Raw genomic sequence first — 1,153,433 nt, 5'->3', positions numbered from 1 at the left:
TGCCCCGGTCAAAATAGATGCTAAAATAAATGAATCAAAGATCTGCTTAAATACTTTTTTCACCTCAGTAACCATAGGCGCCATACTGGGGATAGACAAAATGATCGGAACAGGCAACATTTTCACTTTTCAAAAAATGGTCAAATAACTGTAACTTTGTGAAAAGTGCGTCGAAAAATCCAAAATTTTTACTGTAAGTTGATCAACTAGTTGTGTATTAATGGTCCAATTTTGGGAAAGATCGGACTATTCTACATGAAGTTAGAAAGATTCTAAAAAAAGTCAAAATTATCAGATTCAATTAACCAAACGCAATGAAATTTTGAGCGTTCATGACTTATATGATTAGCTTTGAAAAAAACTTGACATAACTTTCGAACTAACTTTAATATGAATATGTTTTAAAAGGAAGTAACAAAATAACCGGCAATAAATTTGAAAAGTAATACAAAAAAAAATCATGAAATAAATGAAATCGCTGTAACTTTCTTTTCTTGTTAATAATTTCAAGTTTAGTTGAGCTTTTTTTCAAAGCTTATTATATGAGCCATAAACGCTCACAATTTCATAGCATTTGGTTCATTGAATACGGAGATGTTAGAGTTCAAAGTTGGCTATTGGATAATCTTGAGTTTTTGTAGAATCGTTTTAACTTCATGTGGAATAGCCCGATCTTTCCCAAAATTGAACCATTGATACACAACTAGTAGGGGGATTAGGGGCATAATGGACACCCGGGGCGAAATGGACACCCCTGTTTTTGCCGAAACCGTTGACTTTTATGTAAAACTTTCAATGCATAAGTGTAAAGGAACAAGTCATTGTTCTATTTATCAAAAGTACCATTTATATTCCTTCAAAATAACCGAAATATCATTGAAATTGAAGTATGTTTTTCATATGGTGGATTTCTTATAATTTCGAAGCAGCAGCAAATAAGGTATTACGAGTGATTGAGTGTGTCCACCATACAAACTAGTGAATTTTTAGCTTATCTACATGTATTCGCAGATTTAGCAATGGATGCAGTATTACATTTTTGATCAGAACTTACTCAAAATAGGAATTTCAATGTTGTAGTCTATTCGGGGCAAAATGAACACTGGCAATTATGAATGGATGTACGTGCGTTGCATACTGTTAAGCGTTTTAGAGAGTTTGAAAAAAATCAATCCGATTGTTTTAGCCTAAAATTTATTTAATTAACTTTGAAGTTATGTAAACTCGTCTTAGATGGAGTATTATATCTGTGGTATTGATCTCCGTTGGCAAATTACTTAACTGGTCGATATTCTCAAAGATACAGCATAAAATATGCAGGGGTGTCCATTATGCCCCGATGGGTGTCCATTTCGCCCCGTACCTTTCCTGCCAGCCCCAAAAAACACACGGTTTTCAATTCATTATTTCTTCACAATAATGACATTCTACCAGCTGTTAATGATTGAAATACGTAGGGAACAAGTTAAAGTTGTAAGCCAACTGATAATATGTTAAGTTTTTGTTGGTTATACAGGTCTAACATGCTCATATGCTTAGGGTGTCCATTATGCCCCTAATACCCCTAGATCAAATTACAGTAAAAATTTTAGATTTTTCGACGCACTTTTCAAAAAGTTACAGCTATTTGACATTTTTTTTTGAAAAATGAAAATTTTGCCTGTCCCGATCATTTTGTCTATCCCCTGTAGGTCCCGCCTCCCAACTACGTCACAAGTTGGCGCGTATGTAAGTATCCTAAATACCTTTTTAACATTTCATTCCAAATTTCACACTCTAAGTATAATGTCATGTTTTATGAAAATACTTATCTGTTATGATAAAGATCAGAAGCTATATAATCTAAGTTTGTAACTGATAAACTAAAGCTTCAACTTACCATCTTTTCTCTTCTCTTTTATACACCGCGATGACTCTGGAACGTTTTAATTTTACCCCCACAGCCACTTCAGGATCCCTCCCAGCAGCAGCAGCAACAGCAGCAGCTGGGATTGACAAGTGAAATTTGCAACGTTTAAGGTTCAAAGTGGTCTTGTGTGTGTGCGGTAAACTATTGAACTGAGAAGAAAGAAAGGAAAACTTTGTTCGTCGTATCAGTAAAGTGAACAGTAGACTCCCCGATCGGAAGCCGTGCTGTGCAACCGGCCGGCGAGCGCAGCACCCAGCGTACACTATTTTATATACCCAACCCATGGATATCAATGAAACCAGTAAAATTGGCACACAGCAGTAGGTTAGAAGTATGGTAAGAAAAAAAAGCTTTGAACGATACTAGCTGCTGGTCTGGTAGGTAGTAGCATACAGTAGGAGGATCTTGTGGCTTCGGAAGAAAACTTTGCCATTCATTGAGCGTAAAATAAACATCATAAAGAGGAAGTTGATGGAGTCAATCTTTCGGAAAATTATTATCTATTGGTTCGATTTAGTTACACAGGAAATACGATCATTGTGTGTTGTAAAAAACAAATACATATATTGTACTAGTTAGCCATATTGCTTTACTCATGTTTGGTTGATTGTTACTATTGACTCTCTCGTTTGTATTTACATCGCAAGGAGGCCTTTTGGAGGATTTTCTATTACATCAAACACCAGAATGGTCTAAATTAGTTAAAAACGTAACTAATTAGTTAAACGTATCGGATCTTAAATCTTAACACACAATATAGTAGTTATAACCATTTCCATTATAAAATTAAGAACTGTTTCATAGATTTTAAACTGAATACTAACCAAATGTAGTGCAGTTGCCAAAATATAGTCAATTTCGTCGCACATTCGGTCCTTACTACCGTCTTACCCCTCTGATTCGACACGTTTTAATACGACACTTTTTAATTCGTACCCCGCTTATACGACACATGTCGAATTGAAAAGTGTTCAAAAGTCACAGCGATGTACACTGTAAATGCAAAACAGTTTGATATCGCGCTTATACTCGCACCCGCAGCAACTCCTCTTGCAGCCGCAAATTTCGGAAGTTCTGAGTTGGTGCTATTCAACACCCAAACCGCCTGGAGACCAACCGGAATGAACTGAGGATGGCAACAATCGTAGAAAGAACGAGCTTTTCGTTCGCGCCACCGCAATATTTGATGAAAATATTTGATATTTGATGAAAATTATCTTTCATAACAAATCCGGAAATCAAAACAAAAACAAAAATAGAGTTGCCAAATTTAACTGAGCATGGTGGTGTAAGGTGACCAGTTTGTCGAATTAAAAGTTTACCCCGGTTATACGACAACAGTCGGTGTCGTATTAGCGGGGTAATACGGTACCACAAACGTTTTTGACTGATTAAAATTCAAATTTTTTTTTGACCACGATCTATTCCTCGACAACCATTTAAAACGTATAATGAAGTTTATTTCCTAGTAGTCTATCCCGCTGATCAATGTTACACCTTTTTACGGTACCTACTATAATAACATCCAGCTCCTGTAATGATATATTGGCAAATGAGTAAAACTCTATGTAAATGATTCAATACATTGTTGGATTGTAATCGTGAATATAGTGAAGCCTAAACATGGAGCCTACAACAAAATGCGTTCATTTCATCATCAGCTGAATAATTTGTTACACATTTCAAATATCCTCGCTAAGTCGATTTGTCGTCCTGCTGCAGTATGCTCAATCTATCAGTTTTGCCTTACATGCGCAGATGTCGAGAACGTGCACTAATCTGGTGTACTGTCTGTAGTGAAGGCAAATGGATACATATTCCACACTACTGTTGTTGAGGGATAGCACAAACTGACTGCCACAGCTGTACAGTGAACATAAGCTTCAATCTATCGAATTTCCTCCTGCGGAAGCTCGGCGATAGCTTTTCTGCTCAGAATGGGTTGCCTCCTGCATCAATGGGAATGTGGCGGTGCTGGGCTGAAAAAAAGGAAGGTTGCAATTTACCGTTCTGAAAGGCGACAGTTTTCCACTATTGGCAACTTCTGCAACCAGTAGACACAGGAGTATCTATATACACTTTTAGCCGGAATAAATTCGATTGGGTAGCAAATCGGATTATGGTTTCGTTAAAATTGATACTAAATTATCGTATCTTTTCTGGCGCGGACAGTCGGAATGCCTTTATTCACTGGATACCTATTTCGGTGGGTAGGATCGTGCCCATTGGAGCACCACAGGATTCTGAACGGGCCTGGAACTCGTATACCGCTCGATTTGATTCACATCAGTCAACTGAAATATGGTGATGACGGAAAGTTAGATGAAACAGAACTACGTTTCTGTACGGCTGCTCCCGGTGACAGACATTTAATAGACGATCTAAATGGCATTTTGATACCGGGCAGTATTTAGTTGCAAGGCAATTCATCATTTACACTAAATAGAATTTCGATTAGAACTACACAACTGGAAAGTGGCAGTTTCACCGCTTGCGAACGATGAAAGGATTTTACTAGGAAGATGGGCTGAATTGCTATTTATTAGACAGTGATTATGGAATAAGGTTCATATTTTCTGATAAGATGTTCGATTATATGTTTTTTTTTTAATTTAATCTGCGAAAAATAATGTTTGACGAAATGGCAACTAATTAATTTTGAGTTAAATGATCATTGTTCATAGCTTTTGACACCTAATTTCTCAATAGTTATCGATTTTATCGATCAAATGAGTCTGATGGTAAATTTAATTAGTCAACGAGGTCTGAACCAAGCATGTGCCCTCAAAGGACAGCCATATCCATCTGGGGTCCTTTGTGGCGGACATTACTTATAAGGTCCTCTTCCTCTTCATGGCGTACAGTCTTCACTGGGACAAAGCCTGCTTCTCAGCTTAGTCTTGTATATCGTACTGGCAGGAACGAAGATACCCTTTGCCCAAGGAAGTCAAGGATATTTCCTTTACGAAAAGTTTCTGAACCGATCGGGAATCGAACCCGCCACTGTCAGTTTGGTTAGCATGGGCTTGGTTCCAGTGGGATATAACGCGAAGAAGAAGAACAAGAAGAAGAAGAAAAGGAAGAGAAGAGTTTTTGACTGTCCAAGACAGTTTTATGACAAATCATAAAACTCCTTGAAAGACTTTGGGACACATTCAAACACCTTTCTTGAAGTAGTTCAGGAAATCTCACAGTATTTTAGTATCGGTACGGTTTAGTTTGGTTATTCCCCTTCTACTTGACCCAACTGAACCTTTTCGAGGGGCCTTCGTGGTTCGCTAAATTAACAGAATAACACAACACATTAAATTCAGCTTCCTCGGCAGCAGGATGAGCTAAACGTTATATAAAATATCATAAATCGCTTACCCTATGAATATTGCTAAGCTCCAAGCTATTTGGCTTAACAATCAAGCCTTCAAACTGATGAAAATACTGATATTTTGTGAAAACTATTTACAGTGAAATTTCAGGCGATGTGAGGTTTATCTTTAATTTGCAAGACTGCCTACTTACTATACAAATCAGAAGCATATATCACTGCTGCACAAATAATAGGAATTCAAGCACTGTTCAGTGTGCGTGGGGGTTTTGGTTGGAGTTAAGTAGTGACAGCCCCCAGGCCATGATCAATATAAGCAAGGTATGCGCACAGCAAAATCTGGCCAAAGAAAATCAAGCAGTAATAATTCATTCCAACTTGTTCCCAAACCAAAAGCAATTCATCGTAAAAAAGCATTAATTTACTTTAAATCAACATCAAGACATTGCTTATTTGACTTGTTATATCCGGCATCTCGAGTTTTAAGCTTGAGCCCTTCCGTAAAGTTTTGCACAGTACCTTCGACCGCATGCCAAGAAATTTTTACCACCTTTGTGTCAAAATCAATCTTATTTTTCGATGAAAGCTGTCATTCTTGACATTTTTTGAAGGTTCCAATTCACGGTTACTCAATATTTTTCAATTGGGTTGAGTTTTGAAGTATATGAGATTTTACGTTTTTTGGAAAAATGCAGTACAATTTCTACATAGTTTTCTGCATACAAACGCAAGCATTCTCCGTCAAAAACAGGGGACAAAAATCAATTCAAATCAATACACAATATCTAAGCTTTTGAATAAGGGGTGCCAGCCATTTTTCCCGACATTTCCCGTAGTGAAAAAGATGATTTGCTGTACATGTATTTCTAAAAGTTCGGTTTTTCAAACTTCGATTTTTTCTTGCTCTTAAGTTGATCTGCAACCTTTCCAGGTTGTAATGATGTATAGAACCGAATACTTGAAAGCTAACTTAGGTCTGCGGGGACGGTCGCTTTAATGTACATTGTCAGATTTTCAGCACGTTTGTGCAAAAACTTTTCGAGGACTTCTTGTTCCCTTGACTCTATTTTAAACACAATGTCAAAATATATCCCGAAGTAAATATTTTTCGATTCCTTACACAATAAGCTTTCATTTGCGCCAGAGATTGCCACGATTCGTTGAAAATTTCTATCCAAAATGCGGTGGCTAGATTTTGCTGTGTGCATACCTTATGCATAACAGATGTATAGGGTGTCCCAGAAAGTATGGGCACAACTTTGTTTCTTAACAAACGACAATTTTTATATTTTTGTATATTTATTCAAAGTTATTTCATTGCTACCTGTAAAGATTTCATACATTAAAAAGGGTTTTTGTATGCAGAATGTTGAAAATGATAAAAAAAAACAGCTTTTAAAACTTCTGCACAGGGATGGGAACACTCACTTACAGAGAGTTACATTCACTTGATGTTTTCTCAGCTCAGAAGCGTGCAATCAAAAAATGGTGTATGGACGACTTTTGCCTTGTGGTTTTGTCTAAAAGTTTGCCGAATAGAGTAGGTGTCGCACACGCATGTCAAAGTCGTGACAGAGCTGTGAAAGCGACTCTCCACGAGGTGAGTGTAATTTACATTCACCTCGTGGAGAGTTGCCTTCGCAGCTCCTTCACGACTGTGTGCGCTCAACCGTTTTTAAGTATAGCTAATGTAAGATAGGGGAATTGGGGGTAATATGAACACCCTAAGCGTTTGGCGTGGTTTTCAATACAAATATGTCAAAATCCATATCTTTTACCATGTTATATCGTAGATGGAATTAGGTTCTAAACATCCTAGAAGAAGAATAAGCTCAAAAAAGAAATTTTCTTTAATTATTTACGATCACAAAAAATAGAAGAAAATCGAGTAACGAAAAACAGTGAGGGTAAAATGAACACATATTTAAAAGTTAGTTTAAACGTATAATTTCGATATATTCAGCTGCATGACAGCAAATTTAATGTAAATTGTATGTGCTATGCTATTAAAACTTCTTATGTAATGTTTGGAATGTGCAGAAAATAATATTTGAAAAAAAAAATGTACTAAAACAGGCTGATTTTCTGATAAAAACCTTAATTGAAAGTAAATATTTTTTTATGACCTTTTTGCTCCAGTTGTGTAAAGATATGCGTAAGCGATTTCAGTATAACGAGTTTGCACAAATTTTTGCAAAAATTATATAAAGTTTGAACTAATTGTTCATTTTACCCCCAAGCTTTGTTTGTTTTAAAGTTACTCCTAAAATTTTCATAAAACCATAACCTAATTTTTTTCTTCACTAAATATGTTCTTTCGGGAGTACATTGTAGGAATATGATATCACACATGAAGAAATTTGCGAATAATGTACGGGTTGGCCTTAATAACGAGAGGCACAGTTTTACATCAGACCATATTTTCTACATGAGTTTTGATATTTTCGTCATTTTAAAGTGGTTTAGTTAATTTTAAAGTCCAAGATCAGCAGAAGTATAATGATTTACGTTATTAAAGAGAACCCAATTGTTAAAACTTGTATAAATACGCTAAATGCTGTAAAACACCACCCTGTTCATTTTACCCCCCCCCCTGTTCATTTTACCCACAATTCCCCTAACTGTTATTCAACATCTGTAAAGCAATGAAACATTAAAGCTACATTATGGGTGCATTGGAGCATTAAGGATTTTTGACAGTTCACTGTAATTCTAAAGTGCCGTTGGTTAATGCATCATTGCATTGCCATTATAAAAGCATCTTAGCAAACAATGATGCAAGCATTTCTTGCTTTATATATACGTTTACTAAAGTGTGTGTCCTTTCTGAAACATAAAATGTAAACGTAAACAAATTAAACTCACATTCAGGAAAAAAAAAATGCAGAAACTTTTTTGAAAGAAGAACTTTTTGGCTGGTTCTTGTGAAACTTGAATCTTAATTTTCAGGGATTGCGTCAAACTTAGATCTTATGTTATCATCCTTTGTCTCTTAATAGTCATAGTTTCTCAAACTATGAATTAACACGCAAAAAAATAAATTGTAAACATAATTAAATTCTAGTTCAAATCAACCGATTTTTCAGTTTACTATAGCGACAAACTGATTTCTAGTTTAAACTGAACTGTTGCATTGTTTGATAATACAAATGTTTTCATTTGACGAAATTTTTCACAGTTTGTTAGAACAAACAGAGATTTGGTAGTTTCAACATAAAATAACAGATTGTTTTAAACGACTGCACTTTTGTGACTAACATAGCCGGAATGTGATTGTGTTGGTGACGGCAGCTCCTGCGGCAGCTCGGAAATCTATTTTTAGACCGTCGGTGAGCGGATGGGGAGGTGAACGACTAAAAGAAAAGACAAAAAAGGCGAAGCCGATCAACTTTTTGTGGATGCTGTCGTGAGTACCTGCGCGTTATCCATCACGACCAAAGCTGCACTTTGAAGTTGGCGTGATGGATTTGCTGCACCTTCTTCGTTGTGGCGATGTTGGGGTAAGCATTTTATAGGTGTGTGAGTACTTTCGGACCATGTTTATGCTTTTATTTTGTTGAAACAAATGAAATTTTTGACATTATATGAAATGATGGTAATCGGTTGTTTTTATCGATAAACTCTAACTGAAAACAATTAAATATAACTTTGGAATAAGTAAATTCTCAGTTTGAAAATCAACCATGCGTTTTATTGTTTTAAACAAGCGCCATTTTTCTGCGTGAAGAATGAATAAATCGGGTATCTAATCAACCACTTTCAATTCATGCATATATTTAATTATTCAGGAAAAGTATTTTGATATGATGAATGATGTTGCTGATGATGGTAATATAGTCAAACTTAGGGTTTAGCATATTTTGATTAGAACACACCGTATTACCCCGCTAATACGACACCGACTGTTGTCGTATAACCGGGGTAAACTTTTAATTCGACAAACTGGTCACCTTACACCACCATGCTCAGTTAAATTTGGCAACTCTATTTTTGTTTTTGTTTTGATTTCCGGATTTGTTATGAAAGATAATTTTCATCAAATATCAAATATTTTCATCAAATATTGCGGTGGCGCGAACGAAAAGCTCGTTCTTTCTACGATTGTTGCCATCCTCAGTTCATTCCGGTTGGTCTCCAGGCGGTTTGGGTGTTGAATAGCACCAACTCAGAACTTCCGAAATTTGCGGCTGCAAGAGGAGTTGCTGCGGGTGCGAGTATAAGCGCGATATCAAACTGTTTTGCATTTACAGTGTACATCGCTGTGACTTTTGAACACTTTTCAATTCGACATGTGTCGTATAAGCGGGGTACGAATTAAAAAGTGTCGTATTAAAACGTGTCGAATCAGAGGGGTAAGACGGTAAACGCAAATTCGCACTGAGGGAGCAAAAAATTATTCAAAACAACTTTTCAAGCAGTTCAAAACACAACCACCGACAAACAGAGGTCTCACTCTACTCACTTCCCATCGTTTCCCTTTTTAACGGATTATTCAAATATTCCGTAGTTCGCAAATCGCTCGCTCATAGCGCTCGCATCGCTCTTGCTTCTGTTTGACGTTTGCTCACTACCGCTATCTACTCAGTGGGTTTGCGTACTACTGCATAATTAGCATTGAGCGATTATGTTTGCGTGACGATGATTTTTATCGCATTTTGTTCCAAGTGATACGTCTGTTTGTCTGTGACACAACACTGCAAGGAGTAAACTGTGTATACTTTCCTTTATATTGCTCAATTTTCTCGATGGAAATGCATGGTAAATGTAGCACTTTTCGTTGGCACGTCTGGATTCCATCGTATAATACAGCATCAGCAATCTAGGATCGATTCCCGATTCAGAAAAAAAAATCATCACTGCGAAAGCGTTGGATCAGGTATAAATAGAATGTAAACAGGAATCCAAAACTTTTTTTTTGTTCGGTATGATTTCATTGCATTAGATATATTCGATTAAATGCGTATATATGGTACAAGCCTTTTATATACTTTAGCAATGACTACAGTAATGCTTGTTAGTTATGCATTATATCCACACTAGTAGCGCCACTTTCGACCGTAAACCCACTTTAATGAACAATGCATTTCATTTTCAACAAGGTGTATGAACCAAATTTCGTATTGTAAACCGAACGCTGAACAAATGTGAAGTCACAAACTAAGAAGGCTTTTCCACAGACAAACAGACGTAACACATAGAAGTTCTATGATAGAACAATTCTCGTGAAAAATCCATCGCCCACTTCACACTATTATCACCTGGTGGAAATGTTTCACAACATACTGGCTTGTGCAATATCGTCAACAGAAGGTGCTAGTGTGAAACGTCAAACGCAAAGAAAAACGATGCGCGCGCCTCTGATTGTGAAAACCACAGATTTGAGATGATCGTTGAAAGCGTGGTCGATGGAAATTTCGCAAGTGTTACGTCTGTTTGTCTGTGGCTTTTCAATTTTGTTTCTCTAGGTGTGTTGCTCTCAAGTAGCCTTCGCGTTCCCCGTCCAAAACCGTCCCTCTAGTTCAAGCTTTTGTGTGAATAAGCAATTAAAACGCAAAGCTTCTCTTTCATTTAGTGTTAGATTTCCACTCACCCACAGCTTTGCGAGGCACGTTCTCGTTCATCGAATGTATCTAACACGGAGAGTGAAATGAAATTGGACGAATGGTCCTTTCAGAGCCTTTTACAATGGATCAGTAAGTGTTACTGGAATACAAAACCGGAAATCGATTTTTCGGAGATGTCATCGTTCTTTCACACCGCACCGGCAGAGCTAGTTTGAATGTGTCTGCAGAATTAATGGCTTTCCCAAAGTGAACCATAATTTTCTTTGGCACCACCTCAGTATTTAATGAAAGATTCTTGCGTTTGCACATTCAGGTTGTGCATGCTTCTGAATATATTCTAGAGGACAAAAAAGACATACAAAGTTAAATTACAAATGGTTTCGGAATCGTTTTCATGTTCCTTAGAGCGAACAACGGTGCCTTCAACCGTTGGCCTTCGTTAGCTGTACGCTAAGTAGTGACGGCTGCTGTCTTTTTTTTTCCTATGAAATGGAAGGAACAGGAAAAGCCTGTCCCACCGATGCTGTCCTTAAATTTTATAAATTATGGCTGCATGTGTAGCACAGCCACCAGACCAGAAGTGTCGCTAACATTTACGGTCGCTATTGCTGAGGAACAAAGAAAAAGGGGGGAAGCCGTGTAATAACTCTGACAATTTGTATAATGTTTTTGAAATATAGCCTCGCTAGACGGGTGTTTTGTCTACCACTTTCGTAATTAAGAGATGCACACTCGCACTCCGCAAGGGCATCAAAGATAAATTTCAGTTGTATTTCATTCCAGGCTAGATAAGTCTTAAAAACTTGTTTGATCTTCCTGGGTGACTCACTGTTTACGCGTTAATGTGACCACCACAATGGAGGTTTGTCTCGAATGTTGACCAGTTTTCATAATTCAATATATTTATTTGCAATGACTTAGTAGAGCTCTCCCAAGCTCCAGAAACTTGAACGCTTGTTGAACTCCCTTCAACTTGATACTTATTTCATAACATTAGTTTGATATTCTTTCGGCATTCTCTTTGTTCTTCTTTTTCTGTTTATCACATTTCAAATTTTCTTCAATTACCGTAAAACGGGGTAACTTTTATAGTATTTTCCTAATATTTTTCCATATAACGGTATTTCTTCTAGTTTTATATTTTTTTTAAAACAAGTGCTGGGGTATCAGTTATCAATTGCAATTAAAAGATTCGATAATCTTAAATATTTTGGGTGACTTTTAGTTTACCATATGAGCGAGAATCAGATTCTTATTTTGCGGTAACTTTGATAGTACCCTGAAAAACACATCAAATCTTAAAAAAATAAAATAATAATCATTGAAATCTTAGGAGTGTGAAAATGACGAGAAAAGCTTTGAGGAATATATCAGATAAAATTTTTATATCAAAACATTGATTTTTTTTTTTTTTAAATTCTACAAAATTCTGAGTGAAAAACACAGTGAATCTAGTTATCAAAAATCATTATCATTGTAAAAATATATGTTTAACGGTACATCAACATATAATTACATGTTATTCAAAACGAGTTTTCTTTTTTGAGGGTAGTTTTTGAATGTTTTATAAACAAATTTTGAACAACACAGGCGTTTATCGGTGTATGGAGATTTATGTCCCAATTTACAAAATTGCTTTCATTTCGTAAAAACACACTTCGTTAAGAGATTCAAGCCCTATCGAGAATAAGAGTCCGTTCATTGAAAAAATAGTCAAATCGATGTCATATAGCAAAAAAGTTGCATATAAACTAGGTTTTAATGAAATAGATGAACTTTCATATGTATAGAATTGATCTACGTTTGCCTTTTTCTTAACTGGTTGATGGATTCATAGTTATAAGATAAACTATACAATGTACCAGCTGACCCGACGTGGCTAGCCATGTTTTCACAATCCCGAGAATTATGACGATAGCTTTAAAATGCGTTATGCGTTTTTGGCTTACCTACAACTTTATTCAGAAACCCATTTATTCATCTGAAGTGTTCTAGAATATGTATCATCATCAGTAGGTCGGCTCCAGAGGCACGTTCTCCTCCATTTGGGAAATTTGTGCCATCGCCATGAACACGAGCTTATTCATCATTTACCTGACGGAGAAGGGAAGGAAAAAGGACAGGGGAGAGGACAGGTAAGGGACCCAAGTAACACACTTGTCACAGAAGAGTTACGGCGGCGCAGGTTTTTGTTGCACAGAAGTCACTGTGATTTACTTCTAACAAATAAACACTTGCTTGCTAGAAGTAAGTCACAGTGACTTCTGTGGACAACTGGACAGTTACATATTAAATGATACGAAGTTCCATAATCGGATTCATAGCTATCACAGGCAAATGAATCAGCTTGCTGAATATTCGCCATGTGATAACTGAGTCGGCAGTGGCCAGTCAATGCTTTGACCAGCATGCTGCAATTCTGCTTTGACAGATTTGTTAGATACTTTGCCACCCTTAGAGATGGCTCAGTACAATACAATTTTGTTTGACGACATGACTCCTAACTATTCCAGTATTGTTTGTGCTGAGTGGCAGCCCAGGTGTCAATCTGATGCTTCACCCAACACTTCGATACCGGAATAGCTGGCTCAGGGCCAATGAAGTCATGTGATGCTCCAGTGCGAGCTAACTCATCAGCCAATTCATTTCCAGCGATGGAAGAATGGCCAGGTACCCAAAGTGGAAACAACGAGGTGTGTGTTGATGTGCGGTTCACAGAAGTTTCCTCTAGTAGACCGAGTACCCGTAACCGGTAAGTGCAAGAAAGGGCTTCTTGTTTGAGATGAATGTGTAGTGGGGCAACGTCAAAGAGAACTTCTAGCGCTGCCGTAGGAGTTGAAGAGAACGCTCCAGACATCGCCATTAACCCTCGAGCGATCGCGCTGTTGTATTTTGTACAACACGTTAAAAAAACCTCGCTTTTTGTATTTAGCATTAGCGTGGTGCCGTCGGTGGTGGGCAACCGCGCGAGTTACGGAAGGTTAAGCACATCCTTTGGAGATGGCCTAATTTTGATTGGACCGCTCTCACTTCACCCTTTTGCCACCACACAAGACATCCATAAGCCAATATTGGCCGAACCACAGTTGTGTAAATCCATTCAAAGTCAAAGTCTACGCTCCATACAAATTTCACAATTTTTGTATGGACGAAAGTCTACGAGGGGGGAGGGGAGGGGTCTGAGATGGCCAATATTTGGTCTACGTGGTTTATGAACAGCCCCAAAGTTGTTCCTAAAAATAAGGCCCTCTTTCCAATAAACATGAAAATTAGGCTGGTCCATATGAAACCAATTTTTTTTATTTGCAAGAATAACTATATACATTCTTTTAGAAAGTAGTAGATCTATCAATTTTGAGCAAGTTTGCTGAAGACAGTTTTTAGGTAGCTTTGAAATTGATCGATCCAGAGATATTTTCCTGAATATTTAAGCTTAGGGTGGTTCAAGAAAAAACGGTTTTCTGGCATTACCTTTTCAGTTTCAATTTTTCATCAAAGTCGCCCAAGAAACACTTTTAGAGCATTTGAAGACGCATCGTGAGTGCCGCCCGAGAGAATCAGGCCATGTTTCCCGTTCCAGGAAGTCGGTATCGATTACTGCAGTCCCTTTCAATTGGGTTCTTCTTGGGTTCTCAATCCAAAAATTACTCGAAATCCAAAATTTCATAGTTTTTGGAGTCCGGGAACTATTTTTAAAATGCATTTAAGGACAGACTTGTTAGAATCCCAAAATGGCTGTCGCAATGGCCGACTTTGGGACCTACTCACGATTTCGAGGGCAAAAATCTCATCGTAAACAAAACCAGCGTAGCTGGTCTTATTATTTTAAGCTTATTACAAGTGAGCAAGAACAGAATAATAAAATGCACTGTTGTATGAAGCTTGCTTCTTGAAATTTGAGCGTCTGAAGCTCTGATGTATTGTTGAAACGGTATTTCAAGATGTTTGTCCTTAAAGTTTGTATGGGGATTTTTTTTGTTCGGGTCGAACTGTCATTTTATCGATTGAACTGTCATTCTATCTACGAAAATTAAAATGGTTTTGTTAATTTAACCATCAAAACAAAGGTACTGGAAGCCAATAAAATCACGTTATACCTACTCAGAAAAATGAGCTATTTCAGTTGGGATATAGAAAATAACAATATTTTATTCACTTAGCAACCCAAATTGGTGTACCCGTAGCGCAGTTTTCGATCGATCAAACATGTCGTACCGTTATCCGGGGTCAAATTGATCACTTTAAAACAACTTTTGCGGATATCATCAGTGCCTGTTCAAATAATGCCAAAAGAATTTCTGTAAAACCAGTACCCTGTGGATCTCCATTGAACCATGTGACAGAATTTTGTTCAACAAATTTAAACTTTAAGTTAAATAACTTCAAATATCAAAATATTGGAAATGCCACTGTGGGGCGAAATTGATCAGTATACAATTAAGCTTCGGTTGGAAAGGAAAATTTCCTTCTCCGCTTAATTTTGCTCATCTAAAACCGAATAACGTGTCTAAAATCTTACAACTAGTGAATTTAATATTTTAAATGCATAATTAAATTTTGAAATTTCCCCTTAAACCCCTAAAGGTAGGCAATTTCATATTAAAGAAGTGATTTCTATCACAATAAATGACTATTTCTTCATAAAATGAACTTTTTATAGCTATTTCATGTTCTGATTAGCTGCATAAAATCCCAACCAAGGCTTCACAAAAATGTTAAAACAGAGAATTAACGGGAAGTCCTATTAGCAATTGATTGTTTAGTAGCAATGATTTCACCTAAATGAGAAATACATGGCAAATTCCTTGAAAAAATAAGGCAAAACTAACTTTTTTCTAAAAAATTAAAAGTCTACACTCATCTCTAGACATCTACAAAACAGATGACGTAAAAATTTTAAGATCATTACGACGCTTAAGAGTTCCTAGTATGAAATTACTATGTAGTACCCGAGTGATCAATTTCGCCCCGCTGATCAATTTGACCCCGGTTTACGGTAGCAGTCTAGTGTCTACGTGCTGTTTAAAATATTTCATTTTGGGTTTTAGATTTTTTACATTTCCTATTTTCTCATACAAATGTCGGAAAAGGTCTTTTTAAGGCCAATTTTATCCCCTTTTAAAGTGTATGAAAACGAAACCCAAGATGGATTATTTTAAATTGCACAAATTCTAAATCTAGAGGTCCAAAAATACGGTTCTAGCGAATAAACTTTGAGGTACATCCACTTTTCATGATAGGGTCTTGTATCATTTGAGCAGGTGTACCTATTTTGGGCACTTATCGCTATAACTAAGTAAATTTCAAATCGATTGATTTGAATTTTTCCAGAGAGTTAGATACTGTGCGTGCCTAACTCTATACAAAAAATCAAGTCAATCGATTTAAATTTGACTTAGTTATAACGGCAAGTGCCCAAAATAGGTACACCTGCCCAAATGGTACAAGACCCTACTTCCCTTTGGACATAGCGTGCGCCGTGACACCTTTTTGGGGAGGAGAACTAGGACCCGCAAAGGCCCTCCGCAAACACAGTTAAGTTATGGTGATCGAGTGACTATGGTTTAATTTAAGGTTTTCAGCTACACAGTCTATCGAACGATATTTAAGTTATTTGCTCGACTTTTATATACGGGGTTTGTGCCATCATCAAGGGATAAATATTCGTTTTTGTTGTATGTCCAAAACATTGAACCTAACGGTAATTTCAATCATTCCAAGAAACGATAATCAGCATATGGCCTTCTAGGAATGGATAATGGTAAAAAAACGTACGAACCAGCACGTCAATTCCCCAAGTCAATTAAAAGCTATCATCAAGCATATCAGTAGTACACATTAGTTTCCCATCCACGGGCTAAATGCTGCACAGCATTCCGAACAGCTGCATTCGCATATAATTTGTCACGTTCAAACAGAAAGGAACTCTGCACTCGATCGAAAAAGTATTTCCAGTCGTAACTGAATGGTGTGTTCGTCTCTGGTTCTAGTAGGGATTATTTATGTTATCATGTTGATGCAACTCACATGTAGCAAACGGAGTTGAAAATACACGCTTCGACACAGCTGGCAAATAGCATCTCGGTTCGCGTGCGCTGGCACTGGTATGTAGATTCCGTGTACATAAGAGTCCTTCTCGGTTCGAGCATGAGTTGCACCATCAAGTGTCTCGATTTCCATTTCGTGTTGCATCTATCATTGGAAGCGTCGAGTGCCGGCGAGCCGGCAAGAGAAGAGCGGAATCTGTTTCGGTGCTTCCTTTGATAACTCCAACGAAAGCTCTGTGTCGGAGAATGAAAAACGATTTTAATTGAAAATAAATATTTTTTCGTTTGTTCCAATTAACAATCTCGGAATGTGAAAAAATAATGATACGATAAATAATTTTCGCAACGGGGAAAAAAGGCTCACACTGCAAGTCCATCCGCGTTCCGTTCATCCAATCCGATGCTCTACGGTTCGTTAGCCAGGGGGCACGATTCGGTTAGTCAATGTTGATGATGTATGAAGTTACTGCCAGGAAGCTAAAGGTTGGCTCACACGCACGCACGCAGTCACCATAATGTGCACACTAAACATATACGACTACAACGAAGCGGGGAATCGTTACACATGTAATGTTGGCGTTGGGGTTTTCTGTTATTCTGTCGGCATGGGTGCGGTAATATGGTACTGAGGTGTCAATCGATTTTAGCAGCAATTCGTGAGCAAAATTTCTGGAACAACCAAGGATTATCCATAAAGCACTTCACTCATATAAGGGGGAGAGGAGTTTCTGTCTGTATGACAAACAATGATAGTGTGGGAAGATCATACAGGGGATAGACAAAATGATCGGGACAGGCAAAATTTTCACTTTCTAAAAATGTTCAACTAGCTGTAACTTTTCGAAAAGTGCATCAAATATTCTCAAATTTTTAAGGGGCTGTTCGGGCTCGTTTGGAAGTTAACCATCAATGTTAACTTCTTTTCCCGATCAGCCTAGATAGCTGTGTAGTGTCGGTAGCGGTTGTCGCAATTGGCTAAGAATAACACTACGGACCGCCTGATCCAGTGGTAAGAGTCCACTAAACAGGTGACCCCTAATTCATGGTGTTATGCGGCTTTATGCTTACCGTGCCAAGGAATGAATGGTTAGGGGGGGGTCTAATAAAAACCTAACCACAAACGGAGCCTGTGGAGAATTAGGGCGTCCTCCACAGTATTACGCCCTTACTGCACTAACCGGAGCAATTGTGCAGTGGACCTTGCGTTTCTCCGAGATAATCAGTTGCCCTTCTTAAGTCTCAAATTTGAGGCTAAATAAGGGGGGGATTATTCAAATGTTGTAAATTAGCTTACATGACTACCTATATGGTTTCGCTTAATGCGTTTTCGCCATTGGCGTTTTTCAATTGACACCGATTTGTTTTGTCGTTTATGTTTCCTTTTTATGCTGTGATTGTGAAGAGTTTAATCCTGTCTAGTTTGGGTAGTGGCTACGGCTAGGAAACCTCAGATCAATTTTCAGCGTAAAAAGCGTGCGTAGCCCAAGTGGCTCTACTTTAAAAAGTTCATTTTCCTAGGGTAACTTCTGTATAGGTTCCCTTGTGAACCCAGGTTGCTTCTTTCATTATAAATGAAGCGTCGTGCCTCGAGCATATCTTAGAATAACGTTAACAGTATATTTCAACATTTCCTTATGGATGCCTTCAAGCAAGATCTTGTATTCAGCATTTTTTCGCTGATATTTGGCAATATTGCTACGATGATTACATCATCTGAAGTAGCTCAAACATTAATTTGCATTAATTTGAGATGCTTCAGTTTGATGGATTACTTAGGTAGTACAGTTCATGGATAACTCAACATAGAATTGCACGTAACCCAACTCTGCATGAGCAGAATTTGTCATGAGTTGACTGATTGGCATGTGTCAGATGAGGAGTCACCATTTGGCCTTCTTTCCAGTTTTGAGTGTTCCTTCGCAAAATTTGCGTATTCAGGCGACCCTGCTCAACAAACTAGGGAACCTGTACTAATTGGTTGCGACCACATTTACTGAATAACTCGCTTTCATTGCTACTCCAAGAGAGTTTCATTGTGGTTTTGTACCTACAACCCCCTCCATTGTGGTATACCATAACTATTGCTTTGAAAGAAGCTTGTCTTCTGCGGCCTGTGCGGACCGAAAGAGGTATTCCTGAATAGAACTCTGATCCGTTCAAGTTCAAAATATCTTCGGATACACCATTCTTTTGTATAGTTACGAATCTCTAGCTTCCACTTGAGAATTATAGCTATACAATCGACTGAGTGGGCCCTAAAAAGCTCTGCTTACTTCAAATCTCCAGGTGCAAATGGGGGTTTATCCTATTTTTCTCCAAAGGCATTTGAGTATTTCAAACATGTTTTGAACTCTTGTAGTTTGCTATTGGGTATTTTCATGGCGTGAAATTACTCCATAGTTTTATCCCGAAAGGGTGCGTGCGTTGTATAAAGAAGGAATGAGTTCCAGATTCATCTGGTACCTCGTTCTTTCTGAAATGTTTAAAACGCATTGTCGAGTAGGGTAATTCGCCAATTGTTGAACGGTTAGTACTGGCATTTTGGTTTTCGTTCGTTTTTCTGTGCATAATTCCACTTTAGTTGAAAAATATCTAGTGAACGTCTAGATCTACTCATCCCTTATACTGCCCATTGAATTTGTATTCTCTTAAATTCCATTTTCTAAGAGAAAATAGAACATTTGTATGGGAAGTCTGTAACCCAAATGTTGAACGCTTCCTTAAGCTTGCTCATCCTAATGTTGGACGGTTCTCGCTAATTGTTGAACGGTTGAAGCTTTGTTCGTAATTGATGACGTATAACCCGACATCAATCTATCATTCACCTGTTTTTATTTTGGCCACCAAACCCAACATAGACCCAACAGTTATGCGATGTGAGTCCAACAGTGGTCCAACATTTGATAAAATTTGACCCGACTTTGACCCAACATCCGATATTTTTTCACTCTGGCGGATTTTTTTCCGGGTTTTTCGTGTTTTGTGGAATCACTCATTTAAAGAGAGCTCTAGTGGACTGAAATCGTTTTAAACATGCATAGATGCAGAAATGGTTGAAAAGATTTGATTAGAAGCGAAAACGACATAAGAAAACTATGCCTTTAAAAGCCCCTGCAACACTTCTGGAAACCCATGGGACCCACTCAACCCCCAAGAACACTCGTGGAACTATCCTGATATCCCTTGAAAACACGTGGGTTGCTCCTAAACCTCCTGGAACGCCTTGAAATACTCCTGGGACCCCCTTAACACTCTGAATTCCTCTTGAACAACTCTGGAATGCCCTTGAAACCCATTGTGAACCACTGGAATCTTTCTGAAGCCCACTGGAACACACCTAGAACATCCCTGGAACGCCCTTGAAACCCCAAGAAATGCACGGTTAGGTAAAGTGAAAAAAAAAAAATTCTAGCAGTCATGCTAACATCGTAGGTTATGCCAGTGTTCAACAATTGGATCATGGATGCATAATGATAGTGTGATAAGAAAAATATTTTTTCAAGTTAAATTACGATGGAAATGTGATTTTAAACAATGTTAAACTGTTAAGGACATCCTTCCAGTTCTTGTAACTATGGTGTGGCTTTGATATTTGTGATTGATTTGTCCGCAAAGCTTATTTCGTAACAGCAATTTCTTAACATTAATTTTAAGAATTGTGTAGTTTTCGTGTCATCAGCGGTACTAAATTTTCAATCATTTTTTTTGACATAAAATATGTATAATTTTGTAAATTAATTAGAGCAATATCGTGACCCACATGTATATGCATCTACATCATACGTTTACGTTGGATGAAAATTACTTAAGAAAGATTTTTAATAAAATATTCAGAAACTGTTCAACATTTGAGTAGTGTTCAACAATTAGCGAATTACCCTATCACATTTGTGATGTTCGTTTGGCTGACATGCCTGTTTGTGTGAACTCACATACCTCCCAATTTGGGATGTCCACAGTGACTCTTTTACACAAAGTTGTATACGTTTTCAAGAAAGTACTCGCTCAAACGTAGTTTTTGCTTGGGTGATTTCTTGAATATTGAGGATGCTCTCGATGACGTGTCTTTCTATGTCATATTGAAAGTCGCATGACGTCACAAGCTACCTCCAATGAGCTATAGGCTCTTTTTACGCTTATGCGTTTTACAATGTCCTTTTCAGGGCACTAAAACCCGTTGTGGTGTGGGCAATGAGCTCTCGTTGCGCTTATGCGTTCATTCCCTCTTCTAGGGCACCCCTTCCTATTTCATCACCTTTCCCTTCCTTAATCCCATTCCATCCCTTTTCCCATTCTCCCTCAGGTAAATGATGAAATAGGCTTATATGTAAGGCGATGGCACAAATGTCCCAAATGGAGGATAACGTGCCTCTGGAGCCGGCCTTCTGATACCTGAGGTGTCAATCGATTTTAGCAGCAATTCGTGAGCAAAATTTCTGGAACAACCAAGGATTATCCATAAAGCACTTCACTCATATAAGGGGGAGAGGAGTTTTTGTCTGTATGACAAACAATGATAGTGTGGGAAGATCATACAGGGGATAGACAAAATGATCGGGACAGGCAAAATTTTCACTTTCTAAAAATGTTCAACTAGCTGTAACTTTTCGAAAAGTGCATCAAATATTCTCAAATTTTTACTGTAAGTTCTTCAACTAGTTGTGTATCAGTGTACAAAATTTGGAAAAGGTCGGACAATTCTTCACAAAGTTATAAAGATTTTTGGAAAAGATAAAATTATTTGATAGCCAACTTTGAGCTGTTATATCTCCGGATTCAATGAGCCGATTGCAATGAAACTTTGACCACTCATGACTTATATAATGAACTCTGGAAAACATTTGACTTAACTTAAAATTTTTAACAAGCGAAAAAGTTATAGCGATTTTATTTTTTTCACGATTTTTTAGTAAATTGGTCTATTTTTTATATGCATCCCATTACTTTTTCAATTAATTGGCGGCTATGTTGTTACTTTCCTTCAAAACGCATTTATATATAAGTCAATTAGAGGAAAACTAAATGAACTATAATTTGCATCTTGAATTTTGTAACGTTGTTGATGTTTTGGATAATTTGGTGTTTTATTAGAAAAATAATCTAATCGTTATAATTTTCATCCGTGTTAAGAATATTAAGTTAAGTCAATAGTTATTCAAAGCTCATTATATAAGTCATAAATGGCCAAAATTTCATTGCATTCGGTTCATTGAATTCGGAGATATAACAGCTCAAAGTTGGCTATCGGATAATTTTATCTTTTTCAAAAATCTTTATAACTTCGTGAAGAATTGTCCGATCTTTTCCAAATTTTGTCCACTGATACACAACTAGTTGAAGAACTTACAGTAAAAATTTGAGAATATTTAATGCACTTTTCGAAAAGTTACAGCCAATTGAACATTTTTTGAAAAGTGAAAATTTTGCCTCTCCCGATTATTTTGTCTATCCCCTGTATATGAAAAGGGAGGGAAAGAAGGCTAAATTTGGTTCTTAAGGCATGGAGGTAGGATTAACGGATGCTGCCTTGGCATGTAGCGGTGGCGTTGACTTATCTTTTAGCTGTCATAGTAAAAAATGATCAATAATGTAGTGTACACACACAGTAGTGTACACTACACAGTAAGAACAAAATCTGTAAATTTATGACGATCTGAATGTAACAAATTCACCTCCATCGTGTTCGATAGAAATTTATGTGTGATCTTAAAATTACACAGCTTGCTGAGAAAAGTGCTAATTTTATTCTTCAACCACTTAACCTAATTTACAGCTCTTTTTTCCACTGGGGCATTACGTCAGCGACTCCACAGCTCCTAAATGTATTCTATTCCAACTCTACTATATAGAACTGATTGCCTTTACGCTGCCGTCACTTTCCTACCCTGTCCTTGGTGGAATGATGAGCCCGAGGATGTTGATGTGTAGCTCTTGTTCCTTTTCCAGTCCGATTGGGGGTCCATTATGAGTTGCCGTTTGCCGATATCCATGTTTCCGGGTCCATTTGAGTATATATGCTCAGAAGAAGGTCGGGTGTCGGGGGTTCTCTCTAGGTAAAGAGCAAGTGACGAAAAATTGCCAGTGCCGGGGCTGGGATCGAACTCATGACCATCCACTTATGAAGTAAACGTGTGGCGAGCCACTACGCTACGGCACAAAGTGCTAATTATAGCACCGATTTTTTCAGAGAAACTTAAAAAATCTTTAAACGAGAATCGAACTAAGATCTCCCGAGAGAGAGTTCACGCCTAATCACTCTAGGCTGTCTCACCAAGCTGAAGAGTGTAATCTGACTCTACAGTTAATCTAATAGTTAAGGCTAAAGATCACCAATGTAGAGGCGGCGGGTTCGATCCCCGTTCCGGTCCTGAAAATTTTCTCGACTCTCTGGGCATAGTGTATCATTGTGCTTGCCTCACAAGATACTAACTTATGCAATGTCTGGCAAAGAAAGCCCTCCGATTAATAACTGTGAAAGGGCTCAGAGAACACTAATTTGCAGAGAGGCAGGTCAAGCTCCAGTGGGAACGTAGAGCCAAACAGAAGAAGAAGAAGAAGAAGAAGAAGAAGAATCTGCTACATTTCTTATGAAGAAAAAACGATATTCCTATATTAAAATTTAAGTCATGAGAGCGGTAATGTAACCTATTTTCGATTAGCTTTCAACTGTTTTTTTTCGATCTCAGTTAAAAAACCTAGAAAAAACTGTAATTAAGTTACTCCTTAATATAAAGTATAAGCTAAATGAATGGGGTTACATAAGTAAAACATGGAAAAGTTGTTGATATCTTTGTTATCGCCTAAACTTATTTACTATAATAAAATGACTTCGAAAAAAATTAAAATATGTTATTTTTTGCGATTCAATATAAAATAAACAATGACATCTGAAAGGTGTTTTTCAATAATTAAAAAAAATGTAAACACGCATTGAAAGACACCAAAAAACATGGTTATAGAACAGTCCTAAATATCAGAAATCGGAATTGGTAGAGAACTCACTTTTTACCACTTTTACACTGTTTAACTATATTTCGCGGATATAAAATTATAACTAACTCTAGATGCGATATTGCGCTGCATATATAGTGGTACAAACTTAATTCTAGAACGTTATTTAACGCACCCGCGCTAACACGCTAGCGGTAGACTATCAAGTGCTCCGTCGCTAACGGCGCTCGGCGGTTACTCTCTCTTCAACGCGAGCAGCCGCCGTTACAGAAGTTACACCACGGCAGTCGCCGGTATCGTTATTGCTGATGACGGAAAGTTTTGGACGCTGTCCATCACAGCGATCAGAATCGATTTTTGCGCCACGATAATTAGAAGGCATTAGAAGACGTAGTGCGCAGCTAGCTTGGTGGGTTGATCAAGTGGAGGACGACTTACAGACCCTTCGCAGAGCGCTGGAACTGGAGACATACAGCCATGGACCGAATAGAATGGAGACGACTCCTATGTACAGCAGAGGTCAGGTCACTCAGGCTTTAGTCTGACCGGTAAGGTAAGGTAAGAGAGCATTTTGTATTTTCAGAATAAGCGTTTGAAAGTTGAGAATCTTGGAGCACCTCCTACCAGTTCACCTATTTTACTCATCATTTGACAAAAGTAATAGTTATTTATGTAACGAGTTGCAAAATGATGATTTTTACAGCACGAGTCAAGCTAGACGCAAAACTTGAATCAAGCAAGCTGTGCTATAACCGACACAGTTATTCAAGCTCTAGACGAGGAAACACAGATTGTTGGCCAAACGGTTGCATTGTGATTCATAATGCAACTCAAATAAGTTGCATAATGAATCATAATGCAACTGCTTTTCAACCTTCCGTAACTCGCGCGGTTGGCCACCTCCGTCAGCACCACGCTAATACTGAGTACAAAAAGCGAATGTTTTTTTTCCAACGTGTTGTACGAAACACAACAGCGCGTTCGCTCGAGGGTTAAAGTGAGGAGAAGTAAGCCGTAGAAACACTGAATCGGTAAGTATAAAATGCAAAATTATACATTATCGTTCGATTTTATCACGCCCCTTTTTAAAACTGTTTTTAAATAGTCTACAAAATCAAAACGCATTTTCGATATTTTCAACGTCGCAAAGTGCACTTTAAACATTCAGAAGAAGATGGGAAACACTTGCTCTCAAATGAACCAGCAAATTAATGAAAAAAGCAGTGCTGACGTACGGAGGGCATGATAAAATCAGAACATTACTGTAGTACCAAGTTGCAAAACCGAATTTTAATTGTTTTATCGTGGAAAGGAACTGAAGGACTATCTGTTTCATGAATTTGGGGGACTATTTTTCAACGACTATTGAAAAAATTGACTGATTTTAAATTGTGCCTTTATTGCAGAAAATTGGTAAAAATGAAAAATCTCGCGTTTCTCAACGAATTTTGCAACGGGTCTTTGTGAGATGAAAGTTAACATAGTTTTGCATCATTTGCCATCAAAACCTCAAAAACGACAAATTTTGAGTTGTGCCCCTATTGCAGGAAACCGACGATGTATCCTTTTAGTTACTGCGTATCCTTTTATTCAAAAAACGTTCAGCTTCAATTACTCCAACAAAAGCATCAGCACATACTGATTGTTACCGTTTGTTGTGTTCGCTCATCTCGACAGTGCATAGTGAATGAATATTTTATGCCAATTTAACTCATTAGCTAAATCTGATTATCGGTTAATTGATGTTGTATTACCTATGCAAATTTATACGTCAACGGCAAATATTCCAATTTTACCCCGCATCTAACTCAATTTGTGATATGTGAACCGTAAATCATCCCCACTTAAAAGGATCATTATTCTGGTGTTGCTTTTCCCACTCTCTTACCAAATGGAATTTGGAGAACCTTTTTTCAGTTCAGCCTTGGGGTTCCTCTCACAGAGCTTCACTTAGTTTGTATGTGATTAATTTTTGATGTACCTACTATCGAGGCAAAATGTATGTACTATCGAGGGTACGTACTATGGAGGTACGCCAATATTTACTTCACACTAACGTTATGCAATACGTATCATAATTTTCGCAAGACTTCTATAAAAATGTCTAACAATAACTGCCACTCTTAATATTTTCCCTCCGCTTATAACTAACCGCATATACGTACTCCATTAAATATTACGTAACGCTAAGGGGGGAGGGAAAGGGTCTTATTCTGTGTTACGCTTCATACAAAATTCCTAAAATTTGATACGTGAAGGTGCAAGGGGGTCTAAAATTGTGAAATTTTGTGTTACGTAATATATGAATGAACCCTATACTATTTGTTTAGTAAATTATAGAATAATGATTGCCCGCGTTGCGTATATTTACAGTAGTCGATCAGCAGAATCAAACTTATTTTATTTTGTATGGCAAAACGAATCTACTAGTTCCGAATTTGTAAGAAAAAAAAAAAAAACTATACACATGATTAGGACGGCCCACACTTTTATGAAAAAAATAAAATTAAAAAAATGCCAAGTTTTGTCTCCTGAGTCAGTTTTTTTTGGACTCCCAGAAGCTACGTTCAAAATTTGAGAAAAATCGATTGAGTCTAAAAGGGCGCTCAACGAGCTTGAAATTTTACATGTAGGGGAATTGAGGGTAATATGAACACTAGAGTGGGTAATCCGTTATATGAAAAAATTAAAAATTTGCTGGCATCCTATCAGATGAAAGCTTTTTAGATCCCATTTTAGGACCCAAATAATTGTGCAAAATTTGGTCACGAAAAACATACTTTTTTGCATTTCTCTCATGAGAAGCTCGAACTTTTTTAAAACCATGTAACCGATAATGTGAAAACATAGCCTAGGGTGTCTTGAAAAACTTAGTCGAAGACCACGAAGCGATCTGAGGCCTATGAATAAAGTTTTAGCGTTGACATTGCTTGCCGAAACAGCATGATTTTGGTGCTATTGTTATTCCTTTACATGTTAAAACTTAAACACATGCATGCAATTTGTTCCAAATAACTTTTTTTACAAGCATCGGAGCGCTTTGCGGTCTTCGACAAAGTTTTTCAGAACATCTTAGGCTATGGTTTTACTATACCGGTTAAAAAGTTTCAGACAAACTTTTGCAACTTAGGACAAAAAAGTATGTTTTTTCATACATATGTAATCCCATACAAATTTCAATTGCAATGCGCAAAATGTAGACGCTACCGATCGTGCTCAAATTTTGCACAGATACTCAGGACCCGAAATGGAATCGAAATAGCTTCTGATCTGAAAAAAAGGGTTCCGATGACGCACGCTAATGACCACCCTAAGCATTTGTCGTCGTTTCTAATAGAAATATGACAAAATCGTTCTTTTTTACTCCGTAATATCGTAGATGGTAATATATTCTGAGAGTTCTCGAAGAAATTATTGATCAAAAATACTGTTTTATTACCTTATTTTCTATTTCAAAAAATGCAAGAAAACAAAGTCATGAAAAATAGTGTGGGTAACATGAACAATCGATGGGGGTAAAATGAACATGTCTTCAAAATTTAGCTTAAACAATTTCGGTATATTCAAGTGCAGGCCAACTAAATAAATAAAAACTTTATATGCTACACTTTCAAAACTTTTGGTAAATAATTTAAAATGTGCTGGTATAATTAGGTTGTAAAAATGTAGCAAAACAATGATTTTATGTTATATGTTATATGTGATATATTTAATTTTTGAGTTCAAAATCAGCAGAAGCATAATGATTTACGTTATCACACGAAATCCAATCTTTAAAACACGCAGAAATTCGCTACTTGTTGTAAAACACCACCCTGTTCATTTACCCCCCCCCCCACGTTTACCCACAATTCCCCTACTGGAAAAATAACGATGTTTCGCCTCACTTTGCCCAGGGTTTAACTTTTGCAACAGGCATCAGAGCACTGTGCGGCCTTCTACAAAGTTGTTTTGGCACCTACAAGAATACCAATGAGTTTGTTTATTGAACGCTTGCAGCGCCATCTAGCGACAAAAATCGAAAATTTAAGTCTTCTGCATATATTTGACTAATTTTTGTTTTTCCATACGAACTTCAAGCTTGTTGAGCGCCTCGTTAGCAGAGCCGTAGCGTGGTCCCATGGCGCCCTTGGCAAGCATCCAGGTTGGCGCCCCGCGACATTGTTAGTTTGTAGTCATTCATTTTTTTTTTCAAAGTTTCTTTAAAAGTTGCTCTTTTCTTAGAAACAAGAAACAAATTCCACTAGATTTTTTTTTGTTTTCTTATAATGTTTTTCAATCGTGTATTTTTTTAGGAATTTCAATGGGAATCACCTAACAATTTTCCGAAGTTAATTTCTTTTATACGAGTATAAGTACGAATATTAAAGATTTATTACATAAAAATGATGCATAATTTTCTTCAGCAAATCTTACAGAATTTTTTGAATTTTTGTTTTGTTCTGCACCTAATCCCTAATGGTATTTTTGCAGGAATCACTATACGAATTCCAAAGAAAATTTTGGAACTCTAAAGAAATTATGGGAGAATATTCAATAACATCCTTGGAAAAATATCGGGAAGAATCCTTTGACTAATTTCTCAATAAACTTCTAGATAACTTCCTGAAAGTCTCTCTGGAGAAATTTCTAAAGGAATTTAGAAACTTCTTCGAGATATTTCAAGAAAAATCTTCACAAGAATTTATGATTTGAAATTTGTTTTAAAGAACCCCTGAAGGAGTATCTGAAAGGATTTCTAGATAAATTTCAGATATATATTTTGAAAGATTTTCTGAAGAAAAAAATCCAAACAAATACCTGCTGGAATTTATGAAGGAATTCCCAGAATATTAAATTTGTTTTGGAGAAATGAAAATTAAAAAAATACTCACTGGTATCAAGTTCTTTTTTTGGGTAAAAACAGCTTAAAATATTTCTGCTAAATTTCCTAGTTTAAAAGTTTAAGCCTAAAGAAACATTTACTCGAATTAAAAATTGAACTTAAAAAGCATTAGGAATTTTCAGAAATAAACATTCACTAGACTTTCGGAAGCTTATTGATTTTGTTTTGCTCATTAAAACCTAAAATAGCTTCTCAAAACAAAAAGCGCATTCTTAAAATCGTCTAAAAAAACTTTTTTTTTAAATACGGAAGGACGTAAAACACATGATCAATCTTAGATACTTTAAATAAATAATTAAATCTAATTGATAACATTCAAGAAAACAACAGCATCATCCTATTTCCTTCTAGCCTTAGGCCTTTTTGGCGCCCCTCTGAAGCTGGCGCCCTTGGCGGGGGCCAACCTGGCCAACCGCACGCTACGGCTCTGCTCGTTAGACTTAATCGGTTTCGCTCAAATTGAACGTAGTTTTTGGATCTTGTACCGACTTTTCGAACCCTCTAAGCAGAATACCTTCTTCGAATGAGTGGATAACTGACACTGAGGAAGATTACAAGTGGTAGTCGAAATACGCGTATCTGTCAAAGGATAAGCAATTGGGGCGGAATTAAAAGGTACGAAACTGATCACACTCATTCGAAGTAGTTTTTGGAGTTTAAAACGGTAACCCTAACATGTAGTCGGGGTTAGTATTGAGCAAATTTGGCTAAGATATCGATTTTTGGGAATCGATTCGAATCGGACCAACAGAATCGATTCACCGATTTAATCGAATGCTTTGAATCGATGTTTTCACATCGATTCGATGTTATAAAATATCACACAACTATAAAATGGTCCGTATGCAACATGGAGTACTAATGCAGGTTATGACAGAAATGGCTGTTCGGTGCATCAAAATAGTGATGGTTTGCTATGAACTACGACTTGTTCATAATCGAATAAGTTGAAATGCATCGTCAATCAAACTCTAGCTCATTGTTGATTCAAGAAGTATGCCTCAGTGAACACTGATCTGGGAAAGCGGTGGCCAAAAATCGAAATATTTACTTACTTTGAATGACGTGTCTTGTATACCATTTGATAGCCAGTTAGTTCAAAACAAGATTCCCAAAATTTCAGCCCTCTGTGATGAAAACTCATTGCGCTACAGACATCAGACTTAGGGAAATTGTGAAATATGTAGAACAAAAAACGCATTTCTAGCAAATGCAATTTTGTCAGTAAAAAATGGTCCAATTTTGAAATTTAATTCATCGTTGGAAACTTTAAAATGCATATGTTGCTAAAGGTACACAGTTAACTAAAATTAGTTAAAAATAGGTAATAATTAAAAAAAAATGTTTTATTTCTACGTTGGACCACATCCAACGAGCAGGGTCGAGCATTCTCAAGAGACAACCCTCACAGTTGAGTTTAAGGTCCATCTGTGAAATCCAGCTGCGGAAAGCTGCGGATGAGCGTCATTTTGGCATTTTGGTCGAAAAAATGTATTTTTAAAAACATTTTTAAAGTTAATTACTATTACCGATTATGCGAGCATATACCAAAAAAACATACACATCAAACACTGCTTAATGTTAAAAAAAAAATAGAAAAAATATACAGAACTATCATATCATATCAAAACTGTACTTACCCAAATAGACTAAAATGTTTTCTATTTTTCCACGATACCCTTTTTTCATATTTTCAATACATATTTACCAACGGAAAAGGAAAGACCACTACCTTAAGGAAATTCTCTGTTTATGTTTTATTTTACAATTTCTACCAACAAAACTCAGATATGGTGCTGGGGTTGACATGAGAGAAAATCAAAATTTTTGCCAGCCTTATTTTAGTTTTGATTCGCATTTGAACAGTTATTAAAATTAAAAAGAAATGTTCAAGTTTATTGTCCAGAAATTTGTAGCCCCTTTTTGGGTTAAATACTAGTTACACTTTCCGGATGTGCTGAAAATACATAAATTTGAATAATGTTATACTAAACTTACAAAAATACTATCAAAAAATGCGGAAATACCAAAAAAAAAAGTTTTGGCCACCACTTTGTATAGAGCCGCCCCATAGTACACCGAGGCACTGCGATCAAGATAGGCTCATGCTTGTTGAGCTCGCTCGCAAGCTCAATGCCTGCCCCTGAGAGTAGCTGACTGACACTGACCCTCTTCTGAGTCCATGGCTCAAACACACCCGGATACTTGATCATCGGCGAACGGCAAATCATAATCGGCTGGAAAAAGAAACAACCAACAACCACACTTCAATATCCTCGTACTCATCATTCTACCATGATAGGGTAGAAAGTGAAAGCATCGCGAAAAGCTACCACATCGATGTAGTAGAATAATACATTTTTAAATAATCATTTTCAATGAGTGAAATCAACGTGAATTTTGAAAATTATCAACCGAGGGATCAAAATAAAATTCATTATAAATTGATTATTTTACGATGTGGAAGAAAATACTCATGACTTGAATGAAAAAAGAGAGACATTCAGCTGACAATGAATGTGGCGAAACACGATTTTTTTTACACTCTGAATAAGTAAAATACATTTTTTTCTCCCCTGTTGGGGAAATTAAGCCACTGCGTCCAATAGATGAACTTTTATGGAAAATATATTTAGGCGCTGTTCAAAAATGGAAGTGCAGCGCCCAATTTGAATCGTCACGTAGTGCTATAATGGACAAAAGAGCTGTAAATTAAGTTAAGTGGATAAGACTGGAGCTCGATTAGAATAGGTTGTATGTGCTTTCGTCGATATAAAATTCGATCAGTTGGATTTGCTTATTGAAGCGAAAGCTGTTGAAATTATACAAAACTTATACATACAGCCGATTCCTTACAAAACAGGCTTTCTGTTAAATCACTAAAAGTTCTCGAAAAATAATTGATATTGCTACAGTAACTAAAATAAACTGATCGATTTTTATATCGACTAAAGCACATACGACCTATTCAAATCGAGCTCTAGAAGAATAAAAACCCTAACATGCACTTATCCGAAAAGTACATGGTTGGTGTGACAGTGGTCATCAATAATGACTCATTGATGTTATTATTATTATCTTTAATAAAAAGATATTCAGCACAGTTCTTGGCTGGTTCATCCCTGAAGAAAAAGGACTCATTACTGTGTTGTTTATATAGCCAACCTTACATAATAAATGTTATCGAGAAAATTGTTAGACTTTGAGATATATACAGTCGGAACCCGCTCGTTGAGCCACAACCTCCACCCAACCAACGAATTCGATTCGCTAGTTGGGTGAAGTGACAGCAGCACAAGGGGCGTGCGCATTGTTTTTTTTAATCATTTTCAGGTTGGAAGCAAAAAGGAAAATTTTTCAATTTGTTTCACATTTAGAGCAAAACTGATACGTTTTGCAAGATACATATATGGCCAATGCGAGAAATAATTATTTTCACCCATTTTTAGTCGGTGAAGTGAAAATATAGATGTTTTTGAAACCACCCGGACCAAAAGCAAGCACAAAACGCTTTCAATGATCGACAAAATAAAGATTACACAGCGCAACATTTTTTTGTCTCAAGAGCAAACTTATGTGTCTCCGAAGGATTTTGGGCCGCTGAATCCGAATCCGGGCTCAGATTTGCTCCAACACGTCACAATTTTGAGCTATACCTCAATTTATAGGGCAAAATATGCGAATTTGGGCTTTTTTAACTGCAAACCATTAAGCTTGGAAATATTTTTTTTAAGCAATCAAAAGGTTAATTGGTCAATTAACATCTAAATTAACGACTCATCCAAAATATTTCGTTTTACCTAATCAAATTTTATAGATTTAAGCATTTTATGTTAGTATGAAAACTTGCATGCAACTTTTGGAGGGGGACTTGTATGGAAAATATAGTACCTAACATAAATCGCTTAAAACTATCAAATTCGATTTGGTAAAACAAAATATTTTGCATGAGGCGTTGATTTAGATGTTAATTGACCAATTAACCTTTTGATTGCTTAAAAAAATATTTCCATGCTTAATGGCTTGCAGTCAAAAAAGCCCAAAATCGCATATTTTGCCCTATAAATTGAGGTATAGCTCAAAATTGTGACGTGTTAGAGCAATTCTGAGCCCGGATTCGGATTCAGCGACCCAAAATCCTTCAGAGACACATAAGTTTGCTCTTGAGACAAACAAAAAGTTAATTTTTGTTACGCTGTGTTACCGATGTTTTGCATTTGTTTCGAAGTAATTGTAGATATTCTTTTTTTTTTAAGAAATATGAAATAGAAATTCTTTTCGATTATCAGTAAAGTTTAAGAAACCAAAAACTCATTAGCTCGCCCCTCGGAATTACAGATTGGTTGTCATTTCAGTTTGACATTGAATTATGACATCCAGGTACTTTTTAGTTGGCTGACAGCTCAACTTACGGGGCCCCAACTAAAAAGTCACCCAACTATTAAGCCCCCAACCAGCGAGTCATGACTGTATTTTTTTAATGCTCCAATTTTTTTTTTGTCAATTTTAATTACCCTAAATCCTACTCCAAATTAGCGTTTCATTAAAATTTGCCTCCTGAGGGGTGGTCGTGGGTACCGACTCATGCCAAATCCCATATACACTCCATCTGGTACTGTTAGGGCGTTAACAGTGAACACCCAATGAAACGATTCTCTTTGAGCCAGGTATTTATGCTCGGTCCCAGACGGGGACCTGCCAAAGCCCTTAGCTGCTGCTCTTGAGCCGACGGCTGCTTCCGGTGTGGGCGCTCAAGGCCTCTTTTCTTTACCTGGATCTCAGGGTCGTTGAGGTGGTCTTGGAGAATTTCTGGGGTATTATAGTGGTGAAAAGGCGGACATTACAAGCGAAATGGGCAAAGGAAAACAAGATTTTCTACAAGGGACAGTTAATTACATCTGTGGTTCAAAGGGCCATACAATATTTCAGGTATTCACAGAGTTTTGAGGTAATGTGTTTGTTCGCGCCCGCCGCGGGTTGTTCTTTCGGACACTTGATAGAATTACGTTTGTTACGAACGGAAACACTTTTATTACGCGAACAGACACTAATTTTATTACAACGAAAAGAGGAGATGTTTCCTCCGCGGCGGTTTATTTAGACTGAACTCAAAACAGCTGTTTTCCTATCTGCTACCTACACTATTTATCGCTTATGTATTACGCAGCTGGCGACACGATCGCCAGCTGCAGGTATATAAAGAGCGAACCGGTTGGAGAGAATATTTGGAATCGGTGTGCTATCTAGGGATGTCCATGTAAAATAAGACTCTCGATCAATATTGTATCTCGCTCTAACATTAACCGGCCGCCTTGAAATCTGTGATTTCAACTACTCTCTTACTTTCACTCTCTAACTTACACAATAATTACTGCTATTGTAACATACACAGATTTTGTCGTTTGTTTTGATCACAACATTCTACTACTGGTTTCACTTATTCTGCTCTTATATACTCTACGGCTTATATACTGTCGACATCGTTGACCGTTGCTGGTGCTTGTACTACTGACCTACATTATAAAACTGTTTCGATGCGACTACTGTTCTGATACAATGTTATTGCTGCTGCTGATGATAATATCAGAAACGTGGATGGACGAGATGGATTTCGCCAAATACAAGGACGTCGAAAGGATTCTTCGATGGAGTTGATGACATCAGTGGGCTGCCATCGAGTAAGTAGAAGTGACCGATGTTTTCTTCGCCGATCGGATTCGGGTTGTCTGCTGCTGGCCGCAGGTCAAGTCGCTGAAAGAAATGAAAGGGTGCTTTTTTACCTTTATAATCAAAACATGAAGCGACTTGCCTGGAACGGAGGCCAATTTGGCCTCCGTGTGCGCCGGGTGGCACAGTTGGATCCTTTCCGCATCGGGATGATTGGTTCTACTGGACTAGTTGATCGATGATTGTTCTTTCAGGTTCGGTATCTATTTGCTCTCTGATGGCCGTTTGTCTATTTGCCGGCGGTGGCCGTGGGAGTACGTTGACGGAGTTTCTAAACGATCCTGGCTGGACTGCGACGACGGAATATCGCTCTGGAGGGTTGAATATCATCGGAATGGAGGATGACGAAATTGCGACGACGGATTGTCGCACTGGACGACGGAATCGAGCGGGAACCGTTGGTACAGATGGCTGTCGAAACTACCGCGACGGATTGTCGCGCTGGGACGGCCGGACGCCGTCGGAACTCGCAATTGTTGGTGGAGATCAGTGAAATACAAATGCTGGAAGAGATGAGAGGGTGCTTTTTAATCTTGTTAACCGCATTATAAAAAGACTTCCCTGGAACGGAGGCCAACGGGCCTCCGCGGGTACCGGACGGTACCGATGTCCCTCTCACTCTCGTACTGGGTGAACGCTTCGTTGGATTTGAGTTGGTGGTGCGGTGTTGGACGACATTTTACTGGACAAACTGGGCTGCAAACTGTCGCGATGGATAGTCGCGCTTGGACGTTACTGTGCCGCCGGAACTGATGATTGGTGATCTGCGGCGACGGGATTCATCGCGCTTGGACGGGACTGCCGTCGGAACTAGTGACTGCGGATCTGCGACGACGGATTGTCGTGCTGGGACGGGACTGCCGTCGGAACTGCTGACTGGAACTGCGACGACGGAATGTCGTGCTGGGATGGCGGTTTGCCATCGGAACTTCGGCTGCTCGGCTGACTAATTTCGGTGGTGATGCTGCATGAAGATCACTATCGCTGGAACAGATGAGAGGGTGCTTTTTTACCTTTATAATCAAAATAAAAAAGGACTTGCCTGGAACGGAGGCCATCATGGCCTCCGCGGACGCCGGATGGCATCGGAATCCCTCTCACTGCTCACTGCGTTGACCTTTTGAGTACTACCTACGGGCTGCAACTGGTTTGACGAAGCTACGTACTGCGAACGTCGATCTCAGTGGCCAAGCTAGATGACGACCACTTGTAGCGCGCCAAGGGCAGGATGCGCACTTCTGTCCTCTACCAGATACGGTTGCAGGTTACCTCAAAGAGTCAAATTTGGTACCAAATATAGTACGAGACTAACGGTGTGCCGGAGCGCTGGCGTTGGACGCCGCTGGAGCATTCATGCTGAACGAACTTCATTTCATGCAACATCTGACCACCACCGAAACTATACAGACCTCGAATGACAGGGGTACGTTTGACGGGCTCGATTGGAATCTGCTCCGGATGATCGGAGCCAGGGGCGATCGTGATTAACTGGTGTGCGGAGGCCGATGGGTTCGACCTCCGCCGGTGGAGGAGACTTAGTTCTCCCCGTTCGACGAAACAATATTGTCACGGATGGGCAGAACGCAGATCTTCGATACTGCTCTGCGGTAGCTGCCATCCTTGGTCTTGACTGTTACGACCCGCACATTCCCGTCTTCGCCAGCGTGAACGTCTGTCACTCGGCCGAGCTGCCATTTCAGAGGCGGTCGTTCTTCATCCTTCAGAACCACCATGGTTCCTACTGCAACGTTGTTCCGACGTACAGTCCATTTTGTCCGATTGTGGAGGTCCGACAGGTAAAGCTTGGACCAGTTTTTCCACAACTGCTGTGTGTACCGTTGAGCCTTTTGGAAGGCTGACAGTCGATTCTCGGGAATTCCATCCAGATCTGGTTCCGGAATGGCCGTGAGGGGACGCTGAATGAGGAAATGCCCGGGAGTTAACGCTTCGAAATCGTCCGGGTCATTACTGAGCGGCGTCAGCGGCCTGGAATTCAAAACTGCCTCCGCCTGGGTCAAAATCGTTGCCATCTCGTCGTACAGAAGCGTGCGCGTGCCGATCGTCCGTTTGAACAGCATCTTGAACGATTTGACTGCTGACTCCCACAGTCCGCCGAAGTTTGGCGACCGTGCTGGGATAAAGCGGAATTCTATCTGCTCCTCGTTGGCTTCCCTGACTACGTCCGACTGGAATTGCTGGTTGATGAACAGCCGACGAAGTTCGTCTAGTTGACGTCTCGCTCCAACGAAGTTTCTGCCATTGTCGCACATGATTAACTCCGGCTTGCCACGCCGGGAGGAAAAGCGCTTCAAGGTCGCGATGAAACCTTGAGCGGACAAGTCTGCCGCTAGCTCCAAGTGTACAGCCTTGGTAACGAGGCAGATGTAGACGGCGATGAAGATCTTCACTGGCCGAGAACGTCGGTGCGGGTAAGCGACTTGAAACGGGCCGCAGTAATCGACTCCTACGCGCTGAAACGGTGGACAAGGAGTAACTCTCTCCGGTGGGAGATCTGCCATGAGCTGATCCTGGATCTTTGGCCTGACCCTAAAGCAGGGCACGCACTCGTGAAGCACCTTTCGCACGAGATTCCGGACGCTTGTCGGCCAGAAACGCTCTCGGACGGTCGAAATGATCAGCTGTTGTCCGCCATGCAGCAGCTTCAGATGGTAGTGGGCGACGACGATGTACGCGAACGGATGTCGATGATCGAGGATGTATGGATGCTTGCGCCGGTTTGTGATTGACGCGTGACGCAGCCGGCCGCCGACGCACAGTATTCCGTCCTCGAGTTGCGGGTTTAGAGCTAGGATCTTCGACGATTCTCTAACTGCTCTACCGCTCGTCAGGTCTGCCAACTCCTGCGGAAAGCTTTCTTGTTGGCAGAGGCGAACCAACGCCTTTGTCGCTTCCTCGAGCTCAAGTTTCGTGAGGGGTCCTTGTCGTCGCGTACTTCGGTTGGCCGATTGCGTATTGTAGCGGAATCGTAACATCCAGGCAGTGATGCGCTGGAGGTCGCTGAACGATGAGCGGAGGCTGAAAATGTCGCTTGGTTGGATTACCGGAAGTGCTGCAGAGACGCTCTTGACTTCGAGATCCACCGGATCGAAATCGTCTTCGCTGATCGGTGGGGCTGATGGCCAGTTGCGCTCGTCCAACCTCAGCCAATAAGGCCCACTGAACCAGAGCGATTCGTACTGCAACTGTGCGGGAGCCATTCCGCGGGAAATAATATCCGCCGGATTCTGCAGTCCAGCAACGTGATTCCAGACACCGTCCTTCGTTATGTGCTGAATCTCCGAAACCCTATTTGCGACGAACTGCTTCCATCTTGACGGCGATGACGATAGCCAACACTTGACGATGGTTGAGTCCGTCCAGAAGAAGCACCTTGCACGTATGCCAAGGCTGCTCACGACCTTTTCGAAGAGGTGGGCTAGCAGCAACGCAGACGATAACTCCAACCGTGGAGTCGAGAGACGCTTGTTCCCCTTTTTCAGGTTGTCGAGTGGGGCGACTCGTGACTTCGCCGTCAGCAACCTCACACACACCTCCCCCGTTTCGGAGATGGTTCGCACGTAGAAGCAAGCACCATACGCCTTGTTTGACGCATCACAGAAGCCATGTAGCTCGATAGCAGTAGCATAACCGCCGGTTCCTACCCAGCGGGGAACAGTTAGGTTTTCCAATCCAGCTAGATTGCGTCTGTACTCCTGCCATTGCTCCTGTAACTCGGGACTCAGAGGGTCATCCCAGCCGCAACTCTGCTTCCACAGCTCCTGGATGAAAATCTTGGCCTGAATGATGACAGGTCCGACCAGACCTAGCGGATTGAACAGGCGCGAAACGTCGGAGACTACAATGCGCTTCGTGATCATCGCAGTCCAGTTGAACGAGGGGAAGGTAAAACGGAAGACATCTGTAGCTGGTTCCCACGCTAAACCGAGGGTTTTTATCGCTGTTTCGGCGGAATCTAGTGCGAGGATGGAACGTTCATCTCGCAAGTTCTCCGGGACGACTTCGAGAAGCTCCGCGCTGTTGGAGTTCCATTTTCGTAACGTGAAACCCGCTGAATCCGACAGCTCGATGACTTCCTTCACCAGCTGCCGACCTTCGTCAACTGTGTCAACTCCTGTGAGCATGTCGTCCACGTAGAAGTTTTTCTCGATGACTTCTGACGCTACGGGGTGTGACGCATTTCCGTCTTCAGCGAGACGCTGTAGGCATTTTGTAGCCAGGTATGGAGCGGACGAGGTGCCGTACGTGACAGTAGTCAACTCGTACGTTCGAAGCGGTTCACTTGGATCGTTCCGCCACTTGATGCTCTGCAACGGGTAATCTTGGGGCTGGACTCGGATCATACGGTACATCTTGGCAATGTCGGCGTTCACGGCTATGCGGTGTGTTCGGAACCGTAGACAGATGCTGGATAGGTCGTCCTGCACGACGGGACCAACCATCAACGCATCGTTCAAGGAAACACCGGTCGACGTCTGGCACGAAGCATCAAAAACCACTCGCAGTTTTGTGGTCGTGCTGTCCGGTTTCAGAACTGCGTGGTGCGGCAGAAAGTACCTCCTGACTTCTTCAGCATCGCTTTCCACTTCCTTCATGTGCCCTAGCTCGAGGTATTCGCGTATGAACTCGGCGTACATCGCTTTCAGCTCGGGATTAGCTACGAATCGTCTTTCCATTCCCATCAGTCGCTTGATCGCTGTTGTCTCGGAATAACCTAGCCGACTGATTACACTCTCCTTCTTCGGCAGGGTCACAATGAATCTGCCGGCCTCGTCTCGTACGGTTGTCCGGTTGAAATACGCCTCGCAAGCTGACTCTTCCAGTGACTGCGTACTGTGACTTCGACAGGTTTCTAGGTCCCAGAACTTCGTGAGCTGGTCTTGAAGATCGTTCGTGGAGCAGACGAAAGTCAAGGATGGCGATCCACCGACAGGGTGATCGGGTATCTTGCCGGAGACGATCCAGCCAAACTCAGTATTCTGTAGCGTAGGTCCATCTTCAGTCGCCTTGTGTCGCTCGCTTCGAAGCAGGTCCATGTAATACTCTGCTCCGATTATGATGTCTACCGGTCCTGGTTCGTGGAAACGCGGATCGGCGAGGAAGGCTGCTTCGGGAAGGTTCCATCCGCTGATGCTACAACTGGCTGTCGGTAGCGAAACAGTCAGCCGCGGGAGAACGTTGAAATGCATCTCTTGCGAGAAAGCCGACATGTCCTCCAACCTTGGCCGAACTACAGCGCTGACGAGTTTCGTCGACGTGCTGATCGACGAACCGATCCCTTGAACGGAGAGAAGTGATGGCGACGCGTGGAAATGCATTCTGCTGGAGAACTCTTTCGTCATCAGGCAGTGCTGGGAACACGAATCCAGCAGGGCTCGTGCTAGCATAGTATTGCCGTGACGATCTTGGACCCTCACAAGGGCGGTGGAGAGCAGAATGTTGTGTGTGGGAGTAACTGGGAGTGCAATGTGTGTTTGAGTGGTGGATGTGGCAGTGTTGGTGGCTGGTGACTGAGTGCTAGGTCGTTGAGAGTTGCTGGGTGTAGTGTTGCTAGCGTTTGATGTCTGTGGTCTCGGGTTCGGTCTTGGTTGCGAGGATTGTGGCTGTTGTCTGGTTTGTGTCGGAGGGTTTGACTGCGATTGTGGAACGGAGGATCGGATTGGTGCTCCATGCAGAAGAGTGTGGTGCTTCTGCTGGCAGTGACGACAGGTTCCCTTGTCGCAGTATCGGGCCCAATGGCCAAGGCTGAGACAGTTTCGGCACAGCCTTGCCTTCGAAGCCGCTCCGCAATCTGCAACCGCTGGAACTTTCCACAGACGAAAGCGGGATGCCACGAATCTCCGCAGAATGGGCACTTTCTCGACGGTTTGACGGTGGTATGGCACACGGATGGCTTCGATGAGCGATAGTCGGAACCGCTCGGCTTCGAACTCACGGGAGCGACGGATTGCAGTACTGCACAATGGCTGCGAAGAAAAGCGATCATGTTCTGGTACGTTGGCACGTCCTTGGAGTTGTGGTGCGTTTCCCACTGCCGTAGCGTAGCAGGATCCAGCCGGGAATACACCATGTAAGCCAGAACTGTGCTCCACGCAGCGGTGTCTTCTCCAATCTTCTGCAGCATCTGGAGGTTTTTCTCGAACCCGCTGATGAGGTTGCTCAAGCCGTCGTAACTTTCGCGCTTCATGCCTTCCACGGCAAACAGAGCATCGAGGTGGGCCTTCACTATGAGTTTTTTGTTCTCTTAGCGGGATTCCAGCGCCTTCCACGCCACGCTGTAGTTTGCAGCTGAAAGCTCCACAGACTCGATCTCTTGCAACGCTTCTCCAGAAAGAGCCGACTTCAAATAGCTGAACCTGTCCATGTCGTTGAGTTGCTTGTTCTCATGGATCAGGCTGCAAAAGCTGTCTCGGAACGGGACCCACTCCTTAATCCTCCCACCAAACGACGGAAGGCGAATCTCTGGCAGCTTCACCTTTGAAAAAGAAGATTCCAACCGGTCACCAGGTTGACCGATTCCGGATGTCGTCGCGATTGGTGGTGGGGAGCTCGCTTCGATGTGAGACTCACTGTTGTTTAGAAAGTCTAGTCAGCACATCCAATGGCCATCACCGGCAAGGAAGCGAACGAGGAGCAGATAGAATTCCGCTTTATCCCAGCACGGTCGCCAAACTTCGGCGGACTGTGGGAGTCAGCAGTCAAATCGTTCAAGATGCTGTTCAAACGGACGATCGGCACGCGCACGCTTCTGTACGACGAGATGGCAACGATTTTGACCCAGGCGGAGGCAGTTTTGAATTCCAGGCCGCTGACGCCGCTCAGTAATGACCCGGACGATTTCGAAGCGTTAACTCCCGGGCATTTCCTCATTCAGCGTCCCCTCACGGCCATTCCGGAACCAGATCTGGATGGAATTCCCGAGAATCGACTGTCAGCCTTCCAAAAGGCTCAACGGTACACACAGCAGTTGTGGAAAAACTGGTCCAAGCTTTACCTGTCGGACCTCCACAATCGGACAAAATGGACTGTACGTCGGAACAACGTTGCAGTAGGAACCATGGTGGTTCTGAAGGATGAAGAACGACCGCCTCTGAAATGGCAGACTGACCTGTTGACCTTTTGAGTACTACCTACGGGCTGCAACTGGTTTGACGAAGCTACGTACTGCGAACGTCGATCTCACTGGCCAAGCTAGATGACGACCACTTGTAGCGCGCCAAGGGCAGGATGCGCACTTCTGTCCTCTACCAGATACGGTTGCAGGTGACCTCAAAGAGTCAAATTTGGTACCAAATATAGTACGAGACTAACGGTGCGCCGGAGCGCTGGCGTTGGACGCCGCTGGAGCATTCATGCTGAACGAACTTCATTTCATGCAACATCTGACCACCACCGAAACTATACAGACCTCGAATGACAGGGGTACGTTTGACGGGCTCGATTGGAATCTGCTCCGGATGATCGGAGCCAGGGGCGATCGTGATTAACTGGTGTGCGGAGGCCGATGGGTTCGACCTCCGCCGGTGGAGGAGACTTAGTTCTCCCCGTTCGACGAAACAATATTGTCACGGATGGGCAGAACGCAGATCTTCTCCACCGGCGGAGGTCGAACCCATCGGCCTCCGCACACCAGTTAATCACGATCGCCCCTGGCTCCGATCATCCGGAGCAGATTCCAATCGAGCCCGTCAAACGTACCCCTGTCATTCGAGGTCTGTATAGTTTCGGTGGTGGTCAGATGTTGCATGAAATGAAGTTCGTTCAGCATGAATGCTCCACGCAGCGGTGTCTTCTCCAATCTTCTGCAGCATCTGGAGGTTTTTCTCGAACCCGCTGATGAGGTTGCTCAAGCCGTCGTAACTTTCGCGCTTCATGCCTTCCACGGCAAACAGAGCATCGAGGTGGGCCTTCACTATGAGTTTTTTGTTCTCGTAGCGGGATTCCAGCGCCTTCCACGCCACGCTGTAGTTTGCAGCTGAAAGCTCCACAGACTCGATCTCTTGCAACGCTTCTCCAGAAAGAGCCGACTTCAAATAGCTGAACCTGTCCATGTCGTTGAGTTGCTTGTTCTCATGGATCATGCTGCAAAAGCTGTCTCGGAACGGGACCCACTCCTTAATCCTCCCACCAAACGACGGAAGGCGAATCTCTGGCAGCTTCACCTTTGAAAAAGAAGATTCCAACCGGTCACCAGGTTGACCGATTCCGGATGTCGTCGCGATTGGTGGTGGGGGAGCTCGCTTCGATGTGAGACTGGCCTTCAAGCGAAAATACCGCTCCTCGAATTCGGTAAGCGCCGCCAGGTTGGCCTTTTCGCGCGCTCGTACATCCTTGTCATCTTCATCTTCAGCGGTTTCATCTGTTAGCAGCTCAATCCGTTCCCGAATCGCGTAGAACTCCTTGCAAATTCCTTCTAGGGATTCCAGGCGCACTGCTACTTGAGATTCGTCCTGGATAGGATCGTACCCTCGCGCGAAATTCTCCAATCCTTCCAACGTATTCAACACACGCCGTTCACTCTTACCAAGGGCGCGTAGATCGGCCATTGATAACTATTTGAACACAGCACTGCACTGCGATTAACTGCGTAAAACGCAATCAATCAAATTCGACACTGCACAGCACTTGCACTTGCACCAAAACACTCGCGATCGACTCGACGTTCCACAAAATTTGCGACCTCGAGAGACAGTTTGACTGCTCGCCGACAATTAGACAGCAGCGAGGGGGTTACGACCAGAGAAGACCAAACAAGCCGACAAATCCAGCGAACACCGAGACAAATTAACTAGCGGACACCTCAGGGCTACGCTCCAAAATAAGCAACTCGCATGCACTTTCATAAATTTATTGCCGCCAATTCCACCCAACATGCAATCTCCACCCAACATGCACTATACTTCCCAAAGTAAAATGTCCTCCGGGCTGCTGGGCTCCTTCGCTTCGACGACAGCACCTTGGTTTCGTCCCGCAAGATGTCCTCCTTCAAGGGCGCTTTTCCTCGTGATGGCGCCGCGATCTCCTGGCTGGTTGTTGCTCCAAGCACCGCGCACCGCTGCAACAATGGCGCAGGAAACATTCACTGGCACTTGCCAGACTTTTCTTCTTCAGGAGCACTGAACACCGGCGGAAACTTCACTCCGCTGCCTTCCGAGCCGTGCAAATTTATTGCCGACGGCTTTCGCGCACTTATTGTCCGTGTTCTTCCACCAGCACTTCACACTGAGGACCTTTGGCTTATCCTCACAAAAAACTCCGGGAAATGTCCCTAAAAGTGTCCGAAAACGCCTAATCCGGCTCGAAGGACCAAATGTTCGCGCCCGCCGCGGGTTGTTCTTTCGGACACTTGATAGAATTACGTTTGTTACGAACGGAAACACTTTTATTACGCGAACAGACACTAATTTTATTACAACGAAAAGAGGAGATGTTTCCTCCGCGGCGGTTTATTTAGACTGAACTCAAAACAGCTGTTTTCCTATCTGCTACCTACACTATTTATCGCTTATGTATTACGCAGCTGGCGACACGATCGCCAGCTGCAGGTATATAAAGAGCGAACCGGTTGGAGAGAATATTTGGAATCGGTGTGCTATCTAGGGATGTCCATGTAAAATAAGACTCTCGATCAATATTGTATCTCGCTCTAACAGTGTTTTTTTATTGTATTATTGTAACAAGGGGGTTTTGGCTTGAGCTCACCGGTACGTTGCGGCCGTTGCTGCTACGATGATCGTCCGGTCCTGTATGCGCTGGGGCTTACTTGGACATCCTTCTTCTTCTTCTTCTTCTCCGGTGTTTCTTCTTCCACTGCATCGACTTCTTCTTTGTTTTCGATTCAGGTTGCCCTCACAATTAGCCAGAGGACATCTTTCCCCACAGAATCACAAGGTGGGGCTTTGATGGTTATTGGCCATTATAGCGTAGGGCCGTAGTTCCGGGTCCGAGAAGTGGTACTTTGCGCGCACAATCTTCGTGGTCTTCGAGCGAGTTGCACCTCATAAGGACCGACACCAACAGACTTGACGTAACACCACATTTCAAGATACGGTCGGTCACCACGAAACTCTTCGACCGATTGTTCTTTTGCATCACGTTCTCGCTCGGGATCAGTTGTACGTTATGGTCAAATGTGTCTAACTCGGCCAGCACTTACAATGTGATGATTCATCATCCGAAGGTGCACTTTGCTGGCCGTCCGTGATGCGACACAACATTGACCCGTACAGGTGAACTTTAACGAAAGTTTTTATTTAAAATGGTATTTCAGCTATTGGGTTCTCTGTTCACCATTGCACTTTCAGGTTTTAAAAGCACTCGCGGAACTTCAATCAGCAAGACTCAACCGTCACTTCCTTCACTTCTTCGGACCAAAATTACAAGACCCCTTCCCAGATTCCGCCATGTCATTGCCATTGAATAAATAAAGAGACACCTTAAACTACTAAGCGTAAAATAAACATAACTCAAACACAAAATTGTGGAGATCAACATTTATTATACACTTAGACATTCAAATTAATAATATAAATGGTCGGCGTTAAGTCAGAGAGGACCATGTGTCTTTTACCTAATTTCTAGAAAAACGACTTTAAAGTTTGCAACTCTATAAGTTTTGAGATTTTCAACAAATGTTCTTGATTTTTTGCAATAAATCTTAATAACTATTCATCAAAGCATCGCTCTGTATTGATCGCGAAAATTGCTCAGTAATTGATTGTACTTAGTCCACTCTGACTGAACGATTTTTGGAAAATCTACAACCAACTGCAGTTCACACTCAAGTTTTTACATATTTGATGAAAAATTAATGCACAAGTAGGACAACAGTTAATAGGAATGGTGTATAACGTGAGCAGGAAGATTGAAATTTGATATTTCTGTTATTACACTGTTGATTCCCATTTTCAATTTTTATGTTCAGTCAGAATGGACCAAGTACAACAGTTCAATATCATATGAAGACTAGTCAATTAATGAGCTTTTAAGGAATTCTTAACTTGAACATTTAATAGCTAACAACTTTTGAGCGTATTTTAATAGTTCGGAACTTTTTTGAAATATTGTAGTTACACAGTTCGTAATAATTTATTCAGAGGACTGGCGTTTTTCAAAAAATCGTTCAGACAGTGTGAACCAAGTACACATTTCTTAAATAACCGGTAAAATCAATTTCTTCATGAAACGGGTTTTGGTGCATTTCAATATGATGCCCAACAGCTACTAAACGAACATATTTTGATTTGGAAAGGGTTACGAAAAATAAGGTAAATCCAACTATTTTTCTTAGAGACACATGGTCCACTCTGTCTGCACGCGAAATGCCACAATATGCTTCAACACGATTTTGTGGAAAATTGGATATTGACCAAAATAAAATAGATTTGCACGTGCTTTCTTGATAATCTTCAGAAAATGCGTCAGGAAGTCATAAGATTTGGAAACGTATTATATTTAGATGATAAACTGTTTTTAATATTGGATTTTAACCAATACATATTTTTCAAATCTCCTAACATCAAGCATATGGTCCACTCTAACTGCACACTATTATCAATTTTCGCAGTTCAATCAAAAGAAAATTGTGCTATAACTCTCGTTAATTGATACATTAAGAAAATCGGATGAATGTTCCAAGTAGGTAAAATAATTCTTAATCAAATGCCCTAAAAATCCCATTTTCGTCAAATTTGTTACTTGGTCCCCTCTGACTTAACGCCGACCAAATATACAATACCGTATGCGTGATAATGTTTGCACCATCGTTAAATAAAATTCCAGTTTTACTTTTGAAGACAATGTATTGGTTTTATTTGCAGGCATTTAAGCTATAACTCATATCATAGTAGGCTGTGAGTAAAAAGTGTTGATTTTCTTAGTTTAACACTTGCATAATGACTAAGTGGCAACCTAGCTCGTGATTTGTCCACGCGCAAATGTCGAAAAGTATCCGTGGTAGTGTCAAAGTCAAGATTAATAATTTTTGAATTTATTTTTTTATTTTGACATTGCCTCATGGTGTAGACATTGACACACAAACAAAAGTTATAATAACTATTGATTCTGGAATTTGGTACGGATCGATAGTTTTTCGGAAATCGAAAAAAAACGGAGGTTGCGTTCGGGCAAATTAAAGACTTTCTTATATGGCGCTACTCGTAGCTCCTGGATGCCATTGGTAATAATGTAAGTTTTTTTTCTATGGTCGAAGGATCATAAAAGCCACCGTAATTTTCCTTTTCGATATGCCATGCCGTTAAGTCGCTGATTTCGCGTTTCTTTGCCATTTTTCTCATTGAGCGCATATAATTTACCCAAATCTTATTTTTGGTGGCAGCGATAGCTTTCTTAATCCATGTTAACCTTGGACGACCAGTGGACACCTTCGGGAATAGTTGCCCTTGCTTTTTTTCGGTCTAAGACTGTTTTACGGTTCTCCTGAACACTCCTGAAATGTCTTTTTTTAACATTTGCGCGTGGACAAGTCGTGACTACCGCTGCTACCCCTTCATGGTGCAAATTTTAAACTTAAGAAATCGGATTTTTTTACCCGCAGCCTACTGTGATATGAGTTAGAGCTTACGTGCATGCAATAAAAACCAAGACATTGTGTGTACAGGAGATATGAGTACCTTATTTGTACGATGGTGCAAACATTATCACGCATACGGTATTTGATAAAAAAATAATAACAATAACATGCTCTGAACCAACAACTAGCCTTTCCACCACACAATACATTGTTACCCAAACGGTTGGTAACACCAAAACAACGTTTTTTTTTAAATAGTGGTTTCGCAAGGGGGTGTCACGAACACTAGTGCAAATCTGCTGGTTGAAAATATGCCCATTTGATTTTGCTGGGAACAGCTGATCTTTGTTTACTATTTTCAACCAGTAACTCAAGTGGTGTTCGTGTAAAGCAGCGTGTACGTACACGCAACACTACTAAAAGCAGAAACCACTATTTGTCTTGTGAGGGGAAGGTCGTGACTTATGCCAAATTCCATAAACAGTGAAATGTTTGATTATGTGCACCACGTGGGTGGTGATAATAATCACAATAACCATTTTACATGGTTATTTTGAAAAAAATCTTTTTTGACTTAAAAATAAAGCTCCTTAGTCGTCGACTAACCGTGACTAAGGAGGACGACAGGGCTGTGCTCAACCGTATACCCATATTTCTTTTAGTCAAAGATTGAATTTGACTAAACAATTGATTAAAAACCAGGATTCTACACTGGCCATGGCCAATGCACGAATGATGTAGCAGAAGATTTCCCAATGTTGATTTCCTGTTCATATGGTTCGCCTCCCTACATTTAGCTTGCACACGCAATACCTACTCAGTCGCCACCATTCAAGCGACAAGCATGTTTCGTTGAATTTGATTGTCAATTGGAAAATTGTCACTTGTCCGCTGGCTGCCAAGTCCCATAAGTGCAGAGCAGACTGAAACTTAGGCTACGTCTGTCACATTGAATCTCCGAGCGAATTTCACACACACAGAACCCCTTTGATGTTGGCTTATGTACGGTTGCTGTACTACAGGCACTAGGGACGCTGGCACGTACCTCAATAGATTTCAGCAACGACATTTTCTCTTTATGGAAACTCTTGTTTCCGCACACGACGATGAAGCAAAAGGCAAAGAAAAACTGCCAGTCAGTGCGATATGATTGTGCTTTGTGCAGAGTTTTAGTGTGTTTAGACTGGATAGTTGTAATACAAGTTGGCACTTTTGTGCCTTCCACCATAAATGCTAGCTGTTGGCCGTGCTGTGACAGCGTTCTTAGCTTACGTTGTACGTTTCGTCAGTGCAGTACCATAGTTACTTTTGGATTTTTTCTGACATGGGGAGATAACAATTTACAAACGTGAAAGGCATTTTACGCGGGAAACGTCAAACATCTTCGTTGGAGTGAAATGTTGACAATATAATATTGAATAGAATAGCTTGTCGCATGCTGAAAATGCCAAAATATGTATCCAAGTTCCAGTTCCTATTTGCTGACATTCGTCACGTTAACCTTGTACTGGTTGAATTGCTGTAACCATCGAATAGGGTCTGGGACCATTTGGGTCGCAGGGCCGAATTTTGGGCACTTGCTGCTATAACTCAGTCAATTTCCAACCGATTGACTTGAATTTTTGAACATGGCTAGACACTGTACGTACGTAACTGATCGTTTTCCAAAAATCAAGTCAATCAGTTGAAATCTGACTGAGTTAGAGCAGCAAGTGCTTTAAATAGGCCCCCCTGTCAAAATGGTTCCAGACCCTATTTGAAATGATGCAATAATTCAACGCTTACGCTGTAACAAACCATGATATTTATAACCCATTGTTATACAGGTAATCTTTGATATAACGTACCCTCGATATAGGAAACTGCACTGTTTTGATTTTGTATGGGATTTTGACGTTTCTTGGCTTTGTTGTTTACAACATTTTTGTAAGAGTGAAAGAGAAGGGGAGAATTTCATGCAGTGCCCTATAGCAAATTCAATATAACGTGCATTTACGTTAACGATCAATGCACTAACGCGATTAATATTGAACGACCATCGACGTATGTGCATTACCCTTACTATTGTGTGGGGTGGTCATCGCGACCAAATAAATCATAATCGCGATGAAGACCGTGAAGTGTATTTTTAAATAATTAGTGGATCATATCACCTACCAAAGGTAGTTCCACTTGACCCTCCCAAGCAACACACATGTTATAATAGAGTTACGACAGCGCAAGTTTTGGTTGTATAGAAGTTTATTTGACGTAATTTTTACATTTTGTGTAAATAACGTAAAATAAACTTCTATACAACCAAAACTTGCGCTGCCGTAACTTTTATATAACATGTGTGTTGCTTGGGCTGCCCTACTAACAAATATTCCTTCCCGAGGCAACTGTGGGGATGCTGTGGATTTCATGGTTTCAAGTAACAATGGTTGTCGATCTAAACATTCCTTCCCTTTCCGATGACCGTAAAGACGTGGCCGACGCCCCTATTGACTTTAAAATCGGGTTTGTGTATTCGCAATTTCGACACGACCTAGTAGCAGTTCCTGAAGAAATCCCTAGAGGAATTCCTGAAGAAACTCCAGAAGTAATCCCGGAAACAATTTCAAGAGGAATTCGCAAGGGAATACCTAAGCAGTTCCTGGAGGAAGGACTGAAATAATTGCTGGAGGAGTTCATTAACCCTTCAGGACGTGCACCGTTTTAAAAAGTGCAACACTACAAAAAAAAAACACGCTCGTTGTATACAGCGCGATGCAGTTTCAGCTGCTTGATGGCTCACATCCTGAAAGGGTAAAAAATACAAGGAGGGATTCCTGAAGGAATCCTAAGAAGAGTTCCTAGGCGAATCATTGGAGGAACTTTTAGAATAAGTTGTTCCAGAAAGAATCACAAGAGGAATTCCCAAGTGAAGCCCTAGAGAAATTTTTGGAGGTATACCTGAAAAATTGCCTAGAGGAATCCCTCTAGGGTATCCTAGAGGAATCTCTAGAGACTTTAAACACATGTTTGTAGGGATCCCTGTGGCAAATCCCACAAGAATTCCTGGGATAATTCCTGGAGGAATCCCTGAATAAATTCGTGGAGGAATCCTTTGAGGAATTCCTGGAGAATATTTGAAGAACTCCTTCTGCGATTTCTAGGAAGAATTCCGGATGAAATCGCAGATGGAATTCTTGGCGATATTTTGAAGGAATCCTAAGTAGAGTTCGTGGAGGAACTCTTTGAGGAATCCCTGTAGCAGTTCCTGAAGAAATCCCTGCAGTTACTGGAGAAACCCCAGGAGGAGCCGTAAAAAGAATTTAAAGAAGCATTCCTTAGGGAATCCCTGAACAGTCCTTGGAGAAAGTACCGGATTAATTCCCGGAAGTCCTTCAAAAAATTCCGAGATGAATTCCTGATGGAATTCTAAAAAAAAGTTCCTGGGGAATCCTTGGAGGAATTTTTAATATAACCCCTGGAGTTGTTCCTGAAAGAAACACAGAAGAAATTCCCGTGTGAATCCCTGGAGGAGTTCTTGGAGAAAAACCTTAAGGAATTCCTGAAGAAACCCCATGTGGAATCCACGAAGCAATCCAATGAAAAATTACTTTAGAATTCTCAGGAAAGTTTTTTTTTAACAACCTACCTGGAAGAACTTCTCTAGGTATATCTAGAAAAAAAAAAATAATGAAAGAGACCATGTCTGCAAAAAAATCTGAACGAATTATTGTTGGAATCTATGGATAAACTCCCAAAAGAATGTTTTGTACAATGTTTCAAGGAATTTATCGATTATTTTTTAGATAATCTCTGGTAAAATTTTCTGAAAGGGTATCTGGAAGATATTTATGCTACAATACTGCGAATTATTCTAAATTGAATTATTGGAGCAATCTCTAGCGGAATTCTTGAAGGGAAATATGCAGAAAATCCTAAAAGGATCTCTGTTGACATTCCTTTGGGAATCCCTGAAGAAATTCCTGAAGGATTCCTCGAAAACAGCACTGGAACACTCACTGGAGGAACCACTAAAGATATCCCAGAAGAAATTCCCGGAGTAATGTCTGGTGAAACCCCTAGAGTAATTCTTGAAAATTCTCTGGATTGGATGGAATCACTAAAGGAAGCTAAGGAAAATAGCCTGGAAGAATTCGTCGATGTATCGTTGCAGAAGTATCGGTAAAAAATTCTGAAGAAGTCGTGGGAGGAACTCCTGAAGCATTTCTTGGAACAAACCCTGAAAAAATCACTATCGGAACCCTGCAAGATGCCCATGGAAGAATTCACAAAGGAGAAATTCTTGAAGAAGTTCTTTGAGGAATTCCTTACAGAATCCTGGAGAAGTTCCTGAAAAAGTATCTGAAAGAATTTGTTAAGGTGTCCTTGAAAGAATTCATAAAACAATCTCAAGTATTTTGCTCTTAGCATGACGTTTATTTGAATTGAATACTAGTGAAAATTCATGAATTATATGCTACTACACTCTATAGCTGAATAGGGTTCTACAGAGTCCGTCTGTTTTCTTACCGGAACCGGTTCCGGAATATCTGGAACATTTGGCATGTTTGGCCACGCCCCTCCCTCCCTCTGCCTCTTCTGGCTACGCTCATCGAATAAAAAGAAATCCAAATGGGACCGTTTGGGCAGGGGGCTTGTTTTTGGGACACGATGAGATACGTATAGTATCTGGCCATGTCAATTGATGTGAAATTGACTGAGTTATAGCGGAAAGTGTTCACAATTGGTTCCTCCTGCCCAAATGGTCCCAGACCCTAATGACACAGACAAACAGACGTAACAGCTTGAACGATTTTCATGGAAATCCATCGCTCAGTCTACACTACCATCACCTGGTGGAAAAGTTGCACGAATCACTGTGTTGTGCAATATCGTCGACAAAAGTGTGTGAAACGTCAAACGCAAAGAAAAACGATGCGCGCGCCTCTGGTTGTGAAAGCCACAACTATGAAAATTTAAAATGATCGTTAAAAGCGTGGTCGATGGAAATTTCGCAAGTGTTACGTCTGTTTGTCTGTGCTAATGGTCTGAAGAGCTGACTTCTGCTGCAAAGTTTCTGCTTCTGCTTTTCTGTCAAACGTGTTTTCTTTAAAGAGGTTTACCGTGACTATGATAACAGTCTAACGGCTCAACTAAATGCACAAACCCAATAGAAAACCGTTACTAGAGGACCTTGTGGTGTCCTGGAACAATCTGAATATTAAAATATGTTTTAGTTTTCAAATGGGGACGATTTTTTCCAAATAAAATCACTTTTTTCATGCAAAAAATGTATGAAAAATATCATAACACTAATATGATTTTTTTGAAAAATGTTGATCGTTCAAAGACACGACACTTGAATAGTGGACACTCAGTAAAAAAATGTTTAAATCGGTTGAGAACTGTTTTCGCAATCGTAGTGATCGCATGTTCTTCTTCTTCTTCTTTATGGCTCTACGTCCCCACTGGGACTTGGCCTGCCTCGCTTCAACTTAATGTTCTTTGAGCACTTCCACAGTTATCAATTGAAGGGCTTTCTTTGCCTGCCATTGCATGAATTTGAATATTGTGAGGCAAGTACAATGATACACTACGCCTAGGGAGTCGAGAAAATATTCCCGACTGGAACGGGAATCGTACCTGTTGTCTTCGGATTGGCGATCCATAGCCTTAACCACTAGGGTAACTGGATCGTATCGACGTTTTTGGAAAACCATAATTCCGAGATAATAGCATTTAAAGTTTCAAGTTTGCACTACGCACCCGTAAGGAAGCGAGGCGCAAAACGCTATATCTTTGCTTCCCGAGCAGAGAAGAATAGCAAGTAAATAACATATTTAGGTATTAATCTTAAATACAATCATACCTCGATATGCCCTTCATTTGGTGGACATGAAAGGCAAAATAACAAAAACGAATACCATGATTTTGCATTAATAACACATAGAAAATAACAAGTGTTGTTATTTCAATAATAAATTAATACCTAAAATTATAAGTGCTGTATTTGTTATCCAAAAGGTATTAAATAACAAACTAATAACATTTTTTGTTATTAAATCGTGCATTTGTTCGAAAACGCCATGGTATAACACCAAAATATGTTCTTCAGTTATTTCACTGCTAAATCAACAAATACCACACCAATACCAAACTGTGCTCACATACAGAGCCGTAGCGTGGTCCCATGACGCCCTCGGCAAGCATTCAGATTAGCGCTCCACGAATGTTAAACATTGTTAATTTGCAAAATTATGATCATTTATGTTCTTTTTCCAAAGTTTCTTTAGTTGGATTTTTATGTTTCGAAGAAACGAATTCTCCTGGATTTTTTTTTATTTTCTTAGAGTGTTATTATTATTATATTTTATTAAAGACACTTTACCAAATAAGTTGGCATTCGTGTGCAATTTCTTAGAGTGTGTTTTACTAAATAGATTTCCAGGGATCTTCAAATAATGTATTATACACATTTTCGACGATTAATTCAGTTGGTTTTACCAGCATTTTCCATAAACTTTACAAAAGGTTTCTTCTGAAGTTCAATCAACATATTTCCCAGAAAATCTGTAAGATATTTTTCAGTAAACCTTAGACAAATAATGGACATGGAGAAATACCAGGAGGAAATCCTGAATAAATCTCTATGAGTTTGTGTTGAAATCTCTGGAAAAAATCCTACTGCAATCACTGAAAATTATGATAGAATCTCTGGTGGAATTGGGTTCTTTAGGGGTATCCAGATTATTGCATAATCGGAATCTCCGCCCAAAAATTAGTCGAAATCCAAAATTTCATCATTTTAGCTGCCCGGGAACTATTTTTAAAATGCCATTAAAATTTGTATGGGGATTTTTTTTTGTTCGGGACGAACTGTCACTTTATCGATTGAACTGTCATTCTATCCACGGAAATTAAAACTGTTTTGTTTATTTAACCATCAAAACAAAGGAATCGGAATGCAATAAAATCACGTTATACTCAGAAAAATGAGCTCTTTCGATAAGGCTAAAGAAAAAGGCAATATTTAATTCACTATACAACCCAATTCTTGCGGAACATCAGGAGGAATAGCTGATAAAAACCCGGTAGACATTTCAGCAAGAATTTCCAATGGAATTCATGGAACAGAGTGTTTTTGTTTTACTTGTCACGATTTTTTATTCACTCTCCTGTTTTATGCGGTTTCGGTGAAAATTCGGCTGATGCTGTGTTATCCGGAAGCTGACCTCGAGTGATTAACGGAATTTGATGGGCGTTTCGCATTAGCTTAGTTATTCGTTCCCTGATGTGTTTGAGACTTGAAGAAGAAATAAAGGGACACTTTTTCACTGCTGACTTTTTTGGTGATACGCCGCGAGCAGGCGGACACCGATCTTCAGTTCGATATTTCTCCGTTTCATTGTGTCGCCCTTCCGCTAGTGATCAGTTTAAAGAAAAAAAAATCTGCTCTGCCACCGTGGTCATGCTAAAATTCGTGGTCGGAAAAGAAACCGCAGGCGTCAGCAGTGCAAGCTTGAAAGTAAATTTCTCGAAGTGATCAGAATAATTTCGATTGAAATATTGTGAAGAATATGAAAGAAGATGTGAATAACAAACCGTTTTTCGATGGTTCGTGGTTACTGTTGTTATTTTCTTTGCACAAGTTCGCGAGTGATGTGAGCGGAGCAGATTCATTGACGGAGCCAAGTATATGCAGCATAAATCCGGTGGGAGGGTTCTAATTATTTGTTTAGTTTTGTGCTCATCTTGGTGCTCATATCTGTACCATTCTAAAAATTTAATTTTTTGAACATATCCCGCTCTTTGTAAGTTATAAGGTTTTTTCTTGTGATCAAATGCCATCATTATATGTTTATCCAAACGAGAGTTAGCAGGACCTTTGTTTTTGATCAAATTTTTGCTTATGCTCAAACGTGTTATCTCCAACGTGTTTGCTGTTTGCCACTTGTACGGTTTTCTCACTTACTCCATCCATATTTTGCTCATTTCCTAAGTGACCTTTCAACTGTACATTGTTTGAGCGCATTTTTTTCGACGATGTTCCCCTGAAAGTTCATGTACGTGCTTAAATCAATAAAAAAATCAAATCAATCGGTTTGAGATATACTTGGTTATAGCGGAAAGTGCCCAAAGTGGGTAAACCTGCCCAAATCGTACAATACCCTACCAGTATTTTCTTACTGCGTCCATACTTTCTGGGACGGTCTTTAATATAATTATCAATCAATTAAAGCTACAAATATAACGCATAACTTAATCATACTGAATTCTTGACCATTCCTATACCAAAATCCCATTTCCTTTCTTTTTTCGAGAGCGTCGGTGAGTCGCTGGCATCTCGATGAATAGTTATCCCCTCCCTACTATCCTTTCCCATCCACATAACGTGTTTCTTATCGTTTCAGAGAGCGAGTAATGGCGCTTAAGCCTAGGCTTGTTAGCCAGGACACAGTGTAAATGGCTGTGCCCCATCCCTGGAAGCAAAAAGGCCCATGGAGTGACAAAATTTCTTAGCTATGTCACTCCCAACGTTGGTGTTTAAATATACCAAAACTATTTCACTCACTTCAACACATCTACATGATTTACACAAATATACTTACACAATCTGAATCTTGTCGCATCACTCGCTTATAGTGATTCCCAAATCATCCCATTCCAAATATCCAACTCCTTGACACCTATGGGAGTGTCGGTGAGTCGCTGACCTCTTGTAAAGTAGGTGTCATATCATCACATCCTTTCCTATCCTCGTAACGGAGAAGATGGGCGTGGCCGGCAATGGAAGTTCTCATGTCTTTTTTACTTCTACCTCTGATTGGATAGCTATTCCTTCCCAAATAGCATTCCATAAGCAATTAAAGTAGGAGTATAAAAGTTTTAACATGACAACTTTCAGTATGCAATCTACGAATTACTCCGTTACCACGCAACGCAACGCAACGCAACGCAATTTCCAATGGAATTCATGGAACAAATCTTGCAGGAATTCCTGAAGCAGTTCCAGAAAAATTTCTGCAAGAAGAATTTTTGAAGGAATTTCTGAAAAAGTTTCTTAAGGAATGGAGGATTTTTTGAAACAAATCCCTATAGGATTTTATGAAGAAATTCCTGGAGGAATCCATCAAAGAATTACAAAAGAAACATTTGGAAAAACGTTAGATAGAATAATAGAAGATTTTCTAACGAAACACCTGGAAAAATTCTGAAATAATTCCAAATTTATGATTTTTTGAGGAATTTATGAGGATGAAAAGTTTTCTAGAGGAATTCTAGCAAAAAATTATTGCGGAATCTCTAATGAACATTGAACAATTTCAACAGGAATTAATGGAAGATTTTCTAAGCGATATGAGAGATTTCTTCTTTCTAAAGGAATCTGTAGTAGCCTTTCGGAAGGAAACTGGTCGAATTTCTAAAATAATCTATTGATGACTTAAAAAAAATCCTGGAAAAATTTCTGAAGAAATTATCAGAAGTATTTATGAAGGAATCGCTCACGCACGCATCTGATCGTGCGATAACGGGATCGGTGGAATCGCATGCATACCGCGTGGCGTCTGCAGCAAAATGTAATGGAGAATAGGAGGTTGCCTAACGTTTTCATCGATATATCATTGTTACCGTCAATGCACACCTAAATTTTTGAATGTTTTGGAAAGCTTAGAATCTCAGGTTTCTAATGATGAGTTCGGATTTGAAATCGGTGGTTGCGAACACAGCGAAAATCGCAATTTAATGATAAAATTCAGAATGGCGACCAAATCCAAGATGGCTGCCAAAAAAATTTCGACTTCAAATGAAAGGTCTATACTTTCCCTTCATAGAAAAGTGAAGTTTTGTATATGTTACAACATAAAATTTTGAGATATTATGCGATAAATTGGGTGCAATTTGATGAAAAATCGTCATTTTTGTCACCTTGTCAGTCTCTTGCCAAGCGAGGGGTCCATCAATTTAACCCAACCAAAGTGGTTTTCATTCTTTTTTATCATATTCTAGCGAATAAGCAAGAAAAAATTGAAATCCCAGACTTTATGTAAATGGCGGCCTGGTTTCAGCGAGAATTACTCAAATGTGTGATAATTACACATGTTTCCTGCAATTTTATTGGCACACGTTGTTCGGAGAAGTTGTAGCAAACAAGTGTATCTTTCAATTTGTGCCAAACTCACTGTTAGTTTTTTGGGTGAATACGACTTGAATTGTTTGCACTAGATTTACAAGTGTTTAAGCCCAAACAAACATAAAATTCTTTCCAACAATTGTATGAACTGAAAAAGCATCATCTAAACATTTTCCATTTAAAATACGTTTTGTTAACACTGTAAAACATTTGAATGAACGCCAAGAATGTTGTTACGGGTATAAATATTTGTTACAATAATAAGACAAAATAATTGTTTAATGTGTTCTAAATGTAACATTCGTGAGTTCTTTGTGTTTAATGTTTCAATTTGACTTGTAAATATTCGTCTAATTTTAATACACATTTATAGGGTTCTGGAAGAATAGTGGCCCATGAAGTGCAATCCTATTTTGATTGCCAACTTTCAGGCTATTTCGTTCACCGGATAAATACCAGAGATACAAACCTTTCCCTGACACGGACTTCAAGTTATTGAGCTCAAGTGTCGAAACCCGAAACGGGATGCCCGATTAGGATTAGTTTTCCTAGACAAAACCAAGCTATGAACACAGCAACAAATGATGTGAACTAAAAGGCAAAATGCCAACTAAAATACAATTTCAGGATGACTGATGGACCCAAACTAATAAATGAAACCTCATCATCCTGTGATCGGAAGGAGTTATCCATCTGGATAACAGGGCACATTTATGTTATGTGTTGTGCTACGTCAATTTGTGATGTTCTTGTTTGTGCATTTATAAGGTTCTATGTGTTCGTGATGTGATAATCCTGTGTAATAATTAATTTCTCTTATTTTTGTAACATGGCGCCCAACGTGGGGCCTTAGAATTTGTAGGGTTCCATGTTGAATTTTGTAACATGGCGCCCAACTAAAAAAACCCGTGTGTGCAAATGAAAGCTAGTTGGATGGATTATAACTACAGTTTTAAGGCCATTTTATTTTTGTGGACCAGAGCTCGTCCATAAAAGTAAAGTTTAGTTGAGGTAAGATTTATTTGTTACAAAATCTGGAGAGCAGTTTGGCTTTCGGGTAACATAAATCTTTTTTGAGTTGAGGTGTTTTTTGGGGACTTGTTAGTCCTGTTCACCGCTACGTTTCTGGAAAGCACTGTGGCTTTCGGGTAGCAAAACTCGTTTTGGTTTCGTTTTGAGTTTGGGTTAAGTTATTTATCTTTATCGTAGTGTTAAGTATATGGCCTTAACACTATTGTTATGAAGGTTACGAAGCATATGGGAGCTGAATTTTTCGTGAATCGGTAAACGATTCACGAAAAATTCTTGCTCAAACGTTGGATTGTGTTACGGGTATAAATATTTGTTACAATAATAAGACAAAATAATTGTTTAATGTGTTCTAAATGTAACATTCGTGAGTTCTTTGTGTTTAATGTTTCAATTTGACTTGTAAATATTCGTCTAATTTTAATACACATTTATAGGGTTCTGGAAGAATAGTGGCCCATGAAGTGCAATCCTATTTTGATTGCCAACTTTCAGGCTATTTCGTTCACCGGATAAATACCAGAGATACAAACCTTTCCCTGACACGGACTTCAAGTTATTGAGCTCAAGTGTCGAAACCCGAAACGGGATGCCCGATTAGGATTAGTTTTCCTAGACAAAACCAAGCTATGAACACAGCAACAAATGATGTGAACTAAAAGGCAAAATGCCAACTAAAATACAATTTCAGGATGACTGATGGACCCAAACTAATAAATGAAACCTCATCATCCTGTGATCGGAAGGAGTTATCCATCTGGATAACAGGGCACATTTATGTTATGTGTTGTGCTACGTCAATTTGTGATGTTCTTGTTTGTGCATTTATAAGGTTCTATGTGTTCGTGATGTGATAATCCTGTGTAATAATTAATTTCTCTTATTTTTGTAACATGGCGCCCAACGTGGGGCCCTAGAATTTGTAGGGTTCCATGTTGAATTTTGTAACAATGTTCTCGATAATAATTTCAAGACATTCCCCGGTAAGAATGTTCAGGATTAATCAGAAAGAAAATTTTAATAGAATTTTGAAAGCATAATTATTTTTCTATGTTTATTGTTTAATATGGTTTCTCAAAATATCATAGAATATAAATTTCCAGGTTAAATCGTGGTAAATCTTCAAAATCATCAAGAAAAATCTGAATTTTTGAAATATCGAAAGAACGTAAAAAACACATGATTAATGTTAGATACCTAAACAGTGAAATTATGATAACATTCATCCTGTTTGCTCTTAACCCTATACGTTTTCGGCGCGCCTCTGAGGCTGGTGCCCTTTTTTATTCTTAATCACTTAACCTAATTTACAGCTCTATTGTCCACCAGGGCACTACGTGAGCGATTTCAATTGACAGCTGTACCTACAAGTATTGTACAGAGCCTAGATGTATTCTATTATACTTTATCGAACTGGTTGCCTTTCTGCTGCTTTCACTTTTCTACTCTACATGGTAGAATGATGAGCACAAGGATGATAGGTGGCCTATTGTTCCTTTCCAGTCCGATTGGGGGTCCATTATGAGTAGCAGTTCGCCGATGTCCAGGTATCCGGGTCCGTTTGAGCCATGGGGCTCAGAAGAGGGTCAGTGTCAGCCGCTCTCGGTGAAGAGCAACTGACGAAAAATTGCAAGTGCCGGGGCTGGGAATCAAACCCATGACCATCCGCATATGAAGCGAACGTGTGACCAACTACGCCACGGGCCCCGGCTAGGGGCTAGTGCCCTTGGCGGGGGGCAACCTGGCCAACCGCACGCTACATATTTCCAAATGTGATTGCGTTGAAATGTTATGAGAAATTTTGTAGAATAATATAATAATAACAATTTTAGACATTAGAGCACAGGTTGTTGTCAGCATGGTGTTTGAAAGGTATTCCCTTCTGCTCGGGTTGTACTGCTTGGATCTCTATGAAAATTTGACACAGCATTCTTAAGGACCCATACTTTAAGATAATAGAATCAAAAATCGATTTTGTGCTCGACCTCAATATATATAACCCCTTAATGTGCTTCCCTTTTGAAGCTGTTTTTAATTTTCTCCATCTTCTCCAACTGTAGCAAGCCACTTGCTACACTCGACTATACTCCAAAGCATTCTTTCCAAGTGTATCACAAAGTTTTAATTTAAATTACCATGTCCAATGTTGGATATAATTTGACGAATTCACTGCTCCATTTCCACTAAACTCCAGCTTATGGCGATAAGGTGATAAACTACCCCAGCTTCCATCAACAAACTCCTAAAATGTAATGGGTGTCCGTTTTATAGCAAATTAAATCAGTCCAGCTTTAACTGTGCTTTGCAGAATCTTTTTTTGGAAACAACCCGACAAATTCTGATGTTTCCGAGAGGAAATGTGCATAAATTTTATACTGAATTACCCTGTACATAAATCACTGGGAATTTTTGTGTTGCTCGGGTTCCCTTTGGAAAGGGAAATAAAACATATCCGAAGAGATATAAACCCTCTCACCCCCCAGGATCTGGCTGTCAAATTAGGCGTTCCAATTTATTAAATACAACGTGATTTAAATGATAAGCCAATTCATTTTGCAGCGATCGTTCATGTGCGATGTCTGCGCATATTAAATAATGCTACGGACCCTCGGTGTGTGTTTGCTTGCTAAACACCGTGAAGCTCGATGTCTCGTGTAGGACCACTAGGCAATAAATTAATTTATGTGTCAGCTTGGAACAAATGTTAGATTCCTACAATAGATACGTGACTTTGCTAAATCACAGCGTAGTGAGTGCCATGATACAACAATTACACAGATCGAAAAAAGAGTGTAAAATTCTGTGACATATGATGCACATGATTGGAGCGTGGGAAATCACAGAAGTTTACATGGCATATCATGTAAAAGTCATAAAATATCATGTAAACTTCCATTATATGTCATGTAATTCAGCATGACTCTGTGTGTTTACATGACATATAACACAAATTTACATGATATATCATGTAAACCATCATAACACTAAGTTTACATGACTTAACTGAAGTTTACATGACGAGTAAATCTCATTATTTTTATCTGTGTATATTTGTAGGGATTTTTGTAGAACTCCATCACACATATTTTCAAGAATGATTTATGTTGGTAGATTTTTTTTCTTTTTTCTTATTTTTTGATGTGACATCTCAACTGCAATAAAGGCTGCAACTTTTTGCCAGAATTTTCATTTTCATCAAATGCGTTCAGGTGCATTTTTGACTCACATTTTCAAGACCACAATTCACTTCGTCTTCAAAACGAACAAAACTGTAAAAACTACTTAATGTTTACAGCGAGTAAGCAAGCATCGAAAAGTATGAATACCACTGAATGTGGTTTGGATGACGAGATGCTTTCGGCATTTGCAAGGCAGTCATTGTAACGGCTATCTTTGGATTTGCTTTATGTTCGTAATGTAATAGATACGTCATACGAATTCGTTAATTCGTATATTGTGCGGAATTTACTCTGCTGTTCTAAGTATGCTTTAATTATTCTGAAATAAATATATAATTACATCAAACTGACTATCGTTTTCAATAAAAATATTACTACTAAAACCCTCACTGAACACATGAAGTACATTTAACATCTAATATTGCTTGCTGAACGATTGTTAAAAAATCATTCTTACAACCACACCCACCACCTCAAGCAAATGTCAAGTGACCACACCACACCGCACCGTGTGCGCACTAGGAAGAATCCTGATCCCGACGGGAAGTCATTTTTCGCCAAAGTGAAAAAGATTGGACACGGCTGGTCGCCTGCTGCCGTCGATCCCTTTTCAGTGTTAAAACATTTTCATTGAAACAAGAACAAAAATCACTAATGACAACCATAAATTTGGTCTTTCTTTCCTCCTGAGGCTTTGCGACTGGTCGGCCGCGGCCAGCCACCGCACCTCCGGGCTCGGCCAAGCGCCCCTGCATCACACCAAATCGCGTACAGGAAAAGGAAAAGTTCAGCGGAGCATAAATTCAACCCTCGACCTTTGGTGGCGTTTTCCGAACGGATAGAATACGAAAGCTAGATTGTTTGGCTGAACCAATCTAGATTATTTTGGAAAGGGTATTCACTAATTGTACATAGCTGAACATTTTAGCATTAACCAATAATTTATTTATTTATTTATTTGTATTAATTCATGTAACGTAGGGACAATAAATCTATCATAGCCAATCATTGCTGAACGCTTTTGGAATTTACGAACTCTTTTAAGGAATATCCCACAATTTTTATCATGATTTCCTTCAAAATTTTATTTAGTAGAACTTAACGGAAACCCGTCTGAAGATTTTTTCAAATGCCTAGGGTAATTCATGTATTTTGGACAGGCTGAGGACAACGTTAGAAAAATCGTCCCCTAGCTTCCTTAGAAAGGAATTGATTATTTTGCAAAGTTACACGGAAACAAATCTGATCCTATTTTTATGATTCACAAATCATAAAACATAAAGGTTTGTCATTTTATGAAATCATGATCACGAATCATAATTTCATAAACTGAGCAACTACTATCATGATTCGTTGCAACCATTTTATTGAGCTGGAACTCATGACCATTATCCGAGCAACTAATATCATGATTCGTTGCAACCATTTTTATGAGCTCAAACTCATGAAAATTTTCAAGCGTTACGCGCACTCCGCACACCTGCCAAAACGTGGTCATTCAGTGTGTGGTATCGCTGGCGAATGGTGACAAAAATGTAAAAAGCCATTATTCGAATGGGAATATAGATTTGAATAATTGTTATATTGTTTTTTTTTGTGTTGTTAGTGGTTTAGAGTGGAATCGTGAAAACATTCTCCCAAAGAAACTGTAAGTAAAAAAGTGCAGAAAATGTTTTCTTACGTTTTTTTTACTAATGTCTTAAGTCTATTGCACGCCATCTTTCTCATTTCAGCTCCGTCCAATTCCGTTCCTGCTTCCTTTGATCGTGTTCCGCCGTGAAACAACACCAGCCCCATCCCGACTACATACAGGGTGTCTACTACCTGGAAAAACCTGGAAAACCGGGAATTCTCAGGGAATTTTATTTAACAGGGAAAAACCTGGAATACTCAGGGAATTTCTTGGATACTCAGGGAAATTTAACTCCGATAAAAAAAATAAAACATAGGGTCATATGAATAAAAAGTAGTGAAGTTTATTACTTGTACAGTAGACGTTCGATAAGTGCAATATGTTTACGTTTCACTTACCGAATGAAATTCGATAACTGCAACAACTGACAGGCGTCAAAGAGCTGTCAGTTGCAGCAGGATGCAGGTAATGTGCATTCGGAAAACATCGCACTGCATCAAAAGTGCATGCGAAAAACATCGCATAGCTGTTGACATTTCAGATTGACGAATAGCGGTGCGATAACTGCAAAATTGTTGCACTTAGCGGACTTGCAGTTAAAAAGCATTGCAGTTAAAGCGTTTGCACTGAGCGAACGTCTACTGTAGATCTACTCAAAACAAGAGTCCATAGAGATGACTGAATTGTTCATATGAATAAAACAGTTTGCGAGTATGTAGTGTTTTCTTCTTTCGAAAATGAGATTTTACTACATGTTTGTAGTAAGAACAAACTGACTAAACAAATATTTTTGCAACCTATCAAATTTTCAACAAAACGACGATTCCAATTAAATGCTGCAAATTCCAGGTGAACGTGGATAAACCTGAATGTTAAAATTCTTATAGACATTCTGCTACAAAGATTTTTCCAGAAATTCTGTCAGGGTTTCTATTTGGAACTTCTTAAGAAATAATTCTTGGAATGCCTCCCAGGATTTCTCACAAAATTCCTTCCGTATTTTTCACGCTTTTTTTCTTGGTATTCCTTTTTGAAATTTTCCCGGATAGGTGAACTTTTGGATTCATTTTCAGCATTTTTTCCAAGCTTCCTGAATTCCACTCAATTTCTCCTGGAGTTTTTCACGGGGATACCACATAATTTCTTTCCAGAATTTCTTCCCGGGATTGCTCTCAGAACCCCTCGTAAGATTTTCCCGGAGTTCCTCCTGCGTATTGCCCAAAAAAAAAAATCGTAGAATTTCTAACATAATTTATCCTGAATTCTCTGTAAGTATTCCTATCAGGATAAATGGTAGAGGTTGTCTCAATTTTTTTCCTAGAATTTCTCTCGGAATTCCTCTTGGAGATTTTACGCGATTCTTTCCGCTATTCCTCTTAAAACTTCCCCAGGAGATTTTTCCCAGAATTTCTCTCGGAGTTGCTACAGAAGTCATTCCTGGAATTTCTACTAGAGTTCCTCCAAGAATTTCTTATGGATTTTTCCACGAATTTTCTGCAGGAGTTCCTCCCGAGATTACTTCCAAGGTTTTTTTATGTAAAATCTTCAAGAAATTGATGTGAGCTTTCTTCTTGGGTTCCTAAGGCTTTCTACAGGAGTTTTAGTTGGTATATTTCTTGAAGGCTCTCGTGGGGTTTATTTTGAAGATCCACCTGAGATTTAATTCGGAGTTTCTCCCGGAACTTCTCTCAAAAGATAACTTTCGTTGTTGGTCCTGGGATATCTCTAAGAATTTTTTTTAAATTTACCCTGGACTTTCTGCTAAGATTTTTTCTGGAGCGACTAGGATTCCTGCAGGAGCTATTGCTGATATTTCTTATTGGGTTTCTCATTAATGTTTAGACTACTGTGATAATTTGAGAATCCACTGAATCATCATTTCCCATCATTTCACACTAATCAAGCTCATTTTGTTTACCTGTTGTGCATCCGACGCCCCTGTCTTGAACTCAACCGAACTTGTGCATGCCGGCCGCTGCGAAGTCGTGTGCGAAATTCGACTATGATAATGCATTTCGGCCGAGTCTAAATGGGTGCAAATGTCGCAATATTTCCGTGAATTCTTTCTATGCATTATTTCTAGAACTCTTCTCGCAATCTTTACTGGAAATTGTCCCAAGATTCTGGATACTCCCTTAGAAATTTCTTTAATAGGTACTCCCAGAGTTTTTGCGGGGATTTTTCCAAGGGGTTTTCTCAGAATGTCTACTGGGATAACTTACGAAGTTCCTTATAAGAAATATGCGGAGAAATATTCAAAGAAATCCAAGTGACATCTTGTGAGAAAGTCCGCAAAATCTTATTGAAGAAATTTTGACAGGAACTTCAAGAAAAACTTGAAAAAAAAAATGAGACTCGGAAAAAAGTTCAAAGAGTAATCCCGAGTGGAAATATTAAGGACATCCCAAGAGGAACTCTGAAAATCTCATGGAATCCTGGGAGTAGCTACAAGCGAAATTGCGTGCGGAAATCCAAGAGAAATATTGGAAAACTATCCGAAAAAATCCCGAGACTGTTTGAAAGCTATCCTGGAAGAACATTAAGTGACATGCATGTAGAAACTTTGAATAATTTTGAATGGATCTTCAGAAGGAATCCAGCTAGAAACTCTGGAAGCCTATCGGAATCCTCTGGAAGAGGATATCGGAAGGTACTTCAACAGATACCTCGTGAAAAACTTCTGCAGAAATCCAGGAAGAAACTTTGATAGAAATCCCAAATTTTTAGAAAATTTGGTTTATTTTTTGAATTATAAACTTTCAAAATTTCCCCTGGAAAAACCTGGAAAACTCAGGGAATTTTATTTTGAGTTATGAGTAGACACCCTGTACATATTTCCGTTCTTGTCCGTCTCCGTTTAACGACACGTGAGTAAAAAAAAACTCCTGAAAATGTCTTCTAATTGAGAGTGAAAAAATGATTTCTACGTCATGGTTCTCATTCCAGCTCAATCGGCTGCGGCTTTTAATCCTCGCCCGGATCCGTCCAATCCCGCAGCACTGTCCCGACCGCATCCATCTGTTCTCGTTTCGGCAGCATCAAACGACGCAGGCACCGTTCCGACAGTGTCCGATTCCTGTGCCGGCTCCGTTCAACGGTACCGACTTTGCTCCAACTGCATACAGCCGGGCCTCTTCATTATTTGCCCCGTACCTATTGGATCCCGTTCCGGCTCGGTTAAACAACAGAATAGCACCGACCCTGTTCTGACTCCAAAAATTCCAAGTTGTTTTAAATAAATGATACATCAACCAGAAAATCTAACAGATTCATAAGCGATGCGCACCCGAAACCATGATTCGAAATCTCCAAAACATGATTTAGCTTCATGGTCCTAGAAAATCTGTCAAATTCATAAGCGATGCGCGCCCAGAACCATGATTCGAAACCTCCGAAACATGATTAAGCTTCATGGTCCTAGAACATCTGTCAGATTCATAGGCGATGCGTACCTAAAACCATGATTCGAAATCTCAATAACATGATTTAGCTTCATGGTCCTAGAGCACCTGTCAGATTCATAGGCAATGTGCACCAGAAACCATGATTCGAAATCTCAAAAATATGATTTAGCTTTATGATTTCAGGAAAAAAGTAACGCATTGGTAGCGTTACGAGACAATGGATCATACTATCATGATCATAAATCATGGTGTATTTTTATAAAACCGAAAATGTATTAGGCTCATGAAATCATGAGTCGTTTTTATGATTTTTAGGAGAAGAATTTTACCCGTGTACAATTACGCTTATAATATGATCGTACTTTGCGTTTCTGGTGATAAAAAGCTTAACGAACGCATTTTAAGCTAAGAAAATCACAATTTCCAATCGCCTGTTAGAATTGCATTTTGGACACCGAATATACAGGGTGTTAGGTTCATGAGTGCAAACTTTTTAAAGGGTGATAGAGGACCATAAATGGTGAAAAAAATTGTTCTACGCATATGGTCAAAACTCAACCGTTACGTAGTTATTGGACTCCCCATGTTTTTGACTCTTATTGCCTTAACTGGCTATAACTTTGAAATGGTCAAACTTATCGCAGTTTTTTTACTCTTGTTCGAAAGATTATTGAATTTTCTATCAAATGGCATCTTTGAACCGATTGGTTTAGCTAAATAACTTTCTTGAGCTTTTTTAAGTTTTCTTGAGCAAAATAGCTAAAAATAGCGTGTTTTTATTTGTTTACGTCCATTATCTTTAAAACATGCGTTATAAATTAAAATTCTTTCTTTGGGAAAGTTGTGGCCCCTGTTTTACTCTACAATTTGTTCTTTGACGCCAAACTCCTAACTCTTATCGTTTTCTTGCAATTTTGATTTGAATGTGCAGCAGAGTGCGCAAAAAAGTGCTTACCATGACGATTGCAAATTTCTGATCTGAAATGCGACGTTTAAATCGAAATTGCAAGAAAACGATAACAGATAGAAGTTTGATGTCAAAGAACAAATTGTAGAGTGAAAAAGGGGCCAAAACTTTGCCAAAGAAAGAATTTTTAATTATAACGCATTTTTCAAAGATAATTGACAAAAACAAATTAAAACACACAACTTTAAGGCTATTTGATCTAGAAAACTTAGTTATTTTACTAAAGCGATCGGTTCAAAGATGCCATTTGATAGAAAATTCAATAATCTTTCGAAGTGCGATAAGTTTGACCATTTTAAAGTTATAGCCAGTTAAGGCAATAAGAGTCAAAAACATGGGGAGTTCAATAACTACGTAACGGTTGAGATTTGACCAAATGCGTAGAACAATTTTTTTCACCATTTATGGTCCTCTATCACCCTTTAAAAAGTTTGCACTCAGGAACCTAACACCCTGTATGTTTTGGACACCCTCAAGTGTATATAATTTGGACAAGGCAATTATCTCCATGTTTAGCCATGAATACTGCAAAATCATAAAAGTAGCATAAATAAACAAATATTTTCTTGTAAATAATCTTATTTCTCCGCTTAACAGGCATCAATTTTGATAACTATTAACGTTTTTGTTAAATCGAGGAAATATAGCCAGACCCACAGAATACGCCTCCAAGTATGCAATCGCACAGTATCCCCATGTAGTTCGTCAGATGACCAAAATATATTTACAGTAGAAAATTTGTAATGTATTTTGGACACCACCTATTTTAGGCGTTTTAGAGGAATGTTAAAAGATTGGCTGCCTAATGCTTCTTTATTGAACAGTTTTCATTGCAATAAGGCTTTTAAATTTCTTACAATTATCAATTCAACGATTTTGAGGTGAATTTTGTATGTGACTGTGAAGTGTATGTCGTCTTGCATACCTGTGCATTTGAGGGGTTTTAGTGAAACGTTTTAGATTTTCGATAATTTTGAACTAAATTCTTAATTGTTAAGCGTATTTTCAACGTAAGTCATCCAAAAAGGGTCTGTTTGATCCAATAATCGATATTGAGAAGTATCAACTTTTATTAGCTCTTCGGGATAAGGCATAAATCGCCGTGCATGTCCAAATTATATACATGTCCAAATTATATTTTTTACCCTACATATTGTATTTTATGACTAACAGAAGAGTTTTCAGTAATTAGTTATCCAATTTGTTTTTGCTTATTAGCAATCTTTACATATCCTGGATCGCTATTCCTTCAAGAATAATCCTTTAGTTGTATTGTTCTGAGTATTCATCCTTGCCGAAATTTCCCTAAAGGCAGTTTTATACAGTCAGGTTTTTTTTACGCGGTTTTTTTTACGCGGTTTTTTTTACGCGGTTTTCATTTACGAGGTTTTTTTTACGCGGATTTTTGAATTAACGCGGTTTTTTTACGCGGATTTTTGAATTAACGCGGTTTTTTTACGCGGATTTTTGAATTAACGCGGTTTATTTTTACGCGGATTTTTGAATTAACGCGGTTTTCATTTACGTGGATTTTTAATTTTAGGCCGGAAGTTTTCCAAGCAGTGGTGCGAAGTGTCAGTATCAACCGACATTTAAAGCTGAAATTGAGAATGGTAACCACTCATTTTTCCATTTACTATCGGAATATCAATTGAATAGCCTCTGATCATTCAATTGACATCAGCTACAGCCTCAGTCAAGGCACATATCATTCAAAACAAAGCTAGGAAGCATAAATGTGTGGTGTTGTAGGTTCAAAGCTTTTACCATCGTTGATGACGTCAAACCCGACATCAACCTATCATTCACCTATATTTATTTTGGCCACCAAACCCAACTTAGACCCAATAGTTGATCAATGTTGGCCCAACAGTGGCCCAACATTCGATAAAAATTGACCCGACTTTGACCCGACATTCGACATTTTTTCAGTCTGGCGGAATTTTGCGGGGTTTTTCGTGTTTCGAGTTAAGCTACTCATTCGAGTGACAATTTATTCAATTGACAAGGATTCGCTTCTCATTTGATAGGTGCTCTGATTGAATGAAATTGTTTTGAACATAACTAGAAGGAAAGATGACTGAACAGATTGGTTGGTTAGTGTTCAAATGAATGAATTGAATTTTTGCAACACTGTTCCAAGCATTATTATAGAGTTTTTCTACACATTTCTGTAGTTTTGGTGCTTAACAGCATTAAAAAGGTAGAACATGATGCAGAGTAATTTTCTGGATATCCAAGGACATCCAAACTGTTCTTGAGTTTAGATCCTAAATTCTACGTCTGTAACGGTAACTTCATGCATTATACAAAGCAACGGTTTGTAATCTATTATGTCCAGTAAATCTTTTGAAAGTTCAATAGACAGTTTCAGATCAGTCGGGATATTCTAGGCCATCCAAACTGTTTTGGAGTTTAGATCCCATATTCTACGGGTGCAGCGGTAACTTCCTGCATTATACAAAGCAACGATTTGTAATCTATTAAACCCAGTAAGTCTTTTGAAAGTTCAATAGACAGTTTCAGATCAGTCGGGATATACTAGGTCATCCAAACTATTCTGGAGTTTAGATCCTAAAGTCTACGGGTGTAGCGGTAGCTTCTTGCATTATACAAATCAACGATTTGTAATCTATTATGCCCAGTAAATCTTTTGAAAGTTCAATAGTTTTAGATCAGTCAGGATAACCTAGGCAGTGGTGGAAAGCATCATGCGCTTGACGTGTTTTTTGGTTCGCATCAAACACAATCTTTGCTCACGCGCTCGCGATCCCAAAAAGAGAGAACGGTTCACGATTTCCCGGATCGACGAACCAACACAAAACAAATGTCGAACGAGCAGAATCGCAGTTGGTTCACCAGAAGGATCACAATGTAGAACACTTGGTTTGTTGCCATTTTTTGTACACTTAAAGGTAATTAGTTGGGTGTTTTTTTGATTATACTGGTCAGGTACCATTCCAATAAATAATATCGACGAAAAATATTACCAAAATTTGATTTCATTACAGAAATATCGGCCGCGAACCTCCAAAATAAAAAAGCATCGCGCTTGCAAAAGATGCGATGCATTCGTTGGCGTTCGTGTCGTACGATCGTGTACCACAGACGTACGAACACCATCGCACAGCAAAGGTATGCGATGCGATGGCATTTTTTTGTAGCGCGTAAGCACACGTTCGCGATCAATTTCCACCACTGAACCTAGGTCATCCAAACTGTTCTGGAGTTTAGATCCTAAAGTCTACGGGTGTACCGGTAACTTCATTCACAATACAAAGCTTTTGTGGAGCCTCGTAGCCGTGCGGTTAGGGTCACCAAGCTTCTAATCGCACCATGCTATGGGGTGAGGGTTCGATTCCCGCTCCGGATGATGAAACTTTTCGTGAGGATTGTTTCTTCTCTGTATCCACTGGTGCATGCTCCGTGTGTCCCTTGTCTAGTGTTAAGTTTCATTCAGTCTGAACAGCCTCTGGCTGAAGACGGTGTCCGCGTCTTTTAAAAAAAGCTACGACTTGTAATCTTTCATGACCTACTGAACATCTCAATGTTTAATAGACAGCATCAGATCTGTTGAGATGTCTAAGAACATCCAAACCGTTCTTGAGATTACATGAACTTTTTTCATTGTACAAATCTACGAGCTGTAATCTATTATGTCCAGAGATTATTATTATATGCATTATTGTATCTATCTATCAGATAATTATGTCTATTATGTCCATTTCTGACTGTTCTATTGATTTATTTGAAATATTTTAAAACTATTTTGGAATAATCATTGATTTAAACCCTGTCTAATATGTGTAGTTACTATTTTTAGCTTGAGAAACTACTGTCATAGCCATAGACTTTGAAAACTGAGTTCCAGAACACTTAGGATTACCTGGAAAATCCCAAAATTTTCTAAGAATGCTTTGTGACCTTTAACTATCAACCCTTGAGCAATCGCGCTGTTGTATTTTGTACAACACGTTGAAATAATCTCGCTTTTCGTGTTCAGCATTAGCGTGGTGCTGACGGTGTTGGGCAACCGCGCGAGTTACGGAAGGTTAAGTGAACATGATTTACTGCCTGTACTTCGACACTTATGCGACAACTGTGAGATGGAGACTTAACAACGAACCGGTTTAAACCAGTGTTGCAAAACTTCATCTCATTCATTTGAACACTAACCAACAAATCTTTTTAGTCATTTTTCCTTCTATTCATGTTCAAAACGATTTCATTCAATCAGAGCACCTATCTAATGAGAAGCGAATCCTTGTCAATTGAATACATTGTCACTCGAATGAGTAGCTGGGCACGAAACACGAGAAAACCCAGCAAAATTCCGCCAGACTGAAAAAATATCGAATGTCGGGTTAATTTTTATTGAATGTTGGGCCACTGTTGGACCAACATCGAACAAGTATTGGGTCCATGTTGGGTTTGGTGGCCAAAATAAAAATAGGTGAATGATAGGTTGATGTCGGGTTTGACGTCATCAATGATAAGCTTTAAACCTTTAAGCAATAGCTTGGCAGTTTGTGTAACTTGTAGAAATTGTGAGTTTCAGGCAAAAATCTTAAAATGTTGTTTTAAAATAATTCGTTTAGTTCATTTTTTAATATAAAATCGAGAAGAAAATTATTGAGTTAAAAGTTATAAAACATGGTTTTCATTTACGCGGATTTTTGAATTAACGCGGTTTATTTTTACGCGGATTTTTGAATTAACGCGGTTTTTTTTACGCGGATTTTTGAATTAACGCGGTTTATTTTTACGCGGATTTTTGAATTAACGCGGTTTATTTTTACGCGGTTTTTTTTTACGCGGTATGTATCCCCCGCGTAAAAAAACCTGACTGTATACTTCTATACTGCATATATTCATCTCAGAATATAATCTTATAGAAATGCCAATTGACGTATTCCCGGAAGGATCACTGGAAGCATTTTTGAAGTTATTCTCGTGAAAGCCTTGAAACAATCACTGGAAACCCTCGAGATGACCCTGTAAGAAGTTCTTGGTGAATTTCTTGGAGATATTTCCGCCGGAGAACTCTTTAATGATGGCATTCTTGGAAAAATCCTGGAATTCATCTGAAGGAATTGCTGGACAAATAGCTGAAATGTATTCAAAATGAAATGTGTTTTTCTGTTTTGTTTTTATTTGTGTTTCCCAGATTCATACTTGTATATTGCTGTTAATTTTACTCCATTATCCCCATTCCGCTTTATCCCATTGCCCCCTTGCATTGTTAACCTTAATCATAAGTTTCGTTAAACTCTAAAACCTTTCCCCAATTAGCAATAAGAAAGATAATTGTCGCTCCTTCCATTAGCCTTTCCATCTCTTTGTTATCGTTGCATTGATGGGCGGAGCCTAATTCCCAGAAAACGAAGCCACACAACAACACACATCGGTATATAAAAAAGCCACTTGGCGCTCAGAGTATCAGTTTTACTAACCGCCTAATACGTAACATCGCGAATAAACGCTGTTCCAATAGAAAACCCCGGATTTTCATTCTCACCAGATTGCTGGTTGATCTCTGGCCTGTTGGTTGTAAGCCAGTAGCAGGATTGACGGCCCATAAGGATACCCGATTCGACGCTTTTCCCACATTGCGAACCGCAAAAAGTGTCTGGAGGAATTTTAGCAGAAATTCCTAGAGGAACCCGTGATGTATTTTCTAGAGAAATTCCGAGAGGGAACCCATGGAGAATTCGAAAGAGTCTCTCTACTCATGAATTCCTGGAGGAATCTCTAGAGGAGTTCTGGGAGGAATCCTTGGAGAAAATCTGAAGAAATTCTTAGAGAAATTCCTTGAGGAATGTCCAATGGAATTTCTGGTGGAATTCCAGGAGGAATTCTTTGAGGATTTTTTGGAGAAATCTCTGGAAGAATCCCTGGCGGAAGGAATTCTTGGTAAATTCCTGGTGGAATTTCTGGAGGACTCCGTGAAATTATTTCTAGAGGAATTTCTGGAGGAATCCCAGGAGGAATCCTTGGAGAAGAAATTCCTGGATAAATTCCTGGAGGAAATCCTGGAAGAATTCCCGGAGGAGTTCCTGCATAAATTCTTGAGAGAATTTCTGAAGGAATCCTTGGAGCATTTCCTGGAGAAATTCCAGGTGGAATTCTTAAAGGTATTCAGGGAGGAGTCCTTGAAAATCATGGAGGAATGCTTGGAGGAATCCCTGTAGAAATCCCGCGATGAACTCCTGCAGGAATGTCTTGGGGTATTCCTTAAGGAATTCCTGGAGGAATTCCTATTGCAGTCTCTAGAGAAATTCTTGAAGGAATTCCTGGAGAAATTCCTGGAGACATTCCTGTAGGAATTTCTGTAGGAATCTCTACAGAAATTTCTTGGGAAATCTCTAGAGGAATTCCTGGAGGACCTTGCATAAATTTCATCAGGAATCCCTGGAGGAATTTCTGGAGAATATCTGAAGAATCACTGGAGCACTTTCAGGAGGAATTCCTTGAGGAATCCCTGACAGAATTCCAGGAAAAATCTCTGGAGAAATCACTAGAGGAATTCCTTGAGGTTGAGGTATTTCTCTAGAGATACATGGAGGAATTCCTAGAGAAATTCCTGGACGAATCCCTGTAGGAATTTTTAGAAGAATCCCTACAGGAACTCCCAGAGGAATCCTGAAAGCATTCCTGGAGGAATTTCTGGAGGAATCCGTTGAGGAATTCTTGGAGAAATGCCAGGAAGAATTCTTGAAAAAATTCAAGGATCAATTTCTGATGGAGCTCCAGGAGGAGTTTCTGAAGAAATCCCAAGAGGAAGTCCTGAAAAAATCGCCGAAATTCCACCAAAGCGGCGTGAGACATCGTAGAGGAGAAGAATCTCGCCGGTATTTTCAGCGTTATCGCCTTTGTCCGCTAAGAAGTCCACCCACGCTTTTTTGTACCGCCTACATGAGCGCTTCACTTCCTTCTTTTTTCATTTGAATAACGCTGACGGGCTGCGGCTTTAGCTCCTCGTGTTTTGCTCGCTCTATCGCAGCTTTGGCGTTCCTTCGCTCCTCTCCTTCCTCCAGGTGTCATCTGTGATCCACTGCTTTCTCTGAGTGCGTAGGCTACGCAAATTATTCTCGCCGGTGGCGATTAAGGCGTTCTTGATGGCGCTCCATTGATCTTCTATGCTCCCACCTTCCAGAATATCTGCAGCACGGTTCTCTAGCTCCTCCACGAAGGACCTTTTCACCGCAGCGTCTTCCAGTCGGCGAGTGTTGAACCGGCGTCCGATTTTCTCCTCCTGTCGATGAGTCCTCGCAATGCGCAGGCCTAAGGTCCTCTATCGATCTTGGCGAGGCTGCCACCTTAGGTATAGCTTCCGGCGGTGGAGCATTTTATACTCAGTTGGGGGATGCCAAAACAGACGCTGTATGAGCCGCACCTCCTTAGTGAACAGACGCTCGCGACGTACCTCCTCAATCTAGCTGAAATCAGAAGGATAATAGTTCCCAGGCTGCACTACCAGCTAAGCACACAACTCTTATCTGGCGGTCTTTGTCATCGCTTGACCCTGTAACGTTTAAGTTAAGTTAAGTTTAAGTTAAATAAAGTTCTAAATTCAGTTGAATTATTATTTTACTTGAATATTTTGATTTTGATTTTAGAGTCCGTTTTCAATGTATTTTATTATATTTCTTGATTATTTTAGTTAATTTATAGCTTTTGACGTTTTTATCTTTTCAAGTAAAATCCAACTGGAATTTCTTTAACTTTGAAACTGAACATTTGATAATATCGTTCGTGTATGGTTTGTGTTCTGACTAAGTTATGTAACGTGCATATAAGAAACGTAGCTTATAAGATATTTTGATGGCACGGAATATTCTTCGCGGCCATCTGCAATTAGTTGGCGCGATTTATGATAATACTTGACTAATTGAATAGAAATCATTTTGAAAAGAGGCAGTTTCTTGGACGAAGCGTAATTTCGGCTCTGCCATTTCACTGCGAAATCGGCTGGAGAGCAGAAGTGCGCGAATTTAGAAAAGGTTTAGTTCCGTTTAGTTTGAGTTTGTGTTAAATTTTTAAATTGAGGTAAAGAGTTTAGTGAGTGAATAAATTTCAAGTGGTGTTAAACGTTTTTGTCTGCTTTATTTTGTCTCTTTGTACATAGTGGACTAAGGTCCATTTTTATTCGCAAATTCTGCCAGATTTCTAGTGTTTTAGTAAAAAACGAAATAAGGTAATTATAAATAATTGGATATGTTTTTAATGTGATTTCACGTTGGACATTCCAGCGCTATGGCGCTTTTTTCGTACGGCTGGTTTCTCGTCGTCGTACGGCGGTATTCCTCGCTGAATCCGGGTTTCGTTGGCGAATTGAGCCGCCAGTTTCATCCGTGAATTATCATTTCCGACCCGTGTGCCCAGCAAAGGCCCGCTTTCCAGAAGGCAGTCAAACGGAGGCGCGAGTGAAATCGCTCAACCATCTCCATAGCGAAGTATTCCCGTCGGCCGCCAATCACCGATGGTAAGGCCCTTTTACGTCATACCCACCAGGGTGCGATGACGTCACGTTTCGATTCCCGTACCAATGTTTAGGGAACTCAAATGCATTGTCAATGGGGGAACCCAATTGATGTTGGCTGCAAACAATCCTATTGGGTGGGAATAGGGATGTCATATACGTGGTCATACCCCGTGGGCCGGAACCAACGAGAGTCGGTTCGTAGCAGCGTGTCGCCAATTGCACGCCACGAACCCGGTCCGTATCCAGGAAGATAGAGGTCGCGGCGTTCCCGCACGGTCATAGCTGGAAGCATAGTACGCGAAGCCGGGTCGCTGGGCTCTGTTTGCTCCTTTATTGACCGGAGAAAGACCATCCCGGGAAACGCTCGGCATCCGCCGGAGCCCTCTCGTTCGTCCAACAATCGGAAGCTTCCGTTCAGCCGCCACTCCCTCCGCACCGGTAGTTCGGCCATACCGCACACGGGTCCTTTTGTCGACGTTGCGCGCCAAATCTCAGCACGGACTCGTCGGCAGCCGCCATTCTGCTGTCGCCGCTGTTGAGCATCGAGGTAGTCGCCATAGTTGAGTCGTCGAGCTACGCCACCCCGTCATCGAGCATCGCAACATTTAAACCTGCGCAGGTATGTGAAGAGCTTTTAGTTACATGGCCATGTCTGCTCTTTTTCCACTCCGTACGTAATTATCCCGTCCAATACGAATGAAGTTGCTAAAATAAATAGTAAAGTTTTTGAAATTAGTTCAGTTCCGTGACGTTTCACATTGCTTTTTGAATGAACATACTCACTACAGTCCGTTACGTTTTGATTCTGTTGTTTTCGTTCGAATGAGTAAGCATCCCTTCCAGTTCTCCATAAGTTCTTCTAGCCTGTGAAAGAGCTAGAGTTTAGTTTGCGTTTTCGAAGAAATTCTGCCATTATTTCCATGAATCGTTCAAAACCGTCCCTGAGTAAGAAAGTCTATAGCAAAGTCGGGCAAAATTTAAACACGACCGTTGGTCTCTCTTTGAGAGTGGCGCTTAAGCCACCGCGCTTTTACAATCCCTCGTGAACAGTTTACGAACGGTTACAACCCGTGGAAGCATGAGATAGGAGCTTGTGGGGGCCAGAGCTATGTTGGACGCTCTCCTTATCGACTGACCCTTTTGCAGCCCATGCACACCAAATTTTTTTCGCCAAAGATCAGCAAAGTTTTGCTGAATTTTGCCGAGCTGTAATTTCAGCAAATTGTCCAGTAAAAAAAACTACTGAAAATTTCAGTAATTTCAGCTGTCATCGCGGTTGTCAACGGTTTACTGGATGATCAGCACAATATGCTGAAACATCAGTAAATTCGACCGCCGCGGGGTTCGGCACCGATTAGCTGAAAGGTTTCAGCACAAAAAGCAAAACAAAAAGGGATGTCATATTTCTTTTTCATAAAATCGATCGATTTGTCAATTTCATCAATTTTATTCAAATAAAATCCATTTTTAACCAGTATTGCACGTTTAAAACGCAATCTATATGAATAAATTGGACGAGTTGCAAACACCGGGCGGAATTTCCTCGTAAGATTATGTTCTTCATTCAAAGTCACACAGCCAGGTAGCAGAAATAAATAAAACATCCAGGACGAGCGGAACCGCTAGACGCGTGGATCTTTTCTCCCGGACGCCTTTGAATAAGCGGTGTTTTCTTTGGAGTTCCACCTGTTGTTCATAAAAGACATTATTAAAGTTGAAGTTCAAAGTAATTGTTAGGAATTTAAATACCTGCCTTACACTGCCAAACAGCAAAAATAATAGGAAACTGTTGCTCCGTTACACACTTCATTTCAGTGAAACATTTTTAAATAAACTATCTTTTATCCATATTTTATAATTAGAATGCGAAAAGCGGCGTTCACAACCTCAACAGTGTTTTCTTCTTTGACAGGTGGCCGATGCAGCTGCCGGCAGACGAATTTGCTGAAAGTTCAGAAAACCGAACCAGTTTACTGAATTTCAGCAAGTAAATCCAAACTACTGATTTTTTCAGTAAAGTGTATGTTTGCTGATTGTTATTCAGCAAATCATTTTGCTGAAACTTCAAACCGAATTTTGGTGTGTGGATCGTATTGTAGAGAAAATTTCTGGATAACACGGACACATTCTAATAGTCATCGTAAAAACTGCAAGTGGTCGGGACAAACGAGCAGTACATTTCATCAAGGTGTGTATGAATATCTTGCACGTTATAAAGGAAATTCCTTTGACTTTCTTGAACATATAATAATTCCGTCTGTGCTACACTATCCTATAAGCCAAGAGATGAGCCAGCCTAGGGTTGAAAATCTCTATAATAAAGAAATAAAAATATTGCGCATTTCCCACCCCACTGGACCCCTTTCGCAGTTAGTATAAGTGCGGGATCGTAATAAAACTGCGATTTTGCATCGAATCGTTTCGGTGTATTCTGCGCACTTTTTCAGCACATTGTAATGCATAAGTGCACAGAAGACACCGACACGATTCGATGCAGAATCGCAGTTTTATTCACGAACCCGCATTTATAATAACTGCGAAAGGAGTCCAATGGGGTGGGAAATGCGCAATAATAACTATGCTATGAATGCGAAATGGATACTGGCAAAAAAATCTCAGTATATAACTCTGAAAGTACACATAGATTACACTAGTTTACAAAATAAATCGAAAGTCGTGAACTTCTGTCAACGACCAAAGTTTTTGAAGTACAATTTAGCACTGATTTCGAAACCGAGCTTCAAAAAATTTTAAGTAGAACAGTTTTTGAGTTTTAGCTCAATATCAAGTTTTACAACTTTTAAAAATATGGAATTTACTAAAATTCAAATTTCTTGCGTTTTGTTCAACCAATTACAAATCTTTTTCCATAAATCAAAAGCTGAATACAATACCGTTCGATCATCTGAATGCAGGTTTTGCGTCAGATTAATGAAATTCAAGATATTGGCGAGTTTTAGGGATGACCTCCTTAAATTTTAGCCAAATTTCCAAAAATATGTTAAGAAATGTATTTTTTCAATAAGAAAAAAACAATATAAAAATTCTTTCTCAGCGTTTATTTGACATATCATATGTAGGCGAGTTACAGTAAAAAATTCAGCTCAATCGGAGCATTGATTACGGAGAATGAGATGAGTGAAGTGAGTGACGTTGCTTAAAAATAGAACCAAAATCGATTTCAAATCATCAACCTTGTATGGAAAGTCGAAAAAAATTCCGCTCTACTGTAATTTTTTTCCTTCGCCTTTTCGAACTCAGGGCGTGATTCTACACCAAAAATAATCATCAGCTTACCGAGTTCAAAAATGCTGTAAACTAGTGTTACCAATACGCATTACGCTGAGAAGCAGGAGTTGTCCCAGTTGTAACGTTACGTTAAAAGAAAAAAATGAAGGAGTTGCTTCCTTGTTATTAAGCACAGTTTTTATAACTGCACACCGAAGGTCGAGACCGATTTTTGACCATTCTATCTGGAATCGCACACTTTCATTCACTTACTCCCGTTCGAGCCCGGGGCCAAAGGAAAATCGGAGACCCCGGGTGTCAGGCCTAGATTATGTTCCACCAAGCTGACTGGTGCGGTGGCCGGTGCACAGATGTGCTAGGAAAAATGGCGGAACGGAGCGGAACTCACGGTGGCTGGACGGTCCGAATTAGAGAAATGTGGAAAATTAACTTAACAACCCATTTTACATAACGAGCGAAAATGTTGGGAAAATTGACGGTGCCCTTTTTCATTAAATATTATGTGATTTTAGCCAAATGGTCCAGCGCGTGAATTGATGCCCGTTCAATCCAAATGGTAATTGCAAACGAAATCAAATTAATGTTCTGTATACCACTACCAGCATGGGAACATTGGAAAAGTGGCGTTGGTAGTGTGTGACAGCTGTGGTGTCAATGGAAATAGTTTTGGGTTGTAGTGGATGGCGTTGACATGTTAATTAAATAATGAAACATTGCAGAAAAGTTGCAAAAACATTTACATACAAAGTTGTTTATTTCTGGTCCGATCCATTTTTAAACTAAATAGGTAGGTAGGTAACTAAAGATATTCCATTTCAACAAACTGATTTGAATTCACCAGGATGTGTTTCAATCCAACCTTTCAATATTTTTTCAACTGCTCTTACATTTTTCAGTTTTTGGGTTTTTACAACACCCAAATATTTTGCAGAAATTTGATGTTATTTTGCAGAATTGATCCCAGAAATAGTTTATTAAAAATTAGCTTCGGCTTTAATCATTCTATACCTTGTTCTACGCCCAGTTGAACGGCGAAGAAACATGAAGTAAAGGCATTAATATAAGGTACTCGCAAAAGTGCCCGCGGTCCATGGTCCATCCAGAGTGCCAGCCACTTTAATGCTTCCTCCATTACTTTGTCGCCCGCCTGCCATGAATATTCGATAGATATGCCATAAACAACATTAATTACTGTGCCCCACGGTGTTGAAGGAAATAAATGGGTACATTCTCTCTGCTCCTGCACTGTCGGTTGCATCTTCTCCTGAAGAGTTTCACGGGCTTTTCGTCGTTGGTTGCATAGATTTACATACATATAACAGTTCTCCGGTCCCTTGAGGTATTATCTGCCTTGCACACCGTATTGATAGATAGAGACGAGCTTATCCTTTTATCTAGGCAAACAATGCATGAGCTAATGTCGTTTGCATCATCCGGGCCTCGTTCCAGCCGTTTGCAGTAGTAATAGTGTTTCAGTATAACCTCTACATACCGGTAGGTTATACATACAGTTTCATAGTAGCCTTCACCGACAACGAACAGATTGATAGGTGTTATTTTTTAGCATGCAATGCAGCCCTTTTTGTAGGTCTGGTTCGAATGTTCGATAGGGCCAAATAGTGTTGTGTTGAATAGAAAACCTCAGAACATACACGATATCTGTATTCACATTTTGCGCAGAGGTAGGGTCGAAATCTACTTCGTCATATGCGTTAATTTCCGTCATGTAGGATATTGGTTCCCTTATAAAGCATGTGGCTCCCATTTTCATCCTACGAAAAATAAAGGATTGAAGCGCTGTTTGTTTTGTTTTTTATTTTTGTATTTTTTGTTAGAAGTGAGCAGCCATGAAAACAAAAAAAAAACGGAATGAATCGGTACCGTAATGGCTTGTTTTCGAATAGGATGAATATGGGAGCGTGAGATTATTGATAGCACACATACCCTAAGACGGAAAATAGCCGATAACACTAGTTTACAAAATAAAACGAAAGTCGTGAACTTCTGTCAACGACCACAATTTTTGAAGCATAATTTAGCGCTGATTTCGAAACCGTGCTTCAGAAAATTTAAAGTAGAACAGTTTTTGAGTTTTAGCTCAAGGTCGAGTTTTACAACTTTTTAAAATATGGTATTTAATAAAATTCAAATATCTTCCGTTTTGTTCAACTAATTTTAAATCTTTTTGCATGAATTAAAAGCTGAATATAATACCTTTCGATCATCTGAATGCAGGTTTTGCGTCAGATTGATGAAATTTAAGATATTGGTGACGATCTCCTTAAATTTTAGCAAAATTTTGTAAAATATTTAAAGAAATGTACTTTTTTTAAAAAAAAAAAACAATTTAAAAATTCTTTCTCAACGTTTATTTGACATATCATATGTAAGCGAGTTGCAGTAAAAAATTCAGCTCAATCGGAACATTGATTACGGAGAAAGAGATGTGTGAAGTGAGCGACATTGCTTAAAAATAGAACAAAAATCGATTTCAAATCATCAACCTTGTATGGAAAGTCGAAAAAATTTCCGCTCTACTGTAATTTTTTTTCGAACTCAGGGCATGATTATACACCAAAAACGATCATCAGCTTACCGAGTTCAAAAATGCTGTAAACTAGTGTAATTAAAGAAACACTGAGGTATTTTTTTACACGGGGGATACGTCCCGTGAAAAAAAAACATGTAAAAAAACGTGTTAATTCCCGAATCCGTGTAAAAAAACCGTGTTACTTCGCGAAACCGTGTAAAAAATACCGTGCTAATACGGGAATCCGTGTAAAAAAATGGGGGAAATCTGAAAATATTTGAAATGTCTTGACCTTCAGATATCCGAGGTTTGTTTTAGAGAGTTAAGAAGGAAAGGAAGGAGGGTAGTAGTAAGGGTTGAATCTAGGGGTTAGTTGGGAAGGGGAGAAGGGATGGGTTATGGGAGCAGAGTGCATACTGTTTCCAAGGAAGATCGCAGAGGATATTTTGAAGTGTTAAGGACTGTTTAGACGGATGAAACGAAGGATCAAGGAGACTGTCAACACCCTACAGGTCCGCGGAGCAAGGTGGTGTAGAGAAAGATGTTCCAGTACACCCAGAAACTTTCGTGAGTAAAGGCTTTAATATCTACGAGCGTAATCGATTGATTGTTGTTTCGTTACTGATACTTCTCAACATCCTACAGGTCTACGGGGCATTGATCTGTAAATCAATAATTTTCAATCATGACCTCCAATTTTGATCTCCAAGAACTCCCGCGAGTAAAGGCCAGAAGATCTACAAACATAGCCAATGGTTTCTTGCTACATTACCGATGCGTAGTAACATCCCAGAGGTCCATTGAGCATTATACTGAAGAGTATTCATTTCTGAAGATATGCTAGGTCTTCCATGAACTTCCGTGAGTAAAGGCCTTAAGATCTACAAACGTAATCAATGGATTGCTGTTACATTTCTAATACGTTGTAAAATGCTACAGATCCATGAACCATTTTTCTGTTAGGAACCAATTTTCACAGATGTTCTAGGTCCTCCAAGAACTTCCATGAGTAAAGACCTGAATATCTACAAGCGTTATCAATGGTTTATTGACACATTATTGATAAAGTGTAGCGTCCTACAGGTTCAGGGAGTTCTGTAGAGAAATAATTTCCAAAAATGATCTAGGACCACCAAAAAGTTCCACGAGTAAATGCCTTAAGATCTACAGGGTGCGGCAGGAAAAAATGCGAAAAGTTCAAGGCACTATTACACGCTACATATGGGATATATATGACTATTTTTTCATGACAGTGTATCAGTCAATGTCTATATTCTAGCACTGAAAAATAAAAATGAACACATTTGATGTTAAACATGTGATAATGTAGGCCTAGTAAGCGGATATCAATAAACTGCGCGCCCAATGGTCATTAAACAAAATGACTAGAACAGTAACAAAATTTGCTCAAATTCGATGAACAACCAGACCACACTGATCCAGAGCCATGTAGTTTCACATACCAGATGAAATAAGTACATATATTTGATGATATTGTAGAGAAAATCAAAAATTTTGTTTTATCAGATGCGAAATTTAGCGACCTGTGCGATTTTCTGCGGTTTGAAAATTCTGGTTGTCTTCATCTTCAGGCGCCGCCCTGTAAAGGTTAGTGACTAAAATGGGAAATTTTTTAATTAACTTTTCAGAAAACTAGCCTATTATAGATCATGGAACGTTGAAACATAGATGGGTAATGTCAAATGGACGAAAATGAGGTTTGAAGTTGAAAAACACTTTCGCATTTTTTCCTGCCGCATACTGTACAAGCGTAATCAATGGATTGTTGTTACATTACTTATACGGTGCAAGATCATACAACACCATGGAACATTGAGCTGCTGAGAACAAATCTCCAAAGATATTATATAAGTCCTCCAAGAACTTTCGCTAGTAGAGGCCTTAAGATCTACAAGGGCAATACATATATGTATTTTCATTATACTGCTGATGCTGTGCAATATCCTACAAGTGCATGAAGAATTGTTGTGTAATGAACTAAATTCCAAAGATGTTCTAGGTTTCTCAAGAACTTCCGTGAAGAAAACGCTTAGGATCTCTAAGCGTAATCAATGAATTGCTGTTTCATTACTGATGTGGTGCAACATCCTTCAGGTTTACCGATTGTCAACTGCGACTGCGATAGCTATGAACTTTGGTCAATTTCGGACTCATTATTGAGTTCTCGCATTGGTAAAGAATTCAAAAGAGAGATGATTGGGTAATTTTTGTTTGGGTTTGGTCGCTACGAAACATAAATGTTGCTGACTTATAAGTTAGTTTTATCGATTATACATACTCAATAAGTACCTCATTATACTCCAAAAGAGAGATGCTTTGGAAACAAAACTCGAATGTCATTCGTCCGAATTCCAAATATCTGATTAATAAACGCTCGAATTTCTTTCGCCCAAAAAATCATTCGCCCGAAAATAACGTTTCCCGCATAAGAAATCTAATGCATTGTTGCAGTACTACATCTGGAATTGCGGTCCAATTTTTACCATAATGCAAATGTTAGAAATTTTAATCACAATACCTGCACATCGTGCAGTGATAATCCGTGATTGAAAAATAAAGTTTATTACATACATCACAAGCGTGAAGTTACCGTCGATAGTTGTTTGTTATGGTCTATATACACAAGAGTACTTGAAAGACCTTAAGCACTCTTGGAAATCAAGACTCTACAGAACTGTCTTCCATGGACCTGTAGGACGTTGCACCGCATCAGCAATGCAACAAAAGTCCATTGATTATGCTTATTGATCTTCAGGCCTTTACTCACAAAAGATTATGGATTACCTAGAAAATCTTTGAAAAAATCTTCTCTATAGAACCGTGCTCCATAAATCTGTATGATGTTACACCGTAAAAGTAATGTAAAAGCAATTGATTAATTGCGCTAGTAGATTCAGGCCTTTCAGAACTTGCGTAAGTTCTAGATCAGGGGTTCCCAACCTTTTTGACGTGGCGGCCCCCTTTTCGTAGCCAGTGAAGAGAATTGTCAGACAAAAGAGGCACAAAACAAGCAACAAAGAAGGCGCAGCGATTACGCTTTATCCCAACTGGTAAAAGATAATGACATGATCTCAATTTTTTTTGTTGCAGACAAAACGGAAGCTGATATTGTTGCGTACTTTTCAATTCGTGAATAATCAATTATTACCGCCCCAAAATCTAAACTTTTTGTTGACACATCTTCAGCAGCGTTGCAGTGTTTACCGACACAAAGTTTCCGCTTGATAATCACAATGCAAGGCTTAAAAATCTCTAAACTCGTGCTGCATGATCTTTATCCTATTCTGTTCAAGTTGGGACAATCCTATGTCGAATTGGGTAGAATGTCGCAATAAATTCAGGTTGCGTCACGTATCTGAAAAATAGCGGCGCAGCCGAAAATTTTTTTTTCTGAAGGCATTTTATACTGAAAATTTGTTCCTCAAATTGTGGCTTCTGGGGGTGGCGGTATACAAAAATAAAAATTGGTATAATTCGCACAACATAGAAAAAAAAAATTAACAATTGTTTTGGTAACATCGCGCCCGCACCCCCCCCCCCCCCCCGCCCCCCGGACTGGCTTCACGGCCCCCTAGGGGGCCGCGGACCACCGGTTGGGAACCCGTGTTCTAGATGACCTAGAACACATAACCGGAACCATGCGCCAAGGACCTGTAGGATGTTTCACCGCATCAGTTATGTAACAACATTTCATTTTAATACTTGTATGTTGACCTTAAAGCACTGTTTGCAGATCAGAAGGAATTTCTCGGCCTATCTTGATGCATGGGAAATTCCTTGCCTGAATTGCTCAAGAAACCGGTTTTTCTTCCATCGCAGTACGCAGTTGCGAAGAAATGACAATTCAAATGGCAGTCACCGTAGAAAGTTTCTGCCAGGAATCGCTCAAGAAGTTTCTTGAGCAATTCTATTTGAACTCGAAACTGCGCTTAAGGCTTTTACTAGCAGAAGTTTTTGGATGATCTAGATTTTTTTTATAGTAGTTCTCTACAGAACCATGCTTCATAGATCTATATGATGTTACACGGCGTCAGTCATGCAACGATTTCCCATTGATTTTGTTTAAAGATCTTAAGGCCTTTACTCGTAAGTTCTTGGATGCCCTAGATCATCTTCGAAAATGACTTCTCTGCAGAACCATGCTCCATGGACCTGTAGGATGTTACACCGTATTAATAATGTAAAAAATAAATCCATCAATTACGCTTGTAGATATCAAATTCGGCACTCGTGGAAATTCTGGATGACCTAGAACATCTTTGGAAAAAAGTTCTCTACAGAACCATGCTCCATGGACTTGTGGGATATTGTACCACATCAGTAATATAACAATAATCTTTTGATTATCCTTGATTATGATCTTAGGGCCTCGCGGAAGTTCTTGGATGACCTAGAACATCTTTGCAAATGACGTGTTCCATAAATCTGTATGACTGTACACCGTATCAGTAATGTAACAACAATTGAATGAATACGCTAGTAGATTTTCAGGCCTATACTCGCGGAAGTTCTTTGAGGTCCTAGAATATCTTGGAAAAGTAGGTCTCTACATAACTATGTTTTTTTTTGTGTTTTTATTTATGTGTATTTTAACTTAGAGCTAATTCTACACTTAACATAACTATGCTCTTAAGACCTGTAGGATGTTGCACCGTATCAGTAATGTAACTACAATCCATCAATTACGCTTGTAGATCTTGACGCCACTACTCGCGGTTCTTGGATGCCCTAGAATAACCTTGAAAATAACATCTCATCAGAGCTATGCTCCATGGACCTGTAGGATGTTACACCGTATCAGTAATGTGACAACAATCCATCGATTAAGCTAAGGCCTTTATTCGCGGAAGTTCTTGAATGTCCTTAAAAATCCTTGAAAATAACTTCTCTTCATAACTATGCTCCATGGACCTGCAGGATGTTACACCGCATCAGTAATATAGCAACAATTAATTGATTACGCTTGTAGATTTTCTGGCCTGTACTCGCGGAAGTTCTTGAAGGTCCTAGAATATCTTGGAAAAGTACGTCTCTACAGGACTATGCTCTAAGGACCTGTAAGATGTTGCACCGTATCAGTAATGTAACTACAATCCATCGATTACGCTTATAGCCACTGCTCGCGGAAGTTCTTGAATGCCCAAGAATATCCTTGAAAATAATTTCTCTTCAGAACTATGCTCCATGGACCTGTAGGATGTTATACCGTATCAGTAATGTAACAAAAATCCATTTGTTACGCAGATCTTGAATTCTTTATTCGCGGAAATTCTTGGATGACCTTGAGCATATTTAGGAAGTAGTTTTCTACAGAACCATGCTCCATGGATCTGTAAGATGTTACATCGCATCAATAATACAGCAACAATTAGTTGATTACGCTCGTAGATTTTCAGGCCTGTACACTCGTATGTTCTTGGAGTTCCTAGAATATCTTTGAAAAGTACGTCTCTACAGAACTATGCTGTAAGGACCTGTAGGATTTTGCACCGTATCAGTAATGTAACTACAATCCATCGATTACGCTTGTAGATCTTAAGGCCTTTATTCGTGGAAGTTCTTGGATGTCCTAAAAAGTCCTTGAAAATAACTTCTCTTGAGAACTATGCTCCATGGACCTGCAGGATGTTACACCGCATCAGTAATATAGCAACAATTGATTGATTACGCTCGTAGATTTTCAGGTCTGTACTCGCGGAAGTTCTTGGAGATCCTAGCATATTTTGGAAAAGTACGTCTCTACAGGACTATGCTCTAAGGACCTGCAAGATGTTGCACCGTATCAGTAATGTAACTACAATCCATCGATTACACTTGTAGATCTTAAGCCCACTGATTGCGGAAGTTCTTGGATGCCTTAGAATATGTGCGGACCTGTAGGATGTTACAACGCATCAATAATATAGCAACAGTTAATTGAGTACGCTCGTAGATTTTCAGGCCCGTACTCTCAGAAGTTCTTGGAGGTCCTAGAATATCTTTGAAAATTACGTAACTACAGAACTATGCTGTAAGGACCTGTAGGAGGGTAATTCTCGCTGAGACCGGCCCACTATTTACACCTTGTCTTCAATAATGTTTTAAGTGCCGATTCTCTGAAAGCCCTCGCCTAAAAAGTAAGAAAAATGCATTTGGTTACTCAAATTGATGGACCCCCCGTTAGTTAGAGCCACAACAATTTTGGCAGACCCCTCGATTTTGGTCAAATGGTGGCTCACTTAAACCGTTATAACTCGAAAGTTTCTCCAATAACCACCTCAAAACGAATTGTTGTTGAAAAGAGGAAAGATAGAGCTACTATTTACAATAATAAAAAATTGGGTCGGTCATATTGATTTTGGCCGCCATCTTGGATTTTTATACCAAAACATTTTTTTCACCATGAGGGCAACCACCGATTTTCTAAATTTTTGCATCAATTAAAAGCTGGGACATTTATACATAACATATTAAAAAATTAGAGATGTCTTTTTCTTCTTTCAAAAGTTATCTGCAGTTTTGTAAATCAGCGAGAATTACCCAGGATGTTGCATCGTATCAGTAATGTAACGACAATCCATCGATTACGCTTATAGATCTTAAGGCGCTTACTCTCGAAAGTCCTTGGATAACCTAAGTACTTGGGTGACCAAGAACATCTTTTAAGTTGTTCTTAACAGAACCATACTTCAGAAATCACTTTTAGGAAAACCCCCATTTAACCCCTCCTAGCCACCCCCAAACAGACCCTCCCCCCTCCTCCACACATCCCTTTCCTTCAGACCTCTTACATCATCATCCGCCTCCACCTCATACCACTTTTCAACTCCCTTGCAACCCTTTCCCATAAATCACCTTTTTTCCTTTTAGTAAGAGTTCCCTTGCAGACACTTAGCGAGAGAAAGTTGAAAAACCCGTGTTAATTCGCGAATCCGTGTAAAAAAACGTATTAATTCGAGAAACCGTGTAAAAAAGCCGTGTAAAAAAATCGTGTAAAAAGACCTTAGTGTAATACCTTCTGATGGTCATGGAGTGACGTGAGACTTGGCGGCAATGAAAATGGTTGAGCGGGTTGGGGATTTAGTCCTGCCTCCTTCGTTAACTGCTGAAAGCGATCCTGCTCAAATCTGCTCAAAATGTAAGACTAGGCAGGACGAAGATCGCCGCTGTGCATGCAATTAGAAAGGCTTGTTTGGAATAGCTGATAAGAGTCGCGGATACGCTTTTTACTTATCGATGAATCGACGGCAGGGATGGGAACACTCACTTCGAAAGAGTTGCACTCACTTGCTGTTTTCTCAGCTCAGAAGCGTGCAATCAAAAAACGATGTATGGACGACTTTTGCTCTGTGATTTAATCTAAAAGTTTGCCAAATACATTAGGGGTCGCACACGCATACCTATGTCGTGAGGAAGCTGCGAAAGTAATTCTCCAAAAGGTGAATTTAAATTGCACTCACCTCGTGGAGAGTCGCTTTCACAGCTTTGTCACGACTTTGGGATTCGTGAGCGACCCCTACTCCATTCGGCAAAATTATAGACAAAACCACAAGGCGAAAGTTGTCCATAACGTTTCTTGATTGCATGCTTCTGAACTGAGAAAATAGCAAGTGAGTGTAACTCTTACGAAGTGAGTGTTCCCATCCCTGACCGACGGATTTGTCAGGTTGGAGAAATGGCAAACGCAAAGTACATGATTAGTTTTTTACACTGTGCAAATAGTGTTTAGTTACTGATGCCACCGCTGACAGTCTGTACGCAATATTCTGTTATAAAATACATATATTGGGTTCGGCTCTGATGGGGCCAATGTAATGATGGGAGCATATTTTTCGGAGGCAAGTATGCATGTTGTAACGAGACTGCCTAAACGCATACATCAAGAAATGTATTTGCCACTCGCTACTAGCGAGTCGGTAGCACTGTGTTTCATTAACAAAGCCTGCTTTTCAGCAGTGCCTTACGAGAACTTCCACAGTAATTGACTGACAGCTTCCTCTGCCAACGACCATTTTTTATGTGTATATCGTGTGTCAGGCAAGAAGATACTCTATGCCCAAAGAAGTCAAGAAAATTTAAAAAAAAAGTACGAACAGTTCATGGATCAATCGGGAATCAAGCCCTCAGAATAGTCATGCTTAGAACCTACGCCTTTACAGCTGTGGCTCTAGGGAGTCCATTCTAGAAGCATGTGAAGATCCCAGAAGTGTACGTGGTGCTTAAAATTTTCTAAACTTAATCCTTTCTTATCGACAATCCATCTTAATGTTACGATCTGGAGTTCGGGGTGGCCTTTAAAAACTCCCAGGTGTAGCGAATACCATTTAAAACGTTACTTTACGGCCCATATTGTCATAGTCGACGTAAGCGCCACTGTAGTTTTCAACACACTTATGCAATTTTCACAATGAATAAATTGAAGTTCATGATTTTCTTCCACGTTGAAATCTAACCAACGGTTAACTTCTGTACTGTACTTAATAAAACTGGTCAGATAAATGTACACACGTTGGATATTAGCTTGAGTGTGCTGACGTTGGCAATGGTGGTTACGTCGACTTTGCGAACATGGGCAGTTTATTTACATAATAAAATACACATTACAAAGACGACACGTTACTACACGGATGCTACATTACTTCTAAATTAATCTATTGTGCATCAACCGAAGGCATAGGGTATGTGTGCCATCAGTAATCTCACGCTCCCATATTCATCCTATTCGAAAACAAGCGATTACGGCACCGATTGATTCCGTTGTTTGTGTTTACATGGGTGCTCACTTCTAACAAAAAATACAAAAATAAGAAACAAAACTAGGAGTGGGTAATGTCTGAGACATAACCGCAATGTTGACGTAGGACAAAGACTGGAACGAGATTCCGACTTTTATATTTCCATAATATACAATGTTTGTTGTTATGACAATACAAATGGTGGACTGATGTGTTGAGTAAAGTTGTTGTGATCGCTTTCGCTGAACGCATTCATAACCCAACAAACATTTTTGCTGTATCACACTTAAATTCAGAAATTGATCTCGGTAAACGGTTTACCGAGAATCCAGCAGCTGATATCTCGGTAAAATATTTACTGATTCTCGGTAAACCATTACCGAGTCTCGGTGGACTTTGCCGAGATCTCGGTAAAAAGTTTGATTACCGAGATCTCGGCAAAGTTTTAACGACATCTCGGTAAAACTTTTACCGAGATTCAGTGAAAATTATTACCGGATTCTCGTCTGTTGGATTCTCGGCAATCCGTTTGCTGAGGTCGGCGATTTAATTTAAGTGTAATAAGAGTAAAACACATCACTCTTAAGCTAACTTTAACTCAAGAAGCTGTTATTCAGCTGGCTCGGTTACTTGGAAAGATGTTGACTAGTTCAAGAGTTATTTAGTTTTGAAGAGAAATGGTCAAATTACTGTTCTACGAGAGAATTTTCATCGAGCGGATAAAATTATTAGATAATTGAACGGCATTAGATAGATCTTTTCAACTAAAGTTTAACGTGAAACTCTTCCGACATTGAGCCATTTTATGAAGTGACAACAATGTTGATGATGATATTGGTTTTCACGGGTTATTGGACGCTACCTTCTGTCAAAATTCATTCATAAAATCGGCTCGTAAAATGGACTATACACACTCAATCCTGAATTGCCTGTTCAGCATTTTTTTGACGAAAATAGAACAGCAGAACTATTTCGGTAGCTTCGGTAATCAATTTTACTGAGGCTCAGTACAACAGCTGTCAAACCTGATGCAAAAGGTAAACAATGTAGTATAGCTGTATACAGCTGTTCTATTTTCGTCAAAAATTTACCGAACACGGTACTCCAAATTAAGTGTGTACGTTGTTTTCATCCGGGAAGAACATATTAGTGGCCGACTTCACTATTGCTGAACTACCAAGCTTTCAGTCTGTCGCTTTTAATTATCAGAATCATAACTCTTGAGGCATCATTTTCACTGATCCTGGAAAAGACCGTTTATAAAACGGAAGATTTTGGCAAGGCAACTGCATGAACTCATCACGCAATGTGATTTTACCCATACTGAATGTGGCCGTTTGCTGTCGTGGATTAGATTCCTGGTGCTGCCACCACGATAGCCAAGAGTCATCGCTGAGTTTGTGTGCTGCTGCCTAGCTGGGAGGTGACATTTCCCTTCTCCTTGACTGATCCAAGGAAAATGACGAAAGATAACAGAGGAAACAGCTGTTATGCCCCTAGATTAGCAGATGAAGCTCCTCCCATTCGGCGGGCTTTCCAGTTTATTCCGTTTGTATGACCCGCCCACATTGTGTCAGACGCTTCAAACGACTAATCAACCGTTCCTTGAGGCAATTTTTAATCGAACGGATAAACTAATTGAAGTATTGAATAGTTAAGATCATTTTAATTCGATAAATATTAGAATGAAGCAATGTTCCAGGCACATTTGTCCGAATAAGATAATGCGTTGTTAAATTTCGTGTAGAAAGATTAGTGATCGATTTTGCTGTTGCTGAGCCACCAAGCATTCAACCATTCACTTTTCGAATGCACTACACTTTTACCGATCGATGGAATATATCCGAAAATTATCCGGTTCATAACTCTTAAGGAATAATTTTCTCTGGTCCTGAGAAGGTCCGTTCAAATAACGGTTGATTTTAGAAAGACAATTGAAAATTATCCGCACTGAATGCGGAAAGCCATCGAAAACTGCCGCCGCCTGCTGCCGTGAATGAGATTCCTGGTTCTATCAGATAGATAGTCGAGAGTCGTCCCTGAGTTGGTGCGCAGCTTACCCAGCTGCGGAGGTAACTTCCATTGCCAGGCCCACCGCAGCCGTGATCAGTGGATGAGACTCCTGGTGCTATCACTCGTCGAAGTTGACGTGCTGCTGCGCAGCCGTGGACGTGATATCCACCTCCACCCTCCCTGACTGATCCAATGAAAATGACGAAAGAAATCAGAGGGAACAGCTTTTCTGCCCCTAGATTAGCAGATGAAGCTCCTCCCATTCGGCGGGCTTTCCAGTTTATTTCGATTGCATGACCCGCCCCGCATGCTTCGGACGCTTCAAACGATTTTTAACCAAGAAATGAGAGAAATTTTCATTTAACAAATAAAGTAACAAAAAATATAAAAAGATTTAGATCATTTTAATACGAAAAATGCTAGAATTAAACAAGGGATCGTCCTTAAATTACGGCACACAAAAATTAGTCATTTTCAACCCCTCCTCATCCCTATGTCACACTTTTTGTATGGGATCTCTGAAATTTTTGTATGGGTCGTCACACTTTGCTGACACCCCTCCCCCTTTTTAACGTGACGTAATTTCTCAACGCTCCCCAATGTTTCACGAAAAATGGTTCTGATAGGACAATGCGTTGCTAAATTCTGGGTGGAACGATTAGTGGCCGGAATTCAATCTCTCATTTCTCGATTGAACCATACTTTTCTCGATTGATGGAATGAAATTATCTGATTTCCAACTTTTGAGGAATTATTTTCGGTGGTCCTGAAAAGGACCGTTTGATTAATTGACGATTTTAGGAACGAAATGGCATGGAAACATCGTCCCCTTAATGCTAGAACTAGGTAACTCAAAAATCTTAGTTTCGAGAAAAACGACTTTGAAAATTTTACATTTTTTTATGCAGTTGTTTCAGAGGTATGGAGCCTTAAAACAACACATTTTTTGGTTTTGAATGCTAACTCAGCTTCTACTCTTTCTGCTACAAGAAAAACTTTTGAACTATTTTGGTTTAAACCTTTGATAAAAACAATAAATGGTTGAAAAATTATCGAGTTACCTAGTTATAGCACTCAAAATGCAACATAAATAATGGAGGAAATGTTCTGAGATACCTAGTTTTAACACTATTGATACCATTCTTTTCAGTTTTCTTGTTTCAGTATGGAAATTTAAAAGGTTCACATATTCAAATAAACGTGTAATTACTGAATTTGCTAGGATACCTGCTATATCACCACATCACACCTCAAAATGTTCATAAAATAATCGTCTACGAACAATCACAGTTTTTAGCTAAATCAATGCAAGTAAAATGTTTTAAGTTTTCAAGCCCAAAATGAAAAACAGTAGTAGATTTTCAATCTACTAACAAAAGAATCACTAGTAACATTTCCACGTCCAAGTGTCCGATAGCTTTTAACCTGTGCGGTTGGAAATAGATATGATTTTCTCAGTTACCTAGTTATAGCACTCAGTTCTTGTATTCTACACTGAGATACCTAGTTTTGAAAATGGTGAATGTTTTCGTCGTTTATAATCGTATTTCATTGGTCTTTGGATATATTATAGAGCTCAAAAAGCTGGATATAATGGTATATTCAACTCAAAAACGTCAAATTTCGAGTTACCTAGTTCTAGCATTAAGGGGACGACATCATGTCACGCAATGCGTGTTGGTGTTCTCCTTGCTAAATACAGGATGCCACCGAAAACTGGTACGCCGCTTTCTGCCATGGATGAGATTCCTGGTGCTAATCGCACGCTAGCCGAGAGTCGCGACTGGGTTAATGTGCCACTGCTCAGCTGTGGAGGTGACATCCACCCTGCCTGACTGATCCAACGAAAATGACGAAAGAAATCAGAGGAACAGCTTTTATGTCCCTAGATTGGCAGATGAAGCTCCTCCCATTCGGCTGGCTTTCCAGTTTATTTCGTTTGCATGTCCCGCCCCGCATGCACCAGACGCTTGAAACGGTTAATCAACCGAGAAATGAGAAAATTTTCATTTAACGAATAAAGTAATCAAAATATTGGAAGATTTAGATAATTTTAATTCGAAAAATGGTTAAATTAAACAATGTTTCACGAAAAATGCTCTGGATAGGATAAAGCGTTGCTAAATTCCTGGTGGAGTAATTAGTGGCCGGCATCATTATTGTTGCGGGGCCACCAAGCATACAATTTTTCACTTTTCGGTTGCACCACACTTTTACCGAGCGATGGAATGAAAGAATTATCTGATTCACAACTCTTGAGGAATAATTTTCTATGGTCCTGAAAAGAACCGTTTGAATATTGAACGATTTCAGACAGAAAATTGGCATGAATTAATCATGCCACGCAATGCGTGTTAAATTTCTCCGTGCTGAATGCTGAACGCAGTCGAAAATTGGCCCGCCGCTTGCTGCCGTGGAGGAGATTAGTGATCGCCCTCACTGTTGCTGAACCACCACCAAGAATTCAATCTTGCACTATTTGGTTTCACTACACTTTCTCGGTCGATGCAGGAATTAACTCTCTAGGAAGCATTTTCGAAGAAGTTGAAATCAATTCATCATGCCACGCAATGCGTGTTGGATTTCTCCGTGCTGTTTGCTGGAAGCCGTCGAAAATTGGCCCACCGCTTGCTGCCGTGGGTGCGATTCCGGATTTTGCTGCTGCCTCTGCCACCACCGTCGATCAATCCGATGTTCAAACACTTCCTTGGTCTGCCGCGTTAGACGGTTAGAAGGTGAATGTGCAACAGCACCCTTGCCGAAAACCACCGCCACCGAGCCGACACGGCCGTCAAAGAAGAATGAGCGAAAACGCAAACGAAGAAAGTGGACAGCTCTCGTTCGATGCGTTCACCTCGAGACGACAAAGACAAATGAGGGAAGATGCGAAGAAGCAGTAGCTTTTATATTCGACGGGAGCATCCAAAATGTGCTCGATCGTGATTGGCTGGAATAAACATGGGTTTACTTTTCCCAATTTTTCAATAGTTTGCTATTGAAAATCAGCAAATGTTAATATTGGACATAATTGGTGTAAAGATTTGCAATCTATTGGAGCCAAAATTTTGAAAATTCAACGAGAAATGGCTGAGTTATTAACGCTCAAAATCTCCACTTCAAACGTAACGCGGTCGATTTCTGAAAATTTAGAATGACACCCGGTATAGAAAAGAGAGACGTAGTCCTACGTCAAAACAAACAGCGTTCCAATCCCTTGTTTTTCGTAGGATGAAAATGGGAGCCACATGCTTAATAAGGGAACCAATACCCTATTACAATGCTATTGGCGAGCACGCAGAACGACGAGAGCATGAGAGCCAATGCAGTGATTCTCAACACTTATAGGTAACAACAGAGCTACTCAGACTGCATGGAGAAACTGTACACTCAGCCAAAATAACGGCTTTTCGGGCCCGTACGAAGTTGATCACCAATATCAACTTCTTTTCCCGATCAGCCTAGATAGCTGTGTAGTGTCGGTAGCGGTTAGTTCAACTGGCTAAGAATAGCACTACGGACCGCCTGTTCCAGTGGTAGGAATCCACTAATCAGGTGACCCCTAATTCATGGTGTTATGCGGCTTTATGCTTACCGTGCCTAGGAATGAATGGCTAGGGGGGTCTAATAAAAACCTAACCGCAAACGGAGCCTGTGGAGTACCAGGGCACCCTCCACAGTATTTGCCCTTACTGTGCTAACCGGAGCAATAGCGCGGTGGACCTTGTGTTTCTCCGAGACAATCAGCTGCCCTTCTTCAATCTCATACTTGAGGCTGAATAAGGGCGGGATTATGAAGATGTTATTAATTAGTTTAGATTTTCACCTATATGGTTTCGCATTATGCGTTTTACACAGTGTATTCTGTGCATCCTCGCCTTTGGCGCACTCAATTCGATACCGATCTGGCTTTATTGTTGCTGTTCTTTTTTGTGCTGTGATTGTTAAGAGTTTAATCTTGCCTAGTTTGGGTAGTGGCTACGGTTAGGATAGCTCAGATCAATCTTCAGCACAAAAGAACAGCAACGATCAATCTTTGTAGACTTATGCAAAATGGTACAGCCCAAGTGGCGTTAGTCCAAGAACCTTACTTTCGTAAGGGGAATTTCTATTTAGGAAACCTTGTGAATCCGGTGTTTGCTACTTTCAGTAAAAATGAAATGGCAAACTCACGTGTCATGCCTCGAGCATGTGTGCTTGTCAACAACGCAATCGTTGCTACACTCATCTCTGAACTAACTACCAGAGATGTATGTGCTATCATAATAGATGTATCTGTTGGAAACCTCAACAGGAAATACGTTTATTGTTCGGTTTATTTACCGCATGATGAACCATCCCCTACGGATGCTTTCAAGCAAGTCATTGCATACTGCACTTCAAAAGGCCTTCCGCTAATTGTTGGTAGTGATGCTAATGCTCACCATATAATCTGGGGCAGCTCAGACATCAATTTGAGAGGCTCCAGTTTGATGGAATACTTGAGTAGTGCAGATCTTGGATTACTTAACATAGACTACCGCCCAACCTTCATGGTATCTGGTAGAGAGGAAGTGTTAGACATAACGCTTTGCTCTAGCAGAATTAGTCATGAGCTGACCAATTGGCATGTGTCAGATGAAGAATCTTTATCTGATCATCGTTACATCTTGTTTGAACATGTGAATTTTACTTCGCAAACTTTGCGTTTCAGGAATCCCCGGTCAACCAACTGGGATCTCTTTACCGATTTGGTTGCAGCCAAATTTCATGGATACTCACCATCAATTGACACTCCAAGTGATTTAGATGATGCCGTTGATACTACAACGGCCTTCATCATGGAAGCTTTTGAAGAAGCCTGCCCTCTGCGGTCTGTGAAGACCACAAGAGGAACCCCTTGGTGGAACTCCGATCTGGCGAAGCTCAGGAAACAATGCAGAAAGAGTTGGAACAGACGACGTTCGGCTGGTTCGGAGGCTTTCAGGTCGGCTCGCAAGGCCTACCAGAAAGCTCTTCGGTCTGCTGAACGATCCGGCTGGAAAAACCTTTGTACAAATGTTTCCAGTCTGAGTGAAGCCAGTCGATTGAACAAAATCCTTGCAAAATCTAAGGATTTTCAAGTGAACGAACTTCGTTTGCCAAATGGTGATTTCACTTCCTCTGATGAGGAAGTTTTAGAATGTTTATTCAGTACACACTTCCCCGGATGTGTGGATATTACATCTTCGGATGAACCTGATGTCTTTTCTTGTAGTTATGATTCTTTAGCTTCGGCTCGGAGTATCATAACTTTAGAATCGATTGAATGGGCACTTAATAGCTTTGCTCCTTTCAAATCTCCTGGGGCAGATGGGATTTATCCTATTTTGCTTCAGAAGGGATTTGATCATTTCAAACATGTTTTGAAACAACTACTTGTTTGCAGTTTTGCTACAGGGTATATTCCCAAATCCTGGCGGGATATTACTGTGAAGTTTATTCCGAAAGTGGGTCGCGCGTCGTATGAAGAAGCAAAGAGCTTCAGACCTATCAGTTTGACCTCTTTTCTTCTGAAATGCTTAGAACGCATTGTGGATCATCACATCCGTGATGTTTATCTGGCCAATGTGCCTCTTCATGTGAACCAACATGCTTACCAATCTGGAAAGTCCACTGTGACTCTTTTACACAAAGTTGTTTACGATATCGAGAAGGCATTCGCTCAAAAGCAATCCTGCTTGGGTGTTTTCTTAGATATCGAGGGTGCCTTTGACAACGTGCCTTTCGATGCCATATTGGAAGCCGCACGGGGTCATGGTATATCTCCAATGATTTCCAATTGGATTCACCAAATGCTCAAAAACCGACATCTCTTCTCGACATTGCGTCAAGCGGCGATTAGGAAATTGAGTGTTTGTGGATGCCCCCAAGGGGGAGTCTTATCACCACTTTTATGGAATCTCGTAGCAGATACGCTATTGAGGCAACTCAATAATAGCGGTTTTCCTACTTATGGTTTTGCCGACGACTACCTAACATTGTTAGTCGGTATGTGCATCAGCACCCTTTTCGACCTGATGCAAAACGCTCTTCAGGTAGTTGAGGGTTGGTGTCGCCAATATGGCCTTTCGGTAAATCCGAGTAAAACATCTATTGTTCTTTTCACGGAAAAGCGAAACCGTAATGGTGTTCGAACTTTACGTCTCTTTGATTCTGAAATCAATGTGACTGAACAGGTAAAGTACGTTGGAGTCATTCTTGATTCCAAGCTTTCCTGGACACCTCATGTTGAGTTCAGAATCAAGAAAGCTTGTATGGCCTTCGGGCAATGCCGGCGAACCTTTGGTACAACTTGGGGTCTAAAACCCAAGTATATCAAATGGATCTACACAACTGTTGTTCGGCCAATATTGGCCTATGGATGTCTTGTGTGGTGGCAAAAGGGCGAAGTGAGAACGGTCCAATCAAAGTTAGGCCATCTCCAAAGGATGTGCTTAATGGCGATGTCTGGAGCGTTCTCTTCAACTCCCACGGCAGCGCTCGAAGTTCTCTTTGACGTTGTCCCACTACACATTCATCTCAAACAAGAAGCACTTTCTTGCACTTACCGTCTATGGGTACTCGGTTTACTAGAGGAAACTCCTGTGAACCGCAGTTCAACACACACCTCGTTGTTTCCACTTTTGGTGAATTGGGACAAAGTTGTCCTTGCTCCAAGTGATCTTACAATTGCTTGTAATTTTCCATATAGGACATTTTCCACGAAATTCCCTTCCCGGGAAGAGTGGACATCTGGTTATCTGGAGAGAAGTATTTCAGACGGCATCGTATGTTACACTGATGGCTCCCTTCTAGAAGGTCGAGCAGGTGCTGGTGTTTATTCTCGTGAGCTAAGGCTGTATCAGTCTTATTCACTTGGCAGACACTGCACCGTTTTTCAGGCCGAAATCTTTGCTCTTATGTGCGGAGTGCAATCAGCACTTCAGCAGCACGTAATGGGCAAAGTAATATACTTCTGTTCAGATAGCCAGGCTGCTATTAAAGCACTTGCTTCGGCCAACTCCAGGTCGAAGATAGTTATCGCTTGTCGAACTGAAATTGAGGAGCTGAATTCAGCAAACGCTGTTCACCTTGTATGGGTACCTGGCCATTCTTCCATCGCTGGAAATGAATTGGCTGATGAGTTAGCTCGCACTGGAGCATCACATGACTTCATTGGCCCTGAGCCAGCTATTCCGGTATCCAAGTGTTGGGTGAAGCTTCAGATTGACACCTGGGCTGCCACTCAGCACAAACAATACTGGAATAGTTTGGAGTCATGTCGTCAAACAAAATTGTATTGTACTGAGCCATCTCTAGGGGTGGCAAAGTATCTAACAAATCTGTCAAAGCAGAATTGCAGCATGCTGGTCAAAGCATTGACTGGCCACTGCCGACTCAGTTATCACATGGCGAATATTCAGCAAGCTGATTCATTTGCATGTGATAGCTGTGAATCCGATTATGGAACTTCGTATCATTTAATATGTAACTGTCCAGCTTTTGCGCAATTGCGTTTCCGAGTACTCGGGAAACACTTATTTAGTGAAACTGACTTCAGAAACCTGAATCTTCAGGACGTTCTGTTGTTCTTGACCCGCTGTGGTAAAGAGCTATAGGCTCTCTTTACGCTTTATGCATTATCACAGTGCCCTTCTCAGGGCGCTGTTCGCACCCATTGTGGCACGCTTATGCGTTATTACAGTGTCCTTTTCAGGACGCTATGTGAACCCATTGTGGTACGCTTTTGCGAGTATGACGATCCTATTCCCTTACCTGTCCTTTCCCATCTCCTATCCTTTTTCCTTCCCTTCTCCGTCAGGTAAATGATGAATAGGCTCGTGTTCATGGCGATGGCACAAATTTCCCAAATGGAGGAGAACGTGCCTCTAGAGCCGACCTACTCATACCCGATACCCTATTACAATGCTATTGGCGAGCACGCAGAACGACGAGAGCATGAGAGCCAATGCAGTGATTCTCAACACTTATAGGTAACAACAGAGCTACTCAGACTGCATGGAGAAACTGTACACTCAGCCAAAATAACCTTAAGATTTCCATAAGGCCCAACTTATGAAACGTTAAAGGCCGTTAATTCATAATGATTCGAATGAATTTCATAAGGTCACTCTATGACGTAAAATCGTTTCACAACTTGGCATTTATTCATGTTTAGCAACATGGTATTCTCAAGCGTCGGTAGCCGTGTAGATAAAACACGGGCTCGGTGATCCCGACGTTCATGGTTCGAATTCAGTCTGCGTCATTATAAGATTTTTTTGTTCTTTGGCGCCGTCCACAAATTACGTAACGCTTTAGGGGGAGGGGGGGAGTATGGCCAAGCGTTACGGCTCATACAAAAATTTTAGGATTTCCATACAAAAAAGCGTTACGGAGGGGGGAGGGGGGTTCCAAAATTGACGATTTCAGCGTTACGTAATAAATGGATGCTGCCTTTTCATAAGTCTATCTTATGAAATTTGTCATAGTAAGCACGATCAATTTTCATAAGGTATTCTTATGTCATCCATAAGAATTAGTTATAGCAAATTTTCATAAGGTATTTCGATGAATTTCGCTAGCTTTTTTCGCTGAGTGTAGGGCTACAATTCTACATAAATTTAAATTTTAATACTACAATCAACAATTCTACATAACCATAAATATTTCAGATGATGAACTAGGATAGGATTAATTTTGAATTGATTTTGAACAAATTTAATTACCAGTAAACTTACATCCGTACAAACATTTCCTGGCATCACTTATGTATAAAAATAAACTATATTCTCGGCAGAGCTGCCACATACAGGGTTGTATACGAAAAAAATTTGGCACCCCCTCGTTTATTTTTAAACCGCAAGGCAATGGAACAAGTTTGTTAACTCAAAAAATAGTATATTTTTGGAACTATTTTTTAAGCTTTCAGTCCTAGTAAAATACTTTGAGGTAGCAAAATAAACAAGGGAGTGCCAACTTTTTTCGTGTACGGAATACAGGTAATGTGGCAGCTCTAATTCCAGAAAACTACATGTGCGCATACAGCCAGAAACCCTCGCCCCCTTCGGGTGTCGTCCACATTCTTGACATTATTTTCTTCAGACGCTTCACAAAAGGTTCTCACTGCCGGTGAGTTCCACCGAGAATCACCGTACCCTCGCGCACCATGTGTGATAGCTTTTCGTTGCACATTTCCCTGGATGGCAGAAAACAAGAAACATTCCTCCGGCCGAAAGATCGCGCTGTTGTGTTAAGACCCCGCCGCGACGGTGTCCCCACCCCATGCCACTGCAAATTGTACATCCACAATCTACATACATACATGGTGGTAACGCTGCATGTTGCCCTCTGCGCGCCATCGACAATGGAAAAATGAGACAAATAAACGTGCCAAAATAAATAAAACTAAAGCAGTTGCATCCGATTCTTCGCTCACGGATAAAATCGTTGTTACTCTTACCGAAACAAGACATATGAGGAAGTGAAAGAGTGGTTATGTGCAACGCCGTCTAACACTTGTTCGGTAGTTTTGCATGTTTGCTCTCGATCAGAGGTTCTCAACTTTTGCAGTGTGCTAATACATTGTGTACAGCATCACCTTGCTTTGAATGTGTTTTTCTGGTAAATATGAAAAACAATCATATTAAACATATGATAACATCCTTCAGGAAAATCTATCAAGCAAGCTTAGTAGATTCCGTAAACTGATAACCATTTGAGATGGCAACGCGAGCTGTGAAGCAGTTGATAATGACGAATGTGAGACTGGAAAAATAGAATTTATTATTTACTTTTTGAATATCATAAACGACTGGTTCATAGGGAATACGGTGGAGTAAAATGACTCACCTCTCCAGTTATCCTAGTGGTTAAGGCTATGATAGATCACCAATTCGGCTACGGCGGGTTTGATTCCCGTTCCGGTCGGGAAAATGTTCTCGACTCCCTGGGCATAGTGTGGGCTTGTCATACAATTTACAAATTCATCTTCTGGCCAAAGTCTACGCTCCATAAAAATTTCGAAAATTTTATATGGAGAAAAGTTTACGAAGGGAGAGAGGGGGGGGGGGGGTCTGAGATAAGCGTTTACGTCTACTGAGTCTACGTAGTTTATGAACAGCGTCTTTGTAGATAGCTGACTTCGTGTTACGGTGAACTTTATTCGATCGTAGAGTTCTGAGTTCAAAGTAAGCTCGATTTCCTGCCACAATGCGTTTAAAAATCCTCTATTGGTGTCGTTGTCGGCGGTCACCAGTGAGCCTAAGTACACGAATTTTTCAACCGCCTCGATTTCATCACCGTCGATATAAATTCGGGGTGGCGGGCGCGGTGATTCCTCCCTGGAGCCCTTAGCCATCATGTACTTTGTCTTTGACACATTAATGGCTAATCCGATTTGCCTGGCTTCACAGTAGTCGGATGTACGTTTCCGCCTTCGTCTCAAATTTACGAGCTATAATGATATCAATATCATCAGCGAAACCAAGCAGCTGAACGGACTTCGTAAAAATCGTTCCACTCGTGTTTATCCCCGCTTATTACTCCTTCTATCGCAATGTTGAACAGTGAGCACGAAAGATCATCACCTTGCCGCAACCCTCTGCGAGATTCGAAGGCAATCGAGAGTGTTCCTAATACTCGAACTATGCACATCATTCGATCCATCGTCGCCTTGATTAATCGTATCAGTTTATCCGGGAATCCGTATTCGTGCATAATCTGCCATAGCTGTTCTCGATCGATTAAATCATACGCCGATTTGTGTCCGATCACGGACAGTCGATGATGAGGGCAATCCTCTCGGTTGGAGGATCCCTGCTGGAGCGGCCAATTCCTCTTCGGAATGCCAGAGATGTCGGCCAGTTCCTGCCCCAGGAACGCCTGGAGTGTCGATGCTCAGACGGGAAATGAATAACTCAGTCCTGAGAAGGACTAGTGGATTGGTGGTTCGGCTGGCTTCTAAGGGAAGAAAACTGCTTTCTGCTACTGAACGGTTTATTTGCGTGTCATACAACGGCTAGAAACTGAATGACATGATTGAGAAATGGGTCTGGTATTTATAATGGGATTTTACTTCTTGTTCTTCGCTACTCGCTGGATATTGGCAGAAGCGTGAAAAGGGCGCCAACCAATCAGCGTGTGACACTTGGCGCGTCGGTCGGCTGGCATGTCGGTGGAGAGCTCATGTCGGATTTGTTGGTAGTAGTGCGTGTGGAGACTTGAGTTGGATAGGATGAGGGTGCTTGTTAGTGTAGGTGGCCGAAATACTCGCGGCAACTCGAGGTTAGTTTTAGGTTTGTGGTACATGAATGGGGAAGGTGTTAATGGAACTATGCAAAGAGGATGAACAGCAGAGAGAGAATGGCAACTGTACACACCAGGTTTGAAACGCTGCACACCGTTCGCGTTGTGCGCGAACATTCTCCCGCCAGCGAAGAAGGTGGCTCCGGCGGGTTAGACAGCATGGCGGAGTTGACCGAAACGAAGTTAGAGGCAACTTGATCTGCTGGAGTGGGCTTGTTCGAGATGACTTGATTCGGCTTTACTGAAAACGTGGACGGATTAGATTTATGGGCTTGATTAGGAGACGAATAACGAGAATTCAACAGAGACTGACGGGATTCTACCAAGAGTTCATATAGCGGATATTCAGCTTTTTGGGTTTTGGTTTGTGGACTGCAAAAACAATGATTAGACTGTGCTGGTGGATCATTCAAATGGACTGGATTTGCTGATTGTTGGATCTGTCTCATGAATTGGGTATCTTCCAGGTTTTGTGAAATTAACGGATATGCAGGATAACTTTTTCGAGATTTTGATTTGGTTGGGACAAATGGTATTTCTGGTGAATCTGGGTTTGGAACGATGGTGGGCTTACATTCTGCACGTGGGGAGTGGACTGTATCTGTAATGGTCATTGACTGTACACCTACTGTGTAACGGTTCTGCTTCGAGCGAGCTGGGTTAGCTGCTCCAGCGACTACCCAACCAAGACGGGTTTCCTGGAGGATAGGTAAATCGTCGGACAGTTTCACTTGACCTCCCAAGTAACAATTATACTTTTGTGGCAATCCTGAAGTAATTTCTAAGATTGAATAATAAAACTTAGCAATAAAGCTCTTTGTTCTGCAAATCCAAAATAAAAAAGGTATAAACTATCCATAAGACTAATCTGGCCCACTCTTCAGGAGATCTTCAAGACTGGTTTTGAAGACTGCTTTGAAACTAGTTGTATTTATGTACTAACACTGATGATTGGTTATAAGAACTTCATAAAACTTTAACAAGAATAGCTTGAAGCATGTTGATCTTTTAGCTGTCTTTCTCAAAAATGCTAATAGTGCATGATAAATGAAATCTTTTACCTCAGCATTATGCAGATACGAACTAGTTTTGTTTCATGGATGAAATGTTAATTGAACTGCGAATTAATTTTCATCAAATTGAAATGGCTAATGCATCAAAATTGCCTGTCAGATCATTGATGACAGGGAACAAAATTTTCCGTGCCATACCCACTTTGTTGTTGATATGCCACCCAAAACATACGAAAATAACAAAGCGCCTCAAAAATAATATCAATCATTAATATACGAAGACATAAATTTCCTGTAAAAACAAAAGGCTACGCCACTTTTTCAATTCTTTCTAAACATGGCTGCCGTTCCAAGCGAACAAAACTTATGCAGCCGCCATCAATTGTTATTACCTTTAATCCAAACCACCTCAAAACAATGATGGAACCAAGTCACCTTGCATGAAATCTACAGCAATTACACAGCGCAACATTTTTTTGTCTCAAGAGCAAACTTATGTGTCTCCGAAGGATTTTGGGCCGCTGAATCCGAATCCGGGCTCAGATTTGCTCCAACACGTCACAATTTTGAGCTATACCTCAATTTATAGGGCAAAATATGCGATTTTGGGCTTTTTTGACTGCAAGCCATTAAGAATGGAAATATTTTTTTCAACCAATCAAAGCATAAATTGGTCAATTAACATCTAAATTAACGAATCATGCAAAATATTTCGTTTTACCTAATCAAATTAGATAGATTTAAGCATTTTATGTTAGTGTGAAAACTTGCATGCAACTTCTGGAGGGTGACTTGTATGGGAAATATCGTACCTAACATAAATCGCTTAAAACTATCAAATTCGGATTGGTAAAACGATTTTATTTTGCATGAGTCGTTAATTTAGATGTTAATTGACCAATTAACCTTTTGATTGCTTAAAAAAATATTTCCATGCTTAATGGCTTGCAGTCAAAAAAGCTCAAAATCGCATATTTTGCCATATAAATTGAGGTAAAGCTCAAAATTGTGACGTGTTGGAGCAAATCTGAGCCCGGATTCGGATTCAGTGACCCAAAATCCTTCGGAGACACATAAGTTTGCTCTTGAGACAGACCAAAAGTTAATTTTTGTTACGCTGTGTTATTGAAGATTGTTTTTACTAGTGATGATCTTAAGGCAGATTTGTTCGTCTTAAATGAAACTTATTCGTTTTATTCAAGAGTAACAGCCTTTGACAATTATTTGTTTACCTTTTTGGAGCTAGAAAGTTGTTTCTGTACATTTTGCTTCAGGAAGTGCCAATTCTATTATAGTTTCGTCTATTTAATAAGTGCATTTCTAAAACTTACTAGTATTACACTATTTAGCATAAGCACGAGAAGAATCACAGTAAGTACCCATTTCATTTTCGATTCAAGCTGCTGTGGCCTGTGTGAGTAACTGGCTGAAGCCTGAAGGTTGGACGACCTCAGCAAGCTACTCGCATTTTTGATTGGCTATAAAATGAATATTTCGTCGATATGATTACTTTTGAGCACCAAAACGGCAAAATTAACAGTGAGCAAAAATGTTTGAGTGTTTATATTTGCATCAAGAAGTCAATTTATTGCATAATTCATTATTTGAATTAATAAGATTTTATTATTCCGCTTAGTTCTTATTCCAGACTAGTGGCTCTAGCTCAAGAATTGAAAGCTTTAAGAAGTTTTTAAAGGAGAATAACACAGATGAATTGTACTTGAATAAACGAAGCATAAACTTTTAATAAAGTTTGTTGATGTTATGTGTTGAAAATAACTTCAAATACGTCTTAAAACTTATAAAAAGATCAAATGCCTTAGGGAATCAAGTTGTTTTATGCGGAGTTTTCAAAATTAACTTGAAGAAAACTTAAAAACCGCATACGAACGGAGATTATTTTCTCTTGATAAAAACAACTATAATTGTTTCATAATTCTTCATGCTATGATAAAACTTCCATAAAAATAAACAAATCTAAAAGGAATTTAAATTGTTACTTGGGCTGGCATCACTCCAACTGCTCAGTGTGATTGGAATAACGCGATTTGATCTGAAGCTTCACCACTTCAGACAAGGACGACTTTTGATTGTTTGCTCCAACGATATCGATCTTCGTTGCGAGCCGGGGGAGTTTCAGAGATTGAACAAGTTTGCGTGACACAATGTGTGCTTGAGAACCACTGTCAAGGAATACTCGACAAGGCTGCAGTTTCCCATCAGCATCAAACACTTGGACCATCGCTGTCATCAAGAGGCTGTTGCACATGGGATAGACTTTCTTGGCGGAATAGACGGCATAAGTGGACTGTAATTGTTGGGGTTCAGTTTCGGAATCCGAGTCATCGGATCTGGATTTGGGTGGAGACACGTCAGATTCAGGGTGGAGAAGGGTATGGTGACGACCTTCACATTTCCAACAGTTGAATGAGGATTTACACGTACTACTCCTATGACCCATTCGCAAACAATTAAAACAAGACTTGAGCTCTCTTACCTTGGCTTCTCGTTCTCGAACGGACATCTGGCGTAGGGCGTCGCACTTGTAGATCGGGTGGCTTCCGTTGCCACACAGTCGGCAGGTCGGTTCTGCTTTCTCGGTGACAGCATACGTCTTCAGTTGGCTGGAACTCTTCGCTGGATACGGCTTCGGGGTAGGCTTCGTAGTCGCTTCTTCACACCGCTCAAGGATAGAGCAGCGCTTCTTCAGGAAGTCCATCGTGTCCTTGTAGGTTGGTAGTTGCTTGTGGGGCACGGTAGCTTCCCACTCCATTCGGGTTCGGCTGTCCAACGCTGTCGCAACCAGGTTCACGACGAAGCGCTCAGACATTCCAAGCATCTGCTCCTTCATCAGGGTTAGACCGTCGATGTGCCGGGTTACATCGTCGATCAGCTCACGGAGCTCCTTCGCACTGGGTCGGGTCATCTTCTTCAGCTGCAGCATACCCATGATGTGGGTATCAACGATTAGGCGTTTGTCTTCGAACCGCTCCTCGAGCAGCTTCCATGCGTGGGCGTAGTTGTTGGACTGCCTGGTACAGTCATCGATGATTCCCGCTGCACCGCCGATCAAGGCTCGATCCAGGTGGTAGAGCTTGATGGCATCGGAATCCGTGGAGGTCTTCATCACGTCGAGAAACATGGCCTTGAAGCGTGGCCAGTTCTCTGGTTTTCCATCGTAGGTGGGGATGGGTGCCTTTAGCGGTTGCTGCTGGACGATAATGCGGGGTGCTTCTTCTTGCTGGTTTCGCCGTGCCAGTCTCACATCATGGGTGTCGGTCATGGACTGGATCAGCGTCTCGACCAACAAACAGGTTTCGTTGTGCTGGGCTTCGAAAAAGATATAGGTTTCATCCTGCTCGGCCAGCTTCTCGGTGGGTGTCAGAGTCACAATTTGTCGGTGCAAATCGCAATACTCCTTGTAGTGGGTTTCCAAATTCCGCTGGTACAGCTTCAACTGGACCGGATCCAACTGCACTGCTCCAGCTCCGTATGCCTCTTCGACGACTTTGCGGATGCGCGCCACTTTCGCCTTCACCTGTCCGCGTAGGTGAACAAGCGATTTGAGCTCCGCCATCCTCTCCTTCTGGTCGGTCTTCGTTGGTGTGTGCTCGATCGGCATCGAACACGACGACGGTGCTTGACACTGCACAACAGCAACAGGATCGAACGTGTTCGAACACATTCAACAATCTTCTTCTACGCACTGACGACTCTGCCGCGCCGGCGGCTAACGGTTTTCACTTTTTCGCGACGACGCCGGTAACACACTTACGGAAAGTTTTTCGCAATTCACCTTTTCACTTGAAATGTTCTCGCTTGCGGCTCGGTCCCGCAACGATGGGTTTTTACGACTTACTTTTGCACTCAACAAAAAGCAATTTCCCTCCTCGAAGCAGCCTGGAAAATCACTCTGAATAACTCTGCTGAGCATCGACGGACGGGAACAACGGGAACGGTGGCGATTCGGTTGATTGCCAATCCTCTGTTGCGGTTGCAACGCGCTGGGAGCGGATCGCTTCGGATCCGGTTCGATGGGACCAAAATGTCCGATCACGGACAGTCGATGATGAGGGCAATCCTCTCGGTTGGAGGATCCCTGCTGGAGCGGCCAATTCCTCTTCGGAATGCCAGAGATGTCGGCCAGTTCCTTCCCCAGGAACGCCTGGAGTGTCGATGCTCAGACGGGAAATGAATAATTCAGTCCTGAGAAGGACTAGTGGATTGGTGGTTCGGCTGGCTTCTAAGGAAAGAAAACTGCTTTCTGCTACTGAACGGTTTATTTGCGTGCCATACAACGGCTAGAAACTGAATGACATGATTGAGAAATGAGTCTGGTATTTATAATGGGATTTTACTTCTTGTTCTTCGCTACTCGCTGGCTATTGGCAGAAGCGTGAAAAGGGCGCCAACCAATCAGCGTGTGACACTTGGCGCGTCGGTCGGCTGGCATGTCGGTGGAGAGCTCATGTCGGATTTGATGGTAGTAGTGCGTTTGGAGACTTGAGTTGGATAGGATGAGGGTGCTTGTTAGTGTAGGTGGCCGAAATACTCGCGGCAACTCGAGGTTAGTTTTAGGTTTGTGGTACATGAATGGGGAAGGTGGGAATGGAACTATGCAAAGAGGATGAACAGCAGAGAGAGAATGGCAACTGTACACACCAGGTTTGAAACGCTGCACACCGTTCGCGTTGTGCGCGAACAATTTGAGATCGATGAACAAATGATGTGTGGGCACGTTGCGTTGTATTCGCGGCATTTCTGTAATACCTGGTGGATGGCGAACATCTGGTCCTTTGTAGCGCTTTCACCCATGAATCCAGCCTGATATTGCCCCACGAACTCTCTTGCAATCGGTGATAGACGGCGGTATAACTTTTGAGAGAGTACCTTGTAGGCAGCGCTCAGTAGTGTGACCGCGCGATAGTTCCCGCAATCCAACTAGTCGCCCTTTTTGTAGATGGGACGCACGATACCTTCCATCCACTTCTCCGGTAATATTTCGTCCTCCCAAATCTTCTAGTGCCAAAAACTAACTTCAAGACCTAAAAGTACCGAAGAAAATCATTGAATTTTGTGTGTCCAATCGGGTACCCATTAATATTCATAACCGTTTATTTTTTTCGTGTAATTTATCTTTTGTGGAAATTATTTTAGCTTCTCCACCGTATTTTAGTAACTCGCTTGATAGTTGATCTGATCCAGCGGCTTTGTTGTTTTTCAACCGGCTAACCTCCTCTTCAATCGCTTGGAGGTTAGTTGTTGATTTTGTTTGGATACTATTTCTTCGTTTTTATTATTTCAGATGACTCCATCATCACAGTACATTTTATGCAAGTGGCAGATTATTATGGGCTACAGGTTTCGGAAGATTCGTTGAATGCCGTTCCGAATAATTGTCGGAACGATGAAGTCGATGCTTCTCCGTCCTCTGTTTCAGCCATTGAAACATTGAAAAACAAGAAGTAAGTCTGATCGAAAATCAGCGACGAAATGCTGCAAGAACAGGGTGTTGAGTTTTCCCCGGCGCAGGTGGAAGTCAGATTTTAAAATGTTCTTAAGCGAACAAAGATCGCTAAGAAGAACAATGAAACATCGGGGTGTGTGGACGCCTTTTGATTCTGAAATGGCACAAATCGCCGCCATGGACGACTCCATTGAACCGGAAATTCTCATGACATCAACCCAAATCAAAAGGAAAGCTCCAACCACTATTTCGCCTGTCGACACTGTTCCGAGGAAGCGTAGACGGCTAATTCAAGAGCACGAAGATCAGGAGCCCCAACCATCAACTTCAACCGGCCAAACATCTTCGGAAAACCCATCTATCCTCGCCTGTGCAGTTGGAGAGACGCCGGAGTGCAAAGAGCATTCTGGTGGGCTTTTGGATGCCTATGTGAGAATCGCCAAATTCGCGAAGAAAATCGAAAAAGAGACATGCGAAGAGGACGAAAAAACTTGAGAAAATTGCGAATATTCTCTAAACAATGGCGAAGCCATGTTTCCCGTTGAGTAATAATAAAATGTAAAATGTCCTTGGAAATAAAGCATAACCCACTTAGTAATGGAACAACGAGCCTTTTTCTCTCAGAGTTTTGCAACGAGTTGCATACAATATTTTTTGCAATGAAAAAAAAAACGTTAGATAGAATATGAACATTTCCATCAGTACCATAGTGCTTCACGGTGATTCAATGGGGACGACAACGTGCTCCATCATACGAGACACGAAATTTGGATCAAGCAAGTCAAAATTTTGCCAGTTCTTACTGTGGAAACTTTGGTTGTTGATCAAACAATCGCATTATGATGAAATGAGTTGCATTATGAACTATAATGCAATTGTTTGGTATAGTACGGAAAATTTATAGTGCTGAGTTGCAAAAAACACTTTTATTTATTCATGGTAGGCTTATTGAACATAGCGTTTAGTTAAAACTGATGTTAACATATAAATTTTATTTGAAACAGGGTGGCCACTCAACTCGGTAAAATAAATTCCCTGTTATTTCCCGGTTTTTCACGGTACCTAACATTTTTTTCCCGGTTTACTAAAAATTGATTTATATGGTTAAATCGGAACACTGATATTGCTATTTTCTATCTTCTCACTTTTCTGGAAAAAATGTTATGAAATTCTTGAAGACGATCGATCTAACAGAATTTCTAAAATCATAAACATTTGTAATTGTAAAGGAACACTGCGGTAAAATATGGTATTTTTTTTAATAAGGCAATATTTTTTTTCTGTAATGATACAATACACTGACTGTCCTACCCAAGACACATTATTTAAAGTTTTCCATTTATACCTTAGCTTTTTCAAAAACAATAGTAATTCTCTACAACAGTTCTATTAAAAAAGTCCAAGATTTAAAATCAAAATTTAAGAAAAAAAACTAAAATAAATCTTATGATTAAGTTCAGAACTCTGTATCTAGTATCTGCGATATAGTATCTTTAGATTACAAAAATATAGATCATGTTTAAGAAAAAATAATAATTCTCATGTAGATGCAATAGAATTTATTATCCTGGGTGTTTTATGTTCTAAGCAAATTCCCGGTTTTTCCCGGTTGTTTGCGATTCCCGGGTAATTCCCGGCTTTCCCGGAATTCCCGGTTGAGTGGCCACACTGTTGAAAATTGCATATTTTTGCGAAGGTGAGACGATTTTTAAAAGAAATTGCATAGCTTTAGGCGTTTAATGTAGGTTATTCTGATACTTACTAAACTTTATTTTAGTATTCAAAATACACCAGTTTTAAGAATTGGAAGAACTTATTCAGATTCAGCATCATCAAATTTAGTTTGTTCAATAATTTTCCATTCTTAGAATGTTACGTCATTGGTTGATCAACTTCACCTCGGATTGAAAGTTTTAACATTTGGCCATTTGAGGTTTTTTACAAAATGTAGTCTTTTCTTGTAAGAATTTCGTTTACGTTGAAACAGGTCCACATACATGTACTGTACCTACACACTTAGAAAAATTCATGTAAATTTCCATCACTCTAGATCCGTGGTCACCAAAGTGCGGCCCACGGGCCGCACGAGATCTCTAGTTTTCTATGTTGCCGATAAATTCTTCTCAGTCTTTCTTATGGAGATTGTTCTACACTCGGAATAATCAAGGATAACGGATTGCATATTTGACAAATCAATTCTGATATTAGGATACAGCCAGTTGAAAAAATAGGCTTGAGGATCACTGCTCTAGATGCACATATTCAAGCAACACATATGACGTAAATTTAAACGTCCAAGTGACGTAATTTTCTGTCACATTCAACTGAATATTTAGTCATGAAACGTAATGATGTACGATTCACAAATTGTTTACGTCACATTGAACTCAGTTTTACAAGATTGACGTATTATTAAGGTGTCATGATGCATCACTAAGCTTTCAAACGAATCATTGACTTTTTGCTTTTCTATGATTGTTTGCCTCGCGATTTTGAAGTGATAAAAAACTCAATTTTGCAGCAACCCAGCAGAAAAAGTATCATCGTAATTACTGCGAGTGAGCATATAGGAAATAGAAATACACTAGAACTCCAATGGCGCTGTAGTCACCTTTGCTAATAAGTTATTTTAATAACTTTAATTGTAATAACTGACTATTTTTAAGTGTCCATCTTGTAGAGGGTATTTTGTTTTGGTAAACAAAATTTATTTGACACTTCTAGTACCGCTAATGACGCTGTAAGGGCGAGGCATACTAGATGTTAGTCACACGAACAGTCGTGACATTGGACTTCTGTGGCTAATTATTCTAATATATAGGATGATACTTTTTCATACGAATATTCGTTTTGGTGGCAGAGAATTATCACTTTGAAATTTCGAGCCACATATCCAACATGGCTGCCGGTGCTGATGATGCCGTAAAAAGCTTTAAGTCAGAAGACCTTTAAATTTACGTCATTAAATTGTTCACGTTCTGTGCAACAAATTTACGTCACGAGTAATTTTGATTTTTTCGTAGTGTGTACATTAGGGTGGCCCACACTTATATGAAAAACAAAAATTTCGAAAAATACCAAGCCTTACCTCCTGAATCAGTTGTTTTTGACTCCCAGAAGCTACGTTCAAAATTTGAGCAAAATCGGTTGAGCCTAAGGGGGCGCTCAAAACGCTTGAAGTTTGTATGGGAAAACTTGGCCAAATGTATGCAGAAATTTTAAGTTTTCGAATTTTGCCGCTAGGTGGCGCTGTAAGCGTTCAATAATCAAACCCTTTGGTATAATTGTAGTTAACTATATGCCAGAGAACTTTGTCGAAGACCGCGAAGTGATCCGACGGCTGTGAAAAAAGTTATACCCTAGGCAAAGTGAGGCAAAGTACTGAGATTTTATTATTGATATTATTCCTTTACATGTATTGGAAAATTAACAATAAAGTTTATCCTCACTTTTCCTAGGGTATAACTTTTTTCACAGACGTTGGATCACTTTGCGGTCTTCGACAAAGTTGTTTGGCATATAGTCACCTACAATTATACCAAAGGGTTTGATTATTGAACGCTTACAGCGCCACCTAGCGACAAAATTCGAAAACTTAAAATTTCTGCATACATTTGGCCAAGTTTTCCCATACAAACTTCAAGCGTTTTGAGCGCCCCCTTAGGCTCAACCAATTTTCCTCAAATTTTGAACGTAGCTTCTGGGAGTCCAAAACAACTGATTGAGGAGGTAAGACTTGGCATTTTTCGAAATTTTTGTTTTTCATATAAGTGTGGGCCACCTTAGTGTACATGTTTTAAAAACATTTGTTTGGAGTCATATGCATTGTACTTGATTTTATCCAAAAGAATAGAGGAAAAGTGATCAACTTCCCCCCCAGATTACGGTACTTCAACATATGATTACACGCTATTCATGGTGAGTTTTCTCTTCTAAGTTGTTTTTGAATGTGTAAAACGGGCGGAACAACCATTTCACGCATCAACTTCTTCTGTCCCTCCTAGGCGTATTTCAATTTATTTATTCAAACTTATCCCATTATCAGATAAAAGGGAGTTCGCTCTCTCTGTTACTGGTCAGTGATTACATGAAAAATGGGACATACGCTTAGGAGGAACGGGAGAAGCATAAATTTGAAATGGTTACACTAGTTAACAAAATAAAACAAAAGTCGTGAACTTCTGTCAATGACCAAAATTTTTGAAGCATAATTTAGCGCTGATTTCGAAACCGTGCTTCAAAAAATTTAAAGTAGAACAGTTTTTGCGTTTTAGCTCAATATCGAGATTTATAACTTTTTAAAATATGGAATTTACTAAAATTAAAATATCTTGCGTTTTGTTCAACCAACTTTAAATCTTTTTCCATAAATTAAAAGCTGAATACAATACCATTCGATCATGTGAATGCAGGTTTTGCGTCAGATTGATGAAATTCAAGATATTGGCGAGTTTTAGGGACAATCTCCTAAAATTTTAGCAAATTTTCCAAAAATATATGAAAAAATGTATTTTTTTCAATAAGAAAAAAACAATTTAAAAATTCTTTCTCAACGTTTATTTGACATATCATATGTAGGCGAGCTACAGTAAAAAATTAAGCTCAATCGGAGCATTGATTACGGAGAATGAGATGTGTGAAGTAAGCGACTTTGCTTAAAAATAGAACAAAAATCGATTCCAAATCATCAAGCTTGTATGGAAAGTCGAAAAAATTTCCGCTCTACTGTAATTTTTTTCCTTCGCGTTTTCGAACTCAGGGCATGATTCTACACCAAAAACGATCATCAGTTTACCGAGTTCAAAAATACTGTAAACTAGTGTTATTATGCACTTTTCAAATGATAATCTAGATGTTTAAGGTACACCGGGTCAAGTTGAAACGGGTGGGGCAAGATGAAACGGGAAATTTTGAAATAGATTTCAATTCAATTTGGAAATTTATCTTTCGCTAAAAGATTGTTTGAATAAAAAACAATGTGTTATGGCAATCAAATTGTTTACCATAATTAGAAAACATGTTAACTCGCTGTTTCATCTTGCCAGTGTACACTAACAACATGGAATTGCATACTGTTAGGCGTTTATCGGTGTACATCCCAAATTACAAAATTGATTCCAGTTCGTTAAAACACGCCTCGTTAAAAGAAACAAGGCCAGATCCAATATGATGGATCCTCCGAAAAATAAGAGGCCATTCAGTGGAAAAATAGATGAAACGAAGTGGTACCGTGATTTCGGGCGAAATTGATCGACGTTAGGGTCATTATTATTTGTTGAAAATTATACTTCAAACTTACTCAAATAGTTTTGATCTACTTTTGCCTTTTTCTTAACTAATTGAATCATAGGCATTAGATAAATTATACAATGCCTGTCGCACTATTAAAGTTAGGTACCGTAAACCGGGGTCAAATTGATCAGCGGGGTGAAATTGATCATTCGGGTACTACATTGTAATACCATACTAGAAACTCTTAAGCGTCGTAATGATCTTAAACTTTTTACGTCATCTGGTTCGTAGTTGTCTAGTGGTGAGTGTAGACTTGTATTTTTTTTTTTTTGAAAAAAGTTAGTTTTGCCTTATTTTTTAAGGATTTTGCAATGTATTTCTCATTTAGCTGAAATCATTGCTACTCAACAATCGGTTGCTAATAGGACTTCCCGTAAATTCTTTGTTTTGATATTTTTGTGGAGCCTTGGTAAGGAAGTTTTGTGGCTAATCATGAAATAGTAATTTATTGTGATAGAAATCACTTATTTCAAATTAAATTGCCTACCTTTAGGCGTTTGAGGGGAAATTTCAAAATTTAATTTTGCATTTAAAGTATTAAATTCACTAGTTGTAAGATTTTAAACGCGTTATTCGGTTTTAGAAGAGCAAAATTAAGCGGAGAAGAAAATATTCCTTCCCAACCGATGCTTAATTGTATACTGATCAATTTCGCCCCAAAGTGGCATTTCCATTTTTTTGATATTTGGAGTTATTTAACTTAAAGTTTAAATTTGTTGAACAAAATTCTGTCACAAAGTTGTTTTAAAGTGATCAATTTGACCCCGGATTAGGGTACGTACCTAAGTCCGTCGATCAGAGTACAAAATTACGGAACCTGTCAAATGCTCATGTATTTCTTTGGGTGGCAAATAATAACGTGTAGCGAACGTAGCACTTACGGGCTAATCTGGAAAACCATAAGACCGAACCAAACCATTTTGCAAAGTCACTCGTATTGTATAATTTGTAAAATTTGTACTGGATATGACTCAAGGACAGTTGTGGAATAATGCCTTATACTCGAATTTCCATCAAACAAACCTGTGTAGTCTGCATAAGGTCAAAGTTACGATTCGAAAATTTATTTTCGGCTGAAGTTAATTCGTGATTTGATGAATGGTGCGATCCGTGTGGTCAAGTTTACTTGGCATGACTATTGAAAGAGCTGTGCTGGTTTGAAGCGCGGTATTCACAAAGTGGGATGTGCGGTCCGTATAGCCAGGGCCTAATCTAGCGACAGAATGTCAAGTAGTCTGGCTGAATGGTTCAGTGTTGGTTCTATCGACGGGATATTTTCGACAAGAAATGCGATTTTTGTAGCTGTGCGGTTGACGCTATGGTAATAATGCTGTTGCGACAAATTCTTGGAAAAGTGAAACTAGGGATGCGTTTAAAGCTGCATTCGCCTTGGAGCCTCAACGGCCGTCTCGTCTTGAACTCGTCGATGACATTCTGGACATTTGCATGCATGGCAAGACTTTGCTCCACAAATCAGAACGTCACCGGATAAACACAGAAATATTGTATCGGATTTTGAAAATTACCGTTGGTCGTATTATTCCACTCGATCCAATCATATGCACCTTAGTTCACTTCTAAATTTTCCTCGCTTTCAGCAGCAGAACGTTGGCTATCCAGGCTATCCAATACCGGGTAAAACATAGTAACTCGCATCTAGTATTCTTTTGTATTGCAAAGTTTTCTTGATACTTTGCAGGCCTTTGGTTGCGGAGCTTCTACGCCCATCTCTCTGCATTCATCAACACCGCAGTGTTGCGCAGATTGACAAGCGACTGCTTTAGCGTTGCGACCATCTGCATGGCTGTGTTCATTACCAACTTTGTCCCCAGAACCTTGTTGACCACTTTTATCATTTGGAGAGTTTTTTTTCGATATTTCCAGGCAAATTATGGATTCAAAACTTTTCATTTGCACTAGGACACCTTTGCCTTTGGCACTTATGTCGGGGACCGAAGTGTTCTCTATTGTTTCTTCTATCGCCATGACAAGCCCAGAAAATTGCCGTTGTACCGCAGCCACAGTTGGAGGTAGATAACGTTTTCAAGGCGTAGACCCGGTCTCCCAGGTTGGTCATTATTTTTTTTTTAACAGCATTATTAGTCGAGCTTCCCTCAATAAAAGTGTAAAGCATCTGCAGTGTACACAGCCGTGACCTGTTCCCAAACGATCTGCATGGATTTGAGAACTTCATATGTAACACTTGTCAAGCCTACAAACGTCTTAACAAGGCGATCGTTCTCAAAATGTCGTATAACAACCGCGAACTACTCGTGATGATCACAGTCGCTCGTCTCGTCCGCGATTACTTCCACTGGTTTATCCCGCAGAGTTGTAACTGTCAGTAAGTTTTATACGTTAATTTCATTTTTCATTAATTTAGCTCACCGCCAAATTAATGATAACACTAAACTACAAAATTGCCGCCATAATATTCGATTTGTAGTACTAGTTCTCCAACGTTGGGTACGCCCAGCTTTGGCCACTTTCAGGATGTTGAGATCACTGTAGAGAGCAGCGTGCTAGTGGTTCATCCTTCGTCGCCACACACCGTTCTCCTGCATGCCACCAAAGATCGTTCGAATACTCCTAGTGCTTCCAGATCCTCCTCGAGCATGATCCGTGCTTCACGTTCGTAGAAGACCACCGGTATTATTGGCGTCTTGTACAAGGTATATTTGGTGCGAGTGTACCAGCACTTCCAGCATGTGCGGGTGTACAGTTCTGACACCGTTCCGTGGAAAGAAGTGGGTCTACTGCCTCCGTTTCTGTCTGTTTCGTTTCACATTCTTTCGGGCTCCATACTGCAGCATTACCTTTTGACGTAAACTACGTCTTACGGGAAGTACTGGGTGTAAAATGAAAATCTAAAATTTTGCGACCGTCACGAAAAATTGATAGGTTTTGAGCGCTAATAACTCAGCCGTTTCACGACCGATTTTCAAAATTTTTGCACCGATCGATCAGAAATTTATCTACGCGTTGAAATAATTATAGCTAACTATTGAATTTCAACAGCAAACTATTGAAAATTTGGGAAAAGTGAACCCATGTTTTATCCAGCCAATCACGTGCGAGCACAGGTTTGCGATTTTTCGTCGAGCATCACCCAGTATAAAAGATTACTGCTTCTTCCCATCTTCCTCCATTCTGCATCGACTCTTCGAGGGGAACGCATCGGAGGAGAACAGCCCAGTACCTCCGTTTGCATTTTCGCTGCTCAGTATACTTCCACATGCCGAGCACGGTGGTTGCCGACGGTCGCGCGTCGTCGCGTCGTCGTGCAGTATTCATTCCGAGCGCGGTGGTAGCTGTCGGCGGTTGTGCGAGCGTCTTCGCGTCGGAGTACGCGGCAGCACGAGTGGCCCTGACGACCACATCAGAGTTGGGAGCACAGAGCAGTTTCTCCGTTTGCATGTTCGCTCAGTATTCTGCGGCATGCGGAGCGCGGTGGTCGTCGACGGCTGTGCGTCGTCGTGCGCGGCGTGCGGTGGTAAAATTGGAGCGGCCAGCCGCATGAGAACTTTTCATCGTCGGATGGAAATGATGTAAATCAAAACAGCCCTTCTAAGGGCTATAAAACTGTCCCACAAGAGAGAACGGATAATTTTCCAGGTTACGGTGTCAAGTGAAATTACTATGAGATAGGTGTTATAAATTAAATGAACAAAATTTGTACGACTTGATTGAAAATTTGTTCAATTTCTTCAACTTAGACAAATGGTTACTTTGATGAAGAAAATGAGCATAGTTAAACAGTGTTGCCAAATTTGATAGAATAAGTACGTTATCCGTTTAAAATCTGCAATACTTAACCATGAAATGAAATTATTATTTTTAAATATTAAACTTTTAATAAATCTAGTGTACCAATTTGCAAAAGTATGATTCGCATATCAAAATGAATTTGATGAACATTAATCAAACAAATATTGCTAATAAATCATATGGCATCACTGATTCTTACCCCTCTCTCATCGAACCAACCACGTTCGAGAGGGGGAAACGAACCGCCTTGCCGTATAAAAGCAAACTGCTTCTTCCCATTTTCTCTTATTCTTTGCCAACTCTTTGACGGGAACGCATCAGCGGAGCGCTCACTTCACTTCCTTCAGTATGCTTTGGCAAGCCGATCGCGATGGTTGCGCGCGAGTGCGTCCGCTTTCGCATCGTCACGTTTTGCACAGCATCGCCTCGCAAACCCACCATCGGAGTCAACGCTACCGTCGCCGTTCTGGATTTCGCAATCATAACTACCGAATTTCACCTTTAGTAAGCAATTACATTTAAACAGCCCTTATGAGGACTATAATTCTATATTTTCTGCAAGAGTTGATTCCGAATTAAGTTAAGACATGCAAATGCCGACATTTTAAAACCATCTACTACGCGAGTGCGGTAAAATTGCATGAAATGGGGTACCGTAATCCGGGGTAACATTGATCAGAATTTTTGATCTTTCTTGAATAATTCTATTGTTAAAGCAAACGTTACATGTTTTATATTTTTAAAACAAGTACTGACCCTCTGAGTATGTGTTAAGCTACTCGAAAAAGTATTGTAAAACTTTGAAACTTGTTTAAACAGGCTTTTTAAACTAATTTTTGATTTTGTTGATTTGGGGTAACATTGATCATGTCAGTGATCAATGTTCGTTAGTGTTGAAAATACCCTTACTCACTAAATTCGGGGTCGCTGATTTTGAATATGTCGTCCAAATTCTTACAAGTTATGTACTTTTTGAGTTATTTCAGGATTAAAATCCTCCAAACCGCGAATAACGCCTAAAGGTAGGCAATGACTTAAGTAATTGATAGGCTGCTTTTAATAAATCATGTATTTCATTAAAAAAGAGCATTTTCATAAAAGTTTCGTTTATTAAATCCAACTCTAGGGTATCATATCGAAGTAATACAGTGATTTTGAACCTCATAATGTATCTAGTATTCACGCCAAGCATGAATGTTTGACAATGTATCTCATTGCCTTACGAAACACAGTTATGGAAAAATCGATTTATTTCAAGGTTTATGAAATTCAATTTTCATGAATTGCATGTCATATAATAGCTAAATGATAGCAGATTACAATATACCATTCGATAACAGAAACCGATTCAATGTAAAATACTTGTTTGAACATTTCATGAGGTCGATCAAGCCGATCAATGTTACCCCGCTGATCAATGATACCCCGTTTTACGGTACTTACTTACGCTACCACGGCACTGGAAATCTAAAATTTTACAACGGTCACGAATTTATGTCAGATTTTGCACGTTAATAGCTCAGCCATTAATAGAATTATTTCCAAATATTTCATATTAATCCATTGGAAATGTATGTACGTACCATTTATGACAAATAATCAAAATTATTGATTTTCAACAGCAAACTACTGAAAATTTGAGAAAAGTAAGCCGATGTTTTAACCAGCCGATTGCGTGCGAGCACATTTTTGCGTTTTGCCGTCCAGTGAAATTCTTCTCATCTTCCATCATTCGTTCATGACCTTTCTAGGGGATTGCATTGAAGGAGGGCTAGCCAGTTTCTCCGTTTGCGTTTTCCAATGTTCCTCCACAAGAATGAACCGAATAATTTTCTAAGGAAGACGAAGCGCCGGGTCACAAATAATGTCAAAATTGTCACAGTCTCAAAGCCGGAGTAGCTGAGTAGTGGAAATGTAATTGCTTCTTGTAGCATCCATGATACACTCCATATAAATTTACAAAAGCGAGTTGATCGGAAATTTCCAATAATTTTCTTAAACTTAGAGAAATTGCAAGTTCAATGAAGAAATGAAGATTTTTTCTAAACCAAATTTCAATTAGTATAATGTCTGCAAAAATCAAAATTCTGTGTGCCCATTTTTATCGCAAAATCTGAAAGAAAGCTACGATTTATAGAAATTCTTTGATAAATAATAATATATAGGCAGTTCCAGTCATCAAAGTAGCATGGACGACCTAAGACAAAGCCTCGTCGCTGTTTTGACTTTTGCTGCCAGAACAATGAAATTTGTTGAACTCACGTGCAATAATTTGACTAAATTCTGGTTCGAAACGGCCTTTTGAAGGGCTTTATCAAATTTCTGAAAGAGTAAAAGGCAGATTTTCCGATAAAGTGACACTGGTCACATAAGTGTCAAAACTGCCGAATTTTGAAACCTACTATAGTATACTAAACAAAATGCAACAGCATTGTGCGGAAATTAAACCGTGTCTTTTCATCTGGTCGTGTCTCTGAATCTAGCGAGTGCGCTTTCTTCTTGCGCTACCATCAACGCAGTGTATAAGGGATTTTCGCCGGCTTCGCTTAGGCTTCAAACTGTGAATAACTGACACTGAGGAAGATTACAAGTGGTAGTCGATACGCGTATCTGTCAAAGGATAAGCAAAATAGGGCGGAATTAAAAGGTACAACACTTATTACACTCATTTGAAGAGGGTATTCTGCTTAGAGAGTCGGTACAAGTACAAACTATTTTGTAATTACCGGAATTCTCAAACTTGCAGAATTTACCTTGTTTCTTATGATATGATTATTTTTATTGATTCAAACTATTGATTCGAACTATTGATTCAACCAATAACAAACTGCTTTACGTAGTTTACGTCATGCGGTTGTGTCTTGTACACGCCCCTCTAATTTTTTTTTTATTGCTTTATTGTCAAGTTTTCATAATTCAATTATATATTTTATAAAATTTACAGTATTGAAGTGTTGATCTTTAGGTATTTGAATGATATACGAAAAAAAAGTAGCAATAATTTTTATATACATGAGTTTTTGTTGTCTAGAAAATAGTCCGAATTTTGGGTAAATTCAATCACTTGAATTAAAATTTTGAAACCTTCTATCTTCTCTAATAAGTAGTTGTCGTTAATAACGCCATATCCTTCTGCTTGTCTAACATTTAAAAATTCTGTGTTCAATATCGTCGATTTCCAAATTACACTGTTCACAGTTTGGATCTTGTCGCCGTTGTTGATGGAAAAGTAGACTATTGGTAATAATTTTTTCATGAGCGATGCGATACAACATGGAACGTTGTTCAGAATTGATGGATTTTGAATGAAGATTTTGTAGAATCGATTTCCAATCCCACTGTGGATGGTTTCTCACCATTTTCGCATCTTTCAATCGTCGCACGAAGAACTCATACAGCGATGCTGAAGAAAGGGACTCCAACACTGCTTCAGGCAGGAAAGCTGACTCCTGTATAGCGGTCCTAATGTGAATGAATTTTCTAGGCACACTGTGGACAAATGGAGGGTTGGCATTCAAGCAAAAGAATCTGTTAAAGAAAGGAAGGTTATTTGCTAAACATATCATTCGATTTACAAGTAACGACTTGAGTATCGGAGAGTGAAGATTTAGACCTCCTCTTGTTTTGGGAAGCGTTAATGTTTCAAACGATATTCTTGTAGAGTTTTGGCCGTACCAGAGGAATGATCCTATTCTTGATACAAATTTCCCAGCAAATTTGTTCGGTAATGGAATTACCGAGGCTACGTACCTTATTTTGGACCAAATATAGGAATTTAGAAGAATAACTTTCTGGGTGAGTTTCAAGTTTCGTACGTTGTTCATCCACAGCGCACGTTGGCATTTTAGAAGCAAAGTGCTCCAATTTACTTCAACAGTTTTTGTAAAATTGCTTGTGAATAGTATTCCCAAGATCTTCACTTCATTTTCAATTGCTAGCCATTCACTGTCGGTTGCAAGATTGGCATCTCCAATCATCAGTGCAGCAGTCTTCCTCGTGTTTAAAATCGCCCCAGAAGTAAGCTCGAATGCAGCAAACACCTCCCGAGCAGAAGTAAATATCAACAGCATAATAAAATATGTTGTTTTGGCCTTATAACTGTATAACAGAACCAGTAATTTTATGTTATAAGCATAACATATTATGTTATAAACTTGTCTGTCATAAGCGGCAAAATAACAAATATCATAACAAAAAATGTTCCTGGAAGACTAATTCAATAACATGTTTTGTTAGACCAATCACAACTTAATAACAGGTAATTTGTGAACTTGTTATTGTTGTGTTATTGTTCATCACATATTTGTATATTCTCTAAAGTAGAATAATAACTTAACTTGGCCGGGGTTCTGCTAAACCGAACTAAGCGCCAAAAAGTTTATTCCGATATAATTGAGTTTAAAGTTCAACAACTCACAAATAAACAACAGCTAAGATAATTTGAAACTTTTCCGCACACATGTAACTTACAAGCCTTTATTAACCATCAGAGATGAAGAATACATGTAAATTATTTGAAATCATTGATATAATTACATTTAATTTCTCAGTACTTTGCACTCAGTTCACTCTGGCTGAACAAAAACATTATATAGTATATAGTTCAGTTTGGCTGACTGTGTTTCTTTGTTTCAGAGAAAACCAGTCGGATTGTGACAAAAAATCTCGATTTTTCGATATCACTCACAATCCTGAACATGAATCAGAGAGGACGCGTAGTATAGTAGCACGGAGGTCTCAAAATAGTTTGAAAAGTGAACAGCGGAAGCCCTGCCAGCTCAGCAATTGCCACCCATGTTTTTTTTTTCATAGGCCATGCAGTGTGCAGGCACAGAGCAAGAGTGATTACGTCAAATGATGTCCTTGCATGTGCTGAGGTCCTGAGATGTGAAAGTGGAGCAGTTTGTGTACTTCAAATTCATGCTGGTCGAAGAAAACCATGAAAATGTTCTGCCAAAGTGAACCAAAACAAAACAAATTTCAAAAATACGAAAGAGATTCGAACTTGGTTCATTTGAGTGATAACCAAGCGCATTACCTCTAGGTCATTTTACCTAGCTGAAGGTTAGTCGTTAAGTCAGAATCAAGTTCTAAACATTCTTCTCAAGAATGGTTTTCGTGAAAACGCCATTTTTCGATCAGCCAAAGCGAACCAAGTGTTTGATTTTTTTGTTCAACCTTAATTATTCTTTTTATCCTTGTTGTTCAATGACGGCTCCTGTGTTAAAGTATCAGTTGAAGGTGTATCGACATAACGCAGGTATTCGAAACCAGTTGATTTTTGAATTGTTGAGAATAAATTGATTCTAAAATGCAGTGGATTTGGTTCACTCTGGCTGAATGTGATTTGGGAAAACGGCGATCAGGTTCATCGACATAAAATTGGATCCTTCAACAACCGTATTTCTAATTACGTGTTTAATTCTCTTACAGATTGTTACTATGAGTCGGTTAGAAGTTAGAAATCTGACGGCGATGAGGAAAACTTGAAATGTGCATCATCTAGATCAATACTAAAATATTTCGCTGATTCTATGAAATGGTTTACAGTTCACTCTGGCTGGGTGGAATTTCATTTTTTGTATGTTCTGCCAAACAGAAATTTTGAATTTACTCCACGAAGAGCTGTAAGAATTACTGGATTTTTACACTGAAGGTAGATCATCATATTCTTCATCCAATGGTGAAGAAAACTCATTTTTTTAAAAAAATGGTCTTTGGTTCGGTTTAGCAGAACCCCGACCACTTGTTCTACAACAAAACATATTATTCAAATGTTAATCCACATAATATCCCAACAACTTGAACATAACAGAATAAGATTGCCCAACAAAAAATGTTATTGTAAAGACATATTTTGATAAGTTAATAATAACAAATTATGATATAAAAACAGACTATGTGATTCTGTTGTTATCAATTTGCTATTCTCCTCTGTTCGGGCTCCATCACTGCGACCAACTCTCTTTCTGTTTGCACAAACATCGATATGTCGTCGGCACACCCATTTATAATTGCATTTGGAAATGAACTCGATAGCTTATCCAGCAGCGGCTGGAGGTAAATTACGCATAAGTACATTGACAAGGGATCGCCTTGTCGTACTGATCGCTGAATCTTTATTTCCCGCGATAAGAATCCGTTGATAAGCGCTTTGAAGAAACTGTTGGCCATAATGTTGCTGACAAGTTGCACGAAGTCTGGATTAAACTGCATATCTAACATGGTCTGTTTGAGAAAGTTTTGGTCCACTCTATCAAAAGCGTGATCCATATCGAAAGATATCAGCAATGAACTACCGCGGGTTTCCTCCAACTCACAGAGTTGATCAACTATTCGAGCCGTTGCGCCAAAAATGTTTTTCTTACCGTTGGAGCACTTTTGTTTACTAGAGAGCACAAGAGGAAGAATATTTACCATTCGTTGGTTGAGGATTCTCGCTAATATTTTATAATATACGTTCAACAGTGAAATTGGTCGAAATCCATTTACCGTCACTCTGTTTTGTTTTTTCCTGACCAGCACTATTACGCCGTCCATGAACTGCTATCGTCCCGTTCATCGCATCGTTTATTACTGCCGTAATTTCTGTAGAGATGATGTGCCAGGTTCTCGCATAGAACTCTTTGGTAATCCCATCTGGACCAGGCGATTTCCGTGACGCACTTGTCTTTATGGCATTGTAAACTTCTTCGGAAGTTGCCATATCCGCCAGGGTTCTGTTCCACATGTTGTTGTCAGAAATCTTTCGTACAGGCTTGAAGTCCATTTGTTGGCGATCATTTAATTCTGCACTAGTGTACAGATTTTCGAAATAACTAGTCAAGTGTTCCTTGATAGTCGATGGTTCGCTTATAGTACGTCCATTGTGTTCCAATTCTTCTACCGATGTTCCAGCTTTGCGTCTTTTGAGTTCCCCCACATGGTATATCGTGGTATTCTCACCTCCAATAAAACATTCACTTTGATAACGGTGTTTCGCAGAGAATTTACGTTGATGGTCAAGCATTTAGGCTTTGATTTTATTTATAGTTTGCAATTGTTCAGGGTTCAGGCCGAATAGGTTGTCGTAAGCTGATCTTAGAAGTGCGTAATATAGCTCCATAGTGTCACGATAATCCTTGTAGAAGAGTGATGTTTTCCATTTTAAAAATGAAATTAGTTTCGGCTTCGCATAAGAAATCCACCAGTCCATACACGTCGGATAACTTCTCCGCGCTCTTTTCCAATACGACCATTTCAGAGAAAACTCTTGTAAGACATCCGGATCATCGAGAATCTGATGTTCAAAGCGCCAAATTCCTCGACCTGTATTTATTCCTAATTCAGGCAAGACCATTCGTATAACATTCGTGAACATCATGCCATCGTAAACCGTTTTTGACTGCTATTGCTGTGCCTCTTTTCCTCTCATCGATGTTGAAGAAGAGCTGGAATCCTGCTAGCTGTTAATTTGAACTGACCCAAGCAACACACATGTTATAATAAAGTTGCGACAGCGCAAGTTTTGGTTGTATAGAAGTTTATTTGACGTAATTCTAAAATTGTGTTGAAATTACGTAAAATAAACTTCAATACAACTAAAACTTGCGCTGTCGTAACTTTATTATAACATGTGTGTTGCTTGGGGATCACCTCTTGAAGAAATATCACGTCGAGATCAGAAGCACGGACGAACGACTGCAAGGCTTCAACTTTCGTGATGTTAGTTATAGCATTTATGTTAATAGTTGCTATCTTCTAGCTCTTCAAATCCATCAGAAAAATGGATGGGGGAGATTCGCACGGGAATTGATGTCATGACATGAACGATTAAAGGTGAAACTTTACTTGGAGCGATTTTTAGAACGAGATTGTCGTTTGGCTTTGATTTTCGATGTTTCTGCCAGCCTTGGAGAAACGAAACGCTTCGACCGAACTTCACGCCAACTATCCTGTTGATCATCCATGGTTTCGTCGGATTCCATACAACCGGCAACACTGTCAGTACTTTTGTCGGTTGAATTGATTGTATGTTGTCTCTCCCGTATGCCCATTTCATTATTGTCCTCGGTTTCACTATCCGAAATATCAAATGGCTCCAACGTCGCCGTCGATGAGTGCTGATCAGTTTTTGAAACATCCACGGTGACCTCAGATTCAACAACCATTGTGTCTGTGGCGATCACATCATTTGTCGATGAGCCATGCTGAGTACCACCACTCACAGGTACAGTCGAGGATCGACCCCCCCCCTGTGATGAAGTGTTTGAAGTGTCTGTAGACTCCGTCAGTATTGGATTCAATCACTGAACAATACTAGCCAGAGACAATCGCTCATTCACGCTCTTTGCTAGAGCTTTTCTCACATCTGAACACTTCGAGCCAACATGAAGGTTTCTGGAACAATACCTGCAAGTGGGTACCTGGTTACGGTAACGGATATATGCCGTCTCGTTTTCCATGGACAGATATGATGGAATGGCTTTTTGTATTCGCATTCGGACGGTGTGATTTCCATTAGGAAGGCCCGGAAAATATTCGCGTCAAACATCGTCTTTGATTGATATGACCTCACCAAACGGGGCGAGATGCTTAGCGATGATATTGTTTGGCATGTGAGGTGGCAAGTCACAAATTTTGACTTCCACTCCGCCTTCCGCAACGTACATAGGAATTTCGTACGCGCCGCCATCAGTCTTGATGGAAAACTTGCGGTTGTTTTTGGCAACTAGCTGCTCTGCAAGAGCCGCTGACTCCATTTCGAGGTAGACATACGATTTTGCGCTGCTGAGCTGTATGCTTTTGATTGAAGCCATTGTTATCTGGAGGGACTCGAAAACGAACTTGTGAATATCCGATATCGTCGGTCTCGTTGGAACCACGCTAAAGTCGATGATCATCGATTTTTTTCGATAATCAGGCATCGTGTCTTGTCTGGTTTCACTCCTGCAAACAAAAAAAAACGAGCCTACCGGACAGAGTCCGCTGGCTGTATACTTGTATTTATCTCTCAGCAGACGAAGTTTTACACGACTATCGCGCACGAAAGCTGGATGTATACTGGACTCGGAATTCTGCGCGACATACGGTTGCTTCGTTGCTTTAGATCCACGGGGATGCTACGGTGATCTGATTTTGTTGCCGCTTATCATGTGCAACATTTACTCAATACAGCAGCGGGAGGAAATAAGGAAAAACGCACTTTGGCGAACAAAGTTTGCGAAAAGAGGTGTTGTGTGACTTTTCACAAGCAATTCTCACTCTCTTAGGAACTTTACCTAAACATCGACACTCTGAAATTGAAAATTATTAATTAACGCCGCTTTTTCATGATCAACACTTTTATGAGATCTAATGTGATGTAAGCGTTTTGCACCGATATCCCTCGTATAAAAGGTAAACTTTCAAATTTCACGACTGTGTTGGTGAATATTTTGGCTGGAGCATAAATTTATGCTCCACGTAAGGAGGCACAATCCAACCTGTCAAACTCCATAGTGAAAAAATAGGTTGCCGTCCCCTTGTTTAGATCGCACTGTAGCGGCCGGCACTACTGCACACTCCCAGTAGGTAACCAATCGATCAACTTTTCAGCGCAAACCATGATTTGGTTCTTCAGATTTGCGCTCTTCAAAATTCGGGGTGTGGCTTCGCATATCTTCACCTTGATAACCGACCGTTTTGGGAGCAGTTTGCCCAGGTAGTGGTCAGAGTCGATGTTAGCACCACGAAAGGTTCGTCGTCAATGATGTCGGAGAAATGCCGTCCATTAATCAGAACGTGGTCGATTTGTGATTCCATTTGCTGCGGTGATCTCCAGGTGTTTTTTTATTAAGGTATTGTCACACCTATAGTCTTCGGTGGATATGCTTTTCATCAGAGATAATGCTGATTTGTAACGATCGTAATAATTCGTCTTTGTTGTAAACGTAGACAACTTTGTTTGAAACTTTTTTGAAGCTTCTGTCAGGGTTATCATCTAGAGTACCTATTTTGATTTTCAGTACAAGTACACCGGTTTCGGTTGAGAGCTTCTTGTCAAAACTGCTCCAAAGTGTGCAAAGTGTATGTTACTCGGTCTGGTTGCAATACCCCATTCGGTTCGGTATAAGGCAAACCAAGCAATGCCAGTTCCGTCTCCGTGATAGAGTGAAACAAAGAGAATTAGAGAGCAATTTGCATTTGCAGGGTGGAATTTTTGCGAAACAGAACTGGAGCATGATTAATTTGTGTTTAATGTTTATCCGTCGATGGGGAAAACTATCCCCACAGAGTAGTACAATGGGTGGTTTATACCTACGTGCAAAGTTTTGAAGAAAGTGTATGAGGAAACTTCCGCTCGGGTCACATTAATGGCAGCGTTTTATGCAGATTGTTTATTTGAATGCAGTTGTACAAAGGGTTCGAGTGAAAGGCAGCACTTGGATTGTGATTCAGGAAAAAAAAAACCCTTCGAATTTCGCTGCAGCTTGGATGCTTACGGAGAAAAGCGAAATGCGTTTTAGCTTTATCCGACTTGGTGTTCACAAAATGATGGGAGGTTATTTAACAAATAATAAATTGTGAACAATTAGTTGATGTCACATTTACTTAGTATGCCTATACCTTAAACACAAACATTTAATATGTCCAATGACACTTTGAGCCAATCCGGCATACTGATGAAACTACAACTTAATTTGCTTTCAAAACACCTCAAGTGAAATGCAGCAGCGTACGCTCCAATAATCACAGCAAGTAATTGCTAGTGGGGACATTGTATGCTTAATGAGTACTTTCATGCATTAAATAATTTAAATCACTTGAAATCCCCTTTCCCTTTTCAACTGGTTCTGTGTCGCCGAGAACCAAAGCCGGATGGTATCACCCATGAACAATGCCAGACTCCATTGTCAGTAGGTAGGTGGGTCCTGCTGTGAGCTGAGGTGCATTCGTACGTAATTCAGTCTTCCCGATTCAGATCAGCTGCCACGACGAGCGAAGATTACATTTCCAACAGAACAAATAGAATTTGAACATGCTCTCACTCAATGCAATGGTACCTAGAGTTTCAGTTTGGATGGGGAAGCTTGCCATATCGTGATCCTCCATGGACACTGAACAATAAAGAAATCCGACCGAGACCACATTTAGCGTACCTTGCAGTTGGGTTTGAGTTTCAAGCCGCTGCTGCTGCTGTTGCAGAATATGCATGTAGGATGAGTTGATTCGTATGTACTTTCATCAGATTCGATTCGTTTGTAACACTGGATTCAGAAAATGCATGCGTTAACTTGCTTTGTAGAGGGAGTCTGCGATGAAAGCGTTCAAATCGATATCGATGCAATTCTACCGAATTACCTACTGACTAGTTTGACAGCTGTATGATGAACGCAACGATGGTCTGTACATGAACTGTGTGATATTGCATTGCTGAAGGGGTTCTGTTGCAAACCAGAATAGAAATACATTCCGATTTTGTTTGAAGGGTTTGATAGGTTTGAAGAAATTCCGAATGAGCCTTTTACATTTAACTAGATTTTCTTTTGGGAAACGTAGACGAAATCACTGGAAAAACTGTAATCATATTATTTTTACAGCACAATATTTCTATACGCGTTTTAAAAATTACAAGTAGCTAAAAACCTTTCAATTGTTTTTACAGCAAATATTAACATTGAAAAAATAAACTACTGAATGATTTCATTTGTCATTGTAAACATATTTTAAGTTTACACATATAATAAGAAGTTCAGCACATTTTTACTTATAGAGTCCTTTCGTGACGAACCAGCACAATTGTTGAGCAGTAACAGTTTTGCATATTTTTCATCCGTTTAGTAGATGTTTTATGCGATGTAAACTGTTTCAATAACATAAGTTTACAGAACTGCACATAACTTTTGATAGGAAGCAAAGACATCTCTAATTTTTTGATATGTTATGATAAAATGTCTCAGCTTTCAATTGATGCACAAATTTTGAAAATCAATGGTGTCCAACATAGTGGAAAAAAAACGTTTTGGTATAAACATCCATGACGGCGGCCAAAATCAATATGGCCGATCCAACTTTTTATAACTGTAAATAGTAGCTCTATCTTTCCTCTTTTCAACAACATTTCGTGTTGAGGAGGTTTTTGAAGAAATTTTCGAGTTATAACGGTTTAAATGAGCCACCATTTGACCGGGATCGAGGGGTCTGCAAACAATATTCAGGCTCTAACTAACGAGGGGTCCATCAGTTTGAGTAACCAAATGCGTTTTCCTTACTTTTTTTGGCAAGGACTTTCAGAAAATCGCCACCTTAAGCATTTTTAAAGACATGGTGTAAATAGTGGGCCGGTCTCAGCGAGAATTACTCATATACGTTCTATGTTGTTTCACATTTTTGTGTTCCGACCCGAAAAAGATACATAGGTCAAGTTCGTTTTATGAGCATTCTGGTAGCTATTGAAGTAGCGATCAGATGTGATTTCAAACATCATCTTTCGTTACGACAGGGCACAGGCAGGTTGATTTTGAATTTTGAAGCTATTTGGATTTTGTTTTAGATTTTATAGAGGCATTTTAAAATCTTCCCCTGTGTTGTAGGGATAGGATTTTTTCAAAACACCATCGTTCTTCTTCTTCTTCTTCATGCAACATCAAATCACCAATGACTGGTATCAAGTTTCGAGCATGGCAAACACACAATCGTTTCCGGCAATGCAGAAGATCATCAACACGCATTCGACCCTACAGCAGGGATGGGAACACTCATTTGCAAAGAGTTACACTCACTTGCTATTTTCTTAGCTCAGAAGCGTGCTATCAAGAAACGATGTATGAACGACTTTTGCCTTGTGGTTTTGTCTAAAAGTTTGCCGAATAGAGTATGCAGCAAAATCAAGAGTTTATGATTCCGGAGAACCTTCGTGTAACGCTCGATGGTAGGATATATTGCTTTCGGGGTAAAGTATCGGACGATAAGGCGCCGTCCACAAATTACGTAACGCTCTTGGGGGAGGGGGGGAGTACGACCGAGCGTTACGGCCCATACAAAAATTTTAGGTTTTTCATACAAAAAAGCGTTACAGAGGGGGGAGGGGGGTCGAAAAATGCCGATTTTAGCGTTACGTAATAAATGGATACTGCCTAATGACAGAGTAGCCTTCGTCTTTGCTGCAAACGAAGGAGATTGGCTGTATCGCGATATTGACTAATCTATGCTACATTAAACACTATACCTGAGGAGTTCAGGGAGTTCTTTTGTATAGTTTTTCTTTCGTTGCGCAATTTGCGCGCCGGTCAGTTACGCGCAGTTCCACTCCAGTTGCGCGCTGCCAATCAGGAGCAAGAAAGCAGACGACATCAGACGACGTCGTTGCGCGCCAAAGCTACACGCAGCACGTTTCCATTGTCTGCGACCAAAACAAACATCGACGCTCGCCCACCGGCTGATCGTTGTTGTTGATAACTTGCGGGGAAAGGTAAGTTAACTCATTATGGTCCCTTTCGAGATTGTTTTAATGAAACGGAAATAAAACAATATTTTCTGGAATTGTTGCTAATTCGATTGGTTGTGCTATTATTTGTTGCATTCAGTCTTTTACTGATCGCAAGCGGTCGATACCGGTTGGGTATGTTTTAAGTAATGCAAATATGGATACTGTCCATGATATGAGATTCACCTTGCGCACAACTGACTGACAGAGTGGTAAAAGTGTGAAACAAAAATTTTTCTTGCTAAGCGCAATATCCATGTAAGTGTGGATCCAGATCATGTCAACCAATTGTACCGCCAGTCGGGGTGACATTAGGGCTGGCGGTAATTTTGGGTCAAAAATCAAGAAAGATGTTCCGCCCAAAACACCAACATTTATTAAAGTGATTATGGTAAATATAACACTGCTCGACAAAATTTTACAAAATTTGGTGTTATGCAATGAGAAAAAAATAACAGGGGTTTGGGACCCTAGAAGTGTCATAGTGAAAGATTTTTTGAAAAATATTGGACCGGGCCTTCACAGTTCGAAACCGAAGTTTGTATGGAGAACTTGGGGTGTTCAATTGATATGTGCTTTAGAACGTGCCGTGCATATTGACGTAGGACTACGTCTCTCTTTTCTATACCGGGTGTCATTCTAAATTTTCAGAAACCAGCCGCGTTACGTTTGAAGCGGAGATTTTGAGCGTTAATAACTCAGCCATTTCTCGTTGAATTTTCAAAATTTTGGCTCCAATCGATTGCAAATCTTTGCACCAATTATGTCCAATATTAACATTTGCTGATTTTCAATAACAAACTATTGAAAAATTGGGAAAAGTAAACCCATGTTTATTCCAGCCAATCACGAACGAGCACATTTTGGATGCTCCCGTCGAATATAAAAGCTACTGCTTCTTCGCATCTTCCCTCATTTGTCTTTGTCGTCTCGAGGTGAACGCATCGAACGAGAGCTGCCGACTTTCTTCGTTTGCGTTTTCGCTCATTATTCTTTGACGGCCGTGTCGGCTCGGTGTCGGTGGTTGTCGGCAAGGGTGCTGTTGCACATTCGCCATCTAACCGTCTAACGCGGCAGACCAAGGAAGGAATACTTTTCATCGATTGCTCGGCGGTGGTGGCAGAGGCAGCAGCAAAATCCACCAAAGAAAGATCCGCCACAACGAATGTGCGAGTTGCGTCGCTTTTCCTCGGGGCTCGGTCCTTTCACGGATTGGCGTATTGCTGATAGCATCAGGAAGAATATCCAGGTCAGCAAGCGGCGGGCCAATTCTCAACGGCGTCCAGCATTCAGCGCTAATAAGATCAATGCGCATTGGGTGGCATGATGAATTGATTTTAATTTCTACCTAAAACCGTCCAAAATTCAAACGGTTCTTTTCAGAACCATCGAAAATGCTTCCTAGAGAGTTAATTGGATAAATTTCCTGCATCGACCGAGAAAGTGTAGTGAAAACAAGCAGTGAAAGATTGAATTCTTGGTGGTGGCTCAGCAACAGTGAAGGCGATCACTAATCTCATCCACGGCAGCAAGCGGCGGGCCAATTTTCGACGGCGTTCAGCATTCAACACGGAGAAATCTAACACGCATTGCGTGGCATGATAAATTCATGTCAATTTTATGTCTGAAATCGTCCAATATTCAAACGGTTCTTTTCAGGACCATAAAAAATTATTCCTCAAGAGTTGTGAATCAGATAATTATTTCATTCCATCGCTCGGTAAAAGTGTGGTGCAACCGAAAAGTGAAAAATTGTATGCTTGGTGACCCCGCAACAATAATGATGCCGGCCACTAATAATTCCACCAGGAATTTAGCAACGCTTTATCCTATCCAGACCATTTTTGTGAAACATTGTTTAATTTAATCATTTTTCCAATTAAAATAATCTAAATCTTCCAATATTTTGGTTACTTTATTCGTTAAATGAAAATCTTCCCATTTCTCGGTTGATTAACCGTTTCAAGCGTCTGGTGCATGCGGGGCGGGACATGCAAACGAAATAAACTGGAAAGCCAGTCGAATGGGAGGAGCTTCATCTGCCAATCTAGGGACATAAAAGCTGTTCCCCCTGATTTCTTTCGTCATTTTCGTTGGATCAGTCAGGCGGGGTGGATGTCAGATGTCACCTCCACAGCTGAGCAGTGGCACATCAACCCAGCCGCAACTCTCGGCTATCGTGCGGATAGCACCAGGAATCTCATCCATGGCAGAAAGCGGCGTACCAGTTTTCGGTGGCATCCTGTATTTAGCAAGGAGAAAACCAACACGCATTGCGTGACATGATGTTTTCATGCCATTTCGTTCCTAAAATCGTCATTAATCAAACGGTCCTTTTCAGGACCACCGAATATAAATAATTCCTCAAGAGTTGTAAATCAGATAATTTCATTCCATCAATCGAGAAAACTATGGTTCAATCGAAAAATGAAAGATTGAATTCCGGCCACTAATCGTTCCACCCAGAATTTAGCAACTCATTGTCCTATCAGAACCATTTTTCGTGAAACATTGGGGAGCGTCCAGAAATTACGTCACGTTTAAAGGGGGGGGGGGGGGTGGGGTCAGCAAAGTGTGACGATCCATACAAAAATGTCAGAGGTCCCATGCAAAACGTGTGACATAGGGATGAGGAGGGGTTGAAAATGTCAAACTTTTGTGTGCCGTAATTCAAGGACGATCCCTTGTTTAATTCTAGCATTTTTCAAATTAAAATGATCTAAATCTTTCTATATTTTGGTTACGTTATTTGTTTAATGAATTTTTTTCTCATTTCTTGGTTGAAAATCGTTTCAAGCGTCTGAAGCATGCGGGGCGGGTCATGCAATCGAAATAAACTGAAAAGCCAGTTGAATGGGAGGAGCTTCATCTACTAATCTAGGGGCTCTGATTTCTTTCGTCATTTTCGTTGGATCAGTCAGGGAGGGTGGAGGTGGATGTCACCTCCACGGCTGCGCAGCAGCACGTCAACTGCGACGAGTGATAGCACCAGGAATCCCATCCACTGACCACGGCTGTAAGCGGTGGGCCCGGCAAGTATAATGGAAGTTACCTCCGCAGCTGGGTAGCTGCGCACCAACACAGCGACGACTCTCGACTATCTATCTGATAGAACCAGGAATGTCATTCACGGCAGCAGGCGGCGGCAGTTTTCGATGGCTTCCCGCATTCAGTGTGGATAATTTTCAATTGTCTTTCTAAAATCAACCGTTATTTGAACGGACCTTTTCAGGACCAGAGAAAATTATTCCTTAAGAGTTATGAATCGGATAATTTTCGGATACATTTCAACGATCGGTAAAAGTGTAGTGCATTCGAAAAGTGATTGGTTGAATGCTTGGTGGCTCAGAACAGCAAAATCGGTCACTAATCTTTCTACCCGAAATTTAGCAACGCGTTATCTTATTCTGACAATTGTACCTGAAACATTGTTTCATTCTAATATTTATCGAATTAAAATGATCTTAATTATTCAATACTTCGATAAGTTTATCCGTTCGATTAGAAATTGTCTCAAAGAACGGTTGCAGTCGTTTGAAGCGTCTGCATCAATGTGGGCGGGTCATGCAAACGGAATAAACTGGAAAGCCCGCCGAATGGGAGGAGCTTCATCTGCGAATCTAGGGGCATAACAGCTGTTTCCTCTGTTATCTTTCGTCATTTTCCTTGGGTCAGTCAAGGAGAAGGGAGTTGCCACCTCCCAGCTGGGCAGCAGCACACAAACTCAGCGATGACTCTCGGCTATCGTATTGTCGAATGAGTTTCACGTTAAACTTTAATTGAAAAGATCTATCTAACGCCGTTCAATTATCTAATAATTTTATCCGCTCTATGAAAATTCTCTCGTATAACAGTAATTTGACTATTTCTCTTCAAAACGAAATAACTCTTGAACTAGTCAACATCTTTCCAAGTAACCGAATCAGCTGAATAACAGCTTCTTGAACTAAAGTTAGCTTAAGAGTGATTTGTTTTACTCTTATACAGCAAAAATGTTTGTTGGGTTATAAATGCGTTCAGCGAAAGCGATCACACAACAACTTTACTCAACACATCAGTCCACCATTTGTATTATCATAACAACAAGCATTGTATTATTGAAATATAAAAGTCGAAATCTCGTTCCAGCCTTTGTCCTACGTCAACATTGCGGTTATGTCTCAGACATTACCCACTCCTAGTTTTTTTTAGGCGTTTTCGGTATTTGGGTTAGTTTAGTTATTGCCTAACGCCTAAATATATGCACAGTGCGTTCTAATGCACATATCAATTGAACACCCCAAGTTCTCCATACAAACTTCGGTTTTAAACTGTGAAGGCCCGGTCCAATATTTTTCAAAAAATCTTTCACTATGACCAAATATACTATATTAATTTTATATATAATATATATATATATATAATATTATATATAATATAATATAATAATAATATAATATATATAATATAATATTTATATAATATATTTGCTATGACACTTCTAGGGTCCCAAACCCCTGTTATTTTTTTTTTCTCATCCCATACCACTTAATTTTATAAAATTTTGTCGGTGTAATCGACAGCATGGTTGCTGGTATTCCCAGAGTCAAACCCTACTTGGATGATATCCTCATTGCTGGCCGAACCAAGAAAGAACACGACAGGTCTCTTCAAGCAGGTCGGAAGAATGTCAATAATCTTTCGACCGGTTCAAAACCATTCTTCAATCGGACCTGCTGCTGACCCATTTCGACCCTTCCAAGGAGATCATTGTTGCCGGCGACGCTTCCAAATACGGATTGGGAGCCGTTATAATGCATCGTTTCCCAACTGGAGAGGTCAAGGCTATCACCAAATATACTATATTTATATATAATATATTTGCTATCGCACATGCATCTCGTTCATTGACGCCAGCAGAAACCAACTACGGCCAGGTGGAGAAGGAGGCTCTGGCGCTGATTTTTGCGGTCACGAAATTTCACAAGATGCTATACGGAAGACGCATCGTTTTGCAAACCGACCACCAACCCCTCCTCAAGATTTTTGGATCAAAAAAGGGCATCCGTGTACACCGCTAATAGACTGCAGCGATGGGCCCTCACTCTTTTGCTGTATGACTTCGAGATTCAATATGTTTCTACGACGAATTTCGGCCACGCTGACGTCCTATCCCGATTGATGACATCACAACGCCGACCGGATGAGGACTACGTTATTGCTGCCGTCCACGTGGAAACCGAAATCAGAGCGATTCTCGAAGACACCCTGCGGAACCTACTAGTGACGTTCAACATGATTGCAGCCGAGTCACAGAAGGACGCGACGCTCAAGCAAGGTTCAAGTTTCCTTCAATGCGACTGGCCGTCGAACGTGAGTCAGCTCATGGATCCTGTTGTGAAGAAATTCTACGCCCGGCGTGATGGACTCCAGCTCATCGATAACTGTGTGATGTTCGTCGACAGGATCATCGTTCCTCAGAGGTACCGCAAACAAGTTTTGAAACAGCTACATAGAGGACACCCGGGGATGGAGCGCATGAAAGCTATTGCTCGAAGTTATGTCTACTGGCCGGATGTGGATGGCGATGTGGAGCAATATGTACGTCAGTGCAGAGCCTGTGCTGATGCTGCAAAGTCACCAAGGAAAACTACTCTTGAATCTTGGCCGATTCCTACCAAACCCTGGAACACATTGACTACGCAGGACCGATCGACAAATTATACTACCTGGTCATTGTGGATGCCTTTTCGAAATGGCCCGAGATTTTCCGAACACGTTCCATTGCCGCCTCCTCTACAATCGAATTATGACGAGAGACGTTCGCTCGTTACAGTAATCCAAACACGTTAGTTTCGGACAACGGAACACAATTCACTTGTGAGAGCTTCAAGAACTTTTGCTGCATCAACGGAATTACGCACATCCGTACAGCCCCGTATCTCCCACAGTCCAACAGGCAAGCCGAAACATTTGTGGATTCTTTGAAGCGAGGACTGAAGAAGTTGAGTGAGGGAGAAAGACCATCAACTCCAGAACATCTTCAAACCTTCCTTTCAGTGTATCGATCAACACCCAACAAAAGCTCATCCCAGATGAAGTCTCCAGCGGAAGCTTTCCTGGGAAGATCGGATAGGACCACTCTGGATTTGCTCAAGAAACCGATTCCTGTTCCTGCAATTCCGAACGAAAAACAAAACATCCAGTTCAATAAGCGGCACGGAGCAAATCGCCGTGAATTTCAACCAGACGATATGGTGTTTGCTGAATACCATCATGGCTATCAGAAATCATGGAAACCCGGAGTTATCATCGAACGCAAAGGAACAGTGAACTGCAATGTGCTCTTGGACCTTTGTAGACCACAGAGACTAATCCAGTCTCATACGAATCAGCATCGATCACGTGCAGACAATTATCAACCGGAAGCATCAGTTCCAGACGTTCAGCTGCCTTGGGAGATCCTGATTAAAGAATTTTCAGCTACAACGATCCAGGCAGTACCAAACGATGAAGATGCTCAACCGATTCTTCCTCCGGATGCCAATGACGATTTGAACGAAAACAATGTCGTTGAACCTGATGAACAGCAATCAATTATGTCCCTGACGGATGAATCCGCTGAAGAAGATCTTCCGACTGATCAAGGTTCCTTGGAAGTAGCCTGGGTCTCCAGTTAGCCTAGTGGTTAAGGCTATGGATCGCCAATCCGGAGACGGCGGGTTCGATTCCCGTTCCGGTCGGGAAAATTTTCTCGACTCCCTGGGCATAATGTATCATTGTACTTGCCTCACAATATACAAATTCATGCAATGGCAGGCAAAGAAAGCCCTTCAATTAATAACTGTGGAAGTGCTCTAAGAACACTAAGTTGAAGCGAGGCAGGCCTAGTCCCAGAGGGGACGTCGAGCCATAAAGAAGAAGAAGAAGAAGAAGAAGAAGGAAGTAGCCAGAGAACAGCCAGCGCGCAACAGAAGACTTCCGTCGTGGTTGGCCCCGTACGATATCTTCTAGGAGGGAGATGTAGCAGAGCAAGCCATGACTTTGGTATGCTGACAGCAAGCCTAGATTTAAGATTCATTCTGTATCCAACCTTGCAATAATAAAGACAGAACATAACAGTTAGCAAGCCGGCTTCATCGACGGTCGGTCGGACAATGGACCTGATCCTTCAAATGTCGACCAATCTTTCACAAACTGAACAGCTGTTCATCGACTTTGAGGCTGTATACGACAGTATCGACTGCACAGAACTATGGTAAATCATGGACGTAAACAGCTGGGACTGATCAGACTAATCAAAATAACGATAGGCGATGTGCATAAGGGTTTCGGGTGAACTAGCCACTTTCATATCTTGCCGAGGACTGCGACAAGATGACGGACTCTCATACTTTGTTCAACATCGCTCTGGAAGTTGAAATACGATGATCTGGGCTCTACAATCAACGAGTTTTATTAGGATAATGCCAATATTTCTTTATTAATGGATACAGCATACAAAGTGTTAATTATTTCCAATCTTGGATCCAATCGGTATCGCAAGCTTTCCTCGTTCTTTGATGCGCCAAGCTAAATACCAACCAGCCAAAGCAAAAATCAAATCACACAACACATCTTCTATGGTACAAATGAAACATCATCAATTTCGAATGAACATTGCAGGCGGACAGCAGCAGCATTCCTGAGATGTTCGTTCACTTCCTGCACTTGCTTGCATCATTAATTAAATGGAAAATGCGCCCAACTTCACTAACCGTTGTGGAATGAACGGACACTAAACGCCACTCGTCCAAAGTCCACCGCGATTGTAGGAGTTTGCTCGGCAGCACCGGCCGGCCAGCACCAGTTGGCCGTTGCTTCCTGGTACAAGTGGAATAAATGGCCATTTAGAATGTGCAGAAAGAGACAAGTGAAATCCCAGACCCAGATAAAATGAAGCAATTTGAAGGAAACCAATAAAGCTGCATAAAATATGTTGTTCCATTTTTAAACAGCTTTCGTCTCATACATTTCCTGTAATTTGCGAAGAGTCGACGACGACAACGGCAGCTGACGTAGTTTTCGGCGTAGAGAAAGTGCAGAAAGACGAGGTATCCGGGGACAAAAATGCATGGAAATACCATTCCGTTGCACAATGTGGCACAAGTTTCATTACGTAGCTAGTTTTCATATAACAGGAGCTAGTGACGATGGTATGCAGTGATGATAGCACTAGGTGGCATCGTTTTGCTTCTTGGACTTGTTGCCTTTCGCTGCAAAATGATCTTTGGCCCGGTTCCTTCGGTACGGGAATGTGTGTCGAAACAGGAGAAAGTAAAACTAAAGCTTTGACTAAAACTTGGTAGGTACCATAATCCGGGGTCAAATTCATCACTTTAAAACAACTTTTGTGGATAACATCAGTTACAATTCAAATATTGCCAAAAGAATTTCTGTAAAACCAGTACCCAGTGGATCTCCATGGAACCATGTGACAGATTTTTTTCAACAAATTTAAACTTAAAGTTAAATAACTGCAAAAATCGATAAATTGGAAATGCCACTTTGGGGCGAAATTGATCAATATACAGTTAAGCATCGATTGGAAAGAAAAATATCCTTCTCTGCTTAATTTTGCTCTTCTATACCGAATAACGCGTTTAAAATCTTACAACTAGTGAATTTAATACTTTAAATGCAAAATTAAATTTTGAAATTTCCCCTTAAGCCCCTAAAGGTAGGCAATTTCATTTGAAATAAGTGATTTCTATCACAATAAATGACTATTTCATCATAAAATGAACTTTTGACGTAAACTACGTCTATGGGGAAGGTACGGTACTGTACCACGGCACCGGGTGTAAAATGAAAATCTAAATTTTGCGACCGTCACGAAATTATGAAAGATTTTGCACGCTAATAACTCAGCCATTTATTGACCGATTTTTAAAATTTTGCCATTAATCAATTGCAAAACTATGTCCCTTTCATGTCAAATAGAGAAAACTATTGATTTTCAACAGCAAACTATTGAAAATTGCGGAAAAGTGAACCTATGTTTTAATTTTATCCAGCCAATCACGTGCGAGCACATTTTTGGGTTTGTTCGCCTAGTATATAAGCTATTGTCTTCTTCTCATCTTCCATCATTCTTCCGCGACACCTCGAGGGGAACGCATCGGAGGACTGCTAGCCAGTTTCTCCGCTTGCTTCTCCCTTCAGTATGCTTTGGCTAGCCGAGCGCAGTGGTCGTTGGCTGTTGCCACTTGCTTTACCAGTCGTCGTCGCGTCGCCGTGCGCGGTACCAGTGGGGGCCGCCAACCAGACCGGATCAGCTCTGTGAAAATTTTCTTCATTCTGGCTTCATCGGGCGTCCGGGCAGCGCAAGCCAACATTGGAATTAACACAATTATGGAACGCGCTTGCAGTAATACTGCAAATAAATTAAAACAGCCCTTGAAAGGGCTACGAAAATGTCCCACGGGAGTGAACCGAATAATTTTCTCAGGAGGAAAGCCTCCTTCAGTATGCTCTGCCTAGGCGTGCGCGGTGGTCGTCGGCTGATCTAGTCGTCATGGCAACGCTGTGCGCGGTACCAGTCGGGCCGCCAGCCAGTTCACACCGGATCGGATCTCTGCTAAAATTTTCTTCATCGGGCGTCCGGGCAGCACAAGCCAACACACAGTGGTTCCATTTGTTCAGGGAAGCGGTCATAAATCATTTTCTTCGTTTTTTGAAGGGCAGAATCATTATAAGTGACCAGAAATAGCATGTTATGACTAAAAAAGGATATTCCAGTTCATTTTCATGATCATCACTTGAAAAATATGAACTTTGGCCTTTTTTTATGATGAATGAAAGTATCATTAAAAAACCTTTATTTTGCACAGAAATCAGTAATCAAATATTTTTAATTATTATGAAGATTGGGTCGAATTTTGAGGAATTTCTGCTAAGTATTGCACGTTAAAACATGTATAGCACGACTGTATCATAATATATTCTTGTGAGTGGAATCAGTATTAGCATTATAATTGTGATTTTATTAGTAAGTTCTATTTCTACCGCAATAAAATAAATATATGAAACTGAATATTTTTTTCAGAAATAAGGTAGTTTGCATTGTCGAAACACAGAAAAAAATCATCACATAACGAATTAGTATGTATAACTACAGTACCTAATGCCCAAAAGCGATAATTCTGAAACAATAGTAACAATAGTGCAATTACAGAGCCAATTTCTGGAAATTATTTCAAACAAATATTCAGGATTAATTCACAAAACGTACGTAAAAGGAAATTTTTCAACCATACAAATATTGCACAGTTATATGTCATATAATTCATGAGCCTGCGTTTTGCACAATAAAACAGATTCAAGTATCTGTCCAGTCGTATTTGTTTCTTACAATTGCATTGCAGCTGCTATCCAGTAATATAGTACATGGAATTTTAATCATGTATAGCTCTAACCCAATAAAAGAAATATATACAAATACCCCTCGTCATTGCAATTTAATCAGCGCCTACTATTTTAAAAGAAATCAATTTGTACACTAAGATTTAACGTTAATGAATTTATCAAATATTCCGATTTGGGAAGGGAATATGAGGAGCAAATACGCTCTTTTAGTAAATATTACTAAAAGAGTATATTTACTCCTTCTTCTTCCAGCACTACAGTATTAGGTACTGAATGGATTTTGAGGAAATTTTTTAAATGTTGGCAGCCAATGCAAAACTTCTTATCAAATTCCACAATTACAGAGGTAAGTTTTGACGAGGCCAAATACGAATGGTTGTTATGCAACTATTGAGGTATGAATACCTCAATACCTCCAGAAGTGTATTTTTTGTTCATAATAAAAAAAAACATTTCCAAAGATTGTTTTCAAATAAAATAACCCTCAATTATTGTAAAAAGCTTTGAAATTTCTCCTGTAAAAATTTCAGTCATTTTGGTACGCATTTAAGACAATTCCAGAAAATCTAGTATATATATAATTTTGTAGTTATTTTAATACAACTTTTTTATAAAAATAACGGGTAACTTCCAATACATCCTGCCGGCTTGTATGCAGATATTTGCAGCTACAACCTTCACAGATTGATTCTCCTACTCAAATCTGATCATTTGCTGGCGGACGATTGATTAAATGTGGTTAAGAACATGTTTGAAATGTTACATGAATTTTTATTATGTATATATTCTATTGGTAAAATTATGTGCCTATAACTCACATCCCCATTGGTCCAAAAACATCCTGATCCGGTTTTTAGCGCTTCGAATTGGAAGATAAACATCTATTCTGATTCTCTGCGTTGAAAACCAATTGAAAATATACTTGCTTTTGATATACGAATACGCGGAGTACAACTCAAAAGTCATGTAATTTTTCGACAAATTTAAAGAATGTAAAATTGCATAACAGTACCCACGCTCTCATGCAAAATATGCAACAGAAACTTACATAAAAATGGATTCTCTGCATTCTTGGGAACATTATTGATTTATAAAAATTATACAAACTCATAAATTAGACAATCAATTTTTCGATTTTTGGCCTATGGCGGTACCACTGTGCAACATTGGAATTAACATAATCATTGAACGTGCTTGCAGTAATACTGCAGCCATTGTAAAGGCTACGAAAATGTCCCACGGGAGTGAACCAAATAATTTACTCAGGAGGAAAGCCCGGGACACATAAGTGTCAATCACTATGAGCGCTGTGTGAAAATTGAACTGCGCTTTGTCGCAACAATGAGATATTCAATTCAAAATTTAATGTGCGAAAACTGTGCTAGTTGTTTGGCAATTGGAAAACATTTTCTTCAACTCAGATGATGAAGAAATTTTCATTTTGATGAAATGTATTACTCAGTGTTGCCATATTTCAATGTAGGTCTTCGCAACATTCTTAAATGTTCTTTACAATTTTGCCGAAAAATTTGCATGATTTATAGAAATTATTTGTTAAGCATTATAATTGAGCTGATCGATTTGCAAAAGTTCAATGAGATAATTATAATTCGAAAGAAATTGGTATGCATTGTGCAAAAATCTGTATGGCATCACTAATTTTCACCCCTCTTTCATCTAACCCCAATCACGTGCGAGAGGGGAATTTGAACCTCTTTGCCGTACAGCCGCCTAGTATACAAGTTATTGTCTTCTTCTCATCTTCCATCATTCTTTCGTGACACCTCGAGGGGAACGCATCGGAGGACAGCTAGCTAGTTTCTCCGTTTGCTTTTCCCTTCAGTATGCTTTGGTAAGCCAAGCGCGGTGGTTGTCGGTCGGTGGTTGCGCTCTCGTGTGTTCACCTTCGCATCGTCGTCGTGCGCGGTGCTACTGGAGCCACCACCAACCGGTTCACACTGGTGCACGGCAAAATTGACACGACACGGCAGCAGCGAGGGCTTGCTGTCCCGTCACGCAAAGCAAACGCTGCCGTTCTGGATTTGATTGTCATAACTACCGGATGTTACCTCATGTACGCAATAATTGAACAATTATTGTTCAGCATAAGCATATAGATTTAAACAGCCCTTCTAAGGGCTTCGAAAATGTTTTCCACAAGAGAGAGCCGAATTATTTTTCAAGAAAGACGCCGGGTCACACAAACTTTTGACGTAGGACTACGTCTTTAATTTCTATACCGGGGTACACTTTGCAAAAACGAAAAATCGAGCATGTAACGAAATTATGAAAGATTTCAAACGTTAATAACTCAAAAAGTAATCGATGGATTTTTCGGATTATAGCTCGAATCGATGGGAAAACTCCACAACAATTTTCTACAATACACGAATATTACTATTTTCAATCCTAAACTATTGAAAAATTGAAAATTGCTGACCCATCTTTTCACTGACCAATCACGTGCAAGCGCATTTTTGGATTTTTCCTTGCGGTATAAAAGCATTCTGCTTCTTCTCATCTTCCATCAGTCTTCTTCGACGCGTCGAGGAGAACGCATCAGCGGAGCGCTCGTGGAGTATAAATTATAATCTTCTTCTCGCTTTCGCTCAGTGTTCTTCCGTGCGTCGTCGAGTGCGGTGGGGTGGGCGAGCGTTTCGCTTTCTCATTCTTCATCACACTGTCGAGCGCGGCAGACGGACGGTCCGGGGACGCTGCCAACCGAGCAGTAGCGGAGGCGGAGAAATCAAGCCACCAAATTTTCATCATCGGAGCCAGCACCATCATGAAGCAAGTCATCTCCCAAGATTTCAAGCAGATTTGATTTTGCGAAATCAAATTAAAACAGTCCTTCTAAGGGCTAGCAATCGAATTTTCCACAGGAGTTGATACCGAATTTTCAACAAGTGCCGACATTTTGAAACAAACAACTGCAAAAGCGCCGCTGGGCGCGGTAGACGCACCGCCGGCAACCGAGCAGGTGGCGGTGGCTCATTCGCATTTTCCCAGTGCGGTAGCGGATGGGAAGATAGCAACTCGGGAATAATTATTTACTTCATCGGAGCTAACCCGGTCCCGCGTGAGTTGCAATTTCGACAGGAGCCAGCATTTTCGATGAACAAATTTCTTCTGAAAGTTGACCCTGAAAGTGCCGACATTTCAAAACCAACTTGTACGAAGGCGAATCTGTCGAAGCTGAGTGATAATAAATAATTAAATTAAATTAAAAATCATAAATTTTCTTCAACTCAGAACATTTAGGATTGAAGAAATGAAAATCATTGACCGGTGTTGCCAAATTTCAATATAATTTTCCATCGCAATAATTTGAATTAATTTTTATTGATTTGGCCAATAATGGAAATCTTAAAACCGTATGAAACATAGATAGTCAAAGATAATTTATGAATAATGCGCAGTCTACATATTTGAATTAGTTTAATAATGTTAAATAATTATTAACTTGTGATACATTTCTTTGAAAGGCAGGTAAATCTGCATGGCATCACTGATTTTGACCCCTCTCTCATCTAGCCAATCACGTGCGAGAGGGGAATCCACATTTTTGCGGCGTATATAAGCTAACTGCTTCTTCTCATCTTCCATCAGTCTTCTTCGATGCCTCGAGGAGAACGCTTCAGCGGAGCGCGCTCGCGGAATATAAATTAAAATCTTCTTCCTCGTTTTCGATCAGTATTCTTCGGTGCGTCGTCGAGTGCGGTGGGGTCGGCGAGAGCGCTTTTGCGTTTGGCTTGCCCATTCTTCGTCACACTGTCGAGCGCGGAAGATGGTCGGTCGGACGGACGCATCGCTACAAACCGAGCAGTAGCGGCGGCGGTGAAATTTTCATCATCGCGCGTCATTTGCACTTCCACCATCGTTGAAGCAAGTGATCTCCAAGATTTCAAGCAGATTTGATTTTGCGAAATCAAATTTAAACAGTCCTTCTAAGGGCTAGAAATCCAATTTTCCACAAGAGTTAATACCGAATTTTCCTAGCAAGTGCCGACATTTTGAAACAAACTACTGCAAAAGCGCCGCTGGGCGCGGTGGACGCACCGCCGGCAACCGAACAGATGGCGGTGGTTCATTCGCATTTTCCCAGTGCAGTAGCGGATGGGTAAGACAGCAACTGGGAATAATTATTTACTTCATCGAAGCTAACCCGGTTCCGCGTGAATTAAAATTTCGACATCGCAGCCAGCATCATCGTCGGACAAATCTCTTCTGCAAGTTGATCACACTTTGGTTTCACGAAATTCAATTTAAACAGTTCTTGTGAGGGCTACAATTCTGAATTTTCTGCAACAGTGTTATTACCGAATTCTCCTAGAAAGTAAGTGTCGACATTTCGAAACCAACTACTACGAAGTCGCCGTGCGGAAATTAATGATTAACTCTTGAGTGAATTCTCTTATCGGTAGTTATGACAAGGACTGAATGGTTAATTGGTAGGGAACTTGGCATCAGTCTTGGAAAATTGATGACCAAGACTTTCCTCTCGCCGATCGGTTTCTAACTACTTCTTCTTATTCTTCTGCATTTTCACCAACCAACGTGCCCTTCTCGCCGAACGCGGTTCTTCAGGCTCTTCTTCAAGAACCGTGCTAGTATCGCGTTTATAGTTATGTGCGGTGTACTTCTTGATGCCCTGTAGGGACGCTTTGTTGCGCTCATTCAGGATCTCAATTGCAGCAACAAGAATATCGTTTACCGGGGAATGGCCTCCGGTTGCCCCAGTCTTTGGAGGCCCACGGTCCCTTGGACTTATCATGGACATTAACTGGGAATAATTATTTACTTCATCAGAGCTAACCCGGTCCCGCGTGAATTTAAATTTTGACATCGGAGACAGCACCACCGTCGAACAAATTCCTTCTGAAAGTTGACCAGATTTCGGGATTTCGGTTTCGTGAAATCCAATTTAAACAGTTACCGAATTCTCCTAGAAAGTGAAATCACGTAAATTCCAACATTTCAAAACCTACTAGTACGAAGGCGCCGTGCAGAAATTAACGATTAACTCTTGAGAGAAATTTCTATCGGTAGTCCTGAAAAGGACTGAATGGTAAATTGGTAGAGGACTTGGCAGCAGTCTTGTGAAATTTACGGCCATGGCAAAATTGTTTGAAATGCTTATGGAAGGAGTAAGGAACATGAAAGAGTAATTTGCAGCAACAAACCTCCGTCGTAAGAAACTTATACAGTTCTAGGACATAATATCCCTTCTACAAGAATCATCTCACTATTGAATCCAAATCATCGTGGTCCTACGTCACCCTTTCGTACAACCCCTAGGGTTATACCCTTGTAGTTTTTATCTTTCATCATTCTTTCACACCTCGAGGGGAACGCATCGGAAGACTTCTCCGTTTGCTTCTCCTTTCAGTATGCTTTGGCTAGCCGGGCGCGGTGGTCGTTGGCTGTTGCTAGTCGTCTTCGCGTCGCTGTACGCTGTACCAGTGGGGATGCTAACCAGTTCACACAGGATCAGATCTCTGGTGCGGCAGGAGCGGAAGCTTTCTTCATTCTGGCTTCATCGGGCGTCCGGGCAGCTTTGCAGAAGCCAACAAAATTACACCGCTGAATAGCGCTTGTAGTAAAACAGCCCTTGTAAGGGCTACGAAAATGTCCCACAGGAGTGAAAGAATAATTTTCTTAGGACGAAATCCCGGGACACAAGTGTCAATCACTATGAGCGCTGTGTGAAAATTGAATAGCGCTCCGTCGCAACCATGAGATATTCAATACAAATTTGTTTAAGCTGTGCTAGTTGATTGGCAATTTTGACAACATTTTCTTCTTTTCAGATGATGAAGAAAATTTCATTTTGATGAAATGTATTACTTAGTATTGCCATATTTCAATGTGTGTAAGTTTTCGCAAAATTCGTAAATCTTTACAATTTTGCCTAAACATTTGCATGATTTATCGAAATTATACAAATATTCAATGAGATAATTATTCGAAAGCATTTGGTGTTTTGCCGTATAGGAGCTCAATTTTCTGTAAAATTGGGTCGAACAGTTCTTTTGAGGGCCAACAATTTTCTGAAAGAGGGTACGGTGAATTTTCCGAGAAAGTTGCTACCGCCAAGAATTTGAAACCCACATCCATCATAAGCATTCTGTGGAAATCAAACCGCATCTTGTCGCAGAAAAGGCAACATTTCTCTAGTGCGCCGTTTGCACTATTGCATTCCTTTTCATCATAACAAGTGTTTGAAAATTGAGACTATCAAACCAATTATTCTTACAAAGCCTATCAATGTCGCTGTTCTGACATTTGCTGGCAGAACAACGAAATTATTGATGACAATTGCAATATTTTTAACAAATTCTTGTTCAAACACAATTCAAACAGCCCTTTTGAGAGCAGTTTTAAGAAAGAGTAAACGGTAGATTTTCTGACAAAGTGACGCTGGTCACATAAGTGTCAAAACCGCCGAATTTTGAAACCTACTCCTAAACTAAATACAATAGCTTGTCTTATCATCTGGCCGTGTCACCGAATCTCGTGTGCATGCTTCCTTCTTGAGTGTACAGTGTATAGTTATAAAGGAATTTCTTCAGGCTTTGCTTATGCTTCAAACTTTGTTATAAATATTCCCAACACAAATCCTTAAAATCCCCCAGAATCTTGCAGAATATACCTTGTTAAAATTAAAGATTTTCAAAACTATTAGCCACTACAAATTCTATTATTGATTCAAATAAATTGCACAGAAGTCCTTTGTCGTTCATCAAACTGCTTTACGTAGTTTACGTCATGCGGTTGTGTCTTGTACACACCCCTCTGATTTTTTTTAACTATTGAATGCTCTGATTAGCTACATAACGTCCCAACCAAGGCTCCACAAAATTGTTAAAACAGAGAATTTACGGGAAGTGCTATTTGCAATCGATTGTTTAGTAGCAATGATTTCAGCTAGATGAGAAATACATTACAAATGCCTAAAAAAATAATGCAAAACTAACTTTTTTCTGAAAAAAAAAATAAGTCTACACTTATCTCTAGACATCTACGAACCAGATGACGTAAAAAGTTTAAGACCATTACGACGCTTAACCCGTTAACGCCCAAGGTGTCTCACAATTTAAAACTTCAAATAAATTTGTTATCAAAGGTCAAGTTCCAATAAAATAAGCATGATTTGATGAAAAAAATGGAAGTCTATGGTGTAGTTCCAAAAAAATTCTTCATTGTAGGTCCTCAATATCAGATAATTTTCTTGAGTTCAACTTCAGCACAACTTCTATGCTATCGTTATATTCTGATCCGTATAGATAAAATGCAGCTCTAAACAAGTGAGAGAGATGATAACCACGCTAAAAGAATAGAAAAAGGACTTATAAATTGAGGCAGAAATATAACCCGATAAACGCCTTAAAGTATGCAATGCATGGTTCTTGTAATTTCATGTAGTTTCGACTGCAGTGTTCAACATTTCTCATTTTTTTCAACAAATCAAATAAAGAGAGCTCACCATGTGTGGCATAAGCAAATGTTAAAATACTTCAGAAGTTAGATTATACACAAATAATTATTTCTAATAAAGTAATTGAGTTTTTCCTTCAGCACCCCATAAACTCTCTTTACGTACTCACCATACGTAAACGTTTCAGAAGTTTTTTATATTTAAAAAAGAAAATCGTGTTGAGTAATGTTCCATTTAGTTTGTCTCCTTTGACAGATACGTATTTCGACCTCAACTATATGGTCGTCTTCGGTGTCTCGTATTTCAGGTATTCTACTAACACGCCCAGGTTCATCATCATTCCATGTTTTGATATAAAATTTCAACCAGATATACTCTACACGGCTTCTCCACTTATGTTTGTACTACTCCATGATTGTTTATTCGTGAACAATATGTGAATTTTATGGTGTTATTGTGGGCACAATCAAAGTTACATCGAAAAGATAATGCGAAATCCCCGAATGAATCCCGGGAGGATATACAGAAGGAATTCTGAGTGTTATATCTGGTAGAGTTCTGAGGAAATTTCATCTGAAAGCTTGGTAGGAATCCCTGAAATAATCACAGAAGAAATCCCGGGAGGAACTGCTGTATAAATCCCAAGCGAGAATCCCGGCTCATAGAAATAATTCCATTAGGATTCTCTGAATATGTTTCGACTTCTGTCGAAAGTATACTAAAATGAATCTGTGAAGTCATTCCAGAAGAAATCCGTGAAAGAATGCTGGGTAAAATTTCTGAAAGAATCCTTTCAGGATTTTCAAAAGCAATTCTGGCAGAAATCCCTGAAGTTATTCCTGAAGGAATCCCGTAAAGAATACCTGATGTATTCCTTAGAGAGATCACGACAGGGATACCGGCTAGAAGCTGAGCAGACATTCCTGCAAGAACCATAGAAGATGTCTCTATGATCTAGGGTTGCCTGAAAACAATCTCGGAAGAAAAATGTATTTTTTTTTATTTTTTATTTTCGGGAGGGATCCCTTAACCCTTTGAAGCCGAATTGTTTCGCCGCTGCTGTCGCAACCGCGCTGGTCTCGAACATGGTTGTTATACTCGGTTTCATCGTCGGGGTCATATATGACCCCTCCGGCTTCAAAGGGTTAAGGAATAACAGCAGGAATCATGGAAGAAATCTTTGAAGGAATTCCAGCACAAATCCTTGAAAGAATGCAGAAAAGAATAACTAACAGAATCCTTTCAGGATTTTCCAAAACAACGCCTGCAAAAATCCCTGAAGAGAACTCCGGAGCAATCCATACAGCAGTCTCGGAAGCAATATCTGAAGGAATCTCGGGAATAAACCTGAGAAGATTCTCGAAAGGAATGCCTGAAGAAATCCTAGAAAGAATTCCTGAAGGTATCTCAAAAAAGAACCTCAGCTCATCTAATCTCATCTCAATTCTTCACCCTATTCTCTAGCCTCCACCTTACTATCTTCTTTACCCTCTATTCCAACCCTCTATCCTACGCTCTATCATAACCTTCAACCCTACCATCTGCCCTACTCTCTAAACTATCCTCTACTATAACCACTGCCATATCCTTTACCGTACCTTCTAGTCTATATTGTGCTTAATCGTACCGTAACTCTAATCTCTACCCTAACATTTTCCTACCCTCAAACCTACTCTCTATTCTACCCTTCTCCCTACCGTCTACTCTATCCTCTACCCTAACCTTCTACTCCACTCCCTCTACTCTATCATTCACCCAAACCCTCTACCCGACCGTCTGCTCCACCTTTTATCCTACCCGCTACCCTACCATCTACCCTTTAGATACGCATATTGCATGGTATTATAGCTCAAACTACCATTCCGTGGCCACTAACTTGGGTATAGTCCGCCATCTTGGGTTTCAAAATGGCGTCGGATATTCATTTTTGAGTTCTGCTCATGAAGCCCGATCGATAGATACTCATATTGCATGGTTTCATAGCTTAAACTCTCATTCTGTGGCCGCCATCTTGGATATCGGCCGCCATCTTGGATATCGGCCGCCATCTTGGATTTCTAAACAGAGTTAAATTTCGTTTTTTGACTTCTGCTCATGAAGCCCGATCGATAGATACCCATATTGCATAGTATCATGGCTCAAACTACCATTCCGTGGCCTCCATCTTGGATATGGTCCGCCATCTTGGATTTCAAAATGGCGTTAAATATTGATTTTTTACTTCTACTCATCATGCCCGATCGATCGATACCCATATTGCGAGGTATCATAGCTCAAACTACCATTCCGTGGACGCCATCTTGGATTTCAAAATGGCGTAAAATATCGATTTTTGACTTCTACTCATCAAGCCCGATCGTTAGATACCCATATTGCATGGTATTATAGATCAAACTGCCATTTCATGGCCGCCATATTGGATATGGTCCGCCATCTTTGCTTTCAAAATGGCGTCGGATATTCATTTTTGACTTCTACTTGTGAAGCCCGATCGATAGATACCCATATTGCATAGTATCCGAAGCAACATTGTCGTTAAAAAGCATATATTCTGGAGTTTTGACCGCCATCTTGAATTTAAATATCCTTGCTAACACCTCCACATCCTAAGGAATGTGTGATTAACAACTCTGCCGAAGAAATGAACTGTAAATTATTGACCATTGTCAAGATTCCAGGGAAATATCTTTTTTTTCGCATTGGAAATGATGCTCACAGATCGTGACAATATGCATTCTTTGCAGCATCGTTTACGACACCTAGTGAACCAATCACATACTATATTGTCCACTATGAGCAAGGTATGGGTGTGGGGAACATCTTCTCTAAAGAAAGTATTCTAAAATTTTGCATAATTCTGGAGATATTCACATCCAAAGGACTGTCCTATTTATAGGACGCTGGGCGTTCGGGGCATCTGTCCTATAAATAGGACGCTGGGCGGATATGGGTTAAGAGTTCCTAGAATGGAACTACAATGTAGTACCGTAAAACGGGGTATCATTGATCAGTGGGGTAACATTGATCGGCTTGACCGACCTCATGAAATGTTCAAACAAGCATTTTACATTGAATCTGTTTCTGCTATCGAATGGTATATCGTAATCTGCTATTATTTAGCTATTAAATGACATGTAAATCTTGAAAATTCAATTTCATGAACATTGAAATAAATCGATTTTTCAGTAGCTGTGTTTCGTAGCGCAATGAGATGCATTGTCAAACATTCATGCATGGCATGAATACTAAATACAATATGAGGTTCGAAATCACTGTATTACTTCAATATGATATCCTAGAGTTGGATTTAATGAACGAAACTTTTATGAAAATGCTATTTTCAATAAATATACGATTTATTGAAAGTAGGCTATCAATTCCTTAAGCCATTGCCTACCTTTAGGCGTTATTCGCGGTTTGAAGGATTTTAATTCTAAAATAACTCAAAAAGTACATAACTTGTAAGAATTTGGACAACATATTCGAAATCAGCGACTCCGAATTTAGTAAGTAAGGGTATTTTCAACACAAACGAACATTGTTAACTTAGGTGATCAATATTACCCCAAATCAACAAAATAAAAAAATAGATTAAAAAGCCTATTTAAACATGTTTAAAAGTTTTACAATACTTTTTCGAGTAGCTTAACACATACTCAGAGGGTCAGTACTAGTTTTAAAAATATAAAACATGTAACATTCGCTTTAACAAGAGAATTATTCAAGAAATATCGAAAATTCTGATCAATGTTACCCCGGATTACGGTACCCGAATGATCAATTTCACCCCGCTGATCAATTTGACCCCGGTTTACGGTACATTGAACTATTTAATGGTGATTTTTATGCAATTCAAAATCATCTTCATTTCTTCCTGGCGTAAGGACTCCAACTGGGAAAAAGCCTGCTTCTCAGATTTGTGTTCTATGAGCACTTCCGTATTTATTAACTAAAAAGCTTTCTCTGCAACTGACAATTTTATATGTGTCGTGTGGAAAGCGAGAAGGTACCGTAAACTGGGGTGTAGTTGATCAGTGGGGTGAACCTGATCACTCAATTACCCGCGGATAGCGACTTTCAAGGAAGTTGCCATGCCATTTTATTGTTACGTCATTGGATTGCGAATGGTTAAAATAGAACTGTTACTTCCGTGAAAGTCAATATCCGCGGGTAATTGAGTGATCAGGTTCACCCCAGTGATCAACTACACCCCAGTTTACGGCACTCCATCCCCAATATTGTTGAGTGATTCCCTTACTCCGCTCATTCAAGGCGGTAAGCATTTGCCACACCTTTTGCTGCTGTGGAAGTGTTCAAAGAATACTAAACAAAAAAACTGTTCGTGCTCCATCAGTGGGGATGGGATCTCCAACAAAAAAAAAAAAAAGAAATCCACATTAATATTTTTTTTTTAAATTATTGTAACTTACTGACAGGGTTTCACAAGTGAAGAAAATGCTTTGTAAATATGTTAAATTATTTTTAGAATAAGAATAGTTCCTAAACCGATTTCTGTTGGAATTTATGGAAAAATTTCGAATGGAATCGTTACAGAGCAAATGTCATGATAATTAACAATTCCTCAATGCTATTCACTGGTCTCATGGTAAACTCAACAAGTAGCTCATAATTTGATTTATTTTATTTCGCACACCTATACGGCGCTGCTTGATTCGTTTAGTAAAATGTTAAAAAGATGCATGGCCACGAACTTTGTTCTTTTCAACTCAGTGATTAAGTCCTACTTCGTCCGAAGCCCATTCAAAATCCCAAACAGTGCTACTTACGTTGTCACGCTGTCAATTTGATACGGCCTGGTCCCAGCCAAGGGCAGTTGTTAAGTTATCGAATTCACCCCGAAAGCTGCCGTCTCGCAATGTCAACCAGAATCAGAATTCATTTAAGTTCATTTTTATGCAAATTTTATGAACGCCGTAAACTCTGATAAATATCTTTTTAAGATTGTGAAAGTTTTTCCTCACAGTTTCTTGCTTCGCAGCGTGTTTCCTTGCAATGATTTAAATTCCGGCAAACCAAAAATGGGTAGCTTTTCTCGTTCCATGCCACTTAGCCTGCAGCGGTGGAATATCATCTTTTTTTTCTGCCTCCCTCTTTTCCACTGACTTTGTCACTAACCTAGGGAAAACACACCGGTACGTTTTGTGCTATACCGTGATTTCGGGTGAAATTGATCAGTGGGGTGAAATTGATCGATGTGAGGAGCATTTTTATTTGTTAAAAATAACGCTCTTAATTTAAAACAATATGTGGGAAATGGCCATCATCTGGCTGAAGGGTTATTGAATGATAAGTTTACATGTTTTGTAGCCAATTCGTCACATATTTCTGTATTAAATTAAATATTTTCCAATATTGCGTGTTAGGCGAACTTGAAAGGTACTTTCGAACTTTTGTTACCGTAGCAGTATCGCACATGTAATGAATATCCCAATGAATGTTTCTAGCTGCCAAGCATTCGCAAAATCCAATTTCGTCATCAAAGATTCTATTAATATTCCAATTAATGCATAAAATTATACTTTTCGGAAGTACAGTAGTGTAATTACATATTTAGTATGGACATTGCATACTGTCAGGCGTTTTCTTGGGATTTATTTAATTTTAAACTTAAATAATTAAAAATTTAGTAAAGTTGTGAATGTTTTGCATAGCTTTTCGCATTCTGGGGGGGTTAAGTTAGGTGGAAAAAATATTTTCAGGACTTACAAAGGCATTTCACTGACTGATCAATTTCACCCCGAAAGTAAAATTTTTGATTTTATATTTCAAATGACATTTATTGTGATAAAATGATTTGTAACAAAAGTTTCAACCTCGTTGACTGATGAAAACCCTGGTCGTACTTGTTTTAAAACTTTGAGTTAAACCATATCGTTGAATAATCAAAAATTAGGCGCCTAAAACTGCAAAAAGTGATCAATTTCACCCGAAATTACGGTACCTACCTTCGTTGGTCCTGCAAGTGGCTTCACCTGTTTTAGTCGGTGTATTGCTCAAAGGCGTGCGACGTAAAAAATGGGATCTGGAGGGTTTTTGGCGCATATAAGCACTATTACCATTTATCATTCCAAAGAGACCATGCTAACTGACCTTTCAGCCATTGAGATTCTTATTCAAGGTTTTGCCGCCTCGTCCTTACCTCCTCTTCTCTTGGGATTCTATTTGAACCACTCACTTTTATCATTTCATTTCGCCCCGTCATCTACAGGATGTGTTCATGAGAAAACCGTTGATACATAAACAATTTATAAATTATATAAAAAGCCGTCAAAATTTGAAACGAATCAAACTAAAATCCACTTTCTTATATGTCTTGAAGGTATAGTTTGAGTTGAGTAAAATTCAAGTAGAGGGATTGGGGGTATTACCCGACAACCCTCGACGTGAGGACGTAAGGAATGCATTCATAAATTTCATTTGGGCAGCTATTACCAAAGCGCTTGGCACGGTGAAGGTTGGATATGTTGCGCAATTCAGATCCCATTGTGATCCACTAGACTCTGCCCAGCAACTCCTATTCATATCTCCGCGTGGAACCAGCTGGAAACAATGAGAAACCTTAGGGAAGATCGGGTAACCAACCCCGGTGGGAACTTTGGTAATAGGCTGACAGGAAAGGGGGGTTGCTTCTGCAAACCTGAGCGTCTGTTCTCCAGGAGAAGCGGCTCACAAGCATATGATCCCCATGTTGGGGGCAGCTGACCAACGTCCGAGTGTCAGCGAAGGACTCTAAGCTCTACTGTGTTCTATAGTCCTCCGGAAAGTAGGGGGTTGGTGTCATACCCTAAGAGCCATCCGTAAAAAAAAATATTATAACGAAACATCAGCAACAGAATAATACGAACCGAGAACAACGACAACGACCCCAGTGAACAAAAAGGATTTGCGATTGGAAACTCCCAACGTGGAACTGCCGATCTCTTAATTTCATTGCATTTGAAGCACCCACATACTCGCCGATCTACTGAAGGACCGCGGGTTCGGCATCGCATCGTAGCGCTGCAGGAGGTGTGTTGGACAGGACCCATGATGCAAACGTGTAGAGGTAATCATACCATCTACCAGAGCTGCAGCAACACACACGAACTGGGAACAGCTTTCATCGTGATGGGTGATATGCAGAGGCGCGTGATCGGTTGGTGGCCGATCGACGAAAGAATGTGCAGGTTGAGGACTAAGGGCCGATTCTTCAACTTCAGCATAATAAACGTGCACAGCCCACACTTCGGGAGCACTGATGATCACAAGGACGCATTTTACGCGCAGTACGACCGCTGACCAAGACACGACGTCGAGGTCATCATAGGAGATTTAAACGCTCAGGTAGGGCAGGAGGAGGAATTCAGACCGACAATTGGAAAGTTCAGCGCCCAGTTCAGCAGACGAACAAAAACAACCTACGTCACATTTATTTCGCCGCCTCCAAAAATACAGTAGTGTTCCGATTTTATCACGTCCTCCACGTGTCACTCCTGCATTTTTCATTAATTTCCTGTTTCATTTGAGAGCATGTGTTTTCCCTTTTCTTCAAGATGAATGTTGGAGGCGCGTTTTGCAACATTAAAAATATTGTAAACTAGCTGTCCCGGCAAACTTTGTCTTGCCAGGTTGAAGTGGTTTGACAACTGTGGAGGTCATTTTAGCACAGCACTCTAGATTGGTTTCATTTCGATCCTGTTGAATTTCTTCTCGATTCATGAAAAATCATTACTTTCACAGTTGTTCTACTTTTTAGTTGATTTTCGTAACTTTTTATACATATAAACACAGCCACCATGAATACGAATCTAATCATGCAAGAGTCATCCTGATCGGTTCAGCCATTCGTAAGTTTTGTTGCCTCAAAGGAACTTCAAACTCATTTTTATATATATAGATGCGTATAGATTTTGTAGAATATTTAAAAGTATTTTTGAAAAGGGGCGTGATAAAATCGGAACAATACTGTATGGCCATATGTTGCACCTTTTTCCAACACAGCCTCCCTTATCGTTACCCCTGGAGATCACCACAGCAGACGGAATCGCAAATCGACCACGTTCTGATTGACGGACGTCACTTCTCTGACATTATAATCTCGAGGCCACGTTGCCAGACGAGGGTGAGCTCGATGAGGTCCCTCTACAGGACAGCTGGAGTACAGTAAAAGCATCCATCAACGACGCTACCGAGAGCACCATTGGGTACGTGGAACGGAATCGACGGAACGAATGGTTCGATGAAGAGTGCAGAACGGTTTTGGAGAGGAAGATCGCAGCGCGGGCGGTAATGCTGCAGCAAGGGACCCGACAGAACGAAGATCGTTACAAACAGCAACGGAAACAGCAAACCCGCCTCTTTCAGGAGAAAAGCGCCGCCTGGAAGAAGCGGAGTGCGAAGAAATGGAACTGATGTGCATTTCCCAAGAAACACGGAATTTCTACTAGAAGCTCAATGTATCCCGCATCGGCTTCGTGCCGCGAGCCAAAACATGCAGGGATGAGGACGGAGGTCTCTTGACGGACGGTCGTGAGGTGATCGGCAGGTGGATGCAGCACTTTGATCAGCACCTGAATGGCGTGGAGAACATAGGCACGGGAAACCACTGCAACGGAGGAATCGACAACGCCAGAGGAGCGGAAGACGGAGATGAACTAATTCCCACACTGAGGAAAGTTAAGGATGCCATTCATCAGCTCAAATCCAACAAAGCAGCTAGTAAGGATGAAATCCAACAAAGCAGCTAGTAAGGATGGTATCGCAATTGAACTCTTCTAGATGAGCCCAGAAAAGTTGGCCACCTGTCTGCACCAGTTGATAGTCAGGATATGGGAAACCGAACAGCTACCAGAGGAGTGGAAGGAAGGGGTAATCTTCCCCATTCACAGGAAAGGCGACCATTTGGAATGTGAGAATTTCAAAGCTATCACAATTTTGATTTCTGCATACTAAATGCTATCCCAAATCATCTTCCGTCGACTGTCACCTAAAACGAATGAGTTCTTGGGAAATTATCAAGCCGGCTTTATCGACGGCCAGTCGACAACGGACCAGATCTTCACCGTACGGCAAATCCTCCCGGAAATGCCGTGAATACCAGGTCTTAACGCATCACCTGTTTATCGACTTCAAAGTGGCATACGATAGTATCGTCCGCGCTGAGCTTGGAGACCATGGACGAAAACGGCTGCCTTGGGAAGCTGACTAGACTGATTAAAGCAACGATGGACGGTGTACAAAAATGCGTAAGGGTTTCGAGTGAACTATCCAGTTTATTCGAATCTCGCCGGGGACTGCGACAAGGTGAGGAACTCTCATGCCTACTATTGAGTATCGTTCTGGAAGGTGTGATGCGACGAGCCGGCCTCAACAGCCGGAGAACGATTTTCATAAAACCCGGCCATTTTGTGTGCTTTGCGGACGACATGGACATTATTGCCAGAACATTTGGAACGGTGGCAGAGTTGTACACCCGCCTGAAACGCGAAGCAGCAAAGGTCGGACTGGTGGTGAATGTCTCAAACACAAAGTACATGCTGTTAGGTGGAACCGGAAACGACCGGACCCGTCTGGGAAGTAATGTTACGATAGACGAGGACACTTTCGAGGTGCTTGAGGATTTCGTCTATCTCGATAGATGAGGGCCTAAGGACTTTAAACGTTCAGGAACTGGAAGCGATTGGCACAGGACCAAGACCAGTGGAGGCGATTACTTCATTCGCCGTAGACTCACCGCTAAGATGGGCTTCAAAGTATCAATTAAGTATCGTGTAGCACATAGATAAAAATAATGAGGTTAACACGTCATGTAAACTTCATTTTGTCATGTAAACTTCGTATTATGATAATTTACTTGATATATCATGTAAATTTGTGTTTCTTGTTTTCAAGCAATTATGCCTTTATTTTTCGACACAATCTGTATCGACAATTGCTTCTAATCTTTGCCAACCCTGCACCTGGTGCTTCAGATAGCGACAACGTTTTCTCGACACCCTCTGTGAATTTGGCATGCCTGGGACATGGAAATACTTACATTTCCCGGCTTTCCTCCCCAAAAGCTCTAGTGTTTATCATTTTTATGCCAAGAAGGGTACAGTTACAGAGACGAAGTGATATCGCACATCTCTTAACGTTTTTTTTTGCTCGACTTCCTAGTCACCTTCAAGTTTACTTCTTACGCCATGCTTCTAAATGAGAAAACTCTTAACGATGAACTTTCATCATTACCACTACGACGTAAAAAGGGACACTGAATACCAGGATAAAAGTCATAATAGATCCAGCATTATGTGTGAAATAGGGTTAAGTGTCGGTTTCATTACTTTTTTTTTTCCTAGCTCGAGGAAACCTTTTTTTCTGTCACTTCCTTATCATCGTGTTTTCTTTGGGTATTGTGAAGGGGGTAGCAAAAGCAAACCAACCAGTCACGTCAACTGCAACCGGCAACCCGTGCTCACATCAGGAGAACGAGGTCAGAATCTATAAATCACAAAAATGGTAGACCGCTGAAGATGTGTCAATCAACAAGGGCGGCAAAATTTGCACTTTAATCAGAGCGGGGGTTGTTTGTTTGTCTGGAAAACGTTGTAATTTGCTGAGAAAGGTAAGAGTGCTTCGTGGACCACAAAGTTGGGTTGTAACCGCATTTCCACCTTTCCGTATAGGCATTGCTATCTACTCAGCATAACGAGAATTATACAATGTGTATGTGTGATGCTTAAAACCAAGAGGAAGCGTTTCTTTATCTCTACATACAGGGGGTGGCCAAAATTTTTGGGATAGGCAACTTTTTTTCTCTCACAACAATGATCAACATGCTGTCACTTTTCATAGAGTGTATCAAATGTTCTCAAATTTCAACTGTTTGTCAACCTATTACACTAGTTTACAAAATAAAACGAAAGTCGTGAACTTCTGTCAACGACCAACATTTTTGAAGTACAATTTAGCACTGATTTCGATACCGTGCTTCAAAAAATTTTAAGTAGAGTTGTTTTTCAGTTTCAGCTTAATATTGAGTTTTACAACTTTTAAAAATATGGAAATTACTAAAATTCAAATATCTTGCGTTTTGTTCAACCAATTTCAAATCTTGTTCCATAAATTAAAATCTGAATACAATACCATTCGATCATCTGAAAGCAGGTTTTACGTCAGATTGATGAAATTTAAGATATTGGTGAGTTTTAGGGACGATCTCCTTAAATTTTAGCTAAATTTCTAAAAATATTCGTAGAAATGTATTTTTTTCAATAAGTAAAATTCAATCTAAAAATTCTTTCTCAACGTTTATTTGACATATCATATGTAGGCGAGTAACAGTAAAAGATTCAGCTCAATCGGAGCATTGAAATCGGAGAATGAGATGTGTGAAGTGAGCGACGTTGCTTAAAAATAGAACAAAAATCGATTTCAAATCATAAACCTTGTATGGAAAGTCGAAAATAAATCTGCTCTACTGTATTTTTTTTCCTTCGCGTTTTCGAACTCAGGGCATAATTCCACACCAAAAATGATCATCAGCTTAACGAGTTCAAAAATGCTGTAAACTAGTGTTATCTGTGCATCATTAGTACAAATTTGGTACAAAATGGCTAATCTTTCGCGAAGCTTGACTCGTTCTCGTAAAACACTATTTTTCAGATAACTTATTTTTAACTGTCATATCTCGGAAACCAGTAAACCGAATTGAATAAACCTTTGAACGTTTATCAACAGTATATTAAAGCTTCACATGTCTTTAAAACATTGGTACTTTTTGAACGCTGAAAAAAGTTATGATGGATCCATCTTGAAAAAACGCAATTTTTATTACATCAATGTCATTTGTCAATTTGTTGATATCCAAAGATTTTCTACTTCTGTTCTCAAGATATCTATAATAAGACATATAAGAGCCCATTTGTATTGAAGGAAGAAAACATTGAGTATTTTTTGTGTGGTATTGTGAATTTGACTGATTATCCTTTGAATAGGTGAAAATGTCAAACCGGTATAACTTTAAGTATAAAATGTTACTTTTTATAATGTTGTATCAAGTATCAATATATTGTTGATAAACTTTCAAAATTTTATTCAATTCGATTCACTGATAACAGCTAAAAAATAGTGCTTTAAGAGAACGATTCTAGCTTCGCGAAAGATTAACCAATCAAGCTCAAATTTGTACCAGTGATACACATGTTTGACAAACACACAGTGATACACATGTTTGACAAACACACTTATGATTTTTGGATCCTGAAATGCGCTTGAGTTATTAACGAAAAACTACCTACCGAAAAATTAAAATAGCGACATTTTTTTTAGATCCCAAAGATAAGCTACCCTCTTTATCGGCTTGAAAACAAAAGGAGATATCGAAATTAGAGGTGGGTAACTCACTGGCGAATCGACTCAAAAAATCGATTCGCTAAACCGAGTGAGTGAGCCATGACTCTTTTCTAAAGAGTCACGATTCGCTGATGTTCATTACGATTGCGAAAAGAGTGTGTATGACTACGCACTTCATGATGATTCGACGCAGAACATTGCAATCTTTGAGAATGAATTTTGTTTCCATATTTATATTATATGACTGGCTCGCACCAACAATTCGATTCTTCGGAAAAATTAACGAAAACCTGCGAATTGTGTATTTCACTACGTTAAGCTCAGACGTTTGTGCAAATCGTCAATATACCATGTCATGCAAGTGAATTTTGTACGAAAAGAAGTTGACTCACATCGAAAATCGACATTTTCTTCAAATCCCGGAAATGAGTTACTGAATCGATCAAAAGAGTCGACTCCTTTTTGAGAGTGAATCGGTAGCGATTCACTCTCAAAATTGAATCAGTTTTCCCATCTCTAAATTCGAAATTCATGTTTTTTAGAACCTTCAAATTTTGACACGATCCTTTTTGCCTTTCTCGTACACCAAGGTGTACCGAAAGGCTATATGTTCACTCCAAAAATGAAATTTCAATAGAGCCCCCAGAGGGGCAAGTTTCATATACCAATCGACTCAGCTCGACAAGTTGAGATGATGTCTGTGTGTGTGTGTGTATGTATGTGTGTGTGTATGTGTACAAAAAAAGGTCACCTCACTTTTAGATAGTAAATATCAACCGATTTTAACGAATGACGGCTCATTCGACGCGGCATCTGGTCCCATTGTTTCCTATTGAAAACGGTTCGGATCGGTCCAGCCGTTCCGGAGTTATGGCCATTTAGGTGTTCCGGAACCGGTACCCCTGGAAGAGGCCAGACATGAAAATGCTCCAAACCCATGCATGCGACCCATCAAACCACGGTATTTACGATTATCTGATTAACGGTAAGCAGGAAAGTAGTCTCAGACCACATCTGAACCGGTAGTGTTCCGGAACCGGTTCTGGGTGTCCCGCCGGAAGTGACCAAATATCAAATTGAACATAACTCATGCATGCGACATATCAAACAGCGGCTTTTTCGATAATCCGATGAACGGTTAGCAGAAAAACAGTATCAGACCACATCTTAACCGGTAGTGTTCCGGAATTAGTTTCGGGTGTCTCGCCGGAAATGGCCAAACATAAAAATGAACCAAACCCATGCATGCGACAAATCAAACAGCGGCATTTCCTATAACCTGATGAACGGCAAGCAGGAAAACAGTATCAGTCCATATCTGAACCGGTAGTTGTCCGGAACCGGTTCCGGGGGTCTCGACCCTCGACGGATGTGGTCAAATATAAAAGAGTACCAAACCCATGCATGCGATACCACAAATAACGGCTTTTATGATAACCTGATGACAGGTTATAGAAGAAATAGGTTAGGACCACATTAGGGACAGCCGGTAGTGCCGTAACCAGTTCCGGGTGTCCCTCCGAAAGCGGCTAAATATAAAATTGAACTGAACCTATGTAAGCGACACAGCAAGGCTAGGATTTTTTGATAACCTTATGAACGTCAGCAAGCAAACAGGATCCGACCGGTGAAAAAAATGTTTTACGCATATGGTCAAATCTCAACCGTTACGTAGTAATTGAACATTACATGTTTTTGACTTTGCTTGCCTCAAGCTGGCTATAACTTGAAAATGGTCAAACTTATCGCATTTTAAAGTTTATTAAATTTGCTACCAAAAAGATCTTAGAATCTATTGGTTTAGTTAGATAACTAAAGCAAAAAAGCTCGAAAGTAGTGTTTTGTCTTTCTCGCACACTTAGTGTACTAAAAAACTATATGTTCACTCAAAAAACGATTTTTTAAAAAAGGCTCGGTGGATCAAGTCGCATATACCAATCAACTCAGTTCAACGAATTGAGATTATGTCTGTATGTATGTATGAATGTGCGCAAAATAAGTTCTTTCACTTTTAAGGCACTTCCCATTGGCCGATTTTTCGGATTATAGCTTAAATCGAACCGGAATTGTTTGCTATTCAAAATGGTCCAGATCGGCCAAGGCGTTCCGGAGTTATGGACATTTCAGTGATCCGGACCAGCACCGGTTGAACTGGTCGTTTATAAAACTGAACTAGCCCATCATGCGATAAATCAAACGGCGGCAATTTTTGTAACCCTTAGCATGGTTGACGAGTTTTGTGCGGAAATCAACACTGGAGACCAGAAGCCAGACATGTCCAAACACTGCACTGCACGATGCTCAAACACACCACCGTGGGTGCCAAGCTACCACCTAGCTCTCCGTGTTTCAGAACGAACACGCACCGTGTCTGGCTCAACACCGGTGTCGGTGGCGGTGCTCAGGCACTGGGCACGGTGTTTGACGCTTCGGGTAACACGGAGCCCGAGTGTTTCCGATTATGCAAAACACTCGTGCGAGTTCAAGCGCTCGGTGCCGTTCATTGTCCAGCACCAGTTGCAAATGCTGTTGTTCGACGACGAGAGTGAAGTACTTGGCGGCTCCTTTTATGTCTTTCTCTCCCTTCTGACTCAGTGGCTCTGATGCAGAGAAGCTACCACGCACTGTAGTCGAGCTCACTGCTCTGGTGTTTCATACAATCGGAAACACTCGGCCTCCGTGCCCAACCAAAACTGAAACACGGAGCCGAGACTGAGGCTCGAGTTATAACACCGACACGAGTGTTTCGCCAGTCGCACTGCGTGTTCATCAGAAGAAGCTGAACGAAGGTGGTGATATGAACACACACGGTGGTGTGTTTACGGGCAAACACGCCACCGGTGCGGCACGGTTTGGTGTTTTGCCCATGTCTGCCAGAAGCTCCACGATGTCGGCCCAAAATTCAAGATGGCAGCCAAATGTTCAAGGTGGTGGCTCAAATTTCAAGATGGCGACTGTTTACTAGAGATTTAGGTTCTTAAAGCATGCTATATGGGAATATTTAATATGGGGAAGATGTCTGGACTCCTAAAATGGTGACTAGAATATCCAAGATGGTGGCTTCAAATTCATGATGGCGTCTGTTTTAAGAAGTTAGCCTTAGCTCTAAAACCATGGAAGATGTCCGGAGTCAAAAAATGTCGACCAGAATGTATAAGATACCGATCTAAAATCCAAGATGACGGCTTCAGTTTCAAGATGGCGGCTGTTTGATGGAGATTTAGGCTCTAACGGATGTTTTCGACTCTAAAACCATGCAATATTGGTATATTTGGTATGGGGAAGACTTCCAGAGTCCAAAATGGCGATCAGGATATCCAAAATGGTGATCTAAAATTTAAGACGGTGGCTCCGAATTCAATATCGCGGCTGTTTAGTGGAGTTTTAGGGCCTGAAACAATGCATTATTGGTATATTTGGTATGGGGGGGGGGGATGTCTGGATTCCAAAAATGGCGACCAGAACATCCAAGATAGCAATCTTTAATCCTAAATGGTGGCTTCAAATTCAAGACAGCGTCTTTTTCTTAAGAGTTTGAGGCTCAAACATTGAAAGCGAGATAAACGATATGATATCTGGTATCATGAATTGGATTTCTGTTAATTGTATGAAAGTGCGATATACATAAACATTTCGCTTGAGTTTTATTGAAATGGGGTTTCGAAGGCACGAGAAAGGCGCCATCACCGCTAGGTGGATTAATTAGGGTTTTGAGCTAAAACGATCATTTTTCAATAGCGAACTTCTAACATTTCCAATTTTCGCACCATCAAGATTGGCTTAAGCATTTGTTTTGTGGTGAGTCAATTCCAGTTTTCTAGATCTCATCCACTCCTACACAACAACGATCGAGTGGACAGCAGTCAATTCCACTTCTTCGATCGCTTTACCGTAGACCTTCAGCGTAATGTCGTCAGCAAAGTCGACGATTGCTGCTCCACCGGGAACTTTAACCTTAACACTTCGTCGTACATACTTACCTTACCGATCAGGCTAAGGCCGGGGTGGCCTCTGCTGTACATAGTAGCCGCCTCCATTCCACTCGGTCCATGGCTGTTTGTCTCCAGTTCCGCACTCTGCGTAGGGTCCGCAGATCGTCCTCCAATTGGTCGACCCACCTAGCTCGCTGCGCTCCACGTCTTCTTGTACCGGTCGGATGACAATCGAGAACCATTTTAGTCGGGTTGCTATCCGACATGCTGATGACGTGACCCACCCACCGTAGCCTCCCGATTTTCGCGGTATGGACGATGGTTGGTTCTCTCAGCAGCTGATGCAGCTCGTGGTTCATTCGCCTTCTCCAAGTCCCGTCCTCCATCTGCACTCCGCCGTAGATGGTACGCAACACCTTCCGTTCGAAAACTCCAAGGGCGCGTTGGTGCTCTGCACGTAGGGTCCATGTTCCGTGCCCATAGAGGACGACCGGTCTAATCAGCGTTTTGTAGATGGTTAACTTCGTATTACGGCGAACTTTATTCGATCGTAGAGTTCTGTGGAGTCCAAAGTAAGAACGATTTCCTGCCACAATGCGGCTCTGAATTTCTCTGCTGTTGTCGTTGTCGGCGGTCACCAGTGAGCCCAAGTACACGAATTCTTCAACCGCCTCGATTTCATCACCGTCGATATAAATTCGGGGTGGCGGGCGCGGTGATTCCTCCCTGAAGCCCTTTGCCATCATGTACTTTGTCTTCGACACATTAATGACTAATCCGATTCGCCTGGCTTCACTCTTTAGTCGGATGTACGTTCCGCCATCGTCTCAAATTAACGAGCAATAATATCAATATCATCGGCGAAACCAAGCAGCTGAACGAACTTCGTGAAAATCGTCCCACTCGTGTTTATCCCCGCTCTCCTTATTACACCCTCCAAAGCAATGTTGAACAGCAAGCACGAAAGACCATCACCTTGCCGTAACCCTCTGCGAAATTCGAAGGGACTCGAGAGTGTCCCTGATACTCGAACTACGCACATCACTCGATCCATCGTCGCCTTGATCAATCGTATCAGTTTATCCGGGAATCCGTATTCGTGCATAATGTGCCATAGCTGTTCTCGATCGATTGTATCATACGCCGATTTGAAATCGATGAACAAATGATGTGTGGGCACGTTGCATTCGCGGCATTTCTGCAACACCTGGCGGATGGCGAACATCTGGTCCGTTGTAGCGTGTTCACCCATAAATCCAGCCTGATATTGCCCCACGAACTCTCTTGCAATCGGTGATAGGCGGCGGCATAACATTTGAAAGAGTATCTTGTAGGCAGCGCTCAGTAGTGTGATCGCGCGGTAGTTCCCGCAATCCAACTTGTCGCCCTTTTTGTAGATGGGACACACAATACCTTCCATCCATTCCTCCGGTAATATTTCCTCTTTCCAAATCTTGGTAATGACCCAGTGTAGTGCTCTCACCAGTGTTTCTCCACCGTATTTTAGAAGCTCGCTTGGTAGTTGATCTGCTCCAGCGGCTTTGTTGTTTTTCAACCGGCCAACCTCTTCCTCAATCTCTTGGAGATTAGGGGCCGGAAGTCTTTCGTCCTGTGCACATACTCCTAGATCTGTTACCACGCTATCTTCGGGACTTGTAACGTCACCATTGAGGCGCTCATCGTAATGCTGCCGCACCTCTCGACCAACTCATGCTCGCTGGTGAGAATATTCCCGTGAATATCTCGGCACATGTCGGCTTGTGGCACAATGCCTCTGCGCGAGTGGTTCAGCTTCTCGTAGAACTTTCGTGTGTCCTTAGCGCGGTACAGCTCTTCCATCGCTTCGCGATCTCGTTCTTCCTGCTGGCGCTTCTTCATCTGGAAGACTGAGTTCTACCTGTTCCGCGCCTGTCTGTAACGTGCCTCATTCGCTCTCGTACAGTAGGGAGTATGTTTTAGGGACGATCTCCTTAAATTTTAGACAAATTTCCAAAAATATATGAAGAAAGTTATTTTTTTTTTCAATAAGAAAAAAAAAAACAATCTAAAAGTTCTTTCTCAACGTTAATTTGACGTATCATATGTAGGCCAGTTACAGTAAAAAATTCAGCTCAATCGTAGCATTAATTACGGAGAATGAGATGTGTGAAGTGAGCGACGTTGCTTAAAAATATAACAAAAATCGATTTCAAATCATCAACCTTGTATGGAAAGTCGAAAAAATTTCCGCTCTACTGTATTTTTTTTCCTTCGCGTTTTCGAACTCAGGGCATGATTCTACATTGAAAATGGTCATCAGCTTACCGAGTTCAAAAATGCTGTAAACTAGTGTTACCGGTCTGTACATTTCCTCCCTTCCTACCTGCGCGTTCATGTCGCCGACAACGATTTTCACGTCACGCGGCGAGCAACCATCGTATGTTTGCTCTAACTGCGCGTAGAACGCTTCTTTCTCGTCATTAGGTCTCCATTCGTGTGGGCAGTGGACGTTGATGATGCTGTATTTGAAGGAACGGCCCTTAACTCTTAACATGCACATCCTTGCGTTGATCGGCTGCCTCCCGATCACACGTTGTCGCATCTTGCCCAACACTATAAATCCTGTTCCCAGTTCATTGGTGGTGCCACAGCTTTGGTAGAATGTAGCCGCTTGATGCCCGTTTATCCACAATTTCTGTCCAGTCCAACAAAGTTCCTGCAACGCCACGATGTCGATGTTGCGGGGATGTAGTTCGTCGTAAATTATCCTGTCACATCCTGCGAAACCTAGTGGCTTGCAATTCCATGTTCCAAGTTTGCAATCGTAATCCTTATTTCGTCGCGTGGGTCTTTGCCGATTGTATCGAGTCGTATTTTCTCCTATGTTATTCGCAATGGGGATTTTTACGGGTGGCTTATTGGGACTACGCCAACACTCCTGTCTCGCCGGAGGGCCATCGTGCCAGTTCTGTTTAACGTCCCAACCAACACTGGGACGACCACGCTGATGGCGCTACCACCTTGGATCTAGCTGGGCGTGGTGCAGCGTTTCTTACTCAGTCGCTGGATGCCAGAACAGACGATGTTTGAGCCGCACCTCCTTGGTGAACAGACGCTCGGGTCGTACCTCCTCAATCTAGCTGAAGTCAGAAGGACAACAGTGCCCAGGCTGCACTACCAGCTAAGCACACAACTCTTAGCTGGCGGTCTTTGTCATCGCTTGACCCGTGGAAGCATGAGGTAGGAACTTGTGAGGACCAGAGCTATATTGGACGCTCTCCTTATCGACTCACCGTTTTGCAGCCCAACTTCGTCGTACATGACATTCCATAACACCGGACAACCTTGCGGGTCTCCCAAGGCTATGTGAAAACAATTACTGCTCACCTTTGTGTCGTATTCAGCATGACCATGTTGAGGGTGACGGGCTCGGTCCTGGAACTTCCAGATGCAGGCTTTGTCTCAGTGGAAACGTGATTCCAAAAGATGAAGAAGAAAGACCATTGACTATCATAAAATCTACATTTAGTGATTGGTAATAAGTTATTAAATTAAGAATGTAAAATAATTTGTTATTAATAATAATTTACATATATACATTTACTGTGATCCAGATGGAGAATGGAGAAGTCTCGAAGTCATCCCTAACGGGCGTACCGCGAAGGTAAGGAAGAAGAGTGAAAGAGGTTTTAGTGTCGACCCCACATAACCTGAGAACCTACCTCTCGGGTATCTGTAGAAGCAGATTTCCTCTTTCTATAAAAAAAAAGATGGAGAATGGAAAACAGTGAAAAAATGTTCATGATCTTTGTTTTGATTTTCTAAACATCAACCAAAAATGACTGAGATTACCAATTCCATCCTGTTACGAACTGTTGTTACGCTGAGGCATTAGCCTGTCTTAGTTGGGATAGAATTCCAGGAAGCAGAAGAAGAATCAATGAATTGGTGCTTTACAAAATTCATGTTTCCTGTGGGGGTGTAGCAGCAACATCTTTCGGAAAATCTTTCCCATTATCCGAAGCTCAATCACAACAATGAAGTTTCTGGTTCGCCGAAGCAATTTGCTACGCGCGTAGGCTAAAATGTATTTAATGAGAAGCTACTGCTGCCCACACCACCCCAGCTAGCACTCCTTCGCCGGATTTTGGAACGACGAAAGTTTTTCCAGAAAACGGACCATAATTCAAAGCTGTTTAAATTTCATAGAACGTTTCGGGAGAAATTTGCGGATACGATAAACGTGACTTACATCGCCGAAGACACTCCAGCTCCAACCGGTCGTCCTCGTTGTGGGCCAGCAGCAGCCGTTAGAGCATTGTACAACCAACCAAGACAGGAATGGAAGTCGTAAAAGCATCAACCTAGCACGAAGTAAGTTGCGGTAAGCAAAAGAGTAGAGTTCAACCAGAACCCATCAGCAACAGAGAGAGGCGACTGTAACTTCAGACTGATGAGGGTATGTGGTATTTGAGATAATTTCGAAGGTGAACTGCATTTTGGAAAATTTTACCGAAATTATTGAGTCATTTGTTGCTGAGCTATTGAACTTCTGTGAAATCTAGTGTCGTTGGCTTCACAGTGATCCGGAAACAGATAAAGCAAATTTTTCGACTTGAAAAAAGAAAACTGCAGGAACATTGCCTTTAATTGACGAAGACGGTGCTCTACTGCACGTTCGATGCGAGAGCAAAAGGCGCTATGGAAAACAAGGTATTGGGGTATTCTATGGAATATTGAAAAGCTTTCAATGGATCAATTGGCAAGGCTTCTTAAGATTATTCGTTTCTTTTTTAAGCAAAAATGGATTCCTTCGGTACTGCCTTTTAATAAAGACCATTCTTTTGAAATCGTCACAACTAGTGGGAAACGTATGTCATTTCATGTCGACGTTCATCAACAGCAATATCGCATACCCCCACAACCAGATAGATAGATAGTTTTGCGAAATATTCGAACCGTTAGGCTCCCCTCCTGCTATAGGGTAGTTCTTGATTAGGGAAATTGTTTATTTCTGTGGCCCTTCCTGCATTCGCTCATTAAAAGTTAGGAGCATTCCCGCCCCTAGGGCAAGTTCGGTCCATCGTCAGCGGCGGCATCACATCGGCATCGTAAAAGCAAACTGTTAACCTAAACGACACACATTAATGGTAGCGTAAACGAGTGATTAGGTACACGACGAAGGAACATCTTTATAAATGAGGTAATGAAAGCATCTATTGGATGGAACGCGCCACCGCCGCCCAACCAAGTCTACCACAGCTAGTCCTTCCGGCTCAGAATGCCCGGTGAAGGAAGTAAAGGAAAATTCCCATCGACATCACGTTCCGCACATGTATTTATTCCGTGCCATTCGATTTGCCAGTCAGTGCGATAGTTGGGCCAGCCACAAGTATTTTTTTTTGCTTGTGGCAGAATAATTGAATCTACTACGAGACAAAGAAATGTGTGTATTGACGGTATACTGAATATTTTACCGCAAATAAGAATATAAGAAAATAGATTTTTTTGGAAAGTTCACAGTTCGTAACTGTTACCTGTAGATTAAATTTTTTATCAAAGACTTGATAATACACAACGTATGCTATATTAAAGCCAAGAAAGCACTTTTACTAGAGTGTTTGCTCCAAAGCTGTTATGCAGATCCTTTTGTTAGTTTGGAATGAAGAGAAATATTTGACCTTGTACTCTGTTACTTCATAGGATGTGGGATATTTATACGTTTTGAACCAAAATCTTTTATATGTTTTATTCTGTCATTGATAACGTCGTACTGTACCATGAGTTTCGCGGAATCACAGCACAATAGCACCATTAACAGATTGACAAATAGCCGTTCTCGTGTAATCAAATGATATTCAATACCTTTTGCCAGAGGCTGCATTACTACGCAACCACAGGAGGAAACCACGATAGGTTCTTTCCTCTGAAAGCCCTTTTATAATTATACTTCGGCAAGAATCGATTGCATTTTTTTTTATAGATTCATAACAATCTGTATCTGGTGAGATGGTATAGGGTGCTGAGAGGGATGTCTACCCATAAGTGATGCATGTGGCATAAACTATTTTGTGTTCCCTAATAAATGTTACGTTTAAAATGAGTTCCCCGCTAAACAAAGATTTACTACCGTCAAATGGGGTAACTTGCAACACTTTTCGACTTTGAAGCAATATCATTGAAAATCTAAACATTTGAAATATCCTGTGAAGCATCGTGTACGCTAATTACCCCGAGTAGAATACTATGCAGCACTTGGTTTACCAAAATACGTTGCCACCTGATCAGGAGGTGCGAAATACATGCTTGTTGCAAGTTTCCCCATCTGTGGGGTAACTTGCAACATACGACATGAAGCTAAGTTAGCTATCATTAAACAGCACTAACATTCTAGCATTTAGTCGCATTGTAAAAATTTGATGTTATGCATGAAGCATACCATGAAAAGATGTACAATAACCAATTGACATATAATTTTTCATGAAAGGATTGATAGTTATTGCAAGCGAGAGTATATCGTTTAGCAACAGGTCTCACGTCCCTCAAACACAAAATATATATGATTCTCTTGACTTAGTACTCATTACAAAATGTCAACAATGATTATTGTCATTTCTTGAAAAGGTAGAGTGAGTCATCTTTAAGTAGTTTTCAGTTTGAAGTGGTGTTTGGCAATTTCAGCTAAATTAACATGATTGAAACACACCTATTCTACTTTGTAAATTTCAAACTCGCTAATTTGGGTATTAAACTGAAATAATTTACTCCATCTAGGTTCAGAATTGATATTGGTGATTGCTTTACAGCGTTCATAAACAAAAATTGAACTTTTAACATGATGAAACAAGAATGAAACTTCAAAATGTGGTATTTCCTAACAATGTCTGAAGGTCAAGTGCAAAAAAAATGTAAAAAATGAATCGTCATTTGAAAATGGACGCGTTACGTAATCAATAAATGATCCATTTCGGTTATTTCTGTCAAGTATATCGTGAAATGAAGATAAATAATAGAAGGTTTCGACTAATTCAACTGTTGCAAGTTACCCCATAGTGGTTGTCGAATATAATAATGATTTTTTGCATTACTTAGTCGATAAGTTTATCAAACTTTTATCGTTTGGCTAAGCTTACTATTAGGTACCCTAACTGCAAGCAAGGTCATCAGACTTATCGCACTTACCATAAGGGAGAGGTCAAGCACGATTTTCATACTTGTTTTTATGGCATAAAATGAGCAATCCGTTTTAACAGTGTAGCTAAACCATAAACAAAGAAACAAAGCTAATTTTTATACTAAATCGATCTTTGATACACATAATCTCTATAACCGAAATAGTAGGGCATACTAGTTTTTATTATTATTAGAAAATGCTTCATATTTAGTGTATGTCATCGTGTTGCAAGTTACACCGCTGTTGCAAGTAACCCCGTTTGACGGTACTACACAAGTGACCCGATTTTGTCAGCCCCTCTCCGGAACACATTTTTTGCTCCCCTAAAAAATCTGAACAGATATTCACACTTTTTATCCCTTTATGATCTGCCTTTCAGCAGTAGTTTGATGATGATCTTAAATAAATTGGTCAAAGTTTGACCGTTAGATAATAAGAACAAAAAAAATCGTCGCAAAATGGGGCTGATAAAATCGGCTCCGTACTGTACTCACTTTCAGTCCTGAGCACCCACGATGGTGCAGAGGGCCGAATTGAAAGATCTCCATCCTGGGCGATTGCCTGTTATCGCCTTGATCTGTGGCCATGTCAGATTTCTGTTGACTTGTTTTATTTCATTGTTGAGGCTGCGCCGCCATGAGCCTCTGGGCTTTGGATCGCAGCAGAGGCAGCGAAGTCCTGCTGGGATCCAATCTAACGCCTGCAGATTTCGTTTCCACCTCTGTGTAGAGTGTGGCCGGACCACTTCCATTTTCGATGACATGGACGATGGAGTTTCACGTTAGAGATTCAATTTTGAGGCCACCATGTACGAATTATATACCGCAGGCATCTATTGATAAAGACCTGCAGCCATTGAGTGTTCTCCACTGATACACATCAAGTTTCATTCGCGTACAGCAGCACAGATTTCCCGTTCGAGTTGAAAATTCGGATTTTGGTGCGTCGATTAATCTGATTGTTTTCCATCGCCCAGCTACTGTAAAGCTGTTATATCTCCACAACAACCCTCTACAACATTTTTCAACCTTAGTGAGACCATTCCACCAAAATCCCGGCATATCTCCGTGCAAACACGGTACTTCACAAGTTGGTTAACTTCGAGTAAGTAAACGTTAAAAAGTATAATTACTGAGAATGAAACAGTCAATAAACCACACGCCCTGAAGAAGACCCAAATCCGAGGATCGAAACGTTGGCAATGAAATAATAATAATAAAAAAAAAACAACGCTTATTTGTATGACTGCTAGCCGGAACCATTAGAAGTCCCACCAAAATCAGTGATTCAAAAAACAAGTAAAGCTGGAAGGGTTGACCGTGTTTAGGGTCAAGTGGGGTAAAATGCCATTTTTCAAACTTTCATCGTTTTCAATGATAATTAGTCTCATTTGTTAGGCTTTCAAAGTGGTAACAGCAAATAGACAATATTTGCTCGATACTTCAGCAAAAATATTCACTAAATTATTGTATTTTCATCGATTTTTAGCGACTTTAAAAACTGATTCGTAAAACGGAAGTGGTGCAAAACGAACACCTGCCGTGGGGTAAGATGCCACCTTATGAAAACATTCAAAAATTACGTCCATCAGTTTTCGGGCATTTCCGACTACTTTTCCCCCCTCTGTCCCGCTTTTTCGTATACTCAATAAATGGAGTGTTACCCCCCTCCTCGCAAAACGATGGTCGTAATATTTGAATGACCCCTAACATGAAAAGCGTAGACATCAACAACCATGCGTCTCCATGCGTGCCTCAATCTCGTTGGAAACACTTGGCTGGTAATAAAATCACCAGAAAACCTTAATTGCAAGCACGAAAAACCGGAAGTTGCCAGTTTTCATTGGGAAATCAAAAGATTTTTCGTGGGTTTCGTGGCCTAGCTTCTAGAAGAATGGTCGATGTAAACGTATCTTGACACCATTCACCAATACTAATGATCAAGTCCCATTCAGGAATGATTTTATGCGTTGGGCCATTTTACCCCATCTTGGCATTTTGGGCTCTGTTCCCCTACATCCAACGATTTGGTCTTGCTGACGTTGATGATAAGACCTGCCGCCGTGGAGCGATTGACAAGGTCATCGAACTTGCTCTGCACATCACAGCACCGTTGAGCTAGGAGAGAAACGTCGTCAGCCAATTCGAAGTCACTGTACTGTGCTTTAATGAGGTCGTTGATTTTTACAGGGATACTCTAACGCCTGAGGGCTGCCCACATATTTTCGTGGTTGAGATGGTTAGATGCTTTTTCGTAATAAATGAACACCAGAGAGAATGACTCTTAGAATTTACTCACTTGCTCCAGGATGATGCGGAGTATGACAGGTCCACACAGGATTGTCCGGCACGGAATCCTGCTTGATGCCGTTGGACAGTTGCGTAAATCTTCTCCTATATCCGGTTATCCGGATCACTTTGCACAGCACTTTGAGAGCGATTCACAACAACATGACACCTTCCCATATGTTGGAGAATAATTGAAGCAGCAGTTGTGCGAATACTACACGGAGAGACGAAACTACCCAAAAGTGAGTTCTTTCCACCCAACTTCGGGGTTGCGTGCGTCAAGCCAATTTTGAGTTGATGGAATCGATGTTTTTGTTGGGTTATTCCCGCTTGCTTCCATGTGAAAAAAATACCTAATTTTAAGTTTTTTCCACCCAACCGAAATTTTGACTAGGTTGTATTCACTCAAATTTGAGTACTGTGCTAGAAACTCAGTTTTGGCTTGACGCACGGAACTGCAAAAGTTGGGGTGTTTCTCTCTTCACTCTCTGACAACAATAGAAAGAGCGCATGAAAAGGGAGATGAAAAAGAACTCAAAATTGAGTTTAAAAGTACCTAATTTTGAGTTTTTCAGTTTCTCCGTGTACGGGGTCAGGTATGAGCCCAAGAATAGATGACAGTTCTCTTAGGTATGCTAGATCCTCCTTTGCATCAGTAGTGGTAAATAGTTTTGCATAGATCTCAAAAGAATTTTTATAACTATTGTTCATGTATGGGTGGAAAAAATGGCGATCTAGCATTCCTTAGAAGCGTCATCTATACTTGGGCTAGGGGCTGTCCATTAATTACGTAAGTATTTATGGGGGAGGGGGGGTATGAGAAATCTTATGCGCCATACAAAAATTTTTGGGTTCTCATACAAAAAATCTTACAAGGGGGGGAGGGGGTTTCGGAAAATCGCAAAAAAATCCCTTTACGTAATTAATGGACAGCCCCCTATGAGCATCTCAGCTGATATGCGATCGACCCCTGGGGCTTTGTTCGATTTTATACTACGGATGCCTGTTTCTATCTCCTGCAATGATGAAGCTTCGGTGTTGACTGGGTAATGCGTCGAACCCTTGGCGGATCATGCTGATTGTGAGGTGTTGATGGCGTAACCGACACATGAAAAAAGTTTCCAAATTGCTTGAACCAGCGTTTGAACTGGTCACCCGGGTCGGTCAATAACTGTCCAGACGTGTTTTTCACGGGCATCATAGCATTCATCTTAGTCCCACTAAGGTGACGTGAAACATCGTTGATGAGACGAATGTCGCTGGTGTTTGCGGGTTTCTCGCCTTCGTCGGCTAGGGCGTCCGCCCACGCTCTTTTGTCCCGTCTACATAAACATTTCACTTCCTTCTCGCGAGCCGAATAGCGCTGACAGGCTACGGCTTTAATTGCTCGTGTTTTCGCTCTCTCTACCGCGGCTTTGGCGTTCCTTCGCTTCTCTATCTTCTTCCAGATATCATCTGTGATCTACTGCTTTCTCCAGGTGCGTAGCTCACCAAAATCATTCTCGCTGGTGGCGATGGCGTTCCATTGATTTTCTACGCTTCCCCCTTTCGGGATCACGGCTCTCTAGCTCCTCGACGAAGGACCTCTTCACCGCAGCATCTTCAAGTCGGCGTGTGTTAAACCTGCGCCCGATTTTATCCTCCTGTCCATGGACTCTGGCAATGCGCAGCCGGATCTCCCCAGGAGATGATGGTCGGACGCAATGTCGGGCATCGGCGTTACGTTTGTTCCGCACATCAAGAAGGCAACGTTTCCATTTCCGGCTGATGCAGATGTGGTCGATTTGATTTTCCGTGACGCCATCACGGGAAACCCATGTCACTTTGTGCACTGGTCGATGAGGAAAGAACGATCCCCTAATCACCATGTCTGCGAACAGTTCTCCCTTCTCACTTACTTCTCCGAGACCATGGCATCCCATGACGTTTTCAAAGTCCGAATTGCCGGAACCAACCTTCACGTTCAAGTCGCCCGTGAGGATCTTGATATTACCTTGCAGAATCATGTCTACGCAGCATTCAGTTTGCTGTAAAAGTTCTCTTTGTTTTTCATTTCGGCAGCATCATCGGTAGGCGCGTAACATTGGATCATGGTAAGATTTCGAATCCGTATTTTTAATCTGGCTACAATTATCCTCTCATTAATAGGTTCACACTTCATGAGCGCAGCGTGGGCATGAGCGCTGAGCATGAAACCAACTCCACGTTGGCGAGGAGCGTGTTCACCTCGTAGGCCAGAGTGCAGCAGAATTTGACCCGACACCAATCTGTGTTCTCCAAAGTTCGGCCTACGGACTTCGCTCAGTCCTAGAATCTCAAGCTTCCTACGGTATGCCTCATTGGCTAGTTGTGCCAGTTTAACCCTGATGGGCTAGGATTAGTAAAATCCATGTTCCAATTCTTGTCTGTTGTTTCGCGCTTAAAGTCGTTGCCGTTGAATCTGTTCGTAATCTTTCATTTTCGGTTTCGGTAACGGTTTTTGGGCTTTTGGGACTAAGGATCCCTATCCACCCCTGGTGGGGTTGCAACTTTAGGTATAGCTCACGGTGGAGGAGCATTTCATACTCAGCCACTGGATGCCAGAACAGACGCTGCTTTAGCTGCACCTTCTTCGTGAACAGACGCTCGGGACGTACCTTCTCAATCTAGCTGAAGTCAGAAGGACAACAGTGCCCAGGCTGCACTACCAGCTAAGCACACAATTCTTAGATGGTGGTCTTTGCCATCGATTGACCTGGGGAAGCGTGAAGTAGGAACTTGTGAGGGCCAGAGCTATGTTAGACACTCTTTTTATAGACTCGCCGTTTTACAGCCCAATGTAATCAAAGCTTTAGCATAATATATGCAGGGGTGTCAATTATGCCCCGATGATGTTACCTTTCCGGGGTCATACCAACTTTTAGTTGGCGGTCTTTGTACTCGACTGACTCGTGGAAGCATGAAATAAGAACTTGTTAGGGCCCGAGCAATGTTGGATACTCCTCCTAGGTTGTCAACTCTCGATTGGCTTGTAGAGACAAGCCTAAATGAATACAATTGTAAATTGACGACCTTCTCATGAGTAAGCAAATATCAACATTATTACTGCATTTACTAAGCACACCGAATGCCCGACTTACTTCCTGCAATGTACTACTTACGAACGATGCTCTTTCAGGTGCGGTGATTCAAAAATAGTGTTAGCTTGTTGCACCTTTAATGAAAGGTGACATTACTGTACAGCATGTGGGCAGACGACACAAGCATAGAAGTGCTTTCAGTCAGGTACCGGTACGTGCTGAAAATGGTGTGCAAATCACTAACGGATGCTTGTCCTAATGAGATGAAATGATGCGCAATGATGTCAGTTGCTTGCTATAGGTACCTATGTAGCGTGTTTCATATTCATGATATTCCTTCCACCGGCCACCCACATTGACTGGATGATAACGGGCACTGTCGACCATCAGGCGAATAGATATTTGTGGACTAGGGAAACTTAAAAAGCTTTTCAGAATACGTTAGTCTTCAAAATTTGAGATTATTTTCAAAATTTGTCATAGATTTTTGGTGGGTTCATTTAAAAGACTCCCTAAAAACAACATGGAGGGTGCGAAACAAATTTGTTAACAAAAAACTTTTGAACCTTTTTTCTCATGCTATGCTTGTAATATCTAGCTAGCAATGTTGTCAACTCTGTTAATTTTTGAGTTTGTTAATGCCACTTGGCATAAATTGGAGTGATGGGCATTGAATTGGTGAACTGAAGTAATATAAGAATCCAATGTACATCCAACTAATGCCCCCCTCCCTCTTTTCAGGAACTCGTTCACTGGAAGGTACTAAGCTTCATCTAACACATTTCATCGTACCGGATAACAGAAACAATTTTCCTGGGTCCTTCGCCGCCATGCTTGCACACCTTCATTATCAACTCGACATCGTCACCGCACCATCATCATTTATGCTTGTCTACGTAATTATTCTGCTGGACGAACTTAATGTAGCGAAAATATTACATAATTAGCAGATGTTAACAAAGTAAATTATATTCTCGTGAACGTAAACAGGTTGGGCAGGTAAGCAAGCAATGCCCTACGAAAATGCGTCCAGTCCATCCATCTCTCATTCAGCCATGCCGCAGTTATTCGGGTGTTCGTGTAAATTTTAATGATTTTATCCCATTTACATGCACTGCTGTCGCGTAATGAAATTGGAGCAGCCATATCCGGGCTAATGCAAATGAACGCATTTATTAATGGGTTTACTATTTGCATTTGGTGACATCATGATCCGAGCGTCGATTATGATAAATCTGATGAACTCTTCTTAGGATAATCTTTTACTAATCCGGTAATATGTAGACTTGAGACATCAAGAAGAATTCTTGATACTCGTGAATTTTTCAGATGATTGGTTTTGTCTCTAGACTTCAACGGTGCTTGTTTAAGTTTAAATTTTAAACTTGAATGGCAACCGAGCTAGGTATATGAGTAGAAACATATTCATTGGTTGGCATTCTCTGACGTAGTTTCTGGCGATGTACCCATTTTCAAACGTATTTTCACTCGATCATGTTGTTCTGCATCAATTACGAAAAGTTCCTGGGCCGACCGAGAATAGAATCCATCACCCTCAATATACCTTACTTACCTGTGAGACTAAGGGCCGATTTCTTCACCTCGGCTTAACCAGTAAGCCAGGCTTACCCATATAGTTAAACCTGGTTTAGCGCTTAAGCCAGGGTGAAGAAATCGGCCCTAAGATCTGAGTGACCTCTACTGTACGTAGGAGTCGTATCCATTCTACTCGGCCCATGGCTGTGTATTAACAGTTCCGCACTCTGTGAAGGGTCCGCAAATTGTCCTCCACTTGATAGACCCACCTAGCTCGCTGCGCACCACGTCTTCTTGCACCGGTCGGATAATTCTCGAGAACCATTTTAGTTGGGTTGCTATCCGACATCCTGATGAAGTGACTCGCCCACCGTAGCTTTACGATTTTTGCGTTGTGGACTATGGTTGGGCCTCTCAGCAGCTGATGCAGCTCGTGGTTCATTCACCTTCTCCAAGTCCGGTCCTCCATCTGCACTCTGCCGTGCGTAGATGGTAAGCTAGATCGAAAACTCCAAGAAGCCGTTGGACCTCTGAACATGAGTGCCTATAGAGGACTAATTAGCGTTTCTTAGATAGCTTCGTGTGACGGCGAACTTTGCTTGATCGTAGAGTTCTTCGGAATCCAAAGTAAGCTCGATTTCCACTATGCGTCTCTGAATTTTGTTACTAATCTATTATTTAATTCAATATAATTTAAGAAAAAGGTAAAGAAAAACACTAACACTAAGAAAAAGAGCAAAAAACCAATTCAAATTAAAAATTCACTATCATCAAAAAAATATTTACAATGAAAAATTCAAATAACTATATACACTTAGCCCTCTCAGGGTCTGTCCGGAAGAATTGTTGGGCGGACTCACTTCCCAATCTTGCACCGCGAATTCAATTTCATGCACGAAAGAGGGAGGAAAGGGAATTGCGCGTGAAATAATTAAGCTTTAATACTAATAAATTAAATATTTACAATTTTGATTTATTAATTTTGGGGAGGGAATTCAATGGGAAAAACCCGATTTAATCCACCTATGGTGAACAGAACCCTTCTTACACTTATTAAAATTATTGTTTATTATTTGTATTTAACATATTCATTTTGAGTGATGGACCAAAAGTTCTAGAAAATATTGTGGATTTGGCATCTAGTGGATTAGTTTCCAAAATATCATCATGGACCATGGACTAAACTACCAGAAATGCCAGACAAAAAAAAAATATCTTACTTATTCTGGAATTATGTATCTTTTGTTAACTGTCAAAAGATCGTGAATCGATAAACAAATGGATAAGAAAATAAGCGAGATACACTTTGTCTAATATCACTTAATCAGTCGAAAATATTAGCTCCGAAGTACTTGGTATTCATGGTTATGGTGTAAAAAGGACAAAAATAATATATCTACTATGCTAATCAGTTTTGGAATTAGCTAGTTATTTTGGCTGTCCAGTTCTTGCATTTTTTCCACAATATATAAATTCAAAGCTCTCATTTAATATATTGTTAGTTTTCATAGAATTCCTGTTTATTTGTAATTTGTTATTTATAATTTTATTGAAAACAATAATCTGCTAGTATACACTTTATATGAGGTCAGCATTATTGATTGAACAATAATTTCCCATAGACTGGTCAAAAGCTTATGCAAGATAACAAACGAATATAATAATAAAAAACCCAGATTAATCCACCTAGTGGTGATAGTGCCTTTCTCGTCGAGTATGTACTCAACATTTCTTCCGTCGTCATAAGCCGAAGTGTTCCTGAATTCTGAGAATGCTCTAGAACGTAACAAATCTCATCTTCTTCTTTTATCACAGTTCTCGTTGACTTTTTACGGCATCATCAGCATCGGCAGCCATGTTGGATTTGTGGTTCGAAATTTCAAAGTAATAATTCTTTGCCACCAAAGTGAATATTCGTATGAAAAAGTATCATCCTTTATGCTCACTCACAGTGATTGCGATGATACTTTTTCTTATACGTTGCTGCAGAATTGACAGTTTTTTATCAATTCAAAAATGCGAGGCGAACAATCATTGAAAAGCAAAAAGTCAATGATTCGTTCGAAAGCTTAGTGATGCATCATAGCACCTTAACAATGGGGGAGTAGAGTTGATAAATAATTAATGTATTTGATGAAAAACTACCCAAACAATGAGCAAATCCACTTAACTCATAGGATTTAGTAATAAATTTTCTGGTCTCTAATTTCACTTTAAAATTTAAAAATTTATTGGTTTCTATTTATTTGTGCCCTTCCTCAAAATGATGAATTCCGAATAAAGTTTCCAAGGGGGACCCCTCTTGACTTAAGAGAAAATCAAAATTTGTGTCAGCCTTATTCAGAAAAGCAACAATTATATCAAAGCCATAATCGAATTTGAAAACTTATTGATGGCTCATATTCCGAAGTTATGTATTATGTTTAACGTATAAGCAGAGCTGAAAAATATCAAACCTCTCAGTTGATTGCTTGACCACCTTCACTAGCACTGGATGCCGATCATTATCAAGATATTTCGGCAATTTTTTCTCTGCACACTTTAGCCTTTATTTAATTATCATTGCATTGGTTATAAGAGTTATGTAACATTTGACAAAAAAAAGTGCAAGCTAGTGAAATTTCTCATAATAAAACCCATTCAAATTTCAACCGTGTTACAGAGCGCGAGAGCTCAACCAGTTGCATCTAAATTGTGTCTAGTAATTTCAACCGCTAAAGGGGATTGATGCTATAAAATTATAATTTCCCCATACAACGTTGATTCATCTTACTGTATAATTACGTCTCAGGAATCTAAAATGGTGTGATTTGACAAGATCGCTTTAATTTTTATTAAGATTTTGTTCTTTTATGCATATTTATCGCTTGCATTGATTTGGTTCACTTTCGTAATTTCAGCGATGCATTCAATCCTGATTCTGCAACACTGCTGGCCATCTTAGGTGTGGTCAGAGACTATTTTCTTGCTGCCGGTTTATCTCCAACATTTTTGATGATTTGATGTGCATATGAGGGTTTGGTTCACTTTTTCAACTGGCCACTTCCGGCGGAATACCTGGAACCGGTTCCGGAACACAACCGGTTCAGATATGTTATTTGTGGATTGATTGGTAATTATCGGTGACAAATATCGGAAACAGCTTGTTAAGCGTTACGCGTTTCGACCTACTATTCTTCGTCCATTGTCAGACGCATTCAGTTGGATTCACCCCTTCAACTTCGTTAGTTTAATATCCATATAAGCGGTTCAGATATGGTCTGAAACTATTTGCCTGCTTACCGTTCATCTGGTTATCGAAAAAGCCGCTCTTTGATGTGTCGCATGCATGGGTTTGGTTCACTTTTTTAATTGGCCACTTCCGGCGGGACACCTGGAACCGGTTCCGGAACACAACCGGTTCAGATAAGGTATGAAACTATTTTCCTGCCTACCGTTCATCTGGTTATCGAAGAAGCTGCTCCTTGATGCGTCGCATGCATGGGTTTGGTTCAATATTTTTATTGGCCACTTCCGGCAGGACACCCGGAACCGGTTCCGGAACACTACCGGTTCAAATATGGTCTGAAACTACTTTCCTGCTTACCATTCAACTGGTTATCGAAAAAGCCGCTATTTGATGTGTCGCATGCATGGGTTATGTTCACTTTTATATTTGGCCACTTCCGGCAGGACACCCGGAACCGGTTCCGGAACACTACCGGTTCAGATATAGTCTGAGACTATTTCTCTACTTCCCGTTCTTCAGATAATCGAAAATGCCGTGGTTTGATGGGTCGCATGCATGGGTTCCCGGGTAGAGGAAAAGAGCGAAATAATAGCATATTTTGATATGGAGATCAAAAAGTGATATTGGTTTGATTGATATAAGAGATAAAAGATCTAAAAATAATATCACAAATTTACTCCTGGAACATCATCATCATATCATATTTTGATTTTGTAAGATCTAACCAATAGCAGCGAGCTATTCGTTTGATCTTGAAATATCAAATTTTGATATTGTTCAGATGTTCCAGGAACATTTTTTAGATATTATTTTCAGATCTTTTATCTCTTATATCAATCAAACCAATATCACGTTTTGATCGTCAGTATTTCACCTCTACCCGGGTTTGTTGCATTTTCATATCTGGCCCCTTCCTGGGGTACCGGTCCGGAACGCCTAAATGGCCATAACTCCGGAACGGCTGGACCGATCCGAACCATTTTCAATAGGAAACAATGGGACCAGATTCCGCGTCGAATGAACAGTCGGTCGTTAAAATCGGTTGATGTTTACTATCTAAAAGTTAGGTGACCTTTTTTGTACACACACACACACATACGCACACACATACATACACACACACACACACATACACACACAGACATCATCTCAGCTCGTCGAGCTGAGTCGTTTGGTATATAACACTTGACCCCTCCGGAGGCTCTATCAAATTTTCGTTTTTGGAGTGAACATATAGCCTTTCGGTACACCTTGGTGTACGAGAAAGGCAAAAAGGTATTTATTGAAATACTCCTCGAAAGATTTCTCAGTAACCAAATGTCCAATCAAAATAAAATTTCAGGGCCTTCTACAAGGATACTGGAGCTTTCGTTTGGTGCTAAGAGAACCCAAATCGGTTGACTGACGGCTGAGATATTTATTATGATATACTTGGTCAAAAATCTCTCAAAAGTTTAACCTGTATTACTCCCAAGTACTCTTTGAAAGATATCTCGATAACCAAATGTCCAATCCTAATAAAATTGTATAGGGTTCTACAAGGATGTTATAGCTTTCATTTGGTGCCAGGAGAACCGAAATCGGTTGACAGACGGTTGAGATATTTATTATGATACACTTGGTCAAAAATCTCAAAAAGTTTAGTTGTATAAATCCTGAGTACTCTTCGAAAGATATCTCTGTAACCAAATGTCCAATCCTAAGAAAATTTCTGGGCAATCTACTAGGATGTTGTAGCTTTCATTTGGTGCCAAGAGAACCCAAATCGATTGACACACGGCTGAGATATTTAGTTTGATACACTTTGTTAAAAATCTCAAAAAGTTTAGTTGTATAACTACTTAGTAACTACTTAGTACTTAGGTACTCTTTGAAAGATATCTCAGTAACCAAATGTCCAATCGAAATAAAATTTCAGAGCGTTCTACTAGGATGTTGTAGCTTTCATTTGCTGCCAAGAGAACTCAAATCGGTTGACAGACGGCTGAGATATTCATCAATATGCTAAATGTCAAAAATCTCTCAAAAAGCTAACCTATATGACTTCAAAGTACTCATCGAAAGATATCTCGGTAACCAAATGTCCGATCGTAATAAAATTCAATAGGGTTCTACTAGGATGTTATAGCTTTCATTTGCAACTAAGAGAATCCAAATCGGATATCAGACGGCTGAGAAACGTGCGTGACTTTTTTTTTGAAACATACGCACACACACACATACACACACACACACACACACACACACACACACACACACACACACACACACACACACACACACACACACACACACACATACATACACACACACACAGACATTTGCTGAGTTGGTCGAGCTAAGTTGATTGGTATATGAGACTCGGCCCTGCGGGCCTCGGATCGAAAGTCGGTTTTTCGAGCGGTATTTATACCCTTCTTATGGGTGTAAGAAGGGTAAAAAGGAAATGCACTATTCAACTTCAACTGTCGATACTGTCGTGGAGGTTGATCTTTCGGGCCGGGTACCTTTCGGCCAGATGGCGGCGACCGAGTCGGCTTACTCACCGACGCCTTCGTCGACGATCGGGTTGGGATGCTGGATACCCGCCGGCAAAACTTCTTCTAGCGTTCCTGGTTGAGTCTGTTTGTCCAGTTCGACCACACGGGGCTGGTGGGAAATCGTCCGTTGCACCAGACTTCACATTAGCTTCACTGGCTGGAGCACTTCTTCACCCCCGATAGGAAAATGGAAAAAAAGAAATCACCGCCGATACTTTCACTACGGCACTAATTAGGATTTTGTACCTGCGAGGGGAGATTAAATTGCAAGTTTTAAAATAACGGACGAATTGAACTGTCGGAATTTCGTTACCGAAAAGAGGCCTAGCTTGAGCCTGCTTAGGCTTATAAGGCATTCCATGACTCCGCAATTCCCAAGCATAGGAGAACATTTCCCGGGAGCGTTTGTCTCCGCAAAGTTGGTACCGCGCGCCATGATGAATATGTACATATAGGATAGGAAATGGTTTAACGTTGAGATACCAGGGGGATAATAGGGTATGGAAAATTCAAATTCAAATTAATTTAATTCATTAATATTTTTATATAATTCAGTTTATTTATTATATACATTTAATTTTAGTGTGAATGGTATCGTTGGAAAGGATTATGGGAAATTTATTTACATATTTACAGGTTTGGTTTATTTATTCTAGTACTTAAGCATAATTATTTACAAATGAAAACAAACAAGAAAACGAAGAAGAAAACAAAAAGAAAAATGCAAAATTGGGATTGGGACCTATCACAGAGGTAACAATTTCTCTGCTAGTGTCATTGTCGGTGGTCACCAGTGAGACCAAGTACACGAATTCCTCAACCACCTCGGTTTCATCACCCTCAATATGGTCTTGCTGAATACCCACGCATTTAAAGCTGTGGCTTTAGGGGCCCAGTTAGTATTGCAGTATAGTCACCGTCGAGATTTGAACGACATGATTGCTCGGATCGATACATGGATAATGGTGTGGGGATCTGGTACCCGCGGTATTTCTGGGGGATTTGACGTACGGCAAAGATCTGGTCCGTTGTCGACCGGCCATCGACGGAGCCTACTTGATAACTTCCCACGAACTTATTCGTGACAGATAATAGACCATGGAAGATGATCTGGGATAGCACTTTAAAGGCGGCATTCAGAACGGTGATCGTTCGGAACAACTATAGCTATCGTATGAGACTGCCCAATCGATCGTTAAACGTTTGCAACATTTATTTGCGTCCCTGTTCTGAAGCAGCACTTTATTCAGCATACGTAATGGCTGCACAGAAGATTGCCGATCTTGCTGCAGATATCGATGTAATATTGATACTAGGAGACTGCAATCTTCCCCGTTTGAAGTGGTGCTTCGACGATGACATCAACGGATACCTGGCCTGAAATGCTTCCAGTGAGCCGGAACTGATTCTTGTGGACTCCTTGTCGACGGTGGTCTAGTGCAGTTAAATCCCTTTGCCAACTCTAGCGGAAATTTGCCTGATCTGGTTTTCTCGAATTCCCCTGAAGATCTCGAAGTACTGCAATCTCCGCATCCGATTTTAACTTAAGACGTGTATCACCCGCCACTCGTACTGCAACTAGACACCCGTAGCTCTGTACTCGCTCAGGTCGTTTCGGAATCCAACACTCCCGATCCTGACTTCGAGCGTTGCAATTACGAGCATCTCAACACCATATTGGCATCTGTTGACTGGGAGCACTATTTGAATGGCAATTCGGTCGACGCAAATGTGTTCATGTTTTACGACAAGCTTTCTGAGATTCTAGCTGATAATGTGCCTCGTCGTCGGTCTTTGGACGCGTTCAAAAACATCCGTGGTGGACGACTGAATTGCGTAATCTGCGAAATAGACTCTCAAAGGTACGTCATCGTTTCTTTTCTGATAAATCTAACGCAAATAGAGACATGCCCCGCTCGGTCGAGTCTGCGTACAATGAACTACTCACATCAACCTACCCAGGGCCGGATCTAATGGGGGGCCAGGGGGGCCCGGGCCCCGGGCCCCCACATTTTTGGGGCCCCCACAAAAACCTTTTTTGCTTGCTAACATTAGCTTTATTTTTCATATTGCTCAAGTGCTGTTCGAAAATAAGGAAAAACATTTTTGGTCATCTCTCAGAAGGGCCTCCACATCCGCTCGGGCCCCGGGCCCCCACAATCCTTAATCCGGGCCTGAACCTACCAAGGATACGTAAGTAGATTAGAATCCAACCTCAAGCAAAACCTAACGATGTTTTGGAAGTATGTCAAGTCGCAACGATCTGGTAATCGCGTCCCAATCAATGTGACATACAGCGATGTTACAGCTAACACACCCGAGGAAAACGCAAATCTGTTCTCCTGTTATTTCCAAAGCGTGTACAGGGCGACGTCCCCGCAGCTTTATCCAGGATGCTTTAGTCAAGTGCCGTCTTATGATGTTCATCTACCTCCTTTCCATTTCTCTTACGATGAAGTACTGCAAGCATTGACGAAGTTGGATGCTTCAAAAGGTGTCGGCGTTGACGGCCTGCCACCGTTACTTCTGAAAAATTGTGCCAGATCGTTGGTGGTTCCTGTAATGCTGTTGTTCAACCGCTCCATAGACGAAATAAATTTCCCAAGTTTATGGAAAACCTTTATGATACCCATCCATAAAACCGGAACACTGGGCCATGTTGAAAACTACCGTGGTATATCGATTCTTTGCTGCCTGGGTAAAGTTTTTGAATCTCTAGTGCACGATATTGTGATCAACGCGGCTAAACCACTAGTCTCGGAGTTTCAGCATGGATTTGTACCTCATCGCTCTACAACGACAAATCTATAATACCCCGGACAGACATGTGATACGAGTGTGATTCCTGTACAACGGTACGCAGTATCAAGAAAATTCTAACAAGACTGACTTGAACTGAGAGAATTTTCAGTATGGCACTCATTTCAAGCGCAATTGTACAGTGATTCTTGTGTGTCATAAGTATTATGCTACACTTCCGTACTATTCAACGAAATGGAACGCCGAATGCAGGTTGACTCAATCTACATAGACTTTTCAAAGGCGTTCGACACTGTACCTCACAGGTACGCCGTTGAAAAACTCAAACATATTTGTTTTCCTGGTTGGTTTACTGAATGGCTGTTGTCGTACCTCTATGACCGTAAAGCATTCGTAAAAGTGAATTCTGCACGCTCGAATTCCTTCGACATACCTTCTGGCGTTCCGCAAGGTAGTGTCCTAGCTCCCCTAATCTTCGTGCTATTCATCAACGATTTGTGCACTCGGATCTCCTCAGGATAGCTGCTGTTCGTTGACGACATGAAAATGTTCCGAGCAGTGAAGAGAATTGTCAGACAAAAGAGGCACAAAACAAGCAACAAAGAAGATGCGGCGATTACTCTTTATCCCAACTGGTAACAGATAATGACATGATCTCGAAAATTTTTGTTGCAGACAAAACGGAACCTGAATTTGTTGCGTACTTTTCAACTCGTGAATAATCAATTATTACCAACCCAAAACCCAAACTTTTTGATGATACATCTTCAACAGCGTTGTAGTGTTCACCGACTCGAAGTTACCGCTTGAAAATCACAATGCAAGCCTTAAAAATCTTCAAACTTGTGGTGCAAGATCTTTGTCCTATTCTGTTCAAGTTGGGACAAACCTATGTCGCATTGGGTAGAATGTCGCAACAAATTCAGGTTGCGACATTGTCGTTATTGTTGCGCGATGGTCGAATTTTGATTCACTGGTTCCGAGTCATTGCCACAGTTCTAGATTGCCTTGCACTGCAGATGGACATAAACGAGCTACTGTGTTGGTGCCAAGAAAACGGCATGAACGTGAATATTAAGAAATGCAAGGTCTAACGTTTAGTAGTAAATGCAGTTCAGTAATCCACCAGTACAAGATGGGATCCATGCAGTTAGAACGTGTGCAGTCAATCCGTGATCTGGGTGTGACCATCGACAGCCAACTTCGTTTCAACGATCACGTATCTGTAACAACTGCGAAAGCATTCTCCGTTCTTAAATTTATACGCCGTAATGCAGCGCACTTTACCGATCCATACACACTCAAGTCACTTTTTTGTGCCCTGGTGCGTAGCATCCTGGAATATACAGCCCCGATTTGGAATCCCTACCACGCTTTGCAGATAATCTGTAACCAGTGGTGTGTTGAAGTGTCCAAGATTTGTGAGATTATCGTGATTTTGTTTATCGTTGTGTTGTAATCTTGTACCAAGGAAGTCCTTAAATGTCTGAACTTGCACATCACCCACTGTGATGTAACGCAGCTAGGAGTTCCGCTACTCACCACCAGGCATCGCAGAAGGACATATTGGGCGGCCATTGTGGGTGGTGTAAAGGGGCCATGATGGGGCGAAATTAGATGGGAGGAGAAATTTCAACGGTCGAAGAAGCGCGCAAAAACCGCCATCGCTTAATTGGCAATTAGCTTGCAACTTTTGAAAGCGAAGGACGTGTTAGCTATCCACGAAATACCAAGTCACCTTGAATATTCTAAAATTCACTGTGGAAGTGAGGTTCATTAAAAAGACAGTAAAACGGAAGTGCACAATACGGAAAGCATCCAGGACCCCTGTGCTATAGTTTGAAATAGCCTTACCTGTGAATAGTGCGATACTTACCCTTGGAAGCATCAAGTATTCCTTCAAGTTGGCCGGAGGATTGCCGGAAGTACGCTTTAACCCTGTGAGAACCGACCGTGGTCCGGAGTTTAGCCCAGACATCAAAAGCGCCGCTCCGTAGACCGGATAGACCAAACCGACGCCGCCTACCCAGGCGAGGCCATTTTGTAAGTCCAGAGTTCAGGCGTCACGCCATCAGTCGCGACTCGGACTGCGTCGTCTGTCGTCCAACCTAACGGGAGGCGACAGCGAAGTACACCGAAAGGAGAGACGAAGGAGAAGGTGAAGTAGCGGAGCGAGAAGAAGGGGCCCCGCCGACTGCGTAGTAGAAGGAATGGTGAGGTAGGAGAGGGGCAATTAAGAAAGTGGGAGAATCAATAAAGGTACCTGTAGTGCAAAACTAGAATAAAGTGGGTTTGTGTTCAAGCAAAGTGTTTGAGTGTTTAAGGCCAAGGGGCCGCGATAGTCAAGCGCGTACGCCGACCCTGAGGCAGTTGAAGGAGGGGGGTCTCACCAGTGCTGGGCAGGGATCGCCCACTAGTTACAAATCCGCATCGAACGTGTCCAGAGACGCTTTATACGCTTTGCGCTTCGCAATCTACTGTGGAACGATCCTGAACGTCTTCCGGACTACCCAGCACGTTGCCGTTTAATTGATCTTGAACTGCTCTCCGATCGTCGTAAAAAGTTACAGCAGCTAGTCGTGTACGATATTTTGGAGAACAATATTGACAGTCCGGATCTTCTGCTGCAACTCTCGTTGAATGCACCGTTGCGTCAATTACGTCACAACGATTTCTTTATTGTTCCTGGGCATAGAACAGACTACGGCCACAATAATCCCTTGAGTTCCTGCAAACGGGTATTTAACGAAGTTAGCAACTTGTTTGAATTTGGTATGACAAAGCATAATTTTAGGAATAAGTTATCAAATTGGATTAAGTATCAGTCTGTACAATTTATATCGAAGACAAAGTAATAATAAGAAAAATATTATTTGGAGCGAGCTCACCAATGCACATCCACCCGCACCTCCACCGAAAAAATGTGCAATTGCATAAGCATTCATCAAAAAGAAGTATGAGCATACGCTACCGTCAGGTTGACTGAAAGTCACAAACGGAACTCCTTTAGTGCACACGACCGATCAATAGGCTAAAGATCGAAGTTCAAACGAACTTCAAACTAAAAACAACAACTTCTTGTGCTGAAACCAGCTTTCAGCAGCATGATCGTTACTAAGATTGGTTTCTTGCATAACACAATCCAACGAGAGAGTTCTGCTAGACTAATTCAAATTATAGTAATGTTTTTATTGCTTTATTTTTGTTTTGTGCATTATTTACAAAGCAAATTCATTTAATTTATGATCGGTAGATATCGTACATTATTGTATAGACTATAAGTTGCCTATCTATTGAATTTGATGGAGAGTTTGAGGTCGCTTGTCATAAATAATATTTGAATTTTTAGACAATAAACACATAGTACATAGGTACACAAATTTGATGTGAGAAGAAATATCTGGAAAACTTAAAACTCGAGAACTCCAAAGATTATAAGGAGTGTATTTATGATGTCAGAAACAGTCTACACACCAAAATTTCGATTGATAATGCTATTTGTATCTTTTCAAATCCCCAAAACGATAGCCACATAAAAATTAATTCGGCATGTAACAGCGAAGAAATTTGATTGCCCCAAACATGCTGGGTAGTATTGAAGAACTGCATGTGATAAATAAATATCCGTTTCTATGAATGCACGTTAAGTTAAACAAAAAGCTCTCGAAAACTGTTCATTCTAAATAGTTGAGAGCAATCCAAACCCCCTCAAAGTGATTCCCATCGTTTCGAAACTGCAGAAGAACTACTGCACGAACTTTTATTTGAGGCACGAAACTTTGCACTAAATTTGATTACATCAAGAAAACATTCCTTTGGGAAGGAAAGTATTTGCTCTGGCGATGCTGCTTGCTGCTACTGCTGCTGCCGTTATAAAATGTTGTTTGAAAAGTAGCAAAACGTGGCATACATAGTGCCGTTGGTAGGTCTTGCATTGAAAACCATGCCAGTGTACCCGGAGAAATCTGTTTAATCGTTTTGTGTACTTTGTTATGTGGCGCACATAGAGCCGGTCCAGAAGTCTAACACAAACCAACAACGGAGCATCCAACTTCACCGAAAACAGCTGGGTTATTATTTTCACAGTAAAAGTCTTGCGGTTTGCTCGTTTTACAGAAGTGGCTGATGTGTTGGTATTTTCCGGACGAAGAGTTTCCCTTCCGTCCAGAATTTCTCTGTCGGGAAAACATGTCTTAAGGGGCCTAGCTTCGGTTATTTTGGCTCACCAGACATGAGTTGCGATGGACAAAGCCACAAGGCAAATTGCACTCTGCTTCCTTGATCATTGTATCTTCTCGCTAGACCAGGCAAGACAGCTGGTTAAGCTCCGGGTAATAGGATTGCTTGTAATTCAATGTGTTACCAAACCCACTTCAAACAAGTGTTATTAACAAACCACACGCAGCACTTCCCGAAATCATAATAATTTATTCCTCGAATGTCGAATCGTATTAGTTTTCGGTTGAGGGTGCAAATAGATTTTTTTCAGTTAACATATAATGGAGGATTTTTAGCACTGCAGGGGCTATAATATTTGGTCACTTTACTCTATCCATATGGCTGACAATGCTCGTCAGGTTGAAAATTATCGGCCTATTTCTAATCTATGTTGTCAAGCCAAAGTTTGCGAAATTTTAATTCACGACAAGATGTATTTTGCCACTTAGCCAATTATCTCACAGTCCCAGCATGGACTTGTGATAAATCGCTCTACAACCTCAAACCTAATGGTAGGATATGAGTGCCATCAGTAATCTCACGCTCCCATATTCATCCTATTCGAAAAAAGTGATTACGGTACCGATATGGTTCTGTTCTTTTTGTTTTCATGCGTGCTCCTTTGTTTTTCGTAGGATGAAAATGGGAGCCACATGCTTAGTGTTGCGTCAAACAAACTTGACACTATTCTTGATAGCAACTTTATTTCTGGTAATGCTTCAAGCTAAAAAGATTTTATAATTTTAGCCACGTACTTAAAAAGCATCCATAAAACTTACATTTAATAGTGCATTACTATGCCAAATCCAAGCACAACCAATCCAATTCTCGACAAAAATCTATCTGCTGGGATTATTATAGGAATGTAATACATCTTTAGCACAATTTCAATATGGGTAATTCTCGCTGAGACCGGCCCACTATTTACACCTTGTCTTCAAAAATGTTTAACGTGCCGATTTTCTGAAAGCCCTCGCCTAAAAAGTAAGAAAAATGCATTTGGTTACTCAAATTGATGGACCCCCCGTTAGTTAGAGCCACAACAACTTTTGCAGACCCCTCGATTTTGGTCAAATGGTGGCTCACTTAAACCGTTATAACTCGAAAGTTTCTCCAACAACCACCTCAAAACGAATTGTTGTTGAAAAGAGGAAAGATAGAGCTACTATTTACAATAATAAAAAGTTGGGTCGGCCATATTGATTTTGGCCGCCATCTTGGATTTTTATACCAAAACATTTTTTTCACCATGAGGGCAACCACCGATTTTCAAAATTTTTATATCAATTGAAAGCTGGGACATTTATACATAACATATCAAAAAATTAGAGATGTCTTTTTCTGTTTTCAAAAGTTATCTGTCGTTTCGTAAATCATGCCACTTTTGCGCACTGGGCCCGATGCCGACCGTTTACATAAATGCAGCGTTATTTCGCAGTGTTTACGAACATGAATTAAAATTCTGAACCCATTAGTGGCAAGCTGAAGGTTTAAGCTTTTCAAAACACTAAAAAAGTTATAGAAACAATGCCCGCATAATTGAGAAACAGTCAAAAACGGAAACGAACCTCCGATTTGGCCAAATTTTGCGGCACGCGCCTTGGTGTATACATGCAGGCGTAAACTCGGATGTTGTTGCATGTCTTTGCGGTGCGCATGGAAATGTATGGAGAAAACGTGGCTTAATTTACAAAACTGCAGATAACTTTTGAAAGAAGAAAAAGACATCTCTAATTTTTTGATATGTTATGTATAAATGTCCCAGCTTTCAATTGATGCAAAAATTTTGAAAATCGGTGGTTGCCCTCATGGTGAAAAAATTGTTTTGGTATAAAAATCCAAGATGGCGGCCAAAATCAATATGGCCGACCCAACTTTTTATTATTGTAAATAGTAGATCTATCTTTCCTCTTTTCAATAACCATTCGTTTTGAGGTGGTTGTTGGAGAAACTTTCGAGTTATAACGGTTTGAGTGAACCACCATTTGACCAAAATCGAGGGGTCTGCATAAATTGTTATGGCTCTAACCAACGGAGGGGTCCATTAATTTGAGTAACCAAATGCATTTTTCTTACTTTTAAGGCGAGGGCTTTCAGAAAATCGGCACGTTAAACATTTTTGAAGACAAGGTGTAAATAGTGGGCCGGTCTCAGCGAGAATTATCCTATCTTATTTAAACAGCTTACCTTAGAATAATAATACATACCGTAATCCGGGGTAACATTGATCAGAATTTTCGATCTTTCTTGAATAACTCTCTTGTTAAAGCAAACGTTACATGCTTTATATTTTCAAAACAAGTACTGGCCCTCTGAGTATGTGTTAAGCTACTCGAAAAAGTATTGTAAAACTTTAAAACATGTTAAAATAAATTTTTTAGTCTAATTTTTGATTTTGTTGATTTGGGGTAACATTGATCATGTCAGTGATCAATGTTCATTTGTGTTAAAAATACCCTTACTTACTAAATTCGGGGTCGCTAATTTCGAATATGTTGTCCAATGTTTTACAAATTATGTACTTTTTAAGTTATTTCAAGATTAAAATTCTCCTAACCACGAATAACGCCTAAAAATAGGCAATAGCTTAAGGAATTGATAGCCGACTTTTAAAAAATCGTATAGTTTACTGAAAAATAGCATTTTCATAAAAGTTTCGTTTATTAAATCCAACTCTAGGATATCATATTGAAGTAATACAGTGATTTCGAACCTCATATTTTATCTAGTATTCACGCCAAGCATGAATGTTTGACAATGTATCTCAATGCGTTACGAAACACAGTTATGGAAAAATCTATTTAATTCAATGTTTATGAAATTCAATTTTCATGAATTGCATGTCATTTAATAGCTAAATGATAGCAGATTACAATATACCATTCGATAGCAGAAACTGATTCAATGTAAAATGCTTGTTTGAACATTTCCTGAGGTGGGTTAAGCCGATCAATGTTACCTCGCTGATCAATGATACCCCGGATTACGGTAGTTAATTTTATCTTGTACCGACTTTTCGAACCCTCTAAGCAGAATACCCTCTTCGAATGAGAGTAATCAGTTTCGTACCTTTTAATTCCGCCCTATGTTGCTTATCCTTTGACAGATACGCGTTAGCGTGGCTCAAAATACCATATGTCAAAAAGTTCGATGGGCCCCCTTTTCATTTCGTTCTATATGACGCCACGATGCTCTAGTCAAATTTTTAGCTAAATCCGTTAACATTAGGGCGGTGCTAAACTCGTTTGAAGTTTGTATGGGAATTTATATGGGAAAACATCGTTTTTAGCATTTTTCTCTTGAGGGGCACTATTTTTACTTAAAATACATAACCGATTATATAGAACTATTGCCTTACATGTGCCGAAAAACTTTGTCGAAGACCGCAAAGTCATCCAAAGCTTGTAAGAAAAGATGTTACATGCAGACCTTCTGGTGGTGCTTAACATTTAACATGTAAAGGAATAACAATAGCAATAAAATCTCATTGAAGGGGCCCGTACTGTCTAGGCTATAGCTTTTTTCGCAAGTGTCTGATTACGTTGCGGTCTTCGACAAAGTTTTTCGGCATATCCCAGGCTATATTTCTATAGGATTGAATACGTGTTTTAAGGAAAATTAGAACCCCTCAGAAGAAAATTGCAAAAATCAATGTTTTCCCATATAAACTGCCATACAAACTTCAAACGAGTTTAGCACCGCCCTAATGTTAACGGATTTAGCTGAAAATTTGACTAGAGCATCGTGGCGTCATATAGAACGAAATGAGAAAGGGGCCCATCGAACTTTTTGACATGTGGTTTTGCCATACAAGCTTGAGCCACCCTAATACGCGTATTTCGACTACCACTTGTAATCTTCCTCAGTGTCAGTTATCCACTAACTGACACTGAGGAAGATTAGAAGTGGTAGTCGAAGTACGCGTATCTGTCAAAGGATAAGCAACATAGGGCGGAATTAAAAGGTACGAAACTGATTAAACTCATTCGAAGTTAATTTTAGTTTCAATAATGTGTGATAAGCAAAAGCCATCTTAATCAACCTGTAGAAGATCTCAATCATTAGTTACATAATTCAATACTTAAATCTAGTAAACTATCTATCCTAACCTTCCATGTCACAAAACGAAAGATTTAGCATATTAAGGTAGTTGTAGGTAATTTTAAGATGAGATCTTTATCTGCAAATTAGAGGAGAACATTTAGGCACTAAATTAAACAATTCATTTAAACATATCCTACTATTAATCAACAGTTTTAGTAAATTTAGGTTTTCAATTTAGCACGTTCATTAACACATTAGCTAGAGATCAAAACATTGCTTCTTGACATACGAATCGATCAAAAGTTTCCACCAATCAATCTGTCTCTGCAGTGCACTAGGGGATTAAGAAGGCCAAAAATCGAAAATCGACTTTATTCAATTTGAGATTTAGGTTCGGTAGTTGAAAGTAGACCACTTGGACCAGTAAACTCCAGAATATTAGATTGCCAATTCCTAAACTTATCGAGATATTGGCAGCTGAATGAGACCATTGACATTTTTTGATAAAATGAATGAAATGTTCAACTTCGCATATCTTCGGCTTAAATGAAAAAAGTTGAACTTTTAAAGCAGATTCTTGAAGGTTCTTTATAAACCTGTCGAATGATATATCAGATGTTGAAATGTTGATTGTAAATTTACGTTCAGACTAGGCCCTACATTACGTAATATAGAGGGTTCCATGATATAGAAGCTATATCACCCTCTATACAACATCACATCCCATACAAATGAGCTGTCATCCAATATTACGAACCGTACATGATATCGCGTATATCATGTTCTTTTCATTATATAAACCGGAAAAGTGATGGTTGGCAACCCGGCCTACATAGCGCTGGGCGATATTTTATGTTGCGAAACGTCATCTTTGCGAGCAACCAAAACAAAATCGGTGGAAAAAAACGGGAAAAGCAAACTTGGTGGACTATTCCGGTGAATTTTCTAAAGTCTTCGGTGGTTTTTAGTACGTTCCGGTGTATTCCTGGCAAATTTTGTGAAGTGTATCTGACAAGGACAATACTGTTTTGGTGAATTCCTGAGATTTTTGGGTAGGTAGTGCACATGCATTGAGATCCGTGGCTATCAAAAGCAGATTCTCGCAAGATCATTAGCAATTGTGATTCTATCATATTCGTATTTCAGAGATGCTTGGCGAATTACCAATAAATTTGCCGCAAAAAAATGTCAAACTTTGAAGAGATATAGGTAGGTATGAGTCAAGTTTTCGGTGAAATCTGTGTTGGATTGATATTCCTCATTACGCGAAATTGAAATTGGTGCAAAAGGTGTGAATTTTGTTAATGGATAGATTCGTGATAGTTTGCTCGCTATATTCTTGGAAATTCCTGGCAGAATTTAAGATGTATTAGTATTATCATATTCGTATTTCAGAGATGCTTGGCGAATTACTAATAAATTTGCCGCAAAAAAATGTCAAATTTTGAAGAGATATAGGTAGGTATGAGTCAAGTTTTCGGTGAAATCTGTGTTGGATTGATATTTCTCATTAGGCGAAATTGAAGTTGGTGCAAAAAGTTTGAATGTTGTTAATGGATAGATTCGTGATAGATTGCTCGCTATATTCTTGGAAATTCCTGGCAGAATTTAAGATGTATGATGTGGATAATCTCAGACGCTAGTTTCACAAATTCTGGGTAAAGAATAATTGATTTCTTGCAAGTTCTTCAAAAGATTCCGTACTAAATCCTTGACAGTTTTTAGACAGATGATTTTTTGTCGGTGAAAGATTAGGAACCTCTTGGCAGGTGCTTGACCGTTTTTAGTGACATCCACCTACGATATTTAGAAAATTGTTTCTAAAAAATCATGATGTTCTCCATATGAGATCCACATCAAGATCCTTGGAGTATTTATAAGCAAAAGTCAAATGGGTGGAGTGGACCTGGTGTGATGGTTAGAACACTTGACCATCACGCCGAGGGCCTGCGATCAAATCCCACTTCCGATAAACTCGCAAAATGTGAGGTCTTCCTTCGGAAGAGTAGTAAAACATGGGTCCCTAACCTAGGGCCAAGGAATAAAAATCTCGTTAATACAGATAAAAAATAAGTTAAATACACTACTAATTTGAACAATTCAACAATTAATTCTGTGATTATGATCTCTCAATATTATCAGTGAGCGAAATTTGGACAGTTGATTTATTCATTGCATTTTTGACGTTTTTAATTGCCCGAAAATCAATTATTTACGGAATTTTTTTTATTTATTTATGCATTTTCTTATTTGTTTATGGAACTTTTGTTATTTATTACTGCTTACAACCCTGTTTCTTCACTGGGATTTTTCGAATTATTTATGGGAAATTTTGTATTTATTATGGAACGTTTAATTGTCTGCCCTTCGGGAAGTCTTTCGAAAATTACTTACCGTGTCATCACCTGATTTCAGTTACTTTTTTTTTTCGGTTCGGTGAACCGGGGTCAACCGGGGTAAACCGGTTAAGAGTTTTGGGCTCTGGCCAGCTAAAGCAATTAAAAAATCTGATTTTTGAAAATCACAAACATTTGCATCTCCCGGAAGGGGAGACGGGGTAGTAGATAGAACATCCAGCCTTAAAAAAATAGTACAACTATTTCATTTTAATGAAATTCCAAGTTAAAAAACCCCGGTTACTGCCAAGATCAAGCAATTTGGAAGTGTTTGGTATGACTTCTTATTGGTTAATTGTGCAGATTGAAGAGATTGCCTGTGTCATTATGACAAAAATTTTGTCGTTGCGCTGTGGGAAGGAGATTCTCCTACGGATGAATATGTCATAATCATAAAAAAAAAACAATTCCGGGGGTCACATCCGGCATATTCAAGCATCACTTACCTTTTTTCATATTTTCCTCTTGTTACTGCGAATCCTGGAATTCAAAACAACAGCCTTTTTCCGCAGTTTGATAATGTTGCTGAGATGCTGCTGCCGCTTTCGCCGATATCGCAGCATCTTCGCAGAGAGCAAACGGATCATATCCGAAGACATTTCCTGTCGTTTGCTTATTTGTCTGATAAGCACCATAAATTTATCCATACTATTTTCGGAATCCATTTCCTGATCCATTTTTTTTCACAAAACTTGTCACCAAAATCAGAGAATTCTCTGACCAAAACAACAAATTATCACAATGTTATTGTTATTGCTTTGCCCGCCAACATAAACGTCATGCATATTATCTCAGAGTAGTGTGAACGCGTTTTGTAATATAGTATACGGTAAAAATTCTGCACGCTGGATGGAAGGGAAAAATCCCTTAACTATTCAACGTCCCAATCAACATGATTAGAAATTCTTTTCCTTTAAAATCGCAATGCTGTCAGTTTTGATTTGAAAACCAAAACAAACCCACCGAAGAAATAAACTGAAAATCACTTCGATTTGCACTAATGTACAAAGCAATACAATCCAAAGGGAAAAGCTGTTGATTTGGTAATGACTGTTTTGGGCACGAAAGTAAATATAGATGACAGGTGGTAGAAAGTGTTTCGCTTCGATTCGCACCCCATCATCAGATGTGAAGTAGTGTAGTGGTAAAGCAGAAGTCCGTGAATCTCAAAGTCCTGGTATCGAATCTTGGTGTTGCGGGGATACACTTTTTCATTTTTTATTTTGAAATCAAAATATTGTCAACAATGAATTGAAGTGCACATCCAGTAAAACTGAAGAGGCATTGGATGTTCTTTTTCAAAAGAAAAAAAAAGAAAAGAAAATCATATTTAGATGATAACAAACTGTTTGGACAGTAGTGCGAATTCAAGTGCCAATCTGTTCATATCAGAGTGCAGATTTTTTACCGTGTATATCATGTCGTTATATTACGTGATATAGAGCGTAGTCTGAACATGGTATAAAAGTATTAAATGGTGCTACATTAAAAAATCAAATTTTCCCCACACAAAACGTTCCATACAAAAATAGTTTCGCAAAGTTTCGCTTCGGGACTACTTCTATGTCTTTGTTTGGGATCCCTGGGAGACATTGAAATCAAATTTGGCTGCTACTAGCTGCTATTCTGCAATTCCAATCAAGTTGTCGGCGATAATTGAGATATTGCTATATAAAATCTCCAAATTGGCCATTAAAAACCTCTGAGCAAACATTTGGTTAACATGGCCACTTTTCTCGGTAGATTAATCATAGTGCAGTCTAAATTTGGTCTTGTATCTCTTAGCGAAGCACGTTTTAACGAATTGGAATGCATTTTGTAAATAAGTAACAGAAATCCTTAAACGCCTAAAAGTATGCAATGCCCTTATAATTTCAGGCTGTCGTGTTAAAACAACCTGTTCAACATGTTTTTCATATTTTTCAGGCATAAACCCTACGAATAGGAGCAAGACATTATGAAATTGACGCAAAACTATTTTTGGCCACCTGTTTGTATGGAGCCGCCCCATAGTGCAGTGGCGCGCCTAGCGTTGATGGAGGGAATCTCCATACGTCGAAGGCCGGGTTTCCGGTGCTGCGGTCGTGGCAACACTTAGTAAGGGCACCAGTACCCTATATGTATAGAGCATGCTCAACTCCAGTCTAGAAAAACACTGTCAAGTGGATAGCATTTAGGTACGTGGATGTATCCAAGGCATTCGACAAAGTTCCGCATGATTTGGTTTTAAGTAAAGCTAAGCGGTTGAGATGTCGCAAGTGGCTTATCAGATGGCTACATTCGTACCTAAAGGACAGATGCGCCTACGTAAAGCTGGTTTAGTTATGTCTTGTCTCTTCGCAACGCCTTCTGGGGTGCCGCAAGGCATCCATCTCGGACCTTTAGATTTATATACTTTCGTCAAAGATTTGGGCCACCGATTGAAATCACTCCTTCTAATATAGGTCGACGACCTGAAAATATATCGCATCATCAGACATCGAAGCCATGATGGACTAGTGTGAAATGAAATGACGATGAACGCGACGAAGTATAAAGTGATCAGCTTCTGTCTTGCTGACCTCCTCGATATGCTGCAAATGTTTTCAGGTTTTTGTTTCTAGTAGAAACAGCGAGTTTGCTGCTTCCGCTTTTGTATCATTTCAAGTTGTGGCGGATTCTATTTTCCTTCAACAAAGAATAATGAATCCACAATTAGAAATATTTGGCAATTTTTGGTAAAATTGTTGTTCGTATTGTATTACCTACCTTATTTTCAAAACTTTCCTTACAACATTTTTATGCTTTGAAAGTCCCGGAGTCAATTGCAACTCGGAATGGAATCATGTGTGACCAATGCTAACAGACCTACTGGAAATGGAAAACCACTATAATTTATTCCCAGAACCAACCTCGGCACCAACGGCGCGTGAGCATTTATTTCGGAAAATACAATTCGGAACAGGCAAAATCAATTGTCAGTCTGATCAAACAGCAAAAGAGGCAAATTTGCATACCTACAGGATGGCGGGTCGTTAAAATTATTATCGACAATTCGGTATTATACGTTTGGTTTAATTAATTTCCGGCACTAGCCTAGCCACTCGCTGTGCTAAAAAGAGGTGAAAAAGTAAAAAATTAATCGCCTTCATCACATTGGGTGTAGTGGCGCACATACACAGGTTGGTTTGTAGAACGAAAACCAATGTCTGGCTACACACATATGTGCAATTGTGTTCAGCAAATAAATTTATATGCGGTGACTGTTGCTTGCCAGCTAGGCTCTCATCGTCCCTTCCGTCATGAAGCCAATGATGGCAATGCAATGATGAAACGGTTTCCTCGTCTGCGCTGAGTAACTGCCTATACAATGCACCAGATTCATCCCGCCTCGTGCAACTGACCAGGAAATGGCCTGTGGGATGTATTTATTTTTCGGTTTTGCCATGGTTCGGCTTTTGCTACAACATGTCATAGAGGAATTTTTTTGCTGAGATTCAAATTACTATCGTCTACATGACAATGGTGGTTTAGCATGGGGGAAAGTTGTTAGTTTAATTACTCTGTCCCCTGGCCACGGTGGCAAATATTGCCATGTGTGATTATGATAAATTGTAAGTAAAATATTGACATGAATTCTCCGGTACTGACGACGTTACTTTTTATGAATGGTAGATCATTCCTTGTATATTGTATAAATTATCAGTTAATTATTGCAGGAAACAAATAAGTGTGAGCAATAAAGCTTGTGATACAGCAAAAAGCTTGAGCAAGCGTAAGCAGAAGTAAGCAGAAGCGACTAAAGTGATATCTGAAGTACGTATTACAGCTTTGCTAATGTCACGAGTTAAAAATGGTAATAATCACAGTGAATAAATGTGGGCATGTATGCAGCGGCTATACGTTATCAAACGACCGGAGATAACGCATCATCTGTTCATCGACTTCAAAGCGGCACACGATAGTTGAAACGAGCAGAGTTGGTTAGAATCTGCTGTTTCAAAAAGTAGCGTTCAATATCGTTGGCGCCTGTGAATAGGCAATAGGTTGTGTATCAAAAAGTGCTCGAATCTATTGTGCATGTAGTTGTAATTAATCGGTACGGAGATAAGAGTGGATGAAAGGCGATAACAGGAAACCCTAGTTAATGGGAATGTGATATCAAGAAAATTAGTATTTGACATTTATTATCAAGATACAACCGGAAACCTAAGCAAAGAAGGAAAATAAGCGAATAAGGAATCACGAAGCTTCTTGGTCGGTCAGGAGAAATGATTCGATCTTTCCCTTTTGGACCGCCAAACCAAGAAGTCATAAGAGAAGAATTTAAAAGTGCAGTGAGAAAGTTTTATGAGCAAAAAGTTTAATAATATAAAGTGAGCTAAAAAGCTAAGGAAACATAAGGAAGAGTTAAGTTTTAATGAAGAGAAATTTGTTCCATTTTTTTCAGAATTTTTCTATCGTTTTGCTTAGCAAAAATATTAATGCAAAAAGTGAGTCGGGAAAATTATTGTTCAATGTGAGTAAAGTTAATTTGAAATAATTGTTTGTTTTAAAAAAATAGCAGTGAAGAATAATTAGCCTTTATCAAATTTCTACAGAGCAAATAGCTAGGAAGTGAGTCGAACAAAAAAAGAAATTAATCGGAATAAGCGAAGAAAGAAAAATCAGGTAATATTCTAAAATAATTCCATCAATTGTGTGTTTTGGGTCTAAATGTTTGTGTTCTGCAGTGGCCACTTTCCGGTGGCGTTAATCATTGGGCATTCTGCCTGAGGCTGTGACGACCGGAGCGAAAACTCGAAGAAGAGAGTGAGTGTGTGTGAGTGTGAGGATTGGATCGGTGCCTACCACTGTGGCCCAATCGATCAGCGGTCAGAACCGGCGTGGTATCCCTGGTGGTGCCTATCATTTTGTGGTTTCGCACCGCAATTGGTACACCCAGAGCGCGTTGGCCATCGAAAGGAGGTTTGGCCCCACGTGATCACCCACGCTACATGTGATTGCCCCTGCCCGTGGGATAGTCCATCAAGGGGAAAGAACACCAACGCCAGGTCGCCCGCCCGACTCACACCAACAAGTTCGGAGGTTTTCTGTATGCGTGATTCGACCGCCCCTCCACACCGCATTCACCACAGCTCATGATCAACGAAAACACGATCCCCCTTATCACACGTCGTCACCCACTCGCCCCGTGACTGTGCACTAAAGACACTTTATGCAAAGACACGAAATGTTCCAATTGGAATTCCAAATTTGCTGTCAATGTCATTCCAATCGAGCAGGAGACCTGTCAAACACGCTTTAAAAGCATTGCTCGACAGCATCATCGTCATGACGCGACAATCATCATCAACAGCAACAATCATCAGATTTCGTGTCTTTAGCATACAGTGTCTTTACTGTGCACGAGAAGCACCAGTGAAATCGACGGCGTAGAGGGTACCGAGCTTCCACGAACTCAGCTCGGCCGGCCCGCCGAAAACCAAATCCGCTCAGCAGGTAATCCCAAGGATCGAACCGCCCCACAGGAGAGGAGGTGGTGCCTCGGTTAGTCCAAGCCATCGTCAGACTGTAAGTACATGACCAAAATCATACCAATACACACACGGACAACGGTAAACAAGTAGGGGAACACAGATTGTACTTAGTAGGGGAAGAAAGAGCGGTTAGAGGTAGGAACGACTCACACTATTAAACACACGAAGGGAGTGACGTCACGTTTAGGGAAGTGAGTGACCATCGGTCGGTTCGGTACCGTAGGCAAGCGTATAGCTCCGGGAGAAACCACCGATAGTTACTCAGTGATGAGCTAGCTCTTGTAGGAGACAGAGCAGGGTTTTGTAAATCAAAAAATGCGAAAAAAGGAATGAATTTTTTTATCGATTCAAACTAAACTCTTTTCTTTTTTAATTTGCACGATAAACGTAACTTTTTAAATAAAATTTTCTCTTGGCATTTTAAATTCAAGATTTTGCAACTCATTGGATGAATGACAATAGATCTGATAGAATTGGGAAATTGGAGGAATTTCAGGAATATTGGGAATAGGATTGGGAATAAGGATTGGTGTTCGGGTAAGTTGTTGTGGAGGTGGATTCTGCAGTAGGGCACAGAAATTGCTAGCTGGGCACCTGTGATCTGGAGTTCTTGGCAGACGATCCCGTCGTCTGGCGCGAAAGCCGAGAATTTAAGGACCCTTAACAGGATCCTCCTTACATAGTATCGACCGCACAGAGCTATGAAAAATCATGGACGAAACCGGCTTTCCTGGAAAGCCGACTAGACTGATTAAGGCGAAACTGGAAGCATTTCCTCACTTTTTGGTTTTTGATTTTAGATTAAATAACGAAGCAATATTTTCAAAATCGGTTTTCGTGCACATGTAAACCATTTCTAAATAAAACCGCACAACAAAATGGTTTTCGTAAAAACGAAAAACATTTTTCACCAGGAAAAAAAATCAGGAGATACCTTGATCCATAAAATCAAAAACCAAAAAAATGAGGAAAAGCTTCCAGTTTCGGCTTAAGGTTGAAGGATTCATCATTGACATAATCGTCATCATTGAAAATCCGAAAGCAGTTTTCTCGTTCAAAACTGAAATTTTCTCAATGACAATGTATTCACTGTATTACGGGTGGAGAATGTACATAGTACAGCGAATACAATGTCAATGCAAGCATTTAAGTTTTGAGCAAGAAAACTGCTTGCGAATTTTCAATGATGACGGTTATGGCAATGACCAATCCTTCAACCTTAAAGCAACAAGGATGGACGGTGTGCAAAACTGCGTAAGGGTTTCTGGTGGAGTACCCAGTTCAGTCAAATCTCGCCGGGAACTGCGACAAGGTGACGCAATCTTATGCCTACTATTCAACATCGCTCTGAAAGGTGTAATGCGACGTATGATTTTCACACAATCCGGTCAATTTGTGTGTTTTGAGGACACCATGGACATTATCTAAAGTTCTACGAGAAGCTCAACCGCTCGCGCAGAGGCTTTGTGCCACAAGCAGACATGTGCAGAGATAATAACGGAAATATTCTCACAAGCGAGCGTGAGGTGGTCGAGAGGTGGCGGCAGCATTACAATGAGCACCTCAATGGCGACGTTGCAAGTACCGAAGGTGGCGTGGTAACAGATCTAGGAATATGTGCACAGGACGAAAGACTTCCGGCCCCTGACCTCCAAGAGATTGAGGAGGAGGTTGGCCGGTTGAAAAACAACAAACCCGCTGGAGCAGATCAACTACCAAGCGAGCTTCTAAAATACGGTGGAGAAGCACTGGTGAGAGCACTACACTGGGTCATTACCAAGATTTGGGAGGAGGAAGTATTACCGGCGGAATGGATGGAAGGTATCGTGTGTCCCATCTACAGAAAGGGCGACAAGTTGGATTGCGGGAACTACCGCGCGATCACACTACTGAGCGCTGCCTACAAGATACTCTCTCAAATTTTATGCCGCCGTCTATCACCGATTGCAAGAGAGTTCGTGGAGCAATATCAGGCTGGCTTCATGGGTGAACGCGCTACAACGGACCAGATGTCCGCAATCCGCCAGGTGTTGCAGAAATGCCGCGAATACAACGTGCCCACACATCACTTGTTCATCGAGTTTAAATCGGCGTATGATACAATTGATCGAGAACAGTTATGGCAGATTATGCACGAATACGGATTTCCGGATAAACTGATACGATTGATCAAGGCGACGATGGATCGAGTGATGTGCGTAGTTCGAGTATCAGGGACACTCTCGAGTCCCTTCGAATCTCGCCAAGGTTTACGGCAAAGTGATGGTTTTTCGTGCTTGTTGTTCAACATTGCTTTAGAGGGTGTAATTAGGAGAGCCGGGATAAACACGAGTGGTACGATTTTCACGAAGTCCGTTCAGCTGCTTGGTTTCGCTGATGATATTGATATTATTGCTCGTAAATTTGAGACGATGGCGGAAACGTCCATCCGACTAAAAAGTGAAGCCATACAAATCGTATTAGTCATTAATGTGTCGAAGACAAAGTATATGATGGCAAAGGGCTCCAGGGAGGAATGGCGCGGTGGCCACCCCGAATTTATATCGACGGTGATGAAATCGAGGCGGTTGAAAAATTCGTGTACTTGGGCTCACTGGTGACCGCCGACAACGACACCAGCAGAGAAATTCAGAGGCGCATTGTGGCAGGAAATCGTGCTTACTTTGGACTCCGCAGAACTCTACGATCGAATAAAGTTCGCCGTAACACGAAGTTAACCATCTACAAAACGCTGATTAGACCGGTCGTCCTATATGGGCACGAAACATGGACCCTACGTGCAGAGGACCAACGCTCCCTTGGAATTTTCAAACGGAAGGTGTTGCGTACCATCTACGGCGGAGTGCAGATGGCAGACGGGACTTGGAGAAGGCGAATGAACCACGAGCTGCATCAGCTGCTGAGAGAACCAACCATCGTCCATACCGTGAAAATCGGAAGGCTACGGTGGGCGGGTCACGTCATCAGGATGTCGGATAGCAATCCGACTAAAATGGTTCTCGAGAGCCATCCGACCGGTACAAGAAGACGTGAAGCGCAGCGAGCTAGGTGGGTCGACCAAATGGAGGGCGATCTGCGGACCCTACGCAGAGTGCGGAACTGGAGACAAACAGCCATGGACCGAGTGGAATGGAGGCGGCTACTATGTACAGCAGAGGCCACCTCGGCCTTAGCCTAATCGGTAAGGTAAACTGCAGAAGGAACAAGAGCGACACATCAACATCCTCGTGTTAATCATTCTACCAATGGACAGGGTAGAAAAGTGACAGCAGCGCAACGACAACCAGTTCGATATAGTAGAATTAGAATTGAATACGTTTAGGCGCTGTATAAAGTGAAAGTGCAGCCGCCAATTGGAAACGCTCACGGAGTGCCCTAGTGGACAAAAGAGCTGTGAATTAGGTTAAGTAGTTGAATAGTAAAAAAAAACATTCGGAGCGGTGGCAAAACTGTACACCCGCCTGAAATGCGAAGCAGCAAAGGTCGGACTGTTGGTGAATGCGTCCTAAACGAAGTACATGGCAAGCGGAACCGAAAACGACCGGGTCCACCTAGGTAGTAATGTTACGATAGACATAGATACCTTCGAGGTGATGGAGGAATTCGTCTACCTCGGTTCCTTACTAACGGCTGACAACAATGCTAAGCTTAGCCTTAGTCGTGAAATACGAAGGCGCACAACTACAGGATCCAGAAGAAGCTGCGGTCTAAAAAGATTCACCCACACACCAAATGCACCATGTACAAAGCGCTTATAAGACCGGTGGTCCTCTACGGACACGAGACATGGACCATGCTCGAGGAGGACGTGCAAGCACTCGGAGTTTTCGAGCGACGCGTGCTAAGGACTAAGGGTATGCGGTATAAGATTTTTTCAAAGCGATACGAAACGAAACGGTATGAAAAATTTTTGATGCGATGCGATACGAAACGGAACGAAATTCAAAAATGTTTCGTACGATCAATACGAAATCAGAATTCACTCGGTATTTTTTCGAAACGAAACGAAATTTTCGTAAAAATTCCGCGGAATTTTACAGTTATATAAATTTTGTGCAAATTGATGCTGCGTGTTTGCATTTTTTCCTACCGGTGGCATGAATTGTGTTTCCCTTAAGACTATTTGTGCAAGGGGACCAGTTTACTCGAAATTTTGAACGTGACTAGATATTGTACACATCTCACTGCATACGAACAATCAAGTCAATTGGTGCAAAGTTGACTGTGTTAGCGCGCAAAGTGCCCTTAATAAGTCCTCCTGCCCAAATTGTCCCAGATCCTATTTTTTTTTTACAATTTTCAATCACAGATATTGAAATTTTCTACAATAACATTAATAACCTAACAAGATTGCTCCAATGACTTAATAAATACGTTGCAGCATTGCGATGATGTTATAAAATGCTTGAACTACAAATGAACCACCATCTTCAAACCAAATGGTATCTCTACCAAAGGTGTAGTGCAAAGAAATCAATTACTTCATTAAGTGAAATTAAGAAAAACCGCTACGTTTCATTTCATATTCAAATAACGGATGTTTAGTAGTTCAGACCAGTGTTGAAAAACTCATTTCGTCATATCTAAATCCAATCACCTACAGCTCATTTTAGAAGCTGAACCTGAGAATATGGTATATGAAAAACTTGTGCGGCTAGACCAGTTCTGCAAGAAAGTCACGGAAAAACTGCTATTTTTCGAATATTTAAGGTAAATGTCACGGACTACCTTCAAAAAATCCCAATGATATTCACGGTGAATATCATTTGGCATTTTTCGAAGGTAGTCCGTGATATTTACCTTAAATATTCGAAAAATAGCAGTTTTTCCGTGACTTTCTTGCAGAACTGGTCCAGCCGCACAAGTTTTTCATATACCATATTCTCAGGTTCAGCTTCTAAAATGAGCTGTTGGTGATTGAATTTAGATATGATGAAATGAATTTTTCAGCACTGGTTCAGACACCAACAGTTCTGTGGCACCTCAATCGAAAAAACGGTTAGCCTGAATTATCCCCTGAATCATTATTATTATTACTATTTATTAACGACACTTTACCATTATTGTGGCATTCGTGTCATATCCCCTGAAGGAGATTCTAATACGAGTCGAATGTTGGGAAAAATCTAAAATTTTCGTTTTAATTCCCCAAGACTGCACTTCCAGAATTAAAAGCACTATAAGATGCTCTAATGCCGATTGATTATCATAATTCTGAAGCATATGATAAGAAACATAAACTAAATGTTTACCATCAAGCTCTGTGAATAGCGTATCTTCCTGAGAAAACCTGTAATCTAAAATCTTCAAAGAAGCTGATAGATGCTTGAATTTCTCAGAAAATACCCGATAAAACCAGTGTGTGATTAACCTTCAGGTGAATGACTTGAGGTCCCAAAATAAACTTGCCTAGGACTTATTTTGCTACTAAAGATGAAAAAATAAGAACCAAGTTTTCATATTTACGCATATCAAAAAAAGGTTCACTAGTCAAAGTTTGTTGGCGAATAGGGGGATTAGGGGCATAATGGACACTCGGGGCGAAATGGACACCCCTGTTTTTATCGAAACCGTTGAGTTTTATGCAAAACTTTTAATGCATAGGCGTAAAGGAACAAGTCATGGTTCTATTTCTCAAAACTATCATTTGTGTTGCTTCAAAATAACCGAAATATCATTGAAATTGAAATATGTTTTTCATATGGTGAAATTCTTATAATTTCGAAGCAGTAACAAATAAGGTATTACAAGTGTTTAAGTGTGTCCAGCATAAAAATAAGTGAATTGTTATCTTATCTACATATATACGAAGACTTAGCAATGAATGAAGTATTTTATTTTTGATCAGAATTTACTTAAAATAGCAATTTTAATGTTGTAGTCGATTCGGGGCGAAATGAACACTGGCAATTACGAGTGGATGTGCGCGTATTGCATACTGTTAGGCGTTTTAGACAGTTTGGAAAAAATCAATCCGACTATTTAAGCTTAAAGTTTATTTAATTAACTTCGATGTTATGTAAACTCATCTAATATGAGATATTATATCTGTGGTATTGATCTCCGTAGGCAAATCACTTAACTGGTCGATGTAACCAGAGCATTAGCACAAAATATGCAGGGGTGTCCATTATGCCCCGATGGGTGTTCATTTCGACCCGTACCTTTCCTGTCAGCCCTGAAAAACACTCGGTTTACAATTCATTATTTCTTCACAATAAAGACAGCAGGTAGTGTAAATGATTGAAAGACGTAGGAAACAAGTTAAAGTTGTAAGTCAACTGATAATATGTTTAGTTTTACTCTGTTACACAGGCCTAACGTAGTCATTTGCTTAGGGTGTCCATTATGCCCCTAATCCCCCTATGCACTTAACAGTGTAAACTGCTGATTAAAGATTATCCTGATTACACGTCGCGATCACCAAGGCAATCTTTGATTATTTCATTCACTTTTTCATGAAATGTTTCAAATAGCAGAAAGTTATGGTTTAAGGACAGTTTGCAGTTCAGAAGGATTTTTTCGGCCTATCTTGATGCATGAGAAATTCCTTGTTTGAATCGCTCAGGCAACCGTTTTTCTTCGATTGCAGTACGCAGTTCTAAAGGAATGACAATTCAAAAGACAGTCTCTGCCAGGAATCGCTCTAGAACTTTCTCGAATCCTAAACACGAAATTGGACTCTACGCAGTAACTTAAACTGTTTAATGGGTTCCCTTAGCGAAAAAGTTGGCTGGGCGCATGGCGGAGTTGTCATTTGTCGTGCTCGGCATTTTCAAATCATACCTGAAAGTCTGTAAAAAAATTCGTCAAAAAATATCAGTATGAACCCCTGCAGGTGTACTTGAAAAACTTTAAGATTACCGCTACAAATTCCTACATCAATGTCTTCAGAAATTAACTTAAAAAAATTAGAATTCCTTTAAAAAGGGAAAATAATGTACTGAACGGAAATTACTTGAGTGATTCCATTTGAGGTCCATTCCTCGCCTTAATGGTGAATCTTTTTTTAAGAGTTCCAGTGGAAATTTAATCTATTTTAAATGGGTTTATCCAGAAACTTTTCCATGGAACAAACCTTCTACCAAATGTGCCCTCATCGATTTCTCCTGGGATTTCCAATACTTTTATAGATATATCTCCACGTTTTCTTAAAACTTTTGCTAGTATAACCAACATCCTATAGCATCTAATCCTGTTATTTCCCATAACTCTGCTAAAAAATCTTATCGAGAATCGAAAATGATTTTTTTAATTTTTTTTACATTTGTTTTCATCAGGAAATTTAACCAAAATATTATATATGGCTCCGCATTGAAAGCATCCTCCCAAGTAACACACTTGCCTTGTCACAGAAAAAGTCACGGCGGCACAGGTTTTTGTTGCACAGATGTCACTGTAACTTACTTCTAGCGTATGTGTTAATTTGTTAAAAGTACGTCACGGTGACTCTGCGCAACAATAACCTGCGCAATAAGTGTGTTACTTGGGCTTCTGGAAAATATTTTTATGGTAGATCCTGGATAAGAGGTATATTCGAGATTTGTTTTGTCTTTATTATAGAGACTTTCAGCCTGGCACTGGTTTGTTTCTCGATATTCGAAATGATTTTATAACACTTTTCAGTAATTTCAGATTAGTAAGAACTCCGATAGATGATTTTGACATTTACATTATGAAATTATTTTCGAAATTTATTAGACATTCCGCGGAATTCCGTTTAATTTCGTCATATTATATTTTTTGAAGGCGAAATTTTTAGAATTTGACGAAACGAAACGAAATTCAAAATCATAAATTTCGCCTAGTTGAATTCCGTGGAATTCCGCGGAATTTCGTTTCGAGGTGTATTGGCGAAAAATTTCGGTATACCGCATACCCTTACTAAGGACGATCTTCGGTGGTGTGCAGCCTGCAGTGCAGCCACAGTGCAGGAGAACGGTGTGTGGCGGAGAAGAATGAACCACGAGCTCGCTGCATTTTACGGCTTACCCAGCATCCAGAAAGTGACCAAAGCCGAAGGGATGTTGCAAGAATGCCGAACAACAATCCTGCAAAGTTGGTGATAGCGACAGATCCGGTTGGAACAAGAAGGCGTGGAGCGCAGAGAGCACGATGGGCGGACCAGGTGGAGCGTGACTTGACGAGCATCGGGCGTGACCGAGGATGAAGAACGGCAGCCACGAACCGTGGATTATAGAGAAATATTGTTGATTCAGTTTTATCTTGTTTTTGATGTTATACTAAATCAATCGATAAATGGGAGAAATATTGCACGCAAAATAGTTCGTGAATGCATACAATGCTTCAGGTGCAATCCGCGTGGAAATCATGACCCCTCTTCTTGCAGTGAGGATCACACCTGCGAGAGTATTTTCTAAAGTTAGAAACGCAGTTCTGCGTTTTGGACTATTGTGGCCCTTTTCTTATTCGTCCTCTTGTTGGTAGAGGATCTTCAGTTAAAATGTATGTTGCAAATTTTGTTTGCATGGTCTCAAGTTTGTTTGCATGGTCTTAAGTTTGTGAACCTCTGGTCGTTCTTGCCTTCCTGTTTTTTGCGCTCTGTTTGTGTTGTTTATATTTACTTAACTACGTCTACAGAATTGACGAGTGCACCTGTATTGTGTCGCGTTTATCATCGTTGTTCGTTTTTATCTACCTGGACTCTGTTTGTGGCTTGTGCAGCTGTAGGCTGACCATCCGTCCCGTATTTAACGGGACAACCAAATTTTCAAACACTCGTCATTGGTGTATAGTTAACGTTTCTGGCTCAATTATTCGTCTTTCTAGCTGAAATAGCATTATTAACAAGATGCAGTTCTGTTTTTGGACATTGATTTTCTTTTTGTTGAGTTTCCGAAATGTGTCCCGTATTTAAACGGGACAAATCTGGTCAGCCTATGCAGCTGTGAATTAAGCGAATTAAAATCGGCCCGTTATTGAAGTGATAGCGTTGTCGAAAACAATATTGGCTCGCCATCGTACCTGACGTCATCGTTTCATTTTCCAAGATCAGCGCCATCTTTTGACTACTAGCTACAGTCTCTCTCGAACGAGTATCCATAGACAAACGGACAACCAGAAATGGATTCTGAATGCTACCAGTGTTCAAACCTCATCTAGTGGTTTGAATTCATGCAATGTAAATTTTGCAATCTTGCTGTGCATATTAAATGCTTTGGACTGAAACGATCTAATATGGATTTCGTGAACGAGCGAAAAAACATTTTGTGGGTTTGCGACAAATGTATTGATGAGCTCGAAATACTGAAAGAAAATCGCCCTATTACTTGTAACGAGATTGTCACCGGTGTTTCTGAGGCAATCAAGGAATCCTTAGCGAACCTCAAAACCGATCTTCAAGTAACCAGGGCGCTAATTGAGTCCATTGCGGAGAAAATGCCCTCGAAAGGAAATTCGAGTGCAAATTCGGCTCGTACGGCGTGGCCAAGCATTAAAAGAACTCGCGAAGCTGCCAAAGAAACACCTAAAACTCGCCCTGACGTCAAGCTTGCTATTGGTACGAAATCGGTTGATAAAGATGATTTGACCGTCGAAACCGTTGCCAAGCCTCCTGAAAAATTTTGGCTATATCTGTCCATAATTGCTCGCCATGTTACTGAAGCAGATATTTCTCAGTTGGTGAAAAACTGTTTGCAAACTGAAGACTCGATTGAAGTAAGAAAACTGGTACGCAAAGGTGCTGATCTAGCACAGTTTGCGTTCATTTCATTCAAAGTAGGCGTGGATGTGAAGCTGAAGAATACTGCTCTGGACCCCACTGTTTGGCCAAAAGGTGTATATTTCCGAGAATTTGAGAATGTGTCTAATGAACGGGATTTTTGGGGACCTGCGAAAATCCCTCGGATCGACGACGGTATACAATTGGTTACGGGGACACCGATGGTCGTCTCCTCTTCACCCGATCGTTCAACACCCTTGCAATAAAAACTACGCCTATAACGGAACGCACATCACAAAGCATGATGGAAGCCCTCAAGCCATTCGACACAGTCGAGCCCAGCCGTTTTTCTTCAAGTGCTGATTGTTCCGGCCGTCCAAGTCGTTCCGTTCCTGTGTTCGAAATCGGCGAGGAAGGCTTCCAGCTTGCTCACTCAGGCAAGTATCCAAATAATAGAATTTCTTCGTCCGTTGAATCCCGTCCAATTCTTAGCACACATGATGACATCACGCAAGCCACATCTACTTGCTTCCAATGTTCAACCGAATGCCCGACAAACAGTACTACCAGCAGCACCAGCAGCGAATATCCGGAACGCCCTCAATCCTCGACAACGGAACGCACATCACGAAGAATGATGGAAGCCCCCAAGCCATCCGACACAGTCGAGCTCAGCCGCTTTTCTCCCAGTGTTGATTGTTCCGGCCGTCCAAGTCGTTCCGTTCCTGTGCTCGGAATCGGCGAGGGGGGCTTCCAGCTTGCTCGCTCAGGCAAGTACCGAAACAATAGAGTTTTTTCGTCCGCTGAATCCCGTTCAATTTCCAGCATAAGTGAGGGCATCACGCAAGTCATATCTGCTTGCTTCCAAAGTTCATCTGAATGCCCTACGAACAGTATTATCAACTGCGAACGTCCAGATCAACCTTTATCACCGGCAACGGAACGCTCACCACAAAGCATGATGGAAGCCCTCAAGCCATTCGACACAGTCGAACCCAGCCGTTTTTCTTCAAGTGCTGATTGTTCCGGCCGTCCAAGTCGTTCCGTTCCTGTGTTCGAAATCGGCGAGGAGGGCTTCCAGCTTGCTCACTCAGGCAAGTACCCAAATAATAGAGTTCCTTCGTCCGTTGAATCCCGTCCAATTCCCAGCACAAATGATGACAACGCACACGCCATGTCTACTCACTTCCATCTTCCAACTGAATGCCCTGCGAACGGTACCATCAGCAGCGTCAGCAAACGTCTTCAGTCGTCAACAACGGAACGCACACCACGAAGCATGATGGAAGCCCCCAAGCCACCCGCCGAAGCGCACCAGGAAGCGCAGTCTGCAGCAAGTGATGTACCGCAGGACTCCATAAATTTGACTACGTTTGTGGTATCCGAAGAGATGATAATTGCTGCATCGAGGAAGCTGAAAAACTCCTTCACACCTGGTCCGGATTGTATTCCTGCCGCGATACTTCGGCACTACGCTGCTGCTTTGGCTAAACCTCTTGCGGTGATATTCACTCGGTCTTTCAACCAGTGTAAATTTCCAACTTTGTGGAAGGAGTCGTATATGTTTCCCGTATTCAAATACGGTGATCGTCGAGATGTTCATAACTTTCGAAGAATAACAAGTCTTTCTGCAGCTTCTAAGCTTTTTGAGATAATCATAAGTCAAGCTGTATTAGCCTGCTCTAGAAGTTACATCTCCTCAGATCAACACGGTTTTATGCCTGGCAGATCGGTAGTTTCTAATTTGTTGGACTTTACACAAACTTGCATAACTGCAATGGAGCAAAACGTACAGGTTGATGTCATATATACTGACCTCAAAGCAGCTTTTGACAAAATTGATCACAAAATTCTGTTTTGCAAGCTCTCTCGTCTGGGAGCATTGTCGACAGTTAAAGCCTGGTTGCAGTCATACCTGTTTGATAGAACTCTACGCGTTCAACTTGATTCCTGTGTTTCGGAGCCGTTTTCCAGTACATCAGGTGTGCCTCAGGGGAGCAATTTGGGTCCCTTGCTCTTCATTCTGTTTTTCAATGATGTTGCTGCCTTATTGGGAGCAAGATGTAAACTTGTGTATGCAGATGACCTGAAGCTTTATATTGTTGTATCAACTCTGGAGGATTGCCATCAATTGCAACGTTTATTGGACCTGTTCGTCGAGTGGTGTTGCCGGAACAAGCTAACCATCAGTATTTCAAAATGTGTGGTAATGACGTTTCATCGTATCAAGAACCCAATCATATTTGACTACAACATTGATGGCGTCTCGCTGCAGAGAGTTGACAGGGTCAAAGATCTGGGCGTCATCCTTGATCCAAAGCTGGACTTCCGTCTGCACTATCAAGAGATAATTTCTAAAGCGAATCGACAACTTGGTTTTATTTCAAAAATTGCAAAGGATTTTACTGACCCGCATTGCTTAAAGTTGCTTTACTGCTCGCTTGTACGGCCAATACTTGAGAATGCATCTGTTATCTGGTGTCCGTATGGAGTCACGTGGATTCTTCGACTTGAACGGGTACAAAAGCGATTTCTGAGAATGGCTTTGCGAAATCTTCCCTGGCGAGATCCGGTAAACTTGCCACCATATTTGGACAGATGCCTACTATTGGATTTAGATTCTTTGGAGCGTAGGAGGACGATACAACAGGCAACATTTGTATCAAAGCTCCTGAATGGTGAAGTAGATTGCCCGGAAATACTTGCGCAATTGGACTTCCGAGTTCCTCAAAGGTGGTTACGGAATTCTTCGTTGCTGCAAATCAGGTACCATCGTACTGCCTATGGTTACCATGCGCCACTGACAGCGATGATTAGGGCGTTTTTGGAGGTAGAATCCGTGTTTGAGTTTGGAAGAAGTTCAAACCAGCTACGCAATGCTTTCCGAAGAAGATGAAGATGTAATTTTTAATTCGTTAAGTTTTATTGTCTTGTTTCTTGTTTTTTTACCAACTAACTTATTCATGTAGACTTTTGTCGGATGGATTATTAACATAAATAAATAAAAAAAACAATGCATCTAGAAACCGTTAACGATTTGTCATCAAACTTGCATAAATGATATGAACCGTTTTATTGCCAGACGTGGTAGATTGCTGAACCTGTATTGCGACATCGCAACAGCCTTTGTGGGAGCAAATCGAGAACTTAAGGAGATTCGGGTACAATTACTCAGCCAATTCAAAACCGAACATTGGAATAACTTTTGCTTAGAACAAGGGATCAACTTTCATTTTATCCCAGCCCGCTTCTCCCATTTCGGTGGATTGTGGCAAGCTAGGGTAAAATCCTTTAAACACCACTTTCGCCGTATTTTGGGTTCGAAATCTCTTCGTCTGGATGGAATTATCACCGCAGTAACTCAAATCGAGAACATATTTTGGTGACTGCAGCTCTAGATCATTAACACCATTATCTAACAACGCTGAGTATCTAAATCCTTTGACCCTCGAGCAGTCGCGTCATCGGCCACCCTCAGTGACACCACGCTCTCGATGTGTATCACAAGCGTGTTTTTCTTTCCATGGTGTGTGTACTCTGTACCAACGTGACCGCTCCCTGGTTAACGCCGGGACAATGTTCTCAATTGCGGAGCCGGACGTGATGGATATGAGCATTAATTGCTTAAATAGCTTCCAGGAATTGAAACGATCCGTCCAAGATTACTGGCACCGATGGTCCCGCGATTACGTGAGCCAATTGCACCAACGACCCATATGGAAAACCGAAATTCACCACCAGCCGGTCCAACGCGCCTTCTTAAACAGGAGTACCTTCCTTGGGTCGCGTCGACGAAACGTACGCAGGATCAAACGCAGTTGAAACAGAAGGTTTCAACGGGGCCCTGTGTGTTGAATTATAATTGATTTATTTTCCAGTGCTACATTTTCGAACATAGAATTATCGATTGAACTAACCCCAGTCTATCTTGAAATCCCATAGTTATATTGTGCAATGAATTTCCGCTCTTAGGTATAAGCTATCTAATTCAGTGCGCAGTTTGCTCCGCTTCGAGGCCACTATTTGACAGTGTGTACAAATCGAAAAAAGTTCTAAACAGATAATTTGGTTTCTTCGCATGAGCTGTGACAATCTTTGCTGAAACATAATTTGACAATGGTTGAATCACTGCACAAAAACAAGAAGTGCATCATCCCTCCTGCACTTTAACTTCAAAAAGGGCAGGGCCCACTATCATCTGTACTTGCGCACACTGCGAATACCACGAGCGTTTCATACGTTCCGAAGAAAGGAAAGAATGTAGTGATGATTAGCACAAAACACCGAAATAGCGCGATAGCAACGGAGATATGGCTATATTGGGAATCTCATTTTGGAGCCACTAGTTATCCCAGAACATGATTAGGGTTAACATTTTTCACAAAAAATGATTTTTGATTGCTAAATTCATTGAGATTTACTCTGTACTCCATTAATTCACAAAACAAAAATCTAAGAAGGTTTAAGTGCAGCTCCCTAAAACTCATTTTGATAAATCTTTTAAAATAAACCTTGAATTAGCCCTACATCCACACCTCGATCCAGACACCATTAACATGTTTGGTAGTAGAAAAGACGATGAAAGAAGTGCCGTTGATGGAATACGTCCCGCACGGTTCCAATCAATGGACGTTCTTGTGGTTTACAGGAAAAGTAATAGCAAAATATTAAATTTATGTTAATATCTATCAACTTTTTGTGTTATAATTTTTGAACGGAGGAGCAGATTTATTCATTATTCATTATTGGGACCCTCAGTTATGAATTACGAAAGGAGAGAACTTCATTCATTTATACCACCCACATTGCTAATTGAATCGTTTATAATGAGAACATCTGAAATCACAGATTTTCTTAGCACGAGTCATACGCTTTGCGTGGAGGCAAGCAGTCCCGTCCTGATAGAAATGATATTCGTCGCTATCTTTCATCTTTGCGCACTCGTTCGTTTCGTTTTCGTTTCCCTTTTTTCGGCGGTACTTTGAATAAATTAGCCAACTCATCTGATGTCGTGATAAATTTCTAATGCTTGATGAAACACAATTATCATTTGAGATTATTTTGCTAGACTCGGTTCTCGGTCTGGTCGGGCTGGTATTTCTGTTGTGAAGTTTTCCTCCGAACAAACTTGACGTTCTTTTTGTGCCAATTTGCTGAGTAGTATGTTTCCGTAATGAGATTTTTTCTTGGCATTTTGAATTTTATTTCACAATCACCCAATGATACCAGCCGATCTGCTAGTGCTTTTAAGATCCTCGCTGGAACTGAAAGTTAAGGGCAGGAAGTAAATTTGATAGTAAATAAGCTTTATTTTTATTCCCACTGCTTTGAAATTCCCAATTTGAACTCAGCTTTCCAAGTCATTCATTTCTAAAAAATATCTCTTCCATGCTTACATTGCACTTTTCCTACTTTGTTTTTCTACCTTGGAGCCAACGAAGAAGCTGCTTCTCCAATGACTAATTTAAATTTCAAGTGGCAATAATACCCATTCAGATGATGATTGATTCCAAGTCATTTCGCTAAAGGTGCTAAATTGATTCCAATGAAGGTATTGCTGTTGCTCTTTCATCGACGACAATGATTCGTTCGGGAAAGAAAAACACGACACTGTCAGTTGAGAATAACACAGTGCCTAGGTACGATAAAGCGATGAAAAAACAATTGAAATGCTTTGAAGCTATTTTATACGCCTTATCCAATGATGTTGTTATCTTGGCGCTGGAAAATAATTGAACGTAAGCTAAGCATGGCATTTATTTGGCATACGTATATTCTTCTTCAATTGTTGGCTATTCGTTCCAACTGGAAATTAGTCTCATTTGTTGTCCTTGCGAACAAGAAGGCTAGGAGGGCCAGTGCACTGATATATGAAGTAGAGAAGATTAGTGTAGAGTTAGTAGGTCCAGACGAAACAAATATATGTTTTACTTATACCTTTGTGACAGATATTCTCGATTCCACTTGTGATCCGTCTGGAATCAAGACAGGCATTAAATCAAAAATTGCCTTTTTCTTGGTCCACAAGTAATGCAGATGTTTGGCGACAAGTGCGCTGTGTTGTTGATCAGACAAGCAGAATCTGATAGATGCGCGCTACTTGTGGAATGATGCAGATAACGTCGCGAGTTGGGTTGCGTCGTAACTCCGTTGTGCGACGTCCGGTTTGGTGTCGAAGCAACAATAACAAAAAAACATTGATGTAGTACACCTTAGCTGTCGCTTTCTGCGCCAACATACCATATCGAAATTTTGTGGCACGCCTCTCGCTTCGAGAAATATTGCAGCCAGCGACCGTGTTGCTCTACACTACTAGTAGGAAATAACGGCATTTATTTGACGACGGTTGCGATGTGTGATATGACTTCTCATCCAACCGGGTTATCCAATAAGTGTAGAATGCGATGGCAATTGCCAACTTCTCCATGTCGTACCTGCAAATTTCATAGCAATCCATTTTAAAAATGTAATAACCCGGTAGAGCACCATCCGCATGATGAACGAGCACCGTTTCTCACCTCAATATGCATAGCGAACCACAACTAGATTGAGTTGATGTTCATACAGTATGACATCTCGTTGTAACATTTGTGCCCCTTTTGGATTTCTATTTCTTTTTAATTCGATTTGATTGATTGATTTGTCTTAATTAAAGAGACTTTCAGCCCTTGGCAACTTTTAATTTGAGGAAAGAGTGTTAATTGTTTGAATGAAAGAACTTCTGACACAATTAAACGTTGTGATTACACTTCTTTAATTAATAAAACGAATGTCATGAACTGCTGAAAATCGTTCTCCATTTTTTGCCTTTCTTATACACTATTTGTTTACTCCAATAACGAAAATTTGATTGAGCCCCCGGAGGCGCATGTCTATTTTTTTCCTCCTAAACCATAGGGGGAAAACCTCCTCAACAGACATACGAACAGGAAGGTCCGAATAGTGTGGGGTTAAGGTAGTCTTCAACAACAAAAGTAAAAGCCAGAACTACTATCTCCTCGACCCACTAAACAACAATTCCTATGGTCGCCAAACCCTTCGTCTCTCCGGAACCACCAAGAAGGCATTGCTTCAGAGAGGGGCTAGTGCACATCACATCCTCAAGGTTGGCTGCGCAACGAACATCGATGACTCGCTTTGGGAGGTTCATCAAAGTAGCATGCTGGCGCTTAGCCAGTTTCCCGAGTGGTCTTCACCACTCTTTTTGTATTCGGATGACGGGCAGGATCAACCCCACGTCGGCGTCCAATTGTTTTGCAGACATCAAGAACTAATGCCTACGTAAAACCAGATCTGACCTGCTGCAGGCAAGGGTATCACTACCCCTCAGCCCTATCAGCTGCACCAGAAGGTTGCTGACAGTAGGGTCTCCACCTGCCCAGGCCCTTACCGGGGACCCCTGGAGAATCAACCGCGGCCACTTAACTTAATCGCTGTAGAAGTCGATTGCGACCGCAGAGCACCGGTATGACCTACGAAGCCGACTCCGAACCCCTGGACCACCTCTTGTACCGCATCTGAACTAGCCATTCTCCGAGTTCACCTCCTCTGTAGCTCCAAGACGATGTGGGTGATAGTCTTTAAAACGGCATTCCAGACAAACTCATCCTTACACATCCTCTGGACAAGATTGTTCGGAGTTGTGTCCTTCTCGCATGTGACAAGCATGCGGTCACACATTGTGCGAAAACGCGGGAACACGAACAAAACGTTTCCGCCGTTTCCTCTAAACCAGCACAAACATGGTGTTCGGGAGAACCCGCATGCCCGAAACGGTGTAGATACTGTCGGAAGCAACCAGCCTGAAAGGACCTGTGTCAGGTGGAATGTAACTTCCCCATGGCACCTATTAATTCAACAATCTACTCTCGGAATTAATCTATGGGCCCACCTTTCTTTGGTGTGATTGTCCCACGTGCGCTGTCATTTGACCATGGAGGCCGTCCTGGTAGTTTTGTGTATGCTCTTGTGCCGCGCATTTCGAAGCACTCCATGTCCTCCTTGGTAAGGATAGGCACCATACCAGTGATGACGCAGACTGCGTCTTGTGACACGGTACGGTGCGCACTCGCAACCCTCAGAACATCAGCTTGTAAGTACTTTCCAGCTTACCACGGTGCCCCTCGCTGGGCCGCCATACCTTAGTATGGACGTAGCGACACAAGCCAGAAGCTTGCGCTTACTGGCGTACACCGCAGAGCTATTGGACATCATCCGGGGCAGTGCCGCAATACCTGTGGAGGCTCTTTTACAGGTCTAATCAACGTGGCTACCGAAGTCGATCATCACGCCCAAGTGTTTGACGGAGCGCTTCTACGTGATAGTACAATCGCATATACTTATCAAAGCTTGCTGCTCCTACTTCTAATTGATCACAACCATCACCTCAGTTTTGTGGTGAGCCAACTCCAGTTCCCTGGACCTCATCCACGCCTCTACAACCTTGATGGAGTGGGTAGTAGCCAGCCCCACTTATTCGATCGACTCACCGTTAACCGACTCACTGTAATGTCGTTAGCAAAGCCGACAATTTCCATTCCTACCGGGAACGCTAACCTCAACACCTCGTCGTACATGACATTCCATTACACCGGACCCAGGGTGCTACCTTGCGGGACTCCTGAAGTTATGTGAAAGCACTTCCTACCCACCTCTGTGTCGTAAACTAGTATGTACTCGATTCTGGAAGTAACATCCGAGAATCTTGTACAGGTACACGGATATCCCCAGATGCAGGAGCACATCGGCAATAGCTGTTCAGCTGGCGCAATTAAACGCGTTCTTTACTTCCAAAGTCACTACTGCACAGAAGCGAATCTCTCTTCTCTTACACACGAAAGCTTTCCCGGCGGTTTCTGTAACCGACAGCGACAGGATAGCGTGTACGGTCGACCTCCCCTCCCGGAAGCCATAGTGGCTACTCGAGAGACAATTTACACCCTCGGTGTGCCTCAACATTCCGTTGAGGATAATCTTTTAGAGCACCTTTCCCTCCGTGTCGATCAAGCATATTGATCTATATGCCGACGGGTCTCCGGGTGGTTTCCCCGCCTTTGGCATCACAACCAGGCTCTACTTCTTTCGTACTTCTGGAAAAACTTCCTCATCCAGGCATTTGTGCATAGCAGACCTGAAGATCCCGACAGCCTCTCTAATAGCTACTTTTAAGGCCAGGTTCGGACAACGTCAGCATACGCAAGCTTATATCTGATGCATCTGTGTATATGTGACCAGTTTTAGTTAGATGTCAACGTGGAAAAAAATGTTGAATTTCGAATTATTCATTGTCAAAATTTCCAAAGTGTGCTGAAAACTACAGTGGCGCTTACGTCAACTATGCAAATATGGGCAGTGTAGCGAACCACCAGATGATCGCTGTAAGTGAAGCTATCGTCTACTCTCCAGTTCGAACTACTTGTTAGGCCAGGACTACATATCGTAACGTCAATAATCGACTCTGAACAGTTCTAAAGGTACTCTTGGTACTAACATTAGCCAGGTTGACATCTAGTATGGCCAGTGTCTCTAGCAGGATCTGACCCCGCTGGTTCCTGGAACGGCTTCTCCACTCCACGGCCACGTCACCCGTCATTACCACCGCCCTGTTAGCACGGTCGTCATACAGTCCAGCATCTGGGTGAACTGTTCGATCGGCCACCGCGGCAGCGTAAATAGCTACAGAAGAAACCCCTGTTTACTTTGGCGACCACGAAGCCCTCATAGGTAGTAGACACCAACTCCTGGACGGGGTATTTACCCGTCGTCCATATCACATCTATTTTTTGCACCCATCCGCGACCTACTTGCGGTTGCCGGCGGGTACTCGGTATGGGCTAGCGGTATGATGGCGATATCCGTCTCCAACTCAGAAACCGCCTGACAAAGCAGTTGCGGAGCTGCGTCACGATGGTTCAGGTTCATCTGTGCTACCTGCACTGATTCGTTAACTGCGGCTTTCTTGAAGGCACCTTGGTCCACCCGTTGGATGCCTGTTGTTCACGAATTTCCCGGTACAAATCAGACAAATGGGTGGACTCGCGCAACAACCTTGTGTCTTATGGCCTTCGGCGCCGCATGTCCTACACATTTTGCTCCTGTTCTGCAGTCTCATGACTTGTGTCCTGGTTCCAGACACCTGAAACAAACTTCCGGTGAGTCGTGGAACTTTAGATGGCATATATACCAGTCTACCTTGATCGGACTTTTTTTTTACGTCCGCCACAGGTAGCTGAACCAAGGCTACCTGTGTACGTGCAGGCCCCTTCCGTAGCCTAACGGCTGCGGCGGCAACCTGCTACTCACACTATTGCCACAGTACCGTGACGAGCTCTCCCACTTCGGCGACCTCAGGTATCAGGTATCAGAAGGCCGGCTCCAGAGGCACGTTATCCTCCATTTGGGACATTTGTGAAATCGCCATACATATAAGCCTATTTCATCATTTATGGAACAAGGGATGGAATGGGATTAGGAAAGGGAAAGATGATGAAATAGGAAGGTGTGCCTTAGAAGAGGGAATGAACGCATAAGCGCAACGAGGGCTCATAGGCTATGAGTCATAGCCCATACCACAACGGGTTTCAGTGCCCTGAAAAGGACATTGTAAAACGCATAAGCGTAAAGAAAGCCTATAGCTCATTGGAGGTAGCTTATGACGTCATGCGACTTTCAATATGACATAGAAAGGCACGTCATCGAAAGCATCCTCAATATTCAAAAAATCACCCAAGCAAAAACTACGTTTGTGCGAGTACATTCTTGAAAACGTATACAACTTTGTGTAAAAGATTCACTGTGGACATCCCAAATTGGGAGGCATGTGAGTTCACATGAACAGGCATGTCAGCCAGACGAACATCACAAATGTGATGCTCGACAATGCGTTTCAAGCATTTCAGAAAGAACGAGGTAACCAGATGAATCTGGAGCTCATTCCTTCTTTTTATAACGCATGCACCCTTTCGGGATAAAAAATATGGAGTAATGTCACGCCATGAAAATACCTAATAGCATACTACAAGAGTTCAAAACATGTTTGAAATACTCAAATGCCTTTGGAGAAAAATAGGATAAACCCCCATTTGCACCTGGAGATTTGAAGTAAGCAGAGATTTTAAGGGCCCACTAAGTCGATTATATAGCTATAACTCTCAAGTGGAAGCTAGAGATTCGTAACTATACAAAAGAATGGTGTATCCGAAGATATTTTGAACTTGAGCGGATCAGAGTTCCATTCAGGAATACCTCTTGCGGTCCGCACAGGCCGCAGAGGACAAGCTTCTTTCAAACCAATAGTTATGGTATACCACAATGGAGGGGGTGTTAGGTACAAAACCACAATGAAACTCTCTTGGAGTAGCAATGGAAGCGAGTTATCCAGTAAATGTGGTCGCAACCAATTAGTACAGGTTCCCTGGTTTGTTGAGCAGGGTCGCCTGAATACGCAAATTTTGCGAAGGAACACTCAAAAGTGCAAAGAAGGTCAAATGGAGACTCCTCATCTGACACATTCCAATCAGCCAACTCATGACAAATTCTGCTCATGTAGAGTTGGGTTAGGTGCAATTCTATGTTAAGTTATCCATGAACTGTACTACCTAAGTAATCCATCAAACTGAAGCATCTCAAATTAATGTTTGAGCTACTTCAGATGATGTAATCATCGTAGCAATATTGCCAAATTCCAGCGAAAAAATGCTGAACACAAGAGCTTGCTTGAAGGCATCCATAAAGAAATGTTGAAACATACTGTTAACGTTATTCTAAGATATAGCATGCTCGAGGCACGACACTTCGTTTATAATGAAAGAAGCAAACTGGGTTCACAGGGTAGCTTATACAGAAGCTACCCTAGGAAAATGAACTTTTTGAAGTAGAGCCACTTGGGCTACACACGCTTCTTACGCTGAAAATTGATCAGAGGTTTCCTATCCAAACTAGACAGGATTACACTTTTCACAATCGCAGCATAAAAAGGAAATATTAACGACAAACCAAATCAGTGTCAATTGAAAAACGCCAATGGCGAAAACGCATTAAGCGAAACCATATAGGTAGTAATGTAAGCTAATTTACAACATTTGAATAACCCCGCCCTTATTTAGCCCCAAATTTGAGACTTAAGAAGGGCAACTGATTATCTCGGAGAAACGCAAGCACTGCACTATTGCTCCGGTTAGTGCAGTAAGGGCGTAGTACTGTGGAGGACGCCCTAATTCTCCACAGGCTCCGTTAAAGCCTATAAAGCCGCATAACACCATGAATTAGGGATCACCTGTTTAGTGGACTCTTACCACTGGATCAGGCGGTCCGTAGTGTTATTATTAGCCAATTGAGACAACCGCTACCGACACTACACAGCTATCTAGGCTGATCGGGAAAAGAAGTTAACATTGATGGTTAACTTCCAAACGAGCCCGAACAGTCACAGTACGTCTGATACTGCGCACATCGGCTCCTTGATCCACGAGCTTGGCGTCACTTCACATCGCCATCAAGGCGTTCGAGTCTTCGACTGTTCGATCTTGACGATGAGCGCGTCGCATTTCTCGCGCTTGGCACCTTCTCTTTTACGCCTTGGTCTGACGGCCCTAGCTTCCTAGACCTGCGGCTGTAACTTTTTCTTCTTCCGCTCGACTTTCGTCCAAGAAGGTTCCTCCCCATGGTTCGCCCTACTCTGTGGTTGTTGAGGGCCTAACAACGGTCGCAACTTCTTGTTCCCATTCTTCCGGGACGGGTCAGCCATTTCAAGCCCACCCCTTCCAGCTTTCCGGGACACCCGGCTGGGGTTCGACTTGCCTGCATTACTGCCGACCTTCGGGGTTTGTATCCTTCTGGCCTTGTGGGCACCGCCAGACAACTCCTTACCTGACGGCTGCCTCATCTGCTTCTGCGAGTGCTTACCACGAGCAGTTGCATCCACCACACATTTGGGAGCGTCCATAAATTACGTTACGCAAAATATGTCAATTTTCAACCCCCTTTCCCTCTCTATGACTCACTTTTTGTATACGACCCTTGAAATTTTTGGTTGGGTCGTCACACTTTGCTCAAACTCCCCCTCCTCTTTCCCTCAAAGCGTGATGCTATTTATGGACGTTTCCTTTCGAACTACCTGCGAAAAGGAAGGCCTCTGTCTGATAGACTAGTCGGGACCCAGTAAGTCTTCACGAGTCTCACATGATCCTGGTGTCGGTCTTTTTTTTTCCTTCTAAACCATAGGGGGATAATCTGCTCAACAGACACCCTAACAGAAGGTTAGGGTAGTGTAGGTCTGACAGGCCGTTTTCTACAACAAAGAAAAAACCCGGGTCTACTCTCTCCTCGTACCCACTAAACCATTCCTATGGTCGCCAAACCCTACGTCTCTCCGGAACCACCAAGAAGGTATTGCTTCAGAGAGGGGCTAGTGCACATCGCACCCACAAGGTTAGCTGCGTAGCCTGCAGCAACGAACATCGATGACTCGCTTTGGAGAGTCCATCACGGTAGCATGCTGGCGCTTAGCCAGTTTCCCGAGTGGTCCTCGCCACTCCCTTTGTCCTCGGAAGGCGGGCAGGGTCAACCCCGCCCGCGCCCTACTGCTGAGCGGACATCAAGAACTGATGCCCACGTGCAACCCGATCTGACCTGCCCGTAAGGAAGGGTATCACTACCCTTCAGGCCCTATCAGATGCACCCGTAGGTTGCAGACAGCAGGATCTCACCTACCCCGACCCTTGCCGGGGACCCCTTTCCAACCGCGGGCTCGGATCCAACCCAGTAGACCGACGCCACGACAGCACCGCTACCAGGACTTCCTCTCCGCGGCCACTTAATCGCTGTAAGGGTCGATCTCGACCGCAGGGCACCGGTATGACCTACGAAGCCGACTCCGAACCCCTGGACCACCTCTTGTACTGCATCTGGACTAGGTGTCGGTCTACTAGGTTGGGTCCGAGCCCACGGTTGGAAATGGGTCCTCGGCAAGGTCGGCACGTATGTCTGTGTGCTGGCTGATAGGGTCTTACTTGCGGGAAAGTTAAATCGCTGTGCAAGCGGTATCAGTTCTTGATACTCGCTGTGCAGTTGGAAGCAGGCGTGCTGTCGACCCTGCCTGCCTTCCGAGGACAAAAGGAGTTGGAAAAGCGGAAAATTGGATAAGCGTCAGCATGCTATCTTGGTGGACTCCCCACCCAAGTAACACACATGTTATATAAAAGTTACGACAGCGCAAGTTTTGGTTGTACAGAAGTTTATTTTACGTTATTTCAACACAATGTTCGAATTACGTAAAATAAACTTCTATACAACCAAAACTTGCGCTGTCGTAACTCTATTATAACATGTGTGTTGCTTGGGCAATGTGAGTCATTGATGTTCGTTGGTGCAGGCTACGCCGCTAACCTTGAGGGTGCGATGTGCACCAGCCTCTCTCTGAAGCAATGTCTTCTTGGTGGTTTCGGAGAGACGAAGTCCTGGCTTCTGCTTTTGTTGTAGAAATCGGTCCCTAACCTCACACTACCTGGACCTCCCTGTTCAGGTGTTTGTTGAGCAGATTATTCCTCCAAAAGTAAAAAAAAAAAACAGCAATGTCAGCGCGTGTATATAGGAACACGAGATTTCGAGTTCCATATCACAGAAACGACAGATATCACTCTGAATGTGGTCAATATTTTTCAAGTGACGTCGACTCGAGTATTGCCTAGTTATTTATTAGGCCAGTGTGCGTAGAAGTGCTCTTTTGTTGAATTCTAATTGCTCTAGCTCTTTGGCTTGGAATGCACTTGTCTACAGTCAAGATAAGTGGAAGATTTTATAAAGTAAACGTTTTACCTGCAATTTAGCCATGAAGCAGCATCGACGTCAAAACATTGATTAAAACATTTAAAACTGTCATTTGCATCATAGAGCTAAATGTTGCAGTTTGAACTGTATTTTTGCCATTTCTATCATTGAAATACAACATACGGTGCAAAATAAAAAAAAAAGAAATCGGTTCATCATGTCCAACTGATTTTGCCGAAGGGCAGAATCAACCAGCAGCGGAAGAACTGTGTACGCGCAAAAATGTTTGATTCAATTTCACCCGGGTATTCAATCAGGCTTGTATTCATATGTTAGAAAATTGCATGCTCTGATTTTGACATCAATTACGTCAAAACTCGTTTTACTAGATTTAGCGCTTTGAATTCGAAATGAGTTTTTCTGGTGTGGCGTTAGCAGCCCAGCTGGCAGAGTCCCGGCCTAACATGTATGCATGGGAGCTGCGCGCAGGGCAACGAGTCAAACAACAAGTCAAAGTACATGGATGGCCTCATACCTACCCGAACCAGTACGGAACAACTGACTGGTTGACTGACTGTTGGTCTGTTGGAAGGTTCGGTCGGTAACTGAACGATAGTATCAGTTGGCATCTATGTTCAACCAGCCCCACCATACACGAAGAAAGACTTAAGCTGAGACGAGGCTGCCTTTCGATTCCTTGCTCCTGACGTGACCGTATAGCAAGGGCTTAAGTATGAATGCTTTATTTAATTTGAAAATAGCGGAAATAGCACTCCTTTTGCAAAACTGAAAAACGATAGGATAGGGCTTGGTTTTTGTTCTTTTTAAATGTTTCTGATCTAATTTGTTTAAAGTCTGTGAAATTATTTATTAACTGATGGATTTACAAAAATGAATATGTAAAAAATCAAAGAGCTGAACCAGTGTCACTGATAAGTGAACCCATCTCACCGGTAACCTCTCATCGAGTGTACGCTTGATAAGCGCTTTGACTATGAGTGACGTGCTGTGTTGAAAAATGTTGGGCAGCACTTACGATTGCTCGATTTATTTTTTCCTCCAAACGGTTCCATCACGGTTCAACTTTATTTCGACTGTTTGGAAACGAAGCTGAGCCTTTAGCTAAACTTTCGAGGAAATTGAACGAAACATGCTTCCGTCTTACTTTGACTGCTATTTTATGCAGGTGTTCCGGTTGTAATCCAACCAGAATGTAGCAGCCGTTGCTGGTGGTAACTGTCGTCGTATAACCACATAGCAACGAAAATATCCCATTCGAGTATTCAACCAAGAGCCTTAGTACAACCCGCTCGCTTCGCCCATGATTGCATTTCATCAAGATTCATACATTCATGTCACATGGCTGTATGTGATGGGACGAATTTATGGTTACGATGGAATTGTTCCAGGTTTTGCCGCAACCAAAATTCAGGAAACCAGCTGGATATCCAGATTTATCATGCATAGTAAAAGCAGGAACTTCATTCATTTTTGACAAGCGCTTGTGGGTGAAGCTCACAAGTTATTTGTAGAATAACACCGCTCCGTTTCATCATAAGTATTGGTCGGTATTGTTGTCCCATCCGAAGCCACATTTTGCAGTTTTGAAGCTTTGGGGTTGGATTTTTCGTACAGTAGTAAATTAGTTATTAGAATAGTCTTGACCTGTCTATGACACACTATTTATGTCATGATCAAATAGTTATTATATAAAATGTTTTTTTTTTTTCACATTCTGACTGAATTTTTGTTACATCTGTTTCGCCTATTTTTCGAGCTTTATTCTACAAGAATATTCAGTTAACTTTTTTAAGGTGAACAAATTACCATATATTGTTATACGACCGATATAGAAAAATGGGGAACGCGTGCTTTTCGGTGAGGTATCCTGTCGTTGTAAGTGATAAGTATAATACAGAAAAACGAAAACAGTGAACGAAATCAAGCCTTGTCCAAATAATGTTTTCAATTATGTTAAGACTACATCAAAATAAGGTAATTTCCCCTCAAAAATTATATAAGATGAAAAAATCGGCTGGAAACTCTAAGGAGATTTGCGATCTCTTCGCTATCCTTTTCCAAGATATCTACGCAACTTGCTTCGAAAAGGATCATATCAAGGTGGAGGACGTTTTAAGTTTAACAAGTTCGGATGGTTCAAAATGATCAGGACCGGACGGAATTCTCCCTAGTATACACGAAAAATCTTGCAATTGTTATATGTTTCCCTTTTCTGTTATTTACCAAATGTGCTGGCATGTCGTGAACATACAGAAAAACTTGTAGTTAGAAGGTAAAGAATTGACTAATCGCGTTCTGGAGAAATTCCCGAAGAACTCCCGGAGAAATTCCCAGAAGAACTTCTGGAGGAATTTCTGGGGAACCCCACAAGATATTTCCTATGAACTCCTGGATGAATTTCCGAGGGACTGCTGGAGGAATTCCTGAAGAATTTCAGAAAAATTCCCAATGAACTCTAGGTGGTATATCCGAGGAACTCATGGAGCGATTCCCGAAGAACTCCTGGAGAAATTTTCGGAGAATTTAAGATAACCCCCGACACTCCCTAATAGTTTCTTCAGGAATATGATGAGAAATTTCTTTGAAACTTTGATTTACCTCGTAATTTTGTTTGAATCTTTACCATATCAAGATAATTAAACATTTTCTGTATGTTTATGCGCAATGTTTTAGTTTATTTCACTTTTAGTTCAGCAACATAAACATCAAGCTACATTATATCGGTGTTGTATGAACACCTTTTTTTGTAGAGGATATCATTTAAATTTTGACTTTAATTTTTATTAAATTTAATAGTGCAAATCTCAAGAAATTTTCTTCCGAATTGTTGTCAAAAACAACACAGTTCACGGTATTACATGACGACAAAATACGACACGGGTATGTCGAAAAAACAAGACACATACCCTATGCCACATATGTTTTTAAGCTTTTTAAAAATAGATTACAACCGACTTGGCCGTTTGCATGAATACTCATATGTACTGGTATTAAATAGCGTTTCATTATCTCTTTTCAGAACTTCTAAAATTTCCGACCATTAGGAGGCTATTGTACAAGAAGTGTAAAGAAACGGCGAATCCATCCACTATTTTTATGTAAGTAATGTAATTTTTACATAAGTTTAATTCAAAGTTTGCTGTCTATAGACTGTTTCAGAAATTATATTTTTTTTTAAATTTTTATTATTGTGTATTTTACTTACCTTACCGGTCAGGCTAAGGCCGGGGTGGCCTCTGCTGTACATAGTAGCCGCCTCCATTCCACTCGGTCCATGGCTGTTTGTCTCCAGTTCCGCACTCCGCGTAGGGTCCGCAGATCGTCCTCCACTTGGTCCACGTACCTAGCTCGCTGCGCTCCACGTCTTCTTGTACCGGTCGGATGACTCTCGAGAACCATTTTAGTCGGGTTGCTATCCGACATCCTGATGACGTGACCCGCCCACCGTAGCCTCCCGATTTTCGCGGTATGGACGATGGTTGGTTCTCTCAGCAGCTGCTGCAACTCGTTGTTCATTCGCCTTCTCCAAGTCCCGTCTTCCATCTGCACTCCGCCGTAGATGGTACGCAACACCTTCCGTTCGAAAACTCCAAGGGCGCGTTGGTCCTCTGCACGTAGGGTCCATGTTTCGTGCCCATAGAGGACGACCGATTTAATCAGCGTTTTGTAGATGGTTAACTTCGTGTTACGGCGAACTTTATTCGATCGTAGAGTTCTGCAGAGTCCAAAGTAGGCACGATTTCCTGCCACAATGCGCCTCTGAATTTCTCTGCTGGTGTCGTTGTCGGGGGTCACCAGTGAGCCCAAGTACACGAATTCTTCAACCGCCTCGATTTCATCACCGTCGATACGAATTCGGGGTGGCGGGCGCGGTGATTCCTCCCTGGAGCCCTTTGCTATCATGTACTTTGTCTTGGACACATTAATGACTAATCCGATTCGCCTGGCTTCACTCTTTAGTCGGATGTACGTTTCCGCCATCGTCTCAAATTTACGAGAAATAATATCATTGGCGAAACCAAGCAGCTGAACGGACTTCGAGAAAATCGTCCCACTCGTGTTTATCCCCGCTCTTCTTATTACACCCTCCAAAGCAATGTTGAACAGCAATCACGAAAGACCATCACCTTGCCGTAACCCTCTGCGAGATTCGAAGGGACTCGAGAGTGTCCTTGATACTCGAACTACGCACATCACTCGATCCATTCCATCGTCGCCTTGATCAACCGTATTAGTTTATCCGGGAATCCGTATTCGTGCATAATCTGCCATAGCTGGTCTCGATCGATTGTATCATACGCCGATTTGAAATCGATGAACAAGTGATGTGTGGGCACGTTGTATTCGTGGCATTTCTGCAACACCTGGCGGATGGCGAACATCTGGTTCGTTGTGGCGCGTTCACCCATAAATCCAGCCTGATATTTATTTATTTATTTATTTATTTATTAAAAATTACATTCATCGGATTTTATATCCTAGTGAACATTACTAATTAAAACATATATAAAAATTAAAACTAACATTCATTATAAATTTAAAGCAAGAACCTTATCCCTAAAGCTGGCTAACGACATGTTAAAATTAAAAAGCTGCTGCACTTTATTGAATTCGTTAATCATCGCAGGAAACGGCGCGTAACTTCCATAGTTAGTCCTATGCAGACTGGGGCGCAGGAGAGTGTGATTACGAAGGGCCCTTGGAGGAACATAAACAGGAAGTAAGGAAAGAAGCGTACAAGAATCAATGTCTCCTTTCAAAAGCTTGGCAACAAAAATTGCTTGGTTCACGTGACGTCGGTGCTCTAATGTATCCAGGTTGAGTAACCGGCAACGATCTCGGTAGGGCGGTAAATTGGCTGGGTCCCTCCATGGTAGGTTAGCGAGGGCATGTCGAAGAAAACGTTTTTGAATGCCTTCGATACGTTCAATCCATGTAGACTGATACGGAGTCCATACAACATCAGCAGTTTCGACTATCGATCGTACAAGTGAGCAAAAAAGAGATTTCAAACAATAGGGATCCTTGAATTCACGAGAAATTTTGAAAATAAAACCAAGCTGGCGGTTGGCCTTATCAATGACAGAGCTCCTTTGCTGGTTAAATGTGAGATTACTGTCCAACAAGACCCCCAGATCTCTTACAACTGATGATCTTTCAAGTGGAATATCATTTATCTTATAGTTAAATATCACAGGGTTCAACTTTCTATGGAACGAAATCACTGAACATTTACAAATGCTCAGCGACATATGATTGCGTGAACACCAAGCAGCAAATTCATTCAGTAAAGTTTGCAACAATAGGCAGTCGTTTTTACTCCGAATGACGACGTAGATTTTAAGGTCATCAGCAAACAGTAGTCTGCAGCCATGAGGAAGAATATTCGTGACGTCATTGAAGAAAATGGAGAACAATAATGGCCCTAGATTGCTTCCTTGGGGAACTCCTGATGTGCATGAGAATTCCCGCGAACAGCAAGATCCAATTCTTACTCGAAGTTTACGCCCAACAAGGTAGCTTTTAAGCCACATTACAAGATTATCAGATGCGCCAATTTTCCTGATTTTCTCCAAAAGAATGTGATGATTGATCCGGTCGAAGGCGGCGGTGAGGTCGGTGTAAACCGCATCAACTTGCAGTCCTTGCTCAATACTGGTGATGCACGTGGTAGTAAATTCAACCAGGTTCGATGTTACAGATCTTCGTGGAAAGAAGCCGTGTTGGTCGGACGAAATGTATTGTTTAACTTTAAAAAACAAGTACTCATTTACGACTATCTCGAAGATCTTAGACCCAGCACTCAATGAAGTTATCCCACGATAGTTGGAGATGTCCCTTTTCGATCCTTTTTTAAATACTGGAAACATGATGGAGCTTTTCCAAACCTCTGGAAACTTACGTTGCCTCAAAGATAGGTTGAAAATAAACCGTAACGGCGCGAGAAGGCACTCGGCACACTTCTTGTAGATTACCGCAGGGATACCATCCGGACCAGGTTTATAGGAACTTTTTAACTTGTCTGTAGCGCGTACGATCATCGAGTCGGTTACTTCAAAAATATCAATATCCACAGCGTCTGTAGCAACATTATTGGTTGCTTGTTTCAGTTCAAAATCGGTACATGATGTATTGTTGAACACACTACAGAAGCGTTCAGCAAATAACGAACATTTATCACTAGCCGTAGTACAGTGCTTATCGCCAAAGAACATGTTCACTGGAAAGCCGTAGTCTTTTCGTTTGCTGTTGACAAAAGCCCAAAATGATTTCGGATTCCGACGGAGATGGTTTTGAGTTCTCAGAACAAAAACACGGTAGCGATAGGTGTTCATCGTCGTATAAGCTCTGCTGATAATCTTAAACTCGGTTCTCAGGAGCGGTGTACGAAATTTTCGCAGTTTACGTAGCGCTGCATTCTTTCTGCGCTTGAGGGTCCGCAATTCGTGATTTTCCCAGGGAGGTAGCCGTGGCTTACGTTTTATTGGAACATGTTCGACTAACCAGTTATTCAGCACACATAGAAAATAGGCAGTAGCTTGATCCACATCACTGCAGTTGTACATTGGTGACCAGTCAAAGAGGCTGAGATATGTTACGAGAGCATCAACATTTGTCTTTTTGAAATCCAGCTGCTGATCTTCATCATTGGTGCATACATCCTCAACGTAAAATGGTAAGAGTATTTCAAGCGGTGGGTGATGTAAGTCCGGTGCGATAAGTACATCGTTGGTTTCAGACACAGAGAAGTCAATTGAGTTGGAAAAAACCAAATCAAGAGTATGTCCATTTAGATTTTTAGTTGGATTGATCTGATGCAGATTGCAGAAGGCCATTCCATCAATTGTCGAATAACGTGCATGGTTTAGAGAAGAGTTTGAATAATCAATTGTAACTGAACCTTGTTCATCCTTCATCCAATGGATTTCAGAGAAGTTGTAATCACCAAAAATGAGAATTGTGTCGTCACAGGAACTACAGGAGTCAATTTCACGTACTGACTTTAGATGAGATTCAATGACTTGTGAATCGTTCGTCTTATCAGGAGGAAGGTAAAACGAAGAAATGTATAGGCACTTGTTGTTGAAGTCGAGCTTGACCCATACTTGTTCCAAGCAGCTATCACAGATGCTGAGCTGCACAGAAGAAAGCGTCTTCTTTACGGCAACGAGAACTCCACCTCCCATGCGTTTAGAGCTGTTAACTCCGTTTCGATCGCATCTGTATACATCATATAGAGGCCCAAATAATTGGACGGAATGTATACGGTTATCCAGCCAGGTTTCAGTCAGCACAATAACATCAAAATCACATCCGGTCACGGCAAGAAACCAAGCATCGATTTTTGTTCGAAGACCTCGAACATTTTGGTAGTAGACTTTTAGAGATGAAGCGGCAGATGCAAGATCAGTGATAGGATTATCGCTCAGATGACTAGGTCGTGGATCACTGCGAGAGGAAGACAAATCACCAAGCCGAAAATGTTCAGATAAACGATGGTACTTGCCTGGAGAGGCATTTTGGATGCCCCCTCCCGGCCCTTCGACGGCTGAGGTGCCAGGACGACTTTGTGTGTAACGTTGATCAAAATTAGCATTTAGGTCGAGGTGGTCAGGGGCATCCAAAGTGCTTTTTTGTGTGCGTCCTGGATGGCCTGTGCTGGGTTGTGACATGTCAATAAGGCTGGTGGTGTGAGGATGAGTCGCCTGGCTAGATATGTGGAGCGCATCTATGACAGCGCCACAAGCGGTGGTAGTGTTGAAGTAAAGTTGTCTGGGAGAATAATATAAATCACCGGACGGCGGATGCTCGGAAACAGATCTGTACTTGCCTGAGGAGGCATTTTGGATGCCCCCTTCCGTTGTTCCGACGGCTGAGGTGCCAGGACGACTTTCTGAGCAGGATTCATCAAAATAGGCAGCTGAGACGGAGTGGTCAGGGGCATCCAAAGTGCTTTTTTGTGTGCGTCCTGGGAAATCCGAGCCGGGTTCAGGATTGGTAGTCCAAGGATGCTTTATCTGTCTGGTCGTTTGATTGGATTCAGCGGTAGTGGCGTAGCAGCGGTAAGAGTATAATCGACGTTCACTGGGAAAGTTCAGCAAATCAACGGACGGCAAATGTTCAGAAACAGAATTGTACTTGCCTGAGAAGGCATTTTGGATGCCCCCTTCCGTTTCTCCGGAGGCTGAGATGCCAGGACGACTTTGTGAGCAGGATTCATCAGAACAGGCAGCTAAAACGGAGTGGTCAGGGGCATCCAAAGTGCTTTTTTGTGTGCGTCCTGGGGAATCCGAACCGGGTTGCGTTCCGACGAAAAGTTTAGTAGCCCAAGGATGATTCAGATGTTTAGTCGTATGGTGAGGCTCCGCGGTAACTGTGCCGCAGCTGTTAGGGCATACTCGACGTTCACTGGGAAAAATCAGCAAATCAACGGACGGCGAATGTTCAAAAACAGAGTTGTACTTGCCTGAGAAGGCATTTTGGATGCCCCCTTCCGTTCCTGCGACGGCTGAGATGCCAGGACGACTTTGAAAGCAGGAATCAACTAATACGGCAGCTGAGTCGAGGTGGTCGGGGACATCCAATATGCTTTTTTGCATGCGTCCAGGAGAAGTCCGGTTGAAGAAAGTACAATTGAACTCATGAAAGCCTGGAGTTACTAAATGGCTGGTCGAATGGAGCAACTCTATAACCCACGAACTCTCTTGCAATCGGTGATAGACGGCGGCATAAAATTTGAGAGAGTATCTTGTAGGCAGCGCTCAGTAGTGTGATCGCGCGGTAGTTCCCGCAATCCAACTTGTCGCCCTTTTTGTAGATGGGACAAACGATACCTTCCATCCATTCCTCCGGTAATACTTCCTCCTCCCAAATCTTGGTAATGACCCAGTGTAGTGCTCTCACCAGTGCTTCTCCACCGTATTTTAGAAGCTCGCTTGGTAGTTGATCTGCTCCAGCGGCTTTGTTGTTTTTCAACCGGCCAACCTACTCCTCATTCTCTTGGAGGTCAGGGGCCTGAAGTCTTTCGTCCTGTGCACATACTCCTAGATCGGTTACCACGCCACCTTCGGTATTGTGTATTTTAACTTATGCTAATTGTACACTACAGAAATTATAAATACACTTGGTTTTTTAAATAAAATTAACTGTGCTGATGATTTCTACCAATTCTTTTGAAATACAGCTTGTTGTGGTCCATATTTTTTGCATTTCCATTCAATGGTCATGATATTCTGAAGAACACTCGAGTTCTCTAACAATTAACTCCATTCTCCAAATTTACATTTGCACAAAGGTGTTTTTTGATGATTTCAACATTATTTATCACTAAATACCTAAAATTATCTAACTTTTTTATCATATTCGCTTTCTCAACAAGTTGTCTAAGAAATGCATTCATCTAAACCTGGGAAAAAATCGAGAAAGGCATTTCCACAACATTTTTTCTGGCAACAAGTTTCTTATTTTTTAAGGTTTTCTACGGAGCATTAGAACTACCACACAGCTTCTTAGCTTTTCTGAACATATTAAATTTGAAGTAATTTATTTTTTCAGCTCAAAAGGATTCTTCAAATGACAAAGCTTGTCATACCATAAAAAATGAATGCAGTAAGCAGTAATTTAGGTGAATATATAACGAAGCCACACTTCAAATTTTCAAGAGCACAAATCTGAGGAGCCAAAAGACGGATTGCGATGAAAAGTTGATCGATTGGTGACGCGCTGGAATAGAGTTAAGAAACTATAGAGGACGAATGTCGCTGCTGTTCCCTTTGTTCCCTTCGTTCGGAAACATGTCGGGTATCTATCTGTCAAAGTGCATACTTTTTCGCTTTGACACTTATAGCCCGGCCTATCTCCGCCAGCAAGAGATGCTTCGGCAGCGATGCCAGCGACATTCGTCCTCTATAGTATATTAACTCTAGGTATTCGCGCTGGTGGTGACCAATCGATCAACTTTTCAGCGCAAAGCAACCCTCGGTTCTTCAGATTTGTGCTTTTGAAAATTCGAAGTGTGGCTTCGTCTAGGGCTTCGTTATATATTCACCTTAAGACATTCATTTGTCACGTTTGTTGCTACCTCTGTTGTTGAGAAATTCAGTTCTCTTGTGACTGCGGTGAGAAACGGACGCGTTCGCGGTAAGCTCGTACGTGGTGATCCAAATCTGGTTTATTTTGGCTGGAGTGTGTGGAAGTTTATATGTAGTTGAAAAAAAAAAACAGTAAATGGACGAAATTTGGTTGTTTGACGATAAGGGATTGACGTAAGCGTGTGTTAGAAAACTTTGTGATTGTGGGAAACAGTGGATATTCAGAAAAGATGTTGGTAAACTCAGAATGACTTTCTGGATTATTCGATGCTAGACAGTGAAAAGTACAGTTGGTACAGTTAACGGTGTGTGGTGCGCATCAGATTGGAAGAGAAAACGAGAGCCGATGAGGGTGAGAGTGTGTGTCGCTCGGTTGGAAATCCGAAGCGCTAAAGTCGACGACGGTGACAATTGAAATCTGGGAAAGTACAGCTTGAGGGCCAAAGTGATTCGTGTCGGGTAGTAAGAGAAAGAGAGAAATTCTCCTGTTAATGTGCGGTGGATTCTGCGATGGTGACAACTGGAAACTGGTAAAGTAGTTGTGAGGGCCAGGGTTATTTGTGTTGAATAGTAGGAGAAAGAGAGGGGAACTGAAGGCATTAAAAAACAAACTGGCTTCGGCTCGAAATAGTGTGGGTTCCAGGTCATTTGGCCGAATGCCGTTTGGCCGAACGGCATTTGGCCAAAAGGGTCATTTGGCTGAATGCCGTTTGGCCGAAAAAGGTATGATGAACTTAAGTGATCATGCCACTGTTTCCTATATCAGTACATATAATTCGAAAGAATAACCTATGATTCAAAGAAGGAAAAATCTCTGACAAAAATATTCTCAGTTTCAACGCCAACTAATCCCTTGATGGTAGAACTAGAAAGAATAGCCTATGACTGATAGAAGGAAATATTTCTGATGATCATATTGACAACTAGAATGTTACTCAATTTGCCCACGCCTCCAATTCCTTTGGATAAAAATTCGGCCAAACGGCATTCGGCCAAATGGCCGGACACCAACAGTGTGTGTGTTGGCCGATCAGTAAGTTTCAGTATGATTCAGAGAATTCAATTGTCCTAGAAGCAAATACACATAAAAGTGTCTTCAATGTCAATCAAAGGGTTGTGGCCACCGAGGGTAGTCACAATGCAAAATTGAAGGAAGGAAATCGAAAACATGACGTGGGAGAAGTAATTAGTAATAAAGAGAAAAATATTTATAATGAACGGAATCAAGATCATCAAACGCATCAACGAGCTTTAAGAATAGTATCATTGAACGTAAGGGGGTGCATCAGGGAAGAAAAAAGAGTAGAGATGGATGAGTTAATGACCGTCCATAATATACATGTAGCAGCCTTACAGGAGGTTAATGCATTGGGACAGTTGGTTGAGACAAGGAATTATGAGTGGGCATCATCATTAAATAGACCACATAAGTGTAGGGGTCTAGCATTTATGATCCGAAAAAACTCATACGTCAAGTTGAGAGACATGAGAATAATCAGTAGTTCAATTATATCTGCAGAATTGATGGTTGGTAAAATAGGGAAAATTATTTTAGTAAATGTTCTAAGTCCGAACAAATCAGTTGTTCAAATGAAATTTGCAATTCACTAAGTGAGATTCACGTACCATACCGGTCAGGCTAAGGCCGGGGTGGCCTCTGCTGTACATAGTAGCCGCCTCCATTCCACTCGGTCCATGGCTGTTTGTCTCCAGTTCCGCACTCTGCGTAGGGTCCGCAGATCGTCCTCCACTTGGTCGACCCACCTAGCTCGCTGCGCTCCACGTCTTCTTGTACCGGTCGGATGACTCTCGAGAACCATTTTAGTCGGGTTGCTATCCGACATCCTGATGACGTGACCCGCCCACCGTAGCCTTCCGATTTTCGCGGTATGGACGATGGTTGGTTCTCTCAGCAGCTGATGCAGCTCGTGGTTCATTCGCCTTCTCCAAGTCCCGTCTTCCATCTGCACTCCGCCGTAGATGGTACGCAACACCTTCCGTTCGAAAACTCCAAGGGCGCGTTGGTCCTCTGCACGTAGGGTCCATGTTTCGTGCCCATAGAGGACGAGACCGGTCGTCAGCGTTCAGCCGGTCAGCGTTTTGTAGATGGTTAACTTCGTGTTACGGCGAACTTTGTTCGATCGTAGAGTTCTGCGGAGTCCAAAGTAAGCACGATTTCCTGCCACAATGCGCCTCTGAATTTCTCTGCTGGTGTCGTTGTCGGCGGTCACCAGTGAGCCCAAGTACACGAATTCTTCAACCGCCTCGATTTCATCACCGTCGATATGAATTCGGGGTGGCGGGCGCGGTGATTCCTCCCTGGAGCCCTATGCCATCATGTACTTTGTTTTCGACACATTGATGACTAATCCGATTCGCCTGGCTTCACTCTTTAGTCGGATGTACGTTTCCGCCATCGTCTCAAATTTACGAGCAATAATATCAATATCATCGGCGAAACCAAGCAGCTGAACGGACTTCGTGAAAATCGTCCCACTCGTGTTTATCCCCGCTCTTCTTATTACACCCTCCAAAGCAATGTTGAACAGCAAGCACGAAAGACCATCACCTTGCCGTAACCCTCTGCGAGTTTCGAAGGGACTCGAGAGTGTCCCTGATACTCGAACTACGCACATCACTCGATCCATCGTCGCCTTGATCAACCGTATCAGTTTATCCGGGAATCCGTATTCGTGCATAATCTGCCATAGCTGTTCTCGATCGATTGTATCATACGCCGATTTGAAATCGATGAACAAGTGATGTGTGGGCACGTTGTATTCGCGGCATTTCTGCAACACCTGGCGGATGGCGAACATCTGGTCCGTTGTAGCGCGTTCACCCATAAATCCAGCCTGATATTGCCCCACGAACTCTCTTGCAATCAGTGATAGACGGCGGCATAAAATTTGAGAGAGTATCTTGTAGGCAGCGCTCAGTAGTGTGATCGCGCGGTAGTTCCCGCAATCCAACTTGTCGCCCTTTTTGTAGATGGGACACACGATACCTTCCATCCATTCCTCCGGTAATACTTCCTCCTCCCAAATCTTGGTAATGACCCAGTGTAGTGCTTTCACCAGTGTTTCTCCACCGTATTTTAGAAGCTCGCTTGGTAGTTGATCTGCTCCGGCGGCTTTGTTGTTTTTCAACCGGCCAACCTCCTCCTCATTCTCTTGAAGGTCAGGGGCCGGAAGTCTTTCGTCCTGTGCACATACTCCTAGATCTGTTACCACGCCACCTTCGGTACTTGCAACGTCGCCATTGAGGTGCTCATCGTAATGCTGCCGCCACCTCACGCTCGCTCGTGAGAATATTCCCGTGATTATCTCGGCACATGTCGGCTTGTGGCACAAAGCCTCTGCGCGAGCGGTTCAGCTTCTCGTAGAACTTTCGTGTGTCCTTAGCGCGGTACAGCTCTTCCATCGCTTCGCGATCTCGTTCTTCCTGCTGGCGCTTCTTCATCCGGAAGACTGAGTTCTGCCTGTTCCGCGCCTGTTTGTAACGTGCCTCATTCGCTCTCGTACGGTGTTGCAGCATTCTCGCCCATGCTGCATTCTTCTCGTTTTTCAACTGTTCACATTCGCCGTCGTACCAGTCGTTTCTGTGATTCGGAGTCGCGAAACCTAGTGCTGTAGCCGAGGTACTACCTATGGCGGATCGGATTCACGTACTCTACTACATTCGTCGCTCAAAAATAGAATAACAAAGTATAACTTTTTCGGTTTTAGAATAACATTTAAAGTGCTTGCAAATTATTTTAGGCAAAAAGCTGTAATTTATTTTCATTTACTGCCTTTAGCATTTCAGCATCTGAGGCATATCGTCGGTTTCCTGCAATAGGGGCACAACTCAAAATTTGACATTTTTGAGATTTTGATGGCAAATGATGAAAAACTATGTAAATTTTCATCTCGCAAAGACCCGTTTCAAAATTCGTAAAGAAACGCGAGATTTTGGCATTTTCACCAATTTTTCGCAATAAAGGCACAACTCAAAATCAGTCAACTTTTTCAATAGTCGATGAAAAATAGTAATCCAAAATTCATGAAACAGATAGTCCTTCAGTCCCTCCCTATGATACAACAATCAAAATTCGTTTACTTTTGTCGAATAATGAGATAAATAAGTGAATTTTTAGGAGGTGCTTCAAGATTGCCAATTTTCAAACGCTCATTCTGAAAATTCACATTTTTTGAGTTGTGCCCCTATTGCAGGAAACCGACGATATGAGAGTAAACAAACAGAATTTCATATTTTGATCTCAGTTTCTTCAGCCTAAGTCGAAAATTACACAAAAGTGAAGTAAAAATCGGCACCTTAAGTAATCAATCATTGAATTATACCTGATTACTTCTATTCTGATGATGAAGCTATTGTTTAAAATGTCATATTTTTTTTTGATATCATCTATTTTTCATATATATTCGCCTAGGCAAATTCTATTATTTTTTTTCGTTTTCGGTGCATAATGAGTTTTTTTTGCATATTAGGGAACCGGCCGAAGTTTACGATTTAACAGTTACTTATGTGACGAGTTGCAAAAAGTAGATTTTTTCAGCAAGCGAAACATACAAACTTGCGCTGAATTGCTTCAATCTGCAAATTGCTATTCATATACTACGGTGACCAAACAATCGACGAATATTCCAAGATTGACCTCACTAACGAACAATACAGGGATTTCAAACATTGAATATTTTTTTAATGTTTCGCCACACGAAATATAAAACTAAGCATTCTTGAAGCTTTTGAAGTTACAAAAGCGACGTGTTCATTAAAAGTTAGTTTGATATCTAATAAAACACCTAGATCTTTAACCACTAACTCTCTTTTAAGAAAGGTAGATCGTATTTTGTAGTCAACGTGTAATGTTGAGCGTTTACGGGAGAACGAAATCACAGAGCATTTACCTACATTCAGAACCATTCGATTTGTTTCACACCAGCCAATGAACACATCTAGTTGAGATTGCAGGAAAAGTGCATCACGAACGTCGTTTATAACATAATATAATTTGAAGTCGTCAGCGAAGGAAAGCTTACACGTTTCAAGTAGGGAATGCACGTCATTAAGATATACTATAAATATGAGTGGCCCTAAGTGACTACCTTGCGGCACCCCTGAACTAGCGAGGAAAAAGGACGAAATGCAGTCTCCAATCTTGACAACAGCTACTTGATGATTGATTTTGTCGAAGGCAGCTGAAAAATCCGTATAGATCGAGTCTACTTGTTGGTCTTTTGTAAGAAATAAGGATAATGCTACGAACGACGTGTAAGCAATTGAATTAGTGTTTGTCGAACGTTTTGGCATAAAACCATGCTGATAGTCCGAGATGATGCGATTGCAGTTGTGCAGTAAAAATCATAAACAATTTTCTCAAACAACTTAGAAACAGCACACAGAGCTGCTATGACACGTTCTACAAAACAATAGCAGGAATGCCATCCGGACCGCTACTAGTTGACTACTACTAGTCACCTACTGGTCACCTACTGACGGATGAACCGGGATGTTGTTTGCGGCTAAGAAAACTTGGTGCTCATTTAGAGTTTCCGATACGAAAACGTCAGAAAACTGACTAAGAAAGAGATTGCAGATGTCCTTAGTTGACGAGCTCTCCATGCTACCCTTGAACATGCCCGTGGGGATACCCGTTTCCTTTCGAAGCTCGTTGACGTGGTTCCAGAATGCCTTGGGATCATGACGCAATTTTTGTTGAATTTTCCGTTGGTGAGAATAAAATAGCGTGTTGTTGAGACGTTTGTAGCGGGAATTACTTACCTTACCGGTCAGGCTAAGGCCGGGGTGGCCTCTGCTGTACATAGTAGCCGCCTCCATTCCACTCGGTCCATGGCTGTTTGTCTCCAGTTCCGCACTCTGCGTAGGGTCCGCAGATCGTCCTCCACTTGGTCGACCCACCTAGCTCGCTGCGCTCCACGTCTTCTTGTACCGGTCGGATGACTCTCGAGAACCATTTTAGTCGGGTTGCTATCCGACATCCTGATGACGTGACCCGCCCACCGTAGCCTCCCGATTTTCGCGGTATGGACGATGGTTGGTTCTCCCAGCAGCTGATGCAGCTCGTGGTTCATTCGCCTTCTCCAAGTCCCGTCTTCCATCTGCACTCCACCGTAGATGGTACGCAACACCTTCCGTTCGAAAACTCCAAGGGCGCGTTGGTCCTCTGCACGTAGGGCCCATGTTTCGTGCCCATAGAGGACGACCGGTCTAATCAACGTTTTGTAGATGGTTAACTTCGTGTTATGGCGAACTTTATTCGATCGTAGAGTTCTGCGGAGTCCAAAGTAGGCACGATTTCCTGCCACAATGTGCCTCTGAATTTCTCTGCTGGTGTCGTTGTCGTCGGTCACCAGTGAGCCGAAGTACACGAATTCTTCAACCGCCTCGATTTCATCACCGTCGATATGAATTCGGGGTGGCGGGCGCGGTGATTCCTCCCTGGAGCCCTTTGCCATCATGTACTTTGTCTTCGACACATTAATGACTAATCCGATTCGCCTGGCTTCCCTCTTTAGTCGGATGTACGTTTCCGCAATCGTCTCAAATTTACGAGCAATAATATCAATATCATCGGCGAAACCAAGCAGCTGAACGGACTTCGTGAAAATCGTCCTACTCGTGTTTATCCCCGCTCTTCTTATTACACCCTCCAAAGCAATGTTGAACAGCAAGCACGAAAGACCATCACCTTGCCGTAACCCTCTGCGAGATTCGAAGGGATTCGAGAGTGTCCCTGATACTCGAACTACGCACATCACTCGATCCATCGTCGCCTTGATCAACCGTATCAGTTTATCCGGGAATCCGTATTCGTGCATAATCTTGTAGCGGGAATTGGCAGTATAGTAATTCCGTTTGCAACGCTGGGTTTCGAATTTCGAGTACGTGCGCAGAGCTGATCGTTTTAATCTTTTCAACTGCTTCAGACGACAATTACTCCACGGAGGATTTGGAGAAGACTTCTTGGAACGCTTAGGAACGAAGTGTTCAATGGCGTACGAAACGATGTTAGAAAACGTAGCTGAAGAAAACTGAAGATTCGAGGTCCTGATTGATGTAGTTTAGTCAATTAATGTTAGAGAGAAACATATTAATGCCGCTATAATCGCCATTTTTGAAGTCATAGTACAACGTCTAAGCTGGATCAATGAAGACACAAGGTGATGTACTAGTTATTTCAACGAGTAAGGAAGTGTGGTAACCCGAGCAGAAGGGAATAACAACAGCATAAGAAGCTGTGTTACTTGGGCAAAATAACTGAATAATAAAATCGATTATTTTTATGTTATTACTATAACATATTGTGTTATAAACTTGTCTGTCATAAGCGGCAAAATAACAAACTCCATAACAAAAAAATGTTCCTGGAAAACCATTTCAATAACTTGTTTTGTTAGTTTCAATAACAACTTAATAACAGTGAATTCGGAAAATATTTCAATAACAAATTTTGATATTAATATGTTATTGATAATAATCGGAGAGCAGAATTTGCTATGGTATCCAACTCGCTACTAAATAAGTTATAATACTTATTTTATAAATTTATTCGCTTTGTCTCACAAACCCGCCAATAACATGAACCTCACTCTGACGTAAGAAATATTTTCAAATGCTCGAAAAATACTATATTCAGCTTTTAATTCATTCTAAGAGATTTGAAGTCGGATGGTAATCAAACTTTAGTTATTTCTATATTTTCAAATACGACGAGCTTCGATTTCCACCTGTAATTTATAAACTGTTATACCGTCAAGGCACCATTCACCGTGGATTTAAGAGGATTCGGGGCAAATAAGGGCTGTCATTTGACACCAGTCTTATAAACATTGTTGGTGCCGCTTTTAATTGCCTTCATTATAGGTTAAAATTAAAACAATATCCACAGAAGTAGAAAATTTTTCACAAAATTTGGTGATATAGTACAATTAGTAAAGAATAGTAGGGTCGCCTAATTCCGTGGTAGGTCACCATTCACCGTGGTAGTATGGACCCATTCACCGTGTATGAGAAATTTTATTCTACTTTGTTTAAAAATGATCAAAACAACCCAGCCAAGGGAATTTTCTTCGTTTAAATTCATTTCAAGTAATAACTTGCAAGATTTTATTAGAAAAACGAATGTTCAAATTTTCGATTTTTTCTAGATATATGGGACAGTATGGGGCACGGTGAATGGAGACCATTGATTTTTAGGGTACCCATTTACCGTGCCTTTTTGTTTCAATTAAAAAGTACGAGAAATCGTACTATCTTGTTAAACTTACTTCAGTAATGCAAAATACATACCTGATATGTGAATTTAATTGCATCTTGGTGAAATAAAAACGTTACTACATTTAGTTTATCGCTTAAATCACCTTAGCGCAGTTTTCGTTTTTTCACTATGAATGCAGTGAACGAGCAGAAACCCGCTTCATGTAAACACACTTTAGTGTCAAAATGATACTTTAGAATGTTTCCAATCAGCGTTTTGACATGGTAACAATGCATTAGTGTTGTATTGGTGAAATTGAAGGGAAATTGTCATATTATTCAATCATAATATGGAAATAATGAAAAAATATTCGAAGGCACACGGTGAATGGAGCCCCCACGGTGAATGGCGCCTTGGCGGTACTTTAATTGCTTTCGGAGCACGTGTGACCTTTGTTTTTTTTCAGCATACAAACTGAAGAATTTTTAGAATGCTCAACAGTTTTGCAGAAAATTTTTGGGATATTGGAAATATTGTACAGATTATTACAATTTTCCTGGAAAGATTGTTTTAATTCCTTCGATTTTTCCCTGGATTTAAGAATTATGTCGAATATTCCTCCTGAATTCTACAAGAATTCCTCCAAAAAATTTGCTATGATTTCTCCTTAACTTCCTCTGATGATTCCTACAGGACTTTCACCAGAAATTTTTGCAATATTTTTTTTTCTAAAATTCTTCTATTTATTCCGTCAAAAACTCCTTATATGTTTATCAAATGACTTTGTCATAAAATTCTTTTAAAAATTTGTCGACAGATTTGGTCATAATTTTTTTCCTAAATGACTTCAAAAATCTTCCAGAAATTTCTCCGAGAGTTTTTTGACGGAGTCTTTCATGGATTTTCAAAGACTCCTCTAGAAATTCCTCCAGAATCCTGCATAAAATCCCTTCAAGGGATTCTTCAGAATTTCTTGTGATCATTAGTCCTGAAGTTCATCTTAAGATTTCTCTGAAAATTTCTTTGAGGATTTCACCATGAGTTTTTCCGAGGGATTCTCCAGGAGTTTTTCAAAAGATTCGGCCAAGAATCCTAATAATTGCTCAGAAGAGTTAACTTCGGAATTTCTAAGAAAATGGCGCCAGTAGTTCTCTTGAAGACTTCTCCAGGGATTTATCGAAAGGTTCCTCCAGAACTTCCAAGTGCTTATCCGAAAATTATTTAAGGAATTCTCAAAAGGAGTCGTTCAGGAATTTCCCTTTTAACTGAATACAAAAATGGAACAATACAAAGGGACAGGTCATAATTGTCGAATTGTTGCTGTGATTTCAAAACTTGTTACTGTTGTGCTATTGCTGATAAGTTGATCAATAGTACAACAATAACTAAACTTGTACTTCAACAAAACATGTTATTTAAATGTAATTTAGTTAATGTACATCAATAGCTTGATTATAACAAAATGAGATTGTCCAACAAAAATTGTTATGGCAAAGCTATGCCTTGATAATTTAATAATAACAAAACAAGATATAAAAACAGGTTATGTGATTTCGTAGTTATTAACTTGCTATTCTCCTCTGCTCGGGAATTCGTTGGTTTTACAAGACTGGAAGGAGCCTCCATCAGTGAGAAATCAACATTTCCATCAAAGCTACCGAATTAAAGATCCAGCATGCAGCCATAGTGTGATTGTAGAGGTGTGAAAAAGTGACATAGTTCCTTCGTGGCTTATTAGCTAATTTATGTTCTTTGTATCCCTCTAGTTTCGCACAGTTGTCAAGAAGTGCGAAGATTTCGTCGTTAGTTGTTAGAAAGTTTGCATGTGCGTTGATTTGGCGCAGTAGTACAGGTAAAATATGCAGAATTAGCTGAAAGCGATCACCGTGTACCGACCATGTGGTATTTGTTCCGAAACAGGTTCGCAGCAGCAAAGGTGAAGCCGACACACTACACGTTTTCGCTAAGACAGTTTTTGACCCCACGCAACGGCTGCAAAGGTTCCTGGGGTACACCTGGCCGGAGAAGGTTGCGATCGCCAAAAGTGCACCTTTGGCAGGCAAGCCGAAACGAGCGTCACCCGTGGTGAGCATCAGCTGTTCAATTCGACTCAAGCCAACCACGCCGTCCAGCAAGCAACCGTTGCGCAGCAGTTTCCACGCGCCGACGGCGCCTCAACGTTTTTCCTCATCTGCAATACGTGAGAGTGTTTGTACCGCGCTCAGACGCAAGTCCGCGTTCCGGTGTGGGAGACACCCATCGTCATTCGTCGTCGTCGTTTTATCAATCGCCTCCCGAGGCGAGAGCCCCCGGCAAAGGCCGGGCGTTCTTCTTCTATTGTTGTTGTCGAGGGACTTAAACCCGAAGGTCATTCGTCCCTTAAGGCCGGGCGTGAGCTCCCGACATCCACAGCGTCGTCTCCCCGCCCAATGAAACCGTGAGTAGAATTGCATGCAATATTAGAGGGGCAATGCTCTGGTAATTTTATGAAGTTCAAACTGTTCCAACAACACAAATTCTAATACCTATAAAGAATTTTTAAACAAAACAAAAAAACAATATGAAATGCTTTACACGGCATCCACAATCATTTTTGTACTCCATAGATTTCAATCTGTGAACAATGTGTGGGGTTTAAAGTGTTTCTCATGGCACTATCAAAGTAACCCCAACACTGTCCGTCTTACCCACCCTCAAGGCGGACCGTCCTACCCCCACGCAACGCAAAATATTAATACCACCACCGTTATCCATAATCCATGAAATTTACTTGAATTTCGTTGTATATAGGACGGAACAGACTTTAAAACAACTGGGAAACTCAAAACAAAATGCGAAAACATAGCAATTTAATGTTGAAAAAGCTTATTTATTACCGCTTCAAAATTAGATCCCATCACAAAAGCGTGTAGCCAGGTAAATGATTGTTTATTTTTTGCACTTTTGACATATGTATTCTCTCAAGGAGTGGTTCAAAAATCATCAACTGATAAGAAGATAGAGTTAATCGTAAAAGAAAGCCAAATTTTAGCTCTTAAGGACAGACTTGTTAGAATCCCAAAATGGCCGACTTTGGCACCTACTCACGATTTCGGGGGCACAAATCTCTTCGTAAACAAAACAAGCGCACCTGATCTTCTTATTTTAAGCTCATTACATGTGAGCAAGAACAGAATAATAAAATGCTTTGTTGTGTGAAGTTTGCTTCTTGAGATTTGTGCGTTTGAAGTTTTGATGCACTGTTAAAGCGGGATGTCAAGTAGACGGGCTTGGTGGTCTAGCGGCTACCGCTTCTGATTTGTATGCAGAAGGTCCTGGGTTCAATCCCTGGCCCGTCCCTTTCCTCCTACTTTGTATCTTTTTATATAGGGTAAGTGTACCAATTATGGCTATAGTACCAATTCTTCGCTATGTTGATTTTTACCCTTTAACGATATATATCAACAATAAAAAAAATGTGAACAACAGATCACGTTCACAAAAGATCTCTCTCTCTTCTTGGCGTAACGTCCTCATTGGGACAAAGCCTGCTTCTCAGCTTAGTGTTCTATGAGCACTTCCACAGTTATTAACCGAGAGCTTCCTCTGCCAATGACCATTTTGCATGCGTATATCGTGTGGCAGGCACGAAGATACTCTATGCCCAAGGAAGTCAAGGAAATTTCCTTTACGAAAAGATCCTGGACCGACCGGGAATCGAACCCGTCACCCTCAGCATGGTCATGCTGCATACCCGTGCGTTTACCGCCTCGGCTATATGGGCCGTTCACAAAAGATGGTTGCACTCATTTAAAGTACACTTTTTGCTCAAATTGTGTTAGAAATAAATCATTTTCCTTAAAATTTCGGCTTCCTTGCACCCTTTTTCGCCATAGTGTACCAATTATGGCAAATCCCATAAGAAATGCATGCAAATAGTGCGAAAAGGAACCGAAGTTAAAAAATGTAGCCATAACTGGTACAGGGTTCCTATCATTGGCACACGCTGTAATAAATACTAAAAGTAGTTTTGGCTCCGTTTTTAAATTTTTCCTGCAAAGTATGGACACTAAACTATCTTTTAACATATTGGTGACATTTGTTGGTCTTCTCGTTATTTTTGTACAAATAGTTTTCCTTAGGTAGTGCCATAATTGGTACAGGCACCCTACTTTCTCTCTGTTCTCTACACATACAACTCGTGTATATTCTCCACTCTATCTTTATCTTTATTTGGAGCAGGGAAAAGCCCGTTTGAGTAGAACAACATGTAGTCCTTTCTCAAATGAGCGCAAAACCTCCTCTTCTTTTCGTACCAACAGAATAATGTAATACATGGATTGCCAATGATACAATTGTTGCTTAAATCTAACATTACAGAAAGCTTATAATTACTTAAACTATCCTAACTATCGAAACTAGAGGCCGATTTTAGGGTAAGGGGAGGCAAGTATCTGGTAGTATTTTTTTCGGAGAGTACCCCGAGGGAGATTCAAATCGAACTCGGAAAAGCAGCGGTTAAAGGTGCGATACATTGCCAAGAACATATTAACATGTTCATAGCCATCGCTAGAACAGAAACGGGTTGAAAAAGCCGTTTCCCTTCCTTCCAAACTTCCACAGCACAGTGTCTCAATCCTATTAGAAAACGCCTACACGTTATGCAATCAAGCAAGCGAACTGTGCCGCAAATCTTCAAAATAATAAAAACACACAATTCTATCACCTTACCCTGGTATCCAACCACACACCAATGTGTGAACCTTCTGCCAACCAATTCCCACCAACACTCCAACATTCGCATGAATTTGTGCTGGCGCAGAGGTATATTCGGCCAGATGTGGATACAAACGATTGCAATCATCACTTTCTTACCCTTCCCCACATTGACCTGCAACCTAACGTGGCAGGCGCCATTGTCGCCTAAAAATAGAAGATCACCAACGCTCACACACTGAAGATGCCTGCTAGTCCCCGGTAGATATCTCATTGGTTCCTTGTGTGAGTGTAGCTAGTCTGGCGATACTGCAGTAGCATCTACGGGCGGTCAATCAAGCTCAAGCTCAGCTCAAGCTGTTAAAGCGGGATGTCAAGACGTTTGTCCTTAAGTGACAGAACTAGCCAGCAGTGTTGAGAATACTCACTTGAGAAAAGTTATACTCACTTGCTTCTATCTCAGTCCAGAAGCATGCTATCAAAAAATGATGTTTGAAGGGCTTTTAGATTATAGTTTAATCTAAAAGTTTGCCGAATAAAGTAAAGGTCGCAGACGCATACCAAAACCGTGAGAGAGCTGTGAGCACAACGTGAGTATAAATTACATGAATTTTACTCACCTCGTACTCACAGCTCTCTCACAACTTTGGTATGCGTCTGCGACTTTTACTTTATTCGGCAAACCTTTAGATTAAACTACAAACTAAAAGCCCTTCAAACATCATTTTTTGATACAATGCTTCTGGAATGAGATAGTAGCAAGTGAGTATCGCTCTTGCAAGTGAGTATTCCCAACACTGCTAGCCAGTGGTCCGTCTTACCCAGTCGGTCCGTCTGACACCCACCACCCCCTACACGGAGAGACGAAACTATCCAAAAGTGGGTTCTTTCCACCCAACTTCAGGGTTGCGTGCGTCAAGCCAATTTTGAGTTGATGGAATCGATGTTTTTGTTGGGTTGTTCCCGCTTGCTTCCATGTGAAAAAAATATCTAATTTTAAGTTTTTTCAACTCAACCGAAATTTTGACTAGGTTGTATTCACTCAAATTTGAGTACTGTGCTAGAAACTCAGTTTTGGCTTGACGCACGGAACTGCAAAAGTTGGGGTGTTTCTCTCTTCACTCTCTGACAACAATAGAAAGAGCGCATGAAAAGGGAGATGAAAAAGAACTCAAAATTGAGTTTAAAAGTACCTAATTTTGAGTTTTTCAATTTCTCCGTGTATGGTTGTGTCGTCCATGGCAATGTGACCCAGAGGCACAACATATGTACTTTTGTTGCAAGTCCGTCCATACCACCCACGACGGCTCTAAATGGTGTGGAAACCGTTGGAGAGCGAATGAATGAGATCGCCTCCAGCCTAAACTTTGGTAATCAGCTAGCCCGTCCTTGCAAGTCCAAACGGCGCGGCGCACGCAAAACTCGATGTACACAGCGCAACGAGTAACTTTCACGCAGCGACGACAAAAGAATTTCCACGCAAATTTGTGTAACACCAGATCAGCACATTTTTTTTGTTTTGATCCTGTCGTACACAAAAATGAGTGAAAAACCCTTTGTTTCCTTTGTTTGGAACTCTAGAGTCTAGAGTCTAGTGGACCATGAAAAGAAAAGAGAGCCGTAAAATTGAAGCAAACCCGTCAGAAATGGAAAGTGTTCTGGAACCATTTCGGCTCCTGTTCATCTGACCAATAAATTTACAACTTTCAGAAGGATCTGGGCCACAACGTCGAATCCAACGATTTGAAGCGGTCTCTTGTGGAGGACGATATCGCCAGATGCCCATTCCCAGTAGGGCGTTACTGCGTCGGAAATCTGGAAGACCCGGAAATGGAGGCGCAGCTGAATCCGGAAAGCGGTTCTGGAGTTGACTTGCAGGGGAAGCAATCGGCGGCCGTTACCAAGGTTGATCAGATGGTGATGCCGAGCGATGCCAGTGTGTTTCCGAAACCGGCAGCGTTTGAGTGTTCAATTGAAGCAAAACCGTCAGAAATGGTAAGTGTTCTGGAGCCGTTTCGGCTCCTGTTCATCTGATCAATAAATTTACAACCTTCAGCGGGACAACACGGGATTGGAAGTATTGGATCTGCACTGAGCAACGACCCGGGTGGAGGTTCTGATCTGAGCAGCCTGATGAAATGAATCGACGGAAGGAAATACCTTTGGAAGACAAATAGATCTTATCAAAAAAAAAAAACAAATAATAATCGAATGTTTTAAAAACTCTATGGTTCATTCTCTTATTTTTTTTCTCTGCATTTTATCCGAGGCGAACCAGCCTAGAGCCTGAAAGTTACAAGGCTTCCATTAAGCACAGCATGAAGCAAAAGGTGAATATAGCAACCAACTTCATTCAAAGAGTCAAGACTTTTTCCACCAACATCGATGAACCCACGACGCGCCAGATTATTTTCTCCTAACTGAAATTGAACGATTATCCCCCCAGTGTGATCAACAGTTTGATCAATCGCTCGAAGGAACGTACCATTTCGGCCACCAATGATGACGTCACCACATCCGATGAGAAAGCATACCGGCCGATGGTACACGTTGGGCAGTTGACCAACAAGATCCAGAGGAGCCTGAATCCTTCTTCCTGAACGTGATCATCAGCTCCAAGAACGAGAAGATCGTAAGAAACATGCTGCCACTGGTGAAAGATCCAGTAGAAACCTGAACCGGTCGAACGTGATATACAGGATCCCATGCGCAGATTGTTCGGCTTGCTACGTAGGTATGGCATCGAACAAACTGCGAACCCGGTCGTCGGATTCATCCGACAATTCACTGGCTGATAATTTTTTTCCCGAAATTAAAATTTTTGATTTTTTATTTCAATTGATAATTTTAGTAAAAAAAAAGATTTGCAGTAAAGTTTTTAACCTCGTTGACTGATGAAAACCATGGTCGTACTTGTTAAAAAGTATTAAATTTACCCATATCATTAAGTGTTCAAAAATTATTCGCCAAAAACTACAAAAAGTGATCAATTTCACCCGAACTCACGGTACTAGTTGTTTTAATTCACATTTGTAGGGTTCTCGTACTGATTGCATTGCTTTTACTTGACCCAAAGTCAACCCCCAAAATAAAGTAGGGGCATCTGGGGTAATACGCACTGTCGAGGCAAAACGCACCCCCTTTGTTTTTCAGGGATTATTGGTTTTAGAGCTTTGAAACCTTATCAGTCTAATAGAACGTCTTAATAAATGAGCATCTGGAAAATTTTACATATCTGCGTTACGTAATTAGTGAGAAAAATGAATAAAATTGAAAAGCACGATTCTGATGTAATTTTCCCGATCGTTTGTCGAATGATTTGATGGTGAAAATCGACCAAACATCTAATGCTGTTGTGTTTATTCAGTTCATTGAGGGCAATGCTAAGCATAGGAAAAATAACTTAAACAGTAATCTGCGTAAATTATATGTTTTAAACTATTTTATTTTTAGCTATTTATTGGGGCAATATGCACTCCATTCATTGGGGCAAAACGCACCTATAGAAAACAAGCTGTAATCATATCTATGAGTGCTCTGTAAGTAGGTAATCGCAAACAAAATTGAGCTATTGTTTGTCTTAAAACCTTATAAAACATGCATTTTGTCTAAGAAGTAAAAAGATTTCTAAACTCGACGGTGCATCTTGCCTCAATGTTGTGGTGCGTCTTGCCCCTTTGTTTGAGTGCATCCTGCCCCATTGTTGTAGTGCATTTTACCCCGAGCAAGGGTGCATACTGCCCCGCATAAACATACGAAGCCGTAATGTTAGTCTTTACAAAAAACGTTATTTTCAAGAGCTGAACTGTATTAAGGCTGAAATTTTGTTTGGTTTCTCTTAGAACGAAAGTATATGCAATGAATGCATGCATTAAACCAGTGATTCCCCCCTGGGGGCGAGAATCAGGCCCAGGGGGGCGAAAATTTGAGAAATCAAAATTGGGGGGGGGGCGAAAATACTAAAAAAGGGGGCGATTTTTTCAATGATTGGAAATCATCAATAGTATTGACATACAAGCTTACAGTTCTAGTTTTGTCTAGGATTATTCAAAAATGCTCTTACTATTAAAGTTAAACATAACTTAATTATACAGAACAATTGGTATTGGTATGTGCAATCTTTCTAGAAAAAAAAAATGACTGCTATACATATTTCTGTAGGATTTGTGTGAATCTGGAAATCTAAAATATATATTTGGAAAGTTCTATAACGAACATTGGTGAATCGTGAAAAGTTTTTGTCAAAATTATGAAAATAACAGAGTTTTTTTTTCGTGAATTGCTGAGCAAAATTGCGTTTCAACTCATAGGCGGGTTTCTTCATGGACTTTTCAAGCAAAAACATGACGTTTAAACGAATTCCAGAACACTTTTCTGATGAAATTCGTAACACAGTGTTTACAAGCAACTTCACACATAGTGATTGAAAATATTTCAAAGAAGCTTTTCGGAGAAATTCCAAACTTTACTAGAAGTTAATTTGAAAACATTTAAAAAATCTGCGTAGAATTCCATTCAAATCTAGTCATGAATGCTGCATTACTTATTTGATAATTTATTTAAAACACAGGAAGCATTCAAATTTATACGAAGCTCGTTGATTTGGATCTGGATGTGGATTTGGAGAAAAGTAACTACATTTGAAAATATATATATTTATATACCGATATTTTCCTGAGTTTCACTTTTTTCACATAACATATTTTTGCAATTGTTTTCAAATTCTCCACTAGTCTTACTTGACTACTTATGACCAAACATTGACTCTCGGTTGTTGAAAACTCCCTTTACGAATAATGATAAAACATCTGGTTGGGAATATCGAGTGTTCATAGGTGCTCACTGCTCACAGTCCGTTCTATTTCGATTAATCAATGCTCAATCAATAAAGGATTGAGAAGTAGGCACAAACACGATTTTCATATTTATGTAAGCACACTAAATGGCTAAAACTAGCTTTACCACAGTATTGATTTTAAAGGCTTTAGCTAAGCACAGTTTCAGCCTTCTACTATAGAAAAATAGAATCTCACCTAGGGGGGCGAAAATATTCTTTGAAGCTCTAAGGGGGCGATACCTTCTAAAAGTTTGGGAAACATTGCATTAAACCAATAAATTATTGCCTTTTTATATGCATTTGGACGAATCTTCCTTAAGTGGTGCGTATTACCCCAGAATCCCCTACTACAGCTTAATGGAAAATCAACGAAATGTGACTTTTTTCTACACCGGATGGTCAATGTTAGTTATATTTACCTTATACTATCTACTTTTTGATAATCTTTTGTGATAAATGTTAGGATTTTGAGCGATTTTTTTTTGATTTTTGACCCTAAGTTATCCCCCAGGCCCAATGCAACTCCGATTGGCGGTTTCGGATTGTTAATAATATGTAGCCATAATTTCGATATTTGAAGGTTTTTTTTGGAAATTGGGTTATCCAGAGGATTTTTTTCTTCAGAATATTTCTAGACGAATGGTGCTCTACGTTGCCACGGTAAAGCGCCTACAGTTGAATTTAATTCTTCAGCGTGTCTCTGATATACTTTGCGTAATCAAAACTCCTGCCTCCACTTGCCTGGAAAGATGCATAAAGCAGTGAATCCGCTGCAACGCGTTTGCGCCACTCTCCTTCAATAATTTCTCCATATTTGATTAATCTAGCTAAATATTCTAGAGGGCAGTATGCAGTAGAGCTTTGGTCGCCGAGATAATTGTGAAGCATACAACAAGCGGCGATAATTTTCTGCGTTCTGTTTGGGTGGCAATACAGCGTTTTCTTCAAGCATGCCCATTTTGAGCATAGCAGCCCGAACGCGTTTTCTATGCAACGCCTCGCGCGTCTCAATCGGTAGTTAAAAACGGGCTCTTCGGAGATGTTTTTTATATGGTTTCATAACTGGCTTGTTGTGTGGGAACGCATCAATCTGCTTCGAAATTTTGTTCCATTGACGCGTTGTTCGGAAAATCTAGGCGATCCTGCCAAACTTTGCAGCCAAATTTCGAATTGCGGAAAATGTTGCAGTCGCCTTCACTCCCGTATGCTCCAACGTCCAAATAAGTAAATTTTTGGCTATCACACAAATTACTTTGTAGGTAATTGAAAAAAAAAATGCTACCGGCGATGGGAATTGGTTTTCTTCCCGCAATGCGTGTTGGTTTTCTTTCCGTCTATGACGCCTAGGACGTTCAGAAAGTTCCATCTGGAATTAAAACCATTGGGAACTTCCAGGAATGATTCCTTAGAAGGTGCTGGAATAGTTGGAATCAACGCTCGACAAATTGCGTCATATACTTGGTCCATTATTTTTCCGATGTGCTGCTTACTGACTCTATAACACGATGCCAAGTTTCTCTGTAGGTCACCGGAGGCACGGTATCTGAGAAAAAAAAAAATAAACAAAAATGTAATAGGGGTATTAGGGGCATAATGGTCACCCTAAGCAAATGAGTACGTTAGGCCTGTATAACAGAGAAAAACTCAACATATTATCAGTTGGCTTACAATTTTAACTTGTTTCCTACGTATTTCAAACATTTACAGCTTGTAGAATGTCTTTATTGTGAAGAAATAATGAATTGTAAACTGTGTGTTTTTCAGGGCTGGCAGGAAAGGTACGGGGCGAAATGGACACACATCGGGGCATAATGGACACCCCTGCATATTTTATGCTAATTCTTTGTTTACACCAACCAGTTAAGTAATTTGCTTACGGAGATCAATACCACAGATATAATACTCCATCTTAGACGAGTTTACGAGTTATAAGATACCGTAAAACGGGGTATCTTTGATAATGCGGGTAACTTTGATAGTGCGGCAGGCATTGTGTAATTTATCTTAAAACTACGATTCCTTCAACCAGTTGAGAAAAAGGTAAACGTAAATCAATTCTATACATATGAAAGTTCATCTTAGACGAATTTTCATTAAAATCTAGTTTATATACAACTTTTTGGGCAAAAAATAAAAATTGTTGATATTTTTGTCATTTATCAACCCCTTCAAACAATCTGCTGTACGACTTCGTTAAAACTATTTTTTCAATGAATGGATTCTTATTCTCGATAGATTCATCATAGTAGATTCAAAATCTGGCCTTGAATCTCTTAGCGAAGTGTGTTTTTACGAAATGGAAACAATTTTGTAAATTGGGATATTAATCTCCATACATTGATAAACGCCTAAAAGTATGCAATGCCCTTGTAATTTCATGTAGATAAATATGTGTTGTTCAAAATTTGTTAATAAAACATTAAAAAAACTACCCAAAAAATGCAAACTTACCTAGAATAGCATGTAATCATATGTTGACACGCTTAGAAAAATTCATGTAAATTTGCGTCTCTTTGGATGCACATATAAAAGCGACACATATGACGTAAATTTGAACGCCCAAGTGACTAGATTTTTCGTCATATGAAACGTAATGACTCACGATTCCCAAATTGTTTACGTCACCTTCAGCTCAATTTTACAAGAATGACGTATAATTAAGTCAAAAGACCTGTAAATTTACGTCATTAAACTGTTTACGTTCTGTGCAGTAAATTTACGTCACGAGTAATTTTATTTTTTTCGTAGTGTGTACCGTTAAGCATTTATTATTACAAAAATAATGATTTTTGATAGCTAAATTTATTGTGACTTGCACTCAATACTCCACAAATTTATTTTTATATGTAGAATTTGGTAAAAAAAATCAATGTTTTGATACAAAAATTCTTTCTAATATCGTCCACAAGCCTTCTCTCATCATGTTCATACTTCTAAGATTTCAATATGTGATTATTTTTTTGAGATTTGATGTGTTTTAGGCTTAGGGCGTTATCAAAGTTACCCCAAAATGAAAAACTGATTTTCGGTTATATGAAAAACTAAAAGTTATCCAATATATTTCAGATCATCGAATCTTTTAATTGTAATTGATAACTGATACCCCAGTACTTGTTTTAAAAATATAAAACTCGGGGAAACACTGTTACATGTAAAAATATTGAGAAAATTCGCTGAAAAACTATCAAAGTTACCCCATTTTACGGTACCTTTGAAAAATATAACCATGACTTGCTCCTTTACACTTATGCATTAAAAGTTTTACATAAAAGTCAACGGTTTCGGCAAAAACAGGGGTGTCCATTTCGCCCCGGGTGTCCATTATGCCCCTGATCCCCCTACATATATTTAATGTACGTATTACACAAAGCTTTAGAACACATATGACATTTCCTCAACAACACAGTGCTACACAACTCCAGGGAAAAATGCTATTTCGACAAAAAGGAGAAAATCATAAAAATCGTTTACTCACTGTTCTAGGTGGTATTGAACGGTTAATGGTGGTGCAGCGGAGTGTTTTGGCTTTTTTTTTGCAGTTTTTGTACTGTTTCACTGTCGGGTGTAGCCAGATCTCATGTTTTCCAGATTTTGGTTTGACGCACGCAATCCGATCGAAGCTGGCTGGAACCTGGAAAGAACTCTTTGTTTTAGTACCGTAATCCGGGGTATCATTGATCAGCGGGGTAACATTGATCGGCTTCACCAACCTCATGAAATGTTCACACAAACATTTTTAATTGAATCAGTTTCTGCTCACGAATGCAATTTCTGCTATTAGGGGTATTAGGGGCATAATGGACACCCTAAGCAAATGAGTATGTTAGGCCTGTATAACAGACAAAAACTTAACATATTATCAGCTGGCTTACAACTTTAACTTGTTTCCTACGTTTTTCAATCATTTACAACTGGTAAAATGTCATTATTGTGAAGAAATAATGAATTGAAAACCGTGTGTTTTTGGGGCTGGCAGCAAAGTTACGGGGCGAAATGGACACCCATCGGGGCATAATGGACACCCCTGCATATTGTATGCTGTATCTTTGAGAATATCGACCAGTTAAGTAATTTGCCAACGGATATCAATATCACAGATATAATACTCCATCTTAGACGAGTTTACATAACTTCAAAGTTAATTAAATAAATTTTAGGCTAAAATAATCGGATTGATTTTTTTTAAACTCTCTAAAACGCCTAACAGTATGCAACGCGCGTACATCCATTCATAATTGCCAGTGTTCATTTCGCCCCGAATAGACTACAACATTGAAATTGCTATTTTCAGTGTGTTCTGATCAAAAATATAATACTTCATCCATTGCTAAATCTACGTATACATGTAGATAAGCTAACAATTCACCTGTTTGTATGGTGGACACACTCAATCTCTCGTGATACCTTATTTGCGCTGCTTCGAAATTATAAGAAATCCACCATATGAAAAACATATTTCAATTTCAATGATATTTTGGTTATTTTAAAGGAATTTAAATGGTATTTTTGAAAAATAGAACAATGGCATGTTCCTTTACACTTATGCATTGAAAGTTTTACATAAAAGTCAACGGTTTCGGCAAAAACAGGGGTGTCCATTTCGCCCCGGGTGTCCATTATGCCCCTAATCCCCCTATTTAGCTATCAAATGATATGGAATTCATGATAGTTTGATTTCATAAAGATTGAAATAAATTGATTTTTTTCTTAACTGTTTCGTAACGCAATGAGCTACATTCTTAAACATTCATGCAAGGCGTGTTTACCAGATACAGTATATAGCTCGAAATCACTGTACATATAAGCTCAATTTGATATTCAAAAGTTGGGTTTTATGAAAAAAACTTTTATGAAAGTGCCCTTTTTCAATAAAATATACGATTTATTGAAAGTTGGCTGCCCTTAGGCAATTGCCTACCTTTAGGCGTTATCACGGTTTAGAGATTTTTTAACCAAAAATAACTCAAAATGTACATGACTTGTAAGAATTTGGACAACATATTTGAAATCAGGACCCCTAAATTTAGTAAGTAAGGATATATTTAACACAAACGAATATTGATCACTAACATGATCAATGGTAGGGGGGGTGGGGGTAAGACGGACATGTTTAGGAAACACTCTATTTTGACAGTGTAAACCGTGCGACAATTAAAAATTTATCTCCATACTATTTACTTCAACTAAGGTACTTTACAGTCTGCAAACCGATTTTGCAATAAAATTGGATTTTCCATGACTTTTGAGATAATTAAAAAGTGATCTCCAAATGTATGTTTTTCAACAGTGTGGGTAAGACGGACCAGTAGGGTGGGTAAGATGGACACGTTTGGAAAATTAGCTAATAAGCCATTAATTGTGTTAAATGATGTTTATGGCCGTTTATATTCGGTAGATCAATCATGGTAGAATCTAAATTTGGCTTTGAATCTCTTAGCGAAACGTGTTTTTGCAAATTAAAATCTATTTTGTAAATTGAAAACCTCCATACACTGATAAACGCCTAACAGTATGCAATGCTCTGGTATTTTACGAAGTTTAAACTGATCCAACAACAAAAATTCTAATATAATGAATTTTTAAACAGTATATCAATATGAAATGCTTTACACGGCTTCCACAATCATTTTTGTACTCCATAGATTTCAATCTGTGATTAATGTGTGGGTTTTGATGTGTTTCTCATGGCACTATTAAAGTAACCCCAACACTGTCCGTCTTACCCACCCACAAGGCGGACCGTCTTACCCCCACACAACGCAAAATATTCATTGCACCACCGTTATTCAAAATCCATGAAATTTACATGCATTTCGCTGTGTATTGGACGGAACAGTTTAGAACAACTGGGAGACTTAAAATAAAATGCGAAAACTTAGCATTTTGCTGTTAAAAAAGCTTATTTATTGCCGTCTCAAAATTAGATCCCATCACAAAAGCGTGCAGCCAGGTAAATGATTGTTTATTTTTTGCACTTTTGACATATGTATTCTTTCATGGAGTGGTTTAATAATCATCAACTGATAAGAAGATAGAGTTAATCGAGAAATAATTACCAATTTTAGCTCTTAAGTGCCAGAACTAGTCAGTGGTCCGTCTTACCCACCCGGTCCGTCTTACCCCCACCCCCCCTACCACAAATTAACAAAAATTAGATTAAAAAGCCAATTGGAGCCGGATAATTTCGCCACTGCTGCCGCAACCTCGCTGGTCTCGAATATGTTTGTAATACTCGGTTTCATCGCTGGGGTCATATTGACCCCTCCGGCTTCAAAGGGTTAAGGTGAAACGGGACGCCGTGTTATTTTTCCTATCTTGCCTCTCTTTCTGACAATTTGCCTCACGATTATGAAGATTGTAATCTCGAGTTCTATCGCACTGAAGATGCTGAAAAACAATCAGCATATGCACTGCAAGTGAGCATACACAATAGACCGGCCCACATTTGTATGACGCGAAAAAAAAGTTTTCAAAATTCACGGGGCACCTCCTAGAATCGTGCCTTTGGATGAGAAGAACAATATATGTAAGATTCAGCTCAATCGGTTGAAAACTGAGCTGGCGCAAATGAGATGAAGGTTTGTATGGGATGTTCAGTCCAAATATATGGGAAATTGGATGACCTCCAGTCTCTCATACACCACGCCGGTTTGGCGAGTTTGATTTAGCTCAGAATTGAAAGAATCGTAGTTGATATCCTAATGAACAACTTTGTAGAAGACCATATCACGATAAAACTAAATTTAGTTGCGGTTTCAGCCAACGAAAGCAGGATGAGGACATGTTCCCCAGTTTACACTCAGTTGTTACATGAGCACGTGTTGTTCGTTCAAAACTTGCGCACTACATCATAGGCAGCTATGTTGTCCTTCATTTCCATCGCTCACACACGTGGATGGGTATCGAGACAATGTAGAATTACATAGCTGCCTAAGATGTAGCGCGCAAGCTACGACCGACAAACACGTGCTGCATATAACAACCAAGAGTAAACGGGAGAAGATGTCCTCATCCTGCTTTCCTTGGTCGAAACCGCAACTAAATTAAGTTTTATCATGATATAATCTTCTACAAAGTTGTTCTTTGAGGTATCAACTACCATTCTTTCAATTCTGAGCCAAATCGAACTCGCCAAACTGGTGTGCTGAATGAGAGACTGGAGGTCATCCAATTTCCCATATATTTGGACTAAACATCCCATACAAACCTTCAACTCATTTGCGCCAGCTCAGTTTTCAACCGATTTAGCTTAATCTTTCACAGATTGTTCTTCTCATCCAAAGGCACGATTCGAGAGGGTGCCCCGTGGATTTTTTGGACATTTTTGCATTTGGGCCAGTCCAATACACAATGATAGGTTTTTGTTGCAGAATATGAAGTAGAATCTGAGATTACCATCTTAGTAGCATTTGATTGCCATTGCTCTTATTTCCCCGACCGTCCCGTTCGCCCTTAAAGTTTCACAATACTTTTTCAATTAGCTTAACACATACTCAGAGCGCCAGTACTTGTTTTAAAAATATAAAATATGTATCGCTTGCTGTAACAGAAGAATTATTCAAGAAAAATCGAAAATTTTGATCAATGTTACCCCGGATTACGGTACTTTCGTTTAATCTTGTACATTATGTGCAATGCCATCATACACCTTTGTCATTAGTAGCTTAAGAAACTCCTGAAGTTGTAATTTTCTCTAATATGCCAAAAATTCTGTCGATCTACTCTCCATTGGCCTCAATATAGAAAACTATTTGCTGCAGTAGAAAGCAGAAATTAGTCTCCTCTTACAAGTAATTTGTTCCGGAGAAAATTTCGTCTGCTTCTCATCGAAATACCTACTAACAAGGGGCAGCATTGCTTAAAAGTTGGTTCCCAATCTTAAGAACGAAAGAACTTGTTTACGCCTCACACTGGGGCAGGATGCCATTATCGACAGACAAAACATCTAGCGCTCTGGATATGCATCCTAGAGGTTTGGGGTCTTCTACAAAAAGGCTTGGGGTAATGTGGACCAAATTTTGGTAACTCGAAATTCGATCTAGATAAGTTAGAACTGATCTAGATCAGTTCTATCTTTTTACAGAAGCCTCGTATCAAAAAAATTTCTTCGAAAAATTTTTTTATTTGCTATGTTTTTGACATATCTTCCGAAGATACTAATACTCCACAACTTACGTAGATGGCGCTATCTGATATTTAATCAAAAGTACTCAAAAAATAATAATTTTGACCATTTCTCTATGTGTTGATGTTTTATTAATCATGATTTGCATCGAATGTTCAAATATACATACTAATGGTTCTGGCTGATAAAAATTTTGAACATTTTTCAACAATTTTTTCATAAGTTTTCATCAAAGTAGTTGAAAAAGTATGTTCTACAAATCTATGAATAACTCATGAAGCAGCAGGTCCTGGCATGTGGTATTTTGTTCATGACTAGTCGAGAACCTGTATTATATCGTAAATAGCAAACGAAAGTGGGGTAATGCTAATTTTGTTATTTGCACACTATTCAAATAATGCATGATTTTTTGAATAAAATGTAATTTCTATCCATTGTTTCTATAAAAGCCTTGTTTTCTAAATTATAATATTTAGTTGATAGCTAAGAAGGGATATTACCATACAACATAAATATATATGGATTGTGTATATAGCTACATGTTTTTGTTAGAAGCATACTCTATGAGCCAATACATTGTTATGTTTCTCGCCATAACATTTCTGCAGTTCTCATGTTATGAACATTCGCCATGGTAGGGTACTGCAAGGACCTGATCTAACCTCACTTTGTTCAGCGAGCTGTTTACAAGGTGTTAGTATCTGGAGCGACGAGAAAATAAATTCATGTTATCCGTTCCGGAATCGTTGTGATATTCAAATATCGTTCATAGTCAACTTTACTAGCACAACATCAGTCGTCAAAATCACATTTCACTGAGATTCTACCGAAAAACAGTTTCACCGGATATCCACCACAGACTAAGTCTATGTAAACAGCTCGCCAAACTATCAGTTCACAGCGTTGTGATGTCATCTTGCAGTAATCATGTAAATATGGAATTTACTAAAATTTAAATATCTTGTGCTTTGTTCAATCAATTTCAAATATTTTTCCATAAATTAAAAGCTAAAAACAATACCATGCAATCATCTGAATGTAGGTTTTGCGTTAGATTGATAAAATTCAAGATATTGGCGAATTTTTGGGACGATCTCCTTAAATTTTAGCAATTTCCAAAAATATATGAAGAAATGTATTTATGTCAATAAGAAAAAAAAAACAATTTTACAAATTCTTCCTCAACGTTTATTTGACACATCATATGTAGGCGAGTTACAGTAAAAAAATCAGCTCAATCGGAGCATTGATTACGGAGAATGAGATGTGTGAAGTGAGCGACTTTGCTTAAAAATAGAACAAAAATCGATTTCAAATCATCAACCTTGTATGGAAAGTCGAAAAAATTACCGCTCTACTGTATTTTTTTTCCTTCACGTTTTCGAACTCAGGGCATGATTCTACACCAAAAATGATCATCAGCTTACCGAGTTCAGAAATGCTGTAAACTACCGTATGCGTGATAATGTTTGCACCATCGTTAAATAAAATTCCAATTTTACTTGTGAAGACAATGTATTGGTTTTATTTGCAGGCATTTAAGCTGTAACTCATATCATAGTAGGCTGTGAATAAAAAATGTTGATTTTCTTAGTTTAACACTTGCATAATGACTAAGTGGCAACCTAGCTCGTGATATGTCCACGCGCAAATGTCGAAAAGTATCCGTGGTAGTGTCAAAGTCAGGATTAACAATTTTTGAATTTATTTTTTTTATTTTGACATTGCCTAATGGTGTAGACATTGACACACAAACAAAAGTTATAATAACTATTGATTCTGGAATTTGGTATGGATCGATAATTTTTCGGAAATCGAAAAAACGTTCGGGCAAATTCAAGACTTTCTTATATGGCGCTACTCGTAGCTCCTGGATGCCATTGGTAATAATGTAAGTTTTTTTTCTATGGTCGAAGGATCATAAAGGCCACCGTAATTTTCCTTTTCGATATGCCATGCCGTTAAGTCGCTGATTTCGCGTTTCTTTGCCATTTTTCTCATTGAGCGCATATAATTCACCCAAATCTTATTTTTGGTGGCAGCGATAGCTTTCTTAATCCTTGTTAACCTTGGACGACCAGTGGACACCTTCTGGAATAGTTGCCCTTGCTTTTTTTCGGTCTAAGACTGTTTTACGGTTCTCCTGAACACTCCTGAAATGTCTTTTTTGTAATTACGTTGTACAAAGTTTCACTTTTCAATTGCCTGAAGTGCGCAGAAATGGCCTACTTTTCACTACTGATGCAAGTGTGCCGAAAAGTACTACTTTTCGGCATTCTTAAGAGTGTTGAAAAGTAGCACTTTTCGGCACCTTTGCCAGCTCACACTTTTTACAAACTTCCGTGTTTTTCGTAGATTCAGCTACCTGCTATTACATCAATTGACCAACTGAAATCCCAATTTGGACGGTTTTCATTCCTAAACGAACTGCAAATCGGGTGTAAAGGCAGCTGCTGCAGCTACTTTTCCGACTTTTGTGGAACCTTACACACTACTGTTTGACAACGGGATCTCGTTCACAGCCACAGGCTACAGCATACCATAGCCTACCTGATCGAAAAAAAAACTGCACTGCCGAGCATGGATGGTCGCACGTGGTTCCTCCTGATGCATGATTGTGTACCGAGAAAAGTTCATAATAAATGTATATTTTTCGTAATTACAAAAAAAAGTTGTATGCAACTCGTTGCAAAACTCGATTTTTTCAGCACTCGTCGTATTTATCCAACTCGGCAAGCCTCGTTGGATAAATGTACGACTCGTGCTGAAAAAATCATCATTTTGCAACTTGTTGCATAAATAACTATTTTAACATTGGCGCGTGGACAAGTCCTGACTACCGCTGCTACCCCTTCATGGTGCAAATTTTAAACTTAAGAAATCGGATTTTTTTACTCGCAACCTACTGTGATATGAGTTAGAGCTTACGTGTATGCAATAAAAACCAAGACATTGTGTGTACAGGTGATATGGGTACCTTATTTGTACGATGGTGCAAACATTATCACGCATACGGTAGTGTAATAATTATTCTAGAGATTTTTGGCTAAGGAAAAGTATTAAAATCATCTTTAAAAAACATGCATTATTTGAATAGTGTGCAAATAACAAAATAAGCATTACCCCACTTTTGTTTGCTATTTACGATATAATACAGGTTCTCGACTAGTCATGAACAAAATACCACATGCCAGGACCTACTGCTTCATGAGTTATTCATAAATTTATAGAACATACTTTTTCAACTACTTTGATGAAAACTTATGAAAAAATAGTTGAAAAATGTTCAAAATTTTTATCAGCCAGAACCATTAGTATGTATATTTGAACATTCGATGCAAATCATGATTAATAAAACATCAACACAAAGAGAAATTGTCAAAATTGATTTTTTTGGAGTGCTTTTGGTTAAATATCAGATAGCGCCATCTACGTAAGTTGCGGAGTATTAGTATCTTCGGAAGATATGTCAAAAATGTAACAACAAACAACTTTGTCGAAGAAATTTTTTTGATACGAGGCTTCTGTAAAAAGATAGAACTGATCTAGATCAGTTGTAACTTATCTAGATCAAATATCGAGTTACCAAAATTTGGTCCACATTACCCCAAGCCTTTTTGTAGAAGACCCCATACCTCTAGGATGCATATCCAGAGCGCTAGAGGTTTTGTCTGTCGATAATGGCATCCTGCCCCAGTGTGCGCCTGAATGACATTTTTACTACGATTCCATGCAAACGAACCATCCAAAATGGGCCTTCTAAAGAAGACAACGAGATCGAGGAAAAAGTTTGGTTGTTATGAACTTTAAGGATTCTTCCCGAGATACCCCCTTGCTATGCTATCTTGGCGTTTTTCTGTGGAGGACCAAATATCACAGCCTTCCACTTTTGAATAGCGCTTTCCAAATTAATCAAAGGGGAATTTCTGATGTTTCCGAATAAGAAACGACTACTTCCGATGAATTCGTTTCTCATGCCTCTTTGGTTACCATCGAAATGCCACTCTAACGAAGGAGGAATTTGGCCAAATGAAGAAAACCTTCAGCAGTCGCTAGGTGGCCATCTGATTTCCATTTACTAGCGTTGGATGGATTCTACACTTCCTTGAAAGCGCTAATTGGGTTAGGAACGCAATCTATTAAATTTAAATATTTTATATGGCAGCACCACTTGAAGCGTATCTTTTGTTTGAATCCGTTCGATCCCTCCCGAAGTTCCCGCTCGAGCCCAGGTCAACAAGCTCAAAATGTGGTTTCTTCTCGAACGGAAAGACAGTATTGATTTTCCGTACAGCATCTTTCCTTTTTTACCGGTATCCAATGCTTCGGTGGTTGCCCTTCCCTTTTGCGGTGCACTTTTAGTTTGTATGCTAATGTTGGAGGGTGGACGAAAGTTGGATAGTTACTCACAGCTCTATTTTGATTAACGTATCTGCTGTGGATCCATTGCCCGAAAGTATAAATTGGTTTCGACTGTATGATACGTACGCAATCTGGGCGGAAGTTGATCACTCTTCATGTATTATGGGTCATTCCACACCAAGTGTACACACCGCGTGCTATCGATCATCACGGATTTTGACCAAATATTGTTGGAATGTTTGTTTAAATGGAGGAAGAAAAAATCCAAATTTTGGTGCCGATCGGATCACCCCTCGGCCCGTGGCAGCACCTCTCGTCTTTGCCAATACAAGAAAAATCCAAGTTTTCCCTTCCTTTTCTTAATTTATAGCTTTGAAACTATAACATATACATATTTGTGACCTTCGGCTTTTTTGAAGAAAATTGGAGGAATCCAGGAAAATATTATTTTTTTGATACAGTGTTGCCAAATATGTTATTTTTCAATTTTAAAATTTTAAATCGATTTTTAGTCGAAAGAGTATATTTTGATTTCAAAAATTTTGATTCCATCGTGTTTATCAGACATTTTCCAGTCGAAAAAGCTTAACTCCCTGAGGTCTTTTTGACCGTTCCAGAGATACAGCGTTTGTAAGCTTGAAACCCGTTTTTCTCTAAGGGGCTGTCCATAAACCACGTGGTCATTAAGGGGGGGGGGGGGGGGGTGGGGTTCGGCCAATGATCATTTTGTATGGACAAATAAAAAAATTTGTATGGACAAATGACCACGCGGGGGGGGGGGGGGGGGGGGTGTTGAAAAGTCCCAAAAAAATGACCACGTGGTTTATGGACAGCCCCTTAATATACAGAATAAGTCCAATTTACAAGTTTCGCTAAGAAAACATTATTCGATGCAATTTAAAGGTGATTTGGGCTGATTTAGACCAAGGAGAATAGAAAACTATGTAAAAATAATAATATGACAGTGTTGCCAGTTTATCAATTATGGATTTATTAGAATGGATAACAAAAAATTGTTTAAGTTTAAAATTTATGTATTATAATCCTTATTTCAATTGAAATTCTACCTATGTAAACATTAAGGTTGATGAAAGTGTTGCCAGACATTTTAATTTTATTGTAAAAATCCACATGAGAACTTTTGTATCAAATCAAATTATCAAGCAAGAATCATAAATTCCTTTTTTACAATTTTATTGCTATTGGCAGTGTTGCCAAAAAAAAACTTGGATAAAAAAACTTCTATTCAAAGTACTTTGTCTATATGTGAGTTAATGAAGTTAACTGAACTCACCTTTGGGAACTTTTCTTTCCCCGTACAAGTTCAAAATAATGGATAAACAGAAAAAAAAATGAATAGAAACTTGTACGTTAAGGCATAACATGTCATCCAGAATGGTTTTTCGTAATTCTGAATTTATGTTTATGATTTTTTGGCTTTTCAGTCAGATTGTGAGATCAAAAACAATATTATGTTCTCTTACTCTAACGTTTCGATCCGTATAGGATCTTTCTCAAGATCCGATACGAAGCGTCGGAGTATGACAACATAAGGTTGTTTTTAATCTCACAATCGGGCTGAAAAGCTAAAAATCCTAAAAATATACCAAGAACAGTCGGTATCAATTGGCGTAATTCTGAACCATGAATAAATTTCAGTGAATTCAGTGAATTTACCACTGCCCTTATTAAAGGTTTGTTCGAAGAATAAAAAAGTTGCACATCAAACGAAAACTATCAAGGTTCAGTGTTGCCAATAGCAATAAAATTGTAAAAAAGGAATTTATGATTCTTGCTTGATAACTTGATATGATACAAAAGTTCTCATGTAGATTTTTACAATAAAATAAAAATGTCTGGCAACACTTTAGTCAACCTTAATGTTGTAACCGTGCAAATTAGTCACGAGGATTTTGTCAAACAAGGTGGCTTTAGCGCCACTCCCGCAGGGAGACCACCTGTCCTTTTAATGTTTGCCCGACTGACTTGAGACTTTTTTCCTCAGGGGACTCGTGTACGGTTATAAATTAAAGCGATATTCCAACTTAACGACCCTGGAGGATGCGCCGATACTGCCCAATGTAATCTCCCGAACCCCTTAATCAACTCCCCGACTTAAGCTCGCTCGATCTGGAACACTTACCGAAATGAAGAGTGGAAGCCTGAAACGTCAATCTACCAAAACGGAAACGAAAAACGGAATCTAAAGGGAGTAACGTAACGGGTGAATTCTTTTTGAACTGCCCAAAACGGAATCAATTGACTCTCAGGTCTTCAAAATTCAACAAATCAATTTATTCATTAGGGAGCAAACTCATTCGGGTCAGACTTATACTAAATTTACTAAAACGGGTGGAAAACACTTTGGGAAACTATCATGGCCATGAATAAAAAGTCTCCACGTACCTGCGCAGGGTTTCTCGAAGCGACGACTCGATGCTCCTCGACGAACTTGAAACTGTCGAATTTCCGGCTTTTGCCGGCGATAGACGGTTGCCTCGATGACCAATGATGTCGTCGACGGCAATGGCGGCGATTGGCTGTACCGCTGTCGCTGCTGGTATGGCGCGCAGCGATGGACGTCCGAGCTCGGGTAGTATGGCCGATTTACCGTTGCGGAGGAAGTGTCGGCTGGACGGAAGGCTTCCGATTTTGTTCCTCAAGAGCTTCGCTGCGACGGAACGTCGCGCTTCCCGGGTTTTCACCTTCTCTTTGGGTTCAGGGACCAACGTACCCTCCGTACGGCTTCCACCTTGAGAGCTTCGGCCGCACGTGATGAAATGAAATCCCCTTACCTTCGGATTGGGTCCGATCCTGCGCACGACGCTTGACTACGTGCGGGGACCGTGCTCTTGGTTCCTCTCCACCGGGGGTTGTAGCGTGGGGGTGGATCTAACGACGGTTTTTGGCGACCGTCGGAGTTCTTCGTTCGACTTGATGGCGAACTACACTTCACTCCGTTTGTCTGCCTCGAAAGGCGGGCCTTGACGGATACCCGAGCTCTCCACGGACGATCCGTGTCCTTGGACGATGTAACTTCGGCGCCTGAAGACGCCACAAAAACCCCAATACGACTCCGCTTGTCGTCACTTTCCACTGTCCAGCCCGTACAATAAAAAAGCGCCGAAGCGCTGGAAAAGTCCAACACGAATGGCAAATTTAATATCATACAAAAACTTTCACTTACTATTTAAAATTACCTTTTTTTGTACAAATCACTAACGAAGTAGAAGACTTCGCGAACCACGGTCGACTCGACCGGAAACACGTACAAATTTACTATATTAAAAGAAAAGTCAATTAATCGTTACAAACACTTCACCTAGAATTCACTTTCAACAAAATTACCTTCGGTACGTTACTCGAAGGGCACAAATTCACTTTGAAATAGCAATCTCACTTTTAAAACTAACGGACTTGTAAACCGCGATCACTTCTACTCTCCAGCCTAGTAGCGAACGAAATGACCGAGCTTAAGTCTTAATTTCTTAAAGAAGCCTACACTAAATAATCCCCCTTTGTCTACTAAATTGCGCCAACAAAGAATTTCGAATGGCGAATTCATATGTCTTGTGCCACTCTAGGTTCGTCAAGATGGTTTTTATGAGATACATATAATCAGGAGCCATTGCTGTACTCACTTCGTCTTTTATGGCATATGGTTAGCCGAGACAAAAACCTTATATCGACTCGTTCTGAGTTATAGTTCAAATCAGCCATGAGCAAAGTCAAATTGAGTTTCGAACTAAATCTAATTTACTTTTCATCACTATTTACAAGAAAATATCATTAAATAAAATGAATCCTAAATATTATCTTACTTAAAAGGAGAAAAACGTCAAAGCGTTTTCCTATACTATTTTGAATTCAATAAATGTGATGTCATTGATTAACATAAAGCTCTAAGTCAAGTTCTATGTACAAAATTCAAGCAAAAATTATTTTGCTTAAAAAGAAAAAAACGTCAAAACGTTACATCACACCACCCGGTTTTATGAAAATTTGATCAGATAAACTGATCAAATTTTCATAACTCACAAAATACAACACTTCCGGAGTTCAAATACAAATCTTATTCAGCAGTTGAAACAAATTAAACTCAATAGAAACAATGGTCAATTTTCCTGGATGCTAATAGAGTCGCTCACAAACTTAATCAACGATCAGCACCACGAACTTATAGTTCGTCAATTCCACTAACCGCTACGGATATAGCCGTTGAAAGACTCATCAGATCATTATCTGACACTTCTGCTAACAACTGACTTTTTTACTACTAACAGAAACAACCGTTATCATCAGAACATTCTTCTGACTCATTTCTAGGCTGTCCTATTACAAAAACTAAAATCTAAACCAAATCTGTTTTCCAGATTCCTTTCCAAGACCAAATTTATAAAAAACGTATCGCACAACTCTATTAGCATCAACCGGAAAATTCGCCCATGCAGCAAAACGTATTTGACAGGTTGACCGAAAACATCGCACTGTCACCGCGCGACGTGCGAGAACATCGCACTGTCAATGTCAACCGTCGCGACGCCAGAAACAAAAACGAAGAAAAAAAAAACGAAAGAACTTCCGCTGAAAAAGTGTCCGACTTCCAACCCGAGAAAGTGTATCGCGGCGCGAGTGAAGTGATGAAGAAAAAAAAAATACAATTTTTCCTGATTAAATCAAACGGGGGGAGTAATTAAATATTCCCCTTTAAAATTAGGATTAATTGCTTTGTGTTTTCCTTTGCAGGTCGTCAGCGTGGGATTATTTTTACTTAGAAACCGGTCCAATTCACGGCGGCGGATCCTCTGCAATCAGCATGCGGCCGACTAGAGGTTATACGGAGGACATCGGATAGTGATACGGTGATACAGCCGAGGAGAAAGCTACCCCGACCGAGGCGTTTCACCGGCAATTTCGAGAGACACCAGCATGGACGCGACGATGGAACCAGTGCCTCCCCCATCATTTACGGATGGAACCTAGTGCGTGTTCGACGACGACGAAGTGCACCTAACCTCAACTTTACCAGCGATGTTCCCGGCGTGTATTATGGTAGTGCGGAGTGGACGTCACGACGTACCATTCCGTGTTCCTGCTCCTGCACTCCTGATACCGGCCGCGGTGAGGACCGAGACGCAATTACGGATGGAATTTCGACCCGACGTTGTATGATGACGGATCTCGTGAGTTCTGGTGAGTGATTTTAATTAACTATCTATCTTTAAACCTACAATTTTCCCTACTAATCTAGATTTTAACACTTACCTAGTCTTTAAGTAGCTTTGAACTATTGTCAGGCTAGGATCAATTTGTAATCTAACCCTAGTATGTAAATCTTTTCGCTAATTCCACTGATGATGTGTTTTGTTTGGGAAACGCTTGGTTTCCGCTTTGTACATTCTCCTACGGGATTATGTCATAGCTTGTTTTCCAGAATACCTAGTATTTTTTTAGAAAATTGGCATGAAATATGCCTAATGGATTACCGTTTAGGTCTTCCAATTCGTAACTATCACCTAATGTTTTGATCACTATTGCTGGGACGAATTTTGCACCTAATTTGGCACAATAGCCTTTTGCTTTATCTGAAAGTAAAGTGTTACGTTTTAAAACTTTTTCTCCTATCTGATAAGTAGGAGCATTTCTATTGGACCTTAAATTATAATATTTGCTTTGCTTCTTGTAAGCATCCGCTAAATTCTTGCGGACCTGTTGGTATAGTTTTTCCCTATCACTATCGGTTAAATCTACGTTTTTATTGTTGAGAGTTGTGCCTCTCATTCTTTCATACTCCTGCCCATTAGAAATCTGGTTCCTTCCAAAGGTTAGGAAATATGGGGTATATTTCGTCGATTCGTGAACCGACGTGCGAATCGCATTGGCAATTTGTTGCAAATTATCGGACCAGTTCCGATGAGCTCCCTTTATAGTTGCTCTAATGGCGGTAGTAATCACTCTGTTTACCCTTTCGGTATTATTCACTTGTGGGTGATAAGACGGGGTCAGCCAGTGTTTGACTCCGTAGTGCTGCAATAGGTTCCCAAATTCCTTGGACGTGAATTGGGTACCGTTGTCCGTTAAGATTGTTTCGGGAACACCGAACAACAAAAATACTGCCTGCTCCAAAAACTGCACCAGGGTCGCTGCTGTTGCTTGGCGAAATGGCTGGATCAATACGAATTTGGTGAAGACATCTGTTAATACTAGCAGACAGGTGTTCCTAGATTTCCCTGACGGCGGGAACGGTCCAACGTAGTCCAGCGTAATAAGTTGCCACGGGTGGTCGCAAAACTTTTTCTGTGAACCCATGGGTGGCGTAGTGTTTATATTGGTTGCCTTTGAAGTTTTGCAGGTCATGCACGACCGGCAATACTCCCTCGTTTCTGTGGCCATTCGAGGCCAATAAAATTTTTCCTTTAGCGAATTAAGTGTCTTATCATACCCAAGGTGTGCTGGTTCATGAATGGTACGAATTATCTGTTCCCGTTCCTGCATGGGTGGGTAGTATTTCCACTCAAAACGTCGATCCGTGAGCCTCTTGGTGTCCACCATGTACTTGTATACACGGTCTCCTTTAACCATAAACTGTTTGAAGTTGACAGGATCTTGGACGATTTGGTTCTTCAATTTTGCGTAATCCTGGTCTACAGAGGTTATGCTTTCTATTCTGGATAGGCAATCGGCCAAGACATTGTCCTTTCCTTTTCGATATTGCAACGTGAAGTCGTATGATTGAAGCTTCAGTGCCCAACGCAACAATCTAGAATTTGCGTTGGCGGCTGAGAGAGAAAATAGCCATGTAATGCTTTTTGCATCGGTTATTACCGTAAACGTAGAGCCCTCTATGTAATGCCGGAAGTTCTCCACGGCAAGAAGAACTCCTAAGCATTCTCTCTCAGTAGCTGAATACTTGCGTTGCGTACTCGAGAGTTTTTTGCTAAAGTATCCTATAATCCGTTTTCCTTCGTCAAATTCCTGGATTAAAGCTGCGCCAACTGCCAGCTGTGAAGCGTCCGTTTCAATTATAAATGGTCGTGTGTAGTCTGGGTTTCCTAAAACTGGAGCGGAGGTAAGAACAGTTTTCAGCTGCGTAAGGGCCTCTTCAGCTGCTTCAGACCATTTAAACTTTTTGGATTTTTTTAGTAAATCAGTTATCGGTGCCGTAAGGTGGCTGTACCGTGGGATGAACTTTTGGTAAAATCCCATGAGTCCCATCAATCTCCGAACTTCCCTTACAGTTTTTGGTCTGGGATAGTTTAAAATCGGTTCCAGTTTGGAACTCTCGATGTTCAAACCCTTTTCAGTAAGCAAGTACCCCAAGTATCGTACTTGTTTCCGGCAAAACCTGCTTTTCTCTACTGAAATCGTCAATCCTGCCTTTTGAAGTCGAGTAGCGACTTCTTTCAGGAGTTGCAAGTGCTCTTCAAAAGTTTCACTTATAATTATAATATCATCAAGATATATAAAGACTTTTGGCTCGAGGTCAAAACCAATTGCCCTATTCATTAACCTTGTCATGGTAAATGGTGCGTTTTTGAGGCCAAACGGCACTACTTTGAACCTAAAGAGTCCTTTGGGGGTGCGAAACGCCGTGTAATTCCGTGAACTTTCTTTTAGTGGAATTTGAAAGTACGCATCCTTCAAATCCACCACGCTGAAGTATTTGGCCTTCTGGAGGCGGTGGAAAATCTCCGACATATTTCGCATTGGGTATGCGTCCTTCTTTGTGATCGTGTTCACTCGTCTCGAGTCCAAACAAACTCTGATTTTCCCGTTTGCCTTCTTGACGGGAACTAACGGGTTCCTCGATTACATCAAGCTCCTTCCATCGCTCTAGTTCTTGCTCGATCTTTCCCCATATTTGAGGTGAATACCGATACATCGGCATCTCTCTCATTTTTGCTCCTTCAATAACCTCGATTTCGTGCTCGATCAATGTTGTTTTGCCAAGTCGTCCTTGGCTAGTGCAATCGAATCCGCTTAGAACCTCTTGTAGTTGAGCCCTTTGTTCCGAAGTCAGTTCATGTTCCGTCTCGATGTTGTCGATTGCCTCCTGAGGATTTTGAGGCAATTCTAAGGTCGGGATGTCTAGAGTCTCCTCCTCTTCTGGTTGAGATATCCACGTCTGGGGTCCTTCTTCGGATGGCTCCACTATCCGAATTGAAAACTGGATCGGCTCGGTTTCCGCTACTAATTCTTTTTCAACTCGAAGATAGTTTATTACCGTTTTCTCCTCCAAATCCGACGTCCATGTTAGCTCTAACTCCTCAATACGGTTCCTAGACGATATCATCGGCCTTATTTGGAATGCCTTCCAGAAATTCATGCCCAGAATTAATGGTTTTCTAATTTCAGGCACTATCAATGTTGGTACGATCCTCGTTTCATTACCAAGTGTATAGGGAATGTTTACATACCCTAAACACGTGTGCTCCGTGTCATCCGCTGTACAAATTTTTATATTGCTCTTAATTATTTTAAAGCCATGTGATTGTATAATGTTAAGAGCGCTCATCACGCTCAACCCCGCACCAGAGTCAAGAAGTGCAACGACCTAAAATTTCTACTTTTATGTGCGGACATGAGCTAGGATTGACCCTGACTTCTAGGACAGAATTCTCGAAATGTCCTAAATCATTTTGTCCGGGAATTCGTTCCGACAGCGAGGTGGATGGATTCCCCTTCATGCACCCCGCCTTTAGTTTGTCGAACGATTATTCTGTTGTCTCGGGTTGTTCAAAAATGTATGGTCTCTGTCACAATTCCGTGTGGTCTTTCCTAAGTTTCCACATGCAAAACAAAATATTTGTCTTGGGCCTCTACACTCTCTAAAAATGTGTCCGGTCTTTCGACAATTCCAACATACAACAGTAGAGCTCTTCGTCGCTTGACGTTGTTGTGGCGGTCGATCAGTTGACCCTGACGGTTTCTGCGGTTGTGTCACCTGTTGTTGGTTCCTGGTAGGCGCTAATGGTCTTACAACTCGTTGATTTGACTTCATCGTGTTAACCGCAACATCCTCTTGACTTGAATAATCGCTCTCTACTTCCAGATGATGGAGTTCATTCCTATTACCCTGGCTCGGTCTATAAAATCCGGGATCATTCGCGTCAATCTTGTGATTGATCTCGATCAAATCTTCCAAGTCCTCAATCTCCAATACAGACAATTTTGATCGATAATGAGGACGCATATTCTCCCAGATTAACTCGAAAAGAGTTCTCGACGAGAAGGGTCGCTGCAGACACTGGTTCAATTTCTCCACTTCAGTCACATAGGCGATGAAGGTCTCGCCCTTTCGTTGCTTTAGCTCCCTTATTTGTGCTCTGATTCCTCGGTCCCTATTCGGATTTCCGTATCTAAAGCGAATTTCATTTTCAAATTTCTTCCAGCTAGTGAGGTGTGCCTCCCTCGTAAACCACCAGTCGTAGGCTTCGCCTTTCAATCGCCGGTGAATGTTCATAAGTAGCTCCTCCTTAGAGACGCCCTCGTGTCGTGCCAGTTTCTGAACTCTGTTAAGGAAATCCTCGACTTGGATCGACCTACTGTCCCCTGAAAAATTCAAATCCCAATTCTCAACTCTCGATTTTCGGTACGTTCTCCTACTGAGTTCCGATTCGGTTGACGACAGGGATCGTCTGCGATTTCTGCTTCGTCGCTTATTCCTTCGATCCTTTGATCTGACTGTTCTGCTGTACCTATCTGTATTCCTTTCATCTTCTGACTCACTGTGCATGTACTTCCTTGATCTCTCCTTTGACTTTCCCCTTCTAGGTATCTCAACACTACTTTCTGAACTATACCGTTTGCCCCTCCTTTCATTTTCTCTACTAACACTTCTTCTGTCATATCTACCTTCTTTCTCCCTACTGGTACTTCTCCGTGATCTCCGGCTCTTATTGCGCTCCGGCGGCCGTCTGACCTCCTTACTCCTCTCTAATATCCCTATTTTCCCAACTTCTCTCAGTGACTTCCGGTTCTTATTGCGCTCCGGCGACCGTGCATCACTGCTTCTGCTAGAGTTAGACACTGAACGAGACTTGTGGCTCTTATTACACTTCGGTGGCCCTTTATCAACGCTCAATCTTCCTATGGTTTTACGCGTCTCGATACTATCTGATTGCTTTACTCCACCTTTTCGCTTTGCTTGTTCCAACAACCTGTCTTGCTTCCAAAGGATAAACTCTTTCCATTCTTCCTCTAACTCTTTCTGTTTCTCTCTAGCCTTTTCATCTCCAGTTTCCCTATTTTCATCGTCATTCGCTTGACCTTTACTTTCTTTACTTCCTGATTCTCCTTTACACTTTTCTGATCCACCCGGATCCTTACCGGACTCCTCTAGCTCCATGAATATTCTCTGCTCGCAAGATTTCAAGATTTCCTCTATCTGCTTACAGACATCTAGTTGCTTCGTTTCCTCTTCCTCGTTCTCTACGATTGCGCTGTGTGCGCGAATTAGGTAATGTCGAAGTCTTGAAATCAACGCGCGATCGAACCTTTTACTCAAATCTGAAGACAGCGTCTTTATCTTCTCCTCGATATTCCCAATCTCCGCCTTGAAAAAGTGCTTCCCTTTGCAACAAACCTTCGTAACCTTTTCTTCTTTCATTAACCGACGCAAGAATCTTTGCTTATCCTCTATCGTTTCTCTTCGATCGACTATCTGACCTCGAAGTTTGAGGTCAAAATCGACCTCCTCGGCCAGCAGATGCTCTGCTTCCGGTAAAATATACGGAACACTCATTTTGAGATTATTCCTATTCCAAAACCAACAAAAACTCACCTCTCAATCAATAACAAAGTAATTCACTACAATTCAACAAAACTTACAAGATATCAAATTCAATCTAATCAAAAAAATTCAAATTCAAATCGCTATAAAAATTCAACCTTAAACAAATATAATATTCAGTCTGATATAAATTCAAATTCGACTCACCATAAAACTCAATCCAAGAAACGAACCACGCTATAAATTCAATTTCAACTGTCTATAAAAGTATCTTCAATGTAATACAACGTAATAAAATTCAATGTCGACCGGAAAAGATAAATTCAAATTCAAATTAGAAGCTGCAATATTATTTTGAAATTTAATTATTTCAACTGCTAAAATTTCTATACCGATTCTCGATTTTTGACGTTGGGCGCCAAATGTAACCGTGCAAATTAGTCACGAGGATTTTGTCAAACAAGGTGGCTTTAGCGCCACTCCCGCAGGGAGACCACCTGTCCTTTTAATGTTTGCCCGACTGACTTGAGACTTTTTTCCTCAGGGGACTCGTGTACGGTTATAAATTAAAGCGATATTCCAACTTAACGACCCTGGAGGATGCGCCGATACTGCCCAATGTAATCTCCCGAACCCCTTAATCAACTCCCCGACTTAAGCTCGCTCGATCTGGAACACTTACCGAAATGAAGAGTGGAAGCCTGAAACGTCAATCTACCAAAACGGAAACGAAAAACGGAATCTAAAGGGAGTAACGTAACGGGTGAATTCTTTTTGAACTGCCCAAAACGGAATCAATTGACTCTCAGGTCTTCAAAATTCAACAAATCAATTTATTCATTAGGGAGCAAACTCATTCGGGTCAGACTTATACTAAATTTACTAAAACGGGTGGAAAACACTTTGGGAAACTATCATGGCCATGAATAAAAAGTCTCCACGTACCTGCGCAGGGTTTCTCGAAGCGACGACTCGATGCTCCTCGATGAACTTGAAACTGTCGAATTTCCGGCTTTTGCCGGCGATAGACGGTTGCCTCGATGACCAATGATGTCGTCGACGGCAATGGCGGCGATTGGCTGTACCGCTGTCGCTGCTGGTATGGCGCGCAGCGATGGACGTCCGAGCTCGGGTAGTATGGCCGATTTACCGTTGCGGAGGAAGTGTCGGCTGGACGGAAGGCTTCCGATTTTGTTCCTCAAGAGCTTCGCTGCGACGGAACGTCGCGCTTCCCGGGTTTTCACCTTCTCTTTGGGTTCAGGGACCAACGTACCCTCCGTACGGCTTCCACCTTGAGAGCTTCGGCCGCACGTGATGAAATGAAATCCCCTTACCTTCGGATTGGGTCCGATCCTGCGCACGACGCTTGACTACGTGCGGGGACCGTGCTCTTGGTTCCTCTCCACCGGGGGTTGTAGCGTGGGGGTGGATCTAACGACGGTTTTTGGCGACCGTCGGAGTTCTTCGTTCGACTTGATGGCGAACTACACTTCACTCCGTTTGTCTGCCTCGAAAGGCGGGCCTTGACGGATACCCGAGCTCTCCACGGACGATCCGTGTCCTTGGACGATGTAACTTCGGCGCCTGAAGACGCCACAAAAACCCCAATACGACTCCGCTTGTCGTCACTTTCCACTGTCCAGCCCGTACAATAAAAAAGCGCCGAAGCGCTGGAAAAGTCCAACACGAATGGCAAATTTAATATCATACAAAAACTTTCACTTACTATTTAAAATTACCTTTTTTTGTACAAATCACTAACGAAGTAGAAGACTTCGCGAACCACGGTCGACTCGACCGGAAACACGTACAAATTTACTATATTAAAAGAAAAGTCAATTAATCGTTACAAACACTTCACCTAGAATTCACTTTCAACAAAATTACCTTCGGTACGTTACTCGAAGGGCACAAATTCACTTTGAAATAGCAATCTCACTTTTAAAACTAACGGACTTGTAAACCGCGATCACTTCTACTCTCCAGCCTAGTAGCGAACGAAATGACCGAGCTTAAGTCTTAATTTCTTAAAGAAGCCTACACTAAATAATCCCCCTTTGTCTACTAAATTGCGCCAACAAAGAATTTCGAATGGCGAATTCATATGTCTTGTGCCACTCTAGGTTCGTCAAGATGGTTTTTATGAGATACATATAATCAGGAGCCATTGCTGTACTCACTTCGTCTTTTATGGCATATGGTTAGCCGAGACAAAAACCTTATATCGACTCGTTCTGAGTTATAGTTCAAATCAGCCATGAGCAAAGTCAAATTGAGTTTCGAACTAAATCTAATTTACTTTTCATCACTATTTACAAGAAAATATCATTAAATAAAATGAATCCTAAATATTATCTTACTTAAAAGGAGAAAAACGTCAAAGCGTTTTCCTATACTATTTTGAATTCAATAAATGTGATGTCATTGATTAACATAAAGCTCTAAGTCAAGTTCTATGTACAAAATTCAAGCAAAAATTATTTTGCTTAAAAAGAAAAAAACGTCAAAACGTTACAATGTTTACATAGGTAGAATTGCAATTGAAATAAGGATTATAATACATAAATTTTAAACTTAAGCAATTTTTTGTTATCCATTCTAATAATTGATAAACTGGCAACACTGTCATATTATTATTTTTACATAGTTTTCTATTCTCCTTGGTCTAAATCAGCCCAAATCACCTTCAAACTGCATCGAATAATGTTTCGAGAATTGTTGATTTTTTTCGGTGAAAAAAGACTTTCCAAATCGTTTTGGCATAACGTTTCGGCCTACTTCATTCAGCCATCATCAGATCTGTGAACATTTATTGAGTCAAGTTAATACAATTTTTCCTCTTGGTCTACAAATTTGAAATTACCACCCACTTACACAAAACGTTTGTTCTCCACCACTGTGGTCTATCAACTAACCCTAAGTCCTATTTCTATGTACAGTACTGGCCAAAATTATAGGCAGTGATGGTGATATGATGTTTAGGTTGATAAATCTCCCTTTGAAATAGCTTTATTCAAATGCAATAATTTTGGAATTATTGTTTATTGATTACAAAATAGAATTGCATTGTTTCTAACATGAGGTGAAATTTAACGAAAGAGAACGAATTTAAATCTTGAATTTGGTCGAAAATTGTCTGGCCAAAATTATAGGCACTTAAGACCTTCTTAAGAAAGTTTGATGTTCTATCTCAGACATTAATAATAAAAATCATCAGGATTCTCAAATATTCTGTTTAGCAGAACTGTTAGTACGGTTTAGAATCGAGATCACTAATTTATGAGTTTGATTTTTGGTATTTTTTATAAAATGTCCATGAGGTATATCGAGATTCTTGTGATTTCTAGTTTATAAATTTGAAGTTAACAATAAATGTCCCCCAACCGTGTCTAAATGGTTTTAAGTTTGGGTAAGTGGGCAACCGATCCAGAATTGGAACTCCTAGGCATTGTAATGGATTAGTTTTGATTGTGTGGCCTTAAAACTTATTAATTTTGAATTGTGAGATGAAGCGTTGGCTTGTTCGAAATACCTGTAGCAATCATCACGACCAAAGTTCTAATTGAGATATTTCTCGCGAACTTTGAAAATGGTTTTGACATACCAAATGGCATTCAGTCTACCTTTCTATGAAACCGGCACTCCAGCTTTTATTGAAGAATTTTAGTCTTACACACTGTTTGTATCCAGTCCTACTTGTCGTTGTAAGTTATACAGCTACTCAAAAAAGCGGTGTCCAGTTCGATACAACAAACAAATTACCAACGCCTCGAATGGAGCCGAAAATATGTCTATTGGAACAAAATACAATGGTATCATGTTGTTTTGATTTATTTTATCGCTTTTGAGGAAATTCACTGGAATATGGGGAGTCGGTTAGGTGGAGAGTTGAATAACGCCATATACCACTTACCATCTAAACACGATTGCAAAGAGTTGGAGTAGTAATAGTGTGAGGGGATATATTTTCTGCACAAGATAATGATAAATGGTACTTCCAGCAAGACAATGATTCATATAACAAGTTGAAATATCAATTCTTTGGTTTCAAAGCCATGAATTTCCTTTCCCAGCTTAATCGCCAACTAGCCTAGATAACAACCGTATTGAGAACACATGAAGAATATTGATCATCAGTTGTAAAATTATCAATCTAAAAATTGCCAGGTACTCGTTGGAGCTTTCATAGGTATTTGATCAAAATACACCAAACGCCAATGGCCTAAACTAGTGATCTCGATTCTAAACCGTGTCAAAGAACATTGAAAGCTCGAGGAAGTATTATAACCTCAATTTTAAGTAGTTACAGAAATAAGATATCACACTGTCTTTAGCAGGTTCACATAATGCCTATAATTTTGGCCAGGTAGTTTTTGGCCAATTTCAATATTTTGATTTTATTTTCTTCATTGATAATCGTTCGAAGTAAGAAACGTTGTATTGTTATTACGTAGTCAATAAACAGTAATACAAAAATTATTGCATTTGAATAAAGCTATCTCAAAGGGAGATTCATCAACCTAAACATCGTATCATCACCACTGCCTATAATTTTGGCCAGTACTGTATATTATTTCGTCATTCGGTTCGTCTCGGCTGTGTGCGCTTCGACAACGTTCGTATTTTGCACACTAGTCCGTTGTACGCTGCGTCTATACCACCACACTCGCGCTGTAGGTTTACAGTGGTGTTATTCCCTAGCAGCTTTATATGGAAGGCCTCTGCGATAGTTCTGCTCTCCTGGTTGTCAATTCTTTCCAGGATCTCGGTTTTTTGGAAGTCGAAATCGTGTCCTTCTTCAATGTGGTGTTGTCCTAGTCCTGTTTTCGCTTCCTTCTTCCTTATGTTATTTCTATGCTCGTTTAGCCGCGTCTCTAACATTCTACCTGTTTGTCCTACGTAAATCTTTCCATCGTCTGAGTCGCATGGTACTGCATATACTACATTTTTTGTCTTTTCTTTCGGGATTGGGTCCTTAAGTTTACTAAATATTGTCTGTTTTATTTTGTTACGTGGTTGGTAGGCTAATGTAATGTCGTGTTTGTTTAGGATTTTCGATAGCTTTTCGCTCAGACATGGAATGTAGGGTGTAGAAACATATTTCTTGTCTTGTGTTTGTCTTTCTTCGTGTCTTAAGGTGTTATAGTGTCTGTCTGTTCTTTGTTTTAACAATTTGTTAATGAACCAATTTGGGTAGTGGTTTTTTACTAAAATTTGTTTGGCTGTCATAATTGTTTTGTGTCGTTCACTAGCGTTCGTCAGTTTTATTGCACGGTCAATAAGCGCTATCGCCGTGTTACGTTTATGTTGAAACGGGCTTTCCGAAGTGTAGTCCAAATAGCGTCCATTCGTCTGTTTAGGTGTCCAAATTTTCACGATTATTCCATCCCTTCTTTGTAGCGTCATGTCAAGAAATTTGAGTTTGTTGTCTTTCTCATTTTCTACGGTGAATTTCAGCTTCTCGTGAAACTCATTGAAGGTTGCTACTATCGTGTCGATGTAGTTCCGTTTAGCCACACAGAAGCAGTCACTTTATATAGAATGACCCATTATTTTCAATAAAACCAGGTACAATGTATGGAAATCCAAACAAATATTTTTAGAACATGTATTGGATGGACCTGCATCGAGTTCCGTAAACGAAATTTGTACAAGAAACTACTACATTTCCAATATAATGTTCCAATGGGCAAATTTTTAAACTTTGAATCCTGGGATAAAGTTGATCAATATTCAATGGTGGCAAAATGATTGAGCAAACTTAATACGATGGTGCTGAATCTGAATAAGGTTTTGAATATCTTACGAGTGATGTATGTCAATGATGTAAGTAAATAAAATAATGTGAATATTGAAATAAAGTTCAGTAAATTACATAAAGCCATAAAACGCTCAAAGATAGACAATTTCTATGAAAACCATTCGACAAATTCAAAACATTTACTTTTTAAAACAATATTTAGTTGTTTACATCAGTGGCGTAGCCATAACTTAATTCTGAGAGGGGTTAAAGAAACAATTTCAAATACTGAGTAGTTTTTCCAAAACTTCTTGTTGCTGTCAATCACAAGCACAGATTTTCGGACGCGCTATTGATAAGGTCCGAAAACTTCTAGATCTATACTTAGTCCCTTAGTCCTTAGAAAACTAATAGATCTATTCTATAGTCCAGCATTCTCGCAACATGCCCTGCCCACCGTATCCTTCCGGCTTTGGCCGCCTTCTGGATGCTGGGTTCGCCGTAAAGTGCAGCGAGCACCTGGTTTATCCTTCTCCGCCACAAACCGTTCTCCTGCACATCGCCGAAGGGTGTCCTTGGCACGCGTCGCTCGAAAATTGCGAGTGCTTGCAGGTCGTCCTCGAGCATGGTCCATGGCTCGTGCCCGTAGAGGACCACCGGTCTTATTAGCGTTTTGTACATGATGCATATGATGCGTGGGTGAATCTTTTTCGACCGCAGTTTCTTCTGGAGCCCGTAGTAGGCTCGACTTCCGCTGATGATGCGCCTCTGAATTTCACGGCTCACGTTATTGTCAGCCGTCCGTAAGGATCCGAGGTAGACGAATTCCTCCACCACCTCGAAAGTACCCCGTCTATCGTAACATTACTACCCAGACGGATCCGGTCGTGTTCGGTTCCGCCTAACAGCATGTACTTTTTTTGAGGCATTCACCACCAGTCCGACCTTTGCTGCTTCGCGTTTCAGGCGGGTGTACAGCTCTGCCACCGTTCCATATGTTCTGGCAATAATGTCCATGTCGTCCGCAAAGCACCCAAATTGACCGGGTTTTGTCCATGATTTTTCATAGCTCTGCGCGGTCGATACAGTCACATGCCGCTTTGAAGTCGATGAATAGGCGATGCGTTGAGACCAGGCATTCACGGCGTTTCTGTGGGATTTGCCGTGCGGTAAAGATCTGGTCCGTTGTCGACCGGCCGTTGATGAAGCCGGCTTGATAACTCATTCGTTTTAGCTGACAAACGACGAAAGATGGTTTTTGTAGGCAGCATTTGAAATAGTGATCGCTCTGAAGTTCTCACATTCCATATGGCCGCCTTTCTTGTGAATGGGGCAGATTACTCCTTCTTTCCTTTCCGGTAGCTGTTCGGTTTCCCAAATCCTGACTTTAAACCGGTGCAGAAAGGTGGCCAACTTTTTTAAGCCCATATTGATGAGTTAAGCTGCGATTTTTTCCTTATCAGCTACTTTGTTGGTTTTGAGCTGGTGAATGGCATCCTTAACTTCCCTCAGCGTCTTCTGCTGCGCTGGCGTAGTCGTTCCCTCCGTTGTCGTGATCTTCCGTGCCTACGTCCTCCACGCCAGTCGAAGTGCTGCTTCCATCTTTCGATCATCTCACGTCCGTCAAGAGGCCCCCGTCCTTATCCCTGCTATTTCGGCTCGCGGCACGAAGCCGTTGCATGATGCGTTGAGCTTCTCAGTTCAATTTCCTCACACTTCGCTTCTTCCAGACTACGTTTTTACCCGAGAGAAGCGGGTCTGCCTATTCCGCTTCTGTTTGTAACGTTCCACGTTCTGCCGAGTTCCTTGCTGCATGGTGCTCTCGGCTGCGTCGTTGATGGCTGCTTTTATTGTTCTTCAGCAGTCCTCTAGAGGGGCTACATCGGGCTTACCCTCGCCTGGCAAAGCTGTCTCGAGATTCTGCGCGTATGCTGAGGCGACATCCGGTTGCTTCAGTCATTCAAGGTTGTACTGTGGCGGTCATCGGTGCCGTACATTATTGATGACGGAAAGTTTTGGGCGCAGTTTGACCATCACCAGATAGTGGTCGGAGTCGATGTTAGCGTCACGATAGCTCCTGACGTCGATAATGACGGAGAAGTGCCGTCCGTCAATCAGAACGTGGTCGATTTGGGATTCCGTCTGCTGTGGTGATCTCCAGGTGTAACGATAAGGAAGGCTATGTTGGAAAAAAGGTGCTACGTATGGCCATGTTTTTGGAGGCGGCGAAATCAACAAGTCTTAGGCCGTTTTCGTTCGTCAGACTCTGAACTTTCCAATCGTCGGTCTGAATTCCACCTCTTGGTCTACCTGAGCGTTGAGGTCACCGATCTTGACGTCGTGGCTTGGGCAGCGATCGTACTCGCGTTCGAGCTGCGCGTAAAATGCGTCTTTGTCATCATCAGTGCTTCCGAAGTAAGGGCTGTCATGTGCACGTTTATTGTGCTGAAATTGAAGAATCGGCCCTTGATTCTGAACCTGCACATTTTTCGTCGATCGGCCGCCAGCCGATCACGCGCCTCTGCATGTCGCCCTTCACGATAAAAGCTGTTCACGGTGTGTCTGGTGGAAAACATTAATTAAAAAAAAATCGGTATCGCTAAGACACCCACCAAACGAAAGCTAAGGGTCTCCCCTTTCATTTGAGACTTAAATGAGGAAGTTCTATCGGCGGGTCTAGAACTTTTTTTTTTTTGAAAAAAATTGATATTTATTATTTTTTTTTCGAAGAACACATTTATGACAAAACACTGTTTTTCCATTGCAAGCATGGCTTTCCGACGATATATTTTTTTATATTATGTTTACTATTCTACCTATAAAAGCACAATAGTCTCATGTGAATGAGAAATCCAGCAGATGACAGTTTTGTGTTTATGGACAGTGTGGTGAAAGTACTAGAATAGTGAGAATAAAATCGAGTTATATGCTTTGAATTCCAATCAAGATTCCAATAATGTGTTTGCATCCTATGAGAGATGCGTATACGTCTTTTGGGTCTCGTATTTGACTGGCACCAGCAGGTCATCAATCGACCAACTTCACAGCACATATCGTCATTTGGTTCTTCAGAAATGTGCTGTTGAAATTTCGGGGTGTGACTTCGTCATATATTCTCCTCAAACAGCTTCTCAACTTCAATGCGCGTCTGGTAATCAAAACAGTTGTTTTCTTTCGTCTTCTTCTTCTTCTTGGCGTAACGTTCCTACAGGGACAAAGCCTGCTTCTTAGCTTATTCTATGAGCACTGTAGGAGATATAATAAGAATAAATGAAATTGTTCGATTTGTTTGAAATTTTCTTATTTTATCTCCTACAAGCATCTATCGTGCGAATCAATGTATTGTTGATGAATGCTAAAAAATTTTATTAAATCCGATGCACTGGTTTCGGAGATTTGAAAATAATGCTGTATTCTTTATTTACAATTCACTGATTATTTGTATTATTTATTTACAATTCACTTCAACAGAATAAAGGTAATAAATGTGATAGATTCATACGATATGTTCTCCCCGACGGATATCCAAATGTTCCATGTCGTTTTCATATACCGTTCAATGCCTGCGGCAAAAACTGATAACCCATAATATACATTTTACGATATTGGAAATGATATCGATGATGTAACGCATTCCCATTTCGTCTCGTCTCAGAAGAAACTCTTACTGAAATGTGTGTGCCGCCAGAGTGGAAGCTTAATTGACTGGGTAAACTATTTTCTCCGCACTTGCGGGCATAATGCGATACGTGTAGCGGAAGCATTACCCATGCATATTGCTTCTGTGCACGTTGAAGAGTAGCAATTTTTACAACCACTCATGTCGATCAAAGGAGGAAAACTTTTACTTTTTTCACTGCAGCAGACTCCGTTCGGAAGCTCCGTGCGAGGGCTGGATCACATGAAAAAGAAGCTTTACCGTCGTTAAACGAAATTCACAAAAAATATCCGAAGATGAAAAGAAATTTTTGAGGGTACACCCAACATCTGACTATGCGACGAGCATACTCACAGGAACCAACCCACAGCACCGAGCATTTTGAAAGTATAAAAAAGCACTTAAATGTAATCAAAAAGTTTTCTCGTTCCCGTATACCGTGTTGGTGGAAGGTTTTTTTTCTCTATTAGATACACCCATCGAAAAAACCAACATGTTGAGCGCCTCAACGACCGGTGTGAAGGGACTCCTTTCTCTCCAGCAATGGTGGATAATCTTTGGGAATTGTTATGTATCCACAGCGCGTAAATAGCTGGATGTCTGGTCGGGTGACAGGAGCGGCCAATGAGAAATTAAATTAGGGAGAAAATGCAAAGAAAACAGCTTCGAAAAAGAGTATTTTTTCGTTGCGACCCTTTCATCGGGACTCACGAACCTATAGGGGGATTAGGGGCATAATGGACACCCTAAGCAAATGAGTAAGTTAGACCTGTATAACGAAGAAAAACTTAACATATTGTCAGTTGGCTTACAACTTTAACATGTTTCCTACGTCTTTCAATCATTTACAGCAAGTAGAATGTCTTATTTGTGAAGAAATAACGAATTCTAAATCGTGTGTTTTTTAGGGGTGGCAGGAAAGGTACGGGGCGAAATGGACACCCACCGGGGCATAATGGACACCCATGCATATTTTATGCTAAATCTTTGATTACATCGATCAGTTAAGTAGTTTGCCTATGGAGATCAATGCCACAGATATAATACTCCATCTTAGACGAGTTTACATAACATCAAAGTTAATTAAATTAACCTTGGGGCTAAAATAATCCGATTGTTTTTTTCCAAACTCTCTTAAACGCCTAACAGTATGCAATGCGCGTACATCCATTCGTAATTGCCAGTGTTCATTTCGCCTCGAATCGACTACATCCTGAAACGAGACCAGTCAATAGGTAGCTCGATATGGGGCCAAAACGGACCAGCAGCTGATTGGTTGATTTCATGCTATTAGAAAAAAGCAAAAACCATCCGACCGTTCCCGACCGCGTGTGGACAGTATTGTCAAGAGCGATTGAAAATACGGCCCGTATACATTTTCATTATGGTAAAAGTGCATTATATTAATGAAAGAGGATTATTTTTTTCATTCGTAATAATTAATTAAATGTATTGAAAATTTAACAAAACATTCAACATTCAAAAACTGTTATTACGGAGATTGTTTCAACTGCTCGGGGGGTTGCTTTATCAATTCAATCCTACTCAAAATGAAAGATTGAAGCGCGGTTTGGTTTGTTCACTATTTTTTTGTATTTTTGTTAGAAATGAGCACTTATAATAACACCAAAAGAAGGCAATGAATCGGTGCCTTCTCGCTTCTTTTCGATGATGAATTTGGGAGTGGTCCTATTTTGAACAATTTGACCTTGTTTGTTTTGTAGCTCATGCTACAAAAAAATATTTAGTTTAAATCAAATCCGAAGACGTTTCTTCTCGTCAAAATGTAAGCCTAATCTTTCACCAGGAAGCAGAGTTACAGCATCTCAACGGTGACTATTTTGTATGAAAATCGTGAGACGTGATCAATTTTGAAGAAAATCTAGCTTTAGCGTTAAGGTACTTTTTCCAAAGAATTATGTTTACAAATATCATCAATCACGCTATGGATAATCAATTATGGAAGTTTCCTACATTTGCCCGTCCCCCTAAACTCATGACAAAATTTATGGGCACTTCTCATTCATTTTTCATCCGTAAAAAAACTTGAATCTTGAAGCAACATAAAATGTTTGGCAACACTAGCCCGAACGACGATCGGAGCGAAACGTAAATAAACAACAAACATTTTGGAAGAAAAGAAGATCAATAAGAAGCCAGTTGTCCGGTCTCGTCTCAGACTACATCATTAAAATTACTATTTTAAGTAAATTTCGATCAAAAATACAACACTTCATCCATTGCTAAATCTCCGTATACATGTAGATAAGGTAACAATTCACTTGTTTTAATGGTGGAAAAACTCCAACACTCGTAATACCTTATTTGCTGCTACTTCGAAATTATAAGAATTTTACCATATGAAACACATATTTCAATTTCAATGATATTTTGGTTATTTTGGAGCAATGTATATGGTACTTTTAAAAAATAGAACCATGACTTGTTTCTCTACACTTATGCATTAAAAGTTTTACATAAAGTTAACGGTTTCGGCAAAAACAGGGGTGTCCATTTCGCCCCGGGTGTCCATTATGCCCCTAATCTCCCTAGTGGTACAAAAAATCAAACAATCGGAAGGATTGTGCAAAGTTTAAAGAAAGAATTGTGCAAAGTTTAAAGAAAGTCCCTCCATGAAGGTCGCGGTAATGATAACGTCTAGAGGTGGAAACTTCGTGAAGCATTGCTTGTCCTTAGCGTCTTCTGAATCTTACTTTGGATAACAATATCATGATTGATAGTCTAATGACTTCTTCTTCTTCTTTATGTTATTAATTGAAGGGCTTCCTTTGCCTGCCATTGCATGAATTTGTCACTTAATACTACTAGCGCCCAGGACATCCTGTCTACCATGATTCCAATGCATTGATATAGGCCGTGTCAGGGGCCTGGCTGGACCTTATCAGGGCGAGTCTCCCATAATCGATTATGATGCGGTATTATACCATAATACTTAATTTCCCCAACAGGGGAGGAAAAAAAAAATACTTGGCGAATGACGGAGCTACTACCTAAAATCCAAAACCTTTGGTTCAATGAAGAGGTCAGAAAAGTCGAGCCACAGTGTAGATTTTGTAGATGCACTTTCTCAATCAGCAGTTGTGTGTAACCGTAAATCTACGGCGAAATCATTGGATGCTTCATATCGTACGAGACATTCGAATTTTGCAGCCTGCTGCCAACGCGCAAAACACCATTAACGACGATGAATGGGTACGGATGCTTCTTTTTCGAGAAATTTCCAAGCTTTGTTGCAAACAATCTATCCAAAACATCCGAAATGTTTTGTCGACGTCAATGTCGCTGTAATAGCTGACTTTTTGTTGATCGCTTTCAATCATGACACCCAGCCTGCCGCTGATGAATCAACCTGTAGTATCCGAGCTTTTCGGCTGGTCTGCCATCAGCCGATTTGTTCTCCCGCACTCATACGTCCATCTGCTACAAAATTGTTCACTAAACTGACGTACATCTAAATTTCCATCCAGCACATGCTAACGCATGATTGACATTTCTCGTACATCTCGCACGCAAGGTGTCAAGTTAGCGTTAGCGTTTTAAGAGCACGTTCACAAGCATTCATTCGTGCACGCTAAAATAATGATAATCGCACACGGTATGATAAGACTTTCAAATTGTCCAAACTCACACACAAATACTTCAGTTGAGTTTTGTCCAACTTAGAGCGTGGCAGTGGCACTGTCAATCGTCCGAGGATGTACGCATCAGTGGTGAATACCACCGATTAACTGAATCGCGAATAGATAGACAGATGCACGACTCTTTAGCGCACTGACGACCATTTTCGCATTTCTTCATGGAAGCGCAAATTACATCATAAAATCTTAAGTGATGAGCGACACTTCTGACCCAGAATCGATGAGTGCACGAGCTTCACGTATCAAACCGATGTTGTTTTTAATTCGAATGATTGCGGTTGGTAATACAGTGATTGAACCAATCGAAGATTGTTAGGGGACGCCCGCCAGCAATGTGATTTATATAAGGTGTGGAGGAAGTCTGCTTTTGATTGTGTTAGTAGACCTGAAATATAAATAAAATTTAAGGGGAGGGTGATGACGTCATACGGTTTCAACAACAGAAAGTCACATATGTACTCTTGCAATGAAAATTTTCGTGTAATAACTGCTTTTTCGCTTTTGTCGATAAACTCAAAAATATATTTAGACATGACAAACATTAGCATAAGCATGGCAAGTGCAGCCTTAGAGCGGCACACAAAATAAGGATTTTCGTCTTTTATTAGGAGCAAACAAGAGAGTCGAAGCACTCCCCATGCACTTCCTTCGGTACCGCCTTCGAACTAGAACCATTTTGGCCTGAGCATTTTGACTAATAATTCCAATTTCATGTGTGCCATATTTTTATTAGAAACTGTTTTGAAATGATTGAATACAGATTGAATGAGATAATTAAATTATTATTGTGCAAAATTATCAACAGTTTTGGTAGAAAAATGTTGAGCGTGAAGGAAATTTTGATAACAACTCGTATGACGTATGGGGTCTCCAGTTAGCCTAGTGGTTAAGGCTATGGCTCGCCAATCCAGAGACGGCGGGTTCGATTCCCGTTCCCGTCGGGAAAATTTTCTCGACTCCCTGGGCATAGTGTATCATTGTGCTTGCCTCACAAGGTACAAAATTCATGCAATGGCAGGCAAAGAAAGCCCTCAATTAAAAACTGTGGAAGTGCTCAAAGAACACTAAGTTGGAGAGAGGCAGGCCAAGTTCCAGTGGGAACGTAGAGCCATACAGAAGAAGAAGAAGAAGAAGATCGTATGACGTCAGACAGCATCAATCGGTAAAGGGGGTTGCTATGTAACAACATAAACTATGCACTAACACAAAACATTGGAATGAAAAGTACCGCCTTGGGAAACGGACGGGCGGCGGATTTTTTTCTGAAGATGACCGAAAAAATAAAAAATAGTAGGTTGAAACGTAAAAACGACGTTTAATTGCAGTTCAGTTTCACCGAGAAAAACCAATCAAAACAAACAAGGAAATTGTATGTTATGAGGCAAGTACAATGATACACTATGCCCAGGGAGGACCTGCAAGCAGTCTTGCGAATAATCGCGACCATCACGAGACCATCACAAGAACCCTTCCCAGGTTGATACGAACCAGCTAGCATGTTACGCCTGGAATAACAAACGTTGTGGGTTCCACCCTTCGCAGCTTTGCAGCGCACTATGGGGGATTCCCATACAAGCAGGCGGACAAAAATATTTTCATCATATTTTCGAGGATTTGATAGTTTTCTGTAGTTGTTTCGGCCAAAATATATTGTTTATGAACATTTTCAAACATCACGATCAAGTTTTGAAAAGGGCGTATTTTTAATATGGTGAAATAGCTAAAAATATAAAAAAAAAGTTTGGATTTTTTTAATTTTTTGAAGTTTTGTTTTGTTATTTTGTACTTGGAATGATAAAAATATTGTGGATTTACTTCGAAATTGAGTTTCAAAGAAATTTGCGCAGAATTTTTGAGAATCGTCGCTTAATTTCAAGGGGCGCTTCCATGCAAGAAAAAAACGATAAATCTCATAAGACCGCAATTTACCGCAGCATCTCGCAATGGAAATCGTTAGTGTAGACCTAAAGTTTGTCCATGAATTGATTTTGGACCTGGGAATGTGTGGGAAAAAAAGATGCCGATTAACAAAAATTGAATTTCATCCTTTTTTCAACTTCTTCTTCTTATTTTGCCGATTTTCTTACACTTTCTTACTTTCTATTTCACTAAAACACCTGCTTGTGGGAAAGTTTGCTTCATTACCTTACTAATGATATATTGAAACCAATGGATCCCAAATAACATTTTAAGTTTTGTTCGGCTCTACAAGAGATCTTCATGACCAATTTTATAAAACTTGCAATAAAACTGAATCATACATCAAAACCTCTTGATAACCTCTTTAAGAGCATCATCCGGCTAAGTGGACCACTCTCAGAGAGGGTTTGCAAACCGCAATAAGAGTAGCAATAAACTCGTTTTAAAACCTAGTTGAAAAATGTTCCATTATCGTTTGTTTTTGTTTTTTTTTTCAACAAAAACTATGACAGCTCAAGATGCAGAGAAGATTCTGCGATGGTACGTAAAGTTCAGGAGGATACATCATTCGTAAGTAGAAAGCGATCATTTCAAAATAATATTTTAGTAGTTATTGTGCTGGTAGGCTTATGCGCATTCGAATTTACCGTGAATATTGGGGTTGCAGAATCATAAAATTAATGCGCTTCGAAAATAGTGAAAATTATCATCTTGGAATGAAATAAATCAATTTGTAAATTTAGTAAAACTATCTCGAATCACAAGAAAACTCAGCAGAAAGAGTTTATTTATGTGAGCATGTTATGAAAATGGTGACAAACTATCAATTCATTGCTTATTTAAGCAAAATTAACTATTTTTCATTCACGTGAGCTAATTATTCAATATGGCGACGACCATAATCAGCGAAAATAAAACGAAAACAAGTTTACTTTTATGATGACCGCAATAAAGCTAGCAGTGTCGTAGTTTCTGCTTTTCCACCAACAGATGTCATTACTAATCGAACGGATCGCCATCTGTTGAGAGTTTTAACAGTTTTATTGTGGTAATAATGATTACCAGAAGGTTTACATATCGGAAAGTTTTGTTTACTCTTGAAATCTGTCTTTATGAATATCTTCAAGTTTACTATAAAACATTTTATCAATGGTTTTCATAAAAGCAGTCATAAAACTGTGAGTTTTAATTATTGCTGTAATAAAACCTTCATAAAAATCAAACAAAACTAATCAGCAATGGAATTGTTACTTGGGTAATGACGATGTTAATTAGAAAATATCAATTTGAAATTATGTGTTGTTTTTTTGCGAAAATCACATTTTTTAGCTTTATTCAACTTTGATGCACAATATCTAAGTAACTACATCAGCTAGAAACTTGAAATTCTGGATTTCTCTTAGTTTATATGTTTATTATTGATAGAAAATTTCAGAACAAACATTGGTGAAAGTCACTTTTCTGATTTTTGTCCGCCTGATATCCTATAGTGCAGCGGTAGCAGTTGCTGAGTATGGGTTACGTGAGAATCAATCTCTCTGAGCAACGATGCATTACGGGCAACGTGAGAGCATTTGCCGTAGACAGGATGAACTGTGTGGTGCGCTCAATGTGTACATTAAACTGAGCTATGCAAAACGAATAGGATGTGTGACGTAGTATCGTCCCTGTGCTAATCCACATGCATAGTTTTACATGTTGTTGCGCGTGCATCTGCTTGAGGTGACGGAGTCCAAGTCAGGATGATTGTCGATTGTCGCAATACGAGGGTGACCGGGTGACGTGGTGGGATTCTGTCTTTTCTGGTATGTGCGACTGTAGAGAGAGCGAATCAGAAAGCGCAGAGACAGGACGATACAAGTTTGGTGTTTATCAGCGTTTTTGTGACTTGTTCGCTAATGCTTCGCGGCACTGCCTGCGATGCGTGCTAAGGACGATATTCGGCGGTGTGCACTAGAACGGTGTGTGGCGGAAAAGGATGAACCACGAGCTCGCTGCACTCTACGGCGAACCTAGCATTCTGAAGCTGGCCACTGCCGGAAGGATACGGTGGGCAGGCATGTTGCAAGAGTGCCGGATAATAACCCAGCAAAGTTGATATTCGCTACTTATCCCGGTTAGCACAAGAATGTGTGGAGCGCAGAGAGCACGATGGGCGGACCAGGTGGAGCGTGACCTGGCGGGAATGGACGCGACCGAGGATGGAGAGCGGCAGCCACAAACCGAGTAGATATTGTAGCGTATGCTTATATCTTGTCTTAAATGTGATATTGATCAAATAAATGTATGTATACAGTGTCTCTGTTTCAATGTCAGCTCACGTCGTACCGCAACATCCAATTTCTTGAAAGATTTGCACTAGAGTGATCATTCGTCGCACATATCACACACTGTAGAGTGTTGGCCGTAAATCTTTGGAACAACTTTTCCTTTGTAGTTGTCTCCTTCACTTGCTCCCTTTTTACTTCCTTCATCGTGTTGTCACTTCCGGACGACTTCTTCGTGAAAGCCGAAAACATTTCAAGAGCGTCGCACCTATCCTGAAGAAACTTTAGGAACTCGCCGAATTCGAGACTATCGATCAAAATAACGTGCTGCGCCCACAATGACCGCGTTACTTTATCCAGCTTCTCCAACAGCAGGTGGATCAGCCATGGATCTCTTGATTCATACTCGTTATCCAACGCCCACAGTTGCCTTACGATATCATCCGACGTAGACACCAGTTTCGAAACCCTGCTGCAGCATTGCTTACAGACGGCTGGTCACTGAACTCCCGCACGAGAGAATAAACGATGTTCTTTTTTTTTGTCATAGGCTCAGTGTACCAGTTATGGCTATAGTACCTCAAATTCGCCATAGTTGATTTTCAACCTTTAAAGATACAAATCAAAAAGAAAAAAACGTGAACAACAGATCACGATCAGAAAAGATGATTGCAATCATTCAAACTTCACAATTTGCTCAAATTAGGTAAGAAATAAATCATTTTCCTTAAATTTTCGGCCTCCTTGCACCGTATTTCGCCATAGTGTACCAGTTATGGCAACTCCCATAAGGAATGCATGTAAATAGTGCGAAGTGGAACCCAAATTAACAAATGTGTCCATAACTGGTACAGGGTTCCTATCATTAACACACGCCGTAATAAATACTAAAAGTAGTTTTGGCTCCGTTTTTATATTTTTCCTGTAAAGTATGAAAACTAATCAATCATTTGGCTTATTGTTTACATTCGTCGGTCTTCTTCTTATTTTTGTAGAAATAGTTTTTCTTAGGTGGTGCGATAACTGGTACAGGCACCCTAGTTGGCATCAGCAATGGGAAAGGCTCTCACCAGGCATTTTGCTTCCCCATCGAAGTATGTCAGCAGATACTATAGCTTCAAAGCACCGCCGCCGATGTCCTCACGAAGGTGTTTTGCAACGCAACCATGCTTTGCGATTTTTAAACTATATTTTTACTGGAAAAGAAGGGTCTTTTAGTTTGTTAGTTGTTTTCAGCTTCAAAGATTGGATTACTTCCTTTATAGGAACATTCAGTCAATATTTTGAACCAGAGTCCAGAGCACCAAGAGTACCCAAGTTGGAATGTAACTTATCAAAAAGGAATCAATCACCTCAGAAATCAAACATCACTATATATGGATGTCGTTTTATGTAAACATGTGCTAAGCTTCCCTGATGCGAGGAAAACTACGCAGAAAAAATAAACCACAATGTAGCAGCAAACTCATCCTTCACTGGGACTACGTCATCCTGCTGCGCCGGGACCGTTAAAAAATTTCGAACTTCGTTATCTTTTACTCGTCTGCAAATTAGTGGAGTGTTTGTAATACTTTCTTAACGCTGCGCGCTTCCGAGATGTTTCCACCAGCCATCCCTCGCGCCAACAAAATCCCAAAGAAGAACATCTTCCTCCGTGAGAAACAACTTTCAGTGGCCACAGTGGCGTAGCCAGAAATTGTCTCTGGGAGGGGTTTTCAACGGTCAACGATACCTTTTTTGATTTGACACTTACATTTTATAAACAGTAATGAGCAATAGAATTCGTAGTTTGAAAATAGCGGCGCAGCCGAAAAATTTTTTCGTCGCAAAGCGCTTTATACTGAAAATTTGTTCCACAAATTTTGGCTCTGGGGGGGGTTTTAACCCTAAAACCCCCCCCCCGTGGCTACGCCAGTGAGTGGCCACCGTAAAAGTTTTATTTATTTTTGCTTCAAACTATTCTTTTCAAATTGAATATTACTCTTGGCTTACTTCAACAGTGCTATATTGAAGTGTTATGCGCAACGATGGTTTACATTTCGCAGCGCTATTTTTTCCCTCCCTCTACTACCTACATACAGCCAAATGCAGCCAAATGGAGGTCGTAAAAATAGGAAAAGTGAAGAAAGTTGAATTTATCACGGTGGATTTGTGAAGCTCTTGGCTGCCGTGCAGAATGCATCATGAGATGGAACTGAAGTGCACATTCCTCCGTATATAATGCATCGTTTTGAGCCGTAGGGAAATGATTTGAAAAATGGGAAACTGTTTTGAATGATAACACTAGAGAGAAGGGTTTTTGAAATTACATCGAGGGTTGTTGGACAGTATCTATTTGAAGTATCAAATGTACTTTTTCTTCATTCATCACTGAACAGCTTGATTATTCCCGGTTGTAGCAATCCAAAATTTCGTCAGTAATGTTAGCATACTCCCTATGTCTAGTATTCTCTGTTTCGACACCACATTTCAAATCCTCAAATCACGTCTTGCAGTCAACCAACAATGAGCATTGAAAAGCCCCTATGTGCGATCATCTGGGTACACAAACACGTCAATTACTTTGCAAAACATGCATCTTCACCACAAAAATCTGGCGTATAAACATCTTGATAAGTATTCATATTACTTGCTAAATTTCGTGAAAATTGCCCTCAAAAATTTTGAGTCAGCATAGAACTGAGTTTTTAGCGCGAAACAACGAACAATATTTGGAATATATTAATTCTAGTCCAGCAGGGTAAACTGGAGCAATTAGCCAATAAGGCATGCCGTATGAAGCTTCAGAGCCCAGAAGAGTGGTCCGTTGACCGAACTTTGGAGAACACAGGTTGGCATCTGGTCAAACTCTGCTATATCCTGGCCTACGAGATGAACAACACGGTTCTCGTCAACGTCGAGTTGGTTGCCCGTTTATCGCTTACGCCCACGCTGCTTTCATAAAGTGGGAATCTATTAATGAGAGGATTAATTGTGGCCAGATTCAGAACGCCGATTCCATATACAATAATCTAAAGTTACGCACCAACCTCGGCTTCAACCGTGCTGACAAAATGCGAGACTAAGTGAACTTTCGCAGTCAAATGAATGCTGACGTGGATAAGATTTCAAAAGGTGATATCAAGTCCTCATGGGCGACTTTTACGCGAATGCAATCTCCGACAACTGGGACTATGAACACGTCATGGAACGCCATGGTCTCGGAGAAATGAGCGAGAACGGTGATTGAGGGATCACTCTTTCCCCATCGACCAGTGCACAAAGTGAAATCTGTTTTCCCCGTGTTAGTGTTTACTGTAAATCAAATCAAACACATTTGCATCAGCCAAAAATGGAGACGGAACGAACGGAGCGCCGACATTAACGATATCTTTTTCTAATAGGCGAGATCCTGCTGTGCGCTGGTGGGATTCATCGACAGGAGGGGAAAATCGGGTGCCCGTGAGATCAATCTGGTTTAGCTACGCTTTCGGAGAAAGCAGTAGATCACAAATGCCACCTGGGAGAAGATAGAGAAGCGAAGGAATGCTAAAGTTACGATACATACATACATACATTTATTTGTTCAACATCATTGAGACAAGACATAATCAACAATAGTACGCCACATTACTCGGTTTGTGGCTGTCGCTCTCCATCCTCGGTCGCGCCCAATGCTCGCCAAGTCACGCTCCACCTGGTCCGCCCATCGTGCTCTCTGCGCTCCACGCCTTCTTGTGCCAACCGGATCAGTTGCAAACACCAGCTTTGCAGGGTTGTTGTCCGGCATTCTTGCAACATGCCCACCGTATCCTTCCGGCTTTGGTCACCTTCTGGATGCTGGATTCGCCGTAAAGTGCAGCGAGCTCGTGGTTCATCCTTCTCCGCCACACACCGTTCTCCTGCACACCGCCGAAAATCGTTCTTAGCACGCGTCGCTCGAAAACTCCGAGTGCTTGTAGGTCCTCCTCGAGCATGGTCCAAGTCTCGTGCCCGTAGAGGATCACCGGTCTTATTAGAGTTTTGTACATGGTGCATATGGTGCGTGGGTGAATCTTTTTCGACCGCAGTTTCTTCTGGAGCCCGTAGTAGGCTCGACTTCCGCTGATGATGCGCCTCCGAATTTCACGGCTCACGTTGTTGTCAGCCGTCAGTAAGGATCCGAGGTAGACGAATTCCTCCACCACCTCGAAAGTATCCCCGTCTATCGTAACTTTACTACCCAGACGGATCCGGTCGTGTTCGGTTCCGCCTACCAGCATGTACTTTGTTTTTGAGGCATTCACCACCAGTCCGACCTTTGCTGCTTCGCGTTTCAGGCGGGTGTACAGTTCTGCCACCGTTCCAAATGTTCTAGCGATAATGTCCATGTCGTCCGCAAAGCACACAAATTGGCCGGATTTCGTGAAAATCGTTCCCCGGCTGTTGAGCCCGGCTCGTCGCATCACACCTTCCAGAGCGATGTTGAAGAGTAGGCATGAGAGTCCGTCACCTTGTCGCAGTCCCCGGCGAGATTCGAATGAACTGGATAGTTCACCCGAAACCCTTACGCAGTTTTGCACACCGTCCATCGTTGCTTTAATCAGTCTAGTCAGCTTCCCAGGAAAGCCGTTTTCGTCCATGATTCTCCATAGCTCTGCGCGGTCGAAACTGTCGTATGCCGCTTTGAAGTCGATGAACAGGTGATGCGTTGGGACCTGGTATTCACGGCATTTCTGGAGGATTTGCCGTACGGTAAAGATCTGGTCCGTTGTCAACCGGCCGTCGATGAAGCCAGCCTGATAACTTCCCACGAACTCATTCGTTTTAGGTGACAGACGACGGAAGATGATCTGGGATAGCACTTTGTAGGCAGCATTCAAAATAGTGATCGCCCTGAAGTTCTCACATTCCAAATGGTCGCCTTTCTGGTGAATGGGGCAGATTACCCCTTCCTTCCACTCCTCCGGTAGCTGTTCGGTTTCCCAGATCCTGACTATCAGCCGATGCAGACAGGTGGCCAACATTTCTGGGCCCATCTTGATGAGTTCAGCTGCGATACCATCCTTACCAGCTGCTTTGTTGGTTTTGAGCTGGTGAATGGCATCCTTAACTTCCCTCAGCGTGGGAGTTGGTTCATTTCCGTCCTCCGCTGCACTGGCGTCGTCGTATTTTCCGTTGCCGTGGGCTCCCGTGCCTACGCTCTCCACGCCGTTCAGGTGCTGATCGAAGAGCTGCTTCCACCTTTCGATCACCTCACGTCCGTCCGTCAGGAGGCCTCCGTCCTTATCCCTGCATATTTCGGCTCGCGGCACGAAGCCATTGCGGGATGCGTTGAGCTTCTGATAGAACTTCCGTGTTTCTTGAGAACAGCACAGCAGTTCCATTCCTTCACACTCCGCCTCTTCCAGGCGGCGCTTTTTCTCCCGTAAGAGGCGGGTCTGCTGTTTCCGCTTCTGTTTGTAACGTTCCACGTTCTGTCGAGTCCCTTGCTGCAGCATTACCGCCCTCGCTGCGTTCTTCTCTTCCAAAACCGTTCTGCACTCTTCGTCGAACCATTCGTTCCGTCGATTCCGTTCCACGTACCCGATGGTGCTCTCTGCTGCGTCGTTAATGGCTGCTTTCACTGTACTCCAGCAGTCCTCTAGAGGGGCCTCATCGAGCTAGCCCTCGTCTGGCAACGCGGCTTCGAGATTCTGCGCGTATGCTGTGGCGACATCCGATTGACCATCACCAGATAGTGGTCAGAGTCGATGTTGGCGCCACGATAGGTCCTGTCGTCGATAATGTCGGAGAAGTGCCGTCCGTCAATCAGAACGTGGTCGATTTGAGATTCCGTCTGCTGTGGTGATCTCCAGGTGTAACGATAAGGGAGGCTGTGTTGGAAAAAGGTGCTACGTATGGCCATATTTTTGGAGGCGGTGAAATCAATGAGTCGTAGGCCGTTTTCGTTCGTCTGCTGGTGGGCGCTGAACTTACCAATCGTCGGTCTGAATTCCTCCTCCTGGCCTACCTGAGCGTTCAAATCTCCTATGATGATCTTGACGTCGTGGCTTGGGCAGCGATCGTACTCGCGTTCGAGCTGCGCGTAAAATGCGTCCTTGCCATCATCAGTACTTCCGGAGTGTGGGCTGTGCACGTTTATTACGCTGCAGTTGAAGAATCGGCCCTTGATCCTCAACCGGCACATTCTTTCGTCGATCGGCCACCAACCGATCACGCGCCTCTGCATATCACCCATCACGATGAAAGCTGTTCCCAGCTCGCGTATGGATCCTATCCAACACACCTCCTGCAGCGCTACGATGCCGAACCTGCGGCCCTTCAGTAGATCGGCGAGTATGCGGGTGCTCCCAATGAAGTTGAGAGATCGGCAGTTCCACCTACCGAGTTTCCAATCGCAAGTCCTTTTTGTTCGATGGGGTCGTTGCCGTTGGTCTCGGTTCGTATTATTCTGTTGCTGATTTTCCGCTACAATGGTTTTTTAACGGCTGGCTCGTAGGGCCTGACACCAACCCCCTACTTTCTGGAGGACCATAGTGCACAGTTGAGCTTAGAGTCCTTCCCTGGCACTCGGACGTGGATCAGCCGCCCCTAACATGGGGATCAGACGCTGTTGTGAGCCGCTCCTCCTGGAGAACAGACGCTCAGGTTTGCCGAAACAAACCCCCCCCTTCCCTGTCAGCCTACGACCAAAGTTCCCACCGGGGTTGGTTACCCGATCTTCCCTAAGGTTGCGCATAGTTTCCGGCCGGTACCGCGTGGAGGTAGGGATAGGAGTTGCTGGGCAGAGGCTAGTGGATCACAATGGGATCTGAATTGCGCAGCATACCCAGCCTTTACCGTGCCAGTTACGATACATCGAGCAAAAATATGAGGATCCAAAGCATTAGCCAAGTAGGACATGAAATGCTTATGTAGACGGACTATAACTAGCCAACGAAGGCGAGAAAGGCGCAAATACCGCTGATTGCGCCAGAATCGAAGTGTTTCAGTAGTGTGAATATCACCGCTCGAATAATGCGAATGAATGCTATGAAGTGAAGCAATAATTGGCGGGGCATTATTTTACTGTGTATCTCGAAGTCATTTGCAAAGCATTTTTTAACTGGATACAGGAGAACATTGATGCAACTCTCCGATGGCTGCAAACAGGATTTCGTGCCGGACGATCCTGTATGGACCATTTTGTTGCACTCCGTATCATCTTGGACCAATTCAGTGAATTCCAGGAATCTCTCTTCCTGGTGTTAATTGATTACGAAAAAATGCTTTCGACCGTTGACATAGAAAATATGTGGGGAGCTCTCGTAAGTTGATCACTATGGGATCCACGCGCTTCATCCGCTGTGGATGCTACAATTTTGTTTCAGGAAGAATATTTGCCGTTAATCAGTTATGGGGTTATTTATAAAGGTTTGATGATGATTTGCTTGCCAATGATATCATATTTCAAATAGAAATATTGATTTTTCCCGATACGTTGGTTAATGAAACATCATCTTTCAAAAAATCGCCAATTGACTTGCAAATCTTAGAATTTATTGTCATCAACTTTAACCCGAATTCATAGTTTTCACATTTTGCTTTTCGAATATTAAAAAAAAAAACGCGTTTGTAATAGGGTAAAACCCCAATTGTTATACACTTCATGCTTTTCTAATGAAGTGTGCAACAATTGGTGAGTTTTTATGGTGTGAAATAATTGATGATTTACCCTAAGTTGTGAAAATTTTGTTAACGGAGCATGATGGAGGTCCCTTCAGTAGTTGTTTTGAAAATATTTGTTTGGATTCATGCGCATTGTGGAAGAAAACTGATCAATTTCCTCCTAGATTACGGTACCTGAGAAAATCATCGGCCTTATTGAAGCACAGTATGAGGCATTTACGTGCAGAATATTAATAGAAATACACTAGAACTCCAATGGCGCTGTCGTCACTTTTCCCATTTAATTATGTTTATAACTTTAATTACAATAATTGATTATTGTTATGTCTCCATCTTGTAGAGGACATTTTGTTTTGGTAAACAAAATTTATTTGACACTTCTAGTACCACTACTGACGCTGTAAGGGCGTGGCAAACTAGATGGTAGTCACACGAACAGTTGCGACATTGGACTTCTGTGGCTAGTTATTCTAATAGAATATTGCACAGCGGTGTCTCATTGCAAAAGACGTGGTCCTGGTAGGTGAATAGAAATACACTAGAACTCCAATGGCGCTGTAGTCACTTTTCTCATTTAATTATTTTGATAACGTTAATTGCAATAATTTACTATTCTTAGTGACCATCTTGTAGAGGACCTTTTGTTTTGGTAAACAAATTTAACTTGACACTTCTAGTACCGCTGCTGACGCTGTAAGGGCGTGGCAAACTAGATGTTAGTCACACGAACAGTCGCGACATTGGACTTCTGTGGCTAGTTATTCTACTGGTAGGTGCGATTGATCATGAACCAAATCATGGGTTGCTGAGGCAGCCCATTACCATTGAGCATCTAAACAACTTCGAATTGGCTGATGACGTTTCTCTCCTAATACATGCAGCAAAGCTCGAAGGTCTTGTCGATCAACAACCAAATCGTTGGATGTAACAACCTTTTCAGTTTTATGGTAGGTAGTTCTTTATTACATCAACGAGCATAACAGTCATTTTGAGGTTATGTTCATTGGTGTACTAAAAAGTTGAGCAAACAGTGGAGATTGTTGAAAGCTACTTTTATCTTGGTAGCCAAATGCTGCCGGAAGGGGGCACCAAGATCGACATAGGTGCACGGATCACAAAGGTGAGGGCTGCTTTTGCAAGTTTAAGAAATGTATGGAAAAATAGTCAAATGAGTCAATGTACCAAATTCTAATTTTCTAATCAAACGTGACATATGTGTTGCTGTACGCCAGAGAAGCCTGGTGTGTATTATTGGAAAACACCCAACGCTTGCAGGTCTTCACCAATAGATGGCTGCGATGTGTAGTTCGTGCACGGTGGCCTCACAATCGGATCTCCAACACGGAGATGCTTCTTGTGGGCTATTTAGTACAGAAGCACAACACTGAATGATAACGGCCAGCGATGCGTAAACTTTGCAGCCTCCCGTGGTATGGTAGTCCGAAGCACCTTCTTCCCCCGCAAAGATATCCACAAAGCCACCTGGAGATCACCCGACCATCAAACAGAAAACCAAATCGACCACGTTCTAATCGACGGTAAATTCTTCTCAGATATAACCAACGTCCGCACATACCGCAGTGCGAATATAGATTCGGATCACTACTTAGTCGCTGTATGCATGCGCTCAAAACTTTCGACAGTTATCACCACGCGTCGAAGTCGAACGCCGCGGCTCAACATCCAGCAACTTCGTAACGTAGAAGTGGCTCAAGACTACGCGCAGCAGTTAGCAGTGGCCCTACCAACGGAAGAGCAGCTTGGCGCAGCTACACTTGAAGATGGCTGGAGGGACATCCGATCCGCCATAGGTAGTACCACGGCTACAGCACTAGGCTTCGCGACTCCGAATCACAGAAACGACTGGTACGACGGCGAATGTGAACAGTTGAAAAACGAGAAGAGTGCAGTATGGGCGAGAATGTTGCAACACCGTACGAGAGCGAATGAGGCACGTTACAAACAGGCGCGGAACAGGCAGAACTCAGTCTTCCGGATGAAGAAGCGCCAGCAGGAAGAACGAGATCGCGAAGCGATGGAAGAGCTGTACCGCGCTAAGGACACACGAAATTTCTACGAGAAGCTGAACCGCTCGCGCAGAGGCTTTGTGCCGCAAGCCGACATGTGCCGAGATAATCACGGGAGTATTCTCACGAGTGAGCGTGAGGTGGTCGAGAGGTGGCGGCAGAATTATGATGAGCACCTCAATGGCGACGTTGCAAGTACCGAAGGTGGCGTGGTAACAGATCTAGCAGTATGTGCACAGGACGAAAGACTTCCGGCCCCTGACCTTCAAGAGATTGAGGAGGAGGTTGGCCGGTTGAAAAACAACAAAGCCGCTGGAGCAGATCAACTACCAAGCGAGCTTCTAAAATACGGTGGAGAAGCGCTGGTGACAGCACTACACTGGGTCATTACCAAGATTTGGGAGGAGGAAGTATTACCGGAGGAATGGATGGAAGGTATCGTGTGTCCCATCTACAAAAAGGGCGACAAGTTGGATTGCAAGAACTACCGCGCGATCACACTACTGAGCGCTGCCTACAAGATACTCTCTCAAATTTTATGCCGCCGTCTATCACCGATTGCAAGAGAGTTCGTGGGGCAATATCAGGCTGGATTCATGGGTGAACGCGCTACAACGGACCAGATGTTCGCCATCCGCCAGGTGTTGCAGAAATGCCGCGAACACAACGTGCCCACACATCACTTGTTCATCGATTTCAAATCGGCGTATGATACAATCGATCGAGAACAGCTATGGCAGATTATGCACGAATACGGATTCCCGGATAAACTGATACGGTTGATCAAGGCGACGATGGATCGAGTGATGTGCGTAGTTCGAGTATCAGGGACACTCTCGAGTCCCTTCGAATCTCGCAGAGGGTTACGGCAAGGTGATGGCCTTTCGTGCTTGCTGTTCAACATTGCTTTGGAGGGTGTAATAAGAAGAGCGGGGATAAACACGAGTGGGACGATTTTCACGAGGTCCGTTCAGCTGCTTGGTTTCGTCGATGATATTGATATTATTGCTCGTAAATTTGAGACGATGGCGGAAACGTACATCCGACTAAAGAGTGAAGCCAGGCGAATCGGATTAGTCATTAATGTGTCGAAGACAAAGTACATGATGGCAAAGGGCTCCAGGGAGGAATCACCGCGCCCGCCATCCCGAATTCATATCGACGGTGATGAAATCGAGGCGGTTGAAGAATTCGTGTACTTGGGCTTACTGGTGACCGACGACAACGACACCAGCAGAGAAATTCAGAGGCGCATTGTGGCAGAAAATCGTGCCTACTTTGGACTCCGCCGAACTCTACGATCGAATAAAGTTCGCCGTAACACGAAGTTAACCATCTACAAAACGTTGATTAGACCGGTCGTCCTCTATGGACACGAAACATGGACCCTACGTGCAGAGGACCAACGCGCCCTTGGAGTTTTCGAACGGAAGGTGTTGCGTACCATCTACGGCGGAGTGCAGATGGAAGACGGGACTTGGAGAAGGCGAATGAACCACGAGCTGCATCAGCTGCTGAGAGAACCAACCATCGTCCATACCGCGAAAATCGGGAGGCTACGGTGGGCGGGTCACGTCATCAGGATGTCGGATAGCAACCCTAAACTAAAATGGACTAAAATGGTTCTCGAGAGTCATCCGACCGGTACAAGAAGACGTGGAGCGCAGCGAGCTAGGTGGGTCGACCAAGTGGAGGACGATCTGCGGACCCTACGCAGAGTGCGGAACTGGAGGCAAACAGCCACGGACCGAGTGGAATGGAGGCGGCTACTATGTACAGCAGAGGCCACCCCGGCCTTAGCCTGACCGGTAAGGTAAGTACAACACTGAATAACGGACTGTCATGCAACGTCTAATGGTATAGACCAAAACTTTTCTGGACAGCTGCGGCGGGAATCGAACCCGCGCGCCACAGCCTGATGCGTCTCACGTCTACGAATCAAAATAAACTAATTAAGTAAATTGAATGAAATCAATTAAATAATACCTTTAGTTAAAGTTAACCTCCCCTCTGTACACCGCCATGCTTTAGCTGTATTCGGTACTGGCATATTCCATAAAAAGTCTTTGTTCTATCTTAATCGTATCGTTCGACAGCGTCATTTCTATCGTTAAGCTGGCATTCCTGGCAAGCGAGTTCAACAAAAGCGTACCAGAATAGTGTCACTCACTAATGAGACAGTTTGATGTTTACCAGCATCGTTCGCCGTTTGGCACATTCAGTGCCATTCGAAGCTGCCTTGTTTTGCATCTACTATAAAGGAAAGAGCAGCCGACGATGATAGTTTATGCCATTCTATGACCGTTTTAGTTGATTATAGATTTACGGAGATTAATTGAATTGCGGTGTTATTGTTGATCATTGGAGCAATTGGTTCATAGCTGAGACGAGACTCGCGAAGACGGTCTTCTTTTTCTCCAGTTTGTTATTTTTTTCTTCTTCCTATCTGTGTTGACATTATGTTTTGGGCTGGTGGTTCAAACACGTACGTGACCGCATCATCTCACATGCAGTGTTTCTGTATCCCATTCACGCACAAAATCATGTTGAGGTGAAATTTTGCATCGCCAACAATCGCCAAGCAAAGTAATTATTGGAATATTTTGTTTTCAATTTATTTTTGACAGTACAGGAGAAGAAAATGCTGCTCGGAGTGAATTTTTGCTTCAGAATTTATCTCAGGTAGCAATACTTTTCTCGTTTTAGGTAACGTAATCAAACGGGCTACAACTGACAGCTCAATTGAGCTACACTTGACGTTGCTTTTTTTCCTCTTCGCGAGTCTCGTCTCAGGTTCATAGACGGCAACAGTCATGATAAAGTACAAGACAAGCAAACACGGTGATTATGAGTCGGGCATTTGACTCGTTTGAATCTCTAATCCGATGCAGATGGGAACGGTGTTCGAGAACAAGATGCATATTATTGAAGCTTTTGCGCAAAAAATGCTCTTTTCAAAGCTGAATGTATTTTAATATTCCAGAGCAGCGAGAATGTCTAGGTTTGATTCCGGATAGATTCTGGAGCTTTTTTTATCTTTGTGCCTGTCATACAATGTACGAATGCAAAAATTCTTAATTATTAAGTTGTGTAACACGATGTCATACCTAAAATACGAATGAAATTATATGCTTAGCCTTGAATAAACTTTTATAGTTTAAGGAAGTTATATTTTTCTTATAATTTTCACATAAACACTTGGGATATGAGGGTAACTATGTACAAAATCAACTATTTTAATACCATTGAACATCATGAACAAGGGAAGAGTGGTCCCACCTAACGAAACGCGATAGCATATTAGCTTGATAATCACTTCTTGTTATGCATAGGGCCATTTCCAGTGAGAAATGCATGATTCACAGTCGCCGACTAGGTAATGATTTTGATGTAAAACACGTCATATCTTCCTTATCCACATGATGACAGTCCCGAGGATTGACTGCCAAGATTCGAATCAAGCTAATTAACACGTTAATACAATGCTTCCGCGCGGGCTATGAAACATTTATTATCCAATTTGTGCAGGCAAAAAGCTAATCTTATGCTAAAATCTCCTTCGAAATGGCTGAATAATTAATTTCTGCGAAGAAAATGCTGAAATGTCGCTTGAGCCGGCGTGGTAGCAGCAGCAGTGGCGGTTGCGTTGCGGTTTTTGCCGAATGGAAGTTTATGCGGCTTGCTCACACTTTTGCACGGTTGTTAGCAAACTTCGTACGTATATTGTATGCATGCGCGAGAACACTGGGCGGAAAAACGGTTGAGCTTGTGAGAATGTATATTGAATAAAGGCACACGGTACTCAAGGGTGCGTTTATAGTTTAGCGATTAAAGTACATGATTTTCATGCCGAAGACCAGGGGTCGAATTACCCTACCGGAAAACATAGGGGGATTAGGGGCATAATGGACACCCGGGGCGAAATGGACACCCCTGTTTTTGCCGAAACCGTTGACTTTTATGTAAAACTTCTAATGCATAAGGGGCTGTCCATAAACCACGTGGTCAAGAGGGGGGGGTCGGCCAATGACCATTTTGTATGGACGAATCAAAAAATTTGTATGGACTGATGACCACGCGGGGGGGGGGGGGGGGTTTGAGAAGTCCCAAAAAAAATGACCACGTGGTTTATGGACAGCCCCTAAGTGTAAAGGAACAAGTCATTGTTCTATTTTTCAAAAGTATCATATATATTCCATCAAAATAACAAAAATATCATTGAAATTGAAGTATGTTTTCATATGGTGGATTTCTTATAATTTCGAAGCAGTAGTAAATAAGGTATTACGAGTGTTTGAGTGTGTCCACGATAAAAACCAGTGAATTGTTAGCTTATCTACATGTATACGCAGATTTAGCAATGAATGAAGTATTACAGTTTTAATCAGAATTTACTTAAAAAAGCAAATTCAATGTTGTAGTCAATTCGGGGCGAAATGAACACTGGCAATTATGAATGGATGTACGCGCGTTGCATACTGTCAGGCGTTTTGGACAGTTTTGAAAAAAAAAACAATCCAATTATTTTAGTCTTAAACTTATTCAATTAACTTTGATGTTATGTAAACTCGTTTAAGATGGTGTATTATATCTGTGGTATTGATCCCCGTAGGCAAATTACCTCGCTGGTCGATATTATCAAAGATACAGCATAAAATATGCAGGGGTGTCCATTATGCCCCGATGGGTGTCCATTTCTCCCCATACCTTTCCTGCCAGCCCTGAAAAACACACGGTTTTCAATTCATTATTTCTTCACAATAATGACATTCTACCTGCTGTAAATGATTGAAATACGTAGGAAACAAGTTAAAGTTGTAAGCCAACTAATAATATATTATGTTTTTGTCTGTTATACAGGCCAAACATACTCATTTGCTTAGGGTGTCCATTATGCCCCTAATCCCCCTACATACAGCGAGAGTAATTCCTGAGAAAGCAAGTTTATTTATTTTCGAGATCAATTCTAGGCTATTCACTTCAAAATAACAGATCGATGACACATACTTGGAACCGTTCCAGATTTATAATGGAATCATCTCAAATTCTCGAAAGAGCCGCTGCGCTTGTGATTCCTAATTGAACCGCACAGATTTCTAGTGCAATTGCTTAGGATCCTCGTGTGGTAGATTCCTATAATAAGTACAAACAAAAATAAATAAAAGGCGCAGTATCATAACGTCCGAGGCCATAATGTCCCAGGACTTTACGGCGAATTTTTTCGTGGCATAGCGGTTGAACATGTAGATACGCCACAAAGTCCAAGGAATGAAGGCATATATGTAGGATATTATGGCGCATCCAAACTTTTGGACGTTATTTCGCAAAAAAGTGACCTAACGACCGAGACAGTTGTGATCAGGCCTGAAATGAAAATGTGCTCACCACTTCTCTCTTTGCAATAATTGGGCCCGCCCAAGTCTATGGCGAGCTTTTCATTTGACGTTGGAAGCTCTCGCTTGACGCCATTCATTTCTGAATCAACCGTTTGTCGTAATAATACTCGATTTGCAGCTGCGGTTCTCCAACGCATAAGACACGCCTAACGTTTGCCAGAGCACGCTTTATCTGGTTCGCTCATTGTGCTCTCAAGTGCTTGTCTATTAAGGTGACTTGGTGCATCACAGAATTTTCATAGGAATCATTGACTTTTTAATTTTCAATGATTGTTTGCCTCGCGTTTTTGAAGTGATAAAAAACGGGCAATTCTGCAGTCACGCAGTAGAAAAAAAGTATCATCACACTCACTACGAGTGAGCATATGGGATGATACATTTTCATCCAAATTTGCGCTTTGGTAACTGAGTTTTATCACTTTGAAATTTCGAGCGAGATTTCAATGATGCTGATGACGCACTACGCGTCGTTAAGTGGGAGCCTAGGATTGTTTCCTAAGCGAACCTTATATCCACACACCAGTGTGGACTTATCACCTTTGGCACCGGAAGGTGATCGAGCACCAAGGCATACAGATTACTCAAGCGGAGTAAGCCTAGGCGTGGTGGGAGCCCAGCAGTGGGAAATTCCACACATTCGGAAGTAACTCTGCACAATCGACAAGATACCCCTTCCAAAGTGTCACAGCGCAGCTAGGAGTTCCTTGGACACATCAGGAACAACGCCAGTAAGAAGTAATAGTAATAATAATAATAATAAGAATAATAATAGTAATAATAATACTGGTCATGCTTTGTAATTGATAACTGAGATGGTACACACTTCGGTAGCTATGCACAAGGGAGCTGATAGCGAAGGCATTCTATCTTATTAGTAAGGTCGGGTGACATTAACTTGAAACGGTGGATGGGCTAATGTTGGCGCTGTCTTACGTCCCATAAAACCGTGGCGTGGCCTTAAAATACGTGCCTGTACTGTATTCAGTTTAGGCAACTAACTAAGTGGAAATAGGTACAGATGAGTACTCCTGTTCAACGCTGATTCGGCTCTGAGCTCAGTCCTCATAAGGGCCTGGGCCAACCCTCGGGTGGCCTTCCTGCTTGCATACATAACCACCGGGATCATAGGCGACTATTTCATTTGCAGTGAGGAATAGCGGCTCTAAGGGGGGGGCAACAGAAATGACGACTACTACTCAATCCATGAACAGCAATGTGATCGTGGAAAGGCAGAGGGAACGTCGTTGAACCAATTCACGCGAAGAGAACTGGCGAGATCGCCACCCGAGCAGGAGAGAATAGCTGAAGAATAACAAACTCAGGTATGGAAAACCCAATACCTACAACCTGAATGAGTTATTAATTAGCCCTGCATAAGAGGTAAAATACCTCAAATAATAACTGGAGTGTTTTCTGTACATAACTAGTGAATAATGACATCAGGTATTGCAATACCTAAATAATAATCGACAATTTTTCTATACAAATAGCGATTTTTCCATAATTAAATAATACCTCAAGCAGTCCTCAACATCAAACCAATAACTCGTTGAGGTATTATATCAATACCTACAAAATACCAAAGTAAGTTATTTTCAATACCTGGGTAACCGACCAATACCTTGTCTTGGTATGATACCTGGCTTTGGTATGCTGCAGTTATGTGTCAGTTATTCGTTCCTGCTCGGGCACTATGAGTGGCTGGTTTACCCACCAGCAAGCAGATGGCAGGAGGTTCAACAGGAGGAGCACGAGGCGGCGCAGCACCGGCCGAGGAAGCGCAGATGACTGGCGTGGATCTCACGCGGGCGCTGAACCGCAACAGAAGCGAATTACTAAATATGTTGGTAGTTGCCGAATAGCTGAACGAGCTGATCGGCTATACGAGAAGGCGCACTACCATCAGCAAGGACCTGAACCAGGGCCTGCTGAAGCTCCGCAAATCGCTGGCTCTGGTCGAAGAGCGGAGTGCAGCTGATGCGAGCAATAAGAAGCGATCCACCCAAACGGACAGCTTCAGCTTTGCTGGCAACGCGACAATGCAACACGAAACCATGCAGTTCACCGGAGTCGTAGCAGAGCGGTCAAAACCCGAGAAGGTCGAACCAACCGATAATTATGCAGGTTACACAGTTAAACTTGAACCACTGAGAAGCCGCACAACAGTTGTTGTGGTAGTCAGTCTCGGAGTCAAGTACAGACTGATGCCTACACAGTAGTCATTGTCAAAACGAAGAGTGCGTCAGCACCCCCATAACGCTCCCCCGAGAAGTTGCAGAAGATCGTGGAAACGTCGTTCCCGGCCATAGCGAGATCGCCCTGGTAACGAACGACCAGCTCATCGCAATCGCGAAGACGCTTAAGTTGAACAAGGCTCCAGATCCGGACGGTATTCCGACAGTAGCCATCAAGACGGTCATCAAGGTTAGCCCAGACATGTTCAGAATGGCTATGCAAATGTGCCTAGCAGACTGTGGAAAAAGCTCTCGTCCTCATCACGTTGAGAAACATTGTCTGTCTTTTTCTCAAAAAGCTCTAATTTCTTCCGCTCAATCTCGAGCAATCGTGTGGATTGGTCATGCTTCGTGATCTTCTTCCGTTTGGACGATGATGGTGCAACATCTTCGGTACTCGATGCTCCGGCGGTCGAAGGAGCATCGGGCACTTCAAACCAACCTGGTTGGGAATCCATCAGCTCCGTAGGTGTTCCATACAACATTTCTATTTCTCCATACTGGTCATTATTATCGTGATTGTCGTCGTTCAGCAGCTTCGGTTGTGGTTTCGTAAGATTCCCGGATGTTTTCCGTGGCTTCATCTGATTTTTCAGGAACTCCAAGCACTTGAAGAAAGGCCAGCTACCATTGTCCTTATCGCCCGGGTCGCCGGACCTTGATACGGGGAGATTCTTTAAAATCTTTCCGTATGTGTCCCACAGGTTCTTTCACTTTTTCTTCAAAACATCTTCTGCAAAACGGTTGACATCAATACTAATTTTGTATACGTAAAAAAAGATGCTCACCAGAAACATTGAATTCATCGGCAAGCTCCTTCCAACTGTTGTCCATCAGCACTCTGTTTCGGTATTTCCGAGAAGTTTGGTCTCACAACTCTTTCCGTAAAAATACGGACCCGATTAGCTGGTCAATTTCGATATTTTCCTGGGCCATTTCAATTACAACTTTGGAACACCGAGGTAAACAAACAACTTTTCGCGCGAATTTCGCATCAAAAACAGTGCATGCAGTGTTTAGTCGCGCGTCGCGCGTTAAAACACTTTTCGCTTCGCATCGTTTCGCGCGCACTCTGGCATGTTATGATTGTTTTCCCTGTATTCCAATGAACAGAGTTCGACGCGCGACCTGTCAAAATCCGCATCGCATCGCGTCGCGCCGCGTGACGCGTTCACTCTGGCCGGCACGTAAGCAGGAGATATGCGGTAGAACTCACTTCGGAAAAAAATATTGAAGGGATGTGTACGGGGTGGATAAATGGAATTCCGTTACTTCCACGGTCTCCCGAATCGTACTTGAACTACAGAGAAAATGGCGAACCGACCAACAACAAGTTGAGTTGCCCCCCTCCCCATACAGAAACTCTAGGGGAGAGCGGACAGCTTAAGGCGGTAGCTGATGGAACGCTTACCAATAGAATGTGCTTATGTAGACCCCCCCCCTCTCGAAGTCATCCCTAACGGGCGTATCGCGAAGGTAAGGAAAAGAGAGAATGGGTTTGTGGGTTGTCTAAACCCACATAACCCGAGGAATCACCTCTTGGGTGCTTGTCTAGCTTTGGTGTCTAGCGTATAAAAGTCGTGAGTTCAAAGCTCCTAAGATGTGAAATTTTTCAAATTTAAATAATCATTTAACTATCTGTACATACTCTATAAATTGTCTTGTAGACCATAATCTGATTGAGAGGGTTACTCTTTCCGAAATTTGCTCAGATATTTCGATACCTTTATTTTGTGCACAGCCAAAGATAGTTGATCGCGTCCAGAAACATTATTACATATATTAGGTACGGGAATATAATGGTTTCATTTCGTGAAAAATATTTGCCTATTATGTTCTAACGAATTCAAGATGTAATATATTTTGGGTTGGGGCATTACTGAATATTTTTGGAAGTATTTTTTTTGCATTGGAATTAGTAACTAACATCAAATAAAAAAAATCAATATTTGTTGCCTACTGTAGCGCACTAATGCTGAAGGTGTCTAGTAGGAATGACGATTTCCCTCTGTTGACGAAGGCGATGCAGCCGAAGCAATACGACAGGCGAAAAGGCGCTATTCGACATTGCTGGCAAGGATTGCAAACCAAGCTGAAGCAGACCTCCAACAACATTATCCGCTTCCCCTGCCTGGCTGCATGCACCCTGGCACAAGAACACAAACCCACCACCACACAGCGTAACCGCTTCTGAACGGACACGCCAAATTAATCTTGGCGGAATGTGGTGTGAATGTGCCTCTATTTGCATTATTGGACTTGGGAGGCTGCTGCAGAGATAGAGAGCTTTGGTGTGGAAGTCTGTGTGTGTGCGTTTGTGACCCGGGAATATCTCGGCAGCACGTTGAAAGCTTATAAATAAAGCCCTGCTATGCGGCCTAGGAGGTGTTTCTCGCCTATCACCACAACACGATGATATCAACCAAAGAGATTGAGCGCTGCGTTTGATGTTTGGCCGCTGAGAAGGTTACCTTTAATTTAGAGTGACCCGGATGAATCACAATCGACAAATGCGTTCTCGATGTTTGACGTGTTCCAGCAGGCTTGCAATTTCCAAGAAGGCCCAAATAGCTGATGCAGTAAGCGTATAGGACGACCATTCCGATGGTGATGGGTTCGAATCCCAGTCGGTCCAGGAACTTTTCGTAAACGAAATTTTCTTGAATTTCTTGGTCACAGAGTATCTTGATGTTACACAATATGCACTTGGGACGTTACGCCAAGAAGGAAGAGGAGGACTAATTTTCTTCAATCTTGCCGAAACTGCCTATCTGAAATCTGAGGCGACAATCACTTCAGTACTAACGCAATTTAGCCGTGTTAGTATTTATTTTATGACGAGCATGGGTATCAAAAGCTTATGCAATGTAACATAAATCATGTTACTTACCTATTCCAGATTTCAACAACCTAAAAGGTAACATTCAAAGATTTAAAGTTCAACCGTATTCATCAGTATGCCACATTCACTCAGTTTGCGATAAATATTTATAATTTAAGCCGCAATTATTTTCATTACAAACCTGTAGACTAGACCTTTGCGCTGTTGCTTGCGGCGTGCTCGGTGGCGCCATCACTTCTGGCGACTCAATTTATCTTGTCTGATTCACTTCTGTGTCAATGATTAATAGTGCTATCGATCGGGGATCATATTTTTTCCGTCCCCATCGCAGCTTGCTCGTACATAGGAGAGGTCACATCCAAAATTTAATTACCGACCAGTTTATTTAATGGGGAATTTAAATTGGAACTGCTTTCTACATACGCAGGCAAACAGATACCGTAATGTTTCAAAATATGGTTATATCTGAAGATGCCTGAATGTATGCTACTGGAAATGCATATGTAAGGGTCCAAAAAATCGCGATAGTGATCAATTCCAGAATATTTCATCTGACTATGTCAACTGTTCTTTGGAGCTGTCCTTCAATAAAAACCAGTGAATCAAAATTCATCCATCGCGCAATGCGCGTACCATTCGTAATTGCCAGTGTTCATTTCGCCCCGAATCGACTACAATATTAAAATTGCTATTTTGATTAAATTCTGATCAAAAATAAAATACTTCATCCATTGCTAAATCTGCGTATACATGTAGATAACGTAACAATTCACTTGGCTTTATGGTGGACACACTCAAACAGTCGTAATACCTTATTTGCTACTGCTTTGAAATTATAAGAATTTCACAATATGAAAAACATATTTCAATGATATTTTGATTTTCTGGAGGAACATACCTAGATGGTACTTTTGAAAAATAGAACAATGACTCGTCCCTTTAAACTTACACGGTTTCGGCAAAAACAGGGGTGTCCATTTCGCCCCGAGTGTCCATTTTGTCCCGATCTCTGTCATTATCTGCTACCAGTTGAGATTAAGAGTAATCGCCGCGCCTCCTTTGTGGCTTGTTTTGTGTCTCTTTTGTTCGACAACTCTCTCCACTGATCAAAACAATTAGTTCAATTCGTATATTTGTATTAACCCTTAAATAGATGTGAACCACTTTTTCAAACGTTTGGTGATATCTTTTGAATTACAGTGCGCTCGATGTCAACATCAAAGCAGTGTTATCAAGAGGATTACTTGTGCTTTCATATGAGTGTACAACAAATTAGATTTATACCTGGAACTGTTCTATACACCTCTTGTTTTCATCCAGAATTTTCATGCGATTTTCATTCAGGTATAAAGGTGTTTCCTCAAATAATAGAGATTTGTGTTTAAATTGTTGTTACTAGACTACAACGGATTTTGTGTTTTCAAGACTGTGTAAAATATGCCTATTCTTTATTACACCAACGAACCTAACCTCGAAATGGCTGACAATTTACAGGTCATTTTGAAAGATGTAACATGAGCATGAAAAGGACGGCAATAAGATCGGCAAAGTAGAATATATTATCTGCCTTTTTCGTGCATTAGTGTGGCCTGTCAAAATGACCTGTGAATTGTCAAACATTTTCATGTCTACCCAAGCAACCAAAAGTTCGGATTCCACTTGAAGAACGAACTCAGAAGTTCAAGTTCGGTTCAATTCCAGGTTTCGTTGAACTTCATTCTCCAAAAAGTTACTCTTGTATTGTTTATGAACTTGGAAGTACATGTACAAGCTTTTGACTTCTCTTCAAAACGACATTAAAGTCGAAAAAAGGTTCAAAAAGAACTTATGTTGAACTTTAAAACAGAGTTCAATCAAATATTAACCGAACTCATGTTGAACTTTTGCGTGCCTTTAAAATTCAAATATAGTTCATTTGAACATATCCCAACAACTTGAAATCATCCGTTCCGAACTTGTTTCGAACTTGTTTTGAACTTACTACTGAAAGTTCGGATAAATATTAACCGTACCAAAAGTGAACTTCACTTGAACTTCGGCGACAGCGGGGCCGGGGAGAAGTTCTCATTCAATTAAATCACTCGGAAATCGAGCTCAGCAGCCACAGCTTGTGTTAATTCCACAAGTACACTTTGTTCCACTATAATATTTGAACGTACTTACTTGTAATCAACGCAAAGGATCCGTATTGTGTGGATCAAAGGCTGCCCCCGCAGCGGAAAACTGTTCCCCCAGGATGCCGCCGGGGTTTTTCGGCTGCGCACAAAAATTTTCCAGCTTTGCTGGATGTTTTCACACCCGTCTCACTTGTCACTGCAGCGCACCGGTAATCGACGCAATCGTATTCACTGAAAACCAAGCTGAAAACTTATAATCTTTTCTTGAAATCGATACACTGGCCTTAATTTATTGCTTTGCACTGCGAACCACAACAAACTGAAAATGTCAAACTGCGTAAGTTCACAAGAAGTTCCACGTGAACTTCTTTCGAACTTTAGACTTCAAAAACTATTCCAAGTTCAGAGAAAGTTCACACGCGAACCTGAATGAGCTCTACTATATGATATCAGCACATTGAGTAAAATCCCACAGTGCATAACAACACATACATGGAGTAGTGGTTAGGCACCGACTTTCAACGAGGAGATCCCGAGTTCAAATCTCAGTAAGTAAAAAACATCAAACATTATTTCAAGGTATTAGTCAATTTGGATTCCACATGAACTAATGGTTCTTAATAATAAATTACTTTTGAGGGCTAAACATTTTTTTTTTTCATTTTTTCGAAGTTTATTTTTAAGCTGAATAGCGTTCCTTTCAGCGACACAAGTGTACTTTTTGTGAACTGAAGTTCGGTTAATTACTTAAAAAGTGAGCTGAATAGAATGCTATTCATATACCTTCGAATAGCTGATTAAGCCCAAACATGCTATTTTATCCGAACTTTTGGTTGCTTGGGTAGCTTTGTTGGTGTAATGAAAAATATCATTCAAACGTCCCGAAGATTTGAACTTGATCAACAAGAATTTATTTATTTTAGTTCAAAGATTTGGTTTCAAGTGATAACATTCTTAAATCTATTTTGAGACTTGAAATGCTAAAGAACATATTTTAGTGATTTTCTAAATTTACTAGAACGCTCTGAATTCCTGATTGTAAGACCTATACTAGGAATTTGTTTCAATAGGTACTTATGAACGCATATCTGAATTATCTCATTAGATCCACACATATAAATCTAAGTATGAGAGACCAACTGCGTGTCTTAAATGAAACTCTAGAGTCTAGACCATCCAAAGCGTTCTGGACTTAAGCTTTTGGACTTTTTCACATATACCTTCGTCGACTCAGGGTCGTTAACCCGTAACGTGGGTAGATCACCTTGGAATGGTGCGTTACGGCGTAAGATCTACCATACCATACCAAACTTTAATCTTGCTATATTCCAGTCTGGTTAATTTAAATGCAGGATCAAGATTTGGTTTACTTTTTTGCTGTTTTTTTTTATTTATTAATTATTTTTTATTCTATTTTTGTTATTTGTTTTTCACTACTAATATTCCGTTTGTTTCAGAGGGATGCAGGTAAATTTGTCCTATGTGTAAATAACACAATTTACAAAAAAATATAACTGTTGGGAACGTATCACCATTTAATACTATTTTCTATTTCAGATTTACAAGCAGCGATCAAAACGGCGAAGCATCTCCTGTTTAGAAAGATTAAGATTATCGTACGATTCAGTGGCAGGTAGACCACAGTGTCCGCGTCGATTTTTTCGAGTCGAGTTTCGTAATTTCGCGTGTTCTGTTTCTTCGAGTACAGTTTCGTAATTTCACGGGTGTTGATGTGTGTTTCTTCCGTTTCTTATTTTCGCGAACCTCGTTTTACGCGAACTATTTTTTATAAAAAAAATACAAAAAATGGCTAGAAGCCATTCGGTAGTTAAAATATAGTGATCGGGGCGTGAGTGTGGAATCCGGAATCAGCCTACGACGCCAGTTAGCAGTAGATGCGGTTTTATTTTCTCGAATTGATTGTGCGGTGGACATTATTCCCTGACATGTCGCGTATGTGAGGATAAATTCAATTTTTCGCGAGTGCATCGTTCATAGCAAAACAAGAATCGGTCTGGTGATTGTAGCAATTTGATTACCAAAACAAAGCCCCTAACAAATCATCCCTTCCCGTATCCAAACTCCTAGTGATTACTCGTAGTAACGCAGAGAATTCCTCGGTTATTGGCCTAAGCGAGAATCACGTCATCACTTCCTTCCCTATCCTTAATTGACCTGCATTCGGACGCGGCCGGCGCTGGTATTGCTTTTTAAAAAAGTATTGGGATGCCAGCATTTACACAATGAGGAGAAGGCTAGTCCCAAGCATTATCTGTTGGTTCTTTGTGTAAATGCAGCTGTCCTTGCAATAACAGAGGAGCAACCGCGGGCGGTCAATCATGCTCATGCTCATGCTCGACACCTTCGTCGACTCAGGGTCATCGGTAAATTTTGTGTCGTCAAAGTTGATGATATTTCCAGCAGGGATACTGTCAACTGTGACAAATAATTTTTCGAAAAATGCCTGCACATCATCAGGGCTGACTTTGGCCCGGTTCCGTTTAATATTCTACGTCATTCGATAAGCAAGTCGCGAGCGCATTCGACACATTGATCCTGTAATCCAGTCATCACCGGAAACATGGTGCGTATTTTCTTATCATCCAAATATTTCTTGATGAATTATTAAATATTCTCAGCCTTCATAGGGTGTAGTTACTCATCCGTAAACTGTATGGTAACGCAAAGATTTTCTTCTTCCGAAGGACTCAGGGTGGCCGACACGAAGAACTAAAACTACCTATTTTTTGAGTTTATTTTACTCAAAAGTAAGTATATCGATTGAACTATCCAAAATTATGCTCCCCCACCGATGTTGTCAAAAACAAAGCGAGCTGCATCGACCCACTGGGGGTACTTTGGCCCAACAAGCTAATCGATTTACTCAAATTATTGGGCCAAACTTTGGGATTGCGTAAAAAGAACTCAAATTTGGGTAGTTTGGCGGCTCCGTGTAGCCTCCGTTGTTGCGGGTGCATAATCCGTTCACTTTGTTGTAGATGGTACCGTATGCGGTCGGTGGCGTATTTCCCGTAGGGTAATTTTCCAATTGTTGCACGGCTAAATATTCGCCAATTGTTGCACACCTCATAAGAATAACATGAAGTGTGCAACAATAGGCGAGTTTTTAGCCGTGCAACAATTGTAAAATTACCCTATTTCCTGAATGTGGCCTGCTGAAGTTGAATAATCGGCAATTGATCCTCAACCGGCACGTTCTTCCGTCGATCGGTCAACAATCGACTTCATGCTTCTGCATATCACCGAAGCAACTTTAAAGGGCAGCTGCACGGTTCTTTCTTCTGTTGTGGTGTCTTCTGGGTGGTAGTCTTTACCGGGTGTAGGCGCTTCTGTGGTCGGATGACCACTAGACTGGCCCAAATACAAAAATGTCGAAAAAATCCACGGGGCACCCTCAAGAATCGTGCCTTTGGATGGGAAGAACAATCTGTGAAAGATTCAGCTCAATCGGTCAAAAACTGAGCTGGCGCAAATGAGTTGAAGGTTTGTATGGGATGTTCAATCCAAATATATGGGAAATTGGATGACCTTCAATCTCTCATTCAGCACGCCGGTTTGGCGAGTTCGATTTTGCTCAGAATTGAAAGAATCGTAGTTGATACCCTAAAGAAAAACTTTGTAAAAGATCATATAATCATAAAACTTAAATTAGTTGCGGTTTCGGCCAACGAAAGCAGGATGACAACATCTTTCCCCATTTACTCTCGGTTGTTAAATGCAGCACGTGTTTGTCGGTTGTAGCTTACGCGCTACATCATTGGCAGCTAAGTAATTCTTCATTGTCTCGATCACTAGCGTGAGCAGCTTTTTCTTTCTTCTCGCTCATTCTCTTTGATAAACGCAAGAAAGAGCGAGATAAAAGAGGGAGCAAAATGCCCCCTCTTTTATCTTTCTCTTTCTCGTGTTTATTTACGAGAGTGAGCGAGAAAAAAGAAAAAGTTGCGCACGCTAGAGGTCTCGATACCTATCCACGTGCGTGAGCAATGGAAATGAAGGACAACATAGCCGCCTATGATGTAGTGCGCAAGTTTCGAGTGTAAACTGGGGAAGATGTCCTCATCCTGCTTTCGTTAGCTGAAATCACAACTAAATTTAGTTTTATCGCGATATGCTCTTCTACAAAGTTGTTCATTAGGGTATCAACTACGGTTCTTTCAATTCTGAGCCAAATCGAACTCGCCAAACCGGCGTGGTGTATGAGAGACTGGAGGTCATCCAATTTCCCATATATTTGGACTGAACATCCCATACAAAACTTCAACTCATTTGCGCCAGCTCAGCCGATTGAGCTGAATCTTTCACAGATAGTTTTTCTCATCCAAACGCATGATTCTTGAGGGTGCCCCGTGAATTTTGAAAACTTTTTTTTGCGTCATACAAATGTGGGCCGGTCTAATGACCACCCTTTTATGTCTTTGGTTTGTTCTATCGATGCTCTAGTTGTCAAGACGAGCTGGCTAAACTCACTGCCAAACGTATAACAGCGAATACGAAGAGGACAGAATTTCGACATCCGTACATACATACATTTATTTGTTCAACATCACATTTAAGACAAGACATAATCAACAATAGTACGCCACAATACTCGGTTTGAGGCTGCCGCTCTCCATCCTCGGTCGCGCCCTATGCTCACCAGGTCACGCTCCACCTGATCCGCCCATCGTGCTCTCTGCGCTCCACGCCTTCTTGTGCCAACCGGATCAGTTGCAAACACCAGCTTTGCAGGGTTGTTGTCCGGCATTCTTGCAACATGCCCGGCCCACCGTATCCTTCCGGCTTTGGCCACCTTCTGGATGCTGGGTTCACCGTAAAGTGCAGCGAGCTCGTGGTTCAACCTTCTCCGCCACACACCGTTCTCCTGCTCACCGCCGAAGATCGTCGCACGCGTTAGCACGCGTCGCTCGAAAAATCCGAGTGCTTGCAGGTCCTCCTCGAGCGTGGTCCATGTCTCGTGTCCGTAGACGACCACCGGTCTTATTAGCGTTTTGTACATGGTGCATTTGGTGCGTGAGTGAATCTTTTTCGACCGCAGTTTCTTCTGGAGCCCGTAGTAGGCCCGACTCCCGCTGATGATGCGCCTCCGAATTTCACGGCTCACGTTGTTGTCAGCCGTCAGTAAGGATCCGAGGTAGGCGAATTCCTCCACCACCTCGAAAGTATCCCCGTCTATCGTAACATTACTACCCAGACGGATCCGGTCGTTTTCAGTTCCGCCTACCAGCATGTACTTTGTTTGAATGCCTCAATTCACCACCAGTCTGACCTTTGCTGCTTCGCGTTTCAGGCGAGTGTACAGCTCTGCCATCGTTCCAAATATTCTGACAATAATGTTCATGTCGTCCGCAAAGCACACAAATTGACCGGATTTTGTGAAAATCGTTCCCCGGCTGTTGAGCCCGGCTCGTCGCATCACACCTTCCAGAGCGATGTTGAAGAGTAGGCATGAGAGTCCATCACCTTGTCGCAGTCCCCGGCGAGATTCGAATGAACTGGATAGTTCACCCGAAACCCTTACGCAGTTTTGCACACCGTCCATCGTTGCTTTAATCAGTCTCGCCAGCTTCCCAGAAAAGCCGTTTTCGTCCATGATTTTTCATAGCTCTGCGCGGTCGATACTGTCGTATGCCGCTTTGAAATCGATGAACAAGTGATGCATTGGGACCTGGCATTCATGGAATTTCTAGAGGATTTGCAGTACAGTGAAGATCTGGTCCGTTGTCGACCGCCGTCGATGAAGCCGGCTTCATAACTTCCCACGAACTCATTCGTTTTAGGTGACAGACGACGGAAGATGATCTGGCATAGCACTTTGTTGGCAGCATTCAAAATAGTGATCGCCCTGAAGTTCTCACATTCCAAATGGTTGCCTTTCTTGTGAATGCGGCAGATTACCCCTTCCTTCCACTCCTCCGGTAGCTGTTCGGCTTCCCAGATCCTGTCTATCAGCCGATGCAGACAGGTGGCCAACTTTTCTGGGCCCATCTTGATGAGTTCAGCTGCGATACCATCCTTACCAGCTGCTTTGTTGGTTTTGAGCTGATGAATGGCATCCTTAACTTCCCTCAGCGTGGGAGTTGGTTCATTTCCGTCCTCCGCTGCACTGGCGTGGTCAATTCCTCCGCTGCCGTGGGCTCCCGTGCCTACGTTCTCCACGCCGTTCAGGTGCTGATCGGCATGCTGCTTCCACCTTTCGATCACCTCACGTCCGTCCGTCAAGAGGCCTCCGTCTTTATCCCTGCATATTTCGGCTCGCGGCACGAAGCCGTTGCGGGATGCGTTGAGCTTCTGATATCACTTCCGTGTTTGTTAGGAACGGCACAGCAGTTCCATTTCTTCACACTCCGCTTCTTCCAGGCGACGCTTTTTCTCCCGAAAGAGGCGGGTCTGCTGTTTCCGCTTCTATTTATAATGTTCCACGTTCTGTCGAGTCCCTTGCTGCAGCATTACCGCCATCGCTGCGTTCTTCTCCTCCAAAACCGTTCTGCACTCTTTGTCGAACCATTCGTTCCGCCGATTCCGTTCCACGTACCCGATGGTGCTCTCGGCTGCTTCGTTGATGGCTGCTTTCACTGTACTCCAGCAGCCCTCTAGAGGGACCTCATCTCGCCCTCGTCTGGCAACGCGGCCTCGAGATTCTGCGCGTATGCTGAGGCGACATCCGGTTGTTTCAGTCACCGTAGGTTGAACCGTGGCGGTCGCCGGTACCGTACATTGTTGATGACGGAGAGTTTTGGGCGCAGTGTGACCATCACCAGATAGTGGTCGGAGTCGATGTTGGCGCAACGATAGGTCCTGACGTCGATAATGTCGGAGAAGTGCCGTCCGTCAATCAGAACGTGGTCCATTTGAGATTCCGTCTGCTGTGGTGATCTCCAGGTGTAACGATAAGGGAGGCTGTGTTGGAAAAAGGTGCTACGTATGGCCATATTTTTGGAGGCGGCGAAATCAATGAGTCGTAGGCCGTTTTCGTTCGTTTGCTGTTGGGCGCTGAACTTACCAATCTTGGGTCTGAATTCCTCCTCCTTGCCTACATCAGCATTTAAATCTCCTATGATGATCTTGACGTCGAGGCTTGGGCAGCGATCGTACTCGCGTTCGAGCTGCGCGTAAAATGCGTCCTTGTCATCATCAGTGCCTCCGAAGTGTGGGCTGTGCACGTTTATTATGCCGAAATAGAAGAATCGGTCCTTGATCCGAAACCTGCACATTCTTTCGTCGATCGGCCACCAACCGATCACGCGCCTCTGCATATCACCCATTACGATAAAAACTGTTCCCAGCTCGCGTGTGTTGCCGCAGCTCTGGTAGATGGTATGATTACCTCTAAACGTTCGCACCATGGATCCTGACCAACACACCTCCTGCAGCGCTGCGATGCCGAACCCGCGGTCCTTCAGTAGATCGACGAGTATGCGGGTGCTCCCAATGAAATTGAGTGATCGGCAGTACCACGTACCGAGTTTCCAATCGCAAGTCCTTATTGTTCGCTGGGGTCGTTGCCGTTGGCCTCGGTTCGTATTATTCTGTTGCTGATTTTCCGTTACAATGTTTTTTTACGGCTGTCTCGTAGGGCCTGACACCAACAGCCAACACCAACAGCCAACGACCAAAGTTCTCACCGGGGTTGGTTACCCGTTCTTCCCTAAGGGCGCTGTCCATAAACTACGTAGACTCAATCTTGGCAATCTCAGACCCCCCCCCCTCCCCATCGTAGACTTTCGTCCATACAAAATTTTCGAAATTTGTAAGGACCGTAGACTTTGGCCAGACCCCAACCGCCCCCCCCCCCTCAGAGTCTACGTAGTTTATGGACAGCCCCAAGGTTGCTCATAGTTTCCGGCCGGTACCGCGAGGAGGTAGGGATGGGCATAGGCTAGTGGATCACAATGGGATCAGAATTGCACAGCATACCCAGCCTTTACCGTGCCTTCGACATCCGTCTTTAGTCCATGGATGTTGCCGTCCAACTCTTGGAAAATATTGACAACCTGGCTTTAAGTACCACTTCAGAGGCAGAACACTCTCGTTCTTGAGTAGTTTCATCGTGCCAATACGAATATCGGCGGTATCTCTTGGAATTACTGGTCGTGGAATAGTTCGGTAAGCTCTTGTTTAACTCCGACGAAGGTCGTTGTCGCACATAATAGATTTGGCTTGCAACGACGAGTTGCCAACTGTTTCAATTGCTCCAGAAGCTTGTGCTTATTATGGTTCATCTTCGTTTGGAAGTGAAGTGGACAGAATATCCAGTGGACCGAGCAGCAATCGGCGTGAAAGATCTTGTAGTGGAAAGGCTTAACGATCATCGTTGTACCCTTTCGCGCTTTATAGTAAAGAATGTACTGATTTTTGCGACTGGACTTTAAGCTGCCCCTTATGGACAGCACGCGCCTTTTATAAACTCTCCGACGTCAATCATCTCGAGCCTGTGACAACTGTGGACTGGATTGATAGCTATCACTGTCACCGACCGTGAGTAGCAATATTGAAACAAAAGACGAAAGAATCCAAGAAGCACTGATCAATCGCGTTAACGCAGAAAGTGAATTCTAACTCCTAAATTGTTTATTCTACCTAAATTTGTTATTATTCTAAATTAGTTATTCTATTCGGCTCCTATCTGTATGAATTGCCCAAAAACTGATAGGTTGCCTAGTACAACGGTTATTTAGAGCAGTAGCTTGCCTAACCTGTATTAAAAAAGAAGCGTTGCAAGCTATTTGCCGCCTCTGTTCACCTCACGATTACTTGACTTGACAAGACTGCGGGACAGATTACCAAAAGCGGTGTTAAACGTAAGTGACTATAGATTGCTAAGACAAAAAACCTAAGATATCAGACCTTAACCATTACAAGAAGGAACTTGGCTAACATTCACTCTTTACCAATCTATTTCGTTTAAATTGTCCCATATAGGAAATTTATAATCTCCCAATATAGAGTTAAAGTAAAACTTGCTCTGGAGGTTATTTATGCAAAAGAAATTCCCCCCGCGGTCCGGTAGTCAACAACAGGTAGCATTTTGATAAAGACAAGGGAACTAAGACAACTGTTGCCGTTCCTGCTTTTTGAACGTATGGTTATCAGTTTCCCTGGACAGGCGATTGCTTTTCTACGTGTTGGTGGCGAAATCGAAGCAGCAACACCACGTAGTCTGCATCGTGAACGAAAATCGTTCTCTGAAGATTTCGCTCGGAAACACAGCGCTTGAGCTGGAAACGCGGAAGTCTGACGTTCTTCTAGCACTGCAGTGCCCACACTGGTAGCCAGAACTATTGATCCTAATCCTGCAACTATAGACTTTCAAAACAAAGTTTGTTACTGCAGGTGTGCTGGAGACATTCCATGGGAAACCAGGTCTGCGGAATCTTCGGTACCTGGAACATGACCTCGAATTCCATTCTTAGCCGGATGCTTGACCGCCAACTCGTGGATTCAGAGGTGATTAATTGGATGATAGTAATTTCACCCGACGCGCAACACCGGAGGTACATAGAGACACGCTTATCTTACGCACGCAGCTTTGCTGAGTGTAACGCAGAGTATGGAGAGTTCCAATTGTCGAGTCGAGATCTACATAATACTGAGCGTTTGTCGCGTAGCTCTTTGGACACCTCAGAAAGTAGCTCTTCGGTGTTCGAGTTCCGCTTCCTTGGAACCTGCCGTTTTCGTCAGCTCGATGGCTTTGTTCATTTGGTAACATCTGTTAAAAAACACGTTAATAAAGATGAAAAAAAAAATTTGTTCATTTGCTGTCGTGCTTTGAATTTTTATTGTACAAGAGTGGAACAAACTACTCTCAAGCTAACTTCAGCTTAATAAACTGTTATTCAGCCAGGTCTGTTACTTGGGATGTATAAGTCTTCTTGAAATATTCAATAGGTAACCAGATGCGGCGATACACTGTATTGGCCGTTAGCACTGTGGAATAACTTTCGTCTTTAAATCAACTGCTAGTCAAGTAGAACTTTGCCTCGATTATCATGTCAATAGGACCAGGCTTTCCGAAAATTCAGCTAAAATTATTTTCAAGGATATCTCGGTAACAATGTACGGTGACGCCAACCGTCTCGATACGACTAACAGGTAAGCTTGATGTAGCCTCACCAGATGGCTGCTGTCAACGACAAACTACAGGCAAGTTCTGGAGGAGCAAAACGCATTGTGGGCAGTAACGCTGCAATAAGGAACCCGGCAGAACGTGGAACGATAAAACATAGCCAACCCGACTTTTTCTGGAGAAAAAAATAACGCTGCCTGTAATAAGCAGAGGGCGTGGAAAAGGAACTGCTATGCCGTTTCCATGAAACACTGACAATAATATCTACCAGAAATTTATTGTTACGACTCGTGCTGTGATCTGAAATGTGCAGGAATAAAGACGAAAATCCTTTTAACGTTTGAACATGAGGTTGTTGAAAGGTGGAAGCAGTACTTCGATGAGAACAGAGAACGCAACAGAAATGCTTAAAAATGGTTATGTCAGGTCAGCAGACGACGGGTTTTGCCACCAGTTTGCACTGGTTAGTAGTCATGATCTAGAAAAATGAGCATCTACGGAATGAGTAATCTAACTCATAAACAAAAAGGTAACCTTTCGAAGGCGGAGAGCGATAGCCAAGGGCCATATAGAAATGCTTGAGATACCTACTTCTTTTCAATTATTTCACGCGATTGGTAATATGAGCCATGCATATCGAAACGACTAAGGGATAATCACTTGGTACTGTTCCATCCATTGCATTGTAAACAAACCAAGCCGGAAACGTTAAAAGTAATCCAACCTTCCGGCAAATGATACGCCACAGTGAACTTTTCGTTCTGGCTGATAACCAAAAGCAGACCATTCGGCGGACCCACAACAAAAGCCGGGGATCAAATATTAATTATTCAAGTTTGCGGATAATTATTTTTTATCATTTGAATGAAAATAAATTTCGCTCAATAATTGAGCGTGATCCATTTAACCAATCGCTCCGGATTAAATAGAACACATTTTTTCATAATTACTTTTTTATGCTTATCAGACACCCTTGGGGCCATATTTCGCACCCATCGCCGCGCCGGCCATATTGCGTCGTCGTCGTCGTCCTGCCGGGAGAATATCATCAGAGAGCTGGTATCGTTATTAGCTTCATCGTATCGTCTGTCATGACCCGATGATTCGTCCCACTAAAGCCGGATGTATAGTGCAGAGTGAGAAAGATGTCACGCTTTTATACGGGACTCGGTCTCTCTGGGCATTGCACGTGGTTGGTGCAATTGTGGTTTTTAAATACATATTTGCTTGTTGGCTTTGCTAACGATGAGTGCATGTGTGATCGACCACCTTTTCCGGTATTGATAGTGTTCAGATATTTGTATTGCATAATGAGGGAAATGGCGTGACGGTTTTATGCGGAACAGTTTGCTATATGACGATCATGATTATCACCGTTGTAGGTATTTAAAGTTGCGATCTGAGGAATAAATTAAAATTTCCAAAATATTATACAGTTAATTTGTAAGCAAAATCCAAACATCATTAAATCATTTGTTCAAATGAGACAATATCCAAAAACTACTCTGTGAGCTGAAGCCCGATTCAGCCCGAGAGATTAATTAATCACGCTAGCATGAAAATGATTGACCAACGAAAGGATAAGGGTTGAAATAAATCCTTTGTTTCACGGTTGGGTGTGCAATGTGCAATGACACCTGACATCAGTCTGTGGATGTGCCACTACTGATTGGTCTCAGGTGTAATGGGAATCTCTAGGAAGCTCGGAGTGTATTTACTGATCCCTTTGGGCTATTACCCCCGTCAGTGGATATTCCACTTTTTCGCTTTTCAAACGATTGATCAAAATCTACAGGATCAATGTTTCAAAAAAGGATTAAAACGCATTGGACATTTACAAGCGAAGACAAGATGAACTGTAAAACCGTTACCGTGCAGCCTATCAAATAATCTGTCGTAAATCAATTTGTCAAATTTAAAGGCATGAACAGAGCATATTGGAGAGTTTTTCGAAAATCTGCTTAAAAGTGGCACATCGCTTATGTTGCCGCCTCCAAGAAATTGAAGTGTAGAATGATTTTGGATGCGAAGAATGCAGCGCGTGCAGTAATGCTGCAGCACGGAACCCGGCAGAATATGGAACGATACAATCGGAACTAGAAACAGTGGCCCCATCTTTTTCAGGAGAAAAAAAAACACCGCCTGAAAGAATGCGGAGTGTGAGGAAATGGAACGACTGTGTCGTTCTCAAGAAACACGGAGTTTCTACCACAAGCTCAACACATCTCGCAACGGCTGGGCTTCGTGCCATGAGCCGAAATATGCAGATATAAGGACTGGAGCGCTGTTGACGGGCGCACGTGAGGTGATCTAAAGTTGAAAGCAGCGCTTCGATGAGCACTTAAATAATGTGAGGAGCGCAGACATAAAGGGCCAAGGTTGCGGGAGAAATGACTACGTCAGTACAGCAAGGAGTATCAACGGGCCAATTCCCACGTTGAGGAAAGTTAAAGGTACTATTCATCAAATCAAGAACAAGAAGTCAGCCGGAAAGAAACTTATCAAGATGGGTCCGGTAAAGTTGGCCACCTAGGCCGGCTAATAGGCTAATAGTGGAGATCGAACAACTACCGGTGTTGTGGGAGAAGGGGTCATTTACCGTTTCTCAATGAAAAGTGACCAGTTGGAGTGTGTGAAATACCAAATTCCAGATCATCTTTCGTCGTCTTTCATCTAAAGCGAATGAGTTTGTGGAATGTTATCAAGTCGGCTTCGTCGACGGCCGCTTGACAACCGTGCGTTATTTGAAAATCACAATTGATCACACGGACTGGTACCGAAAATTTGCACTTTAAGTGAGTCGTTCTCCGAGAAGCTCACTAGACTGATCGAAGTGACGATGGACGGTGTACAAAAACCGTTTAAGTCCTTTCATCAATCTATCTAGTTCGATCGAATCTCGCTGGGGACTGCGACAAGGCGACGACTATTCTCAATGGTAGGGTATGTGTGCCATAAGTAATCTCATGCTCCCATTTTCATCCTATTCGAAAACAAGCGATTACGGCATCGATTGACTCCGTTCTTTTTGTTTTCATGGGTGCTCACTTCTAACAAAAAATACAAAAATAAGAAACAAAACAAACAGTGCTTCAATCCTTTGTTTTTCGTGGGATGAAAATGGGAGCCACATGCTTAATAAGGGAACCAATACCCTACATATTTTACCAGACTTGCTGGTATGTCTGAAACGTACTGGAAAAACTTGTAATTAGAAGGCACGAAATGTTTCTAATTGATAAATTAAGATGAAATTTGTAAAAAAAATCGCGGTGGTGGGATTCGAACCCACGACTCCGTATTTGCTAGACCGATGCTCTAATCCAGAGCTTCCCAAACTCGATATTCGCGGCGCCCCAACGCGTCGCAGGCCCGCTTTTTCTACTCGTTTTGACGAGCCTGCAAGAGGCTGGTGCGCCGCTAAAACAGAGTTTGGGAAGCGCAGCTCTAATCAACTAATCCACAGAACAGGTAATGATTTTGCGAAATAGAAAGCCAAACTCCGAAGCCACACCGAGAACACTCTTTTTTCACAAACCCATCTCTCTTTCGGCTTAGATCCACAACACACTCGCGTTAGTGCCCACTAACTACAAGTGAGAGCCAATTGTTTTTATGAATCCGAGATTTATTCTAGCACTCCGCACGCCTAGCCACCAAGAAGTTTGTTTTGCTGGTGTTTGATAAGTATGCGTCGAGTGCTCGGCACGGTCATACGCTTTGACGACCAACTGTGCCGACGTGACGCAAGCAAGGCACTATGGGCCAGAAATCAAAATTTCGCGACAAAAGTCAAAAAAGTGTGTATCCATTTTTATCACTTCGAACAATGCCACCCGATCGAGATCCCCATCGCAACTGGCCCAAACACGCGTTATTTTTCACTTTTTCCTTCGAACAATGGTACCCGATCGCGATCCCATCGTACCCCGTTTTACGGTAGCAGCTTTATGAGCAGTCTTGCGTAACGATAACAATGTTGATATTTGCGTGTTAGTACGCCACTTCTGTGTATAATTTCCGCTCTCTGGGGCACTACGTGGGCGATTGCAATTGCCAACTGCACTTACACTTTGTACAGTGTCTTTATATATTAAGGTTGCCTGTGCCTTGAGCTGTGTACTGCTTTCACTTTATCTGTCCATGGTAGAATGATGAGTACGCTGGTTTTGGTGTTTGACTATTGTTCCTTTTCCAGTTCGATTGAGGGCCCATTATAGGTAGCCTTTCGCCGATTTCCAAGCATCCGGGGCCATTAGAACTACGGCCTTGGCAGTCATGATCCTAGTCCTTGGCCTTCTTTCGTAGAACCGCTGAGGACTGGGGCCCGCGATGAGGACTGGTTACCAATAAGGAATTTCCAGGGATTGCGCTACAAATTCTACCAATGATAATACAATTTTATTACTGTACCCTATTTACCATCCGGATGATAGTGAAAATATTTTTATCAGCGGCTTTGTGAATTTGAGCGAAAAAACTGATTTTGAATAGTAGATGATTGGTGATGATTGAAAGATAGTTTCTTGAGCCTTGAACCGATTACACCGAGAACAATGACGACTTTTTGTATGAGACCTCTGAAATTTTGGTAAAGGTTGTCACATTTTACTAAAGCCCCCCCTTCGCCCTAAAAGCCTGACGTTATTTATGGACGTTAAAAATACTGAAATGTGTGACGTGCAATTGTTTGCTCAGTCATGTGTACTACTAAATAAAAAAATAAAATGTGAAATAATAGGAACGAAAGCTTTTCGATGGATAGACATAAGGTAATTGAAAGGGGGAATCTGCATTTTGACAAGCATCTAAATAGCACGCAGAGCGTACAATTGCAATCGGGTAAATTAGCCGGCACAGTATCTAGTATCTCAATAACTGTTGCATGGTATTTGACATACTTTCAAATCCATACTACTAGGAATGAATAGGTTTTAAATATTTCAAAAATCAGTATCCACATCTTTACACGTAAGAAATCCAGTAAACAAAATCACTTTTCAAATTTCAAGAAGCCCTAACGGAATGCCTAAATTTCCTGATATCTTCTTGACACAACAATGCAAACCAATCCCGCGTAAATCAAACTCCAGTCACTTTTCGATGCCACCACTGACCGCAGCCTCGAAATCTGCAAAGTAGACAATAAATAATCCAATTTCACCAAACCGACCAAGTTCGTTTCATTATTTTGTAACTGCTGTTTGGCAATAGTTCGAAGCTGAAAAATAAACTGCAAAAGTAAAGTGAAATAAATCACTGCCCGTATCGTAGCTGAAACAAGCGACGGCCAGGGTAGTCGACCGCTAGCACCTAGCACCACCACCATCCATACCAACAACGAGCGGGATTCGGAAGGGGGCCAACCGACAGCCGGGTGAAAGCGCGAAAAGAATAGTCCGACAGAATGGCAAAGCACAATGCTTGCACCGGGCGGGACTGTGTCTATATCGCACCACGATCACGGTTGGCAGTTTGGCGAGCAAGTCAACCAAAGAGGCGAGCTCTCTCGGGTCGGCTTGTGGAAGAACTGGAATTAAAAAGCAAACATTCGAAATAATGCACATACTGGCCTTGTGCAATTGGTCATGGAAATAGAGTCGGTCCAGCTTTTATGTGGTTTGGATCTTGCTGAAGCGTGCTCGGAAATTCTTTATTGTTTTGTCTCTCTTCCGATAATACATATTGGTATGGCTATAAGGTATGCCTAGGATGAAGCGGGGCACGAGTTGTTATGTCAATATCCGTTTTTGACGGAGTACGACTGGTACATTGGTACGATTCATCATCCAACAAAAGTAGTTATTAATTTCATCATTGTGTAACCCTAGTTTCTCGAAAAAACCTTAAGTTGCGTTACAAAGGAACATGAACATCGTAGATTATATTCGGGAAGCTGCCATGTATTTTATTTTATTCCAACTGTTTACATTTGGAAAGTTATTCGAGAAATATTATCTATCTAATTGGAAGTCAGGGTTCGATTAAGACTCAAATAACCATCATTCAGTCATCAGCAATTATCAATTATTCAAAAGTAGTTTTCTTCCTCGAAGTCATAAAACCATCATTAACATGAGAAATTTCATTATAGCACATCACGTCAAAAACAGAATTCCAAAATTGTGTCCACACTACTCAGCTAGCCCCAATCACTCCTATAGAATCGCCGTGCCGTGCCATAAAAAATACATTTTCGTCGCGGTTAGTGAAATTCGGAGCGTGGACTGCATGAAAGCTCACGACCTGACCCCTAATCGAGACACCGCGTTTGGCGGAACAACGCCAACGGTGGACCTCAGCGTAAGAAAACTAGCGGTCGGCGAAACTGACCTAAACCAACTAGGTATCTAACTATACAACATTTGGTGCACATCAACGATGAGAGCAAAGAGTTCACTAACGAACCAAAAACGTTGATGAAAGCATAGCTGAGTCCACGTCAGCCGGTAATAGTGTGTTTGAAACGGTGCCAAATCAATTTTGTCTGTGGGTTATTCTAAGCGCGAGATTTAATGGATTCATAAAATTTACGAAAACCATTTGAAAATTTGAAGGCATCTTGTTGATAAAAATTGTAAATGTTGTCTAACTTAGTTTTCTACATGTATATAATAAACGCGCAGATGTGGGGAATGAAACAAAACTCGTAATTTAGAGGTCAAATATGTAAATTTACGTTTTCGAGGACACCGCAAATTAAAATTTGTTTGTTCCTAGCGTCTCAATCACTAAAATCGACAGATAAAACATATCAAAGTAAAATATTGAATTGGAGTCGAACACTGCTCTGTTAATTGAGAGGCACAGACTACACCTCTGGCTACATCGCCGAGTTGAGAGATAGACGAACAATATGAAACTGTTTCTACGTTGTGTCAATTGGTTCAAATTTAACTGAGTTATAGCGGGAAACAGACGAAAATAGAAGCCACCGCCCAAGTGGCGCGATTCCCTAACGTGATTTCGGGTGAAATTGCTCCACGATCCATTTTTATCTGCCAAAAATATTGCTTCAACCCTAGTATGACCAATATGACCCAGACAGGCACGCTAAACGTACACTACACTGAGGATACTGTTCGTATGTTTTTCATAGTTGGCATCTTATTAATCAGATATTTTTATTTATTTTTTCTCATTTCATAGTTCTTGTATGCTTTTCATACATTGAGAAGAAAAATCCATAAGACTTGTCGTATGAAAAATCTCATAAAGAGCATCGTATGAAAATCATAAGATGTGTTATGGAACACCATTGCTAGAAAACAACAAAACCTTTTATTGGCTTCTAACAACTTCAATTTCCGAAGTGTCGATGGGCGAATGAGTAAAACACGCACTCGCCAACCTTGACGTTCCTGGTTGGATTCCAGGTTGCGATTTTTTTTTAATTTGTGTAAAATATTTCATGAAAATATGTATGATAGTCATAAGACATAGTTTCAGTTTTTAAACGTTTTCGGTATGATTTTCATACGTGAGTGTTATGAAATTTATACAGTAACAGTATGACAATAATAGTTGGCGCTTTGAATCCAAAATCATAGTTCGTAACTATGATTTTCGCAAGAAATTCTTGTGGCAAAAAATCATAGTTGATTCGTATGATTTTCAAAGTTGCAGTATCCTCAGTGTAGGGTATTGGTCCCCTCATTTAGCATGTGGCTCCCATTTTCATCCTACGAAAAACAAAGAATTGAAGGGTTGTTTGTTTTGTTTCTTATTTTTGTATTTTTTTGTTTGAAGTGATTACGCATGAAAACAAAAAGAACAGAATCAATCGGTGCCATTATCGCTTGTTTTCGTATAGGATGGGAGCATGAGATTACTGATGGCACACATTCCCCATTTCTATGTAAAATTTCACATTTTCTCAAACAATGTGTTTAGCGATTATGAAAACACCTTCAAACTGTCGTTGCCATTATAGATCGAAAATATAATGAACATTCGAATCAATGTTTCTAGCTTTAAAGTCATTCATCTTTCATCATTCATCTAGTGTTATCTATTCGATTAAACAATTCGATCGTTTTGTATCAGTAGATGGTATACTCTGACGTCAAACACATGAGATATAGACAAAACGTGTTCTTGGTGATAATTGTAGATAAAGTACTACTGCACAAGTTTGCCAAATATCACATTGTAGTAATAAGCTACTATTCTGAGTTATAGACAAATTAAGCAAACGATTTTAAGGTGATCTGAAACATACTTGAGTAGTTATAAACACTTATTGTATTTCTTGCACTTTATTTGCGGGTTTTGGAAATCAAATTCTTATCTAGCAAGAGTTCCAGAAGCTCAACTTAGTCTGAGCATAAGCATGATGATCGTACAATTCGTAGTTGCTTCTCCATGATTTACCAGAACAATCGAAATTGCACAAAGAACCAGTAAACGGAGCTAGGAATTAGCTTACCGCTTTCAATGTACATCTTCGAGAATCCCAAACTTTATAGAGTCAATAACGGCACCAGCCTCGTCCTCACGGTTATCGAGAAAAGGAATGTTAGTATGACGTGCGTTACTAATAGAGACCGAGATCACCTCGACTTCTCCACAACTGTCACGGGAAGGAGTTTTTGTTAGTGAGGAGGGGGAAAAGTCACATGATCTGGATTCGCTTTGGTAAGTGATGTGATTCATGCAGCCTCTATTTGAACACTTATTTACCTTCTGGACTTCACGCATAGCTGTGTGATCGCTAACGACCAAATAAAACATTACATTTTTTCACACCAATAATACTTTTCAACAATCAATTCTGAATTTCAACTTAGATTTCCAAATGGAGTGACCGCTCGTTGTCTCCAATCAATATCGTAGTCTTCGATAGCAGAGAAACCAAAGAGATGGTACTGCGGAGGGCTTTGAAAGGTATAAAGAAGTAAAACTTTCGATTCTTCAAAGTAAACTTCTCCTGAAATACCACTTTACAATAAACGAGGTGCCCTCTATTCAATCGTGCTACGATTGAGGCAAAAGAAGGTCATCGATTCAGTGTTCATCCGAAAATATGGTATTGCTATTAGTTTGTCCTATCAAAAACGTTCGTCCCAGTTCGAGACGCCTAGCACCTACTGCAACTGACGCAGACTAACAACGACCTAGACGAAACAACAGATTTCTACGATGTCGTATCGACCAATACTTCCGAGATGAACACAGAAAATTACATTACATTACATATCTGAAATGCAAAACTTCAGTCAATCTTCAAAGCTGCGAATTGGCCCTCTCAACATTCGTGGGCTCGAGCGCCACATCAATGGCGTTAAACTAGTTTTAGAGAAGGAACAATATAACTTTCTCGGTGTAACCGAAACGAAGATGAGGGCAAGGGCCCCACCGGACATGTGAAAATACTCGGATACAACTTTATCAAGCAGTCCTTACCATCGGGTTGAGGACGTGGAACAAAAGCGTGCGGCGGCATTGGACTATATGTTAAAAAAAGACACAAGGCCCCATCTTTTATCAAGTCTACCTTCTCAACGGAATACCATATTTCTGAAAGTTCTGCGGTTCTGAAATAAATGACGAAATACTAAGCATGTTTCTCTTGTGAGATCGCTACAGAACAGCAGTTCATCGTCCAGTTGAACAAATTTGCGGAAGATGAATTAGGACACTTATTCAAGGCTCCTCCAACGTATTCTGAACCCGATGGCCAATCCACTGAGGCAAACAACAAAGAACAGACACTGGAGGATGAGCTAGAAGCTATGATCCAGCAGCATGCTGAGACTAGCAATGTACCATAAAGAGAGCCCCCACTTGTACAGAAAGTTATTCAGAGGAAGCTCGCCATATTCGAACTTACATCAAGACGAGAACTCGATCTCCACCGACAGCGAAAGAGTTTTTCTGATTCAGCTTATGTGTGTACAAAGAAAAGATCTTCTCTGACCGTTTCGAGTATCAATGATCTGTGCTTTTTGAGTCGTATTTCAAGGTGATCGATAATGGTTTTCAGTAATGTTATGTTACGTTTGTGTGGTCGAATAAATTACACAATAGACTGACATAAACAATGTTGACCCAACAATTAGAGATTTCAGTGTATGTATTATTATTTTTTCCGGGATTTCCAGGGATATAAAAAAAAATCCCGAATTCAACAGATGATTTCGTGCTATGCCCCTATCTGGTAAACTTTTTATTCGATTGTGTCACACAAATTAAAAAAAAATAACGTGAGTAGCTCAGCCACTATCTCAGTTAGTTAACCTAGAAGGTGTTTCTTCTTGTTTTGACCGTTTAACCTAATTTACAGCTCTTTTGTCCACTAGGACACTACGTGAGCGATTTCAATTGACAGCTACACTTCCAAAAATTCCGAAAAGAATTGATAAATAAATTTCAATGAAATTACAGAAAATATGCGCGAATGGATTGCTTATGATACCTAGTATACAAAAAAAAAAAGATAATATATAAAGTAAAACAAAAAATGAGTACCGTCAAACGGGGTTACTTGCAACAGCGGTGTTACTTGCAACACGATGACATACACTAAATGTGAAGCATTTTCTAATAATAATGAAAACTAGTATGCCCTACTATTTCGGTTATAGAGATTATGTGTATCAAAGATCGATTTCGTATAAAAATTAGCTTTGTATCTTTGTTTATGGTTTAGCTACACTGTTAAAACGGATTGCTCATTTTATGCCATAAAAACAAGTATGAAAATCGTGCTTGACCTCTCCCTTATGGTAAGTGCGATAAGTCTGATGACCTTGCTTGCAGTTAGGGTACCTAATAGTAAGCTTAGCTAACCGATAAAAGTTTAATAAACTTATCGACTAAGTAAGGCAAAAAATCATTATTATATTCGACAATCACTATGGGGTAACTTGCAACAGTTGAATTTGACAAAACCTTCTATTATTTATCTTCATTCCACGATATACTTGACAGAAATAACCGAAATGGATCATTTATTGATTACGTAACGCGTTCATTTTCAAATGATCATTCATTTTTTACATTTTTTTTGCACGTGACATTCAAACATTGTTAGGAAATACCACATTTTGAAGTTTCATTCATGTTTCATCATGTTAAAAGTTCAATTTTTGTTTATGAACGCTGTAAAGCAATCACCAATATCAATTCTGAACCTGGATGGAGTAAATTATTTCAGTTTAATACCCAAATTAGCGAGTTTGAAATTTACAAAGTAGAATAGCTGTGTTTTAATCATGTTAATTTAGCTGAAAATACCAAACAACACTTCAAACTGAAAACTACTTGAAGATGACTCACTCTACCTTTTCAAGAAATGACAATAATCATTGTTGACATTTTGTAATGAGTGCTAAGTCACGAGAATCATATATATTTTGTGTTTGAGGGACGTGCGACCTGTTGCTAAACGATATACTCTTGCTTGCAATAACTATCAATCCTTTTATGAAAAAAATTATGTTAATTGGTTAGTGTGCATCTTTTCATGTTGTGTTTCATGCATAACATCAAAAATTTACAATACGACTTAATACTAGAATGTTAGTGCTGTTTAATGATAGCTAACTTAGCTTCATGTCCTATGTTGCAAGTTACCCCACAGATGGGGAAACTTGCAACAAGCATGTGCTTCGCACCTCCTGATTAGGTGGCAACGTATTTTGGTAAACCAAGTGCTGCATATTATTCTACTCGGGGTAATTAGCGTACACGATGCTTCACAGGATGTTTCAAATGTTTAGATTTTCAATGATATTGCTTCGAAGTCGAAAAGTGTTGCAAGTTACCCCATTTGACGGTATGAGCATAGATGACCGTACAATTCGTAGTTGCTACTCCGTGATTGACCGGAACAATCAAACACAGGGAATCAACAAACGGAACTTGGGAGTAGCTTACCGTTCTGAATGTGCAACTTCGAGAATTCCAAACTTTTTCAAGCCAATACCTGCGCCGGTCACGTCACGCCGGTTACGGTCATCGAGGAAGGGATGGAATATTAGTATGATGTGCGTTGCTACTAGAGACCGAGATCACCTCACCTTCTCCACTACTGTTACGGGAAGGAGTTTTAGTAAGTGAAGAGGGGAAATGTCACATGCTCTGGATTCACTTTGATAAGTGATGTGATGAACTTCTACTCAATTTTCTTTTCGACTAGTACGTAACATATGTCGACACCGAACATGAAGAACTAAACAAATTATTCCGATGAAGAAAAAAAACACGTTTTTTTTTCATTGAATGGCACCGCCACCGTGAATCATACGCTGAAAATGAAACCAACTTTACAAAGGTACTCGAAATTATAAGTAAGGGGCTGTCCATAAACCACGTGGTCATTTTTTTGGGACTTCTCAAACACCCCCCCCCCCCCCTCCGCGTGGTCATTAGCCCATACAAATTTTTTTTTTCGTCCATACAAAATGGTCATTGGCCGAACACCCCCCCCCCCTCGTGACCACGTGGTTTATGGACAGCCCCTAAGCGCCATTACTTGCAGTGACGGACCAAACAAAGTGTGTCTAGAAAATACACATGCGCTTGTCGCTTTAAAAATATCATAGAACTTCATGATACATAGTTTCAATATCTTAATACTTCATAAAAACATGAAACGAGCTCACCACGAGCATCCATATATCCAGCGGTGGTTGTACACAGCTTTTGACCTCTTAACATTCTCTCCGCGGTGTCCACATTGCCATTTTTCATTGGTGGCTGCTTTGTCGTAGCACCACCATCCAGAACACCGTTTGCGCGCGAGTTCTGATCGTCTTCACCACCTCGAATCACACTAAACTGCTCCGGCTACTTACGGGGAACGACGACGCGCACATGCAAACCGACGACGAGAGCAAACCTGACCAAGAAAAGGCCAGTTCCTGGGAAATTTATATTGTGGAATATATTGGTAAGTTTTTGTGTTTCTCCAAAAATGATGGGGCAATACATGTGGGACATGTTCTACCTATGCTACCCACTTCTCGCGCCACGCCACTGGCAGTATTTATTGATTAAAACTAATTAATTGCTAAAATCCATATACGACGCCACCTTTGATGCGCTGAGTATCAGAAAAGTTTGCTGCAATGATTTATTCTCGGAAAAGGATCACCTTCTTTATATCACACCCTATCACAGTTGCTAGCCCCGTATCGGAAACCATTTTCAAACACACCACCGACCGTACCTACGTTGACTGGATTTATGAACGCCATTGTCTTGTGTACAAAATGCGATATCCTTTGCGCTGGAGGATACACACCAAAAATCGAATGAGGGTTTCAGCAAAATTTTGCTGAATTTTGCCGAGCTGAAGGCTTCAGCAAAAATTTTGCTGAAATTCAGCAAAATTTTGCTGATTTGTTCAGTAAACTCTGCTGATCACCAGTAACGTTTTGCTGAAATTCAGCAAACTTTGCTGAAAGTTCAGCAAAAAATTTTGCTGGACCCTTCAGCTCGGCAAAATTCAGCAAAATATTGCTGAAAGCGTTTAGTGTGTAGATACCTTTGTGGCGCGCTCTACTCGACAGGTGGCTGTGGTGCCGGTTGTGGATAAAGGAAAATCGGCCATCCTGCTGCTGCTTCCTGAAACTTATTGGTGACACAGGAAATATCTAGTGTTTAGTAAGCGACCGTCGTCCTCGTCGAAAGTTTCTCCGTTCACCGTACCGCAAGATGGATGATGAGATGTTTGTTGATACGACACTTCCGGTTTTATTTTCCGAAAATTATTTATTACCCAGCAGCATCATGGATATTGCACCTTCTAAGAAAATGGTTGACTCGTTGTCCGTGAAGTTCATTGAACAAAGCACGTAAAAAGATCAACTTTGAAATGACTGACATCAACACAAAAGAGGTCAGTTACACAGAGTAGTGTCATAACAAGTTTTGGATGTCATTGGAACGTTATATCAAGATGTTTGTTTTCATCAATTATAGACTGTTCCGTCTGTTCGGCAGAGTGCTCTCAATTTTATTCTTCTCTTCCCAATTAAAGGATTAAACCATTCGTTGTTTTGTTTCTTATTTTCGTATTTTTTAAAAGAGTTGGTAACGTGCTCACCTAATAACAAAACATAAGCAAATGGATTGAATAAATCCGTGTTTTATTCGCTTTGTTGTCGAATAGAATGAATTTGAGAGTAATACAATGTCATATAATAACAATTACCTATCCCGTCAACATAATGTTTATCTGAACTCTCTCTCCAAGAATAAGGCTGGTAGCGTTTGTTCATGATTTCACAAAAATAAAACGGTTTTGCATTCAAGACTCTAGATGTAGAACACCCGATAAGTAAACAACCATAAAAACCAATCATACAGTATAAAATATGAGTATCCATAAATCAGCTCATTTTTATTTCTCACCAACAAATTTCTCAAATAATGCGCGCATGAAGTACATTAATATTTATTTAAAACAACCATCGCCCGGGAGTTTTGATATTTATTTTCGCCCATCAACGCGGAGACGCTTCATTGTTTGATTGCGTAATTTGATGGATGTTGGCACCATACACAAGGCAACCGCTCGCAGTCCAGTTCAGTTCGGTTCGGTTTGGTTGGCGGTGGTGGTGATGATGTCAAGAAATTAAAGAGCAGTGACATCATGATTTTGATGAAATTCTCTTAAGAGCGATTCTGGCTAGCAGTTTTTGCCTGAGCGTCTTTGAGGTTTGTGTATTTTCTTAAATAGAGGATAGCTCGTGAGTAGGAAAACTTTAAAGTTAATATTGTATTTGTTGTTGAGTTTGTAAAAATGTTTCTGCGAATAAATAAAACTTGGATAAATATCAAATGTAAATCCCATTCTGTAGGATTCCGTACCGGACGATACTCGTCCTGTCTAGATGTCGGCTATGCTTCTTCTCCAAGCTAGGAAGGGAAATCTACTGAACGGACCCCTGCCTGAGAAGATACATGGGATAGACAAAATGATCGGGACAGGCTAAATTTTCACATTTCAAAAAATTTTCAATTAATAATAATAATAACGATAGCATTATTATACCTTTTTCTAGAATCTTTATAACTTCATGCAGAATGGCCCGATCTTTTTTTAAATGTTGACCACTGATACACAATTAGTTTATCAACTTACAGTGAAAATTTGAGAATATTTGATGCCCTTTTTAAAAAGCTACAGCCAGTTGAACATTTTTGCCTTTCTCGTACACTAAGTGTACTGGAAAGGCTATATGTTCACTCCAAAAATGACTTTTTAATAGAAGCCCTGGAGGGTCGAGTCATATATACCAATCAACTCAGCTCGACGAATTGAGGTGATGTCTGTGTGTGTGTATGTGTGTGTGTGTGTATGTGTGTGCGTGTGTGTGTGTGTATGTGTGAGTGTGTACAAAAAAACTCACATCACTTTTTGGCAGTAAACCTCATCCGATTTTAATGACCGACGGTTCATTCGACGCGGAATCTGGTCCCATTGTTTCCTATTGAAAATGGTTCGGATCGGTCCAGCCGTTCCGGAGATATGGCCAATTAGGTGTTCCGGAACGGTACCCAAGGAAGGGACCAGATATGCAAAAGCATCAAACCTATGCATGCGACACATCAAACCACGGCATTTTCAATAACCTGATGAGCGGTAAGTAGAAAAATAGTCTAAGACCATATCTGAACCGGTAGTGTTCCCGGAACCGGTTCTGGGCGTCCCGCTGGAAGTGGCCAAATATACAATTGAACCAAACCCATGCATGCGACACATCAAACCACGGCATTTTCGATGACCTGATGGACAATGAGCAGGAAAATCATCTCAGACCATATCCGAACCGGTAGTGTTCCTGAACCGGTTCTGGGCGTCCCGCTGGAAGTGGCCAAATATACAATTGAACCAAACCCATGCATGCGACACATCAAACCACGGCATTTTCGATGACCTGATGGACAATGAGCAGGAAAATCATCTCAGACCATATCCGAACCGGTAGTGTTCCTGAACCGGTTCTGGGCGTCCCGCTGGCAGTGGCCAAATATACAATTGAACCAAACCCATGCATGCGACACATCAAACCACGGCATTTTCGATGACCTGATGGACAATGAGCAGGAAAATCATCTCAGACCATATCCGAACCGGTAGTGTTCCTGAACCGGTTCTAGGCGTTCCACTGGAAGTGGCCAAATATACAATTGAACCAAACCCATGCATGCGGCACATCAAACCACGGCATTTTCGATGATCTGATGGATAATGAGCAGGAAAATCATCTCAGACCATATCTGGAGCGGTAGTGTTCCGGAACCGGTTCCGGGGTTCCCGCCGAAGTGGTCAAATCTGAAAGAGAAGCAAACCCGTACATGCGTCACATCAAATAGCTGCTTCTTAGATTACCTAATGAACGCCCAGCAAGTGTTTCGGAATCGGTTTTCAGTGGCCGGAAGAGGTCAAATGTAAAAATAAACCAAATCCAAGCATATGACACATTAAATCGTGGCTTTTGCGATAACCTGATGAACAGTTAGCTATAAAATAGCCTTAGGTCACACTAAAGACAACTGGTAGTGTTCCGGAATTGGTTCCGAGAGTCCCGTCGAAATTGGCAAACCCTACATGTGATACCTTCAATTTGCAACGTTTTTGGTTAACCGATGAGCAGTTAACAAGACAATAATGTCAGACCGGTAGTTACCCGGAATCAGATCCGGGTAGTAAAATGTAAAATTTAACCAAACCCATGCATGCTGTACATCAAATCACGACCAGTCTTGTAAACATTCGACACTTTTAACTACCTACCTTCATTTCGTTGCCGCAGTCGGGGTCAGCTTGCTTTGTTACATTCGTGCGCTACCGTTATCTCTTACCTACACACAACACGAGCAGTAGAACGAAGATCACTAAACATGAAAGAGTCAAATCAATGTCATCTGACACGATGACATGTGTCTAATTCTAGCATTACGCATAGATTTTCAGCCAATTCCGATTATGAATGTTAATTTTAGTTTATTCTTGCATGTTGCATTGAAAACGACACACAGATGGGCAACATAGCTCTTATTATGGAAGAAGACAGGAATAACAAAAGCCGAACCGTCTCCCGAAGCCGCTATCGTGGTGAATTGCATTCGTTTGACGTTTTTGTTTCGAACAGTAGTTTGATTGCTTGTGTTGCGAATGTCAGAGACAAAGGAGGCCGAATATCGACGAAAAGGTTCAAATGACTGTGATCTCTAACAAGACTGATCACGACTTATTGACAACCTGATGGAAAAATAGGGTCAGACCACATTAGATTCCCGGTAGTGTGGCGGGTTCAGCTGTGGCTTCGAAAGTGGTTAAAAGTAAAAGTGAATCAAACGCATACAAGCGATATATCAAATCGCGGTGATTAGGTAAAGGTGAAGAATTAGCAATAGAATAATCTCAGACCATAATTTGGACAACCGGTAGTGTCATGGTCCATGACTCATGGAATCAGATCCGGCTATCCTACCGGAAATTACCAAATATAAATATGAACCAAACCCATATACGACACACCAGATCGCAGATTTTTTGATAATCTAATGAACGGTTAGCAAGAAAATAGCCTTAGATCACATTAGAGACTAGATGTTGTGTAGCAGAACCGGCGTTCATGTGAAAAATTAATGCGTGGCTTTGTTTAATGGTCTGATAAACGTTAGGTATGAACAACAGTGACGCATAGGTCTAAGTTCTCATATATGAGAACAAAATATAGACAAAACTAAAGCGATCTCATCAAATCGTACCATTTCAGATTCCTAAGGTGTAAACTTATAGCAGAATGGGTCAACTTTGACTAATATAAAATGTATGCTAATATAAAATGCATCCATATTGAGTAGATTTAGCAAGCAGTTTTCATTTTGTATTTATATCAATGTCATCAACATTTCGCTTTAGTTTTGTTGAAAGGATATTTTAAAGCACGAGAAAGGCACCATCACCGCTAGGTGGATTAATTAGGGTTTTTTAATGAAAATTTTGCTTGTCCTGACCCAATATAACCCTATATATCTCAGGTAGTAAGCGACTGATACGTCCTCGTACACTGTTAAAGGAGAAGTTAGCTGCAAGGTTAGCTGCCTAGTCTAACAGCTGCGAATCGCATGTGATTTCGCTCTTTGTGGAGGGCTCCAAGTTGTGACGCCGGCGTATTGCTAACTTCCTAAAGTGCCTCACATATCCTAAGCCAAAGGTGCCAGGGTCAATATCAGCCTGCATTCCCGCTGCATTGACAATATCAAGTATTGATACTGCGTGCATTGCAATTTGACCTCCTGTCCAATTCAGTTACATCGCAGAAGAACGTACCGATATGGTGTGTTTATTGGTATGAGCTACATTGCTTACATGGCACCACCTACAACTCTTCGAGTTCACGCGCCACTACCTCTGTAGTTCCGAGAAGACATGAGTGATAGCCGATGCAACGGCCTTGCAGCCAACATCCTCTGGATAAGACTGTCCGGAGTCATACCACTGCCACATGTGGTAACGTGTTTCGCGGTTTCTTCAAAACCTACACAAATCAGACACTCAGGAGAACCCGTATGACCGAAACTGTGTAAATACTGTCAGTTACGGCACGATAAAGGCTGGGTATGCTGCGCAATTCAGATCCCATTGTGATCCACTAGCCTCTGCCCAGCAAATCCTATCCCTACCTCCTCGTGGTACCGGCCGGAAACTATGAGTAACCTCGGGGAAGATCGGGTAACCAACCCAGGTGGGAACTTTGGTCGTAGGCTGATAGGGAAGGGATGGTTTGCTTCGCAAACCTGAGCGTCTGTTCTCCAGGAGGAGCGGCACACAACAGCGTCTGATCCCCATGTTAGGGGCGGCTGATCAACGTCCGAGTGCCAGGGAAGGACTCTTAGCTCAACTGTGCACTATGGTCCTCCGGAAAGTAGGCGGTTGGTGTCAGGCCCTACGAGCCAGCCGTAAAAAACCCATTGTAACGGAAAATCAGCAACAGAATAATATGAACCGAGACCAACGGCAACGACCCCAGCGAACAAAATGGACTTGCGATTGGAAACTCGGACGTGGAACTGTCGATCTATCAACTTCATTGGGAGCACCCGCATACTCGCCGATCTACTGAAGGACCACGGGTTCGGCATCGTAGCGCTGCAGGAGGTGTGTTGGACAGGATCCATGGTGCGAACGTTTAGAGGCAATCATACCATCTACCAGAGCTGCGGCAATACACGCGAGCTGGGAACAGCTTTCATCGTGATGGGTGATATGTAGAGGCGCGTGATCGGTTGGTGGCCGATAAACGCAGGTTGAGGATCAAGGGCCGATTCTCCAACTTCAGCATAATAAACGTGCACGACCCACACTCCGGAAGCACTGATGATGACAAGGACGCATTCTACGCACAGCTCGACCGCGAGTACGATCGCTACCCAGGCCACGACGTCAAGATCATCAAAGTATATTCAAACGCTCAGGTAGGCCAGGAGGAGGAATTCAGACCGACGATTGATAAGTTCAGCGTCCACCAGCAGACGAACGGAAACGGCCTACGATTCATTGATTTCGTTGCCTCCAAAAATATGGCCATACGTAGCAACTTTTTCCAACACAGCCTCCCTTATCGTTACACCTGGAGATCACCACAGCAGACGGAATCACAAATGGACCACGTTCTGATTGATGGACGGCCCATCTCCGACATTATCGACATCAGGACCTATCGTGGCGCCAACATTGACTCCGACCACTATCTGGTGATGGGCAAACTGCGCCCAAAGCTCTCCATCATCAACAATGTACGGTACCGGCGACCGCCACGGTACAACCTAGAGCGACTGAAACAACCGGATGTAGCCTCAGCATACGCGCAGAATCTCGAGGCCACCTGTCTGCATCGGCTGATAGTCAGGATCTGGGAAACCGAACAGCTACCGGAGGAGTAGAGGAAGGGGGTAATCTGCCTCATTCACCAGAAAGGCGACCATTTTCAATGCGAGAACTTCAGGGCGATCACTATTTTGAATGCTGCCTACAAAGTGCTATCCAAGATCATCTTCCGTCGTCTGTCACGTACAACGAATAAGTTCGTAGGAAGTTATCAAGCCGGCTTCATTAACGGCCGGTCGACAACGGATCAGATCTTCACCGTACGGCAAATCCTTCAGAAATGCCGTGAATACCAGGTCCCAACGCATCACCTGTTCATCGACTTCAAGGCAGCATACGGCAGTATTGACCGCGCAGCGCTATGGAGAAACGGCTTTCCTATGAAGCTGACTAGCCTGATTAAAGCAACGATGGACGGTGTGCAAAACTGCGTAAGGGTTTCGGGTGAACTATCCAGTTCATTCGAATCTCGCCGGGGACTGCGACAAGGTGATGGACTCTCATGCCTACTCTTCAACATCGCTCTGGAAGGTGTGATGCGACGAGTCGGGCTCAACAGCCGGGGAATTTTTGCTTGAGTATTTAATGAGGTCGGTCAAACCGATCAATGTTACCCAGCTGATCAATGATACCCCGTCTTACGGTACATTTAATTTGGACAGGACTATTACCTCTATGTTAAACCATGAATACTGTTAAATCATGGATGTTATATAAATTAACAAAAATGCTCATAAAAATAATTGATTTGTTTCGTATAACAGGCATCTATTTTTGGTAACTAATACAGTAGGTACCGTAAACCGGGGTCAAATTGATCAGCGGGGTGAAATTGATCACTCGGGTACTACATAGTAATTTCATACTAGGAACTCTTAAGCGTCGTAATGATCTTAAAATTTTTACGTCATCTGTTTTGTAGATGTCTAGAGATGAGTGTAGACTTTTAATTTTTTAGAAAAAAGTTAGTTTTGCCTTATTTTTTCAAGGAATTTGCCATGTATTTCTCATTTAGCTGAAATCATTGCTACTAAACAATCAATTGCTAATAGGACTTCCCGTGAATTCTCTGTTTTAACATTTTTGTGAAGCCTTGGTTGGGATTTTATGCAGCTAATCAGAACATGAAATAGCTATAAAAAGTTCATTTTATGAAGAAATAGTCATTTATTGTGATAGAAATCACTTCTTTAATATGAAATTGCCTACCTTTAGGGGTTTAAGGGGAAATTTCAAAATTTAATTATGCATTTAAAATATTAAATTCACTAGTTGTGAGATTTTAGACACGTTATTCGGTTTTAGAAGAGCAAAATTAAGCGGAGAAGGAAATTTTCCTTTCCAACCGAAGCTTAATTGTATACTGATCAATTTCGCCCCACAGTGGCATTTCCAATATTTTGATATTTGAAGTTATTTAACTTAAAGTTTAAATTTGTTGAACAAAATTCTATCACATGGTTCAATGGAGATTCACAGGGTACTGGTTTTACAGAAATTCTTTTGGCATTATTTGAACAGGCACTGATGTTATCCGCAAAAGTTGTTTTAAAGTGATCAATTTGACCCCGGATTACGGTACAGTGTTTGTTAAAATCGAGGAAATATCGCCAGACCACAGAATACGCCTGCAAGTATGCAATCGCACAGCATCCCAGTGTAGTTAATCAGATAAACAAAATATATTAACAGTAGAAAACCTGTAGGGTAATTTTCCAATTGTTGCACGGCTAAAAACTCGCCTATTGTTGCACACTCCATGTTATTCTTATGAGGTGTGCAATAATTGGCGAATTTTTAGCCGTGCAACAATTGGAAAACTACCCTACTATATTTTGGACACCACCTATTTTAAGCGTTCGAGAGGAATGTTAAGGTGAAAAATCAAGAAATCCCATTGCAATTTTGCATACCTACAAACTTTAGAAGCACAAATCTGATGAAGCATCGAATCATGCCGCACTTGATTATCCTGGCTTTGCTCACTTGTAAAAGGAGGCAGCTTTTCCATATCGATCGCATTTGCTTACGAATTTTTAAGATTTGTGCTCTTGAAAACGTGAATAGGGGTCCAAGTCGCCCATTGTGGCAGCCATATTGGTATTCTTTGAAGTTTCTCCTTAAGATTGGCTGCCTAATGCTTCTTTATTGCTTCTGCATTGCTTATTTCAATGAGACTTTCAAATTTCTTACAATTAATAAATTCAACGATTTTGAGCCTTTGAGGTGCATTATTTATGTGACGGTAAAGTGTATCTAGATTGAGTTTAAATAAGGGCGAAAGTAACATGAGAGAGTTCTCTTCATCGACTCTCTATTCTTCAAATTAAAGTGACAAGATGCAAGTATGGTTGCACTTTATGGTCATAAATCGCTAGGTTGCGATGCAATCTAGCGTCTAAGTGTAAAAAAGTTCGATTGAATTTGCATCTTGTCACTTTAATTTGCAGAAGAGAGAGTCGATGAAGAGAACTCTCTCATGTTACTTTCGCCCTTATTTAAACTCAATCTAGGTACCGTAAAACGGGGTATCATTGATCAGCGGGGTAACATTGATCGGCTTGACCGACCTCATGAAATGTTCAAACAAGCATTTTATATTGAATCAGTTTCTGCTATCGAATGGTATGTCGCTATTTGCTATTATTTAGCTATTGAATGACATGTAATTTATGAAAATTGAATTTCATAAACATTGAAATAAATCGATTTTTCCATAACTGTGTTTCGTAACGCAATGAGATACATTGACAAACATTCATGCATGGTATGAATACTAGATAAAATATGAGGATCGAAATCACTGTATTACTTCAATATGATATCCTAGAGTTGGATTTAATAACCGAAACATCTATGAAAATGCTACTTTTCAATAAAATATACAATTTATTAAAAGTAAGTTATCAATTCCTTAAGCCATTGCCTACCTTTAGGCGTTATTTGCGATTTAGAGGATTTTGATCCTAAAATATCTCAAAAAGTACATAACTTGTAAGAATTTGGACAACATATTCGAAATCAGCGACCCCGAATTTAGTAAGTAAGGGTATTTTTAACACAAACGAACTTTGATCACTAACATGATCAATGTTACCCCGAATCAACAAAATCAAAAATTAGATTAAAAATCCTATTTAAACATGTTTTAAAGCTTTGTAATACTTTTTCGAGTAGCTTAACACAAACTCAGAGGGCCAGTACTTGTTTAAAAAATATAAAACATGTAACGTTTGCTAAAACAAGAGAATTATTCAAGAAATATCGAAAATTCTGATCAATGTTACCCCGGATTACGGTATGTCCTATTGCAGCGGTTTTCAGATCGTGCACCGCGGTGCACTTGGTGCACCGCGAAGCCATAACAAGTGCACCGCAACACTTCAGAAAAGTGCATGTTTAAGTTTAAATTTAAATTCATTACCTATTTCATGAAAAATAATTTGACTTAATTAGAACAACTGAACTATTGTAAGATGCTCCAAAGGATTCAGAGTAATATTTCCATTATTCCAGCCAGCAGCGAGTTAACATTGCATCCAGCAAAAGCCGTCTCAGATATTCGCGAAGAATCAATGAACAAGTCTGCCAAAACTTTCCTAATAAATATAATATTTTTTTCTAGAACTCCTAATGCATGTTCACAAGTACTTACCCTACAAGGCGTCTACAATGTATCTTTAATGAATGCGCTAAAAAATCTCAGAAGGAATCTTACTAATATTTCTGTGGCTTTGCTTAATACCAGAGAAGGAATCTATCACTGATTTCGAAATCAGGTAAACACACAACTACTTCTGAATTCACAAGAGTGCTCGGAAGGAATTTATCAAAAATATTGTCAGTATATGTCAAAGTTCTGAAAATAAAGCTACCAAATGTCTGCTAATTTTTTTTTTTCAGCAATCCAGTAAAAGTCTTGGAAAAACGTCTATCAAAAATATTCTGGTGGCGATTTCCTAACCTCAGACCTACCTGTCCAACGAACGTAAATTCTTGAATTTTGTCATCAAATTAGCTCGTAGTTTGTAGAAAATAACGAGAATTTTCGTTTCCGTCCATTTTCAATCTGAACCAGATCCTGAATTCTCTGCAAATTCCAGTTTAAGAGTCTTTAAAGAGGTAAAAAAAGAGGTTACGAGACGCTACTGCTAGAAATAATTCAGTAGTCTTGGAAGGACTTCACCGAGGTTCTTAAAAACATAACATCACTAATTCGGCTCAAGTTCATTCAGTACTTTTAAAGATCTTGTCTGAAAGTTTCCAGAAACATTCTGAGCAAGAAATATTCTAAGTCGAATAACTGTGTCACTCCACTATGCTCCGATAAGTGATGAAAAATCGTAAGACAGTGTCATGTCATAATTGGTGAGGGAAAACTCATGACGAGTGTATGCACCTTGGAATTGCTATGAAAAATTCGACAGCTTTTTTTTTTGACGAATTTGGAACTGTTTCTTTTTTTAACAATAACGAACATGTGCACCGCGGAGCGATTTATTTCCAAAAACTGCACCGCGAGCCGAAATGTCTGAAAACCCCTGTCCTATTGCATACCTGCGCATTTGAGGGGCTTTAGTGACACAGTTTACATTTCTCACGCTTAGTATCATACGGGCGTATCTACAATGATCGATTTCTCTTCATCGATTTTCTTCTTGGACCGACATTCGGATGAACTCTCGGTGCGTTTCGGTGAGAGGCGACTAGGACTAGCATCTAAAACAATAAATACAACCAAAAACGAGTTGCGGCCAAGTTATAAACCAAAGAGAAAATCGATGAAGAGAAATCGATCATTGTTGATACGCCCGTATGATACTAAGCGCGAGATTTTTGATAATTTTGAAATAAATTCTTAATTGTTAATTGAGCGTATGTTCAACGTAAGTCAACAAAGTAGGGTCTGACTGATCCTGGTTCTAGTTGATCAGCGGGGTGAAGTTGACCACTATGCGATCCCCGTCCTTCAACCGCTGAGGATGCTACAGTTCTGTTTCAATGAAAGAACTTTTGACGTAAATCAATTATGTGAATATACTTGAAAATTTTTGGAAAGATTTTATGACAAATAATTCAGATTTTACATTAAAATATCCACTTTTGAATTGAAACTCGGTATAAAGGCTGTCTTTCAAAAAACCGCCTCCCATCAACGCCTTGTATATCAGTTTTATGAGTCATCATAAAACTTATTATTTCATTCATGGCAGGCTTATTGAACATAGTGATGAGATAAAATTTATGTTAACATACAAATTTCATTTGAAAATAGCATATTTTGCGAAAGTAAGACGTTTTTTCAAGAAATTGCCTACCTTTAGGCGTATAAGGTGGGTCACTCTTTACTTTATTTTATTTTACATACAATACAAAATATACCAGTTGTAAGAATTTCAAAAACTTTTTCAGATTCAGCATCATCAAATTGAGGTTGTTCAATAATTCTCCAGTCTTAGAATGTTATGTCATTGGTTGATCAACTTCACCCCGGATTGAAAGTTTTCTATTTTGGCCGTTTTAATTTTTTTTACAAAATATACAGGTTATTGTAAGAATTTCGTTTATGGAACTATACATACACGTCCACTCAGTACATGTTCCAAACATGTTTGTTCGGAATCATGTGCAATGTGCTTGATTTTTTTTTATTCTTCAATCACTTAACCTAATTTAAGTTCTAATGTCCACTAGGGCACTGCGTGAGCGATTCCAATTGGAAGCCGTACATACACTTTGTACAGCGCCTAAATGTATTCTGTTTTCTAATTGTACTACATTGAACTGGTTGCCGTTGCGCTGCTTTCACTCACTACCCCATCATGGTGGAATGATGAGCACGAGGTTGTTCCTGTTTCCAGTCCGATTGGGGGTCCATTATGGGTTGCCGTTCGCCGATGTCCAAGTATTCGGGTTCATTTGAGCCATGGACTCAGAAGAGGGTCAGTGACAGCTGCTCTCAGGGTGGAAAGAGCAACTGACGAAAGGCCGGGGATGGGATCGAACCCATGACCATCTGCTTATGAAGTGCTTGATTTTATTGGCAAGAAAAGAGGAAAAGTGATCAACTCCCCACCCCCCCTAGATTACGGTACATTGCATTCTATTGTTCAGGAAAATTCAAAACAATTGTACTGGATCAGTGGGTCGTTGTCATCACGAGGTAATTCGAACAATGATAACACTGCCCGTACATTTGGCAAGAATCCTCAAACCACGCCACGGCTGGTATTAATGGGCTAGACGAAGAAAACGCATGGAGATTGTCCACCATATTGAGGGCCCTATCTTCGATGCAGGAAATCAACGTTTGTTGCATGCAAAACACATGCAGAAGAAACGAGACAGCGTTTGGCCCAACTATACTCTTTCTGTCCTTTGTCACCATCCGTGCTTAGGATACTTATTCATGGACGCCCATTATAGAGCACTGTCCTCTACCCATCGGAATGATGGCCGAAGAGGTCCAGAAAAGAGGGAGCAAGTCTATACGCTACTTTAGAGAACACCATGCCAGAAAAATGCGATCGTCAAGCAATTGCTGATAACTTCACATCCAGTTATCTTTTTCAATGAAAAAATTGAAAAGACTATTTCTAATGAATTTCTAGAAGAATTTTCGAAAGTATGGTCAACAAATATTTTCTATTTGCTCAAAATTTGAAGTTGCGGTTTTTTGCGCTTTGTGAGATATTGAGGCTTGAAATTAGCTTTGTTTATTTTTCGAATTTGTAAATATTTTATTTAATTTAAAATGATAATATTCAACATATTCCTTTACAAAGTATTTGGTTTGACACATTAACATTGAAAAAACATAACATAAATGATGTTTAGTAAAAATGTAAAAATAAGTTTGAAAATGTTTTTCCATTGATTGTTTTTTATTTTTAAAATAACTCGAAAACAGTAGGCTGTGGAATTTTGACGTCTGAGAAAGTGTTATTTATTGTGCCAAAATGAAGGCAAGTCTCTAGGACGTAAATTAAAGAATTTAGATGGTCGCGCCACCTATGTGGACGAGTTGTGAACTATTATGTTTTTAGCAATAGATGCCCCTGCTGATGTCAAACATGCTTCGTTTTGGAGTAATTAATTGTGTCCCGCTAGATTGCGATTCTGGCCCTTAGTGAACTGACAAGTTTAACTTCTTGAATCAGTTTCCAGAAGTTTTGCGACAAATGGAAGAAGCAAGCGCTTCTGAAAATTTTGATAAAAATCCACATCATGATTTCCATCAAATGGATCGGGTAGTTATTTTCTGACGAAGACACCATGCGATGTTGGTTGCCTAAATTCGTCGTCATGCTGCATGCGGTGTATTTTCCTCTATCCCCTCGTCCGTGGGATCTATCCCTACATTTCTGGTAGTGAGAGGTACTAATCTAGAGAAAATCAAATTAGTAATCAATAGCATTCAGTAAAACAGGTATCCTTTGAACGCCAAGCAATCTTTACCTTCGGACGATTGGAGTAATGTCAACACAGTGAACTTCATTTCAGCTTCATCCACGCCACCGAAAACACGTGCGTTGTCCACATCCATTTTTCTCATCTTTATCGGCGTGTAGCAAAATTAGAAAGGAATGCGATTTTCAGTAGTAAGCCTACTGCGATGGCAGCGGGCTGGTTGCGTTACCGCACGGTAAAGCCTAGTGATCATATTTTGAATTTGTCAGTATTCTTTGTGAGCGCCGCCCCTCTTATAACAGTTCCAGGTAAATAAGAAACACAGCAAATAAGGGACTGTTATTATAAACAATCCGCTGAATAGAATGCGTAAAGTGCATCGTGAATATGAAGATTTAACGAACTCGTTATTCAAGTTTCAAGAAGTATGTAGTATGAACGTCCAGTCATCGCGTCAAAGTCAATATCAAGAGCGACAGAAATTGACATTTTTGTACATAAATGGATTCCACGACCAAAACCAGTGGATGAACTTTGTTATTGATATCAAATGCAATAGTTTTGAGAAATACAGAAGTGAGATAGTAGGCCGATGCAAATATTATTTTTTACCCATTATTGTTGCCTGAAAACATGTTTTCTATTTTTTTTCGAATGAGTGTAATCAGTTTCGTACCTTTTAATTCCGCCCTATTTTGCTTATCCTTTGACAGATACGCGTATTTCGACTACCACTTGTAATCTTTTTCAGTGTCAGTTATCCACTGGATAATCTGGAAATAATCTTGAGTTAGAAATATTCATTCCAATATTCATTATATGTGCGATACTGCTACGATAGCACAAGTTGAAAGAGTCTGTCAAGTTCGCCTAACTCACATTTTGAAAAAAATATTGAATTAAGAAATATGTGATTAATTGACTTGTGTCAACATGTCAACTATCATTCAATAACCCTTGAGCCAAATGATGGCCATGCGCCCCATATTGTTTTAAGTTTAGAGCTTTATTTTAGACATATAAAAATGGCCTTCACGTCGATCAATTTCACCCGAAATCACGGTACCTACCAAGGTATTTTTACTATCCAGCTTCATTTTCAGCACCCATAAGTAACATGTCATTTACGGTCTCATCATTTAAAACGATAATTGATGGATTAACATCGGTCCCAGTACTGGAACATTGCCTCCCATCCCAGAATGGGCTCGTGGTCGTGACCCCCTTTTTTGCAGAACTCGAAGAAACCACACGGCATCCGATGACTTTGACGCTCTCTGGCAGACCTCGCCAATAAACCGACCTGACAGACCCACCGACAGACCCAGTCAAAAACCAGCCACGCAGCAAGCCGTCAGCATTATAATGCTGTCAGTGGAAATTGTTAATTGAAAAATGGGTTGATTTATGTTTAAAATAATTTTCCAAACGAAATTTTATTTATGGCTCGACATTGCGAGTACAAACAAAAATGCTCATGAATTTTCATATTTAACCGTGGGCAGCCAAGAGAGAGCGCGCGAGAGAAGGTGGAAAAATAAAAAAGCATCAGACAATGCTAACCAACAACGTCACGAGCCCTCCGGAATACCGAAAAAGCGACTGCGAAACGGACGGTATCGACATGGGAAAGTGCGTGGAACGAAGAGAACTACCTACCCTTGATATACCAACCATTTGTACGACGACGGGTAAACAGTTCGACCGACAGAAATTACGAAAAAATAGTACATGCGAAATAATTTTCATGCTCCATTCTCGTTGAAAGGCACGCGATTCCGCGAACGTCTACTCAGCTCAAATGGTGCTCAATAAAAGAAGGGAAAATTATGATCATGATCTTGCGAGCAGAAGACAAGAGCATCGGCGATCTTGAGTCTGCTTGGGCCGATCTATATTCGCTTGCCGATGACAACGAGAGTAGGACTTATCCAACACGACAAGCTACAAACTGCGAGTATCTGCAATGATTAGAAGAAAGCCAGAACGGTTTTGGAATCTAACCAGCAGTTGCGCTGCTGCTTTGTTTGGAATCATGTGATTCTCTCCTACGAATGTCAGTTATCCTACTTTTAAAACGACTGACATCAGATCGCGGATTGGAAGCATGTTTTATCGGTGCAACCTCAGTTTTGGAAGATACAATTGAGCATTGCGGATTTCTCTCCGCATCGACGATCCTAAGGTAAACTAGAGTAGAAAAGGCGGCCTTGCTGGCGTCGATGAACAAATGTGCTTACCGTGTACTATACCTTTCTGAGCTAGCGGCCTTGAAGTAGCAGCGAGGTCTCTTAACATTTCCTTAATGTCACCGCAGATGGTTCCCCGATACAGGCGATGTCAGAATAGGACAGAAGATAACGGAACCAGGAGATCAAGCCCCGGGAGCAGAAATGTGTTCAGCGAAACCGCCGACTTTAGTCGCCGTATCCCAAACTAACCGTGCCTTGGAAGGTTTCTTTGGGCTTACGACAGCGCCCAACGGAAAGAACCCTAGATATGTGTCTGGGATCGGCTTCGTTCAGTTCGGCTTCCGTGGCATGATGGGCATAACCCTTGTCTTGATATTCAAGCAGTTTAATCGTTGTATGGCCATTAGAATGCTGTCGGTGTGCTCAATATGGTTGAATCATTGACGAAAATGGTCAATATATGATCATTATTACCGAGAATCAAATTGTCTCAGTTTAGACGATTATGTTTGTTTTGGGTTTCATTGTGCTATGTTCATCCACGGCATCAGCGCACATCTCTTTCATGCATCAAATGAACGCCGTTATGATTTATGTTCACTGCCTGTGGAATGTCAACAAACGGTTGTCAAATCGAAACTGAGTTTCGTTCTGCTAAGATTCAAAATAGTTTGAGTTTCGCTTTTAGTGGCTAGCAATGGATTCGGAACAGGCAGATCCGTCAAAACGCAAAGCAGGTTTCCCGTAATTGCAAGTTTCTCTTGTACTGTCATTCCGTTCGAAGAATTTATTACGAGTGAAATGATAGCGCACACCACTCACTGCACAAATATTTATGGCGAGAACTATTTCAACATCAAAAAGAGGAAAGACGAATGGAAACCAGTGACAGTCAATGAAATGTGGAGTTTTATTGCGATTCAGATTGCCACTAGTCGTAATAAGCAAAACCACATGAGTCTTGATTTGATATGGACCGGACCAGCCATAAACCGTGGAGAGTTGACTTTTATTCCTACGCCATGGGTCAACGGCGCTTCAAGTTAATTTTTGTATGCCTTCGATTTGACGATTACCGCACTCGGCCGGAAAGAATCCAGGTTTCCGATGATAAGAAGATCGAACCCATAAAAACAATATCCAATTCATCTCCAACTGCATTAGAAATTACATTCCTCCCAAGGTTTTGACTGTGGATGAGAGGCTTTGCTTGTTCAGAGGTATGATGTATATCTGATATGACGTATATATATACCACGGTACTGACGCTAGATAACTTTTTTTTTATAACAGGAAGGTGCTCTTTCAAAGTCTATATTCCCAGTAAGCCGGGGAAGTACGGCATGAAAATTTGGGTGTGTTCAACGGTGGACGGATATGTTTGCAATTTGCAGATATATTCTGGTAAAAAAAACCAACAGCCCTGAAAAGAGTCAAGCGATGCGTGTAGTAAAGGATCTGGTGACCCCATTCACAGAAGCGTGGAGAGAGATAACGGCAGACAACCTATTTTCGTCTGTCGCACTCGTTGAAGATCTCTGGCAGGAACAAACATTGTATACAGGTACCATGAGAGTGAATAAACCACAAATACCCCTCGAATTTCTGCAGAACAAAGATCGCGATCCCAAGTTAGCTCTGGTTGGTTACAACGGTAACATGATGCTTACTTCATTTTTTGAGCGGAAGGGGAAGAAATGTGTAAATATAATACATAACATCAAAGTCGTTCGATGCAGCTGGCCATACAGCTAAGCCGGCGGTTGTAGAATATTACAACAAGACAAAAGGGGGTGGGGATGTCGGCGATCAAACGACCAGAAGCTCCACGGTATCACGTAGAAGTCGTGTTTGCCCAAAAAGATCTTTTTTGAACTAATTGACATAGCGTGCTTGAATTCTTTTTACATATTCACAAAAAAAATCCAAATTGGTTGGTCAAGAAACCGACCCGACTGTAGAGATGTGTCTACACTGGTTGGTGGTTTGAATAACAATGATTATTTATTTAGGAGCAACGTCATACTCTGAATAACAGATTGCTACGATCCTACATCCCTCCCTTGTTTTATACTCGCAATGATCCTACTACTACTATCTATCTATGCTACTACGTCCTGGAATGGTTCGTATATCCCTTTGTATATACATCCATGATGATGCAAGTCACTTGAATATGGTATCCCAAGATCCGATGCTAACGCTAGATAAGATATCCGTCATGAACCCTGGTAGGATGTTGGCGTCAATATAACACAGACAGGTACGCTGATCATCCACTACGCCATCGTGGTGCGGAAATCATATCTTAGGAGATTTGATCTGAAAGAAGAGGCACGTGAGTTATTGTTGTGAACATAAGAGTGAAATTAAGAAAGAGCTCTTTTGTTGATACTATAATTCCACCTGGTTGCTTCGAAGCTTTCTTTCTCCATTTCTTAAATCATTTTCTAATCACGTACGCCTTGATAGCTAAAGCCTCTTCATTGCTTTCACTTATTGCTCCATTTTTTCTTCATGATATTTGAACTCTAAAATATATAACAGTTATTTTGATTAACTACATTACAAGGAACCTGGATCTTTTACCGGGAAATTCTCAATATCGCTTATAAGCCAAGCAATAGTGTGTTATCAATTCCATTTCAGGGTTGATCTTTGAGCAAGCCTTTGAGAATTTTCCTGAGGTTCGTCTTTGTTGCATCGCCCTGCAAGAGTTGCCTGAGTTCCACTCATATCAGAGGATCGCCTCTAGACTTTTCTATATAACTTGAGGATCGCCTCCAAGTTATACCTGAGGATCGCCTCCAGGGTTTAATTTTAACAAGAGGATCGCTTCTAGGTTACACCTGAGAATCGCCTCTAGGATTTTGTTATAACCAGAGGATCGCCTCTAGGTTACACCTGAGAATCGCCTTCAGGATTTTCACAACCAGAGGATCGCCTCTGATTGTACCTAAGGATCGCCTCTAGGATTTTTACAACCAGAGGATCGCCTCTTGGTTACACCTGAGGATCGCCTCTAGGATTTTGTCATAACCAGAGGATCGCCTCTAAGTTACACCTGAGAATCGCCTTCAGGATTTTCACAACCAGAGGATCGCCTCTGATTGTACCTAAGGATCGCCTCTAGGATTTTGTCATAACCAGAGGATCGCCTCTAGGTTACACCTGAGAATCGCCTTCAGGATTTTCACAACCAGAGGATCGCCTCTGATTGTACCTAAGGATCGCCTCTAGGATTTTGTCATAACCAGAGGATCGCCTCTAGGTTACACCTGAGGATCGCCTCCAGGTGGTTCAACATTCTATCATTCTAGTTCCAGGCTCTGCCTTAATCTAATTGATCGCCTTAGTTTCTTAGACTTCTCCTTGCAACCCGAGGATCACTAACGGATACCAACCATATAGGTATTTAAAGTTTATATCAATATTTTTTTTTTCTATCTTCAATATCAAATTTACTTGATTTATGAATCTGACTACTATCCTTCTTGAAATGTTCGTTACAGTCGATCCTAAGAATCACCTGTCTCACAATAACTGAGGGCCATTACGATGTTATCCGATCGTTAATGAGAGCCATCCTGGTTCTATATTAGATATTCGTAAATATATAGAAATAAGTATACTGCACCTGTACATCCCTTCCCAAGTAACACACATGTTATATAAAAGTTACGACAGCGCAAGTTTTGGTTGTATAGAAGTTTATTTTACGTTATTTCAACACAATGTTAGAATTACGTAAAATAAACTTCTATACAACCAAAACTTGCGCTGTCGTAACTCTATTATAACATGTGTGTTGCTTGGGCTAGCACATCCTCCACATCCACATCTACATCCTCTGTTATGTGTTATCAGTGGCACATAGCGTGCGTATTTTTTTTTATATGAACACTGTCACAGATGCTAATCAAGAACTTTGTCTTAAAAAAATATCTTTTTCATTCATCATAGAAGAACACTGGCCGGGAATTAGACATCACGCACCTGAAGGTTTTAAAACCGTAATCGTAGCTTTATACTGGAAATAACTGTATTTCACTTCCATAAGTTCCAAATATTGAACTATTGATTTTTTTATATTTTTACTATCAGCCAACTAATGATTTACTGTTTGTTTTCTCATTGTTACATTTAGTTTATTATGTGCAAATTGAGCTTAGTAAGCCGTGAATCAAGCGTGTTATTTAATTAATGGTATGCCTCTGCCATGTCTTATGTATATTTGGATATTCACTATTTCCTACAAAACTAATTTAATTTTTATTATTCAAAATAGGTATTTCAACATTCATCATACAGATGAATTCAATTGGTAAATTGTAAATTGTTCATAGTGTAATTCCTGATGAATATAATATCATGTTAGATCTTTCTGGCCTACGTTGCCTTTTTTAATATATTCCTTGATGCAAACATTATTATTTAGTTTTTTTTCTCTAGTAATGTGATTCTCAGCCTAAAGCTAATTCATATTGAAACCCTCGGTTAGGAATGACATTCGATCGCATGTCTTCAGCGAGAACGCACCAAGTCTGCTCTACAATTTCAATATGTAACTGTGTCGATGTTTTCCTCACTGCATTGATCTTTAACCATTATTGTCTACCCGGTAGGAATCAAGATTGACATTAAATAAAAAATTGCATTTTTTTTTCTCGGTCTACGAATGTCACAACTTTTCCGCGATTAGTGCGCTGTGTTCTTGATTACAAGGAGATAGATGCACATTACTTCCAAAAAGATTCAAAATACGCCGTGAGTTGGGTCAGGTCGCGACTCAGTTGTGCGACGTCCGGTTTGGTGGCGGTGCGACAATATATTCAATAAAGCAGAGCGATTGGCCAACTGCCAAATAGGAAATTAACCTCAAGCTCGTGTACTGACACCACAGTCTTTCGTTCCCTACAAATTGCATGAATGCAGTTCATTCTTATCTCTGTCTCAATTTTAACCGAAACCTAATTCTTATACAGAATGAAATGTTTTGCAATATAATATCAGATTGAAAATCCACTCTGCCAGTTAGACATTTCCCAAAGACAATAATTTAGTTTGTGATTGATTACACCATCACATTGGTTTCTTGTGTGAGTGTAGCTGATCTGACGAAACTGTGGAAACTGTGGGCGGTCAATCAAGCTCAAAATACAAATACTAAAATTAATGTTTCTCTACCAAAGTACATTTTCAATTATTTTTTTTTGCATTCTATACTCAGCAATCCTTTTGCATATTTGTCATGCTTCCTTAATACAAAACAAGCTAATATAATTTAGCGTTCTACATAAGTAGATTGTTTTCATCAAGCAAGCCTCATAAGGTACGCATAATAATCGATTTCATAAATCAAAGTATAATGGATAGTCTGAAATTACGTGGAAGATTTTGTAAAGTGTGAACGAACTAGGGTAGTTACCTTACTGATTTTTTTTTCTTTTGTAATGCCTCATCACGGACGAAAAATAAAAGATTTCAATGACTTACCGTCTGAATATGGAGATGATATAAACGTTATCTCTTTGGCTATTTCAAGTACCGTCATCTGATCATTGCATATTGATATGATCGTATTTAGTCGACCTTTAGCTGAAGATCATCGAATGGTCTATCCGGCCCTACTTTCATGTTCGTTCAGCAAACTTCTTCAGGATGTTCCGTCGTACAATACTTCTTTTGTGTCCAGGCTGTTCAATCCAAGCTCGTATTCTTGTTTCCTCTCCTTTTTATTCCATGGCTTCCTTCATTCTCCTTGTGATCTGGTCAAAGGTTTCCGGAATACTTAATCCTTTTGATTGAGCGTTGGGGTTACGCATTTTACTCCTCGTCGCCAAATGTAGAGATGTGTCTACACTGGTTGGTGGTTTGAATAACAATGATTATTTATTTAGGAGCAACGTCATACTCTGAATAACAGATTGCTACGATCCTACACCGACGATCAGAATTCCTAAGAATTCTTGCCGAACAAATGGCCATCGATCATATAAAAGAACGGATTTCTAAGGGTCACCTTAGTCAGGATCTGGCGAAAGGCATTGAAGAATTCATTAAAAATGTTTCTAATGAAGGTATTTGTTTTTCTTGTGGTCACGCTTCCGGTAATAAATGTGTGCGATGTACAAAGTTCTACCGTGAAAGCTTCTCGAGTGAACTGTTATTGGTTCCGAATTGTTGTCGGTGAATTTTGTTGATTATTTGACACCTTGCTTGATCTCGAATGGTCCGATCTTCTTGAACTGCCAAAACGCTTTCTACATCTGCAATCAGGTGAAAAAAAAAACGGAATATACTCCATCGTTTTGTACGGTAGGCTGAACTTGGGGCCTAAGCTCAGCAGGGTTGCTACTTCTTGTGGTAGTTCCTCCGTAGTGGTATTGAGAATAGCTTTTTCGTTCGTTGTGGGAAGACGTTGTTGATTCTTTTCCACGTTCATCGTGAGCAGCTTCTGGTACTTCCGATTGACCTGACTGGTTTTCATATTAAAGTTATCGTAGAACGTCAGCGCCTGTGAGAAGAAGAACTGCTGGTACGTTTCCGGGGTGGTTTGATTGACAATTTACATTTTCAGATGTTCTAAGTAAGTCGCTTTTTAGTTTATTGATACGGTGAAACATGTACTGTATTTCTATGTTCAGCAACGATTTTTGAAATTTGGACATAATCGTCGACAGTTTGCGTATGTACGGGCTTCTCGATGCAATGAGCTCGTGTACGCATTTTAGGGATTGGATGATATTGCGGATTTTTAGAAAATTTTCCACTATGCGGTAGCCACCGAGTTCTACCGCAGCTGTCAAAGTCGTACCGCAGCCATGAAAATGATCGTATCATTGAAAAGTTTGGTCAAATAAAAGCATGCTTGCAAAGTTAAATGTTCTGAAAAGCAACAACAAACAATGATCATCGGTGTCGTATCCAAGGCTCCATCCAAGGTATCCTTGGACTGATTGATGATACATTGGTGAAAATCATCAGACTGACAGCTGCGGTAGCTTTTCAATCTTCCGTAAAGTGGAAAATTTTCTCTAAATTAGCAATATGTTGAGGAACACTCCATGTTTCCGACATTTAATTAGGAATGATTTACGGCTCAGCATATTCCCTAGCTTTTGGTTGCTGCTGGCGTAGGTTTTGAACATACGTTGTGTTATGTGTCCATACATTTGATCAATTTGTGCAATGGTGTGCTATTTGTTATTGTGGTGAATTTTGGGTGATTTTCGACTGGGATGTTTGGATATTTCTTTGGGGATCTAGCTATCAGTCATAACAAGTTGCGTTGATTTTTATAGAATCTTCGCCGACGTTTCGATCCCTTATAGGATCTTTTTCAAGGCCTAAAATTTATTAATTTGAATTTTAACATTGAACACACAACACATTACCTGATAAAAAATACTTACTCGATACTAAATCAACAAGTTAAAAAACGATTTTCTAATCTTAAAAACGTCGGTCTTGAAAGGGTTGCACACCAGCCTATCATAGGGAACGACAACATTCGATTCACCAGCAAACTAGAGAATGAGGGAAAGCAGCCGTTCCTTGATCTCTTGGTGATGCGACAGGACGATGGAACAATCCGAACGGGATGGTACACGAAGGCGATATCGTCTGGTCGGCTGTTGAACTACAACTCGTTCCACCCTATGAATCAGAAAATTGGAATAGCAGTCAATTTCATAGATAGGGTGAGATCTCTCTTCACAGGTAATACCAACAAAACAAGTTAATAACAGAGCATCTCGAGCGAAATAACTACAGGGGATAGACAAAATGATCGGGACAGGCAAAGATTTTAACTTTTCAAAAAATGTTTAACTAGCTGTAACTTTTCGAAAAGTGCATCAAATATTCTCAAATTTTCACTGTAAGTTGATCAACTAGGTGTGTAACAGTGGACAAAATTTGGAAAAGATCGGGCTATTCTACACGAAGTTATAAAGATTCTAGGAAAAGCTATAATTATCCGATAGCCAACTTTGAGCTGTTATATCTCCGGATTCAATGAACCGAATGCAATGAAATTTTGACCATTTATGACTTAAGTAATGAGCTTAATTGACACAACTTTAAATTATTAACAAGAGAAAAAGTTGTAGCGATTTTATTTATTTTATGATTTTTTAGTAAAATAGTATATTTTTAATATGCATCCCAATACTTTTTCTATTATTTGAAGGCTATGTTGTTACTTTCCTTCAAAACATATTTATATTCAAGACAATTAGAGGGAATTTAAATGAACTATAATTAACATCTTGAATTTTGAAACGATATTGAAGTTTTAGAGAATTTGGTGTTTTATAAGAAAAATAAACTAATCGTAATAATTTTCTTCCGTGTTTAGAATTTTACGTTGTGTCAAAAGTTTTTCAAAGCTCATTACTTAAGTCATAAATAGTCAAAATTTCATTGCATTCGGTTCATTGAATCCGGAGTTATAACAGCTCAAAGTTGGCTATCGGATAATTATACCGTGATTTCGGGTAAAATTGATCACTTTTCGCAGTTTTTGGCGAATAATTTTTGAATACTTATCGATATGGTTAAATTCAATGGTTTAAAATAAGTACGACCATGATTTTCATTAGTTAACGAGGGTGAAAATTCTACTGTATATAGGGTGACAATGGGTATTATCGGCAGGTTTGTTCTCTTCGTCATGGGGGTTTTTTGTCAGTCGAATTGCCTGAAACTTGGCCATATAATTCAGCTTAGTTGGGAAGGATTTGAGACCAACTCTGAGTTCAATAAGTTTTAGAAAACCCCCTAAGACGAAGAGAACAAAACGGCCGAGAATAGGTAATTTCCCCTAATTTTATTACAAAAAATGTCATTTGAAATAAAAAATCAATAATTTTACTTTCGGGGTGAAATTGATCAGTCAGTGAAATGTTGTCGTAAGTGCTGAAAATATTTTTTCCTCCCGAATTAACCACCCCGAAATGCGGAAAGCCTTGCAAAACTTTTACAAGTTTTCTAAATTAATTATTATTTAAGTTTGAAGTTTAATAAATTTTAAGAAAACGCCTGAAAGTAGGCAATTTTCATACTAAACATGTTAAAACTTCCAGAAAAGTACAATTTTATGCATAAATCTCAATATTTATGGAACTTTTGAAGACGTAATCGGGTTGAGCGAATACTTGGCAGCTAGAAACATTCATTCGAATATTTATTGCATGTGCGATACAGCTACGGTAACAAAAGTTTGAAAGTGTCTTTGAAGTTCGCCCAACAAGCAGTTTTTAAAAATATTGAATTTTATACAGAAATATGTAACTAACTGGATGTAAAACATGTAAACTCATCATTCAGATGATGGACATTTTTTACAAATTGGTTTAAGTTTAAAGCGTTATTTTTAACATATAAAAATGGCGCTCATGTTGATCAATTTCACCCCACTGATCAATTACACCAGTAATCACGGTACCTTTTTCTATAATCTTTATAACTTCGTGCAGATTAGCCCGATCTTTTCCAAATTTTGTCAACTGATACACAACTAGTTGATCAACTTGTAACGGATCGGGTGTTTTGGGACCTTGAAGGATGACTATCTTCACTTAAGCGCCAGGTAGAAAACTACCGTGAAGAAAGCAAGAAACTCTGAAAGACCCGTCTCGGCTTCGAGACCTCAGGGCGAGTTCTATTCAACTCAAAAGGCGGGCAGAACGGTTGCGAACCCCAAAAAAAAACAGAGCTTAATATAGTCAATTCAAACTGTTCGAGTGCGCGATATGCAATTAAAACCTGTATCAACCACCCACAATTCCGATCACAACAACAAATTTCAGTCCAGGCTAGACTATTGAACTTGATGCATCTTCGTCTAGGGTTAGTAGGGGGAATTACACATTGGGGATTGGTTTCCGTGTCTTATAGCCTAGTTCTGACCTGGTCGTGCGTTGGGCACGTGACTGATGATTCTCCCATTGTGCGTGCGTCTGGGACAGCGGTGTTATCGTGCGGCGTAGTTGGTCCGAGCCTTCGGGTTCGGGGCACGACTTCAGTTGTCACACCGTAACCGTATGACGTCACGTGGTTTGAGGGTAGTTACGTTGCAAGCGGCGTTCTCGTGCCGCTGGTGTCGTGACGAAACGCTCGATCAGCAGTTGTTGTGGTCGCCGTCAGACGGCGTGGGGTTTGGATCGGGGCAAGCGGGGTGCTCGACCGCCCGTTAGTTCAACACGTGGTCTCGGTGCTTACGTAGACTCACTCGTGGCAGGGGGTCCGAGCGATTACTCGGCCTCTTCGATCTCACGGCCCGAGGGGCGTACCCTTGTTTGAAGGGAATCTGTCCTTCAAACGGAACATACATTTAGATACACACTTTTACAGCAATTATCAGGTTACCTTTTTCGACGGGTTCACGTATTCCGAACTCCACGTCTTACTATTCAACCTGCTATGGCCCTTTCTGTAATAAACTTTGTTTTTACTGTCGAGCACCACTAAATGCATCACTATACTACCTCAATATCACAAATTTCACCGCGCACGTATAGCTATAAAGCGTCTACAGTTTCTCCTAACAACCGGCTTCACCTTTTAGACTTAGGCGAGCTCACTTTTGTCGTGTGATCAGTCTCACAGTTGATATTTAACAGATGTCAATTGCTTAGTCCTCAACCTTGGACCTCATATATCGAACCGAAGTTCTTTCGTTTTTTTTTTGGTTCGAGTTCCTATTGTGCCGAATCGGCTTATCTTTTCCGGTGGCATAAATCTACCTACCACTAATCATCAAATTTTGCTCGCCTGACATTTCTAACCAGTAAGGCCCAGAGACACGGAACGTTATTTGCCTACGTGAAGATAGTCTTTTAATTGGGCAGGGTCGGATCTTTTATTTTATTAAAAGTTTATTTTTGGTTTTTATGTAACCTTGTTACAAACTTACTGTGAAAATTTGAGAATACTTGATGCACGTTTCGAAAAGTTACAGCTAGCTGAACATTTTTTGAAAAGTCAAAATTTTGCCTGTCCCCAGGGTTCCTGATTTCTACTTTTCATCTTCTTCCACATTCGAAGACAGTCAGCAGCGAACGGTTGTCTCTTTAGTTCGTGTGTATGCTTGTCAGCGACGACAGTAAACTCCGGCGAACGGTGGGAAGCCACACTTGGAAATTACTCATTCGTCCACATTCGCATCGCAAGCGAATGCGATTCGTGAGTGATGCGATTGATATTGTGCATACGAATGTTTGATGTTTTCGAATTATTTTTTTCGCTAATCTAGCATTTCAGAACCAATACAGTAAAAATGTATGCATTACATGAAGAAATTCTCTTCTACTTATGATAATAGCCGCTTCGATCGCTCACCGGCATTCTTCACCATTCGCCATTCATTCATTCGCTTGCGATACAAGCTGCGACGAATGGCAACGAATATGCATGTCAATCAGCTGGCTCATCGCTTCCCACTGGTGATGGGGTTGCGTGTTTGATCACGACGATCCGTTTGCTGCATCTTTTTCGATTCGCTTCAGCAAAGAGGAGTGAATATGAATGGAGTGAGGCGAATATACCGATCCTTGCCTGTCCCGATCATTTTGTCTATTCCCTGTACCTACGTCACCTAGTAAGAAGACTTCTTAACCAAACAGTGCACACAATCAGTACAGACAAGTATCGATCTATACCATACATCGACAGACTCACTCCTACGATAAAAACAATCCTTGGTAGGTTCGTTCCATCTGTTGGAATAGCATGCACCAACCACAACAACGTCAAACAACTATACAAATCACCTAAAGACCCGATTCCAAAAATGCAAAAGAGCAATGTGATATATAAAATAGCATGCAAAAACTGCGAACAATGTTACGTAGGAATGACAACAAACTGTCTTAAAGTGAGGATGTATGGGCACAACTCTCTAATCAACAAACTAGAGAGAAAACTAGAAGCAGGTCTACAGTACTCAGATCCAACAGCACATGAGCTGTAAGAAAAAAAGCTCTCATCGAACACTGCATCACATATGAGCATAGGTTAGATACACAGGCCCCTTCCATAGTCGATACTACGTTTAAGGCTAGCGCGCTCCCAATTCTCAAGATGTGCCAAATAGCAACAACTCCACACACCGTCAACCAACGGACAGACACACATGATCTAAACACTGCATATGCGAATTTACTCGTTAATGTGTTATGTGTTCAATGTTAAAATTCAAATTAATAAATTTTAGGCCTTGAAAAAGATCCTATAAGTGATCGAAACGTCGGCGAAGATTCTATAAAAATCAACGCAACTTGTTGTGACTGATAGCCAGATCCCCACAGAAATATCCAAACATCCCAGTCCAAAATCACCAACAATGAGTCCCTACAAGTGGTTCATTCGAGGATACGTAGTGCTCTCCGGATGTCATCTGATTCCAGCGGTTTCGTCGTACGAAGTCCCGTGTCTTCTGCGTTGAAGTACATATTCGCGTACCACACAGTTCAAAATTGTTACATCGAGTTCGCTGTAACAAAATGACCTCCATCGCTCTGAACACAATTCTCCATCGGATTGTAAAATTACAGGTGGTCTGCAGCATAGAACTTGCTTACAAAATTTCGTGCAAGAAATGATTTTACGTAAAATCGAATGAAATTAAATTGAAATTTAAACGTTCTAATATTTACGTCACGTTTAGTTTTCAGAATTTCTTTCTGTGCAGGTTATCCAGTCTATTTATGTCACATTCGCAAACGTGGTAACTGAAGTGCTTCGCATCATGATCCACTGAAAGGCTTCCGTATACACACCAGCCTACCCGCATTTATGTAGCTATAGGGCCTTCAGTTCAGTTCAGGGATAGATTTCGCAGGCCAATCAATAGCCGAGGAATCGCCTTCTTATAGCTGCGGATCGGCCATCCTGCTAGGTGCTGGTAATTTTCGTGAGGTTCCTCAAAACAGAGCGTTTGTCTAGGCAGCTGCAGACACTCGTCGGCTCTTTCATTGTTCCAGCGATGTCCTGCCAGGCAGCCTACACGGAATTACAAATCAACCCAAATTTAAGTTGTTTTGACGCAATCCCGGTCTTCCGTGGAATAACTCAAATTTGCGTCAAACAGCGAAAGTGGTGAGTGAGTAGTTCTCGTTTGAGAGCGGCAAAAAAATTAACCCACTGGTAAGTTATTTTCACCCAACGGAGGCCTCAAATGACGCAAATTTGGGTTAACTCAAGAAAACCCAAATTTGGCTTCTTCCACGGAAGAGCAGCGGATGCGTCGGTGCTTCTCTCTTTGTTTTCGACAACATTGCGGTGGGGCGAGGGAGAAAACAACCCAACTTTGAGTTAAAACTAAAAGCAGTTTAGCCAAATTTGAGTTTTTGAAACTTATTCTTTGGGTTTTAATATTTTTCCGTGTAACTCAGAGATGTAATGCGAGACGATTTGCGAGTTGTCTTCGGAGCGTGTAGTATCAGTAAATAATCCATTTTATGCACAGATGAATTACGGGGCTTTGTAGCTCTAACTGCTGTGCTAGATCATTTTACATCAAAGTAGCTGACGAACCCTCGTCCATGAAGGCGAAGTTATCAATGGATTTCGACGGTTCCCACATTGATAATGATATGCGTGAATATCATTTTGAGCTTATATTGTTCGTGCAGTTGAAAATCGGAATTTTTGACACGCGAAAATCGATTTTGACGTAGGACTACGTCTCTGTTTTCTATACCCGGTGTCATTTCAAAATTTATGAAACCGACAGCGTTACGTTTGAGTGAAAGATTTTAAACTCTCACAGTGTCTTTCCTACTTAACGAATTGATATAAAAATCCCGTTATCCAAGAAATGAAACTCACACGCTTCATTTGTAACATTCAGTGAACCTGAAAATCATTGATAAATAGTTGAAAAATTGTTTTAAAGTTAAACATTGAAATCGCTGAAATCTATAAATATGGGTTGCGAACAAAATTTCTCGTTCAGTCTACCAACGCTCTCTGATTGGTGCGCATCGTGCGCAGCATTTACGACGCAGGATGCGCAGCAATGCGATCATGCGAGAGCTGTTTGTCAGTTCCATTTCGACCACCGTCGAGGAGTGAGCAGTTCTCTCTCGTCAATTTCGGAGGATCAGTCAAGAAAGGTGGATGACAGCTTCAGCTCTCGTGCTGATAGCACCAGGAATCGCATCCAGGGCAGTAAGCGGCAAAGTAGTTCTCGACAGTGCAGACCAGCATTCAGCGCGGAGAATATCAATCCGCATTGTGTAGCATGATAAATTTATTTCATTTCCTTCCTAAAACCGCCCATTATTCAAACGGTTCTTTTCAGAACCACCGAAAATGGTTCTTAGAGAGTTAATTAGATATATTTCCTTCATCGATCGAAGAAAGTTTAGTGAAAGCAAATAGTGATAGATTGAATGCCGGGTGGTTGTTCAGAAACAGTGAAGCCGATAATTAATCTCATCCACGGCAGCAAGCGGCGAGAAAATTTTCGACGGTGTCCAGCATTCAGCGCGGACAAATCCAACAAGCATTGCGCGGCGGGGTGAAATAATGCAAATTAATTGCCCAACTTTCGTCCCGGTCCTTTTCAGGACCATCGAAATTAGTTTCACAAGAGCTATGTATCGGATAATTTTCCTCCATCGATCAAGAAAAGTGTAGTGCAACCAAAAAGTGAAAGATTAAAGGCCATAAAGTGCAACCAAAAAGTGAAAGTTTGAAATTTACTCATTTTTGGGTTGATTAATCGTTTGCTGCGTCAGGGTGCGTGGGGGCGGGGCATGGCATCGAAACAAACTGGAGAGCCCACCAAATGGGAGGAGCTTCATCTGCTAATCTAGGGGTATAAAAGCGTTGTCCTCTGTTTTCTTTCGTCCATTTCGTCGGATCAGTCAAGGTGGTCGGTGTCACCTCCAGCTCCAGCCTGGCAACAACACACAAACCAACCCAGCGACGACTCTTGGAACGGCTGGAATTCTCATCCAAGGCAGCAAGCGGCGGGCCAGTTTATGACGGCGTCCAGTATTCAGCGTGGAGAAAACCAACAAGCATTGGTGGAATGGTGAATTCATCGAAATCGTCCGTAATGTAAACGGCCCTTTTCAGGACCACAGAAAACTTTTCTTTGAGAGTTATGAATAATTGGACTTTCTTCGATCGAGAATAGCGTTGCAACCAACAAGTGAAAGGCAGCTCCGTTTACCAGCAAGAGTGAAGTCGACTATTAATTTTATCCACGGCAGTAAGCAGTAGATAAGTTTTCGGTTACCCAGCATTAAGCGCGGAGAAAACCAACAAGCATTGCGTGGCATGGTGAATTTTCATAAGCAAACGATCCTTATCAGGGCCACCGCAAATGATGCCCCAAGAGCTATCGGATAACTTTCATCACTCGATTGAGAAAAGTGTAGTGGAACGAAATAGTAAAAGATTGAATACTCGTGGCCAGCAACAGTGAAGCCGGTCACTAAATCTTATCCACTGTAGCAAGCGACGGGGCAATTTTCGACGGTATCCGGTATTCAGCGCGGAGAAAACCCACACGCATTGCGTGAAATAATGAATTCTTGTAATTTTGTTTCATGAATCGTCAAGATCCCTTAAACGTTTCATTCCATCGGTCGGGAAAAGAGTGGGGCAACCAAAAACTGATAGATTGAATGCTTGGTGCTCTGTTCAACGAAAATTTACTCATTGCTGGGTTGGTTCATCGTTTGAAGCGTCTGGGTGCATGCGGGCGGGGCATGCAAACGAAATAAATTGGAAGCCAGCCGAATGGGAGGAGCTTCATCTGCTAATCTAGGGGTATAGAAGCTGTGCCCTCTGTTTTCTTCCGGCAGTTTCGTTGGATCAATCAAGGAGGATGGAGGTGGGTGTCACAGGAGCACATTAACTGCTTCGACTCTCGGCTGATAGTAATATGAATTTCATCCACTGACCATGGAAGCAAGTGGTGGAGCAGTTTTCGACGGTGTCTAGCATTGAGCGCGGAGAAAACCAACACGCATTGCGTGACATGGAGAAATCATTAAAATCGTCCATTATTCAACAGGTCCTTTTCAGGACCACTGAAAATGTTTCCGCAAGAGTTATGAATCGGATAATTTTAATTGGATGGAATAGATCAGAAAAAGTGTAGTGCAAACACAAAGTGAAATATTGAATGCTTGGTGGCGAAGCTACAGCTACATTAAGCGTTCTGCTCGGAATTTAACAACGCATTATTTTATCGGGGCAGTTTTGTGAGAAACATTGATTCATTCTAACACGTATCAATTTAAAATAATTGTTACCGTTACCATACTTCTATTACTTTCTTCGACTAATAAAATTTTCTTAATAAATGGTTGATTAGTCGTATGAAGCATCTGAAACATACGGACGGGTCATGCAAACGAAATAAAGAGGAAAGCCTGCCAAATGGGAGGAGCTTCACCAGCTATTTTAGGGGCACAAAAGCTGTATCTTCTGTGCTTTTTCGTCATTTCAGTTGGATCAGTCAAGGGGAGTTGATGTCACCTCCTCAGCTGCGCACCAATCCAGCGACGACTCTCGTCTATCTAGCTGATGGAACAAGGAATCTCATCCACACCAGCATGCGGCGGGCCAGTTTTCGGTGGCATTCTGCATTTAGCGCGAAGAAAATCAACACGTCAACGGTCCTTTTTCAGGACCACCGAAAATTATTCTTAAAGAGTTATGAGTCGGATAAATGAAATACGACAGACTGAAAGCTTAACAACAGTAAAGCCGGCCTAGCCACTATTTGTTCTTTCCAGACGTATACAACGTATTGCCGAATCCAGAACATTTCACGAGAAACTCCAAAACGATCTAACGTTTCGTTTTCCAAACATTTCTTTTGCGACTCCCCAGTCTGTCCTCCCCAGTGTGCCTGCAAGCAGTTGGGGTTACATGGCGAAACGTATTTAGAAAGCTATGATCTATAATGCCATTCAATATTGTAATAATTTAATCTGTTCTATAAAAAGCTTTCAAAGAACGGTTGAATGAAGATTTACCTTTAAAATTAAAAAATCTTGAACTTGTCTGCAGATACTGAATGTGAATGCTCACATATTAATCCGCCCATTTGAATTTGCCAGCGTCTGTAACAAAATACTTTGTATAATTAAGGTCTATATAGCCGAGGCGGTAAACGCACGGGTATTCAGCATGACCATGCTGAGGGTGACGGGTTCGATTCCCGGTCGGTCCAGGATCTTTTCGTAAAGGAAATTTCCTTGACTTCCTTGGGCATAGAGTATCTTCGTGCCTGCCACACGATATACACATGCAAAATGGTCATTGGCAGAGAAAGCTCTCAGTTAATAACTGTGGAAGTGCTCATAGAACACTAAGCTGAGAAGCAGGCTTTGTCCCAGTGAGGACGTTACGCCAAGAAGAGAGAGAGAGAATTAAGGTCTATTAATGTGACAGGTCCGTTGATTGATGACCCGAAAGATCAGCTGGTTTAAGATGTTAAATAAAAAGGCCCATTTTGAAATCAGAATTTCGTTCCAGCCTTTGTCCTACGTCAACTTTGCGGTTATGTCCTAGACATTACCCACCCCTAGTTTTTCTCCTATACCGTGTGTCGGACGTACGTCGGGCACAGTGCGCTGGACAGAGGACCAGGTCCACTGTCCAGCGCACTACGTCCGACGTTAGGTTTTACGTATGGATTTTGAGAAAATTCGATTGTCGGGTGTGGGGAAACTTCGGGTTTCAACCGTGACGACAATACAGTGATTTCGAACCTAACATTATATCTAGTAATCATGCCAAACATCATAGATAATGAATACATAGATATCCCACTTGGTCATCCGCCTTTGTATTCTGGGAGCAACAATACTATATGTGCCATCCGTGCCATCTGTTGGTCAATGGGTGAAGTAAATGTGAAATAGCGAGCGCATTTTTCATCAAAGCTACCCTGTGCATAACAGTGTTTGCCTTAGCGAGGCCCGGCGCATTAACGATTGTCATGAGCAACTAGAGTAAATAACTGTTATAGGGCACTGCATTGTTTTGATTTTGTATGGGATTTTGACGTTTCTTGGCTTTGTTGTTTACAAAATTTCTGTAAGAGTGAAAGAGAAGGAGATAATTTCATGCACTGCCCTATTTTCAACTGATCGTCTCTGTCATTCTGCAGGATGCCTGCCAGCTCCTGCCGGTCAAAGAAAACCACTACAAACAAAAGCCCCCGTAATGCTGATTTCAATCTCGACGCCTCCACATTCGAATTGTTTGTTCAGGAATTTAAGCGGGGAGTAAGTACGCGGCAGAGAAATGTCTTCGCTGACAATGGAGTAGCGGTGGTTGTGTAGCGCAGGCCGACGACGTCGAGCCAGAAATCCTCCTGGCCTAGGTTTCGAGCACTTATGCAGGGGCAATAACGATCATTCTGAGATGGACAGTCCTTGAACAGCAAAATACTGAAGAACCGTAAATTCTCCGTCTACCATTTAGAATCATTTAGAAGCAGTATGACGAATCGTAAAATGGGAATACTCATACGCGTAACTACAGCTATTTGCGCGGAACGATCTAAAAGATTTGGGAAAACTATTTTCGAAGAAAAAATTATCCCTACTCGACATGTTTTTTATTATAAATTTTTAGCAGAAAACTTCTACAAAACGTAAAAATGTTTGGTTTAATATGCTGCATGTGTGAAAAGCGTGAAATGCCTGAGCGCCAGAAAGGGATCAATTTTGTTAAGCAAAGTTTTTCCCAACGATGCATTCCAATGTTGCGTTAGGTAGTCGAAATTGCCAATGTAGGAGAGCCACTTTTCCAATTGTTGAAGGCTCAACAGAAAGGTAGCGGGAATCGGGAGGAAACGCAAGTTTTTGTGGGTCTGGGCCGTTGAAAATAAGATTGAGAGCAAGAAGACGGTTAGTTCAGTTGCCCCAGTTGGTAGAGCATTGTTACGATTGCCGTGGCGTTTTCCGATGTCTTAAAGTAGGTCTGCTGCGTGCTGCCGTAAAAGGCCAAGAACTTTTCTGCCAAGCGATTTTCTGTGCCGTGGAAAATTGCCCTTCACTGTGAGGTATTCATCAATCTAATGGACCATCGTGTGGGATCACATCGGTTCAGCAGTTTTTGGCCCCATTGGCCCAAGCCTTCAGCACCTTCAGACGTAAGCGAACTTCACGGTGCATATCGAGGGCCCATGCGGGCCACCTGGCCATTCTGTCAACACGCTTCGTCCTCCTTTAGTTCCTTCATCTGTCTTCTCAGATTCCTCGATCGATTTTACAGCAGCTTACACAAATAAAATGATCCTAGATAAAATGCATCTCCGTTTGACTGTCAGTTGTTGGCATACTAAGATGCGTTGGGCTTCAGCACCTCAATCGGGAAATGCGCAGGGAGGCCAAATTAGTTCACCCATTCACCGATGTTCTTGGATAGGCGCTGCTGTTTTGTTGCTTAATTTTTCCCGAAGTGGGAAATCTATGTATTAATTATCTAAGCAAGCATGAATGTTTGAGTATGTTTCTCATTGCGTTACGTAACACAGTTAAGGAAAGATCGATTTATTTATATGATAATGATACTGAATTTCCTTGAAATTGATGACATTTAGTAATGAAACAGTAACAGGTTACGAAAAACTATTCGTTAGCAGAAACTGATGCAATGAAAATTATTAATTTGACCAAGCCGATCAATGTTACTCCGCTGATCAATGATACCCCGTTTTACGGTACTGCAACCTTCTTATTTCTCTTGTTCCATGCAAGTTATTATCCTTTTGATCAAAGCTTCAGACCCGTTACTCAAAATAGACGTTTGGTATATTTTGAGGCTTGGTTTACATTTTTAAACCATGCCGCTCTTCCACACAGTGAATGCCGGCGGAACAGAGAGCTTTGGTTTATTCAAGTGGAAAAAAGTATGTACATTTGTAATTCAATACAGAGTGAGACCGGAGCAACAAAAAAAAATATGCATGCATCACATATAGAGGAAAAGATAGCGACATGAGTGATGGCCGGCCACCACATCGAATATGCAGCGCGTACAACTATTTCTGTTAATTTTCAGATTATGAAGGAGATGCGAGGAAACATGTTTTTCGTTCCGAGTTATGAAGCCACTTTTATCGGGAAGCACCAGTTTGCTTGCGAATACTTTATGAGGTACCAAATATTAAGTGATATTTATCGTTTCAGAAGGTGACATACAACTCTCATATTTGCTGCCAATGCAATGGGAATGAGTGTTCGTTGTTTTTTAAGGCGACAGCGTATGATTTGAGGGCCCATATAGCCGAGGCGGTAAACGCACGGGTATTCAGCATGACCATGCTGAGGGTGACGGGTTCGATTCCCGGTCGGTCCAGGATCTTTTCGTAAAGGAAATTTCCTTGACTTCCTTGGGCATAGAGTATCTTCGTGCTTGCCACACGATATTCGCATGCAAAATGGTCATTGGCAGAGGAAGCTCTCAGTTAATAACTGTGGAAGTGGTCATAGAACACTAAGCTGAGAAGCAGGCTTTGTCCCAGTGAGGACGTTACGCCAAGAAGAGGAGAGAGAGGAGGGAGGAAGCTTGGTGGGGGGAAAGTTTAATATACTTTCTGGTTATTGATGGTATATGCTCTTCTAGCAAGTCGAATATTGCCAACATAATATTTTAGAAATCGAATGACAAAAAGCTTGAATTTCTCTTAAATTCATGGCGTATTTTAGTGGATAGATTTGTAAGGAGCTTTTTGAGAAGTACTGAGATTCTGTCAAGAAAAGAGAGAGAGAGGCGTATGATTTTCTGAAAAAGAAAAAAAAAACAGATAACTATAGATCATGGTTTTCCAACGAAACTAGTTAGACTGTTGTGTGATTTGTAGGATCGGAATCAAGTGTTAAGATGCCTAATATATGATCGAAAACAAATCGATGCTCAAATATTAGGTTTGACTCGATCGAATATTCATTAGTAACAAGCAGATGTTCACTGTTCAATTTATTCCTTGTCAAATATTTGACCCAGTATACTCGTGGCCTTAAGTCCAGACTGAGGTACATGCCTAACAGAGCTGGTCTTTCATAAATGGAGGATGGCATTTCTAGTCTTAAAACAGGATGCTGTTAGAACTAATTGGTCGTAAACTAGCAAATGGCATTTGGCGGTGACTGAATCACAATCCAAATATTCCCAAAAAAACACATTGTTTCAAAGCTTCAACCGAAAACTTGTTGAAATTTAACATTTAAACGCAATTGGAGCTTGATCATTCTATTTTTTCCTATGCCATCATCACAACATGAAAAATATCCTATAACATATGTAAATAAATTCTATTCAATCTACCCGGTGAATCAAATTGCAAATCCTTGGCACCATCGAAGTATTGATTTTTTCTCCCAAACGTTAAATAGTTTTTCCGACCGTAGCCCTGCCCGTCCGGATTGCTCTTTTTCTAGTCAAACTTTCGGTAGCAATCCACAGTGCCAGGTGGGTGGTTGATACCACTAACAACAACAGATCCGTCTGCCTGCCGTTGACAGTTTCATTTGCTTCCGATTCCATCCATTTCCCAGTATGTAATATTGCCTTTGAAGCAGCCCTGATTGTGATTCGACTGTCCCTAGTGGAAATATGTTTCGCAACACAGAAGGTTACCTGCTCTGGTCGCTGATCAGAAAACTTGTGTTATGTGTATATACCGTACCTGAACAAATAAAGACTGTTCACGGAAACTGGAGGGAATGAAGTACGTCTATCGATGCTGCCGGACAGATGGGCGAAAGTTTGTGAATCAATCGGAAATTTCCGATTGGCGAATAGGGGGAGACACATTCCGGAAAAAAAGTACGATACAATAGTGCTTCCAAGAAGTTGGTTACGGTTTGTTATATTGATTTTCCGTATTCACAACTCAATTTATTCCAAATAACTTCGAAATAGGGTTAGGATTGGTATGCCATTTTGTAAAAAAAAGAACACAATATGGTTTTGTTTTTTCTTTCAAATATTGTCACAATTTTAATGTCTAGCAGTGAAAACAAAACAGGCGAATCTTAATTTGCATAATTTGGATGTGGATAAATCACTGTAAATAATTTGGCCAGCTTCCATCATTTTTTTTGAAATTCAGTCTTTTTGTAAATATTAGAATAGTTTTTGACTAGGTACTTCAGGACTTAGATAAATTAGAGTTTATGAACCCTGTGAATAATTTAATATCATCATTTTGTGACATGTTAAAAGGATGTTTTTTCTATCTGTATTAACGAGATTTTTAGCCCTCTTGGCTAGTTCATCTCGGGACCCACGCTTAACTTCCCTTCCGAAATAAGAACTCACATTTTGTGAGTTTGTCGGGAGTGGGATTCGATCCCAGATCCTCGGCGTGATAGTCAAGTGTTCTAACCATCACACCAGGTCCGCTCCACAAGTTAAAAGGTTTTATCGTGGCGTAAGTGGCGTGAATAAAAATAAATAAAACAAGTCCTTATGGTCAACTTTCGTCTCGTTGGAGTGAGTGAAATGCGATGCACGCGAAATTAAAATCAGACACAGTAGTTGACAGTTGAGTGAAACACACAGCAGCGTTTTCTACTGTCCAAGTTCTACAAGCAACGATCGATGACAAAAACGAGGGGTTTAGGATGCTTGTGCCGTCAACACCCCTCGGTGCAGCGACGCCGCTTGCGGGGAACACTTTCTAACAGGCCGCACATGAACAACTTGTCAAGTGTGACAAGATGTGATAGAAGTGTCAAAGCGATCGAGACATGCAAGTCATCGAATGTTGATTTTGTCCTCGTAAGGTCACAATATCAGAAAAATTTGTTAAAATTTTTAAATACTTATAAATTTATTGGCAAGTCTTATATCGAAACTGTGAATATGTACTTAAAACTAGTGATCTGAACTGATGAAATTGTAAGTAAATTAAGATGGAAGCTAATTGAACTTAAAAACTAATATGTACACAATCTTATAGCTAAACGCAGATTCACAAGGATTATCGATACAAATACTTATGAATTATCACCTGAACTTGATTGTAAGTAGCTAAAATTGATACAAACTAGACTTAAAACTAATATGTACAATATGTTTGTAGCAAAACTAAAACCTAAGGCATCTTCGATACGATTCCTCTCTAATCTGTAGTGCGATCACTAAAATCGTAAGTTGTTTACATTTGTTATCATATCACCACCATAATATAGCGCATTTAGTTCACCACTGGACTATCGCACTAGTTTTCACGAGTGCGAAAACGCTAATAAAAGTGCGCGATAGCATCAAATCAACTCGGTGTCTTCAGAGCACTTGTTCACCATAGATTGAAGAAATAGTGCGCCGAAGACATCAATCTGATTTGATGCAATCGCGCAATTTTATTTACGTTTTCGCACTTATGAAGTCGCAGTTCGCAGTCCAGTGGTGAACTAAATGCGGTATAAAATTGAATTTTGTAGCTTGAAGCTAACACCACCCAAAACCGTGTTTGCTGTCGAGATTTAGTGACTACCCGTCCCAACAATGCTGATGCAAGAATTTTGGTGGAATGACGATGAATCAGTGGAGGTTCAATCGACTGATTATGAATACGCATAACATTTTCTGGAAACTCACAGCAGAACTGTAGATGAACGATACAAAGTGAGATTACCGCTCAAGAAAAACGTCGGTGAGCTTGGAGAAACCCGGCAAACAGTCCAGAAGCGTTTTTACAATTGGAACGGAGCCTTGAAGAGAGTCCTTGCGGTGATTCTGGATATTACTTGCCACATCACTCTGTAATCCGTCCAAACACTACAACGACACGAATAAGAGTTGTTTACCATGAACAGCTCCTCTTGGCTCTGTGTAACTGGTGGTTCCAATTTGTTACTTCTCAGCTCCACCGCAAGGTACATTTCTCCTCCTCCTACGCTGCCATACGAGCAGGAGTGACACTCTTGTGTGTATTGAGTGTGAGTACCAACAAGACCTCAACACCAACTCATTTACAGCGGTTTGAGCGCAAGCACAGCATTAGGCTCGCCTTACGTCTCTCACAGGCCCAAAGATGTCGCATTGCGGAAGAGTTGCCAACCAGTTAGAGCAAACTAATTTCGGCTTATTTCGTGTTCCGTCGTATCCTAATAACATAAAAATCTCAGCTATCGATCCGAACTGATTAGCCCATCCGTAATCGCATCGGGAGTAGTAGTGCGCGTCGGAAATGTTACGTAAATTCATTTATTTAGTTAAGTGGTGAAAAATATATAATTATTACTAAAGTGTTAATAAAAGAAAACGTGTTAGAATAGTTAAAATACGGTAAGTAATGAAGCGGCATTGTTAGTAGGATAAAACAATAGCTTTTGTTGTTTTTTTTTTTCAATAAATCGGTAATAGTTAACTAAGTGATTGTTGTCCGATCACGGACACTAGTTGACGAGGGCAATCCTCTCGGATGGTGGATCCCTGCTGCGGTGGCGAATTCCTCTTCGGAATGCCAGGGATGATCGGCCAGTTCCTTCCTCAGGAACGCCCAGACGGGAAATGAATAACTCAGTCCTGAAAAGGACTAGTGGATTGGTGGTTCGGCTGTTTCGGAGGAATGAAACTGCTTTCTGTTGCTTAACGATTTATTGACGCGTGCCATACAACGGCTAGAAACTGAATGACACGATTGAGAAATGGGTCTGGTATTTATAATGGGATTTTACTTCTTGTTCTTCGCTACTCACTGGCTATTGGCAGAAGCGTGAAAAGGGCGCCAACCAATCAGCGTGTGACACTTGGCGCGTCGGTCGGCTGGCATGTCGGTGGAGAGCTCATGTCGGATTTGATGGTAGTAGTGCGTGTGGAGACTTGGAGTTGGATAGGATGAGGGTGCTTGTTAGTGTTGGTGGCCGAAATACTCGCGGCGACTCGAGGTTAGTTTGTATTGGTGGTTGATAAATGGGAAAGGTGGGAATGGAACTATGCAAAGAGGATGAACAGCAGAGAGAGAATGGCAACTGTACACAACAGGGTTGAAACGTTGCACACCGTTCGCGTTGTGCGCGAACATTCTCCCGCCAGCGAAGAAGGTGGCTCCGGCGGGTTAGACAGCATGGCGGAGTGGACGGAAACGAAGTTAGAGGCAATTTGATTTGCTGGCGTGGGCTTGTTCGAGATGTCTTGATTCGGGTTTACTGAGAACGTGGACGGATTAGATTTCCGGGTTTGATTTGCAGACAGCAAACGAGAATTCAACAGAGACTGACGGGATTCTACCAAAAGATCTTGTAGCGGATTTTCAGTTGTTTGTGGACTATAACTACAATGCGTAGACTGTTCTGGTGGATCATTCACTTGGACTGGATTTGATGATTGTCGGATCTGTTTCATGTATTGGGTATCTTCCAAGTTTTGGGAAATTAACGGATATGCAGGATAACTTTTGCGAGATTGTGATTTGGTTGGGACAAATGGTATTTCGGACGAATCAGGGGTTTGAACACTGTTGACTTACGATCTGAACGAGGGAACGAGTAGACATTCGTAGAGTGGACTGTATCTGTACTGGTCAGTGACTGTACACCAACTGTGTAACGGTTCTGCTTCGAGTGAGCTGGGTTAACTGCTCCAACAACTACCCAACCAATGCGGGTTTCCTGGAGGATAGGTAAATCGTCGGACAGTTTTACTTGACCTGGCATCATCAGCTTGAAGAAATGCTGAATGCCAATGAGGAGATCGATTTCACCGGGAATATGGAAGTTGGGATCGGCAAGGGTAAATCCAGGCGGGATGTTCCAAGTCTTGATGTCGATGGGAACTGACGGGATTTGTCCAGTGACTTGATTGGCGACAAGACACTCTAACTGCTCAGTGTAATTTGAATAACGTGATTTGATCTGAAGCTTCACCACTTCAGACAAGGACGACTTTTGATTGTTTGCTCCAACGATATCGATCTTCGTTGCGAGCCGGGGAAGTTTCAGAGATTGAACAAGTTTGCGTGACACAATGTGTGCTTGAGAACCACTGTCAAGGAATACTCGACAAGGCTGCAGTTTCCCATCAGCATCAAACACTTGGACCATCGCTGTCATCAAGAGGCTGTTGCACATGGGATAGACTTTCTTGGCGGAATAGACGGCAGAAGTGGACTGTAATTGTTGGGGTTCAGTTTCGGAATCCGAGTCATCGGATCTGGATTTGGGTGGAGACACGTCAGATTCAGGGTGGAGAAGGGTATGGTGACGACCTTCACATTTCCAACAGTTGAATGAGGATTTACACGCACTACTCCTATGACCCGTTCGCAAACAATTAAAACAAGACTTGAGCTCTCTTACCTTGGCTTCTCGTTCTGGAACGGACATCTGGCGTAGGGCGTCGCACTTGTAGATCGGGTGGCTTCCGTTGCCACACACTCGGCAGGTTGGTTCTGCTTTCTCGGTGACAGCATACGTCTTCAGTTGGCTGGAACTCTTCGCTGGATACGGCTTCGGAATAGGCTTCGTAGTCGCTTCTTCACACCGCTCAAGGATAGAGCAGCGCTTCTTCAGGAAGTCCATCGTGTCCTTGTAGGTTGGTAGTTGCTTGTGGAGCACGGTTGCTTCCCACTCCATTCGAGTTCGGCTGTCCAACGCTGTCGCAACCAGGTTCACGACGAAGCGCTCAGACATTCCGAGCATCTTCTCCTTCATCAGGGTTAGACCGTCGATGTGCCGGGTTACATCGTCGATCAGCTCACGGAGCTCCTTCGCACTGGGTCGGGTCATCTTCTTCAGCTGTAGCATACCCATGATGTGAGTATCTACGATGAGGCGCTTGTCTTCGAACCGCTCCTCGAGCAGCTTCCATGCATGGGCGTAGTTGTTGGACTGCATGGTACAGTCATCGATGATTCCCGCTGCACCGCCGATCAAGGCTCGATCCAGGTGGTAGAGCTTGATGGCGTCGGAATCCGTGGAGGTTTTCATCACGTCGAGAAACATGGCCTTGAAGCGCGGCCAGTTCTCTGGTTTCCCATCGTAGGTGGGGATGGGTGCCTTTAGCGGTTGCTGCTGGACAATAATGCGGGGTGCTTCTTCTGGTTGGTTTCGCCGTGCCAGCCTCATATCGGGAATCTCAGTCATGGACTGGATCAGCGTCTCGACCAACAGACAGGTTTCGTTGTGCTGGGCTTCGAAAAAGACGTAGCTTTCATCTTGCTCGGCCAGCTTCTCGGTGGGTGTCAGAGTCACAATTTGTCGGTACAAATCGCAATACTCTTTGTAGTGGGTTTTCAAATTTCGCTGGTACAGCTTCAACTGGATCGGATCCAATTGCACTGCTCCAGCTCCGGATGCTTCTTCGACGGCTTTGCGGATGCGCGTCACTTTCGCCTTCACCTGTCCGCGTAGGTGAACCAGCGATTTGAGCTCCGCCATCCTCTCCTTCTGGTCGGTCTTCGTTGGTGTGTGCTCGATCGGCATCGAACACGACGACGGTGCTTAACACTACACAACACAAACGGGAACGAACGTGTTCGGACACGTTCAATAATCTTCTTCTTCGCACTCACAACTCTGCCGCGGCGGCGGCGCGAGGTTTCCGCTTTTCCGCGACGACGTTCGCAACGCACTCTCGGAAAGTTTCTGCTTGCGGCTCGGTCCCGCAACGATGGGGTTTCACACACACACGGAATGTTTTTTGCGCTGGGGCACTCCCGGATGGATTTCCACTCGCGACTTACTTTCGCACTTAACAAAAAGCAATTTCCCTCCTCGAAGCAGCCAGGAAAATTACTCTGATAACTCTGCTGAGCATCGACGGGCGGGAACGGTGGCAATTCGGTTGATTGCCAATCCTCTGTTGCGGTTGCAACGCGCTGGGAGCGGATCGCTTCGGATCCGGTTCGAAGGACCAAAATGTCCGATCACGTTGACGAGGGCAATCCTCTCGGATGGAGGATCCCTGCTGCGGTGGCGAATTCCTCTTCGGAATGCCAGGGATGATCGGCCAGTTCCTTCCTCAGGAACGCCTGGAGTGTCGATGCTCAGACGGGAAATGAATAACTCAGTCCTGAAAAGGACTAGTGGATTGGTGGTTCGGCTGTTTCGGAGGAATGAAACTGCTTTCTGCTGCTTAACGATTTATTGACGCGTGCCATACAACGGCTAGAAACTGAATGACATGATTGAGAAATGGGTCTGGTATTTATAATGGGATTTTACTTCTTGTTCTTCGCTACTCACTGGCTATTGGCAGAAGCGTGAAAAGGGCGCCAACCAATCAGCGTGTGACACTTGGCGCGTCGGTCGGCTGGCATGTCGGTGGAGAGCTCATGTCGGATTTGATGGTAGTAGTGCGTGTGGAGACTTGGAGTTGGATAGGATGAGGGTGCTTGTTAGTGTTGGTGGCCGAAATACTCGCGGCGACTCGAGGTTAGTTTGTATTGGTGGTTGATAAATGGGAAAGGTGGGAATGGAACTATGCAAAGAGGATGAACAGCAGAGAGAGAATGGCAACTGTACACACCAGGGTTGAAACGTTGCACACCGTTCGCGTTGTGCGCGAACAATTGTAACCAACAGTTGCTTTTGTGTAAATTTGCAGAGAAAAAGGTAACTGAAATTGTTAAAAACCTGTCCATTGTAAAAACCAAAAACCAAAAACCACAGTGGCGTCACACGTGTATTAATCACGGGGTAGATCCTATACGCGGGCCCATATAGCCGAGGCGGTAAACGCACGGGTATTCAGCATGACCATGCTGAGGGTTGTAACTCTCTAGCTCAGGGATTAAGGGATTTAGGGATTCTCAGGGTCGTGCTTATAGGATGGCTTGAACCCTCAGCTTCCTCACTCGTTTGGGGACTCTTCACTAACAGGAACTAAAGAATAATCTTCTCACAAATAGAGCACAGTTTCAAACAGGAATGAACGGTCATATAAACACAGACAATAAAGGGGGGGGGGGGCAACTCGACTATACAAATGGTTTCCCCTCGGGGATGAACCAGCCTCGGGCTGAAAATCCCCATAATAAAGAGCCAATAATAATAATAATAATGGTTTCCGACGGATCATGGGAACAGCGAGGCTTGAAGACTCCGTTATGAGTCCGGAACAAGGCGGAAAACACAAAATGGTGAAAAAGACATTACCAGGGCTGCGTTCTGAATGAATTAGCTAACATTGAGGCAATTCACATAGTACAATAATTTATTTAGTGGTGACGTCACACAATAGGGCTACTTGCATGCTAGTGGTTTTTCTTGATCCGGATCTTCATTGGTAGGTGCTCGGTGGCTGTTCTGGCTTTACCGGCGGCCATGGCTCATGTTGCTCACGGGAAACGCCAAGGGTGCCGGCAGATAGCGATGGCGGCAAAGGCTGGCGGAACCGATGGATGGCAATGGCGACTCCTATCGGTGCGCTAGCGAACACAGATGGTCGTTGGTGGAATGGGACATCACTTCACGACGGGACGCAGTTTCTGGTCACGAAACGCATTTTTCCGATCGTTGAACGGCTTGTACGTCCAGGAAGGTGGTTCCCGGGGATCTTCTGTCGGCGGTAGTATAGAAATACGAAGAAAAAGGCCCAATTGACGGACCTTTTTCTATAGTTTCTTTCACACACACACACACACACTTGAACTCTTCGTTGTGTTTTTTTTTCTCTGTTTGTTCGTTTTTAGCTTTAACGTAATAGTAACGTACTAATACTCGCATGACTTCAGACCATTTTACATTTGCACTAACCGTTACTAACAATTGCTAACAAATTCTACAGTCTACACACGCGCGCACTACTACTCTGTTCAAATATCACGATCGGAAAAGACAGTCAGAGAGGAAGCTCTGAGCTTTTTATAGACGAGTCAAACATACACTCAGAAATAAAAGTATACACCAAATTACTATTATTTATGCATTTTGTATCCGCATCTCTCTCACTCCCTTTCTATTTCCATGCTATCTGCCGTTTAGCCTGGGTTGAAGAGAAGTGTTTCGTCAACCCAGGCGAAGCACCAGATAGCATGAAAACAGAAAGAGAGTGAGAGAGATGTGGATAAAAAATGCATAAATAATAGTAATTCCGTGTATACTTTTATTTCTGAGTGTACATTTAACATTCTTCATACAAGTAACATAAAATTACATGTAATGCCGGGAACATGAACGAACACCCTATTTTTGCTGGCTCCATCTGTGAGTGAATAACGATTGACCCAGTTGTGTTTTGGCCTGACAGCTCAAACTGTTATACGAGTAGGTTGCCACCCAACCAGTGTGGAACATGAGAGAGGAGAAACGCTCTACACTCATCGAGCCGCTGAGTGCAGCCACTGCTCCCTCATAGTGTTAGTGGGCGAAATATTTGAAAAGGGCGTGTTATTATGGCATGAATATTTTGGGACAATAATCGGGAAAAAGGAACTTAAGGAAAATTCGAGGGAAAACTAATCTTGTGGTGGAGCTACAAGTAAAATATGGAACCGACGGTTACAGGGTGACGGGTTCGATTCCCGGTCGGTCCAGGATCTTTTCGTAAAGGAAATTTCCTTGACTTCCTTGGGCATAGAGTATCTTCGTGCCTGCCACACGATATACACATGCAAAATGGTCATTGGCAGAGGAAGTTCTCAGTTAATAACTTTGGAAGTGCTCATAGAACACTAAGCTGAGAAGCAGGCTTTGTCCCAGTGAGGACGTTACTCCAAGAAGAGGAGAGGAGAGGAGGATCCTATACGCGGACCTTTTTCTTTTCGGTTACATCGCTTGGCAGAGCAAGCGGTGTGCATTTCATTCGCAGGACACAGCCGACCATTTTCCCGTTCAAGCGCACGGATTGAAGAAACGTTAAATTCCCTGAGGACGGACGGATTGTGGGAAAGGCCCTGCACGAACGAAACCGGCCATTTTGAAAACGTAAGGCTCCTATCTCGGACGTGGGCCATTGTCACCAGTCATCAGTGTCGGACATTGACTTCTGGCCATCATTAGCGCCTATGATTTTGAAACCGCCGTTGCTCCGTTCCATCGTGCCAGCCAGGACAGCGAGCGGTGCGCTCCGAGGTTAGCCACGCTATTTCCAGAGATTTTCCTGTACGACCGAAGGTCAAGCGTTTATCTCCGTTCCTCTCCAGAACCCTCCTACGCTGAACAACATCCAGCCGCCAATTTCAAGCCATTTCCAGAGTCCCTCCGGTACGGAAGAGTACCCAACATCCTCTCCAAGCGCTGGGGGAATCAACCAGCCCGGTTCACGGTGTGACAGCAGCCGTATGCCTCGTGGATTTGAGCCGTTCGCATCGTAGCAGCTCTGAGTTCGTCTGGTTAGCCTGCTACACCCCGAAGCATCGTCCGGTACCACCGCCGGCCCCCAGATGTCCACCATACCACCACACCGCCAACAACCACTGCTTTAAAGTACCAAAAACCGCAAGTACTCTATCCCAATGCTGTGACATCACATTTCAGCCGAGTTGGCTAATAAATTAGCATGTTAAGTTGAAAATTAAGGTGTTAAGAGCTAATTGATTGAAGCACTGAGCCCTGATTAGTCTTTTCCGACGCTTTTGTTTTTTTCCTCGTTTCGGACTCGCAAAAAAGTCGCCAAGCCTCGCCCAATATGGTTGAGATTGATTAACTTGTTCGATTCGCTTTTGAGCCCTCCCCCTAGACACGACACTGTTTATCGGGTTTTCCGCTTTTTTGCACAAAAGGGCACGTGTCGCGCAACAAACGTGCGTGTGTAGCTCCTGCTGTAGGTGAGTAGCATCGTGAGAGTGTGGATGTTTAGTAATCAAGGTAAACGATCCTTTAATTGTCTCCTTTCCTCGGTGAGCTATTGCCAAAATATATCGCCAAATTTTGATACACGAGGATGATACGAAATACCATAAGGTTTTGCACCGGTGAAGTAGTTCGAAGCCCTTGAAGGAGACGAATCTAACAACGATCACGCACAGTCCTGCTGCCGTGACACTCAGTTAATCAGCTGAGGATGAACAGCAAAGCTTGTTAAAGGCCAGAAAGATGGCAAAGAAGAGTTTCTATGTAGACGATGCCCTTTCGGGTGCTGGAACGCTGGAAAAAAGCCAAGGGAATTCAACAACAACTGCACAAATGAATGGAAATACGCTTCCACAAATGCCAATTCAGACGTCTTGGTATCGCGTGGGTTATATCTAAAGCTGCTGTGATTAAAAGTGATATCTGGTGGAGAGAATCCATCTTCCTGAGATCGAACGATGATGAATCAGTGTTGTTGTCGCTGTAACATGCTGAATCCTAAAAACCGATGCCAGAATCTGTAAGCAAGCAGTTCTCAGTAACTTAGACACTGAACCATAGCTTTTTCAACTAAATTATATCAGACAGGCACGGCTTACTGCCTTGTTAGCAACCGGAGACAGAAAACAAATTCGATGTAAATACAACTATTTATTGTTTATTTATGTTTTTTTTTATTTCGGAGATACTTGCCTACATTCTAAATTTAATGTACGATGCATTGAAAAGTAAAAGAAAATCTGAAGAATTATATAAAATTTTTGAGGTTCCATTATAGGAACGATCGAAACAGCCCTGTAGCGTAATTGACAACTGCTGCCTATAAACAAACTAACATCGTTGTTCGCGCATCGAATTAGTGAAAGTTCAAGTTAAAATGGCAAAAACCAACAAATCCCGGTGTAAATACGAAGAATCCGATGTGCAATCGTGTATCCGTGCTATCAAGAACCATGTTCCGATAAAGCAAGCTTGTAAACAATACAAAGTGCTCTGCTCTTCCGTGAAGTATCGCCTGGGAAAAACCTGATACGGTAAAGCCAGAAAAGGTCCACCAACCGCACTTTCTGAATCAGAAGAAGATAAAATTGTGGCATGGATTAAACTCTGATTAAACGGACTACCCAGTAATCAGAATTCATCTAATTTTGACAGTCAAGCAACATCTACTCAAGAATCCTCGTCCCGATGGTTGCAACATGAATACAAGTAAGATACTCACTGTTTAGTCTGCAAATCTTGATTTTAGGGCGTAAATGGTATAATGCCTTCATGAATCGTCATACACCATACGGAAACCTGAAGCAGTTTCTTCAGCGACTGCAACCGTCACCGAGGAAAACCTCCGCAATTGAGCTGAGCTTGAGCTTGATTGACCGCCCGTGGATGCTACTCCAGTATCGCCAGATCAGCTACAATCACACAAGGACCAATGAGATAACTGACGGGGACTAGCAGGCATCTTCAGTGTGTGAGCGTTGGTGATCTTCTATTTTTAAGCGACAATGGCGCCTGCCACGTCAGGTTGCTGGTCAATGTGGGGAAGGGGTAAGGAAGTGATGATTGCAATCGTTTGTATCCACCTGGCCGAATATACCTCTGTGCCAGCACAAATTCATGCGGATGTTGGAGTGTTGGTGGGAATTGGTTGGCAGAAGGTTCACACATTGGTGTGTGGATACCAGGGTAAGGTGATAGAATTGTGTGTTTTTATTATGTTGAAGATGTGCGGCACAGTTCGCTTGATTGCATAACTTGTAGGCGTTTTCTAATAGGATTGTGACGCTGTGCTGTGAAAGTTTGGAAGGAAGGGAAACGGCTTTTTCAACCCGTTTCTGTTCTAGCGACGGCTATGAACATGTTTATATACATGAGTTGTATACGTAGAGAGCAGAGAGAAATTAAATAGAAAGATACAAAGTAGGAGGAAAGGGACGGGCCAGGGATTGAACCCAGGACCTTCTGCATATAAATCAGAAGCGGTAGTCACTAGACCACCAAGCCCGTCTGAATGACTCAACCCGAGTTTTTAACGGAGACGAATTCAGATTCAGCTTGGATCCTGAAACAACGGCACACGCTATGTCCAAAGGGAAGTATTATGAAAACCGAATGTACCTCAAATGTTATTCCAGGATCGTAGGTTTGGGCCTCTAGTTTCAGAATCTGTGCGGTTTAAAATATTTAATCTTGGGTTTTTCGATATTTTTCGATTTTTTTTTGATTTTTTCCTATTTTCCCATACAAATGGCGAAAAAGTCATTTTAAGGTTAATTTCATCCCATATAAAAATGTATGGGAAAAAACCCAAGATGGATTATTTTAAATCACACATATTCTGAATCTGGAGGTCCAAAAGTACGGTTCCAGCGAATGAACTTTGAGGTTCATTCACTTTTCATAATACTTCCCTTTGGACATAGCGTGCGGCAGTCATCTATCCAAAATCGGAGAAAAACGTGTACGTAATTGGCAAAGGACCCAAAAGGAATATAACGGTCCTGAACTCTTACCGAGCTTCCGGAATTGCAGTTCTATCGTGTGTAGCGCTTCCCTATTAGCGAATTCCTCACAGCATCTCCAAAAGCTTTCCGGCAGGTTGGGGTACCGGCAAGACCAAGTAAGCATTTATGGGATACATTACAGAAATAATTCATCCATTTCTGATCCGTGAGAAGATGCAGTTGCTGGTCATTTTTTTCACTGACGGCCATCGAAGCCTCATGCCTTTCGAAATTGCTGAAGAATGCATCCAGTTGGATATAATCCTCATATCATTCTACGCATATTTTGCAACAGGCTGATGTGGCAATATTTGAATCGCCAAAAGGAAGCTGGACGGAACAGGTATGCATATATCGCCTATCTATTTGAGAAGTGATTAAATCAATGGATTAAAATATTTAATTGTATTTATTATAGGATCGCATCTGGCAAACTGCTAATCTCGGAAAAGTTTTTGCATTGGATAGGTATTGAACTTGGCAATAAAGGCTACCTTCAAACCCCAAACGGTCATCAACGGTTTTAGAGCTTGCAGTATCCATCCATTTGATGCTAATGCTGTCGACTGCACAAAATGCTTCGCTGGAAGGCGTAATGACCGATCGTGTGTAGCCTAAGTGGCTCTACTTCAAAAGTTCATTTTCGTAGGGTAATTTTTGTATAGGTTACCTTGTGAACCCAGTTCTGCTCTTTCACTTGTAATGAATTGTCGTGTCTCGAGCATGCTATATTTTAGAGTAACGGTAACAGTTTGTTTCAACCTTTCCTTATGGATGCCTTCAAACAAGCTCTTTATCAGCATCTTTTCGTTGATATTTGGCATTTGAGATGCTTCAGTTTGATGGAATACTTAGGTAGTACAATTAATGGATAACTTAACATAGAATTGCACCTAACCCAACCCTGCATGAGCAGAATTTGTCATGAGTTGACTGATTGGCATGTGTCGGAGGAGTCTCCATTTGATTTTCTTTTCACTTTTGAGTGTTCCTTCGCAAATTTTGCGTATTCAAGGGTCCCTGCTCAACAAACTAGGGAACCTTCACTAATTGATAGCGACCACATTTTATGGATAACTCGCTTCAATTGCTACTCCAAGAAAGTTTCATTGTGGTTTTGTTACTACAACGCCTTCAAATACCATAACTATTGCTTTGAAAGAAGGTTGTCCTCTGCGGTCTGTGCGCGCCGTAAGAGGTATTCCTGAATGGAATTCTGATCTGTTCAAGTTCAAAATATCTTCGGATAAACCAGTCTTTTGTATAGCCACAAATCTCTAGCTTCTGCCTCGAGGATTGTAGCTATAGAATCGATTTGATGGCCACTAAAAAGCTCTGCTTACTTCAAATCTCCAGGAGCAAATGGGGGTTTGTCCTATATTTCTCCAAAGGGACTTGAATATTTCAAACGTGTTTTGAACCTAGTAGTTTTCTTTTGGATATTTTCATGGCGTGAAATTACTCCATAGTTTTATCCTGAAAGGTTACGTGCGTTGTACAAAGAAGGAATGAGTTCCAGATTTATCTGGTTACCTCGTTCTTTCTGGAATGCTTGAAACGCATTGTCGATTATCACATATGTGATGTTCGTCTGGCCAACATGCCTATTCATGTGAACTCACATGCCTCCCAATTTGGTTGTCCACAGTGACTCTTATACACAAAGTTGTTTAGGTTTTCAAGGAAACACTCGCTCAAACGTAGTTTTTGCTTGGGTGATTTCTTAAATATTGAGGATGCTTTTAATGACGTGCCTTTCAATGTCACATTGAAAGTCAAATGATGTTACAAGCTACGTCCAATGAGCTATAGGCTCTCTTTACGTTTATGCGTTTTACAGTGTCCTTTTCAGGGTACTGATTAAACCCGTTGTGGTGTAGACTATAAGCTCTCGGTGCGCCTTTGCGTTCATTCCCTCTTCTAGGGCACCGCTTTCTATTTCATCACCTTTCCCTTTCCCAATCCCATTCCATGCCCCATTCTTCCTCAGGTAAATGATTAAATGGGGTTATATGTGGCGATGACACAAATGTTCCAAATGGAGGATAACGTGCCTCTGGAGCCGGCCTTCTGATACCTGATACCTGATAGGTGATCAATTTTACCCCAAATCAGCAAAATCAACAATTAGATTTAAAAGTCTATTTAAACATGTTGTAAAGTTTCACAATACTTTTTCAATTAGCTTAACACTCAGAGGGTCAGTACTTGTTATAAAAATTTAAAACATGTGACGATTGCTTAAACAAGGGAATTAATCAAGAAAGATCGAAAATTTTGATCTATGTTACCTCGGATAACGGTAATTAATTGAATAAATAATGGTATTACATACTCATTCTCACGTAGATATTGGGGCGCGTTATAACATCCTTAATTAGAAAAAACAGACATATTTTCTGAAGAGACCAAGAGACTTCACGGTTAAATCCATTACAATATTGGAAGCTTAGGCAGACAGTAAACTGTGCTTCTGCTTGATTTAATAGCAAACCTACGCTCAAACGTTGCAGCACACCCTTCGATAGCTTTGACGATGATCACTCTCGTTAACACCGAACCGAGTAACAACGCTTCCGTTTCCTATCAGAAGTGCGCACTCCCAAGCTCCTTGCTTTTCAGCGCCTTTTTCCTACCCTTATTGTACCCGGGGTTCCAGTCGAATGCCTGAAGAACGCTCCGAAGTACAGAGTGTTTGGTTTTATGCGCAAAAAAGAAATAAAACGCATAATGCCTTTTTAATAGAGCAAACACTTGTCCTTTTGCTGCTTTCCGACGATACCTACTTTCCTTCTGCAAAATTCCTAACCGCGCCAAGTTGAGCCAGAAGGCAACCACCATCGAACGAGCGAGCAAGCAGCAGCGGCGGCAGCAGCAAAAGTCATTGCCAGAACATGAGGAAACACTTTTCTTATAGTACCTACCAACCGACCGACCCCACCCAGCACGTGCAATTTATACACACAGAAGCGAATCGATTAGGAAACAAAGGAGAAAGTGCTCCGGGCGGTCAAAAGTTATTTCCCAAGTCCCGACACTTAGGCACAAACTGCGTGAAAAGGTCAACTGCTAACAAGAAGAAACTGTCATACCTCATGTACTTCAGATGCTCACGCAAGTTTAGGAGCAATAGTTTTGTTCATGCTACAACGACGCGACGTCAAGACGATACCAGAAATAAGGAACAACAGTTAGCAAAATCGTTACATGAGTTTAGATGTTGTCTGGCGACTCCTTCACATGTGTGGCCAAAATTAACGTAGCAGTTCAAATGTTTCGTATGTAGTGCCATTTTACTGAAATATGCTTGTTGCATACTTACAGCACTGGGTTGTATAAAAAAGTAGTAACCTTTTTTTTCAATTCCAAAATTGGTCACTTCGTAACAAAAAGGAAAAAGATGTAAACGCCTATCCTGATTCAGTAGTACCGCAAAACGGGGTAACTTTGATAATGCGGGTAACTCTAATAGGGCGACAGGCATGATATAGTTTATCTTATAACTATGATTTCTTCAATCAGTTAAGAAAAATAGCAAACGTAGATTAAAACTCTACATATCAAAGTCTATTTTAGAAGTAATTTCATTAATATCAAGTTTATACATAACTTTTTGAAAAAAACAAACAATTTGTTGATTTTTGTGTCATTTTTGTGCCCTTCAAACAATCTGGTGTACGACTTCATTTTAACTATTTTTTTTTTCAATGAATGGCTTCTTATTCTCGGTAGATCCATCATAGTAGATTCCAAATCTGGCCTTGAATCTCTTACCGAAGTGCGTTCAAGTGAATCAATAATTGTTTTTTTTTTTAATTTTATAAATTTCGACATACATTTGTATTTGAAGTATCGTAAAACGGGATACCGTAAACCGGGGTCAAATTGATCAGCGGGGTGAAATTGATCACTCGGGTACTGTATTGTAATTCCATACTAGGAACTCTTAAGCGTCGTAATGATCTTAAACTTTTTACGTCATCTGACTCGTAGATGTCTAGAGATGAGTGTAGACTTTTAATTTTTTAGAAAAAAGTTAGTTTTGCCTTATTTTTTCAAGGAATTTGCAATGTATTTCTCATTTAGCTGAAATCATTAATGCTAAACAATCAATTGCTAATAGGACTTCCCGTGAACTCTCTGTTTTAACATTTTTGTGGAGCCTTGGTTGGGAAGTTATGTAGCTATTCTGAACATGAAATAGTTAAAAAAAAGTTCTATTTATGATGAAATAGTCATTTATTGTTAAAGAAATCACTTAGTTCAAGCGAAATTGCCTACCTTTAGGCGTTTAAAGGGAAATTTTAAAATTTTATTTTGCATTTTAAGTATTAAATTCACTAGTTATAAGATTTTAAACGCTTAATTCGGTTTCAGAAGAGCAAAATTAAGCGGAGAAGGAAATTTTCCTTTCCAACCGATGCTTGATTGTATACTGATCAATTTCGCCCCATAGTGGCATTTTCAATTTTTTGATTTTTGGAGTTATTTAACTTAAAGTTTAAATTTGTTGAACAAAATTCTAATACATGTTTCCATGGAGATCCACAGGGTACTGGTTTTACAGAAAAACTTTTGGCAATATTTGAATTGCCATTGATGTTATGCGCAAAAGTTGTTTTAAAGTGATCAATTTGACCCCGGATTACGGTATCATTGATCAGCGGGGTAACATTGATCGGCTTGACCGACCTCACGAAATGTTCAAACAAGCATTTAACATTGAACCAGTTTCTGCTAGCGAATGGTATATCGTAATCTGTTATTATTTAAAGGGTGATACGGTCAAAATTTGGTCACACAATTTGTTTCATAACTTGAGACTGCGTACACCAAAACAGCTGATTTTTGGATCAGTAATGGTACATTATATGTAGCTTGTACCATAAAATTTACATCAAAATCAGTCTAGTATTTGCGGAGATATTGTTGAACCCTGAGATCTGCAATTTTAAAATTTTGTGCAAAGAGGATTCACACATTTTTACTGTTTTATTTTTAGAGCCAGAGATAATTAACCGAATTCAATGAAAATTTTTCTGTATGTGATGTATGCATATCAAAATGACGTGTAAAAATTTCATTCAATTTGATCCAGCCGTTACAAAGTTATATTTGCTTAAGTGGCACCCGGTCAGTTTTTTTCATATTCAAACTGCTACAACTTTGAAAGTATTCATACAAAATGGCTCAAAATTTTACTAAGAACATATTTTCATAATAGTACCATACTGTAAAAATAGTACCATTTGGTAAAAATCGGAGCAGTATTGGTAGTTCTATAATCAAAATTGTGCTTTACTGACCTTAACTTTCTAAAAAATTACTATGGAGCGCCTTTGTACAAAATTTTAAAAAGGTAGGTCGATGGTTTTATCTATATATCAACCAATACTCAATTGATTTTGATGAAAATTTGATGGTATAAGCTACATATAATGTAGCATTACTGGTCCAAAAATCAGCTGTTTTGGTGTACGCAGTCTAAAGTTATGAAAAAAATTGTGTGACCAAATTTTGACCGTATCGCCCTTTAGCTAATAAATGACATGTAATTCTTGAAAATTGAATTTCATAAACATTGAAATAAATCGATTTTTCCATAGCTGTGTTTCGTAGCGCAATGAGATACATTGTCTAGCATTCATGCATAGCATGAATACTAGATACAATATGAGGTTCAAAATCACTGTATTACTTCAATATGATATCCTATAGTTGGATGTAATGAACGAAACTTTTATGAAAATGCTCTTTTTCAATTAAATATACGATTTATTGAAAGTAGGCAATCAATTCCTTAAGCAATTGCCTACCTTTTGGCGTTATTCGCGGTTTGGAGAATTTGAATCCTAAAATAACTCAAAAAGTTCATAACTTGTAAAAATTTGGACAACATATTCGAAATCAGCGACCCCGAATTTAGTAAGTAGGGGTATTTTCAACACAAACGAACATTGTTAACTTAGGTGATCAATGTTACCCCAAATCAACAAAAACAAAAATTAGATTAAAAAACCCATTTAAACATGTTTAAAAGTTTTACAATACTTTTTCGAATTGCTTAACATATTATCGGAGAGCAAGTACTTGTTTCAAAAATATAAAACATGCAGGGTGTCTGAAAGCTCATGTATAGGGAACTGCATGAAATTCTCTCCTTCTCTTTCACTCTAACAGAAATCTTGTAAACAACAAGGCCACGAAACTTCAAAATCCCATACAAAATCAAAACAGTGCGGTGCCCTATACATGAATGAGACAGTGTGCCATGCGCTGGGTTCAAATGCGTCTCAAGAAAATTTGTGAGATTTGAGATCATAGCATGCTTATGAAAAATCTAATGTACGTGCCTCAATGAGACGTCTCGTGAGACTCGTGTCATTGAGATGTTTGTTGGTCAAAACGAATTGTAACTGAATCATTTTAGAGACCAAGATTAGATTCTGTTAACCTACTTCTACAGTCCGGTAATCTGGAAATTGAATCCACCTATCCGCCAGGCGGTAAGTACAATTGAGCAGTTTAGGTTTTGACGTTTCTTGGGGAAAAATCGAAGCGGTTCCGTTCCCCTCCTCATCCCATTGTTGACCGTTTTGGGGGCCAACTAATTGCTATCCTTACTGAAGATAAAAATCGCAACTGCTCGCTGGAATCCACCGCCGCCATCACCGCTCGCGCATAAGTGGATAAACTGGGGGCCAATTGGGGATCAAATAATAATCATATCTACGCTTCAGAAGCTATGTGAGGTACACAACTCTGGCGCACTACACGTTCAACGTGAATGTGTGGGTCATGTTGAAATTTACAATTTTACAACTCCTTGCCAAAAACCTTACCTTGTTCGACATCGCTGGGGGTGGTGACTACTCCATCACTTGGGAAGAAGCCCCTGCCAGGATTATTCCTCTTACTTTCTTTCCCGTCGTAAAACAACTTCCGACTGCATTCTATCTGCCCCAGCATACTTACCCAAACCCCTTCAGCCCCCGGAAAACATAAACCAAATCTCAGCTGAACATATATAAAAATGAGTTTGAAGTCCCTTTGAGGCAACAAAACTCACGAACGGCTGAACCGATCGCGATGACCCTTGCACGGTTCGGTTCGTATTCATGGTGGCTGTGTTTATATGTATAAAAAGTTACGAATGTCAACTAGAAAAGTAAGAAAATTTATAAAGTACTGATTTTTCATGAGCTGGAAGGAAATCAACACGATCGAAGATGAAACCAATCTAGAGTGCGGTGCTATTTTGAGCTCAACAGTTGTCAAACCACCACAAGACGGCAAGACAAAGTTTGCCGGGACAGCTAGTTATCTATAAATGTCATTCTAGTGCAGGGTTCGAGAGTGTATCAAATCGGTGTCAGGTAATAACGACACCTCTCAAACGTCAAATTTCGCGTGAGAGTAAGCAGGCCAGTATAAATTCGTGCAGTAATCCATACCTAGAGCTTGTCTCATTGAGATGTCTCATTGAGACTCGCAATGCTAATGTGATGTGCACCAACATCGCGAGTCTCAAGCTCAAGGAATTTGGATGTGCGCACAGCCAACTTTTCTCAATCTCATAATGAGATTTGTGCGTACAGATACTCTGAAAACATGCAACATTTGATTTAACAAGAGAGTTATTCGAGAAAGATCGAAAATTCTGATCAATGTAACCCCGGATTACGGTACCGTAAAATGGGGTAACTTTGATAGTTTTTCAGCGAATTTTCTCAATATTTTTACATGTAACAGTATTTCCCAGAGTTTTATATTTTTAAAACAAGTACTGGGGTATCAGTTATCAATTGCAATTAAAATATTCGACAATCTGAAATATTTTGGATAACTATTAGTTTTTCATAAAACCGAAAACCAGATTTTCATTTTGGGGTAACTTTGATAATGCCCTAAAAACACATCAAATCTAAAAAAAATAATCACAGATTTAAATCTTAGGAGTATGAACATGATGAGAGAAGGCTTGTGGAATATATTACTTAGAATTTTTATATCAAAACATTGATTTTTTACTAAATTCTACATATAAAAATGAGTTGGAGTATTGAGTGCAAAACACAATAAATTTAGCTATCAAAAATCATTATCTTTGTAATAATAAATGCTTAACGGTACATTAACATATGATTACATGCTATCCATGGTTAGTTTTCTTCTTTTGGGTAGTTTTTTAATGTTTTATTAACAAATTTTGAACAACACAGATTTATTTACATGAAATTACAAGGGCATTGCATACTTTTAGGCGTTTATCAATGTATGGAGATTAATATCCCAATTTACAAAATTGCTTCCAATTCGTAAAAACACATTTCGTTAAGAGATTCAAGGCCAGATTTGGAATCTACTATGATGAATCTATCGAGAATAAGAGTCCATTCATTGAAAAAATAGTTGTAACGAAGTCGTATAGCAGATTGTTTGAAGGGGTTGATAAATGACAAAAACATCAACAATTTTTATGTTTTGTCCAAAAAGTTGTATATAAACTAGATTTTAATGAAAATACGTCTAAGATGAACTTTCATATGTATAGAATTGATTTACATTTATCTTTTTCTTAACTGGTTGAAGGAATCATAGTTATAAGATAAATTACATAATGCCAGCCGAACTATCAAAGTTACCCGCATTATCAAAGATACCCCATTTTACGGTACATAAATTTGAAGTTTGTATATTGGGACATAAATCTCCATGCACCGATAAACGCCTAAAAGTATGCAATGACATTGTAATTTCATGTATCGTAATCCGGGGTAACATTGATCAGAATTTTCGATCTTTCTTGAATAATTATCTTATTAAAGCAAAGGTTACATGTTTTGTATTTTTAAAACAAGTACTGGCCCTTTGATTATGTGTTAAGCTACTCGAAAAAGTATTGTTAAACTTTTAAACATGTTTAAATAAGCTATTTAATCTATTTTTTTTTGTTGATTTGGGGTAACATTGATCCAGGCCCCCGACACGGCCTATATCAATGCATTGGAATCATGGTAGACAGCGCTAGTAAATAGCGCCCACTGTCAAATACGAAAACATCAACATTTTTTTGTTTAACGTTTATTTTGGTTTGTTGATCCATTTTTGGAATCTTTTTTTCCACCTTTTGTGATCACAAAACACTTGAAGTGTTTTTAATATTAATGTACGGTAAGAGAAGCATGCGATTAGTTGAATAAAGCAACCCAACAAACATGCATTGTGAATGTGCATTTCGAGTGTGGTTCACAACATCAAACAAAAGCTGCGTTTGTTGATTACACACTCGTTTCAATTTACACAAATATGAGTATAAGGCAGTTAGATGTTGGCTACGATAAATTTCATTGATGCCAGAGGCCTGCATTGATCACCTAAGTTAACAATATTCGTTGCGAAGAAGACGAGTACATGTTGCTATAGAAACAAAAAGAATAATGATTTTGTTTGTTTGATCAAGTTATTAGCGAAAGAGAGAGATGACGAAGAGAAATTGATCAAGTCAGTTACAGGGCTGTTACAGGTGGCGCAGATTTTGCGTTTTTCGCGGTTTTTGCGTTTCGCACGGATTTCGCTCGTTTTTACAAATTTTTGGCGCGGATTTTGCGGAAATGTTTTATAAATGTACCGTCAATGTACCAGTAGCCGCTCGTGTTCCAATAGCTGCTCACCATCATGAATAGGATGTTTATTGACATAAATATGTGCAATCCTCTCCGTCCAACTGTATTTCGGCACGCATATTTTGAATAACCGTGATAAAAACATTGTATTTTTGCAAGTAAACTTCATTTCTAAGCACGTGAGCGGCTATTGGAACATGAGCGGCTATTGAGGGTACTTGACGCCTTCTACCGTGACGACTTATCTATCAGATTTTTGGCTTTAACTCGTAAATTCGATCGTAAACCCTCAAATATTTTTGCATATTCTGATTGCTTATAAAATTTTCAATAAGTATGATCTGTTGAACAGTTAGTTTTCATTGGCACAGTATGTTAAAAATGGGAATGTGTAGCGTGAGAAAATGCGTGAAAACGTTGTAACGTCACGATAGAATGTGTAACTTTTTTTGTCTGTATTAACGAGATTTTTAACCCTAGCTAGTTCATCTCGGGACCCACGCTTTACTTCCCTTCCGAAGGAAGGACCCGCATTTTGTGAGTATGTCGGGAGTGGGATTCGATCCCAGGTCCTCGGTGTGAGCAGAATGTGTCACTTACATCAAACATTTGGACACGGAATTCAACACAATCAGAAAAAAAGATCATTTTCAAATTAGAGTTATGGAATTTTGTGTTTGAGCAAAAACAATGTTTCTAGTCAATAGCGTAGAGTGCTAGATAAGTTGCATCGCACTAGAAGTTCAATTTGTTAAAACTTAGAAGATCATATTCTGAATTTCTTAGTCAAACTCTTGAAGTCATTTCTGTCTTAACCCTGAAATCAGTTTTTGGCTAAAACTTTGGATTTAATTTAAATTTTGGACGGAACTGACCTAAAGAGTAATGCCTGACGTTCGAAAAAACACTGAATAATGGCAAGATTTCTAAAATGGGTGTTTCTGATAGCTTTTTTGTGGAATTTGCAAAAAGTCGTCTATCTGAAATTTTGGAGAAACATTTGGTTGAATTTTGTAGTCAAATGTAACATAATCCCGTCAAGAAAACCATTGGTTTCATAGACTGTGTGTATCGTATCGTAAGCAATCAATCTGATAGAATCTGATTGGTTTTCTGACACAAAATGTCCGAAATTCCTGAAAAAGATACAGGTAAGCTAGCAGGTAAGAGATTTTTATGATTGCATTCTTAAATAGGGTAATTTTCCAATTGTTGCACGGCTAAAAATTCGCCAATTGTTGCACACCTCATAAGAATAATTTGGAGTGTGTAACAATAGGCGAGTTTTTAGCCGTGCAATAATTGGAAAATTACCCTAATGCTATAGTAAAAGCTTTTGAAAAACTTTATTAATCATAAGATATTTTTAGCGATTTTGTTTACCATGCAAGATTTTTTTATTGATTTTGGATGAGTTTCAGAATTACAGAATTGACGAAATTCCCAAAACAGTTATTAGTGGAACACCTGTCGAATCGAATATTTTTTACTAAAAGCACTGATAAAATTATCTTAAAAATACGTAATTTTCGGTTGTAATGGTAAAATTACTCATTGATTTTCAATCGGAGCACTCGTTGCGAGGGGCATTGCGGGTACAGTTATTGAAGGCAGTGGCGTCTCGTAACCTCACTTTTAATCTGTTCAACGACCTTAAAACTTGCATTTGCGGAGAATTCATAATCAAAAGGCCTTCTGTTGTGTATTAACTTGCAATAGATGTTTACCTGCCATTTTGTACGAAAATCGGATCTAGTTTTGTGTTTTTTCTTAAAGTTTCAGGTAAATTAAGAAAATGGGATCAAGACTCTCCAGTCTCCCCTAATGTTTAGAAAAGTGTCCAGGTATATTCAGGAAATGCTTCCTTTTTCATAAATATCTTGCTTAGTTATAAAATTGATTGGTGATGTAATCAATAAATTTCACTAGTAATTTGTCTATGCTAGTATTGCTCCTCATATTACTGTGAAGATTGAACAAAATAAGTTTCTGCAGAAAGAAATTCATGAATTTCTCGAAGAGCTTCTAAACTGTTTGTTTTTTTTTTGCCATTACGTTGTGAAAACGTCAACTTTTCACTGAGCAAAAGTGCGCTAAATCAGCCTACTTTTTTTCATCAAAACAAAAGTGCCGAAAAGTACTAATTTTCGACACTTGTGCTGAAAAGTAGCACTTTTCGGCACTTTTACCAACAGACATTTTGCATTCATTTTCGTGTGTGTAATCAATAGTGGGATGAACTGCATGTTAAATTAGGTTGATTTACCATGATACTTAGTCGGACCTCATTTTGCAAATATTAATAACCTAGAAAAAATCCTTTTCTAATCCTTTTTTTCGTTATGTTAAAAAATGTTGTATGCAACAGGTTGCAAAACTCGATATTTTCAGCACTCAACATATTTATCCAACTCGGCAAGCCTCGTTGGATAAATGTACGACTCGTGCTTGAAAAATCAACATTTTGTAACTTGTTGCATACACAACTATTTTTGGTCTTTTGAAACTTAGGTCAGATTTCTTTTCAGGATTTCTACCATAATATTGATTATAAATAAAATTATTTCAAAAGTTTCGCCAAGAATGCTATTTTTTTTGGGGCTGCTTCAGGAAACATGAACTTCCATTTTCGTTAAATGGTTGACACCCTGATTGATAAGCAATCAAAGAACTATTGATCCGAAATTTTATATTCCAATTTAAAAAAAAAACTAGTCTGTTTACAACATGTTTAAACTCTTGTTTGATGGATTAGTAATGGATAATTAATGGTTAAAAATCAATTTATCAGTAGAAAAACTCTTCATCTGAAGTACAACAAAAGTCATGAATAGTTCATTTTCTATGAATCTCTGAAAAGTTCTGCCTTTTTATGAGTTTGAGTCACCAAAACCACATGTTTTTGCACTAGCGCGGATTTGATGACCTCGGCGCGGATTTCAAATGGCTTGACGCGGATTTTGCGGTTTCCAAATCGACACTTTCGTAACAGCCCTGCAGTTACGTCCTTATGAAAAATCATTGTCGATATTGTCCAAATTCTTACTAGTTATGTACTTTTTGAGTTATTTTAGGATTAAAATCCTCCAAACCGCGAATAACACGTAAAGGTAGGCAATGACTTAAAAATTGGATAGCCTACTTTCAATAAATCGTATATTTTATTGAAAAGGAGCATTTTCATTAAAGTTTCGTTCATTAAATCCAATTCTAGGATATCATGTTGAAGTAATACAGTGATTCCGAAGCTCATATTGTATCTAGTATTCATGCCATGCATGAATGTTTGACAATGTATCTCATTGCGCTACGAACCACAGTTATAGAGAAATCGATTTGTTTCAATGTTTATGAAATTCAATTTCCAAGAATTACATGTCTTTCAATAGCTAAATAATAGCAGATTACTGTATCAAATTTGATAGCATAAACTGATTCAATGTAAAATGCTTGTTTGAAAATTTCATGAGGTTGGTCAAGCTGATCAATCATACCCCGTTTTACGGTAGTTTAATCTGTTGTATAAAACATTTGTTTGCAAAACATTCAAAAACAACCAAAAATAAGAGAACTTGCCGTAAATTGCATATAATCATATGTTGATGTATTCTTAAAAAGATATTTTTACAATGATAATAACTTTTAAAAGCTAAATTAACTGTGGTTTACTCATTTTTATATGTAGAATTTTATGCAAAATCCATGTTTTTATATAAAAATTTAATCTGATAAATTCCACAAGGTTTTTCTCATCCTCTAATGTTTCAATCTGTGATTTTTTTTTTGAAAAGATTTGCTGTGTTTTTTCAGGGCACTATCGAAGTTACCCCAAAATGAAAATGTGCTTCTCGCTCATATGAAAAACTAGTAGTCACCAAAAATATTTAAAATGAGCGAATCTTCCAATTGCAATTGATAACTGATACCCCAGTACTTGATTTAAAAATATAAAACTAGGGGACATTCTGTTACCTAAAAAATATTAAGGAAATTTGCTGAAAAACTATCAAAGTTAACCCGTTTTACGGTATTGAGAACGGCTCTGGAAAAATCGGCCTCTGATTTTCCGCGAAATTTGGAATTGCTACCCCCTATCATAGAAGTTACATTGTGTCTAAATTACGGTTTCACAGAATAGTTCATCCGTAAAATATGATACAAATGAAATTTGGTACACGTGCAATTATGGTCAATTTTCATCACTGCGGATACCGCCCAAGTGGTAATAAAATATGTATTAGCCAAAACGCAGACACAGGACTAAATTTGATTATCAAACCCAGTGATGTGAGGTGTTCGGGAATCCATTTTGGGACTTTAAATATTGATTGTAGCTCATCTCTTATTAAGAGCATCGGCGATGGTGAAAAACCTGGGACCGAAGGAAGAAAACGAGCGCCATAGGAGCTTGGCATTTCGGAAGAATCTTAGACCCTTGTTCTAGCGATTCTATTCTTTTGACGTGGAAAGCGATCCACTAACAAAGGAAAGAAGCATAGAATGAGGTCAAGCGTGAGAAACCTTTCAGTTGAGCGTGTAATAAATTTCTCGGATTTTTTCCTCTTTGAATCCTTCCCGGGCCATGTTTCATAGTAGGTACCACACACAGTCGGTCGGCCGCTTCTGTTTTACGTGGGTTGAACCTATCATAATGGTTCACTCAACACCGGATAGAATCGGATTTAGACAGGAAGGCCATAGTGAGAAGAACGCTTTCGATCCTGAAATCAATCTTTTTGTATAAGATTGTATCACAGTAATAAAAATGTATTCCACAAGGAATTCATGTTTTCCCTAAAAAGCAATCATTCTTAAAACATTTGAACGCATAAATGTTACTCAAGCGCAACACAATTGCCACCAGTTCTATTTTCATCTATAAACATCCGCCCACTACTTTTCGCTGCTTCGAACACAAAAAAAAAATACAAATTAGGAACGAAATTAGTGACCATTCAGACAAACTTTATTCGTCCATATTTAAGAAAGTTTCGTCCACATCTGGGTGCATTTTAATGAACTCGGCACTACTGGAACCGACGACGACTGCAGCGGGTTCCTCGAAGAGGCTATGCGCAATGATCGGTGCCTTACTCCGGAAAATGCATTTGATGAGACAACCAGAAGAACAGTTTTCGGTCGGTTCCGGAGCGGTAGTAGTCGAAGCAAAATTAGCAAACTTTTATTTCGTACTGTTGCACAATGTTGCAGCTAGCTGCTGCTACTACTGCTGGTATGCTCGGTTCCATCTGTTTATTGCTGGTTGGTTCGTAAACGGATGGACAACAGTTTTCTGCGCAGAAGTTCGTTCTTCCGCTGTCCTGCCGTTTAATATTAAACTGGCAATAAACAGCGGTATGCATTTTTCAAGTAGAATTGTTTTCGAATACTTAATTTAGTTTGGACCTGACGGATCCTTGGGGTTAGTTTGAATATTCAGCACATTTGATCATTTTCGTTGAAACAGGGAGATGTCTTCAGAAATTGTCTTGATTTAGTGTCTATTTTGGTGTCCATACAAGCAAAAGTAATACAGAAGTACAATTCGCAGTAACCCTTTTTATTTTTATTTTTTATGTAAGCAATGCGTAGTATGGCTCGGGTTCTACCCCATTTGGCATTATGCCATTTGGCATAACGGCCATTTCGCATAATGACCATTTGACACAACAAGGATTTTGCACATTCTCACCAAGTCGGCTGTTCTTCGTATTTTGCCAAACGGTATTATGCCAAATGGCATTATGACAAATGTGGTAGAGCCCATGGCTCGAGATACCCCATACTAAAAAGTTCAATGAGACCCATTTTTATTTCATTATATATGACGTTACGATCGAGAATGCTGCAATACCGTATGAGAGCGAATGAGGCACGTTACAAACAGGCGCTGAACAGGCAGAACTTCCGGATGAAGAAGCGCCAGCAGGAAGAACGAGATCGCGAAGCGATGGAAGAGCTGTACCGCACTAAGGACACCCGAAAATTCTACGAGAAGCTGAACCGCTCGCGCAGAGGCTTTGTGCCACAAGCCGACATGTGCCGAGCTGTATCAGCTGCTGAGAGAACCAACAGTCGTCCATACCGCGAAAATCGGGAGGCTACGGTGGGCGGGTCACGTCATCAGGATGTCGGATAGCAACCCGACTAAAATGGTTCTCGATAGTCATCCGACCGGTACAAGAAGACGTGGAGCGCAGCGAGCTAGGTGGGTCGACCAAGTGGAGGACGATCTGCGGACCCTACGCAGAGTGCGGAACTGGAGACAAACAGCCATGGACCGAGTGGAATGGAGGCGGCTACTATGTACAGCAGAGGCCACCCCGGCCTTAGCCTGATCGGTAAGTAAAGTGGACGTCACGATGTTCTGATTAAATTTCAGCTAAATCCGTTAACATTTGGACGGTGCGAAACTCGTTAGAACTTTGCTTGGGACAAACACATTTTTTTACGTTTTGCTAAATCACAAACTGACTAACGCGAGACTGCTCGCTAGGGACCATTACACCTCTTGTCGTGGCCATGACGATCTTGTAACTATCAACCTACGGTTTTTTTTTTCTTCTAAACCGTGGAGGGATAATCTGCTCATCAGACACCCCGATAGAAGGACCAGGTAGTGTGGGGCTGAGGACCGCCTTATATATATAAAACAGTGAAGTCTAGGACTACTCTTTTCTTGACCCACTTATCAATATTCACTTGGTCACATCGCACCCTCAAGATTAGCTGCAGCAACGCACATCGATGGCTCTCTTTGGGGAGTCCACCAAGGTTGCTCGTACACTATTCTAGATGCGAAATGGCTATACTTTTTGGTTCGCCAAGGTCACTAGTAAACTTAGATAGATTGCCATACGAACAAAAATTTAACTTTAACGATTTTGTGGAGAGGGCCCATATAGCCGAGGCGGTAAACGCACGGGTATTCAGCATGACCATGCTGAGGGTGACGGGTTCGATTCCCGGTCGGTCCAGGATCTTTTCGTAAATGAAATTTCCTTGACTTCCTTGGGCATAGAGTATCTTCGTGCCTGCCACACGATATACACATGCAAAATGGTCATTGGCAGAGGAAGCTCTCAGTTAATAACTGTGGAAGTGCTCATAGAACACTAAGCTGAGAAGCAGGCTTTGTCCCAGTGAGGACGTTACGCCAAGAAGAGAGAGAGAGAGATTTTGTGGATGCAGGAGCAGATTTTGTGAATGTGTAACTCTTACACATTTTATGAGTGGTATGGAAATTAGGCATTTATTAGTAGGTCTTACACATTTTAGTGCTGAGCAGTTTTACTGTGTACCAGACGCTACAGAGCTGACAACCGTGCTATTCCACCACCCTAGTAATAATTGGTGACACCTTTCCGAAACGGCGAGTGGGCTAATGGTATAGTTACCCCCGTCCCGTTAAAATCTTGGCAGGCCTCCAAGAACTCGTCACCCAAGCCGGTGGAAGTAGGCTCAGTTGAACATTCCTGATTAGTGCCGATCTGGCTGTGAACACGGTTCCCCATAAGGGACCGTGTCAACCCTAGCATGGTCTCACTGCTTGCAAAGATCACCATGGGGTCACGACGGCAACTACTTACGACGGGCTTAGATAGCGGCTTGGAGGGGGATCCAAACAGATGGAGAAAAACATAAGTAACACCACAACGCCAGTGGAGGTAGCAGATGATAAGGGTGCAAGCGCATTCCTAAGGAGCAGTAGGTTGACACGATCGCCGGTAGAAACTTTCAGTATCACGGCAACGGATAACAGCGGCACGCCACGAGGTGGGCAACATGGACTCCTTGGAGCAAAAGGGGTAACGAGTCAAATGCCCACACCAAGCGGTAGCACTATAGGAGGGCCCCCGCTATCTACACCGCACAGTACACTGCAGTGGTCCAGATTTGAAAATACCTGGCAAAAATTGCCAAATCATAGTAGTCTGTTAGTTTAAGCCTATATGAGTGTATTGGAACATGATTTAGCGCTCAATTTCATTTTAAAGGCATTTTCATTTTTTGTCGATTTCTTCGACAGAATTTGAATAACATTGATGTTTTTCATACAATTTTAGTATACACATATCATCATGGCGCTTTTGATTTGGGAGCTCTTGGCAGTTGCATTTTTCTTTAACCGTTTTTACATACATAAACGAGCATTTGAACGAAATCTCCGCGCGGGGAGTAGCGGGGAGCGATTTGTAATACACTTTAAAGTCGAACTGTGAGAATTTTCCGTACCAATGTCAATTTTGAAGCAAAAAGTGTTATTTTGATCTCTTGCTCCATTGCAGACGTCTGATATACACAAGAACTAACAAATAAACTTTTGAAAGCAATTGTATTACTTATATGAATAGACTTTTGTAGTGGTTTAACTTGTTTGTGTTCATTATCAAAAATTCAGCACTTCTTCCATTAGCAGCTATTTAGTGCTATAACAAGATACAAAATCAATATTTCCATTTTTTTAAATGCCAGTTAGTACTCCTAGTATTATGGATGAATGCTCAGTCTACTGTATCCCATATAAGACATGTTCAAAAATTGAGTTTCTGCCAGCTTTTCTCAAAATTGGACCTCTGTGCACCGAGCAGCAGCAGCACTCAAGAAGGCCTACAACTTGCGAGGCCCAAGGTGTCAATGATGGAGTTGACCAGGAAAGTCATCGAGCTGCACGAATACGTAAAAGGCCGTAACAACGTGCACACTGAGATTAAGCAAAGGGTGTCGAGCCTCAGGTATGCCATGTTGGAAACTGACCGCGAGCATACAGCGTTGCGTAAGAGAGCAGAGACTGCTCAAGAGGCTTTGAAGCTGGCTTTGGAGCAGATTGCAGCGGTGGTAGCATCAACCGAGTTACAGGAGACGCCGAAAGGACGCAGAAGAGCTCGAACAAGCGGGATAGAGAAACACCAGGCGAGGGGAAACGCCCGAAGAAGCCAAAGAATGTTTAAGGTAGCGAGTAGTCGAGCTACGAGAGAGCCAACAGTGATTGGAACGTCGTCGAAAACCGCAAGGAGAAGAAGAAAAATCAGTCCAAAATGGAGGAAACGAAAGGGAACAATCGGATCGAAAAAGGAAGAAAGCCGGCTCGAGGCGAAAGCAGATCCAAAGAGAACAAGCAAGAACGCCGTCTGCCCCATCGAGAGAGACACATGGGAGACGCCCTGCTGGTCAAGGCAGACAACCAACAGTCGTACGCAGCAAGAAAGTCCGAGAGGATCCGGAGTAGAAGGAATTGGGTGAGAATGTGGTGAGAACCAGGCGCACTCAGTAAGGAGATATGCTCTTTGAGCTGAAGAAGGATCCGACGAAAGTTCTGCCTACCGAGAGCAGTTCGCCAAGTCATTGGGCGACCTCGTCGGAGATGGTGGGAACGTGAAAGCTTTGTGCCAGAAAGCAACGATAGAATGCCTATACCTGGACGAGATCACAACAACGGAGGAGCTTGGTCGTGAACTGAAGACGCAATGCGAATTGGGAGAAGAGGTTCTAATGATCCGGCGATGAAGGAGTACCAAGGCATACAAACAGCGATGATTCGACTGTCGGTGTCTGCAGCTAGCAAATTGTTGAAGGTAGGCAAGGTACGAGTTGGCTGTTCGGTGTGCCGCCCGAATAGCAAGGAGTGACCGCAAACGGGCGTTGAGATGCTTCAAGTGCATGGGCTTTGGATACATGTCGGCCAACTGCAAAGGCCCAGACAGATCTGAACAATGCACGAAATGCGGAGAGAAGGGACACTTTGCAAAGGACTGCTCGCAAGCGCCAAAGTGCAGGCTCTGCACAACGGAAGAAGGAAACGTCATTTCGACGGGTGGGTGCCCTGCATATAAGAAGGCGATCGCAGTAATGGAGATAATGCAGATCAACCTGAATCATTGTGATACCGCACAGCAACGGAAGCAAAGTGCTACGTTGCGATCATTGCAGAGCCGTACTGAGTTCCTCTCGGTAACAACAATTGGGTGACAGAGAGCACGGGAACGGCTGCTATACAAGTGATGGGAAGATTTCCTATTCAGGAAACGATTGCAAGTCCGTACGAAGGTTTCGTCATCGCTGAAATCAACGGTATCTTCGTATGCAGCTGCTATGCACCCCCAAGGTGGACAGCGGAGAAATTCTATCGAATGCTGGAGGAGTTAGCTGACAAGCTGGTTGGACGTAGACCAGTACTGATCGGCGGAGACTTCAATGCGTAAGCCGTGGAGTGGAGTAGCAAGCTAATCAACGCAAGAGGTTACAGCCTGCTGGAAGCACTAGCGAGGTTAGAGGTACAACTGTGCAACGTTGGCACCGTAGGCCCATTCAGAAAAGACGGGCGGGAGTTGATCATCGACATTACCTTCTGCACCCACAGTGATCACCAAGCGATCTGCTACAGCGTTGGCCAACGGAACCCTACGGCAATACAGAGAAACAGAACATGCGAGTGAAAGTGGAAGACGAAGGCCTTCGACAAAGACTTTTTCGTCGAGGCACTCCGTATGTACAGCGATACCCCAGACCTAGATGCGGGAGAGCTAACAAGAGCGATTACAAGGGCTTGCGACACTACAATGCCACGAAAACGGGAGTCAAAGTACAGACGACGTACTGCGCATTGGTGGAACGAGACACTCGGCACACTCCGTGCTGCCTGCCTAAGAGCCAGAAGACGCTATCAGAGGGCAAGAAACCGGCCGGATAGGGAGGAGCGGAAGTTGGCGTTCCAGGAGGCCAGAGCCGCATCTAAAAAGGAGACAATAGTAAGCAAGTCGAACTGCCACAAGGAGCTATGCCGGGATGCCGACGCAAACCCCTGGGGTGACGCGTACCGAGTCGTGATGATCAAAGGTCCAGTGACGCCAGCCGAAATGTGTCCAGACGAGCTGAAGGTAATCGTGGAGGGTCTCTTTCCGAAGCACGAAGCTTACTCCGATATGTTCAGGACGGTCACTTCCCAGAAATATGCAAGGCACAGAAACTGGTTTTACTGCCAAAGCCAGGAAAACCGCCGGGGGATCCAGCATCTTATAGGCCGATTTGCCTGCTGGGCACACTTGGGAAGCTGCTGGAGAAGGTCATCATTAACAGGGTGGTGCCGTTCACAGAAGGAGAGCATGGACTGTCACAGATGCAGTATGGATTCCGGAAGGAAAAGTCGACGGTGGATGCTATCCGGACGGTCCTGGCGAGGGCCGAGAAGGCGTCCAAACAGAAGAGGAGAGGAAACCGGTACTGCCATTGCCGTAGCGCTGCACAGAATGCGGGTTCCAGACTACCTGTGTCGGATCATGAAAAGCTACTTCCCGAACAGAGTCTTGGTGTACGACACTAAAGCTGGACAGAGGAGGATGAAAGTGACGGCGGGAGTTCCACAAGGCTCCATCCTCGGGCCAACGCTGTGGAACGCTATGTACAACGGAGTGCTTTCGCTACGGCTACCCACAGGAGTTGTGCTCGTGGGCTTTGCGGACGAAATTGTTTTATCAGTAACAGGCGAGGCATCGGAGGAGGTAGAAATGTTTGCGGCAGAATCGATCGGTATCATCGAAAACTGGATGAATGGAGTCAAGTTGAAGATAGCCCACCACAAAATGGAGGTGCTATTGGTGAGCAACTGCAAGGCAGTGCAGTGAGTGGAAATCTCCGTGGGAGAACACGCAGTGGCGTCGAAGCGAGAACTAAAGCACCTGGGTATGATGATCGACGATCGGCTAAACTTTAACAGCCACGTCGACAAACACCGAGAAGCAGCAAGAGGCGGTTGCTAGCGAGCGTGTCGTCTTCGATACTGCGGTACGGAGTCCCAGTCTGGGGTGCGGTGCTAAATACCAAGCGAAATCGGGGGAAGCTAAATAGCGCATTCCGGCTCATGGCCATACGAGTAGCGAGCGCGTTGTGTGATTGCAGGGATGATCCCGATCTGCATCACCTTGGAGGAGGACTTTGAGTGCTATGAGCGGAGGAGGACCAGCCAAGTGAGAACTTTGGTGCGAACGGCCTCAATGACAAAGTGGCAACAGGAATGGGATTCCACGGAGAAATGAAGATGGACACATCGGCTCATCCCAAATGTGTCTACTTGGGTGAACAGGAAGTATGGAGAAGTGAACATCCACCTAACCCAGTTTTTGTCTGGTCACGGCTGCTTCAGGCAGTACCTACATCGGTTTGGCCATGCCGCTTCGCCCTTCTGCCCGGAGTGCGAGAACGTGGAGGAGACACCGGAGCACGTGGTGTTTATCTGCCCCAGATTCGAGGCGGTAAGAAGAGCGATGCCGGCATTAAGCGTGGACAACGTCGTCGACGAGATGCGCCGTACTGAAGAGACGTGCAATCAGATCAGCAGGGCAGTCACAAAAATGATGACGGAGCTGACCACGGTTACAGCGCCCTGCATCTGGCGCAGGAGGATTACCAGCTGAACTGCGACATCAATACCTGATTGTGGAAACGACCGACGGATTGGCAGAGTTATCCCTCTATGGTTGGCTTTTCGGTCCGGATAAATTATAAGCGGGGTGATACTATTTCATCCGACGTTTCGACCCTTGGTTTGGGCCTTCTTCAGGGAGGTTATAGGGATACCGCTACGTTTGTATCGCCGGTTGCTTGGCGTAGGGCTGTCGGGTTTGGTGAACACAAGCTTAAATTCACCAAACCCGACAGCCCTACGCCAAGCAACCGGCGATACAAACGTAGCGGTATCCCTATAACCTCCCTAAAGAAGGCCCAAACCAAGGGTCGAAACGTCGGATGAAATAGTATCACCCCGCTTATAATTTATCCGGACCGAAAAGCCAACCATAGAGGGATAACTCCGACATCAATACCGTTGACGAGATGATCGTAGCATGGAAGCAGAAGGAGTTGCATGGGACGCACCCCCATCAACTGGAGCTCGAGCACATCGATAAGGCGGCGTCGAACGCGTGGCTGGTGCGGGGTGACCTCTTCTCGGAAACAGAAGGTTTCATGGTAGCCATCCAGGACCGGGTAATTGCGACGAAGAACGATCGGCAATACATATTGCACGAAGACGTGGAGGACCGCTGCAGGAAGTGCAATTCAGTAGGAGAAACGATCGAGCATGTCGTTGCAGGCTGTTCAGTGTTAACTGGATCTGCCTACCTCGATCGTCACAATGAAGTTGCCAAGATTGTGCACCAACAGCTTGCTTTAAAGCACAACTTGGTCAACAGATTTGTACCCTACTACAAGTACCAGCCGGACCCGGTTCTGGAAAATAGTTGCATAAAGCTGTACTAAAGCTATGTTCACTTAGAATCCGGAATCATGTCACATTTTCTAGTGGCGCTCTCAATGAACATAATCATCATTATTTTGCAGCACTCTGATCATACACTAATCCTCTTTAAATGGTGAAAATTTCATCGATTTTCTTGCAACGAGTGAAAAGTTATTTCAGATTGAAGACAAGAGGAGGAAAAAAATCTTGCACAAACACGTTGAAAATTTAGCGTGGTCAGGTACCACAGTCGCGAAAAATGTTAATATTGTCAAAACCATTATGTGTTATGTGCACAGATGTTGTTAACCATGACATAAGGAAGTGTCCTCGGAAGAAAAAAGCTTAGGTTCATTGATAAATCTGCCTTGAATTTGAAGAATTGGCAAGAAGTTCGAACTCTGGGCATGGTTTTTTCGCTACAAGATGATGAGAACCAATTCATACAAGGATGACAGCCTCAAGAATCGCGTGCTGCTTTTCAAAAACGCACACAAGGGATATGTAGAGGTTATACCTATTTTGATGAGCTGCCATGACAGCCGGAGACGTTCAGTGGTATCGTCACAGATGGGTAGTGTTTATCGACTCAATTCACTGAATTGCCCCTCATTTCGCAATAAAAAAAGTTTGGCAATTTTTCTTCGGAATCCTAGTCAGACTAGTCAAGGCACTCAGGACACTGCATAGATGACCTGATTGTTGAACAAACGTGCGGAAGGGGTTGTTGCTAAAATTTACCACCGTTGTGCAGATTTTTAGAGAGGTCAACACTGAAAAAGTGAGAAAATGTGTGAAAAATAAAAATAAATAATTTCAATGATATTTTTCCATGAAAGTACAATAAATAACCTTTGTTTTGAGGGCTTCATCTTTTATGTTTGTTATTCCATCCCTAAGATATACGTGATATTATCATTCCGGATTCTAAATGAACATAGCTTTACGATCGCGACATCATTACGGACGTCCTCATTCGTGCCAACCGGCCCGACATTGTGGTTTACTACAAAAGGATGAAGCGAGTAACCCTCATCGACATTGCCATCGACCGTTAGACCATAATGTCCAATCAACGTTCTCCGGCAAGACCTAGCGGAGGAGTTGAAGCAGATGTGGCACTTGGAGGACGTCCGTATAGTTCCGGTTGTCCTCTCGGCAACCGGAGTTGTCCCTAAATCTCTCCTAAGGCCCCTAGACGAGCTGGAACTGATGAAGGACCTGAACAGCATCCTGAAAGCGGTGATTCTTGGAACCTGTAGTACAGTTAGGAGGTTTCTGAATCACCACAACTGAAATCCGAAGCAGACTCATTAGGTTAAGCAAAACACCGGCTAATGAGATCCACAGAGCCTAATCCCCTTTGGTAATCCGATTGCCCGGGGTAGGTGAAAGTTTCCAGCAATTTTTGCTGAGAAGTGCCAAAACTCTATAATAATAATAATAATAGTTGGAATGGTCAAACTGTTTTTGATTCGTTTTCCCGACCCTACAGCTATCGATTTCCTTTCTCTTTGTTAAATAAAACGAATCAGGTGATGTCAGAAAAGTGATGCAATATATTACCCTGTTGGCATTGTTACACAACAGTTTGAGCAGATGGGATTTCCTGTACAATGCCATTTGATCATATTTACGGTTTTATTGTTCATCCTTATTCCCACCATCTCGCATCGCATCCAGCAGACTGATAGCGCTCGTCCCAGTTCTTCAAGCGAGAACTACTGTCTCGTGTCTCATTCCAGATCCGGTAAACAAACAGCATGATGACCCATTTGTTTGTTCCTATCCAATAGAGTTGCTGCTGAAAATGCTGAGACAATTCACCTACACCTGGTGCCCCATTCGAAAACCGGCTCCATTGAATCGAAATGAAATTTGAAGGTTTGATTTCTTCTATCCCCATTCCAGTAGTCTTCTATCATATAAATAAAACATTGATACGGAACAGCATCGTAGCATGCAACAACAGCAACCGGAAACAGGGTGACATTTATACGACCTAGCCGAGAGATCTGGAAAATATATATATACGGGGGAAATTGAGCAGCAGGTACACGTAAGTGACATAAACTGCAGCTTTAGTAGGATAACGACTGCCATATTGGAAAAACACAATTTAAAACACGTGTTATTAGCTCAAGCGTACACAATTGCACTACGAAGTAAGCAGTTATCCAAGGTAGATTTTGTGCTCTCAAGCAGTGTGTAGTATAGAATCTGTTCTCTCAAGCTTTCGTGGAGTCCTGTAACTGTGGCCTTTTATTGCGAAGCAGCCTTTATCAGCCGAATTGCGGCTTGGGATGTGAGCAAACACGTTTCTTCGGAATTGTTACAAATCATCTGGAATATGTATATGACAAAATTTATGGTACTTTTTTCATCTATATATATAAAAATGAGTTTGAAGTCCCTTTGAGGCAACAAAACTCACGAACGCGTGAACAGATCAGGATGACTTATGCAGGGTTAGATTCGCATTCATGGTGGCTGTGTTTATATGTAGAAAAAGTTACGAAAATCAACTAGAAAAGTAAGAAAATTGATAAATTACTGGTTTTTCATGTTTTGGGAAGGAAATCAACACGATCTAAATGAAACCGATCTAGAGTGCGGTGCTATTTTGAGTTCAACAGTTGTCAAACCAACACAAGATGGCAAGACAAAGTTTGCTGGGTCAGCTAGTTATTCATAAAATACAGGGGATGGCCAAAATGTTCGGGATAGGCAACTCTGTTTTTCTCTCACAAAAAAGTTCAACAAGCTGTCACTTTTCAAACAGTGCATCAAAAAAAGGTTTTGACTGTTTGTCAACCTATAACATGTGCATCATTGGTACAAATTTGGGCTCGATTGGTTAATATTTCATGAAGCTAGAACCGTTCCCGTAAAACACTATTTTTAGACATCTTTTTTTTGAGCTGTCATATCTTGGAAACCAATGAACCGAATTGAATGAAATGTTGACCGTTTATTCACAATATATTAATGCTTCAAAAGTTATTAAAACATAGGTACTTGAAACGTTGAAAAAAGTTATCATGAGTTGATACTTTTTGAAATTTTCTTGAAAAAATGTAATTAAATGTAATGTAATAAATGTAATAAATTTTAGTGTTGATATCCAAAGATTTTCCACTTCTGCTCTCAAGATATCTATAATAAGATATATTAGAGCCTATTTGAATTGAAGGAAGAACACATTTAGTTATTTTTGTGTGGTATTGTAAATTTGACCCATATAGAGGAATATGGGTAAAAAAATCAACCTGGTATAACTGGATTGTAAGAATATATAACATTTTATAACGTTGTATGAAGGACTAATATATTGTTGATAAACGTTAAAAAAATATTTACTTCGGATCACTGGTTCCTGAAATATGACAGTTCAAAAATTAGTTGTCTAAAAAACAGTGTTTTACCAAATTGGTTCTAACTTCGCGAAAGATTAACCTAACCTATCAAGCCCAAATTTGTACCAATGATGCACATATAATGGGTTGGCAAACAGTCAAAATTTGAGATTTTTTGATGCACTCTTTGAAAAGTTACAGTTTGTTGAACTTTTTTGTGAGAGAAAAAAAATGTCTATCCCAAACATTTTGGTCATCCTCTGTATATTAGGATGAAAACTATTGGAAACTAGTTTAGTGGATACGATAGCAATGTTATTTTGCACATGAAAACAAAGAATGTATGAATTCATGAATAATTTCACCAATGAAGTCTACCATAAGGAAGGGGCTGGCATTGATGGCACCAAGCATTTGAAGTTGCCGTTACAGTATTGACATCGATTGAACTTGAAACCTTTACGGAAAACCAAAGTTTATTCTATGCATTTTCAATGTAATCGATACGTGAAGCTATTGTTGTAAATAAGCTTTTCTTTTGCCGGATTGTCTTGCGGTCTGTTACAAGCACTACTTCGTGGAATCAACGCTCCACTGCAAAACCCAAAGTGCTGCTCTTATTATGCTGCTTTTGATTAATAATAGAAAACTTTATCTTTACGTCACAACAAAGAAGAAAAAAACAACGATGGAACACAGACCCGAAAAGGATTTTCTTCAAGGAAGGCAGCTTATCCTTTTCCATTATGCTACCACTTCAGAACCCAGCCAACGACGCTGTTGCGATGTGACGGTTCAGTACCTATCCGTGACTGTTTGCCACTTTTTTGCGGTTGTTCCCAGTCCCAGATCGGGAATGTTGATCTCATTTGAATAAGTTTGGATGAATAATTCGCCGCGAAAAAGAAAAACTGAACCAAACAGATTAAAAAGTAAAACAGTGAAAAGCGAACCGCAGTTTCTGGCATGCAGCAGCGCATTTTCTCGCCAAAAAGCAAGCGCGCATTGCACACAGTTCCAATCCACCCGAATCGGGGCACAGTCGGCTTCTCCGCCCCTCGTCGCGACCCGATATGAAATAAACTAGGATAAATAATGCACAAATAAAAAGTACTTCCTCTTGGTGGCAGGCATTCGGTGAAGATCTCGTCCAACTTTTCCGGTTTGGTTGTTGACGAAGAGTTGGGAATGGTACGGATGTTGACATATCAGCTGCTGAACTATTGCAAGCTTCCGGATTTTGTGAGGCACTCTGAATTAAAAAGTGATGATATAGTTGCCATTTTCGACGTTGAGTGAAGATAAGAGGATTCATCGATGCATATCACACAAGTTGGAGAAGTAAATAAGAAACATTATTGGTATATCATGGGGACCACACAGCCCACGCATTAAAAGTACGTATGTTTAAAAAGGCCATACTAACGGTAGGTTACCAGCAAAATAAAAGATCCAATTTATAGAGACGGGAGCCTCTTGAAGGATAGACGTTAGGTGATTGAAAGGTGAATGCAGCACTTCGACAAACAACTGAACGCAAGCACGGGGGACCAGTGCTACGGAAGAAACTACTGTTCAAGTCAATTTTAAAGCTCGATTGGAAAAGTTTCGAATGATGACAATGTAACTATCGTTGATGAAAAACCAACTTTTCATTTCCCACATCGAATTATATTTTTCTTGGAGTCCGCAAGACGAAGCCTAAGTTCACGGTGAAAATCTAAGCATTCTGATTGCATTTATCGTAACAAAATCATGCATATTTTACATCCAACATTATCACACAAGGACAATAAAATATGTACATACTTCAGCAAACTTAAACAATTCATGAATAAAAATGAGCTAATACACTTCTTTTCTTTATACGTACGCCTTCTGCGCCCAGGAAGTCACCGAAAAAGTTCGAACGCAGCAACTGAAACGAATTGTGCCGCCACACCACCCAATCCCACATCACCAGGCATCATCGGGATAGGTTAGGTTAGGACGCTCGAATTGGATGCTCTTTGGAAAAAATGCGCCACACGTACTTACTGTCTCACATATATTCACATTTGCATTCACTTTTGCCATCGGGGAGTAGATAGTTTCAAGATGACTGTTTCTTTCCAAAGTGGGCGGGCTCAATTTATGGAATCAAACTACTGCTCCTCTTCTCTGCATATACAAAAGGGCAAAAGCCACTTCAACTATTTTCTTTTACTTTACGATTTAGGATGAGTTAATGATATTAAAAAACTTTTGCACCTTAACCAAATCACAAGACCAGAGGTATTGGTTTTACTGTATAGGGAGCATTACTGTCGAATAACATGCATTGCATGTGACTTTGATAATTAAGCATTGCTTGACATAAACCTTGTGCCGGGTTCGCTTAAATCTAGTGGAAGGTTCGGAAATTTGAAATCAGCGGGAAAACCCCGGTATTGCTAGTGTTCACTGGGAGTTTTCAAGACTTCAAATGACATTTTTAACCTTTCTTTAGTTAAGAACCTATTCCGGAAAGTTATTGAAACCATAATCATGGAATGAAATTGTCTTATAATCTTCTGTAAAAGCTGTCGTCGAGTCAAGTACGAGACACTGAAGACACCTTACAGTTTAGGTTGAAATACGTATCTGTTAAGGGGTGCAAATACTTAGTGGAATTGAAATGGAACAGTACTTAACCAGCTTTTCTATTACTTACAGGTATTCCACTAAAACGCCCAGGTTCAACATCAGCATCATTTTTCTACATGTCACCATTTCCAAGATACAGCGATTCTACTATAACATTTAGTGAAAGTATCTAACTTTCACACAATACATAAACAAATGGAAACCAAGAGACAATCAAGGCAAAATCAAGAAATTGTTCAGAAAAGAAGAATGAAATCCTTTTACAAAAATTGCATAACCGTATTTTCTAAAAACTGTACAAAAAGAAACTATACAGAAAGTAATATTGTACAATTAGTTGAACTAGGACTTGCTGAGGGAATTCAGCTAAACAAGAAATTTAAAGTTTGTAAATCGTGTCGTCTTCAGTTATCAAACGAACTGCCATATCTAGTTGTAATGATCTGTATACCAGTGAAGAGGAAGATGTACATATAAACAATGCCAGCCATGAAACTGTAGAAGCAACATCGGCATCTTCGATGGAGTCAAGTAATCCAAACATTAATATTCAAAACGAGGAAACACTAGAAGTATCATCAGAGGAAGCGTATACTTGTATGGCCTACTTTCGGGTCGTGATCAACAGAATGCTGCACGTGATACCCGTGATGGTGAAAGCAAAGGTAGCACCGCTGTAATCATTGCACAATGGTCAAAGGGCCGTATTTATATGAAAAAATAATTACGCCTAAATTATTAGTTTAAGCTATTAAAGAGTGGGGTGGACTTTGTTGAAGCCCGGGAACAGGCAAAGACCCCCCTTACCCAACACACAGTGGGAAAAATCGACCCAAAAACGGATCTTTTAACGCCGCTGGTTTCGGTACGTGAAGTTGACCATTTCTGACGTAAAAAATTACGAGAAATCGATTGGTGCTAATTCAATTCACCGCACGGCACGGGAAGTGGTCCATTTTGCCCCATTTTGCCCTTTTTTCATACAAAAAGAGAATCAAAATGTACTTTCAAACAACTAACACGACTGTAGATCATTGGAAATAGCTGCAAGTGTAATTAGAGGTTATTAAAAATCATAAACATATATGAAAGATCTATTTAAATGCTTATATTGCCCCATATGCCCCAACAACTGCTAAAATTGTGAATTTTACATGGTTATGAATGGATTTTCAATGTTACTGATTAGAATTTCTTTTTTGTTTGCATAAACAAAAAGCGCTAGATCTGTTATCACCAGAATCATCTTCAGTAGTTGTCCAATTTGCCCTATTTTGCCCTATTACCATAGAAAATGAGATTTAAATTGTATTTATAAGAAACAGATACTGCAATGGAACGTTGAGTTTTAGTTACAATTGGAAGCTAATAGCTATCGTGCGCATAAATGAAAGATATTTTTCTATTTTGCCCTACATGCCCCTAAAACTGCTGAATGATAACATTTTTTCTATTGTTTTGTAATGTCGCTGGCTTCAGTACATGAAGTTCTTGATCATTTTCTATATATACAAATACAGTTTATCGATAAGGTTTGAATCATTCACGGGAGGGTACAAATAGCTGTCCATTTTACCCCAATTTGCCCTGATTTGTTGTCGCCTCATGAATGAATTGATTTCCCCCATTTGCTTATGTCCCAATTGATGGACTTTTGTTACTGAAGCCAATGTAATCGAAAGGGTTTTAACTGTAATGACTTTGATGGGGAATACAGGGTATAATAAGCATTAACCCTAATCTTAATTTGTGGCAAATATGCACACAACTGATTAAATGAGGCATCTTAAATATATATATTAGGTACTCTGAGACACCCTATTTAATCAGTTTAGTGCACATTTGACATATTTTATAAAATGCTCATTATGCCTTTAGTTCCCCATCAAAAGCTGAAATTATAGAAAAAAGTCATATTTATGTCTTTTTGATAACATTGGTTTCAGTACCAATGCTAATAAGGGAAAATAATTTATTCATTACTTGACCAAAAAAACAGGACAAATTGTTTTATTCATTACATTGATTACATGACAAATATCGGGGCAAATTGAGGTGAAATTGACAGCTATTTATACCAATCCGAGAATGATTGTAGGGTATCGCGCTACATGGGCGGTGGCTTCTATATTCGTCTGTTTTCCACTATAACTCATTCCATTTTGAACCAATTGACTTGAAATGTTGTACACGGGTAGATACTATACCTATCTCACTGCATTCCAAAACATTGTGTCAATTGGTTAAAATTTGACTGAGTTATAGTGGAAAACAGATGAAAATAGAAGCCACCGCCCAAGTGGCGCGATTCCCTAGTATTATTCAATAAACCGCATTTGTATGTATCAAAAATGATCCAGGGCTTCATGTTTTTCATCCAGCGACATTACAAAATCATACAAAATATGTTATTATCCGGCAGTTTTAGGGGCATGTAGGGTAAATTAGGGAAAATATCTTTCATATATGCGCATGATAACTGTTAGCTTCCAATTGCACCTAAGACTAATTTCAACGTTCTACAGCAGTATTTGTTTTTCATAAATACATTTTGAATCTTATTTTTTCATGAAAATAGGGCAAAATGGGGCAAATTGGACAACTACTGAAGATGATTCTGATGAAAAAAGATCTAGTGTTTTTTGTTTATGCCAAACAAATCAACTTCATGTCAGTAACATTAAAATCCATTCTTAATTGGGAAAAAATGTGAATATCCGACAGTTGCTGGGGCATATGGGGTGAAATAAGCATTTAAAAGACTCTTCAATGTATTCTTATGATTCCTATTAACTTCCAATTACACTTGCAGCTATTTTCAATGATCTACAGTCGTGTTAGTTGTTTGAAAGTACATTTTGATTCTCTTTTTGTATGAAAAAGGGCAAAATGGGGCAAAATGGACCACTTCCCGTGCCGTGCGGTGAATGAAATTAGCACCAATCGATTTTTCGTAATTTTTTACGTCAGAAATGGTCAACTTCACGTACCGAAACCAGCGGCGTTAAAAGATCCGTTTTTTGGGTCGATTTTTCCCACTGTGCAACACTTCAAAGCGGCAGAGAAGGGACGATCTCGACCGTACGAATAGCAGCGATGAGAAGCCTGCATCAAAAAAGACTCGAGAAGTTCGAGTCTTCCACCAAGGTAAAGCGAGTAGCAGGGATGATCAAGCCCCACCGCGCCAGGTAAATTTTATCATCGTCATACAATCAAATGTAACTGCTGTTAGGAACGTAGGAGACGACAGGGATTCCATTAACCCAGTACGCCCATATGGTCCAAAAGCAATGCGTGGACGGGAACTAGATGCCCTTCCAGCGCCATCGTACACTGAAATTGCTAGCAGGACAAGATTGGGAATTTTTCCAACGAATTATCCTGCTGTCGAGCTCTCAACTGATCAACAAGAAGTGGTTCAGGAAGCTCTTCTGTCGAAGGTTGTGCAGCAGCGACGGGAACAGTTTAAACCGAAATTTGCTTGTTGTCGGTTCCGTCCTGGGTATTTAGTGCTCACATGTCAGGACAAGGACACAGCAGAGTGGTCAAGGACAAGTTTCACTCGTCAACTCTCTGGGAAGGAGCTGATCTTGTAGTATTGGACGAAGATAAAATCCCACGTCCCGACGAGCTGATCGCTTTCTTTGCATGGAGAGGCAAATATAGCAACGATATGATTCTTTCTCTCATTGAAAGCCAAAACGATAATATCATTTCGTGGCAACGATACTTCTTTGCATAAACTCAGGGAAAGACAGTTTGTATTAAACTACAGGTATGGGCCGATTCTCATAAAAAAAGGAACGCTATGGCCAACTAAATACTGCTGAGCAAACCCCCTCAAATGCTCTGGAAGATGTGGCCATGGACTCTATTCAAGACAAGCACGACCTAGCTATGCCAGGGAAAAGTGGGGTTGGCAGGGCGCCCTGTATGTTATCCAAAACTGAACTTCCTGCTAGAAAAGCCAGTCCGGAAATTAGTGTCTATCAAGCTGGTGGAGGTTCTAGGTATGTTGGTTCAAACGTCCAAGGGCAATCATCTGCCTGGATACGGAAAATCACCGAAAATTACCGTAAAATGAGTTATATGAAGATTATTAAGGCAAATCTTCATCATGCGAAGGGTGCACCTGCAGTCCTTAATAGAAGATTTACCAAAGACAACATGGACTTGGGTTTGATCCATGAGCCCTGGGTCCGGAATGGTAGGGTATTAGGTTGCTCTTCATCAATTCGTAATTTCGTGTACGATGAGAGTCAGTCCAAGCCAAGGACTGCAATTGTAATAAATAGGAAGACTTTCAGCCCGTGGCTAGTTCATCTCTGCTTTGGTTAAACATGTCTTGAATGGTCTTTAAACAGCTTTGCTTCCTTGAGAATCACTAATTCAATTAAAATGTACCGCACGATGCGGTATTTTAAAAAGCGAAATAAAATAGAAAAAAAAGGTTGTACGGATGTCCCAGAATAAAAAAATAGCGTTAACAATGGTATATATAAATAATAACACAGCGCAACATTTTTTTGTCTCAAGAACAAACTTATGTGTCTCCGAAGGATTTTGGGCCGCTGAATCCGAATCCGGGCTCAGATTTGCTCTAACACGTCACAATTTTGAGCTATACCTCAATTTATAGGGCAAAATATGCGATTTTGGGCTTTTTTGACAGCAAGCCATTAAGCAAGGAAATATTTTTTTTAAGCAATCAAAAGGTTAATTGGTCATTTAACATCTAAATTAACGACTCATGCAAAATATTTCGTTTAACCTAATCAGATTTGATAGATTTTAGTATTTTAAGTTAGTATGAAAACTTGCATGCAACTTTTGGAGGGTGACTTGTATGGGAAATATCGTACCTAACATAAATCGCTTAAAACTATCAAATTTGATTAGGTAAAACGAAATATTTTGCATGAGTCGTTAATTTAGATGTTAATTGACCAATTAACCTTTTGATTGCTTAAAAAAATATTTCCTTGCTTAATGACTTGCTGTTAAAAAAGCCCAAAATCGCATATTTTGCCCTATAAATTAAGGTATAGCTCAAAATTGTGACGTGTTAGAGCAAATCTGAGCCCGGATTCGGATTCAGCGGCCCAAAATCCTTCGGAGACACATAAGTTTGCTCTTGAGACAGACAAAAAGTAATTTTTTGTTACGCTGTGTAATATGAAACGAGCTCACCTGTTTCCAGATCGCTGCACTCAACGGCGAACACAACATGCAGAAGGTTGCCAAAGCCGGAAGGATACGGTGGGCACGGCATGTTGCAAGAATGCCAAACAAAGATGGGCGGCGTAGATGGAGAGTGATCTGCCGATTGCGCGTGACCGTGGATGATGATTGGGCAGTCACAAACCGAACATTGTTGCGTATTGTTGTTTGTTAGGGAGTGTACATAAATGCATCCTCGTAGAATATTTTCTCATACTTAATACATGACTCGTCACATAATCCCAGAATCCCCCTTCCCCCCTAAAATGCTACGTCATTTATGGACGCTCCCTTATGTGTTATCCTAAGACCTGAAGTACACACGGTCAAACATTTGACAAGGAAAGAACTCAAGAAACGGTATCAGTTTAACACTAATGAAAATTCGATGTAATCAAACGAGGTGTTTGCGCATTGGTTTCTTTTTGGACAAATATTTGACCATGTATACTAGCAGCTTAGTTGGGATGATGAGCAAATAAATATATGCATCATCCATCGTACCTCAGAACTTATGACGCCATTAAACCGAAACCATCACAGCCTTTACAACAGGGCGGTAGAATCGGAGCTGATTTTGTTTCAACGAAACACAATGAAAACTCGTTATCTGAATCAAAATCAAATCAGAGTTGCTGGTTTATTTTCAAGGACGTAGAAGGGTTAGCTTACCTGGTAGAAGATCATTCAAATCAAACCATATGTTTATGTATTGAGATTCTTTCTTTAGAAATCAAAACATGTTAGGTACCGTCGTGCGGGGCTTCTTTATACACTTTTTCATGGTTTTTCAACTTTATGACATTATAACTCCCAGAGTAGTGAATGGATTTTCAAAATTTTTAGACATAATAAATGTGAGTATGTATGTAGGATGTATGCAAAATTTGAACTAAATCCATCAATAAACAAAAAAGTTGTTCATACACTAATCGGACACATGTCATATAGAACCGGATGGGGGCTACTTTGGACATTGTTATCTATAACAATACTGCATTTCAAATTCCAGGGTTATTTAGAAAACTACTTTGTACCAATACTGTAGTATACTGTATCATACATAATTTCAATAAAAATATGCGTATTAAGAATGTTCTGTGCTACCTTTGGTATTATGAGTAGCGTGATATTGCTATATAGATAGCCTGAAAAAGGGACCATCAATCCTTTATTTAGGTGAAACGGTCATTTACAATGTATAACGATACAAATATTCGATTGTATATGCTACGTGGATACAATTTGAATGAATTGATCAACCCTTTGAAATTTATGAACTGTAGAAACAATGCTTACAGACCAAATGTTCTGATACGTTATGTATATTTTATTGGTTTATTCGATGTTTTTTCGCGTCCTGACAAGCAATAAACGGTCTGTTTGAACAATAATTTCAACCAAATGAAGCGAAAACTATTGCTTCACAATAGTCCCAAAGACATCAAACAGATTTGAACCATATTTTGAATTCAAAAAATCCATATTCAAAAGTGTCCAAAGTAGCCCCGCATTTCAAAAGTAGCCCCGCACGACGGTATAACTTTTTATTAAAAAAAATATTTTTGTTTTATTCAACTGAAATTTAAAATATAAAAATATGTACAATATAATTTTCATGAATTACCTAACTAATATATAACTACACTAGTCATTTTTTCTTATCTTTTCATTTACCAATTTATACTTATTTTTTTGTCTCCGTGTACGAGTTTGATTCACGACCAGTTTTATAACTTCCTTTTTATGGTATCATTAAAATTGAATTTGCTTGTTTTTTTCTGTTCATGTTTTTTTTTCGTTTATGTAGTGTTTGAATTGTATAACAGTATTCATCGATATTTCGCGCACTCATTCACCTACCTCAATCACACACGGCTTAATTTCGGTGTGCATCAGTTTCAATCGTCAAGTGCTCTTCTCTGATCTGTGTTCCTTTTTTCTCTCTCTCGCACTCACTCACTCACATCAACTGGCTCTGGTGCACTCTGGCATTATTCACGGACATACGGGCATCCCCTCTTCCACTAGAGAATGAGTTCTGCTTTTTTTTTGTTTTCAGTACTTAATCCTCCAATTTATTACTTGCGCTATTTGTTTCACTTTCCAGCTCTGCTCTGTATTGTTGTTGCGTATGGAAATCGTTTTTTCATTGTATCATTCGTACTGTTGCGCCTGTACATGCACTGGAACTGCTGATTTTTTGTTGTTGTGTTTTTCATGCGCTTCTCAAGTTCTCATTTTTGTTTAAAACTGAAGTGGACGTACACTTTGCTCTGCATTGGTTTTGTATTTTTGTGTCGCGGTACTTTGTTTGACATTGCTTGTGTTGTGTTTTTTTTCTCTTGCCTTTTCGTTTTTTATTCTGTTAGTCAAATAATTACGGACAAGTACTTTCACTACTGTTCGATAAATTTCGAACGCGTTGAGCGGCTGGTTCCGCACAGTTTTGAGGGAACGCAAACAGAATGCAAATCGGTGAATAACTTTTCAATGGGCTCTTTTTTTTCTCGTGGGGATTTTGGCGTTTTCGATTGGAAGCTCCAGAGGACCGAGGCTTGGCATGGGCGACATTGCTGGCTCTCACTTTCCGGAGTGTGTCGGTGATGATGCATCGCTTTGTTTGGGCTTATATTTTTCGGAATGGTGGACAAACAATGCAATATCCTGTAGGAAATGTATGCTCCATTGTGGCATTCTAAGCCTTGTATGTTTTGTCATTGAGTGGGTTTACTCTTTGGTATGTCGATTTCAATGGTACTTAGTAGAAATCGAGCAATTCGTGGGGACAATTATGAACAACGGAACAAAAAGGTCAGATTAGGGTTTGCTAACGAAAACTTTTCAACCATTCAATGGATGTGGTGTAATGTGAGCAGTTCAACCTGTGCTTGTAATTGCCGGGTTTCCAATTGAATTCTATATATGAAAATTCACATCACAAGAGTTGAATTGTAATATGGGAATGAGAACTAATTATTGGATTATAATAAATCCAATTGCATTATAACATCCAACTGGATTATAATATCCAATCTCAATCTATAATTTTTCAGCTCAGTTTACTTACAACTAGAGGGAGTCCACATAAGGGAGAACAGCATCTAGATACTACGATAAACACCAGCGGAATGTCCTGGGATTCACGTTAAATCTTAGCGAAAGTCTCCTTGAAATCTTAGCTGAATTATTTGTGGGACCCTAGCAGAACTCCCTGCGGAATCCTAGTGGATTCCAGGATGTGCAATCCTATCGGTGTGCCCTGTGGAATGCTAGCGGAATGTCATTAACAACCTTAACGGGTTAAAAAAAAAAACCCTAGCGGGATTTGCCTTAAAATCCTAGCGGTATTCGTCTGCGGAATCATATTAGAGTTCACCTGTGGAATATAAGCGGGATTCCCTGTGGAGTTATATTAGGACTACCTGCGAAATTCTAGCGGAATTACCTACGGAGTCTTAGTGAGATTCCCTTGTGAACCCCTAGCGAGATTCTCTGTGGAATCCTAGCGAGATTCCCCTTCGGAATACAAGCGGGATTCGCCTGTGGGGTCCTAGCAGGGTTTGCCTGCAGAATCCTAGCGGAATTCACTGCGGAATCTAAGCGGTATTCGCTACGAAATCCTAGCCGGAATCCTTGCATAATCCTAGCAAAATTCGCTGCGGAATCCCAGCAGGATTCACTGTGAAATCCAGTGGGATTCTCTATGGAATCCTAACGGGATTTTCGGTGAAATTCTTACGGGATTCCCTGCAAAATCCTTACGGGATACCCTGTGGAATCCTTACGGGATTCGCCAGTGGAATCCAAACAAGATTCGCTGTGAAATCCTAGCGAGATTCACCTACGGTACCCTAGCAGAATTCGCCTGTGGAATCCTAGCGTGATTCGCCTGTGGAATCCTAGCGGGATTCGCCAGTGGAACCCTAGCGGGATTCGCATGTGCAATCCTAGCGGGATTCGTCTGCGGCATCCTAGCTGGATTCACCTGTGGAATCCTAGTGGGATTTGCATGCGGAGTCCTAGCGGGATTTGCCTGTGGAATCCTAGCGGGATTCGCCTGCGGAATCGCGACAAGATTCTCCTGCGGAATCCTAGCGGGATTCGCCTGCGGAATCCTAACGGGATACGCCTGTGGAATTCCAGCGGGATACGCCTGCGGAATCCTAGCGGGATTCACCTGCGGAATCGCGATAAGATTCTCTTGCGGAATCCTAGCGGGATTCGCCTGCGGAATCCTAACGGGATACGCCTGCGGAATCCTAGCGGGATTCACCTGCGGAATTGCGACAAGATTCTCCTGCGGAATCCTAGCGGGATTCGCCTGCGGAATCCTAACGGGATACGCCTGCGGAATCCTAGCGGGATTCACCTGCGGAATCGCAACAAGATTCTCCTGCGGAATCCTAGCGGGATTCGCCTGCGGAATCCTAACGGGATACGCCTGTGGAATCCCAGCGGGATTCGCCTGCGGAATCCTTGCCGGATTCACCTGCGGAATCCTAGCGGGATTTGCCTGCGCCATCCTGGCGGGATTCCCTGCGCGAAGCTTTACTGGATTCCTTGCGGAATTCGAGCGTGATGCCCTGCGGAATAATAGCGGAATTCTAAAGAGATTTGCTGTGACATCCTAGCGGGGAATCCCATGCGGAATCGTAGTGGGATTCAGCTGCGGAATCCCAGCCATAGCAGGTTCGTCTGCGGAATCCTAGCGGGATTCACCTATGGAATCCTAGCGGGATTTGTGGCGGAATCCTAATCGCTGCGCAATTATGCTGGCGGAATTCGCTGCGCAATCCTGGTGGGATTTGCCTGCGCAATCCTGGCGGGATTCCCTGCGGAATTCAAGCGGGATTCCCTGAAGAATATTAGTGGGATTCGCATGGAGAATCCTAGTGGGGATTCACCTGAGCAATCCTAGCGAGATTCACCTGTGGAATCCTAGCGGGGTTCGCCTGCAGAATTCGTCTGCGGTATCTTATCGGGATTCGCAGTGAAATCCTAGACAGAATCCTTGCAAAATCCTAGCAGGATTCACTGCACAATCATGGCGGGGTGCCCTGTGAAATCATAGCGGGATACCAGCGGGATAACCAACAGACTCCAAGCGAGTTTCCCTGCGGAATCCTAGCCTGATTCCCTGTGGAATCCTGGCGGGATTCTCTGCAAAATCTTAGCGAGATTCCCCGCAGATTCCCGTTGGGATCCTAGCGAAATACTAACGAGCCTGCGGAATGTTAGCGGCGTTCTCTGTGGAATTCCGTACCTCAAAACCAGGATATTTGACATGGACGAATGGGCCGCTCCAACGTGCACAAGTTGAAAAATGATCAGCTTTCAGGAGTGCAATTCAAGGAATCCGGAATGAAGCATTTTGACGTTCATGTAAAAAAAAAGCAGTTTAGTCTACCATTTCCCAAGTAAGTCGACCAGCAAAAGAAGTCTTGCAACTAGTCCACATGGACTAGTGGAACGCACAATCCCATCAATTCGCAGACGGGACGCAAATTACAACCATTCCAAGTTACAACGGAATGGAATTCGTTAACCCTCGAGCAGTCGCGCCTTCGGCCACCTTCAGCAACACCACGCTTACGCTGTGTACCACAAGTGCTGCGTATGCTGTACGAAGTGAATCTGTCCAGGATGAGCGGAGACAGTAACAGTTGCGATCTACCAGCTGGTTCACCATTACCCCACCAAGGGATACAATTTGACGTCGGAAGAATCATAAAGCGGCCGCAAGCCTACTTTTTCACACGTAGAGTCTTCGTGGTGAAAGCAATGGTACATATGCCATTTCGGAAGAAGGCCAAGTCAAAGGAAGAAAATCTGGCCGATTTCGGAGAAAAGGCGAAAGCATACCGATTGCACGACTCCGTGAAGAAGCTAATCGAGAATTAGTGGAAACCGATCAGCCACATGCCACAACGAGTGAAGACCTTTAGGAAGCTCGAGGACGATCTGGAGGTCGCTGTTGTAGGCAAGCAGCCGTACCATTCCAGTGGGCCAAGTCTCAGTGGCACGCGGCAAGACCTGAAAACGAGCAGGTGAACGTCCAAACGATTCGGCGATGCTCGAACACCAGCGGAAGCGATGTGTGGACCACACTCAAAACGATGGTATACTGCCATAATCCAGGATACACGCACCATGAAAAAAAAACAAACATGTGGTACACAGAGTCAACGTGGTGTCGCTGAGAATGGTCGAATACAGGACTGTTCGAGAAATAATAAATCTTGCGCGATAATGGACAACGAAACGCAGGAGTTGGTCAAACTCCCCCCACACAAAAGAAGCTTTGGATGCAAATGGCTGTTCAAGACTAGGGTTGACGAGAAAGGCGCAGTCGTGCGTGAATCACAGCTCAGGCCTTTACGCAGAAAGATGGTTCCGACTACGAAGAAAGTCTTTACTCCAGTGGCAAAGGGGATGACATTCCGGACTTTGCTGACGGGCATGGATGTCAACACGGCGTATCTAATCGGAAAAAATCCACATGCGGCAGCTGTACGGAGAGGTACATTAAAAGCGACAACCGTACCGTGTGTTATTTGCCATTACGAGGTGAGGCCTGCTTCACTGGAAGATGGATTTCGCTTACAAGGCCATGGGTTTCCATCAGTCCAAGTTGGATCTGTGCCTGTGTATTCGCAAGAGGAACGACAAGACGACAAGAAGCATCCTCATACCTATTGCCGATGTGCTGATCAATACACAGACTGCAGACAAACAGTCTACAATAAAATTTCACAGTGTCAAACCTCGGAGATTGATCAATTGTCACTTCCTGGGAATCGAAGTGCATACAAGCAAAACCGGTTACAAGCTGATCCAAACGGCGTACATTCCGAACATTGTGGACATGTGGAATGTGAAGCAATCGAAGACCGATCTTGACCCAGAGAAGCAGACTAGTGCAGCAAAAACTTCCACCGAAGCGGATTTTGTGGCTTTTGCTGAAGTCTGACAGCTGTGTTGCACCAGAAGATTGCTTGAGGTATTCGAAGAAGCTCAGGGTTCAACATCAGTATTCCCAGTGGAATCTCAGCAGGATTTGTTTTGTGCAAATAACGCAGGATTTCCTGTCAAGTCTTAGCGGAATTCCCTGTGTTATCTCAGTAAGACCATTAATGATAGTAGGATTCTCTGTTGAATTCTAGTTGAAATCGCTATGCAATTCCTGTGGAATCCACAAAATTCCTATGGAATCAATGTAATCCACGTAGGATTTCTTGGAAAGTCCTTGCAGGGTTCCCCGTGGAATTGTAGCAGAATTATCTGTGCAATTTCAGAAAGATTCCTTATGGGATGCAGATTTCTCTGTGGAATGATAAAAGGATTTCGTATGTTGGTAGGATTACTTGTGCATTTCCTTGGGGGATTAACTGTGGAATCCTAGCAGAGTTCGCTGTGGAATTGTGCCAATTTCTGTAATATGGAAGAGCGAGTTTTAGACGGAAACCGAGTAATATACCTGAGAAATCTCCACTGGGAAGTCCAGCGTAAACCTTAATTGAAAACCAGCGGGACTCGAGCTTCTCCATGAAATCCTAATGGGGTTCTATGTGGAATTCTAGAGTAATTCCCTATGGAATCTTAGCGTTATTTTCGGCGGTATCCTAGCGAAAAAAGTTTCATTCCAACTGTAGATTTGCTTCACGTAAAAAAAAACAAATCTCAATATTATAAATATACTCGCATTGCTCAAAAAAAAAACTCAGCAGAGCAGAACCCACAATCGTGGTCATAAAATTCTGCACCAGATCATTGAGCTTTCCACGAAGCATCCACAGAATACATCCGCTAAGCTCTTCTTGCACAGCACCATTAGGCAACACACATCTCGGTTTCGCCCACCCGTGAAATCGTTCATAACTCAAACCTTTGATTTTTTTTCTGTTCTGTAGCGCCCTTCAACCAACTCCAACTCACTTGGGTTGATATGTTTCCGCTCGCGTTCATGCCACACTCACCACCAATATCGATACAAGAGAGAGCGAGTATCGCACCATATCGCCCATTGTGCCGAACTAAACGATGTATTCAATTGATGGCCAACATTTTCCACGCTTGGCCAGTAGGTACGACGATCACATTTTTTTCTGCCATTCGACTGTCGCTGGGCTATCTCAGTTATAGCGAGGTAGCGAGAACTGCGCGTTCCATGTGAGCCTGGTCCTCCGGGGATGATGTTTGAGTTTTCGGAACTAGCAGGAATGTGAAACAGAATAACCATCATCATCATCATAGCTAGCTCTCGAGAGCATGTAGGCCGCTGGCTGCCGGGGGCTAGATGAGGTCGGGCGAGGGAAAACAGATAGAGATAGACTCTCTATCGAAAACCGTAAAAGCAAGACTTACAATTTATTGTCCACGACGTGAAATTCAGTGTCGGTAATAATCGATAAATATGCCAGTATACATGCATTCTTTTTTTTGTTTGAACTGCAACTCGTTGGATCATGGCACAGGGGGAGAAAATTTTCATTGAAATGGTCATAGTTTGTTACTGTCTGATGAAATTGAATCTTGATTTGTTGACTTTGGCAAAAGGAACTTCCACAATCTATTGCAATGGATGGTGTGTAAAACTGTTTTTGGCATTTTAGTTCATTCTAGGACGTCTTCTAGGAAGAAGTGATTCTAGTGGAAGTCATTCCTAATATGGGCTCCAGAAGAAAATGCGTTCAAAAGGATGTGAGACTTGGACCATGCTCGAAGAGTAATTGCAAACACTCCGAGTGTTCAAGCGACAAGTGCGACGGTCTGGACAGGGAAATTATGTTGGTTGCTCAGAAGTGTGGAATTCACCCGGAAAACAAACAGTGAATCGTTGCTACTCGTATCTCAACAGGAAATACGTCTATTGTTCGGTTTATCTACCACATGATGAACCGTCCCATACGGATGCTTTCAAACAAGTCATCGTATATTGCACTTCAAAATGTCTTTCGCTAACTGTTGGCAGTGATGCTAATGCTCACCATATCATCTGGGGTAGCTCAGACATTAACTTGAGAGGCTTCAGTTCGATGGAGTACTTAAGTAGTACAGATCTTGGATTACTTAACATATAGGCAACCGCCCAACCTTCATGGTATCTTCTAGAGAGGAAGTGTTAGCCATGACGATTTGTTCTAACAGAATTAGTCACGAGCTGACCAATTGGCATGCCAGATGAAGAATCTTTATCTGAGCATCGCTATATATTTTTTGAACATTTAAATGTTACTTCGCAAACATTGCGTTTCAGGAATCCTCGGTCTACAAACTGGGATCTTTTTACTGATTTGGTTGCGGCCAAATTTCATGGATACTCGCCATCTATTGACACTCCAAGTGATTTAAATGATGCCGTTGATACTACAACGGCCTTCATCATGGAAACTTTTGAAGAAGCATGCCCTCTACGATTTGTGAAGATCACAAGAGGAACCCCTTGGTGGAACTCTGTTCTGGCGAAGCTCAGGAAACAATGAAAGAGTTGGAACAGACGACATTCGGCTGGTTCGGAGGCTTTAAGGTCGGCTCGCAAGGCCTACAGGAAAGCTTTCCGGTCTGCTGAACGATCCGGCTGGAAAAACCTTTGTACAAATGTTTCCAGCTTGAGTTAAGTCAGTCGGTTAAACAAAATCCTTGCGAAATCTAAGGATTTCCGGGTGAACGAACTTTGTTTGCTGAATGGTGATCTGACTCCCTCTGATGAGGAAGTTCTGGAATGCTTATTCAGCACACACTTCCCTGGATGTGTGGAATACTGTGGATATTACATCTTCGGATGAACCTGATGTCTTTTCTTGTAGTTATGATTCTTAAGCTTTGGCTCGGAGTATTGTAACCATAGAATCGATTGAGTGGGCACTTAATAGCTTTGCTCCTTTCAAATCTCCTGGAGAAGATGGAATTTATCCTACTTTGCTTCAGAAGGGATTTGATCATTTCCAACATGTTTTGAAAAAAACTACTTGTTTGCAGTTTTGCTACAGGGTATATTTCCAAATCCTGGCGGGATATTACTGTAAAGTTTATTCCGAACGTGCCTCTTCATGTGAACCAACATGCCTACCAATCTGGTAAGTCCACTGTGACTCTTTTACACAAGGTTGTTTACGATATCGAGAAAGCATTCGCTCAAACGCAGTCTTGTCTGGGTGTTTTCTTAGATATCGAGGGTGCCTTTGACAACGTGCTTTTCGATGCCATATTGGAAGCCGCACGGGGTCATGGTATATCTCCAATGATTTCCAATTGGATTCACCAAATGCTCAAAACCGATATCTCTTCTCGACATTGCGTCAAGCGGCGATTAGGAAATTGAGTGTTTGTGGATGCCCCCAAGGGGGAGTCTTATCACCGCTTTTGTGGAATCTTGTAGCAGATACGCTATTGAGGCAACTAAATAATAGCGGGTTTCCTTATGGTTTTGCCGACGACTACCTAACATTGTTAGTCGGTATGTGCATCAGCACCCTTTTCGACCTGATGCAAAGCGCCCTTCAGATAGTTGTGGGTTGGTGTCGCCAATATGACTTTTCTGTTAATCCGAGTAAAACATCTATTGTTCTTTTCACGGAAAGGCGCAACCGTAATGGCGTTCGACCTTTGCGTCTCTTTGATTCTGAAATCGATGTGACTGAACAGGTAAAGTACGTTGGAGTCATTCTTGATTCCAAGCTTTCCTGGACACCTCACATTGAGTTCAGAATCAAGAAAGTTTGTATAGCCTTCGGGCAATGCCGGCGTACTCTTGGTACAACTTGGGGTGTAAAACCCAAGTATATCAAATGGATTTACACAACTGTGGTTCGGCCAATATTGGCTTATGGATGTCTTGTGTGGTGGCAAAAGGGCGAAGTGAGAACGGTCCAATCAAAAATAGGCCATCTCCAAAGGATGTGCTTAATGGCGATGTCTGGAGCGTTCTCTTCAACTCCCACGGCAGCGCTCAAAGTTCTCTTTGACGTTACCCCACTACACATTCATCTTAAATAAGAAGCACTATCTTGTTCTTACCGCCGGTACACAGTTTACTAGAGGAAACTCCTGTGAACCGCAGATCAACGCACACCTCGTTGTTTCCACTTTTGGTGGATTGGGACAAAGTTGTCCTTGCTTCAAGTGATCTTACAATTGCTTGTAATTTTCCATATTGGACATTTTCCTCGAAATTTCCTTCCCCGGAAGAGTGGACATCTGGTTATCTGGAGAGAAGTATTTTAGATGGCATCGTATGTTTCACTAATGGCTCTATTCTCTAAGGTCGAGCAGGTGCTGATGTCCACTCTCGTGAGCTAAGGCTACATTATTAGTCTTACTCAGTTGGTAGACACACTGTTTTTCAGGCTGAAATCTTTGCTGATTGGAGTGCAATCAGTATTTCAGCAGCACGTAATGGGTAACGTCATATACTTCTGTTCAGATATTAAAGTACTTGATTCGACCAATTTCAGGTCAAAGTTAGTCAACGCTTGTCGAACTCAAATTGAGGAGCTGAATTCAGCTAATGCTGTTCACCTTGTATGGGTACCCGACCATTCTTCCATCGCTGGAAATGAATTGCTCATCAGCCATCAGGAGTTAGCTCGCACTGGAACATCACAGACTTCATTGTTTCTGAGCCAGCTTTTCCGATATCGATGTGTTGGGTTAAGGTTCAGATTGGCACATGGACTGCCATTAGCATAAACAATATTTTAATAGCTTGAAGTCATGCCGTAAAACCAAATTGTATTGTACTGAGCCATTTCCAACAGTGGCGAAGTATGTAACTAATTTGTCTAAGCAGAATTGCAACATGCTGGTCAAAGCATTGATTAATCACTGCCGACTTAGCTATCATATGGCGAATATTCAGCAAGCTGATTCATTTGTACAAGCTGATTTCTGAGTAGTCGGTAAACTCTTTATTAAGTGAAACTTACTTCATAAACCTGAATCTTCAGGATATTCTTCTGTTCTTGACTCGATGTGGTTAAAAACTATAGGCTCTCTTTACGCTTTACGCGCTAGTACAAAGCCCTTTTCAGGGCGCTGCGTGAACCCATTGTGGTACGCTTATGCGTGTATGACGATACTATTCCCTTACCCATCCCTTTTCTCTGGCCAATCCTTTTTTTCATCCCTTCTCCCTCAGGCAAATGATGAAAAGGCTCGTATTCATGGCTATGGCACAAATTTTCTCAGAAGGAGGAGAACGTGCCTCTGGAGCCGACCTATTGATACCTGATACCTGATATTAAGGTTGTACCGATGTCTACTGCGTGTATAGAGTCACACAACTTTTCGGCCGCCGTCGGTGATTCGCGGCTTAAGACACCCTCCTACATATCCGTTCAGTCACTGCTAGACCAAATGATCTCTGAGAAAAGACCTACAGGTGTAGCTATAAACTAACCCCTACATTTTCCGATCGAGCGATCGGTCTATTATCATTGTTGTGCACTTCCACCACCTGGAGTTCAAGAACGTTTGGCAAAACGCCACCAGCAAATGCTGTACACCAACAAAAAACGCATGAATGCATCTGAGTAAGATTTGTTTTCCATATCAGTGGGCTTTCCACATCCGAGAGCCTCCTCATCCGAAAAACGCCCTTGAATTCGTTAGCCAAAAAAATCTTGCCTACCTCGAAGGCCGCCATTGTTGGCAGCTTGACGTTTTGGCACGTTCGTCTATGGGCCGGCGCGGTCGAGTCCCGAGCTCAAAAGTTGTTTCAAGATCGTGACTGTTATAGGCAGAAAATCAAGAAGTTCAGTCAAGCAGTAGCAAAAAGCTAAATTCGGCACTCATAAGCGCACAAGTTAGTGGGGTTTAATTAGTTTGAACAAAGTTTTTCAATCAGTGATGGAAGAAGCTGACTGTCCTAGAAATGGCCCACACTTTCTATATGAAATAACGATTTCTCAGAAGTTTTACAGTCAGTAAGAATCCTGTACTATGAGCAGAGCATTCCAGAGATTTTAACATTGTAAAACAAATATCAAGACCAATGAAGCAATGGCCAGTGAACATTTTGACCATTTCCACCCATTGTGCCCGCTGTGTCGAGAAAATCAAAGCAGTCAAACGTTGCAGCTGGAAGCGTTGCTACGGGTGTGCCACATCCGACCGGCCTACTTTGATTCAGCACTCATGATTACACCAACCCACACAAGAGATGCCCAGCTGGTTTGTGTCGTTTTGGTTTCGTATTTTTGTTTTGTTTTACTTCTTTCTAGAATTTTGTAATGCATCTCTAACTCTAGGTGTTTTTTTTCTGCATGTTTCTTATTCAATTGTGTTTCTCTTTTTTTTTTATTACTGCCAAAAAACGGCGATGGATGATCGATGGTGATAACGATGTGAAGGGAACAAACTTTTTTTCTTCGTTTCGTTTCGCTTCTCTTCTTTTTTTCTACAGTAGTTTGAAATATCTCAGTCGATGTACGTTGTGAGCAATTGTCCAGGATCGTACCGAATCTCACCTATTATACAACTTCGGTCCGGGTTGAACGCGTTCTTCTCGTTTTGTGTCTGCGACTCTTTTGCTGCTGGTATGTTGTATATGATTTTCAAATTTATTAACTTAGATAAATTCTCTTAACTAGTACATGCGACAGCTTAGCTGAGCGTAGATAACCAAAACGAGTAACATAACAAATGACCTATGCTGCAGTAAAATATGGATGTTCCTCTGCTTAACCATTGATATACTGTCTGGAAGAAAAGGGACAAAGCGCAAAATGAGGGGGAGGGGGAGGGACGAGATAGAGAAAGAGAAAAAGTGCAGTTTAGTAGTGATGGAAACACATTCATTTCGGTAGCAAAATGTGCACATAAATTTCTGTTCTCGGAGCATCGGATCAACCAAGTCTAAATCGTACTGTATCTCGGCGGTGAACCCAAAACCAGATGTAGGAAGCAAAAGCAAGGGCAGCAGTTGTCTGTGTTCTGAAATCCCTCGGGTGACCACGTTTCGGAAAAAGTTCGATATATCGTCACGTTATTGTCGATACGCTGCCGATTGGTCGCTCGACAAGCACACTGGCCGGAATCCCACGGAAGCATGACGTGATAAAAGTCACAGTTGCCCATTTCTTTTTGGGGACACAGCTTACTGAAAGAACCGATAGTCATATAAGTATGTATTTTATTTCATGAACTTGTTCCAGACATCAACGAAAGTTGGATAAGAAAAGTTTTTGGCGTACCAATCATTATGAATCATCATATTGTCAGTTTGCTATTCCTATTTTATCCTTGGCAAGTTGTTCAGAACTGTTGTTTAAACCCTAATACTTCAGTGCATTATTTGATTACAGTTATGTCTTCATAATAATTTAATATTAAGCAATCGATTCGTGCTGAGCAACTTGTCTGTCGGTTTTGAGACATTGACATACACAAAGTCTAAACGCTTTTAAATCCGGCTATGAACACGAGCTCATAGCAAATATTTTCAATTACACTGGAACCAGTTTTATGCCATGGACTTTGTGCATAAATTAGGTCAGTGCATGGAATGAGTTAACTTGGTCCTCGAGAAATGGGTTTGCTCCGGAGGGTTTGAGATGGAGTCAAGAGAGATTCCTGGGGTTTCCTGGGGTTTCAGTTTTCAAAATTCACGAGGCACCCTCTAGGATCGTGCCTTTGGATGAGAAGAACAATCTGTGAAAGATTCAGCTCAATCAGTTGAAAATTGAGCTGGCGCAAATGAGTTGAAGCTTTGTATGGGATGTTCAGTCCAAATATATGGGAAATTGGATGACCTCCAGTCCTCTATTCAGCACGCCGATTTGGCGAGTTTGATTTGGCTCAGAATTGATAGTATGATAGTTGATACCCTAAAGAACAACTTTGTAGAAGACCATATCATGATAGAACTCAATTCAGTTGCGGTTTCGGCCAACGAAAGCAGGATGAGGACATCTTCCCAGTTTACTCTCGGTTGTTACATGCAGCACGTGTTTTTCGTACGAAACTTGCGCATTACATCATAGGCGGCTATGTTGTCCTGTATTTTCATTGCTCACGCACGTGAATGGGTATCAAGACAATGAGGAATTACATAGCTGCCTATGATGTAGTGCGGAAGCCACGACCTTCACACACGTGCTGCATATAACAACCGAGAATAAACGGGAGAGGAAGTCCTCATCCTGCTTTTGTTGGCCGAAACCGCAACTAAATTAAATTTTATCATGATATGGTCTTCTACAAAGATGTTCTTTAGGGTATCAACTACCATTCTTTCAATTCTGAGCCAAATCGAACACGCCAAACCGGCGTGCTGAATGACGGACTAGAGGTCATCCAATTTCCCATATATTTTGACTGAACATCCCATACAAACCTTCAACTCGTTTGCGCCAGCTCAATTTTCAACCGAATGAGCTGAATATTTCACAGATTGTTCTTCTCATCCAAAGGCACGATTCTAGAGGGTGCCCCGTGAAAGTTTTCGACATTTTTGTATTTGGGCCAGTTTACTATGCAGAGATGCCTGGATAGAGGCGAGTTTCCGGAAAGGTTGAAATGGTAAAAAGTGGTTCTATTGCCCAAGAACGGGAAGCCACCAGGCGACCCGTCGGCATATAGACCAATCTACCACTACTAATCTAGCACTACCACCGGGAGTAAAATTGGTTAACTTTGCTAACGACATTATCCTGGTGGTATACGGTGAGTCGGTTGAAGAGGTTGAGTTGAGGGCAGCGCATGTGATCGACATAGTGAAGGGCTAGATGAGGTTGAGACAACTGACACTCGCGCATCACAAGACGGAGGTGGTGATGCTGAACAACCACAAGTCTTCACAACAGGCAGTGGTCACTACGGGCGAGTGCTCGATCGAGTCCAATCGCTCACTAAAGCATCTTGGAGTCATGGTCAACGACAAGTTGAACTTCAGTAGTCATATCGCGTATGCCTGTAAGAGGGCGAGTGTGGCGGTTACGGCATTATCGAGCATTTTGTCTCGAGCAAGCAAAACTGCTCGCGTCAGTAACGGTGTCCATACTACGGTATGGCGCCGCTGCATGGTCGAATGTGCTCAAAGTGAAGCGGAATGTAGAGGGACTAGAAAGCACACACAGGCTAATGTGCCTTAAAGTGGCCAGTGCATACCGGACCGTGCCGAAAGACGCGGTACGCGTGCTAGCGGGCAAGATGCCCATAGCACTAGTGCTGGCCGAGGATGTTGAGTGCTACGAGGAAAGAGGTACGCGACGATACGCCAGAATTTTGTCCATGATGAAATGACAGAGAGTCTGGGACTCTTCGACCAAGGGTAGGTGGTCACACAGGCTCATACCGAGCGTGTCCCGGTGGACGTGAAAGCCCCATGGGGAAGTGAACTTTCACCTGACACAATTCCTGTCGGGCCATGGGAGCTTTAGGTGGTACATTAGCACAGGTTCGGGCATGTAGATTCGCCCTTACGCCCGGACTGTGCAAATAGGGCGGAGACGGCGGAGCATGTGCTCTTCGATTGCCCGCGCTTCACTGAGCAGAGATCGAGAATGTGGGAGGTATGCGGTAGGGATACTACTCCCGACAACATAGATGAGCGGATGTGTACGGGGGTGAACGAGTGGAACGCCGTATCGGCCACGGTATCCACATTCGTGCTTCACCTCCAGAGGAAATAGCGGGCCGACCAACAGTTAGTCGAGTCGGCCCCCTAGAGGACAGCTATACGTGATAGCTGACGTTTGATAAAAAGAGTGCGTAAGTACTGTCCCTCCCTTCACGAAGTCATCCCTAACGGGTGTACTGCGGAGGCAAGGTAAGCTAGTAGCAGAATGAGGTTTTTCTAAGGTGTTACCAATCAACAGGCTTCCTCATTCTATAAAAAAAGACGACAAGGGTCTCTCAAGGCGAAGCTTAAGGTTTAAATTTTCATTTCTTGTTTGTTTAAAAGTTGTCGTCGTTAAATTTCCCAGTTAAATCAGCGCATGAGACTGGGAACATTAGGGACCGTGAAACATCCCCAGGAAAATAAAGAACCGAAGTTAAAATCTGGAAATGTACAATGCACTTGGAAACTAGACTTGTGGCTCCCGTACATGAGACGTGCACGTCAACTTTGTCTGAGACCCCCCTAAAAATAGGTGAGGATGTCAGTCGACGTGAGGGCTCTCACCGTGGAAGCGACTCTAAAGGTTATATTAAATTCTAGATGAGATCACGACAACAGTACGAGGTGCAGGTGGCCACTGCAGCTGTTCGGCTAAGGAAATGCTCGGCAGGGACACAGGTGTCCTTGGTTGAACTACTTACCTGTAAGCGGGTGCCAATAAGTCCATTATGATAGGGAACCTTAAGGTGGGCTCGTCTGAGCATACACGACCCACCGGAGATTTGCTTCAAGTGTGTTGAACCGTGAGTCATGGGCAAGTGATAAACCACAATGCAGGTAACGTAGCGGATCCTGAACCGCCTGGTGTCCCTGCCCAGCAACTGCTATTACAGGCAGTCGTTGAGTGGGATACGGATATCGCACTCATAGCAAACCCATACCGAGTGCCTGCCGGTAACAGCAACTGCATCGTAGATGAGGTCAAAATTGTAATTATATGGACAGTGAGGACATACCAAGTCCAGAAGTTGGAGTCTTTTGCAACTTCTATGTGTGGTGATCGATCGAGCAGTTAACGCGGATGCTAGAATGTACGTCGGCCGTGCTGACAGGGCGAAGGCCGGTGGTAAAAGCAAGTGACTTCAATGACTGGGCTGTGAAATGAGGAATTCGGTTCATGAACCAGCAGGGTTAGATCCTTCCAAAGGCACTGGCCATGCTCGATGTCAATTTGGCTCTTATCGTTACAAATAGTAAATTCTGCTGCAACGGAGTGAAGTCAATCATCGACGTTACTTTTTGTATTCCACACTGCCTCGTTAGGGAGGTGCTCCACCATGAGAGAAACTTACGCGGTCCAAGTGGTGACCTGTTGGTAGCGGTGCACGATGTGTAATGAACCGAATCTTTGCCATCCTTTTATAGGACTACTGGGCACTGGAGCGGGTGATGAGGGAAGAGTCCATAGGCGAAACTACTGGGGGTGCCGGGGGTGCCAGGCACCCCCTAGAATTTGAATGCATTGCTGGGAGATATGGGGTGATGAATGATGAATGGATGAACTAATGAATATTTGTTTGTAGTGCACCCCCTGACAAAAATCCGTAGTTTCGCCCATGGAAGAGTCACCGATGAGATACTTGTGAGGATTGTAAAAGACTTTAGAGTTGGTAAGGTCCTGGGTCCAGACGTGATAATTCATGCATGGTGGCCTCTAAACACTGAGTTCCAACGTCATTGTCACAAAAAGCTTCTAGCAATTCTGAAGTCAATGTGAAGCTGAATTGGTCATAGGCAAGAGTAAAAACGAAATCTGCAAAAAAGTCAATTTGACTTGTACAAGTGTCAACGCGCAGCAGGGACGGATGTCCTGGGGCCTGACGCACCCCCCCCCCCCCCCCCCCCGCTTGCGAGTCAGCCGCGTAGCTGCCGGCTAAGAATAGGACTACTAACCCCAATTCAAGGTGTCAAGCGACCCGTGCCGAGGAATGAGTGATCGGTGGGGGTGAAAAAGATGCTCGATCTTTAACGGAGCCTGTGGGGCACCTGGGCACCCCCCACAGTAAGCTGTCCCTTACCGCGTTAATGCAGAGCTCTGGCGTGGTGGACATTCGTGCGACTCGTGGGAACTAAATATGAGTAACAAATCCAATCAAATCCAAAAATCAGGTGCAGTAGGTAGTAGTGGGGCGATCAACCCCTTCTCAAGAAGCGGGTTGTTGAGGTCTCCAACTAGGAGAAGCGAGGAGTCAGGTGCTGGAAGCTGCTTACGCAGCTCAAGCGTGGGAGCTCCTGTCCACTCCACGGCAAGCCAGCCGGCGGAGGTTATGGACGGAGCATGGTTGCTGAGGGCCATCAGCCAAGTAGTTGGAAAAGGACGGCCCGCATTAGAGGTTGCTGAGCACCAGCTTGGCAAAATCATCGACTTTGCGACAACTAAGTCGAATATGTATAAGCAAGGACCTGAAAACGGCCTTGCTTAGACTTAGAGTGTCTGTCGATGAGGCCAAGCAGGAGCACGCGGTCGCGTTGCTGGCTGCTGCAGCGGCGGAACCCGCAAAAGAGAAGGCGTCGAAGTTTACACAAACGGAGGCCTTCTCCTTTGCAGGTAGTCCGAAGAGTGTGGAAGCGAATGCTCGTGACAAACGTGACAAGCATTCACAGAAGCGGGCGAGGCAGCCGTCAGGTGAGGAGCTGTCTGGCGGCGCCCGCAAGGCCAGGCGTATAATAACCCCGAAAGCCGGTGGTAATGCCGGAAAGTCGGACCCCAGCCAGGGTTCCCGGAAAGCTGGGAAGGGTGGGCCTGAAAAGGCTGGCCCGTCCCGGAACGATGGGAACAAGGGGTTGCAACCAATGGTAGGCCCTCATCAGCCACAGAGCAGGGCGATCCAAGGAGAGGACCCTCCTTGGACAAAGGTAGAGCGGAAGAGGAAGAAGAAGGTGAATCCGCAGGCAGAAGTGCATGACGCCAAGCCAAGGCGTAGGAAGGCAGGTGCTAGGTGCGAGAAAGGCGACGCTATCGTCATCAAGACGGAACAGTCTAAGAACTCGGACGTCTTGAAGACGATGCGAAGCGACGCAAAGCTTGAGGGTCTTGGAGCCGACGTACGCAGTATTAGACGTACTCGTACGGGTGAGATGATCCTGGAACTGAGGCGCCAGAAGGAACACAAGGGCGCCGCCTACAAGAGGCTGACAGAAGAGGTCCTTGGTGAGGGTGTGCAGGTGAGGGTTCTGACACATGAGGCGACTCTGAAGGTCAAAGACATTGACGAGATCACCGAAGTGGAAGAGCTCGTCACGGTACTGCGGCAACAGTGCGATGTGCAGGTGGCCGCCGCAGCCGTTAAGCTACGGAGAGGGCCAGCAGGGACACAGATAGCTTTGGTTCAGCTACCTGTGGCGGATGTTAAAAAGTCCGTTAAAGTAGGAAGTATAAAGGTGGGCTGGTGTGTATGTCACCTGACATTCCACGAGCCACCAGAGGTTTGCTTCAGGTGTCTGGAACCAGGACACAAGTCGTGGGACTGCAAAGGACCCAAAAGGCGCAAACTGTGTAGGCGATGCGGCGCTGAAGGTCATAAGGCCCAAAGCTGCACGAGTCCGCCCATCTGCATGATCTGTACCGGGAAAACCTCGAAAAACAGACATACGATGGGTGGTCCAGGGTGCCCGGCCTTTAAGAAAGCCGCAGTGAACAACAAATCACAGTGCAGGTAACGCAGCTGAACCTGAACCACTGTGATGCGGCTCAGCAACTGCTTTGTCAGGCGGTTTCTGAGTGGGAGACGGATATCGCCACCATTTCGGACCCATACCGAGTACCCGCCGGCAACGGCAACTGGGCCTCGGATGGGACCAGGAAAATGGCGGCGATATGGACGACGGGTAAATACCCCGTGCAGGAGTTGGTGTCTACTACCTACGAGGGCTTCGTGGTCGCCAAAGTAAACGGAGTCTTCTTCTGTAGCTGTTATGCGCCTCCGCGGTGGCCGATCGAGCGGTTCACGCAAATGCTGGACCGCTTAACGACCGTGCTAACAGGACGAAGGCCGGTGGTAATAGCGGGTGACTTTAATGCCTGGGCTGTGGAATGGGGAAGCCGTTTCACGAACCAGCGGGGTCAGATCCTGCTAGAAACACTGGCCATCTTAGATGTCGACTTGGCTAACGTCGGTACCAAGAGTACCTATAGTCGAAACGGAGCGGAGTCAATTATTGACGTGACCTATTGTAGTCCTGGCTTAACAAGTAGTCCGAACTGGAGAGTAGATGATGGCTACACTCACAGCGACCACCTGGCGGTTCGCTACAGTATCGACTACAACAACAGCAGACAGCGGATAGAAGAAGAGGCGGCTAGGCCAAGGCCAAGCCCTCGTAGGTGGAAGACATCATACTTCGACGAAGAGGTATTTAGGGAAGCGCTCCGCCGTGAGCGAAACTTAATCGGTTTAGACGGCGACGAGCTGGTAGCGGTGCTCTCACGTGCGTGTGATGCGACCATGCCTAGGCGAGTCCACCCTAGAAGTGGGAGGCCACCGGCTTACGTGTGGACCGACGCGATTGCGGACCTGCGCCGCGCCTGCCTACGGGCTAGGCGGCGGATGCAGCGAGCACGATCAGAGGAAGAGCGAAACGAACGGCGGGTGGTGTTCGCCGCCGCAAAAGCCGCGCTCAAGACCGAGATAAGAGCAAGCAAAAAGGCCTGCTTTGAGGGTCTCTGTCAGAGTGCCAATACGAACCCGTGGGGTGACGCCTACAGGATCGTTATGGCCAAGACGAGAGGTGTGATGGCTCCTACAGAGCAATCTCCAGAGATGTTGGAGGGGATCATTGGAGGACTTTTCCCGCGTCATGATCCTAGTCCTTGGCCTCCTTTCGTAGGACAGCCGGGGACTGGGGCTGGCGATGAGGAAAGGGTCACCGATGTGGAACTTGCGGGGATAGCTAAGTCCCTTAGCGTAGGTAAGGCCCCAGGTCCGGACGGAGTTCCGAACCTGGCCTTAAAAGTAGCTATTGCAGAAGCTCCCAAGATGTTCAGGTCTGCTATGCAGAAATGCCTGGACGAGGGAGTTTTCCCAGAAGCTTGGAAGAGGCAGAGCCTGGTACTATTGCCAAAGGCGGGGAAACCACCCGGAGACCCGTCGGCATATAGACCAATATGCTTGATTGACACGGCAGGGAAGGTGCTCGAAAAGATCATCCTCAATAGAATGTTGAGGTTCACTGAGGGCGTAAATGGTCTCTCGAGCAACCAGTATGGCTTCCGGAAGGGGAGGTCCACCGTAGACGCTATCTTGTCGGTTACAAAAACCGCCGAGAAAGCACTCGAGCCTAAGAGGAGGGGAATTCGCTTCTGCGGGGTAGTGACTCTGGATGTAAGAAATGCATTTAATAGCGCCAGTTGGGCTGCTATTGCCGATGCGCTCTTGCGTCTGGGGATACCGGAGTACTTGTACAAGATTCTCGGAAGCTACTTCCAGAATCGCGTACTAGTTTATGACACGGAGGTGGGTCGGAAGTGCTTTCACATAACCTCAGGAGTCCCGCAAGGTTCCATCCTGGGTCCGGTGTTATGGAATGTCATGTACGACGAGGTGTTGAGGTTAGAATACCCAGTGGGAGTGGTGATTGTCGGATTTGCCGACGATATTACGCTCGAAGTCTACGGTGAAACGATCGAGGAGGTAAAGTTGACTGCCAACCACTCGATCAAGGTTGTGGAGGCGTGGATGCGGTCCAGGAAACTGGAGCTGGCTCACCACAAGACAGAGGTGACGGTTGTTAACAACATGCAATCGGCGCAGCAGACGGAGATCAGTGTAGGAGAGTGCACTATCATGTCTAAGCGCTCTGTCAAACACTTGGGCGTGATGATCGACGACAAGCTTACCTTCGGTAGCCACGTCGATTATGCCTGTAAAAGAGCCTCCACAGCTATTGCGGCACTGTCCCGGATGATGCCCAATAGCTCAGCGGTGTACGCCAGTAAGCGCAAGCTTCTGGCTAGTGTTGCTACGTCCACACTTAGGTATGGCGGCCCGGCGTGGGGTACCGCGCTAAGTACTGAATGCCACCGACGGAAGCTGGAAAGTACTTACAGGCTTATGTGTCTGAGGGTTGCGAGCGCATACCGTACCGTGTCACACGACGCTCTCTGCGTCATTACTGGTATGGTGCCTATCAGCATTCTTATCAGTGAGGACATGGAGTGCTTCGAAATGCGCGGCACAAGAGGCATACGCAGGACTGTCAGGATGGCCTCTATGGTCAAATGGCAGCGCGCGTGGGATAGTTCCACCAAAGGAAGGTGGACCCATAGGTTGATACCGAGGGTAGATAGTTGGATTAATAGGCGCCATGGGGAAGTTACATTCCACCTGACACAGGTCCTTACAGGTCATGGTTGCTTCCGACAGTATCTACACCGTTTCGGGCATTCGGATTCTCCCGAATACCCAATGTGCAATGGTTTAGAGGAAATGGCGGAACACGTTTTGTTCGTGTGCCCGCGTTTTCGCACAATGCGTGACCGCATGCTTGCCACATGCGGGCAGGACACAACTCCGGACAATTTGGTCCAGAGGATGTGTAGGGATGAGTTTGGCTGGAACGCCGTTTCAACGGCTATTACCCATATCATCTGGGAGCTACAGAGGAGGTGGCGCGTGGACTCGGAGAATGGCTAGTCCAGATGCAGTACAAGAGGTGGTCCAGGGGTTTGAAGTCGGCTTCGTAGGTCATACCGATGCCCTGCGGTCGAGATCGACCCTTACAGCGATTAAGTGGCCGCGGAGAGGAAGTCCCGGTATCGGTGCTGTTGTGGCGTCAGTCTACCGGGTTGGATCTGAGCCCGCGGTTGGAAAGGGGTCTCCGGCAAGGGTCGGGGTAGGTGAGACCCTGCTGTCTGCAACCTACGGATGCATCTGATAGGGCCTGAAGGGTAGTGATACCCTTCCTTTGCGGGCATGTCAGATCGGGTTGCATGTGGGCATCAGTTCTTGATGTCCGCTCAGCAGTAGGGCGCGGGCGGGGTTGACCCTGCCTGCCTTTCGAGGACAAAGGGAGTGGCGAGGACCACTCGGGAAACTGGCTAAGCGCCAGCATGCTACCGTGATGGACTCTCCAGAGCGAGTCATCGATGTTCGTTGCTGCTAGGCTACGGCAGCTAACCTTGAGGGTGCGATATGCACTAGCCCCTCTCTGAAGCAATACCTTCTTGGTGGTTCCGGAGAGACGTAGGGTTTGGCGGCCATAGGAATGTGTTTTAGTGGGTCGAGGAGAGAGTAGTTCTGGCTTCTACTATTGTTGTAGAAGACGGCCTTAACCCCACACTACCCTTACCTTCCTGTTAGGGTGTCTGATGAGAGGATTTATCCCCCTATGGTTTAGAAGGAAAAAAAAAAGTGTCAACGCGGTGGCGGATAACCGACCAGGATAGATATCTTTCACGTCCACCCCTTTCACCACAGTACACGCGCAATAATGAAAGTAAGTGTAGAGATGTATGATCTAAAGCTACAGTCGGGTCTCCTGTTAGACGCTGTCACCCACTTTACGTCCACCATAATTTCCAGGTTGTCTTCCAAGCAATTCAGTTCATTTTTGCAATGTGACAAGCTTGTAGTATACTCTAAGTTAATTAAGATGAATTCACTTATTGTCCATATCTCTCTAAAAGCTTCCAGAAAGTAGTGAAGTTTTCAGCACAAAATGTCTAACCAAAAGAGTTTTAAGAATAAACAAAAATCTATTTTGACCCAACATTTTACTACAACTTGAAAATCAGCATTGAATGACTATAATTTTTAATTTATCAACTTAATCTGTGCAAAACTGCAACTTTTACGGCACATGTTTTAGTTGGATCAATTACTACACTATTCGCGCAAACAACTTCAAATTGATAAAAAAAATATATCATTTGTAACATAATTCTCCTTGCTGTAATTATAAAGTATCCGATGCTCCGAGGTTCAAATTTCACCCACGCCGTGTGGTGGCCTGTTAATTAAACTCATACTTACCATCGAATAGCGATCCAGCGGACGATGTTACGGCCGATGCTGAGGATTCACCTGTTAATTACAAAAAAAAAAAAGAAAAACATTATACAAATGTGGGTTTTTCATTCGTCGGAAAGACATGGGAATGGGGATGATGAGCTGTGGAATTTCATCATTAAAGGCATCTGTGTGCAAATTATATTATCATTCAACGAAAAAAGAGTTCTAGGAATCCGAGAATTCCTCTTCATAATTGGTGATTTGACGCCCGTGGCGAATTTACACCAGCAGCCTGAGTTGTGATAGGTTCAATTTGAAAATTGATTGGCCTGGAAACAGAAGTTTGAAAACAAGCAGAACAAAGTTTTCATCAGGGAAATTAAGTCCTATTGCTTTTTGAAAAAAAAAAAAAAACTCATTCACTTCATCGGAAATGTGCTGCCAAATTATCGTGCTGGAGAGCACTTGAGCGACAACGAGCAGCATTCGTCGTCAATTTTCTATCCGGAATTCAGGTTCGATAGAGAGAAAAATGCTTGGGGTAAAAAATCTGCATTTGTGGGGGGTGGAACAGCGGTGACGGTGCCAAGTTGAACGGCAATTTGCCATCGTCCCTAATTTCGACTTACCATTGATGACATGCAGCGAAACGGTGATCGGTGGACTGTTCGATGGGCTGCACGAGTAGTTCCCGGAATCTTTTTTCCTTGTTGACTCGATGATCAATGATCCAATCTGTGGAATTGCAGGGAAAAAAGTGAGAGAAAAAATGAATTGCGACGAAAGAGATGCGAGCGAAAAAAATCATAAATCGACACACTGACTGCCGTGCATAGAAAAAGGGAACATAAATTGCTCTCGACAGTACACATTCGGAACGTTTCAGTTGTTCTCAACTACAGATCCGGAAAACCGCAACATCTGACCATAATAGAAAATCGGTTAAAGTTATTTGGCGTATTACTCATTCCAACCAAATATTTGTACATCGAAGCAGATCTTTGACAAATAACTTAGGATGTGAACCCTTTCATTTAATTCAGTTATTCATTTGGTTCCGGCTATTGCTTGATATTTGTCTTTCTCGTACACTAAAGTGAACTGATAACCTGAAATCAGTTTAAAGAACTAAGATAAAACATGTAAGTGTACATAAGACTGGGTGAACATGGTCGGCAAATTACATTATGATCGTGTAAATTTCCACTAATAGTTTCAAAAATCAAGAAAAAAGTAATGTCAATATTTCGAAATTCTACCCATAATTCTTCTATCAAATTCTTCCAGAATTCCTTCTTTTAATTTATTTTAGTTTCTTGCAGAGTTTTACCTGGAAATTATCCAATGTTTTTCTTTTCTGGCATTCTTCAGTTTTCCCAAGTACCTCTGGATAGGTTTTAACATATTTGCTTTCATTCGCTTTTCGAGGTTTCTCACGGGGTCTGTTAGAATGTGTATCCCCCAGTATCGCTGGAATTCTCTCGATCTCTCCATTTTTGATAAAAGTGCATTTCTGCCAGAAATTTCTCTTAGTGGTTTCGAGATAGTTTTAAAACAGCTGGTATTTTTAAGATAACAGTTTTCAGATATTTTTCGTGCATTTGCTTGTGTTGTGGGATTTTTTACAAGAAATCTCGTAAGTTATCCCAGTAGACAATCCGAGAAAAACTTTTTGAAAAAATCCGACAAGAATTCCTGGGGCAGTTATTAAAGAAATCCCAAAAAGGAGCACACAAAATCTCGGGATAATTTCTGGCAGATGTTTCGGGAAGAGTTATGGGAATTATCCCGAGAAGATTTGTAAAAATATCAATTACAAGGGAAAGCCTTAATATATAAAAAAAATCACGGGACGAACTCCAGTATGAATTCTGAAAAACTCTGAGTGACATCCCAGGATCAACACCGGAAGCAGGTTTCTTAGAAAAGACGCGGGAGAAATCTCAAGTGAAACTTCAAACAAAATCCCGCGAGAATCTTTGGGAAATATACCAGCTGAAACTTCTGTACAAATCGAAGGATAAACTCTAGAGGAAAGCTATCGAATTACAGGAAAAACTTTGAAAAAAAAAAATCCCGTAAGGAAATCCTGTAGAAAATTAGTGAAATAGTCCTTAAACCGGTTGAAGGAGCTTTATTGGAAATCCCAGGAAAAACTTTTTCAAGAGGAATCCCGAAAGAAACTCTAACAGAAATTCCACGATGACATCTGCGGTATATCCTGCGGTATTCGAAAACTTTTTTATTCATACCCACGATGTAGTAATCTCTGTGCACTCTGTTTATGCGTAGATCTACAAGTAATAAAATTCGCTACGTTTTATTCATTCGACCTAATAGTTTTTTATCGATGAAAAATTACCTTGAGTATTTATGATATTCTCTGCGTATTTATTTATTTATTTACACATAAAGTCAACAGATAAAATGTTTACCCCAATGACATAAAAAAACGAAAGATACATTATTACAACTAAATTTAACAGAAGATACGCTTAAAGCTACGCTTATTTACTAAACGTGACACATTAAAATCAAATACAAAATAACAAGTATTGAACAAACGGGACATATCACGAACCGGCTCATGTAGGCTGTAATTGGTGTGTGCAGGTGGAAGATTGAGAAACGGGTGAGATCTTAGACTACGGCGGCGTGTGTTTATATGCAGCATTCCTAGAAGATCAGGGCAGTCTATGTTGCCTTGCAGAAGATCTCCTACGAAGCAGACTTTGGCCACATTGCGTCTAGCACTGAGAGGTTCCAAGTTAATAAGTTGACAGCGGCTTTCATAGCTAGGCAAAGTTAGCGGATTCCTCCACCTGAGATGGCGTAGCGCAAAACGAATGAATTTGCGCTGGACTCTTTCGATGCGGTTAATTTCATTGTTGTAGTAAGGAGCCCAGACTACAGCTGAGTATTCCAGGATGGGGCGTACAATTGAACAGTATAGCGACTTCAAGCAGTAGATGTCCTTAAATTTTTTGGCAAAGCGAAAGAGGAAGCCAAGCTGCGACGATGCCTTGGCGACGACATAAGCGACATGGTCTTTAAATGTCAGTTTAGAGTCAAGCAGAACTCCGAGATCCTTGACTGTCGATTCGCGTTTCAACCGAACACCTTCCAAAGCGTAGTCGAAGTGGAGAATGGACTTCTTACGGCCGAATGATATGACAGAGCATTTAGATACATTTAGTGACATTCGATTTGATGAGCACCAAACAGCAAAGGTTTCAAGCTGGTGCTGTAGAAACGCTGCATCGGGACGTTGCTTGATCGAGAAATACAGCTTCAGGTCGTCAGCATATGAAAGTTTCATGCATTTAATGATAATGTTGACGTCGTTCATATACAACAGGAAAAGAAACGGACCAAGATGACTGCCTTGGGGAACGCCGGACCATACTGTGAACGGCGAAGAGATGTGGTCACCAATTTTTACAGACATACTGCGTCCAGTTAGATAGGATCGGAGCCACATTAGGAGGTTGTTGTTCATACCCAGTTTATCGAATTTGGCCAGAGCGATTTGGTGATTCATTTTATCGAAGGCGGCAGAAAGATCAGTATAGATGGCGTCTACTTGATGACCACTTTGAAACTGGCGTATCAGGTACGACGTGAAACACGTCAGATTAGAGGTCGTCGATCGTTTTGGAACAAATCCGTGTTGATCCTCAGAAATGTAATGTGCGTAACTTTGAACTAGTTTGTGTAGAACGATCAACTCCAGTAACTTCGACGTAGCGCACAGTGAAGCAATACCTCTGTAGTTTGAGACAGTTCTTTTGCAGCCTTTCTTGAAAACGGGAAAAACGTGCGACTCCTTCCAGCAATTCGGAAAAACGCCGGTTGTCATGGAAAGGTTGAAAACCGTTGTAAGAGGCGCGGCAATAGAATTCAAACAACGTTTAATGACAAGCGACGGGATGCCGTCCGGTCCACATCCAGTTGAGGACTTCAAATCTTTGGCGGCAGCAATAACGACATCGTTGGTGATAGCGAACTGCACTCCAGATGCAGGAAAGCTGGGAACATTCCGTGTGGCTTCGGTGACATCCTGTGGGTCAAGTTGCTCATTGACGAAGACGCTGCTGAATTGTGAACGGAACAAGTCGACTATAGCGGTTGTTGTATCAGCTTCATGGAATCCATCAGTCATCGTAGTCGGCAAACCAGATTCTTTACGTTGGTCGTTGACATGCCGCCAAAAACTCTTGGGATTAGTTTTCAGGCGGCTTTGTAATCGGCTTAAATGGGCGCTGTAGAGACTATCGTTGAGGTGCTTGTATGCGGTATTCGCTTCCAAATAACTCGCTCTCGTGGTGTCGGTACGGTACTTACTGTGACGCCTCAGAGCTGCCTGTTTTGCTCTTTTGAGATTTTTGAGGGCGGCATTTGACCAAGCCGGCTTAGTCGGTTCCCGCTTCGAAATGACTGGAACAAACTGGTCGATTGCATAGAGCAATACTCCGGAGAGAGTCGAAGCAGCAAGGTTCGCGTCGGATCCGCTAAGAATCTCGTCCCAGTTCACGCGCTCCAGGAAATCATTCATTTCACCGAAATTAGCCCGACTGAAATCATAGGAGACACTTTCTGACGTATCGTGAAAGGTACGAGACGGACTCGCTTCCAGACACATTAGTAGAGGCGGGTGATGTCTACAAATTTTTACAAGCGGAGCAGGAGCATGCAGAACCGAGCAGTTTACTCCTAGTTCCTCGCTCACAAAGAACAGATCAAGTGAACGGTTATTTTCATTTTTAACTCCAACCATCTGTCTGAGCCCAGCGGTGCTGTAGGCATCAAGCAGCTCGCGCGATGTTTGACCCATCGAGGAGCGAGTAGTGCACGGAAAGAAGAAACCAAAAGAACTACACTGCCAAGCAATGGAACTCAAGTTGAAATCTCCGAGTATGACAACATTGTCCTTAGGTTCCAATTGCGACACCACCCAGTTGAGCGAATTGATATGTGTCTCAATCACGTCTGCATCATTGATTCGATCGGGGGGAATGTAAACGACGCAAACAAAAATGGTCGCGTCATCGGTCGAAATTGCGACCCATAATTGCTCTACCGATGCACAGTTCGGGGGACTTACCAAGCGGGATTTGAACCTGGAACGCACTGCCAATAGAACACCGCCGCCGGTGGTCTTGTTGCTGTTTAATGGTGACCGGTCATGTCGATAAACGGAAAACGAATTGTCGAACAGCTGGTTAGACGATGTGCCCTCGTTCAGCCAGGTCTCAGTGAACGCATAAGCATCGTAGCACCCGTATTCCAGGTTTTTCCCTGTTAAATAAAATTACCTGAGGATTCCCGGTTTTCCAGTTTTTTTTTCAGGAGTAGACACCCTTAAATATGCACTTAATGTAGCATTCTCTTTATGTGCATGAAACCACGGTGAATTTTACATGAATATATTTTTCTGCTTGAGATGTGAAGTTTTCAACCGTAAAGCATGAATTACACAGTGCAACATTTTTTTGTCTCTAGAGCAAACTTATGTGTCTCTGACAGATTTTGGGCCGCTAAATCCGAATCCGGGCTCAGATTTGCTCCAGCACGTCACAATATTGAGCTTCACCCAAATTTTTAGGGCAAAATATGCGATTTTGGGCTTTTTTGACTGCCAGCCATTAAGAATGGAAATATTTTTTTTCAACAACCAAAAGGTAAATTGGTCAATTAACATCTAAATTAACGACTCATACAAAATAAGTCGTTTTACCAAATCGAATTCGATAGTTTTAAGGTGAAACGGGACGCCGTGTTATTTTTCTTATCTTCCCTCTCTTTCTATCAATTTGCCTCGCGATTTTGAAGACGGTAATCACGATTTCTATCGCTCAGATGAGTCTGAAAAACAATCTGCATATGCATTGCATGTGAGTATACACAATGATAGATTTTTGTTCCATTATATGAAGTAGAATCTGAGATTACCATCTTAGTAGCAACAGAGCAATGGCGGAAATTTCGTCGACCGTCCCGTTCGCCCTTAAGCGATTTATGTTAGGTACGATTTTTCCCATACAAGTCTAAAAGTTGCATGCAAGTTTACTTACTAACATAAAATGCTTAAATCTATCGAATTTGATTTGGTAAAACAAAATATTTTGCACGAGTCGTTAATTTAGAGGTTAGTTGACCAATATACCTATTGATTGCCTAAAAAAAATATTTCCATGCTTAATGGCTGGCAGTCAAAAAAGCCCAAAATCGCATATTTGGCCTAAAAATTTGGGTATAGCTCAAAATTGTGACGTGCTGGAGCAAATCTGAGCCCGGATTCGCATTAAGCTGCCCAAAATCTGTCAGAGACCCATAAGTTTGCTCTTGAGACAGACCAAAAGTTATTTTTTGTTACGCTGTGTTAACAGCAAATACCTCTCGATCAGTTGCGCCTACAACGATTCGCAACACCAACCCATCCACAGCAGTGGACAATGGAGCGGAATGCGTCGCCAAGTAACCGCATGGCTCCAGACAAGCACGTCTCAAGGATCCCTTGGCCAAGATGAATGCCAGGGTACTGCCAACAACAAATTTATGATGCTCCTAATCCAACACGTCCCTGAAAAGATGAAGCTTCTGCCGTAGTTCACGGCGTTTAAATAAATCGCTGTGCTTCAGACTAACAGCTACTGAGAGCTTGATTGACCGCCAGTATCGCCTGACCAGCTACAATTACACAAGGAACCTATGAGATATCTGCCGGGGACAAAGCAGGCATCTGTGTAAAGCGTTGGTGATCTTCTATATTTAGGCGACAATGGCGCCTGCCACGTCAGGTTGCCGGTCAATGTGGTGATGGGGAAGGAAGTGATGATTGCAATCGTTTGTATCCACAGTATTCATGGGATAGGTTTGGCAGAGGGTTCACACATTGGTGTGTGGATCCCAGGCGTAAGGTGAAAGATTAGTGCGATTATTATTCTGATGAAAATGCGGCACTGTTTGCTTGATTGCATAACTCGTAGGCGTTTTTTTGATAAAGTTGGAAGAAAGGAAGGAAACGGCTTTTTCAACCCGTTTCTATACTAGCGATGACTATGAACATGTGAATATACGTGAGTGGTATATAGAATAGGTTCCTGGCTGAGTGCCTGCCGTTCCAAGAACAATTCGATGTCGATACCGTTGTGGTCATGGCCTTCTTGATCACATATGGACCGAGAAAGTAGCACCATCGTGGCCAACTAGAACACTAACAAAATTCTGAACAAATCTTATGAATTCGTCGTTTTTCGACACGCAGGACATCGACAGCGCTGTAATTCCGGTGACACACCTCAAAACACAAAAGCTTCATCCTCAGATTTCAAGTTATTAGACTTGATCTAGCAGGTCAGATCCAGTGGAGAGGGGGTCGCCGATGCCTTACACCACAATATCAACTGTCTAGCTAAATCAGGATCACCGTGGCCTACAGCTCCAAACAAGCCAAGATAATCGATGGGACCGCAACGATCCTATAAAAATGCTCAATGAAATTTTCTGGACCAGTCAGGCATTGATTCCATGGTCTTACTAAATACCCGCCATTCAAGAACGGACCAAAATAGCAGACTTTTAATGGCATGATAAAAGTTGGGTAACGCTAATTCAGACCCCATTGAGATCATAAGCCTTCTCAACATATTCTCAACATCCTCGTGGCAGTGGTCGTGCTGCGAGTAACCTTTGAGAAGATCGGGCACAAGCAACTCAGGCGGAATCTTTGGCCGTGGGCTGACAAAGGAAGGGAGAGCAGTTGGGGGTTTTACTACCATGCTCGATGAGGACTTGCAGCACTTGTTTCAAGCGATGTGTTCTTAGTAGGATCTTTGGCAGTACGAGCTATGCAGAGAACGGTGTGGCGGCGAATGATTAACCATGAGCTCGCTGCACTCTACGATTAACTCTGTCCGGCTGGTGGTTATAGCCGAAAGAATATAATGCGCATGAAATGTTTTAAGAGTGCCGGATAATAATTTCGTAACAATGGTGTTCGCCTTTTCCACGAATGAACCAGGTAAAACGTAATCTGGCAAGAATCGGGCAGCATGATTAAGAGCGGCAGGCGAACTGTTTACTTATTAAGTTAAATTACTGAGTATTGCGACATATGTACTTTCTATTGTAGACTGTGTTTCCTTCCGTTAGTCGTGCGATTGACCACCACCACGCTTACGCTGAGTACGAAAAGCGAGATTTTTCAACGAGTTGTACAAAATACTACAGCGCGATCACTCGAGGGTTAAAAGTGATATCGTGCAAATATATGTGCATAGACCTAAATATTCCCACGCCTTCCGATATTCTAAGCAGTGCTGAAAAATTCATTTAGATATGACGAAATGAATTTTTCAACACTGATTCTAAGTCAATTCAACTGTGGCAGAAAAAGATGCATTTCCCCCCACACTCCCGTTAGAGCAGCTGCCTGGGTGTGTTTTTATTTCAATTTTCCACCTACAGCTACGCTCTAGGTAGGTTCTACCTACCTCGCGCGCGGCATATTGGAAGCATGAAAATCGCACCCGGTTATGGCCAGGTGCGATCGTGTTCAAACACGTGAGTCGAGCCGGTAAATCGACAATATGCTTGGTGGGTCAATGGTCGCTGGGTTTGATTGGCGGTGACCGATTCCAAGGCTCCGCAGCTCCGGTTGGTTTGGTGCAGCTTTGATTACGCTTGGTGGGCCGTCGACAAGAATGTCATGGAACGGTGATATCCTATCGATCGCGCCAGAATGTTGCGAAATCAAGGCGCCGTATTGGCCGCATATGGCTTCAGGTAGCCTAGATTGTTTTTGGTTTCGAAATCACGGCACTGTATTTGCCGAGAAGGGTTTCAGGTAGCCGTGATTGTTTTCACTTGGTTCGATTTTTGAACCCAGGTGAACCGTAAAAGAAATGTTGAAAATCGAAACCGTATTGTCGGCATAGGGGCGCCGGAATTGTTTTGTACTCGATTTTGTTTTGACTCCGAGTAAAAGAATATGGGGTATAATTTCAACGAACATCTGAGGCCGGGGCCCGGCTAGGGTTCACTGTGCCCAAGTAAGGTACACTTCAATAACAAAGCGGGTGCTTTGTTTTGGAGAATTTGGTACCAAATTCCAATGATGATGATGATGATGATGATGATGATGATGATGAAGATGATGATGATGACGATGAGGATGATGGTGAAGATGACGATGTGACACGCCCAAGCATTGGAGACGCCCAAGTGAGGCGGGGCTAGAAGATGTAGGCCTTCGTGTAAAGATTCTCAGAAGGGGTTTTTTGCGAACACGCCCAAGCCAGGCGTGGTTAGGAAATTAGGTTTTTCTATCAGAACTAGGATTCTTGGTAGGGCTTGGGATACGCCCAAGACACGGCTAGGCTTGGGATACGCCCAAGAGAGAAGAGATTTTTCAAGAAGGGAAAGATGTAAATCACGATGTGGACAAGTAGGATAGGTAGAAGGTTTTGGGACTTTTTAGTATTTACATTTTTTTGACGTAGGACTACGTCTCTATTTTCTATACCGGGTGTCATTCTAAATTTTCAGAAATCGGCCGCGTTACGTTTGAAGTGGAGATTTTGAGCGTTAATAACTCAGCCATTTCTCGTTGAATTTTCAAAATTTTGGCTCCAATCGATTGGAAATCTTTACACCATTTATGTACAATATTAACATTTGCTAATTTTCAATAACAAACTATTGAAAAATTGGGAAAAGTGAACCCATGTTTATTCCAGCCAATCACGATCGAGCACATTTTGGATGCTCCCGTCGAATATAAAAGCTACTGCTTCTTCGCATCTTCCCTCATTTGTCTTTGTCGTCTCGAGGTGAACGCATCGAACTAGAGCTGCCCACTTTCTTCGTTTGCGTTTTCGCTCATTCTTCTTTGACGGCCGTGTCGACTCGGCGTCGGCGTTGGTGGTTGTCGACAAGGGAGCTGTTGCACATTCGCCTTCTAACCGTCTAACGCGGCAGACCAAGGAAGTGTTTGAACATCGGATTGATCGACGGTGGTGGCAGAGGCAGCAGCAAAATCCGGAATCGCACCCACGGCAGCAAGCGGCGGGCCAATTTTCGACGGCTTCCAGCAAACAGCACGGAGAAATCCAACACGCATTGCGTGGCATGATGAATTGATTTCAATTTCTTCGAAAATGCTTCCTAGAGAGTTAATTCGATAAATTTCCTGCATCGACCGAGAAAGTGTAGTGAAACCAAATAATGGAAGATTGAATTCTTGGTTATGGTTCAGCAACAGTGAGGGCGATCACTAATCTCATTCATGGTAGCAAGCGGCGGGCCAATTTTCGACGGCGTTCATCATTCAGCAAAATCTAACACGTATTGCGTGGCATGATTAATTCATGTCAATTTTCTGTCTGAAATCGTTCAATATTCAAACGATTCTTTTCAGGACCATAGAAAATTATTCCTCAAGAGTTGTGAATCATATAATTATTTCATTCCATCGCTCGGTAAAAGTGTGGTGCAACCTAAAAGTGAAAAATTGTATGCTTGGTGGCCCCGCAACAATAATGATGCCGGCCACTAATGACTCCACCAGGAATTTAGCAATGCTTTATCCTATCCAGACCGTTTTTCTTGAAACATTGTTTAATTTAACCAATTTTCGAATTAAAATAATCTAAATCTTCCAATATTTTGATTACTTTATTCGTTAAATGGAAATTTTCTCGTTTCTCGGTTGATAAACCGTTTCAAGCGTCTGGTGCATGCGGGGCGGGACATGCAAACGAAATAAACTGGAAAGCCAGCCGAATGGGAGGAGCTTCATCTGCCAATCTAGGGACATAAAAGCTGTTCCCCCTGATTTCTTTCGTCATTTTCGTTGGATCAGTCAGGCAGGGTGGATGTCACCTCCACAGCTGTGCAGTGGCACATCAACCCAGCCGCAACTCACGGCTATCGTGCGGATAGCACCAGGAATCTCATCCATGGCAGAAAGCGGCGTACCAGTTTTCGGTGGCATCCTGTATTTAGCAAGGAGAAAACCAACACGCATTGCGTGACATGATGTTTGCATGCCATTTCGTTCCTAAGATCGTCAATTAATCAAACGGTCCTTTTCAGAACCACCGAAAATAATTCCTCAAGAGTTGTAAATCAGATAATTTCATTCCATCAATCGAGAAAACTGTGGTTCAATTGAAAAATGAAATATTGAATTCCGGCAACTAATCGTTCACCCAGAATTTAGCAACGTTTTGTCCTATCAGAACCAATTTTCGTGAAACATTGGGGAGCGTCCAGAAGTTACGTCACGTTTGAAGGGGGTGGGAGTCAGCAAAGTGTGACGGCCCATACAAAAATTTCAGAGGTCCCATACAAAACGTGTGACATAGGGATGAGGAGGGGTTGAAAATGACAAACTTTTGTGTGCCGTAATTTAAGGACGATGCCTTGTTTAATTCTAGCATTTTTTGGAATTAAAATGATCTAAATCTTTTTATATTTTGGTTACTTTATTTGTTAAATGAAAATTTCTCTCATTTCTTGGTTGAAAATCGTTTGAAGCGTCTGAAGCATGCGGGGCGGGACATGCAAACGAAATAAACTGGAAAGCCAGCTAAATGGGAGGAGCTACATCTGCTAATCTAGGGGCATAAAAGCTGTTCCCTCTGATTTCTTTCGTCATTTTCGTTGGATCAGTCAGATAGGGTGGAGGTGGATATCGTCGGTTTCCTGCAATAGGGGCACAACTCAAAATTTGTCATTTTTGAGATTTTGAAGGCAAATGATGAAAAACTATGTAAAAAAACTAGGAGTGAGTAATGTCTGAGACATAACCGCAATGTTGACGTAGGACAAAGGCTGGAACGAGATTCCGACTTTTATAATTCCATAATACAATGTTTGTTGTTATGATAATACAAATGGTGGACTGATGTGTTGAGTAAAGTTGTTGTGTGATCGCTTTCGCTGAACGCATTTATAACCCACAAACATTTTTGCTGTATAAGAGTAAAACAAATCACTCTTAAGCTAACTTTAGCTCAAGAAGCTGTTATTCAGCTGGTTCGGTTACTTGGAAAGATGTTGACTAGTTCAAGAGTTATTTCGTTTTGAAGAGAAATTGTCAAATTACTGTTCTACGAGAGAATTTTCATCGAGCGGATAAAATTATTAGATAATTGAACGGCGTTAGATAGATCTTTTCAACTAATGTTTAACGTGAAACTCTTTTTCCACAATAATGTTGTTTTCATCCAGGATGAACATATTAGTGGCCGACTTCACTATTGCTGAACTACCAAGCTTTCAGTCTGTCGCTTTTGATTACCCGAATCATAACTCTTGAGGATTCATTTTCGCTGATCCTGGAAAAGACCGTTTATAAAACGGAAGATTTTGGCAAGACAATTATTCCATGTATGAATGCGGCCGTTTGCTGTCGTGGATGAGATTCCTGGTGCTGCCACCACGATAGCCGAGAGTCATCGCTGAGTTTGTGTGCAGCTGCCTAGCTGAGAGGTGGCATCTCCCTTCTCCTTGACTGATCCAAGGAAAATGACGAAAGATAACAGAGGAAATAGCGGTTATGCCCCTAGATTAGCAAATGAAGCTCCTCCCATTCGGCGAGCGTTCCAGTTAATTCCGTTTGCATGACCCGCCCACATTGTGTCAGACGCTTCAAACGACTAATCAACCGTTCTTTGAGACAATTTCTAATCGAACGGATAAACTAATAGAGGTATTGAATAGTTAAGATCATTTTAATTCGATAAATATTGGAATGAAACAATGTTCCAGGCACAATTGTTCGAATAAGATGATGCGTTGCTAAATTTCGTGTAGAAAGATTAGTGATCGATTTTGCTGTTGCTGAGCGACAAAGCATTCAACCATTCGCTTTTCGAATGTACTACACTTTCACCGATCGATGGAATATATCCGAAAATTATCCGATTCATAACTCTTAAAGAATAATTTTCTCTGGTCCTGAAAAGGTCCCTTCAAATAACGGTTGATTTTAGAAAGACAATTGAAAATTATCCGCACCGCACTGAATGCGGGAAGCCATCGAAAACTGCCGCCGCCTGCTGCTGTGCATGAGATTCCTGGTTCTATCAGATAGATAGTCGAGAGTCGTCGCTGGGTTGGGGCGCAGCTACCCAGCTCCGGAGGTAACTTCCATTGCCGGGCCCACCGCAGCCGTGATCAGTGGATGAGATTCCTGGTGCTACCACTAGTCGCAGTTGACGTGCTGCTGCGCAGCCATGGACGTGATATCCACCTCCACCCTCCCTGACTGATCCAATGAAAATGACGAAAGAAATCAGAGGGAGCAGCTTTTATGCCCCTAGATTAGCAGATGAAGCTCCTCCCATTCGGCTGGCTTTCCAGTTTATTTCGATTGCATGACCCGCCCCGCATGCTCCGGACGCTTCCAACGATTTTCAACCAAGAAATAAGAGAAATTTTCATTTAACAAATAAAGTAACCAAAATATAAAAAGATTTAGATCATTTTAATTCCAAAAATGCTAGAATTAAACAAGGGATCGTCCTTAAATTACGGCACACAAAAATTAGTCATTTTCAACCCCTCCTCATTCTATGTCACACTTTTTGTATGGGACCTCTGAATTTTTTGTATGGGTCGTCACACTTTGCTGAAAGACCCCCCCGGTCTTTGACGTAATTTCTGGACGCTCCCCAATGTTTCACGAAAAATGGTTCTGATAGGACAATGCGATGCTAAATTCTGGGTGGAACGATTTGTGGCCGGAATTCAATTTTGCATTTTTCGATTGAACCACACTTTTCTCGATTGATGGAATGAAATTATCTGATTTACAACTCTTGAGAAATTATTTTCGGTGGTCCTGAAAAGGACCGTTTGATTATTTGACGATTTTAGGAACGAAATGGCATGAAAACATCATGTCACGCAATGCGTGTTGGTTTTCTCTTTGCTAAATACAGGATGCCACCGAAAACTGGTACGCCGCTTTCTGCCATGGATGAGATTCCTGGTGCTATCCGCACGATAGCCGAGAGTTGCGGCTGGGTTGATGTGCCACTGCTCAGCTGTGGAGGTGACATCCACCCTGCCTGACTGATCCAACGAAAATGCCGAAAGAAATCAGGGGGAACAGCTTTTATGTCCCTAGATTGGCATATGAAGCTCCTCCCATTCGACTGGCTTTCCAGTTTATTTCGTTTGCATGTCCCGCCCCGCATGCACCAGACGCTTGAAACGGTTAATCAACCGAGAAATGAGAAAATTTTCATATAACGAATTAAGTAACCAAAATATTGGAAGAGTTAGATTATTTTAATTCGAAAAATTGTTAAATTAAACAATGTTTCACGAAAAATGGTCTAGACAGGGTAATGCGTTGCTAAATTCCTGGTGAAATCATTGGTGGCCGGCATTATTATTGTTGCGGGCCACCAAGCATACAATTTTCCACTTTTCGGTTGCACCACACTTTTACCGAGCGATGGAATGAAATAATTATCTGATTCACAACTCTTGAGGAATAATTTTCTATGGTCCTGAAAAGAATCGTTTGAATATTGAACGATTTCAGACAGAAAATTGACATGAATTTATCATGCCACGCAATGCGTGTTAGATTTCCCCGTGTTGAATGCTGAACGCCGTAGAAAATTGGCCCGCCGCTTGCTGCCGTGGATGAGATTAGTGATCGCCTTCACTGTTGCTGAACCACCACCAAGAATTCAATCTTTCACTATTGGTTTTCACTACACTTTCTCGGTCGATGGAGGAAATTTATCCCATTAACTCTCTAGGAAGCATTTTCGATGGTCCTGAAAAGAACCGTTTGAATTATTGACGGTTTTAGGAAGAAATTGAAATCAATTCATCATGCCACGCAATGCGTGTTGGATTTATCCGTGCTGTTTGCTGGAAGCCGTCGAAAATTGGCCCGCCGCTTGCTGCCGTGGGTGCGATTCCGGATTTTACTGCTGCCTCTGTCACCACCGTCGATCAATCTGATGTTCAAACACTTCCTTGGTCTGCCGCGTTAGACGGTTAGAAGGTGAATGTGCAACAGCACCCTTGCCGAAAACCACCGCCACCGAGCCGACACGGCCGTCGAAGAAGAATGACGAAAACACAAACGAAGAAAGTGGGCAGCTCTCGTTCGATGCGTTCACCTCGAGACGACAAAGACAAATGAGGGAAGATGCGAAGAAGCAGTAGCTTTTATATTCGACGGGAGCATCCAAAATGTGCTCGATCGTGATTGGCTGGAATAAACATGGGTTCACTTTTCCCAATTTTTCAATAGTTTGTTATTGAAAATCAGCAAATGTTAATATTGGACATAATTGGTGTAAAAATTTCCAATCGATTGGAACCAAAATTTTGAAAATTCATCGAAAAATGGCTGAGTTATTAACGCTCAAAATCTCCACTTTAAACGTAACGCGGCCGATTTCTGAAAATTCAGAATGACACCCGGTATAGAAAAGAGAGACGTAGTCCTACGTCAATATCATCTCACAAAGACCCGTTCCAAAATTCGTTGAGAAACGCGAGTTTTTCTCATTTTCACAAATTTTCCGCATTAAAGGCACAACTCAAAATCAGTCAACTTTTTCAATAGTAGTTGAAAAATAGTAATCGAAAATTCATGAAACAGATAGTCCTTCAGTCCCTTTCCATGATACAATAATCAAAATTCGTTTACTTCTGCCAAATGATGAGAGGAATAAGTGAACATGCAGAAGGTGCTTCAACATTGCCAATTTTCAAACGCTCATTCTGAAAATTCACATTTTTTGAGTTGTGCTCCTATTGCAGGAAACCGACGATATCACCTCCACGGCTGCGCAGCAGCACGTCAACTGCGACGAGTGATAGCACCAGGAATCTCATCCACTGATCACGGCTGCGGTAGCCCGGCAATGGAAGTTACCTCCACAGCTGGGTAGCTGCGCACCAACCCAGCGACGACTGTCGGCTATCTATCTGATAGAACCAGGAATCTCATTCACGGCAGCAGGCGGCGGCAATTTTCGATGGCTTCCCGCATTCAGTGCGGATAATTTTCAATTGTCTTTCTAAAATCATCCGTTATTTGAACGGACCTTTTCAGGACCAGAGAAAATTATTCGTTAAGAGTTATGAATCGGATAATTTTCGGATATATTCCAACGATCGGTAAAAGTGTAGTGCATTCGAAAAGTGAATGGTTGAATGCTTGGTGGCTCAGAAACAGTAAAATCGATCACTAATCTTTCTACCCGAAATTTAGCAACGCGTTATCTTAATCGGACAATTATACCTGAAACATTGTTTCATTCTAATATTTATCGAATTAAAATGATCTTAATTATTCAATACTTCGATTAGTTTATCCGTTCGATTAGAAATTGTCTCAAAGAACGGTTGCAGTCGTTTGAAGCGTCTGACACAATGTGGGCGGGTCATGCAAACGGAATAAACTGGAAAGCCCGCCGAATGGGAGGAGCTTCATCTGCTAATCTAGGGGCATAACAGCTGTTTCCTCTGTTATCTTTCGTCATTGCTTTGGTCGTTGGTCTTTGCTCGAATGGTGGACCGGAACGTAGACGAGAACCCACCGCTCGACACCGTGGAGGACATCGACCGAGCCCTGGAGGGGCTACAACAAGCCATATCCGTGGCAGACGAGGCGTGCGTCCGGCGAGTTGCTGTTAGGGGTAAGTTTGTTGTTATTGATGCCCACACCAAACTATTGATTAGGCTGCGAAATATCCGTAGACGGCAATTCCAGAGGACGGGCGATATGAGCAGGAAAAGCGAGATGGCCGATCTGAATAGGCAGATCGCTTCCAGAATGGTCTTACTCCGGAACAAGAACTTTGAACGTGTTGTAAAAAATCTCGATGATCGTTCCAGACCATTCTGGAAGGTAGCCAAGGTCTTGAGATCCCATCCCAAACCAGTTCCTCCTCTGGAGGTCAGTGAGTCTTTGCTGATTACCCCAACGGAAAAGGCTAACGCGATTGGTGACCATATTGCCTCATCACATCTACTAGGTTCGAATATTACTAGTCCGCTCGAGAACCAGGTAGCGCAGTGTGTTAGCGACGTTGATGTCTCCCCCTGTGCTGTACCGCCCGAGGATAGGGTGACTTCTCAGGAAATTTGCTCAGCGCTGAAACACGCAAAGAACATGAAGGCTCCCGGGTTTGACGGCATCTTCAACCTCATCCTCAAAAGACTCAACAGCAAAGTCTTTGAGCTTTTGAGTGCTATCTTCAACAGGTGCTTGGAACTGCACTACTTTCCAAGTTCCTGGAAGATAGCCAAGATCATCCCGATCCGCAAACCCGGGAAGGACCCAACAGCTCCTTCAAGTTATCGTCCAATAAGCCTCCTTTCAGCGCTGAGTAAATTGTTTGAGAAACTCATTCTCAATCGTCTCAACAAATTTGTCGAGGAAAACAACATCCTTCTACCTGAACAGTTTGGGTTTAGGAGGGGGCATTCCACTACTCACCAGCTGGTGAGGGTGATGAACAACATCCGAAGGAACAAAGCTGTATCTAAGTCCACAGCCATGGCATTGTTAGACGTCGAAAAGGCGTTTGACAATGTCTGGCATGACGGGCTTACATACAAGCTTTGCAACTTCAAATTTCCAGCATATCTGGTGAAGATCATCCGTGGCTACCTTCAGCAGAGGTCTTTCAGAGTATCGTTGAACGGTTGTTTGTCAAAAGCTTATCCCATCCCAGCCGGAGTGCCTCAGGGCAGCCTATTAGGCCCGCTGTTGTACAGCATATATACATCGGACATCCCTTCTCTTGGTGAAGGATGCGAGTTGTTCCTGTTCGCGGATGACACATCCATCACCGTCAAGGGAAGGATGCCTCGTGAATTGACAAACAAACTTCAACGGTGCCTGGATGCCTTTGTTGGGTATGCTAATACCTGGAAAATAAAGATCAATGCCTCCAAAACCCAAACAATCATGCTCCTCCATAGGCAATCTCCCAAATTGAAACCTCCTCCGGCCTGCACGGTGGTCATGAATGGCACAAAGGTTGAGTGGTCCGCCGAAGTCCTCTATCTTGGTCTTCTGTTCGACGAGAAGTTACTATTCCGCTCGCATGTGGAGAAAGCAGTAGTAAAATGCTCCGCCCTGGTAAAGTCCCTGTACTCGCTCATTTGCCGAAGATCACGCCTCTCTAGGGTAAATAAACTGGCGGTATATAAACAAATTATTGCCCCCGCAGTCCTCTACGCAGCCCCGGTGTGGGAATCATGCGCACAAACTCACCGTAACAAATTACAGGTTGCACAAAACCGTGCCCTAAGAATGATCCTAGATCGTCCTTATGACACTAGGATAACTGACCTCCATGAAGAGGCAAATCTGCTTACCATTGACAATAAAATCAAAGAAATAAAAACTAAATTTGTAAATAAATGTAATATGTCAGAATATGCTTTGGTAAGCAGTTTGTATATAGTAGAGTAGGTCAATATTAAGGTGTAAATAGTTATAAGTAGTTATTTTTCAATTTATCTAAAAACACCAATCCCACTAAGGTGGTATACACAAACAAGACAGCAAGTCTAATACTGTAAATATTATTTTATTTTATTATAACCGAACCAAAGATGAAAAATGAAAATTTGTATCACTTGTAAGACAAACATGTAAACCCATATACGAAAAACAGAAATAAATGATCATTGAATGTCAAAAATATCTTTCGTCATTTTCCTTGGATCAATCAAGGAGAAGGGAGTTGTCACCTCCCAGCTAGGCAGCAACACACAAACTCAGCGATGACTCTCGGCTATCGTATTGTCGAATGAGTTTTACGTTAAACTTTAATTGAAAAGATCTATCTAACGCCGCTCGATGAAAATTATCTCGTAGAACAGTAATTTGACCATTTCTCTTCAAAACGAAATAACTTTTGAACTAGTCAACATCTTTCCAAGTAACCGAACCAGCTGAATAACAGCTTCTTGAACTAAAGTTAGCTTAAGAGTGATTTGTTTTACTCTTATACAGCAAAAATGTTTGTTGGGTTATGAATGCGTTCAGCGAAAGCGATCACACAACAACTTAACTCAACACATCAGTCCACCATTTGTATTATCATAACAACAAACATTGTATTATGGAAATATTAAAGTCGAAATCTCGTTCCAGCCTTTGTCCTACGTCAACATTGCGGTTATGTCTCAGACATTACCCACTCCTAGTTTTTAGGTTTTTGGACACGCCCAAGATGGTTTGGGCAACGTTAGGAATTTTCGTGATTTCTTCGGGAAAACGAGAGTGATGGTAGGAGTTTTAGACACGCCCGAGCTGGTTCGGGTATTGCTAGGAAATTTAGGCTATAAATACTGAGGCTTTGGCTTCAATCGGGGCAGTTTCAACGTTAGACTAGGCAGCATATCGGATAAGTCTTGAGATCCCATGTGGGACACCTCTAGATACTGTCCTAAGGCTGTAGGTAGGACTTAGTAGTCGGGTCAAGAAGAAGCTAGAAGTTTCTCTAGATTGTTAAACTTAGTAGTTCGGTGAAGAAATACAGAAAATGTTAAGGTGATATAAGAAAAAGTGAATCGTTGTAATATATGATAAGTGATGGTTTGTGATACTTCAATATAGTTTATTAAAAAGATGTCGTCGGACTGTAATGAAATGAAAGATATCACATTCCGTGTAGTGTTTAATGCAGCCCCTGGACGGTACAGGGCGCTTCATATGTAGGTGTTATACCAAATTGATAGTCGATCATCTTAAAGATAGCATCACCATTAGATTGACGATATTTATATGTTAAACTTCACAGTTCAAACATTACTTCATGAAAAAAGTGAACCAACAAATCCGTTGGGAATCTCTGTGATTCACCATATCCTGAATCGCTCGTGCCTGTGATTCGGAACGTGAACCGAGGCGTTATGGTAAAACCCGACATTGAAGCAAAAGCCATTGAATTTGAATATTTTTTTCTTCGCTAAATCAAACCTTTTTATTACGAAGCTGGATTGGTTTTCGTTGCTTGGTGTCGTCTACCAGCTGAAAAAGGGATGTTGGCTGTGGATGCCTTGCGCACCACTACCGCCGCCGCTTCAAAACTACACAGGTACCCCCCAACATGGATTGGTTGGCCTCGTTGCAGTTTTATCGGCTACACCACCAACTGCCTGTCACGCTGCTGGATGGAAACGCAGAAAATGGTAAAATGTGGCTCCCCGAAGCAAGATTAAAGCTGGTGATCCGAACGATGAATGTCCCAGTCCCGGCCTTCAACCAGAGAGAGTTCCCTCAGAGAGGCTGAAGCGGCTGCCTCCACAACTGACACAAGAAACTGTTTGCTATCTGTTGACATTGCCAGGCTGCCACACTCTGCTGGGATATAGCTTATTCGGAGGGAAACTACTGCAGGCAAATGGAAAGCACTCAACGAGTCAAAGGAAGAAAATGGATAGAGATTTATTCCTCACAAAAGAAAAGCGGATGGCGAAGACAAGCGCTCCGCTGCTGCTGGATGGTGGGATAAAATAAATCTACGGAGCTTTATTATAGGGCAGCTGAGGAAAACTGTTCTGATTGAGTTTGAAAAATGTTCTGCCTAGAAGACGCGTTCTCCTTGAGGAATTCAATTCCGTTGCAGTTCATTGTTCTCTGACGGGCCTGTGGGAATGTTGTACGGAACAGTCACTCAGATTCGTGAAGAAGTTGAATGTTTTTTGAATAATATGTAGGTGAATCCCAATGGTAGACAATCGTGTCGCTGGTTAGTAAGTTAATCTCACCAATTATTTGAACAGCCATTTGAGCAACGAGTTTCAAAAAGATGATTGCATTTTTGCATTTCTCGAGTGTTGCAAAAGTTTGCATACCTTAATGCATGGCTACTTTAGACACTTAAGTATTTAAATGTTTGAGAAAATAAGTCTTACCAAAATTAATTTCTTGTTTTTGTTATGGTTAAGAAGATGAAAAAGATGAGAATTTGAATTATAAACATCACCATCTGCAATTTAGATTATACTTAACATGTGTTTCAGAATAACATATATTGAAAAAAAAGGGAATTTGAACACCCAAACAATACACATGTCATACAAAATTTACGGCAGCTCCGATTTTTATTGTATAGAAATTAATTTCAAGTAATTCTAGCGTTGCATAGTGGTACCGCCATAGGCCAAAAAAAAAACATTTTTAAATCATGAATTAGTAAAATTTTTACAATGATGTTCCCAAGAATGCAGAAAAGCCATTTTTATGTAAGTTTATGTTACATATTTTGTTTGAGAGCGTGAGTACTATTATGCAATTTGAAATTCTCAAAATCTGTCGTAAAATTACATGACTTTTGAGTTGTACACGGCGTCTTCGTACAACAATACCAAAGGGATTTTTAAATGGTTTAGAACCCAGAGAATTAGAATAGATGTTTATCTTTCAAGGGTCTCCTGTTAGCCTAGTGGTTAAGGCTATGGATCGCCAATCCGGTGACGGCAGGTTCGATTCCCATCCGGTCGGGAAAATTTTCTCGACTCCCTGGGCATAGTGTATCATTGTACTTGCCTCACAATATACAAATTCATGCACTGGCAGGCAAAGAAAGCCCATCAATTAATAACTGTGGAAGTGCTTGAAGAACACTAGGTTGAAGTAGGCCGAGTCCCAGTGGGGATGTAGAGCCATAAAGAAAAAGAAGAAGGTAATAAGATTAACCGGGGCAAGATAAAATGCGAAGTTTTGAAATAGATTTCAATATTGCGGATTTTGCCCCGTAATAGACTCACACGCGGAAAATTTGTCCCACCAAAATATTTCCCATACATTGCATTGGGTTTTGCCACGGCTTACGAAAATAACATTGAACGCACGCTCTAGGTTGGTGCAATGAATGCATGGTTCGTTCAGCTGCTGATTGACATGAAAACTGACGTGTGAGTATTTATTTTTTCTCTTTGAAGATTTGCTCGAAAATGTTCCTTCATCGAAACCAGAGAAGTTGTTATAGAGAAGCGCGAAGAGAATTTTGGTTATGTTTATTTACATCACGCCCAATAACAATCAATTTTTGCGGTGAACAAAATTATATTTTCGCGTGCGTGTTAGTTTGATCTGTCCATAAGATGTCAAGCAAGCAAGTGACGTCATGCTTTGCACCAACACGCTTTCATGTGCTTTCATGTTGCGCTTTGTTTTCCATGTTTTTCTATTTCCTTGAATTTGCTCGATTGGGACCGCGTTTGACGGTTCAATTGGAACCTTTGGTTTCAGTCTTCGCGCATCTCTATAACAACTTCTCTGATCGAAACATTGTTTCAACCAATTCGCTCTCAGCTTTCATCCAAACCAGACGTGCTTCGAGACATTGAAAATGTGCTATTGTGGATTTTATCCCCCTTTATAGTAATAGTGTTAAAGAACGAAAAGTGCAAAATGGATCCGAAACGGGAAACACAATTAAGTTGCGTTTTAGTAGAGCGGACCTGGTGTGATGGTTAGAACACTTGACCATCACGCCGAGGACATGGGATCGAATCCTACTCCCGACAAACTCGCAAAATGTGAGTTCTTCCTTCGGAAGGGAAGTGAAGCGTGGGTCCCGATCGCATACGCGGAATTCGTCGAATGACGAAGTGTTCGCGTTTTTCAAAGAACAAGAGTGAAGCTGTGATGACCTGAGTGCTATGTATCGGGAGGATTTTAGCTTGTTCATCTGTTTCCAGAAGCTCGTATGATTAAGTTGGGCCCACACGTGGAGTTCAAGTGGAGACAAGGTAGGACCTGGTGTCGGTCTACCTGGCGAATGGAACGTTTCGTTATATCCGCATTTTTGGGTTGCCCCGGAAGTGGAAGATAAACAGATTGCTGGAGTTTTGGCCAAGTACGGAACCATCAACCAGATGGTGTGCGAGCGGTATGCAGTGGAGACGGGGTTCCCCATAACCATAGGCGCCAACTTAGGGGGGCAAGCATGGTTTTGCCCCCCAATATTTGACGATTTTTCGATTTTCCCATACGAAAAAATCAGAAAAACCTGACTTTGCTCCCCCAATAATTTGACCAAGTTGGCGCGTCTGCCCATATGGAACGGCATTCGAGGAGTTCAAATGGAGGTTGTGTCGGAGATTCCGGCTCAACTCCATATTCAGAGCATCAGCAGAGCATCAGAGCAAGGGTTTGTTATGCGGGACTGCAGCATAAGTGCTTCGTGTGTGGTTCTTTGGACTATAGATAGTAGAGTTTACTCTATTATCTATACTTTGGACCATCTGAAAGCAGCCTGTTCCAAGCGCCAGAGTGTGAACGCGCGACTGGCGGTTCCAGCGGAGCCAGCGAGTACTGGAGAACTGGGAGCAGCTGGTACAAGCAAGGAAAAGGGATCGTTTGCAAGCGTCGTCGTCAAAGGACTCTCGGCGCAACCGGGGCATTTGCCGGGTATGGTGTTGTTAAGCAAACATGGCGGTGAACCAGAGAAGCCATCTGGTACACAGCAAATAATTTTGTAATATCCAGGCGCGTAATTTCTGGCGATGTATCCATTTTTGAACGTAATTTCATTCGGTTACATCGTTTTTCAACATTTATCACACTCACTATGTATACCCTGGTTGGCACTGGAAAGCGTCAACAAACCCATTCCAGCAAACACTCAGAAGCAGTATTATATTTATCAACTACCTCCCAACTCGGTGAAATAGCCGAGAGGTAAGGGATAGGCCTCACAATCAGCGGATCAGTGTACGAATCCATGCCAATATTTTACTTATATATGATTCATCCATCGTTCCGGTTCTAGCGATTGCAAGACCCACTTTCAATCTGCGGCGGCTGATATGCTGCGTAGAACGGATGTAATTTGTACATCAATTTTACGACGCGACTGATGTGCATCGAAAATGATGTGATGTTACAAGAATTTTTTTGCTGTGTACATGTAGTCTGGAAAACGTGTCAATGCCGGTCGAATCGTCGACAAGAGACACTCCCAGCAAGGCGGTAGCAGCGGCGTCATGGTCACGATTTTTTCCCGCAGTCAAGTTCGCAGATTGTGAATAATCCTCGGTACCCACTTACGTAATTTATGTTTAGTCCCCAGGTAACCACTAAGCACTGTTCTGAGCATTATAACGGTCATTAAACAGCTTTTCAGTGCTGAAAAGCTATATATAAGCATTCTTAATGCTTATAGACACTATAACCAGTAAAAACTAAAACAAGCCCTGTAAACGTATATAAAGCCTACAAGCTGTAAATAAGTTTGTCAGTGCTGTCACAGGGCTTGGAACGCATGACGTTTGCATCCATCAAAATAGATTTTGACCATGTCGGACGGGATTGGCGGAACGGGATAATTTTTGTTGTTGGAAAGCTGCTCGGAATGTTGTTGTTAAATAGATAATGGAATCTGGTTTTCTTGATTTTTCAATTTTTTTTTTCAAACTATACAAACTCCAGCTCATTTCCCTCCTCTTCTGAAACGTTTCCTGACCATTTATATAAATATGTTGCTTCTCCTGTATCATTTCCTGCATTCGTCATCACCAAGCATACAACTGAATCATACTCATCCCATATTATTTTGAACCGTCGAAATGTCCAAACTGTTTTATTTTTCATGGTTTAAATACTAATTTGATCACAACATTGCATTGGTGGAGCAGATGGGAAAGGCAACGGGCTTGGACTTTTGATCTGGAACCTGGAGGACAACAGCTAGAATCTTGATGAAGTAGCAAAAAAGCAACTTCAATGGAAGCGAATGAAGTTAGAAAAGAATAGGAGATAAACAAAATATTTTTTTCTTTATTCTTTGTCTCACTTTTAACAACTTTCGCTCCAGAGACTTGGTACGATATTTTGAAGTTGGCCGTGTATCAGCCGAAAAAATTGCGAAAAGTGGCTTTTGAACAGCCCTGTAAGAGGATATAGAACCAATAAGCTCTGTTAACCAGGTTCTACATTCGACTATAGAGCCGATTTAATGCCATTTTTACGGCTTAATGGTTAATTGGGTCCTTTACTGTCAGAGCTGTTAGATCGGGGTAACACGCTAAAAATAACACTAGTTTACAAAATAAAACGAAAGTCATGAACTTCTGCCAACGACCAAAATTTTTGAAGAATAATTTAAAGCTGATTTCGAAACCGTGCTTCAAAAAATTTAAAGTAGAACAGTTTTTGAGTTTTAGCTCAATATCAAGTTTTACAACTTTTTAAAATATGGAAATTAATTAAATTCAATTATTCTGCGTTTTGTTCAACCAATTTTAAATCTTTTTCCATAAATAATACCATCCGTTCATCTGAATACAGGTTTTGCGTCAGATTGATGAAATTCAAGATATTGGCGAGTTTTGGGGACGATCTCCTTAAATTTTAGCAAAATTTCAAAGATTATATGAAAAAATGTATTTTTTTTTTCAATAAGAAAAAAATAATTTAAAAATTCTTTCTCAACCTTATTTGACATATCATATGTAGGCGAGTTACAGTAAAAAACTCAGCTCAATCGGAGCATTGATTACGGAGAATGAGATGTGTGAAGTGAGCGACTTTGCTTAAAAATAGAACAAAAATCGATTTCAAATCATCAACCTTGTATGGAAAGTCGAAAAAATTTCCGCTCTACTGTAATTTTTTTCCTTCGCGTTTTCGAACTCAGGGCATGATTCTACACCAAAAACAATCATCAGCTTACCGAGTTCAAAAATGCTGTAAACTAGTGTAATTTAAACAAAAGGCAATTTACACGGAAAAAATACACGGTTATGAATATTTATTGGGTACCGGACTGGACCCACAAAATTTGATGGTTTTTTTTTTGGTACATCGAGGTCTTGAAATTAGCCCATGGTGGTAGTGCAGAAGGGCCCATATAGCCGAGGCGGTAAACGCACGGGTATTTAGCATGACCATGCTGAGGGTGACGGGTTCGATTCCCGGTCGGTCCAGGATCTTTTCGTAAAGGAAATTTCCTTGACTTCCTTGGGCATAGAGTATCTTCGTGCCTGCCACACGATATACACATGCAAAATGGTCATTGGCAGAGGAAGCTCTCAGTTAATAACTGTGGAAGTGCTCATAGAACACTAAGCTGAGGAGCAGGCTTTGTCCCAGTGAGGACGTTACGCCAAGAAGAGGAGAGAGGAGAGGAGGTAGTGCAGAATGCGGAGGATAGTGGAGCGAAGAAACGATCACGTGAGATGAAGCGTTTGAAATCTGAATTATCAGAATCTGATGGATATCGATAAATATTTGTTAGGTTTAAGTCATCAACTCCGTTAAGTATTAAATATTCATGTAAAAGTTGTAAAGATGTATTGTACTTTGAGTAGTAATAAATAAAATATTAAAAAAAAAAAATATTAAAAGCGGTGTGTTATGCCACCCAAACTGTTTTTCATGATTAGATAACATCAAATTAATCCGCTGTTTCATCTAACCCCATCCATTTCAAATTGCCCCAGCATCAAAAAATGCTCTCACGGTTTCAACATTGAACAACTTTGACGAAGTATCAATGCACTGAAGAACAAAAGATCTAATGTAATCTGTATTCGTTTGCAGTACATCGGGTTGGTCATTGGTGAATTCGAAAATCAGAATATCTGTTGATGAACCAAAGCTACTATTTTAGTCATTGTTATGTAGAAGTGTATTTTTTTCCTTTAAAAACTGTGCAAATAAATTCATAGAGCTCCCCGAAAAATCCTCTTAAGCAGCCCTTAGGTTGTAAGCCGTGATTTGCAATGCACCACACACACAATGCATAAAACCGGCACTAGGTACTGCTGGGTCCGTAATGCAGTAGAGCAGTGCGCTCCACTCAAATCCAACGGATGTAAGTGAAGGTTTTTGAATATTTATAGATTTTCGCTATTCATCTCCTTTCAATTCGGTCCTTACATGCAAACGGATTCCACGTTGAGTGCCCGCCCGGGCGCTGGGCGCAGCGATTCGGAAGGAATAAAATCGAACAAGGGCGTAAAAGTAGCGCGCCAAAATCTGTGTGCAATAAAGCGTGGCTTATAAACTTTTTAAAGGAATTTCAGCTTTGAACGGTGAATTTCGCTTGAGAAGTAGCTAGCGACACATAAAACCGAGAACGATGATGGCTATAACTCTAGAAGAATAGGGGGCTCTCGCTCTTACTGTGCTGTGGATGTCACCATCGAGGTCCGGTGCGCCACGATCCAGCTGCGTTTTCCAGCCTCGCCGGTTCTCGGTGAAAATCTGCTGGGTGCCGTGATACCAAATAATGTAGGATGGTGGCTCCAGGGCACCACGGACGACGCAACGCAGTATGACGGCACTCCCTGCCTTCACGTACCGGTCGGAATCTCCAATAAGCTCGGTTCTTGGCACTGTGGGGGAAGAAGAAAAGCAGACAAGAAGCAGAAAAAAATGTAGTGTCAGATGGGAAATGAAAGAACGGTAAGAATTTCCTACAACTAGGAAAACCAGCGGTGCATCCGAGGCATGGTCAGGGCCGGCTGCATGTACATTTTCTATACATAAATAAACTTTCAAGCAAAAATCCTTCTATAGTTTAAAAAATGCAAAACGGAACGTGTCGCTGATTTAATTCGAACTCGAGTAAATAACATGTTTCATTAAAATAATATTGATTCCAATGTGATACATAAACGCCATAATCGAAACTCGAGCAGTTGTCCATCAAGCACCAACACTGTAGTATAATTGTTATTATTTTTCGCAACGCCGGAATGAATTCCATGCGTTTGATATATATGGATTTTTCATTTCGGTGTTTGCACTGAATGTTAATTGCCGTCATGGTTTGAAGAAGATAAACAGGGAAAATTTCGCTTCAAATAAATTAGTGGAAGTGCGAACCAACATTGTACCGCAACCTGAGCAAATTGAACATTGTAAAATAATCTCAACTTTTCCATATGATTTATGTGAGAGTCGGTTTTCGAAATTATTATCTTCTGCTGTTCTTCTTGATTTTCAGGCTGTCCAGCTTGATTAAACTGTAACTTAACCAATTAATTACTTAGAACACAATAAGTGCACATTTTTTGTTGTACTGAGGCTAACCAAGCCTAGTGGAAACTACATGTTGAACGTCCATACACATAAAACAAAAACATGTGCTTGCAAAACACATTGAAATTTCGGGGCCCATGGACCGGGGCTTCAAGATTTAGGGGGTAACCATAAATTCTCACTCCACGAATTAAAATAGCGCAAGAACCTATTGGAAATCTGATTATCAGACACCCAAGGAGAGGTGGTGCCTTCTTCCTTTCATGCCTCACACACGATATATACACTCCCGATCAAAAGTTTGGGGTCACCCCCTCAAAACATGTCATTTTTTAGGCCCATATCTTCGCCAATTTGCGTCCGATTTCAAAACCCTAGGTCTCATTCAAAAGATAACACTAGTTTACAGCATTTTTGAACTCGGTAAGCTGATGATCATTTATGGTGTAGAATCATGCCCTGAGTTCGATTACGTGAAGGAAAAAAATTACAGTAGAGCGGAATTTTTTTCGACTTTCCATACAAGGTTGATGATTTGAAATCGATTTTTGTTTTATTTTTAGGCAAAGTCGCTCACTTCACAAATCTCATTCTCCGTAATCAATGCTCCGATTGAGCTGATTTTTTAACTGTAACTCGCCTACATATGATATGTCAAATAAACGTTGAGAAAGAATTTTTAGATTGTTTTTTTTCTTATTGGAAAAAATACATTTCTTCATATAATTTTGGAAATTTTGCTAAAATTTAAGGATCATCGTCCCCAAAACTCACCAATATCTTGAATTTCATCAATCTGACGCAAAACTGGCATTCAGATGATCGAATGGTATTGTATTCAGCTTTTAATTTATGGAAAAAGATTTGAAATTGGTTGAACAAAACGCAAGATATTTGAATTTTAGTAAATTACATTTTTAAAAAAATTGCAAAACTCAATATTGAGCTAAAACTCAAAAACTGCTCTACTTAAACTTTTTTGTTGCGCGGTTTCGAAATCAGCACTAAATTGTGCTTCAAAAATTTTGGTCGTTGACAGAAGTTCACGACTTTAATATTATTTTGTAAACTTGTGTAATAAATCAAAGAAACTTTGAACATGATTTAAAACAAACTTTAAAAAAAAATGTATGTTAACTTAACCCAAAGTCGCCAAATTTTCTAAAAAAATAATTAAAACTTACGGCAGTGTCGCTGAAAATTGGGTCGACCAAATTTAAAGATGAGAGCGGTAATATAATCCATTTTCTATTAGCTTTCAGCTTTTTTTTATCTGTATTAACGAGATTTTTAGGCCTGGGCTAGTTAATCTCGGGCTCTAGCTTTCAACTGATTTTTACAGAACTTAGCTAAAAAATTTAGAAAAAAAGTTATGAAGTAAATTAACTTTTCATGTCATCGGCCAAAAGTTTGGGGTCACTATCGTAAAACATGGAAAAGTGATTTGTTGATATCTTTGTCATCTTTCATTCAATTTTAATTCTTCTTGGCATATTTGAAACAAAATGAATGATACTTACTGCATAGACATTGAACCACACATATTTGTTGAAATTTACATACTAAAACTTAACGTAAAGTTGCCTCATTTTTTGAAGTATGGTGAAATGTGTTTACTGTACATAACATTTTCATATACAAAAATTGTTGAATACGTTAAGCTAAAGACTTCAAACGTAAATTTAGTTTATTATCTTTGAAATGAGCCAAAAACAATTAAAATTGAATCTTAGATGACGAAGATATCACCAAATCACTTTTCCATGTTTTACGAAAGTGACCCCAAACTTTTGGTCGATGACATGTAGAGTTAATTTACTCAAAAACTTTTTTTTTCTTGATTTTTTAGCTAATTTCTGTAAAAAGCAGTTGAAAGCTAATAGAAAATGGGTTATATTACCGCTCTCATCTTAAAATTTGGTCGACTCAATTTCCAGCGACACTGCCGTAAGTTTTTATTCATTTTTTAGAAAATTTGACAACTTTGGGTTAAGTTTACATGTAAAATTTTTTGAAAAAGTTTCTTTTAAATCACGTTCAAAGTTTCTTTGACTTATTATCTTTTGAATGAGACCTAGGGTTTTGAAATTGGACGCAAATTGGCGAAGATATGGGCCTAAAAAAATGACATGTTTTTGAGGGGGTGACCCCAAACTTTTGATCGTGAGTGTACATGCAAAATGAACATTTGCAGAAAAAGCTCTCAGTAAAAACTGTGGAAATGCTTATAGAACACTACGCTGAAAAGCAGGCGTATTCCAGACGATGGTTGCTTGGGCTGAGTGGAGTAAAAAGATCGACCCACTAAAACCTCTTCCATTCCATTCCTCGCTTCCTATCCTTCGTGGGACGCGGGGCTGTTCATCTATTACGAAATTAATGGATAACCCCTTATGGATTACTTCGAGAAGGAGGAAACCGTACAGGAATACTTTCTATGGTAAGCGTTCCATCAGCTACCATCTTCAGTTGACCTCTCTGTGCCCAGAGGGTTGAGTTCTGTCTGATTCAGTACCATATACTCTTCACTGTACTAAAGCTCTTAGACGGGGAGAGGGAGGCAATTCAATTTGCTATTGGTCGACCTTTTCTGGTTGAGCAGAGCGTAGTTACTTGCATGCCATCGCATCGCCTTATCCTGTGGCCAGGTCAAATTTCTGTCGACTTACTCGATTTCGTTGTTGCGCCGCCATGGGCCTCTGGGTCTGCCTCTGTTGCGATGTCCTGCTGGGTTCCATTCTAACGCTTGCTTGAAGATTTCGTTTCCGCCCCTGCGTAGAGTGTGGCCGACCTACCTCCACTTTCGCCCCCGAATTTCTTTTGATGACATTGACGATGGAGCTCCACGTTGGAGATCCAGTTATGAGGCCACCATGCACGAATTATATACAGCAGGCATCTATTGAGCCGTTGAGTGTTCTCCACTGATACACACCAAATTTCAGTGACGTAAAGCAGCACAGATTTCACGTTCGAGTTAAAAATTCGGATTTTGGTGCGTCTTTTTATCTGGTTGTTTGCCATACATTTCTTAAACTCGCAAAAGCAGTTCTCGCCTTCTTGACCTTCCTATGTCGATCTTGGTGCCGCCATCGGCCACCATTTGGCTACCAAGATATTGGAAGCTTCCAACATTCTCCACTGATTGCCCTGCTACCGTAAAGCTGGAAGGGTTGACCGTGTTTACATCCAACGATTTGGTCATGTTGACGTTAAAGGTAAGACGTGCCGCTGAGGAGTGATTGGCAAGATCATCGAGCTTGCTCTGCATATCAGAGCGCTGTTGAGCTAGCAGTGCAACGTCATCAGCCAGTTCAAAGTCATTTAGGTGCTCCATGATAATAAGTCGATTACGATGAGGAACAGTAGCGGCGATAGGATACATGCTTGCCTCACTCCAGCAACGACCCGGATGGGATCGGGCAAAACACCATTGTGCAGTACTCTGCACGAAAATACCCTGTACTGTGTTTCAATCAGACCGATGATTTTCTTAGGGAGACCTCTGCGCCTGAGGGCTTCCCACATGTTTCCGTGATTGAGAAGGTCGAAAGCTTTTCCGTAATCAATGAACACCAGGTAGAGAGACTTTTGGAATTCATTGATTTGCTCCAGAATGATACAGAGCGTGACAATATGGTCCACACAGGATCGTCCGTCACGGAATCCTGCTTGATGCCGTCGGAGAGCTGCGTCAATTCTCTCCTGTATCCGGTTAAGGATCACTTTGCAGAGGTCTTTGAGAACGATACACAGCAACATGATGCCTCACCAATTATCGCATACAGTCAGGTCACCTTTTTTTGGTATCTTTACTGAGATGCCTTGCATCCAGTCGGCGAAAATGTCGCGGTTTCCCATATGTTGCAGAATAATTTATGCAGTAGCTGTCCGGATACTACGAGGTCAGCTTTGAGCATCTCAGCTGATTATGTGATCGACCCCTGAGGCCCTGTTTAAGTTCATGCTACGGATGACTGTTTATATTTCCTGCACTGATGGAGCTTCGGTATTGACACGGGTAATGCGTCGAACTCTTGGCGGATCATGCTGAGGTGTTGATGGCGTGGCCGACACTTGGAAAAGGTTTCCAAAGTGCTCGAACCAGCGTCTGGACTGGTCAGCCGGGTCGGTCAATAACTGTCCAGACGTGTCTTTCACGGGCATCATAGCATTCATCATGATCCCACTAAGGCGACGTGAAGCATCGTAGAGGAGACGGATGTGGTTTTCGGTTTTCTTGCCTTCGTCGGCTATTTAGTTCGCCCATGCTCTTTTGTCCCGTCTACATGAGCGTTTCACTTCCTTCTCGAGAGCCGAACAGCGCTGACGAGCTACGGCTTTGGCTCCTCGTGTTTTCGCTCGCTCTATCGCGGCTTTGGCGTTCCTTTGCTCCTCTATCTTCCTCCAGGTATCATCTGTGATCCACTGCTTTCTCCGGGTGCGTAACTCACCAAAATTATTATCGCCGGTGACGATGAAGGCGTTCTTGATGATGCTTCATTGATCTTCTACGCTTCCACCTCTCGGAATATCCGCAGCACGGTTCTCCAGCTCCTCGACGAAGGACCTTTTCACCAAAGCGTCTTCCAGTCAGCGTGTGTTAAACCGGCGCCCGATATTCTCCTCCTGCCGATGGACCCTAGCAATGCGCAGTCGGATCTCGCCGATTAGGAGATTATGGTCGGACACAATGTCGGCGCTACGTTTGTTCCGCACATCACGGGAAACCCTTGTTACTTTGTGCACTGGTCGATGAGAAAAGAGCGATCCCCCAATCACCGTGTCATTGTTCTCACAAAATCGTGCAAACATTTCTCCGTTAACGCTCATTTTTGTGAGACCATGGTGTCCCTAAGTTCTCTTTGTCTTGCAATGCGGCAGTATCGGTTGGCGCGTAACATTGGATCATGGTAAGGTTTCGAACCCGTGTTCTGAATCTGGCTACAATTATCCTCTCATTAAGGGCAAATGTCTTAAAATCCCACTTCGACAGTGCATCAGAACTTCAAAAGCACAAATCTCAAGAAGTAAGCTTCACACAACAGCGCATTGTATTATTCTGTTCTTGCTCAGTTGTTATAAGCTTAAAATGAAAAAAAAAAAAAAATCTGGTGCGTTAGCTTTGTTTACGAAGAGATTTGTGCCCTCGAAATCGTGAGTAGGTGCCAAGGTCGGCCATTGTGCCGGCCATATTGGGATTCTAATAAGTCTGTCCTTAATAGGTTCCCACTTCATGAGCGCACCGTGGGCGTGAGCGCTGAGCAGGAAACCAACTCCACGGTGGCAAGGAGCGTGTTCACCTTGTAGGCCAGAGTATAGCAGAATTTGACCCTATGCCAATCTTTGTTCTCCAAAGTTCGGCCAACGGACTTCGCTTAGTCCTAGGATTCTTCATACGGCATGCCTCATTGGCTAGTTGTGCCTGCTGGGCTAGGGTTAATACATTCCAAGTTCCAATTCTTGTCCGTTGTTTCGCGCTAAAAGTCGTTGCCGTTGAATTTGTTCGTAATATTTCATTTTCGGTTTCCATAATGGGTTTTTGGGTTTCGGAAGGTTGTTGGCCTAAGGTCCCCTATCCACCGTGGTAGGGCTGCCATCTTAGGTATAGCTTCCGGTGAAGGAGCATTTCATACTTAGCCGCTGGATGCCAGAACAGACGTTGTTTGAACCGCACCTCCTTGGTGAACAGACGCTCGAGACGTATCTCCTCAATCTAGCTGAAGACAGAAGGACAACAGTGACCAGGCTGCACTACCAGCTAAGCACACAACTCATAGCAGGCGGTCTTTATCATCGCTTGACCCGTGGAAGCATTAGGTAGGAACTTGTGAGGACCAGAGCTATGTTGGACGCTCTCCTTTTTGACTCGCCGTTTTGTAGCCCAGTATCCGGCATTGGCTCTCCGGAACACCTTGATGGTGTATGGTTCATTCGATAGTAGCCCAGCTTACACTGAACAGAACAGACATTGAGGTACCAAGTTCCCTACTCTGGCGATATGGCCCTCTTCTCTGCAGTTCTTGCAGAGTTTATATACTTCTATTGGGACCTTTGCTTGCCCATGACACAGTAAGCTCCTCGTCGTATATGTCTTCCTTGGTCTTGACGACCAGCGCGTCACTGCTATCGCGCTTGCGGTGGCTGGCTTAGCCTGCTTTCTTAATGGCTTCCTTTTTTCCTGGCGTGATTAAAGGGTTCTCTTTGGTTCCCATGCCCATGTTCCCAGCTTAGGCGCCTGGTTACTAGCACTGGCCGTACCCTTTTTCCTTGACGGTCTGCCTTCCTCTTCTGGGCCCTTCTTGTTTCCAGCGGGCCGTGCTTCTCCGACATGTTTCGGTCATGCAGCTCGAGCCGTGGAGCGATTAGCTCTCTCCCCTAAGGCTCCGGTGAGCTGCATGGTTCGTGCGCCAGCGTCGTGCTCCCAGCAAATGAGAAGCTGTTCGTTTGGGTGGACCTGTCCTCTTTGTCATGTCTGTTGGGTTCCCCTTTTGTCAATAATGCCTCTCTGCCAATGTAGTAGTCGCCAAAGATCTATGCAAGAATGAATGCCCCCTGAGGGTTGGTACACTCCTGTGTTGTAACTGAGTTCAGAGTCGGATCATTGCAGTAGTGTTCATCTGAACCTCATCACAAGTAATTTTGTTTTAGCTAGACGCAGGTCGGAAACATTTTGTGGGGGCTAGGTGGCGCCTACATTAGCTCATCCGCCGTTTCAGGTCAGTGGATTTCTGAAGAGGCTCAGCAGGGCCTTGGCATACGCCGCTTGAGCTATCAGAGCTCGGTCACTTTCTCAAACGTGGTAAGTCCACACTGGTGTGCGGAAACGGACGCTTCAGAAAGAATCCTAGGCTCCCACCCATGTGACGTTATGCAAATAAATCTGGTGTCCGATTTGAATTATGCCATATATGTACTTACTATTTTAATACTGATAGGATATTTGGGAAGAAGTTGTATTTTTATTTTTTGCTTATGTACTGCCAAACCGACCCTGGTGAATACATCCCCATGGCCCTTGTCCTGTATCCAACAACCGAAAGTGACTGCGCTTCGTTTTAATTCGCTTATGCACATTCCACACTTTATTCGTTCGTTTTTTTCGTTCCCTCTCTTGTGCTATCTGCTTTTGATGGCATATTTTATTATCTCAAGCCCGTGCTTCAGTTGGGTTCCAAATTTAAATTAAAACATCTTGGTTAAATAGGACAGAAAATGAAATGTAAATTTTGCGGCCAGCACAAAAACCGGAAATCATTAGCTGCAATCTTAAGCCCATGCTGCAAGGAGAAGAAGTAGTAGGGAAAAAAAAACTTTCCGGTTGACTACTGTGTGCGGTCGTGGTTTCTTCGGTTTTCCGTGAATGAACATTAATGAAGTGGATCTCGGCATAAAAAGTTTCAAAACTAATTTTCGGCCTCATGATGAGGTGGACTAGTGCCAACGCAACACCGTTGGCTTGAGGTGTGCGATTGACCCCGATTCAATTATGGAAGATTACGAGTCGAACTTATTCTTGAGAATATGGAGTTAAATTTATCCATGTATATTTTATGTCCAAAACTATCTCCAATTTTTTATAGTTTATTCTATAGTTAACAGTTTTATCATTTGAAGTTTACCAATAACTAATCTCTACTTTATTACGTTATTTTTTTTATGCCAAAGTACCTGCTTCGCGTAGCGTGTAAAGCGATTGTAGAAAATAACTGAATGCAGAACTGTCAAGCAAAAAGAATATTCCAGAGAACAGAGGCAAACTAAGCACAGAACACCAATGCAGAAAAAGCTTCTGTGAGTTTTTTTTCCATAACGTACACAGAACACGAAACTCTGCTGAAATCTCTTCACCATGAAAAGAGTGATAATATACTTTGTTATCTCTATTTGGTCTCCTATGAATATATCATCAAGTCCCAACGATCCAATTAAAGACAGCTGTTCACCGGCGGATCCCTCAAATGCATTCATTTCACCCTTCATATGCCGTGGAATTTTTCCCGAAAATATCCTCATAAATATCGCTTAATACCAGCTCCCGAGTAGATTTATTTAAGCAGATTACATATGGTACACAAAATCACACCGTTTATCGCCGGAGCAGCAGCGCCCAGACACGCTCACTCACATTCCCAGCCATAGCCACACAGATTGAATGAGAGGCAACAGGGTAAGGCCTCGTCCTGAAAAGCACGCCGAGCAAAACGACGAATGCGGAAAGGACGGTTACTTCAATAAATAAACGCAGAAACGAGCTGTGGATTAGCTGGCAGTTTAGAGCTGTTTGCACAGCGAAGATTAGGCTACACGAGGTAATGGTCCTTCTTTTTTTCGAAGCTATTTTGCAGCTTTTCCGGTAAATTTGAAGGCACACATACACCATTCAGGCGCATATACATCACATATCTACCGCACAAAAGCACCACACTAGAACGCATCGTTGGCAAACGATGATGCCTCTTCATTTTCAAAGGAGTTTTAACTCTGATAAGTAGCTTGTTAAACGATTCCGCTCAAGTTTGTATGGCTTATTTCTCCCACGTGCGTGTGCAAACTGTATAGAAATACAAATTTAAACCAACATGAACGTATGTATGATTTAAAACATTTGCTTATGAAACGCATGCTAGATAAAGCCGTATGTTTTATCTTTGATATTAACCTGAATTTTAACATTTGCAAATTCACCCGAAAGATATAATGCTATTTTTAAAGAATGAGAAAATCTGCTGATCCAAGATACCCAAGAGTTGGTTCCTCGGTTTATGTGGGGATCGACCCACCAAAACTATTTCTCTCCTTACCTCCGCGGTACGCCCGTTAGAGATGATTTCGAGAAGGGAGGGGGATGTACATGAGTGAGTACTCTCTATTGATTAGCGTTCCACCAGCTACCGCTCTCAGTTGTCCTATTGCCCCTGGAAGCTTGAGTCCTGACTAGCGATGGGGGCAACTGTTGGGACTGTTGGTCGGCCCGCCATTTTCTCTGTAGTTCAGGTGCAATTCGGGAGACCGTGGAAGTAACGGAATCCCACTTGTCCACCCTGGTTCACATCCTTTAAACAATGTTTTCAGGAGTAATATCTCTACCGCATATATCCTGCTTATTCGACATTTGCTCCACGAAGCATGGGCAGGCCATTCAAAGAGCACAGTCTCCGCGGTATCGGAGGAGCCTGCGTATTCTGGACATGTGGAGGAGCCCGCATGTCCGAATCTGTGCAGATATCACCTAAAGCACCCATGGCCTGACAGAAATTGTGTAAAATGAAAGTTCACCTCGCCATGAGGCCTGCTCGTCCATTCAGACACGCTCGCTATGAGCCTGTGAGTCCATCTACCCTTGCTAAAGGAATCTAACAGTTTCCCGGCGGTGTCCAGAAGGCAGATAGGTCTGTATGCCGACGGGTCGCCAGGTGGCTTCCCGGGTTTAGGCAGTAGAACTAACCTTTGATTCTCCACGGTTCCACGATCTTCTGCAGCATCTCGGGGAGCGTTCGGGGGGTGCTGATGTAGCCTTCGTTTTTGCCATGGCTACTCTGTAGGCATCACCCCAAGGCAGAGATGTTCAAAGCACGCCCGCTTACGTGCCTTAATCTTTTTGTTCAGCGCCTGTTAAGCCGAGATCTTTGCATCCTCCCTCTAGCTCTTAGACAGGATAAGTGGGATTCTGCGATTTCTGGACACCACCAGTATACCGGTTTGCGTATATTTCTGGGTAAAGATCGCCTTAGCATTCCGGCATCACATGCATGGCTTAGGGTTCCGACTAGATCATCGCTGGATAGAACATCGGTGTTATCCTCCATAAGCAATCGTACCATAAATGTCGGATTATCGAGGCGCAAGGTCAGCCATCCCCGATGACGGTCGATGACCTGACAATGGCCGTCTTCTACCGTGTTCCACCCTGTATCTCTCAACTCTCAACTCTCTAGTCCGAGCTAGGGTTTACACTCGGGCTTTAGGAGGTCACATCAATGATGAACTCTGCACTGTTCCTAATCTAGGTTTTTCTGACGCCTACGTTCGTGACATCCACGTTCAGTCTAGCCATAGTTTCTAGAAGAGCCCAGCATCTCGCGTTAGTCGAGCGGCTACCCCACTCAATCACCCAGGCGTTGAAGTCTCGATCGATGACCATGGGAATCAATCCCACAAATGCGCTTACTAGCGAATCCAGCATAGACGAGAGCAGGTACATCGGTCACCTGGGGGTGCATAACAACTGCAATAGTGCACTCCGTTGATCTTCTCTATTGCGAAGCCCTCTTGCGACGTGGAAATTATTTCCTGTACCAGAAAACGACCAGATGTGCAGATCGCCGTTAGCTTGGCCTTATCCGCTACCCAGTTTCCGTTATCGGTAGGAATGCGGTATGGATGTGATAGTAGGACGATGTCTGTACTTGACCCCGAGACTGACTGCCACAGCAACTGTTATGCGGCTTCACAGTGGTTCAGATTTAGCTGTGTAGCCTGCATTATTGTCGGTTGGTTTGACCTCCTCGCGTGCCTGGACATTTAGGCCCGCCCGCCGTGTGACCCTTGCTCGCCGTGCAAATCAGACATTTTGGTGCCGAGTTGCACTTCTTGGTGATGGCGCACTTCCTGCAGAGTTTGCTCCTGTCGGGGCCTTTACACGTCCACGACTTATGATCTTGCTCTAAGCACTTGAAACACGCCTCTGGCGTACATGCTGGGCGAACACACTGACCAGTCTACTTTGATCCTGCCGACTGCAGTCGCCTTGTTCACTTCCCATACGGGGAGATTGATCATGGCGATCAGCGTGACTGCAGGACCTAATCGCAGGGAAGAACTTGGAAACGCAGTTGCGCAACAACTGGACAGTTATGATGTGGTTAGAAGCAAAGGGGTGTAAATGACAAAACCCTAATTTCGAGTAAATGAGCTTTGAAATTTTTCGTGAAAACAATCTTAAAAAAACTCAGACAATCTTAAAAAAAAACTCAGATCGTCCTACACTTGGTCGACCCACCTAGCTCGCTGCGCTCCACGTCTTCTTGTACCGGTCGGATGACTCTCGAGAACCATTTTAGTCGGGTTGCTATCCGACATCCTGATGACGTGACCCGCCCACCGTAGCCTCCCGATTTTCGCGGTATGGACGATGGTTGGTTCTCTCAGTAGCTGATGCAGCTCGTGGTTCATTCTTTTTTTTTAGTTTTTATTAATGAGTATTTTAACTTAAATGCTAATTCAACACTAACTCGTGGTTCATTCGCCTTCTCCAAGTCCCGTCTTCCATCTGCAATTGGTTGTTTCTCGTCTATCATAAATGTGATGTTGAGCAAATAAATGTATGTAATATATGCTTGTTTTGAAGCTCTTTCATTACTCCTATTATGTACAGTATGCGGCAGGAAAAAAATGTGAAAGTGTTTTTCAACTTCAAGCCTCGTTTCGTCCATCATAAAATATATGTGCTTATTTATACACTTTCTTGAAAGAATAGTCATATATATCCCATAATTAACGTGTGATAGCGCCTTGAACTTTTCGATTGTTTTTCTGCCGCACCCTGTAACTTCGCAAAGTGCTTATTCGCAATATTAAGGTTAAGGTCTATTACTGTACGTAACAAAACGTAATTTGGCGCATTCGTAATCTGTCGCGCAGTTTTACAACAGTGATGACTAACAATCCTCAATGAAAAAGTACATACCTAAGTTTATCGAGTAAGTATTCTACTTAACTCTCGTTTTCATTGCCACTTTTACGAGCCACCAGTTCAGCGCTGTCACCTCGCCGCGTATAACAATAACAATTTTCATTAAACCTGATCCGAGCTGATACCACATTACTGTAGTGTGCATAACTCTGCAGCCTATATTAATCCCCGCTATGTTAATGATGATGGTAATTGCCATTATGGAAGATTAATTTCGCACAACATCAACCGACGACGACGCGACGGTGAGGTTAACGGAAAGCTGCCTGGATCGTTCCGCCGATGAGTCTACGTGGTCGTTACACAAACAGCTAAATATTACGAAACAAACGCCCTGGCGATAGTACGGAACGGAGCAGCTATGACGTTCACATTGGCCAACACCCGACGCCAAGCCCTATTGGAATAGGTGCCGTTTGTGTTTTGTGCAGAAGTTATTCGTTAAAGCAAACCACACCGTATGTAGGGATGTTCGGAGGTTGGCAACACCGCAGATTAGTGAGCGAAAGCGCAGCATACCTAGGGAGAGATAGACCGACTCGCTCATCGTGTTCTCCCATGGGACAAAAGAAGCGTCGACGGCGCTTCAAGAGCGACTGAGTCTAAGAAGCGAAACTGCTAATGAGAAGTGAATAATGAAAGACAATGTTAATTAAGTTGTATTTATAATCTGCTTCTTGCGGTGTGGAATCCACTGCAGGCAAAAAAGTGATTTTCAGAAAGTTCCTTCCGCCGTATCTAGGGCACCGATAGCGAACGGTAACGAACGTCGGGCGTACGTACTATGGAATGCAGCAATGGGACTGGGGGGTTTGACTCAAAACTGAGCAATTCAAAATATCATCTCATCTTTAATCCTTTAGAATGTATGTATGTAAATCTGGAAAATACATAATTTAGACAGATTTGATATTGTAAAAAAATATCAAAATTCTAAGATATTGTATCTTACTTCTATAACATAAGAAACAACTATGCTAAACTTGGATTCAAATCGTTCACGAGGTAATAGAAACTTGAATAAAATTGCGCAACGGAAAGCATTTTTATCATAATGCAAACATATTTTTCTGGAGAGCATAGGATGTACCTATGCTGATCTATACAACACTATAGTAAGGTTTCTTCTCAATTATAATAATACTTGACTGATATTTCATGACTCCTTAATTGGCACGTTCTCAGAAAGAACTACCGTCCCTACACAGTTATGGATCACACACAGTTACGGATCACTTTGATGTTTAAAGTCGAATATCTTGCTCAAAACATATATTTCGGCACGAAAATCATTTTTGTAGCATGATCCTATTTGTTTTCTGAGATAAAAAACCATTAACAAGAGTTCAATCTAAAAATAAAATGTATATAATGATCACTTTAAACAAATATAGATTTTTGCTCCACTCAACGCTCTTGATACAATTATCTTATCTTAAAGTATCAAAAGTATCATTAAAAAACATGTAACCTTGAAAACCAGGAGACTTGAAACACAGAGTTGTAAAAATAACACTTAAAATGGAGAGCATCACTGAAACCTAGTGGCGCACCTCTATCGAAGTAAATGGATTCGGGACTTTTTAATGTTTTCTCTTTATTCCTGTTGTAAAATCGGGTACTCCATCAGTAAAATAATCAATGCACTGCGTAGTTTAGCCTTACAAATGCAAATTTATTATCAGAGTTGGAATTTTGAGTAATTTTGCACTGATCCATAATATGGCACCCGACACGAATGCCTACTATGGTAAAGTGTCGTAAATAAATAATAATAATAATAATAATAATAATAATATGGCAAAAATTGATCCATAATGTGTGGGACTCAGTGGAGCTGATCCATAATAAAGCATTTTGTAAACAGTGGAATATTCCTTTTTTACGCGGAAATGACTTGCGATTATACTTCAAATTGATCGTGAATGAAAAGTTCGAATCAAAACATAGCCAACAGTGCTTTTAAAGTCGTAGTATTTGTTTTCTTTTATTTATTATTGAATTTTGAAGGTCAAAAATACTACTAAGTGATCCATGACTGTGTACCTACGGTATAAGGTTAAAAAAACTCTTGCAATTACTACTTTCAGTCCTGAGTGTGAGGACTCATGATGGTAAAGGGCCGACATAAAAGATTTCCATCGTGGGCGATTGCGCGCCATTGGACAGGTCGACTCTCGACTTACTTTATTTCTTGGTTGAACCTGCGCTGCCATCGGGACCTAACGCTTGCTTACAGATTTTGTTCTTGCCCCTGCGTACAGTGTGATCGATCCACCTATACTTTCGCTTCTGATTTTTTTGTCAATATCGGCTTTAGATGACGTCCACGTGACGTGTTGAAATTTTCGGGTGTCAGAATTTTCCTTCTGTTGAGTTTCATTTCGGCTTTGATGTAAAGAAATCACTTAATAAGAAAATTTATGATAAAAAGTGCCATACATCAAAAATAGAACAACATTGCTTTTTCTCAATTTCGCTACCATTGAAACATTCATTTGTAAGGTCAGAAGAAATATGATTAGGAAAAATATGTGCGTAATCGTAAGGTGTTCTAAAACTCATTTTAAACGAAACCAGGGTAAAATATTTGATGTTACTAAGGTGGTTTTCGAACACAGACATTTTTTGCGTTGCGTTGCGTTGCGTTGCGTGGTAACGGAGTAATTCGTAGATTGCATACTGAAAGCTGTCATGTTAAAACTTTAATACTCCTATTCTAATTACTTATGGAATGCTATTTGGGAAGGAACAGCTATCCAACCAGAAGTTGAAGTAAAAAAGACATGAGAACTTCCATTGCCGGCCACGCCCATCTTCTCCGTTACGAGGATAGGAAAGGATGTGATGATATGACACCTACTTTACAAGAGGTCAGTGATTCACCGATACTCCCATAGGTGTCAAGGAGTTGGATATTTGGAATGGGGTGATTTGGGAATCACTATAAGCGAGTGATACGACAAGATTCAGATTGTGTAAGTGTATTTGAGTAATTCATGTAGATGTGTTGGAGTGAAAGTGTTTTAGTATATTTAAATACCAACGTTGGGATTGACATAGCTAAGAAATTTTGTCACTCCATGGGCCTTTTTGATTCCGGGATGGGGCACAGGCATTTACACTGTGTCCTGGCTAACAAGCCTACACTCAGAAATGAAAGTATACACGGAATAACTATTATTTATGCATTTTGTATCCGCATCTCTCTCACTCTCTTTCTGTTTTCATGCTATCTGCCGTTTATCCTTGGTTGAAGAGAAGTGTTTCGCACCAGATGAAGCACCAGATAGCATGGCAACAGAAAAAGAGTGAGAGAGATGCGGATACAAAATGCATAAACAATAGTAATTCCGTGTATACTTTTATTTCTGAGTGTTGGCTTAAGCGCCATTGCTCGCTCTCTGAAACGATAAGAAACACGTTATGTGGATGGGAAGGGATAACTATTTATCGAGATGCCAGCGACTCACCGACGCTCCCGAAAATAGAAAGGAAATAGGATTTTGGAACAGGAATGGTCAGGAATTCATTATGATAATAGCGAATTTTCAATAAATATGTAGTCAAAAACAGATATGTGGTACATTTGGAAATATTCTAGGATATTAAAACTTTCATTTACCTTAATTAACTTGAAAAGAAAAATTATTCAAGTATGAGCAAAATGGGTAGATCTCACCAAATTATTACATTTCTACTGATAGCTTTAATAAAATCCTTTGAATCGGCGTCGTGATCGGTGTGCTTTTGCTTCTCAGCTGATAACCGGTCTTCGAGAGCTGAAACTCGACTATTTGGTTCATCAAGTAATCTTGCTAGCACACTTCACTTTCCGCATAGTTACACAGAAGCACATTATAAAAAAATCTTGAACGCATGGCGTTTTTGGCCCTCAAGCGGTTTCAAACCCATCATATGACCGACCAGTCCGGTATTGTCCCTGATCGTAAATTTTCATGGTTACCACACGTTTACGGAGGTTTATTGTCATGTTCACTTCACTATTAATGCTTTGAAAATTCAGCTTCTATACTACACCACAAGGAATAAAAATCATCGGCCGAATTGAAATTTCGTAAACACCATTTCCGAACACAGACATTTTTTTTTTTTTGAAAAAAGTCTAGTTTCATAAACTGGTGGGGTGTTAAGTGATTAAATTTCTCATATAACTTTTTAATTTGTATCATGAAGTTTTGAAGCGATTGATTCATTGTAGAACAGTAACTATTCTGAATAACGTATTATGGATTTCATTTTGGGTCATAAGCATCCCAACAGTTACTATGGATGATAAATTCAACTAATACAATATAGATCTTTAGAAACAAGTGTTAGATTGATACATATAATTATTAAATTGGTCATATATTTATTACTCAATGCCGCAGTAGTCCCCTCTTTACAGATGTTTGTGTTCTGAAGGTGTTTTTTTATGTTTTAATGAAGTCGTATTCTCCAAAATAGATGTTCCATCTGTTTTCTTACTTAAATATTATTAATGATTGGCGCTAAAACGTGAAAGCTTTTTGAAAATGTGGCTCATGTTTCGTCCAGCGGTTAAGTAGGCCCCACGTTGTGTATACAGGTCGGACTCGATTATCCGGAGTCATATTCACGGTGTGTCTAGTAGAACAAAATTATTTCAAAAAAAAATCGGTATCGCTAAAACACCCACCAAACGAAAGCTGAAGGTCCCCTCTTTCATTTGAGACTAAAATGAGAAAGTTCTATTGGCGGGTCTAGAACAATTTTTTTTCAAATATTACAATCTTTGAGACTTGTTTTTTTTTCTCTTTTCAACCTTGAGTGTAGCCAAATGGGCTTGTATGAGGTCGCCCATTAGTAACCAGTCCTTTTAAAAGAGTAAACGGGTCAAATAAATATTTGAATTTTCCCTTACAAAATGTTGCTTACACATAAAGTGCAAACATTTTTTTTAAGGCAGTTGAAATAGAATTTCAGCAGTATTTGGGCATATGTACAAATAAACTTCGCCTTTTATACATGTGAAGAAGTCATTGCGGATGCAATTGTCTTAGTTTTAATGATTTAAAAGTTTTACGATCGAAGTAGGCCGAGACATGTCAACAAAAATAGAACATACATCAAAGTAGCTCGGATCACGGGGCACAACATTTGGAAGGTAATACATTTCGGAAACTGAAAGTTTTTTTTTAATAATGCAATTAAAATCGTTCAAAAGCATGAATAAAACGATCTAGAACTCCTCACCAATTTTATCAACGTGAAGATCTGTCTTGTATTCTTGTATGCCGTGGCTCGGATAGAGTTATCACATGCCGGTATTCGTTCAATTTGTGCACCTTTATGGCACCTAAGACTTAAACATTTTTAGTTAATTTAGACTATTGCAGTTAGGCATAGCTCCTTACTTTTAAAGAAACAACTACGACAGGAGCCCCCTAAGTGACGAGGAAAACCGAACCAAGGAGTACGTATTGTGTTTGAAAAAGTTAAAAATTATTAGTAACCGTATATCTTTGTAAACAGGTAGCCTTACTCAACTGACAAATATAGAATAGTTATTGCTGCATGTCTAACGGTTGCACAATATATGTGTTCTAAGAACAATGAGATAATCGACAGTATCGATAGTTTGATCCTCTTATAGACGAGTTATAGACACATTATAGACGAGTTAGCAACTTTTCATTTAATTCTACAGCTTTATTGACATATACACAAGTTTAACATTAAAGTACATATGTCTGAGCACATATGTACATGATAATCAGAACGGATTGGCAAGAAAAGGCAAAGGCAATCAACTTGTTTGCACCAAAGCTGAAGTGAAGTATATCGAAACAGTTGAACACCATTCAGACTTTTTTTATTCTTCAACTAGGGAATGTGTGCCATCAGTAATCTCATACTCCCATTTTCATCCTAGGGTATCGCGCTACTTGGACGGTGGCTTCTATATTCGTCTGTTTTCCACTATAACTCAGTAAATTTTGAACCAATTGACTTGAAATGTTGTACACGGGTAGATACTATACCTATCTCACTGCATTCCAAAAATTGTGTCAATTGGTTCAAATTTGACTGAGTTATAGTGGAAAACAGACGAAAATAGAAGCCACCGCCCAAGTGGCGCGATTCCCTATTCGAAAACAAGCGATTACGGCACCGATTGACTCCGTTCTTGTTGTTTTCATGGGTGTTCATTTCTAACAAAAAATACAAAAATAAGAAACAAAACAAACAGCGCTTCAATCTTTTGTTTTTCGTGGGATGAAAATGGGAGCCACATGCTTAATAAGGGAACCAATACCCTACTTAACCTAATTTACAGCTCTTTTGTCAACTAGGGCACTGCGTGAGCAATTCCAATTGGCGGCTGCACTTACACCACCGACGAACCGACGTGACAGCTAGAACAAATAAATTCAAATTTGTTGTCCCCGATGCCATGATGAAAAATAGCCGAACACTACCGCCTCCTCTATAACGGTTCGCGTTGTTTTGATAGCATGATTCCAAACCCCCGTGTATTCATATAGGAAGAGGTTCGTGTCTGCGCTGATTTGACAGAAGCGTTCGCTCGCTTTGCTGGTCGACCGTTCAATTTGGGGGGGACTGTTTTGAATCACCACTGTCACGTCGGTTCGTCGGTGCTTACACTTTGTACAGCGCCTAAATGTATTCTATGGTCCACTGCATAAATTTATGCTGGCCTGATTACTCTCACACAATTTTTGACGTTTGAGAGGTGTCGGTACCGCTCAAACATCAAATTTTCGGTGAGAGTAAGCAGGCCAGCATAAATTCGTGCAGTGGACCATTCTAATTCCACTAATTCTAGTTCGAACTGGTAGCCTTGCGCTGCTGTCACTTTTCTACCTTGTCCATGGTAGAATGATGAGCACGATGTTGCTGTGTGGCTCTTGTTCCATTTCCAGTCCGATTGGGGGTCCATTATGAGTTGCCGTTAGTCAATATCCAAGTTTCCGGGTCCGTTAGAGCATATGCTCTGAAGAGGGTCAGGTGCCAGCCGCTCTCGGAAGGAAGAGCAACTGATGAAAAATTGCAAGTGCCGGGACTGGGATCGAACCCATGACCATCCACTGAAGTGAACGTGTAGTCACTACACTACGGGCCCCGGTAATCATTCAGACTTCTCATAAAGTTGCTGCGGTTGCTGAATATTTGCGGGCAAAACCCAGAGATCAGGCTGATCAGATGAAGCTCTCAAATATTCATGAACTACCGTTCAGATGGAAACCGGCGTCAACGAGTAACCAGAAAAGTAAACCGATTTTGGTCCCCGATGATTTGTTTTTGATAACGAAAAGGGCGCATAAAGCCACAGCTGCAAAGGTGTTAGTATCCATCATAACCATGACGGGTTCGATTCCCGGTCAGTCCAGGACCTTTTCGTGAAGGAAATTTCCTCGACTTCCCTGAGCATGCAATATTTTCGTGCAAGTCACACGCTATACACATGCAAAATAGTAATTGGCAAGAGAAGTTTTTAGTTAAAAACTGTGGAAGTGCTTGTAGGAGATATAATAAGAATATTTCAAACAAATCGAACAATTTAATTTATTCTTATTATATCTCCTACAGTGCTGAGAAGCAGACTTTGTCCCTGTAGAGACGTTACGCCAAGAGGAAGAAGAAGGAGAAGAACAAGAAGAAACAGAAAAAGAAGACGAAAGAAAACATGTGTCTTGAGCACCAGACGCACATTGAAGTTGAGAAACTGTTTGAGGAGAATATATGACATAGTCCCACCCCGATATTTCAAGAGCACAAATCTGAAGAACCAAATGACGGTATATGTTGTAATGTTGGTCGATTGGTGACCTGCTTGTACCAGTTAAATACGAGACCCGAATGACGTATACGCATCTGTCATAAGATGCAAACACATGATTGAAATTCAAATGAACAGCATTTTACTCGATTTTTTATTCACTGTTCTAGTACTTTCACCAAACTGCCCATAAACACAAAACTGTCATCTGCTGGATTTCCCATTCACATGGGACTATTATGCTTTTATGAGTAGGATAATAAACATAATATAAAAATATATTGTCGGAAAGCCATGCTTGCAATGGAAAACCAGTGTTTTGTCATTATTGTGTTCTTCGAAAAAAAAAAATTAAAAATATATCACATTTTTCAAAAAAAAAATTGTTCTAGACCCGCCGATAGAACATTCTCATTTAAGTCTTAAATGAAAGGGGGGACCCTTAGCTTTCGTTTGGTGGGTGTCTTAGCGATACCGATTTTTTTAAAATAATGTTGTCCACCAGACACACCGTGATATTCTGATGCTTCTCAAATATATATCTGAAGAAGGGAATGCTCTTTAAGGACAAGGTATTTCTAGTATATTGCTCAAACTTTCTAGAGCACCGTTTTTTAGAACTGAACAATTAGCGTGATGCATTTTCATCCAAATCCGTCCAACGGTTCTAAAAAACGGTGCTCTAGAAATGTTGAGCTATGTACTCCAAATACCTTGACCTTAAAGCTGAAGCTTTGACATGTTATCAAGCCAACTTTGATTAGTAATCAGTCAAAATTTCAGCATCATACAGCATTCCGTTTCCAAAATATCATTTTGAGAAGCGCCGCAACCCGATTCCGGATAATGGAGTCCGACCTGTACGAGATCAAACAGCTCACTTATTCCATATATTATGTAAACCAGACTGCCACTAACTCTTCCAAAAGAAAATATTTATGAAGAAGACTCATGGGTGCTAAAATATCTCAGAATCTGAAATACGACCTATCAGCGATGCTCCAGAGTAGAAATATCAGCATTGAATACACAGTTTACAGCCTGGGCCGTCTAATGATGTTTGCATATAAAACATTTCAATATAAATGAGTTTTTAAGTGAACAAAAAACTGTAAATACACATTCTTAGTTTACAACCTGTTGGTCTGTCTGAACTATTTTATTTTCTCCACTACTTATAAATAGTAACTGTGAATAATGTGTTCGTTATAATTTGTAGCCACTCATGTACAATTGACGGTATTTTTTCAGATTTCGAGGCTTTATAAAAAAAACTAATATACCAAGGTAGATGACAATGAAACTGTCTCTGCACCTTCAGGACTATAATAATCTTTTTCGGCGATGTTCAAGAAATTTTACAGTCACTGTTTACAATTATTCAATTTTTATTTTTCATAGAAATATAATAACTTAACATTCATTCCCTTAAATTCCTTAAACAGCCCATTTTCATATTTTCCATAAATTCGCACATTATGTTAAATATCTTTAATTTCTCCAAAAATTCGTGAAATTTTGTTATATATATGCGTAGCAGGCAGCAAGACAATGATCGGAGTGCTTTCTCTGAAAGTTTTAAGAAGTAAAGCCCATGAATTAATGAGTACGAAATTTTATTCCATCCCTTAACACCCCATTTTACGGTACCTACACTACATCTTTACCATACATGGTATCGGATGAATGCTTCTGAAGTGCAGATTCGCGATGGATATTTCCTGGTGCGTTACGGGTATCTTGGCTTCCTATAAAAAACAGTAGTACCCGGATGACGATTCAGTGTTAGCATGGTGAGATTAATTCCATTTATCGTTTCTATGGACGGACTTTTTAAGGAGGTCTTTTTTGAATTGTTATGACTCGGCATACGCCATAACGCATGTGGATCGCTTCACATAGATGCGTAACAACGTAAGATCTACGATCAATCTTTTTATTTTATGCATTCCTGAGTAAATAATAACCTTTGACGCCTGTGTAAACATTACCTTTATTTTTTCTTTCAATGATAGCAACTTTTTCTCAAACAAGTACTCAAGTTTACATATAATATACGCTTTTTCGCCACGGAAAGCATCCCATAAAACCCCATCCAACCTCCAACTCCAGATATCTATGAAGTGGGCCAAGTTTTTTGACATATTCTTATAGTAGATATCTAATCAACATTTCCTCCCCATCTCCGCTGATCGTAAGGACCTGGTCAGGTATCGAACAAAGAGGTTGTTCAATGAAGTCTGTCAAGGCCTAGGCAGCTTTTCTGGTGCATTAAACGTATATATCAACAGCCATCCCAGGATGCGTACGGTCGGCTATGCTATGCTATATCGGCTTGAGATGACGTCGACGATACCAGATTCAACTGTAGATCCACAATAGGCTGCGACTTATTTTTTAAAAAATGTAGAATTCGTAAGCTCTTTTGGATTCAAATGACATGAAAAGAGAAACGTCTGAGTTTGAGCCAAAAATATTGAGATAGTGCAGTCGCCTCAAAATTGAATTTTCGAGTAATAAAAAAAGTGATTTTCACTTCATAACTCATAACTCACAAACTGCCATTTTCAACCGATTTTCAATCTTTTGAATGGAATCAATCACAAATTAAATTTGGAAAGAAATCTTGTAGAACATTATTTTTTTCCAAAGTCACGCAAAATATAAGTTTTTATAGAATTTTACAAAATAAAATAAATTTAAGGCCCGATAAATTTTTAACCGCTCGACCAATTTCAAATCTTTTAGCATGCTTTTGTAGACCGTTTTGTATACAACCACACAGCAGGATTTTTTGAAGAAATTTCTCGTCGAAGCCCTGTGGAAATCTCTGATAGAATTCTGAAAAGAATCCTTGGACGAATATCTGAAATTAAATGGAAACAATTTCGAATTGATTTCCGAATGAATTTATGGAGAAATCCTACCTAGAAGCAGGAATGCCATATATACAGATGTATCTGTATTAAACAGATTTTTGAGCATCTGTACAGATTGCGTTTATATGAAATACCGATTTTTCATTTGTATGGGTTACAAATATTTCACCCAAATTTGGGTGGCCATTGAATGGCCTTTGAGACAGACCAGAACTTCATTTTTGATTCACTGGGAAATTGGAGGATTTCAAAATGAAAGCTTTTTAACGACGTACTGTTGCATGGGAAGATAGAAGCCAACTGGTGGAGTCAGTCGAAGCAAAGTTTGGAAATTGCTGGCCTTAACAAATTATTTTCATATCGGAAATCTCTTCCAGATTTGAGGAAAAAAAAATAAAAAACAACGTTCTCCGGTGATATTTTTTTTAAATATTACATATTGAGCTAAAGTGAAATCTCCCGGATACAATGAGAAAGAACCGACTGCAAATCTCAACTTGCACAAATTGAAACGATCGGTGTGCAAAAACTCAAATAAGTTTACCAAATATACTCAGCAACAATACCGCTTAAGTTAAAGCAAACAATAGAAACATAATTTCCAACTTAAATGAAAATGCCAAACAATACCCAAGCCGTATCGAGTAGGTATACTCGATAGGTTCTATTGGTTCGGGTTTACCATCGTCGTCGTTCGGTCGTTCATAGATGTCAGTCCAGCCCAAGCCCCAGCTCAACAAACGGTCAACCGGTCCCTTACTGATGCCTCGGATGTGTGTTGTTTGCGTTTGTTTGCACGTCGAGCCCATACTCACACTTTTCGACTCTAGTGGTGAACAATGGGATAAAGGTGTGTTTTCAGTGGACAAAAAATATCATAAATGTAGCAGTGGGGAAAATGTGTCATTGGTATTGGGTCCAGCGAAAACATCTGTTCATCCAACTGTTCGTTTGTGATTCGTAGAGACAAGCAAAATACTTACCAACAACGTGCAGATGTACTCTAGCACTTATTTTCGGCTCTGTCGACACCTGGCACTCGTATATTCCGGCATCACGTGCCTGAACGTACTTGATCTGCAGCGTCCAAACGCCGCTGTTCTCCACGTAGAATGATTGAAAGCGTTCGTCGGCTATAAATGTCATTCTGCATAAATCAGCGCACAAGTACGGTCCCAGCGTAGAGAGGGCGTGTGCGAGGATGGATTTGAAAGGTTTCAGATTCCGGGTCCACGTCCGGTTTCGGATATTTTGCACAAACGGCGACGACGGCCATACGACACCGCGTGGAGAGTACGTCACATGCAGAGACCAAGAGGTCATTTGGGAATAAAAAGAGTATAGAGGCCGAGGTTGATTTCGCATTAATAATAATCGATTGCCATCATCCGTCCATCCATTCGGTTGGGTCGCCATTTGTTGACCGTGCGATTTCGTCGGTGAATGTGGGATGCACACCGTTCACGTAGCCGTCAACATCAGGAGCACGGCCGGTCGAATCAAAGTAACCCATGCAAGCGTTCATTCCGGACGTTCGTCGACGACAGTGCGTCACATGGAAAAACATCGCAGCAAGTCGCGTCAGTTGAAGGTGTGAATAAGAACGGCGCCATGTTGGATGAAAAAGAGAACGAAGAGGGAAAAAATGAAAAGTGAGAAATATTAATAAGAGATTTATAGCGACAGCACAATAAATGAAATATGGTGATAATTCATCAGATTAAGAGGCACGGGCTATTAAGTCTCCGCCGAAAATACCGCCACGCAAAATCGAGCCGCCAACGCCTTCTTTGATAGGCAACCATAAATCTCGGCACGCTTCCGAGTTCATTCAGCCAGCCTCACTGACAAATATTTATTGACTTGTTGGATGATGATGATGGCCCAAGTTGGCATTGACTACTTGAACGCTCACGACGACACGGTGCTTTAATTTTCCGTTTGAATTTGCGATCCATCATAGCGACGTTGCGTGATGTAAGTTGATGTTTGATTTTCTGGAATAATATGTATTTTATGTGGGTACAGTAAACATTATTTTCTTATTATCCATCGTTAGTCGGAATTTATATTCGGGACAAATCAATAAATTTATAGCTTGGGTAAATTTGAAGTCGGAATGAGCTTGACTTTGACTGACCGCCTGTGCTGCCTTAATTCTGCAGTGACGTAAGCGACATTGACAATTATGGCCCATTTTTGGTTATTATGCATTAAACTCTTGGTAATTCGCTAAGTTTTCTTCCGAAGGTCTTAGATAAAGCGAGCTTACCACAGTGTTATTATTTCTCCAGTTATATACTCAGAAAGGTCGAAATTTGGTATGGCGCGGCCAAATTGCCTGAAACAAGGCCATATAATTCAGCTTAGTTGAGGATATCAGGCCAACTCCGAGTTCATCAGGTTTCAGAAAAAAAAAAACCATGACGAAGAGAGACACAGTTTATCGAAAATACATAAGTTCCCCTATCTCAGGATTTTGATGAGTTAGAAAGCTAGTACATATAGTTGTTATAGGTAGGTAAGTTTTTGCAGTTAATCCTTCATCAGTCGTGCGGTTGGACACCACCGCCAGCACCAGGCAAATGCTAAGTACATGGATACCAATTACTTGAATACCTGGTGTCTTCGGCAAGGCAGTTTGGAAGATCAAAGGCTTAAAGTGAAGGTCAATTTGATTCGAAACTCTTCTAGCAGGTGGTACTAAGGGTGCTATTACACTCTTTGCCCAGACGCCAAACATTTGACCACTTTTGACAGATAAATTTTGGCAGGTTGTTTGGCTCTGTTTGTCCCTATTCGTTTTTCGAGAGTGACAAACATTTTTGTTTACCAAGTACACCTTGGTCAAAATTTAACTGTCAAAAGTGGTCAAATATTTGGCATTGGTCAAAGAGTGTCATACTAGCTTAATTAGCATGTAAATTGTTTGTATGCAACGGTGATTGATCAAGCGCGAGGTGTCAAATTCCAGAATCACATAACCTGTTTTTTTTATCATAATTTGTTATTATTAACTTATCAAAGTATTACTTCTCTATAACATGTTTTGTTTGTCAATCTTATTTTGTTATGATCAAGTTATTGAGACTCATGCACTAAATAACATTTCAATAATATATTTTTGTTGTATGGCAAGTTAAGTTATTATTTTTTTTTATTTATTTATTTATTTATTGCTCAAATTCATGTAGAGTAAGGACTTCTCCTTATAAATTTCTACAATTAGATTAACTTTGAATACATAAAACTTTGATACATTAACTAAACTAACCTTTACTCGTGTAAATAATTATACTAGTTCCGTGTCGCCAACCATGTCGTGACCTCTCTACGAAAGGATTTGTAATTTCTAAGAGTTTTGATTTCAGAAGGAAGTAAGTTCCAATTAACAATGCCTCGTACAAAGAGAGTTCCCCCTTAGTGAGAGGTATTATGATGACACAATATAAAATTTCGATTGCGCGTTCCCTGAAAAGGTCTTAGTTTGTCAAATAGATACGAGGGTTTTTCAGTATTAACAATTTTGAATAATGCAAGACAGTAACGTAGTTTCAAGAAATTGTGAAATGAGCAGCCTAAAAGTTGTTGTTGATAATGCGTTACATTATCATATCTAGAGAGATTGAAAATCCATCTTATGCAGCAATTTAATGCAACTCGTAATCTATCGATTGCTCTCGCTGAAGCGTTTGTAAGAAGCTCACAACCGTACGACAAATGGGGTAAGATAAGAGATTTGAATATTCTAAGTTTAACAGAACTTGGCAAAATATTAGCAGTAATTCTGAGAGAACGAAGGCTACCATAGATTTTGCTACACTGTAAATTTATGTGTCCTTCCCATTCCAAGTTATTTTGTATAACAATACCTAAATTTGTAAATTTATTGACATATTCAAGATCATCATTCCCAAGTCTAATAGAGGGCAAAGCAGGTGGACAACGAGATCGTGATATAAACATGACTCGTGATTTCACAGCATTTAGAGGCAACAAATTTCGCATTGACCAGTCATGAATTTTAGACAAGTCTAGATTGATTATCCGTGCCATTTCATTCAAAGGAAGATCGACCGAGTCAAAGTAAATCTGGACATCATCCGCGAACAAGTGTATCCTACAATGACGGAGTACTGTCGGAAGATCATTGATAAATAATGAAAAAAGGATTGGTCCCAGCACAGATCCTTGCGGAACTCCAGATACTATATTGATTAGATTTTATTAAATCAACAGCCTTACTGGAAAAACTAAATTGTCTTGCCAATTTGATTAATAGTTTTGTGTGTGACACACGATCGAAAGCCTTGGAAAAATCTAGGAACATTAGAAATGCTACGGCTTTTTTGTCAATCTTAGAATGGATATCATCGTGAACTTTAAGCACTGCGGTAGTTGTGCTATGCCCTGCTCGGAAACCAGATTGATACGGGCTTAAAAGATCAAAATTATCCAAGAAAGTTTTGATTTGAGATTTCAATATTTTTTCAAAAGCTTTGGAGAGGGCACACAGAATACTGATAGGACGCAGATTATTTAAATCTGTCCGTCCAGCTTTCTTAGAGATAGGAATAACTTTAACAGTTTTCCAACTCTTTGGAAACTTTGACGTTTTGATAATAAGGTTAAAGACATAAGTTATGTGAGAAACTACTAGGGGAAGAATATGCTTAATAAACTTTATTGGAATTCCATCTAAGCCTATTGCATTAGACTTAATTGTTCCTATCGCATTGATTACTTCACAATCGTTAGTTACATCAAAATTAAAACCATTTGGATTTTGCGGCATAAATGGAACATGAGAAGAATCACTAGAAAAGTTATTTGCGAAGTATTCATTGATTTCCTCCTTGGTGTTTGAATAGTGCAAATTATTTTCGTGATCATTAGTAACATTGAGACTTTTCAACCTAGACCATAGTTGCTTACAAGAATTGGCACCACTCACCGTTCTAGAGACATAATTTGCTTTCGCTACGTTAATCAGGTGCGTCACTCGGTTACGTAATCTTTTATATTGGTTGTGACTAGAGGGTCTTGCCCGGGATTTCCCGGGACAAAAATCCCGGGATATCCCGGGATCTGAAAAATCCCGAATCCCGGGATATTTTCCAGAAATTCCCGGGATTTCTCGAAAATAAAAAATGGCAATACTAAAACAAATCTTTCCTCTTTGAAATCTTCTCTTTGTCAATGTTTCCTTTTTTCCATCCAATTCTACGCTATCTGTCAGGTATAGTTTATTTTCACTTAAATAAGTTTAGATGCAAGTCCAACTAATTAAACCAAATATGTTTTGGCTGAATTTATGTCATTCATATTTCATTTTTTTATTTATTCGTTTATTTGGAAGGCTCGGGCGCCACATGGATATAGGGGGATTAGGGGCATAATGGACACCCGGGGCGAAATGGACACCCCTGTTTTTGCGGAAACCGTTGACTTTTATGTAAAACTTTTAATGCATAAGTGTAAAGGAACAAGTCATTGTTATATTTTTCAATAGTACCATTTATATTCCTTCAAAATAACCAAAATATCATTGAAATTGAAGTATGTTTGTCATATGGTGGATTTCTTATAATTTCGAAGCAGCAGCAAATAAGGTATTACGAGTGTTTTAGTGTGTCCACCATACAAACAAGTGAATTGTTACCTTATCCACATGTATACGCAGATTTAGCAATGGATGAAGTATTATATTTTTGATCAGAACTTACTGAAAATAGCAATTTTAATGTTGTAGTCTATTCGGGGCGAAATGAACACCGGCAATTATGAATGGATGTACGTGCGTTGCATACTGTTAGGCGTTTTAAAGAGTTAGAAAAAAATCAATCCGGTTATTTTAGCCTAAAATTTATTTAATTACCTTTGAATTTATGTAAACTCTTCTAGGATGGAGTATTATATCTGTGGTATTGATCTCCGTAGGCAAAATACTTGACTGATCAATATTCTCAAAGATACAGCATAAAATATGCAGGGGTGTCCATTATGCCCCGTTGGGTGTCCATTTCGCCCCGTACCTTTCCTGCCAGCCCCAAAAAACACACGGTTTTCAATTCATTGTTTCTTCACAATAATGACATTCTAGCAGCTGTAAATGATTGAAATACGTAGGAAACAAGTAAAAGTTGTAAGCCAACTGATAATATGTTAAGTTTTTGTCTGTTACACAGGTCTAACATACTCATTTGCTTACGGTGTCCATTATGCCCCTAATCCCCCTAACTGAGCCGAAATCTTTTGTTTTTACATTGATTTTACATTTTACAATTTGTTACTGCCTTTCCATTTTTCATTTATGTGGCGTTACATTACAATTATAATCAAAGTGAATCAACAGACAGAATATCGGAATGTGAAATAAAATGATTTATTTTAAGCTAGATTGTTCTGGTAGTATTCTTGGAATTTACGGTAATGTTCAACATTTTGACAATATGTGAAATATGTAAACTGTTGCAAATATTATTAGATGTTTCTGGAGTTATCCGTTAAGAATACTGTGTTGTTATATAATATTCAACAGCTCTGATCAATTGCTTGCATATTTACGTTTAAATTATGAGGAAAATTTGCAGAAATTTCAAAAGAAAACGGATAAACAATCCCTAACCTCTGAAGGACTTTGACAATCTTTGAAATATTTGTTGACGATTTCGTAAAGATATTCGTTGAGACATTTTGTTCCTAAGTCCAGGCGAAATTTTCTGCGGAGCTCATTTCAACAATCACTAGAGATAATACAAGTGATAATTTTTACGAAATTTCTAAGAGAAATCAGTAATTTGCCGGGGACCGTGGCGTAGTTGGTCACACGTTCGCTTCATATGTGGATGGTCATGGATTTGATTCCCAGCCCCGGCACTTACAATTTTTCGTCAGGATACCTGTACATCGGCGAACTGCTACTCATAATGGACCCCCAATCGAACTGGAAAGGAAGAACGGCCATCCATCATCATCCTTGTGCTCATCATTCTACTAGGTCTAAAGTAGAAAAAGTGACAGCAGCAGAAAGGCAACCAGTTCGATAAAGTAGAATAGAATCTAGGCGCTGTACAAAAATAATGTAAGTGCAGCTGTCAATTGAAATTGCTCACGTAGTGCCCCAGTGGACAATAGAGCTGTAAATTAGGTTAAGTGATTAGGAATTAAAAAAAAAAAATCAGTAATTTATTTACAAGAAGGAACAGCACACCGTTTTTTAGATCTTCTGCAGAAATTTCTGTGATTATTTATGGTGAAAAACAGAGCGATATCAAATTGCAAAAAAAAAAATAAAGCGAATCGTACAATAAAATCGAAGAATATAATTTAATACCTTGTCATCCTAGAGACGAACCAGCCAATGGCTGAAAGTCTCTCTAATAAAGACAAATCAATCAATCAAACCTTGTCATCCTGCCAAATAAATCGAAAAAAAGATCAATGGACTTTCGGGATAGAAATGTTGAAATGGAAATCATATATAAATTTTCGAAAGAATTTTATAAGGATTTTTTTTGAAGATTGTTGACAGGGTCTGTCTTGAATTATTCTGGTTTTTTTCCACAGTTTCTTCAATGTATTTCACCAAAAAAAAACTAATCAAAATTCTGAAATGTTAACATGAATGTATATCCATATATAATTGAAATAGTCACACATTTTCTTAAAGAAAAGAAAAAGAAAATGTGGACAAATAATATTTTAAGAAATTTCCGTTTGAAATTTTCAAATCACCATTCTAACACTGCCATTTTAACTCCGTCATAAAATTCTCACACAGAATTCATTTACGTCTCAGGGTGTATTATAAGGAATTACTCTAGAAACATCATCAAGTTCTGTCAAAAAATTCCTTCGGATAAGTAAGGCAGAAGTTAACCTATAGCCCTAGTTATCCTATTGCGGAAGAAGATGAACTTTATTTGAAAATTTTCAAATACCTTTGTATGTCTCCAACTGCCCTCACACAATCAAATGTCTATGAAATATATATTTTCTTTCGAATTTAATGGTCATTAGTTAATCGAATTTAATTAAAAGTGTTTAAGAAATCGTTCCATTAACTTTTTCATCGTTTTTTAGAAAGTTTAGATTTTTCCCGGGATCCCGGGAAATCCCGGGATTTGGAAAATAAAAATCCCAAATCCCGGGATTTGTTTCAGTCCGGGAAACAAGACCCTCTAGTTGTGACTAAAACCATTTCTGTTAGCAATCCAAGATCTATATGCCAAGTCTCGCTCAATCATGGCATGTAAAATATCATTATTAAACCAGTTTTTGTTACACGATCGTTTATGTACACGGACTGGTACAAAAGAATTATACAAATCAGCTAACCGGACATTCAAAATGTCTAAAGAAATGTCAGGATCATCAATTGAGTATAAATTTGACCAATCGATAGCAAGCAAGGTGTTTCTCAAAGATAAATTGTCAATAGATTTGTAATCTCTGTATCTTGTGAAATCAGTATTATTACTACGACGATCAATGTCCAATGAAGCAAAGATTAAATCGTGCTTCGAGAAACCAGAAGCACTTACTTGGTTGAAGTTAGATACGAAATTTGCGTTATTAGTTAATAGTAAATCTATTAATGAGCATCCAGAAGAATAATAATGAGTAGGTTCATTATTAACACACATCAATCCAAAACTATCCAGCACGCCCTGCATACGATAACGTTTAGTACTCGGTTTAATAAAATCAGTATTGAAATCACCTATTAAAACAGTGTTTTGATATCGTAGAGAAAGTTCGAACAACTTCTCTTCCAGTTTAGCAGCGCAGTCTCCCCTAGGTGGATTATAAAAAGTTCCTAATAAAAATTTGTCTGCATTGTGGCTTATTTCAGCAAAAATAAATTCTGTTTTATCAACATCATCAGTATCTGCAACCACCTCCGAAACAGAAATGATCTTGCAACATAAATCTTGTTTGCAGTAGACAGCAATTCCACCTCCTCTGCTATATTTACGATCATTTCGGTATAGTTTATAGCCATCAACAGCAACTAACTCATTCGGAATATCTTGAGATAACCATGTTTCTGTCAAGCATATAATATCAATATTGCTATTGCTAAAACACAACTTGAACTCATTAAATTTACTCATCTGACGAGCGCATAGACTCTGAATATTAACATGACAAATATTGATATTATTACGAGGAAGTGCTAAGAGCATTACAGCACGAGGAATATGCGAAAAACTCTCATTTGTACGAACATTGTTATGAAACGAATCAGCCAACATCAATGGAAAAAGATCGCAGAGAAATCACGAAAATGGTTAGCAAACTGGAACAAGTATTTAAAGTTACAAAAGAAAAATGTGCTTGAAAGCGCATTTTAGGCTAACAAAATATTCAACAATACTTTCATTTACAGAGTGCAATAGTTCAGTTGATTAGGATTCAATTATGATGAACAATAGAAAATAATAACTACATAACCACTGTAATCACAGCAACAACAGCAGCAACAACATGGGCACCATCATCAGTAGGTCAGCAGTAGGTCCAGCAGCAAGAACATCAGCAGAAACAGCATCCAGTCGGCAATCCCAATCCCCCAAATTAATCCCCATGACTTTTAGGAGGGAATAAAACATGGATAGCTTAGGAAAGAAGTCATGGAAAACAAAGCAAGGGAAAAGAAATATTTTAATGGATAGGGTTTAACTTTCAGGAGGGGAATAAACATGGAAAATCATGGAAAGGAATCATGGAAAATTGAGTGAAGGAAAACGAGTATCTTTTCAGGAAAGGTATTGATTTTACTTGATGACAGTGTGTATGGCTCTGCCACCTTTCGACGAGAGACGATAGATACAGTGTGGAGTTTCCGGTGTTTCCTTCTTGGAGCGTCATCGCACGCTTCCCGATAACGTAGTGTTACAATATCCATTTGTTGACGGTCTCGCAGTAGATATGTACACGATGTAAAACCGTACGGAGTTTCAGAATTCCGTGGAAACAGTGATTTTAATCTGAAACTTTGAACCGGTGCGCGATGCTCGGCGATCACGTATGTAGTGCAGAGGGTTTCGTCTTGATCCGGATCTGAAGGCAGCACATCAGCAGGTACATGGTTCGAGAGCTGCTTGTGGTCAGCACCAGTGATAGCGCAGCTGGTATTAGTAAAGACCATATCCGTCGAGCACGCTGGCACCATCACTTGCACGTCTTCAACCTCATCGGATGGCGGAATCGTTGTGGGCATGGTGGCATCAGTGAAGGATGTTAGTACAGCATCGATTCTTCGATATGAATCGTCAAACATCAGTTGCATTCGATGCAGCAATTCTTGATACGTGTTAACGACGGCTTTTGTTGATGTGTTTTGATCATTGTTTGTTGTGTTGTTGTGGATCGTATGCTTTGTGGACACTGTCATCATTGATGGCTTACAGTCTTTGCTCACTTGCGATGAGAGTCAGAGGAGGTTCATCAGATTGACAAGTGAATGAACAATGGATGGTAACTCAACTTTCGTTATGGCTTCCAGAAGCGCTTGATATTGGACTGCAACGATTTAATTTGCACCAATTCCGTCTTGGATCTTCGGTCTACAAACTGCACTCGATATCGATCACTAGTAGCAGCGTCTAGGAAACACTATGGCCAGTAGTAAGCGGTCCGATTGGATGAAATTAGCTTTAAAACCTCAAATGAACTAGGAGCACGTGAAATCACTCACAATCCAAGCACATCCCGAGTGATGTATATGATATTATTCCACTATTGAAAATGTACAGAAAATGTAATGAACAATAACACATCAATGACAAATTTTCAAATTCATTGTAATCAAGTTGCTATTGAATCTAACAAAACATGAGTTCCATGAGTTTTCTTGTATAATATTTTTTTTTATTTTACCGCTTATGACAGACAAGTTCATGTATAACATAACATGATATGTTATTATTATTATTATTATTATTATTATTTATTTTTTAACTAAAAATTTTGAAAAAGGGAAAAACCCCTTTGAGTGATTTCCGCAATTTTGAAAACATGATATGTTAATAACATAAAAACTACTGATTCCATTATTCAGTTATTACGCCAAAATAACATATTTTATTATGCTGTTGATATTCTTCTGCTCGGGTAGCATAATAATCCGATGTTTGTGATGTCCAAGACTTAGGAATAATTTTGACAATTTTCAGAATCCTGATTTCGTCGTTGAGTACTGAAATCACATGGTTCACATTATGCTGTGACACACCGCTCGTTTTTGTGAGATGAGCTGAAATGAACAAAATTCTTATCCAACATTTCCACAAAATAGTTAACGTTGAACAATTCGTCATTGAAATCATCGTCATCAACACACATTTGAAAGCAGTTTGTTCGTTCAAAACAAAAGTCTTTGCTATGAAAATATATTTACTGTACTCCACATAAGGAATATAATGCAGTGAATATATTTTCATGGTCGATGTTTTGATTTACAGCGAGAAAACTGCTTTTTAATTTCCGAAAAAATGATGACGAATGCTTGAGCCTTAATGAAGGATACCGGAATGCAGATTCCAATGTTCCTATAATTGGCATCATTCTTTGCACATGGAAGTGTGAAAATGCATTTAAAACATTGTTTCCTTAAAATATTTTGAGCGCCACCGAGTTTGTCATAACCAACCAATTAAAACCGGAATCGACGTCATCAGCGTTAGCTCCGAATTACGTAGGTAAAAACCTGTTGTGGCTCAGTATGAATTTAATAAACGTTCCTCAGACGGATAAACAACGATGGCAGCAGCGGTGGTGCCTCTATGAAAATGTTGTCATTTATAAGAGAAGCGTATTTAGACATATCAACTGAATAGAAAGTTCGTTTTCTGTCATTTGTTTTTGTCGCTCATCTGTTTCCAACAGCACTTTCCTGGTTGGCTGGTTCGGTTGGTTTGGTTGGTTTGTGAAATAGAAGGATCCTTTCTTCCACTTCGTTAAGCGATCCACGGGAGGATCCGAAATGCACGAGGATTATTTCCATAGGAAAAGGTATATCCGCCTTACAAGTGATAGACCCCCTGCGTCGCCACTATTCCAGCCAGCAACCGGCGCTCACCGTTGTCACGTGTTGGCGAGATAGAATAGAAGAGCAACTCCTCGACACAAAGACAGCAGTAGCACACAATCCCACAATATTGTCTTGGCGTGGTTTGAGCTGGCAGGAATTCTCCACCGAATGAAGCCACCGAGCTTGAGTCGTGGGTATGAAAATATGTGGTTTAAGCTGCTGCTGCTCTTGCTGCAACATATTTCATCTCGTTGCTGAATGCTTCTTGCACTCGGGAACAGGACATCGTACTCTTGATACTGCATAGGCGTGTCTAGATGTTGGTGACGTTTGGGAAAACGAGTAATGTAATTTATTTAGTTTTATTTATTTGGAATTACTTATTACTAAATTTTAAGTGTAAACCATTATTCTAATTCGCATTATGCTTGGTTTCTTAGTTTGTAGAGCCCATATAGATGAAGCAGTAAAGGCAGGGATACTTTAAGGGTGATTTTATTGTGGATTCAGGAACATTTTGTAATGGAAAATTCCTTGACTTCCTTGGGCATTGTCTCGATCTACGACTGCAAAAAAATAATCATTGGGGAAGAAAACTCCCATGTACATCAATCTTTCTCACTTAGCTGCAAAATCTTAAACATGCTTTTCGTGCTCCTTCAATACTTTACAATACTGATCACTGTATAATACTATTGGCCCCAGAACCTTTGAGGCCCTACAACAGCCTTCGGTGCGGTCTCTTTCGGCCTCTTCTGGTTCCGGACCTCAGAAGTTAATTGAGATTTTTAGGTGAATTGAATTACTGGGTCAATCACGGGGTTGCACGAGGCTTCAACTTGAAGAAACAGGGCCGCCGGTCTGGTTTGATAGTATTGTGTCGTACTGAATCTGCATTGTTATTCGACTAGACTTGCAATGCACGTCAGTAGCATACAAGTACCTACCTCGACTATTCTTACAGATGGCAACCGACCGGAAAGTGATTTGACGACACACGAGAAAACGGTTAAGCAGATGCGAAGCACCGCAAGCGTTTTCGATCGTCGTTCGATTTTTTAACCGAAGACCAAGACCAAGATAAGGGCAAGTATACAGCGAACGATGAGCGCCTGTGTCAGAACGAGGTACAATGGCTTCCACCGAGTAGTCTTCAGAGGTGCTTAACCCTAAAAGGGATACCTTCATGGCCTCAGTTTCGTCACCTCGCTGAGTGTGTTCCATCAAAGACGAGCTCTGAAAGGCGCCTGGGGTCCAATGGACCCCAGGTATCCCTTTTAGGGTTAAAGGAATCATCGATGTGCTCTTTTTGCATTCGGACCCAAGCCCTTGGCCTTCTTCCGTAGGATCGCTGGGAACTAGGGCGGACGATGGAGGGTCACCGAGGAACTTGCAGGAATTGCCAAATCCTGTTGCGTAGGTATGGTCCCAGGTCCGTGCGGAGTTCCGATCCTCACCTTGTAGTTGTTATAGAGGCTCTCTGGATGTTCAGATCTGCTTTGCATAAATGTATGGATAAGGTAGTCTACCCCGAAGAATGAAAGAGGTAGATCTGCCCACATATAAATATAAGGTGAGGATTTGACCACATATAAACCAATATGCTTGCTCGACACTGCTGGAAAAGTGCTCAAAAGACTCATCCTCAACAGACAGTCGAGATATGCCGAGAGTGTAGATGGTCACTGGCAACGCGATTTGTTGTAAGGTCCTTCAGCCTCTTGCCCTGCAACTCCTATCCTTATCTGCTAGTTGTAACTGGTCAGGATACGAGCAACTTTAGAGAAGATAGGGAAACCAACTCCGGTGGGAACTTTGGTCGTATGCCGACAGGGACGGAGTGAGAGGACTTTGGGGGGTTGGGTGTTGCTTAAGCCTACCTACTGAGTCTCTCCTGACAGTAAAACGGATGATTATAATAATCGACAAAAGAACTCGAATCAATACAATTAATGACGACCCCAAGTGACGAATAGGGATTTGCGATTGAAAAGTCGAAGTTGAAAAGGTACGTGAAACTGCATATCTCTCAATTTCATCGGAAGCACCCGCATTCTTGCCGATATACTAAAAGACCGGCATTGTAGCGCTGCAGAAGGTGTGCTGGAAAGGATCAACGGTTAGATGTAACAATACCATCTGTCAGAGCAACATCAGCTAGGAACAGCTTTTATAGTAATGAGTGACAGAAGCAACCGGATGTCGTTTCAGCAGACGCGTTAAATTTTGAATAAGAATTGCCAGACAGCGGGGAGCTCGGTGTAGCCCCTCTAGTTGACAGCTAAAGCATCCTTCAATGACGCAGCCGAGAACACTATCGGGTATAGTGCGATGAGGATTGCAAAGCGATTTTGTAGAAAAATAATGCATTGTGGACGGTAAAGCAGTAGCATGAAATCCGACAGATTGTGAAACGACACAAACAGAAGTGGAATCAGCAGACCTGTTTCTTTCGGGATGAACAGCACCGACTAATGGAAATGGAAGGAAATAGAACTACTGTTCTGGTCTCAAGAAGCACGGAAGCTATACGTGAAGCTCAACGCATCACGCAACGGCTTCGTGAACCTCTTGACGGACGGAAGTGAGATAATTTAAAGGCGGAAGTAGCACTTCAATGCGTATCTAAATAGCGTGCAGAGCATTGGCACGGGATATCAAGGCTGCGGAGATAACGACTAGGTGAATGCGAACGACCGCAGAAGATGGAAATGATCCAATTACATTTACCAGCTCAAATCCAACAAAACAGCTTGTAAGGATGGTATCGCAGCAGAACTAATTAAGATGAACCGAAAAAGTGGGTCAGCTGCCTGCAACGCTTACTTTTCAAGATTTGGTAAGCCGAACCGAGTGGAGGAATAGAGTAATCAAGAAAGGCGACCATGTGGAATGTGAGAGCTGCAGAATGATCACCTTTATAAATGCCGCCTACGAACTACTAGCCCAGATCAACTTTCGTCATCTAACACCTAAAGCGAATAAGTTCCTGGGATGTTACCAGGTAAGCTTTTATCAATGGACGTTCGGTGACGGACCAGATCGTTCCAGTGCCAAATCCTGCAAAAAATTCGTGAATGTCAGGTCTCAATGCATCACTTGTTCATCGACATCTACATAAGAGACATATGTATGACAGTATCGACCGCACAGACCTATGGGGCTGTCCATAAACCACGTGGTCATTTTTTTGGGACTTTTAAACCCCCCCCCCCCCGCGTGGTCATTTGTCCATACAAAATTTTTAATTTGTCCATACAAAATAGTCCCCCCCATGACCACGTGGTTTATGGACAGCCCCTATGACAAATCATGGACGAGGACGACTTCCTGGGAAGCTGTACGTGGAGGACCTGCAAGCACTTGGAGCTTTCAAGCGACGCGTACCGTGTACTATTCTTCGGTGGTGTGCAGAAGAACGGTAAACATAATGCGCAGAGCGCAGACAGTACAATAGTCGGGCTATGTGGAGCGTGATCTGGTAAACTTTGGACTTGACCCGAGGATGGAGATCGGAAGCTGCAAATCAAAAACTGCGGTGCACTGTTGTTGATTTAGTCTTACCCTGATTCTGATGTAGTGAAAACAATTGCATGTATATCGTTCGATCGACGATACATAATACGGGTTAAACATAGTATTCGTATTCAGAAAAAAGAACTCTTACCCTAACATGTACGTCATTGTTGGCGTTGCCCTGAACGTCTGTTGCCACCCGCCACACTCATATACGAAGGAACTCTTGTACCTACCCCAAAGAAAAAGAACTCCTACTGCTCTACAGTGTGCTCCTTCTGACAAAGAAGATTTATGTGCATCGTTTGTTCCTATCTTCTAGCTCCAAGAACCCAAACAGAATCGAAAGCAAACTGCTGCACATTCACAACATCGAACGTTCAACATATTCGTCGAATTAAATCGAAAGAAAGAAACACCAGTACATTGTATCTTGATCCGTTTATAACTCCTCTAACGACATTCTGCAGCAATCAAAAAGAATGAGCGGCTCCTCGGCACTCGAGCAAACTAAATTTGATAAATGATTGCTCAGTGTTCGGTTCTAAATTATATTGTTTCCAGGACCGGGTCCATTCTGGCCAGTTCTGGATGGAAACTTATCTTGAACCAGAATGTGTACACAATTTAGGATCGCCTGGGGAGAAATGGAATTTAATGCTGCTGCTGCTGTTCGACACAGTCGCTGGACATGGCCAAGATGGTGCACATTGTAATAATGAAAGATGCGAGCGGAAGCTTGGATTTATCTTCTTGCAGCTCTTGAACAATGTGTTCACTCAAACTGCCACGTCGGGTGATTTAAATTTTAGCCTGAGTGCACACTGCACATGGAAGGCGACCCCTGAAGAAATGGTATGAATGAGTTTTTTTTTTCAAAGTTACAACTGTTAATATATATCACTGGGTTGTCTTAAGCGAACCGTATCAATTAAGGTGATGAAAATGCCAAAAAATAATATCATTTTAGCTAAACGAAAGAAACAACTTTATCACCCGAAGCCAAACTGCCCTCAAATTGTCTATCAGTTTAAATGAGTATCAGCTCAAAACCACATCATTACGAGGCGTTCTACATAGTCTACCAGATACCGCTCTCCGGGATCATACCGACTACTCATGGTCCGCAAACTTTGTTAATTTAAAACGCGCCTCAAATTGAATCCGAACGAGCGCTTATCCCCTTTTTTTGGGGGCCGCTTGGGCCGGGATTTTACGATCGATAATTAATTTCAAATCTACCATTAATCACTGGCTGTAAATTTTCGACGGGTCTCCCATTACGCAGCAGCATTTCATTAGCTGACAACGTTCCGTCCCGTTCTTTTTTTTCTCCACTGGCGGACGAAGGTGTCGCCTTCATCACAGCCAGTGTGTTTCCTTGGGAAGCGATCAGCCACCTGCTTTCCATTTTCCTAACGAATCAATGGCAGAGGGGGTTTGTGCTTTGCAATTTTCTTCTCCAGACAGTCAGTGAGTTGTTTTGGTGAATATTTTGCCGCTTGAAAAATGATTTTGTCTCGTGCTCTCTGACCGGATTTCGCTTCGTTGTTTTCAGACTTTTCATTATTGTAGCTTTAAACATTTCATGAATAGTGATGGACATGTAAGGGATATGTGACTAGGTTTGGAAAATGGGAACCTTTTTTATCGAGAATGTTTAGGAAAGTTCGGATATCAGACACATGCTTTTACAGACTTTTTATGTTATTTTTATAACATTTCGGAAGGCTTGCAGCATTTGCTTGACATTATGCCATTCATCATCATTACGTTCAGCTCCACATCACAGAGAACAGACGTCCAAGCTCATAGAGAGCGTTCGTGTAAACCATCTTTTTGATCTTGATCTTGATCTTTTTGAATACCTTCCCCACCGTGTCGATCAAGCATATTGGTCTATATGCCGACGGGTCTCCGGATGGTTCCCCGCCTTTCGCAACAGGACCATGCTCTGCCTCTTCCAAACTTCTGGGAAAACTCCCTCGTCCAAGCATTCCTGCATAGCAGACCTAAACATCTCGGAAGCCTCTGCAACAGCTACTTCTAAGGCCAGGTTTGAAGCTCCGTCCGAACCTGGGGCATTACCTACGCTAAGGGACTTTCCCAAGTAACACACTTGTCACAGAAGAGTCACGGCGGCGCAAGTTTTTGTTGCGCAGAAGTCACTGTGACTTACTTGTAACAAATAAATACTTACTTGCTAGAAGTAAGTTACAACGATTTCTGTGCAACAAAAACCTGCGCCGCTGTGATTCTTCTATGACAAGTGTGATACTAGGGTTGCTATCCCCGCAAGTTCCACATCGGTGTCCCTCTCCTCATCGCCAGCCCCAGTCTCCGGCTGTCCTACGGAAAGAGGCCAAATAATAGGATCATGGCGCGGAAAAAGCCCCTCGAAGATCCTCTCCAACATCTGTGGAGATTGCTCCGTAGGAGCCATTACACCTCTCGCCTTAGCCATCACGATCCTGTAGGCATCACCCCGCGGGTTCGCATTGGCACTCTGATAGAGACCCTCGAAGCAGGCTTTTTTGCTTTCTCTAAACTCAGTTTAAAGCGCCGCTTTTGCAGCGGCGAACACCGCTCGTCGCTTGTTTCGTTCTTCCTCAGATCGTCCTCGTTGCATCCGCCACCTAGCCCGTACGAAGGCATGGCGTAGGTCCGCAATCACTTGCGTCCACCCTTAACCCGGTGGTCTTCCATTTCTAGAGTGAACTCGCCTAGGCATGGTCGCATCGCACACACGCGAGAGCACCGCTACCAGCTTGCCAGGGCCACAAAAAGTAATTTAACGGGCTTGTTTGTATTCGCCGCAGGTAGCTCTTCCACGAGATCTTTGTAGGCGGTGCCCTTGCGCTCCTTGTCGCGCTTGAGTTCTAGGATCAATTCACCCGTACTAGCACGTCTAATACTGCGCGCGTCTGCTCCCAGATACACGAACTTGGCGTCGTATCGCATCGCCTTCAAGACGTCCGAGCAATTAGACTGATCATGATGACAAGCGCGTCGCCTTTCTCGTGCATGACACCTACCCTGCTACGTCTTCTTGGTTTGCGTCCCTAAGCACCTCCTCAACCCACTTTTTTTCTCTTTTTGTTCTTTCGCTCAACTGTCGTCCAACGGTCGCAACCAGCTGTTCCTTCAATCTGGGACGGGCCAGCCTGGCTGGGGTCCTACTTCCCTGCATTTCGGCATCCGCCTAGCCTTGCGGGCCCCGCCAGACGGTTAAGGTCCTTGCTCTATGTTGGACTTCGTGGACGAAAAGTCGATTTCGGTTGTGTCTCTTCGGTTCGGTGCCTTTTATTACCCACGTTCTGTCCACTATTTCCCCCGGCAGGCTAGTCAGGGGATGAATCGTAGCTCCAAATGCTTGAGCCGCTTCCTGCTCCTATCTCCTCACTTCTCCTTAACGGAGATCTAGCCAACCCACTCCTCACGAAGGGGTTAGCCTTACCACCAGAGTTGCACTCTGTCACTGTCAATTTTATGCAAATCGCTGATTTTGATAGGCCGACTGCCATCCAGGTCAGCATGCGCTCTATTGAGTCACCGCCACTTTCCTTGTTCCATCAGAACTGGACTGACTGGGATGGTGTAGGGATATCACTGATAGGCCATCTTTAAAATTCGTTTAAAAATCCAAATGAAGATTTACCAAGAAGATATTTTTATATGCGGTACAAAATAACAAGTTTTGCAAACATACATACATTTTTTTATTCAACATTAAGACAAGACATAATCAACAATAGTACGCCACAATACTCGGTTTGTGGCTGCCGCTCTCCATCCTCGTTCGCGCCCAATGCTCGCCAAGTCACGCTCCACCTGGTCCGCCCATCGTGCTCTCTGCGCTCCACGCCTTCTTGTACTAACCGGATCAGTTGCAAACACCAGCTTTGCAGGGTTATTGTCCGGCATTCTTGCAACATGCCCTGCCCACCGTATCCTTCCGGCTTTGGCCACCTTCTGGATGCTGGGTTCGCCATAAAATGCAGCGAGCTCGTGGTTCATCCTTCTCCGCCACACACCGGTCTCCTGCACACCGCCGAAGATCGTCCTTAGCACGCGTCGCTCAAAAACTCCGAGTGCTTGCAGGTCCTCCTCGAGCATGGTCCATGTCTCGTGCCCGTAGAGGATTACCGGTCTTATTAGCGTTTTGTACATGGCGCATTTGGTGCGTGGGTGAATCTTTTTCGACCGCAATTTCTTCTGGAGCCCGTAGTTGGCCCGACTTCCGCTGATGATGCGCCTCCGAATTTCACGGCTCACGTTGTTGTCAACCATCAGTAAGGATCCGAGGTAGACGAATTCCTTCACCACCTCGAAAGTATCCTCATCTATCGTAACCTTACTACCCAGACGGATCCGGTCGTGTTCGGTTCCGCCTAACAGCATGTACTTTGTTTTTGAAGCATTCACCACCAGTCCGACCTTTGCTGCTTCGCGTTTCAGGCGGGTGTACAGCTCTGCCACCGTTCCAAATGTTCTAGCGATAATGTTCATGTCGTCCGCAAAGCACACAAATTGACCGGATTTTGTGAAAATCGTTCCCCGGCTGTTGAGCCCGGCTCGTCGCATCACACCTTCCAGAGCGATGTTGAATAGTAGGCATGAGAGTCCGTCACCTTGTCACAGTCCCCGGCGAGATTCTAATGAACTGGATAGTTCACCCGAAACCCTTACGCAGTTTTGCACACCGTCCATCGTTGCTTTAATCAGTCTAGTCAGCTTCCCAGGAAAGCCGTTTTCGTCCATGATTCTCCATAGCTCTGCGCGGTCAATACTGTCGTATGCCGCTTTGAAGTCGATGAAAGAGTGATGCGTTGGGACCTGGTATTCACGGCATTTCTGGAGGATTTGCCGCACGTTAAAGATCTGGTCGGTTGTCGACCGGCCGTCGATGAAGCCAGCCTGATATCTTCCCACAAACTTATTCGTTTTAGGTGACAGACGATGAAAGATGATCTGGGATAGCACTTTGTAGGCAACATTCAAAATAGTGATCGCCCTGAAGTTCTCACATTTCAAATGGTCGCCTTTCTTGTAAATGGGGCAGATTACCCCTTCCTTCCACTCCTCCGTTAGCTGTTCGGTTTCCCAGATCCTGACTATCAGCCGATGCAGACAGGTGGCCAACTTTTCTGGGCCCATGTTGATGAGTTCAGCTGCGATACCATCCTCACCAGCTGCTTTGTTGGTTTTGAGCTGGTGAATGGCATCTTTATCTTCCCTCAGCGTGGGGGTTGGTTCATTTCCGTCCTCCGCTGCACTGGCGTCGTCGTTTCTTCTGTTACCGTGGGCTCCCGTGCCTACGTTGTCCACGCCGTTCAGGTGCTGATCGAAGTGCTGCTTCCACCTTTCGATCACCTCACGTTCGTCCGTCAAGAGGCCTCCATCTTTATCCCTGCATATTTCGGCTCGCGGCACGAAGCCTTTGCGGGATGCGTTGAGCTTCTGATAGAACTTCCGTGTTTCTTGGGAACGGCACAGCAGTTCCATTTCTTCACACTCCGCTTCTTCCAGGCGGCGCTTTTTCTCCCGAAAGAGGTGGGTCTGCTGTTCCCGCTTCTGTTTGTAACGTTCCACGTTCTGTCGAGTCCCTTGCTGCAGCATTACCGCTGCGTTCTTCTCCTCCAAAACCGTTGTGCACTCTTCGTCGAACAATTCGTTCTGTCGATTCCGTTCCACGTACCCGATGGTGCTCTCTGCTGCATCGTTGATGGCTACTTTCACTGTACTCCAGCAGTCCTCTAGAGGGGCCTCATCGAGCTCGCCCTTGTCTGGCAACGCGGTTTCGAGATTCTGCGCGTATGCTGAGGCGACATCCGATTGCTTCAGTCGCTCTAGGTTGTACCGTGGCGGTCGCCGGTACCGTACATTGTTGATGACGGAGAGTTTTGGGCGCAGTTTGACCATCACCAGATAGTGGTCGGAGTCGATGTTGGCGCCACGATAGGTCCTGACGTCGGTAATGTCGGAGAAGTGCCGTCCGTCAATCAGAATGTGGTCCATTTGGATTCCGTCTGCTGTGGTGATCTCCTGGTGTAACGATAAGGGAGGCTGTGTTGGAAAAAGGTGCTACGTATGGCCATATTTTTGGAGGTGGCGCAATCAATGAGTCGTAGGCCGTTTTCGTTCGTCTGCTGGTGGGCGCTGAACTTACCAATCGTCGGTCTGAATTCCTCCTCCTGGCCTACCTGAGCGTTCAAATCTCCTATGATGATCTTGACGTCGTGGCTTGGGCAGCGATCGTCCTCGCGTTCGAGCTGCGCGTAAAATGCGTCCTTGTCATCATCACTACTTCCGGAGTGTGGGCTGTGCACTGAAGTTGAAGAATCGGCCCTTGATCCTCAACCTGCACATTCTTTCGTCGATCGGCTACCAACCGATCACGCGCCTCTGCATATCGCCCATCACGATGTAAGCTGTTCCCACCTCGCGTGTGTTGCCGCAGCTCTGGTAGATGGTATGATTATCTCTAAACGTTCGTACCATGGATCCTGTCCAACACACCTCCTGCAGCGCTACGATGCCGAACCCGCGGTCCTTCATTAGATCGGCGAGTATGCGGGTGCTCCCAATGAAGTTGAGAGATCGGCAGTTCCTCTTACCGAATTAACAATCGCAAGTCCTTTTTGTTCGCTGGGGTCATTGCCGTTGGTCTCAGTTCGTGTTATTCTGTTGCTGATTTTCCGCTACAATGGTTTTTTTACGGCTCGTAGGGTCTGACACCAACCCTCTACTTTCCGGAGGACCATAGTGCACAGTTGAGCTTAGAGTCCTTCCCTGGCACTTGGACGTAGATCAGCTGCCCCTAACATAGGGATCAGACGCTGTTGTGAGCCGCTCCTCCTGGAGAACAGACGCTTAGGTTAACCGAAGCAAACCCCCCCCCCCTTCCCTATAAGCCTACGACCAAAGTTCCCACCGGGGTTGGTTACCCGATCTTCCCTAAGGTTGCTCATAGTTTCCGGCCGGTACCGCGTGGAGGTAGGGATAGGAGTTGCTGGGCAGAGGCTAGTGGATCACAATGGGATCTGAGTTGCGCAGCATACCCAGCCTTTACCGTGCAGTTTTGCATTTTGATCACAAAAAAGTTTGAGTTTTGGCGAAAACCACTAAAATATCACATCAGTTGCAATGATTGTGATCTAGAGTGCGGGTCAATATCAAGTCGTTGCCTGTTATTGTCGTTTTGATATTGATTAGTCTGGACTGATAGTGACGATGGTGCAATATCAGTAGTCACATGACAAGACTGATATTGCGCAACTCTGCTCACTACTACTTCCACTTGATTTTTGATTTCATTTGTAACTTATTTTGAATCCCACGAGTAGCACGGGAACGGAGGTCTACGACGCCAGAGCATTGCATTAACGTGGAAAGAGACAAAATTCTGAGGGGATGCCCAGGTACCACACAGGCTCCTTTAACGATCGAGCATCTTTTTGACCACCTCGATCACTCATTCCTCGACATGGCTGTCCACGAATCACTTGACACCTTGAATTGTGGTTAGTAGTTCTTTTCTCAATTTCATATAACGCTCCTAAGTTTTAAATAATGAAACAACATAGAAAATATTTCTTCGATTGTTGGCTTCAGTAGATCGTAGGATAGGAAGAACAAAGCTCGTTATTTGAGCTGGAGCGCTCAGCATAGTCTGGTCCTCACAAGTTCCTTCCTCATGCTTCCACTGATTAAAGACGAAGACCATCATCTAAAAGTTATGTGCTTAGCTGGTAACGCAGCCTGGACACTTTTACCCTTCTAACTTTAGCTAGATTGAGGAGGTACGTGCCGAGCGTCTATCCACCAAGGAGGTACAGCTCAAACAGCGTCTGTTTTGGAACCCAGAAACTGAATAAGAAACGCTGTATCGTCTCAGCTATAACTAAAATGACATCCCCACCTACCTATATAGGGGAACTGTGGGCATTACGCCCCTCGGGGGCAAAACGCCTTCACACGATTTCATCGGGGCCGGATCACAACGTCCGAGGCCATAGAGTCCCGGACATTAAGTCGCGTTTTTTTTTTTGCGAAATACCGTCCAAAAGTTTGGATGCGTCATAATATCCTATGTGCCTTCTTCCTTGGACTTCGTTGCGTATCTGCAAGTTCGGATGTTATGCCCCGACAAAATGCGCCATATAGTCCTGGGACTTTATGGCCTCGGACGTTATGATACTGCGCCGATTTCATCATATTGTGGAGGTTTTCGTTAGATGCAAACTCAGCAGGTTAAGCCGAACTCAAACAGAGCAGGTTAAGCCCAAGAACGGCTGCTGTTGTCGAAAGAAAAGCGTGAAAAACGACAATTTTCCACATTTGGAAAGATTCTCTAATTTGCTGCGCACAAAAATTAAGACATTGCGCGCTGATTATATGGAATCAACCCAATAATCTACACGCGAAGAGTTCGATGGAGCCCCTTGGTATTTCACAACAAGTCAAAGCGGGAAATGCCAGCGGGCGTATTGCCTCACCCAAAAAGGCGTTTTGCCTCTTGCAGTTTTCCGGCACCTAAAAGTAACACTTTTTTGATTTTTTATTGAAAGGGAAATTTTGTGGACACGCGGGCCAAAAGTTGAAGTCTCTTAGCTAAGGGAGTAAACTGCTCTCCAAGGCAGAATACGGCCTTAAAATAAGCATCATTTGAGGTTTATGACCACATATGCTTAGCTGGGGCGTTATGCCCCTCTTTCTCCTAGGCAGCGAGACCCCGGTAAAGTAGCCTGTCGAAGCCTTACACCACCACGAAAAATGAAGATTTGTAACACACATGTACAGTATCGGACAATAAAAATGCACCAAAGTCGTTTTCCCATACAAACTAGTCAACTTTGGGTTGCCATCAGCGCTGTTATTGGTCGTGCGCTTCCCATGACGATGAACAACTAGGCTCTTTCATCGTCACAAGACAAAACGAGCATTCACGCACTTCGTCGTGTCATTTTGCAATGATCAAGCGTCATGACGGAAGCTTTCATATTGTTTTAAAATTAAAATTTTCACCTGGTCCAAGCAAATTTAGGCTAGCTGTTGTATTTAACAGATAGAGAGGATATACATTTATGCTTTGAAGGATTTAAACAATGACAAAATCAAAGAATGTTGTAGTAATTGCCTTGTTTACTACCATGTCACGCTCCGTCATGACCGAAAAATGAGCGAATATTGTTAGCCTCTCTTGGTCATTGGGTCCCGATTCGATGACATTGAGAGAGGCACTTCTGTAAAATTCGGGTGACGACCCGTGTTGACGCTGACGCTTTCCAAGCCTGGTTGCCATATCTCAGTTATGTCTCAACCGTTTGTTTTCATTTTTCTGTGACGAACTACAAAACCTTTCAATTTTCAAAAACTATTGAAAAAGTTCAGTGATAACTATTGCTACAAAAGTTACAGATAGGTTGAATTTTAGGTTGAGACGAAAAATTATGTAGCCAAAAATGCTGAAGTCAAATCACTATGGTGTTTTCGGAAAATATGTTTCGTGTGTGATGACCAATAAATTTGCTGAAGGCACCATAGCTATCGGACTTCAGCATTTCAGGCTACACAATTTTTTTGTCTTGGTGCATTTTTATTGTCAAAATTCAACCTATCTGTAACTTTTGTATCAATAGTTGTCACTGAACTTTTTCAATAGTTTTAGAAAATCGAAATGTTTTGTAGTTCGTCACAGAAAAAATAAAACAATCGGTTGAGACATAACTGAGATATGGCAATCCAAAGTTGACTAGTTTGTATGGGGAAACGGCTTTGGTGCATTTTTATTGTCCGATACTGTATTTCCTAGAAAATTTATCGGATCATTTTGGAGAAAGAATGATTTAATCAATTTTCACTAGATATCTCGCACTCCGTCAGAACTCGTTTCCAGATGGATCGCATTCTGAGCGTGGCTGTCGTCGACTTCGTTGCGCGTCGTCATCAGATGGTTGGCTTGTGGTATCCAAGGGAAACTTTTGATCACAGACCATGCCAACGAATGTGATTTTTCAGTCGAAAACCCAACGCGTATCGTTTGGGAAAAGCATAATAAAGTTGAAAAGCGGAATTAGGAGGGCCGCCTTTGGTGTATTCCGCGTGGTGGCACTGACGAACGACGACGACGTCGAACATTTCCAGAAAAAGCACTTTCATCATTAGTTCCCTCCGAAAAGTTTCCTTTGTGGGAATACACTCTCGCACTGCCGGCTTGCTCGGCCGACGAAGCCGTCGTTTCATGAGCCTTTAATTTATACGGGCAAGGCAAAATTGAATAATACCACGTAAAAAAATTAAATCTATTTAATTAATAGCTTTCCGCCCGTGACAAGCGCGATGAAGTCGTGGTAAGTCTGATATGGTGCCGGGCATTTCCCGCGGGAAATGTTCCGTGAAATATTGGCTAATTTTCGAGCGACACAACTTTGAGGGTAGAGCAGTACATCTTACGTTTTTAGCAGCGAGTATTTTTCCATTCATAAAGATTAATTTTATGTATTCACCACAAGAAAGAAGCTTCAACAATTTTGAAGAAGCATGCCATTCTTTTCATTTTCAATGAATTTTCAATAACATGAAATTTTCAACATTGACATCTCAGTAGCTCAATCAGTGTCAAATTTACTGGATGGTGATTTAACATTCTACTACGTTATGAAAACTTTTAACTAACTTTTCGTTTATAACTCACATTCCTAAGACTTGTCACATACTCACCCCGATTTCAGCAAGCATTCATCATAGTCATGTAAATAATAACCATAGCGCTTTGAGTTGATTTTTCTTTACATTTTTCACTTCTATTTTGTTCATATCACTTATTATATTTATAAAAAAAATGATAATGCCCATTTATTCAACTTGAGCCTTCAAACATCTGCCAAGCTCCCGAAATTTCCATAGCAGACACGTTAGCACAGAGAAAGCCGGGAGCGACATTTTCCGCTTCAGGGTTTATTTTTGTGTCATTTCAGCCGTCAAAGATAATCGCCCCAAGTGTGAGCACCCGGCTGGAAGTCACCGGCAGTAATTATTCGGCCTACATTACGACAAGCTGGGATTATTTCGGGGGGAGGTGGAGTGTTACTGCATTAGGATTTTTACATTTACTCAAGGATAAGTCTTGCTCGCTGGAAAGTGGAAAGAGGGGTTAATGTACCAGAATATAATTGTTTTTGTCATTACATCCCAGCCTGGAGTAAGGATGCCCTTTGAAGCTAGAAGTGTTTTAGATTTTTAGAATGCGAGTGGAAGTAGAAGTTTATTCCAATTTCTACTGGGATGGTCCCCCGGAAACTTCACTTCCGGGCTAAAAATGTCTCTAAATAAAACGGATACACGAAAAATTGTCAAAATATAAGCTTCAAAAGATGTTATATTTAATCTTGGCCTTATTTGTCACATGTTTCTAGTTTATGTGTTTTCTTGCCGTAAAGTCCCAACTGATATAAAGTTTACTTTTTAGCTTAGTGTTTTATGAGCGCTTCCACAGTTATGATTATTATTACATATTTTTTAGCTGTGAGCTTTCTCTGCCAATGCCCATTTTGCATTTGTGTATCGGGTGAGCTGAAAAAAGGTGAGGCGTAAACGTGCAGTCCAACATAGCTCTGGTCCTCACAAGTTCCTATCGCATGCTTCCCCAGGTCTATCGATGACAAATACCGCCAGCTAAGAGTTGTGTGCTTAGCTGGTAGTGCAGCCTGGACACTGCTGTACCTCTGACTTCAGATAGATTGAGGAGGTACGTCCTGAGCGCCTGTTCACCTAGGAAGTGCGGCCCAAACAGCGTCTATTCTGGCATCCAGTGGCTGAGTATGAAATGCTCCTTCTCAGGAAGCTATACCTAAGGTGGCTACTCCACCACGGTGGATAGGGGACCTTAGGCCAACAACCTACTGTTCTCGAAACCCAACAACCGTTACTGTAACCGAAAATGAAAGATTACAAACTGATTCAACGGCAACGACTTTTAGCGCGAAACAACGACCAAGAATTGGAACTTGGAATGTATTAGCCCTAGCTCAGAAGATAAGACTGGCACAACTAGCCAATGCGGCATGCCGAATGAAGCTTAAGATCCTAGGACCAAGCGAAGTCCGTTGGCCGAACTTTGGAGAACACAGATTGGCGCCGGGTGAAATTCTGCTATACTCTGGCCTACGAGGTAAACACGCTCCTCGCCACTGTGGAGTTGGTTTCATGCTCAGCGCTCACGTCCACGCTACGCTCATGAAGTGGGAACCTATTGTGCCTGCAGAAAAAAATTTGAAGCGACGTGTCGCTGGACTGCACACAAATCACCAGCGAAGTTCATGATATCTTCATCCAGTGTAGTCTTGATTCACAAAGTGACAAAACTTCTCAAAAATATTGAAACAAATAAATCAATATTTTGCGATGAGTTGATACTCAACTATCACAAATCCATTATTTAAGGTGACAAATGACGATATAGCATTGAAGAATAACTAAAATTGCGAAATTTAATTAAAATTTGAAGTATCTTCGACATGGACCAAGACAACTTAACCGGCTAACACACCGTGATTGTTATTTACTTCTACGACGAATTTCCCACCCCCGATGACCCGACCGGATGCTTATTGTATTTGCCCATGGCAAAGATGGTTTGAATGAGCTGATCACGATTTTTTCCTATAATCACATTCCTGATAGACTCTTTGTCCCACCAAGGCCTTTGCCGGTCAATTCCGGATGATTTTGCATGAAATTAAACACATTTTTGCGCATTCGAGACGTCGACGGTGACGATCCGAGGATCATGACTATTGGGATGTCCGTTTGTCCGCCTCCGATGCCACAGCGGATTTTTCCTTGAACATATTGAATTGAATATGTCGTGTTGGTGGGTTTGTTGAATTCAAATGTGATTGAGATTGAAATATGAACCAACTTATCGAAAAAAAATCGTTTCAGTTTGAGATGATAAAGTGGTAGCCAGCTCCAACTGGAGGTAAACAATGATGGTTGGTGGCAAAACGTCAGGACTACAATGACAGTTCAATTGACGTCGCTGGAAATTGTTGCGTCGCTGGATTGTCCAGCGAATTGCAGGTTAGTGCTGCAGCGACAATATTAATGAGAGGATAATAATTGCAAGAGAAATGACAGATGCAAATAACACCTGGAGAGAGGAGCAAAGGGACGCCAAAGCCACGATAGAGCGAGCGAAATCACGAGGACTGAAAGCCGAAGCCTGTCAGTGCTATTTAGCTCTAGAGAAGGGAATGAAGCGCTCATGTAGGCGGACCAAAGGATCCCACGGCGTGTGTATGGGAAAGGTTTATAACAAAAAATTGGGCATCGCCAAATTTTTCGCTATTCAAAAATAGAGACTTCCAGCTTTCATTGGCACGGTCCCTCAAAAAAATCCACCGAGGGATCTCGAACAACTTTTTCAGAATACTGTTTTTCCCCATACAAAATGAACGGTTCCAAATTAATCCCTATTCTACTTAACAAACATACCCAATTTTTGTATGAAAAAGTTCCCCCGATGGAATATTTCGATGTTGGGCTTGAATGAAAGCTAGTAGCGTCAACTTTCACGTAACGTAAAAATTAGCGATGCCTATTTTTTTGTAATAAATTTCTTATACCAGACACACCGTGATCCGTCTTCTCTACGATGTCTCACGTCGCCTTAGTGGGACCAAGATAAACGTTACGATGCCCGTGAAAGACATATCTGGACACATATTGACCGACCCGGCTAACCAACTACAGTGTTGTTCCGATTTTATCACGCCCCTTTTCAAAAATTCTTTTACATATTCTACAAAATCTATACGAATTTTCAATATTTTTAACGTTGCAAAACGCGTGCTCATCATTCATCTTGAAGAAGACGGGAAACATTTGGTCTTAAATGAAACAGCAAATGAATGAAAAATGGAGAACGAACGCGCGGAGAGCGTGATATAATCGGAACATTACTGTAAAACGCTGGTTCGAGCACTTTGGAAATCGGCCACGCCACCAGCGCCTCAGTATGATCCGTCAAGGTTTTGACAAATTACCCGTGTCAACACCGAAGCTCCATCATTGGAGGAAATAAAAACAGCCATCAGTAGCATGAAATCGAACAAGTCCCGGGGTCACCAATCGATCGCATATCAGCCGAGATGCTCAAAGCTACTCTCGTACACGCTAAGACCGCTCAGCACAAAAGTGCATGATTTCCAGACTACACCGAAAATGTGTAACCCTTGCACATTCACAAACCAGCTCCTGCGTCCACAAAATCGTGAAATTCGCAAAAAAATGTGTACGGAAATCTAGCTAGGTTTACTAGTGACCTTGGTAAACAAAAAAAATATCGAAATTTTGCATCTAGAAGAGTGTACGAGCTGTTTTTTTTAGAATGTGTAACTGTTACACATGTTTGTGTGGTCGTGAAATTATGCACTTATGAGTAAGCCTTACACATTTAAGGCGCTGAGCGGTTTTAGCGTGTATCTGCACAACTGCTGTATCAATTATTCTGCAACATATGGGAAACCACGACATTTTCTATCGACTGGGTGCAAGGCGTCTTAGTTAACAATTGGCGGAGTATCATGTTGCTGTGCATCGTACTCAAAGTCTTCTGCAAAGCGATCCTAAACCGGATACAAGAAAAGATTGGTGCTACTCTCAGGATTCCGTGCCTGTGTGGATCATACTGCCACGCTCCGTATCATCTTGGAGCAAACCAACCTGGTGTTCATTGATTACGAAAAAGCTTTCGACGGTCTCAATCATTAAAACATGTGGGGAGCCCTTGTCAGGTGTAAAAGTGTCCCTGAGAAAATCCTCGGCCTTATTGAAGCTCAGTACAAGGCATTTTCATGAAAAGTACTGAACAACGGTGTCTTGTCCGATCCCATCCGGTTCGTTGATGGAGTGAGGCAAGGACGTATCCTATCATCGCTACTGTTCCTCGTCGTAATCGACGAGATCCTGGTAGGTGCAATTGATCGTGTACCAACTCGTGGGTTGATGTGGCAGCCCATTACCATGGAGCACCTGAATCACTTCGAACTGGCTAATGACGTTGCTCTCTTAGCTCAACGGCGCTTTGATATGCAGAGTAAGTTCGGTGATCTTGCCGATGGGTCCTAGGTGTCAGGTCTCACCAAGCCCGTGCACCACCCAAGTAACCACAAGCATTATATCATTGCACGAATTAGACTGGATATCAACATTTGCAATGTGAAATGCAGTAACTCCACACATGTCATGCAATAATCCTTTAGATTGACATTATCAATGTAATGATGCATTACATTTTCCTTTACATTAGGGTGCATTAGAAGGTAATATACGATAATTCAATAATTCAGCACTGCAAAAACTGAATAAATGCCATATATAAACTAGCAAAAGTTGCTCTAACAACACTGTACGGGATGGCAGTGGACTGTATTGCGCTGGCTACGTTGTGGTGCTCGCGTTCCGCTCAGGAACCGAGCCGGGTGGGAGCAGGAACCCTCGCGTTCCTTCCCGGGATGATGGCCGGACGTTGGCCTGGCTTCGCCTCATGAAGCCTCGGTGGTTGAGCTGGACTAGACCGGCTAGCAGCAACCTGACAACTCTTTGAGCCTTGATAAAGGCTGTTGGGTGTGGAGGAAAACAATTTCCGAACAACTCTGTTGCTCCGAATAACTCTAGGAAAATTATTTCTGAACAACTCTTTTGGTGGAATCGGGGATGTTTCAGAAGCGCGATGACTAGATACAAACACAGGAGATTTTACTTAAACTGCTATATTCATCTTCTCTTCACTTAACTTTGATGTACACTCTTCGGTGGTTCGCAGAAAACTGATGCTGCTGTCACGATGCGCACTGTATTTATAGCCCCGATCCTACTCGAGATGGAGCCACGCGCCGATCACGCTACCAGCGCACCGCCGTTCGTTGCTGTCGACGGGATCATGCGGTCCGCACGTGGAACCCAATCGTTCTCCTTCGCTTCGGCTTCGCTCTCGCTGTTGTGTGATTGTCTCGACGACGGATGAAAGAATTCTGACGCTGATCGCTGTTCGGCCGTTGGTTTTATTGTCGTCGCTTTGCTGTTCAGCACTCGCTTCGTCGTCGTCGTTCGTTCGGCGTTGGTTGGATGGGCGGAGCTCTCGTGGTGCACACTGTCGCCGCCACTGCTAGACGCTTCTTCAGTTTGGCTGCTGTCGAACTGAACATTCTCCCCCCGGCAAAAAGTGGAAGTTTGGACGTTTGGATCATTGTCCAAGATAGGCAAAGGCGCAAGCTTGTGTATAGGTCGTCTAAATGTACCAGTCTTCGTTCGAACGTCTACCACTCTTACCAGGTTATCGGTTCCCGGGTGTACCCTTTCTACCCGGCCCAGATTCCAGCACTGTGGGGGCAAATTGTCATCCTTCAGGAGAACAACCATTCCCGGTTGGATGTTAACTTTCTGTTTGGTCCATTTGCCTCGCACTTGTAATTCGGTGAGATACTCTCTCGACCATCGTTTCCAGAAGTGTTCGCGAAGCTGTTGTATGTGCTGCCAGTGGGACAAACGATTGGTCGGGATACCTACTACAGACGGTTCGGGAATTGCTAATAGTGGACGGTTGGCAATAAAATGTCCAGGAGTCAACGCTTCAGGTTCCGTCGGATCGTTAGATTGGGAATAAAGTGGTCTCGAGTTGAGGATTGCTTCAATCTGGCACAACAGGGTGGATAATCCGGAGAGTGTTAAGGAGGTGGATAGGTAAACCTTTTTGAGCACTGTCTTAACACTTTTCACACCGGCCTCCCAAACCCCTCCAAAGTGTGGCGCATTTGGGGAAATAGTCTTCCAAACGATCTGCTTTGCTTGGCAATACTCAAAGATCTTGTTCTGGGTGGTCTCCTCCTTGCATAGCCGATAGAGCTCCTGCAGTGCTGATATTGCTCTGATGAAATTGGTCCCGTTATGGGAGAAGACTTCCGTGGGATGTCCTCGTCTGGACACGAATCGTTGAAAAGCCGCAAGGAACGAGTCTGTGGAAGGATTCCACATCAATCTCAAGATTTTGATGACCTCGTTGAGGCCATTCTCGCTGAAAGATGCGCAGCTGTTTCGACCTTCACTTGGGATGGGCGATAGGAGCTGACTAGTGTTGGATGACCACTTGTAAAGGTGCATTCCACCGGTATGTACCAAGGCTATCAGCTGATCGCGAAACTCACATGCTTGTAGGAAATCGTCGTCTATGTAGACATTTTTCTCGACAACGGCGGAAGCGAGCGGAAAGGTTTCTCGTTCATCCCGTGCAAGTTGCAGCAGAGATCGCGTGGCCAAGAAAGGGGCTGATGCCGTTCCGTACGTCACAGTAGTTAGTTCGAGAACACGTAGTGGGTCTTGGGGCGACTTTCTCCAAAAAATCCGTTGTAGTGGAGTGAAAGCGGGATCTACGGCAACCTGGCGGTACATTTTGGCTACATCGGCGCTCATAACGTATCGATACCTCCGGAACCGTAGGATGATAGACAACAAATCGCATTGAACGGTCATCAAAACATCGTTGAGGGACAATCCGACCACCTTTGCAGATGCGTCGAATACCACCCGGCATTTTGTAGTTGTGTTCGATGGGCGGAGGACGGCATGGTGGGGAAGATACCACTTCAGAACTCCAGGAGGATCGTCGCGTTCTTGGACCTCCCGGCAGTGCCCAAGAGATTCGTACTCGTCCATGAAGGCATCGTACTGGGCTTTTAAATCTGGATGACGTTGTAGTTTAGACTCCAGTATGAAAAATCGTCGCAAGGCCATGGTACGGGAATCCGATAGTTGAGATGCGCTGTCCTTCAATGAGAGGTGAACGATGAAACGACCGCTGTCGTCTCGACGATGGGTTGATGCGTATTGCGATTCACACTGCTCTTCCTCACTGGACAGAACCACCTCCGGAGACACACCTTCAACTTCCCAAAATTTCTGCACTAGTTCTTCAATGGGGTCAATTCGAACGGCACAGGAATTCAGCACAAGATTGGAAGAACAGTCAAGCAACTTGCCCCCGACTAACCAACCAAGCTTAGAGTCGTGAAGGCTAGGGAGATTATCGTGTATTTTCAAACACCCTGGTTTCATAATGTCATAGAACCAGTCCATTCCAATGAGCAAATCAACGTGGCTAGGTTCATAGAAGGATGGATCAGCCAGCCTGAGACCTTGAGGAAGTTCCCAATTCTCCAAATTTATCTTAACCGACGGAACCTGACCAGCAATCTTCGACGAGACCAAACAATTCACCATGAAAGAGAAATCGCTGCATTTAGAGTGGACGTTTATGGTACATTTTTGCCTGATTGTCGACCTTACACTGCCTATGCCTGTTATCGGGACACTTACTTCTTCCACTTGAATACCAAGAGTATTGACAAATGATTGGGAGATAAAACTCACCTGAGATCCGCAGTCTAGCAGGGCTTTGCACACACGAGGCCGCTGTTGATGGTCCATAACGTTGACAAGGGCAGTGAGCAACACCACCTGGCTCGCTGGGTTCACCGGGTTGTTGGAATGCGCTGCTGTCACTGATGGCTGGTTCTCGGCCGACTGCTGTCTGACAGCCGACGCCGTTGGTTGGGCTGATCCTGGAACTCCATTCGCTGAATTTTCATTCGCAGGCTGCGACGAGATTGCACCACCTTCCAAATGGAGCAGAGTGTGGTGCCGCTTGTTGCACTTGGAGCACGACTTCTTCGATGGGCAGTTCTTCACGCTATGTCCACTTCTCAAGCAGTTGTAGCACACGTTCTTCTGTTTGACTTTGGCCAGTCGATCACTCACACTCAAGCCGTTGAACACAGAGCACTTGTACGCCACATGGCTTTCATCACAAATGGTGCACCGCTGATCCGCTGATGGAGGAGCTGTCGCTGCGTTGGCATTGGGAAACGCCTGCTTCCTCGTAGCTGGTTTCGCCGATGTACGCTGTGCCTTGGCTTCTTCATCCGTATCGCGGCATCTCTCCAGAACTGAGACGCGGTCTTTCAGGAACTGTATGGTGTCTTCGTAGTTTGGGAGTTCTCCTCGCTTTATCGTCGACTCCCACAACTTCTTCGTGGTAGGATCCAGTGCACGTGCGATCAGGTGGACGACAATGAGCTCAGAGACGCCGGTGAACTCTTGGTCAAGGAACTTCAAGTTTTCCACGTGACTAGTGGTAGACTCGACCAAGGAACGCAACTCACCGAAATCCTCCTTCGAAAGTTTCTTCACTCCGAGCAGTCCAGCAATATGGATGTCGATCATTCGTCGCTGATCCTCGAACCTTTCCTCCAGCAACTCCCAGGCGTGGGCGTAGTTTCTATCGGCAATCGTCTTCACGTCTATGATTCCCGCCGCATCACCGACGAGGGCCTTCTCAAGGTGATACAACTTGATTCGAGGTGCTTCGTTGGTACGGTCGACTGCATCACGGAACATGATCTTGAATCGTTCCCAATTCTCGTACCTCCCGTCGAAGGTGGGGATGGCGCGAGGAAGAGATTGCTGGATGACCAACGGTTGTTGGTTCGCCGGTGGTTGCACTTGTTGGGCCGCAGGTGGTGCGGCTTGAGCCTCGAGAAGGGTCTCGAGCATGATGGACACCTCTTCGTGCAACGTCTCGAATTGCAGGAACTTCTCGTTCTGTTCCTCCTTCTTGTTCGAAGGAAGAATCGCCACTATCTGCTGGTGGTGCTGATGGTACTCGTTGTAGGCACTTTCCACTTTCTTCACGTACACCTTCACTTGAGCGGAAGGCAGCTCAGCCTGGTCCGCTTGGGCTTGGGTCAAGATGTTCTTGATGCGCGTGATGTTACCTTGTGCCATGCCACGCAACTGTACAAGAGTGCTCAGCTCTTCTTCACTAGAGCTGGCCATCTTGGACGACTTCATTGGTGTGTGCTTCATTTTCACTGAATTGCTTTACTTCACTTCACTTTAGTTCGTTATAGTTCTCACTAACTGTCACTTGTTCACTTATTGTCTTTGTCTTTCAATCACTTTGCTATCTTCTCCGTGTTTGCCTCCAATCACCACTCATCCGATCCAACCACCGATCACCGTCGATAACACAATCGGACACTCGCACTCGAGCATCCGGCTCGAAGGACCAAATCCATGTACGGGATGGCAGTGGACTGTATTGCGCTGGCTACGTTGTGGTGCTCGCGTTCCGCTCAGGAACCGAGCCGGGTGGGAGCAGGAACCCTCGCGTTCCTTCCCGGGATGATGGCCGGACGTTGGCCTGGCTTCGCCTCATGAAGCCTCGGTGGTTGAGCTGGACTAGACCGGCTAGCAGCAACCTGACAACTCTTTGAGCCTTGATAAAGGCTGTTGGGTGTGGAGGAAAACAATTTCCGAACAACTCTGTTGCTCCGAATAACTCTAGGAAAATTATTTCTGAACAACTCTTTTGGTGGAATCGGGGATGTTTCAGAAGCGCGATGACTAGATACAAACACAGGAGATTTTACTTAAACTGCTATATTCATCTTCTCTTCACTTAACTTTGATGTACACTCTTCGGTGGTTCGCAGAAAACTGATGCTGCTGTCACGATGCGCACTGTATTTATAGCCCCGATCCTACTCGAGATGGAGCCACGCGCCGATCACGCTACCAGCGCACCGCCGTTCGTTGCTGTCGACGGGATCATGCGGTCCGCACGTGGAACCCAATCGTTCTCCTTCGCTTCGGCTTCGCTCTCGCTGTTGTGTGATTGTCTCGACGACGGATGACAGAATTCTGACGCTGATCGCTTTTCGGCCGTTGGTTTTATTGTCGTCGCTTTGCTGTTCAGCACTCGCTTCGTCGTCGTCGTTCGTTCGGCGTTGGTTGGATGGGCGGAGCTCTCGTGGTGCACACTGTCGCCGCCACTGCTAGACGCTTCTTCAGTTTGGCTGCTGTCGAACTGAACAAACACAATTATAAAAGCTTGACTCTAATGGGAAACAAATGAAATCAAGAAGAATCAACAACTTTACTCTAGCGGTCATGAACACTTCTAGTTCGACTCCAGACTCCCGACCAACTTAATTTCCGTTTGAACCACCGATCATCGACTTTCTTCAGTAAAATCTTTTCAAAGATGAAAGATGACCTTTTCTCTTTTCTGTTGGCTGCTATCACATGCCAATAATGTTGAAAACCACACTTAGCATATAAGCAGTGTGCGAAGGGTGTTATAATTTTCTTATCTTGATTGAGTATATTCTAAAATACATTATGTATTTATCAGAATGGGATTACAGGGATTCTATTACATATGACGTAGTCGATTTGCCCTTTACTGAAATGATTGAGACAGAATAACAGTTTCCTTTTCGTTAATGAAATATCTGTTGTTATCACTGCAGCAGATACGGTCCAAGGAGCCAGCGCGTTTGGAACTCATCTAGCGGTCTTCAACACTTCTGGTTCAACTCCCGACCCGGCAACAAAAAAAATGGTTAAAAAACTCATGTGTGAGGGCATTAGTACCGTCGATAATGAAACGGTGCTAAAAATAGATTTTTGTTTTGGTTATTCGTACTGCACGTATTAAGCATGTGCAAATGCAAATGTACAGCACATGCATTTATATTACATTAGCAATGGCCGTCAACGTGCTGCAATACCTATGTGGCACTAATTTGATTTTAGTGGGGCCCTTTCCGACTTTAATATTGCTTCAATGAGGTACTTATATACGGCTTTGTGGTTACTTGGACAGTGCTTGAATTCGAGTGAATATGAATGATACGATCAGTCATAATCGCCAACCATCACTACGAACGAACACGCACAGGGAGCAAAGAGAAACCGAACCAACCGCGACCACTATTTCTTATCGGTCGGTTGGCTGGTGAACCATACTGACTGGGTACCATTATTTTTCACTTGCTGTGGTGAGGCAGAAGATGCGTAGTAAATGATTCAGTGGATTTATTTTTTTCTCAAAACTTGTAAAAACAATCAATTTGTCCATAAGAGAATGACGTGACTATTACAATCGATTTAATTCGAGTTTATGTCATTTGCACTGTAAAAACGAGGTAAAAATCAAATATTCATTGCCGTATACACCGGCGAAGAGAGAGATTCAGAGAGCCGCACGGCGCTGAATCGGCGTTGCTCACTCTCACTCATAATTTGTATTGCTCTCGCTCCCACTTGCTTCAGAAGCATGTTAGCATGTTAGCCAATGAAGGCATATTGCCACCGCTTTGGGTTGAAAAGCGCTGCCGTGCACAAGGGGGGGGGAGTGTTTGGGTTTTTACACCCCCTCCATTTCCGATGTTCCATATACTAGGCGCTCCTCCGCCTTTTCCCGAAATTGCGAAAAACCGTAGCTGGGCAAGCAGTGGAGAATGTTGAAAACTTCCAATATCTTGGTAGCCAAATGGCGGCACCAAGATCGACATACACTCCCGTTCAAAAGTTTGGGGCCACCCCCTGAATAACATGTAATTTTTTTAGGCTCATATCTCCGCCAATTTGCGTCCGATTTCAAAACCCTAGGTTTCATTCAAAAGATAATAAGTCAAAGAAACTTTGAACATGATTTAAAAGAAACTTTTTCAAAAAAATTTGTATGTATACTTAACCCAAAGTTGCCAAATTTTCTAAAAAATGAATATAAACTTACGGCAGTGTCGCTGGAAGTTGGGTCGACCAAATTTTAAGATGAGAGCGCTAATATGACCCATTTTCTATTAGCTTTCAACTGCTTTTTACAGAACTTAGCTAAAAAATCTAGAAAAAAAAGTTATTAAGTAAATTAATCCTTGATGTCATCGACCAAAAGTTTGGGGTCACCCCTCAAAATGCTGTATCGGCCAAAAGTTTGGGGTCACTATCGTAAAACATGGAAAAGTGATTTGTTGATATCTTTGTCATCTTTCATTCAACTTTAATTCTTCTTGGCTTATTTGAAACAAAATGAATGATACTTACTGCATAGACATTGAACCAGACATATTTGTTGAAATTTACATACTAAAACTTAACGTAAAGTTGCCTCATTTTTTGAAGCGTGGTAAAATGTGCTAACTTTACATAACATTTTTATATACAAAAATCGTTAAATACGTTAAGTTGAATACATCAAACGTAAATTTAGTTAATTATCTTTGAAATGAGCCAAAAATAATTAAAATTGAACTATAGATGACGAAGATATCACCAAATCACTTTTCCATGTTTTACGAAAGTGACTCCAAACTTTTGGCCGATGACATCAAGGATTAATTTACTTAATAACTTTTTTTCTAGATTTTTTAGCTAAGTTCTGTAAAAAGCAGTTGAAAGCTAATAGAAAATGGGTCATATTACCGCTCTCATCTTAAAATTTGGTCGACCCAACTTCCAGCGACATTGCCGTAAGCTTATATTCATTTTTTAGAAAATTTGGCAACTTTGGGTTAAGTTTACATACAAAATTTTTTGAAAAAGTTTCTTTTAAATCATGTTCAAAGTTTCTTTGACTTATTATCTTTTGAATGAAACCTAGGGTTTTGAAATCGGACGCAAATTGGCGGAGATATGGGCCTAAAAAAATGACATGTTTTTGAGGGGGTGACCCCAAACTTTTGAACGGGAGTGTAGGTACACGTATCAAGAAAGCGAGGACTGCTTTTGCGAGTTTAAGAAATGTATTGAAAAACAATCACTAATCGACGTACAAAAATCCAAATTTTCAACTCGAACGTAAAATCTGTGCTGTTGTACGCCAGTGAAACTTTGTGTGTATCAGCGGAGAACACTCAATGGCTACAGGTCTTCATCAATAGATGCCAGCGGTATGTTTGAAGAAATGACCTGGTTTTTCAATAATGCCTGCAGCAAACACATATTTTTCTAACTGTTAACCGTTAAACCTAATTTAATAATTACGGGTCCATGGTGCACTACGTGAGACTATTAACTCAATCGAGGATGTAGATGTGTGGTTGTTGTTCCTTTCCAGTTCGATTAAGGGTCCTTTGGGAATTGCCGCTCGCCTCAGTGTCTGCCGAACTTAGGTGGGAAGAGCAACTGACATAAAACTGCAAGTGCCGGGGCTGGGAATCGAACCCAAGATCACCAGCTCATGCAGCGAACTTGAGACCACTGCGCCACCGACCCCGTGCCTTTGCATAATTGGCTGTTTAACCTTCCTGATATATCACGATGGGAACAGCTCGCAGACGTAGTGCGTACGTTTTGGGTCAAAATGACCCTAATGCACAAGGAGGGTTAAAATTAAGCAAGATTCAATCATACTTAAAAACTTTTGTTTTGAATCATTAAATTTGCAATTCCTAAAAAATGTGACATTAAATTACTAAAAACCTTCAGAAAAATATATGAAGATAGTGAGCTGTGCTGTTTTGTTTTCACTTGTGTTGGAGTCTACACAAATGTACATACGTACATTTCTGAAAACACTGCTTCGGCTGAATGACTCTATCACTGTCATTCGATTGACTCCAAAAAAAACGTGAAGACGGTGAAAAATAGCTCTCCTCGGAACCAGCTGGATCTCAGCTGTGTAACTGTTTTTTTTCCTGCAGTCAAACGTTTCCATATAGGTACCTGCCATAGCTGGTAGCCGGTGAAATGTATTCTTTCGCCACAAACCGTAGGAAACGAACGAAAACTTTTTCGGTAAGATAAACGACTTCTAGAATAGAAATCTTGTAGAGAACAGAAAATTGTGGTCAATAGCGCTTTCTGCGGAAATGCTTTAGAGATATATCAAAATATTTATTTAAATCTTTGAGAATAGAAGTTCCTTATGTAAAAAAAGTGTATACCGTTTGTTAAGTTGGTATTTTTTTTTTCTTTATTTCATTTGATTTCATTGAAGGTCTCAAGATCTGATAACACGAAGATTTAAGATTTTTTAAAAATATCAGCTATCTAAATTCTCGGTTACTTTGAAGCTGCGGAGATATTGCTCATGAGAAGAATCACGTCCACTTTGAGATATTGCTCCTAAAGAGAATTCTATATAAAATCACTTTATCTCTATGGCACATCTGTGTCGATCCCCACTGCAGGCGAAAAACTGTAAAACACATGACAGCAGGGTCGATTCACTGAAAAGAAACAACAAAGACGGATGAATACACCAATCATCCATGCATGGCGATATTTATTGGTTTCCTCTTAGCAATTTGCTGCCAGCAAAAGAGAAACGGATCTGAGGTTACTTCTCGGAACACTCAACGCGTTAGAGATGGACAATACCGACTGATATGGCACGAAGCAGCGCCCCAAACCAGCACCGCAACTGCGCCTATTTAAGTGCCAATGGCATCAGATGGCGTGGGAGCCGGGCAATTGCGGCTGTGGCGGAAAATCTGCTGCCCTCAATCTGTTTGATTACAGCGCCCAGTGGTGCTGCTGGTGTTGTACCAGAAATATAATGGCCGTTCGTCTCTTCATGGCCCAGACCAGCGTCATCGGTTGACGCGCATTAAATGAAGTAGAAAATCGATGTCAAAGTTTTCGTATTGTTCTAGGCCGGGGCCGAGAATGTGTTTTGCGGTTTTGGCCACTTGATAATTAATCACAATCACAAGAACGGCTCAATCACCCAGAGAAAGATGACTTGCTTGATGGAATGCTCAAAATGGGGATTTTATAGATTGATGGCTTTCTGTGAAATTTGCAAATGATAAAAACAATATTCGCTGGCAATCATGTGCCAAAGAAAATTGAAACAGCTTGTGCTGAAAATGGTGATGTCTGTTAATTGTGAATTGTGATAGTAAAATTAATTTTAAATCTTAAGAACTAATTACAGTACAACTGGAAACACGTGCCAGTCGTTTTGAAACCTGATTTCAATCATGGTTGATTTCTCCACTGACGTAACTAGCTAGCTACTAAGTTCATCCTAACAGCCTAACAGTTCATCCTTGTACACCGTTGGACGAAATGAACCGTATGTCTGTTCTATGCTACTTTCTCAACCACCCTATCTGTGTTCTGACGTCGACTCAACCTCTTTTGGTCTCAGACGTCGGCCGAAATGAATCATCAGCATTTCAGTCCAAAGAAAAACCATTAGTGCTTCCATAGGGGGCTCAGGACGTTTCAAGGCATTTCAGTGGGTATCTGGGAATTTAATCCTTTGGGACCGTAGGGATCGCATATGACTCCAGTGATGAAACCGAGCATAACAAACGATTTCGAGGTTGGAGAGGTTGCTGGAGAAGCTCATCGCAATTTGGCTTCAAAAGGTCGAGACAATTTCGGGGACTACATTTGAGTTTAAGAGAAGTTTATGGGATTCTCAGAGTGGTTCCAAGGTTTTCAAAGCGTTTCAATTGGTTTCACAGGAGTTTCAGGGGACCCGGGAAGGTTTAGAGGGCTTTTGGAGGTTTCCTGGGAGTTTCAGGGGACGTAAAAGGGAGTAAATACAATACCAAGGTATCAGGGTATCAGGGAAGTTTCAATTCATTTCAGTTGGTTTCTTGGGGTTTCATGAGAAGATGCGGAGGGTTTCAAAAGAATCCCAAGACTTTGAAGAGAGACTTTGGGGATAATTAAAGTGTGCGAGGGTTTTCTGCAGAGTTTTAAAACGTATTAGGCGCCGTCCACAAATTACGTAACGCTCTAGGGTGAGGGGGAGGGGAGTACGGCCAAGCGTAACGGCCCATACAAAAATTTTAGGTTTTTCATACAGAAAAGCGTTACGGAGTGGGGATGGGGGGGGGGGGGGGGGGGGTTCGAAAAATGCCGATTTTAGCGTTACGTAATAAATGGATGCTGCCTTAGGAAAATTAAGTGCCATCACAAGGATTCAAGAACCTAAGTAGAGTTTATGGCATGTTTAGTGAGTCTCAAGAAGTTTATATGAGTTTCTAGGGAGAAATCGATAAACCGTATAACTTGTTCATTATTTATAGGTTCGATAATCCATTCTCAAGAAAGTTCTTCAAGACCCTAAACAGACTAGTACCCTTCCAACTTAAATTCCCCTCCGCACATTCCTGCAAACCTTCCTTAAACTACCCGTCAAGTTTCAATCTACTCTGGGTACAATCAAAGTTGCGCTTGTATAATGCTACCTTAATAAAGGTAACCTAAATGGATTCAAAGGCAGGTAGATAGATCATAGATCTGAACAATCATGTGACTGAAACTCATACCAACGATTGGAATTTTCACTTGCATGTGAATCAGCTTTTTCCAGTACAGCCTTTTTATCGTAAAACCACAGAACAACAGAAAATGCAGTCGAAAGTTGACTGTTTCATTCACACGCAATATTTACTTGAACAATTACCCAGAATGATGCAACTGGAGCCATCATTGGCAATGTACGATATCGCACACATCAAAAGAAATTTATTTCCCGTGACATTTGCGGAAATTTAATTGAGTGTTAACAACAACACAAACAATACAGCGGTGGAACCCTTCGATCAACGAAACTCCAATAACCCACGAAAGTCACGCGAACTGGGCAGCAGCGAAAGATCGTTAGGTTCCACCGAAGTCCACCGGAAAATACCGATAAACCCCGCAGCGGCTGGACACCCGTGAACTTCCGAAAGCATCGGCGAAACCCTAAGAATCTCCGAAGCCCGTTACCGAGCATTTGTGAGCCAGACAACGGCGGATACCCACCCAGATCTCCGAGGGCCGCTGGTGTGTGCATGCGGGCCAGACAACGGCATAAACTCTTCGATCCTCCGACGACCGCCGGCGAATAACTGCCAGCTTTTCTGTGACGGAAACGTCTCGATCTTCCAGAAGCCCAGGCAAATACCGGTCAGCTGGGCAGCGGCGAAACTCCTCAACCCTCCGGAAGCCGCCGGCGAGCACCTGCCAGCCCTTCCTCGCTCATGCCTACTAGCGCTTTCTACCGGCCATACTAAAGCCACGAAGCCTCGTGGCCACCCCGATAACCTAGTGCTAGTTGAGCGGATATTGCCAGAGCATTCCTAAATCTGGACATATCTAAGTATCTGTCTCTCGGAAAGAACTTCTTGAATAGAGTAAGGCACAAAGGCGGATCAAAACTGGTTCCACATAACCTCAAGAGATCAGCATAGTTTCATCATGGCTTCGGTGTTTTGAAACGGCATGCACAACGAGGTGTTGAGGTGCAAGTTCCCAGTGAGCTTCGCTGTCAATATTAAGGTATACGTATGGATGGATCGGACTGCAGTTCACTCGTAGCGGTTATGAAGAAGTGGATGAACTCCAGTAAATTGGAATTGGCTTACAACAAAAGTAAGGGGGCAGTTGTTAGCAAATGGGAGTTGAATAAGCACACGGTGGTTGGAGCAGGCGATTTGCACAACATCTAGAAGCACTCCGAAAAAAAAGTTGGAGGGGTTGTATACTAGACACGACCGCAAGTCTGACGTTGAATAACGTCCGGTTATGCATTAGTTTCAATTATTGAATGCTGTAATTAACATTGCTAAAGACTGTGATGCGACATTTTGATTTAATTTAGTTTTATTGTAGACGGCGATTGATAGTGCACCGCATAGCATCTCTAGGTTCCATACCTCACATTTCGAGTAAACGTCGAGTAATCCTCTTTGAGTTGTTTTTGAGCAGTGTTTGACGCCAGATTGATGCAGATTTCAGAAGCTCTCCCACAATTTCAATGCTTTTGCTGGTTTTTGAAATTTTGAATGGACGCGACAAGACTTGACCTGCGAAGTAGTTGGTTTTAACATAATATTTCCATAAACGAATTTGTCAAAACTATTTTATAATCTTTACCTATAACAGAATTGTCTTTGTAACCGTTCATTTTATAAGAATTCAAACTGATGCAATCCAACAGATCATTCAAAATGCAAATCATCAAGCTTTTGCTAATTGGTGAACTCAATTTACCAATAGTTAATTAAATAACTAATTTCAGATATCGTACAGTTTTCTTCTAGATTGTGTGACAAAAATGGGCATAGAAGTGTCCAATGTTTGCGGAGACAACACACATTGAAATTTGGCTGGGATATATCAAGGATGTTACAAGAATCTAATATATTTCCACTACTCCGTTTGCAAAGTTCATGCTATGGTTTTGGACTTACCCGGTTTTGACACATTTGTGACCTGGCGCGTCGTCTAGGAAAATTATTCGGGTCACTCTTGTGGGGAACACTTTTGAAGCCCTTAGAATGGCTGTTTAATTTTATTTGTTGTACAATAATCGTTCAATTATTGCATGGGGTGAAAATCGGTAGTTATGCCAACCAAATCCAGAACGGCATCGGTGGCGTTGACTTCGATGGGGGTTTTGCGATGGCGATGCTGCGCAAACTCAGAGCAAAAGCAAGCCCTCGTTGTTGCCGCGCACCAGTTTGAACTGGCTGATTGCTCCACTGGCGCCGCGTACAACGATACGAAGGAGAGCGTTACAGCCGACAACCACCGCGCTCGGCTTGCCAAAGCATAATGATGGAAAACGCAAACGGAGACTGGCTAGCTCTGCTTCGATGCGATCCCCTCGAGGGGTCAAGAAAGAATGATGGAAGATGAGAAGAAGCAGTTTACTTTTATACGGCACAATGGCCTGGTTTCCCCTCTCGAACGTGATTGGTTAGATGTGAGGGGAGTAAAATTCAACGATGCCATATAAATTTATCTGCAATAATTTATTGTAGCGGTGTAATAAAATATACTTAAATGATTATTATTGGCCATTGCCAAATCAGTAGGTAGGCTTAGGATTAACCAATATTATAATGTTTAGTAAGGAATGACAGTATATAGTACAAAAGTCATGTATTTTCGACCAAAATGTCTAAAGATTACAGATATTTGAAATTCTTATTGAAATTTGGCAACGCTGGTTAACAGTTTTCATTTTTCAGCAAACCTGCCATTTTTCAAAGTTGCAGAAATTTCAAGCAGATTTATGATGCGCGCATAAGGGGCTGTCCATAAACCACGTGGTCATTTTTTTGGGACTTCTCATAGTGCCGTCTCGTCTATAAAGATCTGGCCTTGCGCACGACACTGACAGATTATCATGCAGGTTGTCAAACTCCTTTTTTATTAACTAGTTGGTAGCACGGAGCATCCTCGGTATGATACGGCAGCCAAACCCGTGGTATGATATTGAGTCCCTGATAAGGTCCGGCCTCGAAGCCCCTGCCCCTGGCACGTTATTTTGTGGTATAAGCGAATAGGACATTTGTTGCGGGGATATTAAGACGCGATGCACGCAGTATCAGTTCAGCGGAAATCAGTCGTGGTATCGCTCCTGTGTCGCCATCCGTAGACAAAAGGAGCAGTGAGGCTACTTAGGAAGCTGACAATACGCCGACACCATAACCTTACTGTCCTACGAAAAGAACAAATCACAAAATTCGCAGCTACAAGGGTGTGGATTGCAAAAGCCACTTACCAAAGCAGTTCCTGGAGGGGATCATCAATGGGATTTTTCCGCGTCATGATCCTAGTCCTTGGCCTCCTTTCATAGGACAGCCGGGAACTGTAGCTAGCGATGAGGAGAGGGTCACTGATGTGGAACTTGAGGGGATAGAAAAGTACCTTAGCGTAGGTGAACCGGAGTTCCGATCCTGTCCTTGAAAGTAGCTATTACAGAGGCTCCCGAGATGTTTAGCTCTGCTATGCAGAAATGCCTCGACGAGGGAGTTTTCTCAGAAGTATGGAAGGGGCAGAGTCTGGTTCTATTGCCAAAGGCGGGGAAACCACCCGGAGATCCGTCGGAATGTAGACCAATATGCTTGATCGTCACGGTGGAGAAGGTGCTCGGAGAGATCGTCCTCAATAGAATGTTGAGATACCGAGGGTGTGAATGGTCTCTCGAGAATCCAGTACGGCTTCCGGAAGGGGAAGTCGACCGTAGACGCTAACCTGTCGGTTACAAAAACCGCCGGGATAGCGCTCCAGCGTAAAAGAAAGGGGCTACTGTGTAGTAGTGACTCTGAATGTAAGGAACGCGTTCAATAGCGTCAGTTGGCTGGCTATTGCCAATGCGCTCCTTCGTCTGGGAATTCCCGGGTACCTGTACAAGACTCTCGGAGGTTACTTCCAGAATCGAGTACTAGTTTACGACACAGAGGTGGGTCGGAAGAGCATTCACATAACCTCAGGAGTCCCGCAATGGAGCCTGTGGGGCACCTGGGCACCCCCCACAGTAAGCTGTTCCTTACCGCGTTAATGCAGAGCTCTGGCGTGGTGGACATTCTTTCTCGTGCGACTCGTGGGAATTAAATATGAGTAATAACAAACAAATTCAAAAACAAGGTGTAGCAGGTAGTAGTGGTGCGATCAACCCCTTCGCAAGAAGCGGGTTGATGCGGTCTCCAACAAGGAGAAGCGAGGAGTCAGGTGCTGGAAGCTGCTTGCGCAGCTCAAGCGTGGGAGCTCCTGTCCACTCCACGGCAAGCCAGCCGGCGGAGGTCATGGACGGAGCGTGGTTGCTGAGGGCCATCAGCCAAGTAGCAGGAAAAGGACGGCCCGCATTGGAGGTAGCTGAGCAGCAGCTTGGCAAAATTATCGACTTCGCGACAACTAAGTCGAACATAAGCAAGGACCTGAAAACGGCCTTGCTTCGGCTTAGAGCGACGCGGCCAAAGCAGGAGCACGCGGTCGCGTTGCTGGCTGCAGCAGCGGCGGAACCCGCAAAGGAGAAAGCGTCCAAGTTTACACAAACGGAGGCCTTCTCCTTCGCGGGTAGTCCGAGGAGTGTGGAAGCGAATGCTCGTGACAAACGTGACAAGCATTCGCAGAAGCGGGCGAGGCAGCCGTCAGGTGAGGAGCTGTCTGGCGGCGCCCGCAAGGCCAGGCGTATAATAACCCCTAAAGTCGGTATTATGGCCGGAAAGTCGGACCCCAGCCAGGGTTCCCGGAAAGCTGGGAAGGGTGGGCCTGAAAAGGCTGGCCCGTCCCGGAACGATGGGAACAAGGGGTTGCGACCAATGGTGGGCCCTCAGCAGCCACAAAGCAGGGCGATCCAAGGAGAGGACCCTCCTTGGACAAAGGTAGAGCGGAAGAGGAAGAAGAAGGTGAATCCGCAGGCAGAAGTGCAGGTCGCCAAGCCAAGGCGTAGGAAGGCAGGTGCCAGGCGCGAAAAAGGTGACGCTATCGTCATCAAGACCGAACAGTCGAAATACTCGGACGTCTTGAAGGCGATGAGGTGCGACGCCAAGCTTGAGGGTCTTGGAGCCGACGTACGCAGTATCAGACGTACTCGTACGGGCGAAATGATCCTGGCGCTTAAGCGCCAGAAGGATCACAAGGGCGCCGCCTACAAGAGGCTGGCAGAAGAGGTCCTTGGTGAAGGAGTGGAGGTGAGGGCTCTTACGCATGAGGCGACTCTGAAGGTCAAAGACCTAGACGAGATCACCGAAGCGGAAGAGCTCGTCACGGCACTGCGGCAACAGTGCGATGTTCAGGTGGCCGTCACAGCCGTCAGGCTGCGGAAGGGGCCAGCAGGGACACAGATAGCTCTGGTTCAGCTACCTGTGGCGGATGTTAGAAAGTCCGTTAAAGTAGGGAGTATTAAGGAGGGCTGGTGTGTATGTCACCTGACATTCCACGAGCCACCTGAGGTTTGCTTCAGGTGTCTGGAAACAGGACACAAGTCGTGGGACTGCAAAGGCCCCGACAGGCGCAAACTGTGTAGGCGATGCGGCGCTGAAGGTCATAAGGCCCAAAGCTGCACGAGTCCGCCCATCTGCATGATCTGTACCGGGAAAACCTCGAAAAACAGACATCCGATGGGTGGTCCAGGGTGCCCGGCCTTTAAGAAAGCCGCAGTGAACAACAAATCACAGTGCAGGTAACGCAGCTGAACCTGAACCACTGTGATGCGGCTCAGCAACTGCTTTGTCAGGCGGTTTCTGAGTGGGAGACGGATATCGCCATCATTTCGGACCCATACCGAGTACCCGCCGGCAACGGCAACTGGGCCTCGGATGGGACCAGGAAAATGGCGGCGATATGGACGACGGGTAAATACCCCGTGCAGGAGTTGGTGTCTACTACCTACGAGGGCTTCGTGGTCGCCAAAGTAAACGGGGTCTTCTTCTGTAGCTGTTATGCGCCTCCGCGGTGGCCGATCGAGCGGTTCACGCAAATGCTGGACCGCTTAACGACCGTGCTAACAGGGCGAAGGCCGGTGGTAATAGCGGGTGACTTTAATGCCTGGGCCGTGGAATGGGGAAGCCGTTTCACGAACCAGCGGGGTCAGATCCTGCTAGAAACACTGGCCATCTTAGATGTCGACTTGGCTAACGTCGGTACCAAGAGTACCAATAGTCGAAATGGAGCGGAGTCAATTATTGACGTGACCTTTTGTAGTCCTGGCCTAACAAGTAGTCCGAACTGGAGAGTAGATGATGGCTACACTCACAGCGACCACCTGGCGGTTCGCTACAGTATCGACTACAACAACAGCAGACAGCGGATAGAAGAAGAGGCGGCTAGGCCAAGGCCAAGCCCTCGTAGGTGGAAGACATCATACTTCGACGAAGAGGTATTTAGGGAAGCGCTCCGCCGTGAGCGAAACTTACTCGGTTTAGACGGCGACGAGCTGGTAGCGGTGCTCTCACGTGCGTGTGATGCGACCATGCCTAGGCGAGTCCACCCTAGAAATGGGAGGCCACCGGCTTACTGGTGGACCGACGCGATTGCGGACCTGCGCCGCGCCTGCCTACGGGCTAGGCGGCGGATGCAGCGAGCACGATCAGAGGAAGAGCGAAACGAACGGCGGGTGGTGTTCGCCGCTGCAAAAGCCGCGCTCAAGACCGAGATAAGAGCAAGCAAAAAGGCCTGCTTTGAGGGTCTCTGTCAGAGTGCCAATACGAACCCGTGGGGTGATGCCTACAAGATTGTTATGGCCAAGACGAGAGGTGTGATGGCTCCTACAGAGCAATCTCCAGAGATGTTGGAGGGGATCATTGGAGGACTCTTTCCGCGTCATGATCCTAGTCCTTGGCCTCCTTTCGTAGGACAGCCGGGGACTGGGGCTGGCGATGAGGAAAGGGTCACCGATGTGGAACTTGCGGGGATAGCTAAGTCCCTTAGCGTAGGTAAGGCCCCAGGTCCGGACGGAGTTCCGAACCTGGCCTTAAAAGTAGCTATTGCAGAAGCTCCCGAGATGTTCAGGTCTGCTATGCAGAAATGCCTGGACGAGGGAGTTTTCCCAGAAGCTTGGAAGAGGCAGAGCCTGGTACTATTGCCAAAGGCGGGGAAACCACCCGGAGACCCGTCGGCATATAGACCAATATGCTTGATTGACACGGCGGGGAAGGTGCTCGAAAAGATCATCCTCAATAGAATGTTGAAGTTCACTGAGGGCGTAAATGGTCTCTCGAGTAACCAGTACGGCTTCCGGAAGGGGAGGTCCACCGTAGACGCTATCTTGTCGGTTACAAAAACCGCCGAGAAAGCACTCGAGCCTAAGAGGAGGGGAATTCGCTTCTGCGGGGTAGTGACTCTGGATGTAAGGAATGCATTTAATAGCGCCAGTTGGGCTGCTATTGCTGATGCGCTCTTGCGTCTGGGGATACCGGAGTACTTGTACAAGATTCTCGGAAGCTACTTCCAGAATCGCGTACTAGTTTACGACACGGAGGTGGGTCGGAAGTGCTTTCACATAACCTCAGGAGTCCCGCAAGGTTCCATCCTGGGTCCGGTGTTATGGAATGTCATGTACGACGAGGTGTTGAGGTTAGAGTACCCAGTGGGAGTGGTGATTGTCGGATTTGCCGACGATATTACGCTCGAAGTCTACGGTGAAACGATCGAGGAGGTGAAGTTGACTACCGACCACTCGATCAAGGTTGTGGAGGCGTGGATGCGGTCCAGAAAACTGGAGCTGGCTCACCACAAGACAGAGGTGACGGTTGTTAACAACATGCAGTCGGCGCAGCAGACGGAGATCAGTGTAGGAGAATGCACTATCCTGTCGAAGCGCTCTGTCAAGCACTTGGGCGTGATGATCGACGATAAGCTTACCTTCGGTAGCCACGTCGATTATGCCTGTAAAAGAGCCTCCACAGCTATTGCGGCACTGTCCCGGATGATGTCCAATAGCTCAGCGGTGTACGCCAGTAAGCGCAAGCTTCTGGCTAGTGTTGCTACGTCCATACTTAGGTATGGCGGCCCGGCGTGGGGTACCGCGCTAAGTACTGAATGCTACCGACGGAAGCTGGAAAGTACTTACAGGCTTATGTGTCTGAGGGTTGCAAGCGCGTACCGTACCGTGTCACACGACGCTCTCTGTGTCATTACTGGTATGGTGCCTATCAGCATTCTTATCAGTGAGCAAGGGCGTAGCCAGGGGAGGGGCAGGGGGGGCCGTGGCCCCCCCCTGACCGATCAACTATATGCCAACTTAACTGAAAAACTTAGATGATCAGAGCTGTTTTTGACTAGTAAAAATAAAATTCTCCTGCATCCTCGTATTTTTTTTTAATGTATGCAGGAATTCCTTCGGAAATTCTTGGAGGAATACCTTCGAAAATTCCTGAGGGTATTCCTTCGGAAATACCTGGAGAAATTCCGTTAGAAATTCCTTTAAAAATTCCTGAAGGAATTCCATCCAAAATTCCTGGAGGAATCCCTTCGCAAATTCCTGAAAGAATGCCATCGGAAATTCTTGAAGGAATTCCTTCGGAAATTCCTGGAGCAATTCTTTCGGAAATTCCTTGGGCAGTTCCTTGGGAAAATCTTGGATAAATACCTTCGGAGATTAGTGGAGGAATTCTTTCAGAAATCCATAGAGAAATTCGTGAGGAAATCCTTAGGTGAATTCCTTACGAAATTCCTGGACAAAATAATTCCAAACTTCCTGGAGGAATGCTTTTGGAAATTCCTGGAGGAATTCCTTCGGAAATTGCTGGACGAATGTCATTGAAAATTCCTGGAGGAATTCCTTCCGAAAGTCCTGGAGGAATTCCTTTGGAAAGTCGTAGAGGATTTTTTTCGGAAATAGAGTGACAAAGGGTATTATCGGCAGGTTTGTTCTCTTCGTCAAGGGGGGTTTTTGTGGGCCAAATTGCCTGAAATTTGGGCACATAACTCAGATTGGTGGGGAAGGATTTGAGGCCAACTTTGAGATGAACAGGTTTAAAAAAAAAAAACCCCATGACGAAGAGAACAAAACTGCCAAAAATACGTAACTTCCCCTACTTTTTGGATTTTTTTTGGAAATTCTTGCAGAAATTCTTTCGGAAATTCCAGGAGGATTTCCATCGGAAATTCCAGGAGGATTTCCATCGGAAATTCCTGGAGGAATTCTTTCAGAAATTTCGGGAGGAATTCCTACGGAAATTGCTGGACGAATTCCTTTGGAATTCCAGGAGGAATTCCTTTAGGAATTCCTGGAGAAATTCTTTCGGAAATTCCGGGAGAAATCCCTTCGGAAATTGCTGGGCGAATTTCATTGGAAATTTCAGGAGGAATTCCTTCGGAAATTCCTGCAATAATTTCTTCGGCAATTAATGGATGAATTCCTTCGGAAATTGCTGGACCAATTCTTTTGGAAATTCCTGGAGGAATTCCTTCCGAAATTCCTGGAGGAATTCCTTCAGAAATTCCTGGAGGAATTTTTTCGGAAATTATTTTTAGATTTTTTTTCGGAAATTCCTGGAGAATTCCCGTCGGAAACTCCTAGCAGAATTCCTTCGGAAAATCGTGAAGGAATTCTTTCGGAAATTCCGGGAGGAACTCCTTCGGAAATTCCATTAGGAATTCCTTTAAAAATTCCTGGAGGAATTCTTTCAGAAATTTCGGGAGGAATTCTTTCGGAAATTGCTGGACGAATTCCTTTGGAGATTCCCGGAGGAATTCATTCGGAAATTTCAGGAGAAATTTCTTTAGGAATTCCTGGAGGAATTCTTTCGGTAATTTCTAAAGGAATTCCATCGGAAATTGCTGGAGGAATTCCAATGGAAATTCCTGGAGGAATTCCTTCCAAAATTCTTGGAGGAATCCCTTCGCAAAATCCTGGAGGAATTCCTTCTGAAATTTCTGGAGAAATTCCATCGAAAATTCGTGAAGGACTTCGTTCGGAAATTACTGGAGGAATTCCATCGAAAATTCCTTGGCGAGGTCCTTCGAAAAATCTTGGTTGAATACTTTCGGAAATTTCTGGAGGAATTCTTTCAGAAATTCCGGGAGGAATTGCTTCGGAAATTCCTGAAGCAATTCCTTCAAAAAATCCTGGAAGAATTCCTTAAAAAAATCAGAATTCTTGAAGGAATCCCTTCGCAAATTCCTGGAAAAATTCCTTCGGAAATTCCTGAACGAATTCCTTAGAAAATTTCTGGAGGAATTCCTTTGGAAACTCCTTGGGGAGTTCCCTCGAAAAGTCTTGGATGAATACCTCCGGAAATTTCTGGAGGAATTCTTTTAGAAATCTATAGAGAAATTCCTGAGAAAATCCTTAGATGAATTCCTTATGACATTCCTGGAAAAAAATCATTCCAAATTTCTTAGAGGAATGCTTTTTATGATTCCTGGAGGAATTCTTTCGGAAACTACTGGACGAATTCCTTTGGAAATTGCAGGAGGAATTGCTTCGGAAATTGCTGGAATAATTTCTTCGGAAATTACTGGAAGAATTCCTTCGGAAATTCCTGGAGGTATTTCTTTGGAAATTCCTGGATAATTTTTTTCGGAAAGTCTTTTTGGATATTATTTTTGGAAATTCCAAGAGGAATTTCCTCTTAAATTCTTGGAGGAATTTCTTTACAAATTCCGTTAGGAATTCCTTCAATAATTCCTGGAGGAATTCTTTCGGAAATTCCGGGAGGAATTCCTTCGGAAATTGCTGGACGAATTCGTTTGAAGATTCATGGAAATTCCTGCAGGAATTCTTTCGGAATTTCTTCGGAAATTCCTGGAGAAATTCCTCCGGAATCTCTTCTGAAATTCGTGGAGCAATTATTTCGGAAATTCCTGGAGGGATTCCTTCAGAGATTCTTGGAGAAATTTCTTAAAAATTCCCGGAGGAATTCCATTGGAAATTTCTGGAGGAATTCCTTTGGAAATTTCTTCGGAAATTCCTGGAGAAACTCTTTTGGAAATTCCTGAAGGATTTTTTTTGAAAATTCCAGGAAGAATTCCTTCAGAAATTCCAGGAGAAATTCTGTCGGAAATTCCTGGAGAAATTCCTTTGGAAATTTCCAAAGGAATTTCTCCATGAATTTCCGATGTAATTCCACCAGGAATTTTGCGACAGAAGTTCCTTCAGAATTTTCCGAATAAATTCCTCCATGTATTTCCGAGAGAATTCCTCCAGGAATTTCCGGTGCAATTTCTCCAGGAATTTCGGGGGGAATCCTCCAGGAACTTCCGGAGAAATTCCTCCAGGAAATTTCGGAAAAATTCCTCCACAAATTTCTGGAGGAATTACTCTAGGAATTTCCGGAGGAATTCCTCCAGGAATTTCCAAAGGAATTCTTCCAGGAATTTTCAAGGAAATTCCTCTTGGAATTTTCAAAGGATTTCTTCCTGAAATTTCCGAAAGAATTCCTTCATGAATGTCCGAAGAAATCCCTCCATGAATTTCCGAAGGAATTCCTCCAGAAATTTTCCGACGGGATTCCTCTACGAATTTCCGAATAAATTCTTCTAGGAATTTTCAAAGGAATTACTCTTAGAATTTTTAAAGGATGTCCTCCTGGAATTTCCGAAGGAATTCCTCCATGAATGTCCGAAGGAATTCCTCCATGAATTTCCGAATGAATTCTTCCAGGAATTTTGCGAAGTAATTTCTAAAGAATTTTCCGAAGGAATTCTTACATGAATTTTCAAAGGAATTCCTCCAGAAATTTTCCGACGGAATCCCTCCACGAATTTCCAAAGATATTCCTTGAGGAATTTCCGGAGGAATTCCTCCAGGAAATACCGAAGGAATTCTTCCATGAATTTCCGAAGGAATTCCTCCAGGAATTTTGCGATGGAAATACTAAAGCATTTTCCGAAGGAGTTCCTCCATGAATTTCCGAAGGAATTGCTCCAGCAATTTTCCGAAAGAATTCATTCACGAATTTCTGAAGAAATTCCTCCACGAATTTTCAATGGAATTCCTTCAGGAATTTCCTGAGAAATTCCTCCATGAATTTCCGGATGAATTGCTTCAGAAATTTCCGGAGAAGATCCTCCAGGAATTTCCGAAGGAGATCCTCCAGGAATTTTTAAAGAAATTCCTTCTGCAATTTGCGAAGGAATTACTCCTGGAATTTTCGAAGGAATTCCTTCATAAATTTCCGAAGGAATTCCTTCAGGAATTTCCGACGGAAATCTTCCAGCAATTTCCGAAGGAATTCCTCCAGGGATTTCCAAAGGAATTTCACCTGGAATTTTCAAAGGAGTTCCTGCCGGAATTTCCGAAGGAATTCTTTCGTGAATGTCCGAAGGAATTCCACCAGGAATTTTCGAAAAAAAATCTCCAAGAATTCCTTCACGAATTTCCGAAGGAGTTCCTCCATAAATTTCAGAAGGAAGTCCTCCAGGACTTTTGCGAAGGAATCGCTCAAGGATTTTCTGAAGGAATTCCTCCATGAATTTCCGAAGGAATTCCTCCAGAAATTTCAAGAAGAAATTTCTCCAGGTATTCCCGAAGGAATTACTCCAGGAATTTCCGAAGAAACTCCTCCAGGAATTCCCGAAGAAAATCCTTCACGAATTCTCGATGGAATTCCTCCAAGAATTTCCGAGGGAATTCCTCTAGGATTTTCCCGAAGAATTCCTCCATGAGTTTCCGGAGGAGCTTGTCCAGGAATTTCCGTAGGAATTCCTCAAGGAATTTTCAAAGGAATTTCTCCTGGAATTTTCAAAGGATTTTCTCCTGAATTTCCGAAGGAATTCCTCTACGAATTTCCAAAGAAATCCCTCCCGGAATTTCCAAAGAAATTTCTTATGGATTTTCTTTGAAATACCTCCAAAAATTTCCGAATGAATTTCTCCAAAAATTGTTGACGGTTGTCCTCAAAAAATTTACTTAGGATTTTCTCACATAATCCCTAAACGTGTTTCTGAAGGAATGTTTAAAGAAGTTTCTCAAGTTTTCGTAGGAGTTTCGCAGTACATTTTTGAAGGAATTTCTTGAGGAATTTCCGAAGAAACTTCTCAAGGATCTTTCGCTGGAATTCCTTGAGGAATTTCGTTAAGATTTATAAAAAAAACCGAAAAAAAATCCTCAATGAACATATCAATCAATTTCTCACAAAATTTCCGAAGGTATTCCATAAGACATTTCAGACATATGTCAAAAAAAATCCAAACGAACTCCTTTAGCAATTTCCGAATTTTTCTTATCAAGATATTTTTAAAGGAACTCTTCAAAGAATTTCCGAATGAGTTCCTCTAGGAAATAAAAAATCACAAAAAGCATTTCTTCAGGAATTTCCAAAATATTTTTTCAAGGAAGTTTTGAAAGATTTTTAAAGAAATTCCTTATGGAATTTCAGAAGCGATATCTCAAGAGACTTTTAGTGATTGTTTTTCAATATTTTCGAAAGAATTGCTTCAGGAATTCGGGAAGGAATTCTCACAGAAATTTTCGGATGAATTCCTCCAAGATTTTTTGAAGGAATTCCTCAAGGAATTTTCGGATGAATTCCTCACGAAAACTCCGAAGGAGTTCCTCAAGGAATATTCTAAATCGTTTTTCAAAGAAATTCCTCAAGGAATTCCCGAAGAATCTTCTAAAGGGAATCGTAGAAGAACTCTCGAAGGAATGTCTTATGGAATTTCTCAAGGAGCTTTAGAAATGAAGGAATTCCTCATGAAATTTATGAAGAATTTGTCAAGGAATTTCAGGTGGAATTCCTCATGGATTTTCGAAATAAATTCCTGAAATTATTTTTAATTGATTCCTTTAAAAATTTCCGAATGCATTCCTCTAGCAACTTCCAAAGATATTCCTCCAGGAATTTCCAAAGGAATTCATTTAGAAATTTTCAAAGAATTTTTTCCCGTAATTCCGAAGGAATTCGTTAAAGGATTTTTCGAAGAAATTTCTCCAAAAATTTCTTAGGGTATTCCTCAAGGAAAGGAATCTTAGTTTGATGGGAATTTTTGAAAGAATTCCCGGAGAATTTCTTAAAGTATTTTCTGGAGTTTCTCAAACGGATTTCTGATGGAATTAAAAATAATATTTGTAAAGAATTACTGGGGAAATTCTCAAAAGAATGCATGGTGAAATTCGTAATAAAACTTCTGGAGGAATTATTGACGAAATTTCTGAAAGTATTTCCAACGGAATTACTGCAAGTTTTCCGAAGGTAATTTCTTCTGGAATATCTACATTAAAATAACCTGGAAAAATATTAAATAAATTTCTGGAGAAACTGCTGGATAAATTCAAATTCATGATGGCATTTGTTAAGAAATTCCTGAAGCAATATCTTGAGGAATTCCTCAGGATTATAATCATATATGATTCTTCCATTGCACCATTCCTGTTAATCACCCATATTTCATACTTCACTTTTATTTTTTTTTAAATGATGAAGTATTTGAACTCCTTGTTACTGCAAAGTGGTTTTCAGTTTAAGGGTGCTCGCCCCCCTCTGGCCGAAAAGCTGGCTACGCCCTTGTCAGTGAGGACATGGAGTGCTTCGAAATGCGCGGCACAAGAGGCATACGCAAGACTGTCAGGATGGCCTCTATGGTCAAATGGCAGCGCGCGTGGGACAGTTCCACCAAAGGAAGGTGGACCCATAGGTTGATACCGAGGGTAGATAGTTGGATTAATAGGCGCCATGGGGAAGTTTCATTCCACCTGACACAGGTCCTTACAGGTCATGGTTGCTTCCGACAGTATCTACACCGTTTCGGGCATGCGGATTCTCCCGAATGCCCAGTGTGCAATGGTTTAGAGGAAACGGCGGAACACGTTTTGTTCGTGTGCCCGCGTTTTCGCATAATGCGTGACCGCATGCTTGCCACATGCGGGGAGGACACAACTCCGGACAACTTGGTCCAGAGAATGTGTAGGGATGAGATTAGCTGGAATGCCGTTTCAACGGCTATCACCCATATCGTCTGGGAGCTACAAAGGAGGTGGCGCGTGGACTCGGAGAATGGCTAGTCCAGATGCAGTACAAGAGGTGGTCCAGGGGTTCGAAGTCGGCTTCGTAGGTCATACCGGTGCCCTGCGGTCGAGATCGACCCTTACAGCGATTAAGTGGCCGCGGAGAGGAAGTCCCGGTAGCGGTGCTGTCGTGGCGTCAGTCTACTGGGTTGGATCTGAGCCCGCGGTTGGAAAGGGGTCCCCGGCAAGGGTCGGGGTAGGTGAGACCCTGCTGTCTGCAACCTACTGATGCATCTGATAAGGCCTGAAGGGTAGTGATACCCTTGCCTTCAGCAGGTCAGATCGGGTTGCATGTGGGCATCAGTTCTTGATGTCCGCTCAGCAGTAGGGCGCGGGCGGGGTTGACCCTGCCCGCCTTCCGAGGACAAAGGGAGTGGCGAGGACCACTCGGGAAACTGGCTAAGCGCCAGCAGGCTACCGTGATGGACTCTCCAAAGCGAGTCATCGATGTTCGTTGCTGCTAGGCTACGGCAGCTAACCTTGAGGGTGCGATATGCACTAGCCCCTCTCTGAAGCAATACCTTCTTGGTGGTTCCGGAGAGACGTAGGGTTTGGCGACCATAGGAATGTGTTTTAGTGGGTCGAGGAGAGAGTAGTCCTAGCTTCTACCGGCATTGTAGAAGACGGCCTCATCCCCACACTACCCTAACCTTCCTGTTAGGGTGTCTGATGAGCAGATTTATCCCCCTATGGTTTAGAAGGAAAAAAAAGGAGTCCCGCAAAGTTCCATCCTGGGTCCGGTATTATGGAATGTCATGTACGACGAGGTGTTGAGGTTAGAGTTCCCGGTGAGAGTGAAGATCGTCGGCTTTGCTGACGACATTACTTGGTCTACGGTGAATCGATCGAAAAAGTGGAGTTGACTGCTACCCACTCGATCAAGGTTTTTGAGGCGTGGATGAGGTCCAGGAACCTGGAGTTGGCTCACCGCAAAACTGAGGTGGTGGTTGTGAACAAACGGAAATCACAGCAGCAAGCGGTAATCAGTGTAGGCGATTGCACTATCACGTCGAAGCGCTCCTTCAAACACTTGGGCATGATGATCGACGCTAGACTTATCTTCGGTAGCCACGTTGATTACGTTTGTAAAAAGCCTCCACAGCTATAGTGGCACTGTCCCGGATGACGTCCAATAGCTCTGCGATGTACGCCAGTAAGCGCAAGCTTTTGACTAGTGTCTCTACGTCCATACTATGGAGGCCCGGCATGGAGCGCGGCGCAAAGTATTGAAAGCTACCGTGGTAAGCTGGAAAATACTTATAGGCTGATGTGCCTGAGGGTTGCGAGCGCGTACCGTACCGTGTTTCACGACACACTCTGCGTCATCACTGGTATTGTGCCTATCGGCCTCCTTATCAGGGGCGGCATTGAGTGCTTCGAAATGCGCGGCACAAGAGGCATAAGTAGGACTGTCAGGATGGCCTTCATGTTCAAATGCCAGCGCGCGTGAATCAGCTCCACCAAAGGAAGGTGGATTCATTGGTTGATACCGAGGGTGGATAGTTGGATTAATAGGTGCCATGGTGAAGTAACATTACACCTGGCACAGGTCCTTTCAGACCATGGTTGCTTCCGACAGTATCTACATCGTTTCGGTCATGCGGGTTCTACCGAATGTCCAACTGGTGCTGATTTAGAGGAAACGGCGGAACACGTTTTGTTCGTGTGCCCGAGCTTTCACGCAATTTGTGACCGCAAGCTCGACCTAATTCAACAGAACATGATTCGATTTGGAGACTTGAGTCAGTTGGAATGGGAGCAGTTAGCTTTAGACAAAGAAAAAGTTACGCAAAAAGTTGAAGGAATATACTCTACTTGTTTTATTTTGAGGTTATGGCTTTCAGTCTCTTTCAGCTCAAAAACGGATTGTTAAGTTTTATCCGACGTTTCGGTCACTATATTGTGCCTGTCTCAACGAATTAACCCATATCCGCCCAGCGTCCTATTTATAGGACAGATGCCCCGAACGCCCAGCGTCCTATAAATAGGACTGTCCTTTTGATGTGAATATCTTCAGAGTTATGCAAAATTTTAGAATACTTTCTTCAGAGAAGATGTTCTCCACACCCATACCTTGCTCATAGTGGACAATATAAATTGTGACTAGTTCACTAGGTGGCGTAAACGATGCTGCAAAGAATGCATATTGTTACGATGTATGAGCTTCATTTCCAATGCGAAAAAAAAAAATATTTCCCTGGAATCTTGACAATGATTAATAATTTATAGTTCATTTCTTCGGCAGAGTTGTCAATCAATACATACAAAAGTTAACGTATGTATGTTTGTATGTATATGCTTGTATTTTTATATGTTTGAATGTTTGTCTATGTGTATGTTTATATGAATGTACGTATGTATATATGTATGCCGGAACATAGGCATAACTCTGAAATACGTCAAGAAATTTTAATCAAATTTGGTATGCACATCCCTTAGGATGTGGAGGTAGTAGGGGTATTGCAATTCAAGATGGCGGCTTAGGATCCAAGATGGCGTCAAAATTCCAGAATACATGCTTTTTAATGACAACGCTGCTTCGGATGCTATGCAATATGGTGGGTATCTATCGATCGGGCGTCACTCAAAAATGAATATCCGACGAAATTTTGAAATCCAAGATGGCGGACCATGGAATGGTAGTTTGATCTACAATACCATGCAATATGGATATCTATCGATCGGGCTTGATGAGTAGAAGTCAAAAATCAATATTTAACGCCATTTTGAAATCCAAGATGGCGGACCATATCCAAGATGGCGGCCGCAGAATGGTAGATTGAGCTAAGATACCATGCAATATGGGTATCAATCGATCGGGCTTCATGAGTAGAAGTCAAAAATCGATATTTGACTCTATTTCGAAATTCAAGATGGCGGAGCATATCCAAAATGGCGGCCACAGAATGAGAGTTTGAGCTATGATACCATGCAATATGGGTAACTATCGATCGGGCTTCATGAGTAGAACTCAAAAATGAATATCCGATGCCATTTTGAAACCCAAGATGGCGGACCATGCACAAGATGGCGGCCACAGAATGAGAGTTTGAGCTATGATACCGTGTAATATGGGTATCTATCGATCGGGCTTCATGAGTAGAACTCAAAAATGAATATCCGACGCCATTTTGAAACCCAAGATGGCAGACCATATCCAAGATGGCGGCCACGGAATAGTAGTTTGAGCTATACCATGCAATATGGGTATCTACCGATCGGGCTTTATGAGAAAAAGGGTAGAGGGTCATGGTAGATGGTAGGGTAGCAGGTAGGAAAAACAGTGAAGCAGACGGTCGGGTAGAGGGTTTGGGTGAAGGATAGAGTAGAGGGAGTGCAATAGAAGGTTAGGGTAGAGGATAGGGTCGACGGTGAGGAAGAGGGTAGGATAGAGAGTAGGGTTAAGTGTAGAAAAAATGTTAGGGTAGAGAGTAGGGTAGACGGTACGATTAAGCACAATATAGACTAGAGGGTACCCAAATAACACACTTGCCATAGAAGAGTCACGGCAGCGCAGGTTTTTGCTGCGCAGAAGTCACTGTGACTTACTTCAAGCAAACAAGAATTTATTTGTTAGAAGTAAGTCATAGTAACTTCTGCGCAACAAAAACCTGCGCCGCCGTGACTCTTCCATGACAAGTGTGTTACTTGGGTACGGTAAAGGATAGGACACTGGGTATGGTAGAGGATAGTTTAGATAGGTAGAGCAGATGATAGGGTTGAAGGTTATGATAGAGCGTAGGATAGAGAGTTGGAATAGAGGGCAAAGAAGACAGTAAGGTAGAGGCTAGAGAGTAGAATTAAGATGTGATTAGATGAGCTAAGGTTCTTTTTCGAGATACCAGCAGGAATTCTTTCCCGGGATTCCTTCAGATATTGCATCCGAGATTGCTTTACGGATTGCTCCGGAAGTTCAGGGATTTTTGCAGGGGTTGCTTTGGAAAATCCTAAAAGGATTCTTTTAGTTATTCTTTTCTGAATTCCTTCAAGGATTTGTACTGAAATTCCTTCCAGGATTCCTGCTGTTATTCCTTAAGGGATTCCTCCCGAAAAAATGTGAAAAAAATATGTATTTCCTCCGAGATTTTTTTCATGCAATCCTAGATCATAGAGACATCTTCTATGGTTCTTGCAGGAATGCCTGCTCAGCTTCTGGCCGGCATTCCTGTCATGATCTCTTTAAGGATTCCATAAGGTATTCTATACGGGATTCATTCAGGAATAACTTCAGGGATTTCTACCAGAATTGCTTTATAAATTCCTGAAAGGATTCTTTCAGAAATCACGGTTCACGGTTTCACAGTTTCACGGTTTTCTTCTGAAATTACTTCATTTTAGTATACTTTCAAAGTGTTCTGTCGAAACATATTCAGAGAATCCTAATGGAATTCTTTCTACAAGCCGGGATCCTTGCTTAGGATTTATTCAGCAATTCCTCCCGGGATTTCTTCTGTGATTATTTCAAGGATATCTACCAAGCTTTCAGCTGAGATTCCCTCAGAACTCTACCAGATATGCCTCTCAGAATTCCTTCAGTAAATCCTCCCGGGATTCCTTCGGGGATTTCTACCAGAAATGTTCTTCCTCCCAGCGTTATGTTTTCCAGTCTTTTGTACGTAATTTAAAATTGAAATTGGTAGATCGAATAAAATTTAATTTTTGGGTAGTTTATCATTTCTCATATAGCCGAAAGACGCATTATTTTTTCGATGTAGCTTTGATAGGTCCCAGAATAACACCATAAAACCCACATATAGTTCACGAATAAAAAATCATAAAGTAGTACAAACATAAGTGGAGAAGCCGTGTAGAGTATATCTGGTTAAAATTTTATATCAAAACATGGAATGATGAACCAGAGTGTTAGTGGAATACCTGTAAGTACGAGACACCGAAGACGACCTTATAGTTGCGGTCGAAATACGTATCTATCAAAGGATACAAATTAAAAGGAACAGTACTTAACACGGTTTTCTTTTTACATGCAAAATATCTGAAAAGTTTGCGTATGCTGAGTACGTAAAGAGAGTTTGTGGGGTGCTAAAGAAAAAACTCAATTATTTTATTAAAAATCATTATCTGTGTAAAATCTAACTTCTAAAGTATTTTAACGTTTGGTTATGCAACACATAGTGAGCTTTCTTTATTTGATTTGTTGATAAAAATGAGAAATGAAACACTGCAGTCGAAATTACAAGAACCATGCGTTGCATACTTTTAGGCGTTTATCGGGTAATATTTCTGCCCCAACTTATAAGTCCTTTTTCTATTCTGTTTGAGTGGTTATCATCTCTCTCACTTGTTTAGAGCTGTATTACTATTACTATTATTACTTTATTATAGAGATTTTCAGCCCTAGGCTGGTTCATCTCTTTAGAGCTGTATTGTATCTATACGGATCAGAATATAACGATAGCGTAGAAGTTGTGCTGAAATAGGACTTGAGAAAATTATCAGATATTGAGGACCTACAATGAAGATTTTTTTTGGAACTACACCATAGACTTCCATTTTTTTCCTGCATATTTCGCCACTCTTAATAGTTATGGGATATTTACTCACATCATCAATCAGGAGAAATCCAAGAAGCAGCGGGATACTTTGTGGAGGTATTCAAATATATTGTAGGTTTGTTGATTGTAAAGAATTTATGATATAACAGCACAGATGTTTAATCTGTTCCGTTCCAAAAATGTTATGAAAATATCGATACAATTGCAAATTGGATCACATTTAGATTTGATGTGTAAACGACATGTCGATGTGTAAAAAACATTTCAAATAAACGCTTCAAGGAAGATTGGCCAAAAAGTGCCATATAGACGCAATATCATTTCGCTACACCTACAGCAGCACCCAAAACGGAAACAATGCCACCGGCCCGAATCCTGCCCCTCCCACTTAGAAACGAACAGCCGTTGCGTTGGTAGGTATTTATCTGGTTTGCCTCAATCTGCGATACGAAATGGCCCATGGATTGTCCCTTTTACCACTCAGCACCGCACGTTTTTAGGATGGCTATTACAATGCAATCAACCTAAACGGCGATGGACTAAAAGCGCTTTCGATATCATAGGCCCCTGTGTTATTCACATCCATTCAATGAATCCTGGCCTACCACCACTCACCAAGCAGTACCAGGAGTGTCGGTCGGTGGTCGTTGAGGCGAGAAGGAGACCAGCAACAGCATTGGAAAGTGCTAGTGAGCTCAATTAGGGCGGCTTTCGGCGGAGAATTAGGTTGAATTGAAAGCCCCCGATGACGATGGAGGATGGAAAAATAGCTAATGACAGTCTGGTATTATGGTATTTGCAGAATTACAACGGCCAAAGAGAAATTGCGTACCTGTCCACGGTTAGGATGTGGTCGTCTCTCACTCGTACCCATGACACCGACTTGTTCCCCAGCTGTTTCACCTGTGGAGAGATACAAGAAAAGCGGGAAAATCAGAGCCAGGTGGCGAAAAAAAGCGGTTTGATGGGGAGCAGGTGATCTCTGTTCCGGGGCCACCGGATTTTCTGTCATGCGCATTTGGGCTTCCCCATCTCGGATTTGAGAGAACGTCACCTAGAAAAAGAACACATTCCAAGGGACACGAGTACTACGCTAATTAGACTATAATATATAGAATCTATTTTGTATATTTTAAAACTTACTTTCCGTATTGAATGAAAATAAAGTTTTGGTTTTGGTGTAAAAAGTATGTTCATAATGGGAATTAGTAGCGTGACGTTACAACTAATTCGTATTTTGAACAAGCTTTTCTAATGAAAATCAAAAGTTCAACAGAATATATTTACTGCAAATTTTACCAGAAATCCGAATACGCAAAAATACTAGAGGTTTACGGTCGTATGTATGAGTTACAGTGGAAAATCTGACCAAAAGGCGTCAAAACGTTGTAACGTCGCGGTAGAATGTGTCCTAGGTATTTATAAGTCAACTTTGCATTTATTTATAAAAAGTGAGCCGTTTAGTACCGCAAGTGCTCTTATGGTCCTACCTTTCTAGGTTCGTAACCTTCGTCATAATGAAACTGACGTATCATTCGCGAACAACGATAGAGATCTGTTTTCAGCTAGCAGTGGTATATCCGAGGTGAACAGATTGTAAAAAAGTACACCTAGTATATTTCACTGGAGGACACCGGCGGAGATTCCTTGCGCGTTGATGGTCTAAGCCCCACTAAGTGAGACCCAGAAGGTCCTACCTGACAGATAGTTTTGATGAGTTTTACCAGATTGTTGAGAAATCCGAATCAGTGCAGCTTGTAAATCAGGTTATCGTGCAAGACATTGTCGAACGCTTTTTCGACTTCGAGCAGTTCCTCGGCAGAGGTTTTTGATGCAAAATTGATACCTGAGGACAAGGTTGCAACCATTCATTTGCAAAAATTTACATTCATTTGCTATTATCTCAGTTCAGAAGTGTGCTATCGAAAAACAATGTATGGATGAATTTAACCTTGTAGTTTTATCTGAAAGTTTGCCGAATAACATTGGGGTCGCAAACGTATACCAAAGTCGTGAGCGAGCTGTGAAGGCAACTCTCCACACGGTGAATATAAATTTCATTCACGCTGTGGAGAGTTACCTTCACAGCTCGCTCACGACTTTGGTATACGTTTGCGACCCCAATGTTATTCGGCAAACTTTCAGATAAAACTACAAGGTTAAATTCATCCATACATTGTTTTTCGATAGCATGCTTCTGAACTGAGATAATAGCAAATGAATGTAAATTTTTGCAAATGAATGGTCGCAACCTTGCCTGAGGATGTTGTTGACTTGGGACAGTAGGATCACGGTGGATCATCCACGTCGAATGCCAAACTGTTCCTCGAGCAAGATGTTTTATTCGTCGACGAATGCTAGGGATTGCTAGGGCCCTGCGATATATTGCTCTTTCAAACAGCTTAGAAATCGCTGAGAGAAGAATGATGGGACGATAGCTTTTAGGAGAGGAAGGATCTTTCCCCGTTTTTTGGCCACGACTTTGGCCGACTTCCACTGCCTGGGGAAATTGCTAAGTCGGAGACACTGATTAAAAATCAGCGCAAGACTAATAGAGAACTCGAAGCTCAGGTGCTTGAGTTCGAAGTTCAAGATGTTATCGAAACCTGAGGCCTTCATGTCCTTGGAAGTTTTGGTATAGGTCGCCAATTCGTCAGCGGTGATCTCCAACTCCTCTGTGAAATCGCTTGGAGTCAGATGCAGCGTATTTGCATGGTTATTTACAGCCTTCTCATGCGAACTAACTATATCTGCTCCGAGGTTATGAGAGCTGACGAAATGACGACCTATCTCATCAGCCTTCTCTGCAGGAGTAATCAAGAGACTCGCAGAGCGGGATCCACGTCGAAATGGCCCTGGACTTGGTTTTCAAGATATTGGTCATTCTTCCAGAAAGGCTTAACACATTATTTTTGAGGTCCATCATTCTAACGTGGATGATTTTTGTCAATCGATTGACATGAGTTTTCAAAGCAGGCAGACCAGTACGTTGCGTTACAGCCTGCGAGCGGTGTTACGTTAGCGGATTATATTTTTGGCGAGTATGGGTAAGGTAAAAGTCAGGTAAGGGTGTTGCTTATCTGACGAGCCACTGGTGCGTGCTGCCCTACAAATATTTTTGCTGTACAAGAGTGGAACAAACGACTCTTAAACAAACTTTAGCTTAAGAAACTGTTGTTCAGCTTGTTTTGTTTCTTGGGTGCTCTTGTGACTGGGAAAGGGGCTCGATACTGTGGTCGTTGTCTTCAGGTGTCACCAGGGGAGCGTCAAAGTCGACGTGGTCTTCAAAGCATTACTGGAAGGGCTCGCAGTTGACACTGTGGTTATTGCGCCGGGAGATCAAGTGCCGATTTTCCGCTGACACAATTTCGGCCACCACTGGGAAGTGGTCCGAGCTGACACAGACAAACAGACGTAACACTATTCAAAATGGCTTGGCTTATGCATTTAACGAAATTTCATTTGATTTGCGCGATCGTTCCACCAGATGCGCTAGTATTCGATCGCTTTGACGTTTGCCAGTGTATACGTTGCTGAATGATGCAAACGAAAATAACAGGCAATTTATGTAGTAGTGTGCGTGTAAGCAAAACGTCAAATCGAAATCCATCATGGCCGACAGTGTCGCGCGCGGTTCTACCAACAGGTGGCAGTGTGCTCATGAAAACTACACTGGGCAAAAGTTTTTGATGAATTTCCTCTAAGAGTTACGTCTGTTTGTCTGTGGAGCTGAGGTCGCAGAAGGTAACCGGCTGGTCGATGTTGATGTTGATCACGTAGATATCCCCAGTAACACTTTGATGACCAATTACCCGGGTAGAGGTAAATACTGACGATCAAAACATGATATTGGTTAGATTGATAAAAGAGATAAAAGATCTGAAAATAATATCTGAAAAATGTTCCTGGAACATCTGAACAATATCAAAATTTGATATTTCAAGATAATACGAATAGCTCGCTGATATTGCACAATGGTCGGAAAAAGATAAAGTTCGGCCAAAACTCTTTTTATGTGTTTAATGAAAGTTATAGGTTGTCAAGATATGTTCTATCGTATTTTTAGTGTTTAAAAAGGGGTATTCAAAAATTACGTAACCTCAATAATTTCAAAAAGGGTAAAACTCACTAAACCCCACATTTTTTGCGTTTTTTGTCAGAAAATCAATTTGAATTTATTTAAATGATCAACGTTCGATCAAATCCAATCAAGTTTGTTCAAAACGTGTGAAAAATGTGGGAAAATAAATTTTATTTCAGTCACAAATGGAAAAATAACATAAAATATATGAAAAATCATGACTTTTATGTGTGAAGAATTAGCAATAAGTTAAAATTCACAAATACAAAGAAATTAAAAAAAAAATGACTTTTTAAAATAGCTCTAATTTGAAAAACTGCAAATTTCTGCAAAATATTTAAACGTTTTGATGAAGCCCTAAGCATGATGTTTAAGATGTACTATTCGAAATTGCGGCGACACGTGACGACACGAACCGTTTTCTAACTTAAAAATTACCAAAAATCGTAAGGTACAATATATGAAAATTTGAAAAGTTTTGTGACATATTAATTTTGCACCATACGTGCATTCAAACAGTCCAACAACAAGCTTTCATATGCTGGATAACATAAAACATATATTCCATTCTCAAAATATTATTATTTTACTTTTCTCGAATGGCTCATTTTTAAATTTTATGACTTAGGCCACTTTGGCGGTGAAAATGTCATTGAAATACAAAAGCTGGTATACTTTTAACTAAGAATCATAAAACTACAATACATTAACTTTGTTATAAGGTGAAATAAAGTTCAAAAATATCAATTTCGTTTTTTTAGAGTTTTGGCCGCCCCTTTGTATGGAGCCCGACCAATGTGTATTGGTTAGATCTTAAAAAATCTAAATATGATTTGATGATGATGTTCCAGGAGTAAATTTTTGATTTTATTTTTAGGTCTTTTATCTCTTATGTCAATCAAACCCATATCACTTTTTGATCTTGTAACAGTTGGGAAAATCCAACAATAACTGTTTATTTAAATGCCGATATAAAAAAGCTCATCAAATTTTATAGCAAAAGCATTCGCTTCCAATCGGTAAACCGATGGAACATGAGTGTAGAACAGAAATGTGGACTGAGATGGGCGGCATGTAGGCGTGAGCACTTTTAACATCTACAATATCTAAAATCTACCTAAGATCTAATAACTTATATTGGGTACCAATGTATTGGGGTTTCACGACGAGATTTGGACAAATATCTACAATTTAAAACGAGACAGACAATCGGGAACAGGTTTAAAAGCTCGTTGGAGGGATAAGGACAACCTTCGAGATAAAAAAAAGGAAAACGATCAACTTCCGCCAAGGAATGTATACGTAGTAGTTAAACTTAACTGTCGTATGGACTACTTGACTCTCCTTAGCCTAAAAACTCGTCCATTTCTAGTTTTGATCTGAAACCTACAAGTCGTGTCTTAAAGTGATCCCTAGAAAAATTCCAAGTTAGTAGCACATGGTGGAAAAATCTAAGGCTGTGTAAAGATTTGCTTTAAACTAAAACAGTGAAAGATTTGCTTTAAACCATAGTTCCAATCAAAGTTAATAATCGTTTTGTAAAAAGGTGATAAAAAGTGGTCTGAGTAGTTAAGTGACCACTGTTGAGGTAAAATTGTCTAATCAACTCAGTAAATCAAAGATTTAACCTGTAGTGCTCTTTATATAGAAATTAAAACGAAAGATTGTGAACAGAAGTGCAGGCTACGGTAGGAGCTGGAAGAAAAACGAAAAGGTAGATATTTGTGTGGTTTTTTAATCATGGGTGTGTGTTAACCGATACCGATTTGTGGCTTAGCCACATCACGTGGCTTTTCTTTGGTTTTTGGATCTTAATCCACAGCGATCCCGTCGTGATCCACCTGGTAGGTGGAAATCAAACCGGCGTCCGATTACACGCCGCGTGAAAGAACCGTGTCACTGCTCACACCGCATTTTGTGAACGACCCACGAGCACGTGGTCGATCTCGGAACTCATCCAACATCGTGTTCCGATCACTCCGACGCCACTACCTACGATCGGGTTTGAGCGGAGAGCGACGCGAGAGGCTGCGGGCGCGTGCTGATCGTACGGATGAGATCGGCGCCGCGTACACCTGAATCACGCACCTTAGCGAGCAGAAAAACCTCGCCGGAGTCCCACTAGCCTAGAGCCGGTGGTCGAGAGCGACGCCTAGGAGCGCAGCATCGGGAGGAGTTCATCAACGGCCGCAACGTATAAAAAGGTACCATTAGTATAAGCCACAACCACACCCCTAGGGTAGAGTAGTGATAGAGGTAGTTTTGAAAGCTGTATGAGATACGATGAATACAGAGATATAGGCCTAAACAGCTCACAGTGAAATTCTAGCGGTGTATTGAGTTTTCTTAGGGGAAGGGGAGTTTTATTTTGCTTATTTTGATCGGTCGTGAGAATTGAAACATTTCGGTCGCTGAATTCGTTGGCATTGGTTTTGAGTGAGTACGTAACGTATCCGGGGTTAGAATTTTTGAATCTGATAGGCTGGAGAACCTGCCCTGAGGGTCTCTCTCGGGTTAGTCGGGCACGCAACTACGGTATTGGCATCTCTGCTCATCGCAAGGTTGGCGCAAAAAGCCGGTACCGGAAATAAGGTACTATTAGAAAATCCCCGCACTTTACAATCTCCATATCAAAATATGCTATTATTGAGCTCTTTTCCTCTACTCGGGTAGTCTTGTAGAACATTTGAGAACCGTTATGAAACCTTATACTTTTTATTTTGGTTTTATGGTGATTTTATCCAGTGTCACATGGGCCTCAGACCGTGTCAACCGGGCGGAACTGTCCGGACTGAGGAAACTGTAGTGACCTTCCTACAAGTATTTGTCCCAGATGATGCCGTTTTAGTTCCGCCTAGGATTTCCCCACGTACTTGGCAATAAGGTTTCGTGCGATGCTGAATTGCTCCTGGCCACGTAGATATCCCTTGCGTCCAGGAAGTCACGCAGCTCGAGGGTTTTGTTTTCGAGCGAACAAGCATTCCAATTAACCAAACCCACTCCCATTTCAGATGGGCCCAGAATGTAGATCTGCTCAAAAGTGATTTGCAGCTTCGTAGACGAGCTACAAGTACGCTGAATATAGGAGCTAGCTGTTCTGGAGTGTAGAGAGGTGCAGCATCCTCGGGGGGATGAGGTGCGTTGTCCTGTTCTCGACTGAGACTTGGAGAAGGCTGATTTCATTGTGTTTTTGGTGGAGCTTGAGGGACTCGTTCGTACGGGAGTGCCAAGGCAGCAGCGGCAGCCAAGCGTTTTTGTGGTTGGAACGGTAGAAGTACCGTCGTGGTTGGGGGATATGCGGGAAGTTCGCTTCATTGGATCCTGGTTGAAGTCCGTTTGCGGATTTCCAGGAATTCCGCACGCTTCGGGCAATTCCGGGCGGTGGCCCGGTGTTCCTTTCCACAAATCGTACGTTTCGGTTTCGTTTCCTCCATTTGGTCGCATCCACTTCTTTCGTGGTTCTCACCACACGTCAAGCAATGGGCAGCAATTCTTGGTAACGTGGCTGAAACGCAGGTAGTTCATGCATCGAGTAACTTCACGATGTTTTGGTTTGTATCGTTACAATTCGATCACGGTACTGGTCGCTCGAAGGTCCCTCAGTGTGGTGGATCGATGCTCGAGATGAACGAGATAAAGCTGGTCACGATATTGTTTGGTCTATCGTAACGAGCGCTCTTGAAAGCCTTCTCAGGTTTTAGATCGCAACACTTCTGTTCGCTGAAAAGCTCGCCCTCAGCCATTTCGTCCAATCCACGCAGCAGTACTTTCAGTGGATGGGTACCGGGCATATCATGCGTGTAGAACTCCCATTTCCGCTTTGAGAAGAAGTCCGTTGCCTTGTCGAAACATTCCCTGGATTCTACCATTAGCTTCACGCTGTCGCTGCACAATCGAAATGAGCCCCGGAAGTACCAACTCGATATGCAGTTGCGAAGGGAGGGGCACAGGGTTGGTGGATCCCCCTTCACAAAGATCAGCCAGCACCTCTCCTCCCGCACTGGTTCCTGTATTTGAAACTGCTGCTGTGGGATTGATGGACCAATATCACCCCGAACGACGGTACATCATTTGTACACATCGAGGAGCGTCCTAATATGGCAAAAACAAATAACTGTGCGTCACTTTACTATGTCCTATCATAATTCTAGTCATATTATGAAGATTTGATTTGCTTGAACATTGATTAATCAAGTTAGCCAACTCCTCTACTATATCGTATCACTGTGCTCGTTTCTCCTGGAATTGCGCCCGGTCGGAGATAACCCACCGAAAGAAAAAAAAAAGAAGAAACATGCATTTGACACGATTTGCTTACCTTGCACGGCAGATATGCATGTGTTCCTATCTGTGTGGTCACGTTACTAACTCCGCTCCCGTCTAGGTATGGTCCGGCGAAAAACGTTCCGCCAGAGTTGAGCTTACTTAGCGCTAAGGACGTACTGATGTCGCCTGTGACGTAATCTGCAATTAGACAAGAGAAGAAGAGATCCTGGGTAATGATGATAAGTCGGGGATTTCCGGGTAATGGATTCGTGGAGCATCATGAATTCATTATTATTGTGAGAAATGAGAATATTAAAATTATATTTTTTGGAATTCTGAGGGTCGCGTATCTGATACCGTTAGCCCATTAAAATAAAATGTATTTCTACAAATCAGTGAGCTACAGTTTCGATAAATTTCTGATGAAATCGTTTTTATCATCACTCAATTTATCACTTCAATTAATGAAATATGTATGTTTTGTTGTAGACATTATGGCTGTGTTACGAGTGAACCATAAACTGAAAATAGCTTAAACATCTCGACGAAAATGTTAACTAAATCTCCGAATCATATCATACCACGGAGATACATATCGTGGAAATACTGCAGTGTCATATTTTTAACCTGTAGTTGATTTGTTTGATTTGATTCATCGGAAACAGTCCTAAGGGTCGATTATCGCTAGCGTTGGAAAATTGAGTGCCACATACATATCCCTATCCCAACCTCGCACAGAAAAATCGACCAGGCCGGATTGTTGCTCCAGTCAGTAGATGCTAGCCTGTCTGTTATAAGCTCTGTCAATTATGCTTATCAACTTGATAAATTATATTCTTTGATAATCCTCTTTTCAATCTTGCCGACAGTCGCTTCTCATCACGACACATCAGACCAGCAGCAGACGGCGATGGATGGGAGACAGACCTCGAGAACCATACGTATACACGAGTTCACTTTTGACTATATGTGGTAGGTACAAGCTCTGGGAAACTCCTTGAAGCGGTGAAACGAACCGACATCAGTCGGCATGCTGCTGGTACGAAATAGGCTCGATGAAATGTTTCTGCTGTAGGAGTTCCACCTACCTATATGCGAGTGATGGAAGGTTCATAAGGTTTTATCCGTGAGTTTGTTATCGGCGGAAGCGTGAGGATGTATGGGGCGAGAACTCATGACATGGCAAAAAAGATACGATACAATTTTTGATATGAAATGCGCAACTGGTTGATGCCTCACGATTGATGATGATTGGGAGTTGATTAAATGGCGGTAACTTATTCAAAAGTGGCTCGCTTGAATGGGAAAGCTGGAGTTTGCTATATGTGAGAAATATCGTTATGAAACATAGAACCATTCTTGAAGTGATATTTTGAATGAGGATACCACATTAATCGACTTATGCCCGTCTTTTTTTTATGTAATAGCTACCTTTAAATGTGGAAGCGTTCAGAAAAGATCGGAGATATTTAAACGCTTTAATCTTTAGACCGGTAGTTATCAAAGTGCGGAAAGTGTTCTTGCTCTACTCTTGGAACATTCAGCAACAGCAGGTCGTTTCACCGGCTTCACCCTTCGAGACCGGAGGAGTCTTAAATGTATCACAACATAAAAGGTTATACTGTTTAATATTTTAACTGGATAAAAGTGAACTCCGTCTTCTGCAAAGTTATTGCATGTCTACCCGAGCAGAAGGGAATAACAACAGCATAAGAAAATGTGTTATTTTGGCAAAATAACTGAGTAATAAAATAAGTTATTTTCATGTTATTAACATAACAAATTATGTTATAAACTTAGCTGTCATAAGCGGCAAAAAAACAAAAATCATAACAAAAAAATGTTCCTGGAAGACCAATTCGTCCCCTTAATGCTAGAACTAGGTAACTCGAAATTTGACTTTTTTGAGTTGAATATACCATTATATCGAGCTTTTTGAGCTCTATAATATATCCAAAGACCAATGAAATACGATTAAAAACGACGAAAATATTCACCATTTTCAAAACTAGGTATCTCAGTGTAGAATACAAGAACTGGGTGCTATAACTAGGTAACTGAGAAAATCAAATCTATTTCCAATCGCACAGATTAAAAACTATCGGACGCTTGGCAGTGGGAATGTTACTTGACATTCTTTTGTTAGTAGATTAAAAATTTACTACTGTTTTTCATTTTAGGCTTAAAAACTTGAAATATTTTACTTGTATTGATTTAGCTAAAAACTGTGATTGTTCGTAGACGATTATTTTATGAACATTTGAGGTGTCATGTGGTGATATTGCAGGTGTCCTAGCAAATTCAGTAATTACACGTTAATTTCAGTATGTGAACCCTTTTAAGTTTGCATACTGCAACAAGAAAACTAAAAAGAATGATATCAATAGTGGTAGAAACTAGGTATCTCAGAACATCTCCTCCGTTATTTATGTTGCATTTTGAGTGTTATAACTAGGTAACTCGACAATTTTTCAAACATTAATTATTTTTATCAAAGGTTTAAACCAAAATAGTTCAAAACTTTTTTTGAAGCAGAAAGAGTAGAAGCTGAATAAGCAATCAATGCTAAAAAATAATTATTTTAAAGGCTCCATACCTTTGGAACAACTGCATGAAAAATTGTGAAATTTTCAAAATCGTTTTTCTCGAAACTATGATTTTCGAGTTACCTAGTTCTAGCATTAAGGGGACGAATTCAATAACATGTTTTGTTAGTTCGATAACAACATAATAACAATGAATATGGGAAATATTTCAATAACAAATGTTGTTATTTGAAAGTTATTGATAACAATCCGAAAGCAAAATTAGTTATGATTAGTTTGATGTCACATAGTAAAAGTTCGGACAGTGGCACGCGTGTAAATCAAAGGGATACCGCTGTCCGATCACTTTTGCACATTTTTCAAAGCCTTGTCACGCCCAGGCCTGTGAACGAAAACATTTTGTACTTTGTACACGTAAAATTCTGCATATTAGTAGTTCCGTGTCAAAAATTCAGCTCACTCTTTGGCGAGCGTTCGTGTGAGACAGTCGCAACTTTTCGTTCGTCCGGTTTGTCTCCACACACCTAGAAATTCTGAAATTTCCACGAAACAGAATCACCAAAACACGTAAACGTTTTCAAGACTGAATCACGAATTGGACTTAATTTTACGCGCATCATGTAAGTGCTGGTTGGTTGCGTTAGATGTCAACAAATCCGTTTCACCAGAAACGTAGAATCAGTATCACGTTCATCAGCCACCTTTTAACTCGGTGAAATAGCCGAGAGGTAAGCGACGTGGCTCACGATCAGCAGGTCCGGTGTTCGAATCCCGTGCATGACAATATTTTACTTTTCTATGTTTTATCTGTCAAATCGGTTCTAGCGATTGCGACGCCAAAAAAAAATAAGTTTTATTTTGGGGTGTCTTGAAAGACGTAAATTTACATATTATAACCTCTAAATTTGTGTTTTTGATGATGCTCGTATATGTCAGGTTCAGGACATTTAAAATTACATGATATTTTCTAGGTGTGCAGATATTCCCAGTTCGGTAGCTAATTTCCAAAGCGCTAGTTTTCCGAGTGATCAAGTGTTTAAGTGGTTATCCCTAGTGGGACGAGTGCGGTTGGCTAGGCCACTATTTTTGCCGCAAAAGTTCAGTTAGTTTGAGAAAATTTCACGTTTTTTTGTATCACGTGGCGGATTGACCGATTATCGAGCACAGCAGTGCAGCATCCCCCGCATACCACGCCGCTCGCGCGGCCGTGATCGGGTTCTTCCAGTGAGTACCCAAGCTCATCGTCGTCGACAGCAGCAGCCCACCGAGAGAAGAGCAGAGAGCGTGACGGGCGCTCAGCGTGCGGGCGATCCGATCGCTGTCGTCGTCGAGCCTGTGGCTATACAGAGTGCACAAAGATAAGTACATAAAGTTACCCTTCGTTGTTCCCCCTCTCCACTGACTCTTTGATTAGATTTAATTTGGTATATAAGCATTTTTTTCTCACTTTTCCTGTAGCGTTATTTTTGTCCCTTGTTTTTCGATTATTCCTCGTCCCCGTGATAGTGTTAATTTTTGAGTGCCCCGTGGTGGTAGTTAGCTACCACAATGGGCGATGATGAAGATGGCGGGGGTACGTCGTACCGCATTAACGAAGCTAAATTATTGGCATCGGATTGCTCGAGCCAACATGGCGATGTAAATGCTAATCCCTTTGTCTCCCTTCACCCTGACGCTTCTGCAATGGACACCAACAGTAAATCTGTTTCGACGTCCCCCCGCCTCAAGGCCTACCCTCCCGACTTTGGCGGGCCATATGTTGTTTTCTTCCGACCCAAAGGCAAACGTTTGAACACCGTTTAGATTAGCAAGGACTTGACAAAGCGGTTTTCTTCTGTTATCGCCATTGACATGGTTGGTACAGGAAAGCTTCGGGTTTCGGTTGGTGACCGAAAGCAGGCTAATGAGATTGTGGCCTATGAGCTCTTCACACTTGAATATTTCGTTTACATTCCAAGCCATCAGGTCGAGATCTCGGGGAAGGTCGCCGAAGGATCTTTGACCTGCGAAACGATCATGCAAGGCTGTGGTCGCTTCAAGAACCCTTCTCTTCCTCCTGTCCAGATACTGGACTGCCGGCAACTGCATTCGGTCTGCCAGGAGGGCGAGAAAAAGGTTTACACACCATCGGATGAGTTTTGTGAGACCTTCTCCGGATCAGCATTACCAGACCTGCTGGTGATTGGCAAACTTCGGCTACCTGTGCGGCTGTATGTACCAAAGGTTATGAACTGCACCAATTGCAAGCAGCTGGGCCACACTGCCCAGTACTGCGGCAACAAACCTCGCTGTGCAACATGCGGGGAGAGACATGTGGACGGTGCGTGTAAAACGCCGCCCAAGTGTGTTTATTGTGGCAGTGACCGTCTGCCCGAAGTACATACAGCAAAAACAACATCAAAAACGGTCGTTGCAGCAGCGTTCAAGGCGAAGCTACGCCAAGATGCTGAAGAAAGCTGCTCCGGTCGTTGAATCACGCAACATCTACTCGTCTTTGTCTCTCGATGATCAGGGCTCTGACTCTGAGGTTGGAGACGGGGTTCCCTTTGTTTTCAAAGGTGAAACGAGGAAACGGATGAGGCTCCAGAGACCAACCAAAAAACCTCGGAATCTGCCTAGCAGTGACCCCCAACCCACCGTGACAAATTCTAGGAGTGTTAAGAAAGGCACCAAACGTTCACCTCCTGGATTCAAAATCCAAGATGAACGGGACTTTCCTTCGCTCCCAGGAACATCAAAAATCCCAGATGTTCCAATTTTTTCGACTTCTCAGCCAGAGGGACAGCATTCAGAGAACCAGGAACAACCCCTTGGTGCTCCGATGTTTACGCTGTCTGGCATCGTAGACATCATTCTGAACTTCTTCAATGTTCCCGACTCAGTGAAGAACATTATTAAAGGACTTCTTCCTTGTGTGTCTCCTCTTTTGAAGCAGCTGGCTTCTAAAATGCCTCTTCTTGCGACAATCGTATCTTTCGATGGCTAATTTAACCACCGAGGTCGAAGATATGATTTCTGTGCTACACTGGAACTGTCGTAGTATAGTACCGAAATTAGACGTTTTTAAATTTTTACTTAGCAATTTACAATGCGATGTTTTTGCGCTCTCCGAAACATGGCTGACACCTGATGTGACCCTACCTTTTACCGATTTCAATATCATCCGCCTTGATCGATCCGACTCGTATGGAGGGGTGCTTTTAGGGATCAAAAAGCAGCACTCATTTTATAGAGTTGATATACACCCGATGACAGGCATTGAAGCCGTCGCATGTGCAGTGACTATCCGGGGGAGAAGCCTAAGTTTCGCCTCCATTTATCTTCCACCGAGAACTGCGATATCTCGCAGAGATCTCGCTCACATCTGCTCGGTTATGCCTGAGCCACGGCTGCTGATGGGAGATTTTAACTCCCATGGTACAGGCTGGGGGGAACTGTACGATGATAGCCGTTCATCTTTGATTTATGACCTCTGCGACGACTTCAACATGACAATTTTGAACACTGGGGAAGTTACGCGAGTGGCACCTCCAGCTAAAGATGGCAGTCCTAGAGACAGCCGATTAGACCTCTCAATCTGTTCGAGCTCACTATCGCTGGAGTGCACATGGAGGGTTATCCAGGATCCCCATGGTAGTGATCATCTGCCGATCGTTGTTTCTATTTCCAATGGCCCACAGCAGCCTCCATCTATTGACATCACCTATGACCTCACGAAACACATTGACTGGGGGAAGTACGCGGAAGCGATCATCGACGGTGTGCAATCTGTAGAAGTCCTTCCACCGCGGGAAGAGTATCAGTTTCTCTCAGAACTGATCATCGGTAGCGCGCTTCAGGCACAACGTCGGCCAGTACCAGGTCCGTCAGTTCGTAGGAAACCCCCCAATCCATGGTGGGACAGTGAGTGTACAGAAATCTATCGCGAGAAATCCGCGGCGTTTAAAGAGTTTCGTAAACGCGGTACGGTCGAAAACTTTGAGCGGTACGCTTCCCTTGAACGCAAGTTTAAGAACTTGAGCAAGGCGAAGAAAAGCGGTTATTGGCGTCGCTTCGTCGAGGGCTTGTCGCGCGAGACTTCGATGAAAACTCTTTGGAACGTCGGGAGAAGAATGCGTAACGCGTCGTCGGTTAACGAGGATAGGGAAAGCTCTCCCCGGTGGATTCTCAAGTTCGCAAAAAAAGTTTGTCCAGATTCCGTACCCGTGGAGCGAATAATTCGTAACGTTTCCGAAGATAGGGATGACATGGATAGACCGTTTTCGATGGTGGAATTCTCACTTGCTCTCCTTTCATGCAACAATTCTGCTCCAGGGATGGATCGCATCAAGTTCAACTTGCTTAAAAACCTCCCCGACGTCGCTAAGAGGCGCTTGTTGAACTTGTTCAATCAGTTCCTGGATAACAACATCGTTCCGGATGATTGGAGGCAAGTGAGAGTGATAGCTATTCAAAAACCAGGGAAGCCCGCGTCGGATCATAACTCGTACCGTCCAATCGCGATGTTGTCTTGCCTACGGAAGTTGTTCTAGAAGATGATTCTCTTTCGACTGGACAAATGGGTTGAATCGAGGGGCATGTTGTCAGATACACAATTTGGTTTCCGCAGAGGCAAAGGAACGAACGACTGTCTTGCGTTACTTTCTTCAGAAATTCAGCTTGCCTTTGCTCAAAAACAGCAAATGGGCTCAGTGTTTTTGGATATTAAGGGGGCTTTTGATTCAGTTTGTGTCGATGTTCTTTCCGACAAACTCCACGAAAGTGGCCTTTCACCAATTTTAAACAACTTTTTGTATAATTTTTGTTTGAGAAGCAGATGAGATTTGTTCATGGTGACTTGACAGTTTCACGAATTAGTTACATGGGTCTCCCCCAGGGTTCATGTCTAAGCCCCCTTCTTTACAATTTTTATGTCAGAGACATAGATGATTGTCTCATGGAAAATTGCACGTTAAGACAGCTTGCGGATGACTGTGTTGTTTCTGTGACGGGATCAATAGCAGTTGATCTGCAAGGACCATTACAGGATACTTTGGACAATTTGTCCACTTGGGCTCTCAAGCTGGGTATCGAGTTCTCTCCGGAGAAAACTGAGATGGTTGTCTTTTCTAAAAAACACAAACCGGCTAAGTTTCCGCTCGTTCTGATGGGTAAGACAATCACTCATAGCATGTCTTCTCAATATCTTGGTCTCTGGTTCGACTCTAAATGCACCTGGGGGAAGCACATTGTGTATCTGATACAAAAATGCCAAAAGCGAATCAATTTTATGCGAACTATTACCGGAACATGGTGGGGAGCACACCCGGAAGATTTGATCAGGCTGTACCAAACAACCATTCTGTCGGTTTTAGAATACGGTAGCTTCTGTTTTCAATCCGCGGCGAAAACACACTTACTGAAGATTCAACGGGTTCAGTACCGTTGCCTTCGGATCGCGTTAGGTTGCATGAACTCAACTCACACTATGAGCTTAGAGGTACTTGCTGGTGTACAGCCTCTGACAGACCGCTTTGCGGAGTTGTCGTTCCGGTTCCTCATCCGATGCGAGGTTGTGAATCCATTGGTCATTGAAAGCTGCTTGCACAGAACCCTCAAACTCGTTTTATGAGTGTGTACTACTGGTACATGACGTTGGAGGTAAGCCCATCTCCGGTTAACACCAATCGTGATAACTTCTCAGACTTCGACAGTTCCTCTGTGGATTTTGATCTGTCCATGAAGGATGAGATCACCGGAATACCAGAATCTTTTCGTTCCGTGTGTATTCCACAAATTTTTGCAAGTAAGTTCGGGCATGTTAGCGGGGCCAGACAGTTCTTCACAGATGGTTCGAAAACCGATGATTCGACTGGTTTCGGTGTCTACAACGAATTTCATAGCGCCACCTTCATGCTTCAAAAGCCATGCTCGGTATACATTGCTGAGCTAGCGGCTATATACTACACCTTAGAGTACATTCGCACTCTCCCACCTGAGCACTACTTCATTTTTACCGACAGTCTAAGTTCTCTGGAGGCTGTTCGGTCAATGAAACTGATGAAGCACTCAGCGTACTTCCTGAATGGAATTCGCCAAGTCTTGAGTGCTTTGTCCAAACGCTCATACACCATCACCATAGCTTGGGTCCCTTCACATTGCTCAATTCCGGGTAATGAGAAAGCGGACTCTCTGGCTAAGGTGAGCGCTAGCGAAGGCGATATTTACGAGCGTCAAATTGCCTTCGACGAATTTTTTGCATTAGCCCGTCAGGAGACCTTGATCAGCTGGCAACACAAATGGAGAGATGGAGAGATGGGTAGATGGTTGCACTCCATCATTCCGCAGGTATCGAAGAAGCCATGGTTCAAAGGGTTGGATTTAGGCCGCGATTTCATTCGTGTAATGTGTCGGCTGATGTCCAACCACTATTTGTTAAACGCACATACCTTCCGTATTGAGCTCTCGGAAAGCAATCTCTGTGTCTGCGGCGTGGCTTACCAGGATATCGAACATGTCGTGTGGGGATGCGATGAGCATCGTGAAGTCAGATCTGAGCTGTATGAAACTCTCCGGGTCCGAGGAAAACAACAGAAACCCGTTAGAGAAGTGTTGGCAGGCCTTGATTTGGAGTACATGGATCTTATTTACCAGTTTTTGAAACGTGTTGATGTCAGAATTTGATCTCGTACGTTCCTTGTTTTCGTTGCCCGAAATTTGGTTTTGTTGTTCGCTCCCTGTCTTTCGTTGCCCCCCTTTCCGTTTGTCCTCTTCTTGTCGTTGTCTTCCGATAAAGCCCTTTCTGTTTAGTCCCGTTACAGATCAGGACAGTCGGTCCCATCAAGGTTTTTAGTATAAGATAGCAAGTAATTTAGTATAAGTCCCTTAATTCCCTCCTTTCCAACTTTATATATTTGTTATCCCTAACCTCGAAACAGCCACGAGTACTTCGGCTCCCAAAACTAACCTAGTATTAAGTCAGTATAAATTTAAAAAACAACATGTAAAATCAACATAAAAAAAAATGTAAAGATGATTTCGGCTCTGTTATGCCCAAGTGGCGCCCGAGCCTTCCAAATAAACGAATAAGTAAAAAAAAAAAAAAAATTCAGCTCAATCCATCAAAGCAAACCGTAGTTACAGCATCTCAAACATGGCCATTTTATATGAAAATCGGCGTTCGTCCGATCAATTATGCACTACAGTGTACGTAACTAAATACTAAAAAAGGAACATAAAACAGGTCATTATTATCGAAGTGTTTATAAAATAATAAACTGAAATGCTCGTTCAGTCCTAATTAGATGAACTAATTAGATCATACACACGGTATGCTGTAAACAATGGGTTGTAAACAAAATCTTGAATGATGTAGTTTCAATTTCAAAACTTGTTATTGTTGTGCTATTGTTTATTAAATATTTGTACACTCTCAATAGTATAATAATAAAAGTTGTTCCATAACAAAACATATGATTTAAATATTATTTTATGGGTGTATATCAATAGCTTGATCATAACAAAATAAGATTGTCAAACAAAACATGTTATGGAAAACTTATGCCTTGATAAGTTAATAATAACAAAACAAGATATAAAAACAGATTGTGATTTGATAGTTATTAGTTTGATATTCCCCTCTGCTCGGGTGCTCTTCTATCAGGGAAACATATGAGTAAGGTACACCGGAGTAAGTTGAAACGGGTAGGCAAGAACACGAAATTTTGAAATAGATTTCAATACAATTTGAAAATTTAACCTTCGCTAAACGATTACTTGAATCAAAAACTATGTGCTACGGCGATCAAATGGTTTATCATCATTAGAAATCATCATGTTTCATCTTGCCCCGGTGTACCTTAATTGTGTTTCATACCCTAGAACATCTTCAACAAGTGTTCGAAGGTACAAAATAATCAATATACCAGTATAGACCAATACTACTTTTGAATATACAGTAGACGTTCGGTCGGTGCAAGTCCGACAAGTGCAACAAATTTTCAGTTAGCACATCGCCAAATGTCAAAATGTTTGACTAGGCTGATCCTAATAAAGTTAACGTTCAATTGACGCCAAAAGATGGGTTGTGGACATCTGTCAGACGTTTCAGTTATCAAATTTCGTTCGCAATGTGAAATGTTAGTATGTTGCAGTTATCGCATGTCTACAGTAGTTTAAATTTATACGTTTGTATATGTATAAACTACATTGTAAATGTAGAACAGTATCTTCAGATATTCCAGGAATTCCAAATCATTTTTCATATCGTCATTGTGAAGCGAACCTTGTGTGCTGGTTAAAGTACGTGATTATCACGCCGAGATCGCCGAGATTCACTGAGATCGAAACCCACTCCCGAAAAACTCACAAAATGTGACTTCTTCCCTCGAAAGGGGAGTAAAGTGTGGGCCCCAAGATAAACTTAACCTTGAATTAAAAAATCTCGGTAATTAAGATAAAATATGAAATGCATAATCTGCTGGTTTCGTGAATCTCTTAAGAACGCGAAAGTCATTAAGAGATATTACTTCTAGGTACTCCATGCGAAAATCCACTTAATTGTTCTTTGATTATGAGCGAAACATCTTGTGAATCCTGTTCCTGGTTGCAAAAAAACATCTTCTATCTCGTAAGTAATTCGTCAGGACTAGTACGTCAAAATAAATCCACTTCAGGAATATTTGGTGAAACAATCCAGTTTATTTTGGATGATAGAGGACTGCGATATCTTATATTTTAAAGCATAAATCCATTTTCATCACATTTATTTAATACGTCATAAGTTTGCCGAAATTGAACTTCGTTTGCTAAATGGCGGTTTCACTTCCTCGGATGAGGAAGTTCTGGACTATGATCCATCTCTAATGATTTCCAATTGGATTCACCAAATGCTCAAAAACTGACATCTCTTTTCGACATTGCGTCAAGCGGCGATTAGGAAATTGAGTGTTTGTGGATGCCCCCAAGGGGGAGTCTTATTACCACTTTTGTGGAATCTCGTGGCAGATACGCTATTGAGACATCTCAATAACAGCGCTTTTGCCGACGACTACCCAACATTGTTAGTCGGTATGTGCATCAGCACCCTTTTCGACCTGAAGTAAAACGCTCTTCAGATAGTTGCAAATATGGCATCCTTTGTTCTTTTCACGGACAAGTGAAACCGTAATGGTGTTCGACCTTTACGTCTCTTTGATTCTGAAATCAATGTGACTGAACAGGTAAAGTACGTCGGAGTCATTCTTGATTCCAAGCTTTCCTGGACACCTCATATTGAGTTCAGAATTAAGAAAGCCTTCGGGCCATGCCGGGGAACCTACACAACTGTTGTTCGGTCAATATTGGCCTATGGATGTCTTGTGTAGTGGCAAAAGGGCGAAGTGAGAACGGTCCAATCAAAGTTAGGCCATCTCCAAAGGATGTGCTTCATGGCGATGTTTGGAGCGTTCTCTTCAACTCCCACGGCAGCGATCGAAGTTGTCTTTGACGTTACCTCACTACAAATTCATCTCAAACAAGAAGCACTTTCTTGCACTTCCGGATATGGGTACTCGGTCTACTAGAGGAAATTCCTGTGAACCGCACATCAACACACACCTCGTTGTTTCCACTTTTGTCCTTGTTCCAAGTGATCTTACAATTGCTTGTAATTTTCTATGTAGGACATTTCCCACGAATTTCTTTTCCCAGGAAGAGTGGACATTTGGTTATTTGGAAAGAAATATTTCAGACGGCATCGTATGTTACACTGATGGCTCCCTTCTCGAAGGTAGGCTGCTATTAAAGCATTTGCTTCGGCCAACTCCAGGTCGAAGATAGTTATCGCTTGTCGAGCTCAAATCGAGGATCTGAATTCAGCAAACGCTGTTCACCTCGTATGGGTACCTGGCCATTCTTCCATCGCTGGAAATGAATTGGCTGATGAGTTAGCTCGCACTGGAGCATCACATGACTTCATTGGCCCTGAGCCAGCTATTCCGATATCGAAGTGTTGGGTAAAGCTTCAGATTCATACCTGGGCTGCTACTCAACACAGACAATACTGGAATAATTTGGAGTCATGTCGTCAAACCAAATTGTATTGTTCTGAGCCATCTCCAAGGGTGGCGAAGTATCTTACAAATCTGTCAAAGCAGAATTGCAGCATTCTGGTCTAAGCATTGACTGGCCACTGCCGACTCAGATATAACATGGCGAATATTCAGCAAGCTGATTCATTTGCATGTGATAGCTGTGAATCCGATTATGAAACTTCGTATCATTTGATAAGTAACTGTCCAGTTTTTGCGCAACTGCGTTTCCGGGTACTGGGTAAACACTTATTAAGTGAAACTGACTTCAGAAACCTGAATCTTCAGGACGTTCTGTTGTTCTTAACCCGCTGTGGTAAAGAGCTATAGGCTCTCTTTACGCTTTATGCGTTATCACAGGGCCCTTCTCAGGGCGCTGTTTGAACCCATTGTGGCACGCTTATGCGTTATTACAGTGTTCTTTTCAGGACGCTATATGAACCCATTGTGGTACGCTTTTGCGTGTATGATCTTTTCCATGTCATATCCTTTTTCCTTCCCTTCTCCGTCAGGCAAATGATGAAAAGGCTCGTGTTCATGGCGATGGCACAACATTCCCAAATGGAGGAGAACGTTCCTCTGAAGCCGACCTACTGATACCGTACGGGTCGTTACGAGGTCCGGGAGTGACTGCCGTGGGTTACGAAGACAGTCAGGACGTGGAGTTGCCATTGTGGGGTTGTCTGGATCACTGGTTCAACTCACAACGATAACCGGATATCCGAGGGTAAGACGATTGTGGGCGGTGACGTGATGTGATGTGATGACCCTGTGGTTATCGGCGTTTTTACGCAAATCAACCTTCTGTGTTGAGAGGTTGAAGTACAATAGAATGCATCAGTAACTCCACCCCACCCTAGGTAGCCTCTCCTTTTCGTATTTATATTCGCTTATTCCGAAACGATCAACTCTCAACACCTTTTTCATCCGCCTAGTCCTGTTATTCACATGTGGCAGTACATTTTGCTCTTACGCAGTGCGTATGAGCGGTTCGCGCTGAAAATTTGATCGATTGGTTACCCGCTGGTGATGATCAATAGATCAACTTTTACATTTAGACAATTATTTGGTTTGCGCACTTGTAAATGAAGTGTGGTACTGTTTTATATTCATCCCTAAATAGTTTCATATTATTTCCCGATAATTTGTTTTTATAATCATTGCCCAGTACTGGTTATACCATTCTGAATGTTAAATGTTACTAAATGCTGTTATGTTCCGAGAGTCCACCACTTTTGAGATCCCCACATACTTTCTCAAAAGAGTTGAAAGCGGAGCTAACTTTATTGATGAATGAATATCAATTCTGACTGAAACGAATCATTGAGCATCCAGCTCCCCATTCAAGTTTACTCTTGTTGTGGTTGCAAAAAGAATCTTTCCAGAAGGGGAAGTTTTTGCAACATTTTTCGTATATGTGAGCACTTGAAATACGAACCACTTCTGACCGTGATACACGTTATGCACAATCGGAATCGGAATCGAAATCCTCTTTCGAAGATTGTGTATCGCTTATTCCCGCACAGATATACACACACATACACACATAAAAGGATGGAGCAGGAAGCCACAACCGATGTTAAATCTCCCGGGGTTGCGGTTCAAATGAAACCCCAGCTCAGTTCGCAAGACTAGGCTCATGCCATCGAAATACAACAGCAGCAGCAGCAACAGTACCAAAATCCTTTTCTCCTCGAGAGCAGCACCCCGTTTGTTAACCAAGCATTTGCCCCAAAGTCGTCGAGAGCGAACGAACGGGGTAATCTCCAATCCATCGAACGAGCCAACGATAAATGGCGGAAGTTACAACAGTTCACGGAAGGACCAGAGATGATGTACGAAACCCGATTGAGGATGGGCTTTTCTTGCTGCCGCGCGCTTCTGCCCCCGCACGGGAAGCCCTCGAAACGGGTTCAACTCACCGTCGGGTTTTATTGATTGGGGACAGGGGAGTGGAAAAATGTACACATTTGTAGTTGAAGTGCAGAGAGCGACTCTTTCTTTACATGGAGTCTGGGAATACATTTGCGAAGAGAAGTGGTGTGCAGATTTAGGTTAAAGTTGATTGATCATGCTGGAGAAAATAATGTCTTCCACTTTTAAGGTTTCGTGACCAGTGAGTTATAAAAATCAATGATTTTATTCACCCCAGAAGATTATGTGTTAGATGCAATGTCGATGCCGCCATTCTTATTTTTCGAATAGAATGGTACAAATTTTATTCTTGTATCTGTAAGTGTTGAGTTGGTAAACTGGGAGTACCACTGAGACTCCCCGACTCAAATGCACGTTCATTATACAGTAACTCAGGGGCAGGTAATTATTGCGTAAAATGGATGAAAACCACATTATTTTCGGACTTCACTAGTTCATTACTCTACTACTTTTTACAGACGCTCATGTTCTGTTGCGCTGCGGGATCCCTTTCTTCTTCTGTTCCACCGCCTTTCTTCCCTAGACACGAACGGCAACTCACATGTGGGTGTATTATCCTCAGCTAGTTCTCCGCGGGGTTCGGGGGTGGCTTGAGAAACGCGCTGATCCGTTTCCGTTACTCGTCCGGGTCCTTACCGCGATATTATAGAAGATCGGTTTTCGACCTTTGCCGGAATGACTTTGGACACTTGGACGTCGTAGGGCCTATACGGGACTTAAATTCTGGGATGGAGGGAAAGCCTAACAATCAGACCTATGTTGGTGTTCTTTCTCCGGTATATTTTTTTTTAATTTCACAATGGTTTTTGGACACTCTCTGAAACGTCCTGAATTGCCCTGAAACCCTATGGAACTTCTCGGAAATTCCCCGAAAGTATCCTAAAACGCTTTTGAAATGCTCCTCCAATGCCATTAAAAGGCCACCGTAACACCTTTAAAACGACCTTGAAAACCGCTTGTAACGCCCGGGAATCCTCAGCAGCATAACCTCACACCTAGAAATTCTGAAATTTCCACGAAACAGAATCACCAAAACACGTAAACGTTTTCAAGACTGAATCACGAATTGGACTTAATTTTACGCGCATCATGTAAGTGCTGGTTGGTTGCGTTAGATGTCAACAAATCCGTTTCACCAGAAACGTAGAATCAGTATCACGTTCATCAGCCACCTTTTAACTCGGTGAAATAGCCGAGAGGTAAGCGACGTGGCTCACGATCAGCAGGTCCGGTGTTCGAATCCCGTGCATGACAATATTTTACTTTTCTATGTTTTATCTGTCAAATCGGTTCTAGCGATTGCTAGACGCCAAAAAAAATAAGTTTTATTTTGGGGTGTCTTGAAAGACGTAAATTTACATATTATAACCTCTAAATTTGTGTTTTTGATGATGCTCGTATATGTCAGGTTCAGGACATTTAAAATTACATGATATTTTCTAGGTGTGTACCTAAAATTGTTATTGCTGCGTTATTCTACGAAACGTTATGAGAACATCACAATAACTGTTGGAGGTATTTGAACAGAGTTTGATATTGATGTGGTATTTGTTGGTTTAGCAGTGAAAATAACCGAAGAACAAGATTTGCAATTACATCATAAAGTCATCGAACAAATAAAACATTTAATAACAAGAAATGTAATTAGTTTGTTATTCAATAACTTTGGGATAACATATACAGCACTTGAAATTTTAGGTATGCATTCATTATTGAAATAACAAGACTTGATATTTTCGAGGTGTTATTCATACTAAATTTTGGTATTCGTTTTTGTTATTTTGCCTCCTATTACCACCTAATGAAGGGTATATCAAGGTATGGTAGTATATAAGATAAATACCTTGATATGTTATTTTCTTCTGCTCGGGTTTTGCCCCCTCTTTTGTCTCGTTCTTTCTTGCGTTTGACAAAGAGAACGAGCGAGAAAAACTAAAAAGCTGCGCATGTAAGACCGTTCGCAATGCTGTTTTATTTTGTATGGCGAGTTTTAAAATTTTTAAAACTCGCCATACAAAATAAAACAGCATTGCGAACGGCCTAAGTGTTACTGCGTGTTCCTGGGTATCTATACCAGTTGACTGCGTATCGATAGAATGATTCCATTTTCTCTTTGTCTCTTTTGAATGCTTGTTTTTGTTGCCAGCCTCACGGTTGCTTGCTCGGTTCGACTGAGTAGGTCCAGTTGGTCCAGTTGTACTTTTCGGTTGCAATAATTCAGCGGTGGTATTTTGTTTCGTAGTTTTCATTACTTCAGAGCATTTAGTGTTCGGGTGTGATCGTTGACCGCAGTTGCGACAAATGTTCGGCAGGTTTCGGTAGCTCACCATGCTCATCTGGTTATGTATTTTTTGCAATTTCTCATCGTAATAGGCTGTTTTACCTCACGCAAATCTGACAGGAAAAGGCCTACTTTCCCACACCAAATAAACAGTGCTGTAATGGTCCATTACAGCACTGATTTGCGTTGCGTAATGAACCATTACAGCACTGTTATCAGTTTTAATCAACTTTTTGATGCTTTGTGGTCGCAGTTTTGAAAAATTGTGACAACTTCACAGTAAAACCTGCTATGATCAGATTTTCTTAACCCTTATGTGGCCGACAGGGTACCCGGGTACCCAGCGCCCATTTAAAGAGCACGGTGTAAAAAAAAGCAAAAAGTTTGTCGGACACATAACGGTTAAACAAGTCTATGAACATCAGTGTGCAGTTTGATGGAAAAGTTTTGTTAAAAACTGTCCTCAAGCGGTAATTTATGAAATTGCAAAAAACGTTGTACGCAACTCGGTGCAGAACTCGATTTTTACAGCACTCGTCGTAATTATCCAACTCGGCAAGCCTCGCTGGATAAATGTACGACTCGTGCTGTAAAAATCTTTATTCTGCACCTTGTTGCGTAAACTACTATTAATATACGATGGGATATCCTTCTGTAACTCGATTCTCACGACTCGTACTCCATTCGGTGTTCCCGGAAAATACTTTTTCCAAAGCTCTCGTACGACCGTTTTCACAACACCATACTGCATCATGTAATTCGCGACATCTACGTAAGGCATATCAGGTGGTAAATCATGAACCCTTACAGTAGTGGCTGTGTCTTCCAAAAATACCAGAATAAGAAATTTATTGTTTTCTGATAGCATTGTATGCTTCAGATTGTGTGAAGCAGCCAAACCCTGTGCTGCCTCCAAGTTGTTTAGCTCGATAAGAGCTTGTTTTCGTATCGTGTGCAGTTGAAGAGTTTTCACTTGGGTCAGGTCAAGTTTTATTTGATTCACAAGAAATGTTTGCACTTCTTCAGTGTTTGGATGCGAAGGCAATACGCTGAAATCCACTACCAGCGTATTTTTGCGATTGGTATCCATTGTAGATGCACATAGTACAGCACGTATAGCAAAAAAGAGACAAACGCAGCGGCTGAATGCTAGCTGACAACTATATAGACCTAATTTATGCAAGATGCAATAGCCAAGACGGTTAAACAGTGATCACGACTTCATGTATCGATTCTAGTCTGCATCATTTTATGATTTGTGTGGTCTTTTTATGCATCTATCTTGTCAGATTAGTCATAATAAGCATGACCAATTTCCATAAGGTATTCTTATGGCATCCATACTTTACAGTGGGTAAGAAGTAATTTTGTAGAACTTCGTCGAATGTACCCAACGCTGCGACTATGTCTGCAGAATATTTTATGTTAAAAAAACTTAAGAAATTAGTTCACCATTACGAGCTGTGATGATTAAAAACAGGATATAATTTTCTTAAACACGCAACGGAGGAAACATGCCAGTTGAGATAACGGAACGATCGCGTGATTCTTCTTTAAAAATAAAGTCTGCCCTGGTTCACGCCTAATCGTGTCTATTGTGTGGAGGCGTTCGATGGAGATAGCCCTCGTACCTATTCGCACACACATTGCACCATCCTGGAAAGGTTCTCAATACGACATGATGACGACGGAGACGACGACGACGACGACGATGAATAAAAGAGGAAGCTTGGGGTTGCTTGACAGCCATCATCCGATATGGTTGTGGTGGTGGGTGCAATAGAAGACCAGCAAATAGGTCGTTTGTATTCTCACATAAAGGTGATTGGTGTCAGAGGTGTGAACCTCAGGCACTTATCTAATTTCCGCATTTACTGCTCCGGACTCCGAACGTTGATTCGTTCCCAGCGTGAGCCTTCCTTTATGGCCGGTGATGGAAGAAAATGCGGAACAACAGGAAACTCATTTGTCACTTCCAATGTGTCCGATTAGAGGTTGTGTTCTTATCGTGATGGTGGATAGTAGGTATGTTGGTGGGTGTAATCGCCTCGGGCAACTTTGAATAACCAAAAGAAATGGACAGCTTCCCAACCCAAGGGCGAGACAAATTCAATTTAGTCATTGTTATCGGATTCCGACCCCAACACGAAAGTGGGTTTAGCTATAGTTTCATTAATGTTGCACAACAGAGCTTTGCGATTACGCATCGTCCAATTTTCCGTTGAATAGACTGATAACAATCCTGTCTCGTTTGTGGGAGTATCAGTGTTGGGTCTTGTTTTTGGCAGATGTACCTGTTTTGGGCACTTGCCGCTAAAACCAATTATTTTTTTTACCCAATAACCTAATTTTTAGCACACTGCCCAAATAACATTTTCTAGTTAAATAGTCTAGAAGAGGTTCTGAAAACCACCATAAAACCAAAATAAAAGGTATATGGTTTTATGCCGGTTGTCTAAACCTCTACAAGACTAATTGGTCATGAAAATGTTTCTTGGGTGTGAGATACATATAGTCAAAAGTAATAACTCTATATAAAAATTCTAATAAACTGGTATACCGGCAAGTGCCCAGAGAGCTCTACTCTAGTTTTACACATTTCAAAAGTCATTGACCCAAGCATATTAGTGCTTAACAAAACAATGTTCAGGCCCGTGCACAGAAGTGGCGCCAAGGGAGGGGTTTTTTCCCCAATTTCGACAAAAGGCGGAGGGGCGCCTACTGTATTGAGCGTCGGTAATGGGAGGAGTTTAACACCTAACACCCCACCCCCCCCACCCCTTGTGCACGGGCTTGACAATGTTCATAATTTAAAATTATACATATATTATAATTTCAGATTATAACACGCATATCAAAAACTAACTTGGATCGTAGCGACGACCGCTGCGAAAGCGGAGATTTGTTCGACTTGTTTCCGTTATAACAAGCTACGCCGAGAAGTGGCATTTAACAGTTGCCAAAGTCTACTGCACGCAGGGCCACAACTTCTGCTAGCAATTCTGTCCAAGAAGTTATGGATTTTTGGCAATCTTCATCTTCCACTAACCATACCTACTTGTTTCCAATCCACAGAGCACATCCCAACTACTTATTTATTTTCAGTACTGAGCAAGACCGATGCAAATTTTGAAATTTTTGCTCCCCTATGCTTAAACGATCACAATTTGGGTTCTGATCATCCTGCCAAAACTTGAGATTTTTTGGATCAAATTTGATTGAGCACACGCCATTTAAAGTTTGCATGGAAATTACTATGGAAAATCTAATCTTTCATTTGCACAGGCCGAAATATCTTTTCATGATATCTTAAAAATAAAACCGATATGGATTCACATAGCTTAAACATAAATCTATCAAAGTGCCGAAGATACATGACACGTAAAACCTATAGAAAAATTGTTATTCATTAAAATTTTAATTCAAATCTTTAGTAATGATGTTTTACTTTTCGTCTTGGGAGCACTGCGTGGGGTAAATTATGCCTAGTAGGCAAGGAAAATTGTGCAACGCAATGTATCAAAATAAAAACACAATTCGCTGCAGCAGGAGCGGCACCAAGAATGTTAACTGCTCATAAACATCCGTTCTACTGCGATTTCCTCAAGTTGTGTTTCCGCTGACCGAGGAACAACTTCCGTATTCTCTGGACTGACGACTGTAGGCTGTAGGGCCAAAAAACAACATTGCATTGGATTGTCTATAATCCATTACATTCGGTGCCATGCACGGCAACCACCACCATGTACCTTGTACCGACTTTTTGAGCCCTCTAAGCAAAATATCCTCTCCGAATGAGCGTAATCAGTTGTGTAATCTCGTTCGGACACCACCACAGACTTCAACTTTATCCTACTAGATTTCAATATGACATTAGAAAGGCATTTCTAGGAATAAATGAGCAATTTTCTGGGAAAAATTAATGGATTATGAGCAATGATTGTATTTGTCTAGCCATAAAATGTTATGAAAGTGTCCTTTGAATTTATGTATCGGCTCGTATGTAATTCGGATGGTCTGTGACAGGGAACCTTAACCCCTGAAGTTTAAATAATGGAATGACGACCGTTCACTTCCAGATTAAGATTCAGATTGAGTTGTCGAGCGTTAACCGTAAGATGAGCCAATATCGTATTCCAGAGTACCTGGAAGTAAAGGAGCATTCTTATCGTCAATTTGCGACTGTTTGTTTCCATCCTAAGCTGCATCCTGTTACTCCTCGGCGAATTTACCATCACGAAAAAAAACAAGAGTAGCTGTACTCGCTGTTACTGCACGCCAGCGCATTCCCATTTTGACATTTTGTTTTGTAAAATTTTCATTTGGCCTACTACGAAGAATTTTGCTCTCGCAGTGTTCCCAAAAGTTAAAGTAAAAGAGCATTGCTAAAGATTTAAAATCAAATTTTATTGAATAACAATTTTTCTATGTGTTTTACGTGTCATGCATCTTCGGAACTTTGATAAATAACTGTTTAAGCTATTTGAATCCATATCGGTTTTATTTTTAAGACATCATAGATAGATACTTCAGCCCGTGCAAAAGAAAGATAAGATTTTCCATAGTAATTTCCATGAAAACTTTAAATGGCGTGTGCTCAGTCAAATTTGATCCAAAAAATCTCAAATTTTGGCAGGATGTCCAGAATCCTAATTGTGATCGTTTAAGCATAGGGGAGCGAAATTTTCAAAATTTGCATCGGTCTACTGAGCACCCATGGTGGAGGGCCAAATTAGAAGATCTCCATCCTGGGCGATTGCCCACCATGACCAGCTCAAACTTCTGTCGACTTGCTTGATTTCGTTGTTGAGGCTGCACCGCCATGAGCCTCTGGGTCTGCCTCTGCTGCGATACTTTGATGGGTTCCAATCTAACGCATGTTTGCAGATTTGATTCCCGTCCCTGCACTCTTAGAAAAAATCATGTAATTTTATGTTCACTTGGATGCACATAAAAGGAGCGGCCCGTTTGACACAAATTCACGTCTTCTATCACAAATAAAGTCGAGCTAGCAATCGCTAGAGCCGAAGCGGGAGATTTAACATATGTAAGTAAAATAATGAACTGGAATCGAACTCTGGTCCGCTGATTGAGAAGCACGTACTATACCTCTCGGCTGTATCACCGAGTTATGAGACAAGCAATAAATGTAGAACTGTTTCTACCTATCTGGTCAGATAGGTTTGTTGACATCTTGTGCAACCAACTCGAACTTACATGATGGATGTAAAATTGAGTCTAATTTGCCATTCAGTCATGAAATGTTTACGTACGTTGATGGTTTACGTCACGCATAAATTCCTAATTTTTTAAGAGTGTGCGTAGAGTGTGGCCGACCCACCTCCACTTTCGCTCCCGAATTTCTGTCGCAATCGGCTTTTGATGACATCGACGACGTTGGCCACCATTGTGAGGCCGCCATGCACGAATTATATACCACAGGCATCTATTGATAAAGACCTGCAACCGTTGAGTGTTCTCTGCTGATACACACAAAATTTCACTGGCATACAGTAGCACAGATTTCACGTTCGAGTTGAAAATTCGGATTTTGGTGCGTCAACTAATCTGATTGTGTTTTCATACATTGCTTAAACTCGCAAAGACAGCTTGTTGACGTTGAAAGTGAGATCTGCTGCCGACGAGCGATCGGTAAGATCATCAAGCTTACTCTGCAATGTGCATATGGGATCACCGTTGAGTTGAGAGAGCAACGTAATCAGTCAGCTCGAAGTCATTTAGGTGTTCCATGGTAATGGGCTGCCACACGATCAATTGCATCAATGGAATGACCGTGTTTATGCGTATAACGGCAGTGAAGGGTTAAAGTTTCTGGGAATCATGTTTATAACTTCAACTGATTTGTTACACCTATTTTCGTGACATATTTTTCCATGTGGGATTTCCAAATTCAGCTTGCAGACCAACACAATCTCCAAAAGTCCCACTCCCACTGAATTGCGTGTCGTAATTTATGGACGTTACCATATTACATTCCGCACTCCTGGGAAATGACTACCGACAAAGCAATTTTCTTTTCTTTTCACATGTCAACTTGCAAGCCTGACAGGCAGGCTCAACATGGGAAGTCTATCCTAGCAATATAAGCAACGACGAGTAAACGAACGAGCTCCTGCCGTCCAACCTAAAATACACCGTCACCTCATTTCCAACTTTTCACTTCACTTTAACACCTCTCGCTTTGTGCCGCTGACAGCGTTTACTGATATTGTACTGATAGCGTTCACGACATCTTCAAAGGGAAACCAATTTTCAGGAAGCTAAATTAAACCCACTTTGTAGCAACCTATTCGGTTCGTGCCTACACCTACTCACCGGGTGGCTGCTGGATGGCTGGCTGCCTGGCTGGCGCGGGCGATGTGGTGTAGAGTATCCGACCACACGTGTGAGGCATATATGCATAAACCGCAGGAGAGCAGACCCCGACCGCCCTGGTAGATGGAAATATTTGTTTCGTGTATGATTTGGTTTCAGCGACGTGCAAGAATATTGGAAAGCGATGTTGGCGATGGTTTCCGGCTATATCAAGCATATTATATTGTCGGGATTATTGGGCCTTGAGATAAATCTTTCTTGAACTTTGAAAAATGGTCTTTGAAAAAGACGTGGGTACCTAAATATTTTTAAATTCCAACACAATAAAACTGAAACGCTGAATAACGGTAGCTGCTTGCACTATGGGGTGCAAAACGATGAGTCGATAAGGAGAGCGTCCAACATAGCTCCCTTACAAGTCCCTGCCTCATTAGGGTGGGGCTAATTTCAAAAAATCTCTCCGGGATATGATTTCCCAAGTGGAAAGTGATCTACTAGTGGAAATAAGTGAGCTGTATAAAAATGAGCGATTTCGGTTTATATTTAGGGGTGGCGCAAAGGGTTCAAGTGATTTTTTTTTGCTAGAGCAAACCATCAAAAAACATTTCAAATTTAATTTTCAAGCATAGCATTTCTAGACTAAATCGGTGATTCTAGAACCTAGTTGGGCCAAATTTGTGCTCAAAATTGCGATATTTCCACTGGTTTCTGAGATATTTGAAAACAAATTTCGGTATTTTTTGGGTTGGGACCAAAAAATGACATCATTTCGATCAATTCGATGTTTACGGTCGTATGTTGCAGCTTAGCATGGAATGACGTCGCATAGTATAGTGTTTATGCTATGAAGATTATGCTATGTTATGCCATGCTGTGCAGTGAGGCGATATTTGGCTGTAATCATCGAATTGATCCGTAACCGTGTGTGATCCATAACTGTGTATCCACGGTATTTATATTACTATAGTTCGTAAATTTGAGATGATGGCGGAAACGTACATCCAACTAAAGAGTGAAGCTAGGTGAATCGGATTAGTCATTAATGTGTCGAAGACAAAGTACATGATGGCAAAGGGCCCCAGGGAGGAAATACTGAGCCAGCAGTACCAAATTTCTATCGACGTTGATGAAATCGAGGCGGCACAAATTTCCCAAATGGAGGAGAACGTACCTCTGGAGCCGACCTACTGAATCCTGAGCGGTGCCACGCTCACGCTACCACAAGCGTGTATTTTTCATGGTGTGTGTACTCAGTACACGACGCAACCGCTTCCGGGTTAACTATCTACAAAACTCTGATAAGAACGGTTGTCTCTATGGGCACGGAATATGGACTCTCCGTGCACAGGACCAACGCGCTCTTTGATTTTTTGAAAGGAAGGTGTTGCGTACCATCTACGGTGGAGTGCAGATGGAAGGCAGGACTTGTAGAAGACGAATCGGGAAGGCTACGGTGGGCGGGTCACGTCATCAGGATGTCGGATAGCAACCCGTCCAAAATGGTTCTCGAGAGTCATCCGACCGGTAGAAGAAGACGTAGTGCGCAGCGAGCTAGTTGGGTCGATCAAGTGGAGGATGATTTGGGGATCCTTTGCAGAGTGTGGAACTGCACAGCCATGGACTGAGTAGAATGAAGACGACTCCTACGTACAGCAAAGGCCCCACTTAGGCCCCAGTCTGACCGGTAAAGTAAGTTTAAGAAATGGCAGCGACAGGGTTGTGCGACTTGCAGAGAAATAACACTTCTTAGATCAGCGTACACAAGTTTGTACAGAATTCTATTTAATAAATAAGCCGAGGCCGATTGAAGAGTCCTTTTTCGGCGAATATCAGGCAGTTTTTCATGAGGGCCGATAAACGGCATACGCATCAGTGAGGAGCAGCAAGTTATGGTAGATTATTATCAAACATGTATTACGTGGGTTTCGGCTTCTCAGTCATGAATTTTGCGTCGACTACTTGGTTATCTTCGCCTACGTTTCGACCCGAGATGGGGCCTTCTTCAGGGCTCGATATTAAGACGACAAGTTAAAATAATTTGTACAAAATAGAAATCAACCCTTTAGCTACCGACTTTTTATATTTTGTAAAAAATATTTTAACTTGTCGTCTTAATATCGAGCCCTGAAGAAGGCCCCATCTCGGGTCGAAACGTAGGCGAAGATAACCAAGTAGTCGACGCAAAATTCATGACTGAGAAGCCGAAACCCACGTCATACCAAATTCCAGTCGAACTCCCCCTTCGTTATCAAACATGGTTTTCCGGCGAGGCTGATAAGACTAATCGTGTGACGCTTGTCGGATGATATCTAGTGTACGGGTTGCGGATGCAATTACATCATTGCTCGTAACCTTAGACGGACTGAAGCAGGGCGATGCTCTTTCAACCCTTGTGGGCGTTGAGAAAAGTTGATTGGAGTGACTTCAGAGTTTTCTATCGTAATGTGCTGCGAATAATATTCGGCGGTAAACTGGAGGACGACATCTGGCGGCGTGGCATAAGCTACAAACTGTACCAAGTATATAATAAGCAGGGGAATAACGACGCGAATAAAACACGGCAGGCTTCGCTGGGGTAGGCACGTAGCTCGTATGCCGGAGGCACGACAAGCTAAAACCATATCCAGCAGTGTACCAGGTAGAGGCTGTCGGTTTCGTGGCCGCGCAGAGGTCTGCTGTGTGGCAAGTTGAGGTGGACTTAAGGACTTTAAACCTTCAGGTCAATTGGAGCGATTGGCCCTGGATCGAGACTAGTGGAGACGAATGACGAATGCTTCATTCAGCGTAAATGCAACGCTACGAGATGTAGTCTATCGAGTATCAAAATATTTTTTTTTTAATAAACCGAAAACTGATACACATAGAACACTAAGCTTATAAGACGTTTGTTTTAATTCCAGTGGGGACAGTGTACCGACAAGGGAAAAAGATTGGGTTATTCTATCATTTCGTTATTCGATTTTACTGAAGTATGACGTTTCCACTCTGAAATAAGCTAAGCTTAGTTTTCTTCCAGTGAATGAAATGAAAGTTTTGTAAAGGTGATAACTACCGGGTCAATTAGTAACGTTTCATCCTTCTAATCTCCTCAGTTGTGTCCCATCTCCACTGATGAAATCCGAGTAGCCAGCTGGGTATCGGCACACTGCATCAACCCTCAAACACGTGCCACATACAAGTGCCAGATACCAACTATGGGGATTATTCCTACACACTTCATCATACGTCGTCCTAATTGAGTTATCAGCAGAATTTCCGCTTACTTCAAAGCGAACCGTAAGCGTCTGCTTTTGTCAGATCATACCGATATCCCAGACACTCACTTTGGAAGCCAAAAGCAATCACCCGAACAAAGAGTAAAGCGCTGCAGCAGCACGAACCTTATGCTGTGTGTATAGTAGCTACCTTCCACCATAAGATGCTTTTTAGTTGACCGAAATCTGCTGCTTCGAAAGACAGCTCTCCATTATCTATCGGTTATTCTTTCATCGTTTCGCCTATCTCTGGCTGCATTATGACACAATCATCCATTGACCAGTCGTTTGGAAACAAAATAGGATATTGCTTATCAGTGGGCGATGCAGGCAGACCAGCAGCGCAACAGCTAGTGGCAAAAGATGCACGGGACATGGACGAGGAGGATGATTAAATTATTAGAGCGAGATGTGATACTGTAGGTGAGACAATGCAATTACCGTAGCTAATAGGCCGTATGCCTATAGACAGTTTTAGGTGGGACACATCGAAGGTGTATCTACGTGGATTTATTGAAATGGGAGGATTGTTTTCCATAGAATGAGGATGTCAGTGCGGCTGAACAAATTATGGAGAAAATTGAGTTTCCGTTGATTGTGTTCAGCATAAGATAATCGTTTTGAATGGAGCGTTTAGCAATTGATCTATCTCGCTTACTCAGATAACACTGTAAACAGAATTTAAAGGCTTTTTTAACAAGAATTCAAGTAGAATCACTTTTCTGCAAAATAAGCATGAAAGATTGTTCGAAGCAAATGTAAGAAGAACGATGAAGTAAAGAAATATAAACAGACAAAACTAGATGCCATTGATTGAAATTGATTTCCAGCTGACTGTACTTGATGATCCTAGTCCAGCTATTTCACCACTTCAAATAAAAGTACGCAACCCTGCAAAGCCGTAGAAAAAAGCTCTGCCTTTACCTGGAAATTGCAATCGGACTTGAATTTCACCGATACATTCCATTCTGCAACTCGTGTCCGTGTGATACCGAACGGCAGCGCTATAACCGTGAAAGGAGAGAATGTGGAACCGTCGTCATCGTCGGGGAGAATGTGCTGCATGGGCAGGGGAAGTAATTCATTTGCATAGAAAAGGAATGCCAGGAATTGCTTTCACGTCGGGCATGAGATATAATTTATGGAATTTCTTCGGCATCTGTAATGAATATGCTCCTTGCGATCGGTATCGTCGTATATATGTGGGATTGAATCCGTAAAGGTGGGTACCACCACGTGAGGCTTTCAGCAGCGAATGGAGAGGTCAGGAAAAATATCCATTCCGCCGGCTTCGGACACCGCACAGTCAGTTCCGTATGTCCGATGAGAAATGCGATACATGCTATGCCATGACGCTGCTGCAGGCGCTGTGATGATGCTACCGGTGATGGACAACCAGGAATGTGCGTTGGTCAGCGGAATGGGAAAAATGAGGAAGTCGGAAACGCCAGTCTTTAATGTCATATTTGATGTTCAACTAAACTTCTGTCGTAATATTTAAGGAACAATGAACTATAAATAACCTTACCATCGTTTTGAGGAACAAAACACCCAAAAATTCCCATGTTGCAGTTCCATTTCTTAAAACGTCGACAAGTCGTTGATGGATACATCAATCGCTCGGCAAGGGTCGACCGTATCCACTGAACAGCGGCCACCTATTTGCAAGACATACTTTGTAGGGACTTCCATATTTCTGTGGGGATCATGTAGATTGCCGTCGATTCATCACCGTGTATGAACGGATTTCTGAGACGTGCGTGTTTAGAAACGACGAGCAATTTGATTGTGTAGAGCAGAAAGCGCCGAAAAGCAACCAGCAAATTGATCGAGTCACAGAATGACTTGGATCCGAACTCCTGGAGAGTTCTGCAAAGATCTTCCCCTAACGGGAATGATGTTGAGCTGGTTTTCACAGTGAACAAGGACGCGATGCAGAAATTGACAAGATGAGGATTTCAAATCAACTTCTTGTATTACACTGCAAAACTACGTCGGGTAAAGGAAAGCAGGATCGTAACACTGACTGTAGAGAGGTTCAGGATATGGCAATGGAACGGTATGTCGTCAGCATGATACAGGGTAGAACCCTAGGGAACACGCTGCCGGGCCTTCAAGTGGACCAGCAGCAACACATTCCTGAGCCGAGTCCGGTATATACCACTGGTGATGAATGTGAAAATTTGTCTGAAACTGAATCCCAAGAAAAAACTGCCAAAACAAACCCGAAAAAGGATTACAACCGTAGTGAGAACAACAGTTGTTCACTGGGAATTCGTAAAAAGTTCCCTGGAATCTCCAAAGAATCCATCACAAAAGGCACAAAAACTAAACCGACGATCCACCAGTCTCAGAAAAGCGGATCGTCAACGTAATGACCGGTATTAAAATGGATCAGGCAAACTTACAGCATGCAAGAGGGGCATCAGGCGTACTCTTGCAAAGATTTGCAAAGAAGCCCCCGACCTGGCGTTAGTACAGACAACGAGACATCTTAGCCATCAAGAGGAGGTTCCCACAGCCAGGGGCAAGTCTATCGTTAATATAGCATCAGCTTTGTGACCAGCTTCAACAAAACCAGCACTTTATTATTGGCTGCGATGCCAACGCTCACCAGGGAGGGAGCAGTGTCATGAACAAACGAGGTGAGTACCTTTTAGAACACATTTCTGCCAATAACATTGATATATGTAAAAGAGGAGACAAACCAACATATGTTAACTCACAGCAACATGAAGTACTTGATATAACTTTTTACACTCTTTAGTCGGATGTACGTTTCCACCATCGTCTCAAATTTACGAACTATATCAATATCATCAGCGAAACCTAGCAGCTGAAGGAACTTCGTGAAAATTCGACGTCGTCATGTCCATCGGAGACTTCAATCTGCCCAAGCTTCACTGGCAACTAGATAGCGACACAATCGGATTCATTCCCTCGAAGGGGTGGTGGGGGTAAAGTGGACAACCTAAGCATTTTGGTCGTTTCCCGGGGAAATGCGGCAAAATCCATCTGCTTTTCCGAGTAACATGGAAGGTAATGATATACTCTAGAAATCTTGTAAGGGATTGCATTTACAAATATTGTTTTCTTTGATTGTTTTCTTTACCAAATCGTGCATCAAAATAGCGTGAAAAAAATGGGTAGGGGTAAAATGGACAATCGATGGGGTAAAATGAACAAGTCGTTGAAAGTTATATAACAGCATATTGTTTCTATGTTTTTAAATACAAACTATCAAATTTCATATGATACCTTTATTTTGTTGTTTTCAAACTTTTAATATAAACTTTAAAACACACTAAAATAATTATTGTAAAAATAGTGTAAAAAACAAGCACTGTTTTGGATGAAATAGTTGAAATAGTTATTTATGCAACAAGTTGCAAAATGATGATTTTTTCAGCACGAGTCGTACATTTATCCAACGAGGCTTGCCGAGTTGGATAAATACGACGAGTGCTGAAAAAATCGAGTTTTGCAACGAGTTGCATACAACATTTTTTGTAATTACAAAAATATCCATTCAGTATGAAACTTTTCTCGCTACACTAACATGCATCAGGAAGAACCACGTGCGCGCATCCAAGCTTGTCGAGGTTTTTTTTTATTCGATCAGGTAGGCTATGGTGTAGCCTACGACTGAGCTTCCGTTGTCAAACAGTTCTTCGCCAGCAAAGGCAAAAGTCACGATTTGCAGCCTTAAGGCCGCACGGGACGACGTGTAATTTTTCCTATCTTCCCTCTCTTTGCCTCGCGATTTTGAAGAAGCAAATATCAATTTCCACTGCTCTGACGTAGCTGAAACTTTAGTCGATTGTGCACCACAAGTAAGCAAATGAACGATCAAATTTCTAGTCAATAATATGAAGTAGAAGTTGAGACTTGCATCTTACTAGCAACAGAGCAATAATGGCGGACGATTCAACCACCGTCCCGTCCGGCCTTAATCGGAATAAGAACCGTCCAGATTCGGATTCGAGATTGTCAGTGGGTGTAGACGCAGTAGCTTGTAACTGCTCGTGACGTCCACACGTCTGTGCAGTGGACGTCCGTACGCCCCTAACTAGCTCACCGTTGTGATTTATTTCAGGGTCGGCTCTTACCTGCTCAGGGGATTCACTGCCACATTCATGAAGGGGACGGGACACCAAGGACAACGCAATTGCATGCATGAAAGGACTTCAGAACGCAGTTAATTAATAGACATCAAGTACATTTTACTTATTTATTTTCTTCTTATGGGTTAGTGGTTAAGGTTAGTTATTCGTTGCGGCCGTTTGATGAGTTGGGGCCCATGGGACATGCGCATTTTGGACTTGACAACGACTGACATACCTTTGGAGCTGGGGAAATCGTTGACATGGCAGCAGGGCACTCGGGGCCCGCCGGGGTTTTGATGACTTGGCCTTTCTAGCGACCCGTCGGGATGGCTTGGGTGGTCTCCGGTAGGCACGACTGGTGCTGAGCCGGCAGGGCACTCGCTGGCCCGCCGAGGGTTGGATCAATTCACTCAACGTCGACTCAGCGTTGGGTTATGATGCCTGCTCGGGTGGTTGATTGGCCGCCCGGCAGTAATGGAGGCTCCACGTGGAGTGGAGAGATGGGCGTCACGGTATTGTTCGGACAAATGTTCGAATCCAGCTATGGGCAGCGTGTCATTAAGGTATCTGGTTCTGATTTTGGACCGGCTTCTCCGGGGGTTTCTGCTTGGGAAGTTGATTGGCCGCCCAGCAGTAATGGAGCTCCCCACGTGGAGTGGCCGAATTGGCGATTCGGTAGGTACGGAATCGACGCCCGTTTCGCGAGGTAACCCGCCGCTCTTCGGTGGTGGTATTCTGCGGCTTCTTACTATGGGCACTCGGGAAAACTGTCCTCACTGTCCTGGCTGCGGCTATCTCCTGGGCAGGCCAGTCCCGCGTGGTTTTTCTTCAGGTCTCTTGATGGGTGATTTTACCGAACTATCCTCTTTGACGGACTCTACTCGACTGCCTCCTTTTGTCTTCCTCTATTCCTTTCTCCTCTTCGTACTCCTTTTCTTCCTTTTTCCATCCTTTCCATTCGCCCCAACTTGGGTTGCCAGATACGTCTTTCGCCAAACGTGGCGAATTGCAGGGTTGGGTTAGTACATACACGATAAAGGCAGAATAGACAGGTAATCGTGCAATTACCCACCTATTCTGCTTTTTGGGAACTACATGCGAAGTCTCACATCTGTCGATTGTCGGGTAAGTGTATTAATATTGCCTTTGCAAGTGCGTCGTTGGTTCACATTGTTATCGCATGCGGTAACAAGCTGAATAGACGCAAGACAGGACAGTTATTAAAAAGTGTATTCTGACAAAGGTGCCGAAAAGTGCTACTTTTCAGTGCTCATAAGAGTGCCGAAAAGTAGTACTTTTCGGCACACTTGCATCGGTGGTGGAAAGTAGGCCGTTTCATCTCACTTCAGGCCATTGAAAAGTTCAATTTTTCACCATGTAATTGCAAAAATTATATTTTGTTGATATAAAATATCTATATCTATATGTATATAAAAATGCAGTGGCATACGTGGGACCGCGCATAACTTGCGAAAGGATAGTCCGATTTGGGTCGTTTTAGTTTTGTTCTGTTAGTTTTCACCCAAGGAAGGTTTATGAGGCCTAAAACATGGAAAAATTGAGAGTTTTTGAAAATCCATCTTCCATACATTTTGTGACCAGGGACTTGGTCTTGGATAGAAACTTGAAACGTCAAAAAACGCTGTAGGCAAGACAAAGTTTGCCGGGGTCAGCTAGTTTTTATAACTTTTTACTTTAACTATCTCACGATAGGTATGACGGCTGATGATTCTGAAGTTTGCAAAAAAAAAAAAATGAAATTTTGGTGAAATTTGAACCGATTGTCCATTTTACCCCCATGGTCTGAAATTTGTTAAAATTATTTCCAAAACTTTTTTTTATAAAACTTAATTTTTATTGTAACAGATTTTTTATAACAATATTGACTTTTTTGGATATGTATTAAAACTAGGTGAAGAGACTGCCTTTCTAAAATCGCCTTTTTATATCAGATGACTCACAAAACACTTTTATTTATTCATTGTAGGCTTATAGAATATATAGTTTTTAGTTGAAATTGATGTAAACATATAAGTTTTATTTGTAAATAGCATATTTTTGCGAAAGTAGGCAAATTTTTAAGAAATTACCAGCTTGTCGGCCTTTAATGTGTGCCATTCCATAACTTGCTAAACTTTATTTTATTTTTAATATACAAAATACAACACTTGTAAGAGTTTTAAAACCTTATTCAAATTCCGCATCATCAATTTTAGTTTGTTCAATAATTTTCCATTCTTAGAATGTTATGCCATTGGTTGATCAACTTCACCCCGGATTGAACGTTTTCAAATTTGGCCATTTGAGTATTTTTTACAAAATGTAGCAGTATCTTGTAAGGATTTCATTACCGGAACTTGAAACAGGGTCATTCAGTACATGTTTTAAAAATATGTGTATAGAGTCATACGCATTGTTCCTGATTATATTAAAAAGAATAGAGGAAAAGTGATCAACTTCCCCCCAGGTTACAGTACTTTGGAGAAGCAAACGGTAACGTAGTTATGGTTGTAGTCCGGGTCTGCAAAGAAATTCTTGACTCAAGGAACATGCTGTGGGTGTAAGCTGTAAAGGACTGTTATGTGTGATTCAGGACCGCGCGAACCTACTTGCGGCTGGCGGTGGAACTGTCGGCACAGCAATAATGGATTCATAACTGGCTGAATTCTGTTCACTGGGGGGATCAGTTTGAATTTGTATTCCGCAGAATCGTTTTCTGTTCTGTGACTGAGTTGGTTAGAACGTCGGTTTAGAGAATGTGAAGTCGTGGGTTCTGGGTTCGAATCCCATCAGATCGAGATTTTTGTCAATAAATCAATATTCTATGTCTTCTAATTTTAAAATTTTCAAGTACGTTCTGAAATACCAGCAAATCTGGCATGTGTTAGTAAAGGGCAACATAGCCGTGTGAATGCTTCAGCTTCTGCTTCAGAACCAAAAAAGATCTCACTCAATTATCCTGACTATCAGGCCCGTGCACAGAAAAGGCGACAGGGGAGGGGTTTTTACTAATTTTGGCAAAGGGCAGAGGGGCATCTTGTGTATGGTAAATCGGTAATAGGAGGGGTTCAACCACCAAAACACCTCCCTTGTGCGCGGCCTTGCTGACTATACACTATGAATATTGAATGTAGTTCAAAAATTATATTTTTCTCACAAACATTCCTATAAAACAACAAGAATAAAGCGTACTTACAAACTTCGCCTATCGCTTACCTGTAATTAAAAAGGAAATGAATCGTTAGTCCAGCGGTTTTCAGATCGTGCACCGCGGTGCACTTGGTGCACCGCGAAGCAATGACAAGTGCACCGCAGCACTTCAGGAAAGTCTTGCGGATTTAAATTTATATTCATTACACATTTCATGAAAAAATATTCGAGTTAATTAGAACAACTGAATTATTGGAAGGCGCTCCAAGGGATTGAGAGCAAAATTTCCATTTTTTTTCCAGCCGGTGTGTCAACCTTGAATCCAGCTAACACCGTTTCAGATATTCGCGAAGAATAATGAAACAAGTCTGCCAAAACTTTCCTAATAAATGTTATATTTTTCCAAGAACTCGTAAGGGGTGATACACAAATTATGTCACGCAAAATCGGCCATTTTCAACCCCCCTCTCCCCTATGTCACACGTTTTGTATGAGATGTGTCAATATGTATATGCCAAGTTTCTGAAAATAAACCTTCCAAGTCTCTTGCTAGAAATTTTTAAGAAATTCAGTAAAAGTCTTGGAAAAACGTCTTCAAAAAAACACACTAGAAATAATACAGTAGTTTTCGAAGGACTTAACCGAGGCTCTTGAAAACAAAATAGCACCAATTCGGCTCAAGATTTCATTCAGCATTTATTTATAAAGATCTTGTCTGAAATTTTCCAAAAACATTTTGAGCAAGAAATATTCCGAGTCGAATAACTATGTCACATCATAGACATAGACACTCCGATAGTGAGCAAAAAACGTAAGACAGTGGTGAAAAAAAAATAAAGACGAGTACATACGCCCCTCGGAATTGCTATGAAAAATACGACAGTTTTTTTTACGAATTTGAAAATTTGAAACAATAATGAACATGTGCACCGTGGAGCAATTTATTTCCAAAAAGTGCACCGCGAGCCGAAATGCCTGAAAACCCCTGCGTTAGTCGATTGTAATTATCGGTATGGATGAAAAAGCTACAATAATGTTACATCAAAGCACACAATTAAAGCACCATTCTCATCATACGTAAGTGTCAATGATCCTATTCATACACGTTTCCCGTAACTAATCACAACCCCTATAATTGATACTCGCATTCAACTGATTTTTATCGAACAGGCCTCCGAAGCTTTAATTTCCACATTATAGCTCCGGTTTCATGGCAGCGGAAATGCAGGGAAATAAATTTATATTTATGTGTTTCTGCCGGAACTTGAAACACTCAACTTTTTTTTTGCTGCTCTCTTCCTCCCTCATCCAACTTACAACCGCCGCCATCGCCACGGTCGGATGGAGGATGTTTTTCTTTTCCGCCCGCCATCGTCGTCGTCATCGCTTCCAAGTGGCCGTTGCCTCTCAAGTGGTTTATAATAACTTGGAGAGCCGAGAAAGGGAGTGGCCATTACGTACAGAGTCGGAGACCGTGTTGTTGTTTTTGCTGTTTGTTGCATCGGTCGTTGGTCGTCCAGCTATAGGTTCGACGTTGTAGCTAAATATCTGGCCGCCCAGCTTATTTTCCTTTTCCGCCATGGCAAAGAAACGGCTGCTGGCTTTGGATGGGTGAGCAGTGCGTTGCCATCGGAGCGGAAGATTCACTGGGGGAACATACACACTTTACTCGGCCTTGGCTGTTTCATTACTGTGAAGCTTTGTTCTTTTGCTTCATGAAGGATTTGTTCGAACGATGCAGCGAAAACATGTTGTGCATTTTATGTGCGGATACCAAACAAACATTCTTCCAAAATGTTTGGTAAAAGTTTCATTTGTTTCATTTTTGCTGTAGTTTCTGGAGTATAATGAAAAATAATAGATACAATCTAAAGCACTATGCCTGGCGTGTAGAAAATTTGCTTAACCTGTTGGAGCCGATTGGAGCTTGGCAGTTGATCTGTTCCAAAGGCTTTGTTGTTTTCAACCAGTCAACCTCCTCCTCAATTTCTTGGAGGTAACGGACCGGAAGTCTTTCGTCCTGCGCACGTACTCCAAGATCTGTTACAACGCCACCTTCGGTGCTTGCAATTTCGCCATTGAGGTGCTCATCGTAATGCTGCCGTCACCTCTCGACCACTTTACGCTTGCTGTTGGGAAGACTCCCGTGATTGTCTCGGAACATGTCGGCTAGTGGCACAAAGCCTCTGCGCGAGCGGTTCAGCTTCTCGTAGAACTTCCGTGTATCCTTAGCGTGGTGCAGCTTTTCCATCGCTTCGTAATCTTGGTCTTCCTGCTGGCGCTTCTTCCTCCGGAAGACTACGTTTTGCCTGTTCTGCGCCTGTCTATTACGTGCCTCTTTCGTTCTCGTACGGTGTTGCAACATTCCCGCCCATGCTGCATTCTTCTCGTTTTTCATTCGCTGTCGTACCAGTTGTTAATGTCCCTCCAGCCATCTTCAAGTGCAGCAGCGTCAACCTGCTCTTCCGTTAGGGCCACTGCTAACTGCTGCGCGTAGTCTTGATCCAATTCTACGTTCCACAGCCGCTCAATGTTGAGCCGCGGCATTTGACTTCGATATGTAATATGTAATAACCATCGAAAGTTTTGAGTGCATGCATTCAGCGACTAGGTAGTGACCCGATTCTAAATTCGTACTGTGGTATGTGCGGATATTGCTTATATACGATAAGAATTTACTGTCGATTAGTATATGGTCGATTTGGTTTTCTGTTTGATGTTCGAGTTATATCCAGGTGGCTGTATGGACATCTTTACGGGGAAGAAAGTGCTTCGGACTACCATACCACGAGAGGCTGCAAAGTTTACGCCTCGCTGGTCGTTCGTTATCATTCGATACGGAATGCTTTACAGTCTGTACATTTCCTCCCTTCCTACATGCGCGTTCATGTCGCCGACAACGATTTTCACGTCACGCAGCGAGCAACCATATCGTATGGTTGCTCAAACTGCGCGTAGAACGCTTCTTTCTTGTCATCAGGTCTCCCTTCGTTTGGACCTGGATAGTGCACATTGATGATGTTGTAGTTGAAGAAACGGCCCTTAACTCTGAGTGTCACATCTTACCCAACACTATAAATCCTGTTCCCAGTTCATTGGAGGTGCCACAGCTTTGGTAGAAGGTATCCGCTCGATGCCTGCTTTCCCACATTTTGTTTACAGTCCAACAAAGTTCTTGCAACGCTATGATGTCGAAGTTGTGAGGATGTAATTGGTCGTAGATTATCCTGTAACATCCTGCGTAACCAAGTGACTTACAATTCCATAATCCAAGTTTCCAATTTACGGTTGGCTTATTGGGCCTACGCCAACACTCTTTTCTCGCCGGAGAGTCATCCTGCCAGTTCTGTTTAGCATCCCAACCAACCAGCACTAAGACGACCACGCTGAGGGGACTACCACCTTGGATCTAGCTGGGCGTGATGCAGCATTTCTTACTCAGCCGCTGGATGCCAGAACAGACGCTGTTTGAGCCGCACCTCGTTGGTGAACAGATGCATGGGTCGTACCTCCTCAATCTAGCTGAAGTCGGAAGGACGATAGTGCCCAGGCTACACTATCTGCTAAGCACACAACTCATAGCTGGCGGTCTTTTTCATCGTTTGACCCGTGGAAGCAAGAGGTAGGAAAGGAATATGTGAGGACTAGAGCTAGTTGGACGCACTCCTTATCGACTCACCGTTTTGCAGCCCACTGCTGTACCGTATGTCTTTTAAATAAAACTCGGATGAAATCTGGCACACCGCTGTTGCACCGTCATGGATGAGACAGTGGCTCATCCGCCTGAATGATGGTTATGCGGAATAATCGGCATATCATCGTAAATATGGCGGAGCCGAACAACGTCCCGTCGAAGGTGAGTTCGGGCATACGAGAAGAAGTTCGACCAGTACTACTAGGAGTACGCCAACCTTCCCTATTATTATTATTATTATTATTATTATTTTATTTACGACATTTTACACCAAGGGGTGCATTCGTGTCGGTAATCCCATTTAAATTACATTCTTTACATTTCACGGTATTTTTTTAACATTAATAAATTATTTATTTTTTCTCGATCTTGTGTTGTAAATTCTCCATTCTGAATCGGGGCCACCCTGACTGCAGGTACGCTTTGATTCGTTTTCGGCTCTTTCTCCATCTGTGGTTGTTGTCGTTTCTGTTTTGGTCATTGGTATCGTTTGTTGGTGTTCGGTTTTGTTTCTTTCTATCGGCACGCACAGACGGTGCCGACCGGTCGGGGGGGAAGTTGATAAGTGTGCTGTGGTTGTCGATGACTATTGTTGACGGCAACGCTTTCTCCATCCGCATTTCGGCACCAACATTTCAAAAGGGCGTAACTGCATTTACAACCAATGCCTTCTCACAAAGCTGTGGAGCGTATCCCATCCCTCTCGAGCAATCCACTAGCACAAATAGAAAGATAAAATCCTCCTCTTTCGATTAATGGATGTGAATTGCGTGAGATGAATGAAATACGACCCAAAGCTCTGTGAGAAGGCATTGGTTGCAAAAGCAGTTACGCCCTTTTGAAATGTTGGTGCCGATTTGTACTATTTTGACTCCATTCGGTACTCCTGGGAAAAAGTCCTTCCAAACTTCGTTTTGGATGGAAATTACCTTCCCGTACTGCTGCATGTGCTTGGTGATCGTGGTGTTCGATACATCGGGTGGAAGATCGAGGATTCTCACTGTCGTAGTGGGGCCATCTACGTAGACAGGGACATAGTGTGATACCCCTTCGTGGGTGAAGCAGTGCTGAAGATGATGCAGCTTGTGCAGGCGCGGGGCTATTCCGGCGTTGATCATTTCAATATAGACACAATTTTTTAGGTTGTGTAATTGAATGCTCTTTACGTCGGCCATGTCAAGCTTGATGTATTCCTTTAGGAATTTCTCGATCTGATCCAAATACGGACGTTTTGGAAGACCGGAGAAATCCACGACCAGGGTGTTCTTCCTGAACGAAGACATTTTGCGTCGAGTGCAAAAGCCTTTCGCAACAGGGGCCACAAAAACTTGATTTACGAGTAAACGGTATTATGCGAAAAGCCGTGTGTCGCGCACGAAGTGCAGTTGTCAACTGAACCTTCCCTATGAGATTTGAGACTGCATCTAGGCATCTAATTTCAAGGAGCATGTGTAGCTCGATGGGCATAGTCTGGCTGCATACTGTAACGCACACAGCTGACAGGTGACAGGTTCGATTTCCGGTCGGCCCAGGATCTTTCCCCAGGAAAGTTTCCAAACAGACGGTTAGAGCATATTTAGGAGGGGTTATGACAAGTCCAAAGTGAGAATGTTATATCACGTTGACATTGCCGGATGATGGGCGATCAGAAATATCATTCTAAACAGTTCAGAGAAAAGGCGAGCTTATTTTTGAATGGAGCTACGTTTCACCGATCCTATGACAAGTACGATGGTGTTCGTTCAGGTGGACCTCTATAATTTGTCCTATGTGGAAAACTTGCCTCACAACTACGATATCCACAGTTGAAAAAGAGCTCGTTCACGCGGAGCGCTACATACCGTGCAGAGGAGAGCTGCCAGATTCCACTGCAGAAAACTAGAGACACGTGAAAACCGCACAGAATACGTTGATTTGCGCTGAAAGTCATTGTGAGGTGCGTTAGCTTCAAGCCGAAAGACTGTTGTGGTTTGTCCAGTCTGCCTAAGTGTGCTGCTAAGTGCTTCGGCAGGGGTAATTCCAACTCGGGGCTAGTATGTTCGCGCCCATAGAACGCTCCAGTGATGAAAGTGTCCCACTTTCCTACGTTCTGATTATCCAGTACGCCCCCTATGAGACTGTCCAGGTATGTGCAATACCTAGGCTAGTGAGTTGTTGTCAGGTCCTGCGAGCGGTGGTAGAAAACGCATTGAGTCGTTCTCCAATCGTCATTGGCATTAGTTGCAGTAGCCTGACGTATGTTTTGAAACTGTTTTACATATTGTGGTAAACTAATTGCTGAACGAATTCGCAGATCATGTTGTATGCTGGTGTAGACCTAACAAATTTGACAGTTACTACAAATCGTAGAGATTTTTTTAGAATATTTTCAAATCTAATTTTTTACATCTTTGATCTTTGAAAGTCTATGTATGTCTATGTATGTCTCCAAGCATGAGCTTCTAACACTACAGCAGTGGCACCTTGGGCTGCCTTGGCTTGTATCCACCTTCAAGCATGTACTTCATCTTGATACCCACCAGCAAATTTTAGAAAACAAAAATCGATTCGTAAATCTGATAAAGCAACAGAAGACCAACATTTTCGCTGGCAATGATAAAATTCCTTCGTGGCATGGTGACCGACCACCCAGTTGTTTTCCTGCCACCCACAAACATTCCAAACTGACCAACGGACATAAGCGGGTGGGTGGCATGGAAGAACAGCGAAAAAAAAACGTAACAGGGCATTTCCTGTTCTTAACTTGTCCCTCTCAACCGGTTGTTTTTCACTGGCGATGCTTTCCAGGAAGCGGACGAGAGAGAGTGAGTGAGAGCGAGAACGAGTGCGCGCCTTAAGAGGGAAGTAGTATTCATTTTGATTGATTGAGGAAATGTACCATCATCGGGGATGATTGATTGTTCCAGCAAAATATGATTTTAAAAGCTCTCGTACCGCAACGTCTCCCGGATCCACGTGACGGCGACGGGGCTCGAGTCACTCACTGCTCGGGAGAGACGGTGCAAAGCGTTGTGTATGTAGGTACCCAACCCTATATCATACTCCCCAGGATAATAGTGATGCATTCATTGCCGGTTGGCAGCCGTCGTCAGTCAGTGGCCAGATGTTTGTGGCTTATGCGTTTGAGGGACTGATTTTTACCGGAGAAATATTTCTTCCTGTTGGGGTTTCATGATGATGAATCATGTTTTTGATGAACGCCTTGTTTTCGAAACTACTTGTTATGCAGCCAGCCTTTGTTGAGAAAATGTTGGCAGATGGATAATAGAAATTAATTGGATGAGTTTTCTAAAGCAATATATTGTTGTTGGAAACTAGCAATAAAATATGACTTTCTCAATCCATACCTCTTTGAAAATTTGCAGCAGGGTTGTTTGTTTAGATAGATAAAATTGAAGCTTTTGATTGGCTGTATACATAAGTAATATAAATATCCCAGAAATCCAAATAGATTTTTATTTGAAAACAGAAACGCACGGACCAGTTTAATTGGCGCCAGGTTATTCTCTATTCTCCATTTGTCGTTTCCGGCCAAACGACATTCAGCCAAACGACATTCAGCCAAACGGCGTTCGGCCAAATGACCCGGAATCTTAAGCAAGTATTATGGGAATTTCAAGGAGGTTGTTAGGGTTTAAGCCATTGAAATCCTTAATGTATTTTCTGTTGCAGCCGATTCTTTGTTTTATTTCACTTTGCCCTTCACTTCTGACCCCAGAATATATTTTAGTATTCCTTAGACAAATCAAACGATATTCCATCCTACACTACTGTGTAAACTCGTTTTCAATGCATCGAAATAGTGAAATTGATTTTTCTGCCTCACCTAAATCGCATCGACTATTCCAAACAGTTCAATTGAATCCATATCCTCATCCATTTCGGGACTGACCTCCATCATTCGTTTATGTCCTGCCTCTCGCCTCCCTCTCACCTGAAATCCCCTCACTCTATTACTACCGGATATCGGCAAGTAGTACAGACCCCACTCGACGACGGGCTGCGTCCAGGAGCAGCAGCATCGAAAGGTCTGGCAATTTTATCGAACGGCAATAAAATGTATCTGGTCCATCCCCCAACTCTCCAGCCAGCAGCAATGGTACGGAAAAAGAAAAAGTGAAATATCTTTTCCCAGTGGCAGTGGGAGATATATTAAAATGTTTTATTCAACGCTGAGAATCTGTTTCTCTTCCGATCCTCTGCGGTGGTGCGCTGGTGGTGGTGTGAGCAAAGTGTGTCAGGCGGCGGAAACCATATAGAACACGAGAGATGCCCGGCACGTCTAGCCGCGCGTTACAACATCGCTGACACCTTCGCCATCCGGGGAGCTGAGTCGGGACGACACGATGTGCTAAGCGTGGCATTTTACTTCACATACACACATTGGGCTATTGGGTGATATAAATATCTTTCCCAGAAGGATAGTGTGTCAGAGAAGAGAGCGCTTGGCCATATAGCCATAGTTTGGCGGAGGAAAAGCTTACGTGTCAAATATCCAGCGTCGCAGCCAAAGCTGAAAGATCTTGCTAGATTTCTGGCAAATACGTGCCGATGTGGGAGTGGATATAAATGAAATAATTTTGGTAGAGGCTAATACTGTAGGGAGCCCAGTCTTGTTAAGTGAAAAATATGGCAATAAGCATTTCTGTGAATTTCCAACTATAACCTAATGGTTTGCAGTCTATGATTTTGAATTTTCTAAGTGGAACTTGGATTATAAAAAACTAAACACGATAAAGTAAAGTGGCACAACTTGCTAATGAGGTTTGCCTGAGCGAACTCCAATTGCCGAACTTTGGAGAATACTGAATGGCATCGGGTCCTCGTCATCGTGAAGTTGGTTTCGTACTCAACGCGCACGCCTACCTTGGACCGCCATCAAGAACGCCTTCAACACCACCGGTAAGAATCATCTGATTGATTTACGCACGCAAAGACAACATTGCAGTGAAGCACAGATGTGCTGAAGAACAATAGAGGCGCTTGCAGAGCTAGGAGGTTGTTAACCCCGAGAGCGCAGGCCTGTAATACCGGTAAATTGGACCTTGGCTAGACGTCCCGGAAAGCTGGGAAGGGTGGGCTTGAAAAGGTTGCCCCATCCCGGATCAAATGGAGCAGAGGGTTGCGAACATGTTTAGGTCCTCAGTCAGGCAGGCCTGGTATAGCCATTGAAAACATCGTTCCACAGGGCTAGGCTTCATTATATTCATCCCGAATTCGTCAGGGATCAAGCCACGCGGAACCTTGTGATTCGCCTATGTGACATGGATCCCGATGCAGCCGCAGCCATCGGCAACATTTTTATTGTTGCAGAAGTGGAAGAAGACGACTGGCCGGTGGTGTGGAGAAATCTGACACTAGAGCAAAAAATCCGGTGGTTTGTGACCACCTGTATGCAGCAATTGCGGCAATCTGTAAAACCAGGAATGCGACGCAGGAGTGGTGCGACTCCCGCTCGCGGCAGATGTCCCAAATGTACGGCGTAACACTGGATAAGTCGTGCATGAACCCCTCGATTCTGAACCCGATTTTCCATGAGTTTGTAATCAAGACGTAAGAACTTGTTTCTGTCAAATATCCCCACAATTTCCTAACATTCTTAACCCGCAAACACCCGGGACGATCTACTTTTGGCAGAAAAGCAATATCTCTTTGTCTTTAATCATTTTACCCCGGATTTTTTTTATAGTCAAGGGGAATAGTTGTGCTAAGAAATGCATGGTACCTCCCCCCTTTTGCGGGGGGCTTTTTTTTTGTATTTTTTATAAATTCTACATGTTTTTGCTGAAATTTCATCGTTTTGCTAATCATCAATAGTTTTCACTGATCCTAGACATGCAATGTATTACTACCCATCATAGTCTGTTGAAGTTTTGATCCCAGAGTTATTCTAAGGCCTCCAAAGTACTCCGAAGTTTGTTACACAAATCTAACATTCTCAACCAAATTTTGTACGCAATGAATGATTACAGAACATTGTCTACGGTACCTCAAAAGTCTCAAAGCACCCCTCGAAAATTCATGGTACATGAATTGGGTGATCTAGGTCATCCAAACTACTCTGGAATTCATTTTCTTAAGATCTAAAACATCTACCATCGTTTGTGTTACTCTGTCCAAGCAATTTAGACACGTTGATGTCCATTACACCTCACAATGCTATGAGCAACTTGATATTGTGGTAGTTGGACATTCCGTGAAATACAAATGGCCTCCAATACACTTTGAAGTTTGGCTTACGATATCTACATACTGTCTCATGCTTGAGTTGTGAAAAATTTTCGTGGAATGTAGTCTATAGTGCTGATGGAACCTCATTGCACATCTATAATGCTTTTGATACATTTATGGGATATTCCAGGCTTTCCAAACTATTCTGGAATTAGGAACTTCAAGGTCTACAGGCTCTACTCTTGTTTTTCTTCACTCTATCGACATAATTCTTTCACGATTGTGTCTGTTGCACCTCATTATATTACGAGTATCTGTATTTGTTGCTATTTGGGTGTCCACTGGCATACAAATGGACTGAATGTATTTTGAAGTATGGGTCGCAATACAGATAATCTTAGGATATTTTTATTGTAGCGAATGCTTGCGGAATAGATTCTAGGCTACTCTTAGAACCTCAGAGTGCAATTCTGATAACTTAGCAACATTCACTTGGTGATCTAGGTCATCCAAACTATTCTGAAATTAAGACCTTCAAGCTCTACAAGCTCTACTCTTGTATATCTTTATTTTACCGATGTACTTCTTCCACGATTACCTCTGTTGTATCTCATAATTTGTTGAGTATTTGTGTTACTTATGCATGCACTGACATACAAATGTTCTTTATGGTATTTGGAAGTGTCGGAAATTACCGAAGAATTCCTCTAGGCGTTCCTCGGAAATTCCTCCAGGAGTCCCAGCAGTTTCTCGAAATTTTATCCAGGAGCTATGCTGAAATTCCTTCAAGAGTTCCTCAGGAATTACTTCAAAAACTTTTCGAAAAATCCTGCAGGAGTTCCTTGGGAATTCCCCGAGGATTCCACGGGAGTCCCCAAGGATTTCTTCATGCATTCCTTAAAACTCATCAAGGAAGTTTCCCCAAGAGTTCCTCTAGAAATTTCTCCTGGAATTCCTCCAGGAAATTTTTCAGGAATTCCTCCAAGAATTTTCCTAGGAATTTCTCCAGGGATTCCTCCAGCGGTTTCTCTAGAAGTTCTTCCAGGGATTCCTTCAGGAATACCCCCAGGAATTCCTGCATGGATTCCTTCATGGATTCATCCAGGAATTCATTCAGGTATTCCTCCAGGAATTCCTCCAGAGCTCCCTCAGAAGTTCTTCCAAGATATCTTCCAGCAACTAACCCAGGGATTTCTTCAGGATTCAAGGGATTCTTCCAGAAATTTCTCCAGCTGTTCCTCCAGAGTTTCCTCCAGCATTTCCCCTAGAAATTGATCCGGAAATTCCTTCAGAATTCATCCAGGAATTCCTCCCAGACATCTGCCCCAAGAATCTCCCTAGGAATTCCAAAAATTCCTACTGTACCTTTTCCAAGAATTTTACCAGAGAACCCTCTAAGATATTTGCCAATAATCCATTTAGGAATTTCGCTAAAAATTCCTTTAGAAATTCATTTAAAAAATCCTTCAGAAATTCCTTTATACTTGGCCGCTAGAGGGACCATCAACAGTTTGATGCTTAATACCTCCTAGATTCTTCAGGAAACCTCCAGAAATTCCTGAAGAAAATACTCCCGGGTCAACTCCAGGGATTCCACCGAGAATTCCTTCAAGGATTTTTTTCAGAAATTCTTTCAAGAAGTCCAACATGAACTCTAATAAGAATCTCTCCAAGACCTGCTCCAATATTTATGTCAAAACTCCTTTATGAATCCCTTGGAGGGATCCTTCAGGTAATCCTCCAAGAACCTCTCTAGGAATTTCTGGAGAATACCCTGGAGGAATTCCTGGAGCACTTTCTGCCAGAATTCATGTAGTAATTTGTGAAGGAATTTTTAAAGAATTTCCCAGGGAAATTCTTAGAGGAATTCCTTAAGGATTTCCTTGAACTGCGAGGATATTTAGAATTTATTTTTTTCAATTTTTATTTTCTGGAGGAATTTCTGGAGGATTTCATGAATTATTTCCTGTAAGAATTCATGGAGTAATTCATGCGAGTAATTCCGAATTCACGTGAGGTATTTCCCGCAAGAACTGGAATTACAGGAATTTCTGGAGAAATTCCTGTAGTAATTCCTACAGCAATCCCGGTTGAAATTCCTGCAATTATTCCTGGAGGAATTCCTAGAATATTTCTTAAAGGAATTTCTGGGGTGTTTCCCAAAACAATTCGTAGGCGATTTCCTGTAGTAATTTCAGAAGGAGTGCGTAGAGTCATTCCTGGAGAAATGCGTGGAGTAAATCCTGAAAGAACTCCTGGAATATTTGCTGAAGGAATTTCTGGAATATATCCTGGAGTTTATCCAGGAAGAATTCCTGGAGGAATCCCTGGGCTGGGGGAATGACTGATGGAATCCCTGAAACAATTTAAGGAGGAATCCCTGTGAGGAATTCCGGGAAGAACCCCTGTTGGAATTGCTGGAGGAATTCCTGGAGGTATTCCTGGAGGAACTCCTGGAAGAATTTCTGGAGGACACCGTGGAGGAATTCATACATAAATTAGCAGTTATTCATGAAGAAATTTCAGAAGAAATTACCCGGGAAGATTACCCGGAGGAATTCTCTGGAGAAATTTCTGGAGTATCCCCTGGAAGAATTCCTGGAGGAAACTCTGGAGGAGTCCCTGGAAGAATTTCTGGAAGAATCCCTTGAATCCTGAAGAAATCCTTGGATTAGTTGTTGGAGGAAATCTTGGATAAATTCCTGAAGGAGCTCTGGAGGAATGCCTGGAGGAATATCTGACTGAATTCCTTGATGAGTTAACGGAGGAATTCTCGAAGGAATCCCTGGGGGTTTTCCTGAAGGAATCCCTGAAGGGATCCCTTAAGGAATCCCTGGAAGAATTTCTAGAGCAATCGCTTGAGGAATCCCTGGAGAAATTCCTAAGAAAATTCCTGAAGGAATCCCTGGAAAACTTCTTGGAGGAATCCCAGGAGAAATTTCTGGATGAACTCTTGAGAAAATTTCCTTGAGGAGTTTTAAGGGAATGCTGGAGAAATCTTTGGAGGACTCCCGTGGAATCCTCGGGGAATTTCTGGAGGAATGCCCGAGGAGCTCCTGCTGGATTTTTCGAAAAGTTCTTGAAGTAATTCCTGAGAAACTCCTGAAGCAGTTCCAGCATAGCTCCTGAATAATTTTTCGAGAAACTGCTGGGAAACTCCTGAAGAATTTAACGGGAAGTTCTAAGGCATTCCCTAGGAACTCGTAGAAGTTCTCGGAGAACAACACGGAGAATTTCTGAAGGACTCCTGGAGGAATTTCCGAGGAACGCCTAGAGGAAAACTTGGGTAATTTCCGACACTTTCAAATACCATAAAGATCATTTGTATGTCAGTAGATGCACAAGCAACACAAAGGAATACTCAAAACATTACGAGATACAACAGAGGTAATCGTGGAAGAATAAAGTAAAGAGATACAAGAGTGTAAAGCTTGAAGGTCTTAATTCCAGAATAGTTTGGATGACCTAGATCACCAAGTGAATGTTGCTCAGTTATCAGAATTGCACTCTGAGGTTCTAAGAGTAGCGTAGATTATATTCCGCGGGCATTCGCTACAATAAAAATATCCTAAGATTTACAGATATTGCGACCCATACTTCAAAATACATTGGGTCCATTTGGGGCTGTCCATAAACCACGTGGTCATTTTTTTGGGACTTCGCAATCCCCCCCCCCCTGCGTGGTCATTAGTCCATACAAAAAAAAATTTCGTCCATACAAAATGGTCATTGGCCGAACCCCCCCCCCCTCATGACCACGTGGTTTATGGACAGCCCCTTTGTATGCCAGTGGACACCCAAATAGCAACAAATACAGATACTCGAAATATAATGAGATAAAACAGACACAATCGTGAAAGAATTATGCCGATGGAGTGAAGAAAAACGAGAGTAGAGCCTGTAGACCTTGAAGTTCCTAATTCCCGAATAGTTTGGAAAGCCTGGAATATCCCATAAATGTACCAAAAGCATTATAGATGTGCAATGAGGTTCCATCAGCACTATAGACTACATTCCACGAAAATTTTTCACAACTCAAGCATGAGACATTATGTAGATATCGTAAGCCAAACTGTAGTGGAGGCTATTTGTATTTCACGGAATGTCCCACTACCACAATATCAAGTTGCTCATAGCATTGTGAGGTGTAATGGACATCAACGTGTCTAAATTTCTTGGACAGAGTGAACACAAATGATGGTAGATGTTTTAGATCTTAAGAAAATGAATTCCAGAGTAGTTTGGATGACCTAGATCACCCAATTCATGTACCATGAATTTTCGAGAGGTGCTTTGAGCCTTTTTGAGTACCGTAGACAATGTTCTGTAATCATTCATTGTGTATAAAATTTGGTTGAGAATGTTAGATTTGTGTCACAAACTTCGGAGTACTTTGGAGGCCTTAGAATATCTCTGGGATCAAAACTTCAACAGACTATGATGGGTAGTAATACATTTCATGTCTAGGATCAGTGAAAACTATTGATGATTAGCAAAAAGATGAAATTTCAGCAAAAACATGTAGAATTTATAAAATATACAAAAAAGCCACGTATTTTCGCCTCCCCGCAAAAGGGGGGAGGGTGCAAAGGGGGGAGGTACCATGCATTTCTTAGCACAACTATTCCCCTTGACTATAAAAAAAATCCGGGGTAAAATGTTTAAAAACAAAGAAGATATTGCATTTCTACCGAAAGAAGATCGTCCCGGTTGTTTACGGGTTAACCCATTTTAGGTGGATCACTACACCAAAGTATATATATAATATGCTCCTGGCATGGAACGGACTTGCTGAGGTGTGTCGGTGATCATGTGGGCCATCGAACGGATGGGCTATTCTGGCGCCACTACGGCGTTGATGATCACCGACACCTGCTCCGGAATGGGCATCCGATTTGAAGATGGATCCGCCGGCAAATTATCTATAAAATTAATTAAAATTACTCAAAAACCTAACTCAAATTCGTTGATTTGTTACCGTTGAGAAACGCTTACTTTGTTTATTACGTTGTTTTCGAGAAAAAATTTGTTAATTGTTTAGTATTTGTTAGTAGATTTTAGATAAAATTGTTATTTTGTTATTTGTATTTTGTTAGTAAATTATATTGCATGTTGGTAAATGTTATAAAAGGATAATTAATAAAATCAGAACAAAATTTGTTAACACACAATCACCCTACACTGAACAGACCTAACACAACACATACACAAAATGAGCCAAAAAGGGGAAGAGCTGCCATGACACATTTACGCCAAAAAGGGAAATTCAAAGGGGAATGGGAAAAGGCAAGAGGGACAGGCTACTGGGTCGAACCAAGTGAAGAGCAAAGTCTTTCCGTTCTGACCTCTTGAGGCAAACAGTTCGCTTTAGAGCCAAAAGTCAATTACAGTTAAAATAACCGCTGGAAGTATCCAAGTTAGGTAGTTGATCGGAAAGTTATATTACATTCGATCCAAGTGAATATTGTATCAGATATGAACCAATAAAGAATTATTTGGTGATTCCGTGAACGATACGCCCAGTAGTCCTGTTAAAAACTCGCCTATAACCCTACTTTCTATAGGACCCATTATCATAGGCCTATTCAGCCTGTTAGTGGCCAAGCGAGGCCCGTGAACACCGGTAAGGCATCCAGTCCGCCACCTAGGAAGCCCGAACAGCGTTTTCCGTTCGGCTAGTGGCCTGCCTGGGCAGCCTGAAGTCCCGTCCGACATTGAGGACCCTCCGACGCCCAGAACGATCCGTGATCACCCGCAGCCCTCGGCATTCCCCGCTGAGCCCGTTGGTCATCGTCCACCATACCACCCAGGTGGCAATATCAAGCGCGAAGGTTGTGCCGCGTACCCCGTCATCCCGTTCAAGCCCGTCGGTCCGCCAAACGCCCAGGACACCCGCAGGAAATATGTGTATGTGTATTTTAACTTAGAGCTAATTCTACACTTTAAGGGGGGTCCTATTTTGTGCACTTTTCTGCTATAACTCAGCCAATTCTGAACCAATTGACACAATTTTTAGAACGCGATGAGATTGTGTATAGTATCTAGCCGTGTACAAAATGTCAAGTCAATTGGTTTGGAATTGAATGAGTTATAGCGAAGAGTTTTTTTTTTAAATACCGACCGCTGCCCAAGTGGTGCGCTACCCTATTCAATTTTAGCCATAATGTCGAATTAACAGTGCAGTCGAAAAATCTTTTCGCCAAAAAGTGTTTTAACTGAAAATTTGTCCCACGAATTTTGGCTCTGGTTAGGAGGGTTAACCCCAAAACCCCAGGTTTTGACTATTCTGCGTAACACAACGAAAACGCCTGAATGTATGCAATGTATTGGAAAATGAGTACCGTAAAACGGGGTATCAGCGGGGTAACATTGATCGGGTTGACCGACCTCATGAAATCTTCAAACAAGCATTTTACATTAAATCAGTTTCTGCTATCGAATGGTATATCGTAATATGCTGTTATTTAGCTATTAAATGACATGTAATTCTTTAAAATTGAATTTCATAAACATTGAAATAAATCGATTTTTCCATAACTGTGTTTCGTAACGCAATGAGATACATTGTCAAACATTCATGGTTGGCATGGATACTAGATACAATATGAGGATAGAAATCACTGTATTACTTCAATATGGTATCCTTGAGCTGGATTTATTGAACGAAAATTTCATGAAAATGCTCTTTTGTAATAACGGGTGGTCACTAAATAACGGGAATGCTTTGAATGTGCTCTTATATATATGATCTTATAATATATGATCTTTAAAAATGGCAATCTGAATTTAACTATCATAAAGGTTTAACAATGTACGTCCATGGAAAATATAAAATTTAAGAAAGTTGAACGTAGTAATTTGTACAGTATTTTTTTGCAGTGATGTTGGAGCAACTGCTTTGTACGACTTTTCAGAGTTTACTTTCACGCATTTTCTGCGTCTGTGAAATCGTTGGTCAAAATAAATGGTTTCTCAGCTACCTTTAGCATCTACACACTCAAACAGTAATGAGAAAAAATGGGGATACTGACTTGTTTTTTTTTTGCTTTGGTTGTAGCCTTTTCCCGTAAATGACATTTATAGAAATTTCCAAAAAATGTTAGTTTTCTGTATCACCAAAACGTGTCGATGTAATTTGTGCACTGCGGTTCATTGTTGGACTTTTTTTGTGCTATTTTTTTATAACGAACCATTTACATGTTGTTCAATGTGTAAATGTGATTTGATGTAAATATTTGTTATTTAACAAGGCATTCTATTGATTTATCCAGCCCATGCCACAAAAGAAGATTTTATTATGTGAAATGATATCATGCTTATTGGTTTTGCTAGTTTTCCTCTATTTCCTTCAGGATCTGTTTCTTGGGATGCCGAAATGTGGAATTCATTCAAAACCGGGCGGGTTCTAGTTTTATAATGGTTTACTATTAACTTTTTTTACTGTTGTTTTGAGCAATCAGTAGAGCCGTCCAAGGCGTTTTGGTAGTGCTTCCTGTTTCAATGTCGTTTTCTGCAGAACAGAATAAGTTGACACAAAATAAAAAATACGCTGACTTTGTGGATAGATAGACGATGGTTTTGTCTAAAAAATGTTTACTCTATGGACGCTTCTATTGTTTTTAATCAGCTGCTAAAAGCATTCCCGTTATTTAGTGGCCACCCGTTAAAATATACGATTTATTAAAAGTAGGCTATGAAATCCTTAAGTAATTGCCTACATTTAGGCGTTATTCGAGGTTTGGATGATTTTAATCTTTAAATACCTCAAAAAGTACATAGCTTGTAAAAATTTGGACAACATATTCGAAATCAGCGACCCCGAATTTAGTAAGTAAGAGTATCTTCAACACAAACGAACATGGATCACTGACATGATCAATGTTACCCCAAATCAACAAAATCAAAAATTAGATTAAAAGTCGATTTAAACATATTCAAAAGTTTTACAAGACTTTTTCGAGTAGCTTAACACATAATCAGAGGGCCAGTACTTGTTTTAAAAATATAGAACATGTAACTTTTGCTTTAACAAGAGAATTATTCAAGAAAGATCAACAATTCTGATCAATGTTACCCCGGATTACGGTACTCCACAAACTCACTTTGATATGTGGAATTTTGTAATAATATTCCATGTTTTATCATGAAAAATCTATTTGATATGTTCTATAAGGCTTCTCCCATCATGGTGATATTCCTAAGATTGCAATATGTGGTACATTTTTGCGATGTTATGTGTTTTTCATGGCACTATCAAAGCCAAATTATTTAAAATTTTCACATTCTTCAGTACTTGTTTTAAAAACAATAACTAAAGAAAATTATGTTACATGGAAGATATTGAGGGAATTTACTGAAAAACTATCAAAGTTACCATTAAGACAACTAATAAAACAAAGTTACTATATGAAACCCTTCTACGGTATTCAATCATTGCAGTTACGTCCGTATAATACCGAATGCGAGAAATCCGTAAAACGTAATTGATTTGCTACACGGCCAAAGCTTGTTTAAGCGATGGAAATATGACTGCATCCGTTGCTCCCATCAACGCTCGCTATCGATAAACACATTTGAGCCATCGCGTTTGCATATAACCACATAACGCTTCATTTCCCGGTTACCGCAATCAGGAACATCTGGCTATCTGACATTGCAATGCGGCGGTGGTGGGCTTCCTATTCAAGTGAAAACTTCCCCGCAGCTTCGCCACCATGCACAACCGGTCCAATATCATCGGCCCGGAAGTGAAGCCAAAAGAAACAAGATCCCACAGTTGCGGATAGATTTTCATGCATTCTCATGCCCACCGTTCTGCGGTGGAACTGGACTGGTGTTTCCTTCACGTTGTCCACATGGCTGTCTTCCTCCCCGGCGTGGCGGCGGTTGTGGCTGTTTCTGGTTCGAATTCGAAAAAAAAAATCCACAGCCAGTCTCTACCGCCGTGACGGCTAGGATTTCTAGATAATATTTTTTTCGCTACATTTCTATGTCTCCTGTAATGGATACTCATGGCGAAAGCAACGTTGAATTCCAGTTTTATTTCTACTCTCAACTGAATAAATAGCAATTTAATGTAAGCCACCGCTAAACTGCATTAACTGGATTGGAACTTATACCCGGGATTCGAGTCTATAAAAGCACTCGAGGGAATGCCATCAGCAGCCAGTTTGCGTGTGTATTTGTGCCTGGGTAGTGTGAAGCTGTCTGACTGCGTGGAACACAAAATTCAAGAGGATGTGTGAAAAAAAGGAATACAGAACGAGAAGGAACTGCTGCTGCTGCTCAACCACAAGCAAGCAAACGAGAACGAATCGCTGGGACACCACCGGCACCGGTTGGTTGCTTGCTTGGGAGAAACGAGGCGCAAACAAATATGCTGGAGAACTTAAATAGTTGTGGAAAGCTGGGGAAATCGATTTTCATTTCCGACATGCAGCAACCCATTGCAATGCATATGGTGCTCGCCTCTGCTGCTCGCTCGGTGTTTGCCGTGGTCCCGCATTTGGGTGTCCAATTCGCTATCATCCGGAAGCCGCCGCATGAATCCCTCTCCGAAAGCACAGCGGCGTGGAAGAATAAACTTTTAATAAATACATATGCGAAAAGTTGTTAATTGCTTCGTGTACCTTTCTAGAGAGCTTCGCTATTTGTTACCGGGAATTTGGACCATTTTTATATTTTCGGATGCGGTTTACGGATGACATGACGTGCAAATTGCTCAACTGATAAACGGGTAAAACGATTTACAGCCATTTTTTCGCGCTTCATTGAACGCTCGGTATGATCAATCGGACAGGTATTTAAGTGCCATTTTCGGGAGGGGACCAGTGAAATCGACGGTTATCAAACTGTTGCGTGATGCGTTGTGGTTTCAGTTCGCTTGCTGATTACCGTTGAAATATTGCATTTCTAGAGAAGTTTTTAACCTATTGCCGTCACGACAGCATGTGTCCAGATATTTCTGACACATCTTAAATTTAGGATAGTTTTAGCATGATGTTAGAGAAGGGGATTCTAGGGGGATCAGGGAGAGCTTCGGGCGGTTTCTGTGAACTTAAGGGGCGTTGGTGACAAACAGTTTTATGGAGTTTCAGCGATGTTTCAAGGGGTTTCAGGGTCCTTGAAAGAGTTGCAGGGGTTTCCAGGCGTATTAGAGAATTTTCATTTCGGAGGAGTTAAGGGGGTTATTTCATAGGGTTTTAGGAGGTTCACAAGGTTACTGCAGGTTACTTCATGAAGAGGTTTCCGGAGGCATTGCAGGAAGCTTCAGGTTTCATAGGCGTTACAGGAGCGTTTTCTGAGGTCATCATATGTTATAGGGGATCTGAAGGGGCTTCAGGGTGTTTTCTTAGGCAATTCATGAAGGTTCAATGGACTTTGAGCTATTTCCAGGGCCATATATGATTCCAAGAGGTTTTAAGTGAAAATCTCTTGCGTCTACTTTCCTAATAATGCTGTTTGATATACTTTTTTGCGAGAACAAATCTGGAGATCTGATGAACGACACGGGCTGGGATTGTAACTCATTATTTTTTACGAGTGAGAAAGTATCAAGAAGCATTAATTCTTGTTGACCAACTAGAACATAAGGGGCTGTCCATAAACCACGTGGTCATTTTTTTGGGACTTCTCAACCCCCCCCCCCCCGCGTGGTCATTTGTCCATACAAAAATTTTTATTCGTCCATACAAAATGCTCATAGGCCGAACCCCCCCCGCCCCCCCTCATGACCACGTGGTTTATGGACAGCCCCTAAGATTGTGCTCTTGAAAATTGATATGAATAGTAGTCACCTTTGGATTGCGATACCCATGTCTATCAATGTCGGAGGTTACAGAGAGTTTAAGGAGCAGAAAGTTTTCAGAGGGCTTTAGATGTTTGTCTGAGGCATTTGAGGATATTTCAGAGGATTTAAGGGTCCAAATTTAGGGTCCCCTAAAATGCCCTAAAATCCTCTTGAAACATCCTTTCAAACCCCCCGTAATGGCCCTGAAATCTGTTAAGCCCCACTAGTGCTCTTGAAACCCCAATAAATCAGCAGTAACAAACCTTAAACCTTTTTAAATGACCTTTAACAAACAAAAGCACTCTTGAGAACTCCCTGGGACTTGTTGAAACTTCCCTGAAACCCCTTCGACAGCGCAGCTGAAATCCTTTCCTCTCCTAACCTTCACGTACCCGACCCCCGAGAGCTCATTTTCAATATGCTGGCATACCTTCAATTTTCATTCTATTTTTTTGAACTCGCCGGTAGTCCTCCAAAAAAATCCTCCAGGGATTCCTTCAGAAAATCCTCTGGATATTCCTAAAGGAATTCCTCCGGGGATTCCTTCCGGATTATCTCCACTGATTCTTTCAGGAGTTCCTCCTGGAATTCCTCTGAGGATTCCTCCAGGATCTCTTTCGGGGATTGCTCCGGATTATCTCCGCTGATTTTTTCATAAAGTCCTCCAGGAATTCCTCCATAGATTCAGACCGGAGTCCCTCTGGGAATTTCTCTAGAGATTGATTCAGGAATTCCACCGGAAATTCCACCAGGAATTCCACCGGAAATTCCACCAGGAATTCCACCGGAAATTCCACCAGGAATTCCACCGGAAATTCCACCAGGAATTCCACCGGAAATTCCACCAGGAATTCCACCGGAAATTCCACCAGGAATTCCACCGGATATTCCACCAGGAATTCCACCGGAAATTCCTCCAGGAATTCCACCGAAAATTCCTCCAGGAATTCCACCGGAAATTCCTCCAGGAATTCCACCGGAAATTCCTCCAGGAATTCCACCGGAAATTCCTCCAGGAATTCCACCGGAAATTCCTCCAGGAATTCCACCGGAAATTCCTCCAGGAATTCCACCGGAAATTCCTCCAGGAATTCCACCGGAAATTCCTCCAGGAATTCCACCGGAAATTCCTCCAGGAATTCCACCGGAAATTCCTCCAGGAATTCCACCGGAAATTCCTCCAGGAATTCCACCGGAAATTCCTCCAGGAATTCCACCGGAAATTCCTCCAGGAATTCCACCGGAAATTCCTCCAGGAATTCCACCGGAAATTCCTCCAGGAATTCCACCGGAAATTCCTCCAGGAATTCCGCCGGAAATTCCTCCAGGAATTCCGCCGGAAATTCCTCCAGGAATTCCGCCGGAAATTCCTCCAGGAATTCCGCCGGAAATTCCTCCAGGAATTCCGCCGGAAATTCCTCCAGGAATTCCGCCGGAAATTCCTCCAGGAATTCCGCCGGAAATGCCTCCAAGAATTCCGCCGGAAATTCCTCCAGGAATTCCGCCGGAAATTCCTCCAGGAATTCCGCCGGAAATTCCTCCAGGAATTCCGCCGGAAATTCCTCCAGGAATTCCGCCGGAAATTCCTCCAGGAATTCCGCCGGAAATTCCTCCAGGAATTCCGCCGGAAATTCCTCCAGGAATTCCGCCGGAAATTCCTCCAGGAATTCCGCCGGAAATTCCTCCAGGAATTCCGCCGGAAATTCCTCCAGGAATTCCGCCGGAAATTTCTCCAGGAATTCCGCCGGAAATTCCTCCAGGAATTCCGCCGGAAATTCCTCCAGGAATTCCGCCGGAAATTCCTCCAGGAATTCCGCCGGAAATTCCTCCAGGAATTCCGCCGGAAATTCCTCCAGGAATTCCGCCGGAAATTCCTCCAGGAATTCCGCCGGAAATTCCTCCAGGAATTCCGCCGGAAATTCCTCCAGGAATTCCGCCGGAAATTCCTCCAGGAATTCCGCCGGAAATTCCTCCAGGAATTCCACCGGAAATTCCTCCAGGAATTTCACCGGAAATTCCTCCAGGAATTCCACCGGAAATTCCTCCAGGAATTCCACCGGAAATTCCTCCAGGAATTCCACCGGAAATTCCTCCAGGAATTCCACCGGAAATTCCTCCAGGAATTCCACCGGAAATTCCTCCAGGAATTCCACCGGAAATTCCTCCAGGAATTCCACCGGAAATTCCTCCAGGAATTCCACCGGAAATTCCTCCAGGAATTCCACCGGAAATTCCTCCAGGAATTCCACCGGAAATTCCTCCAGGAATTCCACCGGAAATTCCTCCAGGAATTCCACCGGAAATTCCTCCAGGAATTCCACCGGAAATTCCTCCAGGAATTCCACCGGAAATTCCTCCAGGAATTCCACCGGAAATTCCTCCAGGAATTCCACCGGAAATTCCTCCAGGAATTCCACCGGAAATTCCTCCAGGAATTCCACCGGAAATTCCTCCAGGAATTCCACCGGAAATTCCTCCAGGAATTCCACCGGAAATTCCTCCAGGAATTCCACCGGAAATTCCTCCAGGAATTCCACCAGAAATTCCTCCAGGAATTCCACCGGAAATTGCTCCAGGAATTCCACCGGAAATTCCTCCAGGAATTCCACCGGAAATTCCTCCAGGAATTCCACCGGAAATTCCTCCAGGAATTCCACCGGAAATTCCTCCAGGAATTCCACCGGAAATTCCTCCAGGAATTCCACCGGAAATTCCTCCAGGAATTCCACCGGAAATTCCTCCAGGAATTCCACCGGAAATTCCTCCAGGAATTCCACCGGAAATTCCTCCAGGAATTCCACCGGAAATTCCTCCAGGAATTCCACCGGAAATTCCTCCAGGAATTCCACCGGAAATTCCTCCAGGAATTCCACCGGAAATTCCTCCAGGAATTCCACCGGAAATTCCTCCAGGAATTCCACCGGAAATTCCTCCAGGAATTCCACCGGAAATTCCTCCAGGAATTCCACCGGAAATTCCTCCAGGAATTCCACCGGAAATTCCTCCAGGAATTCCACCGGAAATTCCTCCAGGAATTCCACCGGAAATTCCTCCAGGAATTCCACCGGAAATTCCTCCAGGAATTCCACCGGAAATTCCTCCAGGAATTCCACCGGAAATTCCTCCAGGAATTCCACCGGAAATTCCTCCAGGAATTCCACCGGAAATTCCTCCAGGAATTCCACCGGAAATTCCTCCAGGAATTCCACCGGAAATTCCTCCAGGAATTCCACCGGAAATTCCACCGGAAATGCCTCCAAGAATTCCTCCGGGGATTTCTAAAAAAAAAAATCTCCGGAGGTTCCTCCAGGACATTCTTCCAAAAATTCCTCCGGGGGTTCCACCAGAAATTTCTTTCTGATTATCATCGCCGATTCTTTCATGAATTCCTCTGAAGATTCCTTCAGGAATTCCTTCAGGGATTACCTCTGGATTTTCTCTGCTGATTTATCCACGAAGTCCTCCAGGAATTCCTCAAGGATTCAGTAAAGGATTCTTCCGGGAGTCTCTCTAAGGAGATTCCTCCTGGAATTCTTTCGGAGATTCCTCCAAAAATATCCTACGGAGGTTCCTCCAGGAATTTCTCCAGGAATTCCTTCAGGAATTCTCCCGGATTATCTCCGCTGGTTTTTTCAGGAATTCCTCAGAGGATTCCTTCAGGATTTTTTTTCGGGGATTTCCCCTGGATTATCTCCACCGATACTTCCATGAATTTCTCCAGCGATTCCGCCAGGAACTCCTCCGATGATTTTTCCAATAAAATTATGCTGAGGTTCCTCTAGGAGTTCCTTCGGAGAGTCCTCCAGGTCTCCAGTTAGCCTAGTGGTTAAGGCTATGGATCACCGAACCGGAGACGGCGGGTTTGATTTCCGTTCCGGTCGGGATATTTTTCTCGACTCCCTGGGCATAATGTAACATTTTACTTGCCTCACAATGCAGAAGTTCGTGCTACAGCTGACAAGGAAAGCCGTTCAATTAATAACTGTGGAAGTGCTCTAAGAGTACTCAGTTGAAGAGAGGCAGGCCAAGTTCTAATTCGAACGTCGAGCCATGAAGAAGAAAGAAGAAGAAGTCCTCCAGGAATTCTACCAAGAATGCCTCTGGGAATTTCTTCGAAATTTTCTCCGGAAATCTCCGGAAGAATTCCTGGAGAAATCTGCGGGAAAGTTCGTGGAGGAATCCCCGAAAGAATTCCTGGAGAAATCCTTGGAGGAATTCTCTAGGAAATTCTAGATAAGTTCCCAGGAAACTTCTGACGAAATTCCTGGAGGTATTGTGATAATTACAGAGGAACTTCTGCAGAAATTACCGGAGAGCTTCTACACGGAGATTTTCTGCCGAAGTTATCGACAATCTCCTTGATGAATTCCCGATGAACTTCTGGAACAGTTCTACGGAAATTTCTCGAAGAATTCCTCCTTTCGGGGAACACCTAGATATACTTCCGGGGAACTCCTGAAGGAATTCTTGAGCAACTCCTGGAGGAATTCTCGGTGAACTTTTGTAGGAAGTTCCGGATATCTTTTAGAGGAATTACCTGGGAACCTACCATACCTTGAGGAATTCCCAGGGAGCCCTTGTAGGAATTCTCAAGAAGCTTCTTTTGTAATTCCCAGGGAACTCCTGGAGGAATTTCCGGGGAACTCTTTTTCCAAGAACTAGCCAGCTTGTTCCCCTGCTTTCTTTTGAAATTATCAGTTACTCTTCAACCCTCAGCTTCGTTTAAGAAATTGAGGAACTTTTCCGAAGTACTACTGTTTTAATAGCACTTATATCTTCTTGCAGAATCTCTGACAATACCCAGACTCCTACAGAATCATAACTATCTTCTAGGAGTTTCGGAATTTCTTTTAACCCTCCTTTGGCATTAGGGTCATTTTTGACCCAATCCGTACACCACGTGCTGCCAACGCGATGCAAAAGGAAGGTTAATAAAGCAAGACAGAGCAAGAGCAATGCTCCAGATTCTCATACAATTTCCTTCTTCCTGGAAGCCTTGAGCTATACGATTAAACACAAAGCTTTGACTGCATGAACTTTTTTTCTGCGTCTTATAGCGTGCTATGTTAGTGCTTGGTGTACCATGTTCCACTAACCCAAATGACCTTCATTCTGGCACTACCGAATGTCAATCATTTATCAGCGAGTGACATAACTCTGCGTTGAAATCACTGGTATTGGGCGTTGGGCTGTTCAGGAGATTCACAAAGAAAGAGTGCGATGGGAGTTCGCATCTTATGAATGCCTTCACCGCAACTGTTTTTGTTAGCGACATATATAGAGACTGTCAGCCGTGGTGTTGATGAAAGTAGAAGGAAAATGTTGCGGCTTTTTTTTTTGTTAAGATGGTGATGGTGCACAAGACTGGTTCCACGTACAGATTTGGGTAATTGGGGTGTGTCTTGCTGAATATGGGTACCGTAATCGCCAATTTTCAAGTAGGAGGAATATGAGAGCGTAGAGGATAGTCACTCTAGTTTCAATCCTGGGAAAACATGGGTACTACACACTCAAAACAGATTTGCGGGCTCGGCAAAAACGCGCACAGCCGTTTGCTCAGTAAAACTATCAGCTGATATCCCAGCAAAAAGTGACATTTGTTAGCTGACTCTCAGCAAAACGATTGCCGAAGCTCAGCAATGAACTGTCAAAATTGCTGAGATCTCAGCAAAATTGTTGTTTGCTGATAACTCGGCTGTGCAAATCTCGGCAAAAGAATGGAAAAATGCTGATATCCCGGCAATCTGAATTAAGTGTGTACCATTGGGTAAGCAATATATTTTTTATTGTTTAATTGACTTAAATCATATAGACATGTTACGACTTTCGTTATCACCATATTGGTTAATTTAACAAAACTCTTCTGAATGTGTTTGTATGTGCAGTGCAGTAAAATAATCACCTGGATAGACAAATAATCAGCATAAATTTACAATCATCAGACAATTTATATAAAGTACATCGGATGGTGACAAGCAGCATATTTCTGCCTGATATCATCCATTTTATTTGCATCGTAAAATTCATCTAAACACCCATCAGCGCCAGCCAGCAGCACCAGCCGGAAACACCCAACGCAGTGACGCACGGCGGCGGATATAAAATTGTCAGATGGTTTTATGACCTTGTTATATTCTCCTTACGGGTCCCATCGAACGAACCGAGATCCAGTGACGCCGCCGCCAACAACGACGACGACGACGACGACGACCGGATGCAATCTATTTGTCCGCCATTAGTGCAGTTCCTTATTACGGAGTCATTGGACGCAAGCGATAATGAAAACAAATGGCGGGGAAAATAGTACAGTAAGTCATCAATTAAAGCAATAAATGCGACTCCCGGCAAAGTGAAATGGAGTGAAAGTGCGCTTCCGGTACCTTCGGCGAGCGGGCTTCCACCAGCAGGCATGGCACGCTTCTTTGCACACACTCAACAAATGGGTTGGATTCGGCCCAGGGTTTCACCATCCGTGCTGAACAACGACTAGGTATAGTCGAGTCATACACCTTTGCTGTTGTGTGTCGTCACTTGTCCTCCATATGCGGCGGTTCTGGCAGAGCAATTGTCAACAACAACCCAAGAAAATGCTTTCGCGCTGATGAAGGATGTGTCACACGTCAAAGTAGCAGCAGCTCAGCCGACCGACGTGAGGGGACTTACCCATAAACCGCACCGGTTCTCAGAAGCTGGATACATACATAAAATACAGTGGCCAGCAGTAGCAGCAGCAGCAGTATAGCAACAACTACAATCAGTCCAATGTCAACTGTGACGTGTATAAAGGGCAATGAAGCATGGACGAATGGGCGGTGGAGCAAGTGAGGTGTGCAATGTGCATGACAATTCACTAGTGGGTACGTATGCTAGAAGTCCATCAACCTTGGAAGCAATGTTGAGCTTACAGACTGTGGCGTTTAGATTCTGTGCAGAATGAACAGATGGATAAATGTGAGTTGACAATTGTAGGAGAAAATAAAGCAAGTTTAGGTCAATGCAGTAGTGTAGACAGAGCTAGTACGCTTTGAAGCTCTCGACCGCATGAGACGCTATCGAGTTTCAAGGTTGTTCGAAAGCTTTATGAATTGACGTCAGTCAATAAACAAAGAAGAAATTGAATAACATTATGAGAATTTGTTTAAAATATTGGGTCACAAACATTTCAAAAGGGCGTAACTGCTATTGATAACAATATCTTCTTACAAAAACGAGGAACGTATTTTAATCTTAAACAAGACAATTACACCGTCTTTGACCTTGCGGCCTCTACAGACTGAACAATACTAACATTTGGCAACGGACAACACATCTAACACCCATCTAACACATCTTCCCACAAAATCAATCCTCATTATCGGAAAGAGGAAGATCCTATCTTTTTTTTACTGCTAAAGAAATGCCTTGGAAGGATGGAACATTATCCACAGCTTAGTAAGAAGCAGTTTCCAAAAGCAGCTACCCTCATTTGAAATGTTGGTACCGAGATTTGAAATGAATTTGATTTAGGTCTTTGACTCTGGGACACAATTAGATCTTGTAGCTGCAAGTAGGACTTTTTTTTTCTTCTCTATGGGATGGAGTAATCTATTCAACAGGTATCTGGACGGGAGTCCCGAGTTGTGGTCCGCTTCTTACAGGAAAAGGTAAAGGTGGGACTACACCTTCGATTCACTAAACACATCGCCTACTTTGATCATCACTTGCTGCTCCGACATTCGGTTGTTCACAAGCGCCACCTCATTCACTCGATCTTTACCCCTACTGGAAACTCTAACCTCATCAACTCATCGTACATGACATTTCATAACGCCGGACTCAGGATAGAACCTTCCAGGACTCCTGAGGTTATGTGAAATTACTTCCAACTCACCTCTGTGTCGCAAATTAGTACTCGATTCTGAAAGTAACTTCCACAGGTACAGGTTCCCGGGTTTCCTCAGACGCAGGAGCGCATCGGCAATAGTCGGCCAGCTGGCGGTATTGAACGCGTTCCTTACATCCAGAGTCACTACTGCACAGTAGCGAATCCCCTTCTCTTACGCTGGAACGCTATCCCGGCAATTTTTGTGACCGATATAGGATAGCGTCTATCTCGGGAGCCTCTGCAATAGCTACTTTTAAGGCCAGGTTCGAAACTCTGTCGGGATGTAAGGCCTTACCTACGCCAAGGGACTTTGTTATCCCCGAAAGATCCACATCGGTGACCCTCTTCTCATCGCCAGCCACCGTTCCTTGGCTGTCCTACGATAGGAGGCCGTGGACTAGGATCATGACGCGGAAAAAAAACCCTCGATGATCCCCTACAACATCTCTGGAAATTGCTCTGTAGGAGCTATTACACCTCTCGTCTTGGACATCACGATCCTTAAGGCATAACCCCACGGATTAACATTGACACTTTGACAGAGACCTTCGAAGCGGGCCTTTTTGATTGTCCTTATCTCGGCCTTCAGCGCGGCTTTTGCAGCGGCGAACACCACCCACCGTTCGTTTCGCTCCTCCCCTGACCGTGTTCGCTGCATCCGCCACCGCCTAGCCCTAAGGTCGGCGCGGCGCAGGCCCGCAATCGCTTGAGTCCACCAGTAAGCCGGTGGTCTCCCATTTCTAGGGTGGACTCGCACGCACACGAGAGCACCGCTACCAGCTCGTCGCCGTCTAAACCAAGTCGGTTTCGCTAATACCCCTTTGTCGAAGTATGATATCTTCCACCTGCGAGGGCTTGGCCTTGACCTAGCCGCCTCTTCCTCTACCCACCCGAACCGCCATGTGATCACTGTGAGTGAAGCCATCGTCTACTCTCCACTTCCAACTACTTGTAAGGCCAGGACTACAAAATGTACTCTTGGTTTCGACATTAGCCAGGTCGACATCTGCTAATGACCACTGTCTCTTCAGCTGGTTTGTGAAACGGCTTCCCGTTCCACGGCCAAGCCATTGAAATCACCCGCTATTACCACCGGCCTTCGCCCTGTCAGCACTGGCGTCATATAGTTCAGCATCTGCGTGAACGTGTCTGTCGACCACCACGGAGGCGCATAACAGCTACAGAAGAGGCCCCGTTTACTGTGGCGACCATGAAGCCCTCATAGGTAGAAGATACCAACTCCTGGACTGGGTATTAACCCGTCGTCCATATCGCCGCCATTTTTGCGGACCCATCCGCGATTCAATTGCACACCCGGTGGGTACTCGGTATGGGGCCGCTATGATGGCGACATCCGTCCCAATTCGCAAACTGCTTAACAAAGCAGTTGCTGGGCTGCGCCACAGTGGTTCAGGTTCAGCTGCATTACCTGGGCAGGGATTTGTCAGCTGTGGCTCTTCTGACGGCCGGGCACCTTGGACCGCTCGTTGGGTACTTGCTTTTTGCGGATTTCCCGGAGCAAATCAAACACTTGGGTGAACTCAAGTAGCGTTGTGGCTTTCACCGCCACATCGCTTACACAGCTTGCTCCTGTCAGGGCCAGCAGTCTCATGGCTTGTGCCTTGATTCCAGTCACCTGGAGCAAGCATCTGGCGGCTTGAGCAAGGTCAGTTGGTATACTGGTCAGCCCACTTTGAGCTACCTTAACACACCTGTTATCGTCCGCTACAGGTAGCTGGTCAAAGCTAACCTGTGACTGCTGGGCCCTTCCATAACCGAAAGGCTGCGGTGCCACCTGCACTTTGTACTGTTGGCGAAATGCCGTGACGAGCTTTTCAGCGTCAGTGATCTCGTCTATGTTCTTTACCTTCAAAGTCACCTCCGCTGTAAAAGCCCTCACCCCGGCATTTTTTCCGCCACCCTATATAGCCGATGCGGTGAACACACGGGTATTCAGCAAGACCATGCTGATCCATCTGGTTGCTTAATACGACTACGAGACGTCAAAGGAAGTCGACAGTAAGATGTTGCGAACAAAACTCGACGGTATTGGTGAAGAAGAAAACGAAATCTGGCGGCGATGCATGACTCACAAGCTATACCAAGTATATGAACAAAAGGATCAGTCACGCTAATAAAACATCCCAGGCTGATTTGGGATGGTCACGTCTCAAGGATGCAGGAGAACGACTGGCGAATATAATGTTCAGTAGAGATTGGGAGGGGGCCCCTGTGGCAAGATGCGCACAAGATGGGCGTTTGCGGTTGAAGAAGGTCTAAGAGCAATCAACGCAACGTCCAGGAGGACTAAAGGCCATACGCGCCAACTTGTGGCGTAGTTGGAGGGCAAGGCCTCTCAAAATCAATGCAATACTGACAAAATCGATACAGTTTATTTAAATTATGCCTAATCACGTGAAAACTAGCGCATTTAATCGAAAAAAGTTGCACTTTAATCAATTTTGAAGAGCTTTGTCCCTCCAACTATGTACGTCACAGGTTGGCGCGTATGCTAAAGGCGATTGACATAGGACAGGGTCCACTAGAGAAGGATGTCTTATTCAGCGTAGATTCAACGGAGTCAATCGTAGCCCATCAAACAAAATATCCAAATAATATGTTTCAAATAATCTTCATTACATACAGCGCTCGCCCTAACAAATTTTCAATTCAATTGTAAAAGGAAGATTCGTGCAGGTACTTGAGAAATAGATTTTCAGTGACAAAAGAACAACTTGCTTATTCATATACCTTGCCAGTCTCATATCGTAGAATGACAAATTACGTTGAATTTCGGATATGTATAGTATTTCACACTTATTGTCTGACAACTTCGCATCAGATCCAATTCTCATCCATGTCTGTAGTTCTGTCATGATGAGTGCCAAATGGCATTCAATTTGTAATATGAATAACTGCACACCTCTGGGCCTACGATTGTCAATGATGTGTGCTCCAATTCTAGCGTTTCCATTGAAACATGATAGCGCCGGAATACCTTGTGTACAATTTTCCCTAACAAAAGAATTGCTTGTTGTCAAGAGATTTTTCCATCCATTCATCTTGCCCTCGTCGGTCGTGCATGGTGTACGCCTTTCCTAAAACACGACAACCTCCATACTCCTATCGCATTGGCTGACTCGGAGGTTGATATGAATGATTCGCACAAAAACATCAGCTACAAGACGTGGTACAAGTTGTTTCCTCTTTCCTCACCCCCTGCCACAGGAGACGAGGGAAGCCCAGATGCCGCATTGCAAGGACGACGACTAGATCATCAGCCAGCCAGCTCTCGTACATCTACGATGGATATGCGCACGATACACACCAGGAAAAAGTGAATAAATCTCAATAAGTTGCTATGCCTGCAGCACCTCCAGCCACACCGAATTCCCCGGATCATGCTTATAGCAGAGCGAAGATTGGTTGGCTTCGTTTCCATCACACATGTGCGGAATAATAAAAGTCAGCCAAGGGAACGGCGACGGCATTGACTGGCACACCGGAGATTTCCACCCGGAGTACGTGCCGTGGCAGGATGATTTCCCCCATGGAGGAGAGAAGCTCTCGTTGCTCAGCAACTTGTCTGATGCCAGATATTAATCATTGTGATTAGGAATTTCGGATCGACTCGCTCGATTCGGTGCAAATCTAAAACCGTCGGTGCCGCACAATTGTACCAGTTGAACGCGCCCCGTATGGGAAGGAAATAAGTCGTGGGAAGGGTTTTTCGGTATTTCAGAAAGTCTGTGAACAAGCATGGGAAGATTAAATTTTGTTTTCCCAGGAACCAAGGATGCGCATTAATTTGGCTTGTTAGAGAGGTCGCTTTTAAGTCCTTCGTAGAATTTGCTATCACTCTTGAAAGATATGACATTCTTGCAATGCTCAGGCAGTGCTTGACGAAGACCTTACGGGTAATCAGTGTGGTGTGAGCATATTGTGTATTGCCACAAACATGCAATAGGGATTTTAGAATTTATGAAGCGGACAAGTTTGTATGGTTAGTAAAAAAACGTAGTGAATTTTATAAGGCTTGCTTTTTGAACGGTTGGAGAGCAGCACTCATAAACCGAGTATTGTGGCATACTATTGGTGATTATGTGTTATCCTAATTGTTATGTTGTGCAAAAAATTAATACATACATACACATCACGGGCGTGTGATCCAACCATGTCAAAGATAGGAAAACCGAGAATCGGTTGGTGTCCAGCCTACTGGAGGAATTCGACGATTGCTAGACAGCAGCCCCTCAGGTCACATTAGTTCACAGGTTTACAATCTATTACGGAACGCTGACAGCATCAGACGTTATCAAAACCGTTTTATAATTAGCTGCCACTGACAGCTTTCATTACATGTTAGGTTAGAACATAAACCAGCTATTTCACTTCGTTCCAATTACCGGCTTGATTAAATTTCGTGTTCGACTTTCGCATCCTTCGTTGAACTTATTCCCCGCGGCTCGGGACAGCTGGGCTGGGAAACAGCAGAAGGCAGTATCACCCACTACCGACCGCTCGGAGTGTTTCCCAGGCCTTGACACATAAATATAAAAATGGCTAACTTATTCGTGCAAATAAAATAATCTCACCTGCACCAAACAATAACCTACAACACAGACGGAGTGGCAGTAACACCAATATAAACCGCTCCTGAGCGTATGGCTGTGCGCTCCAATTTGCGACCTTACATGCACGGCTGAATGCTAATTCCACTTAACGTAATTGCTTTCACCTTTTTTCCCCCGACCCACCTCTAGCTGCTCGTTAGGAGATAATGTTTACTCTTGCGAGTTTAACCTGTGCGGAGAGTTGTGTCGTTTTCCCGAGTTGGAGATTCCCGTTGAAACACAATGAAAACGAGGGGCTTTTCCACGAAATGAGAGCTCCCACGTCGAATGAATCCCGCGCGGACGCCATGAACCTTGAGATTTAACGTGTGCGGCTTCAAAAGCACAACGAGAAACCTTGGTCCTTAGTGATAAATGTGACCCTTACGTAAACCACAATTTCCGAATAATATTTGGACGTAAAAGTTTACTGTGCAGATTACCGTCACTAAGAAAGATGTAATTGCCTAAGGAGAAGTAGCGGTAACCCACGTTACCTTGTTTGCTCGAAAAGGAAACATCGGCTAATGTTCGTCCCGCGCGCTAAAGCTTCTCCAGCAATTCAGCAAGTAGTGGATGCTGAAAACTAAAGCAAAAGCAGAAAGGTTACCACTGCCAATGTCAATACGCGGTGATTGTTCGAACCGGAGAATAATCCTTTCATTTACTTTCTCTACACTCGATATTTACACGTACAACTCAATTTCCACTTTAAGCAAATAAGTGCTGCTTTGTCTTTACTGGCACATTCACACGACCGACGCGACAGGATCGACCACTGATTGGAGTGCTATGGAATAATGTTACGGTTTGTTGGTGTTGCACGTCGAATTTACGTAACAGAACTTGCGTAGAGTAATCGAATGCTATTTATCGTTCTTCTGTAAGTAATATTGATATTCTCAATTTTTTTTTTTTGTTTTTATTAATGTGTATTTTAACTTATAGCTAATTCTACACTTATTTTCAATTTAGTTGAAAATCGGAGTTTTCGACTAGCAAAGTTGGATTTTTCTCCAAATCCATGCGTCGGACCTAACTTCGGAAGTGATGCGCTGTATAGTAAACCTGGTCCGCTATACAGCGCACCACTTCCGATGTTAGGTCCAACGCACGGATTTGGAGAAAAATCCAACTTCGCTAGTCGAAAATTCCGGGTTTCAACTGCACGGAGAATAAAAGTATTTAGATCCATAATTTAAGCCTATTCAGGAAGCAATATGGTGAGCTTTCATCGCCATGGTTTGCGGTTTATGATATTTGCAGTAGGCTGGAAGGACACTGCGTGCCTGGACATTTAGGTCCGCTCGTCGTGTAAATCAGGCATTTTAGTGCTGAGCTGCAATCCCTGGCGATATGGCCCTCCACTCCGCACTTTCTGCCTTTTACGCTCACGTTTTATGTCCTTGCTCAAACGACTTGAAGCACGCCACTGGTGTCTCGTATATGCTTAGCGGGCACACTGACCAGCCTAGGGGTGGTGGGGGTAAAGTGGACAGGTGGGGTAAAATGGGCAGGGTACCGTTTCATGGCTTTTATTGTTTTTTAAAATGTTTTAACGATTGAAGTTTATGCCTAAGCATGAATCATTATACTTTTGCTGATCTTGAACATTAAAATCAAATAAACCTCTTCAAAATGAGAAAAACTTTAAAAATCACGTGAAAAATCGAAAATGATGTAAAATCTGCCTATCATTGCTAAGGTTTTTTTCGTGAGTTATTTTCAAATTATTACAAGTTTTACACCCTAAACTAATGAAGTCCACATAGAAGAATATATTCAAACGAAAAAAAAAATTAAGTTTTGCAAAAAAAAAAAATTTTTGGAAATAATTTTAACTTAATCAGACGGTGGGGGTAAAATGGACAATCGGTTCAAATTTCTCCAAAATTTCTAATTTTTTTTTGCAAACTCCAGAATCATCAGCCGTCACACATGTCGTGAGATAGTTGAAGTAAAAAGTATAAAAAAATATTTTATATCTACAAAATATCATTTTCATCCAAAACAGTGCTTGTTTTTTACACTATTCTTACAATATTTTTTTAAGTGTGTTTCAAAGTTTGTATTAAAAGTTTGAAAACAACAAAATAAAGGTATCGTATGAAATTTGATAGTTTGCATTTAAAAACATACAAATAATATGCTGTTATATAACTTTTAACGACTTGTTCATTTTACCCCATCGATTGTCCATTTTATCCCCACCGATTTTTTTCACGCTATTTTTATGCACGTTTTGGTGAACAAAATAATCAAAGAAAACAATATTTTTTTAATGTAATCCCTTACAAGATTTCTAGAGTATATCATTACCTTCCATGTTACTCGGAAAAGCAGATGGATTTTGCCTCATTTCCACTGGAAACAACCACAATGCTTAGGTTGTCCACTTTACCCCCACCACCCCTACCTTGATCTTGGCGACTGCAGTCGCCGTGTTCACCTCCCCTACGGGGAGCTACGGCGGATCAACGCACTTGGTGCATCTGCTCTGCTGTTTAAGTGCGGCTGCGAGCTCTTCTGCGTCAGTGATCTCGTTCAGGTTTTTACATTGGAGAGTTGTCTCCTCCATTGGACTCTTACCTGCACTTTTTCGCCTAATACCTCTTGTAGAAGGTGCCTATCTTGGCCGTTTCCTTTTTTTATCTCTCCAGTCTGTTGTGCCGAATGCTGTTTACGCGCCCAGTAGTGAGAGACGATTTTTGTTTCCCATAGCCCCCAGCACCTTGGCGTACGTCTCTGCCTCTATTTTGAGGGCAGCGCGTTTGTGGACTGGTTTCACCTTTCTCACTTACTTACCTTCTTCTACAGTCAGGTTTTTTTTTTTACGCGGTTTTCATTTACTAGGTTTTTTTACGCGGATTTTTGAATTAACGCGGTTTATTTTTACGCGGATTTTTGAATTAACGCGGTTTATTTTTACGCGGTTTTTTGAATTAACGCGGTTTTCATTTACGTGGATTTTAAATTTTAAGCCGGAATTTTTCCAAGCATTATTATAGAGTTTTTCTACATATTCCTGTAGTTTTGGTGCTTAACAACATTAAAAAGGTAGAATATGATGCAGAGTATTTTTTTGGATATCCAAGGACATCCAAACTGTTCTTGAGTTTAGATCCTAAAGTCTACGTCTGTAACGGTAACTTTTTGCATTATACAAAGCAACGATTTGTAATCTATTATGCCCAGTAAGTCTTTTGAAAGTTCAATAGAATAGACAGTTTCAAATCAGTCGGGATATCCTATGTCATCCAAACTATTCTGGAGTTTAGATCCTTAAGTCTACGGGTGTACCGGTTACTTCATTCATAATACAAAGCTACGACTTGTAATCTTTCATGACTTACTGAACATCTCAAAGTTTAATAGACAGCATCAGATCTGTTGAGATGTCTAAGGACATCCAAACCGTTCTTGAGATTACATGAACTTTTTTCATTGTACAAATCTACGATTTGTAATCTATTATGTCCAGAGAATATTATTATATCTATTATTGTATCTATCTATCAGATAATTATGTCTATTATGTCTATTTCTGGCTGTTAAATTGGCTGATTTAAAATATTTTAAAACTATTTTGGAATAATAATTGATTTAAGCCCTGTCTCATTTTGTGTAGTTACTATTTTTGGCTTGAGAAACTACTGTCATAGCCATAGACTTTAGAAACTGAGTTCCAGAACACTTAGGATTACCTGGAATATCCCAAAATTTTCTAAGAATGCTTTGTGACCTTTCACCATCAACCCTCGAGCAATCGCGCTGTTGTGTTTTGTACAACACTTTGAAATAATCTCGCTTTTCGTGTTCAGCATAAGCGTGGTGCTGACGGTGGTGGGCTACCGCGCGAGTTACGGAAGGTTAAGTGAACATGATTTACTGCCTGTACTTCGACACTTATGCGACAACTGTGAGATGGAGTCTTAACAACGAACCGGTTTAAACCAGTGTTGCAAAACTTTATCTCATTCATTTGAACATTTACCAACAATTTTTTTTAAACATTTTTCCTTCTGTTCATGTTCAAAAGGATTTCATTCAATCAGAGCACCTATCAAATGAGAAGCGAATCCTTGTCAATTGAATACATTGTCACTCGAATGAGTAGCTGGGAACGAAACATGAAAAAACCCTGCAAAATTCCGCCAGACTGAAAAAATATCGAATGTCGGGTCAAAGTTGGGTCAATTTTTATCGAATGTTGAACCACTGTTGGACCAACATCGACCAAGTATTGGGTCCATGTTGGGTTTGGTGGCCAAAATAAAAATAGATGAATGATAGGTTGATGTTGGGTTTGACGTCATCAATGGTGGTAAAAGCTTAAAACCTATAAACAATAGCTTGGCAGTTTGTGTAACTTGTAGAAATTTTGAGTGACAGGCAAATATCTTAAAATGTTGTCTTAAAATATTTCATTTTTTAATATAAAATCAAGAAAGAAATTATTGAGTTAAAAGTTAAAAACATAAAGACACGAACACGTTCAATGCTTCCAGTGAGCTATTCGCTCTTTGAAGGAAGCACGACACTAGACAACGGACTAGCATGCAACGTCCAGTGGCACAGCCGAAAACTTTTCCTGACAGCTGCGGCGGGAATCGAACCCGCGCTCCTCAGCACGATGCGACTAAGTGCTTGGTGACACTAGCCGCACGGCCACGAAGCCACACAAACATGGTTTTCATTTACGCGGATTTTTGAATTAACGCGGTTTTCATTTACGCGGATTTTTGAATTAACGCGGTTTATTTTTACGCGGATTTTTTAATTAACGCGGTTTATTTTTACGCGGATTTTTGAATTAACGCGGTTTATTTTTACGCGGTTTTTTTTACGCGGTATGTATCCCCCGCGTAAAAAACCTGACTGTATTCAATCGTAATCCAAGGGCTCTACTACCCGTGATCCGGTTAACCACCCTTACTCTTAGAGCTTTAGTTTTCTGCCCCTTGCGCGTTTCGCAACCGGCGTAGGGTGGTTTGACCTTTCCGCTACGGTTCCAGCAAGCTGTATGGTTTCGTGCTGCATCGTCGCGTTGCCAGCAAAGAGGAAGCTGTCCGTTTGGGTGGACCGCTCCTACTTGCTCGCATCGCATCAGCCGCACTCCGATCTTCGACCAGGAGATCATACACCTTCTTGGCCAGAGCCAGCGATTTGCGAAGCTTCAGCAGGCCCTGTTTGAGGTCCTTGCTGGTGATAGTCCACCAGCTCGTCTAGCAGATCAGCTCGCTAAGTTGTTTGGCAACTACAAACATTTTAGGTAGTCCGCTCCTGTTGCGGTTCACGCGGTTCACGCGGTTCCACCCGCGTGAGGTCCTCGCCTGTCATCTGCGATTCTTCGGCCGGTGCCGCGTCGACTCGTGCTCCTCCTGTTGAACCTTCTGACATCTGCTCGCTGGTGGGTACACCAGCCCCTCGTAAAGAACGGGTTCAACGCTGTTCCCTCTGTCACTTCCACTCTCTATCACATTGTTGCTGTTGTTCATGGATTTAGTAATCATTTCTGCTGAGTCCCCCTTAGAGTCGCTATCCATTACTGCAAATAAAGTAATTACCAATGATCCTGATGGTTATCTTTGCAATCAGAAATGCCACACGAGGGTTGGGCCAGGCCCAGGCCCCAGACTGGGCTCACGGCCGATCATCGTTAATCAGGAGTCTTCATCTGAACCTACTTCCACCCAGTTAGTTGGACACAGGTCAGGAACGTATTATAAGGCCACGCCACGGTTTTATGGGACGGAAGACAGTGGCGACATTAGCAAATCCGCCATTTTAAATCAGTGTCACCCGACCTTACTAAGATGATAGATTGTCGTCGCTACCATCTCACTTGTGCATAGTTACCTAAGCGTGGACCATCTCAGTTGCCAATCACAAAGCGTGACCAGTATACCATAATCAGAAACTTACAGGCGTCGTTCCTGATGTGACCAAGGCATTCCTAGCTGGGCTGAGTGACACTTTGGAAGCGGTGCCATGTCGCTTGTACAGAGTCGATTCCGCATGTGTGGAATTTCTTAAGAGGCCCAGCAGAGCCCATTTCTGGGCCCCCGCCACGCTTAGGCTTCCTCAGCTTGAGTTATCCATAGCCCGGAAGCTCGGTCACCTCTCGCCAAAGTTGGTAAGGCCACACTGGGAGCATTCGACTAAGCATTCACAAAAGAGTATTAGTATGAAACGAACTCACCCATTCGTAAACGTAATCCATCAAGAGCGAAAGGGCTAGTCGAAAAGAAAACTGTCCGACAACTTCTCTCGACATTGATCATCGAGTTCTAAAATATCTATTTCTCTCTCTCCACTTCACACACGCAAAACACGTAGTGCGAAGGTCGGAGAAAAAATTGCGAAAACGATTTCAGCAAAGAACCATGTTGGTGATATCGTGGACCGCACGCTGATGAAGAAATCCTTAAAATCCTCAATGTCCGGGAAAACTGGAAGGACATCACCCGAGATCGACGAAATGAAGGACTAAACACAAAAAAAAAGTAAATTTTCATTGTAACCAACAAGGTAGGTTCGTGGTTCCAACGAAGGGTTCTTTATTCGGTGCTGTTTCAACAGAGTGTACTGTTCATCTGTTTCCATGATTATTGTTGGCTTTGGTGTGGAACCAGGTTAATTTATATCAGGAACAAGATGAAGTATTTACTAGCGTTTGTTTCCCATAGGCAATCATGCGGCAACTATCCTGCATCTAAAACCAAACAAAAGAACTCATCATCAATGTCTCGGTCTCAACAACCACCCACTATCATATGCATACAACAGCAGCACGTGCTCTCGGTGTGTTACTTCGACAACAAAACTCCGCTAAGCCGCAGTTAGACCTAGGTAGGTATCGGTTGTGTCTCGAGCTGCACTAATTATAGAGATTGCAGGAGCCAATCAATGAGCCAACCCCGGGATCACGCATGCACGCTCAGAAAACTGTTCTGATAAACGTGAACAAACAAACGCAAATATGAGAACAAGCAAATATACACCGTGAACTGGAACTAGTTCCAGCTGTCAATATGGGCGTTCTAGAAAACGTGAAATCTAGTTCACGGTGTGCATTTCTGATTGTTGTTATCGTTGCTATGCATAGTTCCCGTTTGTTCCCGTTACCGTGATTGCGAGTTCACGTATATCGGAACGGATTTTTTTGCGTGTGTGTTCAACCGTGTCGTTGCTATCTCCAGTCAGCCAGCAACGACTAGGCTCCCTGTCCGTTCGAAGGATACAGATACCTTTTTGCCATCTTCACCTCTCTCCAATTCACCTTCGGACCTTGGATGACAATACGGTAATGCTTTTGAAGCCGGCACCGAGAGAGAGAAACCACACCATTCATCATGAAATTAATTAGACAATCGGTTAGACCGTGGTTTTCATCTCATCACTGCTCGAGGGGGAGGTAAAATCCTTCGTATTCTGGCGGTTGCACTGCGAACGCTGTCGTTGGTATATGAGTGAGCACACAAACGTACAAACGTATGTCGTTATATGTATGTATGTATCTGTATGTTCGTCGGATGCTGGTGCCAAACCAAGATGTGTCGTGCCGGTGAAGGATGTGGTTTAATCCTGCGAGCTGAGTGACGGATTCTCAGACCGGTTCACTCTCCGGGAGCCAAGCTTACCACATATCAACCGCACACGTGGGTAAGTCGCACAGTGGGCGTATTGCAGGAGGATGAAGCTCAAGCGAACCCGATCTCACCAGGTTATAGTGGAATGTTAGATTATAATCAAGCATCTTATCAATTGCCGACCTTTCAGTGCTCTCGTATTTTCTTAGTATTTTGTCAGTTTGGTGACCTTATTTCTGAACTTTTATATCGGACCTTTTATTACGGAAAAGATGAAGCAAGCGTAGAGATGAAATGTCCTGGAAATGCAATTGAAATAATGTCATGACAATTTTCAGCTTCACCATTTGCAGATCAGTTATGGAAAAATATACATGTCATCGACAAAGCATTTCTTACTAAGTTCAATGAAATTGGTAAATAATCAAATGATATTTACCATCCTTGGAGAATATTGGTTCAAGAGTGGTGATTGATAAACATGTTTTTTAATATGTGAAAGAATTTAGTTTTTCTTCACCCCTGGAACATAAACCGGGTAGGTACGTTAAAAAGAGTCAGACGACATAGCCTGTTCTCATTCAGCAAGCTCAGAATGGCTGTTGATTAAGGAGGTAATGCCAAAACATACGTAGAAGAAGGCATTGTCTCTAGACCATAGTTTCAATTGTCGTGCAAGTACGCTGGCCGGTCACATTGGAAGCCATACATCGAATTCCACTCATTGTTCCCCAATGAAGATAATTAGCCACTGTTCTCAGCTCCAAACAATCGCATTCACATCTGCCGCACGCACCAACAACAATCATACAATCCACACACATGCACATATCCACATCCTCAAACATCACGAAACAACGGATGGCCTAATACCCATAAAGCCATCGTACGCAATTTTGGGCTCGCGTGCGCTTACCATGTCAAGAATCAAGGCTTACGGATAATGCCGTCTGATTCTCAGCCAATTATTATTAAATTCGCCCGAAATGGATGGAGATCGGAAAGGATGAGGAAAGCAATAACAGGAACGCACCCTGGGAAGTAACTTAATTGAATTAGCTAATCCATTATTTCCGGGGCTGCGAGGGGTGCCTTTCTCGATTGGAGAGGGCCTTTGTTTCGGTAAATTTCCGATGGCATTGTGGATATCCTAATCAGCATTGTTCACACATGAATCTCTGGTTATGTTATATTGTATTCATTTGTATAGGATTAGAGCTTGTAACATGCAACTGGATGTTTAAAGTGTTCGTTTAATCTAACAGTACTTTCGGTTTTATCTTCTATCCACCTTTTTATTTGAATAAGTACAGAGTTAGTATCTAACAGCTGGATGAGCTGATCGGCTATACGAGCATGCGGACTACCATCAGCAAGAACCTGAAAAAGGGCTTGCTGAAGCTTCGCAAATCGCTGGCTCTGGCCAAGTAGGAGTACGATCTCATGGTCGAAGAGCGGAGTGCGGCTTATACGAGCAAGGAGAAGCGGTGCACCCAAACAGATAGCTTCTTCTTTGCTGGCAACGTGACGATGCAGCACGAAACCATGCAGCTCGCCGGAACCGTAGCGGAGAGGTCAAACCGCAAACTCAAACGGAGCGACGCGCTGGTCTTCGAAACCGAGGCAGACACGTACGCCGAGGTTCTGAGGGCCAAGCGAGGCGAAAATCGTCTCTCACCGCTTGGCGCGGTTGTGAAGAGCATCCGACGCACCAGGACTGGAATGATTATGTTAGTGCGGAGGAAGGAGGTGGCCAAGAAAGGTACCTCCTATAAGGAACTAGCTCAAGAGGTATTAGGCGAAAAAATGCAGGTAAGAGCCCTAACGGTGGATGCGACTCTCCAGTGTAAAAGCCGCTGGCACAGAATAGCTTGCAACCGCACTTAAACAGCAGTGCGAGGTAGATGCACCAAGTGCTTCGACCCGTCTGCGGCCCAGCAGGCACGCAGATCGCCACGATCAAGCTCCACGTCACCTGACATTCCACGAGGCACCAGAGGTTTGCTTCAGGTGTCTGGAACCAGGACACAAGTCGTGGGACTGCAAAGGCCCCGACAGCCGCAAACTGTGCAGGCGATGCGGCACTGAAGGTCATAAGGCCCAAAGCTGCACGAGTCCGCCCATCTGCATGATCTGTACCGGGAAATTCTCGTACAACAGACATCCGATGGGTGCCCGGCCTTCAAGAAAGCCGCAGTGAGCAACAAATCACAGTGCAGGTAACACAGCTGAACCTGAACCACTGTGATGCGGCTCAGCAACTGCTTTGTCTGGCGGTTTCTGAGTGGGAGACGGATATCGCCATCATATCGGACCCAGGAGTTGATGTCTACTACCTATGAGGGCTTCGTGGTCGCCAAAGTAAACGGGGTCTTCTTCTGTAGCTGTTATGCGCCTCCGCGGTGGTCGATCGAGCGGTAGATGCAGTGCTTCGATCCGTTTGCGGCGCAGCAGGCACGGAGATCGCCACGATAAAGCTCCGCGTAGGGGAGGTGAACAAGGTGACTGCAGTCTGCAAGGTCAAGGTCAGTATGCCGGCTTAGCATGTAGCCAGGGAATGCAACTCGGCACCAAGATGTCTTATTTGCACGGCGAACAAGGGTCACACGACGGGCGGGCCTAAATGTCTTAACACGCGAGGAGGTCGAAACCAACCGACGATAATGCAGGTTACACAGATAAACCTGAACCATTGTGAAGCCGCACAACAGTTGCTGTGGCAGTCAGTCTCGTACTCTCGGAATCATGTACATACATCACTCTACTATCCGACACATTCCGCATCCCTCCCGATAGCGGAAACTGGGTAGCGGATAAGGCCAAGCGAGCAGCGATCTTTACAACTGGTTGTTATACTTTCCAGGTCGCACAAGGGCTTCATCATAGCGAAAATCAACGGGGTGTGCTACTGCAGTTGTTATGAACCACCCCCACCCCCTCCCCAAGTGGCAGATAGACCAGTTGTCGTTTATGATAAATTCGCTATCAAACACACTAGTGAGATTGAGTCCCGTGGTGGAGACTACAACGCCCGGGGGGGGGGGGGGGGGTGGGGGTGGGGGGGTAGCCGCATGACTAACGCGAAAAGCTGAACTCTACTCGAAGCTATGGCTAGACTGAACGTTGATGTCGCGAACGTAGGCGGCAAAAAAAACTTACAGTAGGAATGGTGCAAAGCCCATAATTGACGTGACCTTCTGGAGCCCGAGTCTAAACCTTATCTCGGACTGGAGGGTCGACAATGGATACACGCACAGTGATCACCCGGAAATTTGAAACACGGAGGAAGACGCCCACAACCGAAGGTCGTCGATTGTCATCGGGGATGACTCCACCACGTGCTTCGATGTGCCGGCATTTGTGAAGCGATTGCTTATAGAGAGTAACACCGACGATCTTTCCAGCAATGATCTAGTCGGAACCCTATGCCGTGCCTGTGATGCCGCAATGCCAATGCGACCCCTACCCAAAAATGGACTCAAACCGGTAGAAGGAGGATGCAAAGAGCTCGCAACATGACCAAAAGGAAGGGTGCGTCAGCACCCCCAAAAACTCCCCCGAGACGCTGCAGAAGATCGTGGAAACGCTGTTCCCGTACCACGATACAAGACCATGGGGCCCGTTCCATATGGCCAAGCAGGTCAAAGCGAGGTCGCCCCGGTAACGAACGACGAGTTCGTCAATAGCCAAGTCGCTTAAGTTGAACAACGCTCCGGATCCGGACGGTATCTTGGCAGCCCAGACTGGGGGGGGGGGGGGGGGGGGATTTCTGAGATGGCCAAATTTTGGTCTACGTGGTTTTTTAACAGCCCCAAAGCAGGCAAAAACTCACTTAGCAACAAATTTTGCGTCACACTCGTATAAAACCGCATAGCCCTGACAGGTTCAGAATGGCTATGCTGATGTACCTAGACAGAGGCGGAATTCCGGAGAGGTGGAAGAGGCAAAGATTGGTTAAATGCGTCGGCATACAGACTGAGACCTATCAGCTTTTTGGACACCGCTGGGAAACTGTTGGAATGAATCATTCTGTCGAGGCTAATGCTCTATACCGAGAAACCGATGACTCTGGCCTCTCGGATAACCAGTTCAGCTTTCGGAAGGGCACATCAACGTTGGACGCTATTAGGGTTGTAACCAAAATGACCGAGATAGCACTCCAAAAGAAGCGAAAGGGAATTCGCTTTTTCGCGGTCGTCACACTGGACGTAAAGCATGCGTTCAACAGCATCAGCTGGGCCGCCATCAAGTGCGCCATATCGTCGGTTTCCTGCAATAGGGGCACAACTCAAAATTTGTCATTTTTGAGATTTTGATGGTAAATGATGAAAAACTATGCAAACTTTCATCTCACAAAGACCCGTTCCGAAATTCGTTGAGAAACGCGAGATTTTTGCATTTTCACCAATTTTCCGCAATAAAGGCACAACTCAAAATCAGTCAACTTTTTCAATAGTCGTTGAAAAATAGTAATCCGAAATTCATGAAACCGATAGTCCTTCAGTCCCCCTCCATGATACAACAATCAAAATTCGTTCACTTTTGTAGAATAATGAGATAAATAAGCGAACTTGTAGAAGGTGCTTCAAGATCGCCAATTTTCAAACGCTCATTCTGAAAATTCACATTTTTTGAGTTGTGCCTCTATTGCAGGAAACCGACGATATACCACCTAGGAGTCCCGGTTAGCTTACGCCGGATACTGGAGAGCTACTTCTAGAATAGAGTGCTAATCTATGACACGAGGAAGGCGAGAGGAGCTACCGCGGGGGTACCTCAGAGCAAGGCCTATGGAATATATAGGTTGTCTAACTCCCGGTTTTGGCCCGATGGTCATTTTGGACTTTCGATGAAATAGAATTGTAGGTGTGTGAGCCATTCAGGAGGTATGGGAGGTGTTTGTGTTGGAGGGGCTTTTGCCGGTGAAGTAGGATTTTAGGTGTGGGAGGGTTTTCACTCCTTTCGCAAGGAAGCTCCTTCACCGGGAAAACCTTCTTCATAGGAGAATCCTACGCCAGCTCCCTCACCACCTGCCACCCATCTCCTTCCACCACTCCGCTCCTCCACCGGGAAGCTCCTCCACCAGGAAGCTCCTTCACCGGGAAATCCTACGCCAGCTCCCTCACCGCCTGCCACCCATCTCCTTCCACCATTCCACTCCTCCACCGGGAAGCTCCTCCACCGGGAACAATAGCTCTGCTGTCCAATACCTCTGCGGTGTACGCCAGTAAACGCAAGCTTCTGGCTAGTCTTGCTATGTTCAAACTAAGGTATGGCGGCCCGGCGTGGGGCGCTGCGCTATGTACCGAAAGCTACCGTGGTAAGCTAGAAAGTACTTACAAGCTGATGCGCCTGAAGGTTGCGAGCGCGTACCGTACCATGTCACACGACGCGCTCTGCGTCATCACTGGTATGGTGCGTATTTGTATCCTCATCAGTGAGGACATGGAGTGCTCCGAAATGCGCTGCACAAGAGGCATAGCGGGACTGCCAGGCAGGCTTCCCAAAAGTACCGCATCATGATAGCATTTTGATGGCTGTCACACTCTTATTCCGATGACAGCCTTGTGAATGCATGGTTCATGACAGCCCACAGAATAAAACTCATGCGACCTACAACATCACTGTCGGGAACTGCTCACATCGTCTGCTTTCGCTGTGCGTTCGTTCGCCGATGACAACCTCGGCTCTAGCCCAAACCGTCTCTTGTTGGCTGGACACGAAGTGACGAAAATCGCTGCGCTCGGCCCGAGCATTTTACTTCTGTTGAACGTGTCGAGTATCATGGTATATCGCACGCTCAAAATTATCGACGCGTTTCATGTATTATGTATTTTTTCAAATAGAGAATATGTACCTGTAAGTCTTATTCTAGTAGAGTATTTTGCATAGCATTATTTGTTATTGGCATGTGAAATGCACTGCCATGTTTTCAATATAAAAGAGAGTTGAATCTCACATCAGTGGTATATTTTAGCCAGATTACAATTTTGACAAACGCTGGCACAAACTTCTTTTCGCCCCTGGGGCATCTTCTGAAAGGCATATCATGTTTGTAAAAAAATATTTGTTGAGCACATATTTTGTGAATAACTTTTAGCGTTAAGCCATGTGCTCCCGTGACAGCCTATGACACCCTTTACGCGACAGCCGGCTTGGTTAGCCGAAGATTGTCATCGCCATGTGGCCTACAATACTGACGACGTTTCCCACTCGGCTCGATACGGCTCGAGTATGCAACTGTCAGGCAAGCAGCCGAAGCAGCGGCTGTTTCAATACATCTTTCGCTCATGCGTGTGCGTGCTGTTGGCGATACATTTCTCACTGATGGTGTTGCACACGGTAACGAGAGATGGTCTGCACACATAAGAGAGTGTCGATTCAGCCTTGCGCGGGCTGTTGTGAGAAGGCTGTACATTTGGAAAGCCTGGCCAGGATGCCCTCCAAGGTCAAAAGGCAGCGTACGTGGGACAGTGCCCACCAGAGGAAGGTGGACCCATACGTTGATTCCGAGGTTAGATAGTTGGATTAATAGGGGCCATGGGGAAGTAACATTCCACCTGACACAGGCCCTTTCATGCCATGGTTGCTTCCGACAGTATCCACACCATTTCGGGCAAGTAGGTTGTTCCAAATTCCCTGTTTGTACTGGTTTAGAGGAAATGGCTGAACACGTTTTGTTTTTGTGTCCGCGTTTTCGCACAATGCGTGACCGCATGCTTGCCACATACGGAGAGGACACAACTCTAGACAATCTTGTCCAGAGGATGCGTAGGGATGAGTTTCGCTGGAATTCCGTTTCAACGGCTATCACCCATATCGTCTGGGAGCTACAGAGGAGGTGGCACGTGGACTCGGAGAATGGCTAGTTCAAATGCGGTACAAGAGGTGGTCCAGGGGTTCGGAGTCAGATTCGTAGGTCATACCGGTGCCCTGCGGTCGAAATGGACCCTTTTAGCGAAAAATATGGCTTCGGAGAGAACATCCCGGTACAGTTCCTATCGTTGTGTCAATCTACTGGGTTTTGGAGAGACGTAGGGTTTGGCAACCATGGTGATCCCTAACCCCCACTACCTGGATCTCCCATTCACGTGTCTTTTGAGCAGATCACTTCCGTGTGCAGCATAGTTGTCCCATGTTAATAAGAATTTCCATAGAACATGGTACAACTATGCTGCTCACGGCAGATCATCCCCCGTTGGTTAGAAAATAAGTTGCTTAGAAAAAAAAAAAGTTCGCGGTTTTGTACTGATTAGAAAAGCATCGTTGACGAAAAATATTTGTCAAAAACACTGTTGTGTAGAGGAATGAATAAAACAAACACATAGATCTATATTTGGAACGTGTAAACACTACTGTAAATGTTGTCAAATCCACCGAGCAAAGTGTGTTTGTTTTTCATTTGGATCAAGTTGAAACCGCGAAAACATTGGCACCAAAACTTTTCAACCGCAAAATGGCCCAATGGCACCCGAGAGACGCACCCAGCTCCGCGAAGGAAGTGTTAAATCTTACATAAATGTAGGAAAAACCGCAGAAGAAATCCCATCCAGGTACAGGCAACCGCAGTGCTTCCCAGCGCAATTTACCAACACGAGTTTTCTCGTCGTCGCCTCATGGAAACGGTTTTCGTTCGGGGCAGTAATTTTTTATCCACCTCTCACCACTCACGTCAAGCAACGAACGGAACGGAACGCGCCGCCAGAGTGCCGAACAAATTTATTACCGTCACGGTTTTGAGATTAATTCGCTGCTTTCATCCCCCAGCGCATCTTCGCACACCATACGCCACCGCAAGCAAACATTCCACAGGGAGCTATTTCGGTGCATCTTCATTTACTGTTTGAATTTGACTACATCAGAACTGGCGAGGTGAGTGAGCTCGTTGCCAAGTGATTCGGGTAGATGGGTATGATACCCCTGCAGATCTGGGCAAAGTTCAGGAATAGATAGTTTCAAGTATTCGATGCTAGAACTTCTTTCGACTTTCGAATAATCATACACTTCTCTAAATTCCAAAGCGCTCCTTAAAATTTTTGCTTAACTTCATTGTCAATATGCAAACCCTCTGAGCATCACGGTTTGTTTCTAAGGTAGCAGCAAATGATACAAAGCACAACCACATTTCGAATTTCGGTAATTTGAACTTAAATGAGAAAACTTATCAGGAAACGAGACATAATTAACTACAGACGAGTACAAACTCACGTCCGTCGATCCGTGCAGTGGCAAAACAACAAAATCAGATCACCGCTGAAGCTGCCGTGCAGATGATTATGGCTGCTGCTGGAGCAACTCAACAATATAGATACCGTTCGCCCCGAAGAGAAGTGCCACCGAGAACCAGAAAAAAAAAATGAGATATTGCACTGCGGTGAGGACCCCAGGGACGGAGGTGGGACATCAGTCGAAGATAAAACAAGAACCGAACCGAAAAAGAGAACCCAGCTCGAGCGAAAAGTTTATCCTCGAAAGCCAACAGCTATTTCATTTTGACGTGACAATTAAAAACTTTCGTTTAGTTTTTACGTGACAAAACGGCAATAATGTTTCCCGCTGGTTTGAGCGAATTGCACACATTGGATCCCGACATAGCCCGATGCATGGATGCCATATTGGGGCATGAGGGTACTATAGAGGATCAAATGGAACGACGAATTGCAATGACTGGAGGTTGGACAAAAAACCGCAGACTTTCTTCTCGGTGATAGACATCAACTGACATACATATACAATCATTTTCGGAAAGTTTGTGTCTCCAAATGTGAAAGGGTGGTCTCGATGCGGTAACCTGTCATTCGTTTTCAACTTCCGTCCATTTATTTCATCTCTGAAATGTGCTACTTTTTTAGGTGACAACTCCTAGCGTAGCGTTGAGAATGATTATCATAAGGCCATAATTGTCATAGGGTAATTCGCCAATTGTTCAACGGTTAGCACTGGCATTTTTGCTTTCGTTTGTTTTTCCGTGAATAATTCCATTTTAGTTGAAAAATATCCAGTGAACGTCTAGATCCACTCATAGCTTATACTTCCCATTTAATTTGTATTCCCTTAGACCGTTCGCAATGCTGTTTTATTTTGTATGGCGAGTTTTTAAATTTTTAAAACTCACCATACAAAATAAAACAGCATTGTGAACGGCCTTATAATAGAAAATAGAACATTTGTATGGGAATTCTGTAACCCAAATGTTGAACGCTTCCATAAGCTAGCTCATCCTAATGTTGGACGATTCTCGCTAATTGTTGAACGGTTCAAGCTTTATTCGTAATTGGATGATGTATAACCCGACATAAACCTATCATTGACCTATTTTTATGTTGGTCACCAAACCCAACATAGACCCAACAGCTATCCGATGTGAGTCCAACAGTGGTCCAACATTTGATAAAATTTGACCCGACTTTGACTCGACATCCGATAATTTTTCACTCTGGCGGATTTTTTTCCGGGTTTTTCGTGTTTTGTGCCCAGTTAGTCGTTTGAGTGACAATTCATTCAAATGAAGGAGCGTTCATAAATTACGTCACGCAAAAATTGTTTATTTTAACCCCCCACTCCCCCTATATCATACTTTTTGTATGAGACCTCTAAAATGTTTGACGCGTGACGTAATTTATGAACGTTCCCAAAGAATCGCTTCCCATTCTAAGAGAGCTCTAGTGGACTGAAATCGTTTTAAACATAACTAAATATAAAAAATTTGGAAAAATTGACTAGAAGCGAAAACAACTGAAGAAAAGAACGCCTTTGAAAGTCCCTGAAACACTCCTGGAAACCCATGGGACCCATTCAACCTCCTAGAACACCCTTGGAACGACCCTTTGAACTAAATACTTTGCAATGAAATCCTTTGAAAACCTGTGGATCGCTCCTGAAACCCCCTGGAACACTTTAAAATACTGCTGAGACCCCCTTAGCATTATGAATCCCTCTGGAACACCTCTGGAACGCGCTTGAAACCCATTGAAAACTCCTGAAACATTCCTGAAGCCCTCGGGAACATCCCTGGAACATCCTTGGAACGTCTTTGAAACCCCATGAAATGCACGGCTAGGTAAAGTGAAAAAAAAAATATGGCAGCAATGCTAACATTGTACTAGGATATGCCAGTGTTCAACAATTGGATCCTAGATGCATAATGATAGTGTGATAAGAAAAATATTTTTTTCAAATGGAATTACAATGAAAATGTGATTTTAAACAATGTTTAACTGTTAAGGACATCCTTCCAGTTCTTGTAACTATGATGTGACTTTGATATTTGTGGTCGATTTGCCAGCAATTTGCCGAAATAAACAACAATTTCTTAAAATTAATCTTAAGAATTGTGCAGTTTTCGTGTCATCAGCGGTTCAAAATTTCCAATCGATATTTTTGACGTAAAATATGTCTAATTTTGTAACTTTAATGTTGCAATATCATGACACACATGTATACGCATCTACATCATACGTTTACGTTGATGGAAAATTACTTAAGTTAAACTTATTATAACATTTTTAGAAACTGTTCAACATATGGGTAGTGTTCAACAATTGGTGAATTACCCTATATGGAAGAAAACAGACGGAAGAAGGCGAATGAACCACGAACTGTATCAGCCGCTGAGAGAACCAACCATTGCCCACAACGTGAAAATTGGGACGCTACAGTGGGCTACAGAAGACGTGGTGCGCAGTGTTCTAGAGGGCCGGCCAAGTGGAGGACATTTTGAGGACCTTTCACAAAGTCCGGGACAGGGACTAGAGACGCACAGTCATGAACCGAGTTGAATGGAAACGACTTCTACGTACAGCATAGAATACTCAGCACATCTAGAAAAAATGACGGATTACGGTAAAATTTTAAAGTAATCTCAACAGCTGAACGTACGGTAAAAAGTTCGGTGATTTTTCATATCATCGAACGTACTGTGAATCTCAGGAAAATGCATCTGTAAAAATTACCGGTGAAGCAGACCACTCCACTCACTTCTTAATTGCAATCGAACTTCGCTTCCTCGTTTTCTTAAAGATATGTCATCATCTAAATAATTAACCAACACTTCTTAAAACTACACCACTTTATTTTCTGAATAAAATATAGTCTAATCGTTACAAAAACACTGAAGTAACGAAAAATAATCACTACTTATAAAATCTGACTGACTGACTCATTGACTAAATTCACTGAACTGAAGCACTAGCTAACTGACTAAAAAAAAATTACTTCAACAAAAAAGACTCCTACGAAAAAGATAATACGACGAGACCAGCAGCGATCCTTGGATCTGCAACCCCTTTTATAGGGGTCCTCTCCCTATCCATAAACTCTTATTCTCCTGATCAAAATTATGATCCGATCAAAAATTCTCCAGGACTCTCCCCCAGACTAAAGAGAAACTAATTTCTCAATGCCCCCATGCGTAATTGATTTTTTAATTACGCTTCATTCTCTAATATTTGCATTCGCGCATCCGCGGGAGCAATTCTAATCTCTCCCCTACACGGATAATCGATTTTCCCCATGCCTCCCATTTTGCCATTTCACATCCGCGCGAGATCAATTGAGTATCCAGAACGGATGGCCAATTTTTCTCCATGCTTACCTCACCTCTGAGATTCGCTCATCGCTCTCCCCCAAAACAAAAAGCTAATTTGCCCATGCATCATTGCATCACCCATCCACATTCTCCCTCAGTGAGATCGTATCGGGATCAAATAAAATTGTTTTCCCAAACCAACTCTCAAAATTCTGAGGTGAGCGGGATTAATTCTCAGAGTTTTTGTTCCTTGGTGGCTGATTCATCAAGGGCCAACCCAACCATCATCATCCCCGAACTTGATTTTTCACGAACGCACCGGGCGATCATAAATTTATGGTGCTTATCTCTCGTCGTCATCCGTCCCAGTTTTACGATCACTCATGCGTTAGAATTTTCACTCCCTCTACGCATGGAAGTGTGGACGGTCGTCCGATTGATTCAAAACATAATTTTACGATCCATTTATGATCGTCGTCTGTGATTACCTTTTTTCGGGAAAGGTTATGCATTGTCAAGCTTTTTCTTGTTGCAAAAACAATCAGATCATTCTCCTCAACCCATTTTACGATCATCCCTTCATTTCCATATCGGCTTGGGGTTGTTGCATAATCAGCAAGAATCCTCTGCGTGTGAAGTCTTGTATAATTTATGACCCGAAAGAAAAAGGCATGTAGTTCTCGGGGTTTTCTAGTATCCCGTCGTTAGCGATCGGATTTCTAGGCAATTGTTTATTTCATCAAGACGACCCTGTCAATTTTAAACCGATTGATTTGAATTTTTGTTAAGACTCTATACAAAATTTCAAATCAATCGGTTTGAAATTGATTTATTTATAGCGGCAAGTGCCCAAAATAGGTACACCTGCCCAAATGGTACAAGACCCTACTTGAATTTCGTCACCCCGAATACAGGCAGAGAAGGCTTCAACATATGTTGAAAACCATGCCCAATGTTTATGCCATAAATTATAAGTCGAGATCCCAAAATGTTGGTTTCCCTTTCTCGAGTCATTCTTGACCCCCTGGCTCTCTCCCTTTTTTGTCGCTAGTTCTCAATGTTCCCAACAATTGATATCATTGTTCATCATCATATACTAAAACAAAAATGTTTTTCCTTCGATACTTTTCGTATCTCTTATTATCTATATCAAAATTGTTGCAAATGATTGGGGAAAAGGGTGGCGGACGTCTGATTCCCGAGAAATGGCAAAAAAAGTCATTTTGGCAATGAATTGCTGAATCTCATTTCACGGGTTTGTTGCACCGGAACGTTCGGTACTCTTTCATGGAGACAAATTTCGTTCGTTTGAAACAAAAATATTTATGTTTTTTTCGGTAAACTGATAAAATTTTCAAAACTAAAATATTAATTTTTAAAACTAACTCAATTACATATTGATTTCTACAATACCCATTGAAGAGCCCCCCGTTCCGCCGTCGAGAACATAAACAAAACTCTCAAGTTCCAGCTGCAGCACCAAACAAGATTTCCTCTTACAAAAAAGTCAAGTTTCACCAAAAGTTTCCACGAAATCCCATTGATTTCGGGAACGTATGTTATCTACATGATGTTGACATTGAAAGTGCCACGCGGGAAGTGGGTTTTCCTAGGGAAGGAAATGACTTTGTTAATTCAATTGGAAAACAAATATTTCCGTAGGGCCGACCTGCCACAAAAAACAAAAAAAATACATTTGTTTCTAACATAACCTGTCAGAAGATGCATGTTTGTTTAAAAAATGGAGTGAATTTGCTTCAATGTGACGTTCGATTTACTCCAAACAGTTTTATTTTTGTTGCCAGAACAAATTGACAATTTATTTGAGTTTACCTGAAATATTTTTGATTTTACTATGCTTTTTTCTGCGTGTTACAAATTTATCGTAAAAATCGCAGAACGTTCGGCATGTTTGTTTAAGAACGAACTGCCAATATCATTGAACGTACGGTAAACTTTACAAATGATACGTGAATATTACCGACCGTACGGTAGTTTTTCACAAATTAACGGCGATTTTATGCGAGCACAAAAAACCTCTATTTTCATAAAAAGGTTGATCATGGGATTGAATGCACGACCTTCTGATCAGGAACCATACTTGCTGCCACTGATTTCACCGATTCTTCGGTACTTTCATAGATTTCACCGAATTTCTCCTGTAATTTCATCGATTTCGCCGTAATAGTTTGCTTGTTTACAGACCAGTTTCGGTGATTTTTTCACCAAATACTGAAATTTATTCTAAGTGTGAGGCCTTAGTTTAACCGGTAAGGTAAGTAAGTAAGGAAATAACAACTCGGAAGTTAGTTCCACGGACATTTTCAGGGAAGTAGATGCAGGTGGTCGCTGCTAAGCCTAAGGAAGCATAATGACGACGGCGTCTTGTTTCCATTGACGATTGAAAGCATTGTTTACAAACTTCAGCGGAAAATTTCAATTGAAATTGAAAATTTAGGGCCCTGGCAGCCTTAGGTAAACCTTACGCTGATGGTAGGTACTCAATCAACATCATCATCATCATCATCATCATTATCATCATCATCATCATCATCATCATCATCATCATCGTCATCATCATCATCATCATCATCATCATCATCATCATCATCATCATCATCATCATCATCATCATCATCATCATCATCATCATCATCATCATCATCATCATCATCATCATCATCATCAAGAAAATAGCAATTCGGTTGCCGTCCAAGAAGGCGTTAAAGAGAAGGTGCCAAGCGCGAGAAAGGTCACGCTCTTGAAGGCGATGTGCAGTATCAGATGTACCCGTACGGGCGAGATGATCCTGGAGGTGAAGCGCGATGAGAAAGGCAAAGGCGCCGCCTACAAAAGTTTGGCGGAAGAGGTTTTTGGCGAAGGGGTAGAGGCGAGTCGACGCTCAAGGTGAAAAACCTATACGTGGTCACCGAAGTAGAAGAGCTCGTCGAGGCACTGTGGAAACAGTGCGACGTGCAGGTGGCCACCGCAGTCGTTGAGCTGTGAAGGGGCGGCAGGGACACAGGTAGCCTTGGTTCAGCTACCTGTGGCGGACATAAAAAAAAATCGTTAAAGTAGGGATGATCAAGGAAAGCTGGTGCGTATGTCATCGTATGTCTGGATGGTTCCAGACACCTGAAACAAACCTCTGGTGGCTCGTGGAACGTTCTGGTGGACACAAGTTATAGGCCTACAGAGGCCCTGACTGAGCAAACTGTGCAGGAAATGCAGCACCGTAGGCCATAAGCTGCCTGCTGGTATAAGACCCGTTATTCTTTGAAGGAAATGCTATTGCGACTTGTTGCTTCAAGTCTGGAGCGCTTGGCGTCATCGAGGATAGTCGAACTTTCATTATGGAGCGTAGTACCTGTAAGACGATCAACTCGTTTCTACTAAACCTCCTAGTTGATTGAAATTAATTGATTGATAAGCGCAGTTTATTTTTACATTGAGGTGGAGTGACTTCGGACACACGGATGTCGTAGGGCACTTCACGGGGTTCGTAAACCAAAAACGGCGGTGTTCTGGGATGAGGGAAATGCATTACAATCAGGCCTTTATTAGTGGTTCTAGTAGTCACATGATATTCACTTTACCAAGTTTCTTTCCACTTGTACTTCCTTAGACTTCTTTCACTTCTCCAATTTCTTTCTACAACTTGTCCCTAGCTTTTCAAAACTGTCTTGCTCAACGATTTTTTTTTTGTAAGTGATGCTCATGGTCTAGCCATGAAGTCGTCGAGCGCTTGGATGCCCATGACCTCTTACTCCGGTCATTGCCCCCTCATCCCATTTGCATATTTCTTAATGGCTCCATCACGCCACCCCTCATGGCAGCCCAGGAATGGTAACCGTCCATCTGGCGGTGGGTTTTGATACTTCGGGGGGTGGCTGATGGTCATCTCGTAGTAGGGTGGAGCCTGATTCTAACTAACCCTATGGGTGTCGGGAGTTTAGCTGGGAAAAACCTTCACTTAACACGAATACTACTGCCAATTTTATTACATTCACGGTTTACATAAAGTCACACAAACTTCTCGGTAGTACTTACTACACGAATTATACAATACTTAAAATAGTTTGTGTGGTATTGTAAATTTAACTTATTTTACCCTATATTGGTGAAAATGTCAAACCTGTATAACTTTATTCGTCATGAGAGTATATTACATTTTACAAAGTTGTATCAAGTATCAATATATTGTCGATAAACGTTAAAAATTTCTTTCAATTCGGTTCGCTGGTTTCCAAGGTATGACAGTTCAATAATTAGTGGTCTAAAAATAGTGTTTTACCAGAACAGCTCTAACTTCGCGAAATATTCACCCATCGAGCTCAAATTTACACCAATGGGGCACATATGACAAGTTGACAAACAGTCAAAATTTGAGATTTTGTAATGCACTCTATGAAAAGTTACAGCATGTTGAACTTTTTTGTGAGAGAAAAAAAAAAATGACTATCCGAAACATTTCGGCCACATTAAACGATTAAACGATCAAAACTTTTGAAAGCTAAGCATTTTGTATGTTAACAAAAGTAATGAATAGGTATTGTTTAATTTTCTAGTGCTTCAAAAGTTTCCGGTATCATCTGATTGGCCTAGAATGTTCATGTCTAATAGTCTTGGTAAAAATCAAAGACATTTCGGCTTAAAACAGACTCCATCCGGGTAAGGACGTTAACATCCAATAACAACAGCAAAATAATTGGTCCAAAAACATTTTGCCCCTTAAAATACGAACCTCTGCACTGATGACACAAGAAAACGTGTACCAAACGATGCCACTGAAACAACAAACAATTTATCTTGGAAAATAAAGCCCTCGCACTCCTTTTCTCGAAAGTTACCTAGTCCACATGTTACTTTTAACGAGCCAGAGACGATCTCGCCGCCGCGCTGTATTGCACAAAGGAATGGAAATTCGAACAGTCTCACTGGTGGCGTATTTCCTGACAAGGTAAAAAGGTTGGTACAATTTCATCGTTAGAACAGAGAGGAGAAAAAAATAAAGGTAGAAAAAGTCATGTTTGAAGGCATAGGACAGCTGTGCTCATTATATGAAAATGATTATCATGGCAATGAGAGGCTGCTGGAGGGCTTTTCGAGGGAAAAAAAAGGTAGCTGCGAAAAGAGGACGAAGAATTGTGTCTTGGGAGCGATTGCTTCAAATGACACTCGGGTAAAATTCTTACAACCAGCGAATGTGGCGATGGAGGGCGAGGGTGGTGGATAAACAATCTTTATTTTTAATTTATAAATGTTGTTTTAATGATGTTGGGTGCAATTTTCCCCGAGCCGTCGCAGGGTAGTAGCTTTCAAAAGCCAACATGGAAACTGTGCAGGGAAAAATAAAAACTTCCAACGAAACAACATCACCTTGCCACATCCATAACATAACAATACCGCCAGGAAGAATTATGAGCAAACTTTAGATTAAAATGAGAGTAACTTTGAAGGCGGCTGTGTGTTGGAACCGTTTTTGAGAACTTCTGAAGCTGTGTGAGTTCCCTAATAGGAATAAATAGTAACTATCCATCTGTCGTTGTCAATGGACAAGTCATTTCAATTTAGAGAACAGTCACAGTGAGAGACTCCCACATGAGCCATTTTATCAATTACTAGCTGTCCCGGCAAACTTTGTCTTGCCAAGCTGTAATGGTTTGACAACTGTTGAGCTCAAAATAGCACCGCACTCTAGATTGATTTCATTTTGGTCGTATTGATTTCCTTCCCAACTCATGGAAAATCAGTTCTTTATCAATTTTGTTACTTTTCTAGATGATTTTCGTAACTCTTTGTACATATAAACACAGCTACCCTGAATACGAATCGAACCGTGCAAGGGTCATGCTTATCGGTTCATCCGTTCGCGAGTTTTGTTGCCTCAATGGGACTTCAAACTCATTTTTATATATATAGATTAAAGTGATTTTAGAGCACTTAAAGTTATGATGGCCTGGTCCCAATTGCATCAACTTTAGCGAACCACCACAACGTGCAGCAAGTGTCAAGTTCGGACGTCTCGAAGTAAATTCGTCCCAACCGTGCCGTTTGCAAGAACATCACAAACAGTCATCGCCATCAACAAAATTACAGCAGCAGTCTCTGCTCTCTGGTTGTACGGACGCAATATTCCATTCTATGTTGCCAGCGCAGCAAGGTTTCCATGTGGGTACTACAACGCAGTGTCTCACCAAAATAACACTTCCGCTGCTGGAGCCACACGAGAGGGAAAAAATATAATGGTCCATACAGTGCAAAATTCAGAACACTTCCTTGCCTTGGAAGCGGAATTGCTTTCTCTCTGTTATTGCCACGGCAGGACCCGAGCAGGAATAGGCTACTTAACGTGTGTCAAATCTGAGTGGTTGGTCGTAGAACTCAAATTGTTCTGGTTCTTTGTACAAAAGAAAATAAGCCAAATAAATTCATCTGGTCGTGGAAGTGTTACTCTCGTGCATTGATTGAAATTGTGTTTTAGAAAAGATTCAGTGAAGAACCAATTATGTTTAGGTGCCGGCCTTCACTTTGTAGCACTCAATGTCCGATAGGCACCATACCAGTGTTAATGCAGCCAGAGCACGTCGTGTGACACGGTCAAGGACACGGTACTGTACGTGCTCGTAAACCCTCAGGCACATCAGCCTGTAAGTACTTTCCAGTTTACGACGGTAGCTTTCGGTGCTCAGCGCAGTGCCCCAAGCCGAGCCATCATACCTTAGTATGGACGTAGAGACACCAGCCAGAAGCTTGCGCTTACTGGCGTACACCGCAGAGTTATTGAACATCATCCGGGACAGTGCCGCTATAGCTGCGGAGGCTCTTTTACAGGCGTAATCAACGTGGCTTATCGTCGATCATCATCCATGCATCCACAACCTTGATCGTGTGGATGGTAGTCAACTCCACTTCTTCGATCGACTCACCGTAGACTTGGAGCGTAATGTCGTCAGCAAAGCCGACCATCTCCACTCCCACCGGGAACTCTAACCTCAACACCTCGACGTACATGACATTCCATAGCACTGGACCCAAGATGGAGCTTTGCGGGACTCTTGAGGTTATGTGAAAGCACTTCCGACCCACCTCTGTGTCGCAAACTAGTACTAGACTCTGGAAGTAGCTTCGGAGAATCTTGTACAGGTATCCGGGTATCCCAGACGCAGGAGCGCATCGGCAATAGCTGGTCAACTGGCGCTATTGAACGCGTTCCTTACATCCAGAGTCACTACGGCACAGTAGCGAATCCCTCTTCTCTTACGCTCGAGTGCTTTCCCGGCGTTTTTTTGTAACCGACAGGATAGCGTCTACGGTCGACCTCCCCTTCCGGAAGCTCTACTGGCTACCATTTACACCCTCGGTGTGACTCATCATTCTATTGCGGATGATCTTTTCAATTACCTTTCCCACCATGTCGATCAAGCGTATTGCCCCAAGTAACAATTTCAATTCCTTTTAGATTTGATTATTTTTATGGAAGCTTTATCACAGCATGACCAATTCATGGAACATTTATAGTTGTTTTTATCAAGAGAAAACAATCTTCGTTCGTTTGTGGTTTTTAAGTTGTCTTCAAGTTAATTTTGAAATTCCCGCATAAAACAACTGAATTTACAAGAGCATTAAATCTTATAATATGTTTTAAGGCGTATTTGAAGTTATTTTCAACACATAACATCAACATATTTTATTAAAAGTTTATGCTTCGTTTATTCAAGTGCATTTCATCTGGCTAATCCTCCATTAAAAACTGCTTGAAGCCTTCTATTCTTGAGCTAGAGCCATTACTCTGGAACAAGAACTATGCGAAATAATGATAAGACAACGATCTATTTTTCAATCCAAATAATTAATGTAACAAATTGGTTGAAAAACCGCGTTCTCATGCAAATATAAACACATAAACATGTTTGCTCACTGATAATTTAGCCATTCTTGTGCTGAAAAGTAATCATGTCAACGAAATAATGATTTTACGGCCAATCAAAAATGCGAGTAGCTGGCTGCTGTCGTCCTGCCTTCAATCAGTTTCTCACACAGGCCATAGCTATGCGAATCGAAAATGAAATGGGTACTTACTGTGACTCTGCTCAAGCTCATGCCAAATAGTGTAATTGTAGTAAGTTGCACTTCATTATTAATACAGGGAAACAAAATTGAATTGGCACATCTTGACGCAAAACACCGCGAAATGTACGGAGACAACTTTCTAGCATCGAAAACGTAAACAAACAATTGTCAAAGGCTGTTACTCTTTTATAAAACGAATAAGTTTCATTTAAGACGAACAAATCTGCCATAAGATCATAACTAGTAAAAACAATCTTCAATAAAGGCTGTAGCGTTCATGCAAGGTGACTTGGTTCCATCATTGTTTTGAGGGGGTTTGGATTAAAGGTAATAACAATTGATGGCGGCTGCATGAGTTTTGTTCGCTTGGAACGGCAGCCATGCTTAGAAATAATTGAAAAAGTGGCGTAGCCTTTTGTTTTTGAAGGAAATTTATGTCTTCGTATATTAATGATTGATATTATTTTTGAGGCGCTTTGTAATTTTTGTATGTTTTGGGTGGCATATCAACGAAAAAGTGGGTATGGCACGGAATATCTCGACTCCTTGTCATCAATGATCTGTCAAGCAATTTAAATGTTTTAGCCATTTCAATTTGATGAAAATTAATTCGCAGTTCAATTAATATTTCATCCATGAAACAAAACTTGTTTGCATCTGCATAATGCTTAGGTAAAAGATTTCATTTGTTATGCACTGTTGACACTTTTGAGAAAGACAGCTAAAAGATAAACATGCCTCAAGATATTCTTGTTAAAGTTTCATGAAGTTTTTATAATCAATCATCAGCGCATGTACATAAATACAACTAGTTTCAAAGCAGTCTTCAAAAGCAGCTTTGAAGATCTCCTGAAGAGTGGGCCAGATTAGTCTTATGGATGTTTTATACCTTTTTTATCTCAGATTTGCAGAACAAAGAGCTTTATTGCAAAGTTTTATGATTCTATCTTAGAAATTACTTCAGGATTGTCACAAAAGTATAATTGTTACTTGGGTGGTCTATATGCCAACGGGTCTCCGGGTGGTTTCCCCGCCTTTGGCAATAGAGCCTGGCTCTGCCTCTTTCATACTTCTGGGAAAACCCCTATGTCCAGACATTTATGCATAGCTGATCTGATCATCCCGGGAGCATCTGCAATAGCCACTTTTAAGGCCAGGTTCGGAACTTCGTCCGGACCTGGGGCGTTGCCTACGTTAAGAGACTTTGCTATCCCCGCAAGTTCCACATCGGTGACCCTCTCCTTATAGCCAGCCCCAGACTCTGGCTGTCCTACGAAAGGATGTCAAGGACTAGGATCATGACGCGGAAAAATCCTAACGACGATCCCCTCCAACATCTCTGGATATCGTTCAGTAGCAGCCATCACACTTCTCGTCTTTGCCATCACGATCCTGTAGTCATCACCCCACGGATTTGTATTTGTATCACCAAGTATTGTGGAAAAGTACTTCTTAAACCAGTCGGTATAGACGCTCTCGCATGCATGCCAAATCTATCTGTCTGTGGGCTACGCGACAAATGCAAGGAGCACTAATAAGGAGCAAGATGAATGATGATGGGTGGCTTTCGCGGCTACCAAAGTTACGCTCAAGACCGAGATAAGGGTAAGCAAAAAAGCATACCATAAGGATCTGCGTCAGAGTGCCAATACGAACCCGTGGGTGATGTCTACAGGGTCGTGATGGCTAAGCCAGTGGCGTAGCCAGAAATTGCCTCTGGGAGGGGTTTCCAACGGTCAATAGTACCATTTTTGACTTTACAATTATATTTCGTAAACAATAATGAGCAATTGCATTCCTAGTTTGCAAATAGTGGCGCAGTCAGTGTCATGTCACATTCTTAGTCCTTGGCCTCCTTTCGTATGATCGCTGGAGACTGGCAATGACGGGAGGGTTACCGATGAGCTAGTTGCAGGAACTGAACATTTGTTTTTTTGCGTTGGTAAGAACCCAGACCCGGACGGAGTTCCAGACTTTAAAGTAGCCCTTGCAGAATAGCCATCACGAGATACTTAGATTGTCTATGCAGCAATGCCTGAACGTAGGAGTCTTTCCGGAGGTTTGGTGGAGGTTTGGTGGAGGCAGAACCTGGTCCTTATGAAAAAGCCGGGGAATCTACCCGGTTACACGTCAGCATATAGACCAATATACTTGCTCGACACGGCGCCGGCGGGTAAGGGGCTCGAGTGGAATGCGTTCAACAGAGCCATCAGAGGGCTACTTTTTTATCTTATTCACGCAGTTTGCATCCTGCATAAAGCATTTCTTGTGCTGACCAAAATCTCTTATCTTTTTTCCAAAATTTCGTTTGCAATAGTAGAAAACTTATTTTAAAACGTGACAATTTCCTGCAAAACAAGGAAACATTTGTTTTCGAGTTTTTCTTTCCTTCCCACTCGGGCCGTTGCTCCCGGGCTGGGAATTATGTATAATCGCAAATTGTTTTCATTAACTGAAATGTACACATAAAAGTTGTGCATAATGTTGCAACTGCAGTTTCGCTTGATTTGTGAGCTTCCAGTCAGTAGTGGTGTGGTTGAGAATTGGGGCACGGGGCATTTGTGCTCTGCCAAAGTCGGTCGGTCGGTCGGTCGGATTCTCGGTGGCTGTGGGCAAACAGAAGCCGAAGAATAAGTTCACGAGAGCAAGCAGCAGCATCAGTATTCAGTGCAGTGAGTGTGAGGGCGACTGAAATGCCACTGACTGACACTGACTGCTGCGGAGGAGGATGGGGAGGGGATGCAACTGCAGCGTGGGAAAACTCCCTGCACCATAGATGGTCGTTGCTTAGCGGATGCGGAACCTAGATCCATGCAGTCATTTGAGCGTGTTTTTATGCTGCCACTCGCCGGAAAATTGTTTGTTCTAACAAAGGTTACCGGCCTCGGAGGACGAGTTTTGGGAAACGCGCAATTTAATATTTGATGAAGTTTTATTTTATTATTTTTATGAATGTGAAATACGTGGCAAATAAATGCTGCATCCAGAATTCAATTTCATAGGAATGATGAATGAGTCGAGAAAAATTGTGCGCACTTTAATTCTTGTCAATGTTTTCTGATTTCCATCTGTATTCATTAGCAGGCTAATGCCACAACACATGATAACAATTTCATTTTAATCACAATGTTGGTGCTCCTATTCAAAATGAAATGGAAGCTCAGCATTTTTACAATTTGATACTATTGAATAACACTGTTCTACAGAATTGTAAACAATGTGGATGAACATCAATTTCTAAGACTATTTCTTCATTTTCTTGGCGTTACGTTTACTCTAGCAGGACAAATTTAGATTGTTTGCTTTGTATTTTGTGAGCAATCGAGAGTTTTCTTTCCTATTTTCCCATGTTAAATATTTAATTTACCATAATGTTGCCTTGATTTTCGAATTCGTTCATCTTATTAAACTTATCCACTGTCGACCAGTGTAGTGCAATCAATCTATTTGCGTAGATAACAATATTGATTCGAACTAACGTGTCCTTTCATTAACGGTTTTTTGTTATCCTGAAACAAACGCAGTTCAGTTTACAAATGTAATCGATCGTTCGAGTACCATGGTGCAATGAAAACGAAATAACTAAATGCTGTTTAATATCCTTCTCTTTCAGGAACAATGCCGTGGTAAATATAGACTTTGTGTGAAAAAGTGTGTTACAGAGTGCCTATTCAGAATTAATGTAGGTATGTATTACTTTTTCGCAGAAAATCTTTAAAGCAGCCAAGGTAAATTAGAAAAAAAAAACTTTTCGGAATATTGTACGACACAACCGAATCTTTGTAATAATTGAGATGGCGAGATTTCCAGTCAGTATTCATAGCGAACTTTGCGAATAATCAAATTTTATAATCTGGAACAAATGGTTCATAAAACTTGAAGTGAAAATACTTGATCATCACTCTAAATAAAAGAAAGAGAAACGTAAATCAATTTGGACAGAGTTTTCGGAAATATTAAAAATTACAGGTGAAATTCTCAGACACTGTTGGGCGATAGACGAATCGATAGATTTTGTGAATTTTATTCCGATAATTCAGTCGTGGAAGAAATTACAAAATTCCTGAGATGGACAATTATTAGTTTGCGGTCCTACAGATAAGGTCATTCATACTCACTTTTGGTGATTCGTCACCGCATCAATGAAGAGATGGCAAACTAATTGTAGCCTCCGCACTCTTTTCAATAAGTGTTTTTAACTACAAATAGTAATTATTTATATGCATGTTTGTTTAGTTTTAAGTGAGTAAAGTGCATGTCGTGTCTTACCTTATTAGAGAATAGTTTACGTCTAGTTATAGTTCAATTTCATACGTATTTCAATAATTATGTTAAGTATGATTTAGCTGTAAGATGAAATTTTGAATTGTAGTTTTTAAGCATTGTTTGCATCAATTTCCGACCTAATTTTGACAGTATTTGCATTACCTGTCAATGTAGCAAATATACTGGATTCTACAGACTATAAAACGATGGAACAGCTAAATTAAAGATCGAATTCGTGGTACTTTGATTTGCGGCACACTTTGTTTATCCTCAATTTCAATTGTTTTCCTCTCAGTATCGTAGATCTTTGACCTTGGTACGATTGTTCGCACGACCGACATTCCCCTGTTGGATGCCAGGGTGTGATTGCGTTCGAGCAGTACCGCAGGTAGTAGTAGTCGTAGTGGGGCTCTTGGGGCTCGTCGGGTACCCCAACGTGGCGCAGTCAACACTCCCCCCCGGAATACGCCGATGGTCATCCTGAGTCGTGTTCTTACAAACGCCAACGTCTAGCACGGCGAGCTTCAAGGCTGGGCGTTCGTAGATTCCAGTAGCTGTCAGCACAGTTGCAGACCTTACTTGACCGTCAACTCCTGGTTTCGTAGCAATTACGCGTCCTTTCGGCCAGCAGTTACGCGGAAAGTTCGGATCAACGATGACGACAATATCCCCAGCTTCGATGGGTTTTACTGGATCAAACCATTTGGTTCGGCGAGTTATGGATGGAAGATAGTCCCGAAGCCATTGTCTCCAAAATCGGTTGGTTAAGGCCTGAGAGAGCTGCCAGCAACGACGAAGTGATTCAGGGCAATCATCGAAGGGTGTCCATGACCTCAGACCGTTAGACGATCCTAACAAAAAGTGATTTGGGGTCAGCACTGGAGAATCGTCGTCTTCCAAGGGAATATTGGTCAATGGTCGAGAATTTATCACGTTTTCTACTTCAATCAGTAGATTCTCAAGGACCTCATAGGATATTGTGCGTCCTGGTAACAGCCTGGAGAGGTTTTGCTTGACGGTTCGGATAAGGCGCTCCCACGCTCCGCCCATATGCGGGGAGGCTGGTGGGTTGAAGCTCCATCTGGTGTGAGGCGTCGTGAACTCGACCATCATCCGTTCATGGTCCAGACTCTCCACGGCGGCTTGCAGTTCTTTGGAAGTGCCTTGGAAGTTAGTGCCTCGATCACTATAAATGACCGCCGGTGTACCCCTCCTACCAATGACGTTGCGTAGAGCGACTATGCAAGAATCGGTACTTAGAGTGTGTGCAATTTGCAAGTGTATGGCGCGGATGGTTAAACATGTGGCTATCATTACCCAGCGTTTCTCGCGTTTTCGGTTAGCAGAAACCGCAATAGGCCCAAAATAATCCACCCCCATATGCGTAAACGGACGAGAATAGGCAGCCAGACGTGATGGCGGCAGGTCACACATCTGAGGAGGTTGCGGTGTTGCCCTTTCGTTCATACATTTCTGGCATTGCTTCCGTATTTTGTAGTATACGGACTTGAGGCGAGGAATCCTGTACCGCTGACGAATTTCATTTAGCACGGTATTATGATTTTGGTGGTGATACCTTTGATGATAGTGAAGCACAATCAGATACGTAACGTGGTGATTACGAGGAAGGATAATAGGATTTACTGCGTCGTAGTCGATCAGTTCACATGCTCTGGTCCGGCCTCGCATTCTCAAAACGTCAGATCCATCGAGAAAGGGACAGAAGTAGGCGATACAGCTGCTTTTTGGAATCGTTTTCATTGTCTCATTTCGGCGATTACTGAAGAGGATTGCAATTTCGTCGCTATACTCGTCTGTTTGAGCGAGCCGATGAAGGAAATTTTCGGCTCTTGCTAACTCTGGCTGCATCAGTGGTCCACTGGTTCGCTGCTTCATTTTTACCATCAGCTTCGAATTGCAGATAAACCGGAAAACGTAAGCCAAACATCGAACCATTGTAGTCCACTTAGAGAAGTTCTGCGGAGTTATAATAGATTTCACCATGGGAACATGCGTTAGCAGGTGTGCTCGTAGCTCCGTATCCGTCGTCCCATAACGTAGCACTACAGGCCATTCTGCTTCAGATGTTCGAAGAAATTCCGGTCCTCGAAACCAACGGCTAGAGCTGCTGAGGCCAGGGCGACGTGCCCATTTGGTACCTTCGTCAGCCACGTTCTGTTTTGTTGGCACCCACCGCCACTCTTTTGCATCAGTTGATTCCAATATTTCACTCACTCTGAATGCTACGAACTGGCTGTATCGTCGATGATCAGAGTTCAACCAGCAGAGGACGTCCTTAGAATCGGTCCAGAAGTACCGACCAGTGATCGTAGTTGATAGTGATTGCGCGACGCTGTTTGCTAGTCGCACTCCGACGATGCTGGCTTGTAACTCAGAACGGGGAATAGAAAGGAACTTCAGTGGGGCCACTCTGGTTTTTGCGCAAACGAAAGCAGTTTCTACCAAGCCAACCCTTTCAAACCTAATGTACACGACGGCAGCAAAACCGTTCTCGCTCGCATCAACAAACGTGTGCAATTGAATTTTGCAAGATCCGTCTAGGTTCGCAGTTATTCTATAACATCTTGGAATTTGAACTCCAGCAACCTCAGGCAAAACTTTTAACCATGTCAGCCATTTCTGGAATTGTGGTTCTTCTATGGGACTGTCCCAGCCAACCGAAGATCTCCAAATCTCCTGCAGCAGTACTTTCAGGTACATGAGAAAGTGTGAAATGAACCCTAGTGGATCGAATATCATCATAAGTGTTCTTAGTACCTCGCGTTTAGTGGGTCGACGGCGTCCGGTCAGTAGGTCCTCGTCGTATCGAGGAGACACCTTAAAGGTGAAGCAGTCGGTTGTCGTATTCCACCAGAGTCCTAAAACCTTTTCTGTGACGCTCTCTTCTCCAAGGTTCTTTTCGGTGGGTGCAGCTTCTTGCAGGGATTCCAGGACGGTCGTCGAGTTGGATAGCCAGTTACGCATTTCAAATCCTCCTGCGGCATGGATATGCTTTACGTCTTGTGCCAGCTGTGTAGCTTCTTCCTCTGTCTCGACGCTGGCAAGCATGTCATCCACATAGTGCTTTTTCACGATGGTGCCAACAGCTGCTGGATACTGATGTTCAAATCGCATTGCGTTGAGATTTTTGACAAACTGAGCGGTCGCAGGCGAACAGCAAGCGCCAAATGTCATCACCGTCATAACGTATACATCCGGAGCGCCGTCTCTTGTATCTTCTTTCCAGTAGAATCGTTGGCTATGCTGGTCTTCTTCTCTCATCAGAACTTGGTGGAACATTTCGTGTAAGTCTCCACATACCGCGAACCGGAATTCTCGAAACTGAATCAATATTGACAGGAGAGAGGTCAACTGATCGGGACCTTTCAGTAACACTGAATTCAAGGAGATTCCATGAACACTAGCTGCTGCATCCCAGACTAGTCTTAGTTTCCCTGGTTTGTTGGGATTATATACGGGAAACACAGGAAGATACCACTCACGTGGATGTCGGATCATCATCTCTTCTTTATTTAACTTTCGAGCGTATCCTTTCCGGACGTACTCGGCCATTTTCGTACGGAGTGCCTCTGATAAAGCTTCGTCGTTCTTCATTCGCCGCTCCAAGCACTCCCATCTCTTGAGAGCCATTTTCTTGTTGTCGGGAAGTCGCACGTTTTCGTACTTCCAGAGAAGACCGGATTCATATTGGCCCTTTTTGAGTAATGTTTTCGCTTCTAGCATTTCAATAGCACGCTGGTCATCGGTAGGCAGGACTAGCTTTTCAGGCTTCACTATACCCATACTGTCGAGAGTGAAATAACTTTTCATCATTGCGTGGAGATTCTCATCGGTGTTCTCGTTGCATTCGCACACCTGTACAGCATGGTAGTTAACGTAGTTTTCGGATCGAAGATTGGATGAACAGTTCCCGTACACAATCCACCCTAGACGCGTTTTGACAGCTATCGGTTCGGATGATTTTCCTTCTCGACTCTTCAGTGCGTGTCCTAGCTGCGCATTGTCTAGGCCGATTAGGATGCGGGGACTTACTTCGGTGTAGGAATCGACGGGAACTCCAACAAGATGGTTGTACCGTTTCTGAACCTCGGAAGCTATCAATGTTTGTGGACGAAGCTTAAGCTTCTCTATAGTTCGAACGTCCGCCAGTTTATACTTTTGGGCCTTATTTCTCGTGGGTGAAATTTCCACTTTCACTCTTTGAGACTCGTTCTCCATTCTTATTGTATCGCCAGTCCATTTCAAACAGAGTGCCTTGGGGGATCCTTGTAATTCGAGCTCTTGGGCTAGAGATTTTTCCATGAGCGTAAGTTCGGATCCATCATCGATGAAAGCGTATGTCTGAACTACCTTTGATGGACCGTAGAGTACCACAGGGACGATCCAGAACAGAACGTCATTCGTCTGGGCTTGATGAACGTTGCAAATGGTGTTGGTAGCCGATTCTACTGTTGGATTGCTTCTGGAGACTTCTGTTTTGTCATTGTGTAGCATAAGGTGGTGCAGAAAAGTGCAACCGTTGACTCCGCATCTATTTTGTTGTCGACACGTGCCGCTGTGCTTTCGAAGGCACTTACGACACAGTTTCGCCTCACGCAGGACTGCCCACTTTGATTCGTAACTCAGTTCAGCAAACCGTTTGCACTTCGTAATCGACGGACACACTCCTTTGCACACAAAACACTCCTTCGGCTGTTCTTGTGACTGGATATGCACGTTGCTTGTATGGGCTTCCGGGGATTCCGATCGATCATTACTGGTTTCACAATGTACGTTGATGAAATTGTCTTTTTTGTTGACTCGACCTCGTGGAACATTGGTAGATGTCTGCATGACTGAGCTGGCGTCCTCTGCCATGAAGTAGAGCCAGGAACTGAAATCCCCGAGATTTGGAGCAGGGTTTCCTCGTGTGTACTTTGCCCAGTCTAGTCTTAGCGTTGCTGGAAGTCGTTCGACCAACTCGAACTTGAGCGAGGCATTGTACATGAAATCCTGTACTCCACAAGCCTCTATTGTCGCCACCAGATTTTCGACGGTGAGTGCGAAATTGACGAGACTTTCTAGACGGTCAATCTCGGGAGGTGGTAGTGAACGAACTTTTCTAATTGCTGCATGAACAATAACTTCTGGCCTGCCGTAGAGCATTTTCAGCGTCGAGAGTACTCCGCTTACGTTTGAGGGATGGAGCAACCTGCATTTCACTGCCTCAAGTGCTTTGCCTTTAAGGCATTTACGAAGCCGTAGCATGTTCTCCTCATTGGAAAAGCCGCACATCTGCGTCGATGAGGTGTACATCGAGAAGAAGAGTGGCCAGTCTTCTGGGTTTCCGTCGAATTCGGGTAGATCTTTAGAAACCGCTTGCCGCGCGGCTAGCTGACTCCGGTTGAAGACGCAGACAGACTCCTCCGCAGAAATTGGTTCGAGTTGCCTTTGACCAAATGTCGAAGATGGCACAGGGTGGCGCAGTCTTTGTGAGGCCGTCGGAGGCATCTGGAAACGTGTAGATGTAGGATTCATGTGAAGAGATGCTGGCTGCCGTTGTGGCGTAGAACGCTGTCCAGGGACGAAAGCCGGCAGTGTGTTACGTCGACCCCCTTGTGAACACGGTGGCTGATTCACTTGCCGGATGCCGACTGATGCTAGTTGTTCGGCGAGTCCGGAGGTAGCTCCTTGTTCCTCCAGCGAATTTTCTTCTACGACTCCAGAATCTTGGGCTGCTCCGCATCGTTCCGTATCACGGATCCACTTAGAAACGTTTGACATCTTCTCGATATCTTCCATCTCCGATTCACTGTCACTCTCCATCTGTTCCAAGATTCTGAACTTCTCATCCAGAAATTTTTGTTCCAGCTTCTTCTGTTCTTCAAGTTTTTGCAGACTCAGTTCCATCCTTCGTTGTACGCTCTTCTTACTACTCTTTTTTCCGCAAGATGTTCTATCGCTGTTCTCTTTTGGGGGTGGATTACTAATATGCATCGCTGTTTGGGTATCGTTAACTGGGGTTTGCTGATGTTGTTCGCTATCTTCCACTGAGCAAAACGGGCAAATCCAACTGATTTCAGATATGCCCTCCGTAACTTCCACGCAGGAGAAGTGAAACCATTTCTCGCAACCATCACACTGCACCATTCTACTGTTATCACTATTTGCACACACTTCGCAACTTTTGTACCGATTTGCACGCGCGCGACGTACCGGGTTTCGCCTGACAAGAATGGCTCTTTCGCGGATGTTTGACAGAGATAATGACTTATTCTTTAGCTCAGCAGTGGAAGTCGCTCGCTTCGGCACTGCACCTTTGGTATTTAGCTTACTGGCAACGTCAACATTTACCTGAGAGGTAGGAGGGGGATTTCCTGCCTTTACCGAATCCGCCGGACAGTTGATCAGTACGTTGACTCCAGGGTCCATCCTTCCCATTGCTTCGCTCGTCGCGACCGCTGCTACATTTGCTGCACTAGCGACAATGGGACTATTGATATAGGCACTCGCTGCGATGTCATCCGATGGTACGATTACTGTTTCCGCTGGAAATTCCGCTGCTACGTACGTTGCACTAGTTGCACCTTCCTGGCGATTGGTGAACATCTCAGTGGATCCGTTCCTCCCTGGTTCGCTTCTTGATCCCTTGCCAGACATCACACAATTCGCCACAAAAGAATTTTGTAAATTGTTGGGCGATAGACGAATCGATAGATTTTGTGAATTTTATTCCGATAATTCAGTCGTGGAAGAAATTACAAAATTCCTGAGATGGACAATTATTAGTTTGCGGTCCTACAGATAAGGTCATTCATACTCACTTTTGGTGATTCGTCACCGCATCAATGAAGAGATGGCAAACTAATTGTAGCCTCCGCACTCTTTTCAATAAGTGTTTTTAACTACAAATAGTAATTATTTATATGCATGTTTGTTTAGTTTTAAGTGAGTAAAGTGCATGTCGTGTCTTACCTTATTAGAGAATAGTTTACGTCTAGTTATAGTTCAATTTCATACGTATTTCAATAATTATGTTAAGTATGATTTAGCTGTAAGATGAAATTTTGAATTGTAGTTTTTAAGCATTGTTTGCATCAATTTCCGACCTAATTTTGACAGTATTTGCATTACCTGTCAATGTAGCAAATATACTGGATTCTACAGACTATAAAACGATGGAACAGCTAAATTAAAGATCGAATTCGTGGTACTTTGATTTGCGGCACACTTTGTTTATCCTCAATTTCAATTGTTTTCCTCTCAGTATCGTAGATCTTTGACCTTGGTACGATTGTTCGCACGACCGACATTCCCCTGTTGGATGCCAGGGTGTGATTGCGTTCGAGCAGTACCGCAGGTAGTAGTAGTCGTAGTGGGGCTCTTGGGGCTCGTCGGGTACCCCAACGTGGCGCAGTCAACAGACACCGACAAAAAAGGTTTAAATAAACGGCCAAATTGTCGATTTTAGTACACTAAAACCCCAATCTACGCTCACTTTATTTACCCAAACTCATTTTACGCTCCTCCAATTTACTCTCCATGTCTTAGAAAGTGAAAAGAGGTTTCAGATTCTGCGTCTCAAGAAGCGTTGAAAAGTTCAGTGGTTTAGAGGTTTCCAATCAGGGATAACGGGCCATGCTAATTTCTCAAGAATCTAATGTGCGATGAAAAAGTGAAAATCGATTCTATACTTTTACCCGGAAAACCAATACCCGGAATGCCATTTACCGGAAAACCATTTACCGGAATGTAGCATTTCCCGGAATGTACTATTTATCGGAAAACCGTTTGCCGAAATGTACTATTTACCGGAAATAAATTTACCCTCAAGCTCAAGTAACACACCTGTCACAGAAGGGTGATAGTGGCACAGGGTTTTGTTGCATAGAAGTCATTGTGACTTACTTCTAGCAAGTAAGTATTTATGTGTTATACATAAGTTACAATAACTTCTGCGCAACATAACCCTGCGCTGCCATGACTCTTCTGTGATGGGTGTGTTACTTAGGCCGTCTACCTTCATTGGCTTGAATGACACCTCATGCAAACTAGCGAACTTTGCATGGTAGGGGCTGTATACCATATGGTCTATATTAAGTCATGTACATAGTTACTACTTCTGCATGCAAATCCAGACAGGAGGTTTAATTCTTAGTCCAACAGAGGATCATTACATGAGGCTTTTTTTTATTTCCTGGGTGACTATGATTGGTAATGGTTGATTCAGATGATGCAATAATCTGGATAAAATAGAAGAACCCAATTATTATTAAGCTAAACTAGTCATCAGGCTAGATCAAAGACTGAAAACAGGCATCGAAACAACAGCCTGTTGCTAGAAGAAGGGCAAATATCTATGAGTGAAATTTACAGTTTGTTATTTAAACATATCTGTAACAGGCTTAGTTGAAAGAACAACACATTAAACAAATACACATATCAGACAAAGTTAATAGTTTCGCTAATCAAGTTTGCAACGATGCAAATTGATGCAATTGAAGAAGGGCAAAACTTCTTCATAAAAAGCAGCAATTTCCAATAAACAACATGGTAACCAAAAAGCTTTATAACAGTGTAAGTCAAAAGAACAGCTCAAGTTTTAAAGAAGGAAAAACACTAGATGGAATTAATAGATTGGTCGCCAACTAATTCTGTTAAGTTACATCGTTAGAAAGAACAGCCTATAAATTGAAGAAGGCCAAATCTCCTATACAGTAAACAAACCGACTGCCTGTATAAACTTCATAAATGAACCTAGACGAAAAGGAAGAAAATGTCATATAGAAATGCTACAGTTTGGTTGCCAGTCTAAAAATTTTGAAATAAGTCCCAACGATGCTGCTCTGCTTTGCCAAGTGAACTGAACCGAGAATCTAGTTCTAGTTCTATAATCTTGAAAACGTATTTAGAATATAGTTTTGACTTGACTATCTTAAACTTAATCTTAGGTTTTCTTAGGCTTTTCCGGGAAATAAATCATTTCGGGATATGGGGCAGTTCGGAAAATGAGTTTCTGAGAAATGCATTATTCCGGAAAATGTCTTTCTGGGAAAAAGATTGAACTGCACAACCAGAACAGTAAACCTAGAAAGAACAGCCCATGTTAAAAGAAGGACAAATATCTGCTGAAAATATTAGCAATCACATTCAGCACATTGTTTAAAAACTCGTTGATGAACCACATGTATGTACACTACATGACAGCTCCGTCGATTAACCAATTTACTGCTAATCATAATTTGGCAAAACTAGTGTTCAGCTAAATTACCGGGTCATGGTTTGGATCAAAAGATAACTGGTGCAAAAGGCATGGAATCAAATGTCTGGATATCGCTGTGCAATCTGGAAACAAATTTCGGGAAAAATTCTTTTCTGATAAATGGTTTTCCGGTAAATGGATCATTCCGGTAAACGGTTCATTCCAGTAAATGGTCTTTCCGGTAAATGGTTTTCCGGTAAATGGTTCATTCCGGGTAATGGGTTTCCGGTAAATGGCATTCCGGGTAATGACTTAGAACCGTGAAAATCGTTTTCAAATTCAGCGTCTCAAGAGGTAATTTTACATTAAAGTGGCGTTGAAAAATTCAAGCTCAAAAGTCACGGGCCATGCTCATTTCGCAAGAACCGAAAGTCTGAGAAGAAAGTGTGAATGCTTTTAGGATTCAGTGTCTCAAATATTATTATTTGGGTGTTTTGAACCTCAGGAGTTTCCAATCTGGGGTCACGGGTCACGCAAATTTCTCAAGAATTTAAAGTGCGATGAGAAAATGAAAATAGGTTTTCAGAATATGCAATCAGTGATTCCCAGTCTGAGTCATGGGCCAATCTAATTTAGCCAAAAGCCCCAGGAGTCCTCAAGGATCACTTCTTACTATAAAGTGGTACCGTAAAACGGGGTATCATTGATCAGCGGGGTAACATTGATCGGCTTGACCGACCTCATGAAATGTTCAAACAAGCATTTAACATTGAATCAGTTTCTGCTATCGAATGGTATATCGTAATCGACTGTTATTTAGCTATTAAATGACATGTAATTCTTGAAAATTGAATTTCATAAACATTGAAATAAATCGATTTTTCCATAACTGTGTTTCGTAACGCAATGAGATACATTGTCAAACATTCATACATGGCATGAATACTAGATACAATACGCGGTTCGAAATCACTGTATTACTTCAATATGATATCCTAGAGTTGGATTTAATGAATGAAACATTTATGAAAATGCTCTTTTTCAATAAAATATGCGATTTATTAAGAGTAGGCTATCAATTCCTTATGCCATTGCCTACCTTTAGGCGTTATTCGCGGTTTGGAGGATTTTAATCTTAAAATAACTCAAAAAGTATATAACTTATAAGAATTTGGTCAACATATTCGAAATCAGCGACCTCGAATTTAGTAAGTAAGGGTATTTTCAACACAAACGAACATTGATCACTGACATGATCAATGTTACCCCAAATTAAAAAAATCAAAAATTAGATTAAAAAGACTATTTAAACATGTTTTAAAGTTTTACAATACTTTTTCGAGTAGCTTAATACATAATCAGAGGGCCAGTACTTCTTTAAAAACTATAAAACATGTTACATTTGCTTTGACAAGAGAGTTATTCAAGAAAGATCAAAAATTCTGATCAATGTTACCCCGGATTACGGTACCTAGTTTTCGAATGAATGTAATCAGTTGTATACCATTTAATGCCGCCCTATTTTGCTTATCCTATTTTTTTTTTGTTTTTATTAATGTGTATTTTAACTTAAAGCTAATTCTACACTTAGTGCTTATCCTTTGGCAGATACGCGTATTTTGACTTACACGTGTAATCTTCCTCAGTGTCAGTTATTAACTGGTTCCTAGTACTTTGGTTATTGCGTAATTCTTGTGGCTCGTGAATCCAGGTTGGAAACAGCTGAGTTTCGCAACATAGTAACTGTATTTTAATCATTCAGTGCTCCGTGAGACGTGAATCTAAAAAATAACGTTTGGGTTTGATTCTCAAATATATGGTTTCTGAGAATTTTACGTGGCCCGTGACCATGGATTGGAAACCACTGATTTTTTAAACATATGTATAAATTTTAGAGATGCTGATCCTTGAGGTGATCAATCCGAAAAACGTTTCCAGCTCTTCATACCACTTTCGGTTCCTCAGAAATTCTTCTGATCCTTGACTCCAGATTGAGAATCACTGAGCTTTGCAATGCCACTACATTATGATAAATACTAGTGTGGTTCAAAAAATCGTTTTTGCTCCACATCACTTGTTCGATTCGCAACCAGATTCTATGCCTTCTCCCAAAATTTGAGCTAATTTGGTAAAAAATTGAGACTGCACAAACCCTTCAAAGTTTGTATGGAATTTACTATAGGAATATGATGTTTTTCATTCAATCGACCGTAGAATTTCCCCAAGTGGCCTAGAGGGTTAGTTGACCCTTGGCACTCCTAGGTTACTCTATCAGCCATAACTTATGCCGAAGACCGCATTCAAAACAGACGCCTCATTAATTAGTTATCGATTTGTATTCAACTGGAAAAATTTTAACAGTGATCCTCCAGCTTCCCAGCAGGCAACATGCATATGGCACCAAAGATGGAATCATGGCTACAAGCACTCGGAGTTTTCGAGTGGCGCGTGCTAAGGATGTTCTTCGGTGGCGTGCAGGGGAACGGTGTGCGGCGGCGAAGGATGAACCACGAGCTTGTTGCACTCTACGGTGAACCCAACATCCTGAAAATGGCTAAAGCTGGACGGATATGGTGGGCAGGACATGTTGCTAGAATGCTGGACAGTAACCCTGTAAAGTTGGTGTTTCCTAACAATTACCCGGTTGGTACAAGAAGCCGTGGAGCGCAGAGATCACGAATGGCGGATCAGGTGAAGCGTGTCCTGACGAGCATTGGGCGCGACCGAGGATGGAGGAGAGTTCATTCAATGTTATCATGAATTTAAATGAATAAATGAAATGGTCTATCGTGTCACTAAAATCCTGTCCACTAATTGGTGATGGTTAAACTGCACCACAAAATTCTCTGTTGTCAATAATGTACAGTACCGGCGACTACCTCGGTACAACCATGATCAACTGAAGTAACCGGATGTCGCCTCAGAATACCCGCATAATCTTGAGGCAGCGTTGCCAGACGAGAGTAAGCTCGATGTGACCCCTCTTGAGGACTGCTGAAGAACAATAAAAGCAGTCATCGACAACTTAGCTTAGAGCATCAGCTTAGAGTACGTGGAACGGATTTGACGAAGAGTAGACAGCGATTTTGGAAAAGAGGAATGTGATACTGCAGCATGAAATCCGGCAGAACATGAAGTGGAGTTCAAGGGAATGGGACTACAGTGCCGTATTCAAGAAACATGTAAGTTCTATCAGAAGAAGCTCAAAGCATCCTGCAACGTATTTGTGCATAAGCCGTAATAAACAGGCATATTGACGGGAGCCTGAGATCTACGGCGAATCCAGCATAAGGGCCCTACATTTTCAATTTTAATTGAAATTTTCAGACGAAGTTTGTAAACAATGTTTTCAATCGTCAATGGAAACAAGGCGCCGTCGTCGTCGCTCAGCCCGACTGTCATCGTCACCGATGAACCGACGGTGCAGCGTCGTCGCAGAAGCAACTTTGTTTCGCACTCACAAGCTCACGCACGCTCGTTCGACATCAAATGAATTTCTCTGTTATAACTCAATGAATGAGTGTAACAACCGGCAAATCTGTGTAATGTTAATGTATGCTATGCATATTTTACTGAAATAGTTTATTACCCATAAAAATATTAAGCAAACATACATTTTAGAGAATTTGAAAATTTCAATTGAATCCCAGTCGGTGTGAAAATGAGCCGCCACCCGTCGTTGCGTCGAAGAAAGTGACAAGAAGGGCGGATAAAGCAAAGCGCATGCCTGTTGTTTTGAATGTTCCCGTCGTCGGCGTCCGTCCGATGCTGATGGGCGCTCGCTTTCAGCGTCATGTTTTGGTTTCGACGATGTAGGCCCCTGTCCAGCATCCGGCAGGTGGCCAAATACTGAAGGCGTTCGCCACAGATCCAGTTAAAATAAAAAGCCGGAGAGTGCAGCGGGCAAGATGGTTGGATCTGGTAGAATGTGATCTGACAATCATCGGGGGTGATCGAGTATAAAGAACAAACACCGCAAAACCGAGCACTGTGGTGTATTATCCTTATGTAATGTATGCATTTATATACGTAAAATATTCTTGAGAACACTAACCCACTGTAAAATTAGTGACGAAATTCATGAACCATCCCCTACTTGCTATTGAGATGATGGATGAATGCGCCCTCCTTAAATCCATCAAGACAGTAGATAACAACGGAAATTATATATTAAGAAAGCATATCATTAATTGAAGTCGCCGTTGGACCGTCTTCCACAAAGTCTGCGTCCCAAATTCAAATCAGCACGAGACTATGAAAAAGACATTAATAAGATTTAAAACCTTGCTGACAATATTTTGCAGGTTCGTTAAGGGACACCGTCTCAGCTCAAACAGCGTATTCCCTGATGGCTTTCTTGCGCCCGATTACGTCCCGAATGTTCATCCGATACGGAACGGTACACGTGTTTCCTAATGCCTTTTTGACCCTCGCCAACATCTTTCGCAGCAGCAGCAGCAACGGCGACAGCGCACGAGAAGCTTGGCTAATGAATTTATAACAAATTAAGAAATTAAATTATTTCTGCCGCAAGTCTCGTACAAGATGAGATTTTATTTCGTGCATTAAACATGAACACAACGGGCACGACGGCGATGGCGACGAACATGCAAACGTCCTTCTTCCGCCAAGTGGACTTTTTCCATTTTATCCCTTACTGCTTGGAGCAGGATTTTTTCGTGCATGTTAACCTTCAGCTTGATTACCACTGTGGTGGCCTGTCGTTGTTGCTATTGCACTCTGGCTGAGGGGGAGGTGGACAAGGTGCTGTTTTCTTTCGCCTCGTTGCTCCTGCAGACATGCACTACTCGGAATATGGTGATTGCTAACCCTTTCTTGCCCGCGCCAAGCGAACTTGAAATCTCTGGGAATTCTCATGAGGGGATCAATTCTTAAAGCTCCAGTAGAATTTCCGCTTCCGAAAATTCTCCATACATTTTTATATGAATCTCTTTCAACGCGAGAGGGTTAAACTTTATCCATATCGTAAAACAAGAAATGCTCCAGCGGAGGTCAGGCAGGTGACATAAAAAAGCTACACTTTTAAAACAAAGAGGTGGCACATGATTCTCATCTTCAAATAAATGGAACGAAAGCAAGGAATGTGTCCTCCAGCCCGCATTCACCGGAACATACACACACATACACCAGTCGAGCCGGGCATTGTGTGCTGAATGATAGAAATATCTTCTTCCTTTATGCAGTGCTGAACGACCAGCAGCAAGCAGTTGGCCGACGAAACACGAACCGCTTCATGTAGTGTGCTGCACTAGCTCCATAAATCGGACCTTTATTCTGGAATTAATAATGTAACTCAAAAATTCAGACCTAAAGACCTCCTTTTCTCATCTCCCCTTTGCTCCATTGTGAGAGCGACTTTCTGGGTCAGGAACGTGTTTGTTTATTCTGCCATGGTATACGTAGGAGAAAAGTGTTTGTTTTCATTAGACTAGTTCGGTGGAAAGTTGTTATCATTGCATAGACGTGACTGAAACGTGTATTCAATGTTGTGGGAATTAAATACGAAGGTTCAATCCCTTTGAATTGTGTATAGAATGTCTTAACGAAATTTTTGAAAATATTAGAGTGAAACGAGCTCACCAATATTTTTACGTTCTTTGCTGTCAGCTACGATGGTTAACTGCCAGTTCAATTCCAACGATAATCGTATAAATTTATGAAAAACTGCTTTCAAACCAGCCTAGAAAGTGCATTTCCCCGAGAAAATCTCTCGCAAGCCTCCATTCCGGACGACACACAGAGAGTTTTTCCCTCGCTTCGCTGCACTACTGGACGTTTCTTATGATTCAACCCTAACATGCTTGCTGTCGGTCTCGGTCAGCATCTTTCTCATCTGCTCCATAGCTTTCCCTCACCGTCGAGCTTTTTTTTTTCTCACTTCCCTCAAACAAAAAACATACGCGCGCACCCTGAAAGCGGTAGTGCGATGAATATATTTTTCAACTTTTTTAATTACAAGTTAGTTTTTCTTTCGCCCTGTACCGCTTATAGCCATTCTTGCTTCGTCTGCTCTTCCAACCGTTCTTCGTCGCAACTGCATAGCTGTTCCCATTAACATGCACGCACATACAGAGACACCACACCAGTCAGTGTAGTGCAGTGTGCTGTACATATGGGTGAGTGCGATGCAGATATTCTTGGTAACAACGTCGGATCCTCTATCACTCGGTCGGTGCGGATAAAAATTCTGGCTCCATTTCAACTGTCCCCCATGAATCCGAGGGCTTGTAAATTGTCACTGGCTGTGGACTCAGATGAGGCCGAGCGCTCCTCCTCTCTGGTGTGAGGGTGTCAGATGCAAATTAATTATAAACTGGAAAATGTTTCCGCAGAAACGTTCTGAATAAGATTGTAGTAAAAGATATGTTTTTGATAAAATGTGTTCCGGTGAAACCTCAAAAACATATTTCCAAATTTATATATTTAAATGATTTATATGAAATAAATAAGAATCCATTTGAGGATGTTGTTGTTACCTGAGAAAATAATGATAAAGTCAACTTCTTGACGAACTTACCTGTAACGAAAAACAGACAGATTAGATTAGTAGCTTGTATCATATAAAATCGATTCTTTAACTTAATGATATCAAAAGTTTGAACCCAACCCAATGGGGCACGTTCGGTGTAGTACTAGATTTGTATTAATGAGCTGAATCTTAGTATGGTGAGAAGGTCAATTCTCCGTTTCTGCAATGAAAAGGTGCAAAAAGCGTGGGTATTATGATTTCTTGCCTGATTTGATGCTGTTTGAGCAAAACTTTGGATAACTATGTTGTTTATGTTGCAAGAAATGGAAAAAATAACAACACTGTTGCCCAAAGTTTTGCTCAAACAGCGTCAAATGAGGCAAGGAATCATAAAACCCTCGCTTTTTCCTTCATTTCATTGCAAAAACGAAGAATTGACCTTCTCACCATACTAAAATCCAGCTCATTACTACAAATCTAGTACTTCACCGATCTGTCCTATTGAAACGATTTTATGGTATGGCGAAGTAAGGACGTGGTCATTCAGCATGACCACGCTGAGGGAGATGAATTTGATTTACGGAAGATCTTGGAACTTTTCATACTACACTTAACTGAGTAGCAGGCTTTGTTCCAGTAGGGACGCTACGCCTCGAAAGAAAAAGATTAAGAAAAGATATTCAAAATACGTGCATCATTCGATCCATCATCGTTGCGCCAGGTTAAATGAAACTGCATCTCAACCTCATTTAACCGCCGAAAGACAAAACGTTGAATGCCAAAACATCGAAAGGGACAAAACGTCGAAAACGAGTAATCTAAGCCAATAGTGAGTTCTTTATTATGCTGTCCCTTATTTTGTAAAAAAAAAAAATAAATATCAAAAAATCGGAAACCCAAGCAACCAAAAGTTTGGATTGAAGATCGAACTCAGAAGTTTAAGTGTGGTTCAATTTCGGTTTCGTTGAACTTAATTCTCCAAAAAGTTACTCATGTATTGTTTATGAACTGGGAATTTGTACATCTACAACCTTTTGACTTTTCTTCAAAACGACATGAAAGTCGATGAACTTTTGCGTGCCTTAAAGCTCAAATATAGTCCATTTGGACATGTTCCAACAACTTCAAATGTTTCTTTCCAAATTTGTTTCGAACTTGTTTTGAACTTACTACTCAAAGCTCGGATAAATATTAACCGTACCAAAAGTGAACTTCACTTGAACTTCTCATTCAATTAAATCACCCGCAAATCGTGTGCAGCAGCCACTGCTTGTGTTAATTTCACAAGTACACTTTGTGTCACTATAATATTTCAACGTACTTACTTGTAATCAACGCAAAGCATCCGTATTGTGTGGCTCAAAGGCTCCGGACAAGTCTTCCATCTTTGCTGGATGTTTTCAACCCCGTCTTACGTGTCACACCAGAGCGCCATAATTTTTTTTTTATTAAATTTTTATTCTTTATTCTTTTTCTTTTTTCGACTTTTTTCACGTTATTATCATCCGTTAGCAAGGAGCCGAGGTAGGCGAATTCTTCTACCACCTTGAAAGTATCCATCAGCTTGTCGCAGTCCCCGTCGAGTTCCGAATGAGCTGATAGTTCAAACGAATTCCTTACGCTATTTTGCACAGTCCATCGTTGCGCTTATCAGTCTGGTAAGCTTCTCGAGAAATCTGTTTTTTTTTATTCTTCAATCAATTAACCTAATTTACAGCTCTTTTGTTCACTAGGGCACTGCGTGAGCGGTTCCAATTGGCGGCTGTACTTACACTTTGTACAGCGCCTAAATGTATCCTATTCTTATTCTACTATATCGAACTGGTTGCCTTTGCGCTGCTGTTTTTTTTTTTCTACCATGGTAGAATGATGAGCACGAGGATGATGTTGCGTGGGCTCTTTTTTCTTTTCCACTCCGATTGGGGGTCCATTATGAGTTGCCATTAGCCGATATCCAAGTTTCCGGGTCTGTTAGAGCATATGCGCAGAAGAGTGTCAGGTGTCAACCGCTCTCGGGGGGAAGAGCAACGGACGAAAAATTGCAAGTGCCGGGGCTGGGATCAAACCCATGACCATCCACTACTGAAGTGAACGTGTAGCCACTACGCCACGGGCCGCGGCTGGGGAAGGGAGGAAACTGTTCACGTCGATGATTTTCCATGGCTCTGTGCAGTCGATACTGACGTATGCTGCCTTGAAGTCGATGAACAGGTGGTATGTTGGGATCTGGTATTCACGACATTTCTGGGGGATGTGTCGTACGGTGAAGATCTGATCCGTTGTCGACCGGCCGTCGATGAAACCTGCTTGGTAACTTCCCACGAACTCTTACTTAAGGTGAAAAATGACGGAAGATGTTGTGGGATAGCACTTTGTAGGATGCATTCAAAATGGTGATCGCTCGAAAGTTCTCACACATTAAGTTGTCGCCTCTTGTGGATGGGACAGATTATCCCTTCCTTCCACTTCTCCGGTAACTGCTCGGTTTCCCAGTTCTTGACTACTAACCAGCGCTGACCAGTGGCCAACTTTTCCGGGCCCATTTTTATGAGCTGTGCCAGTCACTTTGTTGTTTTGAGCTGGTGGATGGCATCCTTAACTTCCTTCAGCGTGGGAGTTGGTTCGTTTTCGTTCTCTGCTGCACCAACACAGTCATTTTCTCCGCTGCCTTGATCCCCAGTGCCTACATTCTCTTTGCCATTCAGGTAGCCCTTCGAAGTTCCTCTTCCACCTTTCGACCATCTCACGTTTGTCCGTCAGGAGGCTCCCGCCCTTATCCCTGCATATATCGGCTTGCGGCGCGAAACCTTGGCGGGATGCGTTGAGCTGCAGGTACAACTTTCGTGTTTCCTACGAACGGCACCGCAGTTCCATTTCCTCGCACTCCGCTTCTTCCAGACGGCGCTTTTTCTCCTGGAAGTAGCGGGTCTGCTGTTTTCGCTTCTGTCTATCGCTCCACATTCTGTCGGGTGCTATACCGCAACATTACCACCCGCGCTGCGATCTTCTCCACCAAAACTGCTCTGCACTCCTCGTCGAACTAATCATTTCATCGTTTCCGTACTACGTACCCGACAGTGCTCTCGGCTGCGTTGTTGATGGCTGCGCTTACTGTACTCCAGCAGTCCTCCAGAGGGTCCACATCAAGGACACCCTCGTGGCATTCATGCAGTCACGCATTGTGCGAAAACGCGGGAACATGTACAAAACGTGTTCCGCCGTTTCCTCTAAACTATCACAAACCGGTCCAAAGGAACTGAGTCAGGCAGAATGTTACCTCCCCATGGCGCATGTTAACACAACTATCTACCCTCGGGATCAACCAATGGGTGCACCTTCCTCTAGTGGAACGGTCCCGCGTGCGCTGCTGGACGAGGTGACACTAGCCAGAAGCTTGCGCTTGCTGTCATACGCAGAAGAGCTATTGGACATCACTCGGGACAGTGCCGCTATAGCTATGGAGGCACTTTTGCACTGCCCATATTCGCATAGTCGATGTAACCACCACTGGCAATGCTACCGTACAAAAGCTAATACCTAACGCATGTGCATATTTGGGACAAGTTTTATTCAATAGATCACAAGATCTAACCCTTAGTTAGATGTCAACGTGGTAAAAATCTTGAAATTTGTATTTATTCATTGTTAAAATTTCAAAAGCATGTTGAAAAGTACAGTGGCGCTTACATCGACTATGCGAATATGGGCAGTGCTGCAGGCACAATCAACGTGATTACCGAAGGTAAGCTTATCGTGGATCAATACCCCCAAGTGTATGGCGGAGCGCTTCGAAGTGATAGTGCAATCGCCTACACTGATCACCGCTTGCTGCTCCGAATTTCGGTTTTTCACAACCACCACCTTAGTTTTGAGGTGTGTAACCGTTTAGTTACAATTATCCCAATATTATTTTTAATTTGTGCATTTGATAAGGAACTGTAGTGTTTTTATAGATTGTGTTTCATGTTGGGTTTGTAGGATTAGATAGATATTGTATAGTTTGTGTTAAATGTATTAGATCAACGGGCTTAAAAGGGCAGAATAAATCAACTGTGGTAATAAGGAAAAAGGATTGAAAATGGATGGGTGGTGATATTCAACAAGGAAGGAAAATGAAGGGAGGATGGAACAAATGGAAAATGAATGGATTGGCTAGATTGAATTTTGGGGAGTCGGCCATTGATCAGAAGTAAATCGGCGTTTGTGCAAGACAGTTGAGCCAAGTTCAAATTGTGCCTATAGTGCCTAAAGTGCCGTGTGCAATTCTGAAGTGAACCACAGTGCGAGGCCAAAGTTCAGCCAGGTAACAGATTGTGGATGCTATTTCGGAAGGCCATTAGTTAAACATGCCTTGGTCCTCAGGACCTTTGTTTGGATTCTATAATCCTTAGATTGCCCCAGCCAACTGTGCACGTTCGGCCAAACCAACGATTTCGTTGGTATTGGTCTAACCGTCAAGGACCTCCTCTCAGGCTCCGTAACCGCCGTAGTGAGAGAAATCTCGGACCGTGAAGTCCTAAAAGTCCAGGAGAACCCTTCTCGGCGTGGCCAATACGGTCTCGTCCGTGGCCCGTCGATTGCGTCAACGAAGGGAACGCCGTAGACCCCCAGGCTACCTCCGTAGTCATCCGCCATTGCCTTTGACCCAATCAAGAGGCGCCGCCGCCATTCAGGTGCGCGAAGACCAAGCCACCAAGTCGCCATCTTCCGACTCACCACCGCCGAAGCAAACCTCACCTGCAGCAGCGAGCGCTCGCCAACGTCCAGCAACGCCCCGGTACGTACCAGAACAACTATCCTTACCACAAACTAGCCCATATTAGTAGCAATAACCCAATGAAGTTCAAACACCCAACCTCAATATTAAATTCAATAAATCCCACATAGACTTTGTAAAACACTCTTTCAATCCCCAATCATTAAGAATTCCACAGTTTCAGCCCCTCCGAATTACCCAGTAGCATGCCGACTCTGTAGACCCAGCTCTAGGGGTCTCATGCTGCTGAGCTAGTTATCCGGGAGTCTTGGTTTAGCCACTGGGTCGATTGAGCAATTTGTAAGTCTCAGTAAGTCTCAGGTGAGCCTATTCCAGTTTCCTGGATCTAATCCAGGTAACAATTTGATGCTGTACAAACGTTTCTCCAACTATTTTAAATCAGCCTTCATTTGAACAAATGTAACCTGGAAGCTCAGGGATACTGGATCTTAGGGTCGTAACATGGCTTGTCTCCCAGAATGTCAAAACAAAGAAATCCCAGTGAGCAGGAACGCGTCTGAAAACTCTACACACTACTGGCTCAAGGCTAGAAATTCAAGGGGTGGACACTGCTGTACCTGAAACACACTCTAAAGCGGAAAATTCTCAATCCTCGCCGGTTTCCAACGAAGGCGAGGCTTGGTGACTCCTTTATAAGCCCGGAATGACGAACAAAACATAAAGTGGGTAAACTTATTAGTACTGGAGTTACTCTCGCTATTTGAGTTAAAGAGGTAATTTTCATACTAACTATTAACTATTTATTCGTGACGTCACACATATTTGGGGGTACTTGCGGGTTTTACGATGGTGATGTTTACGTTGGGGTCGAACGGCCGATGCGACGGGTGGCCATGGTGATTGTGGCCACGACAGGAACGGCGGAAGGTCGTCGGAGACGACTATTGGCAGGCCACACTTTTCCACTCGCTGGCCTCTCGCTGTTGTTGAATACCAACCCGGCGACTTACCAGGGGGGGGGGGTGTTTCGATGTTCTGGAACTGGTTTCTGGTAGATGTTGGAAGAGCTTCATGCAGATTGCCGGATCGGGAGATGCAATGCCGCAAGATGGCGGCCGATCTTCTCCAGCGGGGAACCGGATCGAGAGATGCATTGTCGCAAGATGGCGGCCGATCTTCTCCAGCGGGGAGCCGGATCGGGAGATGCCGTGCCGCAAGATGGCGACGATTTTCTCCAACGGATCGTGATGGGTAGTAGCTATCAAGCCACCAAGGGACGGACCGTGTCGTCACGATACACTCGCGCGTTCTCGGTCTCTCACTTTCGTTGGGACTTGTCTCACGGGAACTCACGGGAACGGTAAGCTGAGAAGTAGAAGAAAAAGGTCCGCTCCTATGGACCTATTCACCATATTAGACCCCGTGACGTCACTTTCTTATTAACCCCTCGCAGTTTTCCCCTTTTGTCACAACGTTATCTTCACAATTACCTTTTTCTTTGTTCTGCTACTCACACTAGCTTTTTCGGGAATTTTCCTTAACAATGTTTATCCAACGGGCTATAATAATTTAACAAACAATTAGCATAAGACGGATTTTAACACTTTTAACATTTTTTTTAACACTAACCGTATTGTTTTTGTTCGTACTAACACATTTTAGCGTAATGACTTAACTAATCAACCAATCCGTACTAACTTTTCCTAAATAAGAGAAATAACTTTTAGAATTAACAAATTTACCACACTCTGAGGATTTTTCTTCTAACCTCAACATTTTAATGACTTCTACACACGCGCGCACTACTACTTCTTTGATGGAGTCCGAACAAGAAAAGAGAATTTTCTTTGGGGACAGATTGGGTTTTTATAATAAACTTTGATGGGTGACGGGTTCGATTCCCGGTCGGTCCAGGATCTTTTCGTAAAGGAAATTTCCTTGACTTCCTTGGGCATAGAGTATCTTCGTGCCTGCCACACGATATACACATGCAAAATGGTCATTGGCAGAGGAAGCTCTCAGTTAAAAACTGTGGAAGTGCTCATAGAACACTAAGCTGAGAAGCAGGCTTTGTCCCAGTGAGGACGTTGCGCCAAGAAGAGGAGGAGAGAGGAGGAATAAACTTTGATAACGGATAATTTCTCCGTGTTCATAATCTATGCTCACCGTTAAACGTACCTTGGTCTTCATACCGAGAGCCATCTGTTTGTCTGTTCAGCATGAGAGCCTGGCGATATTTTGCTCAGTTCAAACTGCTCGAATAGTGAGATTCCCGAGTTTGACGTTTCTCGAGAGTGGAATAGGCCGGGTCACTCACCAAGCCTATGAGTGACTGCAACTATTCCATTTGTATTAGTCAAATCTATCGGGGTAAAGGGCCTATTATATTTTAGGAAGGATAATTCTGGTCTTTAGGTGGAGCCTACAAGCTATAATTGGAATTGAACGGTTACACAAAAGCTGAGCACAAGAGGTACAATCCTTTATTAAGCCTAAATATCTATTTTTGATGATTTTATTCAACCTTCAGCTGATTTAAGCTGCATTGAAAGGCTGATTAAAGGCTCAATATTGTGTAAAAATAAAATAACACTTTCGTGGGTCTATTTTTACCATTAGCTGCGTCCATTTCCAGAAGAGATGTTTAGAAATGTGTAAATTAATCTGTAGGAAAACTGGGAATTGAACTCGGACCTCCTGATTTATATTCACTCATCTTTGCACCTACACCACACACAATTGAATACATATCCTCGAAAACTAGAGCATTTCTTGTTGTGTCTGAATAGTCAAGAACATAAGTTGAACTGAGTTTGTATCTGTATGAGCGATGAGGATTTCAGGAAAACCATGCTTGGGTCAGCTGTCAAAAATTATTTGATTAAAGGTTGAACAACAGATGATTAATTCTTCATGTTGGTGTATGTTTTAAAGCTGGTTATCCAGATGAATAATATTCTATTCCACTGAATATTCGGCCATCTATGTATTGCGGATTGAAGAGGTTGAACAAGTCATACTTCAGACCAATATTCAGCTGTCATTGTGCTCAGTGATTGACACCATTAACCAGCTGTTGTTCAGCTAATACTCTCACTGTTCAGCATTCATTGTTACTTGAGAATCCACTTCTCCACAACTGCGTTCGAGTGGGCAGCAGTCAATTCCACTTCATCGATTGAGTTACCGTAGACCTTAATGTGGTCGGCAAAGCCGACGATTGCCACTTCTACCGGTAACTTTAACCTCAACACCTCGTCGTACATGACATTCAATAACACCGGACGCAGGATGGAGCCTTGAGGTTATGTGAAATCACTTCCGACCCTCCTCTGTATCGTAAACTAGTATTTGATTCTGGAAGTAAGACACTCAAATTCATGGCTTATCATCGAAAGACATACGTTGTATGGTGTAGGCCCAGCTTCTTATCATGCAAACACTGCAAAGAAGTGGCACATACTGGCATAACACGTGTACAGAAGAAAAAGCTTCTAGTACAGAAGAGCTACGCCAATGCAATCAATGTAGCGAAACAGGGTGGCAATTGTCAACCACCCAAAGAAACGATAGAAGCGAGACCTTCGAACTAGTGATGTCGCAAATTAATCGATTATCCCAACTAATCGATTAATCGTTCCACTAATCGATTAAATTTTAATCGATAACCGCCTTGCTCGATTAATCGGATAATCGATTATTTGGTTCGATTATTTTACCGATTATTGAAAAAAAAACTGGTATTCTAGACTCTCCACTCAACCCATTTATCCGAGACTGTTGAGATAGATCGTTTGGTAACTTTGTTCCTTGCTTTGTTCCTTGTACCGTGCCATGCCCTAATACCGTGACCTTAAGGATGTTCTTCACTTCAAAGAGCCCTGTAAAAATCAATTATCCGTGTTTCTTGATTTTTCAAACGCTATATTATTGGTTACTCTGTGTATTATGTATAATAAATATAATTAATAATATTCCAAATGTTTAAACCATTGTTAAAAATAAAATGGTAAAACATAGCATTGTGCCTAATACCACAGAGAACAGACGTCTATCTTCACTTTTTGGATTGTGTAAAACTTTGTAACGGTCATTTCAAAGTATGTGGTTATGCTCCCGTTGCGCGGCGCTAGCGTCCCATCACTTGCATTGTTGTGTTGTCATATTTGTTTCCAGTGCTCGCCGTTTTTGGCTGTTTGGCGCTCGTGTCGCTTTGTGGGCTAGTGTATTTTAACGATGAACACTGCCATCGTGGGGTCAAATCGACTTTATATGTGGGGCAGTCTCCGTTGGTGGCGTTGAGGTACACTTAAATCCTTTACACACGATTTCGACGTATTTTTGTTCGAGCTTAAACGCCTGTTCTCTGTGCTAATACCGTGTATGTGACCCGCGTACATTGGTGGTCCTTTGAATCATCACTATATCAATCATACTAAGTTCATACTTAAAAGAATCTGTGCGTTAAACGTTGCCTAGAGGTTTGTACAATTGATTCATAAAGTAAAAAAGTATCAATAATATTTTCAGCTTGCAGTTTTAGCCGAAACACGGTATTTGAAACACAAAAGGAATCATGCCCTAATACCGTGTATTGGTACTTCGCACTCACATTTTGTGAATATTTTTAATTGCTTGTTTTTGTAAATATGTGCCAAATTTATTACGCCTAACTTAAGAAGGTTTAATATGCTAATGATTGAATTAGTTACTTAGTTAAAAAAATAATACACTTAGTAAAATATTTGAGTTTTTTGTCAAATACACGGTTTTAGGAGGCACACGGTATTAGGGCATGGCACGGTAAATAATGCATAATTAATCAAACGCAAGGTCATTTTCAAAGTTGACAAAAATATTTCAATGAATTAACTACATCGGCTGTTTTCCTACTCTCCGCATCGACCAATGTGGCGCTAGCTTCTATGCGCGAAAAATCGCTAAAAGTAAATCGCAAAAATATTGTATGGCGAATACCATCTAAAGGCAAATTCTTCAAAGTGGAACACATTATTCGAAAAAATATTTGGTAGTGGTTGTGCACAATGATGACCACTATTAAGCCTACCAAATATTTTTTCGGGAAAAACTTTGTATTTCAAGTAATTCAAGTTTAGATGCATTTCGCCATACAAAATTAAATTGATTTACTCCTGCTGATCAACTGTGGCTGCGCGCAAAGCGGGTAGTCCATTCATAAAAGACTTAAAGATAATTCTACGAGAATCGCTCTCCAGCCCATAATTCTGCGGAGTTGTGAATAAAACTGCGATTTTGCCAAAACGATTCAAGGTGTCTTCTGCGCACTTATTCAGCACCTTATAATGCACAAGTGCGCACTTATACTAACTACGAAAGGCCCATTGGACACTGGGGAATGCGCAATATTGAATTTTAAATAAGCTACACCCCGATTTTTTACAAATATTTCTCCTCGGAAATTCCCTAGGAACATCTTCCGGAATTCAGACATCTCCTAGAAATATTCTTCTGATATCTGGCAATTTTTTCCAGAAATTTGTCTTCACATGAATACAATTAAAAAACAGAAATAAATAAATAAATAAATAAATAAATACATAAATAAATAAATAAATAAATAAATAAATAAATAAAAACAAAAAAATAAATAAATAAAAAAATAAATTAGTAAATAAATATATGAATAAATTAGTAAATAAATTAATAAATTAATAAATTTGTGGGCTTCGTGGCCGAGCGGTTTGCGGCGTCAGTCGTTTAGGTGTCTCGTAAGCCTCGGAGTGTGGGTTCGATTCCCGCTCCAGTCCAGTATTAATAAATTAATAAATTAAAAATTAATTAATTAATAAATTAATAGATTAATACATTAATAGATTAATAAATTAATCAATTAATAAATTAATAAATTAATAAATTAATAAATTTATAAATTAACTAGCTGTCCCGGCAAACTTTGTCTTGCCAATTTGGGGTGGTTTGACAACTGCTAAGGTCATCGCAGCAACGCACTCTAGATTGATTTCATTTCAATCAGGCTGAAATTCTTCCCGGTCCATAAAAAATCAATATTTTCTCATTTTTCATACTTTTTTAAAAGATTTTCGTAACTTTTTATGCATATAAACACAGCCACCATGAATACGAATCAAACCCTGCATGAGTCATCCTGATCGGTTCACCCGTTCGTAAGTTTTGTTGCCTCAAAGGGACTTCAAATTCATTTTTATATATATAGATAAATAAATAAATTAATAAATTAATAAATTAATAAATTAATAAATTAATAAATTAATAAATTAATAATTTAACTAATTAATAAATTAATAAATTAATTAACTTATAAATTAATTAACTAATAAATCATTAAAATATTAGATTAATAAATTATTACATTAATAAATAGATTAATTAATAAATCATTAAATTATTAGATTAATACATTATTAAATTAACTAAATTAATAAATTAAAAAAATTAATAAATTACTAAATTAATAAATTAATAAATTAATAAATTAATAAATTAATAAATTAATAAATTAATAAGTTAATAAATAATTAAATTAATAAATTAATTAATTAATAAATTAATAAATTGATAAATTAATAAATTAATAAATTAATAAATTAACAAATTAATAAATCAATAAATTAATAAATCAATAAATTAATAAATTATTAAATTAATAAATTAATGAATTAATAAATTAATAAATTAATAAATTAATAAATTAATTAATTAATAAATTAATAAATTGATAAGTTAAAACATTAATAAATTAATAAATAAATAAATTTATAAATTAATAAATTATTAAAATAAAAATAATAAATTAATAATTAAATAAATAACTAAATAAATAAATAAATAAATTTATAAATAAATAAATACATAAATAGATAAATAAATACAACAAATATTAAATTAATAAATTATTAAATTAATAAATTAATAAGTTATTAAATGAATAAATTAATAAATAATTAAATTAATAAATTAATAAATAATAAATTAATAAATTATTAAAATAATAAATTAATAAATTAATAAATTATTTAATAAATTAATAAATAAATAAATCAATAAATAATAAATTAATAAATGAATAAATAAATAAGAGAAGAAATATAATATAAATTAATGAAAAAAAAAATCTTTTGTAGATTCCAACTAGGATTCTTCCTGGAATTATTGCCGGAATTATTTCAGTAGCATCTTTCAATTTCAATGATTTTTTCCTAATTTTTTACAAATATTTCTCCCTGGAATTTTCCTAGGGACATCTTCCGGAACAAAGACATCTCTTTTTACTTTATAGGCTTGGCTTTGTTCTTAAGCTCTCCTAGAATCTCCACTTGAAAATTTCTCATTGATTCTTCTCGAAACTATTCCAGGGACTTCTTCTGAAATTCTCTTCAGAATTGCTCCCGGGAATTTTCTAGGAAACTTTATCCAAGCATTGAACCTGGTATTTTTTTTAACAATTTCCTTTTGTCTTCCATTAATTCTTCCCAGAATTACTCCAGACGAATATCTGAAAATCTCCTGAAATTCTTCAGGCCATTCCTAACGGAAGTATTACATGGAATTTACGGATTTTTTTTCAGCACTCCTCCCACAACTCAACCGGGAATTGTTCCAGGGATTTATTTACCGGAATTCTAACACGAAATCTTGCTGGAACTATTTTATTTCCATCTTCCAATAATCCTAATGAGATACCTTTCAGAATTCTTTCAAAAATTTCTAACGAAATTCTTTCCTTGAATGTTTAACAAAGATTCCTTCCAAAACTCTTCCACAACTTTTTTCTCTCAATTCATTTAGAGATGTTTTTTGAAGCTCTTCTAGGGTTTACTTTCGTACCTAATTCCAAGGATTCTTCCCGGAATTGCTCACAGATTTCTCTCCGAAATTTTAGAAGCTTCTTCCGGAAATGTCTTCAAGGGTTCTTTCTGAAGTAATTCCAGAGAATGCTCCCGGAATGCTTCCAGTAATTATTTTCAAAAATTTTTGAAAGAACTTTAATAGCATCTTTTTCAGAAAAGTTTCCCGATTTTTTTTGCGAATTTTCTCAACTATTTACCCCGTCGGGGATTAACCAGCCTCGGGCAGAAAATCTCTATAATAAAGAGTCATTAATGAAAGATTTACCCGGTATTCCTTAACAGATTTCAGCTCAAGTTCTTCCAAGAATTGCTCTCTGAGGTTTTCCAAGTTTACCAAGGTTTCTTCCGAAATTTGCCAAGGGATTTCTGCCCGAAGTTCTTGTAAAGATTCTAACTCAAAATACTCCTGGAATAAACCACTTTTTTCTAGAGAGATTAAATTCGGAACTGTTTCCAATATTCAACAGGGAATTAACCCAGAGATTTTAAATCCGAGAAGTCTTTCAAAAATATTGTTCGAATTTTTACATGACAATTTTTCAAAAAGCCGGGCCCTGTAGCGTAGTGGCTACACGTTCACTTCATAAGTGGATGGTCATGGGTTCGATCCCAGCCCCGGCACTTGCAATTTTTCGTCAATTGCTCTTCCTCTCGAGAGCGGCTGACACCTGACCCTCTTCTGAGCATATGCTCTAAAGGACCCGCAAATTTTGGATATCGGTTAACGGCAACTCATAATGGACCCCCAATCGGACTGGAAAAGGAGCAAAAAGCCACACATCAACATCCTCGTGCTCATCATTCTACCATGGACAGGGTAGAAAAGTGACAGCAGCGCAAAGGCAACCAGTTCGATGTAGTAGAATAAGAATAGAATACATTTAGGCGCTGTACAAAAGTGTAAGTACAGCTGCCAATGAATTAACTACATCGGCTGTTTTCCTACTCTCCGCATCGACCACTGTGGCGCTAGCTTCTATGCGCGAAAAATCGCTAAAAGTAAATCGCAAAAATATTGTATGGCGAATACAATCTAAAGGCAAATTTCTCGAAGTGGAACACATTATTCGAAAAAATATTTGGTAGTGGTTGTGCACAATGGTGACCACTATTAAGCCTACCAAATATTTTTTCGGGAAAAGCTTTGTATTTCAAGTAATTCAAGTTTAGATGCATTTCGCCATACAAAATTAAATTGATTTACTCCTGCTGATCAACTGTGGCTGCGCGCAAAGCGGGTAGTCCATTGGAATTGCTCACGCAGTGCCTTAGTGGACAAAAGAGCTGTAAAATTAGGTTAAGTGGTTGAAGAGTAAAAATAAATTTTCCAAAAAAATCTTGCTCGAAAAATGTAAAAGATTCTTCTCGGAATTTCTCTCTCTCAAATATTCCATTGTATTCTTCCAGAGATTTCTCCAGGAGTTCTCCCATAGATTTTTTTTAAATTTTCTTTTTATTACGGAATTTTAACTCAATTAGCATGAGTTAGATAGATGCCTCCCATAGATGCTCCCAGAACTATGTTCACAAATTTTCCACAAAAAAATGAATCCTTTCGGTACAGTCCGGATTCGCTGGTTGGGTCACGACTGCGCCCCAATTAGCGAATCGTGCTTGTTCGTTGGGGCAACTGACAACTGATACAAATGCTCTAGACACACGCAACTGACCTGAAATTCGTCACGAAACACTCGCATATGGCATTTTTTTTAAATATTCGTACAAACTGGGCCGAAGGGTCTCAGATTCATTTTCATTTTCTTTAAATCTGGGGCCCTTCGCCCCAATCCCGTACGGCAAGAAAAAAAAATTCCCACCACATTCTGTGTACAGGAGTTGCGATGCGACGGGGGTCAGACGTCAAACTCATTTTGACATCGATTGGCCCAACCAGTGAACATTCAATCCTTGATTCAACCATCGAGACAGCCCATCTAACGAGCCCTCAATGAACGAATCGGCACTGTATATATATTTTTGTTTCTATAGGTTATTCCCTGATTTTTGCATAGATTCATTCACAATTCTTTGCGGAATTTTTCCAATTTTTTTTCAAGAATGATTCTACCCTTTTATCCTTTTACTATTCTTTCAGCCAATTCTTCCGGAAATCTTCCAGGCATTGCTTGGAACAAGGATTTTCCTTGTTTTTTTTTTTCTATGATTGTTCCCGGATTTCTCTCGCCATGCTCTCTGGGACGCTTTTCGCAATTGCCCCATGATGTTTTCTTGGAATTATATCAATAAATTCATTCAATTAATTCTCCGAATTCTTCGGGTATTTCTGCTGGATTCTAGCTAAGGATTTTTTTACAATTCTTTCAAAGTTTGCTTCCCGATTTTTTTTCCTATGTAAACTATTGGAAATTCGTTCCGTGATTTCTAAAAGAATTCCTCTAGCGATACCTTCCGAAATACCAACATAGACTCTGGATGGAACTTTTTTCCTTTTCTTTCTTTAATTTCCCAATATGTTTTATGCAGTTATCTCTATTTAAATCTAAAAAAAAGACACGGACACCGTCTTCAGCCAGAGGCTGTACAGACTGGACGAAATTAACACTAGACAACGGACACGACACACATTACGAGCAACAGTGGCTACAAGGAAGAAACATTTCTTGCGAAAATTTTCATCACTCGGAGCGGGAATCGAACCCTCACCCCATGGCTTGGTACGTTTTTACGCTTGGTGACGCTAACCGCACGGCCACGAGGCTCCACTAAAATCTACAAGATATTTTCCCAAAATACTTCCAGAGATTCTCACACAAATATTCTAAACATTTTTCTCGAAAATGTTCAGAGATTTTCAAGATTTAGCTCCCCTTAACATTCTGCCAAGGATTCTTTCCGGAATTTTCCGGAAAGTTTCTTTAAATTACTTCCAGTGACTCACTTCAAAATTATCACAGAAAATGCTTCCGGAATTCTTCCATGGGTTCTCTTTGGAACTATCTTGTAAACATTGATCCTCGAGCTTTTTCAAGCATTTATCCTGGAATTCTCGTAAAGGTTCATCCCAGATTAATGTGAAAAAATTGCTCCGGAATTATAACATTAATTTATGCTTTTGGAATTCCTCAAAAAGTTCTTTACAAAAACTTTCTGTAGATTTCTCCCACAGATTCCTACCATCCGGAATTCTTCCAGGGTCATCTTCCGGAATTATTCAAAGAACTTCTCCCAGAGTTTTTCATAGTATTAATCCTTTTTTAAGAGGCATTTACCGCAAATCTTCTACAGATTTCTGACGAACTTTTTCCATGATTTTCCAATGCTTTTTACGACATTGTACCAAGGGTTACACTCGAAGATTTTCCATATGCTCTAACCAGAATTCTCCTAAATTCCTGTTCCGGATTTCTTTCCTGAAGTCTTTCTAAAATTCTTTTGGGAAATCTTCAAGATTTGCTTTGGAAATCTTCCCAAGGATTTCTACCGGAATTCTTTCAAGTATTCCTCTCGAAGTTGATCATGGCATTTTTCACAGGAGTTTTTATGGAAATCCTCCAAACTGGCTCGGCTGTTCTGCTGGTGGTGGTCCGTTGCTTACTCACACATGCAGTTTCGAAAATTATTCGAACACATTTTCAATATTTTGAAAAATTATACACAGTCAACACAATTTTAAATATTTTTCGGAATCCAGTTGAAGAAAATATGGAGAATATTCGAACTCAGTACCTACTTTGAGAAAATTCACATGGTATCAATTTTTTTCGTATTAATTTATTTACTGGCCCAAAATTGAAAAAAAAGGATAAATTCAGAGTAAACAATCTTGAATTATATAAAAATGTTGTTCATTTATGCTTCTGTGGAAAACAAAAATCATTATCTCAACTAAATAATTTGCATTCACTAAGGAGTAATATTGGAAAAAATATAATTGTCGTTAAATAATATTTCAGAGGACCATACTTGGGACCATATTATAATTTATTATCAGTTTGGTGGTCACTGTAATAGGAGAGCCGAAAAAAGGACATGTCCTCCCAAAGGATACCTGTCCTATCCATTTCTCGTGCTTCTGAATCAAGTAAATACAGCTAAATCGCGACTATTCGTTGCATTTGTATTATAATGTGTTAAGATTTGGGGAAAAAACAATAAAAATATAATCGATTATTAGGACTAATCGATTAATTATAGCCGATTAATCGGTACCGGTAATCGACAAGACATAAGCATAATCGATTACAGATTAATCGATTATTTGAAATTTTGCGACATCACTACTTCGAACACGAAAACGGCAAATCAAATTCCTCCAAAAATTCCGTAAACACCTTATTCTGACACATCATCTGTTTATCGACTTCAAGAAGGCATACAAAAATCAACTGCACAGAGAAGTGGAAGACCATGAGTGAGAGCGGCTTTCTCGAACAACTTAGTCAGGTACCAAATCGATCAAAGCAACGATGAACGATGTGTAAAAGTAGCTGGTATCTTGGGCACTCTTCCGCTATAACTCGGTCAATTTCAAACCGATTGATTTCAATTTTTATGCATGGCTTGGAGCTTACACAGTGCCCCAGCTGTTCGGCATCGTCTTGGATGTGATAACGGCCTCAACCGAAGAACGATTTTTACATGATCCGTCCAAATGTGTTTGTTTTGATAAAAAAAAATGACTGCCAAAAAAGTGAGTTGGGAAATACGAGCCATATCATCAGTAGATGTCGTACCTATTACACGGTGTGCCAAAAACCGTTATTAACAAATAAAAATGTCCACCCTAATGGCACCCGGCATTCGAAAGATATACTATTCTAGTATCTCCTCTGAAAATTTGAAAATGTTTCATCGAGGGAAACTAAAGTTTTTGTGATTTGAAGATTTTGAGATATTTCTATAGGATTTTCTTATATGAGTAAATATGCTCGCACGGTGTGCCTGATACCACTATTTACTAATGAAAATGTACTCCAAACTAACACCCGGCATTCGAAAGATATACTATTCTAGTATCTCCTCCGAAAATTTGAAAATATTTTATCGAGGAAAACCAAAGTTTTTACTGTTTGAAGATTTTCCTCTATTTTCATAGAATTTGCTCATATATGGAAATATTGCTCTTCATATCATAAACAAATAATAACACTGCTCAACAATATTTAAAAAAAAACTTCGTAATATGAGATGAGAAAAAAAAGAACAGGGTTTTGTAACCCTATAAGTGTCATAGTGGAAGAATTTTCAAAAAATATTGGAATGGGACTTAATAGTTCAAGACCGAAGTTTGAATTGAGAACTTGGGGTGTTCAATTGATATAAGCATTAGAGTTTGTAGGATCCCGAACCCCTATTATTTTTTCTTAACCCAAAACGTTAACTAGTTTTGAACGGTGTCATGAGTTTCACCTATTCTAAAAGCAAGCAACTTCTCTGAAAATTTCAATTACCGTAGTTTGAGAATCTATTAATGTTTCATAGTTCTACCTGCTACTCGAATACAAATAAAAATGTGGCATGCCGTGAGCGTTGATTACATAAACTTTCTAAGAGTTTGACACCCGGTTCTTATTTTGTTTTCAAGCACGTTATAAATATGTTGGTATCTTGTCGGTGACTTTGAAAATGTTTCATGGTGAAACGAGAGTTAAAGTGAATTAACTGCCCAAGGTTTTAGTATTCCTAGGAAGCTTTGTAAATCGTTGGTAAGGACTGTATCGGAAATTAACTATAAACATTCAAAATGCTTTATCTCGACGCACAGTTGGTCTTTTCATTCCGGTTCTTCTATGAAATCTTCACAATATAGTTAAGTTTAGAACAGCTTGAAGAAATTTGGAAAATATTTAGTGTTATTGAAAATATGGTTCTTCGAGTATACCACACAAAATAACAATCTGTACAAACTGCATTTTTTTAAACTCTTTTTAACGTTTCAAACATTTGTAGCGAAAAAAAATTGTACGGGGAAAAATCTGGAAAATAATGATTATTACTAGCAGTTATGTACACATAACATATCACTCAAAACCGACTTTTAAAATTCGTATTTGGGATGGAAAACCTCCAAAATTAAGAACATGGTCTATCCCAAAAAACACCTACTTTTTGGTCGAACTTTGACGCTCTGTTTTAAATATCTTAAGAGGTTATAAAATTCCGTTCTCTGGTAAAACTACCTCTTCAATAGATTTAAATACATACCCAATCGAAAAAAATGCAAATTTTCAACTTTATGTATTTTTTATTTGCGTAATCGGTCTTTGAAGACGCATAAAAAAAAGAGTTCCTCGAAAAACGGCCTTTTTTCATTTTGAAGAATTGCCTTAAACTGCGGAGGGAATTTTTCTTGATAAAAATAATTTTCCTATATCATGAGCATTCTGGAAAAGAATATATTTGCGCAAAAATAAAAGAAAAAATTCAATATTTTCCCACCGTTTTCGCAATTTTAAACTTTAAGGAGGTGTCCAAAATTTTAAAAACATATGTGCAATCTTTGAGATAAAAGTCCATTTTAAATGATTTTTTTTGAAAATCAGAACTGCCATTCTTTATTTAAGAGATTTATATAGTATCTCCAAAAATAAAGTAATGTTTATTTCGAACCGATTATTTTTCAGGCAATTGTGAACGTTTATAGTTAATTTCCGATACAGTCCTTATAATGTTAAGGATATTGCACCTTTGAAAGTAAACCTAAATGCTAATCATTTTACTTGCCAGCTTTTATTCGCCATGTTACTAACGTGTTTTCCGTGAATTTAGAAATTTTACATTTGAATGATCATCAGTAACAACAATTTTAAGTTTTGATTTCAATTTCATTGGAGATATGAATACTATCACTTTATGTATAAACACGTTAAAAACACCTACTGAGCTTTGTAACAGTATCGCAAAAAATGTGCCGTTCACTCGTTGCAATGCTTTTTAGTTGCAAATCCGCTAATTGCAAAATTTGACAAGTTTTTGCAATCAAAAAGCAATCAAGTGTCAAATTCGTGCTGTCAGTCATGCTGTCAGTGCATTTCAATGCACTTTAGTCACAGACAAACATACATACTACTCAAATCTAAATCATCGCACGATTTAACGGTCATTTTGAAAATAACGTGTGGTTCGGACTGTGCTCGCATGTGTCATGGTGGCGCTGCTGTGCCTACATCACCTCTCAATTTTGGAGAGAAATGAACGCGACGCTGATCAATGTTTACAAAAAATGACTCCATCATGAACCTTCATTCATGTTTTATGAATGGATGACGCCACGGGGGAGTCATCAGCCGCAAAATTGTTACATCGAGCCGAGGGAAACAACACCTGCAAATGAATGTTTCGGATTCAGCATTATAGAGGGTGCTAGTGAGATGCCAAACGATGTTTTTGAAGCAATTTTCTTTTAAGTAATATGTCTGTTTGTCTGTGCTTTAGTGTCCAAGTGACGTTGCAATTAGCGAATGGCATTCGCTCGTTGCAAAGTAAACATTTTGCAAAGAGCAAACGACCGCTGTATATAATCACAGTTTTAGATAAGTTAAAAAATATATATTCATTGCGAGGAATGATTAACATGAGAAATTGGAATAATATTCTATGAAGTTGCTATATTTTCAATATACTTTATCATATCTTATATTTTCAAACCACTGTAATTTGCGATTGTTTCAATGAAATGTTGTCAAATTTTCAGAGAAGTTGTTTGAATGTTGTATCTTTGGAATGGTGTTTGTGCAACTTATTAATATTTGTTTATGGTTTGAAGAGCCAATGAAACATCTTATGGCAATATTGCCATATATGAGCTAATTCTATGAAAATAGAGGAAAATCTTCTAACAGTAAAATCTTTGGATTCCCTCGATAAAACATTTTCAAATTTTCGGAGGTGATACTAGAATAGTATATCTTTCGAATGCCGGGTGTTAGTTTGGAGTACATTTTTATTTGTTAATAGTGGTATCAGGCACAAGAAGCGTATTAAATTTACCCATATAAGAAAATCCTATAGAAATGGCTCAAAATCTTCAAATCACACAAACTTTAGTTTCCCTCGATGAAACATTTTCAAATTTTCAGAGGAGATCTAGAATAGTATATCTTTCGAATGCCGGGTGCCATTTGGGTGGACATTTTTATTTGTTAATAACGGTTTTTGGCACCCCGTGATTACTGAGTCTAAAAACAACTACGACCAATAAAGGTTTACCACAGTACCAATTATAGTTATTGGTCGTAGCTTAAATTAGTTAAATGTAAATTAGTTAGTGTGCATTAGTGAATAAAAATATTTGAAAAAGACCCTAATGTTCCCTCGGAATCTGGAAACATAATTTGCATGACATTGATTGGTTTCCAAAGAAAAATGTAAAGTAATGCATATTACATTGACAGAATTTCAATTTATTGTTCTCATAAAGCATTATACAAAACACTGTTCCGGGCTGTCTAGAATCCATGCTAATGTGTTGGTCTAGCCATTGTCCCAAAATGCGGGAAAAAGGTCGCCATTAGCCGTAAATGCGTAGAACCGTCAAAACAAGTGACCCAACCTCAATCCGAGGATGCCATGAATCTGCATCCGAGCCGAGAGCAAGAAAGCAGCAAAGCTGATGACTGATGGCGCCTACTGTGACTTGTCCGTTCCTTTTCAAAGTTGGTGTCATTCGGCTGAGAGCTTCTTCACCGTCAGAGCCGGGCGGGCAGGCCATCTTCTGGACCGGAAAGATAAACAACGGGTGAAGGACAGCGACAACATTACCATTTCAGCGGTGACTATGGATGTTCTTTTTTTTTGGGGCTAAGTATTTTATTTCTTCCGCTTTGTGTTTTCACGTTTGACGAAAACTTGTGCTACCAACCATTATTGCCGACGGACGTGTCGAGTGAAGTCGGTCAAATCAATTTTGAAATTTAAAGGTTTGACGAAGAGGCGATGTAATCGCCTTAACGTGTCCATGTCGTCACCTCTTCGTCAAACCATCCGGTATCCATTGGCGGCCGTTTCTGTTATGGTACCTACTTAAGATCCTTTATCAAATATAAAAACTAACGACAACGTATTCTAAATGAAAATGTAAAATCAACATTTTATCTCAGATCGCTAGATTTACCGCAACAGCTGCAGTTTTACAAGGATTCAATGAGACAATTACTTGGGACTACCGATTATGAAACACCTTGCCCACGGCAGACCGTACCATTGCGTTTGCGTAAGTTTATGTGGATGTTAGAATTCTGCCGTTTTGTAGGCGTAATGTGACAGACTGGTTGCATTTTTATGTGCAGTTGGAAGGAAGAAAATGTAAAAAGGGACAGATACAATGCACAGTGAGAAAAAATAGGTGTAAAACGCGAATAAATTCAATATCTCTGCTCGGAGTGGACGAATTTGAATGAATTTTTACACAAACTGTAAAAATCTCTGTATTTTCAGAAAAGGAGGGTGTCATTCGCCGCACGATGATGGAAATCAGTGTATTGAGCTCATTTTACCCCGCTCTCTCTCTCACACACCTTTGTGAAAAAATCCTCATTTATTCCCGACTGGCGTGCAAAATAAATTACTTATTTAACTCGTATTTGTGTAAAAATTTCAATAGTATCGGGAATTTGACATAAGGTTGTTCATGCTCTTATGAATTGCGTTCCACTTCGGGCGGAGATGCATGTGAAATTTCAAAGAAATAGGGGATATCGGGGTAATTTGAAGATATTTCAATTTTTAGGGTTGTGCGCTGATCCAAACCAGCTCCCTTCGATACTACGGAAGTTTTTACACAAACACGAATTAAATAAATCGTTTATTTTGCACTCCAGGATTTTTCTGAAAAGGTGAAAATGAGAGAAAGTGGGGTAAAACGGGCCCGATACACTGATATTCAGCGTCGTGCGGCGAATGGCACCCTCCTTATCTGAAGCTCTAGATATTTTTGCTGTTTGAGTCAAAAATTCATTCGAATCCATCCACTCTGAGCAGAGATATTGAACTTATTCGCGTTTTATACGTATTTTTCCCATTGTGCAATGTAAGAGAAAAAGGACTAGGGATTCAACCCAGAATCTTCAGCATGTGAATCGGAAGCTGCAGCCATTGGGCCACTGCTACAGAGCCTTGCAAAACACACTGAGGGCATTTTTAAAAGACAGTCTAAACAATCAAGTTGGTTCTAAACTGCTTGCGCTAGCGTTTGTTCGCAGCTAATAGAACAATTGAACGCTTTTTGCCTCCATTTGCCATAAATGGAAGTTTGAAACATTTGTCCGGCGGCAATAAAAGATCGGATGTCCTTCAAAAAGTCAGAATTGCAATTCGGTTGTGTTGTTGTCGCCGGCGGGTCGCAAACTGTATTGAACCGTGAGATTGTAGTCAGAGTGAGAGGGAAAGTGGAGGAAAGCGAGTTCCCCGTTTTATATGTACGAATGTCCGGTCCCGGCTTCATCCGCTTTCAATTCGGTTCAGCCCATGTTATGGATGCTGCACGTGAAGGTCCACGTTTCGGATTGCGCTTATAAACTGTGTTTCGTAACGGGCGGCGCTTTTGTTCGTGGCAGAGAAGCCAACGTCACACCGCTTATTACCATGGTGAATTTGTAAAATTTTATTCAACTTGCTTTTGTCCCACCTTTTTACACGGACCATTGACTGTGCAGTAAGGGAGAGATACAGGGAGAGATTGTGCAGTGATTCGGCATCTTCCTTTCTGTGTTTTGAATCGTTGATAAATTTAGCCCGGATCAGGGAGAATGGCATGGGGAATTAAAAACGAAAGTATTCAAATGGGATATAAAGGTCACGTACAGATTCAGTGCGTTTAACGCTGGACATTTGCTGTTGGGTGTCTTTTACTCTTTTTGGGTTTCACGTGTGTCGCCTTTACCTACTGTGGAAAATTTATTCATTTTGGGTGATTGCGGAAGCCATATAATTGAAATTTTAAGCTTGTTTTACTTGCCGTTACCCGATCGTAAAGGCATAACAAAAACATTCTATAAATTAATAAATGGTTGACGTCTATATCAATGTTTCTTATACTGAGATATATTTGATTGAATCACCACCTTTAACAAACTCGGTTAAAGTATTGAAAATGCTATATCCCTTTCGTGATGAAGCAGCACAATTGTGTTGTTGAGCAATAACAATTTTGCGTTTTTTTTTTCAAATGCTTAGTCTTTGGTTTAAATGATGTAAATTGTTTTATATATTGAGCTCTTACATGTACTTGCAAGTGTGCAAACAAACTTTTGTTTATGCTGCGTGTGAGATTTACTACAACAAGTTAAAAAAGTGAGCAAAAATTGTATGGAAAAGTTTAACTGACGCAAATTTGTAATTTTTGATTTATCTAGGTGGACAAAGCTAGGAACCGAAAGTTAAAGAGTAGTTCTTGCAAATGTCAAAGAAAAAGTGTTAATACAATTCACTTTAAGTATAATCAAAAGCAATGAAAATGCTTTATTGTGCGTAGAGTAAAATATTTGTGTTGTTTAGTGTGGGAATAGTGGAAATAATTGTAACCAGATTTAGAACACGGGTTCGAAACCTTACCATGATCCAATGTTACGCGCTAACCGATGCTGCCGAGTTGCAAGACAAAGAGAACTTTTATAGCCAACTGAATGCTCTCGTGACAAGATTCCGAAAGGTGATATCAAGATCCTCATAGGCGACTTCAACGCGAAGATTGCTTCCGACAACTCGGACTATGAGCACGTCATGGGACGCCATGGTTTCGGAGAAATGAGCGAAAACGGAGAGCTGTTCGCAGAGTTTTGTGGCAACAATGACATGGTGATTGGGGGATCGCTCTTTCCTCATAGACCAGTGCTCAAAGTGACATGGGTTTCCCGTGATGGCGTAGCGGAAACTCAAATCGACCACATCTGCATCATCTGTAAATGGAGACGGAGCCTTCTTGATGTGCGGAACAAACGTAGCACCGACATTGCGTCCGACCATCATATCCTAATCGGCGAGATTCGACTGCGCATTGCCAGGATCTAGCGATAGGAGGAGAAAATCGGGCGCCGGTTTAACACACGCCGACTGGAAGACGCTGCGGTGAAAAGGTCATTCGTCGAGGAGCTAGTGAACCGTGCTGCGGATACTCCAGCAGGTGAAAGCGTAGAAGATCAATAGAGAGCCACCAAGGACGCCTTTATCGCCATAGCCACTGACGAGGATAATTTGGGTGAGCTACGCACCTGGAGAAAGCAGTGGATCGCAGATGATACCTGGAGGAAGATAGAGGAACGCCAAAGCCACGATAGAGCGAGCGAAAACACGTGGAGCCGAAGCCGTGGCACAACAGCACTATTCGGCTTTGTGAAACGCTCATGTAGACGGGACAAAAGAGCGTGGGTGGACTACGTAGTCGACGAAGGTAAGAAAGCCGCAAACACCGGCGACCTCCGTCTCCTCTACGATGTTTCACGTCGCCTTAGTGGGACTAAGATGAATGCTACGATGCCCGTGAAAGACACGTCTGGACAGTTACTGGCCGACCCGGCTGACCAGTTGTAACGCTGATTCGAGTACTTTGGAAACCTTTTTCAAGTGTCGGCCACGCCACCAACACCTCAGCATGATCCGCCAAGGGTTCGACGCATTACGCGTGTCAACACCGAAGCTCCATCAGTGCAGGAGATAGAAACAGCCATGACATCGAACAGGGCTCCGAGGGTCGATTGCATATCAGCTGAGCTGAGTTGAGCCGACCCCGTGGTATCCGCACAACTACTGCATCAATTATTCTGCAACATATGGGAAACCGCGACATTTCCAATCGACTGGATACAAGGCATCTTAGTAAAGGTACCCAAAAAGGGTGACCTTGCTGTATGGGGCTGGCCATAAACCACGTGGTCATAGGGGGGGGGGGGGGGCTTTAAAAGTCCCAAAAAAATGACCACGTGGTTTATGGACAGCCCCTATGCGGTAATTGGCGGGGCATCATGTTACTGTGTATCGTTCTCAAAATCCTCTGCAAAGTGATCCTTAATCGGATACAGGAGATGATTGACGAAACTCTCCGACAGCAGCAAGCAGGATTTTATGCCGGGCGATCCTGTGTGGACCATTTTGCCAGGCTTCGTATCATCCTGGAGCAAACCAATGAATTGGGTTCTTTGGGGGTATCCGGCTTATTTCATAATCGGATTCCCCGCCCCAAAATTAGTCTAAATCCAAAATTTCATAATTTTTGGAGCCCGGGAACTATTTTTAAAATACATTTAAAATTTGTATGGGGAAATTTTTTTGTTCGGGTCGAACTGTCATTTTATCGATTGAACTGTCATTCTATCCACGAAAATTAAAACTGTTTTGTTAATTTGACCATCAAAATAAAGGTATTAGAATCCAATAAAATCACGTAATACTCAGAAAAATGAGCTCTTTTGTTACCGTTGAGAAACGCTAACTTTGTTTGTTAGTTCTTAAGAATAAATTTGTTAAATGGTTAGTATTTGGTAGTAGTTAGTTTGATAATTTGAGTAAAATTGTTAGTAAATTGATGTTTTGTTAATTGTATTTTGTAAGTAAATTATATTGTACGTTAGTAAAGATTGTAAAAGATTCAATAAAATTCAGAACAATATTTGTTAATACACCTTCACCCTACACTGAACAGACCTAACACAACACATACACATAATGAGCCAAAAAGGGGAAGAGCTGCCATGACACAATCCACGTCAAAAAGGGAAATTAAATTGAAAATGGGAAGAAGGCAAGAGGGACAGGCTACTGGGTCGAACCAAGCGAAGAGCAAAGTCTTTCCGTTGTGACCTCTCGAGGCAAATAGTTCGTCTTAGCGCCAAATTCGGTACAGTCAAATTAACCGTTGGAAATATCCACGTTAGGAAGTCAATCGTAGAGTTGAATTTTGATTCGAGTGAAGTGATTATTGAATTAGGTATGAACCACTAAATAATTAGCTGGTGATTCCGTCAACGTTACGCCCAGTAGCCCTGTGAGAACCTCGCCTATAACCCCACTTTCTCAGGACCCATTATTATAGGCCTATTCAGCCTGGTAGTGGCCACCTGTGGTCCGTGACCGCCTGTGAGGCATCCCGTCCGCCATCTAGGAGGCCCGAACAACGCCGTTCCGTTCGGTTAGTGGCCCTCCCGGACAGCCCGAAGTTCCGCCTGGCGTTGAGGACCCTCCGACGCCCAGAAAGCCCCGTGAACGCCCGAAGTCCTCGGCATTCCCCGTTGAGACCCCTGGACATCAGCCACCACGCCACCTCGGTGGTCAGATCAAGCGCGAAGGTTGTGCCGCGCACCCCGTCATCCCGTCCAAGCCCGTTGGTCCACCGCACGCCCAGGATACCCGCAGGAAACCACCCCAGTGCTCCACTTCCGGCCGGCCGCAACGTTCCAAACTCCACACAGACACTCCACACACACAGTAAGTCGAAAATAAAAAGTGAAAAGCTAAAAGTGTGTTTTACTTGGGTTCTTGACCAGCGAAACGTGCCGACCCTAAGAGTCTCGCTCGCTAGGCGTGGTCCTTCCGACCCGCCAAGTAACACTTTCGATTAGGCTAAAGAAAATAGCAATATTTTATTCATTTTCATTTCATTTTATTTATTTAGTTAACATCAGATTCATGATAATACTGAATCAACAATTTGCCGCCATAATACTCGATCTGCAGCTGCAGCTCTCCAACGTCGGTCACGCCCAACACTCGCCAGATCACGCTCCACCTGGTCCGCCCATTGTGCTCTCTGCGCTCCACGCCTTCTTGTACCAACCGGATGGTTAGCAAACACCAACTTTGCAGGGTTGTTGTCCGGCATTCTTGCAACATGCCCTGCCCTTCGTATCCTTCCGGCTTTGGCCATTTTCTGGATGCTGGGTTCGCCGTAGAGTGCAGCGAGCTCGTGGTTCATCCTTCTCCGCCACACACCGTTCTCCTGCACGCCGCCGAAGATCGTCCTTAGCACCCGTCGCTCGAAAACTCCGAGTGCTTGCAGGTCCTCCTCGAGCATCGTCCATGTCTCGTGTCCGTAGAGAACCACCGGTCTTATTAACGTCTTGTACATGGTACATTTGGTGCGGGGGTGAATCTTTCTTGACCGCAGCTTCTTCTGGAGCCCATAGTAGGCACGACTTCCACTGATGATGTGCCTTCGTATTTCACGGCTCACGTTATTGTCAGCCGTTAGCAAGGAACCGAGGTAGACGAATTCTTCTACCACCTCGAAAGTATCCCCGTCTATCGTAACATTGCTGCCAAGGCTTGTCCTGTCTCGCTCAGTCCCACCTACCAGCATGTACTTTGTCTTAGCCGCATTCACCACCAGTCCGACCTTTGTTGCTTCACGTTTCAGGCGGGTGTACTGTTCTGCCACCGTTCCAAATGTTCTAGCAATAATATCCATGTCATCCGCAAAACAGACAAATTGGCTGGATTTCGTGAAGATCGTACCCCGGCTGTTGAGCCCGGCTCGTCGCATAACACCTTCCAGGGCGATGTTGAATAGTAGGAAGGAAGCTGTTCGGTTTCCCAGATCTTGACTACTAACTGATGCAGACAGGTGGCCAACTTTTCCGGGCCCATCTTGATGAGTTCTGCTACGATACCGTCCTTACCAGCCGCTTTGTTGTTTTTGAGCTGGTGGATGGCATCCTTAACTTCCCTCAGCATGGGAGTTGGTTCGTTTCCGTCCTCTGCTACACCAACATAGTCATTTCCTCCGCTGCCTTGGTCCTCCGTGCCTACATTCTCTTCGCCATTCAGGTGCTCGTCGAAGTGCTGCTTCCACCTTTCGATCACCTCACGTTTGTCCGTCAGGAGGCTCCCGTCCTTATCCCTGCAGATTTCGGCTTGCGGCACGTAGCCTTTGCGGGATGCGTTGAGCTTCTGGTAGAACTTGCGTGTTTCCTGTGAACGGCACAGCAGTTCCATTTCCTCGCACTCCGCTTCTTCCAGGCGGCGCTTTTTCTCCCGGAAGAGACGGGTCTGCTGCTTCCGCCTCTGTCTGTATCGCTCCACATTCTGTCGGGTTTCATGCTGCAGCATTACCGCCCGCGCTGCATCCTTCTCCTCCAGAACCGCTCTGCACTCCTCGTCGAACCAATCGTTTCGTCGACTCCGTTCTACGTACCCGATAGTGCTCTTGGCTGCGTTGTTGATGGCTGCTTTGACTGTACTCCAGCAGTCCTCTAGAGGGGCCACATCGAGCACACCCTCGTCCGGCAACGCTGCCTCGAGATTCTGCGCGTATGCGGTGGCGACATCCGGTTGCTTCAGTCGCTCTAGATCGTACCGGGGCGGCCACCGGTGTTGTACATTGGGCGCAGTTTAACCATCACCAGGTAGTGATCAGAGTCGATATTAGCGCCACGATAGGTCCTGACGTCGATAATGTCGGAGAAGTGCCGTCCATCAATCAGAACGTGGTCGATTTGCGATTCCGTTTGTTGTGGTGATCTCCAGGTGTAACGATACGGGAGGCTGTGCTGGAAGAAGGTGCTACGAATGGCCATGTTCTTGGAGGCGGCGAAATCGATGAGGCGTAGGCCATTTTCGTTCATCAGCTGGTGGGCGTTGAACTTTCCAGTCGTCGGTCTGAATTCCTCCTCCTGGCCTACCTGAGCGTTTAGATCCCCTATGATGATCTTGACGTCGTGGTTTGGGCAGCGGTCGTACTCGCGTTCGAGCTGCGCGTAAAATGCGTCTTTGTCATCATCAGTGCTTCCGGAGTGAGGGCTGTGCACGTTTATTATGCTAATGTTGAAGAATCGGCCCTTGATCCTCAATCTGCACATTCTTTCGTCGATCGGCCACCAACCGATCACGCGCCTCTGCATGTCGCCCATCACTATAAAAGCTGTTCCCAGCTCACGTGTGTTGCCGCAACTCTGGTAGATGGTATGATTACCTCTAAACGTTCGCACCATAGATCCTGTCCAACACACCTCCTGCAGCGCTACGATTCCGAACCCGCGGTCCTTCAGTATATTGGCGAGTATGCGGGTGCTCCCGATGAAGTTGAGAGATCTGCAGTTCCACGTACCGAGCTTCCAATCGCAAGTCCCTTTTCGTCGCTAACTCAGGAAGCTGGGCTTACCTTCCCGAAAGCTACGGGTTCTGCATTGGCATTTCCTCCAACTACAGTGCTTAATAGCTAGGCTCGAGCGCCAGTCATTTTATTCATTAAACAACCCAATTCCAAGAGTCTCTCTACCTGGTTTACATTTATTACGAAAAAGTTTTCGACCATCTCAATCACGGAAACATGTGGGAAGCCCTCAGGCGCAAGGGTTTCCCTGAGAAAATCATCGGCCTCATTGATGCACAGTACAGAGCATTTTCGTGCAGAGTGCTGCACAACGGTATTTTGTCCGATTCCATCCGGGTCGTTGCTGGAGTGAGGCAAGGATGTATACTATCACCGCTACTGTTCCTCATCGTAATCGACGAGATCCTGGTAGGTGCGATTGACCGTGAACCAAATCGTGGATTGCTGTGGCAGCCCGTTACCATGGAGCATCTAAATGACTTCGAATTGGCTGATGACGCTCTGCTCTGATATGAAGAGCAAGCTCAATGATCTTGCTAATCGCTGCTCAGCGGCAGGTCTTACCATCAACGTCAACAAGTCTAAATCACTGGATGCAAACACGGTCAACCCTTTCCAGCTTCGCGGTAGCTGGGCAATCAGTGGAGAATGTTGAAAGCTGCCAATATCTTGGTAGGCCAATGGCGGCCGATGGCGGCACCAAGATCGACATAGGGTGCGCGGATCAAGAAGGCGAGGGCTGCTTTTGCGAGTTTAGGAAATGTATGGAAAAACAACCAGATTAGTCTACGCACCAAAATCCGAATTTTCAACTCGAACGTGAGATCTGTGCTGCTGTACGCCAGTGAAACCTGGTGTGTATCAGTGGAGAACACTCAACGGCTGCAGATCTTCATCAATAGATGCCTGCGGTATATAATTCGTGCAAGGTGGCCTCACAATTGGATCTCCAACATGGAGCTCCATCGTCGATGTCATCAAAAGCCGATAGCGACAGAAATTCGGGAGCGAAAGTGGAAGTGGGTCGGCCACACTCTACGCAGGAGCGGGAACGAAATCTGCAAACAAGCGTTAGATTAGAACCAATTAGGACCGCGGTCACCAAAGCGCGGCCCTTGGGTCGCACTTGATGTTCAGTTCTCTCTGTTGCCGCGGAATTCCTTGCAATGTTTGTTATGGATGTTGTTCTATTCCAGAAATATACTAGAATAACGGTTAAATGTTTCACAAATCGATCCTGGTGGGCCTGAGGATCACTGCATTAGGACATCGCAGCAGAAGTTGAGGCTCATGACTGCACAGCCTCAACAACGAAATCAAGGAAGTCGACAGAAATGGCCACACTAAACAGTCCATACACGCAAACCAAATAAACATAAACATCTTGAAATCCCAGGCTTTGTGTAGTTGGTGGCCTGGTTTTAGCGAGAATTAACCTCATAAAGCTCATACAGCTTAGAGCTATTTGTTGCGACTAGATAGACAAACGTTATTTAAGGTTATTCCACATTAAATGTGTAGGAATTTTCAGAGATTAAATGCTCCGCACACCATGGTTTCGACAAACCTCTATTAGCACCGTTTCGTGTCGGTTACGTAATCTGACCTGCATATTTTTGCATTTCTGTCCGTATTAGCTTTTAACCATTGTAAAACCCAACTGAAACCTGCATTCTTAATACCTAGCTTACTGACCGAAGACGCCGAGTAAAAACTAGGGTAATACATCATGATACTCAGGTTAGATGAGAGTTCAGTAGAGCAAAAAACCTTTTTCATCTCCCACATTCAAACTGAGTATGTCTTGTTGTTGAAGATGGGTCAAGCAGCAACAGAAAAAAAATCCAACAACGTACCGAGCAGTATTATTTTTAGCTCGTTCTTGATGAATTTTTAACCGATTTCATGTGAAAGGATGCAGTCCCACAGTATTCGTGGACGACAGGTGCATGGATTTATTGCCTAGGTAGCCGCGGGTCCATTCACTGAAGTGCCCTTTGAAGAGTTCACATTTGGGTCGTGTGACGAAACACACTGCCATCATCTGACTGTCATACGCCATACGTACTTAAATGCATTATTTCACTGTCATTTCAGTTTTGCGCACTCTAAATGTGCTGGAATTAATGAAGGCTTCAAATGGGATCTCACTCCGAAATTTACTCGCTTCAGCTTTCTTCATCTGTCATTAGTCCCAGCATAGTCAGTAGTGCCACGACACACAGCAGACAGAATCGGAGGTTGATGCTTAATGTCAGACATGACACAAGCACACCGTACACCGTGTTACAACTACGTGTTTCCGTAAGCACAGTTTCGCAGTGCAGGAATTTCATTAGCTGTGACCCGGTTGTCATGGACAGAAATTACCTCCATTACAATATGGATACCGAAGTTGCACACACTATTTCAACGCGCGTGCTAGTTTTCATAGCTGATTATGCTGCGAACACATGCATTACTCACACATCCACCCATCATCCGTCCCCGAAGCTAAACCACCTCATTCTGCAGCGACATACAAGGTTGGTAAACCACTGCTAAGCCTAATCTGGTTGGCACTATCAGTATCAGCCGTGGTAAAAGATGGGAAAACGCGGAAATACACAACAAGGAATTGTGGATGTGACATGACGGGAGAGATGCATATGTGGAGGTATTTATTCGGGGTTGTGGTTGCACATCACGTCACGGTGCACAACTGGGAGAAGATACGAAACATTACATTTTACACTGAAAACCGATGGGAATTAATTGGTTTCAAATTAGATGTAAAACTAACTGATTTATTTCGCAAGTTTGAGGTTTTCTCATATGAACTGGAAAACTATTTAGGATTTTTCCATTAGCAACGTAACCAATCCGGAATGAAGAAATCTGGCAAAAGCCCACATACAGGTATATCTCGATTTAGTGGATTATCGATTGTATAGACCCTCGATTTTATATACATATGATACGTATGCATGTGTCTTCTTTCCCATGATTTTGTGACGCATCGTTATGTTTTGAGGTTAAGTCACGGTGAAATGCCTTACAGAGATTTGTGACATTACTGCCTTGATCGTTGTTATGATAGAGCGCCATTAGATTAACCTTTTTTATTATTGGTAAATATTAAGTACAGTCAAACCATAGCAGAATAACAGATAGCTTAAATACTATCTGAATCACGCACTATGTAATAGTGTTCGCAAACGTTCATAAGCATTGCTGGGCGAGAAACGCAGACGTGACTTTAAACCGAAGAAGTATGGACACGAAAAAATGACAAAGAAGAAGGATCGCTTGCAGTTCGCATCCATTTTAAATTGTTATCCTTTTTGCCGTTAAAGCAAGAAAACAACGCAAAGCCAACGAAAATAATCCGAAATCCCCTGCCGATGTCAATCTAGCAATCAACTCTGTTTCGCTTTTCGGATAGCATCAGAAAATAATCAACCTTCCCAGGGTGGCCATAATTCCATCATCAATTAGTAATTCCGTCTCGTCACGAGAGTTACATTTTGCAGTCTGAAGACAGGATAATCCAACATGCGCTCGGGGTTTTTTTTTTTTGCTCGCCCCCGCCCACAACGGGTTCGCTGAATGGATCGCAGCTTATGTTTTTCGTTGTGTAGTCTAGCTTTGCCTGGCATCCGCTCTAGAGCAATAACATTTACTCAGTGCCTTCGTCGTCTTCGTCGTCCTGAGTGTGTGTATGTGTGCCTGTTTGTGTGCACACACGGGGAAAAAAGGTTAAGCCAGCAAGCTCGATCCTGGAGGTGGACGATATCGTTTATTATGGGATAGACATGACTGTGGGAGCAGAACCGTTTGAAGTACAATTGGAGCCACCACGGGAACATCCGATTCCACCCTGGGGATGGGCGGATGCTCTTAACAAGCCTTCTTAGGGTGCCTAACCCGGTTGACGTTGGTGGGACCAAAGGATTATCGCATGCGGGGAATCAGTATAAACGGCGCTCTGCTGTCGAGAAATGGTACACCGGTAAAGTAAAATCGAAGAGAAAATATAGGAAAATGGAACGTTCTCCGTGACACTACTCTGCACCAATGCGTTCAAAAGTACTTCTTCCAAAGCAAGAGCAATAGCAAAAGCACACAAAGTAGCCATCCGGGAATCATCTACCACTCTACCAGGCGGTGCTTCCTTGGTCAGGAGGATATTAACTCCGAAGGTGAAGGGCGATTATGCCGGTACATCGGACCCAAAACCAGGTGTCTCGGAAACCTGAAAGGGGGATTTTGCGTAGGGCCTCAGCCACAGCAGCAGAAGAGGTTGGAGGGTAGCTGACAAAGCGGCGCCCTCATGATCAAGATCGTGGAGGAATCTAAGCAGGTACTCAGAGGTCATGAAGACGATGATGAGCGATGAGAAGCTCATCTTGTAGCCATCGTACGCAGTATTCGACGTACTTGTTCCAGCGACAAGATCCTAGAGGACCGAAAACGTAAAGACGCCACATACAATTTTTTGGTGGAGGTGTTGAGGATGCTCAGATGAAGAATAAGACTGGACGAAATCACAGATACGGAAGAGCTTGCCATGGCACATAGAGGTGCAGTTGGCCGCCGTTTGGCTTCGAAAAGGCAGTGGCACATGTTTCAGGTAGGCATCGTACTCAAATTACGTAACGAATAGGGGAGGGGGTGAGGGGGGTTGAAATTTTGTTACTTATCGTTACAAGGGGGAGAGGGGGGTTGTGAGCAACGTTACATAACAGATACGACCAATATTTTAAAAAATGTATAAACACTTATCTCAAAAATAAGCACCTCTATATACACATGAATGAATGACGCACATTCCAATAATAAACGTACATTTGCATGCGTGTGCTAACAAGAATCAAAGTATCTGATAAGTTTACGCGTCAACAGTACCTACATTAACAGCGCTCATTCGTGTTCAACGGCACATTGTTTTTTTTTTTTTTTTTTTTTTTTCCTTCTAAACCATAAGGGGATAATCTGCTCAACAGACACCCTAACAGAAGGTTAGGGTAGTGTAGGTCTGACAGGCTGTCTTCTACAACAAAAGTAAAATCCAGGACTACTCTCTCCTCGTACCCACTAAACCATTCCTATGGTCGCCAAACCCTACGTCTCTCCGGAACCACCAAGAAGGTATTGCTTCAGAGAGGGGCTAGTGCACATTGCACCCACAAGGTTAGCTGCGTAGCCTGCAGCAACGAACATCGATGACTCGCTTTGGAGAGTCCATCACGGTAGCATGCTGGCGCTTAGCCAGTTTCCCGAGTGGTCCTCGCCACTCCCTTTGTCCTCGGAAGGCGGGCAGGGTCAACCCCGCCCGCGCCCTACTGCTGAGCGGACATCAAGAACTGATGCCCACGTGCAACCCGATCTGACCTGCCCGCAAAGGAAGGGTATCACTACCCTTCAGGCCCTATCAGATGCACCCGTAGGTTGCAGACAGCAGGATCTCACCTACCCCGACCCTTGCCGGGGACCCCTTTCCAACCGCGGGCTCGGATCCAACCCAGTAGACCGACGCCACGACAGCACCGCTACCGGGACTTCCTCTCCGCGGCCACTTAATCGTTGTAAGGGTCGATCTCGACCGCAGGGCACCGGTATGACCTACGAAGCCGACTCCGAACCCCTGGACCACCTCTTGTACTGCATCTGGACTAGCCATTCTCCGAGTCCACGCGCCACCTCCTCTGTAGCTCCCAGACGATGTGGGTAATAGCCGTTGAAACGGCGTTCCAGCCAAACTCATCCCTACACATCCTCTGGACCAAGTTGTCCGGAGTTGTGTCTTCCCCGCATGTGGCAAGCATGCGGTCACGCATTGTGCGAAAACGCGGGCACACGAACAAAACGTGTTCCGCCGTTTCCTCTAAACCATTGCACACTGGGCATTCGGGAGAATCCGCATGCCCGAAACGGTGTAGATACTGTCGGAAGCAACCATGACCTGTAAGGACCTGTGTCAGGTGGAATGTGACTTCCCCATGGCGCCTATTAATCCAACTATCTACCCTCGGTATCAACCTATAGGTCCACCTTCCTTTGGTGGAGCTGTCCCACGCGCGCTGCCATTTGACCATAGAGGCCATCCTGACAGTCCTGCGTATGCCTCTTGTGCCGCGCATTTCGAAGCACTCCATGTCCTCACTGATAAGAATGCTGATAGGCACCATACCAGTAATGACGCAGAGAGCGTCGTGTGACACGGTACGGTACGCGCTCGCAACCCTCAGGCACATAAGCCTGTAAGTACTTTCCAGCTTCCGTCGGTAGCATTTAGTACTTAGCGCGGTGCCCCACGCCGGGCCGCCATACCTAAGTATGGATGTAGCAACACTAGCCAGAAGCTTGCGCTTACTGGCGTACACCGCAGAGCTATTGGACATCATCCGGGACAGTGCCGCAATAGCTGTGGAGGCTCTTTTACAGGCATAATCGACGTGGCTACCGAAAGTAAGCTTATCGTCGATTATCACGCCCAAGTGTTTGACGGAGCGCTTTGACAGGATAGTACAGTCTCCTACACTGATCTCCGTCTGCTGCTCCGACTTCAGGTTGTTAACAACCGTCACCTCTGTCTTGTGGTGAGCCAGCTCCAGTTTCCTGGACCGCATCCACGCCTCCACAACCTTGATCGAGTGGTTGGTAGTCAACTTTACCTCCTCGATCGTTTCACCGTAGACTTCGAGCGTAATGTCGTCGGCAAATCCGACAATCACCACTCCCACTGGATACTCTAACCTCAACACCTCGTCGTACATGACATTCCATAACACCGGACCCAGGATGGAACCTTGCGGGACTCCTGAGGTTATGTGAAAGCACTTCCGACCCACCTCCGTGTCGTAGACTAGTACACGATTCTGAAAGTAACTTCCGAGAATCTTGTACAGGTACTCCGGTATCCCCAGACGCAAGAGCGCATCGGCAATAGCAGACCAGCTGGCGCTATTAAACGCATTCCTTACATCCAGAGTCACTACCGCGCAAAAGCGAATTCCCCTCCTCTTAGGCTCGAGTGCTTTCTCGGCGGTTTTTGTAACTGACAAGATAGCGTCTACGGTGGACCTCCCCTTCCGGAAGCCGTACTGGTTACTCGAAAGACCTTTTTCGCCCTCGGTGAACCGCAACATTCTATTGAGGATGATCTTTTCGAGCACCTTCCCCGCCGTGTCAATCAAGCATATTGGTCTATATGCCGACGGGTCTCCGGGTGGTTTCCCCGCCTTTGGCAATAGTACCAGGCTCTGCCTCTTCCAAGCTTCTGGGAAAACTCCCTCGTCCAGGCATTTCTGCATAGCAGACCTGAACATCTCGGGAGCCTCTGCAATAGCTACTTTTAAGGCCAGGTTCGGAACTCCGTCCGGACCTGGGGCCTTACCTACGCTAAGGGACTTAGCTATCCCCGCAAGTTCCACATCGGTGACCCTCTCCTCATCGCCAGCCCCAGTCCCCGGCTGTCCTACGAAAGGAGGCCAAGGACTAGGATCATGACGCGGAAAAAGTCCTCCAATGATCCCCTCCAACATCTCTGGAGATTGCTCTGTAGGAGCCATCACACCTCTCGTCTTGGCCATAACGATCCTGTAGGCGTCACCCCACGGGTTCGTATTGGCACTCTGACAGAGACCCTCAAAGCAGGCCTTTTTGCTTGCTCTTATCTCGGTCTTAAGCGCGGCTTTTGCAGCGGCGAACACCACCCGCCGTTCGTTTCGCTCTTCCTCTGATCGTGCTCGCTGCATCCGCCGCCTAGCCCTTAGGCAGGCGCGGCGCAGGTCCGCAATCGCGTCGGTCCACCAGTAAGCCGGTGGCCTCTCATTTCTAGGGTGGACTCGCCTAGGCATGGTCGCATCACACGCACGTGAGAGCACCGCTACCAGCTCGTCGCCGTCTAAACCGATTAAGTTTCGCTCACGGCGGAGCGCCTCCCTAAATACCCCTTCGTCGAAGTATGATGTCTTCCACCTGCGAGGGCTTGGCCTTGACCTAGCCGCCTCTTCTTCTATCCGCTGTCTGCTGTTATTGTAGTCGATACTGTAGCGAACCGCCAGGTGGTCGCTGTGAGTGTAGCCATCATCTACTCTCCAGTTCGAACTACTTGTTAGGCCAGGACTGCAAAAGGTCACGTCAATAATTGACTCCGCTCCATTCCGACTAAAGGTACTCTTGGTACCGACATTAGCCAAGTCGACATCTAAAATGGCCAGTGTTTCTAGCAGGATCTGACCCCGCTGGTTCGTGAAACGGCTTCCCCATTCCACGGCCCAGGCATTAAAGTCGCCCGCTATTACCACCGGCCTTCGCCCTGTTAGCACGGTCGTTAAGCGGTCCAGCATTTGCGTGAACTGCTCGATCGGCCACCGCGGAGGCGCATAACAGCTACAGAAGAAGACCCCGTTTACTTTGGCGACCACGAAGCCCTCATAGGTAGTAGACACCAACTCCTGAACGGGGTATTTACCCGTCGTCCATATCGCCGCCATTTTTCTGGTCCCATCCGCGACCCAGTTGCCGTTGCCGGCGGGTACTCGGTATGGGTCCGATATGATGGCGATATCCGTCTCCCACTCAGAAACTGCCTGACAAAGCAGTTGCTGAGCCGCATCACAGTGGTTCAGGTTCAGCTGCGTTACCTGCACTGTGATTTGTTGTTCACTGCGGCTTTCTTGAAGGCCGGGCACCTTGGACCACCCATCGGATGTCTGTTGTTCGAGGATTTCCCGGTACAGATCATGCAGATGGGCGGACTCGTGCAGCTTTGGGCCTTATGACCTTCAGCGCCGCATCGCCTGCACAGTTTGCGCCTGTCGGGGCCTTTGCAGTCCCACGACTTGTGTCCTGGTTCCAGACACCTGAAGCAAACCTCTGGTGGCTCGTGGAATGTCAGGTGACATACACACCAACCCACCTTTATGCTCCCTACTTTAACGGACTTTTTGACGTCCGCCACAGGTAGCTGAACCAAAGCTACCTGTGTCCCTGCTGGCCCTTTCCGTAGCTTAACGGCTGCGGCGGCCACCTGCACATCGCACTGTTGCCGCAGTGCCGTGACGAGCTCTTCCACTTCGGTGATCTCATCGATGTCCTTGACCTTCAGAGTCGCCTCATGTGTCAAAGCCCTCACCTGCACACCCTCACCAAGGACCTCTTCTGCCAGCCTCTTATAGGCGGCGCCCTTGTGCTCCTTCTGGCGCTTCAGCTCCAGGATCATCTCGCCCGTACGAGTACGTCTAATACTGCGTACGTCGGCTCCAAGACCCTCAAGCTTGGCGTCGCTTCGCATCATCTTCAAGACGTCCGAGTACTTGGACTGTTCCGTCTTGATGACGATAGCGTCGCCTTTCTCGCGCTTGGCACCTGCCCTCCTACGCCTTGGCTTGGCGTCCTGCGCTACTACCTGCGGATTCGCCTTCTTCTTCTTCCGCTCTACCTTCGTCCAAGGGGGGTCCTCCCCTTGGATCGCCCTACTCTGTGGCTGTTGAGGGCCCACTAGCGGTCGCAACCCCTTGTTCCCATCGTTCCGGGACGGGCCAGCCTTTTCAGGCCCACCCTTCCCAGCTTTCCGGGAACCCTGGCTGGGGTCCGACCTTCCGGCATTATTACCGACTTTCGGGGTAATGATTCGCCTGGCCTTGCGGGCACCGCCAGACAGCTCCTCGCCTGACGGTTGCCTCGCCCGCTTCTGCGATTGCTTGCCCCGTTTGTCGCGAGCAGTCGCTTCCGCCTTATTTGGACTTCCTGCGAAGGAGAAGGCCTCCGTTTGGGTAAACTTCGGCACTTTCTCATTTGCAGGCTCCGCTGCTGCAGCAGTCAGCAACGCGAGTGCCGCGTGCTCCTGCTTGGCATCGTCGATCGACGCCCTAAGTCGAAGCAAGGCCGTTTTCAGGTCCTTGCTTATGTTCGACTTAGTGGACGCAAAGTCGATGATTTTGCCAAGCTGCTGCTCAGCCACCTCTATTGCGGACCGTCCTTTGGATCCTCGGTTGACGGCCCTCAACAACCACGCTCCGTCCATAACCTCCACCGGCTGGCTTGCCGGGAAGTGGACTGGAGCACCCACGCTTGAGCTGCGTACGCAACTCCCAGCGCCTATCTCCTCACTTCTCCTTGTCGGAGATCTCATCAACCCGCTTCTTGCGAAGGGGTTGATCCCACCACTACTTCCACCTGAATTTTGATTGCTTGATTTGTTTGATTTCATGATTAATCCCACGAGTCGCACGGGAAAGAATGTCCACCACGCCAGAGCCCTGCATTAACGCGGTAAGGGACAGCTTACTGTGGGGGGTGCCCAGGTACCCCACAGGCTCCGTTAAAGATCGAGCATCTTTTTCACCCCCTCGATCACTCATTCCTCAGCACGGGTCGCTTGACACCTTGAATTGGGGTTAGTAGTCCTATTCTTAGCCGGCGACTACGCGGCTGACTCGCAAGCGGGGGGGTGCGTCAGGCCCCAGGACTTTCGTCCCTGCTGCCCTAACAACGGCACATTGTGAACATGGATAAGGGAGCATCCATTAAGTACGTCACGCTAAAATTGGGATTTTCGACCCTCCTCCCCCCTTCGTACGGGTTTTTCCTATACTTAATACATTGTTTGTCACACTTTCACAATAAACAACCCACCACACCCCCACCCCCCTAGGACCGTGACGTACTTAATGGATGCCCCCTAAGAACGAACTTTTTTTTAATTCTTCAATCACTTAACCTAATTTACAGCTCGATTGTCCACTACACCGAGAAAAATTTCTACTCAATGACTGAGTTGGCCTTACTCAGAAATCGAGAAATCCTTTGCTTTCTTACTCAGTTTCGGCTAAAAGTGGGACAACCCATTGGCAATGGGTTGTCCCACTTTTAACGAAAACTGAGTAAGAAAACAAAGGATTTTTCGATTTCTGAGTAAGACCAACTCAGCCACTGAGTAGAAATTTTTCCCTGTGTAGGGCACTGCGTGAGCGATTCCAATTGGAAGCTGTACATACACTGTGTACAGCGCCTAAATGTATTCTTTTCTAATTGTACTACACAGGGAAAAATTTCTTCTCAGTGGCTGAGTTGGCCTTACTCAGAAATAGAAAAATCCTTTGTTTCTTACTCAGTTTCCGTTAAAAGTGGGACAACCCATTGCCAATGGGTTGTCCCACTTTTAGCCTAAACTGAGTAAGAAAACAAAGGATTTCTCGATTTCTGAGTAAGGCCAACTCAGTCATTGAGTAGAAGTTTTTCTCGGTGTACATCGAACTGGTTGCCGTTGTGCTGCTTTAACTTTCTACCCTAAAGGGTGAGTCGATAATTATTGTGCCATTTTCAAACTAACGTAACTTTTTTCCTACTTCACCAAAATCAACCAAATTTTGTACAGTTTCTTCTTAGAGTCTATTGTTTACATAAAATGAATTGAGCAGTTATCAGTGAGATTCCGCTCGATATAGAATAAATTTAGTTCACAGTTCTAAAAAAGATGTTGTACAATCACATACTAAAATCTAAAATCATGGTATAGCGCCTTGGAACAATTGATGATTATACATTATCATCCTAAAGTTCGTCAATGGGTTTCAGGAACGGTTGTCAGTGAAACATAAGCTTGGAGCTGGGTGAAAACCAGGCACGATGCGCATAAACAAACCAGAGAGCTTTAATTATTTGTTGCAAGTGGAGCCTGAACATGTCCACATGGAGGACGTTAATTGAAAATGTCGTGAATTTCACTAAAACGCATCCTAAATTTGAACCTATACCAAAAAGTTGAAATACATACATATACGAAACTACAGTAAAAATTTGGTTTCATTTCGTTAACTGTAGACAATTTGCGAATCACTTGAAGGTAGGGTGGCACAATAATTAACGACTCACCCTTTATCATGGTAGAATGATGAGCACGAGAATGTTGATGTGTAGCTGTTGGTTGTTCCTATTTCCAGTTCCATTGGGGGTCCATTATGGGTTCCCTTTCGCCGATGTCTAAGTATCCGGATTCATTTGAGCGCCATGGGCTCAGAAGTGGGTCAGTGTCAGCTGCTCTCAGGGAGAAAAGCAACTGACAAAAGTGCCGGGGCAGGGATCGAACCCATGACCATATGCTTATGAAGCAAACGTGTAGCCATACGCCACGGGCCCCGGCTAAGAACGAACTTGTACAACAACTTTTCAACGTTGTTGCGGAAGCAAATCCGCAAAATAGTCGGAAGAAGTACCAAGATGAAGCGATAGTGATTTGGAATAAATCTAAGGAAGATCCGAAATCGCAGCATCAGAGCATTTTTAAAGAGATTCCAGAATTACAAGCTAAGGCGTCGGTGCAGAAAAGTACGTTGCCCAAATGCTGGAGAAGATAAGTACCAGTTCTGTGAAGCCGAAGGAATCAGTATCAGCCGCTGTGCCGAAAAAACATCGAGAGCCAGCCCAGTCTACAGAAAATACGGACAAAGAGTACGAATCGAGACCGACAAAAAAAACGATGGGCATTCGTTAAGGACCAACTAAACTCAGAGCTCGCAAACAACAATTCTGAGATCGTAAGTAGCAGATATGCTTGAAGCTATGAGTATTCAGTGAAATGTACGAATATCTTTGTTAAGGTCAACCTTTAAGAAAAGGAAGATGCTGGATTCATAATAGGGTAGGTAATCAAAATTTGAACCAAATTGCGGCTTTCCGAAGTAGCGCAAATTTTGAGCGATTTGTTCTTCCACATGGAAATAATTTACTACGGCAAAATCTTATGCACATGAAAGCCACGGGTATAAGCTTTCTATTATGTGGTAAAAAGTTTGTTTTTGCACCGAATTTCATTGGTAAAAACGATTATTCGTCAACAATGATTTTAATCATAATTTGAACCATCGTAATCATAATTTAAACCAATTTTAATCTTAATTTGAACTACTGGCGGCAGCAGCTCGAGCATCTTCCACAACAGCCAATTTTGTGCTGAACAATAGAAAAACACATGGATCTGCTAATTCCCATAGCTATTTTTCATTAGGCAGTGGAATTTCAACTAAGAATGTTCTAAACTTTTCAGGAACTTGGAAACTAAATTTGGAATTTTTCATCCCCCAAGAGTAAACAAAACAACCACTAGCGCAGTCTGCAGGCCAACACTGGAAGCTCGCCCCCGTTTACTAGTTCAAATTTAGATTACAAATGGTTCAACTTAAGATAACATTCTCCAAGTAAGAATTACTTAAATTTGATAATTGTTTGATAAATAATGCGGATTTTTTTTCGATTGATCGATTCTACGATAAATAAGCTTTCATTTGACGTGTTCACATACTACGTGCGATACAAAGCATGAGCTGTATGAGTGCACCGAAAATTTGCTTTCTCTGGGGGGAAATGGGTGAAATCACAGTGATTTTTCAATTGCCTGTTTTCCATGACAAAATCGTTTTTTCAATGCTTTCAAAGTCCATGTTATCAGGTTATATTACGGAAAGCTGTTTAACATCTTTTTCGGGACAAGATTTCCCTAAAAAGTACGTCGTTTTAATGAATTTCGAAATGGTTCAAATTAGGATTACAATTTGACTAGTTCAAAGTTTGATTTCTTACCCTAGATGACAGAAAAACTTGTTTGAACAAGTACCTTCCTGAAGGAACGGAAGCGAAAGGAAGCCGAATTGAAAATCAGAGTTTTGCCTCAGGAATGCCAACAACGATTCCCGGAGGAGAAAGTCAATGAGCAACTTGCTCGAACAGATTCCAGAGGCCAAGGAGCATTTGAGATCACACACTTCTGTAGGATGTGCCCCACTGGAAGAACGGCAGCCTGATTTACTAAAAGCAATCGTGGACATCGCCAGCATGGATCAGCTGCTGAGGAGAAACGTTAGGACTAGCGATACCGTAGTGTGAAAACTCTCTCTGAACTGACGGAGGCGCCGAAGCACAAAGGGTTCGCCATTAGTCGGACAACCAGCACAGAAGGAAAACGTCATGTCCATATGGTATCGGTGAAGCTTTTGAAAGCAAGAAATAAAAGCCACAAGGTACACCAAGACGGTAAGTTTTGTACTTCGACCATTAATAAGCTTGAACAGTTAGCGAGCATATTCGGCCCGAATGAGGTCTGCTTTTTGAGTCAAGACGTTGTTATGGGCTTAACGGCAGGCAACAAGCCAGCGCCCATTTTATTGCATCTTGAATATCGTGTATCCCTTTCGGATCATGATTTCGTTGTGGCTGCGAAGCACAAGCTGATTTCGTCAATGATAGCAGGATGTGTTATAAAGTCAGGACAGATAGGATGTGGTGAAGCTGTTGGGTATAGTGGTCCAACGTACGTGGCAGTACGATCAGGAAAACATTGCTCTTCGACTGCAGGATTTCATTTGAACAGGGAGAACGAGCTACCAGAGTTCGATGAAATAATACGATATCAAGAAGCAATAAAGCCAATATTCGTAATCACCGTGAATGGGGAACCTGATGAAAATGTACGTTACACACTTAGATAAAATCACCGACTTCGGTAATATTTTACCGAAATCTCAACCGTTAAGTTTTGTTTACCGGAAAAATTCGGTAAGCTGGCAACATTTACCGAACTTCGTTAAAGTTTGACAGATAAACGATAACATTTTACCGAAATTTTGTAGTTTTTAACAGAATTCCGATTAGCGATTAGCGATTAGCTGTGTATAAGAAAGTGATAGCCGTGGCGATTCATCACTTCAAACATTTAAACTTGGATACAATATATATTGCTAAAAATGCACCAGGACGCAGTGCATTCAACCGCGTTGAGTGACGAATGGCTCCTCTCTCCCGAGAATTGGCAGGTTTGATACTCCTTCATGATCATTATCGATCTCACCTTGATCAGCAGCTTCGAACTACGGATTCCGAACTGGAAGCGAAAATTTTCACACGCTGGAGAAACATTGGCAGATGTCTGGAACGATGGATTTTCAGTCAAAGCAGAATACATTGAACCTGATCACTGTCAAATCGATGAATCGGAGATGATAAGGACTTTACAATACTTCTTGTGGGCCATATATATATTTTTGCGTTATGTAATTTGTGTAAAATGCCGAAACATGAAGTCGGCTGGTCGGTATGCCAGCTGAACTGACCATACACAATCACCTGGCTGCTCAACAGTATTGACTACAATAACAGCAGGCAGCGAGTGGAAGAAGGAGCGAACATGTCGATATTTCGATGGTAAAAGACATCATAGGACATATTTCTCTGAATAAACGACCAAACCCAATAATTGTTTCAGTTTTATTTTTCTGAAACGCATCTCTCCCCATTCTCTCCAGCTACTTCCTTACGCTGTGCTGACTGGCCCGATCCTTACGTAAACCTCTCCAAGCACTTGTGCAAGCTTCTTGAAAGTTACACAGCGACAGGGCAAGTGGCACTTTTTTGATTTGCTGCTTTCAGGGTGTGTTCCTTCTCCCTTTACTGCTCGTTGTTCCCAAGTCCCAGTCGTGGTGCAACGCAAATGGTGAGTTTTGTAGGCGGCTATTTGTGTCGCCGCCTTGATAATCGCTCGCTAGGTTAGGCTTGGCATGACAAAGAGCTCCGAGCAACATGGTCGTCGTCCAGTGCATGCACAGAGCTCGCAGATGCTTTGTAAATTTAATCAGAACATCCTGGTTGGTACAACCACATGTAGCCATGTAAAACCGGGTCTACTTAAATCAAATTATACATTATGCTGTTAGCCATCCAAACGGTATGAAGAGAATCAATGCCAGTCGATGGGAAAACTGTCGTGTTTGTAGTTGACTGAGGGCTGGGTCGGAACCATTTGTAATTAGTGTCTAACGGGTATCTGTAGGGCTTGTACAATCATCGTGTCCATTGACACTGTGTTGCTTTTGTAGGAACAGCAAGGTAGTAATTTCACACGATGCCTCTTTGATAACGATAATAAAGCAAATAGGAACAAAAGTTCAAGTGAGCTCAACGATGTGACTATTAGTAGTCATACATTCTCAACCTTATACCTAGGGCCAATGCAGCAGAAGCCGTGAACGCGTAAGGCCATGCTGTTCGAGCTCGTTTATAAGTTAACCATCAGTGTTAACTTCTTTTCCTGAGCAGCCAAGATAGCTGTGTAGTGTCGATAGTGGTTGTCTCACACTACGGACCATCTGTTTCGGGTCCACCAAACAGGGAATTCCAAACCAAGGTGTCTGGTGACCCGTGCTGATAGATGAATGGTTGAGCGGGTTCGAAAGAAGCTCGATCTGCAACGGGGACTGTAACGTGAGTAGATCACATTTTCATGTTGCGCTACGGCAAAAGATCTACCAAACCGAAGCCTAGTGACAACCGGTTTATTAAGCTGGGGTAATGGATCCATGGAACAACGTCCTTGTTACTGGGGACAGTTTCTAAAATTGTATTTATTCTGCCTCGCTGATAGTTAAAGACTCAAACTATCTACGCGAGACTACACTTGGTGTTAGGAAAACAAACATGCTTTACGTATCTAATTACGTGCTATCCTATTAAGGACTGTTAATTTCTGGTGGCTCAAGGGCTCACATGAATTCTAATTACACAACACATTCTCTAATTTGACAGAGTTTTGCAACTAGCTTAAAGGCCAGGGCGGCGAGATTGGGTCAAAACATTATCTAAAATAACTCACCTCGTAGCCAGTGTTGGTAAAATCACACTCAAAGCACACTCATGAACCGCTCCTGCGTGAGCAAACTCGCGCGCGATTCTGAATCATTTTCTCACGCGCGAGATTTTCATGCAAAATCTCGTTCTCACGAGTCAAGCACCGAAATCTCGTTCGCTTGTAAAACGAGCCTAAATCAATTTGAACGGCATCCAATGTTGTTTTACGATAGGTTTGCTTTTGTTCTATCATGTACTCCTAAAAACATCGAAGTAATAAGAATACCAAGAAATAAAGCAATGAGTGAAATCATGAGTCAACTCATGCATGATTTTTTCGGCATTGAGTTTGGCGAGTCAAGAATCGCGCGTGAAACAACTCAAGCATGAGATTTGAGTATTTGAGTTTTTACCAACACTGCTCGTAGCTGCCAGCAGATCCTGCCGAAAAATATAGGATTCTACAGCAATTAGTTATTTTTTGATAAATCGTCGAAAAAGCCTGATAATAAGGCATTTTTTTAAATGCCACTTTTAAGACTCGATGAAGCATCACACTTTTAATTAATACTCTTTAGAATCTCAAACTCATATCCATCATTTAACCCCTTCGGGACGACTTTTTCCACCAACCTCGCCGCTGTAGAACACGTCCGCGAGGCGCAAATGACCCAATCGTCCTGAAAGGGTTAATATATTTTTGGTAAGCAGCTTCAACCTTGACTAGAACTTTATTAACTTTCTTTGTGGTCAATGCGGAACAAATTCAGTGCCGTTGACCCATTCTCACCAACTCGAAGGGGTCAGAATGGGTCAATTTTCATTGAGGGTGATTTGTTGTTTTCCCGGTCGATCTTCATGCCTGCCACACGATATACGAATGTAAAATGATCACTGAAACAGGACGCTCTCAGTAAATAACTGGAGCTTAGCTGAGAAGCAAGCTTTGTCCAAGGTGGAACGGAACGCCACGAATAAGAAGCAAATAATATTTTCTCTCACATTTCCACATCTACCGGTGAATAGAATTTTGCTCACCATTACATTTCATTCGAGGCACCACATTAAGATAGGAGAAGTTTTGTTAACCAACTGGCATTACCGCACGCGTCGAAAAGCTCATACCGGCACGTACTCGGGTGAGCCATTCCCATTACCATTTTCAGTGTCGCAATCGTTCCATCCGTGGGACCACCAGAGACCCAGAAGTCACACCAGACCAGAGCGAACCACAGACAGATAAGAGAACCACAATGTCAGCGCGGATGCAGGATCTAAATTATAAATCAAGTAATTTGCTCCGTATTTATGACGTGGTGCGACGTAATGAAATCACAACATACCTCCGGAATAATTTGGTTGATGTTCGACGAACGGTCGTACGTACCTATCCACAAATGAAAATAATAAATTTGTGCTCTTTTCCATAGTTACATCGCATACGTGTTAGATTTTTTCACCAAAAATAAAATATAGTCTCCATCATTAGGTTTTTTTTAGTCGGTACAGCCAATATAGAAGTTCTGTTTCATTTGCTATCAAGTTTATAGAGTTCATCAAAAACATAAAAATGGACGGAATCAGAAAGCCGTCCAGTCTAGTTAAGCTTTTGCATGTTGAAGTATTGACAAATATTCGCATATCAAAGTTAATCTAGTTTTACGATTTATTGTTTTGAAAAGTTTATTCAAGTCTTAGTTACCTGCATTCTCTCATGCATAAAGGGCTTCGTTGGACACTTACCTGGAAATAAAAGAAAACATGTTCTTTAATATGAGTTCATTTCTATGAGTAGGTATTGGGGGACATTCTAAGGATGGCTTCCCCCCTATGTCACACTTTTTGAATGAAACTACAGAACATTTTGAATAGGTTGTCACACTTCACTGAACCCCCCTCCCCCTAAAAGCGTGACGTAATGTATGGACGTTCCCTTACTGAGCATGTCAGAGCGCCGCTGCCAAGCTGTTACGGCAAAATCATCGGAACTCCTTTTGCATCTTTGGGTGCCCAGAGATTTTCGTGGTTCAGACGGTCGAAAGCTTTTTTTATCTGTATTAACGAGTTTTTTAGCCCTAGGCTAGTTCATATTGGGACCCACGCTTTACTTCCTTTCCGAAGGAAGAACTCACATTTTGTGAGTTTGTCGGGAGTGGGATTCGATCCCAGGTCATCGGCGTGATAGTCACGTGTCTTGACCATCACACCAGATCCGCTCCGCTTCGAAAGCTTTTTCGTACTTAGTGAAGGAATCTTGGATGATACGGAGCATGACAATATGGTCCACAGATGCTCTTGCAGTATGTAATCCGGTCTGCTGCCCCCGTAGAGTCACGTCTATTTTCTCCTGTATGTGATTCCCTTCTTGAGAACCTTCACTTTGTGCAGGGCGTCTATCGGCCGGATAGACTATAGAATACTGCTATAGAATAGTTGATGCAGCATTAGTGCGAATAGCATGGGGTCAGCTTTGAGCAACTTTGCTGATATGCGTTTGATCCTTGAAACCTTGTTGAGCTTCATGCTTCGGATAGCTGTGTCGATCTCCTGCAGTGATAGTGCCTCAGAGTTCATCGTAGAGGAGGAGGGTATCGCTGGTTGTGGCGGCTTTCCACCCTGCATCTGCGCTGCTTCTGCCAGGGAGTCCAATAACGCTTGTTTGACTATATTTTCTAGAGCCGCATACCGTTTACGGGACTCATATTAGGTTGCTCTAGTTCTTGTTCGCCTTTGCTTCTCTGCAGTCCTCAATCGTCCTCCGGGTTGCATCAGCGATCCACTCTTTTCGCTGAGTGCGCAGCATACACTAAATCCTTTTTTAAACGACTTTTTTTTACGCGATTTTATTTTACACGATTTTTTACGCGATTTTATTTTACACGATTTTTTTACGCGATTTTCTCGAAGTTACGCGACTTTTTTTTACGCGATTTTGATCACTTGCGGAGGGCAAATCGCGTAAAAAAAATTCTTTTGGATTTTTTTACGCGATTTCACGAAGTTACGCGAACTTTTTTATACGACCTTTTTTGCGCACACGCATCCATCGCGTAAAAACAGGATTTAGTGTACCCAGGTTATTCTCGCAGGTTTCAATAAAGGCATTCTTGGTAACCGTTCACTGCTCTTCACCGCTGCCACCTTCCGGAGCATACGCTGCTCGAGTTCCAAGTTCGTCAACGAACGTACTCTTCACGGGCATTGTAGCATTCATCTTGGTCCCATTAAGGCGAAGTGAAACATCGTAAAGGAAACGGATGTCGCCCATGCTTTTTGTCCCGTTTACATGGACGTTTCACATCCTTCTCGAGAGCCAAATAGCGCTGACGGACTACGGCTCCTCGTGGTTTCGCTCACTCTATCGCGGCTTTGGCGTTCCTTCGCTTCTCTATCTGCCTCCAGGTATCATCTGTGATCCACTGCTTGCTTCGGGTGCATAGCTCACCCAAATTATTCTCGCCGGTGGCGATGAAGGCGTTCTTGATGGTGCTCCATAGATCTTCTACGCTTCCACCTTCTGGAATATCCGCAGCACGGTTCTCTAGCTCCTCCACGAAGGACCTTTCCAATGCAGCGGCTTCCAGTCGGCGTGTGTTGAACCGGCGCCCGATTTTCTCTTTCGATCGATGGATCCTAACACTGTGCAGTCGGATCTCGCCGTTTTGGAGATGATGGTCGGACGCAATGTCGGCGCTGCGTTTGTTCCGCACATCCAGAAGGCTCCGTTTCCATTTTTGGCTAATGCAGATGTGGTTGATTTAATTCACCGTGACGCCATTACGGGCAACCCATGCCACTCTGTGCACTGGTCGATTAGGAAAAATCGATCCCCCAATCACCATGTCATTGAGGCTACAAAACTCTGCAAACAGCTTCCCGTTTTCGCTCATTTCTCCGAAACCATGGCGTCCCATGAAGTGCTCATAGTTCGAGTTATCGGAACCAACCTTCGCGTTGAAGTCGCCCATGAGGATCTTGATAACACCTTTCGGAATCTTGTCCACGACAGCATTCAGTTGACTGTAACAGTTCTCTTTGTCTTTTTATTATTGTTTTTTTTTTTTTAATTTTATCTGAGTAACGAGATTTTTGGCTTTAGGCTAGTTTATCTCGGTCTTTGTCTTGCAATTTGGCAGCAACATTGGATCATGGTAAGGTTTCGAACCCGTGTTCTGAATCTGGCTACAATTATCCTCTCATCAATAGGCTCCCACATCATGAGAGCAGCGTGGGCGTGAGCGCTGTTCAGAAAACCAACTCCACGGTGGCGAGGAGCATGTTCACCGCGTAGGCCAGAGTTTAACAGGATTTGACCCGATGCCAAACTGTGTTCTCCAAAGTTCGGCCAACGGAGTTTGCTCATTCCTAGGATCTCAAGCTTCTCACGGCATGCCTCATTGACTAGTTGTGCCAGTTTACCCTGCTGGGATAGGGTTAATACATTCCATGTTCCAATTCTTGTCCGTTGTTCCGCGCTAAAAGTCGTTGTCGTTGAATCAGCTCGTAATCTTTCATTTTCGGTTTCTGTAACGATTGTTGGGTTTTGAGAACATAGGTTGTTGGCCTAAGGTCTCCTATCCACCGTGGTGGGGCTACCACCTTAGGTATAGCTTCAGGTGTAGGGGGCTGTCCATAAAGGGGGGGGGGGGGTGGTGTTCGGCCAATTTTGGTATGGACTAATGACCACGCGGGAGGGGGGTTGTTGAAAAGTCCCAAAAAAATGACCACATAGTTTATGGACAGCCCCTAGGAGCATTTCATACTCACCCGCTGGATGCCAGAACAGACGCTATTTGAGCCGCACCTCCTTGGTGAACAGACGCTCGGGACGTACCTCCTCAATCTTGCTGACGTCAGAAGGACAACAGTGCCCAGGCTGCACTACCAGCTAAGCACAGAACTCTTAGCTAGCGGTCTTTGTCATCGCATGAGGTACGAATTTATGAGGACCAGAGCAATGTTCGACACTATTTATTGACTTGCAATTTCGCAGTCCACAACAAATTCTCTCTACAACTATACCTAAAGATGCTAGGGATTCCGTTATTGTCGGTTGCCAAACTAACATTCCTTCTATGCCATCACACATTTGAATGTGTGTCATTCTAATAATAGCTATCCAAAAACTGAAATAGCTCAGTTAAACGCATCCGCATCAGCACCCCCAAGGGAGAGGAGTATAGTAGCACACAAGGTGAGTTTGGGGCAACAACTAAACTGACTATTTTAAAAAGTTATTATTAAAAAAAATAAAATTCTTGAGACCTAGTAATAGAAATCCTTTCAATGTTTACGTATTGTATACTTTTGCGGAACCAAGTTAAGTTTAACTATCTTTCAACTCGCTCGTTTCACACTCTGTTCGACTAAAATCATCATCTCTTCACCGGCGACTAGGAATGGGCCACCCCTTATCTGCCAACCAATCATCAACACACTTCATTTGATTTTCCGTGGTAGTTACAAAACTATCGGGTCTATTGCGCCATCCCATCCCGTATCGAGCCAGAGACAGGAAACACAAAAGGACAAGCAAAGTTGCACACCTAGGCGACAAACCACTATCGACACAACTAATCGGAAGCGGGTGGGAAACAAGTCCTCCCGGGGGCCTCCCGTATCCGATAATCCAGTTTCACAATGACGACGACGACGACGACGATGGGTCGAAACCATACCCCTGGTCCGTGCGTGACTGGGGGCTATCGATACGATGTAATTTATATCCAATTATGGCGGTCTGTTTCTCCGAATCAGCTCGCTCTCCATGCGCCATGCCGGATGGGGTAAACTGATATTTCTGTCCACCAAATGTACTGTGGGGCTGTTGAGGAATTTAGAGAGTCAAAAAGCATTTTCGAACTTTATTCTACATCACTGTGAAATAGTTACCTACACTCCCGATCAAAAGTTTGGGGTCACCCCCTCAGTCATTTCTTTAGGCCCATGTCTCCGCCGATTTGCGCCCGATTTCAAAAGCCTAGGTTTCATTCAAAAGATAATAAGTTAAAGAAACTTTGAACATGATTTGAAAGAAACTTTTTCAAAAAAAATTGTATGTAAACTAAACTCAAAGTTGCCAAATTTTCTAAAAAATGAATATGACACATTCTACGGGCCCCGTATCATCAATACCAATTTTTCAAAGTTGAGTTATGGCATATTTGACATTTTTATCACATTCTACATTACTTTTGTCATCTAAAAATGTATTCGACATGATATTAGTGTGACAATAAATATAAATTGAACGACGTTTAAGATTAGCATTAAAATAGTGATTTTAAGTCTTTTAAGCACACTTTTCATCCAAACTATCGTATTTTAAACACCAACACACTGATTTTTCAAAAGTCTTCCATCATTTGTAGATAAATGTATGTAGGTTTTTTAGCATAAAAAGATTTTTAATCGGAAGACTTCACAGCTCTGAAATATGGCTGATCATAGTATGGGTTTTTATTGCGTTGTAACGTCACGAAAAAACAACATTTTTAAATTTTATTCAAATACGGAAAACGTTACAAATATGAAATTTTGTATGCTCTTTGTACTCGAAAAGATCTTTCAAATGAGATTAAAAAAATTAAAATCGGTTCACGGAAGCCTGAGTTTCACCTGGTTGAAGTTTGCGTTGTAACGTCACGAAAAAAAGTTCTGTGGAAAAGACCAAATCTTTCTGGCTTGGATGGCTTCTGAATTGGACAAACTTAGTTCCATATTCGAAACAGTTTAGTTCTCGTTGTGTATGATCTCTTTTTCGAAATATCGTTTATAAATTGCGTACCATTTCCGGTTAATAAACTACGTAGACTTTTGAAGGACGGGGGAGATGGTGTTTGGCCAAAACCTACGATGTAATTGTACTGCGATATTGTAAAATTTTTTAATCGTAATCTAATACCACTCAATCCGAAAATTTCTGTGATATGAGTGGCCAACAGACGAAACACTGACGAAATTACAAAGTTATTAAGTTGGTCAAAGACTTACAGTTGATGAATAGTTTGATTTGAAGTTCCACCAACAGGCGGCGCTAGAGAACTTACAAATTTTGATTTTCATATATCTCAGGATCCCTTTTACATAGAAATACGATTTCTTCGGCAAAGTTGTTTGGTAAGTAAAGGACTTGCAGTTGATTTACCAATAGATGCGATATTTTGCCACTAGAAGACGTTAGTTTCCATTTTGCAAAAGCAGGCAAGGGATTATAATTTCTTGATAAGTATTCTACAAGCTGGAACTTTTTTCACCTTTAAACTCTTTAAACTCTTTATTTAAATGGTTAAACATCAACAGGCTACGTATGAGCCCAAATGATGATACTTAATCCTAAATGTCCTAGTTCTAAAATACATGGTCAAATCATAAAACATCAAACACAAAACAAAAAAAAAACACGGTCAATCTGGTCTAGAGAAAAACAAACTGAACATTCTGCGAAGAATGGTACGGGTTAGGTTAAAATCGAAAAGTGACGCGACCCTATTGAAAATTCTCTGCAGTCCGTTGACACCTCCAAACATGCTAAAGTTGGTAACCGTAACATATAGTTGTTCCTAAGAGCTCGTGGCTGAACGTTGAGGTTTATGCGTTCCAAAATGGCCGGGCAATCTATATTCCCCTGCAGGGCATCCGAGATAAGTAGTGCTCTAGCAGTATCTCTGCGAACCGTTAGTGGCTCCAGGTTTATAAGCTGGCATCGGCTTTCGTAGCTTGGTAGTCGGTACGGATCCGACCATGGTAACCGCCGTAGTGCATACCTTAAAAACCGTCGTTGCACAGACTCGATCCTTTGGACAGCATTGTTGTACTGGGGTGCCCAAACAACCGAGCAGTACTCTAATATAGAGCGAGAGAGAGCACAGTAGAGAGATTTTAGGCAGTAGATATCCGTGAACTCTTTGGTAATCCTGAAGATAAATCCAAGTATTCCGGAGGCTTTTCCGATGACGTAGTTGACGTGCTGTTTGAAGTAGAGCTCAGAATCCAGAATAACTCCCAGGTCCTTTATTTGGCTAACACGACCAATTTCAGTACCGTGCAAAACATACTTATGCAGAATCGGACGTTTTTTATGTGAGTATGAAATTACAGAGCACTTAGACGGATTAACATCCATCCGATTTAGAGTACACCAATCAGCAAATGCAATCACCTGACGTTGAAGAGAATCGCAGTCTTCAAGCGAGCGAATTCGAAGGAACATTTTTAGATCGTCCGCATATGACAGTCGAGGCCCTTCGATCACCGAGTTAACATCATTGAAATAAATTAGAAAAATCAACGGTCCCAGGTGGCTGCCTTGTGGGATGCCGGACGTAGCAGCAAACGAACAAGATTGACAGTCGCCTACGACGACAGACAAACAGCGACCGGTGAGATACGATTGAAACCATTGCAAAAGGCTGCCATGTATTCCGAGCCTATCGAGTTTTGCAACAGCGATGCGGTGGTTCAGTTTATCGAAAGCGGCAGTCAAATCGGTGTAAATAGCATCTGTTTGAGCGTGTTCGGACAAAGTCTCGAAGATATAGGAGGTGAAACACAGCAAATTAGTGGTCGTTGAGCGGCCCGGCATGAATCCATGTTGATCGGTGCTGATGTACGGTTTGCAGTGAGCGAGTAAGTGTTCCATAATTACGATTTCAAACAATTTAGCAATGGCACAAAGCGAGGTAACACCACGATAGTTACTAACCTCGCGTCTATTTCCTTTTTTGTGAACTGGGAACATATGTCCGAGTTTCCAGCAGGATGGAAAAGTGCCGGAAGAAACGGAAAGGCGAAAAACATGGAGCAGCGGTTGACATATTGTAGTCGAATCCAATTGTAATCAAAGATCAATATATAATTCTTAGCTTTCAAAATTTAATTTGATTTTATTTACTTATTCCTTAGATATAAGAGTCAATAGAACACAGTCAAAAATATGTTTCTGATTAAAGCGCTCCATCTTTGTGTAGAGCTAACCAATTAAGTCCAAAATTGTAGAAATTACAGATAACAAGATGAGGAACTATCAGTCAAAATTTGAGAATTTTTGATATATTTTATAAAAAGTTACGGCTTGTTGAATGTGTTTTGGGTAAAACAACTTTAATGAAGCTACCATCTTTCCAATTAATCACGATCCTGAGATAAGTAAAATTAAAAATGTGTATGCCCTCTAGCGCCTCCTATTTGAAGGATTTGAAATCATACGGCCCATCAATTGAAAGTTCTTGACCAGCCGAACAATTTTGTCGAGGACACCAACTGTCTAAATAGTTAGGATCTTGAATACATGGGATGGATATATCGTCAGTGTTACATCTATTTTTGATATCACAAGAATCACCGACAAACACACGTAACACCTACGAAATTGAAACTCATATATCTCGGGACTCTAATTACTTAGACTTTAGACTTTTAGAATGTTGATGTCTTTGGAAAAGTTGTTTATCTTGTCAAGAATTTTCAGTTTAATAGCCGTTTGGTTCAAGTTTCTAACTGACTAGTGATAGTTGAAATTTTGAAAAATAATGCACTTCATATTTATTCAAAAAATATTCAACATGTTGTAACTTCTTATGAAGTGCCCAAAGATTTTGCCAAAAAAAAAGTTTCTCAACTAATCAAAATTTGTTGAAAACTTTTTGAGGAATTCTAAACTATTGTAAACTTTTAATAAGCGTCGCCCAGTGTGTCTGAATCTCACATCCAATAGTAAATCAGCTGGAAGTTTTTGACTTATCAAACAACTTTGCCAACGACACTAACTCTCTAAGTAATTATGACTCTGACATATATAGGATGGATTTTTTTTTGTCAAAATTAGGTTTATTTGTCTCTGGAATCACAGAAATTGATGCCCCTAAGTGGTATGCAGATCCTCAGGTATATCTTTGGTTCAATAACTGCTCGCACATCTTAAAGCGTTTTTAATTGAATCAATGACATTGCATAAATTATTGAAAAAATGTTTAATTCGACGGCGTGATTAGTTTTATGCTGCATAATCTAAATATCTGGCGGTGCGAAGTAATGAATATCAACGGTTTAGACTTTGGGACAATATTATATGAATATGAGTGGTACTAAACTGAAGATGGGTACCATTAACCTTCATGAAGGAGTTTTCATACTACTAATAGCAATAACTTGGCCCTCCGAGCCATTTATCACAAAACGGATTTTTAAAAGAGTAAAGTTGCTCTTGAAGCAGTAAAAATAATGCAATAATATATTCACAAATTCGGGTAATTTTTCCTGATTATTCTGATTCAAAAATGATGTGCATTTTCGTGACGTTACAACGCGAGCAGAACTCTGTTTGAAACTGAACGGGCGTTGTAACGTCACGAAATGTAAAAGTCGATTATCCAAAAACGAATCCGAAATGTATATGTTTTATTTCACTGCTTGAAGAACAAACCAATAAATTTCAATGGTGGGAGAAATTTTCAGTTTAAAATAAAAATCCGAGCAATTTTTCCAAGATGTTGGTTCGCGGTAGAGGGGGTCGAATTCTAGCGCGTTGTAACGTCACGCTACAAATAAGCATTCTAAACAAGTTTTTATAATGAAAACTAAATGTTAAACAGGTACAACACATCGGAAATTTTACAAGGAATCTGAATATGATATGTAAAATATTTTGAGGTTTACAGTCGTTTTTATGAGTTATAGGGAAAAATCTGACTCCGAATGCGTAGAAACATTGTAACGTCACGGTAGAAGGTGCCTTTCTCGACGGCGTGATGAGTTATATGCATGAAAAATTTAAATATCTGGCGGTGCAAAATAATGGACCTCAGCGCGCTAGTCTTTGGAACAAAACTAGAAGAATATGGGTGGTACTAAACCAAAGATGGGTGCCGGTGTCATTAACCTTCATGAAGGAGTATTCATACTATTGATAGCAATAACTTGGCCCTCCGAGCCATTTATCACAAAACGGATTTTCAGTAGAATAAAGTTCCCCTTTAAGCAGTGAAGATAATGCAATGATATATTCACAAATTCGGGTAAATTTGGCTGATTATTCTGATTCTAACATGATGTGCATTTTCGTGACGTTACAACGCGAGCAGAACCCTGTTTGAAACCGAACGGGCGTTGTAACGTCACGAAATGTAAAAGTCGATTATTCAAAAACAAATCCGAAATTTAAATGTTTTATTCCATTGAATTGAAGAACAAACCAATAAATTTCAATGGTGGAAAAAAATTCAGAATATCATAAAAAACCTAGCAGATTTTTTAAGATGTTGGTAGCGCGTTAGAGAGGGTCGGATTCTAGCGCGTTGTAACGTCACGCTACAAATACGCATTTTGAACACGTTTTTCTAATGAAAACTAAATGTTCAATAGGTCAAATATATCAGAAATTTTACAAGGAGTCCGAATATGCAAAAATATTTTGAGGTTTACGCTCGTTTTCATGAGTTATGGAGGAAAATCTGACTACGAACGCGTCAAAACGTTGTAACGTCACGGTAGAATGTGTCATATAAGTTTACGGCAGTGTCGCTGGAAATTGGGTCGACCTTTCAACTGCTTCTTACAGAACTGAGCTAAAAAATCTAGAAAAAAAAGTTATTAAGTAAATTAACTCTTCATGACATCGATCAAAAGTTTGGGGTCACCCCTCAATATGATGTATCAGCCAAAAGTTTGGGGTCACTTTCGTCAAGCATGGAAAAGTGATTTGATGATATCTTCGTCATCTATAGTTCAATTTTAATTCTTTTTGGCTCACATCAAAGATAATTAACTAAATTTACGTTTGATGTCTTTAACTTAACGTATTTAACGATTTTTGGTTATAAAAATGTTACGTAAAGTTAACACATTTCACCACATTTCAAAAAATGAGGCAATTTAACGTTAAGTTTTAGTATGTAAATTTCAACAAATATGTGTGATTCAATGTCTATGCAGTAAGTATCATTCATTATGTTTTAAATAAGTCAAGAAGAATTAAAATTGAATGAAAGATGACAAAGATATCAACAAATCACTTTTCCATGTTTTACGATAGTGACCCCAAACTTTTGGCCGACACATCATTTTGAGGGGTGACCCCAAACTTTTGGTCGATGACATCAAGGATTAGTTTACTTAATAACTTTTATTTTAGATTCTTTAGCTAAGTTCTGTAAAAAGCAGTTGAAAGCTAATAGAAAATGGGTTATATTACCGTTCTCATCTTAAAATTTGGTCGACCCAATTTCCAGCGACACTGCCGTAAGTTTATATTCGATTTTTTAGAAAATTTGGCAACTTTGAATTAAGTTTACATACAAATTTGTTACCTTCTTCCAGCGTAGCCTTGCTCATCGTTTAACTTCATTGTTATAAAATCGATAAAGTAATCACCAGAGAGCCATTGGCGATCGCAGATGCCCTCTGGAAATACTGTCATGGAGTATCCACCATGAACCCATCGACAAGTACTCACCATCCTTTCCAATCGTGGGCTCGGATCAAACCCAGTAGACCGACGACGCCACGACAGCAACGCGCTACCAGGATATTCTCCCTGCGGCCACTTAATCTCTGTAAGGGTCGATTTCGACCGCACGGCACCGGTATGACCTACGTAGCCGACTCCGAACCCTTGGATCACCTCTTGTACAGCTTTCGCACTAGTTGTTCTCCGAGTCCACGCGCCACCTGCTATAGCCCCAAGACGATTTAGGTGTTAGCCGTTGAAACGGCATCCCAGCCAAACTCGTCCCAACCCATCCTGTGGACAAGATTGTCCTGTGTTGTGTCGTACCCGAATTTGACAAGTATGCAGTCACGCATTGTGCGAATACGCGGGTTCCACCGTTTTCTCCAAACCAGCACAAACCGTACATTCAAGAGAAACCGCGTGACCGAAACTATGTAAATACTGGCGGAAGCCGTAGTTGCCAAGGTCAATGGATTGTTCTTCCATACCTGGTATGCGCCTCCACGGTGGTCAATCGAGCAGCTCACGCAGATGCTGTTCTGTGTGACGGTTGAGTTGACAGGACAATAGCCAGTGGCAATTGTGGAGTCAATGTCTGGGCTGTGAAATGGGGAAACCGTTTCACGAACCAGCGTGGTCAGATCCTCGTGCTTGCTCGATGTTGGTACTTAAAGTATTCTTAGCTGGAACGCAGCCGTGTCGATCATCAACGTTACTTTTTGTAGTCCTAGCCCATCAATAAGTTAGAACTGAAGAGCAGAGAAGCCCACACTCATTGCGATCACCTGCCGATTCACTAAAGTCGACCATACTAACAGCAAGCAGAGGGCGTAGGAAGTCACCCCTTGACCAAAGTAAGTCCTCGTAATCGGAAGGCATCATATTTTAACGATGAAGTATTTAGGGAGGCACTCATAATTTATTAGTAAACACTCCCGATATCAGTGGACCACTCCTAAGCCTTCTGCGAATCCGGGAATTTTTCGCGGTCAGAAAATTCATACTGCCGACTAATGGCTGGCTTTTCTACAACGAAATAAAATACGAGAATTAAAATACTCACAGTTTATCTTTTACACCTACATCGCACTGTTGTACGCGCCCGAAAGTATCGTACATTTTTACTTGATCTTGTTAGAGTAGTAGTAGTAAAATCATTCTTTTTTCCATTTCAATTTTGTGGGATTACAACAGATTTTACACGAGGGGTCAGCCTTAAGGCTCTTCATCTCTGATTAAATGTGAAGTGTGGTTACAAAGTTGTGAGTGTGTTGGAATTAACCTATGTATTGTTGTTGTTAGTACAGCTATTTTTGCCTTTCTCGTACACCAAGGTGTACCGAAAGGCTATATGTTCACTCCAAAAACGAAAATTTGATAGAGCCTCCGGAGAGGTCAAGTGTTATATACCAATCGACTCAGCTCGACGAGTTGAGATGATGTCTGTGTGTGTGTGTATGTGTGTGTGTGTGTGTGTGTGTATGTATGTGTGTGCGTATGTGTGTGTGTGTGTACAAAAAAGGTCACCTAACTTTTAGATAGTAAACATCAACCGATTTCAATGACCGACGGTTCATTCGACGCGGAATCTGGTCCCATTGTTTCCTATTGAAAATGGTTCGGATCGGTCCAGCCGTTTCGGAGTTATGGCCATTTAGGTGTTCCGGATCGGTACCCGAGGAAGGGGCTGGATATGAAAATGCAACAAACCCATGCATGTGACCCATCAAACCACGGCATTTTCGATTATCTGATGAACGGGAAGTAGGAAAATAGTCTCAGACTATATCTGAACCGGTAGTGTTCCGGAACCGGTTCCGGGTGTCCTGTCGGAAGTGGCCAAATATAAAAGTGAACATAACCCATGCACGTGACACATCAAAGAGCGGCTTTTTCGAAAACCAGTTGAATGGTAAGCAGGAAAGTAGTTTCAGACCAAATTTGAACCGGTAGTGTTCCGGAACCGGTTCCACTGTCCTGCCGGAAGTGGCCATTTAAAAAATTGAACCAAACTCATGCATGCGACATATCAAAGAGCGGCTTTTTCGATAACTAGATGAATGGTTAGCAGGAAAATAGTTTCATACCGTATTTGAACCGGTTGTGTTCCGAAACCGGTTCCAGGCGTCCCGCCGGAAGTGGCCAATTAAAAAAGTGAACCAAACCCATGCATGCGACGCATCAAAGAGCGGCTTTTTCGATAACCAGATGAACGGTAAGCAGGAAAATACCTTATCTGAACCGGTTGTGTTCCGAAACCGGTTCCAGGTGTCCGCTGGAAGTGGCCAATTAAAAAAGTGAACCAAACCCATGCATGCGACACATCAAAGAGCGGCTTTTTCGATATCCTTATGTATGGATAGCAGGAAAATAGTTTCATACCGTATTTGAACCGGTTGTGTTCCGGAACCGGTTCCAGGTATCCCGTCGGAAGTGACCAATTAAAAAACTGAGCCAAACCAATGCATGTGACGCACCAAATAGCGGATTTATCGATAACCAGATAAGCGTTAAGCAGAAAAATAGTTTCAGACCATATCTGAACCGCTTATATATTACACTGACGAAATTGAAGGGGTGAATCCAACTGAATGCATCTGACGATGACCGAAGAATAGTAGTTCGTAACGCGTAACGCTTAACAAGCTATTTCCGGTATTTGTCACCGATAATTACCAATCAATCCACAAATAACATACCTGAACCGGTTGTGTTCCGGAACCGGTTCCAGGTGTCCCGCCGGAAGTGGCCAGTTAAAAAAGTGAACCAAAGCCATGCATCAAATCATCAAAAATGTTGGATAACTAGATAAACGGGCAGCAAGAAAATAGTCTCTGACCACACCTAAGATTATTAGCAGTGTTGCAGAATCAGAATTGGATTCATCGCTGAAATTACGAAGGTGAACAAAATCAATGCAAGCGATAAATATGCGTAAAAGAAAAAAATCTTGATAAAAATTAAAGCGATCTTGTCAAATCACACCATTTTAGATTCCTGAGACGTAATTATATAGCAGGATGAATCAACGTTGTATGGGGAAATTTTAATTTAAAAGCATCAATCCCCTTTTGCGGTTGAAATTACTACACACAATTTTGATGCAACTGGTTGAGCCTTCGCGCTTTGTAACACAGTTGAAATTTGAATGGGTTTTATTATGAGAAATTTTACTAGCTTGCATCTTTTTGTCAAATTTTACATAAATCTTATAACCAATGATAATAAAATAAAGGCTAAAGTGTGCAGACCAAAAATTGCCGAAATATCTTGCATGGCTTAGCTCGCACCCACCAGATTTTCGTGAGCCTCCTAGCAGCGCAGCACACTGCGATTTTGAAGAGCTGGGAGACAATTTGGTAGGAGGCTCGCTGTCACATTTATGTACACATGAGCAATGGGAAACTCTGCCCCTAATCCCCCTAAACCAATAAATTTTTAAATTTTGAAAGTGAAGGGAAATTAGAGTCCAGAAAATTTCTTACCAAATCCGATGAGTTAAGCGGATTTGCTTAATTGTTTGGGTATTTTTTATCAAACACATTAATTCTCGCGCTCAGTATCATACGGGCGTATCTACAATGATCGATTTCTCTTCGTCGATTTTCTCTTTGGTTAATAACTTGGCCAGCACATCATTTTCCGTTGCTTTTTTTGTTTTGGATGCTAGTCCCAGTCGTCCTTTACTGAAACAAATCGAGAGATCATCCGAATATTGTTCGCATTTCCAGAAATAATCCAAAGAGAAAATCGATGGAGAGAAATCGATCATTGTAGATACGCCTGTATGATACTAAACGCGAGAATTATTTATCAACTCTACTCCCCCATTGATAAGTCAACGAGCACTGTGACAAAAGAAGAAAATTATTATTATTTATCTTTATTAAAGAGATTTTCAGCTGGCGGCTGGTTCATCTCTGAAAAGAAGAAAATGAGATTTGTTCCGTTCTACAGTATTCTCAAAATTCAGGAACACTTCGGCTTATAGCTCTTGAGTACATATTCGACGAGAAAGGCACTATCACCACTAGGTGGATAAATCTGGGTTTTTTTTTTATTTGTTAATTAATTATCCTACCAATTTTAACCAGTTATGGGGGACAGGTGATCGAATCGAGCAGATCTACTGGCTCTTGAAGACATTTTCTATGACGAAAAGCCCCAGGGCGTAGATCTGCTCGATTTTCGACTTGCAGGTTTGCAGTCGGGCCATTAGTTGCTGGAACATGGGAACCAGCTGAGTTGCCGTGAAGAGGGCGCTTCCGTCATCCACGGGGGTTGTTTCATTCGCAGCCTGTCGCCGGAGTCCAGGTGCAATTGTCGGCCATTGGGTGGATGTCGACAGTTGAGTTTCTGGTCCAGGTGCCGCATTCATGGTTGCCATCGGTCGTTGGGGGTGTAGTGGTGGGAAGCTCCGCATGTTGAGAGCCGGAGGAGGACCCCTATTCGGCTGGTGATTTGTCGATGCTCGCTTGCGAACAGTGATGAATTCCGAACGCTTTGGGCAATCCTTCGATTTGGCTTGGTGCTCGCCATCGCAATTGGCGCATTTTGGCAGCTCCGCGTTGCACCTTTCGGCTTGGTGGTAACCGCCGCAGTCTACGCAGCGCAGTTTTTGATGCCATGGCCGAACCGCTGGCATCGCATACTCTGGGTTACGTCGCGGTGTACCGGCCGATACCGCTCCCAGCTGATTTGGCAATCGTCATAGGTCTTAACCTTTTGAAGTTCTTTGAGCGTCGCGGATCCACGCTCGAGATGTATGAGATACGGCTGATCTCGATACTTCCGCGTAGTATCACGCCGGGTGATTTAATGGACGACGAGCGGCTGCAAGCCGTTCTCCTCCAGGTCCTCTTTCAGCTTCTGAGGGTCCAGATCCTCAAGGCCACGAAGCACCACTTTCAGTGGCCTTGATGCGGGGTCGTCATGGGTGTAGTGCTCGACCCATTCTGGGTCGACGAGGTATCTCAAAGCCCGGTAATAACAGGCTTTTGACTCGAAGTTGAGTTTGACTCCTCCGGAGCACAGCCGGAATGTGCACGTGGCAGGTTCATCCCGCTCGAGTAGCTGGGGCCGCAGGAACGCCGGGTCCTTGCCTGGGACGTAGATCGGCGGGCACTTCTCCTTCCGCTGAATTTCCTTCTGAGCCGGCGGGGTGCCGGATGCACCGTCCTCCAGTGCGTGATACTTGTTGCTTTTGAGCAGTTGGCGTAGATTCAAACTGACAGCTCTCCTATGAGGCATTAGGAAATAAAAAGTCAAGATTATTGACCGGTCAGTAGCAACTTCAACCGAACCTTCTCACTACAGGAGAAAACTTAGATGTGCTGAACACATCAGCAACAAATTTTACCGTACACAGCAAACAACCCAAGTAACAATCAGCATGCCTTGAAGGTTTATTCATATTTTATCCTGGTTTTATACGAGCATGTCAAAAAGCTTGTTGTTCTTAACTAGTTTTATGTGGTAGTTTTTTACTTTGAACCTTTTGCGTTCCATAAAACTATCATATAACTTCTGCTATAAACATCTTCAGTTAAAGACTTGCAAGTAGACATGAATTGGTTTTATCACTTATTATATACAATTTCAATAAAACTTGCATTTGCGGTTGTTGTCGGAGAGATTTTTTTGTAAACTGTGAGGCAATGCATAAAACCAACAAAAGATTTCATGGCCGTAATATAAACCAAAAAAATGCTGTGATAAAACCGCTAGTTCTATCATGAGCTCAGTAATGACTACCTCAGAAGGGTTAGCCCTATTGGAGGAATCATCAGGAACACAGAGTTTATCAGAAAAATATGTCGCATAGCCGGGATAATTTATGTAAATACTGAAAAAATATTACTCAATTTTATGATTCCACGTACAGCTTAAGATCAAATTAAACCATACGTTTCCGTCATCAAGCACCGACATTCTTGGTTGATTTATTTGCAACTCCTACCAGAAGCAAAATTTTGTTATTATTTGTTTTAGTTTAAGTACACAGTGGCTCCCTTAAAAGGAACAATATGTTCCACTGGGATGTCACGCCCCTCACTTTTTGTAATTAAAATAATTTAGTTCTTTATTTCTTTTAGTTTTTTTTTGTTTAATCGCTCTGCTATTATTGATAGATTTTTCGAAAGCCTTTGATCGAATATCCCACAATAAACTGCTGCTTAAGCTTTCCCATAATTTTAGCTTTTCCCGGTCTGCAATTAAGCTAATACAATCTTACCTGACAAATCGCATGCAATGTGTATCAATTGATGAGCATTTATCTCAGTCAATAAATATAGTAAGTGGAGTACCCTAAGGATCCGTTCTAGGACCGTTGCTGTTTTCGATGTACATCAATGACTTACCTTTCGTACTTCAGCATTGTGAGATACACATGTTTGCTGATGATGTGCAACTTTACATCTGCTCTTCTAGTCTAGGCATAAATGACATAGTACGATTAATGAACGCTGACCTCGAAAAAATACTTGTCTGGTCCACCAGAAATCTACTTCCAATAAATGTTGAAAAAACTAAGGCAATCTGTATTGCACGAACGCGTCTGGTTGAGCATAAACCACCCATTATTCTTGGTGGAAATCCAATTGAGTATGTCGAGAGAGCAGTTAATCTTGGGTTTGTTATAACAAGTGATCTTGAATGGGACAGTCAAATAAGTCACACTTGCGGCAAAATTTATGGAAGTTTACGCCAATTAAAGCTATCTTCAAGCATGTTGAGTAGGGATGTTAAATTAAAGCTGTTCAAATCGCTAGTGCTGCCTCATTTTATTTATGGCGCAGAATTCCTGTTAAATGCTTCAGCAAGGTCCATCAACCGATTACGCGTTGCACTAAATAATTGCATAAGATACGTTTATAATCCTACTCGTTTTTCTAGTGTCTCACATCTCCAGAATCAGTTGCTGGGTTGCTCTTTCGAGGATTTTTTGAAATTGCGTACAGTTCTGTGTATATTTAAAATAATGAATTTTGATTCTCCTAATTATTTATATCAGAAACTGCAGCCTTTCCGTAGCTCTAGAGGCAGAAGCCTGATTATTCCGCGCCACAATTCTACGCATTACGGAAACACTTTGTTTGTGAGGGGTATTTCTATATGGAACATGCTACCAACTCAAATCAAAAATAATCGTAAACTATATGGATTTAGGCGAGATTGCATTACATACTATAATGGAGAAACACAGCAAAATTAGGGAAATAGTTTATAGTTGATAAGATTATAGTTTATAAGATAATTGAAATTCATACTGATCTAAACTAGTTGTAGTAATTTAAAAGGAATTTGCCTTACTCTGCAACAATTAACGGAATAAATAAATAAATAAATAAATAATCTCAGCTCGTTTGTTTGTTATACTTTAGTTCAGTTTTTGTGTTGCCAGAAAAGAGCTGAGATAGTAGCGTCCACTACCAGGGGGCTCTGACGAGTCCTTTGGTATGGGGGATAGTGGCGGGAAAAAAAAATACATAATGTCTGTTATGCAATTCAGTATCATAATTTATATTTTATATAATATTCATTTTGGTATCATAATGGCCAATTTATCCGAACTTGTTCATTATGCAACTGAAATGAGCTGCATAATTTAAAATAGTTGTATAATGTTCATAATGCAACTCATTTCAGTTGCATTATGAACATTATGCAACTCAAATGGGTTGCATTATGAAAAAATCATTGCATAAAATTTTGTATGGAACTCGTTGCAAAACTCGATTTTTTCAGCACTCTTCGTATTTATCCAACTCGGCAAGCCTCGTTGGATAAATGTACGACTCGTGCTGAAAAAAAAAACAACTTTTTGCAACTTGTTACATAAAGCATCCAAGGATTTTTTTAAATGCTAATTTTTTGATTTGCACAAAATAATTTTAGAGAAATTCTCTGGGGTTTCCGCCATCGATTCTGTTGTGAATCGAAGCATTTCATAATAAAATCTTCCAAAAACCCCTTTGCTTTTTAAAAATTTCTTCAAGAATCTTTTACGTAACTCCTGCAAATACGTCCAGCCTAACGTGTGAATAAGCCTGGGCATTTCTTTCAAAACAAAATTGTTTCTATTGTGCACCGCTATCAGGAAGAACACTCGTTACGGTATCTGTTAGTGGAAGATATAGATGTGCTTGGGTGGATCGAGATGAGACCTACCGCAATTGAAGCATGTTTGTTTACCGAAACGCTCTTGTGTCCTGTCCACATGCTATGCTACATTTCATAAAGATCTTTTTGGTAATAATTCTTTTTGGGAATATTATTAAAAAAATACCTCCAGAATGATTTCAAAGCATTCCTCTGACTCTTCCCGAAATAGATCTTACAATTTACCTGAGAGATTCCTTAAAGATTCCTTGAGAAATTCCTCCAAAAAATCTTGCAAACATTTCTACAAGGATTCCTTTAGGAATTCCTCCAAGATTCCTTTAGAAATTCAGGTTCAATCATGATTTCAGAAGTTGATGAAAGAAGTTTTTCCACGAGGAACTCCTAAAAGTTTCCTCCTTGGAGAAATCTGTAAAGAAAACCTTGGAGAACTTCGTTATGGTTCATCTAAAAGATTTTTTCGAAGGACTTCATGACATAATCCTTGAAGGACTTTATGCAGGATATCACAGGATTCCTGAAGGAATGCTTGAAGAAATTCTCAAAATAAATCCTTAAAGGAATTCCTCAAGGATTTCAGGAGAAATTTTTAAGAAATTCTTAAAGCAATCCCTGGATAAAGTTCTAAAGGAAATTATAGAGTTTATTTTAGAAGTCCTTCAAGAAATACTTTGAAAGAAACACTCGATGAAGCCGTTGGAAGAATTTCTTAAAGGTTTCGTGAAGGAAATCTGGAATGATTTTTCTTTAATATCTTTCTGAAATATGGGTTGAATATTTACACCATTGACTTCATGCAGTCTTCTGACTACAAATACGTTGATTGCACTTATCTTTTATGTGAGAGCAAAAATTATCAACAAGCTATTGATATTATAATTTTAAAGTGACGTGTGTTTCGGATCTTAATTTTGAACATAATTTTTCGAAACTGCAGTCATCAGCAGTATTTGTTGTAGTATTCAGCAGAGGGACGAGAAAAATACCGAGTGTTCAGCAATTTTCTAGTTTTGACGAATGTTTCCGCTAAAGTGTGTAGTACCTACTTTACTCCAATCTCAACGCATGTTATCGTAATCAAAATTTGAGCATGAATTCTTATGATGGCTCAAAAGTTGTTAAGCTCATTCCATTTTTTTTACGTTGATCGTGTGGACATTCTTTCAGGACACTATGAATTGTCAAACGCGCGACGTCTAGTGCTACCCAGTTCTTTCTTTAACTGGTTCAAACTTTTTATCTAGTTGATTGCGATCCTTATTCCGCTTTGAGCGATTAGACAGCTTCCTCGAATTTTCTTTCTACCGTATTGAATTGGATCTTAAATGAAAATTATAACGGCACGATGAAATCTGCTCACACGACGAGAAATTTCACAAATACCTGTCTTGATGTGTAAAAATCTTTCTTATTTCAACTTCAGATATAAATTTGCACACGGCATATTATAAATTGGAGTTGACAACCGCTCTTCGTGCGCGACAGACGTCTTTTTTTTACCTTTCCTTTGGTTGCTCTTGTATCGATACAAGATGTCACAATACAGAAAAAACACGTTGGTAGTGGATTTTAGTGTCTTGCCAAGGCGCCCCCGACCCTGGTGTAGCCCCGCGGCTACAAAAACTGCATCACCTACAACACTGCTTCGTTCTCGAGGGAGTAAAATATTACATCCCGGTATACGTGGATGGTCCAACAACGACCGTGAGGATTCACGATCTTCCGCCGCAAATGTGCAACAACTCCATCGCCGGCCACTTGCAGCAGTACGGGAGAGTGATCTCCATTCACAACGAAGTGTGGAAGAACTTCTTCTCGGGGATACCCAATGGTGTGCGCGTCGTTCGGATGCGGTTGGATAAACCGATACCGTCGCACATTGTTGTGAACAGCCACGGCACGTACGTTAGCTACCCTAACAATAGCGATCAACCAGCGATCCGTAGCACTAAACAAAAGCAACAAAAAACACCATCCAGCTCGGTCAAGGGACAGAAGAACGACGATAACCAGTGCGATACAATTGAACCAGAAGCGGCTCGATCTGATAGAGACGGTGGTGATGATGATGACGACGATAACGATGATGGAAATACCGATGTTGAAAACGAAAACGATGTAAACCTGGAGACCGATTCTGCGAAGCGGCGGTTGTCAACCGAATCAACGAATGGAACGCGAGACGAAAATTTAGCCAAGCGATCGTGCAACAAGATTGTTGAGAATTCCGATTCTACTTGGATGGTGATCACGAGATCGAAGAAAAAATTATGCCATAGCTGTATTTGTATTTTAAATAATCTGACACGAATGCACCTTTTCGGTGTAAAGTGTCTCTAATAAATAATAATAATAATAATAATATTATAAATTGAAATTTACACGTAACAATACGTCAAACGCCGAAATAAACCTGAGCACAGAACCTAAAACAACGCGTTGATTGGGCACAACGAATGACTTACATGTATTGGATCTATAGTCATGAAACAAAGGGATTTCAGTTTTTTCTTTAATTTATCTGTATACGCGCATGTGCATGAATAAAATTACATGGTAGTAAGGCACATGGGTAATCATAATGGCGTAGTGCATAAAATAATCAGTTGCACTTTGAATAAATAGCAAATAAATATTAGATGGATCTATAGTTATGGAACAGAGTGTATCACGCAGGAAATGAAGAAGTAAGATAGAGGAAGAGATTACCTCGTCAGCTTGGCGGACGATGGCAATCAATGAAAATCACATTTATATCAGTATTTGTAGTTTAACTGATGGTCCTACCAAAGTTTGTATTTATATCACTGAAACATCTTTTGGCCCTGTTTCTCGCACTTCGACCCACTATGCGACACATCAATTCACCGTTTCCTTTCGATCCGCGGTAGCCGGTGGTAACCGTGCAACATACTCTCTCGCTCTGCTTTCGGATATCTGTTTTGCATGTTTACATTTACACCGTTTGACATGAAATTAATATTTAATTTATAGCCTACACACGAAACGATGTACTAAGGGCGGTGCAAAACCAGCGGACCAGAAATAGAAAGCCCAACGAAACCCATTTTCACCGCGTCGTTCGTCGGCCGAGTCTCCGTTTCCAGCCAAGTTTCCTTGTCAGGAGCCCAACCAACAACACCAATCACGACCGTCGTCACCACCATAATCGGGCTGCTGCTGCTGTCGCTGGTGATGGTGATGGTGAAGTTCAGTGCGGCCTTTGTGTGGGCGGGGGTATGCTTATTTTCTAAACAAATTGCATTTCCCTACCCCTGATTATATTACGAGATTATGAATTTCAAGCCGCGCGGCTTTGGGTACGATCGATGAGAAAAGGGAAAATGTGCTGGCGAAAGAGTGAACGATGGATGCTTGTGGGGGCGTGGGAGGTGTCAGGGTGGGAACCAATGTTGCTTTGAACTTTCGTGGGAAAAAATGACTGAGAGGCATCACAAGCAGAAGTATGGAAATCTAGAATTTGTGGTAGGGATACCACAGCTTTGTGAGTAGCCACGAATTATGCTTCATATCAAGGCATTCAAATGCAAGTTTTCTATGAATGACATTTTTTGTGCGGCCGATACACTGCTTTGAAAGCTAATGATGGATTGATTGTGAGATAGCTTACCTTGCACTCATTCTCTGCCCGAAAAAACTCGTGATTAGTTGATTACAATGCATTGCGATTAACGCTTTTTACAACAATCGCATTTCATCTACTTTTAAATTCCGTTAGGCTTTTTTGTTCCCAATATCCGCAGGAGAAATATCACACCATTTTTAAAGGACCCAACGTGTTGCGGGATTATCATCATCCCTGATCGCTTCCGGCGCTCAATTGTTTCAAACTTATCAGCTTGCATATGGGCCGCGCAATTGTTGGATGGGAACAGTAATACACCCGCCGGAAGACAGCCGGTATCGAGGGCACAGATAGAGCAAACTTTTAAATGTCAATGGGTGCCATTTTTCAAAAAGTTAAATGAGAATTTTCATGGCATTCGATAAAACTGCCCCCGGATAACGCACAGTGTGACATTAAAGTTAGGGGATTCATAGGATCTGGTTGGATTGGGGAGCAGCGGATTGGACATGTGCTGCAGTATCATCCGCCAATGGCGAAGGGGGATATTGGGGTAGAATGCTCCCGTTGGGGATTTTTTTTTTGTAGTTTCGCTTGTTTCAGATTGCTATAATGTGAATTAACATGTTCCCTGTAACCGTGAGGTTAAACTTGCTTTTTGATAATTTTTAATCTAATTTACTGCTCTATTGAGCACTGCGAGATCGATTACAATTGACAGCTACACTGGTATTTTGAACAGCGTCTAAAGGTATGTATTCTCCTATTGCTATAACGAACTATGTAGTTGCTATCATGCTGCGAATCCACTGCCAGCGCCACGAAGAAAGCGTGGTTAATTACTGTACTCCTTTTGACGTATTTGAGCTGCAAAACGATGATTCGAAAAGGAGAAAGTTCAACATACAGTGACCCCACAATTTATGAATCGGCAAAAATGACCACAGTTTATGGATCACTCCATTTGATCAACATGGTGATTCATAAATAGTGTACAAAAATTAAGGTGATTCATCGGTGTGGGGTAACTGTATTTCCTACCTCATGTTTTCATGGGTTAAGCGATGAAAAAGACCACCAGATAAGAGTTGTGTGCTTAGCAGGTAGTGCAGCCTGGGTACTGTTGTCCATCTGCCTTCAGCTAGATTGAGAAGATACGTTCCGAGCGTTTGTTCACCAAGGAGGTGGCTCAAACAGCGTCTGTTCTGGCATCCAGCGGCTGAGTAAGTAATGCTGCATCACGCCCAGCTTGATCCAAGGTGGCAGCCCCACCACATTGCATAGGGGACCTTAGGCCAACAACCTACTGTTCTCAAAACACAAAAAACCGTTACAGATACCGAAAATGAAAGATTACGAACTGATTCAACGGCAACGACTTTTAGCGCAAAACAGGGGACAAGAATTGGAACTTGGAATGTATTAACCCTAGCCCAGCAGGGTAACTGGCACAACTAGCCAATGAGGCATGCCGTATGAAGCTTAAGATTCTAGGACGGAGCGAAGTTCGTTGGTTGAACTTTGAAGAACACAGATTGGCGTCGGGTCAAATTCTGCTATACTCTGGCCTACGAGGTGAACACGCTCCTCGCCACCGTGGAGTTGGTTTGCTGCTCAGCGTTCACGCCCACGCTGCGCTCATGAAGGGGAACCTATTAATGAAAGAATAATTGTAGCCAGATTCAGAACACGGGTTCGAAACCCTACCATGATCCAATGTTACGCGCCAACCGATGCGGCGGAATTGCAAAACAAAGAGAACTTTTACAGCCAACCGTATGATGTCGTGGATAAGATTCCGAATGGTGATCTGTTCGCAGAGTTTTGTGGCAAAAATGACATGATGATTGGGTGATCGCTCTTTCCCCATCGACCAGTGCACAAAGTGACATGGGTTTCCCGTGATGACGTCACGGAAAATCAAATCGACCACACTGCATCAGCCGAAAATGGAGAGGGAGACTTCTTGATGTGCGGAACAAAGGTAGCGCCGACATTGCATCCGACCATCATTCCTAATCGGCAAAATCCAGCTGCGTATTTAGAGGATCCTTCGACAGGAGGAGAAAATCGGGCACCGATTCTACACACACTGACTGGAAGACGCTGCGGTGAAAAGGTTCTTCGGCAAGGAGCTAGAGAACCGTGCTGCGGATATTCCAGAAGGTGGAAGCGTAGAAGATCAATGGAGTGCCATCAAGAACGCCTTCATCGCCACCGGCGAGAATAATTTGGGTGATTTACGAACCCGCGGAAAGCAGTGGATCACAGATGACACCTGGAAGAAGATAGAGGAGCGAGGGAACGCCAAAGCCTCAGTAGAGCGAACGAAAATACTAGGAGCCAAAGCCGTAGCCCGTCAGAGCCGGATAGCGCTGAAGGAAGTGAAGCGCTCATGTAGGGGGGACAAAAGAGCGTGAGCTGGCCAACGAAGATGAGAAATCCGCTAATACCGGCGACATTAGCGATGTCTCACATCACATTAGTGGGACTAAGATGAATGCTACGATGCCCGTGGAAAACACATCTGGGTAGTCATTGATCGACCCGGTTGACCAGCTGAAACGCTAGTTCGAGCACTGTGGAAACCTTTTTCAAGAATCGGCCACGCCACCAACACCTCAGTATGATCCGCCAAGGGTTCGACGCATTACCCGTGTCAACACCGAAGTTCCATCATTGCAGGAAATAGAAATAGCCATCCGTAGCATGAAATGGAACAGGGCCCCGGGGGTCGATCGCATATCAGCTGAGATGTTCAAAGCTGACCTCGTAGTATCTGCACAACGGCTGCATCAATGATTCTGCAACATATGGGGATGCACGACATTTCCGGTGGACTGGATGTAAGGCGTCTTAGCAGAGGTGCCCAAAAAGGGTGACAAGACTGTATGCGATAATTGGCGGGGTATCATGTTGCTGTTTTTTTTTTTTTTTTTTTTTCCTTCTAAACCATAGGGGGATAATCTGCTCAACAGACACCCTAACAGAAGGTTAGGGTAGTGTAGGTCTGACAGGCCGTCTTCTACAACAAAAGTAAAATCCAGGACTACTCTCTCCTCGTACCCACTAAACCATTCCTATGGTCGCCAAACCCTACGTCTCTCCGGAACCACCAAGAAGGTATTGCTTCAGAGAGGGGCTAGTGCACATCGCACCCACAAGGTTAGCTGCGTAGCCTGCAGCAACGAACATCGATGACTCGCTTTGGAGAGTCCATCACGGTAGCATGCTGGCGCTTAGCCAGTTTCCCGAGTGGTCCTCGCCACTCCCTTTGTCCTCGGAAGGCGGGCAGAGTCAACCCCGCCCGCGCCCTACTGCTGAGCGGACATCAAGAACTGATGCCCACATGCAACCCGATCTGACCTGCCCGCAAAGGAAGGGTATCACTACCCTTCAGGCCCTATCAGATGCATCCGTAGGTTGCTGACGGCAGGGTCTCCACCTGCCCCGACCCTTGCCGGGGACCCCTTTCCAACCGCGGGCTTGGATCCAACCCAGTAGACCGACGCCACGACAGCACCACTACCGGGACTTCCTCTCCGCGGCCACTTAATCGTTGTAAGGGTCGATCTCGACCGCAGGGCACCGGTATGACCTACGAAGCCGACTCCGAACCCCTGGACCACCTCTTGTACTGCATCTGGACTAGCCATTCTCCGAGTCCACGCGCCACCTCCTCTGTAGCTCCCAGACGATGTGGGTAATAGCCGTTGAAACGGCGTTCCAGCCAAACTCATCCCTACACATCCTCTGGACCAAGTTGTCCGGAGTTGTGTCCTCCCCGCATGTGGCAAGCATGCGGTCACGCATTGTGCGAAAACGCGGGCACACGAACAAAACGTGTTCCGCCGTTTCCTCTGAACCATTGCACACTGGGCATTCGGGAGAATCCGCATGCCCGAAACGGTGTAGATACTGTCGGAAGCAACCATGACCTGTAAGGACCTGTGTCAGGTGGAATGTGACTTCCCCATGGCGCCTATTAATCCAACTATCTACCCTCGGTATCAACCTATAGGTCCACCTTCCTTTGGTGGAACTGTCCCACGCGCGCTGCCATTTGACCATAGAGGCCATCCTGACAGTCCTGCGTATGCCTCTTGTGCCGCGCATTTCGAAGCACTCCATGTCCTCACTGATAAGAATGCTGATAGGCACCATACCAGTAATGACGCAGAGAGCGTCGTGTGACACGGTACGGTACGCGCTCGCAACCCTCAGGCACATAAGCCTGTAAGTACTTTCCAGCTTCCGTCGGTAGCATTTAGTACTTAGCGCGGTGCCCCACGCCGGGCCGCCATACCTAAGTATGGATGTAGCAACACTAGCCAGAAGCTTGCGCTTACTGGCGTACACCGCAGAGCTATTGGACATCATCCGGGACAGTGCCGCAATAGCTGTGGAGGCTCTTTTACAGGCATAATCGACGTGGCTACCGAAGGTAAGCTTATCGTCGATCATCACGCCCAAGTGTTTGACGGAGCGCTTTGACAGGATAGTACAGTCTCCTACACTGATCTCCGTCTGCTGCTCCGACTTCAGGTTGTTAACAACCGTCACCTCTGTCTTGTGGTGAGCCAGCTCCAGTTTCCTGGACCGCATCCACGCCTCCACAACCTTAATCGAGTGGTTGGTAGTCAACTTTACCTCCTCGATCGTTTCACCGTAGACTTCGAGCGTAATGTCGTCGGCAAATCCGACAATCACCACTCCCACTGGATACTCTAACCTCAACACCTCGTCGTACATGACATTCCATAACACCGGACCCAGGATGGAACCTTGCGGGACTCCTGAGGTTATGTGAAAGCACTTCCGACCCACCTCCGTGTCGTAGACTAGTACACGATTCTGAAAGTAACTTCCGAGAATCTTGTACAGGTACTCCGGTATCCCCAGACGCAAGAGCGCATCGGCAATAGCAGACCAGCTGGCGCTATTAAACGCATTCCTTACATCCAGAGTCACTACCGCGCAAAAGCGAATTCCCCTCCTCTTAGGCTCGAGTGCTTTCTCGGCGGTTTTTGTAACCGACAAGATAGCGTCTACGGTGGACCTCCCCTTCCGGAAGCCGTACTGGTTACTCGAAAGACCATTTTCGCCCTCGGTGAACCGCAACATTCTATTGAGGATGATCTTTTCGAGCACCTTCCCCGCCGTGTCAATCAAGCATATTGGTCTATATGCCGACGGGTCTCCGGGTGGTTTCCCCGCCTTTGGCAATAGTACCAGGCTCTGCCTCTTCCAAGCTTCTGGGAAAACTCCCTCGTCCAGGCATTTCTGCATAGCAGACCTGAACATCTCGGGAGCCTCTGCAATAGCTACTTTTAAGGCCAAGTTCGGAACTCCGTCCGGACCTGGGGCCTTACCTACGCTAAGGGACTTAGCTATCCCCGCAAGTTCCACATCGGTGACCCTCTCCTCATCGCCAGCCCCAGTCCCCGGCTGTCCTACGAAAGGAGGCCAAGGACTAGGATCATGACGCGGAAAAAGTCCTCCAATGATCCCCTCCAACATCTCTGGAGATTGCTCTGTAGGAGCCATCACACCTCTCGTCTTGGCCATAACGATCCTGTAGGCGTCACCCCACGGGTTCGTATTGGCACTCTGACAGAGACCCTCAAAGCAGGCCTTTTTGCTTGCTCTTATCTCGGTCTTAAGCGCGGCTTTTGCAGCGGCGAACACCACCCGCCGTTCGTTTCGCTCTTCCTCTGATCGTGCTCGCTGCATCCGCCGCCTAGCCCGTAGGCAGGCGCGGCGCAGGTCCGCAATCGCGTCGGTCCACCAGTAAGCCGGTGGCCTCCCATTTCTAGGGTGGACTCGCCTAGGCATGGTCGCATCACACGCACGTGAGAGCACCGCTACCAGCTCGTCGCCGTCTAAACCGATTAAGTTTCGCTCACGGCGGAGCGCCTCCCTAAATACCCCTTCGTCGAAGTATGATGTCTTCCACCTGCGAGGGCTTGGCCATGGCCTAGCCGCCTCTTCTTCTATCCGCTGTCTGCTGTTATTGTAGTCGATACTGTAGCGAACCGCCAGGTGGTCACTGTGAGTGTAGCCATCATCTACTCTCCAGTTCGAACTACTTGTTAGGCCAGGACTACAAAAGGTCACGTCAATAATTGACTCCGCTCCGTTTCGACTAAAGGTACTCTTGGTACCGACATTAGCCAAGTCGACATCTAAGATGGCCAGTGTTTCTAGCAGGATCTGACCCCGCTGGTTCGTGAAACGGCTTCCCCATTCCACGGCCCAGGCATTAAAGTCGCCCGCTATTACCACCGGCCTTCGCCCTGTTAGCACGGTCGTTAAGCGGTCCAGCATTTGCGTGAACTGCTCGATCGGCCACCGCGGAGGCGCATAACAGCTACAGAAGAAGACCCCGTTTACTTTGGCGACCACGAAGCCCTCATAGGTAGTAGACACCAACTCCTGAACGGGGTATTTACCCGTCGTCCATATCGCCGCCATTTTTCTGGTCCCATCCGCGACCCAGTTGCCGTTGCCGGCGGGTACTCGGTATGGGTCCGATATGATGGCGATATCCGTCTCCCACTCAGAAACTGCCTGACAAAGCAGTTGCTGAGCCGCATCACAGTGGTTCAGGTTCAGCTGCGTTACCTGCACTGTGATTTGTTGTTCACTGCGGCTTTCTTAAAGGCCGGGCACCCTGGACCACCCATCGCATGTCTGTTTTTCGAGGTTTTCCCGGTACAGATCATGCAGATGGGCGGACTCGTGCAGCTTTGGGCCTTATGACCTTCAGCGCCGCATCGCCTGCACAGTTTGCGCCTGTCGGGGCCTTTGCAGTCCCACGACTTGTGTCCTGGTTCCAGACACCTGAAGCAAACCTCTGGTGGCTCGTGGAATGTCAGGTGACATACACACCAGCCCACCTTTATCCGCCCTACTTTAACGGACTTTTTAACGTCCGCCACAGGTAGCTGAACCAGAGCTATCTGTGTCCCTGCTGGCCCCTTCCGCAGCCTGACGGCTGTGGCGGCCACCTGAACATCGCACTGTTGCCGCAGTGCCGTGACGAGCTCTTCCGTTTCGGTGATCTCGTCTAGGTCTTTGACCTTCAGAGTCGCCTCATGCGTAAGAGCCCTCACCTCCACTCCATCACCAAGGACCTCTTCTGCCAGCCTCTTGTAGGCGGCGCCCTTGTGATCCTTCTCGCGCTTAAGCTCCAGGATCATTTCGCCCGTACGAGTACGTCTGATACTGCGTACGTCGGCTCCAAGACCCTCAAGCTTGGCGTCGCACCTCATCGCCTTCAAGACGTCCGAGTATTTCGACTGTTCGGTCTTGATGACGATAGCGTCACCTTTTTCGCGCCTGGCACCTGCCTTCCTACGCCTTGGCTTGGCGACCTGCACTTCTGCCTGCGGATTCCCCTTCTTCTTCCTCTTCCGCTCTACCTTTGTCCAAGGAGGGTCCTCTCCTTGGATCGCCCTGCTCTGTGGCTGCTGAGGGCCCACCATTGGTCGCAACCCCTTGTTCCCATCATTCCGGGACGGGCCGGCCTTTTCAGGCCCACCCTTCCCAGCTTTCCGGGAACCCTGGCTGGGGTCCGACTTTCCGGCATAACCACCGGCTTTCGGGGTTATTATACGCCTGGCCTTGCGGGCACCGCCAGACAGCTCCTCACCTGACGGCTGCCTCGCCCGCTTCTGCGAATGCTTGTCACGTTTGTCACGAGCATTCGCTTCCACACTCTTCGGACTACCCGCGAAGGAGAAGGCCTCCGTTTGCGTAAGCTTAGACGCTTTCTCCTTTGCGGGTTTCGCCGCTGCCGCAGCCAGCAACGCGACCGCGTGCTCCTGCTTGGCCTCATCAACTGACGCTCTAAGCCGAAGCAAGGCCGTTTTCAGGTCCTTACTTATATTCGACTTAGTTGTCGCGAAGTCAATAATTTTACCAAGCTGCTGCTCAGCTACCTCCAATGCGGGCCGTCCTTTTCCTGCTACTTGGCTGATGGCCCTCAGCAACCATGCTCCGTCCATAACCTCCGCCGGCTGGCTTGCCGTGGAGTGGACAGGAGCTCCCACGCTTGAGCTGCGTAAGCAGCTTCCAGCACCTGACTCCTCGCTTCTCCTTGTTGGAGACCGCATCAACCCGCTTCTTGCGAAGGGGTTGATCGCACCACTACTACCTGTTGCACTTGATTTCGAAATTTGTTTACTCATATTTGATTCCCACGAGTCGCACGAGAAAGAAGCTGCTGTGCATCGTTCTCAAAGTGATCCTTAACCGGAAACAGGAAGCAAGCAGGATTTCAATACGAATCTCTCTGCCTGATGTTCATTGATTAAGAAAAAGGCGCAATGGTGTCCATGAGAAAACATCGGCCTCATTGGAGCAAAGTGCAGGGCATTTTCGTGCAGAGTACTGCACAACGGTGCCTTGTCCGATCCCATCCGGGTTGTTGCTGGAGTGAGGCAAAGATGTGTCCTATCACCACTACTGTTCCTCATGGTAATCGACGAAATCCTGGTAGGTACGATTGATCGTGTACCAAATCGTAGGTTTCAGTGGCAGCCCATTACCATGGAGCACCTAAATGACTTCGAACTGGCTGATGACGTTGCTCTCCTAGCTCAATGGTGCTCTGATAAACTCGGTGATCTTGCCAATCGCTCCTCAGCGGCAGGTCAACCCTTCCAGCTTCACGGTAGCTTGGCAAGCAGTGGGTTTGAAAGCTTCCAACATCTTGGCAGCCAAATGGAGCCGATGGTGGCACCAAGTTCGACGTAGGTTCACGGATCAAGAAAACGAGGGCTGCCTTTGCGAGTTTAAGAAATGTATGGGAAAACAATCTGACTAGTCAACGCACCAAAATCCGAAATTTCAACTCGAACGTGAAATCTGTGCTGCTGTACGCCAGTGAAACTTGGTGTGCATCAGCGGAGAACACTGAATGGCAGCAGGTCTTCATCAATAACTGTATACATATATAACTCGCGCATGATTGCCTCACAATTGGATCTCCAACGTGGAGCTGATTGATTGATTGGTCTTTAATTTAGAGACTTTCACCAAACGTAGAGCTTCATCATCGATATAATCCAAATCCGATAGCGACTGATATTCGGGAGCGAAAGTGGAAGTAGGTCGGCCACAGTCTATGCAGGGGCGGAATTAAATCTGCGAACAAGCGTTAGATTGGGACCCAGCAGGATATCGCAGCAGGAGCAGGCCTAGAAGGTCATGTCGGCGCAGCCTCAACAAGGATATAAAGGAAGCCGACAGAAATTTAACCTAGCCATCCCAAGAAACATTTTTAGTTTTATACTGCTCTATTAGCAGTTTTCATGACAAATTTTATAAAACTGCCAATAAACCCAAGAATTCCATAACAACCTTCTGACAACCGCTATAAGAACGCCTTTCGACCAAGTGGACCACACTTATTGATGTTTTTAAAACAATTTGGGGAGCAACAATAAGTCCACAATAAACCAGCATGTTGTTCCTTTTTTTCTCGAACAATTTTGACACCAAGTATTTATTCTCCACTGCGAGAAAAGGAAAACAAACCAATGTTGACGTTGTGATCATCATGGATTGTATTTTCATCGATCAACACAAGTAAAAATTCGTAATTTTATGTGACTTTGTGGTGATTTCTTTAACGTTAAATCATGTGCGATAAAACTGTTACTGTGAATAAGGTAATTATAGGTGCAAATAACTATTGCGCCCCCAAAATAGTGCAGTTTTCGAGGAAAAGTGAAGTTTCCGAAAAAAGTGAAATTGCAGATTTTTCATACAACTGCGCAAAAAAGTACATTTGCGAATGTGGATTCATGCAAGCATGCCCTCTTGAGTGTTCAATTATCAAGGTATGTATTATTTAGTTGAAATTTTCGATTTCCTATTTCATAGGCCTGGGAAAAGTTCCGAAATCCAATATGGCAGCAGCAAATAGCAAAGAAAAAAGTGCTTTCGACAATAAATCTAACATCCCTTCAATATTACCGCAAAAAGAGCAATTAGTCGTGCAATTACCATATTAAGCACTCAATAACTCCACAAATGTCCCAAATGGAGGATAACGTGCCTCTGGAGCCGCCTTCTGATACCTGAACTCCATCTCTGGTTTTCGCTACTTTTTATGAGATGGCGCTCAAATCGATCATGAATGACACTTCACAATGGTCGGCAATGTATGGCCAAAAATACTTATGAAATGTTTGAGCGTTTCACAATTTATCATATAGTATTGAAAAAATATTTTTCCAACAAATAATTCAGAGAACGGTGTATTAAGAAGTAATTAAAATTTAAATGACAAATGGATTTGAGCCATGATTATGACTAGTGTTAGTTTTGGCCACTTAATATGGCACAGAGCATCTGCTAGCATGACATCAACGCAGTGATTGGTCTTTTAAGGTTTGTTTTAAAGTACTTTTGGCAACTGCAATAAAACCTTCAATAAATCAAATAAGCTGCTGCGTTGGTTGGTTAGATTTTTAATGGTACATTATAGCACGCTTGTAGTATTCATTAAAACTTATACCGATGGCATTGTCAATAGCCGTTATAAATCATTCATAAAACTGAAATAAAACCAATGCGCTCTGAAAATGTTACTTGGGATGGGTGCTCAGGACTGAAAGTGTTTTCACACTTTGGTAGCCATGGTTGCATTGGTTCAGTGGCATGTCGGAGTAACAGTATCGCTTTGAAATATCCTGCTGTTGAGAGTTCTAGACCGCAGCACAGCTGTTCCGTTGGTAATTTGTAGGGACATTTTCCATATCCCCATCGCATGCTGCATCAACCTGATGACGTTCACGTGTATCTTTTACGCCATGGTCAAGTGTTGGTTTTGGTTCTGAAGCAGTGGGTACAGTCGACTCACGATACTCACTTGTATTTGACTGTAAAGCCGTTTCTATTGCACATCTTCAAGCCGCTGAATGCTCGCTTTTTCTACTGTCCCAGGACCAGCAGGGGTTCGATGCTCCAAGTGTGAAACACACTTCAAACACCCTGAATCTCTCTTTAACGTTCCTGAAACCCCGTGAAACCTCTTCTGAAACACTCTAAAAGCCCCCTGGATTGAATCTCCATCCCTCATTCCTTGAAATTTCTCTGAAGCTCACAGAAACGTCCTCTGAAGCCACTTGATATTCCCGTGGATCCCTTCTAAAGCCCAAGAAACCCCTGTTGTGTACCTCCAGGGTTAGATATCCGTAGATTATGACACGCTACAGCTATCTGTGCTGGTAGACGCTAGTGAGGCCCAGCAGCTCACAGGCAGCGGCTCAGTGTTGTCGTTAAGGATGACGAAGAGGTGTTGCTTACTACGTTGACAAAAGGCTTGATAAAATATCAGGCCGCTATCACGACTTTGGTAATGCTTTCAAAAAAGCAAAACTACCTAATTGTACATCGGCGCATTTTATACTGACTCCCCCGCCTAGCCACCCCATCAAGCAGAAGTATGTCACACGATAACGAACAGAATGGGAAGTTTCGCCGCCACTCGAGAGGTGACCCTTGTTTGGATACGGTCGCTATCTCATCATGTTATGTGTTTCTGTTTACGTTTCATATCAAACTTTGACATTAATAATATTTTATAGGTTTGTTTTCATGTCGCAACGGGGTGAGATCCGGATCCTGAGCGCTCGTGTTTCAGCATTACTCGGCCGACTGGGAACTCTAGGACAGGTTGTCCTGAAAAAGACGCGGGCAAGAGCGGGCTTGATAAACGAGATAAAACTCATGAGGTCAGGACCTATCGCAGCTGTGCGCACATATTTGGACCACCGCACAGGCAAACACACTCACTGGCACATTCCAGGCACAGGGGAGAATGCAGGAAGGTTGCACTTAGTTCGGAGCACGGCGATTCTTCACGTGCCATTTCATCCAATGGAATGATACTCTCGCAGCCACGGGGCACGATTCGTACGGGAAGCTGCAATTAATATTTGTAAATGTGACGAAACCACCAATGCATATTTGAACATAGGGAATGAATAATTGTCAATTAAACATTGTTATTGACTTCAAAAATATTCTTGCCCGAAGATGCAATCCAACGTTTCACAGTATTTTAAATGAAAATGATTAATTCGAAGAAAAGATTTAATTTAACATTCGACAGAAACTTATGTTGACAAATTAAAAGTTGATGAGCTACGCCAGTGATTTTAAAATTAATATTAAGCTGTTTCAAAATCCTGAGCGGCTGGGTCAACACGGCAGCGAGTGCTGATGATTCTTCAGTAATATCACTAAGAGTTTCCTATTCCACCATTCAAGTTTCTCTCTGAAGGTTTATCGTCAAAGTGCTATAGATTCGGCGGCTATGACAATTTCGATAGACAAATAAGTTCACCCAAATGCCCGAAGCAAACACCAAGTTAATAAAAATTTAGGTCACTCATGCGGCAAACGAACAAGTAACTCCTGGCCCTGGGCCACACACACACACACACACTGTCCAGTGTCCACTTCCAGTGCGTGCGCCAAGTGCGGTGAATTATGGCGCCTAGTTTATCGCTTCAATGGCGATACATGAAGTTTCTCATGTAGACAATCTATCATGATTAAAATGAACCCGCGCATTTCGATGTCTGCTTAAACGGTTTTCAATAAATCAGAATTCCATTCCGTCCGAGCTGTACGATGCACACTACCAACGGCCCTCCCATGCAGATGAGAGAGGACATGAACAGTGCTGTCATGCTAAAATCAGAGCTGGTTACCCATGTTTTCAAAATAGCTGCGCCCCTTATGATGCTACGCCCCCATATAAATAATTCAAGCATTGCGCTCAATTTAACTGTTTTACTGTTCCCAAAATAAAGCAAACAAGACAATTTTCCCGCTCACAAAAAAGTGTTAGTCTTGGATGTTAAAATTGCGCTCATCTTATACCAAAAAAGGATAATAGATTTTTCAGTTCCCAAAATATAAAGTGGCTATCTCAGATTCGAAAACAGCTGTCATCGTAAATCAATAACAATGTGAAAATTCCTTCGCTTTTCAATGAGCTGCGATCTCAGTCGTAGAAATTCCCTCAAAATATATAATTAACAATGTAATATATGAAATTACGGATTTATATGATTTTGTTTGGACAAGTTTAATCATATTTGAAAAATAATAGTGTAATAGTTTTCAATTTATCAAATTTGTTGGTCGGAAAAAAATACATATCATAATTCAAAGATAAGTGGTGTAATAGCTGGAAACTTCATAAAATAAAAAAAAAAAAACTAGTGGTGATATCAGATGAAAAACTTGCACTCATAATATCAAGTAAAATGTGACAAATTTTAATTCAATTTAACTATAATCTATTTATACTAGAAAATTGCTCTCATCGCAAATTGATAAAAATGTGAGAAAGTCTGTCTACCCATTTAAAATAAAGGATTTGCAATCTAAGATGATAAAATATCTTATCTAATTGAAAACATTGAGACAATTTTGAAGTACTTAAACAAAATAAACGAGTTTGAATGTTAGATGAGACCATTGCGCTCTTCATACATTAAAAACAGAACATTAATTTGTCGGCTCCCCAAAATAGAAGCGGCGATCGAGGCGGCGATCTTATATTCATAAAACTTCACTCATCGGATAGCCATATGAAACTTCGTCGCTCTTTATAATAAAAGAGTCGCGTACTTAGTTGGAAAAATGTTGCTGTCATATTAAATAGATAATTTGAAAATTGCGCTCATCAAACATGTAAAAATGTTCGCTCTCCTCATAATATTAAAAAAAAACTGAAAACTGAAACGATTTCTGTTAACTGGCCAAAAGAGCAAAAACTTTCGCTAACTTAGAAAAATTTGACCTACCCTAATACGTTAACTACTTTGAATTACCCTAATGAACTAGATGTAACTTTTTTCCCTTCCAAGTAAACTTACACTACCACAACTATAGACAACCTGTGTAACCCAGTCAGAACAGAAATAAAATGAGTCTATTGCAAACAGTAAAGCTGTTCGGGCGCGTTCTTTCGTTATTTCTCCCCGTCCGAATAATTCCCCGCGAGTTGGAAGTCCGCCATATTCGAAGTCCGCTGCGAAACCCTCGAAGGCCGGTTCCCGAGATTTGGTCGGTTGTGAACTGTGACCGGGACCGGAAAAAATCTGGATTTTACAATTTCACATTTAACAAAATAGATATTGTTGAATTAAAATTTAAAAAAGTTTTTTTCTAGGCTCTTATCATACATCAAATATATATGGTGTAGCAATTTTAGACGTTTAGACAATTAAAAAAACTTGTGATATCAAACGAAACAATTTTGGTCATCATATTCAAATAAGTGTGAAAATCTTCCGCTCACTACTTAAAACAAAAACAAAAATTGCGATTACGGTATAGCAAAGAGGTAGGGTAGGTAATCATGAGTTGAACTGAATTGCATCTTTCTGAAGCAGCTGAAAATTTGACCAATTTTTTCTTCTGCAAGAAAATAATTTACTAGGATAGAATCTCATGTACGTGAAAGCCATGGGTATTAGCTTCCAGAAAAATATGTATTAAATAAATTGTATTTGCACTAAGTGTCATTGAAAAATTCAATAATTTCTCAATAATGATTTTAATCTTGATTTGAACCAATTTTAATCTAGCTTTGAGCTACTGGCGGCAGCACCTCGAGAAAAAAAACAGCCAATTTTATGGTAAACAATCAAAAATTATATGGATCTGCAAATTCTCATAACTATTTTTAATTAGGCAGTGGTATCTCAACTCAGAATGCTTAGAATTCTTGAGGAATTTGGAAACTAAATTTGGAATTTTCCATCGCCAAAGAGTAAACAAAGCAACTACTAGCGCAGTCTGCCGGCCTACACTGGAAGCTCACCCCCGTTTTCTAGTTCAAATCTAGGCTACAAATTATTCAATTCAAGATAACATTCTCCGAGCACAAAATACGTAAATTCGATAATTTTTTGACAAATAATGCGGAATATTATTCGGTTGGTCTATTCTACGATAGACAGACTTTCATTTAACGTATTCACTTATTGCGTACGATACAATGCATGAGCTGTACGAGTGTACCGAAAATGTGCTTCCTCTAGGGGAAAATGGGTAAAATCACAGTAATTTTTCAATTGTTTATTTTCAATTAAGAAAACGCTTTTTTCAATGCTTTTAAAGTCAGTGCTACCAGGTTCTATTACGGAGAGGCGTTTATCATCTTTTTCGGGACAATGTTTTCTCGGCTGCAAGAATGTTCTTTCCATATTAAAAAAAAAAACAAATAAAAAAAATGCGCTCATGTAGAACTGATCCAATTGTGAAAATTTCTGCGCTACCCTCATAATATGTAATATATTATTCTATAAAGGAATTCAGATCTCAGACTACAAAATGTGTTCAACATATTTCATAAATTATGTAATAATGTTCCACGTCATGTTAGTATATTGATAACAATGTGAAAATTTATTATAATGTTTCACTTCAAAATAAAAGAGTGTTTTTCTTAGTATCAAAGCGCTATATATCAGAAACAGTGTTATATTTTTTGCGTTCACCAAATAGAGAGTGATGTTCTCAGATACAAAAATTACACTAATCGTCAATTAATAACAGTAAGAAAATGTAGCTGCAAAACGGTGAGTCGATAAGGAGAGCGTCCAACATAGCTCTGTTCCTCACAAGTTCCTACCTCATGCTTCCACGGGTCAAACGATGACAAAGACCGCCAACTAAGAGTTGTGTGCTTAGCTGGTAGTGCAGCCTGGGCACTGTTGTCCTTCTGACTTCAGCTAGATTGAGGAGGTACGATTCGAGCGTCTGTTCACCAAGGAAGTGCGGCTCAAACAGCGTCTGTTCTGGCATCCAGCGGCTGAGTATGAAATGCTGTATCGCGTCAGCTATACCTAAGAAGGCAGCCCCTTCAACGCAATGTAGGCAGCGCGGCCCCGGTAAGGTAGCCTGCTGAAACCCTTCAAACACCCAGAAAAGCAATAGTAGAGTTAACGGATTGATTCAACGGCAACAGACCCGGCAACGAATAAAGGACAACGATTGGAAAGTCGGATCTTGGAACGTGAGAACTTTGAATGAGCCCGCACGTGTTGGGCTCCTGGCTCGTGAACTGCAGAATGTTGGCGTTAAGGTGGCTGCTATCCAGGAGATACGCTGGCCCAAAACTGGAGAACGCGAATTCCGAGCGGTGGATCCCATCGCCAACACTTCATTCAAGTACCACATCTACTACAGCGGCGGCGATAAGGCAGAACGCGGAGTTGGCTTTATAGTGATCGGGAAGCAGATGAAGCGAGTTATTCGGTGGAAGCCGATAAGTGACCGAATCTGTGTGTTGAGGATGAAGGGCAAATTCTTCAACTACAGCCTGATCAGCATCTATGCGCCAACGAACGACAAACCCGATGACATGAAGGATGAGTTCTATGAAAGCCTTGATAAGGCCTACGGAGAGTGCCCAAAGCAAGATGTCAAAATAGTCATCGGAGATGCAAATGCGCAGATAGGCAGGGAAAGTTTCTTTCGACCTGTCATTGGAACGGAAAGCCTTCATTCCGTTACCAACGATAACACTAGTTTACAGCATTTTTGAACTCGGTAAGCTGATGATCATTTTTGGTGTAGAATCATGCCCTGAGTTCGAAAACGCGAAAGAAAAAAATTACAGTAGAGCGGAAATTTTTTCGACTTTCCATACAAGGTTGATGATTTGAAATCGATTTTTGTTCTATTTTTAAGCAAAGTCGCTCACTTCAAACATCTCATTCTCCGTAATCAATGCTTCGATTGAGCTGAAATTTTTATTGTAACTCGCCTACATATGATATGTCAAATAAACGTCGAGAAAGAATTTTTAAGTTGTTTTTTTCTTATTGAAAAAAATACATTTCTTCAAAAATTTTTGGGAATTTTGCTAAAATTTAAGAAGATTGTCCTTAAAACTCGCCAATATCTTGAATTTCATCAATCTGACCCAAAACCTGTATTCAGATGATCGAATGGTATTGTATTCAGCTTTTAATTTATGGAAAAAGTTTTTAAACTGGTTGAACAAAACGCAATATATTTGAATTTTAGTAAATTACATATTTTGAAAAGTTGCAAAACTCGATATTGAGCTAAAACTCAAAAACTGTTCTACTTAAAATTTTTTGAAGGTCGGTTTCGAAATCAGCACTAAATTGTGCTTCAAAAATTTTGGTCATTGACAGAAGTTCACGACTTTCGTTTTATTTTGTAAACTTGTGTAATGGTCTGCGCCTTGTGACATTCGCGGCTGCTATAGGGATGGCAATCAGCAGTACCTACTTCGCACGTAAGAATATCCGAAAACACACCTGGAGACACCCGAGTGGTGACACTTGCTCCCAGATAGACCACGTGCTGGTCGACGGGCGACATTTTTCGGACGTCATAGATGTGAGGTCCTACAGAGGCCCAAACATTGACTCGGATCATTATCTTTTAGCCGCAAAAATTCGGGCGCGACTATCCAGCGTCACGAGTTCAAGAAACAACCGGATGATGCGTTTCAACATCCCACGCTTGTCAGCCGAAGGGGTAGCTGCACAGTACCATCAGAAGCTAGACGAGAGGATAGGAGAGACCATCGGATCTGGAGATGCCAACAGCTTATGGGGGGATATCCACGAAGCAGTGACAACAACAGCGCAAGAGGTGTTAGGTACGGCTCAGCGACGCCAGCGTAATGGTTGGTTCGACGAGGAGTGTCAACGAGTGACGAACGAAAAGAATGTCACCAGAAGCCGAATGCTAGTGGCCGGTACCCGGCAGAACAGGGTGGCAAGAGCAACAGAGAAACGAATCCACCGCATGAAAAAACGGCAGCACGAAGAGAGTGTGATTGCTGAAGCGCAGGAAAGTATGGACAGGATCGATATGCGGAGGTTTTATGCAACTGTCAATGGCGCGCGGCACAAGACTGCGCCAGTGCCCGCCATGTGCAATGACCGGGAAGGAAATTTTCTGACAGACAAAACAATGGTGGCAGCCAGGTGGAAGGAGCACTTCAAAGATTTGTTGAATAGTAGCAGCGAAGGAGCACCCAGGAACAGGATTAACATAATGGATGACGGTCAAGCAGTGGAACCACCAACACTGGATGAGGTTAAAAAGGCTCTCAAGGAGCTGAAAAACAGCAAGGCTGCTGGGAAGGACGAGATCCCGATCGAACTTCTTAAGCACGGAAGCGAGCAGCTACATCAATCAATCCACCAGCTGGTTGGATGGTCTCATATGCCCAATCTACAAGAAAGGGCACAGACTGGAGTGTGCCAATTACAGAGGGATTACCCTGTTAAATTCGGCGTATAAGATACTGTCGCGTGTCCTGTTCAACAGACTGAGGCCTCTTGAGGAGTCCTTCGTCGGCGAATACCAGGCTGGTTTTCGTGAGGGCCGATCAACGACGGATCAAATGTTTATCCTGTTGATGATCCTAGATAAATTTCGGGAATATAACTTGCAGACTCACCATCTATTCATTGATTTTAAAGCAGCGTACGATTCAGTGAAAAGAAATGAGCTTTGGCAGATAATGTCAGAACATGGTTTTCCGGCGAAATTAATTAGGCTGATACGCGCAACGCTGGATGGATCAAAATCAAGTATTCAGATCGCAGACGAAGTGTCAACCTCGTTTGTGACCTTGGATGGATTGAAGCAGGGGGATGCACTTTCAAATTTATTGTTCATCATTGCACTCGAAGCAGCGATTAGGAGGTCAGGCGTGCAGGGGAATGGCTCTATCATCACACGGTCGCACATGCTCCTCGGTTTTGCGGACGATATTGATGTCATCGGCATCGATCGTTGGGCAGTGGAGGAAGCTCCTCTGAAGAGAGAGACAGCGAGGATAGGCTTGACGATTAACTTTACCAAGACGAAGTACATGATAGCGGGTAGAGACAGAAGCAGGTCTAGTGGTGTTAGTGCTGAGGTAGTGATTGATGGGGATGTGTTTGAAGTTGTTGAAGAATTTGTGTATCTTAGAACACTTGTGACATATGACAATAACGTTTCCCGTGAAGTGAAAAGGCGTATTGCAGCTGCGAATAGAGCCTTTTACGGATTGCGTAGCCAGCTTAGGTCCCGTAACTTGCAAACGCAAACGAAATTCGCTCTGTATAAGACGCTGATCCTTCCGGTTGCCCTCTGCGGTCACGAAGCGTGGACGTTAAAGGAGGTGGACCGAAAAGCTTCTGCAGTTTTTGAGCGCAAAGTGCTGCGGACACTTCTCGGTGGGAAACAAGAAAATGGAGTGTGGCGCAGTTGTACCAAGTGTACGAAGATGCGAATATTGTGAAACGTATAAAATACGGCAGACTTCAGTGGGCTGGACACGTAGTGCGAATGTCGGAAGAAAGAATAGCGAAAACAATATTCAGCAGAGAACCCGGTAGTGGTAGGCGACTTCGTGGGCGGCCGCGAACTCGCTGGCTGCACGCGGTTGAAGAAGATCTACGATCCCTACACGTTCGGGGAAACTGGAGGAACATCGCCCAAGATCGACGAAGATGGTGCTCTACTATACGCTCGGCGTTGGAGTAAAGTTACTTTGTAGCCAACAAGGTATCAAGGTAAGGTAAGAAAATGTATTTGCTCTTCATAATAAGCAGATTCGATTTTACTTGAGAAAAATGCACAAAATAGAACTTGAAAATTTCGCTTATCAAAAACATAGAAGAATGTAAAAATTTCTGAATTCTCACTAAAATATAAATGTGATCTCAGCCGACATAATGTACCGTGATTTCGGGTGAAATTGATCACTTTTCACAGTTTTTGGCTTCTAATTTTTGAATAGTTATTGATATGGTCACAACAAATGCTATAAAACAAGTACGACTACGGTTTTCATCAGTCAACCAGGTTGAAACTTTTACTGCAAATCATTTTATTGCAATAAATATCATTTAAAGTAAAAAATCAGAAATTTTTGTTTCGGGGTGAAATTGATCAGTCAATGAAATGTCTTTGTAAGTACTGGAAATAAATTTTCCATCTGAATTATCTACCCCAGAATGCAAAAAGCTTTGTAAAACTTTAAAGTTTAAAGTTTAATAAATCTAACGAAAACGCCTAAAAGTATGCAATTTCAATAGTAGAGAAGTCATTACTTTAGAAAAAGTACAATTTTATGCATAAATAGTAATATTTATAAAACTTTTAATGACGAAATCGGGTTAAGCGAACACTTGGCAGCTATAAACATTCATTCGAATATTCATTACATGTGCGATACAGCTACAATAACAAAAGTTAGAAAGTGTCTTTGAAAATAGCCAAACACGCAGTTTTGGAAAATATTAAATTTTATACAGAAATATGTGACTAATTATCTGTAAAACATGTAAACTCATCATTCAATAACACAGCGTAACAAAAAATAACTTTTTGTCTGTCTCAAGAGCAAACTTATGTGTCTCCGAAGGATTTTGGGCCGCTGAATCCGAATCCGGGCTCAGATTTGCTCTAACACGTCACAATTTTGAGCTATACCTCAATTTATAGGGCAAAATATGCGATTTTGGGCATTTTTGACTGCAAGCCATTAAGCAAGGAAATATTTTTTTAAGCAATCAAAAGGTTAATTGGTCAATTAACATCTAAATTAACGACTCATGCAAAATATTTCGTTTTACCAAATCGAATTTGATAGTTTTAAGCGATTTATGTTAGGTACGATATCTCCCATACAAGTCACCCTCCAAAAGTTGCATGCAAGTTTTCATACTAACATAAAATGCTAAAATCTATCAAATTTGATCAGGTAAAACGAAATATTTTGCATGAGCCATTAATTTAGATGTTAATTGACCAATTAACCTTTTGATTGCTTAAAAAAAAATATTTCCTGGCTTAATGGCTTGCAGTCAAAAAAGCCCAAAATCGCATATTTTGCCCTATAAATTGAGGTATAGCCCAAAATTGTGACGTGTTAGAGCAAATCTGAGCCCGGATTCGGATTCAGCGGCCCGAAATCCTTCGGAGACACATAAGTTTGCTCTTGAGACAAAAAAATGTTGCGCTGTGTAACCCTTGAGCCAGATGATGGTCATTTTCTACAAATTGTTTTGAGTTCAAAGCTTTATTTTTAACAAATAAAAATTGCCCTCACGTCGATCACTTTCACCCCACTGATCAATTTCACCCGAAATCACGGTACTCAACATATCTCACAGAAATTGTTCTTACTTATCACGTAATTTTTGATAAACAATAGGCTTATCTTATTTCAATTTTGGACTTCTGAATGAATTTATGCTAGCCTGCTTACTCTTACAGAAAATTTGATGTCTTAGTGGAGCGGCACCACTCAAACGTCAAACGTTTCTGCGAGAGCCAGCATAAATTCGTGCCTAAGCCCGTAGTGTATCATTTTCTACTTAAAAAATATGCAGAGGTGATTTATAAATATGCATTCATCATATTTCATGAATATGTATTCTAATGATTTTAGACTAAACAAAATATAACAGTCTTAGATGTAAAAACCCTCATTCTGCACAAAAAAGTGGAGCACATTTTTCACTCGCAAAATTATATAAAAAGCCTCAAAATATCGAAATGTCGGTGTCAAAATCTCGATTATTATCGAACTTCCATGCACCTCGGATAAATGAACGACTCGCGCTGTAAAAATCATCATTTTACAACCTGTTGCATAAATAACTATTAAAAACTAAATAACCATGTTTACTGCAAAATGATAACATTGTAAAAATTATGCGCTTTCATAATAAAGGAGTTGCAACAAAAGATAAAGGAAGGCTCTCATTATTTGCCCATAACAATAAGGAAATTCACTAAACAGTGTAAACTGCTATGGAGTCAATATGTTCCAAACAGGCTTGCTGAACGTGCACTACGCGATCGTGAAGCTTAGGAAAGATAAATATTTTCCTGATGAAACGTCGCGATCACCTAGCAATCTTTGATTATTTGATTCATATTTGCGCTATTGAGTGAATCACTTTAATGAAACAATTTTTCACTTAAAAAAAAAAAGCGTATGCATTAAAAATAAGATACTTTTTCAAAAAGCTGTAGAAAAATGTCTGAGCAAAATAAAAACATGAACTTGTTTTGTTTACAAACAGCATTTATTGTTTATGCTAGAAGAATTGTACAGGCCTTGGAAAGCAGTTGATCAGCAGTGATCATTTTAGTCACAATTGTCGAAAACAAATTTGTTCACATATTTTTCGATAATTTTCACCGTTTTGAACATTTTTCCATGAAAACTATTACGTATTCAATAGCGTACAATCATATTTTCACATTTTCTTTTAAAATCACACTTCAAAATAATTAAGCAATTTGTGAGAAACAAGGATCCCGTGGTACCGGAAGCGAAAAAAACAAATTTCGACTGATAGTTATATCATGCTAATCGTCATTGTGGATTCAAATCAAAACAGAATATCATCAACCCCCAGATATTTCCAAATAAACTAGGGTACGTTTCGTGACCTTTTGGTACCATTGATTCCATAAATTGTCACGTTTTTAAAGAAAAATTGGATACCTAGAGAGAAACATGATTTAATTGTATTTTCTTCAAAGTGCCGATATGGATAGGCCGTTTTCGATGGTTGAATTCCCAATTGCTCTTCTTTCATGCAACAATTCCGCTCCAGGAATGGATCGAATTTGCTCAAAAGCAGCAAATAGGCTCAGTATTTTTGGGCATTAAGGGGGCCTTTGATTCAGTTTGTGTCGATGTTCTTTCCGACAAACTTCTCGCAAGTGGCCTTTTACCAATTTTGAACAACGTTTTGTATAATTTGCTGTTTGAGAAGCGGATGAGTTTTGCTTATGTGGCTTGACAGTTTCACGAATTAGTTACATGGGTCTCCCCCAGGGTTCATGTCTAAGACCCCTTCTTTACAACTTTTATGTTAGAGACATAGATGATTGTCTCATGGAAAATTGCACGTTAAGACAGCTTGCGGATGACTGTGTTGTTTCTGTAACGGGATCAATAGCAGTCGATCTACAAGGACCACTACAGAATACTTTGGACAATTTGTCTACTTGGGCTCTCAAGCTGGGTATCGAATTCTCTCCGGAGAAAACTGAGATGGCTGTCTTTGTTAATGGTAGCGATATTTAGTATCGCCCACGCCACGAACGAGAGAGAGAAAGCATAAGTTACAAACGGAAACAGATTTCCCCCTTCAGTTAGAACTGTACCGCGATCGAATAAAGTTGTATTCAAACCGAGCTCCGTGTGTTGCGTTTTCTTTTCTTCCCTCGTTGCGCGTTTGCCGTAGTGAACTTTTGTCGGGAGTTTTCCGCTGTGATAACCTGGTGGTCGTCGGTTTTCTCACAGGCTATGGGCCCAGGAGAGGTCGAAGAAAAGTGCCAGTGAAAATTTAGACGATTTGTGCGAGAAGACAATTCGGCTCGTTTCGGCGTGGGAAAGCGGAGCGCTAATTGAGTCGGTGGCGTTAACGTCGATAGCGTCGGCAGCGGTACGGCAGTCTGCCTGTGTGCGTGTGTTGTTCGGTCGGTCAGACGGGCAAACAAGCCGGAGTGAATTAGAGTTCGTCGGTTGAGGTTAGACACAATCATGTTCGTACGTGTCACGGGCGTGAAAAACAGTTTTCTGCAGTGGTTTCGATCAGAATCGAAAATGGCTGAGAAACAAGTGCTATTTCCACGCCTCAACAACCAGAACTATTCTACGTGGCAGCTGCGGATGGAGATGCTATTGAAGCGGGACGAGTTGTGGTTCGCGGTGCACGATGCGAAGCCAGAGCCAGCCACCCCCGCTTGGTCGACAGCAGACCAAAAGGCGTTGGCGACAATCGTGTTGCGATGTGAGGATAGTCAGCTCAATTTGATTAAAAACGTTGCGCCGGCGAGTGATGCGTGGGCGGAATTGAAAAAGTTCCACAGCAAAGCGACAATGACATCCCGTGTGTCGCTGCTTCGGAGGATCTGCAGCCTGAATATGCCGGAAGGAGGAAACGTGGAGAAACACCTCTTCGAGCTAGAGGAGCTCTTTGATCGTCTTGAGTGCGCCGGTCAGAAGCTGGAAACTCCACTGAAAGTGGCGATGATTCATCGCAGCCTTCCAGAATCATACGGCGGATTGGTGACGGCGATGGAAAGCCGTCCGGACCAGACCATCGAATTCGTCAAACAAAAGCTGGTTGACGAATATTTGCTCCGTGTGGAACGTTCTGGTGAGTCCGGTGAAAAAGTGATGAAGCTGCAAGGAAGAGGGCAGAAAAAAACAATGTGCTATAGGTGTGGCAAGCCCGGCCACTTTCGTCTTGATTGTCCGTCGCAGCAGGAGAAGAAAGAAGAAGATTCCCGAAGTGAGAAGAAGAAAAGTGCGCGTAAAGCCAAGCAGGCTGTCGAATCAGAGAGCCCGATCTGCTTCACTATCGGAAGTAATCGGTGCAGTGGTTCGTGGTACGTTGATAGTGGCTGCTCGAGCCACATGTCGAACGAGAAAGCATTTTTTCGGGAACTTCGGGTGTTGGCCGATGGATCCGTGACGCGATCGGCCGTTATCGGTGAAGGAGTGGTGAAGTGCGTTGACAGTGATGGCCGCGTGAGAGACGTTACCTTCAATGAGGTGCTGTACTTCCCGGAACTAGACAGTTGCTTGTTGTCAGTACGGAAGCTGACGCAAAAAGGACTAAAGGTGGAATTCGGCAGGTCAAAGTGCACAATTGTGAATACGGATGGGAAAGAAGTTGCAGTGGCGCCACTTAGTGGAAACCTGTACGAGCTGAGTGTGGCGCAAGATGCACGGCTGAGGAAGGAGGCTCGGCATTCGGATAGCTGCCAGCATACCTGGCATCGGCGGTTCGGACACCGCGACCCGGTGGTGTTGCAGCGCATCAAAGCGGAGGATCTCAGCGATGGCTTCCAGGTGAAGGACTGCGGAATCAGGCAAGTCTGCGAGCACTGCCTGCAAGGTAAACTTTCTCGTATTCCCTTCCCTAAAATGTCAACTAATAGTTCAAGTCGGATTCTGGACTTGGTGCACACAGACGTGTGCGGTCCCATGAAGTGTGTCACGCCTGGAGGTTGTCGCTATTTGATGACCCTTATTGACGACTACAGTCGCTACACTGTGGTCTGTCTTTTGAGACAAAAATCCGAAGCGGCCGGGTGCATCAAAAGGTTCGTGGCACACGTAAAGAATAAATTTGGGAGAGCGCCGTGCGTGATCAGATCCGACGATGCTGGGTCATTAGGCCGAAGGTCATTAGGCCGAAGGCCATTAGGCCGAAGGTCATTAGGCCGAATGGTCATTAGGCTGAATGGTCACTAGGCCGAATGGTCATCAGGACGAATTGAAAATCAGCCGTTATGAGCCTGTAAAGAGATCTGTTGTTTTTACTTTTTCCAAAAATTTTTTGCCTAAAACTACTTTAACAATGAAAATAGAAAGAATAGCCTATGTTTTAAAGAAGGAAAAACTTATGAATTGAATATCAGCAGTTTCTGCGCCAAAAACTATTTTAGCAATGATACTAGAAAGAACAGCCTATGTTTAAAAGAAGGAAAAATTCATGGGGAAAATATCAGTAGATTCAGCATCAATAAAGTATCTTCGTGCCTGTCACACGATATACACATGCAAAATGGTCATTTGCCGAGGAAGCTCTCAGTTAATAACTGTGGAAGTGTTCATAGAACACTAAGCTGAGAAGCAGGCTTTGTCTCAGTGGGGACGTAACGGCAAGAAGGCCTGACAGCAGATCCGACGGTGGCGGGGAATATGTGAATGAAGAGCTGAAAGATTTCTATGCTTCGGAGGGAATTCAAGCTCAGTACACGGCCGCCGTGTGGGGAGTACAGCAGAATGGTGTTGCGGAGCGGAAGAACCGCAGCCTCCAGGAAATGGCAACCTGTATGTTGTTGGATGCACACGCGAAAAAAATCTGTTCTGATAAACGTGAACAAATACACCGTGAACTGGAACTAGTTCCGACATATGGGCGTTCTAGAGAACGTGAAACCCAGTTCACGGTGTACATTTCTTACTGTTGTTATGGTTGCTATGCGTTGTTCCCGTTGCCGTGACTGAGAGTGCACGTATATCGGAACGGTTTTTTTGCGTGCAGGTCTCGATAAGCAGTACTGGGGGGAGGCGGTCATGACTGCGGGCTACATCCAGAACCGGATGCCGTCGCGTTCTGTGGACCAAACGACGTTCGAAAGATGGTTTGGATGGAAGCCATCGCTGAAGCATTTCCGGGTGTTCGGGAGCGTTGCGTACATCCACATCCCGGGCCTCAAGCGCAGCAAGTTGGAAGCGAAGGCTCGAAAGCTACTGTTCGTGGGCTACTGCGAAGATCGGAAGGCTTACAGATTCCTCGACCCGGAGACCAACAGGATCACCATTAGCCGGGACGCACGTTTAGTGGAACTGCAGAATGGTTCCATGATGGTCAGCCCTGTCGTCGTAAAATTCGAGCTTCTTATTCGTGTGATGGTGGGGTGGGCGCTGCTACACAAAACAATTGATAAGGGCGCCAGTGAGTGCAAATTCGATAGAAATAATGCCAAACACAATCATTACTATTACTATTATTCGTTAATTAGAAGTTTAGAACTATTTCTGAATACTGTTGACAGAAGCCTATAACAGAAAAGCGTGAGTAAGCAATACAATATCTTATCTATATGTACTATAACAATTATTAAGGTATTTTTTGATAATAATATTGGGTAGGGCGGAAGTGGTTTACCTCGGTTCCTCGCTAACGGCTGACAACAATGTAAGTCATAAAATACGAAGGCGCGTCATCAGAGGAAAGTGGCCTTAGAAGAAACTGCGTTCAAAAAATATGCACCCCCTGCACCAAATGTACCATGCATGGTGCTAATAATATTGATGGAGCTTTACGGACATGAGACTTGTTCCTTGCTCAAGGAGGTTCTGCAACCACTTGGGTACTTTTCGGAACAAGTGCTAAGGACAATTTCTGGAGGCATGCAGGAGAACGGTGAGTGGCGGCGAAGGATACACTTTACGGCTCATTGCACTCTACGGTGAACCCAACATGCTGTCAGTGGCTAAAGCTGGATGGATATGCACAGCAAAAAAATATGAAAATTAAACAGCACGTAAATTGAAGATCAACTGAAATTTGCGACAGAAAAATGTAAATCACCTACATTTAACGTCACCCGAGCAGCCAGCTGCTGGTCAGACGGCTTGTTTACAGATTTTAAAGCATATTCGCTTTAAATTTACATGCATCTGCTATAAACCATGCCAGGCACTCTCCGTCGTCAGCTAAAGAACGACTGCTCGCAGCTGTGGCGGTTTCCCCGTTGTCTCTCTCGGTAGTCTTTGCAGCAGTCGGAGCATGTCGGGAATGCGTGCATTATGGTAGAAGCAGTTTAACTCTGACTGTCTGTTATTCAACAAGCTGAGATAGCCGAGAGAACTCGGGCGTGCTACTCACACCCCAAGGATCTGAGTTCAATTCTCGCTCGGAGCTTGATTTCTTTCATATTTTCTAACAGATATCTGCAATGTAATTTTGAGATCGCACAAAAATTTCCATCATATGTGACGGGGTCCTTTTGTTACATTCGATCCGTCATAATTTTACAGGTTTTTTTCGAGTTGGATTTTTCAATTTTTCTGCGAGGCTGAAGAGCGGAATTAATTCTGTAAAATAGATGCTTCTCATATTTCCAGAAATTCATTACAAAATCCTCCAGGTATTGCTTTATAAATCTGTCAGAAAATTTAAGAAACAAATCGGCCAAAAATGCCATAGAGGTTCCTCCGAGAAGTCCTTCAGAAACTCTTCCATTGATTCCTTCAAAAAATTCTAGTGATATTTGCAGACAATGCGGCACAATGCAGTTTCTCCAGGTAGGTATTCAAATTTTTTTTGAATAAAAAAAATCGCTCACAGATTTCTACAAGAATACTTGCAGGAAATTCTCCAACAATTTCAATAAAGGGGTTTTCAAGGAATTTTGGCTATAAATAAGTATTTATTTTTGTATTTTTGGAATTCCACCAAGAACTTACCAAAAAGTTCTTGAGGTATTTCTCCTCGGATTCCTGTACGGGAAATCCCTGGGATTTTTTCGAATATTCCTTACTCCTCCGGAGCTTCATTCAAAAACACTTCCTAAGATTTCTGCAGGGATTTTACTAAAAATTTCTTCACTATCAAAAACTCTTGCACACGAATGTGGAGTTGTGCTCGCTGAAATGTACTTGACGTTCATAGAATGAGAGGTTCAAGTTGATACTTCAGAGAAGATTCCACCTTCCTGATCACGGAACTGCTCAGGGTTTCTTTCAGAAATTTGTGCTGGCTTTTATTTTGAATTTCAGGGATTTCTGCAGCAATTTCAGCAAGAGATTATTTGAATAGTTCTTTACAAATCCTCCTGGGATTGCTTTAGAAATCCATCCCAAGGTAAACTTTGACTTGTATTGCGAATTTCTGTCGTAAAATCACAGTTCTAAGGGATTTCCTTGGAGTAATTCTGATAAATTTATTGACATAACTTTTAAAATTTGACTTGTATTGAGAATTGTTGTCGAAACATTACAGTTCTTATGGAACTCCTTGGAGTATTTCTGATAAATTTCATGAAATTATTTTTAAAATTTGACTTGTATTGAGAAGTGTTGTCGTAAAATCACAGTTCTTATGGAACTCCTTGGAGTAATTCTAATAAATTTATTGAAATAATGTTTTAAATTTAACTTTTATTGAGATTTGTTGTCGAAAGATCACAGTTCTTATGGAACTCCTTGGAGTAATTCTGATAAATTTATTGAAATTATTTTTAAAATTTGACTTGCATTGAAAAGTGTTGTCGTAAAATCACAGTTCTTATGGAACACCTTGGAGTTATTCTGATTAATTTTACTAAAATGTCTTTTTAATTTGACTTGTATTGAGAATCCCTAAAAACCAAACGGACCCAGGACGAAAACGGCTTTCCTGGGAATCTGACTAGACTGTTTAAAGCAACGATGGACGGTGTGTAAAACTGCGTAAAAATTTCGGGTGAACTATCCAGCTCATTCGAATCTCGCCGGGGACTGCGACAAGGTGACGGACTCTCATGCCTACTCTTCAACATCTCTCTAGAAGGTGTAATGCGACGAGCCGGGCTCTACAGCTGGGGTACGATTTTCACAAAATCCGGGCAATTTGTGTGCTTCGCGGACGACATGGATATTATCGTCAGAACATTTGGAACGGTGGCAGAGCTGTACACCCGCCTGAAACGCGAAGCACCAAAGCAGGTCGGACTGGTGGTGAATGCCTCAAATACAAAGTACATGCTTGTAGATGGAACCGAACACGACCGGATCCGCCTGGGTAGCAAGGTTACGATAGACGGGGATACCTTCGAGGTGGTGGAGGAATTAGTCTACATCGGATCCTTACGTCCAGCTGACAACAACGTTAGTCGTGAAATTCGAAGGCGCATTATCAGTGGAAGTCGGATCTACTACGGGCTCCAGATTCACCCCCGTACCAAATTTACCATGTACAAAATGCTTATAAGACCGGAGGACCTGCAGGCACTTGGAGTTTTCGAGCGACGCATGCTAAGGATGATCTTCGGCGGTGTACAGGAGAATGGTGTGTGGCGGCGAAAGATGAACCACGAGCTATCGTAGCCTGTACGGATTAGCCAGCTATCAGGAAAGATTCACCCACGCACCAAATGCACCATGTACAAAACGCTAATAAGACCGGTGATCCTCTACGGGCACGAGACATGGACCATGCTCGAGGAGGACCTACAAGCACTCGGAGTTTTCGAGCGACGCGTGCTAAGGACGATCTTCGGCGGTGTGCAGGAGAACGGTGTGTGGCGAAGAAGGATGAACCACGAGCTCGCTGCACTTTACGGCGAACCCAGCATCCAGAAGGTGGCCAAAGCCGGAAGGATACGGTGGGAAGGGCATGTTGCGAGAATGCCGGACAGCAACCCTGCAAAGTTGGTGTTTGCTACCAATCCGGTTGGCGGAAGAAGGCGTGGAGCGCAGAGAGCACGCTGGGTGGACCAGGTGGAGCGTGATCCGGCAAGCATTGGGCGTGACCAAGGATGGAGAGCGGCAGCCACGAACCGTGGAATATTGTTGACTCAGTTTTATTATGTATTTGATGTAATATTTAATAAATTAAATGAATGAGAATCCCTAAAGGAATCCCTAAAGAAATTGCTGGAGAAATCCCTGTGGAAATCATGGAGGAATCCCCAAAGGGATTCCTGAAGGATTCTAGGAGGATTACCAGGAGGAATTACAGGAGAAATCCCTGAAGGAATTGGCTTAAGCGGTGTTGATAAAAATCCATATTCTGAATCTGCATGCCAAACTGGACCAAAATCCAAATTTTCATAAAATTTGGTGGCATGGAACCTATTTAAAAACCAATTTGATGTGTGTATGGAAGCGATATGATGAAACACCCCTCATCGGATTTTGTACTAAGCGTAGATGTCAAGCAGTGTCCCTGCTGTCAAAAACTGTTTTCGAGCTCAGAAAAAGATGCTCTTTCGTACACAATTAAAAAATCAATAAAGTTTTCAAAATATGAAAAGCCCCAAGAATAGGAGGAATTCCTGGATACATTCCGGGAGTTATTCCTGGAGAAATTCCAGAAGGAATCCTTGAAGGAATTCCAGGAGAAATCCCTGGAGGATTGCCTGGACGATTTTCTGGAGGAATCCCTGAAGGAATCCCTGGAGGAATTTTAATTCCTTAAAGAATCCCTGGATAAATTCCTGGAGAAGTTTCTTGAGGAATCCCTGCGGAAATTCCTGGAGGAATCCCTGGACGAATTCCTAAAGGAATCTCTGGAGGAATACTTGGAAGTATTTGTGGAGGAATTCCTGTAGAAATTTCTGGGGGAATCGCCGGAGAAATTCCTGGAGGAATCTCTTGAGGTATCGCTGGAGGAATGCTCGGACGATTTTCTGGCAGTTTCCCAGGAGGAATCCTTGGGGGTATTCTTAGAGGAATCTGTGGAGAAATTCCTGGAGGAGTCCCTGGAGAAATTCCTAGAGGAATCTCTGGAGAAATTTTTGGAGGGATCTTCGGAGGAATTCCTGGAGGAATCCCTCGAGGAATCGCTGGAGGAATTCCTGGAGGAATGCTTGGATGATTTCTTGGAAGAATCCCTGAAGTTTTTTATTGAGGAATTCCTGGAGGAATCTCTGGAGGAATTCCTGGGGGAATCCTTGCAGAAAAGAATGCGAATCTTCACAAGAATCAACGATTTTTTTTCTCATAAATTCCGATTTTTTTCTCATTAGTTGCCGAAGAAACGTTCAAAATAATATACGAATATTTTCCCGAATTATGCCGAAAGAATCCCTCATCATAATGTAAGATGAATTTGCAAAGTAATTGCTGGAGAAATCCCTCAAAAAAAATTATGAAGGAATTTCTAAAAATTGCCTAAAATAAATTTCAAATTATTTTTCGGAAGAGTTCTTAAAGAAATTTTCAAAAGTAGGTACTTCTAAAAGGATTTTATAATTATTGCCGCAAACGTTGTCGCAGGAAAGTTGAAAATAATGTCTGGAAAATTCTGAAAATATTGAATAAATTCGCGGAAGAATTGCTTAATGAATTCCCAAATAAATTGCCAAAAGAATTATTGATGAATTTGGCAAAATAACTTTAAAACGATTTACGACAATATTTGTTAAATATTGCCGCAGGAATTTCAGAAATTGCTGTTGAAATAATTATATTATTTCCCGAGGAAACTTATAAAGGAACTACGAATAATTCCTCCAAATACTACCGCTGGAATTTCTATAAAAATTGCCAAATAAATTTCCCAAAAAAATATTTAAGCGTAGAATTAGCTTTAAGTTGAAATAACATAAAATAAAAACCAAAAATGATTTCGAGAATTTTGAATAAACTTCTAAAAGAATTCACAAATAAGTTTTCCGATCAAATTTAAATAAAATAATGTCGAAGAGAAAATAATTGTCCTTGGACTTTTTATGCGACGAAAGGTACAAAACCCCTGGAATTCCGGCAGCTGTCTCCGATTGACCATCGCGGAAACCCTCCATACCGAGCTTGACGGTGTTCCCTCTGATGGTCACATTGTCCAAAAACCTCCGAATTCACCTCCAACACTCTTGATTTGCAAAATCATGATGTCGGATGTGTCGCAAGCCAGGTTTCGTAATTGTTCGGGAAAAGGCCACTATTTCCGGGTAGCCCCAGGTTCCCGAAACATCCGGGATGGTGGTCAATATGTCCAAAAATTTCTGAATATTCCTCCCAAATACTTGATGTGCGACACTATGTAGAATGGGACATGACAAATGTGTTTTTTAGAATTATGCTATGCAAAATGTCAGGTGTCATGAGCTTGCGAAATGTGTCTCCTGAAGGCACCCCAAACGTGACCCAGAACATCCGAAACCAGAACCAGGTAATCCCAATTTACTCAAACAATGCATTTGCAATAATAAAACGATAATTGAACACATTTGCAATCTTTTTCCATGTGTTTCTCACAAATAATCAGTGATTAAAAGGAAGTTGGTCCATTTTTGACCCTATTTGACCCCCCTTCAATAACTCAAACCCCAAGAACCAAAAAACCATTTTGATATTTTTCCATGGAACTAGGGATGTAGCGCGGTCTCCATTCCAAATTTTGTAAATATCGGTTGAAAAATGAAGTCACGGCGATTTTCTGAAATTAAATTTCTAACTATGACCAAAACGGGTTAATCAAAGGTTTTTCTTTCGAGTGGCATTGTTGTGCACTCAGAAATAAAATTATACACGGAATTACTATTATTTATGCATTTTGTATCCGCATCCCTCTCATTCTCTTTCTGTTTTCATGCTATCTGCCGTTTAGCCTGGGTTGAAGCGAAGTGATTTGTCAACCCAGACGAAGCAGCGGATAGCATGAAAACAGAAAGAGAGTGAGAGAGATGCGGATACAAAATGCATAAATAATAGTAATTCCGTGTATACTTTTATTTCTGAGTGTGTAGCTTATGGCAGTTGAACTGTTAACTCTATGGTAGATTGTTTCCGTAATTACACTGATAAATGTTTTACTAGCAACCAAACTGCATAGTTCATATCAGATTTTTCCTTCTTTTAAAAATAGGATGTGCTTTTGAATTACACTGTTACGAAATAGTGGACCTTCCTTTCGTAGTCAAGCATGTGGAATCATGAAACACATGGGAACAAATGCCCCAAATGGAAGATAACGTGCCTCTTTAGCCGGCCTTCCAATGTATATGAGTAGACATATAACTAATAAACGAAAGAAAAAATTATCAAAACTAATGATCAATTTGTTCGCAGGGTGACTGTGTTATGAAAATAAACAAAAAACATTAGAAAAACTGTGAAATTCTTATAAGCTTTATAAGAAGAGAGAAATTTAAAACCATCTCGATTAAACCAAGAGTCGTACACCGAGAAAAATTTCTACTCAATGACTGAGTTGGTCTTACTCAGAAATCGAGAAATCCTTTGTTTTCTTACTCAGTTTCGGCTAAAAGTGGGACAACCCATTGGCAATGGGTTGTCCCACTTTTAACGGAAACTGAGTAAGAAAACAAAGGATTTTTCGATTTCTGAGTAAGACCAACTCAGCCATTGAGTAGAAATTTTTCCCTGTGTAGTGCAAGAGCCACAATTGAAATGGGCAATACAAGGTTTGCCGGGTCAGCTAGTGAATACATAAAAATAAAGAATCAGGGAACAAAAACTGTGTGCTAAAGTTTCCAACTGGTTTTTTATTTGTCAAGGACACACCGAGAAAAATTTCTACTCAATGACTGAGTTGGTCTTACTCAGAAATCGAGAAATCCTTTGTTTTCTTACTCAGTTTCGGCTAAAAGTGGGACAACCCATTGGCAATGGGTTGTCCCACTTTTAACGGAAACTGAGTAAGAAAACAAAGGATTTTTCGATTTCTGAGTAAGACCAACTCAGCCATTGAGTAGAAATTTTTCCCTGTGCATGTATAAATTGGAACAATGCAAATGTTCACACATTTTTCTGATTGGAAATTATTGCCAAGGGAAACAAATTTTAAACGCCCAAATGTATGCACAAGAAATCAACCGTATACAAGTTATAAGAAAAAGTTAAACATTTTCAATCCAACGACAGTATCGCAAACGTAACATGAACATGCATGAGGAGTACACATGGTGTGAATTTACTATATATAATATACTAATGTTTCAGTTCAGTTCAGTGAAGTGAAGTGATCTGAAAATTTTTGAAGATGTGCACCCAGCTGATGGTAATAATAACATAACCCATTTCTTTGGGAATTTTGAAATAAAGCGTTTTTGGCTTGGGGGCGGTCCAGAATGTCGAATTGTTTAAAAATCCATATTCACTAAAACTGATGTGGTCAGGGCGTTCACAGTGTGCACCCAAAATAACCAAAATTGGTATTTTATTATATTTTGCATCCTGAAAAAAATTTTTTTTTTTTGAACTGAAGAGCTGGTTACTCAGTGAGTAACTTGGAGTAACCACGATGACACCACTGCCCGAGGGGGTGGTCCAGAATGTCAAATTGTTTAAAAATCCATATTCACTAAAACTGATGTGGTCAGGGCGTTAACAGTGTGCACCCAAAATAACCAAAATTGGCATTTTATAATATTTCGCTTCCTGAGGGGGCGGTCCAGAATGTCGAATTGTTTAAAAATCCATATTCACTAAAACTGATGTGGTCAGGGCGTTAACAGTGTGCACCCAAAATAACCAAAATTGGCATTTTATAATATTTCGCTTCCTGAGGGGGCGGTCCAGAATGTTAAATTGTTTAAAAATCCATATTCACTAAAACTGATGTGGTCAAGGCGTTCACAGTGTGCACCCAAAATAACCAAAATTGGCATTTTATAATATTTCGCTTCCTGAGGGGGCGGTCCAGAATGTCGAATTGTTTAAAAATCCATATTCACTAAAACTGATGTGGTCAAGGCGTTCACAGTGTGCACCCAAAATAACCAAAATTGGCATTTTATAATATTTCGCTTCCTGAGGGGGCGGTCCAGAATGTCGAATTGTTTAAAAATCCATATTCACTAAAACTGATGTGGTCAAGGCGTTCACAGTGTGCACCCAAAATAACCAAAATTGGCATTTTATAATATTTCGCTTCCTGAGGGGGCGGTCCAGAATGTCGAATTGTTTAAAAATCCATATTCACTAAAACTGATGTGGTCAGGGCGTTAACAGTGTGCACCCAAAATAACCAAAATTGGCATTTTATAATATTTCGCTTCCTGAGGGGGCGGTCCAGAATGTCGAATTGTTTAAAAATCCATATTCACTAAAACTGATGTGGTCAGGGCGTTAACAGTGTGCACCCAAAATAACCAAAATTGGCATTTTATAATATTTCGCTTCCTGAGGGGGCGGTCCAGAATGTTAAATTGTTTAAAAATCCATATTCACTAAAACTGATGTGGTCAAGGCGTTCACAGTGTGCACCCAAAATAACCAAAATTGGCATTTTATAATATTTCGCTTCCTGAGGGGGCGGTCCAGAATGTCGAATTGTTTAAAAATCCATATTCACTAAAACTGATGTGGTCAAGGCGTTCACAGTGTGCACCCAAAATAACCAAAATTGGCATTTTATAATATTTCGCTTCCTGAGGGGGCGGTCCAGAATGTCGAATTGTTTAAAAATCCATATTCACTAAAACTGATGTGGTCAAGGCGTTCACAGTGTGCACCCAAAATAACCAAAATTGGCATTTTATAATATTTCGCTTCCTGAGGGGGCGGTCCAGAATGTCGAATTGTTTAAAAATCCATATTCACTAAAACTGATGTGGTCAGGGCGTTAACAGTGTGCACCCAAAATAACCAAAATTGGCATTTTATAATATTTCGCTTCCTGAGGGGGCGGTCCAGAATGTCGAATTGTTTAAAAATCCATATTCACTAAAACTGATGTGGTCAGGGCGTTAACAGTGTGCACCCAAAATAACCAAAATTGGCATTTTATAATATTTCGCTTCCTGAGGGGGCGGTCCAGAATGTCGAATTGTTTAAAAATCCATATTCACTAAAACTGATGTGGTCAGGGCGTTCACAGTGTGCACCCAAAATAACCAAAATTGGTATTTTATTATATTTTGCATCCTGAAAAAAAAATTTTTTTTTTGAACTGAAGAGCTGGTTACTCAGTGAGTAACTTGGAGTAACCACGATGACACCACTGCCCGAGGGGGTGGTCCAGAATGTCAAATTGTTTAAAAATCCATATTCACTAAAACTGATGTGGTCAGGGCGTTAACAGTGTGCACCCAAAATAACCAAAATTGGCATTTTATAATATTTCGCTTCCTGAGGGGGCGGTCCAGAATGTCGAATTGTTTAAAAATCCATATTCACTAAAACTGATGTGGTCAAGGCGTTCACAGTGTGCACCCAAAATAACCAAAATTGGCATTTTATAATATTTCGCTTCCTGAGGGGGCGGTCCAGAATGTCGAATTGTTTAAAAATCCATATTCACTAAAACTGATGTGGTCAAGGCGTTCACAGTGTGCACCCAAAATAACCAAAATTGGCATTTTATAATATTTCGCTTCCTGAGGGGGCGGTCCAGAATGTCGAATTGTTTAAAAATCCATATTCACTAAAACTGATGTGGTCAGGGCGTTAACAGTGTGCACCCAAAATAACCAAAATTGGCATTTTATAATATTTCGCTTCCTGAGGGGGCGGTCCAGAATGTCGAATTGTTTAAAAATCCATATTCACTAAAACTGATGTGGTCAGGGCGTTAACAGTGTGCACCCAAAATAACCAAAATTGGCATTTTATAATATTTCGCTTCCTGAGGGGGCGGTCCAGAATGTCGAATTGTTTAAAAATCCATATTCACTAAAACTGATGTGGTCAGGGCGTTCACAGTGTGCACCCAAAATAACCAAAATTGGTATTTTATTATATTTTGCATCCTGAAAAAAAATTTTTTTTTTTGAACTGAAGAGCTGGTTACTCAGTGAGTAACTTGGAGTAACCACGATGACACCACTGCCCGAGGGGGTGGTCCAGAATGTCAAATTGTTTAAAAATCCATATTCACTAAAACTGATGTGGTCAGGGCGTTAACAGTGTGCACCCAAAATAACCAAAATTGGCATTTTATAATATTTCGCTTCCTGAGGGGGCGGTCCAGAATGTCGAATTGTTTAAAAATCCATATTCACTAAAACTGATGTGGTCAGGGCGTTAACAGTGTGCACCCAAAATAACCAAAATTGGCATTTTATAATATTTCGCTTCCTGAGGGGGCGGTCCAGAATGTTAAATTGTTTAAAAATCCATATTCACTAAAACTGATGTGGTCAAGGCGTTCACAGTGTGCACCCAAAATAACCAAAATTGGCATTTTATAATATTTCGCTTCCTGAGGGGGCGGTCCAGAATGTCGAATTGTTTAAAAATCCATATTCACTAAAACTGATGTGGTCAGGGCGTTAACAGTGTGCACCCAAAATAACCAAAATTGGCATTTTATAATATTTCGCTTCCTGAGGGGGCGGTCCAGAATGTCGAATTGTTTAAAAATCCATATTCACTAAAACTGATGTGGTCAAGGCGTTCACAGTGTGCACCCAAAATAACCAAAATTGGCATTTTATAATATTTCGCTTCCTGAGGGGGCGGTCCAGAATGTCGAATTGTTTAAAAATCCATATTCACTAAAACTGATGTGGTCAGGGCGTTAACAGTGTGCACCCAAAATAACCAAAATTGGCATTTTATAATATTTCGCTTCCTGAGGGGGCGGTCCAGAATGTCGAATTGTTTAAAAATCCATATTCACTAAAACTGATGTGGTCAAGGCGTTCACAGTGTGCACCCAAAATAACCAAAATTGGCATTTTATAATATTTCGCTTCCTGAGGGGGCGGTCCAGAATGTCGAATTGTTTAAAAATCCATATTCACTAAAACTGATGTGGTCAGGGCGTTAACAGTGTGCACCCAAAATAACCAAAATTGGCATTTTATAATATTTCGCTTCCTGAGGGGGCGGTCCAGAATGTCGAATTGTTTAAAAATCCATATTCACTAAAACTGATGTGGTCAGGGCGTTAACAGTGTGCACCCAAAATAACCAAAATTGGCATTTTATAATATTTCGCTTCCTGAGGGGGCGGTCCAGAATGTCGAATTGTTTAAAAATCCATATTCACTAAAACTGATGTGGTCAAGGCGTTCACAGTGTGCACCCAAAATAACCAAAATTGGCATTTTATAATATTTCGCTTCCTGAGGGGGCGGTCCAGAATGTCGAATTGTTTAAAAATCCATATTCACTAAAACTGATGTGGTCAGGGCGTTAACAGTGTGCACCCAAAATAACCAAAATTGGCATTTTATAATATTTCGCTTCCTGAGGGGGCGGTCCAGAATGTCGAATTGTTTAAAAATCCATATTCACTAAAACTGATGTGGTCAAGGCGTTCACAGTGTGCACCCAAAATAACCAAAATTGGCATTTTATAATATTTCGCTTCCTGAGGGGGCGGTCCAGAATGTCGAATTGTTTAAAAATCCATATTCACTAAAACTGATGTGGTCAGGGCGTTAACAGTGTGCACCCAAAATAACCAAAATTGGCATTTTATAATATTTCGCTTCCTGAGGGGGCGGTCCAGAATGTCGAATTGTTTAAAAATCCATATTCACTAAAACTGATGTGGTCAGGGCGTTAACAGTGTGCACCCAAAATAACCAAAATTGGCATTTTATAATATTTCGCTTCCTGAGGGGGCGGTCCAGAATGTCGAATTGTTTAAAAATCCATATTCACTAAAACTGATGTGGTCAGGGCGTTCACAGTGTGCACCCAAAATAACCAAAATTGGTATTTTATTATATTTTGCATCCTGAAAAAAAATTTTTTTTTTTTTGAACTGAAGAGCTGGTTACTCAGTGAGTAACTTGGAGTAACCACGATGACACCACTGCCCGAGGGGGTGGTCCAGAATGTCAAATTGTTTAAAAATCCATATTCACTAAAACTGATGTGGTCAGGGCGTTAACAGTGTGCACCCAAAATAACCAAAATTGGCATTTTATAATATTTCGCTTCCTGAGGGGGCGGTCCAGAATGTCGAATTGTTTAAAAATCCATATTCACTAAAACTGATGTGGTCAGGGCGTTAACAGTGTGCACCCAAAATAACCAAAATTGGCATTTTATAATATTTCGCTTCCTGAGGGGGCGGTCCAGAATGTCGAATTGTTTAAAAATCCATATTCACTAAAACTGATGTGGTCAGGGCGTTAACAGTGTGCACCCAAAATAACCAAAATTGGCATTTTATAATATTTCGCTTCCTGAGGGGGCGGTCCAGAATGTCGAATTGTTTAAAAATCCATATTCACTAAAACTGATGTGGTCAGGGCGTTAACAGTGTGCACCCAAAATAACCAAAATTGGCATTTTATAATATTTCGCTTCCTGAGGGGGCGGTCCAGAATGTCGAATTGTTTAAAAATCCATATTCACTAAAACTGATGTGGTCAAGGCGTTCACAGTGTGCACCCAAAATAACCAAAATTGGCATTTTATAATATTTCGCTTCCTGAGGGGGCGGTCCAGAATGTCGAATTGTTTAAAAATCCATATTCACTAAAACTGATGTGGTCAGGGCGTTAACAGTGTGCACCCAAAATAACCAAAATTGGCATTTTATAATATTTCGCTTCCTGAGGGGGCGGTCCAGAATGTCGAATTGTTTAAAAATCCATATTCACTAAAACTGATGTGGTCAGGGCGTTAACAGTGTGCACCCAAAATAACCAAAATTGGCATTTTATAATATTTCGCTTCCTGAGGGGGCGGTCCAGAATGTCGAATTGTTTAAAAATCCATATTCACTAAAACTGATGTGGTCAAGGCGTTCACAGTGTGCACCCAAAATAACCAAAATTGGCATTTTATAATATTTCGCTTCCTGAGGGGCGGTCCAGAATGTCGAATTGTTTAAAAATCCATATTCACTAAAACTGATGTGGTCAGGGCGTTAACAGTGTGCACCCAAAATAACCAAAATTGGCATTTTATAATATTTCGCTTCCTGAGGGGGCGGTCCAGAATGTCGAATTGTTTAAAAATCCATATTCACTAAAACTGATGTGGTCAAGGCGTTCACAGTGTGCACCCAAAATAACCAAAATTGGCATTTTATAATATTTCGCTTCCTGAGGGGGCGGTCCAGAATGTCGAATTGTTTAAAAATCCATATTCACTAAAACTGATGTGGTCAGGGCGTTAACAGTGTGCACCCAAAATAACCAAAATTGGCATTTTATAATATTTCGCTTCCTGAGGGGGCGGTCCAGAATGTCGAATTGTTTAAAAATCCATATTCACTAAAACTGATGTGGTCAGGGCGTTAACAGTGTGCACCCAAAATAACCAAAATTGGCATTTTATAATATTTCGCTTCCTGAGGGGGCGGTCCAGAATGTCGAATTGTTTAAAAATCCATATTCACTAAAACTGATGTGGTCAGGGCGTTAACAGTGTGCACCCAAAATAACCAAAATTGGCATTTTATAATATTTCGCTTCCTGAGGGGGCGGTCCAGAATGTCGAATTGTTTAAAAATCCATATTCACTAAAACTGATGTGGTCAGGGCGTTAACAGTGTGCACCCAAAATAACCAAAATTGGCATTTTATAATATTTCGCTTCCTGAGGGGGCGGTCCAGAATGTCGAATTGTTTAAAAATCCATATTCACTAAAACTGATGTGGTCAAGGCGTTCACAGTGTGCACCCAAAATAACCAAAATTGGCATTTTATAATATTTCGCTTCCTGAGGGGGCGGTCCAGAATGTCGAATTGTTTAAAAATCCATATTCACTAAAACTGATGTGGTCAGGGCGTTCACAGTGTGCACCCAAAATAACCAAAATTGGTATTTTATTATATTTTGCATCCTGAAAAAAATTTTTTTTTTTGAACTGAAGAGCTGGTTACTCAGTGAGTAACTTGGAGTAACCACGATGACACCACTGCCCGAGGGGGTGGTCCAGAATGTCAAATTGTTTAAAAATCCATATTCACTAAAACTGATGTGGTCAGGGCGTTAACAGTGTGCACCCAAAATAACCAAAATTGGCATTTTATAATATTTCGCTTCCTGAGGGGGCGGTCCAGAATGTCGAATTGTTTAAAAATCCATATTCACTAAAACTGATGTGGTCAGGGCGTTAACAGTGTGCACCCAAAATAACCAAAATTGGCATTTTATAATATTTCGCTTCCTGAGGGGGCGGTTCAGAATGTTAAATTGTTTAAAAATCCATATTCACTAAAACTGATGTGGTCAAGGCGTTCACAGTGTGCACCCAAAATAACCAAAATTGGCATTTTATAATATTTCGCTTCCTGAGGGGGCGGTCCAGAATGTCGAATTGTTTAAAAATCCATATTCACTAAAACTGATGTGGTCAAGGCGTTCACAGTGTGCACCCAAAATAACCAAAATTGGCATTTTATAATATTTCGCTTCCTGAGGGGGCGGTCCAGAATGTCGAATTGTTTAAAAATCCATATTCACTAAAACTGATGTGGTCAAGGCGTTCACAGTGTGCACCCAAAATAACCAAAATTGGCATTTTATAATATTTCGCTTCCTGAGGGGGCGGTCCAGAATGTCGAATTGTTTAAAAATCCATATTCACTAAAACTGATGTGGTCAGGGCGTTAACAGTGTGCACCCAAAATAACCAAAATTGGCATTTTATAATATTTCGCTTCCTGAGGGGGCGGTCCAGAATGTCGAATTGTTTAAAAATCCATATTCACTAAAACTGATGTGGTCAGGGCGTTAACAGTGTGCACCCAAAATAACCAAAATTGGCATTTTATAATATTTCGCTTCCTGAGGGGGCGGTCCAGAATGTCGAATTGTTTAAAAATCCATATTCACTAAAACTGATGTGGTCAGGGCGTTCACAGTGTGCACCCAAAATAACCAAAATTGGTATTTTATTATATTTTGCATCCTGAAAAAAAATTTTTTTTTTTGAACTGAAGAGCTGGTTACTCAGTGAGTAACTTGGAGTAACCACGATGACACCACTGCCCGAGGGGGTGGTCCAGAATGTCAAATTGTTTAAAAATCCATATTCACTAAAACTGATGTGGTCAGGGCGTTAACAGTGTGCACCCAAAATAACCAAAATTGGCATTTTATAATATTTCGCTTCCTGAGGGGGCGGTCCAGAATGTCGAATTGTTTAAAAATCCATATTCACTAAAACTGATGTGGTCAAGGCGTTCACAGTGTGCACCCAAAATAACCAAAATTGGCATTTTATAATATTTCGCTTCCTGAGGGGGCGGTCCAGAATGTCGAATTGTTTAAAAATCCATATTCACTAAAACTGATGTGGTCAAGGCGTTCACAGTGTGCACCCAAAATAACCAAAATTGGCATTTTATAATATTTCGCTTCCTGAGGGGGCGGTCCAGAATGTCGAATTGTTTAAAAATCCATATTCACTAAAACTGATGTGGTCAGGGCGTTAACAGTGTGCACCCAAAATAACCAAAATTGGCATTTTATAATATTTCGCTTCCTGAGGGGGCGGTCCAGAATGTCGAATTGTTTAAAAATCCATATTCACTAAAACTGATGTGGTCAGGGCGTTAACAGTGTGCACCCAAAATAACCAAAATTGGCATTTTATAATATTTCGCTTCCTGAGGGGGCGGTCCAGAATGTCGAATTGTTTAAAAATCCATATTCACTAAAACTGATGTGGTCAGGGCGTTCACAGTGTGCACCCAAAATAACCAAAATTGGTATTTTATTATATTTTGCATCCTGAAAAAAAATTTTTTTTTTGAACTGAAGAGCTGGTTACTCAGTGAGTAACTTGGAGTAACCACGATGACACCACTGCCCGAGGGGGTGGTCCAGAATGTCAAATTGTTTAAAAATCCATATTCACTAAAACTGATGTGGTCAGGGCGTTAACAGTGTGCACCCAAAATAACCAAAATTGGCATTTTATAATATTTCGCTTCCTGAGGGGGCGGTCCAGAATGTCGAATTGTTTAAAAATCCATATTCACTAAAACTGATGTGGTCAGGGCGTTAACAGTGTGCACCCAAAATAACCAAAATTGGCATTTTATAATATTTCGCTTCCTGAGGGGGCGGTCCAGAATGTTAAATTGTTTAAAAATCCATATTCACTAAAACTGATGTGGTCAAGGCGTTCACAGTGTGCACCCAAAATAACCAATATTGGCATTTTATAATATTTCGCTTCCTGAGGGGGCGGTCCAGAATGTCGAATTGTTTAAAAATCCATATTCACTAAAACTGATGTGGTCAGGGCGTTAACAGTGTGCACCCAAAATAACCAAAATTGGCATTTTATAATATTTCGCTTCCTGAGGGGGCGGTCCAGAATGTCGAATTGTTTAAAAATCCATATTCACTAAAACTGATGTGGTCAAGGCGTTCACAGTGTGCACCCAAAATAACCAAAATTGGCATTTTATAATATTTCGCTTCCTGAGGGGGCGGTCCAGAATGTCGAATTGTTTAAAAATCCATATTCACTAAAACTGATGTGGTCAGGGCGTTAACAGTGTGCACCCAAAATAACCAAAATTGGCATTTTATAATATTTCGCTTCCTGAGGGGGCGGTCCAGAATGTCGAATTGTTTAAAAATCCATATTCACTAAAACTGATGTGGTCAAGGCGTTCACAGTGTGCACCCAAAATAACCAAAATTGGCATTTTATAATATTTCGCTTCCTGAGGGGGCGGTCCAGAATGTCGAATTGTTTAAAAATCCATATTCACTAAAACTGATGTGGTCAGGGCGTTAACAGTGTGCACCCAAAATAACCAAAATTGGCATTTTATAATATTTCGCTTCCTGAGGGGGCGGTCCAGAATGTCGAATTGTTTAAAAATCCATATTCACTAAAACTGATGTGGTCAGGGCGTTAACAGTGTGCACCCAAAATAACCAAAATTGGCATTTTATAATATTTCGCTTCCTGAGGGGGCGGTCCAGAATGTCGAATTGTTTAAAAATCCATATTCACTAAAACTGATGTGGTCAAGGCGTTCACAGTGTGCACCCAAAATAACCAAAATTGGCATTTTATAATATTTCGCTTCCTGAGGGGGCGGTCCAGAATGTCGAATTGTTTAAAAATCCATATTCACTAAAACTGATGTGGTCAGGGCGTTAACAGTGTGCACCCAAAATAACCAAAATTGGCATTTTATAATATTTCGCTTCCTGAGGGGGCGGTCCAGAATGTCGAATTGTTTAAAAATCCATATTCACTAAAACTGATGTGGTCAAGGCGTTCACAGTGTGCACCCAAAATAACCAAAATTGGCATTTTATAATATTTCGCTTCCTGAGGGGGCGGTCCAGAATGTCGAATTGTTTAAAAATCCATATTCACTAAAACTGATGTGGTCAGGGCGTTAACAGTGTGCACCCAAAATAACCAAAATTGGCATTTTATAATATTTCGCTTCCTGAGGGGGCGGTCCAGAATGTCGAATTGTTTAAAAATCCATATTCACTAAAACTGATGTGGTCAGGGCGTTAACAGTGTGCACCCAAAATAATCAAAATTGGCATTTTATAATATTTCGCTTCCTGAGGGGGCGGTCCAGAATGTCGAATTGTTTAAAAATCCATATTCACTAAAACTGATGTGGTCAGGGCGTTCACAGTGTGCACCCAAAATAACCAAAATTGGTATTTTATTATATTTTGCATCCTGAAAAAAAATTTTTTTTTTTGAACTGAAGAGCTGGTTACTCAGTGAGTAACTTGGAGTAACCACGATGACACCACTGCGCCGAGGGGGTGGTCCAGAATGTCAAATTGTTTAAAAATCCATATTCACTAAAACTGATGTGGTCAGGGCGTTAACAGTGTGCACCCAAAATAACCAAAATTGGCATTTTATAATATTTCGCTTCCTGAGGGGGCGGTCCAGAATGTCGAATTGTTTAAAAATCCATATTCACTAAAACTGATGTGGTCAGGGCGTTAACAGTGTGCACCCAAAATAACCAAAATTGGCATTTTATAATATTTCGCTTCCTGAGGGGGCGGTCCAGAATGTCGAATTGTTTAAAAATCCATATTCACTAAAACTGATGTGGTCAGGGCGTTAACAGTGTGCACCCAAAATAACCAAAATTGGCATTTTATAATATTTCGCTTCCTGAGGGGGCGGTCCAGAATGTCGAATTGTTTAAAAATCCATATTCACTAAAACTGATGTGGTCAGGGCGTTAACAGTGTGCACCCAAAATAACCAAAATTGGCATTTTATAATATTTCGCTTCCTGAGGGGGCGGTCCAGAATGTCGAATTGTTTAAAAATCCATATTCACTAAAACTGATGTGGTCAAGGCGTTCACAGTGTGCACCCAAAATAACCAAAATTGGCATTTTATAATATTTCGCTTCCTGAGGGGGCGGTCCAGAATGTCGAATTGTTTAAAAATCCATATTCACTAAAACTGATGTGGTCAGGGCGTTAACAGTGTGCACCCAAAATAACCAAAATTGGCATTTTATAATATTTCGCTTCCTGAGGGGGCGGTCCAGAATGTCGAATTGTTTAAAAATCCATATTCACTAAAACTGATGTGGTCAGGGCGTTAACAGTGTGCACCCAAAATAACCAAAATTGGCATTTTATAATATTTCGCTTCCTGAGGGGGCGGTCCAGAATGTCGAATTGTTTAAAAATCCATATTCACTAAAACTGATGTGGTCAAGGCGTTCACAGTGTGCACCCAAAATAACCAAAATTGGCATTTTATAATATTTCGCTTCCTGAGGGGGCGGTCCAGAATGTCGAATTGTTTAAAAATCCATATTCACTAAAACTGATGTGGTCAGGGCGTTAACAGTGTGCACCCAAAATAACCAAAATTGGCATTTTATAATATTTCGCTTCCTGAGGGGGCGGTCCAGAATGTCGAATTGTTTAAAAATCCATATTCACTAAAACTGATGTGGTCAAGGCGTTCACAGTGTGCACCCAAAATAACCAAAATTGGCATTTTATAATATTTCGCTTCCTGAGGGGGCGGTCCAGAATGTCGAATTGTTTAAAAATCCATATTCACTAAAACTGATGTGGTCAGGGCGTTAACAGTGTGCACCCAAAATAACCAAAATTGGCATTTTATAATATTTCGCTTCCTGAGGGGGCGGTCCAGAATGTCGAATTGTTTAAAAATCCATATTCACTAAAACTGATGTGGTCAGGGCGTTAACAGTGTGCACCCAAAATAACCAAAATTGGCATTTTATAATATTTCGCTTCCTGAGGGGGCGGTCCAGAATGTCGAATTGTTTAAAAATCCATATTCACTAAAACTGATGTGGTCAGGGCGTTAACAGTGTGCACCCAAAATAACCAAAATTGGCATTTTATAATATTTCGCTTCCTGAGGGGGCGGTCCAGAATGTCGAATTGTTTAAAAATCCATATTCACTAAAACTGATGTGGTCAAGGCGTTCACAGTGTGCACCCAAAATAACCAAAATTGGCATTTTATAATATTTCGCTTCCTGAGGGGGCGGTCCAGAATGTCGAATTGTTTAAAAATCCATATTCACTAAAACTGATGTGGTCAGGGCGTTCACAGTGTGCACCCAAAATAACCAAAATTGGTATTTTATTATATTTTGCATCCTGAAAAAAATTTTTTTTTTTTTGAACTGAAGAGCTGGTTACTCAGTGAGTAACTTGGAGTAACCACGATGACACCACTGCCCGAGGGGGTGGTCCAGAATGTCAAATTGTTTAAAAATCCATATTCACTAAAACTGATGTGGTCAGGGCGTTAACAGTGTGCACCCAAAATAACCAAAATTGGCATTTTATAATATTTCGCTTCCTGAGGGGGCGGTCCAGAATGTCGAATTGTTTAAAAATCCATATTCACTAAAACTGATGTGGTCAGGGCGTTAACAGTGTGCACCCAAAATAACCAAAATTGGCATTTTATAATATTTCGCTTCCTGAGGGGGCGGTCCAGAATGTTAAATTGTTTAAAAATCCATATTCACTAAAACTGATGTGGTCAAGGCGTTCACAGTGTGCACCCAAAATAACCAAAATTGGCATTTTATAATATTTCGCTTCCTGAGGGGGCGGTCCAGAATGTCGAATTGTTTAAAAATCCATATTCACTAAAACTGATGTGGTCAAGGCGTTCACAGTGTGCACCCAAAATAACCAAAATTGGCATTTTATAATATTTCGCTTCCTGAGGGGGCGGTCCAGAATGTCGAATTGTTTAAAAATCCATATTCACTAAAACTGATGTGGTCAAGGCGTTCACAGTGTGCACCCAAAATAACCAAAATTGGCATTTTATAATATTTCGCTTCCTGAGGGGGCGGTCCAGAATGTCGAATTGTTTAAAAATCCATATTCACTAAAACTGATGTGGTCAGGGCGTTAACAGTGTGCACCCAAAATAACCAAAATTGGCATTTTATAATATTTCGCTTCCTGAGGGGGCGGTCCAGAATGTCGAATTGTTTAAAAATCCATATTCACTAAAACTGATGTGGTCAGGGCGTTAACAGTGTGCACCCAAAATAACCAAAATTGGCATTTTATAATATTTCGCTTCCTGAGGGGGCGGTCCAGAATGTCGAATTGTTTAAAAATCCATATTCACTAAAACTGATGTGGTCAGGGCGTTCACAGTGTGCACCCAAAATAACCAAAATTGGTATTTTATTATATTTTGCATCCTGAAAAAAAATTTTTTTTTTTGAACTGAAGAGCTGGTTACTCAGTGAGTAACTTGGAGTAACCACGATGACACCACTGCATGAAACGCGATTCATGTGATGGTCCATGGATATAGGTATGTAGGTATCGGTGGTTCGGGGTTTGATTTCACTGTTGCTTACGCTCACCGAAAGGATGGAATTACTGCTGCTGGGCATTGAGGTTGACCACTGTATCGATATGCGTAGTTTACGGTTATGTGATGTACAAATTTAGCTTTATCCTCATGGAAACGGTTACTTTTCATCCCCGTTGCATTCACCGGTGGTAGAGTAAGGTGGGGCAAAAGTTCGACCTTAGTTGAAAATTCATGTTTTTCCAAAAAATCGAAGCATATGAAAATAAATGAATACCATGTGGTGATTCTACCATCCATGAGCTAAAATTTTGCTGAACAAAGCTACGCCAAATGTCTTTTCAATTTTGAGCTACAACACTTTTTGTATGTGTGCGTTTTATTCGAACTCTTGCCCCACCATTGGGGCAAAAGTTCGAATCTGGTGTTTGTGGAATTTCGCTAACCGTAGCACACTATTTTGACACTTTGGTAATAGGAATACTCGAAACCCATTAATATTTGATGTTGGAAATGGAATACACTTTAAAGTTCGATCTGGCTTTTACCCAAATCAGGGTTAAATTTACCACACCAAAAATTAGTAGTTTTCCGCCAAATTCAGATATAACAACTTATTTTTTCAAACTTTGATCGAATTTCCTCACTAATTCCATCATTTTTAGACATAATATGCACATTTTGCAGAATTTTAGGTTTTTACCTAAAGTTGCCACATGACTCGAACTCTTGCCCCACAATTCGAACTTTTGCCCCAGTATGTGTAAAACATGATTTCTAAATCTTTTTTGCAAAAAGTTATATATGCTAAAGCATCTTCAAAATGTACCTAGTTACGCCACAAAATAAAAAACCGAATTCGATTTCATTACAATTCCAATCCATGCGTTGGATGGACCAATGCATATTACAATTTTTTAATCAAAAACCAATATTTTGTCATAACTTTTCGAAATATTGACCAATTTTGATAATTTTTGGAGTGAAAGTCTCTTATTCAAAAAGGCTTCGAACAACTTTGACACCCGAAAGAAATAATTTAAGTAGTGCTCAAAAACTTCAAAAGAAACTCTTGCCCCACTCGAACTTTTGCCCCACTTTACTCTATGGATTTGTTCAGCGTCCATCTATATATACATTTTGTATAATATATCACATATTCTACGATCCCCTCAAATTCGTATCTACCACTAAATAAAAAATTTCATTCACATCGCGCTACAATAATGACAATGTCACAATCCTAATTTGTTGCGACAAGCCACCCAATGCAACATAGGTTTGTTCTAACTTGAACAGAATATGATAAAATCATACGTCGTTTTTTTAACCCTCATGTTTTGGTTGGGGTTTGAACCCGGACTTCAAGATCGATGATGGACTCCGCGCCATTCTTACTGTAGCAGTTTTTTTTGTCACCTACGTTCATGGCATCCACAGTCAGCCTAGCCATCGATTTGAGCAGAACCCAGTCTCTTTTGTTAGTCAAACGAATGGAGTAGCATGACCGTCCATGCGTTGAAGTCACACCCGTTGTCCTCGGGGCCCAATCCCACGAGTGCGTTAGATAACTAATCCAGCACAGACGAGAACCGGTCTATCGGCCACCTGGAAGGCTTAACAACTGCTAACTGCGTTGATCTTCGCTTAAGCCCTCGCTTGACGTGGAAATTATCTCCGGAACTGGAAAGCGAACAGGCACAAAGATCGTCACTAGCTTAGCCTTATCCGATACCCAGTTTCCATGGTAGTGCGGTGTAGGCGGTATGGGTCCACTAGTAGGGCGTAGACTCCGAGACTCTGACTGTCACAGCAACTGTTGTGCGGCCTATTATAGTGGAATAGGTCTGAACCTATTGAATTCTGTATTCTGTACTAATATCAACTGTTTTGTCTTCCACGTGTTCATAGGCAGGCCCTAGTTCGACGTGAAAATCAGGCATTAAGATGCCAATTTGAAATTTCTGGCGATGTAACACTCTTCTACGTGCCTTCTTCAGTGTACTCTCTTGTCGGGGTTTTTATACGCCCATGACTTGTGACCTTGCACGAAGTACTTGAAGCACACCTCTGGCACAGTGACCAGCCAACTCTGAACTTCCCGAATGCACAATTCTGGTTAACCTTCCCTACCAGGAGCTTTTTTCCTTTAAACTATGGAGGAAAATCTGCTCAATAGACACCCGAACAGGAAAGTCCGGGTAGTGTGGGGTTAAGGCCGTCTTCTACAACAAAAGTGAAAACCAGTACTCTTCTCTCCTCAACCCATTAAAAACATTCCCATAATCTCATAACCATACGCCTCTCCGGAACCACCAAGAAGACATTGCTTCAGAGAGGGGCTAGTACACATCGCACCCTCAAGGTTAGCTGCGTAGCAACGAACATCGATGACTCACTTTGGGGAGTCCACCAAGTTAGCATACTGGCACTTAGCCAGTTCCCGAGTGATCCTCACCACTCCCTTTATCATCGGAAGGCGAGCAGGGTCAACCACCACGCCCGCGCCCAACTGTTTGGAAAGCATCAAGAACGGATGCTCACGTGCAGCATGATCTGACCTACTGAAGGCAAGGGTACAACTACCCTTCAGGCCCTATCAGCAGCACCAGGAGGTTACTGACAAAAGGGTTTGGCCCTTATTGGGGACCCCTTTCCAACCGCGGGCTCGGATCCAACCCAATAGACGCCACGACAGCAATGCTACCAAGTTGTTCTCTCCACGGCCACTTAATCGCTGTAAGGCTCGATTTCGACCGCAGGGCACCAGCATGGCCAACGAAGTTGACTTCGAACCAACTCTTGTATCGCGTTTAAATTATCCAATCCTCGTGCTCCAAGACGATGTGGGTGACATTCCAGCCAAACTCAGCCCTACACATTATCTGTGAAAGATTGTCCGGACTACACGCGGTCACGCATTAATCGAAAACGCGGGCACATGAACAAAACGTGCTCCGTCGTTTCCTCTAAACCAGCACAAACCGAGAGAACCCGCATGACCGAAACGATGTAGATACTGTCTGTACCAATCATGGCCTGACAGGATCTGAGTCAGGTGGTAACTTCTCCATGACGCCTATTAACCCAACTATCTACCCTCGGGATCAACCTGTGGGTCCACTTCTCGTCAAAGGAAGGTTCCTTTGGTGAAACTGTCCCACACGCGCTGCCATTTGGCCATGGATGCCATCTGCCATCCTGGCTGTCCTACGTATGCCTCTTGTGTCGCGCATTTCGAAGCACTCTTCCTCGATAAGGATGCCGATAGGCACCATATTAGTGATGACGCAGAGTGCATCGTGTGACACGGTACGGTACGCGCTCGCAACCCTCAGGCACATCAGCCTGTAAGTACTTTCTAGCTTAACACGGTAGCTTTCCCCAAGTAACACACATGTTATATAAAAGTTACGAAAGCGCAAGTTTTGGTTGTATAGAAGTTTATTTGACGTTATTTCAACACAATGTTAGAATTACGTAAAATGAACTTCTATACAACCAAAACTTGCGCTGTCGTAACTTTTTTATAACATGTGTGTTGCTTGGGTCGGTACTTAGTCCCGTGCCCCACGCCGGGCCACCATACCATAGTATGGATGTAGCGACACTAGCTAGAAGCTTGTGCTTACTGGCATACATCGCAGAGCTATTGGACATCATCCGGGGCAGTGCCGCTATAGCTGTGGAGGCTCTTTTACAGGCATAATCAACATGGCTACCGAAGGTAAGCTTATCATCGATCATCACACCCAAGTGCATGACGGAGCGCTTCGAAGTAATACTGCAATCACCTACACTGATCACTGCCTGCTGCTCCGACTTTCGGTTGTTCACAACCATCACCTCAGTTTTGTGGTGATCCAACTCCAGTTATCTGGACCTCATCCACGCCTCCACAACCTTGATCTTGTGGGTAGTAGTCAACTCCACTTCTTCGATCGATTCGCCGTAGACTTCCAGGGTAATATCGTAAGCAAGGCCGACGATCTCCACCTCATTGAGAACTCTAACCTCAACACCTCGTCGTACAAGAAATTTCATAACACCAGACCCAGGATCGAGCCTTGCGGGGCTCCTGACGTTATGTGAAAGCACTTCCGACTCACCTCGGAGTCGTAAACTAGTACTCGATTCTGGATGTAACTTCCGAGAATTTTGTACAGGCAACCGGATACCCCCAGATGCAGGAACGCATCACTACATCCAGAGTCACTACTGCACAGTAGCGAATCCCCCTTCTCTTACACAGGAGTGCTATTCCGGCGGTTTTTGTAACCGACAGGATAGCGTCTACGATCGACCTCCCCATAGGAAGCCGTACTTGCTACTCCAAAGACCATTTACACTCTAGGTGTCCCTCATCATTCTATTGAGGATGATCTTTTCCAGCACCTTCCCCGCCGTGTCGAGCCAGTATATTGGTCTATGTATATTAGACCGGCCCAAAAACAAAAATGTCGAAAAAATCCAGGGGGCACCCTCTAGAATCGTGCCTTTGGATGAGAAGAACAATCTGTGAAAGATTCAGCTCAATCGGTTGAAAACTGAGCTGGCGCAAATGAGTTGAAGGTTTGTAAGGGATGTTCAGTCCAAATATATGGGAAATTGGATGAACCTAGTCTCTCATACAGCACGCCGGTTTGGCGAGTTCGATTTGGCTCAGAATTGAAAAAATAACAGTTGATACCCAAATGAACAACTTTGTATAAGACCATATCATGATAAAACTTAATTTAGTTGCGGTTTTAGCCAAAGAAACCAGGATGAGGACATCTTCCCCCGTTTACTCTCGGTTGTTATATGCAGCACGTGTTGGTCGGCCGTAGCTTGCGCGCTACATCATAGGCAGCTATGTAATTCTACATTGTCTCGATACTCACCCACATGCGTGAGCAATGAAAATGAAGGACAACATAGCCGCCTATGATGCAGTGAGCAAGTTTCGAACGGCAAACACGTGCTGCATGTAACAACCGAGAGTAAACGGGGGAAGATGTCCTAATCCTGGTTTCGTTGGCTAAAGCCGCAGCTAAATTAAGTTTTATCATGATATGGTCCTCTACAAAGCTGTTCATTAGGGTATCAACTGCTATTCTTTCAATTCTGAGTCAAATCGAACTCGCCGAACCGGCGTGATGTATGACAGACTGGAGGTCATCCAATTTCCCATATAATTGGACTGAACATCCCATACAAACCTTCAACTCATTTGCGCCAGCTCAGTTTTCAACCGATTGAGCTGAATCTTTCACAGATTGTTCTTCTCATCCACAGGCACGATTCTAAAGGGTGCCCCGTGAATTTTGAAAACTTTTTTTCGCTTCATACAACTGTGGGCCGGTCTAATGTATATGCCTACGGGTCTCCGGGTGGTTTATCCGCCTTTAGCAATAGGTTCTGCCTCTTCCATACTTCTGGGGAAACTCCCTCGTCCAGGCGTTTCTGCATAGCAGGCCTGAACATCTCGGGAGCCTCTGTAATAGCTACTTTTAAGGCCAGGTTCGGATATCCGTCCAGACCTAGAGCCTTATCTACGCTAAGGGATTTTGCTATCCCCGCAAGTTCCACATCGGTGACCCCAATCGCCGGCTGTCCTACGAAAGGAGGCCAAGGACTAGGATCATGACGCGGAAAAAATCCTCCAATGATCCCCTCCAACATCTCTGGAGATTGCTCTGTAGGAGCCATTCATTTTTCGTCTTGGCCATCACGATCCGGTAGGCATCACCCCACGGATTTGCCTTGGCACTCTGACAGAGACCTTTGAAGCTGGCCTTTATGCTTGCCCTTATCTCGGTCTTCGGCGCGGCTTTTGCAGCGGCGATCGTGCTCGCCGCATCCACCGCCTAGCCCGTAGGCAGGCGTAACGCAGTTCCGCAATCGCTTGCGTCCAGCAGTAAGCCGGTGGCCTCCCATTTCTATGTTGAACTCGCCTAGGCATCACACGTACGCGAGAGCGCCGCTACTAGCTCGTCGCCATCTAAACCAAGAAGGTATCGCTCACAGTGGAGCGCTTCCCTAAATACCCCTTGGCCGAAGTAAACTGCCTTCCACCTGCGAGGGCATGGCCTTGGCCTAGCGACAGCGCCAAGTGGTATGTATATGTTCAGCTGTGTAACCTACGCCTATTTTTTTTTTCTTCTAAACCACAGGGGGAAAAATCTGCTCAACACACACCCTAACAGGAAGGTTAGGGTAGTGTGGGGTTAAGGCCGTCTTCTACAACACTAGTGAAAGCCAGGACTACTCTCTTCTCGACCCACTAAAACACATTCCTATGGTCGCCAAACCCTTCGTCTCTCCGGAACCACCAAGAAGGTATTGCTTCAGAGAAGAGCTAGTGGACATCGCACCCTCAAGGTTAGCTGCGTAGCCTAGCAGCAACGAACATCGATGACTCGCTCTGGAGAGTCCATCACGGTAACATGCTGGCGCTTAGCCAGTTTCCCGTGTGGTCCTCGCCACTCCCTTTGTCCTCGGAAAGCGGGCAGGATCAACCCCGCCCGCGCCCAACTGCTTTGCAGACATCAAGAACTGATGCCCACGTGCAACCCGATCTGACCTGCCGGTAAGGAAGGGTATCACCATCCATCAGGCCCTATCAGATGCACGCGAAGGTTGCAGACAGCAGGGTCTCACCTACCCCGACCCTTGCCGGGACCCCTTTCCAACCGCGGGCTCGGATCCAACCTAGTAGATCGACGCCACGACAGCACCGCTACCTGGACTTCCTCTCCGCGGCCACTGTAATCGCTGTAAGGGTCGATCTCGACCGCAGCGCACCGGTATGATCTACGAAGCCGACTCCGAACCCCTGGACCACCTCTTGTACTGCATCTGAACTAGCCATTTTCCGTGTCCACGCGCCACCTCCTCTGTAGCTCCCAGACGATACGGGTGTTAGCCGTTGAAACGGCGTTCCAGCTAATCCCATCCCTACACATCCTCTGGACCAAATTGTCCGGAGTTGTGTCCTCCCCGCATGTGGCAAGCATGCGATCTTGCATTGTGCGAAAAGCGGGCACACGAACAAAACGTGCTCCGCCGTTTCCTCTAAACCATTGCACACTGGGCATTCGGAAGAATCCGCATGCCCGAAACGATGTAGATACTGTACCTACGCCTATAGTGGTATGTATATGTTCAGCTGTTTTGTCTTCCACACGTTCTACGCACAATTTTCCCATGTTATAAGGGAATCACATATAACATGGGAGAATTGGGAGTAGAACGGCATTACGTGGCTTTGTACGTTTAGGCTCGAACCTCGACTTCAAAGGTCAACCTTTGAGGCACTTTTAGGGCTTACCTCTGCCTCGGTTTCCCTAGCACCCGGCTCAGGTGTCTGGCTACTTGTGATTGCCTTCTTTTTCTCGTTAGATAGTCCGCTTTCGTCTTTGGAGCGCCTCATCCTTCATTATCGGGGCATTTCACTTGCTTCGGCCAGCTCTGAAAAGCTACACATTCTACCATAGAGAGTTTACTGACGAAGAAAAAGCTGTGTGTTTGGGTTGATCGCCCCTTTTCTTCGTGCGTCGACCTCACTTAGTTCTTCGGTCGAAGGTCTAAGGTTCCTAATTGGCCAGAGCCACCAACTTCCGAAGTTTCAGCAGACCTTCCTTAAGGTCTTTGCTGATATTATTCTGCCCATCAACTCGTCTGGTTGTTCTACGACTACCATCAAACCGTTTATCAATTAAACAGGTTGCTGATTGGGTTGCTGCGGTAATAAGATTTATAAAAAACTAGGAGTGGGTAATGTCTGAGACATAACCGCAATGTTGACGTAGGACAAAGGCTGGAACGAGATTCCGACTTTTATATTTCCATAATACAATGTTTGTTGTTATGATAATACAAATGGTGGACTGATGTGTTGAGTAAAGTTGTTGTGTGATCGCTTTCGCTGAACGCATTCACAACCCAACACACATTTTTGCTGTATAAGAGTAAAATAAATCACTCTTAAGCTAACTTTAGCTCAAGAAGCTGTTATCCAGCTGGTTCTGTTATTTGGGAAGATGTTGACTAGTTCAAGATTTATTTCGTTTTGAAGAGAAATGGTTAAATTACTGTTCTACGAGAGAATTTTCATCGAGCGGATAAAATTATTAGATAATTGAACGGCGTTAAATAGATCTTTTCAACGAAAGTTTAACGTGAAACTCTTTCGACAATACGTTGTTTTCATCCAGGAAGAACATTAGTAGCCACTTCACTATTGCTGAACTACCAAGCTTTCAATCTGTCGCTTTTAATTATCCGAATCATAACTCTTGAGGAATCATTTTCGCTGATCCTGGAAAAGACCGTTTATAAAACGGAAGATATTGGCAAGACAATTGCATGAATTCATCACGCAATGCGATTTTACCCATACTGAATGCGGCCGTTTGCTGTCGTGGATGAGATTCCTAATGCTGCCACCACGATAGCCGAGAGTCATCGCTGAGTTTGTGTGTTGCTGCCTAGCTGGGAGGTGGCATCTCCACTCTCCTTGACTGATCCATGGAAAATGACGAAAGTTGTCTGAGGAAACAGCTTTTATGCCCCTAGATTAGCAGATGAAGCTCCTCCCATTCGGCGGGCTTCCCAGTTTATTCCGTTTGCATGAACCGCCCACATTGTGTCAGACGCTTCAAACTACTGCAACCGTTCTTTGAGACAATTTCGAATCGAACGGATAAACTAATCGAAGTATTGAAAAATTAAGATCATTTTAATTCGATAAATATTAGAATGAAACAATGTTTCAGGTACAATTCTCCGAATAAGATAACGCGTTGCTAAATTTCGGGTAGAAAGATTAGTGATCGATTTTGCTGTTTCTGAGCCACCAAGCATTCAACCATTCACTTTTCGAATGCACTACACTTTTACCGATCGTTGAAATATATCCGAAAATTATCCGATTCATAACTCTTAAGGAATAATTTTCTCTGGTCCTGAAAAGGTCCGTTCAAATAACGGTTGATTTTAGAAAGACAATTGAAAATTATCCGCACTGAATGCGGGAAGCCAGCGAAAACTGCCGTCGCCTGCTGCCGTGAATGAGATTCCTGGTTCTATCAGATAGATAGCCGAGAGCCGTCGCTGGGTTGGTGCGCAGCTACCCAGCTGCGGAGGTAACTTCCATTGCCGGGCCTACCGCAGCCGTGATCAGTGGATGAGATTCCTGGTGCTATCACTCGTCGCAGTTGACGTGCTGCTGCGCAACCGTGGACGTGATATCGTCGGTTTCCTGCAATAGGGGCACAACTCAAAAAATGTGAATTTTCAGAATAAGCGTTTGAAAATTGGCAATCATGAAGCACCTCCTGCAAATTCACTTATTTCTCTCATCATTTGACAAAAGTAAACAAATTTTGATTGTTGGATCATTGAAAGGGGCTGAAGGACTATCTGTTTCATGAATTTTTGACAACTATTTTTCAACGACTATTGAAAAAGTTGACTGATTTTGAGTTGAGCCCTTACTGCGGAAAATTGGTGAAAATGCCCAAATCTCGCGTTTCACAATGAATTTTGGAACGGGTCTTTGTGAGATGAAATTTTACATAGTTTTTCATCATTTGCCATCAAAATCTCAAAAATGACAAATTTTGAGTTGTGCCCCTATTGCAGGAAACCGACGATATCCACCTCCACCCGCCCTGACTGATCCAATGAAAATGACAAAAGAAATCAGAGGAAACAGCTTTTATGCCCCTAGATTAGCAGATGAAGCTCCTCCCATTCGGCTGGCTTTCCAGTTGGTTTCGATTGCATGACCCGCCCCGCATGCTTCGGACGCTTCAAATGATTTTCAACCAAGAAAATTCCATTTTTTTCAACCAAGAAAATTTTATTTAATGAGAGAAATTTCATTTAACAAAATAAAGTAACCAAAATATAAAAAGATTTAGATCATTTTAATTCGAAAAATGCTAGAATTAAACAAGGGATCGTCCTTAAATTAAGGCACACAAAAATTAGTCATTTTCAACCCCTCCTCATCCCTATGTCACACTTTTTGTATGGAACTTCTGAAATTTTTGTATGGGTTGTCACACTTTGCTGAAAGAAATCAGGGGGAACAGCTTTTATGTCCCTAGATTAGCAGATGAAGCTCCTCCCATTTGACTGGATTCCAGTTTATTTCGATTACATGCCCCGCCCCGCATGCACCAGACGCTTGAAACGGTTAATCAACCGAGAAATGGGAAAATTTTCATTTAACGAATAAAGTAACCAAAATATTGGAAGATTTGGATAATTTAAATTCGAAAAATGGTTAAATCAAACAATGTTTCACGAAAAATGGTCTGGGTATGATAAAACGTTGCTAAATTCCTGGTGGAATCATCATTATTGTTGCGGGGCAACCAAACATACAATTTTTCACTTTTCGGTTGCACCACACTTCTACCGAGCGATGGAATTAAATAATTATCTGATTCACAACTCTTGAGGAATAATTTTCTATGGTTCTGAAAAGAACCGTTTGAACATTGGACGATTTCAGACAGAAAATTGACATGAATTTATCATGCCACGCAATGCGTGTTGATTTCTCCGTGCTGTTTGCTGGAAGCCGTCGAAAATTGGCCCGCCGCTTGCTGCCGTGAGTGCGATTCCGGATTTTGCTGCTGCCTCTGCCACCACCGCCGAACAATCGATGAAAAGTATTTCTTCCTTGGTCTGTTGCGTTAGACGGTTAGAAGGCGAATGTACAACAGCACCCTTGCCGACAACCACCGCACCGACACCGAGCCGACACGGCCGTCAAAGAAGAATGAGCGAAAACGCAAACAAAGAAAGTGAGCAGCTCTCGTTCGATGCGTTCACCTCGAGACGACAAAGACAAATGAGGGAAGATGCGAAGAAGCAGTAGCTTTTATATTCGACGGGAGCATCCAAAATGTGCTCGATCGTGATTGGCTGGAATAAACATGGGTTCACTTTTCCCAATTTTTCAATAGTTTGTTATTGAAAATCAGCAAATGTTAATATTGGACATAATTGGTGTAAAGATTTCCAATCAATTGGAGCGAAAATTTTGAAAATTCAACGAGAAATGGCTGAGTTATTAACGCTCAAAATCTCCACTTCAAACGTAACGCGGCCGATTTCTGAAAATTTAGAATGACACCCGGTATAGAAAAGAGAGACGTAGTCCTACGTCAAAAAATATTCGTGCTTTATAGGACGCTTTTAGTATTGAATAAAAATTGTACCGATGGCATTGTCTATGACCTGTAGTGAATGTGCCAAATAATTGATTGAAATTAGTTGAGCGTGCCTTCTTGCAGTACTAGACTGACTGCGAAAGCCATTGATGATGATGATGCATGAGTCGAGAACGCGCGCTTGTTTGCCCTGGAAGTTGGGCTCTTCATTCTTGCACATGAATGAAAGGGGAGAAACATTATAGAGGTCAAAAAGAGAAAGAGCTAATGGTTGGCTGACTGCGATGCTCGAACAGAATGATGGGCAAAGTGTGCGTGCGAATGGACAGCGAGAGAGTGAGTGAGAGTGGGTAATGCTAAATGAATGGATGTACGGCTAAGGCTATGATATGTGTATGTGAGAGCAGGACGGCGGGGAGTTTTGGAAAGCGTTCGAGAGAATGTGGTTGAAACTTTCCTCATTCTGTTGGCTATATTTCTGGGTAACGGACGTGTGTGAAGTTCTTGTGAGCTCGCTTGTGAGTTATCGAACGCAAAAAGAAAATCGTGCACTCCACACGATTTATCTTGAGGCGCGTGTGATAGATTTTATTAATTTAGGATTCGGGCGTATAGAAAAAACGAAAGTATACTACATGACCGTAGTCCGTAGTGCCACAATAGTGTTCTAATGTCTAGAGAATCTACACACTAGCATCTACAGGAGTCCAAAGTTTTCTGGAAGGTATTTGCTATAAATATATCAATTTTTAAATGAAGGTTCTGTGTGTCAGTTGTAACCTACTTTTGGCCTCTCTCATGTACTTGTTAATTTTGAAGCAGCTTTTTATCACGATTTTCTTCTTCATTAGTCAAAATATATAATCAACTCTAATTGGACCCCTCGACTATCATGTTTAATCAATAAACCCACTCAACCACTAACGTTGAATCATCCTCATCAGAATCAATCGATAGCTGATCAACGAGTCACATAACTTTGTACCCTAATTGCGCGCCTTCACCTCCTTTAAAACGTCGAACGCTCCGGCTCTCGGTCAATCATCCTCCTTCACCAGGGGCAAAACAGGACAGGAACGCACACAGCGAAAGCGCATAAATATCTACACGTGTTTGATAATTACAGAGAATCGCCTGTGCGCTTCAGAATTAATTACTACCAGCAATGCAAGCGACGACAGTTCGACTCAATGAGGTGCAACTCTACATCCCACCCGTTTGTTCTTCCATTCGTGCGGGCGGCTGTTAGCTGTTAGTGTGCGACATCCATTCATAACGGATATTTGTACAACAATTAGAGAGCTGACCTTCAATTACGAATCCAGCCCTTATGGGTGAGCGGTTCCGAGCTGCAGAGAGGGTGAAACCTTTTACCGAACTTCCGCTGGAGAACAGACGACGACGACAACGACAACGACGAAGGGCATTAGGGTAAACAGGTATAATATGCCCCCCCTAAGCAGAAATGGCAATATATCTCAAACTGGCGCCTTATTCCATCTATTGTCCACTGCAAATCGTTGTTCCTAAAGTCAGTGAAGTGTTGCATGCAAACTATGCCTTTGGAGGGGCGGCTATGGAAGCTTTGAAACGTTTTTCGAAAACGTTCCAAAATTTGCCTTATCAAAACAAACGGGGCAATACGCCCCACCAAAAGAAAAACGTCCAGCCACGTGATAAAACTGTCCCAGGGAATAATTCCACTACATGCTTATCCTAGGAGGGTCTTTTAACAAGTGTTTAACTGCATAAAAGTTGCAAAATAACACAAGCGAACAGAGCTAGCTTCGTTCACAATGAAGTCAGTTTACAAGAGGTAAAATATTACACCAAAAGCATCGATTTCAGACTTTTTGATATTTTTCTTGCTTTTCTGTACCAATTAACTAATGGATCAGCTTGATGGGAATTATTCTTCAATATTCAAGATTTCTGATCCATCACGCATGCGAAAAGCGCTTGAATCGCTAGAAAATGAAGGGGGGCGTTTTGCCCCGGTGGGGCGCATTATACCCTTTTACCCTATGCAGTTCAGCTTTTATGCTTTAAATCGTTCTTCGTCGAGTGCTGAATGGGGAAGAAAATCTTCACACAACTTTATCGTTCTCCAACAGTCGCAGTGCCGTGTTTTGCTCATTATACGGATGTCTCAATGGATGGGAGCTTGCACTCCCGTGGGCGAGAAGTGGCGGCAAAGCTCTATAACCAAGGTTGCTTGCTGGCAGAAGGAACGGAAAACGGGAAGAAAAATTTACGACCGCTCTGGCTGTAAAGAAAAGGAACCCCGATCAACTGCTCGCTGTGGAGGAGCAGGATGGTAGGATAGTGGATTTATGGGGAAAACACCAAGAGTTGAACCAGTGGCTCTCGAAGCTTTGCGTAAATGTGTATGTACAATTTCTTAAATAATATATTTTAAAAAGGGATGTGACATTAGTATGGGAAAAAACATCAAATTCCCGCTCCAGTCGACTTTTTAGATCCCATTTAGGTCCCATATGAACTGTACAAAATTTCAGCTCAATCGGTGAAACTATAATTTAGCGCAAGCGGTTCAAAGTTTTCATAGGATTTACAATGGGAAAAGTAACACTTTCAAACAAAAAATCCTAGAGGTCGCCCTTTGTCTCCTTCATTCAAATCGATCAACGTTTCTTATAGAACAATCATTTATGAAACTTTCTTTCGAAGACCGCAAAACGATTGGAAGCTTGTGGAAAAAGTTATTGATACATTAGTGATTAGTGATCTAACGAACGGCTTTTTGTTTTGTTTTATTAGCAGCACTGTAGCTGCTGCCTTGACTGCTGCTGTTTCTGGGGGTGGTGATGCCTCCCGTCACCCCATGCAACAACGGCAGCAGCAGTGCTGCTAATAAAACAAAATAAAAAGCTGTTCGTTGGATCGCTAATCGGTAATGAACCAATAACTTTTTCCACAAGCATCCAATTGTTTTGCGGTCTTCGAAGGAAAGTTTCACAAATGATTGTTCTACAAGAAACGTTGATTGATTTGAATTAAGGAGACAAAGGGTGACCTCTAGGATTTTTTGTTTGAAAGTGTAACTTTTCCCATAGTAAATCATATGAAAACTTTGAACCGCTTGCGCTAAATTATAGTTTCACCGATTGAGCTGAAATTTTGTACAGTTCATATGGGACCTAAATGGGATCTAAAAAGTCGACTGGAGCGAGGATTTATTTTTTTCATACAAGCGTGTCCCATACTAATGTGACATGCATCACGAAACTAACAAGACTAAGAATTGTTTAAGTTTATATTGATTTTGGACTGGATTTTGATTAGCTCTGGAATGGCACTAATTTGGCCTTAAAATGGCTATTATTTAACTTTGGATTGTCTTTGGACTGGCTTTGGAATGACTTTTAATTGGATTTGATTTGCTTTGGATGGGCTTTGTATCGGCCTTGAATTTATTTTGCGTTGGCTTTGGATTGGTTTTGGATTGGCTTTGAGTAGGTTTTAGATTGGTTTTGAATTGGCATTGAGTAGGCTTTAGATTGGAAATGGATAGGCTTCAGATTGGCTTTGGATTGACTTTGGATAAGCTTTGGATTGGCTTTGAATTGGCTTTGAATAGGTTTCGCATTGGTTCTAGATTAGTTTAAGATTGGTTTTAGGTTGATTGACATTGGATTGGTTTTAGGTTGTCTTTGAATTGGCTTTGGATTGTCTTTAGATTGGCTTTCGATTGGCTTTAAATTGCCTTTGGATTGGCTTTGGATAACCTTTGGATTAGCTTTGGATTGGTTTTGGATTGGCTTTGGTTTAAGTTAGAATTCACCTTAGATAGGCTTTGGATTAGATTTGAGTAGGCTTTAGATTGGCTTTGGATTGGCTTGAACGTCTTCAGATTGGCTTGAATGGCTTCAGATTGGCTTTAGATAGACTTTGGATTTGCTTTGGATTAGCATTGGATTTCTTTGGATTTGCTTTGAATAGGTTTTGCAATGCTTTTATATTGATTTAAGATTGGTTTTGAATTGGCATTGGATTAGCATTAGATTGGCATTAGATTGGCTTAAGGTTGTCTTTGAATTGACTTTGGATTGGCTTTAGATTGGCTTTAGATTGACGTTGAATAGACTTCAAATTGACTTTGGATTGGCTTTGGATTTATTTGGATTTGCTTCGGATTGGTTCTGGATTGGCTTTGGAATGCCTTGGGATTGGATTTGAATTGGCTTTGAAGAAGCTTTGGATTTAGATTAGCTGTGGATTGGGTATAGACTGGCTTTTGATTGGCTTTGGGTTAGCTTTGGATTACCTTTGGATTGGCTTTGGAATGACTATGATTTTGTTTTATTCAGATTTGGGTTCACGTTTAGATTTAAGATATTTGGATCGACATTCATATAAGTAAAATAAAGTCCCTTAGACCGGCAACCTTTTGAACCTCTGGCCCTGCCAGCAGTTTCCACTGAAGCGAAATCCAATTTCGTCGGCTGTCGGTTGCCAGCCAGCATCGTCGTCGCCGCCGGTTGGTGTGGTTTTCGTTGCTGTTCCAAGGTGCCTGATTAAAATGGAACCGAAACAAAAACAAGGCTCAAACAAACTCGGAAGAAGACCGTAGCTGGCCGGGATGCGAGGTGTTGGGCAAAAGTCGAAATGGAAATGAAAATTGAACAAGAAAAGTCATTCATTTCAGAGCCCGGGCTTGGAACAATCAATGGGCGACGACGACGACAACGATGAACGGTGACGACGGCGAGGACGATTGTTGTTGGCAGCTGGACCATCCAGGAGTCGCTCGGTTCGTTGGTGGCTTAGCAAAATGAGTTCTGAGCACTCGGCTGTGTGTTTGTGTTCCAAACGGAGGCTAACCAGAATTCGCACCAGACCAGAAAGTCCCACAAATTGGATGTGGCCGATGGGGGTGCTGGCAGTGAGAATCATGTTAAAAGAAGTGAGTTGCGAATGATAGACTTGTGAATGTTTTGTCCTATGGGAGTTGATTGAAAAACGATTATTAGTGTGAGTTGTACAATGAATATTCAGCCCACATTGCATGATTGAATTGAAACAGGTTAACCAAATTGTTGATGAGAATAAAGTGGATGTAAAGTGGGTGGCACCGTGTTAGCATGCCGACTGTAGATGTTTAATCTTGGCTCAGTTATGTCCAGTGTTGTCAATAACCCCAACTATGTGTTAACCTTAACCGAATATCAGTTAAAAATTATGTTCTAATCAATCGAGCAGATGGGTTTCAGTGGCCTCAGGGGCATTTTAAGGAGTCTTAGGAGCGTTCAAGGGGGTTCCAGTGGGTCTCAGAGAGGTTCCAGTGGATCTCAGCGGCACTTCAGGAGGTCTAAAGGGCGTTCCAGGGGATTTCGGGGGTCTCATGGGCATTTCACAGTGGGTCTCAGGGGGTCAAGGTGGTCTTACGAGGTTTTAGGAGTGTTCAATGGTATCTCTAAGGCGTTTTATTTTTTTAGATCCCTTTTGAAATTACCTCAATCCCTTTAAAATACCTCTGAACGCCCTCGAACTCCTAAGACCTCGTCACAAAAACCCTTAAAACTCCTTGAAACGCCCCTGAAACCCTCGTTGCATAATCTAATTAAAGTGCCTTTGAAATTCCCATAATCTTCATTTGAAATGCCCCTGAAACACTTGAAATCCACAGAATCAATTTGAAATGACCCTAAAGCCTCTCGGAACGTACTTGAACCCCCTTTTTGAAACTTTTTGAAATGCCCTTTTAAGGTTTCTAAGACCTCCATTTGAAGCAATCGTCCTTAAATCTCCTTGAAATGGACATGAAACCCCGTTATCTTATTAAACCGCAAAAGAAACCTGTCGGAAACCTTGGGGTCTCCAGTACCCGAACAGGAGAAAATAGCTGAAGAATAACTAACTCAGGTATTTAAAACCGAATACCTACAACCTTAATGAGGTATTAAGTAGCCCTGCATAAGAGGTAAAATACCTAAAATAATAACTGATGTGTATTCTGTGCATAACGCGTGAATAATGACATCAGGTATGGCAATCATCATATATATAAAATCCCAGAGTTGTCGGTTCTTCCGTCACGCTTTGAAATGTTTCATTGAAATGTTTCACAGAATGTAAGCTACAATAATCACTGCACTGTAGCATTGTACTTGTGTTTAATTGGTGCATCATTGCATTATTGGTGCATCATTGCATAGGTGCATCGTTGCACATTTACATCGTTGCATTGGTGCATCGCTGCATTGATGCATTGTTGCGTCGTTGCATTGGTGCATTGTTGAATTGGTGCATCATTACACTGGTGCATTATTGCATTGGTGCATCGCTGCACTGATGCATCGTTGCATTGTTGCGTGATACCATTTTTCCATTGATACATCGTTGCATTGGTCGTACAGAAATGCATCGTAGGAATTGTAAAGCATTGTTTTGTTAAATCAATTCAGCAGTTTTCTAGAATTTTCTTTCCATACTCAGAACATTACAACAGTCATTGACAGTCAAAAGGTGGATGCTTGGAAGTATACCTTCTGGCGTTTCTCAATGAGATGCCCAATGCTGTGAAATATTTCACATATGCATGGATATAATAGTTTTCGTGGAATCTTTTAAAAGGTATCCTTCTAGAATATTCTGTGAATAAAAATCATAGTTATGAAATCCCAGAGTTAGGAGCAAAGCTGCATCAATCCTGTAGGAAGATCTAGAAGTTCTTTCATTCCATAAAATTCCAACCCTACAACAGTCATATATTGTGCGTTTAGCACTAAATTGATTTCCGAAAAAACTTCATTGACTTCCGCTGCCTTTCCTATGCGTTAAACATAACGTCGGAAGTAGCGCGCTGTACAGTAAATCTGGTTTGCTATACAGCGCACTACTTCCGACGTAATGTTTAACGCATAGGAAAGGCAGCGGAAGTCAACGAAGTTTTTTCGGAAATCAATTTAGTGCTAAACGCACAATACTAACCAAGGTTGGATACTTATGAGTATACCGTCTGGCGCTTTCCAAAGAGAGGCACCATGCTGAGTGAAATATTTCACATATACATTGATACATTAGCTTTCAGGGCGGCTTCTAGAAAATTTCATTCCAGGAGACTCTAGGATTTTCTTGATTGGATAAAAAACTACTTCTATTAGGAACGTGGCTTAATAATAATCGGCGATTTTCCCATACAAATAGCGATTTTTCCATAATTGAATAATAACTCAAGCAGACCTTAACACCAAACCGTTGAGGTATTTTGTCAATACCTACAAAAACCAAAATGAGTAATTTTCAATACCTGGATAACCGACCAATACCTTGTCTTGGTATGATACCTGACTTTGGTATGCTCCAGTTATGTGTCAGTTATTCGTTCCTGCTCGGATAAGCTTAGTTATTATAAGGCTATGGATCGCCCATCTGGAGACAGCGGGTTCAATTCCCGTTCCGGTCGGGAAAATTTTTTTGACTCCCCCCAGCTCCCGCAGACTCCCCCAGGCAAAGAAAGCCCTTCAATTGCTAACTGTGAAAATTCTCAAAAAACACTAAGTTGAGGTGAGGCAGACCCAGTCCCAATGGGGACGTACATCCGCAAAGAAGAATAAGTACAAGAACCTGTCGGAAACATTTAAAAGGCTTCCATCCCATGAAACATCCCTGAAGCACCTAGGAATCTTTTTTTTTTGCATCTCTGGGAATTTTCTGGAAATTCCATCAAAAATGCAGAGGGGCAAGACCTATTCTCGTGAACTTAGTTTCTTTATTAAGGCCCTGACTTAATTTATGCACATTTTTTTATTTATGCACTCCCAGTTCATGGCATAAAAAGAAATTCCAGTGTACAGGTAATGGATAATTCTCGCTGAGACCGGCCCACTATTTACACCTTGTCTTCAAAAATGTCTAAGGTGGCGATTTTTTAATGTCCTCGCTAAAAAAGTAAGGAAAATGCATTTGGTTACTCAAATTGATGGACCCCCCGTTAGTTAGAGCCACAACAATTTTTGCAGACCCCTCGATTTTGGTCAAATGGTGGCTCATTTAAACCGTTATAACTCGAAAGTTTCTCCAAAACCCCCCTCAAAACTAATTGTTGTTGGTAAGAGGAAAGTTAGAGCTACTATTTACAATAATAAAAAGTTGGGTCGGTCATATTGATTTTGGCCGCCATCTTGGATTTTTACACCAAAATATTTTTTTCAGCATGATGGCAACCACCAATTTTCAAATTTTTTGCATCAATTGAAAGCTGAGACATTTATACATAACATATAAAAAATTAGAGATGTCTTTTTTTTTCTATCAAAAGTTATCTGCAGTTTTGTAAATTAAGCCACGTTTTCCCCATACAGTTTACGTCCATAGAGCTTACGCCTGCATGTATACAGAAAGGCACCTGCCGCAAAACTTGGGCAAATCGGAGGTTCGTTTCAGTTTTTGACTGTTTCTCAATGATGCGGGCATTGCTTTTACAACTTTTTTGGTGTTTTGAAAAGCTTAAACCTGCAGATTTCCATTAGTGGGTTCAGATTTTAAATTCGAATTCGTAAACACTGCGAAATAACGCTGCACTTGTGTAATCGGCTGGCACCGGGCCCAGTGCGCAAAAGTGGCATGGTTTACAAAACGGCAGATAACTTTTGAAACAAGAAAAAGACATCTCTAATTTTTTGATAAGTTATGTATAAATATCTCAGCTTTTAATTGATGCAAAAATTTTGAAAATCGGTGGTTGCCTTCATGGTGAAAACATGTTGTGGTAAAAAAATCCAAGATGGCGGCCAAAATAAATATGGCCGACCCAACTTTTTATTATTACTTAATAGAATAGCCTTGATCTGTCTATCTGTCCTTCTGTCTATCTGTCCTTCTGTCTGTAATGCTTGCATGCAAGTTGGTAAAATTTGCAAACAAGTGCTTGGTATTGAGAAGATGACCAAGATAGATGGTTAGGGTAGAGGGTAGGGTAGAGGGTAGGGTAGAGGGTAGGGTAGAGGGCTAAGGTAGAGGGTTAGGGTAGAGGGTAGGGTAGAGGGTAGAGTAGAGGGTAGGGTAGAGGGTAGGGTAGAGGGTTAGGGTAGAGGGTAGGGTAGAGGGCTAGGGTAGAGGGTAGGGTAGAGGGCTAGGGTAGAGGGCTAGGGTAGAGGGCTAGGGTAGAGGGCTAGGGTAGAGGGTTAGGGTAGAGGGTAGGGTAGAGGGCTAGGGTAGAGGGTTAGGGTAGAGGGTAGGGTAGAGGGTTAGGGTAGAGGATAGGGTAGAGGGTAGGGTAGAGGGTAGGGTAAAGGGTTAGGGTAGAGGGTAGGGTAGAGGGCTAGGGTAGAGGGCTAGGGTAGAGGGCTAGGGTAGAGGGTAGGGTAGAGGGTTAGGGTAGAGGGCTAGGGTAGAGGGTAGGGTAGAGGGTTAGGGTAGAGGGTAGGGTAGAGGGTAGGGTAGAGGGTTAGGGTAGAGGGTAGGGTAGAGGGTTAGGGTAGAGGGTAGGGTTAGGGTAGAGGGTAGGGTAGAGGGTTAGGGTAGAGGATAGGGTAGAGGGTAGGGTAGAGGGTTAGGGTAGAGGGTAGGGTAGAGGGTAGGGTAGAGGGTTAGGGTTGAGGGTAGGGTAGAGGGCTAAGGTAGAGGGTTAGGGTAGAGGGTAGGGTAGAGGGTAGAGTAGAGGGTAGGGTAGAGGGTAGGGTAGAGGGTTAGGGTAGAGGGTAGGGTAGAGGGCTAGGGTAGAGGGTAGGGTAGAGGGCTAGGGTAGAGGGCTAGGGTAGAGGGCTAGGGTAGAGGGCTAGGGTAGAGGGTTAGGGTAGAGGGTAGGGTAGAGGGCTAGGGTAGAGGGTTAGGGTAGAGGGTAGGGTAGAGGGTTAGGGTAGAGGGTTAGGGTAGAGGGTAGGGTAGAGGGTAGAGTAGAGGGTAGGGTAGAGGGTAGGGTAGAGGGTTAGGGTAGAGGGTAGGGTAGAGGGCTAGGGTAGAGGGTAGGGTAGAGGGCTAGGGTAGAGGGCTAGGGTAGAGGGCTAGGGTAGAGGGCTAGGGTAGAGGGTTAGGGTAGAGGGTAGGGTAGAGGGCTAGGGTAGAGGGCTAGGGTAGAGGGTTAGGGTAGAGGGTAGGGTAGAGGGCTAGGGTAGAGGGTTAGGGTAGAGGGTAGGGTAGAGGGTTAGGGTAGAGGATAGGGTAGAGGGTAGGGTAGAGGGTAGGGTAAAGGGTTAGGGTAGAGGGTAGGGTAGAGGGCTAGGGTAGAGGGCTAGGGTAGAGGGCTAGGGTAGAGGGTAGGGTAGAGGGTTAGGGTAGAGGGCTAGGGTAGAGGGTAGGGTAGAGGGTTAGGGTTGAGGGTAGGGTAGAGGGCTAAGGTAGAGGGTTAGGGTAGAGGGTAGGGTAGAGGGTAGAGTAGAGGGTAGGGTAGAGGGTAGGGTAGAGGGTTAGGGTAGAGGGTAGGGTAGAGGGTTAGAGTAAAGGGTAGGGTAGAGCGTAGGGTAAAGGGCTAGGGTAGAGGGTAGGGTAGAGGGTTAGGGTAGAGGGTAGGGTAGAGGGTTAGGGTAGAGGTTAGGGTAGAGGGCTAGGGTAGAGGGTAGGGTAGAGGGCTAGGGTAGAGGGTAGGGTAGAGGTTTAGGGTAGAGGGTAGGGTAGAGGGTTAGGGTAGAGGGTAGGGTAGAGGGTTAGGGTAGAGGGTAGGGTAGAGGGTTAGGGTAGAGGATAGGGTAGAGGGTTAGGGAAGAGGGTAGGGTAGAGGGTTAGGGTAGAGGGTAGGGTAGAGGGTTAGGGTAGAGGGTAGGGTAGAGGGTTAGGGTAGAGGGTAGGGTAGAGGATAGGGTAGAGGGTTAGGGTAGAGGGTTCGAGTAATGGGTTAGGGTAGAGCGTAGGGTAAAGGGCTAGGGTAGAGGGTAGGGTAGAGGGTAGGGTAGAGGGTTAGGGTAGAGGGTAGGGTAGAGGGTTAGAGTAAAGGGTTAGGGTAGAGCGTAGGGTAGAGGGTAGGGTAAATGGTAGGGTAGATGGTAAGGAAAGGGGTTATGGTATGGTGCAGGGTGTTTGGAACAGAAGGTCGAATGGACACAAAATCGAATGGACAAAAGGTCGAATGAACAAAAGGTCGAATGCACAAAAGGTCGAATGGACAAAAGGTCGAATGGACAAAAGGTCGAATGGACAAAAGGTCGAATGGACAAAAGGTCGAATGGACAAAAGGTCGAATGGACAAAAGGTCGAATGGACAAAAGGTCGAATGGACAAAAGGTCGAATGGACAAAAGGTCGAATGGACAAAAGGTCGAATGGACAAAAGGTCGAATGGACAAAAGGTCGAATGGACAAAAGGTCGAATGGACAAAAGGTCGAATGGACAAAAGGTCGAATGGACAAAAGGTCGAATGGACAAAAGGTCGAATGGACAAAAGGTCGAATGGACAAAAGGTCGAATGGACAAAAGGTCGAATGGACAAAAGGTCGAATGAACAAAAGGTCGAATGGACAAAAGGTCGAATGGACAAAAGGTCGAATGGACAAAAGGTCGAATGGACAAAAGGTCGAATGGACAAAAGGTCGAATGGACAAAAGGTCGAATGGACAAAAGGTCGAATGGACAAAAGGTCGAATGGACAAAAGGTCGAATGGACAAAAGGTCGAATGGACAAAAGGTCGAATGGACAAAAGGTCGAATGGACAAAAGGTCGAATGGACAAAAGGTCGAATGGACAAAAGGTCGAATGGACAAAAGGTCGAATGGACAAAAGGTCGAATGGACAAAAGGTCGAATGGACAAAAGGTCGAATGGACAAAAGGTCGAATGGACAAAAGGTCGAATGGACAAAAGGTCGAATGGACAAAAGGTCGAATGGACAAAAGGTCGAATGGACAAAAGGTCGAATGGACAAAAGGTCGAATGGGACAAAGGTCGAATGGGACAAAAGGCCGAATGGGACAATAGGTCGAATGGGACAAAAGGTTGAATGGGACAAAGGTCGAATGGGACAAAAGGTCGAATGGGACAAAAGGTCGAATAGGACACAAGGTCGAATGGACAAAAGGTCGAATGGGACAAAAGGTCGAATGGGACAACAGGTCGAATGGGACAAAAGGTCGAATGGGACAATGGTCGAATGGGACAAAAGGTCGAATGGACAAAAGATCTAATGGGACAAAAGATCTAATGGGACAAAAGGTCGAATGGGACAAAAGGTCGAATGGGACAAAAGGTCGAATGGGACAAAAGGCCGAATGGGACAAAATGTCGAATGGGACAAAAGGTTGAATGGACAAAAGGTCGAATGGGACTAAACGGCCGAATGGGAAAAAAGGTCGAATGGTACAAAAGGTCGAATGAGACGAAAGGTCGAATGGACAAAAGGTCGAATGGGACAAAAGGTCGAATGGGACAAAAGGTCGATTGGGCAAAAGGTCGAATGGGACAAAAGGTCGAATGGGCAAAAGGTCGAATGGACAAAAGGTCGAATGGACAAAAGGTCGAATGGACAAAAGGTCGAATGGACAAAAGTGTTAGAGTAGAGGGTAGAGTAGAATGTGAGGGTAGAAGTTAGGGTGGAGGGTAGGGTGGAGGTTAGGGTAGAAGATTGTGGTAGAGGGTAGGGTGGAGGGTATGGTAGTGAGTAGGGTGGACGGTAGAGTAGAGGGTTTAGGTAGAGGCTAGGGTGAAGAGTAGAGTAGGGGGGTAAGGTAGAGGGTAGGATGGAGGGTAGGATAGAGAATTAGGGTAGAATAGAGGCTAGGGTAGAGGGTTGAGATAGAGTTGAGGTAGATGGTTTGGGTTCAGTGTGTAATAGACGGTTAGGGTAGAGGGTAGGGTAGTAGGTACGGTAGAGGGTAGGATAGATGGTTAGGGCAGAAGGTAGTGTAGAGGATGGGGTAGATGGTAGGCTAGAGGATTAGGGTAGAGAGAAGGGATAAGAAGGAGATGAGAGATGAGATGAGAGATAAGATAAGAGATGAGATGAGAGATGACATGAGAGATGAGCGAAGAGACGAGATGAGAGACGAGAGATGCGAGATGAGAGATGCAAGATGAGATGAGAGGTAAGATGAGATATGAAATGAGAGATGAGATGAGAGATGAGATGAGATGAGAGATGAGATGAGAGATGAGATGAGAGATGAGATGAGAGATGATATGAGAGATGAGACGAGAGATGAGACGAGAGATTAGATGAGAGATCGAGAGATGAGATTAGAGATGAGATGAGATATGATGAGTTATGAGATGAAATGAAATGAGAGATGAGACGAGAGATGAGATGAGAGGTGAGATGACAGATAAGATGAGAGATGAGGTGAAAAATGCGATGACAGATGACATAAGAGATGAGTCGAGAGACGAGATGCGAGATGAGAGATGCAAGATGAAATGAGTGATGAGATGAGATCAGAGATAAGATCTGGTTTAGGAAATATTCCGTACAAAAATATGTTAAAATATATATTCACTCACTTCCATAGTTGTGAGAAATTCATTTGGTTTTCGGATAAAAAGATTATCAATACTTTATTTTTGAGATGTATGATCGTAAGAACCTTGGTAAGGGCCACCTAATTTTCAGAAGTTCTATTAAAGCGTTGTTTATATTGCAAGGAAACGGCATATTTGATTGTTGGTGGGCTTTGTTTCCGTGTGATATTCGATGACAATCGTTCAAACGTATTGCGAGTGCTATGAAGTTATATTTCGCTCTAGCCAGGAAAAAACTTTGAATGAAAATTATTCGCTGTTCACAGCTCGCGGGACGCATGCGGCGAAGCCGCATTTAGAGGATTGAGGAAACAAGGCGGCAGCAGGCCGCCGAAGTTTCTGATATCCGACGCGCCGTATTTGCGTCGATTCGGTTCTAGGCAAACCTCAAATCCAAGATTTTGCTCGGTATAATGCAAACATAGATGTTATCCTTATTTTTAGTCCGACGAGCGTTAGCGAGTTCGGACAGCAAGCGATTTCTTGGTCTATTGCAAACATAGTTTATACCGACTCTTCAATCTTTTTTATCACAGATAATCGTTTTTAGGATAATTGCAGAAATGTTTGGAACAATTTTCTCATTGTTTTGCAATCAGTGTTAATTGAGATTTATTTATTTTTAAAATTTGTATATTGATCTTTATATTGTTTCATATATTGCCATCATCCGTTCTGTAAATCCAACAAATTACCTCGCAGTTCTACGGATAGGATCAGTCGTAGATAGTCTTATCCAAAAAAGCATATAAAACATCAATTCGAAAAGCAGGCTCAATTCCAAAGGGAGCAGTATGTGAAGAATGAACAGAATTCAAAGTATTATTCTTGAAACAAAAAAATGGATGAAAAGAAAAGAAACAAACTGCTGACGGGCGCCGTGGCGCCTACAAACAAACTAGTTGTAAATAGTAACTCTATCTTTTCTCTTTTCAACAACAATTAGTTTTGAGGGGGTTTTGGAGAAACTTTTGAGTTAAAACGGTTAAAATCAATTTGAGTAACCAAATGCATTTTCTTTACTTTTTAGCGAGGACTTTCAAAAATCGCCACCTTAAACATTTTTGAAGACAAGGTGTAAATAGTGGGCCGGTCTCAGCGAGAATTACCCAATGGTAATTTGTTGTTCAATTTGAGTTTGGCGGGTGGTGAGAATATCAGAATTTTAATTCCGCAGATTTTCCATAGCTTTCCGTAAGTTACCGTAGAAAAATCAGGTTTTCCGTAGATTTAATCTACGGATCCGTAGGAAAAGGCACAGAAATTTCCTTAGATCTGGCCACGCTGCAATGATAGTGCAGCTATCTACCTAAGCAATAAACCCCAAAAGATTCGTGCTAGTTATCCGTTGGAGATAATGGCATTCAGGTTAGCACTACCGAGTCCCCGAATCAAATCGAATGCCGTAGACCAGAAAGATATTCATCGTCGCCCTGCTTTCATTGAATATGCAGCCAACAACGCGCTAAGGATGAGTAAATATTTTAAATTCATTTGAAATTTGAATAAGCTGGCGCTCCTCTCCTGCAAGGACCTTCCGCATTCAGGGTGGTTGGATGACCCGAATTGCGTGGCATTAATGCAGTGGCAGGGCTGCATCCCGAAAGAAAGGGCGGACGGCTACAGAGTGGAGTAATTATCTGCGCCATAAGCCGTTATTTTAGTGGTAGAATTCCCATTAAGCCCATTGGATTTATATTCGCTGAAGGACTCCATCAAGCGCGGACGGAACGCGCTGCTGCTGTGACCCGACCGACACCGACCGACCCCAATCCATTGCTATTCGCGTGAAAAACCAACCCCCGACCAAGTTGAAGTCCATTACGGATCGCAGCTTGCATTTCTCGGGAAACTCCTCCTCGTCGTGGGGAGCGTAAATTGGGCCCGTTTGGTGTGTGCGGTTTCATGTAGCAGGATGAAAAATGAGGGACATCGCGAATGAACTAGTGAGGGGAGAGAGAGAGCTCAAACATCGCGCCCTGATGCATACGAACATGGAAATTATCATTCATCGTTATACATGTGATGTGAACAAGCGGTCGCACATAGCAAATGAGCGTAAACAAGAAGTGCTAGTGCATTTATTGCACATACACGCGCTTCAGTCTCGAGTGCTTTACTTGTTAGGTGCGTCTCCGCGATCCGACATCAGCTCAAGCATTCGCGTTTCACTTCGGGCACATTTGAAAGCACTCGTGTGCTTTATGCCTGAAGCCCCACGGTTCTGGAGGGAATAGTTCATTATATTTCGACGTGACAACGGGCTGCGGGCAACACAGCACGCCATCTAAATGTCCCATATGTGGGATTGGTATTAATTTTCACAGATGGTGAAGTACTTTATCGTTTTGCTAAAGTAGTGAAATTTCAGAAATTTCAGAAAAATTTCTTCGAAACTTTCACTAACGGTGTTCTTCCGATAGTACCTTCAAGAAATTCTTCCTGGGCTTCCTCTTCGGGGTTCTTTCTGGAGTGCCTGTTACAGGTATACCTCGATTTAATGGACCCTCGATTAGACCCTCGATTTTATGTACTTCGATTTTATGTACATTTTACCTCGATTTTATTTACATTTTTTTGCCTTTCTCGTACACCAAGGTGTACCGAAAGGCTATATGTTCACTCCAAAAACGAAAATTTGATAGAGCCCCCGGAGGGGTCAAGTGTTATATACCAATCGAGTCAGCTCGACGAGTTGAGATGATGTCTGTGTGTATGTATGTGTGTGTGTATGTATGTGTGTGCGTGTGTATGTGTGTATGTGTACAAAAAGGTCACCTCATTTTTAGATAGTAAATATGACCCGATTTCAACGACCGATGGTTCATTCGACGGGGTACATTGTCCCATTGTTTCCTATTGAAAATGGTTCAGATCGGTTCAGCCGTTCCGGAGTTATGGCCATTTAGATGTTCCGGACCGGTACCCCAGGAAGAGGCCAGATATGAAAATGCAACAAACCCATGCATGCGACCCATCAAACCACGGCATTTTCGATTATCTGATGAACGGGAAGAAGGAAAATAGTCTCTGACTATATCTGAACCGGTAGTGTTCCGGAACCGGTTCCGGGTGTCCCGCCGGAAGTGGCCAAATAAGAAAGTGAACATAACCCATGCATGCGACACATCAAAGAGCGGCTTTTTCGATAACCAGATGAACGGTAAGCAGGAAAATAGTGTCATACCATGCTTGATCCGATTGTGTTCCGAAACCGGTTCCGGATTTCCTGTCGGAAGTGTCCAATTAAAAAAGTGAACCAAACCCAGGCATGCGACCCATCAAACCACGGCATTTTCGATAACCAGATGAACGGTAAGCAGGAAAACAGTTTCAAACCTTGTTTGAACCGGTAGTGTTCCGGAACCGGTTCCGGATGTCCTGCCGGAATTGAGCAATTAAAAAAGTGAACCAAACCCAGGCATGTGACGCATCAAACAGCGGCTTTTTCGATAACCAAATGAACGGTAAGCAGGAAAATAGTTTCAGACCATGTTTGAACCGGTAGTATTCCGGAACCGGTTCCGGATGTCCTGCCGGAAGTGGCCAATTAAAAAAGTGATCCAAACCCAAGCATGCGACACATCAAAGAGCGGCTTTTTCGATAACCAGATGAACGGTAAGCAGAAACATAGTATCAAACCTAGTTTGAACCGGTAGTGTTCCGGAACCGGTTCTGGATGTCCTGCCGGAATTGGCCAATTAAAAAAGTGAACCAAACCCAGGCATGCGACGCATCAAATAGCGGCTTTTTCGATAACCAAATGAACGGTAAGCAGGAAAATAGTTTCAGACCATGTTTGAACCGGTAGTATTCCGGAACCGGTTCCGGATGTCCTGCCGGAAGTGGCCAATTAAAAAAGTGATCCAAACCCAAGCATGCGACACATCAAAGAGCGGCTTTTTTGATAACCAGATGAACGGTAAGCAGAAACATAGTTTCAAACCTAGTTTGAACCGGTAGTGTTCCGGGACCGGTTCTGGATGTCCTGCCGGAATTGGCCAATTAAAAAAGTGAACCAAACCCAGGCATGCGACGCATCAAATAGCAGGTATTTCGATAACCAGATGAACGGTAAGCAGCAAAATAGTTTCAGATCATGTTTGAACCAGTAGTATTCCGGATCCGGTTCCGGATGTCCTGCCGGAAGTGGCCAATTTAAAAAGTGAACCAAACCCAGGCATGCGACACATCAATGAGCGGCTTTTTCGATAACCAGATGAATGGTAAGCAGGAAAATAGTTTCAGACTATATCTGAACCGGTTGTGTTCCGGAACCAATTCCAGCTGTCCCGCTGGAAGTGGTCAATTAAAAAAGTGAATCAAGCCCATGCATGTGACACATGGAAGAGCAGGGTTTTTCGATAACCAGATGAACGGTAAGCAAGAAAACAGTCTCATACCGTATCTAAACCGGCTGTGTTCCGGAACCGGTTCCAAACCCATGCATGCGAAACATCAAATCATCAAAAATGTTCGTTAACCAGTTACACGGGCAGCAAGAAAATAGTCACTGACCACACTTTAGATTACCGGCAGTGTCTCAGAATCAGGGTTGGATCCATTGCTGAAATGACGCAGGTGAACAAAATCGATGCAAGCGATTAATATGTGCAAAACAACAAAATCTTGATAAAAATTTAAGCGATCTTGTCAAATTATCGTAATCCGGGGTCAACTTGATCACTTTGAAACAACTTTTGCAGATAACATGAGTGCCTGTTCAAATGTTGCCATAAGAATATCTGTAAAACCAGTACCCTGTGGATCTCCATGGAACCATGTGACAGAATTTTGTTCAACAAATTAAAACTTTAAGTTAAATAACTCCAAATATCAAAATATTGGAAAAGCCGCTTTGGGGCGAAATTGATCAGTGTACAATTAAGCATCGGTTGAAAATGAAAATTTCCTTCTCCGCTTAATTTTGCTCTTCTAAAACCGAATAACGCGTCTAAAATCTTACAACTAGTAAATTTAATACTTTAAATTCAAAATTAAATTTTGAAATTTCCCTTCAAACGCCTAAAGGTAGGCAATTTGACATGAAATAAATGATTTGTATCACAATCACTTACTATTTCCTCATAAAATAACTTTTTATAACTATTTCATGCTCTGATTAGCTGCATAACATCCCAACCAAGGCTCCACAAAAATGTTAAAACAGAGAATTTACGGGAAGTCTTATAAGCAATTGATTGTTTTGTAGCAATGATTTCAGCTAAATGAAAAATACATTGCAAATTCCTTGAAAAAATTAGGCAAAACTAACTTTTTTTCTTAAAAATTAAAAGTCTACACTCATCTCTAGACATCTACGAATCAGATGACGTAAAAAGTTTAAGATCATTACGACGCTTAAGAGTTCCTAGTATGAAATTACAATGTAGTACCCGAGTGATCAATTTCACCCCGGTTTACGGTACATCATTTTAGATTCCTGAGGCGTCATTTTACAGTAGGATGGATCAACGTTGTATGGAAAAATTTAAATTTTATAGCACCAATCCCCTTCTGCATCTAAAATTACTGCGAAAAATTTTGATGCAACTGGTTGAGTCCTCGCGCTCTGTAACACGGTAGAAATTTGAATGGGCTTTAATAGGGGAAATTTCGATTGCTTGCACTTTTTTTTTGTCAAATTTTACATGAATCTTATAACTAATGATAATAAAATATAGGCTAAAGTGCGCAGAAAAAAAATTGCCGAAATGTATTGATAATGATCGGCATCCAGTGCTAGTGAAGGTGGTCAAGCAGTCAACTGAGAGATTTGATATTTTTCAGCTCGGCCTATACGTTTAACATAGCGTCGGAATATGAGCCATCAATAAGTTTCCAAATTCAATTATGGCTTTGATAAAATTCTTGCTTTTCTGAATAAGGCTGACACAAATTTTGATTTTCTCTAAAGTCCAGAGGGGTCCCCCTTGGAAATTTTGGTCAGAATTCAACATCTTGAAGAAGTGCACAAATAAATAAACCAATAGATTTATCAATTTTAAAGTGAAATTAGGGTCTTCCAGAAGTTTTTTTTTATCAAAACCGATAAGTTAAGGTGAAACTGGAAGCCTTTCCTATTTTTTTGGTTTTTGATGTACTATTAAATAACGAAGCAATATTTTCAAAATCGGTTTTCGTGCACATGTAGAGTGTGGATCAGGGTATCTTCTGATTTTTTACGCAGTATAAAATGTTTTTCGTTTTTGCAAAAACCATGTTTGAACAAAATTTCACAAAACATGGTTTCTGCAAAAACGAAAAACATTTTATGCCGCGTATCAAAATCAGAATATACCCTGATCCATACTCAACATGTGCACGAAAACCGATTTTCAAAATATTGCTTCGTTTTTAAAAAAAAAAAATCAAAAACCAAAAAAATAGGAAATGCTTCCAGTTTCGCCTTAAGCGGTTTTGCTTAATTTTTTTAAGAATTTTTTCATCAAATACATTTATTATTTATCAACTCCACCCCTCATTGACGAGTCAACGAGCACTGTGACAAAAGAAGAAAATGAGATTTATTCCATTCTAGAGTATTCTCAGGATTCAGGAACACTTCGGCTTATGGCCGGAAAAAAATGTTGAGTACATATTCGACGAGAAAGGCACTATCACCACTAGGTGGATTAACCTGGGTTTTAATGATAAAATTTGTAACTTTCAATGAGTTTAATACTTGCAGTTTGCATCATGATGAATTATAATGCAGGGGTTTTCAGCCCTTTTGACTCGTGGAGCACTTTATATCAATACATTATTTTGTGGAGCACCCATATTAGACCCACATGACAAAATTTGTGATAAACTATTTCTAGTGCTGTCATGGTAGAATCAGAGCTAGTTAGTCAATATTCTCCGATTCCAGCGTCCCTACACGTGTACATTTCCAAGGATGAATTCCTGGAGGAATCTCTGGAGGAACCGCTTGAGCAATTCCTGAAGGAACTGCTGGAACAACTTTTAAAGAAATCCCTGCCAAAATTTCTGAAGTAATTCTAGTAATATTCAAGAAGTCTCTAAAGTATCGCTTAAGAAATTACAGAAGCAATTTAAAAAAAATCTGAAGAAAATTCCAAATAAATTTCTGAAGGAATTTCGGAAAAAAAGGAATATTTTTAGAATCTATAGATGGATTTTTTGAGGATGTTACGGTAAAAATAACTGGAAACTCCCGGTGGAATACCTAACAAAACCTCTTGAGATATTGTTGAAAAACAAATCCTGGAGAAATCCCCAAACAAAAATCCCAAACATTTTTTAATGAACTCCTTGTTAAATCCATAGAGAAATTCATAGAGGTATGCTTGGAGGAAATCCTGGAAGAGTTTCGGCGAAAATACATAGAGGAGTACTCAGCGGAATTTCTGATGAAATCTCTGTGTCAATTTTAGCAGGAATCTTTGCAATAATGTCTTTCAACCTTTCCATAGCAATCCTCTGTAGAAGTCTGCAAAATCTGTAGGAAATTTTCTTTGAGGATTTCCAAAGACTCTCTTAAGAAATTCTTGAAGCAATTTCTCAAAGAGAAATAGTTTGAAGGAATACCAAAAGGAATGTGAATAAATTTTGGGAATTTCCTTAATAATCTGTTGTAGAGAATTCCCAAAGCAATTTTTGGAGACAGTTCTTTAGAATGTTTCTAAGGAAAAATTTGAAAGCTTCTGATTCTCAATGTTTTCGTGAATCATATTCTAAAAAAACCCTAATTAATCCACCTAGCGGTGATGGCGCCTTCCTCGTGCCTTCGAAAACACATTTCAACAAAACTTAAGTGACATGTAGATGAATATCGCACTTTCATACGTTAAACAAAAATCCAATACATGGCACCAGAAATCATATCGTTTATGTAGCTTTGATGTTTGCGCCTATATGTCTTAAGGACATATACGAGCGAATCCAAAGATGGCCGTCACAATGGCTGCCTTGCAAATACTGAAAGCACGGATCTCGTCATCTAAAAAACAGAGCTGAAAAAGCAATGAGTAGCCTTGCTCACTCGTGATAAACATTGAGTAGCATTTTCGTTTTCGGGCGTTTTGTGGATGACGAGATCGGTACTCTCAAAAATGCGAGTCAAAAATGCACCTGGACGCTCTCCCATTTCACCATAACAAAAAACCGCTATCTTGAACTTTGAGCCGCCATTTTGGATTTAAGTCCGCCATCTTGACTATTCTGATCTTTGTTTTTAGACTCCAAATTTCTTCCCCATACCAGATATATCCATATTGCATGGTTTTAGAGCCCAGAACTCCATTGAACAGCCACCATCTGGTCACCATTTTTTGGAGCCCACAATTCGTCCCTATATCAAATAAACCCATTTGACACGGACTTAGAGCTTAAAACGCCATTAAACAGCCACCATAATGAATTTGGAGCCGTCATCTTGGTGTTTGGGCCACCCTTTTGCATATTGCGGTCGCCATTTTTGACTCCAGACATCTTCCCCATACCAAATATACCCATATTACTTGCGGTCTAAAACTGCTTTAAACAGCCACCGTCTTGAATATGGAGCATCCATTTTGGATTTTAGATCGCCCTCTTGGAAATTGTGGTCACCATTTTTGGACTCCGGATATCTTTCTTATACCAAATATACCAATTTTTCATAGTTTTAGGGCCTAAAACTCCACTAAACAGCATCCATCTTGATTTGAAGCCGCCATTTTGAATTTTAGACCGCTATCTTGGATATTCAGGTTGCCATTTTTGGACTCCGGAGAGCTTGCTCTTACAAAATATATTCTTATTGCATGGTTTTAGAGCCAAAATTTCCACGCCATCTTGAATTTGGAGCTGCCATCTTGGATTTTAGACCGCCATACCAAATGTACCCATATTGCATGGTTTAAGGGTCTAAAACTCATTTAATCAGCCTCCATCTTGAGTTTGAAGCCGCCATCTTGAATTTTAGAACGCCATCTTGAATGTTCAGGTCGCCATTTTTGGACACCGGACATCTACCCCATACAAAATATACCCATATTGCATGGTTTTAGGTCATAAAACTCCATTAAACAGCCGCCATCTTAAATTTGGAGCCGCCATCTTGAATTTTAGACCACCATCTTGGATACTCAGATCGTCATTTATGAACTCCAGACATTTTCCCCATACAAAATATACCCATGTTACATGGTTTTAGTGCCTAAAACTCCATAAAACAGCCGCCATCTTCAATTGGAGGCGCCATTTTGGATTTTAGACCGCCATCTTGTATATTATGGTCGCCATTATTGGACTCCAAACATCTTCCCCACACAAAATATACCCATATTGCATGGTTTAGGGCTTAAAACTTCATTAGACAGCCGCCGTCTTGATTTTGGAGTCGCCATTTTGAATTTTAGACCGCCATCTTGAATTTTGGACCAACATCGTAGAATTTTCGGTCTCCTGTGTTAATATCCGCACAAAATTTGTCAACCATGCTGAAGGTTACAAAAATCGCAGCAGTTTGATGTGTCGCATGATGGGGCTTGGTCGGGGACTTGGTTCAGTTTTATATGTGACCAGTTCTACCGGTGCTGGTCCGGATCACTCAAATGGCCATAACCCCGGAACGCCTTGACCAATCCGGACCATTTTCAATAGCAAACAATGCGGTGAAATTCCGGTTCGATTCGAGCTATAATCCGAAATCGGCCAATGGGAAGTGCCTTAAAAGTGAGTGACCTTTTTGTACACAGACATACATACACACATACACACATACACACATACACACATACAGACATCATCTCAATTCGTCGAATTGAGTTGATTGGTATATGTGACTTGACCCTCCGAGCCTTCTATCGAAAATTCGTTTTTTGAGTGAATATATAGCCTTTCAGTACACTTTGGTGTACGAGAAAGGCAAAAAATTATGGAATATTTTTATGAAACTTCATGAAAGGTTTTCTAGATGAATGCTTTGAAAAAAAAAAATCGGGAAGAATCTCTATTAAAAAAATCCGAAGAAATTCGCAGATAAATTTCTGGAACAATCTATGCAAAATTTTTTGAACCCATTTTTGGAAGCTACCCATGCAAGACTTTCTTAAGGTGTTCTTGGTGAAATTTCTAAATGACATTCTAAAGTTTAGAGGAATCTCTAGAAGATTTTGTGAAAAAAATCTGACTGAATTTCGTAAGGATTCCCTGGATGATTTTTTGAAGTAAATCTACGAGCAGTTTTCAAAGAAGTCCTTGACAGAATTTCTTTAAAAATCTATGGAAGATTTTATCAAGAGCTCGTGAAGGATTTTTTAAACGAATCCTAGGATTGATTTCAGCAAGGGTCCATGGAATATTTATCGAAAAATCTGTAGAAGTTCGTTCAAAAACATCCATGGAGAAATTTGTGAAGAAATCCATGGAGGAAAATCTGGAGATATTTTTGAAGAAATTATTGGTCGAATTTATAATAAAAATGTATAAGAAAAACCATGGCAGATTATTTGAAAGAACCCCTGAAAAAAATGTGAAAGAATTCCCAGGGTAGTTTCTATAGGAATGCCTGGAGAAAATTCCCGAATGGTTCTCACATTTTTTTAAGAAACCCTGGAGAAATTCCTAGAGAAATCCTAGGAAGATTTTTTTCCAAAAATTTAGATTAAAAAAATCTTTGAAGCAATTTCTAAAGCAAACCCCAGAGAAAGTTTTGGAATAAATCATTGGGGGATCGTTTGAGAGAATGCTTGAAGGAATTTCCGAAAGATTTTTCGGATAAAAAATGAAACAGTCTCAAAAAAGGTAAAGGAGGAATTTCTACAACAAATCATTCACATCTCTTTCTGAAAATTCTGAAGAAATTCTTAGAAATTGGAAGTTACTGTGGGAATATTTGGTGAAATCCTTGGAAAAATTTCCAAAGTATCCCAGTTCAAATTTTTGAAGGAACTTTTGAAACATTTTCTGAAAAATAGTTTCTGAAGGCATCGCTGAATGTTTTATTAAAGGAATCTCTGGGCGTTACCGTTATAATAAACGATACCTCGCCTTACTCTCGCCTTGGATCTTGGTACATATCACCTTTTGGAATCTTTTCCACGACAGCATTCAGCTGACTGTAAAAGTTCTCTTTGTCTTGCAATTCCGCAGCATCGGTTGGCGCGTAACATTGGATCATGGTAAAGGTTTCGAACCCGTGTTCTGAATCTGGCTACCATTATATTCTCATTAATAGACTCCCACTTCATGAGTGCGCGCTAAGCAGGAAATCAACTCGACGGTGGCGAAGAGCGTGTTCACCTTGTAGGCCAGAGTATAGTAGCTAGGATCTCAAGCTCCATACGGCATGCCTCATTGGCTAGTTGTGCCAGATTATCCTGCTGCGATAGGGTTAATACATTTTAAGATCCAATTCTTGCCCGTTATTTCACATTAAAGGTCGTTGCCATTGAATCAGTTCATAATCTTTAATTCACGGTATCTGTAACGGTTTTTGAGTTTCGAGAACAGAAGGTTGTTGGCCCAAGGTCCCCTATTCACCGTGATGGGGCTGCCACCTTAGGTATAGCAGGAGCATTTCATACTCAACCGCTGCCAGAAGGACACCAGTTCCCAGGCTGCACTACCATCTATGCACACAACTCTTAACTGGCGGTCTTTGTCATCGTGTAACCCGTGGAAGCATGAGGTAGGAACTTGTGAGGACCAGAGCTATGTTGGATGCTCTCCTTTTCAACTGACCGTTTTGCAGCCCAGGAGTTTCGAATGTGCGGGAGGAATTCCAGAAGTAATCTCCAAAGGGGAACTCTTGCAGTAATTCTTCATCCAACTTCGTAGGAGGAATTTCTAGATTGATTCCCAAGAAATCCTTGCAGAAACCTCACAAAAATTCGCTTAGAGGGATCGCAGAGGAATCATCGGGAGAATAATCATCGTCCTGAAGTAATACCCGAGCGGTGGAGTTTCGCAGTGGTACTCTTTAGTCACCTGTAGGTGACATTTGATGTGGATGTTAAAAAATCGATTTACCAAACTTAGTCGCAAATGTAGGATATGCCTGCCTCCTTTCACGATTGAACCGGAGTAGTCACCGAGAATCGGTTACGAGCAAAAGTGAGTTTTCTTGTAATAAATTTACTTCCCCAAAATGGTTACGTAATCTACTTGGTTTTATCGTTAACCGTTATGTGGCCGGCAAACTTTTTGCTTTTTTCTACACCGTGTATTTAACCCTCCAACGCCCAAAAAGGAACCAATGGAGATAACAGATTTTTTTGATTGGGAGATGAATTATACAATAGAAATGTTCATTTCACCGAACCGGTTCATTTTACCGGTTCACTTTTGAACCGGTAAAAAATATTGTATTGTCCCGATTAGGAATCGTTCAGTTTTTATAATTTATTCTCATGGGAGATCGAGCACTTGTATAAAATATGTGTTTGTGTGAACCGGTTTTCTCAACCGGTTCACTTTTGAACCGGTAAAATCAATAATTTCGTGAAACTGGTATTATGCTGATGTTCTACATACAGGGTGTTAGGTTCCTGAGTGCAAACTTTTTAAAGGGCGATAGAGGACCATAAATGGTGAAAAAAATGTTCAACGCATATGGTCAAATCTCAACCGTTACGTAGTTATTGAACTCCCCATGTCTTTGACTCTTATTGCCTTAACTGGCTATAACTTTAAAATGGTCAAACTTATCGCTGTTTTTTTACCCTTATTCGAAAGATTATTGAATTTTCTATCAAATGGCATCTTTCAACCGATTGGTTAAGTAAAATTACTAAGTTTTCTAGAGCAAATAGCCTTAAAGTTGTGTGTTTTAATTTGTTTTTGTCAATTATCTTTGAAAAATGCGTAATAAATTAAAATTCTTTCTTTGGCAAAGTTGTGGCCCCTGTTCCACTCTACAATTCGTTCTTTGACATCAAACTTCTATCTCTTATCGTTTTCTTGCAATTTCGATTTAAACGTCGCATTTCAGATCATAAATTTGCAATCGTCATGGTAAGCACCTTTTTGCGCACTGTGCCGCACATTTAAATCAAAATTGCAAGAAAATGATAAGAGTAAGAAGTTTGGCATAAAAGAACGAATTGTAGAATGGAACAGGGGCCACAACTTTGCCAAAGAAAGAATTTTAATTTATTACGCAATTTTCAAAGATAATTGACAAAAACAAATTAAAACACGCTATTTTTAGCTATTTTGCTCTAGAAAACTTAGTTATTTAACTTAACCAACCGGTTAAAAGATGTCATTTGATAGAAAATTCAATAATCTTTCGAATAAGGGTAAAAAACAGCAATAAGCTTGACCATTTTAAAGTTATAGCCAGCTAAGGCAATAAGAGTCAAAAACATGGGGAATTCAATAACTACGTAACGGTTGAGATTTGACCATATGCGTAGAACAATTTTTTTCACCATTTATGGTCCTCTATCACCCTTTAAAAAGTTTGCACTCATGAACCTAACACCCTGTATTATGATGATGAAAGAGTGGAGATTACATTATTTGTTGAACCGGTTCGTTTAACCGATTCAATTTTTAACCGGTGAAAATAATTAAATTATCTAGCTTGACGATAGTTGAAGTTTTATTACTTTTCATGGCTGACCTTCCAGAAAAGTAATAAAATAAGTGATTTGAAAAACCGGTTCACTAAAATGGTTCATTTTTGAACCGGTAAAATCAAGAAATTTATCCCACTAGTATTATTTTAATATTTGGGTATTACGATAATAAATGGATGACCATTCGACAAGAAAACATGATTTTGGGAACCGGTTCATCAAAATAATAAATGATGAACCGGTAAAATAATTTTGCTTTCCCGCTAGATAACCGTTGAAGTTTCATGATATATTTTAATGAACGATTGAACATAGTACCAAAACAGTGATAAGGAAAACCGGTTCGCTAATCCGATAAACTTTTGAAAAGAAAAAAAATGGTCCACTTATGCTGTGTAATTTAAAAAAAAAATATTTTTGAAGAATGATAGATCAACGAGACTAAATGATTTTGCAAACTGGCTGGTAATACCAATCTAGTTGGTAGAGACCAACCAGCCAAGGGCTGAAAGTCTCTTTCATAAAGACTAACACTGGTTTACAAAATAAAACGAAAGTCGTGAACTTCTGTCAACAACCAAAATTTTTGACGCATAATCTAGCGCTGATTTCGAAACCGTGCTTCAAAAAATTTAAAGTAGAACAGTTTTTGAGTTTTAGCTCAATATCGAGTTTTACAACTTTTTAAAATATTGAAATTAATAAAATTCAAATGTCTTGCGTTTTGTTCAACCAATTTTTAATCTTTTTCCATAAATTAAAAGCTGAATATAATACCATTCGATCATCTGAATGCAGGTTTTGCGTCAGATTGATAAAATTCAAGATATTGGCGAGTTTTGGGAACGATCTCCTTAAATTTTAGCAAAATTTCCAAAAATATATGAAGAAATGTATTTTTTTCAATAAGAAACAAACAATTTAAAAATTTTTTCTCGACGGTTTTTTGACACATCATATGTAGGCGAGATACAGTAAAAAATTCTGCTCAATCGGAGCATTGATTACGGAGAATGAGGTGTGTGAAGTGAGCGACTTTGCTTAAAAATTGAACAAAAATCGATTTCAAATCATCAACCTTGTATGGAAAGTCGAAAAAATTTCCGCTCTACTGTAATTTTTTTCCTTCGTGTTTTCGAACTCAGGGAATGATTCTATACCAAAAACGATCATCAGCTTACCGAGTTCAAAAATGCTGTAAACTAGTGTAATCAATCAATCAACCAATCTAGTTATGAACCGGTTAAAATATACTATTGTCTAGTATGAGAAACGTTGAAGTTCTCTGATGTATTTTTTTGTAATTGTTCATACGACAAAACTAAATGATTAGAAGAACCGGTTCGTTTGACCGATACACTTTTGAACCGACTTAAGTAATTTTATTTATTTATTTTATCAAGCATAACGTAGATTACATTAGCACTTATAACTACAGTTTCGGACAATAGAAATCCATAAAAGCCGTTTTCCCTTACAAACTATGTAGTCAATTTCAAATTCCCAAATCTCAGATATTTTTCCACATTTTAATCTTCAAAAATTATTGAAAAAAATCGATGTTAACTATTGATACAAAAAACACAGATAGGTTGAATTTTAACAATTAAAATGAATCAATACAAAAAAAACAAAAGCAAAAAAAAATTACCACTTATCATTATGGTGTTCTCGGCAAACTTGTTGCTTGTGTGATGACGAATAAATTTGATAAAAAAAAAAAGCTAAACAAATACCATGAATAAGAAATTATGCTTATGCGGTTCGTTATAACGGATACAACAGTCATTGCAAAATTATGGGTCTCTCTGTAACAATTATTAGTCAGTCAGTTCGCCATGCTATTCAAATGGAACCGAGCCATAATTGTGGGTGACCCATGAGTGTGCTATGACTGTATTTTAAAATTTAATTGTTTAAATTTTTAGACTTCAGCTAGTTAAATATTTATCCGATTAGTTACCTCGTTATAACAGTAACGTGAAAAAAAAACTGACACGTTTAATGCTTCCAGTGAGTTATTCATTCTTTGAACGAAGCACGATACCAGACAACGAACTAACTTGCAATGCCCAGTGGCACAGCCGAAATTTTTTCCAACGGCTGTGGCGGGAATCATCAGCATCAGCACGATACGAATAAAGGCTTGGTGACACTAGCCTCACGACCACGAGGCCCCGAACTTAGTTTCGAATTGGTGGGTGATTGATCGTTGAAATAAAAATAATGATGAAAACTGTCAAAGCCTTTGTCACGTGAAAGATGTTCCATCTTTTATGAAATACACAAAAAGTAACTGATAATGTCCATTGGTTTGACAGTAATTCAAATATGCGACTATCTGAACAATTATGCACTCGTCATAGTGTGAATTGTTGGAACAAATCAATTTGAAAAGAATCATTATATTCTAGTTATTTATTATTGAATTACCCATGTTTACGCATATTCCAAATTCTCTGAGGACCAAACAAGTACAGTGGTCACAAGTTTATGAGTCGAAACACCCACCAAGTACGAATTCAAATGTGCTTTTGATCGTTTTTTAAATGTTTACAAATGTTCCACCTACTGATATAATATTATAAGCCACAGGGGTCACTAATAAATCAGACGGAACATTGTTTCCTTCCTTAGATTACTAAAACAAATGAATTTGGAAAATATCGTGGCGCTCTAGCACAATTTTCATATATGGACTATTTTTACGGATGTTCCGGATAACCCACTTGGCCACTTTGATTTACAAATTTCTCACAAAAGTGATTTTATTCTTAGATTATTGAAACAAATATGTTTGGAAAAAGTCGCGACGCTCTTGCACAATTTTCATGAATTGACCACTTCTACGGATGTTTCAGATACCCCAAGGGTCCATCAAATGGGTCCTCTGACTTACAAAGCAATCACAGTAATGATTTCAACCTTAGGACTTTCATACATAAAAAGCGTTACGGAGGGGGTAGGGGGTCTTCAAAACCAGCAAAACCCGTGCCACTCTAGCGTATTTTTTATGAATTGACCACTTTCACGAATTTTCTAGATAAACCGTTCGGTAAAAAAATCGCGGTAATCTAGCACAATTTTCATGAATCGTCCACTTTTGCGGATGTTTCGGATACCCAAAAGGCCCATCCAGTGGTCACTCTATGTTACAAACTAATCGCAATAGTGGTTTCATTCTTAGATTGCTGAAACAAATGAGTTTTAAAAAAAAACTGCAACGACCTAGCACAATTTTTATGAGTTGACCATTTTACGGATGTTCCAGATAACCCGAAGGTCCATCCAGTTGCCACTCCGTATTTTGAATCAGTCATAACATAGATTTCAACTTTTGGTTGCTAAAACAAACGAGCTTGGAAAAAACTGCGACACAATTTTAATGGTTTGGTCATTTTTACGGATGTTCCGGGTATCCCGAAGGCCAATTCAGTGACCACACAGGCTTACAAATCAGTCGCAAACATGATTTCATCCTTTGGTTATTGAAACAAATCAGTTTAAAAAAAATCGCGACGCTCTAGTACATTTTTTATGAATTGACCACTTTTACGGATGTTCCGGATCTTCCGGCGGGTATCATATTGGCCATGTTACTGGCCATGCGGGTCCATGGTGTATTCTTACACTGTGCTAGCTAATTAGAAACGAAATAAAATTGTTTTGGCTTTTTTGCACTTAACAATTGAATGTAATCACTGCTGTTTGACTGAAAACACGTTAGGTACTATTTGGGGGCTCCTGGAATCGATTCCAGGTACCAGAACCATAGCGGCAGTGGCCATTTATGATTTTTCTATACATCCTACATTCAATATGCATCGCTTCCTGCAGTTAGTATTTTGAATCAGTTTAAATATTTTGCTCAGTCAATTTAATTACCGAAAATTTTCCAAAACTGATAAAATCGGATTATTGAGAACATACTGTAAAAAACTTTCCACTACACCAGATAAAATTGAAGCACATCTGAAGCCAATATAAATGACGTTTAGTTTGAATCATAATGTTATTTCGTCTTTGTGTTATGACAGGTTATAGAAAATTGCCTTATTTTGCTTGTAGTTGATTCCCGGTGGCCACTCCGGATTGACCTGGACCACTTCCGCCAAAAATCAAAATAGACTAGTATAGCTTTCATTTAAAACCAGTTGCAAAAGATTTGATGAAGGATTCGATTTTTAATAATCAAAACAAAACAGGTGTCACCTAGAGGTGACACTGGGCGTTGGAGAGTTAAAATGGGTGCTGGGTACCCGGGTACCCTGCCGGCCACATAAGGGTTAATATACTCCTCGGGGAATGCTTTTGTTGAGTCGTTGCTAACTGCATAAAACGTTAAATTTCAAATTCACGCTTGCTACATGAATTAGGTTTCATTTGGAAAACGAACTTTCAGCCCACTGCAAAAAGCAAAAAGCTCCAAGTGTTATCCGGAAATGGGGTCCACACACAATCGGTATTTACTTCATTCGTAGAATATAGCGATGCTGGTAACGAGTGCATTCCACGTTGGTACCAACCACTAAGGCTTCCACAGGCACCGGTTTTCTCGTTTAATAATCATTCCTTTTCAAACGCGGCTCCAGGCTCGACTATGGGAGAGCACGACACAACACACTTGACAGTGACGTTGCCTTGTCACTGAGTGCAATGTTTTTAATGGCTCAATCGAGTGCATTCTCCCAGCTGCTGTTGCGTTGATTCCGCTTACACAAAAAGCCTTTCCCAGTGGGTGACAAATGGCGCTTTGTGTTGTACCGACTAGTCAGTGCCCGCCCATAATTATTCCGGCTCGTTGCAGGGCATATTACGGGGGCACAGGGCATTAATCGGAACAATACACACGCAGAATGTGGGGGGCTTCTGTCCGTGTGCCAGTCCAGTCAGCTCTTATGATGCGATCAAATTATCCCAAAATTGATATTCACCGTTGCTGGGATCGACCGGGACAAACATGCACGCACATGGCTCGAAGCATTGAGGAGACAAGTCGAGCGAGCCTCCGGATGCACTCAGACGCCTGATTTGTATTCAATCTGATGGCCGACCGCACAAAAACTGTCCCCCGGTGGCCATTTCAGAATGATTTAACTCCGGTATTTTACTGCTTTTATCATCATTGGCTCTAAATTGGGGCTGGCCGGACACAGAATAGGAAATATTAGATATTATTTATTCAAATTACGGCCAACCGGTGCACATGTCGCTGGGCTGTGTGTAGCAAAACTGCCAGGTTCGGTAATGTGTTCCGAAACATGCCAAGTGCCAAAAATGAAATGACAACGATTAGGGCACTGCATATTCAATAGTTCTGCTGATTGATGTATCAAACAACAATGGGCTCGAGTTCCGTTGTTCTAATACTGGAATGTGGAATTTGATTCAAATCAGAAATATTCAATCTGCTTCCGAGTCCAGTCAGGTACTTAACATAAAACGGGTATAGGGCAGCACAGATTGGAATTGGTTTTTGTTTGTCCAAATGAGTTGCAGATGTGATTTCAACGTGAATTGTGCAGCTAAGACAATAGCACAAGCAAAAGGGCATGAGGAAAGAGTGGCATCTGTTGTTCCAGAATATAATGATCGCCTTGAATGTAAATATGTACATTTACAAGTTGTTGTATTTGTTCGATAGCTTTTATAGATAACCATATAGGACGAACTACAACGTATCGAACTGGGGAAACTTTCCATGTTGAGGGAATCGGAGCGAAGGTAGCAACAACAATATCTAACTTTATTAATTACAACTACCATTATCAACAGGAGCGGGTCGCTGTAAAGGTGTAGGAACAAGCTTTCTGAAAAAACAATCATATTTGTCCCGTACATAACAAGGTATAAACGAGTGATTCATTTCCAAAGAACGCAGCCACTGAGACATAGGGGCATTTGGGGTAATACGCACTGTCGAGGCAAAACGCACCCCCTTTGTTTTTCAGGGATTATTGGTTTTAGAGCTTTGAAACCTTATCAGTCTAATAGAATGTCTTAATAAATGAGCATCTGGAAAATTTTACATATCTGCGTTACGTAATTAGTGAGAAAAATGAATAAAATTGAAAAGCACGATTCTGATGTAATTTTCCCGATCGTTTGTCGAATGATTTGATGGTGAAAACCGACCAAACATCCAATGCTGTTGTGTTTATTCAGTTCATTGAGGGCAATGCTAAGCAGAGGAAAAAATAACTTAAACAGTAATCTACGTAAATTATATGTTTTAAACTATTTTATTTTTTGCTATTGATTGGGGCAATATGCACTCCATTGGTTGGGGCAAAACGCACCTATAGAAAACAAGCTGTAATAATATCTATGAGTGCTCTGTAAGTAATCGCAAACAAAATTGAGCTATTGTTTGTCTTAAAACCTTATAAAACATGCATTTTGTCAAAGAAGTAAAAAGATTTCTAAACTCGACGGTGCATCTTGCCTCAATGTTGTGGTGCGTCTTGCCCCTTTGTTTGAGTGCATCCTGCCCCATTGTTGTAGTGCATTTTACCCCGAGCAAGGGTGCATACTGCCCCGCGTAAACATACGAAGCCGTAATGTTGGGTTACGTACAAAAGGCTGAATCACATAAGGCTGAATGATCAAAAGGCTGAAACACATAAGGCTGAATGATCAAAAGGCTGAAAGCATCAAAAGGCTGAAATATATCAAAAGGCTGAAAGATATCAACATGTTGAAAAGTTTTGAAAGTTGTAGAGAATCGAATGAAATGACATTTTGGACATTTATGACTAATCTATTGGTCTTTGATAAACATTTGACTCGACTTGAAAATGATCATAGGAAACAAAAGAATCTTTGCTCGAAAGTACATGTGGTCAAACGGTCATTTGGTCAAAACCCATTTTACGGAAGAGGAAGTATATGACATTCAATCGATTTGACTATTCATCGAATGGACATCTGGTCACGTGAGCTAACTCTAACTGATGAAAAGACATTCAAGTGGAACATAATCTTATGGATTTCGGTATCATAATGTCTATGTTATTGTACTTTCTTCAGTATCATATCGGCCAATACCCCGCTAATACTAAACTATTTTAGCTCAAATTGACAAAGCATTTCGCCAATAATTTATTTCCACTCATTTGAAGTATTATGTGTGTCAACTCGGAAACTAGGTTGAATGAGTCTTAGATGTAAACAATTGTTCGGGTAATTCGGGTAATAAACGGTAGTTGAGGCAAAAACTATTGTACCCAACTGTTGCTCAAAAATGTTTGAACTTTGTTCAGTTTAGTTCAGTTCAGCACGCGTTATAAAGTGCGAGCTCTAAATTGAACACTAGCCAAATCCGCGAAACTGAAATGGCCATACCTCCACCATGTTTACACAGATTTCAAACATTTTGAGCTCATTAGATTCAGAAATTCTTCTGCTATTGGAACCATATCTGAGCGTACCAGTCCGATCAACATGGGTTTTGGAAAATCCGGATTTCCAATCATATGATTTAATACAATACAGTAACGGAGTTATTGGCATGAATTATCGAAAATCATAAAATTGCCTAAACCAATAGAGTCTGATCGTCGGTCCATCAGATGGCCATTCCCGATTAAGTTTCTCAAGAAACTCCGAGTGACTAAACAGGTTTATTAGCATCACATATCGACAGAAACTATTTCCCCCAATGTTGTGCGCATAAGAATTCAGAACCGAATTGCAGCACTGCAGTGTGAACGCGTTCAATTTGCATTGAAGTTCATACTCGGCACACTGCGATCAACTATATTTGAACATGCAAATTGAACGCGGCATGAACTGGAAAGGACTGAACCCGTAGCATGCTGACTAACATGTTACCCTGGTATCTGTGATACTAAAATGGTCATATTTGTGCCATTTCACTCTTCAATTTTGGCAATCTTTTGGGCTAATTCAATCTCCTTTTATTGAAGAGTGAACCAGTCCGACCATCATGTGTTTCGAAAAATCTAAATTCCTGGAGCTGTATTTCAATATCCGAGACCACAATGTCGTACCAAAGGATCTATGATGCATTTCCCTGTGACAAAACATAATAACGTCCAAACATGTAGATGCGGCACATGGTTCTAGTCCTAGGAAAGAAGACACATAGGATTTAATGATGAAGATAAGCGCATGTGAATTCAGAGTCGAATGGGAACCGAGCGGGCGCTCTTAAGCAGCAAAAGCTCTGACAGGCAAGTTCAATGCTTTATCGACCAAAAAATTTAAAGTGTTCAGTTCATTTTTGGCTCACGTTCTGTTCGAATACAATACTGCTTGAAAGAATTGCCTATTTTATAAGAAGGAGAAACATCTGATAAAAAGTAAGCAGCTTCAACACCTGAACTTAAATTATGGTTCTTCCAACATTTTAAAAGAAGGAAAATCTCTGATAAAAAAAGATGCAGCTATAACATTCAAACACAGTAAGAATAGCCTATGTTCAAAAGAAGGGGAAATCTCCGATGAATCTTTTTTAAGGAATATGCGCACGCAGAAGCTCGCTGCATTTTACACATTGGTAATAATTGCAACACTGAATTTATGCAAATACCGCAAAAGAACAACCTATTTTTAAAAGAAGGAAAAATCACTCACGAGAGAGTTATTAGTATGCAGATATTATCATCAAACCTTTCCGCTTGGTCGTTATACTGTACTATTTGCGGCCACAATACTTACTCTTCCATCAGAGATTTTTCCCGCTTTTTTAGAAAGGCTGTTCTTTCGAGGTAATTGCATAGATCATAATTTAACCATTTAACTAGGCTGCCTAGTAAACCTCCTTTGGATTAAAATCATCATAACCCATTCGCCTTAGTGGCATTGGAGGCCTGATATCCTTCGGCAGAATGACACAGCACCAACGGGAACGACATTTCGGCAAATTCCACTCCGGGGAATAGTATTCCGGAAATATAATACCTTGTGTAATACCATCTTTTGAATCATTAAACCCTCAGCTCAGATTCTATAGAGTTCATTATTATGCATATTTCAAGTTTTGGAATTTGCCATGTTTTCAGCCTTTTGTTATTTCAGCCTTTTGTAATTTCAGCCTTTTGTTACATATCCATAGTTTCAGCCTTTTGTATTCAGCCTTATGTGCATTCAGCCTTTTGAAATTCAGCCTTATGTTATCATCCCGTAATGTTAGTCTTCACAAAAAACATTATTTTCAAGAGCTGAACTGTATTAAGGCTGAAATTTTGTTTGGTTTCTCTTAGAATGAAAGTATATGCAATGAATGCATGCATTAAACCAATAAATTATTGCCTTTTTATATGCATTTGGACGCATCTTCCTTAAGTGGTGCGTATTACCCCAGAATCCCTTACTGTAGGAAACCCACACATTACGATCAAACACACGCTGCTGTCGTTTGCTATCGTGTCACACTTACCCGAGGGCAACCATCCGACCCCCAAAACAACCCACCCACGGAGTTCTTTTTATTCATAACCGCTTAACTTAGCCAGGACTCTTGGCGCAGTCGTTCACTTCATGAGTGGATAGTTATGGGTTCGATCCCAGTCATGGCACTTTAAATTTTTCGTCAGCTGCTGTTCCGTGGAACGGAATCGATGGAACGAATAGTTCGAAGATGCAGAACGGTTTTGAAGGAGATTAACGCAGCGTGGGCAGTAATGCTGCAACAAGAACGTGGAACGTTACAAACAGAAGCGGTAACAGCAAACCCGCCTCTTTCAGAAGAAAAAGTGCCGCCCGGAAGAAGCGGAGTGCGAAGAACTGCTGTGCCGTTCTCAAGAAACACGGAAGTTTTATCAGAAGCTCAACGCATCCCGCAACGGCTTCGTGCCGCGAGCCGAAATGTTCAGGAATAAGGACTGAAGCCACTTAACGGACGGACGTGAGGTGATCGAAAGGTGGAAGCAGCACTTCGATCAGCACCTGAATGGCGTGGAGAACGTAGAGCACGGCAACGGAGAAAAAGATGACGCCAGTGCAGCGGAGGACGGAAATGAACCAACTCCCACGCTGAGGGAAGTTAAGGATGCCATTCATCAGCTCAAAACCAACACAGCAGCTGGTAAGGATGGTATCGCAGCTGAAATCATCAAGATGGGCCCAGAAAAATTGGCCACCTGTCTGCACCGGCTGATAGTCAGGATCTGGGAAACCGAACAGCTACCGAAGGAGTGGAAGGAAGGGGTAATCTGCCCCATTCACAAGAAAGGCGACCGTTTGGAATGTGAGAACTTCAGAGCGATCACTATTTTGAATGCTGCCTAGAAAGTGCTATCCGAGATCCCAGATCTGTCGTCTGTCACCTAAGACAAATGAGTTCTGGGAAGTTATCAAGCTGACTTTATCGACGGCCGATCGACAACGAACCAGATCTTCACTCTCATGCCTACTCTTCAACATCGCTCTGTGATGCGACGAGCCGAGGAACGATTTTTACTAAATCCGGTCAGTTTGTTTGCTTTGCGTACGACATGAACATTATCGCCAGAACATCTGCCCAAGTAACACAACTAGTATTATAGTAGTTTAAAATTCACGATTCATACATAGTCCGCTGTTCATTTCCTGCATTATTGACTTAAAATCAAACACTTATATAAGCAAAACAGCGCAAAAAATGGCGGCTTATAAAACATCTTACAGGTTATTTAAGATGTACTCAAATACACTTATATAACTCAAAAGGTACGCTTGAAGCAACTCTCCAGTATTAATAAGATTGAATCGAGTCATATATTAATTAGAAAACTTGCAAACAACACATATAAAACAATCACAATTAAAGATTGAAATTAAGCTGTTTTTAGGTGATAGAGATATGTAGAAAACTTTTATAGTGCTTCTTATTTTAATTTTCGTAATAATGCTATTCGAAAGTTATATAACTTGAAAATTGCATATATATGACCAGTCCCTTAAGAGACCCGATTGTACTCAAAGCGTGGCTAGTTCCAGAAAAAACATGGAAAATGAAAAATAAACAAATCATTTATTTTTTTCTGAACACATGAAATTAGATTCTTTAACATGAAGACAGATTTTCAATCAGTAGAGCTGATGATAACTAAATTTGTGAATATCGAATAATAAAATGGGACATGTTCCGTGATGCTAGAGGATTGCTTAACTTGCGCTTTAAAATTTATGGTGAAACTTATAGTTTCAGTCATTAATAATTTATGCGCCATTGATTTGAATTAAAAAAATATAGCATAAATCAGCCATTTGATACTGTTTTGTTGGTTGTTTTTGATGAGCACGGAAAAAGCAATATGGCAAATTGCCCATGGAGCTTACAGTGCTGTTCAAAATATTTTGGATGCAATTGTAATTTTGGTTCATACATTAAAATGGACCCTTGACCCGTTATAGACTAACTATGGCTCATAATACAACATTATTAAACTTTAAAGCCGCTTCTGTAACAACGATGAGCAAATCAAGGAATATTTCATAATGTCATTTTGTTTCATACTTTTATTACCGTACTCATATTTTCATTTGGCACTGTAATTCGAACCATTTTTCCTATAGAATAAAGAGGGACAGAAAGTACAAATATTTTATTTGGATTTGGAAGAAGTTTAAATTTCATTGAAATTACATCTCGCGAGCAACTATATAGCTAGAGCTTGCCAATACATTTATAATACTGTAGGGTCTGGATCAGTGACGCACGAACACACCTGACGCGAGAGGACTTGGGATTGGGGAGTGCGCGAGGAGACGTGATTGGTGGCGGCTGCTACGAGGAAGCAGAGAATCCGGATTCTGGCGGTTACCTGGACCAGAAGGCAGAAACCATCGAAATGTGGTCACCGGCGGATACTACAAATGGCGACGAGGATGAAAAACCGTGAGTAAAACGAACCAAATTTCTTATCATTTGAAAGACAATCAAATGAAAAAAAACGATGAGGGAGAGAGGTGCTGAGTGACGTCTTGCTGAATGCCCTACTGCAATTGAAAACAGGTTCGGATGAGGGCAGTCGGGACGTAACGTATACACGGAAAATTAGCAGATTTCGTTGTTGTTTTATGTGGATGACTCAGTGGATGATAATTCACTGATTATATGTCGAACGTTTTAGATTTTTTTAGGTTGCTTTAGGTTGGTTGGATAGCGTCTGAGACTAATCCAGTATGTAAAAAAAAATGTAAGGTTTACCTCTTATTTTGAAAATTTTCTTTCGGAAAGCTTTGACCAAACCTCGGACTAAAGCTTTGTGTACCTTGAAGGAAAAAAGAGCAACTGATTCGTGCATTAAAAGTTGGGGCTGTAGAATAAACACTTTTGACCTGTTTTGGGAGTCATATAGAATGGTCTTTGACGCAATGGATTGGGTCTTGTTAATTTAAATAACAAAATTTAACTTTATCAAGGGAGTGTAAAACGGTCTATACCGGCGTAGTGTGCCAGTTTATTTTTCACAACTCCCATCGATCACATCGTCGCATCACAGCTTCAAAAGATATGTACGTGCAACCAAATAAAGTTTCGATCAGTACTTGGTTCAGTATCATCATCACTAGAGATTTTTGAATTTATTAGTGTTCACTGATTTGGGAATCAGTTGATTGGTTCGAGAATCAATCGAACTATGTCGATTTGGGAATCGACCTGTGGTTGCTAATTTGAGAATCAGTTGATTGGTTTGGTAATCAATCGAAATATATCGATTTGGGAATCTACCTGCAAAATTACTGATTTGGGAATCAGTTGATTGGTTTGAGAATCAATCGAACTTTGTCGATTTGGGAATCGACCTGTGGTTGCTGATCTCGGAATCAGTTGATTGGTTTGAGAATCAACCGAAGTATGTCGATTTGGGAATCGACCTGTGGTTGCTGATTTGGGAATCAGTTGATTGGTTTGGGAATCAATCGAAATATGTCGATTTGGGAATCGACCTGAGTTTGCTGATTTGGGAATCAGTAGATTGGTTTAACAACCATTGAAAATATGTCGATTTGGGAATCGACTTGAGTTTGCTGATTTGGGAATCAGTTGATTGTAGATTGGTTTGACAATCAATCAAAGTATGTCGATTTGGGAATCGATCCGAGTTTGATGATTTGGGAATCAGTTGATTAGTTTGGCAATCAATCAAAATATGTCGATTCGGGAATCGAGCTGAGTTTGCTGATTTGGAAAACAGTTTATTGGTTTAAGAATCAAATGAAGTGCATATGTTCGTAGTTACTGATTTGGGAATCAGTTGATTGGTATGACAATCAATCAAAGTATGTCGATTTGGGAATCGACCTCAGTTTGCTTATTTGGAAACCAGTTAATTTGTTTCACATTCAATACAGAATGTCGATTTGGGAATCGACCTGAGTTAGCTGATTTAGGAATCTATATAGGAGAATAAATTGCAGCTTGTCGATTTGGGAATCGGCCTTAGCTGCTGATCGGTTGATTGGTTTGACAATCAATCAAAATATGTAGATTTGTGAATTGACCTTAGTTGCTGATTTTGGAATCAGTTGGTTAATTTGAGAATCGATCGAAATATGTCGATTTGGGAATCGACCCGAGTTTTCTGTTATGGGAATCAATTCATCGGCTTGAAAATCAATTGAAGTGTCGATTTGGGAATCGACTTGAGTTTGCTAATATGGGAATTAGTTGATTGGTTTGAAAATCAATTTTAGTTTGTTGATTTAAGAATAAACATTGGTTTGCTGAGTTGGGAGAAACTTATCCATTGAATCGAAGGTTGTTAACTGATTTGGGATTCAGTTCAACTATTTGAGAGTCCGTAAGGTAGTGTTGATTTGGGAGTCTTTGAGACATAGACAGGATTGAAATGATTTGGAATACGTGAGTTAAAAAAATCAAGTGCGTAAAAGTCTATTAAAATATTATACTGCTTTGGGGACCAGTTAGTGGACTTGAGAACCAATAAATTAATGATACGATTAAATTGGATTAGGCTAGGATCCACTGATTTAATTATTTCTGTTAGTCGATTTAAGAAGAACTGACTGGTATTTATATTTTATAGGTTCGAGAAGCAAATATGGAGTACAACTAAGATGAATAACTTTACCTAGTAGTAGTAGTACATAGTTCAAGTATAAGATGATCAATTCCACCAATGGATTTAGAGAACAGCCAACTAAAAAAAATGAATGTTAAAGTCTTGTATGGGCTACTAATCGGTGTATCGGTTAATCCATTAATCCTTGGATTACTGGATGTGAAGATAGAATTTTTTTATTTAAGAATAAATTGAACAATTTGATTTGTTAATCGATTTCTGTCTAACGGATGTAATTCAGTGAATTGATAAGACTAATGGAGTTACAGTAATGTTCCGATTTTATCACGGCCTCCGCGCGTCAGTCCATTATGTTTCATTTATTTGCTGTTACATTTGAGAGCAAGTGCTTCCCCTCTTCTTTAAGATGAATGTTGAAGGCGCGTTTTGCAACGTTAAAAATATAAAATATGCGTATAGATTTTGTAGAATATCCAAAAGCATTTTTGAAAAGGGGCGTGAAAAAATCGGAATAATACCGTATTTGGATTCGAACATCGATTAGTTTGTTGGTACTCAAACATCATCTGGTTCGATATTTTATGGAATGAGACAATGGAACACTAAGTTAACAAATATAGCATAGAATTATTGTTTTAACCTGGTTCTATCGGGTGTTGTAGAAAAAGGATTGCTCGGAGTTGCTACGGATTTCACAGAGTCTTGCTCCTAGTGCGGGTTTATGTTTTTGGATATGTTAGTGTTTGAGATTATGAGGTATACAGTTGTAGACTTGTGAAGTTTTCTTAGGTATATTTTTAGGTTATTAGTTAAACGAGCATGGCAGTTGAGAGTGTCTGGGAAATAAATGCGATCTGCTTTTCAGCGAACTACAGTTGACGTTCGATAACTGCAACAGGTTTTAGTTCTACTTAGCGAACGATTCAATAACTGCAACGTCTGATAGACGTCAACTTTCAATACGTTAAAGTTAAACTAACGTTCAGTTTACCAGGCTGTTGATTTGGGCTAACTTGGAGCATCATTATGACGGATAGCGGTGCAATAACTGCAAATTTGTTTAACTTAACAGACTTGAAGTTAAAAAGCATTGCAGTGAACTGTTTGCACAGACCGAACGTCTTTGATTTTAATAGTTTTTTCTAAACTTGAAATCTCACGGAAATAGCATTTTTTTCGATATTTTTTTTCTGAACTTATAATGCAGAATATTAGTTTACATTTTTAACGCGCTATAGTGCCGTGCCATGTAACAAAACAAAAAAAATTAAAAAATCAAGTGGAAGGAGGGGAAGTATCATACTTATTGAGGTATGTCATACACAAGTCTAATTGTTTAGAATTTACGGACGATATAAGATACGAACAAGCACATAATCATTGCTTATGGAAATAGGTATGCATCATATGATAAGTGGCTCGGCAGGATGAATTAAGATATAAAGACTGCACTCAATTATGAGGCATTTTATGACATCAGGGATGGTATCAATATTCTTCGGCATGTTATATGGCGTAGCTTCTTGTAAAATGAAGTATTATAATTTTCATATTTTTCTTGATTTAGAAGAAAGGTGGGATGTAGGGTCTGGATCAGTGACGCACGAACACACCTGACGCGAGAGGACTTGGGATTGGGGAGTGCGCGAGGAGACGTGATTGGTGGCGGCTGCTACGAGGAAGCAGAGAATCCGGATTCTGGCGGTTACCTGGACCAGAAGGCAGAAACCATCGAAATGTGGTCACCGGCGGATACTACAAATACATTTAAATAACAGCTTTTCAACATGCTAACTTCTTTGTTTGTTTTGTGATAATCACTACAACGCCAAAATAACTACATTATAGCTAGTTGGTTGATCTGTCAGTGTCCAAACAAAATCAATAGTAATGGTGATTTATTATGCTGATTGAGGCTCATAGTTGTATAGAATTATCGGTAAAATTTAATGTGCACAGTTTACAGAAAACGGTGATACCCGACTAGTTTATGTCGGAGAACACAACCAATAATTGGATGGTTCCTGAGTGTGGAGTACTTGGCACCAACTATGAAATGCAGCATATGAAATCGAAACAGAATCTTGCTGGTTGCTTGCAGAATTGTTGACGAATTTGTCGACCGTGTTCCGGCTGCTGATGTGGCTTACTAATGGACCGTAACGCCAAGCGCTCTGGCCGGATACTTCTCAGTAAGTGTTGACCCTGTTTGCACAGGGACGATAATTGCGGCTGCTCAGAAGAACTTGGCGAGGGGAATGTTAGTTTCCTTATGGGAACTCAGCGCTGTATTGAGCTGTCGACCTTATTGAAACTAAACTGGTCCCGGTTCAGCTGAAGATCTTTTTTATTTAATATTTAGCCGATTAGGTTGATTTTTGCCGTAGGCAGGTTTTCCTCCGCATCACTTGGGATAGCTTTGTCGGATGAAACTGAGTAGCCGCAGGATGACCGCAGCATGGTTCATAAACAAACTTCAAATTAAAACGTAAACAATTATTGCTGTCAACATTGGACGGTGATAGGTGTTGAATATTAGAATTTTATACGTATTTTTTCATGTTATACAGTGATAGACATTCGTTTAGCCGAGACCAAAAAAAGTGTCAGGAAACCCATACAAAAGATTTTACGACAAAACTTTTTTTATCGTAGTGATAGTATATCTAGTACTGTTTTTTTAAAAATGTGATACATCACACTTACATATACACTGAAACAAAACCGAGGGTAAAAATGCTTCAAATGTCATTTTTTGCCTAGACATTCGTTTAGCCGAGGTAAATGAAAATTTGGTTTTCAATAGATTTGTTGCAATTTCGTGAGTATATTTCGAGGATTTACTCCAAGGCATTTAGTTTACGACGTGTTAGCAAAATAATTTACCTTAAAAGTTTGTTTATTTGTGAAATTCAAAGAAATATTATTAAAAAAATGTTCCGTTAAGGGGAAGCGACGATAAACAAATTTATTTAAGAAAAATGATTTCTGTAACCACTCAAACGTAAATTAGATCAGCAGTTTTGAAAATATGACACAGAATTATTGTTAGAAATGTTCAAATTATTGCATAAAATGTCGTGAAAAAAATAAGTATATTGGTTTTTGGTTGGTTAAACTTTAAAATGAGATTGATAAGAGCTAAAATAAATAGTTCTGCATTGAAGTAAAGACGTGCCCTAATGCCGGTGGAGTATACCTCTTTGATACTAGCATCACTAAATGAGTTAGAAGATTGCTAAGTGAAACAACTGCAAGAAGTGTCAGAATTTTTGTACCCTGTTTATTTAAAAGCAGATGCTCATACAAAAATGTAAGATATGGTCAAACAATTGGATTATTTCATTCAATCTGAAGAAATATATTATAAATGAGTATTTGTTGTGAACCACATTCATTTTTAACATGATTTATTTGAAAAGGATGTCTAAATTATGAAACAAGTAGTTCATGCTAGAAATTTGAATACTTTCATTGCCATTTCTCGAAATATGAGCCGTCTCATGTATGTTATTTCAGCCAGAATACAGTCTAGAAGATATTGGGAGCTATTAGAAGACGTAATAGTAGTTAACGCTGTGATTTATGCAAGTGAAACCATTATATTTCTTTAAAAACAATACTTTAATACGTGATTTTTTGCTGGTTTGCGTTATTTTTTTCTGTTAGAAACATTGTTATTCGTAAATTTTCAACCTGTTTTGGTCATGAAACTTTCATTAGATTCTTTTGAAACACTTCCGATAAAAATAACTACATAAAATCTCGATTTGGAAACATTTACAATATTATGACATATTTATATGAGATGCATGCAAAATTAATATGGCAACACTTCCAACACGATCTAATTCATGATTTACAAGTCGATCTATAATGCTGGTCACCATACAAAATGATTTTGATGGATATTTTTCGAAATTTGTTAGTTTTTTATTATGGAATTCTAAAAATTGTACAATTCGGCTAAACGAATGTCTAGGCAAAAAATGACATTTGAAGGGTTTTTACCTTCGTTTTTGTTTCAGTGTATATGTAAGTGTGATGTATCACATGTTTATAAAACAGTACTAGATATACTATCACTACGATAAAAAAGTTTTATCATAAAATCTTTTGTATGAGTTTCCTGACACTTTTTTGAAATTTTTTTGGCCTCGGCTAAACGAATGTCTATCACTGTACAACCAAAGATATTCTTTTGCTATTAGTCAGCACGCAACAAAAAATGAACTTAAAAATAACACTTGATGTTTTCTAATGCTCTTATAATGCGTTTATAGAGCATCTTTTGAAGTTTTTATATCTAAAGATGTTTTCTGTGTTACTTGGGTGTAATGGTGGCAGAGCTGTACACCCGCCTTAAACGCGAAACAGCAAAGGTCGGAAACAAAGTACATGTTGGTACTGGTAGGCGGAACCGAACACGACCGGATCCGTCTGGGTAGTAATGTTACGATACACGGGGATACCTTCGAGGTGGTGGAGGAATTCGTCTACCTCGGATCCTCACTGATGACTGACAACAACGTGAGTCGTGAAACTCGAAGGCGCATCATCAGCGGAAGTCGGGCCTACTACGGGCTTCAGAAGAAGCTGCAGTCTAAAAAAATTCACCCACGCACCAAATGCACCATGTACAAAACGCTCATAAGACCGGTGGTCCTCTACGGATACGAGACATGTACCATGCTCGCGGAGGACCTGCAAGCACTCGGAGTTTTCGAGCGACGCGTGCTAAGGGCGATCTTCGGCGGTGTGCAGGAGAACGGTGTGTGGGGCAATGGATGAACCACGAGCTCGCTGCACTTTACGCCGCACCCAGCCAGCATCCGGAAGGTGACGTAAGCCGGAAGGATATGATGGGCAGGGCATGCTGCAAGAATGCAACCCTACAAAGTTGGTGTTCGCGACAGTTCCGGTTGGCACAAGAAGGCGTGGAGCGCAGAGAGGCGATGGGCGGATCGATGGAGCGTGTCATGGCGAGCATAGGGCGTGACCGAGCATGGAGAACAGCAGGCACGAATCGTGTGTTATGGAGAAATATTGATGATTCAGTTTTATCTCGAATTTGATGTAATACTATGAAATACTACTCATTTTAAAATCGAAACCTTTTTACGCCTATGATGGATGAGGCAAGAAAATTCTTCTGAATTGCAAACCATCAAAAACCATAAATGGTACCTTCCCACGTACTTATCTTTCTCAGCTGCAAACAGATAATAAGGATTTCACTTGGACGAACATACCTATACGGATATAACTTCATGTAATGTAGTTATCCGGAATCAGACTGAACCCTCGGGATCATAACATTAACTCGTAATGAACCCTTAGTGTGGTTGAATTTTCCAATCAGTAGCCCTGTGGCGAGCGATATCGCTCGCGAGTGAGACAGAGGGTGAAACCCAACGCTTAGTTTAGAACAGGCTCATGCATCCACCCGAATCGGGTGGGCGTACGGGGGAACCGTTCCCATTTCACCAATCATCAAAATGGTGTAGCACTGACCGAGGAAATACCCATCAGAGAGCCCAAAAAGCTTATTCATGGACCCGCCGCGCGTATAGGTACTAACCCCCTTGCCGATATAAGGGAAGAAACGATTTATGGCGTTGTAAAATGTAACCATTTATTTGTGTTCCTTGTGGCCCCATTGCTGGCAGCCGGAGCAGTTGGGGAAACTCAGCGACAGCAGTGGATTTGGCTTCCGAAGTGTTTTCTGTTTTTATGATGAAAATGCGTTTATGTTTGATTTTTATGGCAGCGTCGAAAAATAATTGAATAGATGCTATCGAAGAAGGCGACGAGCGAATGTGGGCCACATAAACGGAATGTATCGAAGGAACCGGTCTCGTTTCTTGGAGTAACCATTGTACTGCCTGCTGCTTGGCTGGGTGGCTCAATACTGCTTGGGATATTTTTGAAAGATTTTTTTGAACATCAACAACATCACGACAAAGAGCGTCGTTACGAAGGATTATCGTTTCACGCTTCAGCCTGTTTTATCTCTCTTTGTGAAATACGTGTTTGACCATGATGAAGCTTTATGGAAAATCTTTCCCGATTAATGCTGCCTGAAAAATTATATCTTTAGGCATTTGGGCTAATGGTGAAAAAAAATAATTTATATTTAATAATAATATGGACAATTCACGGATGGTTACCCGAGCAAAGGCAGATAACAGAATGATAACAATTTATGTATCCTGGTTTTCATTCCTTTGATAATTGAGTTTGTTATCAGTTAGGTTGAACTAAGAGCCATCATAACAAAAATAATAACTCAAATTTACTCCTAGAATACCAAAATGATAAGAAGTGAAGTTATCATTGAGTTCAAGTTGATAACTATTTGTGTTGTGTACTATGATAATTAGTTAGGCGAGATCTCAGGGTAACGCTCAAGTTTGCCAAGAGGAGAAATTTAGACCAACGATTATTAAGTACACACCAGCTGACGAACGAAAACGGCCTACAACTCATAGATTTAGCCACCAACAAAAAATAAAGGTCAAACGTAGAACATTATCGCCATTATCGATCGTGGCACTTACTGATGATGGTCAAACTGCGCTCAAAACTTTCTGTTATCAACAATGTACGGTTCCGGCGACCACCACGATACAACTTTGAACGACTGAAGCATCCGGATGTCGCCTTAACATACGCGCAGAATGTCGAGACAGCGTAGTACAAGGACATCGAGAAAGGAAAGTACAAGGACAAGCTCGACGTGGTTCCTCTAGAGGATTGCTAGAGTATAGTTAAAGCAACCATCAACAACGCAGCCGAGAGAAACATCGGGTACGTGGAAAGGATTCGACAGAACGAATGGTTCTACGAGCAGTTGTTACTATTTTTCTTTTACTGACGGAATAATAATCAAAATGTCATTTAGCTACTCTACTCGCATGCCTTAAATCAAAATGGGATAAAACGCACCATTGAGTGATTGAGACTTATATCCTTTTTGGTCCGTGCCCGGCTATGGCGCCTCTCATTGTTTTTAAAGTTCTCGTTCAGTCAATGAGCAAAGACTTAGATTGACGAACAAACAATTTAATAAACGTTCCATGATTTTCTATTTTACAAACATGTACATTGAAGGTCTTAATTCTATCCTACCTCGGCACTATTGCTAGCGTATGCTGCTACCCGCTTCGCAGGAGTGCTGCGGCTGCTGCCGCCACCACTGCTGCTACTGCTACCGCTGCTGATGTCGACGGGGCCCCGGAGAGAAGAGATGATCGATCACGAAAACATAATTTCTGAACGCGCCACTGTTCGAGTGCGCTTATCTGACAGCGCTTTCTTCGAGAACGCTAATTCCTTCGCGTTATATGCACACACACACTATTTCTTAACGTTGGTTCTCATTTGCTCCTTGGTTTCTTCACGGCTGCTGAGCCATCACTTATTCACCGTCTCGACACTTCATGCTTCGTGCATGACCGGTTACTCCTACCACGCTGTATCAATACCCGCTCACTTCACTGTATCACTGCAATCATTCTCGTCGTCGAACAAATGCACCGGCGAAAGGCAAGCAACGACGAATGGACTGAGCCTCGCTTCCTGGCGAATCCGCCAGCGATGCACTCTCGATAATTCTAAACGAGCTCGATGCACTGGAACGGCTCTATCTTTCTGCACGGTACAAACGCACTCACAAACTGTCGTCTGTTGACCGAGATCACCGAGTTTACTAGTGACGTAGGACGATGATTGCGTTCTAGTACCTCCCACCGAGGTGATGATCGCTCTGATGCGGCCGGTCGATACGAAGCACGCAAAAAAAAGGCCCTGTATGGAATTGAGTCTGATTAGCATTCCAATAAGATTGTTTTCTTGCTGGTTCGTTACCTCTTGCGAGAGCCTTTTCCTTCTTCTATGCAGGCTTCGTTTCGCCCTTCGTCTAGGGTTGGTATGCCAATGTTCGTGGTGGCAGGGCTGATCTGTGACAGTAATGTTGCTTTATAGAAAAGGTTTCCTTCACACTTTGAATAAAGATTTACCTTACGTGGTGTTTTAGTCGGTGATTCCAGACCAGGCGATTTTCGGTTCGACGATTCAGTTCTGAAGCGGGGAGATGTTTCTATGGAGGTTAAATGAGATTAACTATCGGGTGCTGTTAGACTCACTGGGTAAATGCGTTTTACCTCTAAGAACTCCACCGGTTGGACACACGTGGATGGTGTTCTTCGATCCCCTTCGTTAAGCGTGTGACAGGCGTCTTGATGCTGTATGGGGAAATGATCAAGTTATATACACACTTTTCTTATTTTCCGATAGGCAATCAATGTACCTTGGCCGTCCTGATGATTTTGCCTTAATAGACGGACTTGGAGATGCAATTTTAGTTGTTTCTGTCTCTGCGACGCACTGCCACTATCTACCACTTGTGGTGGTTACTCGAACGTCTCGTCTGACTCTTGACGAGGCTTTGTTCTGATCTGGCGGAAGTCGATCGCCGGAGATATTGAGAGCTGAGAGCGATTTGTGTTGCCTGATTGTGCTACAGCACGGGCTAACTTGATGTGTGGGTAGTTTTATAATATCATTCCAGTGTTGCGGATTTGACATTTTATTCTAATGTGTGTGCATATTGTAACTAACGAGAGCTTGATGTTTTCATAGCGTAACACAGTTCAGAGCGATATTGGAGAAAAAGAATGAAGCGCGAGCGGTAAGGAACCCGGGAGAACGTGGAATGTTACAAGCGGAAGTAGAAATAACAGACTCACCTCTTTCGGGAGAGAAAGCTCCGCCCGGTGAAGCGGAGTGCCAAGCAATGGAGCTTCTGTGAGGTGATCGGACGTGAGTTGACCGAAGCCATCTGTTTGCACCGGTTATCAGTCAGGAGATTTGGAAAACCGAACAACTGCCGGAGGAGTGAGGGGATGGGTAATCTGTTCCATTTTCAAGAAAGTCAAGCATTTGGAATGTGAGAACTTCAGAGCGATCACCATTTTGAATTCCGTCTATAAAATGCTCTCCCAGATTATCTTCCGTCGTCTGTCCCCTAAAACGAATGGGTTTGTGGGAAGTTATCAATCCGGCTTCATCGACGGCCAAGAGACAACGTATACCAGATCATCACCATTCGGTAAATTCACCAGAAATGCTCTGAATAGCAGGTCCCTACGCATCACTTGTTCACCGTTTTCAACGCAGTATAAGACAGTAGCAACCACACAGAGCTTTGAAATGTCTTGGACCAAAAAAGCTTTCCTGGAATGCTGGCCAGATTGAGCAAAGAAATGATGGCTGATATGCGAAACTGCGTAAGAGTTTTGAATGAACTATCCAATTCATCCGAAACTCGTCAGGGACTACGACAAAATGGCGGACTCTCATACGTACTCATTAACATCGATCTGAATGGAGGTATGCGATGAGCCGGACTTAACAGCCGAGTTGCAATTATCACGGAATCCAGCAAATTTGCTTTGCGGACGACGTGGACATTATAACCAGAACGGTGACCGAGCTGCACATCCGGAGCCAAACGACAGGGCAAGCCTAAGTAGCAGTGTTATGATAGACGTGAACACTTTTGAGGTGGTTGAGGACTTCGTCTAACCCAGTTCCTTATAAACGACAGACAACAACATAAGCCGTGAAATACAAAAGCGCATCGAAAAAAAAAATCACCCACGAACCAAATGTACCATGTACAAGACGCTGATAAAGACCGATGGTTCGCTACGGGCACGAGACGTAGACTATGCTCGAGGAGGCCATGAAATCACTCGAAGTGTTCGAGCGTCGAGTGCTTAGGACCTACTTAGGACCATCTTTGGCGGTGTACAGAAGAACGGTGTGTGGTGTCGAATGATGCGAACTCACGGCATTCTACGCCAAGAGTAACAATACAGTGAGGCATCAGTAGTGCTATGATATTTTATGTTACGGATTGCTATATCCTATCAATACCTATATGCAGGGATGGCATTACCCACATAAAATGTGCACAGTGCTGCTCATTTTCATATTAAAACCGTTCATTCTTCCTCATACATTTAGGAGTATGCCATCCCTGTCTACGAGTCATGTTGCGTAGGAAGATGAAATGTGACATATTTCGTTCATCTTCCTCTCTTTTTTGGCGTTACGTCCCAACTGGGACAGTGTTTCTCAGCCTCATAATGATCACTCGTTCATAAATGATTATAATTTTCATAATAATGCTAGCTTACAACTATAAAACTGAATTTTGTCTTTTCTAATCTATGTAGTGGAAATTACGCATTTTGTACCCTTTGGAGTGTCCACAGTGGGACCACTCCAGCAAGGGAACAAATGTAAACGCATGTTCAGCACACACTCACTCCAGCCGACCATCATCTCTCTAATTGCACTCACACCAAACTCCAATGAGGATGGCGCTCGTACATACCAATCGTCTACCACTTTCCATAACCCGCAACGTTCAATTGACTCATTAAAATAATGCCGGTGGAAATCGGAGCATTTACATAAAACACGAGTAAAGTCGTTATCACTAATGAAACACGAACTCATTTGAATAAAATCACATTTTTAACACAACACTTCATTGAACACCAAGTGTCTCTTCTGGAGTGGTCCTCTGTGCTGGACCAAGTTCTATGTATAGCCGGGAGCAAAACAACTCAATCCTTCTGGATTATAGGCTCACTGGCTAGTTGGCACGTTGCTTGACCTTTTTCCTGATTTAACCTATGTATGAATTTTGCTACCATTCCATTCATTGTACGACCGTCGAGATCAACTTGGAAAGCAATATCTACAAAGAGAAACAATTGAACACAAATCGGTTCGATGTTGTCGAAGGGGAAAGAAAGACAATTCACCTTCACATAAAAATCACCGTCAGACAGTTCGAATGGAGTTTTTCCCAGCCCCAACCAAGTGAGAATTCGGACTGATCCGTACCAACTCACAGGAAGGGGAGATTAAATCCAAATCAGCCTAATGTTCTGCACTAATGGACGGATGGCATAAAATGAGTAAGCCAGCAGCGGCAGCCACCTTGCCGGAGAAAGCCACCCGACATTGAGGATTAATTTCTTAAGATGACCATAACTCTATGTGGAGTAGGGGAAGCTTTTACTGTTAGTTGAATAACCTACCGAGATTATTACATTTTCCTACGAAAACATTGCAGTAGGCTTGAGTGGACTGTAATTCAGTCTTTATTATACAATAATATGCTTATGTGGATGGTTTGTTTCTTAGTCTAAGTCAATGTTGGCCATTCTGTGATGGTTTTAAAATTATGAAGATAAGATGTCAGGAAAGAGCAAATATAACACATGTGTATGAAAGACATAGCTAAATGCCACACGGTGTCAAAATTTTGATTATTATCGAACTTTCATATACCTCGGATTTTTCTTCATAGAATGTTAGAATTTCGGCTATAATGTAGAAATGCAAAATTTGAAAATATTCTATCGGGCCCAAATACTAATCATTTTTGAAGAAAACTCCGAGGTACATGAATGTTCGATAATAATCGAAATTTTGACACCGTGCGACATTAAATTGTGTAAATTAATTAGCAGATTTTTTTTTTCTAAAGGCTCGAGTAGTATGCAAGAAGCATTGGGTTCAATTCCGAGCCTGTTCTTTTTTCTTATTTTGTATAGTTTTCCCTTTTGCCAATACATACAGCTTATGTACATTCGTTTGGAAATATGCATCGCAAGTAAAAGGTCGAAAAAACGTTATCTTACATTAAAACAACACATCACAGAATAATCGATCAACCGGCTAATCTAAATCTGCAACCCGTTATTTTATGCTTCAACAGCAACACCCTTCAAGCACTGTACAGTTTTCGGTCCCAGTCATTTTCATAAGGACGCAGTGGTTGCATCATCACTTCCACCTCTTTCCCCACAATGAAAAGCGTTCTTACGTGTCCGGAACCCATCTCGTTCTGAGACTAGAAACTCTTCCGCATGTATTCACTGAAGGTTTCTAATGATCTTGTGATACAGAGTAGTAACTATTCCAGCTCGAGCGGAATCTCTGTACGTCTCGAAAAGCTCCTTGCAAATCTATCCACTAAAATACGCCATGAATTTAAGAGAAATTCAAGCTTTTTGTCATTCGATTTCTAAAATATTATGTTGGCAATATTCGACTTGCTAGAAGAGCATATACCATCAATATCCAGAAAGTGTATTAACCTTCATCCAGCCAACGTACATTTTCCACCTTCGGAAAAGCACAAAAATGATTATAACTTTTTTGTTTTTCGATGGATTTTGATGAAATTTTCACAACTTCCCGAAAAACTCTTCTAGTTTATGATGCCGGGGACATGGGTGCCTGGTCCACATGGTTCCGGAGTTATTCCGGATTGTCTTGGGGTACCAAAATTGGCCACATACTTTGCGCAACGTATATCTCAAGATCCCGATGAGGTAGAAGTATAGTGTCTTCGGCGAATTTGTTCAGCAGGTTAAGAACTAACTGGCAACGGCGACTTTGGTTCGCGATTCGGCCGCTAGGCGGCGCCAGTGTCAAAAATGATCAAATCCTCATATCTCAGAAACCTGATAAGATAGAATGATGCTGTCTTCGGCAAAATTCTTCAGCCAGCTCAGAACTATCTGATAGTAAAGTCTTTGGTTTGGGGTTTACCCGCTAGGTGGCGCATTGTGTCTGTAAAATTCAAACTCGTATATCTCGATACCCTAATGAGGTACAAGCACGCCGTTTTCAGCAAAGTTGTTCAGCTGGCTAAGAACTATCTAGCAACGGCGGCTTTGGTTTGCGATTCAGCCGCTAGGCGGCGCCAGTGTCAAAAATGTTCAAATCCTCATATCTCAGAGACCTGATAAAATAGAATGATGCTGTTTTCGGCAAAATTCTTCAGCAAACTCAGAACTATCTAAAAGTAAAGTCTTTAGTTTGAGAATCATCCGCTAGGTGGCGCCAGGGTAAAAAATCTTCAAACATATATTTCTCAGAATCCTGATAAGATAGAATGATGCTGTCTTCAACAAAGTTCTTCCGCAAGCTTAAAACTTTCTGAGTCTTTGATTCGTGATTTATGCGCTAGGTTATTCGCTACACCGTCTTTGACCCCAGACAAATTTTGTCACACCTCAATATTACTCCGTTTTTACTTCCGGGAATGTCTCCGGGAATTTCTACTGGAACTCTTCCGGGAATTTTTCCAGGAATTTCTCCGGGAATTTCTCTATGAATCCCTTTGGAAATGTCTCCGGAAATTCTTCCGGAATTTTTTCCAGGATTTTCTCTAGGACCAACATCAGGAACTCCTGTGACGATTCCTTCCGGAATTCCTTCAGTAATATCCCCAGGGATTATTCTGGAAATTTCTCCAGGAGTTCTCCTGGAATTCCTCCCCATTCCCTCAGAGAATTTTCCCAGGAATACCTCCATGAGTTCCTCCGGGAATTATTCCCTGAATTCCTCCGGGATTTTTCTCAGAAATTCTTTCAAGAATTTCTCCAGGATGGATTTTTCTAGGAGCTCCTCCAGTAATATCTCCGGGAATGTCTCCAGGAATTCCTCCGGGAATTCCTTCTGGAATTTCTTTAGAAAATCCGCCAGGAATTGCTTCGAAAATTTCTTCAAGAAATTGTCCGGGAAGTCCTCCAGAAATTCCTCCGGGAATTCCCCCAGAAATTCCACCGAAAATTTCTTCAGGAAAACTTCCGGTTTAAAAAAAAAAGCACTCTGATTTTTTCTAGGAAGTCTTCTTTCAGGAAGTCTTCCGTGATTTTTTTTTTCAGAAAATCCTCTGAGAATTTCTCCAGAATTTCCTCTGGGAATTTCTCAAGGACTTCCTCGTTTGTTTTCTCCAGGAATTTCGCCGGGAATTTCTCCGGGAATTCCTTCGGGAATGTCTCTGGAAATTCTCCCTGGAATTTCTACAGAAATTCCACTAGGAATTTCTTCAGGAAATCCTTTCAAAAATTTTCCTGGAATTCCACTAGGAATTTCTTTACGACTCCTTCAAGGAAATTTCTCCGGGGATTCTTCTAAGACTCTCATAAGCAATTCCTCCACTGATTTCTTCAGCAATTTCTCCAGATTATTTCCAGGAATTCTTCGGGTATTTCTCCAGGAATCATCCCGGGGATTCCTCCAGGAATTCCCTCAGGGGATTCCTCCTAAGATTCTTCCAGAAGTTTACTTCGGGGAATCCCCCAGGAAGGAGGATTTCCTGAAGAATTTTCCAGAGGAATTGCTGGAGAAATTACCGTAGGAATACCTAGAGAAATTTCCTGAGGAATTCCTGGAGCAAATCCTAGAGGGATTCTCAGAGGAATACTTTGTGAAATTCCCAGAAGATTTCCTGAGAAAATCCCGAAGATTTCCTTTAAAAATTTCCGGTGGAGTTTCAGAAGAGTCTCCGGAGGAATTCCTGAAAGAATTCCCGGAGGATTTTCTGGAAGATTTCAAGAAAAAAAATCCCAAAACCATTCCTGGAGGATTTCCTGGGGAAATTCCCGGAGACATTCTTGGAGGAATTCCTGGAGCAATTCCCGGAGAAATTACAGGATAAATTCCCGGAGGTATTCGTAAAGGAAGTCCTAGAGGAATTCTGGGAAAAATTCTCGAGGGTTTTGTGAAAAAAGAAATCACGGAAGACTTCCTGAAGAGATTCCTGGAGAAATTTCTAGAGGTTTTTCTTGAACAAAAAACAACAGTTTTCCTTAGAAAACTCCCGGATATATTCCTGGAGAAACTCCTAAAAAAATTCCCAAAGAAATTCCTAGCGAAACTCTTGGAAGAATGCCTATAGAACATCCCAGGGGAATTCCTGGAAAAATTCCTGGAGGCACTCATGGACGAATTCCTGGAGAAATTCTCAGTGAAATTTCCGGAGGAAATCTTGGAAAAAGGTCCGAAGGATTTCCTGGAAAAAATCCCAGAAGAATTCCTGCAGAAATTGCCGAAAGCTGCTGATAGGAGTCCTAGATGAAATCCTGGGGAGATTTCCGGAGGAATTCCCGGAGGAATTCCTGGAGGATTTCCTAGAGGATTTCCTAGAGGAACTTCTGGAGGATGTCTCCTAGAAGAATTTCTGGAAGATTTTCTTGAGGAATTCCCATCGGAATTCTTGGATAAACTCCCAGTGGAATTCCCGAGAAATTCCTGGAAAAAATCCCGGGAGAGTTCCTGTAGAAATTCCCGGAGACATTCCCGGAAGAAAAAAAAAACGGAGCAAAAGTAGCAATATTGTAGTGCGACAAAACTTGTCTGCAGGGGGTCAAAGACGGTGTTTAAGTATTGTCTCTTGTACCACCGTACTCGACCGTCTACTATCCTGCCAAATGGCACTTAGTTTGCTGAACAACCAGATACGTCTTACTTCCTCTTAACTTTCGGAACAATTTGCTGCACGTTTTCCGTTTTTTGAGATAAAATTGTTTGAATGTTTTGATTGCTGGTGTCACCTAGCGTCGCCATTGTCGGAAAGATCTCAACTTGCCGAACAATTTTATAGAAAACGCCATGCTTTTAGCTTTTTACAGTAACGAGATACACGTGTTTAAATATTATACACAAGGTGCCACCTAGCGAATAAATCACGAATCAAAGACTCAATTATCAGACAGTTTTTAGCTTGCTAAAGAACTTTGTTGAAAACGGCATCATTCTACCTTATCAGGATTCTGAAATAAAGAATTTTGAAGATTTTTGACCCTGGTGCCACCTAGCGGACGATTCTCGAACCAAAGACGCCATTACCAGATAGTTCTTAGCCTGCTGAACAACTTTGCTGAAAACGGCATGCTTGTACCTCATTAGGGTATCGAGATATACGAGTTTGAATTTTACAGACACAATGCGCCACCTAGCGGATAAGTCCCAAACCAAAGACTTTACTATCAGATAGTTCTGAGCTTGCTGAAGAATTTTGCCGAAGACAGCATCATTCTATCTTATCAGGTTTCTGAGATATGAGGATTTGAACATTTTTGACACTGGCGCCGCCTAGCGGCCGAATCACGAACCAAAGTCGCCGTTGCCAGTTAGTTCTTAACCTGCTGAACAAATTCGCCGAAGACACTATACTTCTACCTCATCGGGATCTTGAGATATACGTTGCGCAAAGTATGTGGCCAATTTTGGTACCCCAAGACAATCCGGAATAACTCCGGAACCATGTGGACCAGGCACCCATGTCCCCGGCATCATAAACTAGAAGAGTTTTTCGGGAAGTTGTGAAAATTTCATCAAAATCCATCGAAAAACAAAAAAGTTATAATCATTTTTGTGCTTTTCCGAAGGTGGAAAATGTACGTTGGCTGGATGAAGGTTAAACTTTCCCCCCACCAAGCTTCCTCCCTGGTTACCCAATTCCGGGTTTGCTGCGAAATTGCCGTTTCGAAAGCCAAATCAAAAATTTGATGCTCCCGGCTTGAAACGAAAATAATTACACACCATGTTAAGCGCGCAATATACACAAAATATCCAACATGTAGCAGCTTGTAACTTGGATGCAGAACAACCCAATCTACACCGACATGGGTTGATATATCTTTTTTTTTTCGTTCGGGGTATGTCCCCTCCCCGCCCGCCGTTTGGTAGGTACAAGCAAAACATTTAAATAAAAATACCGTACTCACCGTTAAAAATGAAAAGTATGATGAATATTAAATTGGAGTGGCACATATTGTTATGCTGATTCAACGTGGACATTGCTCGCTTCCTCGAGGGCCCGTGCCGATGTGAGCCGATGCGATGGATGGGTCGTCCTTGCGTGGGTGTGTCGTCAATTTTTCATAAAAGCTAGGCCAAGCACTCCTGCAATTAAAATGAGATGAGGAAAAACAAACTGTATCAATAATTGTTTCAACCGCAAAGTCGACGTGGTTGTTGTCTTTATCATCAACATCGTTGTCATCGTTATCACAACCTCATCGTCAGCAAATATATTTCATGTACATTAAACCAAGTCATGTATATTGGCAAAGGACCTGTTCAGAGAGCTGGAGAACCTCCTAACTTATCGGATTTTTTTTTTTTTTCAAATGGACGCTGGGACACCGTTGATGATTATCCCTTCTCCGATCTTCGATTTAGGGCTGCAAAATGGTAAGTCGACAATAAGGGTCAAACATAGCTTTGGTCTTCACAGGGTCAATCGATGACAAAGACAAAGCCAGTTAAGGGTTGAATATTTAGTTAATAGTGCAGCCTGGGCACTGTTGTTTTTCTGACTTCAGCTAGATTGAGGGGGTACATCCCGACGCGTCAGTTCATTAAGGAGATACGGCTCAAACAGCGTCTGCACTGGCATCCAGTGGCTACATATGAAATGCTCCTACACCGGAAGCTATACCTAAGAAGGCAGCTCCATCACGGAGGATAGAAGACATTTGGCCAACAATCTACTGTCTCGAATATCAAGAAACCGTTGATGAGACCAACAGAAAAATATAAGAAGTTGATTTAATGGCATCGAACTTTAGCATGGAACAAAGGCTAAGAGTAGGAACATGGAATATTTTTACGCTTGCTCAGCAAGGCAGTTCGGCACTCGCTATAGCGAGGCGCGGCACATGAAGCTCGAAATGCTGGGACAAAGTGAAATCCGTAGGCCTAACTTTGTAGACCACAAGCTACCGTCAGGACTGCTATTGTTATATTTCAGTATTCGAAACGACAATGCTCCCCGACACCTAGATCAGGTGCTCATCCTGCGGCCCGCGGGCCGCATGCGGCCTTCCAAGCCTTAAGATGCGGCCCGTGGAGTACTTTAAGACGAATCGATTTTTTTCTTTTTCTTTTCTTTTTTTTTTAATTTTTAGCCAGTTTATAGTTATTTATAAGTGGTACGAATCAAATGAAAGTTTGTTAAAAATGTAATCTTGATTTATTTAAAAATTAGTTGCAGTTTTTAAGCGCAGTCAATGCAACGCTGAACAAATATTTCACATTTTGCCTTTCCGAAGAACATAAAAACACAAAGCACGATGTTTTTGACAAAATTCTCAGCAAATCTCAACTTAGTTGCCAATATTGTTTAATTTTCACTGTTTGTTTAAATTTCTATTATAAGACTCACACATTTTTCGAAACAAAACTTACGAATCCAATTTGAATTGTCCAAGCGAAATTCCTGAACGAACTTAATGAAAAAAAATCTCAGGCGAGATTCATTAAGCGTCCCCTGTGCCCTTCTGGAGAAACTTTTGGATACATTTGTGGAGAAACTCCAGGAAACATCATTGGAGAAAATTTGAAGAAATTTAATGATGAAGTATATCATCAACTTTAGAAGTGACTTATGGAAAGAATCTACTAAAATCTTCAAGAAACTCCTGGAAAATTTTCGGGAAAATCCGGAAGCTATTCTAGGAGTAATTCTTGGAAACGATTAATGAGGAATTCCTGAAGTAACTTCAGGGCAGTTCCAAAGGCAAATCTACGAGGAGTTCTTGGAGGTGTTCCAAGAGAATTCTATAAAAAACTTAAAGAAACTTTAAGAAATTTCTCGAAAACCTTCTCGAGCAACTCCACAAGAAATTTCCGGAGAAAATCCAGCAAACCGTTTTGAAGCGATTCAAAAGAAATTCTTGTAAAAGCTGCTTGACAAGTTCTTGAAGTGGCTTCAAGGCAATTCTAGGGACAACTTCCAAATTGTTTGTTTGAATTTCAATTTGAAGCTCAAACGTTTTTCTCAACCAAACTTATGAATCTAAATTGAACTCCACGAAGGGCAATAAGTTATAAAGTTTGATACTTACACAAGCTCTGAACAGTTCAGATTTTTAATAAATATGCTTTAGAATCGTTCTTTTTGTTGTTTTTGTGCATCGATGTTTTATGCGGCCCGCAGGTCGATCCCGAATTGCAAATTTGGCCCGCGGTATCCTCCAGCCTGAGCACCACTGTCCTAGATGTTGATTTCCTACATAGTGCCCATGAATCGGTGGCGCTTATCAAGTGGGAACCAATTCAGTAACAAATTATGAAAACGACGTATAATCAATGCTACACCATTTATTATACGTCGTTTTCAAAATTTGTTACTGAATTAATGTAGAAATCACCAAGAAGGCATTGTTTCAGAGAGGGGCTAGTGCACACCGCACCCTCAAAGTTAGCTGCGTAGCCTGCAGCAACGATCATCGATAACTCGCTTCGGGTAGCATACTGGCACTTAGTCAGCGTGCCGAAGACTCCTTTCCAACCGCGCGGGCTTGGATCCAACCCAGTAAACTGACACCACGACAGCAACGCTACCAGGATGTTCTCCCAGCGGCTTCTTAATCGCTGCAAGAGCCGATTTCGACAGCAGGGCACTGGTATGACCTACGTAGCCGACTCCGAACCCTTGAACCACCTCTTGTACAGCGTCTTCACTAGCCATTCTGCGAGTCTACGTGCCACCTCTCCTGTCCGGGATCAACCTGTGAGTCCACCTTCCTTTGGTGGAACTGTCCCACGCGCGCTGCCATTTGACCATAGAGGCCATCCTGGCAGTCCTGCGTGTGCCTCTTATGCCGCGCATTTTGAAGCACTCCATGCCCTCACTGATAAGGATGCTGATAGGCACCACACCAGTAATGACGTCGTGTGACACGGTACGCGCTCGCAACCCTCAGGCACATAAGCTTGAAAGTACTTTCCAGCTTCCGTCGGTAGCATTCAGTACTTAGCGCAGTGCCCCACAACGGGCCGCCATACCTAAGTATGGACGTAGCAACACTAGCCAGTAGCTTGCGCTTACTGGCGTACATCGCAGAGCTATTGGACATCATCCAGGACAGTGCCGCTAGAGCTGTGGAGCAGTGTGGAGGCTATTTTGCAGGCGCAATCAACGTGGCTACCAAAGGTAAGCTTATCGTCGATCATCATACCCAAGTGTTTGACGGAGCGCTTCGAAGCGATAGTGCAATCGCCTACACTGATCACCGCTTGCTGCTTCGACTTTCGGTTGTTCACAATCGCCACCTCAGTTTTGTGGTGAGCCAACTCCAGTTTCCTGGATCTCATCCACGCCTTTACAACCTTGATCGACCGGTCAAGTCCACTTCTTCGTTCAATTCACCATAGACTTCCAGCGTAATGTCGTCAGCGTAGCGGATGACCTCCACCCCACCGGGAACTCTAACCTCTACACCTCGTCGTACATGACATTCCACCCAAGCAACACACAGGGTTACAAAGCAGTGAAGCAAAGCAAGAAATCACTGTGACTTACTGTGCAACCCTTACATACGCTGCCGTCACTGTTTTGTAACCATGTGTGTTGCTTGGGCATAACTCCGGACCCAGGATGAAACCTTGCGGGACTCCTGAGGTTATGTGAAAGCACTTCCTCGTCGTAAACTAGTACTCGATTCTGGAAGTAACTTCTGAGAATCTTGTACAGGTCTTTCTGCATAGCAGACCTGCACATCTCGGAAGCCTCTGCAATAGCTACTTTTAAGGCCAGGTTGCAAACTCCGTCCAGACCTGGGGCCTTACGCTAAGGGGCTTTGCTATCCCCGCAAGTTTCACATCGGTAACCCTCTCCTCAACGACAGTCCCAGTCCCCGGATGTCCTACAAAAGGAGGCCAAATACAAGGATCATCACGCGGAAAAAGCCCCTCGATGATGCCCTCCAACACCTCAGGAAATCGCTCTGTAGGAGCCTTTACACCTCTCGTCTTGGCCATCACGATCCTGTAGGCATCACCCCACGGGTTCGCATTGACACTCTGACAGATACCCTCAAAGCAGGCCTTTTTTCTTGCCTTTATTCCGGTCTTCAACCTAGCTTTTGCAGCGGCAAACTCCACCCGCTGTTCGTTAGCTCTTCCTTAGTTCGTGCCCACCGCATTCGCTGCTTAGCCCGTAGCCAGGCGCGGCGCAAGTCCACAATCGCTTGAGTCCACCAGTAAGCCGACGGTCTTCCATTTCTAGGGTGGACTCGCCTATGCATGGTCGCATCGCACGCGATCAGCTTGTCGCCGTCTAAAACAATAGCGCTTCGCTCACGGCGGAGCGCCTTCCTAAATGCCCCTTCGTCGAAGTATGATGTCTTCCACCTGCGAGGGCTTGGCAATGGCCTATCCGCCTCTTCCTCTATCCGCTGCCTGCTGTTGGTGTAGTCGATACTGTAGCGAACCGCCAGGTGATTGCTGTGAGTGTAGCTATCGTCCACTCTACAGTTCTAACCAGGAACGGGAAAATTCATTCACTCACATTCATCTTGCCAACTGCGTTCTTTGTTTTGATTGCTTTGTACCGTTCGCTCACGGTTGGATCAAACCGTTCCAATGAACTCCACCGAGTCTCAATACAAATGAACTGCAGAAAGAAAGATTGCATAAAGAGAATGGCAAAGAAGCAATTCTATCATGTCGATCGTGGTTCTTCGGTTGGGCCGTGATTCAATGAATCTTTCCGCGAACGTTCACACACGAATCAAATTTTAGATTCAGTGTGAATGAAAGATTGCATTCGCGTGATTGTTATGACTATGCGGGTTTGGTGCGTTTTCTTAATTTATTGCTAGATGGGAAGGTACACACTTATTTCTGAATTACCTGTTCGGTACTTTTTTGACGAGATTATAACAGCAGTACGATCTCGGTAGTTTCGGTAATCGATTTTACTGAGGTTCAGTAAAACAACTGTCAAAATTGTATGGAAAAGGTAAACAATGCATTTTTGCTGAACGAGTTCGGTGCTCAGCAGTTTTAATCTCGTCAAAAAATTACCGAACTCTGTAATCAAAATTAAGTGTGTAAAGCATGTCTATTCGTGTTATATTTCCTTGGTTGTGCGAGGGCAAAGGGGGAAAATGCGTTGACCTTGGCGGTGACATTGTGCAGATGGTGCGGCGCGGAAACGGTTGATTCGGTAAAATATATCTACTATTGTACCATGTATCATGATGAGATGTGCTAGCTTTCTATCAGAAAATATTTCCACATACTTCTACCGTACTTGAATGCATGCATGTCACCGCCGGGACATTGATAAGGATCAAACTCGCCGATTTGTGCCTGATTTGCCGAACGATAAATATTTGACCACTTTTGACAAATACATTGCGGCTTTTTCTTTGATTTGTTTTTTGAGAGTGACAAATATTTTTGTTTGCCCTGTACTCCTTGGCCAAAATGTAACTGTCAAAATTAGTGAAATAGTGAAATCTTTGGTTAACATTAAAAACATAAACAAACCAGAGTAATAATTCTCCTGATCTATTAAAACACGGTACAATATAGCGGTAGTATTTTCTTTCCTTTGTCAAGTATGTAAACTTGATAATTTATTGCCCTTTTCCGGTTATATTATAATATTGTTTTCCTGAATCAGAAATTAGCCCATCTTTGCTATATGCCCAAATAAATAATGTACGTTTGGCGATGTTATCCACATGCAGTAGTAAAATTGCCTGATTTCAAATTACGTGGAAATCCATAGACCCTTTCATATTTACCATCGATACTAGTTAATTTCCTAATTAGTTAAAACACGCAATTACATAATACCCCCAACAAACGGGATAGATAAAACTAGCACCATCAGCATCAGCGGCAGTACGACGAACGAAACGAAAGAATCGCCGCGATTGAAGGAATGCATTCACGTGTGATCCTTTCAAGACATTCGCCTTGCGATTGCAGTCCCGTACCGAATGAGTCAACGGATGAACGTGAACAACGATGAACGCTGCCATAATTTTCGTGTATTTGCTTTTTCCCCTTCATTCGCCTGAGTGTGTAACACACTATGTACAGGATTGCTGGGATTGTGTTTCGTTCCGCGAGAATGTTTGTGAGAGAGCTCGAAATTAATGAATCGTGAACGATTATTTCCATGCCTGGTTCTAACTTCTTGTTAGGTCAGGACTCAATAATCGATTCCGCACCATTCCGACTTTAGGTACTCTTGGTACCGACATTATCCAGGTCGATATCTAGTATGGCCAGTGTCTCGAGCAGGATCTGACCCCACTGGTTCGTGAAACGGCTTGCCCTTTCCACGGCCCAGGCGTAAAAGTCACCCGCTATTACCACCGGCCTTCGCCCTGTTAGCACGCTCTGTTTACCCGTCGTCCATATCGGCGCCATTTTTCTGGATGCGGGTACTCGGTATGGGCCCGTTATGATGGCGATATCCGTCCCTCACTCAGAAACCGTCTGACAAAGCAGATGCGGAGCTGCGTCATAGTTGTTCAGATTCAGCTGCGTTACCTGCAATGTGATTTGTTCACTGTGACTTTCTTGAAGTTTAAGCACCTGGTACCACCCGTTGGATGCCTATTCACGGATTTCTCGGTACAAATCAGGCAAATGAATGGACTCATGCAGCCTTCTGCCTCATGGCCTTCGGTGCCGCATCTCCTACACAGTTTACTACTGTCAGGCCCTTTGCAGTCCCATGACTTGTGTTCTGGTTCCAGACATCTGAAACAAACCTCCGGCGGCTCGTGGAATGCCAGATGACATACGCAACAGCCGACCTTGATGCTCCCTACCTCAATGGACTTCTTCACGTCCGCCACAGGTAGCTGAAGCAAGGCACCTGTGTCCCTGCCGGCCCCTTCCGTAGCCTAACGTCTACGGCAGGTGGCCACCTGCACGTCGCACTGTTGTCGCAGTGCCGTGACGAGCACTTCCGCTTCGGTGACCACGTCTAGGTTCTTCACCTTCAGAGACGCGTCTTGTGTAAGAACCCTCATCTCTACCCCTTCGCCAAGGACCTCTTCCGCCAAACTTTAGTAGGCGGCGCCCGCGCGCTCCTTATCGCGCTTCAGCTCCAGGATCATCTTACCCGTACGAGTTCGGTCTTGATGACCAGCGCGTCGCATTTCTCGTGCTATTTCGTGGTGGCTTGTCAGTCTTGACAAAAATTAAACACTATTTATTTTATTTTGTCCGACGTTTCGATCCGTTTGGGACCTTCTTCAGGGACTCTATAGTTACATCTAATCTTTTACGCCTTCTTGGTTTGGCATTCCTGTTTTCCTCGACCCATCCTCCGAAGCTTTAGATTATATTTTATTCCTCTCACGCAATCTACCATCGCCATCGGGAAGAGGAGCAACTTCTCTGTCTAGTAATGGTTGTAGATTGTGTATCTCTCCCATCCACAATTTTGAAGGAAAGTGGTGTTTCCAAAATCAGCTACGTCCAATTTATTGATCATGTTGTAACCAGTTTATATTATTTTTTCAGGATGGAAAACTGCTTGAAAGTAGCATTCAACGATTCAACGTAAAGAAAGTGGTTAGTTGCAGTGAGTGACACAATCTGCTGATCAGATACCCAAGACTGGGCCAAGAGGTGGTTCCACGGGTTATGTGGGGATTGACCCACTTAAAACTCATTCTCTATCTTCCTTACTTTTGCGGTACGTCCGTTAGGGGGGGGGCGTACATTAATACTCTCTGTTGGTAAGCGTTCCATTAACTACCGGCTTTAGGTGAAACATCAAGAAATCCCATTGCAATTTTGCATAAAAACTTTAGAGGCACAAATCTGACGAACGAAGCATCGAACCAAGCCACACTTGTTTATCCTGGGTTTACTCACTTGCACAAATAGGCAGCTTTTCTAAATCGAAAGCATTTCGGCCATTGTGGCAGCCATGTTTGTATTCTTTGAAGTTTCTCCTTAAGATGTCCTCTTTCCTGGTCCTGGCTTATACTGTGCAAAGTAAAAAATCTCAAATAAGAAACAAAGTAGAAAAAAATGCACGAAACAAATGCAAAAATGACAAAACCTAACAAATAATAGATTAATAGAATCCACACAAATTTTCTTCTCGAAATGATTTATTATTCCACATCAAGGTATTCGTCAGAGATGATTACATTTGAATGTGCGATGCATCATTGTTCTACCACGGCGAACGTAATGCTGGGTAATCCGTACGAAGGCACACCTAAGGCACCGTCTGATGTTGGCACACATGATGCTTCCAGCTTGGAAGTATTTATGGCATGGCTAATAAATTCTCGCGATAATTTCCCTGTCGCCTAAGGTGTCAGCTCAGAATCCGTCGTCGTTTTCGCCGTATCGCAGGCACTTCGAATCGTAAACGTCAAACGACATTCAACTTATTTCTTTTCTTTCGGCTCATTTTTACTTTTATTGGAAGCAATTTTTATTTCTTTATGACGGCGCGCGGAAAACTCGACGCGCAGCCCAGCTGGCCGGAAACTAAAAGGCGGAAAATGTTCATCAATATTTGTTCTCATTTGTTATTTATGCTTTGTGGCTCCGAGGAGGGAAAAAAATTGATAAATTAAAAACAATTCGAGCGATGGGAAAACAAGAGTGTAATGTTATAGCCAAACAGCACACTTACATCCAGCCAGCAACGGAGGAAAGGAATTAAGCTAAAAGCTTTGCCGTTTGTTTTCCATTTTGCTCGGCACCTCCCACCGCGGGCCCTACCAATCATAATAATCACGAAAAAAAAGGTTCGAAAAGGTTTCCCATGGTATTGGATAGTGGGAAAAATGTTTTTCTATTCTAGAATTTTAACTGTTTTTATCATTTGGATTAAGTACCTACTAATCTTCAAAGTATCATGTTTAAGCCAGTTGCTCAACTTGTCAGCTGGTCAGTTGAGACATTGTTAATTGTAATCATTCGTTCCTATTGCCTTTGGTCACCGTATCTTTTACCACTGTTCGGCCCTTCAGTGCAGAACTGCGGAGAGCTTTCTGCATGTCGTATATTCTTCATCATCGCCGAACGCCATAAATAGCAAAACAAAGAAACTTTATTGCAGCGAACTGCCAGTTAAGTCATGTTCGCAAATATATGACGATTATAAAAAGGAACGAAAATTTATACCCTAAACTCCTACCGGCTGCGACAAGATCGGAGCGAAGGGTGGGTGGGAAATGAGCGGAAGTGAGAAAAATCATCGCGACTCGGCACTGCCTTCCTTAGCTTGCTGTAAAAAATGTGTATCAACCAGCCAACCAACGAGCTAGCATAGCATATTGCCCACGCTTCCTAGCACTTACTCGGCTGGAGCACGAAAAGAGCTAACCGATCCGAGGGGATCCTTCCGCAAACATCGGATCGGATGGTGGCAAACATCAGGAAGCATGGTTAGATGGCGCAGTACAATGGTGAGAGAGGCGGCACATGGGAGCAGGAAATAATATTTCATCTTTAATAAAAATCAAACATTTAATCAAATCACGTCTCTTGTGAGAGTAGAAAGTGCTTCCGCGGAAAGACATTGCTGTGTAGGAGTACATTGTAGAGAAAATATACATAAACAGCGGTATGGAAGAAAGTTAAGCAAAAATCACTTACCATAGAATACAGTTTCAGTTAAAGTGAGCATTTAGCAGTATTATGTCCCACACGATTCCATTCAGAAATTGCTCAAGTTGGAGCAGCCATTTTTATATTGAAGCGTAGTCTAGTGATAGACACTTTGATGAACTCACAGCTGATAGTTTTTGCTTTTCTCGTACACCAAGGTGTACCGAAAGGCTACCAATCGATTCAGCTCGACGAGTTGAGATGATGTCTGTGTGTGTACAAAAAAAGTTCACCTAACTTTTAGATAGTAAATAGGGTAATTGTACCAATTATGGCTATAGTACCAATTATTCGCCATAGTTAATTTTCACCCTTTAACGATGAAAATCAACAAGAAAAAATTTGTGAACAACAGATCACGTTCACAAAAGATAGTCGCACTCATTTAAACTCCACGTTTTCCTCAAATCATGGTAGAAATAAATCGGTTTTTCTTAAAATTTCGGCTTCCTTGCACCCTTTTCCGTCACAGTGCAGCAGTTATGACTAATCCCATAAGAAATGCATGCAAATAGTGCGAAAAGGAACCGAAGTTAAAAAATGTAACCAAAACTGATACAGGGTTCCTATTATTGGCACACACTGTAATCAATACAAAAAGTAGTTTTGGCTTCGTTTCTTTATTTTTCCTGTACAGTATGGAAACTAAGCTGTCTTTTAATTTTTTGATGACTTTCGTTGGTCTTCTCGTTATTTTTGTATAAATAGCTTTCCTTAGGTAGTGCCATAATTGGTACACGCACCCTATCAACCGATTTTAACGATCGTTATGGTCATTGGTCACACAGGTGTTTCGGACCGGTACCCCTGGAAGAGGTCAGACATGAAAATGCAACAAACCCATACATGCGACACATCAAATTGCGGCATTTTCGATAACTTGATTAACAGTTATCATGAAAATAGTCTCAAACCATATCTGAACCGGTAGTGTTCCGGACCCGGTTCTGAGTGTCCCGCCGGAAGTAACCAAATATAAAAGTGAACCAAACCCATTCATACGACATATCAAACCGCGGCTTTTTTATAACATATACCTAGTAAATGGTTAGCAAGAAAATAATATCAGACCATATCTGAACCAGTAGTGTTCCGGAACCGGTTCCGGGTGTCCCAGCGGAAGTGGCCAAATATAAAAATGAACCAATTCCATGCATGTGATACATCAAAGCGCGGGTTTTTTGAAAACCTAATGAAAGGTTAGCAAGAAAAAAAGTCTCAGACCATATCTTATCCGGCAGTGTTCCGGAACCGATTCTGTTCTGCCGGAACTTTTTAAATATAAAAGTGAACCAAACCCTCGCATGCGACATTTCAAAACGCAGCTTTTTTTGATAATTTGATAATGCTCTGAAAACTGAAAAATGCTCTGCTGTAATTTAAAGAAATACAAAAAAACTGTCAATTACACCTAAAATTTTGAGTCTCTTTCAGCAAACTTTTACGTGAAATATGCATACGCTTCAATAACTTCCCTAACCTCTTTCATTTGAATAAACTCAATCACCAAAATTACATTACCAAAATTAGACTGACAATTCCGAAACACAAAGGAGAGCTATCAATTATTTGTAGATATCAATAAACTTTATGTGATCCGGTTTTACCAAAGCTAATCATCGAAATCTGCTTTTAGTTTGCTCTAGAAAAAGTTTCCCTATTAGCTGCGGTGCTCCTAGAACAAACAACAAGTAGGTATTAAGCACTGTACACGGAAAACTCTCTTACTGCCAGCTCATCTCCCAAGTGGCTATCATCCAGTATCCACATCGCCCACTCTAACAACGCATATAACTTCAGCAATTTCCTCGAGAAGTTTTTGACCTGTCATGTAACATTCAACTCGGCCCTTCGTTCTATCAGCAATTTCACGGAATTTTCATCACGTCGCTCTCGACGATTGGCCAGCCAGCAAACACATCCTTTTTGATAGGAGAACGTCAGCCCCACGAAGTCCCCCGGAGGCCCTTTTCCGAGTGATCAGTATCACCGAATGCGAGATGTCAAAAGTGGAATCCAATTAAGTTATCCTTACTTTCAAATTTCTCCAGCTCCTTATTTTTCCTTATCTGTTTTCTTTCCTTTTCTGGTAGCTGTAGGAAAAATACAGCGAAAGACTACACAGATTAAAACTTTCCCATCTTGGCGAAGCCTTCCTTTTGCGCTTTTCCCACCACCCTCACACCAGATGGCACTTGCTTGCTGTTCTTCGTGTGTAAATATTGATAAAAAAAATGGGAAAATGATTTCTTTCCCTACTTGGCTTGCTCGCAATGAGTAGGTTAAAAAATGAATCGATCGTAAACTTCGGCTTCGAAAGGATTTCTTCTGGTTGTCCTGCGATATTGGCGGCCGTCGGTGGTGGTCTGCTGTTTGCTCCTGCTCCCTATGATGACAGAAGAATGAAGGTCAGCTTAGGAGCGATTATCTTTTACCGTGGTTTTCTGTGGTCGAAAGAAGTTTCATCATTTTTTTTATTTATGATGATATTGTTCGTCCGCCTACACGGGTACAGAGACCAATAATTACCCTCGCAGAATTTTAAAAAGTTTTCCGTTTTATCATCATGGTGTGGGTCATCGGGCAAATATTTTGTGGATTACGTTCATGATCTCAAAACATGTACATATTACTTTTTCATTATAATGTTTCGTAATAAATTTTGTATTTCATTTTTTAAGCTGTTTGTGAATTCCCTCAACATATATAAACTTCAATACTAACCTACAGTGAGGTGGGAGCCTAGGATTCTTTCCTAAGCGAACCATATCCACACATCAGTGTGGACTTACCACCTTTGGCACCGGGAGGTGACCGAGCACCGGCACATACGAACTGCTCAAGCGGAGTAAGCCTAGGCGTGGCGGGGGACCAGTAGTGGGCTCTGCTGGTCCTCTTCAGAAATTCCACACATCCGGAAGCAACTCTGTTCAAGCGATATGGCACCGCTTCCAAAGTGTCACAGCCCAGTTAGAAGTGCCTCGGGCACATCAGGTACGATGCCAGTTAGTTCCTGATTATGGTATACTGGTCATGCTTAGTAATTGGTAAAAGAGATGGAACACGCTAAGGTAACTATGCACAAGTGAGCTGATGGCGACGGCATTCTATCCTCTTGGTAAGGTCGGGTGACACTGACTTGAAACGGCGGATAGGCTAATGTCGACGCTGTCTTCCGCCCCATAAAACCGTGGCATGGCCTTAAAGTACGTTCCTGATCTGTGCCCAGCTTAGACTACTATCTGGGTGGAAGTAGGTTCAGATGAACACTCCTGATTAGCGCTGATCCGGCTCTGAGCTCAGTCCCCATAAGGGCCTGGGCCAACCCTCGGGTGGCCTCCCTGCTTGCATAGATAACCACCATGATCCTTGGCGACTACTTCATTTACAGTGAGGGATAGCGGCTCTAAGGGGGGCCCAACCGACATGACTTCGAAATTCAACAACTGTAACAACGTGGTCGAGTGTGGAGTAACTGAGGGAGCGGCATTGCACCCGTTCGCGCGTGGAGGCTTGGCTAGATCGCTACTCCGAGGGACTAGTGCACCCTCCAGCGAACCAGCGGCAGGAAGTTCAAGTGGAGCAAGTGGTACACGATGCGGTACAGCGCCGACGGAGGAAGCACAGATGACCGGTGCGGACCTCACGCGGGCGCTGAACCGCAACAGGAGCGGGCTACCAAAGATGTTGGTAGTTGCCGAACAGCTGGATGAGCTGATCGGCTACACGAGCGGGCGGACAACCATCAGCAAGGACCTGAAACAGGGCCTGCTGAAGCTCCGCAAATCGCTGGCTCTGGCCAAGAAGGAGTACGACCTCCTGGTGGAAGAGCGAAGTGCTGCTGATGCGAGCAGGGAAGAGCGGTCCACCCAAACGGACAACTTCCTCCTTACTGAGTCTTCTGAACCTGCTGAGGAGACGCGGCCCAAGAAGCGTCCGGCAGAGTCGGGTGCAAAGCCGCAGAAAGAGAAGGTGAAGACTAGCGTAGGTAACCAGGCTGCTAAGCCGGTTGCGAAGCGCGCAAGGGGCAGGGAAACCAAGCCCCAGCAAGCCAACAAGAGGAAGAACGGAGGCCAACCGGACCAAGGGAAGGAGAACCCTTGGATTACGGTAGGAAAAAAGAAGAAGGTGAGAACTACGAAACCAGCCCGCAAACGAGCGAGAAGCGACGCGTTGGTCTTCAAAACCGAGGCAGACACATACGCCGAGGTGCTGAAGGCCATGCGAGGCGAGAATCGTCTCTCACCGTTGGGCGCGGATGTAAAAAGCATCCGGCGCACAGTGGTTCCATTTGTTCAGGGAAGCGGTCATAAATCATTTTCTTCGTTTTTTGAAGGGAAGAATCATTTTTAATGACCTGAAATAGCATGTTATGACCAAAAAACGGTATTCCACTACATTTTTATGAACATCACTTGAAAAAAATAAACTTTGGACATGTTTATTTATGATAATGAAATTATCATTAAAAAAGCTTTATTTTGCACAGAAATCAGTAATCAAATATTTTCAACTATTATGAAGAGTTGGTCGAGCTATATCAGTTTCTGATAAGTTAGAACATGTATCACATGACAGTACCATAATAGATTCTTGTGAATAGTATCAGTATTAGCATTAAAATTGTAATTTTATTAGTAGGTTTCATTTCCGCTGTAATAAAACAATATATGAAACTGGAGACTTATCCTCAGAAATAAGGAAATTTTCATAGTTGAAATACCGAAAAATCATCTCATCACAAATCGAATTAGAATGTATAACTACAGTGTCAAATTACCAATAGTAATAATTTTTACACAATAGTGCAATTACAGAGTAAATTACTTCTTCAATTGCAAAATTTTATACAAATATTCGGGATTATTTCACATTTACGTACGTAAGGAAATTTTAAAACCATAAATACCATAAATGATTTATACCGTTATATATCATACGATTCGTGGGCCTGCGTTTTGAAAAAAGATTAAAGTTTTTCCAGTCGTTATTGTGTCTAGCAATTGTTTTGGAAATGCTATCCAGTAATGAAGTACGTGGAATTTCAATCAAAGATAGCTCTAACTCAATAAACGAAATATATACAAATATCGCTCTACATTGCTAAATATTCGACAGAGTGCCTGCTATAGTATCAAAGAAATCAAATCGAATACTGAGATTTAACGTAAATAAATTGATCAAATGGTTAAATTTGGGAAGAGATTATAAAGAATTATGTCCAGTAAATATTAAACAAAGAACATATTTACTCCTTTTTCTCCCAGTACTACAGTTTACTGGTACTAAGAATTTTGAGGAAATTTTGTCAATGTTAGCAGTAAATGCAAAATTGCTTATCAAATATAATAATAAAAGGAAGTTTTGACGATGCCAAAATGAAAATGGTTGTTATGCAATTACTCAAACCTCAAGCCATACCTCCAGAACTGTATTTTTTTTATAACTAAAAAAAAAACACTTACAATGTTTGTTTTCAAATTAAATATCCCTCTAGTATTTTAAGAAGCATTGAAGAATTTCCTGTAAAAATTTCAGTCATTTTGGTACGCATTTCAGGCAGTTACAGAAGGACAAGTATATATATATATGTAATATTGTCGTTATTTAAAAACATATTTTTATAAAAAAGAACGGGTAACTTCCAATACATGCTGCAAACTTATATGCAGATATTTGCAGCAACAACTTTCACAGATTGATTCTCCTACTCAAATCTGATCATTTGATGGCTGACGATTGATTAAATGTGATTAAGAACATGTTTGAAATGTTACATGAATTTCTTTTATGTATATATTCTATGGGTAAAATTATGTGCCTATTACTCACAGCTCCATTGGTCCAAAAACATCCATTTCCACTTTTTTGGTGCTTTGAATTTGAAGGATAAACTTTATTCTGATTTTCTGCGTTGAAAAACATTTGAAAATCTACTTGGTTTTGTTATACGAAGACGTGGTGTACAACTCAAAATTCATGTAATTTTTCGACAAATTTTGAGAATGTCAAATTGCATAACAGTACCCACGCTGTCAAGAAAAATATGCAACAGAAACATACATAAAAATGGGTTTTCTGCATTCTTGGGAACATCATTGATTTATAAAAAAATATACAAACTCATGAATTAGAAAATCAAATTTTCGATTTTGGGCCTATGGGGGTACCACTGTGCGGCGCACCAGGACGGGAGAGATGATGCTAGTGCTGAAGAAGGAAGCAGCCAATAAAGGTACTTCCTACAAAGCACTAGCCCAAGAGGTACTTGGCGAAAAGGTGCAGGTAAGAGCCCTAACGGCGGAGGCAACTCTCCAGTGTAAAAACCTGGACGAGATTACCGACGCAGAGGAGCTCGCAGCCGCACTCAAACAGCAGTGTGAGATAGATGTACCAAGTGCATCGATCCGCCTGCGTAAGGGTCCGGCTGGCACGCAGATTGCCGCGTTCAAACTCCCCGTAGCGGATGCGAACAAGGCGATTTCAGTCGGGAAGATCAAGGTAGCTTGGTCAGTGTGCCCGCTCAGCATATACGAGCCGCCAGTGGCGTGCTTCAAGTGCTTTGAGCAAGGGCATAAGTCCTGGGCATGCAAAGGCCCAGACCGGAGTAAGCTCTGCAGGAAGTGTGGAGTAGAAGGCCATATCGCCAGGGAGTGCAACTCTGCACCAAAGTGCCTGATTTGCACGGTGAACAAGGGCCACACGACGGGCGGGCCTAAATGTCCAGGCACGCGAGGAGGTCGAAGTTCCAAACGATAATGCAGGTTACACAACTAAACCTGAACCACTGTGAAGCCGCACAACAGTTGCTATGGCAGTCAGTCTCGGAGTCAAGTACAGACATCACACTACTCTCGGACCCATACCGCATCCCTCCCGATAACGGAAACTGGGTAGCGGATAAGGCCAAGCTAGCGGCGATCTGTACAACCGGTCGTTTTCCGGTCCAGGAAATAGTTTCCACGTCGCACGAGGGCTTCGCAATAGCGAAGATCAACGGGGTATACTACTGCAGTTGTTATGCCTCTCCCAGGTGGACGATAGACCAGTTCTCGTCTATGCTGGAATCGTTAACAAGCGCAATGTTGGGATTGAGTCCCGCGGTCATCGGTGGAAACTTCAACGCCTGGGCGATTGAGTGGGGTAGCCGCTTGACTAACGCGAGAGGTTGGGCCTTACTCGAAGCTATGGCTAGACTAAACGTGGATGTCGCGAACGTAGGCGACAAAAAAACCTACAGTAGGAATGGTGCAGAGTTCATCATTGATGTGACCTTCTGGAGCCCGGGTCTTAACCCTAGCTCGGACTGGAGGGTCGATGATGGATACACGCATAGTGACCATCTGGCGATTCGATACAGAGTGGAACACGGAGGAAGACGGCCACAGCCGGAGGTCATCGACCGTCATCGGGGATGGCTGACCTCGCGATTCGATAAGCCGGCATTTGTGGAGCGATTGTTTATGGAGAGTAACACCGACGATCTATCCAGCGATGATCTAGTCGGAACCCTAAGCCGTGCATGTGACGCCGCTATGCCAAGGCGATCCCTACCCAGAAATGGACGCAAACCGGTGTACTGGTGGTGTCCAGGAATCGCAGAACTCCGCGCATCCTGTTTAAGAGCTAGAAGGAGGATGCAAAGGGCTCGTACCGAGGAGGATAGAATTGTACGAAGCGAGGCCTACAGGGCGGCTAAACTGGCACTGAATAAAGAGATTAAGACTCGTAAGCGGGCGTGCTTCGAAAATCTCTGCCAGGCAGCAAACACGACCCCATGGGGTGATGCCTACAGAGTAGTCATGGCCAAAACGAAGGGCGCGTCAGCACCCCCAGAACGCTCCCCAGAGATGCTGCAGAAGATCATGGAAACGCTGTTCCCGCGCCACGATACAAGACCATGGGCCCCCGTTCCCTATAGCCAAACCGGCCATAGCGAGGTAGCCCCGGTGACGAACGACGAACTCATTGCAACAGCGAAGTTGCTTAAGTTGAACAAGGCTCCGGGTCCGGACGGTATCCCGACATTAGCCATTGTTGCCGAAGGGAAGGGTGCGAAGTCCAAAGCTGAATTTCTTTCAGCAGATGTAAAATTTTTTTTGTCGATAAGCTAAAGCTAAAAATATAGGTTTTATTAAATTCATTATGAAGCACTTCATATTGAATAACATACAATTTTTCAGTGGACCTTTATCGCTGCCCTTACTCTCAACTCGGCAGACATCAACGGGCTTCGGCTTTGCCGGATCTGATAGTGTCTGCTGTGATAGTTAAGAGTTATCCTAAATGCCACTTTAAAGTCAATTAAGCTCTACATACAAGATAATTTGGATATAATTTCTAGAATTCACTTCTTCCACGCTTTACTATGATACTTGCTGAAATCTGTCTTATCGGTTTCTTTTACTCTCATTCGTCCCCTTGTATCGCTGTCTAGCCCAAAACTTTGTTCCCACTGAGCCAAATTCAAAGTTACGCAATTGTATCGCAACAGCCATCAAGACGGCCATCGAGGCTAAGCCTGACATGTTCAGAATGGCTATGCAGATGTGCCTAGACAGAGGCGAATTTCCGGAGAGGTGGAAAAGGCAAAGATTGGTTCTATTGCCCAAACTCGGGAAGCCACCTGGCGACCCGTCGGAATACAGACCTATGTGCCTGCTGGACACCGCCGGAAAACTGTTGGAATGGATCATTTTGTCGAGGCTGATGGTCTATACCGAGAAACCCGATGACTCTGGTCTCTCGGATAACCAGTTCGGCTTCCGGAAGGGTCGATCGACGGTGGACGCTATTAGGACTGTAACCAAAATGGCCAAGATAGCGCTCCAAAAGAAGCGAACAGGAATCCGCTATTGCGCGGTCGTCACGCTGGACGTTAAGAATGCGTTCAACAGCGTCAGCTGGACCGCCATTGAGTGCGCAATACACCACCTAGGAGTCCCGGTTAGCCTATGCCGGATATTGGAGAGCTACTTCCAGAATAGAGTGCTAATCTATGACACCGAGGAAGGCGAGAGGAGCTACAAAATCACCGCAGGGGTACCGCAGGGGTCCATCTTGGGCCCGGTACTATGGAACGCGGCGTATGATGGCGTATTGAGGCTCAAACTTCCACCGGGGGTAAAGCTGGTCGGCTTCGCCGATGATATTACACTCGTGGTATACGGCGAGTCGATAGAGGAAGTGTAACTGACAGCAACTCACGCAATTGGCATAGTGGAGGATTGGATGAGGTCGAGACATTTGGCACTCGCGCACCACAAAACGGAGGTGGTGGTGGTAAACAACCGCAAGTCTGAACAGCAGGCAGTGGTCACCACAGGTGGATGCACGATCAACTCTAAGCGCTCACTGAAGCAATTGGGGGTCATGATCGACGATTAGCTGAAATTCGGAAGCCACGTAATAAGCCTGCAAAAGGGCAAGCATGGCGATAATGGCATTGTCAAAGATAATGTCAAACAGCTCGGCAATAGTCTCGAGTAAGCGTAAGCTGCTCGCGGCAGTAGCGGTCTCCATACTACGGTATGGCGCCGCTGCATGGTCGAAGGCGCTAGTGGTTAACCGAAACGTGAAGCGACTTGAGAGTCCCTACAGGCTGATGTGCCTTAGGATGGTGAGCGCATACCGCACGGTCTCAAAGGACGCGGTATGTGTGCTAGCGGGCATGATGCCCATAGCTTTAGTGGTGGCAGAGGATGAAGATTGCTTCGAGCGACGCGGCATAAGAGGCGCGAGGCGTATCGCCAGAACCTCGTCTATGCTGAAGTGGCAGAGCGAATGGGATTCCTCCAGCAAGGGTAGATGGACACACAGGCTCATACCGAGCGTGTCCAAGTGGACAAGCAGGCCCCATGGCGAGGTGAATTTTCACTTGACTCAATTTCTGTCAGGCCATGGGTGCTTTAGGTGGTATCTGCACAGATTCGGACACGCAGGCTCCCCCGCATGTCCGGAGTGTGCAGACTGCGACGAGACCGCGGAGCATGTGCTCTTTGAATGTCCACGTTTCGTGGAGCAAAGGTCGAATATGCAGGAGGTATGCGGTAGAGATATCACGCCTGACAACATTGTTGAAAGGATGTGTATGGGGGCGGACAAGTGGGACTCCGTTACTTCCACGGTTTCTCGAATCGTACTTGAACTACAGAGTAAATGGCGAGCCGAACAACAGCTAGTTGAGTTGGCCCCCCTTCCCCATCCAGGAGCTTGAGTTCAACGGGTAGTCTAAGTACTAGCCAGGGCCCGAGCCTCCAGGGGAGAGTGAACAACTTAAGGCGGTAGCTGGTGGAAAGCTTACTATTAGAGTGTACTCATGTACGGTCCCCCCCTTCTCGAAGTCATCCCTAACGGGCGTACCGCGAAGGTAAGGAAGAGAGAGAATGAGTTTTTAGTGGGTCGATCCCCACATCACCCGAGGAACCACCTCTTGGGTATCTGTTGCAGATTTTCTCATTCTAGAAAAAAGGGGGGGGGTGGCCAAAATGTTTGGGATAGGCAACTTTTTTTTTTCTCACAAAAAAGTTCAACATGCTATAACTTTTCATAGATCGCATCAAAAAATCTCAAATTCTGACTGTTTGTCAACCTATTGTATGTGCATTTCCAATGCATTGGTACAAATTTGGGCTCGATTGATTATTCTTTCGCAAAGTTAGAACCGTTTGGGTAAAACACTATTTTTTAGACAACACATTTTTGAGCTGTCATATCTCGAAAACCAGTGAACCAAATTGAATGAAATTTTGAACGTACACTAACAATATGAAAAGTTACAGCATGTTGATTTTTGTGTGGGAGAAAAAAAAGTTGCTTATCCCAAACAATTTGGCCTCATAAACCTATGAATGTACGATTCATTTTACGAATTTCATTTGCACTTCTGCAGTCGCTAATAACACTAAGTACTTTTCATAGAACTTGACTTTTCCGCACGAGTTTGCTTGTAAGGATTACATTCTTTTTATGTCACACAACCCACATCGTGTGTGGTGAATTTATCGCATCACAGCATGGGCTGAATCGTTCCATATTACCAACATAGTCATTCATCAACTTCGACCGGGGTCAACAAAGCGAATAGAAAAATAAGTATGTTAACAAGTGGGTGGTTTTGCATCGGGCTATGCTAGCTTCTGGGTTGAGAAGGTAAACGTGTGTTGTTCCCCCGCATAAGCTCTCCGGATATCTATAGATTGTGAGCTTGACTTGCATTGCGTGGAAATGCCTGAAGTTTGCAAACACGTGTTTTATAAATAGGTGACTTGGTTAATTAGAATAAAAAATGCACTGTACTGATAAAATCCGTTCAATTAGTTGTTCAACAAATAAAATTTTATTTGAAATGTTGGGGCACTCGTGCTAAGTAAACTACAAAACTCTCTGCAAAATGTTGAATTCTCCCAAATTGTTATATACCGTTACGGAAACTATCTTGATTCTACATCACGGTTGCAAAAATTCCGAAGCTCCCAACGAGCGTGAGTTTTTGTTTTTGTCTTTTCACCACACCGCTTCTGACGTTGAAGCCCTTGTCCTTCACGGAGGCAATTGAAAAGAGAATGAAAATTCTCTCGTCGCTCACGCTGGGGAGACGGCGAGGTTCAAAAGCAACATTTTTCCTGTGACCGGTACTCAAACGACAAAAATTCACCACGCTTGCTTATGGGCATTCATGCGGCCGCTGTTGACATGAAGCATCCATCAGCGCAGAGCGTGTGTTGATGATGGTGCAGTCATTACCTCCACAAAGTAGTTGAATTTTTCTGCGTTCACTTTCAAGTATCTCACAGCGGAGCTGAAAATGAATGTCAAAAGCATTCAGTTCAGCAGAAACTCATTCAATTGAATGAGATTTTTTCAACCCTGTTCTACATTATTTTTTATTCTTAATCAATTTAAATTTTGATGTAAAATTTGTTTTCCTGATATCTTAACCTATTCCTTCTAGGATTCCTTCATTGATACCTCCCGAGATTTTTCATCGATTTTTCCGAGTGTCCTTTAGAGATTTCTTCTTTCAAGTATTGCTACCGAGTTTCAATTAGGATATTCTTTTGGAGATTTCATTTGGATTATTACAGGAATTCATTCAGATTTTATTTTTGGAATATTTCATTGATTTCTCCCAGGATGAATTTCTCCTGTATTTCCGTCAAAGATTAATCCAGAGATTCTATCAGGGATTCCACCCTGATCCAGGGATTCCTCTTGGTATTTCTTTGATTGATTTCTCCGGAGATTCTTTCGTGGATTTCTTCAAGTATGTTTTCCCGGGATACGTTCAGCGATTAACTCCAGGTTTCCTTTCAGGACTCTTTCCGGGATTACTTTTTTGATGCTTCCCTATTTGTTTGTAATTTCTCCTCAGGTTAATTCTGGAAACTCTTTCAGATTTTTTTCAGGAATATTTTCCAGCATTCTATCAGGGATGCTTTCACAAATTATTTCCGGGATTGCATCAGGGACTCCTTAAGGATTCTTTGTGGGTTTTCTCCCAGAATTCCTTTAGAGACTTCCTTTAGGGATTCTTTCCGATATTCCCTCATTGATTCCACCCAGGATTTTTCATTAATTTTTCTTTGTTTTTTTTTATTTTGAAGAGTCATTCAAGAATTTCAAGGATTTAAGAATTCTCCCCGGAATACCTGTGGAGGTTTCTTCCGGGATTTTTTACAGCACTCTTTCAGGTACTCCTCCCGAAATTTATTTAAGAATTCCATTTGATCATTTTCATGTTCTTTAGTGATTTCTTCATTGATAATCACAGAGTTTCCTTCATTCCGATTTTCCTCCGGAATTCCTGTTTTTACGATTCCTTCAAGGAATGTTTCCGGGACTTTTCCCAGGATTTATTTAAGGGTTCCTCATGGATTACTGCAGAGACTTCATTCATCCTTTTCGGATTCTTTCGGAGGATTCTTCAGGGGTTTCCTCCAGCGATTCCTTCCGAGTTTCCTTTAGGATTTTTTTCAGTTTTCATCCCAAGTGTAGAATTAGCATAAGTTGAAATACACATAAATAAAAAATTAAAAACAAAAGTTTTCATTCCCGGGTTTTCTCAAGTACCGTAAAATGGGGTAACTTTGATAGTTTTTTAGCGCATTTTCTTATTATTTTTCGAAGTAACAGTATTTCCTCTACTTTTCTATTTTTAAAACAAGTACTGGGGTATCAGATATCAATTGCAATTGAAAGATTTGATGATTTTAAACATTTTGGGTGACTTTGAGTTTTCCATATGAGCGAGATTCAGATTTTCATTTTGGGGTAACTTTGATAGTGCCCTGAAAAACACATCAAATCTTGAAAAATAATCACATATTGAAATCTTAGGAGTATGAACATGATGAGAGAAGCCTTGTAGAATATACCAGAGAGATTTTTTTATACAAAAACATTGATTTTTGACTAAATTTTACATATAAAAATGAGTTAGTGGAGTACTGAGTTAAAAACACAGTAAATTTAGCTATCAAAAATCATTATCTTTGTAAAAATATATTTTTAACGGTACATCAACATATGATTGCATGCTATTTCTTTTTTTGGGTATTTTTGCAATGTTCTATTAACAAATTTTGAATAACACAGATTTATCTACATGAAATTACAAGGGCATTGCATACTTTTAGGCGTTTATTGGTGTATGGAGATTTATGTCCCAATTTACAAAATTGAGTCCAGTTTGCAAAAACGCGCTTCGGTCAGAGATTCAAGGCCAGATTTTGAATCTACTATAATGGATCTACCGAGAATAAAAGGCCATTCATTGAAAAAAATAGTTGAAACAGAGCTGTACAGCAGTTTGTTTGAAGGGTTTGACAAATGACAGAAATATCATCAATTTTTATTTTTAGTCCAAAAAGTTAAATATAAACTAGTTTTGATCTACGTTTGCCTTTTTCTTAACTGGTTAAAGGTATCATAGTTATAAGGTAAACTATACCATGCCTGTCGCACTATCAAAGTTATCCGTATTATCAAAGATACCCCATTTTACGGTACATTCAAATAGATTCCATTTGAGATTCTTTCTGGGATTACTCCAAAGTTCGTTTAAGGATTCTCGATAATTTTCCGAAAATTCTTCAGGAATTTCACCCGGACCACCTTCATGGATGCCATCTGGGACTTGTCAAGAAATTCCTTTCAAGATTCCTCAATTGAGTCCACCCAGCTTCAGAAGAAGTTCAGAACCATAAATTTCGTGCTTGTCGTGTTTGTTCTTACGTTAGCACTAAAGCAAAGCAAAGATAACCGTACACATCGTTGTTGCTACTCCGTGATTGACCAGAACAATCGAAGTTGCACAGAGAACCAGTGAATGGTGCTTATTACTAGATGCACACTCCCAATGTACACATTTCGAGAGTTCAATATTTTCAAGTCAACAACGGCGCCGGCCAGGTCCTCACGGTCCACAAAGGGAAGGAATCTAGAAAGGGAAGGGAAGGAATGTTGGTTCGGCAACCGTTGTCACTAGAAAATGTGAAATTTTCAGCATCCCCACAGTTGTCTCGGGAAGGAGTATTTGTTAGTAGAGTGAGTTATCGCTCAGCTTCTGAAACGCGCGGACGTGTTTCTATCGATAGCGCTCATCACAAGTCAAGCGTCTAGTTTCAGTGTTTCTTTTTTTTTTTTTTCTTTCGCCGTGTCGCGTCGCGTGCTGGAGTGTTTCGCGATGAGGCGAGAAAACACCTTTCGAATAGACTATTCGAGTTTCCCTGCGAAACCTTCATTCGAAAAGGTGCACGGTTTTTGCCGTACAGTGCTTGGGCTGAAGAAAGAAGATGTCGCAAGACTACAGTGCCACAAGGGTGAACAATGTGCGTTCGTCAAGGTCAATGATCTGATGCTCGCACAAAATGTTGTGGACGAACATGACAATCGTCACGAAGTGGGACTGAACGGGAAGAAGCACAGGCTTCGTATAACCATGGAAGATGGTAGTGTGGAAGTGAAGATTCACGACTTGCCCGAAAACGTGTCCAAGGAGAAGATTATCGAGTTTCTGTGTCGTTTCGGCGAAGTGATATCGATTCGCGAATTGACGTGGGGAGAGGGCTACGAGTTCGCCGGTATACTACTCGCCATATGGTCGGCCCGTATGCTGGTGCAACGGAACATTGACTCGTGGGTCAACATCGATGGGCAGCAGGCTTTCATCGTCTACAAGGGGCAGTTGCAGTCTTGCAAACACTGCAAAGAACAGGCGCACACTGACATATCTTGTGTGCAGAACAAAAACTTGCTGGTGCAGAAGAGCTACACCAACGTAGCGAAGCAAGCTGGGCTAAGACCACCACCTAAAAAATCAGCTGGTACGAAGCTGATCGGCTTAAAACCCTCCGCTCCGCCACCATCATCTTTGGACACGTTTCCTGCGTTATCGAGCCCATCGAGTCTGACCGAACCGTCTGCCTCGGCTACACAATCCGAAAGTCAACCAGCAAGTGTTGATCTAACGACATCTCTCCGCCCGTTACCGCAGCACGCGCATTCTTCGTCGTCATTGCGAACAACGCGTTCTGAAGAGCCAAAAGCCATTGTGTCGCTGGTTGACGGCTTCAAAAAGCCGACTCAGGCGATGCTATCACAGAGCAAGAACGACAATGGCATGGCAACGGAAGCGAAACCGATGATTCCTCCACATCAACGAGCAGCAGGCGAAGCACACGAGGTCGTCCTCCCGGCAAAAAGCCCCGCCGAGACAGTGCTGACGACGAACAGGGTGAGGAAAATCTGTTATAAATAGCTCTCTCGTCGTACAATATCGCATCCATCAACATCGGCACGATCACGAACCCAACGAAACTGAACGCTTTACGAAGCTTCATCACCAGCCATGTCTCGATATTGTGTGTCTACAAGAAGTGGAAAACGACCAACTTTCCTTGCCTGGCTTCGTCGTATACACCAATGTAGACCACACGAAAAGGGGAACAGCAGTTGCAATGAAAGACTACATCCAAGTCTCTCACATCGAGAAAACCTGGATAGCCGACTGCTTGCGGTCAGAGCGCAAAACACGACCATCGTTAACATCTACGCTCCCTCCGGCTCAGCGCAGCGATCAGCACGAGAGGATTTCTTTAATGGAACTCTCGCGTAGTACCTACTTCACCGTATCGCACACGTCATCCGCGCTGGCGATTTCAACTGCGTACTGCGCACATGCGACTCGTCCAGCCCAAACACAAGCCCAGCCCTCAAAACAGCTGTTCAACAGCTACAGATGCATGATGTGTGGGAGAAGTTGTGCCCGCGAGACGCTGGCTTCACGTATGTCTGCCGCAACGAACAGTCCCGTCTTGATCGCATCTACGTCAGCAGTGGCTTGCGACAAAACCTCCGAACAGCCCACACGCGTGTTTGTTGCTTCACAGACCACAAAGCGCTGTGCGGCTGTGCCTCCCCCAGCTCGGACAAGAGCCTGGGCGCGGTTTTTGGTCCCTGTACAAGTTCCAGTACAAGTGGCAATATTGAACTCGTCAGCGCAGAAACTATACCTCGTGGATGGGATGGTGGCTCACGTACGCTAAGCCAAAAATCAAAAGCTTTTTCAAGTGGAAATCCCGAGCTGTTTTCGAGGAATTCCACGATCAGCATCAGCGTCTTTATGCTGAACTACGGATAGCGTACGATGGGTACTATCAACACCCTGAAATGTTGCCTATAAACAATCGGCTGAAAGGCGATATGATGGCGCTGCAGAGAAACTTTTATCACTTGTTCATGCGCATAAACGTAACATATGTGGCTGGAGAACCGATGTCAATCTTTTAGTTGGGGGAAAGACGGCGGAAGAAGAAAAACATCACGCAGTTACGAACAGGAGAAAACGAAATGATCGACGATCCGCAAGCAATCGAGGCAAATCTGCTGGTTTTTTTTTCGAACCTCTACTCGGAGGAACAAGCAGACAACAATGATGACGACTTTCCCTGCGAGCGTGTAGTTCCACCAAACGACCCCGCCAACGAAGCCTGCACTAGTGAGATCACCACGGTAGAAATTCGATCTGCTATCAGAGCAATTGCGTCTAGAAAATCCCCGGGCTGCGACGGCATCCCACGAGAGTTCTACCTCCGCATGTTTGACGTCATCGAGAGTTGAATCTCTTGTGAAGCACTTGCCGGCCATCTCCCTTCGGCTTTTGTGGAGGGAATTATCGTGCTGATGAAGAAGAAGGGAGGAGACAACACGGCCCGGTCGTATCGCTCCCTCTCGTTGCTTAATAGCGACTACAAGCTTCTCTCACGCATTATAAAATCTCGCCTAGAAAATGTGATGAGAGTCCACCATGTGCTGAGCGACGGGCAGAAATGGTCCAACTCAGAGCACAACATCTTTACGGCAACCCTCGCACTAAAGGACCGAATCGCTAGCCTCCGCTAGCTTCGATCTAGAGAACGCTTTCGATCGTGTCCGGCACTCTTTTCTTTTCCGGACCATGCACTTGCTCGACTTGCACTTGTTCAACCAAGAACTCATCTCTCTTCTTTCCCGTCGGTCCACCTCTCGTCTGTTAGTTAACGGGCACCTCTCTCGGCCGTTTGAAATCCAGCGCTCGGTCAGGCAAGGGGACCCGTTGTCCGTGCACCTCTTCGTGCTGTATCCCCACCCCCTGGTTCGTAGACTCGAACAAGCATGTGGGGACGATCTGCTGGTCGCGTATGCGGACGACATCAGCGTGATCGTAAGATCAGCTGATCAGATTGATGCCATGAAGGAAATATTTGTTCGTTTCGGTTTGGCAGCCGGCGCGCGATTGAATGAGCGCAAAACAATCGCCATCAACGTTGGGTTCTGCGACGACAACGTAATTACCACCCGATGGTTACAGACAGACCACACTATCAAGATTTTGGGTGTTATTTTTACGAACTCAATACGTTTGATGACCACTATCAACTGAGATGCGATGGTGAGAAAGTTTGCGCAGCAAATGTGATTGCATTCCCTACGGGCGCTGACTCCGCAGCAGAAAGTAACCAACCATGCTCAACATGTTCGGAACATCGAAACTGTGGTATCTATCATCAATATTGCCACCTTTCGCAGTTCACACGGCCAAGATCACCTCTTTGCTGGGTAAGTTCCTTTGGCGAGGAATACCCGCCCGTGTACCGATGACCCAGCTGACTCGCAGCAAAGAACAAGGTGGCCTAAATCTGCATCTTCCTGCTTTCAAAAGCAAATCGCTTGCGATCAACAGGTGTCTCAAGGAGATCGACTCCCTTCCTCATTATAAATCCCTCATCTTCCATGATCATCCTCGCCCAGCAATCTCAATAGATAATCCTGATATTTAGCTTATCCGGCTTATCCTTTCCAACTAATCCCACATCCACTCCAAATCCAACAAAACCCCTCCGCCGATCGAATCCACCGGTACTTTGTGCAGCAAACCGAGCAACCAAAGGTGGAACGTGATAACCCGACAACGAACTGGCCACACGCTTGGCGGAATATCGCAGACAAACGACTGTCTTCTGCGCAGCGAACGAAACTCTATCTAGGTACTAGTAAATGGTAAAATAGAACACCGTAAGCTGCTGTTCGTGATGCAGAGAGTGGGTGACGAAATCTGCACACACTGTGGCAATCAATCCGTAGAGACGCTCCAACACAAATTCAGTACCTGCACTCGTGTCGGGCCGGCTTGGACGGTCCTACAGCAGAAAATAGCGAATGTCATAAATGCATTGGCGAAACTACGGATTTGTAGTTGTTTGCAATTGCACTACAAACAAATATTCATTAGTTCATCCATTTATAATTCATCGCCCCATATCTCACAGCAATGATTCAAAATTTCAGGGGGTGCCTGGCACCCCCGGCACCCCCGGTAGTTTCGCCTATGCATAAATGGATGGTGACGTTTGACTTTTGAAGACCTGGTGAGGCCAGCCCTGAATGGTATGGGAAGAAGACAACGAGTGGAGATTTTAAAACTGCTCGTAAATTACATCTGCTTCGTTAATGATTGCTACGCTAGAATTCATGTTAATGCTCTGAATTTCTACCTAGATTTAGATTTTTAAATTCAAAACTGTAAAAACATGAACTGACAAATAAAACTTCACTTTTAACAAAAAAAAAAGTAGAGTAGGTTAAGGAGCCGCCAGGTGATATGATCCACTAGTTATATAAAAATACACGTCACGGCCTTCATCACACGATTATGATTTTATTGGTCGCGATGATCACCCCAAACAATAGTAAGGGTAATGCACAAACATCAACGGTCGTTCAATATTAATTGCGTCGGCGCATTGATCGTTTACTTAACTGTGAATCCTATCTCCCTACTGAGAAATCCGACCGACCCACAAAAATAGTCGCGTGCTTCTCACAGTATTGAAATTAGAGTATAAGGAGAATAAACTTTCAAGCATAGATACATAGCTATTTGCGAATTATGTATTTTACCAAGAGTAGTCCCATGTGCTACCTGTGATCAGCGGCCATTGAGGTGATTTATCCAGCTATTTTCAATTCTCAATGATTATTTTCAGCTGCAATTACTTTCTTCTAACATTTTTATCGCTTCAATATTAGGTCAGCACCAGAGCTATAAGATTAATTTGCCAAAATTACCAGATTCCAGGAGTCCTCATAAAAACGCATTGGCAAAATTACCACAACTCTCACTATGTAAAAAAATCGGAATTAACTTACCCAGTTCCATTCCGTCGGGTGATCACAACCACTCCTTGACTTTTTCAATTTTCTGCAATATCGTTGGCTATGGTGAACCCATTTTCATCACTTCACGAGGAAGGACAATGTGCACCTGCCCCAAACTCGCCTCACTTTTTCATTTTTTCCACCGAGCAATGCAACCCGATCGAGATCCCCATCGCAACTCTGTTTGTTTTTACGTTAGCACTACAAGTACACAAATTGATGGCACAGATGTTAAACATGATTTTATGTATCACGTAGATTTATAAAACTCATGTTTTGTAATAATCATACATCTAGTGGGGATATTTTGCAATACAAGTTGAGCCATTTCTCAAAACTCTGTCGTGCTGGATCAAATCTTATCTATGATTCGAATACAGCGGGGCAAATCTATTAGTGCCGATTTCTTCACCTCGGCTTAACTGGTAAGCCAGGCTTACCCATATAGTTAAACCTGGTTTAACGCTTAAGCCAGGGTGAAGAAATCGCGCCTTAGACACATAAAGTGGACCAAAGATAAACCAATAGTTAATTTGTGTATATCGCAATGTATTCTACATTCTGTACCAGTCCGCTGTCATGCCACACACTTGCACCACATGTACACTAAACAAGAAAGCACGAATCGATTTTTCTTCCTGTTTTTTTTCTGCTTCCTCATCAGTCAACCACACAACTTTCACTCCATTGTAAAAAAGACACATCAAAAAGTGTCTGCAACACGCAAAAGTAATGATTTATGCCATCACCAAGTGCTTGCTTCCTTATAAATAAAGTCCTTAATCGTGATTCATGTGGTGGTGCTTTGTTCTTGATGCCTCTGCTGCTGCTGCAGTTCTGTACTCCTTCCCATACAATATGTACAAAGCTAACTGCAATTTCCATTATCAGACGTCAGTTTTATGGCCTCGCCTTCGAAGTTCCTTGCTGTTTGCCAAGTGTATGTACGTACAGTGACGCTGTACATGCCGTTGTCGTCGTTGGCAGCGCCGCCCGTCTTCACTGCGATGCAGTTGGATGTGCTGTTGTTTCTCGATGGTCACAAGGTGAATGCAGAATGGATTTGCTGTCGCGCTTTTGCGGTCCTAGCTTCCAGTAGGGTTACATCGAGACCGGCTACATAGTTGTTCTGAGGTACAGGGCGGTACTGTTTGTGTGTCCTCCGCACTACAGAAGAAGAGTGTGAATCAGGGTGTAAGTTTTTGGTGCATCTTTGTATCTCAAGTTGATCAATCATAAGTTAAACACGAAGAACAAGTTCAGTTTGTCTTTGAAGATTTGTACAGTAAAACAAAGGTTGCACTTATTGGAAGCGGGCGTGGAGGGCGTGAGATTGGAAGAGAAGCGAGCAACGGAGTTTTAGATTGAATATTCTGGACGTTGCTGGATTCCTCTAGAATTTAACTGTCAACTGCCCTTTCTTTACTAGTCATATTTACGAATAGGAGTAACTCTCACTGAGACCGGCCCACCATTGTCTTAAACACTCGTTTAGATAACTGGATCTGTTTCAGATTCACTCATCCGATCGTCCTTTGCTTACTCATCAAGTAATTCTAGTATATCTTTTAAATCTCATTAGCAGCTGCTGCATCGATATACGTATATAAGCTTACCGAGGGTGTAAATGATCTCTCGAGCAACCAGTTTGGCTTTCGGAAGGGGAAGTCGACGCTACCCTGTCGGCAAGGATGGGAACACTCACTTGCAAATAGTTACACTCACTTGCTATTTTCTCAGCTCAGAAGCGTGTAATCAGAAAACGATGTATGGACGACTTTAGCCTTGTGGTTTTGTCTAAAACTTTGCCGAATAGAGTAGGGGTCGCACACGCATACCGAAGTTGTGAGGGTGCTGCAAAGGCAACTCTTCACGAGGTAATTTACATTCACCTCGTGGAGAGCCGCTTTCGCAGCTCTGTCACGACTTTGGGATTCGTGTGCGACCTCTACTCTATTCTGCAAAGTTTTAGACAATACCACAAGGCAAAAGTCGTCATACATCGTTTCTTGATTGCACGCTTCTGAGCTGAGAAAATAGCAAATGAGTGCAACTCTTTGCAAGTGAGTGTTCCCATCCCTGCCTGTCGGTTACAAAAACCGCCGAGATAGCGCACCAGCGTAAGAGAAGGGGGATTCGCTACTGTGCGGTAGTGACTCTGAATGTAAGGAACGCGTTCAATAGCTCCAGTTGGCCGGCTATTGCCGATACACTCCTACGTCTATGGATACCCGGGTACCTTTACAAGATTCTCGGAAGTCGTCTTTCACATAATCTCAGGGGTCTCGCATGGTTCCATCCTGGGTCCGGTGTTATGGAATGTCATGTACGGTGAGGTGTTGAGGTAAGAGTTTCCGGTGGGGGTGGAAATCGTCGGCTTCGCTGACGACATTACGCTGGAAGTCTACGGTGAATCGATCGAAGAAGTGGAGTTGACTACTGCCCACTCGGTTGTGGAGGCGTGGATGAGGTCCAGGAAACTGGAGTTGGTTCACCACAAAACTGAGGTGGTGGTTGTGAACAACCGAAGGTCGGAGCAACAAGCGGTAGTTAGTTAAGGCGATTGCATACCGATCCACGATAAGCATACCTTCGGTAGCCACGATGATTACGCTTGCAAAAAAGCCTCCACAGCTATAGGGACAGTGTCTCGGATAATGTCCAATAGCTCTGCGGTGTATGCTAGTAAGGACAAGCTTCTGGTTAGTGTCGCTACGTCCCTGCTAAGCTATGGCGGCCCAGCTTGGAGCACGGCGCTAAGTATCAAAAGCTACCGTGGTAAGCTGGAACGCACTTATAGGCTTATGGCCCAGAGGGATGCGAGCGAGAACCGTACAGTGTCACACGATGCACTCGGTGTCATCACTGGCATGGTGCCTATTTGTATCCTTATCGGGGAAGACATAGAGTGCTTCGAAATACGCGGCACAACAGGCATAAGCAGGACCAACAAAGGAAGGTTTGTTCCGAGGGTAGATAGCTGGGTTGATAGGCGCCATGGGGAAGTAGCATTCCATCATACTTAGATCCTTTCACGCCATGGTTGCTTCCGACAAAATCTACATCGTTTCGGTCATGCGGTTACTCCCGAATGTCCGGTTTGTGCTGGTTTATAGGAAACGACGGAACACGTTTTGTTCGTGTGCCCGCGTTTTCGCACAATTTTCCACCAGGGAAAAAAATCAGGAGATACCTTGATCCATACTCTACATGTGTACGAGAACCGATTTCGAAATTATTGCTTAAGCCCGTGAAAAGCTGACATTTTCAGCACTGATTTCAATACACAATATTGAGCTAAAGTATCCCTCTGCTGCGAGTTATGAATAATCAACATTAATTTACACCGTGTCCAGTAAGTTCTCAAACAAAATACAAATTTAGAAAATGTAATTTAAATTCGCATCTTTGATTCATATTTTCAAAATGAATGCATGTAAGGAAGAGCCACTTTATACTGATTAAATGAAGCATACGGTTGAGAATAATATTATTTTCTTGTTTTTATAGGTCTAGCAGGTTTTGTGAAATCCGTTTGCTTCGGCACGCAAGAAAAATGTTCGAAAAGTTTTTTTCATTCTACGGTAGTTAAAGATAGTCCATAAGGTAAATTTTTGAGATTTCATCCTATGTAATATACCAAACGGATATACTAAAGCTAAAACAATACAATTTTAGTGATGATATGGTAAGAAAATTGCAAGTAAGCTCAACTTGGAATGATTTCCTTGTAAATGGCCGTTATATTAAAAATAATCATTATAAAACATACATTTTGGACAAATCTTACCACATTAGGAATACATTCATGTTTGAAAAGTGAGAATGGTGTCAATCAACAAGATAAGATGCAGCCATGGCTCTGTAACACAACAAATGGCTAAAATATAAAAGACTCATAGGAAAGTGATAATTGAGGGGGATAGAAGCAAAGGGGTGTAAGTGACAAAAACCTTCTTTCGAGTAAATGAGGTTTAAAGTTTTTGATCAATTTTTCAGCCCATACAAAATGTATGGAGTTTCAAAATCAACCCAATTTTCTCTGATTTATTATAATTTTTCCAATAATTCTAATAAAAAAGTTCCTGAAAGCTTCAAATCTGAAGAAATTTATGATATGCTAAGCTCAAAATCGACAAAATGGTCACTTACACCCCTTGATTCTAGGCCCCTCAATTTTCCATAACAAAATCAGAAATTGCCAATAAAGAAATAGGGGTGGGTGCAATAATAAACTATAAAATTTCCATGAACAAACCAAAAAGTACATAAATAAATCAGAATTTCCATATACAACTTATTTGCGAGCAATAAACAATGTTGGAATTTCCACGAATAATTCAATAATTGCAATTACATTTCTTCTACCAAAAAAGTTTAATTTTTCCATGTAAAAAACGAATTTTTCCATAAAAAAAGAAAGTTCCCAATTGAAAAGCACCAAAAAAGCAATTGATAATTTAGCAATAAATACGAAACAACGAGTAATTAACTTGGATGCAATTCTAGCTAGTGCCCAAATTCGCATAGTCGATGTAACCACCAACATCTGCTCTGATGGGAAAACAAGATTTTATAGATTTTTTTCTGGATTTACATATGCACCGTTTATTTAAATGAAATAATCTGTCAGTTTCGTGGATTACAGCTACAAAAAGTGAGCCGCAATGATTTCAAGATGTATCATGTAATTTTTCAATATTAAAAACGTTTACGTCAGTTTATGCGACCATTCAGTCGTTTTGATGAATGATCCCACGGATAAGTTGACGTAACAACCAGATTGCTATGACCGTTATGTTAGCTATCACGGTATCCGTTTTCTGAACACGTGTTAGATTTTTTTCAGGAATGTCCGGTGTACTAACCGACTCGAAAGAAGATGTGCTAACCGAGGTTTCAGAAAAAAAGCTAACCACATTCTGAAAATGTGAACTATCTGATAGTGCGGTCGAGCTTATCATAAAGCATGGGCATCGTATTAAGATTCACAGTTGGTCAGCTTTAAGTCAGACCGGACCAAATGTTTTTCAATGATTCTGGGAAAATGCCCAGCAAGAAATTGGGATATCAAATCATGTTCAGTATTTCTTGAAATACTATAATTCTTTTATGGTAATGAAACATTTGCATCAAAATAATGTCGAAAAGTTTAGATTTGTCGAATTCCTTGGCACATCTGTAACCTGTTCAAAAAATCGCCTAGTCCTATTTGACTTAACGCCGACCAGTTTTCTTATTTCGTTGAATGTGTGTATAATACCGGAATTAACATTAATCCCCAGGTTCTGCGATGGATCCTTCCGGCTTCTTCCAATGCATCTTGCAATTAAGGCAGTCTATGTTGAACGTAACTAAATATTTATGAAGAAATACCTCAGTAATATTTAATTTTTTCGAGATTTACTTGATATACTGAAACATTAAGTGTCACCCGTATGTTTCATTTATTTTTTCTCAAATTCGACAAATTAGGGTATGTTACGAAACTAATTTAATTTAAATAACCTTGTACTATTCCTCTATACTAAGTTTCAGTTTGAATACAAATCTTCTTGCAATTAAATTAATAAACATCAAAAGCACATACACCCAGCGCTTAATCAGATAGATAGATATGGATTTAACTTATTTATTTATTTATAAGTTTTGAAGGAGGTTTACGACTGGGAGGAAATGTTGAACTGTTGTGGCTTTCTCAGTCTAACAGAATTAAAACGGCTATGCCAAACTAGCTGTTTCATTTTTGTTAGACTGAAAACCTGCAACAGTTCAAAATTTATTTATAAGTTTACTTTTTAATTTATCAATCAGATGCCACAAAAACTCACGCTTCAGGCTTCACCGAGCTTGCTCGAGACGCTTTGTAAGTAACTGAAAGGGGGTTTGAGGAGTTGACATCGTAATTCAGAGGAAGCGATAGATTGCATGAACTACGAATTGTACCAAGTATATAAATAAATCAATACAGTATGAACCCAATTTTGCCCCACAAACTTTTTGCTCTCATTAACTTACGGTCAAACTTTAACCAATTCAATCATGATCATCACTAAACTACTACTGAGAGGCTGTTCATAGAGGGATAAAACGTAAAAAAACTACTAAATTTTTAAGGAGAACAAAAAATGTGTCCCCGAAATAGGCTAACAAAATCGGGTAACTAATGTATGATGAAGCGGATAAAACAAGGCAGGCTGCGGTGGGCTGGGCATGTAGCTCGTTTGCCGGAATAGCTAATACCATATTAGCAGACAACCAGGAAGGGGTCGTTGGCTTCGTGGTAGGTCTCGCACGTTGGCCTTTTAGGTCCTCCTCAACTGCATTTTGCGGCCCTAAGAGGACTTTAAAATCTCAGGGCGACTGGAAGCGATTGACCCAGGACCAAGATTAGTGGAGGCGATTGCTTCAATCGGAGTAAACTCACCGCTACGAGTTGTAGGCTATCAATTATCAATTTGTTTTCTTAAGGACAAGGTATTTGGAGTACATTGCTCAAAATTTCTAGAGCACCGTTTTTTAGAACCGTTGAACGGATTTGGATTAAAATGCATCACGCTGTTGACAACCACTGAACAATTAGCGTGATGCATTTTCATCCAAATCCGTTCAACGGTTCTAAAAAACGGTGCTCTAGAAATTTTGAGCTATGTACTCCAAATACCTTGTCCTTAAGCGCATGTTGTTGTCAAAGCATCATATCAGTATCTACATTGCATCCATAATAAGTATTAAACATAATTGATAATATTCACTATACAAGTTGTTTATATTGAAAATGATTTTCAGGCATCTGAAATCACATAATTAGATATCTCAAGTATAAATTATGTTTATGTCAATAAATTAAGTTTAATCACGTTTTATGGGGAGATTCTAGTTTTCTTGTATACAGACGTCAGTTTTGCGACCATATGGTGGTTACGTCAAAACGTTCTTTTCAATGTAACTCACATGTTTTAGAACAAAAACATTTTTTTAATGATTGGAGCATATGCTATACATGGTGTAGGATATGTTAAGCTGAAAAAGTGGATTTCTACCTATGTGGCGTTTACGTTCTTCTTCTTCTTCTTCTTCTTGGCGTAACGTCCTCACTGGGACAAAGCCTGCTTCTCAGCTTAGTGTTCAATGAGCACTTCCACAGTTTTTAACTGAGAGCTTCCTCTGCCAATGACCATTTTGCATGTGTATATCGTGTGGCAGGCACGAAGATACTCTATGCCCAAGGAAGTCAAGGAAATTTCCTTTTACGAAAAGATCCTGGACCGACCGGGAATCGAACCCGTCACCCTCAGCATGGTCATGCTGAATACCCGTGCGTTTACCGCCTCGGCTATATGGGCCCTTGGCGTTTACGTTACCTATGCGAATATGGGCAGATGTGGTGGAGCCGCATAGAGGATTGAGGAACTGAGGTGGCAGAAAGCCGCCGACGTTTCCAAAATCCGACGCGCCGTAACTGCGTCGATTCGGTTCAAGGCAATACACAGATCCAAAAAATTTTCCGGTATAGCGCAGTTTCGAGTTCGAAAGGAATCGCTCAAGAAACTTCTTTAGTGATTCCTGGCAGAAACTATCTTCGGTGACTGCCATTTGAACTGTCATTTCTTCGCTACTGCGTACTGCGATCGAAGAAAATCCGGTTTCTTGAGCGATTCAGCCAAGGAATTTCCCATGCATCAAGATAGGCTGAGAAATTCCTTCTGAACTGCAAACAGTGCTTATAATACGAACAGAGATCCCGCATAGAAAAAAAAACAGTGTGACATACATTTCTAACAATAAATTTGCTCTAACCGGTAAGGTTAATGTATCACAAACTGTGGCTTTTATGTTCAACATAATGTGCTAACATTGTCAACCGATAAGGGGATGCACACACGGTTGGCATGGTAGAATTATGGGATCACATCACATCAAATGGTAAGCTTGCATATTTACACAACACACTTACACCAGCACATTTCACAAACATTATTAATGTTTAACAGCATGGCAAACAGTTGAATATATTTGTATCTGTGAACGATTTTTATGAAACATGAAAATGCATCTTTTTTTCAAGCTTTCAACGTGTTTCTTATTTCTCGAGTAATATTTCATACAGACTTATCTGAAGAACAGAGCATAAGTTAAATTTATTTGCTTGGCTAATATTAAACTTAAAATTCGATTACTTGTTTTCGTATTTATATTATTTATATGAAACACGTTGAAATCAGAATTGAAGTTAGTTATATCATTGTAAGATCACCAATAAACTACGTCGCGCTTAATGAATAAAAGACCGTAAGGGGCATGGCACAAATTTCCCAAATGGAGGAGAACGTGCCTCTGGAGCCGACCTACTGATACCTGAAGGGGTCATCCATCCGCTTGGTGGGAGAGGAGGGGGGGGTTGTGGAAGTGTGACAAGCAATGTATTAAATATAAAAAAAACCGTACGAAGGGGCGAGGGGGTTTTAAATTCCCTATTTTGGCGTGACGTACTTAATGGATGAAATGATCTTTTTTAACGTGGCGTACTTGATGGATGCTCTTTTATGTGAACTAAAACAAAAAAAATGTTCGAAATCTAAAAATTAGGGTATTGGTTCCCTTGTTAAGCATGTGGCTCCATTTTCATCCTACGAAGAACAAAGGACTGAAGCGCTGTTTGTTTTGTTTCTTATTTTTGTATTTTTTGTTGGAAGTGAGCACCCATGGAATCAAAAAGAACGGAATCAATCGGTGCCGTAATCGTTTGTTTTCGAATAGGATGAATATGGGAGCGTGAGATTACTGATGGCACACATACCCTACAAAAAGTTATGATTACATTTTGTGCAATAAGGACTTTTTCAAATGTAACGCCTGTTTATCTCACTCCGCGTTGGACATAAAAAAACCCAAATTAATCCACCTAGAGGTGATGGTGCCTTTCTCGTCGTATATGGTCTCACGATCTTTCCGTCGACGTGAGTCAACGTGTTCCTGAATCCTGATATTTTTTTAAGAAAAGCAAGCATTTTATCAAAGCCATCATTGAATTGACTTAAAACTTATTGTGGGGTATCGCGCTATTTGGGCGGTGGCTTCTATATTCGTCTGTTTTCCACTATAACTCAGTCAATTTTGAACCAATTGACTTGGAATGTTGTACACGGGTAGATACTATAGCTATCTCACTGCATTCCAAAAATTGTGTCAATTGGTTCAAATTTGACTGAGTTATAGTGGAAAACAGACGAAAATAGAAGCCACCGCCCAAGTGGCGCGATTCCCTGGCACATACTCCGACGTTGTGTTCAGCGTAAAAACAGAGCTGAATAATAACAGATTTCTCACAGTTGACTGCTTGAGTACCTTCACTAATATTGGGAGCTGATCAATATCAAGACGATACTAACAAGCTAAGATATAACTTTTTACACATTCACAGATCACTTTGCGGCCTTCGATAAAGTTTTTTCTGCACATTCTAGGTTATATTTTATTGACCGTTAAAAACAAGAACGTGGTGAGTATAGTGAGACGTCTGTTTGTATGTGGGTTTAATATGTCAAGATTTTGTTCTTTTACACATATTTATCGCTTGCATTGATTTGTTTTACTTTCGTAATTCCGGCGAAGCATCAAACGCTGGTTGTGCAACCCTACCAGTAGTCTCTAATGTGGTATGAGCCTATTTTCTAGTTAACCATTCCTCAGGTTATTAAAAAAGCCGTGATATGATGTGTCGCATGGTACATTTGGTTACTTTCCGGAACAGGTTCCGGAGCACCACTGGGTCTCCCAAATATAGTCTGAGGCAATATCATTGCTAACGTATATCAGGTTACCTAAAAAACCACGATTTGATTTATCTTATGCATGGGTACTAATCACTTTTACATTTGACCACTTCCAGTGGGACACCCAGAACTAGTTTCGGGACCAACAATCATAAAATGTACAAGCTATCAATTCGTACCACCACAATATCTGTAAGATTTGTGTTCAAAAACAAATTATACAATCTAAACAAAACTAAAATAGAGTTAATTTATCGAATTGAAATTTTACACAGGTAATTTGACAGCAATCATTGTCGAATTAGCGTGGATTTATGGTACGACGCGCATGGATTTGATTCAATTTCACATTTACAACTTTCGGTTCACATTTTACCACTTACCGATTGTCCCTGATGTGGTCTTAGACTAGTTTCATGCAAATTATTAATCAGTTCTCCTAAAAAGTCGCAAATTGATGTAATGCATGTATGAGTTTGGTTCATTCGTGCATTTCACCAGTTCCGGCGAGGCACTCGAATCTGGTTCCGGAACACTACTGACCTGAGACTATTTTGTTGCTGACCGTTCTTCGCGTTATCGAAGAAGCCGTTATTTAGTGTTCTGCGTGCATGCGTTTGTTTTTTTTCTACATTTGACCACTTCCGTCGGGGCACCTGGAACCGGTTTCGGCACACTATTGGTTTTCCAAAGTATGGTCTATGATTTTTTATGTTAACCGTTCATCAGCTTACCTAAAAAGTCATTAAATGTGTCGAATTTATGGGTTTGGTTCTCCTTTACATTTGACCACTTCCGATGGGGCATCCGTAATCGATTGCGGAACACTACCAGTTGTCCCCAATATGGCCGGAAACTTTTTTTTGTCAAATCAAGATGCCTTAAAATCCGCGATTTGATGTGTCGCTTGCATGGGTTTGGTTCCCTTTTATATTTAGCCGGCGGGACACCCGGAACCGGTTCTGGATCACAACCGATTCAGATATGTTCTGAAAATATTTTCCTGCCCCACTGTTCATCAGGATATCAAAACAGCCACGATTTAATATGTCCCTTGCATGGGTTTAAATTACTTTTATACTTTGCCACCTCCGGCGGAACGTTCCGATATGGTCTGAGAATGCTTTCCAGCATACTGTTCATCAGGCTATCGAAAAAGCTGTGGTTTGATATGTCACATGCATGGTTTTATTTCAATTTTATATTTGGCCACTTCCGACGGGACACCCGGAACCGGTTCTGGGACACAACCGGTTCAGATATGGTCTGAGAATATTATCCTGCTTATTGTTCATCAGGATATCAAAAAAACCACTATTTGATATGTCGCATGCATGGGTTTGGTTAACTTTAATACTTGGCCACTTCCGGCGGGACATTTGCAACCGGTTCCGGAACACTACCGGTTCCGATATGGTCTGAGAATGTTTTCCTGCTTACTGTTCACCACGTTATCGAAAATGCCGCGGTTTGATATGTCGCATGCATGGGTTTAGTTCACTTTTATGTTTGGTCACTTCCGACGGGACACCCGGAACCGGTTCCGGGACACTACCGGTTCAGATATGGTCTGAGACTATTTTCCTGCTTACCGTTCATCAGGTTATTCAAAATGCCGTGGTTTGATGTGCCGCATGGATGGGTTTGTAGCGTTTTCATATCTGACCCCTTCCTGGGGTACCGGTCCGGAACACCTAAATGGCCATAACTCCGGAACGGCAGGACCGATCTGAACCATTTTCAATAGGAAACAATGGGACCAGATTCCGCGTCGAATGAACCGTCGGTCAATAAAATCGGTTGAGGTTTACTGCCAAAAAGTGATGTGAGTTTTTTTGTACACACACATACACACACACACATACACACACACACACATACACACACAGACATCACCTCAATTCGTCGAGCTGAGTCGATTGGTATATAAGACTTGACCCCTCCGGAGGTGTTTGAACTCTTTTGAATTTGTACCACCCTAAACCAAATTAGCATACAATCCACATGAGAGAATCTCTCATTATCTCTTTACTCTTGATCAACCCGAATCAGATATAGGTACACACTCGAGATTGTAAATGAGTAGAATTAGTTATCCACAGATCGCCCGTTCGCGTGCACCTACCGTTCTACCGCGATCGTTTTGAAGAACGAATAAAATCATTCCGGTTGTACCGTGCCAGTTTTTCTCTAACGCAATAAAAGTGTTTTAATCAGTTCACCCGCGAGTCAAAGTTCAGTGCATAATCCGAAATCCGTTCGAAGTGTGATCCTGTCGGAACATTTTTTGGTCCTTCGAACCGGATTTCGGGGACTTAGTACCGTGAAAAGTGCCGAAAAAAACCAGTGACCTATGGACTGTGACAGTCAGTGAAAAGCCCATATGGACTGAACGTTGACCTGGTGAAGAGGGTCCAGTGCATGCGAACGAGGTTCAGTGACCTGCATGGGAAGAGCAGTGAACCCTAGCGATCCAGTGTTTAGTGCGACGGTGATCGCTGTTGGCAGTTTGGAAGACCCAGCCGAGCAATTGTTCCCGTTTGGCTGCGACGACGCCGGCTTTGCGGCAGTTCGATCGAGAGGACGACGACGACGACGACGACGACAATAGCATCGAGACTGCTGAAACCGGGGAAGTATTTGCATGATCTGTTTTCTTGTGGTGGCTGCATGATACGCTACTGAATGGTGCGTGTATTTAAGCATGATTGAATTGCAATAAATTCGATTGGCGTTTATGCGAGTTTGTTTTTGAGTGGGATCGAGCCCCTGCATCAATGAAATTATCCCCCGGGTGGGTCGGTTCGGTTGGTCTTGGAATTATTGGCAATTTCGTCACTTTGGTTGTTGTCTGCTTTGGTTTGTTCGCCCGCGGCTGTCAATAACGGTCGTCTGTCTACAATTTCGCGAGGTCGCGCGGGACGTCGAGTCGATTGTGGGTGTTTTTGAAAAATCAGTGCACAGTGGAAGTGATTCAGTATCAGTGGCAGTGCAGTGTTTGATTACCTTTCATTGAGTGAGGTGGTGAATCTGTGATCAGTGACCATGACGAACGATCTTCGTGAGCTGGAGAAGCAGGATCGCAACATCCGGAAGACGTTGGAAGGGATGCAGTTCTTCGTCGAGCATTACAGTCCTGACCTAGTCGATCAAGTGGCGATTCGTCTTCAGCGATTGGAGGAAGTTTTTCAGGAGTTCCATGCGGTTCGTCGAAAGATAGAGCTGTTAACAGAAGATGTGTTCTCCGAAGACGAAGAAGAAGTCGACCAGAAGGAATCCAAGGAGCAGCGTAAGGCTCGTCTCGCTGGCCGTATTCAAGAGCTCTTCCCGCTTAGCAAACGTTCAGATCATGATGAAGATCGAGAACGTCTACTACAAAATCAAGGCTGCCCTCACCCGATTGCTACCCAAATCGACCCCCGTTGCTGCTGTATCCGGTGTTCAACCCCCACCAGCAGCCGCTCCAGCTGTTTCGAGAGTGAAGCTCCCAGAAATCCGACTGCCGAGCTTTGGTGGACAGCTGAGAGAGTGGGTCACCTTTCGTGACTCGTTCCGTAGCTTGATTCACAACAACCAACAGTTGTCAGCTATGGACAAGTTTACATACCTGCGATCGTCGTTAACCGGAGAGGCTCTCCAGGAAATCAACTCAGTGGAGATGACCGAAGCGAACTACGACGTAGCCTGGGTAGCATTGGAGCGCAGGTACGAGAACAAGAAGCTCATCGTGAAAGCCCATTTGGATTCGCTGTTCTCAGTCGAGGTGATGAAGAAGGAGAGCTATGAGTCGCTGAGCAAGCTGATCGGCGACTTTGAGAAGAACCTGTTGATGCTGGACAAGATAGGAGAGAACACGGCGAATTGGAGCACCATCCTGGTGTACATGATCTGCTCGCGATTAGATCCGGTCACTCTCAGACAATGGGAGGCACACCATAAATCAAATGCGGTTCCGACGTACGCGAATTTGATCCAGTTCCTGCGTGAGCACTGTTCTGTACTCCAGTCAATTGAGCCGAGTAATTCCATTCCTGTCCAGGAAAAGCGGTCGAAGGTTGGCGTGAGCAATGCTGCAGTTCAGTCGTGGAACAAGTGCCTCTTCTGTGGAGAATCGTTCCATTCTGCATTCCGTTGCTTCAAGTTCCTGAAGATGAAGGTTCCAGAACGTCTCGACGTGGCTCGGCGGAGTAAAGTTTGCCTGAACTGTCTAACTGCTGGACATTATGCGAAGTCGTGCACGAAGGGCTGCTGTCATCACTGCCAGCAGAAACATCATTCCCTGTTGCACACTGATTCAAGCCAGCAGTCACCCCCACCTGTCAAATCCTCCGTCCCGTCGCAGAAGAAACCTCCATCGTCAAACCAGCAGCAACACCAAACACAACCACACACCAGTAGCCATTCCACACCAACCCAGACCATTACACCGTCCACAAGCGCTCTCCCTGTTACTCACTCGCCAAACACTCAACCACTGCACACCACAAATCAGACATGCACAAGCCAGAACTCCGTTTCCCTCTCAGTGAGCAATCGTACCGGAGATGTCCTTCTCTCCACTGCCGTGGTCTCTGTCAAGGACCAGTACGGTGCGACACGACTAGCCAGAGCTTTGCTAGATTCGTGCTCGCAGTTCTGTTTCATGACCACCAATTTCAGTCAAAAACTGAAACTCCGTGGATTTCCCGATCACTTGACTGTTCAAGGAATCGGAGGTTCCAATTCAGTATCCCGTAGACGAGTGAACGCTCGGATCCTTCCCCGGTCCGGTGATATTTCGTCCTACAACGAGGACATGTCGTTCTACATTCTACCGGAGTTAACAGCCACTCTGCCAGTCCAAAGGATCAGCGTCGGTCAATGGAAGCCGCCATCCAGCATCGTGTTGGCCGATCCACAGTTTTGTGAGCCCGGGCAGATCGACATCATCATCGGTGCCGAGTATTTCTACGATCTTCTCATCGAAGGACGATGCAAGATTAGCGAAGAGGGACCAACTCTGCAGAATACTGTCTTCGGTTGGATTGTTTCAGGACGCATTCCTGATCAACCAGTGAGTCCAACGCAAGCAGTTTCGTTTTCGTGCACGCTAGCGGACATCCAGGACCAGCTAGCACGCTTCTGGGAGTTGGAGACCTGCAAGTCCAGTAGCATCCAGTCGGTAGAAGAATCAACGTGCGAGACCATCTTCGACGAGACAACAACTCGGGATAGCAGTGGCAGATTCATAGTGTCGTTGCCGAAGAAGGAGTTCGTCATGCAGCAGCTTGGCGAGTGTAAAACGATTGCCACTAAACGTTTCTTAGCCTTGGAACGACGACTAGAAGCCAACCCCGAGCTGAAGACTCAGTACCATCAGTTCATCCGAGAATATGAGCAGCTTGGCCATATGAAGCAGGTGGACAGCGAAGATCCAGACTTTCCCATCTACTTCCTTCCGCATCACGCAGTGTTGAAGCCAGACAGTACCACGACGAAGTTGCGGGTAGTATTCGACGCATCCTGCAAAACGTCCACAGGAGTCTCGTTAAACGATGCCCTGATGGTCGGACCCGTCGTTCAGGATGACCTGCTGGCGATTCAACTGCGTTTCCGTCTCCACCGAATAGCCGTCGTCGCAGACGTGGAGAAAATGTATCGGATGATCCTCGTCTATCCGTCAGATCAACGGCTCCAGTGCATTCTGTGGAGGAATACTCCGAACGAACCTATCCGCACGTATCAGTTAGCTACAGTAACGTATGGGACAGCATGTGCTCCGTACTTGGCGACCAAGTGTCTGCAACGGCTGGCAGAACTTGAGGCTGAGAGATATCCTGTAGCGGCGAAGGCAATGAAGGAGAATTACTATGTCGACGATATGCTGAGTGGAACCGATAACCTTGAAGCCGCTACGCAGCTAATCAGCGAAATGCTCGAGCTTGCTTCCTCCGGTGGTTTCACTTTGCGGAAATGGAACTCCAATTCCAATGCACTCCTGGATCAGTTACCAGAAAATCTCGTCGACCGCCGACCGGAGCTTGAGCTGGATACTGCGAACACTCCAGTGAAGACACTCGGGCTGCTCTGGGACACCACTTCAGACAGTTTTCTCTTCCGTTCACCTGTGTGGAACTCAGAGGCACCCATCACCAAGCGAATTGTGCTTGCGGACACAGCTCGTTTATTTGATCCCATCGGCCTGGTGGGACCTGTCATCGTCGCAGCGAAGATATTCGTTCAAGACCTGTGGAAGCAGAAGTGCGACTGGGACGAACCGTTACCCGAAGCATTCCAGAATTTTTGGATCGAGTATAGGAGAAATCTCTCCGCCCTTTCGTCGTTATCGATTCCTCGGTGGGTGGCGTTCAGTACGGATCTGGCTTCCGTTCAGGTTCATGGCTTCTGCGATGCTTCTAACAAGGCGTATGGAGCATGCCTCTACCTCCGCAGTACTACCTTCGGCGGTTCCGTAGAAGTGCGTCTCATCACAGCCAAGTCCAAGGTCACACCACTTGAAGATCTGAAGCGGAAGAAAAGGGTTCAGACCACTCCTCGGCTGGAACTCTCCGGAGCATTGCTGCTCAGTCACCTATACGAAAAGTTCGTCGCCAGCACAGCAATTCAGCACACCGCCTTCTTTTGGACCGATTCGACGATCGTGATGTACTGGCTCTCATCGCTGCCGTCACGGTGGCAAATGTTTGTAGCGAATCGTGTGTCGGAAATCCAACACGCCACGAAAGGATGCCTGTGGAACCACGTAGCCGGTGAAGAAAATCCCGCCGACATCATCTCTCGGGGAATGACACCAGCTCAGCTGCAGTACGAAAGGCTGTGGTTCGAGGGACCGCTGTGGCTTCGTCAAGACGCGAGCATCTGGCCGTCCAAGGCTCCAGAAGAGGAAATCGATCCTGCCATACTGGAAGAGAAGAAGGTCGTTGCGCTCCCAGCGACGGCTGAGTCCGTTAGCGAAATATTCAGTCTCCGTTCATCGCTGTTCAGTTTAGTCAGGTTGGTCGCTGGCATCCGCCGGTTCGTGCACAACACACAGCACAGACAGGACAGACGCACAGGGTTTCTGACGTTCCCCGAACACGAGCAGGCCTTGATATTCCTGGTTCAGCTGGCGCAACAAGAAGCCTTTCCCGCTGAGATAGCAGCGTTGAACAAGAACAATCCAGTCAGTCCATCGTCTTCGATAAGCAGGTTGAATCCAGTTCTTGTCAGTGGAATCCTCTGTGTGGGAGGCCGACTAGCCAAGGCGCCAGTATCAGCGAGTCGGAAACATCCGATGATTTTGAGTCACCATCATCCACTGGCAAGGTTGGTCCTGCACTACTACCACTGCAAGCACTTCCATTCCGGATTGCAGCTTCTCGTGTCTACCGTTCGTGAGCGTTTCTGGATCACGCGCATCAGGAGTCTTGCCAACTCTGTGTTACACGAATGCGTTCGTTGCTTCCGAACCAGGCCGAAGGTGCTAGACCAGCTTATGGCCGATCTTCCGTCGGAACGAGTCTCTCCGGCAGCTCCATTCCTTAGAGTAGGCGTGGATTATTGCGGACCGTTCCTGATCAAATACCCTGTTCGCCGCGCGACTCCCACAAAACATTACGTCGCCATTTTCATCTGCCTCGTTACGAAGGCAGTCCATCTCGAGTTGGCTAGCGATCTTACCAGCGAAGCCTTCCTTGCCGCCTTCAAAAGGTTCGTGGCTCGCAGAGGAAAACCGATCCTGGTCATGTGCGACAACGCCACAAACTTCGTGGGAGCCAAGCGCCAACTGGATGAATTACGACAGCTGTTCATCGACCAAACGTTCCAGGAGTCCATCGTCCGTGGAGCGGTCGAGGACGACATAGAATTCCGCTTCATTCCAGCAAGATCCCCCAACTTCGGTGGTCTTTGGGAGGCCGCCGTGAAGTCTTTCAAGGGTCATTTCAAGCGTACCATCGGCGACCGTGTGCTGCAGTACGACGAGATGATCACCGTGTTGCCACAAGTTGAAGCGATCCTCAACTCCCGGCCCCTCACGCCGGTCAGTAACGATCCGTTGGACTTCGAAGCGTTGACGCCAGGTCACTTCCTGGTTCAGCGACCGTTGACAGCAGTTCCAGAGCCATCTCTAGAAGATCTGCAGCGGAATCGGCTGTCAATGTGGCAGCAAGCGCAAGACTACGTTCAGCAAATCTGGACCAAGTGGTCCACTCAGTTCCTGTCCGATCTCCATAACCGGACCAAATGGACCCGGAAACGGGACAATATCTCTGTTGGGACGCTAGTCCTACTCAAGGAAGACAAGCTTCCGCCACTAAGGTGGAAATTGGGCCGCGTCATTCAGATCCACCCCGGATCAGATGGCAACATACGCGTTGTTACTGTGAAGGCCCAGGACGGCGAGTATCAGAGGGCCATTTCGAAAATTTGCGTCCTTCCGATCCGCGACAACCTGGAGTCTGAGCAGATCTAATCTGCATTCTGTTCGTCAATTATACTGCTTCTTTGAACTGCCAACTCGTTCCAAATTCCTGCCTACCGGAACCGCTTGAGGTCTACAATATCAGTATCTCATTCGTCACCTGTTGGTCATTCAGTGGCCAGCAATAATCGTTTCGTTCTGCATGTGTGAAGTCCACGGTGCCGTCCTGTCCGTCATTTTGAAGCGTTCCCGATTATGTCGCCATTTCCATTTGCCAAGGTAGCAGAGGCGTTGCATCCATGCGTTCGTGGTGAAGGAGTATCCATGGCACCTCTAGATCCGCTGGCGACCGGATCATCGGCTCGTCAACGTAGAATGCGTCTGCATCGTCCGCCCTACTGAAGCTTCACCATTGCGCGACCGGGACATCGTCGGTGCTTTGGCACCCGCGGAGGCCAGGAGGCCTCCGCTCCAGGCAAGTCATTTTATGCTTGGGTTATATAGGTGAAAAAGCACCCTCTCATTTTCCAGATAGTTTTCCGTTTGTTTGCCTGTGGACCGTGGACTCTATCATCCGTTTAGTCTGTCAACCTGGACATCATCGGCGTACCGACGTTCGATCGTTCATCCGGGACATCGTTGGTGCTTCGGCGCCCGCGGAGGCCAGGAGGCCTCCGCTCCAGGGAAGTCTATTTTGGTTTGGGTTATATAGATGAAAAAGCACCCTCTCATCTTTCAGGATAGCCTTCCCATCGTAGATCCGCGGCATCCGGCCGTAGGACAATCGAATTTCCGTCCGTGGGATTGGCGGCGATCCGTCTGTGGGACAACCGTCCAGCGGATTCGTGTTCGGTCATCCGTGACAAACAACCACAACCGTGGTAGTCAGTCATCCCGTCCCTCAAGTGCATCCGTGTTGGCAGAACCGTAGAAGAAGCGCAGCAGTGTTCAGCAGTAGAACAGTCGTCGGACTCCCGAAGTCATCGTCATCGAGCGACAGTCGTCGGTTTCGCACCGCCGGCGTCATCGTATAGTTTAGTAACAGCAGTCAGTGTAGCATAAGATTCAGTTTAAGCAATACTATTTGAAATCGCTGAGATTCCAAGGTGGGCGGTATGTTTGAACTCTTTTGAATTTGTACCACCCTAAACCAAATTAGCATACAATCCACATGAGAGAATCTCTCATTATCTCTTTACTCTTGATCAACCCGAATCAGATATAGGTACACACTCGAGATTGTAAATGAGTAGAATTAGTTATCCACAGATCGCCCGTTCGCGTGCACCTACCGTTCTACCGCGATCGTTTTGAAGAACGAATAAAATCATTCCGGTTGTACCGTGCCAGTTTTTCTCTAACGCAATAAAAGTGTTTTAATCAGTTCACCCGCGAGTCAAAGTTCAGTGCATAATCCGAAATCCGTTCGAAGTGTGATCCTGTCGGAACAGGAGGCTCTATCAAATTTTCGTTTTTGGAGTGAACATATAGCCTTTCGGTACACCTTGGTGTACGAGAAAGGCAAAAACTCACACCGTCATCATCGCGGGAAATCCTCGGGGAAACCCGACTTCCATTGGCCCCATTGGGATAAACCAGTCTCGAACCGATGGACCGGAACAAATTGGATATCAGTAGAGTGTCCTTCCCGGGACATCCCGGGACAAGAATTCCCGGGATTTGAGTGATTTCGGGATTTCCCGAATCCCGGGATATCATTTCAGAAATCCCGACAATCCCGGGAATCCCGGGATGAAGACAATATGTAGATAAAACTGCCAAATATCAAGGCAAAAACTTTATCTGGCCATTTTCACTTTCGAAATATGAGCAGTTTTCTCACACACCACCATCGGGCTTTGGACACTAGGTCATACTTGAAAAAAAAAAATCAATCATTAATGATAAACTTGGTATCATGTCTTGCATTTCATTCATCTTTTTCTATTTATTGGTTTATTCAGTAGCAGCAAGAACAAACTGGACATAGCCCACATACCATATTACATTGTAATTTTGGAAATCTAAGACCAAACTTTTACTATATTATGTAAATAATAATTTGAATTTTTCAGAAGAGAATTAATGAATCTCAATAACAAGTACAAAAGTTTTAAAATTATGGAAAACCGCAATTGCAAAAAGAGTCCAACCTTTTGTGTTGAAATATTCGGAAACTAAGAGTTCAAAAGGTACTCTAAAGTTGTATTGAAGTGCGACTTTTACGATACATATCAACAATACAAACATCTTCCGTAGCGATATAATACAGATTATGATAATTATTTCTCTTAAACTATTAGATATCGGTAGAAAATTACTTGCAATAAATTAACTACTAAATAGTAGAAAACAGACTGGTCTTGGCGAACATAACGTTGATACTTTTATATGTATTTCGTTATTGACATTTGTACATCAAGTAGTAGTGCAGTACATTGTATAGACATTTTATAATACTTCTTGTGATGGATACAGAAATAACCATAACTTAAAAAATGAATATTTCAACTGCACAAAAGCTAAACAAATCAATTTTCTGGGTTTTCTTGAAATTTTAAAAAATCCCGGGATCCCGGGATTTCCCGGGACTGGCTAAGTATTTTGTCCCGAATCCCGGGACACGAAAATTGGCCGGGAAATGGACACTCTAGATATCAGAGGTGAGAAAACTTTCTATGGATTTAACAAAATTCATCAATATTATACTTTTTGATTTCAGGGTGCAAACGAAACGTCGACTAATCGGAAATTTGATGCAGACAACAGCAGGAGGCGAGTCCCCGATCGGTGTATAATGCGAGAGAAAAGAAACGCTCTGCAGTGTCCTTGGGACATCCGCGTTGGCGTACTAGTTACTTTCGTGGCAACAATCCATCAGAATAGACAACAGTGGAATCCCCAGCGGTAGCTGGATCCAAGACAGGATTTGCTTGCGGCAGTCGTGCATTGATGTGCGGATACCATCTGATTTCGTTACCGATCTTGCGGACCGAATCCGTGTGCGGCCATGTGGATACATCGGAGACGCAGCTGTATTCCGGAAGTCGTTTGGCCATTCTTTAAGTTTTCATTATTCTTATCCTGTTCAATAAAATATACAAGCCTTTTCTGCCATTTTCTATAGTAATAATTGGTCGGCGTTAAGTCAGAGAGGACCAAGTAACAAAATTGACGAAAATTAGATTTTTAAGACATTTGATTAAGAATTACTTTAGCTACATGGAACATTCACCCGATTTCCTTAATGTTACAATTAACGAGAGTTATAGCACAATTTTCTTTTGATTGAACTGCGAAAATCGATAATAGTGTGCAGTCAGAGTGGACCATATGTCTCTAAGAAAAATAGTTGAAATTACCTTATTCTTCGTAATCATTTCCAAATCAAAATATGTTTGTTAAGTAGCTGTTGGGCATCATATTGAAATGTACCAATACCCGTTTCGTGAAGAAATTGTTTTTACCAGATATTTAAGAATTGTGTAAGGTACCCCGGGGCAAGTGGGACCTAAAAAAGGCTAGTTTGGTTTTGTCTTGCCAAAAAATTCAAACAAAATTAATTGTATAATTCCAATGGTTCTAAATGACATTGTTGGTATATTTCTTCTTAATAACGGGCATTAAAACTGTTTCAATTTTTTTACATTCTATATATTATGCATATCACGAAAAGTGGAGCAGATCTTCATTTACTCCGTATCACGGGGCAAGTGGGACTCATTCGGAACTTTTGTACAAATGGCTTAATATATGTGATGCATATATGTAAGATATCATAAATTATAAAAAGCTTATATGAATAACTATGTTTAGCGATTTATGTTGGAACTGTTTTGTGGTATCGTGCATAAATTACGTAGCATACATAATAACGAATCACTGAGATAAAAGTTGATTCACCCATAGCATCTTGTGCAAAACAAATTGATTTTTTTATATAAACAGCGCCATAAAGTTAAATTCCGGAAGATTTCCAAACTTGCTTTTCATATTACGTAGTTGATGAGTCTCGCCAAAAAATTTTTCAAGATTTATAGATGTTATGTTTTTGCTTACATAATTTTGCGATCATTAAATAAAGATTTTTATATCGTGAGCTTTGAATAAGTCGTTTTCTATTTTTTTTAATTTTAAGGCCGGTTCCTTAACACTCAGAAAAACTCACAATGCAACGAAAAAACGAAAAAAAAATATAGAATTTGCTTAGATGAAAATATGAAAAATAGATGGTTTCGAAAAAAAAATATATTCTACCCAAGACTTTACCATTTTAAGCAATAGCTTCATCATCAGAATAGAAGAAATTAAGTATAATTCAACGATTGATTACTTGAGGCGCCGATTTTTACTTCACTTTTGTGTGAATTTCGACTTAGGCTGAGGACAGCAAGATCAAACTTTGAAATTGTGTTTGTTTACTCTCACAGGTCTCACTTGCCCCAGATGCTGAAATGCACTGGGGCAAGTGGGAGGAGTTATCTAAAGGTAATAAATGAAAATAAATTACACTTTTTCGATTAAAATAATTTGCAAGCACTCGAATTATTATCCTGAAGCCGAAAAAGTTTGACTTTATTTGATATTCTATTTTTCAACGACGAATATAGTAGAGTACGTTAATCTCACTTAGTGAATTGAAAATTACATATGAACAACAATAACAAATATGGTCTCTTTATGGTGAGAACAATAACAATTTTTGAATTCAAAGCATCCGTTGGTGTGATACCTATATTTTGCATGAAGAATGTTTGCCTTAAATATAAAAAATAGATAAAATTATAGCCGTAGGTCTCACTTGCCCCGGATTCTCACTTGCCCCGGGGTACCTTACTTGGTTCACTCTGTCTGAACGAATTTTTGAATAACGCCAGTCCTCTGAATAAATTATTATGAACTGTGTAACTACAATATTTCAAAAACGTATCGAATTATGAAAATACGTTCAAAAGTTGTTAGCTATTAAATGTTCAAGTTAAGAATTCTTAAATAGTTCGTTAATTCACTACCCTTCATGTGGTATTGAACTGTTGTACTTAGTCCACTCTGACTGAACATAAAAATTTAAAATGGGAATCAGTAGTGTAATAACAGAAATATCAAATTTCGAACTTTCTGCTCACATTATACATCAATCCAATTAACTGTTGTCCTACTTGTGCATTAGTTTTTTCATCAAATATATACAAACTTGAGGGTGAACTGTAGTTGGTTGTAGATTTTTCAAAAATCGTTCAGTCAGAGTGGACTAAGTACAATCAATTACTTAGCAATTTCTCGTTTTCAAGCTTTCTTTACGTCTTTTCGCGATTGATACAGAGCGATGCTTTTATGAATAGTTATTAAAATTTTTGGCAAAAATTCAAGAACATCTGTAGAAAAACTCAAAATTCATAGAGTTTCAAACTTTAAAGTCGTTTTTCTAGAAATTAGGTAAAAGACACATGGTCCTCTCTGACTTAACGCCGACCAATTATTATTATTAGATTATAATCTACAAATCAATTTGCTACTTTCGAATATCTGTTTCCCTAAGCGATTAATTTTCATGGCGATTTCGAATTGAATACGCATTTTGGTGATTACGAAGAAAATGCTTTTTTTGTTGTGAATTGGCAAGATTTTTTTTGCTTGCGAAAATAGTTATTGAAAAACAGAAAATTCCGGAAAATAATGGTTCTAATTGTGAAAATATAACCACACAGTATAACATGCTGTTCATTATACCATATTTGTTCACCAGTTCTGCAACAGTTTGGTGCACTTTTATTACTGCAGAAAATGAACTGTATGTCCACAGTATCGCTTACTGTTTTACGAAAATTTTGTTCAAGAAAAATGCCAATTTTTCCAACATAACTTAACCGCCTAATATGGGGAATTATTATAAATTGCTCGAAAACTATCTATCACATTATTGAAACCGTTTATGATAGGGTTGATTTATTGTTACTTTGTATATTATACCATACTGTTGAGATACAGTAGGAAATAGTTGTGAACAGTGTGGCAAACAGTACTGGTATGGTTCATGGTTATGCGGGATGTTATCCCTTTCTAAAGTCCGACGAGCGTTAGCGAGTTCGGACAGCAAGCGAATGTCTGCACACAGTTTCAGTCTTTCTATTATAGTACTATCATGTAGTTTGTTCGATTTTTTTGTTAAAAAAAATATAGTTTTTATCGCAATTGGCTTCTTTAGCGGTGTTGAGATAATTCCATATTCTGAATCTGCATGCCAAACTGAGCTGAAATCCAAATTTTCATGAATTTTGTTGCCCGGGAACCGATTTAAAAATCAATTTAAAGTTTGTATGGGAGCGATTTGTTGAATCACCCCTCGTCGCATTTTGTACTGGGTGGAGCTGTCAAACAGTTACCCAGCTGTCAAAAGGTGATTTCAAAAAAATCTCTTTGAAATTTATTTTAGGTACCGTAAACCGGGGTCAAATTGATCTTCGGGTCGAAATTGATCAGACGGGTTTCAGTTAGGCTGAGCATATTTTAAATAGTTTTCTTCCAAGTATCGAACAGTTGGAAACATATACTAAACGGTATTTGTACGGAAACTATTTGAAGTAGGCTTTATCTAACGGAAAATCGTCTGATCAATTTCGACCCGGAGATCAATTTGACCCCGGTTTACGGTACCAAAATAAAGTACTAAAAATCTGAAAAAAATCATAGTGGCTCAGAAAAAGATGCTCTTTCGTATAAAATCAAAAAATGAATACATTTTTCTTAATTTAAAAACCCAATTGTTGATTTATTAGAGGAAATTCCGACATATGCTCGAGAATCAATAATTTATGGGAAATTTTGATTTATTTATGCACTTTTTGATTTGTTTATGGCAATTTTAAACTTTATTATTGCTTCCACCCCTATTCATTGATTGACCATTTTCGAATTATTTATTGATTTTTTTAAATTTACTATGGGGCGTTTGATTGGCTGCCCACAACAAACCTTTTTAATACAGGTAAATGGAAATTTTTGTTAAGTTTAAGTTTTAATTTGATGTAAAACGAATTCGATTTGATTTTGTAAGAGAAGGACACGGTGTATGTGCAGGGGTCTCTGGCGCAGTGGTCACACGTTCACTTTATAAGCGGAAAGACATGGTTTTGATCCCACCCTGGCACTTGCAGTTTATGATTAGTTGCTCTTTCACCCCGACAACGGCTGGCACTGACCCTCCACTGAGCCCGTAGCACAAATGAGTCCAGATAATTTGACATTGGAGAACAGCAATCGAACTGGTACAGAAACAATAGCCACACATAATCGTGCTCATAGTTCTACCATAGATAGAGTTGAAAAGTGAAAGCAGCATAAAGGCGCTGCCAGATTGATAAAGTAGAATAGAATGCATTTAGGCACAGCTGCCAACGGCAATTGCTCGCGTACACACTAAGAAAAAGTTATTCTAAAATAAGCAAGATTTACTCCAAATTGAGCTAAAATGGAACAGCTTAAAAAATGAGTAAATTGCATTTCCAGCAATAGCGCTGTCCCAAGTGCGAAAATCCAATCAAAACTAATAAGATTTTCGCGTTTGGGCCAGCGCTATTGCTGGAAATTCAATATACTCATTTTTTAGTTGTCCAACTTTAGTTCAAAAATGAATGAATTTTCTGAGTGTGTAGTACGCTAGTGAACAATAGAGCTGTAAATTAGAATAAAGCGGTTCAGAATTAAAAAAAAAACAATAATTTATGGGCCCCATGATGACCTTTATGAGATGCAGTTCCAGTGTTTATACCATTTTTGTGGAACAACGATATTCCAAATTTGATAGAGTGACTGAAATAAGTATTATTTCAGTCGTAAAAGTACAACATTAAAAATAACAATAATTTCAAACAATTGTGGACTTACCAAACATGGTTGGATTTTACCTTTCGAGTGTTGTCGGCAAGAGAATCCAACCTCCAAAACAATCTGCACTTCAACCCTGCATGAACCTTTCGTCGGAATGGGCCCATAATCATGAAACGCGTAAGAGAGTGAAGCAGTTTATGACGCGACAAGAAGTAAACGACTCTGTATTTCACCCCCAGCCGGCACGCGGTGGCGGGTCCGTGATGTAAGGCGGGTGTCCTCGCGCGACACAAGACGAACCACCACCAAAGCAAACCACTCCGGCGAAGGATCAGCCGGTTCGCAGTATGTATATCGCTTAATTGCGGTGTTTTATTACCAGTTTTAATGCAACAAATTAGAATATAAAATTTAATTTCTTACTGTGTGAACCTCGGCGGCACCGGTTCGTACCTATCGTGTACTCGATGCTTCAATCCACCACCCGTCAAGAAGTCAAGAACCTTGGCCAATATTGGCGGTGAAATTCTCACGTGTTGGGCTAGTTAAGAGGGTGTATTGGCGGTAATTATGCATTTCCAGCTGAATAATAATTTCAACAGTCAATTACCACGGTCTACGGTGGCGGTCTGGAAAGTAAACACTAAATGTTCAGGGGAAAGTGGCTTGAAATCGAATGAAATATGAACCCTTCCTCGAACGTTTATAGGAACGGGTTACGCTTCCTCACCCACCCCGCTGCCAGTATTAGCCAAGATTGTCGTGACATTCCTGGCATAAGCTCATTTAGGGGTGCGTGAAGGAGTGGGAAATGAGTAAGCAGAGGGTAAACACGGTTTTGTCGTGCAGATTGAAATCGATGCAATAAACGATATTTTGTGGAACGAAAAACAATTAACTGCTGGTTTCGGGAAGCTAATAATGTTGTCGGGATTTACTTGCGAACACTTTGTTATGTTTGTAAGCAAAGTTAGAGAAATCTGTCAGCGATAGGAAAGTCATGGCATATACACTAAATTCTTTTTTTACGCGATCTTTTTTTACGTGGTTTTATTTTACACGATTTTTTTTACACGATTTTCTCGAAATTACGCGATATGTTTTTGGAAAGATTCTTCTCTCCTGGTCGAAATTTACTTCCGATGGGCTCAAATTTCTACCAGAAATCTCTCTTATCATCCTTGATACCCTGTCAAAATTTTAGGATGATCCGATAAAAAACGTTTTGAAAACTTTTTTTACGCGGAACAAAAAATCGCGTAAAAACGAACGATCGTAGTATGCTTTGCTCGCGAGTGGACGTGTTTTCGTGACAGCAGAATTTTTTTCTGCTTGTTTTCGTGAAAGAATAAAAATTATTTAAAGTTAAGAAAAATTACAAATGTTATCTAAAACGATTTCGAAACTTTTGTGTTATGTGAGTGATTTACGATGAGATGCAATCGAAGAAGAAGTGTTTTATCTGTGCTTCGTGTCCTGTAACATGTTTTGTTTTTTTTTCATAATTTCGCGATTTCGGCTGGAGCTCCACTACCCGGATTTTAACAACTTTATACCGGAACTCTTTTTGTTCAAATTGTCCCACTTCAAAGCATAGTGTGTTTTATTGTGTAGTGAGCTATCGCGATCGCCGTTAAATGCCAATCAAATGCCAATTGCATGGAGCTGATTTGCTTTACTTTGCGCAGGGCATCCGGGAAAAGCGTTTCGAGGTTACAAAAGGGTCGTGTTGAATGTTAGTTCTGGAAGTCATTAATAATTGTGTTCAAAAATCCGCGTGGAGGATACCGTCGGCAGATCCAGCAGCACGGAAAAGGATTGCAAACGTTGCACAAATGGGTGAGATCTTTCCAATATGAAACTTTTGACCAATTATATTTGAACCAATTATAACCTTAAAACTACAGGAGCGTTTGGTACGGTATGTCCACGCATCCTTCCACCCCTGTGGATTCGAGAATTGTTTCGACAAATTAGTTAGCCATTTATGGCAAAACCTTTTGTTTTGTCCAGGCATTTCAAAGAATCATCTCTGCGGTAAATGCAACGCAGTAGGCCTGGCCGCTTTGACGATTGTATCATATTTTAGATATGCTGCAATCGTCAATACTGACAAGAAAAATAATTGGGCGTAATCTTACCCAATTATTTTCCAGGATGCTTTCTCGTACTGGCTGCGTTTGCATTAGATTAGATTAGATTAGATTAGGAACAAAAAATCGCGTAAAAACAGAATTTAGTGTATGTACCACTCCCTCAGCATTCATTAGGGCTTTCAAAGTTAAAAAAAAGTTATAAATTTAGAGGATTCCTTGGCAATAACTATTTTTTCATTCGTATACCGTGTGGTATGCACTAGGATACTCTATGCGAAGGCGCTGTCCTTCAAGGACAAACGTCTTGAAATCCCGCTTCAACAGTGCATCAGAACTTCAGACGCACAAATCTCAAGAAGCAAGCTTCAATCAACAGTGCGTTTCATTATTTCGTTCTTGCTCACTTGTAATAAGCTTAAAATGAGAAGCTCAGGTGAGCTGGTTGTGTTTACGAAGAGATTTGTGCCCTCGAAATCGTGACTAGGTGCCAAAGTCGGCCATTGTGGCGGCCATTTTGGGATTCTAACAAGTCTGTCCTTAACTACAGTGTATCAAACAATTACCCTTACAGCAATTTTTTGGTCAAAACAATTTTTCATTCAAAAGTCAATCAAAAACCCTAATTAATCCACCTAGCGGTGATGGTGCCTTTCTCGTGCCTTTGAAAACACATTTCATCACAACTCAAGTGACATGTTGATGAATATCGCACTTTCATACGTTTAACAGAAATCCATTTCATGGCATCAGAGATCATATCGTTTATCTAATTTTTGATTTTTGAGCCTTAAACTCTTAAAAAACAGCCGCAATCTTGAATTTTGAACCGCCATTTAGGATGTAAGTTCGGCAGTTTGGAAATTCTGGTCGCTATTTTTGGGCTGCAGACTTCTTCCCCATACCAGATACACCCAAATTAAACGGTTTTAGAGCCTAAACTTCCATTAAATAGCTGCCATCTTGAAGTTTATGCCACCATCTTGAATTTTGAGAAGCTATGTTGGATATTTTTATCGCCATCTTGGATATTTTAATCGTCATTTTTGGGCTCCAGACTTCGTCCCAATACCAGATATACCCATATTGCATGGTTTTAGAGCATAAAACTCCATTAAACAGAAGTTATTTTGAGTTTTGAGTTGCAATTTTAGATTTTTGTTTGTCATTTTTTGGAGTCCAGATTTTTTCCCATATCAAATATACCCATATTGCATGGTTTCAAGTCCCAAAACTTCATTAAACAGTCGCCATCTTGAATTTTGAGACGAGATCACGGATATTTTTGTCGCCGTCTTGGATATTTTAATCATCATTTTTGAACTCCAGACATCTTTCCAATACCAAAAATACATATATTGCATGGTTTTAGAGCCTCCATTAAACAGTCACCATATTGAATGTTGAACAGCCATCTTGGATATTCTAGTCGCCATTTTTGGACTCTGGACATCTTTATCATACCAAACATACCCATATTGCTTTGTTTTATATCCTAATACTCCATTAAACAGCAGCCATCTTGAATGTTAAACCACCATCGTGGATTTTAGACCGCCATCTTGGATATTCTGGTCGCCAATTTTGAAAGTCAAACTTCTGCCCCATATCAAATATGTATACCCATAGTGCATGGTGTCAGGTCCTTAAATTCCATTAAACAGTCGCCATCTTGAATTTGGAGCCGCCATCTTGGATGTTTGAACGCCATCTTGGATATTCTGGTCGCCATTTTTTAACTCCGGACATCTTCCTCATACCAAATACAGGGACCATCGACTCAAGGAAATATTGAGTAGTGGAACAAAAATCCTTTGGGAAGCTTTGTGGGGGGACCATTATAGTAACCCAGAAATTATTTTTCGGTATGGAAAAAATTACCTCCATGAGTCGATATCGCGTCAAGGAACATCGACTCATGGATGTTCGACTGTATATCCATATAGCATGGTTTTAGAGCCTAAAACTGCATTAAACAGCCGCCATCTTGAATTTGGAGCCGCCATCTTGAATATTAGGCTGCCATCTTGCATTTTGGACCGAAATCGAAAAATTTCTGGTCTCCAGAGTTCATTTCCGAGGAAAACTCGTAAACCATGCTAAATGTTACAAAAATCGACGCAGTTTGATGTGTCGCATGATGGGTTGGTTCAGTTTTATATACGGTCAGTTCCACCGGTGCTGGTCCGGATCACTGAGCAACTGACGAAAAATTGCAAGTGCATGGGCTGGGAACGAACCCATGACCATTGACCATCCACTTATGAAGTGTAGCCACTATGCTACGGGCCCCGGCAAACCCCCCGGCAAGCGTTCATGCATGGGTTTGGTTCTCTTTTATGTTTGGCAACTTCCGGCGGGACATCCAGAACCGGTTCCGGAACACTACCGGCTCTCATATGGTCTGATACTATTTTCCGTGGAAATGCCGCTGTTTGATGTGTCGCATGCATGGGCTTGGTTCACTTTTATATTTGGCCACTTCCGGCGGGACATCTGGAATCGGTTCCGGAACACTACCGGTTCAGATATGGTCTGAGATTATTTTCCTACTAACCGTTCATCAGGTTATCGGAAATGCCGCTATTTGACGTGTCGCATGCATGGGTTTGGTTCACTTTTATATTTGGCCACTTCCGGCGGGACACCCAGAACCGGTTCCGGAACACTACCGGTTCAGATATGGTCTGAGACTATTTTCCTGCTTATCGTTCATCAGGTTATCGGAAATGCCGCTGTTTGATGTGTCGCATGCATGGGTTTAGTTCTCTTTTATATTAGGCCACATCCGGTGGGACATCCGGAACCGGTTCCGGAACACTACCGGTACAAATATGATCTGATACTATTTTCCTGTTAACCGTTCATCAGGTTACCGAAAATGCCGCTGTTTGATGTGTCACATGTATGGGTTTGGTTCACTTTTATATTTGGCAACTTCCGGCGAGACATCCGGAACCGGTTCCGGAACACGACCGGTTCAGATATGGTCTGAGACTATTTTCCTGCTTACCGTTCATCAGATTATCGAAAATTCCGTGGTTTGATGTGTCGCATGCATGGGTTTGGTTCTCTTTTATATTTGGCCACTTCCGGCGGGACATCCGGAACCGGTTCCGGAACACTACCGGTTCAGATATGGTCTGAGACTATTTTCCTGCTTACCATTTATCAGATGATCGAAAATGCCGTGGTTTGATATGTCGCATGCATGGGTTTGTTGCATTTTCATGTCTGGCCCCTCCCAGGGGTACCGATCCGGAACACCTAAATGGCCATAACTCCAGAACGGCTGGACCGATCCGATCCATTTTCAATAGGAAACAATGGGACTATATGCCGCGTCGAATGAACCATCGGTCATTAAAATCGGTTGAGGTTTACTGCCAAAAAGTGATGTGAGTTTTTTGTACACACACATACACACATACACACACACAGACATCACCTCATTCTCTGAAGCAATACCTTCTTGGTGGTTCCGGAGAGACGTAGGGTTTGGCGACCATAGGAATGTGTTTTAGTGGGTCGAGGAGAGAGTAGTCCTGGCTTCTACCGGCATTGTAGAAGACGGCCTCAACCCCACACTACCCTAACCTTCCTGTTAGGGTGTCTGATGAGCAGATTTATCCCCCTACGGTTTAGAAGGAAAAAAAAGACATCACCTCAATTCGTCGAGCTAACTCGATTGGTATATGTGACTCGACCCTCCGGTCCTTTTATCAAAAAGTCATTTTTGGAGTGAACATATAGCCTTCCCATTACACTTAGTGTACGAGAAAGGCAAAACGATGAAATTTTGACCAATCATGGATCATATATTGAAGCTCCATTGGTAAAATTTTGAGCAAGATCGAATAAGATTTCTGAAAGTCATAGAACTTTTAGTAAAACTTATAAGATTTTTGAACCCATTTTCAAAACATTATATATCAATATGTAGTAGATGAAACTTTTTGAATCTTTTTTGTGTTACAGCTTATACCTAAGGCTTTCATACATATGCAGCTTCATTTGAGGTTTTATATTCACTATAAAAAAAAACCCAAATTAATCCACCTAGTGGTGATAATGCCTTTCTCGTCGTATATGTTCTTACGACCTTTCCGTCGACGTAAGTCAAAGTGTTCCTGAATCCTGATATTTTTTTTTTAAAGTAAGCATTTTATCAAAGCCATCATTGAAATAACTTAAAACCAATTGTTGGCACATAGTCCGACGTTATGTTCAACGTATAAGCAGAGCTGAATAATATCAGATTTCTCAGTTGACTGCTTGAGCACCTTCACTAACACTGGGGGCTGATCAATATCAACACGATACTAACAAGTCCAGTTGGCCTAGTGGTTAAGGCTATGGATCGCCAGTCCGGAAACAGCGGGTTCCGGTCGGGAAATTTTTCTGGACTTACTGGGCATAGTGTATCATTGTACTTGCCTCACAATATACAAATTCATGCAATGGCAGGCAAAGAAAACCCTTCAATTAATAACTGCGGAAGTGCTCTTAAGAACACTTAGTTGAAGAGAAGCAGGCCAAGTTCCAATGCGAACGTCGAGCCATAAAGAAGAAGAAATGATCACAAAAGCTGCTGTACTGTCAAACCCCGCGTATTCGTCACTCTTTAATACGACACTTTTTAATTTGTACCCCGCTCATTCGACATTTGTCGAATTAAAAAAATGATCAAATGTCACAGTGTCATACACTGTAAATACGAATGATCCGATATTGTGGTGTTACTTACACCCGCAGCGGTTCCTCGTGCAGCTGCTACTTCCGAAAGTTCAAATTTGTTGCTTTCCGACACCTGATCCGTTTGGTGATCAACCGCAGTGAACCTCGGAAGTCAACAATCGTAAAATTAACAAGCTATCAATTCGTACCACCACAATATCTGTAAGATTTGTGTTCAAAAACAAATCATACAATCTAAACAAAACAAAAATAGAGTTTGTTTATCGAATTAAAAGTTCACGCAGGTAATTTCACAGCAATCATTGTCGAATTTCACATTTTACCACTTTCGGTTCACATTTTACCACTTACTGATTGTCCCTGATATGGTCTTAGACTAAGACTAGTTTCATGCAAATTGTTGATCAGTTTTCCTAAAATGTCGCAAATTTATGTAATTTGTGCATTTCGCCAGTTCCGGCGAGGTACTCGAATCTGGTTCCGGAACACTACCGGTAAATGTGGCCTGAGACTATTTTTTTGCTGATCGTTCTCCGTGTTATCGAAGAAGCCGTTATTTAATGTGTGCGTTTGGTTCCGTTCTACATTTGACCACATCCGTCGGGGCACATGGAACCGGTTTCAGCACACTATTGGTTTCCCAAAGTATGGTCTATGGTTTTTTCTTTCTTGTTAACCGTTCATCAGGTTACCTAAAAGTCATTTAATGTGTCGAATTTATGGGTTTGGTTCTCCTTTACATTTGACGACTTCCAATGACGCAACCGTAATCGGTTGCGGAACACTACCGGTTGTCCCCAACATGGCCAGAAACTTTTTTTTGCCAAATCAATATACCTAAAAATCCGCGATTTGATGTGTCGCTTGCATGGGTTTCGTTCACTTTTATTTTTGACCATTTCCGGCGTGAAACCCGGAACCGGTTCCGGATCACTACCGATTCAGATATATTCTGAAAATATTTCTCTGCTTACTGTTCATCAGGATAAAAAAGCCACTAATTGATATGTATGTCGCATGGATGGGCTTGGTTAACTTTTATACTTTGCCACCTCCGGCGGGACATCTGGAACCGGTTCCGATATGGTCTGAGAATGCTTTCTTGCTTACTGTTCATCAGGTTACCGAAAAAGCTGCGGTTTGATATGTCGCATGCATGGTTTTAGTTCAATTTTATATTGGCCACTTCCAACAAGACACCCGGAGCCGGTTCCGGAACACAACCGGTTCAGATATGGTCTGACAATATTATCCTGCTTACTGTACATCAGGATATCAAAAAAGTCACTATTTGATATGTCGCATGCATGGGTTTGGTTAACTTTTATACTAGGCCACCTCCGGCGGGACATTTGGAACCGGTTCCGGAACACTACCGGTTCCGATATGGTCTGAGAAAGTATTCCTGCTTACTGTTCATCGCGTTATCGAAAAAACCGCGGTTTGATATGTCACATGCATGGGTTTAGTTCACTTTTATGTTTGGCCACTTCCGGCAGGACACCAGGAACCGGTTCCGGGACACTACCGGTTCAGATATGGTCTGAGACTATTTTTCTGCCGACCATTCATCAAGTTATCGAAAATGCCGTAGTTTGATGTGTCGCATGGATGGGTTTGTAGCGTTTTCATATCTGGTCCCTTCCTGGGGTACCGGTCCGGATCGTCTAAATGGCCATAACTCCGGAACGGCTGGACCGATCTAAACCATTTTCAATAGGAAACAATGGGACCAGATTCCGCGTCGAATGAACCGTCGGTCATTAAAATCGGTTGAGGTTTACTGCCAAAAAGTGATGTGAGTTTTTTTTGTACACATACACACATACGCACACACACACATACATACACACACACATACATACACACACAGACATCACCTCAATTCGTCGAGCTGAGTCGATTGGTATATAAGACTTGACCCTTCCGGAGGCTCTATCAAATTTTCGTTTTTGGAGTGAACATATAGCCTTTCGGTACACCTTGCTGCACGAGAAAGGCAAAAACCGGATTAATCCACCTAGTGGTGATAGTGCCTTTCTCGTCGAATATGCACTCTTGATCTTTCCGTCGACGTAAGCATCCTGAATCCTGTGAATAATTTATTTATGAAAGCAAGAATCCAAGCCATCAAGTTACTGATGGCACATATTTCCGGTGTTATGTTCAATGTATAGGCAGAGCTGAAAAATATCAGACCTCTTAGTTGACTGCGTGACCACCTTTACTATTACTGGAATACCATCAATACCAAGACGAGAATAACAAGCTTAAATATAATATATTTCACAACCAAAAATCACTTTACAGTCTTCGATAAACTTTTTCCTGCACACTTCAGGCCTAGCTTCAGGCTATATTTTATTATCATTGGTTACTAGATTCAAAAAATTTGACCAAAAAATGGAAGCAAGTGAAATTTTTCGTACTAAATCCAATTCAAATTAGAACCATATCACAGACGCAAAAGGGGATTGAAAAGCTTTTCTCGAGGTTAATGCGATTAAATTTCAATTTTCTCATGGAACCCCCATTCTACTGTATATTTACACCTCAAGAATATGAGAAGATGTGATTTGATGAAACCGCATCAGTTTTGTCAAGATTTTGTTCTCTTACACATATTTATCGCTTGCATTGTTTATTTTCACTGTTTTTACCACTTCCTGTGAGATACCCGGAACCGGTTCCAAGACTGTACCTATTGTCTCAAATATGGTATAAGACTAGTCTCTTGCTAACTGTTCAACAGGTTTTCTGAAAAGCCGAAAATTGATGTGCATGCATGGATTTGATTCATTTTACATTTTGGTCATTCTGGCGGGACATACAAAACGGGTTCTACCGGTAGACTCTAATGTGATCTGAGACTATTTTTTGTAAATCGTTCATCAGGTTATCGAAAAAGCCGTGGTTTGATATGTCGCATGCATGGGTTTGGCTCTTATATGCATTTGACCACTTTCAGCAAGACACCCGGAACCGGTTCCGGAATATTACTGGTTGTCTCACTGGTTGCTATCCGTTCACCAGGTTATCGAAAAAGCCGCTATTTGATGTGTCGCATGCATAGGTTTGGTTCACTTTTATATTGGGCCACTTCCGGCGGGGCATCCGGAGCCGGTTCCGGAACACAACCGGTAGTCTCTGCTGTGATTAAAGGCTATTTTCCTGCTTACCGTTCTTCAGGTTATCGGAAAAGCTGCAATATGATATGTCGTATGCTTGGGTTTGTTTCCTATCTACATTTGACCACTTCCGGCGGGACATCCGGAGCCGGTTCCGGAACACTACCGGTAGTCTCTGCTGTGATCTAAAGCTATTTTCCTGCTTACCGTTCTTCAGGTTATCGAAAAAGCAGCTATTTAATGTGTCGCATTAAATGGGTTTGGTTCCCATCTACATTTGAACACTTCCGGCGGGACACACGGAACTGGTTCCGGAATACTACTGGTTTTCCTAAATGTAGTCTGATTCCATTTCATTGCTAACTGTTCATCAGATTATCTATAGAGACGCGATTTGATGTGTCGCATGTATGTGTTTGGTTCAATTTTATATTTGGCCACTTCCGGCGGGGCACCCGGAACCGGTTCCGGAACACTACCAGTAGTCTCTGCTGAGTCAAAGGCTATATTCCAGCTCACTGTTCATCAGGTTATCGAAAAAGCCGCTATTTGATGTGTCGCATGCATGGATTTGGCTCACTTTTATATTTGGCCACCTCCGGCGGGACATCCGGAACCGATTCCGGAATACTACTGGTTCATATATCGACTGAGAGTATTTTCCTGCTTACCGTTTGTCAGGTTATGGAAAAAGCCGCGGTCTGATATGTCGAATGCATGGTTTTGTAGCATTTTCATATCTGGCCTCTCCCTGGGGTACCGATCCGGAACACCTAAATGGCCATAACTCCGGAACGGCTGAACCGATCCGAACCATTTTCAATAGGAAACAATGGGACCAGATTCCGCGTCGAATGAAACATCGGTCATAAAAATCGGTTGAGGTTTACTGCCAAAAAGTGATGTGAGTTTATTTTGTACACACACATACTCACACACACACATACACACACACACACACACACACACAGACATCACCTCAATTCGTCGAGCTGAGTTGATTGGTATATGTGACTCGACCCTCCGGGCCTTCTATCAAAATGTCATTTTTGGAGTGAACATATAGCCTTTCCAGTACACTTAGTGTACGAGAAAGGCAATATAAAAAATCCGCATATGTTCAGAGTATTATTTGGAAATTTATCATATTTATTTATTTATTTATATATTTATCAATAAAAGTGCCAAGTGGTTTCAACCTTTTTAAACTCTCTTAATGTAATATTTTTATACAGGACCTACTAAACTACATATGAAGAGTACGTCCGATGCATTTTTCGTTCAGTTAATGCATTTTTATTGGTGGAAAACGTTTGGCAGATTTTATGTGCGAAATATGGTATTTTTTTTTAAATATCGTCAACTACATAAGCAAATTTTTCATATTTTTGTAGTGCTATACGGACAATTGTTTGATACACTGTACGTCGACTCATTAGCCCATCTCAGACCCTCGTAGACGTTTGTCCTTACAAAATTTTCGATTTTTGAATGGACCAGCAATGGACTTGGTGGTCCAGCAATCCGAGCAGCAATGAGTAACAAAATGATAACACTTGTTACCTAATAATTTTCCGTTTGACAATTTTGTTTTTAACCAACCTATGTTAACTATATTTTGTTCAATTTCATATTTAGTTATCAACATGAAATAAGGCAGCTGGAATAGGTTACTGACGCGGTGCACGTTTTGGGTAAAAAATGACCCTTAATGCAAGGAGAGGGTTAAAAATGGGTTTAAAAGTGATTCAGTGGGACGTTGAAGAGAAAGGGCAGAGAGACGCTACCCTTCGTCCTAAATGTAAACCCCCCACTCAATACAGAATTCAACAATGAGAAAATGGCAACGAACGTCCTCAGTCAATAGCTGTGAAAGTGTTATAGAACGCTTTCTGAAAATTTCTCAGCAACAGAAAAAAACAGAAACTTTCAGCAGTATTTGAAACCAGTTGACACTGAATGTAGAAAGTTTCAGCAATTAAATTCTGAACCACCTCGTTCTTTTTGCAGCAATTACATGTATGTTAGGTTTTCCCTTTCGCCTTTTCCCAAAATTTATGAAGACCGTTCACTCCAACGAGGCAATTTAATTTCCCACCCTGAAACCGCACTCACTTCCCTCGCAGGCAACACCCTCAGTCTCAGTGGGTACCATTATTTCCCACATCCTCCGACAGCCGTGACCCTATTGGCTCTGGGTGCAAAAGCAGTAAACACGTCCTGGGTGGACCCCGTCAGTTTTTGTTTGGTTTGCTAATTTTGGACAATTCCACTCGGTCCTTCCGTACCCATAACCAAGACTCGGTGCGATGTAGTGACCAACGGTCAACACGGCAAAGGTTGATAAGAAAATCATTTCCACCGAAAGCCCGAACAAGGGGGATCGGGACCAACCTTCATCACGCCCTGAATATCACCAAAAGGAGGATGACCGGAGGAAGGTCCCTCGATACCGAACCGTTGTTTGGTGTGTGTCATTTTTGGCCTTTCGCATGTAATTTCCTCTGGGGAAAGAAGGGTTAAATTTCCGTGTAGACTACACTTTTTTTTGCATTTTAGGATATTATTTGGCTTAGTTGTTGCGTCTCGAAGTTGAAAGCGCTCTGGAGCCGAACGTAAGCCTTTTTCGCTCTTTTGTGGTAGTCGACGACGGTGTCGTAGAACAATATAGGGTAAAAGTTTCCCACTCGTTGAATTTGCCTGTCTAATAAAATTTTACATTTTTTGCTGGTGTCGGGCTATAATTTATGAGGGCAGAATTACTAAATAGCTTTTCCCCATAAATCAACCAAATTACTCCGAAGTTGAATCTACTTGTTTTTCGGTACCGCTTCGCTTCCACAACCGATACATGATTACGTGCGTGAACAGGGTGGGCCCCAAGGGAGTGAAATGTATATGGAACGCAGTTTAGCTTTGTGGGCTTCATATGGGGGACAATGAGTTCGGATTTGGTTTACTTGTTGAGTTGGCTGTTTGAGAATCTGTTTATCAACGAATGAAAAAAAATAATATTTGAAGGTGGAAGTAAGTGGTAGTTGAGCATTACAAAGTTAAAAATATTAGATTTTGCATAGAAAAAATCTAACGGAGAAATTATAAATTCAAATCTGGAGGTCAGGGAACAATTACTAGCTGTTTCAAATTTATCAGCAAGCGAATCTCTTGTGAATCTAGAAGATACACCAACACATGACCACATTTCGTTTTAGGAAGGCAGATGATTTTTGATGACAAAAACTGAACTTTATAATATTTAAAAAGCATTTTCACAAAACCCATTTTCATAACATTTAGAACTTTGAAGAACAAAAACAGATTTGAATGAAATGAAGATTGTCTTCTAGATTGATGTTTAAATTATATAGAAAGCACCGACATTTACTTATATTTGCGTCACTGGATTGTAATACCAGCAATATGATGTCCGAAATTCAACGTGAACAGGCTTAAAAGAACTTTGTACATTTATGATCAATTTTCAAAATGGATACTGGAAGTTGCTGGTATCTCAAGTGCTGAATCGATTTTGGTGAAATTTAGTAAGCAATCGTGATACACACAAACACACTTTCTTCTAAAATAATCAGTTTTGAACAACTCTTCAGAAAATACTGATGAAATGAATATAATTATAATGAATGTGAAAACTGTGACTGTATTATGGATTATTTGACCTTTGATTTGACCTAACAAAATGGTTTTTTCATTGGCAGCCAGTATTGCCACATTTTTATTTGAAACGGAGGCTCAAAAATTTTTTCAATCTATACCAGATATTCTGAAAATCTGTAACACATTTGACCTAGAATGTGCTAAAAAGGGCATCAAATACCTTTTCATCGATGAAAAACTGTTTATTTTGGTAAGCTGTTTAGTGAATTGCAAACATTTTTTTTAACTGAAACAAATTTTGAGTTAAAAACCATAATCATTACTAAAAATTTGTTTATGTTGAATTTAAATAAACCATTTCTTAATTTCAAAAAAGCTGTATCATTCTGTACCCTCTCCTAAAAATCTGTAATCTGTACCGAAAAATCAGGAAAAATCGTCCGTGGCTGTGTGTGTCCAGTTCCGCACTCTGCGAAGGGTCCGCAGATCGTCCTTCACTTGATCGAGCCACCTAGCTCGCCGCGCACCACGTCTTCTTGTTCCGGTCGGATGACTCTTGAGAGCCATTTTAGTCGGGTTGCTATCCAGCATCCTGATGACGTGACCCGCCCACCGTAGCCTCCCGATTTTCGCGGTGTGGACGATGGTTGGCCCTCTCAGCAGCTGATGTAGCTCGTGGTTCATTCGCCTTCTCCAAGTCCCGTCTTCCATCTGCACTCCGCCGTAGATGGTACGCAACACCGTTCAAAAACTCTAAAGGCGCGTTGATCCCCTGAACGTAGAGTCCATGTTTCGTGCCCATAGAGGACTACCGGTCTAATCAGCGTTTTGTAGATAGTTAAATGCGTATATCGGCGAACTTTATTCGATCGTAAATTTCTGCGGAGTCCAAAGCAAGCTCGATTTCCTGCCACATTGCGTCTCTGAATTTCTCTGCTGGTGTCATTGTCGGCGGTCACCAGTGAGCCATAGTACACGAATTCTACAACCGCCTCGATTTCATCACCGTCGATAGAAATTCGGGGTGGCGGGCGCGGTGGTGCCTCCCTGGAGCCCTTTGCCATTATGTATTTTGTCTTTGACACATTAATGAGTAATCCGATTCGTCTGGCTTCACTCTTTAGTCGGATGTACGTTTCCGCCATCGTCTCAAATTTACGAGTAATGATATCAATATCATCAGCGAAACTAAGCAGCTGAACGGACTTCGTGAAAATTGTTCCACTCGTGTTTATCCCCGCTCTCCTAATTACACCCTCTAAAGCAATGTTGAACAGCAAGCACGAAAGACCATCACCTTGCCGTAACCATCTGCGAGATTCGAAGGGACTCGAGAGTGTCCCCATCGTCGCCTTGATCAACCGTGTCAGTTTATCCGGGAATCCGTATTCGTGCATAATCTGCCAAAGCTGTTCTCGATCGATTGTATCATACGCCGATTTGAAATCGATGAACAAGTGATGTGTGGGCACGTTGTATTCGCGGCATTTCTGCAACACCTGGCGTATGGCGAACATCTGGTCCGTTGTAGCGCGTTCACCCATAAATCCAGCCTGATATTGCCCCACGAACTCTCTTGCAATCGATGATAGTCGGCGGCATAAAATTTGAGAGAGTATCTTGTAGGCAGCGTTCAGTAGTATGATCGCGCGGTAGTTCCCGCAATCCAACTTGTCGCCCTTTTTGTAGATGGGACACACGATACCTTCCATCCATTCCTTCGGTAATACTTCCTCCTCCCACATCTTGGTAACTAACCAGTGTAGTGCTCTCACCAGTGCTTCTCCACCGTATTTAAGAAGCTTGCTTGGTAGTTGATCTGCTCCAGCGGCTTTGTTGTTTTTCAACCAGCCAACCTCCTCCTCAATCTCTTGGTGGTCAGGGGCCGGAAGTCGTTCGTCCTGTGCACATACTCCTAGATCTGTTACCACGCCACCTTCGGTACTTGCAACGTCGCCATTGAGATGCTCATCGTAATGCTGCCGCTACCTCTCGACCACCTCACGCTTGCTCGTGAGAATATTCCCGTAATTATCTCGGCACATGTCGGCTTGTGGCACAAAGCCTCTGCGCGAGCGGTTCAGCTTCTCGTAGAACTTTCGTGTGTCCTTAGCGCGGTACAGCTCTTCCATCGCTTCGCGATCTCGTTCTTCCTGCTGTCGCTTCTTCATCCGGCAGATCCGGAAGAGTTCTGCCTGTTCCGTGCCTGTTTGTAACGTGCCTCATTCGCTCTCGTACGGTGTTGCAGCATTCTCGCCCATGCTGCATTCTTCTCGTTTTTCAACTGTTCACATTCGCCGTCGTATCAGTCGTTTCTGTGATTCGGAGTCGCGAGGCCTAGTGCTGTAGCCGAGGTACTACCTATGGCGGATCGGATGTCCCTCCAGCCATCTTCAAGTGTAGCTGCGCCAAGCTTCTCTTCCGTTGGTAGGGCCACTGCTAACTGCTGCGCGTAGTCTTGAGCCACTTCTACGTTACGCAGCTGCTCGATGTTGAGCCGCGGCGTTCGACTTCGACGCGTGGTGATAAATGTCAAAAGGTTTGAGCGCACTAAATCACTAAATAGTGATCCGAATCTATATTTGCACTACGGTATGTGCGGACGTTGGTTATATCCGAGAAGAATTTACCGTCGATTAGAACGTGGTCGATTTGATTTTCTGTTTGTTGGTCGGGTGATCTCCAGGTGGCTTTGTGGATATCTTTGCGGGGAAAGAAGGTGCTTCGGACTACCATACCACGGGAGGCTGCAAAGTTTACGCATCGCTGACCGTTATCATTCGATACGGCGTGCAGGCTATTTCGCCCGATTACCGATTACATCAAATAACGTGGCAATTTCATTTTAACAACAGGAGGAACACAATCCGGCCGACTCTGCCCTGGTGCGTATCAAAACACATCGCCGCCGTCCCGAACGGGTGGGTGGGAGTTAGGCATTGTCATCAAACACCACCATATAGAAGTTTCCCGCTACATCCCACTCCCGTACCGTGATGAATCGTTCATGCATAACGAAATCGCAAAAATCCACCAAAAATGACAAATGAGGGTAAGAAAAACTTTCATCGTTTTTCTTCCACTAGACCCACACCAACCCACGGCCGGCGACGTGTGAGGATTCAGCCACTGGAAAAACACGTATTCCATCACTGACTATGGGAGGCGGGGGCAGAGTAGATACCAGCCGAAGAGTAGTAAAGTGATAGGGGTTGGTTCCGATATAACCATGTCCTACATTCATTTCCTTTGTGGCGTCGTTGTGGAAACTGTCCCATCGCCCATGGCGACAGGGAATGGAACAACGAAAGTATACGAGGAGATGGAACGTTGGGATCAATTTCAAGTTATTTTTAAATTGGCATCGTAGCGAACTTGTTTGGTATAATTGTGGACCAGTAGGCGATAAAAAAAAGGAAACTGTATGGTCAGGAATACTAGAATTTTGAATTTGATTTAAATAGAAAGATGCAGAAAACAGAACAATATTTTGAGCATAACAACTAGCTTATTATTCATTTTTCATAGGTTCACAATTAACACAATCAAAATAAACTCAATCAGCGATAACACATATACATATGATTAAGAAAAGTAGGTACCATCCTTTTTTAAAATTAACATCCAATAAAGATTATTTTACTACATCCAATAATATCCTTGACCATTTACCATGAGTCCAGTATATGTAAAGGAATGCGAAGAAATCACTTTGCAGATTAGTTTCAATCACATCACAAATGGATTCGAATCATTTCGTTAACTGTCCGTAGCCGGTCGTAAGATGTAAATCGTGCATTCGTGCGAAATTCCTTTGTCTTGGCAGCTCTTTTCGTTAACACAACAACAAACATTCAACGCGCTGTATAATGCTATCTATTTCCTGCCTCCTTCCATTTGATATCATTTTCCAGTGGCTGTGGAAATGGAGTCAAAGTTACACCGTGTTGTTTGTTTTTTTCCTGGATACTGCGGGGAAGCCCTTTCGACGGATCCGGAAGAATAAACTACCCTCTCAGACGCGTTGGAAGAAAAAGGTAGGGGAGAGTGAAGTAAAATGCGCGTTTTTAAAAAGGTTCATTATTGTCGTTATATGTCATGTATACAGTGATCGGCACAAGAAAAGATCCACCACATAGTATTTACAGTTTCTAATGAAAACTACATGCAAAAATGATAAAATATGCGAAAATTGCCCTAAAATTGGGTATGACAGAAAAAAAAGATCCACTAAGCAATTAAATCTGAAACATTCAAATTTCGCCAAATTTTCACACGTTTTTCTTCTTGGATTATGCTATTGTGATGTTTTCGACATATGAAATATATTTTTAAATAAATTTGATCTTTCTCTTAGAAACGGCTACGCAGTCTTTTAACAGTGAAACGATGTTTATTAATTGCCCAACGTTTCGACACGGGATTAGTGTCTTCTTCAGGGGAACTGGAATTTACTTACATGTACAAATTTAAACTTTTACATAATTTTGTCTAAAAATAACTTACATTAACTTGGTTGTTCTGGTCTTGTGTTTTGTCTAACTGTAACTGGTAATGTTTTGTTGGTACATGCTGTAAAATTGTTGTCTGTAGAAGATTGGTCTAATTTTCTGTCTGACGTTTTTCAAAAAATAATGGATATAAAATATCTTACACTTAATGAACTGTTTTTAACTTTTAACAGACAAATGGCAATGGCACAATTTCGCGTTTAGAATCTCTGCAGTATTGTTCGAACATTTGTTGGTAGCGATAGTGCCCTATCTTAATAACTACGTTTGGTCTACAGAATTGTCTTGTGTGTTCGGTTTGTAGTGTATGGTCATATTCTTGATGCAGGTGCAACACTGCTGCGTATGTGACACATTCCACGCACTTCTACGCCAAGGGTGTAAAATTTCAAAGTGATTGTTTTGCCCCAAGCTTTCCAGCATATGAAAAAGGGTAGATTCAATCTTAGGAAAACCATTTGTTTTACTTAAAATTTAACTGGTAACGTATTTAAATAGTTAGGTGAAGTTATAGCATTTTATGTAAGAAAAATGAAATTTTTCATTGATATATTTCAAATATGACTGCTTGCATATGAAAGTTCAAAAACATTATACCTATTTTTTGTAAATGTAGTATAATAATGTATATTTTATACACCCAAAGGCAACTTTTCATAAAAATGGGTTTAGATATGTTTTAAGCACTTTTTGCAATAGCCGCAATTTAATGGTGTCCCGTTACGAAAATAGCACATTTGTTGTAATAACTAATTTATTACGAACTTTAGAAAAATGATTTTCAGGATTCTCTTAGTACTCATGGAGACCTTTCTTCCAACATGTGGGTTACCTTGATCGACGCTTTATCTTTAGGCGTTACAATGGGTACGTAGACATGGTGTCCCGTTACGAAAATTTTAAAGACATTCATAAGTGGATAAATAAGTTTGGTTTGATCAAATATTCAGCCAAAAAACTGTAACCAGGATGAAATGATATTGTAGATGGTATATATTTACATTATCCTTCTTGGTGTAACGGCCCTACTGGAACAAAGCCCGCTTCTCAGCATTACGAAAACTACGTAAAGAAATGGCAGGTATTCTGATGGATCAGTATAACAAGTGATATTTTATTAAGGTTTGTTGTGACAGCGTACTCTTTGAATGCTATAACCTTTTCAACATGTCCTTTGAATTACCAGCATGATGTATAAAAAGGCTTATACACCCGATTCTTTTTTGCACGTGTCTGGTTTTTGTTATAACTTAGTCAATTTTCACCCGATTCTCATGAAGTTTTGTACACTGGTACCAGTCGTGCCTACATGTGTACAAAATTTCATGAGAATCGGTTGAGAATTGACTGAGTTATAGCAAAAACCAGACCCGTGCAAAAAAGAATCGAGTGTAGAATCACACAACGTTCAAAACATGAAAATCCCGAAGTGATGGTTGGCGTTCCTTTTTTACCCCATTAATCACCGTATAGTTTACTTTTATGACGACAAACATATTTTGAAGCTTATATTCTTATTGAAAATAAAAAAAAATGTAAAATGCATCACGAAAATGGCATTGCATTACTTTTCGTGACTACACAAATTAGTTGTGATGTACCGAATAGTAATATTTCAAATTTAATTATTCGGCAAACTGCTTCTAAATTCTCGTGAAATTATTTTAGAAGACAGTTTCGTTTTCAAGAAAGTGCAATTTGAAAGCCACCTTCTTCACAAACGTTTTTACATCACATAAATGGTAACTTTTTGCCAATATATACTCCGAAAATCTACTTTACAATTTATTGAATTTTTCATTTTAGCGTGTTGTTGCTATGTTAAGTCATTATTCGTCCTATTTGGTACATTCGGCCGAATAATACATTTAATATTCGGCTAAATGAATATTCGGTAAAACCGAAAATAAGCTGATATTCGGCCCGAATATTCAGTCGACCGAATATTCGGTACATCACTATAAATTAGTAACCATTGATTAAAAGTCTAGCGACCTCCCTCTTGTCGTTTTTGTTGTCAACCTTTTTTTCTTCTCGAAATCCGTTTGTTTGTATAGTTACTGGTTGTCGTTAGCTAAATATCAACGAAAAGCCCCCATAATCCCATCGCTTCCAAAATAATTTTTTTTTCCTAACCTCGACCAAACCGCGAGTTTAACGGTTTCCCAAAACTAACATAATAGAGAAGAAAAATCCCCTTTAAAATGTAAAACTTATTTCAAATAAAATTGGTTCCTTTATTCCCAAGGCGCATGAGCCTTCACTTAAAGGATTAAAGCAACATGCGACATATGCTTGAAAAGACTGTGTTGGAAGAATGTACTATAGATATCATTAAATCTTCTTCGGATCATTATAATGTAGAATGTGGAAAAACCGCGAAGATAGATACATCGCACAACCATAGTTTTGAAGACACAATTTAACTTCACGTACCCGACCCCCGGTAACTCATTTTCAAAATACTGGCATTTGGTCAATTTTCATCCGATTTTTTTTTGAAGTCGCTCTCGATCGATCATAAATTGGTGCTTATTTATTACACTCAAGTGGCCATGTTTTATCCGAAACCATTTCGGAGACATTCCGGGTTGTACTGTGGTCAGGGGGTGCGGAAGGGATCTGTTTTGCCAAATGGCTAAAAGTGATTATTTCGTGTGTGTTATTGTGTTTTAGAGGCTCCCGCGGAACCTGCTCCAGGTGTTACGGAGCGGCCATATTAGTTGATACATACTTAAGTCATTTTTTCAATCCCATTCTTTCGAAATCATGAAGATTGACACGTCGCTCAGCATGTTTTAGTTGCCAACTAGAAATGTCCCCGATGCAATCCTTGTGGAACCTGTGCTATATGTTCCGGAGTGGCCAAATTAGTTGACACATACTTCAGTCTATCGTTTCTGACTCAGTCATTCGAAATCATGGAGATTGATATGTCGCACGGCATGTTTAGGTTGAAAACCAGAAGTGTCCCAATGAGGCCCCGCGGAATCTGTCACGGGGATTCGGATGGGCCAGCTTGTTACAGCAGCTGTGTTTCACTGTTCGCAACAAAAATTTCGCTGAAAATCGATGGTTCAAACACAACTCTCGAAATAATCACTCTTAGAGAATTTGACAACACCCTGACCCCTGCACAATCCGGAATATCGCCGGAATGGTACCGAATATTGCACGGCCACTTGAGTATAATGAACTCGCACCAATTTATGATCAATTGAGGGCGACTTCAGAAAAATCGGATGAAAATTTTGAAAATAAGTTGTCGGGAATCGGATACGTGAAGGTTAAATAAACCTCGAAACAGGTTCCCCAGGGCCCATTCCGATGGCCACTATAGGGCCAGAGCGATTTTGAAGGCCTATTTGTGTCCTGTCGGACAGCTACCGTCTGCCTGAAAAACATTGCCGAAGACTGCAACAATCTATCTAGTAAAGCATTTGATCTACAACTAGATGTCTTTAGCCGTAACGGGACACCATTAGCAAAACACTGTTTTCACGCGAGCGTAACACTGCGCTCCCAAAACTAAATCAAGAATATTTCCGAAACGTTACATTTCTCAGTAAAACTCACTTTGGCAATCTTGTTCACATCAATCCAAAGAAGAAATGTCTAGAAGACTCTATTATTCGAAACCTCATAACAGAGCTGATATACGCATTTCAGTTTGAAAATTTTAAAAAGAAGATTTCTGCGATGGTGTCCCGTTACGAAATGTAACATGTTATATTATGTAAATGGGAACCAAAACCCCATAGAACAATTATTGCATCAGGAAGTACATCTAATAAGCTTGTTATAAAACCTGTTAAACCATATGGTCATGAACATTGGATTTGATTGCAGACGTCATTTGTTTACGAAAGTTAGTTCCTCGCGGTGTCCCGTTACGCTGGAATGTGTCATGTAGTACTTAGCCTATCAATGTCTGTTCGCTTATTAACGGTAGGGTCTGTGTTCGTGATGTGGCACATTTCAAGGAATGGAAGAATGATCGGTTTGTAGGTGTGTTAGGTCTAAGTTGAATCTATGGTTGTGTTGTACGCAGTGTTGGATTAGAGCGGTGGTTGTTTCTGTTAGTGTTGCTTTCGCTGTCTCTGTGTTAGTCTAACTGTTGTTCATAATTTTCTCCAGTTTGTTTACGTTACTTTTGTGTCCTATCAATCTCCTACTCAGGTTATTTCTGGTCATTCCAACGTAACAGCTATCACAGTTGTTACATGGAATCTTGTAAATTACGTTGCTTATTTCTCCTCTATTTGTAGGGTGTTTCACTTTAGTATGGAGCTGGTTAATCGTTCGTGATTGTCTAGTGGTGATCGTAATTTTGGGATAGTCCTTGGCCAGTACCTTGGTGATTCGTCGTGTGAGGGTAGGTACATATGGAATTGATCTGTAGGTTTTTTTTTTTTTCATATTGTGTCATTTCAGGTTGTTCTGCTCTCTGTAGGTAGTTCATCGGTCCGGCCGTGTTGATAGTTTGGTTGATGCTGGTTGTTCTGGTTTGGAGGTTTTGATCTGCATTGATGACATCAGACGAATTTTGAAGCGGTGGATCAAGTTGGGTGGGGTTTGCTGGCAGGATGGCTGGCTGGGGTGTGGTGGCTGGCATAGAGTGGATCCTGTTGTATTGGCGATTATTAACGATGTTGTGGGTGGAACGGGAGATAGCTGGCATGATCGTCGGTTGGGTGGGTTGCTGGTTTGAGGATGAGTTGCTTCAGGGTTGAGGATGAGGTGGTGGATGAAATCGGTGATTTCCTGCATTGTTTTGTTGCGGGTTAGCGAGCATACTCGGTGAATAAAGTTGTTCGCCACGTTGATTTTATGCCTTGGCTTGTGGAAAGACGTGTAGTTCAGCAATAGCATATAAATTTTATCAATTTTAGGGTGATATGGGACGAATTTATTTTTCAAGGATTATATAATGGGTAAAATTTTCCCTAGATTACAGAAATAATCTATACCCAAGTAACAATTCCATTGCTGATTGGTTTTGTTTGATTTTTATTAATGTTTTATTACAGCAATAATTAAAACTCACAGTTTTATGACTGCTTTTATGAAAACCAGTAATAAAATGTTTTATAGTATACTTGAAGATATCCATAAAGACAGATTTTAAGAGTAAACAAAGCTTTCCGATATGTAAACCTTCTGGCAATCATTATTTCCGCAATAAAACTATTAATACTCTCAACAGATGGCGGTCTGTTCGATTAGTAACGACATCTGTTGGTGGAAAAGCAGAAACTACGACACTGCTAGGTTTATTGCGGTCATCATAAAAGTAAACTTGCTTTCGTTTTATTTTCGCTGTTTATGGTCGTCGCCATATTGAAGAATTAGCTTACGTTAATGAAAAATAGTTAATTCTGCTTAGATTAGCAATGAATTGGTAGTTTGCAACCATTTTCATAACATGCTCACATAAATAAACTCTCTCTGCTGAGTTTTCTTGTGATTCGAGATAGTTTTACTAAATTCACAAATTGATTTATTTCATTCCAAGATGATAATATTCACTATTTCCGAAGCGCATAAATTTTATGATTCTGCAACCCCAATATTCACGGTAAATTCGAATGCGCATAAGCCTACCAGCACAACAACTACTAAAATACTACTTTGAAATAATCGCTTTCTACTTACGAATGATGTATCCTTCTGAACTTTACGTGCCATCGAAGAAGCTTCTTTTCATCTTGAGCTGTCATAGTTTTTGTTGAAAAAAAAACAACAACAACAATCGAGAATGGGAAATATTTCAACTAGGTTTTAAAACGGGTTTATTGCTACTCTTAATGCGGTTTGCAAAACCTCTCCGAGAGTAGTCCACTTAGCCGGAAGATACTCTTAAAGAGGTTATCAAGAGGTTTTGATGTATGATTCAGTTTTATTGCAAGTTTTATAAAATTAGTCATGAAGATCTCTTGTAGAGCCGAACAAAACCTAAAATGTTACTTGGGTAAACAAGAATGGATGCTTTTAATCTATAACAAAGTATTACAAGTGGTAAACATGGTTTCCCGTATAATGTTAAATTATGCACACACATGAAATGAGTGATTGCAAGAGAGACTAACGTCAAATCATGTTGGTGTCTTCGGCACATATATTCCTTGCATCCCAACAAAAAATATTGTAGAAGACGTCTAGATGAGCTGATGCTTTATTATTTGTAAATTTTTGAATGTGAAAATGTGTGTTTTGAAGCAGCAGTGAAATTTGATGTTAAAGTTAAAGTTATGATTGAACACCCGTATGTACCACTTGTAATACTTTGAAATTTTGTTATTATCAAAAGTGTATATGACAGAAAATATCTTCAGCAAGCTTTAGTACAATCAGATGGAGGTGATCATTGCGATACATAAACGTGTTTTGAGTTATCACATAATCCATAATAATTTTCACAACATTTGCACATCTTTGCAACAATCGACCAAAACCCATAAAAATTGTCTAAAAAAGTACATCCCTGTACTGCCGTGAATCGCAAGTCAGTCCCATCTGCATTTTGGGCACTAAGCGCCAGCTATTAAGCCGTTTCGAGCTTTCTTCGGATGATCTTTCAGCTGCAAAAAAAAATATAGTTTGCTCAGTAAAATTGAAAAACAACACCAAGTCAAATTGACCCATAATGAAAAGTAATCGCAAGTCAATCCCATTACGAACTTGTGCAGTCTCAGAGACGAATACCCCAGAGGTAAAGTCTCTCTGAACATAAAAAAATTGTGCACCCTCCATTACAAAACCTAACACTATTTTAGCCAGTTTTATGTTTTTCACTGTTACGTTTTCAAGTTTGAAACAATATGTGAAAGTTTCATGATAATCGCAGAAATTTTCAATTCATGGAGATTTTTTAGAGTTTCGCATAGAAATCGAATTTGAAAACTTCAGAGGCCATTTTCTCAATGCCTACTTTTTACATATGGGACTGACTTGCGATTCACGGCAGTGTATGTCTGCAATCTGAATTATTATTAAATTATATATTAATAGCATTCATTGCTGTTTACAGATTATTTCTGAAGTTTGGGGAAAATTTTACCCATCATACTAACGTAGAAAATTAAATTCGCCCCATATCACCCTAAAATTGATAAAACTCATTTAAAAATAAATTTCATGTATCGAAAACATCACAATGACATAAACAAAGAAGAAAAACGCGTGAAAATTTGGCGAAATTTTGAAGTTTCAGATTAAATTGAAAAGTGGATCTTTTTTTTTTTTCAGTCATACCCAATTTTTAAACAATTTTCACAATCTTATCAGAAATCATATTATTCCTTAAAAACCAAATATTTCTCATCACAGATTACTAGAACAATGTAAAATGAATGTTGTTCATTCATTGAGAGATAGATTTTGTCATTTTTGCATGTAGTTTTGATTAGAAACTGTTACAACTATATGGTGGATCTTTTTTTATGCCGGTCACTGTATGTATACACGCTAACGCCGCTCAGCACTGGTTTTTGTGAATGTGTAAATAGGCGAATCCGGATGACCCCCAATTGTAGAGGCGCTCGGTGAGATGAGGAGAAAATCGTTTGTTTACATAAAAAATGCAATTTTTCGTCTTCAAAATTAACTAATATTTTGACTTGATAGTTGCTATTTTCATTTGCAATGGCTTCCATTATCATCATTCTTGATGTCCACGCCGACAGATACCGGATTGGCTAGCTAACAAAAAATCCGGAAGATCGCCCGCCGTACACTCAGCCAAATAACCTTAAGATTTCCAAAAGGCCCAACTTATGAAACGGCCTTTAAATAATTCATAATGATTCGGATAAATTTCATAAGGTCACTCTATGACGTAAAATCGTCTCACAGCTTAGCTTTTATTCATGTTTAGCAACATGGTATTTTCAAGCGTCGGTAGCCGTGTGGATAAAACACGGGCTCGGTGATCCCGAAGTTCACGGATCGAATCCAGTCTGCACCATTTTAAATTTTTTTTTTGTTCTTTTCATAAGTCTATCTTATGAAATTTGTCATAGCAAGCACGATCAATTTTCAAAAGGTATTCTTATGTCATCCATAAGAATTAGTTATAGCAAATTTTCATAAGGTATTTCGATGAATTTCGCTAGTTTTTTTCGCTGAGTGTAAGCATAGCAAGAGCTCCTCAAATTAATTGTTAGCCAAGAAGAATTAAAATTGAATGAAAGATGACAAAGATATCAACAAATCACTTTTCCATGTTTTACGATAGTGACCCCAAACTTTTGGCCGATACAGCATTTTGAGGGGTGACCCCAAACTTTTGGTCGATGACATCAAGGATTAATTTACTTAATAACTTTTTTTCTAGATTTTTTAGCTAAGTTCTGTAAAAAGCAGTTGAAAGCTAATAGAAAATGGATCATATTACCGCTCTCATCTGAAAATTTGGTCGACCCAACTTCCAGCGACACTGCCGTAAGTTTATATTCATTTTTTTAGAAAATTTGGCAACTCTGGGTTAAGTTTACATACAAATATTTTTGAAAAAGTTTCTTTTAAACCATGTTCAAATATTCTTTGACTTATTACCTTTTGAATGAAACCTAGGGTTTTGAAATCGGACGCAAATTGGCGGAGATATGGGCCTAAAAAAATGACATGTTTTTGAGGGGGTGACCCCAAACTTTTGAACGGGAGTGTATGTGAATTTTTATAGTTTCAAACAGATTTGCTATTTTAAAATCCATGTGAAATTATGTTTGATTTAACAATCCAGTGTTTTATGACGACTTCTGTGGAAACTAACATATTTCTACTTTGTTTCTTAGTCAATTTAACTGGCAAATCCCTCGGCATCGAATAGGATTGTAAAAACCACAATATTTAACATGAAATCAAGCAGAGTATTTTGATGCAAATGTTTTACTGATAAATCCCTCGGGCTTTTCTATCAAACCATGCAGAATGTTTTGTTTTGCAAAGCATTTACTACTTTGCTAATGCTGGAAAATGGACAGTTTTCAAGTTATGCAAAGCTGTTGTACATGAAAAGCATAATTGAAAATTAATTTTTATTAGTGCGGCATGCGTTATACAAGATAAGGCACTTGTGAAAAGTTGTAAATTTGATTAATCAGGAGATTTCCTAATTTTTATGTGTGAATATTTTTATCTCTTTTTTTTTAATATAAATAATAACAACCCAGAGAAAAACTAAGCATGTTGTTTTCTAATGAATATATTATTGAAAGTAAAAGAAAACTATTTTTGAAACTACCATAATATTGTAGATGTCAAGCTTGACAGCCCACGTCACAAGCCTGAAACTATTGTTATTTCAAACAGATTTCCGATTGAGGAACAATACTACAGGATTGTAAAAACAATCATACATTCTCATTGCGGCCAAAACAATGTTAAATTCCTTTTGACTTTACGTCGAATATGGTTATTTTTACCTTAGATTTTTCTGCGTGTATGTATCAACGCAGGGGTCGTGTTGACTGGCTATCATATCAGTGCTGACGCGATGCCACTTTTTACGCGCCAAAGCGTGATTGCATCCGAAAAGCTAGTTTTAGGCCACATTTAGCTTTCACGAATTTTAGTAATTTTTGCTCAACTCCTACAGCATTGGTGTCAAAGAAGTAAATAACCAAAAAAACATGAGAGAATCTGATGCCGTTTTAAAATATCAAACTTATTACGTATATTAGGGTGTTCCAGAACGAAATCTATAAAAAAAAAATCAGCTTTTTAAGGTTTTTCTGATTACAAATGCGATAATTACACATCTTCTTCTTCTTCTTGGCGTAACGTCCTCACTGGGACAAAGCCTGCTTCTCAGCTTAGTGTTCCATGAGCACTTCCACAGTTATTAACTGAGAGCTTCCTCTGCCAATGACCATTTTGCATGCGTATATCGTGTGGCAGGCACGAAGATACTTAATGCCCAAGGAAGTCAAGGAAATTTCACATGTTTCCTTCAATTTTATTGGCACACGTTGTTCGGAGAAGTTGTAGCAAACAAGTATAGAGTTCAAATTCTACCAAAAGAATTAAGTTTTGACAAGTTTTAGTGTAGGGTAAGTGTACCAATTATGGCTATAACACCAATTATTCGCCATAGTTGATTTTCCCCATTTAACGATGTAAATCAACAAGAAAAAAAATAGTGAACAACAGATCACGTTCACAAAAGATAATCGCACTCATTTAAACTTCACATTTTCCTCAAATCATGGTAGAAATTAATCATTTTCCTTAAAATTTCGGCTTCCTTGCACCCTTTTTCGCCATAGTGTACCAGTTATGGCTAACCCCATAAGGAATGCATGCAAATAGTGCGAAAAGGAACCGAAGTTAAAAAATTTAACCATAACTGGTACAGGGTTCCTTTCATTGGTACACGATGTAATAAATACTAAAAGTAGTTTTGGCTCCTTTTCTTTATTTTTCCTGTGAAGTATGGAAACTAAACTGTCTTTTAACTTGTTGATGACATTCGTTGGAGTTCCCGTTATTTTTGTATAAATAGCTTTCCTTAGGTAGTGCCATAATTGGTACATGCACCCTAGTTATGATTGTTTGAAGTTCAAAAATAGTCTAAAAACACATAATTGATTTGATGCACCTCTTAATTTCAAAGGATTTGGCTGAAATTTTGACCAGTTACTTCTTTTAGGATACCAATCAAAATATGGGGGTGGACTTGAGAATCAGAGAACATTTTTGAAAAGCTGGACAGGCTTATGTACATGGGCCGACCTACAGAGCCAACGAACGCTGATGAATCAGACGATGATGATTCAGTTATCATGATGATGAATTCCAATCGGGTTTGCACAAACTGTTATCATGGACAATACATTCAATGGGTCCAATGGAGAAGTACTGACTGTAGGGCTGGATTTGCAAATATGGGGGCCCGGGCCACAATTTTGTGTGGGCCCCTGAAACAACTATTGACTCCGGGAGTTGATCACGCCGGCCCAGAAGGGGTCACGCCTGAGCCCCAAGCTGCTGGTCCAGCCAACGGCAGCTTCTGGGGTGGGCTCACAAGGCCTCTTTTGACTCCCGGGTCCCAGGGTGTATTCTAGATGGGGGAGTTTTTAGTGGGGTGCAAGTGACGGACGATCAATCGTGGTCCGGAGTCGGCACTTTGGCGAAACGGCTAACGGAGAATCAAGGCAGGCCATAGCGGGTTGGCGGTACAGCGGCTCACGTCTGCTCCGCGTGTCGTTCTACGCGGGTGCTTCAGTCTAGTCTGTAAGCAGCACAAATCGTAACACTTCGCCCACGAGGTTGGAACAGACCTCAATTGCACTGCCGTTCTACCCATAGTTGTCCCATGTTATATGGGATTCTCATACACTTCTCTCTTCGAGCACTCACTGATCCCGAACACATCTCCTCATCCTCGTCCTGCAGTGCCATCGCCCGATCTTCTCTTCGATTTTCTCTCGTCATACTCTGTGCTTCCGCTCGCATCACCACCCGCTTCAGGTAGCTGCTGAACTCACCACATCTTCATTGCGCGTTGGCGTACCGTGGCGCGCATTGGATCGACCCGCACAACGCTCACGCGCTCACGCTTCAAAACGACCGTTGGAAACATCTATATAAATGTTTCCTTACATTCCCCACTGTTAGCGCAAAGTTAGCGTTCGGTAACTTAAAAATATATTTTTACTCATATAGGATGGAGAAAAAAGGTGAAAAATGTTGATAAGGCAGCATCCATTTATTACGTAACACTGAAATCGTCAATTTTGGACCCCCCCTCCCCCCCTGTAACACTTTTTTGTATGGAAATCATAAAATTTTTGTATGAGCCGTAACGCTTGGCCATACTCCCCCACCTCCCCCTAAAGCGTTACGTAATTTGTGGACGGCGCCTAATCAAACTTCCAAAATAAGGCCAGTAACATAATGCAACATTTTTTTGTCTCAAGCGCAAACTTTTGTGTCTTTAACAGATTTTGGGCCGCTGAATCCGAATTCGGGCTCAGATTTGCTCCAGCACGTCCCAATTTTGAGCTTTACCTTAATCTATTGGTCAAAATAAGCGATTTTGAACTTTTCTTTATTGCAAGTCATTAAGCATGGAAATATTTATTCAAGCTATCAAAGGGTATATTGGTCAATTAACATCTAAATTAACAACTCATGCAAAATATTTCGTTTTATCAAATCAAATTTGATAGGTTTAAGAATTTCATTTCAGTGAGTAAACTTGCATGTAACTTTTGCGAACTAGGTTTGCGAATCGATGTGTGTCGTAAAACGATACAGAGAGCGGAAAAGCATGGTTTGAGTTAAAAATAAGTATCTGCATTTAATATGTTGCGAACGTTAAAGAACATTCCATACCTACCTCTCCTAAAGGAAAAAAAAACGTTTCCCAACCACACATACCCGGTTCTCCCACCGCATCCGTCGAGAAAATATTGGACATAATCTTAAAAGGCTTCTTTTACATTTCCACTTTCGCCGGGTAAACACTTCAATGATAAAACTCTTCACGGAAACGGAATGGTGTATTAGCAAATGGCCGTTCCATATATATGTATTTTCATTCAAGTGGAGGCAGCCTTTCGAAAGATTCTCCCACACCAGGTTTCTTTTTCTTATCTGATAAGATGTATACGTGATTTCCAAGGTGAAACGAAGGTTGCCGCCTCCCCCGCCACCACCAGGACCGACAATGTGTGCGTAAACAGAATCACAAGGATGGCCGGAAGGACCATAGCGAATCACACAACCTGAGCGTCGTAGCCTTCGTAGACCTGGATTCAATGCGTGTCCCCCTCGTGCATGGGACAAGAAGTTAGATAAAAATATTCGAATTCGGAGGCCAACTGGGAGGATGTTTTCGTGTCTGATTAGAGCGTGCAATAAAAATGAAGATACGATTGCCCGGGAACCACCTGGAATAGCAAATGGAAAGCGACATTTCCCGGGTGAGCGCCAATTCATCCATGACAACGCACGCCCGGATCGGATCTCGTGTCATGTCAAAGAGGAAGTCAGGTAGAGGTGGGTGGATGGTGCACAATCAAGAGGCGGCAATCTGGTTACCGGGAATGATGAATTGATGAAAGGAATCGCTTTTTGTCGCAATCAAAATTTGTCGCTTCCGTAACATAAACCTATTATGGTAATGCAACGCCCTGGGGTCGTGGTTTGACCTTTGTTTTTGACTCCTGGTGGAGATGGAGGGATTCCTAAGCCTAGCAATCCGATTTAACGATGTGATTATGTATTACGACCGATCTATACAATTCCGCTTAAAGATGTATTATCCTTAGTGTTTACTATTATTCGTTTTTCTTCTTCTTCTTGGCGTAACGACTCCACTGAGAAACAGCTACCGTCAAACGGGGTTCACGCAAAAAAATCCACGGTAAAAATAACCATATTCGACGTGAAGTCAAAAATAATTTAATATTGTTTTGGCCGCAATGAGAATGTATGATTGTTTTTACAATCCTGTATTGTCGTCGCGGTTGAAACTCGAAGTTTCCTCACACGCGACATTCGAATTTTCTCTAAATCCTTACGTGAAACCTAACGTCGGACGTAGTGCGCTGGGCATCGGATCTGGTCCTCTATCCAGCGTACTTTGCCCGACATACGTCCGACGCACGGTTTGGGAGAAAAATCGATTTTCGCGTGTCAAGAATTCAGATTTTCAACTGCACGAACAGTATTATTGTTCCTCAATCGGAAATCTAATTGAAATAACAATAGTTTCAGGCTTTTGACGTGGGCTGTCAAGCTTGACATCTACTATATTATGGTAGTTTCAAAAATAGTTTTCTTTTACTTTCAATAATATATTCATTAAAAAACGACATGTTTGTTTTTTCTCTGGCTTGTTATTATTTATATTAAAAAAGAGAAAAAAAGATTCACACAAAAAAATCAGGAAATCTCCTTGTTAATTAAATTTACAACTTTTCACAAATGGTTTACCTTGTATAACGCATGCCGCACTAATTAAAATTAAATTTCAATTATGCTTTTCATGTACAACAGCATTGCATAACTTGAAAACTATCCCTTTTCCAGCATTAGCAAAGCAGTAAATGCTTTGCAAAACAAAACATTCTGCTTGGTTTGGCACTTCGAGGGATTCACCAGTAAAACATTTGCATCAAAATACTCTGCTTAATTTCATGTTAAATATTGTGGTTTTTAAAATCCTATTCGATGCCGAGGAATTGGTCAGCTAAAAGACTAAGAAACAAAGTAGAAATATGTTAGTTCCCACAAACCACTGGATTGTTAAATCAAACATAATTTTACATAAATTTGAAATTAGCAAATCTGTTTGAAACTATAAGAATTCACATATTTTCAAAAGAATTTCAATGTGTAAATTCAACAAACGTTATTTTAGTTTCAATGTGAACGCTTTTCAGTCCGTGTTACTTGCAACAGCGGTGTAATTTGCAACATGTTAAGTCATCATGTGAACTATTTTTTTTATAATAATGAAATCTAGTATGCTCACCATTTCGATTAACAAAATTATGTGTACCTGTTACGTGAGAATGTAGTTTGCGAACCCCTGCACAGTGTCGGAGTTGATTGTGTATACATTAGTGTGGGTCATCGGAATCGAAGCTTTTTTGGTTCCGTTTCGAGTCCTGAGTATCTGTGTAAAATTTGAGCACGATCGGTTGCGTCTACACTTTGCGTATTACAATTGAAATTTGAATGGGATTTTGTATGGGAAAACATACTTTTTTGCATTTTTGTCATAAGTTGAAAAAGTTTGTCTGAAACTTTTTAACCGATACTGTAAAATGATAGCCTAGGATGTTCTGAAAAACTTTGTTGAAGACCGCAAAGCGATCTTGTGAAAATAGTTATAACCAACGAATCGCATGCATGTGGTTATGTTTTAACATGTAAAGGAATAACAATAGCAACAAAATCATGCTGTTTCACCAAGCAATGCCAACGCTATAACTTTTTTCAAAAGCATCAGATCACTTCGCGGTCTTCGACAAAGTTTTTCAAAAATCATAATGATATTCAACAACCACTATGAGGAAACGTGCCTCTGGAGCCGACCTACTGATACCTGATGGGATAACTTGCAAAAGCTGAAATTAATAAAACTTTCTATAATTTATTTTCATTTCACGATAGGTATTTCGGATGGAAATAATCGAAATGAATCATTTATTAATAACATGACGTGTTCACTTTCAAATGTCAACCTAATTTAACCATTTTTTGAACGTGACTTTCAAACATTGTTAAAGACTTCCATACTTTGAAACTTCATTAATGATTCACCTTGATAAAAGTTTAATTCAGTTTATGAACGTTTTAAAACAATCATCAACATCTATTCTGAACCTAGATGGAGTAAACTATTTCAATAGAATGCCCAATGGCATTGTTCGAAGGAAAAAGTAAAAAATGACGCGTGTTTTGGGCAGTTGCAATGGGGATCTCGATCGGGTTGCATTATTAGGCGAAAAAAAAGAAAAGTGACGTGTGTTTGTGGCAGTTGTGATGATAATCTCGGTCGCGTTGCATTGTTCGAAGGAAAAAGTGAAAAGTGACACGTGTTTGGGGCAAGTGCACATTGTCCTTCATCGTGAAGTGATAAAAATGGATGCACATTTGGTGGCAAACAGTATTGCAGTAAATTGAAGAAGTCAAGGAGTGGTTGCGGTCATTTGACGACATAGAACTGGGTGAGATCATTCCGAGTTTTTTTTTACATACTAGAAGAAGTTTGGGTAATTTCACTAATGCGTTTTCATGAGGACTCCTGGAGTCTGAATATCTGCAAATTAATCTACTAATATTGGAGCAATGAAATTGTTAGAATTTTTTTTGTTTTTTTTTTTAATTTCTTTGTATTTGTGAATTTTAACTTATTGCTAATTCTTCACACAAATTGTTAGAAGAAAGTGATTGCAGTTCACAACAATCATTGAGCAAAATTAAAATAATTGGCTTAATTACCTCAACGGCTGTCGATCAAAAGTAACACATGGGACTGGATTTATTTGTTCAAAATTATTAAGACAAGACCTAATCAGCAATAGTATGCCACAATACTCGGTTTGTGGCATGCCGCTATCCATCCTCGGTCGCGCCCAATGCTCGCCAAGTCACGCTCCACCTGGTCCGCCCATCGTGCTCTCTGCGCTCCACGCCTTCTTGTGCCAACCGGATCAGTTGCAAACATCAGCTTTGCAGGGTTGTTGTCCGGCATTCTTGCAACATGCCCTGTCCACCATATCCTTCCGGCTTTGGCCACCTTCTGGATGCTGGGTTCGCCGTAAAGTGCAGCGAGATCGTGGTTCATCCTTCTCCGCCACACACCGTTCTCCTGCACACCGCCGAAGATCGCCCATAGCACGCGTCGCTCGAAAACTCCGAGTGCTTGCAGGTCCTCCTCGAGCATGGTCCATGTCTCGTGCCCGTAGAGGATCACCGGTCTTATTAGCGTTTTGTACATGGTGCATTTGGTGCGTGGGTGAATCTTTTTCGACCGCAGTTTCTTCTGGAGCCCGTAGAAGGCCCGACTTCCGCTGATGATGCGCCTTCGAATTTCACGGCTCACATTGTTGTCAGCCGTCAGTAAGGATCCGAGGTAGACGAAATCTTCCACCACCTCGAAAGTATCCCCGTCTATCGTAACATCACTACCCAGACGGATCCGGTCGTTTTCGGTTCCGCCTACCAGCATGTACTTTGTTTTTGAGGCATTCACCACCAGTCCGACCTTTGCTGCTTCGCATTTCAGGCGGGTGTACAACTCTGCCACCGTTCCAAATGTTCTGGCAATAATGTCCATGTCGTCCGCAAAGCACACAAATTGTCCGGATTTTGTGAAAATCGTTCCCCGGCTGTCGTCGTCGCATAACACCTTCCAGCGCGATGTTGAAGAGTAGACATGAGAGTCCGTCACCTTGTCGCAGTCCCCGGCGAGATACGAATGAACTGGATAGTTCATCCGAAACCCTTACGCAGTTTTGCACACCGTCCATCGTTGCTTTAATCAGTCTAGTCAGCTTCCCAGGAAAGCCGTTTTCGTCCATGATTCTCCATAGCTCTGCGCGGTCGATACTATCGTATGCCGCTTTGAAGTCGATGAACAGGTGATGCATTGGGACCTGGTATTCAGGATTTGCCGTACGGTAAAGATCTGGTCCGTTGTCGACCGGCCGTCGATGAAGCCGGCTTGATAACTTCCCACGAACTCATTTGTTTTAGGTGACAGACGACGGAAGATGATCTGGGGTAGCACTTTGTAGGCAGCATTCAAAATAGTGATCGCCCTGAAGTTCTCACATTCCAAATGGTCGCCTTTCTTGTGAATGGGGCAGATTACCCCTTCCTTCCACTCCTCCGGTAGCTGTTCGGTTTCCCAGATCCTGACTATCAGGCGATGCAGACAGGTGGCCAACTTTTCTGGGCCCATCTTGATGAGTTCAGCTGCGATACCATCCTTACCAGCTGCTTTGTTGGTTTTGAGCTGGTGAACGGCATCCTTAACTTCCCTCAGCGTGGAAGTTGATTCACTTCCGTCCCCCGCTGCACTGGCGTCGTCGTTTCTTCCGTTGCCGTTGGCTCCCGTGCCTACGTTCTCCACGCCGTTCAGGTGGTGATCGAAGTGCTGCTTCCACCTTTCGATCACCTCACGTCCGTCCGTCAAGCCGTTGCGGGATACGTTGAGCTTCTGATAGAACTTCCGTGTTTCTTGGGAACGGCACAGCAGTTCCATTTCTTCACACTTCGCTTCTTCCAGGTGGCGCTTTTTCTCCCGAAAGAGGCGGGTCTGCTGTTTCCGCTTCTGTTTGTAACGTTCCACGTTCTGTCGGGTCCCTTGCTGCAGCATTACCGCCCTCGCTGCGTTAGTCTCCTCCAAAACCGTTCTGCACTCTTCGTCGAACCATTTGTTCCGTCGATTCCGTTCCACGTACCCGATGGTGCTCTCGGCTGCAAGGATCGGTATATTTGCCTCACTCCATTCACTCCTTTTTCCTGAAGCGAATCGAGAAAGATGCAGCAAACGGATTATCGTGATCAAACACGCAACCCCATCATCAGTGAGAAGCGAAGCGCAAGCTGTTTGACATGGATATTCGTTGCCGATCGTCGCAGTTTGGATCGCAAGCGAATGAATGAATGGCGAATGGTGACGAATGCTGATGAGCGATCGAAGCGGCTATTATCATAACTAGAAGAGAATTTCTGCATGTAATGCATACATTTTTAGTGTATTGTTGTTGAAATGCTAGATTAGCAAAGAAAATAATAAACACTTTTTGAAAACTTCAAAAATTCGTGCGAATGTGGACGAACGTTAAAATTCCAAGTGTGGTTTTCCATTGTTCGCCGGAGTTTGCTGTCGTCGCTGACAAGCAAACACACAAACTAAAGCGATAACGGTTCGCCGCTGACAGTGCTGACTGTATTCGAATGTGGAAGAAGATGAAAAGTGGAAATCAGGAACCCTGCTCGGCTGCGTCGTTGATGACTGCTTTCACTGTACTCCAGCAGTCCTCTAGAGGGGCCTCATCGAGCTCGCCCTCGTCTGGCAACGCGGCTTCGAGATTCTGCGCGTATGCTGAGGCGACATCCGGTTGCTTCAGTCGCTCTAGATTGTACCGTGTCGATCGCCGGTACCGTACATTGTTGATGACGGAGAGTTTTGGGCGCAGTTTGACCATCACCAGATAGTGGTCGGAGTCGATGTTGGCGCCATGATAGGTCCTGACGTCGATAATGTCGGTCAATCAGAATGTGGTCGATTTGAGATACCGTCTGCACATGGGACTACTCTTAGTAAAATACATAATTCGAAAATAGCTATCTAAGCTTGAAAATTTATTCTCCGTATACTCTTTGTTCAATACTGTGAGATGCGCGCAACTATTTTCGTGAGTCGGTGGGTTATCTCAGTAGGGAGATGGGGACGCGAATATTAAATGCGGAATCAGAAGCGCGCGATAACTTTCGTGGAAAAGTCGGATTTCACGGTACTATAAACCATCAATGGGCTGACGCGTTTTTTTTTAAGCGTTTAATATAGAACGATCGTTGACGTACAGGGGGTGGCCAAAATGTTTGGGATAGGCAACTTTTTTTCTCCCACAAAAAAAAAAATCAACATGCTGTAACTTTTCATAGAGTGCATAAAAAAATCTCAAATTTTGACTGTTTATCAACCTATTATATGTGCATCATTGGTACAAATTTGGGCTAGATTGGTTAATGTTTCGCAAAGTTAGAATCGCTCGGATAAAACACTATTTTTTAGACAACTCATTTTTGAGCTGTCATATCTCGGAAATCAGTGAACCGAATTGAATGAAATTTTGAATGTACACTAACAATATGCAAATGCTTCACAAACTATTAAAACATAGGTACTTTTTAAACGTTGAAAAAAGTTATCATAGATTGACAATTTTTGGATTTTTCTCGAAAAAATGTATTTTTTTACATCAACGTCAATAAATTTTAGTGTTAATATCCAAAGATTTGCCACTTCTGTTCTTAGAGATAACTTAATCAGATATATTAGAGCCTATTTAGATTGAAGGAAGAACACATTTAGTAATTTTTGTGTGGTATTGTAAATTTGGCTTATTTTCCTCTATATGGGTAAAAATTTCTACCCGGTATAACTTAATTCGCTGTGAGAAAATATTACATTTTATAACGTCGTATTAAGTACCGTAATCCGGGGTCAAATTGATCACTTTAAAACAACTTTTGCGGATAACATCAGTGCCTGTTCAAATATTGCCAAAAGAATTTTTGTGAAACCAGTACCCAGTGGATCTACATGGAACCATGTGACAGAATTTTGTTCAACAAATTTAAACTTTAAGTTAAATAACTCCAAATATCAAAATATTGGAAATGCCACTTTGGGGCGAAATTGATCAGTATACAATTAAGCATCGGTTGGACAGGGAAATTTCCTACACCGCTTATTTTGCTCTTCTAAAACCGAATAACGCGTCTAAAATCTTACAACTAGTGGATTTAATACTTTAAATACAAAATTTAATTTTGAAATTTTCCCTTAAACGCCTGAAGGTAGGCAATTTCATTTGAAATAAGTGATTTCTATTACAATAAATGACTATTTCTTCATAAAATGAACTTTTTATAACTATTTCATGTTCTGATTAGTTGCATAACACCCCAACTAAGGCTCCACAAAAATGTTAAAACAGAAAATTCACGGGAAGTCCTATTATCAATTGATTGTTTAGTAGCAATGATTTCAGCTAAATGAGAAATACATTGCGAATTCCTTGAAAATATAAGGCAAAACTAACTTTTTTCAAAAAAATTAAAAGTCTACACTCATCTCTAGGCATCTACGAATCAGATGACGTAAAAAGTTTAAGATCATTACGACGCTTAAGAGTTCCTAGTATGGAATTACAATGTAGTACCCGAGTGATCAATTTCGCCCCGCTGATCAATTTGACCCCGGTTTACGGTACCAATATATTGTCGATAAACGTTAAAAAAAATCATTCAATTCGGTTCACTGGTCTCCGAGATATGACAGCTCAAAAATGAGTTGTCTAAAAAATAGTGTTTTACCCGAGCGATTCTAACTTTGGGAAACATTAATCAATCAAGCCCAAATTTGTACCAATGATGCACATATAATAGGTTGATAAACAGTCAAAATTTGAGATTTTTTATGCACTCTATGAAAAGTTACAGCATGTTGATTTTTTTTTTGTGGGAGAAAAAAAGTTGCCTATCCCAAACATTTTGGTCATCCCCTGTATGTGCATTACCCTTACTATCGCGACCAAATAAATCATAATCGGGATGAAGACCGTGTCGTGTATTTTCATACAACTAGTGGATCATATCACCTACCAAAGGTGGCTCCAAGATCCACACCTTACCTTACCCTACTAACAAATACTCCTTCCCAAGTCAACTGTGGGGATGCTGTGGATTCCACGATTTCTAGTAACAACGGTTGTCGAACTAACATTCCTTCCCCTTTCCCGATGACCGTAAGAACGTGGCCGGCGCCATTATTGATTTTAAAATATTGAACTCTCGAATTGTGCACATTGAGAGTGTGAAGCTAGTCCCAAGCACCATTCATTGGATCTCTGTGCAACTTCGATTGTTCTGGTCAATCACGGAGTAGCAACTACGATGTGTACGGTTATATTTGCTTTGCTTTGCTTTTCTATGGATCGTTTTAATTTTTTTAGGGATTGTTTTCCATTTTTTATGGATCATTCTATTGACCATTTCAAACATTTTATGGTACAGTTCATGAAATTCGGGAAATTCTTGTTGCTAAATTTTACGAAAAAAAGGACCATTTGACATTTTTACATGGATCAAAATGATAAGTTTTCTGGTTACTACCGTAATCCGGGGTAACATTGATCAGAATTTTCTATCTTTCTTGAATAATTCTCTTGTTAAAGCAACCGTTACATGTTTTATATTTTTAAAACAAGTACTGGCCCTCTGAGTATGTGTTAAGCTACTCGAAAAAGTATTGTAAAACTTTAAAACATGTTTAAATAGGTTTTTTAATCTAATTTTTGATTGTGCTGATTTGGGGTAACATTGATCATGTCAGTGATCAATGTTCATTTGTGTTGAAAATACCCTTACTTACTAAATTCGGGGTCGCTGATCTCGAATATGTTGTCCAAATTCTTACAAATTATGTACTTTTGGAGTTATTTTAGGATGAAAATTCTCTAAACCACGAATAACGCCTAAAGGTAGGCAATGGCTTAAGGAATTGATAGCCGACTTTTAATAAATCGTATATTTTACTGAAAAATAGCATTTTCTTAAAAGTTTCTTTTATTAAATCCAACTCTAGGATATCATATTGAAGTAATACAGTGTTTTCGAACCTCATATTGTATCTAGTATTCACCCCAAGCATGAATGTTTGACAATGTATCTCATTGCGTTACGAAACACAGTTATGGAAAAATCGATTTAATTCAATGTTTATGAAATTCAATTTTCATAAATTGCATATCATTTAATAACTAAATGATAGCAGATTACGATATACCATTCCATAGTAGAAACTGATTCAATGTTAAATGCTTGTTTGAACATTTCATGAGGTGGGTCAAGCCGATCAATGTTACCCCGCTGATCAATGATACCCCGGATTACGGTACATACTTCTATGGAATATTGAACAGTTATCAATTTTTCTTTTATCATTTGTTGTTTTTTATATGCAGAAGAATATTTTACCAACACGTTTTTCTACTTATAATCGTTCTGACTCCATCCTGACTGCGTGCACAACTTCTTTGTGGAAATCGCTTAAGAAAGAGATAAAACGATCATTCGCAAAGTTAATAATCATGTCGGTCTCGATTTCAGCCCTGAAAAAGTGCACAATTCCAACAATTGCTACATTTCCCATTTTACTTTCTCAGACTACATTACCACAATCCATTCGCTCTGATTCGGTCGCAATCTGTCTTAATAATTTGCTCTTTTATGGCCTAACTTGGCTCCGTCGTAGATCGTGCTGTGCAGTCTCCGTAGTAACTTGCGCCATCTCTAGCAGAGCCTTTTTTATTTCCCGTTTGTCGTTCGAGCCTATCCCAAGCGAATCTCCATTTCGGCGAGAGGTTGTGCAGTAAAATTTTATGTATGTAATTTTGTTTCGTTTTTACTTCCTTTCACTAGCAACTACCACCATCACCATGTAAATCCATTTCGACCGTCCGGTCAAATATTCGCAGACTAGGGTATCACCCCTAGGAATTCGGCATCTCCTGCTGACCACCACCTTCGGCTTCACCACCGCCACCGGCCACAAGGAAAACAAAAATGTGAAAGTCATTTCATGAAATTTCAAGATGCACGTAATACATACCAACGCTAACAGCAGGAAGGCCGTGGCAGTAAAGCTGAAAATAAAAGCCAAAAAGCAACATTATACGGAAGCCGAACCACCACATGCCGCCCATCCAGGCTACTAATGGCACACGAATGGAGCAATCTAACAGTCTCGTGGCTTAACGATTGCTACTAACACTATACGCATATACCTACTCTTCATCTTCGTTCGGTCCCTGATTTCGCCGGTCCCGCATACCGCGTCCTGTCCTGTCGGCCGGAAAGGATAAACTACCGATATCGAAAAAGGACTAAATCGTATTTATTTGCGGCACGCATCAGTCCATCCAATAACCAGCCGCATCAAGTCGGAATCTTCGCAGCGCTCGGTGGTGTGCGCAGAGGGGGGCGACTTGATTTTCAAATGTTCTCAACTCCTACAAAACATAAATCAAAATGCCATTGGGCTTACTAACTATCCTCAATTGATAATCGTTATTGAAGGTTTAATCAGCACTGGAGAATTTTTGGCACACTGCCCCCCCCCCCCCCCCCCACCTCGCAGCACGCCACTGTTCACCGGAGGGGTTTCCTGGCTATTTCTTATTGGTTTTATGATCCCAAAAATGGATGGTTTAAATTTCGTCCGGGGATTTCTATCGTTATAAAATCCAGCCCTTTCCGAGCGGAGAAGAATCTTTTAAAGACCTTAGCGAAAAGATATCAAAATAGCTGACAGCTTTCATCTGCCTCTTCGTTTTACGGGCGAACATTGCATTGGCAGCCTCGCTGAGAATAGAAGAGACGATTCGCCAGGAGCTTGCGGGATGAAGATGGCATTAGTGTTCGAAGTCTGAAGGCAGTAATTTAAGTCGTTTGACCTTCGTTTAGCCAGCTCTCAAAACAGGTCACGTTTTATCACAACAAAATGCTGGTTTTCGCCCGTTTACCGTAAGCTAAACTGCTGACGATGATGGTTGGATGGTGGAAGGTCTGTGAAGGTAGAGTTTCATCAACACTGTGCCGGTTTCCGTGGAGCAAAGATAGAAATCACGCCACACTGATGAAGAAAGTCACCACGCTTGATGGGTGCTAAATAAAGATGAGTGCTTGTGATTTATGCTCGTAGTAAATGGCGTGGTACCTTTCCGGAGGGAGAGCTCGCCAGATTAGAATATGGAAAGGACTATTTTGCTGTTCCATGATTAAACTACCTTTTTTTTCACGTAACGTCCCAATTGGAACAAAGCTTGTATCTCAGCTAGTACTGCTAGTACTAAAGTCCCAAAAAAATGACCACGTGGTTTATGGACAGCCCCGAACTCTTAAACGGGTAGAAAAAAAACCCCATGCTCTCTTCGGCAAAGTTTTTCCTTGTGAAATTTACTATTGAGATCCTTTTTATGGTGGACTTCGTGGCCGTGTGGCTAGAGGCTTCAGTCATATAGACGTTTCGTAAGCCTCGGAGTGTGGGTTTGATTCCCGCTGCAGTCGGGGAAATTTTTTCGTCAAACGGAAAATTCTCCACTGGGTGTTATGTGTGTTGTCCGTTGTCCAATGTTAGTGCTTGTTCAGTTTGTACAACCTCTGGTTGAAGAAGGTGTAGTGTCTTTAATAAAGTATTTTCAGGATTCTGGAATACTGCATTCTAAAAAAAATCGTGAAAACATATTCGACGAGAAAGGTGCTATCACCACTAAGTGGACTAATCTGGTTTCTTCTAAACAATATCTTTGGATAAAAATGTGATCGTTACTTGGTTGGAGGGGGAAAGGCACACTGATACATCAATCTCATACTAATATGACAGAATAATTGTCCTGCTTCAGCGATACAAAAGGGGCCGATTAAACAAACAATCAAAAACATACGATGAATGGGTTCTTTTCATTGTGCCACTAAACATTCCTTCCTGGAACAACATCTGAAAGCTATTTATCAAGCCTACATTGTACTTCATATTGCGCCCTTACACAAACATCGCATGCTTCGAGGAACAATCCAGTGGTTTCACCGAAAAAAAAAAAACACTCGTTCTAAGCCCGTCCCTGACAGAGATCGAGAGAGAGTGGCGAAAGGAATGTATGAGCAGCAAGCAATCCTCGAAATACCTCGTGGCCATAGTCTGAAACACCCAGCAATTTGCTCTTGGCATTCTTGATTGGTGTTTTCAGCGTATATATCGCGACGGAGCGCCCCGAAATCACCTTAACACATGGAAATGTAACAGTATCGTCCCCAAGGGGAATTCGCCTGCAGGTCCCTGCGTTTATGGCAACTTACCTTTCCGCTACGTGGCTCCAGTAATTTCCACCGTTGATGCGGTTCTAGTGTGTGCTGACGGAGAGAGCAGACCGTTCAATTTTATTTTATTGGTTCATTCCTTGGGATGCCTTGGCGTCTTTTCGCGGCCGACGACCTGCTCCTTTTGTCTCTATTTCTGGTGGGTGGCTGCTACACGGGTGCTCTTGTTGCACTGCAGTAACGTTAAGGTGAATTTCTGCGACGACCACGGAGGCGAGAACGTTACGGCGAACGGAAACATTTATTTACAAGAAGAGGACCCGCCGGCGGTGACGATGGCTGGCAGCGACGACAATTTAGCAATTACGGCACAGCCTTTTATAGTACATATTCCTTTTAGAGTCGCACCTTAAGCGTTTCCTCTCACCTTCTTCAACAACGGAAGAGGTAAAGCCGTTAAATTTCTAGCACTTTTATTTTTATTCCTCAAAACGTGGAACCCCTCTTCTGTTAGCACTCGTTAGAACAGGGCGAAACGTTCGAATATCACTGCAGCGTCCCTCACTTTCTCACACTGGCGGTGGGCGACGGTCACATGGCTGGCTCGGCCAACTGGGTTTGCATAGAAATTGTAATGGCCGGAAACGAAGGCTTCCCCGGCGGTGGCTATTTGGCGCGATGGGATTGGAACGGTTTCATTTCAACGGATAATGGCTGGGACTCGTTCGTTGCCCGGGGAGTTATTGTTTTATTGCATTCAATCTGGTTGATTTGATGGCTTGTTGACAAATTCGCTTTTTACGGTCTGGGGCTCTGGATTATTTGTCACGGTATTTTTTTCTCTCGTTTCTGCAATTTTTTTTAACGATCTGACGGAATGGATTTGTGTTTTTTCCTGGTTTTCCTCGATTGAGGACGTACAGCGGTTTTGTTTTTGCTCTATTTACAGTTGCTTTGATTTTGTGTTAATTAAAACGTTATTGGCCGCGCTGTTTGTTTTGTGAAGCAGAAGATAATGTATTGCGAGTTTTCATACGAGTCACTAATACCATGGGTAGAAATCTGTAATGTTGCACTCCGATGGATATCTGAAATGAAAAAAAAGTATAAATGAAAATTAAGATGGTGTACTATTACTCATGTTTTTCATTGCTCATTTGATTTGTTCATTTGGTAAATTCTTCTTCTCCTTGACGTAACGTGTCCACTGGGACAAAGAGTGCATTTCAGCTTCCTCAGTTATTAATTGATAGCTTCCACTGCCAATGACCATTTTGCATGTGTATATCGCGTTTTTTTCTCTTCTAAACCATACGGGGGAAGTCCGCTCAACCGGAAGGTTCCGGTAGTGTGGGGTTAAGGCCACCTTCTACAACAAAAGCAAAAGCCAAGACTACTCTCTCCTCGACCCACTAAACACATTCCTAATGCCGCCAAGCCCCTCGTCTCTCAGGATCCACCAAGAAGGCATTGCTTCAGAGAGGGGCTAGAGCACATCTCACCCTCAAGTTTAGCTGCGTAGCCTGCAGCAACGAACATCGATGACTCGCTTTGAAGAGTCCATCACGGAGTATGCCGGCGCTTAGCCAGTTTCCCAAGTGGTCCTCACCACTCCCTTTGTCCTCGGAAGGCGGACAGGGTCAACCCTATGCCCACGTTTAACTGTTTTGCAGACATCAAGAACTGATGCCAACGTGCAACTAGATCTGACCTGCTGAAGGCAAGGCCAACACTACCCTTTAGGCCTGCACAAGAAGAAGTTGCTGACAGTAGGGTCTCCACCTGCCCCGGCCCTTATAGGGAGCCCTTTCCCAACCGGGGGCTCGTATCCAAACCAGTAGACCGACGCCACAACAACAACGCTACCAAGACTTCCTCTCCGCGGCTACTTAATCGCTGTAAGGGTCGATTTCGACCGCAGGGCACCGGTATGACCTACGAAGCGGACTCCGCACCCCTGGACACCCTCTTGTACTGCATCTAAACTAGCCATTCTCCGAGCCCACGCGCCACCTACTGTGCAGCTCCAAGACGATGTGGGTGATAGCCGTTGAAACAGCATTCTAGCCAAACTCATCCCTACACGTCTCCTGGACAAGATTGTTCGGAATTGCGTCCTCCCCGCATGTAACAAGCATGCGGTCACGCATTGTGCGAAAACGCGTGCACATGAACAAAACGTGTTCCGCTGTTTCCTCTAAATCAGCAACAACCAGACATTTGGAAGAAACCGCATGACCGCAACGATGTAGATACTGTCGGAAGCGACCATAACCTGAAAGGATCTGTGTTAGGTGGAATGTTGCTTCCTCATGACGCCTATTAATCGAACTATCTACCCTCGGAATCAACCTATGAGTCCACCTTCCTTTGGAGGAACTGCCCAACGCGCACTACCATTTGACCATGAAGGCCATCCTGGCAGTCCTGCGTGTGCCTCTTGTGCCACGCATTTCAAAGCACATGCGCTCGCAAACCTCAGGCACATCAGCGTGTACGTACTTACCACGGGAGCTTTCGTTACATAGCGCCCCATGCCGGGCCACCATACCTAAGTATGGACACTAGCCAGAAGCTTGCGCTTACTGGCGGACACCGCAGAGCTATTGGACATCATCCGGGACAGTGCCACTAGAGCTGTGGAGGCTCTTTTGGGGCTGTCCATAAACCACGTGGAAGATTCTGAAGTCCCCCAGGGTGGTTTTTTGTTCATACAAAAAAAAACGTGGCTATCGAAGGTTAGCTTATCGTCGATCATCACTCCAAGTGATTGACGAAGCGCTTCGACGTCATAGTGCATTCACCTACACTGATAACCACTTGCTGATCCGACTTCGGGTTGTTCTATAACCTTGATAGAGTGAGTGGTAGTCAACGTCACTTCTTTGATCGATCCACTGTAGACTTCTAGCGTAATGTCGTCAGCAAAGCCAACAATCTCAACTCCCATCTGGAACTCTAACCTTAACACCTCGTACTTCATGACATTCTTTAACTCCGGACCCAGGATGGAAGTTTGTGGGACTCCTGAGGTAATGTGACCTCAGAACCACTTCTGTGTCGTAAACTAACAGTCGATTCTGGAAGTAACTTCCAAGAATCTTGTACAGGTACCCGGGTATCCCCAGACACAGGAGCGCATCGGCAATAGATGGCCAACTGGCACTATCAAACGCGTTCCTTACATCCAGAGTCACTACTGCACAACAGTGAAACCCCCTTCTCTTACGCTCGAGTGCTTTCCCGGCGGTTTTTTGTAACCGACTGGATAGCGCCTACTGCCGACCTTCCCTTCCGAAAGCCGTACTGGCTACTGGAGTGACCTTTTACACAGGCACACCGAGGGCGCCTCAACATTCTATTGAGGATGCTCTTTTCGAGTACCTTCCCCGCCGTGTCGATCAAGCATATTGGTCTATACGCCGACAGGTTTCCGGGTAGTTTCCCCGCCTTTGGCAATAGAACCAGGCTTATTTCTGCATAAGACCTGGACATCTCGGGAGCTTCTGCAAGAGCTACTTTTAAGGCCAAGATCGGAACTCCGTCCGGACCTGGGGCCTTACCTACGCTAAGGGACTTCACTACCCCCGCAAGTTCCACAACGCCAGCTGCAGTCCCCGGCTGTTCTACGAAAGGAGGCGAAGTACTTGGATCATGACGCGGAAAAAGCCCCTTGATGATCTCCTCCAACATCTCTGGAGATTGCTCTGTAGGAGCCATTACACCTCTCGTCTTGGCCATCATGTTCCTGCAGGCATCACCCCACGGATTTGCATTATCCTTCTGACAGAGACCTTCTAAACAGGCCTTTTAGCTATCTCTTATCTCGGTCTTCATCGCGGTTTTTGCAGCAGCGAATTCCACCCGCCGTTCGTTCCGCTTCGTTCCTCAGATCGTGCTCGCTGCATCCGCCGCCTAGCCCGTAGGCAGGCGCGACGCAGGTACGCAATCGCTCGAATCCACCAGTAAGCCGGTGGTCTTCCACTGCGAAGCGCCTCCCTAAATACCCTTTCGTCGAAGTATAATGTCTTCCACCTGCGAGGGATGGCCTTGACCTAGACACCGCTTCCCCTACCCGCTGGCTGCTGTTGTTGTAGTCTACAGTATCGACTTTTTTGTTATCGAACCGCCAGGTGATCACTGTGAGTGTAGCTATCGTATACTCTCTAGTTCAAACTACTAGTTAGGCAAGGACTACAAAAGGTAACGACAATTATCTTCTTCTGACTCCATTATCGCCTCTGCTTATATAGCTACTGTTAAGCCTCTCCCGCTATCCAACCTTGACAATGTTATCTTGAACTATGATTCGCCCTCCTCCAAACAAATTCCAAGTGCAGAATTCCTCCCTACACATCCATGGTAGTTCGTTACTTCCATAGTACACTCATAGCACAATTATGGGTCACTCAAGGAACAATCATTTCATAATATGAATCGATTTACATACCGTCAAATGGGGTAACTTAAAACACTTTTCGACTTTGAAGCAATATCATTGAAAATCTAAACATTTGAAACATCCTGTGAAGCATCGTGTACGCTAATTACCCCGAGTAGAATACTATGCAGCACTTGGTTTACCAAAATACGTTGCCACCTTATCAGGAGGTGCGAAATACATGCTTGTTGCAAGTTTCCCCATCTGTGGGGTAACTTGCAACATAGGACATGAAGCTAAGTTAGCTACCATTAAACAGCACTAACATTCTAGTATTTAGTCGTGTTGTGAATTTTTGATGTTATGCATGAAACAAACCGTAAACCGGGGTCAAATTGATCAGCGGGGCGAAATTGATCACTCGGGTACTACATTGTAATTCCATACTAGGAACTCTTAAGCGTCGTAATGATCTTAAACTTTTTACGTCATCTGATTCGTAGATGCCTAGAGATGAGTGTAGACTTTTAATTTTTTTGAAAAAAGTTAGTTTTGCCTTATATTTTCAAGGAATTCGCAATGTATTTCTCATTTAGCTGAAATCATTGCTACTAAACAATCAATTGATAATAGGACTTCCCGTGAATTTTCTGTTTTAACATTTTTGTGGAGCCTTAGTTGGGGTGTTATGCAACTAATCAGAACATGAAATAGTTATAAAAAGTTCATTTTATGAAGAAATAGTCATTTATTGTAATAGAAATCACTTATTTCAAATGAAATTGCCTACCTTCAGGCGTTTAAGGGAAAATTTCAAAATTAAATTTTGTATTTAAAGTATTAAATCCACTAGTTGTAAGATTTTAGACGCGTTATTCGGTTTTAGAAGAGCAAAATAAGCGGTGTAGGAAATTTCCCTGTCCAACCGATGCTTAATTGTATACTGATCAATTTCGCCCCAAAGTGGCATTTCCAATATTTTGATATTTGGAGTTATTTAACTTAAAGTTTAAATTTGTTGAACAAAATTCTGTCACATGGTTCCATGTAGATCCACTGGGTACTGGTTTCACAAAAATTCTTTTGGCAATATTTGAACAGGCACTGATGTTATCCGCAAAAGTTGTTTTAAAGTGATCAATTTGACCCCGGATTACGGTACCATGAAAAGATGTACACTAACCAATTGACATATAATTTTTCATGAAAGGATTGATAGTTATTGCAAGCGAGAGTATATCGCTTAGCAACAGGTCTCACGTCCCTCAAACACAAAATATATATGATTCTCGTGACTTAGCACTCATTACAAAATGTCAACAATGATTATTGTCATTTCTTGAAAAGGTAGAGTGAGTCATCTTCAAGAAGTTTTCAGTTTGAAGTGGTGTTTGGCAATTTCAGCTAAATTAACATGATTGAAACACACCTATTCTATTTTGTAAGTTTCAAACTCGCTAATTTGGGTATTAAACTGAAATAATTTACTCCATCTAGGTTCAGAATTGATATTGGTAATTGCTTTACAGCGTTCATAAACAAAAATTGAACTTTTAACATGATGAAACATGAATGAAACTTCAAAATGTGTTATTTCCTAACAATGTTTGAAGGTCACATGCAAAAAAATGTAAACAATGAATTGTCATTTGAAAATGAACGCATTACGTAATCAATAAATGATCCATTTCGGTTATTTCTGTCAAGTATATCGTGAAATGAAGATAAATAATAGAAGGTTTCGACAAATTCAACTGTTGCAAGTTACCCCATAGTGGTTGTCGAATATAATAATGATTTTTTGCATTACTTAGTCGATAAGTTTATCAAACTTTTATCGTTTAGCTAAGCTTACTATTAGGTACCCTAACTGCAAGCAAGGTCATCAGACTTATCGCACTTACCATAAGGGAGAGGTCAAGCACGATTTTCATATTTGTTTTTTATGGCATAAAATGAGCAATCCGTTTTAACAGTGTAGCTAAACCATAAACAAAGAAACAAAGCTAATTTTTATACTAAATCGAATCGATCTTTGATACACATAATCTCTATAACCGAAATAGTATGGCATACTAGTTTTTATTATTATTAGAAAATGCTTCACATTTAGTGTATGTCATCGTGTTGCAAGTTACACCGCTGTTGCAAGTAACCCCGTTTGACGGTACAAAAATAACACTTTCATTATTTTTATTTTATATTCTCTTCATTGAAACTCCTTTTTATTGTTTTATATAAAAATTTGATTGTAAAATTCACTATAGACGGTGAAAATTACTAAAATGTTGGTGAGTAATGAAAACCGCAATAATGGGTCAAAATTGGCTGTGTAACAATTATGGGTCAATTTGTTGCCTATTATGGGTCACTCCAGAGGAATCGGCTCAACAATAATGTTTTGTCTATTTTTTTTTACTGAATAATCACTTATTCTCGATAAATCAACTATAGTAGAATCTAAAACTGGTCTCAAACCTCTTATCAAAGCGTGTTTTCACGATTTGGAATCAATTTTTCAAAATTTGGACAAAATCTTCAACACAACCACCGATAAACGCCTAAAAGTATGCAATGTCCATGTACACAGAACTGTCAATATTATGCTGCACAAAAAGTGACCCATAATTGTGTGATTTTCGGTGTTCCTTGTCACAATAATGAGTCACCTAAATTTTGCCTGAAATAAGCTTTAATTAGCTGCAGTCACATGAATTTCTACATTTAGAACGTTGATTATACCTTTGTTCTGGTGACGATACCATTTTGCACTTGAAAATCACTGAATCTCGCTTTTACAGAGCTTACGAAAGCAGCGCACACACTTTCCGATATTCAAAATCGATGCGTTACTTTGACAGATGTTTTGCGCCGTACAAAAAAATATCGAAAATATGTATATTTGGACGTATAAGCCCGTGTGCGATACGTATAGTGACACAAAATAAATCAACTTATAAACGAAAAATTAAAATGGCTAACAAAAGCTTGCAATTAATTTATATTTATCTATTAAAGTGAAAAGTGACTAATAATTGTGTGTGACCCATAATTGTGCAATGACTGTAACTTCGTAAGAAGGATTCGATCCTTGGTACTCTCGCAATTGAAGTACGAACCCCAGCTTGGCAACTTTGTGTTAGCTTCGACAGTGATGCGAACCACCCCAAAACTTACATCATGCAGGAGAGTCGTGTTCTACGTGCACTACGGTGTATACAGTGTAGTGCATAAGTTCCCAAACTTTCAGGTCGCGCGACTCCCTTTTGCCAGCTGACGTAGTTTTCGCGACCCCCCATAGAAATTCCCTCATTTGTTGTCTGTTGCAGTAAAATATTTTACTGTCCCTCGCGACCCCTTGGATGAACGCCGGCGACCCCCCTGGGGGGTCGCGACCCACAGTTTGGGAAACCATGGTGTAGTGTATACAGCAACATCAAAATGCTGCCACGCAGCGATTGCCGATGTTGATTAGCAGTTGTAGAATACCAACTTTAGGCTGGAAAATTATGATTTTCATTACATATCGCTATCACTTACGTGAATTCACTGATGTTCTCACTGTCCGGTTCGACCTGGCTCCAATCACTTGCATTTGAATTTTGTTTGGAACTCCTTTGACTTTACAGCATTGTGTTCTATGAACATTTCCTCAGTTATCAACTGATAGCTTCCTCTGCCAATGACCAATGATCATTTTGCATGTGTATATCACGTGGCAGGCACAAAAATACTCTAGGTCCAAGAAAGTCAAGGATATTTTCTTTACGAGAGACGAGGACGAACCCGTGACTCTCAGCATGGTCGTGCTGGATACCTACGCCGATAAAGCTGTGACTGTAGGAGCCCTCAGATTCTGTGATTGTATTTTATTTTTTGCAATTTCTCATCGTAATAGGCTGTTTTACCTCACGCAAATCTGACAGGAAAAGGCCTACTTTCCAACACCAAATTAACAGTGCTGTAATGGTTCATTACAGCACTGATTTGCGTTGCGTAATGAACCATTACAGCACTGTTTTCAGTTTTGGTCAACTTCTTGATGCTTTCTGGACGCAGTTTTGAAAAATTGTGACAACTGCACAGTATAACCTGTTATGTTCAGATTTTCTTAAACATGGCTATGAACATAAGTGTGCAGTTTGATGAAAAAGTTTTATTAAAACTATCATCAAGGGTAATTTATGAAATTGCAAAAAACGTTGTACGTAACTCGGTGCAGAACTCGATTTTTCAGCACTCGTCGTAATTATCCAACTCGGCAAGCCTCGTTGGATAAATGTACGACTCGTGCTGTAAAAATTGTCATTCTGCACCTTGTTGCGTAAACTACTATTACAGATCTCCTTCTTGTTCACATTTCTTTGTGGTAATTGGGTTCTTTAGGGGTATCCAGATTATTGCATAATCGGAATCTCCGTCCAAAAATTAGTCGAAATCCAAAATTTCATCATTTTTGGTGACCCGGAACTATTTTTGAAATGCATTTAAAGTTTGTATGGAGAAAATTTTTTGGTCGGGGTGAACTGTCACTTTATCGATTGAACTGTCATTCTATCCACGGATATTAAAACTGTTTTGTTTATTTAACCATCAAAACAAAGGAATTGGAACGCAATAAAATCACCTCATACTCAGAAAAATTAGCTCTTTCGATTAAGCTAAAGAAAATGGCAATATTTAATTCACTAAACAACCCAATTATGAGAAAGTAGTGTGCGGTAGTTCGGCAGCAGCAAAGTTTCGCGCGTTCGCTTTGCTAGATTTTTGCGATTTTATTTTCCTCTTTCCTCTGCGGGGCTCCGACGACGGGTCGCCAAGCAGTCAGTAGTGTGCGGTAGTTCGGCAGCAGCAAAGTTTCGCGCGTTCGCTTTGCTAGATTTTTGCGATTTTATTTTCCTCTTCCCTCTGCGGGGCTCCGACGACGGGTCGCCAAGCAGTCAGTAGTGTGCGGTAGTTCGGCAGCAGCAAAGTTTCGCGCGTTCGCTTTGCTAGATTTTTGCGATTTTATTTTCCTCTTCCCTCTGCGGGGCTCCGACGACGGGTCGCCAAGCAGTCAGTAGTGTGCGGTAGTTCGGCAGCAGCAAAGTTTCGCGCGTTCGCTTTGCTAGATTTTTGCGATTTTATTTTCCTCTTCCCTCTGCGGGGCTCCGACGACGGGTCGCCAAGCAGTCAGTAGTGTGCGGTAGTTCGGTAGCAGCAAAGTTTCGCGCGCTCGCTTTGCTAGATTTTTGCGATTTTATTTTCCTCTTCCCTCTGCGGGGCTCCGACGACGGGTCGCCAAGCAGTCAGTAGTGTGCGGTAGTTCGGTAGCAGCAAAGTTTCGCGCGCTCGCTTTGCTAGATTTTTGCGATTTTATTTTCCTCTTCCCTCTGCGGGGCTCCGACGACGGGACGAGTGTGCCCGCGCCGTGGTTCGAGTCGGTTCCGAATTTTTCGCTTCCCTTCGGCGCTAGTTTCCAACACACTTTAAGTTGATAATAAATATTTTCTTCCATTTTTGCATTTACACAAAAGAGTGAAAAATGTTACTTCGGGTTCGCCGGTCGAGAAAAAAATCCGGGCGCCGACAAGTGAGTCGCGTTCAGTGTATTTCTGTGTGGAATAGACTAAAGGTTTCTGCTCCCTAGTGGAGTGGAGACGCGCGATAGAATTTTCTTTTTGGCTAGTTCTTGCGTCGAAAAATGGTCGGTTGTTAACGGCGGTTTGTGTATATTGATCCATTGTCAAATCATATCACCAACCATAGGTGACTCCCGGACTGACAATGTAGCTTACCCTACTAACAAAAAATTCCTTCCTGAGACAAACGTGGAGATGCAGCGATTCGCGGTCTTTTTAACAACGTTTGTCTTACTAACATTCCCTTCCATCCTCGATGACCGTAAGGACGTGGCCGGCGCCGTTATTGACCTTATTAAAGTTGAGAGTTCTCGACCTGTGTACATTGAGAATAGTAAGCTAGTCCCAAGCCCTATTCATTGGTTCCTTGTGCAATTTCGATTGCTCTGGTCAATCACGGAGTAGCAACTACGAATTGTGCGGTCATCTATGCTCATGCTCATGCTCATGCTCACTAAACAACCCAATTATGAGAAAACCTGATGATTGAAATGGATTAAAAACCACTTCACCAGAAGTTTGCCAAATGAGCAGAGCATTAAATACAAAGATGTCGTGGGCGGTTTGAATTTTGAACGGAAGATGTAAATGAGCAGAGCTTCTGTATATCCTACAAATGTATCCATTTCTATTCCATTCAGCCCTAGAACCCGGAAGATTCCACTTTTGGCACATAGGACTAACTCTTAACCGCCTTCTGCTATCGACTTGTTCGTCGTCGTCGTCATCGGACTTATCGGCACTAAAAAGAAATGTAGAACACGGTTGGTTGGTGTCGAGACTCTCGGAAACTTTCGAGGCGCTTCCGAACTTGGCGGCAAATTTATGTACCGTGAGAATATTAACTAGTTGTTATTTTTCTTAGCCCTTCTTTTAACGGGAAAACAATTTAGGTAAAAGTTTTTTCGTTCACTTTTTTTTTTCTTGCCTCTTGGTCCCGGCACTGGCGCTGATGCGGCCGCTAACGGGATTGACGCGTGGCGTTTTCCTAGGATTCGCTCCCTCGCATGCTCAACCGATGGAACGAAAGTTTTTCCCAACCGAGATCGAGACATAAACAATGAAGCGTTCTGGCGAAATGGGAAAATGTGTGTTGCCTAACAATGGGCTGACAAAGTTCGAATGGTAATCGTGCGATGTGTGATGTTTGACGGCTTCGACTAGTTTTCACCAGGCTTTGGGAAGTTTTATTGAAGTGAAATCCGAAATGCGCTTCGGCAGAAAGTTTCACAAGTGGTGTATTTTGTGATAACATCAAAGTAGATGCCATTGATTGTTAGAGCTATCCAATCAAGTTTTAATGTTGATTTTTTGTATTGCTTAAACTTACGATGATAGGATTATCGAACCAAAGAACTATGAATGAAATATTGAAATTGCTTGGAGATTAGTCTTTGCTTACCCATCTCTGGGTGCTGGAAAAAAGGCGAAGGCTTGGATTTTTTACAAATTATTCAGCGTCCGACGAACTTGCGAACCGCGGTTGCCATTATTGGCCAGTGAAACTCTTGCTGCATCTTAATAGCTCTACATACCCAATGTGCAGACAGCACTCATTACCTAGAGGATGTGTAAAGACGCTGACATAATTGCCGTTTCACCAGCCATCACCCACATCGTCTTGGAGCTGTGGGAGAGGTGGCACTCGGACTCAGTGAACGGCTAGTTTAGACGTTATACAACACAGATAAAAATAATGAGATTTACACGTCATGTAAACTTCATTTTAGTCATGTAAACTTAGTTTTATGATGGTTTACAAGATATATCATGTAAATTTGTGTTATACATCATGTAAACACTCAGAGTCATGCAGAATTACATGACATATAACGGAAGTTTACATGATATTTTTTGACTTTTACATGATATGTTATGTGAACTTCTGTGATATCCCACGCTCCAATTATGTGCATCAAGTCGCAGAATTTTACACTATTTTTTCGATCTGTGAAGAGATGGTCCAAGGGATCGGAGTTGGCTACGTTGGGTATACCGGTGCCCTGCGGTTGAAATCGACCCTTGCAGCGAATAAGTGGCCGCGGGGAGAACATTCTGAAGGAATTGCTGTCTTGACGTCGGCCTACTGGGTTGGATCCGAGCGCGCGGATGGGAAGTGGCAGTTAGAGGCCTCATTGTCAGCAACTTCTTCTGGTGCTAGCTGATGGTGGTTGAACCTGTCTGCCGAAGACAAAGGGAGTGGTAAGACCACCAAGAAAACTGGCCAAGCGCTACCATGCTTACTTTGGTGGACTTCCTAAAGCGAGTCATCGATGTTCGTTGCTACATGGCTACGCAGCAAACCTTGAGGATGAGATGTGCACTATAGATAGTAGAATAAACATAGATCTGCGATGATGAATCCGTCGTATCCAAACGAACTGTCAAAATTTGTATCCAAACAAGTATGACGTCACGATTCCAACAACAACAATTGAGTGCATGACATCATATTCAACAGCCGAATTTTTGAAAAATACTATTTACATGCACATACATCATTCAGTGATGTCCGCGTATCTATGTTTGGTCTACTATCTAAAATGTGCACTAGCCCTTGATGGTCCCCTAAATACGTAGGGTTGGCGGCAATGAGAAAATTGTCAGTGGGTCGCGTATGTAGTCCTGTCTTCTACTTTGCCTGTAAAAGATGGTCCCAACATACTACCTGTAAATTTCCACACTACAGTTTCGGCCGATTACCGCAAAATTGCCTCCAGCCTGTTTTGGATGACACGTGCTTGCCGCCCGGTTGCTGCGATGCGAAAGAGGACGATCGTCGGCGGCGCGGTCTCTCCTGTCCGACCGACTCGAGTCTTCGTGTCGCTGACGACCGACGACGTGCGCGTCGCGACGTCGCGAAGTCGCTATGTCTGATGGAGCGCGAATATTGTTGTCGCGGTTGGGTCGCGGTGTTCGATGATGCGCGAATGCTGACGATTCGCATCTCTGCGCATAGGGTGCTAAACTGGTATGCCACATCTTCCTTCTCCTCTCGACAAAAAAACACACAAAAAAAGGTTACCATCTCCCAGCTACATATTGTATACGGCCTTCATATGCGTCTGGAAAATTATTCCGTCAACCTATTGATTTACTAAAACACAGATACCAATAACAGCCAATAACAGAAACATTTCGTTGCCAGAATCTCAGACGATCTCATGATCGTAAGAGTCGTGTGCCAGTTAATATATTCAAAAATTTTACTTCTTAGCTGTTAAAATTTGCTTATTCGAGGTCCTGTACGTTTTTTTAATAAACCTGCACTTGTTTCTCACTTGCAGAACACCGGAAGGATCCGTTCGCATGGTTGGAACCACATCTCGTCATTTAGAGACGACTATGGTTTGACCAAATGCATAAATGACCACCATGTTTTCATTATACTCCTCCATTACTGCATTACTATGTAGGTTGAATATCGACTTTTCCTTCACTCTATATTAACATTCAATCATAGCGTTACTCAGGATGCTTCTTCCGCCTTCGCTTGTCCTCACGAACCATAGCTTTTAATTTAGCTTTGTGATCTCTCTAGTTGCTGTCATGGTTCTTCTTCTTTTTCTTTGTGGCTCTACGTTCTCACTGGAACGACTGCCTCTCTCCAACTTTGTGTTCTTGGAGCACATTTGCAGTGGTACGTATGCCTTTGCGTGGCAGTAGTTTGCCAGATTTCCCATTAAAAATCTTTCAAAAAATGCAAACTTAGACGTAATGAATGATGTGTTAAAGATTTTATATGTTGGTTCATATACTAGTTTTATGTCTGGTTGCTACCACATTTGGTATGTTACTTTTTCTTGATTTTTTTTCTACGAAATGTACCTTTCATCGTGAAACAAAACTCGCCCGAGAACTAAATTGACATGAAATCTTTTCTAACCGAAATCGTTCTCAACGGTTGTCCAATCGTCCGCAATAGCACCTCATGATTTCAACCCTTAGAAACCACAACATGAAACATCTGGTGGACCAGTTGAGTATTTTTCGTTTAACAGAAATTTTCCTCCACCTGCAGCGCGAATCGAGTCGTCTGGGGCACTCACAATACGCCAAAATTACTAATGTCGCTACCTGCACGACGGTTTTTCAGTTTTTTTTTGTTTTTATGCATGAATTTCAACATTATAGGACACGTTCAACTTGTGAAAGTAGCGTTCAATGCTGTTCAAATAACTCCGGGGTTTTCGAATCTATAAAAATTGTACAGTAACTTCTATATTTTCCATAGTTTCTCAATCCGAGGTACTTCTTGTTTCGGTGACTCTCCAAGCACATCCGAGGCTATCAGTACACCACAAAGGCGGACGCATAAACACGTCCGCTGGGTTTCTTTCTAAGGAGTCGCAACAAGCACTATTTGCTGTCGTTGTCGCAAGTCGTACGAACATGAATACACGTGAGCATCACGTGTTGCTTCTCGTTAAAATCAAGAAATGAATTCCCTTACAATATCGATGGTAGTCTGAAATTGCGCACACAAGTCCATATGTGCTTCTTTTCATTTCCCCCCGGCAGAAATCCAATCGCGCCGGATCCTCACACAAGTCCATGTGTGGTTCTTTTCACTTCCCCCGACGGAACTCCAATCGCGCCGGATCCTCACACAAGTTCATGTGTGGATTTTTCCATTTTCCCCCGGCGGAACTCCAATCGCGCCGGATCCTCACACAAGTCCATGTGTGCTTATTTTCATTTTCCCTCCGGCGGAAGTCCAATCGCGCCGGATCCTCACACAAGTCCATATGTGCTTCTTTTCATTTCCCCCCGGCGGAAGTCCAATCGCGCCGGATCCTCACACACGTCCATGTGTGGTTCTTTTCACTTCCCCCGGCGGAATTCCAATCACGCCGGATCCTCACACAAGTTCATGTGTGGATTTTTCCATTTTCCCCCGGCGGAACTCCAATCGCGCCGGATCCTCACACAAGTCCATGTGTGGTTCTTTTCACTTCCCCCGGCGGAACTCCAATCGCGCCGGATCCTCACACAAGTCCATGTGTGGTTCTTTTTATTCCCCCCCGGCGGAAGTCCAATCGCGCCGGATCCTCACACAAGTCCATGTGTGCTTCTTTTCACTTCCCCCCGGCGGAAGTCCAATCACGCCGGATCCTCACACAAGTCCATGTGTGGATTTTTTCATTTTTTTTTCAATCAGCACTCATAACCTCTCTTGCTCTTCAGCGTCATTGCACAATCAAATAGCATTACTTAGCCAGTATGAAAAAAAAATCACTTCCAACAAATATGCTTACCATTTAGCTTAAATTGGAATATGTTTTCCGCCTTCACAATTTATTTGCTCTTTAAGCAGCAAACCTGGCAGGATCACCAATGTAAATTTCCGCACTACAGTTTCGGCCGATTACCGCAAAATTGCCTCCAGCCTGTTTTGGATGACACGTGCTTGCCGCCCGGTTGCTGCGATGCGAAAGAGGACGATCGTCGGCGGCGCGGTCTCTCCTGTCCGACCGACTCGAGTCTTCCTGTCGCTGACGACCGACGACGTGCGCGTCGCGACGTCGCGAAGTCGCGATGTCTGATGGAGCGCGAATATTGTTGTCGCGGTGTTCGATGATGCGCGAATGCTGACGATTCGCATCTCTGCGCATAGGGTGCGAAACTGGTATGCCACACTACCTAAAAATGGGCCGTTTGGGTGTCTGTTAAGCAAATTATCCTTCCCCGGTGCTTAGAGAAAAAAAAGACTGTGCTCATACTCTTTTCCCGTCACTCTCGTATTTATAATCATCAATTTATTTAGAACACATACCTACCCAGACAACCAGTAATAAGATGATGCATACGATGATAAAGTGGAGGCCATACGCGAGCATGCCTCCATATAGGCACATGTAAAATGTACGCATATCGCCTCCACTTTATCATCTTATGCAACATCTTATACGCTCACTGGTTGACTGGATAAGCAAGTTACCATCCCCTATGCGATACACAACCGAGGTGATCATCCGAAGGATCTCGCATATTGTTAAAACTCTTGACTTACCATACATCTTTGTCGAAGAAACCTAGAAAGATGGTAGTAGTAATCAGGATTCTGATATACATACATATATGAACAATAAAATTTGTTAGCTCACTAGCGCCGCCTGTTGGTGGAATTTCAAATCGAACTCTCTATCAACTGTAAGTCTTCGACCACCCTAAGGTTGAAGGATTCGTCATTGATATCATCGTCATCATTAAAATTTCGAAAGCAGTTTTCTCGTTCAAAACACAAATATTCGTTATGAAAATGTATTCACTGCATTCCACTCTCCATCTGAAATACAGTGAATACATTTTCATAACGGACATTTGTGTTTTGAACGAGAAAACTGCTTTCAAAACATCAATGATGACGATTATATCAATGACGAATCCTTCAACCTTAAGAATTACCAAGCACACCAACACTGTAAGTACCTAATCAGAACCCTGAGATATAAGAGATGGATATTTTATCAGTGTTACGTCTGCTTGTCTCTGATATCACAGGATTTGATACCCCTCAGCGGGTTTCGGACCCACTGGTATGCTTTTGGTTCACCAAAATCTCAAACAACGCAGGCCCCTTTGAACACTGCGTGTGCACTGAGTTCTGTTTTTTTTTTCTGCGTGCTCGCAGAAATTGCGCACTCGGATAATGACTTGCGGGCTCTCACTGCTCTCACGCAGCACTCTAGTCACCCGCACAAAAACTCTGCGTGAGAGCAATTATGTACATTTTATTGTGCATTTTCGCTCTTTCTCTTTTGTAGGGTAAATGAAACTGAGAAGTACAGTGCAAGATGTGCGTAAATGGGCGCAGTTTCTGCGTGGCATGCCATCCCTGCTTTCTGGAACATTTTTATGGTTACTGATTATCAGAAAAAATACAATAAATCTGAGAAATTTGTGTCGATGTCCGTTGCTACATGGCTCTGAAACTCCATACATTTTGTATGGGATGAAAAATTGGTTAAAAACTTTGAACTCAAAATCAACTTTTGAGATTTATGTCACTTATCCTTTGCTTCTAACCCCCTCAAATGTAAAGTCATAAGCTTCAGCAAATCACATACACAGTTAAACTTTGCGTACAAAACAAACCATCAGAATTCCATGACGTGTACGCTCTTAAAACTGTTTATAGCTCGATTGTCCGAAGTATACTCGAGTATGCAGTTCAGATCTGGGCCCCGTTTCACGAAACTCCAATGGGACGTATCGAACGGGTTCAACGGTGCTTCGTTCGTTACGCCTTACGTCGACTACCATGGTCTAACCTCCGTACAATGAACGATGCCAGTTGATGAAGCTGGAGTCACTGTGCAAGCGTCGAGTGTATCTTCAATGGATGTTTGCGTTCGATCTTTTGTGCAACCGAATTGACTGTCCTGAGCTACTTCTCAGCAAGCTCGATTCTTCGTACCGACACAACGAACGCGCCAGCGATCTCTCTTCAGGGCTGCTCGACATCGCACCGTACTTCAATGCACTCGACGAAGTTGAATTTTTTGATTTTAATGTTAGTAGGGATCGTTTTAGAAATTTTATTAGAATTAATTTAGTATAAGCAATATTCAGTCTGTAAAGTGTTTCTGAAGACGGTGACAAATAAATAAAATAATTAAAAAAATGATGTCTATCGCTGAGAGGACGGTTAAGCCCTCCTTCTCAAACGCAGCATTTAAACAGAAAAAGGTTTCGTTACTAGAAGTACCGTTCAGGCTCAGAAAATTTAAAACTGATTGCGTCCATACTTTGTGGGACAGCCTACAGGCAGGTGGATGGTACCGATGAAGCGGAGAGATATGTAATGTATGTAGAGATGTATGATGTAATGTATGTAGAGATGTATGTAGTTCTACGTACTGAGCTTCCATTCGTTGGTAATTTTTCGTAGAACATTACATAATACAAAAATTCAATCAACCATTTTCCAATCTTTTTCCTCCTTTCTAGCCCACAGCTCCCAAATCACCCACACACATTGGCGAAAATTTATTTTCCTTTCTTTTTCCGGAACATCGGGCAGACTTCACTGACTCACACTTCCGCTTCACTAGATCACCAAAGTCGAATCCACTCTCGACTCTACTGACCACCCCCATTCCACTGGTGAACCCCCAGCCGGCTTCCGTTCGATTCAGTCCAACTGGGAATAGCCCGCTGAAAGTCATCGATGATTACGAGTCGGTGCTGGTAAATAATTTAGTCGGCGAGCGTTGAATAATAAATCAAACAAACGAATGAATTGAACTCTGCGAGGCACCACCGCCGGATCGACGGCAACAAGAGGAAAATCGCTCGTTAGACAGAGTCCGGTCCCGACGAAACGGGAACACTTCGAAGGTCAAGTGGCGCGGGAGCGTCCGCCTTTTTCCGGAAGTCTCATCCCACGTGCACATACTTTGGCAGAGTTTCACGCTGCTAACTGCTGTTAGCGTTCGTCCGACAAGATTAGGGATTATGATGAATTTATTGTTGGCGTTCTCCGACCACATCCTGCGTGGAGCGTTTCTCTGATTGCGTGATTAGCCGTGCTGGAATTCAATATCCGCAACCGCAACGGTTTTGTCGCAAACATCAAAAGTGGAACATAATGTGGAACCAGTAGTGGTTTCCGTGACATTTACCACAATGTCATCGTTTAAGAAGTGTTATGCTTGTTTCGTTTCGGTATTGAGGTAAAACTTCTTGGAATTCAATTTCAAATTGACATTTCAGCCTGGTCTTCAAACCGATTTTGCAATAAAATTTGATTTTCGATTACTTTTAGGATAATTAAAAAGTGTTCTCCAAATTTATGTTTTCACCAGTGTGGGTAAGACGGATCAGTAGGACGAGTAAGATGGACACGTTTGGAAAATTAGATAAAAGTCATTAATTGTGTTTAAAGATGTTTATAGTAGAATTTAAATTTGTCTTTGAATCTCTTAGCGAATTGTGTTTCTATAAATTGAAATCAATTTGGTATCTAAAAATTGGAACGGAAACCTCCATACACAGATAAACGCCTAACAGTTTGCCATGCCCTGGTATTTTTTACGAAGTTCAAATTGTTGTAAGAATTTTGGAAAAATTCCAATAATAATGATTTTTATACAAAAAATTAAAATGATGTGCTCCACACTGCTTCCTCAATCATGTTTGTACTCCATAGATTTGAATATGTGAATCATGTCGGGGTTTTAATGTGATTCTCATGGAACTATCAAATTAATCCCAACACTGCCCGTCTTATATACCCACCATCAAGGCGGCCCGCAAAATATGTGAGGGGATCGACTGAGATTGGTAATATGCTAGCGGGGATACGAACCAGCCAAGGGCTGAGAGTCTTTTTAATAAAGACAAATCAATCAATCAAATCTAGCGGGGATTTTCGGCTTCCAGTCTCTATGCAATCACAAACGGATATTTGTTCAACACCTGACGTTTCGGTCACATATACTTATTAGAGGATTGCTTTTGAACATCGCAAACCTAACTGAAGAGTATGGCTTTTCTCGTTTGCCAACAAGGGTGTTTAACAACCAAGATTGCAAAGAAAACTTTTTCGGTTTAGTACATATGCAAAACATGAACAACAATTCAAAGTGAAGGGTTTCTTGAATGCCAATATCATGACATTTCGTGATCGTGCTTGAACCCTCGACGCTTTCGTTGCTTGTACGCCACCGGGTCCGTGAGCCTAGCTCTAATGCGGGGCTGTCATCATCTCACAGGGCTGCAACGCGATTTTTAACATGATGCGGAACCGAATTGGGAATGTGAAGTGCCACTGAACCAGTTCAAATCGATTTGTCCCAAATGAACTGCCTTAACTACACGGCCGAACGGATTACCCGCTCCATCGTTCATGCCTGGCCAATATCTGAACCACAATCGATCATATGTCACAGTTAGTCATTATCTTAAAAACATTTTCAAAGGAATACCAAACACATTCAAGGACAGTTTTGAAAACCTATTAACCCAAACAAACATTGGCAAAGCAAAACATTGCAGCTCACAATTTGCAGCATGATTCATTGTCATTGCTTTGTGAAACATGCAAACAGCTTGTATGTGGCAAATATATCAACATGCTCATTAAAGCAGAGCTGAAACTTCTTAACAATAATTTAAATAAATCACGAACCCGGAAACATATCAAGACAGTTGGGTCAGAGAAAGCCAGAAAAATAAATATTGTAAGAAAATATTCATAGAATCCGTAAAGTTGGGTTTTAATTCTCTGTTTCACTGAAGCTTGCAAAGTAACCAAACTAGTTAAATGATTTGAACGCATGTCGAACACCGTTCGACACATTCACTTCAACACTAAATTTTGTTATGGAATGAGAAAAAAAAGAACAGAGGTTCGGGAATATTAGACCGGACCTCACAGTTTATGACCGAAGTTTGTATAGAGAACTTGGGGTGTTCAATTGATATGTGCATTAGAACGCGCTGTTCATATATTTAGTCGACCATAACGAAACAAACCAAAATACCGAATACGCCTTAATATATGCAAGGGCCCATATAGCCGAGGCGGTAAACGCACGGGTATTCAGCATGACCATGCTGAGGATGACGGGTTCGATTCCCGGTCGGTCCAGGATCTTTTCGTAAAGGAAATTTCCTTGACTTCCTTGGGCATAGAGTATCTTCGTGCCTGCCACACGATATACGCATGCAAAATGGTCATTGACAGAGGAAGCTATCAGTTAAAAACTGTGGAAGTGCTCATAGAACACTAAGCTGAGAAGCAGGCTTTGTCCCAGGAGGACGTTACGCCAAGAAGAGAGAGAGAGAACATCAATATCATCAGCGAAACCAAGCAGCTGAACGGACTTCGTGAAAATCGTCCCACTCGTGTTTATCCCCGCTCTCCTTATCACACCCTCTGAAGCAATGATAAACGGAAAACACGAAAGACCTTCACCTTGCCGTAACCCTCTGCGAGATTCAAAGGGACTCGAGAGTGTCCGTGATACTCAAACTACGCACACCACTCGATCCATCGTCGCCTTGATCAATCGTATCAGTTTATCCGGGAATCCGTATTCGTGCATAATTTGCCATAGCTGGTCTCGATCGATTGTATCATACGCTGATTTAAAATCGATGAACAATTGATGTGTGGGCAGTGGGCACGTTGTATTTGCGTCATTTCTGCAACACCTAGCGGATGGCGAACACTAGTCCGTTGTAGCGCGTTCACCCATGAATGCAGCCTGATGTTGCCCAACGAACTTTCTTACAATCGGTGATAGATTTGAGAGAGTATCTTTTAGGAGGCGTTCAGTAGTGTAATCGCGTGATAGTTGTCGCCCTTTTTGTAGATGGGACACACGATACCTTCCATCCATTCCTCCGGCAATACTTCCTCCTCCCAAATCTTTACATCTTATCTTGGTAATGACCCAGTGTAGTGCTCTCACCAGTGCTTCTCCACCGTATTTTAGAAGCTCGCTTGGTAGTTGATCTGCTCCCACCTATAAATCCTATAAATCTTGCTCCGAGTTCATTGGTAGGGTCAGGGTCACAGCAACTCGATGCCCCCGAAACCAAGTGACTTGCAATTCCATGTTCCAAGTTTCCAAACGTAGTCCTTTTTTCATCGCATGGGTCTTTGCCGATGGGTATCGATTTGTATTTTTTCCAATGTTATTCGCAATGGGGATTTCTATGGGTAGCTTATTGGGTCCATGCTAACACTCCTATTTCGCCGGAGGGCCGTCGTGCCAGTTCTGTTTAGCATCCCAACCAACACTGGGACGACTACTGGCTAACACCTTGAATCTAGCTGGGCGCGATGCAGCATTTCTCACTCAGTCGCTGGATGCCAGAACAGATGCTGTTTGAACCGCTCCTTCTTGGTGAGCAGACGCTCGAGTCGTATCTTCTCAATCTAGCGGAAGTTAGAATGACAACAGTGCCCAGGCTGCACTCATATAAGCTGGCCAGCTCTTAGCTGGCGGTCTTTCTCATCGCTTGACCCGTGGACGCATGGGATAGGAACTTGTGAGGACCAGAGCTATGTTGGACGTTCTCCTTATCGACTCACCTTTTTGCAGCCCAGGAAAAAGGTTGCTCAAGATTTTCCACAAATTTGGACTTCGAAGTAAGTGAACGTGGATGGATGAATACTGAAAAGTTTCTTTCGTGCATCAAGCACAAGTTTCGTTCCGTTCTTCGTAATAATAGCATTCAACTCTCAGTAGTTTTCATTGTTGACGGACATCGTGGCCATTGAAGTTACGGATCAGTGTCAAGAGCTATGGATCATTGTCATTGCTCTCTACGCATATACGACGCGCTTAACACAACCCGCAGATATAGCGATTTTCAAGCTTCTTAACCTTGTTCTTAACCGTTTTGGACACGCGCCGTTGTAGAAAGTACAAAACCCTCAAAAAACCTCGCTCGTCGTATACGGCGCGAGCGCGTTGCAGTTTTATACCCAAACAGGTACGCTCCCTGAAAGTTTAAGAATCAATGGAGCCCATGAGGAAGAAATCTTTCTACAGTAATAGAATTCGACCCAACATTGAAAAAAAAAACGATGAATGAAAGAATAAAACATAACAGTATAATTGCCGGGGCCCGTGGCGCAATTGGTCACACGTTTGCTTCATAAGCAGATGGTTATGGGTTCGATCCCAGCCTGGCACTTTTCGTCATTTGCTCTTTTCCCCTGAGAGCAGCTGCCACTGACCCTCTTCTGAGCCCATGGCTCAAATGGACCCGGATACTTGGACATTGGCAAACGGCAACTCATAATGGACCCCAAACGGACTGGAAAAAGGAACAACCAACAGCTACACATCAACATCCTCGTGGTCATCATTCTACCATGATAGGATAGAAAGTGAAAGCAGCGCAACGGCAACCTGTTCGAAATAGTAAATTAGAATAGAATACATTTAGGCGCTGTACAAAGTGTAAGTACAGCTTCCAATTGGAATCGCCCACGCACTGCCCTAGTGGACAAAAGAGCTGTTAATTAGGTTAAGTGGTCAAAGAATAAAAAAACAGTATAATCAATGGATTTCGAATCTGCGGATTGTATCCCTTCAACGCGTACAATGTTGACAATACAAAATACCTCGCGGATGCTGGCTTAGCTCCAGAACCATCCATTTAAAGTTATTTAAAAAGCCATTACCATAGAAACAAAATCACACATCTGAGGAATATGAAAAAAAAACATTTTCCGCGTGTTTATCTAAAAAAAAATTGCATAAAATGACTAATGTAACTTTCGTTATTAAAATAAAACTTCCTTTTCTGAATATGTATTAATCGTATCTAAGTTAAAAGTTTTAATGAATATTTTCTTTTTAAAGGATGCCCCTGCAATTATTTTCCGTGATAATATTTATTCTTTGAATAGTCATATCATACAGCATTATCTTATATCTTCTTAAAAATGATTTTGATTATACAGGTTTAGGTATGTGCAAGAACTAGTACTGAGCCCGTGGATGAACAAGAAGCAACGGTACGGAAATAAGCAAAGCAAGAGAGCCGAGGTAGCGTCGCCGGACAAGTAGAGCGAACTAGCGACGACGAAGGAAGGTGGAAGAGTGATTGCAGAAAGGAGAAAGGGACCCGCCGACCATACAAAGGAAAATGGAGATAGACTGTAAGGAAGTAGGATTGAAATAAAGGTGCTTGTAAGCATACAAGTTTTAATAAAGTTGGATAAGTGTGTTGCAATCCGGAGTTCAAGTGCTTTTATTGTCGTGGTAAGTCAAGTGCACATGCCGACTCTGAAGCAGTGTAGAAGGGGGTCTCATTGTAGCCGGCTGTCCCACTAGTTACAAAGCCGTTTCACCATCAGCACTGCAGAAACTGATCAAATCCATTCGCGTGCAACAGATAGATCATATTTGTTTTGAGATGAACTAGCGGTACACTGTCAGAAACTGGTTGTGAAGTTATTGCGAGTTAGCAGTTTCTCCGGATGGAGATGCTCAACTAATAATGATAGCTGAAAAACAGCTTATTCAGCCAACATTTTGAAAATCAAGCTTAAAAACAGTTTGTCCATGTGTTGCACAGTAACAGTATTTGTTTAACACTCCTCTCCTCTTCTTGGCGTAACGTCCTCACTGGGACAAAGCCCGCTTCTCAGCTTAGTGTTCAATGAGCACTTCCACAGTTTTTAACTGAGAGCTTCCTCTGCCAATGACCATTTTGCATGTGTATATCATGTGGCAGGCACGAAGATACTCTATGCCCTAGGAAGTCAAGGAAATTTCCTTTACAAAAAGATCCTGGACCGACCGGGAATCGAACCCGTCACCCTCAGCATGGTCATGCTGAATACCCGTGCGCACGCTATGTCCAAAGGGAAGTATTATGAAAAGTGAATGTACCTCAAAGTTTATTCGCTAGAACCGTATTTTTGGACCTCTAGATTCAGAATATGTGCGATTTAAAATAATCCATCTTGGGTTTTTTCCCATACATTTTTATATGGGATGAAATTAACCTTAAAATGACTTTTTTCGCCATTTGTATGGGAAAATAGGAAAAAAATCAAAAAAATCGAAAAACCCAAGATGAAACATTTTAAACCGCACAGATTCTGAAACTAGAGGTCCAAACCTACGATCCTATGGAATTACATTTGAGGTACATTCGATTTTCATAATACTTCCCTTTGGACATAGCGTGGTGCGTTTACCGCCTCGGCTATATGGGCCCCTTGTTTAACACTATTACTGTTGAATGCGTTTGTTGAACGCATTTTATATTCTAGGTTTGATCACCGCATTACTTTATCATAATTAACGTTATTTGATTTTTTTTTCGGCGAAATGAATACCACTCAAAGTAAGGGATCGTTCATAAACCACGTACGCTGGAGCGTTGACTTTGGCCAGAAACCATCAACCCTCCCCCCTATTCCACAAAAAATCTACGTGGTTCATGAACAGCCCCTAAGAGGGAGTAACTAATAAAACTTCGGTTCGAAAAAGGAATCATTGAATGGCCAAATTAGTATAGCCAACACAGAATCAAATGTCGAGGTTGACAAATAACAAACAAGTAATAATGAAACCTTGTTTTTGCTCATTTTCTTGATTAAATAAGAAGAGCTTATCTAGGATTACAAGGGGATATTATTACATTTGAGTTTGATTCACATCTATTCATACAGTGCATATTGTGGCCAAAATCGATGCTTCCACCATAGTGCCTTCGTACGAATGCAAAATAGTCATTGGCAGTGAAATCTTAGAGTTAATAACTGTGGAAGTAACTACTCATAGAACATTAAGCTGTGAAGCTGGCTTTTTCCTTATTGGAGCTTACGTCAAAAAGACGAAGAAGAATGTGAAGAAAGATTAGAGGTTCATTATTCAAGAATCCAGACTGCCGACGAGACACACTAGGATGTCTCATGACCTAGTAGGCAATAAGATCGATGCTGTCTCCCAAAAATGATTGACCATAAACTCTGAATAATTCGTAATCTAATTGTGAAAATCAATAGTAATATATACAATAACATACAGAATACATTCCTGCATATCCAAGAATGGATTTGAAATTAAGGTTTCTTAGTTATCAATGTGCATGTCAAAATTATTCAAATTTCTGTGAAACTTTCCGGAGAACTTCTGATTGGTGCTGAACTAATTATGAAAATGTTAGATTTATAAAACTTCATCATGCACATAATCAAATCAGACACGCAAGCAAAGTCAAATCTAGCCATTTGAGATGAGTCGAGGTTACCCAAGTCAGCACAACAGATAAACAGTGAAAAATAATAACTTTATTAGTCATCGTCCAATCTGGCCGGGGGCCAAGCAGGTTTGCCACCGACACGCAAAAGTTTAATTCTTTTTCCCTGACATATGATCCAACACACCACCGCACCGCCGCCGTACATGTGGCGCCCATTGCTCACCCGGTTCCACTCCCACGCGGCCCCGGACAATTGCCATCAATCGCAAATATCCTCCCGGGGGCCAAAAGCGAACGCCAAACAACTATTATCAACAAGCATAATGCCGAAAACACGCCAACGAAATGTGATTAATCATTTCTACATGAGAAGACGCGAAAAAAAAAGTGCGAGCCAACAACAAACAACCACGGGACCCCATTTCGCCCCTAGACGGCTTGCTTAGATCCAGTCTCAGAGGTTGGTGAGTGGTCGTAAGTCAGCGAAGGGAAAAAAAGCGGCGGACAGATAAGGGGCCGTCCATATACCACGTGGACAGAAAATTCATGATTTTTGACCCCCTCCCCCCTCCCCGTGGACAAGCGTGGACTTTTCATTGACCCCTACCCCCCTCCCCCAATGTCCACGTGGACATCCGAAAAAAAATGTTTTTTATCATATTTCTAAAATAAATGAAAAAAGTGATTTTGAAAGTTTTTTTTTGTATTGTTTTTTTTTCTTCGTAAACAATATCTTAAATATAATTGAAAACTTTATAAAATACAAATATTCTATAGCTTTAACATAGAATACAAACAAGTAGCACAAAATTGGTACCTACAAGTTTTCAACATTGTTTTCAATTGAGCTTAATGTTTGTGACAGTGTGGGTTTAATTCTTGCTCCAGATGGTGAAAAATTTTCGTCAAACGGAAAATTCTTCATTGTGTGTTTTTCGTGTAATGTCCATCGCCTAAATTTAGTGATTGTTCAATGTTTAGTTTGTACAGCCTCTGGTTGAAGACGGTGGTTTTTATAATGTTTGTTCAATCTATGATTGTCTGATTGTTTGTTGAGATAAGGTAATTTTAAATATTAGATTTTTATTCAGATAAGATTATATTTTTTAGATTCTTACAAAAAACAAGACAAGCAACTAAATTGAATTGCTGCGGTGTAGACTTTAATATCCATTAGAAACATCTCAAATTTTAAAGAAACCCACAAAAAAAAGTTTTTGAGATAAGCCTGCAAATCCCTTCATGTATTTTGAAACATTGAAGTAGCTTACAAATTTGATATGAAACTTCGAAAAATCCATACAGAACTTCAATGAAAATTTTCTGCCTGAAGCACCAACAATTGCATGGTCTACACTCCATTTTAAATCTCCTGAATATTCCTCGGTGAAAAAAATTAAGTAATTAGAAATTCTGATAATTTAAAACAAATAAGTCTGTGAATCAATACCACGATTTTTTTCCTTTAAGAAGTAACTTACAACTAAAAGTTAATGTATAATAATATGTATGAAAGAACTGCTGAAGAAAATCTCATCAATAATGCGACATAATTTGTTTCATTTGTAGATTCTTGTTTCCTAATTTATATGTCAATGTTGTCCACGTGGACATTTGACGAACCCCCACCCCCCTCTCCATGGACAAGCGTGGACTTTTTGCTAACCCCCTCCCCCCTCTAAGTTGTCCACGTGGTATATGGACGGTCCCTAAACCGAAAATCCATCCGCGTCAAAACAGCAGGGGGCAGCCAACGAAGAACTGAAAAAGATCCCCGCCAAACGGACAACGAATAAGTGAACGAATAAGGTGCGTGTTAGACGAAACTACACACACATTCACACACCCCCCAAGCTAATCGGTGGTGAGAGCCCGCTGAGTTTCGTTCTTTTTCTGGCCCCGGCAGGGCTAAGTTTTCTTCCGCTAACTTTAGGTGATAATAAATTATCCGAGCCAAATTGCGTGACCGGAGTTTTCGATTATCTACACAAACATAGGTGTGGAGTTGGACCAGGAAAGTTGGGGGATGGTCTTGTAAGAGCAGTATCGCTGACAATGGGTATGAATAGTGTATTAAAATAAATAATTTGAATGAAATATGCTGACCAGTAGAAAGCTTTCTTCTTCTTTCTGACTTAGCATTCTTACCAGTTCCTGTTCCTGTTTAACTTGAGCATACCCACAGTTATTAATCAATTATATCATTCAGCCATCAACGTATATTTATCAGACAAAGTAGGAAAGTTCCGTATTTTAATACTAAATAGCGTCAGAGAAGGGCTGGGTAACACGTAATTCAGATCCCATTAAGGTCATGAGCCTCATCCCAGCAAATCCTATTCCCACTCCTCGAGGCGTCGGCCGGCCTGCGAGTATTTCTAGAGAAGATTGAGCAATCAGCCGCAGGCGAAACTTAAGTCAAGGGCTGAAAGGGAAAAAGGGGACAATATTTACCTCTTCAAGCCTGAGCAACTGTTCTCCAAGTTTGGTGCGGCTTACAACAGCGCCGACAATTGGAACGAAAAATCAGCAACATAATACGAACTAAGACCGATGGCAATGCTCTACCGAACAAAAGGGACGGGCGATTGGAAGCTCGATACATGGAACTGCCGATATTCGAATTTCATCGGGAGCTCCCGCGTACTCACCAACCTACGGAAGGATCCTGGGTATGACATCGTAGCGCTACAGGAGGTGTGTTGCACAGGACACATGGTGCATACGTTTGGAGGTAAACTTGCCATTAAACAGAGCTGCAGCAACACACGAGAGCTGCAAACCATTATCTTTAAGATTGGCGATATGAAGAGATGCGTGATCGATTGGTGGTTAACCGACGAAAGGACGTGCAGGTTGTGGATCTAGGGCAGATTCTTCATTTTTTCGTAATCAACATGCAAGGCCCTCACTCCAACAAGAAAACATTCTACTTACCTTACCGGTCAGACTGAGGCCTGAGTGTCCTCTGCAGTACGCAGGAGTCGTCTCCATTCTACTCGGTCCATGGCTGTGCGTCTTCAGTTCCGCACGCTGTGAAGGGCCCGCAAATCGTTATCCACTTCATCGACTCACCTTGCTGCCAACCACGTCTTCTTGTACCGGTCGGATGGCTCTCGAGAACCATTTTAGTCAGGTTGCTATCCGACATACTGATGACGTGACCCGCTCACCGTAGCCACCCGATTTTCGCGGTGTGGACGATGGTTGGTTCTATCAGCAGTAGATGCAGCTCGTGGTTTATTCGCCTTCACCAAGTCCCTTCTTCCATCTTCACTCCGCCGTAGATGGTACGCAGCACCTTCCGTTCTAAAACGTCAAGGGCGTATTGATCCTCTGCACGTAGAGTCCATGCTTCGTACCCATAGAGGACGACCGGTGTAATCAGCGTTTTGTAGATAGTCAACTACGTGTTACGGCGAACTTTATTCAATCTTAGAGTACTGCGGAGTCCAAAGTAAACACGATTTCCTGCCACAATGTGCCTCTGAATTTCTCTGCTGGTGCCGTTGTCGGCGGTCACCAGTGAGCCCAAGTACACGAATTCTTCAACCGCCTCCATTTCATCACCGTCGATATTAATTCGGGGTGGCGGGCGCGCCAATTCCTCTCTGGAACCCTTTGCCATCATGTACTTTGTCTTCGACACATTAATGACTGATCCGATTCGCCTGGCTTCACTCTATAGTCGGATGTACGTTTCTGCCATCGTCTCAAATTTTCGATTAATAATATGGGTAACTCTCGCTGTGACCGTCCCACTATTTACACCATGTCTTCAAAAATGTTTAAGGTGGTGATTTTCTGAAAGTCCTCCCCAAAAAAGTAAGGAAAATGCATTTGGTTAATCAAATTGGTGGACCCCCCGTTAGTTAGAGCCACAAGCATTTTGGCGGACCCCTCGATTTTTGTCAATTGGTGGTTCATTTAAACCGTTATAACTCGAGAGTTTCGCCAGAAACCACCTAAAAACTATAGGTTGTAGAAAATAGAGAAGATAGGGCTACTATAAACAGTTATAAAAAGTTGGGTCGGCCATATTGATTTTGGCCGCCATCTTGGATTTTTATACCAAAAGTGTTTTCTCACCATGTTGGCAACCACCGATTTTCAAAATTTTTGCGTCAATCGAAAAAGGGGACATTTTTACACAACATATCAAAAATTTAGAGATGTATCTTTTTCCTATCAAAAGTTGCATTTTCCTTACTTTTTTGGGGAGGACTTTCAGAAAATCGCCACCTTAAACATTTTTGAAGACATGGTGTAAATAGTGGGACGGTCTCAGCGAGAGTTACCCTAAGCTGAATGGACTTCGTGAAAATCGTCCCACTCGTGTTTATCCCCGCTCTCCTTATTACACCCTCTAAAGCAATGTTGAACAGCAACACGAAAGACCATCACTTTGTCGTAACCCTCTGCGAGATTCAAAGATTCTCGAGAGTGTCGCTGATACTAAAACTACGCACATCATTCGATCCATCGTCGCTTTGATCAATTGCATCAGTTTATCCGGAAATCCGCATTCGTGCATAATCTGCCATAGCTGGTATCGACCGAGTGTATCATACGCATGTGTGGGCACGCTGTATTCACGGCATTTTTGCGACACCTGGTGGATGGCGATTATCTGGTCCGTTGTAGCGTGTTCATCCTTAAATCAAACCAGATATTGCTCACGAACGTTCTTACAATCGGTGATATACGGCGGCATAAAATTTGAGAGAGTATCTTGTAGGCTCAGTAGTGTGATCATGCGATTGCTCCTGCAATCCAACTTGTCGCCCATTTTGTAGATGAGACCTACGATACCTTTCATCCATTCCTCCGATGCAACACTTCCTCCTCCCAAATAATCTTGGTAATGACTCAGTGTAGTGCTTGCACCAATGCTTCTCCACCGTATTTTAGAAGCTCGTTTGGTAGTTGATCTGCTCCAGCGGCTTTGTTGTTTTTCAACAGGCTAACATCCTCCTCAATTTCTTGGAGGTTAGGAGCCGGAAGTCTTTAGTCCTGCGCACGTACTCCCAGGTCTGTTACCACGTCACCTTCGGTGCTTGCAACGTCGCCATTGAGGTGCTCATTGTGGCGCTCCCACCACCTCTCGACCAGCTCACACTCGCTCGTGAAAAGATTCCCGTGATTGTCTCGGCACAAATCCTCTGCGCGAGCGGTTCAGCTTCCCGTAGAGCTTTCGTGTGTTCTTGGCGCGGTACTGCTCTTCTAGCGCTTCACGATCTTGTTCTTCCTGCTGGCGCTTCTTCATCCGGAAGACTAAGTATTGCATGTTCCGCGCTTGTCTACAACGTGCCTCATTCGCCCTCATACGGTGTTGCAGCATTTTCGCCCATGTTGCATTCTTCTCGTTTTTCAACTGTTCACATTCGCCGTTATACCAGTCGTTTCTGTGATTCGGAGTCGCGAAGCCTAGTGCTGTAGTCGAGGTACAACCTATGGTGGATGTCCCTCCAGCCATCTTCAAGTGTAGCTGCGCCAAGCTGCTCTCCCCCGTTGGTAGGGTCACTGCTAACAGCTGCGCATAGTCTTGAGCCACTTCTACGTTACGCAGATGTTGAGCCGCGGTGTTAGACGTCGACGCGTGGTAATAACCGTCGAACGTTTTTAGCGCATGCTCAGAGCGACTAAGTAGTGATCCGAATCTATATTCGCACTGCGGTATGTACTGTGTGTTCTTGGCGCGGTACTGCTCTTCTAGAGCTTCGCGATCTTTAAAAGACACTACACCGTCTTCAGCCAGAGGCTGCACAGACTGAACATTACACATACACGAGACAACGGACAACACACATAACACTCAGTGGCCCAATGGAGGATTTTCCGTTCGACGAAAAGTTTTCCCCGACTGGAGCGGGAATCGAACCCGCACTCCGAGGCTTACGAAACGCCTAGACGACTGACGCCGCTAACCGCACGGCCACGAAGCACACTTGTTCTTCCTGCTGGCGCTTCTTGATACGGAAGACTAAGTTTTGCATGTTCCGCGCTTGTCAACAACGTGCCACATAACGCGGCGGGCAAAAATCGTATGTTTGCTATTTTTGCGCGTAGCACGCTTCTTTCTCGTCATCAGGTCTCCCTTCGTGTGGGCAGTGGACGTTAATGATGCTGTAGTTGAAGAAACGGCCCTTATTTCAACAAGCACATCCTTGCGTTTGTAACGAATGTAATTGTTACATAGTTTTTTTATATTTAATATTAACCCTAAAAGGGATACCTTCATGGCCTCAGTTTCGTCACCTCGCTGAGTGTGTTCCATCATAGACGAGCTCTGAAAGGCGCCTGGGGTCCAATGGACCCCAGGAAGGGATACCTTAGGGTTAATAAAGAAATTACATACAAGTTTTTAATATGTTCGTTCAAGTTTGTAGCTGCATACCAGCCTTCATTATGTTGCTTGTATGCTAGCTTGTATGTTGATTTTATCGTTTTTGCCGGTGGTGAGCTCTGTGTGTCATTATTAGAACCAGTCTGAGTTGAATTAATCGGGTTGCATATTCAAGGGCGCATAATCGATAATCCAGCAGCGATGCTCGACTCACTGCTCGATTGATTTGAAAATTCCTGACCGGATACCATTTTCACCGGATACCTTTTCCAACCAATCAGAATTCAGAGAAATCAATAAAAGAAAAACCGGAAACCAACTTTCAGCCAATCAAAATTCAAAAGACGAAAACAATAGCAGTGGGTCGACTTTGGGGCTTTGATTTATACTCAAAACGAAATTGGAGTTACTCTTGTGGAAACCGTTGGCGAGTGAAGATCAGTTTAGATCAATTTTAAAGGTGTTTAAGCCAAAGTTACTCGCGGGTGATAGCATTTTTGAACGGTAAAGTACGTAGGGTATCGCGCTACTTGGGCGGTGGTTTTCTTCGTCTGTTATTTTCGTCTGTTTTCCACTGTAATTCGGTCAATTTTGAACCGATTGACTTGAAATTTTGTACACGGGTAGATACTATACCTATCTCACCGCATTCCAAGAATTGTGTCAATTGGTTCAAGATTGACTGAGTTATAGTGGAAAACAGACGAATATAGAAGCCACCGCCCAAGTAGCGCGATTCCCTATAACTACATAGTGTTTGCAAAATAAGTTGTGACTAATTGTAATACTTTCCCTGACTACGTATAGCTATTTCGTTTTCGGTTTGTGGTTCATTTAAGTAAAAAAGAGTGTCGAGCAAAAATCGGTTGGATATACGGTAAGCTATTTTTTTATTTGAAAATGTGCGAGTGCTTGAGCATTACAATAGTTACGTTGAACAGGTGCCAAATCTCATTCAACGTGGGTGTTTGGGCAGGAATCCGAGTCCGTACCGTCAGGACACTCGGTCGTCGCTAGGTGGCAAGCAGCCTATCCACACCCATTCCGATTCCGGGGACTATATACTCCCGTCGAATCCGCTGTGCGGCCACGATAGACACGACGATTGGAGCCAGGACCGAACAACGAGTGCGTCGACGCCCTGTGTGACCTTCCTACGGTGGAACCATATGCCAGCTGGCCCTCAAGTAAGCCCGTTAGATTTTGCACTCCTGAGCTCGAAGAAAATCCCTGTAAATAATGTAAATAGCACAAAGTAAAAGTTAGTTCGTAGTCCTTTACAGTTTTTGTTTAACACTCTTTCGCCTATTAAATCCTTGAATTAGAGTTGAATTTGCATTTTTTTACTCTGTAGATTGGGAATAGTTATAGAATTAGTTCTGGGTTTCATTTCTTGATTTCTATAGTTATACTTTCACTAGTGACCGTGCGTCTCCATAAAGTGCTCGAATTTCGTTAGAAAAGGTAAGAGTAAATTTAAGTGGTTTTTGCTATTGGTATAAGTGAATTTATTTGAGTTCAGTTCCCAGTTTCCCAGTTTATTTGTGGTGCCACAGCTTTGGTAGAAGGCAGCCGCTCGATGCCCGCTTTTCCATATTTACTGTAAAGTCCAAAAAAGTCCCTGCAGCGCCACGATGTCGAAGTTGCGGGTATGTAATTCGTCGTAGATTATCCTGTCACATCCTGCGAAACCAAGTGACTTGCAATTCCATGGTCTAAATTTCCAATCGTAGTCCCTTTTCCGTCACGTGCGTCTTTGCCGATTGTATCGAGTCGTATTTTCAGCTATGTTATTCGTAATGGGGATTTTTAGGGTGGCTCATTGGGCATTCGCCAATACTCCTATCTTGCCGCAGGGTGCCAGTTCTATTTAGTGTTCCAACCAACGCTGGGACGACCACGCTGATGGGGCTGACACCTGAGATCTAGCTGGGCGTGATGCAGCATTTCTTACTCAGCCGCTGGATGCCAGAACAGACGCTGTTTAAGTCGTACCTCTTTGGTGAACAGACGCTCGGGTCGTACCTCCTCAATCTAGCTGAAATCAGAAGGACAACAGTGCCCAGGCTACACTATCAGCTGAGCGCACAACTTTTAGCCATCAGGCTTTATCATCGCTTGACCCGTGGAAGCATGAGAAAGGAACTTGTGAGGACCAGAGCTATGTTGGACGCTCTCCTTATCGACTAACAGTTTTGCGGCTCTACACGCAGCTTGGATGCAAGAACGATCGTAACCCAAGCCCAACGACGTCAATATCACAATGTTTGACATGCAGATTCAGAATATGGAATAATCTCAACAGCGCTTAAGAAGCCAATTCAGATCGACGATTAAAAAATTCAGTACCCATCAGCAGACGAACGGCCTACAATACATCGATCTCGCCGCCTCCAAGCATCCCCTTCCAACACAGACTCCCTTCTCGTTATGCCTGGAGATCACCATAACAAACGGAATCGCAAATCGGTCACGTTCTGATGAACGTCACTTTTCCGACACAATCTTCAGGGCCTATCGGAGCGCTAATACATATCAACTATTTTGGATTGGCTTTCTCAGTCACTAAGTCAAGACAAGTATTTTATACTGTTCCGACGTTTCGGCCTTTTGGTTGTGGCCTTCTTCAGGGATTGTATTGTCTACTGTCTACTGTCATATCTACTGATAGTAAAACTGCACTCTAAACTTTCCGTCGTCGTCAAAGTACGGTACAACGTTTAGCGCCTGAGTCAGAGTGATGAACCACGAGCTCACTGCACTCTACGGCCAACCCTGTGGTAAAACACGGAAGGATATGGTGATTTGTAATGTAACCACGGCATTTTGCAAGAAGGGTGGATAATAACCCTGCAAGATGGCGTACGCTAGTGGTCCGATAGGCACAAGAAGGGTTCGTTCAAATATTACGTAAAGCTAAGGGGGTAGGGAGGGGGTTTAGCACTCTGTTACGCTTCATACAAAATTTCAGAATCTTCCATACAAAAGTTGTTACATGGGGGAAGGGAGGGGGTCTAGTGTTGTCAAATTTTGCGTTACGTAATATTTGAATGAACACGAAGGCGTAGCGCACGATGCGCAGACCAGGTGGAGCGTGAACTGGAAAGCATTTGGTGTGACAGGCGGAAGAGAGTGACAGCCACAAACCGAGCATTGTGGCGTACGGTTGTTGATTATGTGTTTTCCTAATTATGAGATTATTCAAAATAAAATATATGTATGCTAAAGCGTCAATCAGTACTAAACTAGCGAGGCTTTCATAAAAAAAACGTGAATCTGCTTGCTTTACTTCCTTTTGTATACTGCATAACTGTTCAGACGATGCTCCTCCGTCATCTTAAATAATGTGCTTTCGAACAAATGCGGATGTTTTCGCAAAGTTTACTATACAAAAAAAAAACACGAGCTTCAACCGAGGTCAAAAAAGTTTCGCCCGCGTATGCTTTGCTCCAGGAAAAAACTTCTTACCTGTTGTGTTCATCTTGGAACCCACAAACTTATTCGATTATTTTGCACCTTCATATTTTGCGGAATTCCCCAGGTCACGAGTTTGCACCTTCCCCGCTTTGAAGTCTCAACCAGAAAACTTTGTTCGATAATTTGATATTCATAATTAAATTGCTTTTCGGGAAGCCATTCAACCTTCGGAAGTGAAAGAAAAATGGCACATCATAACAATTTTCTTCGGTATAAAATTTTCGGCCACCATTATGTGGCTTGCTCTGCTGTATCTAGCCCTCGAGGCTGAGATGAGCCACAGTGTGAGAGAATAATGTTGCACACAAAAAAAAAACTGGTTTTCCAAAGAAAAAAAAGTTGCTTCTCAATGGGGAGTTTCTTGTTCAATGACCCGTGAATTTGGTTCAGGCATCCTATTAGTTCAAGTGGAAATTGCCTTCCGCCGAACCGACTCAAGTGGTGACGATTCTCATGAGCGCATGCCAACCGGCCACGTGTTTGTAAATTATGTGTGCTGTGTTGATCGAATTTCGGAGTAATTTTCAAAGCTAAAATGATATTGACATAGCTTACATTCGATGACGATTTTTTATTGTTCTAAATTTTTAAGTTATGTGTGGTTGTTATTTCGTTACTAATACATTCAGTTAGTAAATTAAAAATCCAATGAACCAGAATGACCCAAAAACATGAAAGTGAACACATCCACTCTCCCCCTCCTATGCTTATTTTCAATTGCCAATCAAACAACCAAATTTCATTAGGCAGACAGGGTAAATATCTCTTTTCAATCAACCAGCATATTAGAAGTATTGATTGGTATGATCAAACTTAAAGCCCCCGTTGGCCCAATACTGTCTCGGTCGGTCTAGACAGACAAGGGGACCACTTATTCGGCTTCCACATCCATTCGTCGGTCATGTAAGAAACCGATTATCTCGGCCTGGGAGCGTTGTCAAAAAATGATTGACACCTCCCACTCGTCACCCAACGTCACAACCCGTGTCTGTTGTGAGGCGGTCGGCTCTCTTGTACATTCCACCATTTTCACGTAAACTCCATCTCATGGTTCCATATACCTACCAACAGCATAAAAATAATCTTGTGAAGGGCAAAAGCAAGTTGTGCCTGTAATCAGAAGAAGCATCACTCTGACAACACCGTGATTTGCCATTATCCTTTATCCCAGAGGATTCTGCGTTTTCCCTCTGATTCGGTATTATCGAATGAGGTTAGGGGCACCGTTAGTAGGGGTGATATTGTTCATGTATCTTTTGGGTGTATAAAATAACATAATCTATGCAAATCTTCTTCTATCTGGCGTTACGTTCAAACTGAGACAACGTTTGTCCTTTATGTATGATCACGCCCGCACGTGAACGACAGCGGAAGAAGGACATGCAACAAGTAGTGGTTTCGTATTTGGACGAGTTATTCAGAAGGGCCATATCTTACGCTGTAATTCGAGTTTGAGTACCATCCGCCTTTTTCGATTTCTCGCACTCTCCAACCCATAGACACCAGATGGACGTTGAGGAGACAACGTCTAGCCGGTATTCACGGTCAGTCAGTTCGACTCAATACTCAACTGATTTCCGAATGAAGAATTTGTCAAGGTGCAAAATCATCTTTGTGTTCAGGAGAACTAGGCAATGCAAAAATTGGGCGAAGTAAGTCGATGTCATTGGCTACATGGTTTGCTGTTAGAGAGTCAATTCAGCTCCACCGCATCCATATCGCCTATTGGAATACTCGCTCTGTAAGGGCCAATAAGATCGAGTTGTGCACTTTCCCGGCCCAACACAGCACCGACGTTAGAATCATCACCGAGATCCGACTCAGATCCCAGCAGCGGTGGCATGTTCGCCATCGCCACGCAAGGCATCCGGATCCTGCCCCACCCGAAGATAAACTTCGTCGATGAGTTATCGGAATTCAAATCCACTGTCCTGAGGGACACATTGGCGTCAACGCCCCATGACAATGTGCCGACAGCAACGGTTCCTCCAAGCACTTCTCCGAAGACCTACACAAACTCACCAGTGGCTCTGGACATGTGATGGCTGATGACCTCAAAGCATACCATAGTTGACATTGACAAGAATTCTCCCAATTCATTACACACATATGCGACAAGGCTGGTCCTCACATGTTCCTACCTCATGCTTCCACGGGTCAAGCGATAACAAAGACCGCCAGCTTGGAGTTGTGTGCTTAGCTGGATGTTCAGCCTGGGCACTGTTGTCCTTCTGATTTCAGCTACATTGAGGTGGTACGACCCGAGTGTCTGTTCACCAAGGAGCTGCGGCTCAAACAGCGTCTGTTCTGGCTGAGTTAGAAATGCTCAAGGAAATGCTGCGTCACGCCTAGCTTAATCCAAGGTGTTGGTTGGGACGCTAAACAGAACTTGCGAATGATAACGGCCAGCGATACGTAAACTTTGTAGCCTTGCGTGGTATGGTACTCCGAAGCACTTTCTTCCCCCGCAAATTATCCATAAAGCCACCTGGAGATCACCCGACCGTTAAACAGAAAACCAAATCGACCACGTTCTAATCGAAGGTAAATTCTTCTCGGATATAATCAGTGTCCGCACATTTTTTATTCCTTGTTAGGTATATAAGTCACACCGACCTGTTTTTAGATCTATTGTTTTAGATCTATAGTGTCCGCAAATACCGCAGTGCGAAACCTAGTCGCTGTATACATACGCTCAAAATTTTCGACGGTTATTAGCACGCGTCGAAGTCGAACGCCGCGGCTCAACAGTGGGCGGCTGTGGAACGTGGAAGTGGCTCAAGGCTACGCACAGCAGTTAGCAGTGACCCCACCAACAACTGAAGAGCAGCTTGGTGCAGCTACAATTGAAGATGGCTGGAGGGACATCCGATCCGCTATAGGTAGTACTTCAGTTGCAGCACTAGGCTTCACGACTCCGAAAATGAGAAGAATGCAGCCTGGGCGAGAGTGCTGCAACACCGTACGAAGGCGAATGAGGCATGAGGCACGAGATCTCGAAGCGATGGAAGAGCTGTACCGCGCTACGGACGCACGGAAGCCGAACCGTTCGCGCAGAGGCTTTGTGTCACAAGCCGACATGTGCGGAGACAATCACGAGTGAGCGTGAGGTGGTCGAGAGTTGGAGGCCGCATTGCGATGAGCACCTCAATGGCGGCGTTGCAAATACCGAAGGTGGCGTGGTAACAGATCTAAGAGTACATGCGCAGGACGAAAGACTTTCAGCCCCTAATCTCCAACAGATTGAGAAGGATGTTGGCCGGTTGAAAATCAACAAAGCCGCTGGCTGGAGCAGATCAACTACCAAGCGAGCTTCTAAAATACGGTGGAGAAGCCCTGGGTCATTACCAAGATTTGGGAGGAGGAAGTATTACCGGAGGAATGGATGGCAGGTATCGTCCCGGGCAGAATTCAAGTACTAACGATCAAAATGTGATATTGGTTTGTTTGAAATAAGAGGTAAAAGTACTGAAAATAATAGCAAACAATTGTTCTTGAACCGTCTAACCAATAGCAAAATATGATATTTGAAGATCAATCAAATAGCTCACTGCTATTGGTTAGATCTTACTAAGAGCTAAATGTGGTATGATGATGATGTTCCAGGAGTAAAATTGAGATATTATTTTCAGTACCGTAATCCGGGGTAACATTGATCAGAATTTTCGATCTTTCTTGAATAATTCTCTTGTTAAAGCAAACGTTACATGTTTTATATTTTCAAAACAAGTACTGGCCCTCAGAGTATGTGTTAAGCTACTCGGAAAAGTATTGTAAAACTTTAAAACATGTTAAAATAGGTTTTTAATCTAATTTTTGATTTTGTTGATTTGGGGTAACATTGATCATGTCAGTGATCAATGTTCATTTGTGTTGGAAATACCCTTACTTACTAAATTCGGGGTCGCTGATTTCGAATGTGTTGTCCAAATTCTTACAAATTATGTACTTTTTAAGTTATTTTAGGATTAAAATTCTCTAAACCACGAATCACGCCTAAAAATAGGCAATAGCTTAAGGAATTGATAGCCGACTTTTAATAAATCGTATATTTTACTGAAAATGAGCATTTTCATAAAAGTTTCGTTTATGGAATCCAACTCTAGGATATCATATTGAAGTAATACAGTGATTTCTAAACTCATATTGCATCTAGTATTCACGCCAAGCATGAATGTTTGACAATGTATCTCATTGCGTTACGAAACACAGTTATGTAAAAATCGATTTATTGCTATGTTTATGAAATTCAATTTTCATGAATTGCATGTCATTTAATAGCTAAATGATAGCAGATTACGATATACCATTCGATAACAGAAACTGATTCAATGTGAAATGCTTGTTTGAACATTTCTTGGGGTGGGTCAAGCCGATCAATGTTACCCCGCTGATCAATGATACCCCGGATTACGGTACTTTTACCTCTTATCTCAAACAAACAAATATCACTTTTTGTTCTCCATATCAAAATATGCTATTATTGAGCTTTTTTCCTCTGCTCGGGGTGTGTCGCATCTACAAAAATGGCGATAAGTTGGAATGCGGGAACTTTCGCGCAATCACAATACTGAGCGCTGCCTTCAAGATACTCTCTCAAATTTTATGCAACCGTCTATCACCGATAGCAAGAGAGTTCGTGGGGCAATATCAGGCTGGATTAATGGGTGAACGCGCTACAACGGATCAGATATTCGCTATCCTCAAGGTGTTACAGAAATACCGCGAATACAACGTGCCCACGCATCACATATGGTCATCGATTTTAAATAGGCTAATGATACAATCGATCGAGACCAGCTATGGCAGATTATGCACGAATATGGATTCCAGGATAAACTGATACGATTGATCGAGGTGACGATGGATCGAGTGATGTGTGCAGTACGAGTATCAGGGACATTCTCGAGTCCCTTCGTATCTCGCAGAGAGTTACGACAAGGTGGTGGTCTTTCGTGCTTGCTGTTTAACATCTACTTAAAAAGTGTGATAAGGAGAGCGGGGATAAACACGAGTGGAACGATTTTCACGAAGTCCGTTCAACTGCTTGGTTTCGGTGATGATATGGATATTATAGCAAGTAAATTTGAGACGATGGCGGAAACGTACATCTGACTAAAAAATGAAGCCAGGTGAATCGGAGTAGTCATTAATGTGTCGAAGACAAAGAACATGATGTCAAAGGTTTCCAGGGAGGAATCACCGTCCGCCACCTCGAATTTCTACCAACGGTGATGAAATCGAGGCGGTTGAAGAATTCGTGTACTGGGGCTCCCTGGTGACCGCCGACAACGACATCCACAGAGAAATTCAGAGACGCATTGTGGCAGGAAATCGAGCTTACTTTGGACTCCGCAGAAATCTACAATCGAATAAAGTTTGCCGTCACCCGAAGACAACTATCTACAAAACGCTTATTAGACCGGTAGTCCTCTATGGGCATGAAGCATGGACTCTATGTGCAGAGGGGACTTGTTGAAGGCGAATAAACCACGAGCATCAGCTGCTGAGAGAACTAGCCATCGTCCACACCGCGAAAATCGGGAGGCTACGCTGAGCGGGTCACGTCATCAGGATGTCGGATAGCAACCCGATTAAAATGTTTATTGAGAGCCATCAAACCGGTACAAGAAGACGTGGTGCGCAGCAAGCTAGGTTGGTCGATCAAGTGAAGGACGATTTGCAGACCCTTCGCAGAGTGCGGAACTGAAGACGCACAGCCATGGACCGAGTAGAATGAAGACGACTCCTACGTACAGCAGAGGACACTCAGGCCTTAGTTTGATCGGTAAAGTAAGTACGGTATACGGTGGTCATGGAAGCTACAAAGAGGCCAGCCAACAACCCTGCAAAGTTGAATAAGTTCAGTTGGCACAAAAAGGAGCGGAATAATGAGCACAAGGTGGGTGCACAAGTTAGAGCATACATATGGCCGTGGCCAATCCGTCGGCAGCCTACGGTGCGTCTCTCAATAAGAAAATGCCAGCAGCTGTTGGACCAGACTACTCTAGAGAGCCCGCACCGTTTTTGCTGTTCATTTTAATTGATTCTTGAGCAGCTAAGTGAGCGGCATCAATAGGAGGCATCCAAATGGATCAGTATCGATTTTCTGTGCATTGTATTGTGTGGTTTATTAGGACGAGAAAAAAAAAATCAAATCCACTACAAGCATCTGGCTATGTTCTTTCACCGCTTAGTGTCGACTTTCTTGTAGAGCTGGTCAAGCCGCTCAAGTTTTTCTTATACCATATTCTCAGATTGAGCTTCTAAAATGAGCTGAATTTGTTTGAATTTAGATATGTCGAAATGGCATTTTCAGCACTGGTAGTAAGAATCTTAACACAGAACCAAAAATCACTCAAATTACATCTATTCTCCTCCCATCATGCATCGGTTTGGATGCCACAAAGCAAAAACCTTTTCCTGTCAGTACTTCCGCGAGTCTGCGTTGCTTCCGAACCATTTCTAGATGACGAAGGAAGAATGTTCGACAAGCTTTCGATCGGCAAGTTATTTATGTGCTTTCGCTTTACCCCCTTCCAATTGTTTCCCTAGATCAACTGGAGCCACGGCCGCCAAGTGGGTCGAAATGCTTTATTTATATTTATTTTATTTGTTTGCTCAACAGTAAATGGAGATAATATTTCCCATCTTCAGTACAAACACACTAAATAGAGCGAATGGCGATGGGCAAATCCATTGACTAAACTAACCCAGATAGGAAGTTGCCGTTGCCTCTGAAAAGCCAAGGACGGTAGTTTATCCTTGTCCTATCATCACAATGCTGCTGGGGCTGAAATTAGAAACCGTCACCGTTTCTGCGAATCTTGCAAGCGTTGGAAGGTGGGCGCACACTGGGTCTTATCTTAAACACATTTACGCGGATTTATTGGTATGAGCCTGTTGTGTGCTAGATACCGATTACGATCAAGCTGTGCCAGTGGACTCGGACGTTTAAACGCACAGTGGCGCTGCTGTCATTAAGCAAGTGTTGGGTAATTAATGGTGTTTCATTGCTCAGCCAGCAGTATTAGAGAGGTGCGTGGTCGTGCAGTTTCTCCCGGTAGGAAGGAGCCTCCGAGCAAACACGCTGTAAATGACCGGTTATTAGGTGACTGACAATTTTCCTCCGACAAACACGTAAAACATCTCTCGACAATTGATGGTGACAGCGACGGCGGACGGTGGCCAGGGTCATAAAATTTCCTATCGAAGGCTATAAATAACGGCATGGTGGTCACGTAAGAAATTAATTTGATGTGTTGAACACTTGTCGGAGGTTGTTATTCTTATCAATTTTCTAGTTTTTATGAGCACGTATTCTTAATTGCAGTAAACATTCGAATGCCGTGTTCATTTATTGAATAATTATCATCTATACTGAACTACAACGTTTGCTACACGGTTTCAGGCCTGGTATCTAGTCACTATTCAGTGACTTAATCAGTCACTATAAAGTCCCTATCCCTATCTCAACTGCAATTCTTCCGTTGAAAAGTCACTACTTTCAACTATTTGAAACGCTATTTTGTTGAATAATAATCTATGGTAAGCAAAGAGTTTTGATGCAGTACATAGTAAAACTCAAGCTTTTTGTAACTTGCGATAATAAGTTGTTTGGACGCATACTGTACCGCTAGACTTATCCAGTTGAATGGTGTTGAAAATGAAAGCAATCCCATTCTCGATACAAGCCCCCTCTCCACTAAACCATCCCCATTGTGCAAAAGTTGAAAATATTCAATGTTCAATATTGTAATATGATCATTTTAGCTTAAAAACCATCACTCCCTGTTACCCCCGCCAAAACTCTATGGAATGCCTACGACATTAACGAGAAAACTAAAAATCGATTAACTGCGCGTATCGTGAGCACATGTTTTCGTTACAGGCGGTGGCACCATCAATGGCTTGGAGAATAACCAAGCGTCAAAGCACTTGTGATCAGTGCTGAGAATGTCATTTCGACATACCTAAATTCAACCACATCCAGCTTATTTTAGAAGCTCAACCTGAGAATATGGTATGAAAAACTTGTGCGGCTAGACCAGTTCTCCAAGAATGCCACGAAAAAACTGCACTATTTTGGATATTTAAGGTAAATTTCACAGACCACCTTCGAAAAATGCCAATTGAAATTCACCATGAATATCATTGACATTTTTCGAAGGTAGTCCGTGACATTTATCTTAAATATTCGAAAAATATCGGTTTTCCCGTGACGTTTTTGTAGAGCTTGTGTAGCCGCACAAGTTTTTATATACCATATTCTAAGGTTGAGCTTCTAAAATGAGCTGGATGTGGTTGAATTTAGCTGTGTCGAAATGACATTTTCAGCACTGCTTGTGGTCACTCGATTGCAAATACCGTGAGTAAATTAATGAAGATACAGGTATGTTCCGTTTTTATCAACACGGTCCGCTATTTTCAGTTGACAATAACGAAATAGTGATAAAAACGGAATAATTTTCTTTGACAAAAGATTTTGCAACATTGTCATATTATGTGTTTGCTTGCCTTTTAGATTAATTTGCCGAGAACATATGACTGGTGAGAGATGATTACCTGAAAAAGAAAAAAAAAATATATCGTTACTTCTTCGAATTATATCACAAAACAAGCAAAGAAAAGTAGTTTTATTAAACTTCAGTAGCTCAACGCTAAACCTCCTAATTAGTTTTTATTGATTTCAATCATCAGAACGGTACAAAAGAGAATTACCATCCGAGCTGATTTGAATAAAAATATCATAATGCCAATTGTGTGTACGGCTGATTAGCACATAGCTTCCAACGAAATCCACAACGCAAAGCTCTCCCTAATAACTTGATTTTGCACAATCTCGTTAATGGAGTAATACAGTTCGCGATGAAGAAGGAAAAGTTCCAATATATTTTTTCGACTCCAATTCGCAACTCATCAAGAGTTCAAGCAACACCAACAAAGACAAATCAGAAGCTACCAAACGAGAACGAACGAAACATTACGAAGCAAATGAAAAAGTTGAAATTTCATAATGAAGAAAAATCTTGTTTCTGATAATGCGCATACTTGCTGCTCCCGGGGCACTTGTTCGCGTACCATTATCACTTTGGTATCGAATCAGCTTAGAAGAAGCTAAAAGTGTTGCGAATTCGTTCTCTGTCTCGCGCGTCACTTCTTTTGGGAACAGCGAGTGCTTTTCTACAGTTTCAATGCCTTTATAAGTTACAGGGATGAGTTTATTTCAAAATACAGTTTAGAGAGTTATATACCAATGCCATTTGTTCGACTTTGCACTCCAAAAATTTATGAATATTTTTATCCCAGAAATTTCATTTTGAATTATCTGTTTGAGCCAGCCCTGACGCATGAACAACAAGAAAATAACCTTGATAAACTTACTTTGGCTTACTGTAAAACATCAGAAGATTCCCGCACAGCAACAATAGTACACAGCTATCCTGGCAATAACGACCAGCGCAGTTGGTCGTTTGCTGGTCGAGCGAGAGCAAAACTCTCCCAAAAACCGTTTATTTCTTCGTTACCGCATTTTCACTTGCGCGCTACATTACGCAAATAGGATAAAATTCGCGATAGGAGCGCGGTAGCCGAAAAAAAAACACAGTACAACTCTCGGTGACTGTGTGGCGTGTTCGTCCGTCCCGAAAAACAGGAGGGAAATTTATACATCTGCAAGCATCAGCTTCAAATTGAATAAACTTGCGAAATTCCGCCGCATTAGCATTTTCAGTCGATGGGTTTAATTTAATGTGCGAGAAATTTAATTTTCCTCGGCCATTGTTGGGACGACCGGAAGGCGAGCATGAAAAAAGAGAAAGAAAATATCCCATCCATTTCCGGGCATGAAAAAGAACCGGTATTAAGGCCGTAATGTTATTAACCGCAAATTTACAGATATCAAAATTTATTGAGATTTTCCGGAAATGTTTCGTATAGTAGAATGGATCCGTGTAACTCATAAAAAAACGTTAAGAAATCGTATAACAGCAACGTCTTGGCTGTATGTGATTTACACAAACCTTCGAGAAATGCAGAATCGTATGCTGCATATTTCGTCTGTTGGACAATAAGTGGAACGGAAACGTAGCTGCTGAGTGCTGACTGTCCGCACCATCACAAGGCCAACGCATGATATATCGCTTCCTCTCGTTCAAACTATCTTGGCAGCGGGCAGTGTTATGACATTGTAATAAAAATGTCATTTCGTTCTTTGCACATTTCACTGCCCCTAGTAAAAAATGTGTAACGACGATAATGTTATTTTACCAATTATAACTAGCATTATTGAAGGTTTGTGTTCACATACATAAATTTGTACTGGGAATGGTAGAGCTGGAAAATGTCATGACATTTTTTCCATGAAATTTCACAACCCTGGCAGCGGGTAACTTTAACGTCTGGGCCGTGGAATGGGGAAGCCGTTCCACGAACCAGCGGGGTCAGATCCTGCTGTGACATTGGCCATATTAGATGTCGATTTGGCTAATGTCGGTACCAAAAGTACCTTTAGTCGAAATGGTGCGGAGTTAATCATTGCAATGCATTGACATGATCATTTGTAGTTCTGGCCTAACAAGCAGTTCGAACTCGAGAGCAGACGATAGCTACACTCACAGAGATAACCTGGCGGTTTGCTACAGTATCGACTACAACAACAGCATGCAGCGGGTAGAGGAAGAGGCCAAGGCCAAGCCCTCGCAGGTGGAACGCATCATACTTCTACGAAGGGGGTATTTAGAAAGGCGCTCCGCCGTGAGCGAAACTTTATTGGTTTAGACGACGACGAGCTGGTAGTGGTGCTCTCGCGTGCGTGCGATGCGAACATACCTAGGCGAGCCCACCCTAGAAATGGGGAGCCACCAGCATACTGTTGGACCGACGTAATTGCGGACCGGCGCCGCGCCTGCCTACGGTCTAGGCAGCGGATGCAGCGAACATGATCAGATGAAGAGCGAAACGAACGGCGGGTGGTGTTCGTCACTGCAAAAGCCGCGTTGAAGACCGAGATAAAAGCAAGAAAAAAGGCCTGCTTTGAGAATCTCTGTCAGAGTGCCAATGCGAATCCGTGGGGCGACGCCCCCGTGATGGCCAAGACTACAGGAGTAATGGCTCCTACAGAGCAATCTCCAGAGATGTTGGAGGAGATTATCGAGGGGCTTTTTTCCGCGTCATGATCCTAGTCCTCGGCCTCCTTTTGTAAGACTGCCGAGGACTGGGGCTGGCGACGAGGAGAGGGTCACCGATGTGGAATTTGCGGGGACAGCGAAATCCCTTAGCGTAAGTAAGGTCGCAGGTCCAGACGGAGTTCCAAATCTGGCTTTGAAAGTAGATATTGCAAAGGCTCCCGAATTGATCTGGTCTGATATGCAGAAATACCTGAACGAGGGAGTTTCCCATATGCAAGGAAGAAGAAGAGCCTGGTACTATGTATATAGACCAATATGCTTACGGCGGGGAAGGTGTTCGAAAAGATCATCTGCAATATTGAGGTACGGCTTCCAGAAAGGGAGGCCGACTATCCTGTCCGTTACAAAAACCGCCGAAAAGCACTTGACATAAGAGAAGAGGGATTCGCTACTGAGCAGTAGTGACTCTGGATGTAAGGAATGAGTTTAATAGCACCAGCTGACTAGCTATTACCGATGCGTTTTTGCGTCTGGGGATATCCGGGTAACTGTACAAGATTCTCGAAAATTACTTCCATAATCTAGTACTAGTTTACGACACAGAGGTTGGTCGGAAGTGCGTTCACATAACCTCATGAGTCCCGCAAGGTTCCATCCTGGGTCCGGTGTTATCGAATGGCATGTACGACGAGGTGTTGAGGTTAGAGTACCCTGTAGAAGTGAAGATTGTCGGCTTTGCCGACGACATTACGCTCGAAGTCTACGGTGAGACGATCGAAGAAGTGAAGTTGACTACTCACCACTCTATCAATATTATGGAGGCGCGGAAGAGGTCCAGGAAACTGGAGTAGGCTCACCATAAAACTGAGGTGACGGTTGTGGACAACCGGAAGTCGGAGCAGCAGCCGGTGATTGGAGTAGGTTTCGCTCTTAGCATAGCGCCTCCCTGAATACTTCGTCTTTGACGTCGTTTCTAGTCGCCTCTTTTTCTAACCGTTGCCTGCTGTTGTTGTAGTCGATACTGTAGGAAGGTGATCGCTGTGAGCGAAGGCATGTTCTGTAACATATACTTAATGTCCCATAAATTAAAATAAATTTCATCCACATTGTATTAGTTTTGCATGTTAGGAGTTAGATTTTTCGTATAAAAAATTGTAAATAAAATCGCCCATTTACACGCCGTCCGCTACCAACGCCGCCTGACTACCAGCTACCACACGACAGTTGGTATGCATGCCTTGGAGGAAACCCGGCGTTTATAAGAGAGAGAGAGAGAGAGAGAGAGAGAAGAAAAAAAAACTATTGGGGGGCTTGATGGAGCTAGAGCTCCATTGCTCAGCCTCTTTTGGACTTGAGCCAGTTCCCAGTACGGACGTAAAATTGAGTCGGTCGAAAGAAAAGTGAATAGAGACAAACCAATAGATATTGTGCGAGTGAGTTCATGAAGTGCCGAAAAGGGTAGGGAACGAAACTTACTCCTGAAGATTTGCGACTTTATCCCTATCACGGAAAAGCGATCGTATAATCGGTGCGACACGTGCAAAAATCCGTGAGTTAACTCCGCAGTAGGGGGCTAAGATCTAGTGGTTCCCGTGAATCCGTGAAACCGACGACAAAGCTAAGCAGGCGGACCACCCTAGTGCGCGCGAATTTGTGAGTCGTATCCGAATCGGGGCTTCGAAGATCCGCTAATACCCGCGTGTGTTTCGTGAGTGCCCCATTGCCGGGATTGCATCTCGGCGCCTCCATCCCGACGCCCAAGCTACCACCACCAGCGGCGACGACGCGAGAGGAGCGACGGCGAGGGCCCAACGTAATTCTCCCGAACGGTAGAGTAGGCAGCCCCTGAGGCAAGGTAAGTTGCATGCGAACCCTTAAGTTAAATAGTTCTACCCTCAAATCCGAACAACTTGTTATTCCAGGACTACAAAAAGTTTACGTCCCGTTTCGACTAAAAGTACTTTTGGTTCCGACATTAACCAGATCGATATCTAGCATGGCCAGTGCCTCTAGCAGGATCTGATCTCACTGGATTCCCCATTCCACGGCCCAGACATTCAAGTCACCCATTATTACAACCGGCCTTCGGCCTGTCAGCACGGTCATCATTCAATCCAGCACCTGCGTGAGCTGCTCGATCAACCCCCGTGAAGGCCTATAACAGCTACAGGAGAAGACATCTTCTACCATGGCGGTCATGAAGCCCTCATAAAATGTAGACTCCAACTCTTGAACGGTATTTACTCGCCGTCGGCACCTTGGTCCTCCCGTCGGTTGCTTGTTATTCGCAGATTTCTCGGAACATATACTAGGCCTTCACCTCCACATACAGGGGATGGCCAAAATGTTTGGGATAGGCAACTTTTTTTCTCCCACAAAAAAATTCAACATGCTGTAACTTTTCATAGAGTGCATCAAAAAATCTCAAATTTTGACTGTTTGTCAACCTATTATATGTGCATCATTAGTACAAATTTGGGCTCGATTGATTATTTTTTCGCGAAGTTAGAACCGTTCGGGTTAACCCTCTCTTTCCCATGGTAGCACAGGTAATCCACTACTTTGCACTGTTCATACAAATACAGGATAAGTTAGATCATTCCCATTTTTTCGTCAGATGTTTGTATATGTTTGATGAACTATTATGCCAGATTTGGTCAAAAATTCTCTGCTCGTTTTTGTTTTAGAGTTAAATGAACAGTGCAAAGTAGTGGATCACCTGTGCTACCATGGGTAAGAGAGGGTTAAACACTATTTTTTAAACAACTACAGTTGACTCTCTACATCTCGATATTGAAGGGATCATCGAGATAGGGAGAGATCGAATTCAAGAACCAATTTTTAATGCACACTAGATTAAAAAATCCTCCGTAACTATGAAAAACCGTCAACAAACAGATGTCACTTCGCCTTCCTAGAATGTTTTGCATCTAAGAAACGTGATCTAGCAACCCGTAAAAACGGGCATATCGACATATGGAGAGAAAATCTAGAACAAAAACGAACGAGATCGCATCGAGATAGAGAGATATCGAGATAAGGAGATATCGACATGTAGAAAGGTAAAATGTATGCAGATTGAAGGGACTGACCAATCCATCGAGATAGGGAGAGATATCGAGATGTAGAACATCGACATGTGGAGAGTCGACTGTAATTTATGAACTGTCATATCTCGAAAGTCAGTGAACCGAATTGAATGAGTGCCTACCTGATTGCACCGGTTATAGCACAGAATCCGGGTGAATGTGAGATATTTCAATTTCAAAACCTCTGTCTAAAACGAGCTATCTCAAATCATTTCACATTGTCTATCACCAAAAGCGAATGAAATCACAGGATGTTACTAAGCCAACTTCGTTGACGGCCGGTCGGCAACAGATAAGATCATCAGCGTATGATAAATCTTCTAAAATTGTCGTTAATTCTAGGTCCCACGTGTTAATTAACTACAAAGCGACATGCGCCATTATCACCGCACAGAGCCATAGGGATTTCTGCAGAAACCTTACTGAATAAAGTAATGATGTGGTTTCGACTCGAGTGAACTGTTTATTCGAATCTCGCCGGGGGCAGGAACAATGACAATTTCTGATTTTTTAAAGTTGCCAATTTGCACGAAATATAGAGTAAAGTGGGGCAAAAGTTCGAGTGGGGCAAGGGTTTCTTTTGGAGTTTTTGAGCTCAATTCAAATTATTTCTTTCGGGTGTCAAGGTTGTTCGAACCCTTTTTGAAAAAGAGTCTTTCACTCCAAAAATTATGAAAATTGATTAATATTTCGAAAAGTTATGACAAAATGTTGGTTTTTGAACAATAAAATGTAACAAACGATGGTCCTTCCAATCCATGGAATGCAATTGTAATGAAATCGAATTCGATATTTTATTTCGGGGCATAACTAGGTATATTTTGAAGATGCTTTATAATGTATAACTTTTTGCAAAAAATATTTGGAAATCATATTTTACACATAGTGGGGTAAAAGTTCGAATTGTGGGGCAAAAGTTCGAGTCATGTGGCAACTTTAGGTATAAACCTCAAATTCTGCAAAATGTACATATTATATCTAAGAGTGATGGAATTAGTGAGAAAATTCGATTAAAGTTGAAAAAAATGTAGTTTTATCTGAATTTGGCGGAAAACTAATAATTTTTGGTGTAGTAAATTTAACCCTGATTTGGGTAAAGTCCAAATCGAATTTTAAAGTGTATTCCAGTTCCAACATCAAATATTAAGTGGTTTCAGGTATTCCTATTACTAAAGTGTCAAAATAGTGTGCTACGGTTAGCGAAATTCCACAAACACTAGATTCGTACTTTTGCCCCAGTGGTGGGGCAAGAGTTCGAATAAAACAAACACATATAAAAAGTGTTGTAACTCAAAATTGAAAAGACATTTGGCGTAACTTTGTTCAGCAAAATTTTAGCTTATGGATGGTAGAATCACCATACGGTATTTATTCATTTTTATCTGCTGCGATTTTTTGAAATAGGTTGAATTTTCAACTAGGGTCGAACTTTTACCCCACCTTACTCTATCTAAGCTGTTTTCTCTCCTACTTATTAAATGGATTCTTATTACAACAATAACCCGGAGCGCCATTGCAAAGTACAGCAAAACAAAACGGAAGCGCAAGATAGCTCACTATCAAGCGATTCAAAGATGAATCGCCAACACCATTGTAGATACCGATCGCATGGACAAAATAACATACTTTATGAAGGAAATGCAAACTCTTGCATCTTTAATTGGTGTGAGAATTTAACTGGAAGACGCTGTGATTCTTAAAAAGATTTAGGTTTCACTTTTTTAATTGATTTTAATAAAATACATAAGATGATTTCTCTTTTTTCTTCCGCTCAACTACGGTCATAAGAGCGTCCTCCTCCTGGTTCACTCTAACTTGTGGTTGCTGAGGACCAATCAGTGGTTGAATGGTTGAGAGGGCTTAAAAGATGTTCGATCTTTAACGAAGTCCGTAACGTGGGTAGGTCACCTTTTCTGGTTGTGTTACGGAGAAAGATCTATCAATTGAACCCTAACTGTTTCCGACTATGGAACAACACCCGTTTTTGGCAATAACTTCTTACCGATTTTCGCAACAATTTTTTATCGATTTTTGCAACAAAAAATTTTGACCAAAAACTTTCACCGAAAAATCGTTTGTATTTGTGAATGTTTTTATATTTTAGCCTTACTTTTCTCCAAAAAATCAAAATTCATTAAATTTTTCAAAATCAACAATTTCACGAATCATGACGTAATTTATGAACGTCATCTACAGGGATCGTTTTATAACTTGTGAATAGTCCATATTTAAAATATAAGTCAAATTGACGCATAAAAGTTGAAAATAATCCATAAAAAAATTTACCGATTTTGGCAACATAAAATTCACCTCGTGTTGCCAAAATCGGTAAGAAACTGTATTACAATTCACACCGATCTATAAAGAGCTTTCTCAGATCAATTCACATTGTCAATCACTTAAAGTGAATGAACTCATAGGATGTTACCAAACCGACTACGTCGACGGCCGGTCGGCAACATATGAAATCACCACCGTATGATAATTCTTCTAGAAATTCTGTTAATGCTAGGTCCCACGTGTTATTTAACTTCAAAGTAGAATACGCCATTATCAGCGTACATAGCTATAGGGATTTCTGGAAAAGTTCACCCTACTGAATAAAGTAATGATGTGATTTCGACTGAACTGCTTATTCGACTCTCGCCGAGGGCAGGGACAGTGACAATTTCTGCTTTTTAACGTTGCCTTAGGAAAAACAAAGTTAATGAGCTGACTCATCAACGATTTTCACGAAATTTGGCCGAATTGTTTTCTCTCCTACTAATTGAAAGTTTTTATATTACCTACAACAATAACCTAGAGCGCCATTGCAAAGTACAGCAAAACAAAACGGAGGCGCATGGTAGCTTACTATTCGGTGGTTCAAAACAAAATCGCCAAAGGCTATTGTAGATGCCGATCGCATGGACAAAGTAACAGCCCTTAGGGGGCGTGCACAAATTACGTCACGCTTTCGGAGGGGAGGGTGGATTTTGCAGAACGTGACGACCCATACAAAAAATGATAAGATCTCATACAAAACGAGTGATATAGGAGGGACGAGGGGAGGGGGGTTGAAAAAGGTCGATTTTTACGTGACAGAATTTCTGTATCACCCATTATGAGGAAAATGCAAACTCTTGCATCCTTAATTTGGTGTGAGAATTAAACTAGAAGACGCAGTGATTCATTAAAAGATTTAGGTTTCACTTTTTAAATTAATTAAGTAATAAAACACATTACACATAACACAAATAAACACATTCACTGGCAGCCAGCATAAAAGAACGCAATGTTTTCTACTCTTCTGTTTCGTTTGTAACGTTACTCAATGAAACTACACTTTTTGTTTTCGTTGGAAGTGTCATGCTAGTTTATTTGAAATTGCGACAAATATTTACTGCTCCGAGAAAATCCACTGATGCTTAAACTGAGGTTTGATTCAACTGAAAACCCCAGCTCATAACATTTTCCTGCACTCAACCGTTAAGCAAGCAACAACGCAACGCTTCGGTGCAAAATAAGATGCCATTTGAATATGTAATGATGGAATGAAGTGGTTTACCAATGAGTATATTTCCATGCAGAAGGTTGCATCCAGAAAGCAGCAGTAGCAGCAGCAGTTGCAACACGAATCGACTGGAACGCCCCGCACTAGATATACCTACATGCCTAGGGTAGAGTGCATTGTGGTTGAGAGAGTAGAAACTGCATGCGATAGAGGCGTGGATCCGTCGAATATGCACTGGAGGTGCAGGGTAGATGAAAAATCATTTCTACGTCTCGTCCTGTGCTGCAATCAAGTTTCATCAGCCAGCGATGAGATCCAAGCGGATAGAGGCCGGCCGTTGTGGGTCCAGGACACAATCTAGATTAGCACCTTTAGTGAGGAAGAACTGAGCGATGGAATACGCAATCTATGGGAAAAATGTTGAATCTCTTCTTCCTGAAATGCTGGTGGAAAACTTTCAAGCATTAAGAGCATAGTTTGTTATCTGAGATTGAGGCTTTGGAATATAAATTATTCCCCTCCAGTCTATACATTGAGCTTTTTAATGAAAAATTCATTCCTCGTCTCAGCTCAGCTCGGTGCTATGTTTGTTCGGTTCGGTACCATACCATGCCATGCCGCAGCTGCTGTGGCCGTTGAAGCGTAAGTAGCTTCCAGTACCCTAGTTTATATTCCATTTTATCAGTGATGGAAGATCTTTTCTCGTTCTTCTCATATTCTTGCTCGCTCTAGCGTATTGAAGGATTACGACAGTCTTCGTTTCGTCTTTTGCTTTTGCTCTCGGGGCAGACTTTATGCTTATCTCTTCGTTTGACTCCAGGAATCCAATCCTGCTTTTGTGCTTAGTGCGGCACCTACAGATTGTTACCCCAGTAACACGTCCGTCACCGATGAAATCAGTGCCTTCAGTGCTCGAAGATACACTTTACCTCACTTCGAAGGGAGAGTGAGCTTCCATGTGACGTTGAATTTTTGATGATGAATCAAAATTTAAAACGATTACATAATCGTTAGCACCGTTGTCAGCTCTACTGAAACTAGGTAGGTGTTATGCTGGCCTTGCAAATGATTTTCTGCTTCAGTTTCAGCTGAGTTCCGTTGACGGAGGAATGGAAAGGAACTGTTTAATGAGCTAATTTGGTGGAAAAATAAAGAAGCTTCATTGGAAGTGACGTGTTTAAAGCCAGAGATTCATTGAAGTGAAAGACGTCATTTCGTAGTTACTGACAGTGAAAGACATGGAAGATGGAATGGATGTTTGAAAAAAGCATTTCCAATGCACCACAGAGGAGCTGCTGCTATTTGAAAGGAAAATGCTGTTTTTTATCGAACTTGAACCGCATTATTCAGGAAAGGCTACTCTAGGTATATGTATATATAGGTAGTTTTGCATTTACATTCTGCAAGCAAGATCAATAACAAAACTGGGGGCGTCCATAAGGGAACGTCCTTAAATTACGTCACGCTTTTTTGGAGGGAGAGGCGGTTCAGTAAAGTGTGACAACCCATACAAAAAATTCAGAGGTCTCATACAAAAAATGTGACATATAGGGGAGGGGGGGGGGGGGGGGTGATTGAAAGTGGGCAATTTTTGCGTGACGTAATTTATGGACGCTCCCTAAATGACGTAGCTTTTAAAGCCATTTTTAATACCCCCCTCCCCCCTCGTAGCATTTCGTCACAAATTTGGACACCCCCCCTATAAATGACGTAGCTTGTTAACCCTAAAAGGGATACCTTCATGGCCTCAGTTTCGTCACCTCGCTGAGTGTGTTCCATCAAAGACGAGCTCTGAAAGGCGGCTGGGGTCCAATGGACCCCAGGTATCCCTTTTAGGGTTAAACAAACACCCCCCCCCCCCCCCCCCCCCCACAACAAAATGTTCATGTCAAAAAGCAAGTGACTAAAAAACTCGAAACTTAGTTCTGATTTCAATTTTAACTTGTATGTTTGACGAATATTATGAAAAACAACTATGTATAGCTATAAAACATTGGCGGCGACTGTGGAGCGGATTTGGTGTGATGGTTAAAGCACGTGACTATCACGCCGAGGACTTGGGATCGAGTCCCACTCCCGCCAAACTCGCAAAATGTGAGTTCTTCCTTGGGAAGGGAAATAAAGCGTGGGTGCCGAGATGAAAAAGGGCTTAAAATGTCGATAACACAGAAAGAAAAAAAAAATCCGACTGCCAGGTTCAGATCGCCAGCATAAAGACCATAGATGCAACCAGAGGAGAATATCACCAAAGCTAATGACCACCCATGGTTCTGCTTAATGCCGAAGAACAGTAAGTAGATGCTCCTAATCTGTATCTGTATTCAGGCGTTCCTACAGTGATCCCTCGAAGAACTCTTTACGGAGTTCATTCTTCGATTCCACTACAAGTTCCTTCTGGGATTTCTCCGGGAGTTTTGATTTTCTAAGGTTTTTCTAAAAGCTTATCCATGGTTTGCTTCGGGAGTTCTTTGAAGGTTTTCTTCTCTTCTGTTTCACCAGCAGATTCTTCGGACATCTCTTCAGGGATTTCAAACGGAATTTTATTTGAGATTCCATCAGAACTTCTTTCTGGGTTTGCTGAAGAAGTCCCTTTCGGGATTCCTCCAGGAGTTCCTTCTTGGTTTCCTTCAGGAATTCACTCAGGTATTCATTCCGAGATCTCTGTAGGAGACCCCTCTGGCATTCTTTCAAAACCCCTCCAGGAGTTGCTTCTGGGATTCTTTCAGGAGTTCTTTTTCGGATTCCTTCAGGAATGCATTCCTAGATTCTTCTGAGAGTTTCTTCTGGGATTCCTCGAGAACTTCCTTGTAGGATTCATCCAGGACTTTTTTCCCAGGATTCCTCCAGGAACTTCTTCCGGCATCCCTCAATTCACTCCTTTTGAAATTCCTTCAGGATTTTCTTTCTAAGGTTTTACCAGGAGTTCTTTCTGGATATCTTCCGGGATTCCCCAAAAGTTATTTTCGGGATTCCTTCAGGAATTTCTTCCTGGATTCCTTCAATAATTTCTTCCGTGATTTCTGTAGAAATTTAACCACGAGTTCCTTCTGAGACTCTACAAACAGCTCCATCTCAGATTCTTCCAGGAGTTTATTCTGAAATTCTCCTGGAAGTTCCTTGAGGGATTTCTTTTGAGATTCCTTCAAATCCTTTTGGGATGTTTTCAGAAGCTTTTTCTGGGATTCTCAGTAGGAATTCCTGTGAAAATGTTATCCTTCTCCTGTTGGGGAAACCTATAAAGAACACCATAAGAAATCCCTTACAAAGCTGCTGGAGGAGCAGCAAACTATTATTGATTGTTGAAAGCATTTGAGCGAAATTGATTTCATACACATTATTCTTTCATTATTCATTATTCTTTACGCTGGACTTCAAAAACATTTTCTCAGATACAGTTGTTGCGTCCGATAGCTGCATATCTTCTGAAAGGAAGCTGGCATTTATGTTCATTTCACAGATTGATTCACAGATCATGCAATATATATATATATATATATATATATATATATATATATATATATATATATATATATATATATATATATATATATATATATATATATATATATATATATATATACTGAATAATGGTACTTAAAGCAAGTAAAACATTTATTAAGCTTAGTAGAAAGCTACGTAGCACATATGTTTAAAGACAATTCAGAGGATACGCCGTTGTAAAAGTACAACACCACCAGAAAACTTTAGGCTCAAACATTCGCGTGTCCTGGAAGGTTAGTGCGATTTTCAAGGGAGTTCTAGACGATGGGTTTAGGGGGTATAAGAACGCACTAGAAGCATTCTGAAAAGCCCTGAAACCCCCTGAAGTTACCTGATACTGGAATAGTATTGAAACACCCGAAAATATCCTCTGGAATACCTCAACTTATAGTGTTCTTTGAGCAATTCCAAAATTATTAAGTGAAGGGTTCCCTTTGCATGCCATTATTGCATAAATTTGTATATTGTGAGGCAAATTCAATGATACACTAAAACGCTAAACCCATAGAAAATCTCCGGAACGCCCCTGAAACGCCATTAAACACCACTAAAACCCCGTAAGCCCCTGAAACGCTGTAGAAATCCCGGGAGCAACGCTGAAAACCATAGAAACACCCTTAGCCACCTGTGAAACCTTCTGCCAGGGAACTGAAACGCCCGTGGAACGCCCCGGCAACTCCTAGGAATTACTCTGAAACTACTTAAAAACCCTCTGAAACCCACTGCAGTAAAACTGTAACGCCTCACAACAGTCTTTTTTTTAGAGTGAGAAACTTTGCGGATCTGATACCCAAGAGGTCGTTCTTTGAGTTATGTGGGGATCGACCCACTAAAAACTCATTCTCTCTCTTCCCCACCTTCGCGGTACGACCGTTAGGGATGATTTCGAGAATGTACATGAGTACACTCTATTGGTAAGCGTTCCACCAGCTACCGCCTTTAGTTGTCCTCTCTAACCAGGAAGCCTGAGTCCTGGCAAGTACTGTACAATCCTTTCAACAATATTATCCGGAGTGATATCTCTACCCCATATCTCCTGCATACTCGACCTTTGCTCCACGAACCGTGGGCATTCAAACAGAACATGCTCCACGGTGAATTGTTGGTGATTGTTTGGATATTTCACCGTCACCATCGCAAAACGATCAAGTGCTATAGGAACACCAGAATAGAAGTGATAGTGATACTATAAATTTAATCACAGTATATCCACCCCCATAAATGTATGTTCCCTATGGCCGGTGTGCAATCCTTTCAAGACCGACATTTTTAAGATAAGAAAAACCTTTTTAACTTGTTGATTTAGTGTCGAGCCTTGAAAAAGATCCTATAAGGGATCGAAACGTCGGCGAAGATTCTATAAAAATCAACGCAACTTGTTGTGACTGATAGACAGATCCCCAGAGAAATATCATGCTCCACGGTCTCGTCGCAGTCTGTGCATTCCGGACATAAGGGGGAGCCTGCATGTCCAAATCTATGCAGATACCGCCTAAAGCACCCATGGCCTGACAGAAATTGTGTCAAGTGAAGGTTTCCCTTGCCATGGGACCTGCTCGTCCATTTAGATACGCTGGGTATGAGCCTGTTTCGATCCGCCTCGCAACTCCTATGCCACGTCGCTCGAAGCACTTTGCATCCTCTGTCACCACTAGTGCTATGGGCATAAGGCCCACCCAAGCAACACACATGTTATAATAGAGTTACGACAGCGCAAGTTTTGGTTGTCCATCCATTTCCATCCATCCATTTATTTGTTCCACATCATTAAGACAAGACATAATCAACAATAGTACGCCACAATACTCGGTTTGTGGCTGCCGCTCTCCATCCTCGGTCACGCCCAATGCTCGCCAAGTCACGCTCCACCTGGTCCGCCCATCGTGCTCTCTGCGCTCCACGCCTTCTTGTGCCAACCGGATCCGTTGCAAACACCAGCTTTGCAGGGTTGTTGTCCGGCATTCTTGCAACATTCCCTGCCCACCGTATCCTTCCGGCTTTGGCCACCTTCTGGATGCTGGGTTCGCCGTAAAGTGCAGCGAGCTCGTGGTTCATCCTTCTCCGCCACACACCGTTCTCCTGCACACCGCCGAAGATCGTTCTTAGCACGCGTCGCTCGAAAACTCCGAGTGCTTGTAGGTCCTCCTCGAGCATGGTCCATGTCTCGTGCCCGTAGAGGATTACCGGTCTTATTAACGTTTTGTACATGGTGCATTTGGTGCGTGGGTGAATCTTCCTCGACCGCAGTTTCTTCTGGAGCCCGTAGTAGGCCCGACTTCCGCTGATGATGCGCCTCCGAATTTCACGGCTCACGTTGTTGTCAGCCGTCAGTAAGGATCCGAGGTAGACGAATTCCTCCACCACCTCGAAAGTATCCCCGTCTATCGTAACATTACTACCCAGACGGATCCGGTCGTGTTCGGTTCCGCCTACCAGCATGTACTTTGTTTTTGAGGCATTCACCACCAGTCCGACCTTTGCTGCTTCGCGTTTCAGGCGGGTGTACAGTTCTGCCACCGTTTTAAATGTTCTAGCGATAATGTCCATGTCGTCCGCAAAGCACACAAATTGACCGGATTTTGTGAAAATCGTTCCCCGGCTGTTGAGCCCGGCTCGTCGCATCACACCTTCCAGCGCGATGTTGAAGAGTAGACATGAGAGCCCGTCACCTTGTCGCAGTCCCCGGCGAGATACGAATGAACTGGATAGTTCACCCGAAACCCTTACGCAGTTTTGCACACCGTCCATCGTTGCTTTAATCAGTCTAGTCAGCTTCCCAGGAAAGCCGTTTTCGTCCATGATTCTCCATAGCTCTGCGCGGTCGATACTATCGTATGCCGCTTTGAAGTCGATGAACAGGTGGTGCGTTGGGACCTGGTATTCACGGCATTTCTGGAGGATTTGCCGTACGGTAAAGATCTGGTCCGTTGTCGACCGGCCGTCGATGAAGCCGGCTTGATAACTTCCCACGAACTCATTTGTTTTAGGTGACAGACGACGGAAGATGATCTGGAATAGCACTTTGTAGGCAGCATTCAAAATAGTGATCGCCCTGAAGCTCTCACATTCCAAATGGTCGCCTTTCTTGTGAATGGGGCAGATTACCCCTTCCTTCCACTCCTCCGGTAGCTGTTCGGTTTCCCAGATCCTGACTATCAGCCGATGCAGACAGGTGGCCAACTTTTCTGGGCCCATCTTGATGAGTTCAGCTGCGATACCATCCTTACCAGCTGCTTTGTTGGTTTTGAGCTGGTGAATGGCATCCTTAACTTCCCTCAGCGTGGGAGTTGGTTCATTTCCGTCCTCCGCTGCACTGGCGTCGTCGTTCCTTCCGTTGCCGTGGGCTCCCGTGCCTACGTTCTCCACGCCGTTCAGGTGCTGATCGAAGTGCTGCTTCCACCTTTCGATCACCTCACGTCCGTCCGTCAAGAGGCCTCCGTCTTTATCCCTGCATATTTCGGCTCGCGGCACGAAGCCGTTGCGGGATGCGTTGAGTTTCTGATAGAACTTCCGTGTTTCTTGGGAACGGCACAGCAGTTCTATTTCTTCACACTCCGCTTCTTCCAGGTGGCGCTTTTTCTCCCGAAAGAGGCGGGTCTGCTGTTTCCGCTTCTGTTTGTAACGTTCCACGTTCTGTCGAGTCCCTTGCTGCAGCATTACCGCCCTCGCTGCGTTCTTCTCCTCCAAAACCGTTCTGCACTCTTCGTCGAACCATTCGTTTCGTCGACTCCGTTCCACGTACCCGATGGTGCTCTCGGCTGCGTCGTTGATGGCTGCTTTCACTGTACTCCAGCAGTCCTCTAGAGGGGCCTCATCGAGCTCGCCCTCGTCTGGCAACGCGGCTTCGAGATTCTGCGCGTATGCTGAGGCGACATCCGGTTGCTTCAGTCGCTCTAGGTTGTACCGTGGCGGTCGCCGGTACCGTACATTGTTGATGACGGAGAGTTTTGGGCGCAGTTTGACCATCACCAGATAGTGGTCGGAGTCGATATTGGCGCCACGATAGGTCCTGACGTCGATAATGTCGGAGAAGTGCCGTCCGTCAATCAGAACGTGGTCGATTTGAGATTCCGTCTGCTGTGGTGATCTCCAGGTGTAACGATAAGGGAGGCTGTGTTGGAAAAAGGTGCTACGTATGGCCATATTTTTGGAGGCGGCGAAATCAATGAGTCGTAGGCCGTTTTCGTTCGTTTGCTGGTGGGCGCTAAACTTACCAATCGTCGGTCTGAATTCCTCCTCCTGGCCTACCTGAGCGTTCAAATCTCCTATGATGATCTTGACGTCGTGGCTTGGGCAGCGGTCGTACTCGCGTTCGAGCTGCGCGTAAAATGCGTCCTTGTCATCATCAGTACTTCCGGAATGTGGGCTGTGCACGTTTATTATGCTGAAGTTGAAGAATCGGCCCTTGATCCTCAATCTGCACATTCTTTCGTCGATCGGCCACCAACCGATCACGCGCCTCTGCATATCACCCATCACGATGAAAGCTGTTCCCAGCTCGCGTGTGTTGCCGCAGCTCTGGTAGATAGTATGATTACCTCTAAACGTTCGCACCATGGATCCTGTCCAACACACCTCCTGCAGCGCTACGATGCCGAACCCGCGGTCCTTCAGTAGATCGGCGAGTATGCGGGTGCTCCCAATGAAGTTGAGAGATCGGCAGTTCCACGTACCGAGTTTCCAATCGCAAGTCCTTTTTGTTCGCTGGGGTCGTTGCCGTTGGTCTCGGTTCGTATTATTCTGTTGCTGATTTTCCGTTACAATGGGTTTTTACGGCTGGCTCGTAGGGCCTGACACCAACCCCCTACTTTCCGGAGGACCATAGTGCACAGTTGAGCTTAGAGTCCTTCCCTGGCACTCGGACGTAGATCAGCCGCCCCTAACATGGGGATCAGACGCTGTTGTGAGCCGCTCCTCCTGGAGAACAGACGCTCAGGTTTGCCGAAGCAAACCCCCCCTTCCCTGTCAGCCTACGACCAAAGGTCCCACCGGGGTTGGTTACCCTATCTTCCCTAAGGTTGCTCATAGTTTCCGGCCGGTACCGCGTGGAGGTAGGGATAGGAGTTGCTGGGCAGAGGCTAGTGGATCACAATGGGATTTGAATTGCGCAGCATACCCAGCCTTTACCGTGCCTCTCACAATTCTAACATTGTGTTGAAATAACGTAAAATAAACTTCTATACAACCAAAACCTGCGCTGTCGTAACTTTTATATAACATGTGTGTTACTTGGGCATACTGCATTCTTCGAGACCGTGCAGTATGCGCTGACCACCCTAAGGCACATCAGCCTATGGGTACTCTCGAGTCGCTTCACGTTTCGATTGACCACTAACGCATTCGTCCATGCAGCGCCGCCATACGTAGTGTTAGTGTCATAGATTGGCACCATATTCTGGAAGTAGCTCTCCAGTATCCGGCATAGGTTAACCGGAACTCCTTGGTGGTATATGGCACACTCGATGGCAACCCAGCTGACGTTGTTGAAAGCATTCTTTACATCCAGCGTGCGACCGCGCAATAGCGGATTTTTTTCTTTTGGAGCGCTATCTCGGCCGTTTTGGTTGCAGCTCTTAAAGCGTCCACCGTCGAGCGACCCTTCCAGAAGCCAAACGGGTTATTCGAAAGGCCAGAGTCATCGAGTTTCTCGGTATAAAACAGCCTCGATAGAATGATCCGTTCCAATAGTTTTCCAGAAGTGTGTAGAATGACATAAGGTAGATTTGTTTGTATGCCCACGGGTCGTCAGGTTTCCCAGGTTTGGAAAGAAGAACCAATTCCTTCGAACCTCCATATTCACGTTCAGTCTAGCTAGCTTTGAGTAGAGCCCAGCCTTTCGCGTTAGCCTACTTACTAGCGTTAGGCTACTCCAGTAATTCGCCCAGGTGTTGAAGTCTCCACCGATGATCACGGGACTAGTGCGACCACTAGTGCGCTTGAAAGCGAATCCAGCATAAACGAGAACTGGTCCATCGGCCACCTGTGGGAGCATAGCAACTGCAGTAGTACACGCTATTGCGAAGCCTTCGTGCAACGTGGAAATTATTTCCTGGACTGGAAAACGACCAGTTGTATAGATCGCCGCTAACTTGGCCTTATCCGCTACCCAGTTCCCGTTATCGGGAGGGATGCGGTATGGGTCCAATAGTAGGGTGATATCTGTACGCCTCTGAAATCTAGAGCACAACTGAAACCACCCCTGAAACTCCTTGAAAACCCCAGAACCCTGAAACGACCCTGAAACCCCCTTTTCCAAAGTGGACTTCTACACGGTTTTATGCTGGCCTGCTTTCTCTCTTAGAAAATTTGACATTTGAGTGGTGCCGGCATTTCCCGTCAATGCAGTAATCAAACGTGATAGGACTTCTTGACCTTTGGAACGAAATCACAACGCATTATGAAATGCTCACTACTAGTTTGTTTAGCCTTCACCCAGCCTTCACTAGGGTGGGGCTTATTTCGAAAAATCTTTTCAGGATATGATTTCCCAAATGGAAAGTGATCTACCAGACGAAAGAAGTGAGTTATGCAAAAATAAGCGATTTCGGTTGTTGTTTCAAGGTAGCGCAAAGGGTTTGAGTGGAACTTGAAAAAATAGAACCATCGTAATCTGTATGCACGCTGGAGTGGGACACAAAAATACATTTTACTCCTGTACACTTTTTGAGTTCCATTTTAGCCCCATATCAACTGTGCAAAATTTCAGCTCGATCGGAGAAACTATATTTTAGCGCCAGCCGTTTTAAGTTTACATACGATTTACTATGGGGAAAATCACTTTTTCAAAGAAAAATCGCCACAGGTTGCCCCTTAACTCATAAAAATATATCGGTGAATGATTTCTATTGGAAATTTTACGAGAAACAAACCCTCTAAAGACCGCAAAGCGATCTAAGGCATGTGGAAAAAGTTATTGACTGATAACCGAATGGCATGCCAACGCTGTTTAACATGTAAGGAATAACAATAAATAATAAAATCTCGTCATTATATCGATCGGGTAAGGCTTAATAACTTTTTCCACGAATGCCGTATCGCTTTGCAGTCTTCGGAGGTCTGACTCCTCGTGAAGTAATCTACAGAAATCATTCAACGAATTATTTTTAGGAATCAATGGGTGACCTCAAGCGATTTTTCTTTGAAGAAGTAGATTTTCCCCATAGTAAATCGTATGAAAAACTAAGAATGGCGGGCGCTAAAATATAGTTTCTTCGATCGATCTGAAATTTTGCACAGTTGATATGGGGCCAAAATGGAACTCAAAAAGTATACAGGAGTTGGAGTTTTTCCATTTTTTGTATTTTCTTATACAAACCGTGTACCAGGCTTGCACGCCTCTAATTCTATTAAACATAGCAAGGTGATATGCGTGTCATCCCAGAACGCAAGTCGACATCATTTTTTTTTTCGGTGGTAAATGGAATATCGGTCATGTTTTCGGCTATGGACATAAAACAATAAGGAAATTGGAAAGCCAGTGTATGTCGCTCTACCACTTCACTAGAAATTATGACGGCCACCGTGCACAGCAATTAATTGCATCGAAAACGAGCAGTCGAGTGTAGGCGTCTGTTCACATCAAGTGTTTATCGTGCACTGGTGGGTACAACTTGTTCTACGAGAACGACCAAACTTAAGTTAGAACGGTACCACTAAATTACAATCTAAACAACCAAAAACGTCATCTAGTTGAAGTTATATTTTTCCACAGAAGCAAACTATTAGATGAGCTTCAAAGAAAATATCATCTCTGTGTTAAAACTATGAAGCAGTTCGTGAAAGTGCATATTTTCATATTTCATTCCAAGCCCTTATGTTTTCCCCGGCCATTCGTAGGCCCACTACCAAGCATGGCGATGTTCCAGCGGCAGGACATTCGGTGCGTTTTATGGACCAGATAATTTATGTAAATAGCTATTCTTCGCTCATCATAGATTTGCTTTTTTGCTCTCGACTTCCCTGAAAGTCCATTTTGTGTTTCGTGCCGTCGTCATTTGCAACGCTGGAGCTGGTACTTCAATCCACCGCAATTCCTCGCAATGTAAATAGACTTTAGAGCTGGCCCGAGCGCCACACCTCAACGTTTCGGTTGGACTTGGACCCGAACGAAAGCCAAGAACTGCACGTACGGATGAGCTATGAGCTTGAATGACGAACATGGTGCCTCTCTAGAACGAGAAGATTCTCTGCATGGTACGGTTGGCAACGAGGTAAGGAAAAACACTTAGCACACGGTACTTGATTTGCATTTGCAACAAAGAGCTTTTCGTTGCTTCCCCGGCTACCACGGAGGCAGTGTGTAGAGCAAGCGGGCTAACGACGAGTGGTGTGTAGACCTATAAAGGTAGATAGGTATACAACATCCATCCACGTCAGAGAGCAACGATGAAGACGACGACGAGGGCAACCTGCGAGAACGATGGCGATGGTGATGAGCTCATCATTTCATCAGTCGTAAAAAATCAGAACAGAATGAAAGGCAAATTTGCGGCCCACTGAACAACAGTGGAATGGGTTTTAAGGCATACCGGAGTTGGTCAAATTGTTCCACTGGCAGAGGTGAAAAATGTGAACGTCTAAATAAGGTTGTGTTGTGAATTTTGATGGTTTATTTAAAATGTTTATTATTTGGTTTCGAGCACCACGGTAAAACACGATGCACATTTAGAGGCAGCAAGAGTCACAAAGTTTTTCAGATCAAAAGCAATTAACACACACGAGACGCGACATGAGACAAGACATAACACTTATCGTTCTTACAATCGTCAAGAAAGATAAAAATTACTCTTACGTCGACCGGTTTCGGCGTGACCTAGCCCATCTACAGGACAATGTCCGTACGTTGTTCGTGCGCGTCCAAAAACGAAGAGATGTTACTCAAACCCCCATTTAATTAAAATCTATTTAGGTAACGTTACCTAAATGAAATCTGACTGTGTTCAGAGCAGTTGGAGCAAGTTGCAAGTGTAGTTAAGGGGACTACAAGGCTGAAGGCTGATCCCCCTGAGGGGGATGGGGTTGGTTTGTGACTGTTTAAGGTGTCCTAAGAACTTTCTTGTGCATATGTCATTGGATACATAACTTGTGAGCTTAAATGATTGAATAACAGTCATGCTTACACAGCCTCATGCCTCATGCAAAACCGAAAACGCCTTCGTAACGGCTGAGTAACGCCTCTGAAACTCGCCAAAAATCCTCTGAAGCTTTCTGAAATGCCCTCGAAATACCCTTAAAACCACATTGGATTCCATGTAACGCAACTGAGACCCTTCGAAACTCCCCGAAAATACTAAAGCCCCTCCGGTGCAACGCCTCTGATCACCCCGTGCAGTTCTTACGTTAGCATAAAATGTAAAAGTTAATAGTGAAAAGTAATTAACAAATAATTGAAGAAGATGTAATAAACACCGAAACGTCGGATGAAGGTGAATATCTGATCGTTTGAATGCAATTACGACTGCAAGCCGAAAAACGTTCTAGGTTTAAAGTAGCACAGATGATTGTGTGAGTGTGCTCCTATATCACTCAGATTCGAATCTAGGTGTCCTGGCTCTTTACGTAATGGAATTTTTCATTTTTTTTGACGTAGAGTATCTTCGTACCTGCCACAAGATATACAATACACATACAAAATGATCATTAGCAGAGGAAGGTCTCGAAAAAGAAATAAAAATATATTTTTTACCAATGCACCAGAGTCTAAGAGGTGAGGAAGAAGATACTTTGTGTGCGTGACACCCGTGCATGATCAATGCGTATCACAAAGCATAAGTAACCGTGTCAAAAAGTAACGTCACTAAATGTATTTACATTTTTCATTCCTTACTAATACATAGCCATCTCTTCTTCTTTCCCACCTGGAATATGCTCCCGTTGGTTTTTATGGCAATGCTGGTACAAGTGCCTCATATGGAGGATTCCTGATATCTGCAAATGATCTTTGTAACAGTCACTCAGTCTACCTGTAATGAAAGAGAAGACATTTGATTAGCACTTGAAGCATATAAAAGTTGCAAAAAACGGGTTTCTAGAAGACGGGTTTCAAGAAAACGAGTATAAGAAGAAGTACCCGGGAAAGTATTTCTTTTGGCTGCCCAAGTAGCGCAGAAAACATCTTCAAAAAGTAATATTTGGAAATTACTAATGATAAAATTGAATACAACAGTAGATCAGCATGGCGAAGGATAGCTACTCCGTTTTCTTCTCAATCTAACTCATTCAAGAAGTGTGTGCCAGTACGTACAGTAAATACAGTAAAAAAAACTAATAAAATAAGTGAAATCAGTTTTGTACCACTTAAGTTCACCCTGCATTGCATATCCTTTGACAGATACGCGTATTTCGTCAAGATTACAAATTTTAAGTTACACATTATTTCTAAAAGATTACAAATGGTAGTCGAAATACGCGTATGTGTCAAAACAAAGCATTAAAGTGCGAAATTAAAAGGTACAAAACTGATTACTCTCTTTTGAAGAAGGTATTCTGCTTAGCGGAATTGTTAGTGATTTTGAAAATTTTGGCTGTGGCTTCGTCATATATTCACCTTAAAAAGTCGGTACAAGATGACAATGTATGTTTTCTGTAGTGGTCGTGAACTCGAAGAAGCTATGCAGCAATTAACTTCTTCGTGATAATTATAGTCGTGATCGAAAGAGTACTTTTCGGTGCTGAACGTGTAACAAGAAGCATCAAAATTTAGTTTACTGTGGGTTGTCAGCATCCGGTTAGCAGCGGCTGCAGCTCAAGAATCCACTCAATCTTCAACGGGAGGATTACTTATTTTTGCAGCTGTATTGCCGACTGCACCCCACATTGGACTGACACAATAGTGTGGACAGACCTTCAAAGTGTGATTGCAGCGCAGGATCACGTCAGATCGAGTTGAGGTCTTCGGTGCAGTTATTCCTTGTAAACAAAGGAATAAGTGCACCGAAGACGTCGAGACGATCCGAAGCAAATGCGCACTTTTATCACACTTTTTAAGCGTATCAAAAAAAGTGTGATAGTCCAATTTGCGATGTAGTCTGCAATAATTGTTCCACTTGACTTGAGGTTCTTCAGCAGGAGCATAAAAGTTCGGTAGCTTCAATCTAAGCGAAAAACGTCGCAGCCGAATCTCACGAGGTTCATGTATTACTGTCAGCTGACGCAACTCTCCTCGATAGCGGTTCCCAGCCGATTCTGATCACGGAGAGATTGTGTCAAGTCTTGAAGAAACTTCGGAAATAATCCAGCGTAGCAATCGCTGGTGTAGGCCGTGCTCGGGTTCAGATAAACAGTTCTGTGTCTGTCATGACAATATCTGAAAATCCGTCATAGCTGTGAGGTCCTACAGAGGCCCGAACATTGACTCGGATCATTATCTTGTAGCCGCAAAAATCCGGTCGCAATTATCCAGCGTCACGAGTACAAGAAACTACAGAACGATGCGTTTCAATATTCAGCGCTTGTCGGCCGAAGGGGTTGCTACACAGTACCAACAAAAGCTGAATGAGGGGATAGGAGAGACCAACGGATCTGCGATGTTGGCAGTTTATGAGAGTTCATCCATGAAGCAGTGACAACAACAGCGTAAGAGATGATAGGTATCGCTCAGCGACGCTAGCATAACGGTTGGTTCGACGAGGTGTGGCAACGAGTGACAAACGAAAAGTATGCAGCCAGAGGTCGAATGCTAGTGGCCGGTTTCCGGCTCAACAATGAGCGGTACAGGATGGCAAAAGCAGCAGAGAAACGAATACATCGCAGTTAAAACGGCAGCACGAAGAGAGTGTGATTGCTAAAGCGCAAGAAAGTATGGACTGGAAGGATATGCGGAGGTTTTATGCAACTGCGCCAGTGCCCGCCGAGTTCAATGACCGGGAAGGAAATTTGCTGACAGACAAAACAATGGTAGCAGCCAAGTGGAAGGAGCACTTTGTTACTAGAGAACAATTCCTGACCAGAGTACCGAACCAGAAGGGCTCTGACCCTCCAAATCTCTGATTTCTGGTCTAAGTCACGGAAACCGTACGAGGTGGGCTACACCTGCCTCTTTTTCAGGGTCGGCTAGACAACGAGGGAATGAGGGAGGGGGGCTGATCAGGAAGCAGAACAACGCACTCGGTCTACTATTTTCAATCATTTTATTATTAACTACTTAAAGCAGGGGTTCTCACACTTTTTCAGCTTGCGACCCACTTTTGGTTTTTAAAGAATTTGGCGACCCACCAGAGCGTATTTTCATAAAATACGTCATTTTTATAAATTTGGACTGACTTTAATAAATACATTTTATCATTTCCATAGGCTTTGGATCAATTTACTATTATACTCTTTCTGTTTTTTTTTTTTTGAAAAAGTCAAAGTAAGATTAAGGTACCCAAGTGTCCAGTTTCGGTAAACTCTTAGTCTAAAGAATTTGAGATAAGTTTTCAAGTTTCCAATCAAGTCTGACTTCAAGCAGCACTTCAAAACAGGTTTTTGGTTTTCTCTCACATATTGCAGAAATAAACAAAACAAAATATATTTATGCAGATTCTTTAAAGATGTAATAGCAGTTTTGTACTTCTGCAGAACTTTAAAATCTACTACAAAATGACAAAATGAGACATCAAGTTGAATTTTCAGAATTATATTTCTGCTGGATGGTCAGACACACTTATTTTATTTATATTTTTATTGCAATCATTTTCAGTTGTTCTGATTTCTGCGAAAATTTCGGATTATCGATACTCATCAGAATTTTTCCGAAGTTAACCTTTACTTAAATTCGGTAAAGTTCAGGTTTCTTGTCGAAGTTTAGTAAGTTTTTGCTGGTTTTTGATAAATCTTTTTTTTATATATTTTAACTGCTGAACTTGGTATGTAAATATTTAACTGACGCACTTCTAAAAATAACTGTCGATTTTCCAAGGGAGTACAATTAAGATAATTAAGACATTTATTACAATATTGCCCAAGCCTTCGCGACCCACCAAAAATCAGCCCGTGACCCACCAGTGGGTCGCGACCCATAGTTTGAGAAACGCTGACTTAAAGCATTTGCGTCACACATAAATATCAACCGAAATCTCTTATTTATTTTTGCACAGCTCACTTATTTTGACCAGTTGATCACTTTCCGCTTAGGAAATCATACCCCAGAGAGATTTGAAAAATAAGCCCCGCCCTAGTGCTCAGGGCTGAAAGTAATAAGTGAGTATTCCATTCCTGGGATATATGTGATTTTCTTATAACTATTTTTTTATGCTTCTCTCGGTGAAAGTCATCGAAAAAGGCCAATAAAAGTTAGTCACGATTAATCCGAAGAAACTGACGAAATACCAGGTAATGAATCGAAGCGTACAAATTTAGATCTTATCAAACCTTCTCTCCTATCCACGTGTTTCGTTGAAGAATGTCTACAACCAGCAAGAAGCAGCAAATTTAAAAGGCAGTCAGCAACGCAGCGCTCAACCTGGCGAACGAAGAACAAAGACAGGCAATTCGTGGAACGTTTTTTCTTCCTTGCGAGAGCTGGTAGTGGCGGTGGCGGTTGGTACCGATGCCTTCTGCTGATGAATCAGCGTCTTGATGATTCCTAGGATGATTTCTCATCTCACTGCACAGCCTCACGCAGCACAGAAAAAAGGGACATTCATCCATATCAGATACAGCTTGACCTTGCTGCGGCCCAGAGGCAGAACGTACAATAAAAGCGAGAATCTGCCGGGAAGGCTGGAAAAAGTGTAGGTACCTACTGCAGGGTTCTTGCGCGTTTGCCGTGAACTATATTTCCACAACACGGCCAGCGCAATGAAAATTTTATGTCGAAGAAATGGAAAAAGCTGGTCATCATTTCCCCGGTATACGACTGGTGCTGGGGATCTCAGGCGCTATCTACGCTTGTCGGACTTCTAACGGAAATATGCTTTTCAGGGGGTGTGTGCCTCATATTTTCTGATTCTGTTTTCTCGGAGAAAAATTATGCTGAATTTTCAATTGCAGGGGGAATTCTGCGTTGCTTCAGTGTTGATTGACATCAGGATGCATAGAAAACACGAGACATCTGATATACTACTTTGAAAAATCACACATATAAGGATAACAAGTACGCCTACATAGATAGATTAGTTTTCATCCCAAAGTTTCAACAATTTCCGGGAAGTTAAAACAAAGCGCTCTTTCATCATTTGCTATCGAGTAGGATTAATGTGATACACCCAACGCTCGAAACAGCTTTCAAGCGCCTGTGTTTAAGGCGAAACTGGAAGCATTTCCCCATTTTTTGGTTTTTGATTTTTTACTAAATAACGAAGTAATATTTTCAAAATCGGTTTTCGTGCACATGTAGAGTATGGATCAGGATATCTTCTGATTTTTTACGCGGTAGAAAATGTTGTTCATTTTTGCAGAAACCATATTTGAACAAAATTTCACTAAAAAATGGTTTCCGCAAAAACGAAAAACATTTTCTACAGCGTAAAAAATTCAGGAGATACCCTGATCCATACTCTTCATGTACACGAAAACCGATTTTGAAAATATTGCTTCGTTATTTAATAAAAAATCAAAAACCAAAAAAATGAGGAAATGCTTCCAGTTTCGCCTTAACTTTCCTACTTTAGCCACTATAATTTCCGATCCGGCGCTCTGTTTGCTCGCAACTTTGGAGTTTGACGATCAAATTTTCCTAATTGGACTAATTATAGAGAATAGACGGTGCAGTAATATGGCTCATTGTTGGCATAAGGGTTATTTACGTTGTATCTCTTTGGCGCGCTAATGAGCTTATTTCATTTCGCGAAACAGCGTTGAGATGGGGTGCCATGCCTTGGAAGTGGTTTCTCAATCTTCATTCTTTGATTGGCATACATTTCTTAATATAAATAAGATGGTTTGGTAGCACGATAATCAACATACGCCTATTAAAAAACAACATATTGTAGAATCTGAATGAACCTAAATTTTGATTTAACTTTACAGTAATAGGCTGGAAACGCGATGCAGACCTTTTGTAGTCCTTAAGCCTTTTGCCATACAACTCCGATTCCTACCTCCAAGTGGCACCGGGCAGGATACGAGCAGCCTTAGTGAAGATCGGGTAACCATCCCCGGTGGGAATTTTGGTGGTATGCTGACAGTGAAGGGGGTTTGCTTCGGTAAACTTACTGGGTCCCTCCGGACAATAAACTGGGGGATAGGTGTTAGGCCCTGCGAGCTGGCCGTAAGAAACCAAGCACCGAAAAACCAAGAAGAGAATACGAACCAGGACCAACGGCAACGACCCCAGCGAACAGAAATGACTTGTGATGGGAAGCTCGGTACGTGAAGCTGAAGATCTCTCAATTTCATCGGAAGTACCCGCATACTCGCCGATGTACTGAAGGACCACAGGTTTGGCGTTGTAGCACTGCAGGAGGTGTGTTGGACAGGATCAACGGTGCGAACGTTTAGAAGTAATCATACCATGTACCAGAGCTGCGGTAATACACGCGAGCTGAGGGCAGCTTTTATATAGTGATGGGCGATATGCAAGAGCGCGTGATCGGTTGGTGCCCGATTAACTAAAGACTTTGCAAGTTGAGGGTCAAGGGTCGGTTCTTCATCTTCAGCATAATAAACGTGCACAGCCTACACTCTGGAAGCACTGATGATGACAAGGACAGATTCTACGTGCAGCTCAAACGGGAGTACGATAACAAACAAAACACGACGTCAAGATCATCATAGGAGACTTAAACGCTCAGGTTGGCCAGAAGGCGCCCAGCCAACACACGATCGCATATGATGTTGAATAGGATGCTAAAGTGGAGGCGATATACGTACTCTTTACACGCGGTTAAATGGAAGCATTAACGCATATGGCTTCCACTTTAGCATCCTATTCTACATCATATACGACTTCGTGTTGGCTGGGCGGAATTTAGACCGACGATTGGAAAGTTCAGCACCCAACAGCTGACGAACGAAAACGGGCTACGACTAATTAATTTCGCCGCTTCTAAGAACATGGCCATACGTAGTATCTATTTCCGGCACAGCCTCTCTTATCGTTGCACCTGGAGATCACAACAGCAGACGGAATCCCAAATCGACCACGTCCTGATTGATGGACGGCACTTCTCCGACATTATCGACATCCGGACCTATCGTGCCGCTAGTATCGATTCTGACCACTACCTGGTGATGGTAAAAATACGCCAAAAAATTTAAATGATCAACAACGTACGGTACCGACGGCCACCTCGGTATAATCTGGAGCGACTGAAGCAACCGGATGTCACTGCGCATACACGCAGAATCTCGAGGCAGCGTTGCCGGACGAGGACGAGCTCAATGAAGCTCCTCTCGAAAAAGAGAAGAATGCGGTCATGTGGCAGCACTGGACCCGGTAGAACGTGAAGTGATATGAAAGAACGCGGAAACAGCAGACAAATCTCTTCCAGGTGAAAAATCATTGCCTGGAAGATGCGGAATGTGAACAAATGGAACTGCTGTGTCGTTCACAACAAACACGGAAGTTTTACCAGAAGCTCAACGCGTCCCGTAAAGGCTTGGTGCGCGAGCCGAAGTGTGGAAACAGCACTACGACGAACACATGAATGGTGTGGAGAACGCTGACATGGAGGATCAAGGCAGTGAGAGGAATGATTATGTCAGTACAGCGGGGAGCAACAACGAGCCAACACCCACTTTGAGGGAAGTTAAGGAAGCTATCCAGCTGCTCAAGTAAGTCAACTGGTAAGGATGATATCGGAGCTGAGCTCATCAATATGGGCTCGGAAAAGATGGTCACCTGCCTGCACCGGCTAATAGTCCGGAACTGGGAGACCGAACAGCTACCGGAGGATTAGAAGGAAGAGGTGATTTGCCCCATCTACAAGAAAGGTGACAAGTTGTAGTGCAAGAACTTCCGAGTGATCACAATTCTGAATGCCACCTACAAAGTGATTGTAACCGTTGTTACAAGGTTCATATCAGTTTTTTTTTAATTTGCGCCATGTTAGTCGAAGGTTCAGATTCGTTACCAAACTTCAGCGATTAGAAAACCACTGGGCTGCAACCTAAATCTACAGCCAAACATGGCGTGAACCAAGTCATATATGATGACGTCACGGAACTTAGGAGATGGCTGAAGGGTTCAAAGGACTTTCAGTGGGCAGCCATCGTCCACTTTGAAACAGGCGAGCGTGTAGATTGGATGTGCTAACTAAAGTAATTGTGGAGTGTTCGAAACAGTTGATTGTGCCAGAAGTAAGGTGTGCCAGAGTTAACCGACATTCAGGTAACTAAGCTCTCGAAAATCCTGATGGATCTTAGCTGACCCTGGAATGTCCTTCAATAGGACCTTTTTCGGTTTCTTTAAAAACTAGCCTTCCGATTGGTGTGTCCGGGTACCGCCAGTGCACGCAACGGTTTGGGTTTCCGTAAGGTGCCCAAATCTAAAAGTAATGGATTACCATTGTTCCTCTGGCTTCGGGCCATAACCACCAAGGAGGACAAAGCTCTCGGGCAAAAGCCCTAAATCCCAAGGAGCGATTCTCTTCTCGGTCCGACAAAGAGCGGCCTTGCCGTCGTCGACCGACTAAGCTAGAAGGAAGCGCCTGTAGTCCGGAACCATCTCCACACACCGCCATTCCAGTCATTCTCCAAGCGCCATTGTACGTTCCAGACGTCGCAGATCGTCGGCAGCTGTTCCGCCATCTTGCCTCAGGACGGCATCGAGTCCAGCCAGCCATCGCTGGAACAGAGGTCCCGCCGCGAGCGCTCGCAGGTTAGCAGTCAGCCAAGGTACGTGCCGTGAACCAGTGACAGACTACAGAACAACAGACAACTGAATACACCGTAATTTCGAACCGCTTCAATGTAGTTTATTTGAATCTTTGAGCGCCCTAATAGATCCGCGAAGCCCCTCCGGTTGCCCGGTAGCGCGCCGACCCTGTGACTACGTCCGAGTCTCGCGCTGCTGAATTGATGTCGGGCAGAACATTAGTTGCATGATTCTTCCGTCGTTTTTTATCCAAGGTTAATGAGTTTGTGGGAAGTTATCAAGCCGGCTTCATTGACAGTCTCTCGACAACTGAAGAAATCTTCACCGTGCGGCAAATCCTCCAAAAATGCCAGTCTACGGTCAACCTCCCCTTCCGGAAGCCAAACTGGTTACTCGAGAGACCATTTACACCCTCGGTATGCCTCGACATTCTGTCCGAGCACCTTCCCCGCCGTGTCGATCAAGTATATTGATCTATATACCGACGGGTTTCCGGGTGGTTTCCCCGACTTTTGCTATAGAACCAGGCACTGCCGCTTCCAAAGCTCTGGAAAAACTCCCTCGTCCAGGCACTTCTCCATAGCAACATCTGCAACTCGGAACGTCGGAACTCCGTCCGAACATGGGGCCTTACCTACGCTAAGGGACATCGAGGACCCTCTCCTCATCGCTAGCCCCAGTTCCCAGCTGTCCTACAAAAGGAGGCCAAGAGCTAGGATCATGACACGGAAAAAGCCCCTCGATAATCCCCTCCAAAATCTCTGAAGACTGCTCTGTAGGAGCCATAACACCTCTTGTCTTGGCCATCACGATCCTGTAGGCATCACCTCACATATTCCCATTGGCACTCTGAGAGACCCTCGAAGCAGGCCTTTTTGCTGGTCCTTATCTCGGTCATCAGCGCGGCATTTGCAGCGACGAACACTACCACCCGCCCCGTTCGTTTCGCTCATCCTCAATTCGTGCTCACTGCATCCGCCACCTAGCCCGTGGGCAGGTGCCGCGAAGGTCCGCAGTCGCTTGAGTCTACAAGGTGGTCTTGCAAAAAAAAAAACTAGAAAAGTTGACAATAGAATTATCGAAGACATGCTGGAAGATTTCTTAGGAAGTAAATAAAAGTTTTTAAAGGAAATCTTCTAACAAGTTTTCTAACAAGTTTCTAAATAAACTTCTAGAGGAATTTTCGAATAAATTATCAGATAAAACCCTGAACCCTAAAAAATTTTCAGGTATCTCTCAGCAATTTCTTCAGAAATTGTACCTGAAATTCCTTGAAAAAACTTCCTGGTATTTTCTGCGAGGGTTTCTCTGGTAGTTGGTTCCGTCATTTTTCCAGCAATTCCTCAGGTTTCTTCATGAAGCCTTCTAACATCGTCACATTTTTCTAGAACACCCCTCCAATTTTATCTAAATATTGCACGTAAGTTGTACACACATACATACATACATTTATTTGTTCCACATCATTAAGACAAGACATAATCAACAATAGTACGCCACAATACTCGGTTTGTGGCTGCCGCTCTCCATCCTCGGTCACGCCCAATGCTCGCCAAGTCACGCTCCACCTGGTCCGCCCATCGTGCTCTCTGCGCTCCACGCCTTCTTGTGCCAACCGGATCCGTTGCAAACACCAGCTTTGCAGGGTTGTTGTCCGGCATTCTTGCAACATGCCCTGCCCACCGTATCCTTCCGGCTTTGGCCACCTTCTGGATGCTGGGTTCGCCGTAAAGTGCAGCGAGCTCGTGGTTCATCCTTCTCCGCCACACACCGTTCTCCTGCACACCGCCGAAGATCGTTCTTAGCACGCGTCGCTCGAAAACTCCGAGTGCTTGTAGGTCCTCCTCGAGCATAGTCCATGTCTCGTGCCCGTAGAGGATTACCGGTCTTATTAACGTTTTGTACATGGTGCATTTGGTGCGTGGGTGAATCTTTTTCGACCGCAGTTTCTTCTGGAGCCCGTAGTAGGCCCGACTTCCGCTGATGATGCGCCTCCGAATTTCACGGCTCACGTTGTTGTCAGCCGTCAGTAAGGATCCGAGGTAGACGAATTCCTCCACCACCTCGAAAGTATCCCCGTCTATCGTAACATTACTACCCAGACGGATCCGGTCGTGTTCGGTTCCGCCTACCAGCATGTACTTTGTTTTTGAGGCATTCACCACCAGTCCGACCTTTGCTGCTTCGCGTTTCAGGCGGGTGTACAGTTCTGCCACCGTTCCAAATGTTCTAGCGATAATGTCCATGTCGTCCGCAAAGCACACAAATTGACCGGATTTTGTGAAAATCGTTCCCCGGCTGTTGAGCCCGGCTCGTCGCATCACACCTTCCAGAGCGATGTTGAAGAGTAGACATGAGAGTCCGTCAACTTGTCGCAGTCCCCGGCGAGATACGAATGAACTGGATAGTTCACCCGAAACCCTTACGCAGTTTTGCACACCGTCCATCGTTGCTTTAATCAGTCTAGTCAGCTTCCCAGGAAAGCCGTTTTCGTCCATGATTCTCCATAGCTCTGCGCGGTCGATACTGGCGTATGCCGCTTTGAAGTCGATGAACAGGTGGTGCGTTGGGACCTGGTATTCACGGCATTTCTGGAGGATTTGCCGTACGGTAAAGATCTGGTCCGTTGTCGACCGGCCGTCGCTGAAGCCGGCTTGATAACTTCCCACGAACTCATTTGTTTTAGGTGACAGACGACGGAAGATGATCTGGGATAGCACTTTGTAGGCAGCATTCAAAATAGTGGCAATAGTGGCAAACAGCATTCAAAAGTTGTACACACGTTTGCCAGAAAAAAATAATCTATTTCGTAGGAAATAGGAAAAGATTTTTTATGGAAATTGCTAGAATTCTCAAGCGAGTTTTCAGAAGAAAACCTGAACAAATTTTAGAATGAGCCTCTAAAAAAATCAGAGGATTTCTCCAGATAATGTCAGCTAAATTCTCAGAGAAAATTTCCAAAGAAAAATCTGGAACATAAAATGACGGGGAGTTTATTGATAAATTGCAGAGAAGTACCCAAATAATCAGTGGCGTAGCAAGGCGGGGGCGATGGGTGCGGTCCGCACCGGGCCCCCGAATTCAGGGGGCCTCCAAATCAAGGAAGGTTTCTAACACTGGTTTGAATTAAGTTCTTTAAATAGCGACAGTTTCCTATAAGTATGAGTTAAACATTTCGCAGAACTGCTGATAGGTATATGGGGGCCCCTTCGTGGTTATCATGGGGCACCTGGATGTCCCCAAAATTACAAGAAAAATATGTTAGAAATTAAAATTGGATTTTACGAAATAAATTACCGATATGGAAGTAAAATTTATGAGCATTGTGGAAACGTCCCTGATATCCTGATCCTGATATCCTGATATCCTGACAGGACCAAATATAGTTTTTGACTCAGCTTAAGGTAGCAGCTAAAATTCATGGCCGCATTTATGAAAATTTTGATCTAAACACATGCCAAGTCAAAACCGTAATAAAGTATTTTGTCGTTTTTTTTGCTTCTGTTTAAAAAAAAGTGCAACCAACGAATTCCAACAATTTCATCAAGTATTTCTTTCCAAGTATTCCTTGAAGGGTTTCTACGACAACTCTTTCGGGGAGGTAAATATATTATACATTATAATATATTATATATTATACTAGCTGTCCCGGCAAACGTCGTACTGCCTGCCTACTGTGTTTTTTGACAAACAGCTACAGAGGGACGGTCCCCGCAAAGTCATCTGTATGGGAGCCCCCCGCTCCAGAGAGCGGAGAGGTCTCACACCAGGCTAAGAACCTTCCCCGGTCCAAAACCCCCCTGCATACAAAATTTCACACCGATCGGTTCAGTAGTTTCCGAATGCACAGCGGTCAGACATACAGACAGACAGAAATTCATTTTTGTATATATAGATATACTTACATACTTTGCCTTCGGAAGTATGTATTACGATTTATCAAGCAGTTACTTCAAAGACTTTTACAAAAATTCCTCTAAGATTTACTTCAGAACTTTTTTCATGGATTGCTTTAGAAATTCTACTTAGCATTGATTTTGGAATACTTGAATTGATTCCTTCAGGGACACCACCAAGAATTTCTTCTGTTTTTTTTCCAAAATGTATCAAGGAATCTTTCAAAAATTCCTTCAAGGATTATTTTACCTTACAAATTCTTTCAAGCATTATTCCTTCAGGAATACCTCTTCGGATCCCTTCATAAAGTCCTTCAAGGATTATGTCATGAAGTCCTTCGACGAATCCTTCAGATGAACCTTAAGGAATTTCTCCTTTTAGGAGAAGGATCCTTTTAGAGACTTCTCAAAGAAATAATGTTGCAGGAGTTCCTCATGGAGAATATCTTTGATGAATTTCTGAGATCATGCTTGATTAGGTATGGCTCTTCAATAGATCTTCGTGAGATTTTTGAAGGAATTTCGGAGAATTTCCTGAAAGAATCCTTGTAGAAATGCTTGCAGGAATTTTTGGAGGAAATTGTAAAGGAATCCTCGAAGAATCTTCTAGATGAATTCTAAGATGTATTCGGAAAGAATCATTAGGTTGATTTTGGAAATATCTTTGATAACATTATTGACTGATTACTACAGTACTATGAAGTAGTAGTAGAAGTACTAGATGTTTTATGAGGAATTACGTAAAGGATGCCTGAAAAATTTTTGAAAGCGAAGGGGGTTCTGGAAGAATCAATTATGAAATGCCTAGATTATTATTCAAAGATATGAATGGCATGAATCCCAAAGAATTCCTCTCAATTTCTTTGATGCAAATCAAAAAAACAATTTTCGAAAGAATTCCCACAGATTTCAGTGGAAAAAAACTACCTTGGGGGAATTTCTTTAAGACCCCCTAAGGGAATTTGTGCAGGAATCCTTTGGAGATGAATGTACCCTTGTAGGATAACTGTAGGAAAACTTTGAGAAATCCCTGAAGGAATTTTTGTAACATAGCTTGAAAAAAATCTTGAAAAAAAGAATAGGGAGCATCCATTAAATACGTCACACCAGAATTGGGAATTTCGACCCCCCTCCCCCCTTCGTACGGGTTTTTCCTATACATTATACATTGATTGTCACACTTTTGCAAACCCCCCTCTCCCTATAAGCGTGACGTACTTTATGGATCACCACATACATATTTTTTGGATTTTCTTAAAGGATTAATGAACGATTGTGAAAGAGGAATTCAATAAATTGCGTAATCTTTGGACGATTTCATACAGTAATTATTGCAAGATTTTCTGAAGAAATCTTTGAAATTCTTGAACAATACTTCGTAAGAAATACTTGAAAGGACTTGACTTTAAGAAAACCGTTTGAGGCATTGTTAAAAGAACCCTTGCAGAAATTTGTAAAAACAAACATTGTAGAAATTTCTAAAATAAAATATTGGAGGAATTTGTTAAGAAGTCTTTGAAGTAATTCCTAGATGAATCGAGAAAGATATCTCTTGAAGTTCCTCGTTTGGAACAAATGCTTGATGGAATCGTTAAAAAAAATTCTTAAAAGCTTCGTGAAGGAAACTCGGACGAAATTGGTGTTATCGCTGAGTTAATCTTGAATGGTATCAATAGATGGAAACCTTGGAAGAATACCTAAAGAATTCATTGAAAGAATTCCAATAAAATATCTTGGAGGAATTTCTGTGACAGAATTCTTACAATTTGTATTAGAATTTTCCTTCGGAAATTTCTTTTGGATCTTTATCAGTAATTGCTTTGGAAATCCGTGCAGGAATTAGTTAAGGAATACCTTTGAAAATTTATTTGGAAATTCCTTCGGCAGTTATTCTGAAAATTTCCTTCGGAAATTGGTTTGGGATTTCCTTAAGTATTTTTTTCTGATTTCATTCTTTATTATTTTTAAATAAATTCTTTTGAAAAATGCCTGAGCTATTGTGTTCGCAATTCCTTTGGTAAAAAGATTCAAGATTATTTTTTAGGAACTCGGTTATAAGTTTCATCGAGAGAAATTAGGCAATTCCTTTTGAAATTTCTTTAATCATTTATCGGAAATGCTTAAGAAATAGCTTTGCGAAATTTTTCAGATTTTTTTTTCTACGGAAATTCCTTTGGAAATTCCATTCACAACCTCTCGTTGGTTTTTTTTTTTTGAAAATTCGTTTGAGCAGTCCTCTGTTAATTACTTTGGGAATAACTTCAACACTCTTCTTGAAACTTCTTTCGGAAAATTCCCACGGAATTTGATTGGGTAATTTATTTGGCATTTACTTTAGAAATGCATTCGGCGAATTTTCTGTGAGCTACCGCATGAAGATTTTTCATATTACCATTGGCGGAGTTTTTTGGCAAAAGCTTTGAAAATCCTTTAAGTATTTTTTTTAATTCCTATAAGATTATTTTTGGGATTTTCTTGGACATTTTTTTTTAACTATTTCGGCAATTTCTTCAAAATTGGAAAGTTCTGGACAATAATATTCGAAATTGATGTATGTTTTAAGTTTAGAAAATATCTACGGCATTACTTTTCAAAATATTTTGGGCAACAGCTTCAGAAATTTATCAGGCAGGCCCTGCGGGATTCCCTTCAGCAATTTCTTTGGAAGTTCCACCGGCAGTACCTTTGCTAATATACCCGACAATTATTTTTGTAATTCTTTCAATAGTTCCTTTCTAAATTCATTCGGCAGCAAATCTGAAAATTCTCCAGTCATTTCGTTTGTAAATTGAAGCGGTAATTTTAGAAAATGAGATACACTGTTGCCAATTAAAAAAAACAAGAATTCACAATGGAACGGCTGAAGATTTGTTTATATAACTTTATAATCAAGAGCCGAAGAAAATCTCAAAAGAATTATCTAAGAAAAATGTTTGAAGGAACACCAGTAGAATTTCTTTGGGGAGTTTCTGTGAGAATTGAAAAATTTCTTACATTTTTTCTTTATTTGAATCTGTTGAATTCTTGGAGAAATGGCAAAAGAATTTATTGGATGAACTATTAAAGAAACCTTTGCAAAAACTCCTGAGGGAATTTTGGGAGGAATTTGTAAAGGCCTCTATGAAAGAATTTCTTAAGAATTTTGAATAAAACCTTGGTAGAATTCTTAAAGCGTTCCCTGGAAAAAGCCCAAAAGTAATCCTCTGTAGAGCTCTTGGAGAAATTATTGAATAAATTATGCAAGGAATGCAGCTTCAGAGGTTCCTAACAATATCTTTGATGAAATTCCGAAAGGTTTATTTTGTGAAGAAATATTTAAGAAATCCTGGGAGAAATCCCAGCGATTCCTGGAGCATTCTCGATGGAAATCCTTAATGAAATCTTAAACTTCCATTAATCACTTAAAAGAAGCTTCAATGCATTCTTAAAGAATTCTTTAAGAAATTGGTAAAACAGTAATCCTTGGAGAAACTTCTGAAGAAATGATTCGATTTTATATTATCAAATCAGGTACCTGTTCCTTCACTATTTTCATTCTACTGGAAACAAAGAAATGAAGCGCTTTTTTATTTTTACTGAAAGTAGGTACGAATGATTACAAAAATTACGTAATCAATCGGGATTGTATGATTACTAAGGCACGTTGACCCTACTAGGAATCCATAGAGATTGTTTTAAACGAATTTTCGGAGAAATTTCTGGAGGAGCCAATCATAAATCCTGAAGAAATTCCTGACTGAGATGCTTGGTGGAAACTTAGAATGATTTTTCAAAAGGTATTGTGAAAGAATTTTAAGGAGTCTTATCAAAAGTCGCAATCGATATTTTTAGAAGATCTCCTAGAGAAATTCTAGCGAAAATTCCTGAAGAAATCCTTGGGGAAACTCCTAGTAGATGGATAGTAGATGGATATTAAAGAATGTGTTGGAAGAAATTCAGAAGGATTTTTGGAAGAAATTTCTAACAAAGATCATCTATGAATTTTCTTAGAGAGACTTCTGTAGGGATCCTTGGAGGTTTTTTTTTAATTATTATCCAATGAATTCTTTGGAAATTTCTTGGAAAAAATCTAGGATGAATCTCTTAATAAAACTTTAGGGAAACTCCTTGAAGAATCCTTGCAGATTTTTTTTTTTTTTTGAAAAAAGCGTTGCATTGTTGCAATTATTGGAGGAATCCTTGAAAGAAATTCTTCAGAAATCTTCAAGGGGACGCCAACATGAGTAATGAATGCTTGAGGAAATACCAAGATAAATTCTTGGATATATCTTTGGAGAAATGCGTGACTTCCGTGGAAAAATAATTTATGGGATATTTGGAGGATCTCCTGAAAGAAACCATGGAGGAATGTTTGAAGAAATTCTAGAAGGACTCCTTTTCCTCTGACGGAATTCCGATGTAATTTCTTGGAAAAATATCTGGTTCCAAAAAAAATCGTTGGAAAACTTTTGTAGTGGCTTTTCTAGAATTTCTTAAGAATTCTTTGATTCTTTGGTAGATGGATCCTCAGAGATATTATTGAATCCCTGATGGACTTCCTGTACAAATGTTTCGAGAAATACTTAATAAAGCCTTTGCATGAATCTTTCAAAGTACTCTAAAGTACCTTAAACATGCTCGGGTTGTCTCTGTTAGAATACCTGATGGAGTGTTTAGCGAAATACTGTATGACACACTTGCGTTAACCACTTGAAAGATTCTTGAAGACACATTTTTATTCAGAAAGGGTTTTTTTTTTTAAAAAACGGTAAAGCAATCTTTAAAGGACTTCCTAAGGGATTAATTGATGAAATTTTTTAATAAATTTGACATTATTCTTAGAAAATAATCTTACGCTCATTGATGGAACTCCGGGATGTATCCTTGCAGAAATCCTCGAAGAAATTCATAAAAGAATATAGAAAATAATTTTTAACCTTCCGTCAGTCAGTTGGCCTCAACCGCCAGCATCACGCTAATGCTGAGTTCGAAAGTTGAGTTTTTTTAACGTTTTGTACAAAATACAAGATACGGCGTGATCATTTGGGCCCACAAATTCGGTTCCGCATCGGGCCCCCAAATTCCTAGCTACGCCACTGCAAATAATATAATAGAGATATGTACCTACTGCTAAAGAAGTTTATGGAGGACTTCCCGAAGTAGTTGTTGGCAAAATTTCTGGAAGGGATTCCTTAAGAAACTGTAGGAGAGATAATTTCTGAAGAGCTACAGAAGGAAATCCTGAAAAAATGAAGAATTATTTATAAAAAAACAGTATTTTTTAAGTAGTAATTCCGAGTAACTTATCAAAAAAACAACTTAAGAAAATGTAGGAGTTCCTCATATAATTGACTGAAGAATTCTCGAAATAGCAATCGCTGAAGTTTCTGAACAATTTGTCAGAGGTATATATGAGTAAATTTTTTGAAAAAAAAAACTTCCCATAGAAAACAATGTGCGATAAATTTCTAAAAGAATTGTTAGAGGAATTTCTCAAGAAATTGATAGAAGGGTTCTTCAAGGGTTTCCAGATTGTTGCGTAATCTCAGTCTCCATCGAAAAATAAATTTAATTCGAGTTCGAACGTTACGCCACAAAGAAGACTTACAAACTAGCGTGCCGAGCAAATGGCTGAAAATTTGATGTCCAATATATCCTAGGGGCGGGACAGTGCCTAATACCGGCGCTAATACTGCCTAATAAATATTAGTTTCGTAATCTTTACTCTCCACCGAAACATTTTTTGTGTAGTATGTCATGAGTTTTCATGCAACAACTAACTGTCACAAAAAAAAAACAAGAGGATGAAACTCGGTTTGTCTGCGTTCTTTCTTTCGTTTGTTTAATTGAAAATATTAATTTCCATTGTTTGTTTCAGTTAGTCAAATACCATGAGCTTCAACTATCACTAACGATGATGAAGCTTTTGAATACCCATGGCACCGTGCTGAGAGAAATAAAGTAGATGGCTCCATTGGATGGGATCAACAAGTTTCTATGCTGGTTCTAGATCATGATGCTCATGAAAAAGATGTGTTTCTGATGATAACCCTGGGCGTGTTGGCGGAATAATGTATTTCTGTTGTTGTAAACTTCGAAGTTTATTGAATACAAATAAACTCAATTTGGAAATTGACACTAGTCCCTTGGTTGTGTGTTGTGTGATGCATTTCTCATTTTCATTCATATCTCTGGTTGCACTCAAAGAAGGTTACGTGCTGATTAGAAATAGATTGAAAGATATTTGGCATCCTATTTAGCAGTAACAGATCTGTATTTCTATTTACGACATTCTGCACTCTAATGCCGTTTTCTCTTTGAATGCCACTGTTAGCTCAAGACTGTGAGTCCAAATGATTTTTGAACAACGAATGAACCATATGTCCTACATACATAACATAACATTACATTGTAGTGTTTGTCCTTTTAAACGCATGAACTTTGTGATCATAGTTGCTAATGTGAGGACTTTACTGTTTGGTGGTCGTGTCTGCCAGCGAGTTCTTAGTTGATCCTTCCGGAGTGAGAAGGACGAAATGGTAGCGATATCTAACTATCTTTCTGATTGAATATGTTTCCCATACAGTGGTGAAAGCTAAACGGCTTCTTTTTGTCACATCTTGATGTTGTCATTGCGAATCAATCAAGCTCGATTGTCATGGTTTACTTGATTAAAAATTGGTATGGGTTTGGGATTAATATTTCCTAATACTGCTAATACCGCTAATCAATATTAGAGCTGTCCCGCCCCTAGAATATATCCCATATATTGATATTGATGTCTGAAAATTCCAAAAAAGCTTGCTTAGCTTTTAACCGATTGATCAGAAATATTCAGAGATTGTTCTTTTTGCTCATAGGTACAGATAAGCGGTTTGGTCTGAAGGTAAGATAATATAAATTTATTTAAAAAGTGTGATTTATTTTTTGAAGGTGTGGCGAAACATTATTGTGGTTTTCCCAGAACACGTAGAGGGGTCTTAGTTAGCCTAGTTGTTAAGGCTGTGGACCGTGAAACTGGAGAAAGCGGATTCAATTTCCGTACCGGTCGGAAAAATATTCTCAACTCCCTGGACATAAAGTATATTTGTGCTTGCCTCACAATACACACATTCTTGAAATGGCAGGCAAAGAAAGCCCTACAATAACTGTGGAAGTGCTCAAAGAACACTAAGTTGAAGAGAGGCAGGCAAAGTTCCAGTAAGAACGTCGAGCCATACAGAGAAGAAGAAGAAAAAGAAGAAGAAGAAGTGAAGGAATAGTGGAGCGGACCTGGTGGGATGGTTAGAACACGTGACAATCACGCCGAGGACCTGGGATCGAATCCCACTCTCGACAAACTCACAAAATGTGAGTTCTTCCTTCGGAAGGGAAGTAAAGCGTGGGTCCTGAGATGAACTAGCCCAGGGCTAAAAATCTCGTTAATACAGATAAAAAAAAAGTGAAGGAATAATATAAAAAATGAAATCCCATTAATTCTTCGCCTCACTTGTCTAGTGCATAACTGGTGTCGGATCACTTTGCGGTTGTTCAAGGACAAAGTTGTTCAGACAAAGTTGTTCAACATATAGTCACCTACAAAAATATCAATGGTTTTAATTATTGAATGCTTACTGCGCCACCTAGCGGCAAAAACAAAAACTTGAAGCCTACATTTGACTAATTTTCTTCATACAAACTTAAAGCTCGCTAAGCGCCCCCATAGACACCCAAGTAACACACATGTTATATAAAAGCTACGACAGCGCAAGTTTTGGTTGTATAGCAGTTTATTTTACGTTATTTCAACACAATGTTAGAATTACGTAAAATAAACTTCTATACAACCAAAACTTGCGCTGTCGTAACTATATTATACCATGTGTGTTGCTTGGGCATAATCGATTTCGCTCAAATTTTGAACGTAGCTTCTAGGTGTCCAAAACAACTGATTCAGAAGGTAAACCTTGGCATTCTTTGTATTTTATATTTTCTATACATATATGCACAGTATGTAAGTGTGAGCCACCCTAATACACATACTTTGAAATTGAAAAAAAAAAAATTGCTCACAAGTGTCAATAGTCTTATTAAGAATCCATGTTTTATTCAGCTGATTGAGAAATCATCTCCATGAGCTCAAGCGCAAACAGAAACGAATATTAAGAGGGATTGAAATTTATGCCCTTCATAGACAGCCACTTTCAGCAACATGCAGGATACCGAACTCAACGTCAATTTATTCCGATTGGAAAAACTCGCTCGAGCTTCAAGTCCCTCTCTTAGCATACGCAGCAATAGCTACGTAAGACCACTTGTTATCGATCTACCCCCAATCGTGCATTAAAAGCAGTGCCTGTTAGTGAAAAAGTGGAACTGACAGTTCTTCTGTTACGTCTTACAGCTGCCATATCGAGAGAAACGCACCACCTCTGGACCTCCTCCGCTTCACCCAATCACAGTCAGTGTGTACCATTGGCTCTCTAGCTTAGCATAGAAACATGAAATACCGCACGAACGAACGAACGAACGAACGGCGGCAAGCAAAAAGGCCAAGTCGTCTTCATTTGTGAATAGGAAATTAAGATCCCTATCAGTGGAAAAGGAACATGCTCCGAAATATGGTTCCATTCGTGCAGAAAAATCAAACGACAACTCGGAAAATTACGACTGCGAAAAAGAAAACCAACGCCGCCGAATCTGCTTCATTGGATTATTGGGTTTGATAGGGTGTGGTGGTGGATGGAGGTGAATGCTGGAAAGCAAGCACCTCAAAATCAGCTCTAAGCTTTAGCATATAACAGACTGATTCGAGGATCCCATCCTGCGCGCTCAGGATATTATCATATCCAACGAAATGTAAAATCATAATTTCAGCATGCGAGCATTACGGGTGGGATGATGTGGGACAAAAGCAATCAAGCCCAGAACCGCACATGCTACTACCGCTTGGTACTAGGTACATACGGTTCGGTGTTCGGCGGTGGAGAAGCTTCGTGAGCTGTTATTAGAGAGCTTTGAAAGGAAATTCCATCCAACCATGAAGGTACCTTCCCAACCTATGTAATGTACGGTTTTGTATGGCTGTGGCAGAGTTTCTCGCCCGTGAGTTCTGCCGGAAATGTGGGTGACTGCCTTTGGCTAGCAGTATTGAACGTTGAATAAATGATAAAGCTTTCCATCGCGGGAGAACAGATCTGGGGAATCCGTTTAACTTGCTGCTTGCATAGTGCTTTGCTACGAAGAAGATGGTGAAGCCGGAAAAGATGGACTCACGGTTTGACAATATGGTTAAAAATTAAACTCGTTTCCTGGTTTATATTCTAAGTACCAGCTGGTCAGATTCAAAGAACACGTATCAAAGCAACGACTACCGTCAGTAGGAGTTCGATTGAGCGAAAATTGCAAAATCCTTTCCTTTAAAAGTCGGTACAACAATATTGTAGCACCTAATCAGTTTGATTAAATTGTCCTAATTTCAACCTTTCTGCGGGATGATAATCAAACATTGAGTGGATTCAATTAACAGATTAAACGACAGTGTAAGCCATGATAATCTCATTTTTTAAATAATTGAAATGTTTAATGAAATTGAGAATTAAATAAGCGAAGATTGCCTTGGCGATCGCGACTTTCAATCAGGCTAACATTTAATCAGCGGTTTATGCTGTTAAGTGAATCTCCCTATTGAAATTCTAGCATTTTTTTTTTATCTTAGAATAAAAACTGCTTGCAGATCTAACACTTCTAATGTATTACTTACAAATAATGTAAATGATAAATCAGTTCAAAATAACATCATAGACAAACAGAAGTAAAAATTTGACCACAATTCTTGTAAACAATCAATGTGCCCGCCATTCATTTATTGTACATTATACATACTTCCATCTAGCGAGGCTGCAAAACGGTGAGTCGATAAGGAGAACGTCCAACATACACACCAAATTTTTCGATACGCTTCCAGCACAAAAAAAAATCAGCAAAATAAATTGCTGAATTTCAGCAAAATTTTTGCTGGATTTCAGCACAACGTTGCTGATTAACTGTCAGAATTGCTAGATGGTTCAGCAAGTTGAAAAATAATTGCTGATATTCAGTAAATCCGTATTGCTGAATGAAATCAGCACAAAAAAAAATCAGCAAAGTTTGCTGAATACCAGCAAACAAAATTTGCAGTGTAGCTCTGGTCCTCACAAGTTCCTAGAAACGAACCAGCCAAGGGCTGAAAGTCTCTCAAATAAAGATAAATCAATCAATCAAATCAATCACGAGTTCCTACCTCATGCTTCCACGGGTCAAGCGATGACAAAGACCGCCAGCTAAGAATTGTGTACTTAGCTGGTAGTGCAGCCTGGGTACTGTTGTCCTTCTGACTTCAACTAGATTGAGGAGGTACGACCCGAGCGTCTGTTCACCAAGGAGGTGCGGCTCAAACAGCGTCTGTTCTGGCATCCAGCGGCTGAGTAAGAAACGCTGCACCACGCCCAGCTAGATCCAAGGGGGTAGCTCCATCAGCGTGGTCGTCCCAGTGTTGGTTGGGACGTTAAACAGAACTGGCACGATGGCCCTCCGGCGAGACAGAAGTGTTGGCGTAGGCCCAATAAGCCACCCGTAAAAATCCCCATTGCGAGAATAGCATAGGAGAAAATACGACTTGATACAATCGGCAAAGACCCACGCGCAAAATAAGGACTACGATTGGAAACTTGGAACATGGAATTGCAAGTCACTAAGTTTCGCAGGATGTGACAAGATAACCTACGACGAACTACATGCTCGCCGCGTGACGTGAAAATCGTTGTCGGCGACATGAACGCGCAGGTAGGAAGGGAGGGAATGCACAGACCGGTAATCGGGCGAAACAGCCTGCATCCCGTGGTATGGTAGTCCGAAGCACCTTCTTCCCCCGCAAAGATATCCACAAAGCCACCTGGAGATCACCCGACCATCAAACAGAAAACCAAATCGACCACGTCCTAATTGACGGTAAATTCTTCTCGGATATAACCAATGTTCGTACATACCGCAGTGCGAATATAGATTCGGATCACTACTTAGTCGCTGTATGCATGCGCTCAAAACTTTCAACAGTTATCACCACGCGTCGAAATCGAACGCCATGGCTCAACATCGAGCAGCTGCTTAACGTAGAAGTGGCTCAAGACTACGCGCAGCAGTTAGCAGTGGTCCTACCAACGGAAGAGCAGCTTGGCGCAGCTACACTTGAAGGTGGCTGGAGGGACATCCGATCCGCCATAGGTAGTACCTCGGCTACAGCACTAGGCTTCGAGACTCCGAATCACAGAAACGACTGGTACGACGGCGAATGTGATCAGTTGAAAAACGAGAAGAATGCAGCATGGGCGAGAATGCTGCAACTCCGCATTGTGGCAGGAAATCATGCTTACTTTGGACTCCGCAGAACTCTACGATCGAATAAAGATCGCCGTAACACGAAGTTAACTATCTACAAAACGCTGATTAGACCGGTCGTTCTCTATGAGCACGAAACATGGACCCTACGTGCAGAGGACCAACGCGCCCTTGGAGTTTTCGAACGGAAGGTGTTGCGTACCATCTACGGCGGAGTGCAGATGGAAGACGGGACTTGGAGAAGGCGAATGAACCACGAGCTGCATCAGCTGCTAGGAGAACCAACCATCGTCCATACCGCGAAAATCGGGAGGCTACGGTGGGTGGGTCACGTCATCAGGGTGTCAGATCCCAAGTAGCACCTGCAACTAAAATGGAAATGATCATCGTTACAAACATGTTGCAACTGAGTTTTCATGAAACAAACAAAATTAAAACCTATCAAAATTCTGTTGTTAATGCCAAACTGAGGTGTAACAGTTTTATAACAACTAGCAAAATGAAAATAAACGTCAACATTAGTCGAAACTTGCGAAACCAATTTGTAACTGAAGTATAATCTGCTTGTTTCAACGAATCTTAGTTACAACCGTTTACAAACCAAAACATTGATTCTGATTGTTATAAACATGTTGCACCTGGAACTTATTTAGAACATAACGAACAATTTTGACAGGAGAGATAGAAGTTCCAAAATGTGCGGCAAAATGTTTCTGTGATCACGAAAAATATGAAATGCACTATAAAAAACCAGAATGTTTCAAAAATAACTAAATCATGTACAAATAAAATGTAGCCTTTTCTTCATAAATTTATCGACATATTCTAAATTTTACAAAATTAAAAATAAAAAAAATCTGATTGGAAGTATAATATTGACCCAATAAAAAAAATCTGCCTCATTTTCGCAGTACTGAACGACTGGTACCTACCACTGGAAAGATTTCAATACATGGGGTTTTGGGAAATCTAACGTAACGTACAAACATATTCGGAATTTTCCACGAAAAAAATTTACATGTTTCACAAAAAACGTGAAATTTTCGATACGTAATAAATGGACAGCCTCTTGTCGACGTAAATGGGAAAAACACGTCCAAGTGTCTAAACCAAACCAAATTTGGTTATTTATGTCCTACACGGAAAATTCAAACCACCTTATTTAGGTCGATTTTACCCTAAAATGAGTATATCAAATTGATTAGTTACCCAAAATTAGTTTGGGAGGGGAGGAGGAATCCCTTACAGATGTTGTCGTAAATAAACAGAGATGCGTCTATCCAACGGGGGTCCTTGAGGCCAATAAGCCAATTTTGGGTAAATGTAGATTTACCCAAATTTGGGTTGAATGAAGGGGGTCTTGGGTTGAATTTACTTACTTTTGAGTATATTTTTAGTTGTAGGTAAAGGTAATTTACCTTGCGTGAGTTTAATCGATTCACTCAAATGTTGACTTATTGGGCCGAACTACAGGATTGCGTCAAAATATTCCAATTTTTGGTAGTTTGGCGGTTGAGTGTACCACGTGCAGCATTGTTGTACTTTGTCAATACGGATTCCCATAGTCATGATTCAGCAAATAGTATCTTTCTAAATTCTAAAATTAATTTTCAGCATTTTATAGGTGTATTAAATAAGCTGCTGAGTGCATTTCAGCCAAAGCAATATGGCGAGTTAATTTTTACCACAAATTCCTAAATTTTCACTCGCAAAATGATAGGTAGACTGAGGCGCGTTAGAAATATGGAGCCAAAATGCGTGACTTACCGATAAATCTGGAACGGCACACAAATTGACGTTCTCGGTCAGCCTTATTTGCGGTATATTTATGCTATGCACACAATTTCTTATTCACAAGAACGATACTGATGCATAATAACTGGCAGTGACGAATGTGGTGACTGGCTGACTAGTTGTCGAATCGGTCACCATTTTTTAAGTCGACTATAAGTTGTACCTTGGTTATAATTCAATTTCGTATTGAAACCGTTTATATCACGAATGGATGTTTTATATTGGCTCCACCTCTTGCGCTTTTTTGGTTGTAATTTAGTCGTTAATAAGACGATTGGTTCAAATGGCATAACTTTCAATATAGTTGCATACAAATTGCAGGAACTTATTAATGTCCAAGTGTGTTGCTTGGGATAGCAACCCTACTAAAATGGTTTCAAGAGTCATACGACCAGTATAAGAAGACGTGGAGCGCAGCAAGCTAGGTAGGTCAACTGTTTTTCAAAGTTCATAATATTAGTCATAAATGTTCAAAATTTCATTGCATTCAGTTCATTGAATCCGGAGGTATAACAGCTCAACTTTGGCTATCGAATAATTATACCCTTTTCTAGAATCTTTATAACTTCGTGTAGAATGGCCCGATCATTTCCAAATTTTGACCACTGATACACAACTAGCTGATGAACTTACAGTAAAAAATAAAAAAGAATATTTGATGCCTTTTCGAAAAGTTACAGCGATTTGAATATTTTTTGAAAAGTGAAAATTTTACCTGTCCCAGTTATTTTGAGTATCCCCTGTACTTCCATCTAGCATTATCAATTGACGTCAGGTAGGGTACTTAAAGTTGTTAATGATTGTACAGAGACTGAAAACCGAATATCCTCGTGAGCATAACATCAATCACAGTCGATATTGGTACAGTTATCAACATAGGGTATCGCGCCACTTGGGCGGTGGCTTCTATATTCGTCTGTTTTCCACTATAACTCAGTCAATTTTAAACCAATTGACTTGAAATGTTGTACACGGGTAGATACTATACCTATCTCACCACATTCCAAAAGTTGTGTCAATTGGTTCAAATTTGACTGAGTTATAGTGGAAAACAGACGAATATAGAAGCCATCGCCCAAGTGGCGCGATTCCCTAAATTAGTTTTCGTACAATTCTACAGTACTCAAGAAAATTCACTATCATGGTATGGACGTTGACGTTATGCACAAACATCTGAACATGACGTAGTGAAATGCAAGATTTGCAGATTTTCGTAATTCCACTGGAGAATCGAATCACTGTCAATTTCCAAAGATTCCGATATTCTGTGTCGAATTATCATTGAGTACGCAGCCAAGTTAACTCTTTCCGTAATCGTACTGAAGGTCAGCGAAAAGAATCATGATTCAGTCCCTTAGTTTCGCGAATCGATTCTTTGAGTCGATTCGCGAGTGAGCCCGAGCAGAGGAGAATATCAAATTAATAACTAAGAAATAACATAACCTGTTTTTATATCTTGATTTGTTATCATTATCTTATCAAGGCATTACTTCTCCATAACATCTTTTGTTAGGCAATCTTATTTTGTTATGAGCACGGTATTGAGATACATTCATTGAATAACATTTAAATTCTATGTTTTGTTGTAAAACAAATTTAGTTATTATTGAACTATAGAGTGTGCATAAATATTTGATCATCAATACCACAACGATAACAAGTTTTGAAATCAAAACAACATCATTAGATTTACGTTGTTTTCAGCATTCCGTGATGGGAGCTTATGCATAATCTCTCATCTGTTCACCTTACTTTTCTCTGTGCCCTTACAACCTAACTGATAGCATACCAGCTTCTCAGCCTAACGTTTTAGTGTTATAAATAGTAGAGTCAACATTGATCAGCGGAGTTGAGCGACCTGTATCCAAAGGAACATGATTTCACGATTCCAACAACGTCAACGAGCCATTTTATAAGATGTTTTCGATCAGTTGGTAAAATTCCAGGAAGAGCTTATTGAAAGGTTTAATAGAAAAATACCATAAACTTCAGACTAGTCTTCTTGGAAAATTCAAAAAATTTGGCTGATTATGGTCGAGAGAGAGAGCACTCTATCTCCTTCGTGGCATTTACCATACCTTATATTAAACATATGGTACATTATTATATTTCAGGTATCTATATTATAGTCATAACTAATTTTGTTTTTAAATTATTATCAATAACATCGAATGTTCAAAATTTGTTATTGAAATATTTTTATATTCATTGTTATTAAGTTGTTATTGAAACCAACAAAACATGTTATCAATTTGGTTTTCCAGGAACATTTTTTTGTTATGATTTTTGTTATTTTGCCGCTTATGACAGACAAGTTTATAACATTATATATTATGTTAAAAACAAGAAAATAACTGATTCCATTGCTCAGCTATTTTGCCAAAAACACGCATTTTATTATGGAGTTGTTATTTCCTTCTGCTCGGGAGTAGCTTATGTCTAACAAGGATAAGCGGTTGACAATTGGTCACCAAAATCAACACTATTCTGGTGCTTTCTACGGAATTTCACAGTAAACAAACGAAGCAAATTCTAAATCTGCCGTTCCGTATATTGTCATGTATCACAATCCAGTTATTTAAAAAGTCTGACAGTTCAAACGTATTTCTACGGATGTCATCCAAACCGCCATGAGAGTCATCCGTCATATCAATCACGCTGTAATAAAATTTAATCCTGACTCCTGTACAATTGTTGTACATCACCCCTATCCCAGATCCCGCGGCAGGGGCCATAACCTACTCGGAGCACGATACCTGGCCCAGCAGGAGGCGGTCGGGTTTTGCGCGAAATCGAAACAAATATGGGAAAAGAATCCAGCAGCGGGGTTTTGGGGCTGTGGCCGATTACTTATTCATGTCACGTCTGTTGCTTTTGTGTCACACACTGCCATTCGAAATTCATACCACGCAGCGTGGGTGCTTGTTTCGAATATGCATATTCAGATTAGTTAAGCAGTTCCCACGGAGACTAATGCGACTAGATTGACGTACGACGACTAAACCGAGCAGGACTTTTTTTTTCTGCAACAACCTGCAAAACAATCAGCCATGCGGAACGAAAGAGTAGGGGTGGAAAGATTTAACGAGGGAAAAAGGAAAATTTAAAGTCGAGTTTGTAGCCCTTCCAATTAATTTGGAATTGTGGTTCTATGTACGAAGGGATTCGCAACAGAAAGTCCCATACATGCCGAAATCTATTGTTTTCAGGTAAATCTCCCTATTTGTACGAAACTATTTTTATTGACATATTTTTCAACTGCATTTAGGCTGCAAAATGGTGAGTCGAAAAGAAGCGTCCAACATAGCCCTGGCTCTCACAAGTTCCTGCCTCATGCTTCCACGGGTCAATCGATGAGAGAGACCGCCAGCTTAGAGTTGTGTGCTTATCAGGTAGTGCGACAATGTTGTCCTTCTGCCCTCAGCTAGATTGCGGAGGTACGTCCCGAGCATCTGATTGGGGGTCGATCGCGTACCAGCCGAGAGATGCTCAAAGCTCACCCCGTAGTATATGCACAACTGCTGCTGAATTAAAGGGCGAACACGATGAAATTGCCACACAGAAAATATTGTATAACTTTTGATTGCATTCGTCAAAAAAGCTATTTTTTTTTTACTATGAATAGTATATTATGTGTAGCTAAAACCATGAAATTTTCAATAAAATCTGTTGAGTATTGGCGCATATATTGTCGATATCATAAAATGAGATTTGGAAAAATTTGTGCACCCATTTCAAAAAATTACTTAGGCTATAACTTTTTTGTTATCGCATCAAAACGTTTGAAAATTTCACTCGATATTCTTAACATAGTATCAATTAAGTGGTAAAAATTTGATCGAAATCGGTTCAGTACTTTTTCTAGTAAATATCCAAAGCTCAAATCGCTTCAAGGTAAATTTTAGGTACTTTTTGACCATTTTTAGTTCCGCGTGCACTATTTTGACTGTACACTGAAAAATATTTAAACCCAAAGAATAAGTTCTAAAAACTCAAATTTGGCTAAACAGCTTATAGTTTTTACTCAGCATTGGGTTGAGAGAAGCACCGACATATCCGTGCGGCTCCGTGGAAGAAGCCAAATTTGGGTTATCTTGACTAAACCCAAATTTGCGTCATATAAGGCCTCCGCTGGGTGAAAATAACTTATTACTGGGTGAAAATTTTTGCAGCGATCAAATGAGATTTACCTAGTGACCACTATCGCTGTTTGACGCAAATTTGAGTAATTCCACGGAGGTGCGGGATTGCGTCAAAAGAACTTAAATTTGGGTTGATTTGTAGTTCCGTGTAGAACTGGTAACACTGTCACGATTTTTATAATACTTTGACAGTGTAAAATTGTTGTGTTAAACTGTTTACAGTGGAAATTTCAGCCATTTTTGTAGAGTACTTTCAAAGTAAGAGCAATTTGAATTTCACTATAGAGTAAACAGGTATAATATGCCCCCCTTAAGCAGAAATGGCAATATATCTAAAACTGGCGCCTTATTCCATCCACTGTCCACTGCAAATCGTTCCTAAAGTCAGTGAAGTATTGCATGAGAACTTTGCCTTTGGAGGGGCGGCTATGGAAGCTTTGAAACGTTTTTCGAAAACGTTCCAAAATTTGCTTTATCAAAACAAACGGGGCAATACGCCCCATCAAAAGAAAAACGTCCAGCACCGTGACAAAACTGTCCCAGGAGATTATTCCACCACATGCTTATCCTAGGAGGGTCTTTTAACTAGTGTTTCACTGCATAAAAGATGCAAAATAACAAAAGCGAACAGAACTAGCTTCGTTTACAATGAAGTCAGCTTACAAGAGGTAAAATATTACGCCAAAAGCCTCGATTTCAGACTTTTTGGTATTTTTATTGCTTTTCTGTACCAACCAACTAACGGTCCAGCTTGATGGCAATTATTTTTCCAATATTTAAGATTTCTAATTGATCACGCATGCGAAAAGCGCTTGAATCGCTAGAAAATGAAGGGGGGCGTTTTGCCCCGGTGGGGCGTATTATACCTTTTTACCCTACCAAAAACCACATCTGCTTATTGTGACATAGTGCGACATATATGGCTATAACTTTTTAACGGTATGATCAAATTGAATGAAATTTTGACAAACTACTTCTACATACATACTTTACGTACATAAAAATTTTCATTGAAATCGATTTAGTATTTTTGGCGCCGGCGTTGAAACGGCAAAAAAGTGATATTTTCCAAAATGTTTGTTTGCACAAGATTCTCAAGTGGCAATTTCCTTATTTCAACGATATCTCCGCCAATACTCAACCGATTTTAATGAAAATTTTATGGTATTAGCTACACAAAATATACTATTCATGGTAAACAAAATTAGCTATTTTGGCGAACGCAATGAAAAATTATACAGCAAATCGCGGGGTGCTGTGGCATCCCATTACCATGGAGCACCTTAATGACTTCGTACTGGCTGATGACGTTGCTCTCTTAGCTTTAAAAAATACGGTAGTCTGATATGCAGAGTAAGCTCGATGAGCTTTCCGATGATCGCTCCTCGGTAACAGGTCTTACCATCAAGGTCAAAAACACTAAATCGTTGGGTGTAACCACTAGTATGGGACACGTTTGTATGGAAAAAATAAACCCTCGCTCCAGTCGACTTTTTAGATCCCATTTAGGTCCCATATGAACTGTACAAAATTTCAGCGCAATCGGTGAAACTATAATTTAGCGCAAGCGGTTCAAAGTTTTCATAGGATTTACTATGGGAAAAGTTACACTTTCAAACAAAAAATCACAGAGGTCGCCCTTTGTCTCCTTAATTCAAATCGATCAACGCTTCTTGTAGGAAAATCATTTATGAAACTTTCCTTCAAAGACCGCAAAACGATTGGATGCTTGTGGAAAAAGTTTTTGATTTATTACCGATTAGTGATCCAACGATCGGCTTTTTGTTTTGTTTTATTAGCTGCACTGTAGCTGCTGCCTTGGCTGCTGCTGTTTCTGGGGGTGGTGATGCCTCCCGCCACCCCATTCAACAACGGCAGCAGCAGTGCTGCTGATAAAACAAAACAAAAAGCTGTTCGTTGGAACACTAATCGGTAATAAATCAATAACTTTGTCCACAAGCATCCAATCGATTTGTGGTCTTCGAAGGAAAGTTTCATAAATGACTTTTCTACAAGAAGCATTAATCGATTTGAATTAAGGGGACAAGGGGCGACCTCTGGGATTTTTTATATGAAAGTGTAGCTTTTCCCATAGTAAATCGTATGAAAACTTTGAACCGCTTGCGCTAAATTATAGTTTCACCGATTGCGCTGAAATTTTGCACAGTTCATGTGGGACCTAAATGGAATCAAAAAAGTCGACTGGAGCGAGAATTTGATATTTGTCCCATACTAGTAACCACGGTAAACCCTTTCAGTTTAAAGGTAGCTGAGCATGCACTGAAGAATGTTGAAAGCTTTCTCTATCTTGGTAGCTAAATGGCGGCCGATGGCAACATCAAGATCAACCTAGCTACACGGATCAAGACGGCAAGAGTATTGCTTTTGCGAGTTTAAAAAATCAAGACCAACAATTGAAAAGGCCGCATCAACATTGCGTAACAAACACGTTTCTATCGACCTTCTGCGATCGACCCACGCATTTCAATACCATTAACAGAAAGCTTGATGTTTGCGCTTTCTGTTAGTGGTGGTGAGGTGTGGGGGTGGAGTGCAAAAGGCCTCAAGTCGACAGAAACATGTTTGTTTACAAAATGTTGATGCGGCCTATTCAATGTTTGGTCTTGAAATGTATGGAAAAACAATCAGATTAGTCGACGCAAAAAATCCGAATTTTCAACTCGAATGTGAAATCTGTGCTGCTGTACGCCAGTCCAGTGAAACTTGGTGTGTATCAGCGGAGAACACTCAACGACTGCAAGCAGGTCTTCATTAAAATATTGATACCTGCGGTATATAATTTGTGCATGGCATTAGCATTAGCATTAGCATTAGCATTAAGCGAGTCGCACAAATTCGTAGGTGGTACAGTCCTAGACCGCTGTTATGAGGGTTGCCTCCTTCCCGTCCGAACCAAAGCACAAAGATTTGGGACTAATCTCTGACTCTTAGACAAGACTGACGCAATCTTCCAATGGTCGAGCACTGTCCTGGCCACGTCCTTGCGACTGCTGAGGAATGGGAAAGGATGGTTAGTTTTGGACACCTATGAAAAATGTAGACAACTCTACGATCTCTCAGGCCTAGGTGTCACGGGAATTTGGGTGTTGTTAGTGGAAGGGTAAACTCCAAAGGATACGCTTAGTTAACGTTCAGACACACCATTGTTAGACTGCTTCGAATCAGTTGTCTGCCCAATTCATCCTGGTTTCCTCATCAACTTGATGGCATTTGGTTGAATTACTAGATTCTTCGGTTAATAATCTGAAATATAAAATAATATTAACATCGTACGTCAAATACGCTACATATTAGTGATACGCTCGCCACAGTTACATATTTTCACAATATTATTTATAGCATACGATAAATTTACCTGAATCCTGCTGAAATAAAATGTTAATTAATAGTACATTGAAACAAAAATACTACAAAACAAAAAAATGCATCAAACTTTGATCTTGGAATATTTGTAAAAAAGGTAAATATCAAAATCAAAATTTGATTTGGTAGATCTTACACCGTAACGCACCATTCCAAGGTAATCTACCCACGTTACGGGATTATATAATTTGTGCATGGCGGCCTCAAAATTGAATCTCCAATGTGGAGCTCCATCGTCCATGCTATTAAGAGCTGATAGCGATAACAATTCGGGGTTGACCACACTCTACACAGGGGCGAGAATGGAATCAACAAGCAAACGTTTGATTGGGAACCCCAGAGGCCATCGCAGGTGAGGCAGGCCCGAAGGCTTATAAATAAAGGAAATCGAAGAAATTCGACATTCGCCACATGCAATGGCAGGAAATCGTCCAGGATGAAGGTCTTTCAATTCGGCCCTCTTTAAACATCGATACGCGAAAATTAATCCGTTCTGTCCAAACGAACAGTCAAAATCTGTATCCGAACGAGCATAACGGCATGAAATCTTTGAAAAATGTATTTTTTTTTTAATAATATAATCAATTATTATTATTTCTTTATTATAGAGATTTTCAGCCCTAGGCTGGTTCATCTTTTAATATATATAATCAATTCAAAGTGTTCAAACCACCTGTTGCGACAGAATTTCGATGAAACTGGCAACTTTTTGGAATATTTTTGGCCTTGCTTTGCTGACCATAGTGAAATAATATTCATGACCAATTTGAGCGCCATCTCACCAAAACAACAAACTCAAAAAGCATTGAAATTACCGAAGTTGAATTTTCTTATATGTTTGGTCACTACATCATAAAGAGCAATTCTTCTATCAAAACTTTCCACAGACCATCGTTAAAACGATGTTTCTTAGCACATTTGCATAAAATAATATGCATTGACAGATAAAATGTTAACCTCCACCAGCATCCACAATTTCGCTCTAAATGCTAACTTTGTTTACGTTTCTAGACAGCGAAAGTAAACCAACACCAGCGGCTCGTGTTACAGATATCAATTTCAAATGAGCAACATTGAAACCCCTTTCGGTGTGCAAACAGGGCTCGCTCGTACCGAGAAATTCCATCACCACCACGATATTTTTGGTTCACAAATTTGTCGACACCGAATATTAAACGTGGTATGCAGTTTCTCGTCTTTGGCAGGTAACCGCGCGTTAGAGAAATCATCGCACTTGAATGCCCTGGCCCACCACCACACTCGAGCACGTTTCACTTCTTACTCCGTCTGAGGTAGTGGGTCGCGTGTTCTCTCGTTACGCGCGTTTCAATTTCGATCGAATATATGTTTTCTTCATCTTCTTGTTATGGTTTCGTTTGGCATTACGTACATACCGGAGAAAGGCCAGCACTTCTAGTTATTAACTGAAAGCTTTCTAAGTCAGAGGCACCATTTTTCATTTCAACACAAGTGAATGAAAGATGCTGTGCTTCAGTGGAGCCATTGTGACACAGCTTTTTCTCAAGTAAAGTCAACCGAGACCATAGGTCGAAGCCGTCTGGCTGTGTATAAGGTATGCAAAACTCAATTTACGCTTTTGCTCTTTACCGGCGGAAATAACGGGTGCAAGAAGGGAACCATAAACGTTTGCCCGCAAGGAAATCATGAATTTTATATCAACCTGGGAAATTCTTGTGCGATTGACGACCAACGGTCACAGAGGGGTAGCACGAACAGAAAAAGTTGTTTAAACTAGAGCAATGAGTTAGGGAGCCATATTATTCAGTATTACATATTTAAAACCCGTTGTGGTTAGTCATGGTCAAATGCACGCTTCGTTGTCATATGTATAATGAGCGTCTTAGGATATTTATGTTCATTTTGTCTACATTTTCGACACATTCTTTGTCACATAAATTTTGTAACACTATTTCAACTTTGGCCCTGTAGCCACTGGATTTGGATAGCACTACGGATTACCAGTTCCGGTAGTAGGAGTCTATTAAACAGGATTGTCTCAAGGTGTTCAGCGACCCTTGCCGAGGGGGTGAAAAAAATGATCGATCGTTTACGGAACCTGTGGGACACCTCTGGGAACCCCTCGTTGTAATTTGTCCGGTGTACTCTGTCGTGGTTCATCTTTTTTATCAAGCTTCTCATGAGATTCCTCAATCAACTTAAATACAAATTAAAAACTAGTTAGAAGCGGTTGTGACGAGGTTATCCTCTTCGCGATAAGCGGGAGGTCTTTTCTAAGACGAGCAGGGACAGAGATAAGTAGCTGTGCGCGAAGTGCCAGCGCCGAGAGCCCAATTTTTTTTTCAGTTTCGGGACTGGACTTGGATGTCTGTTCTCTGTGAAACTACGTAGACTCCGAGGGAGGAGGGGGTTTCTGGCCAATGTCTACGGTCCATACGAATTCTAAAAATCTTGTATGAACAAAAGTCTACGAGGGGGGAGAGGGGTCTGAGATGGTTAAAAATGAGTCTACGTAGTTTATGGACAGCGCCTAAATACACAAGGCTGCACGAGTTCATCCACGTGTTTGATTTGCTCCGGGAAATCCGCGAACAACAAGCACCGAAAGGGAGGTTCAAAGCTCCCAGAAGAGACGTAGCTTACAAATCACATCATGTACTGATTTATCGACCGTATTCTATAATTAACTTGATGATTTTGTGGCTATATCGGTCTCTTTCTATAGCCACAAAATCATCAAGTTAATTACAAATCACAGCTGACATCCACAGGCAATTGGGTTACGGATGGGTCCGGAAAAATGGCGGCGATATGGACGATGGGTAAATAATCCGTCCAGGAGTTGGTGCCTACTACCTACGAGGGCTTCGGGGTCGCCAAAGTAATGTCGTTACCAAAAGTACATTTGGTCGGAATGGGGTGGAGTCGATTATCGAAGTTACTTCACGTAGTCCTGGACTAACTAGTAGTTCGAACGGGAAATAAATGATGCCTATACTTTTAGCGACCGCCTGGCGGTTCACTTCAGTATCGGTTACAATAGCAGCAGGCAGCGGGCGAAAGAAGGGGTGACTAGGATAAGGTCAAGCTCTCATAAGTGAAAGTCATCATACTTTAACGACGAACTATTAAGTGAAGCGATCCTCCACGAGCTAAAATTACTAGGTCTAAGTGGTGACCAGTTGGTATTCAATGCACTTGTGTATAAACGATACCACCACGCCTAAGCAAGTCAGAAGGCCGGCTCCACATTGTGAATGGGTGGGAAGATTGCGAACCTTCGCCGCGCTTGTCTACGGGCTTTGCAACGGTTACAGCGTGCACGTACTAATAAGGAGTGTGACGAACAACAGGTGACGATCGTGGCTGCGCTCCAAGACCGAGATAAAGGCAAGAAAAAGGCCTGCTTTAAGAATATTTGTCAGAGTGACAATACGAATCCGTGAGGTGATGCATGCATGGTCGTGTTGGCCAGACAAAAGGTGTAATGGCTCCTCTCGAGCAGTCTCCACAGATTCTGGAGAGGATCTTCCCGCGTCTTGATCCAAGTCTTTGGCCTCTCTTCGTAGAACCACTGGTGACTGTAGCATGCGATGATGTGAGGGTCTCCGATGACAAGTTTGCGGGGCTTACAAACTCCTTTATAGTCGGAGCTCCAAACCTGGCCTACAAAGTAGCCATTGCAGCCATTGCAACAAGAGAGCTCTATGTACATACACTGGCCTAGTAACTGGACACTGCCCGAGCAGGTATCACTTGAAAAATATTGGCCATATTCAGAGTGATATCTGTCGTTCTGTAATACGGAACGTGAAACCTCGGAACATCTGCTGTGCAGTTGTGGTGCTTTATACACGCGCGGGCAAAGATTTCTAAATAGTGGTTGCTTGCAACCCAGTGAGATCTGGTCTGCAAAACCTGGGAAGGTCTTGGAGTTTATCAATTCCATTGCACCTGTCTGGGAGACGACGCGTCGTGGCAGTAGCTGATTACTTGACACATGGTAATTAGCTGGCTAGATGCGAATATCAAAACGGGACATGCCACAAAAGTTCAGCCTATTGGACGCAGTGGCTTAATTTCCCCAACAGGGGAGGAAAAAAAAGCCATTGCAGAGACTCCTGAGATTCTCAGATCTGCTGTAAGCTTTTCCAGATACGCGTACTAGTATAAAATGTGTCGAAAATGCTTTCAACCAGGAGTTTCGCATGATTCCATCCTGGGTGCGGTGTTATGGAATATCCATGCAAATAACGAAAAGGTTGTATGGGCAATAGTCTACGAGAGGGAGAGATGAGGTCTAAGCTGGCCCAATAAGAGTTTGCGTAGTTTATGGACAACGCTTTTCCTGGAAAGTTGACCAGATTAATCAAAGCAATGATGCGGTGTGCCAAGCTGCGTAAGAAACTGGGTGGACTATCCAGTTTGACGAGCTCTCAAACCTACTGTTCAACATCACTTTGCGAAGAGCCGGAGTGGCTTTCTCGAAATCTGGTCAATTGATATGCTTTGCGGATGACATGGATTTTATCCCCAAAACATTTGGAAGGGTGGCTCAGTTGTACACCCGCCTTAAACGCGAAACGCCAAAAATCAGACAAGTGGTATTGACGGTTCCCCCCCCCCTTATCGTCGCGGATGAAACCGTCGCCAGAGTCGTCGCAGCCAATCAGCGGACGGGAGTCTGACGTTTCTTCGATCTCACTAACACAAACAGCAACAGAGGTGGTGCTTGATTCGTTGCGATGATTCAGAAAAGCCGACTGGAAGTTGGCATCGCGTTTTGTTATGAAAGCAACGTACAATAAATGCGTCAAAAATAAAGTTCATAATTGGTGACGGAACTGTACACGGCAGGATTCGTCTAAAACAGGGCCGTCTAACGTACGGCTTGTAAACCATATGAACTAGAACAAAAATCATTTTTTTCTCAAAACTTGGAATCCGGCTCCACTGAGAATCATTGGCATAACGAAGATGAAAGCGTAGCAGCCACCCATCACGGACACCCGGACGGTAAAAACGGTGGGTCTCAGAATGTGTACGGGCAACACTAGAAGAGGAGAGAATGAGTGTCGGGCCGTGTTACCGAATAAGGACACACAACACAAAACATGACTTTACCCATAATGGCATAACTTTTTGATGTGACGTCATGGTGATGATGGCGGGAATATCCATGACAACACACAACACGGACCCAGCTCAGCCTCCGCCGAAGTATCATTCTCATGTGTCTGTTGATATCTGCTTTAGGAACCAGCCAGCCAGCAGTCAACCTCGCATCCGCCACACAATTTCGCACGCAAACAGACAGACACACACACACGTGAGAGTTTGCCAAACTAGGCAACCAAGCAGGGAGTCGATATGTTCCGACACAAACCGACAACGTTGCCCCTCGAAACGAGACACGATGACAGCATGGTGTAAAACATGTAAAATGAATTTCGCATGATGTGTTCGAAACTGACAGTCATCAGGGCGTAATTTGATAAGTTTTCGTCAGAAAAAAAAAAATACCTGACGGAATAAATTGGTAAAGTCTGATCCCTGCGGCGCTCGTCAAAATGTCAAAAGTAGACTTCCTTCAGACAAGTTTTGTCGACAGATTTTTAGTTCATTGAGGTTGATTAGTGCAGTTAAATTGATACAGTCAGGTTTCTTATTTGACGCCGTTACCCACACAACCACTACCACTCAAACATCTCTTCTGTGGTAAATAGCATATAACATTTCATGGTGTATATCAATCGGCATTTTTAGAAGGTAGTTCGTGACATTTACTTTAAATATTCGAAAAAGAGCAGTTTAATAAAACATGATATAGTACACGCAAAACAAAAAAAGCTACCAAAAATTGAGATATGCCTTTTCTACCAATTTATGTATTAAAAACGTACAGAAAATGTGATAAATCATAATCCATGCGTTGTATTAAGATGCGCTACACGGTTCCATAGCTTCCATACCACTACACACAAACACCTCCATTCAAACCCGAGAAGTTGAACCGGGTTGCGTCTAAAAATAACTTTCGCTTCGCTGCTGAGCTTCGCGTCCTATTGTCTACATGGAATTTTCCACTTGCAAACAGCAACCTGCTGGATGCGGGCTTTTCAGTGCACAATGGGTCTAGAGTCGTATTTACGAAGACAAAAATGTTTCTGCCAAGTTCTGCCATTTCTTTTTTTTTTTTTATTATTGTGAAATGATTACGGTCAATCAAGTGTGGCTTATCCAAAAATCTGCTGATTAATTATTCTCTATACAATACCAGAATGTTTTACAAAGTTATAGCAAATTTACAAAAATAAAATATTCGATTGATTTGATTGATTTGTTTTTATTAAAGAGACTTTCAGCCCTTGGATAAAGCATTCGAATCATTAGAACTTTTCGAAAAGTTTTCAATAAATTGCAAATTTTTTGCCTTTGGTCATATTTTAGTCGAGTCCAACGATACATGAAGACCAATACATTAGTCACAAACTTTCAAAATTTAATTTAATTCGGTTCGCTTAGTCCTAATGTACAGTAATTTGATAAACGGAAGTCAAAAACTAGATATAGATAGAAGGGCTCTAATTTCGTGTAAAGTTGAATAATCAATCATGCCCAAATTTGCATCAATTAAATCAAGCTCGTTGAGGAACAAGTAATCAAAATTTTAATAGTTTTGGTGGACTTTATAAAAGGATACAACTTGCTAAAAATGTTTTAGGCAATTTTTAAAACTTAACATGCTTTTGTATATACCACTAGGCGGTGCTAGAGGTCAAGCAAATTTTAAATTTAATATATCTCAGAATTCTGGTCACTTACAAAGTTGGTGTCTTTGACAATGTTGTTTGGTAGGTCAAGGGCTTACAGTTAATGGTCCACTTGTTTCGAAATTTTGCCACAAGGAAGCGCAAGTTACACATTTGCAAAATTATGGAAATGAATGTTTTTTTTTCGTAATGCAATCAAAAAGCTGTAATTTAGTTTTCTTTGAACATATTTAAGTCAAGTCAAAGGTTTTTCAAAGAGCTATATATTAGTCATAAATGTGCAAAATTTCATTTCATTCGGTTCACTTAATCCAGAGATATAGCAGTTTAACGAAGAACACTCAAATATGAAACATTTTACTAGAGTCGCTCCAACTTCATGTAAAACTATCCAATCGAGCTCAAATTTGTACCATTTATAGCTAATTAGTTGTGCAACTAGCAGATAAAATTTGAGAATATTCCCCACATATTACAGAAAGTTACAGGTTGCTGAATATATTTGAGATAATAAGTAAAAGATACATGCTTCTTCTAATTTGCAACTAGCGCCGTCTACTGGCAGAATCCTGAACCAATCAGCTAATCAACTGAAACGCCTTAATAAACCAAACAACATTGCCGAAGAAACCAATTTTCTAAGTAATCAGAGTTCTGAGATATATAGAATATAATAATTAATTTATCGTCAGCGCTACCTACCACAAGGCAGCGCTAGTGAGCAAACAAATATTATATTCCATATATCTCAGGACTCAGATCACTTAGAAAGTTGATGTTTTCGGCGATGTTGTTAGGTTGGTTACGGCAGCTCAGTTGATTAGCTGATTGGTTCAAGGTTATGTCAGTAGGCGGCGCTAGTTACAAATTAATTGAAGCATGCAACTTTTATTTATTATTTCAAATATATTCAGCAAGCTGTAACTTTTTCAAAAATGCACCAAATATTCTCAATTTTTTCCTGCCAGTTGCACAACTAGTAAGCTATAAACGGTACAAATTTGGGCTCGATTGGATAACTTTACATAAAATTGGAGCAACTCTAATAAAGTAGTTCATCATTGAGTGTTCTTCGTTTAATTGCTATATCTCTGGATCAAGTGAACCGAATGAAATGCGACTTTGCACAATTATGAATAATACATAGCTCTTTGAAAAACCTTTGACTTGACTTAGACACGTTCAAAGAAAACAAACTTACAGCTAACTAGCTCCGCCTGGTTGACCATTATAACTGTAAGCCCTTGACTCACTTAACAACGTTGTCGAAGACACCAACTTTCTAAGTGGTGAGAGTCCTGAGATATATGAAATTTAAAATTTTCCGTTTATTGATGGAATTTCTTATTAAACGATCCATCACCATCCATCATGGCATCGCAAATAAAATTATTAGAAAGCAGATTTTTGAATCAGTTTAACCAGACGAACCACCCTAACATAACAATAATAGAAAATAGGGTCAACAATTGAAAATAAACTTTCTAAAACACAATATGTGTCTTAAAACTTAAAGCTGAAGCTTAAACAGTTTTGTCTTCGCAAATACGGCTCTGGACCCATTGTGCAGTGTGGCGGCTGTATCACTTCCATCACCAAGCCACGTTTGTGTTGATGATGATGGCTTTCAGCCTCGTGACTATCCATGTGCAGTTGTAGCCGTGCTGGTTAGAGCGCAGGGTACTGTGAATCACCATTACAGTGCCTCGGTTCGATTCCCGCCGCCGCCCGTATTTCTTTTTAAACATGTATTGGTATTTGATGCCGCCGCTGCTGCCATGATCAGTCTAAAAACAGAACAAATAATGAGAAACCAGTGCGACAGAGCACACGCACACATGCGAAATTTTCCTTTTCCAGATTCTAGGAAGCCAATACAAATTTTTGTATACTGCCACCTACCAATTTTTGTATTTGCAAGGCCCTAATACAATATTTGTATATGTTTCATACCCAATTGTATTAGAATCTGCCAATCTCAGGTTGCGTGTATGTAGGTATCTAACCCATGCATCGAAGTATATTGGTGGCCATTTGTATTGGTATGGTATGGTATGATATGGTATATCTATCTACCACTGTATCGAGTTGCTAGTAATATTATGAGGTCTAGGGGTCGTCATATAGTAAATCAATTTTTGATACAGAGTGCATGGAAATGATGGCAACCCTGTAAATCTTAAAAAAAAACAATTCCAGAATAGTTTTGATGACCTAGATCACCCAATTGATGTAACATAAAGTTTCAAGCGGTCCCTTGAGGCATTTTACCTATGTTTCGCACGGTATTCGCATTCATCGTGTATACAATTTTGAGAACTTTGATCTCACCAATTATTGGGTTGTTTTGTAGTCCAACTTCAATCATCTGATTCTGTATGATTGGTGTTTCTCACTTTTTGTCTCCGCAGAAATTCTACCTGTTATGCCCAATTGTTTCATGTGAGACAACTGATTGAACAGCATATAAAAGGATACTAGGACATGAGCAGATCAATACGATCAATATGATGATCTCTTAAAAAGGTGATTAGTCACTAAAAAGTGATTTGTTACCAGCCCTACCTACACTACCCGCCAAAAATATGGAATCGCATATTGCAACACTCATCCTGAATATTACAGCACCCCAACAAGTTTTGGATCACCCTAAAATGTGATTATTTCAGGTCTTTGAGGCACAAATTACTTATGACCCCCCTAGTTCTCGTTGAAAATGCAACTTGTATCCACAACCTAATTGATTCTAGGTTTGCTGCATTTTCATCCTTATTTGATGTGATGCAAAACTTTTTGGGGGCTGCAATACTGAGTATTGCAACGATTCGGAGAATGCATAGTTTTTGTAGCTAGTGACGAATTATACTAAGGGTGTTCCTACCATATAGCTAACGTAGTACCCCCACCCCCAAGTATGAAACACTTCGCCCTATCGAGGTCATAAAGTTATCCACATCTGAAATGACGATTTTATGACGTCTAAGCCGATTATTTCCAACTAAAATATTCGTCCCCTGCACAACGTTAATCTTCGTCTGGGACGGGCTTGACCCATACGCTAAAGTGTGAATTTCCACCCGTCAATCATCGCTAAGCCGCACACACCACACAGAGACGGACGCGCCAAATGTTCCACCGGGGATGATTGATTGAATAAAGGACTCAGAGCGATTGAGAGTACGTGTCAGCCGGTCCAAACGCGGTCACCGAATTCAACGCAGCACAAAAGAACGCACTTCGATGGCGGCTGCTTTGTACAATATAGTGAATGCGTGACAATTAATAGAATATAAATAATTTATTGGTCTAGTTTGATTATTATCCACCGAACGAATATCAAACACTGAAAATCAAAGCCCACATCAAACAGCCACTCAGCTCATTCAACGGCACTCTGCATGATGGAAATTTAATTTACCTAATCAAAATCCATCTCGAATAAATAGGCCACCGCAGCCGTCGTCGCCGAAATGTGAAAAGATGTCATCGAACACTGACTGCTTGCTGGACGTGGATAATCCACCATAATATGGAGCAAAATTTCCTCTATTATATTAATTTCAAATGGCAGAGGTAAGCTTCCCACTCGGGACTTGACTAACTGACATTCGGCGACTATAATGTGTACAGGAAACATCAAAAGGGGCGCGGCGCTCTCGTCTATGCTGAATACCACTTGGCGTAACATCTAGAATCTTCTATTTGAGAAAAAGTAACATGATGTTTTAGTATACCAAGGGATACCAAACGGAAATACGCGATACTTGTCCCAAGTCACAAGTCCCTACCTCAAGCTTCCACGGATCAATCGATGACAAAGACCTCCAGCTAAGAGTTGTGACCTTAGCTGGTAGTGCAGGCTGATTACTGTTTCTCCTTCTGAATCAGCTAGATTGAGGAGGTATGTCCCAAGCGTCTGTTCACCAAGGAGGTGCGGCTCAAATAGCGTCTGTTCTGGCATTCAGCGTCTGAATAAGAAACCCTGTATCGCGTCAGTTATGCCTTAGGTGGCAGCCCCATCAACGCGCTGTAGGCAGCGTGACCCCGGTAAGGTAGCCTGTCGAAGCCAAAAAAGGAAGGGTGAAGACAAATGCAGAAAATGCGAACGATACTCTCGGAAACCGACCCGCTAAAGAAATAAGGTCTATGATTGGAAGCTCGGTCCCTGGACCGTCAGGACCTTGAACAAACCTGGACGGGTGAGCTTTTTGGCTCGTGAATTGTAGAAAGTTGGTGTGTGCGAGGCTGCTATTCAGGAAAATCGGTGGCCCGAATCTGATGAACGTGGATTCAGGGTGATGAATCTCGTCGCCAACACATCATACAAATTAATATAACATCTACCATAACGCCAGCGATAAGGCAGAACATGGGGTCGGATTCACAGTGATGGAACGAGTCATGTGGTGGAAGTCCGTTTTACGAATGCCTTGACAAGACCAATAGAGAATGCCCAAAACATGACGTAAAGATTGCCATCGGTGACGCCAACCCTCAGGTTAGAAGAATGATTTTTCCGTCCAATCATCGGTTCACAGAGTCACAAATGACAACGTCAACTTAGATTAGTCAACTTTGCTACTCCCAGGGGAATGGCCATTATTAGCACCCACTTTGCACGCAAGAACATCCGCACCCAAACGGCGAAGTTTGTGATCAAATCGACCATGTGTTGATAGATGGTCGACACTGCTCGGACATCATTGATGTTACAACTTTTGGGAGTCCCAACAACGGGCCAACATCGACTCAGATCCTTACTTCGTAGTTAGTAAGATTCGTGCTCGGTTAGCAATCGTATCCAACTCTAAAGAACCGGAGATACATTTCAACAATCTGCGCAGCGTTTTGGCAGGCGGTATGGTGACTGACTATCACCAGAAGCTGGATGACCGGATAAATGAGATCAACGAGAGCGATAAAATCAACACAGTGAGGGACTCTATCCATTGAGCGATAAGTACGACAGTGCGGGAGGTGATAGGCACTGCTCAAAGACGACTTAGGACGACTGAGGGTAATGGATAAAAATTAAAAAAAAAAATATATTGCCAGATGTCGGTTGCTAGTGTTGGGATCCGGCAGAGCAGGGAGCGATATAGGGAAGCAAGAGCAGCCGAAAAACGAATCCTCCGCCCAAAAAAAAAAGACCATGAGGAAAATGTGATTGTTCAGGCTCAAGACAGCATGAAGCAGAATGATATGCGGAAGTTTTATGCAACTGTCAATGACGTGTGAAGATAGACAGGCACCTTCTCCTGGCATGTGCTATGACCGTGATGGAAACTTGCTGACAGATAAAACTATAGTGGCCTCATTAGCCCTCTATACAAAAAAAAAAATGCCATCGACTGGAGTACGCAAATCACAGAGTAATGTCAATTTTCAATTCAGCGTACAAAATTTTGTTTGGAATTCTGTTTAACAGGCTGACAGCGATTGAAAAGTCCTTCGTCGGCGAATATCAGGCAGGATTTCGTGAGGGCCGATCAAGGATCAAGGATCAGATGTAACCGAGGAATATTCAGATAAAAACCGAAGCAATTATAAAGAGGGATGTCATGATTGAAGTTTATTACGCATCGAAATAAATACTAAAAGTATTTTTGACCTCGTTTTTACATTTTTCCCGTAATGTATGAAAGCTTATCATATTAGGCCGCATGAATAAAGTTGAGTAAACACTTTTTACTAAATCTATGTGAAGCCGTGAAGTAAATATCTGTGAAACTTCATAGCGACCTGAATAAAGAGTATTACTCAGTATTATTCAGGGAGCTGACCTGGTGTGATGGTTAGAACACTTGACTATCACGGCGAGGACCTGGGATCAAATCCCACTCCCGACAAACTCGCCAAAATGTGAGTTCTTCCTTCGGAAGGGAAGTGAATCGTGGGTCCCGTGATGAACTAGCCTAGGGCTAAAAATCTCGTTAATACAGATAGAAAAAAAGTATTGATTTTTTCCCAAATTTGTGCGTGAAACCTAATGTCGGACGAAGTGCGCTGGATAGCGGATCATCCGACACATGGTTTAGGAGAAAACTCGATTTTTACGTGTCATAATTTCCGATTTTTAACTGCACAGATAAAAATAAGTCTGCAGAATCGTATCGATTTAAGTGTCGGGTATACTGTACCCATTTCAGTGGAAATGACGTTTTAATGTTCATATGAGAAGAAGCGAAAGAACAGTGGAAGTATTTATACAGTTTTACAAATGTACACATGCTAATGTTTGAAATTATTTGGCTAAATGTACGCATGCTAATGTTCCAATTATTTGGCTAAATCAAGTAAAAACAATTACCGGAAATTGGAATTCTTTGAACGATTCTTTTTAGGTTCACCCAGAAAATCCTCTTGACATTCCTTCAGCAGTTCCTTCGAAATTTCTTTTGAAAGTTCCGACAGAAGTTTTCCATTTTTTTTACTGAAACTACCCCAGAAAGTATTTCTGATATTCCTCCATATGTTCCTTTTGGCAATTGTACGGGAGTTTCTTCTAGAGCTTGTGTTCTACAGAAGTTCTGGAAATCAGTGTTCGTGGAATCCTCCAAGAGCTTCTGTTGGATTCCCTCCAGAATCGTCTTTGAAATTTCTTCATGATTTTGTACTGGTGTTCCAAACAAGAGTTCCTCCGAAAATACTCCAAACATCCGATTTCAAAGAGAATGGATTTTTTTTGCGTAATCTAAATTTTTATTTATCCCTAGAATACGTGCTTTTAATGATTATATAGACGTCAAAAGGTTATAGCGAGTGATTTCAACTAGGTTAATTATTGGAAGAATTGGAAATTTGCTGTATTTCTTTAAAAAGAAGATAGCATCTGCAAATTTGTGTAACTGTTAAAACACTTCCATAGTTTATTTAGTTTCTTTACCAATAACCATTTTTGTTTTACCACGTCGTGTGACAAGCACGTAGATATTCTATGTTCAAGGAAGTCCACAAAATGTTCATTACGTAAAGCTCCTGAATGATTTGTTGAACTTTCCTAATCACGTTGGACACAGCACGCTAACGTAATGCAAATTACCATATGGCGGATTAATTGAAGTAGCTATATTGAAACCGGGAAAAAAATAAAAATTCCGGGAAAAACCGGGAAATCAAAATCTAAAAACGGTTGGCTACCCTGATATAGTAATGTAGACGTAATGTTCTAGACAAGAAACTGAGCAGTAATTTATTTCCGTCTTTTAGATCTAGATAAGACCTAATCAGACAACCATATAAATTTAACTGTACAAAACTTTAACTAATAAACTATCAAAAATATGAACATTCCTACAAATAATAACAGTAACATTAAAATGCAGTAGCCCTGTAAGCTAGTGAGAAGCTGCCTTCAACACAATGGCTAACGGTGATTAAATCCAATAAGTAACAATAGCAAATTGTGCTCTCTTATTCCGTTACCGAATTTGTAAGTCAATAACTTATCCCTCGAGCGATCGAGCTGATGTATTTTGTACAACACGTTGAAAAAATCTCGCTTTGTGTACTCAGCATTAGCACAGAGAACAGACATTCAAGCCGATAGAAAAATTCCTCGAACACTGTATGAGGATTCAATTTTTAGCATTGACAACACTAGCGCCACCTAAGTGGCAGATTGCTACAGTCAGTGGTGAGTATGCATATCTAGATAAGTTTTATATTCACCACCGACAACAGAGTGAGAACTTTGTGATAGCAGCGCCTCTACGATGTTGTAACTTGTGTTGCCATTTCAAACGACCGTTAAATTTCTTACACAACTTTGGAACTGGACTTGGATGTCTGTTTTCTGTGGCGTTAGTCTGAATGAGTTACACTGAAAGCACATGCAACTTCCATCTTGTCAAATGAGTTGCATTTAAACTCCAAATATAGTAAAGTTTTGGCTTTGCTTCATAGAAATGATCAAATATCTCGTGTTTGACATCGATTCGTGGAGGCGGAGCTTATACACTCTGTCCATTTTCTATAAGACCAGATGGTTTTTTATTGCCATTTCACAAGAAGAAATCACATCACTTCAATTTATACCAAAATATGTTTGTGTGAGTTAAACCTGTGCCATGCATAGGAATAGTCGTGTGTGTGCGAACGCACCAAGCAGTAACTGCTGTTTTTGCGAATTACAGTGTCCATTTTGTATAAGACCACTCTCAGATTCACGTGCTTTCATTGTGCTGCATCAAAATGCCCAAGTGTAAAGTGCTCACTGAGAAGGAGAAGGGAAGAGTCGAGGCATTTCATCATGAAAAAGTTGGAATTAAGGTCCCTTTAGACATGACTCATATTTGGTCAAACAAGCCCAACAAAAGACCAACACAGCGTGAACCGTAGCAATGAATGTCGGGCTTCAATGGCAAATATTTGTCATAATAACAAACAGTCCAGTCCCATCAAGGAATTATCTCGCTGATCCTGAAGGATACGAAAAAAAGAGTTCCACGGAAATCAAAGCTATCTGACCGCGAGAAACGGGCGATAGGTTGAATAGCTTAGAATTCGACTAAATCCTTGATAAAAATCAGGGTTTGCCTGGGGACAGTTCGATAAGTTTTGATATAAAGCCCGCATATTAAAAGGGCAAAAAAGGTTAAAGCACATAACCTTACAGCTTCTTATGTTGATAAACAGCTGAGTTTTGCAAAAACTCACATGAATCGGCAGTGGAATTGGGTAAGCTTTTGTTAAATGTTACTTTTCGAAACCTTCAATATTCCAATATAACCCTGCAACTTGTAAAATGTTCTAGATTGTTTTAAAGACGTTTAGAACATCTTCAGCGCCGAAAAGAAGTTCAACCTGGATGGTCCGGCGGCTTTAATGAATACTGGCGGATTTAAGGAAGGATGAACTTTTTTTTTCAACTTGGAACTTCGGGGGTGGCTCATGCATGGTGTGGGCAGGCTTTTGTGTAATCGGAAAGCTGAAGATAGCGTTCACGTCTGTCGAAATGAATAGTAAGGACTACATCAGTATTCTTGAAGGACATCTTCTCTCTTTTATGCGCAAATATCATCGGAAGAAGTCTACATTCCAACAGGTATTATCCGCTATCCATACCAACAAAGCGATGAAGCAATGAATCAGGGACCAAAAAATCGATTTACTCGACTGGCCGGCTTGTTTATCTGACTTAAATCCAGTCGAAAACCGTTGGGGGAGTTTGGTTCGTAGGAGTTATACTGAAGGAAAGCAGTATGTCACCGTTGATGAGCTGAAATCCGGTATAACAACAGAATGGGACAAAATTAAGAAATCTTTTCTACTGAATTTAGTAAACAGTATGCCAAATCAAATTATCCAAGTCATTTATCGAAATGACAAAGCTACGGATTATTGAACTTACAATAAGTTGATTTTTAAAAGTTTACTTAATGAAAATGTGTAATATTTGAGATGGTCTTATATAAGCTAGACACCTCGAAAATAGAAAGTCTTATTAAAAAAGTAAAAGAAGGAACTTCTAATCAAAATAAATTTAAGACAAAAAATAACTTAAAATGCATTATACAATTATACGCACATTGACCCGAAATTGTTATTATTATAGTTGACTTGAAACAATTTGGGGGTGGTCTTATAGAAGTTGAACAGAGTGTATATTCCTCACAAATGATAAAACAGTTAGCTGGAATTAAATGTGCTATGTTACATTCAGGCAACATCTAACTCTGGTTTGTTTGTTCAGATTGTGTTCCAAATGTGTTGCGAAAAACTTGCGCGTCTTTTCATTTTGACAGTTCTCTAACTTGTGATAAAGAAAGTTCAATGAAGTAAAAAGAGTAACAAGTAAGTTCAGTAGCTTTTATGGTGTGTTGAGCAACAATTTTTTCACGAAGCCTTTTGATTTAGTATGTCAAGTGAGTAGTTAATACTTCTGGTCTTCATGGTTCGAATCCGGTCAAAATCTTTTTTTCCACTTTTTTATCATTCCCTCTCATTCAAGTTGCATAACGATTCAGAATCTGTGCTTTTCGGGTTTCAAAGAAGAAGCAATTGTGTGCTATCGTGTATAATACGGATAGTGAAAAAAATGCACTAAGGTTGTTGTTACTGGCTTTGAAACAAGTCGTGTTATTTGAGTTACGAAACGTTAAATACATATTCTTCAGTTGATTAAGATGACTTTTCAGCGTTGTAGTTGATGAAGACAAACATTCGTCTTACTTCTGCTGAAAGATTCGACAACCAGCGCCTCCCGCAACATTGTATAATAAGGGAGCGATGTCATTGTGTGAAGGCCTATTTCATCGTACAATAGCGACTATCTAGAGTAAGAATACAAGTGGCAATACCAATACCGCAACCTTCAAAGCCCTGATATGCATACTTTATTTTTGCAGAATTGACATCATTTCATCACTGTGGAAAGAAAGTGATTCGCCGACGGAGGATGGAAAATTGATAAAACAGTTCTAAAACTATAAGCTTCCCAACAGACCCGAAATACATTCTTCCTATTTCTATGTAGAACCATAACACGCCTGTGTACACGAATGAAATATAATTGTACTAATATAGGAACGTATGAATGAGTAAATAGATGTTATAATTACCTAGAATCTAATTAACTTTTGCTTGATCAAGGGCAGCACAAACATCCAACATTGAAGAGTAGTTAAGTTGCGTATGTATCAGTTATGCGTATGTTATGAAGATAATAATATTCCACTTATTATAGGGCTACGGTTAATTTGAATTTTAAAGGACGACACTCGGTGTCTATTTTCAGCTCAGCCTGCCTTCTTCCTTTATTGCATGTGCATGTATACTTCTCACTAACGATGAATCCTTCCGTCGTCGCACCCTTCACTCACTGCTGCACTGATGATGATGATGACAGGAGCAACGGATTATGCAACAAAGTAAAGTGAACGTGTAATCCGCAGCCTGGTGTTGATCCAATTAAAATATTCATTCGAACTTTGTCTTCATCACTGATAATCCTTTATTTGCTCGCACTTACAGATTCTACTATTTCACTCATCAGATCGATTACTCTGATCAAATCGGTTGCTCTTTTCTGGATTACTCACAATATCTGCTTTGTCTTCCTCACTTCAATCTGCCGCAACGTCCTTGAATTAATAACTGCTCATAGATCACTTCACTTGATACACTTCTTTTATCCTTTTCTTGCAATGGCTTCTTTTACTTCCACTTGCTTTCAACAATTTTTATCTCAAGAACATTTCTCACTTTCGTTTCAAATGCTCTGTTGTTCTTCCCAATCTTCCAAGCACATTATTTATTAATCATCATTATCATAAGCACCGCTAAATAATACAGCGGATGTGAAAATCATCTATTCAGCATCCAAAAATGCCCACATACAAATCCTCCAACGATGTACTTCGACTCAATGATTTATCCTTTTGCGTTTGCTGCAGTGTGCGGTCCTTCTGCTATGATGCACCAAACATCCATCTTCCTTCTTCCCCCCACTTGAATAAATCAATTCTGGAAATCACACTGCAATCTGCAGAAACACTAAACGCCTGCTGTCAACAAACACTTTCGCCTCAGCTCACGTTCTCCCACGGTTTCACGGTCACCACTTGAGAATTAGAGATTCTTCCAAACTGGCGAAAGCGGTGCGAAAAATTACACCGAGCTAAAGAGCACAATCAATCATTGATGCATTCCGTATCCGTGGCCAACTGGGACCACTTGGTTCACACGACACAGGGATCACTAGATCAGCGAAATGCACACCTGACAGTATGCCACCAGTAGGCTGTGGAATGTTTTCTTTTCTCACCACAAAATATAGGTATACTCCTCTGTTGTTTGGAGAATTGCCTCACTCGCCTTGAAGAACGTCGCTACGGAAAACTCGACCCGGATGACGCACTACCGCCGAATGCAAACTCTAATCTGACAGAACCTAGAAATTCCTGGTGTCCCCACACGGTACTTTGGCAGTGAAAAGCTCCCGATTTTTCCCACGGCCAAAGGCATGCGCCCGTTTACGAGTTCCCCTCTATTTTGTCCTCTGTTGCTCCCGCTCTTGGAGTTTTGGTGCGACTGCGCTTGACCGGGAGAGCCTTTGTATTATTTCTCCGAGAAGGAGCTCTCTTCAGTGGGGTATATCCTGAGTCAACACTGTGTTGTGGTTGCTCACTGTTTTTGTTTTTCCTTACCATTTACTCTTCTTCTTTGATGATGATAAACAAATGATACATCATTAGAGATGATTTATCTCCGGCTGGTTTTTGTCAGCTTCGGCAGCGCTCCGCTCGTTCTAGAGAAGTTGTGCCTGGCAGCAGTCCAGTTTGGTTCGTTCGATTGTTGGACTGTTGTCTGAATTATGGATGCAATATGTTCTGGATCAATTATTGCTTTCAACGCTTTTATTTTAAAGGAAGATAAATTTCCACCATCGATAGGTAAAGCTTTCAGAGAGAGAAAGCACACGCCAAATTGCAGAGACTCTCTTACATAATGCAACACACTTGATGCTGCCACCTGATCCCACCCCTCCCTAGCCAATCTCATCCTCAGCTACTGTCAATGTAAGTAGTCTTGCAAGTTCCATCTCATCAGCATCCTGGACCCTCCACACCCGTCTGTCAGTTGTTCCTTACATGGATGGGCGCTACTCTCACATGAAAAAAGTCTCCAAATTTCTCACTCTCTTCCGCGCTCCCCCCAAAACGGAAGACCCCGATTTCTCCAAAAACCGCTCCACACTCTCCGCAACAGCACCGTCCAAAGCACCATACCAACAAAAATAAAAATTCCTCTCGCTCCGAGATACCTTCTAGAAAAAATGCAAGCAGCAAGCGATCAGGTCTAACCTTACAAACAACTTAATCATTGCAGCATCTTCCCACGCCCCATACCCATCATTGATAGCATCCTGAAGGCAGCCATCATCTAGCTACAACAAGCAGCGGAGATGAGCTCCTGTACGGCTCACGAAATGCCACCTTCCTATCCCTCCAAGGTGCAAGCCAAAACCAACCATCTATGGTTCTTACACTCTCGTAGTTTAAACACCACGCTCAGTCACTTTGGTAAAGTTAGGTATGTGTCGGCGCTTACAGTATCAGTGTCCATTTCCGATTACTAACTTACTGCACGCTAGAAAATTGTATGAATGTAACGTTGATTAGAACCTATTACAATACGTTTCTTTTGAAATTAACTGACGCAGATATGATTGATTTAAGATTTGCGATGGTTATATTTTCATTTTATTTACACGCATCTAATTCAGTATAATACCGATACAACCATTTGTCCCGCCATAATACTCGGTTTGCAACAGCAGCTCTCTAATGTCCAATGCTCCACCTGATCAGCCTTTGTGCTCTCTAGACAGAACGCCTTCTTGTGCAAACCGGATGCTTGGCTAACATCAATTTTTTAGTGTTGTTGTCCTGCATTCTTACCAGATGACATACTCAGCGTATTCGTCCAGCTTTAACCACTTTCAAATTGTTGGATTCGCCGTAGAGTGCTGCGAGCTCGTTGTTAATCCTTCTTCACACCTTTCTCCTGAACGCTGCCAAAGATCGTCCTCAGCCCTCGTTGCTAGAACACTTTTAGGTCCTCCGCCACCACAGTTGTTTTTCCCCGCTGTTGGGTACCACTGCGTCCACCAATCTGAACTTCTGTAGCATGTTCTGTTTTGATATTCCACATGATATGTCGCTCTGAGCCCTATTGGACAGGAAGGAAAAAAAGAGAAAATAGAATGCAGGGACAATGACAGGTAGGAGAAGAGTGAGAAGGGTGACGGGCTCAGCATCAAGATGGACGAGTATAAGTACTCGTAAGTCTTGAGGGACACAGCTGACCTTTGTTCAGTTACCTATGGCGCTCGCTAACAAGTTTGTTAAAAAAAAGGGAAGCTGGTCGGTATGTCCGCTGATTATGCACGAGCCACCTGAAGATTGCTGGAAGTGTCTCTGGAACCCTGACACAAGTCGCGAGCTTTGAAAGGCCCTGACAGGAGCAAGCTTTGCAGACAATGTGGAGGTGAAGGCCATAAGGCGCAAGGCTGCAAAAATGCTTGACTTTTTCAGGGAATCCGCGTACAGCTAGATGGAGGAGAACGTACCTCTGGAGCCGACCTATTGATACAGCTAGCACCCAACGGGAGGCCTAAGGCAAGAGCCACAGCTGCCAAGTTACAGTGCAGCTGGGCCTGAACCGTTGTGCTGTAGCCCAGCAACTGCTGTGACAGGCAGTCACTGGGTGGGCGATGGATATCGCCATCATAGCGGTTCCATACCGAGTACTCGCCGGTGACGGCGACTGAATCACGGATAGGTTCAAAATGGCGGCGCAACGAACAACTGGTAAATACCCAGACCAGAAATTGGTGTCTACATCTTTCGACGACTTCGTGGTCACCAAGGTCAACGGGGTCATTTTCTGTACCTGCTATCCACCTCCGCTGTGTTCGAACGAACAGTTCACGTATAAGCTGGATTGTATGACGACCATTCAACACGGGTGAGGTCCGGTGGTAATAGCGGGTGGCATCAATGCCTGGGTCGTTAGGGTGGGGCTATAAATGTTTTGCAAAGTGTCATTTTTTTTTTTTGAGACTACCGCTATGAAGTGTCAATTTAGGTTAAAGTCCTAGCAATAAACTACGGTATTAATGCTCATATTCCAGCTATGATTACCGAGTTCTGTCGTGATCAGCAGCTTTGACGACTAGTTTTGAGAACAAGATATTGGTCATACATTCACGTAAGTCCTCTTTTTGTCCTCATGTTACATAGGGAATAGCGCCACTTGGGCGGTGGCTTCTATATTCGTCTGTTTTCCACTATAACTCAGTCAAATTTGAACCAATTGACACAACTTTTGGAATGTGGTGAGATAGGTATAGTATCTACCCGTGTACAACATTTCAAGTCAATTGGTTCAAAATTGACTGAGTTATAGTGGAAAACAGACGAATATAGGAGCCACCGCCCCGCCCAAGTGGCGCGATACCCTATAGGATTCCCAATTTTTATTTTTATTCCCTTCAACTCCATTTTCTAAGAGAAAATAGAACATTTGTATGAGAAGTCTGTAATCCAAATGTTGAACGCTTCCATAAGCTACCTCATCCTAAAGTTGGACGATTCTCGCCAATTGTTGAACGGTTCAAGCTTTGTTCGTAATTGATGACGTATAACTCGACATAAACCCATCATTAACCTGTTTTTATTTTGGCCACCAAACCCAACATAGACCCAACAGTTATCCGATGTGGGTCCAACATTTGATAAAATTTGACTAGACTTTAACCCGACTTCCGATATTTTTTCACTCTGGCGGAGTTTTTTCCGGGTTTTTCGTGTTTTGTGCCCAGTTCGTCATTTGCATGACAGTTCTTTCAAATTAGGGAGCATCCATAAATTACGTCACGCAAAAATGTCAATTTAAAACCCCCCTCCCCCTATGTCACACTTTTTGTATGAGATCTCTGAAATTGCACTCCTAGAAACCCATGGAACCCACTCAACCCCCTAGAACACCCCTGGAACAACCCTGAAATCCTGTGAAAACCCGTAGATCAATCCTGAACTCCCCTGGAGTGCCCTGAAATACTCCTGGGACACCCTTAACATTCTGAACCTCTCTGGGACACCTCTGGAACGCGCTTGAAACCCATTAAAACCCCCTGAAACCTTCCTGAACTCCTCTGGAACATCCCTGGAACATCCCTGGAACGCCTTTGAAACCTCATGAAATGCACGTAGGTAAAGTGAAAAAAAAATCTGGCAGTCATGCCAACAATTAGATCCTAGATGCATAATGATAGTGTGATAAGAAAAATATTTTTTTTCAAATGAAATTACAATGAAAAGGTGATTTTAAACTATGTTAAACTATTGAGGACATCCTTCCAGTTCTTGTAACTATGGGGTGACTTTGATATTTGTGGTCGATTTGCCAGCAAAGCTTATTTCGTAACAGCAATTTCTTAAAATTAATCTTAAGAATTGTGCAGTTTTTGTGTCATCAGCGGTACAAAATTTTCAATCGATTTTTTAACGTAAAATATGTATAATTTTATAACTTTATTGGAGCAATATCATGGCAAACATGTATACGCCTACATCATACGTTTACTTTGATGGAAAATTACTTAAGTTAAATTTATAGCAACATTTTCAAAAACTGTTCAACATTTGGGTAGTGTTCAACAATTAGCGAATTACCCTAATGGCCGCCAGAATGATGTGCACATTTTTTTGATAAGAATCAAACATTCTGTCTGTCTGGTATGTATTGCTTGGCAACTGTTGATAAGATCATTCATCAATCTTTTCAAATAACTTTCAAATATCATAAGTCAGGCCTTAGGTCATATGATCCATACCGTCTTACCCCGTTGGTTCGACACGTTTTAATACGACACTTTTTAATTCGTACCCCGCTTATTCGACAAGTGTCGAATTAAAAAGTGTTCAAATGTCACAGCGATATACACTGTAAATGCAAAACAGTTTGATATTGCGCTTATACTCGCACCCGCAGTAGCTCCTCTTGCGGCCGCTAATTGGGTTTTTAAATTATGAAAAATGTATTGATTTTTTGATTTTATACGAAAGAGCACCTTTTTCTGAGTCACTATGATTTTTTTTCAGATTTTTAGAACCTTATTTTGGTACCTAAAATCAATTTCAAAGAGATTTTTTGAAATCACCTTTTGACAGCTGGGCAACTGTTTGACAGCTCCGCCCAGTACAAACTGCGACGAGGGGTGATTCGACAAATCGCTCCCATACATTATCTCAACACCGTTAAAGAAGCCAATTCCGGAAGTTCTGAGTTGGTGCTATTCGACACTCAAACCGCCTGGAGACTAACCGAAATGGACTGAGGATGGCAACAATCGTAGAAAGAATGAGCCTTTGATTCGTACCACCGAATATCTGTTGAAATAATGTTTCACAACAAATCCGGAAATCAAAACAAAAACAAAAATAGAGTTGCCAAATTTCAATGAGCGTGGTGGTGTAGGGTGACCAGTTTGTCGAATTAAAAGTTTGCCCCTGTTTGTTATTCGTCACCAGTCGGTGCCGTATTAACGGGATAATACGGTACCATAAATCGTTCACAATTCTTGTGGCCATTAGTACCTGTGAATGCTGGAGAAGATTGTTACCGAGAAATATAAATTCTATGGTTTTTCAAAGGCGAAATCTGTTTACATAACAACAAATATTATTGCATGTTTATCTTAACATTGGTTCAATTGACCCCATGAAACTAATTGTATTTGTATTGTTATCAATGGTAGTTTGCTATTTATTAGATTCCTTTATTTTTTTTGGAAAACAATAGGAAAATCATTGTTCATCTTTTTCTGGTCGTTACGTCCTCACTTGGATAAAACCTGATTTTCAGCTGGTTTTCTATAAGTACTTCCTCAGTTATTAATTGAGAGCTTCCTCTACCAACACGGTTTGACGCCTGTCAGTCGTTGCAGCTTTAGAAAATAACAATAGATAACCGAAACATCTACTGTACTCAAATTTTAAACGAAAACTAAAAAAAAAATATGTCAAGTGATTTTGTGTTTGATTATACAGAGTAGAATAATACGATCCAAGCAACAAATAGTTATTTATGTGAGGAGTTGCAAAAAGTTGATTTTTTCAGCACTAGTCGTACGTTTATCCAACGAGGCTTGCCGAGTTGGATAAATACGAAGAGTGCTGAAAAAATCGAGTTTTGCAACGAGTGGCATACAAAATTTTATGCAATGATTTTATCATTATTCAACTCATTTGAGTTGCATAATGTTAATAATGCAACTCAAATGAGTTGCATAATGAACATTATGCAGCTATTTTTCATTATGCAACTCATTTCAGTTGCATAATGAACCAGTAAGGAAAAAATGACCATTATGATGCCGAAATGAGTTAAATAAAATAGAAATTATGGTACTGAATTGCATAAAATATTTATTGTTAAGGTACCCCAGGGCAAGTGGGACCTAAAAGAGTGCTAGTTTGATTTTGTCACGCCAAAAAATTCTAAACATAAATAATTTTATAATTTCAAAGGTTCTAAAAGACATTGTTGGTATATTTCTTCATATTAACGGGCATTAAAACTATTTCAAGATTTTTAAATTCTATATATCATGCATATAAAGAAAAGTGTAGCAGATCTTCGTATACTCCGTTTCACGGGGCAAGAGGGACCTATTCGGAATTTTTGTACATATGACTTAATATAGTTGCTGCTGGTAAGGTAGCATAAGTATAAATATCTCATACGAATAACTTTGTTCAGAAATTTGTGTGGGAAGAGTTTTGTGGTACCGTGCATAAATTACGTAACACATATAGTAACGAATTACTGAGAGAAAAAGTTGATTTAACTCTAGCAGCTCGTGCAAAACCAATTGATTTTTTTTACACAAAAAACGCCATTAAGTTAAATGACGGAAGATTTCGAAACTTGCTTTTCGTATTACATAGTTGATGAATCTCACCAAAAGATTTTTCAAGATTTACAGATGTTTTGTTTTCCCATACATAATTTTACGATCATTAAAGATTTTTAAAGATGCTTTAAATCATGAAATTTGAATAGGTCATTTTCCTATTTTTTATACATTATAGACGGTTCCTTAACACTCAGAAAAACTTATCTTGCAGTGAAAAACGGATAAATAATGGAATAATAAACAAACATGTGAAAAATAGATGGTTTCGAAAAAAAAAGTTTTACCCAAGACTTCACCAATTTAAATAATAGATTCATCATCAAAGTAGAAGTAATTAAGTATATTTCAACGCCTGATTAAGACGCCGATTTTTACTTCAGTTCTGTGTAATTTCGACTTAAGCTGAAGAACGTTAGATCAAACTATGAAATTGCGTTTGTTTACTCTCATAGGTCTCACTTGCCCCAGATGCTGAAATGCACTGGGGTAAGTGAGAGCAGTTAACTAAAGGTAATAAATGAAAATAAGTTACCTCTTTTTCGCTTGAAATAATTTGCAAGCACTCCAAATATTATCCTGAAACTGGAAAAGTTTGACTTGTTTGTTATTCTTTTTTTAAACGACGAATGTAGTAGAGTACGTTAATCTCACTTAGTGAATTGAAAATGATATATGAACAACAATAACATATATGGTCTCTTCATGCTGGAAACAATAACAATTTTTGTATTCAAAGTATCTGTTGGTGTGGTACCTATGTTTTCCACGAAGAACGTTTGCCTTAAAAATAGATAATAATAAAAATAATAGCTGTAGGTCTCACTTGCCCCGGATTCTCACTTGCCCCGGGGTACCTTATTTATTTGATACGAATTGTTTCTAAGTGTTATTGAGAAATAAACTCTTTTTTTTTTTAATACAAAGTCCATGAGAACTGTGCAGGAACCTTCCCAACTGTATAAAAACAACTTAAAATAATTTTTACTGATAGTAATTTTAAATTATTAAAGAACTATTGAAAAACAATGGAATCAATTTGTCACTAATAAAGCTAATGTTCACTTATTGTACGAACTATATTGGCTTGATTTCTATTGTAAAAAGTAACAATATATCTACTGTGTGTTTTATTGTGAACAATAAAACCAGTCTTATGTTAATAATATTTACCATGTCATGAATGGTATTTTTTATCCGGGATATTTTAGGAAATCAAAAAGTTGTTAAGTGTGACAGAATTAGAGAATTAGGTGTTATTCGTGATTCTAAGTTAGCATCCACTGACCATTATAATGTCATGATCCATAAAGCAACCAACATGCTGGGTTTTATAAAGCGTTTCGAATAAAATTTCAAGGACCCATATACGATTAAAACATTGTGCATAGCTTATGTCAGATCGGTTCTACAATACTGTAGCATAGTATGGTCTCCCTATATGATAACACATAAAGAACGAATTGAATCAATACAAAAGCAGTTTCTCTTATATGCTTTACGCAAGCTAGGCTGTACCACATTTTTTTGCCTGTATTAACGAGATTTTTAACCCTAGGCTAGTCAATCTCGGGACCCACGCTTTACTTCCCTTCCGAAGGTAGAACCCACCTTTTAGTGAGTATGTCGGGAGTGGGATTCGATCCCAGGTCCTCGGCATGATAGTGTTGTGTTATAACCACCACACCAGGTCCGCTCCGAGGACCACACTTCCGTTGCCTTCATATAAGGCTCGATGCTTGCTTATAGATATCCCGACCTTGAAGGAACTCCACGAATTTGCTATGGTCTCATTTGTAAATGATATTGTATCGCAACGCATTGACTCGGCAAACCTACTATCGTGTATGAATTTGTATGCTCCAACTAGACAATTGAGAAATAGAAATCTGTTTGCTTTAAACAATCATCGAAGAGATTATGCCAAATTTAGTCCTTTAAGGCTCAAGCATCCATCATCATTTTTCGGAATTAGGAAAGCAGTTTTTTCGCTGTAAATCAAAACAATGACCACGAAAATGTATTCATTGTACTCTATTCCTCATGTGAAATACAGTGAATCCATTTTCGTTGCAACAATTATTGATTTGAACGAATAAACTGCTTTCAAATGTTTGATGATGACGACGATTTTAATGACGAATGGTTCAACGTTAAATCGAATAATGTCTCTTTACAACCAGCACAGTGTGTCAATTGATTTGACCATGTCAAGAACAAATTTAAGGAAATATTTCACCTCTTTAAGATGCAACAGGATATAGATACAGCCTTAAGTATATATGTAGTCCACGTTATGATTGACGAAATAAATAAATAAATATGAATGCTCGACACGGCGCAAAGGTGCTCGAGAAGATCATTCTCAACCGACTGTTGAGGCACACCGAGGGTGTAGGTGATCTCTCGAGTAACCAGTTCGGCTTCCGGAAGAGAAGGTCGACCGTAGACGCTATTTTGTCGGCTCTTCAGCGTAAGGAACGCGTCTAGATGCACTCCTGCGTTTAGGTATATCCGAATGCTTATGCAAGGCTCTTGAAAGCTACTTCCAGAATCAAGTACTAGTATACGACACAGGTGGGTAACGTATAACGAGGTGTTGAAGTGCTCCATCAAACACTATAGGGTGATGGTCGACGATACGCTTACCTTTGGTAGCCACGATAATTGTGCCTGCAAGAGAGCCTCCACAGCTATGGTGGCTTTGTCCCGGACAATATTCCAAAGGTCAGTGGTGTATGTCAGAAAACTTAAGCATCTGGTTTGTATTACCTCATCCATACATACAGGGGATGGCCAAAATGTTTGGGATAGGCAACTTTTTTTCTCTCACAAAAAAAGTTCAACATGCTCTAACTTTTCATAGAGTGCATCAAAAAATCTCAAATTTTGACTGTTTGTCAACCTATTACATGTGCATCATTGGTACAAATTTGGGCTCGATTGATCAATCTTTCGCAAAGTTAGAACCGTTCGGGTAAAACACTATTGTTTAGTCAACTCATTTTTGAGCTGTCATATCTCGGAAACCAAAGAACCGAATTGAACGAAATTTTGAACGTACACTAACAATATACAAATGTTTCACAAACTATTAAAACATAGATACATTTCAAACGTTGAAAAAAGTTATCATGGATTGACACTTTTTGGATTTTTCTGCTATTCTGCTATTATCAACGCATCCCCTGGCTTTCGCCCATCTGCGTTGTCTTTTCACTAGGCAATACGTCTACCAATTGATGTTTATGGGCTTGCCGGACCAAGTCATGTAGCTAAGCCAAACACCCCACCTACAACTGTTGGGTAGGCACCATTGTCCCGCCCACTGGTCTTTTACAGCTAGTTGTAGGTGCATGTGTGCGTGTATGTATTGGTGTATGTGTGTTAGTGTTGGTGTATTGTAGGCGCCAACTCGTTCTAATCCACTCTGATTGCTAACACCCTATTGAACCATTACCCTTAAATCTGGCAATATATGAAATAGAATGAGTTAAGCACCTGTACATAATAGTCAGTTAATCAAACAAGGAGTATTAGTATTAAAGCGAAGATACAATGAAGCAACGCCCCGAACCTCGAGAGCACAAACCCCAAGAACCAAATGACAGGCTGCGCGAACAGTCGATCGACTGGCCACCACCAGTGAATAACCAATCGAGCAAACCCTCCAGCACAAATCGCCACCAGCTCTCCCGACGACCTGCGCCCAACAAATCCGAGGCACAGCCCAGCCATAGCTTCACCTTAAAACCAAAATCTAGATTGCAGAGCACAATACTTCCCAAGTAACCACGCAGCTCGGGCCGCAAATCACGCACAACACGTCACAAATAAGACAAACACTACCCCGCCCGTACAACCGAAACCGATCTAGGGTAGAGAAGGGTCTCTTTCCTCTCCAAACCGGACTCAACTGCACCCACAGGGTAGCGCACCCCACACACACTGCAATCATGCATCCATCACGACCCGAGCCGCACGGTCACCTGGGTTGCTTCTATCTGCATGACCTCACCCAATCTGTAACGCAGAGTTTAAATCCCTCTCTTGCATTACAAAGCAGTCCCTCTTCCCAAAGTGCGTGGTATAAATGAGATTATAAAGCTGAAGGAATCGTCACCAACACAACCGCCAACAATGAGCACTCAATGATGTCGGCCTTATCAACGACGACCCCCTCAGTCCCAAATCCAACTATCCCACACTACCCAAGTAACCACCCTGCTGAAGCCGTATGCACCGCACGCACAAAGCACACACACACACACCGACACGCACCACCTCACACAAACCACCAAGGCCGAACAAAAGCGGAAAGCGGTGCCACCACTGCTGAATCACGACTTTTTCAGTATAATTCAGCAATCGTAGATCCATTCCCCGACCCTACTCAGCCCTAACGGTCCATAGCAATGCCTGTCAATATATGCGCCTCACACATGCAACCCCCTACACCCTAACAGTATGGTCACTTGGGTATCCCTGGGTTTTTGACATGATGGTCAGGGATCACAGCCATCAAAACGTTCCACACTTTATCAGGGCTTACGACCTGTAGACATGATGATTTCTCAATAGTTTCAAGCTCTTTCGGACCTTCCGCTATGGGAGACCATCATGGCTAGCGGTGTTATGGATTGACACTTTTTGGATTTTTCTCGAAAAAATGTAATTTTTTTAAGTCAGTGTCAATAAATTTTAGTGTTGATGTTCAAAGATTTTCCACTTCTGTTCTCAAGTTATCTTCAATCAGATATATTGTAGCCTATTTAGATTAAAAGAAGAACACATTTAGTAATTTTTGTGTGGTATTGTAAATTTGACTTATTTTCCTCTATATGGGTAAAAATTTCAACCCGGTATAACTTAATTCACTGTGAGAAAATATTACATTTTATAACGTCGTATTAAGTATCAATTTATTGTTGATAAACGTTAAAAAATTCATTCAATTCGGTTCACTGGTTTCCGAGATATGACAGCTCAAAAATGAGTTGTCTAAAAAATAGTGTTTTACCCGAACGGTTCTAACTTCGCGAAAAAATATTCAATCGAGCCCAAATTTGTACCAATGATGCACATATAACAGGTTGATAAACAGTCAAAATTTGAGATTTTTTGATGCACTCTATGAAAAGTTACAGCATGTTGAATTTTTTTGTGGGAGAAAAAAAGTTACCTATCCCAAACATTTTGGCCACCCCCTGTAGGTATCGTGACAGGGCTAGAGGCCAACAAAACGCGTATAAGACCGGTCGAAAACAAGTTTTGAATCACGCTCGCAGTGAACGTGCAAGCACTCGGAGTGTTGAGGCGACACGTTCGGCGACGATCTTCGGCGGTGTGCAGGAGAACGGTGTGTGCTGACGAAGGATCTCTTTGTACTCTACTGCAAAACGGGCATAAAGACGGTGACCAAGCAGTTAAGGTGCGGTATACAGGGCATGTAGCGAAAATGTCGGGCAACAACTCTGCAAAGTTGATGTTCGCCACAGATCTGGTTGGCGCGAAATAGCGAGAAATATAAGACAAGATGGATGGACCCGATAGAACGTTTGGTTGTTGTAGCTCCACGGTGACGGGATGTAATTCATTGTACACAATGAATATTTTATGATATTATGATATTTTATTCGGATCGAACTGATTCTAGATTGCGACACCAATTTTCGTTTCGGCAACGCACAGTGGTACCGCCATAGGCCAAAAATCGAAAAAGTGATTGTCTAATTCATAAGTTTGTATAATTTTTATAAATCAATTATGTTTCCAAGAATGCAAAAAATCCATTTTTATATAAGTTCTAGCTGCATATTTTGCTTGAGAGCGTGGGTACTGTTATGCAATTTTACATTCTCAAAATATGCCGAAAAATCACATGACTTTTGAGTTGTACTCCGCGTCTTCCTATAACAAAATCAAGTAAATTTTCAATTGGTTTTCAACGCAGAGTATCAGAATAGATGTTTATCTTCCAATTCGAAGCGCCAAAAAGCGGATCTGCATGTTTTTGGACCAATGGGGATGTGAGAAATAGGCACATAATTTTACCCATAGAATATATGCATAATAAAAATTCATGTAACATTTCAAACATGTTCTTAACCACATTTAATCAATCGTCCGCCAGCAAATGCTCAGATTTGAGTAGGAGAATCAATCTGTGAAGGTTGTAACTGCAAATATCTGCATACAAGTTTGCTGGATGTATTGGAAGTTACCCGTTATTTTTATAAATATATATATTAAAATAACTACAAAATTATATATATACTAGTATTTCTGTAATTGTCTGAAATGCGTACCAAAATCACTGAAATTTTTACAGGAGATATTCCGATGCGCTTTACAATAATTGAGGGATATTTTATTTGAAAACAAACTTTGAAAATGTTTTTTTTTTTAATTATGAACAAAAGATGCACTTCTGGAGGTATGACTTGAGGTATGAATAGTTGCATATCAACCATTCTCATTTGGCCTCGTCAAAACTCACCTCTGTAATTGTTGAATTGGATAAGAAGTTTTGCATTTGCTGCTAACATTTACAAAATTTCCCCAAAATCCATTCAGTACCTAAAACTGTAGTTCTGGAAGAAGAAGGAGTAAATACGCTCTTTTAGTAATATTTACTGGACATAACTCTTCATATTCCTTTCCCAAATCTGAATATTCGATAAATTTATTTACGTTAAATCTTAGTATACAAATTGATTTCTTTGATACTATTGCAGGCGCCGAATAATATGCAATGAGGAGGGGTATTTGTATATATTTCTATTATTGGATAAGAACAATATTCGATTAAAATTCCACGTAATACATTACTAGATAGCAGTTCCAATACAATTGTAAGAAACAGATACGACTGGACAGATACTTAAATCTTTTTTATTGAGTAAAACGCAGGCCCATGAATTTTATAACATATTATAACTGCGTAAAGCAATAATTTTTTGGTTAAAAAGTTTCACTTTACATACGTATTGTGATTTATTCCTGAATATTTGTTTGAAATAATTTCAGAAGTAATTGGTTCTGTAATTGCACTATTGTTACTATTGTTTCAGAATTATCACTTTTGGGCATCAGGTACTGCAGTTATACATACTAATTCAATATGGGATGATTTTTCTGTGTTTCGACATTGCAAACTACTTTATTTCTGAGAAAAAATCTTAAGTTTCATATATTTATTTTATTGCAGCAGAAATAAAACCTACTAATAAAATAACAATTATAATACTAATACTGATTCTATTCACAAGAATCTATTATGATACTGTCGTGCTATACATGTTTTAACGTGTAATACTTAGCAGAAATTTCTCAGAATTCGACCCACTCTTCATAATAATTAAGCATATTTGATTACTGATTTCTGTGCAAAATAAACGTTTTTTATGGATTTTTTCATTTATCATAAATAAAAATGTTCAAAGTTCATATTTTTTAAGTGATGATCATGAAAATGAACTACAATATCCTTTTTTAGTCATAACATTCTATTTCTGGTCATTTATAATGATTCTGCCCTTCAAAAAACGAAGAAAATGATTTATGACCGCTTCCCTGAACAAATGGAACCACTGTGCAACGCTAATTATAGTGTATTTTTTAATCCCATGTACCAAGAGTAATGTTCTCACTCACTGATACGAATCCTAAAATTGGTGAGCACTTTCATAGTCATTAAATGTGAACATACTTTGTCAATGACCATTTTATATAGATAAATCCTCAACTAGAAGTCAACTTATCACCAAAGAAATATCTCCAAAACATCATCAAAAAAACAAGAATAAATTCAGTGATGTTCGATGCTTATTTTTCTTTTTTTTTTTGCATTTCGAGAAAGATCATATCTAACCACATGTGTTGGATTAAGTTGCTAGCCTCCTTTCTTTGTGTACAGATTGTGGGAGCGTATAGTTCACCTCAAATGCCTTGAATAACATGCGAAACAGCAAAGTTCCAAAACCATCAAAGGAAATGAGGAGAAAAAAATCCCAAATCGCTTCCATTGGCAGACGAAAACGAGAACTCCGCTTCTCTACGCTAGAGGTAGGTAAGAATGGCATCGCACGCTAGCAGGAAGACATTAAGATTATCAGGTAATATCGAGGAAAAATAATGCTAAGCTTCTTTTGTCCAATAACATGAGTCAAAGCGATGAGAGCCATAGTCGTCGCCGTCGTCGTCGTCGTTGTCGGTCTGGTGCCTCATATACCTTCCAATCTATTGGAGTGGAAAAGCTTGGGAAAATAGATTCACCACCACCGGATCGGACTCAAAACCCAGAAATGAGCGGCAAGCATTAGCAAATGTAAATACTGTTCAAGGATGGCGATTTCAACTAGCTTTATTTGAATGCTTTCGTCGAATTCTACTTGTCAGTGCTATCTTTATGCGATCTAAATCCCCTCAACAACTGGCGAAGATTCGATGCCGGGCAAACTCAGGTCGTGCCATTTGAGAGCTAAATTTTTGAAGCAAAACAAGAGTGCGAAATGAGAATTTGTTTTGGCACTAACTTTGAAAGGCAAATGGGACACTTTGGTGTTGGCGATAGCATTTTCTTATTATCTATAAAATGAGCTTGTTAATCCAGAGGAAAAACTAAATTACTTGAAATGGTTAACATGAGAGTATTTACTACGGAGCCTATTAAAAAGGTGAGAACGGTTATAGCACAGAAAAACCGACGTAGTACGCTGATCACAGCGCAACATGATGACGGATGCATGAACATTAACGGCCAATTTGAAAGGCACGGTAACGGCTGGAAACGCGATTCAGACCTCTTGTAAGGTTCTTCAGCCATGCAACTCCGATCTGTACATCCGCGTGGCACCGGCCGAGATATGGAAGTTCGGGATACAAACCTCGGTGGGAACTTTGGTCGTGTGCTGACAGGGACGGGGGTTTGCTTGGGACAGTAAGTTGAGATAGATCCGAAGTTGAGGATGATCTTTTTGAGCACCTTCCCCGTCGTGTCGATCAAGCATACTGTTCAATATGTCGACGGGTCTCTAAGTGGTTTCAGAGCCTTTGATAAAAGAACCATAATCTGCCGCTTCCAAATGTCATTTTTTTTCTTCTAAACCATAGAGGGAAAAATCTGCTCAACAGACACCCTAACAGGAAGGTTAGGGTAGTGTGGAGTTAAGGCCATCTTCTACAACAATAGTAAAAGCCAGGACTACTCTCTCCTCGACCCACTAAGACACATTCGTATGGTCGCCAAACCCTTCGTCTCTCCGGAACCACCCAGAAGGCATTGCTTCAGAGAGGGGCTAGTGCACATCGCACCCTCAAGGTTAGCTGCATAGCCTGCAGCAACGAACATCGATGACTCGCTTTGGAGAGTCCATCACGATAGCATGCTGGCGCTTAGCCAGTTTCCCGAGTGGTCCTCACCACTCCCTTTGTCCTCGGAAGGAGGGCAGGATCAACTCCGCCTGCGCCCAACTGCTTGGCAGACATCAACAACTGATGCCCACGTGCAACCCGATCTGACCTGCCCGTAAAGAAGGGTATCACTACCCTTCAGGCCCTATCAGATGCACCCGAAGGTTGCAGACAGCAGGGTCTCACCTGCCCCGACCCTTGCTGGGGACCCCTTTCCAACCGCGGGCTCGGATCCAACCCAGTAGACCGACGCCACGACAGCAACGCTACCGGGACTTCCTCTCCGCGACCACTTAATCGCTGTAAAGGTCGATCTCAACCGCAGGGCACCGATATGACCTACGAAGCCAACTCCGAACCCCTGGACCACCTCTTGTACCGCATCAGAACTAGCCATTCTCCGAGTCCACGCGCCACCTCCTCTGTAGCTCCCAGACGATATGGGTGATAGCCGTTGAAACGGCGTTCCAGTTAATCTCATCCCCACACATCCTCTGGGCCGAATTGTCCGGAGTTGTGTCCTCCCCGCATGTGGCAAGCATGCGGTCACGCATTATGCGAAAACGCGGGTACACGAACAAAACGTGTTCCGCCGTTTCCTCCAAACCATTGCACACTGGGCATTCGGGAGAATCCGCATGCCCGAAACGGTGTAGATACTGTCGGAAGCAACCATGACCTGTAAAGACCTGTGTCAGGTGGGATGTAACTTCCCCATGGCACCTATCAATTCAACTATCTACCCTCGGTATCAACCTATGGGTCCACCTTCCTTTGGTGGAACTGTCCCACGCACGCTGCCATTTGACCATAGAGGCCATCCTGGCAGTCCTGCGTATGCCTCTTGTGCCGCGCATTTCGAAGCACTCCATGTCCTCACTGATAAGGATGCCGATAAGCACCATACCAGTAATGACGCAGAGAGCGTCGTGTGGCACGGTAAGGTACGCGTTCGCAACCCTCAGGCACATAAGCCTGTAAGTACTTTCCAGCTTCCGTTGGTAGCATTCAGTACTTAGCGCAGTGCCCCACGCCGGGCCGCCACACCTGAGTATGGACGTAGCAACACTAGCCAGAAGCTTGCGCTTACTGGCGTACACCGCAGAGCTATTGGACATCATCCGGGACAATGCCGCAATAGCTGTGGAGGCTCTTTTACAGGCATAATCGACGTGGCTACTGAAGGTAAGCTAATCGTCGATCATCACGCCCAAGTGTTTGACGGAGCGCTTTGACAGGAAAGTGCACTCACCTACACTAATCTACGCCTGCTGCTTCGACTTCCGGTTGTTAACAACCGTCACCTCAGTCTTGTGGTGAGCCAGCTCCAGTTTCCTGGACCGCATCCACGCCTCTGCAACCTTGATCGAGTCAAGGCAGACCAGCTGGCGCTATTCAACATTCCATTGAGTATGATCTTTTCGAGCACCTTCCCCGCCGCGTCTATCAAGAATATTGTCTAAATGTCTGGGAAAACTCCTTCGTCCATGCGTTTCTGCATAGCAGACATGAACATTCCGGGATCCTCTGCAATAGATAGTTTTGAGGCCAAGTTTGTATCTCCGTCTGAACCTGGGGCTTTACCTACTCTAAGGGACTTTGTTTTCTCCGCAAGTTCCTTATTGGTGATCTTCTCCTCATCGCCAGCCACAGTCTCTAACGATACTACGAAAGGAGGGCAAAGACTAGGATCATGACGCGGAAAAAGCCCCTCGATGATCCCCTCCAACATCTCTGGTGACTGCTCTGTAGGAGCCATTACACCTCTTGTCTTGGCCATCACGATCCTGTAGGCATCACTTCACGGAGTCGCATTAGCACACTGACAGAGACCCTCAAAGCAGGCCTTTTTTCTTGCCCTTGTCTAGGTCTTCAGCGCGACTTCAGCAGCGGCAAACAACACCCGCCGTTCGTTTCGCGCTCCTCAGTCCTTGCTCGCTGCACCCGCCGCCTAACCCGTCCAGGTGCAGTTCCACAATCGCTTGAGTCCACCAGTGAGTCGGTGGTCTCCTGATTCTAATGTGGACTGGCCTAGGCATAGTCGCATCGCATGCACGCCAAAGCTAACGGTGGAGCGCCTCCCTAAGGGGCTGTCCATAAACCACGTGGTCATTTTCCTGGATATTCCAACCCATCAAGAATAAAGTATTGCCACAACAAAAAACAACCAATCAAAATTTATTGGAAGAAACCCGTTGCTACTAAGGAATTTCAGTTTCTAATTGTATTATGATTAAAATCTTACGTTTTCCGATAAACTAACATTGCGTATATAAATAAATATCCTCGAGTAATTGTGTGGATTGAATCATAAATGAGGAATCATCCATTGATTGAAGTCGTACTCCAAAACCGCAGAATTCTATCGATCATTTCCATATCCGCCACATCATAAGGAACATGTTCAGTGCATGCAGCATACCAGAACGGGAGGAAGGTGTTGGGGCAATATTTGACTTAATTGGTAGCAAGCGCATTGACCGCTGATAAATTTGGAAAGCGTGTGATAATCAGGTGTTGGCAATTTACTAGATATTTATCTGTGGTTGGTTTATTAGCTGACGGTTGTCAACATCTACAATCATGCAGGTTGCATTTAATTTGATTCTTCGTTTGCTTAAAGAGAATGGCTCGGAGACAATTTTCTACTGTTCAGTTAAGTGTTTAACGGGTACGAGTTATTAGATCAGACTTTTTTTGCATAATCCGGAGAAGCACATATACACTGTAACGATCATTAAAGTCACGGTAAAATTAAATATCAATCAATTTGCTTCACATATTTGGGCTTATGTAAACTTCCGTTTGAAATAAATTATGCTTTTCAAACATTATGCATATACAGTTACATGCATAACAATATAAGCTTTAAAAACAATATTGTCTTACCAAACAAGTCTAGTACCGTAAATTTCTCCGAACAATCATAAACGAACAATATGTACTGTATTTACTTTAACATGAGAAGGTTGGGGACCAAACCAAATGCTTGGTCTTTCTCGCCTCATTCGTCGTTTCACCTAGAATTGATTTCCATCCTTCCATGTCATTGTACACGTTTTCCATTTCTATTGGTGCGGTAGCTGCCTAGATAAACACCGAATCCAAGGAAAATACCAGACCATCCAACGTAAATTTACACGAGGCAAAATATGCGATTATCTCAAACAGATCTCGTATCACTAATTCAATTATTAATAAGTAAACAGGGCTGAGTGAGTGTTTGCCAGAATGAAAACTCCATCAAACACGAGCTTTGGTACCTGCCATGTGCTTAGATAGAGACAGCGAGTCCAAACAAGTCGACCTGCTTCCGGATTCATTTGCCGCTTCAAACTTGATGACCAATTTATTCGATGCGGCCAGCACTCGACTGCCAGCGTACATATTGCAGCATGATCAGTCAGATGGCGCGGGAAAACCGCTGTGGTGTACATGCGGGAAAGTTGCTTGTATGTTTGAAAATCTAGCAGCAATGAATTGTTTGACTTGTAAACTGAGGTGTTACTCGTTTTATTTTTATTTTATTGTTATCACAATGATAAAATGTTCAACTTGTTATTGGAAATAGGTATTTATGTTTCGAGTTGCAGTAACAGGATATTTTTTCAGAACGGGGCTAGTTGAATACGACGCAAATATATTTTATTATAGTGATGAATGAAGGTTCAATTTTGAGCACTTTCCAGCATGACTCAGTCATTTCCATACCCATTTACTTGATTTTTTGTACTTGGATACACAATTACGTGCTTACAACAGTTCTGCAAAATATCCCTTAAGGTTGAGGTCTGTGAACATTTCTTCGAACGTTGAGCTGGCGGAAACAGGCGTAATTCGAAGATATTCTAAGTGATAGCCCAGAGTTTGTGGGTAGTTATCATGCCGGCTTCGTCGATGGTCGCTCGACAACGGACCAGATCTTCACAAAGACTTCAAAAATTCCGCGAATGCCAGATCCTAACGCACCACCTGTTTATCGACTTTAAAGCGACGTACGACAGTATCGCTATGGAAAATCATGGACGAGAACGGCTGCTCCAGGAAGCTCACCAGACTGATGGAAGCGACGATGGATGGTGTAAAAAACTGCGTAAGGGTTTCGAGCGATCGCTCTAGTTCAGTTTTGTTGGAGATCACAGTCATTGACATCTTTTCGTCGATTTTCGACTGCCTTTGTTATCGACATTCGCAACACGAGCAATCAAATTACTGTTCGAAACCAAAATGTCAAACGATTTCACTCGATCACGACAGTGTCTTCGGGAGACGGTTCGGCTTTTGTTTTTCCTGTCTTCTTTCATAATAAGAGCTGTTTTGGCAATATGTGTGTTGCATTCAATTAAGCAAGCAAGAATAAACTAGTATTAGGATTCACATTAGGAATTGGCTGAATTCTATGCGAAAAGCTAGAATTAAGCAAATGTCATTGTGTCAGACGACATTGATTTTACCCTTATTTATGTTTTTTGATCTTCGTTTTACTGCTCGTGTTGTGTGCAAAAGGTAACGGTAGCGCACGAGTGTAACAAAGCAAGCTGACACCCGACCGCGGCAACGAAATTAAGGTAGCGAAAAGTGTCAAATATTTAGGTACAAGACTGGCAGTTCGTTCGACTCTCCGGGGACTGCGAGAAGGCGATGAACTCTCATGCCTGCTCTTCAATCTCACCCTGGAAGGTGTTATGTCACGAGCCGGGGTACGATTTGCACAAAATGTGGCCAATTTGCCTGTTTTGCGGATGACGTGATAGTGTTGCAAGAACATTTGGAACGGTGGCAGAACTGTACGCTCGCCTGAAACGTGCAACAGGTCGGAATAATGTGTAAACGCGTCAAAAACTAAGTACATGCGATGGCAGGTGGAACCAGAAACGACAAGGCAAGCCTAGGCAGCAGTGTTGCGATAGACGGGGACACGTCCGTGGTTGTGAAAGATTTCGTCTACTATGGGCTCCACAAGAACCTACGTACGAAAAAGATTCTCCCCCGCACCATATGCGTCATGTACAAGACGCTGATAAGACCGGTGGTTCTCTATGGGTACAAGGCCTGTACTATGCTCGAGGAGGACATGCAAACACTCGAATTGTCCGAGCGTCGGGTGCTTAGGGCCATCTTTGGCGGTATCCAGAAGAACCGTGTGTGGCGACGAAGAATGAATCACGAGCTCGCTGCATTCTACGACGAACTGCGCAACCGGAAGGTCACAAATGCTGGAAGGATACGATTGGCAGGGCATGTTGTGAGAATGCCGGAAAACAACCCTGCAAAGATGATGTTTGCAAGAGATCTGGATGGTACAAGAAAACCTGGAGGGCAGCGTGCAAAATGGGCGGACCAGTTACGGAACTATCTGGCAAATGTGGGAAGCGGCCGAAGATGAAGAACTGCAGCCACGAACCAAGTGTTGTGGCGAGGAATTGTTGATTCACTTTTATTGTATTTGAAGCGTTAAAGAAACGACCACAGCCTTGCATGATCGTTTCGCAGGTCAAAGATCCTTCGGCGGATTTCTCCGAAATCTCAATCTGGGCGCTTGGAAGGTACACGTGATACTCAAGCGTAAATAACTCACAGGCCACAATCTCATTAGTCTGTTTTTGGTCGCCTACTGTCACCCGAAGCTTAGCTGTACCGACCATGTCAATGGAGACAACGGGAGAATACCGCTTTGTCAGATCCTTGCTGAGTTGAACGGTGTTCAAACGTTTGCCTTTGGGTAGGAAGAAAACTACATATGGCCCGCCAAAGTTGGGAGGGTAGGCCTTGATGCGGGGGGACGTTGGAGGGGTATTATTGGCGTCCATTGCAGAAACGCCAGATTGAGCTGGATTTTGCTGGATCGGTGCACCCGAAGCCAACAGCAAGGCTTCATTGATGGGATAAGACGTACCCCCGCCATCATCATCATCACCCATTGCGGCAGGTAACCACTGCCACGGGGCACACACTCAAAAACACCAACGATCACTAAGATCTTAAATGAATCGAACACTAACACAAAATATCAATACAAATGAGAAAGCGAAAAAACTACTAATATACTTGATAAAAACTAATCAGAGGAGACGGTCAATTTTACCCGAAATCAAGGTACTCTATGATGCTGTTGAAGCAAGGGTTAAGGTTTGCTAGAGCAACCGTAACGGTAGCTACTACTATGGTAGTCCGTAACCCGTCATGATTTTGACTATGCCACCCTGTTAGACACTGAGAGCTATCGAAAAAAGACTAAAACCTCCGAACGAAGGTATTTTTGTAGGTGCAAAGATCCGCAATACCGCAGCCACACCAGGTCACCAATGCTCTCTAAGCTGAACAGTTAAGTTAAGGTCAATTCAGGAGCGCCGATACTGGCACTAACAAACTCCGCTATGTGCATTCCGCCATCTTCACCCGAAGCGTTCCCTTCGTCGCCGCGTGCGCATAACCCGTAGAGGTCCTACCTAAGTTACCAATCCTGAGCCAGTAGGCGTGTATCTCACACGTGCATCGTCCGCGTGCCTTCAAAGATCACGATTAACCTTCTGCGCCTCAATTATATCAGATTTGCCGTTGGTACCCCAAGCCACCTTGGAGGTCCTGCTGCCAGTACACAAGGGAACGTTCAAAAATTACGTCCAACATTTTGTGGGGAGGGGGGGTCTAAGAAAGTGTGACAGTACGTGTATTAGGTATAGGAAAATAGCAAGACAGAGGGGGTAGGGGGGTCTAGAAATCCCGAAAAACGATGGACGTAATAAATGAATATTCCCCTACAATTATCAGCGTGTCCCACATCAGCAGTCGACAAGGGCCACAGCCTGGTGCCCCGCAAGTATCAATTTCGTTTCTGATTGGTTGCGATACTAGTTGTGATAGGTGTCCTAAGAAAACTTAAGGCGGTAGCTGGAGGAACGCTTACCAAGATAAAGTACGCCCCCCCTTCTCGATGTCATCTCTTACGGGCGTACTTATTTATTTATTTGCTGTCAATCAAATGTTGATCTTCAACATAACATAAACATTAATATTTTAAGTTAAAATCTTTTTATAAGAATACTAGCTGTCCCGGCAATCGTCGTACTGCCTGCTTACTGTGTTTTGCCTTTCTCGTACACCAAGTGTACTGGAAAGGCTATATGTTCACTCCAAAAATGGCTTTTAGATAGAAGGCCCTGAGGGTCAAGTCACATATACCAATCAACTCAGCTCGATGAATCGAGGTGATGTCTGTGTATGTGTATGTGTGTGTGTATGTGTGTGTACAAAAGTAAACTCACGTCACTTTTTGGCAGTAAACCTCAACCGATTTTAATGACCGATGATTCATTCGACGCGGAATCTGGTCGCATTGTTTCCTATTGAAAATGGTTCAGATCGGTCCAGCCGTTCCGGAGTTATGGCCATTTAGGTGTTCCGGGCTGGTATCCCAGGAAGGAGCCAGATATGGAAATGTTACAAACCCATGCATGCGACCCATCAAACCGTGGCATTTTCGATAACCTGATGAACGGTAAGCAGAAAAACAGGTTCAGACCATATTTGAACCGGTAATGTTCCAGAACCGGTTCCTGGTGTCCCGCCGGAAGTGGCCAAATATATAAGTGAATCAAACCCATGCATGCGACACATCTAATAGCAGCTTTTATGATAACCAGTTGAATGGTAAGTAGAAAAACAGTTTCAGACCATATCTGAACCGGTAATGTTCCGGAACCGGTTCCTGGTGTCCCGCCGGAAGTTACCAAATATATAAGCGAATCAAACCCTCCGTGGCTCCGTGGTCGTGCGGCTAGGGTCACCAAGCTCTTAGTCGCCTCGTGCTGAGGAGCGCGGGTTCGATTCCCGCCGCAGCTGTCATGAAAAGTTTTCGGCTGTGCCACTGGGCGTTGCATGCTAGTCCGTTGTCTAGTGTCGTGCTTCCTTAAAAGAGCGAAAAGCTCACTGGAAGCATTGAACGTGTCCGCGTCTTAAAAAAAAAAAAAATCCATGCATGCGACATATCTAAGAGCAGCTTCTATGATACCCAGTTGAATGGTAAGCAGCAAAATAGTTTCAGATTAAATCTGAACCGGTAGTGCTCCGGAACCGGTTTCAGGTGTCCAGCCGGAAGTAGCCAATTAAAAAAGTAAAACAAACCCTTGCATGCGCCATATCTAAGAGCAGCTTTTTCGATAAACATGTGAACGGTAAGCAGCCGAACAGTTTCAGACCAAAACTGAACCGGTAGTGCTCCGGAACCGGTTCTGCATGTCCCGCTGGAAGTGGCCAATTTAAAAAGTGAACCAAATCCAGGCATGCGACCCATCAAATAGCTCCTTTTTCGATAACCAGATGAACGGTAAGCAGGAAAACAGTTTCAGATCATATTTGAACCGGTATTGTTCCGGAACCGGTTCCTGGCGTATCGCCGGAAGTGGCCAATTAAAAAAGTGAACCAAGTCCATGCATGCGAACAAGGATGGGAAAAACCATTCATTTATTGCGTATCCCTCACTCACAACCTCGCACAATCTGACATAATCTGACGCACTGTGACCAAAGAAGAAAATGATATTTGTTTCGTTCTAGAGTATTCTCAGGATTCAGGGACACTTCGGCTTACGTCTACTGAAAAATCTTGAGTACATAATCGACGAGAAAGGCACTATCACCACTAGGTGGATAAATCCGGGTTTTTGACGTACACTTCATAGGGACGTCCCCCCGCAAAGTCATCTGTATGGGAGCCCCCCGTTCCAGAAACCGTAGAGGTCCCGCACCAAGCTAAGGACCATCCCCGGCCCCAAAAATTCCCACACACAAAATTTCACACCGATTGGTCCTGTAGTTTTCGCATCCATAACGGTCAGACAGACAGACAGATAGAAATTCATTTTTATATGTATACTAGCTGACCCGGCAAACCTTGTATTGCCCTGCCCATTTTAATTGTAGATTTTGCACTACGACATAGTTTTTCTTTTATTTTTGTTAATTTTCTAAACTTGTTCTACATATGAACAGGAACATAACCATCATGAGGACAAATTGAGCCGTTCAAAAATCTTGCTGATCGTTTCATTCATTAATTAGTTGGCTGGCTCGAAGGGTATGTAAACTCATTTGTATAAACATTGGAAGGCCGGCTCCAGAGACACGTTATCTTCCAATTGTTACATTTGGCCCAAATTTCCCAAATGGAGGAGAACGTGCCTCTGGAGCCGACCTACTGATACATTTGGCCCATTTGTTTTCATAATCAAATATTTATTAGATCATGCTTCTTATCTGAGAAACACATAGTTTGTGTTTTATTTTTATTTTTTAGTTGATTTTTTATGTGAAGGCCCACTCTTTCATAACACTGCAAAAGAACAGCCTATTTTAAAAGAAGGAAAAATCTCAGAGAAGGACTACTGTTTGGTGGTGTGGTTGCTAATCAACTCTTTATCAATGTTACTTAAAGGGACTAATCGACCATCGAGTTAACAGTTCAACTGCCATAAACTACACAACAGTGCCACTCGAAAGAAAAAAACTACGATAAAAAGAAGGAAACATTTAGGTATGTTGTAAATTTTAGCAGTTGGTCCGTAAAGAAAATGTATAAGTGTGACTTGCAAGAACTGCCTATTAATAAAAGAAGGAAACATCTCTGATGGAGTGAGCATTATAAGCAGCAGGAAGTACAACCTGTGTGACATGTGAGCATGGTGATCAATCAACAGGCACTCAATGAGCATTCGGCCTGATGTCCATTCGGGCTATTCTACATTCAGCTCTATGAGCTTCGGCCTAATAGCCGTCGGCCGTACATTTTTTCCTATTTATGCAAAAAACTCTATTTCATTTGTATAAGAACCTCTGAAATGACTGACAATATCATAGACATTTCATGCCTTCAAAAATGTCCACATGCCGAATTTAGTTCGTTTTGCACATAGGGTGACAAAGGGTATTATCGGCAGGTTTGTTCTCTTCGTCATGGGGGGTTTTTGTCAGCCAAATTACCTGTAACTTGGCCATATAACTCGGCTTGGTTGGGAAGGATTTGGGGGACCTCTGGGTCCAACAGGTTTCAAAAATCCCCCCATGACGAAGACAACAAAACTGCCGAAAATACGTAAGTTCCCCTATTATGCAAACATTCTCTGTATTCTGTTTCATTAGGGTGGCGGGATGTTGGAATGTCTATACGGGATATTTGTTCATTCGGCTGCATGACGTTCGGTCTCATGGTCTTTTCCTTCCTTTTTCATAGATGGAAGGGAAGGCTTCAAAGGCCTCCCTATGCCAAATTTTGTTCCCTTTACTTTATTACTGCTTTGTAACCGTTGAGTTACAAATTGTGGGTTTTTGTTTTGTATTTTATATTGAGTATCGCACCTTACACGTTTCTTGTGTAAAAACAGTAGGAAAATAGAGAAGTGAAATGGTAAAGTACCGCTGTAAGTGTTTTGTTGCTACCAGTTATGTAACATGGCTGTAGAAATGAGCGGCAACGAAATAGCAAATGACAGAATTTTAGCGGCAACCGCCTTAAATCAGCAGCTATTGCTAACGACGTCCGTGTGCTGTTGATGTTTTAACTCTTTATAAGGTAATGGCAACTATGTTGTCATCTAAACTTTTTTTCTTTCTTTAATCATAATTTGGGAGCTGTTTGTAGACTGAAAAACGTTTAAATTTAACTGAAAAAAAAGCTCAAAAACTGTAAACCCCCCACCAATAGTCAGCAGCGATATGTACCGGTACCAACGATAGATTTAGGACAAATTACTCGGTCGATGGCCGCGGCGATGGAGCGCGTACACGAACCACCGATGCGTGTTGAAATTTGTCGATCAAGTTAAGGTGGCATCGATGGGGACCGGACGCAGTGAGAGGCGTCCACTCTCAAGATTTATGAATCGCGACCAAAGGGGGGCCAGTGATATCATTGCTGGGAGCAGGATCAATTAGATTGCAACTATTTTGCCAGCAAGTTGCGTCGAAAAGTTAAAGGTAAAACAAACGTGTGCGAGAAGTTTCCCCTTGGGATCGTGTGCAGGTCGAATCCGGTAGCTTCGAAATATTTTCGATTACTTCAAGAAGGCCGATTACTTCACCGGATGCACTTTCGATCTTTTTAGGTAACGGAAGGCCGTGTTCTCGTCGGAAGACTTGCTCCACATCCTGAAGGCCCGCGTCGTCGTCGGAAGCGCGGCAGCACCGTTCAGAAGCCCGTTTTGTTACCAAAAAGGTGGTATCAGCACTCCGAAGTCCACTTTGTCCACGAAAGACCCGCTGTGTCGTCGGAAGGCCTACATTAACGCCGGAAGTTCCGCTCTATTGGCGGAAGAATCACTCCACCGGAGGGGGTTCCCACTCCGTCACCCTAAAGCCCGTTGGTTCCCCGAAAACCCCATTGCGCCGCTGGTGGGCCCATTACGTGACTTAGAAGCGCCGCCACATATCTCGCTTCGCCGCTCCAAGGCTTGGGGTGCACTGCTACTGGATTCGTTTCTCCGCCGTGAGGCCCAACGCCTCTGGAAGCCCCGTCTAGCTATCGCACGCTTGTGCGGTGAGCTGTTACGTTGCTGGTGTGCCAGCTGTCCGGCCACGTGTAATTCCGGGATCAAACGCCGTGTCCGCCCTGTGCACTTAAACTCCCGGGGTTAAACATAGCTTCAGGGTTGACGCGGCCGATACCGTACTTCATTGTCTTTTTGTGTTGATAATTCAAATTTGACAACTGTTGTGGTCACTGGAGCAACGCACGCTAGATTGGTTTTGTTACTTTTGAGAGTTGAACTTTTCTCTCAGCTCATTTCTGCTTCATTTGTATGGGAGCCCCCCTTTCCAGAGGGGGGAGGGTTCTCACACTATGCTAAGAACCTTCCCCGGCCCCATGCCTCCCTGCATACAAAATTTGAAACCGATCGGTTCAGTAGTTTCCGAATCCATAGCGGTCAGACAGACAGACAGACAGACAGACAGACAGACAGACAGACAGACAGACAGACAGACAGACAGACAGACAGACAGACAGACAGACAGTCAGACAGACAGACAGACGGAAATTCATTTATATATATATAGATATAGATAGATAGGGTATGTGTGCCATCAGTAATCTCATGCTCCCATTTTCATCCTATTCGAAAACAAGCGATTACGGCACCGATTGACTCCCTTCTTTTTGTTTTCATGGGTGCTCACTTCTAACAAAAAATACAAAAATAAGAAAAAAAACAGCGCTTCAATCCTTTGTTTTTCGTGGGATGAAAATGGGAGCCACATGCTTAATAAGGGAACCAATACCCTAGATAGATATTATAAGTCTTCCATCTATTTATTTTATATAATCACTCCACAAGTACTGTGAAGGTAAGGAAGAGAGAGAATGGCCCTTGGATATCTGATCAGAAGGTTTCCTCATTCTATGAAAAAAGGAGTGCATATACAATATAAACAAGTGTATTGGTGTCGGGTCGCCTTGCCCAATCGATCGTTGTTTGGGAAACGCATTCGTCAGATGTCCGAGGTAAAAAGACTCGAGATCCGCGAGAGCAGGTCTACTAGCTGGGGATGGAAGCCGAGCGATCACATGTTTACGCATAGGAATAAGTGCCTTACCTAAGGCGTACCGAGATTCACATTTATCCAGAACAAGTGCAGTCACCGCCTTGGCTACATGAGATTATTTCAAATTCAAATGAAAAAGCAGGAAAAAGATGAACACTCATCGTACAAAAATATCATTATCCAATGAGAGTCTAATAGAGGTGGGGAAGAAGATACTTTGTGTGCGTGAGATCCGTGTCTGGTGCAAAACATGTCACTACTACAAGCAAAGCCAACTCCCATAAGAACGCGTGTCAAATAGTGACGTCACTATTTGTGTTTACATTTTTCTTTGCTTACTAATACATAGCCATCTTTTCTTCTTCCCCACCTGTAATATACTCTCATTGATCATTATCCACTCTATACCAATGAAGACCAAGGAAGTGCTAAACATGAAATATTTAGCTTATCGAATTTCAGCTCCTACGGACGAATCCAACGACTTCGGTGAGGATGCATAAACTACTATGGATTATAAGGGATCGATAGTAAACAATGTTTTGCCAATGTTATGTAAACCAGATCAGAGGAAATCTTCATAAACATACAGCACCGAGTCATAAATTCCAAACTTTCCAATCCATTGCCTTCGAGCGCAGACAATGACGACGGCGGAAGTACAGTGGCAGTATGGAAGTTTTACGTATACATCAGACGAACTTGGCAAAAGAGTCTGGCTTACAATTCGGCCGGAAGGTTTTTCCAAGTTGTGTCTTCTGGTAGCATACCAGAAGCAGCAGCAGGTTGAAAGTTATATGATGTTGAAGTTCATTTTAATGTATTTATGGACGACAGCAACACCCAACCCAACGAAGGAATGTGTCTTGTTCGATACATCATACGAAATAGGAAAAAATAACGTCGCCCAACACAAAAAACTTTCAGCCTCCGAGTAAGGAAGATATGCTAACGATGAATGGAAAATTCTGGGGAAATGGGAGGAATATTTTACATATATGACATGATTTTACCATTATCCAATGACAGTGGCTATGACAGTTGTTGACTGGGAGGTGTTTGCTCCCACCCTACGGAAAGCATAAGGAATGCATTGAATGTACGCCATATAATGTATAGTAATACGTATCGATCCGGTAGGACGAGATAAACCACTCACACACATCACTTGTAAACATTTACAAAAACGTGAATGCAATAAACATCTCATCCCATGATTAGAACTAGGCTCCCGCTTGCTTAACAAGGAAGTCTTACTGCTGGCGTTGGTAGCAAGCAGTAACGGCCGTTCGACAAATAGGTCATACATTCATGCTCCCTGGATGGTGTTTGCTTTAATTAAACGTATGCATTGTATATAACCATTATCAAATTAGCCATGGTGGACCGACCGTACGAAATTTGGTTTATGGCTGGCCTCCGCTTGCAGGGTCTTATTGGGTTTTGGGTTTTGTGGAGTGTGAGGTTTTCATCTTCGCACTGAATGATGGATGGCTGTGTGAGGTTATGGAAAATTATATGAGTGGTATTATTCGTTAAAAGATGTCATTTTAACCTTCCGTAACTCACGCGGTTGGCTACCTGCATCAGCACCACGCTAACGTTGAGTACAAAAAGCGAGATTTTTTCAACGTGTTGTACAAAATACAACAGCGCGATCGCTCGAGGGTTAATGAGTGTTACTATGTACATACAGAAGAGCTAAATCGTTCACAGAGGCTGTTCATTAGGTACGCTAAACTTGATATGCAAGATCTTCAAATTCAATTCGGGGAGCACAACTGCAGAAGTGTGGAATGGAACCTCCAAGACGAGATATCCAACCCTTTGATTGATGTATCGAGTGGTGCGGTCCCTCGAACTAACTGCCTCTGTGGTACCGGTCGGAAATTGGTGGAAACTTTGATCGTCGGCTGACCAGGAAGAGCGGGTTTTGCTTTTGCAATCGTGTGGCTGATCTACATCCGAACGCCTTCCCTGACAAAGCACTCTCGTGCCTTGCGATCCAAGCAGGGAAAAGAAAAGAGAAAGAAGGGGGAAGGGGAAGGAAGTGATGATTGCAATCGTTTTGTATCCACATCAGACCGAATATACCTTTGCGTCTGCACAAACTCATGCGAATGTCGATGTGTTGGTGGGATATAGTTCGCAGAGGGCTCACACATTGGTGCGTGGATGCCAGGCGTCAGGTGATTAGTAGATAAGTCAGAGATTAGTGCGATTATTACTATAAACCTAAAGTGGCACAGTTCGCTTAATTGTTTAACTTGTAGGCGCTATCTGGTAGATTGACACCGTGCTCTGAAAGTTAGAAGGAAGGGAAACGGCATTTCAACTGTTTCTGGTTCTAGCGATGGCTCTGAACATGAACTGAATATGAACCGAATTGGTTCATGCGATCCATAAGGGGTTGTCCATAAACCACGCGGTCATGAGGGGGGGGGGGGGGGTTTGGCCAATGCCATTTAGTATGGACGAATAATTTTTTTTTGTATGAACTAATGACCACGCGGGGGGGGGGGGGGGGGGGGGGGTTGAGAAGTCCCAAAAAAAATGACCACGTGGTTTATGGACAGCCCCTAACCAGTGTTTCGCGACTCGAGTATCAAAAAGTCACGATGACGAAACACTCGCGTTGGAGCATAGATGCCCAAGTAACAATTCAAAATCATTAATAAGCATACCAGTTGATCAAATGTGCTACAAAGGCGCCGCCAGTTGTACAAGAGTAAATGTTGAACAAAATGGCAAATAAATGTTTCATGCAGTGAAAACTGCACGTTTGTTAAACATATTTCTGCTCATTGAATAACCAATGGTACAAAAATTGAAAGACAGTTGCTTAGGTATTCACATCATCTATCTAATAGTGCTCTAATAATGATAGAATACAAGCTGCTTCCGACGCATTAGATGTCGTTATTCCACATATGATCATCAATCGAACAAGTAGCTTATTTAAAGTTTAACAAGTTTTGCTTGATCGTTTTATTCAAGCACACTAATATAGCTTAACAACAAGTTGTTATCATGTTTCTTCAATACAAATGTTACACTTTTATTCAAGTAACGTTGATTAGCAGTGGTACTGTATCACTTAATTATCGTTGTTCGCCCTGTCCCTTTTTGTAAACACGATTGTTGATTAGGAGCCTAAGAAAAGCATCCGCGGCTACAAGCTCGAAGATCAAACAAACTTCTTGCAGCAGCTCAAAATATTCACTTTTCACCCTTTTCACAAACATTCTGACTCACCTTTTACACTACCCGCTCCAACGACAGCAAAATCAGCAACAAAAACACCGGAAAATGCAGCTGAATTGAATCCTGGGTGGCTCCTCTGTTTTGTACCCACTTTGGTGGCACCGGTCAAACCGGGCTCAGCTTCCTTATGTCCATATTTTATAGCTGCTTGGAGATATACACTAGTATGGGACAAACATCAAATTCTCGCTCCAGTCGACTTTTTCGATTCCATTCAGGTCCCATATGAACTGTACAAAATTTCAGCGCAATCGGTGAAACTATAATTTAGCGCAAGCGGTTCAAAGTTTTCATAGGATTTACTATGGGAAAAGTTACACTTTCAGATAAAAAATCCCAGAGGTCGTCCCTTGTCTCCTTAATTCAAATCGCTCAATGCTTGTTGTAGAAAAATCATTTATGAAACTTTCTTTCGAAGATTACAAAACGATTGGATGCTTGTGGAAAAAGTTATTGATTTATTACCGATGAGTGATCCAACGAACGGCTTTTTGTTTTGTTTTATTAGCAGCACTGTAGCTGCTGCCTTGGCTGCTGTTGTTTCTGGGGGTGGTGATGCCTCCCGCCACCCCATGCAACAACGGCAGCAGCAGTGCTGCTGATAAAACAAAACAAAAAGCCGTTCGTTGGATCACTAATGGGTAATAAATCAATAACTTTTTCCACAAGCATCCAATCGTTTCGTGGTCTTTGAAAGAAAGTTTCATAAATGATTTTTCTACAAGAAGCATTGATCGATTCGAATTAAGCAGACAAAGGGTGACCTCTAGGATTTTTTGTTTGAAAGTGTAACTTTTCCCATAGTAAATCCTATGAAAACTTTGAACCGCTTGCGCTAAATTATAGTTTCACAGATTGCGCTGAAATTTTGTACAGTTCATATAGGACCTAAATGGGATCTAAAAAGTCGACTGGAGCGAGGATTTATTTTTTCCATACAAGCGTGTCCCATACTAATATACACAAGCGTTACACATTCTTCTCCCGACACAAAACAGAAGCAGTGAAAATAAAACAAAGTTCACTTGTTTGGGCGTTCAAATAAATCAAAAGTTCGAAGAGATACCAATCTCACAACACAACACCGTGAATTACTGACGGACTAGCAAAATAATTAGCATGCATGCCTTATGATTAAACGTTGCGGTTACAATTATTCCAACATTGATCAGCTTCAATGTTTATGAAGATAATTAGTTGAATAAAACATTTAAGCAATGTTTAAGTAGCATATGTATTCGACTCAGGGATTAAATATTTATATACTGCTGAAATTTGCCGATTCATGTAATTCAGATTGAAGCAGAGCGGATGCAGACGAGTGTGAAATAGAGAGAAATATGCCAGATTCAATACAAATGTAGAGAGCTATTTTTATAGTTACAATGATATTGAAGAAACGTTTAAGAATCGTTTTTGTAGCAACTGTTAAACCATACCTATTAATAGAAATAAATTTCGTGAGTTGTATCACGGCCCCAGCATGTTTTGATTGTATTATGGTGGAATAAATATCGAAGAAAGCTTGTTATTATGCACTATGCCGCTAATGCACAATAATGGTTTCTAAAACCATTCTTAAATGATTAAACAAATGGTGTCATACAATATTGTTCAATAAACGTTGAAGAAAAGTTTATGATGTTTGTGTAAATTGCTAATGGTTCTAACGTTGAACAAGAGTTTCACAATCGATGAACGATCATTGGATAAACATTCATTTAATCGTGCTTATATAACGGTTGATGTTGAATAGATTCTCATTTTTGGGCGAACAAGAGTTGAAGAACAGTTTTATTTCAAAATTATTCAAATATAATACGACTTGCAGCTTAATAACGTTGCTTTGAGAAACATTTCTTAAAGCAAAAATTGTTTCTTGGGTGTTGACTAGGTTCAAAAGTTCAGGACAGTCCAACTCGCCCAACATAATTTTTGCCACACGCAAAACTCGATGTACACAGCGCAACGAGTAACTTTCACGCAGCAGCCGAAAAGACAAGAATTCTCACGCAAATTCGTGTAACACCGTATCAGCACATTTTTTGTGTTGATCCAGTCGTACACAAATATGAGTGAAGAATCGGTTGTCTTTTTGCTCGCTGCATGAAAGTCACTCGTGTGCTGTGTTGTTTCATTAAAAGGTGCACGAAAACAGCTTGAGTGTGCTTTCTTCTCTGCTCAAGAGTTTTAATCCCGAGCAATCTGCAGCGGTCTTCGTAGCTTGGGAGATTGATGCGGTCCCGCCATGGTAGATTACGGAGGGCGTATCTCACAAATTTCCGTTGTACCGTTTCAATTATAGAAATCCAGATGGACTGATTTGGACACCATACTACAACTTTTGATTCTAGAATGGATTGGACCAATGCACAGTACAGTGACCGTAAACATAGAGGGTCACGGAATTCTTCGGCTATTCTGAACATGAACCCGAGCTGTCTGTTTGCTCTTGAGATTATATCGTTATCGTTATAAGGAGATCGCAAAGTCCAGAATCACGCCTAAATTACGTACCTCAGCCACACGTGCCAATGGTTGATCGACGATGACATGAGCATAAGTAATTGGTGTTCGTTTGCGATGGAAGGATATCACGTGGCATTTTTGAAGACTCACCGTCAGCAAGTTGGTAGTACACCACTCGACGAAAGACTGAACTGACAGCTGTAGTTGAGCACAATCTTGGAGGCAGCGAATCAGCATGTATAGCTTTACGACGTCTGCGGTCTGCGAAAAACAGACGGATTCCTGGATAGATCATTTTAGGAATACGGAAAACATTAATGGTCCCAAATTGCTGCCTTGTGGAACTTCAGACAAGTTCGAAAATGGTTCCGATGTTTCCAGTCCTATTTTAACGACGATCCGTTAGATATGATTTTAACCAGCGATACGAGATCATCAAAAACACCCAGTTTCCCCAGCCGTGCGAGCAATACCCCGTGGTCTACGCGATCAAAGGCAGATTTCAAGTCTGTATATACAGTATCGACCTGCATTCCGGAGTCCATGTGCCGCAGGCAAAAAGAGGCGAACTGAACGACTGTACAGTACAGTCCCGGGATTACACCAAAGGCTGGTACCCGTGGAAGTGCGCGATCGTCGGAAGGATCGAGGCAACGGACGGCAGGCGTTGGGTCACACACCACGAACGCAATGCTCCGCACCTTAGCTTTCGCGGTAGGTGGAGCACCACGTGGCAGCGGTACTGGTGCGGATTCGGAGTGAAGAAAAGGTGAGCTAGAGCCGACGTTGGCGACTGGCTGTTCTGCAAGATGCGGTCGCCGAGGAGTAAACTGCCTATGACCGCATATCAGTCCCACATTTGCTGGGTTTCCTATTCATATGGGACAGTTATGCGATCATAGGCAGTAAATGCGTTAATGGGCCCCTGAACAATTTGCATGAGTACTATCCATAAGCAAAGAAGAGGAAACCCCATGGCCAGTTTGTAGGCCCGATGTGATAAGCTGTACACCACCAATAAAGTTCTTTTTATCATGTGGCTTGAGTTTTGTGGCAAATTCTGAGCATATGTCGACAGCTAGCCGAGTTGTGACTTATACAACCGTACGACGTCTCAACATACGCGCAGAATCACAAGGCAACGGTTTCGGACGAGGGCGAGCTCCATGGGGCCTAGAAGACTACAGCTGTATCGACAGCGGCATACAAGATTGAAAAAAGCAACGATGTACAATTTGCAAGACTTCGTGAATATTTCGGACAAACACTCAAGTTTGTTCCAATATTGCGGAACAAAACAATATTGCAAACATTTAAAGCGAAAGTACCAATAGTGAATGGTGACATTCACTATTGATACTTTTGGTTTAATCCTTCGAAATAAACGCTACGGTGATGATAGTCCTATACATCCTAGCTATGGAGAATGTTGCCTTTTAGGACGGTAGCACTGTGGAACCCACTATTCTTGAGGGGCATCCATAAAGTACGTCACGCTCATAATGGGGAGGGGGAGTTACGAAAAGTGTGACAATCAATGTATTAGGTATATGAAAAACCCGTATGAAGGGTGGAGGGGGGTCTAAAATTCCCAAATTTTGCGTGACGTACTAAATGGATGCCCCCTTGCTTGAGAAATCGAATATGACAAACACGTGTACGGCCATCACTGCTGTGGGAGTGTGGGATCAGCAGAGCGGAAAATTTAGCTGGGTTGCAATTCTACTAGAAGGCTGATGCATTGAAGTCGATGCGGTGCAGCATGCGCGATCCAGACTGTTCCACAGTTCGGGGAAGCAGTTAACTGGGAGCTTCTTCTACCAATTACCATTTTGCATGTGTATATCGGGAGGCAGACACGAAGATTCTCTATGCCCAAGAAAAACAAGGAAATTTCCATTACAAATAGTTCATGGACTGACCGAGAATCGAACCCGTAGCTCTGATCATGGTCATGCTGAATACCCGTGCGCTTACCGCATCGGTCATATGAGCCTTTATGTGCTTTTATTTCTGATGTATCAGTTACATAGGTTCCTACTGAAAGTAGCTGGAAGTCAATCACTCTTGGTAACACAAGTATGACAATGGCTGGGATAATCGCAATGTGAGAATGAAACATTATAGTTACGTCAAAATTACTCAGAACTGTCCGCGGTCATCGTTCTGATTATGTGTGTTTTGCATTTGTGGCCTAAGCAGACCGAAACTGTGGGTTCGCGGAGTGATGCCGATGCCACTACTGGTGTGGTTTTTAAAAGAATAATGGTATCTATGAGGATTTTTTGTATTTCAGTATTTGTCATCTATCGAATTCAGAAATGTTCTAACAGTTTGCATAATAAGCTTACTTTTATTTTTACCACACGCAGTTAGCATGTCTGGCCATTCACTATTATTCGCGTAAAACAGCCCATGAGGCCCATAAGACCTCGCCGCAGGGTGGCTGTTGCTCATGATTGCCAAGAGTCAAGATAGGCGCTGCGCTCCCAGATCGCATTGTTTTTCCCATTCAATACTAATCAGATAATCCGAAGTGAAATCGCTTCCGCACATATCCTGCCATAATGTATGCGCTCCGAGGGAATCCACCCAGAACAGCTTGTGAATCGTTGTCCACTTTGGGTACATTGTCCTATTCGTCGTAGTTTTATCCACACTCTGCCCTGCCCACTCCTAGAGAGCTACCGCACAGCAGTTTGGCTTCGAAAACAAAGCAAACATCTCACATAACAGGTTCCATCTTCGTTCCATTCCCAAGCGACGATATTCAGTAGTTAGTGCCTCTCTCTCACTGTACTAGGAAGCAAGAGCAGTTAATTCCCGAAATAATTGGTGCGGCATACAACAGCAAGCTGTGCGCAATAAAGCACGTTTTTGATTTATGTTAAGATGTGTTTTGTACCGACACATATATGACCAATTTTAGGTTCCAGTTTTATCTTTCCATTTTCATTTTGCTATTCTTATGTTATGTTCTTGTTCTGTTTCTAAATCTTTTCCATTTTTCTGGTCTCCTTCTAATTCTTGTTATTATCGTCATATCCTCCTTAGCTTATTGCTCTTAGAACATTTGCAAATTTATACTCCAATGGCTTTCTTTTTTAATCAATCTCCTATTCAAAACGTTAATCCCTGAGAACTCCTGGAAAGTCTTTGTAATCCCTCAGAAGCCCTCTGAGACTCCATGAAACCCCCTGAGGCGCCAGATAGAAATGCGTTTTGCTTCTGGTAGAACTTCCGTCTTTCTTGAGAACTTAACATCAGTTCTATTTCCAGCAGGTGACGTCGGGATGCTTCAGTCGCTCTAGGTTGTCGCCAGTACCGTACATTGTTGATGTCCAAAATTTTTGGGCGCATTCTATTGTACCGTAAACCAGGGTCAAATTGATCTCCGGGTCGAAATTGATCAGACGTTTTTCTGATAGATAAAGCATACTTGGAATAGATTCCTTCCAAATATCGTTTAGTATCAGATTCGAACAGCACGATACTTGTAAGGAATCTATTCCAAGTATGCTTTATCTATCAGAAAAGCGTCTGATCAATTTCGATCCGGAGATCAATTTGACCCCGGCTTACGGTACTATATCAAATTGGACACAGTGCTGCTTTCACTTTTCTACTATAATGATGGGCACGAAGATGTTGAAGCTGTCGTTCCTTTTTCAGTCCGGTTGAAAGTATTTTATGAATTGCCATTTTGCCGGCATTCAATTATTCAGGTCCATTAAAGCTTTGAGCTCAGAAAAGGGTCAAGTGCCAACTGCTCTCGGGGGAACAGCAACTGACGACGTACCGAGGCTGGATAGAACCCATGTTCATTCACTTATAAGGCGAACGTGTGCCCATTGTGACACGGACCCCGGCAACAATCGATCAAGCATCAAATATCACTCAGTAATGTCGGAGAATTGGCGTGCCTGCCGTAATGTCACGTCACATTTGATGATAGTCGATGCGATTCCGTCTGCTGTGGTGATCTTCAACTTTAACAAGGCTGTGACCTACCTACGATTGGATCTTTTATGACGACCTTGTGCTCGCGTTCGAGGTGCGCGTCTCTGAAAGTGTTTTCGGAGTGAGGGTTGAGTACACTCATTGCACAATTATGGGTCACTCAAAGAACAATCATTTCATGAAATGAATCGTTTTTCATAAAAAAAAATAACACTTTCATTATTTTAATTTTATATTCACTTCATTGAAACACCTTTTTATTGTTTTATATAAAAATCTGCTTGTAAAATTCACTTTAGGCGGCGCAAATTACTAAAGTGTTGGTGAATAATGAAAACCACAATAATGGGTCAAAATTGGCTGTGTAACAATTATAGATCAATTTGTTGCCTATTACGGGTCACTCAAGAGGAATCGGTTCAAAAATAATGTTTTGTCTATTTTTTCATTGAATGATCACTTATTCTCGATAGATCAACTATAGTAGAATCTAAAACTGGTCTCAAACCTCTTAACGAAGCGTGTTCTCGCGATTTGGAATCAATTTTTCAAAACTGGGACAAAATCTCCAACACAACCACCGATAAATGCCTATAATTATGCAATGCCTATGTACGCAGAACTTAAATCCATAAATTACGTCACGCAAAAAATGCCCATTTTTAACCCCCTCTCCCCTCTATGTCACACTTTTCGTATGAGACCTCTGAAATTTTTGTATGGGTTGCTACACTTTGCTGAACCCCCCCTCCTCCCTAAAAGCGTGACGTAATTTATGGACGTTCTCTAATTTGTGTGATATCCGGTATTCCTTGGCACAATGATGAGTCACTTAATTTTCGCCTGAAATAAACTTTAACCCTCTAATTCCCAAATTTTTTATTTTGATCTAAATATCATTTTTCGTCATCTAAAATCGATTTAAACATGTTTTGGAAGATGATTCTTTTTAATTCTCGATTTCGTGAATTTCAGTTTCTGATTTTTCTAATTTTTATTTTTGACATCCCCACACTTTTATATTTTTCCTGGAAGCCAATTTGGGGAACGCATTTTTTGAGATGAAAACATTTTGAGATTTTATGATTATTGTTGAAATACTATTATTTAATTTTTTTTTACAGAAAATTTTATTTTCCGAGTAATACTAAGGAAAATAATTTTAGAGTGTATTCGATTCCCTTAAACTATTAAACAAGGATAGAATGATTTGGGAAAAATTTAAAATATGTTAATTGTAGCGATTCAATACAAAATAAACAATGACTTCTAAAAGGTGACTAAAACATCAATTTTTCAATGATTTTTAAAAAATGTAAATACGCTTTAAAATACACCAAAAACCATTTTGAGATATACAGAACAGTCCTAAATATCAGCCAAAAATAAAAAAAAATGATTTTCCACGAAACAAAAATTACAAAAATGCTCAAACTATACCCCGTCTAAAGGCGGGATTGGGTATTAGAGGGTTAATTAGCTGCAGTCACATGAATTTCTACATTTAGAACGTAAATTATACCTTTGTTCTGGTGACGATACCATTACGCACTTGAAAATCACTGAAGCTCTCTTTTACAGAGCTAACGAAAGCAGCGCACGCACTTTCCGATATTCACAATCGAAGCGTTACTTTGACAGATGGTTATGCGTCGAACAAAATAAATATTGAAAATGTGTATGTTTTGACGTATAAGCCCGTGTGCGATATGTATAGTGACATAAAACAAATCAACTTATGAACGAAAAATTATAAGGCCGATGCAAATATATAATTTGTTTTATGTCACCACCCCCCCCCCCTCCCTCCAAAAATCCAAAAATATTGACGGGGCGAAAAAAAAACATGGCGTCCCATGACTCCATTTTCAATAGAAAAAATGTTTACAAGCAACTATTTTTCAATAGTTGAAAACTATTTTTTTCAATAGTTGGTAACATATTTAATTTTTCAATAGTTTTTTTTGTTTGTTTCTTATTTATTTTTGCCCCCCCCCCTCTCCCTCGTACGCGATGGGAGGTCTCGGACATAAAAGAAAAATAATATTTGCATCGGTCTAGTGGCTAACAAAAGCTTGCAATTAATTAGTATTTATCTATTAAAGTGGAAAGTGACTAATAATTGTGTGTGACCCATAATCGTGCAATGAGTGTATGTGAATTTTGATGAAGTTGAAGGATCAGACCTTAAGGGCTCAATATTGATCCTTAACCTATTTTTTTTTTATTCCTGTTCGGGTTTGTCACTGCGACCAGTTTTTAGATCTATTGTGACATTACCCGTATCCTTAGTGTAGTGCATGTCGCATTACTCAATTGCCATTGAGGGGCAATAAAGTATCGATTTTGATACAGTTTTTGTTTTGTTTTCTTAGAAAACAAAACAAGAGTACTGATATTGGCCATGCATCGGAAACCTAGCATCACCCTTGTTTTACTGCTAAATTCTCCCCAGTAGGACCCGGGTTTTAACATTAGCAGCAATATCATTCCAATAATGGAACATGTGTTCAGCAATAAGGATTCTAGTATGTTCCTTGCGTACTAGCACTTTCCAGTCTTCGAAGAGTTAGTACATACATGGATCCCTAACCCAATTTGATTTCCTTTGCATTGAGTTTAGCCTCAGATGGTGAGGTTTTTAACTATATGCAAAGTTAAGTTGGTAAACTCAGTTTTATTCAAAAACTGGAAGTCACCAAAATACCAGTAGTAAGGACTAAATACTATAATTCCTTGAATTAACAGAACACATATTCCAAAATTGAAAAATAGGACGACACTAGATTTCGGTTTGGTAGATCTATCACCGCAACGCAACCCAAAAGGCGATCTACCCACGCTACGGGCTCCGTTAAAGATTGAGCATCTTTTAAACCCCCTCAACCATTCATCCCTCAGCACGGGTCGCCTGACACCTTGGATTGGGGTTACCTGTTTGGTGGACTTTTACCCCCGGAACAGGTGGTCCGTAATGATATTCTAAGCCGGCAGCTACACGGGCAATCCTTAACCTATACACGGCACGGTAAAGGCTGGGTATGCTGTGCAATTCAGATCCCATTGTGATCCACTAGTCCAGGGATTCCCAACCTTTTTGAGGTGGCGACCCCCTATAAGGATTTTCAAAACGTCCGGGGCCCAATGAAATTTGTTAGAAAATATATGAATTAAATAAACGATTAGCATATCCAGAAATTTTCTGTGGGAGGGATTTTCGACGATCAATAATACTGTATTTTTTTTAATTTAGCACCCACATTTCGTAAACAATGATGTCATGTACATTCAATTTGAGTCGAACCTTAAAACAAGCGGCGCACCCGAAAATTTTTTTCTTCTGAAAGCGTTTTATACTGAAAATTGTGGCTCTTGGTGGTGGCGGTTGGTGGTTTGACAGTGGTTAAAATAGAATAAAAAAATAACATTTTTTTGGTAACACCGACCGCGGCCCCCCTGGATTGGCTTCACAGCCCCCAGGGGCCGCGGACCATCGGTTGGGAATCCGTGCACTAGCCTCTGCCCAGCAACTCCTATCCCTACCTCCACGCGGTACCGACCGGAAACTATGAGCAACCTTAGGGAAGATCGGGTAACCAACCCCGGTGGGAACTTTGGTCGTAGGCTGACAGGGAAGGGGGGGTTTGCTTCGGCAAACCTGAGCGTCTGTTCTCCAGGAGGAGCGGCTCACAACAACGTCTGATCCCCATGTTAGGGGTGGCTGATCTACGTCCGAGTGCCAGGGAAGGACTCTAAGCTCAACTGTGCACTATGGCCCTCCGGAAAGTAGGGGGTTGGTGTCAGGCCCTACGAGCCAGCCGTAAAAAACCATTGTAACGGAAAATCAGCAACAGAATAATACGAACCAGGACCAACGGCAACGACCCCAGCGAACAAAAAGAACTTGCGATTGGAAACTCGGTACGTGGAACTGCCGATCTCTCAACTTCATTGGGAGCACCCGCATACTCGCCGATCTACTGAAGGGCCGCGGGTTCGGCATCGTAGCGCTGCAGGAGGTGTGTTGGACAGGATCCATGGTGCGAACATTTAGAGGTAATCATACCATCTACCAGAGCTGCGGCAACACACGCGAGCTGGGAACAGCTTTGATATGCAGAGGCGCGTGATCGGTTGGGGGCCGATCGACGAAATAATGTGCAGGTTGAGGATCAAGGGCCGATTCTTCAACTTCAGCATTATAAACGTGCACAGCCCACACTCCGGAAGTACTGATGATGACAAGGACGCATTTTACGCGCAGCCCGAACGCGAGTACGATCGCTGTCCAAGCCACGACGTCAAGATCATCATAGGAGATTTGAACGCTCAGGTAGGCCAGGAGGAGGAATTCAGACCGACGATTGGTAAGTTCAGCGCCCACCAGCAGACGAACGAAAACGGCCTTCGACTCATTGATTTCGCCGCCTCCAAAAATATGGCCATACGTAGCACCTTTTTCCAACACAGCCTCCCTTATCGTTACACCTGAAGATCACCACAGCAGACGGAATCCCAAATCGACCACGTTCTGATTGACGGACGGCATTTCTCCGACATTATCGACGTCAGGACCTATCGGGGCGCCAACATCGACTCCGACCACTATCTGGTGATGGTCAAATTGCGCCCAAAACTCTCCGTCATCAACAATGTACGGTACCGGCGACCGCCACGGTGCAACCTAGAACGACTTAAGCAACCGGATGTCAGCATACGCGCAGAATCTCGAGGCCGCGTTGCCAGACGAGGGCCAGCTCGATGAGGCCCCTCTAGAGGACTGCTGGAGTACAGTGAAAGCAGCCATCAACGACGCAGCCGAGAGCACCATCGGTTACGTGGAGCGGAATCGACGGAACGAATGGTTCGACGAAGAGTGCAGAACGGTTTTGGAGGAGAAGAACGCAGCGAAGGCGGTTATGCTGAAGCAAAGGACTCGACAGAACGTGGAACGTTACAAACAGAAGCGGAAACACCAGACCCGCCTCTTTCGGGAGAAAAAGCGCCGCCTGGAAGAAGCGGAGTGTGAAGAAATGGAACTGCTGTGCCGTTCCCAAGAAACACGGAAGTTCTATCAGAAGCTCAACGCATCCCGCAACGGCTTCGTGCCGCAAGCCGAAATATGCAGGGATAAAGACGGAGGCATTTTGAGGAACAGACGTGAGGTGATCGAAAGGTGGAAGCAGCACTTCGATCAGCACCTGAACGGCGCGGAGAACGTAGGCACGGGAGCCCACGGCAACGGAAGAAACGACGACGCCAGTGCAGCGGAGGACGGAAATGAACCAACTCCCACGCTGAGGGAAGTTAAGGATGCCATTTACCAGCACAAAACCAACAAAGCAGCTGGTAAGGATGGTATCGCAGCTGAACTCATCAAGATGGGGCCAGAAAAGTTGGCCATCTGTCTGCATCGGCTGATAGTCAGGATCAGGTAAACCGAACAGCTACCGGAGGAGTAGAAGGAAGGAATAATCTGCCCCATTCACAAGAAAAGCGATCATTTGGAATGTGAGAACTTCAGGGCGATCACTATTTTGAACGCTGCCTACAAAGTGCTATCCCAGATCATCTTCCGTCGTCTGTCACCTAAAACAAATGAGTTCGTGGGAAGTTATTAAGCCGGCTTCATCGACGGCCGGTCGACAACGGACCAGATCTTTATCGTACGGCAAATCCTCCAGAAATGCCGTGAATACCAGGTCCCAACGCATCACCTGTTCATCGACTTCAAAGCGGCATACGATAGTATCGACCGCGCAGAGCTATGGAGAATCATGGACGAAGCTGACTAGACTGATTAAAGCAACGATGGACGGTGTGCAAAACTGCGTAAGGGTTTCGGGTGAACTATCCAGCTCATTCGAATCTCGCCGGGGACTGCGACAAGGTGATGAACTCTCATGCCTACTCTTCAACATCGCTCTGGAAGGTGTGATGCGACAAGCCGGGCTCAACAGCCGAGGAACGATTTTCACAAAATCCGGTCAATTTGTGTGCTTTGCGGACGACATGGACATTATCGCAAGAACATTTGGAACGGTGGCAGAACTGTACACCCGCCTGAAACGCGAAGCAGCAAAGATCGGACTGGTGGTGAATACATCAAAAACAAAGTACATGCTGGTAGGCGGAACCGAACACGACCGGATCCGTCTGGGTAGTAATGTTACGATAGACGAGGATACTTTCGAGGTGGTGGAGGAATTCGTCTACCTCGGATCCTTAATGACGGCTGACAACAACGTGAGCCGTGAAATTCGGAGGCGCATCATCAGCGGAAGTCGGGCCTACTACGGGCTCCAGAAGAAACTGCGGTCGAAAAAGATTCACCCACGCACCAAATGCACCACGTACAAAACGCTAATAAGACCGGTGATCGTCTACGGGCACGAGACATGGACCATGTCGGAGTTTTCGAGCGACGCGTGCTAAGAACGATCTTCGGCGGTGTGCAGGAGAACGATGTGTGGCGGAGAAGGATGGACCACGAGCTCGCCGCACTTTACGGCGAACCCAGCATCCAGAAGGTGGCCAAAGCCGGAAGGATACGGTGGGCAGGGCATGTTGCAAGAATGCCGGACAACAACCCTGCTAAGCTGGTGTTTGCAACTGATCCGGTTGGCACAAGAAGGCGTGGAGCGCAGAGAGCACGATGGGCGGACCAGGTGAAGCGTGACTTGACGAGCATTGGGCGCGACCGAGGATGGAGAGCGGCAGCCACAAACCGAGTATTGTGGCGTACTATTGTTGATTATGTCTTGTCTTAATGATGTTGAACAAATAAATGTATGTATGTAACTTATACATTTTTCATCGATCGGTCACCAACCAATCAAGCGCCTCTGCATGTCGCCCACCACGATAAAAGCTGTTCCTAGCTCGCGTGCCGCAGCTCTGGCAGATGGTATGATTACCTCTAAACGTTCGCACTAACACATCGTAACTAAAATTAACTATTGGTCTGTCTCAAGAGCAAACTTATCTTTCTCCGACGGATTTTGGGCTGCTAAATCCGAATATGGGCTAGGATTGATTCCAGCACGTCACAATTTTGAGCTATACCTCAAGTTATAGGGTAAAATAAACGATTTTGGGCTTTTTCGACTGCAAGCTATTAAGCACAGCAATATTTTTTCAAGCAATCAAAAGGTAAATTGGTCAATTAACATGTGCATTACCGACTCATGCAAAATATTTCGTTTTACAAAATCGAATTTGACAGTTTGAAGAATAGAGATTAATAAACTATAGAGGACGAATGTCGCTAGTCTGTCAAACTGCATACTTTTTCGCTCTGACTTTTATGCCTCGGCCTATCTCCGCCAGCAAGAGATGTTTGAGCAAGAGGGTTTGAAGCGATTTATGTAGGTGCTATTTCCCATAAAAGTCACCCTCCAAAAGTTGCATGCAAGTTAACTAACTAACATGAAATGCTTATCTGTCAAATTTGATTTGGTAAAACAAAATATTTCACTAATTGGATTGACCAATTTACCCTTTGATTGATAAAAAACAATATTTACAATCGCCTGCAATCGAAAAAGCCCATAATCGCATATTTTGCCCTATAAATAAAGGTATAACTCTAAATTGTGACGTGCTGGAGTAAATCTGAGCCCAGATTCGGATTCAGCGGCAGAAAATCTGTCAGAGACACATGAGTTTGCTCTTGAGACAAAACAATGTTGCGTTGTGTAATACTGCTCAACACATTCCTGCAGTCCTACGATGCCGAACCCGCAGTCCTTCAGTAGATCGAATGGGGCGATTACTACTGCATGAAAATCTAGCATCCCCTTATTCAGATGTAAACATTAAAGCGATGGTAATTTAAGATCCCGTAATTTAAGTTTTAAGAAGTAACTCTTTGATGATTAATTAAAACGATTTACAGCGTGTGAATTGGAGCTGGCTGTTGTTCTGCTTTTTGTTAGGGCGGTGGGAGTAAAATGGTAAAACGAAGTAAATATCATTCTTCAAAGTGAGATCGCATTTCAGCATAATGGATTACTTACTACCAAGGCACTTATTTTGCCAAATGATCTTGAGCATCCATGATATACATAAAGAATTTGAGAAAACGAGTCTGGACTAAACTGAGAACTCAGGTACTATCATCGTGGTATTACTGAGTTGATTCATGCATATGGCCCTTTGGTGGAACTTAACTTTGGGATATCTCTTTTGGATTTTCAAAATTGTTTCAATTTTCAAAATTGTTTCAATTTTCAACTATCTTCGGATTAAAAAACAATGAAGCTAAACCTTCTGCTCCAATATACATCTAATCAAACGATAAGATGCTCTCTTATCACTCAACCGTATAATTAAAGCCAATGTTAATTATCGTCCAGTTTACCCCCACCACCAACACTATAGCAAGAGCGAGCTAATCGTCCTCCACATCGCCAGGCAATGCGTCCACTTCTGATGATTGCGTTCACCCTTGAGTGGGAGACTTCAAGAAACGCAACAAAGTCGCGCTGCTGAGATAATTGATTGATGACAAGTTAGCTTGCTCATTGCAAGATTAATTTTAATTACAGATTCAAACGTCGAGAATATTCCTGAGAAGCGATATTTTAAAGAGGGGAGGTTTGGGTTTCATTTGATCGTTGTGATAATATTTGCTTCTGTGTGTTTCAAATCTAAGCATATCTTTGAAAATTGGCATTTTTGTGTCTTTATTCAAAATACAATTAACAAGTCATTGATTGGATTGTGAACTGTTTAACAATAACTTTATCGTCATATTCTATTTGTACATGCCTTTCATTTGAACAATATCAAATCTCCCTTCGTCGACACCATGCATATCCTGTAGAGTACCGAGGCACATATTTTGATTAAAAACCGAAAACGATAACAGATCCACTAGGATCCAATGGAACAAAAGCCACTAAAGATAAACAATTTATTGAAATCATGCTATTCTATCTGCCAACCGTCCTTCGGATCTCCGCCGCTTCCCTTCGCTCAGCTGGATATGCATAAACTTTATTTCTATCGGAAGTCTTTTACAGCTTCTTGGGAAAGGTACAACCCAGGAAGATTACTTTATCAGCGCAAAACTTTTTTTCCCTTCCCTCTGTCGTGTATGCATCCATAAATTCCTGTTTTCATTGAAAACGGTTTACACCGTAGAGCCAGCCCGTAGAATGCGTAGGATGCGATTTCCATCTCCCGTCCCCGAGGAGGGTTCTTTCCGGCGAGGCATTATTCCAAACTAGATCCGATTTGATACTTTCCCAACACCCGTTCTGCGGGTTGACGAAAGACATCTTTCCGAGCTTGAATTGAGTGCTTCGGAGAAATTCATGAAGGATTTTTAAACCAACATCTCCGAAACAGGTGACATAGATGGAGACATTGGTAAGTAATGCGAGATAGAACTGGAAGATAAAATCGAAAATATTTTCCTGGAGAATATGAAAACAGGGATCGTAAATGCTCCATTAGCTTTGGCAGATGCCAGCGCTTGATACATTATGAAAAGGAATCCGTTTGAAATCCATTTTTCTCAGCTGTTCCAAAATTGGAAAGAGAAGTTTGGATAGGCAATATGGATGTACTGTTAAGCTTAATGTTATTGAAACATCATCGGTTAACAACCGAAGGCTGCCCATACCAAAAATTGTTCTTATTTTTCTTTGTCATGTACCACCACAAATTCCTGCTCAACGCAGTGCACTTTGCTTCTCCAGTTAGGCGAAATTTTTCTCGACTCCCTGGGCATAGTGTATCAATCTGCGTGCCTCACAATATACAGGGTGTTAGGTTTCTGAGTGCAAACTTTTTAAAGGGTGATAAAGGACCATAAATGGTGAAAAAAATTGTTCTACGCATATAGTCAAATCTCAACCATTACGTAGTTATTGAACTTTCCATGTTTTTGAATATTATTGCCATAACTGGCTATACCTTTAAATAGGTCTAACTTATCGCAGTTTTTTTTATTCTTATTCGAAAAATTATTGAATTTTCTATCAAATGGCATCTTTGAATCGATTGGTTCAGTTAAATAACTAAGTTTTCTAGAGCAAAATAGCTAAAAATAGTGTGTTTTAATTTATTTTTGTCAATTATATTTGAAAAATGCGTAATAAATTAAACTTCTTTCTTGGGCAAAGTTATGGCCCCTGTTTTGATCTACAATTCGTTCTTTGGCATCAAACTTCTAGCTCTTAGCGTTTTTTGGCAAATTTTGATTTAAATGTGCGGCACAGTGTACTAAAAAGTGCTTACCTTGACATTTTCAAATTTATGCCCTGAAATGCGATGTTTAAATCGAAATTGCAAGAAAATGATAAGAGATAGAACTTTGCTTAAGAAAGAAGTTTAATTTATTACACATTTTTCAAAGATAATTCACAAAAACAAATTGAAACACACTACTTTTGAGATATTTGCTCTAGAAAACTTAGTTATTTAACTAAACCAATCGATTCAAAGATGCCATTTGATAGAAAATTCAATAATCTTTCGAATAAGAATAAAAAACAGCGATAATTTTGACCATTTTCAAATTTTAGCCACTTAAGGCAATAATAATCAAAAATATGGAAAGTTCAATAACTACGTAACGGTTGAGATTTGACCATACGCGTAGAACAATTTTTTCACCGTTTATGGTCCTCTATCACCCTTTGAAAAGTTTGCACTCACGAACCTAACACCCTGCATTATTATTAGCTCTTTATTATGGGGAAATTCAGTTCGAGGCTGGTTCATTCCCGTATATAGACTGGAGTGCGGGAGTTTAAGGGACGGAGGTCTAGGGGAAAGGTTTACATAGTATAATATTATTAACAGAGTTTACGTTGTGCTATTCGTAATTTAACTGCGGCTGTCGAATGATATGCAAGTTCCGTTTCAAGTCAAAGGTCGTAGCATGGGTCGTCATAATCGTAGGGGGTGTGGAAAGGGAGTATACCTCTACAAGCCCATGGTCTTAGCAGGGGTCATATAAAGGTGAAAAGTCCTGCCTCTTTTAAAAAGTTTATCAGCTGACGTTCCTTTACAGCGTTATTTTGGAGGGTGCTGTTGATTCCGGTGATCTCATGGGTCGTTCTTAGATGCTCAAGGGTGGGACAGTTGATAAGAATGTGCTCGACGGTATTTTGTATTCCGCATGTCTCGCACTGACGGCGGAAGCCGCCCCCTGCGCTGACCATGTCGTGTGACTACCGTGTGTGACAACCGTTTGTGCCCGTGCGCAAACGGGAGAGGACAACTTGTTCTCGGTGAGCAGGTTGGTCTTGCCACGAAGTGGGGGTGTTTTTTTGGTTCTTGTTTGATACCGGAATCAATGTCGTTCAATGGGCTAATGATGCCCATTCACGTCGCCAAGTATCACTACGGAGCTGGGAATCATGTGTAGAACTGCCTCTAGCTGGTTCCGTAGGGGGGAAAGGGGGAAAGCTGATTCCTTAGAAACGGGAAAGGACCAGGGAAGTCTGACCGCAACAATTGGGATATCAGTATGGAGATCACTCTATTCAGCTGCGATGTCCGTAGACTCGCCGACCGCTATCGATGTAGATGTTTGCGCCAGTTTTAATGAACCACCTGTATTTTTTGTCTAGGCGCGTTGAATTTCCTGGATGGCCAAGGCAACCGGTTGAAAATCATGAACCAAAATTTCCAAACCCGGCAGGTTGTGGTGGAAACCGTTTATGTTCAACAGAACAGCGAGAGTGCTAAGTCCCGAGCAGAAGGGAATAGCAACAGCATAATAAAATGTGTTATTTTGGAAAAATAACTGAGTAGCGAAAAGAGTTATTTTCATGTTATTTACATAACATATCCTGTTATTAACTTGTCTGTCATAAGCGGCAAAATAACAAAATATATAACAAAAAAGTGTTCCGGGAAGACGAGTTTAATAACATGTTTTGTTAGTTGCAATAACAACTTGATAACAGCGAATTTTCAAAATATTTTAATAACAAATTTTGATATGAATACGTTATTGATAACAATCTGAAAACAAAATTTGTTTTTTTTCTGTTGCGGATAGGAACTCCTCCAAAGTCCCATATGCATTCAATGGGATACGCAACAATAGGATCTATTGTTAAATGTTTCATTCATAATTGGAACGCTATTGTTGTCGCAAGCGATTTATTATCGAAAACAGAGAGAAACAATCGTTTTCGTTTATTTTCCAAACAACTTACGATGAAAAACTACCGTCGTTTTAAAACGCTTCATAAGGTGGTTTATTGTTTATAAGATTAATTTACATTATTACCTCATTGATTGACACATGAAATGCTGTGAACAACGAAAATCTCGAATGGTGTAGTTTTGATTGCAAAGCTAGTTATGTTGTAATAATAATGATCAAATATGTGTACAGTCTCAATGACACAATAATAACTGAACTTGTGCTACAACAAAACATGTTATTGAAATATAATTTGAAGAAAATATACCAAGAGCACGATCATAACAAAATAAGATTGCCCAACACAACATGTTATGGAACGCTGATGACTTAATAAGTTAATAATAACAAACCGAGATATAAAAGCAAGTTTTGTGATTCCGTTGTTATTATTTTGATATTTTCCTCTGCTCGGGGTCGCTTGAAGGTGGTGATCGTTGAACGCGATTGGGGCTTAACGCCGGACGGGGTCGTCCGCGGCGCCCAGGAGCACCCTGTTCGGAAACTTGACCGTGTTTCTGGTAGGCTGATTTTGTCCCGATGGGGGATTGGTGGTGGCGTTGTTTATCCTCGTGGAGGGCTGATTCAGGTGGACAGAGTTGTGCAGGTACTGCTGGATTCAGGCGGCTCGAATCCCGGTGTCGGTGTTTGTGATATTCGTTAGACTTTCCGGCTACGATCACGGCGTGATGTCCATAGCGTGCACGGTGAAGCTCATCGTAGAGTTGCGCATTCCAAGCAGCTAGTCCAATTGGAAATAAAAGCGTGGGGTTTTCCGATGATTGTTGTTGGGACTTTCAGCCCGGTTTGATGTGTCTGGGATGCCCAGACATCTCACAGTGAGTGTTCGTCGATCTGAGGTGGGTTTTACAACCTAGGTTAAGATCTCTTGGATACTCGGATGTAATATTTTCGGATCGAGCTTGGTATTCAGCTTCCGGGTTTTGGCTCAACTCACGCATGTGCTTGGAATTGATGAGCGATTTCGGTTTACGACAGGGTCTACGGAGGTGTCTCCCTGGAAGGATTTAGGCTCCCACGTCGTCCTTTAGAGAATTAAGCGTTCCGAGCTGCTCCCACAGCGAAGATGCTGAGATAGCCTTGATTTCCTTTGACGGGTATTGTAGCTTGACTTCAACGTAGTCCTCAGGGGACCAGGACCGAGGTCCTTTGTACGTCCCTCTTCCAGACCATGCCGAGCGCCAGTGGTTGCCCGCCGGTTGCGGTAGGGCCAGAACTTTCACACTGACGGGGTCCTGACTACACAGATGGATTTCTGGGAATACCGGAGAATGGGTATGAAGTCCCTTGTGCGTCCCGGAGGCAACAGTTCCGCCAGGATGCCAGAGGTTGTCCACCAGTTCCGGTTGGAGTGTAACGTCCGCGCTGATGGGGCCCTGGCTGTCCAAAGCCCCTGTTACCTCTCTTCTTCCTTCCAGTTCGTTAGTGGTGTTGGTCATTTCGGGTAGAACGGTACTACTCTCAGTCAGCTCGTTGTTCAAGTCATCTTCAGATGACATTTTCGGTGAGAATATGTTGGAAAACAGTTAAACAAGTAGTGCGTAGACCGTTTGGGAGGACTGAGTGTAGGTAAAACTTTGGAGCGGCCTTAATTACTGCCGCCAGCCTTGTCTTTCCGGGACTTAGAGTTCCGCTTGGCTTTTGAAGGGGCGGAAGAGGAATCCGTTGTGGATCCTGTTTTTTTTTCAGTGGTCGTTTGCCGGTGATGTACAAGACGCTTGCTGAGCCAAGAATCGATTGCAGATTTTCACTGAAGTTTACACTTGCTGACAATGATTTTATTGCCCTTTTCCGGCTATACCAGTCGGCTAGTATGTCTGAAATAGACGTAAAACCTTGAAGTATTTTAGGCAAAGTACGTTTAATTGGCAAATAGAGAGATAAATTTGTGAAAAAATTACCACTTGTTTTGGTGGGATTCGAACCCACGACTCCGTTATCGCTAGTCCGGCGCTTTAATCAACTAAGCTACAGAACAAGTTACAACTCTGCAGAATAGAAAGTCAAACTGGATTCGAAGCACCACCCTAAACCGGGTCCGTCTTTCACAACTTTATCTCTCTTTCGGCTCTTAGATGCCAATCTCCCGCACTCTCGCGGCCTACGTACAACAAGTGTGCGCGTATTGTTTTTAGAATGTTGATATTGGAGCACGACTGACACATACTTCGTCACCAACCATATGATCGGTGAAAACTCAGTATGCGTTGAGCGCTCAACGCGGTCGGACGCACGGCCGTCCAACTGCGCTAGAGAGAACGCAACTCATGTATGACAATGATTTTATTGCCCTTTTCCGGCTATACCAGTCGGCTAGTATGTCGAAAGAGAGATAAAGTTGTGAAAGACGGACCCGGTTTAGGGTGGTGCTTCGAATCCAGTTTGACTTTCTATTCTGCAGAGTTGTATCTTGTTCTGTAGCTTAGTTGGTTAAAGCACCGGGCTATCGATAACGGAGTCGTGGGTTCGAACCCCACCAAAACAAGTGGTAATTTTTTCACAAATTTATCTCTCAATTTGCCAATTAAACGTACTTTGCCTAAAATACTTCAAATTTTTACGTTTACACTTGCTCCATCTATTTCGTGTTCAGTAGTCTCGCCTGTCATGTTCAGCGGATCGTTTTTATTGATTCCACAGCATTCCGTTACATGCTCGACTGTGGTGGAGTTGAAGAGGAGTTGGCTGGTAGCAGTATGCTCGTCTGAAGAAGATTCGTCGAGGTTTTTTTTTAATTTCTTTGTATTTGTGAATTTTAACTTAAGCTAATTCTTCACACACCGATTCGTCAAGGAGCGAGATCGGGGTTTCAACTCTCTTGGGTTGAGAAGCACGTACCTTGGCCAGTTCAGCGTCCTTCTTAGCAATTTCTGCATTTCGGTTGGCCAGAGCCTTTTTCAAGCGTTCGACGGTTGTCGTGAGCCTGGCCACTTGTTGAACGAGATCCTCGATGGTGCCGTGGTTTCGTGTAACTTCGATTCGCTCGCTCATCCGGCGAGCTTGGGGATAAGACACTCCTTCATCAATTCGAATTTTCTGAATGTCCACCTCGCGAAGATACATCGGGCATTTCCGGCTTGAAATCGGATGGTCGTTTGCCTTACAGTGCTTGCAGTAAGCAGCCTCGGTGCACTGCTGCATGGACTGCTCGGAGGTCTGTATTGAGGTATCGGTTTGGCTTGCGCTTTTTTTTATTCCGTGTCGGGTATTTCCATCACTGCAACCAGTTTTTTGATCTATTGTGACATATGCCCCTGATAAGTTTTATTATAGCTATGTATATCAAGATGACGTACCACTATTGTGAGTGATCGCCATCGTTTGATTAATAGCAATAGCATTGCGTTAGCACGTCCCATAAAGATTCCTTGTTGGATCCGGTGGTATGGTTTCTGGAATATCTTCCACAGACTCGAGTTGACTGTTAGCACCGCTTTCCAGTGCGGCCATACTCCCAGCAGTGGAAGCACAGCATAGGCGACGGATAGTAATTGCGTGTTCGACACCGCGACCAACCGAAATCGACGTGTGGAGGAATTACCGTTCCTCAAATCGTGAGAATAATCGTTGTTGTGTTTTCCCAGTCGCCGCTAGTGTTTTTCCTACGAATTCGGCGAACAGCTATGATCCCTTGCGGAGCCAACTGTGCGGTCAAGTAGTCGTCCGAAAGGCTAGTGACATCGGCGTTGGAGACAACGCACATACGCTGTTTCATCGTCGGATGCTCGATGATATTGATTTCCTTTCCATCGGCTAGCTTGCTCATCGCAAGTAGATGCCTGAATTCATCCGGGCTTCTAACTTTGAGGACGTAGGCCATTCCTCTGTTCTCCTTGAAGGCTCCGTCGATTTTGCCGCCTATGGCACTCTCGACTGACATCCGGAGGAGTAAAGGATCATGCGGTATGTTTCCGTAAACAGCCGCCATTTGAAAGTCTTGGAGTTTACCTGATGTGCCTTCCGGGTCCATAAAAGACGAGTATCTAGCCCCAGTGTACTCACCGTTAACCCAGTTCGAAGGTGCGCTGCCTCCTCTAGCGCCATGCCGGCGGGACACGGAAACTCAGATCAATGTTCCGAGGGACTGGGATTTCGGAAAAATATTCACTCGCGGAAAAGTTAAAGGGAAAAAAGGTATTCTCACACGCGTAGGGAGACACCCGAATACGGCAAAGCACGGGCACGACTAACGTGCCCCTTCCTCCCTATCACAAGCACTCTACTCCCCGTTGTCTCATCTCAGCCGTTTTTCTTCCTATTTCCGCCAAATCTTCACTGTCCACTATACCATGGTTTCCCAAACTGTGGGTCGCGACCCCCTCAGGGGGGTCGCCGGCCTTCATCCAGGGGGTCGCGAGAGACAGTAAAATATTTTACTATAGCATACAACAAATGAGGGGATTTCTATGGTGGGTCGCGAAAACTACGTCTGCTGGCAAAAGGGGGTCGCGCCAAGGGGGAGTCGCTGAGCACATCTTTACTTGCGCCAATTATTTTCAGTGTGCCACCAGGTGTTGAATTGTGCCTCAGTGTGCCCCGAAGTGCCACTGCTTGATGATTCAGATTTTGCTTGGCAACTACCAAGACAACCAACTGTTTGTTTTCATCTTGCAGGTCAAATGCACATGGTTGCCTGGTTTTTTCACCCAAACTCAAGTGTCAAAATTGTGCCACAGAGTGCCTCGGTGTGCCACACAGCGTATAAGACGGTGTGCTTGGCACCTCTTGGCACAATGTTCCAAGCGACTAGCCCCTTGGGTCGCGCGACCTGAAAGTTTGGGAACCTATGCACTATACAAAGAGCACTTTCCGCGTTGACTTGATTCGATTAAAGCGACCGCGAAAAACAAGGTAAAAATACTCGTTGTATTTCGAGCGCGCGCGCGCTATACTAAACGAATGAGACGGTGTGTCGAACTCGAGAGTTTTGACTCACAATACACAAATTTATGCAATGGCAGTTCAAAAAAAGTCCTTCAATTAATAACTGTGTATGTGTGTAGCACACTAAGTTGAAGAGAGGCAAAAAAAAAATCCAGTGAGAACGTCGAGCCATAAATTTGAGAGAAGTATTTACCATTGCAAAAATATTCAAGCAAACCGAACTGTTCAAGTAATTTTGAAGGGGAATCATTACTTGTCCTATCTTTTACACAGTACGCAAAAAGTGGAAACTAGTCATAGAAAGTGATTCGAGCTAGTTGGCTTCCAACAAGTGCTACGCTTCGCTACGCGATCGATTACATATAGGGGGTACGGGCATTCCGGACCTAATGAACACCTGGGACGAAATGGACACCACTGTTTTTGTTGAAACCGTTGAATTTTACGTTAATACAGAAGTGTGAAGGAACAAGTCATTGTTCTATTTGCATCTCTTCAAAATAACTGCAAAATAACATTCAAATTGAAAGTTATGTTCCATATGGTGGATTTCTTATAATTTTTAAGCAGCGGCAAATAAGGTATTGCGAGCGTTTGAGTGTCTTTATCATAAAAAATAGCAAAGCTTTACATTATTTGCATATTTCCTCAAGTTTTGCATTGAATGAAATATTTAAGATTTGATCAGAATTAAGGACAAACGTCTTGAAATCCCGCTTCAACGTTGCATTAGAACTTCAGACGCACAAATCTCTAGAGGCAAGCTTCAAACAACAGTGCATTTCATTATTCTGTTCTTGCTTACTTGTAATAAGCCTAAAATAAGAAAATCAGGTGCGCTCGAAATCGTGAGTAGGTGCCACAGTCGGCCATTGTTGCGGCCATTTTGGGATTCTAACAAGTCTGTCCTTAACACGAAATAGTAATTTTGATATTGTAGTCGATTCGGGGCGAAATGAACACTGGCAATTACAAATGGATGTACGTGCACTGCAAACTGGGCGTTTTAGAGAATGGAAAAAATCAATCCGATTATTTTAGCACCACGTGAGAAGGTGCGTGATCGCCTAGCAGTAAAGGAGGTGAAAGTTGCTGCGGTGATCGAAATTGTCTGAGGATAGCTGAAGGAAGGCAGTAAGCCGAAATGTCACAACAAGACAATAGTTTTCATTGGCCTACCGAGAAATATACACTGCCCGACAAAATTTTACAAAATTTGGTGGTTTGGGACCCTAGAAGTGTAATAGTGAAAGAATTTTTGATAAATATTGGACCGGGCCTTCACAGTTTATGAATTATGATCGAAGTTTGTATGGAGAACTTGGGGTGTTTAATTGATATGCTCATTAGAACGTGCCGAGCATGTATTTAGGCGTTTTAGGTATTTAGGTTTGTTTCGTGATTGTCTAACGCCTAAATATATGCACATCGCGTTCTAATGCACATATCGATTGAACACTCCAAGTTCTCCATACAAACTTTGGTCATGAACTGTGAAGGCCCGGTCCAATATTTTTCAAAAATTCTATGACACTACTAGGGTTCCAAACCCCTGTTCTTTTTTTTCTCATCCCGTAACAAAATTTAGTGTTGAACGGTGATGTCAATAAAACAGATAAACATTCTTGATAAAATGTGTCGGATACGAAAATAACAACATGCTTTTTTCAACACCGATTCACTTCGACAAAACGGTTTGAAACTTTTGGTTAAATTTCTAAATGGTATTGCCTATTTTGTTTGATATTGTTTTGTATTCTTTATTTTCAGCCTTGAAGATTGGTTTGTGATAACCCCCTGACCCCTCCCCCTTCCCCATTAGGATTTCTGGATTTCCGAAAACTCGTTTGACTATTTGGCATGCTGTCCTCTTTCAAGATAGCGGCTCCGTTATGGTTCACTGTCGTGTGAGCCTTTAGTTTTAAGTTATTTTTATAATGTTTTTTAAAAAGAAAAAGAAGTTTTGTGCCTCTTTGAGAAAGATTTCGTTTTTGAAATGCCGAAATCACTCAAAGGGGTTTTTCCCTCTTTCAAAATTTCAATTTAAAATAAACAATAACAATAATTCGACAAAACGGTACATGCCAAACAAAGCTCTGACAGCATGGACGGCACAATTTCATCGGCACTGGACGGGTTCAAGCACGATACATGGCTCTCTCAAAAGTGGCAACAGCCAAGAGTTTGTGGCTCTATAGATCTTTGCCTAAAGCAAACTGTAGCTTACTTTCTACTGCCAAGCAAGAAAGAAACCACGTACGTATGAGACGTTAAGCTTTCAGTAAACGCTTTGTCTAATGCGCAAATATTTGGCTATTTGACATTTAGCTTCATTTCGTTAAATTTTGTTGTTTGTCTAATATTTGCCAAGGGTCAGTACACTTAAGCAAATATTTGGCGGATTTGTATTTGTCAAGAATTTTGTTGTTTGTCTAATATTTGCCAAGGGTCAGTACACTTAAGCAAATATTTGGCGGATTTGTATTTGTCAAGAAACCGAGTTGATCATTTGGCAAAGCTGCAGTTAGCTACAGTACACCATTTGTCTACCAATGTGCATACAACTTGTGTCGTTGTGAAAATTTTAAAAACTTCCCGAAATTAGACATACGCAATGCCTGAAGTTCATAGGCACTATATGTGTTGAAAAATGGAAAAATTGAGTGGAAAAATTGCGAAAAAATCCACGTAGTTCTGGTGGGATTTGAACCCACGTCTCCCCAAGTTCGCTAGACAGGGCGCGTTAACCAACTCCGCCACAGAACAAGGTAACAATTCTGTGAAGCAGAAAGCCAACCTGAACCCAAAGCCCACCTCTCCTCACGTTCTTTCCTTTGTTCGTAGGCACGCTCAGAGAGTAGATTTTGGATGTAAACATGTGACGTCATTCTAATCGTTCTTCACATGATCAAATTGATGGGGAGTACTAGATCGCCTCTGAACGATTTGAATTACGTCATCAAAAAACTGTCAGATTTCCGGAAGGTATCACCTTCTAAATGTTGTACACCGTGGCATCATGCTACCGCATGAGCAACGGCTATCTTTGATTGTTCGTATCGTGTGTCATTAATCGTTAGAAGTGATTTTCTTCCATCCTTGTAGGTATTAAATCAGATTTAATTATTTTCCCCGAAATGCATATACGCTTCGACAAAGCATGGAAATTCACCAATTGAGTCGGCGCGATTGATGGAAAGCACGTGGTGATGGTGGCGCCCCCTATAATTCCGGGAGTATCTACTATAACTACAAAGAAACTCACAGCATTGTGCTAATGGGTGTTGCGGATGCTGACTATCGCTTGATATACGCGGACATAGGGACAAACGGTCGAATGTCAGGCGGGGGTGTTTTTTAAGAAGTGTAGCTTTGCGAAAGCAATGTCTGAAGGACAACTGATCTTTCCGCGACCCCGCCCGTTACCTCATCGTTATACCGAGGTTCCATACGTTCTTGTTGCCGACGATGCTTTCGCAATGAAACCAAACCTGATGAAACCCTTTAGTGGTCGATCGCTCACGGCAACGCAACGTGTGTTTAATTACCGGCTATCTCGAGCACGCCGAATAATTGAAAACGTATTCGGCATTATTTCCGCCCGCTTCAGAGTGCTCCGAAAACCAATTCATCTGGATGCTACAAAAACGCAAGCACTCACTTTAGCATGTTGTGCTTTACATAACATGCTAATGGACCGCAATAAAGAGCTCTACGCGCCTCTGGGATCATTCGATCGGTACGGTGATGATGGCCAGATTATCCCGAGAGAATGGAGGGGAATCTTTCCACAGAACACACTGCATTCACTTATTCGAGAAAAATTTGTGCAGTATTTCGTGAAGGAAGGGGAAGTACCCTGGCAATACAATTTGTCAGTGAACTGAAATGTTATCCGTATGCTATTTGAATAAATAATGAACTTTAAAACTATGCTATTTTAATTTCATATTAGGTCTCATCGTAATTCAATGATATGAAAACAGTAGACTTTATTCTCATCAAAAGTCCACAATAACAAATGATTGCCAGAGCAAGGATTCTTTAGTAGTGCTTCGTAATAACTGAATGGTTCCCTAACCAACACTTCAATACAATATTCTGTCACAGAGACCCACCGTAGACACGTATGAAATGAAATGAATGTGTCTGAAGGGAGAGGCCAGATGGAAAATAATGTTTAAGATGCCGGTACATAGTCAGATGCCGGTACATGGTCAAATGTTTAACCAATGCACAAACATCTGATTTGACTCGATCGTATTTTAATTAGAGTCAAACAGGTGCTTTTTCTTGAATTCTTTTCTCGTCAAATGTTTGACCCTGTGTATTAACTTTACTGAATATAATTGGAGGAGCTTCAATGAGTGCGGATGAATGCAATTTTCTAGCCAAAATCTTCCGTTATTTAAACGGTCCTTGTCAGGAACATCGAAAATGATTTCTCAAGGGTTACGAATCGATTGATTTTAGAAAAATTAAAAGCGACAGACTGAAGCCAGTCACTAATTGTTCTTCTTAGAAATGAACAACATATTATCCAATCCAGTTCATTTTACGTAAAACTTCAATCGAAATTATCAAAGCCATCCAGTATTCCTATTATTGTTTTCGGAAATTCTTCCAATGAACGATTCATTAATCAAAATGCAATATTTCTTGAACTAGTTAACAACTTATAAATGCGATCAACGAAATGGTTCACATTACAACTTTACTTCACACATCGCTCCGCCTATTTGAATTTTGCCAGCCTTTTCATTTTCAGTAAGAACCTTGTTCCAGCCTTTGTCCTATGTCAACATTGCGGTTATGCCTCTGACATAACCAACCCCTAGTTTTTTTTTATCTGTATTAATGACAGACTTGTTAGAATTCCAAAATGGCCGCCACAGTGGCCCTTGCAGTGGCCGACTTTGGCACCTACTCACGATTTCAAGCGCACAAATCTCTTCGTAAACAAAACCAGCGCACCTGATCTTCTTATTTTAAGCTTATTACGAGTGAAGCGGACCTGGTGTAATGGTTAGAACACTTGACTATCACGCCGAGGACCAGGGATCGAATCCCACTCCCGACAAACTCGCAAAATGTGAGTTCTTCCTTCGGAAGGGAAGTAAAGCGTGGGTCCCGAGATGAACTAGCCCAGGGCTAAAAATCTCGTTAATACAGATAAAAAAAAGCTTATTATGAGTGAGCAAGAACAGAATAATAAAATGCACTGTTGTTTGAAGCTTGCTTTTTGAGATTTGTGCGTCTGGAGTTATGATGCCCTGTTGAAGCGGGATTTCAAGACGTTTTAACGAGATTTTTAGCCCTAGGCTAGTTCATCTCGGGACCCACGCTTTTACTTCCCTTCCGAAGCAAAAACTCACATTTTGCGAGTTTGTCGGGAATGGGATTCGATCCCACTGCCCATATTCGCATAGTCGATGTAACCACCAACGTCTGCTCTGATGGGAAAACACGATTTTATAGATTTTTTCCGGATTTATATATGCACTGACTATTTGAATGAAATAATCTGTCAGTTTCGTGGATTACAGCTACAAAAAGTGAGCCGCAATGATTTTAAGATGTTTCATGTAATTTTTCCATATTTAAAACGTGTACGTCAGTTTATGCGACCATTCAGTCGTTTTGATGAATGATTACACGGATAAGTTGACGTAACAACCAGATTGCTATGACCGTTATGTTGGCTATTACGGTACCCGGTTTCTGAACACGTGTTAGATTTTTTTCCGGAATGTCTGTCTGTCTTCTTCTTCTATATGGCTCTACGTCCCCACTGAGACTTGGCCTGCCTCGCTTCAACTTAGTGTTCTTTGAGCACTTCCACAGTTATTAATTGAAGGGCTTCCTTTGGCTGCCATTGCATGCATTTGTATATTGTGAGGCAAGTGCAATGATACACCATGCCCAGGGAGTCGAAAAATTACCCGACCGGAACGGGGATCGAACCCGGGTCTCCGGCTGAATGTCCGTATTCGTGCGTTAAATACATTCTTTGTTGATAAGCAGCAGCCCCGACTCGAAAGAAGATGTACTAACCGTGGTTTCAGAAAAAAAAGCTAACACGTCACATTCTGAAAATGTGAACTATCTGATAGTGCGGTCGAGCGTACCATAAAGCGTGGGCATCGTAGTAAGATTCACAGTTGGTTGGCTTTAAATCAGACCGGACCAACTGTTTTTCAATGATTATGGGAAAATGTCCTGCAAGAAATTGGGATATCAAAGCATGTGCATTATTTCTTGAAATACTATGATTCCTTGGCTTATCTTTACCTGTCCAAAAAATCGCCTAGTCCAATTTGACTTTACGCCGACCAGTTTTCTTATATCATTTAAGGTGTGCAAAATACCGGAATTAACATTAATCCCCAGGATCTGCGATGGATCCTA

General features: G+C 41.8%; 6 protein-coding genes across 8 annotated transcripts; 2 read left to right on the top strand and 4 right to left on the bottom strand.

Annotated features, from left to right (window-relative positions):
• Nucleotides 1-35,940: 35,940 nt before the first annotated feature.
• Nucleotides 35,941-40,610, bottom strand: LOC134290633 (uncharacterized). The gene is made up of 2 exons (XM_062857806.1): nt 40,420-40,610; nt 35,941-40,378 (listed from the first exon to the last, which is right to left on the bottom strand). The coding sequence occupies exons 1-2, from the start codon at nt 40,608-40,610 to the stop codon at nt 35,941-35,943; spliced, it is 4,629 nt and encodes a 1,542-aa protein (XP_062713790.1).
• Nucleotides 40,611-41,024: 414 nt separating this feature from the next.
• LOC134290631 (uncharacterized) lies at nt 41,025-41,546 on the top strand. Its single transcript, XM_062857805.1, has one exon. It carries the CDS (start codon nt 41,025-41,027, stop codon nt 41,544-41,546), a length of 522 nt encoding a protein of 173 aa, XP_062713789.1.
• Nucleotides 41,547-42,126: 580 nt separating this feature from the next.
• Nucleotides 42,127-42,969, bottom strand: LOC134290630 (uncharacterized). Its single transcript, XM_062857804.1, has one exon. It carries the CDS (start codon nt 42,967-42,969, stop codon nt 42,127-42,129), a length of 843 nt encoding a protein of 280 aa, XP_062713788.1.
• A 386,837-nt stretch (nt 42,970-429,806) lies between these two features.
• LOC115267533 (zwei Ig domain protein zig-8-like) lies at nt 429,807-1,092,890 on the bottom strand. Of its 3 annotated transcripts, XM_062859127.1 has the most exons (11): nt 1,090,446-1,092,890; nt 1,040,702-1,040,806; nt 974,160-975,208; nt 875,624-875,801; nt 574,714-574,859; nt 567,147-567,217; nt 504,189-504,352; nt 479,985-480,196; nt 453,469-453,574; nt 452,861-452,911; nt 429,807-441,967 (listed from the first exon to the last, which is right to left on the bottom strand). In XM_062859127.1, exons 4-11 carry the CDS (start codon nt 875,694-875,696, stop codon nt 441,855-441,857), a joined length of 936 nt encoding a protein of 311 aa, XP_062715111.1. In that variant the 5' UTR covers nt 875,697-875,801; nt 974,160-975,208; nt 1,040,702-1,040,806; nt 1,090,446-1,092,890; the 3' UTR covers nt 429,807-441,854. The 3 variants fall into 3 exon arrangements, with proteins under 3 accessions (XP_062715111.1, XP_062715109.1, XP_062715112.1); XM_062859125.1 differs by lacking the exon at nt 1,040,702-1,040,806; XM_062859128.1 differs by lacking the exon at nt 1,040,702-1,040,806 and having other exon boundaries at nt 429,807-441,963.
• LOC115269385 (circumsporozoite protein-like) lies at nt 432,111-432,791 on the bottom strand. The gene has a single exon (XM_029878060.1). It carries the CDS (start codon nt 432,789-432,791, stop codon nt 432,111-432,113), a length of 681 nt encoding a protein of 226 aa, XP_029733920.1.
• Nucleotides 917,816-923,222, top strand: LOC134290629 (uncharacterized). Its single transcript, XM_062857803.1, has 2 exons — nt 917,816-918,059; nt 918,106-923,222. Exons 1-2 carry the CDS (start codon nt 917,816-917,818, stop codon nt 923,220-923,222), a joined length of 5,361 nt encoding a protein of 1,786 aa, XP_062713787.1.
• Nucleotides 1,092,891-1,153,433: the final 60,543 nt, after the last annotated feature.

The sequence above is a fragment of the Aedes albopictus genome, chromosome 3 (assembly GCF_035046485.1).
Source record: "Aedes albopictus strain Foshan chromosome 3, AalbF5, whole genome shotgun sequence".
Classification (NCBI taxonomy): domain Eukaryota; kingdom Metazoa; phylum Arthropoda; class Insecta; order Diptera; family Culicidae; genus Aedes; species Aedes albopictus.
Note: the sequence above shows the minus strand (reverse complement) of the source record. Positions and strands in the feature narration are given on the sequence as shown.

Bases quoted from the DNA above. Each gene is read 5' to 3' on its own strand.
- LOC134290633 (XM_062857806.1), bottom strand. From the start codon at position 40,610: ATGAAGCGCGAAAGTTACGACGGCTTGAGCAACCTCATCAGCGGGTTC. The intron at 40,379-40,419 runs GTACCAGAACAT...GCCATTGTGCAG, and splicing joins AACTCCAAGGACGTGCCAAC to TACTGCAATCCGTCGCTCCC.
- LOC134290631 (XM_062857805.1), top strand. From the start codon at position 41,025: ATGGCCATCACCGGCAAGGAAGCGAACGAGGAGCAGATAGAATTCCGC.
- LOC134290630 (XM_062857804.1), bottom strand. From the start codon at position 42,969: ATGGCCGATCTACGCGCCCTTGGTAAGAGTGAACGGCGTGTGTTGAAT.
- LOC115269385 (XM_029878060.1), bottom strand. From the start codon at position 432,791: ATGGCGCAGGCAAATCCCGCTAGGATTCCGCAGGTGAATCCGGCAAGG.
- LOC115267533 (XM_062859127.1), bottom strand. From the start codon at position 875,696: ATGTCCACGTTGAATCAGCATAACAATATGTGCCACTCCAATTTAATA. The intron at 567,218-574,713 runs GTAAGCAAATCG...ATCTCTCCACAG, and splicing joins ATGCATATCTGCCGTGCAAG to GTGAAACAGCTGGGGAACAA. The intron at 504,353-567,146 runs GTACGCAATTTC...TGATTTATGCAG, and splicing joins CACATCCTAACCGTGGACAG to AATGACATTTATAGCCGACG.
- LOC134290629 (XM_062857803.1), top strand. From the start codon at position 917,816: ATGACGAACGATCTTCGTGAGCTGGAGAAGCAGGATCGCAACATCCGG. The intron at 918,060-918,105 runs GTAAGGCTCGTC...CTTCCCGCTTAG, and splicing joins GAAGGAATCCAAGGAGCAGC to CAAACGTTCAGATCATGATG.